Source organism: Pyricularia oryzae, chromosome 5 (genome assembly GCF_000002495.2).
Source record: "Pyricularia oryzae 70-15 chromosome 5, whole genome shotgun sequence".
Taxonomy (NCBI): domain Eukaryota; kingdom Fungi; phylum Ascomycota; class Sordariomycetes; order Magnaporthales; family Pyriculariaceae; genus Pyricularia; species Pyricularia oryzae.
Window position 1 is genome coordinate 2,675,218 of NC_017852.1, and position 952,172 is coordinate 3,627,389.

Consider the following 952,172-nt stretch of genomic DNA (forward strand, 5'->3'; position numbering starts at 1 on the left):
GGCATCCTACATTCGCCCCGTGTGTGATTTTCGCTCATCAGAAACAGAAGACCCTTCACGCTCGAACTTCGTGATTATTTGGGCCGCTAACTGGGGTTCCTGTCAATCACTGGGGGCTCAAAAGAGGGGCTGGCAGAGGATGAGCAGACCAAAGTACCTTACCTATACGGCAATAGAATATTACCGTGGCAAGAGTACAGCATATGGACAAGGTGCCTTAACGATCGGGCCAAACTTGCACAATTATACAAGGCGGAATTTTTTATATTTTGTTCTTGTCTGCATAATACTCATTTGCATCTTCTGCATCGCTGGTGTTTTTATTGACAGCCCTATTTTTTATTCCGTGCATTGACTTGTCTACAGTTTCCTTGACAAGGGTCTTGAGAGGGTCCCGACCGCGAACGACATCCAAACACAAGCGAATTTTGTCGTTTGAAGTCCTTTTACGGCTGAGAGGCTGGTGTCAAAAGACCACACTTTGACCGGTGCGGGCGGGTGGCTTGGGCGTTTGAAAGAACAACGATAATAGGAACAAAGTTGCACGTAAGGCGAAATCTGTGTGTCCATTGTGTCTGTGTGTCTAGAACTAGAGTCCGTGTGTGCCGGGTATCTCGAGAGAAGCTCAGTGCAACGCCTGTCCCGGTTTCCGATTCATACTTTGGTAGGTAATTTTGATAGATAATCAATCGCTTACGCAACCTCACTGACCGCCAAATTTGCCAGCCATCCCAGGTCTCAATCAATTATATCGTGTATGTTATTACTACGCACGGTAAACTGCTAAAGGTACCATATGATACAACTACCCAATACGACTCCATCGCCGGTGGTCAACTTAATGAGATACCGTAGATGGAAGAGGTAGCCGGCACTACGAAGCCGACCGGGGGGGAACACTTAAGACACTGATGCAAGCCTACGAATCTTGCAAAACAACTCGCTGAGCACTTCTACCCATTGGGAGCACCCAGGGCGGATTTGTGGGTCACAAATGGTTGCAGAAGAGGTTGAAGGAGGGAGCCCAGACCAGAGGACCTCCTCACTCCCAGACCTGATCGTAAACTTCCATACCAAATAGTAAGACGCATGGCCCGCTTGATCGTTACAGCGCATGCGACGTTGATTCCTTCGAGAAGCTGCGGTATTCCTCTCCTTCCAACCAAAAAAGGGAACCCACCAAAACCCCATGTTGGACTGTGAGCTATGCTCTTTGTGGACAACCTACCGTTGCTGAAATTTCGCCTGTGTTACCATCTAGACAAGCCAGGGCAGATCCGAACCTATGGTGGCGAGCCTCATCAGCTCCCTCGGTGACGGCAATTGAACTCGGCTGGGTCTGTGTTGCAGCGAATGTCACCCAAGGGTGAGAGCATAGACCCTCGCGTGTACCCTTGGGCTCGAATGACACCTTGGGGCGAGTACAGTACAGTAGATCGCAAGCGGCGGGCAGGGTTGGCAACAAACAAGGCTCTGACTTCAATGCTACCACGGTGAGGAGGAGGCCAAGCAAAAAGGCAGGGGTAGGGTTGAAGGCCCGGGGTCAGGAACCCGTTCGAACCATGATGGTCCTCGTTGGTGTGGCCGTCGATATGGCCTCGGGTCCGCAGATAAGGTACCGGGGCCCCCGGGAGGCATGGAAGAAATACCGTTGTAGGGAATTAAGTTTATGCAGGCAAAATTGCGACCACATGATTATTTGGCAGTCGGTGAGGAGTATTGCGCGTTTTTAACGGAGGGTACAGCTATATGAAATTCAGCAAGAAAAATAACTCACACTGCTTGGGTGATTATATTACTCGTAATTTACGTACATATTATTTTTCCATCATACGGGATTTCTGCGTACCAGAACTTGTCATTTTGATAATCATCCGGACTATTCTGCATGCATGCTTGGCGTTAGAAACTAAACCCGTACCTGCATAATGCGAAGCACCGGTGGTGTGACCAGAGACTTGGAAACAATTTGGCTGAGTTTCTTGTGATTGATCCTGCAGGAAACCGCAGATGCGGGCCGCTTGGAACCATGCACATTTTTTCAGGCACACTCGAAATGTTTCCAACAGCAAAAAAGCCGGGAAATGTGAGAATAATTCGCGAAACGCATACGCACACACACACAGCGTAAGAGAGAGAGAGAAAAAAAATTCAAAAAAAGAGGCACCCTTGCTCGTTTCCAATGCTACGGATTCCCTTCCGCCAGGACCCGGGTGGGTGCTCTACCTCTCCACATTCAGACTGAATTCCCAGAGCCTGGAGAAGTTGCCGTTTTCGGGTGATTGAGCCGATGCCACGGGGCGTTGAAAACCAACGTGAACATGGAGAATTGCTACCTTGCTAAACTTTACATCTTTGCATAAAGCAAAAGCAAAAGCAATAATAACGAATCGGGCACACGCAGTAAACAGTTGTTGGTGGCATGACAGCCTGGGTTCAAATTCGCCGCTGCGGGATAAACATGTGGATCTACTCCATCCTGGGAAGGTAGATACTTCGTACAATAATTAGGAGAGACCTTGCTTCGGACAATTATGTGGGCTTGTGCTATCATTTCTTAATGCGCCAGCGTATCGATTGGTTGATTGGCCAGACCACACTTGCGCCACAAAAGAATGAAACCTGCGCCGGAACGGCGAGCTTGCCCTTCTCGGAACATGCACCGAAAAAAAAACAGTGAAAATCCCGGAGGTCGGCTTGGTCGGATGATATCAGCTTTCTTACAACCTCCTATACCGAATCTATGGGCACCGACTCGACCCAACCCCGACACCATGCCGGGTCCGAATAGTTGGGAAAAATCCTAGGGACGACCAGGTCGTTTCGCAATGGGCAAAGAATAACAGCTGAAGAACCACCAACCTAGTCAGCGGTCCACCTGGAATTGGGAGAAACAACAGTTAATCGCCACTCGGAGATGCCAATACGCACATCCTTTATTGCCACGCGTACGTGACGCTGAAAAACCCCGCCCAACTCGTAGCTGAAACCTAACATTCGATGCCAAAATTATAGTGGGCAATTCTCTGAATACAGGTCGATTAATTATGAGGTAGAGCACAAAACCGGCACGTATATGTGGACAATATGTCATACTATTTCTAGCACACTGTGAATTCGGTTGGTCAGGCATACCTGGCACTGGTTGACAGGCTAGGCTGAGAGACGTGAATCGTGTACATACTGCAATTACAGTATGTACATCCGGACCTCGCCGGCAGATCAAACGGCTGGCTCAGTTGCTACAGGGCTGATGCGACTGTTTCTAGATTTGTGCACTACCTTACGGATACAACAGTCTGATGTGGAAGATCGGACGGCAGACTCAGCTCTCACCTTTCCCATATTGAGTCTCAAGTCCGGGATGGGTTGTCGGCAAGCTGCCTGCTGGATCGCATACCTACTTCACTTACAATACACGAAAGAGCAGGGTACACATGAGTTTAGCTGAATTACCTCGAGTAATTGTTCTCCAGGCTAGTAAGCGGCGGCGTGCTCTTTTGAGAGGGGCCGAATGAGACTGTGATAGCTGACCGGTAGACTTGGAGGCGAAGCACTGGCCTGGGAGAGGTTTGTTGACAGGATCCTCCCGCCTCCGGGCCGGCCGCTTCGGAATCATGAGCCGTGGCGCTTTGCAAGTGTGCTAACCACGGTAGCTCGCCTCAACAAACAAACTGTTTGTTGTAGGCGCCATTGACACTTTGACTTGAGGAAAAAAAAAGTGCCGACACCCATGAATCCCCCGAGCGACGGGTTTCGCTCATTCGCTCCCAACGCGACGACCCAGCTAGCATCTAGGTACATTACTTTATTTTAGAATCTTATAATTATCGGCTCTCCGCATTCGTCACGCGGGCCCTGGTGCTAACGACATAGTCTAGGTACGTGCGCTCATTTGTGGCATTATGTTTTATCACTATACGCCAGATCCAGTGATTGGTGCCAGAGGCTGGGTATGTCACGTAAGCGAGTAAGTATGCGAGGAGGGGGTGTGCACTCAATCAACTGAGTCCGGTCCGAGAGCCATTCAACGACTATTTTGCTAGAGGCGGGATTCAAATCCGCCCAACTCTTTCGATTGCCACCTAACCCACAACCTATCGAATCGATCCATAGGCGGTTGGCTCAACCAAGATGGCACACATTTACGATGCTATCTGTAGAAACTGTTGTTTTTGGTACCTGTTTAGGTACTTCGTTCATGCCATTTTGGACAGATGCAGTCGAGCAAAAAAAGTATGGGGTACCAAATAAGCGATTTAGCGACTGCGGCAAAAAAGGGACGAGCAACCCAAAGTTAGCATGCCAAGGCCGTACCGAGTTGCATATTTTGCATGCAGCTTTTCAAAAAAAGCATCATCCATGGTCAGCACCGCCAGCCGGCAAATTTTCGGCTGACGGTGATCGGTGGGCTGAGACTGCGAGCCAGCCAGTGAGCTTAACACCAGATCTCGTCTGACAGGCCCTGTATGTAATAAATGTGTGTCTGTGTGTGCAAAGCGAACCATGGGGAGGGGGGAAATCGGCAAATGGTTAAGAATGGGAAAGTAGTCCTGTGTTTGTGCTATGCCGCTTGTTTCTACTTGTCAGGCAAGCTGTACAACGCAAGACCCGAAGGCATGAACCTGAAGGCAATATTAGTGGGGATGAACCTGGTCTGGTGGCCCCGGGATGGGGGGCGTCAGGATTCATGCAGTCAAACCTCAACCGACTGCGCCGCCAACCGCCAGAGAGTTTCCAAACACGGCAATGATGCATTGATTTGGAGGGTCCAGGAAAACAGGAACCACCTGTTAGTTAACCACAAGCCCGCGGCTGAGAAAGAGAGAGAGAGAGAGAAAAAAAAAAGAGGGACAAAACTTCAAAAGAGGATAATTGAATGTTTCGCACAGTCCGCTATTACAATAGCAACGAAGTTTATTGCTCTCGCCTATCGGGCTGAGCACACAGGACGAAACGAAAAACCATGTTGCCATGCACGGGTTGCGGCCCCGATTCGGAGTCTTGCCTACGGATGAAGGAGTTTGAACCATGAAGATCGTCAGTTGTCCTGCAAATAGAATCAAAGTCGAAGAGAGGGCCGCTGAAGATGAGATGGACGTTGCACCACCGCGGATCCGTCTTGGCTATTGGTGTCTATTTTTTGCCTACTGCTGCACAGCTTCACCCCCTCCGTCCCATACCATCCACATTCGTCGATAGATAGAAGTGCTTTTTCGTACCTTGCATATTTACCGCACTATGGGATGGAGGAATGACCGTTCTAATCGGCAAGGCAGGTGCAAAGCACAACACACTACGCCCCGTCTGGTTGCCTCCACTAATAGCAACTGGAGTGCATATGTACCTTAGGTAGCTGTAGCCAGTGTATGGGGAGTGGGGCAGGCTGCTCGTTCCAGGCTTGACGCGATACGTTGGAAATGCACGAAAAAGGTTCCGTCGTTCCAACGGCACATGCAGCTCGACAAGCAGACGGCCGTCTGCATCTGCTATTGGACATCTCAGAACACCACGAGGCAGCAAATGGCTGCACCAGGTTGCAGTAGGCCATAGCGCTGCAGGACCAAGTTTGGACTCGTCGTTTCTGCTTTTTTACATCCAAACGTCCTATCAGATGACACAAATGTGAAGGATGGAACAGTGGTGGTGGGGACAGCGTCGGATCTATGCATGCACTACGATCATGCTCATTCATCATTGGACGTGGAAGCGTTCGAAGCGACAAAAGAGATGCGAGTGAGAGACACACAAAAGAACAAAAATAAAAAGGGAAAGAAAAAATAGCGATGCAGAACGAACACCCGTTCGCATGCGGAAGAGACATGTGCCCCGGGCAAGAAAAAAAAATCAAAATCGAACGGACTGTGCACACATGTGCTCCAACTTGACCTGGCGAAAAACCTGGGTGGGGAGCAGCACAAAACTGAGGCATGTAGAGTTGAGAGGATACAATATTATTTTCCGACCAAGATTACGACCAACAAACTGCAGTGGAGCCGAGCCAGATTGAAGTTGGACATCTGCCCCGAATCGAAGTTCTAGACGTTCCGGCCCCCCGGGAGACAAAAGACAAACGAGATTTTTTTTCGTCCCTTAGGTGAGAGAAAGAGGAAAAGCAGGGGAGAGAATGCCGGGTCAGCCTTCGTATCTATCCACATTCATCACGGTCTTTCATCTCGAGCTGGTTGGTAACAGTCGCCAAACGAATTGTCACCAGTAGTCCAGAAAGACCGGGTCATCCAGCTCGAGAGAAGATTGGGTGGGTGGGCATTTCGCCCATCACCACGAATGAACGCCGCCCGGCTTACTCGCCCCGGGCTGTCTAGCGTAACTGTCTAGCGCTTGCTTCCAGATCGCTCTCTGGGTTGACTTCGTCACAACTCGGTCATCATCGCGCCGCTTTTCATAAGACGGCGGCTACTGCAGGCCAAAAGGCATCTGCCACAGTGCCGTCAGGCTGTCATCTCGTCTTATTCGTCTCTTGTTGTGGGATAGGTAGGCTTGACAGGTCACCACCACCTACGAACTAGACCAGAACGACACGCCAGCTAATGCATGCTGTGGCTGTTTCCACGAGTCTGTCCTGACGGTAGCAAGGGTCCGCTTCTCTTCAGTATTCTTTGTGGCAAGCCGGGACTGGGATTTGTGTGGACCGCTGGACGACGGGACGAGGCGGCCAAGGGTCTCCCACCCGTTGTGTCACCTGGCTGTTCTACCGTATCCATCCAATCCGCATTCTCTTCTTGAGTAACTGCCTGGGTATGGAGGAAAAAGAAAAAAGAAAAGAGACAGGAAAAAAAGGGCCTATGGGTGCCCGCCGGTACTTCCGGGAGGGTCCTGGCCAGAATTAGAATAGGCAAAGAGCTGCGCCATCCCAGGACCGCGTATCCACCCGTCTGATGTTCTTTCTCTTGTTTATCAATTATTTTATCGCGTTTATTTTGTGCTGTCGAATTTTTCATTTGTTCCTTTGCCCCAGACAGACAGACAGACATACAGGCAGACGACAGACATTCCTGACATGGAACCCAACCCAGCAAGGGTAGGAACCGCTTGGTGGCAGCGGGTCATCCTCTTCCTCCTTTGCTTCCCTGACCACCATCCAGCGTAGCGTTCCTGATCCACCGTGCCCTTGTCAGCTTTGGTGAGACATGCAATGGGGTGGGGTGAATGTGGATAGGCTATGGGCAAGCAGAGTCCCCCATTCCTGGTAGACCCTAGGCTAGGGTAAATCCAGTCTCTGCACCACTTCAACTCCACACCTCACTACTGCTAGACCAAGTTGGACTGGAACCGACGTTGTCGGCTAGTGGGTGGGGTGTGGGTATGGGTGGTGGGTGTGGGCGTTGTGTGCCTGGCCTGGTTGGGTGTGCGTACCTGTCGACAGGGATTCTTGTCCACTGTCAGTGTCAGTCGTCAGGTACCCCGTCCCCTGCGAAAATGCAGCCAGCGGGCGACAGGGCAATGCCTATCTGCCTCCCCACGCTCCACTTCAACACCTCGCCCTCGTCGCTGTCGACGGGAGCGATCGTACTTATCCTCCTCACGGTCCCCTTCACCACATTCCTTTCCGGCCTAACGATCGACAAGTTTCTTGACTAAGTACATTTACTCTCTTTCTTCGCTTCCGATTCGGTTCTTATTTTCTTTTGGGTTACCTTTTCGACATTTTAGGACTTCCACTTGGAACCCTAGGCCCTTCCTTTATACATAACATCATCATCATCATATAACTTATAGCCAACGTCCGCCCCCTCAAATCGATTCCCCAGGTCTTTATACTTTTTTTACTTTTGCCTCCTACGTCTAAGCTTCAGACTAGAAAAGAGTAAATACCAGTGCACCCTGGATCGACGCCATCGACGCTCGCATATGTACAACATTGCTATACACCCAGAAGTCTAAAGACAGTCTGATCGCACTCACTGTCGTCCCTTCATTCCTCCAGACGGAACCGACCATCCATCTTTAGGCCATAGCCGCACCAAGCTACCAACAGACTTACTTCATCAACCTTGCGTGTACACTACACTACGGCATTGAGAAACACGACACTGCCTTAATACATAACCTTGGAGACGAGCTCACCTGAAGGAGTGGTATGTCCAGCCCTCTTCGACTTGCCTCACATCTCATGCGCCTCATGCATTAGACCTGGGGATGCTAATACCTTTTCAGAAACAACAGACACACACAATGGAGTCCATGATGGCCGCCCACCCGATGTACATGATGCAATATCAGTACGACAACAGGCAACATGCGCACTACGCACACCTCCCGAGTCAGCAACCCATGGCCTTCTACCCAGCAGTTCCCATGGTCCCCTCCACGCCGACCTACTCGAGGCCAGCCTCCGCCTGCTCACAGCCCGCCATGCAGTCAATGAAGCAAATGCCCATGACCAGCTACCCGTCTGCCATGACCCCTATGGCCTCACCACAGCCCATGGCCCGTAGGTCCAACATCGTCCTGGAGACGGAGGCCTGCGACTGGGAGGGCAAGAGGCATCAGGCGCACGGCATCTACTATCCCTCAACCCCTCCTCTGTCCAGTTCAGGCAGCGCCATCAGCAGCCCAGAGAGCTGTGACATGCTTTCGACACCAATGAACCCGATGTTCTCTGGTCTGGACAGCATTGAGAGCATCAAGCCTGAGGTCAACTCGCCAGAGAGCTTTCCTGTGCTCGAGTGGACAAGTTGCGCATCGCCGCCTATGACACCTGGTAAGCAAACCTTGTTTTTAGACCCATTTCACTGCGCGCAAATTTTGGGCAATTCCAAAAGCGTAGTTAGCCTTCGGCATTGCATTGCATCACGAATAGTATGCATCTTGGGCCGAAGTTTTGGTCTAGGTTGGCAGTAGAACGCACAAACTGGCTGGGGTTCAGGGTTCTGTTGGTGCAGCTGCACGTCCCGCTAGCCCCACTTGTTCACTGCGTGGCCGCCTGCCATCCCTTCAAACTCGACATATGCCTGCTCTTTTTCGAGCACCACAAATTTGGGTTTATCCAGGCGCTAATCAACCAAACTTTCTACCCGCGCAGTTTACCTGAACAATGTCAACAACAACCTCCACAGCAAGCAGAATCTGAGGCCTGCTCCCACATCTTCGTGCTCACCTGAGCTTGCGCCCGCAGTTTCCGCCTGCCCTTCGCTTTCGCCCTCACCCGTACCCCAGACCCGGTCATTCACCTCAGAGACCAGCTTCTGTGACCCGAGGAATTTGACTGTCGGCAACGTGACTTTGGGACTTGAGCCTGCGAGCCTGTCAACCGAGACCCTTGTTGCCCAGGCTGACAATTCTTTCGTTTTCGTTGCGCCGCAAGCTGCTCCCACCTGGGACGCCATTTCTGAGCTCGAGTCGGAGGAGGATTTCGTCAAGGGCCTCGTTAACCTTGACGACTCAAAGTCAGACGCCCAGGGCACCAGGACTCGTGCTAGCTCGGACGCGGTCAGCCTGAACTTTGACGAGGTCGAGGCTTTCCCGCTCCTTCCCACGGCTCATACACACAGCGACGACGACTGCCACAAGAGCAAGCGCCAGCGTACCTGCGGTGGCCCCAAGATGGATTCTGCCACCAACGAGTCCGCGTCGTCTGCAGCCGCTCCCTCTTCGGAGCAGCAGCAACAGCCCAAGTCGAGCGATGTGCCTAGCAACGAGGAGACTAAGAGCAATTCTGGAGCATCGACCAACTCTGACGGCACCGGCCTCCCCGCACCAACCAGCCGTCGCGGCCGCAAGCAGTCTCTCACTGAGGACCCGTCCAAGGCTTTTAAGTGCGAGCTGTGTGACCGTCGCTTCAGACGTCAAGAGCACCTGAAGCGTCACTACCGGTCCCTCCACACTCAGGACAAGCCCTTTGAGTGCAATGAGTGCGGCAAGAAGTTCTCTCGTTCGGACAACTTGACCCAGCATGCTCGTACCCACGGCTCGGGCGCCATTCCTCTCAACATTATGGGTGAGGAGGATCTGGCTGCCGCAGCAGCTAATGGCTACATGCACCCACCGCAACACATGTACTCGATGGTTCCCAATGTGCCCACCCTCCCCGACTACAACTCTTACGGCAAGGTGCTCTTTCAGATCGCCGCCGAAGTCCCGGGTAGTGCCAGTGACTACTCGGATGACGGCAGCGAGAGGAAGCGCAAGCGAACCGACTAGGAAGGGTTTCTGGTCACTCACCAGCCCTTGCCGCACAGAGTTTGCGGGACCTAAGGGAGACGATTATGGAATGTCGACGCGGGCCTTTCGACATTTATGCCCGATACGACTCTTGACGACATGCACACAAACACATCACAGCAATTGAAACCATTTTACATTCACTTCATCACCCATTGCCTCCATTCAAAGATCGAGCTAGTTCTCTGTCGGTGAGAGGAGGGCAAGCACAATGGGCATCTTTAGGGTTGACAAGAATCTTGCAAATGGGGAAACAAACAAACAAACAAACGGGATACCACCATGGCGATATTGTACTTCTTTTCAGGCGGGCATCAATTGGGGTTTTGATTTTCTTTCACACTGGTGGCGGTTTTGCGAAAAAGTGGAATTTGCTTTGCTTATCAGGAGGGTGGATGCTTTTTTTGTGCAATGTAAACTCTTGTAACAACAGACGTCTGGTTTTGACGCGGGACAGCTTTGAACTTGAAATTCATAACTGAGCAGGATGCCCAATGCCAATTGGTTTACATTCCTTTTTTCAGGATTTTGACTCTTGCATACTACATATCACTGTGAAACGCGTGAGATGTATTTGCGGCCGTGCACTTGCCACAACATCATACATATGGATTACGGAGTACCTAAACATGCATCCGTTCGCGCAACTTGATTTCAAAGTTACTTTTCAACAAGGCTGACGTCGAGGAGGTCACATTTCACCTTGTCGCACATGCTTCTTACTATACCTGTCAAGCTAGCATTTTGACATGTGTCCATCAAAGTTTGCCGTGTCTCCCTTACTGGCCTCGTCGGGTTTATCGTATGACGAGGTGGGAATGGCGCATCAACATGTCTTCTACCAATGCCTCGATAAAAATCTATCAGGATCTTGAGGGCTTCAGCTTTGTGGTCCAGATCGGGACCAATGCTATGATCGACAGACACAGCCAAACAACAATTGCGAGCAGATCATGAATACGGTACTGTAGGTAGATTGTTCGTGTTTGTGTGAGTGTGAGTGTGTGTACGCGCGCCTGCGCATCATCATCACTCCCAGCCCTCTGGTATGGTATGACGACAACCACTCAGACAAAAAACGGCACATCATCAATTTAGGTAATCCCATCCAGGTCCTCCCGAGGCGCTGAGACATGATCTTGACGCCGCTGAAGACGGTCGGCCGTCACACCAAAAGATTCCGCCGTCTGGCCTGCCGGTGGATACGCGGGTTTCGTTTCCCAGTCTTCTTTTGGGAAGAAACGCTTGGGCTTTATTCGGGTTGAATAGGTTTCCCGAGGGGCGCACTTGGGAGTGTGCTTTTTTGCTTGCCCTCTACAGTACTCCGTACGTAGCGTAAGCCAAAAAACGACCCTGATTTTAGTGCCAACCAAAAAAAGTCCGCTCCAGGGTCCGTAAAAGCCAGGGGTGTGTATGTATAGGCAAACTGACAATTTACGTGTGTGTGTGTAGGTGTGTGTTTGTTGGTTTTTGGCGCAAAAGGCTGTGGGATTTTGCTGGACTGGCGCAGGGGCCGTCGAATCTGATTGCGTGTGTTGGCTGTGCCTTGCTTTCGTCGATAACCTAGACGTGTCCCGACTGAAAGTAGGTAGCTTAGTACAAACGCCTACCGGTCGAATCTAGATGAAACTAGATCAAGTGGGATCAGATTAGGTACATTTGAGGTATTTTCCTGAAATAGGTATGCCTGGGTACATCGAGACCCTTCGCAACGTCACTTGTGTGATGTACTTGTATACTATCGCAGATATTAGACTGGAGGCTGTAATTAAAGCGAATCCTGTATGTCGTCATTTTTAGACCCTTATGTCAATAGTTGCTTGTTTGTGGTTTGCCACTGTTGCGTTTCTTTTATTTCTTTCTTTGTTTTCTTCTCTTGTTTCATACCTTGCTCATTTTTTCTTCTTTTTCCTTCAATCAATTCACTTTTTCCCCGACCTCGTTCATGATGCAGGAACAATCGCACCAGACCAGCCAACCAGCCAACCCCACGCGCTCGGTGGGGGAATTCCCGACTTGCCCCGTAGGCTCACTTTCTTCACTGATCGAATCGCGTACGCTTCCGTCCCACGGATCACAAGCCGGCGCACAAACTCTTCCGCCACAATTTGCCCCAAGCGCGACGCTTTATTTTGCGTCTAAAGCAACTAGCCTCCTCCAGGACTGTCCCAGGAACACTTTTGGCATTTCGCTAGTGCCTGGATCAACAGCAAGCGCAAGGTTTTTCTCGCAGTGGCGGGAGAGGAGAACAGAGACAAAATCCCACGAGACCTAAAGCCATAGTGTTGTGTTGACGCAGTCTATCCATTGGGAAGACTGGGCAGTTCTCGCAGTCAGGCTCAACTAGACAGACACCCTAGCAAGCCTAGGTACCTTAGTCTTAAAGGCATTCCAGCTTAGAATTTCAGTCTCGACCCAATCACAGCCACCGCTCAACTTAGACTTACGGCACCCATGGCATCGCTCAACGTCATCGCCCTTGTCTCGGGAGGCAAGGACAGCTTCTATTCGCTGCTGCACTGCCTTGCTAACGGCCATCGGGTTGTGGCCCTGGCTAACCTGCACCCTCCACCCCTCCCGGCTGACAAGGCCGACGCCGACCTCAACAGTTTCATGTACCAGACGGTCGGCCACGAAGTGATCCCGCTGTATGCAGACGCCACGGGGCTTCCACTCTACCGTCACGCCATCACCGGTGGCGCCGGGGATTCGAGAAGGGACTACGGCGGGTTTGTGGCGCACCACGATGAGGACGAGACCGAGAGTATGGTACCGCTGCTGAGGAGGGTTATGGCCGCTCACCCAGAGGCCAACGCGGTTTGCGCCGGCGCCATACTCAGCACCTACCAGCGCACGCGCGTAGAGTCAGTGGCGCTGCGGCTGGGGCTTGTGCCGCTCGCGTACCTGTGGAAGTACCCAGCCATCGCGGGGCCTGCGTCACTTGGCCCTGTCCTCGGCGGCGACGGCGCCCACCTACTGCGAGATATGGCGGCTGCCGGTCTTGAGGCACGCATAGTCAAGGTGGCGAGCGGCGGCCTTGATGAAGAGTTTCTCTGGGAGGACGTCGCTAGCCTCAAGGGCGTTGCGAGGCTCGTGAGGGCCATGTCTCGATTCGGGTGCGGAACCGCCGGAGATGGCGCCGTACTGGGTGAAGGTGGTGAGTTCGAGACCTTGGTTGTTGACGGACCCGGGTGTCTGTTCAGAAAGAAGATTCTCGTCCAAGATCAAGACAAGAGGGTCATCAAGGAAGGCGGCGGCACCGCGTGGCTTCGCGTAGCCAAGGCTGAGGTTGTGGAAAAGCCCGCCCAAGACGATGGTGATGATGGGCTGGAGAAGCTTCGATCTCTGGTCAGATTTCCTAAGCTGCTGGACGAGCGATTTTCTGGGGTCTTGGCAGCCGTTTCCTCGGCGTCTAGCGAAGCATCTGGCCTGGTCCAAGACCAGAAGAATCTCGATAACTGGCCTGGAAGCAACACGCTCGGCCATGGCTGCTCCAGACTCGAGCAGTGGAATTTCGTGGCGGGCACGGGCACTGCCTCGTCTGTCGTAGAGGAAACTCAAATCATCACGGATAAGATTCGTGGGCGTCTGACCGCGCGGGGAATGTCTGCCACCAACATAATCTCGGCAACTATAGTTCTACGGCGCATGGCCGACTTTCCTGCTGTCAACGCCGTATATGGCCTTCTCTTTGTAGCCCCGAATCCGCCTTCTCGAGTCACCATATCGAGTGGGGATCTGTTGCCTTCGGGCTGCGATATCTATATTTCCTTGTCCATTTTGGACGTGCCAAACCCAGCGATTATGGACACGAGTGTGAGGGATGGCCTGCATGTGCAGTCCCGTTCTTACTGGGCACCGGCCAACATTGGTCCCTACAGTCAAGCCATAACATTGCCCCTTAGTATCATTGCACAGCCCAATACGAGGCGTCATCAAGGTGATGATGCAGTAATATCAAACCAGTCATCGGCCTCAGGTTCCAGAATAGTTCTCATCGCTGGCCAGATTCCCCTCATCCCTGCAACTATGGAGCTTCCCCGTCCTGTTGATCAAGACACCGAACTCGATGCCTTCACATTCAACGCAACACTGTCGTTGCAGCATCTCTGGAGGATAGCCCAGGACAAGGATGTACAGTGGTGGAGCAGTGCTGTGGCATATGTTTCAAAAACTGACAATGTGGAGACTGCTCAACGAAAGGCGATTGCCGCTGCCACAGTGTGGGCCAAGGCTCACGATGTTGGAGGAGATGGTGATGATGCAAGCGATGACGACAGTGGCCCTGACATTTGGGACAGAAAGTATAATCCAGCTTTCATGGATTACAAGGGTCAGCAGGACCAAAGCAGCTGCAATCTTCCCGACTTTGAAGTCATCAACCAGCCAAGCACCATGGGGCAACCAGTGCAAGCCGTGACCACTGTGCCTCCTTTCTTCCTGGCCGAGGTTGAGGAGCTTCCACGCCAGTCGGATGTCGAGTGGCATGCCCAAGCCGGTTTTTCGAACCTCGAGGCCCGAAGTGTTACTTTGCGCAGCCTCTCGACGCCATCGAGTGAGGCTTCTGGCCAGCGGTCAAGGTCTTGGGACGCCCATCAGACTCTTGTCAAGATTCGGGAATCAGCTTTTGTTCAAACCTCTGTGGCTATCAAGCGTGGTGCCACACTGGGAGATACACATATCGCTGCCGAGTCTCTTGCGGATGATATAAGGTCTGTCGTGCGTTTGCTATCACAACCCGCGGCTAGGAGCGAATCCAATTCTGATATGCCACTCGAGGATAAAACCAATGATTACCAACTCCTGTATTTCGACACGTCACTCGCTACTGTTTCTCAACTGGCCGAATCATGTACGGTCATCCCCTGTCGGTCATTATGGAATGGTCGAGGCGAGCGGGTAGCTGCCGTTGCTTTTAGCAGGCAAGTGATGAGCATTGATAACTAGCTATCAAAAAGTTGTTTGCTCGATAAAAGAACAAAAAAACAACAAGAATCTAGATCTATTCAGGTCTAAGGTCTTTTGTATGGATATCCCGTTGATGATGACACACTTCTTTATCCAAGTTCTATTGCTCCTTGGCCAGTCAAAGCTGTGCACATCATATAACCAACAACGGCTTTTATAATAAAGAGGACTTGTTCCCAGACACGAACCCAGGGGGTTCGATTAGAGCCTTTGTTGCGTCCGATCCTTTAGAGACTTCCAGAATTCGCATCTGCTGATCTCGTCCAAAGGAACCTGCTCCATGCGTGTATTGTTCGTCTCCAAAACCAGCCTTACACGGCTGTTACTCCCCGCGGTGCTGTTTGTGCCATTCCTGTATATATACGATTCCCAGGTCGGCGCATCGGCATTCTTGAGTACGTTGGGCGACAGGGTCTTGACAAAGGATATCCAGTAGTCCATGACAACGGGTACGATCGGAGCGTTGTATGTTTTGTAGCTGGCCGGCGCCTGGCCAAGGACACTGTCCGGACCGAACACAGCCCCGACCTCGGCTGTGTGCTGAACGCCAAGACCGCGGGACACAGCCTCCTTGTCTTGGACGTTGTAGCGGTAAGCCCAGGTCTTGTTCCTGCTGTTGGGAAAGTTGGAAGACACGTCATCCAGCACGTTGACCGTGGGGCAGATAAATGTTGCTTCGCCATAGGCCTTGGATGTCGATGGAAACCATGGCCTGTGCTGGGGGAGCGAGGACATTAACGGGTAGCGATCTGCAATGTCCTCGAGGTCCCGCTCCCGCAAACTGGGGTAGTTGTTGTGCAGAAACTCGAGCATCTCATCCTTTGTCTCGGCATTGAAGCCGAAGACGGAGCCCTCTTTGACAGCAAAATGTCAGCTTGGCGTGATAAACAGGGTTTTGGGACATCGGGCTCATCTCACCGTCGCTAGTTGCTCCAACCATCAAGGGGACGTCTATGTTCTTTCCCTCATCAAACATGTCGTAGGGCAGCTTCCTGATCAGATCGCCGTCGATACACGGCGTCCAGTAGAAAAGGGGTAGCGGGGGTTGGGTCCTCCCCGGGAAAGGCGACGCTTTGTTGGCCGCCTGGAGAGCCAGTGTGCTTTTCCCTCTAAGGCAGGTCATATTTCGGTCAGGCCCGCCATTGCAACCGACGCCCTTCACCAGGCGGTCGAACTGCCACTCGAGATCGGAAAGATACGGCTGGGCGGGGAAGAACATGGACTCCACGATAGCCCCGGTAAATAGCTTATCGTCACGACCGCCATACGCAGCCAGTTGGAGCGCGGCCGATCCGGCGCCTGCCGAGAGGCCTGAGATAACAACGTGGTTGGGATCCCCGCCGAACTGGAAAAAGGCCCGCAGGTCAGATTTGTCCTCTCGGGAAGTACGTCAATAGCTAAGAATCTTGGAATTACCTTGGAAATATGCTTTTGGATCCACTCCATCAGTAATCGCTGGTCGAGCAGGCCCGTATTCAGATCGCCATCTTTCTTGACCTGCTCGCCGGCGAGGAACCCAAAGAGGCCGACTCGGTAGTTGAAGTTGACAAATACTATGCTCTTGTTGCTCCGCTTCACGACCTCCTCGCCGTCCCAGTTGGCATTCGAATTCGAGATATAACCTGGAAAGAGGCGGTTGAGTACATGCACTCGTACATAAATATTTGGCACAGAGAACGTACCTCCTCCCTGAATGAATAGCCAGACAGGAAGCTTGGAGCTTTCGGTGACATTGTCGGGGGCCCAGACGTTGACAAAGAGACAGTCTTCGGATTGTTGGTCATTCGGAAAAGGCGCATCGGTTGCAAGGCAAATGGGGCCAAACTGATCAACGCCTCGTCAGATCATTCATGAATCATATTAAATAGCCGGCCGTTCGCGGTGACCGTATAAAGAGGCATAGAATCCAAGACTACAACCTACTGCTTTGGCCGTAGCAACACGACCGTCTATGTTGCCGCTTGGTTCGATCGGAGCCCTCCACCTCAACTCTCCCAACGGGGGTTCGGCATAGCGCATCCCCAAGAAGACGTTGATGCCGCTCTTGCGACTGGTGCCGACATAGGTTGTATAATTAAGGTCCACCGTTGGTCCCTCGAGGCTCATCTGCAGGCAATCGCCCGGCGTGCCCGATGTTAGAGCTTTCTGTTGTCCGCAAACGCTTTCGATACCTAAATTCTCTGGTTCTGGGATGCTCACATCCGAGTTGATCTTTTCGCTTATGGCCAAAGCGACGGCAGCAGATAATACGGCAACGAGCGCGAGCCCGTTGACCGCATAGACCTGCCACTTCTTCCACCGCCTTGGCGGGTTCGCAGCGGCGGGGGTCGACCCCGAGCTCTCGGAGGCATGGTGAATGCCGAGCTCGGGGTCTGCCCCTGCCATCACGGCCTTGGGTGGGGGAGCCAACTCCCCCATTGATCAACCGGGTCAGAGTCAGCTGTCCATAAACAGCAAAGAACAAAAAAAAAAAAAAAAAAAGGGAAATGAGTTGCGGAGTGGAGGGAAGACACAAGGCTGTAAAAAGCCCCTAGGCTAGGCAAGGGACCTGGGAAAATCTATTGCGAAAGAATGCCACTTGTCTATGACACGACAGATGAGATTGGAGAAATGGAAGAAGTAAGATGAAAGACTAACAACAGCCACGAAACCTCGTCTGTAGTGGGTTTGTTAGTGACAGTTCCATGATGCAGGTATAAAAGCAACATGGCAATGCAAAAGAACACACAGCGACACGTCGAGGGGGAAGGGAATGCGGGTGGTTGTATAAAGCCAAGTCGTGAGGCCACTCCGTAGGCTTCAGATTCACGGGGTAAGGTGCAGTGGCTAAGACATCTGGCTACCAAAGCTAGGTAGGTGTACCTACCTACCTACTTTACCTACCTAAGTAAGAAGACGTTTTACGCGTCTGGGAGCATATATATTGCTTACCTATTTTGGAAGGTGCCGCCGACTTGACTCTTTTGCTTGTTTGGAAGCTAGCCTGGTAACCCTGGGTAAGTTGCCTAAGGTAGATTCCTACATCTCAGCGGTGGTCAACTGAGCAACAATGATTCAAGGTGCCGTGGTAAAGACAAACGTTGTAAGCTACCCGCGTGAAAAGGAACCATCCGCGGACCCTAGTGAAAATCACAAGACCAAATCGGGTTTGATCAAATGATCTCCCCAGGGATTTGGGTTTTTAGGGTGCAAAAAACATGCAGACAGTTCAAAGCGACGAGGATGGAAACCCATCCATCCATCTATCCATCACTGCCAACGCGACCTATTTGAAAACCAAAGGCCCGGGGGGAAAACAACTCCACAAACAATCAACCCTCCGACGCGCAAACGAACGACTCACTGACTTGGTTTTTTCAATCTCCGTGCATTTCTTCTTAATCAAAACATAATCCTTCCCAGTGGGTTTCAGACCCACATGATTTCAGTCGCAGCTCTCCAACGCCCGACGGCTTCTGAGGCACCCGGGACGACTAACTGACTAAAGCCTAGGGGTAGCATGAAGTACCACTCGGGGCTGGTCTATTGCTCCCCATTGGCGGTGAACCTCCCGCAAGTGAATGACAAGACGTTTCCCTCGACGGCGTCCTTGACTAGGTAGGTATAAAATAAATTAGAGCCCCAATGGTACTTCTACAGGTGGTGTATCAATGACTCCGTGATACATTCATGCTTCCGAACCACATACAAGTGAGCTATCTGTACAACAGCTCCAAGGCTCCGTACTCACCATACCTACACACCTTGCTGAGCGCCAACTACCTTATTCGTTATGTGGGCCTCCTTGAGAACTCGAAAGTGGGGCACATAGTCAACCCCCACATGCAGCCAAGGCTCTGGGGTTATCGGCTGTTCACTCAAGGAAACCAAATGTGGGCACAAGATGATGACCTTCCGGGCGGAGATTGGCGTAAGTTTGCAACTGGCGGGTCTTGGGTGGTTTTCTGTTTGAGGTATTGAAGTTGCAATTAGTTTTTGTTTTTTATGGCGCGCGATGCAACAAAGATTTTCGCAAATAGGTAGTTGCGATACTGAAATATTATTGTTGTGTTTCTCTGATACTTCGCTTGCCTTGCTTCTTCTGTGTACGCTCCATCGGCCTTCACAGCTCAGTCGATCAAATCAAGGTGTCTTGGCGCGCATCGGCCAAAATCAAAGCGTTCCTGTCACTGACTAGGGCTCGTCAGATGGCGCAATAGGCCAAGCTGCACCACCCTGCATATCGCATTATCATGAGGTTAGACTGCGCCATCGCGTGCCGTGCCCTCTTCTTAACTTTGTAGAAGATGTCGCATGAAGTCTCTTCTCAGAACCCGGCGTCGTCGTCGCTCAACCGAGTGGATGAGACGCACGACGACAGCCTTCCCCATCACGCATCCGAGCCTGGCCGTCGTCCCTCTTCATCCGGAAGGGGACTGCGACGCATCGAGTCCAGAGAGCAGCGGATCGGCACAATACTCGAGGTTAGTCAAACTCTATCCTTTCTCTAAACCTTTCGTTTCCTTTTTTTTGCTTTTCTTGTTTTTCTTCTCCAACATTTCTTTTCTTTTGGTTTCCTTTCCTCACAGATGCACAGAATTTGCCAACAGTGACAGCTCTCATGAGCTAGCTGTCCGGGAAGGGGCCGTCCCGTCTTCTTTCCCCGCCATCTTTCTGCACAGACTTTGGACTTGCATTGTCTTCCTGCATTGCTGATACTGACATGCTAGCCGGCCTGACAGAGAGGCATAGCCCGAGCCCAAACGAACCAATCTGACTCCACCACTCAATCGACGACCAAACGCATGGAGCCGTTACTGGGCAATGCCTCGCGGCAAAGACAACATCACGAAGACACTAGCGACGACGATGGCCTGGAAATCGGCCGCCCAGGACGAAACGGGGCCGCCGGGAAGCGCAGGGACTCGGGTTCACAGCCGAACTACCAGACGATAAACGCACAACAAAATCAGGGCAGCAGGATCAGTGCCGACGGGTCGACTATACACAGGCGTTCTACCGCCAGCAATCACAACAGGAGACGGGGCACCAGTGGGAATGCCACTCGCCAGGTAGACCGTGAAGCTGACGGACGTCAGACCGAGGGAGAAAGTGATGGTAATGGCCTCTTCGCCTGGGTCAGAGCCACGATGGCCATGTTCATGTCTGTAGAGCTGGACAACAAAGGCAGTGTAGCCAGGGATCACCTCGCTCTTGGTAAGATGCTGCGCATATACCACTTTCTCGCCAGAGTAGATTGGTATTGTTGATATGCTAACACAGTTATCCCCCGTCAACAGAGCGTACGTTCTTGGCATGGTTGCGGACGTCCGTGTCTTTTGCTTCGATCGGTATAGCCGTCACACAACTTTTCCGACTCAACACATCGATCAATAGCGGCAGGGACCGTGATGGAGAATCCGGTCGTGACTTGGCCGAGCTCCGCCGGCTGGGGAAACCTCTTGGTGCTGCTTTCCTGGGGATCAGCATCCTGATCCTCTTCCTGGGCTATGGGCGCTACGTACGTGGGCAGCGATGGGTTATGGACGGCCGCTTTCCCGCATCACGTGGAACGGTGATCCTCGTGACTGTGAGTATCTCTTTGGTTCCATTGCAGCGATGATGGGTGTGCTTCATGGATGCTGACTTGACATTTTGTTATAGCTGCTTACGTTTGCCGTCATGGTAGCGTCATTAGCTATTGTCATAGTATTCTCGCCTGGGGGATGGTAATTGACGAAGGAAAAAAAAAATTGGGGTGTCTGGAGTATACATGAATGTCACGGTATGAATGTATCTTGGTTAGCTTTACATACGGGCGGCGTGGGTTTGATTTTACATTGATATCCAAACATACTAGTATAAACATAGGATTTAATTTGCTTGCACGAGGCTGTCCATTTCGAGATAATTCCTCATCAGCGTGAACCGACAATGAATACATATGACTTGGGTGGAAAGAGAGTGACGTAGGTGCTCGCCAGTGGAGAAAATTCTAGACCGTGACTACTATAGGTAGTCTAGACAGGTCAGCTAGTAAGGAACGCTAACACATGTGCTCCTATTCTTGTGGGGATTGTAGTACATATGATTGCTAATACTTTCAATACAAAATGAATATAGTTTTACCAATAGCGAGAGACTAAGTAAAAGGGCAGAGTGTGTAAACCGGAAAGGGGTATCATAGCAATAGGTGGTAGGTAGGTAGGTAGGTAGGTACCTAGGTAGTTAACAGAAAAGTATGTGGGGCTCTCTACACATGACTGAAAAGGACCTTGACACTGTGGTCTACCCTTTCTCTCATCAATCAATTTTCAGATGAAAAAGATTGTGATCATAATACAGTACCTGGAAGGTATCACCGGAGCTCTGGTTCCCATTTTAATTGGTGTGGTCAGTCTCGTTGCCTACATATTCATGTTGATGGAAAAGTCATGGACATGCAACCCATTTGATGTCATCAGACCCCGCCAAACAAACAAAGAATCGCGAATAGCGACACCACACACACAAAACAGCATCACAGGACACCAGGAAAGAAATCCTAACTAACCAAAGGAACAAATCGTAACCTATGCAGAGATTAGCCTGAAGCGAAAAAAAGGGCACCCGCAATACCTAAACCCCCAAACTCCGTCATGCTAGTGGCAGAGCAGGTGCCGGCGTTTGCGGCCGCGCAGCTATCCCTCCTCGCCGCGGAGCAGGAGGCAGAGGCAGCCGGGGCAGCCGAGCTGATCAGTGCACACACGCCCGCAGCCCTCCAGAGAGCCGGCGCCGCCCTCACCAACCTTACCGTTCAGGGCCGGCGGACGGGTGCCGGGGGCAGGACCGTGGTGGAGCTCTCGTCGGACCCGGCCGTCGGCGGAATCGAGCTGCCTGAGCACGGCCTTCGCGTCGGTGACGTCGTGCTAGTCGCTGAGCAGCCGGCCGGGTCGGCCAAGAAGCGGGAGGTGCGCGAGATGGAGCGCAATGGCGTGCGCGGCGTCGTCACCAGAGTTCGTCGCTCCGACCTGAACGTCGCTCTCGACGCGGGCGATGACAAGTCTGGCGGGGCCGGCAAGGAGGAGAAGGGTCTCGCGGGGAGGGTCTGGGTCGTCAGGCTGGCTGATGATGTTACATACCGTCGGTGGGTTTGATGTGGTGCGCCCTTTTCTTTTCTGCAGGCTATGTGCTTTCTTACGCCTTTAAAGTCTATTCTATACTGATCCCTACCTTTTGTATGCAGGATGACATGGACTATGGAAAAGATGGAAAGAATGGCCGATGCAGAACACTCCAACTTCATTCGTGTCCTCTTCGGCCACAGCTCTCCGTCACCGGTTCCATCGAACTTGAAGACAGACCCTGAGTTTGGCGAGCTGGAGTGGCTCGACCCGACTCTCAACGACTCCCAAAAGGATGCGATACGCTTCGCTCTGGCTTCCAAGGAAATAGCATTGATACACGGTCCTCCAGGGGTATGTATCCTCGGGTGGGATATCTCTAGCTCAACACCTATCCTTATTCGTCATTAGAAGCCTCGCTCAATGCTAACAATGTACGATGATGCCACCCAACGTCAAAGACCGGCAAAACCCATACCCTGATCGAGCTTATACTCCAAATGCTTAAGCAAGGGCTACGAATACTCGTCTGTGGCCCCTCAAATATCTCGGTGGATAACATCGTTGAGCGCCTGGCGCCACACAAAGTTCCCATAGTGCGACTTGGCCACCCCGCCCGGCTCCTGCCATCAGTCGTCGGCCACTCCCTCGATGTGCTCACTCAAACGTCTGAGGCGGGCGCCATTGTGCGAGATGTCCGCGCCGAGATGGACGCGAAGCAGGCCTCCATCAAGAAGACAAAGAGTGGGAGGGAGCGTAAGGCCATCTACGGCGAGCTTCACGAGCTGCGCAAGGAGTTCCGCGACAGGGAGAAGAGGTGCGTTGCGAACCTATTGCAGTCTAGCAAGGTCGTGCTGGCGACCTTACACGGGTCTGGTGGCTTTCAGCTCAGGCAGGAAAAGTTTGACGTGGTCATCATCGACGAGGCAAGTCAGGCCCTGGAAGCACAATGCTGGGTGGCGCTGCTCTCGGCCAAGAAGGCCGTCCTCGCTGGTGATCATCTGCAGCTGCCTCCCACAATCAAATCTCTGAACTCAAAGGCCGCCAAGACGGCCACCGGCGGCGACGGTAGCGGGACCGCAGACGGAGAAGAGAGCTCCGCAGGCCAGAGCCGGAAGAAGAAAGGGGTCACACTCGAAACGACCCTGTTTGACCGCCTTTTGGATCTCCACGGGCCCGCCATAAAGCGCATGCTGACGACGCAGTACCGCATGCACGAGAAGATCATGCGCTTCCCATCGGACGAACTGTACGGCGGCAGGCTGGTCGCAGCAGAGGCCGTCAAGGAGAGACTGCTCAAGGATCTGCCCTACAAGGTTGAGGACACGGACGACACGAGCGAGCCCCTGATATTCATCGACACCCAGGGCGGAGACTTCCCCGAGCGCAACGACGAGATGGATAACGGCGACGCCGACGACAAGAAGAAGACCAAACGGATGTTACTCCACGGGGAGAGTAAGAGCAACGAGATGGAGGCGGCCCTGGTCGCGCAGCACGTACGTTCGCTTGTCGACGCGGGGGTCAAGCCCGAGGACATTGCCTGTATAACACCCTATAACGCCCAGGTGAGTCCTAATTTTTATTTTTCATTTTCCATCTTGTTGTTTTTGTTCTTTTTTTTCATGCATACACTATATATATATATATATATATATATATATATATATATATATATTACTTATCTCGGAGCAAAAATAGTCAGTCTTGCTACTCGTGGACTGGTATTACTCCCCTTTCCAGCCCTCGGGAATGACAAGAAATTCCAGGGGTTCGTGCACGCAAGGCACCTGCATGCATCAAGCTCCTCGGGGCGGATGCGGGAGGTATAATGACAGCTAGATATAGTCTTTATTTTCATGCAGTCTATCCGGCGTCATATGGATGTCAAAAATAGTGGATTAAGCAGGGATAGTTCCCCGCGGTTTTGGCGTGCTTCGCTGACATTTTTGCGTAAAAAAATCTCTTAGCTCGCGGTCCTAGCACCGTTACTCAAAGACAGGTTCCCGGGAATCGAGCTCGGCAGCGTCGATGGATTTCAGGGGCGGGAAAAAGAGGCTGTGGTAGTCAGCTTGTGTCGCAGCAACCCCGATGGTGAGGTTGGCTTTCTCGGGGAGAGGAGGCGGCTGAATGGTGAGTCCACAATATATCCCTGGACACACTGACGCAACTTGTTCCGTCCCTTCTTCCACCCCCACACCGTTGTGGCGCGCCCTGTGAGAACTATACATGGAAACGGCTCGGCGGACGTGCCGTGCAATGCTACAGGACATCGGAATGCCAGAGAAGACTTCGGTGGCATAACATGCATAACATGGAATTTTCGTTGTTAATGCATCCGATCTTTCATGCAGTTGCCATGACGAGACCAAAGCGCTCACTCACCGTTATCGGTGACTCCGAGACAGTAAAGCGGTTAGTATTTTTTTTGTCTTCCTCTCAGTCCCCCTTCAACTATTATTCTCTTGGCTCTCATCATCTACTTCTTGTACCGAGGGACTGGTTTTGTGATGGGACCCGCCTTGCGACAGCCCCTTTGTGCACCGCCTGTGTTTGGCTTTGGTGTCAAGACCAACAGCACCCTTGGTTTGCTACCAGCTTGTTGCAGATTTGCATGTTTGTGTGGGCTCGCTCCCGCTTTGATCTTATTTGCCGCACGTAACACTGACTAGCCGTCGATTCTTAATCTGGGTCTAATAGCGGGAGCAAATTCCTCAAGGGATGGATGGAACATTTGGAAGAAAATGCCGACCTTAGGTATCCCGACGTCTCAACCATACAAGGTGCATGAATTTCGGATTATGAGAGGAGAAAAGGGAGAAAAAAAAAGAAGCAAAAAACCCCTCCCCGAACCGGTCCCGGTCTCGTTGGTCGGCAGTCGGACGACAACAGGGAGAGAGGTCCAGAGACGAACAAAAAAAAAAGACATCATCAGTAATTAGTATTACCTACTGCACAGTAATCCTTCAACACACCCCTGAAGCCCGTGCGCACAATTGAAAACGCCAAACTGCAGGCCTCGATCGCCGTGAATACCCACCCCCCAAGAGGCTCAGCTGGTGATGAACAAAGCTCGTCAAAACAGGTGTCATGAAGAACGAAGAATGAGTGTAGACTTGTGTGTCATCATCTGGTTCGGGGACAGTTTCAAAGCAGCAAAAGGGATCCGAACCGACAGCGATCCAAGTGCCGCAGTTTTGACATGTCAACTAACTTTCCCAAATTGCTTGTATAGCCCCCACACGTCGACCAGATGTTGTTGAGAGCTACAGTAATAGAGAAGAGAGTAGAGTACCCGTGGTCGGACGAAGTGTCAAGATTCGGTCAATTGTCCCGAGAAAATGCTCTCGTGGTACGGGTGTTGCAACCGAAAGGGGGTCGTCAAGAGGGAAAAATTGGAATGTTTTTATCAGACGAAAGGTAAAAGAATGCTACGCAAACCCACCTCCATGGCAGGCATGGAGTTTGTGGTAATATTTTATTGAAAAAAGAAAAAAAAAAGAATTCAGGAAAGAACAAGAAGCAAAAAAGCTGCACGAGTACGCTGCACAGTAAGGGATGCACAGTACGGTAGGTGTCCCTACACAACACGAACGGGGCTTGTCCTGGTCCTGAGTTTGTTTCAGGTCGTCTGTACAGTGCACGTACGGAAGGGCTGGAAGACAGCCGTTGTTCTCAGCTTCTTTTTGCATCTCCACAAAAATATCAACCAGTCAAAAAACAGACGACGTATGTGTCAGTGGGTAGTGTTTACTTATTGGTAGCTTATTAGTGCTCTCGCAGATTAAATCCCGTTCGATGGGGACAGATTGGAATGCAATCTAGGGGAGGAGCCAGGAAAATAAATAGGTACGGGGTTATAACTGACAACCAATAGCGGAGCTTTCTTTTCTCGTGGGCCCAGAGAACGGGTGGGCATGCTCAGGCTTTGGCTGCACATGGGGAGGGGAATTCGTGAAACTTGATAGTGTGATGAACATGCATGAGTGGCTGGTTGATATTTTTCTTGTCGCCCTTGAGAATGATAATCTAGGTACTCCGTATGTATGGTAGCTTCAAGTGGTCAGGTGATGGTTGGCTGCTGATAGGTACAGAGGCAAAACGTGAGCAGTCACTTTTTTCTATTCCAATTTCACTGCATCTTGTATTGCTACTGTAGCAGTACCTGCGGTCGGACGTTGTTGGGCGGAAGTGGGCATTTTTCCCGGTTCGTCGAGGTTCGGGTATTACGCGGCAAATGACATGTGGAGGGAGAAGGACTGCTTGATATTTCATTCTACCACAAACTGGTACCTGCGCCGAAAAAAAAACCAGATTTCAGTAAATGGACGTCCTGCGAAAACAGGAAAAACCACGTCGGGAAGCCCGTGAATAAAACAAATAAAAAAAATACTAGGCACTGTATAGTTGGTGAAGAGCCGGTTGCTCTCCCGAGCCAAACAAGCATCTCCCATAACCACAATTTGGCTCTTTGGACCAAGGCGAAGGGTTGGGTTTGTACGTATAGAGTAGTGTATAGATTGCCCAAAGGCCGAAATTGGAATAAAGCCCCTCTTTGAGGGAGATTCGATCATAATGGTAATATCATGGAATCATTATACCGTTGCACCAACGCTGGGGCCAACAGTTTGGTCTTGGCCATTGACGTGATACCATTCGGTACTAACAATTGCAGTTAGGTATGGAACTGCCAATAACCAAGTACCGTAGTCGATGTTCCAGATTTTCTAGGCAGCTTGATTAATCATTCACGACTAAAAGAGTTGTGACTATCCCACGATTGACTACCTGCGAATTACGAAGTATCAGGTACTGCAACTTATCATGGATACCATACGTACTCCACCCATCAGGAGAAGCGGCCGTTTAGCTTGAACGGCTGACTGAAATCTGGGGGCGAATAGCGAGCCCCTGCTAAGAAGGGGGAAAAAAGCGAGTGAATAACGGTGGGCAACGGTGGCGGCCGAAACAAGTTGTTCTCAGCCTGCATCCATCAATTTAGCGAATGGCATGCCCCACGAGAAGAAGAAACGCCCAGCCTATTCCGGGGTAGCTCGAAAAGGTGGCAGAATGAGACATGCACCAAGGCATGACTTATTCAATGCAGGCAGCTCCGCGGCTAAAAAAGAAAAAAAAAGAAAGAAAGAAAAAAAGCTGAGAGCGACGTCTGCGAATTGAGAGAGCTTCCGCGGCCGCATGTGTGGCGGCTCCGCGCAAACCGCAAACCGCGTTGGGCAATTCCCTTGGTAGCTCCGCACGTCTTTTTCTCTTGTCGCCGGCAGCCGTTGTTCTTTATTGGCCGCCTCTATGCTGCACCTAGCCCGTCAGATCATGCTGCACTGGGTATAGTTGGTGTATGTGATCCGTAAAGCATGTTGTTCACATTTTGATTGGCAACGAAGTTTCAACTGCAGATTGATTCAGGGAGCAGGAGAAAATCAGAGTCACAACCAAGAGAATATCGGATGCCATCGCTTCGCACTGACCTCGCAACAACGTACCATTTGCCCAAAAGCTGGGTGGGAATGGGGTAGTTGACGCCACAACCCCTCTCATCCCAAGCTTTCGCCGGCGTCGTCCGTCAAAATGCCATTGATAACCATGCAACCGGGACGACAGCTGAGCGCGCCTACACTACTACTACTACAACTACCATTACTTTAGGTAAGACATGGGGCAAGCTGTGTTTGTGTGGGGGAATGGCGCAGTGGTTAAGCGCCATGGCTGTTATTTGAGTAACGTAGGTTCGAATCCTGCTCCCTCCACCTCCTCCCCGCTTACCCGTGGCAAGGATAACCCGGCTGGCTATCGACAACAACCACCCGCCTGTGCCGTCGAGCCCACACTTGTTGGGAACTTCGTCTCCATGGCTACAAACGACCGACAGCTCCGCTGTTTGGACACAGGCCCCTCTCGATGAAGAGCCGTCAACTGCCGTCAGACGAATCCTCCGTGCGCCTGAAGGCACGGGGTCGCGTCAGTGAACAAACCTGTAAGCAGGACCGGGCACGAACCCGGTCAGGCTCGATTCGCTTCTATGCCCTTGTTTTCCGCTGTGTAAATAGAGAAAATAGAAAGCGCGCCGAGATACCCCTCGGGAGGTTGCTAACGGCCGGCTAATGAGCCGGGCCGAGCCCGGCGTTAAATAATACTACTACTACTACTACTACTACTATGGGGCAAGCTGTGGACGCCTATCTGGACTCTTTCGAACCGAGCTGCCCTCCTTTACCGTGAATTTTTTATAAATTTTATTTTATTTTTTATATTCTCATGAAATCTTGGTCGAATCGTCAACTGCCACTAGGTCGCTCTAGGACTGGCCAATCCGGCAGGGCGATATGCTCGCGGCGTACTTGCAGCGTGCAGCTTGCAGACTGCAAACTTGTAACACCTGTTCTTATTCATCGTGCTCTCAAATTCATCCTTACTGATTCAAACGCAGAAATTACCCGTGGATACCTTTCCACACCGCACGACAGACAGCTGCAGGTCAATGGAATTACAGGTCCAGAAGGTGCATGCGAAAAAGGTCTCCGAGTGGCCGCATTATACAGGGTACCCCGGCCCTCAAGGCCTCGCGTGTGCAGCCAGTACAGGGGACCCCTCACCACTAAGACCCCTCCCTCCTTCTCGGAAGGCGGGCTCCCACATCATCGAGTCTGTCGAACCAAGACTCATGGATGCTGGGGTTTGCTGGGTTTGGTACCGCAAGTCACAAGGGTCAAAAGAGAGGGAGAGAACGAAATAAAACAAAGTAGGAGACAGAGAGAGAAGACGAGATGACCACAAAACACCGACCAGGTCAAAAAAAAAGAGAGGGGAGCTGAGTGCGTATTTTGGTTGTTTCAAGAACAGTGTCAGGCATTCCCGTATTGACTTGACCTTTTTCCTACCTACGATACAGATCCATTACACCCCTGCAGGCCCTGTCGTCTTGTCGTCCTCATCGGATCAGTCCTCCGCTTGTCGGTCTTTTTTTAAATTATATTACCTTTCCCTATTTTTTTTCTTTGTACTGTACGGGGTTTGTCCGCATGCAGTAGCAAACTCCAGCGCATCGGATTGCAGCGTAGCGCGGCTGCAAAAGTCGACATGCGCGCCGCGCTTCTGATTCCTTTCTCGTCTTTTTAATTTTTAATTTTTTTTCTGAACTCCTTGATGTCACTCGCTTGCAGTCAGCCAGTGTAGCCTGCCCGTCTCTGGGCTCTCGAGTCGAGTGTGCGTGCGTGTTTGAGTGTGTGTGCTTTCTTTCTTCTCTTCTTATTTTTGTTCTCTTTTCATATTTTATTCTCACAGTGCACTCGTTGACTGCCACGCAATATACCTGCCGGCCGCTCCAGACTTGGGGGAGCGTGATGCGAGTGGCCCAGGTCCTTCCATGTTGACTGGAGCCACCATCACAGTCTTTATTCGCCCTCGACAGCGATAAACTTGTGTTGCCGCGGACCCTTCTTTACGTCAACCTTGCCCTTGCGGGCTTCTTTCCACACCACACACTGAACCGCCTCGCCTCAAAATTCGATCCGTTCAGTGCTGAGATCTGAATCGTTCGGACCAACAAGAACCAACCAATACCCTTGCAGTGGTGCGGACGCATAGTTGTTGGTTATAAGGCAGAGCTTCGGGAATTCCGGGCTGCCTACTGGCCGGCCCAGACCCTCCCTGATCGGTTTACTGGTTTCTCCAACGCCGCATTGGCTGGCCATGTGCATCAACACACTTATCCAAACAACCCTGCGCGTCGCCTTATCCGGGAACTGGTTGATCTCTCCGGGGTGCTGACCAGGCTCTCCATGGATTAGTGTGTCGGTATATCATATCTTTGCCGTCGCGCCCTCCGCCACCACAGCTTTACCTATTCCTGTCCTTTCCCGACCCCACCGGACACTCTAGTTTTCCACCCCAAGGCCACCACCATCGTCAAAAATGAAGCTGTTCAAGGGGGCATCCGCCTCTCCTGCAAGTCCTGGCCGGTCACGGCCGGGCACATCATCCATCCGTGGTAGGATCTCGAACCCTATCCCGATACCGAGCGCAGCCGACGACGACGAGTTCCCCATACGAAGGCCAGGCACTGGCTTTGTCGACAAGTCCCCTGAGGAGGAGTTTCCCATTCGCCAGCTCGGTACTAGTGGAGCCACTCCTAACACATCTCAGGAGTGGCAGCAGCAGCAGCCGCAGCAACAGCAGCCGCCGTCAGCCCAACCAAATCAGCAAGACTTCAAGCCCGAGGATTATGATACAACCCCGGAGGAGAGACATCAACAGCCACTGCAAAGCACAATTGATGACAGTCGCCCAGAAAATGCCTTGAGCGAGGCGCCCGTCGAGGCGCCTCCAACAGAACACCCCCTACCGACACATGGTCCGGTCACACCCACCGCCCCGATGGCTCCCGCTCCGCTTCCGGTTGCGGCACCGGCTGTTGCGCCGGAGCCCGCGCCGCCCTCAACACCAAAGCCTACACCGGCGAGGACAAGTCATCCCTCAGCCAGGGGCTCAGGTAATTCTCCTGCCAACAGTAATAGTAACAGCAACAATAGCAACCGAACACAGTTCCGCAGGACGAACGTGCCAAGCACAGTGCGCTACTCTGCAATCAGCAATAACTCTGCAAACACTGGCGCATTGTCTTCAGATTCCCGCCCGCAACGGAAAAAGTCGACACTGCGGAATGCACTGAGCAAGCTGTTTGGGCGCAAAAAGAAAAAGGGCACTGGCACGTCTAGCACGGCGGGCGACAGAGATCGCACGTCAAGCGTAATGCCGTCACAGCATCGTAGTGTAAGTTCCAGAGACGCTGGCTATGCGTTTATCCTGCTGTACATTACGCCCCACTAACAGTCATTACTTTGGAACCCACAGGATACTTCGGGCCTGGTGCGAGTCAAGGAAACCGAGTCGAAACGATCTGCGTCCTTGCCTATCACCGAGTACGATCGCGCACTACGGTCCCACTCCATTGGGCCAAACGACTTTTCGACAATAGAAAACGTCCGCAACTCAATACACGGCGATATGAACACGCCTAGGCGGCGGGCCTTGACGGCCACAGATAGTAGGCTGTTCGGGACGCCAGCTAAACGAAACGAGCTTGGCGAGTGGGGAGGTCTGTCTCCTCGTCCTGTCAGCGCGCATGGCCGTGGCCGCGTGTCGGGGGGTGAAGACGATCCCGAGATGATAGGCCGGGCGATAACTTCCGACATGGATACCGGAACCGGATACAACACCAAGCGAAGATCGCGGTCGTTATCAGGTATCGACGCCCTCGGTGGACACCTCGCCCATGTTGGTCCCGACGGCACTGTAAACGTAGCCGGAGGCCGCCGGCGCAGTGACGAGATACGGTACTGGCGCGAAAGCTATGGGGCCAGCTACCTCTCTCCGTTATCTTCCACACATCCTGAGACCGAAGGGGATCAGAACGAATACCGCGATGGGGATAACGACGACACTGGCGTAATCTCGGTTGACCCGACCCAGTCGCTGGCTGCACGGCCCGCAACAAGCGCGGCACCGGATTCGCCTCCACAGCCGTTCAATTTTGGCTCCTTGGCTACGATGAACGAAATGGCTGGTATGAAGATCACTCAGGCGGCCAGCCTGGAGGCCAGGGTGAACAACGTTGAAGGCCGGACCGACAGGTTGGAGCGTGTCGTGGATCAGCTGTGCAATACCGTTTCTGGTCAGAAAGGCGGCCATGCTGTACCCGCTGCTGGCTCTAACCAGTTCCCCCGCTCGAAGCAGCCTCAAACTGATTTCTGGCAGGCGCCTTCATCATACCTGCGCGAACCACGAGCAGACCAGTCGTCTTCTAGGTATACTAGCAGTCGACCATCGGTAGAGACGGACGGGCTGACAACGCACTCACACATGTCGTTCGGAGAGGGACAGACGCTTGTCGGCGGCCTTCACCCACCTTCGAATGCAGCTGCCCAGCCGGGTCTGCCTCCGATCGCCGCGTCGCCGTCCTCACCTGGCTCATTGGGATTTCCACGAGGATCTATGTCAACTGTTCGCGGGGCCATGAGCTTGCCCGCCCTGTCGGTGGCAGCTGCTTCGGATGCAGCGACGGCTGACTTGGCAGCGCAGCTCGAGGCTGAGCGGGCCGAGAGGTTGGCACTAGAGCTTCAGCTCAAAAAGCTATCTGAGCGCGTCAATGTGCTGTCGAGCACCATGTTCGCAATGCTGCGGGATCCGCAGAAGAACCGATCCCAGGAGCGCCTGACCCCTTCGTCGGGCGCTGGCGAGAACAGGCTGTCGAGGACATCGTCCAGCAGCCACCTCGTCACGCCCACCAAGGTGGCGCTGCCGCAATCTGGCATCGGCATCAGAAACTCGCCGGCGCCCGTGCCGATATTCTTGGAGCCGCCGCCGTCGCTGAACAAGTTCCAGTCGTCCGGCAACACGCTGTCTGGGTTTGAAGACACGGGCGACGAAGAAAGCGACAGGGGCGCCGAGTCGGTGTCCGAGTCGTTCATGACGCCGAGGGAGGAGTACTCCCCTCACACGTACGGCGCCTTTGGCGAGGAGCTGAGGGACGAGACTGAGGACGAGATGGACCCGAAGCGTAAGAAGGCCGCCAGGACGCTGAGCCTGAGCCAGCTGACACTGAACAAGGGTCAGAGGGCTGTTGTCTGAAAGGAATGATTCGGATGATTCTTCAATTCGTCAACGTCTCTTAAACCCCATCTGCATGTGCATTCCTTGGACTTTTTAGAGTTCTCATGGATGGTTTTCATTATATACGAATTCCCTTTGTCACATGCGGTCATCATTTATTTTTGGCGTTTTTTTTTTTTTTTTTTTTGTTGATCATATAATTTTCTTTTGGCTGGATCTGGTTGATATTCCCCCCAATGCTCAAAATCTAGCTGGACTTCTTACTTTTTTTTGGCGGTTCCTTTCTTTTGTTTCCATTTCCCCCCCCCCCCCCCCCCTTGTTGATCTTAGGGACGGCTGGTGAGCGAGCGAGCGTTTCTTCTCGAGCGTCTATCGTCTATTCTATATATGCAGTGTATAAAGAACTGCCTGGTTCATCAGTCACTTTTTCTTCCCCTCCGACGGGGGCTGTGTAATATATCTTCATGGTCACTGTCACTCCCGGCGAGAAATCGGTCGACTAACCATCTCGGTTGGCTGGAGAGGATTGGGCGCGGTGCGGCTGGATGCTTAGGTATATACATCCTGTCTCTTTGGGTGGTAGATGGGGTGGGTCTTCATGGTGAACACTCTCAGTTGGTTTACTTTTTTGGACACGCATCATAAATTATCTTTCTTCATTAATAATAAACCAAATGGGGTGGCCGCTTTCTGGGCCGAGAGCAATTGAACCTTATGTGTGAGCGTATGAGTTTTGGGTTTCGCAAACTTGACATGTATGCCATGCGTGTCATCTCATCTATTTAATCAAGTGAGTGTTGAAAGGATTTGTCTGTTTGGTTGTGGGAGCCTTGACTAGCCTTCCAAGTCCCCTTGGTATTACCGGGAATAATAATGGTGGTTATCGCAGTTCAAACTTTGGCCGTGGTGCTTTTATGGCAAGTGGCCGGGTTGGTACGGAGTTAAAATGTGGGTTAGGGGAGTCATTCTCAAGGCATTTTTATTTTGGGGTACACACCAAAGCGGTTCAAAGCGGGCCAAGCCATCCGGACAACCCGCCCTCTGCCATTGAGCGCAAAACCGCAAACAACGCCAAGCATCCTTTTCCCTCTGACCAACTGGACAGCATCACCCCCTCCACCACATTGCGCCTATAGTCAGTCAGTTTTACTTCGGCAAATAAACATCCGCATTAGCTTCGGCAGTACAGGCACTTTTTGTTACCAAGCAATCCTAAAACATCGTTTGCGCATCCTGACGTGATCGCGGGGAGTGACCAAACTGAGGGGGAAAAAAAAGAGTCAAAACAAATCGCCCCCGACCGTGAACAAGCAAACCAAAAGAAGCAACTCTTCCGCGAGGCTACCAAGAAAATCAGACGTCAAAAGTCAGGATGGACGCCAAGTGGATAGACTGGTCCAAGACGACGCGGTCTAAGGACTACCGCGGTTCCAGCTCGTTTGCGACCTTTATGATAATAGGGCGTGAGTGTTTTTTTTTTTTTTTTTTTTTTAGACTTTTTAGACTTTTCCTTCCTGTTTACTTTCCTCTCCCTCTTCCCTCGGACTCATCGCTAAACGAAAAAAAAAAAAACTGACCCCCGCTCCAAACAGCCGTCTGCTTCTTCCTAGGCATCCTCTTCGCCTCGTTCCCCTACGACTTTCCGCTCCTGTGGACCTCGGACCCGGTCCCCCCGTCCTACTACGACCAGCTGGCAACGCACCTGCGCTTCATGCACGCGGCGCCGCCGCTCATCTCGCGCGTGCTCAACATTGTCGTCTTTGTCGGCTTCTGCGGCTTCTTCGCCAAGCTGTTCCGGCCGTCCGAGGCCAACGTGCTCTTTGACGGCTCGTCGCTCGTCCTCTACGTCATCGGCGTGGGCATCTACCTGGCCAACATCGTCAAGGGCCTGCGCGACGTCACGGCCGACGTGTGGGGCGCCGACGGCAAGGGTACCCTCAACCACGAGGGCCCCATCTCGGGAGAGGTCAAGCTGAGCAGGGAGGATTCGCTCAAGGTCCTGAGCGCTAGCAACACCATCCTCGCCCTTGTGCTTGTGGGTGTCCTCGTCCTCCAGGCGGGCGAGTGGTACGCCGAGCGCAAGGAGGCTGATGATGAGGAGGTCAGGGAGGCTGGGGACAAGAAGACGGCTGCTAGCAAGAAGAAGCAGTGAACTTGGGCGGGTATAGAAAGGTGGGTTGAGAGTTGTGGTTGCTCAACGTCGCTTTGAGGGCCTTTGTTGGATCTACCTTTCCTTGGTGTCCCCAGTTGTCATCCCCTGGATGCATATACAGCAGGTTACCTCATGCTGTGCTACTGTGCTGAGAAAGTACAGGTACATAGGTAATCCGGATTCCAGCACTATCTTGTAGGATTGTTGTTCATCATGCGCAAATGCATCCAGTCTATCGGTCAGGTCAATAATGGAAACCGTGGAGATCACGTATTTGAAGTCTTCACTCGTGTCTACCCGTACCATGATCCACGGGAAATTCACCATGGGCTGGTCACCCAGCAATTGTGTCGAGGCTCTCTTGAAAGTTACAAGATGTGGCTCGCAAGGACCGTTTCCCACCTAGCAGTTTCAGTGTCATAGCTCGGACTTTTTGTACTTGAAAAACGTATCAATGGATACGAAAGAGATTATATATATCGTCTAGATACATTTGAATATTCAAGATAAGAAAGTGGTATCTGGTTTAAGCCAAGGAACGCCGGTTTCCGGAGATACAAAATGATCTCATGCAATGAACAAAACCAACCCCATGCTATGCTAATCGCAAACAAAAGGATAAGAAAAAAGAAAGAAACAAGTAGGGCCACCAGTGGCCCTCCATTTTTGTGGGTGATAGCTGACAAACTCCGCACTACTTCCTATGGTCCGGCGTAGAGTAAGCAGTGGGAGGAACAAAAGGTTGGTCAGGAGCCAACTCGGCTTGACGCATCATTGTCGTGAATGTTGTCTGGTTGGATATGCGCCTATGCTCAAACGACCGTCGGCTACGACCCCCAGAGCCAGCTTCCGATTCATTTTCGCTGACGGTCCTAGGGTCGGCAAACACGTTGATGCTCTCGGTGCTGGGTTGACGATTGTGGTCGAGGTTACGGGGACCACCATCGCCCATCCCTCCGTAGCCGCCCTGTCGGACTGGGAAGCGCCCGCTGCCGATGCTGGAGCCGTTGCTGCTACGCATGCCACGGAGCGGAGCCACGCTGACGTGTCGGTCACTGAACGGGTTTCTATCGGAGTGGTACGACACCTGCCGGCGGGAGTCGTTGAGGTCGATATCCTCAAACTGGCCGGATGCGCGGTGCATGGGTGGGGTGCTGTCCTTGCGGCTGAAATCAGACCGCATCGCCGAGTTCTCGGACATGATAGGGTGACTGATAGTGTGCGGATACACACCTGCTGACGTTGAGCGCCCCGAGGTCGGCAGCGTATCTTCTGTCTTCTTCTTGCGGCGCAGGCAGAAGCACACACCGATACCCAGCAATATTAAGAGGATGAGACCACCCACGACACCCCCAATGATGGATAACTTGGAAGCATTATCGTCTCCGCCGCTTGGTACTCCACTGGTGACGGGTCTTGCCGTCGCCGTTGCCGTCTCCTTCGTGTCGGAAGAAGTGCTGGTCGGTACCGTAAGGGTCGTTGGGGTCGATGATGGTATTGAAATGCTAGCGGGAGCTCGTGGCGGAGGTGCTTTGCTTTGGTCAGAGTTCTTGACGCACTCCGAGTCGCTGTTGCAAGAGTATCCAAACGGGCAACAGTCCTTGCCGCACTTTGGCAGCTCGCTGTCCAGCGCAGTTGTCTTGACACTGGACCTGGGGTCTTGCTGCAACCGGACGTCGCAGAGGATTGGCGCGATGATCTCACACCCGTCGAGACTGTCACAACAGAGAGTCGAAGTCTTGCCTGCAAGCTGGAGACAGACCTTGCCTTTAGGACAGCAAAAGCTGCTGGGAAGGCTGTTTCCACATTGCTCAAAGTTGGCTGGACAAGTAGCTTGCCTCTCGAAGACCGTCGGGAGGTTGATAGCCGAGGCCAGTGTGGCAAAGGCCACAAAGAGCACTTGGTTGCGCATTGGCATCCAAGTTAATTGATCGATGATCGAATATTCAAGTAGTTTGTTGCAGACCAACTGCCAGGCTGAAGGTCGTGGTTTTGAAAGAGCAAAGGATACGCCGTTGAGGTTTGATGCGGCTGCTCTCGATTAGGAAGGGATGAACTGATGATGTTTTCTGAGATGCGAGAAAAGAGAAAGAAAAGAGAAATAAACAGCAGACAGGGCGGAAAGGCCTTTAGCAGGGGGTCAAAAGGCTGTACTAATAACACGCGAGTTGATTCACAGACAAAGGCAGGCAGTGAATAGGAGTCACTTGTCAGAGAAGGTGAAGAAATGGCCTGTATGAGCGAGACGGACAATGAAGTGATGGAGAGAAATATTGCAGCAATACTGACAAGAACAGGAACACGCCCGAAGGTAACCCGGTTCTTTGCACTGGCAAACGACAAGCGGATTGTTTTGTCTAATCAAAGCAAAGAAACAAAGAATGATCATGAGCCCACCATTTGGGGAAAAAAGGAAAGATGTTTGACGAAACAAAGGGAAACAAAATCACGGAGTGAAAAGAGATATGGACTGATGTCACGTCATCACTGCTACTTTCTTTGTGCTCCGTACTATGTATGCTAGGCCCAGTTTCCTGGCTTGGGCAGGAAACAAAAGAGATCGGAGGCAGGCATCGACCGGTATCTGCCGGCATCCCATACTCTCCAAGACAAAGAGGGAGAGAAGCCAAATCTACAGAGATTTTGGCGAGAAGACGCGACATCCAACGGATTCCTAGTCTGAAATGGGCTCCGACAGGGCAGTGTTCGATACTAAAAGAGGTATCCAGGTCACGAGAGACGGCGAGATGTGGATCGCCAGTCCAGCATCGTGCCGTTTGCGCCGAACCGAAATGACAAGTCCTCAATGGCTTTTTTTTTCAAAGCCCAAAAAAGTGAGGCCAGCGACAGGCATTCGAGAAAAGAACCCGCATGACCTGAGGCGGTGCAGTTTCGGCGGCACTGGCAGCGGCCAGACGAAAGGCCATGGTTGATCGACTGCCGCGCGCTCAAGATTTCGAATCCATGGGCCTCGAGCAGCAATCAGTGGTCCAGGTTGAACCATGGTGTTTTGTCCAAGGTTCAACCCGTCTTCAATTGGTCCATCAAATGCGAATAGGAATTTGAGCCAAGACGCCCCTCAAGGGTTCAGTACGGAGTAACGTACCAAGGGAAAAAAGCGAAGTACCAATGGATATCGACTTTCTAGCGCTCGTCAGGTTAGGCGCGTACCATGGGAAGGAAGCGCTTGGATTGGCGGCAAGCACTTTTCCTCTTTTTCCTTTTTGTCTAGGACCAGGGTTCGAATCATTTAGGACCAATCAAAGCCGGCGTGTCTTATTCTCATTAAGCATCCCTGCAGCTTTTTTTTGCTTTTCTTTTTTTTTAGTTTTTTTCCCTTCCCTTTCTAGGTGGGGTAAAGCTACAAGTGTACTATATTGACTATATTGTACTATTGGTACAAGTATAGTAGCACTGGAGTTGGTGGGGGCGTTTGTGCGGCCCGTTACCGCCGATCGTTGGCTGCCAGTTGAGTTCAGTTCATCCCATAACTCATTTATTTACATGTTGGGGACCAGGGTAAGATGGGGAGTGAAGTGGTAAAAGAGGGACCCGAGGGGACCTTTTTGGAGGAGAAAGGAAAATAAACTTGGCAGACGAACAACACCGCTATATGTGACTCACCTGACTTGCTCCAAAACCATAAAACCCTTGTACTTTTAGTCTGTGGTTACGTAGTAAGTGGAAGCGACACCAAAAAAAACCAAGCTGGAAATGTTGCTCATTTTGCACCTTGCCTAGGTCACGAGGTTTCGGGTGTTGTTGTCGCTCTCGTAGCGGTCAGTCATGAACGAAGGCGTAAAACAAAAGCACGCAGGCCTCCACAGTCGCTATGCACACCTGCGACCAGGCGCAAGCGGTATACGCATACGCCAGCAGACAGAAAAAAAAAAGAACAGTTGCCTCCACTGCCAGCGCAATGGATCGAGGGCGTGAGCCCATCAATATCCATATATACGGAGTTTTTGTCAAAAAGCAGGAACGCCAGCCCCAAATACCGGGTGACAATTTCACCTCGCGTGTTTGACTGCAGTGGTAGTGCATACTTGCAAGGTGCCAGAACGGAGTACGCCTTACAGTACAGTAGTCTGGATTTTTTTGGGCATCAAGCGAGCTCGGCTCAGGAGAGATATCTGGTTGTGGGTTCGGTTTCTGCACGCCTCCCGGCTGCCTCCGTAGAACAGCTAACCGCCCAATTCACAAAACCAGGCGCTTGCTGTAATTAGTAGATGGGCCAGCTTGGGCGACCATCCCAAGTATCCAATAGCGTGGGTCTTGATAGATATGTCGCCGCCGGAGACGGCGTTTAGCGCCTCCACGCAGAACAACACCGGCGCTTATGTAAAATCCCATTGTAGCGTGCTACGAACCTTATAAAAAAATTTCTTCGATATCGACGTTTGCCGCACGGTATCACAGCAGAAAGCAGCAACCATCCGCTGCGATGCCGTGTTGACGACTATGCCCGGCCTGGAACCGCGCAGCCCGTAGCGCCGGCGGCAAGCCGACCTGAGTGGATTTTTTTTTAAATTTTTTTTAGAAGGGTCAAATTTGGCTAATGGGCACTTGGTAGGCTCAAAGTGCTCGCAGACATGTTGCAGTTCGCGCCGGTGTGGCATAGAAACAGATAAGACAATGATGCGCGATGGAATTTCTTTTTATTTCTTGTGAATTGTTTTGTTATTTGGATCCGCTGTGTGAAATCCTGGGTATAATGTCCAGCTAGAATAGACTATAATAATCTTCATCCCATTCCGATCCCCTTTATTCTGATGAATGATCCCTTGGACTTCCGTGTCCCCCATTTCCCACCAAAAAGACATAAAACCGTGTCCCAGACCCGATCATAACTCCTCGCCCCATGCACGCTTGGTACAAACCAGATAAGAAAAAGAAGAGATATACAAATGAAAGCATGAAAGGTAGAAGGAAATTTCTTTAGGTTCATACAGAACCAGAAAAAAGCCATCCACATGGCCGCTTCAACTCATCGACGTCATCTCCGTCATCATCAATATTCAACGCTTGCTCTGAAATCACCAAGCCAGAAAAGGTTTCCTCCCGGAGGTGTCCCAATCTCCAGGTAGAAAGAAGTCTCATCAACTGTATGCCTCGCGGCACCCTCTAATCTTAATCACCAACACGAATTTGAACAGGTCGGTTTTTTTTTCTCCTTTTTTCTTCTTTTTTTTCCCGTCAGGCAAAGGCTTGCACCTGCGTCTCTTATACGAGAAGGTAATCCCAGCCCTTTGTCTGCATGACATCTCTCCAGTGGATGTAGTGTGTGGGGATCACGCTCCCTGTCTCCGATGCAGCAGGGGAGCAAGCCTGAGACTGCATGGCCACGAGCTGGTCGGCCTCAGTCCACGTCTCTCGCAGCAGCGAGCTGACGCGGCCAAAGGAGCCAAAGTTGGCTGCCTCACCGAGTTGTGCCACGCGGTCCTCGAAGAAGCCACGGAAAGACGAGCCGGGCTGGCTGACGGACCCGCCAACCAGGTAAACCCACACAAGAGAGCGGTCAAATCCTTGGTGGCCTGAGGGGATGTGCTGGAGAACGTTGGTCAGCTTTTCGACCAGGCCGATGCAGCTAGCCTGTGTAGGGTTGAAGCCGGGCACAAGGCTGCACAGGTAGATGCGCGCCGCGAGTCTGAATGCCGCCGTGATGTTTTTGCTCAACTGCTTTGGGCTCAGCGAACCATTAGAGTTGAACGGCAGCTTAGGGGCAGTCTCGCCAACCTCGGTGAGACCAATTTGGTCACCAAGAACATGAACGTGTTGGCAAAGAGTGATGTCGTCCATTCCGTCATTCCTGAGTGCCTCGAGACAGGCAATCTCGGAGATGAGGTACATAACGCGGTCTTCGCATCCCATGAGCTCGCGAAGCCCCAGAGACGAGTTGGTCGCAGACAAATGCTTCTCACGGTAGGTGTGGGCGAAGGTGGGTGCGCGGCCCTGCATTGTAGCACCGAGGATGTCGATCCAAGCAGTGAGAGTCATGTTGAATGGTGTTGGTGCAGCCTCTGCGTTGGGGTCTGAGACAATGCGGGGAAGGTCAAGCTTCTGCACAAGAGAGATGGCGGCCTGGAAGTGTTGATGCCACGCAATGTCTGGAAGGGCATCGTCGAAGCGCCCGACGCCGCACTGGAAGAAGATCAAGCCAAGCGCGGCCTCGAGAATCTGTTGATGGTTCTCGTCGCGGTTCAGAGCGTCGCAAAGCGCAGAGATGGTCGCGTAGCGGTGTCGCATGATGTCGGCATCCATGTCCTCGCTCTGAGAGCCGGTTGCAGCCTTGAGGTGTTGAGCGGCGATGCTCAAGCAGCAGTGAAGATAACCCTTGTTGCTCTGGAGCGCCGGCAGGATCAGGTCTGAGCTGACCGAGCCGTGCTGGTTGGACTCCAGGATAGGGAAGATAGTCGGCAGGACATGTCGGACAAAATGGTCCAGCAGGCGTTGGTCACCCTCGTCAAGCTCAATGGCAACTTGCCTTGACTGCATCGAGCGGCCATGGGCAAAATCAAAGAAGTTGACATTCAGAGTCTCCTCGGTGAAGGACTCCCGCCGTTCCGAGCACACCTGTTCAGTCCATTCACCTTCCAGAGGGAACGAAGGCAGGGTTGTGCCCGGTGGCGGCGGGGTGTAGCAGGTGCTAAAGGTCGAGGTTGTTGATTCCCTGAGGGTAGGCACATCATTAACAAACATTTGCCTCTCAGTCTTGACGTCGATCTCGTAGGGCGAAGCATATGGTCCGGTGAACATGAAGTCGGGGTGTAGCTGAGGAGTGAATGCACCATATTCTGAGCATGTCGTTGGCGGGCTGTTGAAGTTGAAGCTAAAGTGCGAGTCGATGGAGGCGGATCGTGTCCTGTCGAGAGGGTCTGAGAAGGTGGCCGAGGTTGGCAGCGACGGGATGGAGTGAGACAGGCCCGGGGGTGAGCTCATGCCGGTTTGGACAGCGTGGGCACCCTTCTCGGCGAGCTTCTTCTTCTTGATGATTGTCTTGATATCATCCTTGTGTCTCCTCCTGGCCTCGTTGTTGCTCCACCAATGCGGGCGCTTGTATTCGCATACGAGACCGAGGTGCTTGCATGCTGAGCAAACATGTTGACCCTCATCACACTTTTTCCTCCTTAATCTGCAGGTGTAGCAGCCTGTAAGTGGGGGTGGTTGACAGTTAGTTTATAGAGGTTCATAGCGTGAATCGCAAAAAAAAAAAAAAAAGTATAGTCTGGTCTAAGTCCGGTGTGTGAGAGATTTTAAGGCACGCTAGGAGGGTTACCAACCTGTTCTCGAACGGCGGTGCATCTGGCTCTTTTTGTTGGAAGTGCCATTGGCAGTGGCGGCCGCGGCCTTGGCCGGCTTTGTCTTTGTTGCTGATGCGACAGCCATTTTTGGTACTGGCCATGCTGTCGCGAGGTTGGCCTGAAGGTTGGGGGATATTGTTGACATTTGTACCTCTGTGTGCTTGACGAGATGGGTACCCTGCGTTGACTGGGAACAAAAGGCCCCAAGGAGACTGGGGGGTGGGCGTGGTGGTTGGGAGGGTGTGTGGGTTGAAAAGAGGAGAAGGGGGGTGACCCTTGAACTTGAGTGATAGCGGGAAGCGAGAGCCGGGGCCCTAGTCTAGTCACAGTCCAGGTCCAGGTCCAGGTCTAGATCCACTCAAGTTGGCCCACTGAGATGATTAATTGCCCTGTTGCGCTAAGTGAATATCAAATTCTCCAAGCGACGGGGTGTCGGGAACAAGAATATTAAGTTATCGGGGTATTAAGTCGTCGAGACTATATGTGCGTTGTCGAAGGACTGTAGATACAGAGCAAGACCGGCTTGCCTTGGGTCGGATGATATCGTAACGGATCGTCGAAACGAGTTGTTGTCTGAAATGGGATGTCGACGTCGACGAGATATTATTAAGAGAGAGGGGATAGAGTCGAACGGGACTGAACGACACTTGGGACTTCCTTCCTGCCACTGGCCTTGGTCTGATCTGGGGGAAGAAGTGAAAGATCTCAAAGGGCTTGACGGATGGGCCAAAGCCTTATATCACGACCTCCATCGCGAGCTACGGTAGGCTGTCCGTTGGCGTGTTCTATTTTTGAACACAGACAAAAAAAGAGTAGAGAGCTTTGTCTTTTTTTGGCTATTCCTTCGTTGGGGACCCATGTCCACTCTGCCCTACGTGGTAGGTTGGACTGAGCTCTGCAGGCAGATGTGGAGCTCGAATGACGGCCTCTCTGCAAACCGAGTCTGGTCCACAGAGATGCAGGTCGTTGGCAGGGAGGAGATGCTAAGGGAGGGGGGACTCACGAGATTATTGGCGCACTCTTTTGATCAACATCATGACCCTGTCCCCAAAAGTGTGCAAGCTGCCAAGTAACGCCAATCTCCACCCACCATCAGGAATAGGAAGCGATCCATTAGTGGCATAGTGCCATGCCGACAATGGGCCGGTTGATGACAACGGATAAAGATACTTGCAGCGGGGGACGCGGGTTGTTGAGTGACCAAACGGGAAGCTGTTTGGCGACCTACTCTGCAGGCCGCCATGTCGCTCCGGCTGGATACTGCTATGGTTAATAGGTGATGCAGGACGACCAACAAAGGCTGCGACCAGCCACAGGAGTCACCAACAGCTGATGAAGATGGGTTGGGCAAAGATATTAGCAACAACAGGGGCCCTTTTGCGGACCATCCTTGCACTTGAATTCTTGAGCCCAGAATCTGTCTAACTGAGAGATCTTCACTTGGCTGCGGCTGGCTCATTGGTGCTTGCTGGATTTGTGCAAGCTTCATGTCATTATAGCGCAATGTCTCGCCGCGCATAAGCTCTTTCTTTTGCATTTTGATCTCTCTTTACATACTCCCTAGTGCTCGGTAGAGAGCTGCTTCTCATAAGCATACTTTTTTTTTGGACCTTGTTATAAGCAGGGTTTGCCTAGTCTGTGCATTCAATATGGCAATACTGCCAGCGGAGTTGTTCGTTCGGGAAGAGACTGGGCAATGATCGCATCGTGCGAGGGACCATTACTACCTCAACTTATTTTTGCGGCCAACAACCTTGAGGTGCAGAAAAACCCACAGACAATGGTCGGCTCTGACGGCGAGGGATCAGAGTAAAGCCAAGCATCAAGCCCCGCTCAGAACAAATGTCGGCTCAGCCTGTGGTCAGCCAGTGACAGTCGGCGAGAGCTGCTCGCTGTGGCTGGCCGAGACCTTTGTCATCGAACATAGGCTTGCCGGAGCCTCTGGTAGGACAACAGAGCAGATGACGAGCCCACGTACAGTGGTGATGGTGACTGGGGAAATGTCTCCGGCCGTGAAAAATGACGGCCACCTGCCTCCCGTGCAAGATGGCGGGTGGCTTTACCCTCCATATTTTTTTTTCTCCTGCCACAGTGGCCTGGTGTGTTGCGGTGATGCCCCAGCACCAAGTACGGTGTCGATATCGTGCGTCGTAGTATTCTTGCTTCATGGAGAAGCAAACCCGCGTGCTTGCATGTTTGCTTGTAACCTCACACGAGGTACGGGAGGTACAAGACCGGCGACACGCGAGCCCGCTGAGACAAGCATAGAGTGCGTGCATTCCAGCAATGGTGAGTGAGGTCTTTACGGTAATTCGGGGAAAAAAAGTTTCTTTCTCGACCCATTCCAACCCTCGGCCGGCGGCGGGGTTTTTTGGTTCGAGGTTGGCAGATGGTGGAGACACACGGCAAGAGGAGGGCTGCTCTGGCTTGCTATTCGCTGGAGGGCGGTGCTGAAAAATTGCTAGCGCATGCAGTCGGGATCGACCGTTGCCAATCATCCGCCAGGACTTTGTGACGAGCACGAGCCACCATCCGAAAGCTCGGCCCAGATTGGCAACTGCATCACCTACTGGGTAGATCCTAGGTGAGCTTTGGCCAATGAGATGATCGTCGACAGGGGCGGCCCCATGCAGATCCATGAAGGCAAGGATACTCGACATTCTCCATTATGGCTGCTACCAGCGATGTAAGCCATCGCGACGAGTTCTTTGTCCGCGATGATTTATCAAATTAACTGCGAAATGGCCGCCAGATGGCACATCTCTCCTGAAAGAGAATCTCACAAAAGTTAATTTTGACATGTCAATTGTGATGATTTCGAGTCTCTCTCGAAGACTCTTTGTTCTTTCCGTCTTTGTAGTGCAAGTAGGTATATATGCATATTGTCTTTATGTCTGTGTAGAACCGGGTGCTGACATACGTCCGCGGCTTCAGGGATGTTTGTTATGATCCCTGTCCACGCATCCTGCATCCTGTAAAATATTGATTTCCTGTCGACCTTCTCAAATGTGTAGGCAAGTATAGTGTGTGTGCCTTGAATTATACCTAGGATGGCAGGCTGGGCTTACTGGTAGGTTGCTTATGGAGTACCATCCATACTAATGCCCGCCTCGGTAAAGTACTGGGAAACTTTTTTTTGGTAATGGAGGGTGCACACGCACAAATACCCATAGACGCGCATGCGAACTGGAAGCGCCCGCTGACCAAGCACAAGCCAATATTTGCCCACATCACACATGGGCTAATTTTGGATCGGGACGCTACTATTTTGTCAAAGATGCTAAATTTAACCCTCTGGAGAATGGACCGTTGCACCTGACTCCGTGGATCTCGCAATGATGTCGAAGGATCAGAAAAGTTGGACTCGGGTTAAATGTGCCTATCAGGGTACCAGACCATTGCATTTCCCGAGGTTTGTTGTTGATGTCGTTTACTCTCATATGTGCATAATACCCGATATCCATGCCATCTCATCTTCCAGGGGTTCCTCCCAAGCCTCCCCTCCCCTCTTTTGATCTGCCGTCCCGTCTCAATCTCATCCCAACTCATCCAAAGGCATAAGGTGCCGAGTCAGTATAGCCTCTTTTAATCATCACATCACCTACTCTAAGCAGTACAACCCCACGATGTATTGCAGGCTTCGCATTTCGTGTCATCTTAATCCGAGTTGCATCCATGTTGTCAAATATCACCCATTAGACCAATAGGCACCCTATCTGCTACTTATGAGTCTGACAAAGAACAATAGGGTGGAGGGACATCGTGGGTGAGACTGGCTTGAGCTTATTTGGGTTGTTAATCTCCAGTCCGATTTTTGCCGGTGATGTAGATGGATTTTCATTATCAGATTGTGGTAGCGTCCAGTGGTAAGCCGAGAGAGGTTGGTTCATTTCAGCTCTATGTTCAAAACGGGAAGGTTTTCTCTTGGTCGTCGGGGGTTCGAAGCGGGGAAACTGGAACGTTGGGGCGTGAGCTTACTGCGTACACAATGATTACCTTACCTACTACCACTTACGTACTGTACTGTACGCAGTAGATGAGAGACATGCCTCTTCCTCTCCACCGAGGTACTGACATGGTTGCACCTTCCATTACTTGCCGTCTACGGTAGCCCGAGGTACCCACCCCAACAGGGTGCCTACTGCCTGGACCTTAGCAGGGTGGGTATTACACTGCTCACAAAAAGGTAGCCAGTTCGATAGTCGGCAATAACAGTCACAGCCATGCAGTATAATTCAGTCAATATCGGTAGGTAGTTATAATGAACTCACGCCAGCAGAAGCTCAGGCAGTAGTAAAAGCCACAGCCTGCTGTCACAATGAGGATTCTGGTTAGTATCCTATTGTGTGCAAAAAAAAAAAATTATTGTTGAAGGCAGGCGTACTGATCCCACGTAGTAAATGTAAACTCCACTACGGGCATCGCCCCAAGGTAACAGCGACATCTCTAGTGTGATCCAATGTGACAGGGCCATCAGTTCATCAGCGGTCACGGCGTACTAAAGGGTAAACAACCCTTGCAGTCGGCAAACCTCGGGAATACTCAACAATTCAAGCATGTTTGTTTGTCTTTCATTACAATTGTAGATCGCTTGCCGTCTCGCCGTACCTCCACTTGGCTCAATTGAGCCAGGCATTTTCCAAACAATGGCCGGTACCGTTTAAACCGCTCAAGACTCAAGTGTGGTTACAGGGTTTAACCTCTCGGCACAACACCGATGTGAACGACAAAAGCTCCCTGCGGCTGCATTGCTTCCTCGTGGCGGGTTGCATATTCGCGAAAACGTTTAATGATGTGATAATTACAAACCAGGGAGAGAATGGGCAATGGTCCACTGGGGGCAGCCCCCAAGGCTGAATGATTTGAGTGATTTCTTCCGTCGTCACATTGCCGAAATGCTGAATTTTTTCATGCCCAACCAGAACATCGTGATCGTTCATCCATGATTCCCACTATACTACATACCTACCTACCTATGCACGGTACGTACTCCGTACTGCGTATGGACATGGGAGGGTACGGCGGATTACACCCATGGCTTGCGACGGGACGCACGGCCGTTTTTCAAAGGCTGGGGCTGAAGCTACGACCACTTCTTCGCCTCACTCAATCTGCCTTCATGCATAAAAGCCCCCACCAGACAGACTTCAATGGGAAAGCGGAGCATGCCTTTTGGGGGATAGAGTGAAGAAAAAAGAATCTGCCGGTAACGAGTGCGAAATTGTACTAGCGAAGTGTTTGCGCAAGCAAAACAAAACACACCGAAGCGGAGGGCCCCATTGAAAAGCGCAGCACCCTGAACTTTTCGTTGCGCGGAGAAAAGCTGCTCGAGGCACATCGGGACATCGCCTGATAATTTCAGGGATGGGCCCTGTAGCATTAAAGCACCCCCACCCTACCGCAGTAGACGGAATTTGACAGCCCAATCCAAGCTTCGGGCCCGAGATTCTCGATATCATTCGGGGGACGCAGAGCCCAATAGTGCCTTGGCCATCATGGCCCGCATTGTGGTCATTCGCGATAGAGGGGGTGAACGTCGCAATTCGGGCCGTTCGTTGGGCAACAGGGGTTCTTTCTATCTTGCTCGTCAGTGGCTGTACTTTTTTCTTCTTTTTTTTTCCACCTGGCTAATCGGGGCATTCAGAAGCTTCAAATTGTCTCTCGTATTCTCTACCATCTATTCGCACACCACCTGTAAAGAAAAAAAAATTAACAAGATGGGCACCCCAGAGGCGAGCCTCGAGGCTTGGTGGCAACAAGGGCCGCATTGGACTCGATATCATGTGAGCAAGACTTCGGCCGGCCAATTGGCCAGCGATCAAAAATTTCCGTGTAAAAGAAAAAAAAGTTGTCTCATCTTAGTCTGCAGGTGTATCGGGAACCAACGGTTTAGGGCGTCCTGTTTCTTTTCCAGAATCCCAAGTCATGTTTTCGTAAGACAGATATTCCTAGAACTAGTGATATTTTAGCAGTGTCTATTGGTTACCCGGCAACACTCGATCTAACAAACATGTCAAGATCTTCGAATCTGCCTTATTCTGCTGCGCTAGCGGTCCTTTAAGCGGCATGCATTAGTGCTATCATTCAAAACATCGATGGGCTTACGCTGGACGGATAACAGCCGTTAGAAAGCGGGGAACCAGCCCGAGCTTCGGCCAAGTAGCGACCTGCGTACGGAATATCCCCGGCTGGTACGCCCTAAAGCCAATTGGAATCTTCATGCACAATTATTTTTTAGAAGAAAACCGAACCAAAAGATGACAGGGTAAGCCAAAAACTACAGGCTGTGGATCAACGGCCAACCTGCTGAGGCCATGATCTCGTGACTAAATCACCCAGATTGAGACGGAGCATGCGCGCCCATTTGCAAGGCCAGGAACAAATGGCGTTCGAGTGGCTCCTGAGCATCGGTCATGTGTAACCTGATAAGTTGCCACAACCGCTTCCCTCTGCCTCACCGCAAATGTACCCGGCAGATCAATGGCTTTCAGCTGGCTGTGCTATTGTCGCAGCGCCACATGCCTTCTTCCCTTTGTTCTGCCGACCTCGACCCGGCCTCCGACCCCGGCCGCGTATCGTATTACGCATCAGCTCTCACACATGACCGGGGACTTCAAGGGACAAGAAACCAAAAAAAAGTCTCTAGATCAAGGTTTTCCCGCGCTGGGCAGCTTGACCTCCAATTGTCGGTGAAGAAAGGCGCCACTATGACTCCCTTTCCTGCAGCACGGGAACAGGGCGTTGATTTTTTTTTTTTGTTCCTTTTTTTCCTTGGTCCAATGGTGTCACATACGGGCCGTGGAGCTATCGGGCAGGTGGACAGAAAGCAATATGTCACGCACGTACCCGTTTACGATTTGGAAAAAAATGGCTGGCGTCACGATGCTTGCCAGCTCCGACGCGGGGCCGTTTTATTTTTCTCGAAGCTTGCTGAGCTGACTGGCGGTCTCGGCCCGGGGATCTCATGCAGAATCAACTTTTCTGTACACCCCGGGTATTGTCTCACATGATGACGAACCTACGGACAATGGTAAACCGAGGAGCTGGTCAAGCCGGTCTATCATCGCTGGTGCTATGCATCGGAGTCATCGAAGTACTAATCGATTCATACCCATGGAGCGCACTAGTCTAGGGCTCTACCGCCATTGTGAGTAAATTGAGGCATTTGTGCCTTGGTCTAGGGTTCACCGACATAACGGCACAATTCTTGGAGCATGGGTAGCAAGAAATTGCGAGCGAATCCATATCGATACCTAGGAGCCAATTACAACATTGTAGTCATCGTGAAAGAAGCGCAGGTTTATCACATGGTGTTTCTGCGGGTTTTTGTTTGGACTCGAATTGTCTCTTTTTCTCTCTCTCTCTTTTTTTTCTCTTTTTTTTTCTGGTTTCCTTTCCCCCTCTTAAGCGGAGAAGGCCAAAGCGGCATAACGGCCGCCGCGCTGGTTAATCTCAAATCGGCCCCCATTGGGCCCCCATCAGATCGTCTTCGCTAATGATCTTGCACGCCTCAGGGTTCTGAGTCCCCGTCAAACTTGTATCGACTGGGTCATGAGTAATTGACGTTCAGGGGATCACGAGCTGCAAACGAGATCGCTAAACAAAACATATGCAGTAAAGCAACCATATATCGGTGTCCACTTGATATTATCGACGTAACCAACAGGGCATCAATCCATGGGTAGTTGGATTCTCCATACAGTTGTCGGCAGCACCCGCTAACCAGTCGCCAGGCATGCCCCAGTACTTGGGTATGCAAGTGTTGCTACCAACATGAACTCATCTATCCGGACCCCACGACGCAAGGGAAGCCGCCACGCATTGGCTCCCGCCCCCAACCGACATGTCTTTTGGTCGCATAGATGCGGCCACATGGATACCGTACCTACGTCAGCCACCATGAGAAAGGATGGCGAGTAAACTAGAGAAAAAAGAAGGGGTTAAGAAAAAAAAAAAGAGACCAGAGAACAAAAGAGCTAACGTTCCAGAAACACAAGCCTCGGGTACGCTAATGGTGGATGCATGCCACTTTGATCGGTCAACTCTCGTGCTGGATGGTTACATAGGTAATTGCATAAGGTACTATGGCAAATACTACCATCTTGGGCGGGAGATGCATGTTAAGAGTCGTACCATATGCCGTCGCACACCATACACTTGTTGAGTACAGTACATTGCAATGGTGTGCCATGTTGCACACGATAGGCCTTGTTCCTCCCGCATGGAGGGGGTTGTACCAGTCCAACTCTTTTGCACGATTGTCTTCCCTGTCATGGTTTAGCGTCGTTTGCTTTTTCCTTTGGGGAAGATGGCACATACATTCCCGCCAAGCGCCAAGAGGTGGGAGTGCAGGCGGGGAAAGGGTGAGCGAGAAGGAGGGTGAGAAATTGAGGAATAAAAAAAATATCGCTCTGTCTAAGGGTGGGATCTTCGTCGGGATCCCTTGCTCCCTGGGCTTGTCGAGGCCCTCGTCGCCATCTCCCGCCTGAACCAATCAGCGGCTGCAGACGGTAGTGAGCGCGTATGCTCCTATTTTGGGCGTCAAAAAGACTACATGCCGTCCCATTCCCGACTTTTCGACCAATGGAGGAGAGGTTGGTATTATCGGCCATGTTCGGAGCATCTGGTCGTCTCGTCGGCCCTGGCCAATGACTGAGGACCGTACCAGGACATGTATGCTTGACCAACCAACCAGCCTTGGGAATTTTCCCCGGGGTCTTGTTGCCGCTCTTCTTCGCGCTGGCTGCATCCCGTATACGCCTACTCGGCGGTTGCGCCAGGCCACCTTTGTCGGCTATTATTATTACTATTATCATTGCGACCGGAATGGATTTAGATGGGGCGACTAAAGGGTTTACCCCCCTTTGCACACCTTCCCCCCAACCATCCAGCCACGGCGGGCTCTCTTCGAAAGCAAGCTCAAGCCTAGAGTAACAGATAGGTTGAGAGAGAAAGAGAGAGTGGACCCCGTCCCTGTCCTTTGGAGCAAAGACCACACCCCTAGCTATTCATACCTACCCAATAACTCTCCCATATCACACCGTTATTTTTCTCATCTCTTCACCAGGTGTTCCCCGCCCACGTACAGTTAGTTCACTGCATCGCTTGCAGTCGAGCACACTATCACCGTGTGATGGCGTCCCATGCATGATGCCGGGGCCGTAACCAAGCTGTGAACTTTGTTCGGCGCATAGCCGTGAGAGTTAAACCACTCAACTTTTACTCCGATCCATCCATACCATCCATACCATCTATAACGCACATACCTACACTACCTATACATATTGGACTCAGGGCTCCCACACCGGTCCACTCAACCACCTTCTCCCCTTTTTGCGACCTAGTGTTGACTGCCAGGTGCTAGCAATAGGTATCGGGCTTTGCTTTTGTTTGTTTGTTTAGTCTGGTTTTGTTTCTTCTCAAACTCTCCGCAACGTCTATCAGTACAGCAAGATATCCAGTATAACCTCACGGTTTAGACACTAAATCTGTCTATAGGGCTGGCATTGTGTCCATAGCCCTGCCGGTGGCGGCCAAACAACAACTACCTCCGATTGCTAATATACGACCGTAGGTCGTGCAAAAGTGATGGTAGGTCGAGTTTTTACTGGGTTGTCAACATGGCAAAAGAACAAAACATTGACACTAGACAAAACAGGCTTCAGCAGTTCGCTCGAGGAGCGGAAGGCCGCACCAGTTGCAGCCAGAAATGCTCCAGAAGCCTCATCTTCACGAGGCCTTCTTTAGTCTAAAAAATGCACCTCAAGAAAGGCCTCTCTCGGTAGCTACCGAGTTTATGGAGTCTGACTTTGACGACGACGAGATTCTTAGCGATGTTGAGAATGGTGATAACTCACCTAGATTGAGTGTCAACTCGGTAAGCTTTCCACATGGCGGCCCTTGAGCTTGGATCTTATACTGATATGAAGTGAACAACTATGCCCAGTCTGGCCAACCAAGTTTTACAACACTTTCATCATATGATGAGGTCCAGACCCCAAGAACAACGCATGCTAGATCAGCGTTCCACTTTGACACGAGCTCGCTGAAGCAAGTTGAAGGGCCGAGAGGACCACATCTTTTCAGGAGTGGAAGTATTTCTTCACACTCGATGGAATACCAACATGCACTTTCCTTGTCGCCAATTACACCAAAAGTAGCAACGCAAGGGCAGCTACCAGTCACGTTAGATCTCACACCACTGCCGAACAAGAGACGCACGCCTGGTCCTTTCAAATTCACTTCCAGGGACCTCGACACATGCGACCTGGCCAACTGGAGTCCCGAGATGGTTGCGCAGCAGATGCTCGACTCGGGCATCGAAATGAACCTGGCTGAGAAGTTTGTGGAAAATGACATCACCGGTGCTATCCTCATCACTCTTAGATTTGAGGATCTCGTCGAGCTGGGCATACAATCCTTTGGAGCCAGGACCAAGATATGGAACGAGATGCACAGGATGATGAACATCCGTGCCGCCTCGCCCAGGCCTGAGACACCGATCGAGGATGAGCCGGACAAGGAGGTCAGGAGAGAACAGCGCGAGACCGATGGTGCCGACAAGCCAAAGCGCAAGCCTAGCAGGAGGAGAAAACCCAGTCAGGAGGACATCATCTCGCCCCTCGAGTCCGTCTCCATTGTTGGTATCGAGCAGATGATGCCCAAGCCGCACCACTGCAAGAAGGGAGAGAACTGCTCCAAATGGAGGCGCAACCAACGTATGATCGAGGCGTTCAAGAAGGATCACCCCTTTGTCGACATGGAAAAGGGCGGAGTCATCATGGTCGCTGGCGACCCTGGCAACCCGTTGACGGCCGAAGCCCTCAATCACCGGGACCCAGAGCCTTACCGCCCAACATCAGATGCTATCCCCTCCGTTGTTGGCATGGCGTCCGTGGTGGCGTCCTCGGACATTATGGGAACCGACGGGATACCGCCACTACAATACCTGCAGGAGGCGTCTCTACGTAGTATTCAGTCTCGGGATCCGCAAGACAACGTGAGACAGTTCCTCAACTTCCAAAACAACCTGGGCGCTGGGTCGAGTGAAGTACCCCCGACGCCACCGTTTGAGCTCTACCCTCAACAACACCACCAGCCCCGCGAGGCCCTGCGGGCTCTCCCGAAGCTTTCCATCCCCGGCCAACAGCCAAAGACGTTTTTGCATCCTCCCTCGGCTGTCACGCCTCGGGTACCGCAACATCAGTACCATGAGCGCAGCAACTCGGCCGGCTCCACGCCAGAAGCCACACCGACCGCCATCTACCGCTTTGGCACCCCCTTCTCGGACATGGACGTACCCGTCACTGCAGTGCCTCTCGGCCCCGTGGCCCGCGACACGTCCCAGTCTGTCCCCCCTAATATGAATTTCAGGTCGCCCATCGCCGGGCCCCAGCGCTCTGCCTCGCGTGCCTCCCGGCGACCTTCGTTCCCCGTGATGCCAGCACTGGCAGAAAACCAGGTGACCATCATCGAGTCCCCACCGCGGAACAAGCCCTCGTCGCCGCTCAGGGGTGGCGCGGCCAAGACTCAGAGGCAGATACAGGCGCCACCGCGGGTGCAATACCCGTGGAGCACGGAGCGCGACTTTGAAAAGGCAATCGCGCCCGCTCCCGGCTCTGCCCTGTCGTCGACGGGCACAGCCACGGTCGTGAGCCGGGTCGGCACCTCGCACGACGCCGAGGGCGTGACGCACGCCGGCACCATGCGCAAGCGCAAGACGCGCATGCTCCGCCACGAATGGCACGAGCACTACTTCACGCTCAAGGGTACCCGGCTCAACATGCACCGCGACGCGGCAGACGTCGGCCGCACGCTCGAGTACGTCGACATTGACGACTACGCCATCGCCTGCTCTACCCTCGCCGGCGGCAAGCTCAACGCCGCCTTCCGCGCCATGAACATCCGCCGCGGCAGCGCCGGCGACGACGTCGGCGCCTTTAGCTTCCAGCTCATCCCGCAAGACCCGCGCGGCGGCGTTCGTCTGCTGCGCAAGCGTGAGAGTCTCAACCCCGCGGCACCCACCCCGCCGCCAGGCGAGGGTGTCAACGGAACTGGCAAGCCCCACCACTTTGCCGTCAAGGGCCGCGACGACCGCATCGACTGGATGCGCGAGCTGATGCTCGCCAAGGCGCTCAAGCAGAAGGGTGAGGGCTTTGAGGTCAGCGTGAACGGGAACATGATTTGAATCTCTTTTTTATCGTCTGCTTTCTTTTCGGCTCATTCATTTACTCATAATATCCCTATTTGTTTTCCGGTTGTTTCTGAATTTTGTCAATGATACCTCATGGGGCTTGGAATGGGAAGCCCTGTCACTCCTTTGCCACTTCTCGACATATATACTTGAGCATTTTCAGGCCCGTTTCTTCTTTTTTTTTTTTTTTTTTCAGTTCTCTTTCCATCATTTGGTGCTGTTAATCAGCGACTACCCCTGGGATTTCCTTTTTTGATTGGGCATATAAACTATAGCAGCACTGCCAACGGTGACAAAAATGATGAACACATGATTATTCTTTCTTAAAACTCGCGTGTCTTTTCGTCTCGAGTAGTAAAAGAAAAAGCTTGGAATACTTGCTGCGTGTGCCATACCCTTGAGTGAAGTCCGTATATTTGATAGTGCGTTGCCTTGTTTAGGTGACACGGGGAAATTGTAGTCACAGTAATGTATTTCTTACACAGGACCCCTTGAATACATAGATATGTGAGCTGGGTTAGACATGGTCGGTACTTGAGAAATATCATGCATCCAACCAAGCTTCAGATCCCTTTCCCTGCTGTACCTACCTTTCATCTGTTATAAGTCCATCGAAATACCCAAATGCTTTCCGTGTTGAATGCCCAAGGGCAATGCCTTACCGTACATACTTTCATGGCCAATTGTACAAGTGTAGCTTTACTTCAGGCCGGTCAAGTTCATACTGCCGTGCTAACATATAAGATTTAAGGAGGCAAAGTAAATATTTATCACCATGTTTGCATCTTATCTCGCCTTGTTCTGTTCTTCTCCATTTAAAAGGTATGTTACATGTACAACATGGTACAGCAGTTTTTATGTCTATACATCCCATGCCGGCGGCAAGTGTCCCGTCAGCCTCGATAAAGCCCATTCCCTAATAGAAGGCGGGAGAGATGCTGTTCTCGGCATCGCTGGGACATCTAATAGTACACGCGAGACCTCCGCCCTCAGCCTCACTCCGCCGTCCCGCAAGCGGAAAAAAACCCCCCCAAAAAAAAAACAGCCATCGGCTTTGGCAGTCAACTGTCCACCATCAATCGCCCCTTGTCACACCCATACAACAGCGGCTTACAACTTCGGTTCCGGTCGGGGCCTGATGTTGGCTAGGCTGCTAACAACATCCCAGTCAATGTGTTTCCACCACCTGCTAACATACAGCCTCTTGGACTCGCGCTCCTTCTCTCCGTAGACGATGCCGTAGTCGGTAGTCCAGACATGCTCCCAGGTGTTGAGGCACAGGACGGGCGTGAGGCTGGTTTCGGAAATGCCGCCATTGGCCTTTTCGGTCTTTTCCAGACTGCCATCGGACGAGACGGCGGCCTGCTGCTTGTTCATCCAGCCGTCAACGCTGTTGGCCTCGGGGCCCTGGCTGTCGGCGGTGTTCATGTCGACGGGCTGGCGGCGGTAGTGGGCCTTGGGGTAGGGCGTGCCGGCGAGGTATGTAGGCAGCAGGCGGAAGACGTCCCTGCCCGCCGTGGTCTTGGTCTTGACGAGCCAGACGAAGCCCGGGCCGAACATGGCGAGGGCCGTGACGAGGAACTCACGCTGAAGCGTCTCGATGCTGCCAAAGTCCTGCTCGAGCGCCTCGCGCAGCAGCTTTGGCATCTCGACGGGCTCAGAGGACAGACCGTCGAAGAAAAAGTGGTTGTTGTGCGCCATGCTGGCGTAGTTGAAGGTAGGGGCGTTGAGGGGATCGCGAGCGGTGCGGATGGCCAGGTCCCTCAGGGAGTCGCGGCCGGTGCTGACGTCGTTTTCCTTGCCTGTTGCCGAGCGATCGGGGGTTGTTAGTATTTACCGGAGAGTAAAAAGACATTCAATTAAAGGCAAGCAGGGAGATGAGACTCGGCCATCAAGACCAAGCTCATCATGTCTTTTTTTATTTTGCTTGTCTATTCTGGCAGACATTTAACAAGACACACCATTTGTCAACCTGTTCAGCTTCTTTAATGCCAATGACATGTATTGAGTCCAGGCAAGATCAACAGCCCTGGCAGAAAGGAACTGGTCGTCTTCGGGGCCGATGCCGTGCTCGAGAAATTGCTGCTTGTCTTTCTGCAGCACCGGCATGAGGTGCTCGAATCTGCGCTGGACCAGCGGCCTCAACGGCTGTATTTGCCGCCTCAGCGGTATTCTTAGTGCTGGGCGCAACATGGCTGGTTTGACCCTGTTGTGAAGAATTAAATCTAAAGGTCCGTCGTTCCTTGTCGTCGTCGTCGAGGAAAAGGGTCGTTCGAAGGGGGGTGTATGCAACCTGCCTTATGGCGGAAGCTTCCTTCAAAATTTCGCCGGCTTTAGCGCGCCTGAAACACCAGGCACCACACGACGAATTGAACCGACCCCAGCAAGCTGCCAAAAACGCGACCAAAAATTACATCGGACGATCCTTGCAGTCGCGTCACTAGCCACAACCCCCGAGCTTTGGATCATACTATTCCAGCATACTGTACTGCACATGAACGCCAGAGCAAGACCAGGTGTAGCATTGTAACACTGTACTTTATCTATACATTACTCAACAACAACCATCTTGTTGTTATGAATTTTCACATCCAGTTGCTATAATTATTTCCAGTTAACTGTCCATCAAATTCTCTTTCATTTTGTTTCGTTACTATGAAATTGCTGGATTCCTTTCACACATGCCCGCCTTATGCCGTAACGCCGAAGTCGCTGATGTACATACAGTAATAACAAATCCATGGCTAGAGTGCAATGGAACACCCGGACATCCGTCTCCTTTCACAGCCAGCTCCAAATGACAACCCGGTCGGGCCACAGCACCCATTTGTTGCCATAAAACATTCCGGATATCAGGATATCTCGCCGGCGGCAAGGCTAACCTTATTCTTCATCGATTAACTGGAGCAGCTCCAATTCCGCCCGAACCATACCCTCAAACTCCTCGCGATCAATTCCGGCTGCGCTCGAGAGCTGGAAAAGGCTCCTGATCGTCCTTGATACGTGCTGCTTTACGCCGAACTCGCTTTGCGCTCTCCGCTCGGCCGACTCCTCGAGCTTGCTAACCATCGAGGCTCCACTCGAACTTGCTGCACTGGCAGGCCGCGGGTGAAGAATTGTACGGTCAGCATCCTCCGCAGCGGATCGTCGCGAGCCCTCGGATTCACCCGCAATAGTCCACGATCCCTGTGTCTCCCCCGGCTGAGCTTCCTCTGTGCGTTCCCCTTGGCCTGCAGTCCTGGCGAGGCCTAGGGGGGGAGGCGCCAGTGATATGCCATTGTCCGCCAGATTTGCCTCCTCATCCGGGTCGTGATTATCCATGGCCGGTTGGACCGAGTCGTATCGTGCATAATACGCGTCGTCTGCGTCTGGGCGGATGTGAGTACCCATGTTCGATGGCTGTGTTGACGGTGGATAAGCAGGAGATGGCTGTGCGGCCGGTGTACGGGCTGGAGTTGCATCGTATCGGGCCCAGTAGTCATCATCGTCACCATCATCTTCCTCGGTCGGTTCGAGAATCTTTTCCGAATTTGTGTTGGTTTTGCTCTCGATTGATGCCTCGGTCTGTTTGCTGCCCACCCGAGCCAAGCCGAATTTCTCCTCTGCCGCCGAAATGGTGTCCTCGCCGCCAAAGGATGCGAATGGATCTGGCCGCTCGAGCACACTGACCTCGCCGACTCTCCAGCCATCCCCGCCCCCTTGTGTGTCGCCTGTGCAATATACCAGTCGAAAGAAGAGGCCAAAATCTGGGAGCGCCACTAGCGCCTGAAGAGTCTCCTCATCGCAGCGGCGGTATCTTGTCGTGACGTCGTGATCCCAGTCAATCTCGATCTCCCCAGACGATGGGTGTGGTTCGAACCGATCGCCGCGGGCGACTTCGGTGAGCTGCTCGGCATTCGCTGTATCGTAGGATAGAAGTCGGATCCACGGATCGCTGCCTGAGCCCGATAATAACTGCACACGCTGGCGAAGAATTGGGGACAAGAGGGGCAGAACGCCTTCTGCCGGTTGTGTTGCGAAGGTTGCGCCTGGTAGGAAGAGTAGAAGGGGCCCAATAATGGCCCTCAAGTCTGGAGGACTGACTGTTGTCGTGGTCATGGCGAATGCTGTGGAAAATGGCAATGGCTTATGCATTTAAGAAGACAATGGTTATAAGTTGTGGAGACGTCGCTGTGAATGTGCAGGTGAAAGGTTTGGTGAGGGTGAAGTCGCCAAGGTGATAGATATTATACAATAATCAACGTAGTACTATCACATGCAACAAGACAAGTGAATATCCGGCCGCCAGTGTTTCAGGCCCTGAAAGGAGAAGGTACCCTGGAGAAGGCCAGGTTTACGTGACAAGGATTTTGGAATTGGGAAATTGAGGATTCAATCAGCTTGACATGCAAATGCAACTGAGCCAAGCAGGAAGGCGGTTTATAGCCGGCAATTGGGTAGGTGGGCTAGGAAGGTTGCACCACCGTTTATGATCATGAAGGCTTGCAGATGCGGCGTGCGCGAGTCTGGTGGTGGCGGGCGGCTGTGTGCGTTTGGTCGCCTTTGAAGTGGACGTCACAGGACCCACGGCACTGCCGAATGTGGCTTGGGGGATTCAGCTAATGATACCTAAACACACGGGCGTGCACCCTTATTTTCTCGCGTTAGACCCCTTCCGACACTTGTCTTGGAAACAAGCTTCCCCCCTCGGGCAAGCGGAACATGGAGATGTCATTCTGAATTCTAGATTATGGGGGACTCTTGCGCTTCTTCATGTACAATTTGTCCTACCTTCGAGGGTCTTGCCGGTAGTAATTTTTTTTTCCATCCAAACACCTCTTGAAAATACTTCAGACGTAGATACAAGATATAAAAATAAAAGAGGCTAAGCTAGATTCTGACTAGCCTCATGTCCATTGTATAGTTACGGACTAGAACTGTGATCATGCAGTTTATGGTCTACGGGATAGAGTGACACTAAAAAGTTCATCGAGTACATGACATAATAACATGAAACAAAAACTGATAAGGGCAGATTTTATACTCACTCACTCATGGTCCATAGATCGGCTGCTCGCGGTACGGAGTAACAGGCAGTGATCCTCCGAATGCCACCGAACTTTCGGAACGAGGTAAAAGATACGAAGTAGATGTACAGTACTGATACTAACCTGTAGCTGGGGAAAACCTCTTTGCGACGAGTACTTACTCTCTGGAGACTGTTCTAGAGCCAGAACCAGCCCGGTCAGGTCGGCACAGAGTCAACACGTAGAAATCCGAGTCAAAAAGGAGCTCGACATTTCGGAGCTGTTGCCTCAACGGCTGGTTCTTTCCCTTGGAAACGAGCAATGTTTCCAGCATCTACTGAATCGATCCTGTTTCTGTGCAACGTACTCATGTGGATATGCAATGTCACGATATATGTCTGTCTCACGTGAGCCTAGCCAAAACCATCGCGACTTTTAAGCTCATTGTAGTGGAGGCAAGCTTGAATCTGTTCCGTGGTATTCAATCTGTACTGTACATACTGTACTGTGAAATATGGTTTGATTACCCCTAACGGTTTCCCGGATAGAGCCTAAAAAGAGCAGTGTGGGTACGGTTTTTTACGGTACGTGCGCGGGGGCGCCTCAAACAGAACAAACAGCCACATCGAATGACGACGGCCCAGCCAAAATCTCTTTTCGGATCATCCTTCTGCATACATCCGAAGCCGGGAGGGTGTCGCAAATATCCAGATGTCAACTGAAATCGTTTCTAGGGGCTGATTTATTGGTTGGACGACAGCCTAACCAATTGACAATACGCAATTACTCGAGCCTAAAGATTACGACGACTCGGTCTTTATTTCGTTCTTTTTGTTCCGTGTACTGGTAGTGCTTGGGAACAAGCGACGCACAGCTGCAACAGGCAGGCCAAACCACCACCGTTAACGCAGCGTCGCATCAGAAGTGGCTGCGTTATACGCCAAAAAAGCGTCGTTTCCAAGAGCGGCGTTTCGGAGAATCTACCAACCTCAGTAATTAGAGACAAGGCTCGAGTGCATGTCAGCCGCCAACACAGAGCGTTTGAAAGATGAGGTAACGAGCACGCGCTTGAACACCCCGCCCAGCTACCTTGGCTACCTGCATATCTAGATCTAGCCACTTACTTTTTGCCCCATCACATGCCGGGCATAACTTGACTTGACTTAACAATGTGTCTTGGAATATGTAGGGCTCGAAATTACAGGTCGTTGTTGCGGGCGCAACGGCCGGGATGATAGCCCGGTAAACACAGACCCTCCCGCCAAGATATATGCCAATGATTACCAACATGTGATCCAAGCTAATATGCTCACTACAGCTTCGTCATCGCTCCTCTCGATGTCGTCAAAATTCGCCTCCAGCTGCAGACGCACTCGCTCTCCGACCCGCTGTCGCAGAGAGCGGAGCTGCTGCGTGGCGGGCCGGTGTACAAGGGCACCTTGTCTACTATGCGGCACATAGCCCGCCAGGAGGGGATCACGGGCCTCTGGAAGGGCAACGTTCCTGCCGAGCTGCTCTACATCACCTACTCGGCTGTGCAGTTCGCTACGTACCGAAGCGCGGCCCAGCTGCTTCACCGTGTGGCCGGCGAGGACCGCCAGCTCCCGGCCGCCGCGGAGTCCTTTGTGGCTGGCGCCGCCGCAGGAGTAACATCGACCACGGTTACGTACCCGCTCGATCTCCTGCGAACCCGCTTTGCTGCCCAGGGCAGTGGCGACGATCGCGTGTACCAGTCATTGCGTCGGGCCGTGGCGGATATCTGGCGCGACGAAGGTTATAGGGGTTTCTTCCGTGGGATAGGGCCAGCAGTCGGCCAGACGTTTCCCTTCATGGGTATCTTTTTCGCGGCCTACGAATCGTTGCGGGCTCCGCTGGCTGATCTAAAGCTTCCATTCTGGGGCGGACAGCTTGCCCTCGCGAGTATGACCGCTAGCACCCTGGCCAAGACGGCCGTCTTCCCGCTTGATCTCGTGCGCAGGCGGATTCAGGTTCAGGGGCCGACGAGGTCCAAATATGTGCACAAAAACATCCCAGAGTATAAAGGGACGTTTTCGACCATAAGCACAATAGCCAGGACTGAAGGCTTCAGGGGGCTATATCGCGGGCTGACTGTTAGTCTGATAAAATCAGCCCCAGCCAGTGCCGTGACTATGTGGACCTACGAAAGAGTGCTTAGAGCTCTCATTACATTCCAGTCCGGGAGGCAAGATTAGAGAGAGTATGCACGGTAAGGTGCGACGGTATAGAGTCTAGTTCTAGTTCTAGATTGTGGGCCTAGACTTGGGCAAGGCTATTCTAAGCCTGTTTACCCTCAGAAACATACTGTATAATATAATACGTCAATAACTCTGTAAACCGTACATTTGATCTTTGTTTTCTTGGACTTCATGCACTTGATCATATAAATAAGTATGACCCAGGGTACCACGATCAAGCCGTAGGTATTTCAAATTTCGCTCCTCGTCTTATTATGACTCTAGGAAAAAGTTTTGCAAGTCAAGTCTAAGTGACGCGTTATATCTTGTTGTACATCACGCCTTGCCGTTTTTCTCTAAGGACCGGCACCAAACGCGAACACACAATTCTCAGCACCTTTTATATTTCCTGCACGGAACCAGCCCCCTGTCGTCATCATCAGGCCCCTACCAGAGAAATTTATTTCCCTTTCCTCACCCAACCTTCCAAAGTCTCCCTCGTCTCGGCGACCTTGTCGCCGACCATCTGCGTGCCGAGGCGCCAGTGAACCTTGGCAAAGGAGATTCCCCTCTCGGCACCCTCGCGGGTCCTCAGATGGGCGTCTGCGACGACTGGGAACCTCTGCTCGTACCTCCAGGCCAAGTCGCCGACGTTGCGCATGGTGACGGGGAGGACGGCCCAGCCGGCAGCGACGCCAAAGGCGATGGGTGCAGCGGCGCGGAACACGACGTTGCGGCGGCGAGACACGATGCTGCCGGCCATGGAGGCGACCAACACGTAGACCAGGCCGGGCATCAGGCGCTCGCCGCTCTCGCGCGACGGGGCAAGCGAGGCCAGCGTCGACGTGAAGGACTGCTCCAGGTCGAAAGCCCGGTCCATGGCCGCGTTGACGCCGTCCTCGGCCACGGCGGCCTGGCGGTGCAGGAACAACCGTGCGCGCCGGATCTGTGCGGCCAGCTGGTCCGTTGGCGTCGGGCCCCGGGCGACTACCTGTTGCTGCTGCTGGGCAGGTTCTGCGAACGCGGGCGGGGTGGCTGAGTTGGGGATGAAGGCTGGCGTCTTCGGGGCCGGAGGGGAGGAGTCTTCGAAGTCGTCGTAGATGGACTTTCGCGGCTGTTTTATGGGATGGGATCACGTCTGTTAGGATACAGTTTTGCGTGTTGATGATAGGCAAAATATGCCCTTGGACATCTACTCTCGGGGGAGACGAACGTGTGGAGGAGCTTCAGCATGTGCGGTAGCAGGGTAGAAGGCGACACTGCCGACCAAGAGACCGGCCGTCAATTGTGCCGCAGCACGCTGGTCAATTGAGAGGGTGTTAGCAGCTATCCCCAGAAGTAAGCAAAGCCAATTGGGCGCGTGCGACATCGTACCTGGCCCATCAGTAGCCTGGCAGCCATTTTCAACCCTTTTGAACGATGGACGGAGCTTGGACAAGGGAGGGACAATTAGTATGTAGGATCTCAGGTTGTGGATGTTCTGATTGTGAAGCGTTGCTGTGCCTGCTTTCTTAGTGGAGCCGGGATGACGCCGCGGTTATTTCCGGTGGTCCAGCTTTGGTTGGTTTGTATGCTGGCTTGCTTGGCCAATGCATGCTGCCATTGTCCGGCCGTCCGAATTTTTTTCCTGCTCCTGCCCGTCATGTAGCAACCAGTCGTCCACTAAATTTAGATCCACATTACCGATTGCATGCCCTGTAGGACGGAATACCAGCCAACCCATGGACAAACTCCATGATCCACAATTGTGTACCGGAGGAGCTACGGCTCCCTGACTTGTGACGAAGAGTATCCAGTAATTTAACACACAGTTCATTTTCAGGCTTTGCCAGGACAAGTAAACATATGCAGAAAGTCACTTTGGCAAGGAATTCGCATCAAACCCGACAGATTAAAACCGTCAAAGTCTTCGCGACACTGACGTACGCACGCACGCGACCACCTGCGATGTCGGCGGCGCCTCGACGACACAGCGATGCTTAAGCTCCTCCGCCCTCGACCATGGGTTTGCAACAGCTGCCTTAACCGAGTGGCATTTCCAAAACCATACCCCGTCGGCAGTCGTAGCACAAGATGGCTGTCTACGGCGCAAAGTGCTGCTCCAGCGGTTTCGATTCCCCCCGTCAACCCGGTCCCCGCTGACCACACTACCAGCGGCACTCACGACGACGCCCTCCTCGGCAAGATCTTTGACTGCTCTTCAGCATGGCGAGACTTCTCAGCGAGGTCGGCCAAGTTCCCCACGGAGAACGCAGGCCTCTTCCGGAACGCATATCTCACCAGCCCAGATGGTTTCCTCACGTTTGCGCAGTCGTCCCTCTCCAAGGCCTCTGCCATTGTGAATCGAGTGCTGGGCGCATCGACTATTGAAGAGTACAAGACCATAGTCAGGGACTTAGACAGGCTCAGCGATCTTCTTTGTCGCGTCATAGATCTCTCAGACTTTGTGAGGGTCACTCATCCCGACGTGCGCATCCAGAGGGCCGCTTCCGAGGCGTGGTACATGGTGTATCAGTACATGAACCAGCTCAACACCATGACGGGGCTCAACGATCAGCTGGGGAAGGCCATGGAGAACTCCGACGTGACCAAGACCTGGTCCGAAGAGGAGATGGCCGTGGCTCAGCTACTCAAATTGGACTTTATGAAATCGGCCGTCAACCTTCCGCAAGCCGCTCGGGACAGGTTCGTCGATCTGTCGCAGAGAATAAGCGAGATCGGGTCCGACTTTGTCAATGAGATGGCCCCTGAGCAACGCCGTGTGGTTCTCCCGAGCAGCAAGTTCCAGGGAATGGATCCACAAATCGCGCGCAGGTTCACTAAACATGGCTATATGCAGCTGCCCACGATGAGCGGTGAAGCAGCCGCCGCCTTGCGTACTGTTCACGACGAGGAGACCAGGAAGGCCGTTTATCTTGCCATCAGGACGGCATCAAGCCGGTCTGTCGGTCTGTTGGAGGCGCTGCTGAAGCACAGAGCCGAACTGGCCGATCTCGCTGGATTTGAAAGCTACGGCCACATGACCCTCCGAGATAGGATGATGGCCAAGACTCCGGAATCAATCAACAAATTCCTTGTTGAACTTTCCAAGAACAACGCGCCCAGGGTCCTGCAGGAGGTTGATAGCCTGTTGCAGGAGAAGAAGACTCTTCTCGCGTCTCCATCGGCGACGCTCAACCCATGGGACAGAGAATATTATATTCAACGTATAAGAAACGCCCAGGGCAAAAATGTGAAGCACGATAACTTCTTTGCTTCATACTTTTCCGTGGGCCGTGTCATGCAGGGCCTTTCGAGACTCTTCACTCGTCTATACGGCATTCGCTTTGTGCCGCGAGAGACGCTGCCGGGTGAGAAATGGCACCCCGATGTCCGTCGCTTGGACGTCGTGTCAGACACAGACGGGCACGTAGCTGTGCTGTACTGCGATTTGTTTTATCGTGAAGACAAGTCACCTAACCCTGCTCACTTTACCATCCGCTGTTCTCGCGCTATATCTGAGGATGAGATCTCAGAAGCAGCCGTCAGCACCAGCGAAGGTGGCCCCGCCTTTGGGTCACCCGAGTCGGCAGCGAACGACGGCATGGCTGCATCGCGCGGAGCCAGTGGAGGCCCGCTGAAGCAGCTGCCGACCATCGCGCTGGTGTGCGACTTCCCCCAGCGCGACAATCCCCTTAGCGGCTCCAAGAGCAAGCCAGCATCCCTGACTTTTGCATCACTTGAGACTCTTTTCCACGAGATGGGACACGCCATCCACTCCGTTTTAGCGCGGACCTCGTTCCAGAACGTAGCGGGCACTCGATGCGCGACAGACTTGGCCGAACTTCCATCCACCCTAATGGAATATTTCGCATCGGACCCGTCAGTGTTGTCGCTATTCGCCCGGCACGCCGAGACGGACGAGCCGTTAGACTATGACCTCTTGGCCGAGCGTGTCCGCTCTAGAGGCCGATTCGAGGGCTGCGACACGGACTACCAAATAATTCTGGCTATGCTGGATCAGGCGTACCACTCGCCCCTTGCCTCGTCAGAATCTTTCGACACGACACGCGCCTACCACGATTTGCAGCGCGAGCACAGCCCTCTGGGACCAGATCCTTCGTCGACGCGCTGGCAGGGCTTCTTCGGTCACCTGTTTGGCTACGGGAGCACCTACTACAGCTACCTGTTTGACCAGGTGCTCGCCGAGCGGGCGTGGAAGAAGGTCTTCTCGTCGGGCCAGGACGGTGCCGCGCTGAGCAGGGAAGCTGGTGAGCACCTCAAGGAGAGCCTGCTGAAGTGGGGCGGCAGCCGCGAGCCGTGGCGCTGCGTTTCGGACGTTCTCAGGGACGAGAGGATAGCTGGCGGCGGCGAGGAGGCCATGGCTCTGGTTGGCAGCTGGGGGACCAGCAACAAGTCAACCATGAAGCACTAAAGGATCATCCATCTTTCATTTGTCCGAGGCATTCGTGATTTTATGTCTAGCAAATTGTAGAAAAAGACATGTACCATAGCGCATAGAATTTCGGTGAGCGGGGAGGGCATGTAAAAGGGTTTGAGGCTGTAGATTATATCAAGGCGGCGTCATGTTTGACTACATAATTTGTCTTTTCGTATAACCTAGAGCTGTCGTTTGCTTTCTTATGTGCATTTTTGGCCCCATCTCGCCAAAGCGCCCTGTGAGAGGTTAAACAGTACTTATTGGTCGACATATGTGTTGGGTTCAGGCTCATTCAGCAATTCCTCTCAGCTCGGTTTGCCAAGACTTGATGCTTATCGCCTGGAGCCCAAAGGATGCAAGCTTGAAATTTGCGCCTTTTCAGCCTCTTTTACCAACAAACCTGGGAAGCAAATCCGATAAGAATTCGCAACAAAACACAAGAGGATTAGCAGCACCTAAAGGAAAGAAAACTGCCACGAGAACAACATCCAAATAAAAATGCTCCCACAACTACTGCCTCTACTTCTGATCACGCTCTGCCAGGCCGGCGCAGCCCAAGACCTGTCCATTTTCTCGCCACCTTCCTCGTCCAAGTACAAATACCACGGGTGCTACAACGAGACTACGGGCCTGCCGGGCACCTCCGGGGTACAGCGCGCCATTGACGGCAAGCATAAGACGGCGCCAGGGTCCATGACGGTGCAGTCGTGTCTTGACTTTTGCGGGTCCGATGATACTGTGTACAAGTTTGCAGGGATCGAGTTCTCACGGTATGAGTTCCTGCCTATTCCATAATACATATATATGGTTTGGTGTTTGTCTTGGCGTTGAAGTGATGCAGACTATTCGAGATAATCTACGCGTTTATAGTGTGATTGCTGATCCATATTTGTGGGCTTGCGCTTCAAAGAGAGTGCTGGTGTGGAAACATCCTGTCTGGCCTCTCCGTCAGGGTCGACGACGACCAGTGCAACACGGCTTGTGATGGCAATGCCAGCATCGCCTGTGGCGGGCCACTGAAACTTTCGGTAAGTGATCCTTTGTCTGCACTTTATGCAGGAGATGACCTCGATATGGTTTTCTCGTCAACCTTGTGGGTTTGCTTTAAGCCCAATCAATCTCTTACACGTTCTTCATGCCCAGGTCTATATGTCGGGCGCTCATAGAGTGGCAGTTACTTCAGCAAACTTGATTATCGGAATCACGGCTATGGCCGCTGGTATAATCAGCATGTCATGAAATCAAGAGGCTACAAGTCAGGTAGCCTTAATTCAAGAAAACGACCTGCTACTTGTCATAACATCATAACGTATCAACCATAGAGGTATAGAGTGACACCTTCGTTGGGGAGTTGTATCCACTCTCAACCCAAGTCCATGGGTCCCAGCCCTCTCTCTGCCAGAGCTTCTTGTACAACACGCTTGATGCGCTCAACAGCGGCTTGCCATTGTTTCTTTCCTTTTCCTGAGCTATCCCCCTCCTCTTCCTCTTCCACCAACCAGTCTAGCCATGCGACAAGTACCTGCGCCTTCTCCAAATTTCTCTCCTCACGTATGACTTTTAGTAGGTATGTCTCAAGCACCTCTGTGTCCCGCAGATGTGGTCCAGTGCGAACCGTATCCCGGTGCCAAAGTTGCAACATGTCTTTTATTTTTGGCAGCGACGTGAGGTTTTGCTTGGTAAAGGAAGCCCGTGCCGGCTTTTTGGGGAACTGTAGTCTCTCCTGCGAATCAACCGCACCTTCGGATCTCACCGCCTCGCGCCGCCGCGGCTGTGGTGCTTGCACATCTATGCTGCCCTGCTGAGCCAATCGACGGCGGCGCTGCTCAGCCATGATCTCCCTGCGTACTTCCAAGGGTAGTGCGGCCAGAACCTCCTGATCGAGAACTTCCTCTGGCTCTGTGGCAATGTTATGCCCTGGTTGTGCTGACTTTGCTGCGTCTAGTACCTCCTCTTCATCTCGTCTCTGCGCCGCGAACAGGTTTGTCTGTTGCAATCCGGCCTCGGCGTCATGTTGTCGTTCGCGCGCGCGGCCAAGCATCCCTCGTATGCCGCCACGTTTCGTTGGGGTCGTGCGTGGGCGTGGCCTGTTGATCACTCTGTCCTTGCGAGGAGACTGGGGCAACACTGTTTGTCCGCCACCACCACCGCCTCTCCGACTGTATGATGCAAGAACCTCCGCCTTCATGTCTTCAGGCAAACCTGCGAAGACCTCGGGGTCTATGTCAGAGGGGATCTCGTCATCGCGCAAGGCAGGGCTTTGTATTCTCGACCTGGGCCTTGAAGCAGGCGATCCCTCCCTTGCAGCCGCTGGAGCGACTTTCTTCTGCTGTGCCATCAGCTTCGTGCGAATATCATGAGGCAACGCAGCCATGACCTCAGGATCAGGCTGTGTAGGCATGATAAACTGCGTTCCGTATACATTTAACGGCGTTCTGGCCTGAGTGTCGGCCTCTCTTGCCATAGTAAGCGCAACCGCAGGGTGCATTGGGCTCGCCTTTGGCTTCCGGGGCGTCAACGGATCTACCGAGATGGGATCGTCCTGCATCTCATGGCCTGATGATCTCCTGCCGCTAGTTCTGCCATCATCTTCAATAATTTCCTGTTTTGGCTTCTTGCTACTTGAAGCTCTTGCGAATGCCCCGAAAGACAACGTTTTCTGGCTGCTCTCCGGTACACCGGCGGCAGGCCCTTTGACGGGCTCTAATCGACTCAGATGCACACCCAGACCACGGAGATCACCAGGCGCAAAGTTGTAGCTTCTCAGGATTGACACAGCTTCCTTGCCGATGAAGTCAGCACTGTAAGTGGCAATCCCAAAGGCCACTGACTTGTTGAAAACGTCGCATTTTCCGTGGCCCAGATGCTTTGGCGGATCCAGGGGAGAGTCGAGTGAGCGACGCATAATCTTCATAGTAAATCCTTTGCCCTTGACCCCCTCACTGAGAAGCCTCTTCTCCAGCTCCTTGCACAAGTTCATGACAAATTCTTCGGCCTCGGGCTGGCTAACAAATCTGATACCCCAGTTTACTTCAGCCGATACTGACTTCCTCATGGGCTGGTCGCCAACCTCGGCTTTGTCGATACCTCTGGAGTACTCCCAGAGCCTTTCCCCTGTCTTGGGGCCTAGAATTGTAGTCAACCTTCCACGAGAGAGCTCCCGCACATCCTTCACCAGCCTGACGCCAACTTCTTCAAGCTTGTTTTTGATACTGTATGCAACTCCGGGCAGGTCTTCAACCTTTAGGCCACTCAGTATATCCAAAATCTCTTCTGGCTTCACCTGATATTGACCGGCCGGCTTTGCTTTCCTGAGCGCGACTTTGGCCATCAGGATATTCGGTCCCATCCCAATCGACACATTGCAACCAGTCCTGCGTTTAATCTCAGCTCGCAGATCCGCCGCAAGCTCATTGGCTTTCTCTTGTTCTCTCCACACACTGCCTTCGTCCACGCCAACTCCGCTTGATGACGATGCCTCCAAAACAAGGGTGGTTATGTCTATCAGTGCCTCATCAACACTGACACTCTGCACGATGCCACCAATCTCAAGTATAGCTCCATAGAAGAGCCTACTGGCATCCTCGTACGCTGGAAAGTCGTAGGGGAGAACTTTGATTGTGGGACACAGTTCCAGGGCACGCTTCATCCACATGCCATTCTTGACCCCAAACTCTCGAGCAGGGTAATTACAGGAAGCAATTTCAGAGCCAGTACCATTCCCATGAGCGACAACAGCAGGCTTATCGATGTATTCCGGTGCGGTTTTCAGTGAAACGGCGCAGAAAAAGCTGTCAAAGTCCACATGCATGATATAGCGACGTGACCCAGGCTTGCGCTTGATCGGCCTTTGCGCTGTGCCCTTCTCGGCAGCCATCTTCTGCATTTTGGACTTGAGCTCTGCCTTCCAGGTGGAGAGATGATGGAGACGGCTTTCGGAGTAAAATTGCTTAAGAAAATCTGGATTCGCTGTGGAAGACTTCCATATTTTGGGATCCTTTAATAACAATGCATTGTGCTCCTCAGAGGTCATGGACTTTGGATCTCCACGTGCTTCATCTCCCTCTCGCCTCGGATTTTCAGGATCCTTTGGCCTGGGAACAGGAGGAGCTATTGGGGTATTTTTAACATTGACCACCGGCAAAGAACCCTCACGTGAAGATTCCTTGATATTCTCTTTGCCCGCTGGTGTTGGGGACGTCGGCGTGGTTGCGCGGTCGTGGGTGGCCTCGGACATCTCATCTAGATCATCATGTAGAGGCATTGCTAGTTTGCTTGTTTTTGACCGAGCACTGTAATCAGATCCCAAAGGCGTGGAAGAACTCTGATTCGCTGAGCCCATGAAGCGGAAAGGGGATGAACCAGCAGTCGAATGAAGTTCTGCTTGCTTCTGCAGTTGCTTTGTGTACAAGCTGTTTTGAGTCTGTTCTCTGTATCCAAGATTGGACTGTTGACTTTTCTCAGCAGACATCTTGCCATTGTCGAATTTCAGCGTCTTTTGCGCCGGACCTTCGTCGAAGACGCGGTAGTCGGTCCATGGTAGTAGTTTCCCAGCACTGATGGAGTCTATAACCCACTGGGGTTTCACCATCCGGTACTTGTTGTAGTCAACAACCTTCTTGGGCGGCAAAGCTGATGCGATGATATGTGTGGCACATGTCTTGGAGTCCAGGTACTGAAGAAACCCGGCACCATGTTGGACCAGCTCCTTGTGCAGACTAGCCAGCGCTGTCAGCACGGCACAATACGAGAATACGGGGGGCTTGTTATCACGCCTACACTTGTAAGGATGGCTGAGTGTATCCCATGACATGGGCGACGACACCCTTGAAGATTTGCGGTTTGCCGGGAGACGCGTTCGCTCGCAGCTCAGCATCAAGATTTTGCAACTTGATTTTTTTGCGCCTAAAGTAGTCGCCGAAGCCTCCAAAGGCACTGGCCTCATACTCCTCCCCATTCTCGTCGGTGAAGGTGTGATCTTCGATGCGCTTCCGCACCGCAGCCGAATTCTTTTCGAGGCGATCCCCCATGGTTGCGAGAGCAACTTGCGCGGACGCGTCGGATTGCAACTAGGGCGGCGAAAATGACGGCAGAGGCATTAGAAAATTCATGTTGAGTCCCAGTCCATCAAAAATGAAGAAAACGTAAATGATTTGGCGCCAATCCTTAGCATTAACATGCTAACTATTCTTTGGCGCAAAGAGATATGAAAGGTGTGGGATAAATTGAATGTGTGAATGAGAAAGACGCGTAGAGTGGCAAGACGTCATTTCACACTGTCGCTAGGCTCCCCTAACTCGTGTACAAAAGCACCTGTGCAAATGCGCTATCACGTGAAGACCCCCTTCTGTCACGAAAAAAAGATCCACTATACGCGCTGTGATGCAATGCACCACATCTCCACCACCCTGACTTGTCGACCATGTCGTCGCCAACATGAACAACGATCAATTTCGGAGGCTGATCGGGGCCAACGGCGAAAAGGCAAAACCCGATGGGCAGGATGGTTCCACCTCTGCCACTAAACCGGCAGTTGCCTCTGCCCTTGGATCGCGGCTCAAGTCAAGTATCCCGATGACGCCGTAAGTGTACATGCGAAGTTGCATTGACTGCGCTGTCGGACTTGTACTAACTGCATTTTGCTGCTCTCAACAGGCGGTCTTTGGGCGCAAGTAGTCATAACTTGTTTGCGAAGCAGCTTGCCGAGCGAGACCAGGCGAACCAGAAACAGAAGCGATTTCGCACTTCAGCGCCCAAGGGAAGCAGGCTTGCCGAGGGTTACGTGGACAGGGCCAGGCTCAGGAATGGCGATGATGCGGATGCCGAACGCGATGCAAAGCTCAAGGCAATTGAGAAGCTACGCGACGACAAGGCGATTGACGAGGACGAGTACGAAGCGAGGCGTAAAAAGATCTTGGCCGAAAGTGATGGCCGCCCCAAGGGTCTCGACTTCGAGCTGTTAGCCAAGGCTCGCAAGGGTGAAAGTGCAGCCGAGGATGAAAGGTCACCATCTGCTGATGCAAAGGAGGATGAGTCTCCACAGGAAGGAGATGGAGAAGACGGCTTCGATGATGCCTTGGAGCAGATAGAAGGTGCAGAGGTCCAAGTAATCACCAAGGAGAAAATCAAGAAGAAGGGTCAGTTTGCAACCAAGCCTGTTGTACCAGGTGGAAAGCGTTCAAGAGACCAAATCTTGGCCGAGCTGAAGGCCGCAAGGGAAGCTGCCAAGGCAAAAGAGGAGCAGGCGCTTGGAAACAGGTTCAAGAAAATTGGATCGCAAAAGGCCCCGGGAACGAGGTTTGAGCGTGACAGCAAAGGCCGAGAGGTCATGATCATTGTCGATGAGGATGGTCACGAGAAACGCAAAGTCAGGAAACTGGCAGCGGATGAACTGGAGGAAAAGGCAGCATTTGTTCCTGATAAGAATGCCGAGGTTCTTGGAATGGAAGTCCCAGAGATATATAAGAAGAAACAGGAGGAAGCCGAACAGAAGAAAGCAGCCGCGGCGGAGGAAGATGACGACATATTCAATGACGTGGGCGATTATAATCCACTGGCAGGAATGGATTCAGACTCCGACGACAGCTCTGATGAGGAGGGTGCTGTTTCTGAAGAAAGGCCCAGCAAGCGACTGAAGGATAAGGAAACTGAAATAGGGGCAGCTTCAACATCTGTCAGTAAAGAAGCAAGCCAACCAGCAGATCAATCACAGCCGGCAACTACAAAAGTACCCGTCGCTAGAAAAGACTGGTTCAAGGGCTCCAAGACTGGTCTTGTATCGGAGGAGTCACGCAAAGCATCGGCCGCAAACGATCCAGCAGTGCTCGCAGCGCTCAGGAAGGCAAAGAGCCTCAATGCCGAGGCCAAGTCGGAGGAAGAGAAGCAAAAGGCAGAGAGGGAAGAGCGCCTGAAGAGGATGCTGAAGGACAGCACGCGAGATGCAGAGGACATGGATATGGGCTTTGGCACCAGCAGGATGGCCGACGAAGAAGACCTAGAAGAAAGGGATATCAAGCTCTCTGCATGGGGTAACGATGGGGATGATGAGGAACAAGGGGGTGGTAAGGCAAAACGGAAAAGAGGTGGAAAGAAGCGCAAGGGAGACGTTAACAGTGCAGCTGATGTATTGCAAGTCATGGAAAGGCAAAAGGCATCCAAGGAATAACCACAATGAATACAACTTCATATCTGGACACCCAGTGGTTTTTGAGAAGAGCCTGTGATGTCTCCATAATTGCGCATGTCCTATGCGAAGAAAGGAATTGCAATGGAACTGCAGCCGCAAGCACTCAAAATCTACCTAACTATCGGTAGTCATTTACAGTAGACCTACTGTACATACGTGGTAGGTAGATGGTAACAGTGGATATTGTTTGAGTGCAGGGGCTTTGCGACACACAGTTTGTTTTCTTGGCACTCCTAACCCTTGACGACATCGGCTTGAGTCAATTGAGGAATGCCCACCTGCCGGTTTCAGGACTTCAAGTTATGCCAACCTGCTCAACCTTCCTTCATTTACCAACACATCATCGGTATCTTGTCAAACAGTCTTTGAAGAGCCTTGCGCAGTCCTGACATTATATTCACTACTTCCTACGTATTATTCTACGCCGCAGGTTTGCCTGTTAGCCTCATGATCTCTTAGCCATCGTCCGTGATGTCAACTGCCAGGTTGACGTTTCTTTACCCGCACCTGTTCCGCGCCCCTCGTTTCGGCGAGTCCGCAACTCAAGCTGCCAGCCATCTGACCCGTCGCAGGGCAGCGCGTGAGCCCTGGCGGCCGATCACATGCCAACAGACTGCAAACTATGCGAGGGCAACTTCGCCCAAGCGAGCTACCTACGTTGCGCGACATGGCAAGGCCGTTGAGCCACAGCCATTGACCGGCGACACCAAAGCCGATGCCAGCAAGTCGGCTTCAAAGTCAGACACACAGTCCAAAACCTCCAAGTCTGGCCGTACAAAGTCTGTTGCTCCGACAGAGGCCATTGCCGCCGAGGGCCGACAAGATGCCCCTGCAGGTAGCGCGACGGAAATCCCTCCAGTGATCGAGCTCTCAGCCCCGATTGCACCACCTCCTCCACCGCCGGGGGCCGAAGATATTGTTGGGGAGCTTAAAAAGGCCAGGTCTAGCGGACCGATGGAGACGATATTACACATGGGCAGCCCGGAGACAATGCAGACGCAGCACCCGCACCTCAAGCCAGCACCGTATGTGCACCACTTTGACACATATTCCCTTGTTAAACGGCTCGAGGAGGGTGGCTACACGCAGGACCAGGCCATCACGGCGATGAAGGCAGTGCGTGGGCTATTAGCGCAAAACCTGGGTCAGGCCAAGGACGGTCTTTACAGCCGTAGCGACATGGATAACGAGACGTACTTGTTCCGTGCAGCCTGCTCTGAGTTGAGCGTGGAGCTCCGGAACATGCGGCGGATCAACGATGAGCAGATTCGCCAGCAACGGACACATGTGCAGCACGAGGTGGATATCCTGACTCAGTCGCTCAACCAGGAGCTCCTTACTTTAAACGACAACGTCAAGGGCATGTTCAACGACCGGAGGATGGCTGTTCGGGAGGAGCAAAAGGCAGCCGAAAGTGCCGTAAGTAGCGCTGTCTTTGCGCATTTCCGTTGATTCAGCGACTCTGTGAAAGGTAAAGGAAATACAATTGTTGCTAACATGATTCGTCGATGCAGATTCAACAAATCAACTACAAAATCAGCGTCACGCTCAACAGTGACGCAAAATCAGATATTGAGGGTCTGCGCTGGGTCCTCATACGGAGGGGTGTCCTGGGCCTTATCCTGATGGCACTCTTATCGCTGGGTGCCATTCGCTACGCAAGTTACCGAAGCCACGAGAAGAAGAAGAGGCTTAGAAGGCAGGCCGAGGAGGCCCAAAAAGCCCGCATGAACGATGGGAAACTTGATCGGAGCTCAGCACCCGACGCCGCAGCGCTGCTGGCAGCAAACTAAACCACTAACCACATAGACTAGGGTTTTTGTCTGGACAACATAACGTACATACATTTATTTTGTTACCAAGTAGAGAGATACCCAAGCCAGGAAACATAGATGGCAGTATATGCATAGCATAGAATGGGAGAATAAAGCCTTGAGAGGAATTTTGGGTAAATTATCAACCGAACTGACCTACCCTGCATGTGATTTCTTTCTGATTGTGCGGCTTCGGCTGGCGGCGGCGGTATTGCGGGTATCAGTGGAAACTTTAATATGGATTGCGCCGCCTTATCTTATCGAAGATTTCGTGGGGTCGCGACTCGTAGGAACTTTTTTTTGTAAGGCGCATCGCGACGGCATCCGCAGAGTGTTCAAGTTGCCTCCCACATCAGGATCAATCAACTGCCTCTAAAACAGCCAAGATGCGTCCCTTGACAGATACCGAGACGCAAACGCTGCTAGCCAAGCTGGCCAACTACACAGGAAACTCCCTCAAGAGCCTGATCGCTCCCCTCGAGGACGGCGACCGCTATGTTTTCCGCCTGCACAAGGATCGGGTTTACTATGTCAAGCTCAGCATAGCGAACCTGGCCACCACAATAGCGAGGGATAAGCTCATGTCGCTCGGTACTTGCCTGGGCAAATTCACAAAGGTTTGTTTACTCCCAATCATGGCAAATGTATAGGAAATAAAGAACGTGTGCCGAGTCTTTGCTAACCGCAACCGTATACACAGTCTGGAAAATTCCGTCTTCACATCACGGCCCTCCCGATCCTCTCCGAGCACGCCCGCTACAAGATGTGGGTTCGCTCAAACGGCGAGATGCCCTTCCTTTACGGTGGAAATGGTATGAAACTACAATATTCGGCATGACTTCTCTCTGCACTTTTACAAGTTGCCATTCAGCTAACACCGTTCTTCTTGCTTGCCCTTAGTCGTCAAGGCACATGTAGGACGTCAGACAGACGACTGCCCCGAGCACCAGGGTATTGTGGTTTACAACATGCAGGACGTCCCCCTGGGTTTCGGCCTCACCGCCAAGAGCACCGCCGACGCTCGACGACTCGATCCCACGGGTATTACTTGCTTCAGGCAATCCGACTGTGGCGAGTACCTGCGTGACGAAGATGCCCTCTTCGCTACTGGCTGAAACATTCCTGTGGCATGTGGGACCTGCTTTTTAAAACTTGGGCTTAGGAGTATAGGCGTTCAGGAAACCTTTGTTTAATCTGGAGTCGAAATTGAATGTCTATTTGCGGTCTTTTGTAGATACCATACCACATTACGCAGCCAATGCGTCAAGTCGCAAATGCATCAAAACAACCAATATGCATTACGTACAGAAACGACCAAAATCTGTTTGTCCTTCATTTAGTGTGTGACCTCGTAGCTTCCAATTCCGCGGGTGATGGGTTCCATCTCCATTGTTGGGGAGACCGGTCTGCTTTCCCTCCTGAAGAAGCTGATCTGCGCTCGGTGAACGACGTACTCGCTGTCAGCGTAGCCGAGTAGATCCTTGATATCTGTGCTTTGGTGACCCTTGATCCTGGCGATCTCGGCCGATGAGTAGTTCACCAAAGCTCGGCCAACCTCGTTGGTAGAACCCTCCCAGTACTTTCCGTCAGGGGTTGGCGTTGAGAGTTTCTTCTCGACCACCACGATCCGGACGGCTTCCTGCTGTGCAAAGTGTCCTTCGACATCCACTACACCCACAGGTAGTAGGCCAGCCTTATCCAACAGTGCTTGGTACGCGCCTTGGTCTATGTAGACTGTGCCGTGTGGCTTGAGGCCGTGAAGGATCCAGAATGACCGGTCCCTGATTGGGTCTGTTGAGGGAAGGAATCGTGTGTGTAATGGAGGCTGAATTCCTGATTCGTTCCTGGGCATGAAAGAGTCTGTGTGGTCATTTACACTGATCCTGGACGATGTGGCAGCTGGGTTTGCCTCAATCCATTTCACAATGTTGAGAATATTGCCCGGATTTGACGCCCTGGCGATGATGGTGGTGACTCCTGCAGAGGTGGCAAGCCTTGCTGCCACGATCTTGGTAAACATGCCACCCGTACCCAAAGACGATCCGGCAGAGGACACTGCGTAATCTCAGTCAATAACCTGACAATCTTTGGACAAGTAAGGGGCGGACTTGCCATCAGCAGATAAGGCTCCGATATCCTCTACCACCTCGATAGCCTTGGCATCTGGGTGAGCTCGGGGATTCTTGTCATATAGACAATCTACGTCCGTCATGAGGAATAGCATTTCTGCATGAACCATAGCTGCAGTAATAGCGGATAGTGTGTCATTGTCGCCAAACTTGATTTCCGAGACGGCGAGAGTGTCGTTCTCGTTTACGATGGGGATAACGCCCATGTCAAGGAGCTCCATGACTGTATTCTGGGCATTTAGGTACCTGGACCTCTATTTCCGTCATCCTTATCAGCATCACAGTGTGACACCAATGACTTTATGACTAGGGCGTACACAAGGGCCTTGAGTGTCATCTACCTGGGAAGGTAGTGGTGGGGGTTGGAATGCATACGTACGTCCGCAATATCATTCCTGGTGAGAAGAATTTGTGCGATTGGCTGTCTCAATTGTGTGAAGAGACTGTCCCATAGACTCATGAGGCGGCATTGTCCTATTGCTGCCAAAGCCTGGTGTGGAGGAGCATTATCAGTACCAAGCTTATCGGCTACGTTGAATCCTGCTCAGTACAAACCTGCAACTTGGACATGTGCTTCTTGGGCCTTACGGCTATGTCCATACGGCGAAGCCCAACGCCGATGGCACCCGACGAGACGATGACGACTTTGTGTCCATCTTCCCTTAACTTGACGGCCGTCTCAACAATTAGGGTCAAGATGGAGAGGAGAGGTTTTTTTGTCGTCTCATCGACGATGGAGCTGGTGCCTATCCTCGTGTTAGTCTCCCTATCGATATAGATAGATCAAACAGCTTTCGAGATGACTATCAACCCCACGCCAGGTAGAGCAGGGGCATGCAAAAGATAAACATGGATTTTGAGGCGCAAGGACCACTCACCTAGCTTGATCACCACAGTGCCCAATGATTTCGGAGCCTTCATCGCTACGATACCCGATACAACGAGAAGTAAGTGAGTGATTTGCTTTCTATCCCACGACACACCAAGCAAAAAGTCCCCGAACAACGGAATCGCAAACACGAAATACACATGAAAGCTACATATTAATGGATACCCAACGGGAGTATTAAAAGGGTCTCCAGTGTGGTCTTACAAGGATCGGAATGCGTGACGGCGCCCTTCAGGTCCATTTTTTTTCTCGTCCCCCGTAAAAGGCGCGCGGGTTTTGTGGTTGACGAGTCGACAAGTGGGCGATTGTGTGGTAGCGATGTCGCAGCTTGGCGACCTTTATTGACCTTGGGGCAGGGATGACTGTTACTTCAGGTGAACCCCACCAATGACGCACGGTGTAGAGCCCCCTTGTCCGCATTGCCCGGTTTTTGTCAAGGGTTCGGGGCAGAAAAAGTCCGCTTAACTGACCGCCCGGGATTCCGTGCCGTCGTGCGCGACTCCCGGGCGCGACTTGTTAGGCTTGCAAGGATCAGACAACGTCAAGATTCATTCACATGTCGGCGTGGGCGACGGTAGACTGCGCTTAGCAAAAGTCAATTGATACACGACTTTGAAGTTTCCAAATCATCTCGATACATCGAGTACTGTTCATTCCCATTTTCGATCTAGACAATAAGGCCATAACGACACGACCCGAAAACGATGGCGTCCCCACAAGACAACACGCCGTCCGGGGCGACCCCGAAACCACAGACGCATGAAGAGACACCAGACCAGGTGAAGCTACGCATCAACGGCGGCGAGCGGCTCAACATCCGCAAGAACAACCCGGCTGAGACGGGGTTCGATCCCGCGACGAGCAAATGGGTCAACTACTTCAAGGTGCTGACGGGCAGCATGACCAAAGAGGGCCAGTTTCACTACCGCGAGCACCTGTACCGGACCAACGAGGAGCGTGACTTGAGGCGGTGCGAGGAGCAGCGTGACTGGCTGTTCCGCTACTCGCCTGTCGTGCGCTACATGCGCGACCAGATCCGGCTGCTGGGCGGCGAGCTTGACGCGGATAATGTCGTTTGCCGCAGGTGTCCCTCGAGACTGACCGCGGATGGGAGAATACTGGGCCAGGCAGGCGGCTTCAGCCCCCAGCACGGCATCCTGGTCTGCGCCAACTCGATACGGGACCGCAAGCACCTTGAGGACACTTTGGCGCACGAGATGGTGCACGCATATGATCATTTGAGGTGGCAGGTGGACTTTGTCGGCGAGAAGGATCTGAGGCACGCTGCATGCACCGAGGTGAGATCAAAAACAAGCCCAAAACACGCTTCACAGCCTTCTTAATCTGTCGTCTCTGATGTCGATGCTAATATACCACTTTTGCAGATTCGTGCTTCAATGCTGAGTGGAGAGTGCAGGTGGACAAGAGAGGCCTTCGGCAGAGGCAACTGGACAGTTACACAACAATTCCAGAATTGCGTACGGTCCCGAGCTATCATGTCGGTCAGGGCGCGTGCCAGATGTAGGGACACAGAGCATGCCACCAAGGTTGTCAACCAAGTGTGGGACTCTTGTTTCTCAGACACCCGGCCATTTGATGAAATTTACAAATAACCAGCGAGAATTTCTTTGGATATTTTCTTTTACATTTTCCTGGAACTAACCGCTAAGGCTTTGGTTTATTGGATGGATGTGTCATACCAAAAGAGAAGGCATTCAGGTCCAGGCAGTAAGTGCTTTGTAATGCGCCGTGTACGATTATAATCATGAAAAAGGCGGCAGGATCCGGATCCTGATACTGCCAGAACAAAAAATGATACAAAACCCAAACCCCCTTATAATTCAAACCAAAACTCCTTGAACACCACTTGCCCGATGCATTTACTCCCGATGAACGCCGGCTTGATTACAGTCTTGGACGTCAGACAAAATCGCTCATAACGTCGTCAACACAATCCTTCACTTCGATTAGTCGCTACCGCGGCCCTTCTCGCGGTTGGTGGCACGCTCGCCCTTGACGCAGTGCTTGATGATCCAAGGGTGCTTTTGAACAGCGTCCAAAGAGAGCCTCTTGACAGGGTCAAGAACCAACAGCTAGAGAAGCACGAGTTAGCAAAACTTTCGAGCCCATATTCAAACCGGGGAGTGGACTGGAATCATACTTTCTTGATCAAATCACGGCACTCCGGGCTAACGAAAGACGGGATAGTCATATCGGCCCTGGCAATCCTCCTTTGGGTCATGACCGGAGTATCCTCAAAGGGCGCCTCGCCAACGACAAACTCGTAGGTCAGCACGCCCAAGCTCCAAAGGTCAACCTTTTCGTCATAAGTGTTGTCCTTGTTGCCAGACTTGATCATCTCTGGTGGGAGATAGTCGAGAGTTCCACAAAGCGTCTTGCGACGGTTGTTGGGAGCGTGCACGCTCCAACCAAAATCCGAAATCTTCAGCTCCCCGTGAAGGCCAACTAGGATGTTCTCGGGCTTGATATCCCGGTGGATGACGTGTTTCCGGTGGAGGTATTTGAGGGCGCTGGCCATTTGGGCGACATATTGGGCGGCCTTCCACTCCGGAAAGCGGTTTTCTTTGCGCAAATGCTTGTACAATTCACCTTTGCCTGCAAATTCGAGGATGAGGAATATCCGTTTGTTGTCATGGAAATGGCCATACATCTTCAGAATGTTTGGATGGCAGAGATTTGTTTGGATCTCGATTTCTCGTCGGACCTGTTTTTCAACACTGCCAGACTCAAGCTCCTTTTTGTACAGGACCTTGAGTGCACAGATGAAGCCGGTGGTACGCTCGCGGGCGAGGTATACACGGCCAAACTTTCCCTTGCCCAGAGGCCGTCCGATCTCGAACATACCAAGGTGGAATTCCTTAGGTACTCTCGGGGCCGAAGCTTCAACTTCCTCATTCGCGAGCTCATCTACGCTGGACGAGACTGAATCCTTTTTGTGTTTGCTGGGTGAAGGGGGCTCTCTGCTCTTGGGTGGTGGGGCCATTTTTCGTTGGGCTGCCTGGGATGGGAGTGTCACCGACGTGACTGTGTTTGCGCTTTGCGATTGTAGGGCGACCTTGAACAGGTTCGGTCTCGAACTGCCATGAGATATTTGTGCTGTAGACATGGAGATCTGCTCGGGATGTCAGCATTGATGGGTTACGTCGTGGCGAGTTGTTCGTAACCGTCTTTGGTTCAAGTGACTTACCTTGGACTTTTGTACCAATCTGTCACCGTGGTCGTTCTCATCGTTAACATTCAGGTGCTCGAAGCACTCTTCGAGTTGCATAGCTTTCGTTGCCATCTTGATGAGTTTTTGTCGACTTGGTGAGGCACGAAATCGAGCCTCGCCAAGCTTATGTGTAGGTACGGAGTTGAGGGAGAGGAGTTTACTGGAGGAGGGCGGAATCAATCAAAAAAACAGTGAGACTAGGTTCAGGAAACTGGGTGTTAATGCAGATAAATTGCCCGCGGATTAACGCGAGATTTCCCTCAGTGGAAAGAGGAAAGTACGAAGAGCAAGGCCTTTATTCGTTTGGTTGTAGCGGGGATTGGGAACAAGTGAACATTTCAAGTCTTCGGCACTCGCTTGGGTTGGTTGCTAGTTTGGGGCTTCAGCAATGTTTACGGCGGCTGCGGAGGTGGGCTGTGGTTGCCCAGCAACAGGGCTGATATTGCATCGGACCTGGGCTTCGCCTAGCGACCAGGATCATGCTACCCTTGCACATGGTTACGGTAAAACGCCTCTTGATTCTTTGCTGACTAGAAGAGGAGCAGTCCACAATCGCTTCAAAGTCAAATTTTGATCCCATCAATGTTTCTTTTTGGGATCGAATATTGGGCGAAGTAGTTCATGCATGTGGTGGAGGTTATCTGATTCAGTCGCAACAAGTGCTCGCCGTTGGATAATCGTATCCAACATGACTGACCCTAACCCCGCAACCATGATATTCCCAGTTGGAAGCTCCCCGCATACCTTTGACAAACGCAATAGGCCTTTCTTTACGTCACGTAGAATATCCATCAAGCATCAAGCTGACAAGCACAGTCTTTTTTCTGGTATTCGCGACGACAATTGTTGGATTTGATCCACCAGATTTGGCTACCAACCCCCCCCTCTCTTTCGCGCCTCAACAACCCCAAGGGAGCAAACAAAAAGTACATATCAACCCGTAGAATCGGCCTCAACTCAACCGCCAAAAATGCTGCATGTGGACTCGCCAAACGAGCCCTTCCCGGACCCGAGCCAGCTCGCCCAGGCGACCAAGGTTCACCGGCAGAGGAACTTTGAGATCGCATCACGCAAGCTCCCCATCTCCAAGTCCGGGCCCATCGACGCCATGTCGGCTCGCATCGGCATCCCCGTCCCTGAGATGATCTTTGGCGACAACCTCGTCTCGGTGCGTCACGTGCCTTCGGGGTGGACCATGTCCTTTTCCGCCGAGGCGGCGCTGGACTGCGTCGAGAAGACGGACAAGGGCATGCTGCAGGTGGCATACGCGGGGGCGTGGTCCAGCTCGCGCGAGAACACGAGCGGTATCAAGGAGGTCGTGCGGCCCTTCGACTGGAGCTACAGCACCGACTACCGCGGCACCGAAGAGCCAGCGAAGCTGGTGCCCGGCAGCGGCAAGCAGATTCCCATTGAGCTTCTTAAGCGCCGGGATCCGATCCTGTTCTTCGACGAGGTGGTGCTCTACGAGTCGGAGCTCGACGACAATGGCGTGTCCATCTTCAGTGTCAAGGTCAGGGTCATGGAGCATCGCATGCTGCTGCTCGCTCGTCTGTACATGAGGCTGGACAATGTCGTCGTTCGCGTGCGGGATACCCGGCTGTACGTTGATTTTGATACCCAGGAGGTCATTCGCGAGTACACGGCCAAGGAGGATAGCTTTGCCACTGTTAAGCAAGTAAGTCTCAAAAGTTCACGGATTGAGTTTAGACGTACGAGTAATCACGGAAACTAACCACTAACCAATCCAAACACAGGGCCTCATGTTGCAAGGGTTGGTCCCGGATAGTATCACAACGGCTTTCAGGGATGCAAATCAAATAGCAGAGCACGTTCGTGTTGTAGATCATCAAGTGGACTATGCAAGCTTCTCATGAGTCATCCATTACAAGAACCTTTACGCTTGTCCTACAGAACAGGCGGGAGTTTAAGTACTTTTTTTGCAGTCCATGGATCCCAGGGTGTTTTTTCTTGATGTAGGCGTGGGCGTTCAGGCGTTAGTAGTCAAGATGGCGGTGGTTTCAGAACAGCTTTTCATTGTTCCCAAGGTATGGATCCTTTCGTAAGAATCCGATCTCGCTCGATGAAGACAAATAAGAGATCTTTGGATATGAGCGTGGACAGAACCCGCACATTCATGAAAACATCGCAATCGCTCCGTGTTACGCCCAACTCCAACAGAACCGCAGCCCGCAGGGTATACAGATCCCAAATTGCATCCCTAATAAAGAGTACGTATACAAAGCCCTCAGCAAAGCAGCAATCGAGTCAAAAAAGAACGAGTAAGTAAATCATCGTTAACCTCTCCCGAACAAGGTTAAACCCGTTCAGGTCACCGAGCAGCTCCAGCGCCTGGTGACGATGACGGTTCCGTAACCTCTTCGAACTCCATTTGCCACCGATCAACCTCTTTAAACTTTTGCGCGGCCTGCTGGAGCTCCTCGCTCAGTTTGCCTGTAAGCTCGCCGTGGCCTTCAGTTGCATCCAAGGTTTCATCTGCCAATGCGTCGTCTGATCGGTACTCTTCATCGGCTGCGACTTGTATTGTCTCTCCTTCACCTTCTCCATCTTGATTTTCCTTATCGGAGCCCGCAGTAGCCCGGGAGCCATAGGTTCTCCGAGCACGTCTTTTGTCGCCTTTAGTCGCCTGCACCCGGGCGAGGGGGGCATTAGAGTCGGCCAAAGGTCTCGCATGTCTTCTCGCGCGCCGTGCCCTGGACCCCTCCACATAGGACAGCTCGTCTGCCTCGTTTGCCACTATCGTGGAGTTAAACTCGTCGTCGGACTGGTCATCTCGTGCCGTCCTTTGCCTCCTCTTGGGCAACATTGCCGTGAGCTCGGCGGTCGTAAGCTTCGGTGAGGCCTTGCGGGCATTTTTTGAGGCAGCGGCTGCCCCACGGGTGTTTTTGGTTTTACCCGCGACGTAATTGGGCGAGTGCGTTAGTGATGGTGGAGACGACATGTCCGATAGCACATCTTCACCGTGGGCAGGAGCTGGTGTTTTGCGAGAGTCTGACGGCGCTCGGCGATGTCTATTGCGAGGAAGATTTCTTAACGACGGCCAGCTGGTTGGGCTGGCATCCGATGAGCTGCTACTAGCGGGCGGTGCTAATATGTCATCGTCGTCATCCACAACTGCGCGACGTGCTGTGTCATGGTCCGGAGTCGATGGTATATCATCGAGAGGCGGCAAGCTGAGCTCCGAGTCGCTCTCGATAGAATCTTGCCGGACATCGCTGGACGCCAGCACAGGACGCTTGGATGAACCATCCTGGCCCTCTGTTGATTTTCTCTTCCGCGAAGATCCCTCTTCGCGACTAGTATCCATAGCAGGTAATGATGGCTCTCTATCCCTCATATCGGATCCACGAGTCCTCCTGCGACTAGGAGACCCAATAACACTTTCTGGAATTACCTCTTCATCCGACCCAATAACACTGTCCTCCGGTTCATCCTTGTTGGCTATCGGCTCCGTCTCGTCTGGCTCTAGGCGAGCTTTGCGTCTACTACCCAGGATACTCTGCTCCCTGGCCCGTCGCTTGAATGTCCCGATGTTGAAAGTCGTACTGATACTCGGTGTATTTGGGCCTCGGCTACTTGGGCGAATAGGTGCATCATCGCGGCCAACAATGCTCGATTGGCGGGGACGGCCTCGTCTGAAAAGCCCCACATTGAACGAAGACGTGTCGGTCGACCGTTGATCACCAGCCAGCACAGAATCCTCGCCCAGGGTTATATCCACGTCCAGATCGTCAAAGTCCCCGCCAAAAAGCTCAGAGTCATCCATAACATCCAGTCCTGACGCATCCGGCGCGCTCCTCCGTAGCCTGCTGGAGCTCCGCCGGGCGGCGCGTACCGTACTGGAGCTGGCTTTCCTAAGCGTCGAAGGCCCTTCCAATGCCGAGGTCGAGCTGAGATCGTCCAGACGACTCATTGCCGCATCGCGTCGAGTTTTGGAATCTTCCAGCGCCTTTGCCTGCTGGGGTTTTGCATGGGTGGTACCTCCCGAGGCGCGCCGCGTTGCTTGGCGCTCGATTTCTCGGTCGCTGAGTCCGTAAATATCACTGCTCGTGTCGCTCACTACTTCCACCTGGGTAACCTGATTTGTCGCAGCTTTCTTTGCTGGTTCTGGTTCAGCAGTCCGAGCTGCACCGGCAGCATTCCCTTTCGGTGCTGCCGGCGCGACTCGAGATCGTACCGGTCGTGGCATCGCGTTGTATTCGGCGTTGTTCGCGTTGTGTCGGATATTTTGAGGATACAAGTGTGTCACTAGATATACGACCCGTCCCGAAGATTTCTAGCACTGCGTGTAGTGTTATAGCTCTATGAGAGCCCTCACGGGTAGGAGGTAACAAAAAGCGGCTTTGAAGGTAATTGTGGAGGAGAGGGAGGGAACCGGGTGGGCTACGGGCCTGGGGATAAACACGGGTGAGGTATGAAGTAGAATTGGACGCGACTTCACGCGTCAATCATACCGCCACATCCCACTGCAGGCCGCGGGCCCACACTAGCTTCAGCCACACCACCAGCAAGTACGAACCTCCCCACAGTGGTCGACGTCATCAATTGCTTTCACTAGCATCAAGTAATTACCTTGCATGTTGGTAAGGGTGCATCCCTACGAGAGCTACTCAACCTATAGGGATATCCCACACCTTTACGCCTGCTCTATGCTATTTCACTCCAAAACCAGATCTCAAAGATAACGTATATTATGGCCACCGCAATCTTAGGTCGGCGGGCCCTGGCCCAAAGGTGTGTTCCTCTGGCATTGGGAGCCTCGCTCGGCATTGGCCACTTCGCATACCGGAGTAAGACGCAGCCCTACAGATTGGATGCGCTTTCCAGCAGGTCGGCTTCAACTTGGTCCCCAACGACTGGTGGAGTACTTGAAATCGAAGAAGAGGACGGCTTCATCGATTCGGATGTCCTACGGCAGGTGTCCGGCGGCAGTGTGACAGGTGTGTTCAATTTCATCACGAAAATGCCTATTTTTCCATTGCCGTATTTAGGAGAGACGAAGTAGTAACAATAATCACTCGAGGTAGGTTTCTTATCCGGGTTATTTGTCAGTGTTTTCTCGCGCACCCTCGTCTTGCTCATGGGCCTGACAATAGTCGCCTTCTCAGTACGTTTGACCTCAGAACCAAAATCTTCAAGTGCTCTGAACGTTATGATTGACATGCCCGTAGGTTGCGGCAAAGTATGGAATAGACTTGGTGCATCAGTTGCGCCTCAAGGAAAGGGCACAGTCATCACGGGTTTTGTCCGCCCTTCGCAGCAACACCCCTTTCAAGCTGTCGTTTGGTGTTACATTTGCTTTATCTGCATTTGCGCACTTTTGATGCTCCTAATGCAGCTTATTTGCAACTAGCAACATAATTATGGTATCATAGAGAATCCAGGAACTTCACCGGCTACTCAATAGGGCTGTGTTTCGCGCTCAAGCCATGCCATGGTCAAATTGTCATCCTTGAAGAAACCGCTCGTCTTGTCGAGAATGAGCTTGTTGTAGTCGTTCAGCCATTGCTTCTCACGTGGTGTTAAGAGGCTCTCGTCAATCAGCCTGCGGCAGTATGGTACCATGGTGACGTGCTCAAAACCAAGGTATGGCTTGTCGCCGAACATGTGCTTAGTCTCGACCTCACGGATCATGGCAATGTTCTCGATGCGGATGCCGTAAGAGCCATCTTCGTAGAAGCCGGGCTCAATAGATGTTACATTACCCGGTGCGAGTGGGACTCCAGCGTAGTGCTTCCTGGTGCCTATGCCGATGGGACCCTCGTGAACGTTGAGGTATGAGCCGACACCGTGACCGGTACCGTGTCGGTAGTCCAATCCTTCTTGCTAGGGTCTTTGTTAGCACAACCTAGCTAGACGAAAGCAAAGTTTATCGTTCATGGTTGTTTATTACTTACCCAGAGAAATTGTCTAGCAAAGGGGTCCAGTGCAAAGCCAGTCGTGCCTTTGGGGAATATAGCCATGTCCAAAGCCATGTTTCCCTTCAATACCAGTGTATACGCCTTCCTCTCAGCTTCCGAGGGCTTCCCGAAATGCAATGTCCTGGTGGTGTCGGTCGTACCGTCCAGGAACTGCGCCCCAGAATCACAGAGGTACACAGAATCGGCGTCAATCGTTGCGCATGAGTCTTCTTCGGGCTTGTAGTGAATGACAGCGGCACTGAAGTTTGCTATGTTAACTATTGCCTCATGTGCTTCGAGGAAAACTTGGATACTTACTTTGCACCCACAGCAGAAATCGTGGTGAAGGATAGACCAACGAAGTCCTCGTGCTTTGCCCGCAGGTTTTCTAATTTGGTTGCGGCCTGTACCTCATTGAGGGTAGCTTTCTTGTTTGCCACTTGGTCTTCGAGCCAAGCAAAGTACTCAATAAGCGCTGCGCCATCACGGATGTGGCATTGCCTCATGCCCTCTAGTTCAGTCTCATTCTTGATAGCCTTGGCATCGCAGACCGGGCTCTTAATTTCATCGACGGCACCATCCCCGCCAAGTGCAAGCTTAAGAGCCCACGATGTCTTGTTCGAAATGGCGAGCTTTTTGACCTTGCTTTCTTCTCCCTGGTCCTCGGTGGGCTTGAGACTTTTGGCCAGTACCTCCGAGTCCTCAAAAATGCTCTCGTACGGCCTGATATCGACTTTGTTCTCCTTGAGGTAGGCATGAGATTCCTCGCTGAGCTTCGATGCGTCGACATATAACGTCGCATTATCGGCGGTGACGACGGCATAAGAGAAGAAGACGGGGTTGTAAGGAATATCACTGCCTCGAAGGTTGAAGAGCCAGGCGATCTCGTCCAAGGTAGAAATTACGAAGCCAAATACCTTCTTCTTCTCCAGGACCTCTCGGAGCTCTTTGAGTTTAGGCTCGGTATCCTTCCCAGAGTACTTCTTTGGTAGGAATGCTATGGGGTTGCTCGGGCGTGAGGGCTTGTGCCTACCCCATACCAAGTCAACCAGATTGTCTGATATGGCAACCAGATCATTGCCACCCTTGGACTTGATCTTCTCCTGGAGCGCCTTGGCCTCGGAGCTTGACAGCAGAGTAGGGTCTACGCCAACCGTCTTGCCTCCAGCAGCCTGGTCGGCTGTCCATTCCTGCCACGTCGGGACATCGGGCTGGCCCTGCTTCAGTAGCTCCCAGTTGTTGTCTAGCTCTGTCGCAGCTTGGTTGAAGTACCGTCCATCGGTTGCCAGGGCGGCCTTGTCGTTGGTCACAACGGCAGTGCCTGCAGAACCGGAGAAGCCGCTGATGAACTCTCGGCGGCCATCACAGGGGGCGATATATTCGGACGAGTGTGCGTCTTCGGTGGGTACGACTACAGGCAGTCACGAAGGGTTGTGCATCAGTGAAAGAGCTTATTACTTCTAGACCTTGAGGCGTTGGATAGCCTACTGTAAACATCTATGCTGCGCGCCCTCATCAGGCCCCGCAGCTCCGCGAGGCGGTCCGAAGTCGAAACCGTCTTCATGATGAACGGGGATTCAGGGGAGGAGCTTGAGCAACGCACGAACTGCCGGCAGCTCGAGGGAGCAGACACTACTGCTCGGGATGGGCGCTGATGCTGTTGTAGGATAACGAATCTGGGAGTTGTGCAGGACTGAATGAAGCTGTAGCTAGACGATCTGGCAGACGTCAGGAGCTGCCTGAAGGATGTACTATTCATCGAGGCCGCCTAGAAAGGTCAATTAATGGAAGAGGGCGGAGCTAGTGGGTGAGGGGTGCTGGACACAGGAGCTCGTCGTATGGTGCCCATGCGTGTGTGTGGGAGACAAAGGTCCACAGGAGCCCCGCAAATTGTAGCGTTGTTACTGCTAACAATAACGGTTTAGACAGCTTTGGTTAGGGACCTACAGTTGCCCCACCAAAACACTGCACGATGTCTCGCAAACAATCATGCCTTGTCCACATCCCGCCCTTTTCCCTGTAAGAAAATGCTTAAATAAATGTGAATAACTATTAAATTTAGATAATTACCGTCAACTGGACTACGGAGACGGTCAACAGGTGGCCAAGTAAAATCATGAAACGGGTTCGTTGCCAATGTGGCCAGCTGCTAATGACGCGCTGTAGTATCCAGCATGTATTATCAAGCATCCACAAATTCGACTGCAAGCAGCTTCACTGTGCCCCAACCTGTCTGGATTTAGGAAGCTCACTCATGGCGACGTCAACTTACTTACCTACCCAACAGTTGTCTCCATTCTTCTTCAACAACTAGGGAAAACCAACGCCTGTTTCACCAGGACTGCATTTGAACGTCCCAGGCATAATTACAGCGGACCTCAAAATTTTTGGTTGCGACGTCGTCACTCATGAAGTTCAGTTCGCCCCTCCTCAATCAGATCTCTACCTTTGTACGACCTTGTTTGCATGTAACGAAAGGGTGAGGTGGGCAGCACTGGCAACACTGGCAGCACGCAGACAAACGAAAGGAAAAGAAATCATCACCTGCAGCTCTTGCTGGACTGGGTATGAAGGTATTTTGCGCCTAGTGCCCCTACAGCACCGCATCATGCAGGGGGAACAGGGACTACCTCTTCCCTCCTCTCTGCAAGAGGTTGAGGCCGTAAGTCAAATTCTCTGTTTTGGCATCCGACGTTTCAAATTCTTTTTTACTGACCAGAATCATGAATTTCTTGCATCTCAGTTGATCTTGGCACTTTACGAACCAGGTCCTCCAGAGACAATATCACGGATCCAAGAGGTGCTTCATCGGGTGCAAAAGTCTCCCGAGGGCTGGCAGTTGGCCCAAAGTTTATTGGTGAACTCCAACGACACAATCAAATTTTTCGGTGCTCTTACTATCATTGTGAAGCTAAACACTGAGAGGTAATGAGAATGGCCAAATTTCTCGCCCTTTGTACTCCTTCGGAGTTGACCATCGACTAATATATAAAACCTTATCTATCACAGCTCAACACTGTCGGAAACTGACGCAAACGAGTTACTACAAAACCTGATTGAATGGTTTGTGCGGTCTCTGCGTGATGGGTCAGGTGCACTGGTCACCAAAAAGCTGTGCTCCGCACTTGTCACCTGCTTCATCCAGTTCCCCAAGATATGGCCCAGCTGCATAGCCCATCTAGTACACTGCCTGTATACACAGCGCAGCGTGCCCGTATCTGAGGCCAGAGACGACGATGCCGATTCCACAGTGGGTCTCTTGGACTTTGTTGCCCTGAGAGCGGCACTATGGTTTGCTGCTACGCTGGTGGAGGAGACGAGCAAGACAGACATGAATGCTGCAAAGTAGTAAGTCTTGGCAACCCAAAATCGAGGCTCAACAGGTCATCAATCTAATCATGCCACATAGCTCGCAGGCTCACAATCAGCTCATCGCTGAAGGCCGTGATGTTGCCTGTCTCATTTCACGCGGAATGGACCCCGGGTTTGCAAGTCCAGATTGCACGAGTATCCAGGAAGAAGCTATCAAATGCCTACAGGTATGCTTGCTTTCTAGTGAAGTCCAAGAAGCTAGTACCGGCACTCTGACATCGACTTCCATTACAGCCTTGGGTCATGTATAATCAGCGCATATCATCATCGACCGACGAGCTGACTATACCGCTGCGGACTCTTCTGCCTCCTGTGATACGATGCCTGATAATTGACGAACTCTACGAAGCCAGTATAGAGCTTATTACCGACACGCTCTCTAACTATTCTGCATTCTTCACGAGCGAAGGCTTCGACATGTTGATCAACTTGTTTGAGACGTCATGGTCTGACAATCGATATCAGCAGTTGGTTCGCGGAGATTTCGATTTTGAATCTGTCCAGTTTGGCATGCTGATGATAGCATTTGCCGACGCCAAGGTTGTTGAACTTCAGAAGAGCACTGACCATCGTTCACAACGCTTCCTCGACGGGCTGAAGGGATTGCTAGGCGCAGCTGGCTATGCAGTAGGTGAGGACAAGATTTTTGTGCCTGCGCTTGAATTCTGGGCCACATTTGTGGAAACGATGGTCGACACCATGTTCAGCGAGGAAGCCAAAGACTCGGATGCTTGGGTACAGCATTCACTGGGTTTGGTGATGCAGGTCGTGGGCTGCTGTTACAAGAAGATACAGTTCCCGCCAGCAACCACCTTCTCCGGCTGGGATTCTTCAGAGCGAGCTGGATTTGTGGAGGCGCGCAAAGACGTTGCCGACCTGCTCCAAACGGTCTGCACTATACCAAATGCAAGCCTCGTTTCCCTATTCGTCGATCTGCTGCTACAGGCCTTGTCGGCGCAGGCTTGGGCAGAGCTTGAGGCGGCAGCTTTCTGCCTCAGCGCCCTGTCTGACTGCATCTCCGACGGCGGCGAGTATGACGAGCTCCTCCACAAAGTCTTCTCATCTGGCCTTTTTGACTTGCTGGGCCAAAGCGAGAAGCTACCCGTTCGACTGCGTCAAACAGGGTTGTCGCTTATTGAACGGTTCTCTGACTACTTTGAGCGCCACGGCGAGTTTCTCCCAGGAGCTCTCAACCTCTTATTCGGTGCAGTGGGCGACTCGATGCTAGCCGGTCCCTCGGCCAAGTCTATCTGCACGCTTTGCTCGTCTTGTCGATCACACTTGACTGGCGAGGCGGCTACATTCATTTCATCCTACGAAAACATTCATTCGTCAAGGTCTATAGATCCCGTCGCAGAAGAGAAGATCGTTATGGCGATTGCATCTGTGATACAAGCTATATCGGACGAGGAAACGAGACTGCAGGCTTTCCGTCATCTGTACCGCATTGTTCGGTTGGATTTGGATCGCTGCTTGCAGCTCAAGGCACAACCCGAGATGTTTGAAGTTTCTGATCCACTGGTGGCAAAATACTACGCCGAAGCTCAGTCACAGTCGCAGGAGGTAGCATCTGCAGATAGAATTGCGGGACAAATCGCCGTCCAAAGCCTGAGGTATATCTTGAGCATGGCTAAGGGTCTGCAAGCTGTTACGGAGGCGCCTGTAGATCTGGACGAGTCTTCTAAGGTTGCATCTTCAGTCAGCCAATCACTGCCTCATCTCCAGTCCGAGATCATGCAGATGGTCGTCCAGCTACAGGCTGCGTTTCCAGACAATGGCGAGCTTATCGAGACGATATGTCATGTTTTGCGCGCTGGCTTCTCCGAGACAGAGCCAGGACCGTTCGTCTTTCCTGCAAACATTATATCGCAATACCTGACAAGCCAGAATTGTTCGACTACGCCTAGGATTGGCTACGTGGTCAGCACTGCTTGCGCTTTTACGAGCTCTCTTGCTAGTAGCTCACACGAAGAAGCTGCTAAACAATTGACAAAAATATTGCCGTGGGCTATCGATTTGCTTCAGTCCCTACCCGGTAAGATTTTCTCGGCCTGCATTCCCTTTATAACAAATCTTAGAGTACATGGCACTAGAACATTCTCTGAACAGAACCCGAAACCGATACCGAGTTATCTCAGAACGTCATTGAGCTCGTAAATAGAGTGGCCCAGCGACAACCTGGGGTGATGATGAGACTCCAGCCATCCTCTCTTCTAGAGTTTTTCTTCATCTTTGTGTTGAAGGTGCTTGATGGTCGCGAGACGCTACCAAAATCTGCCGCTGCCGAATTCTGGGTGGGTGCTCGACTTATTCACAACACTTGAAGTAACTAATTCACGGTTCTTCTTGCTGAGATTAGGGATTTAGACTACTTTCCTGACAATCAGGACGACAGACGAGCCTATTCAACAAGCTGTCGACTCTGTCATGACGCATCTTGGCCCTTCATTGGCCATGTCTTTGATTCGTAACATCGGCGGTAACGCAGCGCGCAGTGAACTTGATAGGCTCAGCGAGCCGTTGAAGAAGTTGACAGCACAGCACGTCAACGCCAAGACATGGTTCGAGGCCGCATTGGCTGATATCTCATTCCCGAGCTCCAAGGTGTCGCCAAAGGAAAAGACGCTGTTCCTGAAAAAGATTCTCAGGTGAGTCGTCCCATATTTGGCCTGTGAAGACTCACCGGATCATAGCCAGGGGCGTTAACTAACATCATTACATTCACAGCCTCCGTGGAAGCCGGCAGACAAACCAAGTTATCAGGGAATTTTGGTTGGCATGCAGAGGATCTAGCTTTGCCTACGCTTCATGAGGGCTGTGCACCACCTTGAGAGACAAACAGTGGCGTTCGGAGCTGCTCTCATTGGAGTGATCAACACCAATACCCTGGGGGAACGAACAACGAATCGCAGCTATGCGTAAGACGTAGAGATCTAAAATAATAAAGTTACACGTCACATCTACACACGGCCATCCTATAGACAACCGCTTCTATATGATGTCAATGAAAGGTTACAAATACAAATTATATGCGTGGGCTGTGTGGTGAATACACAAAGAAGTCGCCACGGACACCTCGACGTAAACTGGCAGCAAAGCGCTCTTTACTGCCATCACGCAAACCCAATGGCAGCGCGCACAACCTCCATAGTCTTTTCGGCATTTGCGCGTGCCTTGACGGCGCCCTCGAGTGCAACCTCGTCCAGATACTTGCCGTCATCCTTGGCCAGGATATCCAGGTATCGTTCCCGGATGCCCGCGAGGCCCTCTACGACGGCATCGGCCACTGCACCCTTGAGCTCCTGAATGGAAGCGCCGTAAAGGGGCCCGCCCTCCGCCCCCAGCTCGGCCGCTTCCAAGCCGCTCTTGCCAAACGTGCTGAGCAGCTCAAACAGGTTGGCGACGCCGGGGCGGCCCACCGGGTCGTAGTAGACGGTGCCGATGCTGTCGGTCAGGGCCGTCTTGATGCGGGCGCGAATCTCGTCTGCACTGTCAGTCAGGGTGATGCGGGACCGGGGATCCGCGTGGGACTTGGACATCTTTTGGGTTGGGTCACGAAGGGACATGACTTTGCTTGTTGGTGCTGGTTGGGGAGGTGCGGGTGAGTGCGTGTCAGCAATTTTCTTGTCCATAGGGGTGAGAACAAACTGAGCATCATCCAAGGAACGATAATAAAACCTTACATATTATGGTTTCAGGAGCAACAAGGTGTTTGCCGTATATGGCATTGAAGTTTGTTGCGCATTCTCGGGCAAATTCTAGATGCTGAGCCTGATCCTCTCCGACGGGAACATGAGTGGCTCTATTTGGAAATTGTCAGAAAGAACCAGTTTTAGGCAGCTATGTTGCTGGTCAAAGACGCTTTGTGTAAATGTGATAAAATGCGCCAAGTTCCCTTACCTGTGAACTAGGACATCCGCGGCTTGGAGGACTGGATATGAGAACAGTCCCAACTTAAGCTTTGCCTTGACCTTCTTGTCGTCTAGAGACAGCTTTTCGCCGTTACCTAGATCCAATTTGCTCTATAGGTCATGGTCAATCCGCGAATGCCAGTTTCAAGGGACAAAAGCCGTTCGCTTGGTCAGACGATCACAAACCTTCCACTGCGTCATACGTGAGAGATATCCCGTCGAGGCATTGCAGCTCAGGAGCCACATTAGCTCTGAATGCGATGGGACCTATATTTATATGGTAACTGTTAGAACCAAAGTTGGCTTGTTATATGCAAGTATTAGAGTACCACGAAATACTCACAGCAGATTGGTAAAAAATCACAGACCTCTTCGGGTCCAGGCCAATAGCCAAAAGTGCAGCCAAAGCCTCCCTCCTCCACTGCCTTAACTGCTCAGCCTTTTGCGGCATGGTTATGGCGTGCAGGTCCACGACGGAAAAGAACAAACTGGTCTCGTCCGCGGCCGAGTCCTGTAGGCGTCGCCATTGCCGCAGAGCTCCGAGGTAGTTACCCAGGTGTGGGATCCCGCTCGGCTGGATGCCGGAGAAGACAATTGAGTCCTTGGGTATCTCAAGCTTTACCCCTTTTGATGCTGTGCTTGGTGATGATGAAGAGGTCGAATAATACGACGATGCTGTTTTAGACCGCTGCTGAGGCTGCAGACTTTGAAGAATGGGCCTCACTAGCCTAGGATTCGGCCTGATCGGCATCTTAATTGATTTTCGACAGGCTTCTTGATTTTGAATCGCTGGATGATGTATATCAGAATATTCTCTGATAATTCAATTGCTGATGCTCTGGAAAACGCGCTGTGGTTCCGATGTTCTTGGGTGGCACCGTGCGCATAGATATTTGCTCATTATTGAGACAAGACAAGAGAACTTCACCCACTCACACACCCCCTTTGAAAACCAGCACAACTCGAGAGGACAGAAGGGAAGGTGTCATTGATAAGTACAAAACTCACTGTCATTCTAGGATAGCAAATATTATTTGGCGTTCATTATTAGTTCAGAATTACGACAGGCTTATGCCAGGCACTTTACGCGCAAGCTCAAGTACAACAGTCAAAAAGACAACATGAAAATGAATCTATACTCTCATACATATACACAGATTGATTGTACAGCGCTTTGCACCAGATGACAGAGTTTCTACCTTCCACCCGCCAAGGTGACTCTCTCCTTCTGTAACATCTCCTTGACATCCTTAACACTGCCCAGTGGCTTCTTTTGGCCAAAGTGAACCCAGCTCGACTCAATGTCCGCAGCAGCCTTCTTGGCAGCCTCATCCATCTCCTTGGCCGCGTCTGTAGAAAAGTGATTACTTCAATTAGCCAATCATCCCAATTGTGCCACCCAAACAATGAACAGCCAGGCAGGATCAATGAACAAGCAAACTCACCAAGCGCTCCAAACTCCCACATGTTGGCCTTCATACCCACGCCGGGGTACGCATGCTTCTGCAAAAAGGCCAGCCAGATCTGCACAGTCTCAGGGTTTCCGTCACGGATCTGAATCAGCCTGCGCAAAGTGATGCGCTCGTAGTTCTCCTGCGACTTCTTAAAAATGAAGTGCGACCGTGGGACCGTCCAGCGCTGCACAATGCGAGGCAGCGGCGTCGGGCCAAAGGCCGGGAGGCCCAGGTAGTAAGCCGCACGCAGGGCAAAGTCGCTAAAAAACTCGATCGGACGAGCGCTGTACGCCCGAAGTTGGAGGTCGCAAGACGGGATGCCGTACTGGGTCTCCCGTCGGAGTGGCTGCAGGTGGAGGGTCTGCAAACTTCGTGGGAATCGGGCAAGCTCTTCCTGGATCTCTTTGGCGGGCGAGTCCTGTAGCTGTGGCTTGGGGGGCCTGTCGGTTTCCAAGGGTGGCCAACGTGAGTATACGAGCAAACGTATCAGGGAGTTGTATATCTTGCAGAGTAGGAATGAGGGAAGAATCCTCACGTTTCAAGGTCCAGCTCCTCGGTCAGAACATCTACTATTTTGGCGGCCTCGGGGCTTGTCTTAGAAGACGATGATGTGCTTGAAAAACGGCTATTAGCGTTGTTAGAACAATATGCATAGTGTTCTATGTCATTGCAGAGCTAGTCCCCATGAAACTGCCCTAGCCTTGTCTCTGTATAAAACATACTCCGAGCTGTTCAACCTGATCTGCCATAGTTGTGATGATATCGAGGGGGTTTTTGTAGTAGGAAACTGCTGCTGCTGCTGCTGAAGAAAATCCTGAGGTTAGCTCATACTTGTAGCTAAAGCCGGGGGAATATTGGGTTGAAATCCTTACCAGCCTGCTTTGCAGCAGTTGCTGCGCCGGTCTTATTAACTTGGAGCCTTTCATCTCTGCATTGCCGGCGTCGCGATATGCACAGCTCGAGTTCCAACAGGTACGTCTTTGGACGTGGACCTGAAGCTACGACTTTTTGCGCGTCTCAATTCCCCAGCGACGAGCAAGGGTTGTTATCGATACCTAGTTGTGCATTAGTGTGGATATCATCTTAGTCGCACTGTGCTTTCCGCCATGTGAGCGGAGTTCGGTTTCAGCTTGTCATGTCTATTCGTATCATGTCAGTATTGGTTTCTGTTTACGCGCATCCAAAGTTTTGCAGGTTGGTTCTCTTTATACACAAGGCCCCTGGGAAAACATCACAAAGTGGCACAAGCTACAGCTGGGTCCTGTTCCTAGCTTCGACCCTCGCTATAGTTCGTCACGATTCGATCGCCACTCATAAATTCGCTCAGTCACATGCAAATTGATATGATTTCAGAACTATTCATTGTTATTGCCTGTCGTGTCATGAAATAACAGTTCGTTGTATCATAAAACGCAACCGAGATGGCAAGTGTTCAAACTGGACAGTCCATGGCAAGCCTTTCAGCCAAATGTCCATGTTTCCCCACAGCAATGGGCAACCATATGCACATCCATAGAGTACCTTCTACGGTTGCCTCCTTGGATGTCAGGCGCAGTCAGGAGCGGGGAGTACGACTGTTCTCAGCTGAGTTTAGCTGGTGACCAGCAGTTTTCAAGAGTTCACGGCCTGCCGCAGGTGTTCTCCTGGTGATTGCAAGGTGCATAATAAAGTTAGGGTTCTCCTGAGACAACAAGCTTTCACCGCTTCTTGTATCGCTGTGCCATCATTTTCTTGTAGCTTCCCTTTCTTCCACTCATCTTCCTGGTCTGAATGTCACTGTATTTCGTCTTGAACTTTGCCATAGCGTCAGAAGATGCCAAGACCTCTTCGGCCAAGGTCTTCTTCCTTTCCTTGCGGTTGATGCGAGCATTGTAGAATTCGGTAGGGCCCTCGATGATGGTGCCTGATTGGCAGTAAGTAGGGACCAATTGCGTGCGCGTGTCCTTCTTGAAGAACTGCTTGGGGTTGAGCACATTCCTCATCCGCAGTAGCTTCAGATCGCGGACGAGCTCAGGAGTCGCATTGGTCTTGGGCATGTTGAACCAGTCGGAGCCAGCATCTTCAGTCTTGTTCTGACTTTGCTGTTAGCAAACGATCTGTGCCGAAGAGTGTGACATAGATTGAGATGATGGGCTTCAAGTCAGAGTAACTATGATGTAAGAAATCATTATGGTGCAGGAGAGTCTCCCATGACGGGATATCTCGCCGCGTCATGAAAAGTTTGGGATAAATTTTCATCATGAAGGTAGGCCGGGCTAGGAATGAACAAATCAAGCACTAATGGAATGGTAGAACACACCTTTGGCTGTATTGGAGCCACAGACCGGACTGATAACTCTTCCTCCTTCTTTGAAGAGCTTTTGGTGGTAGCAAGGACCTTTGGTATCTTCACCAGACTGGCCGGTTTGCTGCCAGTGACAGCGACATCCTGCGAAGCAGCCTGAGCAGATAGACGCTTCTCAGCATCTGCAAGAAGGCTCTCAATGAGCTGGTTCTCCGACAGCGCTACATCACCTGCTGCCATGTTTGTGAAGTGGTTTCGGCACTTTTAGGTGTGGCGGTTGGAGAAAAAAAAAAATTCGCGGCAACCTTTTGAGCTGACGCGCGCAGCTTGACCCTTGCTCCGCAATTATGTGGTCTGTGCTGCAGCAGACAAGATATAGGTCACGTGGACTGTCCATACCATTTTGGTTGTTTTAATATTAATTAGTCCTGCCCTCAACGTATTACAAGATAGGCAGTGAACTGCCAATAAATTGATATAAACTCGAACCAGGTTGAAACTTCATTTATCTCACAAGATCAAGAAGTCTCTCTAGTTCTAGAACAAACTTTTGTGAAATTTCTTTACTCCGTACCTTTTCGAATTGAAACGCTGTACTGAATCACTAGTGATCTTAGGGATAACTTGATGCCTCAGGCATTTAATCAATGAAGTCATTTTGAGGCTGGCAGCTGGAGGTCGAGTGCGTTGGCAATTGGGCCGACAGTGATGCCCAACCCTGGTCGCAACGGTTACTAGGCGCCTGCTCGCTGACCGCTACAGTGACGGTAGACGTTATTTCCCTGATGACAATCAAGCTGTAAACACCAAGAAATAAAGAACCAACCCTCTCCTGAGGCATATCGCAAAAAACAACAAAATATTTCTATACCAATTCAATTATCTGCCCGGTAAGGTGCTAGTCTAAGAACTCTCCTGGTTGGTGATTAATCACCGCACGCGCACAGTACGCATACCATCCGTTATCTTGGCTTCGGACCCCTCCTTTCATTCGTACGAAATGGAACCTGAAGCTTTAAACGGGCGGCGCGGACAGTCGTTGGCTCATTACCTTGCCCACTCGCTCCAATCACCCAAGCCTTGAGCTTTTAAACTCCACCATTCGCTAACTAATGCCCTTGCGCCTGCGACCAATCAATTGATCAGTTCGTCCGAAAGCAGTCAGTTCATTGGGATAACGCGTCAAGATCCCATATTCCCCCGTTCAAAAGTAAACAAATCATTGTGCCGTGAAAGAGATAGAGTGTGTGGCGCAAACTGCTAGAACTAGACGCTGACCACAATGCACGAGCTTCAGACTTCCCCACAAGACACCAGCAGCCTCAGCCTTGCACAAGGGCCTCGCTGGGTTCCGCGCGAAACGCGACGCCCGAACTTGCGCGACGCCGACGCTTGAGAACTCCCCCTCACTTCCTCTACCTTTATCCACCAAAAAGCTGTTGTCGCAGTGACTCGACTTGCGCCTTACAAACATGGCTATGAATCCCCACGATGCGACGCAAGCCCAGGCCCAAGGGCAAGCGCAAGATGGAAGGCCACAAGCCAACTACGATCTAAGCAAAGGCGGCCACTATGGTAAGCCTATCGCTCAATTCCCGCATTTGCGCGCAGGTTGCCCTCGGCATCATCTCACATGGTTTGCAGCATGCTAATTTTATCTTGATAATATAGGCGCCAGTTCTCAGGTTTGTTGCACCAGTACCACTTCGTGCCCTTCAACTGACCCCCGTTTGTACTGACCTGAGCCCGATTGACCGCCAACAGCTGGCACAACAAGGCTATGCTCCATCAGAGCACTATACAGGACCTTGGGCCAATGTGCACCAAGGTCTCAAGGGCCCGTACAAGAACATTCTAACCACTTATTGGCAACACACAATTGATCACCTGGAGAATGACACCCACGACTACAAGCTCCACCAGCTTCCGCTTGCCAGGATCAAGAAGGTCATGAAGGCGGACCCGGAGGTAAAGATGATCTCGGCCGAGGCGCCCATACTTTTCGCCAAAGGTTGCGACATCTTCATAACGGAGTTGACGATGCGTGCATGGATCCACGCCGAAGAGAACAAGCGCCGCACCCTGCAGCGTTCTGACATCGCATCAGCCCTCTCAATGTCGGACATGTTCGACTTTCTGATCGATATCGTTCCGCGCGAGGAGGCCGCGGGGCACGCCAAGCGGGCAGCGGGCCAAGCTGGTGCCGCCAACGCCGCCGCCGGCCAGCCTCAGATGGGAGGCATGCCCGCGCAGAACCACACGCAGCACATGGGCGCCGAGTACGGCCTCCCTGGTCACCCCATGGGTGGAGAGGCCGATTATCGCCAAGCTCAGAACATGTACCCAGGTCAGGTCCCGACAGGCGCCCCTAACGCGTACGGCCAGCCACAGCAACCCATGTACGAGGTGGACCCAAACATGTATTCGAGCTATACGATGCAGCCTCCCCAAGTAAGTGCTCTCGATCCAATACATAACGGAAACACATCAAAAAGACCAATTGTCCCTGACCTTGTTCTCCCTCTATCCAGAGCGCTTAGGAGTCCCTTGGTCCACATGGTTCTGGATTGGATCAGCTTGCTGTATGGGTTCCAGGAACGGAAGCTCATCCGGCCCTCCCGGCACTTACCAATTCGGCGGTGTCGGAGAAAAAACAGAGTTCCATGTTCATGACCGAGAAAGAAGATTCCTTGGTGTGAGGGTGGAAATATTTACGTAGCACATTCACGATATACGCCAGGTTTCCAACAGAACTCGAAAGAGACCTGGTGATTTTCTCAATTTTTGGCCCGGGGGCTTAACTAGTTCCTGGTGTTAAACTGGTATATCTTTACATATTTTTCTTCTTTTTATTTCATAGCACTGTACATTTGGAGGCGTGGGGGACTCCATGATTGGGACGACCTACAGAGACGCCATTTTTGAGGGATATCCATGAGTGACGGAGTACATGACGTCGGGTTTTCAACAGACAGCATTCACTGAGAAAAGAATTCATTGATTTTGGCTTGTGTTGTGTGCTGTATTCCACAACTCAAACTACCTGAGCAAACTTTCAAAGCGACACTGTCCCTTCCAAAGCTGACAGTAGATCAGCTGAAACCAAAACGAGATGAGAATCCCGCAAGCGCAGGTGTGCCCTTTGGAGTATTTTCTACCGTGGTTGACAATCTGAAACATGGCAAGGACCATTAGTAAATGAGATATTACAAGGGGAGGTCGTTGGGAACCTCAGGAACAGGAACGCATACTTCTCGAGCAAGATGGGCCCGTTCATGGCATTGACACGGGGATACTTCTTGTTGCGCACTGCAGCCTCGAAAAACTCGTCGCTGTTGCCAGACTTCATGAGCTCTACGGTTTGTTGCAGCTCATCCAATGTCTGTGTGAGCATGAACGAGTTGTCCAGGCTCTCCACGAATTCGGTCAGGTAGCGCACATCCGTCTCCATGGCCTGTACGCCATTGGGGTTGATCCGCTTCACCTCTGGGGCCATCGGCAAGGTCTGTTCGATAGTTTTATATGTGAGCACATGTAACGTGCACGAACAAACAAAGGCGTGGCTAAACTCACCAATATCTTGTCTGCAGCATGGCTCAAAGCATCAAAGTAGATAAGCTCCTTGATTTCTCGTGGCAGACCTAGGAGTGTTGAACTCATAATGTTGGCGAGATAACGAGTCAAGGTTTGTATGAAGTTGCTTGGTTCCAGTTGGGGGTTGGCGGCCGTCCTGCAGGTGTGTCAGTATACCAAGAGCTGTACGAAATCACCAGGTCCACGGTCCACAGCTAGTCTTACCATTCATATTCGGCCGTATCAACAAGATCATCAATCTTCGAGTTGACAAGCTCGAAAATCCGCTTCTCCGCGGTCTTCTTGTTACTTCGGAACTGCTCCGTAGCGCTGAGAGTCACGGGCCCGCCTGCTGACGTCGAGGATCTAGCTCTAATGAGCAGTTGCTCGAGCTCCTGGCATGCAATCTCAAAATGCTCTAGGTTTATCAAAATCTGAACAATTTGACCTAGGTACTGAGAATTCAGCCGCTCCACCAGCGACTGACATACTTTCTCCGTAAGAAGGGAGTCAAGCGACTATTGTGTATGCACCAGCCATCAGTTTTCTTCCGCGGCCTAAGACTGGAGCCAAGCTTCGAGGCAAGTAGGACTGACCTTTCTGAGAGTTTCATCGATGATGTTGGGGTGTTGGAAGTGATCATCCGAGAAGAAATAGAACTGATTGAGGAAATTCCTTATATCTATACAGCACAGTGGGTACATCTGGGAGAACGGAAGAACGCATGGGAAGCTGAAATAAATCAGTGTTAGTGGCAAATGACGCAGAAGGATCGGCACTGGAAAATAAGTACCTAAGCTCCTCGGCAGGCTTCTCAGGAGTGAACCAGCTGACATTAACAACTTTTTCATACTCCTCGACGTTGTTGATGGCCATTGGCATGTAGTCATCGGTAGAGACAATCTAATGATACTGGTGTTAGTCTTTCCAAGTTCACAACCAACAGTAACAGGACCAGAGCTCGTACCTCTTGGAAGTCTTCGCTGAAGCGACGCTTGAGAAGCTCGGCATATTTGTCAAACAGCGTCAGGAGGAAATTATCCAGTACTGACACCGAGTAACCCCAGCCCTCCATAGTCTGGATAAACAACGCAATCCGGACTTTCATGTTCAGCAGAATTTCCGCGTTTGTGACGTCCTTCAATGCCTTTGTGACAAGGGCTATGGCTGACCGACACAGCGAATCCCACAACTCGTCCACATCTACTGGAGATCGCAGCTGCGGAACGCGTTGCATCGTTGCCTTTTCGATGATGGCAAAACCAGCTATGCCTTCCAACAAGGCACTCAAAGTCGGCTCCTCCTCGCCTTCTAGGTTTACCCTGGTTGGCATCAACAGGTCCTTCTGCTGCCGTCTCGTTGCGGCGTAATCGGACTTGAACCTTTCCACCTGCGTGAGGGCATCGTGGATATGGACCGCTTCGAACAATGGCGTAAAGTCGACCTGCAACTCTTCGTTGTCCAGCACATCGAATTCCTCAGATTCGTCATAAACAAGCTCAATGGCCGAGTTGAGTCTAAACCGCTTCAGGAAGTCGTTTGCCTCCACACGTTCTCGCTGACGTTCCCTCCTCAGCTCTGTGTGCCACATGGCCACCTCGCCTAGATACTGTGACGTTTCTCTGATGCGGAACAACCATGTGTTGAGGTCGGTCATGACAGCATCGCAAATAGACTTCTGCCACGCTGGGATGGATTTCTGTATGAGGTCCGCCAGTTTATGTTGGGTCGCATATTTGTTTTGTATCGTTGGAATGAGAAACTCATTCTGGAGGTCGTCAAGTGACTTAAGCGCCGCATAGTAATTCTTCTTGCGGATCAAGTCAAGGGCGTTGTTCACAGCATGTAGAATTTTTAGTGACTCTTTCAGCGCCTCAGATGCGTCGGCGATGTTTTGACGGACCGCCCTTGTGTTGACCAGGCTCTGCTTCTGTTCGGCCAGCTTCTCTGTACTGGCTTGTATCGACTGATTTAGCTCCAGGATCTCGGCGGTCAGTTTGACAGTGCCTTCCCGGACCTTCTGGAGCTGGTTCACAGATCCCAAAAACTCTTCGTGCTTCGTCAAGCCCACCATCTCAATCTCGGACTCGCGATCAGCGGCATACTGCGAGAAGTTCTGCACGAGAGCGCCCATGCGCCCTCCCTGGGAAGCATCCTTGAGAACCGGAATGAGCTGGTCGAGGAAGTCGGAGTCGGAAGACGCGAGGATTATCTGTGCCGAAGCTGGTCAGTAGGCGCGGCGATACTAGGGGTAGACTAGACAAAGGTAGCGATGGTGAACTGTGCTAATGGCAATCCTACCTCGGGCACGGCAGCGCCGTAATTATCGTACGACTGTGGCTTCCGCGGCATGTTTATGAGGCGGGCGCTGAGCGCGCCGCGAGGTTACGAAGTTCAAGTCGATCTTGGTTAAACGATTGGGTAAGGTAGGTGGCACTCGCAGCTAGGTAAATGTGAAGACGCGACAGCTAAGTTTGAGCTTATGAGAAAGACAGGAGTGCGCAGACGCAAACCGATATTCTGCAAATCGCAATTATAATCTGTTCATGTTCTCAACATCGCCAAATGCATTCAATTGCTCCACCCCTCCGCCCGAGGACCCGGGATGCTAGTTCTAGTCGAGTTGAGGCTCCTGCTGTGAACAAATCCCTGTCTGTTTTCCCTGCAGAGTGGCATCACTCATGATGGGGTAACCCAGGAGGCATCGCTCGTCTACAGTGCCCAGGAGCTAGATTAACTGTGTTTCCATTGATCTTCAACGACATGTGGCTTGGCGGATTGAATCTTGTTGCATTAGATAATCAGTAGAATCTTGGTATCACATGACGACAGGAGCTTAGTCAGCGCTAGGAACACCATAAAAGCGTTGTCATGCTCGTTAGGCTAGATAGCACCACCTACAACAATACATGGCTCTCCTACCCAATCAATCTGCCTGCACGTGAACGTTGGTGTGCGTCAAATCTTATTCTCATGGAATACCAAAGCTATCTATCTCCTCACCAACATTCAAATATTAGGCGAGGCACTTATCTACCCTTTTCAAACAATTGCCCCTCTCCATAGCCGTGGTATCGTCGCTTACTATTGTCATGATTTCATTGTCAAGCGACTTGGTACTATATATAGTCAGCCAGCCTTCTGCTATGCTGCATAATATATGTGCTTGATAATGTCCGCCAAGTTGAAGGAAGCTACCTAGGTATTTACCGTCAATTATTTCCAAACCGGCCACTTAGATTTCTCCCCAAGCGATAGACGATACAAGCATACTTCGGCTTGCCTCAGAGCATTTATCTCAGCTAAATTGCTAGAGATGCCGATCTTAAGGCCAATATGCACCCACGATTGTGCATTCTGCGAGACTGCCCATTGCATTAAACAGTGTGTCGAGGGCATCTTCTCCAGATACAGCCCGGTGAAAAAGGCTACCTATCTCCCAAATCCGGGCTTTTTTTAGAATATTTTGTATCCCACTGACGCAGACAGTAGCCTCTCTGGTAACATGTCACTCCACTTTCATCAAATGTCTAGACTGCAGGTAACAATCTCTTTGCCGCAGGCTGTGATGATGGTGTAGACATCCGGACTCATTTTCTAGCATATCAAAATAATCTGATAAAAACTCATTTCTTTATTAAGCTGCAACTATCAGAAAGCGAAGGACTCAAATGGCAAGCAGAACGGGTTGAAATGCTGCTCTAGGCCAACAAGCTATTGTTTGAAGATGCCTACTTCAGCTGGGTGTCCTTGATGAGAGAGTATAAAATTCGATTCGAAGCTCAGCGTTAACGGTTGAAATCCTGAAAAGTTTCGCTTTATGGATGCCAACAAAAGGTAGAAATAGTGATCAATAATGGAACGCTTATCGAGCTTTGTTTATATCAGGCAGCAAAATAATATCCTGTATTTTGTCTGTATAACGAGGAGCTTACTCGCTTCATGCACCGTCTCTAGCAGGAAATAATCTACCTTGAGGTAAGTCTCTCAGCTTGGTCTCGGTGGGCAGCTCACTTCTGGCTCACATTCAAGTCAGTCTTAGATACCCCCAAACATACATGACAGGGAGGCAGTCACTTGGCACGATGGTACCTCCCCAAACAGCTTGTATGGACCATCAAATTTTGTGCAATGTCAAGCTTTCTAATGATTAAAGCTGCCTGCCAACCATTCCCTCAAAGGTAAAAGAGGTACCTGGGTGCCTGCCTTGTTGTAAACTTGATCGACGCTAGCACAACCGCTCCTTCCTGCCTTGGGCCGACTCTAGGACACGCCTTGAAAGAAAACAAAATTCTATCGACGGAAGGAACAACAGCACCTGGTTTCCCTGGATTTTTGGATCACAAACTCCTTTTGGATCGACGATCTAAACTTCAAAGAAAGCAACACCGTTTGTCGACAGCGATTTTTGTTTCTCATCAACCTTTCTCCTCCGATTCTTTCTCCCCACATCCATCACCTTCTCTTCTTTTTGTTCATTTGTCACGACGGCTGCACATCTTTTACCTGCTGAAGACTTACCGCCATACCACGCGCCCGCCTTCTCCAGACCGACTTCTCTTCTTCCTTCAGTCCTTCCAGCGTTCACGCAAATCTCGGCTCTCTCCCTCCCTCTCTCTGGAACCCAGTCCCCGGGTTCGTGTGGTTGACCTTCTCTAACCACTTTGGTTTCCTTTCCTCGCCACCAAAACGAGAGCCACGTTTGTTCTTAGACAGCTCACCCACGTCGTCTACTATGGCGCAGTCGCAGGCAAGAGACGGCGCGGGAGTCTTCAACCCTCCATCTCCTCATTCCTCCAATGGGGCGGTAGAGTCTTGCAAGCACGATGGAACTCCAGACACACGCCTCACTGCTTTTTCTCCTGAAGAGAGCTCGACAAGATCGGCAAAACTAATGGCCACTATCGCATCAGGCTCATCTGATGGCGGATCAACCAACTACTCGACGAATCAAGCTGTGCCATACCGGAGTGACCAGTCCCCGGTTGAAAGGGATCCATTCGTGTCAACTGATACACCCGCAAGGAAACAAGAACAGAAGCTGTCTGCCACCGCATCCGCTTTTCGCCCATACGGTTCACCACTCATCGCCCAGGGATCAGGTGATGCGGCCTCGGAGTTTTCGCCAGGCAAGGCATCATCCATCCAGCAGACAATCCCGTCAATACCCACAACGTTGAGCACTGAAGGACTTCTTTCTCGATGCATTGTTGTATCATCCTCGTCGCAACTCGTTGGTCAGAACGACCTTGAGCTTTTGCTTTCGGTTTGTCTCTCTCGTCCAATACAATCCATTACAATATTTTGCATGAAAAATTCTAACAAAGATGTAGAAATTGGGTCAACTTGGTTCTCCATGCCAAGGAACAAGGCGTATCATCGTCAAGGGTCCTGCGGCATATGTTCGATTCTCGAACATCAGGGACTCATGCATGGTTCACCGCAATATTCTACTCGGAGGACCTTCTTGGGTAGCTGGGTTTGTGCCACCTGTTGAGTTTGTCCAGGTATGGAGAAAGACCCAAGTTAGGGAAATATTTGATTGTGGTAAAAGTGCTGACATTACATGTCTCAAGCTCACTGGAGCCAGCGATAATCTGACAACAAATTACGAGGCCCAGCTTGATGTCTTGGCCGTTGGCCGAACGGACTGTGAACAACAAGTAGAGTCTCTGGTTGCTGGACTTCTTTGTTCAGAGGGAGACGTTTTCGCACTCCAGAAGACTCCTAGCCCTGAGCGCTGTGTCTACAAAGCTGTACTTGAGTATGCTGACACGGCTGTGGCTTTTGGCGTTATTTCCAAGTACAACGGTATCACTGTCAATGTCAGTTTTCCGATCCTATCACCGATAAATCTCAACTGCAATATACAACTAACCAGAGACTAGGACATTGCCATTACCACCTCATTCCACCAGAGTGAAGGGCTCAGCCTTGGCCCGGAAATCCTTGGTGGTATGGCTACGCCGATCTCAACTCCAGTGGCAACCCCCGTCAGATCGTCAACTTTTCAGGGGTACGAGCAAGATATCTTCTCGGGACTCTCTATGACCAAGATGCAGCAGTCGGCTGTTCCCCTCAATACTCCTGGATATCCATCTACCCCGCGAGTTAATCTGCCACTTAGCCCACAATATCCCCTCTACCGACCCATGGTCTTCCAGCACTTCTCTGTGCCCACCACATACACACTGAACAGAATTCCCGCCCAGAGCCCTCCCTCATCGAGCATACAGGGTTACCCATGTGTCACGCCAATCTATTCAAGTCCACAGAGCCCGGTGGTCCTATCTCCACAGCAAGACTTCACGTCTCCCAGGCAGCTTCAAGGCTTCAGCCGGCCAGATAACCGCCGCCAGAATGCGACACGCGTACATCGCTCTTCGTACTACAACGTTGCCGGGCACCATAATCATGTAGATGTCAACCGCATCAGAGAAGGCACTGATGTCCGCACAACTGTAAGCAACTCCGCTCATCACAAAGCTCCGCATTGGCTGCTAACATTGGACAGATTATGCTGCGAAATATTCCCAACAAGGTTGATCAGGCGATGCTGAAGCGTATCGTTGACGAATCAAGCTGGGGCAAGTACGACTTTATGTACTTGAGAATCGACTTTGCCAACGACTGTAATGTTGGCTACGCATTCATCAACTTTGTGGATGTAAGTAACGCCATTGTCTTTTTAATAATGTCGTATGCAGGTACTGACGGGTCTTGAATTTTAGCCACTTGACATCATTGACGTTGGTCACTCTAAAATTCAATATGATTCAAACCGTTCACCATAGTTACAATAACTGACGAAAATCTGTGCTTCAGTTTGTCAACGCGCGTGGAAACCAGCGCTGGTATGCTCATGCTCCTACTCTTAGAGGGTTCAGAGATCCAATGCTGATTATGTGGTAAACTTTAAAGGAACTGTTTCAAGAGCGACAAGGTCGCCGAGATATCTTACGCAAGTAAGTACTTGGCGGTTATTCTCTGTGGACCCCCTGTCACATAATAGGGGCCAGGCTGCCGGAGAGGTCTCTTGTTAACTCTAAGCAGCGATTCAGGGCAAAGACTGCTTGGTGCAGAAGTTCCGCAACAGCTCGGTCATGCTGGAAGCTGCTCATTATCGTCCTAAGGTATGCTACTGGACACATCAATGTCTCCATGGATCTTAACTGATATCGCTCGTTGCAGCTCTTCTTCACCTCCAATGGCCCAATGCCTGAGCTAGCAGGGCAAGAGGAACCATTCCCCGACCCTGACAACCAGTCAAAGATGAAGAGAAGCTGTGAGAATGCAGAGCACGTCGGTGGGTTCATTGTACTAGTCTGTCATATGAATTTTTGTTTGCCAGAGTGTTTTCTGACCGATATCAGGACTCTTCACCCCCAATGCCGGCCAGCACTTCCGTGATGAGCAACGTCGTCGCCGCTCTCAGTACGATCGTGGAACTAGACTGGCAGCCCTTGAAGAATACGACTACGAGACCGCAATCCAGCACCTTTATGTCGGACAGTAAACTAAAGCCAAAACCAATGCTCCCAACACTCTTTCAAGCCGACTTGAGATCAACCCCGAAAGTATCATTACCGGCACAAACACATTGAGTATACATTTGAGTGGCTCCCCCGAGCCAAACTGGGTTTCCATTTTGCTCAAACCAGTATGAAACCTGATTTTGGTTTGCTTGCGTGGTCCAATATTGTTTTAATGGTAGGGCCATTTACACTTGCACTTTTCTCTTTATCTTTTTATTTTTTTTTATTTTTGGTGAGGTGCTTCTTGGCCATGTTGGCTGTACAAATCTGCTGGCTACATGTGGAGGGGCATTGGGCTATGCCAAGCAAATAGCATATTGTGGAAAACACTACGCTAGGATGTACTCACGGAAGGCAGTCTTGTACAGTAAACGGGCTGCAGCTCGCAAATTGGCGAATGTAGCTTGCCGATGAAGGTACGGCTGATCTCGCTTTGATACCTGGCTTTGCGATTTTGTTACCTTAGATAATGATTGAACACAAACAGAAACTCTTCTCAATTAGGAGCAGTCGAACTGTAAGCGTATGCTCAAACAGACTAGACTCGACTCCTCGGGCGTGATGATCACTGGATGTTGATGCCAAGTAGCATTTGTGCACATTTGTGCGAGGGTATGGTGATATTGGGACAGGAATGGACCAAGCTTCAGAAACGTCGATTAAATTAAAGTCAGAAAACAACCGCAAGAACTATGTTACGCTGTGTAAGTACAAATGCAGGGTATCTATAGGACAAAGTTTGATTTGCCAGTTGAAAACTCGGCCTGATTTATGGGCTTTCAGGCAGAGCAGGGAGCGGCTTTCGAGAATCCCCAAAGTCGGGCAGTGTGGTTCTCGTTAAAGGGGGACCAGATCCCTCTACTTCTTTATCAGCAGCGTCGGCCTCAAAGCCATCGTTTTCCTCACCCCCAGGTGGGTACTTGGCCTGCTCGGCACGGGAGACATTCTCCTCATCGGCAGGTTCCGAGGAAATGACCACTGGGTCGGCGGGCTCTACGTGTGTATCGCTGCCGTAGCCAAGGTCAGGGGTGGCATCGCTCGCCTCGCTTCCCAGCCGTTGGGGCGAAGAGAAGCTAGCGGTGTCGTCAAAATAGCTGGGCTCGCCTGTTTCGTCGACCACGTGAATTACGGGTGTAACTTCCCGCCCGCCGGCGTCGTACTCGGAAGTCGGCGTTAGGGGTAGAGTCTTGTCGGCGTACCGATGACGGGTATCGATGGCAGCCAGCCGGTCGTCATCTTCTGGCGGCGACCGTGGTGGAATGCTGCCGAGCCTGGATGGCGATGGCGAGGGTGATGGCGGGCCCGGACCGTATCTCCTGCCTGTAGGGGGGCCGGCGGAAGGAGGAGGAGACATGGGCATGGTGAATGCCCAGCGCGAGTGGCGCGGGGTCCCGGAAAAGGTGACCGTCGATGCGGCACCGCCGAACGCACGGGAGAATATGATGAGGACTAGACAGGCCAGCAGCAGAATGGACTGCAGGATGGCCATGCGCTTCTGGAAAACAACCTCCTCTGCTAGGACGCTGAGCCTGTCGCTGAGGGCGACGATCTCGCGCTGGGATTGGTCACGTTGCGACTCGAGAGCGATGACGGTGCTCTGCCAGATCTGGTCGTACTGGGAACGGACTGAGCGGAGCTCGGCCAGAACGGTCCGGTTGAGGGTGTCGAGGAAGGTGTCGACCCGCGAGATTTGCTTGCGTTCCATCCTCGCAAGGGCATCCTGAAGGAAGCGGGACTGGTCCTCAATGTACTGCATCGAAAGTGAGGTGTTGGACTCGAGCAACTGCAGGCGCTTGGCAACCGTCTTGAAGAAGGATTCTTGTACGGTTGGGGACGCTGCCGCTGCGCTGTTGGTGTTGGTGCCGGTTCTGTTCCTAGCTGAAGAAGGCACTGTGCTTGACGGCTTGGGCATCGCGGGTTTGGCCGAGGCCGAGGAAGGTTTAGATACTAGTGTTTTATGCTTGCTGCTGTTGCTAACATGTTTGGAGGACGAAGCTTGTGTGGAGGTTGATGAAGTAGAGGCGGGATCCTTAGCCCCTGATGGTGATTCGGTTGATGCCAGCGGTGGTGGTACCAGATTTTCGATATTGTAAACGGAAGCTGCCGGATCAGGCATTGTGACATTTCCTCGAGGCGCAGCGGTCTCTTTGAAAATGGCGGACGTCAACGATGATACTGGTTTCTGTGCCGTTGATCGGTTCCCATCTACAGAATCATGAGGTCTTCCATCATGCATAGGCTGAGTCTCGGGCCCGGAGACTACCGAAGACTGGCCAGCTAGGCCAGAATCTGTGGCCGTTGGTTCTGGCATCTCGCACATCTCAAACGAGGAGAACTCGCGGAATATGGGTTCCCATGGTGTGAGCCCCATTTCAGTGACGACTGGAGGGGCACTGGTCGCATTGTCCGCAGGCACAGGTTCGGGCGGACTTGGCTCCTCGACTGCTGGCTGCGGCTGCGGCTCGGATGGCTGCTGAGAAATAGTGGGCATGCCTTGATCAATGGCCTCGTCATCGTCATCACGGCCACCCTCGACCTCCTTCCACGAATCCATCATGCGGGTGCCGTGCACGCGTACCAGCGAGATGGGACAGTAGAACTCGCTGCCGTAGTGGTTCAAAAATTCGATACGGATATACTTGGCCCAGATCTGGGGGTGCTCGACCAAGAAGGCCTGGATATCCCTCTGGTTGCGGGCCTCGAATGTGCCAATGACCTTCCACTTCTCCAGCTTGACGGGGTAACGGTCGCTCACGCTGGCGCGGAACGTACGGATCATGCTGGAGAAGAACTCAAAGTTGGCAATGACGACGGTGTCGACCAGGACGTCGTCGCTCAGCTCGATGATGACGAACTTGTTGGGCTGGGCGCACTCGAGCAACATGTATGAGTCCTTGTTCTCGACCAAGATGGCCTTTGCGTTCTTAGCGCGCGGGCCAGTTTTGAGAACCGTAGCGCCGGCGTCAAAGGAGGCATATGAGAATCGCTCCTTGCATGTTTTGCCTGCGTCTTTGCTGCGGGTGTAGTCGAGGCCATCGTATATGGCAAGATCCTCACCCTTGCTGTCTTGCTGCTGCTTCTGTTGCTCCAGCTGCTTACCCGTAGCCTCGCCTGTCGATCCAGCTCCCGAAGCCGTTATCTCAGAGACCTTCTCCGACAGTGCGTCAAAATCCAGGTTTGTCTCTCCCTCGTCTCGACCTCCTTCTCCGCCTTGCTGCTGTTGCTGGCCCGACCCGTCATCGTTGTTCCGGGCCTTGAGATCGTCGGCTTCCTGCTCTGCCTTTCTCAACTGAAGCTCTTTCCACTCCTCAAAGGACATGAACGAGCTGGTGGCCAGCTCCTGATCCTGGCCATCGTCTGCGCCACCCGTTTCACTATCTGTCTTCTGGTCATTGTTTTGCCCTTCCGTTTCAGGGGCCGCTGTCGGTTCGCCCGTGGTTGAAGTGACGATTGGTCCTGCCGGAGCTGCCGCCGCGTCGTTGGAAGCGCTGGACCAAGAGGTGCGCAGACATTGCTGCGGCAAGGTGTGAGTTATGTAGTTGATGGTCCTCGCCTCGCATGATCCTATCGCGGAGGCGGCGGCGGCGGCCTGCGCGTCGCGACCCGGCTGAGCGGCCGAGCCATGACGTCCGAGTAGCGCAAGGCCCCAGACGAGCGAGATACAAAATCGATTGCAGCTCGTCGCCTTCAGTCGCATCGTTCGAAGTTGCTTGGGGTTAGCGGGCGGGATTAGAAAGTGGGGTTGATTAGGGTGGTCGGTCCATAGCCAAAGAACGAACAGGCGAAAAGGCGTTCGGTCGGTCGACTGGCTGTCGTGGTCAATTTTTCGTTGAGTTGCAAGCCCGATGTTTTCTTGGCTTTTGGTTTGCGTTCGCTTGATCTTGTCGTGTACTCGGAGGAACAAGCCGGTTTTGTGTTACTTGGTTACCGATTGTTGTCGCGGGACTTTGTCGCATGGGGGTCTTGAATAATGAATACGGAAGTTGCCAACGGGGTGACTTTTGTTGTTGTTATTTTTTCTTTACATAGTACATGGTTACGCATAAAAAACTGGAGAAATGACTCTGGTCATTTTTCTTGATTTCTTTTTTTGGTTTTTCGTCGTGGAGCTGGACTTCTCCAGCAAGTCGACTCTCCCTCGGCGGCTGGGAAGATCCATGGTCAGCTTGAGACTTGGTGGGGTGCCGTCATCACATCAGATGGATGTCTGATCCCGTTCCAGGGTACAGCAGTTACATAAGGCCAGTTTGGTACCGTATTCAGTTGACATCATGCACAATGGGGCAAAGCTCGAACAGGGGTTAAGCGCTGCAACGGTACGCTAGCTAAGTCTACAGCAGTTGCTGCACCAAAAGACCGACATGCATGCATGCATGCATACGATGGCACCAGCCAGCACATGGTGCGCTAGCCCAATGTCAGTCAACTGGCACCTATCGTTTGGCCAATAGATACCTACTGACAAACGAATTAGCTTGGTTGGGCCCGAATGCATATTCATGTGTTTGCTTGTTCAAATAAGGGTCCTTTGTTCACGTACAAAAGCTACATATCACAAATTAGGAAACCCGTAAAGGTCCGGTCTGCCGATGGGCGGTGCACGTATATAGTAAGTCAGTGCATCAAACGTCCTCGTCTAACGCACGCAGTCTAGCCCAAGGTTGATGCTTGCTAGGACTCGCTCCTTAATCGATTTAGAATTCAAACGCTCTATAATGCTTTCAATTAATCGCAAATATCAACACAAAAACACCATGCCTCAAAAGTTTCTGGATTCACAAAATAGAATCTCGACGATCGGCGCCTGGGCTTGTCGGTTCTTCACCGCCGTCGTCTCTCAACAGACCCCTGCTCTCACCATCCCCGTCTTCTCTCGTGATCCCCGTCTCCAGACCCGCATCCCTCGCCAATCCGCTCGTCCGTCGCGTCTCCTCGGCTCCGTTCAGGACGTACCACACATCCTTTTTGGTGAGGAGGCCTTGCAGCACACCTCTGTCGGTGAAGAGCAAGTACCTGAGACCCAGTTTTTGAAAGTAAGTTACGGTCAGGTGGAGGTTAGACCGCGAGGACAGGGTTATGGGCGTCTGGTCCATCCATGGCCTGAGATCGAGCGTCGTGCGAGGGTCTGCCATGGGCTGGTGCGAGAAGAAGGCCTCCGTTTCTGGAGGGAGAGACTGCGGTGGTTGGGTGAACGTGTGCAAATTGTAGGCCAGCTCGGCCCTTGATATGTAGCCGAGAAGGACCGCTTCCCGGGGGTCCGAGATGACAGGAAAACCTCGGTATTGGTGCGTGTCGAGTATGTGCTGTAGACTGCCAATGGTGTGCCCGACAGCAGTGAGGACCACGAGATCCTCGATGCGTGTCATGATCTGCGACGCTGGAATGTCGGGTATCACCATCTCTTCGCTGTTGTCCAAGTATGGGTATTCGCTAAAATGTATCCAGGATTCGTAGATGCCACGCCGCGAAAAGGCATCGCCAACCCATTTGGAGAGCATGACGGCTACCATAATAGGGAGTACGTAAGTCAGGGCTCCAGTGAGTTCAAACATGATGACCACGATGGACACAGTCATCCTCGTGACTCCCGCAAGCGTAGCAGCGGCACCCATAATCGCGTACGTGCCTGGGATAACGCAGGGCACGTCTGGTTCGCATGTTGAAAAGGGCAAAAATCCCGGATAACTTTGCTGCCAGATCTCCACGGCAATGCCGACTGCTCTGCCGGTCAGAGCCCCGATAGCCATGGACGGCAGTATGATACCCGCTGGGATTTGGAGCCCAAAGGTAATCGCTGCTAGAAGGAAGCCAAGCAGAGAGGCGAATAGGAGTAACACTATGGTCCCAACCGAAGCTGCACCGGTCTTGCATAGTCCGAACTGATCATCAAGGACTCGCGAACACTCCATAAACAGTGATGACACGAGCTCCGAGTTCTGCGCCCGCATGTAGAGGTTGGGATAATTGACAAGTGCCGTGAGCAACGCGACTACTGCAACCTGTGTCGTCGGTCCTGGTAGCCAGTGATTTTGCTTTTTCCATTGGGCAACTTTCATATTGAGTTTGATAAAGAGGCCACCGTATATGCCCTGATGGGTTTTCCATTATGTTAGCAACTGGGAATTCAGTATTCGAATATGCATGTATTGGTAAGGTCAATGCTGCTTACACCTAAAATCCCCAGAAGAGCGAATGGGACCATTTCAAATGCATGAAAGCCAGTGCTGTACTTGACTTGATACATGACCAGTTTTCCCGACCTGAACGGGTCAAGAGCCTGCAAAGTGACAGCCGCGGTCATGGCACAAACAAAGCTTTGCCACATAGTTTTGTCTGGAAAGTAGTAGGAGAGTTGCTAGTAGCGGTCTGTCAGCATTGGGTCTGCTCATACTCTGTAGAGACGGACTATGGCTTACTTCCAAGCTAAACAACACACCCCCAATGGGTGAGCCAAAAGCTACAGATATACCAGATGCGGCAGCTGCCGACAGCACCTCTCGTTTCCTGGCTATAACAAAATGTTGAGTCAGCAGGTAGCAATCAAGAGCGAGCAGAGGATTAAGCATAGAAACACACCTTCATTTTCCCTGATGTTTTTGAAGGGTTTGGTGGCTATGTTTGCACAGCAGCATGCAACGTGGACGAGAGGGCCTTCTTTGCCAAGCCACATGCCAGACGCGACGGCCAAGCACTTCATAATGGTCAACAGAGAAAATTCAGGGGTAGAAAAGGAAGGTCACCACGGGCGGCGATTGCTTACAAGTCCCAGAGATTTCGTCACCAGGGTCCACACCCCCAACAGCCTCCTGATAACGAAGCCACCAAGGACTGTCTTGATCTCGGGGATACCACTGTGCTTCGCGTGCATGGAGTACTCTCGTACTAGGATATGCGCACAGAGCGCGAAAGTAACCTACAGCCAGAGTCAGCTCGCTTGATCTCAACGGTTACCCAAACGGGAGGCGATGGAAAGCGTACCGAAAACAAAATGAAGAAAAAATATTCTATTATCCACTTTCCACCAGCAGACGCAATGCCCAAAGCGGCCGCCCACGGGCGCCACCCGACGCATTTGGACCATTCATCGTAGCCAAAGCAGCAGAACCCCTTGTTGAGATAAAAGGCCCCGCCATCGGAGCCGGTGGAGCAGTATCCCGTCTTCAGATCACCCATCCAGTCTGTGGTGATGTCTATAGCGGCAGCAACTGTGCCGACGGCCATACCCGTCGCCACCAGGATGATCCAAACCTGGCTCGCGTCCAGCAGTTGCGGTATGTAACCCAAGACACCCGAGGCCTGAGAGTACAGCACGCGAAGCCGCTGCCGCTCCTTGGTGTACTCAAAGATCCAGTCGATGGCCGTCAAGTCCGCATATCCAACACGTCGGCCCGGACCTTCGACGTACCAATCCTGCCCACCATCCTTAGAGGAGCCGTTGAATCTGCCTGGGCTACGAGGAGAGCGCAGGCCTCCGATGGGCGTACCCGATCGTGCAGTATAGTCGCCTGGGGTCAGGCCTGGAGATAAGCGCGATGCTCCCTCGCCAGGTCCGCTGGTCAAGCTCGAGAGGTAGCGCGTCGTCTGAGAAGCGCTCCCTTTCTGGTTGCGCCTGGACGATGATGCCAAGTCATCAGTCAAGGGGTCGTCGCCGAGGATACCATCGTCTTGCGGCTCGTCCACGAAAAAGTCAAGCTCGTCCGATTCATCGTAAAACGATTGGTGGTCATTTAGAGAAGGCGACAGTTGATTCGATCTAGAGGCAGAGCCAATGTTCAGTGTACGAGACCGGTCCATTGTAGGCGACTTTCCATCTTTCAGGAATGACGTGCCGACAAGACGTCTTCCGTGGCCGCGCTAACGATAGAGGGTCGATAATCGCAGTCGCGGGTAGGATTCGGGGCCAGCCTTCGGTGGTCGGGTGCGATGCGGGCTGCCACACAGATAGGCGGTTTCGGGGCCAGTTTGGATTCACCGTTTGGAAGTCCTCGAATTGCGGCGGCACACGCGCTGTAGGCTCTCCATACTCGGGGAGTCGAGCCGCAAGCGACAGCTGGAGGGTGCCATATTTTACACTGTTTTCAACACTGTCAAGACCCACATCTTGCGCTAGAACTTTGGAAGCGACTTGGCGTGGAATCTAAAAAGGTGCAACGCAACGGGGTTGCTCCGAAAACTAGAGTGCCAACATTTAATTATCGACGTATTTCGGTCCCGTATTCGTAGGGCATAAGATCTTGATCTTAGCCTCGAATCTGTGCAAAAATCGCGAGCACGCCCGACGCTTCACCAATGCAAGAAGCCAAGGCATCAGAGCTGAGCGGGTCTCAAGGCTCAGGCTCCGGCTCAGAAGCCCAAACAATGGCACCAGAACAAGCTTCGTTGCAGAAGATCAAGGACCTCTTAAAGACCAAAGACGATACATCAAGATTCGTTGGCCTGGCGCTTCTCAAATCAGTGTTGGACAACACCCCAGAGCTTCAGCAGGATGGTATCGTCATACGGCAGCTGTGGGGGTTCATCCCGGGCAAGTTCTTGGACCGCCTACTCAGATCTGGGTCATCACCATCACCCTCACCAAATTCAAAGAACATGTTGGACCTTGCGGTAGCCGTGATCCATGCCTTCACGCTTCTCCTTCCAGAAGAATCCAAATCCGATGAGAAACTCGTAGCAAGAATACCAATGCTCTGCAATGCTATCCTACAAAGGTTCGTCTCTCCGATCATGTGAATTTCTAGTATTCTAATCTCTAACGCTTTTGGTAGCTCTGAAAATACCACAGTTCTCATCTTACAAGCTCTGTTGACGCTTGTTAGCCATCCTCAAGGTGCTCAAACGTTGGCTCAGATCGAGGATCTGAGCAACCTTGTGGAAATCGCACCGACCCAGCCCCTTGTTTTGAATGTGCTCTCTTTTGCATTTCTTGGCTCAATGGCTACCGCCAACACTATCGAGGCTAGGTCTGCATTTGCTCACAAGGTTGAGCAAGTGCTTGCTGACCTTGTGCGCTCTTACACGGGTACAGATGGCGTTACTCTCTTAGACTTTCTCGCAGACTTTCTGAGGCGGCTGGACGATCATGTAAGTCGTTCTAAGCAATACAACTATCGGGAATGTATAGGCCAAGGTGAGAAACATAGAGACACTAACAAGCGCCCTCACAAAACGTCTAGTTTCTTCCCAGCAACCCGCCTTGGCTTTCCACTCTTGTGGGTTACATTCGCAACCTGACCTCGAGTCGCCCTACTCATGCAGCGAGGTCTGCCTACGTGAATTTGGCCGCTACTCTTGTTCATGTCTATCCAATCCAAGCCCCGAACCTTTTATTCGCGGATGCCAAGGGCGATTCCGAGAAACCCTTCTCATACATGTTTATCAATCTACTACTCATCGACCTCCGGGCATCGTTTCCAGCGTTGCTTGAGCAGCTAAACAGCCCCGGATATCAAAATACAGCCCGGCGCCTAGCGTCGGATTTTGATGTGGTCTCATGTTACATTGGTTTCCTAATGAGATCCTTGATCGGCGATGACTTGGACGAAGGACCTCAAACACATCTCTCTATACCACCCGACCTGCTCCTGAAGCTCAGGAAAGCCATGTCAGAGACCATGTCCGTTACCATCGAGTTTTTGCGGGACCGTTGGGATGCTTCTGTAGCAGGGGCAATGGGCTTGCACCCCGATGCCCGTGCCGGCGAGGCCAAGACCTCCAAGGGTTCCCGACTGACCATTGCATGGGATTCGATGAAGGCCAAAGTTGGCGAAGACATCCTTGTGCTTTCGGCAATACGGTGCCTGGCCATATGGCTTAGAGAGGACGACAACGAACTCTTGAGAAAGGAAGCAATGGGACTTCTTGACATGTTCCTGGACCTTTACAAGATCAGCAGCCTGGGTGGGTTGGATTTCCGTCGCCCAGTTCTTGTGGCTTTAGAGGGAATCATGACGCTTGAAGAGGCACCCGAGGCTCTGCTAAGCCAAGACGGCTGGAAGGTGTTGACCGGGGACCTTCTCTCAATACCGAGCTCGGGAGGCACCGACGATGATTTCAGTAGAGGTACTGACATCGTCAGGATCATGCTCCCTATCGCCGAGAACGAACGCCCGGGAAGCAGAGAAGAGTGGCTAGACCTAACAACTGCAGTGGCTGCTTGGAATGTCCTTGGTAAACAACTACCGACAGCGGCGCTTGAGTTTTACGTTGCTGCCCTGCAGCTTGTTACCAGCATTCTGGCCAACGCACATCCATCTATCCAAAGACGTTACAAACACACAGTCAATGCAATCAGCGGGCTAGCTACTCAGTTAAGGTGTCAAAGTGGCCGCAAACATGACGATCTCAACGAGTCGCTGCAAGATGTTCTTGACACAATCGCTGCGATGGGATGAACTCAGGGATTAGCCTGGATTCTTTCATAGCCTGGGAATGTCATGCAAAGTCAGGGAACCTTGAATCCTTTGGGTTGGCCTGACGAAATTTGGCTGTTTTCGGTTGTAAGCGTTCGTCGCAATATTGTGGCTTGTTAGCAACTCCGCACTCCTCATGACCTGCCTGACTTGACATGGCCAAAAGAGGATCTCAATGACTTGTAGCAGGTCCATCGCATTAGATGTGCAAGGATTTGCTAAATCCAGCTCTTTGCATCCTATTTTACGCACCATGCTAGGGGCAGGCAGATGAGGCAGCCAGTCAAATATGAAGGCAGACTTTTGGAATATATTTGTACAACACACCTGGGAAAGCGCTACTGCAGGAATCCGGCTGGGCGAGTTCGAGAAATGCTTCTAGACGCACTGTCGCTTATGATTTATCGTGCGAGTGGTGTGGGTGTGTTGGTGGCACAAACCTCACTCGCTTCATGAGACGACGTACCTCTGTCATCATCCCAAATTCTATCAGTGTAATGTCATATATCTCGTTGCGGCTCCAACGGGATTTTGAAAAGAGAAGATAACGAAGTGGCGCTTTCCTTTCGGACGCCAATAGCGCAAAAGCATTTCATTGTAGAAGCGTTAGACCATGTCGTCATACTGGCTGCTTCCGACTGAGAATGTATCGAGTTGCTTTCGCACGACTGGGCGACCAATGGGCAGACTGTCCACTACGAAGCGGCATGGTGCGTGCGACCAACGGGCGCGGCTGGTTACTATTACGGATAGTTTCCGCGCGTGAAAATCGTGCCGGTATACAGATGATACATGTACGGTACCTAGCCACAGTTGTCTTGAGGAAGGGGGGAAGAATAAACGGGGTGACAAACGAGAAGGGGACCAAGGGAGGAAAGTTACTTTTTTGGGACTCGTTGGTTACAGATTTGGTCTTCTTTAGAAATGAACCTGTCAAGCTGACACCCAGCAGCCTCCGTTACAAAGAAAAAATAAATTGCACAGAAAATTGCAATATGATGTGGTCCAACGTCATGGCAAGGGACCGTCGGTTTTGGGGGCGCTTTGAACGTTGTATCTCTGCATGAGAGTGGGCATTGGAAGAAGGCGACCTTTATGCGGATGCGGATAAGCTCTGTTCCATCCAAGTCGAGGAAGAGAAAGGTGGACAGGGTTGGTGGATGGATGTGTTATTTCCAAGTGGGGGGTGCAGCTGCTGCTATCTGCTTAAACCACAGAGGTCCTCCCGACGTCTTGGCAACGCACTGCCCCGTTCCCGCCCGCCTTTGGGAGGGATGAGGCACCCATCTCGCAGGTCCAATTTTGCGACCCTTGGACCTAGCGTTTCGTTTCGTACTGTACCTAAAGTACGATAACGGGAGGTGAAAGTAGGTAGCCAAGTCAAATTAAGAAGGGCGTGCGACAACACGTACTCACTTTTTCAGCGCGAAAGGCGAAATGTGAATTTAAAAATAACAAAATAAATACCATACAAGAGCCCAGTGTTAAGCTAAAGCCGTGTGAACCAACCTCTCTTTCTCTATTTTGTTTGTTTGTTTTTCTCGATATTTTGATCCGGAAGTGCATCTCTCACTTATCTGTCTACGCTTAAAGCTTTGTCACCTGGTTGTTTGCTTACTGTCTCGTGCTCCGCCTGCCCCGATTCCCTAACTCCCTTATACAACAGCTGTACCCAAGGAGGTACCTAACCTAAGGAGGTAGGTAAGCAAGTAGGGAAACATTAGTTAGGCTTCCCTCACACATGGGCTACCTTACCCATTAAATCTAGTCCGGTTCCGTCTATTCTAGTCTAGTGGTTGCTTTTTCTTGTTGGCCGTCCCCTCCTCCGCTAGAACAGCTGCTTGGCCAAGGTACCTTACTCGGAGTATCTCAAACAAACTCACAGTGGATTTAATCTTTTTTTTTCGAGTTACGAATTCGAGTCCATCCTTTTTGTTTGTTTTTCTAATAATCTGACCGACCTTGACACCATCCAGCTTCTTGACCGACCAGCCAAATCCACAAACGTCGACCCCGGCGGCGACATTCGTTTTTGCCTGACACACCCACTAAGGTCCCCAGCACAAACACAGCGAGCCTCTCTCTTCTCTCTGCACTTCGACTCCACAATCCGCACCTTCGACCCAAAAACCCCCCGTCATCTCCTCCCTACCGCAACGCCCGAGCGTCCAATCCTCCGAAATCGAAATTCTTCCCGATCAATTCGGGGACCAGAGACAGAGCAATACCAGTTCAAGGGACGCCAGGGAAAAAAAGTGAACAGAGACCGGAAGAGCCGCAGCCGCAAAGGGAGAGACGCGACTAGAAAGCGGGACAACACCAAAGGCAAAACCCAGCCCACTGTCGGCCGCCCTTACCAACGATATTTGCCATCCTCAATTGGTACTTTTACGTCAGAATACAATAGGGGCTATTTCGTGCTTGGTAGAACCCTCCCGCTCAGCTCTAAACAATGGTGGTTGCAACGATTAAGTAAGTCGACCGCTCGACGTTTCGCCTCGTCTATCCATTGTTCCGATACCACCGCTCTCTCCTACTCTTTGATACCCCGTCGCCCTTGAGCCTCGCGCTGCTGCCATCCCCTCCCGCCGGTGGTGTTTTTCTGTTGGCCGAACGATTAGATTTGATTTTTTTTTCGCGATTCATCTGTCGGTCGGACGTCTCGGGAGACGGAGAGGTCAAAAGACGGAACAAGGCCGAGGAATCGGAAACACGGCGGTGTTTTTTTTTCTTATGGCGACGCGTGTTGCTGCAATGATGTCAATCCGATCGGCGTCAATTTTCTTGCTAACGCGCTCTTGTTCTCTGCGTCTACAGATGCGTTGTCGTCGGCGACGGTGCCGTCGGTAAAACATGTCTCCTTATCAGCTACACAACAAACAAGTTTCCGTCCGAATACGTTCCGACCGTCTTCGACAACTACGCAGTGACGGTAATGTGAGTTATAAACCAAGGCAAAAAAAACTGGAGATGGACGCTTTTGGGGAAAGCCACTCCGGGGGGAAGGATGTCCATCAAACGCGCGACAGGCTGCTCATACATTTTTTTTTCTTGGTGACACAACAGGATCGGTGACGAGCCGTACACACTGGGACTTTTCGATACGGCAGGACAAGAAGATTACGACAGGCTGCGACCCCTATCATACCCACAAACCGACGTCTTTCTCGTTTGCTTCAGCGTCACATCGCCAGCTTCATTCGAGAACGTGAGGGAGAAGTGGTTCCCCGAGGTTCACCACCACTGCCCCGGCGTACCCTGCCTCATCGTCGGTACACAAGTTGATTTGAGGGATGATCCCAGCGTTCGGGAGAAGCTGAGCAAGCAGAAGATGCAGCCAGTGCGGAGGGAGGACGGCGAGCGGATGGCTAAAGAACTCGGTGCGGTTAAGTACGTCGAGTGCAGTGCTCTGACGCAGTACAAGTTGAAGGATGTCTTTGATGAGGTACGTACGGTTACCCTTGGAGCACCTACTGGTCTGCTCCACTTGCTGCTGGGCAGACGACAAGGCCTTCGTTTTGATATAGGCTTTTTTTTTTTTTGCGGCGAATCGATCTATCTGACAAATCGAGATTTAACAGGCAATCGTTGCTGCCCTAGAGCCGCCGACACCCAAGAGGAAATCCAAAAAGTGCCTGATCCTTTGAAAGGCAGGATTGTGTCCATGGGAGACTTGCAGCAGTTGGCTGCGTCTCGGCACAGATTTTGGAGGCTGGCGCAGACATGACCAATTCAGTCTTGGGGTAAACAAGAACAATGGACTCTCGCGGGTTTCTAGGTTTCCTCGTTGTGGGATCTGTCAAGCCTCGGGACGTGACCTGGTGGCATTGTCGAGTTCTTGAATCCCCTGCCAATCTTGAAATGGATGGGTTCCAAGAACGCGTGCCATAGTTCGTTCTCTTTTGTGACGGTTACGAGTGTCGTTATCCAAAACAGAACAACCAGTAAGCAAGCAAACAGGCTGTAGCGGATGCCAAATGCGTGGGACCAGGTGTTCCAAGTACGCCTTTGTTCGACTTTTTTGTCAGATCAAGTAGCGGTACGATGGACTCATGGCAACGCTGCATAGGGCCTCCTGTTCACGGTAAAGCGGTCGTCTACCTGGCATTTGTTTCCCTTTGTTCTTCAGAGCATCAAGTATCGAGCTGCATCTCCCGTCAAAGGCTTGTCTTTTATTTATTTTCCACTATGACTTTTTATTTCTAAATCATTTTCTATTGGTCCCAGCCCTTTTGAATCTATGCCTTTTTTGCTTTTTCTTTTCCCTTTTACAAAACGTTTTTTGTACAAGGGATTATCATAAGAAAAAACTCAAGGCAGGAAGCTTTTGATAGGACAGTGCTGGCGATCTGGGGTGCAATTCAAATGTTATTTGTTCATTTTTATTGTTCATTTCCGTTTTTTTCCCTCTTACTACTCTTCTATCTGGCTTTAGTATCTACCTACCTATCTATACTTTGGCCAAAGCTTCTTGACAGAAAGGCAGCCATTTTGTGGCAACTCGAAAATATACCCCCTCCTCCTCTTTGGTCCGTTTTCTCCAATCAATCAATCGATCACAAGCTCTTCGGATCCTAGAAAAAAATCCTCCTACCGGGCAGGTAAAGTTTGGATGACTCCGACAGTGTGTTGGGGCTGTACATAATCCCATGTCTTTTTTTCTGATTGTTTTTAGTGTTTGCAGAGGACTCTATATTTCTTTTCTTTTTCTCTGCACAAAAATTGGGGGAACTGGTGGTGTCACGCTCCACGTTTGTGCAGCAGGATGATCCCGCACCCAATCCAATGTTGAAGAAAATGACGTTGGGCTTGCCCCGTTGGTGCGAACCAGTCGCGTTTCTGCGCCATCCAAGACATGCGATCGTTTAGCACCAAAGTAAAAAGAATTAAGAAGCAAAAGCACATTGCCAACTTATCTCCTATTCTTCTTTCTCCCTTGTTCTTGTCCGTTGGTAACCCCCGAGCGCCCCCTCTGTCTGCCTCTCTGCGGGAGGCTGTCTTCAGCCCACCTCGGCCCTCACCGACCGACGGAAGCAACTGCAAACCTGCCCACATGCGATACTGGGGCCGAACATCGGACTGGGTCTGGTGCCATTCCGCCGGGAAATTCATGACCTTGGTTTGAGCCCTTTAGCATGGTAGCTGCACAACTAGGTTTACGTATTCATGTAGGCATGCTTGCCGTCAGTGCATTCTGGAATTTTGAAGTCTGCTTTCATCTTTCGTATCTGTCTGCATTTTTCTTTCTCTTCTGTTATGATGCAGGAAAACATCAGGAGCAGACACTCCGACCCGGCTTGGCGTCACCTATTTGTTTGTATACTTCCTTTTTGTTTTTTGACGAGTCAGCGCTCTTTTTACCCCCCTCACTGGACGTTTGGTCTCCAGAGTGATTGGATTTCATAATTGTCACAAAACCCCAGAGGGTCCGATAGTGCCGTTTTCCTTTCCCCGCGCATAGGACTGCCGCCTCATCGGTCCGTTGTGTTGGTTATCTTTGGCTTCGGGGGGAAAGTAACCCCGTAATAAACACTGAAATACAAATTCGATGTCAAGGGGGGTTTACGTTTTTCTCTCTCATTTCCTGCATGTGCATAAGTCCCATTAAATTAAATTGATGTTGGTCTCACTGTCCACTGTTTAGCAACAAGGTGTCAAACCTTCGTCTTATTTGTTATTTCTGAACATCCTTCCTTATCCGTTTTGGCTCGAACGAAATCGCGTTCGTGAGCTAGTGATAATGAGGCCTGTGGTCTACCTCGCCGCGTTGCTCGCCACTGCTGGTGCAGCTGTTGCGTGCGCTGGTGGTAAGCATCATGACGACCATGAATGGACCAAAGAAGAGTTGGACGAGCTAGAAAGAAAATGGGGAATGGAGGTGAGTCTGTCCGGTTTCTTGGCAATAGTGGCTGAACATAACGATACGACACGCCAATATCTAAGTCATGTTATCATGTATTGCATATGCTAATTACCTTGTTGGCTTACACCATATAGTGGCCATTTGTTGGCATTGGATCCTTTGCTCATCTTAAATACGTAAAATGCCTCACGACACCGAGTGAGGACTTTGATATTGCAATCGTAGGTGCACCTTTTGACACAGCCGTCAGCTATCGTCCTGGTAAGTACGATCAAGTACAGATGATAAAAAAAAGAATGCAACGCCTTGTTGAAGTAACAAAAGCTGACATGTGACAACACCCAATAATAAAGGAGCCCGGTTCGGCCCCAGGGCTATCCGCCAGGCATCAAGCAGACAGACCACCTTTCGTGGCTTCAACCCCCGTGCAAATATCAACCCGTACCAAAACTGGGCAAAGATCATCGACTGCGGTGACATCCCAGTCACGCCAGTGGACAACGCCGTGGCGCTCACGCAGATGACGGCAGCCTTTGGCGAGCTTGGCATGCACAAGCCGACCTCGGGTCTTCTGCAAAGGCCCAAGCTGGTGACGCTGGGAGGCGACCACTCGCTCGCGTTGGCAGCCCTCCGAGCGCTCAAGAAGATCCACGGCAAGCCGATCCGGGTGCTGCACTTTGATGCGCACCTGGATACTTGGCACCCGGCCAAGTACCCTTCGGCGTGGCCGTCAGAGCAGGCCCACTTCAACCACGGCAGCATGTTTTGGCTCGCGGGCTCCGAGGGCCTCATCTCCAACTCGAGCGACGCGCCGTCGGTGCACGCGGGCCTGCGCACGCGCCTGAGCGGCGACGACTGGGGCGACTACGACGACGACACGGCGCAGAACTGGAAGCGCATCGCCGCCGACGACATTGACGAGCTGGGCGCCTCGGGAGTCGTCCGCACCATCATGTCTCACCTCGGCACCGAAGACCCCGTGTACCTCTCGGTCGACATTGACGTCCTCGACCCAGCTTTTGCCCCGGGCACGGGCACGCCCGAGCCCGGCGGCTGGACCACCCGTGAGCTTATCCGGATCCTGCGCGGAATCGAGGACCTCAACGTCGTAGGTGCCGACATCGTCGAGGTCTCGCCGGCGTACCAGGGCGCCGGGGAGGAGACGGCGCTTGCTGGGGCGCAGGTCGCCTACGAGATCATCTCGAGCATGGTCAAGAAGGGGATGAAGGAGATGGGGAAGGAGACGGCGAGTGGGTTCATTGGTGTCGAGCGTGATGAGCTGTGATACGTGTCATTTTTGCTGAGAGAGGGGCACAAACACAAAGGGGCCGTAAGGCTCGGTGGATGGAATAGGCATGCCCATGTCTATTCCCATTACAGTAGGTGTCTCAGCCGGCGCTGTTGTCCTCTTTTTTTTTTCTTGCCAAGAAACACAAGAAGAAATACCTCACAGGGGGCTTTGACGGACTACTTCCTCCATAGGTAAAATAGGGATGATTCATACCTGATGAGGGGTACGCATCATGGCTCATTTGCCAAGGTGACACTACTGCATGTGGGTATGCACACCGCGCCTACAACCAGGATATATTGGCTTGGATCCAGATCTACATTGGCTCGACTACCGGTAGAACTTTATATATAACCCGGTTCGCGGTTTCCTCCTTTTTGAAGTGGTGTATGAAGCAGACTAGTTTCAGTATCTAATTTGATCTCCGAGTCCCTACATATAATCAGCAACAAAGATCTTGCAGCAGCACAACATCTACACACCACTTGCACTGAACAAAAGGACATCATGGAAGACCAACACGAGATCTTGTTCTACGATATAGCATCTGGCCCGCCAGTACGGCCATTTGCCGTCAACCCATGCAAAACTCGGTGTGTTTTCCCCGATGCCATTGCTACAGACCAAGACAACCCCAAGCTTCAAGCTCACCAATATCGACCGAGCCCATCCTAACCTTTAACAGCTACGCGCTCAACTTCAAGAAGGTCTCTTACAAAACGGAGTTGGTCGAGCTCCCCGACGTCAAAAACGTCCGCAAGTCGCTCGAATGCGCGCCGGTGCGCAAGCACATGGACGGGAGCGACTTTTACACGCTGCCCATCGTCAAAAACACAAAAACCGGCGAGATAGTCGGCGACTCGTTCGACATTGCCCTGTACCTGGACCGCACATTCCAAACCGGCCCGCGGCTGATGGCAGCCGGGACCGAGGGGCTGACTGCGGCGTTCAACGCGCAGGTCGACGCGCTCTGGGTGCAGATTGTGCGGCTCGGCATGCGGAACTTCCCCTTCAACCCGGCCAACGGGCACATCTACAAGGCCGAGGCGTGCGCGAGGTTCGGGGCCGAGAGCTGGGAGGCCATGGACACGCAGACCGAGGAGGAGAGGGTAAAGATACTCAAGGACGGCGAGGCGGCGCTCGAGCCGCTGGCCAAGTGGTACCGGATGGACGAGTCGGGGCCGTTCCTGGCAGGCGCCCAGGTGGCGTATGCCGACATCGCGGTCGGGGGTTGGTTGCTCATGTACTCGGTCACCTTTCCCCCGGAGGAGTTTGCGCAGGTCATGGCCTGGCACGGTGGGGTGTGGGGGAGGTTACACGAGGCGTTGGCGGAGTATCGGTAAGTTGAAGTGCTGGAGGGTAAGCTATCGAAAATTACTAGATAAAAGAGGGAGAAAAAAAAAGGGCGGTTGATCATATCTGGCGGCAGTGCATTATAATTGACGGTTAGGAGGTAAATAATCAATTTTGATTCCATCTTTAATCACCTCGTCCCAAGTTCTAGGGCGAAACTTTTTGTCGTCATTGCAACATCTGCAGGCAGATAGTGATGCGCTGCAACGATGAGTGGATATCGCACAGCATCCAAATGAATGTTGCGCCTTCAAGACGCTAACCAAAGTCGTTGGAAAGGGGAATTGGGCCTGGAGTTGTCTCGGTATTTATTTTTTTCGAACCCCACAACAAGTCACTTCATCACCTACATTGGGACAGTTCCGGTCCAGGCAGAGCAGCTGCCAAGAGTGCTTGGCTACGGCTGCAAAAAGCTTGTCCTCTCCGATGCTGCGCTACGCCGCTACGTCAGCTAGATTTCGACCCAGATATTCAGATATCCTCCTATAGCCGAGCGACCAGATCCACGATTGATCCTCTCGGACGAATTCTGGGGTGGCTTTGACTTGATAAATAGTAATCCTATTACTTCTGGATAGTGGGCCGCAGTTAAGCGTCAGCTTTTAGAGACACTGAATCACTTCACGCCTATCGGAAATCCCAACTTCGAACAAGTGACTACAACCTGCATCGGACTAGTCGTCCTGTCTGAGTTTGACTGGAGAATAGTCTCTAGCAGACATACATGTGCACTGTATCTATTGTTCTATTGGATGCTGAGAGCGAACCATTCGTCCTTTTTTATAAATAAAACACTGAACAGTGTAACCATGACTAGGGGCGGTTAGGTAGTAATCTAACTATCCAAAGGCCAGCTGTGTGTGTGTGTGTGGTGGTGGGGGGGGGGGGGGGGGGCGATACTTATGGTATTTGACTTGTCGAAATGTCCGAACACCATCAACGTCCAAGATGGTCCTCGTGCCGAAGGTTGCCACCCATGCATGCAGCTAACGTGTCTATCTGCTTGCCTGCTTCCCTACCTGATACCTACGTAGGTAGGTCGCTAGGTATCCATTGGGAAACAATTTGATCATTTGTTTTGCGGGGTATGGCCTTAAATTATTAGGTACCTAGAGTAGATACAAGTCCCCCACAGCTTCCCAAATGCAACCATGATCATTGCCGAATTCATCGATACTTTGGTACTCTGTACCCCCACCATAATCGCAATAAAGTAAGGTCACTTCTTCCAGCGAGTCATTGCATTCGTGCCGCTCTCGAACATTCGGGCTTATCTTGGTAATTAATATTACCAGGTTTACCTCTCTTCTATTTTTTTTCTTCTTCCTTACTTGGCTTAGTTTGGCCTTTGCCTCTTTCTTTTCCATCTCAACATCAGGCCCAAAAAGAGGAACCCTTTAATTAGACGGTTTCTGTCCTGCCCAGACTGTCTTGGTACTGTACAGCAGCTCACCATCTCTGTCCTTTCCGCAACCAACAAAACAGGTAGATACAATGTTCGGCTTCGGCAGTAAACGCAAGACAGAGGAGGACTCATCTCCAGCCAATGTGGAAGATCAACTAGTCAGCCAGGTCGACGATGCCGATCTTGACATTACACAAAGCCAGCCATTTTGGACTGCCATCTTGCCCGTGATTGCGTGCGGCGCTGGACTTTTCTCAGACGGTGAGTATTGGTGCTGTCTGAAGTCAATCGAGGTAACATCTTTGTGTTGATGTTAAAGGAAAATACTGTAGCTAACCGATTAATTTCTCACTGTCTGAAGGATACATCAATAACGTAAGCCCAGTCTGTAAAACACTTGAATTCTTTCTTCTTGTACAGTCCAGAACTTTGAAGCCTGACGACTTCAACACTAGGTTATCGGAAGCGTATCTACCGTCCTCGGAAGAGAGTATGGTTCTGTGTACAACGACTCACAGGCCAAAAAAGTCGTCAGCGCCATTGCATTTGCAGGAACCGTAGGTTGATGTTACCCGGTCTCTAGACCCATCATAATTAGTCCCCTGAGTGCGCCTCAGCTGATTTGGGCCATCCTCGTTGTCTATAGGTTGTTGGACAACTCGCCTTTGGCTTTTTGTCTGATCGCTGGTCAAGAACAAACTCACTTCTTATCTCCACCATCATCTTGATCGTCTTTACGGCGCTAGCTGCGGGATCCTACTGGCATGGAGAGGCCACGGGAATGTTCACCATGCTGGCTGTTTGGCGCTTCTTTGTCGGCATTGGCATTGGCGGAGAGGTAGGTCTAACCCAAGCAGTCAAAAGAGTTTATCTTATCGGTTCACCGGTATACTGAAATTGAGTCTAGTATCCTGCGGGGTCTGTAGGCTGCGCAGAGTCTACGGGTGAGCTCAAAGCCGGCACGCGCAACATGTTCTTTATCCTGTGAGTGAGCTCCACACATACCCCTGAATACATGACCAACGGGGATCGACTAACACGGCTGCGAAAATTTCAGCTTCACCAACAGCATGATAGACTGGGGTTTCGTATTCGGCGCCTTTGTACCATGTAAGTGCTTCTTTCTTGGCCCCTTGGTCATTTTGTCTAGACACCAAACTGACAGAAATCGATTGGCAAGTCGTCGTTGCTGCTGCTGCCCAGAACCAGTACATGAGCACCATCTGGCGCACTAGCTTGGGCATTGGTGTCGTATTTCCTCTGGTCCTTCTGGTCATGCGTTTCCGCTTGAAAGAGCCGGTTGAATTCAGCAAGAACTCGTTCAGGCACGCCAAGACGCCGTATAGACTGGTGCTCAGGTTCTATGGGTGGAGGCTCTTGATTGTGAGCTTGATATGGTTCATATATGATGTGAGTAACAATGGACTAAATTGCAAATCAGCTCATGGCTCTGACACTGACATTCATGCAACTACTGTAGTTCCTTACCTACGCTTTTGGTATCTATTCTTCTACTATTCTGGCAAATATCTTCCCAGAGGGACAGGCTTTGTAAGTTGTTGATCAAGAATCTATCAAAGAGAAATTGGCTAAACGAATGTGTCTATAGAACCATCGTGTTTGGTTGGAACACTGTCATAAACCTGTTCTACATCCCGGTATGTTTACCCCTTTTGTCTACGTATATACCTACCTTACAGAGGTCACTAACAAGGTGTGAAAACAGGGAACAATGCTTGGAGCACCTCTTAGTGACAAGATTGGGTAGGTTTCCTTTTGCCCCCCTCATGATTTCTCATACAGGCGCAACGCAGCTGACAAAAAGCCTGCAGACCTCGATATGCTCTTGCCGCTGGCGTGAGTGCCCAGGCAGTCATAGGCTTCATAATGGCAGCTCTGTACCCTCACTTGGCCCAGGCCTCCAACGTCGCCGCATTTGCCGTAGTCTACGGCATCTTCCTGTCCATGGGCGAGCTGGGACCCGGAAACAATATTGGTCTCCTCGCCGCCAAGACCTGCGCGACCGGTGTTCGTGGACGTAAGTTATGGAAACCCCCGCAACCTTCTCCCAAAGCTCCTTTCCTTGAAGTCACCTCCCAACACAATTTCTGACACATCCCACGACTTCCACAGAGTACTACGGCATCGCGGCAGCCATCGGCAAGATCGGCGCCTTCGTCGGCACCTACGTCTATCCCTACATCGAGGCGGCGGGCGGAGAAAACGCCGTTGCCTCTGCCCAGTACCCCTTTTACGTCTCGTCATCGTTGTGCGTCGTCTCGGCCGCCTTGGCCATCTTTTGCCTGCCCCACATCGGCCAGGACACCATCACGCTTGAGGACAAGCGATTCAGGGAGTTCCTCGAGGCCAACGGCTACGACACGCGCCAGATGGGGCTCAACAAGGGCGAGAGCCTCGAGGACTCCGAGGCCGGCGCTGCCGAGAAGGGTGGCGCTGCTGCGGCTGCTGCGGAGGCGTGATTGGAATTTAAAGAAGTCTTTGAGGGTTAATCGGAAGGGAAGCGCCACAGGAGCAAGACGCACTCTTTCGCCACAAGCCAGCCCTGAACGCACACGGACAAGGGCCTGAATCTGACGTGTTGACGAGTTTGGAGACTTATAAATTTATACCATTCAAATAATTGAGACACACAAATGGCCGTGATAAACCAAATCCATACACGCTCTCTCCAATCAAGCCGTAGCTGGAGTAGTTTTGTTCCTAGCCGCTAAATATGCAAACCTCTCGCATTCACAAAGAACAGCTCCTAGCTGCCCTGCAACAACTCTGGAGGCTGATACGGAAGTAGAGCACCGGGCTGCGCGTCGTCCACCATGGGTGGCGTCTCGGTCCGCTGCGCCGACTGCCCGGCCACCTTGACAGGCCTAAACCCATGCTTGACTCCAAAGGCGTAGATCTTCTTAAGCTCCTCGTGCAGTCTACCGCTTTCCAAGAGCTCCTTATACTTCCAGTATAGTAGCTGAGCAGTGTTGGCGTCCTCGATACTGTCGTGCATGTGTCCCTGGATCTCGAGGTTGAGTACTGACTTGGCCAGGAAGGCCAGAGAAAGTTTCCGCCGTTGCGCCTCGACCCAGAAGAGCTCTTGAGTGTCGTGAACTTGTTCTCGTGGCACCTGGAGATTTATAACACGGAAATCGGACCTGAGCTATAAAGCAGCAAGTTAGATTTACCAGTTAGCATCTGATGAAAGCATTGAATGGGAGAGCACACATACGCCGTGCCCAACAAATATGCAACCCAAGTTCAGCAACAACCAAAGCTTCTTGAATGCGAGCTTGAGCGGCACAAGGTTGTGCCTCGATGTCTTAGGATCCAGGTCAGTCTCTGTCAAGCCAGAGAATTCGGTAAAGTAGTTAACTATGGGCTCCTTGATGTTAATGTAGTCGTCGATAAATGGCACGCCACGTCGATCTCCGCTTGCGCGTACGACCGAAACTCTTCCCAGTGAGTGTATGCGTGGCCTGATCGTCTCTTTTTCACCATCCGAGTTGACCGCATACTCGAAGTCCTTGGCGAGAACGAATTCGGCGTCAATTGCAATGACGGTTCCTGGTGTAGGGGCTTCCTTGTTTCGATCGAGAAGAGTATATGATTTGTCTTCTGCTTCGGGCCTGCTGGGAAAGTCAGCTTAGCAATTATGGTAACACGGAACAGCATGCATCTTTTTGGGAAACTAACGATTGATCCTGATATAGAATCGACGTGTCGAGTCTTTGCAACCATGTACTGTCGATGTGGTTGTTGGCCGCTTTCAACTGAAACATGACAACAAGAGGAGTCTTCCACGATGTATTGAATGTGAGTGCTTCTCTGGCTGAGATGGGCTTCACGTGGAAATCGTTGAAGAGATGCCATTGGCTCTTTGCGGGCTTTTGGGGCTCGGAGTGAGCGGCTAAATTGTGAAGTTAGTTTTATGAACTTGACAAGATGGCATGAACCAACAAAAGGAGAAAGAAATTACTAGCCATTGATGATTGCGACCGGATGCGGTTTGAAGGTCGGACCCGGCTCAATGTTGACAACAAGACCCATCAAAGAGTACACATAGAGCTTGTACTTTCCATTCTTGATGAGCCAGTCCAACTCGGCGCCCTCGTAGCAAAATATGTGTTCCTTGTCGATGATGAAGCCTACCTCCTCGGGTAGCCAACCAGGGGTTGCCCAGAGCTTCTTTTCCTCGACCGATGAAATGCAAGTGTTGGCAGCGAGCACCTGGGGTATGGATTTGATAATCTTGCGCATCGACAGCGGCTGGTAACCACGGCAAGTAGTACACCACCCTCGCGTCACCTGCTCTCTTTCTATGCTCTTCTTAAGGATTTGTGAGAAAGACGGCAGCTTCGCGGGCGCCATGCGACCTCTTGCCACACCTTGTTGCGCCGCCAGATAGCTGTCCGCGACATCGACACCTTTGTTGCCGTTGCTTGTGACTGGGGAGTATGCCAAGTCCTGCACGTAGTTTGTCTGCGGTCGTGACGTCTCGCTCTTGCACTGGTCGCATCTGATCAAGCTTTGGGATGAGGTCGCTGTGGCATTTTCCAGGTCGTTGATACCTGGCGATGTCTTGCCATAGTCGCGAGACATGAAGTCCAGTAGGAAACGGAGAAGACCTTGTATCTTCATGGCCGAGGATGAGGCGATCCTATCACCATCAAGAAGATGAAGGTTCGCAGCTGCAGGATGTTGACTCAGCATTTTTAGCATGTTGGTTGCCTGGCATGATGCGCCTCTCGCCTTTTCCATCGAGTCGCAAAGATAACCAAGCTCGCAGAGGAGACAGTGCTGGTCGAGGCAAGAGGTGGCGGCATGTTGGAGAGCCAAGTTACGGAGGATGGGAGTGAATCGGAGAAGTTGCAAGAGGCTGTTGGCATAAGAATTGGTGATGTGGTTTTCCAGTCCTGAGTGGTGCGTCTTGTTGTAATATCTGAACCAAATTTAGTGTTAGCGCCTGAAAGTCTATGTCTTGCACGAAGACAGCAATTACAACAAGACTTACCCAAAGTCAAAGTCGTCAACACCAAATTTGCTGAACTTGATTTCGAATAAGTGATACATGTTTGGTACCACAGACTTCAAGCTCTCAATGTCAGTCCTTATGGGGCTCGGAACAATATCCTCGCTAGTTTCAATATCGCTCGTGTCCATTGTGAGTCCCTTGAACCCATCTCTGGCCTTTTCGCTGAGAAACTTGGGGGCCTGTAGGCTGCTCTGCGGCTTGTCGGCAGATCTAGTGTCGACAACCTGATTCCTGCGGGTACCGGCCACGGCTTTGCCATACAGGCCAACATTGCCGTTTGGCATCATCGCATCGACGTATGCCTGATCAAACTGAGCTGGAGGCGCACCGACATCCGAGGAAAGATCCGCGGGCCATGCTGATAGCAATGCATCCGAGTAGTGTGGCAGGCCAACCATGTTTACTGGGCTGTAGTTGTGTGTTAGTGGGTAATTGCAGACCAGCTGGGCCTGCGGCAATAATTGTCCAACTTACAAGTCTTCGGACCATGGTATCGATGCAAAGTTTGGCTGCTCAGTCTCAAATTCAACCGGAAGGCCTTGGTCGACAAACGACACCGCTTTTGACGTCGGACCCCATACATGAATATAGCCCTCTGTGTCTGTAAAGACCATCGCCTGGCCCGAGGGCGAAACATCGAACAGGGCCAAGTGTGTATGGCCAAGCACCTGGCGGACTATGGGGTTGTGAGGATTGGCAATATCCACAACATGCATCTGTCCGGTCTTGGACACTACGATACTGGTAGTCACCATCTTGGGGTGCATTCGGGCGTAGGTGACTAGGGGCGGGAAAGAGATAGGTGGGAAGGACCGCATGTTCTTCAGGTCGAATACGTTGACGTAGGGGTCAGCCATGTAGGTACCCTGCTTGAGAGAGGCTCCACAGGTCACGATAAAGTCGTGCTGCACGTCCATGTCGTTGAGTTGCGCAGAGCGCGTATTCCATGTGTTGATGACCTTCAGGGTGATGGGGTCCAGAATGTCGACGCAGCCGTTGCGGGATGCTGCGCAGATATATTTGCTCTTCTTCATCAGGAAGTAGTGGTTTGGAGCAGGGACCTGCAAGAATCAGTGCGGCGCAAAATGGGGCATGAGTTAGAGATACATCGGAAAAAGAATGAACACCGCCATATCACATACCTCCTTGGTTATCTGCTTCTTGTTAAGATCGATAACAAACATGGTGTCCTGGTCGCCGGCAACCAGTATCTCCGAAGTGCCTCGGGAGGTGAAAGTCATGCAGCGCAGATTCGTCATGTTTACATGCCTGGGCTCACTCCGATGTCAGCCATTGTCGCGTGCGGATCGCCAATCCCGGATCACCGTCCCAAAACGGAGCAGAGATAAAACCAAACAAAAGCGCAAGCAAGCAGACGAATGGGGGAACACCATCGTCCGCGACCGGAGCACCTACCCAATGTTGGCAAGGCACATTCCTCCCCTCTGCGCCATGTGCACGTTATGCGACCCGAGACTAATTACACCCGTCTCGTTGAAGAGAAACTGGTGAACGGGCCCCTGTTGTCGCGGGTGCGACAAGAAGGCGATGTGGCGCTGGAACTCCATGATTCCATTGTTTAGGAAGTAAACATAGGCCGCAACGCGACCCTGTAATGTGACTGGTCAGCAACAAGCGCAGACCGGTGGGAAAAAAGAGCCAAGCGGGGGTGCGAAAAAGAGTGCATCCCCCGACGGGACTTAGCCGGATGTTGTGTACCTGATCCTTTCCAACCCATAGCAGCTCTGATCGGGTATCGAAAGCGACGGCGGTCGGCGCCGAGTGATGCGCGCTGGGATTGGTGGGGTCGGGTCGGTAGCCAAGTTGTGTGTGATATTGGGCAATCTGTCGCTCGCGGAAAAGAGAACCGAAAGAAAGAAACAAAGTTAGCCATCTATGGTCCCTGTCGCAAACAAGAGAGGAGGGGTTTTGGTCGCGCGGTGACAGGAGCATGCTAAACGTTCACCCGTCGCGTCCCGACCAAAAAACCCCCCCGACGTCGGGCAGACATGGATATTTACCTCGCCCCAATCGGCGTCCATATTGGTGAAGGCTCTTCGGGATTGTCCATGTATCGAAGCAGGTCGCAGGTCTCTCTTTTTCTTGCTGGGAGCGGTCAGCGGCCTTGTGCCGCCTTGGAGCAAAGAGTCCCGCCTGAGGAATGATAGTAGCGGTGGTGGTTTCGAGCCTTGTTGATGGATCAATGTTGAGAGAGTTGCCCAGCCTTGTTGCGGGCGTGTTTACCAGTAGCCAAGCCGAAATTCGGTCCAGGGGGGCCCTGGACTTACTGCTTCGCTTCTGCGCGGAGCAAGTGGTGAAATTGCGGGGCCGCAAGTAAGCGCAGGTGGCATTGAGACCAATTTGGCCAATTCTTCTCTCTACCAAATCGTGGCCTCTGCCGCTTATGTCTGTTTGTCGCAAATCAACCTTGATGGCAAATTCGTGAACTGGTTGCACATTCGCGTACATTTCTAGATTCCGGCACATGCACGAGTGCAACAAACTTTGGATCCAGAGTATCCATCACCTGTACTGTCCAGGGGTCTGTGGCTACGAATCCGAAAACACATCCTGTTGCCATGGCACCTATTCAGAGAATCAATCTACCTTCTTTGGTGTATACCTTGAGGTACAGGGAATGACTTTATATAAGCCAGGGTCTCGTCTTCATGTTAGGACGTCCAAGAAAAGTATAAAACGTGATCTTCGGGCTCTTTTGCCCCCCGAACTGACAAAAGCCAAACAATAAAATAAAGACTTGATCTGCCTGAACTCCAATCTCACAGCAAGCAGAGCAAACAAAGTCATATCAACCCAATAACAACCATTGAAAATGCTGCAACGAAGCGACTTCACGAGAAAAAAGACCAAACTCTGTCGTGCTTATTTTGTTATCCAGCCCAAGTAATCGGCAACGATCAGTGTGACCATGCTGCATCCGGCGAATTAGCTTCAAGCTCACAACCTGCTGGAAACAGTCAAGAGGGCCTGGAGTAGAGTCCTGACTTACGCATGTGGGGCAATGCGGACATAGTATGTCCAGAACCCACGGTAGAACCGTAACGCTCCCTCCTGCTTGGCAACCTGGCCGAAGCAGTCAATCATGTTCCTATACGGAAGCTTTCCGTCGGGGCCGCGCTGTTGCTTCTGCAGTCTTGTCTTGACAAAGTCAAAGGGCAACGAAAAGAACGAGGCGAAAAACCCGGCAACCGCGCTGGCAGTGAGGGTCTGCACACGGGGATTCAAGTCGGTCCGGCTCTTGAGTTGGGCCTTGGCTTCACTGAAAAAGGCGAGCTGCCCAAAGTTGAGAGCCATGGCTCGCACCACTGTTGGCGTTGCGCCCGACCAGAGTGCTGCGATTCCCTCATTCTTGGTGATGCGCGCCAGAGCATCTATTACTGACTTGTAGTTTTGCCTCGACTCCTTGGGTTTGAGGCCGTCACTCTGCATGCGGATAAGCGCAAGGTCTGCAGGGTTGCCGATCATAGCCGCGAGACCACCTGCCGAGAGGCCGGCCGCAGCTCGCTCCTTGAAGCCAATCGCCGACCCATTTTCTTTGGCCTTCGCGGTGAGCGTGCCCATGAATGTGTCAAAGAAACCTAGGCGCGCTGTCGTGTATACGGCTTGTCTAAGGAGACCAGCCGAGAGTCCAGTGTAGAGGTCCAACGCCCTACCACTAGCAAGAATGTCGCGCGTGACGGAGAGCGGTGTTGGCTTGACGCCGCCCGCCATGCCTTCACCGGCAAGTTGAAGTCGAACCTTGATCATGTCGCTGAGCAGACAAATCGCAGATGTCGGCTAGTTGTCAGCAACTGGATGAATGCTGCAACCCACCCAGCAGTCGTCCACAGGTTGCAACTTACACAGGCTGGATGACTGTGGTGGCAACCATGCCGGCGGCACCACCATTCAGGAATGGTAAAGCGGCGCGCATGAAAGGCGTATGCAGGAAGTCATTGGCAACCGCTGCGGTCTCGCCTCCAGATCCTTTTCCTGCGCCACCCATAACTTCGGATGTTCTGGATCGAACTGCTTCAGCCGCCTGTTTGATGCTGTTTGACATGATGTCTACGAAGTCGAAGATCGAGAAATGGTGGATCGAGAGTTTATGAGCAATTCAAGAAAGAAATATAATTGCTAACCACTGAGCGGGCAGAAGCGCAAGGAACCAGGTGTATCTTCAACAATGGGACCAGCTCCTATTATGAGATGCGGGCTTCTCAAGGGTTGAGGAAGCACAGTCAACGTTGGGAACGGAGATTGCCAGCAGGGATCTAGTAGGAATTGGCACTGGGTAAGTTAGTATCAACATTCCCAAAGCGTCGGCTCCACGGGAGCGCCAATGGTAGACCGTAGTGGCGCATCATGTCCCTTTGCAGAGTGCCCACAAACGTGACCAGGACGGAGTGACTCTGCAGTATCTAGCTGTAACAGGACAGGGTAAGCCCAGATACGAGCTTAATGCTGTACATGGTATTGAACCGCCGGATTATCAGCCAAGGCCGTTGGACCGCCCAGAGTTGTAATTCGGCTCGGCAATTTACGGGAGCTAATGTGGGCGGTCCAACGGATGTCCAGTCCTTGGCAGTAAATGTGCGGCTGTTTTAGTCGGACGCCTCGGGAGCTGGTCTTCTAACAAGCTCTGCAGCGCCCAAAGTCCGCTTCCCAGTGGCACACCGACTTTCCGAGACCAATGGATCTGCGTTCCAATTGGATTGGCAGGTACGAAGTATTTTCACGTAGAGTAAAGGCAGTATTTCTTTGCAGTCGGGGGTTCCTTGAGTGGTTGTTACGAAACGGGGGGGGACGCGGGTCGTTTCGGATCGTTTGGAGAAGCGGGGGAACAGGATGGCCTTTGGAGCATTGGGACAAGGGTGACAACGTCAACGGGTCATGGTCACTTACACTGGGAGAGGAAACAATTCGGCGTCGATGCCTGTTTGTGTAGTAGCGCAGCAGGTAGGTAGGTAGGTAGCCAGCTACAAGAGCAATGTCTGAGGGGCGCGCTTGGGGACTGTGATTCTTGGACGTTTGGGAGGGTTCAATAGTTTCCGCAAGAGAGAAGATTGACGAAATAAGATACAGATGCAGCAGGTGGTAGAAATGGTTCGAACACGAGGGAGGCGCGGAGTTTTGCGAAACCCTATTTTGCTTCGCTTTGTTGCTTCTTCCTGAACTGTTGGGCGGAAGGAAGAATGGATGATGGTCGCGTGAGAAGGTCACCTTGAATGGTTAAGTTAATTCGTCCCGAGTATCTGGCGAGTGCGATTATTTGTTTGTCCTACCTACCTGATCGATTGACCAACAGAGTAAAACAAAAGCTCTTTGTTGGAGGGCGTTGGACTGTTGGTGCAGCGATCTTATCCAAAGGGAAAAAAAATCAATGCCAAAAGAAAGTACCTCTATCGAGCAAAGCAATGGCTCGATGCAGGCTTGCAGGGTCCTAGGAGGAGATATAATAAGTGGTAGACAAAGAAAGAAGCCGAATTTAATCCATCCCTCGGCCGGCGATCTTCTGGCGCGGGGAGGGGTGGTACTATTTATCTAAAGAAAAGTACACCGTACACCATCCATCAGCACTGCAGGTACGTATCTGTAGAATCAATCCATAACAAGTTTCAATCCATCTAGCCGCCGGTTGCAGAATCTCCTCCTCACTTCAGTTCCACCCGGAGCTACTTGCTGTATGTACATTGCAGCTTGTCGACCAGCTCGGCTGAAACGGTTGGCTGGGAACACCTCTGTGGGCATCCGGGAGGCTTGGTGGTGTGATTGGCAGCTTTCTCATAGGTGCATCTCATGAGGGGAAGACGTCCGTCAAGCATGACCTTTCCAGGATACTCTAGACATGCGTGTGCTACGGTAGTCAAAGACGAGATCCCGGTGACACGCCAAGACCTACCACAGAGCACGGGTAAACAAACGACCCAGTGAGGCAGATAGGTACCTAATTAGGTAGGTACCTTAGGTACCTGTCTACAGTACATGGGGTTTGTCGTGTGCCCAAGCTTGCCAGCCTATCTTGTCCAGTAGTGGAGCTGGAAGGCTAGCTAGTCTTATCTTTCAAAGAATAAAAACAGGGTTCAATTCACAAGCAAGCAGATACTATCCGTACCTTACCTAGCTTGCCTAGGTACCATGTGTTGAACGGATTGGTGTGGCTTGGTTCTCTCTCTTTGTTTTTTTGGCAACTGATCGCGCGGTTTGGTTTTAGGCTGGTTTGCTTCTGGTCTCAACAACGAACCCTGACCAAACAAAAATCTCGGAGACTAACCTTACGTCACGGGTAAGAACGGGTAGCAAGCATAAAAAGGGTCTTGGCTCCTGTCCAAGCCATATCATATTAGTTGTACCTTCGAAGTATCGTATTGAGATCAATCACTTTACATACCGGTAGACTTCGCCAGCATACCATTGCTTTTTCACCAACGCCTAAAAACCGAATATCAGCATTCCAGGAACATATCGGCAGTATCCAATCAGCTAATCTTCAATACGGGCATATTGTACCTATCACTGCAACGCAACGCAAATCGTTCCGACCAAGTTGGAGATGCGGGGTAATGTGCTGCTATCCCTGCCCGACAAGGATGGTCCAACTGCAAGCCGATAGAGCTGCTGTTGTCACTGCCCCTCCCCCGCAAAATACCACCTTGGCAAAGCAGTACAGCTTTCAGCAGCATCCCGTGATGCGTGATCTCGCATGACCTAGGCTAAGTGCTTCGTGACGTACGGATATACGGAAACTTACGTCTCCTGGTCCTCCGGGATCTTCCGGCAAGGACATGGGCACCCTGCTGGTTCGTTGGGCTTGGGGCGTGAAAGTGCCCAATCTTCCTACTCCTCATCCTCCGTGGAGGAGGAGTCAAGGAGCTTTTCAACTTGCCACTCTACTCATCCTATTTTTATATACATTAATGGGGAGTTTCTACATTGTTTCATGACGTCGAGAGTAGCTTTACACAGGCAAAGTATCTTTGTATCGTTGTCATTACCCCACGTAAGTAAACGATATTTATTGGCATGGTGTGCGGGTTCGTTATATCGACAATAATACCATGTCTAGGTGTCCTCCCAGTATGTGGATTCACGGAAGTTTATGCAGGCTGGCAAAATAGAGCCCCGGAATCCGGAATGCATGCAGCAATCCGGTGATGAAGTTGAGAGTTGAGCACTTGTACCAACGACTTGGGAGTCCTGTGAAACGCGCTCATGGGCTGGAGCTCTGCTTTTCGGGCTCCTTTTCCCTTCCTATTCAAGTCTAGTTTCGAGGGCATAATTCGGTCCGAACAAATTCCAACTTTGATCCGCTTCCGCCAGGATCGTCCTGGATGATATCAAATGTTGTGGCCCATGCTGTTGACGCAAGTTGAACAGGAGCACTGAGAATAACCCAATCTCCATGCGTCTGTCCGGTTTGAAGGGCCAATCTCTCTACCTCCATCGCCCTGACAATAACACCCTGTCGCCTTTGGAGCCGTATCACGTCCACTGACAGTGACAAGTCTGCCTTTTCTTTGCGGACTGCTGCCGTTATGGTCACATTTCTGAAACCGCCTGAGCTCGAGCGGGAAACACACGAGGCAGCACGCTGGTAGACTACCGAGTCATCCACCCGGAAGCCTCTCCCACCATTGTTGTGGACTTGAACTGTGCCATCGGCGTCGACGAGGTGAACATCAAATTTGCTGATACCTCTCCGCCCATTGAGAGTGGTGCGGTACTCGTACCAAGCAAAAGTCTCCCCGTAAAGACCAGTGGCATTTCCAGAGTAGGCCGCCACGAGACTCGTGAAGGTTTCGCCATGTCGGTCGGTGAGAGTGAGAGTGACAACCAAGCTCTTCTCGTCTCTCCCGCCTGTCGTCCTAACCCGAATGCGACCTGCAAACTGCAAGTTCCCATCGTTGTCGACCGAGAGATCGATGATGTAAGGCTTCACTTCGATAGCTTCGATGGGTTTTGACAGCTCCACATTTGCAGGCACGGTATCAATCATCTTGCGGAAGACGTTTGCGCAGACTTCGTCAAAGGTGCTTGGCTGAGATGCCAGTTCGCTGATCGTCTTGTTCCCGTCAGAACTAAATATGCGCTTGTCCGAGTTGAGCGTGTCGTTCCGCCCCATGACCAGAGGATTTCTCGTCACTCCCTGCATGTACTCTGTCGCAATGTGGTTGTCAAAACTGTGCGGCGTCTGGTCAAATGTCTCGACCGTATCGTTCCATATACTGCTGTCGCCTGGCACTATCTGTGGGTGGTTGTTACTGTGCACGCCGCCGAGGGTATGCCCACACGCCACGAGCTGGATCATCTCCTTTTCCGAGACCCCAGCCTTTTGAAACTGAGCGACAGTCTCTCCCAGAGGCGTGAACGCCTCGGGAACGCCAGTCGGTCCTGCCTCCGAAGCGTCGATCCTGCCAGCACGGAACGGGATTCTGGGAATGTTTGGACCCCCGCACGCGCTGTGCGAGACGATGACGCTCATGGCCGTGCGGATCCACTCGGCGGCATTTTGACGGCCTTTGACGTTGCCGCCCTGCAGGCAGGGTGTTACGCCTGTGAAAGGTGTCAGTAATCAGAATAATCAAGGTGTGGTAACATTGTAGGCCATGTCCGAGCTACCTGCTACAAAGTTGCGTGCATAGAGACCGGATTGCAGGGACAGGATGTCTTCCAGCTCATCGTGAGGAGAAGGCCAGGTGTATTCGGTGCTGGCCTGGCTAAGCCATGCGCCCGTCGCACACAGGATCACTGGCCTCATCGTCGCTGTCCTTTGCTGCCGAATGGGGCAATGGCAGAAACACCATGGCTGAAAGTCCGGGTATTTCTTCATATTTAAACAGGCGTTTTATTACCCCTGTACATCGGGCAGAGCCCTGGGTCTCGGCCATTGCCTTTATGCGGAAGTTCTTGTGATTGTGGAATGCGACCCGCTGCCAATATTAAAGATCTGTTTCTTGGCGTCGCTTGCAAACATACTTCCTTGACTTCATATACAGCAGCGTCGTGTAGCTTATCAGATCATCTGATAAATAGCAGGGGATTGACGGACTGCCTATTCCGTGTTATTGCGCTCCACCAAGGTGGATTTTACGAGTCAAAGGACCGATTGTCAAGCTTTTCTTTTCTTTATATTTTTCCCCTCCATTTTGCGAACTCTGTGACCAAGAGCCTGTCTATTCAAGATGTGCTTGAGGGGGGATTGTTTAGCATCGCCAAAAGGTCTGAGGGGGTGGGTTTCGATGGCGACGATCAGGTGGTGAAAGACCAAACCGCCTAGGTAGCCAAATTTATTGCATTCCGAATCCCCGATTATGCACTCTCATTGTTGGTGTCTCAGTCCAAAGCATACGCCTACGATACGTTAACGATGAGATGTCATATAACAAACATCTAGATCTAGTTCTAGAAGAAGAAAACGCGCTCCGCAACGCGATAAGACCAGCTCTCCCGGAGAAGAAAGAAGAAAAAATCAAGGCAATTGCGCAAAGTTAGCACCCAGTCGCAGGGAATGTTCCCAGCCGACCTCCATCAATCAACGTAATGTTTCCGTTCAAATACGCACCAGCCCTCGACGCCAGGTATAATATAGTGCCGCCCATCTCGTCACTATTGCCCATACGACCTAAGGGTACGTTCTCGCGTCCAATCGGGATGGGTTTGCTCTCATCCCACGTCGAATCACCTTGCATGGCGCTTTGCACGATAGGTGCCGACATTTCGCTGGGGAACAGTCCAGGCGCGATGCAGTTGGCCCTGCCATCTCAACGTTAGTTTCTTGGACTGGTTGGTTCAAAAATTCGAAGTGCACTTCAATGATACAACATACCGAATGTTCCATTGCGGGAGAGCAACTGCGAGCTGCTTCACCAAGTGAGTGACGGCAACTTTTGACTGACCATACGCCCAGCCGCCCGGTGCCTTTCTATTAAAAGCAGCCACGGAGCTCGTCACGACGACCTGTGATGTCTGCGCAATGTTTCCCCTTTTGTTACCCGAGTCGAGTAGTAACAGGAAAGCCATTGTCGTAAACCACACGCTCGTGACGTTGACATTGAACGTCTGGTTCCAGTCAGCTGGGTCCGCTGAGAGTTGCTGATTCCTCCACTGTTCAATGGTCGTATGCGGGGTGATCTGCGGCTCCGATGGAGGACCCCCGATACCAGAGTTGCAGACCAGGAGGTTCAGGTGACCGGTGTCCCTCTCAACGGCCTTGACGGCTTCTGCGAGGGACGCTTTGGACGTCACGTCAGCCGTTATCGGTACAACCACGCCAGGACGATTGATTGACGCGGCCGCCTCTTTGAGAACTTCGGTCCGACGGCCGACGATATACACGCGGTGTGCTCCGGCTTGGGCAAGGGCCTTTGCCATCATAAGGCCGATGCCCGTACCGCCACCAGTTATAAGGGCGACCATTCCGGTCGCGGAGAAGATGCTGCCATCGATGCTCGAGGCATGATTATGTGCAGCGCTAGTTGCGGCGGACATTTTGTGTTGAAAGGTGGTGACTCAGAGAGAAGTAACTGACTAACAATCCCAGATGTAACTGTGCTCTAATATCAACGACTTCAGAGCTCAAAGATATCGCTGGACTGTAGTGAGGCTCAATGGAGTCACAGGTGATTGAGTTGTTGATATTGCCCTTTTTATTCAGAGGTCTCAACTCATATATGAGTCACAGTATGAGCCTTGATATGGTAGATAGAAGAAGTTGAACGTGACCAACGTAGTAGCCACTCGAAAATTCATACGGGTCAGCTTCCGACTTTATCAATAATCAGACCCGTTGCGTAGAATGTCGCGGATGATACCATCGTGACCCCGCACAAGATAGTGAGGAGCTGCTTGGAGCTTGGATCCTTGACAGGGGGTATTAACTAAGCTCTAAAGTCTACACCGTAGGTACCTACCTTGGGCAAGCAAAGCCTAGCCCGGTAATAACCCCAACTCCCGGGCTTCTAACTGGTTGCTGAGCACACCTACTTGACTGGCTTGACTGGGTAATTGCTGGGGCTCATCCAGCATATTCTGTGGGTGAGGTCCCAATTATTTCCGTGAGCAATTGGACTTTAACATCTCGTTACCTAACGTATTATTTGGCCGACACTCGATTCCTCTCGCTTCTGCGGGCGCGCCTAGTAATTAATATATTAGGATACAAACTGCGTATACGGGGAAGAGGGATATTATGCGAGAGAGAAAAAGAAAAAAAAAACACCTTGCGAGTAAAAGATTCATGCATGTAATATCTACCCAGCCCCTTTACTTGATTGATTCAAGTGTGCGGAACCTACGGATATTAAACACATCGATCGGCATTCGGGCTACAAACAGACCGGCGGGCGATGGAGGAGACATGGCAGGAGCCGATGGCCATGCTGTGCTACGATCCACCTGGACCGCGACCCCACAAGGCGCACGATGTAGGGGACTTAGCTCTCACCTATAAATGCTCGGTCTCAATTGATGGCGTCACGACTGGTTTTCAGTGAAATGTCTTGGTCAGTTTTATCAGACGAAGGTTTCCTATAATAATCAGCTCAGACTTCCGGCAAGCGAAGACGATTGGGTTGCCTAGGGGGTAGCAAGACTCGCTACAATGGCGTCCCTACTACATGCCCTGCTTCGAATGACAAACTTCAAGAACCCGTTCTTGAGGACATTCGTGCCGGCGGTCGGGCTCATTTACGGCTTGCAAATCGGTGTTGCGATTCCCAGCATCATCGCTCAATCCGAGCGTTTTTACGAGTATGCTATAGCCTAGCCCTTCGTGACCCAATGCATACTCTAGACTAATATATCAACTTCTCACCAGTGTCTCGGGGTCCCTCACTTATCTGGCTGCAACGGGGCTGAGCCTGTACCTGCCAGCCATCCGCGCTCGCGCTGCCGCGGCGAGTGCTGGTATGCCAGTTCCGCCGCTTCCGAGCCTGCTGGCCCCATTCTCCAACCCCTCGGCAGTCCTCAACTGGCGCCAGGTCATTCTCAGCGCCGCGGTCAGCGTCTGGGCCACGCGGTTGGGATCGTACCTGTTCGAAAGGGTTCTCAAGGAGGGCAAGGACTCGCGCTTTGATGAGATCAAGAAGTCGCCTCCTAGGTTCCTGACCGCGTGGATCGCACAGGGAACCTGGGTCACCCTCTGCACGCTACCAGTCCTCGCCATCAACTCAGTCCCATCTGCCGCCCTCCGCGCCGTCCCCGGCAGTGTGCGCGCCACCGATGCAATTGGCCTTTCGCTCTTCCTGCTTGGATTCGGGTTTGAGGTGGTTGCCGATAGGCAAAAGGCCAAGTGGGCTAGTGAGAAGAGGGCCAAGGTTCACGACGAGCAGTTCATGACCCGCGGTCTGTGGACTGTGAGGTAAGTTTAGCCGCTCATGCCCGTTCATCGCGAGACCAACAAGAATGCTCACTAACTCGTTCAAATAGCCAATACCCTAACTATTTCGGTGAGATCTCACTCTGGACCGGTATTGCAACTGTTGCAGCTGGAGCTCTGCGAACTCAGCCTATCCAGTCAGCGATCGGGCTGGGCGGAGGTGTCGGAGGCATTACTGCTGCTGCGGCAATGTCGTATATCAGCCCTCTCTTCGCCTACCTGCTGCTGACCAAGGTCTCGGGAATCCCAATGAGCGAGAAGAAGTACGACAAGAAATTCGGTGACAGGAAGGACTATCAAGAGTGGAAGAAGAACACGCCCAGGCTGATTCCCAAGCTGCTGTAATTAATGCTACCCGGAAACAAAATCATGCCTATCATGGTATAGAGAAGACAAAAAAACACAACCCTATAAAAATGTGAAACAGTCTTTCCAATCAACTCCGTTTCGCCCCTTTCGTCACTCCAAGTCGTTATTGATATCCCAGTTGCAGCATAATCACATCGTAGAACAGTAGTAGATTCCGCAACGCCGCACGGCAGCTAGAGGCTTCAAGCCCTCTTCTTCAACATGATCTTGATGAACTCGTCCTCGTTGATGCCCCCCTTGCCCTCGGAATCGAACTCCCTAATCATGGACTGCAGCTCCTGCTCCTCAATGGCCTGTCCCAGGTCGTCCATGACGCGCCTCAGGTCCTCGACCGTGATGATGCCCCGGCCCTCCACGTCAAAGAGCTTGAAGGCGCGCCTGCACTCCTCCACGGGGTCCCTGTTGGCGACGAGGGTGCCCGCTATGGCCTGCCAGATGGGCAGAGTGAACTCGCGAAAGACGGGCCCGCACTCCCTCTTCGGGTCCCAGTTTAGCGGCTGCACGGCGTATTTTTGGAGGTGGCTGAAGGTCTCAGCCTTGGGGAGCTCGAAGCCGAGGGCTCGCAGGGCGAAGCGGAACTCGTGGTAGTCGATCCGGCCGTCTTTGTCTGCGTCGAAGACTCCAAACTGTTACAATGAGCAAGGACAAGCGTCAGCAGAAGTCCAAGCAGTTGAAAAAAAAGAGAAAATTTTGTGAATCGAGTCCGTGTGGGAGAGGGGCAGAACACTCTTGGACTTAGCGTACCGCATCGTTGATCTGACCCTTCAAATCTTCAGACAGCTTCATAAACTCCTCGCGCGATGGCGCTAGAGGCGCGGAAGAAGCTGCACCCCTTGAGGCCATCATTGAATATGCGGTCCTGGAAGCAGGACTTGAGATGGAGCGATAGGGTGAAGGCGGCTGTTGAATGTGACGTATGTAGGGGTCGGTCTGTCCCTCAAAAGACGAGCTAAAACGCGACATTGGAACCGCGACCTGGAAAGTTGTACAGTTTGAATACTGTACTATGTACTGTCGTGCCTTCTGGTGGATTTCTGGAGGAGCTGGTCCCACTCTTTTGCATGCAGTTCAAAATTTCTTAGACGTACGTCTCGTGCAAATCGCTGCGACCGAATGATGAATGTGAGAATAAAATATATAAAAAAAGAACTCAACGAAGCAGAAAGAAAATTCGCAAAAAAATGCCAAAGAGGAAACGGGCAGAAGAGGAGGGTTTTGACAAGAGCTTTGAGCGCTTCAACAAAGAGCTCTTCCGGGCGCTTAAAGTAGCCAAGGGCTTTGAGAGGCAGCGGCTGGCAAAACGAGTTAAGGATGTGAAGCTGCCCCAGGACAAGATTCAGCGGCTGGAACAGGAGGTTGAGGTGCTCAAGGTAATATTTTGATTGTTTCCGCACTCATCACTCGACCGGGATCTTTGTAAACATTTTGCTGAACTATATCATTTATTGTAGGCTTTGGATCTTCACCAGGCTGCACAAGCCCATCTTTGTTCGGCTTTGTTAAAAGTCAAGGCGGCAGCTCAATCACCGCTGCTTCCGGAAGCCATCAAAAACGGCGTGCCGAAGCCGGAAATCTCAGATGAGGAACGCCACGCACTGCACAACGTGACCAGCGCCCTTTACAAGCGCAATCAGGTCCGTGCCGTCGTATCGGCTGCTATTCCTGCCCTATGCCAGAGCCTGGGGGTGTCACCGCCTGGTGATAAATCCAAGGCAAAGGGCGAGTCAAATTCATCAAAGAAGGACTTTAAGGGCGATGCCAAGCCCAAGGAAGAAACACGAAAACGCCGGGCAGCGCAATCCTCTGAGGAACAGGAAGACTCGTCTTCGGATGAAGATGGCTATGAATCAGGAGAAGAAGAGCTGGACGACGAGACCATCGATCGAATGGAGGCGATGCTTGGCGGCAGCTCCTCAGAGGAAGAAATAGCCTCAGACGACGAGGGTCTCGCTCGCTTGAAACAACTAGCTCAGCGCAGCAGCTTTGACGACGATATATCACTTCCTGGAAGCGGCTCCGCTCTCGAAGAGGAGTACCCCGAAGATGACGAAGTCACAATCCCATCCTCGTCTAGCTCAGAGTCCGATGCAGCACCACCGCCACCCAAAAAGGCAAAGAATGAAAAGAAGGCAAAGCCAATCAAGGATGACGAGATAGTAGAGTCGGTAGCATTACCAACCCTGATGGGTGGCTACATATCCGGATCGGAGGAAGCATCAGATGTGGATGTGGCACCAGCACCTCGAAAGAACCGCAGAGGTCAGAAGGCGCGTCAAGCACTCGCAGAGAAGAAGTACGGGGACAAAGCCAAACACCTCGGCAAGCAAAAGGAGGCTGGGTGGGATTCGAAGAGGGGCGCGGTGGACGCGGGCGACGGCAAGCCGTGGAAAAGAGGTGTACGAAATCCGCTGCAGCAGAAAAAGGATGGAGAGGGCAGTAGGGGTCCTAAGCAGGAGGAGACCAAAAAGCCTGAGAAGAAGACCCGGGACGACGATGGTCCTCTGCATCCCAGTTGGCTTGCCAAGAAGAAGGCCAAGCAGGCGCAAGAGAATGCGTCTTTCCAAGGAAAGAAGATTACATTTGATTAGTCGACGTTACAGCCACAAACCATGATAACATTTAATGCATTGTACTTGGCTGGTGAGGTCAATTAAGTATACAAAAACCAATTTGTTTTGCTTTCTTCTTGCTTTGTTTGCCACTTCCTAATAGGTACCCAAAATCCAAGTGACATACCCTACCTTAACCGCGTCTCTATCTCGCAAGGCATCAGCGGAGCAGGAGTGGCATGGTCAGTTGGTAGTGAAGTTAAAAACTCACACCTTCCGAATAATTCATTTAACGTGCTTGGATCGACGCTAAAGTTTTCGTCCAGTGAAACCCGAGTTCGGCTGGTGAAGTTGACCAATGGCAGGCTGACAATCTCCACATTAGAACACAGATATAGTAAACAGCCCGTAGTGCTAAGGTTCGTTTCGCTCTCCAGACACCCCTTTGTTCCGTTGAACGACTGGGCCTCGGCACCAGTCGTTATGCCAGCATGAGCCTTCGCGATACACTTAGCAACATATTATCAAGCCCGGGGATGTGGTTTAGTGGTATAATGCTTCCTTAGCAACTCGAGCTTCACAAGCCTGAGTTCCGAGTCATGGAAGAGGTCCCGAGTTCGATTCTTGGCGTCTCCAGCTTATCGTTTTGTCTGTTGCGGCGTTTTTGTTGCTGTTATCGGCGAAAAAGTCTCCCATAGCTTTAGGTACCGGGGACATCAATAGCGAGACTATTGTGTTGTGTGGTCGCACTTCTACATGTCACACATGCACCGCGTTCGGCACGGCCGTGGTTTGGGAGGGACATAATTACAGTTTTGAGGTCACATAGTCAAGAAGGAACAAACGTCAAACATCAAAGCCTTTAAGAAAAGGTTGTAAATAACTGGGAACAATTACATACACTATGCTGCAAGGTTAACGGCGGCCATGATGGGAAGCGTAATTATTTCCGTAAGCAAAATCAATACCTCACGCTGTTTGTCTTTTAGCTACGGGTCCCCTTTTGCAAATTTTCTCATGAGAATTTTGAACTGCAATTCACCTCTTTATATGCGTGACCCAGAAACTGCATTTGTGCACCAATACCCTAGCTAGGTACCTATGAGAGTAGGTAGTTAGCAAATATTCATGAGGATCCTCAGTCTCCCACTGAGCAACCTGTCTGCATCGTGAGCCTCCATAATGTAGGCTTAAATATTTGAACTAGCAAAGGACTGCGTGAGTGACATATAAATACCGTGAACCTGGTTATCGTGTACGAACGCACTCTGGGCTTCTTTGCGCCTCTTGCGCTCAGCGAGGCCACCCTTGAAATGCCTCGGCGAAGATGTTTTTCAGGGGTTTGCCCGTGAACTAAGCCGCATTCAATGTATTCAGCCAACTTCCCTAGTAATTTCCGACCTCGTGGCAGTGGACATGTTCGTAGTGTCTTCAACAGACGGCGCAGGCGCATATTGAGTTATCGGGGCCTGCGGTATTTGAGTATGAACATATAAGGAACTGACACAGCATGCCTTTGCCACGGCATTTTGTAAAGACAGCCTTTGGGAAATTGGGCTCAGCTTAGATTCGGTATTTCACTTGTCGTCTGCTCATCGTAAAGATGCCACTGAGGACAGACAAGAGAAATGGTACCAAGACCGATCAGATTGGCAGGTGATCGCTTGAAAGGGCAAACAAACGAACAGATTGACACACGCATGAAGTCTAGCATAAAGGCAAACGGTGAAATTTGAAACTCAAACAGGCAGGTGGGCGCTAAATACCTTACCTGGGTTTACCGAGGTTCTGTGATGAGAACTATCAGACCTGTAAGGGATCCAGCTTATTATATCCTGCAGACGCATGTGCGTGCTGGTAAACAATCGATTTGCCTAACAACACACACTGAACAGTGTAAAGTTATGCTTCTTTCTAAATTTAGCCATAAAGTGGAAGGAAACCTCCTTGATAATCTGATAACAGGCTCTATACCCAAGCCAAGCATGTCTAATACCCAAGCATGCCATATGAGGACAAAATCTCGTACAAGGGGGACCGTTTCCCCTGTAATGTGCTGATAGAACGAGGTTGTAATGGGATATCATTAATGCCGTGGCATGAAAACCCTACACCTTCTTCAAGTCCGCCTCGTCCCGCATCTTCCTGAAGAAATCCATGACTCCTCCGTAGACCACCAACAAGATACCACCTGCGAGGTTGTCACGTTAGCTTTACTAATAGCTCGTCAAAAAGAAACACATTGTATTCACTCACCTCCGGGGCCAAGACGCAGAACCTTGGGAAGGAATCCTTAATTGCATAATGTTAGTGTATTTGAAGAACCCTAGCTGGGGAATACCAAGACTGGAGGAAAACCACAAGAATAAACACACACCTTTGTAAAGAGCAGCAAAGCCTTCTTCCCTCATGACTGTCCCAAGTGCGGGCCAGGCCCAGTTGTACTTGGGAGTAACACCAGCGACCTTGGTAGTGTTCTGGATACGAGACTTGACCACATCCCTACAGATGAAAATGTTAGATTATGCGCATTGGCGGTAAGAGAACATGCACTCTTGACTTACATGGGCCTGTAGATGTAGATTCATAGTCAGTAAGATCCTGTTACACACGCGACATGCTATTGAGATGAAATGGGGACTTACGTGTTCAATATGGTTCCGACTTTGGGAGTAGGTTACCAAGGTTAGCTTGAATATGGACTCGCACATTGCGTCTCAATAGTCCACAGGGGGCAGTTGGGTGACTGTAAGAGCAGTGACTTACCAGTTCCTCCTACTGATCCTGCCACAATGTCGCTAGCCATCTGACCCTTCTTGGTCTCGGCCTTGGGCAACAACTGGCGCACCTGGTGAATGCAGCCAAAGTAACCAGCATTCCACAGGATATGTCTCCACATGGTGGACTCCAATCCGGTGTACAAAGCTAGGAGGCCCTCATTCTTAACGGTCTTGAGGAGAACGTCAACAGGGCCATTGTACTTGGACGCTGAGACCTTGTCCTGAAGTCGAATCTTGATCAACTCACTAGGGATGAAAGTATCAGCATCAGTACCAGTTCGGCAGCGAGGTACCGACGGAGTTGACTCGACATACAATGGAACAACGACAAAAGACTCAGTGGCACCAGCGGAGGCACCAGTCAGAACGGAGAGCCCCTGGGTCATCTTCTCCTGGCCAAAGGCATTGCGGTAGAACTTGCCCCATTCATCGTTGGCGGCAAACTTGGTGGCACGCTTAGGAGCCTCCATCAAGATGGGGGCGGTGATACCGCGGTAAAGCCGCGAGAAGCCCTCGTTCTTGATGATCTTACGGAAGCAATCGAGCGTGCCATTGTAAGCGTCGGAACCAACGGCTGTACTAGTTTGGAGTTGCCTGATGGATTGGAATCCAGTAAGTATCTGGATCTGGTTTACCCGGTTGAAGACTATACCGCCCCCAAGGACTCCGAAGAAGCCAAATACATGCACATCACTCACATGCGGGTCTTCACGACATCCAGCGGATACATAACCAGAATCTAAGGGTAATATAGCATGAGCGAATGATCAATTCGAGCGATGCAAGCTAAATGCAGCTGTAATGCATTGTGCAAAAACATTTCAGTAGCTTGCCCTACCTCAGAGACTCCAGCCACAGCACCTATAAAGCGGTACGCAACGGTTAGTCTCGGCTGGTCGCGTGCTCAGTTGTTTGTTCTGCAAATCACCAATCGGGGTCTCTCTTGGTACTGCATTGCACAAAACTTACCAGCCGCAAACTGGTAGATGAAAGGGAGAGGCTTCTCGGAAGACATCTTTCCTGTATCGGACCAACGAGTTTCGTATAGCGGGGTTTCTTAAAGATCTCGCGCGACAATTTGCGGCTGTTTGTGTAGGTTGGACCGCGATTTGTTGCTTTTGTAACCGGTGAGGTGGATTGGAATTCAATCCGACAATCGCAGCGTGAATTTGTTTCCGCGCACATGCAATGGGTAAACCCTGCTCCTGGACTTACCGCGTACGGTTAGGCATGCTATCTGCAGGGACCCACTAGACCGATTTGCCAAGCCCAGTGGATGCTGCTCCTTGACAGTCGCGAGATCTATCCGTAAACGTTGGGTACGATTTTAAGCCACCTCCAAGCTCCGAGCAAGGTGAGGCTACCTACTGTACGGTTCCGGTGTATCTCTTGAAGTTTCAAGGTTAGACGATAGCACCCTCTCGCTGTATCGACTAGAAGCCTTCCGCAAGTCTCGAGTGATTATATATATCTGCGAGATTACCACACAAATTTGTGAGGTGATATGGACGGACCAAATGCTCCCTTTACTCCTAAAGGTACCCCGGACCCATAGTGCTTGTTAACCCGACGCCCCCGCATATCGGAGCTCTCAAATGGTGCACGTCATTGAGGGCTTCTGCCACCGTGTGCGACAATTTCAGCTGTGCAAAGAAATGTAAGGCGCAGTGTTCGTGCATACAGCGAAGCTGCCGTGCCTAGCGAATGAATCTGGGAAAATGTAGAGCTAAATTATACCGAGTCACGGCTTATGAACTTCGAACTGACTTGAATTGTTTGACCTACCCCTCTTCGAAAAGTTGGCCTCGTAAATAAGTTTTGGAAGGTCTCCAGGAACGTGTGCAAGCCTCCGTTTATCCCACGCCGATACTGTACGTGAGCTGATTGGCCACAGCAATCGCGATAGTGCGCACCATAGCTTGCTTTGACACGCACTCACTCACACACACACTACTAGACAGAGAGACACATTTCACTAAATCGCTCTGCTGAACAACACAAAATTCCGCGCTGCAAACCACCGAGCATAAGTAAATCCCGCATCTATAAAACTCGATATTCAACCAGGAGGAAGCACTACAAATTCTTCTCGAAACCTCTTCCTGAGACTGCCGACCGAACCCATCGACTGTCGCTGACCGGAAACTCATCAAATTCGGCAGCACCCCCAAAGCTCCGACCCCTCCCAACGATCCCGTGGTGACCTTCCCTTGCCACTTCAACAGCTTGCGCCTTTAAATACGCCGTGGTCCGCTCGAGGCTCACAGCGAGGCGCAACTCTGAAGTGTCGGGCAGTCTCCCACCGCTCGACCGACTCGAAAACCCCAACAACTCATGAGTCACCTACTTTGGAGAGCTTACTGGCAAAACGATGTCGACCGTTTTCGGCGTCTGCTCGCCCCCAGCGGCCACACCAATCACGCTACATCGCACAGGGCGAGCTTAGGGGGCGGGGCTGGAGGTGGTAGCGGGGGTGCGGGGAGTCCCAATGCTCTCGGTACATCTCCTCGCACCGTTGCGACTCCCAACAAGGCCCGCAAGTCCTCAATGCCGTTCGGGGGACCCGGAGGTGGCGCATCAGGAATTGGGAAGGCCGAGGTCAACAGCCGGGATTACATGGGACTGACCCTATTGCTGCGCGCTGCATCTTCTGCATCTGAGAACGCCCTTGCCTTTGTCCGCGCTCTGCTCGACCACCCTGCCATCGACATATATGCCCAAGACCCTGAGAGTGGCTGGAATGCCCTCCACCGGGCGCTCTACTACGGGAACATATCAGTTGCGCGCATGCTGCTAGCGAAAGAGCGGAGGGATATTACTGAAGGCGTTTACAAGGCCGGCGGGGCTGCTGCCTCGATCAGTCGCATAGGCCAGCTTATCAAGACCAAGGATCACGAAGGAAACAGTCCGTTTGACCTCTTCGCCACCACAATCGGCGATGCGGACCTCGAATTTACTGGCACTATTCCAGATAGTAATGATGCTGGCGACTCCACTGAGGATGGCGCTGGATCAGACAGTGAGGAGTATCCGGCCCATCAGCCCACCTCGTTAGTCTTTCTCTCCTTTTCAATAACTCGAATTTTGATCTTTGGGCTTTAAGAAAATGGAAATTTGGTTCTGACTTTTGATTTGTTCAGGGGCAATGCCGGACTGCAAGACCTGACAGATGGAGACGAACTGTTCTCATTCGGCAGTAATAAAAATATGTCACTCGGTGTTGGTGATGAGTCCGATCGGCAATACCCAGAGAGGCTGCACCTCCGCCGTCCGGATCATCTCCTATACAGGTTCTATGCCCAGTACTTGGAAAAGGCCGGGCTCGAGCAAACGCAATTCCCGAAGCTTGAGGAACTTCCAGCCATGATACTCACCCGCCCAATTATTGTACACAATGTGGTGCTTTCAAAGTTCCATAGCGCAGTCATAACGACGGATCCTGTATCCAACCTTTACATCTGCGGCGTTGGTCGTGGTGGAAGGCTTGGCCTAAGCGACGATCAGCGCGTCAGGTTCACATATGTGCCAGTTCAAGGGGCCCTCGCTGACCGGAAAGTTACGCAAGTTGTGCTCGGACAAGACCATACAATGGCGGTCACAGACAAAGGCGAACTTTGGACATGGGGCTCAAACGCTTATTCTCAGCTTGGATATGCTCTTCCGCCTCCAGCAAAGAAGGACGAAGAACCCATGAGTCTGGCACCAAAACAAGTTTTCGGTGCGCTGAAGAAGGAGGTTGTGATTGGTGTATCTGCCTCTGCCATACACTCCGTTGCCCACACAACCAATTCGGTGTTCTGTTGGGGCAAGAATTCGGGACAGCTTGCTCTGATGGACGCCGATTCGAGATCACTGGAAGTGCAGCAAACACCACGCAAGGTAGCAGCCTCGTTATTCTCGGCCCCGATAGTCATGGTATCAGCCATAGACAAGGCCACGACTGTGCTGCTCGCCAATCACATAGTTTGTGTGTTCACCAACTACGGATACAACATGGTCAAATTCCCGGAGATCGATCCATTTGCCACATACCACATCTCGAATCCTGCAGTGGTTTTAGGCTACGACGCTGCAGCCAGCAAGGGTCAAAGGATTTGTCACATCACCTCGGGCGGCGAAACGATCGCAGCGGTCACGGGCCGGGGTGATCTTTTTGTCATGGGCTTGAACCACAACGCCGACGTGAGTTCATCGGCTTCGACGACGAATCCTGCCAAGATCAAAGGCTCCGTCAGTCAGCCGCAATGCATCTGGAGGGCATGGAAAGACGGCGTTAAATCCGTCGGGGTTGGTGACCATGGCTCGGTCATCATCGCCACCAAATCTGGTGCAGTATGGCGGCGAGTCAAGAGGGCAACGGCAAAGGATGCCTATGCTGGTGTAGGAGCCAAGCGGAAGGACTATAAGTTCCAACGAGTGCCTTACATCACCAGGGTCGTCACTGTCCGTAGCTCCCCTTCGGGCGCCTTTGCGGCCGTTCGCAGAGACTCGAGCGTAATGAAGCAGTTGGGCGTGGGCCGCCAGGAGATATGGGAAGATCTCGATGCGTTGTTGCCATTGCGTGGACTTGTTGCATTGAAGCCTAAGTTTGACAATGCAATGGCGGCCAAACTACTCCCCAAGAGGTTCTCAGAAGATGACTCAGACACCGGAAGAGCTATTGTGGCGATGCTCCAGTCCTCTGACCCTAATGCAGACCTAGCGCACCACTTGGATTCGTTCACGAGCAATGATCTGGAAGGAGCAGACATCTGGATATCATCTTCGTCATGCCCAGATCTCAAAGTACCTGTTCACGGCTGGCTTATGTCTGCCAGAAGCCCAACGATACGCGCCGCACTCGCTGCGTATCGTAGCCATGGAGCTCACACCATAGCAGATTGCCTAGCCATTGAGGACATGGATGGCAAGGCTTGCATACAACTCGAGAGTTTGGAGCTTTCGACAGTACTCAACCTTATCCTCTTCGCCTATACTGACCGAATTGCGCCTGCCTGGAACATTCGCCAGCCATCTCCATCTTTGACGCAAGCATCCCGTCAGCAGCGCGTCGAATTGATGAAAGTCGCAGCACGGCTTGGTATCGCACCGCTCGAGGCGGCGGCTAGACTGCAAAATGATCCAAATCGGTCACTGGCAGACGATCTAGGTACGGCCATTAAAGAGCCATCATTCTTTGATGACGGTGACATCCTGCTCGAGCTCGAAGGGGGCGAGGTTGCTGCACATAGCTCACTGCTCTGTCAACGCTGTCCTTACTTCGAGGGTCTTTACAACGGTCGCTCAGCCGGCATGTGGCTAACGGGCCGGCGTGACGACGCTGCCGTCGCCGAGCCTGTCAAAATCGACCTGAAACACTTTGAGCGAGAGCCGTTCGAATACGTTTTGCGATATCTTTATTCTGATGCCGGAACAGAACTATTCGATGAGGCAGTCGCAGCCAGCTTTGATGACTTTACCGACTTGATAATGGACGTCATGGCAATGGCCAACGAGCTCATGCTGGATCGCCTGTCTGAAATTTGTCAGAAAGTAATGGGTGGCTTCGTGACCACGAGGACAATTGCCCATCTACTCAACGAAATCAGCCCTTGCTCTGTCACCAACTTCAAGGAAGCCGGCTGGAATTATATTTGCACACAAATGGAGACGATGTTGGAGAATCATCTGTTGGACGACTTGGAAGAGGATGTTCTCCAGGAGCTCGACGAACAGGTTAAGGTCAACCAGGCTAATCACGCCTCCAAGTGTGACTCAGAGCAGCGTCTCCTTGAGACATATACCGATCTTGCGACCGATATCGAAGAAGAAAGGATGGTGAGAGTGAAGGAAATGGCCTACAAGGCTAGCCAGAAAGAAGATGATAGGAAGCTCTCTGCGTCTTTCAAGGGCAGAGTGGGAAGCCTCGATGATGGAACCATGACAACATCCACGCCAGACAAGGGGAAGAGAAAGTCGACACGCAACGAGCCTTTCAGTCCATCGTTGAGGCCAAAAGTATCCACGGCAGACCTCATGTTCGCTATGGACGAAGATGATGACGGAGTACTAAGCCCCGGCGGCAAGCAGCAGCAGCAACCAAGTTTCAGCAGATCTGAAGACCCATCGATTGTTTCAACCCCAAGGCGACCAGCAGCCCACAGATCTTCCTCAAGTATCCATACACCAGCTGGGCGGGTCGATATTACTATCTCACCAAGCCCGATAAATGCTAGCCCATTGACCAAGACTGGAAGTCCATGGCAGCAAAAGCCACTGGTTACGTCCAAGCTGGATCTCCGTGATATAATGAGCGAGGATTCCATGAATACAACTTCAGCCTTGTCTGCAGGGCTAGCCGCTCAGAAGCAGAAAGAGGCGAATGTCAAAGCTGCTACGGCGAATGTGTCTCAACCTCAGAAAATGTCACAGAAAGAACGCAAGAAACATCAGCAGCAGATGCAAGCTGCCTTGCTTGCCCAGGAGGCCAACCAGCCCAACAAAACCCCATGGGAAGCAGTTCCAGGTCAGAAAGACAGAGGTTCTCCGTGGAAGCCCACACCAGCAACAACCAAGGTCAGTTTGAAAGACGTGACCGCAGCGGAAAAGCATACGCCACCAGCATCTGCAGCAGCCTCCATGGCCAAACCTTTTGTCGCCGCCGAGTCGTCGCCCAAGCCAGCCCAACGCCGCACGGCCTCCCCCGACACCCGATTCGCTGGCCAGTCGCGAACACCCAAGGGTCTAGAAGGCCGTTCACCGCAGCCGTCGTCCTCACCCCTTGTCCCACATTCCAAGTCGTACATGAAGCAACACAAGAACCAGAAAGCGGAGCCGACGTTGGGTCTCAGCATGGCGGACATCATCGGGCAGCAGCGGCGCGAGCAAGAACTTGTCAAGGAAGCTGTGGCCAAACGCAGCCTTCAGGAGATTCAGCAGGAGCAGGAGTTCCAATCATGGTGGGATCAGGAAAGCCAACGGATTCAGGAAGAGGAACGACGGAGGGCCGCTCTCTTGGCCGCCCGTGACAAGGGCGCCAACGGAGAAGGATCTTCGGAGGGCGCAAGGGGCGGCCGCGGTCGACGAGGAGGTCGGTCCGGTGGCAAAAGCCGAGGAGGCTCCGCAGCAGCGCCAGCCGGGGGCACATCTTCGCCTGCGGAAGGTCCTGCTGCTGACCAAAAGGGACCCGGCAGGAGGTCGAGAGGAAGAGCTAGAGGGAGAGGTGATAGTAAAAAAGCTTGATTCTTTTCGTTATTAACTAAATTTGACGACGGCTAGACACCCCTTCCTACGTTGGGTAGGCTGAGTTGCAACTTTTTCTTTTTTCTTTTCTTTTTTTGTTCATTATGAGCTTTCTGACTACGAATACCCCCATCCTGAAAAGCTCGTAAGTCCATGTATACTTGAATTCTTTGGCATATAAGAGAGACTGGATTTATTATACAATGAATTGCTGAGCTTGAAGTTGGCGATGTACATTTTGCTCAAGGTACAAGAGGTTCGTCCACAAGGCCAGGCTATGCAGCGCTTACTTCCGGATAGCGAGCGGTCGCTTTGCATTATTAAAACCCACCCACCCAACCGGTGATGATATTGAATAAGAACGTTTCAATATGCTGCAACTACCAGCCGTTCCGCGACTGAGATTGCAAGGTTGACAATGTCAGTCACATCTCTTTTGGCGTGGATTGGTTTTCCCAAGGCAAGCACTCTGAGCTGAGGACCATCACGGAACTGATGCTGAAAGGAGACAAAGTGACATAGCTTTGACCAAGGACAAGATAGATAGCCTCAGGGCTCTAAGGGTGCCGAAAATGTACCTGAAGTGGGGAGCAACGATCAATAGAACTGAGCGACGCAAAGAAGGACCATTACAATATTTGACTGGCAATAACTAGTTTCTTCATGAACGGAGCTCATGTGGGTTTCTACGTTTATCAAACCTAGCTCTTGCGTTGGTTGATACAAATATGAATGCTTCATCCACAGTACATTCTAAGTGCTAGCATTACATCTCAAACTAGTCAACACGCCAGATACCTAATAACTAAACGGGGGCGCCTCGTGCCCCATTCTTGAAATCAAACAAAGAAACGAGGTCTTGACGTCCACTCCATCTCATCATTATTACTAGTAGTTCGCAGTACCTCCGGGTTGCCTGTAGTAATCAGCAGGGACGCTTGGTGCACTTGGAGCGCTGGGCCCCGATGATCCAGGTGGCACGTATGCCTTGTACTGCGGCTGCTCACCGGGGGAGCTAGGCCCGCCCAGCGGTGCTGAGGGTGCACCCGGTCCCATGCGGCTGGGCAACGAGAAGCGCGAGTCAGCTGCACCTGGCGGACCGCCGTAAACCGGGGAGTGGACTCGCTGAGAGCCCGGGACCGGGGGCGGCGGCGCGGCGGAGGTGGGCTGTGGCGGGACATTGCCAACGGCGTCAGACGAATCATTGTAGCCCTGGCCTGAATACATGCCTCCTTGCGGCGGTTGCGTGTTGGCTGGTTGCGGCGGAGTTTGGTTCTGGTAGCTGTTATACTGATACGGCTGCTGTTGACCACCCCCAGGGTTCAGAGGAGCAGGCGCGGCCGATGGTGTACCGTATCGCTCTTCCGCTGGGTAAGTTGCTGGGGCAAATGGGGCGTTGGAGCCCAGGGGGTTGGGGTGTGGGTGTGAGGCTACTGGGGAATCGTAAGCCGAGGTCGAAAGCTCTTGAGGGTTGCCGTAGGACCCTTGCTGAGCTGGTGGCTGCGAGTACGCCGCATAAGGAGCACTTGGGGGCGGCGAAGAGGATGCCTGCTGGGTTTGGAGACGGGCCGGTTGCTTCCCTGCCGAGGGGATGCGTTGGCCTGGATCCCTCGGAGGGAAGTTCTGGTTGGGGTGAGGGCCACCGTGCGACGGAACCTCAGCACCTGCTACATAGAAAGGTGCTTGGGCACCGGGGCCAGGTGTTCCACCCGGACGTTGCAAATGCGGTGAAGGTGAAGAAGGAGGATACTGGTCTGTATGGGGTAGTTAGACTTGATTCAGGCCTTACTGAGATTTTGAAAGGCTGGCTTCATATGCGTGCTGCTGGCTTACCTGGGTGAGGACCAGGAGGGTAGAATCTCTGAGGATCCTGCTGTGGCGGACCTTGAGTAGGGTAAGGGGTCGGAGATCCACCATATCCTTGAGGACGAACTGCGTATTGGTGGTAGCTAGGCTGGGGCGGGTGTGACATGGAGGTCTCCAGCAGCGCCTCATAATCCCGCCGTGCTTTGATAAATTTCTCATTGAGTTGCGTGAAATCGTCTTGAACATATTATGTCAGCCTTGAATCTTGAAAGATTAATCAATCGTCTTTCATTTCCGGGCCTACCTTTCTTCTGTGAATATTTCTCTATAAGTTTGATCAGCTTGGGACGGATAGCCGACGTTTGCTGGTACAGCTTCTGCAAAGAGTAACAAGACAAATATCAGTATTTGCAGTCTACCACGTTTGTAGTCAGGGGGGATTGCTCACGGCTATTTCTTCGCTGTCCTCGTCCTTGGAGGATGTGCTCAGGAGCGTCAACAGCTTCTCGACGTTCTTGATCTCGGAAAATACCTCGGCCTCCATTTGCGCCTCGCGCTGCAATTCGTCTGGCGTCGGGTCTGCCAGCTTCTCGACGTAATTAAGGGGGAAGATACCCGTCTTGCCCTTCAGCGAACCGCGCCACCAGTCCTTGTACACAGACTCGAGGACTGCGATGACGTCGCCCTTTTTGAACTCTAGCTCGCCGTCCTCGGATGGTACAAAGTCGTACAGCGCCCGCACCCTTGATACGGTCGCCGCCGTGGTCCCCGTGCCAGTCGGCTGTAGCGGCACCGCAGCAGCCCCAGCTCCCGCATCGGCACCCTGACCGCTGGGTGTTCCGGCCTGGTCCGGAGCGGATGAAGATGATGGGCCGGCAGCTCCTGACGGGCCGGCCGGGGTCTGCTGCTTCTTGCGCTCCTCTTCTTGCAGCGACAGCTTGAGGGCTATCTGCAGTTCCTCCTCCTCCTTCTGGCGGTCCACGTCGGTGAGCGAGTTCTTCTGCGGCGCAGAGGGCGGCTGCAGTTGCGGGTTGGTCTGCTTTAGCCTGTAGTAGGCGTCGTACATGATGCCGAGGTCGGCGTCGTCTTTGAACATGTCGGACCACTCCTTGGTGCCCTCCAGTATCTTGGCCTTGACCTGGTTGTGGGTGTTGCGTTCGTTGGCTAGCTTGAGCAGCGCCTCGGTGAAGGCGCGCGATGCCAGCTCACGGTGCATGGGCTTGCCGCAGTTTTGGCTGAGGGCGTTGGCGACCTGGTTATGTCGGATGAGCTGCGAGTTAACAGTGTACGATTTCCAAAAGCTGCGCGCTCTCCCTCCAGTTGGCAGAAGAAGCTACGAACCTCTAGCGTATAGAGTTGCACATTGGCATTTCTGTGTGCGAGTCGTCTTATCAGGGCCTGGACGGCCTCCTTTGCTCCGTTGTCATCTCCGGCCACTCGGTCGCAAACCTCCATGATGGCGCCCCAGTCTTCCGAGGTCAGATTTTCGTCCGTCGCCTTGGCTATAGCACGAAATGCGCTCTGTTGTTAGTATCACATCTTATGAAGTCACCAAAAATATCTGGAGTGTCGGCGCATGTATGCATACCGATGGCCGTGTCGTACGGCGTTGTCGCCTGTGCTCGGAACATGATGGGCGACTATGAGCGTGGCGATACCAGCTGTCGTTCCTCTATTTGCTTGAGGTGGTTCCAATGGCGCCTATATTGTGATGATCCGAAACCTTGATGGCTTCCTGTCTATAGTCTTGTCGGCTGCAGTGCTTCGAATGTCGTAGCTGTGATGTAACTAGCTGGGTTTTGGCAGTTGAGGTTGGCAGCTGATTGAGGTAAATGGGGGGGTGGTGCCAAGGTTGGCAAGGGAGCTTTGGAATCGAACCGAGCTCGCCCGAATACTTAGAATCAAGGAAAGGATTGTTGTTCAGTACTTGCGAAACTCTGTGAATGAACGAAAGAGATGCGCTCCGAAATTACAGCCCGATGAGCTCGATTTGGGATTCAGACAAGGAAAAGGTGTTGGTTTCGGTCTGGTTCCAACGATGTGGACATGACTTCCGTCCGGCTCGTAATTGCTCCCCCATGAGGCCCAGCGCCAAGCCGTAGCTGGCGGCGTCATCAGTCCTTCCAACTCGAGCAAGGGTTGGCACAACCTCGAACGCCTCAATGACATCTGCGCCACACCAGAACCCCACCATGACCCTGAGAACGCGTCACGGTCTTCGCAACACATGCAATATGGACCATATGGTCTTAACAGCTTTCAGTTGGTAAATTAATTTCGTGTAGCTCGAGCTTACTTCAGGCTGTAACCGATCAAATCGCTTGATTTGCAAATATGAAGAGCTAACCGTGCTCCAGAGATTGTGGTGGTTCGATCAGTTCTCGTCTCTCAGGGTAGTTCTACTGAGACTAGTTCTAGACTAATAGTTCTAGATAGTGGCAATCCATTCTGCCTTGCTTACGACGTACCTCGACCTCGACCTCGATCATACTATGGACAGATCCACATTGGGTGTGCCTCTCAAAAGAAAGGGAAAAAAGTACCAAAATAGAAACTGCCCCGTACCTTAACCCAAGCGCCCCCAGATACTCTGTATGCCATCTTGTAAGCTAATATACTTTTACTTTATTACTTGCCTCGGATCCTTTTTCTTTTTCATCTTAACCCGGTCTACCAGCCGTATGGATGGTCGCTTCACGACAACAGGTGCCAATACGTTATCACATCAGCGCAATTTCAAAGATGGGATGGGATGCCATGTCTCCAAATACGGCCGAGGTTTGAATAATTGAATGACCTTCAATTTAGGGGCTTTGCCCACTTCCGCAGATCTCGCAGTCTAGATGTCGTCTACAGAAGCGATATGTGTCCCGGTCTTGTATCTTTATCAAAACTCTCGTCAGAGTGGCACAAAGCTCATTCATCAAGCATAGCCCCATAATTATCTACTGGTCCATTCACAGTCCCTCATGACTCAAAAGTAGACAATATGCCGTTGCGTCGACCAAAGTAGCAATGGCGAAACTCCAAGAGCGTCATGACCATTAAGCATCATGAAAAAAGTCCCGCCCAAACCCCATGGCTAATGCGCGCGAGGGACAAGCAAGCAAATGGCCCAGTAGCAAAAGTTCTCGCAGGCTACACAGGGTCTTCTGTCCTGGTGCTGTAAGACCCAGGAGTGGGATTCTGTCTCGCATAAACTTCTGTCAAGATACATCTTGCAACAAAAGCAGCATTGACGTCACCAGCCTCGCCTTGTGATTCCACGGGCTTCATAACGACCACCCCGAATCTTCTCCCCAGACTCGATGGCACCGCTTCCTTCGCCGCCTGGTCGGGCCTCGTCCAGACTAGTCCGCCCCTGGCCATGTCTTTCAATCTCCGACATGGTGAACATGAATGGCTCGTCGTCTGCCTCGGCACTATCACCAGCACCCCGTGAGCCACTACCGCCATACCTCCCTCCCGCGTTTGATCCCGAGAAGCTCCCCCTCGATGAATGTGGAGGAGTTAGGCGCTGCTGTGGCGGTTGCTGCTGCTGTCCCCTACCCAAACTACCAGTGAACCTAGGCTTCCATGACGACCCCGAAGACGCCCCGCCCGAGATCAGTGCTGGAGAAGGATTTTTGTCGTCTGGATCTGTTGACATGGACGAAGAGCGCGGCGCACCCGCAGGTCTAACATCCGCTGATCGCAGAGAAGCGCTATTTCCAGAGCTCCTTGAACCCCTGGAAAGTCCCAGGCCTGTCAACCTCGTAGGCTCTCGGCCGTCGGCGCCAAGACTGATGCTGCGGTTACCAGCAAAGGGCAAATCAGGCACGGGTTCCTCGTTATCGAGCAACGCTCGATTCTGGTGCGCGACAGAGCTGGATCGACGGTTTGCTGTCTGCAGCACGCGTGGGGATAGAGGAATATCGATTGCCGTAGTGCCCTCTCGCCTGGTCGTTGAAGCTTCCACACCCAAGTCATGGTCGTCTTGTGCTGCCACCCTGTCCGCTATTTCGTGGGCCTGTGTGTGATGCTCAATAATTGCGGCTTCACTCAGTCTGGACGGAACAGCTGGTGTATGGGGCGTATGGGGCGATAATGGTTTGGGTGACGAGGATGGCGACATGGACGAAGGCCCGAGCAGCGGCACACCAGACAATTGGCGACTTGACGCGCTTGGGGATGGCTGAAGATTAATTGACGAGGTCATTGACTCCGTCAAGGCATTATTGCTCTCTCTCATCATGTGGAACTTGGACAGTTGGGCCACCGTCCTCTTAGTGGCCGCCTCAGTCGTCTTGGACGTCGGCTCAAAACTCTGGAGCGTTCTTTTGCTGTCCAAAATCTTCAAAAACTCTGAAATGTTCTCATCGTCTGTCTGGACCGAGCCGGAACTCGTTCCCGTGGCCGCCTCGGCCAAGAATCCTGAGCCCGGCTGAACAGATGACGACAGGCTTTGTTTCCCGCTGCTGCCTTGGTCATCGTCGCCCCTATTTGCACCGCTATACGAAGGCTTGCCTTTTCGATGGGTGAAACTGCTGCTGTATCGGCTGGCCGGCTTCGGCGACGCACTGCCTGCGATATCTATCGGTGGTCCACCTCGAAGTGAGGCCGCCATGCCAGACGTCAGTGAGTTCCGCTGCCTAGCAGCATGAAGTGCGGCCGACTGTCTCGCCAGGGAACTAGGCGAGGCGGGCAAGTCGAGGTCCTGAAGCCTTGGTGAGCCGGAGAGCGAGCCTGCTTTGAAAGGCTGAAACGACACCGAGGTGCGTCGTGCTATGCCGTCTGTCCCCCTTAGTGAAGGCCGACTCAGCGAGGACTGGCCAGCAATTGGTAGTGAGTGGGGAGGGTCCGGTCCAACGCTCGCAGGCGCGGAACTGGTGGGCGAATCAGTATCCGAGCCAGCAGGCCGGACTGCCTTGAGGGCGGACAACGGGCTAGTGCCCAAAGCACCTGCCCCGTGAAACGTTGATAAACTTCCATATGTTTGCTGCTCTGGTTGATCCACCTGCTTCCCATGTCGACGTGGGATCGCAATGCCTGTTTCTGTAAAGGAGTCTCTGCGACCAGAATGCCTCTGTGGCAGTGTGGGCTGAAACAAATTGTCCTCGTATGTCATAAACCGAGACCCTGCTGTCACATCAGTGTCGTCGACGCGAAAGTTGCGCTCGTTCCGGGATGTGACCGAGGCATAAAATCTCCCCACTGGGACCTCAAGATCACCGAAAACGTAGTCAGACACAGCATCCCGTCCATCATGCTGTGGACTCAGGGGCTGTCGTAGCAAGTCGACACCTGCAGTATCCGACTCTTTGAAGACGAAACGGCAATGCAGTTGCAAAGCAGAATGACCGCCTCTCGCAATAGACGGCTGCTTTTGGAGGACCTTCCATGTGGCCACCAACCTCAACATGCTGAACAGCGACCTGAAGAAGACTATGGCCCTCTTATAGATTGTGGGCAGCATGGGGCCAAAGTCGGGGATGTCGTCAGGGTTCTGACTGTACTTAAGTTCGATCTTCCATCTTTCAAGGACGACCTCGGTGTTTCGTTTGCGAGACCTACTGGAAGAGCTGCCGTCGCTGGCAGAGTCACTGGAATTGAGGGCTTCCAAGACGTCATACATCTTGCCGTTATCACCGGCGACGACCAAGCTTTGTGTAGGGGACAGACATGATGCGTCTAGATAGGTTTCGATGATCATGGGCGGCGGCCTGTTTTCAAAGCTGCCGCAGGTCCTCCATATCCTCAGATCCTCCCTGAAGTCATCCATCTCATCTGTCTCTATTTGAAACTATCAACGCAAACGAGTGTTAGTCGACCGCAGGCTTTTGCTCAGTGGGCAAGATGATAGAACAGGTCAGGAAAGCTCACCCATTTGTTCGTCTTGCTTGTGCCTCTGCCCGAGGCGGCTGCAACTATTGGAGTAGTATTAAGTCTGGCCTGGATGATCAGGACGGCGGCTTTGTTGTAGAAATTCTGCAAATATTCCGTGTTAGTTTATCCGGTAATAACTACAAAGGCTGCAATCTTAAATCTAGTATTGCGCACCTGAACTATCTGGTCCAGTTTCTTGACCGAGTCCCTGCTGGGGCCAGACCCCGGGTCGCCCATCTCGGCGCCAGAGATATCGGGACCCGCTGCACTTGAGCTGGCCCGGGAGCGGGAACTTGTTCCTGGAGCGTCCCTAGAGTTGTTCGTCCTGGTAGGGTTTGTCTGTGGAGAGTTTGCGGGTGAGGATGACCTCGGAGGATAGCGGGACTGTTGATGCATCTTTTTGGAGCGGATTTGAGTTTAAACGGATTAAGTTCGTAGGCGTTCGTCCGGGAGTGAGTATATACGTCGAAAAGAAGATGGCAAAGGCTACGCAGGCGTCGGTCGAGAGCAGCGAGACGTCTCGAAAGTGTCCTAACGCAGACCCAGGCGACACGAAACGAAGGATGGCGACGTGAAAGGGTTGGGTTAGGTGGGAAGGGCTTCCTTTCGACCCAGACCCTGCGTCTCCATGTTTGTGTGTTCTCGATAATGTTGTTATTCGATATGCGGGTTGGCGCAAGAGGACAACGTGAGAGCCCCTGACGTGAACGGTACGTAAGGCGGGCCAAAGAGAGGCTGGACAGTATATGAGCCACCGAGGTCGGCGGAGGGAGCTAAAATTCGGCTCGCGTGGACGAATCGATATTGTGTTGTGCGTAGGGTAGGTAGGTAGATAAATAGGTACCAGAGACAGGTAATAGGAACTCGCAAACTTCAGATGGCGGTGCCTGACTGGTTGAACGGATGCAGGACTGGGAGGGCGGGCAACTGTGGGTTACCTATTTGTTGTTCTGCTGCTTGCCTGTCAAGCGTCGCAGGAGGCCGTGACTGGGTTCCGGGGTGGTTTACTCTGTCTGGGCGTTGGCGCAGGCTGGCTAGATAGGACCTAGGCAAGGTTGTCGTAGCTAACGGCGACCTCGGTTGGACGGACAGCGTGTAGGTACAGACAGGCTTTAGTTCTAGTCTACTGTAAATACCCACCAGGGGAAAGCACTCGATACAGTCCCGGAATCGTGTTTTTGAAAAACCAGTGTCCCAGAGCTCCAGAGCTACAGAAAATGAAAAGAGAGAGAAGAAGAAAAGCCAACGACAATGGCGGGTGATAAGGATACTGGGGTGGAGAAAAAAAGAGAGGTGCTAAAAGTTGCTTCTAGGCCTCTCAACAAGCAAAAGTGGACGGAGGTGCGGAGGGCTGCGGGTGCGCAAGCAGCAAGCACAGCGGTAACAGGTGCACGCCCCAAATGAAGTGATGCCAAGGATCACTGACGGAAGCTCTCGACCCACAGTAGAGTCATTGAGGCGGCACAGTACAATGCAGACCCGTTTGCCAATTGGCGTCCAGCATGAGCAACCCCACAAGTGGGCAAGAGGTACAGCCCTGGATTGTTAGTTCTGTAGGACAAAGGGCAGAACAATTGAGTAAAACAATTCGCTTAAACAATAGAGAAAAGAGGACATTCAAAGAAGCATTACCGCTTGCAGTTTTTCTCTTATTGACCCAGGAGTAAACGTCTTTTACCATGCCACGTTTATCTGCATCTACAATTATGTACATACTGTACCTACCTTACCTACTTGCGAACAAGAATTAGTGGAGCACAGTTAAGTGAATGTTATACAGTACATATTCCGTAGCTGCGTACTAAGTCTAGTATGTACCTACCTATTACCTACCTATCTTACCGGACTACTTGACGTTATCTCACAGTGCGTTCCCCAGACAGCAAATACCCGTCGTAAATACTCCGATCCGGACTTTACAGTACAGCAGTAGCGTCACAAATCTACGAAGTAGTCGAGCTAGTCCATTGACCCCCATACCCCAGAAATGCTGCTGGCATGACAACTCGAGAAAAAGAAAAGTCTCGGTAGAGCCTTTGGCTGACAGTGGAATTTGGTTTTGGTGACATACTTCCCCACACCCCTGCAAAGACCCAAAAGCAGCTGAGCATCACACATGGATTACCGCGATCTGCCCAAGTGACACAGTTCGCGATAAGCCTATCAAGGTTCCCCCCAAGCTCGTGGCCATGGGCCCACCTTCCCTTCATAACAATTGTCAGTCATAATGGCAAGTCCCATAGCCATGATGATTGGATTCGCTGCCGCTAGGTACCTACCTACCTTACTTTGCATTTTGTTCAGCAAGGTACTGTTGGAATCGCCTAACTATACTGCCTGCCTAAGCCTTGATAGACTCTACTGTAGGGAGTCCTAGGACTAGGACTAGGACTACGGTAGACAGAAGCAGAAGCAATCCGGGAGGCAGGAAAACGTATTTCCTCCCTTTTCCCTCTCATCGGCTCAGTACCAAGAAAAAAGAACAACAAAATAAGCCTTCCAACCCAAGCAGACTACCGATAGATGGATGCATCTGCAGCGCCCTCTTATCCGGAGCCATCATCCGCTGACTCAGCCTAATCGTGTGTCAGTAGCTGATAGCCGGAGGTGTCAGAACCTACACTTGCCAGTTATCTTCCAACCGAGATCGGCTGTCAGGCCACGAGGCCCGTTCCCCTATCACCTGCCCGCTTCTGGAACCAAGGTCCCTACAGTACATCTCCGTAGGGTACCTTGAGCGTTGCTTGGGGTACAAAGAAGTGGCCGCTACTATCCCACCCCCTACCAACTCTTTTTCTTTCTGTTTGCAAAAGAAACGAGACCAGACGCCCCTGGTCTTCTGGAAGCTCTTTTAGGGTGTTGTGATTTGGGCGATTTGTTTATGTTTTATTATTCGGTGGCTCTGTTTGTTCAAGACACAAAGGAACTTCGGCGTCGCGAGCTGGAGGTGTTGCCTGCAACCTCCCGACACCGGCGGAGTAGTTATGGCGTCACTCAATCACGTTGACAACCAATCCCTCGCCAGGTGAACCTTACCGGTAGTCTTGAACGTATCTTTCCCTAGCCCCATGAGTCCGGCACTTGCGATGCCAATCACTGCCACGAAATGGGGTGCTGTCGATTGATTGACTCATTCAATTCGCCAAGATTCTGACGAGGTTGCATCTTGCAGCACCTCACTCTAAACCAGACAAACTAGGCTAAGGTTGATATTACTTTTTACTATGAGTCGAAAAAGCCACCAAGCGACCGATGCAAACTGCTCTTGTCCGGGTGGTTACCCGCTTCCTGTAGCGGCGTGCTACCGAATGTCTTGCTTGCATGCCTCTCTCCACATATCTACACGGTAATCCAAAAACTGCGGTACACCGTTGCATCCGCTTGACCCGGGCCCCGCCTGCTCCGCTTGACCAATTTTGAGGCGGTAACTCTAGAGGTCGAATCGGTCAAGATTTTGCGGAGTGCCCTGTCACCTTTAATGTCTAGCCTGTGCATTCAAAATATGAATACAATTCAGTCATGTTAGCCAGCACAAGGCTTCTTGTTGCTTAGGCTTGGCCGGTGTCTAAACTGGGTTCAGAAATCATGAGCCTGAACATATAGATCCTTGAACAGAATCGGCCAAATATATACTTGAATCAAATCCTTCCCAAACGCCCAATAGTGATCCCATCATACTCCTCTTGCGTGTTGTTCATAACAGTATAAACCAGTTCATCACCAACGCCTCTCGAAAACAGCAGGGACAGGAGGGCGGACTGGCTTCCTCGAGCCAGTCGATGATCCAATTGATTCCTGACCGCCTGCATCAGCCACTGAGCCAATGTCGCTACTCCTGTCGCGGGTGAACAACGCCAACATCTCCTGGAGACCAAGCTTTAGGGCATCCTTCTTCTTCATGCCACCCTCAATGGCCTGTTCAGCGAGCATGCGTTTCTTGTTCTGCAGCTCCAGGATCCGCTCTTCGACGGACTTGCCGACGGTCAGCTTGTACACAATGACATCAACTGTCTGCGTGAGACGGTGAACTCTGTCGATTGCTTGTTCTTCAACAAACTGTACATTTGGCAATATTGATGTCAGTCAATTTCTCAAGTCATAATGATAAAAGTTCCTAAAGGCATGAAACAAAGAAAAGTACGACGAACCGGATTCCAGAATGGTTCCAAAATGACTACCCTGGTAGCTGCCGTCAGGTTCAGACCCAGGGAGCCGCACTTCAGACTACACAGTAAAATGCGCGTCTTTGGATCGTTGCGAAGGGAATGAAGACTTTCCTCACGCAGGTCGTTCTTCATGCTTCCTTCGTATCGCGTATACTTGAAACCTTCTCGGTCAAAGAATGGCGCGACCAGATCCAACATTGACGTGAACTGCGAAAACACAATGAACTTGTGCTCATGGACCTCTTTGTGTAAGATTTCCAGTAACTGCCGAATCTTGGCAGATGGAACAACGCGGCCGTTTTCCTCGTGAGCAAAGGCATCGTCGGCAGAGTCGTACTCGGACTCGTCCACGCCAGAGTCTACATCGGAATCGGTTTCTGAACCAGAGCCGGAGCCGGATTCGGAATCCGCGTGTTGGCTGCCCTTCTTGCTGGCAAGCTTAGAGACTGACACAAGACTAGAGTCTTCCTCCGAGTCGGGGTCTTGCATCTGCGAGCGGTCCTCCTTCTCGTCTTCGACAATAAAGCTGTCGAGGCGGCTCCCGTCTTCATCCTCGGAGTGATGGATTGAGTCCTCAGTGTTGAGCCACTCACCACCACCCTCACAATTCTCATCTTCCTCACCACCGGCTTTACCGAGACGAAGCGATCCTCGTTGATCCTCACCGACGATCCAGCTAGCCTCGTCTTCTTCATCATCGCTATCTAGCACAGCGGGTCGGTGCCTTGCTTTGCGGGACTTGGCTTCGACCTTAACCTCTTCCTTGACAACCTTTTTCTTGATCTTTTTGGACCGTCTACGTTCCGGCCCTTCGTTATTGAATGCGGCCCGGTCCTTGTCACAGGCCTCACACACAACTTTCCCAGCGCTGACCTCATCTGTGGAGAGGTTGCTCATGCAAACGTCGCATTGCTTAGACTCGACACCCATGCCGCCGAACATGTCGGCAAGGGCATCAATGTCGGCATCAGTCGTTGATTTCATCGGCTGGGCTGTGTCCATTGATAGTGCATCTTTTTCCTTCTCCATCTTGATGCCGACCAGCCTCGGATGGTTACATGCCTGGCGAAGACGCAGTAGAAGTACCAGGGCGTTGGCGTAGTTGACCTTGCCTTTCATCATCCTCTGCAGACTCTCATCTGCGCGTTCCTCAAGTCTGTTGTAGAACTTGCGCTCTGCTGGCGAGAACTCAGCAGTAACAGTGACGACCTTCCGCTCAGTTACCTTGAAGGCTGGGGCAGGGGGAATCTGGCCATCGCCCTTCTTCGCCGCCGCCTCGAGTGCTTTCTTGCCACCAGGGTTTAGTGCGCCCTCCTCTTTAAGGACTTCCTTGGTGCGACGCTTCATGAAGCAACGCAGCAGGCTGTGAAGTCGACGTATGGCCAGATGGCCTTTGCCGTTCTTCATGGGCTGGTCGATGTACTCACGCCAGTGCTTAAGGTCATCGTAAGGAGCAATGCGCAAAAACGAGACTAAACTTTGAAGCTCGTCGAGGTTGTTTTGCATCGGAGTACCGGTGAGGCACCACCTGAACTCGGAGCGCAGAGCACAGCATGCCTTGGTGGCTTTCGCGTTGCGATTTTTGATGCTGTGTGCTTCGTCGAGAATGACACGGAACCAGTGGATGCCGAAGCACCCAGCACCGACAGCATCAGTCGAATGGCCATGCTCCGAAACCAGGATCTGGTATGTCGTGATGACCACATCATACTTTTGCAAATCCGTATACCTCTTCGTCCGACTGGGACCGTGATGAACACAGACATTTAGCTTGTGAGACGGCAAGACTTTTTCGGCAATCTCAGCCTCCCATTGTCGAATAAGGGCCAAAGGTGCAACTACCAGGGTGCCCTTGCCGATGCCATCATAGTGTTTCTTCCAGCCCTTTTCGTCTTTGTTGGGCTTTGGGCTGCTGACGATGAGCGATATTGACTGGAGTGTCTTTCCCAGACCCATGTCGTCTGCCAAGATACCTCCTTTGGGTACCTTGCCTCGCTTGACAGGTCCCAGTTCGCGGCCCTTCATCCACTCCACTCCTTCTTGTTGATGCGGCAGTAGCTTGACTGTGATGCCTTCAAGAGACCCGTCGTCAATCTTTTCCTCTTCTTCACCTCCTTCTCCTTTATTTTCTTCCTGTTCCTCTTCATCCATGCCTCCCTCTAGCAACGCCTTGAGATCGTCATTGGCCTTTTTTGGGTCTGTATAGAAAACATTGTCGTCGAATGCTGCTGATTGGGTATATGCCGATGAACCAGCTGTAGTACTATCGCGCTGCGCGGGGAGAGAATTGTACAATGGCAGAGGAGGTGCTTTGATGTCGTTGTATTTGAGGGCACTTGGCCCTGACATCTTGGTGCCACGGTGGTGCTCAGGGCGATTCCGAGGCTGAAGAAAAACATTTGGCTGCTTCTTTTCCTTTTTGTAGAGCGAGGAAAACGCTTTTGACTGTGGTTTGGAGTTCATATTTGTTGTCCTGCCAAACTCGGGCGCAGGGCTGCCCGTAATATCGATGACATCTCGGCTTCCTTGCGAGGGCTGCAGCGGAGACTTTGCTGCCTCGGTGAGCATCTGAGAGCTAACAAAGTGTAGGTCATCGTCCGAGAAGGACGGGCTGCGAGAGCGCACCATGATCACGGGCCTCCGGCGGCGACGGCGGTGGTGGATTGACGACGGGCGGTGAACGCGCGGTGCTATCAAGTCTATCAAAGCGCGCTCGAGGTCTTGCTTCGAGGCTCGTTTGTTGGGTGATTTGCAAAATAGTATTTCCTTGTCTGAACAAAGGTTGTTCGCAGGTTGAAATGCAAAGTCTGCGTCTGGTTTTCTGCAAATATGTTGGTGGCGTTAACAGGGTCCCTTTCCCCACTACACGTATTGTACAGGCAGCGAAGGGAGAGTTATTCGAAAGTAACATGCATACCTCATGTAGTGAATATTATGTCAGTGACTGATACTGTGATGTAAACAGTAGCCCTATTGTTGGCTATCACATATATGGCTGAAAAGAGATAAACCTCCCCAGTGGCGAAACAGAAACGGTCCGGGGCCTTGTTTGATTCTCATTCTGTCCTCGTTGGTCGCTATTCGCCCAAGTTTGTCAACATTATAAAATGTTGCACCCAGCAACCGTTAGGCAGCAGGTCCCCACCATTGGAGATGAAGTGGGGGTGGGGAATTATATCACGTGTACCCTTGATTGTTACCAAACCAGTCAAGCCTGTTCATAAAAATCTGGCAAGTATTTCTTTACGATTACCAGGCAAGAATATTCCGATGTTTAGATAGTACAGCATTGCGACCATGACCAAAATCTGTCGGCACCAAACTATTCGAATGTAGTGAAGACAGGATTTGGCCTCAGAACCTGATCCATCTGAGCATTACCTAGCAACATCCCGCCTCTTCACAAACACCGGCAATCCATCTTGCATTGGCAGTGTCAGCGAGCTCTTGCTCACTCGTTCCTGCTGCTTTTCATAAGCAGGCCTGAAATCAAAATTCGTGACAATTGACGGCAGCACTTGCACCGCAATGATATCTGCCATCTTCTTGCCCAGACACATTCGAGCACCGCCGTTGAAAACGGGATATTCAGCCGCGCTCCGGGAGGCAAAAGATTTACCGTCAAGAGATAACCATCTTTCAGGCCGGAATTCGTCGACGTCCGAGCCCCAGATTGCTTTAGACCTGTTCATGGCCCAAGGGCACCAGACGACGACTGACGAGGCTGGCAGAAAGGTACCGTCTGGAAGTGTTGTCTCCCGGACGCACTGCTTGATTTCGAAAGGTATCGGTGGGTAAAAGCGCATCGTTTCGTAGAATACCGCCATTGTATAAGGTGCCGAAGGTGGCTTGAGCAGAGTGGTGTGGTTGCCCGCGGAACCATCCATTGGGCTGATTAGTTCTGCTGTTTCAGCACGTATGCGCTCAATCGCCTCTGGATGTTGCATGAGAAGATATGATGTCCAAGTCAACGCTTGTGCGACAGTGTCTCGCCCTGCGAACTGGTTAGCTATCCAAGAGTTTCGTTGCTGGTGGATGGCAGTTAACGGGTAGGTTCTCGTTTTAGAACACGAAAAAAGCATCTCACCAGCAGACAAATAATTAAGAGCGGCATCAGCAACCAGCTTTTCATCCCCTATGCAATCAAGAAGAGATTGTATCAAGCTCCCCGATATCTCCTCTAAACCATCATGTTCTGAGTCTGCGTCGACACCGGGCAAAGTTGCCGAAAGTTTCTCAGCAGCTTTGCGATCACATGTTGCATTGGCAACTATCTTTCGGCCGTGCTCCTTTACTATAGCAAGAGAGCGCCGTAATCTAGAGCCCGTAAAAAACTCCGTAATGAACCAAAGAGGGTTCTGGAACCGCTCCGCTGTGGCTCCCGATGCATAGTCAAATGCAACGCTGAAGTCGTCACCGGCGTGCATTTCCATGTTATACGCCATTTTACCCATCAACTGGGAAGTAATCCTATGAAAGACTTCTTGGAGATCTGCCACGGTCTCTCCGTCCGCCTTGTTTTTCAGCCATCCGATATTTTCGTTCAGATAACGAGGAAGTGCCACATCGGTTAACACCCGCAGATTGGTCGTATTTAAAAAGTTCAGACCAGCTTTCCGCTGAGCCCTCCACGGTTCGCCATCGACGTTGATGATGCCATGGCCAAACAGGTCGTCGGATCGCTCTTTGAAAAACGCGCCCTTGTTGAAGAGCGTCTCGTTCTTGAAGACATACTCCAGGCACACTGGGTCACTGATGACGACACCGGGAGGCAGCGTCGGGACCGTGATCTGGTACGTCTCCAGACCGAATTCCCGCTCGCGCTGGTGAAACCACGCGAACAGCTTCTGCCTGGGCTGCAAAAAAACGATGCCATTTCCGACAAATGGTAGCGAATCTCGCGGCGTCTTGAGCGGGATGCCATTCCGCTTTAGTCGAGGTGCTGCGAGAAAAGTGTACAGAACAATTAGCGCAACCGGGACCAGGATTGCCGGCGCCCACGGACTAAATTCAAGAAGCGTCATAGTTTGAGGCGGTTGTTGGGCGCAGACTAAGCGCTTGCTTTTAGGTTCCAGGCTCCGTGCAGGGTTGGAGACTTTTCATCTCATCGCCAAAATGTCGAAGCAGGGTTTGTTTGGCTGTGAGTTCGAAAAAAAGGGAAGTAACTACATGCAAAATATGTAGGCAGGTTGTCGTCATATCCCTTTTGGGATGTATGGCTTCCGGGAGGATGTGCTTGAGCTTCAAGGGCAAAAGTGATGGAAGCTACAAGTCCGCAGTACTGTAAGACCCTTATTACCTTATTATAGGTAGGTAATCAATCAGGTACAGACAAGGTACGAATCGCCAAAGGTGATTGGGGTTTCAACTTTAGGTGGCATGGTAGTATTTATTCTAGGCGGGTAAGACGGCACATCCTTGATCAGCAAGGGTACAGTATATCATACCACGTACATACAACCTAATGGATGGATGGCCTTCGTATCTTTCACGCCACAAGCACAGCCAGACCAATTGCATCGCTCTCGAAGAGACAGGTTAACGAACAGAGTTTTGATGCCGACCCACCGGTACTCGAACATGCACGGGGACTAGCCACGACCGAGCGTTCCACGTCAAACAAGCCTCTTCGATGGATACTGCGACTAGGGTGTGCATGCTGAAGTTTTAGTGCCCTTGCCAGGTGCGGAAGCTGCGTCACCACTTTTTTTCCACAAGGGAAGCTTGTGCAGAAAGTAGGTAAGTGGGCCTTGTGTGCATTCGTGCGTTGGTTGCGTTCATCATGACACTCATCTAGCAGTACATTTCCACTCTGATCATAAATTGAGCAATGGTCTTGTTTCCCTTTGCTACTACTCGGTTTTGATATACACTCAAACACATACGCACACCATAAACAGAACAAATCAGACACTCGGAACCAGCACTAGAGCAAATTGTTAATCCACATCCACATATCAATCGCAATGACTCGACTCTTCCCGCGCATACACGCCTTTGAGATTGATGACCAGCCTTGGTATGCGAAAATCGTTTTGCACAAAAGCTCCCCGGCGTTGATAGTGATGAGTGTGCCTAACCGTGTCCCATAAACACATCCAGGTTCCCTCCTTTTCTCCGGCAGCGTGTCCAGACCGTTCTTCGGCTCACATGGGAGGCAAGCATCCCAATTTTGCAGTCAAGCTCGCCTGCGGAGCGCGTGGCCCGCCTCTTGGGAGAGCACCTGGACTCCATTGACGATTATGGCTTCATTGACTTTTGTGCTGGAGCCGGCGGTCCGACACCAGCCATTGAGAGGCATGTAAACGCCAACAGGGATCCGACCAAGCCCGGCATCCCTTTCATCATGACGGATATCTACCCGCACGTCAAGAGCTGGGAGCGGGATGCTGCGCGCTCGCCCAATATCAGTTATGTTACCAAGCCCGTTGACGCCACCGCCGCCCCCGACTTCCTTCTGGATCGGTTCCGCGGCAGCAAGGATAGCTCGTCAAGCACGGGCGGCGACGGCATTGTAAGCTACGCCGAGATGGCTACCATGAAGGAGACGGACCACGTCATTAAGCCCCGCAAGATCTTCCGTCTTTTCAACCTTGCTTTCCATCACTTTGATGACCCGCTGGCGAAGTCAATCCTTGCCGATACGGTAAAGACGTCGGACGCCTTTGGCATTTTTGAGCTCCAGCAGCGCACCTTTTCGAGCTTCATGATGCTCAATATCCTCTATCTGTCCATCTTCGTTGTTGCGCCATTTTATGCGCTCATGAACCTCGACCTGGTGGCCTTTGTTTTCACGTGGTTCTTGCCCATCATTCCGGTCGTCATCACCTTCGACGGCTACATCTCGAGTCTTCGCACTCGTACCCCTGACGAGGTTGAGGCACTGTTGAGGACCTGCGGAGCCGGAAATGTCGAGGACTGGGAGATCAGGGGCGGAACCGAGCGGCACTTTTGGCCGTTTGGGTACCTGGAGTGGATCATCTGCACCAAGAAGTCCTCGGCCAGCTAGAAAGGGAAGGACAAAGGGTACCTGTTTCCCCCTGTGGATGATGACGACGAAGGCGGCCGGAGCGGAAATGAGGAATTCGTCGATGCATGTGAAAAGCCCGTGTCAGTTTGAGGTAAGGTGAGTGCGGATGGTCTCTTGCGACCATATGAGCAATTCAAGGTGGCAACCAAAAGTTCCAGAGACGGAAGGGAGATGCCTGGAAAACATTCGAGTTTAGCGAGTAAGGGGTCCGACTGAGGGGATAGGTTCAAGACATGCTGAAGGTCGCCGCCTCGCCTCTTGTAGGCGTATAAGTCGCGCATAGGGGGCCTCTATCATGGTAGCGATTTACATCTCGAAAAAAAAGCGTCAATTTCAATAAACTTCTTAAACTGTAATATCACGGTTGCAGTGCATATCCGAAAGGAGCAGACCTTACCAAAGCCTAATAAGGCCGACAGGTTTGTAGCTGCGACAAGGTGGGGATGCAGAAGCTTGGCCTGGTAGATCGACTGCAAATGTTCCTCTTCCACGCGACGATTACCAAGGTTGGCAGGTTCAAGGATTCCCTGTCGAGTAAAATCGCTGCAAAACGCAAAGCTTTCTGTGAAGAGATCAGAAGAGATCAATAACAGCCAGGTTATCATTCCTTCCTTCAAGCATCCTAGAAGTAGTCAAATGAAGTATCAATCTTTTTTTTTCCTCTAATTTAACTTGTCCTACTCAGGGATTCGATTCCCTTTGGACTATGAACATATGAACGTCTTCCATCCCACGCAACCCACCCAAGCACCTTGTTGTCTCAGTCTCCAGGAGTCGTCGTGAACAACAAGACTAACCCAATAACTAGAAATCATACCCATGTCATACCTACTTTTCATGAGGTGAAGGCTGACTACCCAAAACAAATGTAAACAAAAAACCAGAATATATGACCAAAGAGGCTTAATGTAGAAAACAACCCCGTGCAAACCCATGAATTACGACATGATAAGGAAAAAGGGTGTGTCTCAACCTTTTTCGTCGAGATGAAAGTCGGAATAGGTGTTCAAATGTGAAAAGAAAATAAGTCATGCCAATCAGACAACGGGACCGGCCTTGATGACATCCTCAGTAGCCTCGCTCTCGTACTTCTTGAAGTTCTCAAGGAACAGGCCACCAAGCTTCTTGACCTCGGTGTCGAAGCTGTCGTTCCCAGCGGTCCAGGCGGCCTTGGGGTTGAGCAGCTCCGAGGGCACGCCAGGGCAGCTCTTGGGCACCTGGAGGTTAAAGACCTCATACGTCTCGTACTCCTGCTTGGCGAGCTCGCCCGAGTGGATGGCGTCGAGAATGGCACGAGTGTACTTGAGAGGGCAGCGCTTGCCACCCTGAGCGGCACCGGCACCGACCCAACCGGTGTTGAGCAACCAGGCGTTGGCGTTGTGGTGCTCAATCTTGTCAGCCAACATCTTGGCGTAGCGCATCGGGTGCAGGGCCAGGAAGGGCTGGGCAAAGCATGACGAGAAAGTGGCTTGCGGCTCAGTAACACCGTCCTCGGTACCGGCCATCTTGGAGGTGTAACCGGAGATGAAGTGGAACATGGTCTGGGCGCTGTTGAGCTTGGAGATCGGCGGGAGAACACCACGGGCGTCGCAGGTCAGGAGGATGATGTTGCTGGGGTGGTTGTTGGACAGGCAGGGGATCTTGGCGTTGGAGATGTACTCGATGGGGTAGGCACTGGAAAATATGTTAGCCGCAGCTGCGAGACATGGTCATCTTGCGTAGGAGTAGTTAGGTCAAGTCTTCACATACCATCGGGTGTTCTCGGTCAGGGTGCAGTCATCGTAGTCGACGACCCTAGTGTTAGGGTCAAATACGACGTTCTCGAGGACTGAGCCGAACTGGATGGCACCAAAGATATCGGGCTCCTTCTCGGCCGAGAGACCGATGCACTTTGCGTAGCACTAGCCGAGCACATCTAAGTCAGCTTCAGGTTCATCCCCGCTATCTTGATCGAAACAATCGCAACTTACACCACCCTCAATGTTGAAGACACCGCTGTCGCTCCAGCAGTGCTCGTCATCACCGATCAGCATGCGGTTGGGGTCAGCTGACAGCGTGGTCTTGCCAGTACCCGACAGACCGAAGAAGAGTGTGACGTCTCCGTTCTTGCCCTCGTTCGCAGACGAATGCAACGTGAGCACGTTGTGCTTGATGGGCATCTCGTAGAACAAGACGGTGAAGATACCCTTCTTCATCTCACCGGCATATTCGGTACCCAGGATGACCATCTCCTTCTCAGCGAAGTTGATGGCGACTGAGGTGCCTGAAGTCATACCCTCGGTATACCTATTGGCGGGGAAAGTTCCGGCGTTGTAAATGGTGTAGTCGGGCTGGAAGTGCTCGAGCTCCTCACGAGGCGGGCGAATGAGCATGTTGCGCATGAAGAGGGCATGGTAGGCACGAGCGCAAACCACGCGCACTCGGATCCGGTACTTCTCGTCCCATCCAGCATACCCGTCGACAACGTAGATACGACTCCTTGTGTTGAGGTAGTCGATGGCGCGCTCACGGTTGATCTTCCAGACCTATTGAATTTTAACAATGGCGTTCTTTAGCAAAGCGTATATGGGGAATATAACGATGTCTGCGTCAGGGGTATCACGTGATAGTACGGGGATGGCTTGTCCAAGCTTGGCTCTTGGAGTAGGTAACAGCGTGGGGTACATGAGTGGGCAAAAATGTCTTGGAGAATTTGGATCGGGTACTGTGGATCCAACGTGACAAACAAAGCAGCAAGAAAGAGTCTTGGACTGCCGCATTATGACGCCAATTGTGGACAGAGGGGGGTGGGCTTCGGATGGAGGGCTGTTTGCAGCCCACCCGAGTGAGCAATTGAATTTTCACGGGTCATTGAGGGAGTAATGGGACGTAAAAGCTCCGAGGCTCTCGTGAAACTACACGAATCGGCCACCTCCGTAGCAACAACGCAACCGGCTCGCCATATTTTTTTGTTTTGGCGTTTCCGCTGCAGAACGCCGAGATGACGTCTTGTCGTGCAGTGGGGTTGCTGATCAAATGCAACAGTGTTTCTCATGGCCGAATTGGCCTGGGAACAATGGAATTGCGTTCCAGGGTAGAATGGGGGCAAAGTGTTGTGTGTCTGGTGATGCAGTGTGGGATGTAAAAGTCAAAGCAATCAATTTGTTTGGATTGGCACTTACGTCAGGGCTCATGGGCTTGTTAACGGGTCCCCACCTGCCAGAAGAGAATATGGGATTAGCAAATGATTCTCTTCTCTCTTTTTTTTCTTCTTTGTTTTCTTGTATGCATGGTAAGAGCTCGCTGCTTACCAGATGTCGTTTTCTGATGTCGGCTCCTTGACAACTCGCTTGTCCAAGGGAGAACGACCCGTCTTGTTACCCGAGTACGCTGTGAGAGCACCCGTTGATGATATGGCCGAGCCGGGCTCGTACACCAATGCATCCTCATACAGTGCCGGAACTGACGGGTTGGGGATCTTTCCGCGTGATGCACCTGTTAGTCTGAGTTCCTTTTTGACCGCCACGGCGAAAACCGGCTTAAGAACAAAGTTTGGTCGTTCTTGTGCCGAAGCTAAAAACGATAGGTTGGTGGGGTCTTTTAACTCACAATAGCGACCCTGTCGTAGTCGATGTGTGCCTTCTCGTGCAGTTCCTCCTCTGTTTTTCAAGTGACGTTAGTTTCATCCAGTGTTTTTTTTTTCTTCCTGCTAGAACAGTACTTGTGAATTCGTACCTAGCTCGGTGTGTTCATGGGGGATATGTGCCCTGTTTGGCGAAAGCACACTGTTAGTTCCTCCAACATGACGAACTGGCGGCAGAGGCGGGCTGCCTCTATAGTTCTTCCGGGTCGGGGATGTAGGGTTCGCGTACTGGACACCACTCGGGTGCAGCGAGGTCTTGTTGACGTTGTTGTGGATCACTGTGTGGGAGAAGCAATCCTGTTAGTATCAACAGGTTCTAGCTACACAGCAGCGACCGGCGTAGATGTATTCTTCCTTGGAGAAGACAAGACCATGCGGACCATCACAACCATGACGAGGAGGATGAGGAAGGGTGAGGGATGATCAGGGCTGGTAAGACATACTGGTTGCAAATGTTGCTTTGTTGTAGGCGTCGACGTTTCTCAGATTATGGGAGGATGCAATGCTGGAACGAGGAGCTTTAACGAGAGAGTTCAAGAAAGGAGAAGCTGTTCGATGGACGGGGTCCTTCATAGTTATAAACTTGTTGGACAGGACGGGTTCGGTCAGTATCGGAAGCGTTTAAACCTGGGGGTAGCTTGGCTCATGCCGGGTTGCGTCAAGGGGAGGCGTGTAGAAAGTAAGGTCAAGGTACTACAGTTAGACACGCTTTCGTCCGAGATCCACTCTCCTCGAGCTAAGAGTCGTGATAGATCCACGGAAGAGGCTCGTGGCAGGGAAGATGCACCTTCCATACTAGACTACTAGTATACCCCAAGGTACCATACAAAAGAAGGTAGTTCGGGGCAAGGGACGCTCTGTTACTGGCCAGCCCTTTGTCCGTCATTCCGTGGTTGGGGGGGCTCTGGGGGCCACGAAGAGAAACCGGAACAAGTGATTGTTCGTACCCTTGCAAAACATCGGGTTGCAAAATGCATCGATCTACTGTCGTCTCAGCTAGCTGCTGAGCCGGTTAGTAACGCCTTGGATATGCGACTCGGGCGGCCTGTACTTTGAGACAAGTGGTTTAAAATTTCTCAGCCGACTTGCAGGGCTAACAGCCGGACTCTTCAAAGGGTCTTGCTACCTTATGCGACCACTATTTGCCTGTATGTTCTTTGATCGAGTTTAGGGTCAACTGAATATTCGCACAGATACAAGACGCTGCCTCAACAAGTAAGAGTGGAAAATGGGTCTGGCCTGGTCTGGTCTCCATGGTCATCAAAAGAAAATGTGGGCGGTTCCCCCAGCCTTGGCTCCCAGCAAAGCAATCACAAGTCTCTGAGCCCCACTCAAACTGCCAATCGGGATGCATCTTGTGCCAACTAACCGCCTCCAAGTTGACCTACGGGCATTAATTGTTGCGAAAAAGATTTGCCGGGTTTCAAGGTTCGAAAAGAACAGAAGATATTCTTGCGTAAGACCAATCTGCCAAGGCTTGATTGGTTACTCGGCAATTCTGAGGGCACACGACACCAATAAGTACGCTTGACTAATTACAGGGCAGCAAAAAAAACAAAAAAAAAAAAAAAAAACAGGGGACAAAATTAAGACAGTTCTCAAAACACCCAGACCCTGGCTAGAAATTTACGTACCTTTTTTTGGTAAATGCAAGGGAGTTGCAGATGTGGCACACGACAGAGTTCCTGAACCGCCAGAAGCTCAAGCCAAAAACGACAGCCGCAGGTGGAACACATAGAAGGGTTACCGGGACGAGGGGCTGAAGAAACTAAAACGGGGTCACCCGCCTCTCGCGTGCCCGGGAGTGCTGGGACCTCTCACCTGACTGGAGAAGGTTTTCCTTGGGCTGAAATGCACCGCATCGTCGTAAAAAAAAGAGTCCACTGGCAATCTCCTATCCTGTCCTTAAGTGGTACTTAGTGGCACTGTATGTACAGTCGGCGGGCCGCCTGCAGCTTCTGGGTCACACAATAGGTCATTGCAGCCCAAGCCTCTCATGGGTCGTCGGCCTTAGCTGCACGCCCCTGCTGTATTCTGATTTATTCGAATTTCAGACGGAGCTTTACAGAAGCCATCTTGGAAGACCGAACTACCAACTGATAATTAGTACGTACATAATACGAAAGCATTTGCATATTATATTTGAACATGAGACTTGAATTATTTCTCCGCAACTACCTCCCCATCAGCGAGCACCGTATATGTTTCCTCTACACAATCAAGACGCAGCTGCATCCCTGTAGGTATCCAAAACCATACGCAAGTGCAGAGACCCCTTTCATGTGTATTCCGACGTACGTACCGGTAGAAACAAGCAGCATGCATGCCATTTAGCTCCAGCTGTCAACCCGGTATGCTCCGAACTTTTCCACATATTCCTGTCTCAGCGACCGCAATGCGAAAATGAAAAACGAAAAAAGTGTTAAATTTCACGGAAAGAGCAGCGAATCAGCAACCTGTATTGACATGGCAAGGCGGAGGCGTGGAGACGGGGGCCGGCGGTTCGTGCTGGGTTGGAGATCAGATATTTTGGATGTTACAGTAGATTCAGTAGATTCAGATGTACTGGGCTATGATAAGTTAGATCCTGCCTTTACCGTACCCGTCCTAACCTACCCCGCAGCAAAAACAGGCCTTGCAGGCTCTCGCAGGTCTCCAGGAAGGCTCAATTGTAAAACGACCAAACAACCAAGTCAAATGGGTAACATTTTTTGTCAAACCTGTCCAAAAACAATGGGTCCTTGACTAACAATAGTCATGGCTTTGTACGTGGCGGTGCCAGAAGCGGTTCCGGTCTTTCCCGATTGACCCCCCTTGAATCTTTTGCTGCTGACGTATGTACGAGGAATGTGTGGATTTGAAAGTATGCAAATAAAAACTGGTTAGAAAAAACATGGGCGTGGTTGTAATGCATGTGATGCCCAGATGCCCCAGGAGCGAATTCCCATCTCGTAAAAAGAACCGTCTAGACCCTGCTTTTTTATTCAACAATCCGTGAAACCAACCAGCCCTAGTTGCTTGAGAAACAGTGAGGAGTCACGAGAGTAAAAAAAAGCACTTTGCTAAGCGAAGTAGAAGCGGAAAAAGCAAGAAAATTAGAAAGCTGTTTGTTCTTTCGCTTGCACCTTTACCCGTTTTGTGCGTGTCGGGAAGGTTCATGTCATGATATTCTCCAAATTCTTTTGTTTACATGTGATTGGTTTTCTTTATTTTACCCCCCCTTCTTCTTCTTCCCCTCCCCCAGGCAAGTCCCTCGGGTACCCCTGCTCAACCCCTCCAAGTTCTGCCGACCCCTCCCCCCACACTTGGTGCCAAGCGTAACCATGCCCTTGACCCGATTTTCCCCTTCCCTCTGACATGACATCAGCCACAACCGAAGATCCCCGCAGTGTCCCGGTCGCCGGGGGTCCTACGCCGTTCCGATTCCTGCCGATGACAACCCCGGGGCGTAGCGGAATCGTCGGTTATACGGAATTGAGAATCGACACAAAGAGAAGTGTTTCATTTGCAAACTGGTTTCGTATCTACGTCGGAATCCGATGCAAATATGTCTTATCGGGTCGACGATAAACCGAAGAACTCCATTTGTGTTGCATCCACTTGTTGTGCTGGATGCATATGGGTAGGTCATGATGAATTCCATGCCAGCTATCGTTCACTCCTTTTTAATAGGACCTTTTGGGCGGCCTCTCAAGGTCTGCCTATTTACATCTTAGTCATGATCCTCCCGAAACAGACTGTTGTCCTTCCACATCAAGTCTATTACTTGACAGCATCCGTTTCAACTTAAGCGGAGGTCTCTTCGGAAATGAGCTTGGTGATCTTTCCAATGGCAATAGTTTGACCCTAGTGAAGGTGAGTGTTAGTATCAGTAACCTACAACGCGCTAATTCGTAGCATGTGTCTCTTTGGCTTACCTGATCTCTTAGCGTAAAACGACCCATCTGCTGGTAGTCCTCAAACCGCTCCACGCACACCGCGCCTGCACCTCCCGTTACTTGCATCCGTGCGATAATGCTGTCTCCCTTCTTGGCATGCGAAGGTGGCAACTTGCTCTTGCGACCAGTGCCCTTCTGGAGTTTGTGGAGGAGTGCGGCAAATGTCACCTCCTCAATGGCGGCGTGCACGTGTAGCACACAGTTGTATCCAGCAGTAAGGATGCTCTTCAGATCCAAGATCTTGATCTGGGCCTCGAACTCCTTGACCGTATGCACCAGCCTCTTGGGAGAGCAAATAACAAAGCCTGGCAAGATCTCCTCTTCTTCGATGCCGCGCAGCCTCAAACGGACTTGGTCACCGCACTGCGCGATGGGGATCTCGTCCTCAGTCTCGCCATAGACGGCAGAAACATCGATGGGCTGCTTGTTGGGCATCATGATCAAGCTCATTCCCTTCTTGACCACTCCCGCCTCAATCTTACCCTCGATCATGGTTCCCATGTCTCGGTACTTGCCGGCAACAGCCATCATGAACGGCGCGTTGAGTTTGCGGTCCAGCGTCGGCATATTGTCCAGGTACTCGAGCAGCGACGGGCCATCGTACCAAGGAGCAACATCCTTGGGAACCCTGTCCTTGATCCCCATGGTTTGCTGAGCAGCGATGGGCATAAAGAAGACGTCGGTCTTCAAGTTATAGCCCGTGCCCTTCAAGAATGTTGCCAGCTTGGTGGTGCACTCCTTGTAACGTTCGTGTGACCAGTTGACGGTAGGGTCGTCCATCTTGTTGATAACTACCACCAGTTTGTTGACACCCTGTGTCTTTGCCAACATTGCGTGCTCCCTGGTCTGACCACCCTTCTCGAAACCTGTCTCGTATTCGCCCTTGCGTGAACTGATTACGAGAATACCAATGTCGGCCTGAGAAGCACCGCCAATCATGTGCGGTACATAAGTCTTGTGTCCCGGGGCGTCAAGAATACTGTATCGCCTCTTCTCCGTCTCGAAGAATCCACGTCCAACCTCGACAGTCTTGCCCTTGGAGCGCTCCTCGCTTGTGAGATCCAATGCCCAGGACAGATACCAGGTCTCTCGACCGAGTTCCTTGGCTTCGCGCTTGTACTTGTCCATCGTCCTCTGGTCGACCATGCCAGTAACGTACAGAATGGAACCACCCAGCGTGGACTTTCCGGCGTCGACGTGACCGATGAAGATGATGTTCATGTGCTCCTTGCCGTAAACCTCCTTGAGCGTCTCTTCATCGACGTCGGCAGTCTGCTCCTTCTCGACGGCGCTAGCATCGCGGGCGGCCGCGGCCTTGGCTCCACGTGTGGGACTAGAGCGGCCTGATGATGGCGATGGGGAAGTTTTGCCGCTTGCGCTGGCGTCGCCTCCGGTTTTCTCGATGGCCTTGGCGGCTGCAGCCTTTGCACCAGCCTGAGGCTTGGCTTGGGCCTCCTTCTTTGCGGCCTCCTCCTTCTTGACATCCTCTTCCTTCTTTGCGGGTTCTTTGGCAGCGGCGGGAGTCCCAATAGAGAGGACCTTGGCCTTGGGCTTGGGTGCATCGCCCCCAATGCTGAGAACCTTTGTTCCACCCTCCTTGGTGGCAATGGGCTTGTTCAGATCCGCCGCCGGGGCCGCAGAACCCGACGCGGCATCCGGCCGCTTGGCAATCGTCGGCGTTGGCTTCGCTTGTTGCTGTGGTTGCTGCTGTTGGGCTTGCTGGTTCTGGTAGTTTGAGTACTGGTCTGGGAATCAGGGTTAGTGGTTATTTCTCCTTATTATTTTATGTTGCTAGCCACCACTATCGTCTTTCTTACTGTTGTATCCCTGCTGGCCATATCCGCCTTGGCCGTACACAGAGCCGTAACCCTGGCCATATTGACCGTGTGACTGTTGCTGTCCTCCATACTGCTGGCCGTATTGGCCATAGCCCTGGCCACCGTAGTATTGTTGCTGCTGCTGGTACTGGGGCGCGTAACCTCCGCCGTAGGGCTGCCCTGGCTGGAATGACTGAGCGCCGGGCTGGAAAGAATTGGCACCTGGTTGGAAAGTAGATGCGCCGGCCCTGAAGCCGCCCTGTTGAGCTGGCTGGCCTCCGCGACCAAGGTTCATCTGCTGTTGCGCCTGCCTGGCCAGGTTCTCATCCTGGGCCGCAGGGTCATCCTCCCACGAGTTGAGGTTCGACATGGCAAGCGAGAATTAAACGATCGAGAACGTCGGCACCCGTGTGTCGAAGAAGTGAATGGACAATAAGTTCGCGTTGCGTGTGTCCCAACGGTCGGGAATCGCTTTATAGATGGAGCTAGAAGTGTGGAAATATTGATTTAGCTATTTTTCTGTCCAGGTTCCTCAAGCCCAACTCTTCTCTGCCTTGTGTCATCAAACCCCACCTGTACACACCCACCCAACCTCTGCGCCCAATGATCCACCATGAGCTATCTTAATGAGATGATGAAATGTTTGATGCAACTCACTTTTTTTTTTTTTCAGAAAAAAGAGAATTCGAAAATCGTGCACAGCTTTTTGACTTTTTTCTTTTACGGGATGTTGGAAGGGTGTAAAGTTTGCATGACGACAGATATGCAAAGTTGAGCCGCCCAGAAGTCTGCTGGTTTTGTGTAAGCTACCCCTCCATGCCCAACTATAAAACTCTTGGGAGGCGAAGTGGGCTACAGTGCCTTTCTGAACAGGGCTCGAGTAATAACTGTATGATTGCATCGGACAAAGCAATGTCTTCACAGTACCGCAAAACTATAGAAGCACAGTATACGAGAATGCTTGCTATTGTCAAGCTTGCCTGCATTCAATGTCTTTTGTTATTCTAGGCAGCACGTCAATTTCAGAGATTTCAGTTCCGTATTAATTGATGCCGCCTACCTACAAGGGTATCCAAATAACAGTAGCTTTGCAATCAATTCAATCATCATATTTTCTATTCTTTCAAGATTTCCGGATGGAAACGTGACCTGTGGCTACTTATACTTTGCGCTGTGACCTGGTTTAACTCATTAAAGCCCAAAAGCCAGAGCCAACTGGACTTCCATCTCTTCCAACCTGAGACCGCCTTAAGTTACATGTGGGTACAGGTGAGGTAGGTGCCTAGAGTGTCCACCTGCCACCTGCGACACCTCACTTCAGTAAAGGAGAGCAGGTTACAGACAGACAAAAACACATATTCATTGCATCATGGAATTTCCCCGAAAAAGCAATGGACGCCTTTCTCACAAGACTTGGCGCGCAAGCCATGAACATGGCCATTCGGTCTGGCATAGCTTTGACATCAACTTATGCAGTTCAGCAGTGTGCTCGGCTTCTCAAAACAGTTGATGACAAGTCGATCCGCACAGAGCTGAGGTTGTTGCAGCAGGAACTCAATGAGAGGATCAAAGTATTTATCCCCATCTACCTATACCTATTTTTCTAGCTTAACTCTCAGCTAGAATTTGACCATTTCAACTAACCCGAGTGAGACGTTTCCCCCAAATAAAGATAATCTCACCCGCCATTGACTTGATCGAGTTCAAGTAGGTCCAACACCAGACGTTCAACTTAACCTGACTCACTCACATGGTTCACACCGTTAACTCATATACTGCAGGGCTGGGAGAGGCAACGTCTTCCTCGAGAATGCTGTTCCCCTAGCAAAAGGTCTTCGGCGAAGCATTGTTGCCCTGGGTAAACGACTTGAAGATGTTGCCTGCGCCGAGGAAGAGGCCCAACAGCACGCCCGTGAGGCCAGGGCAAGGCCACGGACGCCGGAGTCCCAGGCAGCGGAGCTACGCAGCATAATCTGCGAGATGAAAACTCTTCTTGGTCGTATCGAACGTGACGCTCACATGCTTCAGTTCGCCATCAGCGCATCCGGCGAGAATTTGTCAACTTCGTTGCCCCCTGGTGTTTCGCCCTCTCGCCTGATGCAGGCTAGCACTTTTTTGAGCATAGGGGACACACAGTTTGCCAGTGATCCATATGGGCCGGTTCAAATAGGGCCTTCATTCACTCTCTCGCTCTATCTGCTGTTCATGGGCCATAGCAAGACCGAGACGCGGGCAAGGCCTGCACAGGGCAATGCGTTAACAACTATAAATTCCGGCAATCCTGTCAATAACTCCACTGATCAGGTAGATTCGCCTTATGGCTTTCAAGAAGGCGAGCGAAAACCATTGTGGCAGGAGGTTGTGCACAAAGCTCGCGTTAGGCTTTGTCGTGTCCCCCCTGACTGGAAGTTTGATCGCGAGAGGGGCTATATTCCACTGCCGTTGCCTCAGTCACCGAACAGAGATCAACGTGCGCATTCTAGCTATTCCTACACGGCCAAAAATGAATTCTCGTATCACCTGGAGATAATTGAAGACTTAGACGATGGCCGTCTCCATGACGGCGAGGGCAGCTTCTTTGACGATATTCCAATGGCAGGAATAAGAGAGTCTATACCAGTCCACCACCTTTCCAAAATCTTCTACACTAACACGGGTAGAATCTTGAATATTGGACAGGAACTGGCACCTGACAACAGCCCGGCCTTGCTACTGAAACGAGACTCAACGGCACCCACTCCGAAACAGGTCATTGACGATATCCTACAAAGTATGGAGGAGGCGGTAACGGGCGCGGACGAGTCCGACTTTCAGAACGAAGCGCTGATGGACTCGCAAGCGGAGCTGGACTTGCAGATTCTTAGGGAGAGTAGCGAGTCGCCCTCCGAGGAAGCACCAAGTCCACATGACCAGCGACGACCGGCCTCGTGCCCGGTCCCTAAAAGCTCTCACAGTTTTCCGAAACACCTCGACCCGGAGTGGATAGCCCTGGAAGTTTTTGCAGAGATCGAGGACGAGAGCAACTACTCCACAGAGGATGGATCGAGCGACGACGACCCAGACTCGAGCATGAGCACAGCCAAGAGCAGGTCCGACGTCAAGGGCAAACGCTCTTCCCTTGACACGAAACTCATGCAACAAATCAGAGACATCTCTTTGCGCTCCGGCACGACGCCGCCACCGCACAGCGGTCGGGAGTCCAGGAAGACGGTCAGCCCAGAGTCGTTCGCGACCAGGTCGCCCTTTGGCTCCATCACGTCGTCGCTCTCGCTGCTCGAGATGATCATCCGCCTGGCCAGCCTCCAGGAATTCCAGCAGACATCCCACCTGTCGATCCCCGACCATATTCTCACTTTCTTTCTGGAGGAGACGGCCACCACGGGTCTTTCGGGCGAGGACAGGTGGAAGGCCAGGAGCGAGGCCAAGAAGAAGGTTGGCTTTGATCCATACCATGATGCGGAAAGCTAGACTATGCTGGAATCTTTGCATTGTAAACAAGATATAAGCTTAGCGTAAATATTGGACCACCCGTGTAGGGTTGCATATGATGTTATTTGTCCCACAGCTATGTGGTTCTTCCCTCTCTGCCGGTGGCATTCACACCTACGTGGTACCTTATCTCCCTGGGTACTTTGGGGTGGTAGTAGGGCACTTTTTTCAATCGGATGACGGCATTCCCCCCGCGCCCCCCCCCCCCCCCCCAGTCTGTTCTCTCGACAGTTATCAAATCCCCATAGTAATCACTCGAGTATGCCCACATGTTCGGATATTTGGGGCACATGAACCAACTAGGTCTAGTCTAGAACTATCTAGTAGTTGAGTACGCAACGACCTTCTGAGAAGGAATATATTGCGACGGTCGACAACATTAAAAACGTTGCAGATGTTCATCGAGTACTCCGAAGCAGTCATCAACCTTTTTGGCTCCCTATTAATAGCGCTGTAAGCACCGACTGGTATTTGGGTTTACGTGTCTGATAATAATGAGTCTTCTCTAAATTCTGAAGGCTTTGGTTTAGTTACAGTAAAAACCCATCTATACGTTATGTACCCGACAACTAGACTTTTACCAGTATAAAAGAAAGTAAAATACGATGGAAAACTGACACTCTAACCGAGCCGCGTTTAATAATAGGAAAATTAAGAGGTCATAATGGGGGTGTACATAGCATAGGAAAATAACACAAAACCTGTGGTTTTGGTTGTAACAAGGAGAAAAAGGAAAAAAGAAAAGTGCATTAATGCTTGAGATGTGTCATGAGTAGACATGGATATCTGACAAGGACAGAAAGAATTGATTCTGATTTATTATCGCTTGTTGAAGTTCAGGAAACGGTTCTGGAGAAGCAAAGTCGAGTCAGTATCTGTATACGCCGAGGGTTGATTGGAAAAAGGCAGTAACGAGGGGGAAAACTCACAGCCACGAAAATGATAACGATGTTGCTCGCGCAAAATGCGAGGTAGATGCCCAAGTCTCTCCACCTGTTATCAAACGTCATGCCGAGTGGCGTGTAGAATTGGTCTCCACTGCTGTAAGCGCAGTAATCGCACTGAGCGGTCGAGCTGGGGTCTACAATATATCCATTGCCGCCGGCGTTGAAGAACGGCCTCATGTACTCTTCGCATGTGCTACCGTTCGCGGGCGTAAACTTGTTCAGCTCGATCGAGGCGCATTTGACGTCGAGGTCATGCAAAGCAGTCGTAACCATACCGCCGATAAGCCGAGTGAAAGGGTCCAGCTGGTATAACCACTTGTATCCATCGGGCATCTGGGGGAACGGAATGGTAACACCGCAGAACAACGAGAAGGTAATCATCAAGAATGGATCCAACTGGCTAGAGATGAAAGTCGACGGCGTGATGGAAGACAAGGCCTGAGCGAGGGTGATGGAAAAGAACTCGGTGATGAGGATCATGAGGAACTGGTATCCAGCTCTCGAGCTGTCGTAGGTGAAGCCTGGCATGTAGTAGAGAGGGAGGAAGAAGGCCACAGCACACAGGACGACGTATGGCAGCTCTGCAAGGAGCATGGAGGCAGCGAAGGCGCTAGTGTTGTACATCTTGGATGAGGACTCGCGGAAGAAAATGCCGCGCTTGACGTGATACATGGCCTCGACCTGAGACAGAATCAGAGCAGGCAGGACAGTGACTTGGAACATGATAAAGACCTTGTACTGAAGAGAAGACCGCGAGTTGTCGAGCTGCAGGTAGGTGAGTCCAGTAACGATAGCAATGACGACATGGTTGAACAGACGGGTGAAGAGGTAGTTCGGAGAACGCCACAACGCGAGGTTGGTACGATGGGAGGTTACTTTGAGTTGGTGGCTTATTGGCGAGGCGTATTCCTTTTCGAGTGCCGAATTGCTATCGTTGGCCACCTCTGCCTTGCGCTCTTCCTTGAGCTGAGAAATGGTATCCTTGACGTTGGCATGCTCGGGAGACTCCTCCCAGATGTCTGCCCAATCACGGTCGCCAACACGAGGAGCGCTACCGGCACCAACGGCCTCAAGCATATACTCAGCAACGTTGTCGGTGGGCGAGGCCTCGGCGCCATGACGCTTGAGGTAATCACGGAGGACATTGGCATCCTTGCCAATGTCACCAAAGTACACGCAGCGGCCACCGCGCTGAAGCAGCAAAAGACGGTCAAAGTTCTCGAAGAGGGCCGAGTTGGGCTGGTGGATGGTGCAGAGAATAGCCTGGCCAGCGTTTGCGAGCTTCTTGAGGAAGCGCACAATGTTGAAGGCACTCTGGCTGTCGAGACCGGACGTGGGCTCATCCAGGAACAAAAGCAGCTCGGGCTTGGCGGCAAGTTCGACGCCGATTGTCACACGCTTGCGTTGTTCAACAGTAAGGCCGAATTCGGGCCATCCAATGATGGAATCTGCCAAATCCTCAAGCTCCAACAAAGTGATCATCTCCTCGACAAAAGCGTATTTCTCTTCCTGGGGGGTATCAAAAGGCTGCCTGAGATCGGCAGAGAACCTCAGGGCCTCCCGGACGGTCTGTGTGGGCTCGTGCACATCAAGCTGCTCGGCATACGACGTCGAACGCTGGAACTCCTTTCCAGGCTTCTTTCCGTCGACCAAAATGTCACCACCGATGACACCAATGTTCTTCCTGGAAGCAAGAACATCAAGCAGGGTAGTCTTTCCAGCGCCAGATGCACCCATGAGAGCCGTCAGTTGACCAGGCTTGACATATCCAAACACATTGTTGAGCAACCGGCGGTTGCCTCCGGGGACAGGGACGTCGTAGGTCAGGTTCTCCCAAGTCAAAACTCTCTTGGACTCAATCTTGAGATCCGAACCTTGAGCCTCAGACTTGGAAGAACGTTGAGCCTCACGCTTGGCCACGAGTTTTTCGTTGAGCTCCTTCCGCTCCTTGTTGGGTTTCTGGTAAACCAAGGCCGAGTTACCTCCCATTCCGAATTCGATAACCTCTCCCAGGACGACATTCATGATCAAGAAGAAGGCAACAAGGCCCATGACAATGCCAAAGTTGCGCCAGATGTCGTTCGGGTCGTAGGCGAAGCCTGTACGAATGTAGTCCGAGCCCGAGACTTCGAGGCTGCCTGGCTTAGACCCAGGCAGAGTGCAGACCTGGTTCTCGGGGTTGTTGTACCCTGGTCCGGACGGAATGAGACTCTCTGCTGTGCAGGTCATATCTATTCTGCTGAATTCATTGCCCATCATGGAGCTGAACATCAGACCCAGAGGGTTGATCCAGAAAATCCAACGCAGCCAGACCTGTTGTGACTGGTACTGAATGATGTAACCGGATGTTGTGATAAGCAGCGTGATCGTGACGACAGCAAACTTGACAGCATAGTCGAAATCGATCGAGATGCAACCAATGATTCTGTATGTGAAAGACGAGTCGAAGTTAGTGGGCAGTTGACACCACAGAAGTAGGGGAAATCAGGTGAGTCGGGCCAAGACTTACCGGAAAAAGAGCGTCATCGCAATGTTTCCAAGCATGATGAACAAGAAAAACATGAAGAAGGCGCCCGCGCTGCGGAACAAGTTGGTCATAAAATATACAATGATGGAAAAGGCGAGAACCCTGGGCACACCAAAGGCCTGATCGACAAAGATTTGACCAATCCAAAGTGCACTCGGCCGATGGAAAGCATAAGCCTTGTGCTTGTTGACGATGCCACGACCCAGCATGGTTGAGCCGAGCTCAGCAAATGCCTCGAAAGCGTTGAACAGGAGAGAGATAAACATCAGACCACCCTTGCTGAAGGAAGTGGCGCTGGTTTGACCGAGGTTGATGTAGAGTGTACCGACGACGATGGCGATGAGAATGGTCCGCATCCATGCGAGGAACAAGGCCATTCGATCTTGCAGCTTGAGCACAGTCTGACGCTTCATAAGCGCCCAGACCTGGCGGTGGAAGCCAACAGTGTAAACCGACTTCTTGGCACCTGTGCGCTTGCCTTCCTTAACAGCAATCTTGAAATCCTCGTACTTTTGCTGGTCCTCTTTCAGAGACTCGCGGTATTCTACCATCTCGTTATCCAACCTCTTCGCGAAGTCGGACTTCTTGAAAGCCTCGGCCAGAGTCTCGGGGCTGTGCGGAGCGTTGTCGGGACTGTAGCCTTCCGAGTAGGCGCGCTCGTATTCGTCGGTACAGCCAGTGACGTAGTCGGGGGTAGTCTGTCGGGGCCTGGGAAGGAAACCGAGGCCTTCAAAGTATCCACGGGCCTCGGTAGCGGGGCCGAAGTACACTTGCCGGCCAGCGTCAATGACAAGCACCTTGTCAAACAACTTGTAGATGTTCTCCGAAGCTTGGTATAGCGAGACGAACGTCGCGGTCTTGTAGAGGTTGGTCTGGATACGCAGCGACTTGATGAAGTCCAGAGCAGTACTGGCATCGAGACCGCGAGTGCTGTTGTCCCAGGCAAGAATAGATCCTGACGTAATCATCATCTCGGCAACAGAAACACGTTTCCTCTCGCCTCCAGACACACCGCGCACAAGGGAGCCACCAACGACAGTGTTGCGGGTATGCTCAATGTTGAACATCTTGAGTAACATGGTAATGACGTCCTTCTTGAACTGCGCCTTGGTGATGCCAGCCGGAAGCTTGCCGGGAACTTTGCAGTCGAGCGCAAAGCCGAGCGTCTGCTCCACCGTCAGGGTCGCGTGGTGGATGTCGTCCTCCTGGTTGTAGACGGCCTCTCCGCGATATTTCTCAAACTCCTTGGCGGTGAAAGGACCATAAAGCACATCACCTTCCACACCAGTGTAGCCGTAGCGCTGGTTGGTGATGTTCTTGAGGAAGGTTGTGCAGCCGGATCCCGGTTTGCCCAAGACCAGAACCATCTCACCGGGCTTGCAGACACCACGGAAGCTGTCGAGCAGGGTGGCCTCAGGCGCCTTGCCTCCCAGGCCCAACTTGTTCTTGATGGGGGTGTAATAGTCGAAGAATCGGATGACTGCATCGGGAAATGTTTCAACGTAGTTTGTGAATGCGCTCATTCCCTTGACCGTTAGTTCATCCCAATAAACCCCGATGTGCTTGGGACGGATGCCAGCCTCGCGCTCAGCCTGAATCCCTCCACGAATCCACGACTCCAAATCAAATGGTTCGCTTTCAGAAGATGATGTCTCTCCCAGGTCTTCGCCATTGGCCTTCTCAGCATCACGCTGAGAGGCGTGGCTCTTGCGCCGGCTGGCTCTGGACATTCCCGTGAGCTCCCTCTGCAGCTCGGCGAAGTCGGCCTCGGCCCGGGCCACTGAGATGCCGGAGCCAACATTGGAGGTGCCGTTGGGGTTCTTCTGGTGAGCTGCCACGCGCAACTCCTCGAGGTTGATGCTTGGATCGGCCGAACGCGGTAGCGAGCCGACAGCTGTGTTGGCTGTTGAGGGGGCCTTGTTGCCCTCCTCCAGGCTTGCGACATCATTGGCTTTTTGGTCCATCGTGACAAAGTGGAAACTGTAACTGCTGGCGGGGATTGCGTGCGTTTCCAGGGTGGAAGCTACGAACTAACCCAAACCCAATGGGGTTTTCCGCGGGCGTTCTTGATAGCCAAAGGGGCTCTTGAAGAGTGCGCAGCTGCTTCAAGGACAAAAAATATGCTGCAGATATTCCTGTAGAGGCAACCTTCCAAAGTGTGGGTCGGGTGGCGAACCTCGAAGTGATTGCGAGATCCAGGCAAGCCCAATGTGACCCCGAAGTCAAAGGTGCTTTAATAGAACACTTTTGGGGGGAGGGGTCAAGCTGTAAAGACAGCGAGAGACGTTATGTACCAAATGAGTGAAGGTTTGTCATCGACCGAAACTCGGAGCTCGGTACTAACCGGGGGGCGGCGGCTCTTTACTTTTTGGAGGCAAGACCTGATGCGCGCCAAGGCCGCCGATGAGAGAAGCGGTCGACAAATGTGGGAATCTAAACAACAAATTAACGATACGCAAAGGAAAGCAGGAAATAAGTTCGGATGCAAGGCTGTTTAAATGAGCGTTATGAACACGGAACGAGGAAAACAAAGTCCCGAACTCATTACCTAGTTAATGCGACCTTTTGCCTCTAGACCCACATTCCCAGGGGTGCTCAAAGAAAACCAAAGAGTGAAAAAAAAAAAAAAAAAAGTTTATCTACTAATTAGGAAGGATTTTAAAGGTACCAGGGCTGGCCATGTGGGAAGGGCGGACAACGAGGTCTCGGGGCTACGACCTATGGCAGTAGACAAAGTTGTTCGGTCTGGAGTATGTATTGGTAATCCGTAATCCCGCTAGTCGGCTCGGAGGGAAGAAGCGTCCCGCGTCGTGGCAGGGGAAGGCTTGCTGTCCCGCAAGGCCCCCATCAAGTCATCTCTTTAATGGGACTCAACGGTGCGCCCTTTTCGGGGCTGCTTGCCAAGCTAGGATGGACAACACCCCCTGCCTGAATATGATCGTTTAGCTAGTGAGACAGTTCTAATTGGCTGACTAGCGCACCGAGGATCCATAAGTAATATTGGGCGTGGCCCTGCCATACAATGTGCAGGGTCCCGTGAAATTTGCCGCGTCTGACGGGGGTCAATCAGATATAAGATGCATTATGAATCACCCCGATTCTTTGGGGACGCAGTATTGGCGATCAACGCCCAGAATTAGTCTAGACTAGAAGTTTACACATAGTGCTTTACCCAGTACGTGGTAGTAACATTTGGGTCCATCTCAACTAATTCACGGGTCCCTACCTGCTTGACACGCGCAGGCATGCGGTGCATACAAGATACGTGTAAATAAGCTAGAAACCATGCAAGGAAGATGAGCCAGTTTCGACTCCACCACGAGGCCACGAGGGTCAAGAATCAGGCATTCCCATATCAGATGCACCACGTTTTGGAATATCAAGAGAGGAAAAGAGAAAAGAAAAACAAAAGCCTGCCATGCGGTTTATGGTTACCCCGTACTATATCCATAGCGGGGCCCACCCGGACAAAAACCGAGAATCTTTTAGGACCGGCGGCAAATTTCTGGTACTTCTACCACGTACGAAGTAATTACTCTGTACTCCAAATTCCGTAGGTAGGGCACCAAAACTTACTCAGCCTCTTCATGTACCACGTAGGGCGGCCTTCTGTCATTATCCTTTTGGTCTAGATTAGCGGGATAAAATATTAAAATCCGATCAGCACAACCAATACCTTCACAGGCTGCCATGAATAGAGGTCCCCACATCCATCAGCGCCATACCGTACATATCCTTGATACCTTGCGTACCACACACACCAAAATGTTGAATGATGCAGTAAGATGTCATCTGTTTGTTAAGACTTACTCACACGCCGCATTTGGCCTCCCCGCCTCCCGCCAATCTACGATTGCTTCTGCCACGACAAAGACAGCGACGACGAAGCTAGGTAGATGTCAATTTTCATACTTGTAACGTGGCTTGCGTGGTCGTGTTACTTCTCTCGGGCCGTCGGGCATTACTAACAATCCGGATCCCTAATCCATATGGAAAAAGCGCGTGGGGCGCTGATCCACGGATTGCAGAGCAAGCTAATTACCCTAGAACCTAGGAATTAACACGAAGGAAGCAACAATTATAGGGCAGACAGATAGTTTGATACGCGTTACCGCAATTAAGTACAGTTTCAAAGCAGCTCTTCGTTCGTTGTTTAATCCCAAAATAAATATGCAGCAGCTTTTTGTGGCTTTCTTTACGGCAGTTCAACACGGAACTTGAGGCGGCGAAAACATTCACCTTGAGTACATACAACAATGTTTCCCATCAGATAGGGTTTGGCTTGCTCGGTTTCGCCAATGACCTCACGATCATGCTTTTCCAATCGATCAGCTCGAGCCTATTCGGTGTTAGAGGGAATGTTTCTACCAAATAGAACTAGAACGTGCGTCTCCAATTTTGGCGCAAAGAATAAGAAATCCTCCAACAGTCAGTCTCATTCGAGTCATGCCAGTCGCCGCAAGGTTCAAGATGGACCCAGAAAATTCAAACTCCAGGGTATACTCCGTACCCAATAACCCACGGAAAGACTGACATTAAGACCAACTGTACCCGCAGCGAACAATACCACGTAAACTGTCATGAAACCTAGCAGGCCTAGATGTTGTTTCTCGACTTAAGTGGAGAGCAAAGTGACAGGCCGGAACCTAACTGTTTTTTTCTTTTTTTTTCTTTTTTTTATTCCACACCCCGAAAATCCGTTCTTGTGCTTCCGAACTCCGACTTGATTGATCTCCACATCCAGTTGCCATGTGCTTCTTACACAAGTTCAATTGTGGATCGTTACTCCAGCCAGGAACGCCTTTCCCAGATTGCTAGGCAACGACACCAACGCCAAGCCAAAACAACTTGAAATTGAGTCTTGCGGGGACATATTTTTAGTGGGGACAAACACCCGCCTTGTCGCTTGAACCACTTATTATAATTTTGAACAAAGAAATAATTTAGGTACTTGTTGGTTTCGGCAAACAGTTAAGTTAATAAAGGCCCACGTTTACAAATACGACGACAAGGGGAGTGTTTTTTTCCGCCCGTCACCGTAGTAAGTACAAATCTCCTTACCATACTGAAGTGGTTGTCTTTTTGGGCATTAGATTGACGAGAGATGTACCCTTTTTGATCTGGCTGGGATGTCCTGCGGGTTAGATGGAGGGTAACATTAAAGGCACACACTATCACGTCAGGGGAAGGCCTTCGATTGATGTCTGTACCACATGCATACATTAAGTAGTAGTACGTGTTTTTTTTTTTTGTCAGTGTTCACGTCAGACTCCAGGCATCGCATTCCTACCAGTAAAGTGGTGGGACAGTTACGCTTAGGAGTACTGCTGTCCACATACCATGTACGAATTATTGGACCCACGTGATGCACTTCTACTATGTAAAGATCTCGTCAGAAATGTCTAGAACGAGTCACAATTTCAGGGTGTGGTGGATTCTGCTGATGCACGGTCAACCCGAGCCAAGAAACAGGCGCAATTAGGAGATACGAATTGCGGGATGCCTGGTAGGGACGGACTTACGCCGGTTGCGGACTTTTTAAGTCCGTGTAATTGTCCCACACCAACATGGATCAGCTTGGCTACGGGTGTGCATCCGTGGCACCTTGACATGGTACACTTTGTTTGTTGATTATGATTGCTGGGTAAACATCTCATTCGGGAACAACAACAAATGAAAAGAAAAAGGAAGAAAGCTGCCAGGGGCATCTTTCAAGAGACATTTATATATGTAGCTGATGTAGAGCTCCGATTTTTTCATTTCTTTTTGGGCGCTTCCCTTGATAAGCATCTTCACCGCAACGACAGAATGGGCTGAAATTGCGAGTGTACGAAGTATAAGTAGTATGAGATATCTTTGAGGTCAGCCACCCCGCCCCTGACGGCCACAAGCAAGCCGACGGGATCTAAAGAACAGAAAGAGAAGAAAAGGAACAAGAAAAGAAACATCAGACATCTTACGCACAGGCTTTTTTGTTCTCAACATGCAACACCACTACCCATCGTATTGTTACTTCTTGAGGGGCATGGCCGGGACTAAAAGCTCAGAAAAGGGGTGAGGGGCCCACGTTGTTTTTTTCATCAAACAGAAACCACAAAAAGTTTAAGGAAACCCGGGAAAAAATAACATTTGTGTATATGGTAGCCCAGTGCCATGACAACGCCGGAGGGGATGCAGAGACGACAATTGGCGCTGGGGAACGTGCGCCTGGAGACATTATGAGATAAGAATGAAGATTTGTAGTTTGCCATCGGAGCCCGTTACCGCGATACGTTATAATGGGCTTGTACTCTGGTTCAATGGTCTTCTTCCACGCACGGCTTGCAGTAAACCCCTGATACGTTAGTTTAGAGTTGGACGAGCCGCCCCCGCCGCCACTTACAGCCAATGAAGTCTTGGCTCATGTGCAAGTTAACGTCGGTTTGGGTATATGGATTCACAATTCCGACTCTGCCCCATTTGTTTCCGTCACTGCCATTGGACTGCCATTCTGTTGCCTCCTCTGTTGCCGAAGCCGTGCGTTTCCCACCGGTCGTCTTCGCGACGACGCCCCGTTTCGATTCATGTTCAAGTCTCCCTCCTCGTCATCCGTGTCTGGGTGTTCCTCGATGTACCTCTTTGCCTCGTCGAGCTCGGTCACGTTTTCAGGCTTGTCACGCAGCCATTGCATCCGGGGGCCTGACCGTGCAACCTCGGATACGCGAAAACCGTAGATCCTCGGCTCGTATATCTTGCCGCGGCCAAGGCCCGGCGCAATATTACGCGCGTGGAAGCCGTTGACCACAACACCGCTGGCATCCTCACCCTGCAGCCGCATGCTGCTCAACGAGTGTGAGCCGCCCGACAGCGCATCGGCTCCGTGTTTGGTGAGGTCGAACTCGGGGAAAGTCATGAGGAAGAGCGCGCCAAACGTCCTTCCGAAAAATGCACCATCCACAGTCTGGAATCGACTGTTAGGTGGGACATATACGTCCAGACAGCTGGGACAAAAGAGTTTGACCGTCCCGGCTCCTGGTATGTCCGAGAGCCCAACAGGTAGGGTCCTGGCTAGGTTGCAGTTGGTCCGCGGACACGATCCAAAATGACCGAGCTCGTATTTTTCTGACATTTGCTGGATGCCGGCGCGCGAGCATATGAATCGTTGATGGATTAGGCCGTACAATAACTCGGCCGACGACTCGATCATGGAGAGATCGCTCGCTATGCGACTGTGGTTGCGGCGCTCCCCGTGCCTCGCTGCTGCGCCTACTCCATCGCCGGACTCGTCAATCTCGTCCTCTTCTTCCTCGTCCTCCTCATCCTCGTCGTCTTCGGGCTCGACATCCAAGATCATCTACATCGGCGCAACATCAGGGAAGGGTTAGTCTCCGATATCCCTTTAATATCTGGGGATGCTAAATTTTGTCCTCTGTTGAGAGCAAGCGGGAAATAAAAGTACCTCCAGTGCCTCCTTGTACATCGGAACCTGTGTTTGCAACCCAGTGAGGTTGAAATCATCCTCAATGAATTCCTCCGACACCTCTGCAAAGTACTCATGGCCGATAAGACTGCAAAATGAGGAAATCCATGACTCTGGCGTTCCCGACGAAGTCGACATTGCGACCGAGAAGAACGCGCTTGGCAGGCAGCGGGACCTGTATGACTGTGAATTGTCAAAGCCGCTTGTTTTCGTTGGTTCTTAAGGGGTTGGTTCGATGGGATGTTGCAGTCGAGCAGGGTGAGCCAGACGCGCGCTTCTCGGGAATCCTCAGCGGGGTAAAGTCGCAGGCATAATCGGTCAGGTCGACGGTTATCTGGGCAGATTGGCGTGGACGGCCCCGATGCGTGAGGCGGTCAACAGCAAAAAATAGAAAAATAAAAAGGCTTGTGTGATATGTCTGGCAAGATAATTGTGGTCTTGCAAATGATACAAAGCTTGATTGCCAAACGCAATAGGTTCGTCGCACACCGAGTAAAAAAAAAGATTTATGACAAGATTGATGTTTTTCTGCGCGCGCGGGTGGTGTATTGTGCACTTGTCAAGGCCGCCTAATTGATTCCCCCCGTGGGGCTGGGATTCGTCTGTAGCGCGGGCGTAGGCGGCCACCAAAGATGGAGAATCAATCGGGCTTACTGGGCGGTCAGGTCAGGTTTGCGGAAGTCATCAGATGGTCCGTGCCTCGAGGTCGGTTGGTCGCACACGGGTTATGGTACGAGATGTGTGTAGTCACATGATGTGGTCCCATTTTCGCGTCCCAAATCTCAAATGCCAACGCGTAGTCATGGCAGGGCTTCCGTTGACAAACTTCACTTCAACATATATTTCATGTTGGTTCATGCGTAGGATGAAAGGTTGGGCGTCTTGATTTTCATCATGAAACCTGTTCCATGGCGTTATTTGATTCAAGGCTCTGCTCTTGACATAAACGAAATCTCACTCAGTCACTTCCAACAAAACTTCTTCCAACCGGGACTGCCCGTTGTCCTTAGAAATCCCCTACCTACCTCCCTTGCTGGCAATGCTCGCAGTCTTGCGCCTTACTATGAAGCTCTTAGACCAACCGACGGCTTATCTAAGCATTCTGGACTGAGGCTATGGAAACAAAGTAATATCCTTACCAAAGGCGAAGATGAATATTCTTGCCATCAACCGCTTTGGCAATGTTGGGACACCGCCTTTGGTGGAAACCACCATACATCATGTCCATTTGAGATTGGCGTCTCACCGCGACAGCAGCCCGGTCTGACACACTTTCTTTTGTGGCTACGTGCAAGGCTGCCAGATATTCCTCGAGATGACATTGTTGATCATCAACTTGGCGAACAAGACATGCAGTTGGAAAGCCTACTCTCTACTGAACTCCGCAGCTGTACCCCTGGCTCATCAATGATCCGCTTCGAAGGTCCAATAAGTCTCTTTAAGCTTGCAGTAATGTACAACCACGCCTCGTTGAGTTCTGGTGGTCAACCACTCGCCAACTTCTACGTTGCGCAATTGCCAATCGCAGATTTACCTCCGAATCTTCAAGCAGCATTAGCTCCACCTCATGTCGTCCTGAATGCCGGCAAGGGGGACGTTTACGGGGGCAGCCTGGTAAGTAACCGAGGGTCCTAGTTCAGCTGCCCAATGGAGAGGGTGAAACTAATCACGGATGGTAGTGGATGGGCTTGACACCGACCAAAACATCCTGGCATCGAGATCCCAATCCCAACATTCTTTCCCAATCTGTGGGCAGTAAACTTGTCAGGATGATGCCACCAAGATCGGGTGAGCGCGTTTTCCATGATGTACACAGTCGACTGGGAACTAGAAACTTCAACTCTCGATTCCGTGGCATGGAATTGTTGGATGGCCCAGAAGCTACTGCCCTAGATGATGCGGTTTGGGGCCCTGATGCGGATCAGATGCCGGAGATGGTCGAAGCCACACTAAATCCAGACGAAAGCCTCTTTATCCCAAAGGGTTGGTGGCATAGCGTCAAGAGCCTCAATCCCGGAACAGCATTTAACGGTTTACTTAACGTATCCGTCAACTACTGGTTCCGCTAACACGGATGGATGGCATAACACTGGTGCAGCGTTTAGCTATTTCAATAGCAAAAAAAGGCTTTGGGGTATTGTATCTCAATTTGATTATCTCAAGTACAAAAAGACAGTAGACATAAGATCAAAAGGCCATCTGAGATTAACACGGCAAGACGGAATCCTCGGCAGATGTACCACAAGAACAATCCTTGCTCCAACGGGGCAGTACTTCGCGTGCAGAAATGCAATATGTTAATCATTAAACACTCCCAGAAATTCATTTAATCATTGGCCAACTTGGCCGAAACCATGCTCTATCGCATGCGCGCATCTTCATTAGAATCTTCCTATCCTCAAACTTTGGGGTCGGGCTCAACTGGGTTCGTCTTGGGCTTCTCGGTGGTCGTGGCACCACCACTGGCAGGCACTGTTCCAGGAACGGCGGCGGGCGAATCCGAAGCACCATCTTTGGGCTTCTCAGTGCCAGCAGCACTGGTACCTAGGATCTTCTCAAGGCCAGCAGCCCTGGCCGCGCTACCACCGGCATCCTGCTTCTTGAGTTCAGCAAGCCGGACAGCCTCGGCGTGGATGTCCTGAACCTGTTTTGAGGATTGAGTGTAGAAGTCAACGATCTTCTTGCCGGTCGGGGTGCTGGCAGCCTTCTCAAAGTACGAGTTGATGCCAGTAAGCAGGGATGTGGCTCGGGTGGTGATGCCATAGCTTTGGTCTGCTGTCTTGGCACGGTCGGTGGCGTGGTACTTCTGGTCGAGGTTTTGAAGAGTACCGACGAAACGCGACGAGACTCCGTGGTGCTGGTCCAAATCGATGGCCTTCTGGATGGCCGCGTCGCCGACTACGTAACCGTGAGCGAGGTACTCGGCCAGAATGCGTGCTCGTGGCTTATCCTCTTGAGTGATCTCGTCCGAGTCACGGTCTGCGTTGGTCTTTTCGGGGTGTGCACCATCGCCGACAGGCGAGTCGCTGGTGACCGAAATGTGAGAGGGGCCAAGCTGGGTGTTGTTGAGTAGCAGTGCTGTCTTGGCAGCTGTCTCCTTCTCGAAGATGACGGTAGCGCTCTTGGTCTCGCCCTCGGTGTTGACCTGGAGGTCCGTGATCTTGCCGCTGTCATCGAAATAACCAGTCAGCATGTCGTCGTCCAAATGAATACTTTTGGCTGTGTACTGACTCGACTCATGTCAAGATGGGACGGAACTTTAGCAAGCTTACCAGAAGGCAAAGAAGTCTCGAATCTCCTTATCGTCGGTCTTGGCCGAGATGTTTTTGACCGTCACGGTGTTGCTCATTTTGAACGATGTATCAAGTTGCAATGATTGATTGCGGCACGACTTTTTGTCTTGTGTTTGTGGTTATTTGCTCAGAAGTTTTGTGATTGTGGTGGAAGGTATTTCAAGGTGAGATACTAAGGATACTAAGATAAGGGGATGTAAGGAAGCAGAGGTAAGGTATTTAACAGGCGTGCAGCGTTCGCGTGCCTGCCAACGATGGTCAAGAAGCACGATGGTACGGTGGGATGATGGCTTAGCAGGGGGCCGCAGGGAGGGGCAACATAGTAACGTCATCGTTCGACCACGAGTTGGTCCCTTTGAATGTTACTGCCTGCTGATTGGGTGGCGAACTCCAACAACCGAAAGGCTCTGGTCCATTCTAGTCCAGAATTTAGAGGACGGTAAAGGAAAGAAAGAAACGGCGGCAATTGTTTTGTACATGCAAGTAGGTACGCTTGGTACGGTAGTAACTTTCTATCAATCATTTGGTGCTCCGTGAGGTACCTACTTTGTCTACCTGAGGTGAGCTACAGTTCCTACGGAAGTGTTGAACACATCTTGCCGCCCCACCTCTCGTTCTGGTCGCTTAATGACGATGATCTACTTCCCAAGTATTTGCATGGGCATTTATTTGCATGTGACAGTCACTTCATGGACGAGAAGGCTTGAGTGCACTTTTGTGAATAGGAACAAATAAACAATTACGATCATGATCATTCGTGACATTCGATTAAATTGAGCTTCCAACTCTGACTTGCGCGGTGCCAACTCCACCAAGGAAAACAATGTATGTGCTTCCTAGACCCAGCGCATTGAATCCAGTTCTTCCTTCTCAAGGATTCGGCTTTGTGAACTTGTCTTTGACTGCGTCGTCCATAGTTCCCTTTGGGTTCGAGGAGAGATTCTGTATTGAGAACCCGTCAGTGTTCTGGCCTGCTCGAGAAGTACATATTGCGACAAAGTTTATCGTACCTCCAATTGGTCCTTGTTAGACTTGTCCTTGTCCTGAGGAGTATCTTGGAGACCTTGACCCGAGCCGGGGGTGTCTTTGAGCTGAGGACCAGTCTGGCTCTCGGGAGGAGGTGATTGGCGACCTTCTTGAGACGACATCTTGATTGTAGCTTGATAAGGTAAGGTGGTAGGTAGTTTGAAGGAGTTAATACTGAATGCAGTTTGGATGATTGTTTTTTGGAGAATGAAGAAGAATTTCGAAGGTAGCAGCCGCTTGGAACCAACTAACCTGGTAGGATCTGACCAGAATTAAATACAAACAGCATCATCTTCCAGCTCCAATTGTTTTCAAAGATTCCACCACGCCATGTTGCATGCAGATGATGATCAATTACATCACCACTACACAACTCATTGGCAACGGCAGGTCGGTAAGATAGTGGCCGGGAGTTGTGTAAGAACAGCCCCACTAGACCTACTTTATGGAGTACAGACGAAGTACTGCGGGCTGCCAAGCTGCCCAAGATTGCCAAGGTACCGACTGCCACAAGTGCAGGAGGTGAGCGATGCAAATAGCGCTGACATTTACGTACCTACCTTAAGATACGGAGTATCCGTCCTTTGCAGTTTGAACCTTCCCAAGAAGCGTAATGCCTTAGCAAACAGAAGCAAATAAGTGGACGCAATGCGATACTGCGCCTGCCTTGCCGCGTAAACTAACGAAAGCCACAAAGACCACTTCTCCACTGAGGTGCTATGATGAGGTGTGGATCACGTCGCCTATCTGGTCAAGATCGATTGATTCGTGGTGACTCTGCACAACAGGACCGGCCATTTAGGTAGGAGAGGTGTTTATGCTAGAAAGCTTGGGCAAATAAATACATCCAATGCTTGATGTTGAGGGTCCTTCCAATGGTAGAACTATTTTCGTTACGCTGTCTCCGGCTGATAGAGTGGATGCAGGGGCGCAGAGCCGACGAGCGGGGCCCACAGTCCCCGCTGGATTGGCTCGGTTCACAATTCACGCCCAGGAACACCCTCCCTTTGACACAGCCATGGGCGAATCAGACAAGCCCATGCCGAGACTTGTTTACGGTTCGCATGAAATGGTTATTCAACCCAGGACAAGTGCGCCAAAGAGTCACGCAAGCTCCAGGAAGTAGTGTTTGTTTTTGTCTTCGTTTGTTGCCGTGTTGATGCTGCAGCAGCGGATCACAAGCATTTCCCCTCTGTGTTTGTACTGCAGCGTGCAGATAAAAGGCAGCATACCCGCACTTCGTGCCTATTTAATTCATCTTGACTAGCGGCGCTTTCGCGATCGACAACAAGCACACCCTCCACTTGTGAGACTACCAACCGTATAAAGCTCGATATGCCAGATCTCAACAGTGTTCCCTCAACCACTCGCGCGATCAACGAACCTCGTCAACCGTCCTCGCAAGCAATGCCTCCTCCGCCGGCGACACGGTCTCCCTCCCTCAATATTCTTCCCTCGAACCAAACAGCCCACACATCTGCTACGACATCGTCCTCCGCCCTTGCCTCACCACAGCTTCCACCAGCTGCAGTCGCGTCCAATTTGAGCTCGGAAAATGCCGGGGCTGGGTCTGGTCCGGGACCGATACGGCACCCTCGTCCACTGACTGCTGCCGAGTTGCACCTACAGCTAGAGAAGGAACAGGAGGCTGTGGTTAGTTGTTCAAACCTCACCGCAAATCATACCCTTGAAGCCTCAAAAAGTGGTAGATGCTGCGTCGCACGCTTGTAGCCAAAGAATGCTAACGCCAAACCGTTCACCAGGTCAATCGTCTCACCCGCGAGCTGTCGATTCTTCGGGCAGCACAGAATGCCTCAGTTGTGTCCAACACGTCGTCAACCTCGGCCAGCGTTAGCGGCGCTGAGGGAACCCCTGCCACAGACTTGATCTCCGGTTCCGGATTCTCGATCCCGTCGACGAGCGGACGTCGGCACCACCGTACATCTTCCAGCCACAGTGCACGCAGCCAGGCCATGATGGGAACTTCGTTTGGGGCCGGTTCGATGGTTGGAGGTGGGCCCTTGCCAGCTCCAGCAGGTCGACCTTCTGCCACGAGTTTGAGCAGACAAAACAGCACCGCTTCTCGACGGAGCCGGGCTAGTTCACCAATACCACCAGTCCATCACTCGAACCCGATTGACATTGCGCCCGGTGGCGGATATTTCCACAGGGGCCAGCCCCCTATGGCATCAAGCTATGAGCTTTCCCCTGGCTTGATGCAGGCTACACATCGGTATGAGGAGGTAGCGTACTACCGATCAGAACTCGAGTCTGCCAAGCGAGAGAATGATATCCTTCGCCGGCGCATACAAGAGCTCGAGCGAGCCGTTAGGGATCGTAGAACCAGTGATGCCGGCCGAACGCGGTCGGCGAGCGTCTCGACAACCGCAAGTGTGGCAGCCAGCACCGGCGGCGGCACGACAGCGACAGGAACGGGTGTCATGGGTGGTGGTGGCGTGGCTGTGGCAGGCCGCAGAGAAGGCGGTGGCCGGGACAGGGTCGTCAGCGTGGCCGGCAGTGTCGGTGTCGGTGTACCAGAAGACGAAGTTCGTGTGGGAGAGAGTGCAGCCAGCGCTGGATTGGGAACTGCACAATCCGGGGCTGCTGTGAAGAGATCCACAACCTGAGGCGCCAAGATCTTACTGGGATGAAGGCGAAAATAAGATGGGGGAATATAACGGGGATATAGTACCTTGCGTGCTATCCGAGTGCATGCGCTCGGTAAAAGTTATGGGTGACGACCAGCAAATGTGACATGTTTCTTTTTTTTTGTTTTTTTTTGTCCAAGATCATTTGTTGCGAAGCAGTTTTGTTCTTGTCCCATTGTTCTGTTTTCAGTTTCCTCTGCTTTTTCTTGCGATGCGGTTCCCGCGGATCTAACGTATTGCCTACGTACCTACCTCCAGCAGACATTGAGACAAGAGATTAGGAGTTTGTAGATTTTGCTTTATGGACCTTATTGTTGATAATATCGACTGTTCGATCAGTTGACCTCAGCGCTGGAAACAAAAGAGTTTGAGTGAATGAAGATGGAATGAAATGATAACAGATAGTCCAATATGATGATAGGCCACAACCCATAGCAATCATATACCTAAAGCAGACAATTTTAGCGGCATGGCAAAACTAGAGTATTTCCTCTCCGGAGGTTTCGGAATTCCGACAACCAGGAGGCTAGTTGTGCCGTATTATTGCCGGGGTTCTTCCATGTGGTTTCAACCGCCAAATTCACGGTTGTCTTTTAGTAATGCCACATTGCCAGAAGCATATGTACCCAAGAAACGAGAGGTATTCGCACTACTTTACTATCAATTACCCATCCTCACCTTTGAGGGCCAGGGCCTTTTGGCCTCGCCAGTTTGGGTATATAACTACCTATTCGTGTATAGTATTTTGTCTCTCAGGGGAAGGATCCAGAAGACTATCGTCTTCAATAACGAAATAGACCCTTACAGGTAAGCTTTGTCAAATCGTTGGCAAAGGTTTGTGAGCGGGGACTATCAAAATACATTCTGCTGCCGGCCAAGATATCTGCGCGACTCAATTTGCAAGCAAAGCTTGAGGAAATAGCATAAAAATAAGGTCAAATGAAAAAAAAAAGTACCAGCAGAAACGCAGCAGAACTATGGAAACACCCTTTTATGCGGACGTTTCTTATACGAAGTGGTACCGAAGTCTTTCAATTTTACATTTATTGCTGTTAGCGAGGGTATTAGGCAGGTTGTTGCGGAACTGCCAGGTGAGGTAACTCCGTCGAAAAAAGAGCTGTGGGGGCTGATTCTGCTCATGCAGATAGACTGACAAACAAGTTTGTCTAACATATGCGGGTTTAGCTCAGTTGGGAGAGCGTCAGACTGAAGTCCACTTCAGCCCTACATCTGAAGGTCATGTGTTCGATCCACATAAACCGCATTTAATTTTGCTTTTTTGCCTACACTATCTACCTACCTGCCACCTCCCCCTTGCAACGGTCCACTTGAGCACTAAAGGATAGACGCCAGGGAGCGGGTGCTGGTGGCATTCTTGGAGCCCATCCATCCTCAAAAAGAGAGACTTTCATCTGGATATCGATGAGACAGCTACATTCTTGAGGCTTTTCCAGGTACTGCATACATTTCACGAGGAGGTCGTCTAAGCTTTGCAATACCGCAGCCGACAAGCCCAAGCATTTTCTGCAGCTTCTCGTTACAGTCTTGGGCGACGTTTTTCTTGACACCTAGTTCAAGATTGACGCCCCGAAACAAAAGCGGCTCATATCCTTCAAGACAGCCTGGGCATTCTTCCAGTACGACACTACCGTGCTAGCAACAATGGGAAACACTGAGCTGTCTTGCAAGGTGGAGTATGCCAGATGCATAATCAAGAGGGATAAGCGGGTGCTGAGCGTTGGATGCAAGGTCATACGCTGGAACGACGAGGCATACGACCATCTTGTGTAGGCTGAGAATTAAAAGATCAGATCTTGTCCTTTGTTGCGAATCACCGAACAGACAACAAGGGTAGATCGCAGGATGTCATCAAGCGGCAAGGGCGAAGGGCTTCTCATCCTCCTATCAAGGCCTTCGACACAGGCAAAACTCTCACAGCTGAGGCCATCGCAGATAAAACCCGGCGGGCCGTTCCTCAACCTCCAGGCAGAAGACCTTGGACTCGACGCGAAGGTTATGGGCCGCAAACTTAAGCCGGCGCTCGAGGTGGCCACGGAATGGGGCGCGGTTGTCTTGGTCGACGAGGCAGACGTGTGTTCATGTCCAAGCGGGACTACAACCACATCCAACTCGACGAGCTCGTGAGCGTATATTCCTCTGCGAGCTTGGGTGTTTCATGGCTTCCAGGTGACCTTGCCGTTTGCGTTGAAAAGTGATGTTGACGCAGCTTATAGTTTATACTATTGGAAGAAAATGAGAGATTAGCAATCCGTATATTTGTGGAGATGAGGGCATCTATATATATATCAACAGAAGTAGGGTCTTGGGCTTTGGAGATCGGGATAATCTGAGGCCGCACTGGCCGGATCATCTTGGCATGCTTAGAAGGTGGGTGTATCCTCAATGGCTCATTCTTCATCACGTTGCTATGAAAGTCGGTGTAATACCCCTCATTCCTCTCTTTTTTTCTTTTATTTTTCATTGTTACTGTGGCCGTAAACCCCCTCCCCCCCCCCCCCCCCCCCCCTTTTTTTTTTTTTTTATAGCTTGGCTTGTATTTGAGATTCCTGCACAACTGTCTTGCTTACATTCAAATTACAGAATGACACATTTACAAGAGTCTAGGCGTCATTCAATGGGATCTCTACCGGGTAATTTACTCGGGGGCTGTTGGTTGTGGGCCCCCTTAGACAGGGGTTCACAAAAGTCTGGATCACCTCATCATGTAAATTTGAAGATTTTCGACTTTAACTGCGTGCATCTCAACAACCACGTTCTTAATATTTATTTGAATTCTGCTATAATATGTATTTTAAGCAATATCTTCTATATTTAAGATCATGTAAGTTTTTGAAATGTTGTGGAAGCAAATATAAGTATAAAAAAACGAAAAACTAACAAAACTACTCACCAAAAGGCCCTACAATGCTGTTGGCATTGTTTATATTGTAAGTGTTTAATGCTATACATGCTATTTATAATTTGCACACTCTTTTTTTAAAAAAAATATCGTATATTAAATATAATACTTTTATACTTTCGATTTTAAATAGATTCAAAAGGCGTAATTGTAATATTGCAGATAATTGAAGTTTACAATGTTATACAAATGGTACATTTTCCCATATGCAATTCAGTGATCCAGACCGAGTACCCTCGCAAGGGGAAAGCATACCAAATTAGGGTCGGCTATACCGCATCGTACCAGACTAGACCTAGGCTAGAGGAAAAAAAGAAAGCAGCGGCAAGATTGTTCCCCGATAATCGTGGGGGATATCTTACACGGCTTACTATGTACATGGCGCAATATTATGCGCCTAGGCATGGCAGGCCGGGTATAAAACTTGATAATCTCGCATGCACCATGGCCGGTCGATTTGTAGTAAACAACCAGAGCTGGGGATTCTGCACACCCAAAGTTGTACAACGGCGAAAAGAAGAATGGCTACTCGCGCTTTCTTGGCGGCCGTCTGCCTTGCACTATTCACCGTCTCCGACGCGCAAGAAGCTCATGGTTGCGGCGCGACGCTCCCCCTAACTGTCGACCTTGGTTATGCTCTGTATCGAGGTGTGGAGGATACGTCCAATGGACTGAAGGTCTGGAAAGGGTAAGTATATCATACAGCTCATAAAAGCGCAGAAGCCTCTCAAATGTCCTGGAACAATCTAAAGGAGGCATTTAAAACTAGTTCTGGTCTAATTACCAGTTTCACACAGTATCCAATTCGCAGCCCCTCCCACAGGAAAGCTGAGATGGCAGGCACCGCGCGTGCCAGAGACCAACAGGACTGCCGTCCGGTCCGCCGCGGAATTTGGACCCGTCTGCCCCATGCAGTTCCCAGCTCCTTCGCCGCCATATTTTGCTCTAGGCAACGAGGACTGCTTGTACCTGAACGTATACGCGCCGAGCAAGACGGCAGGTGCGGCTAACGGAAAGACTAGAGGGCCTGCTGCCGAAACCGCTGCCCTGCCCGTCTATGTCTTTATCCACGGCGGCGGCTACGGCCTTGGAGATGGCAGGATGCCAATGGAGGCCTTGATGGCTGCCAATGGGAACAGTTTTATTGCTGTGACGATACAGTACAGAGTGAGACCCTGCCCCTTTTCTTTTGTTTTCTTCTTTTTCTAGTTCTCTCAAACGAGTGCTCTCTCTCTCTCTGACTTGAAGGAAAATTGGTATACGACAGATTGGTGCTTTTGGCTTTGCAGCATCTCCAGAGATCAAGGCCAAGGGCGTCCTCAACGCAGGACTTTTGGACCAGGAGTTTGCGCTGAAGTGGGTGCAGCGCCACATACAAAAGTTTGGCGGCGACCCGAGGCGCGTCACCATCGGTGGTCAGTCTGCGGGCGGCGGGAGCGTCATGCTTCTGGCCGTTGCGCGGGACGGGGCGCTGCGCGAGCAACTTTTCACCAATGTGAGTTGTTTTTTACCTCCTCTTGTTGGGAGATATCCCCTAAAGAGCTGAAAACACTGGCACTTGGTCAAAAACTAAAAACGAAAACAAAACAAAAAAAGCTCATTCCGGTGTCGCCATACCTCCCTACGCAGCCTCGCTTCGATGATAAAGTCATTGTTGAGCGCTACAAAGCCTTTGCCAAGTTAGCGGGGTGCCCGGTTCATGGCCCTGCGTCATTTGACTGCCTGGTGGCAGCGGATACGTTGACTCTGCAGTATGCGAGCTCGAACCTGACCGTGGGCAGCTTGGTTCCCTACCTAAACTGGTAAGCTGTTAGCTTTTGTTTGGACAAAAGATTCTTTAATCAACACTTTGTCAACAATGCTTTTGTTCATATCTTCAAAACAGGGCCAACATCCCTGTAACTGATGGAGAATACCTCACCGCACCTGCAAGCCAGCTTCTGTTAAGAAAGAAGCTCAACGGCAGAAGGCTACTCGCTGGGGTGAGGATTTTCCTACCCAAGGTCACAATTGCTACCCACGACTGGAGCTAACTGCCCCCAACCTAGAACAACGCCAACGAGGGATACCTTTTCGTACCGAGAGACATCAACACAGAAGATCGCCTCCGCGCGTACATTAAGCGTTACTTTGTGAACCTCTCTGAAAAGCAGGTGACCGCCGTGCTCGAAGCGTACCCCAGCGTCTCGGGCCCAGACGACCCAAACAGCCCTCGGTTCGAAACCGACGGCTTTGGTCCCGCCACGGCTGTCAACGTCAGCCAGGCAGGCACTGGACATCAGCAGCGCGCCTATGTTTGTTCCCCCCTTTTTTTCTTTTTTTTTTTTAGAAAAAAAAATAGAAAATCACATATTTTCCATCTCCAGGCTATGATGCGCGGAAGACCAACAAACGAAAGCTAATTCATGACAACAACGCCCAAACACAGAACATATACGCCGAGGCTACATTTGTGTGCCCTGCCTACTGGCTTGCTGATGCATTCAGCTCCGGCTCCGGGCGTGAGAGCTACAGGTACCAATTCTCGACTCCCTGTGCGACCCATGGTCGAGACAATGCGGCAGTCTACGGACCAGACCACCCTAGCCACAGTCCCGAATTCAGGCTTGCTTTCCGCCGTGAGTTTGCCTGCTTCACACCTCAACGAGAAGAAGAAGCCAGTTCAGAATCTACATAAATTGTACCGAAAGCTGACTCCAACCATATCATTGCCCTTATAAAAGGCATATTTGGAAACTTCATCCTTAAAGGAAACCCATCCATCGCCACCAGCGTAGCCAGCGGCGCATCTTCGTCGAACCCAGATGCGTTCAATAACGCCATCAAATGGCCACGGTGGAACGTCGGGTACCAGCCTATGCTCAACCTGAACCAGACGGGCGGAGTGCCGTACTCGGCCGAGGTCTACGGCGCCACCGTGACCGAGTTTACCGGACCGACCTTGCGGAACGCCTTCAAACTCGTCGACGCTTATTCCTGGGAGGGCGGAAGGGGCAAGAGGTGCAAATTTTGGCAGACACTCAACCCTGTGATTCCCCAATAGCCGCTGCCGGGGGGTCGTGCTATAGCTGGTATTGGTGATGATTATGGACAATTTAGAGGGGACGCCGTGATGTCTTTCTAGACTTCAATTTTGCAGCGTTGTAATGTTTTCTTCCTTTCCCCTTTCCTTTGCAGATATGAATTCATAAATACATATCGTTAGACCTGCATTCAGGAGACTCATGTCCCCCCTAAAGAAGAGAAGATATATCCCGGACTACTGCATATCTGTGTGGTAATCCCCTGAAACGCAAAATGAATTCACAACTTAAGAAAGCACATAACCAATATAACATACAGAATATGTTCAAATGGATGAGTAGGGATAACTCCTCAGCAAATCTATCATATATCGCTCTACTTAACACACAGATTGTCAACTAGTCACCCACAAAAAAAAACACACACACACACACACACCCAACGACCCTAGGTCCTTCCCGCACCCTGAAAGCCAGGGATGTGATACAAGTTCGGCGGGGACATGCCCGAGTACCTCATCGCAGCGCGCACGTACAGGGCCGTGAGCTGCGTATCGACGACCACAACCGCGGATCGCGGAAAGATGCTGACCGAGTGCAGGCGGAGCACCCCGGCCGTGCGGTTCAGGAACCTCGACATGGCGCGGATGTAGTCGTCCACGCTACCCGCGTACAGGTCCCGCATGCCGATGAATATCCCCGGGCTGTCCTCGTGGTCGGCGGCCAGGTTGTGCCAGTACACGTCTATGGTGTCGCCGTCGTCCGCGGAGTGGAGTGTCGACTCGCGACGGCTGCATCTGGGGCTCCGGCTTGCGGGCTCCCCCGGCGAATGCCGACTACTGTTGGGTTTCGGCTCGTCCTCGGCCTGTCGGGTTTGCCACCGCCAGTTGGGGTTTCGTGGGCCCGGGTCCTGCATGATGGATCGCCCTGCCCCGGGAGAGGAGTACAAGTTGGAAGAGCCTGGCTGTTCGCTTGCGGATGCATCCCCTGACGAGCTTGGTGTCTTTCTAGCGGCGGGACAAGCTGTGCTGGGAGTTTCACTGCCCAGGGCGTTTTTATCCTGCCGGGTGTTTGCATTTCCAGGACGGCTGCTGCTTTGCAGGTTTCCTAGCAGTGACAACATGGCAAAATGCAATTTGGAGTATGTATTTGGAAGGATCGATCAGGTTTCTCCAAAGTTATCTCTAGTACTACCTTGTTTGCTAAAGCTGGATTGTATTAGCTGATCAGATTGGACAGGTAGGTAGGTGTATATATAACTCCTGGCGCAAGTCTTCTGCAGTGCAGAAATTCTGAAGATAGAGGCATCGGGCCCTTTAAGTACACGTCGGGAACGAGCAGTGGCATTGGCTTCAGTGACTGAGTCTCCCGATAGACGACTGCGTTGGGTCAGATTTGTTTGTGATTCACGAGCACAAAAAGGCAACGACTAGGTATGGCGCCTCTGTATAATAAAATCGCTATTTTGCCATTGACTGGAGCTTCTTGTAGACAGGTACCGTACCTAGATATTGCAGTCTCGTTGACTATATTGCTAGGGTATTAGGCGATGGAGAATTTAGTTTAATTTTTCACGACTGGCACCGAAAGAAAGAAGCACCCCTTCTTGTATAGGCGATATTGATCAAAAATCACAGAGGACCTTCTCAGGCTGCCGTAATGGGTAACCACAAAAGGTCAAGAAAGGCACGTAGCCTGACTGCATTCTGCGTCAATGGCACTTGGTCCGAAGACGCTTAATGTCAAGTGAGCGAGGCCTTTGCGCTAAATCCGTGTAGAGTTCGACATTCGGTTCAGATGGTGTCTCGGACATCGCGATTTATAAGGGTATCCTTTGTCCCAAAAATCGAGGTAAAAGCAGGCTGGAAAGATAAAAAAAAAACCGTCTGTAATAAATACTGCTCGGGAAAAGGTCAAAAGAAAACGATAATCACGTAAAAAAAAGGTCGGAATCACCGGTACAAATTTCTCCCTACGTCGCAAAAATGAAACCGCTATTCCCTAGGTGCCCCAGTACAAGCTCACAGGACCTGGGCTAGCGCCGAGTCAGCCAGATCCAGGCAACACACGGCAACATCAGCTACCCCACGCGGCCGCTGATCTGAGTTCCGCCTGGTGACGTAGAGCCCACCAAAGCTATAGCTTCAAATAGCTACGGCGATAAGCCCGATAAACACCATCAGACCCCGGCTCAGGTGGGGTTTCGTGGGGCTTTCCCATTGAGACGGGCTGCTTTGTCCGCGCGTGCCATGCTTGTGACCTTGTCTCGCTCCCCCAAGGCTTGGATGAACCTCGCTGCCCGTCGCGGGCTTTGGGAATTTTTACTTTTGAGGGCTTCCTGAAACTTCCCGGAGAGACCCAACCCTTGATGCTTTTTCTTTTATATCCTTTTCCCCTCCTATGCGACCGAGTATTGCCCTAGATTTCCGAAGGCATCATCTAAGAAACTCATATCCGACCCTCAGACTTTCGCCATGTTCGACATATTCGCCAAGCTATTGTCGTACGTTTTTTTCTCTGCTATTCAAAAAAAAAAAAAACTAGCAGCCAAAAATAGCACATTAACCAACTTGCGCTTATTTGTGATCTGATGCCTCCGCTGCTGGACTGAAGCTAACTCCAAGCCGTCACGGCTACTACCAGCTCCATCGCGTCCTTCCTTTTTCCTCTATTCGCCTCTTATAAAGCCCTCAAGACTACCGATCCCGCACAGCTCACACCATGGCTGATGTACTGGGTTGTCCTCGCCTGTGCGCTCTTGGTTGAGTCGTGGACCGAGTGGTTTCTCTGCTGGTGAGATCCATCCTCACTCACGATCCGAAATCATCGCCACCCTACTAACCCATGCACCAAAATTCGCAATCGACCAGGATCCCATTTTACGCATACATCCGTCTCCTCTTCCTCCTCTACCTCATCCTGCCGCAGACCCAAGGCGCCCGCGTCCTTTATCAAGACTATATCCACCCGTACCTGCAGGAGAATGAAGACCATATCGATGACTTCATCGCATCCGCGCACGACCGGGCCAAGGCCATGGGGGTAATGTACCTGAGGCAGCTGATTGAGTACGTAAAGGTCAACGTCTTGGGCATGGCCCCGTCACGGGTCGAGGAACAGCAGCAGCCGCCACAGGCCCAGGGATACGGCGGCCAGCAGTCCTCCGTCACCCAGAACCTGCTTGCGCGGTTCGCTCTGCCCTCGGCACGCTGGAATGGCGCCGGTGGCGACTCGAATGGCAACAGCGGCGCCGCCAACGACTTTTACGGCATGCTGGCTGGCGCCGTGGGCGCCGCTATGAGCTCCGCCGGTGGTGCTAGGGACAACCAGCAGGGCCCCGGCGTTTCCAGATCCGTCATACCCAGCCACGTCAACGAGGCCGATAAGGCCAGCTTCATCGCGACGCAGCGTGAGCGCCTCACGACCCTGTTGGCGGCACTGGACCGCGAGGCTGCAGGCGTGCAGTCTGGGGCGTCGTCGGCGTCTACGCCTGTGCCGAACTCATCGTCGCAGGGCTTCTTCCGCGTAAGGGACGTGGTCGAGGGCCTGGCCGACACGGCGGCGGGGCTAACCAAATCGCGCAGCGAGACGGACTTTGAGAACATTGACGCCATGAGCGGGACGGAGGAGGTCGGAGGCGACGAGGACGGTTCCGTCAGGCGTCGGGTCCAGGGAGCTGGCGGTTCCTGGATGCCGTGGGGCTGGGGAGGAGCACAGTCGCCGGCGGCCGGTGACGCTGCCAACCCTGATAGGTCCAACGTTGGTCACAGCTCTGGCGTGAACACCAACGCCGGCCAGTAACTGTCTTTTGTTTTGCTCTTGCTATCGAGTCTGAAATTCCTTTCTATTTCATTCTTTTGGTTCTGCATGTGACCTCACGTCACTTGTGGCCTTTATTCTTCCTTCCTGTTGGCGGCTCGTCCCGACGACTGGCAGTATCTGAGTCTTACAGGATAAACAGGATCACCATCATTAGACGTGAGCCGCAATGGCCGAAATGGAATCGAGTTGTGTTAACTTTGAAGTGTGCCCTGCAGTAAGACCCTTTCACGGCCCATTGATATTCACATTTGCCAGATTGATCATAAGAAATGAGCGGAAGGACCACTCAGCTGGGAACCAGCAGGGTATGCCGTAGGCTGTCTGCTTAGCAATGCGCTGTACATGGCTATCTAAAGTTACACGGAGTTCTATCTCTTACAAAAGAAAATGTGTAATTTACATGGCAGAATAAACATCCTCATGTTGCTCGAACATGTTCTACACGTTCACGTAAGGGGGGGTATCTCTGCGTTAAGTGATAGGAATAGAGTGCCTGCTTGTTTGTTTTTTTCAAGCAGTCGTCTTGAGCTTCCAAGGATAAGCGGCCTCTCCGTCCTTGCGCATCCAGATCTGGCGCTTGCTCTTGTTGACCATGTGCTCGACCCAGACCTGCTTGGCGTGATTCTTCTTAAAGTCGCGAATGAACCGGGGGTCCCACAGCTCCGAGCCGATGCCCAGGTCCTTGCAGCACCGCATCAGAGCGTTGGACTTGCAGCCCTCGCCCGCCGTGGGGATGGACTCGTCGCTAAAGTATTGGCACTCGCCGCGGGCCTGCGAGACATATCTATAAAGTAGGGTTGAATCATTGGGGGTCAGCTACCTCTCGATTCCCCTCCCAGCAATGTCTGATCGTGAGGGGCTGCGGGGCAGTGCTGCCTTACCTTCCGTGCGCGACCAGCGCATACTCCCTGGTGACGACCTTTTCCCCGACGACGAGGTCGCCGCGCGGCGCCAGCCCCCACGCGCCCGGCCCAAACGCCTTGTTGAGGATGCGGCGGTACTTGATCTCGGGCAGGTAGAGGATGCCGTCGGGCTTGACCTCGACGTCCTCGGGGTCCAGGGGCGCCATGAGGATGGCGGCCGCCTCGGGGCTGAAGGGGCTCTGGCCCAGGCCGTGGAACGACTCGGACCAGTTGATGGTCGCGCCGCCATCGCCACCGTCGGGGCCGGTGCTGCTGCTGCTGGAGGCAATGGCGTTTGCAATCGTCGACGACGCCTCGGGTACCGGGGCAAAGTTGGATGCGATGCTAGGAGGAGGCACCGCGGCTGCTTGCGGGTCGAGGACCGGGTGCGATGGCGGCTGCGGGTCGGACGCGGCAGGGGCGGGGGCGGTTTTCCGCGCCGTCGCTGGAGTGGCTCTGGTGTAGGGCTTCTTTGCGGCGGGTGCTGCCGGCGTTGATGCCGGGGTGGACGGTGCTGGTGCTGCTTTGTTTTGGGCGGGCTTCCAGTAGCTCACGGAGCGGGCATTGGACGGCCCCGAGGACCTGGCTCGGAGTGCAGAGCATGACCGTAAAGGCCGCAGAGTGCGGGCTGCTATTGATGACATTTTATTTTTGTATGTCTAATTAGGTGAAGGTGATGGTGGTGATGTGGTTGTGGCGAGGGCGAGATGGCGTCATGAATTTTTGCGTTTCTACAGAATCGCGTGTTGAAACCAACAAACAGCCTGTACCCCTGTCGCGTCGAGATGACTAGCCAGACGGTAGAGTGGAGTGTCTTCCAATTGTGCATTAAGTGCACCTAACTAAGTGAGTGGTAAGTAGGTAGGCTTATATGTCATATAAAACACAGGTACACACGGTCTAGCCGTCTTTGACTCCATTAAAACAATAAATACTACAATCCAGCCGAGAGAATCGAGGATATTATGCGTCTTTCGTCTCGGTCCTCTTGTCGTTTTTGTGTGCTTTCCAACACTCCTTAAACCGCTCCATCTGTTTGAGCCATGTGCAGGGTAGGTGGGGTTTGGATCTTTAGCAAGCGATCAACTGAAAAGAATAGGCGATTTCGTCTTGGACGTACCTCCTTTGTACATTGCCTCCAGTCCTTCTTGTCCGAGTGACATTCCGTGAGCTTCCAATTCTCTTCGGAACACCCAGTGCTGAATATGCGCTTGTCCCTGGAGCGGTGAGAGTTTTTCTTCTGATGAGCGCAGCGCTAGACCCAGGTAGGCGTGCCTTTGACAGCCCCAGAAAACTCACCACTCGTCCGGCTCGTCGTCGTCCTCGGCCGAAGCTTGCTTGTTTTCTGCTTCGCTCTCGGCTTTGGTCATGATGGTTACGGTGGATGTAACTATGAAGCTTTCAATTATTTGAATATCTTAATTTGAGGATCACTGATTGATTGTGTTGAGCCGAAATCCTGCAAAGCTTATCGAAGATTTAATTAGTTGAGGATACACCGAAAGTTTTCTAACAGAAAACAAAATCTCACAGTACGCTATTTGCTCAGGGTCGTTCTAGGTTCACTGCGGCGCCCCACGAGAGCACCCACCATTCGTTCCTCAACAGATCAGAACATCCGCTCCCTCCGTCTCATTCAGCACGTTCGCTGCCTTTACACTGGTAATCGGAATTGCAAAACAACAGACAAGCAAATTAAAATGGCACCAAGTCGATTGAATGTCCTGGTGTACACAGGTAAGTTTTGTTGCTTCCGGCTATACTATCTCAAAATCCCAAAAATTACTAGTCAGCCATCAAAAATACGACTTCTGACTGTTTGAACAAAACAAAAGGTAGCGGCACAACTACTGAATCTGTCAAGCATGCCGTCTACACTCTACGTCGCCTCTTGGCCCCCAACTACGCAGTGTCCACCATAGATGAGAATGCCATTCTCAAGGAGCCCTGGGGACCAACCTGTGCCATGCTAGTGGTCCCCGGGGGTGCCGATCTCAAATATTGCCAAGTGCTGAACGGTTCTGGCAATGATTCAATCTCGGCCTTTGTCCGCAGGGGTGGCCGTTATCTCGGCTTCTGTGCTGGCGGCTACTATGGATCTGCGCGCTGCGAGTTCGAGGTTGGAAGCAAAGAGGGCATGGAGGTCATTGGCTCCCGTGAGCTATCATTTTTCCCAGGGACCTGTCGTGGCAGCGCATTCTATGGGTTCAAGTATCACAGCGAGGCTGGAGCCAGGGCTGTCAAGCTGAGAATCAACCGCAGCGAGTTTACGGACCAGGCGACAGCAGGACTAGCGGACACCTTCCGCAGCTACTACAATGGCGGCGGAGTGTTTGTGGACGCCGAAGCGATGAAATCGCAAAATGTCCACGTGCTTGCAGAATACGCCGAGGATCTGGACGTAGATGGCGGTAGTGGGAAAGCCGCCGTCGTCCATATTCAGATCAAGGATGGCCATGTCATTTTGACTGGACCGCATCCCGAGTATGCTTTGCCTCTTGAGGTTTTCGTGAGATGAGACATTAGATATACTGACCAACTACCTGATAAACAGATTCGACCAAGCCCAGCTGAGCCCCCCAAGACCAGAAGTCAAGGGGTACGACAAGCTCATTCTGGATCTTGAAGCAGATGAACAGGCGCGCATTGCATTCCTCAGGGCCGCTCTGATGAGAACAGGGCTCGAGGTGGTTGAAGACCCGGTGGGCACTGTCCCCTCCTTGTCAAGTTTACACCTTTCATCTGCCAACCACCAAGAAGTTGGTGACGTACTTCACTCTTTAGGGAATGTCCTTACTGAGCAATCTGATGGAACAGAACTCATCAAGGCGGAGATCAATTCGTTCCGCGTTGTGAACCCATCTTCGAGCAAAACATGGGACATGTCAAGCCTTAGCAACGCCATGAACGATGGTGCTTCCGAATCCGACAAAAGCGAGGCTCATGCCAACGATCAACTTATCTTGTTTGCCCATGAAGATTCCTGGCCTCAACACAAGGAAACACCACACTTTGACCATGAGTTGTACTACAGCAGTCTCAGCCGCTATAGGAGAAAGGAGAGAGATTCTCGTGATTGGGGAACCATTCTCATGTATGGAGAAGTCGTAACTAGTACAAACACTATGCTGGAAAAGTATGAGGTCCCGTCCTACAAGGCTCTGCATGTCATATAACCTGCTTGTCGTCTGTCTTGTGCGCTCAACTGACAACCCCCCTCAGGAACCCGACCATTCTCGGAAACATTCCCACTGGCTTCACATTCGCTGCAACTACGCAGGTTTCCAGTAGAGGTCGAGGCAGCAATGTCTGGATAGCGCCACCTGGATCGCTGATGTTTTCAATCCTCATCAACCACCCTGGGCATTTGATGACAACTCGACCAATTGTGTTCATCCAGTACCTCGCAGCTGTGTCTATTGTTGAAGCAATCCAAGGCTACGATAAGGGATATGAGAAGATGCAAGTCAGGCTGAAGTGGCCCAACGATATCTACTGCCGCGACCCAACCAAGTCCGAAGGCCCACCGCACTACGTCAAGATAGGGGGAATACTTGCAAACTGCTCCTACAGTTCCGGAAACTATCAAATTGTGCTTGGGGTTGGCATAAACACGAACAACTCCCGACCATCGACGTCGCTGCGTGCGCTGGCCGAAGCTGCAGGCCTGCCGCCTCTGAAGCTAGAGCAACTCCTGGCCCGCATCCTGACGCGAATCGAGGCCAGATACAATAATTTCACCATGCGGGGGTTCTCCGGTGAGCTTGAGGGCGCCTACTACCGCCACTGGCTGCATTCTGAGCAGGTGGTGACCCTTGAGACCGAGGGCGGTGTGAGAGCCAAGGTCAGAGGGATCACCAAGGACTGGGGGATGTTGACTGCCGAGGAGCTGGGACCGGGAGACAGGACTACCGGCAGGGTGTTTTCGCTGCAGAGTGACGAAAACAGCTTCGACTATTGGAGAGGGCTTGTGAGGCGAAAGATCTGAGCAATCAGAAAGCGTCATCTGCGGGCTTTTTTGACGGTTGCTTGCAAGTTGACCGACTAGTTAAGGTGGGTATGCTGGACAGATTTTTGCTGTTTGTATAAGCCCCCCATGGATGAAAATGTGCTGTAACCGGCTGACCATAGAACGATTGACAGGCTGACAAGTCTCTAATGACACACACACTGAAAAATGCAACCGCTTTCCATGCCACGTTTAAACATGTCTAGCCGAACTTGAGGCCTGCATCTTGGTCATTGCTCGCACTGACTGCTCTAGAAAATTCAAGAGATTTACCAGTTCTGGACGAATATGCATTGGACTCACGTTCAGTTCAACAATTGGCTTGCCAACCCAGGAACCCGATAATATCCACCTTTACCCTGACAAAAAGATACAACTACAACGTATCCCATGCGGTGTGCGTGTTTAAAGGCAAGTAGGCAGCCGCACACCGACAGCTCTGGCAGAGAAATGCACGCCGGTAAGCTGCATATCGAGTGCCAACAAGTCCTTGCCAACGTTGCGTTTCCCCTATTCAACCCGTTGCCTCGCTTGGCTGCCCACATCAGCTAAGTAGCTGTATGGGGTTGGGACATGAGTTTGATGTCGGGTTAGGTTAATAATTAATTTGATTCCAAGCTGATGTTATTGCCTGCAGGAGACAAGGTCTAGTTCTAGAACTAGAATGACGAGTAAAGCCTCCCCCACAACTCAAGCAACGGAAAGCGCACGGTTTCCGTCGGTCCCGACCGTTTGGAAGTCATAAGCTCGACCCATGTAATTCACATTCTGCCGCGAGTAAAAGCCCGCCAATCCTGATGCAGCATTGCAGCCTTTAATATACGGGAGAAAAGTCGATTTTCCTCTTTTGGTCGATGTGGATTCTGTCGGTTGTCAATTCAATTGTGCACGTTTCGTTATTCTTCTTCTGTTTCCATGTTTTCCTCTCTGTCTCCTTCTGTCTATCGCCCCCCCTTTTTTTATCCCTTGCCACACCGCATATTCTCCCGTCCCTTGGGGCTCTTTTCAGACTAGACCGGATCCAGATTACCGACTGACGGAAGACAATGATGCAGCAGGTAGCCTATGTGTGCAGCCGTCCCCGGCCGCTGGTTGGTGACGAAAGCACCCCAGGGGTTGTAGCATTGTGATCTATATTGCACCCGCGGACCAGAAAACCAGGCTGAAGGAACAATGGTCCCGGTCGCTTTGCAAGCGGCCTTGGCCCTCGGCGTCATACTCCCGGATAATAATGTCCTCGACATGCACATTACACGATCTCATTCGGACTGTTTACGGGGTGCCCTCGATCATTTACACCTTTTTGCAACGTTTGAGGACTTGGCTCCCTCCTATACTGCTCCAGCATTCATGGAAATCACATGGTGATGCTCGCACCCTGCTGTAGTGGCTTTTCACCAGACTTCCTGGCCTAGATCAATCTACAATTCACCAAGAAATAGGTTGATTTGAGGCTGGTTATCTATTGTATACTTGGGTATATTAATAGTCGCCAGACTCTCCGAGTCGATCAATCCGATGAACAATATCATAGACGCTGCAGTTTCGTTGGACAGGCAGCATGATCGCAACCCAGCCATATTGGCGGGCCTTTTGCTGCCTCACGTCGTCTGCACAGTCTGCATAGCCGCAAGAGCATGGTCTAGGCTACGAATCTTGCGCAAGTGGTTCATCGACGACACATTGATGATACTGGCATGGATCATCTCAACGGGGGTCTGCGTCGTTTACACACTTGCGGCCGAGACGCATAACATCCAGAAGGCAGCAGCTGCCAAGACGACAAATCCCGATACGGATGCGAATGGCCAGGCAGGGAGCAGCGGTCGGGATGCCATAACACGACAATACCTATTCCGGACGTACCTCGGCCTCATCTTCTACCAGGTCTGCCTCTGCCTGACCAAGTTCTCCATCCTGAGCTTCTACCTGCGCATGTTTGGCACCTGGCGGCCCCTGGAACGCCGGCTGGCCTGGGCGACGGTGACCTTTGTGGTGGCGTTTGGGATTCCGCTGCTCTTTGCCAGCATCTTCCTATGCCACCCGGCCACCGGCACGTCCTTCCTGGTCGGCAGCCCCGAGACGGACAAGTGCTTCCCCTTCACGCCACTCCTCATCGCCAGCGCGAGCCTGCACACGACCACTGACGCCTGGCTCATCGCGCTCGTCATCCCCTGCGTCTGGCGCCTCGACATTGCGCCGCGGCAAAAGGCGGCCCTCGGCGTCGTGCTGTCCCTAGGCGTCTTTGTCATCGCTGCCAGCCTCACGAGGCTCCAGCTCTCGCTTCACTCCAACTACATGCCGGTCGGTGGCGGAGGGGGAGCAGGAGGAGGAGGTGGAGGGGCGGGCAACACGCTCGCCTTCTTCGTCATGACCATACTCGAATGCGACGTGGCGCTGATTTGCGCATCGGCGCCGACGCTGAGGCCGCTGCTCGCCATGCTGTGGCCCAGGTCTGGGATGGGGGATCCGCTGGTGTTCAGGAGGCGGTCGAGGAGCCGTCATTGCCATTACCGACATAACCGGCGGCGGGTGCTGGAGAACAGCGTCAACCTGACGAGCGTCGTCAGCTTTCACGGGTACCCGTGGGTCGCCAAGACGGGCAACACGGAGCCGGAGACCAGGCTCCCGAGTCCGAGTCCAGACGGCGGCGGCGGCGGGCCAAATAGCGGAACAAAGAGGCCACTGGCGGTGGGGGATGCGTACCCCCCTCGCAAACCGCCACCCGATATGCCGGTGCCGCCGGTGCCGGCGCTGACGACTGTGCATCGGACGCCGACCACGCTGAGCCTCAAGAGCCTCGTGAACGTTGTATCGGCCCGTAGCCGCGCGGTCACCGTGACGGATGAAGAAGACGGGGCGGTGCTGCTGCTCGGCGACGGCGAGGGCGGAGCAGGGCCCTGCCAGGCGCACACGTGGTCGCAGAGCCAGGAGAGCTTCGTCATGGGGGTCAACGACCCGGCCAGCCCGCACCGGACGAGCTTCCTTAGTGGCAGCAGGCCTGTCACCAGGGGGTGCGAGAATGACAGAAACAGAAATGGAGATTTCCGCCTGCATATGAGGAGGCATTCGGCCTCGGCGGCCCAGCAGCCCAGTAGAAGAGTAGACCGTAGAGGGGCTGGAGAGGCGGGTACTTGGCATTGCTGACTTGTTGAAATAGCACGAGCGACAGGAAGGCTGCATAGGACAAGGATTGGATCTGGGGAGGAAAATAAAACCACGTAAACTGTCATATTAATGTTGAAATTAATAGCTGGCTACCCCTTGCTCCTCCCTGGGATGCATTGGCTCAAAAACTAGTCTTGAAAAAGAGACGGCCGCCCTCGAACAAGTCCCAGACCTGCAAAAAAGCCCGAGTGAAAGCATTTAATACACGACTCCCGCCTGATGAAGAAAGTCCAAGCCCAGGACAATCATCGACAGGCTCTGCTGCAGTAGTTCTACACTGTGGCCCTCTCTGTGGGCAAGGAACAATAGAAAAAAAACATTCTAGGACAAAAAAATGTGTCACCTGAAAATGGGACCTGCATCGGCAACGTGCCCCCCTCCTTTGTCGCACTTCGCCCCAACTCAATAGGGCTGGCCGTCCACCTCTCGTCTCATGTCAACGTCGATCACACGAAGCCGGGCTGTCCCGGCAAGACAACCGCATCCGCAATCACGCCCAGGGGCGAAGTTGCCAGTCGCTTTGCGTCTACCACTCCAATGATCTGCATGCGAGATCTGGCGTTGCCCTTTGTGATCGATCGCATGGCCCAGTGATGAAAAAAAAAAAAAAAAAAAAAAAAAAAAAAAAAAAAAAAACACGGGAGATCATTCCGGCCGTACCATATTCGAAATCAAGATCCTGGAGGGCCTTTGTGGGTGACGCGCAGCACCATAAAGTCACGTATCTGAATTGTCTGGGGCCAGGCAGCACCAACACTCCCCATCCAGTTACATACATATCCGGAACTAAGCAGCAGGCATTTAGCTTCATATTGTGTGGATAGTATTCAAGCTCACGAAAAAAGCTTAAAGCCAGACGAAAAGTTGGCAATTGCGAACAACACAATAGTACGTAAACAGTTGTAAATCATGTTGGATAGAAATAACTTTTTTTGTCTTCAAGAATGCTTTTTTTACTTAATACCATTAAGAATAAAAAACGTGCATCATTTTGTCAGAATGCACGGCCGTAGCCAACACCTCCCCAATCAGGTGGCCCAAACTGGTAGGGCGGCGGCGCAAGCCTGGTACGAAAGGTACTGCTGCCCCTGGACGGACCGCCCACACTTTCGGGTCCGCTAACATTCGGCTGGCTCTCGTTCCTTGCCTGGGACGACCTCTCCGCCTCTCCGCTGTGCTCGCTATTGCCCCCGCTCGCAGGAGTGAAATAGTAACCGTCAATCCTGTCTCCCAAGCTTGGCCCCGGGCTCATCTCCCCCATAACGCCCGAGGACGGCACACCCGAGTGACGCAGCGATGCGAGCGGGCCGCTGTTCCGCGCAATGCCGCCGCTGCCCGGCATGTCGCCAAAGTCGCTCGTGATGCTCCAGCGCGTGGGCGTCGTCCGCACAGGAGTGTTGCCATTGTTGTCCAGAAAGAGCGTGGGCTGGCCCTCGTGGCCCGGCGGTATGGGCCACGAGTCACCCCTGGCGGATATCGAGGACGGCGGCGCCGGTCTGATGACTATGCGGACCTGGCCCGCGCTGCCTGGAGTTGAATGCGAGGTTGCGGGCGAGTTGAAGGGGACCAAGGCGCATTCTGGGCTCAATTGCTGGCGCTGGCTTGCTTCTGTCGATCGTCTGTTCTGCACCCTTCGCAAGAAGAGTAAACTTAAGATTATTAAAAGTATGATGAATAGTATGATGCCAAGCACTATGCCTGATACCTGGTCCGCCCTTAGAGATGATTGGCTTTGACCAAGGGGCCCTGTTGGAGGGGATGATGATGGGAATGTGGTTTGGGTAAGCGTCTTGGTGGGGTTTATTATGGTCGTAATAACAGGTCCAGTCGTAACCGTAACAGTTACCACTGTGCTGGCAGATAGACTGCCTGTTGGTGTCGGGGTTGATGATGGCACAGATGACAGAGTGGTTGACCCTGGCCCTGTATCAGCCCCCTCTGTATTTGTTGGTCTTACAACAGTGCTTGATCCTCCGGGCATCCCAGGTGAAAAGGTACTTGAAATGCCAGGAGCAATCCTAGTGGTCTCAAAGATGGTGTGGAAACGTGTCCGAGTTCCACCTTGGACGGTGACAGTCGTAGTCAAAATACTAGTGGCCGTCAACGTTGTTGTGCTTTCAGGCACCGGCTCTCCTACAGTGCTGTCTTGCTGACGCCTTGGCAGAGTCTTGGTGGCCAGGAGCGCAGTAGTAGCCGTTGCACAGCCGCTTTGCTGAGCATTTGAGCGTCTGAGTTTGAGGCCGGGCGCGATGGCAGCAGTGGGATGACTTGCATCAACAAAAGTCAGGGTTTGGGTCACCGTGGATATAACCGTTGCCGAGAAAGATGTGAAAGTGCTTGTACTTGTCAAGGTTGCTGTGACAAAGACAGTCGAGATAAGATCCCTTGGGAGGCTGCATCTTCCAGAGTCAGCACAGAAAATGCAAAACACTGGCTGTAAAAGGGATGTCCCACTTGTGTATTTGCGGTGTTATGTAATCCCTCTCGCATAGGTCGCAAGTCTCTTGTCTGCCTTGAATATTTTCCAGGGACTCTCTTGGAGCCCGCAGAGTATCCAAGAACCTCGCCCATATCCGCCACAATATGCTTTCGTCACGAGCCTGAGAGTTCATAGGCGCGCTCTCCAGGTTTTCTGACCAGCTGCGCAAGCTGAATGTGACACTCTCCGCCGAGGGTAACAAACCGTGCTGGTGTTCCGAGTCGAAAGGCGATAGTAGCGGAGTGGCGCCGACGACTGTAGCAAGTGCCAGAATGGAGGTCTCATAACCTCGTTTGGCTAACATACTTAAAACCTTCGCATGTCGCACCATGAAAGAGCAAGGGGAAAGATTTGCTGGCATGAGCCGGATGTTGGACTTTTTCTGGTAAAGGAGGCGGAGGCAGAGCAACCTTGACGAGCAAAGAAGCAAAACCCCCCAGGACCCAGCTCAGCTGCCGGATAAGAATTCGAAGAGAATAAGGGCAGGATGAAGAATACACGGAGGATCACCAACCCATTTTAACAATAGAGATAACATGAAAGTGGCACAAAATAAATAAAAAAAGAACTTTGAAGTCGGAGAATTAAAATGTATGCCATGGCGACTTGCCAAAGCCGTCACGACGTTCTCGGAGAGCCCTAGCATATGCATACGCCCAGAACCATGGCTGACGATTGCCAAGCACAAGGGATCCTACCTCGTCTCCCAACAAAGACCAGGGCGAGAGCGGGATGTGGATGTCGTCTTGAAAGGTACCATCCGTCGTGACCGGGATCTTGAGCGCCACTGGTACGCAGTAAAAAGGCATAGGATCTGCTTGGGTGAATCTGGTGGATCCGGAAAGCGTCGCGTCTCGTTAGCGACAGACACATCCGCGAGCAAGGCTTGCAAGGTACAGTGATCATTGCTTATGCATTTGCCCAGAGGCCAAGAACACCCCCGATCTGGCCATTAGCATGGGCACATCCGGACCAAGTCTGGACAATGGGTCCAGAATCCAGGCTAAGCAATATCAAGATCAACCAGTCAGAATAACCCAGCGCCTTGTTCCATGCAGCGAAAGATGGCCGGTTCGGTCGGTTATATTTGGACGAGCCAGACAGGCTGTTTCTTTAGCCACATCTTGAAGAATTGAGAAACGGGCAACGTGAGATGACGTGACACTTTTTGTCTGGTAACCGGGTAGAATGCAGTGAGTGCGATTAAATCATTCTTGAAAAAGTATTGGGCCAAATCTAGACCAAGCATGATAAAGTCGGATTGGACTCCGCTGGCAAGTGACAGGGTTTGTCCACTCGTCATCATGGAGGACTCGTCCAGTGCACATCGGCAAGCAGGGATTAGTCCGTCCGTCTTCATTGTTGTGGGTAAATTTGGTTCTAAAGAAGCCTTCTTATTACCCCTCCAATTCACCCTCCACTCGCTCAAGTTGGATCGACGGAGGGTTGGGTGTTGCCGATCGCATAAAGGCCGCCCTTGGCCGCACAGTTGAGACGAGTTGTGGAGAGCAAAGGGGTGGTCGAAATTGTGTTGCAAAGCAGGCAAGATCTGATTTTCATGCGGGGCACAGAATTGACTGTGAGAGATCAGGGTCCTTGGTAATTAAACAAAGGAAGAAATATCACACACAAAAGAACAAAAGTGAGAGACGGACAAAGAAATGAACCAAAACCTTTTTATTTTGGTAGGCAGCAGAAAGCCACAAAGAAAATCTCCGTTTCCTTTTGTCACGTGCGATCTATCTAAAATTTTCTCCCTTTACCCGCAAAGGAAGGAACTCTGTCCATGGCGTAGATTTGTTCTACGGACAAGGCAGGTGCGGAAAGGTGGCCAAAACCTGGCTTTTTCTGCAACTTTTGAGAAAGCAAATTCCATCCGAAGCATCGCATGGTTTCTTCTCGCCTGCACAGCCTTCGCAAACCTGATTTATAAGTCTGGTTGCTCGTGTTACCGAAACGAAATTGCAAAGACGGAAGCCACTCCGCGAAAAACAACCTGCTGACGCCTGCAGAAAATTCCCGCAAATGAGAAACGTGCAAACTCGGCCGCCGTGCAGATAAAATGTCTTTTCCGAGCGTGGCATGTCGAAATGCTTCTCATAAGAACGGTTAACACTGCGCATCCAGAATTGACTGCCGCCACGTTGCGATCGCCACCTTCGCAATCAATCAAAACAAACACATGGGCATCTTGGAACGGTGTAACAATACGCGTGTGTGTTCGAGCATGCCGCCCTCGTTTGGGGCTGTGTTGCTCTGGCGGTGGTGGGCTTCGGTGCCTCCTCAGTTCTGCGTCTGGATTACTCAAGTGCGGGCGCCTCCGAAAGCCCTGCTGGATAAAAGCAGTTAGCTTGTCCGGCTTCGCCAGTGGAGTCCTTGCTTATTCAGGTACAGACAGACAAGACACATGCGCAACTGGCTTCTTCTGCCGACGGAAAGAAGTCTGCGAAAGCAAGAAGCTGGTGACATAAGCGACAGGGCTGCTGGCGCATCTCTCTGCGTCACGAGTGTTCTACCTATTACTGTCTAGTTGTTTTGCAAAATTGTCTCAACCCTCGACAAACAACAAGACCGGAGAATGCAAGGAATCTCCAGTCGAGAATTCATGCTATCACACCAGCGTGTGGTAGCCTAAACCGGACGGGTCTTTTGCTGCCTAGGTCTGCCATCGCGGTCATGATGGATAACTGGCGGTTAGCTGTATGGGTTGCTCTCCGAAGAAAGGCTTGTTACAAGGCAGGAGAGGGGCAAACCCAGGGTCCTTTGGATTCTGAATTGCAAAAAGCAACAAAGAGCACTTCGCAACTGCTTGCTTCTTACGTTCCCTCTCCAAGACACGGGGGTTATGGATTCTGATGACAAAAGCTTGCGGCTGACCAGACAAACTAACTTGGTGATGCTAAATTTGGCCCCTGGCATCGGCTATCTCTTAGTGCGCTCTGCAGAACTTCCATCTCCGTGCTCTTGTGGTTTTCTCACTTCAGTAATTGGGTACTATCCTCTCAAAGTCTGTGAGCAGTGCTATATGAAATCCAACCCGACATTTATATTGAATAAAAGGGGGAGGACGGTGCTGGACGCTTCGAGACAGCTGCACAGAATATTAAGCACAATTCAGGCTGCAATAGGTAGGATTAACATTTATGTACTCAGTCCTGTGCCACATACGATTGCGGCTGATGGAGCGTGGAGCTTGGGTTTGCACCAAATTGTCCGTTATATCGTTTCATGGCCACTTACAACGTGTCCATTTCCTCGCCAAGATTTCGCTTATGAGTACAACACTGACAAGACTGTCCCTTTTTTCAGTAATATTTTATGCCCAATTTGGCTCCTCCAACTTGAAGCTCTAGAAATAGTATTTTAGTTTCCCGGATGCATTAACATCCTAGGACACATGCCTGAAGGCAACGCATTATGATCTACAGTCAAACCCTTGCAATGTTTCTTTTTTACCACTAGGTTACGTGATCATGTGAAATAACCCTGACTCACTTAGTAAGTACGGTAACAAACAACTTACTGCCCTTTGCCTTTATTTGCGCTGACTTGATCTTGATAGATTCAGAGAAGATAACGCTACTATTGGCTTAACAAGAGCCGAGCAATCCACAGCTGGTCGTCACAATGCCATCCGCCAAATCCCCGATTATCAGCGATGATGCCCTCAACAAGCTGTGGATTGGACTGGTATCCGTCGAGTTTGCCCTCGTGATAGGCGTCTTGGTCTTGGCTCTTTGGGCAAGAGTCAGACCACGTCGGCAAGGCTACAGTCCAATTTGAAGCCAACCACGCAAATGTGCTTCGCTTCGATTGGAGCCGCATGGGCTAAAACCCCTGGCGGCTTACTCTTTCAGGTCCCTTTGACAAGGTCCAAGGAGGCCTATTCATTGACCAAGTCCTTTGTTCCAGAACACGGCCCTTTGGAACACCGGAGAGAGGGCGACGGAAGTGGTGAAATTGGACCATGAACAAAGACTGCGAACCACGCCGAGAACAAAGCAATTCTTTGTTCTACGCCGCTGCATCCTGGGAGAAGCCAGCAGGTGTTGACCGAATAAAATGGAGGACGTCAGCTACAATGCCTTTGGCGCTTGACGCTCCTGATCTTTGAAAGGCGCGACATTGTCAACCAGAAATCCAATACCTGCAGCAAATCCTCAACCAACGAACAGCCATCTCATCACAAACCGTTGACATGGAATCAACATTACACCCCGAAAATAACCTCGAGCGGGATTCTCCCTGCCGCTCGGAAACATCACAACCCGTCGAGCTTGACGAGGAGGACATTCTCCTGCAAAAGCTACGGGCGGAGAAGGAGGCCAAAAAGACAATAGTGTGGGCGGAGTGGGAGCGAGCACGTAGGATACCCAGGTTCGATGCGGCTACCGACAAGGACGGCTACATCACATATGGCAAGCTGACAAAGAAGCTGTCGGAGCTCGAGGTGGTCATTGAGCTGTTCTTTCGCAAATTCAACCCCGTCCAAGACAGATTCGTCGAGGCGACATCCAACATGCCCGCCTGCGGAAAAATGGCGGAGCTCTCGACGGCTCTCGATAAGCTCGAGCAGGCCATCGGGGCCCGCGAGGTCGCCAGGCACGCGCTCAAGGGTATGGCACTCGACGCCAAGAAGAAGCGCAAGGGTTGGACCAAAAAGACGGTCGCCGAGAGCAAGAGGCAGCGAGAGCTGTTGGTGTTTTACAAGGACATCGTTGCAAAGGTCAACGAGTTCCCGAGCAGATTGAAGCGCATCGAGAAAGAAGTCGATGCTGCGATCCGGCTGCTCCGGGAAAAACCGACAAGCTGAGTCGCTCGTGGCGCCATCGTGTGCCAAGGCCTGCCAAGTTGATTGGCGGGGCTGTCGATGGCTATGGGTCGACAATCGGGTATACACGTAATGCAAAGCTATGCGGATTGAGGTTTGGGCAATTGCCATAAACTTTCATGCGCAGTCAGTTTTGGACTAGCAAGGCTTTACAGTAGCATCTTTTTGTGTATCTAAAAAAAAATTCAATTCACGTCATTCAAAATTGCACTAATTAGAGAATATACATATTCAGCAACTAACAGCTATCAACTGAATTGAATGAATCAATCGTTCATCGCTTCTCGCCTCGCTTGGTCCCTAAAAATCCACTTCCCCAGGTTTCCCCAGATTTCCGAGAAATCCCGTGCTGCCGCCTGACGGGGCCACTAAACCGTTTGTAGTAACATGACAATACCCGGCCCCTCTTGCCTGCGCTTGCTTGGCTGGTAGTGGAATGCACGGGAATCCACTTGTGAGACGGTGCCCCCGCTCAATGGCGTGAGAGCTTCTCCCCTGCTTGCTGAGCTTGATGTCATCCTAGAAGACAGTCACGCGCCATTGCTGTTTGACATCGTACGTCTCTCAACCAAGAGAACACCTGGGAATCGAGTGATCCCGTGTGACGATTGACTGAACTTGTACCCCACGCTTGGACCTTGAACCTGGTCTTGCTTTTTGTCTTGTGATTCTATGGGCAGTTACGTTTGCTTTGTCCGAGCGGGGAGGCGAGTAGCAAGTATAGGCTTGCAAGGCGTTTTTTCCCTCTCGTTCGTACATGTACGTACCCAGCTAACATGCATGTAGCTAGGGGGGGAGGGATGAATAGGAAGCCGGATGGAGCCCGAACAAAGCACCAGCGTCGCCTGGGATGTGGTCCGGTCCGTTCAACAGCCCGAATTGCATTGCAAATACCAGTGTGCTTTGTCCATCTCAGCCCACGCCTTTCCACCACTGGTACCTTGCCTGCTCCTGCTGCCGTCTGCTGATCATCCCGAAACCCCTTGCCCCGCCTCTCAGCTTCCCCTCTTTACCACCTTGGAACCTTAGGTTTCCACCGTCCCTCGATCTCCCTTTTCCCCCTCTTCGCTGGACGCCTTATGACCTTCACTCCCGGCTTGCTTTCCTCTTTTTCCCCAAGCACACCCCCAAGCTTCTTCTCTCTTCAGTTTCCCATTGAATCACATCAATCAACAACAGCACCATCAACAAATCAGTTACAACGTACGACCTATCTTGGTAAGACACCATCACAAGATACAATTTCCCCTCTTTGGACGATACCCTTTCCATTTGCATCACTTGCTTGCTGTTTACGTCGATCGATGGTTTCCAATTGAGTTACCAGACAAGACCTCGACGGCTCAAACCCCCTCTCTGCCACCTACCTAGCCACCTACCCCTCTGTTGACGTTTCCCCTCCTCCGTAACTCAATTCAATCAATCCATTTACTGACAGCCATTCATCCATTTGTCCGGTCAGACGTCGTACGATTTTTGATCTCAACAAACCCTCTGCCTACAAGCAATCACAACTATCAACATGTCAGAACCACTCACCAAGGTCGATTCCGCCGTCCAGGGCCTGTCTTCGTCCCCCAAGGACACTAAGAGCTCGGCAGCTGCTCGGAGAGCAAGCTCAGCAGCCGCCAGCGGCGTGTACAACATCAAGGACCTAGGTATGTGAAACTTGTAGATCAACTCTAGACTCTCATGGCTGTCCATTACGAAAAAAAAGGATTGACTTGTTTATCAAATAACTGACTTGGATTAATATTCACAGAGGAGCAAAAGATTGAGATTGAAATTGCCAAGGAGACCCAACGGACGGGGTGGTAAGTATTCAATCTGCACATTGCACACTGACAACAACTTGAGCTATTGAAGAATAAGAATACTAATTCACATTTTCTTCATCTACAGGAAAGTCAACACCTCGCCATCAACAGTCGAGGACAAGGAAGTCCTCAAGAAGCTCCTAACCACACCTCCAATCAAGAAGATTGACCTGCACTTCCCCTTGGGCCTTGAGGTCACAGCAAGAAACCTCAAGGGAGTCACAATCAAGGATGCCATGGATGCCATCCACAAGGCATACAAGAAGAGGGTATGTGTATCGACGTATTCAATTGTTAGCGACATTTTACTGACAAGTCTTCAACCAGGCCGATGACGAGCTAGACCAACCATACCTGGCTGGCTTTGAGTGGGACAAGGAGGAGTGCTGGACACGATTCATTGTGCACCTATCGAAGGACAGCGGAGTCCAGGCTAACGCCGGGGGCAAGAAGAAGAAGAAGGCTGCTGCTGAGGAGTAAGCCATTGATGCTGCTCACCGCAAGCTGGGATGCCTGATATTGGAAACCAAGTTGGTCATTACGCAAACAATAACCTTTATTGGGCAAGTCCCATCCTCTATCCTTGTCATCGACCGATGTGTGGATCTAGTTACTTTCTCATGTATCTCAACACAAGTTCTCGGAGAGGAGAGGAATCAACCTTTTGAGATATAGTTATTTGAACAGCATTATCAAGCTGTTCCTAGGCTCCCAGCTTGCATGTTCTTGGTTGTGTTGTGATGTTCCTAGTCAATTCCTCGATGACGTATGATGATCGATCAGTGTTCTGGTGTTCTGGCTTGAAGGGAACATTTGCTCTGTTGATATGGCAGCGTATATAATGGAATGATATAAAGGTTTGTCGCACAGTACACCCATGATCTCATTTATCCGAGCCTTAAAACAGACATGATACCCTGTGCTTGATCAGTTGGAGATGCTTTATGTTGATCATTAAGACCTTGGCAACAAGCTCATTCGGGTGGGGCAGGATTTAGCGGGCGGGGCGGGGCAGCTTGAAGCTCAAATCTTGTACAGTACGGGCGGGTAAATACAGCAGCGAGCTGCCACGATTCGTGGCTCGATCACCTTGAGCAAAGTTTCAGTTGATATGTGGTAGAAAATTTGAACTCGGAAATTCCGAGTGCATCGAAATTTGGAATGTCCGAAAATGACGATTGATTTTCAGATAATTATGTCTAGTAACATGGCATTCTTGTATTTCCCCATACCCAGAATCTTTACCTAGTAACCAGCGGTTCCACCCAATGGGGCGATGAATTACTATGTAAAGCCGTTCTCGGTCACTAGCGGCTTTGCATCGATGAGGGGCATCCCCGCACCGACGATAGCCGATCGGAACTTGTCCCCAATGCCATCATCAGAACAATGCGGAAAGGTCATGCGCCGAGTTTAGAGGGGCGGGAGCAACTGGACGCGCCACAAAAAGCCGTTTGGTGCTAACGTTTTCTGGCGGTTCCCCTTAGGCAGGTACAGTACAGCGTATTTTAAACGGCGCAGGCCCGCTGGACATGGGCCTGCGGCCGCAAGGGAGGGAATATCTTGGGACTTTTTAGATTGTTTTTTTTTTCTCTGTTTGTTAGTTCCTCACAAAAATTGTCCAGTATCCTTTTTTTTTTCTCGGAAATCTTTTCTTCTACTTTACCACGGCCATATTGAGGAACGCACTGCTTGACCTAAAGTTGCCCAAAATGCCAGCTACAGAATTCGAGTTTAAAGAAAAATACAGATACCAAAATGGATTCGACTCATACTTAGAGTACGCAGACTGATTTTACTTTGATGCGCCGAATTGAGAGAACAAACGAACATGCGACTGTCCATGAATAGAGACTAACTAAACGCCACTTCCGCCATAACATTAGGTCAGAAGCCGTCCCAGGCGCCCTCCCCATCGCCCAAAACTCTCCACAGAAGCCTCCACACGGACTCTACGCCGAAAAGCTGTCCGGGACAGCCTTCACGGCCCCGCGCAACGAAAACAAGCAATCGTGGCTGTACCGAATCCTCCCGTCGTGCGCACACCCTCCCTTCAGGGTGAAGGGCCAGGCAGGAGAGCATGATGTAGAGAACCAGCCGCCCACGCCGCCCATAACGCCGGGCCAGCCCTTGACTCCCGGCCAACAGCCCCAGCACGAACACAAGGACGAGATGGCACGGTTCGCTCCGCTCTCGCGGCTCCACTACATCCCCAACCAGCTCCGCTGGGACCCGTTCGACCACGACCCCCAGTCTGACTTCGTCTCGGGCCTGCACCTGATCGCGGGCGCGGGTGAGCCCACGCTTAAGCATGGCATCGGCATGTTTGTGTACGCGGCCGGCAAGTCAATGAGCACCAGCAGTGCCTTCTACTCGGCCGACGGAGACCTGCTCATCGTCGCGCAGTCGGGCGTGCTCGACATCCGCACCGAGCTCGGCTGGCTGCTGGTGCGGCCGCTCGAGATCGCCGTCATCCCGCGCGGCATAAGGTTCCAGGTCCTGTTGCCCGAGGGGACGGGTCCCGCGAGGGGCTATGCGCTGGAGCTGTACCAGGGCCACTTTGCGCTGCCGGAGCTCGGACCCATCGGCAGCAACGGCCTCGCCAATGCGAGGGACTTCCAGGCCCCCGTCGCCTGCTTCAGCGAGGACCACGGGCCGACGGCCTTCTCCGCTGGTCCCTCGGCGCCAAGGGACGGGTACGAGGTGACGGCCAAGTTCAATAACACTCTCTTCGCGACGCGACAGGCGCACACCCCCTTTGACGTGGTGGCGTGGCATGGAAACTACTACCCCTTCAAGTACGACCTCGGCCGCTTCAACACCATCGGCGCCATCTCATACGACCACCCGGATCCGTCCATCTTCACGGTGCTGACGGCGCCGTCGGACCACGCGGGCACGGCCGTGGCTGACTTTGTAATCTTCCCACCGCGTTGGCTCGTGGGCGAGGACACTTTCCGTCCGCCTTGGTACCACCGCAACACGATGAGCGAGTTCATGGGCCTCATCACGGGCGACTATGACGCCAAGAAGGGCGGCAAGGGCGGCTTCGTCCCGGGCGGCGCGAGCCTGCATAACGTTATGAGCGGGCACGGGCCTGACGCCGCGAGCTATGAGGGTGCCCGGGAGGCAGAGCTGAAGCCGGCAAAGGTTGGCGCGGGGAGCTGTGCTTTCATGTTTGAGAGCTGCTTCATGGTGGGCGTAACGGACTGGGGGCTGCGGACCTGCCAGAAGGTCCAGGAGGGTTACAGTCAAGAGAGCTGGGGAGGGGTCAAGACTTACTGGAAGAGGCCAGAGGGGGCGAGCGCTGATGTACATTTGTTGAAGTGAGCATCGAGGCTTTGTATAGGTGTCGGCGGCAGCGAAATCGGATGGCTTTTGTTGAGATGACTGCTTCGAAGAATAAAAGGCTGAGTCTAGCAAGGTTGGCTGCAAGGCGCAGATAGCTATAAGGTTCACCAAGGCGCAAACAGAGCGGCAATATAACATCAATACTGAATGTATCTCAAACTGGCCCCTGAAACCTTCTTTGAAACCGTTCCTCTGTCACCGGAAAGGCATCTGGGAACCATGCTTTCAGGTCTTCGTTATCCCTTCCTCGAATAATCTCGACCAGAGCTTTGGCAGACATCCAGCACAAGACCATGCCGTGGCCTTGGAAGCTGCAGCATGCTCATAGATCTGGTGAATGGCTGTTTGGCATCCTGCCCACGAGCAGATAGCCATCTGCGCTGTATCCCATGATGCCTGTCCCTGTGCGAGCGAAGATGCGTCAATGTGAAATCTGGAGGGTACAAATACCTGCGCGTTTGTGTCGCGGTGCGGCTAACTGCCACGTACATCCTTTGCTGACTTGTCCTTGGGGTGGGTGCTTTTCTCCCCAATTGGTCCCGAAATATCTCGGAGTTGTGTCCCTGAGGTACGAGCTGATCACTTCGTTCATCGCGGTGTCGTCTATGTTTCCAGCCTCGGCCTACTCCTCCGTCTCCATTCTCTTACAGGCCTCCGCCAATGATGATGTCCCCACCGTCCTCGGCCCGTCGGGAGACCATGTACTCGAAGCCATTGCGGTAGATGAAATTATAAGTCGCAGGAAGCCCCTGGGACGGTATGCTCAACCCCGGCCGTTGAGCCGTGACCTGTCTCCGTGTATGGGCACCACGACACCTTGGAAGCGCGGATCAAGCGCGGCCGTATACACATTCGTAGCGAGGACTACTTCCTTGGCGACCACGGTGCTCCGCGGGGTGGTAACCTGCCAAGTGCCATCCGCCGCCCTCGCTACGGATGTGGCGGCGTGTTGGCGTGTATCTGAAGACCCATGACCAGACAGAGCTTCAGAACACCAGTGGCGAAGCGGTACGCATTGATACTGCCGGCGGGATACCGCAAGGCACCGACAGGCGGCCGTCCAGGTCGCCACAAAAGTACCGCTCCTGGGCTTCACCAGCGGCGACGATGACATATATCGAGCACAGTGATCTCAAGACCAAACGAGTTCTTCCACCAGCGACGCAGCTCAATGGCCATGAGAGAGTCTAGTCCGGTCTACTGCAGTGTCAGGGACCTGTCGACGACCTCGTGGTCCTCTTTGAGCATGGGGCTGAAGACCTTGGCGCCCACCTGGCGGGCCAGGAAGTTGACACTCGCAGCCTCGCCCAACGTAGCCGGGCTAGCTGTCGCCTGCTCCAAAAATCAGGTCAATACCTCGTTCGCTGACCGCCCTCCCAGGGACGAGAGCTCGGTCCCGTCAGCTTGCACGTTGTGGTAGAACCCCATTCGTCGATCGCACCGCCAGTTGGTCCGCGTGCTGAGGTCTCGGAGGTCCTCTCCATCACGCAAGCCCATGGCTACCTGGCCAGTGCTTATCCAGGGGCCCGCGTAGCGCAGTCTCTCAACCGAGTGACCCCTGGCGTTGGTGGTGTTCAGGTGTGAGCTTGTGGATGTCGAGGCCGGAGAGAGCATGACGGAGAGTCCCTGAGCACCATGGTCAGGTGGATGACACCCCTTGAACGGCGCGATGCGAGGGAGATGGCCTTTTTGATGTCGGCGGCAGACTCAGCATGGCCGGCCACGCACTCCCACACCGCATGGAGCAGCTCGCTCGAGACGGTTTTGAGGAATATGTCAACGCCACGGTTGCATGTCGTGCGCTTCAGGTCGGTGGCGAGGGAATCGTCGCGTGACTGGAAAATGTGATCCTTTGGGATGCCAAAGGCCTTGATCAGATAGTCGACCTTTTGCTGGCTGCTGACGGTGGCGAACATCTTTATGTAGTGGGTCCCTCTATTAGTTGATTGTGGCATCACTATTCTAATATTTTTGACCTGAAGGTTCCAGATAGGCCTTACCTCTGCTCCGACGCTATGGCATATCTGGATGGCGGCTTGACCGAGGCCACCTGTCGCCGAGTGGATGAGGACGGACTCGTACTGCCTCAGGATCTGTTGGAAGCTCGTCACCTAGTCCGTAGACGGTTGTCTCGACCCGGCATCGCCGGAACTCAGTTGCCACACTCAGGGTGAGCGATCCGTCGAGCTTGAAAAAGTCACCTTTTCCGAAGCTGACGGCGTCATATATCCTGGTTAGGACGCCCCCTTGCACCAGGGTGTCGAGAGTGTCCTTGCTCCCAGTGAAGATTTCCTCGCAGCTGTTGTAGATACGCTTGATACCCGTAGCTACGGCGCCCTTGGACATTGTAAGAAGGTGATCACAGCGCTCCTCGATCATGGCGTATCGAGTGGGCGAGTCCAGTTCCAGGTACGCCTTGGCCTCATCGGGCAGCAGCAGTGGGTATGTGCCGTCACGCGCGCGCTGCACCTCGAGGTCGAGCCAGTCGCGGAACTTTTCAAAGTGCCAGCCGCACGGCCCGAGTCCCTGGATCCTCTGGAGCGTCTTCATTATACAGAGCAGGGTCATCTCTTCCTGCAGTCTGGTCTCGGCGGGGATGGACCGTGGCGGCGTAAACAGCGTCCTGTGGTTGACCATGTCAAAGTCGGGCAGCCACTCGAGGTGGGCGGCCGCCTGTGGCTTCTGGTCACCCTGGAGGATCTCGCCATTGTCGACGGGGGTCAGGGTCAGGCCTTCGAGACGAAGCGCAACGGTCTTGTCGCTGCCGGTGCCGTGGGTCACACCTCTCGACCTCCTTCCTGCCCATGGAGAAGAAGCTAGTGTCTATGCATCCCGGGTCCTCGTCGAGAAAGTATCCGGCCTGCGTCTTGATGGCTCCACGCTTGCCGCGCTCGTCCGTGTAGCCCTCGGAGCTGTCCCTGTCTGGTGGGATCGGGCCGCGTAGATCCCGCCCGCCTATCTAGGCATCCCAGAAGGCCTCCGGGTCGCGAACCCCACCGGGCAGGCGGAGTGCCATGCCGCAGGTGGCGACTTGTGGTGAGATGGCGCTCGTGGCAGATGATCAGTTACTGGGCTTGGAGATTTAGTGCAGCTGAGAGGGCAACTAGTATTAATATTGGAAGTTGTGTAGGTGCAGTATGATACTGGTGAGTGTCTGGGTGCTGATAGATCTGCTTCTGCTTCTTGTTTTGCGGAGACGGCTCATCAAGCAACATGACTGCGGTCCAGTATTTGACGAGAAGCCGAGACATCCCCCTGCCAACGAGGCCATGATGCTACTATCTGTTCGACTAGGTGCCTCGCTGCCGCTCGTATGCATTGATAGGAAGCAATACCCCGCTGATACAGAGCCCCATTGAGCACGATTTGGAGCGTTTGTCGAGTTCCTAAGCTGGTTTCATGTTCGTTTTGTTTTGACTCGCGAGTGTAATTCTATATATCCTAGGGCTGACTGGGTAGGCTGCTTCTTCACCTCGGCGAGCTAACAGCTGCCCAGATAGGCAAATCCCAATCAGGCCATCCCCCGTCTAGGCAGCATCGACCAACGTCGTGGGCGCGCTGGCCGTGACCGAGGCCTCGCTTCACCTGCTCAAGAAAGGGCGGCGGGGGCGACGGCGACGAGCGCATCGCTGTCGTGGTCAGGGGCGAGAAGGACGCCGATGCCGGAAAGCTCTTGGGGGTCTATGGCGTGTCGCCTTGGTAGTTGCTTGTCTGCAGTACCTAGAGCTAGTCAGGGTCAACCCCAGTCGGTCACGTAAAATTATAAAAGCATAGGTTCTGAGTGGCTTGACTTGATAATGTTTGTTTCTGACAAGACAGGTCCTTGTTTTGTTTCCCGATTGAGTACCACGTGAAGGCTTGAACACAAAAGATAAAGAAAAGCCGCGTCACAAAGGTACTTGAGTGAATTGCCTAGGTAGTCTGTCATCCGTCAATAACCACAACGCCCTTTTTAACTTGTCAGTTAGTCCACATCACGATGCAGCCACTATCCAGCCAGCCCGTCCCTCGATTCCTGGAGGGTCTCCAGACCGTGAGCTCTGCCGAGCCTCACTTAAGGGGCTACTTGAGAAGGACGACGAGGAGCTCAACAAGTACAGCGTGCTGCTGGGCTGTGGTCCGGCCCTTGCGACGCCCATGCGGCCACTCGTCAGCCCTGCGATTGCGCCCGTGGCTGGCGAGCAGGCCGGCGTCCCGGTCATCAGCTGCGAGGAGTGGGGCGCGCCGAGAGTGGCAAAGGTTTATCGGGTTTTGGAGGATCGCAAGACATGAGGGGTTTGGGGTTTGACGGGGGGTTTGACGAGGGATGTGGAAAAAGCAAAATTGTTGATGTAAGACCGGGGAGGGCTGGCAAAATTTGTGTTTTTCGTTTGGCCTGACATTTTCCCCCGTTGCTGGAATCCGTTGTCGATTGCAAGTTGGGGGTGGATAGTTTCACCCATGTGTTGCTGCATCTTTTGGGGCAAGATTCCTCAAGGAAATGGTAAGTCAGGTCATTTCGCCAAGTAGGGAAAGCGCCAGTCGTCTGCCTTCCTCTTCATAAATGACCTGCTCCATCCAGTCAGCTGTTGACTCGACCAGTACGTTTGTCATGCTCTATCGAGCAGAATAGCTAAAGTGATGTCTAGCTTAATCAGGTTATCCTTTAATATTGGAGCGACTGCTTTTGACACGAGTAAAATAGCCTGGGGGCTGCTGGCACCCGCTTGCTGCAATGCACTCCTTTTGCTGGCATCGCGGGGCAACGGCAGCAGCGGCAGCAGCAGCAATCAGACCCCACCACCATGGCGAGCATTCTCTGTTTCGCTGCCGTTTGCCTCCCCTTTGCGGGTGCTTCGGTCGCGTCAATCTACAGTCACACGTTGGGAATGGTTTGATGGCTCCGACTTGTTGGTTCGGTTTCTGATCAGTTGCTCCTCTGCATTACCCCCTTTTTCCAGCAACTCCAACGCCGGTCCATCCGCTATTCGCAAGGCAAGAAATTTGGTGGCAGGTAGGCTAAAGAAAGCTGTACCATTTCTCTTGACCTGGTCTCATCCGTTTGCCAAGTAATTAATTCATCAACCCAGCAAGGCCCGCAATGGCATGGCCTACCAGAGAGGTACGACCAGCTTCTACGACGGCTGGGCCGAGTCGGTCGGCGACCCGAGCTACAGCCGGACCAGCCCGTGATTCTTTGAGATCACGGTATGATTCATATTTTATCACTAATAGAAGTGGCTGCTTGATCAAGCTCCCACCAACAACCATGGCCTATGACGCAAAATTATCCAGCCCAGCCCGCACCAGCTGCGTCAGCTTGTTTGCACCCCGGCCGCGCATCATGCTAAAGTGGTGCTCCCCCTGCACGACGCCGGTCCTGATATCGACGCCGGGAAATAGCTCGGCCCACCTGCCAGGCCCGAGGTCGGTCCTCTTCTCGGTCAGGAATTTCAGGCCCTCTACTTCCACCTCGCCGGGGGCCACCGGTGGGAGCCCCGGGTAGTGCAGGCCGTCGAATGCGCACTCGGCCGCCCAGATTATGTTCACCCTGAGCCCACGCGTCAGTTCTGCGGGGAGCGGGATAGGACGGTACTGGCTCAGCAGCTCAGTCGAGGCCCGAAAATGCAGCATCAGCCACTCGGGCAGGGGCCGGGTGGGCTTTGCGGCGCTGCCGTCGTCCTCGGGCCCGAAGCCGCGTCTCATTTCGTTTGCGAAAATATTGACGTCGACGCAGTGTTGGTAGAAGCGGTCTGGGAGGCAGTCCAGCCCGTCAATGGGCGGCGGGGAGTCGATCAGCGTCAGGGAGGCCACTGCTTCACCCGACGAGATTAGCCGCGCCGCCACGGCAAAGGCCAAGATGCCGCCCGCCGACCAGCCGCCCAGGTGGTATGGGCCGCTTGGCTGGCACCTCTGAAGTCCGACCATGTACGAGTCCAGGACCTGTTCAAGTGTGTAGTCGTACATACGGGATGGATTTCTAGGGGGCCCGTGTTAGTCGCGGATCGGTCAAGACGGTGTGGGAAGGGAGGACATGACTCACTTGACAAACTGTGAGTTGAAGGCCACGAGAGCCGTGTTCTGGCCAAGCGTGGGCAGATTCATGTAGGAAGTTGCAGCGCCGCATCCGTCGGGGAACAGGAAAAGGGTTCGGTCGCATTTTCCCCTGCTGCCCTGGAGATATATCGACCAGGCGGGCGCGAGGAGCTCGACGGAACCTTGTTGGAGGCTAACTTGTAGGCTGGTACACTCAATCTTCTCATCGCGATCCAGGCTCCAGTCCGAGCTCGGCGTAGCAGGGTTGCATGTTGTCGCCGACTCCGAGTCGAGACACGCCACGCTACTTGTGTCGGAAAAGTCGAATTTCGGCCTACAAATATGTAATTTCACGTCGGCGAGGCTAACGCCCTCCTGCAAAACAAGGTTCTCGTTCAGGTCGAGGTCTAGCTCGTCCCGGAGGCGACCGCAAATTACGAGGCAAAGGAGAGAGTCGATGCCCAGGTCTGCGGGGGTTCTGTCTTCCGAGACCTGATCCCTTTCAATGCCAACCTCTTCGGATATTATGCCCAGGACGGCCTGCCAAACCCTGTCGCCGTCGTTGTCCTGCCTGGAATTCGCAATCAGCGGCGCCTCATCAGCAGCAGCAGCTGCTGCAGGGGATGATTCCCGGCGGACCACGGCCTTTGCTTGGGGCTTGGTCGCCGGCGCTCTGAGAAACGCGGTCTGATCCATGGACTGGCTGGTCGCCGACTCGACGCCGGCAGACATGTTTTTGTTGGCCGACTTGACAATGTACTGCATCAGGCGCTTGGGCACACCTTGCAGCTCCACGCCTCGCACCAGGCAGACGAGGCTGTATTCCTCGTCAAACACGTATATGGTGCCTGTCCAAATCTTGTTCTCGCCCTCGTGCATTTGCACGTAAGAGTAGTAGTCCCTGTCCGCATGCAGCTTGTGGCCGAGGAGCTTCATGGAATTCCAGCCATGGTTGACAAAGATGTCCTTGTCAAGGTCGACGCCCTCGTTGCCGTTCATGACAAACCCAGCGAGCTGTGAGATGGCATCCAGGCGTGACGGGCTGGAAAACCAGTAGTCATCCCCGCCGTCCTTGTCGGCAGCCAGCCCCTTGAAGGAGATCTTGCCGGCGGCCTCGAGCGTATCGTTGTTCAACGTGACTTCGGAGAGGCCGCGGTACTTTGGGTCGAATTCTGCCAGCCGCGCAATCATCTTGTAGATCATGCTGCTGCTGAAACGGTACGTGTTTTCGCCCTGCCCCACGCCCGATCGCAGCTCCTTGAGGCACCGGAGGGCGTTGGAAGACGCCTCATCGAGCGCGGCGTCGGCCCCGAGCGCGCCGGCGGGAGAGAAATGAATCTTGCAGCTGGCGTAGTGCTCGACGGCGCGGTGTATGCTCTGGGAAGGTTTGGTCAGAGGTCAGCATTGTCTTGCCGTTCTTTTCAACTCTTGGATGGACAGCAACCCACATCTAAACTGGTAAATGTACACGATATGCTATTGGTCTCCTTGTCGAACCTGGCCTCGCTGCGCAGGATTTGCTTCTTGCCAAGATTTTTGTTGACGACGAGGGCGCTATGGATGCGCATATCGTCGATGCTGATCAGGACAGGCTGTTGGGGAGCGCCGGTCACTCGGCTGACGTAGTCGCCTATCATGAAGGCGACGTCGGCATACACAGACTGCAAGGCAAACAAGCATTAGCTATCGACGCCACGGACCTGGCATGAGCTAGACCCGTGAGAACTTACCGGAGTGCAGAGTGGCACATCATAGACCTTGTGTCCCTGGGCCATGGACTGCACCTCGTCCGAGTTGAGGTCGAGATGGACAACGACAAGGCCGTCGGATCCGCCGCTCCCAAGGTGGTCCAGGTCCAGGTCCTTGACCACCTTGTAGACGGACGAATAAGGGAACCTGATGGGGCTCATTATCACGGCAGGCTCTCCCTTGCGGAGACTCCAGTCGTTCACATACGGTATCCAGTACTCCTTGAGCGTCCAGGCATAAGTCGGCAGCTGCAGCACCTGGTGGTACTGGGGAAAGTCCTCGTGGTATTTATCCCAGTCCAGATGGAGCCCGGCCACGTGGATGCCAGCAGCGGCCTTTCCCAGCAGCTCCCATGTTTCAGAGTGCCGGTGTAGCGATGTAAATGTCTGCATCTGCGCGCCAATGACCTCCTTGACCATGCGACAGACAACGGGCGCGGGACCAATCTCAACCGCGATGCTCCTTTCACCCACGAGCCCCTCGGCCTTGGCCGCAATCACGGCCCCGAGCAAGTCCACAGGTTTCCTGCAGTGACGCGAAAAGTAGTCGCTGCCAAAGTCCGAGGCGTTGCGGACCACCTTTGCCAGAGTCGAGGAGATGTAGGGTATCTTTGGGTCGCAGAGGCGCGTCCTTGACGAGACCTTGAGGAACGCGTCGAGGATCGGGTCGACCTGCGCTGTGTGGAAGGCCATATCCACGTCGAGCAGGCGGCACCTGTGGCCCTGGAACTCGAGCAGGGCTTTGACCTTGACGACGCTGGCCGTGGGCCCGCCGAGCACGACGTTGTTGGCGCTGTTGCGGCAGCATACAGAGACGCCGTGAGTGGCGGCGAGATTACTACCGCCCAAAGCGGCCGTCACGCTGGCCTCGGGAGCCATGACGGCCACCATGGCGTGCGGCACGGTCGAGGACTCGAGGAGTTCCTCCATGAGTCTGGCCCTGCCGGCGACCAGGGATATGGTGTCGGCCTGGGTCAGGACGCCAGCCGCGTACAGGGCGGCGTACTCGCCGAGGCTGTGGCCCACAACGGCCTTGGGGGCAAGCCCAAGGTGTCGCCACAGGTTGCACAGCGCCATCTGGTAGCAGACGTGCGAGAGCTGCAGCGCGACGGGCGACAGCAATCTGCTGCTGACGTCCAGTGAATTCACGCCTGGCCTTTGGAACGCCGCGAGGATCGAAGGCAGTCCCATTGCCCGGACGAGGTGCTCGCACCGCTGCACGTCGGTCCGCAAAAACTCGCAGCTGTCGTACAGGTCGGCGCACAGGCCCCGCTCGAAGGATCCCTGACCGGTAAAGGTCAAGATGACGCCTGTCCCTATCGCTCCGCGCTGGGGAGGGGGAGGGGGCGCCATCCTGGCGTCGCCGCTGGTCCGCAGGTCGAGCTGCCGCTGTAGTTCAGACCTCAGCGAGCCTAGGCCGGCAGCCACGACTGCGATCCTGTGGGGGTGGTGCATCCTGCGCGAGGTGGTGGTATACGACAGTTTGCCGAGCAGGTTCCCGTCGTGGCTGGTGGCGTCCTGGACGTGGCGATCCAGCCACCCTATCATGTTGCGCAGGTTGAAAACAAGAGACTCGGGCGTCTTGGCGGATAGGGCGACGACGTGGTGCCTCCGCAGGCCCTGTTGTTGGTGTTGGTCCGACTCCTCGGACAACGGGGCCTCGGACATGACGGCCAATGGTGGCGCGTCTTCCAATATCATGGCCGTGTTCCCGCCGGCGGCGGAAAAGTTGTTGAGCAAAACGCGGCGGACTGCGCCCCGCGGCCTGGGCCAAATGGTCGGCCTTGTGGCTATGTGCGTGTTGTGCAACGCCAGGTCGGGCAGCCTGTGGTTGATCTTGGTGTGGATGCCCACGTGGGGCGGAATCATCGAGTGCTTCATCATCAGCAGGACCTTGGCCAGGCTGGTGACTCCAGCCGCCGCCTCGCCGTGTCCGACGTTGGACTTGACCGCGCCAATGTACAAGGGGTTCGAGGCGGCTCTGGAGCCCGCAGGCGCGAGGGTCTGGACGACCGACATGGTCTCGCCCACGTCGCCGATCTGGGTGCCGGTGCCGTGCATCTCCACGTAGCTGATGTCGGCCGGGTCGGTGTTGGTCTCGGCCAGCAGGGCTTCGAAGAGCTGCATCTGGGCCTCGGGGTAGGGCCGGGTGATGGACTCGGCCTCGGCGTTTTGGTTGGTGGCGATGCCCCGGATGCAGGCCTCTATGGGGTCCTTGTCGGCCACGGCGTCCTCGAGGCGTTTGAGGATGACGGTGACGACGGCCTCGCCGCGACAGTAGCCGTCGGCGCTGTCGTCAAAGGTCTTGCAGTTGCCGGTGCGCGAGAGGAAGCGGCCGCGGTACAAGCCGGCCGTCATGTCGGGGTTGGTCAGCACGTTGGTGCCTCCCACGACGGCCGTGTCGACCTCTCTCCGCCACAGCGCGTTGCAGGCCAGTTGCAGCGCGGCGAGGCTGGAGCTGCAGGCCGTGTCTATGGTGTAGCTGGGCCCGCTGAGCTTGAAGTGGTAGTTGATGCGGCCGGGGATGAAGGCGCGGTTGCCGCCGGGGATGAAGTACGTGTCGATGTTTTGCGCGCTGTTGGTCTCCATCCAATCGTTGCTGGTGGCACCGAACCACACGCCGACCCTGTGCTTCTGCGTCGAGCCGGTCCGGTTCGGCACGATGCCGGCCTTCTCCAGCACCTCGGCCGCCGTCATCAGCGCCAGGCGCTGCGCGGGATCCGTCTGCACCGCCTCGCGCGGCGACATGTTGAAAAAGGCAGTGTCGAACTGCGCCGCCTGGTGCAGCCAGCAGCCGAACCCGGTGCCCGAGACGTTCTTCTTGCCCGTCGGGTCGTCGCTGACGTGCGTGGCCGCATCCCAGCGCCAGGTCGGCACCGTCTCGTGCGTGTCGACCCCACGCACCAGGAGGTCCCAAAAGGCGTCCATGGTGTCGGCACGGCCGGGAAAGCGTCCCGAGGCGGAGAGAATGGCGATCGGTGTCTTGGTCTTGGAGGCCGTCAGTCCTCGGTTCGGACTGGAACTGGACGCGGCAGGTTCTAATTCTGAAGCCGGCCCTCGTCGACTCCTGTCGGCGGCAGCAACCAGGTTGTTCACCGGCAGCAAGCAGTTGACCGAGCTCACAAGGCTGTCCGCGGCCTGGAATGCGACCGGCTGGACCACCAGCTGCCTCGGAAACAAACTTCTTGCAGCACAACTGCCCACCAGTCGCTGGGGGAGCTCGCCAAGAGCTACCCGACGCTGCAGACAGTCTCTTACCGCCTCTTCCAGGGCATGACGGAGGGTTGCCGGCGGGCCGGATGAGGCACCTCGGTCGTGGCTGGGAACGATGGGGATCGAGCTGCGAGGCAGACCGGTGCGGGGCAGGACGGATAAGATTTGCTGCACGTCTTGTTCACTGTACAAGACTGACGAATGGTAAGGGGCGCCGATGTTGAGAGGTTTCATCTTGATGTGTCCCAGCGCCTGTGCGAAGGCAGAGGATAGGAAGCCGGTGACGATTCCGGGCGGTCCCGAGACGGCGAATTCGTGGGGTCCCTGGCTCCGTTAGAGTCTAGACATATTGAAGCAGGAAGGTGTCCCTTGTTGAAACTTGAAGGGTCGACTTACGAGTATGCTGGAAATGTAGGGGGTCGAGGTGATGGGGAGCATGCTCTCCGCGGCATACGCCTTTAGAGCATTCTCGAGAGATTCAGCACTAGGACTGTGGACAAGGTAGGACCAGGACGGATGGTGTGCAGCTGAGGCAGGCGAGCCGCACCAAGAACCACCGCCTGCTTCCCCCGTATTATGGATCCTGCCGGAAATGTTCCAGGCCACCGCTCCGAGCCTGGCTGCGACAGCGACGGCGTGAAGTGCCGGCTCGATGAGGGTAGAGATGCTTTGCGAACAGCTCACAGCGGCAGCGGCCAAGGCCCCTGTGCACACTCCGGACACGCATGAAGTGTGCGGGGTGGGGTAGACACGACCACCGACGCCGTGGAGACGGATAAACAGGCCCAGCTGGGCGATGCAGGTCAGAGCCTGTGAGAGGACCGGGTTCTGGGTGGTGCTGCTGCTGCCGCTATATCGCGACGCCAAGTCGGCGATGCCCGAAAAGCGTGGGCATTGCGCCTGCTGGGCCGGCGGCAGTCGAGATATCTCCTTCTTGAGCACCACGGCGCTCCCATCTAGAAACTCAGAGACGACTGCGTCGCTGTTGTCGTGGCCGAGGCGGCGCAGCAGCCCCAGGAAATCGTAGCTTTGATCGCCGAAAACATGGGCAAAAGTCTGCTCCGGGTAAGCCATTTTGCTGAGCTCTTGATGTTTCGAGTCGACTTGTAAATAAAGACGACGGCTGCTGGTCCATTTATGTATTTCCCGCCCAATCCTAGATGGTGCGCGCAAAGGCTCGGTTTAACCCGAAACCCAGTTCCAATCGCCGCCATTATCAAACCCGAGAAAACCATCGGCAAACGAGTCAATATTTGCCTTTTTTTTTCCTTTTTTTTACAGAATCGGCCATTACGGCAATCTCCTCGTTCGGATCGGGGAAACGCAGAGCATCTGGGCCTAGACGCAAGAATCCCCTCCATGCTTCAGTTACAGTGACTAAGCACCCGCCATAACTAGCCGCCTTGAACAGCCGATAATTCATCTGTTGACCTTGTCCATCTACAGGGAGCTCTCACGCGACCGACTAACTTATTGCAAGTAGGATAGCCTCTTGTGTGTTACCAATGGATCACCAACAGCGCCTAAAGACCTGCATTGACGAGATTGCGCTGCAAGGCCCTGAGCTCCTTCGTCAACTGCAAACGCAGCTCGGTGATGCACCTGGCGAGGCTCGTCCAAGTCTTGGGCTCTTGGACGACACATCCAGACCCACGGTTCAATCTTTGCGCAAAAAGCTCATCGAGGCGGCCACCAAACTGATTCAGCTCGCGACCGATACCGACGGATACCTCGAGCACCTTGCAAATGGCGTAAGTCGACGTTGCTTCACCGGCGTGCTGGGCAGCCTGCTAACCAGGGAGGCCCATCAACCCCACACAGTATCAGGAATTGGCCTGCGTGCGCTGGCTCATAGGCCTTGACGTGTTGCAGCACATCCCCCCCGACGGGAGTCCCATCCCCTATGCTCACCTTGCGGCCAAGACCCAAACGCCCCTAAAGTCCCTCCGCGGTGTGGCACGCATGGCCGTGGCCAACGGCTTTCTGGAAGAGCCGTCACCCGGTCATTTGGCCCACAACCGCATTTCGCTGGGCTTGCTCAACAAGGACGGTCTCGTGAGCTGGGCCAAGTGGATGATGGAGTATTCCATGCCCGTGGCCTACAAATTCACCGATGCCACGCGCCGCTGGGGAAATACGGATTGCAAGGACCAGACGGCCTTTAACCTCGCCCTTGACACGCCGCTGCCTTTTTTTGACCATATGCGCAAGGACCCGCAGCTTGCCACTCTTTTTCACAACTATATGCGCAGCCTTGGCCATTCAAGATTATGGAGTATGGACCACGCCGTCCAAGGTTTCGATTGGGCCTCGCTGCCCAATGGCGCCAAGATCGTCGACGTTGGAGGATCGCACGGCGACCTGGCCGTGCGAGTCCTGAAAAGTTTTCCACACCTCGAATTCATCGTCCAGGACCTTCCCGAGACCGTCGCTGCCGCCAGAAGCGCGTTGAACGATAAAAAGCTCGAACAAGGCATCAAGTCGAAAATTGAGTTCGCCGAGCACGACTTTTTTAAAACACAGCCCGTGACCGACGCTGACGTTTATTTTTTGCGCATGATTATGCACGACTGGCCTGACGAGGACGCAAAAATTATCCTGCAACAGCTGGGCCGCGTGCTGGAGCAGCGCCCACAAGCCCGTATTGTGATTATGGACACGGTGCTGCCCCCGCCGGGGTTGACCTCGGTTACTCATGAACAGCAGCTCCGCGTTCGTGATTTGATGATGATGCAAGTTTTCAATGCCAGAGAACGCGAGCTTGAGGATTGGGAAACGCTGTGCGACCAGGTTGGCATGCAGATCACGCACGTGAGCCAGCCCGACGACAGTCTCATGGGGTTACTGACTCTCCAGCTAAAAGACCAGCAGCAGCAGCTCAAGAGCCACAGCAAAGGCATCAACGGCTTCGCCACAAAGCACAAACCTGCAACCGCAGAGGAGCCGATCCTTATCATCGGCGCCGGCATAAGCGGCCTGTGTCTGGCCCAGGCGCTGCACAAGGGCAACGTACCCTTTCGGATCTACGAGCGCGATTCGACCTTCGACTTTCGCCCACAGGGCTACCGGCTCAAGCTCCAGCGGCCAGCCGCCTTGGCCCTCGCAGAAATCCTATCGCCGCAAGTCTACGAGGCCTTTTTGGCGTCGTGCGCCATTCTGTCCGTGGGAGAGACCAACCTGGACCCCTTCACAGCCGCCGTGTCCAGGAGCAGGCGTGGCGGCGGCCTGGGCGGCAACCTGGGGCTGAATCCGTTCCACACGGTCGACAGGACCGTTTTCCGCAAGACGCTCATGGAGTCGATCAAGGACAGCATCGTCTACGGCAGGGATCTCGAGTCGTACCACGCCGACGCCCAGTCGGGTGTGGTTGTCGCGCGCTTCAAAAACGGGGACGTGGTTCGCGGACGCTTCCTGGTCGGCGCGGACGGGCTGCACTCGATCGTCCGGCGGACGCACATCCCCAGGTCGCTACTGGTAGAGACGGGGGCGGTATGCATCTACGGCAAGACGCCCCTCTCGCCGGAACTGCTGGCTAGGTTCCCCGCAAAGGGCCTGAGGTGGATGACGGTCATCGCGGACCATTCGCCGGTGCTGCAATCGTGCCTCATCGGCGATTCGACCGTCACCCTCCTGCTGGAACCCATCCGCTTCTCCCCAGACAGCCGCGATCGGATCAAGGAGCTGCCGGATAACTACCTGTACTGGGCGCTCATCGGGCCGGAGAAGCGTCTGCAGTTCCCGCAGGTTGTCGGCCCGCATGGTCAAGGCAAGGCGACCGATAACGACAAGGTCGACGCCGCGAATCTCAGTTTGGCCGTCACGGAGGAGTGGCACCCGGACATTCGTTCGGTGCTGGAACTGCAGGACCGGCGGCACACGACACTGATCCGGATCATATCATCGGTCCCCGACGTTCCCGCGTGGGATTCCTCATCCATGGTCACGGCCATGGGCGACGCGGTCCATCCCATGAGCCCGGCCGGTGGCGTCGGTGCGCAGACGGCCATCTGCGACGCCGCCGGCCTGGCAAAGGTCTTGGTGGACAGCCGGGGCTGTCCCTCCAGGGCAGCCGTGTGGCAGTTTGAGGAGGACATGAGGAAGCGCGCATGCGGCAGCATTAAACACAGCGAGGTTGGTTCACGCAAGATGTTTGGCATGAAGAGTTTTGATGAATGCAAGGTTTGGACAAGGTGATGTAAGAAGGCAAATATCAAATTTGGGCGTAGCTGGTTTTCAGGCCTTTTTATTAGGTATTTTAATTGCAATGCTGGTGTTTTACTGCCATGCTTTAGTTCTTGCAGTTTTTGGTCGTTCATGGGCAGACATGCAAGTGGGTAAATCACGTGTATATCACGTGATCTCAGAGAACGTAGCACAATCTGCAACATTCATGCCATCACGTAAATAGTTACAGTTGACTAGTTACGATGCTCAAGTTAATTGATATGATCGCAGCGATCATATAATTCGTAACAGCACTTTCCACAACTTCTGTTGGGATATCAGTGAAGATCGCACTTGGGATCAATTGTGCAACACCAACAATTTGTATCTGCCACCCTACGGTTTAATTTATTCGTCTATGGGATCGCCGATCATCTCCACGGTTCGAATAACCTTAAAACTCTAAAACTACGTCGCAACCTCTTTATATCGTATTGGGGGGAATGGCGCAGTGGTTAAGCGCCATGGCTGTTACTTGAGTAACGTAGGTTCGAATCCTGCTCCCTCCACCTCCTCCCCGCTTACCCGTGGCAAGGATAACCCGGCTGGCTATCGACAACAACCACCCGCCTGTGCCGTCGAGCCCACACTTGTTGGGAACTTCGTCTCCATGGCTACAAACGACCGACAGCTCCGCTGTTTGGACACAGGCCCCTCTCGATGAAGAGCCGTCAACTGCCGTCAGACGAATCCTCCGTGCGCCTGAAGGCACGGGGTCGCGTCAGTGAACAAACCTGTAAGCAGGACCGGGCACGAACCCGGTCAGGCTCGATTCGCTTCTATGCCCTTGTTTTCCGCTGTGTAAATAGAGAAAATAGAAAGCGCGCCGAGATACCCCTCGGGAGGTTGCTAACGGCCGGCTAATGAGCCGGGCCGAGCCCGGCGTTAAATAATACTACTACTACTACTACTATCGTATTTCCCGGTTTTATGTATTTCGGACGTCCTTTACCGAAACGAAGAAAAAAGGGGAGAATAAAAAAAACATTACCGATAACTTGGGTCCAACGACGGTCCGCGTTGTCGGATTTTGGGTTTTTGCTTTTTTTCGACATAGCAAACCACTAATAAACACCGCCAAGACCAGTTTGGCAGGGCAGCAGACGATGCGCTAAAACGGTTGCCGATATTTTATATTGGACGGATTTTGCGTGACATGTTTGCCAAACCCAATACAGGTTAATTACCGCTGAATCGTGCCTCTTGGGCAACCGCGTCCTGTGTCGTCGTCGTCCCATGTACCGGTCGATATGCTTGACCATATTATTGGAAAATTACCCGATTTGGGTTGGGATCCGGAAGAGTGTGGAATGCAAATATAAGAACTCTGGCGATTCGGTGTACATGCACCTTGTAGAATTCGGAATTGATATTTATTTATCTTGAACTTTGATTCATAAAATCGAGATTCAATTTTGTATGACTATGCTTTGAAACTTTGAATTTGTACTTTTTCTAGCTGATGTTATTTGTAAGCAAAATTCAAGCACATTTGCCACACTTGAAGTCCCGTATAGCCGGAGCCCGGAAAACGTTCCCCGTCCATCGGGCAACTCATCGGGATCGGGGAACTTGTTTTTATGTTTCGCGCTCACAGTTAGAGTCGCCGGCTTGTTCTGAGGCGGAGCGCAGGAGAAGCAAGATAAAAAGAAACACAACAGTGTGGTTCGAATACAAGACTAGCTTGCTTGGACGCAAATCGTAACCCAATCAACCACTCAACCCGTAGCAAAAGTCCCCTGAAAAAAAGTCAAAATCAAACACCAACAATGACACTTTCGACTAGTCACAAAATCGTCATAATCACAGGCGCCAACAAGGGCCTGGGATTCGAAGCGGTCAAGAGATTTCTTGCCTCGGACAACAAGTATCACATATTCCTCGGGAGCCGCGACTTGGCAAAGGGCCAAAAGGCAGTGCAAAAGGCACTGGGCGAGGTGCCATCGGACAAGAGCACAGTCGAGGCTCTGCAGTATGATGTGGAGAGCGACGAGTCCATACAAGAGGCGTACGAGACGGTGCGGAGCAGGGTTGACAGGGTCGATGTGCTCATCAACAATGCGGGTGAGTTGCGCCACAAGAACCAGAACCAGAACCAGAACCAGAAGAAGCAACAGCAACCATTTGTTCTGTGCACCATGCTAACTAGCAACTACATGGCTGATGGCTCAGGCGTCATGCTCGATCAGCAGATTGAACGCGGCAACATGTCGACGCGCGAGGCCTTCAACCGGTCGTGGGACGTCAACGTCGCCGGCGCACACATCACCACCAGCACCTTCCTCCCGCTGCTGCTCAAATCGCCCGACCCCAGGGTGGTGTTCAACACGAGCGGGGTGTCCTCGCTGGCGCACGCCGCGGACCCTTGCCACTTTACCTACCGGGCCCCTCCCGCGGGCGTGCCCAAGCCGGCCGGCACGGTTTCGTACCGCGCGTCCAAGGCCGGTCTCAACATGGTGATGCTCGAGTGGGCGCGGATGCTCAGGGACGACGGCGTCAAGGTCTGGGCGGTGGCTCCGGGGTTTTTCGCCACCGACATTGGCGAGGGCGACCCCGGAGCCATGAGGAAGATGGGTGCGGGCGATCCGGCCGTCGGCGGCGAGGCGTTGGTCGATGTGGTGGAGGGCCGGAGGGATGGCGACGTCGGCAGGGTCTGCAACATGGCGCCGTACGGCGTGAAGGTGCAGGCTTGGTGATTACTAACATGTTTGGGATTCTGGATTGTTGACGGACGAGACTTTTATCTAATGTATTTGTTGAAGTGATAAATGATTTTCATATATAAATATATATAACCGACCGCTAAACGCATACAAAGTTGCTGGAGAGCTGGATCCCGCTTGCATGTCGATTACAAGGTTACAAAAGCTGTTGTCAGTTGAAAATGTGAGAAACCTGAAATAAGTACAGTTGGTGGTTGCCGTTGGTATTTCCACTGTTTCAATTTGAATTAGCCTACTTTTAAAACAGCTTCCAAGCACACAACCCGGATTCGTCGCTTGCACAACAGGCGAGGCAAAAAAAACCAAACGTCCTTCACTCGCAGCTCTCATGCTCCCAAAACAGCAAAAACCGCGTCTCGATGCTGCGGCGAGCCGGGCCGACATCGTCAGGGGTGGCAAAGGCGGAATGCGGGGTGCGGCGAGCCCTGCCGTCGCGCTTGGAGTCGAAGATCTTGATGAGGACGACGTCGTCCCTGGTCATGCCGCTGCGGAACCACCAGCGGTGCTGGGCGGGGCTGGCGGGCGGGGCGACCTGCCACATGCGGTTCTCGGTGGGCTTGTGGGGCCAGCGAAAGGGGACGCAGTGCATGGTGTCGTGCAGCTCGTGGTCGCGCACGGACCGGGCGTCGCACAGCGCCAGCGGCTCGCGGTGCACCGCCTCCCACGGCCGCCAGAGGTTGACGATGGCCCAGCGGTGCCGGCCGTCGTGCTGCGCCGCCTCGCCCGCCGGCATGTCGTCGTACAGCCGCCGGATCGCGCCCAGGTCCGACTGGTCGACGTGGACGAACCGCGCCGGCAGCAGGCCCCCGTCCGTCATGGCCATGTCGGGCTTGTCGGCGTCCTTGTCGCTGTCGTCCCACGGCCGCTGGCGGATGATGTGGGACATGAGGCGAGCGTCGGTGCAGCCCGTGCTGTTTTTTTGGGGGGGAGGGGCAATGGGAACCAAAGTGTCAGCCGAGATTCCTGCATTTATGGTGCTTCCAACTTGTTGCTTCCAACTTCTTGCTTACATTTTCTTGACAAACTCTTCACACTCTGGGTTGTAAACCTCGTTCAGGTGCTCGTCAATGGGGCTCCAGGGAAACGCCTTGTACGAGGTGGGAAAATATTCAAACTGAAACCCCGTGGTGTCCAGGCTAAACTCCTCCTCCCTGCCTCGGGCGTTGTTGACGACCACCTCGGTCGGCTCGTACCTGCGTCTGGCCTGCGCAAAAGTCCCGCCCCAAATGACCTCGTCGCCTCCCTTTCTGGGGTCCAGGCGGTAGTTGAGCTTGACCGTGTAGGACGAGACGTTGTGGTTGTCCACCTTGTCCAGCCTGGCGCGCTCCGCGTCCTCCTCCGTCTTGTCCGCCTCGTGCAGTTCGTCGTAGGCTACTTTGTCTTTGGACACGTTGAGCTTCCGCTTGACGTCTGTGTCGAGGAATGCTAGTTCCTCCTTGGTGGCGTAGTTGAGCTCTAGTGTGGGCATTGTACAGTTGATCGTGTGGCTGTTGGTATTGTTCTAATGATGCAGCTTGTGCTTGGGGGAAAAGGACATTATTCATCTGGGCCATGGGTAGATTATATCAAGTTCGTCTCTGTGCGCGCGAGCGATGGTGAAGTTGTGAACATCAGCTGAACGGCAAGTGGAGTCGGGGATCAAACACTGAGCCGGCCCAACTCGATTACCGGGTACTGTCTGAAGCCAAGCCAGTCCAAGATCCACAGCACTTGGTATGTCCCCGAGGATATCAGTAGTTTGCATTTGTTATACAGCAGCCCTCTTGTGATCAGTCTAAAAACACTCTTTGAACACAGTGATACACCCTAGTTGAGCATACTCGACAACCGACAGCCAAACTCAAAACCTGTAAGATTCTACCCAGCCAAACAGACATCTATAAAGCAGCCCACCGTTAGCAAGACGGCCGCAACGCTGCTACTGACTCATCACCTACCGGCTTCGGCTCATGTCGGCAAAGTTGAAGTGGTCCGGAATGAACTTGCTCATGAATTCGGGATCCTCGCGCATCTTTTCAATACACTCGACGTCGGGGACGATTATAGAAATGACGCTGTCGTAATCCAGAAGCACAGTCTCGGGTGCATCGGGAAACAAGCGTTTGAAATTTGTCTTGGACGCAGAGTCGTTGTGCGTCTAAAAGGGAATGCCATTTGTTTAGCTTGGGCAGACGCCTGTATTCTGATTGAAAGAGACAAGAAACCACGCACCACGCTGTACGATATTGCGCCGTATCTTTTCAGGATCGACGTGATGATGGGGCTGTTGACGTGCTCAACGTGGTGGTGATGAGCATCCTCCCCCATGTCGGGCTTCTTGTAAAGGTAGATGTTGTAAGCCAGGTGGCGGGCGGGGCTCTTTCCCGAACCTGAATCTGCTGTAGGCATGGCTGTCATTGGTCAATGAGGTCTGTCGATTGCCGAGTCGATCAAGGCGAAAAGAAGATGGACATGAAGACGAGACCTCGCTGCGGCCGAGGGTTTGTATCACTTTGTACACACGTATAAACAAGGGCACGCCACCTGACGGCTCGTGTTTTTTTTCTTTGTTTTTCGTCCCAAAATCCTTCGGCGATTGTGATTGTAGTATGACCATGGTTGTGACTTGTGCCAAATTATTGGTTGAATAGCAGAGTCTCGGGGACTCGGGACTCGGGGAGTATTTCCAAGTTTATCCAGCTTTTGACGTGCAGGAAACCCGTAACCCGTAACGTTGCGTACCCCCTGTTCGGCACCCCCCCTGTTCGGCACCCAAAAATAACAACACTTTTATTTTTATCCTCCAACTTCTATTATAAATATCTCGATGAATCTGTCACTTTTGGATTTACTTTTTTCTGATTTTAATTCTCCATTTTCCAATGAAGCAATATACTGAAAAACAGCTTATATCTGCAATTAACGACGTCAATAATGGCAATCCAATTGCAAAAACCTCCCGAAAATGGGGAATACCTAGGTCTACACTTCAAAGTCGACTTAAAGGTTCTCAACCTTATAAAAAAGCACAAAGCCCTTTTCAAAGGCTTTCCACGGAACAGGAAAAGCATTTGGCTGATTGGGTACTTACCCAAACAGCTTTAGGGCTTCCGCCAACGCATCAAGAATTACGCTTTTTTGCCGAACGAATTCTTCAAGCCGCCGGAGAGACAAAAGGCCTTGGAAAACGTTGGATAACTCGTTTTTTGGCTCGTTATCCAATCCTTAAAACCCAAAGGCCCCGTCGAATAGATAACGCCCGGGTTAATGGCGCTACTACGGAGGTAATTAAATCTTGGTGGCTTTATATTACGAACCCGGTTATTAACGCTATTAAACCGGAAAACCGTTGGAATATGGACGAAACCGGTATAATGGAAGGCAAAGGATCTAATGGCCTAGTATTAGGGCTTAACGGGATCCGGCCGTTGCAACGAAAAGAGCCCGGAACGCGTGGTTGGACGACTATAATCGAATGTATATCGGCTACGGGCGTTGCCCTCCCTCCCCTCGTTATATTTAAGGGAAAAAACGTACAACAACAATGGTTTCCCACGGATTTAAGCCCTTTCGATAATTGGCAATTTCATGCAACCGAAAACGGGTGGACAAATAACCAAACGGCTATCGAATGGTTAAAAAAGGTGTTTATTCCGTATACCCAACCTTTAACCCCTGAAAAGCGGTTATTAGTTTTGGATGGCCATGGATCACATATAACGGACGAATTTATGCTTCTTTGCTTGCAAAATAATATTCAACTCCTATATTTACCCCCTCATTCGTCACACGTTCTTCAACCATTGGATCTATCGGTTTTTGGGCCGTTAAAAGAAGCTTATCGACGTCAACTTGGATTTGTTAGCCAATTTTGCTGTTCAACAGTTATTGGAAAACGAAATTTCCTACTTTGTTATCGAAAAGCCAGATTAAAAGCATTTATAGCAAAAACCATTCAATCTGGTTGGCGTACAACGGGGTTATGGCCGGTAAACTTGGTTAAACCACTTTTAAGCCCTTTTTTGTTAGAAAATAGCAACGCCAACGTTATAAAAGATAAAAACAACGGTTTGCAAAGGGATAAAACACCGGAAAGCCCAGCCCAAAAAATTAACGACCCGTCTTTACTTATTTGGAAAACCCCTAAAACGACCCGAGATATCCGACTTCAACTGCAAAAACTTTCCCAATCCAACAAAACCAACGCTACTTCACGTCTTTTATTTGCAAAAGTCCAAAAAAGCTTCGAAGCCAAAGATACCCTTTTGGCTAGCGCCCAGCAAAAAATCAGCTTATTGGAAGCACAACTGGAGGCAATACGGCCGGTTAAAAGGAGGAGGGTGGTTCCGGATCCAAACGAGCTTTTGGTTAACAAACAGAACATTATTGGATTGCAGGAAAATGATATAGAAAATTTGGAACCTTTAGCTGATGAAGAAGAGGTTAATGAACCGGAGAAGCGTGAAAACGATTGTATTTTTGTCCGTTGATAATTTTATATTTAAATCAGTTTATAAAAGTAGGCATTTCGTTGTTAGATTTTCAGGGTGCCGAACAGGGGGGGTGCCGAACAGGGGGTACGCAACGTTAAACCGTAAACCTTGACAGATGCCGCAGATATTCCATTCCCCAAAGACACAACCCGACAACATCACCCACTGTATAATGTCGGCCAAAGAAAAAGCAAATGACAGAAAGAGCAATCTCTATGATTTATAATTTATCCCAGAAAAGTTCACGAGGCTCTTTCTTGACTGCAAACTCATTAAACTGATTCACCTCTTAATATTTGTCGCTCACTTCTACAGCGTTGTAATCATGTCAAGCTTGACTTCAAATAACAAACTTGGCGAGCTCGTGTCGTCGATTTCTTCGGCGGCGGCGGACATGTCGGCATTTTGTGACAAACTCGGGCTGGGCAGCATCTCGTCGACTGCTCCACTTGACATCAAACTCACAGCCCAGAACCAGCCCTACTTCACGGCCAAGGCCGCGCTCGTGGGTTTCGCAGAGGAGCTGATCCGGCTGGTGCGCGGACCCAGGGATCACCTGCTCGCCCTGAGCTTCGAACACTGCGCTTCGGCGTCGCTGCAGATAATCATCAAATACAAACTGGCCAGCCACGTCCCCCTCCAAGGGGCCACGACGTGCCAAGCCATCGCGGACGCGGTGGGCAAGCCCGAGATGCAACCGGCGCTCGTCGGGCGCATCATGCAGCACGCCAGCTCCTACGGCCTGTTCGAGGCGAGACCCGGAGGCGCGGTGGCCCACAACGCGGCCTCGGCCATGCTGGCGACGGACCCGGACCTCGCGGCCTGGATGAACCTGAGCGCCACCGTCGCCTACCCGGCCGGCGCGTCGCTGCCCGGCGCCCTCGCGGCCTACGGCTACAGCATGGAGGCCGACGAGGCGGCGTACGGCGTGTCGATCGGGCGCAGGGTGTCGCAGTTCCAGCGCTTCCGCGAGCCCGACGGCAGCGACCTGCACGATATGTTTGCCGGCGCCATGCGGGGCATCGCGGCCGGCGGCGCCTACGACCTGCGCCACGCCGTCGACGGCGGCTACCCGTGGCACGCGCTCGAGGCCGCCGACGGCGGGCACCTGGTCGTCGACGTCGGCGGCGGGTCCGGACACGTCTGCTTCGCCCTGGCCGCCAGGCACCCGCGCCTCCGCTTCGAGGTCCAGGACCTGCCCGAGACGGTCGCCGTGGCCGAGAGGTCCTGTCCGGCCGAGCTCAGGCGCAGGATCCGCTTCCGCGCCCACGACTTTATGACGCCGCAGCCGGCGCGCGACGACGGCCGAGGCGGCGCGGAGGCGGTGGCTTACTTTTGCCGTTTTATCCTGCACGACTGGAGCGACAAGTATGCGCAAAGGATCCTCCAGGGGTTGGCCTCGGCCCTCCGCCCGCAGGACCGCATCATTGTCAACGAGGCCATCGTGCCGGAGCCCAACTCGGTGGACGCTGAAAAGGAGCGAAGGATGCAGTGAGTTTTGCCCCATTTTGGTTGGATGTGATGCTGTTGGACGTGATACTAACTATTCGGCAATCGACAGCGACCGTGACATGTTGATGCTTATGAACCTGAACGGTCGGGAGAGGACCATGGAGGCGTTTCGGGGGTTGTGTGACTCGGTGCAGCCCAGGCTCAAGGTGCACGAGATTCACCATCCTGCCCAAGGCGAGTTGTCATTAATCGAGCTGAAACGGTGCGATGCCACCTTTTAATTTGAATATTTCTTTTCTTTTCTTTTTTTCAATGACAAGCTGGACAGTAGAGAGGATTGCGTTCAATTCCTCAATTCAATCGATTACAACCGCTACAACTAATAGCATCCCTCGTGAAACCCATTCCATTCTCTATACTCCAGCGGAACCTCGGGAAAGCGGTCTACACCGTCCATCATGACGACGCCCATCCCGCCGGCCGCATGGGTCTGCACGTGGCAGTGGAGCAGCCACGCACCGGGGTTCTCGACTTTGTATCTGACCACGGTCCAGACGGCGGGCGCACCTCCGGCAATGTCGGGCGTGGTAAAGGTGTCGAGGTAAGCCGGGTTTTCAAAGTTCAACGACCCAGGAGGGAGGTGCCGCTCGGCCTCGGCCACGCTCGCCCAGGGGAAGCGCCCGACGCCGGACCCGAGAAAATCACCTTGTTCCCGTGCTTGTGGACCGGGTGGCTCTGCGCAAAGGGCCCCTCGGTCTCGAGCACGAGGTCCACCCACTCCCCCAGCCTGGACGGGACGACGAGCTCGCTGCCCTGCGGCACGCGGCCGGGCCCCTCGAGGAGCAGGGGGGGATCGCGCTCCTCGGCCGTCATGTTGTACACCTCGCGTCCCGAGAGGCTCCATTCAAACGACCCATGCGGCCGTCCGGGCTTCCGCAGGCTCAGCTTGACGGTGCGGTTGCTGTACCTGGCCGGCGGTCTGCGGGGAAAGGGCCGCGCCTGCTCCGGCTTGAACGACCGTATCGGGTGCATCGTGGGGCGGCCGGCGTAGTCCATCTTTGCCATCGGGTGTCGTGGCGGGTTGGCGGCGTCGCCGTATGCCATTTCGGCAAATCCGCCCACGACCTGGTTGAGGAGGTCGTTGGCCAGCCTGACGGTGTACCGAGCCGGTTCCTGGTCCAGTTTGACCATGACCGAAACCCTGTTTCCGTTGCCGACATATATGCGATCCGAGGCTGCGGGGTAAATGTACTGCCCGTCGACGGCATAGACGTAGAGCTTGTGGTTGTCGATGGAGATTTGTAATGGATACAAGCCGCCGGCATTGATAAATGTCAGGGCCGCCCACCCGAGCTTTTCGTCGACGTTAAAGGTGTAATTGCCCTTGGCGTTTCGCACTCGGGCGCATTCCCTGACCGAATCGAGTGGGAGCTTCCCCACGTCCACGTCAAAGTTTCCCTGCAGGGCTTGGATTGGAGGAATACAGCCTTTTGCCGTCAAGTGGTCCTCGCCGAGGTTCTTAAGCATCTGGAGAATGACGGGGTTGGTCATGTTGTCCAATTCAACCGGGTTCAGGCAGTATTGCGACCCTACGCCGTTGACTATGATGGCGTCGGTGCAGGCAAGATCAAAATTGGCCGCCTGTTCAATGCGATAAAAGTCGTCGAATTTGTACTGGCTCCAGTCCGCGACGAGCAGCGGCTGGTTTCCCAACTCGGCCGCTCTCATGAGTTCATCTTGGCGACGCGCGGCCCACGGCGTGCCAAATCATACAGGACCAAGGGCTGGTGGGCAAGCTGGGCGACAAGGTGGCGCTGGTAACGGGAGGGACCAACGGCATGGGCCTGGAGCTGGTGCGCACGCTGGCCAAGACGGGCATGAGGGTCTTCTTCACCGCCCGCGATCCCGCCAAGGGCGCCAAGGTCAGGGAGATGCTGCGGGCCGAGGATGCTTCCTTCAAGCTCGAGTTGGTGGTGGTGGAGCTCAAGAGCCTCAAGAGCGTCGAGGCGGGTGCCCGACACATACTGGACAGGGCAGACCGGCTGGACCTTTTGATGAACAATGCAGGTGCGTCACGAGGATTGAGGTTTCCTGCTTGAGTCCTTGGAAGGAAGCCATTACACAAATGAAAAAAAAAATCAAAGAAAAAAGACTAAAGAAATCCTTGCCCAGGCATCGCGGCGACGCCTCACGGCTTCACACAAGACGGCTACGAGCAGCAGTTTGGAGTCAACTACCTGGCGCACTTTTACCTGTTCCAGATGCTCAAGCCGCTCCTCCTCAAGACGGCAGCCGAGCACGGGGTCCAGGTGCGCGTGGTCTCGACGTCCAGCACCGCGCACACGGCGTCGACGGTGCTGCCCGCGGGCGACTACGGCACGGCCGACCCCAACGGCCGCGGCTACGAGCCGGGCGTGTCGTACGCGCACTCGAGCACGGCGCGCATCTGGTTCTGCAACGAGGCCGAGCGCCGCTACGGGCCCCGCGGCCTGCACGCCATCAGCACGCACCCGGGCGGCTTCGCGAGCGGGCTCATGGACTCGGCGGACGAGCAGGCCCGGGCCGCGCTGGCCAGGGCGATCGAGATGCCGCACATACGCAGGATCTGGAAGAGCGTCGAGCAGGGCGCCGCCACCAACGCGCTCGCCGGCGTCGGCAGGGAGTACGACGGCCACGGCGGCTTCTACATGGAGGATTGCGGCGTGGCCAGGCCGGTTCCTGACCATCTGGACTGGGCTGGGCACGGATACAAGTCTTGGGCTTTTGACGAGGCGGGGGAGAAGAGGCTGTGGCTGGATTCGCTCGAGATGCTTGGACTGCAGGACGATCAAGAGTAATTTGGGAACAACCATGTAGTAACAATTACGATATTTATCAAAAGCAGTCCGCATGCAAAAAGTCACGCTATTCTAGAACTAGTCTCTCGGCTTTGAGCTCGAATTCCACGGCAATCCTCCATCCACGGGCTCGTTGCAAACCCTCGTCGCAACCATGCGGCCCCACTCCTCCCGCGTCAACGTCGGGATCCCGAGCTCCTCGATGTCCCTTCCATCCCAGGCCGTCCGGTACTTGGCACCAAAAATGGTATTGTGGATGACGAGAAACGTAGCAAACATGGGTGTCGGCTTCCCCTCCGCGGCCGCGACCTCGCTCATCGACAAGGCTTCTTTGAGCTTCGCCTCCGGGTCCACCTCCCTGACGGCCCACTCGGCTCCCGACTTTTCCTCGGCCAGTCTCAAGATCTCCCCCTGCGTCGTGACGACGTCGCCGATGTAGACGGGTCCGTTTTTCGAGTCCCCGCCCCTGCCGAGGATGGCGGCGACGGCGCGTCCGACGGTGACGCCCCGCGACATGCTGACCTCGTGCTCGCGGATGCTCCGGTCGCCGACCAGCAGCGCGGTGCGCTCCCGAAAGTCGTACGAGTACGACCCGTTCAGCACGCAGCCGATGATGGGCCCGCTCTGGATCACGTTCCAGCGCATCCCCGCGCCGTCGGCCTTTTGCGCGAGGTAGTTTTGCATCGCGGCCGCCTCGCGGTAGTACGGCAGGTGGTGGACGGCAGCGTTGCACGACAGCGCCGTGAAGTCGCTCGGGATGAAGTGCTTCACCGTGCCCGCCTCGACGGCGGCGTCGATGAGCCTGTACTGGTGCTCCCAGGCCGTGTGGGATATGGTGCACACGACGGCGTCGTGGTCTTGTATCGCACGTCTGATGGACTCTGTCGAGCTGTAGTCTACAATCTTGACGTGGTGGTCCCCCTTGGGGTTTGACCGAGAGAGCACCGTCACTTGGAAGCCGGCGTCCACCAGGGCTGCATACACGTAACCGCCGACATATCCTTTCTGTTGGTCAAGTAAACGTTCAGCCTGTGCATATAATAAAATGTGAAATAAATTAATGTAGAGTAAATTAATGTAAACACTCTTACCCCCACCAGGACGACCTTTGAGATGGAGAAACGACCGGGCATTTTCGTCGTCTTGATTTCTGAACAACAGGACTCGTCGCGCCTAATGCTGTCCGTCTGCGGTTGCAGTCTGGCTGAGAAATTTGCTGTCTCTGCAAGACACGAACAGGTGCGACTTGTTCAGTAGAATTTTTAAATATTTAAAACGCAGTGTAAATATATAAATATATAAATATGAATACTCCCGGCGAACGTTTGTCGTAATACGGGGAAACACTTGCAGATACACGAGTCATTTTCCGGTACTCGGTAATCGTCAAAGTGTATGTATGTTTTCGGGGACTCGACTGTACGGCTCGACAAGAGCAAGCGGCCTGCATAAATTGGTCTCTCTGCGATGCGTTCGACATGTACATCTCAAGCCGCTTGTCAACCGTCCACACTCTACTCCAACAAAGCTTTCGCATATATTTCCCGCCATGCTTTTCGCAAGTGTCCAACGGTGGATCGCCAATTTGCACAAGCTAGCTTCGGATGAACAGCTCGTGCTGTCGAGCTCCACGAATGCAAGGCTGGAGGTCGAGACGGCAACGACAGGCTCGCAGTCGTGTGTAAGAATCTTCTAGTTCTAGACCAGTTCGAGCTGGATGGAAATTCGAGCTGCATAGTCGCATTGCTGACTCGACCTCACCAGTGCAACGCCCTCGTCCAGCTGCTCGGCGACCGCCGCGTCGTGCGACCTGGCAGCGAGGCCTACGAGTCCTCGGTCCAGTCCTACTTCAGCCTCAAGAACAGTGAGACACAGCCATCCTGCATAGTGGTAGCCAGGTCGTCGAGCGAGGTGTCGGCGGCGGTGCGGTCCTTGAGCAGGGGTCGCGAGCTCGGCAAAGATTCGTGCAGATTCGCCATCCGCAGCGGGGGCCACACGCCGTTCAAAGGCGCCGCCAGCATCGACGACGGCGTGCTGCTGGACCTGCGCCGTCTCGACGCGCCCGGTGTTTCCGAGGACCGCAGGTCCATCGTGGTCAGCCCCGGTTGGACGTGGGACCAGGTCACCGAGCGGCTGGACCCGTACAACGTCAGCACGCTGGGCGCGCGCGTGGCCAGCGTCGGGGTCGGCGGCGCGGTTCTCAACTGCGGCACGTCCTTTTTTTCGCCGCGCTACGGCTTTATCTGCGACATGGTCGACGATTTCGAGGTCGTCTTGGCCAACGGAACCATCCTTCACGCCAACGAGCGGGACAACAAACGCCTCTGGAAGGCCTTGAGGGGCGGCGGGAACAACTTTGGCGTGGTTACGGCAATCACCTTGCGCACTTTTCCCCAGGGTCGGTTCTGGGGCGGCCAGGTCTTCCACGATATCTCCACCAGGAAGGAGCATTTCAAAGCCCACGCCGAGCTGGCCTCGACGCACCCGTACGACCCGTACGTCCACTACATCAACAATCTGATCTTGAGCAAAGCCACCAAGGGTTGGTTTATCGGCAGCAGCTTGCAGTATACCAAAAGCGACCCGCCGGTCGTCGAACCCAAAGTCTTTGAACCCTTTTTGGCAATCAAACGGGCCGCTTTGTTCCCCGGCGGCCCGACAAATACGTTGCGCATCGACAACGTGACGTCTGTGGCGCGCGAATACGCCGCGCTCGCCACCGGCCCGAAGCGCTGGCTGTTCGCGACGACAAGCTTCGCGCCGTCCGCGGACATGATGGAGGCGTTTTTCCAAATGGCAGACGAGACCTTTCGGCCGCACCTGGAGCTGGCCGGCTTTTCGGTCGCCATGGCGTACCAGCCAATCCCACCGTGCATGGCGACGCGGCGCGGGGAGCCCGACTCGCTCGGCCCCGTCCAGACCGAGGGGAGCCTCATCTATGTACACCTGGCCGTGTCGCTGGGCGAAAGCGAGGGGGCCAGCGACCACGTCATCGAGAGCGCCGTCCAGGGGCTTGTAGGCCGCGCCCAGCGCAAGGCAAGGGAGATGGGCGTCTACCGCAGCTACGTGCAGGCTACTTATGCCGACAGCTGGCAGAACCCTCTTGACCGTCGCAGCGCGTCCACCGTGGAAGACTTGATCGCCGTCAGCCGAGAATACGATCCTGCAGGGGTTTTCCAGTACCAAGTCCCTGGAGGCTTTAAGCTTCCTCGACGAGCTTCGGTTGGTGGATCATAAAAACCGGTTGCGAGACGCTGGTTGAGGGAATAGGAAGAGAGAGAATAGGAAGCAAATCTGGACAATTGAAACATTCTCCGACCTTGTTTCGCATTTGGCCGTGGTCCTGGGGCGATTTTTAAAGATGCTCGTTGTTATTTCCAAAGCCCAAATAGAGAGCACCAAATCATGATTTACTTGTAGAATGTCCAACGTGTGTTGATGTAATTTTTCTATGTTGAACCGTTTGCTGGAACAATATTTGCTGATCGCAGGGTCTAGTGTGACCACTGAGATTAGGGCACTGTTGCGTTATTTTCAGGCGGGTACTGTACTGTCCAGTCTGTCCTTTGCTCTACCCCTGAACAACAGGGTCCAAATATTCGCATTTCCAGCATTACAATCCTGAAAAGATACAGCAAGTGGCAAATGATGCTTGTCAGCTATTCTACTCATCATTTGCATCCTCCAGCGTAAACCCAATCCCCATTGACCGTCCAGTCTACCAAGGGGTTAGTCGACAGGCAGCCCAATCCCTGAGCCGTCACGGCAAGCGTGTTTGACAATCACAGTGGTCGGTCTGTCATTCTTGGAGAAGCGGTTCAGCGTCCTCTTCGTCCGTCTTGACGTTCTTCCACTCAACAACAAGGCCAAACGGAACCGAGATGGCAGCTAATATCATGGCAAGCATGAAGCATCTCGAAATCGCATAGTTGATGTCGGCGAGCACGAGTCGGTAACCCAGGGAATCTTCACTCTCAAACAGAGCCCGAAGCTTCGGGTGGAGGTCAGCGGCACCGCTATCGGTCCAGACCTCGCCTGCGAAAGAAGAGCCGAGGTCCGCAAAAATCTGCTGTTGCATCATGTTTTGGGCCACGGGCACTGATATCGCCATGGCCAGCAGCCGCGTGAACAGCGTCAAGCTCGTGCCCCGCGCCACCTTGTCGCTCGGCAGCACGGCTTGCACCGCAACATTGGCCTGCTCTGCGCCGACTCCCACCCCGGCGCCGACGAGGATTTGGGCGCCGATCCTGGGAGGGCGAAATATCCTTGGTTAGCTTCTTGTTCTAGTTCTAGTCTAATTTGCACGGTATGTCTGCTGGAGACAAAAAGACACTCACGTATAGCCTAGACTAGCGTCCGGCTGCATCATCATGCACATTGCCGAGCCGGCCGTGACCAGGAGGGAACCCAGCACGAGGAACGGATTGTAAAAGCCAGTAGCTGCGACCAGACCTCCCGCAGCAATCGCGCCCACGGCAGTGCTCAGGCATAAAGCAACCTGCTTGAACCCCGACGTCTCGGCACTATCGCCCAAGATGGCTTGAAACCTGCAATATGTGGTCAGTCTGATGAGGTCAAAAAGCGCAAAAGGAAAGAGCCGGGATGTGGAAAAAAAAAAGCCTCACCAGGTCGGCAGGTAAAAGATGAAAACGCCAAAAGCTCCGTTCAAAAACAGGAGGAACAGGTTCGACCCCGCAACCGAACGCTGGCACAGCATGCTGAGCGGCACCGTGGCCTCCTCACCCTGGAAATATTGCAACACCAGCCAAGGGACCAAGGTGACGGCGAAGATGACCAGCACAGCAACCAACCTTGGTTCGCTCCATGAATATTGAGCCCCGCCCGACTGCAGGGCCAACATGAGGCAGATTAGAGAAGCCATCAGCAGGACCGTCCCTAGGGGGTCGAACTTGATCACCGTTTGCTTCCAGGTCATGTTGCTGATAGAGAACGACTTTGGTGCCGGCATGTTGGGCAGACACCAAATGATGGTTGACATGATGACAACGCCGACAGGCAGGTTGACTGCGATAGATTTTCAGATGATGCGACTAGACAATTTGGAAACTGGTCCCGTCACTTACACCAAAAGCACCACCGCCAGGTTGATCTAGTCGTAATGGCACCGCCTGCGGTAAAAGCAGAGAGAAAACAGTTTAGAACATGATGCCGAAAAAAAAGACGCGTCTGGACCGGGCGTAAAACACATACCTATCAGCGGCCCCAGCACGCTCGCAATGGCGTACGCGGCACCGAACAGCCCAGCGAACAAACTCCTCGTCTTGAGCGGCGTCACACGCGCAAGCACGATGAACGAGCCGCTGAAAATGCCAGCCATGCCGACGCCCTGCACCAGCCTCCCGACGATGAAGACGGCCGAGACGGGGGCGAACCCGCACACGGCGCTGCCGACCAGGAAGACCGCGATCGAGGTTACAAACACCCCCTTGGTGTTGGTCAGCGTGTAGGCGCGCCCAAACGGCAGCTGCGTCGATGCGGCAGCGAGCTGCTCGCCGGTGCTGTACCATGCGATGTCTTGGGAGCTGTTGAACGCGCCGGTGATGGTCGGGATGGCGGTGGCGAGGATGGTCTGGCTTATCGCGACTATGAAGACTGCCAGGAACAATGAAGAGATGACCAGGGCGAACCGGATCCCTTGGGGATATTCGCACTCGCTCTGGCCCTCCCTCAAGGCATTGCCATCGCCTCCATTGTCGGGCTTGGCGGCTTTGCTGAGACTGCACTCCGTCCTGGTGGCTCTTGTCATACTTGCGTTGTTCTGGAAGAACAATTGTGGCCGCTCTGCTTGCGAGGATTCGGATTCGATGCGAGAGCAAAGATTGACTTGACGACTTGATGTATCTTTGTTACCAAAAGAACAACAAAGATGAGCGTGTTTAGAGCAGGTCGAAAACGGGCGAGTCCAAGAATCCCGCAAATGCCGAAAGAAAACATTATATATCAACGAGATTAGGGCTTGAAGTCCTGGCTCATTCGAGCACTCTTGCTTTCGGTTACTCTCCCAATTGCAAAGAGAGAGAGAAAAACGGCACCGATTCATCGACCGATGACCAGTACACGGTTGCCGAGCGAAATATCGTCCCGGGAATTGTTCAGCGGGCCTTGGACTTTAGAGTTTCTTCACACGATTACCCAGCATGCCAGGCGCGGCGAAAGACGAGGATCGGGGTTTGTTTCCCGGGTTGGGGAATGAACAGACGACTGGACGAGCCCGGCGTTTACGTTACTCCAAGTCCACCGCCCCCCGAAGTGAATGTACCAGCAAGCACCTATTCAGGCCCCAGACATAAGCAGCCATACTTGAACCTGTTCGTCATGCCGACCCGTGGCCAGGCAATTCTCATCGCTGCCTCGGCGATCCCGATCCGCAAGAAAAACCTACGAGTTGTTTTTTTGATTGGCACGTTGTCCTGGCCATCCTAGCCATCCTGGACAGCTAGCTACCTGCGCATCATTCACCGGTTCCAGCGTCAGTGGGGCTATCCGGTCTGGATATAGGTCGCGGCGGCCGTGTGGGCCTTTGATCGCGTGGCGAGGACTCATCAGGATGGCCAAGAACTGCCTGCACAAGGCCGTTGTCGCCATCATCCATGACACTCTGACAGATATATCCAGGTTGACGTCGAGGGCGCCATGGCCTCGAGCTCGGTCATTCCTTTGTCATTCGCACCCTTGCCGGTGCGACGGCTATGCCTCGGCAAAAGAGCCGCCTCCCCATCTTCGTGGACGCAGGGTACAGGCCCGTTTCCGGACCTCGCCAGTACCCCGCCCAAGCAACGCTTTACTGGCGGTCGCGGAGCAGTAGCCTGGTCGAGAGGGTAGAGCTGCATCGTCAAAAGATTGCCGTCGACGTTCCGTATCGGGCAGAGGAAACGAGCTGCCTCGAAATCTTGGAGCAAGAGTTAAAAAAAAAAAAAAGAAAAATGGCTTGCCGAGACATGGCTGTCGTCGTTGCCGGCCTGCAGCCATGACCGACCATGTGCGGTACATTGTCGCCAACAATTTAGCGTGGCTCAATTCGTAGCTTTGTTTGTACTGGTAGGTTCAAATAAAAATCATTTTGGTTCAGATCTGAGGAAACTTGCAGTCTCAGGGCTCACCCCTGAAGCGAGCGTGGTCTTTGTAACCAATTTGATGGGTTCAAAAGCCATGTGGCTGCCAAGGTATATGGAGCGTTCGGTACATTTTGCGAAGCAAGGACGGTCCAATCTGAGCATTGAAACTACAGTACTAAATTCTGGGTTTGTCGCGTCGAGGATTAAGGTATCGCCCTTGTGGGTTTTGGTCACGGGTTAGGTTTGGTGGTCTTGGGGCCCGAATGTCATATAAACTAACCCAGGTATTTTCACATCATTTTTTCCTCTCTCCTGCGAGGAGGTTACGCTGTAGCAATAAGGCTTGAAGTATTCTGGATCGTGGGGATATATTAAGGGCACGCGGGCACCACAAGTAAGCGCGGGCGATCCTTACAAACGCAAGAGTTTTTCTGTCTGACCTCCAATTTACTAACGGGTTGTTGACCAAGACGTAGCTCTTGGGATCACGTATTGAACTGGGCGACCCTGAAATGGTCATCACGCGCCCTGTGAGGCGGTTACAAGGTGACAATAAGGTTTAGAGTTTTCTGAATCGCGAGGAGGAATAGTTGGAAGTGTAAAATGGCAGATACCGCCTGCTAGCGTGTAGTAGAATATATTGTTATTGATGCACAACAATCGTTAATTTGTATGATCGTATTAGGGGGCTAGCCCCTGAAGGCTGGAGCCGGTGCTCAGCTACGGGAACCAAGGTTAGCCACACGCACGTGATGACCGCGGTGTATATAGCAAAAGCGTATTTAGATAATTGCTACCCCCGAGGACCCCAATTCCGTCAATCCTGCACCCAGGCTGTATTACCAGGGCAAGACCCTCACAGATCGGTTGTGGTCAAGTTTAAATTCTGGATCTGCGCTTATTTCCGGGCTGAAAATCTGCCATCCGGAGATCCGGGATCCGGAATGTGGGGTAACCCCACGTGATTGGTTTGTGGCTAAGGGTAGTTAAACCCAACACTTGGACTGATGTTCAATAGAAAATTGTAACGATGTTGGGAATTGAATTGATATATTTTGTGAATTAGTTATATTTATCATTGAGAGCTTAAACTATCGAGCGGTATTGCTTACTCTGTCTTACTTGTTGTATCCAAACAAAGACGTAATACTTGGAACTTTGTGGGTACATGCGTTTACTTTTTGCTGCAGGCTATATTTACCAAAGTCACTGGCATTAGTCATTGACGGAGGCCTTCGTTTTTGACGATGTTTTTAGTGCAACATTTTTTGTTCAATTAGCACCGGTAACTCGGTGCAGGGTAGCTAACACAATCAACAAGTCGCATGACTGCCTACAAAGAAACGGGGCAAAATTTCAACGCCGGTTCAAGAAAATATTCTTGTTTCCCAGAAACTCCAATTGTTTCTTTGCCCAAAGGTTGCATGGCTTCAAAGGCCTAGAACACCCTCGGCGCTTGTCGCGCATGTAACGAGGATCGAGGTAGAGAAAATCTGTTTCCGAAATAAAACTCGGCGCACTTTCAAATAATTTGGAGATCGCTCTCCTGATGAAGCGATTGAGCGCTCGACAATGACTCTAGTCTGATAAGTATATTATTGCTTTTACTAAATTACCTTCCCGATGTGAAAATCTCCCCTCTTTTCTTGGACTAGTTTGTTGACGTTGTGATGAGGAACACTCCAGACCGTAACCACCAGTTTGGTACGACTGGGAGCAAACCTTATTTTAGGTCGGCTAATTGGTCCCATATCAATGGGACATGACATCGCCGAGCCACGGCAGTTTGTCCTTCTCTATTTTCCCCTCTCTTCTCTCCTCGCTTAGGAATTTGAAGTCCTTTCGTGCAGTCGATACTGTCGATTGATGCCTAGTGCCTCGTAAACTTGCTGATCGTGACAGTACCTACCCAAATGAAAAATGCGCGGTCAACCAATGGCTAGCCGATGTAGCGGCGGTTTTAATTAGCATGCGTATGTTCAACATTCAACTGCAAGTATGGCCACTCACCAATCGACGATCAAGTCCCAGCGACGTCTACCGGGCGTTATGTTTAGATCTCGATTGGCACTACGTTTCTTTTGTTGCGATATAAGAAATTGCCGATCCCCCAATCTGACGATCCGGCGAGCCCCGTCCTCATTCAACCTCTCCAACCACATTGTCAAACTCGCGCATCTGATAAACAATGATGAGCATTACACCATCTACTCCCGGTCTGACCAGCCCTCCCCACTTCCCCAAGCAACGACAAGTGCGGCGGTCCTGCAACGCGTGCAGCGCACAAAAGATTAGATGCGGCAAGCAGCATCCCACGTGCAAGCGGTGCAGCGTCAAGTCCTTGCGGTGCGAATATAGCATGTCGATGCGTACCGGAGAGCGTCCTCGTCTTGTGGTGCGGAACGGCGAGGACCGAGACCGACAAGAGGCGGGAAACTTGACGCCCACGTCGTCCGGCGTGCCTTCACCAGGATCGGAGGCTTTACAAGCGATGGCGACGGGTAGCCCGGCCTCCCCAGGGACCCAAGCGATTAAAGAGAAAACATCCTTTCGGGTCCTTGCTGGTGCCGATGAACTTTCATACATCCGGCAGTCGAACGGACAGCTTGGTGACACGGCGACGTTCCCCGAGTTCGGATTGTCCGGGGACGATGTCGATTATCACAACCACCATTCGCTTTTCCCACATCACGACTATCCTGTCCAGCAAGATTACACAAGCTCGAATGGCTTGGTCAACAACGGCCATGGCGACGGTGGCACATGCCAAAGCCCATCGCAGAGGGCCCGAAGAACGACAAGCAGCAACAGCTCGCTCAGGACGGAGAGCACGGGAAGCTCTTGCGTCGACGATCGCGACGACGGTGGCTCGTGGACGATGGGCAGCAGCAACAAAGTTCACGACTGCACCATTGAAGCGCTCGTGCTTGTGGCGAACTCCCACGTCTCAGTATCGAACTGCATGACCGCCTCCAACGATTTCAGATCCAGGACCAATGCGCAGTGGTTTTGCACCGGCCAGGATTCCCCCAAGGAGATGGGTGCCGTGATTCGAAAGAACGAGCAGCTCCTCGGGAGGCTTGGCCATGTGATGGATTGCAACTGCTCGACCAGGCAGGAGGTGTTGGTCTTGGTCTACCTGGCCATGTCCAAGGCGGTCGAGTGGTACAAGGCCGTTCTGGGGAGCGGCGGCGAAAACGAGCCGACCACGTCTAGTTCCAGGACTGTGGGATGGATCACCAAAACCAGTGTTTCCATAGGAAGTTATTCCTTGGACAGCGACGCCGAGAGGCTTGTCAGCGCACATTTGGTCCTGACCCAGATCAAGAACCACGTCAACCCGCTCTTGAAGAGGTTGCATTCCAAAGTGCATCTATACCCGGCGTCGGTTGCAACGTCCGATCACGAACACGGCAGCGCGTGGTCGGCCTCCAACTTGGCGAATGACAATGCCGATGCCTCTGGCAATCTTGCCATACCCAGTGGTGTAGGCCGCAAGGTGCTGGAGTACCACCACAATGCGCTTGTCGAAGAGCTGAACCGGATATCCGAAAGGATAGAAACTATCAAGAGGACCGATTGACGTACAATTTGTGGTGTAATACCAAAGTCGGTAATACTTGATCAATGTGGGGGTTTGCCCCGAGATATCGTTTAATGGGGCTCGGTCTGGGAAGAAGAATACTCTTAAAAACTTGCAGCGCATAGCCGCAAGGCTGGTCGTTGGTTTATAGACTTGTATTTAAATGAGTCCGAAAGCGAAATCGATAAACTAATTTTGTATCCCGATTCAATAATCATGGTCGCCATCCAGGCCTGTGATATATCCCAAGCTAACTAAGGGGCCCATCTGCTCTTGGAGCGAACAAGACTGCCATATCTGTAAAACAAAAACGGAATGGGCGCCAAAACGATGGCAATAGCGGCCAACATTGACGTAGCTCGGGCGACAGAAATCTGTCTGTACAACATAGTCCTTTTTTTGGTCAGAGTCAGTTGACGCAGTGCTACAGATCAAAGGGGATAACCAGCTTACGAGAAGGCGGGGAATCCAGACGCAAAGATGGACCGCATGAACGTGTTTGCCGATATTGCCGAGTTTGAAAAGGGCCCGTAGCAGTCAATGATGTAGTTCATGCCCTGCATGTTGATCAGGATAATTCCCATGCCCATGGGGACGCCGGCCATGATCTGCTGCGTCGGCCCCACAGATGGAGAGCTACCGCCGGCAAACAAGAGCATGCCCGCCGGAAGGCAGACAGAGCCGAGCATCATCAGCAGCAGTCTGTTCTCTTGAGGGCGTCCGTTGGCCGGGTCGGGGGACACTTTGGATTCGACGGTGAGGATGATGATGGCGCCGCCGATGATCGTACCAAGCAATATGGAGAGCAGAGGGAGGCCGGCCGAGGTTTGGTCCCAGTGGCGCTCGTTGGCAAAGGACATGGGGTAAGCGATGAAGAAGATGTACATGAGACCTAGGAGTAGATTGTTAGTATTGCCAACCATATATATGAGTATATATATATGTAAAAAAGAGGGCAGCAAAGCCTCACCAAAAACAACAGAAATATAAGTCGAAATCAGGACGAGGATGGGCTCGAGGAAAAGCATCTTGGCTGGCCGAGCGAGGCAGCCCTCGACAACGTCACGGAAGCTCTGCTCCTGCTCCTCCGACCTGGCCCTCAAGGCCCAATTCCGCGTCATGTGGCGCATGCGCCTCGCCCTCTGCTCCAGCAGGACTGGCGAACAGGTCTCGGTCAGGATGGGAAACGTCACCAGGCCGACGGCGAGACAGGCGACGGCCGTGGCGTTGAAGATGCAGCGCCAGCCCAGGCTGCTGCTCGAGGCGACGGCGGACCCCACGATGGGGCCGATGACGGGCCCGACCATGAGAAAGGTGCCTGCGCACGGCATGGCAAAACCTCGCTGCTTCGGCGTCCACATGTCGGCCATGGTTCCGCTCATGATGGCCGAGGGAGCGGCGCCAAAAAACCCCTGGAGGAAACGCGAGACGAAGACGGTGGCGAGAGTGCTGTTGGCGGCGCCTGCAGGCAGCTGAGAGAGAATGAAGAGGATGTAGCCGGCCAACAAGGGTGGCTTGCGACCAAGGCGTTCGGATAGCGGGCTGTTTTGTTTTTATTTTGTTTTTGTTCAGCAAAAAAAACTCTAGCTCTGCAACGGGCATGTCAGGATTGGGGAAAGAAAGTTCTCCTACCCGAAAACAATGGGGCCAAAAGCGAAGCCCAGCATAAAAAGGGATGTACCTCCAAACACCATAGTTTGGACACTAGTCTCGAACTCGGTAGCTGTTGCTGCTGCGGCCGCACTAAAGACCGACGAGGAAAACGTGGTCGTCAAGACGTAGAGCGCAATAGTCCAGGTGATTAGCCACTTGCGCGTCTTTGACAGGTTGCGAGGATTGCCCGCGTCACTCGGCTCGTTCCAATCGACAATAAAGTCATCGCCCTGAATCTTTTGGTAAACTTGGAGCTCAAATGCATCATCGTCCTCAACTGTGCCAGCGTTATTGACAAGTGTCGGACCTGTTTCTGGTGTCATGTTTGGAGATGGGTATGGCGTTGAGACGGGAACAATCAGTCCAAGGGTCAGTGACTATGTTTGCCAGCTCTGGTGCTGGGTTGGTTTGCTTCAAATACACGAGTAAAAGTCGACATGTGCAAGCAATCCTTGCACAGCCCTTTAGTTTTAAATATTTCCAGAGAATCCCGGGGCGGATTTAGCTTTTGTCTTTTTTCTTCCCTTTTTCCTAACCTTTTTTTTTCCTTCACAAAAGACCGCTCTATATATCGGGGATCAATTGCCGAAACACATTGGCCGAAAACTGGGTGCAATCCGGACTTGCAGCTAACTGTATTTAGCACCAACTCCATAGGCAAGGCACGGTATGTTCCAGAGGGTATGGCCGTATCTGATAGTCGACGATTGCTATTGGGGCGGCCTTTCTCTTTTTTTTTTTTTTTGCTTTCGGTCATGACATTTTGATCCGCCTTGGTCCGTCGTTGCAAGTCCGGCCATACTCGAACCACATTTGCCAAGTCCCATCGCCGTCATCCTCCACCTCGACTGAATTCTCGACACTGCTGCCGTCGCCCGCGCCAAAGTCGGGGCTCTGCGCCCTCGAACGCATCCTGACGTGCGTCACCCTGGTGCCGGCCATGCTCCCCGACGCACCCACGCCCGCCGGAGCGTCGACGTGGTGCGTGCTGCTGCTGTACGCCAGGCAGACCGGGTAGCGGAGCGGCATGACCTCCCCCGCCAGCACGCGGAGCTCGCCGGGCTTGACGTCGTCCGCATAGACGTACACGGGGTCCGGGTCGCCGCCGGGCATGTCAAAGACGTGCAGGTCGCGGCCTGCCGCCTCGCCCCTCGACGCGAGCAGCCTCTTGCGCAGCCGGTATCTGCGCTCGTGCTCCACGGCCAGCCGGTTCTTGATGGTCTCGAGGTGGCCAAAGCTCAAGGGTCGCGTCCCGTCCGGCAGGGCGATTCTCGCTTCGTCGAGCAAGAGGTTGCATCTTGTGGGTGACGTCTTTTCGATGGCTGCCACCAGCCGTGCGAGATCGTCCGTGTCGACCACAAAGGCTTGCTGCTCGGCGGGGGAGTACACGGGTGTAGCTGGCTGTCGGTTCAGCCAGCGGTCTATTTCCAACTGCAGGTTGTCGAGAATTTTGCAGATGTGGCCGTCGTTGGCCGGGTTGGTGTCTTTCCAGAGTGCCAGGGCCACGGCGCCCTCGTCTCTTCGGCTTCCGTCGTCTGCAACCTTGCCTCGATACTTGGCGCGCAGGTTGTAAAAGGTCTCCATGACCTTTGGATGGGGCGAGACGGGGCCGAATGGCCGGGCGTGGTTCTCGATCTTGATGTAGGCAATCATCTGTAGGACGAAGCGCAAGATATTCAGATTGCCCTTGAAGCCCGGGTACACGAGAACATGGCACAGGGCGTGGTAGAAGCTGAATTGGCCGTTGGCCGCCACCACTTTGCCGATCCTGAGCCCGTAGGTGAAGAGATCAGAGAGCATGGCGTCGTCGTAGAGGTATCCCAAAAGTCTCCAGGCTTCGAGCTCGTCATCGTCTTGGTCTTGGCTGGCATCAAAGTTTGGGCACTGCCGCTAGGGTTAGCCGGATCTTGTCGTTGCTTTCAATGGGAAGGAAAAAAGAAAAAAGGAACCCCGGATAGGGTTGGACGAACCTCCTGAATCAGCTTCCGCTCATCCTCGACCGACCAGAGCTCAGCTTGCACCCTTTCCAACATTGACATGTCTCCGAAAAAGACGTTTCTGCTGCAGGGCCACGGTCACTTTGTTGTCTTCTAGACTTGATGTTAGCTTATTGGCGCCTGGGTGTTGCCACAGTTGTCCTTGAAGCTTGCTGGCAGGTAGGTAGCTGAGTTTTTGATCATCCTGGTCAGGAAGCTTTCTCGTTGCAGTCACCTCAATTGCAGCAAAAGGTTGATGTCATGAACAAATGCAAGCAGGAATGGGATCTTCTACCTTTGATAAGCCAAGACCCAGAGCTGGGCTCAAGATGATTCTTTACTTTGACGAGTTCAGGTAGATGCTTCTAAAACTTACGAAGAAAGTGGTCAAGATGAGAGTGGAAGTCAAAAGAAGAAGGACGCCGGCAAAAGATTCATCTCGAAGCAGTTGCATTCTCCGTTTGCTCAGAGTCCCTCCTGGGATCAAGCCTTTGATCAGTTTCTGCTCAGTTTCTGCCCGACATCTCTTGTTCCGACCTTTAAAAAAGTTTCTTGGATTTCCAGCTAGTTCAACAGCCATCCAAATGTTCTTCTTTCAACTTGTGCAGTATTTTTGGCATCCTTTCGACAATCCAAGTGAGGCCACCGTCATGAACACAGGTAAGCACAACTCCGACAATCGACAGCAAAACATGTTGGAATAGACTCCTAGCTTCATTGTCGTCTTCTTTGCCACACCAGCAAAAGGCTACCTACGAATCCCCAAATACTAGTTGACCAGTATTGTTTCAGCTCGAGGATTTCTCCAACGAGTTTTTATCAAGACCAGGAAGCAATGTCATGCCAACCATCCAGGGCGTCACGAAGGGAATCCCCTATTCCAAGTCCACAGCGGGAATTGCGGAAGGCCATGAATCCCACACGCCAAAGACAACGCCTGGAGACTCACATTCCCGTGGAACACTAAGGGCCATTGCCCAAAGGCAACGTATACAACGCGGAAACGAGCTGGTTTTGGCAGCACCGATAGACTTGGGATATTATCTCTTGCTGACATTTATCAGCTTACAACACAGCGAAAAAACTGCACCTTTTATCCCAAGACTCGATGCTAATGTTGATACTTTTTACGATCTTGGATGACAAAACACAGCATATTCCTCGACGGCATGCCACAAGCGTCAAAGAGCAAAATCACTACGTATTCCAAGAACAAAAACGCAAAAGATCAAGCAAACGAGAGCTCGCCCGAGCAAGGAAAGCTGGAAACACCGGAAACATCGGAATAGTCCGACCCCGACCATGGGCGTACCGTGGAGGCAGCAGCGGACCACGACATCTCGACAGCGACATGTTACTCGAGGACCGCGCACACACAGCGAAGAGGTCGACAGGACCAGCATAAACCCACCCACACACGCTGCTGTCCACGTCATGGATGACACCGGTCTGGAGGCAATACCACCCGAGGCCTTTTCTGGCGATGCACCCATACTAGGCAGACGAACTTTTATTCACGAACAAAAGAAGCAACAAGACCACGTCGTCACTCGCATCGCATCACATACTGAGTCACAGCACAAGTGCACTTGCGGTTTGTCAACGTCTGGGAAAACCTGCAAGTCACATGAACACGCGACGAGTTCCTGGTCACGGGGGGTGGGAGGTTATTACGCCTGTCTCCCCGCCTGCTTTTCTCTCCGCAAGGAAAAAAAAAAAAAAAAAAAAGCCGCCTCCGTCGGATGCCTCGGAGGCAAACTTTTTGTGTCGGGAACAACTGAGAGTGGAATTTCTGCTTGAGCAACGTTGGACTAACTCGCGGTTTGCAAAAAGGTACAAAGCCTGAGAGGGGGTGTGCTTAGGGTTCGTCTGGACCTCTATTACGAGGCAAGCCTCCTGAAAAAAAAAAAAGAAATTGATAAGGATGTGATATAGAGTCATCCAAGAGTAACCAGAGCAGGGCGCTATACGCCTCGCGGCCTTTTTCTTTTCATTTTCTTTTCTCAGTGGTGCAAAATCTTACGGTGTAAATGGAAGGCAGCTGGCCAGTCGGACAGACAGACATCTTGGCGTCCGCCTCAGCGGCTTTATTTCACATGGGATCGACGAGATGAACGAGGCTGGGAGAATCAGGGCACCCGGCTTTCCGGTCAAATGCCTGAAAAGAGAAAGCAAGTGTCATCGTAAAAAAAAAAAAAAAAAAAAGTCCAGGCAGCTAGGCCAGATCCGCCATTGCTGACGACGCCAAGGGTACCTTGTGGCGTTTGATCAAGGCTTTGCGATAACGCGTTTGAGAGATACCGTGTAGCGGCCTTTTTTTATTTGGGCTTTCATCGGGCCGTTGAGTTGTTAGGAAAAAAAAGGGGTGGCGAGGAATGGACGTCCAAACAGAACTGCGGCTCTTTGTGTGGCTCGTTGTTTGGTAGGGAGTGACAAGCGTGTGATTTACCGGAGCAGTGGTTTGGGACTAGTTCTGGACTAGACTAGAACTAGATCAAGCAGGCTATGGTGTAGACTATACACGATGACTCACAGCAATCAGTATCAACCAAGCTTTTTTTTTTCCCTCTTCTCTTTGTGATTTGCAATTATCCACGTCCATGTGAGCACGCATCGGTGCGATTCCCGGAATAATGACCGATCATTGGAGCAGATCCCAAGATTATATTGCCCCCTTTTCAGCTGTGACTGGGCGAATCGACGTATCCATACCCAATAGGTTGCCCAACAACACAAGCTTGGGTGTATGCTTAAAACCACCGATTTTGCAGTACTCTCTTTGTTCTTCCCACATCAAGAGGCCTCCTTTCGTGAAATGACGTGTCACTACTTTTACCGTAGTTATGCCTTCATTCGCCACTTTGAGCGGAGAGATCTCGTTCCCCCTCCCGTTTTGCCATATTATGCCTCTTTTCTTGACGCATTGGTAAGCAATTCGCGCAAAGTGGAAACTTGCGCTCGTTTAGAGGGTTTCCTCAGGGGTCAGGCGACAGCTGGTGGTGGCTGGGGGCCCCAGTGGCGTTGAGTCTTTTTTTGTCTCCCTCTTTGCGCCACTTCGCTTGGAGCTTTTCGGCAATTCGCGCTTAAAATATCCAATCAGGCTTTCAACCAACCCCCCCACCAGAATTAGAAGCGCGGTGTTTGTAGGTTCTACCGAAAACAAGCGAGGTAGGGTTGCCAGGCTTGCCAGGAACCACGCTTGCCACGTTTTCCACAGCGAGGTTCCCGCGGGTCCCATAGCCAACCGGGAAGCCTTGTCGCGCGTCAATCAAGCAACTCCTGCTATAGCAAAGCACCTGTATGACTGCGCAGGCCCCAAGCCCATGTGACGGGCGGCTTGGCCGAAAAAACTGTGATACAACACCGGCGCCGCCAAGGCAGACGAAAGAGGCAATTTAGATCGCAGGGTAGGTAGGTACGTACCTTTTTCCTTTCCTCTTTGCTACCTCGCCTTGCTGCAATCTTGTCGGGACTCTACCCGCGTTGCAGTCGGGAAGCCCACTTTGTTCCTTTGTACAGTATTGTTTGATTCGTCCTTTTTCAACCAAGCGGTGTGTGCATCGGGACTTTTTTTTTTCTTTGTTTTTATTTTCATTTGTTTTATTCACCCTCGCTCTACATGGTACGGTGAACGCCCTTCCCAACGGTTCGGTTCACCAGTTGAAAAAAAAGTGCATGCCCAAAAAAAAAAAAAAAAAAAATAGTCACAAAAGCCCGTGACATCCCTATCTAAAAACCCTACCGCACGCATGGTTCTGCATTACGCCAGCGCAAGGCTGACCGATAAACAAAAAAAAGGGCGTGCCTTGCTTTGACAAAGAATGCTTGAACCGATATTTTTAGGGGGTATCTTTTTTTGCGCACAGAAGCAAAAAGGCATGTCTCAGCTGGAAAAACACAACAAACTTAAAAAAAAAAAAAAAAAACCTTCGATCAGCTATCTGATACAGTCCCCTATTCGCAATAGGGTCTACAAATGGTACAGGTGAGGTTGGTAGACCCCTACTGGAGACTGCTTCTTCACTGCTGCGCAGCCACCGCCGTTGTAAAGCGAAGCATGTGCGCCCCTGGTCGATCAGACATTGAGTGTATTTTTAAACAGTAAAGTGCACACTGCGCACTTCAAAGGATGATTAATCGATTATGAAGATTCAAGGGCTGCCTTGTCGTGATGGGAATCCTTCGTAACAAGAAAAATCGCGGAAAGAAAATAAACAATACACCCCGTCAGAAGCATGCTCACCTTGGATAAGCATGGATGTTTACATCGTCGGTTGCTTTGCTTGGTACCTGGCAACTGGCCACAGGGCTCCGCCTTTTTTGCTTGTGCAAATCGATATAACTGTACTGTGCTGCGTATGAAAATCACAAATTTAAGGAAAGGTCTGAGTGGTGGAATCCGCGACAGATGAGGGCGCAGAGTGGTGGTCCGCAACCAATTACACACCCATACCCTCGAGGCAACCATACCAGGGCCTGCTTGCTGCGCCTGAGTGCGCACACGCACACAACTAGGGAAATGACGATAATAATGCGATGCGACCCGTCAAAATGAACGACACCCCAAAAGTGGCAGCTAATAAGGCAGTGTTACAATGCAATATCAACAAGTCATGGTAACACGAAGCTCGCCATCAAAGTAAATGATTCCACATTCTTTCACCAAATAGATTTACTTCATGCCCGACTGTGACTCCTCTGCTGCTCACCGCAACAAAGTCTCGTGATAATCATGACCTGCTCTTCAGCAGGATCTCTCCCCATGCTCGTCTCAAGATTCGAGCATTTGTGGGCGGATCAGGACTTTTCGCTACGTCACTCTGGGCCATGCCATAATCAATGGGCGTGCCACGTATCACCCGGGAGCTGCCTAGCTGGTAATTAACATGCGTGCCAATTCTCAAGCATACATGCTCTTGCATCGCGCGACCATGAATTGAAAGCCTCGAGCAAGGGCCTGCGAAATAGTCGGTGAAGACGCTTGGGGAGTGCGATACTCGAAACCGTACTTGTACCGTCTACATCTGTTCTTTATTTGGACCGACGAGATCCTCTTTTTGCTGCATCTACGACGCTTGACAGGTCCAACTGGACGTAGACGTTGAACCGGACGGGGAGAAGCGACGCCCTGGGTAGGGTGAATTCATACCAGGGTGCCACATGCAGTGGAGAGAAAGCTGCAGATTGATGCGTTGAAGCGGATCCTTTGACTTCTTTGGTGTAGCATAATTGCCCAATCGGAGGGCAAGCTGCATGTAAAGACAGCGGCACCAGCTGAATGTCGGCCACTCGTAAGGCCGTCTACCTCATATTGGACATCAACGCGTCAAAACATGATATTGGGCCGGGCATCCAAGCATATGTGGTCTGGTAACCACATGGCAACGAACATTACCCTCCTGTGTTTGTGAGTCATTCTTCCTTGCTCTATCGCAGCGAGCCATGTCCAAAATTCGGTCTGGTTAATTGTGGCAGCCATGAGGGAGGCAGGGAGCAAGGAAACATGGGCATATCGGGAGGTGAAAATTTTCACTTTGCGAGTACGGTGAGCAAGGGATCGGGAATGGAGGGTTGGTTTGCTTTACAGGCCCGGTCGGTCCGAGTCTCCAGTGTAATCAAGCCATCCGGGGGTGCCCTAACAAGAGAAAACAATCCCTCAAACCGTGCTGGGGGGAACACAGCACGGGCACATCAGGGATAATTGAAGGATGAGGGGCCGGTCAACCTTGGACATGCACCCAGGCCGAGGAGGAGAGGAGGGTGTATGCGATCAACAGCCCTCTCCACATTCTCGAAGGAAGTTTGTGGATCCATCAACCTCTCCGTCGCGAAGGAGTTGACCCATACCCGCGGGTGGGATTTAACTCCTTTGAACGGGGTTTGTGGGCGACCAAGAGACAACGTGGTCGAACGAGAACCATCGTGTACTGTGTAAGCCCAGCCCAGTGACGATGGCGTGCATTCAAAGACAAGGCTGATAGAGAGGGCTAGGCGGGCCAGAAGTTTTGTTGATGACAGGATAAAAATGTCTTGGGGCAAGGCTAACGAAGGATTAGTTTTACCTAGTTGTTTATTTGATGAGCTAAGTTGAATCTACACCGAGTGGTGTGAAGAAATGTTCGGTGAAGGTGACTTGAGTTTTGTCATTATTACCTACCTAGTTACCTACCTACCTAGTTAGCGGTTTTGACCAGTGGTTATATGATCCTACCCATGGTTGGCAGGCACAAGCGTGAGCTGCAGACGATCAGCGAAACCGAAACCCTTGCATGTGCACGCATCCAAGCGGTTGCTTCTTGTCTATAGGTAGATTAATACTGGCGATTGCTGTTGGATCAGGTACCTGAAATTCTTGGGTATCAGTGGCAGGCAAGACAGGCAGAAGCAGAGAGGCGTGGATGCGCGCAAGGCACGACATCGAGCTGCCTCCCGTGTGGTTTGTTTTGGTTGGAAATTCGATATACGTACGGGTGTGGGTAATAGGGCCGACCGGGAACCAGTCAAGCGTTGTCGAACACCAGGGGCAGAGAATACGACGCCATGCGACGGAAACCTTACAGGCTGTGCAACAGGCAAGCAGGGTAGCGAGATTGTGAAGAAAACTCAAACTCGGTAGGTTCGCATTCGCAGCAGCGACCGTCGACGCCACCGCCCACCCCACTGACATTCGCTGGGATGTGTAATTGTTTCATGAATCAATGCTGCGATTGCTGGGAGCACGCTCAGACACTCTGATGAAGATCGTAACGAAAAGCCAATTGTTGATCTTTTTTTTTTTTTTTTCGTCGGGCTTACCAACAGAGGAAACCCATGGTAGTGGGAGTGGTGGTGACAAAGTGGGAACCTCTTGACCTCAATAATTGAGGTTCCCGTAATATTCATAAGTGATTAATTAATAAAATCGATGGAATTGGATGGAATTGGCAAAAGCATTGATTACCAAATTGGGCTGGCTGTCCAACGAACTGCTTCTCAGTCGGGGAGGAACCGCTGCACACGCCTGGGAGATTGAGATTGGTTGAGTGCAACCCAACCAAGAGCAAGAGCAACCCACCCAAGCTACCCATCACAGTACCTAGCACCTACCACGTATGTGCCTACCAATCATGCCTGTCGCGTGCGTTCTGGGTGTGTTGCAGTGAATCACATGCAATTCATTCTTTTGAGAAAACAGCATAATGGATCAATTATATCGCTTTATTACATAGTAGGTGATGGTGTGCATAGTCACGCCTTCATCCCCATCAGGCTGACTGGCTACGCACTGGTCGTGATGCTGTTCACGGATCGAGCGCTGGACCAAGCAGCGATCGACTCGACCAAGTTTGACCAGCACGGCTAAAGCTTTGTGTTTAGTCACATTCAAAAACTTTCTGTTCATTTCCGTTCACCAGTTGTGTGCAACCACGAACTGCCAGAATCCGTGGTAAGGTTGCGCCCGAGCCACAAGACACGTTGGGGTTTGAGTCAAATGGGTGGTAGTTTTTCGTCATCTCGACTCTTTTCTTCGTCGTATCGGGACCCTGCGTGGAAAAATGATTGAAGTTTGTCTTTGGTCATTCATCCGAACCATTTACTACATGTATGCAAAGTAACGCCCGCCATCCAATACTTTAACGGAAAACGGATCGTCTTCTTCACTAGCTCACCAGCATCAAAACATGAGTTCAACGTTTTGTCAGTCATCTCGCCCGGTATAATCCACCACAGCACATGCTCACAGCGAATGTGCTGTCGCAGATTGCAGATTGCAGGGCACAAGCTCGTCGTCAGTCAGTGCTGGGTACGCATTCGGGGGTTACTTCCATCCCAGCCCCCCCGGAAGTTCTTTTGGTCTATGGGGCAAAGACGTTCAACTCCACTGGCAGCACCACCATCGGCACTGGCAAATTGGCTGTGATCCGCTTGGGAACCTGTTTGCTGGAGCAGTTTGAGTCGTTTGACAAACAGTCATCTGGGGGCGCGTCTCTGCTTGCCTATTCGCACCAACACCCCCTGATCTCCTTCGACAGCTGTGTTTAAATAACGCGATACGATTCAGGATTCGCCAGCACTCAAGCGATACATACACCCAGAAGTACTTTGGCCTCCAGCCCTCGGTCCGTGAGGATTTTGATTCTTTCGCCTTCTCTTGGCTCGTTCACCTTGCCACGCGTGTTTGTGGCAGAACGCACGGCCCAAGACTAGACCACTCTGCTAGGGAGAGGGACCGGCAGAAAACATCAGACACTCAGTCTCAAGCCACCCTGCTAGTACGGCTCGTTAGACCCTGCATTTCATCCGCTCATTTGCAGCCTAGAAGAAAATCTTTGCCTTCTACCAAGCCATTTTTTGTCCTGCCTTCTTTCGATGGACAGGAAGGCTATCCGTTCCCGCGGACGCCCCAAGAATCATCTCGCTTACACCTGGTAAATTTCTGGGGTCCGGAAGAGACTTTGCAGCCGGGATCGTGGTCCCGGAGTGCAGAATTTTCTCTCTGGGCAGGGGAGGCCCAGGGGCTCAAAGCAACGCGACAAGGCAGAGGTGGATACACGGCCGAGCAAATCCGTCAAATCAATCAAACGCAAATCTTGGCCGAGGCTCGCGGCAAAGCAAGCAAAAGAGCAGAAAAAGGACAGAAACAAGTGATTTTTTTTCTTGACAAGGCCGTCGATTAGGCTTTTGTTGTCGGCTGCCTCTTCCGCTGCGCCGTGGTCTCTGTTGGCTGCCCGAGAGTCACGCTAGCTGTGGGATATCCAGTTGTATATGCCCGTATTTGTGGTCTGGAGGCTTTGTTCTTCAGTTCAAAGGGCTTGGGCCTTTGATTGGTGTGGTTTGAAAAGAACAGACTTGGCCGTGTTCTTTACGGTGCGAGTCACCGTGGCTAATCCCCGGTGAGATTGTGAGCTAGCAAAGACAAGTACCAGGGTACAAGGTACCTACTGACTAGGCCCACCCCTCCCCCCCTACCCTTGGCACGATTGTTCTTTTTGCAAGGAACTTATGGCCCCGTTCCCGCCCCCTGCTTCACACCCCCTCGGGCGCAGCAGCAAAATCGAATAGCAGTACCCACAACAACATCCGCCGCCCCCCCCCTCTCTGCAGCGGATGAGATTTCCTGTCATGTTTATAAGGCGCCATTACCCATAACTCACTCGTACTCCTACCACCTCTTTCTATCAATTTTGGCTTTGCCATCCACCACCAGGAAACAACATCACCTTACAAATCATTTTTGCTGGACTCTGAAAGAAGTGTCCAGTCACTCCTAGCAACTTCCAGCAAAGTCGATACGTCGTCGGCTTTGATCCCCATATCCTCAGGATCCTGAGGAACAAATATTCAACACTCTGCTATGTTTCCCCGGTGTCGACCTTCTTCCATCCTTCCCACCGACCACGCACCCAGGTGACTTATTAGTCATCATCCTCGCGTCTCGACAAAAAGCGCGATCTTTTGTTTGAAGTTTTAGAATCTTGAGGCAGTGTTGCCTCGCGCTGGAGGGCGCCTCATTCCCTCCAATTCATACCCGATCGTCCGACAACAATTCTCGGAGACCACACCAAAATTCCCGAACCGTCGGAACACAACATAAAACCGACAGTCCCTGACTAGACATGTCGTCATCCAACTATTACCGCTCGTCGCCTGCTGCGCACGAGCAATACTACTTCGAGAGCGCCTCGCCGACCCCGTCTCCACGCCACTACCGCGAGTCTCGGGACTTTTACGACATGGCGGACCGGCGGTATGACATGCCCGAACGACCTGCGACTCGATCGCACTCCCGTCGCAAGAGCAGCAGCAGCTTCATGCAAGGCCCTCCACCAGTGCGCCCGCCGACAGCGCACCCCACTGCCGCTGCATCTCCGCGTTACAACAGCTCTGGCCAGTACGCGACTGTGAATGTGAGTGAGTCGCGGCCATCGCGAAGATATTCTTCTTCGGGAACGCGCCTACGAGGCGAACGTCGCAGCTCGCAGTCGTACTATCGGACCTCTGAACGACGTGGGGACTCCGACGAGGACGAATGGTTCGAGGACAACGGCGCCTACTATGTGCTGCCCGCGCAATCGAGATCAAAGCGTTGGAGCGGCATGGACACGAGGGACTATTACACGCGCGATGGGCCTGAGACTGATTACCAATATTACTATGCACAGGCACCAAGGGATGCATATCAGTCGTCGCCGATGAGCCCGGAGCCTCGCCGATCATCACATAGCCGTCGTCCATCTGTATCGACACCGCAAAGACCTCAGACCACTGCCCCCGGCAGCTCTAGCAAGCACAAGAGGTCTTCCTCAAGACAGCACGAGTCGTTCTCTCGACAGCCACCCCCTCCCCCTCCCCAGGATCAAAAGACCCGTACGGCCACCCCAGAGGACGCCAAGAAGTACCAGATCCCTGAGGGCTACTCACTGTCTCACTGGGATCCCCACGAAACCCCCATCATTTTGGCCGGCAGCGTGTTCGACGCCAACTCTCTGGGCAAGTGGATCTATGACTGGGTCGCCCACGTCTACTCTGGACCTGAGGGTCGTGAAATGGTTGGCATCGCTGGCGAGCTGTGGCTGCTTCTCATCCAGATCTCGGGAAAGATCAAGCGTGCCAGCGACGTCATGCCAGACATCCGCAGCATGGAAAACAGGGAGATGGTCGATGATTTTATCGAGTCTGGTGAGCGCCTCAACGACAAGCTGCGCCGCCTCCTCAAGCGTTGTGAGGGCCCCATGCTGAGCTCCAGCAAGACCGGCAAGAGCAAGCTCGGCACTACTGCCGGTGTCAGGTTTGTTCACACACTCCTGGGTCGTGACTACGAGCTGGCCAACACGGAAAAGTTCATGGCCTCTGTCCGTCTCTGGAACCTCAGATTCGACGCCAACTGCGAGGACATCCTACTGAACCCTACCAAATAAACGGTGCCGAAACCCCTCCCCCTCCGTTCACCCTGTGAACCTGCCATCGGATCTGTCTTCCGGTTTCTTGTTTCTTTTCTTTTTCTCTCTGTTCATTTTTTTGATCAAGCCCACGGAGAGGATTGGATCGTCCACCAGAGACACAGGAGCCGTTTGTCTTATTCCATTTTGGCCACAATATTTCTTACCCCACGGGAGGAGTCCAGGTTTACCAGTAAAAAAAGATTTTGCCACTTGTACGATATGGATCGCATTCCTAGGAGTCTTGTCCGGTCATATACCCCCATGGTTTCCGCGGAGTCTTTATTTTACAGGAGAGCTCCAGGCTTTTCCTCTTGTCTACATCAAAACAGATTTTTTTGTCGGGAGCAATCCCCCAAAATCACCCGGCGGCCGTTTTTCTATTCCCACAGGACAGGATCGACCGTTTCCTATTTATTAGAGAGATACCCTTATCTTTCATTTTGGCTTTTCTATACCTACTTATGGACAAGTCACGCATCCAGGCGTGCCATCGAAACAGCGATACGAACTCTTTGGACACCAGCACATTGTTTATGATTTTTGGTTTTTACTTATCGATGGAATTTGCTGGAATTTGGGAGCAACGCGACAACTAATCAGGGAATATTGGCAATCCCTTGGCTTACTTCTTTATTGGCTTTTTATTGCTCGTTCTGTTTTGTTCTGGTGCTGGAAAATAAAAGAGGATCGCTGGCGTTCGGGCTTTGGTGGCTTGGTGCCACATTTCCTTTCAATCTTATTGTCACTGGTTGATGGATATACCCTAGTTGAATCTTAGTTTTTATTATCTAGACAATTTTGACCTGCCAAGCATTGAAGCTTCTGTGAATTTATCTTCAAGTGAACTTGACCTTTACGTAGGACCGTCCCTAACATGGCTATCAGAGGTGATTCCCCAACTCCTGTGAGAGCATTTACGTAATGTGCATTTGTGAGCCCTACCGTTACCTGCAAGGGCTTTTCCGTGTCTGTTTCTTCTCTAGTCCGTCTTTTCTTTTCACTATATTTTTGCAACCTATCCCTACGTACCAACAAGACGCAAAAGCAGCCCTTTGCTTCACCGCGGTGTGATATATGCCTTGATTGGTCACCAACGGAGAGAGAGGACGCACCAAACAAGCAAATTTTTCAATACGGAAGATGCCCCCGAGGGCACACAGACCAGCACAGCACGGGTGTTTTTAAAACATTTATTTGTATATATAATATCGGTGGGACCAATAAGGGGAGAAAAAAAAAGACGCACGAGAAAGCAACTGGCGATTGGTTCCGTCTACGCCTGGGGGCTGAGGATCTATGGTCCGGAACCCTAATCACATATTCATTTTATTTTCTTGTTTATTTTTCAGAACACGTCTCGTAAGGAAAAAAAGATCCCTTGTCCCTTGGTATCCGAGATTGGGGTGCGGGCCGGTGGAAGCCCAACGCGTATCTTTGTGGTGGCTTTTTGGGTCTGTTGTCGCTGCCCAACACCAAAGGGCGGGAATGAGGAGAGGGGTTAGATGACGCGGGAACGTGCGCTGGCAAACCATTTTTTTTTGTCAGGGTGGGTGGTGGGGTGAAGGAATTGAATGAGATCGTTTACCGCTTCTTTTTTTCTCTACTCTTGAACAGCGGGATGTAGAAAGCATTGGAAGCATTTTCTAGGGCAAGGAGTCTGGTTTGTTTACATGCCAGTGTTTGGGGTTGTTTGAGGTGGTCACAAGGCCTTTTGGTGGTCAGGGGACGAACAACACCATATTTTTGCGATTTTTGATATTCAGCACATAGATTGGGCTGAACTTTTCCGTCCCAAGGGGAAAAGGATTGGTAAAAACTGTCTTACTACGGGATACGAAAACACTTCTTAGGATGACATTCAGAAACACGGCAAGCAACGGGTACTGTGATTTAGATTGGATGAAAAAAATATCGAAAAAGCGCACGGCGTTTGGTTTTCTGTTCGATGCAGGCCGCATCCTTGCGCTGCGTGTTAGTGACCCAGAGATTGGAAATTCTCTTTCGATTCCTACACCCCCCTCAAGCGGCATTCCCTTTGAACGTTGACCGACGGCGCATAGGCACACCGCGATGCGCGCCTCTCGTGGATTTCTTTTTCGCTTATGTTTCTTACCCTTCTATTTTCTTTTTGAAAGAATTTTTTTTTCTGTGACACGATATTCGCCGAATCGTGCGACCAGTTCCTGGGTTGAAGGAAAGCACCGACTTGCCGACTATTGAGGCGCATTGGTGAACTTGTTTCTTTTTTTGGCCCCTTTGCTTCGGGATTTTTATCGACCAACAGACCACTCTGTTGTGTCTCATCCTTTGCAACTCGTTGAGTCAAACAGCATAAAGAAGAAATTCCAATATTTATTCAGCTGGAACAACTACCGATCAGGAGAAAAGCCCCTGGCCTGCCGTCTCGTGCCTTGTTGAGGCGGGGGGCACGGTCTAGATACGGACGGGATCTTTTTTCAGGTCTCAGACAATTAATGAGAAACACTGCACCTGAGCTAGCTACGATTTTGACGGGGTCTCGATCACCAAGCGTAAGGGCTTGTGACAACTTTTCTGCTGTCGTTTGTAGGGCCAAGGGTTCTTCAAATCTTTTTTTTTTATCTTCCTTTTTCTGCGTCGTTGGACTCTTTAAATGCTCTGGGGCTAGAGCATTGATTGATGCGAGCAAGGCTCCGCCTGGTCTGGGAAAAGGTTGTCCTCCTTTGCCTTGTGTTGGCGAGTCCTTGAGGGCAGGACGCACCGCAAATCATACCGGGCACATCTCAATGCAACCCGACAATGACGCGGGTTTTCCTAAATTTACTATTGTCAATCAAAATCTGCAATCCGCTGCATGGTTTTTTCATCCTTGCTGGCCGGCTGGCTTTCGTCAAAATAGTCCAAAAGTAGGTACGGTGAAGTAGGCACGAGAATGATTGAAGGAAATCCCTATGCCACTTACTCTTGATGACGGAATGACACGATGAAGGAACTAAAAAAAGGCCCTGCATCATGCATATAGTCCCGACTGGCGTTGTTCTTATCTCGTTTCTTCACCTACATCATCGCGATAACAAGACCCGAGACCTGACGCAATTTTGAGTTTAGTCGCTGTGCTTTTCTTATTTATTTATTTGTTGTGTTTACTATTTATTTTTCTTTACATCCCGCGCGTTCCTGGTCATGTAACACCATCCCAGTGCACAAGCACCCATCGGCTTTCTTCCCCATTTGTCCGGCACTGGGCTGGCGGGAAGGATTTGGGATAAGGGCATTGGGGCGTGGCCCATGGGCCTTGGAAAACGGCCTCCAGATTTTATCCCCCACGCATGGGCCAACAACAAGACATCTAGTGCTAGACTAGTTCTAGGTGTAGTTCTAATCTTGTTAACTGGTATGTCTGATTTTGGGGGCCATGTACTGTACGCGCGATGGGTCAATTGAGATGGGGGAAAAAATGACAAAAACCACCAAGGATGGGTGCGTGCATGCAGATCGCGGCTATGAATACGGCGTTGGTGGTACGCCGCCGTAAGGCTGTGTTACTGCAGTTCTTTGAGGACGAGACATGACTGCATACCGGTGCGCAGGTAGGCACCAATGTGGCCTATTTTTATTTATTCCCTTCCTAACGTTTTTTTCTCGCACGACTACTGGTTCAGCTCGAATGCCGCTTACGAGAGACGCAGCCCTGTGGGAGCTTTGCTTCCTAAGGTATCATCCATTTGGTCCTTGGATATGTGGTGCAACATATCTTAGAAAGGGATCGTGTCATTATATAGGCTTTGCACTTATCGTATAGTGCCGCTGTGGCACATTGAGGGGCGATAATACGACGGAAAAGCGATAGCGGCCCTGCCTCATTAAACTTCCCGCAGCAATTACCTACCCACTTTGTACTCCCTTGGGACGCTTTTTTTTTTTTTTTTTTTTTTTTTTGCTCGAATCCATCATAGGTTCAATGTGATCCCACGGGCAAGGGATGGCACGGGCTGATCACCATGCGGCGTTTGTGCTTAGCGAACCCTTGATTATACAGTACAGGCTAAATGGGTTAGGAAATGTGGCTCACATCGGAAGCAGCATTCCCAACTTGGTCTCCAACTTGGCCTCCTTGGCTCCGTGCCACCCAGCCTCTCTCTGTTTTGCTCACTTGCAACTCTTTGGAAAGGAATGTAGTCGATCCATGGGACGGGAAGCTACGGACATGATTAATCTTGACGATCAGGACAAAAATCATTACTTTTTTGTTTCCGTCCTTGGACTCGCTACCTCAACCAGCGGTTGCCTTGCCCTACTTGCCTGGTGATAACATCGGCTATGCTAACCCCAGACGGTGATGGGGATGGGTGGTTGCATCTTCTGGTCTCACCGAACTGGGAGATCGTCTGACCTGACCTTTTCCAGCCATCTAATTTTCTTGTCACCCTGTCTGTATCCCTGGTTTGTATCGTTGTGCAAGGGAGATAAAAGCAAGCATATCACAGAAAAATAAATAGCCTGCCGGTGGGGTTGCGTTGGGGGTTGCGAGAATAGAGAATATGCGTGATCCCGTCGCCGAAAGGGGTAAAAGGGGGATTTGTAGACCCCGAAAAGCAACCAATTTGTACGACTTCTTGGACGCTCATTGCACTTTTCTTTTGTCTCGGCGCTTAAGATGTGCTCATTGTTGCCCACCCACCAGTATCTATAGGTGTGACGGACCAATCAGGCGCGTGTGAATATATGCACACCAAGCCTCCCCGCCTCGATCTTAATATATTCTTGCAAGTACTTTTGCACACAATGTGTTTCTAGGTTGTGCCACTGTGCGATACCGCAATTGAAGCGCGCTTTTTGACTTCTTGACTTTCTCCGGGGTTCGTATCTCTTTTGCGCGCAAAAGGAACAAACAGGACGAAAGATCACCAATGGCTGGGGGTTTGGCGACGACCAAAAAGCAAGTCGCCGAAACCTCGCTAAACCATGTTTCTGCCTAGCATTCACGGGAAAGCGCGACTGTAACCCGAATACCCAACAGTGCCTTAAGCCGTCTTTCGGAACCCTCTGTTCTAGAAAAAAAAAATATGCAGAGCGTCTTCTTTTGCTACGATCCACCATACAAATCGCTAACCGCTACACCCTCTTTTTGACCAGATTGGGCCTTCGGGAACGGTGGATGTGCCCAGTTTCCGCAGGAGGGGGAGGTATGAGCGAATGAGAACCAGCTGCTCGAAACTATTTTGGGTGTGTTTCCTGCTGGTGGTTCATGTGTGGCGCATTTTCACGCATGTAATACTACACGTTTGCATCTTCTTCCAAGATGCGGTACTACGGTGCCGGGCTGAGCCTGCAGCAAGCAGTTTGGGTTGCGAGCATGGTAGTATTTTCTCAGGCATCGTCTTTTTGCACGTGTCTTTCTCCCCCTCCTTACCATCGTTTGCTTCTCGTCCACACCCCCTCTTCCTTATGTAAGGCGACATATAACTATTCTTTAGTGTATCAAATTGCCATGTTCAATCGGCAATAGAGTTCCACAATGCGCCATTTGAAAGCTGTCAGATGAGCAGATCGGTGCACACAACAAACGATTACACCCCGATTTTATGACATATGTACGATCGTCAAGTATGTAATCAAAGGGCTTGCAAACACACTGTAACTCGGTAAGAAAAAATAAGACTTTGCTTACACACAGCAGCTATTACAGTACAGCCAGGCAGAATTTCTCAGCCCTGACGATACCGTACCTAAAACCTGCGGGGTTCCAAAGACGGGCATTAGCTCAGCACGCGCGCACGCCGAGTCCCGCCTGCACGTCATCCCTTCATGCCTGTAGGCACCTCTAGTACCATATAGTAGCCTCCATGACATTCCCATAGCAATCCGCCTTGCGCGGGGCTATTTTTTTCGATTCAAGCGTGATGAGGTAACGAAAAGCTAGGGATGTTGGCGTTTTCCACTACCCATATCCTTCCTCCCTAGGTATCTACTCTCACCACCCAAACTGGCGGAATTCAGCCGTGCCGAGGCATTGGAAAAGACAAACCCAAGCGTGATTTATTGTCTTTAGCGCCGGCAAACAAGCCGCCAGGCGTCAAGCAACCAACAAAAAATAAACCGCGCATGGAGAAAGATCCGCGCCGGACCCAACACCAACCGACAAACTAAGACCAACAACGTAACTGTAGAATCACAGATAATTCATACCTGAACAGAAAAAAAAAAGAGGCTTGCATATACCCAGCGCGCCGGTACCCATATTTGCCCTTGTCCCCTATGCTTTGCATATACGCCTCTTTGGAAGTAGCCTGGTTTCATCACAGCAAGCTGACGAACGGAATGGCAGCCTAGCTTCGCAAATATGCCGGCCGCGAATGAAAGCCAGTCAATAATACGCGCGCAACCCTGTTTTTGGGAGGTCAGCAGAGAAAAAGCCCGGCGCCTCCGGCGTTTTTTTTTTTTTTTTTTTTTTTTGTGATGGTGGAATGCTACCATCTACGGTACGAAAAGACGATGCATTAAAGACTATGCATCGAAACATAGGGGAAAGTACAGGATACTTTGAGGACCTAGTTTGTACACACCCCCTTCTTCCCTTTTAGCGCAAACGTCAGTGGATAAGGAAGAGGCTGGGGCGGGTGATGACCACGAGGTACCTAGAAGGATAGTGAATGCCCCCCGTTAAAGCTCTCATCGGTCTTCCAATCCCTGTCTCGATGACGACAACCACCGGATTGTCGTTCAAGAACCTGAACCGACAACTCTACCAAGAACAAGAATAAAAACCCCGACCGTGTGAGATCCAGATGATTGTCGCATTCCGTTCACACGATTTGCTCACGCCATAGCAAAACCCCGCATATTGGCTGTAGATCAAGTGGGAACGCAAGGAACGGTAAATGAAAAATGGATCGATGGTCGTTCAGAAAACTGGTAGCAAATGATAACTTGACCGATACCCGCGATCGTCAATTTTTCACAGTGCCCGTTTGTCACAGTGCCCGTTTGGTTGTGTTCGCCAAGTTCCCCTCTCCCCCCCAAAAAAAGCCAAGTAAGTGCGTCCCGCATCTTGTGCCCTGCGTTCATTTCACCCCGCCACTATACGATCCACAACCTTAGCATCATTCGACAACGGCCCTATCCCATCGAACCCCGCACTATAGACGGATGTTGTCCCTGAATTGAGAGGGAAAAAAAAGGACGCGGTGGCGGCCCGGCGGGGTTCACCCTAATAGTCTGAAACATAATCTCCCAAAAAGCCTCTACTACGCTAGAGAAAGAGACCTTGTTTGTTCCTGATCCGACCGAGATGATAGTGCAGAGTGACGGGCAAAGACAAGGGTCTAGCTCCCTTGACCATCGAACGCCAGGGCGTCCAAACCACTTGGCCTCGTGATGGAGGCGTCGACCCAGCTTGCCAGCCATCTTTTTGTTTTTACCCCTCACGCGAGGCGGGGAGCTTTTTGGCTAGTACAGGGGAAACAATAACCGGGCTGGATGGCGGACCCTGCCCCGTGATGTATCATCAAACGGAGCCCCGAAGGTAGTCCGCGGGCGGGCTTGGAGGTCGGCGGGCACGTGGTGACGTTTACCGACACACCGGCTCAGCAATAGTTGTTGCATAGTACCGGTGATTGCTGTTGGTGTAAACAAAACCCCCTCTTCGGGTGTGAAAACTCAGGGACCACTGTCTGCGGGCCTAGTGAATAGATAGGCCTCTATGATCTCAGCCTCACCACCCATTACGGGGAGAGGCAGGACCGCCTGGTCCGAAATGCTCCATCCGGCGTCACGCATGAGTCCAAACAGGGCCTTTTCGGACTCGTGGCGCGGCTTGGTGGCGAGTAGCACCTTGGGGCCAGCGACCGAGGCAGAGGCTGTCGTGACGGAGCGATGCAGCGCAGTCAGGGTCTCGACCAGGGCCGGGAGCATGTCGACGTTGTAGGTGCAGTCGCTGAGCATGACCAGGTCCCATGGGCGAGCGTTGACCTTGGGGCCGAAAATGCCCTTGCGTCCGTCTTCCCAGTCAAGATCCTCGTAGTCCACAGGTATGAGCCGTGCCTCGACGGCCCGGTCCTCTTCCGATCCGTCCTGTCCGCTTTCCCGCTGCGGGGGCCCATGTGAGTTCATGCGGTCGTAGCGAGCGATGTTAGCCACGGCCCTGTCGCGCGCCTCGGGGAGATCCGTCATAAGGATAGAGATGGGACTAGGTCCGCTCGTTTGTCCTCCTCGCTCATCATCACACCTTTGCCGGCGCAGCAAGGCAGTGGCTAGTCCGATGCCTAAGATGCCCACGCCGCAACCAATCTCGATCACGGACAAGCTATCGCCAGCGGTAAGAATATCTTTCATTGTTGGCAGGGTTGCCATCTTTCCATCGGGTCCAACAGAGCACATGGAAGATACCATGGCAGTCATGCACACACCGGCGTCCCAAACATGGCGCGCAATGCTCTCCCCCAGCTCCTCTTCCACCTCCACAGCCACAGGACGACGCATTGCCACTAGCTGGTCGCTGCCAGGTGCTGAGAACCGAAGCCTGCGCAGCGCCACAGTCTCCGCGGGTGCGGACGGCCGGAGCTCGACGTAGATGGGCATTACCAACCCGTGAGTATTGAGCAGGTCGGCTGTTGCATCGGAAGACAGGGACCGGTTGGCAGGCCGAACACACAGAGTCGTCTCGCCCAGCGCTTCTATGGAGTTGAAAGCTGGTAGCAGAAACTCGGTTTTGAGGACGCGACTGCCTGCGGTCCACCGTGGTGGGCGTGGCATTGGCACCTTGCGGAACTGCTGGGACCGGTCCGGCTCAGCATTTTCATTGAGACCGTCCCAATTCTGTCTGGATGACCTTTCTGATATGAAGACCTCGAGGTCCAAGGGGGTCTTCGGGCAGAGGAAAGAGTCCCCGAGATCTGTGGTGATTGTGAGGACGAGCTCCACGTGGATTTGCGACTGTCTGGCGGTAGTCTGTTTAGAGTTGATGACTGGAGGTTTGAGCAACCTTATGTAATGCATTTTGAATACAAGATGCTGTCTCGCAGGGTAGTACGAGTACGAGCAGGAGCTGCCTGCGGGTATCTAGAACATAGGTGCAGTGTATTTGCGTTGCTCCAGATGACGAGTGGGTATGCGGGTGAAACATTGAACAGATTTTGTGTGGGTTAGGGTTAGACGTAGTTTCTGTTGCATGGACCACGAACGGTATCAACCTTTTTAACTCAACCATTGAATATGAACAAAACCATGTTGGTGTCTGCTGCGAGCTGGAGGACTTCCGAATCCGGTTCCCAGAATACTGGTGTGCTGAATCGTCAAAAGATCAATCCTTGCAACAATAACTACATAGGAACCCGGGTGTTTGACTGCCTAACAATCACGCAGAGTCTCTCAAGCTGCACATAAACCCAGATTCCGGCTCACTTCAATTCCTAGGCATTCTGACCATTCGCTCTTGCGCCAGCGGCTCCCCTCGCTCTCTCACTCTTTGCCTTGCCCTTGCCCTTGCCCCGAATCCGATCGAAGAAATCCTGAATACCAGGCGGTGGTTGAGGGTTGTTCGCAAGGTCGGTTTCGCTCTGGCGAGCCACGAGCACACTTGGCGTTGCTGCTGATGATTCCTGCGAAATGGCGCCTTCAAGTCAGCATATGCACTCCACCAGTTGCTCGCATGATGTCCCTCTCAGAAGAGTGCTTTCTCACAACACTGCGCCCGGCAACGGCTTTATCCTCAGCGACAAGTGGAACCGAGGTCACCAGGCTGATGGTCAGAGCCTGAAAGACGATCCATTTGATCTGCATGATCGCAAATATCTGTGCTGATCTTGAGGCTGTTTCTATCAAGTGGATGACCGATTAATGTCTGGGTAGTTTAAAAGGACCAGCCAGAAGCACAACTGCACAGCAGTCTAGAGGTTAAGGTACAAGGTGAAGAATCAAGACTTGCCAGATTAGTTCTACACGGATCAAGTATCACTACTAGCAGAGAAAGTACGCCTGGATGCTTTTATACCATGAAGCTGGTTCATGCAAGCGGTTGGTGATATTGGCCCATGACCCCATTCCTCGATAGCAAGCCCCCCGTGGTATGGAGACTTTTGTCATTATCAACAAGCAAAATGATAGACCCAAGGCATGCAATCTAGGGAAATCATGCTTAAAGAGGTCCAAGGCAAGCATCCCTGTCCATCTTTGGTTATACGATTGCACATCTCCACGTGGGAGGAAGTTTTGTTTCCATGACGGCCAGAGGTTCTTTTTAGTGCCCCTGTTTCAACCCGCAAAACGTTCTTGTTTGATCCTCGCTCACCCGACAGTCAATGCACTTAAAATACATACCTAGCTCTCTTCATCTTTGTCATCGCGACTTTAGGTGATGATGCTCTCATTTTACTGCGAATCACTTTTTCTAGAGTATGCCGCTTGTGATCCAGGATTATTGGCAAGCTGCTTACACCCTAAATACGCTCGGGAGAGCCCTGGTTGTTTCCCCGAGAGCGTCTTGCAGCAACAATTGTCCGATATATAGGAACTCGGCAATGCATAACATCTGGAATGGTTTCCTGAGCTAAGAAGGGCACGAGCAAGAGCAAGAGCAAAGCCAAAAGCTGTCATTGTCTTGAAAAAGCCTGGACATCAAGCCCAAAAGTAGTTAGTTGCGTCCAATAATGACTCACCGCGCACATTTATCTGTGTAAACTTGACACTTATTCAACTGAACTGACATCTCAGCACAGGTCATGAGCTTTCTATACATCTCATTGCCAACTTTGGCTATTTCAACGAGGATCAGTGCTCACTTGGGGGAATTTTTAGGAGAGTAACTGCCTTCTTCAAATCAACAGAAGTGCCAACAGATCAATCTGATGTCCACCCATCGAGGGGCTTGCCAGAAAAGGAAGGCGCCCCTCGCAGCCCAACACAGCTATCAAACAGTGGGGGACTGCTTCAAGTTCGCTGCCAAATTTCCTGGTTTCTACATATTATACTTGGCACCAATTGACGGACAAAACCTATAGTGAAGCCACCTTTGGAACAACTAGGTAATAATGGAAGAGCGAGGAAACATTCCAGTTTCTCTTCCTGTCAAAAATCCTACAAGAAGCTACTGGCAAGACCCGCCCGACCAGGTGATCGCCAACCTTCGCTCGTCACCAGACCTGACACAAGATGCAGACGTCGTCATAATAGGCAGCGGCATCACCGGAGCCGCAATTGCCTGGCATCTGCTTCAAGATGATGCTGAAGGCCCATATCCAAAGGTCGTTATGCTCGAGGCTCGCGAGATTTGTTCTGGAGCCACCGGTCGCAACGGTCAGTCCGAAACCTCTCATCAATACCTTACCTTACTTAGGCATTCGCACTGGAACCAAGGGCTCTCTGCTTGTGCATCAGTCAGATAAATGTACGCGAAGCGCATCTGGACGCATTACGTCTGGAGCTGGAAGATTTCGTCGCCATCAGAGGGATCCGGTCGCGGTTGTTCGTGGTGCTAGGGACCAGAATTCGCGGAAGGTCAAGGGACTTGTAGGAGGAAGTAAGTGAAGGAAGCAGCTGTGGAAGGGCAGCTGTCGGTCCAAGATATGTTGCTGATTGCTTGTTTGGTGATAAGGTAAAAGAGCAGTAGTTGACATGGCAATGAATCGCCCGACAAATCATCCATTAAAGCATACTCAGTGGAATACTCTCCGTATGTAACGTTCCGAAGCATGGCGGCATTTGTTGATTCAAAACGCTCACATATACCAAATAATGTTTGTAGGAGCCCCGCGTTCATTTTTCATTTTACTGTTTGTCGACAAGAAGAGAAAGGAAGGGCCCAGGCACTTGACCGCGGAAGTTGGACGAAGCGTAGAGGAAGGCAGAGCAGAGCGAACTCTCGGCAATAATTGGTCACATATGTGGGTCAACCATCCCTCTTACCCCTGTGGTACCTGTCAATATTGTGCCGGCAGGGTCCATTACGTGGCTACCTAGCGATCTAGACTCGTAACCAGCATTCTCCAGTAACGCTCAGCTAATTCAGTAGGCGCGGCATTGCCCGCGATGTGGGACGAATTATGGCGTGACAAACCAATCCTGACGATGGAAAACGGTGTGTTGGTCAGCTCATTGTGGTTCGACTGACAAAGAATCCCGAAAGATGAGAAATCCAACGATTCTTATTGGACGCATGGACATTGTGGAGCTAGGATCCATCTGTAGGGCTGAGAGCTCAACCAATCAGCGCCTATTTGATGACCATCACTCTGGACGCACCCCGTCATCTCTTGCCAAAGGAGGCAAGCTTGGCAGGGCCGAGTGGCAGGGACGAGTGGAAGGAACGTTTATGGCAATCCGACTATAAGTACTTGCAAACTCCTCTATGAATACCGACTGTCTTCCTTGCTAAACCATCATCAATCACACATTCACAGTCCCAATCACTGCAACTCTTCACAATCTACGCATCAGCAAAAAAACATCTTCCTCAACATTCACTCGCTCTTCCATATCTCACAACCAACCAACAATCAAAATGGCCACCCAAGCTTCCAAGGCATCCACCTGCTGCGGCAAGAGTGACGTCTGCGTCTGTGGTAAGTTTCAAGCCTACCTGAAAGCGTCCCACAGCCTTAAAATGACTACTTAGGTATTCGTCACCATCAAATACTAACCCACAACCCCCACCATCAGCCACTCAAGCAACCTGCAGTTGTGGCAAGCAGTCCGCCCTTCACTGCACGTGCGACAAGGCTTCCACCGAGAACGCCGTCACCGGACCTCGGTGCTCGTGCCGTGCCCGCCCGGCCGGTGAGTGCAACTGCGACCGCGCTGCCGCCGAGAACGTCACCCCCAGCGGAAACGCCTGCGCCTGCGGTGTCAGGCCTGCCGGTATGTTTGACCTTGATTGATCCCCCACCATTAATCCGATGATCCGGCTTTGCTAACATATAATGGTTTAGATGCCTGCACTTGTGAGAAGGGAGGAGCCTCGGGCGTCTATGACACTGCCAACGAGACCGACTTCACTACCAAGAAATAAATGAAGATTATCGGCAAGGGATTTATTTCTGGCGTTATTCTGGGTCTTTTTTCTTCTTCTTTTTTCGTGTACTCTATGACACTCAGTATACCCCATCGCATTGAGCAATGAACTATTACATATTATCATCGTGGATCCCAGACGCTACAAGGCGAAAAAAATTAAATGCAATTATTTAACCACACTGGGGAACCTTCGACCGAAAGATAAAGATACATTTTGTTCGCAAGCTGTCTCAGAAGTTCTGAGGACTTATGTCTTATGAAGGCTCAGTCTCAGACTCCTCCTTGTCCACGTGACAGTTTAGTGAACAGGGGGTTTCGTACTGAACTACCATGTTCGGTCCTTGGCCAGAACTTGCACACTCAAAGCATCCACGGCAAGAAGGAGGCTCAAGCAGTTCAAGGAGGTGAGGCTATAGATGTTTGATACCAATCAAGGTGCAGCCCGAAAGGGCTCAGTTGGTTCTTGTAAATGGCGAACAATAACAATCTATACCTGTAGAGCCGCACAGAAAAAGAAGAAGAATAAAAGAAATGATTGGGACTATAAGTTAACGTTTGATTCGCCAATAAGATCTTATCCAAAGCATCAAATGCGATACCACTCTGGCGTGAAAAAAATAGTGATTGACTACAACGATTATTGCAAAATTTTGCGTTGTATGATGTCCTTGTCGACTAAGATACCTAGGTAGCACTCTATTGCCGAGTACCGAGATTTGGAAGCGGTTGGTTCTGCTAAAACTTGTTTTGCCTGTATTTACCAATAGCGGGATTCGTTGACGTTGGATGTGCCGTGCCGAATCAACCTTTCCGAGCCGAAAAAAACCCAGCGCTTATTTGTGACGGACAAAAGCCGCTGGGTAATTTTCCGTGGACGGAAGAAAATCCTTCTTGTACTTTTTTCTGCACTTGGAAATCAGACGTACAGCATAGAACATGCAAGAAACAGACAGATGGTAAAAAGGGATCGTGCAAGTCAAGTATCTTCTGATGCTTCATTCATCGACCCTTGATATCCACAATCGACAGATAAAAAAGCAAAAAACGTTCTCTTCTCATACAACGTCACCTTGACGCGCCCTTAGCTTGGTCTTCCTGGCTGCAATCGGACAGATGCAGGGTCTCCCCTGTCATTATTCGTTGCTATTGTGGCGCACATGTCCTAAAACGGCGATTGAGCTCTCGTTTCTGCCATTGAGAGCGGTCAAAATTTTCTTGGGTGAGCTCACAAGAGGATGACACGGTTGGATGCACAGGCTGCAGTAGCGCTGAGTTTTGTATGGTCGGACAAACAAAATCAGGTGGCGCGTCTCCAGCAGGACGACCACAGAAAAATTCCAGTAACAATCAACATTTCCTCTGGCCCATTCCGCCTAGTTTCTGTCTTTTTACCCTACTCTTTCTTTCAGGTTGAGAGTGGGATCGTCTAAATCACCGGAAAAGACTTTCTTCGGATTGACTTTTCGCAACGTGCAACTCGCATTTGACTTTTCGCATTCTTTGTACATCTGTCGTAAATACACGAAAGCTAGCGCGCATCGACCACCAACGCACTCCACAAAGTCTACGCACGCACGAACGCGTCTTCCTTTTTTTTTACACCGTTGCTTACTCTTTATCTCGCGAATCTTTAAACGTCAATATTAATAATGCCGCCCAAGAAGGCAGCAGCAACAAAGGCCGCGGCTGCCCCAGCCGCGAAGAAGGCCGCTCCGGCAAAGAAGAGCGCCGGTGTGACCAAGACGACCGCGCCAGCCAAGAAGACAGCTGCTGCTGCGAAGCCCAAGGCTGCTCCGGCCAAGGCTGCTCCGGCCAAGGCTGCTCCGGTCAAGGCTGCGCCCGCCAAGGCTGCCGCGACAAAGGCTGCCCCCAAGAAGCGCAAGGTTGCTGAGGAACCCGAGCCGGAGAAAGAAGAAGAAGAGGAAGTTGAGCAGGCGCAGGACGAGGACAGTGAGGAGGAAGAAGAAAAGCCCGCCAAGGGCTCGCGCAAGTCTGCGCCCCCGGCTACAAAGAAGCGCTCTACTCCCGTCCCGGCCCCCAAGAGAGCCGCGTCTGCCCAGCCCAAGAAGGCAAAGGCTGCTGCCACCAAGAAGAAGACGCCCGCGCCCGAGGCTGACAAGGAAAATGCCGACCCTGAGCCCAAGGTGACGGGCGCGTCTTCGCCCACTAAGCGCAAGCGCGAGGATACCGTCGAGCCGTCGCACGACCGGGGGGCCGCAAAGGACGAGAGTGAGGCCGAGGACAAGCCCGCGCCGGAGAGGGAGATCAAACAGCCGCGTCCCGTGAAGCGTGTACGGACGGCCGCTCCCGTCTCCAAGGTCAAGATTGGTGCTAAGATCAACAATGCTCCCGATGCGGTCCTGGACGTCTTTGTTTTCGGCGAGGGATCGTCCGGCGAGCTGGGCCTGGGTAGCATGAAGTATGAGAACAAGAAGCCCATCGACGTCAAGCGCCCTCGCATCAACCACAATCTGTCTGCCGATAAGGTCGGTGTTGTCCAGCTTGACTGTGGTGGTATGCATGCTATTGCACTCACCAAGGACAACAAGGTACTCACGTGGGGCGTCAACGACCAGGGTGCGCTTGGCCGTGACACCACTTGGGATGGTGGTCTTCGTGACGCGGATGCTGAAGACTCGGACTCGGACTCTGAAGACGGCGAAGACAGCGGTCTGAATCCCGTGGAGAGCAACCCTGCCGAGATTGACATGAGCGATGTTGCCGAGGGCACACGCTTCGTCCAGGTTGCCGCCAGCGATAGCGCCTCTTTTGCACTCACGGAAGATGGCCGTGTTTACGGATGGGGAACCTTCCGCGTAAGTCGACTTTTGACTACCTATTCTTCTCCTTCTTACCTAGGCCAGCAATTACTAACACGCAAGACAGGCAAGCGATGGCGTCCTCGGCTTCACACCTACGATCAAAATCCAAAAATTCCCCACCCTCCTCGCCGAGCCCAAGAAGGTTGTGCAAATCGCCGCCGGCTCCAACCACGCCATGGCACTCGACAGCGCCGGCAAGCTCTACACGTGGGGTTGCCCTGAACAGAACCAGCTCGGCCGCCGCTGCGTGCAACGTGAGTTGCTGGCGTCGGCCCTCCGCCCTGGCGGTGTCGGCCTCAAGCGCGGCGTCAAGGTCGTCAAGATCTCGTGCGGTTCCTACCACAGCTTTGCGGTCGACAAGGAGGGTGGTGTCTACACTTGGGGTCTCAACAACTTTGGCCAGCTCGCCATCGAGCAGGATGCTGGTGACTCTGATGCCGCTGTTCTGACTGCCGTCAAGGTGGAGTCGTTGATGGACTACAAGATTGTGGATATCGCCGGCGGTGAGCATCACTCGCTCGCTTGCACAGACGACGGTCGACTCCTTGTCTGGGGCCGTATCGATGGCCACCAAACCGGTTTGCCTTTTGATTCATTCACGGAGGAGAACGCCATATACGACGACTACAAGAAGCCGCGTATCCTGAAGACTCCCACTGTCATCCCAGGTATGTCAAATCTAGCCTACCCTGCTACATATCACCCGCTTGCTAACATTGATACGCAGGCCTGCCCAAGATCGTGTCCGTCGCTGCCGGGACCGACAACTCCTTTGCCATCACTGAGGACGGCAAGGTCTACTCGTGGGGTTTCTCCATCAACTACCAGACCGGCCAGGGTACCTCGGACGACGTCGAGGCGCCCACCCTGATCGACAACACTGCCGTCCGTGACCGAAACATCACGTTTGCCGGAGCTGGTGGTCAGTACTCGATGCTAGCCTGCCATGCCGAGAAGAAGGCTTGAGGATGTTGAACGAGATCACGCAGACGGAGGAATGGTCAGATTTGGCGTTGTGGGTTTTTATTTGGGTTGAATTCTAGGCTTTGGAACAAGAAGTCTTGTACATTATATAGAATCTTTGGCTTTTGGGTTTTTCTTTTTCCCTTGTTCCACCATCGGCCTTTTTCTTTTTTTCATGCGTGGTTGAGCTTCTGCCGCTTCACTTTTGGAAGTTGGCGTATACCTAATAGTCGTTTATCATCGTCAATTTGTGACCAGGCAGAAGACATTTACTGCTTAGATTCTATTAGAATCTCTTTTTGCACTTCTGGTACTTTATCTCATCGAGAATTACAAGTCTCTACGTTTTTCTCGTCTCTGAAACGGATGCTACGGATGGGGCCCGTTTCATGGGCCAAGTCATGGAGGATGCATTTTTCCTCTGTTCGATGGTCAACCAAACGTGTCATCATAGGTTCACTTCAATGAACTATCAATCCATCACGGCAGAATGTTGGCATCTTTGGAACGTGAATGATATGATATCTCATTTGTATCATCCACCAGAGCTAGCAACGCTTTTTCTATACAAAGTACATGAGTCAAAACTCGCCTGTCGCCGGCTTGGTGTAGAATATATGATGAGCCAGAGCTCCCCTCATCTTGCGCGCGCCAAGCCCGCCAATACTTTGCAAATGATGTCTGCCCTTCTAGCCGCAGCGCCTTCACACATAATAGGTCACACATCATAGGCACCTCCCCACAAGAGCTCTATCCCCCCTTCGAGCGGACAAGTGAGCAATTGAGACCCCAGATGGTAGGTCGCTGCTACTTGTCCCATGATTTGCTCGGATAATTTCGAGGGCATTGAAAACTCCTCCGACAACCATCGAGCTATAGCTAGTCTTCCCAAGTCTGATGTCTTTTTTTTTCTGCTTTCCATTTCAAAACCCTCCCTCCCAACACAGATTTTTGCTCACGCAGCAGCACGTGACGAAGCGTCGGCCAGCTTAGCCATGGACCCACTGCCGCGGCTGCTAAAGATGCTCATGATGCCAAAGCCTACGTAGAAGAGAGCGAGCGGGTATGCAACCAGACCGCGCATACCGCGCATGCGGCCGACGGCGACAAAGATGCCCGAGGCGCTGTACGTGCACCACATGATGGCAAAGGCGGTCAGGACGATGCCAAAGGGCGTGTCCATGGGCACGACGACGCCGATGGCCGACGTCCCCACAAGCGGTAGCAGGCAGTATCCGAGAACGGACGCCGAGCGACCGATGGTCAGCGTGCTGGAGAGGTGGCCGCCCGCCTGCTGGCCGGGGCCGCCGCCCGACACAGCAGAGCCGGGGGCGTCTGGGTATGCGGGCGACGACGAGTAAGGAGGTGCGGCGCCGGGAGCGGAGGAGTGGGGTCCGTCGCTGGGTGACATTAGGGAGAGGATGAGGTGCAGGCCGATGGATCCCAGGGCGGCGAGGCCGTATATGTAGCCAAAGTGAAGCTTGCCGGAGAAGAGCAGGAAGAAACCAAAGAGGATGAAGAACAGTATCGGTCCGGCCTGGTCTGAGTCGTCCATGAGGTGTTGATCTATCCGCTTGAAGGGGTTGAGCACGGCGAGTGTCTGCAGCTGCGTTAATACTATGCCAACAACTGGTATCGGATCGAGGGGGCGGACCCCGTTGCGCTGTATCTCACCTTTGTCCATATGTGATCCCAGTTCACTCCAAGCTCCTCCAACAGCGGCGGCTCACCCTCGTAACCTTCGGTGGAGAAGGCCGCCAAGAGCCCCGTCCTCAAGCCTCCCTGCTCGCCCATGCGCCCCGACACCCCCGCGGCGGCGCCAAAGCCCGAGTTGAAACCAGCACCCGACGAGACGCCATAGCCGCCGCCTTGTTGCGCGGGGGGAGCTCCGTATCCGCCGTAGCCTGCTTGTTGTGGTTGTGCGCTGCCGCCGACGCCGGGCGAGTATGTGGAGGGGTAGAACTGGAGGTTCTGGGCTGACGAGGGCCTGTATGCTTGATTGTTGGGTGCGCCGTAGTAGTTCGACATGCTGACCGGAAAAGAAAAAAATCGATAAACCCCCTGTGTGGAGTTTATCGTCGCTTTGGGGGTGCTGTGTTGGGTAGAGAGCGCCGTGCGCTGTGGAGGGTTATGGGATTCTTGCTGGGAGTAGGTATCTGATTCGGTTTCCACTGGAAAAAAAGCGGTCGCAAACAGCTGCGCAGCTGTTTGGTCGGATGAGGTGCGACGAGCGTGCAGCAACTATGCATGTGGCCCTGCCGGCCAGGTACTTGATCTTTTCACCGAAAGACGTGACGGGAAAACAAAAGAGAAGACTAGAAAAAAATAAATATCGAGGTTGACAGATTTGTGTCGGCCCAAAGTTGCGATCTTGCTTCTTTCTTGATACAGGGATTGCCTGAGGAATTCCAACTTGTGTTGGTGAATGCTGATGTGGCTACTCTGGGCCACATTTTGGTGAGCTTTGAGCCACTCCACTATTTAACACGCAAAGCTAGCTACAAAAAGGTACTTTGCAAAAGGTACGTACCTTTTCCATCAGCCACGCAGAAAAAGGATCCGAGCGTCTTAGCATCCATTCGAGGACCCACTTAAACTTTTCTAATCGATGGGTATCGGAGGCGACCGATGCTTTGCCGGCGCCGCGATTTCTGAATTTTCGCGAACTTCTTCCCGACGACAGAACAAACCCCAGGCCGGCGTGTCGACAAAAAAAACCGACGCCCACTCAAACACCACAGGACACGCCAAGCCTCGAGTCAAGGCGCCACAAGTACACGCCAGCAGCAGTCCCTTGCGGAATCATAATTCCCTTGAATCCGCTTCACAAAACTCACAATGGTACGACTCAATCTCTACCGTGGCCTCACTGCCGCCACTTAGATCACCCCTCTGGAGAGAGACCTTCCCAGCCAAAGGTTTCGCACTCGTCTTCGATCCCCTCACTAACTTGGTCCTTGTGCTCCAGGCTCACCGGATAATAACACAAGCCATCATCACCGGCGGCCGCGTGTTCGGCCGGGCCTTTGGCGAAGCCTACCGACACGCGCAGCAGTCCTCTGCGTACCAGCGCGCGCAGGCCAAGGCCGGCGGCAGCGCGGGCGGCATGGGCGGCGCGGGCAGCATGACGACGCAGGAGGCGTGCCAGATCCTCAACGTCAAGGAGCCGAGCCCGACGGCCGAGTCGCTCGAGGAGGTGCACTCGCGCTTCAAGAGGCTGTTTGACGCCAACGACCCGGAGAAGGGCGGGTCCTTTTACCTGCAGAGCAAGATCCTGAGGGCGAGGGAGAGGCTCGAGGCGGACCTCCGGCCCAAGATGGAGCAGGCCGAGCTGGATGCCGAGGTGCAGGCCGGGTGGAAGCCGAATCTATACAAGGAAAAGCCCAAGGAGCCGCCGAAGCTGTAAAGGCTAGCCCGGTGAGGTTTTATGGGCGGGCATTGTTGCCACTAAAACTCGTATCCTTTGACGGCTGGGGAGTTGAATGTTGTTTGCAACATTGAAAAGCCGTTTCGACATGGCGTCGACAACATGGTGCTGAGTAAAGTCCTGGCAAAATCCAGACCTTGGGGTTCTTGGACCTGGACGCTGCAGCGGCCACCTAAATTAGACGACCGGGATGAAGCTTCTACTCGGAGCTGCTTCATCACATGTCGCTGTTTTTAACATTTGTCACACTCCACTTATCCGCATGGCCTGGCGTTTTGAAGTTGGCTTAGTTTTCGCCTGGGGTCTAGAAACAAAGGGGGAGAAGGCGTCTCCCGAGAGATGGCGGGAGCACGTTTTTGGAGAGAAAGATGAGCTAATGATCTTGTAGACTAAAACCACCTTACCCATGTACAACAACAATATATGAACATACTACCAAGATGTCGGGCGATTGCGTTTCTGGCTTGCTTGTGATTTGGGAGGATGACGTCGACAATAGTTGGCGGCCAACAGTGAATCGCAGCGTCCAGCTTCGCCATGCCACAAGTCTTTCGTTGGGCTGGTCATTTACCCATTCCCAGGGTTCGAGTGCGGGCTCATGCCGCCAAAGCCGTGGCAGTTTTTCAGGGACGAATGTGGTCCATTTTCAGTTTTCCAATACTGCTACAAGCACTTTGGGGGTTCTAGTTTGTCATTCGGGGATGCAAAGCTGCATTCCTTGTGGTCGTGCTATCATCGGCATCGATTCACACAGTCTTACAACAGGCAAAGTAGGGGTCACTTTCCCTTCCAAGAGTACAAGCACCGTTTCGGGCAGGATTGGGCTGGTCGAGTATGCGCAGTTACAAGCTTCGGCTCCAAACGCAACAAAATCCACCACTAACAAAAACAAAAAGCCCCACAGGGAGCACGACTTCGCCCACCTCGACAAGGAACTTCAACACATGATCAACAGCAGTCTCGTAATCGCCCTTGACTGAGGCGGTCGTCAAGTGGATGCTTTCGTCGACTGAAGAGCTGTCTTGGATCGGGCCTGTACCGCAAGCAGAAAGGTAGGCGAGAAAACGGGAACGAGCAGAGAGGTTCCTCTCAAAAAGGCTTTCCACCGTCAGAGGGCTGTTTTCCCAGTCCTTCAAGAGCAGAAAGCTGCGTAAGGGGTCAGGACAAGTCCCTCCGTGGCCGGCAAAGTGGAGAACCTCGCAGCTTTCCAGAGCAGCTAGGATATGCTCCTTGCATGCCAAAGGCCGGTCGCACCGCAGTCCTATAGATTTGCAGACTTGCTCTACCGCCTTGGTTTCCACTGTCGCATAGAGGAGCGGACTGTGGCCGGGCGTCTCTCGCATGTCGACAAGGACGACGTTCACACCCAAGTCGGCATCCTTTTCCAATCCTTGCTTTCGGCGAGTGTGTATGATTGACCTGATGGACGGGCTGTATGAGGACACCACCCTGTCCATTGTTGTCTCTGCATTGTGCTTGTGGTGATGCCCGGCCGCGTGGAGTGGAAACCGTGTTAGGATGCCGGTTGGAATCCACCAAATATGCTGCCAAACATTACCAGCTGGAGGCGCAGTGATTCCCAACGCGTCAAGTACAGGCTTGACAATGACATCCCAGAGCCAGGTCAGCGTCTCGGCCCCACCCAAGTCACCAGCATGCTCTTCTAGGCTGGCTGGAGTAAGCTGTGCCAAGCCGACGACGCGGAGACCAGATTGTTCAACGATCAATGCGTCGCAGCGGTGGGAGCTCACGTTGATGACGACAATTGGGCCGCACACAGCCGCTTCTCGCATCTCATCCTCGGTGGCAGACAGGAGGAATCGCTCAAAACCAGGACAATGTCGAATTTCGTCGATGAGTCTATCCAATTCCGCGCTCGCTTTGTGTCGAGAGTCTGGATCCACATCGCTGAGCTGGGTCGGTGCATCAAGCTGGTTTCGAAGGCGAACAAAATCCCGCTCAAGATCTGGATGTTTTTCCTCGAGGCCGGAAATGTCGGTGCGTATGTTGTAGAGGGAGCCGGTGAGAACACCACGACCGGTCTCTAGCATCTGGAGGGCAGCCAGAGTGTCTGGCAGCAACAAGAAAAGGATGCCAGCTCGAACTCGATGATCTATTGAAGCGAGTATCTGTCGCCCAGTCGAAGACCAAGATTTATTAGCAACGCAGGCCGGTTCGGATGATCTTGAGGGGTAGCTTCACGAGCCTCTTTTGTGACGGCGATTGCCTCTTCTAGGTCTCTAATGTCCCCGGTGTGCTGATATCTCTCGCCAAGTGCAACTCCCAAGGCGTTGAGACGTAGAGGTTTGGCTAAATGGTTCGATCCCGTAGCTTTAACGGCCTCTCGAACCCTGGAAATGGCCTCTTTTATGTTTTCCATATTGGCGCCTGCATCTCTGTCACCTTGTTGACTCCGAAGATTGAGCTGGACCGCCAAATTGCTTAGCTGTAAAGCTCGGTCTGGATGGGTTTCTGGCATAGTTTTGACAATCTTTCGAGCGATGGCAATTCCCTTTTCCGAGTCCTCCATTGCTCCGGCACGCGAAAATCTTTGGCCAAGTTGACCTCCTAGGTTGTTTAGTAGTGTGAACCGAGATGGATGGCTTTCTGGGATATCTTTGACAGCCTCGTCAGACAAAGCGATTGCCTCGTCCAAGTCTGTCATGGCACTGGAGCGAAGGTATCTATCCATGCCTTGGTGAGTCTTCTTTGGGTAAACCCGAACCCCCATTTTCCACAGAGTTTTCCCATCCTGGATATCGAGCAGTGGGAAATACTCGGATTGTCAAACTCTCAATCTCTGCTAAAGATTCTAACCATCCATGCATCTCATGACTGGACTCGTCATCTTCGGCGAGTATGCCCAGATTCCAATCGTTGGTGTAGCATCGGATAGCCGTTGACGCTCGCCGGTTTTTCTGGAATTCCCACAGGTCGTTGTCGTCGCTCTGTTCTTTATTGTCCTCATCCACCACGCCAAAAGAGAAGCGCGTTTCGGAGTTCTCGTAGGGATCCTCTGTTCTCAGGTGGGCATCGCACCTTCCTTAAAAAGAAAAAAAAAGGGATACTTGGTAAAAATCTAAATTTGCCTTGAGGGTGAACTCACCTTGGTCGTGAGACCATATCTCCCAAATGCAGCCTTGTCGTAATGGATTAAGCCGTTGAGTAATGATACGCGCAGCCAGGATTCCTCTTGTTCACAAGTCGTGCTAAGCCGGCGACAACGCAACAGTTCGCTGCCGATAGCCAAAACATCCCAGTCCGTGTTTCGAAAGCAGCCTATGCCTTGCATCCAGATAGCAAAACATGTTTTTTTTTTATTTTTGACCGGGATCCTAGACTAGTAGTGTTTGCTGATGTATGGCTGTAATTATTCCCCTCAGCATCTGCTGGGACAGCAGCGTCCTTCCCCTGCCATATAGACCATAGTTTGCGTTTGTGCGATGAAGTCAAACCCGACTTACATTTACTGAACAGAGCGCAAGCTCTCTTGGGTCATCTAAAATATGATTTGAGCATTTAGCATAACCTAAAAAATGTCGCCGACAGCGGGCTCTGTTGATCGCCAGTTCCTTCAATGGCCACTCAAAGCCACCGAAAGCTCTTTTTTGTCGAATAGTTTGGGAACACCGTCACGTCTGCAAAAGGCAAACTAAACCCAGAAAGCGGACCACAACACGATATATATTGATATAAAACTCCACATATGCAAGTCCGCCAAGTAGATAACCGCAATGCCAACACGCCATCAAATGTCATTCTCCAAGCTCCCCCTCTAGACGGCGCACTCGCTGGAGACCTGAGTCCTCGATCCGCCGGGCGCGCCGGGGTCGGCGACCTTGCAGAGCCTGCCGTTGCCGACGCAGGTGCCGGTGCCGGCCTTGCCTCCCGTGATCAAGAGGCGGCACTTCTTGCCGGCCTGGCGGGCCTCGAGAGCCTGGGTGTTGTCGGACTCGGGAGCCGGCAGGGCCATGACGGAGGCGGCCAGGGCGAAGATGAAAGTGGCTGAGAACTTCATGTTGGCGGTGTTTTGGGTTTTTGTTGTCTTTTTTTTTGTTGTTTTTCTTTTTTTGTTGTTGTTGTTGAAAACAGGCTGAAAAGAAATGGGCTTGACGAAAATGCAAAGCCGCCGACCGGTCGAGCGGGTAAAGTAGTAGTAGTATTAGTAGTAGTATTAGTTAACGCCGGGCTCGGCCCGGCTTGTTAGCCGGCCGTTAGCAACCTCCCGAGGGGTATCTCGGCGCGCGTTCTATCTTCTTTATTTACACAGGGGGAAAACAAGGAGGGCAGAGGCGGATCGTGCCTGACCGGGTTCGGGCCCGGTCCTGCTTAGGGGGTTAGTTCACTGACGCGACCCCGTGCCTAAGGTGCACGGAGGGTTCGTCTGACGGCTTGTGCCGTGAAGTGTGGGTGAAAAGGCAGTAAGTCTATTCCTCGTCAGAGTTCGAGTCGTTTACGATCGGTGTCCCTAGGCGTAAAGTGCGTTCGTGGCGCGCGGGGCGCTGGCGGGCCGCTCTGGGGCGGGCGCTGAAGTAGTTGGTGGCTATCGAAAACGCCTGAAAGCTTGTCGGTTGCCCGAGGCTTGTCTGGAAGAATTTGCGGCGTTGGGCGCGGTCTGGCGGCCCGACCGGCCGGTCGTTGTCAGGCCACGGCCAGTTTCTCCACACCGCCCGCGAAAAGCGGCAGTGCACCGGGTGTTCAGGGGAGGTCCGCTTCCAGCACCAGGCACACGAGGTGTTTGCATCCTGGTGGTTGAAACGGTCATGGTAGGCTTTGAAATCGCCGTGGCCGGTCCTCATGGCCAAATAATGGCCCAGTAGGGGTCTTGGCAAACGCAGTTCCTCGGGCTCCTTTCTCGGTGTGTATTGGAATTTCCATTCCCTATATGCGGGGGACCGTTCACAGAGTTCTTTACGCCACCAGTCCTTCTCTATATTCGAAAGAATGGCTCTGAGGACCGTGCCGGCACCGCTATACGTGGTTTGCTGAGCCCTCGGGTCTGGGTCCGGCGGTCCGGCGGAGCCGGCCTTGGCCAGCTCGTCAGCCCGGTCGTTTCCCGGGATTCCCTGGTGCCCAGGGCACCAACGGACCCGAACCTCGGTACCTTGTTTTCGGAGTAGATCGACAAGGTTATGGAACTCCAGAAAGGCCCATTGGGACGAACGCGGCGCGTCGCCTTTAAGACCCCAAATAACCGAGGTGCTGTCCACACAAATCCAGATCCGGGCGCCTGGCTGGGCCTTGGCTGCCGCCTGTAGCCCTTTTAGGGCGCCAATCGCCTCGGCGTCGAAAACGTGGCTTTCCGGCGTAATAAATGCGGAGCCTGCGGCAAATTCCAGGCCCGCCCTAAAAGCGGCCCATCCGTACCCTATTTGGACGCAGTTGTTTTCGTGTTTTTCCGAACCATCCGTATATACCACGATATCGTCAGGTGATACCATGTCCAGCCATTCGATAAAGCGGCGGGCCGCTTCCTCTTTCGGGACTCCTCCGGTGGGGTCAGTGCGAGAATCCGGGGCATTGCGAGGTGCGCGCAACTCTAGTCTCCGGATCCGCGGGAGAAGTTGTGCAGCCGTTTGCAGGGTCGTGGCCGAATGGCCCGAGTTGCGGGCACGAGGTGTTTCACGCAGGCGGCTGACAAGGGGGTGCCCCTTGTCCGCGAGCCTTAGTCGGGCGCCGTATTTCAGGCGGGTGTAGGCCAGCGCGACGCGGGCCGAGGGTAGTCCTGCGTCCCTGAGAACAGTGGACGAGGGGGTGGTTTTATACGCCGGGAGGATTGCCCGTGCCGCTAAAACCAGCGGTTTGTTCAATGCTTTGAGGAATCCTCTTTGCTTGTGCGCTGGGTTGTACCATGCCTCGGCTGCGTAGGTGGCCGAGGAACCCACGCATGCTACCGCTGCCTTGCGAAGTGCAGCCGCAGGCGGTCCGTATTTTACTGCCCCAAAGCTCTTAAGGTGGGCAGCGACCGCCATTGCTTTGGCAGCCCTTTCGGCCACGTGGCGGCGCCCGTCTAGCCGTCGGCTGAACCAAAAACCAAGCCAACGCATGCCCGGGTAGCGCTCGGCCCCGGAGGCGCTTTGTCCGCGTCGACCGCCCGGTAATTGGACCGGGGTAACCGTTCTACCATTAATCCGGATTTCCGGGTTGCGACCGTGCCTTTTCTTAGTAATATGGATCACCTCTGTCTTTTCCGCTGCAAAATGGATCTTCTCTTCCGCCGCAATTTCGTGCATATCCCGGAGTTTATCTTCCAGCCAACGTACGTTTTCCTCCAACGAGGGTGACGATTTCCATGTAAGCACGTCGTCTGCGTATACCAACCGCCACTTCGTACCGTTTTTGACGAGATACGCCAAATATAGCATATATAGGATCGGGGAAAGGGGAGACCCTTGCGGGGTGCCGCACCCAAGCCGCCTAAAGCCCGTGGTCGTACCCTCCAGCCGGACTCGGGCCTGGCGGTCGTTTAGAAAGTTAATCACGAACCTGAGGAGCATTTTACTAAACCCAAGGCTCCGCATTTTCCGTATTAATCGCCCATGGAGGAGGGCGTCGAAGGCGCCTTGGACGTCGCATGCGACAAGGGTAACTTCCTCCCCGCGAGCTAAAGCCTGCTCGATATCGTGGGCGAGGGCACAAACCAGATCCGTCGCCGATCGTTTGGGTAGGGCACCGCCGTGGGTGCAGCTAAGGAGCCCGTTGTCGTGTATGGCCCAAGCTATCCGGCGTGCAACGAGCCTCTCGAGGCCTTTTCCGATGCAGGAGAGGAGGGCTATAGGCCGCCAGGATCGAACGCTGCTCCGGTCTTTCTTCCCCGTTTTCGGTAGCATCGCGACTTCGGCCTTCTTCCAAGGCGCTGGGAAATGTCCGAGTTCCAGGCAACGTTGGTAGAGCCTGCGCACCGGCTCGGCCAACGAAACCCATCCGGCTTTTAATAGCCGGACGGTCATTCCGTCGATGCCCGGGGACGTGCTCGTAACCCCAATGCAGGAGCGCTCCGCCTCTTCCGCACTAACCTGGGTGTCCCAAGGGATTTTAGCCTCGTCCGGCGACCAGGCCTCCAAGGGGTCTCCCTGCAGGTCATCCTCCGCCGAAAATCGGCCAAGCACCTCCCGTTGCAGTGCTTCCGCTTTTGCTAAAGGCTCGCTCACTTGCTCGCCGTTAATAACCAGCGGCGGGGACCGGAGGCGTGGTCCGGCTCCCAGCCAGCCCACCATGTTCCACAAATTCTTATCGTCGCGCAGTTGGTCGATCCGGTGCCTCCAGTACTCCCGCTTCGCGGCCCGCACCCCTTTCGTATAGGCTTTTTCCTCGGCAGAGGCGTCTGCCCTATTTACAGCGCTCCGTTTAACCCGCTGGAATTCGGACCAGAGCCGCTGGCAGTTTTCGGTCCACCAGGGAGCCGAGCTGTCCCTTTTTCCCGCCGGCGTACCCACGACCCACGTCACTTGCTCCCATAAAGTTGTAAATTCAGCTACCCACGCGTCCAATGCGTAGCCATCGGCCGCGGATCCCGGGTCCGGCATGTCTTGCATGCCAAAAGCAAGTAGCTCCGCGAACTTTGGTAACCGGTCGTCCCTAACCGAAACGTTAATCGCCTCCGGGCGGGGGGCGCCGCGCGTCCGCAGCGTGGTATAAAGGGATTCGTGGTCGGAGCCTGTGTAAAGACTGCTGTCAACCACAGTTATTGTGCTGGGGAGGTTGGAAAAGACCATATCCAGTAAACCCCCGTCGCGGTGGGTGGGCACGCCGATATTTCCTGTAAAACTCATCCCCTGGGCTTGCGCCCATGCCGTCAGTTGGTCCCCTCCGCGTGCGTTTGCGCGGCCCGGCTGGTATGCAGCAGCCGCTACGTTAAAATCGCCGCCTAGCACCGTGGGTCCATTTGGCACGGTATTGCATACCATTTCCAGCGCGGCTTCAGTGCCCGGAGCCCTATATACGTTAACAAACAATATTCCGTTAATTTCGAGCCAGAGTATGTCCCGCGTATTTTGGCCCTGCGGTAGCCGTCGTTGTGCGGCCCTTAGGGCTGCCCCCTTTTTGACGTAGGTGAGCACCCGGGGCCGGAGCCCAGTCATGGCTTCGTAAGTGTTGGCGTGCCATTCGTCCACTGGCGCAAAAACATTATAGCCCGGGTGCGTTTGTGTAATCGTATTTAGCCCGCACCATGGCTCTTAAACGTTAACCAGGTCCACCTTTCTCTGGTGGCACAACTCCAATAGGCTCAGATGCACACCCATCCTTTTACCTACGTTGGCCCAAACTACGTCGAGGCATTCCCGCTGCATATTGCCGAGCGAGTATTTCGTCATATTAATCGACGGGTTGCTTCCAAGTCTATCCCATCAGCGGGGCAAGGTTCGGCAGCCGCTGCGTCCTCCTCCATTTCGGCTGCCCAAACGATTTCGTCGTGCACGCGTTCCTGTTCAACCTGCAGGAAGTTACGGATGTCCGCCCCTGCCGCCTCGCATGGCCGCGCTCTTTTGTTTGAAATGCTCGATCGGGAGCTCGAGGTTTGCGAATGCTGCGATGAGGTGCTTAGGACCGGGATTGCAGGTGCTGGCTCTCGGCGGGCCGTTTCGGCCCGGTCGTTGATAATCGCGGCACGGTTGGCACGTCCGATTCTGCGAATCCCCTTAAGTTTACGCTGTGAAGGTCGTTCAAGCTTCCCATTTACCACCAAAGGTCGGGCAGGGCAATTCTCATGTCCGGATGGGAAATGGCCGTGGCAATTAACGCATTTGGGGGCTGCCTTGCACGGCTCTTCCTCTGTCGCATGTTTTGCTTCACCACATATGCCGCAACGCGCTTGCCGTACGCAGCGACGTATTTCGCAATATCCCTGGCAACCGTCGTGGTGGTGTGTAATTTTGCGTGATTTTTCAACCTTCCGCGCACGTTTCGACACTCCAAAAAGCTGAAAGGGCTTTACGGGTTGAAGGAAGGACACTATCCACGTGCCCTCAGCCGTATGTGGGTCGTAACCATGTTTGGAAATATGCCAGTTGACTGGCTGCTGGCCTGCTGCCACGGTAATCTCCTCCTGGATTACCTCATGTACGTCCTTTCTTCCGTCCAGGCAATTGAGCGTTCGGGGCACTCCAGAAACGGCGTATGTGTGCCAGGTTGTCGGGACAGTGACTTCCCGCGCGTCCAATGCGTCCATAATGGCCTTGACCGCGCTGGGGTTGAGGAGTTTTTGCCGTGTTTCCTCAGAGGCCACCGTAACACCCCAGCCCGTGGGGGTACGCTTGGCGTTTGGGATTTCACTGTGTGGCACCGAGACCAACTCGGCCAATTTGGTCGTTACCGCGTATGGCTCCCTCGTCACCATCCGCAATTTGTCATTTACGCGGATCAGGATGCGGTTGGACGGCTGTTCTGTCAAACGTTTCGGGGCTTGGGAGCGGTCCCGGCCCGATTGGGAGGGAGTTGCGGGGCTGTCAGGTGCATTGCCGGGCGTCGTACGTATCGGGTACGAGCGCGTGGCCGGGGTTAAAATTCGCGTTGGGGCCGCCGCTGGTGGCGTGGCGGCTCGCTCGGCCCATGTGACCGATTTGTTAGTGGGCGTGCCTCTGCCTTTAGAGGCCGACGACGCCGTGCCCGTCCTCGTAATTAAAATGCTGCGCCTTTCGCTGGAACTGGTCGGCGAACGCGACGGGGAGCGCGAACGCTCTTTTTCAGGGAGGGTGCGACTGAGGAACCAGCCGCTGATCACGTCGTCAAGTTCAAGAACAATTCTCCTAAGCGCGGCGTCCTCCGGGGCCTGTAAACTTTCGAGCTTGGCTGCAAAGACCTCTTCGAGCCAGCTGCCGACTGTTTCCACGTTTTCCAACTCCTGCTGCAGTGTTTTGATGGCCAGGGCCGGGAGGCTGGAGTACCTTCCGCGGCCAGCCGGCTCAGGCGCGTTAGCGGTGCGCGTGTCGAGAGATACGTGTCCTGACTCGGCCTGGCCCTGCGGCAAAGCCTGCGGCGTGCTCTGCGGGCGCGCGCGGCGGTTTGAGACCTCTGGTGAGGCCATGACGACCGGCGCCCGGAGGGCGAAAATTCTTCAGCTGTTAAGCTTATTGGTGTGTTTGGGTGTGAATCGCTAACAAAGGTGGGTCTGACCCATGAATGGTGGAGGATGCTGGTCGAGCGGGTAAAGTTTTGTTTGAAAAAAAAAAGGGTTTGGTGAAAGAAGTGAAGTGTTGGTGGATGGAGAACAAGAGGAACAGATCGTCAAACGGTGGAAAGCTCTTGTCGGTTATATACACCGAAAACCTAACTCGAGATTGGTGGTGCAACTCTGGATCCAACGGCAGTGACGTCGGATGCATTGACCGACCTTGTCTCCAAAAGATCCAAATTTAGCTCTGGATATGTTATACCAGTAGTTGAATAGCCCAATGCGGAATAAACAAGGTATTATAACTCCCCTGCGGACCCTGGAGGATCGGTTATTGAAACAAGTGCAATTAAGCGACGCTGTTTTATCCTCCGCTTCAAACTTTAAACCCACCTTTAGGATTGGCATTGGCAGCTGCAGCCCCATTTCCTTTCGCAGTATAATCGTACGGTTTCCCCCTAGGAAAACTCTACGACTTTAAATTTACAGGGCTGAACATGCGTGGCTTATATCTTGCAATATCGTATCGCAGTGGAGCAGGCTACGCCGATCCCAAAACCAGTCAGGGCTTACATAGTACAGATCTGCCGAAGAAAAGACCCGAGTGGCGGACTGCAGAGGCAAGTCGAGTCATGTGGGAGGTTCAAGAACTGGAAAGGCGGATCGACCGGTCCAAGCGGCCGGTCCCTGTTTTTGATTTCACACCGTATTCTGCGTACAATCCAGAGGACGAATTAGAGTTTCTTTAGCGAATGCGCCGCTTATTCTTTTTTCGTCGACGACGTATAATTTCCCCCTTGGCTCAGGCCGCCAGTTGGTGGGCATGTGTAAGTACCATGATTTGGCTCATTGATGATTGGGGTCTGGTCCAGTTTAGTCTAAAGAGGAAACTCTGACGGAATCATACGTCGAGGCCATGTGTAGCGTCCCCCTGCGGTGTTTTCTCCAGAATCGGGGTCATTATCTGGGACCGCCAAGATGGAATGCTCAGCAAGCGCCTAGCCAGCGGATTATTGGGTTTCATTTTCAACCGTCAAGCCCTCGGCCTGCGCACTGTCGCTTTAACATGAGCCTTTTATCCATCAATGTGGCTTATCTTGGTCAGAATAACAATCAAGTACAAAAGTAATACAAAGTAGTGAAAGCTTGACTAAAGACTATTACAACTGGACGCACACCTGACATATGCAAGACTTGCTACTTTAGTCAGCGCAGCAGGTTTGGCCCGACGTCTGTTGTCTCAAAGTCTTTGTTTACGCTGGACGCCCATAAGAGACCCGCCAAAGTATAATCTTTGAATATAAAAATGGGCCAGAGAGTCTTTGATTTCTTTTCCCTGAAAAATAGAAATTTGGTGGCTAGATTAACAAAGATATCTCAGCCTCTAATAATGGGCCTGTCTAGGCAATTATTAATCATCGCTGGCTTAGCTGCCAATGAGAAGTTGACGGGTATCTGCGGCTAGTTATTCAAATCAAACTCGCTTGCCTAGGCCAGAATACTGTAGCATCGTTGTAGCACAGCAAGCATGGCAAGAGTAATCAAAGGAATTGCTTGTCCTTTACTTGTTTGAATTTACCCACACTTTGCTTGTCCTCCAGGACAGCTCAACCACTACCTAAACGCATTCAACCTCTCAGCCTCGGCCTTGTCGCCCCCCGCCACAAAATTCACCGTCCAGTCCCAAAGATCCTCCTGGAGCTTTTCCGAGTAGCTATCCTTGCTCGACATGATCTCCTCCCTGCCCTCGAAGTACCTCCCCGTGACCCCCTCGACGTCCGCCCCGACAGCCAGCCGGGCCAGGCTGCGGCCCGACTCCTCGGCCGTGTGCACGTTGGGCGAAAACACCATCCTCAGCAGCCACAGGAGCCTCGGCAGCACGGCGACCCACAGCCAGCGCTGCACCCGCGTCGTCTCCCGCGCCAGCCCCGTCCCCGGCATCAGGCCCGGATCCATCGCCGTGACCGACACGCTCCGCTCCGGCACGGCGTCGCCGAGGTGTCGCGCCAGCGCGTACGCCCAGAGCACGTTGCAGAGCTTGGCGGTGGTGTAGTGGGCGCGGCTGGGGAGGGCGGCGCGCTCGGGCGGCGGGTAGGCCACCTGGGCGGCGGTGGTGTAGACGGGGTCGGGCATGCCGGACCGCTGCGCCGGGTCGTGCGTGCCGCTCGACGTCAGCACCACGCGGGCGCCGCGCGGGACCAGCCTGGGGAACAGCAGGTGGAAGAGCAGGGCGTGGCCGGCGTGGGCAATGGCAAAGGTCTTTTCCATGCCGTCGGGGGTCAGGGTCAGGCCGTTGGGGAACTGCAGCGCCGCGTTGAAGACGAGGGCTTTGATGGGCGGCTTGCTCTCGTCCGCCATCCAGTCGCGGGCGAAGCGGCGGACGTCGGTCGGGTTGGCCAGGTCGATGGGGAGGAACTGCGTGTTGGACTGGTTGAGGGACTTGTTGATGGCGCCGGCCGCGTCGTCGTTGCTGCTCCTCGACGCGATGACGATGAGGTGGTCCGGGCAGTCTTTGGCCATCTGCGTGGCTGCTGCAAACCCCATACCGGCTGTGCCCCCGGTGATGATGATGGAATATTTGAAGCCCGACATTCTTGTTTGCAAGTGCATGTAGTGTATGTGAGATTTTACTTTTAGTAAAAGCTTGCAGAATTTTGATCAAAAACAAAGCGTCAACATGTGCTCTAATCATCAAGTATTTATACAAATCAAAGCCAAAGGTCCCAAGATACCCAGTTACACTTGTACACTGCATGATGCGTAGCCAACTTATCTCGAGTAGGATTTTGGGTCAAGACCGCGGTGGCCGTGGTGGAAATGCCGCGGGATTCAGCTTGGAGCCCACAATCGGTTGAAAACCCTTACAAATCGCATGTCTTGTCTACCATGCAATACCATGCAAACTGACTAGTCGTAGATATCAGCGCAATTAAACAAATAGAAACAATTTTGCTGTAAATGATCTTGTAACTGTGTGGTCATGCATGCCTAATTCGGCGTCAAAATCTGGCTCTTTTAGCGACCAGACTACTCGCGATATAAGTGTCTAGTGAGATGCGGGTTCTGCCGCCTCTTTTGGATGACAGCCAATTAAGCTGACCACAGACATCGATTCCAGGGTTGTTTGTGAATGGCAGATACTGTAGCAAAGTTTACCTAATCTTTGCACAATCGCAAAAGGGATGCCACCCGAATTAAATGTAACAGCAAGACAAAGTTACGCCAGGCAGCAGCAGAATCAATGTCGTCCGCCAAAAAAAAACATGTCTGGCTGATCTTCAAAAGGAAAGCACAGCCCCCAAATGCAGAGCCAAGACTCGGATAACTCCCCCGGCTTGTCGTGCTTCATCCAGCACGGCAATTACAACCCACGGTTACCCACCACTGCTTACTATGCTTTACTAGCGCCCACTAATTGTCATACACCAGCAAAAAAAAAAAAAAAAAAAAAAAAAAAAAAGAGCAGACAGCTCGGTTCCCTTGTCCCCCGATCGGGAAGCCATGCATTCCAGACAGGCATCAAATAAACCCTAGCAGCAGCCCAGTGATCATGACAGCCCAGCACATACCTCGCTCGGCACATGGCATGGATTCGAGGGCTGTGTGCCCGTCATACAATAATTTAGGCCGGCACATTGTTCATGGTGCTCAGAGGCTGCGGTGAGCCCCCGGATGCCTAAGCCTGCATCCTGCGGTCCGTGATATATGACTGCTGGCATGCGTCCCCTTTTTTATCTTTTGTCTGCGCTGAAGCAGCTCAACGAGACAGATAAAAACATCTGAGCGTACATTGAACCTGCCAAGTATATCTAACAATCTCCAGTTTTTCCCAACGTAAAAATAACATTTTAATCCTACACCATGTCCCGAAGACCCAGAACAGGCGCCATGCTGAGCGCCGTCGTCTTGGCCACCATGGCCCCGATACTAGGTGCGTCTCCGGTGCCGGACGACATGCTGAACATGCACAAGCTCCTCCGCCGCGAGCCTCCCAAGGCGCTCCCGCAAAACGCTTCGGCGCCGGAGCTGAGGTGGCAGCCGACGATGGACTTTGACAAGGACGGGTGCTACAACACGCCGGCGATGGACGGCACGGGCAAGATAACGCCGGGGCTCAACAACATGTTCACGGGCACCGACACGGGGTGCCGCGACGCCTCGGACCTGGACAACAACAACGTCTACGTGCGGTCGCGCTGCAACAACGGCTGGTGCGTCTTTCTGTACGACTACTACTTTGAAAAGGACGTCGCGCTGCCCTACCTGCCCGACGTCGGCCACCGGCACGACTGGGAGCACGTCGCCGTCTTTGTCGAGGGCGGCGACCGGGCCCGGCTCGTGGCCGCGTCGGCGCACGGCGGCTACGCCACCCGCCAGGCGGACGAGGTCAGGTGGGACGGCGACCACCCCAAGATGGTCTACCACAAGGACGGCATCGGCACGCACTGCTTCCGCTTCGGCAGCGAGGCCGACGACGGCAAGATTGAGAACCACCGCGGCAAGTGGTTCCTGGGCTCGCTGGTGTCGTTTGACGGCTTCCCCAGCACGCAGCTGCGGGACAAGTTGTTCTCGCACGACTTTGGCGCCGCCACCATCGGCATCAAGGATTCTCAGTTCCAGAGCAACATCGACAAGGCTAGGGGCAAGGACGGCGCTCCGGGGTTTGATAGCAGTAAAGATGACGGCAGCGGTGGCAGGTTGTAGGTTTGGCAGAAGGACGTATTTTAGAGTAGAGGGTCTGTATATAAGCAAAGATGAAGTTGAGAATTAATTTATTCCCTCAAAGTTTGATGTAATTGAAATTCAGATTTCAAACTAGCCTATTGGTTTAATTTATACGTAGCGAACACTTTGGGCAGAGACACTAATTAATTTCAACCTTGTTACGCAGTTTGAATTCGTGTATGTTTGCTAGTCTGGCCAGTAGAACTCGACGAGTCTGAGCATGTACCAAGCCCTGGTTCTAATTCATACGCGCTTTTGACTGTGAAATAATAAAACCAAAGCTAATCAAAGCTTCTTCTCAGCTTATAATATGACTTCTTTTGAGGACTTGAAGCGGTTTGAAGTTATAATTCTATTACTGACCAGCGCAAACAAATGCTAGTCTTGCATGAGCTATATTCGGCACGGTGAGCTCTCCTACCGTGCATCGTGATTCGTCTCCAACTTTTTCACCAAGTAGCATCAAGTTGAAGTCTAACGGTGCTGGTCAATGAGATCATGGCTCCTCTACTCGGAAGCGGGGGAAGAATCACAAAAGGTCGAAACAAAAAAGGACACGTCTTGGAGCATGCCTCGCTGCTGATGGAAACTAAACTCGAATTCTGAATAGGTGCCCAAGGCACAACATATGCGACGCGATGCGGTGTCCAAATAGTGACGTGTCCGGCGCCTAGGTTCATTCAAATTTATCCAGGGCCCCAGTTGTTAAGGCTTTGCTCTGCGTCCGATATCGCCGCGCATTGCACCAAAAAAAAAAGCAAGAATAAAAAAGCAGACTTGGCGGCCTTTGCAGTTAATTTAAATGGTAGTTTTAACAAATGTGATAGTCGGGTACCTAAGTTAAATAGATCACCACCCGCGACTTGGAAATACCCCCTTGTCCAGCCAAAACCTGTAAAGCTTCTTCTGACGATTGACATCAAACAGTAGGAGGAGGAGGAGGTATTTTACAGCACTTGAAAAGGGGTTCGCAGCCATTGGTACAAATCTAAAACCATTCCATTAGATTTAATACATTGTTAAGCACAGAAGGGCAAATCACACAACCCAAAATGCTGGAAAGTTGGCAAGGACTTACACTGCAATCAGGAACATTAGGTGCGCCAGAGCTTGAGCAGCGCTCTGCTGAGGCAGCCAGTACTCTTGATGGGGGAAATTCTTCTGTTGATGTTGCTTTTTCCGCCAAGCAGATGGCCGGAAGGAGAAAAAGGAGAGCTCTGAACAAAAGCATATTGTTCAAAGGTAGCCTCGAATGGCCGACGTAGTTCCCAAGAAAAAAAAAGAAAAAAGAAATAAAAAAGATTAATTGATTTAGTAGAGTGAAGCTGCACAATTCTAGTTGACGGGTGCGTTGTTTTGATCGAGATGCGCAGTCTGTGAGCATTTGACCAAGGCTCTGGGGCCTTATATATCCCGAACGGAAATTATCATGAGTCAAGTTGGTCGCCTCACTGCCCAGTATATCGAGTTGAGACGACCTTGGTTTTACCTTGGACAGCTAAGTTTAGTGCGAAAGCCGGTAAAGGACAAAAATATCCAGTTCAACTCTATATGCGTATCCGACACAGGCTATACCACGGTAGTTATCTCGATGACTCGGGTGACATTTAGAAAAGGACAGTTGTAGAGATTGGAATCCACACTTGGCCCTGAACAAATGTACCGGCGAGAATTGGGCTTGTTTGTTTCTTTACGAATTGAAAGTTTGCGACTAGGCTATAATTGGGATAAACAAAACAAGACAACACCCGATGGCGGCTTCTCAAACTACCTACGTATAGGTAGGTGCATGTTAAATTCGGGTACCTTTCCACTGTAGGCCTACGGGGCACATTTATTCAGTGAGGGGCAGCTTTACAGGGTCGGCTGACCATCTTTTGCCCACGTCGATGCAATGCATTCCTTCCATGCGATGCAGGCAGGGGACTTCTGGTGGCCACAAAACGATTTAGCGCCTTCTCGGCCCCGCGTCCGGAAGCTAGTGGGCTTTTCGCCTAAACCTCGCCCCGCCCAGGTCAAGTTAACCTCGACCGGCGGATCCCGCTCTTGACGTTCCGTTTCCCAAACTCGTGGGCTCACCTGATTTTCCCGGAACCACACACGGCTTGGCCTAGGTACCCAATATCTCGTGTACGTGACAGCCCATCCTTGCAGTTGCGTCGGACCACCAAGTGACAGGTGCCCAGAACCAACAATTCGGTAACGGGTTGGTGAATGACTGATGTTGCAGGGTATTTGTTCCTTTTCTTGATTGCTCATTCGACCTCCGACTGCGCACACCTTGGCGCCGTCTTAGCTTGGAAGAATCTGCTGGTCTTCGGTGTCGGTGGCGGGCGATTTCGGATTGGCAAGCAGACAGCAAAGCCGGCCGAGTCGCCTTCCAACAAGGACATGTCCGCATTTTTGTATCTGATATAAAAAGCATTGGAAACATTCACAGTTTACAATCCGGGGAGGGCCCATCTGTCGATCATACCTCGGAGCAAACTCAAATTAAACACCAATCACAAAACAAAAACAACAAAAAGCTTCCACGACGCAGCAAAACAATTTTTCGGCAGCAATGTGCATCGTGGTCCTCACAACCGCGCATCCAGACTACGCCCTGATTGTCATCAACAACCGGGACGAGTACATCCTGCGCCCGACGTCCCGCCCGCACTGGTGGACGCCGTCACCACGGCCAAAAGACGGCGCAGGCCGACAACAAAACCAACAATCATCACCCCCACCACCGCCGCCGCCACAAATCCTCTCCTCCCGAGACCTGAACCGCCCAGAGCGCGGGACCTGGCTCGGCATCACCCGGACCGGCAACTTTGCCTGCCTGACCAACTACAGCGAGGCCGACCCCAACGACGCCCGCCACAGCATCCACGGCGTCCGGTCGCGCGGCGCAATCGTGTCCGCCTGGCTGGCCGCCGACCCGGCCGAGCGCACCCCGGACTTTGTCCATCGCATCCTCTCCGGCTCGGGCGTCAAGGGCGTCGGCGGCTTCAGCCTGGTGTGCGGCAAACTCCGCCGCCGCCGTCACTTCCAGACGAACCAGCACCCACAGCATGCCGCACGCTCGGCCCCAGCGGCGATCGACCCCCTGGCCGTGATCTCCAACCGCTCCGAGCACCCGGAGCACGTGCCGTACATCGCCTCGCAGCCGTCCGAGACCCACGGCCTGAGCAACACCGTCTTCGACGCCCCGGGCCCGCCCTGGCCCAAGGTGTCGCGCGGCTGCGACCTGCTCAACCGGACCGTGGCCTCCGCCGTGCCCGCCGCCCTGACCCAGGACCAGCTGGTCGCGTCGCTCTTCTCCGTGCTGAGCACCGACGACCTCCCGCGCCTGAGCGACGACGTCGCCGCCTTTGAGACGTACCAGCCCTTGCTGCGGACCAGCGTCTTCATCCCGCCGCTGGGTCGGGACGAGAGCTGGCTCGAGACGCGCGACTTTGGCCCCGCGGATAGGGACGCCGCCATCGCCGCTCCTCAGCCGACGCACCCGCAATCACAACAACAGCAGCAGCAGCAGCAGCAGCAGCAACTGCCGCAACGACAACAACAGCCTTCGCCGCCCCTGGAACCCGCCGAAACCCTTGCAGCCGGCTCGACGGCGAGCACGCCTCGGCCCGACGCCAAGGCTCCCGTCTTCACCACTGGCATGTACGGCACCCAGCGCCAGACCGTCATCTTGGTCGACTGGGAAGGCAACGTGCGCTACACCGAACGCGCTCTCTGGGACGACCTCGGGAACCCCCTAGCGCCGGGTGAGGGTGATGTCACGTTTCGCTTCCAGATCGAGGGCTGGGATGACGAGTACGAAAATGATGATGCCGAACTGGATGGCGGCAATGTGGGAAGCAACAAACATGCGGATTGCTGACTAGCCGAACATCCCGAGATCGACCCGCAAGAGCTCATCTTTGACCAAGCGCTTAGAGCAAAGCTTTGATCACAAATTAGACAGATCTATACTTCTAACGAGTCAATAGACGCATCTCGATGACTTCTGCCACCAAGTCATGAAAGAAATTTATCATTTGGAAGATTGGCACCTCAGTCTTCATGTCTCCACGGACGTGAAACAGCCATCTATTAGAAGACTTGCATTTCCTTTTTTCAGCCTATGTACATACTTGGCACAAAAACGGCCTGTTTACTTACCCCGTAGGCCACGTCGGTGCATATAAACATCCACAAAAATATGATAATTGACCATCCTTGTGTCATCCATAAAAAGCAGTGTTGCAACGCGAAAACAAAACTTGTGAGCAAGCTTGGTGCTTGAAAAAAAAAATGCAAGCAATCCCACGAAATAAGAAAACTGTTGCAGAGTAGCACAACATCACATTCTATAAAAACAAACATCACATCAAGCTCAATCGATTGCCGCGCAAGCCAGAGACAGTAGGCATCAAATCGCAAACTGGAACCGCGTCCTTGAATGCGGCTGTCCTTGTGCCCCCAGTACCAGAGCTGCCACTGATTTTCCTCCCACCAACAATGAGACGAGAGATCAGGCTTCGATCTTCCATGGTACCTCCGTCCGGAAGCAAACCAGGCCTCCTCATCTTCCGCGCGTACAGCTGTTGGAATGCATGCAGGCTTGCACGCGCCTCTCTGGTAAGGCAGAGACTTTCAAGATGCAGAAAAATACGTCTACACCGGTTCTCTTCATCCTCCAGAAGAGCTGCCTTGCTGATTGACTCATCGTTGTAGTTCTCAGCTAGGGTCTCTGTCGATGGCAAGATAGTTGAAGAGCTGAGAGGCAGATTCGTCGAGAATTTTCGTGGCATTATGGGCAGCGAAATGTCTGGCAATGTCGATGACGACGTAACTGTTGTGCGTTGTAGAGCAGGCTTCCTGCTTTCGTTTTCAAGGGTCGATAAAGATGCTTGAGCTTTCACCATCATCTCCAGATTTGACGGCGAGAGAACTTCAGAGTGGAAGCGATCATGCAGTGAAAGAAAGCGACCAGCCCAATACGACGTTGGCTGCGCATGTGCTACTAGGCGGGGGTTCGAAGTAATGGCAGAAACATTGATGATATTTGCATCTGGACCGCCACCGCTCGACACCCTGCTAATGAGTCGCGGCAGTGATAGAAGTGGTTGATTCATGGAACCAGTTGCTGTTGTGCTTGTTGATGAGCCACTCACGTTACGACTACCGGCTCCAAAGCTTCCGAGAGACCCGCGTGAAAGAGAACCAGAGATGCTGGAAAAGACGTTGTTCAAGGTCTTGGACTTTGCCATACCTCGTCGAGGATGCGCCTCAGATTCCGTGTCGGTTGGATTAATATTCTCCGAGCCTCGAGCTGCTTTCTTTCGGGTTTTGGGAAGAAACGAGTATGATGTTTTGATAGTAGCAGCATCAGTAGAATCTGTTGACATTATCCTCCCATTGTGCACAACAGGACCAATTGGAGAGCTTATCTTGGGTGGCCGATTGGGAGATCGATCCCTACGTCGAAGACCTAGTAGTTTGCTGATTTGCTTGCGATCCCCTGAGAATTTCTCGTCCAGCCTGCGGCGTACCTTGTGGGTTTCACCCCCCGGGCCCTCAACGCCTCCCGAGGTCTGTCTGCCTTCTCGCCCATATGCTTGCGAGGAGGGCCGGTGCTGTATTGTGTCCTCTGTGTCGCCGACAGGATATCTGGCTGCGTCGTCACTTGAAGGTAAGTCGGCTTGAGAGACATATCCTGAAAGCTGACTCGCTGAGATTTCGGCTTCCCCAAAGACGATTGGATGTTCGGACCGTGACGATCTGATTCGGCTTCCAAATGAGTCCAAGGATGGGAATATTCCACCGTTGGAACGCCGCGGGAGTCTTGTTGAGGGGGAGGAGGCATATTGGTTGTGATCGAAAGCCATGCTAACAAAGAAGAACGCAGAGACAGAAATTTCTGTACAGCACTGTCCCAGACTTGGATTGCCAGAAAGAAAGCCTCCTTGCAGGCGGCGAAGGAACGGGTTCTTATGAGCGACAAACCGACGGCAATAGTCACAATCAGGGTAGAGGCCAGGAAGGTTTGAATCACCACCTGACCAAACTGAATCCAGATCTTGAGCAGCGATGAAAAGGCGCGAAGGTCAAACTGGAAGATGGCCCCTACTCCTCTTGCAGTTGAAGCGGTGATTCTAAGTGTCAAGCTGAATGTCATCCGCAGAAGCTCGAAAAATGTACGCCAAAGCAGACCGAGGCTCCACCGGGCAGTCTTGAGTTGATCAAGAGTCCCTGCAACCTGATCTCCAAGAATATTTGTCTTGATGTCGAGATTCTGTTGTGTGGCCTTTTCTTCGGGGTGATTTTGTGATGCAGATGGAATAGCAGCAATACTAGGAGCACTGAATGAGTTGTAGGAGCTGCTTTCGTCGGAATCTGAAGAAATGTCGACGATAAGGCTCGAGGCTGGTTGGCTGTACAACTGAGAGGCTGGGACGTTGCCGTGGGAGGTGAAATGTGGACTAATAGACGTGTAGACGCCCGAAGTACTTGCTGAGCCAAACCTGATTGGAAGGGAGACCCTTTTGGGATTGCCGTTCAGACTGGAATAGATCTTGTCCAAGGGTTCCTCTGACTCTCCTGACTCTTCAGAGTCTACTCTTTTTTTCTGACTGTTCAGGTTGGGCGTACCAGAGCAGCTGGAAATGGGGCTTGGCTTCCTTGCAAGGTCATCAGAGCTTTCGTAGTCAGCTCCTCCGTTTGGAGCTGTGTCTGGATTGACAACTCTGAGGCCCCGGCAACTGAGAAACGGCTGCTTGGGCTGGTTGACAATCCTTACAGGATTGCCAGCCCTCGTCTTGAAAACAATAGTCCGGGTAGCGAGGCCGTTGACACGTTGAGACACAGGGACTTGTCGAGTCCAGATCTCGTCGCCCTCGTTTGAGAGCTCAGGGGCCGCGTCTTGTGAGGGCTCGAGATGATCGTCCTTGACACTGGTCTGGTAGCTTCCAGTAGAAGGTTTCCTGAGGGCCGCCTCTGTTGACTGGTCTTGGTTTGCCAAAGAATCAAGAGGGGCGCTGGAGAAAGCAAAGGGGGGCTCTCTAGATGGAAGTCGACGTTGGTCTGTGCCGGATGGGTTGCTTTTGTTATCTTTTGTACCGCCGTTCATATGATTTTCGCCATTCGGAAGTGGTGACGGCTGGTATCGCGAATCAGCAAGTTCCAAAGAATAACGAATGCTAGCCCGAGCAAGGCGCTGTGCTTTCTGCATAAATAGAGCTTCTTCGCTGTCTCCCGATGATGTTGATGCTGAGCAGTCTTGAGATTGAGGATGATTGCCATTAACCAAGGTGGTGTCACTTACGCTTGGTATGATCAAAGGATAATGCACGACGCTGCCTAGACGGTTCGACGAAGGAGTCCCATCAATTTGGGATGAACCAGCTGGGCTCCCCAGATAGGTGTTCTCTTCTGATGAGCTGTAGCTATCGAGGAGCTCGCCAGGGCTGTAGCCGGAGTCAGTAGCTAGAGCTGTGCTTCCTGAAGCTTGTGTGAAACCTTCCAATGGCTGATGCAAGTTTAATCCACCGTTCAATACAGCTTGACACTCGAGTTCCTTCGGAAAGTACTCGGCCAAGGTAGGGTTTTCCTCTGCCATCGTTGGTAAGTAACAATCTCGACTTGGCAGCAGCTAGACCGTATGGGGAATATAGTAAATGGTAGACAGGTCCTGGGCTGAAAGGCGTTGGAAAATATCAAAACAATGGAAAGAAAATAAGCAGAGTGAAGTGGTGCAAAGGGTAAGCAGACGATAAAGTGAAGCGTGCCAAGGTTGAAATGCTAACGCGTGGTTGGTTCGGGATCACGTCAATAGATGCCAGTCAGTTGCAACGTTTTCAGAGGCCCTGCAAATCTGATCCGAGAGTGGAAAATGAATGGCGAGGAAATTTTTTGTAGGAGTGCTGTGTAATATTTTGTAGGTACGCGTAGATGAGGTAGGCAGGCAGGCACCAGCCCGATAATCTGGGCGTACTTACCTGGAAAGAGATTGGAATAAAGCGATTCAAGGGTCCGATGTGAGGTTCGGTACCTCCGAGAAGGTGCGATGATAATATCAGCGTCAAATGGGACGACTTTCGGACTTTTGGCGTTGCAACTGTTGTATGGTGTCTTCAACAAGGGTTGGATGTAATCATGTTTTGTTGGAGCAGATCGTTCGTTTGGATGGGTCTTCGTGTAGAAGTGATGTCGAGCTGAAAAGTCATGCACCGGAGAAAAGCATAATGAGTCGAGGTAGCAGTCCCTGTTTGTTTGTTCCTTTGGTGGAGGCCGAATCAAATTAGTACACATAGGTCCAGGGCGAGCTGGGGACATCTACTCGTCATGCCTCCCTCAAACAGGGCAGGGCAAGTTGAGTAAAGCCCATAAACAATTCCTGGTTTTCAGCTCAAAAGCAGCAGCCGATAGCGGAGCAAACGAGCAGGAGCGACTGCCCCCGAGCTTGCTCAAGCCTCAATACCTAATATGTCGGTACGCAGATGTTGGATGTATTCCTAGGCCTTGACATGGCTTTGCTAGAACAAAGTTCGGCAAAGTCCACAAGGTCTCCTCCTAGAACCAACCAGTCGCTCGTATATCTCGAGATATTTGATTTTGCTAAGGCTCGGTGCATATAAAACATGTCAGTTTGCCTATTGTCTGACTTATTTACGTAGTTACCCAAAACTCCCTGCCGATGGATGTCTGAATCCCCGTAACGCCCAACGAATACAAGATGACCATGACATCTGCCTTTACCAAGCAAAGAAACCATTGGTAGTAATGACTTCATTCTTCCACTTCTCATGCGTAGCGTGACCAAGTGGCGATGCGCTTCGCGTCCTCCTCCTTTTTTCGTTGTATCCGCAACGCTTCAAAATTTGCCTTCCTTTCAGCCTTCTAGGCAGCAAGCTTCTTACGGTGCTTCTCCGACTTGATAAAGTTGGCAATCTCTGCCGTTTTGCTAGCAAAGAATAGCTGCCGGGCGTCACTGCGCCATATCAAAACACCTACTTCATCCGCGTAATCTGCGATGGCCTTGAACTCGGCCTGGCTCTCAAAATCCTTGAACAAGTAGCCTCTCTGGACCTGCATGCGCTCCGTCTCGAGCTGCCACAAACGGATCTGATCCACGACGGTTGGTGGAAGGACTGGCTTGTTGCGAATCGCCGCAATACGGTGCATTTGCTCGTGCGCATGTGATGCCAGGTATTCGATGATTTGGTCGGCTGTGATACCGTGGGAGATTGCACGCTTGATCGAGTGCCGACTCAGCTGTCCAGTAACCATGCCTGCGAAGCGCATCTTGAGGTTGGCAAAAAGTGCTAGGATTGCTATCTGTAGTGGTGTGCTTGTGTATGCATAGATGCGGAAATTGGTCTCGAGAATAATGGCCCCCTTGGTATTGTTCTCGCCCGCCTCAGCGGTGGCGGCCGCAACGCCGGAGCTGACACTCCTTAGTGCCGAAGATCCGCTTGTAAGGGTTGTGGCGAGACGAGTAGGAAAGTATTGATCTGGGTTGCTGGGCGGGATATATACCAGACCAAAGTCGTTCAAATCAGGCAGCATATTGCGGCGTTCTTCCGAGAGTGCCCCTGTATCGTAGGCTTGACCAAGCTCAAGAGTACCAAGCATAAACAGGAAGCTCAACATGTCGACTGCCCTGTTAGTGTTGTCCTCGTTGACGCTGTGTAGCCACTGCAAGAGCAAAGTCCATACTTGGGCGTTTGCCTCTTGTAGGAGGAATGTAAAACCTGTTTTTGTAATACTGATCCTCTCCGAACTTCGGCGCTGGACAAGGCCACCCTGCACCAGCAGAGTTTTGACCGTATCCTGAAGTTTAGAGCCCCCAAAGTTGTACTTCTTACTTGGTTCCATTGAATCCGTCTCTTCCACGCTGTTGACCACATAATGTAAAATGGCATCCCATCTTGACCGTGCCCACTTATCCAAAAATGCAACATCGACTTGTGGTGGTATCGGAAGACTTGATGGGACGCCGAAAGAGTTGTGAGAGCCTCCGCCCTCAAGGGCCAACCGTAGGGACTTTTTGAAGTTTGGCGTCAACGACATTTCCTGTACCGGCTTCTCTTTGGTAACCGGCGTGATGGTAGTAATGTGCATAGAGCGTAGGATGGAAAGCGCCTGGTCCTTGTTCTTCTTCGCTTCGGGCTTCACCCAAGAATCCAGAGCAGTAAGCGGTAGCGGCTGCGGCATATATAGAAGCGACATGACAAATGTTTTGGCTAATGGTGGTAGCATTCGGCGGAAGATGGCGAAAGCCGTAGCCGGCTGCTGGTATAGCTTCTTAAACGTAGCGCCATTCTGCTTTTCGAGGTGATCGGACAACGTAATGACCGGTTGCTGAGACATGGCGGCGTCTGAGCCCGTGGGCAATGTCGACGACGAGGTTGAGTTTCAAGTTGCAAGAATCGTACGTTGTCGCAATCGACAATCGTCACCTTTCCAAGGATGAGACCGGTAAAGGTGTAATCATGCTGGTGTCCTCGTTTGCGTATAGATGCAGTGTGAATGTTGGTAATGATGGTTGCGATGGCGTTTAATGGATGGTATGGGATACGATGCTGCAACAAAAAGTGACTTGATGGATCTAAGCTACGATTTGCATCACGTCAGAAGAAGCAAGGCCAAAGTTCCTTGCCGACGTGTTTGCAGGGTTGCCCGCTGTGGGCTTATGGGGGTGGGGCAGCGCGCTGGCACGTGTAAAGTGGATCCATTGCTTGTGGGTCTCGGTTAGTGACGTCGATCTGATGGCGGTTGAGCGGCTGCCATCCACGCCTGCATCCGCGGCAACAGTCAACCTACAGTAGCGATTTGCCCAAGGAGGTACCAACTTCGTCCTGCCTGCCGCTTTTTCCAAAGAGAAAGCGCAAAAGACAATTATCCTCTCGACTACAGTGCATCTTCGTCCAATCATGGCGGCCAAACAATTGAGGCCAGTTGACTTTGTGAACGCAGTACGTTTGTACACATTGTTGACTTGGTTTTAGCCAACCATCGGCTAAGCTAGGTACCTATATGTTGGGCGCAATTGACCCAAAGTCGAAATCAATGTTTAGGTTTTGCGCTCCTTCATGAAAGAGTCAGGCTTGGAACCCAGGTATGTATATTGGTTTAGCATGACTTCCGCCCAATCGACCAATACTAATAATTGCCTGCGCAAAAGACTACTCGGCGCTAGCAGTGTATGTGGATGAGGCCTTCAAATATTTCTAAGCTGGAAATTTGGTAGGGCTTGTGCAATGTTTACTCATACCTAGCTTCGGTTACCTGCCAGTAGTTCCGTATCAAAGATGCGCAGAAGGGAAGAGTCGACTTTGAACTGGATATCCAGAAAGACCATACGGTGAGTCTCGGGCTTAGACCCGTTGACACTGGATTTCATCAATTCGATCTGACATGCCTATTACTCTGTACAAAGAACCGGATGAAGGCGATCCACGGCGGCACACTTGCCAGCATGGTTGATCTGGGTGGCTCCTTGGCAGTCGCTTCCATGGGCCTGTACTCAACAGGTGTCTCGACAGATCTCAACGGTAAACAGCTCAGCTAAGTCTTCAACTCTGCGGGTCATCGTATACTGACACTGAGAATCCCGTGTAGTCACTTATCTCAGCAGCGGTGGCGTTGCTGGTGACAAGCTTACTGGTACAGCCACTTGTGACAAGAGTAAGCATGCGTCCTGGTTCTCTTACGTTTGTTACACTATTGTAAATCATCGACTAGACAGTGCTAACTTGCTTCTCTGTAGTCGGAAAGACACTAGCATACACCACCGTCACGTTTAACAACGCCAAAGGAGAACTCGCTGCGCGAGGAAGCCATACCAAGTACGCAAATTCCCAAATTCCCATCAATCGAAGCCGACACGCTGCTAACCCTTGGCGCATAGGTTTGTTGCAAAGGCATGGCCTACAAAGCAAGGACTTTTCGAGCTCCCCGAAGGTGTTTCGGAGCCCTCTGGGGATAATAAATGAGTGGGTTGGAAGACACTGACGTGAAGTAACATATCACCGAATGGGAAGATGCCCCAGAATAGATATATACACAGGTTCATGCACAAATGCAGCGGTCTTCTACTCAATTAGACTCATTACCATACCATTCTAAACGAGAAAGCGATTCAGTTATGCAAAGCAACATGATTGAAACCAAACCCCTGAAAGCATTATCCAATATTACACCCTTGTTTGTCCGTCGTGCCTCGCGGCACTCCTACCCATGGACCCGATGGATACCATGGTCCTTTCGTCATCACTAACATGTAATTGGTTCATCATTACAGTCGATTGTCCCTCATCGCCAAAAGTAGGGTCGGGAATAGGAGAACAGTCGGCATGGAAAGGCTGTTTTGTCGTCCACAGGCCATCATTGTTCTTGGCACCGAAGCTTGCAAGAATTACGGTGACCATGACAAAGAAAAACCAACTCAGGGCGTGAGCTGCGAGCTTTACAGATGGCCAACTCGAACCCTCCCTGAACGTTCCCCTCGCCGCCGCCGGGTCAGAAGGAGTCATATCAGGACCGAGTGTCCCCTCGAATCCGATAAACGTGAAGCAGCGAAGAAACATGATGCCGATGGCAAAAAGATACCGTCCCGTGATCTTTAAGGGATTTTGTATTTCGTGGTCAGCAATAACACAAGAAATGGGACGCCTGGTTAGTGCCGGAAGCAAAAAGGACAACAAGAACTCACGAGTCGGATACCCGGGCCGCTCCAGACTTTTACAACATGTGCGGCATAAGCGATGGCCGGCAGCGTCGCGGCCCAGCGCAGCACGTCGGCCGCCACGGTGGCGTTGGCGTAGGTTCTAAAGTCGGTCATGCTCCAGTGCTCATGATACTTGTAGATTTCTTCGAGCCAAGATTCTACATTTGCCATATAGATGCCGGTGGAGGCCAGCGCTGTTACCGCCGCGACCAGGGCGATGGTGACCGACAAGGATCGCAGCACGGAGCGGTAGACGGTGACGGTCCCGAGGCGCGCATACATGAAGCCGTGGCCCAGCTCGAAAAAGATGATAAGTATGACGGCGTCGGCCAGCCGGGAGAAGAGGTTCACAAGGCCAGAGATTCTGGCTAGCCTAATTGCCAGCTGCAGTGTATCTGTATCGTAGTACTTGTTGCGGGAACTCCACGACCGCCAAGGATATAATGAATCGGGTTCAGGTCTCGTGATATAACCGTACTGGATTTTGGTTGCTGACTCGCTCAGATATAAAACAGCAAGCCTTCGTGGTACGTCCTCTGTTAGTTGAAATCTCTTGCCTGATTTGAACGCTAACCAGGTAGGAAATCCTCGAGTGGCGTTAGATAAAGGGAAGTGGAAGGTCACTGCTTACAGTACTTGGATTGGTAAAAGTATTTGCATCCAGACAGCGAAAGTCTTCCTGGCTGGGTCATGTCGACTAACCCGGGTGGCGACATAAACCCAGAGCAAGCAGAAAGACGCGGTCGTGACGGAGGCCACGGCTACATTTCCTATATTGCCACTCTCATCTAACCTGATCAATATTGAAGTCGACATTTTTTGGCGTGCTAGTGTGTCTTTTTTCGTATATGTGTGCTTAGCAGGTCGCGGGAGCTGCGATGCAAGGGAGGATGTGGGTCCTGGATGTGGTATTTTGGACAAGTGAATGCAATTCTGGACTTGAATGTGAGAGAGGTGTCACGATATGTATATTCCTGAACCCCGGATTTGCTGTGTTAGCCAAGCATGGCTGGCTCTAAGCATCTCTCATCTCTGGGCGGCACACAACGTGATGTGACCGAACTTTTGCTATGAGCTCTACTCACACTACCGTGCTGAAGGGGTCCATCCTGCAGACTCAGCCTTGCTCTCTTTAATTGTTTTGGCGGAGGGCCAACGGCAAATTCTTGCCGCCGCAGCCAATCTCGGGAAATGTCAGCAGCTGCCAAGGAGTAGAAACTACCAGGTTGCAGGCCGATGCGCCCCATTTAACGTTGGCGCCCAGGCTCACCTTATCTAAACCTACAAAAGTACACTCTCACGGGACCTCGCTTCCAGAATAGAAAATCTGCTCACATCAGCACACCAATGCAGCCTCCGCCAATCCCCTTTTATTCTATATACACCAATTCACGGGGAAAGAGGGACCCGATTCGTCCAACACACCCAAGCATACACTGTAGTTTCATAGTTTTTCTTCTTTTTCTCCAAGAATCATTTTGTTTTGTTCTGTCAACTGAGTTGATGGTTAAAAACTTTTAACTCATATCTCTCTGCGTCAGCCTAGCCTACAATAACAAATTCAGGCTGCGCCGGCCTCACGTGCTCCTCGCACGTCTCGGGCCCTCCCCCAACGACCCGACCCCAATCCCTGACCCACATCCCGACCTGCCCCTTCAAGCCCCGGCCCGCCGCAGGACTGAGGCGGTCAACGGTGCCCGCGCCCCCAAACACCTCGAGCAGGCCCACGCCCGCCGTCTCGGCAAAGTGCTCCGCCCAGCTGGTGAGCGCATACCGCGACACCACGCGCTCGTCCCCCTTCTCGGCGCCACGCCACCGCAGCGAATCCGAGTACTTGCCCCCCGTGCCGGGGAGGTGTTGGGCAGCAGCAGCAGCAGCAGCAGCGTCGTACGGCTTTGGCGCCGGACGCCAGCCGTAGCGCCGCGCCAACGCCGCCGGCCGGCCCGTGTAAGGGTTGTGGCCCTGCGCAGTCGGCAGCTTGGAGTCGATTATGTGCGAGACCTCGTGCGACAGCGTGTGCATGTCCCAGTAGCGCGGCCGGACGGCGATGTCGCCGTCAATGCTGAAGGCGGCCGCGCGCTCGCCTGGCGGTGGGTGTGGGAGTGCGGCAACCGTTCTGCCATTTTTTTTTGCTTTTTTAGTTATCCCTTCGGCGTTCAAAATTCCCCAGTTTGGGATTCCTCGAACTTTGAAGTGGCTGTGCCAGAGAGGGGTTTTCTTGGTTCTTACCTCACGTGTTCTCGCATCCCAATAGGCAAGTGTCCAAAAGCGGTCGTCATCTTCTCGATGCTGGTGTCCGAATCCACATGCTGACAGAATGCCCAGGGGACATGGCAATCACTATAGGTTACCTAACATCCTCCCTTCCACATTAGCGTGAAGCAATTTTCGTTATGGGGAGAGACCACCAGTAAAAACCCACATTGTAAACTGTAAAATCACCTCTTGTGACCTGACGTCCGTCTGACCCAAAGTACTTTAAGCAGTTGGACGGGAGCACACCCGCTTCCCACCTGCTGATATTTATAGGCTGGTGCGCCGGAAGAACCTTGAGCAGCTCCGCTGCAACGTCGAAGCCAGCATCGTGAATATCTGGCTTGCTGTAGGGGCCCTGCAATTCAAATTTGCGCGCGTCCAGATCGTATGTTCTTGCTCCTGCGGCGTCAGTCGTCGGCAAGATCGTGTAGGCAACCGTCACGTTTGAGAGAATAGCGGCGGCGATGCCGGCTCTCGCGAGAAGATGCATTCTAGGCATCACTAACAAAAATATTTCGAACAAAAATGGCTTGTTGGAAGTTGGAAGTATTTTTATTTCGAGTGCAAGAGCAAAAGAGAAGTCGGGCCTGGGCTTCACTGACTTAAAACAATAAAAAGTCAGCAGAGGCAAACCCAAGTCACTTGTACTGTGATCGTCCATCCATGGTGAGGCAAGCGGTTAATTGTGACTGTACACGGACCGCACATCGGGGAGTAGATATAGTGACTGAAGCGGCCCGTCTATCGTGCCAAATGTTGCACTTCTGTAGAAGCACGTTTCAACGCGGCGGTTGCGGGTTCCCAAGGCCAACCAATTCTTTCGATTGCCAGAGGGGCAATTGTCCAGCCAGAAGCTTGTGCAATTCGACCGGTACTTTTCGTACTCTTCTGAGTGAGCACTTCCTAACCTCGCAATATGACCTGCAAACCAGTCAAAACAAGAGCAGTTGGGTTAATGTGCCAGCTCCTCACTAATTTGAGTCTTGACAGCCAAGACTGCGATGGCAGGGAATGTACGGCTCCCTCTTGATTTTTCGGGATGACCTCAACAACGCGTGTCACTAGAACAGACCATAGAACAAAATAAAAAAGTGCTTGTTTGGTATCTTAATGGCTGGGAAAATCCTGCCAGACCTATCATGAGACGTCGTACTCATCACCTCACACTCCAAACACAGCCCACTCCAGCGGCTGCCTGGTATAAAGTAAAGTTAAACAGGTAAAAAAAAAAGACAGTATTGGTGTATCAATGGCTGTTCGAAGAAAAACGTTTCGAGCCACAAGAAAACAGAAGAAAGAGAAACAGAAGTGAATGTTGTAGTCATGTTAGACCTGATGTTGGTACATCGACGTTTGGATGCTAAAAGAATGCCACGAAACTGTGTGTCCAGATTCCATCCGGTCATACCATAGTGACCTGGCGGTACGCCCTTGAGAGGCAAGGAAAAATAGCAGCTGGTTATCATCTGACAACGGCCAATTGGAGTTGGATTTACTCAATTATGCTGTCGTCGAATCCGTCGCAGTCCTCACTGCTCACGGCTACACCTCTTGCCTCTCTCCACGCTGCCATCTCAGCGACAGGCACACGACCACGGAGGAACCTTAGCGTAGCCTCGGTGCCTCGCTCAAGCACATTGAATCTGGGAACGCGGAACCGGTTGCCCATGACATCCAGACGCTCCAAGGTGCCATTTTCAATCCCACCAAGAAGCCCAATCCGAGGGTTGAGATGGGCGATGTCGTTATTGGAAGCGTCAACTATGCGCATACCCTTGATGGCCTCGGGCTCCAAATCCGCCAAGTGGTTGTTGGCAATGAGCAATACCGACAGCTCTGGAAATACATCCCTTAATCCGGTCCCAGACGGAAGGGCGGCAATCCGGTTGGTGCTGACATCTAGCTTCTGAAGTCCCGGGCTAATCAAGTTCGACATCAAAGGAGCCAGACTGGTAATGTGGTTTGAAGACAGATTCAGCTCCCGGAGCGCAAGAAGCTCCAGCTTGAGTCCGCCACCGCTGGCTGCCATGTCTCCCATATAAGACTCTCCCATGAGCTGGTTGTGTGCTAGAGATAAGGACACAAGGGTCTGGGAGAAGAAAGTAAGGGATTCTGGGATGATGGAGAAAAGATTGTGATGGAGCTGAACTTCACGGACGCTGTGTTCGTTTGCAACGCGAGAGCATGACACGGGATGAAGAGCCGAGGATTGTGTGTTCGACCTATCTAGCACGCCGCCGGGCCTTACCGTCCATTGTTCGCTGGACAAGGTATGGGACCGGGAACGCGCAGCTGGTGATTGAGGAGCTGATGTAGGGGGCGTCGCAAACTTGTCGCTCATTTCAGATCGAACTTCATCTGCGTCTTCGATATGTCTTGGGACGGAGTTCATCCTTGATCGTGTCGCTGGGGGTTTTGGGCTTGGTACCGCTGCCGAGGCCAAGAGATTGCTAAACGTGGCCTGAGGTTCATCCAATATCGGTTCGGGATCCAAGCGAGCAGCTAAAATGTCCTTCAGCTCCTCCGTCGTAATAGAGCAGAACTTCTTGTCCCGAAGCGGGTTGCCACTGAGCCTGAGCATGTTCAGGTTATCCATACGAGAGATGTCTGGCGGAATAACGCGCAAGTCGTTGCTCGAAAAGTCCACATGTCTTAGTTTGTTGAGGCCTGTCAACCCGTTTGGAACATCGGTGATGCTATTTTCGTCCGCATTCAAGGTGAGCAAGTTGACACACATGCTGAGGCCAGGTAACTCTTGGAGTCTGTTCATCGATACACACATCTGATGGAGAGATGGCATGGCGAGTGTTGAGCTGCTGCCGGGAGGCAAAATATGAGTAAGCTGGTTAGAGGAAACGTCCAAGATCTGCAAGGTCTGGAAAAGCGCATCTGCGTCGTCTATGAACACGCCGCTCAGCTTGTTCTTGCGAACGACCAGCTCAGTAAGTGGGAGCTGCACAAGAGTCGTGAGAGGCAAAGACTCAAAGTTATTCTCGCCAAGGTTCAGGATGCGAAGCTTGCTCATTTTTTCCATTCCAGCCGGGAGGGCTGAGATGTTGTTGTCGTGCAAATCAACGGTTTCCAGGTTGACAAGGTTTGTGAAGGAGTTATCCAACGGTCCATAAAAGAGATTGCCCCCAAGCTTGAGGTCGCGGAGAGAGGTAATCTGAGAAATAACCTCGAAGGAGCCGTTCGTGATTCGGTTCGAAGACAAGTTCAACGATGTCAGATACTGTAAGCGTCTCAGGCCCATGGGCAGAGAGATGAGCATGTTTCCATGCAGATCGAGAGTTTCGAGACCTCCAAAAATCATGCCTTGTCCGTCTTCATCGTCGACAAAAGCCTTTGCATCCTTATCGGGAAACACCTCATCGCCAATCATCTCCAGCTCGTTATCAGCCGCAACGAACCTAGTGAGATCCACGGTCTCTGCCCATGACCCATCGTTGATCCCCATAGCCTCCGAGTCGTACATCTTCAGAACTTGGGCAGGGATTTCGCGAAGGCCAAGTGCTGCAATGTTGAGCCTTCCACTAGTCCGTGCAGTCGCCAGCAGACCTTCTAGGACCTTGTTCTTTGACCCGCTGTCTGCTTCCTGATGATTGAACGGATTATCTGATAGACCAAAGTCGAAGGATGTGTCTGTTGGTATAAGTGGTGATCTGATAGGATGCCTGCCTACAGTGGGCACCTTCGTTGGATCGACTTCAAGCTTGGTGGTAGCCTTCTTGGCTGCCTTTGCCTTTGCGATTTGCTCCCTCAGGGCCGCGGAAGACTTTCTAAAAGTCGCCGCGGGTGCTGGCTCGTTCGTGTCGACCGTGGTCGCAGTAGATGTCGGTGAGGGCCCAGACTGGACCGTGTCATCGCCAGAGGTAGTTGACGACCTGTGTGAAATAAGCGACGTCTTGCGAGAGACTTTGGAGGGGGTGGCCCCCACCTTCTGGTGGTCCGGGGCGAGAGCTGGAGGTTTTCTAAACAATCCGTTGAGCGACGGGCGTTGCTTAGGTGGTCTCAAAGGCATTGTCTTTGCCATAGGTTTGTTTTCATTTGACTGGACCTGCTGCTTCTCTGGACTAGGGGTCCTGGAAGGTTCCGGCAGTTTGCTGATAGATGCTCTGGGTAGCGTCTTCGAGGCAGGTGCAGGTATCTTGCCGTGGGTGGGAGGTCGCATTGCATTCCCTTGACCTGCAACCCTAGCCGCAGGCACACGTGTAGTCTTGGCTACCACCCGAGGCTTTGCTTGCGTCGGCGGTGTGCCGTTGATGGGAGCAAGCTGTGTCTTGTAATTGTTTATGTGACTAGTTGAGACCCGGAACGAAGCTGGGCCTGCGTCTTCTATCCTATGGCTGGAGCCGGGCCTTGTTTGGGATTTCGACCTCGACGTCGGTCGGTTGAAACCTTCATTTCGGTAGCTTGAACCCGGTCGCGAGCTGAGTGAACTGCGTGATGCAGGCCTGGAACCTGAACGAGTTGCGGAGCCAGGTTCAAAGAAAGCCGAAGGCCTTCTCCCCCTATTTGCGGGCGAAGAAGGTATTTGAGAGAGCGTCTCGATTGTTCTCTCTGACAGCGATGGTCTTGAGCGGGGTGTCTTTGCCTTGATCGTTTGGTTCGTCGATGTTTCCTCCTCGATGGTAAAATTTGTCGGCATTGAGGGCAGGTCCATCGGCACTGAAGATGCCCAAGGATCCAAGGAAGATCGACCCTTGCTTGGGGTTATGAAGCTCTCGGCAGCATCAGAAGGTCGCCTCGTCAGAGTCGTTCTCCTCTTAAATAGAGGTTGCTCCGCCGGCGGGGAGGGTGTTGCAGTTGGTGCGGAAGATTGTGACGCCTCAGAAGCAACAGGCGAGGTGCTCGAGGCAGGAACTCGGCTTATGCTTGAGGACCGAGGGCCGACAAAGCTTCTCGGGGGCGGTGGGAGCGGTTTGCTTTGCAGTCGAAAAGCTCGAGAAGGCGTCTCTGGCTTGCGGTTTCCAGCCGAGACAGATGTCGTGTTTCCCAAGCTTCCCAGGCGGTCGTGGGACGGGGCCGAACGAAGCTTGGGGTTGTGTATAGTGCCATTGCTGCGGTTTGTCTGCTCGGTCGAGGGTGGAGGTCGAAGGGACGAGATACTCTGTGATGATCTAAGAGTCGGAAGGCGCGATGATCGTGGAATGCCGCTCTGCCTGATGGACTGACGACGGTCCTCCATCTTGGCTGATTGGGTAGCTAGGGAGATGGCGAAACTGAACCAGTGATGAGGGAGGCGAGCTACGCCTGGGATCGGTCTAATGTCAGGTCAATGCCATCAGCTTTAGTTGAAAACAAAACACGGGAAACAAACTGTCACAACGCACAGATTTCAGTAGGCTGCCTTGTCTGATCGATGTCAATGTCAACGTCAACGTCAGAAGCTGCCAGCTCAGGTAGGTCAGGTGAAAACCTTGAGGTTGGCGGCGGTGGCGGGAACAGCCGCGCGAGGTTTCCACTAGACGCGCCAATCCAACCACAGAGAGTGACCAACTGAAAGGTATATCATGTCATTCGCCATATGGAATACGTAGCAGCCAGAAAAAAAAGCAATAGTGAATGACGGTAGTGGTTATGATTACCGACAAGAAAAAAAAATAAGCGAGGCCGGCAACCACAATGGCGGCCAGACCAGATTGGAGAGCGAGTGGAACAAACAAACAAAAGAAGTTTCTGGTCGTGATTAGGTTGCACTGCAGCCCGTACCTGGACTTGGGCACGAAATGGGATGGATGGGTCTGCAGAGCGGGCTGCTGCAGAAGCCATGCATCACCCATCTTCAACCTAAAGCACAAACCCTGCTTGCTGTACTCCGCAGTTTGGTAAATCTAGCCCGGGGTATTGATGGCAATTTCTCAAGACTTCGTAGTTTCGGATGGAAGCCGGCCTGGTATCTCTCTTTTTTTTTCTTTTTTCTTTCTTCCTCCCGCCGTTGTTGAACCCCACAATAGCATCAAACAGTCTGACCTCAATAAAATCACATTGACACCAGGACGGCAGGAGCGGGGAAGAGAACAGGGGACCCAGGATGCCAACCTGCCCGAATAGGGGCTTTCTGCCATGTCGGAATTAAACAAAAAATTACCCGGTGTGAAGCATAAGCGAAAATTGAGGTGCAGCATCTCATTTCTCCCCAATCGCCAAGGTTGTGGAAGTTTCTCAATCTCGGCGAGTTGAGCAATGTTGAGATGTTGAACCAATTTTTGTAGAATGAAGCTAATGAAAGCTTCCTGTGCTGCATAAATTCCATGACCTCACGAGAAGCTTATGCGGACCCGAGGCCAGACTAAGTTTGAGGTACCTGAGCTTGTGCTTTAATTAGCTATAGCTCATCTCATCAAGGCACCAGCTTTTTGGGTCACTGAGTGTCGGTCCTTAGTCATGCAGCTCGGTCGCCCCCCGATGCCCTCCATGGCAACGGAAGAACATAAATGTGGCATATTCATCCGATGGTGGTGATGGTAGAGCAAGTTTGCCATGTATCCGTAGCATATTTCGATATTTCGACAATTACCCCTCGTCTCATCTCTGACACAAAAGCAAATTGGCCCACCCACTTCGAGGCTCGTTCTGGAATTAGGAACCCGACTGATTGAACAATGAACAAAAAGTATACAATGAACTATTCTAGGTTTAGTCTAGGTGGGTAGAATAACAGTACATGCATCGGAAACAATCCACTTTATTCAATTTATTCAAGGCTGGGCGCGAGTCCCCAACACGTGGAACCAAAGTACCGTGCGCACCCTGCCCTGGAATCGAACCATCCCAAGACTGTGATAACGGCTTGTGACGAACTTAATTACCTAAGGTACCTAGGTGTACCTGGTACAGTAGGTTTCCCCCCTCCCCTCCTTTTTTTTCGTCTGAAACATTTCTACATGCAATGCAACGTTGATCGCCATTGCCTGCAGTGCCTTTCATGTATTCGAAAGATGTGCATTGCATCAGATCTACCGTATATCATACGCAGTATAGTATAGTACCACAAAAACACCGTCGTGGCTGGTCGGTTGCACCGTCTAGAGTTTCCTGGCATCTCGCTTGTGGTGGTAGTCTGCTTCTAAATGTGTTGCACACATTTTGGCAGATTCCGTATGGTTTTCTTCATCCAATTTTGAGAACAGACTGGTGATCTAGAATTTCATACTGTCTTTCTGCCAAAAACACTTGACACTAATTAAATCTCGATTTATACTCGTTCTCCATAAGCTATTCCTGTAGCATATTTCTCTTGTTCGTATTGAATGCTGCTTCTTATCCAGTCGTCAAATCGAGTCAACTCTGTGCATCTGCACACTAGTCATAAGGGCTGATCTATCATATCTATGGACTGCTTGAGAGTTGTCGCCTCATGTAAAGTCAATAATTGACCAATGAAATCTGAACCTTCTTTGCCTGTAGTCAAGCGATACGCAATCTCACGAAGTAGTCCTAAACTTGCGCGCAATATCCTCCTTGGTGAACTGCCGCGTGTGCTGACGGAGCATATCGGCGCGCTCCTCCATGGTCATGTGCACCTGGTCACCCAGAGGCACCAGGCGCTGAGCCAGGTACATGTAGTCCTTCTGCAGGCACTTGATGGTGATCATGTTGAAGTCGAGGCCGTGGAAGACGAGGGCCTTCTCGCGAGCGTACGTCTCCTTCTCCTTGATGAAAGACACTGGGTGCTGGCGCCAATGTCTCAGGGGGTTGAGATGGTGAGAAGTGTGGTAGCCGTCATTGAAGCAGTACCGGTTGCTCTGAAACCGCATGTCAGTATGAGCTCATTGTCCCCAACTCCACCGAAAAAAGACAAACACTGATAATCGCAATAGACCAATAAAAATACTTACCGGCACGTCAATCAGAGTGATGCTGGACCTGTAGTCAGAATCCGCATCCTCCCAGTCCACAAACGCATGCTGTCCCCAGTTTCCAGCCATAAAAGCCAGTCTCAGCAGAAGGAATGGGAGTATGACAACCATAAAGGCAGCTCTAGAATCGAGAAACCTCCACAAGCAATACATGGCAAAGTAGCTAAAGCACTCGGACCATGCGGCACGGGCGGCCAGCTCGTACTTCTTCTTGCGCATAAAATACAGGGGCAGGTCCAGCCAGACCAAAAAGTAGAAGCGGCCGACGTACTGGGCAAAGTGCCAGGCGTTGTCGCGCTGAAAGTAGATAGTCGACGACAGGTCTCCTGGGCCGTTGCCCTCGACGTGGTGGTGCTTGACGTGGTGGTAGTAGTACGAGTTCCAGGTGTGGCCCATGAGTGGATCCAGGACGAAGGGGAAGGAGCGGTCCAGCCAGGCCCAGCTCTTGGCCAGCACGCCGCGCTGGTGGATGTGCTGGTGCATCATGAGCGTGTACGTGGGCATGTAGAAGAGCTGCATGAGGAAGTGCAGCACGCCGTGGGTCCAGGAAAAGTGCACAAGGAGCAGGTACGCGGCGCTCGGGATGGTGGTGGTGAAGTAGATGAGCAGATGCGTCCACATGACAACGTCCGTCTTGGTGCGCACGATCCCCTGCGCCCAGCGGATGTAGGGCTGCAGCAGCCAGTGGTTGACGGCCTTGGGAAGCTGCAGGTCCCGGAGATCGGTTGAGACGAAGACGGTAGGCTCAAAGTCTGCATGCTTTGGGTCGCTCATCGCCTCGAGCGACTCTAACGCCGCTCTGTGGCGGGCATCCCAATCACCGCTTGCCGCTGCTGGCAGTTCATCTGGTTTTTTGTCTTTTAGTCGTGTCTACTTTTTTAGACGTTTTGAGTGAAGCAACAAAAAGGACAGAACACGCCAAAAAAAAACAGTCGGAACCTTACATGACAAATGAAAGAAACAAGATAACAAAAGTCGAAAAGCTACTGGAATGTGATCTGAAATGACTGCACTGATTGAAAGCAATTAAAAAGAAAAGGCATTAATCATTCATATGCCGCCACATACTTTGGCCACCGTTATCGGAAATCAATCGCTCCGATTCTGGCGGTGTACGCCGCCCACGGCGAGTGCCTGCGCTCGCTGAAGAACGGCCGCTAGAGGAAGCTTCATCGCTTTCATCAGGGGTCGCGACACCAGAGGATGTCTCCGAGCCCGACGAAGCCTTCGATGCCCTTGCTTCGCGGATGTCGCCGATGATATTGTTCAAGACGATGATGTCGGTCTTGGGCAATTGAGGGTCGATGACAATACCGGTGTCATCCATGATCAAGACAGTGCCCAGCGCTCTTTTTTTGCACGCTGATGTGTGCAGATGCTGAATATAGAAAAAGCGACCGATTAATATAATGCAGGAAGCTTAATACGTTCCCCGGCTGCCCGCAAAGCGAAAAAGATTGATAAAGAACGCCAAAAGCAAAGCTTATGAGGGCAAGGGCAACATGTCATTCTGAAATCTCTGATCGTTGCCGTTTTGACGATTCAGGGGTTAAAACTGCCCAGGTAGGCTAGAGCCTGAGGACCCCATTTCTCGAATCCCTACAATCTGCACGGGAAGACCCGCCAATAAGCGGGACTCAGGGTCTGGAATGAAACAGGAAACATTTGCAATGTTAAAAATCGCATCATGGTCGTTGGGCTATCGAGTGAATGAGGTAGTTAATAGAGATGGTACGGATTGGGACCGGTGTAGTTAAAAGAGCAAAAAGTGCCTATATCATATTGGACAACCTAAACCTTATGAGAACAAACCGCTGCCCGTTGAAACTACAGATGCAAAATCCGCCTACATTCTCATTTAAAGATACTTTTTCTAGTTCTAGTTCTAGGTCTAGGTCTAGAACTAAAACACAAAGTACCATTGAGGACGCAATTTGTTTCGTAGCACATTACTCAAGGTTCAGTCCTCAGCATATGTTCCTTCCAACCTCCACAAAGCGGCAAAAAATATTCAGCGGGTTATACTGGGCAGTCGTTCAATCCAGGTACTCAGCGCAACTCAGATAAATCGCAAGCTGTTTGCCAGAATTGCAAGTTTGCATAGGTTGTAAACTGTCTGCTTGGGCTGGGCCATACCTTATCCATGTAGACATTCGGTATGTACCTAGGTACCTAGGTAGGTATTGGGTATTGGATGAGAACGAGTGCGAGTGGCCTCCATGTAGATGGTTACCTGTTGGGAGTGCACGATAGTTACGCGCGTTCGTTCGGATCGCGACCGCAAGAGGGGTTCTCCAACATGGGTTGACAAATGTTTCTTTCCGTTATTGGTTAACTCACCAACCTCGGTACATTGAATGCCTAACAAACCCTCGATGTCACATTTTGTTCCCACGGTGAAAATTTGACAGGCAGGCATAACCAACCCGGTTGGTCGATGAAAGCGCTATAATTAGGAGCAGCTGCAGTTGGTGCACAGGCGCAGCTAAGAACCCCTCCTTGTTGCGTCAGCTTCGTTTTCCTCTACTGCCTGCGCAGGCAAACCAAGGCAAACAGGAAGCAGAGCAGAAAGAGTTTTGTATAAATAAACAAGATTTGGCCATCCATCAGACACTTGATCCAAAGCAAGACTTGCAGTTAATTTATTGTCTTTGAGGGAGAAAAATAAAAAGGCAGGCTCACAAAATACAACCTACCTACTCTTGGCAGCTCAAAATCACCCGATCTCACCTTACCTCACGTACCTAGGTGGGTACCTGGTAGTTACCTACCTTACCTACCTGAGGTAGGTACCTATACACACAGTCTCCATGGCAGACCAACTAAGCGAGGCCGAAGCCGCCAATCTGGCAAGACACAGCGCTGAGGGCCAGCCCTTTCCCAGACTCCGCTACCCGATAACCAACCCACTCACATCGCCCTGGAACCTGCGCATCACCGACGTTGACTACGCCAGGTTGAAAATCGGCCACTGGAACACGGACGAAGTGGACGACAATTGGTCAATCCATACCAAGGTGGACGACGCAGGCAACCTGAGGAGCGTGCACATTGTGCGGAGCTTTACGATGGAATGGTATATCCTGAACCTAAGCTTGGGGGAGAACGGCGGCGCCGTCATCGACTCCGTCACCTGGGATGCGGAGCAACACCTGGGGCTCAAGGGCTACCCCGGCGCCTCGGAGCAAGCGAAGAAGGAGGCGGTGCATTTTTGCAGGGGTTATCTAAAGTGCAGGTTTGAAGGACTGCCCATATAACTTATGGCAAGGAGATTTATGATTATCCGGGGTGTTATCTGCGTAAAGAGGGCAATGGGAATGTGGACGAGTCGTGATCAAAGGAATGGTTCTTTGTTAATTCGACTTTGAGAATTTTCAAAGGAGGAAGCTTTGGAAATAAATAAACCTGCACGTCAATATGAGTAAAAGATCCTCCCTACAGTGCTTAGCTGCCAAGCCAACCCCTGGGTACCTTAGTTCTCCCATTGCACCCAAGACCTTAGCTATAGTCACGCATCAATTACAACATCACAGCTCTCTTCCTGCGCCAAACTTTATCACAATGATCCTGCCAAATACAAATCACTTCAGATTCTTAGAGGGGAATGATGTAAACCAATTAATCACCGGGGTGGAGAATAAGGAGGGAAAAAAAAGATAATAAGCATAATCGCTAGCGCTTATGCTCTGAACCTCCAAAACCAGCGGGACCAAACATGTGGGGTGAATTGTGAGAAGCTTAGCAAAGCCATTAGAACATTTCTAACTATCTTCAAAGTGAACGATCTATTCAAAATTCTAGTACATAAATTTGAAGGGCAACTATCGACCCTCCGCGGCACGGCCGATAGCAGCCCGGCGAGCGGCCTTGTCAACACGGCCGGCCTTGATACGGGTTTTCGCGGCCGGAGCTGCCCCGGCAGCAGTAGCACCTCGAGCAGGAACAGTACCTTTGGCGGCCGGCTTCGTCTTGGTCTTCTTGGTCTGTGTCGCCTTGGTCGTCTTTGCCGTCTTTGCCGTCGTCTTTCTGCCTCCCGCTCCGAGGAGACAGGCGCCCCCTGAGCTTGTAAGCCCGCGCTTGCAAGCTCCGCCGTGGGTCACCTTGGTGTGCCTGGGGAACAAGCCCGGCCCGAGGGTGTCGTAGCCGACGACGCTGGACCAGGGGATTTTGCGCTTGGCAGCAAACTCCTTCTCCCAAGGCCAATGGTATGTCCCTCCGATGTCCTTGTACGACTGCGCAATGTCGATAAAGTTGTCGGCGATGGCGGACGTGTCAATGTAATATACGTACACTACCTTGCCCCGGTTTCTATCCTGGACATGCTCGGCGGAGAATGCCTTGTTGGCCGAGGTCGAAATGAACGGGCTCTGGTCGTACCGTTCATTTTCGTTGTGGTTGATCATAACATGCTGATGGAATGTCATGTCCAGGTCCAAGGTGCCGGTCCTGTCACCCGGGCACACGAAGCCGCCGCAATCTTGGAGTGTTTTGGGGTCGCGCTTGTCTCCTCGATAGACGATCTTTGGTGGAGCAGCGCCCAGAGTTGTGCCTACTAGAGACAGGAAAAGGGATGGAACAATGAGGGCGAGGGGGTAAATCATTTTGCAGGTAAAATGTGCTTTTGCTAGTCGGTAGAAAGATGGATGATTTGGTCTTTTTTATTTTTACTTTTTGATCCGGAGATGTTGATGCCGCTGGCTGGTGATGCTGGACTGAAACTAAACCTTCAAAGCAAGGAGCATAGTAGCTAGAGACTTTATATACATCTTTGTTGCCATCGGATACTGTACTTGGTCTGTTCCCACTACAGACCCGAGTAGTTTGGGAGTAAGCATCCAGCGTGAATGAAGCCATTCATAGAGGCTATGCCCGTGTAGAGGGGAACTGTGGACCTATTTTAGCAGTAAGCAAGTGTGCGTGTTGGCTTGAAAAGTACAGGCAATAGAAGACTCGAAGAAAAGATTGTGGGTAAATGATAAATCATCAGCCCTCTCTTTAGTGATTGTAAACCTGACCAACAACTCGATCGCCAAACTCGTCCTGTGGTAAGGCTGCTCACCCCCATTTCTGTTAGCCAAGATTGCACCAACTGAATCGACTGGGAGAGCGGACGGGGCTATGGTCGTATGGGCCTATTTATGTCTTCCCAGATATCTTTCGCGGATCAGTTAAGCGCTTCCAACTGCCAATCAGTCAGTTTACTCAGGGTCGTGTAAACAGGATAGAAAGATACTGTATAGAAAACGACTTGGTCTAACATCGTGTAACTTTTCTTATTTTGCTGCTTTACAGCTCATAAATAAACAATAGGTTATGTCACACTTTCCTGAAAAAAAGATGCATATGGGTACCTACCTACCTAGGTATGCAGCGTTGGTCCTACTAACAGCACGATAACTGATCAGATTTAGAAAATCGCAGCCAACAAAGTGACTGTCAGCTCAAAACTGGGTTTCGCGGGCGGAGAACCTTGTTTTAATCCATCCATTGCATTTTTCAGGGGTTTGGTTGTGTTGGTCGTCGTTTTTGCGATATTTTTAGCCCCCGTGTTGGTCTTCCAAAGCCAAGTCCGAAGCCGTTCTCTACCACGTACAGTGTGATGGCTCGCTAAACTGCCGGGCCAACGCAACCCCCTAACCCGCTCCAACTCCCGCCCCCGCAAGAGCCTCCTTGGTATCGCAATGAGAATCATACCCGGGTCCCTCTAAGACGATAGGGAGGCCAGTTTACCAGGCTGAGTATTATTCCAAGACCACCTCCTTGCGCTGCCGACAAATTCCGCCGCCAGATTCAGCCGCTGCCCTTCAAATTTATATATTAGAACTTTAAATAGATCATTCAATTTACAGATGGTTAAAAATGTTCCAATGTAACCTTGACGCTTGTTGGGCGACTCCAGGTTGTCACCTGAGCGCGTTTTGGGAGATACACAATCCTGAACAAATTACGTCCAAAACCACTAGAGAGAGCCAAACGAGAGATTTGAGAGGTAACACTATTGGCACCAGAACCAGACTTCGACGAGGAGCAAGGCGTATGGGGGTAATGGGGTTACGAAAGGGACGCTGTAATTGAAAATTATTTACAAGGCGGACGAGCCAATAGGTTAATATCGGTTTGAACCGCAGAACCCCTTTTAGGTTTCCCAGGGATTTCACCTATGTTTGTTTCAATTTTTTTTTGAGGGATTTCCGGTTTTGAGGCAGGGACAATACGAGGCCTAGCAGCGACCAAGACGACCTTTTGAGGCGGGTCAGGCGCAGGGGGATCGATAGGTCCATGAGGTTATTTAGGCGCTTTAGGGGAATTAGAAGCATTTTTATTGTCGACAGGTGCGTTGACGCGAGGGGAACGCTGGGCTTCCACCCACGCTGCCTTTTGTTGCTCCCATTGTCCCTATGCTTCCTCAAACTTCATGTATCGGGCGTGGCGGTGGTGCGTCGACGGATCTGAAGGAAACACTACTTGGATCATCACTGGGATCGAATTTTGCCATGTGCCTTGAACATGGTATGCTTTGCTTTCGGAACATAAAAAGGTGGTTGGTGTCTGTGGCGACTTGACCTTGACCACAGCCATGATGGTTGACCAACCAACGCGCTGGTTCAGGCTCGGTTCTGTGCTGTATTGCGCTCCGTTTGCCTTTTGCAATGAAAGACCTGTGCAAAGAATGAGCCAGACCGACGTGGAATCGCTTTTGTGCATTCTACAAGCTAACGTACAGCCGCAAGCATTGATGTTGGAGAGCTTTTCTGGTGGTTGGAAATTTGAGTTTTGATAAGAGTGTACTGGGCGATTGTTTCCCATGTGTAACAATGTGGCAAAATGGCAGATATGAGATTTTACCTTCGCGGTTCTGCGCCCGAAGATTACCAGCTATCCACGGGGGACAATGCAAGAAGACAGATATCCCATAAGCTCATCTCTTTACTCGGGCATATCATGCTTTTTTAACAAGTCGATTTTCCTATCTAGCGCTAGCCTAGAGGATATCATTTGCCTCTCATTCTTTCTGCAGCTTTGCCCGTAATAGCTGTCAAGCTTCATCCAGCCAATTGCCAACCTCCCGAGCTTTGGGTAACAGTTTTCCAAATAGACGAGTTAGGAAGGTACCTATGTAGCCAAACGTCAAGTTCCGACACAGCAAGAGCGTGTCTTTAATCTGGGCTTTCCACCTGAAGTTCTATTTGCCAGTCATTGTGCCATATTGTTCTGCCCTTGGGCTTACAACATAAGGGCATTAGTAGTACTTGCATGCAAATAGGGTAAGGTCTTGCCCGAAATATGTGATATCCCACGGGGCAACTAGAGATAGCTTGCATTTGACAAAGTTTCCATGCAAGAGCACTTGTCCTAATACACCGGAAAGTATATATAGCATATTACAAGGGGGGCGAATTGCAGCACAGGTTGGATTTACACTTTCTGCACATATGCGTGTTGTTGTTTCTTTTATTTTCTGAGATTTCGGACCCTCAAGAAAAATCTATAAAGCTGGGCCTCCTCTCCCTAATTTGTCCATCCATCTTCTTCCCACTTCTCATCATCATCCACATACACACAGGCAATACCAAACAGAGATCAATCTTGACAAGTATTATCTCTTGTTCCACTCGAGCCTCAGCAGCCAAAGCAAACACATACAACTTCCACCGCAAGCAACTCTCCACACGTAAGTGTTTTGTGTCTGGTCCTGGCTACAAGTCATACACTCTATGAACCAAGCCCAGATAGATACGACATTGCTAACATGGGATTCTTTTGATGATGCCAGTCCGCCCTTTTACCACCGGCCCCTTCACCAACAAAAACCCCTTTACCAACCCAACAAATACCAACAAGATGGGTTGCTGTTGCAGCAAGACTTCCAAGGCGCCCCGGCCCCAGCCTGGCCCACAAAGTTACCATGCTCCGGCTTCGTGGCGCCCAGAACACGAAAAAAAGCCGACCAACAAGGGCCCCGCCCCGGGCACCAGAGTCGCCCCCTTGCCCCGCCCCCCCGGAGATGTGCGGTACAAGTACACCGCCGACGGGACTCCATGGCCTCAAGCCATGGAGGCGTATCGGATTGGTGTGCGTTCCGGGGGCCGCCCCGACACGGAGTCGTCGCTGTCCCCTCGACAGCTTCCGTCGCCGCAGCCTCCGAGCAGCGGCTCCCCCACCACGCCGTCGTCGACAGGGACGGTTGTCCGGAAGAAGAATTCGGAGGCGCCTTTGAGGGCCGAGGGCAAAAAGAGGGACCCAAGGCAGAATAGGAGTGACCCCTATCACTGACGGAGGTCGTTGCTGGGGTTTCGGGCTTTGGAAGGGGGACTTTTTGTTTTTGTTTTCTGGCAGGGATAGCAGAGCCAATTGATTTAGCTGCGGTATTTTGGCAATTGAATGAGTCGAGAATGCGAATTATTTCTGAGGGTTGTCTAACAAAAAAAAGATGCTCGGCAAAGTGAACCAAGCGCATGTCTTTAGTAATTGCGACAATCCCACGATGCAGTTGCGAATTGTACGCTCGTCTTAGCCCCATTGCACAAGCAGGACGTCATCGTTTATAGCACAGGGTGTGTCGTATAGGGGTTAGTACACTTCGTTGTGGCCGAAGAAACGCAAGTTCGAGTCTTGCCACGCCCATATTTTTGTCTTTTTTTCTCTACTGGAGGCTGTGCGTGGGTTGTGGGGCCCCTACAGCCCCTCAAATAATGTGTGTTATGCCCTCATGGCTTGTAAGTAAGTTGTTATTGTGTGCAGTTCCTACAGTGCTCTGGTGATTCCGGAGACCGCATCAAATATTGCGATTCCTTCGTATCTCAATCTTGTTACTCTATAATTCTCAGATGACAAGAGCCTATTGCGCACGTTGTGGGTTGCCCATGCTATCAGTCCAACACCCCAGCGGGCGCCGGCGGCAAGAAGTGCTGACTGACAACCCGCCCAGTTCACGATTTACATACAGCTGCACGCGACAAAGCTGAAAATTCGCCCATGGGAAAGCATTTTATTGGTCGTACTTTTGCATAATTGCCCCTCCTCCCCGGAACGCAAGCCAGTTAAAAGCCAGACACCAAAATCTCCCCAAACTTCAAGTGCGTTCATCACAAGTGACGCAAAAGAAAAGGTCATCTGGGCCTAAAAGAAACGCGCCAACACGTTTGGACTTGAAGTTACCTTGGAGTCGCTGACAATATGTAATAATACTTGGAGTTGTTTGGCTTGACTCTGAACTTGGTAATGTTTCAATAAAGTTGTTGGATTTGGGTTGTTTTCTCAGCCGCTTTGCCAGATGGAGGAAATTCCATTCTTTCCTTCATCTGACAGCCCTCTCATTCGTCGCTTGCTGGTGGCTGAGCAAATCAATTACTCCGTATACAAGGGCTGCCTTCGATGCAGGAAAAATAAATCGTGATGCTCTTCGACCACCTGCTGCTGTTGGAACCCCGCCCGATCAACCTCAACCAGCATCCAACCACAAGAGCAACTCAGCGCATCGAAAACAAATTGCCGCAGAAGCTCTAACCCAAGGCATCATTCCTTGGTCACAACGGTTGACAGCTGGAAAGATCGCTGGGCATCCGCATGGTGGTGCGATGACAGGAACAGGAACCGGGGCTTTGGCGCCAAGCCATCCCACAGCAGTACATCAAAGCCTCCAGGACTCCTTGGCTGGGTTCAGGACAGCTCTGACTGATGAGCAACGCCAAACGCTAGAGAACATGAACGGTATTCCCGACACACAAGCCGTTCTCGTTTTTACAGCCGGGCTGGATTCTATCAACAGACGGAGAAAAGGCAAAAGTACCTCTTCTCGGCTGCACTCATTCCTGTCGTCGGTTGGGGGCTTCTGCAACACCATGACCAAAGGAAGAACCAACAACATTGTGGATACTTATGTATCGTCAAACCCCGAGATTGCTGCATTGGTTTGGGGAAGCATGAAACTGGCAATGACGGTAAGCACTGATTGCAGTCTGGACCCAGATGATGATGCTTACTGATTGAAACTTGGCAGGTTCTCGCGAACTTTATGTCGTACTACGATGGCGCCTTTGAGTTGATGATGAAAATAACCGAGCTTTGTCCAGCTGTTTCTGAATATGGTGCATTGTACCCAGATTCAATGGCGCTCCAAAAGTCTTTGAGCGATTTCTATGCATCAGTCATCGATTGCTGCAAGCGCTTAGTAGAGGAGACGCAGCGCAGTGGTATGTCAACAACGCATTACGCAAATACGGTACTGGTACGACAGGGACTCTAACTCAACTCAGGATTTGTCCACTTCTTCACGAAGCTCACAAAATCAATCGATGAGAACTTCAAGCCAGACCTAGCAAAAGTTCAACATTGCCGGGACCTTGTCAACTCTCAGGTGGTACTTGCTAAATTTCAAGCCGATCTACGACATCAGCAACTCCAAGCAGAGGAACGGCAGGAAGCCATGAAAAGCAGATCGAGGCTTTTCCGATTTTTGTCATCAGCAGAACGCAGTATCGAGAAGCAAGACAATTGGCAAATTCGAGAGTCTCGCTCGGAATCAGGTCCGTGTAATAGAGTCCATTATCAAGTGGTGTGTACTAATGAGAAAGAAAAAAAATTAGAGAAGAGGAGGCAGCGGCTGCTCGATTCTCTCTCTGCGCACGACTTCATGAGACCTTATAAGCAGAGTAATGAGAGACGCTATGGCAACACTACTGATTGGGTGTTCAAAACATCCGAGTTTCAGCGCTGGCTTGATGGGGAAAGCACTGTTCTTTGGTGCTCAGGAAAAAGTAAGGAATAGCAACCAACTGCATCCTACCTCCCTACCAACACATTAGTATTAAACAAAGAGCTAACAGCCTAGCGATAGTTGGTTCTGGCAAGACTGTCGTCGCGTAGGTTTCTGGTCGCTCAAGAGAACAGTCGACTGTTATTTGGGTGCTAAAATAAATACATTCACAGCTCTAGTGTGATCCAGCATATCCTTAAAGCCAAAGGCTCCCTTGGCTGTCCGGTCTCTTTCTTTTTCGCCCAAGCAGACGACGCCGACTCACTTGATGCAGAGACCATACTCAGGTCTATTTTGTACCAACGACTACTAAACACCAATATTTCCGAAGAAATGGAACTGAAAATCCGAAACACGGTGTCAACATCGGCTTTTTCAGACGTTCTAGATCTGCTTCGCGAAGTGATACCAGCGCCTCAAACGTCCTATATAGTACTCGATGGGCTTGACGAATGTAACAAGGAAAATCGAAAAATGGTACTCAAAGCATTGTCGGCACTGGCTTCACCTAACAACAACGTGCGGCTCTTCCTCTCAGCTCGAAGCAGCCTTCAGGAAGAGGTCGAGAGATATTTTCCCGTCATAGAGCGCCTCAAGCTGGGCCATGAATCTACAAACGAGGACATTGCGGCATACATTAAAGGCTTTATTGACGAGAGAATGGACGATGGCGACCTGAAAGTTGGAGACCTGTCGTTGTTGGATGAAATCCAGAGGGTTCTTACGGAAGGAGCTCAGGGGATGTAAGTTCTATGCTTGACTCCCTAGCTATGTACCTACCTAGGTACCTAGGTAGGCAATTACTTGAAGTACCACCGGCTAACTGGGTCTTTTTTTTAGGTTTCTCTGGGTGGTTTTCCAGCTCCAAGATATTTGTTCGCAACATTCCGACAAGGATATCCGGCAAACGCTGAACAGCCTCCCAAAAGATCTTGCCGAAACGTTCCAACGAATACTTTGTCGCATCGAGAGCCGGAAGCATGACGCAGCAGCCCAAAACGTTTTCGCGTGGGTTGCTGCATCTAAGCGACCGCTTTCCCTTGAAGAACTTCGCGAAGCCCTTGCTATCTACATTGGTCAGCAATACACCGAGAGAGATCGCTTTTACAACGACATGGAAAACATTGCTTCATGGTGCGGAAATCTGGTCCAAATTGACGAGGAAAGCAAGCTCGTACAGTTTGTTCATTCGGCCGTCAAGGCGTTTCTCTCGGAAGAATCAAGCGTCCATAATCTGCGAGGTTTTCACCTCAATCTCCGGGACATTGATCACAGACTTGGCGAGCTATGTGTTACATATCTCGACCTGAACGACTTCAAAACTACGCTCGCAAGACGCTCCAGACCTGTAGTTGTGGATCCATCCAGGGTGGTAGACACAGTGCTCCAACCAGGCTCAAAGAAGACTGCAATGCTCTCGAAATTCGCTTTCAAGGATGCCCGAAAACATGAAGTGAAACTAGCAGCATCGTCGTCTTCTTCATCAACAACATCCAATTTGAAAGCCGAACATCCATTCTTGAACTATGCATCAATCCACTGGCTGTCGCACACAAAGAATTTTGGGGAAGACCTATCCAAGACATGGAACCAGTGGAAAGCAATGGTTGTCGGCAACTACAAGATCGCGCAGACGCCTTGGAATGGCGAGTTCTACCACGAGAACACATGGGATTGGGCACACCGGAATCGCCACTACGCATTGATACGTGTTCTGGTTACGCATTCCGAAGACGGTGTCCGATTTCGCCCACACCTACCAGAATTGGTGATCGATGGCGACCTTGTTCTTATAGATGCATTACTTGAGGGCTATTGGCCACCAGAAATGCTAACTGGCGCGCTTAATTATGCCTCGCAAGGGGGCAATTTGGAAATTGTTAAAAGGTTACTCGCAGCAAATACCGACATGAACACATATACATATGCTGGAGGATATATCGCGTTAGGAGCCGCAGCTTCAGGCGGTCATTTGGAAGTGGTCAAAGAATTACTCGCATCATATGTCGACGTGAGCGCAGAGCCTGCAGACTTTGGTGGAACTGCTTTACAAACCGCGGCAGGACAAGGCCGTTTGGAAATTGTCAAGATACTGCTAGCGGCGAAAGTCGAAGTAAATGCAGAACCTGCGACTATAGGCGGGCGGACCGCGTTACAAGCCGCAGCAGAGGAAGGCCATTTGGAAATCGTTGAAACGCTGCTTGCAGCAAAAGCCGATGTAAACGCATCTCCTGGAGAATTCGAAGGGCGGACCGCGCTACAAGCCGCGGCAGAAAATGGCCATTTGGAAATTGTCAATCTACTCAAGAGTGCGGGAGCTGTTGAATAAATCTTTTGAAACAACAGAAGATAACGCCTCTGCTGATTGATCCAGGGTTTGGGTCAAACCGCGACTGCGAAAACCATAGCAACAGCTTTGACTACCTTGGGCATCTAGCCAAAACATCTACTCTACCTGGATGTATATATAGGATAATACAGTAGAGAATAGATTTTTTTCACTCAGCAAAGCGTCACCAAGCAAACCAGGGGATTCAGCATCAGGCAGCGCCGATGTGACAACCTGCCCGATCCCCCCCGTCTCTGGATATGGTCTTCTTGCAAGTTTACATGTAGCACCGCAAGGAGCTGCTTGCCACCTTTAGCTGCCAGAGAAGAATCCGACAGACGCCAGAGGGGTGTGAAGGATTGACACACAAGGCAGACTGGACGTCTACGGGGCATGAACTAGATGGACAGTGATTACATATGTTTTTGTCGTTTTATTTTCATTTTACAAATATAGAATACCAAATAGCACCACGAACGAGTTTGATCCGCAAATTTCCCGTCAACAATACCCTACCGCAGCGTGATTCTGGGAGAGGACGCAAGAGTGGGCGGCAACCGAGGTGACGCTGCTATTGTCGAAGGCGTATGCTTGCTCGTGCCATGAACCTCGAATACCTGTCCTGCATCAGCTTCGTGTATCTCTGACCCCGGTGAAGGTCCAGTCTGTGGCAGCTCTGATCGATCATCTGGAAAGGCGACCTCTGCAACAGAAGGGACCCGCTTCAGGCTCGGGTGCCGCTTTTGAGTCTCTGGCGGCGAGGTCGTATTCATCCCTGCCCGGAAGGCGTCCAACTCGAGCCGCATGTCTTTCCATCGCCGCCAAAAGAAAAAGGCCACCGCCGCTGCCGCTAGCAGCAGCACGCCCAAACTGACCCCGACGGCGATGGTGCTGTCTTGGCTGCTGCTGCTGCTGCTGCTGGCCGCCGGTGCTTCCTGGGCGGCGGGGACATCAGTCTGGCACACGTTGACCTCGCCAGCCAGTAGAATGCCGCTGAGGTTGCCGTTGCGCCCATCGTCTACTCTGCCGGCTTTCAGGGTCATGCTGGCGTTGGCACAGTTGTCATCCCAGACGTCCGGCCTCAGGCAGAACCAGTAAGTCTCGTCCTTTGGGCATTGTCGCAGGATCCCTGGCGACCCGGGCGACTCCCCGCGGCAGAGGTCAATGGCAGGACAGTTTTGGGGGAGCAGGGCGGGGTCTGCGCAGGACATTCGCCTCAGTCTGCTGTTGGTCTTTTGGTCCAGGCACAGTCCATTGCTCAAGCATGCTGCTCGGTGTTGCTTTCGTTTTTGTTTCCCCCGTGTTAGTTGGTTTCGATGCACGCAATCTCTGTTCTGCAGCCGTTCAAATCATATGTGAAAATATTTTACTGACCTTGACCCTGGGCGCAACAACTGCGGCCATTCTCTCTCCCTGCGCACAAGATTCCTTCCCTGTGCACTGAGCCGTTGGGCCAGTAGCATGTTGTGGGTGGGCTGGGAGCTTCCTGCCCGCTACAGAAGCTAGTCAGGAGAGATGACAGAACAAAACGCCACACAATTGTCAAGGCAGGCGCCATGATGGGCGATGACGATCTGCGAATTGATCCGCCGTCAAACCAGACAAAACCCCAACAGCAAGGTTAGCATGTTTAAACAGAGAAAGAGCCATGCCGGCGCAAAAGAAAAAGTGCGGGGATGCAAATGTATTGGAAAAGACGGATTTATCCACAAAAGTCGTCGCCTGGCCTTGTTGGATGTTGACAAGAGGCTCGGTTAACTTGATGGCATGCAGCTCGAGCCAATTATTTCAGTAGCCATAGTTTTCGTGTCGCACAACACGGCTGACATGGCTGACATGGGTGTAGAACCAAGCAATTCAGAGACTTTTTTTTTTCTCCTGACGTGCATACAAACGACCTTTGGGAGGCCGCTTGGCCAAAGGACAGGGCAATCATACCGCTGCAAACACGAGTCTCGTGGCCCATCAAATGACTTCACGCGTTGGGGCTGTACGGGATTCGTTCCGATCCTTCCTCAGCCTTTCCCCAAACCCAACGTTCCGCCAAGAAAATCCCGCCCAGCCCCGAAAAGATCTACCCGCGCCGCAACCGTGTTCTCCCCGCAAGCGCGGAATTCTACGTTGTACTGGAACGATGATTATATGCCGATGATTTGCCGGGCAAGGGACTATCCGCGTAATGGAAAACAAACGCCAAGAGCGAAGCAACATCACCAACACCATTGAACAAGATTGCGCCCTGTTCCTCGAAGTCGACAACTAGACCTAGTTGCCAGCCGAGGCAAGGCAGACGAGGTTTGGAGACGTTTGGCAAAGAAGGCGGGGTCAAGGCAGGCCTGGAACCACTTGACAGGAATAGATCAGTTGCACATTGAACAAAGGTTGAGATGATACAGGAAAAGACACCAGGCCACTCCCTGGGGTTTTCACCCTACTTCGCTATTTACCACGACTCCGTAATTAGCTACCAGGTAGATCTACCCAGTAATTATCTACGGACCACGGATAGGTCGGAGCAAGGAGCCAATGGTTTGTACCTTTTTGGCAGTCGACTCAGAGTGACAACATGATTGTCAAGGGACGATTTGCCAAGTCTAGTCTGGGGACCCAACTTTGACAAGTGGATTTTGACGACGTACATAATTAGTATCTAACTGTGCTGGGTATAATAAGCGGAATTGGAGCCGCCCCATACCTATGCAAGGTCCATGAATGTTGTCATACTTTCGCACTTCGCGATTGAGTGATTTGGGTAGGGCTGACTTCTGCCAAGATCCAAGATACACGGACTTTTCACGCTCGCGGCATCGGGGACAAAAACAACCCCAACGGAAAATGCGGAACAGGGTGAGTTTTCGCGACTTTGTGGGCAGTTTTGTGGAGTGAGTTTTCTTATTTTTAGCATTAGATCATGATTGTTCTAAGGTCATCGATCAAAGGGTTTCGGGAATAAACGTGGAGCAACGACGGGAATATCCATCAGCAACCTGCCCCTAGGAACCTTGCCCATCCCCTCATTCACCGTATCCTGTCTTGTTGTGTCAGTTTACGTGGTAGGCGCGCTAGCCAAGTGCCCTATCCGGATAGGGTTGCTTATCTTTAGAGCTAACAGTAAGCAGAAAAATGAGTGCATGACCCGAACTCGTTAATTCAGACCAAAACAAACGTCCGCCGGACTAAGAATCTTTAGCTCAAGCTTTTCAGGCTCAGCAGCACAAGAAGGGGGGACAAAAAAGCTCGCAGCCAACCAGGCTAAACAAGCAAAAGAACAAGGAAAAAAAAAAGAGACCGAAAAATAACGCTGTTGCAGATCCCCATGTTTCGGTTCGCGTCTATCTGCTCCGAACGGGGTACCCACCGAGAGGGTGAAGGAGTTCAAGTCAAGTAGCACAGACAGCGGAATTATTTCCTCGGACCACCCTCTTCCCCCCCAAGACGGACGGATGCAGCTTGTGGTACCATGCAACCATGGCAGAAGCATGGATATGGCGGCATGAATTCCTTTTGAGCAACGGTCAAAGCCAGCCAAATTGATCCAAACAGGGGCAAAATGTGGGAACAAAAAAGAAAGGTGAAGAGAAGGAAGCAATTAAAGCTTGTTTTTCGTCATCCCGCGCGAGATCTACCCTTGCAGCCCTTACCGAGAAAGGGTCCACAAAAATCCACATACTTGGGGGCTGTTCGTTGTGGGCCCCCTCAAAGAGGGGGTTACAAAACCTTGATTTTCGAAAAAACCGTGGGCCAGCAAATTTGTTAGCAGATCGCTAACAAAGTAGCTCATGAAAGTTCGATTCACGTTCGTAAACACTACACCCACGAAAAAGGTTAGAATTTGCAGATAAATTGAAGCCGTGAATTGCGCTGTAGATATCTATTTCTGGAGTTTTGGCTCAATCGCCCTTTTCCGGTCGCTCAAGCGGTCACAAGGCGACCCGGGTACTTCCAACTCATCCTTTCTACCACCCGGTATTGGCGGCGAGGAACGGTCTTCAAGCGGTCTCGTATCCTGAAGTTGACGGGGAGAGGGTGTAGCCAATGGTATATACCGTGGGAACGGTTTGGAAGGCCTGTTTGGGGCGGGAGGTGAGGCTGATTGCGAGGATCGTGATACGCATATGCTGATAGAACAGGCAGAGTCGGTATCCACGGTAATATTGATCTGGGTACTTGTATTTCCAGCTGAAATTGGCCCTTTATCGACGAACCATGACTGTGAGGGCTGTGAATCGGTCTTCTTCCTTTTTCCAGGGCGTTCCCTGACCGCCGGAACGTTCTCCGGCGTGAAGCCGAGGTCCTCCAGATATCTCTTCTGTTGTATCTTAATCCCGTTGGGCATGCCCTCTGTTTCTCGCCAGCGTTGAATAGCCTGATTCTTATCCCTATACCACGCATCTCTGACGAACTTTTCTTGTTGGTATAGGGCTGTTTCCTCGATCAACGCCTGTTTGGCTTCGTGAGCGACCCGCATATCTTCTAACGTATTAGCGGTCTGGAACTGTTTGTCTTTTGACTTCAACGTCATTTTGACTTTGTAACGTGAAGCGCGTTGAAGGCGTTTTTGCTTATTCGTCTGCTTTTGGGCAACGCGTTGCTGTAGGATGATCGCCTCGTTGGCAACGGCTTGTAAATCCGAGATAGCATCAACGGTATCTGAACTAAAGTGGTGCGCCTTGGCCGCCATACGGCTTGCCGCATATTTGGCCCGTGAAAATCGTTCAGCGGTAGGAAGGGAGTCCGGATATCGCGGTGTATTCGCTGCCGTGGCGTGGCCACGCAGTTTGGCGAGCACTTTGGTGCCGTCGACAGGAAACAAGCCTGTATCTTGGAAACCGCTTATTACGTGGCCAGTTGTGAAAGCCGTTTGCCAGCAGCGCTAAGTTAAGGGAAGATATATCAGTTTACCGCTAAATTAACCTGTAGATCGAAAACGACTTACTCGAATCGCAGCAACGAAATCTGAGCGGGTGAACACCGGAATACCGGTGTTTATATGCTCATGCAGGACCGCCTGCAACTCGTTTTTCAGGTGAGTGAACACGGATACGTCCATGGGCTGCATATAATGCGTTGAATGAGGCGGTAAAATAACGATCTCGATATCAAATCTGAGGCAATAATCAAGTATCTCCATGCCAAAGTGGCCGGTAAAGCCGTCGAGAAAAAGCCACCTCCAAATACGTGTTTTGGCCCGCTGTGAATTTGGATCGATTTTGGCCGCAGTGCGGTTCACAAAGTCGAATCTGACGTCAAAGTCATGACCAAACCACTCTTTCAACGTGGGAGATCCGATCGACTGCACGGCAGCAACTTCTGGCCACGAATACCGGTTGAAATGCTGTATCCAGGTGAGCTGGATATCTCCGTTGGAAAACCCCGTTTCTGACCGCGTAAAAACGATACCCTCAGGCAGATCCAGATCAAGCCAATCGCTCGTTGGCCACTTTGTGAAGATACAGAAGGGCGGTAGCGACTGCCCAACAGCGTTGCCACCGCCTATCAACGTACAACTCTCACGGTTAGCCGGATCCGCGGTGCGTGGCTTTTCATGCCTCTTTTTCGTCACGACCAATACCGGTATCCGGCCATCTCTCACACCGATTCTAGTACCACATTCGTCAGCGTTCCAGGCCGCTGAAGCCGTGATCCCAAGCTCTACCGCATGAGCCGCCGTGCGGCGATACCAGGCCTCCACAAGATCGATCTGTTGCTCCCAACTAAGGCGAGTAATCTCGACGGGTTGTTGTTTGGTAAGTCGCAGTTCCGGGTGTTTTTTACGCCAACGGCCGTACCAGTTCATTTGAATTGGACCACAGGGCGGTATACGTGACTGACGCATCAGATTGGCCGCAGATATTACGTGTTGTGAGTCGGGATATGCACCAAGTTTATCAAGCTGCATGATATACGCAACGAGAGCTTGATCTTCAGCATCAGTCAACAATGAAGGCCGCCCGCTGCGCTTTATCGATATCTTAGGAATGCCATTGATCAGGAGATTACGAGCATGCCGCTGAGTACTCGAATACGGGTAACCGTTCCTTTTACAGAACGATCGTAGCGATTCTGGCTTGGATCTGCCCTCCCGCGCGGTATCCGCCCTACTGCGGTGAGTTTCGACATATTGGGCATACATGCGGGCTCCTAAGATAGCTGGAGATTCTGGGGACGTCATGATATAGGTATATTTGCGGTAAGTGCAATTGTGTTGTTATGGAACGGGATTACACTCGGCATAAGTTAAATTGTTAACGATTTTCTAGGTAAAAAACTGATGCGGGGTGGCCCACGGTTTTTTCGAAAATCAAGGTTTTGTAACCCCCTCTTTGAGGGGGCCCACAACGAACAGCCCCCAAGTAGTAAAGCTTGCTTGGACATCGGACCTGTCATGATCCCAGCACGGCCCCCTCCTTCTTTCAACAACTGCCGCGACACAACTAGCTCTAGCTCTAGCTCCAGACCAGGTAGACGTGGACTGCTGTTCCTGTACAGTAGTGAGGTGCCAGGAACTGGGTATACTGATTGATGTACGTCGTACGTATTTTGCCCCGGTTCTGTTCGGCTATTCCAGACTCGGGGCTTTTTTTTTTGCATTCCTTCCTACTACTCGGCAAAAAATACCACTGCTTTATACTTGGTAGGAGCGTAATCAGGAGCTTGCACTTACGTGGTACTTGGTACTGTATATTGCGATTCCTACCGCTGAGTAACCCGTTGCCAGATCGCTCATCAACGTCACGAACACGTCCGAGGGTTTTCCCATACAGATCAAGTGAAAACAACCCAGCAGAGATCCCACGCCCATGGCTTGGGAATCGCGCCCACCACTTTCCCACCGATACGCATAGTAGCACACCATGATGGAATATGTCTCTTTTTTCCCTCTTTTGTTTTTTCTCCGCACCTTGGAACATCAGATGTTTATGTAAGGCGGTTTTTTTTTCTGGTTTTGGTTTTGGTTTTTAGTTTTTTTTTAGTTGGAATCTCCGTCGGACCCGAACTCCTTTTCCGCCATCGGAAGTAGCCGTTTTGTGGATTTGCGCGAAAGCCCGAACCGGTCTTTCCATCGTTTCGAACAGCGTCCAACCCCAATTTCGCGCCATGTGGTGCCCGAGTAGTGTTTCGAGAACTGGTGGTTTTCTGCGAATCGATACTTTTCGATGCTTTTGATGACGAGCTTATCTTGGGGATTACAACATCTGCCGCCACAAATGTAGATTCCCTCTACCTACCTAGCTGCCTTGCATAGGTACATAGTAGATCATAAGTACGTCCTGGATTTTGGACTATAAAGTCTCGCCAGGCTCCTGCTTTAAATCCTCGTCTTCTCTTTTTCCCATTTCGTCTGAAACTTGTGAGTTGTCAGAAAGAAACCTGAAGCAACCACTGCCCCAGAGTCATACCAAACCACCCGAGAGTCCGCATATTACTTGTGTAGGCTCCAAGCACAAAAAGCTTAAACAAATACAAAGAATCTACTACTCCCTGCCAGGCCGGATCTTACAAGGGGAGCGCAAACTCCCATTCCACCGCCGGGGAGCCACATCACCAACCAGCCACCAAACCTCCATTTAGTATAAAAGGCGCCATCCATTTTTTTTTCTTCTTTTTTTCCAGCTCACACCGACCAACAAGCCACACTTTTATTTGGATTTAAAACCAACAGCAACATCCACTGCGCAGCAACAGCGGCAGCAGCAGCAGCAGTCAAGATGTCTCCCGCACTTACAATACCGTACGGCCGACGCCTAATCCCACAGGTCCTGGACGACTTGGCCAGGACCACACCGGACAGGGAGATGTTCTCGGTGCCACGCTCCGACGACCCCAAGGACGGCTGGAAGACGTTGAGCTACGGGCAGGTGGCGGGCGCCGTCGACCGCGTGGCCGGCTACCTGCTGGAGCAAAAGAAGGACATACTGTCGAGGTGCGCGAGCAGCAGCAGCAGCGGCAACAGCCAGACCAACGGGAGCGGCGACTCGAGGGCGCAGGACGAGTTCCCGACGCTGGCGTACCTCGGCCCCAGCGACGCGCGCTACGTCATCTTCGCCGTGGCCTGCGTCAAGGCCGGCATGAAGGCGCTCTTCATCTCGCCGAGGAACCCCAAGGCGGCGCAGCTGAACCTCTTTGACAAGACCAACTGCAACGCCATCTACTACGACCCAGAGTACGACCACGAGGTCCGGCTGTGGCTGGACGAGCGCACGACCATGATGGGCGTCAGGGTGCACTCGGCGCAGGAGTGGATCGACGGCTGGGGCGCAGACAAGGGCAGCAAGCCGGCGCACGTACCCTACACAAAGACGTTTGAGGAGGCCGAGTGGGACCCCTTCATGGTCATGCACACCAGCGGCAGCACCGGGTTCCCGAAGCCCGTGTTTGTGCGCGTGGGCATGCTGGCCGTGTCGGATTCCTTCCACTCGGCGCCCGAGTTCATGGGCAGCCCCACAATCTTCAGCACGAGCATGGCCGGCCGGCGCATCCTGAACCCGATGCCGCTGTTCCACGCCGCCGGCCTGTACGTCAGCCTCCTGCGGGCCGTCTACTTTGCCATGCCCGTCGCGCTCGGCATCACCTCGCGGCCCGTGACGCCGCAGTCCGTCATGGACGCCCTGGCCAACGTCGACGTCGACATGGCCATCCTCCCGCCCGCCATCCTGGACGAGATCGCCTACATCCCCGAGGCCGTCGACGCCCTGCGGCGGCTCGACTACGTCCTCTTTGGCGGCGGGCCCCTGAACCCCGAGGCCGGCGACCGCCTCTCGGTGCGCGAGGGCGTCAGGCTGCTCAACATGATCGGCTACACCGAGGCCGCGCCGCTGGCCTACCACGTGCAGAGGGATCCCAAGCTCTGGCAGTGGTTCATCGTCGACTCGGAGAGGATGGGCAACAAGTGGGTTCCCTACGGCGACCTGACCGACGAGGGTGAGGTGTACGAGCACGTCATCAAGCGCAAGGAGAAGAACGACCCGCCCGGATCCCAGGGCATCTTCTACACCTTCCCCGACCTGCACGAGTACCCGACCAAGGACCTGTACATCAAGCACCCGACGCTGCCCAACCACTGGAAGTACCACGGCCGCGCCGACGACGTCATCGTCTTCTCCAACGGCGAGAAGCTCAACCCCGTCTCCATCGAGGCCGCCGTCGCCAGCCACCCGGACCTCAAGGCCGCCATGGTCGTCGGCGCAGGCCGGTTCCAGCCCGCGCTGATCGTCGAGCCCGCGCTGCCCGAGCTCTCGCCCAAGAACGACCAGGAGGCCGACCGCTTCGTCGAGCGCATCTGGCCGCTCGTCGAGGAGGCCAACCGCGTCTCCGTCGCCCACGGCCGCATCGCCAAGGAGCTGATCCTCGTGGCGAGCCCGCACAAGCCCTTCCCCCGCGCCGGCAAGGGCACGGTGCAGCGTCCCGCCGCCGTCAAGCTCTACAAGCTCGAGACGGACGCCCTGTACGAAAAGGCCGGCATGGAGGCCGACGGCGCCGCCGACTCGTCCATCCCCATCGACGTCTCCTCCAAGCCCAAGCTGGCCGAGTCCATCCGGGAACTGTTTGAGCAGCTCGGCGAGATGAACAACAAGGGCAAGAAGCTCGCGCTCGACCGGGACTTTTTCACCGCCGGCGTCGACTCCCTGCAGGTCCTCAACGCCGTGCGCATGATCCGCCGCGGCCTCGAGGCCGCCGGCCTGCCCAGGCCGTCGCCCTCGGTCCTCGCGCCACGCTTCATCTACGCCCACCCGACCGCCGAGAAGCTGGCCGCTTACGTCTTCGACACGATAATCCACGGGCAGCAAAACGGCCACGCAAACGGCAACAACAACAACAACAGCGGCCCGTCCCCCGACATCCAGGCCATGAAGGCGCAGCTTGAAAAGTACACGAGGGGTCTGCGCAGCGACCCGGCCTCGCAGAAGAACAAGCCCGCGCCGTCCGAGACCGACCAGACCATCATCCTCACGGGCTCCACGGGCGCGCTGGGGTCCTACATCCTCGACATGCTGCAGTCATCCGCCTCTGTGGGCAAGATCATCTGCCTGAACCGGGGCGACGACAGCGGCGCGCGGCAGAAGAAGCTCAGCGCCGAGCGCGGGCTGGCGACCTCGTTCGCCAAGGTCGAGTTCTACAACGCGGACCTGTCCCGACCGGACCTGGGGCTCGACGCCGAGACGTACGACCGACTGCTCCGCGACACGGACCGCATCGTGCACAACGCCTGGCCCGTCAACTTCAACATGTCGGTCGAGACCTTTGAGCCGCACGTGGCGTCGGCGCGCAACTTTGTCGACCTCGCCCTCAAGGCCGCCAAGAACGTCCACGTCGTCTTTGTCAGCTCCATCGGCACGGCCGACGGGTGGACCGGAGCCGAGGCGTTCCCGGAGCGCCGCTCCGACGACCTGACGCTGCCCTCGACCGGCTACGGGCGCTCCAAGCTGGTCAGCTCGTTGATCTTCGACGAGGCCAGGGAGCGCAGCGGCGTGTCGACGGCCGTGGTGCGCGTGGGCCAGATCGCCGGCCCGAGGGGCGACAAGGGCGCCTGGAACCGGCAAGAGTGGCTGCCGTCCATCGTGGCCAGCTCGCTCGCCCTCGGCGCGCTTCCTGGGAGCCTGGGCCCCATGGACGACGTCGAGTGGACGCCCACCGAGGATATGGCCAAGCTGATCCTCGAGGTCGCCGACATTCTGCCCACGCGCGAGGGCTGGAAGCATGACAACGAGGGATATTTCCACGGCGTCAATCCGCGCAGCAGCAAGTGGAGCGAGCTGGTACCGCACGTCCATGACTTTTACGGCGATCGGATCAAAGAGATTGTGCCCATAGAGAAGTGGGTTGAGTTGCTGGAGAAGAGCGCCAGCGACACCAAGAATATCGAAAAAAACCCGGGTGTCAAGCTGTTGGATTTCTACCAAGGCCTCCTCCACAGCAGAAATATCAAGTTTGACATGAGGCGCACTTGCGAGCTCAGCCCGACCATGGCCTCCTTGGAGGCCGTAACTCCAGAGTTGATGAAGAACTGGTGCAGGCAATGGGAATTCTAGGCGCAAAGATTGAAATAGCACTTGCAATTGTAGATATGAACGGCTTCAACAACCAGGCTTGGGGGGGAGTGGGGGGTTAAGCGGGAGGTTCAACAGTATCAACACTGTTTCATATGTGTACCTAGCATAGATGATAATACGAGAAGCGTTGTCCTTTTTTGATCGGCTACTCACCAAATCATAGGCGCCCATAAGACTAAATTGCTGAGGTAGGTACCTAGGTAGGAATAGCAAATTAAGAGAAGACTGCCAAAAGTCCTAGTAAGAACTGATGGGGTATCACAACCAGGCTTACACCGTAATGCCATTGAGACCGTTGTCGCTCAAAGCAGACAATGCGAAGAAAAGGGCGCTATACCAACGCCAAATGTCAACCAGCCACAGCCGAAGACCACGCGAGAATGTAAAGTCCGCTTGATTGCAAGGAAGAAGCCAGAACTAGACAGAAAAAAGGGGAAATACACTCTGACGGACACAACCAGTCTTTGGCAGAGTACCAGCCGGATCATTATATGTACAAAAACGTAAACAAAAGTCCACATTACCTCATTTTGAATACAAAAGAAAAAAAAAGTCGAACAGTTATCACAGTATTAGTGTTCACTGCTATACAGTATCAATGCCCTCGAGAATCCTACGGGCCGCGTCCAGCCGCCTCCGATGCATCCGGCTCTCGGCACTCGATCTGCCGTTCTCCGTGAGTCCTAGGACGCACTTGCCGATGCTAGCAACCAGTCTCTCGACGAGGAACTGATCTTCACGCGAAAGCTGTTGCAGCGCGATCGGAGTGTTCGGTTCAACCAGTGCGCTAGTCTTCTTGACAGGGCTCGAACGGCCACTGAAGCTGCTGCTGGCCCGCTGTTCGTAGATGGCTGCAGCATCATTCATAAGGTGTTCTGAAATGTTGCGCAGGTTTTCCGTATTCGGAATGCTAGTCAAGCTTGTTGCCTTCTTGCGCGATACAAGCGGGAAGCTTCGCATCGTGCCGGCAGAATCAAGTGACGACACTGACGGTCGGTTGGCCTTGTGCGTTGCTGCGCTGCTAGCAGGCCGACGCGCAACGCTAGCGACCGGTGGTGAGTATTTTACCGCATATTCATTGCGACCGTGACTGCTTCCCTCGTTGCTGCTTTCATGGTCGACATCCCCTTCGTCGACGGGAGTCACAAAGCCAGAGTACGTCTCGGATTCCTCGGCGATCGTAGGAGTCGTTGCGGCAGCAGCATCGTCCCGGTGCTGTGTTCGCGTTTGCGTCCGGGACCTGTTGCCTTCAGCTGTCCTCCGTCCACCTTCACGGCTAGCGCGACCCTCGTCTGCTGTGGCGAACGATTCGAATGAGTCCTTTGATGCGCTTGTTCCTGTGGACAGGTGGCTGGCACTCCTACGCAGTCCCATGCCACCTACACTCGCCATCATCGGCTCTGAATCCGTCAGCGGGCCTCGTTGGGTCTCGACCGACTCCTCAGAACTAAAGCTTCCTCTTTCCCGTCGAGCCAGGCGCTGCTGGCTTATAGTTCCCAGGGCGCTGTGCAATATGAAGTGCTCGTAATCAAAGGCGTCCTCTCTGTCCTCGTGGGAGAGCGGATGCTGAATCGTGTCGTGGTATGCGGATTCGCCGCTTTCGCTTGCATAGTCGAGATTCTCGTCATCGTAATTGCCATCCTCCGTCACCATATCACTAATGTCGTCACCCTGGAGATCTCCTTCGGCAGTGTCAAAATTCTCATCTGCAGAGAGACCATCACTTGCGTCTGCAACCTGGATCTTGATCCCCGAGTCCTCCGCAATGTCCGCACTGATTATTTCGTCTGAATCTTGATCCGCACGGACGATTGGGATTTCTACTTCTCCGGTCCACAAGCTCCGCTCCGTCGTAGATTCATCATCTGCCTGTCCAGCAGAAGTGCCAATAGTCTTGGCCCCGTTGGTTCCTTCAAACCACTGGTCGACGCGTGCGTGTGTAAAAGGGCTGGGGGTGCGCAGACTTTGGAAACTTCTCCTCCGTATACTGTCAACCCGCGCCTGGTCTCGCAGACTGGAAATCTTTCCTTTGAGATCCTGCACCTGGTCCTTCAGATCGCGCATCTGGTTAACAGAAGCCGACCTGGTTATGACCCTTTCTTCATCAGGGTAGCCAAATGTCGGGCTCAAAAAGTTTCTTGATGGTTGTGCAGTTCGGTGTACATCGCTCATGACAGACCCCTCCGCATCATCTTGATTTTCACTCAGCGGCGCCAAGCTAGCATCGCGCAGACCTGGCGACAGCTTATGGTCTGACCTGGGGCCATCATGGGCGCTGTGACGAATGTTGTCGACACTCCTGGAGGTTGTGAGTGGTTGCCTATAGCCACCAGCAGCTCCCATTGCGCTTGCAGACCTCTGAGGATACACCTTTACTGGCAGACCAATTCGGAACGTGTTTTCGCTGCCCATCCTGCTATGTCCAGGGGATACGACAAAAGCGCGAGTGGGTGAAGGAGTTGAGCACTCTGAGCCCAGCGACGACAGCGAGGGCGAGTGTGAATGCAGCGTGTTGCGGGCTCGGTTCAGATTCCCTTCCATCGTGGTCAGTCTCCGTTTCGCATTGGCAAGAATCAGCTCCGCGCGTTGGCTGAGGGACGCCTGCATATTTTCCGTCTCCTTGCCGACGTTTGCAGCCCTCCGTTCGGCCGCCGCGGCAGCGGCAGCAGCAGCCGGGGCTATGCGGCCATCTGGTTGCGGCTGCCTGGCTACTGGCGCCTTTGCCGGCTCGTCTGGTCTGTACGAGTCGGCGACGCTCTCCTCGTCGTCCCCCAAGAACACACTGTCGTCTCCCACACTGGCTGAGTCGTCAAAGTCGGCAAAGATGTTGGTCCTGTCCTGCGTGGTAATGGTGCTGGTGCTGTCCATCGAGCCTGACCTCTGACGGTCGTTTGGCCTGCGGACGAGTTTCTTGACGCCATCAAGGCCCATTGTGGGCGAGGACCGCAGAGCATCGTTTATAGGGTCCATGACGCTGTCGGCGCCGCTCGACGCTCCCCGGGGCCGCGAGGTCCACGGTTTCCCCGGTGTGCTCTCCACCTCCGTGACCTCGCCAATGTCGGACAGCATGGTGCCATTTCCGTATATTATGGGTGTCGTCGGGGTGATGGGGCTGATGGGGCCGCCGGCGACAAAGGCGGCGTCGAGTGTCGCATTGGACCCGGCATACATCTGTTGCGTCAGATCGACGCTCGAGGTTGAGCCCTGCGCGTTTTTCCACATCATGAGGGGCGACTGGGAACGGTCGAGATCTTCGCTGTCGAGGTCCATTGACGGCGGGCGGTCATAGTCGGGGAGGATCATGTCCGGGTTCGTGAGGGTCGGGGAAGCGGGCATTTGCGGATAAGGCTGCGACGGCATTGCGCCCGAGTACGTCGCCGTCGTAGCGGCCATGATGGCGGCGGGCACTCAAGTCAGTCCACCTCAATATCGGATGGTCGCCGCTTCCTGTCGCTAAGGCAAATGTGACTGACTGACTGGCTTGCCCGTTGTCGAAGTGGTATTGGCTGAAAATCACGGTACGAAAGTAGATAAAGGAAGTTGCGCACGGGCAGGCCGTAGCCCCGTTCGAGTCGAGGTTGTCCACGATTTGACTCGTGGAAACTGCCTAACGAGAATCGGGTGGGCCAGGAGAGAATGACCAGACGATTGCCTATTACAGTACAATCCTAGCGGTATCAGAAGCAGCCAGTACTGTACAACACTGATAGATTGGCCTGTCTTAGGTAGGCAGGTACCCGGGCGACTTGATTCCCCCAATGTTGTCGATCGAGGTCGCCAAGATTGTGTGTGCGATCCAGGTTGGTTACGAAATAATAACAAACCCAGGTAGGTATGGTCTGTTATTTTTTTTTTCTTTCTTTTTTTTCCCCTGTCGCTGGTAGGATGACCCGACCGCAATCCAGACGACCAATTCTGGCTTTTTTAGATTAGGGTCAAAAGGGGAGACTTGGCGTGCCTTCCGGCGCAAAGCCAGCCAGCCTCGTGTCAACGGTGACAGAGTTGTATTTTGCGGGGTATAACCAGTTTTCTGTGCTGTAAAAGACCAGAACTATCTAGTTCTAGAGGGAATACTGGCGAGACTGGGCGACGGAATAAGGCCGGTGGTGTTTTACTTCTTTTCTCTGACAAACAAATTGTGGATGGTGTCTTAGACAATAGGCGTGAACAAAGTGTCGCAAAAAGAAGAAAAGCGAGTGACGGAAAGAGGGCCGGCGACGGAGACTTGTCGATCTTGGCCGATCCAACAGGGGCGTACCTACGGCATGGAATTTAAGAGATGTGATGGAAACGGATCCATGTGAATGAGCAATGCACCTACTTTATTTAGGTACTGTAATAGAGTCGCACTGCCAACAGCGCATGAGCATGATAACAAGAGCTCAGACAGACAGACCAAACACCTGTTAATCTGGTACCTGATCACACAAGGTGAATACGAATTACGTGGTTAACTGACTACGCGGCTGAATGCAAAACCTAGTGAAATGCTTCTGAAGCCAAAATCAACAAAGGAAAAGGAGAACGCGACAACCCTTGTTCATCCCATGGCCGCGGACAACAACCCCTGCAACATTTTCATTATCTCCAGCACGATGGTTTTCGATAAATTATATGCAGCAACAGGGGTATTTTCTACGTCGTACAGTATTATTCTTTCGTTTCTCCCCTCTGGTCCGATAGTACTATGTATTAATCCTTTCCTATTTGTATTATTCATTTTATACTCCAGGGACATGACAAGCCGCACAAAGAAAAACAACCTCCACTTTACATTATCCGCCCCCCCCCCCCCCAAAAAAAAAAAAAAAAAAAAGAAAACTCAATTACCGTTCCCTCCCGCCCCCTGGGTGACTTGGCCATTGCCCTAAAAACGCGGCAGGCTACCTAGCCTTGCCGTGTCTATGAGCTAGCCTCCCTTTAGTTCGACTAAGTGGCTCCAAGTGCTTCCCCCCAAGTCCCCTAAAGCCCATATTCTGTACTCGCATGCACCTCTTTTTTTCACTAGTCTAGTCCAGACTCCAGACTGAGTCCCCCCCCAAATCAATTGAATCAATCAATCATATTCCATTACTGTACACGTCCACCCTGTCGCAAGCAAATAGTCATTTCGCGCACCCCACCTCCGTCGTCAACCTGCATTTATTTGCGCGCTTTTGGCCAGGGGTTATCTGCACAAAAATCAAGGCTCCCCCCTGGCTACCAACCAAGAAACGATCGGCATACCAATTTGGTGCGGGAGAAAAAAAATGAAAGCCCCATCTTTCGTCTGGGCGATTCGTTAGATTATGCTCAAGTGTTGGGTGCCTCTATACCGGTACCGAGTTATTTATTTCCTTACATAAGATAGTGTCCCTTTATTAATGTACTTTGACCTGACTATGCAGCATTGCTCGTTCGTTTTATCCAGGTTTCGTTCACCGCCGTCTCGTGGCTCCCCTGGTTTATGCAAGATGGTCAGTCAAATCGTACTAGTGAGGCCAAAGTATACGGAGGTTATAAGGGTAAGCTACCCTAGGCTTGCGAGGTACCTTTTTGACGCGTGCATGGGTTTTTGTAAGTACCTTACCTATAGTGAGCGGTATGCATAACCTTGGTCGAAGATACCTGACAGGCCTAGGGAAACTTTGGCTTCCTACATTCGTACAGGCTAATTCAGGTGTTCTCTTTTTTTTTTTTTTTTTTTTTTTGTAGTCTGAAATGTTTTGACATACGTTATGCTTGTTCAATGCGCCTTCTAGGCTGGTAGTTGCAAGTTTATCGCATACAAATGTTAGCCTTGTCAACCATTCGTACTCGATCAGACAATATTCAGGCACGTGCTGGTCCGTATCTCGACCTTGTACTCCGTAGCTTTCGACGCTGGGGAAAAGCAATTTCCGTCGATGGCGTAGCCAAGTACCTGGGCTAGCTATCCAGATCTGGCAATTTTCTCGAGCATCAACTTCAACGGCGCGGCTGGCTACCCGGACCCGCAAACTACCGATGCACGGCTGACGGTTAGGCGCAGGTCCCAAGGCTGGGAGCGGAGGGACTGGCCTAAGGCATTCCAAAGCCTCAATTGCCCAATAGATTCCAGTGCAAACAGTCACCATTCACAGTTATGGAAAATTATTTAGGCCAACATGTTTAGTTATTGCGTAGCAAGGCCGAGTCGGCCGTGACCCGTCGTTAGTCTGCTCAGTTCTATTCGTTGGCCAAAGCGACAAGCCCATCTTTTTGCCGGCTTTCAACAAAGGAAAGCAAAGATGTTGAAGTTCTTTTGTCTCTCCCCCCGTTAACGCCGATTGTTGAATGCTCCCCTGTGGTATCTGAATGCCGAGTGTATGTATGTATGTGACCGGGGAAACCCCGGAGAGTATGCGCAAATGTCTCTGTTGAAAAAGACGTCTCCACTCCGAGCAAAGACGCATCCAGGACCCTTTTTTTATCCCGCCCCAGGTATTGAAAAACGAAAATTCCAAAAACAAAAAATCAGGTTCGTTGAGAACCGTACGCCAGCCTTTTATCATTCCCAGTCATAACCTGCTAAAAGACAATCGAGATTGCGAAAAATAGAACACACAAGAAAAAATTGGTGGAAGTCACCCTGATTATGGCGCTGGTCCGATGAGAGTAGTAGGTATCATGAGATGGAAAAGAAGAGTGTATGGAAAAGGCGAGAGCAGACTGGACGTTGAATCCGCTGCCCTAAAAGAACTTATGCACCTGCAGTCCGTCTAGAACTTCAGGGCCTTGGGCTTCTCCCAGCTGAAGCTCTGGTTGGTACCAAAGTGACCGTTCTTGGCAGTCTGGCGGTAGATGGGCTTGGCAAGATCAAGCTCCTTGACGATGACACCGGGCTTCATGTCGAAGTTGTCACGGATAATCTGGACCAGCTCCTCGGAGGTCTTCTCCGATGTGCCGTAGGTGTCGACGTAGATCGACAGAGGCTCGGCAACACCGATAGCGTACGACAGCTGGACGAGAGCGCGGCGGGCCAGACCAGCGGCGACCAGCGACTTGGCAATCCAGCGACCGAGGTAAGCGGCAGAGCGGTCGACCTTGGAGAAGTCCTTTCCGGAGAATGCACCACCACCGTGGGCACCCCAGCCACCGTACGTGTCAACAATGATCTTACGGCCGGTAAGTCCAGCGTCACCCTGGGGTCCACCAATGATGAAAAGACCGGAGGGTTGAATCTGGAAAGCGTTCGAGTGTTAGCAAAGGAGAGTAACGAATAAATGACGGTGGCTGGGTATTTAAAAGTACGTACGTGGTAGACGGTCTTGTCGTCGAGCATGTTCGAGGGAATGACCTTCTTGATAATCTTCTCCAAGATCTCCTTTCGCAGCTGCTCGGTGGTGATGGCCTCGCTGTGCTGGGCCGAGACGACTACGGTGTCTACCCTCAGGGGGACGACGGCACCGTTGTCGTGCTTGTACTCAATGGTGACTTGCGTCTTGGTGTCAGGGCGCAACCACGGGAGGGAGCCATCGCGACGAGCGGCCGACATGGCAGCGTTGAGCTGGTGGGCAAGGAGCAGAGTCATGGGGAATAGCTCAGGAGTCTCGTCGGTGGCATATCCGAACATGATACCCTGGTCACCGGCGCCGAGCTCCTCAAGAGCCTTCTCGTAGTGGAGACCCTGAGCAATGTCAGGGGACTGCTCCTCAATGGCAATCAGAAGGTTGCAGGTCTTGTAGTCGAAACCCTTGGATGAGTCGTCGTAGCCGATGTCCTTGATGGCCTCGCGAACAGCCTTCTGGAAGTCAACCTTGGCCTTGGTGGTGATCTCGCCGAAGATCATGATCATGCCCGTCTTGGTGGCAGTCTCGCAAGCGACCTTGGAGAGCGGGTCTTGCGCCAAGCAGGCATCAAGAACGGCATCAGAGACCTGATCGGCGATTTTGTCGGGGTGTCCTTCACCGACGGACTCGGACTGTTTGGAACCGCTTGGTCAGAATAAATGCGACAGGAGGCAACAAAGTGGTTAACCGTGTTCTGCCGGTCAAAGAGAAGACTCACTGTGAAGAGGAAGGTACCCTCATTGTGCCTGGCACCGTTTACTCCGTTGGGGGCCATTTTATTTTTGTGTATTACTCGAAATAGAAATTGAAGCTGTAAATGTAGAAAGAAAATCAAAGAAAACAGGACCACCGAATTGGTTCAAGACAGGTAAAATTGGAAAAGCTCAATCGACGGAGAGGGCCAGTAGAGGAATGTACGCGAAAGGAGAGAGGTTGGGGGATACAGAAAAAAAAAATCCAAGAGTCTTTTATGGGAGGCTAGACAGGGTGGGATGATTGGAGAGATAACCCGGAGGTCACTGGCATGACTTGAGACTTTGGCCGTAGTGGGAAAGGTGGCTCCGACAAATTTACCCCGCCAACGTGGGTGCGCCGAGCTTCGGCAAATACCTCTGTAGCTCTGCTATTAAATGTAGATAGATACCTAGGTAGGTAGATACCTAAGCTAAGCTCTACAAAATGAGCTGATGGCTGTCGGTCAAAAGCAAGTGGATTTCGGTCCTTGTACTTTATCCTTGCATTCTCTATAATTTCTTTTGTAAATCTTCACCGAGAATTTGCCCCAAGAATATCCTACAGTCTACAAAATGCTATTATCTGAAGTGGCATCTTCTGCATCGTGGCCTCTTCCCGTGCACCCTTGCTTGAAGCTTCGAGCTTTCGCCATACCGCAGCAAAGTTTATGAAACATGTTTGTGAGTTTTTCTGCAGTGGCTTGCCTATGGTTTGTCCACCTAGTCATGACCAATGCTTTGCCGCGACAACAGACGAGTTGGTGCGTGGTTGGGATGGTGCCATACGATTGGACGAGAACCGAACACCCATTACTGAACCCGAATTTACTACGGATTACACACAAGTACCACCAAGGTATAAACAACATACGACGTAAGGACGCCATGAGAAGCCGAGTTCTGCGTCAACACCAAGTCCGAATCACGTGTAATCGGCCACCGTATACCGATATCCTTGCGGGTATCGCATCAGGGCTCAAGCCAATTGCGTGCTCACATGCTTTGTTCTCGGCCGCTAATGTGACAAAGCGACTCAAACATGGGATCAAACGTCGGTGAGTCCCTTGAAAGCCCACTTGCCAAGGAGGCATTATAGCTGGAGCCTCCCCGAGAACCCCAAAGATGAACGAAGTTCTCGCTCGCATCCTAGGCAATGCAAATAGCCCCACCTCCGTCGAAGCGCGGGGTTCAGCTCAACGTAATTTACTTTTTTTTTCTTATCGCCTTCGTGTCGTAGCTTATCGCAATGGGGCCTGTACAATTTTCGCGGGACCAAGCCGCGTCCAAGTGACATCGTTACGAGCGGCCATGAAAGTTGATTTGGAAGCTCGCGTATAACAATCTAAAGTTGTGCTTGGGTACAGAAAAGAACGATCTTGGGAGAGCATACATACCTCGGTCAATCCTTTGAAGTATCGAGATCCCAACATTTCGTCAGAGGGCTTGCTACGCCACTTTCCCCTCCAACGATTTTGGTTCAAGCCGCGTTTTCGTACCGCCAATTCCGGGCTGCCATCCAATCCTTCCGAACCGCCAACATCTAAACAAATCACATTGCATCGGATTTTGGGAAATCCAACAATTATCCTGAAAGATGAGCAAATTCGGAGTTATGGTCATGGGGCCGGCGGGGGCGGGCAAGGTCGCGAAACCCTCCCCACAGTCAATGGCGGACTTCATCGCGTAGCTAACGTTGCTTATTCCTGTGTAGTCTACGTTTTGCGCATCCCTAATCACCCACCTCCGTATGAACCGTAGATCTTCATTCTACGTCAACCTTGACCCGGCAGCGGAATCATTCGAGCACACGCCAGACCTGGATATCAAAGACCTAATTTCACTCGAAGATGTCATGGAGGAGATGGGCTTGGGCCCGAACGGCGGGTTGATATATTGCTTCGAGTTCCTAATGGAAAACCTTGACTTTCTGACAGAGGCGCTCGAGTCCCTGACTGAAGAGTACCTCATCATTATCGACATGCCGGGCCAGATCGAGCTGTACACGCACATCCCGATCCTCCCGGCCCTCGTCAAATTCCTCACACAATCCGGTGCTCTCGACATAAGACTATGCGCCGCCTACCTCCTCGAGGCCACATTCGTCGTCGACCGCCCCAAGTTCTTTGCCGGAACGTTGAGCGCCATGAGTGCCATGATAATGCTCGAGGTGCCACATATCAACATATTATCCAAGATGGATTTGGTCAAGGGCCAGGTGCGCAAAAGAGATCTGAAGCGATTTATCAACCCCGACGTATCATTACTGGAGGACGATCCCGCGAACAAGGGGAACCAAGCCGCCGCAGGAGACGAAGATTTCGACGAAGAGCAGAGGCCGCCGCAGGACACAGATGTACTGATGCGCGGTGCGAGTTTCAGGCGGCTGAACAAGGCCGTGGCGAATCTGATCGAGCAGTTCAGCATGGTCAGCTATTTGAGGCTCGACTCGTCCGACGAAGACAGCGTTGGCGCCATCCTGAGCTACATCGACGATTGCATACAGTTCCACGAAGCCCAGGAGCCTAGGGAACTAAAGGACGAGGAGTTTGAAGAGGCGGAAGAGTAACGATAAAAACGAAAGATAATACCCAAGAGAAGAATGATGTAGAACAGAAGTGGCATGTTTACTGGAGGGCGCACATACCCAAATGAACAACTGGCGTAAGGACATGTCGTCATGATGGTAGTAGGCTGGAGTCTGTCTCCGACATCACCTGAGTTCCGACCTAACGATGACTCCGCGCGTTTGCATAGGCACCTCTCTGTGCCTCTCCGTTTGCAGCAGCAGCCTGGTAGTTACCATACTCCCGAAGCCAGATGTCCTTGGCCCAGGCCACATATCCAGACAGCTTCCCACCGACGACAAATACGTCCCGCATGGACTGTTCCAACCCTCTCTGGTATGCCATAGATAGTAAACTGACAATGAAGGCGAGGATGGTGGCGCGCACCACCATCCTCGTCCAGAACATGACCACGCGGCGCATCCAGTTGAGGACCTGGAACGCCAGGTAGAGTACGGTGAGTGTGAAGATTATGACGACAACGTCTGGGGAGTCGTACAATGCGCCGAGGAACCGGCTCACGAGCGGCTGGACGAAGGGATACATGACGTCGAAAGTTCTCCGGGCGTGGTAGACGAACTTGCGCTTGGCGATCTGGACGGGCGTGTTGGACTGCAAGATGTGTCGGAGGATAAAGTTCCTGTAGTCTGCCGGCAGCAGAGCTGTTTGTGGGCGTTGACTTTTAGCAAAAATTCTACTCACTCCGGTCCGCCGGCGATCGACTCTGAAAATTGCTTACAAGCCAGGTAGTCTAGAATATCGTCACCAGAGTCCATGACTGGTCGAAAGCGCAAACGTAAAGGGCAAAAAGGAGGATGTGGTAAACCAACACAGACCGACGCGTCTAGTGTTGAACCGTTGATTACAGCAGCAAACTAACAGGTTGCCAGTGGGAGCAGAGACTGTCGCCTTGGTGGTTGAGAAGCACGCTCTCAGGGTCGTCGATGTTTGTGAGGCTATGTGGCGGTGTCTGATCTCTTGGCGAATTTCTTCTTTTGTCCCTTTTTTTTACGCATAAGTAAAAGTTGAAGAAGTTCTTTGTTCGCAAGAGTGTCATCCTCTGAAATGGACCCTTGACCCTGTTGTTTACCCGGGCGGCCCCGCATTTAGGGATCCACGCGTTCCAATCCACAAACTTGTCGAACTTTTAACGCCTTTGGGCGCTGGATTTGTGCCGTTTTCTTTCTCCTTTCATCTTTTACCAGACATAAAGTGCTGAGGTTCTCACCTCTGTAACATGGGATGATCAGTCTGGTGAGCAATCAATTTATATGGTAAGTTCTTTCCATACTTTCTCTAGAAAGCATTTTACCCGCACCCGCATATGATGACTCTTTAAGAATTCTGCAATACTCAATGGCTTCACGGCCTTTCTGTGGAAATTTTTCACATTCTACCACTGATCCAGCGTCCATCCTGGCTCCGCATTTTATTCAATCCCAAAGACGGCCCTGAGCAATCGCTGACTTGCTATATTTCAGTTCACCCAACAGGTCATAATGAATACCAGCTTTGAAGTTTTGGCGGTTCTTAAGTATTAGTAGGGTGGCCCTCGGCGTACCTGTCGCCCTTGATTTCGTACTTTGACATGGTGTTTTGTATCTCGGCCATCTCCTCGTCCGACAAGTCAATGATGGTTGAGTTTTCCTTGACCCTCTCGACCGTGGTGGCGCCTGGGATTGGAATGATTACTGGCAACCCGTTCCGCTGGCTGAGACACCGGACCCAGTTAATGGCCAGTTGAGCCGGTGTGCAGCCCTTCTTGCTAGCCATCACCTTGACCGCGTCGACGAGCTTGATGTTTTGCTCGAAATTTTCCGGCTGGAACCTAGGGAGGTTCCGACGGAAGTCTCCCTCTGGAATGTCGTCGAACGACTTGATTTCTCCCGTCAAGAACTGAGTATAATTTCGTTAGTGTTCACGTCCTGCTAGATTTATGTATCTTGAAAAGAAGTATGGAATGTGCGACCGGTCATCCAATGCCTGTTAAGGGAGCCACTTACCCCTCGTCCAATGGGGGAGTATGCCACTATCGGAATGTTGTACTGCGCACAAGCAGCAGCAATGCCGTTGTGCAGCACATCTGGGTTCCAAAGTGAGAGTTCAACCTCGACGCTGTCAATCTTTGCGATTTTGACTGCCTCGTGGATAGTCGCGGCAGACACCTCGCTCAGCGATATGCCACCAATGTCGCCCTTCTTGATGCACTCGTCCAGCGCGCCAAACGTCTCGGTGAGTGGGACCTTGGCGTCGCGGCGGGCACACTCAAAGGTGTCGATCTTTTTGCGGCCCTTGATGACTGCATTGTAAGCGTCGATCGAGCGTCGCACCGATGCAGGTGAGCCGTCGGGGTGCAGCGTCTTGACGTCCACGCCAGCCTTGAAGCTGATGACGACCCTGTCGGCGTCCTCGGGATACTTGGCAAAGTAGCGCTCGAGCAGCACCGTGCTGTTGTACTCTGGGGAACCGTAGAACTCGCCCGCGTTCCAAAAGTTGCAGCCCCTCGTGAGCGACTCCCGCATGGCTGCGAATGCTTGCTCCTCTGGGCAAGGGTTTGCCCTCCATGTGAGACCTGTGATTGTTGTTAGACGTGGTATTCAAGAGGCAGTGAGGGAACAAATCGACTCACCCATCAAGCCGTACCCAATGGGGCCGACTTCTTTGCCATTACACTGAGGCATTTTGTACAGCCTGGTCTTGATAATACTCGAGGATATCGGCTAGTTTTTTTTTCGCGACTACCAATCTTGATAATAATAGTAATCAGTTGGATGCGAAGTCAAATTATTGAGACAGGCTTTATCCGCGAATTCTTTTCTCAAGATGCCGAACAAGTCACAATCGTGGGTGGAAACGTCATAGAAATATAGAATCCTATGGAGAACTAGCTAATACTAAACCTAGACCTGGGTTACATTGGTTGGAACGGAACCTTCGGACTGGTCCATATTGAATATTGGACCGTACCCCCTCCACGCAACAGGTCCCGCCAAGACGGGCCACTTACGCCACAGCAGACGCTTTGTAAACCCCAACGCCGTTGGGACAATTAGAACCACCAACGGTGCTTATCTGTCTTTCTTTTTTCTCAGTTTTGTACCGATAAGAGGTCCAAAATTCCGTGTCTCCCTTGTTGACTTTGCAGATAATTATATACCGGGTTACTGGGGCTTGCAAACTGATGGGCGTTACTAATCACTGCCTCATGGTCTTTTCCGGGCACAATAACACTGCCAGTAGATACCAACTTGCGGGCAGCGGCAGGGTTAAATCCCTTGTTTCGGCAGGTAGAGCTGGACTGGCTGCTCGGAACCCCATTGATTGGGTTTTATATTATCCCATTGTGTGCATATACATAGCCGCACAGTAACAGTAACAGTAAAAGAGAGCTGGAAATAAAGAAACCCGGAGCATTTTGGAAGAGAAAATGTGAAATCTCAAGAAAGGCTCTGGAAAAGATAGATTGGTCTGGCAGTGGTGAAGGACAAAAGAAGGATTCGTGGGTAAGACAAAAAAAAAAGAAGACTTTGGTGGCTTTGACAATAATATGACGTTTGAATCAGAAAAGACTGGTGTTTTTTATTGGATGAGTGCATTTTACTGGTACTACGGTATACTACGTTTATCCTGCGGCTTCTCTGGTCGTCAGCGTCACTGATACCAGCAGCTTTTAATAGACTCAGCAATGACTACTCTGCCCGAGTCAGCAACAATACACTGGTGATTTTAATACCAATTGCGTCCTCTCCAGAATATGCTTCTCTATGATGAAAGAAAAGAAAGAAAAAGAAGAAAAAAACAGGGCAAAATAGGAAACAGCTCCCTCCCCAACGGCCAAAGTCTCATCCACTAACCTATACCTAGTACGCACGACCACCTGGGTTTATTTACATGCCCGGTCGACCTCTACTTTCTTCGGCCACCTCGAATCTATACTGGCATAATAAGCCTTGCTATAAGCCAAGAAAATTACGAACTGGCTTACCAAATCATATGTGGTTACAGGGTAAGTTGAAGTGCTCTTAATGCAGCCTTGCTTAGGAAAGCATGGACGGTAGGTATTAAATGGGGCGTTAAAGATGCGTCTTTTTACAGTGTAAAGTACCTAGACTAGGTACCTAACTAGGTAACCTACCTAAGGTACCTAAGGTACCTACCTACCTGTCCACATTCAGCTTTATTCGGTATGTAGATTGCTGGTTGAACTCACGCAGTTTATGTGCATGGTGGCCCGAGCCCTGCTTACAGTACACGGCGACATCCTGTCCCTTACAGCCAAAACAGCAGGTCCCCCCCAGGACTGGCCACTCATCGAACCCCAGGGCCGCCCACAGCGCCTCCCAACTGTCACCGCCTTCCTTCATTACTCAGCATCAGCAGCAATAGGCAGGCTGAATTAGTGAGGTCTGAAGTCGTGGTTGGGAAAATACTTGGGATCATCAGTCGGGTCATTGGTCGTCAGTTCGTAATACCCGACGACGCTCGACCATTTTACTGGAACCCACTTCACGAACCACGCAGCGGAATTCTTAAAACCGCTTGCGTAATAAGCCCTGTCCTTCCATCTCTGGAAAGAGGTCCAGAATGTTTCGTCGGCTTTTTGGACCACGTAGATGTATGACCGTCTGAAGGGCTTAGCAGCTCGAAGTTGGTTCATTATGCCGTCAGTGGTCGAGGCCACGACAACCACATCCTTTGGGTCAGGATTAGAAGTGCTGAGGTGGGAAAATAGAGCTGGAGGTAAATAGCTCCCTATCGATACGGTTTCGACATCTTCACCATTGACGCGGTGTGTCTCGCCGCCCAGAACGAATGACGAAAAAAGAAGGCCGGAAATGAAGAGACCCCGGAGCATTTTGGGGGAAAAATATGTTGGAAAGTTTGAGGACGAGCTGGGTGGCAATGGAAATTACGATGGAAAGTTGATTGGAGGAAGAAATGGTGCACATCACAGAAATGACCATGAGTTAAGTAGATACCCACCTAGTTATATACAAAATATCCTCCTGGTCCTAAATATACTCTCAAGTTTAACGTATAAATTTTCAAAAAGTTTCTTAAATATGCGGCATTCGACTGGAGATGCTCGCTTATTATTTTTTAATTATGCGTCGACGAATCAGTCTATAATTGGTTTATTTTAACTTTGATACCCGAGTTTGGGTCTTTTCCTTCTTTCTGCGCATTTACACAATATTCCTCGTACTGCTTCCTCTCTTCATTATGAGGCTCTTTCGCTTGTCGGCATCATCACTGAAAACCGACAATTGGTATATTATTTAGAATATGGATCAACAATGACTATCGACTTTCTCGAGTCAAACCACCAATGCATCCAAGGTTGCGGCACTAATTGTACTATGTTATACTCTGCAGGGTGTGGGGTTCAGAAAAGAACAGAGGGAGATACCAAAAATAGTAAACAATCAACACCTATGCTCGTTGAACAAAGCCCGCTAACCCCTAACACTTTTGTGCCTGACAGTTATGGAGTAACCCAGCAAGCATATTTCTCTCTTTTTTTCTTCTCTTTCTGCTTCGCTCTTTCTGACAAAAACGTATCTCTTTCGGATTTGTCCCCTAAAAAAAAGAACCTTATCAGGCACGGTGATCTCCATACTTTCGCGCTTGATATGCTATTCTGGCCAGTTCAACAGCTGAGTAATCTGAGCGGCTTGTAGTGCAAAAAGCTCGCAGGCCCTTTCCCAAATGACATGTTGGAAAGTGTGCCTGGGTACGTGGAACTTCAGTCAAGATCGACGAGCTTCTGGGTTAGAGTAGCCGGCTCCCGGCGTCCATCTTTCTGGACAACATTCTTCCCCTCTGTCAAAGAACTCGCGGCTGGAGGCTGCATCACCTGATGTGCCATCCCTGAACCGCCCGAATGCCGCAGCCGTGGCAGTTCCTCCGACGGGTTTGCAGCCCGAGGCACGACATCCTCCGTGACCACGCGCCTGGATCTGCTCACAGGCTGGCGTTGCAGTTCTGGTTCGTGTGGCCTCGTCTCCAGTCCTGAGGGTGTCTTTTTCCTTGCTGCGTTCTGCCCCGTACGGTCGTCCTGGCTGCTGCCCATCGACCGGCCCGAGAGTTCCGCCCACCATCGGGGGTAATCCTTGAGCCCGACCTCTCGTAGGCCCTCGCGGGTCGCTGGCATCGCATGATGGTAGTGGCATTCAGCACCCCACTGTGCATATCCATGGGGTCAGAATGAATTTTATACATGTATATATATAGTAATTTTATGGGAGTATAATTTATTAGGGGAGAGCTCACCTTGCACACTCCATAATGGCACCAGTGATGACAGAACCGACGGGCTCCAGGAACTTTCGTCTTCTTCCTCGACCCATGCATCGACTTCCGCATGTGCTCATTGCCGGACAACTGTAGTCCTCTACTGGATGGCTGTTGATCCTGGAAAGATGACGCTGCAGGCACACTGCCGGCCTTGGTTGTCATCTTGACAGAGAGATCAGGGCGTGCGTGGACTGGGCTCGATAGATCATTTGGCGCGGCTACGGGACCATGCTTTGACGAGGCGGGCGCTTCTTCGGCCGCAGTGTGAATAATCTGGTTGGCATGGCTTGGCTGCTGCTTTTTCAATTCCCCCAACGTCGTTGTCTTGAGCTGGTCGCTTGGCACCACTCTGACCGGCTCCCTCTTGTGGAGCTCCATGTTGTTCGCGATCGAAGCGCCAATGCGTCCCGAAGATAGATGGGATGCATGGGCATGTGGCACGGCTCTGCGGTGCACCAACGGGTCGACTCTGTGAATCCTAACCTCGAGCGTATCCTGTGGCTGTTCGATGTGGCCCAAGCTGGTGAGGCCGACGGCATGGTCGTCTCTGAGCGAGCGAGGGAGTCCGACTATCTCGATCCACTCCTGGTGTTTTTTTTTCAGATGCCCTGCAAGTCAGGAATGGTCAAAGATCCTCGGTGCAGAAGGAAAAAGAAAGGAAAGCCTAGTGATGATCAACATACAGGAAGGATGTCAACAGGTATCATTGGAACCTTGGACTCGGGGATCCTGACGTAGCCTGAAGCGGTCTGCATTTTGTTGGCCGGACGGACGAGGTAATACTGTAACAGGGGCGCCATTTTGCTCTCTGCGGCAAGGCTGCTGATGCAAATTGATGCCGAAGCTAAATGTAGCAAGTATGCTGGCGCTGGGTAGCGCACTATTAGAACATGTGATGAATGGATATTGGGAAAGTTGGGTCTATATATTGGAGACTGATGCTCTGCTTCTGGGAGCACGAATTGTCGTGGTGGGCATGGCAAAGCCAGTAATAGTTGTATCTCCTCTTCAAATGTGTGTTATGGCGGCCAATTGAGTTTTTTTTTTTTTTTTGCTTGCAGATTGATAGAATCATGAGCAAACCCAACACTGCAATCAACAACGTAGTCAAAATTCCTTTTCTCCCAAGACAACCTTTGACATTTCAAACAGAGGCACAAGTTTGCCAAGCTTGATCAAGTATTCTCAGTCACACTTGGCGTTGTGTGCAGCAAATATTTGTGTCCGGGGCATCATACGTCCCGAGAAAACAAAAACATACAAGCAAGCAAGCAGTGGCAGCTCATCAAGCAGCTATCCGCTCGACCCTGATCTTGGCTTCGTTTCCATCAACGCAGTATCCAAACTGCCGTGGGCTGTCAACAAGCTCCACCTGCCTCCGGACAAGACGTCCGTGTTTTGGGTTTTCCCCGTCCGCCGCTGCAGGCGCCGTATCGGCGCCAGTGGCTCCGTCCTCGGCCCCACTGTCCTCATCGTCATCCTCATCGAACCCAGCGACGGGATCCCACTCGCCAGTCTCCCACACGAGTCGCAGCTCCAAGGGAGATATACCAAACAGCCTCCCGGCGATGCCTTTGACGGCATACATGTCCAGGGCACGCGGGATCTCCGCCTTTCTCACCAACTCTGCGGCAGCATCTTCTGCACCACCCCGGACCGCCTGGGGGCTTTCCTCCATGCGAAAGTCGACCTTTATAAGTCGACCCTCGAGGAAAGAGTGGCTAATCTCCTGCTGCCGCACGACTGCTGGCTCGCCGTACAGCTCGCACAGCTCAGCATAGCGCCTGTGCTGCGCTAGCACAGGACCCTCGGACCCCTCGGGCACGGCGGCGAGCTGGCGCGCGATGCGGGAGAGGTAGAACATTTCTGCGTCGGTGCGCTCGGCTGGCGTGACGGCGCTGAAATTGAGGTGCTCCAGGCAGGCGACGCGGGCGATGGTGATCATGTACGGGTCCTCGCTGACGCTCCGCTTGGGGGCTGTGCTGGCTGTGGCGGAAGCGCCCGCTTGGGTTTGTGACGACGTCGTCCCTTCGACGTCCTGAGAGACTGCAGTTGGGTTCTCGTAGACTGGGTTGTGGGCGAGACGGAGGGAGCGCAGGCCCGGGAAGCTGTCGGGTAAGGCATCTACGAACGACCAGGTCGCTATGCGGTTGTATGATATGTCGAGGTGGTAGATGCTGGAACTGAATACAGGGCCTGGGGTGGTGTCATCTTTTGCTACCGTTGATATGTTGTTCCCCTTGAGGATCAAGTTGCGCAGGGAGCTAAGTGTTGCAAGCGGCGCAAGATCTGACAGGGATCCAAATTCATTGAACTCGAGGCTCAGGGTGGTAAGTGACTGGGACATTGTTGCCGGAAATGGTGCTGGTATAGATGAAAGTTGGTTGAGGTCGCAACTTAGGTTTTGTAGAGAGCCGAACCAGGAAGTAATTTGACATATTTCTTCCCAAGAAAGAAGGGTCTCATCTATAGCTAACTCTGTGATGTTGCCGAGCACGTCTTTGGCAGACGCAAGCTGTGGGCTTTTGTCAAGCACATTCCAAAATCTGTTTCCATTAAGCCTCAGGTTCCGCAAGTCGGACAGCTGAGAGCAGATGTCGACAACGGTAGACATGTCGGATATCAAGTTCCGGCTGATGTCAAGCTCGACGATTCGCGGACATGTTTCCTTCACAGAGCAATCCGCCCCACTGCTGCCATCCGGCGACGACACGAAAGAGATGCGGGCGCCATCCACAATGATTATTGTCAACTCGTGCAGCTGGGCCATTCGGCGGCGGATCTTGTCAAAGCCGACCTCCTCGGCCACCTTGCCCGAGATGACAATCTCCTTGGGCCGCGAGGCCGCGTCACCTACGGGTTCATCGGCGTACTTGTCGCGAACCGCCTCGATAAACGACCGCGGCGGGTCGGATGGCCTCGTCGGGCGCACAAAGGAGGCGGCGGTGGGCGATCGCGACAGGCAGGCAAAGTAGCGGACGCCCTTGTGGCAGCCGTCGTGTTTTCCCCGCGAAGGGTCATCCCACTCGACGCCCAGCCAGGTTCCCGACGTGCCGGCGACGTCGCCGATGAACCTGATGGTGCAGAGGGCGCCGTCGAACGAGAGCCGCTGGCCCACTTGATGCGTGGGAGCCATTAGAATACCTGCCTACTTGGGCGATCGATTGTTCCACAGATACTGAAGCGGAGTTGGCCAAAGTTGCGTTGATCCAACAGTACTGTATGAAATCCTACGTATTGTAAGTGAGGCAACGAGGCGGCGCATACCGTAATTGATTAGCCTTTGTCTGTCGAACTATTGCGTACAGTACAGTGAACATTTCTTTCTTGCCCCACTTGAATCCAACTTGCACTCGACAACATCCTGCCATGAGTCTTGTTGGAATGATTAGGGAAGAAAAGACCTGGCACATGAAAGCAGGAGAAGAATCATGAAAGACGTTTCCCTAAATCCAGCATTCGCTTTTCCGAGAATCTGTAGCACGTGTGCCAATATCTCGACGAAGAATCTCTTTCCGACTCCATCCGACCAAATACCCAAGGCAAGGGAACCCCACCCACCTAAAAATGAGCCTTAATTGCCCGCCAATTGAGCTCAACTCAACCCATGATTCTAGTACCACCCAAGACCTACAGTACACTCTGGAGAGGCTCCCAAATCCTCGACAACACTCTGAAACCCCATGGAGGCTGCATTTTGCCTCGGTTATAACGCAGCACTTGTATCGGAAAGCGGCTGCTTTATGTCTGCGATTAACTGCTGCTGGGCATGTGACCCTTGGCTTGACAAACCAAACATTTTTTTATGAAATTAGTCGCCAATTCTTCCTCCAGGTTTTTTTTTTGCTGCCCAAGAGTTGCAGTAACATTGACCGACTCCCTTCGGCAATAGCACGGGAGGAACTAGCCCCTGTCGCCCCTGTCGCCCGACATCGGGAAATCCTTGCCCTTGTAGGCAGGTTAATAGCTTAATAAGAGGTACCTACAGAAACGATCCTCTACATGCGGGAATGGTTTCGCTTCCAGTTAGAATGCGAGGCTATCTTTGATGACTTCATCCTATTTTTTTTTTTGGTTCTTTTTTGTTCTTTTTTAAACTCTGATACCAATTTGATGCCCATGAAAGCTAATCTGCCTCGTCAATCATGGTCAAGGTCAAGGCCGTGCTTGCCAAAATCGGGCACATCATCTCTGCTCAATTGATTTTAATAGCGTTTGGCATTGCTTGCCTTTTGGCTTATTTTTTCCCAGGTAGGATTGGAATCCAACATCCGCCAACAAACTTGTGTAAGCAGGCTAACCAGAACCCCTTGCTCAGATGTCGGTGTCCATGGAGGAACGATCAAGGCAGAGTACAGCATTCTCTATGGTGCTGTGGGATTTATTTTCTTGGTCTCTGGCCTTCAGTTGCCTTATGAGAAGCTTCGCACGCACTCGAAAAACTGGAGACTCCATATTATTACACAGGGAATCTCTTTTCTTATCATTCCTCTCATAACCCTTGGTAAAATTTTCTTTCCGATAATAGTTGTTCCCTTGCTGCAATTGCCGATAGGCTAACACCTACTGCGCAATAGCGATCATCCATATTATGATTGCTGCAGGGAATCTGCAGACAAAAGTAATCGACATATCTGTGCTAGTTGGCATGATAGTTCTGTCTTGTATACCTACTACTATAGCCAGCAATGTTGTCTTTACCCGAAATGCCGGTAAGAGGAACCACTACCTTGCGCAGCATCGAACTCTGCGGACCATTCAGAGGGCTCGTCTTGCTGACCCATGTGCACAGGAGGCGAGGACGCTGCTGCTATAGTCGAGGTCGTCATTGGCAACGTCTTTGGAGCATTTGTTTCTCCTGCTTTGGTCTACGCCTTCATGCCCAAGCTGCCCGAGTTTGACGAATGGCAACCAGCATCACCAAGCACCTTATCTGCCATGTACCAAAAGGTTGCCCAGCAGCTGGGTCTCTCGGTCTTGATTCCGCTCGCAGTCGGCCAAGTGCTGCGTTTCTTCTTTCCAAGGCATGTAAAATGGGCTCTGGAGAAGCTGTATCTTGGAAAGATATCAACAATCTGTCTTGCCCTTCTCGTCTGGTTAGTTCTTTTCGATGATTTCCTATAGAAATTCCTTCATATACTTGATAAGGGACGGACTAACCTGATGAACAGGACAACATTCTGCGGGGCTTTTGCGACGGGCGCCCTATACGTGACCCCCAAAGCCTCGCTAATCTTCAACATATTCATGAACATCGGACTATATCTCTTGTTCACCGTCATCTGCTTCTTTTCTGCACGACCGCCCCTGAAATTAGTAACGTGGGCTGAAGGAATATTTGAAAAGAAGCCGTTATGCAGGCTGCCGACGCTCTTGAAGCGTGTCGTTATACCGAAACGCATGTCAAAGGAGCAGACAATCGCCGTGTGTTTCTGCGGCGCTGCCAAGACCACCAGCCTCGGTATCCCTCTGGTCACTGCCATGTGGAACGAGTCGGACAACCTCCGGAGGGCGTTTATTCAGATCCCGGTCCTGCTATACACGATAGAGCAGGTTTTTATCGCCCAGATTTTGGTTTATTTCTTCAGGCGGTATATGAAGAGAGACCAGAAGGATTCCGGGACGGATGAGGATACTGTGGCAGACCCTGCGGGGAACTCGTTGGAAGATGCAAGAATCCCGTCGGTTCCCGTAGGTGCTTCAGAGAAACCAGGGACGCAGCCAAGTCCTGTTGAGACACAAAGAGAGAATCAACCGGAAACGACCACTGCGATTGGAAAGTAATTTGGACTAGCTAATCCCATTTATAGAGTTGGAGATAATACTAGCAAGCTCGCAGTTTTAGACGTGGCAGTTTGCAGCTCGCTTGCTGTTTGTTGTGACCGTATTACAAACTTGGTCAACGCACGCAAGCCTTTTTCACCCTTTCGTCGGTATTCTTTGACTTTGGAATTCCCTGTTCTTATTCCACTTTCTTTCGCACTCTCCCCCTCGCAAAAATCCGTTATAGTTGATGGCCAACTCATAAATCGTTCCCGCCGCCAGGCTGCCAACCATGAACAGTGGACAACTAACACACTTACGCCGGCAACCGACCGCCTACTGCGGCCGAATCGACAGAGACTTCGGCGTTAGCAACTCCGACGCCGCCTCGGACACGATAACATGCATTCGTTGGGCTCCCAGCACCGGCGGCTCAGGCTACCGATTGGCGTCAACGTCCTGGGACGGCAAGGCCCGCATATACGACATTTCCAACGACGGTAGCTGCAGGTTGGGGGCAGTCTTTGGCATAGATGACCAACCGCTGTTTACATGCGCTTGGAACAAGGTGAGCAAGGGAGTCCGTGACGTAAGCCTCGCAGGATCAGAAAAGAGAAAATCTCACGCCGGCCCCAAAAAAAAACACCAACAACACAGGAAGCCTCCATGACAGCAGCAGCCGGAGCCGACAAGTCCATAACCCTGCACACGCCCGCAGGACGACGCCACGCCCACACCTTTGCAGCACACGACGCGCCCATCAGCGGCATCTGCATGCCCGAAGTCTTGTCGCACCAGGACCGGATCCTGATCAGCGCGTCGTGGGACCAGACCGCGCGCGTCTGGGACCTCCGCAGCAGCAGATCCCCCGTGCACGTCATCCCGCTGCCCGAGCGCGCCACCGCTCTCGCCTCGGCGGGCCCCGAGGTCCTGATCGCGACGGCGGACCGCGCAGTGCACGCGGTCGACCTCGTGCGCGGCATGGGCGTCGTTCAGCGCTCCGTGGAGGCGCAGCTGCACCACGGGGTCACGGCGCTCGCGGTGGCGGCGGATCACAAGACGTGGGCGGTTGGGGTGGATAGTTTGAGTGTTGCGGATCAGAGGTGAGAGAAAAGGAGATGCGGTGGGACTGGGACTGATGAAAAGAGGGGGGGTAATGACCAGAGGCAGGGGGAGTGTGAGATGTGAGATGTGAGTTGTGCAAAACGCTGGACGCTAACAACTCCCTAAAATGGTTCTCCCCCTATTTCCGCAGATTCAGAAAGTTCTCCTTCAAAGCCCACCGCGACCCGAGAGACGCAGACGGCGAGGTCAAGGTGTGGACCATCAACGACGTGTGCTTCAACCCGCGCGACAGCGACGTCCTGAGCACGGCGGCCTCGGACGGCACTTTTGTCTTTTGGGACATTGCGAGGCGCCTCAGGCTTTGCACCTTTCCTGCCCTCCAGGGAGCCATCACGGCGACGTCCTTCAGCCCAGACGGCCGGGTGTTTGCCTATGCCGTCGGCTACGATTGGTCGAGAGGGTATGCTCATAACCACCCCGAGTATCCGACCAAGTTGATGCTACACCCAGTGGAGATGGAGGAACTTGGCACGAGGTTGTCAAGGCTTCGGTAAGGGCGGATTATGTGACCTTTTCATGTAGCATTTATTTCTTGCTTCCTCCTTTCGGTGGATACAAGAGCTAGACACAATCTCAGACTGCCCCTGACTGAGAACAGAAAAAGGGGCGCAATGACGTATCAACCAGGTCATGTCTGTTCTGGGTCGCCCACGAAAAAGCCATGTCCATTTGTCAAAATGGCAGCTTCCATGAGCTAGCTGTGTGTGTGAGGCTACAACAAATTCTATGCTTTATTTTACTCCAGGCTATGCACCAAATCCTCATCAAATACCTTTTCCCACTCGCGGTAGACGGCATCCCTGATAGCCTCATGTCCAAGTGACCGCTGTGTAGGGGCATGGCAACAATGTCAGCTCTGTCTGCTGTCTTTATAAGCATGGAACAGCGTTCCGGGATGAACTTACCGGATGGAAAGTCTTGGCATAGTATATCGAGGTGTACCTGTAGTGCAATTTTAGCAACGACAAGCCGCAAAAGAGATCACTAGCGTCAAGAAGACTCACTGTGTAGAAGCACCATCGTCACCATCCTCAACCACAGGCCTCGCAAGCCGCAAGCTGGGATCCCTCTGCTTGGCCATGGCCATGTAGCAGACGGCCAACGCACCCCAATCCCCCGAATCCCGCGCCGGCCCAAGGCAAGTATCCGGATCGACGACGGGCAACTCAACCCGCCGCGGCTCCTCCTTCACGGCCCCCTCCCCACCACTCCCATTATCCTTCCCACCCACCAAGAAGAACCAGGTGTCCTCCCGCTGATAATCCGGCTCCAACACGCCCGGCTCGCAGAACCGGTGGCCCTCAAACTGCTCGTCGTAGTCCACAAACAGCACCCTCTGCCTGCGCGACGCAAACCTCGAGTTGACGGCCCGGACCGTGCTGCGCAGCCGGGCGTTGACGTCATCGACGAGGCCGTTGAGGCGCGCCCGCAGCCTCGCCGACAGCTTTGGGCCGCCGAGCCACACGCCCAGCGACCGGTCGTCGCAGGCCGAGGTGCGCGCGTCAAAGAAGCGCGCGTAGCCCGTCACCACGATTGCGAACCGCGGGTGCTGCTCCCAGCGCGCCGCGTCGAGGAGCGAGAGCAGCGCCATCTCGAGGCTGAGCTCAAAGGCGGGGCTGTCGAGGAGGTTCGTTGCGCGCCGGATGGCGGCGGCGCAGGTCCCCGAGTAGAAGCCGTAGAAGCGGAAGATGCACTGTGAGGGGGAAATGGGGTGGTTTGCATTGCGAATATCAGTAAGAAATCTTGTGTGTGTCATTTTGTTCATGGCACAGTCTTTCTTTTTTTTTCTTTAAAAAAAAAACATCAAGTTTTAATATTTTCTTCTTACCGAGTTCATGACATCGAAAAATCCCAAGTCGTTCCCGCCGATGGACAGCGTGGCAAAAGACGCCGGAAGCGAGCCGTTGAGGGAGGCTATCTGTCCGCCCTGGCCGAGCAGATCCGACGACGTCGCGCCGGTGCAGCTGCGCCACTGAAACACGGGCCGGGGCGTGCCGTCGACGCCGCCGCCCTCCTCCCAGGCCTTGACGAGATCTCGATAGATCAGGCTGGTGTAGGCATGGTTCCCCAGCCGACATTTGTCCTCGTCGCCATCATATTCGGTCCCGATGCCCGCACCGTACGAGTCGCCCAAAGCTATGTAGCCTATTCCCGGCCCGCTTGCTACGTCCAGAGGCGAGTCGATGGGCTTCTGCGCACTCTCGCCGTCATCGGACCACGTTGGTGATTTCCAGGGTGGAGAGGGCGCAGATGAGGATGCAAGTGTGACAAAGAACTGCGCTAGCCATGTGGCCAGAAACGGCTGCTTGGCCAAGTACATAGGGGGGGTTTATCGGCTCCCTTTGAGTGCCTGTGTAGGGAATTGTGCGGAGATTTGGTTTTTTCTTCTTTTTTTGCTTTTTTCCCCCGTTCACCACGCGGTATTTCTTATCGGATGTCGGAACTGTCACCGAGAGCTTGTCAATGCATAGTGACGTGGATTTTTGATTGGACTTTAGGATGGAGAGAATCGAGAGAGAAAAAAAGGATAGATGACGCTGATATGTAAGGTTAGGTACCTACCTTTGAGGTAAGCAGATGCAGGTCATGTGCTTACAGAATCGGCGGGATATGCAAGTAGCTATCGGATTACTTTGCCCGAGAGTTGAGCAAATCGACCTAAATCGAGCTATACCCGTCTCATCCGAAACGGTGCTTTGTTACTCCAAATTGTCTCCGTTTGGTAATACAACTAGCAAAAGGAAAGCGCGGGGTCAGCTCTGGAACTACAAACTCGCCTTGGAATCTCAGTTCAACTCGAATCGCACAAACCAAACCAGCACTATTCCCAGTCCTAACCTACTTGAAGTCGCGGTCAAAGTGCTAAAAGCCGTCATATGATCAAAAATGCGCATTCGACCTGGATGCCAAAACTTCATGATTAAAGTACTCAGGGGTAACTATCATAAAAGAACTCGTCAAACGTCATGAACGAGGCTGCTCATCTATTAAACAATAATTTGACAAAGTTACAATAAAGCAAAAAAGGCAAAACCGTACAGCCGATTCAACAAAGAACTGTACATGTTGAGGGCCGGACAAACAAGAAACCCCTTTTTCATGGTTCCTCCCAATCAGTATGCCTTGGATATCAATACCAACTACAAAAAGGAAACCGGCATTAGAAAAATAGCAAAGTCAACAACAGGCTCGACTGAACCATCATCATGGGTTGGACCCGACTGGCTCAGGACTGAGAGCTTCGGCGCAGCTTATCCTTAATCTTGTGGCCGAGACCCCTAATGCCCTTCCTATCGGGGCTTCCGCCCGTCGACTTGCCGCTGGGTGAGACCGCCTTACGGGTGGGCGATTCTTCCTTCTTGTCCGCGGCCGGCTTTTCGGTGTGGATGCCTTTGTCATGTAGGATTTCTAAAGAACTTGTCAACGCCACACTGTTCATCAAGCAACATGTGCCACCAATGGCATTTGTCAAAAGAAAAAAAGGGGGTTGCGACTTACTCTCGGCCTCTGCTCCAGCGCCAGGGTTGGCGGCATCAAAATCACCACCATCAGCAGCAACACCAGTGCTGCTGACATGCTTCGTCCCCAGGGGCTCACCGTCCTCGTTCACCTTGGGAGAGTCCTTCTTCTCGGCTTCATCTTTGGGGGCATCCGCCGCGCCATCGATAGGATTCGGGGAGTCCGTCTTGGCGTCCGCGGGCGAGTTACCAGCGTCGCCTCCTCGTTCCCGAGCAACCACCTCAAGTGGCTTGGGACCGGGGCCCTTGAGTTTGTCTGCCTGGAGGGGCTCGACGTTGTCGACATCGTGCTTCTTCTGCTCCTTGTCGTGATCGGCTGTGGTGTTGGGATCACGAACATCAATTTGGTGCGTGGTGCTGTCATCCTTCATATGCGACGACGGCTTGTCTCCAACGGTTGGGTCAGCTTCGGGCTTGCTGTCCGCCTCGAGCTTGCTTTCTGTCTCAGGCTTGCTTTCCGTCTTGAGCTTGTTTTCCGTCTTGGGTTTGCTCTCGTCTTGGGTCTTGTCGTCTGTCGTGATCTTGCTCTCGGCCTCGGTCCTGCTGGTAGCGTCGACATTTTCGATATTGCCGGCGTCAAAGGGCTCACCCTTGGCCGTGTCTCCTTGGACGCCTGAGATGGGCTCCTTCTTTGTTACGTCAGGGGTCGCAGGAGTGTCTTTATCTTTGTCATTGGCGGCGGTAGTGTTGTTGGTCTCTCCCCAGATGGCCTTGGTGGCCACGCTTGCCAAGCTGTTGATTGCTTCCATTGTGCTCGTGTAGTGGAATGTGTATTCTAATAGATGGTATTCTAACCGAGGGTGTAACGGTGTGGTTCAAGATTCTGCGTTTGTTAGCACTGGGCCGTGATGTTGGTTGCGATCGAGAGCAATAAACATCGTTTTCGGGAACTAACAGGAAAGGGGCTCGAGAGAATTTATTTCGAAATAGTTTACAGGGACCCGAATTTACGGTAAGTTTCGGTACTTGTCGACTCGTGGCACGATCTGGTGGGATGTTTGATCAGGAGTCAGACGAAGGTGGCAGGTATGGGTGTGGAAAGGGGAGTTGGGATTATAGTAGTTGTTTAGATGGACAAAAGGCCTGGGGTTTGGGGAGAGCATGCCGTATCTATAAATCAGGAAAAGGGACCATCCATGACCTGGGCCTTAGTCTAGAACAAGGGTGGATGGGACGGATATGCTACAAGGACAGGCAGCTGTTGCGCGGAAACATTTGCGGGTGACGTCTTGGTGCAGGGTCCCTTAGCGAATGATGCCACCGAGACCCACAATCGGGAACTATGCTGTGTGCAGCTGTTTGTTTTCTCTTGCTGCGAGGAAGGTGGGAGGCCATGAAAAAGAAGGCATGTCCCCGCCGGTAGGGCGAAGTACTTTAGTGTGGATCAGATCATACAAGCTGACAAGGCCCAGAAAAAAAGACCCTACCTAGGCAGGACTGAAATGTGTTACTACCCTACCTCCTCGGGCAAGTACATGTCCTCCCATTGATGTCTATTGTATGAAAATCTGTTTCATTTTATTCTCTCTTTATCTTTTCCTCCAATGGGGTTATGGTTGTGATCGCTATTGTCCTCGTGCACCATTGCCCAACTGGCAACTGTGCGCATCCTTTCGACGCATCATTCGCACAACTGTCCTTGGAAATGTCTTTTTTCTTTCTTTCTTTTTTATCGAAGACTCTGAACCTCAAAATCCAGACACACAATTATGCTTGAATGACGAGCTCAGGCGCCACAAAGTCCAGGGCCCTTATTCCAGATGTCGCTACTTGTTTTGGTCTGCTACAAAAAAAAAAAAAAGAACAAAGAGACCCAAGTGGGCTGCGAGGCATGACGTATGTCTTGGTTTGTACGATACGTCACGCGGGGGTGGGACCACACACCCGCCTTGCCGATCCACAACCTTTTTACTTGGCCTGGACCTTGAGGCGCATCATCAAGTGGGGAAGAACGACAACCGACAAACAACAGCTGCAGCCAAGAAAGGGGACCGAAATGCTTGACTACCTCCATCCGACCTTTGCCTTTATTTCTAGTGCAGCATCTACCGTAGTCCCTAATATCTAATACCCGCCAGTCGAGCATCAGGGAATTTTTTTGATGGCGGCAAGCCTTGTGGCGCGCTAACGGGCACCACCTACATCAACGCTCGGAGTTTTGTCAAGCAAGGGTCTCTCCAATACCCTATAGCAATCCAGCCTCGGAGATATGAATTCACTGGCCATGGGAATGGAAGACAAAACTGGCAATGGAAAGAAAAATAGCATTCTAAGTGGCTGAATGGGTATCAAGGTAAAGACTGAAAGCAAGTCCTGGTCACAACGCTATTCCAAATCGACAAAACACCCTGGCATGCAACCTCGAAATGTGCGCTGAATAACGACAGGCTAAAGTGAACGTCAAATATCCACGCGGATTGCAAAAATGGGCAAGTAAAAGACACCATCGTCATACATCATCTACTCAGCCGCTGTACTAGTATTTCCACCACCAAGGACGATGGTCAACACCTTTGGATTCCCATCGTTGACCGTACCAGCCTGGTCACCCCCGCCAGAAGGCACAACGTCGTCGTATGGGAACGCATATCCCCTCTTGTCGATGTTGACCTCGTGCAGGATGCGCGAGTAGTGATTCGTCACGGTGTTGGTGTAGTAGGTCGATATCTGCTCCCCGTCCGGCTGGTTGGCGTTGATGAGCAGCGTGGACCTGTTGAACGCCGCCGCGAGCCTGGCCGCGATGTTCCGGAGCTGTTCCTGGTTGTCGCCTGCCGGCGGCGCAAAGGCACCCGAGTCGGACGAGAATATGTCCCGGGTGCTGGGCTGACCAAAGCTTCCGACGCTGCCAAAGGCCAACAGACCATTAGCCACCCGGCCCTTGACCACGCCCCAGGTGAACTGCGTGTTGACCGTCAGGTCCGTGCCCGAGTACTTCTGCCACACCTGGTTGACATATCCATCGTAGTAGGTTGCAAACAGACCGCTGAAGAGGTTCATGCCCGTGTTGGGGCTGACGGCGCGCAAGAGCTTGCCCGACCCGATCTGCCGGATCAGCAGCCTGTCCCAGCCCGCGCCGTCCCTCCCGTTCTGCTCCGTGAGCTTTTGAGCCACCGTCGCCAGCCCATCAGCCGGCATCCCCTCGACCCGCTGTGGCCCTCTGCTGTTGGACTCGAGCACGAGCGCGATGGGGTGGTTGACAAAGTCGACGTAGCTGATGTTGGCAAAGAGCTCCACATCGTTTAGGGTGAATTCGCAGAAGCTCCAGTTCAGCTGGTAGTTGGGGTCGGCCGGGTTCATGATGGACGGCTCCACGAGCGCCGCACTGCTACCGAGACCCCTGTTGAGCAGGAACGTCAGGGTTGCGTCCTGCACGAACCAGACGCGCCCGCCCGACATGCGCGGCACAGTGACGGTCGTCGTGGTCCCGGGAGCACCCAGCGGGATAGCGCAGTTGGCCAGTAGGGGTTGAAGGTCCGCTGCGGGGCTCGTCGGGTAATAAAGGCTCTTTCCATCGCTCTGGACCAGGACCACCCGAGAGTTATTGTTGCTGAAGTCGAGGCCGGTGACGTATGCATACACGGTAGAGGAGGTTGTGTTGTTGCGAAGGGCAAAGGGCATGGACTGCGGCGTGGCCTGTATCTCTACCGTATTGCCAGTCTCTTGAGGTGGCTCTGTGGGAGCCATCAGGATGCCATGCTCTTGTTGATGTTGCAGAACTTGTTGAAGGGTTGCCATGGTGACAGCTGTTGACGCAAGAGATATTCAAAAGCTGGTCTTTGGATATCTGGGAATAGGTAGTTAACCAAAAGGGAATGCCGTGATACAGTGTGTGCGTATGGGGTACTGCAGATTTCCAAAAAGGTATGGTGGGGTTCACGGTAGCCAAAGTTTAAGAATCGACGGTTGATTTATATTAATTAATATAACAAGATTTTCCAGAAGAATGATGTTCGACCCGTACCATGGACTGTTAGTTTATGGGCCGTCATCTCCCATCTTATACCCGCTCCCAGACGCACTAGTCCTTGCGCAAGGTTGCATTGAATCCCCAAACATAAACCGGTCACCCATCACCTGGGTATCGTATTCCCCCTGATGACATTCATGCCCTCCCTTGAGACTATACAGCATGTCATCATTGCGCTGACATGGCGTGCCAAGGTGTGAACCATATAGTCCACGAGATTAATATGAGATATTTTGTTTCCATGACAGCTACCACTGGGTTAGGGAGCGAGATGCTGGATCATATATGTTCTCCCAGCTTATATCAGGTGGCGTTTATACAGGCCCTACTTGTGGTATCAATGTCTTTCATTGACGGGGATCCAGCGCCACCAAGTCATGATTTGATCTTCCAAAAACAAAATAATTAAAAAAGAATTTCAGCCTAGGACTCGGTACTTGGAGGCTGGGGCGTTCTTGCGTCCCTTGCATCTTGTTTTGGAAGCCATGCAGGATCTGAGCGCCCAGATGTAGGCGGAAATAAAAAGAAAAGCCAAACTGCCGGGTTCTTGTCTCTCCCTCTTGTCATCAAATGCCCGCAGCAGGGGGCACGAGCATGGTCTCAGACTCGGGGACTGTGGCAAGATGAACAGTTTAGGGGTTGTACTGTTGTCTTCCCCGCAATTCACCAGTTCGTGACTTGTGTATATGTTTCAGTCTTTTTTCTTTCTTTTGCCGGGCCATCGCCAAAAGAAGAGAGTGCGAACTGAATAGGGCGCCTGCCACGTGGAAACTCATGGGGAAAAAAACGAACGGCAGTTTCTATTTGTTGCTTTCCATTTTGGTTCTTCTGTTAGCAGAAACTTAAGTCAAGTGGTCCCTCCGGGGTGATGTCTTGGATGTGTCGGCTGAACAAAGCAAAGTTTTGGAGACTGAGCGGGGGAAGGTCTTTGGGGGACTATAGGTAGGTACCCTACCTATGTTAGGCTGGTCGGCACGTGATGCCCCTTACAGATGCCATTACGTAAATACTTACCTACCTACTCAAGTTAGACAAGTCGGTTTCTTAAAAAGCCATCAGCTGTATAGATTATGAGTATCAACATAACCAGTCAGGCCACGCTTGATTGTCACCTTGACATTGGGATAATAATAAAATCCCTAAAAAAAACGAATATAGATCTGTAAAACAAATGTACTTCAACTTTAAGCTACTGTGACTGCGTATGATGATGGACAAAAGTCTCTCAAGTAAAAAAAAAAACAGAATAAAAGATATAAAATAAACAAAAGCACTGGCCACAGGATGCATTCCCACCAATCCTGTATATCGGATACGGATCACAAGGGATTACGTGACCCGTATACGCTCTCTCTAGTTCTCCCAAGATGGTCCGGGTTTTTCGCCTTTGACTTTACTCTTTAGGTGAGGATATCCGCTGACACACAGATGGCCTAGGATAAAACATCCAAAACAACCACCCACGCATGCCACAAGACAACCTGGACGTTGCTGCTTTCTACGCTCTCGATCTGTAAACAAAAGTAAAGGCAAAGAATATTAGTTACATGTATGCTTTGGGTCATTGGGGCCGCTTGAACTGCAGCAGGCTTTTGGATTGCAATCAGACGGTTTATTAGAAGCCGGTCCCAATGCGGATTTCTCGTTGACGTTTGTTCGAATGCTGCTTGAACTTGAACCTGAGTGTTAGTGGATAGGAGGTAGTTGTTTGGGTGAATGCTGAGTTGTCGGGGCGGCGAGAACGAGATGTGCCAGAGCGAATGCGGCGCAAATTTGTTTGGCATGCATGGTTTTTATTTGACTTTTTTGTGTGTTGTTCTACAAAATCCAGACTGTAATCGAGAGATAGGGGAAATATGATGGGGAGGAAGTCAATGTAGGAAAGGAGAACAACAAAACCAAAGGGGGCCAACTTGCTTTGAAATACTTAGAAGCATGCTAGAATAATAGGTAGAGTAAAGAACTGTTTACGTCTATAGTAAACTGGTTTATAGACAATGCACAGGTATAGGTATACTGGGGTTCAATGACTAGTCTACCACATGTTTTGCTTGCCCTTTTGGGGATCAACCATTTCGGAAATCCGCTACCACTAGATCGCCTACTGTTTTTACAATTAACAAATTATATTTTCAGCGTTATTCACTGGAATTCGTGCAGGCTTAAGCCTGCCGCGCCTGGACCTTGAAAATCGATGGGAAAGATTGTCCTGGGTATCACAACACCCCCCTCCCCAAAACTCCGCAAGGAAAAAAAAAAAAAAAAGAAGAAGAAGAAAAAGAGCAATGACACGCTTCGTGACCCTAAATCAACGCCAGAGGAACCCATCACCAAAACCAGCACCCGAGTAAACTCCATCAGTCAACACAGCTCGGAACAGAAACCGGTGCAGAGCAGCGCAACAACCACAGCGAACCACGACACAGCATTCGCGCCAGCCGCCAGGGACCTGGACGCTTGGAAACCACCCGCCGACACCGTCTGGTTATTGGCCATGTTGCCCACGGTGCTGAACAGCGCCGGATTCGCGACGCTCACCTTCTCCGGGATGTGACAGACTGCCCCCGGGGCAGCCGGATCTCGACACCTCTTCTCCCAGTCCTGCTTCCTGGCGTCGCTGGAAGAGTTGAAGTATGCCCTGACGTAGGCTACGGTGAGCATAGCGTCGCGTGGTGGAGGGCCCCCGCTCCACAGAGCGTTGCCGTTGCTCCAATGCTGCAGGATCAGGTGTCCTGGGTGGTCGGGGACCGCGTCGCCCGTCATCTCGGCGAGCGGCTGACCGTCGGCGTAGAAGATGACACGCCCAGGTAGAAAGTCCATGCGGTACTCGTGAAAGTCCTGCGCCGGGTCGAAGGGGAGGTTGATCTTCTTGAAGTTGCCCGTCGCCTGCGCGTTGTAGCCCGCCTCAGCGGCTGCGCGGGATTGCAGGACTAAGTTAACGGGGAAGATATTTTTGGAGGCATCAAACTCCTGGGAGAGGAACTCCATGTCGATTTCTTGCGTATCGTTGTAGTACTTTGTCAAGTCAGGATCTAGTCAGCAAACCCCGGCTTTGATGAGTTTTTCTTTTTTTTTTCTTTTTTTCAATTGTTGTGTACGTCAAACAAGAGATCAAGACATATAACTCACCCAAAAGAATGCCGCACATGTGCCTGGGTCCTTGGTAAGTTTGAGACCAGCTCGAAAGGAACCCCAGAGGAGGTCACTTCTCGTAGAGTCGAGCTCCGCACACGGAACCATGTCATCAACCACCTTGCTCCTGACGACGAGGTCGAGGCCAGCCGCCTTTCCGTTGGCGCCAGTATCAAACTGAATAATGCGACTGCTGCGTGCAGGATTGGGCACGATGTTGTCTTTTGAGAACTTTTCCCCAAACTCGCCCCGGGCACTCTTGCTCGACTTGTTCCACGTTTGACCCAGCCAGTCGGTGTTGTCTGGCAGGTGGTTGAGGTGTGTAAAGTCCGTCTCGAGCAGGTCTGTGAATAAAACCTCCCCGTTCTCCTTTGACACTGGGGTGGCATAGCCGCACTCGCAGTCGGCGTTTGCCATGCCCAGCAGCAGTATCATCAAAATCGCCAACTGAACGACATGTGAGCTGATTGTGAAAATCCTATGTGCACCGCACATCTTGTGCCGTAACGTAGCCATTGTTCTTGTTGCCGCCATTGTACATGACAGACACTAGACCTAGTTAAAGTGGATGATCTGCAAGAGCAGGATTTAAAGATAAATAATAAGAAATAGTAAGGCCTGGATCCTGTCCAGGCAAAGAAAGAAAACAAAGTTAAAAATAAAGATTTGGTTGCACTCTCGAAGCCCGGACCTCTTTGTCCTGGTGGCTATGCATAAAAGTGACTCGGGGCGAAGGAGTGATTGCAGGCCGACATAAAGTTGGCGGTTTGACAACACGAGATGTTCGTAAATCCCCAAAAGTTCCAAGGAAAACACAAGATAAAAAAAACGAAAGAATACAGTGATTCACTGCAACGGAATAAAAAAAAGCGGTGATGCCCAGAAAATATGGCAAGATCGGATAAGAGCAGCAAAATAAAGAGCAGGATAGCAACATCGCCTTCCGGCGGCCGAAGGAATGAATTATAAAACAAACCACAAAGTAACTGACCCCTCTTGGCATTCGTCCCACCATCTTGCCCCCTCTTGTGTGACAGCCCCTTGGCACAGGCACCTTCCCGCCATGAAGTTCAGTAAAAATCGGGGTTCAGACAAACGAAGGGACGTTGCTGACCCGCGGAGCTTAGGCTGGTCCCCCCTCCCCCGTCTTTCCCATGAGAGCCACCCCATCTACAACCATGCTACCCCATGGGAAACTGAGAGAGACTACAAGCCACGCTTGTCGTCTTTTTTCGTCTCCTCCGAATGCGCACGTATTTGCCCGATACGAATTGTATTAAAACACCGAGGGCCGGACCTAAGCTACGCTAGTCCAGCACATTCGTCGTGAGGCCGTCTCGTAATTGCCGGGGGATAGCGGCCGCGCTTGGGTCTAAAAAAAAGAAAGAAAAAAAAGAGCAGCCCGGGTCACTGCTTGCCAGCCTTGTACCGGTAGGCAAAATGTGACCTCTTCCCCCGGAGAAAATGGGTTCCCAATCTGCGGAGGAATTCATTCTGAGTGCGTGTCAAAAGAAGCCAACAGTAGGTAAGATAGATATCTAAAATATAACAACTGTGATAAGATGTAAGCCGGAAGATGGCGTAAGGAACTGTGATGGATGTGAGTGGGTGCGCTTGGTGCCAGCATATCGGTTGTTAAACTGGCCAAGGGAACTTCTTCCATCGTCCACCGCACCAGTGCATCGACAACCTGAGTTGGCCTCACCACAAGACCTCATGACTTTTTCGGTTCCTTACAACTAAACAGAGATGTCGTGCACCAGCGCCAACGCTAGTTAGCGTGACCCCTAATTTGTACTGACGGCACGGCACCATCTCAAGCGACTGTGTTGGAGAGGATACAACAGTACTGTTGTCACGGTCAAGAATCTTAGTTCCGCCACTCAAGCAAGTAACCTCCATTCGCAGAGCGCTTCCACTTGGAAGCCCACCCCCGAAGCCAGACACGTTCACATATCCGATAACCAAGGCATTTTATTTACCTTGACTTGCAGTCCCTGCGCAACAAAATTATCGAACATTTACATGATAATAAGTATGGGTACAAAGGCATGAGTGGCGTCTGGTTGCTATAGGCGCAAGTATGCAGTTGAAATTTGCAGACCACAAACGTAAAGACCCCAATGGAGAAGAATTTCAATGACGACCATGTTTGAAAGCAATTTGGTGATGGTCTAGACTAACCGAGGCATCCAATTGAAACCATGAAGTCGAGATATAAAAGGCCCGACACAAGACCATGCATTTCGGGACTGCCCTAGGCCACAGGCGTAAATAAGATGTAATAACTGCGAAGTGTATATCGAACAAGGTATCAAGGAGAGCAAAGAAACGAGGGAATATGTTGCGATATAGGAAAGCAAAAGGATAAGGAAAAAGGAAACGAGAGATGACCCGAAGGCGAATATTAATATGTGAATAAGGTCGCCGTAGCTAATTGGACAAGATGAAAAGGAGACCTCCATATGGACCAGCCAACAGTTAGTGTGCAATATTAGGCGCGCCAAGAGCGCAGATTCCCTCTCCTTGGGAGCCTATGCGAAACCAATTGACCGACCCTGCCCTGGCGTATTGCCCGTGACCAACAAGAGATGTAACGAGAACGCTAATATGCAGACTCCAGGAGAGGAGATTTTAGAGAAGAGAAAAAGCATCAAGGAAAAAAAGAGGAGAGAGAAAAAAAGCAGATGCCATTTGGCCAATGAAGCCAAAATGTAGAAAAGACGAAAAAAAGAAAAAAAGAAAAAAACGCAAGCAAGACGGCAAAAAAGAAGAGAGAAAACAAGGCAGAAAAAACGGCAACCATTTCTCCCTCTCACAACCTTCCACGCCCTGCACCCCCAAAGCCGAGAGAAAAGTTAAGCGGAAAAATCGAGAGGTATATGCCTGGTATAAATTCCTACCCCAGCTAACAAAAGAAATCATCACTTCGTATCGTTTTATTAATACACGCTGTCTTCGTCGGCACCCTGTGACATCTCAGGCGTCGAAACATTCGACGACGCCTCGACATCATCCACGTAACCGACTAAAGCTTGCGAGTGGAGGCGGAAGGATTCACCCATCAGGCGTGTGATTCTGTATCAATGAGATTTTAGTTAGCGTCTTGCTTGGCATGAGAAACAATCAATATAGAACCAGGGGAGGAGGAACTTACCCCCAAACAACCACCTCATCCAGCATCGAGCCCCACAGACGGGCCACAATAGAGCTTAGATGAGCTACATAGGATTCGTCAAGGTCCTTGTCGAAAAGCTGGCGGATCTTGTTGTACATGGCTAACTCGTCATCAGTGGCAGGCTCCTCGTCATGTTCCAGACGATACAGCCAAAGACTGAGGATAATCATCATGTCGAGTCCGCATAGTGGGTGTTCTATGCTCCACTGAGTAGGTGATGTGCGCGCGACCCAGCGGACGCCCTGCAGGACAGCCGTTTCAATGCAGTTGAAGCACTCTTGGATGACCTTGAGCATCTCAGTAGTGCGCTTGACCTTGTCACGGGCACTTGACATAGCCGCAGCAACCTCGTAGGAGTCGTGGTACCGCAGTGCCTCTTGCACAGCCTTCAGGTCAACCTCCAGGCGGGAGCGCGCATTGCGGAACATGGCCTTGGCGTTGAAGAGCAGTGGGTGGCCCTTGTGGGGCGCACTCAGAGGTACGGCGACGGCTTCCGGCTCGCACAGTTCCAGGGACTTCTCCCAAGTCTCTAAAGCGAGCCTGAGCTTGTACTCTGTAACGACATCCTGCAGAGCCTCCGGGCTACGCTTGTGGTACCAAACCTCCAGGAAGAGCGCGTTTATCATCACACGGGTGGCGAACGCGCTGTACTTGAGCATTTCACCCTGGAAAAGGTTCTCATGCGCCTGCATAAACACCACCGTGTGAGATGCCTTCAGCTGTTCTTGCCAGGCGGCCTCGTCTGAGACCACTGCGTTCCAAAGCCCCTCGGTTGAAGGTAATTGCAGGTCCTCGAACTCGTTGAAGCCAATAGCAGGAGTGTGGTTGTAGGTTAATGTGAGCAACCCGAAGAAGATGTACACCGCGTAATACGTACGCCTGCAGCCTTCATCTTCAATCCACTCGGCGCGGGAAGGCAAACGTGCCTCCCTGGCCTCTTGTCTCAGTTTCAACTCGTATCGGTTACCAGACACCATGTTGGCCAACAAACTCTTGATAGAACAAGCCCATTCAAGCCCCTTAGGATCGCCACTCCAGCTGGCAAATATCATGTTGAGAAGCGAGCTCTGCATCGTCCAGAGAGGACATTGGCGAGAGCTGAAGTTCTCCTTGTTTTGCAAGAACTGGTTCACAAGCACCTTAGAGCCAATATGCAGAGCATAAGCCTGATCTTGATCGAACGCATAGAGTGCACCAATTGACAGGACTGCAAGCAGCAGAGGAGAAGAAACCTCGGTTGGCTTGAACGATGATGGATGCAGGAACGGCAGATGGTGATGGAAGAGTCCGAAGTAAGTGGCGAGGTAGCGATTCAGCGAGGGCAGATTTGGTAGACGGAAGCCGTCTGGGATGGCTTGTTCACTGTCACTTGTGCGAATGTTATCCAATATCATGTTACGCTCTTCGTCACCGATAACCTGGGGGGCTTTGAACCCAGCCATGGAGTGAGCCTGATGAGACTCGACTGGGCTGTGAACACCGCCATGAGCCAGGAAGGGCGAGTGCGGAGGAGCAGGAGCTGTGATTCAAAGCCTGTCAGTTTTGAGCCAAATGCAGTTTGGATCAGTGAGACTCACCGTTTAATGTCGGAGTACCAAGAGGGGGAAGCTGGGCTGGATGCTGAGCAAGAGATCCGTTGAAATTGGGCTGGGACTCAAAAGAGCCAGACGCACTCGACGCGATGGAATGGGCCTTGGGCTCTGCGACCGCCTGAGGCATGAAAGTGTCCCATTGCGGAATAGCAATAGGCCCAGAAGGAAAGGAGACAGGTGAGTCCATCATGTTTGCCCCGCTCTGCGGATACGCAGCCCCAGAACTACCTTCACCGCTATTAGCACGCATTGCGGCGGTAGCTTTGTGGTGTAGGTCTGCAACGAGCATCGCTGCTGTCTCCACGTCGAAAACACCTTCGCTGCTAGCTTCGATCTGTTCCAGGGCGGCCGCGTCGATACCTATCGGCTCTTTGTTAGGTGTTGCAACAGCCCTCGGCTTGGCTCCACCACGACGCTTTCCATCGCTGTGCAGGGGAACGCCGCCGTCTTTTGCGTGAACAGTGCGATCATGGCGAAGCAGTAGATCGCGACGTACGAATGTGCTGCGGCACTTCATGCACTTGAATGGTCGCTCCTTGGTATCTACAGAATTTGCATCACCATGTTAGCAATGCATGCATTTGGGGGGAATACTACCGACGCCGTGACGTGCGACGGCACGTGAAGCGAGCAAACTTACGAGACCTCTCGTGACGACTCCGGTGCTCACTTCTACTGAAGGCGCGGTTGCAGAACTGGCACTTGTACTTCCTCTCTGGTGCGAGTGAGGTTTTCCGCGAGGCCGGCGCCGAGGCCGCATCTGTAGGTATCGCAGCTACATTTGCGGCAGGCATTGTGACGACGTTGCTGTAGTCGCTTGTCTTTTGTGTGTCGTGATGGACTATGTGGTGTGGCCAAATAGTGGCAGGAATCCGTCAAGTCGTTCAACCAAACGTTCGACGGAACCGTTTTGACGGACACCAGCTGCACACACAGGCAGAAAAGCGACAACGGTCCTTGGGACAACAACGACGTCGAATGGAAGACACCCGGGAAAAACTTCGTAACCCCCTCACAGAACGATCTCTGAAATCGCCCGACTCCTCGCTCGCACTCGCTCCCGTGGGGTTTAAAGTGTGTCTCGTTGACGTTGCGGGGCGATGTTTGTCATTGGCGATAATGTGCTGCCGGTCATGGATCGAGATTATCCGACAATTGTGTGGGATCAACGGCCCTGGCCGTGTTTAAAACAATAAAAGAGATGCGTGTGGGCTGAACGCGATCCTGTCTACGTGGGCGAGACAAGACGCTGGCGATGCGTTGTGTTTTTGGGTGGTGGGATGGTGAGTGGCCGTTTGATGTGTCGAACGGGAGGATTGATGAGAGGGGTTGGAAAAGAGAAAAGAGAGAAAAGTTGAAGAGGGGAAGGAGGTGGAAGGGAGATTGGAGGAAATCAAAGCTAGGAGGGGCGGCCGCGCCGGGGTTCCTCCTACTACTGGACCAGGGTGGAAAGATTGGTGGGGCTCAGAGCTTCGAGGTCGGGTGGGTCTAGCGTACATGTCAGGGCAAATTGGGATTCGCTCGGGTTTGTGCTTTTGATGGACTTCTGGTTACGGTACGTGTGCTTACCCTAGCTGATTGCTGGCAGGCTGGTCATTGCCAGTTGTCCCAAGGCTTCTAATACTACATTACCAATTCCTCTGCTATTACAGCGATGGAAGATATGCGGTCTGCTTGGGGAGGGGCATTTTTTGATCGGTTAATTTGATGCATTACGGATATCAAGTCCCGCCGATTTACACGAATGCCTGGAACGGCGTAGTTTTTGGAGAACGCTGGGTTTGGCTGGCACGCACATCATCTATTCTTGGCCACCGTGTATAGTTTGGGACAGGACCGCGGGGAGAAAGCAATGAGCCAAAAATGGATTGGGACCCGCGTCCGTCAATTTTACGTAGTACGCCCTCCTTATCCACCATGCAGCCAAAATCTTGTCAGTTAAACCATCAAAGATCCGTGTAAGGGATGCAGAAGAAATCATGTTTGAGTTTTCTGCATAGATAAGCTAGCAACAGTCACCTTTAACACGTCCCTGAGGCGAAACAGAAAAAACAAAACAGAATAATAACGCCCAAAAGTCTACAGCTCAACCGCTTGCTCCTGAGAAGAGAAAGTGGGTGGGGATTTGAGACCAACAAACGGACTCATTTTCTTTCCTACTCCCCGTCTTCCCGGCAGACGTGTAATAGCCCCGCTTCTGAATTGCGGGAAGGTCGCGAGGTCCATCCGTACTGTACAGTTGCAGTCCTGGAGAACGGGACACGCGCCCGCCAAACAGCGACAGCTCTGAAAATGAGGGGAAGAGCTTGAAGTTGGAGAGGAGGATCTTCGTCGTCAGAGGAGCTCGCGCAAGTGTGCTGCATGCTCTCCGCATTAGACTTGGGACTAAACTGCAACTCTACACTTGACCAGTGAGGCTCGTGATGAGGACACACCAGACCAGTGCCCCGATAACCTCGCCCTACGATCGATCAATGGACGACGCCCACGCGTCGATTGCCTACCTATCGACCATCCTCCAGCCACACACACCGCGACCACCCACCCACCTTGGTCAATGCCAACGAAAAGGATGTTTTATTGGCTGTCCGAAACGGGACATTAGGCGGTGCCATGTTTGCAACGTCTTCCCTCCTTGAGATACGGCCATCGAGCGGGGCATCCGGTCCACCTTGTTTGCTCTTGACGAGTGAGGGGCCTGCAAGCTCTTTGGAGAAAGCTGGCACTCATTGCATATGCCCATTTTGCGACGAGAACATCCCTCCAGTTCATCCCTTCTGATGAAACCACCGTGTAATTGCGAACGATGACGAGCCTTTCGCATTTCCCCTGCGTACATCACAATGGCTTCGAGAGGGTTTCCGCCACGATGCCAACAACAGCCCAGCATTGATAACGCGACGCGCAAAAGAAATAGAGGGGTAGAGAAAATTTTTCCAAGCTAAAAATAAAATTAAATAGAAAATAAAAAATCCCCCAAACGAAAGCATCCGCTGAGAAGCCGATCTTGGTTTTATACAGTGTGTATTTACCAGCTTGTGATGCATACACACCGTATCTCAAGTCGCGTCGCGCTTTTCCTGACACATCCCGGTCGATTCGACCGTTAATTTACCGGACAGAGATTGGATTTTGTCTCTTCCGTCTTGAACGCTGTAATGAGGTCGTGACCTGCCCCCCTTCCCATCTCCCTTCGCAGATGGCCGTTCCTTGGGTTTAGATCCACCCGGGAAGACCTTCTGTTTCCCGCGGCGTCCCGTCGTCTCCATTCAAGGCTAGGTAAGTTAGCCACATGGTCGCGGGCCTGACTCGACCTTGCTCCTTTCTGCCAGAGAGCTGGGTCGCAGAGCTGCCCCGCGCGATTTTTATGATTTTTTTTTGTCTTTTGTCTAGAATGGGAGAGCTCTCGCGTGGTCAGCCTGGCAGCTAGCTACTGTAAAGCTAACTAAAGTGGCTACTAACAGGCACATAAAGTAAAGTAAGTAAGGTACCCATTCAAAGCTTTGAGGGGCAAACGGTATTTGAGGATCAAGGTCTGCATCATCAATTGAATGTTTGCGCAATAGAATTCAGGGCAGAAAATGTTTGATGATGCAATTTTCCGAGCACGGTGTCAGCTTTCTTTCATCCCTTTTTTTTTACCGGGAGACGTTCGCGCCCTCCCGCGCTTAGATTTTTTTTTTTCGCTTTTTTTATCATCCCTCTTAACACATCCAAGCGGACCCAGCTCCTGGAAATTGCTAGGCCAACAGTTGACCCCTGTTCCCTCGGACACCTCGCGGGAGACCATCCGGACGCCGGGCCCCGCGTGTTTCCTTCGCAGCCCACTTTCCATGTGGATATACAAAACGCTGCGTCGCTGGGTTTGTTCCCACATGAATGACAGCGCATTGGTAACGCCCCCTGTATGAGATGCCGGCGTGTCTGTCCCTCTCTCCAATGTTCCACGTCTTTGCTAGGTAGATACGTAATTAATAGTAATCAAGTACGCTGTAGAGCCGAAACCCTAACGAGAGATCGAAGCCGAGCGCAATAGGCAGGCCTTTCAGGGGAACAAGACAACAAATGAGACCGAGGGAAAGAAAGAAAGAAAAGCCAAGTGAAGACAAAAGAAGAAAAATTGGTTTGCCTCTCGTCAGCGATTTTAATGCCATATTTTGGCCGTACTACTAGGTAGTAGAGATACTGGAGGATATGATTTATGCCGTTTGACCGATTCTTTTCGGATCACCACCAGCCTCCCGGTGGAGAACATTGAAGCTTGACCAGCATGGTGGGCTGTCTCGCTACAGCGGCTGTTGCGTTCCGATTTACGCATCTGCAAAGACTGGAGAAATCATGCAGCTAGCAGTTGCTTGCATGCAGTGCTTGCATTGCGGTGAAGACATCACCGCAACGGCAGTCACTGATGATATCCTCACCGCCCCTCACCGCCAGCTTGTCGAGATGCAAGTTGACTCCTCGCAGCGGGGCTCAATGCGCTCTCAATAACTCTCAACAGCGACCGCGGACTATCAGTAAATAATCGGAAGGATTCGGACCGTCAACCTGATATATTCGTGGGCATATATGTGGCGGAATGATGCCTCGATATTGACAAGTGCAATGCCGCTTTCGCCTGCTCTTCCGAGATGGGGTCCCCCTGGATGTCAACGGCATCACGATCTGCAAGACGTTGGACACGCCTCCGCTGTCCCAGCGAACCTGAAGGTTTCTGACCCGCTGGCTGCCCCGTACTTTACGCAAGTCTGTCGCGTTGCCCTTGTCACCACCGGGATTTTGCGGGAGAGACGGCGGTGACAGGATCGATCCCATCTATCAACAGTACCAGAATTACGAACTGCTCTTTGACCCCTCGCTTTAACCCCTTCCTTTCCCCTTCGCCCAGCCCTTCCATTGGGAATTTCTCTCATCGGATTTTTATTTCCGTCCGTTTCCAATTTCTCTCTTGCCCCTCAGCTCTTTCTGGGTGGGCTAATACCCATCTCGCGCTTACCGAAGACAGTCCCGCACCCATCATGCGACCATGCGACCATGCAACAGAAGACTTCTCGAAGGCGCCAAAGTGCAAGGGTTGTTCTTAAAGTGGCCTTCTCAGGAGTTGAAAGGGGGCGTGAGGATGGGAACCACGGCAGACCGGTTTCAATCCCATCTTACAGTAGTGCTCGCGCCAGGCAGTCCTTGGGGCCCGTAAATCGAAAGCTGTTCTAGCATTGATGCTACTTCGTACTGGAATGCCTAGTCTGGATGTCTAAATGTCTGGACCGCGTGGAACTTTGATGCCACTAAAACGTCAGCAGCGTTAATTGTACGGTAGGTACGGTAAAGTGGGATGGAGTGGGATGGTTGGTATGAGATCGAAGGGAGGCGAGGGGCTTGTTCAAAGTTAGGGATGTCGACTGATCTTGGTCAGCTTGCCTGCGCTGCCTAACAACTCATCTGGATGCTGGCTTTCGGCTCTCTACGAATAGTTTAAGTTTGTCATGATGTACTTTGCATTACTTCCAAGACTGCTAGTGGTCTTTCAATCCTTTTTCTTTTGACACGTGGATTCTTAATCGGTGGCAAGCATGACATGGGACTGGCCGCAGAGCCTTTTAAGTAAGGGGGGGGGGGCAAAATCGTCGGACGATCTACTGGATGTGTGCATGTCATAGTGAGTCCATATATGCTATGCACCGCGGCTGTCAGGAGGCGATCGCGCGGCGAGCTGCAGACGATGCAGGTACAGCAACTGCCAACCGCAAACTAGCAAGACGATATCACCCAGTTACGACATTCGTCGCAAGTACGTACCTTAGCTACCTGTGAAGTACCGTACCAATTCGGATGCCATGCAGTACCAGCCGACTTCTGCTGTGTGTGTCACTGGTCGACCATTGGCGTATCGTGTCGCGTACCCCGCAGTCAAGTCAATTTGCAAGATGCGATGCGTCCAAAAACTCGAGTAACCCGCCGTTCATCCGTCCACTCAGAAATTACCAATAGGGGCGGTCGGACCGCAACAACGCGCAAAGACATCTACCGTTTTGGATCCTGTGGGACACAACTTGGAAAGGCGTCCCGGGCGGCCATTCTGATTCCGTATATTTGTCTCTGGCCGGGTAGCTTTGCTTTATAGCCAAACAAACATGAGACCAAGGCGCCTAGTGTGGCTGTTAAGCAGCCAACAAGACAATGTGCTAATTTCGCATAAAATAATCGAACGAGAAAGAACCAAAGAAGAAGAACAGACAAGACGGCGTTGTGTCCACCGTGCCTAAATCGAACTATTCTAGTGGCAACAAATGTACTACGAACACCCGGCCAGCATGCCTGAATCTTGGTAGACGCTGAGCTACTTACCTACTTATCTACCGCGGTGATCATTGAGTTAACACCATGCGACCACGGTGAGGTTGATATTACAGGGTAAGCTGGTACAACATTGGGAATAGGCTAGACATGCGAACTGGCAACACCCCAGATGAGGATGCAACGGAAAGCATCATTTTCTCCCGCGTATCAACGAAGCGATTGATCGTCAAGCCGGTGACCTATTTTGATGGCAAGCACCTACGAACCGCTATTTCGGGCGAGGGCTGAATTCAGCAGCGGGCTCGGCCAAAATCGTCTGTTCGTCCTGTCTTGGTCTCTCGGCATAGATTTTCTAAAGCATGCCCCGCGCCATTTCCCGTGCCATCGCAACGTTGAAACTGACTGGACGTGGCATTTACGAGCTGGGTGGCACGCCAACACCAACTTGCCTAGACTCGCCGGAGGGGGGGCGTCTGGCTTTACGAAGGAATAAAGGGTGGGCAGCTTTGCGCCAATAAAAAAAATCGCACATAAGAGGTTGGTCGATGTTTGAAGTGTGAGAGAATGTCTCTGGTGGGTAGGCTACGGGAAAGCATGAGCATGATCGTGATAGGCGAGATCAACGTAGTGCATGAGAGGCGCTTGGTTCATGTGAGTGGCCGCTGGTCGTGTACACACCACACCACGCGGCTGTTGGTCGCTAAGTACATAGTAGGTAGGTACCTACTCCAACTACTATATCAACTGGCTGAACTGTCTTTTGGTACGCACGCAATACCCTTCGTGAATACCTTATCCTTAAATAGGTACATGTTAGTAATCAACTCTTTCGCTGAATACGCTTCGTACTGCTGTCCTCCTTACCCGGCCCGGAAGTCAATCGATGGCAGCTCGCGCTTGAACTCAATTTGGTGGCATTTTAGTCCGATGTTCAGTCAAACGTTCCACCCGCACATGTCTTCCTTCCCGTTGATAAGGGCCGACAACGCGCTCGGTCGCTGACCCCTCCTTTTTGGCCCGCCGGGTTGAGGCATTCCCCCTGCGTTTGTTGTTCAGGAAAACCCTCGAAAAAAGGCTGGTTAGGCATGGACGGTATGCACTCAAAAAGAATAAATAAATAAAAACTTGTCCATGCGCGGCAACTTCCCCGCCATGCTCGTCTCAACGAGGTGGTGGGTGTACACGAATTGAATAGGAAACCTGGGTACCTACCTAGGCTAGAGAATATCATGCAATCAGTCAAACTACTGTACGGCGGCGTCAATACCTGGGACAAGGTGCGTGACTGGCAAGCGATGGTGGGGTACGAGTAAGATATCATTCCAATGCATCTGAATGAGTCCGTCCACCTACCTGTCAGTCGTGATAAATCAACTTCCTCCACGCTTCATTTATTTCTTGTTTTTCAACATTATTATTATTGATATTGTTTCTTCCCCTCCCTTGCCTGGCATCGATGGCTTTTTCAATAGTCTGATCGACTCAATTCAGCCCTCAAAAAAAAAAAAAACATCAGTCTCATTGGACCTAGAACTAGAGTAAACTGACCACCACGTTGTTGGCACCCTCGCTCCCGCCTGTCATACAGCTCGCCTTAGGTACCTAGCCTAGGCGGGCCCTGTGCAGCTTTTCGTCTCAATTCGCTACCATCCACGATTGGTGCAGTAGTCGCCCTGCAGCACGCCCGCCGCATTTTGCTGCAACGAAATACCCACCCACCACCACCACAACCACCCAGAGATCGCCCGCCCAAAAAAAATAAGCCCCGTGGTCGCCGCCCCTTTTCTTCGGCCAGACAATCTGCATTCCCTAAACCACCCCCGGGATTGTCGCTCGAACCACCAACCCCCCTCAAGGACACTCCAACGATCACAGCGCGGGATCGCGTTCGAACGTGATTGCGTCCAAAGTGGACTCGACTTTCCAACACCCACTTGTCAACTTGCAACCCAACAGAAAACTCTCGCCGCGCCGTCGACGGCCAATCTACGCCCCACGGTTACATGAAAATTTCGGGACATAGGGGTGATGTCCTCTAGCTAGACGCGTGGGACATGCCCTAGTCTTCACTCCCGCTGACCTCCCCAAAAAGGGACCAGGATGCTCATGACACAGACGGTTGTGTCGGCTCTTGGTCAGGCTCAGAACTCTGCTTCCTCAATCGCCCCGAATCGCCACGATCCAACAACAGCCGCCGGCTCCACCCCACGGGAGGACCCCTACCTTGCCGCATACACGTCGACCTCGTCTACGCTGATGAATGGGATCGTGGGCACGGCACCGCCCGGTGCTATGTACGTACGCGCCCTCTACGACTACGAAGCCGATGACCGGACCAGTCTCAGCTTTCACGAAGGCGATGTCATTCAGGTTATCACGCAGCTCGAGAGCGGCTGGTGGGATGGCGTTATCAATGGCGTTCGCGGCTGGTTCCCCAGCAACTATTGTGAGATTATAAACGATGTACCCGAACCCGAGCCGAATGGATTCATCGACTCGGTTGAGGAGGACCCTGAGGAGGATGACTACGAGAATGGCTTCGACGACGAAGAGGAGGATGATGACGACCAGGACCTGGCTGGTGGTCTGCCGATGGAACAGCCAGATTCCGACAGCAAATCTGGCGCAGATTTCTGGATACCACAAGCGACATCCGATGGCCGATTATTTTACTACAACACCATGACTGGTCAGACTAGTGTAGAGCTGCCCTTGGAATCACCCACATCGATGAACGAATCTGGACCCCGCGATCGGATGAATGTAAACCTTCCAGATAGGACACGGCCGCCTCCGGAGATGATGGCAAGGGGTCTTACACAGGACGAAGATGAGGATTCCGATGCGAATTCCGCTTCCGAGTTGGACGGCGAGTCTATCATGATGGCATCGCAGACTCTCGGGGTAAGGCTCCCTCTTCTGTATACGCACACCATGGTGTTGGCCCAGTTTATGTTGCGCCGCGTCATCAAGATTTTGCTGGCCGTCTTTTACTCTGTTGAATACTCAAATGGATCGTACTAATCGTTTAAATGCTTTCCTGTCGCAGTCGAATAACCGCGCGCCTCATCTGAAGGATACGCTATCGCCATCCATCTCGATGGACTCTATGAACGGACAACACCCGATTACTCGAACTCGCGGCGACACATTTGGTGCTACCCAAGCCATGAACCAGACACCAATGATCGCATCTGCTACCTCTTTTACCACCTTCAATCTCCCCAGCGCTGCCACCATACCCCGCTCTTTCTTTGATGATGGTAGCACACCTCCCCTTACCTGGAGCCGCTTGGTGAACAACATGAAGCGCTCTATAGAACGATATCGCGAAGCAATCCAACACGGCAGCCGATCCGAGTATGTCGCCCGAGCAGAGGATATATCAGACCATCTCAGGCTGCTCCTGGCTGCAGGTTCTGGAACAACAGACAACCACTCGGGTCAGCCTTCTATTATTTCAACAAACAAAGCCTTGTATCCGCACTTTCGTGACATGATGTCCAAGTTCTCAAAACTTGTCATATCATCACACATTGCCGCCGCGGACTGGCCGAACCAGGAGTCCGTACAGAAATGCTTGTCAGAAGCCGATGGGGTCCTGCTCGGTGTGTTCAGCTATGTTGAAGTTGCCAGACAGCAAAGAGGCGAGGAAATTCCCCGACTCTTCCCTGGCTTCGTTATCGGAAGTACCACTGGTGGCAGCTGGCAGAATAACGGTCTCGCTGGTCGCGATCCCATAACTTCCAATTTCCTAGAAGATGAGGAGGGCGTTGTCGAGCCCACAGCTGTGCTCGATGGCAAGCTGCTTGAAAGATTAGATGAGCTCAAGAGATTACTTGTCTCCAGTATCAGGGAGCTTGACAAGAGCCTAATCCTACCTGACAAGGTCATTTCGCCCTACCGTCATGAGGTTATCGGCAATAATGTCTGCTTGGCGGGAAGTAGAGTTCTGGACACCTTCAAACCTTGGGTCGCCATGATCGAGTCCATCGACTTGTCATCTCTTGGGAACACATTTCAAACCCCACAGCTGGCCGACTTCAGCGTAAACAAACAGAGCCTTTACGACAACATTTCAGACCTTATCCTTGGATGCCAGGCTGTATCAGGTCCGCTCTCAGACGAGTGGTCAGAAGTGCGGGGGGAATCGCTTGAGAACCGTCTCGAGTACGTAAGGCAGTGTGGGAGGACTCTGGAGACAAATTCATCCCACGTGGGATTCTCTTTACAGCTACTCTCAGAGCAAGTGCAGTTCAACATGCAGCAGCAAGTCGAGCCTCGCGTGCGCGAAGAACCATTTGTGCGCCAACCGCTCCAGAGAACGGAGACGATGCCATACCAGCCCAGCGGACACCTGCGAACAGAGAGCAGAGGAATCAGCGCTCCTCAGCGCCCTGGGTATGCGCAATCCGTGTCGGTTGATGGTGCAGACCTTATTGCGCCAAACAACAAATTCCGCAAGATTGGTGGGCATTCTAAACTTGAAAGGATATTTGGAGAGGACCCATCACCTCAACCTCCACCGGTTGATGAGACGCCCGAATTCCTCAAACTCAGCTATGAGGATGACATCCAGTGGGAGACCAAGACCCAACCGCCAACGGTCAAGGGTGGCACGCTTTTGGCGTTGGTTGAGCAGCTTACACGTCACGACAAGCTGGATTCCAGCTTCAACAATACCTTCTTACTTACGTACCGTTCATTCACGACAGCACGTGAGCTCTTTGAGCTCCTGGTCAAGCGATTCGGGATCCAGCCTCCGGAGGGACTCAACCAGCAGGACTATGATGTCTGGAGGGACAGGAAACAAAAGCTGATCCGTTTCCGTGTAGTCAATATTTTGAAGAGCTGGTTTGAAAATTTCTGGATGGAAGATTCGAGTCTGGAAGAGACGAAGCAGTTGATTCGGGACGTCTACACGTTTGCCAGAGACACTGTGAAGTCAACAGAAACGCCTGGATCGCCACAACTGATGGCACTGCTGGATCAACGCTTAACCGGAAAGGACGTGTCGGCCAGACGCATGGTACAAAACTCCAACCTGCCGACACCAACGCCAATCATGCCCAAGAACATGAAGAAGCTCAAGTTTCTCGACATCGATGTAATAGAGTTTGCCCGCCAGCTTACGATAATCGAATCAAGGCTATATGCCAAGATCAAGCCTACGGAGTGCTTGAACAAGACCTGGCAAAAGAAACAGGGCGAAGGAGAGCCGGAGCCGGCGCCAAATGTTAAGGCTCTCATTTTGCACTCAAACCAGATGACGAATTGGGTGGCCGAGATGATTTTGGCTCAGTCGGATGTCAAAAAGCGAGTTGTTGTCATTCGCCACTTTGTGGCCGTAGCAGATGTAAGTTCAAAGCTCAGCCTTGATATGTCGACCCTTGTTTTACACTACAATCCCTTATGCTAACCATTTTAAATCTATCAGCGTTGTCGCTCTCTCAACAACTTCTCAACTCTGACTTCCATCATCTCGGCTCTCGGCACCGCGCCGATCGCTCGACTCAAGAGGACTTGGGACATTGTCCCAGCAAAGGCGCAGTCCACACTGGAGAGCATGCGCAAGTTGATGGCTAGCACCAAGAATTTTGGAGAGTACAGAGAGGCGTTGCATGCCTCAAATCCTCCATGTATCCCCTTCTTCGGTACGGACTTTGTTTGTCGTTTGTGCTTTGAATATTTACTAACCTGTTGAGCGCTGCAGGCGTATATCTTACGGATCTCACCTTCATCGAGGATGGTATACCATCCATTATCAAGAAGACAAACCTCATCAACTTTGCCAAGCGGGCCAAGACAGCAGAGGTCATTCGCGATATTCAACAATACCAGGCTGTGGTATACTCGTTGCAACCAGTCAACGAACTCCAAGACTACATCTTGAGTAACATGTCAGCCGCTGGCGATGTGCATGAGATGTATGACAAGAGTCTGCAAGTTGAGCCACGTGAGCGCGAGGATGAGAAGATAGTGAGGTGAGTATTTTACTTGGCACCCGAGTTTTCATTGACTAGTGGGCAACTGTTATTGACAAGCATGTGTGTAACAAAAGGGTTCTCGCCGAGTCTGGGTTCCTGTGAGCGGCCCGACGCAATTTGCCGTGCGCTGAAACGCGGCGATATTTTACGTCGCCAAACCACCAGACTGGTGGTGGGCTGGTAAAACATGCGCGGCCTCCGCCTCTACTCTAGGCCGCGCGATGGTCTTAATGAGAGAGGGGCGCTCAGAATAGGCAAACGACTATACAACACGGGTCGGGTGTGACCTGGGTGAACCCATTCACGAAAAGGACCATTCGAGACATGTGAAATGATATTACGTTGAGATACCTTTGGATATATATAACACGACGATACTTCAGCGTGGGGTCACGCTTTGTTCGGCGTTTTGGAGGCTAGAGAGTGTACAGGACGAAGCGATTCTGTCCGTAGCAGATCATACTGGCGCATTGAGGGCTGGTTCCTAGAGGTTTGCTTCAAGCAAGTTGAGCCGGAACGGAAAACGGGCCGGTAAAAAGAAGGGGAGCACAAACGCTCAAAATGAAGGAAAGAAAATCGCTTCCAGGTGCTGACTTCCAGAGTAGTCTGCTAGACTTGAATGGAGAACCAGTTTGAAGGAATCTCTTGATTCACCGTGGCGTCCGATCTTCAGGAGTCGACTGCTATTACTTCATCATGCTCCCAGGATTGGTGGGTTGGCTTTGGACAGACTGGTGAATTCAGATGAAGTAATACGGGGGCGGGTGGCGGCGTAGGCTTCCCGAGACCAAATCGGCATCTCGACTTGGCCATGTCTGTTCTTGCGGGGAGGTGAATATTGGCGGGTCCATCAGCCAGAACGGATCGAGACACAATGGAGACAAGGACTAATATCTTGTGGCAAAGGGCACCGGAAAATGAGAATCAGAATGTCAGCCATACATGTTATTCAGAGTCCCTGTTCTTTCCAGTATCTGCATAACCTTTGTGCGGTGCGCGTAGGTCTTGAGACATCTCGTGTAGCCAGGTTGTTTGACCGGCACATACTTGAGCGCCAATAATATCACCAGGGCAGGCCGGAGTGAGTATCCAGATCTACAGCACAGTTTTCAATACTAACATCGAGACCATGTGGCCATTCGAGTAGTATTTGTTCAAATGTGCTACAATATAGCATGGATCTGAGCACAGAAAGTATGACAAAACAAGCCCCAACGCCTCGCTATATAAATGACGTGAAAAGAACCAGGATGTAAAAGTAGAGACCCCGAGCAGCGAAAGCCAACAGCAGTATACGCTTAACAAAAAAACACCAGAGGGGATACGAAAAGATTTCAGCTCTTCCATTCAAGGACCACCCTCGGCCTCCCTGCTACCACTGGGCGCCCGCGCGTCCTCGTCAAGCGCCTTCCTGAGCCTCTCCTCCTGCTTCTTCCAGTGGCCTCCCTCCTCGTAGTTCTTGCTGATTTTGAGCGCTCGCCTAAGACGTTCGCTCTCTTTGATCTTGGCGTCGGCCAGGTCGTGGACCTTGTGCATCTTGAGGTCCCTGCGCGCCGCACCGCCGCCGCCCCGGCGGGCTTCTTCGGTGAGTCTTTCGCGCAGCTGTTCGCATTGTATTTCGATTTCTTCCTCGTCGACTCTGTTTTATTCGTCAGCAATCAATCGAGCGCAGCTTGAGGTAGGGAGAGAACATACTCTTCCTCTTCGAGCTTGTCGCGCAGCTCAAAGACCTTGACTTCGATCTCACGCTTCCGGTCGTGCTCGAGGATGCCCTTGTCGGGCTGGCGCTGCCGGTGGCGGAGGCTGTCGACGTCACCGCGGGGAGGGTACGGGGCGGCCGAGTCGCGCGGCCTCATCTGTGCCAGGTTGCGCTGGACGTAGCCGGAGGTGCCGCTGCCCCTGGGCGTCGAGAGGCCGACGTTGTCCGACATGGTTTGTTTGCGGTGTGGGGGAAAAGAGTGATGAGAGTTTGGTTATTGAGAAGAGCCTTGCGCGTTGCGGGAAGTCGAATAATGTTCTTTCCGAGCCGTCTAGGTAAGAAGTTGGGTCGGTAGGTAAAGAAGGTAGTACGAGATATAGGAGCAGAAGAGGTCAGTCTGCTTGCAAAGAAATTGGGAATAAAAATCCTCGAGGTGACGCTATGTAGATTCAGGGCCGCGTTGTGGTGGAGTTGAAGTTTAAGCATGCCGATTAGATCGCTGCACTTGCAGGATCCACCCATTCTTGCAAGCGCTTTCCATCCACGAAGGCGGCGCATTGCGGGGTCACTTGCTTTTTTTGCCTGCATATTGACATGATGACTAGCACCATGTATGACTGATATTTGATGCTTTGGTTTATTCCATATGCAGGAGGGCCGAGCAAATTCTGGATCAATCTTTTGTTATTGTCGCCCTGGATTTGGTGACTCAGAACATAACTCTTCTCACCCAGACTCCCATTGTTGATATTCGTTCCTGAATACCCCTCACAGGCTTTATCAATTTCCAAGTCGCGCTTGTGTCTTGCGACATATAAGAAGCGTAGGCAAGATTTGAAAATACTGAACAACATAACAACATTCAAACCTTAAAATGCCTGCATTTGATAGTGTTACTGCACTTCCGCAGTCCACAGATGTGACGACTACAGAGCAGGCCTCTATCCAATTCCCACCTGTCACTAGGGATCACATTCTGAATTGCTCTTATGATGCCTGGTTCCCCAAGTACCGCACCTCATGTCTCAAGTCTCGCATCATCAAGCTCTCGCCAGAGTTTGTCGACTATCTCCGAGAAGACGGCATAACTCTGGCGGATGAAGCTGAGGACGGCGAGGATGACTGGGAACCTTCGATCCCTACAGGCGTCTTCAAGGCGCCCCAGCCAGAGCCAGGACAGGACCAGGGAGAAGCAGACACGGATTCTGACGACGACGAGAGGGATCAACAAACCCCTGCAAAGCTTCCTCCAAATCGCAGATTCCCGGGGCTGCACCAGAAAATCAAGGACGAGATTAAACAGCTCGGTGGGGAGGTAGTCCCCAAGCTGAACTGGTCGTCGCCCAAAGACGCCACCTGGATCATGTTGGACAAGAACACGATGCGCTGCACGACTCCAGACGACGTGTACCTGTTGCTAAAGAGCTCGAGTTTCATCAGCCATGACCTCGAGCACGCCTTTGACGGCTGCGCGACAGCATTACAGCAGCAACCTAGCCAGGGTAGCGATGCAGCATCAAGCACCTCCACACTAGGCTTCCAGCCCGTGTTAGTCCTGCGCCCATATTTCAAGCCGCAGCCCTCGCTCGAGTTCCGCTGCTTCGTCAAGCAGAGGAACCTGGTGGCCATCTCCCAGCGCGACCTCAAGAACTACGACTTCCTCGACGGTCTGCGGCCCGCCATCATTGCCCGTGTGAGGGAGCTCTTCAACAAGATCCTCCGCTTCACCTTCCCGGACGGCTCTTTTGTATTTGACGTGTATATCCCCGAGGGTGACGATGACGACGACGATGAGACCGACTGCAGGCTGTCCAGGGCGAGGCTGATCGACATCAACCCCTGGGCCCCGAGGACCGACTCGTTGCTGTTTGATTGGGAGGAGCTCTTGGATCTGCGGGTGCCGAGACCGGTTCTGGGGACGAGTGGTGAAGTTGGTGTTGGCGCGCCGGGCTTGGAGGCTCCGAGCGAGACGGACGAGACTACGGATGATGACGAGGATGAGGACGACTTTGAGCCGGAGTTGCGGCTCGTTAGCAAGGACGACCCGATCGAGTCAAACTTCCTCTCATCGCAGTACTCTGCTCACAAGCTACCCAAGGAGGTGGTGGATGCTAGTGCTGCAGGCGAGGGTGGTATGAGGGAGTTTGCACAGCAATGGAATCAAATGATGGGGGCAAGGAATTGAGGCAGTTGGTCTAGCTTGTTACGTCTCAATAAAAACAACCCTCATTCAGTCTTTGCATTTACCCAGGGTCAGTGATTTCAAAAAGACAATTTTTTGGTGGAGTCTCGTCTATCATATGCTTTCGCCCACCGTACGGTCTGGTCTTCGGGACCTTCTCCCATTATCATCCTTCCGGCTTTCAGGGGCCAATGATAGCTTAGTCGTTCTATAATCTGCCCTGATAGCACCCACCGTTTCGTACTCCATTTTTGTGTTCATATCAGTTCTTCAAAAAAGAGTAAAACCTCGATCCATATTTGCGTTGTTCACGACAACGTTTATTATGGCCAGGCTGAGCAAAGCACCCCTCCCCTGTAGGTCTCCAATGTCAAAAAGATCCAGAATATCTGGATTATGGGAAAGAGACAAAAGAGAAAAAAATAACGATCTCCTAGCGGCTTACGGTTCCATTAACCACATGGTCAGATCTTACAATCGTCGGCCATGTTTTCTTTTGAACGGCACAGTCTCACCAATGAGCACTTTATATATCACCTCGACTTGCTTCTCAATCACATCACATAACTCAGGAGCCACTAACACGCAGGCCCGCATGAGTGCTACAAACGCCATAATGGCACACTCGGGGAAGATGTCCCAACTCTTTAGTTCCAGCCGTGCCGGTCGACGCGGATTGAATTGTGGTGCTTTCACATCGATGTTGTATCAAAGGGCCCTAAGAACCATTGATGCCTTGGCCATTGCTTCGAGAGGTTCTCCCACGCTTAGGTGGCGACCGGCTGCTGTGGTTGTAGGTACTCCCAGATCAAGAAAGGAACGATAATGCGCCTGGTCATTGCCATGATATGAGGCGATGAGTTCCTCGTCTAACTGCTCAAGTCCTGGCGTAGGCCCAGTGATCTGCCCGGTGGCCTGCAAGAAGATCTCATTGCGCTCCCTGATCGCCTCGGCCGGCGTGCGCAAGAGCTCGACGCATAGCTCACAGCCGAACTGGAAGCCCCAGTTTTTGAATCGGTCTTGGCGTTCGTCATGTGTTTCCCCGGGCGAGGGCGAGCAGAGGTAGGGATACCGGAGCTCTGTATCAGGTTCTTTGGCCCTTGTTGCTCGGAAGGTGAGCATGTTGCCGGTGAGTGAGGGAAAGCAATTGCCGCTGCGATCACTGTTCAAAACAGACACGATGAGCCAGATGCCGCGGCCCCCGTAGAGGCCTTTGCCTCCTGCCAACATGGTAGCTATATCTATGGCTGGCCAGCGGTAGCTTTCTCGGTCACAAAAAGACCTCTGTCGCAGCCCGGCGCACTTCTACAGGTCCGACAAACGTCGCACAGTCAATGATGGGCGGTGTGAGCTTGGCTTGCGTATACATACTGCGATAGTCGTAAATCCCGGTCTTTTGTTCCTCGAGTCGCTTCTTAGTCTTCATTATCTCAGGTCCTGCTAGCCTGGTATAGTTTATGCCTTCGTAAGCTTCTCGAGTGCTTCTAGACAGGAGCCATATTGTTTCAGCTCGTACAGCGCCCTAGCCCAACGGAAAATTCCCTTCTCGGACGGACAGTTTGTATCCGCCATTGTCGTTTCATTGCCGCTGCCAAGGGCTGCATCTTCGAGCGCGGCTTCGAGGCGCCGAAGTGTTATGTTGACAAGGGTTTCGGTCGAGATGAGCGAGCTGATACTCCTCGATGGTCTGAGCATTTTTGATAGCCATAGTGCGAAGTTGAACAAATATTAGTGTACAATTTGACGTATAATAGACAACGTACGAAGCAGACATGATATACTGACAGGCGCTCGGCCTCAATCCAGTTATTCTTTTCCACGCCAGTATTCCCCGGGCCCTCGTGGACTCACTGTCAATTCTGCCAAGGGTTCTAAGCCTTTCCACTTTGGCGGAATTCGATGGTCATCATCGTCCAACCAAACGATGTCACTGAAGTGATCAACTCTGATGCTGTACAAGCAATCCGTGCCTGCTCTCCTGAGGAATGGTTCTTTTATGATGGCTATTCTTTGGTGTCGAACGATCTGGTCGGCCGGAACCAGCGACCCTGGAGCTTGGTTATAAAGCTGAAGACACGTCGCCGTTCCTTTCTCATCATCCACGACCGCGATGATTACTTTGACCTGCCGACGACGGCGATGGGTCTCAAGAGCCACCTCCGAAATCAGAATCGACCAGAGCGTGTCCATTGGTCGGATCGATGGAGGGTACGGGGCGGCATCCCGAAGTCTATCAGACTAAGAGCTTTGTCATTTTGCTCCAAGGAATGAAGCAAACTGGAATTACAGCTTAGCGAACCAGTCAATCTGAACGGAAGCAGGTACTTGGAACGAAGGGACTTGGCCTTGATTGCTCAAAGCCTTCTCCTTATCATGTGGGAAGAGGTGAAGCAACAGCGGAAGAGACGGTGAGTAATTGGTGTCGGGAGTAGGACCATCCACGGTCAAAGGACGTATACCGCGATCCTTGAAGAAAGATGGGGAAGAACAAAACTTTCACTGATAGACAAACAAAGAAAATAACACAAGTCAACGATAATGATAGATGTGTAAGATAAAATGACCGAGGATAATTTGCAGTCTTGTGCTGGTGGTGTAGAATTTGGCCGAAACCCCAATGATGACCGGCAAGCTTGAAAGCGCCAGGCAGACTGGTGACAGAAGGAGGAGGAGAAGGAGAATTGGGTGGGGGAACTGCGAGCAAACAAAAAATTGTAGACCAGGTCTCGCACCCGCAGGTGAGCAATGGGTGAGTTGAAGCTGACGGCCCAAGTCAAACAAGTAGCGCACTCTAGGGCAATAGAACAGAGGACACTGGGCAAAGCATGAGCGATGGATGTATTAGAAGTCTTATGGGAATTCGGAAAATATTTTCTGTCGCAAATGTCACTATCAACAGCCAGTTAGGAAGCTTGCACAGATATCAAAAACGCACCCAACACCTTCCGGAGCAAGCAAAAGGGAAGAAACCCCCAAAAAGCTCACTAGAGTGCCTCCATCGGACGGCTCACTCTAGCTACGAAAACCCACTTGAGTTTTACCCGGGGTTCGGGTGCTGAGGTGCAGAAGTTCAATTCCCCGAGGGGAATCGAACTTCTGACCTCCAGGTAGAATGAGGCTGGACGTCTCCAGACACTCAAACACCTACACCACTGGGCCCGCTCCCAATTGACGGCCAGCTCGAAGTCGGGGTTTATAAAGGTCCCAGGATGCCAGGAGACAGTCTGGGGAGTCATCAGACTTTGGGCGGTGACGGCTGGCACCGGTAACGTTTCTCTGGCGGGCAGATGCCCCCTGAGTGGCTTGGGTCGGCACACGGGCCAGGTCACCATCATGCTCGCAACAAACGGGCGTTTGTGACTTTGAGAGTGTACCCCTGAAGACCCGTCCTCTTCCTTCTCTTGACAGCTTTGGGCGACTGAGTAGGTAAATGGCCAGAGATATAGTGATATCCGCTCTGGGGGCAAGGACCAAGAGGCGTATGTATCAAAGTCTATACCTGTTGGCTAAGCCTCGCCAATATCAGACAACGCAGTTGGCATGACTGCAAAGTAGAGATTCTATCAAGCGGGAGGAATCTTCTGAGCACCTAGACCATACAATGTAAGCTTCTGGACCATACTATTAATAAGCGGAGTGAGATGTGGTAGAGTGAATGAGTTGGAACGCAGGAGACCAAAGCGAGATAGTGATAGTGTTTAAAGATGATCGAGTATACAAACTGTCTTGAGGAATTCCGAGACTGGGTGGTATATGCATAGTCATGGGCTTGATATCACAATATACTCCCTACGTGCCCCCTAGTGTACAGAGGCCATTGGATTTCAGAATTCTGTACCCAGTGGTAGTATAGTGCCAGAAAATGTGGTTAACATATATGAATATATGGCCATCTGTATTTTCTTGGAAACAGGAATCTCGCGACAAGGTTCACACCACACACCCCATATGTGAGGATGGATTGTGGGAGCCTGGAGCCAGAACTGGATACTTGCGGCTGTTGCCTCACGCCAAAGAACTTTTTGAACATTCCGGGTCGTCACAAAACATTGACATGAATGTTTGCGGGTGTGTTGCTGCGTCGGTATAGTGCCCCTGAATCCGAAATACAATCACATCAAGGGGTCAAACGGATGAAGTGACGTTGAAAATTCCGTGTGGGCTCTCAATTCGCTTACGTACGGCAAAGGCAAAGATGGACTGCACGGACCAAGACCCTAACGCCCTTAGCCGGTGGGTACCTTGCGTCTAGATAAGGTACTGTACTGCCGGTCGGGCCCCCACATTGCATTGGCTCCATCAAATCGTGAGCGCGACTGAATTTAGCACTCCTGCGCTGCCCCGTCCCTCCATGTCACGTCAGTCAGTCGCCTCCGACATCACCTGGAGAGACAGCTGACAACAGCTGGTTTTCGCATTCATCCTATCAGCAGCAATCAACAGCACCTACCCGTTTCCGATTGCAGATCCAGGGTGCTGGCTTGCAGTAAACGTGACCTCATTTCTGTATTTGCGACTCGAGATCTTTTCTCGGGGGGGGTTGAATTGAATTTGCTCAGTTCCCATTGGAAGGAAGTCTGTAACACTGGGAGCCACGGCGGCGGACGGACGGACTGACGGCGGGGGGCAACTCAATTCGAAAGGACCAGAGCACCAGCGGTCGAACCGTGGACGGCCAGGTTCGAGGCCGGCATGAGTGGTCTTGTCCGCCCCGCCCGAGGCGGACTGAGTGCCCAGAACAAAGTAACGAAACCCCAGTCCTCTGTGGCCGCACGAAGACAGAATCAGAACCACCAACAGCAGCTGCTTACCGCTGCCGTGCTCGAGCAACAGCACCAGACGAACCAGGCCAACACGGGCATTCACCATTCGCTGGGCGCACCCGGCGATGACACGGAACACCTCCAGCTCCATCATCCCCAACTGCAGAGCCAACACCAGCACCACTTGGCCATCCACCACGATCCGCTCGCCGGCGCAGGCCTAGATGATCCAAATTCCCACACACACGCACACCCCCACGACTTACATGAAGACCACCACCATTCAATAGTAGGCCTGGACCTGCCCGAGACCGATGACAACCACAAGCCCGACCACACTGCGCTACACGACCCTTCCGTTGCAAAGGTTCCAACCGACGTGGACACTCAAATTACCCAAAGCATGGATTTGAGCGGCGCCGATGGAAGCCTCCTGGATGGCAACTCAAGCCTTCTGGACGACGGCGGTGCTGCCTATGATTCCCCGCCCGCAGACAGCCCGCCGGACCACCAGTCTGTAGATGCGGCATCCGTAGCGCATCATCAGCATCATGATATTAATAATTTCGATGCGTCGATGCGCTCGACAGGGGACATGGCGCGCGTTTCGGGCTACACTGACTACAAGATAGAATCCGCATTAGCAAAGCGCTTGTATAAGGAACCTGGTATGCGCCCCGCTCAACAGCGGCGGCCGGAGCAAATGTTGAACCTCCAGAGGCGCAGCAACGTCGAGGCTCTGTTTGCGCACATAGCGGGTGTCGAGGCGGTGTCGCCGTGCAAGAACTGCAGAAAGGGCCACGGCCCTTGGCACAGCTGCGTGGTTGTTGAGGGGCAGATGTGTGGTGCCTGCGCCAATTGTTGGTTCAACGCTTCCGGAGCCAGATGCTCTTTTCACGGTGGGTGACCCTCATTTTGTACTTAGAAATCGATGCCTTAGTCAGGTGAGGGGACCAAGTGATGAGAATCTGATATTGACACATATCGTTTGCAGAGACACGGACCGGTCAAGGACCTTCTAGCTCTATACATACTACACAACAGCACCCCGGCAGTCATTCAATGCAAACGCCTAGTGCACCTTCACCTCACGACACATATGGCGTCGCTTCTCCTTTAAACCTAGCGCCCCAGTCACACAACGGCCTACCTGGCACGATGAACTTCAACTCGTCAGCCATGAATGGCAACATGAACCACAGCGGCGGCACCACCCAGGATGCAGCCGTGCGCCTTACCCTCGAGCGCTCACTGCAGGAGCTGCGCAACGCGGACAGGAAACAACGCCAGCTGCTCAAGATTGAGCTGACTACCAAACAGCTGGCACTGCAGATCGTCGAGTACGAGGACATGATTGCACACGAAGGTCGTCATAACCAGCATGACGCTGCCGCCACAGGCGACGCCGCCGATGGAGCTTAGAAAGCTACCACAGGCCTGGCAACGCCTACAAAAACACCGCAACGACGTCGGGGTCAAGCCGGGATTCCCGCCGTTGCAGCCTCACCAGTTCAGAGCGCTTCGCGGACGATGCGCCCGCGGCCAAGCCGCCAGAAGAAGCGGAAGAATCAGCAGCAGGAACAGCAGGACGCTTCCTCCACCTCAGACACACTGCTATTTCAGAGCAGTCCCCAAGATCTTGATCAGCAGCAGCAGCATGAGGTCACTTTAAACCTTTACCAGCCGCTGACCCCTCGCAGCAACGGCCAGTATTTTGATGAGGAGCAGGAGGCCGCTTTCGATTTTTACGAGCTGACCCCTCAGAGCAACGATCAGTATTTGCATCAGCAACAGGAGGCCATTTTCGAATATTGCGGGGTGATCACATTTCCCAACAGCGGATATCTCGACCCCGAATTGGCCTTGTGCTGATTTTAGAAACCGGTCACCCGCGCAGCCGCAAACGATACATCCCTGAGGCATTCCGGTGCATCTCTTTCATCCACGAGATGCAAAGGCTAGAAGAACCGATTACACCATGATAAGCAAGAGGGGCCCCGTTTGCCGGGGGCAAACATCAACCTGCCTGGTGTAATTCGGCTTGCCCCTCCAGTGAATATTGCCCCTCGAGCAGCAAATGTACAACTGAATAATTGTCAGATTTAGAACGAAGCCAAGGGGGGCAAACGGCGTCAGTCTCACGATGCCATCGTGGTTTGATGGCATTTCCACGCAACGCCATGATGACAATATGACATCGTCACCCCTTTGTCTTGAACATCAAGCACCAAAAACAGAAACGACGGAAAGCGGGAAAAAGAGGAAAGGTAAATCTGGGCAATAGCTTTGACCAAAGAAAACATCAGATTTACTTCTATAGTCCCAACCCCAAAGAGAATCGACTGATGATTTTTCTTCAGATAAAATGTTGTTCGTTTTCATTGCTACTTTTTGGGACTTTTGTTTGACGTGATGTGAGCCCAGCTAGTACTCCGTAACCAACGACCTGATGGTGACCAACCAGCAACATTGTAAGGAGCCCCCCACCCCTTTTGATTGTGCAGCTGTTCGGATACATCCCATCTTGAGCACCTATTCGCTAGAGAAAGGTTGAGGCAGCATTCCATCACGCCCTTTCCTTTTCGTCCCTTATCTTTTAGAGATCCCATCTCCATCCTAGAGATTCCATAATAGTTTTCGATTATTGAACACCTGTCGGGTTCGTGTTCTTACGGGCCGATCCTAGGGATCAAAATCGTCACAAGAGATTACACAGATATGAAAGACACAGAGAGGGATGATAACCGAAGGATCAAGTTCACCGACCTCCTTGCCCGTTTCCAGTAATTTTAAACCAAAAAAGAGGATTGACTTGGTCTCTTATTCACGCTTTGTGTCGTTCAAGTTTTTTTGTTTTTTCCTTATTCTCGATTTCAAAAATAAAGCAAAAAGAGAAGACACATGATCCATTTCGTATCCCACCAAGCTTCTCTTCAATCACCACGCCTGCCTCCTAGATCTTTGACAATTGTTACAAAAAAGGAGCACATACATCAGGTTGGGAAAAAAGGAAACAATAAAAGAATAATAAAAACAAGGAAACCCCGCTATTATATAGCGTAACCTCGCGCTTGCGTGCGAAGTTCAATGTAAGGAAACGGTGGCAAAGAATAAAATCAACAGATTTGAGTAAAAAAAAACACAAAAAAAACACAAAAAAACAGGACCAGATGACCAGAAGTTTAAGAAGTAGAACGTTTGAAGAATCCGTGGACCTTGTTTTCCCGGCTTCTTTGGGTGGAGTACAAGACGCCTGTGACTCCGTTGGCAGAGAGGCTCACAAGAGGACCAGATCGCCTGAAGGCTCGTCGATTATTGATGCATATTGGGTATCCGAGGGAAAAGCTGAGAAATGAGGGTGGTAGTGATGGTGCTCTAGCGGGCACTGATTTTAGATCAGACCACAGAGACGGAGGTTCTCTTGTATGATGATGTCTATTTGTAACAGTTAGAATGTCTGCGCATACAGTAATTCCAATCACGGGACGCATGATTTCTTACCATTAACAGCCGCCATGACGAAGCGGATCTGTGTGGTGTCTGTGGCGCAGGTGAAATGTGTGTAAATTTGCTTTGTCTCGTGCTGGTTTAAGCTGACGAATCGGTTGAGGATGTAGTCGCAGGCTGCAGCGTAGTCGTCGCCACCCTCGTAGTCGGGGAAGTAGTTCTTCATCGGGCTGATGGGCAGCTTCTCCTTAAAGCGATCGATCTTGTTCAGGAAGAGAATGATGGAGGTTTTGATGAACCACCTCGAGTTGCAGATGGAGTCGAAAAGTGTGAGAGCCTCCTGCATACGGTTGACCGTCTCGTCCTCGAACAATAGCTGATCGTACTCGGAAATGGCGACGAGGAAGAGAATCGTTGTAACGTTCTCGAAGCAGTGAATCCACTTCTTTCGCTCAGAACGTTGGCCACCAACATCGAACATTCGGTAGGTGAGGTCGCCAATGATGAAAGTCGTCTCAGTGATACCGGTTGTCTTGACGCGAGATCGAAGCACGTCCTGGTCGTTAGGCATGTAGTCTGGTGCAGCAATACGAGCAATATTGTCGAAGTAGCTTCATTGTGCGTTAGCATCATTCAACGTTCAAGCAGAGGGGTAGCTGCAGCATAAGGTTTCCTCGAGCCAACGGTAAAACCTACTATCTGGCAGAGTCGTTCAACTGGTATTCCCTTGAACGCTTGAAGCACTCCTGGACACCACGATCCTTCCACAGGGCCTCGATGGCGTTGCCGACCTCTGGTGGCAAGACGTCGCCTTCGATCTGAGCAGGCTGCATGAAGATGGTCTGTACGTGGTACTCCATCCTTTGGTCCTCCAGAGGCAGCTCGAGCGACTCCATGGCCTCCAAGATGACACGCATAGACTGTACAGTGTTGCTGAAGATGATTTCTTTGAAAGATTCGCGCTCGTCCCGTGAGTAGCCGCCTTCGTGAATGAGCTTCATCTGCTTGAGAATGGTGGACTTTCCGGATTCACCGGCTCCTGTAGACCGAGGATGTTAGCGACATAAAGAAAAAAAAAACCTTGATCGCGGGCATCGTGGCCCCCGTCGATGAGCGTCCTCGCTTCAACGTACCGAGCAGAAGCATCTTGATCTCATTGCGCTGTTGCAACCTGTCCCTCTTGAGCTGGTTCTCAATCTCCTCGTTCCGGGCCTTGCCCTCCTTCTCCTCCGTGCTCATTCCGCAACCCATTGTGGCCGATTGTTTGTCGAACGATAATTAATACAAGCGATGGTTAGGTAGATTCGAGAAACCCAGAGTATTACACTGTTCGCAATGGCGTGTCAGCGGGTGTCCGTGTCCAGTGTGGCGAGAGGATTTGCTTTTCGATTTGGCTCGGCATCAAAACGTCGACCTAGTGACAGGGTCGCAGGGAGGTGGACGGCAGCTGAATTGTTTGTGCATGCGACCGGAAGGGGGGGAATTGGGAATTGGGCAGGCCTACAATAAGCGCAATTGACCAAGTAGCCAGCGTCGCCGAATTCCAACAGGAGCCTATCCGGTGACGGCTTGGTAGCGGGTTTACAACAACAAAGTAGGAAAAATTCAAAGGAAGGTGATGGTGAAGCACGCGATGGCTGAAGACGGGGTGGTTTCGTCTTCTTCGGAAGAATAAGGTGTTCGGCACACGAATCAATAGGGTGCTGCCGGGAGGAATGAACTTGAAATGGGGACTGCGAAAATTGGTGGAGAGAACAAAGGACTGTAATTTGAGAGGGGGGGCCGGGCGTGGGCCAGGGTCTGGCCAATCTGCGCTAGGTACAGCGACTTCTCCTGCGTTGCGGATCCTTGGCCGTCTCCACCCAATTGTTCTTTGCAACCCAGCTCGAACCAGGTCAACAAGTCAATTAATTCGATGGGCGACTGCTGATCGGGGGGCCCAGCTCTCAGTCATTCAGTCTGATGTTTTTGTCTTTTTATTTTTATTTTGGTATGATTCCCTTTTATAACCTCGATTGACATTCGTACCTAAAATGTGTTATCGCAATATTTTGACTTGTTAGGAGGGAGAGGAGAAATATCGCGGTGACAGAATCAAAATCGATACATTGTGGAGGTTATTATTAATTCGAGCGTGCAGGTAGCCTTTATTAATACTAGGTACATTGCGATGTGACCGTTTAGTAACCCTGTGCTAGGTCGCCCTTGTCCAACTGCAAGCAACTATCAAAATGTCTGTGCTATTACACCACCATACTGCATTCGATCAAGTACCTGATCCATACCCCCATATTAAGCTGCCAACCTGGCGACTTGCTTTGATAGATGTCTACCCGCCGTCACCTCACAGGGACGTGGTGGAAAAAAAAAACAGATATATATATATATATATAAAATCCTTTCTGCTTAGATCGCGCTGATCTGCCTGTCAGGTGGACTCCCCAAGGTCTAACCTGCAACTCCCCAGAAAGCTGATTCCCTGGCGATTCAATCTTCGTTGTATTATGCTACAGTGCTATAAGCGGCAAAGACGATGGATGTGAAACGCTGAACATCCGGATTATTAGGCGGGCCCGGTTTTCTTTTTTTGGCCAAGTCTGGTTTACCTGGCAAGCCTGGTGACATCAAACTACGGTATGAGGGAGGCATTTGGCCGCCTGGCTGACCTACCCGACCATTGATTTTCTATTCGTACGGAGTCTCCGTCCGGCCTCTGACATATTTGCCTTGCTTCTTCATCGCGCCGTGCTACACCAGTCGACCCTGGAGAAGTCAGTGCACACAGCTCAGGTCGTATATCCATGGAGGGCTGCGTGTCCCAAGCTCAGCCCTGAAAATGCCCAGTAGCGTTGACAGCATTCTTTTTGTTTCTTCTCTTTTTTGGGACCTCTTTTTTTTTCTTTGAATAACATTTAAGTATTCCACTGCCACCAATAAATCACAAGTGCACGGCCATTGGAGGATCATCAAATCGTGATTGGACTTGGCGCCAGAATCTTGGGAAAAAAGGGGGTGGAGACCCGCACCATTACAGCAAAAAGTGGAAAGCCCTCAATTGGGGTCGGTCGGCATGCCATCTGCCGGCGAAGCATGCTAACGACAAACAAGTAAAGTACACACATTGTCTGTCGGTAGGTATTGCAAATAAGGTGCTGCGTATGTGCTTGAGTATGTACGTACTTTATGCACAGTGTGTTTACATTCTACCAGGCATGTAAAATTACAAGTACCTATAAAGTAGATATTTATTTGATAGCCGACGTGTACAACATGGTATGAGGCGGGACAAATTCAGCGCCCATATTGCGAATGTCCACCACGGCTCGCTGCATTAAACATAGGAAATACTCCCTACACAGTCGACTACAGGATATAAAATCTACTGCCTACCACAGACCGCTCACTCGGCTGTCAGTGGAGATTGGCCGATTGGCCCCAGACAATGCATTTGACATGGCGTGAACTCTCCTCACTTCGCATACGGTAAAAAGAGCCTGTCTGCCTGCCTGGCTGCATGCATTGACATTGACTGAGCACATACCTACATCCACTTAGCGTTTCTGTCAGTGTCGGCGAATTAATTACTCGGGCGTAAATGAAAACCCCAGTCCTCTTTCCTTTTCAGTTTTCACCTCCAGAATCGATTTTGTTTCCGATCAACAGATAAACAGAGACAGATACTGTGGATGATGGAGAAACGAACGTTTTCGATCCTTACCCAGGTATTACAAATGTACTGCACAAGGATTGCACAAAACCAAAAACCCCACCTCACATTTCATTTCCGACTTGGGGCAAATTTCGCTTGCAAGGCTTGCTAGCACACCATGCTCTTTTTCTCTCTCCCATACGAAGCCGCGGTCATGTTGCTGATTTTGGAATGCCCTTCATACTTGGTACATATCACGGCAAATTCAGTCCAGGTCCAGTGGACCGCTCTGTGTTTGGCATTTTTCAGGTTTCCCTTTTGGAATACTTCTCGAATGTTTGAGGTTTCTGTCCCCTGATCCTGGGAGGATGCCCCCGGAAGCTTGGGGGCCCGTTGACTTTGCTGGTTGAAGATTCAGGCAGGCCGCAGGCAGCTTCGCAGCGAATTCCATGCAGCACTCAATCTATTCGCCGATCGCACTGACGATACGCATTCATTTTTTTCTGCCTGAACCTGGGGTTTTTCATGCACAGGCTGCATAACGTCGGGAGTAGGGGCATCCAGTGAAAATTTGTGGGCCGATCGGTCCAACCGACAAGCTGCTCGTTTTCCACTGGTTGTCTTTTTCCCCTCCCCTTATATGTCAAAGAAGCCAAGTCAAATTGCCAGAATTATTACCCGGTTCTAGTTCTAGGTTCTTGCGCAAATACAGTATATGCACTATATGTACGTAGGATGCCAGTCAACCGGTAAATGTGTTGACCGTAGCATAATGAAAGGCATTGGATCTCATCCAGACCTAAAGTACAGGCATGTAGCACAGGCACTATAAACCACACTAAACGAATATGATCAGCCATCTTTCAGCTTACGCAGTGACACATCACTTGCTGCCGTGGGCCAGAATATTCGTGCTCAGTACTTCGTACAGTACATTTAACCTTCATCTTTGCAGTTGCTGTACGTTAAAGCTGGGGTAACTATTCAAGCTATGCTAGCCGCAGACCAATCTAACATGGACTAGACGCATGCAAGTTAAGAGACGGCTTTTGGGGGTGTCTGCATTTGAGGTGCAGTAGGGTCGCAAGCAAGATTGTGTGTGTTCGATTGCCCAATCACGGTGAAGCTTTTCGACTAGCTCCCTGAACCTACTCATGACTGCCCTTACCAACAAAACGTCACTGCGGCGGGTAAACAAGGCGGCCTCAGTTCTCCATCCGACCTAAAAGGCTTGTCCAGCGCTTTGCATATGTCGTCTTGATGGCTTTCCCCGTCAGGTTCTAAACCCACGGGTAAGCTTCAAACGCTGCACCCTGCAAACATAACAATTTTTATTTTTTATTTTTTGGATAATTTGCTATCCACAAAAAATCAAAAATGTCAATTCCAATGACGCGACTGGGCGACAGAGGTAAGCAGAAACAAAAAAGCAACAGCAAACGAACCCGACATCACACCACGCACGTGCGGAAGGGAAACTCCCTGGTTTTATCTACTTTACGGAGTTACCTGCCCGTCTCTGCGCAAAACCCTATTTAACCTCAACACCTCAGACCGCATTTGCTAACGTCGTGAGGACCGTGATCCTACTCTCGTCCTTGGTGTTCAGCCTTCAGTCATAGCGAAAACAATGATGTAGAGGCCGAATACGACCGACTTAGGGACTTGGCTCGGCAAGAGGCACGGAAACGCGGCGACTGTTTCGAAAGGGTGAGTGAGTTCATGTACGGGGTACCTAACCTTCATTTGATGTGGGGCCGGCAGCAGCAACGTACTGTTTTCCCGGGTATCGGCTCCGTGTCCGGCTCCGGCTCGAACTCCTATTCCAAATCCCCTGTCAGGTTTGACCTTTGCTTTGAAGCGGCCCCTTCATCTTTTTTTTTGTCAGTCAGGGTTTTTGTCCGTCCTAATCTCACCTGATGCCTGGTTGCTTCACCATACTTTTGACTCCACCACAAACTCCAGAACCCAGCAAAGTCATCTCGAGTTCGCCCCCTATTTTCCCTTTATTCTCTCAAATTCTCGATCCATGACCAAGACCATGTCCAAATCTGGAAAAAACTTACCGAAAGGGTCGATTGTCACAAACAATTGCCTTTTAGTACAAGTTGCTATCGAACCATTTCTGACTCCACACGCCGCGTCCTAGTCCCGCCAAGCGTACGAAAATGGCGACGGCGCCGAAGCCAAGCGCCTCTCCAACGAGGGCAAGAAGCACGGCGCCAACATGGAGCGCTACAATAAGCAGGCCTCTGAGTACATATTCCGGGAGAACAACAACCCGGAGCGCGTGGCCGAGGACACCATCGACCTGCACGGTCAGTTCGTCGAGGAGGCCGAGGACATTCTTGAGGCCCGCATTCGCGACGCCCAAGCCAGGGGCCAGAGGCACCTGCACGTAATTGTCGGCAAGGGCAACCACAGCGCCGGTGGCGTGCAGAAAATCAAGCCCCGCGTCGAGCAGGTGTGCCGCGAGCTGGGCCTCGACTATGCCACCGAGGCCAACGACGGCCGCATCTTTGTTGACCTGACCGGAGCCAAGGTCGGGGCGCCGCCGCCGCTGCCGCCACAGCCTGGTGGTGGGTACGGCGGCGGTGGTCACGGGCCCAGTCACGGTGGCCACCAACCTCACCACGATTCTGGTTATGGCCAGGCCCACCACGGGGGTGGCCAGTATCAGCAGCACCCACCGCAGCAGCAACAGCAACATCACCAGCAACAGCAGCAGCAACAGGACGACGATATCATTGGTATGTTACTCAAGAAGATACCTTGCTGCATTGTTATGTAATGGATATCCATTGGATATATGGGATAGTGTCAGTCTATTCAAAGGAGCTCTGCGTTGGGCCTAGAGCAGGATGCAAATATGATATGAGAAACCGGGCAGACAATCTGCTGCATCATGTTTCCAGGCATGTTTGCAATTTGTCTCTTCCGTAGATCTGGTGGCACATGCCAAAGCACCGAGGGTTGGATATAATGTCGTAATTCAAAGAGAAAGGAGAATTGATGACCGATCTATGGCTTGCTCTATCCCAATCGCCAATACTCTCGACGGTGTACACTGTTGTGACAAGGCCCCCTGCGTGACCCTTTGCTGCTTTGTCCTCATTCATTTGTTCCCAAAGGCAGAACGCTTGCTGTCTTCAGGACAGCCGGGTGGCACATTGCGCCCATCCACGTTTTTTGTTCCATTATCAATCGTGAGCTTCGAAGAGAACAAGACGCTGTTTTTCTCCAGTCGATTCTATCATCGACCCGTCGTCCCCGTCGTTAATCACCCAGTTCATGCCTGCCTGCGGATTTCCCTAGCTGTCTGCTTGAGGTTGTAGTTACACTCCTCATACGCCCGGCCGGCACCGAAACCGGCACCGACAAAGGCAGGCCAGGCCCTGCGCTTAAAGACAAGGACCGAGAAGACGACGCCGAAGCCGAGGCCGAGTGTTGACTTGATCAGGAGGTTCGAGAGGCAGTGGTCCCACTGTTTAAACCCGTTCGGTTTTCGCGCGTGGTGGCGTCAGTAATCTGGGACTACGTAGCCAAGTCCACGGAGTGGTAGGGTGGACTTGACAGCTTCAGTGGGAAGACATGGACAGTGGCGAGGGCCTTTTTACCTTCTCGTTCAAAAGTGCCTCGCTGACTGGGCGCGCGAAGGCGGGCGAGCGCGTAGGAGGAGCTGTCTCGGACATTGTTTTGTTTGGATTTTGGCTACACGTTTGGGAGAGTAGGATTGTCGGTTCAATCAGTCAGGTTGAGCTCCATTGAGCGGACTCAAAGCTTCGGCAAGTTGACATTGGCTTACCTCGAGCGAATTGGACGGTCGGAAGCTGTGGTTGTGAGTGCAGAGGGGGAAATGGATTGGAGATGGTGACGTTTTTGCGGGTGATTCCGATTCCTTACCGTGAGCTGCCTTACCCGACGACCGATGGGGATCCACATGGAAGTGGAAGCTCGAAAATGCCTGGCGCGCTGTGGTTCCTTTGAAAGGCGGTGAAAAAGTTCACGCGCCGACTTTCTTTACTATGGGCAGAATCTTTCTAGACTTAGTTGCCTCCCCCGCTGGTAAACATTTTTGGGGAGACATTCATATCATTTCTAGCTATATTGTTACCGATTCAATGGTCAGTAAACAAAAGTTTTGATTTCTCTACTGGGTTCGCCTGGCAAATCTGCAGAGCCTGTGGCCGGCACTGCCCTTTTCTAGAAGAAAAAAATACACCCGCCATCAATACAAGTTGCAGGGGCAATGGAGGGCGCACAACTTCCCAAGCTCACCACCGCCCTCAACCAGGGTACGGTTGAGGAAATTCCTCAAAAACTCAAGGAGCTCTGGACTACTCTTACAAAATCGGAGCCCGATAGCACACATGCTTCTGAAAAGTTCATACTGAGATGGCTTCTCAAATCCATGACCGGTTCTTCCACGGACGCCGAGACAGTCCGCCGATATCCGTTGACATGGACCTTGATGGGCTGTCTTTTCAGCCGCATACCGCTCTTTTCGCTAGCCAAGGCTCTGGCGGATCGGAGGTTCATGGCTATTCTCCAGCAGACCTTGAAGAATATTTCAAGCTCGGCCTCGAAGGAACTAGACGGCGACGTCGAGATGCAGGATGCGCCAAGCTCTGCCAAAAAGTCTCTGAAGAGGAAGAGATCTCAGGAGTTCGCGTTTGACCTGAGTGTTCTGAAGGCACCTTTGTCGCGTCTGCGGTCCACAGAACAGGTCTTTGCAGCATTGAAAGTGCTGATATCTAGGATCTCAGCGGATGCCAACGACAAGGCTAACGATCGGATGGGAGCTGAGCACATTCGATCTCTATTTGGTTGTGCTACTAAAGATGCCCTCCAAACGATGTCGGCATCTTTGGATCTTTGCAAGCTTGCCATTGCTGAGGAGACCACCGAATGCTTGGAAGGTCAGGACACATGGATCAACACTCTGGCTTCAGTGTGGGAGCTGCATATGCGAAGTGGTAGCGATGCCCGTGACTTCGCTCTACATATGGCCAGACCTAGCTGTTTGGTGCTCAGGAACTTAGTTCAGATGGATGGTTCTTCCTCTACATTCAACAGGAAGGTTGCCAAGGCTTGGGAGAGAGATCTACAAGGCCTGATAACCAAGAATCTCATCCTTCCCGCGAGGTCCGAATTTTCCGTCAAGAAGGGCACTGGAATCATATCTGCCCCTATCAACCACCAAAGTGAGATCTCCGCCCTTTGCCCTGTTCTGTTTCAGCTGGTTTTACAAGCGCCGCAACCGATCGGAGGTGCCACTTTGAAGAAAGATAACGAGGAGTGGATTGATGTGGTCTTTTCTCTACTTGAGGAGCGTGTAAAGACGATGGAAATTGAACAGAGGAATTCTGTGATGCAGGAACTTCTTGCGTCAGCTCTCGACCAAAACTCCTCCCCGAAGACTTCAACATTGCTGAATGTCTGCAAGGAATATGCTCTTGGTGATGGAAAGCTAGATTGGGCTATCGTCTCTTCAGTTGCGCATTGTGATCCTGATGTATTCCTCACCTCTGAAGAGGGACGGAGCTTGTTGGATACGATCCTTGACGAGGCACCAAACGAGGCTGTCGATGACAAGGATACCTATGAGGCCCTTTGCTCCACAATTCTTTCTCTCGCGAGTGGCTTTGTGAGAGCTCGAGAGCTTTCCAAATTCATCAAGAAGTGGTTCGAGCGCTTGACAAAATGTTCCATCAAGAAGAGCACCAAAACCACGGAAAGAATATTCTGGCTCGACTCTCGAATTTCTCAGTCGGTATCGAGCTACATCCAGGAGGCGCTGACCACGAAACAGCTGGCTGATCTCATCAGCGATCTCAGTCAGTCAAAAGATACCCCAGCTGAAGCAGCTCGTGCAATTGTCTTTGATGCCATCTGCCAGGGCATCACCATTGACGACTTCTGGGAGGCCGTTGGCACCAATCTGTTTGAAAGTGTATGGACTTCACCGACGAATTTCAAGGCCGCCGAAGTGTCTTCCGCACAGCTCAGGATATCAGCCAAGGCTTTCACTTGGGAAGTTGCCAGCGACCCTTGGGAGATGACGGGTGCTTTTCTCCAGGACAGCCTCGATCAGCCGAAACTGAAAGCCCCTGCTACCTTTGAGGCTTTTCGGAGCACTATTGCAGCGTGGAACTCATGTTACTCTGGTGAAGTTGTCTCATCTGAGGAAAAGTCCTCGTTGGGGCCAGATAGGGTGATTTCAGGATTCATGCAAGTTCTTATCGGAAAGCTTTTGGCCGAGGAGCTCAACGTTGATGACTGCGTCTTGCGGTTTCGCCTGGAAAGCGACAACGTCATGAAGGAATCGGATGTTTTCAGCTTGCTGCCCTTTGGGAAGGTGTCAGTGACTACATATCTCGCATGGATATTGTTCTATTTCCCCAAACTGCTACAGTGAGTCTTGATGAGCATACAAAAGATTAATCCCCATAACTTTCAGCTGAACACTACTAACCCCACAGAAGAATGTTGCAGTCGACCAGTGGCTTGGCCGAGTTTGTAAAGGCGGTTGTAGTCTTCCTCGGTAGATCGAGTGGGACAGCTGCTTCGGCATCAAAACCGGCCTTTGATGCGTTTGCCAAAGCTTTGACTGAATCACTCGCTGATATCCCAGGCGATTGTCTGTCAAGTAAGTTTTTTGTCCCTCTAATAAAGCTACTTTTAATACGCACTGGAAGAAGCACGGCGTTGACGTTTGTTCCAGCAATCTTTGTGGACCCAATCATAGAAACCCTGAAATCCGCAAACTCGTTTGCTCAGCCAGCCAAGCCAGGAGTGGCTGCAGCGAGATTAGTAACCAGTTTCAACAGTGAACGACTCCAGCGGGGTGACAGAGAACGGTTGATGGAAACTGTCTATACCGTCGCAAGATCTAAAACTTCTGCTGATTTCGATGGACTTGCTTGGGAGTCTCTCCTGGGGCTCATGGTGCAGTTGATGGCAAAGCCTACCTTCTACGCGGTAAGTATCCACTCAATTCTTGGTCTGATGGCCTAGTCTTTACTGACCATTTTGTCTAGGATATGAGCATTCAAGGACTTGTGGAAGTCGGAAAGCTTCTCAAAAAGAGGGTCCGCAAAGATAAGGCAGACCTATTCAAGGACTCACGGACAGCGGTGGCGTTCAAGCTATATGGAGAACTGGCATATCTAACATTTAGGTACGTTGACGCTATATTCGGATTGTAACTGCGTGCACTAACATTAGTATAGACAAATGTCTGTTTCTGCCGGAACAAGAGAGGTGAACTTCATTAAAGAAGTCTGGCCAGCAATTTCCAAGGCACTTGGAAAGCAAGGCCGCGACACTGACATGGTTCCATTAACATTACTTACCGCTTTTGTGATCGCCATTCAACAATCACCCGTTCACGACCAGCTTTCCCAAGAGATTGGCTCATTGAAGAAGTCAAAGGATGAACTGTCCCGGTTAGCAACTCTTGCAATGGAAGAGCACTTTAAGGGCTCCAGTAAAGCGCTTGGCCTGGACCTAGAAACTCTGATAAAACTTCGAGCAGCCTTTATGGCCGCAGAATTCAGCTGGAGCTCCAGTAATCATTACGCAATAGCAGCAATCTACGAGCAGATTATTGCGGCTGCTCCTGAAATCCGGAAAGCCGATGTTGAGATTGGCACCCTGGCTACGTCTTTCATCGCAGGCCGGTTACAGGAGGGGCAGCAAGGCTCTGTCGATCAGGGGGGCAATTGCGGTGCAGAAGACTCTGGAGAGAATGACCGCTCGAAGCTTGACGTCAAGTCCGTCATCAAGAGTGTGGATATGACCATTCCGGACGGCGATGAAACCGCAAAAGTAGCTTTCCTCCGAGACCTGGCCTCACGTCTACAGGGTGAAAGCGACAAAGCCACAAACATTCTCACTGCTAGGAGAGTGATTAAGGCCGGCATAGAAGGTGCGTTTTCTACTGAGCTCTGGAGCCGTACTGCACCGTATTGCGGCTAACTGCGAGTATATTTAGTATCATCTACCACCGATGAATCAGCTGTAGTACTCAGCATGGTTCAGAACACGCTCACACAGCTGCTTGTCACCGCCGGCTCGATCAATGAAGTCGTTGACGGAGCTCGAACAATTCACCAATTACTCGAAACGAAGTTGGCCTCAGTCACACAGTGGAACGTGGAATACACCTTGAGCAGCATTGCTGTCGTCTGCTCGGATAAGGCTGTCAATGCGGATGTGATCCGTTCTTCGCCCAAGACTTTCGGGTGGCTATGTCTCATGATGGAAGTGATCCTGAAAAGACACCGCCGTCGTCTCGATGGCCACCTCCATCTTCTCATCACTGTGCTTCAGTCGCTCCTCACTTGCCTGGTACTGAACCCATATGATGGTACACAGGGGAGCTGGGCATCTGGGCCAGTGTCGGGTAGGAAGGTAGAAACCTTCCCATACTGGGAGAAGCATGCGAAGACATATGGCCGCCTGCTTACGCTGGTGTGCGAGCCGAGCGCCGCCTCGGTGATGCGCACCCACCAGCACGGGAGCAGCGCTCCTCTAGACTCGGCAACGGACGCAGCCAAACGCTCAGCAGGTCAGTACATGTACTTGGTGCTGATGCACTTTATCAAACTGCAGCTGGAGAGCGGCGTACCTCATGCGGTGCGGGAGGCTTTGGTGCCGGGTGTCAATTCGATCCTGGACGTCACGCCACCTGACATGCGCAAGGTTATGGCAGATGCGATGGATGCTAGCGGAAGGGCAATTTTCAAGGATATATATGAGAAATACCGGAGGTTTGGCAAATGGAGGGGTGCTTAAGGTTGCCGTGGTGTCTGGGATATTTTGATAAGATCCATTGCAATTAAAGCTGTTGCTAGTGAATGACAAACAATCACGTTTACAACCATGTTCAACCTGCCCTTGATGAGACTCAGCCTATGGCTATGTTGTCCTGGATCAGGTGGCGTCATAAATAAATAAGAAGTCATACATATACACTCTATTTGGCAAGTTCAATTATTGTATAAATATTATCTTGAGCCAAATGATCAGCATAGTCGTCAATAGATTACCCAGTCACAGAACTCTCCTTGACTTGATTATCTGGTCGCCCATGCTTCTTAACGTGGGACATAATTGAACTGCGCATATCCCAAAGCACAAAGATCCAGATAATCTGGGCAAGCCAGGCACCCAGGATATCGACGACCCAGTGATTCCTCCAGGAACTGCCAATCGTAGACCAGCGCAAAGCCTCGCCCACCCAGTTGACGGTGACGAGGTAGTTGCCGCGCTCCAGACCCTTGATGGAAGCCTCTGCCACCTCCTCAGGCGACTGCACGGGGTCGTCTTTTTCGAGCGCCTTTGTGACTGGGTGCTTGATCTCCTGCTCTTTCTCAAACGCGGCACTGGTGATGGTGCCGGGTAGCACGACGTGAATCTTGACCGGGTGATCCGGGTACAGCAGAACCTCCTGGCTAAGGGCGTCGGCGAGGCAGCGCAGCGCGGCCTTGGACGGTGCGTAAAGTCCGTACCCAGCGATGCTGGCCATCACGGCCGCCGTCGACGTGAAGATGAGGTGGCGCGGCTCTGCAGTGGGGCCGGGCGCCGGACTCGACGGGTCGTACCAGGCCCGCAGCACCGCGTGCGCCAGCTCCGCCGTGCCCCAGTAGTTGACGTCCATGGCCTGGCGCGCGATGCGCACAGCGTCGGAAGTGTCGGCGAAAAGAGTCGGGTGCGCGATGCCCGCTACTGTCCACACGATGTCGGGGGGTTGCCCGCCGTTCCACGTCGTCGCGGCTTCGAGGAGCGCGATGGCATAGCCCGGCTTGCCTACGTCGGCGGGTATGTGGTGGAACCTTTGCGTCTTGGGGGATTTTGCTGCCGACTATGTCGGGGGTTTGGGAGACAGGTTCTTGTTAGTCAGGCGCATGACCAGAAAATATAATAAAAACAAAGATAAAAGTGAGCAGCGATCGGAAAGCGGTCTTAAAAGAGGCCACAAAATCACATGAGGTGACAACGCACCTTCATTGCTGCGATCGTCTCTTCCAGCCTCTGAACGTTCCGTGCCACTATAATCACATTGGCACCTTTCGCCGCCAGCTTGACGGCTACGCTTCTGCCCATGCCATCCGAGCCGCCAGTGAGCAGGATAGTCTGAAAAGGGAAACAGTGGTTAGTGCTTTGTTCGTCTGGTTTAGCGGGAGTCTAAATTCATGAATCGAGACTGCATACCTTGCCTTCAACAGGCATGCTATTCTTTACCCCGAAGACGCCCATGGCGCTTACTAGAGCGATTGCGCTCAACAAACCAAGAGCGGCTAATTTGAGGGTTGATTCGCTGGGACTGAGGTGAGACTCCATGGAGCGATTCGTGCCAACAGTGAGGAAATCCATAGAAAGAGGTACCAATTCTCCCACTTTATCTCAATCGAAGAAAATAGGACTGTCTGATCATAGCATCAGGTCCCGAGTAACTTCACTTAAAAATGGGCCTCAGTTTCTCAGCTTTCATTTCTCCTAAGCCTTCACCCGACAGCCCGATATCATCACAGGCAGGAAGATGCCAAAGGGGCAAAGGGGGAATTTTAACCCCTGTTCCGCGCAGCTTGATGTCAGTGGAGAAATAGGTGGCAGGTGTGGGGCAACACATGCGCTCCTGCACGTCGAGCTCTAAAAGCCGATAACGATAACAAAAAATTATTAGCTTGAGCAGCAGCAGCCCACCTTGGGATAATTTTCGAACCACACCAGAACACAGTGATTGCACCTGCCCAACAACACGCATACCTGCCCCTTATTTATGCGCCACATCGCGCACATATTCCACTCGCTTTCTTCCCACCACAAACGATCCAAAGTATTCACCATGGGCAAGAAGCGCAAGGCATCCCGGCCGACGGAGCCATCGGGCCCGCGGGAGGTTGATCCCTCCGACGCCCGCCTGATGGTCAACTCGTACGAAGATCTCGCCGATTCCGAAGAGGAGTACTTCATCAACAGGGACAAAATTCTGCTTGAAGATGGACCCAGCTCAAAGCGCCGAAAGGCCGACAAAGAAGATGAGCTGCTCGAGTCTTCGGACGAGGAGGTTCTGAATTACGGCGATTCGGAGGACGATGAGAGTGACAATGAGCTTGATGCCCGCAAGAAGAAGAAGAAGGCTGCGGACGACGAGGATGAAGAGGATGACCAGGGCTACTGGGGCTCCAACAAAAAGGAATACTACGAAGCGGATGCGCTGGAGACTGAGGCCGACGCACTGGCAGAGGAAGCCGAGACCAAGAAGTTGCAGCAAAAGAAATTGGCTCGCATGTCCGAGGCAGACTTCATGTTCGACGCCGACGAATGGCTTGGCGAAGACAAGGACGAAGATGCGGAGGGTGATCAAGCAGTCACCGAGGTTCTCAAGGATGTCGAAATCACCAGCGATATGGGCGACGAAGAGATGTACCAGATACTGCAGACCAGGTATCCCGAGTTTGACGGTCTGGCCGACGAAATTCTGGAGCTGCAACCGCGTCTGGCTGAGTACCAAAAGGCCGCCGAGGGCAAGCCGACCAAGTCACTCGAAGTCGTGCAGTACTGGACGCTGGGCTGCTACATAGCCGCTCTGGCGAGCTATATTGCTATCCTGACATCCCCTGTCAGAGATGGCGACGGCAAAGATTCTGCAAAGACACTAGACCCAGCGACACTCCGCGATCACGATGTCATGGCGACTCTGGTCGACTGCCGGGAGGCTTGGGTTCGTGTAAGAGCTCTGAAGTCACGGCCGAAGGCGACACACCAGCCCGAGGATGTGGAGATGCTGTCAGATTCTGCAGAAGAGCCCAAGGAACCACAATTGGCCAAGACCGACAAGGCCTCTGCTGCTGAAACACACAGTATGCTCAGGAAGAAGAAGGCTCTCGAAAAGAAGAAGTTGGCCAATGCCAAGAAGCTGGAGGAGTCCCTCGCAGATCTTACTGGGCTGCTGGACAAGCCCAAGAAACGAAGCAAGAAAGAAAAGGCGGCGCCTTCCGAGACGCGTGACGAAGATGAAAACTCAGACTTTGGCGACGAGGAGATTCTCGACGCTGGAGCAGCAGAACAAAAAGCCGCTCGCAAGAAGACGCTTCGGTTTTACACGTCCCAAATCACACAAAAGGCCGACCGCCGCGCCGGAAAGGGCAGGGACGCGGGAGGCGACATGGACATCCCGTACCGCGAGCGCCTGCGCGATCGCCAGGCCAGGCTCAACGCGGAGGCCGAGCGACGCGGACAAAAGAGCTCCAAACACGGCGAGGAGCTGGACTCGGGAGACGATTACGACGACGACGAGGCGGGTTTGGCTCAGGAGGTCCGCGGAGACGAGGACGAGTACTACGACATGGTTGCGCACGGGGCAAAGCAGAAGAAGGCGGACAAGGCAGCGCGGCAAGAGGCCCTCAAGGCGGCCGGCCAAGGGGACCGTGTGGTGGAGAAGGAGGAGATTGGGGAGGATGGAAAGCGGCAGGTCACGTACCAGATCCTTAAGAACAAGGGACTCGCGCCCAAGAGGAAGAAGGACTCCCAAAACCCGCGTGTCAAGAAGCGCAAGAAGTTCGAGCAGAGCAAGAAGAAGCTCAAGAGTATGCGGCCTGTGTACAGTGGAGGAGAGGGCAAGGGCGGATACCAAGGAGAACTCAGCGGTATCAAGACCGGCCTGGTCAAGAGTGTCAAGTTGTAAAGGGGTGTGGCTGTTTTGTAGTTTTGATACAGGACCAACTTTATTTTTCATTCAACTCAAAGCCGAAACAGCTTTATCTTTTGTGGGCCCAAACGTCAAAACTGAGTGTAGGTGTCTTTTGAATGTAGTGCCATGAGAATGAAGCCGCAATAGATTGATGGTGTTTGCTTTTCGCTGGTAGCCCGCCTGGGCTGTCATGGCGTCTGGTGACTTGAACGGTTCAGAACTGGAGTAGTTCCCCACTGTGTCCACACTACAGGGGACAGGTCCCCGCCATCATCAAATGCCAGTTGGAGATGGAACGCCCTGAACCTGACAACAAGTTACCAAATTATAGCCCTAATACATGACCATTTCCGGCGTGTTCTTTCCATGTTTGTCTTTTTTGTCCTGCTTAATTGATTAGTCCAAGTACAGATTCATCTGATTGAACCGCCCAAATGCCGCTGCTGCATATTTAACCTCCACCGTCCGTGACCTCAATCCTCCAACTGCCACCTATCGAGCTTTCGAACCTATTCCCACCCTCTCGACCACGGGGGCGCCCAACAAGAAACGATGGCGGCACCCACGATGGACCTCTCGACCATAACTTCGGCCGAGCAGGTTTTTACCTCACCTTCCAACACGCTCCCGCAGATCCGGGCAATCCACAAGGCGCTGCACACGCAGATCGACGACCGCGCCTCGCGCCTGCGCACCCAGGTCGGCACCTCGTACCGCGACCTGCTCGGCACCGCCGACGCCATCGTGCGCATGCGCCGCGACATGGCTGAGGTCCAGTCCGTGCTGGGCCGCATGGGCGGGCGCTGCGGCCGCGCCGTCGTCGGTGCCAAGGCAGAGGGCCTGCAGCGCTTTGTCGGGCTGGGGGAGTACGAGCCCGGGAAAGATGATGGCGATGACGAGGAGGATGTAGGTGATGCGGATGGTCTGCTCAGCGCCAAGGGCAGAAAGCTGTCGGTTGCTGCCCGGGCCAGGCTGCTGGACGCGTGTGCGCTGGCGGCCAGGCGGGTGCTGAGGACAGGCGAGGCCAAGAGGGGCGACAGGCTGCTGATCGCCGCCAAGGTGCTGCTGCTGAGCAGGCTGGTAGGCAAGAGCCTGAGCGAAGGCGGTGACCTCGTCGACCCGCAGGTCAGGGCGTCGATCGACGCGTCGTGGAAGAGCCTGCGGAGGAGGATCGAAAGGGTTTTGGAGGTCGTGGACGAGGAACTGGTAGGCCGCGACGACGTCGTCAAGGCGCTGTGCGCGTACAGCCTCGCCACCAACGCCGGCTGCCGCGAGGTTCTGGGCTTCTTCCTGCGCGTCAGAGCCCGCGCCATGACGTTGGCGTTTGCGCTCGACGAGGACTCTGAGCATGAGGGCGACGGCGGGCAGAGCTCCAAGGCTGCGCTCACCTGCCTCAGGCTTTTCACCAGGACCATGTTGGATGTGCAAGCTCTGATGCCGACGAAGCTGGTGGAGGCTCTAAAGGGGCTGAAGAAGAAGGCGATTCTGGAGGACGAGGCCCTATTGAAGCTCGAGGGGCTTCGGCTGGATCTGTCAGCGAGGTGGTGCGGTGACGAGATCCGATACTACAAGCCATACATTCGCCACGATGACATCGAGGGCAAGCAAGCAAAGGAGATGCTAACGGGCTGGGCGGAGCGCGGTGGGGAGACGCTCATCAAAGGCCTGGAGAGGACGCTGACCCGGCTGCACGACCTGGGAGCGGTGCTGGAGCTGCGGTCCAGCGTGCTGCAGTGCTGGATCCGCGACGGGGGCCGCATCAGGGGCTACGACCCGGCCGTCATGCTCGACCAGCTGCGGACGGCCATCAACACGTACACGCTCGAGATGCTGGCCGGCAAGGTCCACAAGCTGCGCCTCGTGGGCTCCGAGATGTCGGCGACGCTGGACGGCTGGCGCGCCGGCGTGACGGACGAACAGCGTGGCCTGTGGGACGACGAGGGCATGGACCTGTCCCTGTCTGGCGGCGCGGCTCTCTTTACGCAGGACGTCGTGGCCAGGCTCTATGGTCGCAACGACGCTGTGTCCAAAGCGGTCAACTGCTACGAGTCGTGGCACCAGGTTGTGAAAGAGGTTGACGAGAGGGTCAAGGTGCTCCGTAAGCAACGGTGGGATAACGATGCCGACGAGATTGAGGACGAGGAGACCATCGAGCAGAGGCAGCAAATTCTCAGCTCGGAAGACCCGCAGACGCTGCAGGATCAGCTCAGCAAGTCACTGGAGACGGCATTCAGGGAGCTCGACGAGCAGGTAAGCGGGCTGTGGAAATCTCAACAGGCCGACGACCAGAAAAGGGGCCACGTGGCAATGTACCTCGCCCGCGTGCTCCGGGATGTACGAAGTCGACTACCCGACGAGGTCAAGACGGCTAAAACGCTGGGGGCATCCCTGATCCCGCAGCTTCACGAGGTGATCGTCAAGACGGTGGTGGCTGCTCCTCTGGAGGACTTTACAAAGAAGGCCCTGGCCAGGACCAGCGTAGTCGGGCGTAGCTTATGGGAAGGCGAGGATCCGGCTCTGCCGAGCATGCCGTCGGCCGGCGTGTTTACGTTGTTGAGGGCGCTGGTTGCGTCCATGGGAGATGCCGGGCTGGATCTCTGGAGTCCCACTGCCGTTGTTGCACTGAAATCGTACCTGAGGGGACAACTAAGGGAGGCGTGGCTAGAGGCTGCCAATCAACACAATTCCAGTGAAGGCAAACTCGAAGAAAAGAAGAGTGCCGAAAGTGCGGAGGAGGAGAAGCCTGAGCGGTCCGAGGGTGCAGATGCTGACGAGGAGGATGAGGGCGCCAAGGGAGACGAAGAAAAAGCCGCATCTACAGAGGACGATCAAGCAGCGGATAAGACACATGTTTCGGCGGAGCAACGAAAAGAACTCTTTACACAATGGCTATACGATGTCCTGTTCCTCCAGGGTAGTCTTGGTTCAGCGAACGGGGCCTCCAAGGATGAGCTCAAGGACTTGGAGGATGCCATGTACAAGCAGACGGAGCTTGCCAATGATGCAGCGCGGAAGCAGATGTCTAAATCGGCTCAGGAATACTGGAAACGTACCAGCCTACTCTTTGGGTTGCTGGCATAATAGAAAAGTATTCTATTTGCCAAGGCCTCTTGATTTGGTACCGACTGTATAGATACCGGTAGAATATACATGGGCAGTTTCTTTCTATAGAAAACAAATGTAAGGGAAACTGCAGCGTGTAAAAAATCCCCTAACGAAATCCCAAGAAGAAACAGGAGACTCTTCCAAACGTCATAAATGCCTCGTTTCTTTGTCTCCTTATAGCTTGTGTCGCTTCTCGCCCGAGGCAAGCTTCAAAAACTCGCGCTGCGGCACGCCGCTCATAAACCTCCCAAGCCCGGCAAAGACCTCCCTCGCGTTCTGGCCCTCGAGCACATCGATCTCGGGCCGGCGGATCAGCTCCTTGATGCCGATCAGGCTGTCGCCCACGAGGTGGTCGCCCAGCTTGTCGTCAATCTCGGCCAGGACAAGCTCCTTGAACCGGACGTCGTCGTCCTTGGCGCCCTTGAGCTCGGTAAAGACCTTGTTGACGAAGCCGGTCTGCAGCAGCTCGTCGGCGGGGACGCGGCGGCTCATGAGCAGGGCCTCGTTGGCCTTGCTAACGCCGAGGCGCTGCACCAGGGCGCGCGACGCGCCGCCCTCTGCGACCAGGCCAAGGGACGAAAACGGCGTCAGCAGAAAGGTAGACGGCGTGGCGTAGATGAAGTCGGCAAAGGAAACGAGCGCGGCCGACAGGCCGACGACGGGCCCGTTGAGCCCCACGACCAGGATCTTGGGGTGCGAATAGAAGGCCTGAGTGATGTTGAGGTTGAAGGCCACAAAGCTCTGCAGCCACTGGCGGCGGCCACCGTCGGCGATGCCGCTGTCGTCCTCGCCTGTGGTGGGAGGGTCGCGGATGGTGGATACATCGGCGCCGCTTTTTTTTGTTGCTTCGTTAGCAAGGATAGTTTCTTCTTATCAAAGATATCATGAAAAGAAACATATAATCACCTACGCCGAGAAAAAACGGCCCTTGGCCGTCAACAAGGTCACGTAGACCTCGTCGTGGGTGGCCACCTCGCGCATCCTCTCCGACAGCTCATAGTAGCCATGTAGGTCGAGGGCGTTGAGCTTGCGCTCGTTGCAGATGGTGATGACAGCCACCCGGCCCCTGTATTCGACGGTTGTGACTCCGGACATTTTTTTTGTGGCGATGTCCCTCCCTCTCTCTCTCTCTCTCTCTCTCGGCTTTACTCAGGGCAGGCCGCTTGTTGAAAGTGAGGACTTTGCTTCTTGGGTAATGCCGGCTTCAAGCCCACGTAAATATAGCAGCAATTTTTTTCGGTGATTTTATAATTATACTCCTTTAGCTGCTTGGAATAAGAATCAGTCCCGATTTGAAAAAAGATAACAATTGCCCGTTGAATGTCTCTTTTCTCTATCTCTTGGATTTGTTGCACGGGGTTAAACCAGGCGTTCTTTCGTCGGCATGTTCAATTTGCTTACATTAAGCTTCTCTGGGAGTTGTACCTCGGTAGGATCCACCTCTCCAAATGCGACAGGTATCCGGGGGTCCCCGCAAAAGCAGGGAGGGAGGGGGTGACAAAGCTCGCTTTACGCGACGAATTAGCCTTGGAAATTAGACTAGACTTCAGTTGATCTAGTCACCACTCCATTGCCTGCAGGGAGCAGATGTCCTACACCCACCCCCGCAAACTAAAGTGGAGAATTTATTAGGGTCCGAATCTCATCTTCTTTTGGACATGTGTATCAAATTCAGCGCCAGAGCGTCTGTTGCGAGTCCAAAGCAAGTAAGTATATCAGAAAGGGATATTGGATTTTCCCTACAAGCTCCTGGAACTCTGCCGTTACACCAGGTAATCACCCTGCTCCGGGACATGCAGGGTTTCTTGTCTTGCAGTGGGCGCAAAAAATATTTGTTTTTCAGGCTGGCCTTTCATCCCGTTCTTGAAATACATCACCGACAGCTGTCACGCATCTTTCGGAACCCTTGAGCACACTGACTACTAATACGCGCAGGCACGCGCTTATCAACTGCGGTAAACCATGATCGTGGAAGGGTACAGTTGCGCGCTCTGGTCTAAATTCGTGGCCCTGAGTACATAATTAACCTACCAACCACCCGACAGCCAACCACCCGTATACGGCATTGCCGACGTCCGGTTACGACGACTCGCATGCGCAAATGACTAGTCTAGTCCTAGACCAGTTAAGCTGGGAATATACTGAACTGAAAAGAACCTGCTGCCAGGCAAACAACCAGGTAGTTGATTAGACGGATCATGATTGTCTGCAGTTCATCCCACCCAAGGGCCATTCTGCTGCTGGGACGTCCCGGGGTCTCGCATCGCTCAAACCGGACCATAACGCCGTATCGATGCAAGACCAAGAATATTGCAGAAGCAAGGTCTATGCCCAACTGGCTACACTCTGCAATGGAGCACACCCTGATGGTCACGCAAGTCTATTGAAACGCGCTGGTGATCAAATTGTCGAAGATAAAGGTAGGTTTGTTAAAAGCCCAATCCTCCGGTATAATATTCACGCTTTCTTCACGGCGAGGATGCAAATGGCTTACTGTGTTTCTGTGTTTGTTTTATATAGCATGTGGGCCAGCGGAAGGCGAGCCGCTACATGGAAGCAATCATTGCCATGCTCTCAAGAAATTTGTGGGCAATGTACGTGGTTGTATCAGGCGACCACGAGTAGAAGAAGATGCAAATTATCCTCGCCCAGCACCAGTGGCAGGAAAGGCAAAGTCTCCCAACCGCCATTCCCGTTTGATGAAGTGTCTTGGCTGTCTACTTTGTGTGCCTCTTGACGAGAAAGAAGAAGATGAACAGACTGCGGAGCGCTATGCCAAGAATCGCTACCTTGATAATCACCTGGGTGACTATTGCTGGCCTGAATATGGCGTTTGCATACATCCCAGACCTCCCAATCGTGTTGGCCGTAGCAGTGGCGGTCTTGTACGTGGGGATAGTGGTAAAAATATGTTTTCTTTTAAGCCCAGCACCCGGTACAAATACTCAAATTTGCTTTACAGCGAGAATCAAAATGGTTGTCTAACTTTCGGCTTGTTTGGACTTGTGTAGGTGACGAGTTTGGCTTACCAGAAGAATGCGAGTCGTGCCTTCCTAAACACAATCGTGGCTTATGCCTGCGCCTTTGTTTGATTTGTCTCTCGACACCACCGGAACCAATGCCCAGGCCCAACATGCCCCTTTGGCCCATACTCCCGTTTATGCCACCTTCCAGAACTAGACCCTAGTTAAAAACCATGTTCGACGGTCATATATCTATTTCCACCATGGTTCTGTCAGACCAGACGAAATTTCGACATCACTACTTGGCACCGGACTTGAGACGGTTTCTATTTTACAATAAGAATAGAACAAGAAAAAACTGCTATGCGAAGTGCACTTGTCAGCTGATAAATGAATGGTAATGACCACTGCCGAGTTGAGAAGAAGACCAGCGAAGCGCAGTGAAGCGCAGTGAAGTTTGACCATCAACCTGGGGGAAACGCCCACAGAACTACGAGGAAAGTCGGCGCGAGAGAAATAAACATGTTGCCCAAGAATGGGGGCTTATAAGATTATCATAAAGAGATCTTTGTGTATTAAGCTGACAAACAACTCGATAACACCAAGCTGGTTTCCCCATCGGCTTCACGGCAGTGGTGCACCAGCTGGCTTCAGCTCATTTAACGTCTCTTCCCATAGGCTAGTACGAAGCTGCTTTCCTTCTTCAGTGTACCACACCGGGGGATATCTGCAGATTTGTCAGCATAATCCATTTTCTAGTTTACCAAGAAAGAAGCGGCTCAAAGAGCCATATTTGGGGGCTTGTTATATCTTACGGTTTGATGGTCCAGTCACTGATGAAACTACCATGACCCTTAGCACCATAGTTGAACACAGCATCGAGGTACACGGAAGCGCCGACGTCGAGCTCCCTCGCGAGCAAATACTGCATCGCTGCAAAAGTGACCTTGCTCAGAGTGGTGGCAGACCTGCCAATCTCGGTGCCCTTGGTCAAGCCCGGGTTGGGATAGTTGATGATGACGTCGGCAGGGTCGACGTGCTCCGCGAGCTTGGCCACGAAGAAAACGAGCAGCAGCTTCGCCCTCGCATAGGCCTGGAACTGGGAATAGTTCTCTGGCTTGTCGCACGCCGGCAGCGCCGGATTCATCGACAGCAGCGTCGTCATGTAGGACGTGTCGGACCCGACAATACTAAGCACGGGCGGCGCCGCACCCTCCTTCTTCTTGGCCTTGAGAACCGGCACCAGCAGCAGTGACAGGAAGGCCGTGGAGAGGTAGTTGGTCTGCATGGTGAGCTCGTGACCCGTGGCCTCCACCAGGCTGAACTGCGGCGTCTGCACCGCCGCGTTGAGTATGACCGAGTCGATGCGCTCCAGCTCCGCGCCGCACTTGGCCGCGAACGCTCGGATCGAGTCGTACGAGGCCATGTCGACGATCCAGACCGAGATCTTTGCGTCGGGGAACTCGGCCCGCAGCTGCTCCGCCGCCGCCTCGCCCCTCTCCTTGGACCGCACGCCCATGACCAGGTGCGAGAGCCCCAGCCTCAGCAGCTGACGCGACGCCTCCAAGCCCAGGCCGGTGTTGCTGCCCGTTATTATGGATGTTTGGCCCTTGGCGCTCGTGCCGGCGGGCAGGGGCTTGGGTGCCTCGCGTTGACGCCATAGAAAACCCTGGAGTGTGGCCTCGGCCGCGGCTTGGGCTTCGAGATTTGCCGACATGGTTTGCTTTCCCTTGTTTTCTTGTGCCCAGATGGCGGGAAACTGATTCCGAACTGAGGTAGACTACCACTATAGATGGAGCGAACAGTACTCAGATGGGATAGCAAAGGCAGGTAGATAGATATGTGGGTACTCCCGAATGAATATCGCGAAAGCTGGGAGTCAGTGGAGAGTTATATTGACTATACCTAGATGCTGCTAGCATCGACGGGGGAAATGCTCTATTTATCTACCTAGGCAGCTGGGTTGCTAGGCACCCAAAGTAGCTTGCAGTTTTATTTTGACAAACGGGGTTTCTTCTTTGATTTGTAAGGCAAGTGACAGGAGATAGATAGCTACCGAGGTACCTAGTATCTATTAGGACGTACCTACAGAATTTAATAGATAGAGAGCAAACTCCCCGCGACCCGCGTGACCGCTACTGGGAAACAAAGGGTGCCGTTAGGACCGGTTCGGTGCGGCTGGCTTCTATGGACCGGTATGTACGACGTATGCAAGGATTGCAATCCCATCAATAATGGTGACATAACCACTTTTGTGGCGCATCCCCCCAACCACTCACTAACATTCTAGGGGGAGAGGGGAAAGATACAACAAACATGAGAATTCCATGCGAACCATGGCATGCGGAGATTGAACCGTCACCTAAAACCCGAACCTTATAGAAAGTTTTACAGCGGGGATAGCACAGCACAAGTAAACATCCCAATCAATGCTATCGTCGAATATCATCAGCAGAAAAATTCGCGCGGAGATAAGGGGTTTAGTAATAAGGCCCTCAATATAGTGACGCAAGTCTCCAGAACCACTAATCCAGTTTTGGAAGGTTGTGGATTTCAGACCGGTAGGGCGGATCACAACAGCTTTGCTAGCGAATCCTAAAGCGGACTCAATCCGCTTTTTCATCTTGTCGGGGCCGCAAGTCGAACATCAGCTGAAAAAAAAGATGTGTGCGAAAATGTGCGGAGATAGCGGCTAACTTCTATTCGACATAATACCGCCCGCTTACAAAGGTACGAAGTTCAACGAGGGCTGCAGCCTGCAACCCATTTCGCCAAGTCAAGACATACAAACTAAAGCTCCCCAACAAGATCAGACAATAAAATGCATGAAAGGATCGGACCGTCGGCAGTCTAGACTAGCGTGCCCCAGACAGCATTTACGATACGGTGAATAAGACAGTTAAAATCTCACAGCCAAGAACGCCATGCATGCATCGAGAATTAAACTGCCTGCAAACTAATGCGTTCTTATCAATTTGTAGTGCCAAGGGCTGACAAAGTAAAATGCTCCAGATGCCATTAGTTTTCTATGCGCCTGAAATATACATCCTCCAGAGCTTTTTTTGAAACTAATCTTTGATACACAATGGTACAACACGCAACAAAAAACGCCAATGCCAAGCGCCGCTTTGCCATCCTTATGTCCCCCGTGAGTAGAAAATCCAACGTAGTCACTGCATGTACTACTCCCTTATTCCTTCTTCTGTCCACAAAACACTTCTATTCCCCCCTACAGCATGATTGCCAGCTCCGCCCTGTCATGCCCATCTTCCTCCAGCGTGGGGTAGTAAGGAACCATGGCGTCGGCACCCTGAACGTAAGCGTCGTTGTAGAGCCGCCAGTATGGCGTGCGCACCTTTCGCGCCGGGTGGAACAGCCCTGCCCAGACGTAGTTAAGCACCAGGCCTGGCCCGACGGCCATGCGGACGGCTTCAATAGCCTCGATGATACGGTCGATAACGTGGGGACTCGTCTCAAACAGGTTCGGGTACAGAAGGTTGAGCAAGTGAACCATGGCGTCCTCGCAACCAAGACCAACGACACCAAGTGCAATGTGCTTGACGACCGATGCCGCTGTCTGCCTGTGCACTTGGTCGCGATCGATAAGCGCGTCTTCAAGTAGCGGGGTAACGGCATAGACGTAGTCCTTGGCCATTTCTCCAATGTACTCAAACATAAAACTCAGTGACTTGAGCACACCATTCTGCACGTTCAACTCCGGCACGCGGTACTCGTTCATCAGCGCCGGAAGCACTGTGAAGGGTGCACAGGTCTCGGCAATGATACCGATGGCAACGGCCGTGTTGACACGACTCTGACGCTCCTGCACGCGTAGGTTGTTGAGCAGCGTTGCCAACACATCCTGCGGACCAATGGCCTTGGCGATGAAACCAAACGTGTTGTTCGCTGCTCTTCGGATGCCTTTCTTGTGAGCCTTGAGCATGTCGAGCAGCTCAAAGCAGATTCTCATCCACTCTCGTGCATTGACCGATTCGGGTCCACGGTCCGCAATACGTCCTACCAAGTCGATCGTATTCTCTTGTACCTTCTCGTGCCTGTTCCTCAGAATCGGCGTCAAGCGTGGCAGCAGGTCCTTGATGGGAGGCTGCATCTGGCTGATACCGACAACTGTAACGATCGACCGCAGGGCTCCCAAGATCGAACCAAGCACCTCGGGGTACTCCTCACCGAGGTACTCATACAGCACAACGCCAAGCTTGCCCATGAGCGCGTCCTCGCCGCATTGCTTCATTACCATGGCGATTCGCGAGATCAGATCTGCTGCTTGTTGTCGTACTGTTGCCGACTTGTTGTTTAGCCTCCAGAGAATGGTACTGACAATTTGGGGTAGGTATGGCTTGCATCGGGTACCGAGCGCGTTGACCACGGATCCGAAGCCGTTGAGCATAATGACGTCCTCAACGCTCTGCTCCTGGAACGCATGCAGGATACCATCGATCAGACGCTCTTCCAGACGCTCGCCCACATCCGCTGCGCCCAAGCTGGCAACAATCTTCTCCACAGTCTCAACCGTCATCTTCCTGTACGGCTCGCTCTCATCCTTGAGATTGATAACGATCCTCTCCAGGATTTCTCCCGCCCCAACCTTTTGTCCAATATCAACCGTGGTCTCCACTACTTGTCGGTAATTGCGCTTGTCGAGGGCCATACGCCGGACCCAGAAACTCTTGAAAAACTCATCCAAGACGTGCTCCTTGAGATAGCCAGCCGTAACACCTTCTGTTCCAGCACATTGCGACACCACCTTGAGCACAACCTTCTTCATTTCCTCATCCGGTGACGAGAATTCTCGCAACAGGATTTCCATGATCTGGCTGGTGTAGTAGTTTGCATACTCCTCGTCCATCAGAGGGATAATGTAACCCACGGCCTTGAGGAAACCGGCCAGACCCTTACCTCGTTGCTTTCGTGCGCCTGTCCAGAGAGGATTCAGGATGTCATCGAAACTCTCGATACCGTAAGGGTTGGCTGCTTCTGCCAGAGCAGCAATAGCCAAACTGGTCACAGTGCGCACCTTGGTCTGTTCGTCGTTCAGGTTGGGTCCGATGCAATCTACCAGACGCTTGAGATGGGGCAGAACGGCACATCCCATGAGAATAGGGATCTGCTGCACGATCTTGACACCCGTGTGACGAGCCTGCCATGACTTCTTGCTTCGGCAAACAGCCTGGAGGAAAGGAAGTAGGGCAGGAATACCTAGTGCTGACGCAACAACGGCAAAGGCTCTGGCCGTGGTGTTTCGCACGTACTCGTCGACGTGATCGATATCTGGTCTCATGGTGCTGATCATGGTGGCAAGGCCAGCAGCTTTGGCAAGGTTGGAAATGATTTCGCGACCTTCGACTCGTGCGTAGTAGTCTTGGTCAATGAGAAGAGGCTCAATGACCACAAGGATCTTGTGAACATATGGTCTTACCATGTCGTCCAGTTTGTATAGAATGCGGTCGATAACCTTGACCAACAGATGTCGCTCTTGGTCCTCGAGAGTCTTCTCCATCAAGAGCGGGAGGATCTGGTTAAATAGAGGGCCGGCCCCAAAATTGCGCGCGTTGTCAGTGAGCTGCCTCAGCGCCGTCTTTCGCATTGGAGGGGTGCCGTTCTTGACCTTGAGGAGCAGCCTCATTATTTTCCGCTCCTTCAACTCTTCAACGGACAGCTGATCCTCGTTGGTTCCATCTGTGAGCTTGCCAAAGTATGCCATGTCTTCTGGCTTGAAAAATTGCAAGTCTCCGACTCCTGGGATCTCCTTTGGCATTTGTTGGTTTGTGATGCGTCCGGTGTTGGGGTCCTGCATCACAAATCCTGACGCGGGCGCCGGAGTCTGCATGAGCTTGTGCGCAGGCGCCCGCACGGGTTCATACCCAGGCGGCGGTTCAAGAACCTTGTAACCCTCCTCCGGACCCGGCAGCATCGCATCGAGCTCCTCGTTGCTCAGAGCCATGTTGCGGTGCACCTCAGTACCGAAGCCAACCGGTACTGCCATGGGAGCGGTTTGCGACGTGTGCATCGGAGTGGCCAGGCCCTGTGCTCCCACCGGAGTTGCTGATGGTGCCTGATCCCATCGCGACCTCTTCTTGGTCGGCTCAGCACCCGGTACCTCCAGGGCAGGTGCCTGATCCCACCTCGAACGCTTCGGCTTCGCATCGGTGGGTGTCGGTGCTGCCGCAGTTGCATCGTCTGTTGTCGCAACATCCCACCGCTTCTTGCGTTTGCGACCGGCAGAAGCATCCTCCGAGTCCTTACTGTCGTCCTTGATCTCCGTGTCCTTGAGCGTCGGCTGGTGCTCGGGCACATCGCCGTTGGCAATCATGTCCTTGTTCTTGGCTTCGATGGCCCGTCGGACCCTCTCCTCCTCTCGTTCAATCTCACGTTCTTCCATGACATCACGGTAGCTAGAGCCTTCGGCGCCGGCAGCGAATGGATCAGCACGGGTCGGGGTGAGGACGCGATCAAAGCGGCGTTTCTGGTAATCGGTCTCCCGGTCGGTGATGCGGTTGCTTTTCTCTCCACGTCCGGCTAGGATATCATCCTCCTCGACGCCTGAGCCGCGCGCAAATTCGTCGATCTGGGCGCGTGTGGCCGTATACTGGCCAACTAAGCTGCGGCCATTGGCACCAGCGTCCCCCATCTCCTCGTCATCGCCATCCGCGGCGGGCAGCGAGCGGTGATAACCCGCATACTTGTCAACGCCATTTTCGCGATCGTAAAGGTCGGTGTCGAATGCCTCGTTGAGCTTGACTTTGGTGTCGGCGCGTTGGGTGGTCGGGTCGAACGTCCGGGAGCCTTTATTCGCGGCTGCTGCAGCGTTGCGTTCCTGCTGCAGCTTTTTGATCTGCTCGAAATCCGCGTCCGACATCTTTGCTGGCCGTGACGGATACTGCCTACATCAAGGCTGTGGATTGAAGATGAGGATGCGACCGATGAGAGGTTGGAATGAAATGAACGGTCGCAGAAGTTGTCTGGTCTCTGGTGCTTTCATGCTGTTGTACTCCTTTGCACGCAAGCCGACCGAGAAGGCGACAGAAATTATTAGCCAGGAGCATCGGATAAGTGGGGCCGGACATGGCTAAGGTAGGACATGACAAGGATCCACGCCAAGCCGCTCAAACTCATCGCTACGGGCACGATAAACTCGCGTCTACTTTCATCAGCGCGCCTTTACCTCAAACGTTTATTTTGGATCATGCTAACTCCTGTGCTAGCGGAGGTCCAGCCTGTTCTATTTTACTGACTTTATGCTCAATCCACCTCTTACAGTCTATCGATTTTTGAAAAAAGCAAATACAACATCAAGAAAGCACTACCGGTAGACTAGATCTTGGTCAGCAACCTGTGCCCACTGCCCAGCCATCAAATTCGTACAGGGAATCGCGGGGTGTTTCGCCCGACCTTGAGCTCTGGACTCCCTCCTGCGGTTCTTACCAACTGTTCATATCAGGTGACCTCGCGATTTTCCAGTGCTCACCCCGCCACAGGGTTAGGGTCTGACAAGCGCGTTGAACAGACTTTCGCCACTTTGATCACTCGACTTGCGTGTTTGCCGCTGCCATTCATACCAATCTCCCTTAGTTCACTGTGCAAAGTGTTGCTTTTTACATTCATAGTATCCCAATCATCTAGCACACAACATATGTGACTTTTTACACCACAGATTCAAGCACAATCCGCTGAAGAGCATCATGGGAGCGGTTACGAAAACATCGAAAACTCCTCGTTCAATGGCAAAAACGACCCCCGCTAGACAAGTCTTTACATCTGCGTCCAAGAAGAAGCCCGCACCAAACGCGAGCATTTTGAGCTTTTTCAAGAAGACCCCAGCGCCCGAGGAAACTTTATTTGTAGGAAATGAGGTGTCGGCAGCTGCTTTCGTGGCAGAAGAAGACTTGAATGACGTTGACGATCCTACCGCAGAACGGTTCAATGAGGTTGATGTTCCGGTCAAAAGACGCAAGCTCAGTTGTGACGACCGGGAGAAGGATGCGCCGGCTCATGCAGTCGTAAAAGAGGAAGACCCGGTCAAAGATCCGAGAGCCAAATCTCCAACATCCCAACCAGCTCGAAAGCCCACCAAGAAAGGCCCCTTTCTGGATGACGACGATTCGGACGATGATTCAGACGACAGCCACCATACAGATCATGATAATAGACCAGCGAAGCGCAAGATAGAATCGCCTAAAAGGATTCCAGAAACGGATCAAGAATCAAAAGCCCTTCAGCCCAAAGAAAGTCTGTTACCCGTATCTCCCTCAGCGACCCACAACCAAAATACAGATCTAATTCAGGAGGAGCAGGAACATGACGACTTTGGCGATAATCCAGAGGGGCCCGAGTGGGGGGATATTGACGATGCCGACGAGGCAGGTGAGGAAGGTTTGGAAAGGCGGTATATGGAATACCAGGCTCGAATAGAGGCCCAAGAATTCGAGACGGCTATCACCAACAGCTCTGATGAAGTGTCGGGCCCTACCGATGGTGCAGAATGCTGTCCTATATGCTTTTCTAGCCTGGCTGGAGTAACAGCTGAACAGGCGAGTGTTCATGTCAACAGCTGTCTTGACGGAAAGCCCACGCCGCTGCCCAACCAACCAAAGTCGAATATCCCTGCGCCCAAGACTACAAAAAATTCCCCGCCATCGGAACAAAACAAGGTAGTCGAATCCTCAAAAATGAGCAGGCGATTTGCTCGTGCAGCCATTGCACGCCCAGGTCAGGCGAACCCTATCACGCTTGATGCGCCAGCGACCTCGGCCTCCATTGGTAATACGTCGGCATTTTCCAAACTGATGTCGGGTCACGCCGAGAACAATGCTTGGGCGGCCGCCGCTGCGGCAGAACAATCCTCCCGCGGCAGACAAGCTTACGAGCGGACATGTCCATTTTACAAGATCATGCCGGGCCTCTCTATATGCGTGGATGCGTTCCGGTATGGTGCTGTGCAGGGCTGCAACGCGTATTTCCTGAGCCACTTCCACAGCGATCATTATATTGGTTTGACTGCCAACTGGACACATGGTCCTATATATTGCAGCAAGGTGACAGGAAGTCTCATCAAGTCGCAATTACGGACAGCGGCCAAGTACGTGGTCGAGTTGGAGTTTGAAGAACGGTTCGTTGTGCCCGGGACTGAGGGCGTAGTGGTGACGATGATCCCGGCAAATCACTGTCCAGGGAGTTCCCTCTTTTTATTCGAGAAGACGTTAGGCAAGGGAAGCAGTGCGAGGGCACAGCGCATCCTGCACTGTGGAGATTTCCGGGCATGTCCTGCTCATATCGCTCACCCTCAGCTCATGCCAGAGGTCATTGACAGCATATCAGGCAAGATCAAGAAGCAAAAGATCGATATCTGCTACCTTGACACAACGTATCTCAACCCGCGCTATTCATTCCCACCCCAGGAAGTTGTCATAAGATCATGTGCCGAATTATGCGCCGCGCTGCACCGCGGCTTGCAAGAGAAAGACGAGTCTGTATGGACAAAGATCCTGCGCCGACGTGAAGGCGTCTCGGATAATGACGTGAGCCGCTTCTTCATCAATAGCGACGGTTCGGGCCAATCTCCAACAAAAAAGGGTAGTTCAAGCGCGTGTAACAACCATCCAAGTGCGTTGACTGCACTTAACCCAAAATCACGCCTACTGGTGGTTTGTGGAACGTACAGCATTGGCAAGGAGCGTATCTGCAAGGCAATAGCCCAGGCCTTGCGCACCAAAATATTTGCATCGGCGCACAAGATCCGCATCATTGCGCAACTGGGCGACCCCGAGTTGACGGCATTGATGACCTCGAATCCCGCCGAGGCGCAAGTTCACATGCAGATGCTCTCCGAGATCCGGCCAGAGACACTCTCCGACTATCTCGCCACATACCGCGCCCATTTTGGCCGCATTGTGGGGTTTCGTCCTTCCGGATGGAACTACCGACCAGCGGGGACGGCTGCGAATGCCAACGCTTCCCCGTCATCTGTGGCAATGACGACTCTGCTGCACGGCGGAAATTGGAGGCCGCAATACGCATCCAAGGACCTCGTGCCGCAGCGCGGGAGCACCAACGAGGCCATGTGCTTTGGCGTTCCTTATAGCGAACACAGTTCCTTCCGCGAGTTGGCCATGTTCATCATGAGTCTTCATATCGAGAAGGTCGTTCCCACCGTGAACGTGGGAAGCGAGGTTGGGCGCAAGAGGATGAAGGGTTGGACTGACCGCTGGCTGGCAGAGCGTCGCAGGGGTGGTCTTACCAGGCTTATTCAGGATGGGGAGGGAGAGGAAGGACAGGCTGCTGAACAGAACTCGAGGACTCTCTGGGATGGGAAAAGTAACCAGGGGGGTGATTTGCGATGGTGATTAACGAGGAGTCCTTTTTGATGGCTTATGATGATCTATAGTAAATGTTTATGACAGCCCATAAAATGCGTGGGAACAAGGGTTGATCCGGTCATTCGATTTGTGCCAGGCATGCGTGAATAGTGATGCGAGGCTCTGATGATATGACAAGCGACAAGCTCTTACCCGACAAGGCTTAATGTCAAAGCCTTGTGTCCCGCAGCTTCATATCCTGTCCGTATCTACAACCCTCAAGGGATGAGACGAGGGTTCGCCTCCCGCCCCGCACCGGCGTCCGAACAGCTGACCACCAGCTTCCGCCAAAGTCGGGTTTATCACGGGCCAATGGCTCATCAAATAGATGACATCAATCCATCCCAAATACGCGTCTCTCTTTTTTCTCGTCATTCACCATCCGCAAGGCCCGACCCTTAACGCTTCGCCGCCGTAGAAGCCGCCTCCCTCCTCGTCGCATCCTCCAGAAGCGGGACGTCGACGTGGGAAGCGGGCAGGTGGATGTACCTGACTACGCTTCCACGGATAAAGACATTCTTGACGGCGCTCTTTTTGTCGAACGTTTTCAATGTCAGTTCTTGTTTTATGTTTGTTTTGTTTTTTTTTTTTTTTTTGTTGTTGTTGTTTTTTTGGCAATTTTTATCGTTCCCTTGTCCTTGCCAGGATGTGAAAGGAAGAAAGGGGAGGGATCAAAATAAAATAAAAAGAGGAGATGCCCACCAGGTGCGGATACTTGATGTCCTCAACGACGGATATGTCGTCAAGCTTGAGGTTCAGGTACTGATCAACGCTCTTGAGGGTGCCGCGGATCTGGATGCTGTTCTTGAGCTCAACGGTGATCTCGACGTCGATCAGCGTCTTGAAGAAACTGTGGTTTTACCGACGTCCACCAGTTAGCAAAGCGGTTGTCATTTCCATTCTTTTGGGACGCAATCATATTCCGGGAACAAGACGAGGGCATCCAAAGATGTCGGTTGGTACGACCCCATGCTGATCACGTGGCATCGATGTGTTCATGTGTGAGGAGGGGAAAGTGAAAGGAGGTCTGGCTTGGGGCCTTCAGCGTCTTTTTACCTGAAAAATAACATTGCGACGGCTTTTGTTCAACAAGTTGAAAGAATGTGATTACAACGTCGCGTCAAAAAATACGTTGGTGATGGGATTGCGTACAATATCACCCAACAGCGTCTGCATCAAACAACGATCGGTAGATCATAGGGCGAACACAGTCGCGGACAACTTGGGTTGGTTGTGGGCAGATGCAAGGCGGTGCACGGACCATATTTTTCTGTCTTGGTTGAGTGGCGGGTGATTTTCTCGCTCCCACGGACCAATTGGGTTGAAGGAAGACATCGCAATTTGGTGGATGGGAGCTCCCGACTTCAGTCAACACGATTAATTTATCAAGTGTTACCTATAGAGTATAGATTTCGCAAACACTTTGCATAACCCACGAATTTACTGTTTCCGGATTTTTTTTTACGCATTTCAAGGTACGACATGATAATTGAAAAGAATCCGGTGACAGATCTAGCAGCCGACAGAGCTCTGTAATATCTAGCCCTTCCTCCAAAAGATACGAAGAGGCAGGCTGTGCCCAAAGCCAATAAATTCAAAAAAGAGGCAAAGAAAGAGCCCGGGCTCACGGAGCCCGAGGCGTAACAAGCTTTTTCAACCCCGATTTCAGACCCACGATCGTATGCGGCGGGTGTCTCTTCCATCTCCCCAAGCCCCCAACTGATCATCAAGCTCTGGCCAATTTCACCTCCATTGCTTCTCCTCCCAAGAGTCCCATAGTCAAATACCTTCCAAACAAAACCAAATCTAGCCTGTACTTCTTAGGCATACCAAAATCAAAACTGCAAATGTCCTGTACTATACTCATCCGCGTGCTCTCATTGCTCGTGACCGTATGAAGAAAACAAATTAACAGAATGGGTGTAGGGGATGAAGGATAAGCATTGCCTGTGTTGCAAATGAGAATGACGAAAGAGAAGCGGCGAATTATTCAGAGAAGACCGGCAGGTTTCAAAACATGAAAAAGCGAACAGAGACATCATCTTGACGATATTGGTGGGAAAGAAGGGAGTCGTAGTTCTCCTCAGTGCACCTTGATTCCAGCCATCAACCATGATGACTTGCGCCTTCGTCAAAGAATGGTGTAGAGATAGAGCGAGTGTTCATCCCACCGAGGATTGGTCGTAACAACAAATAAGAAAACACCGGAGTCCGAGAATCGTCGACATACTATGAAAAGGAAAAGAAAGAAGTGATGAAATGTCAAATTCTTATGTTCTCAAAAGAAAACTGAAAAGTACTTGAAAGGCTCAATAGGTTGCCCAATCTCTGCACATTGTATCGCTAGGATGACAAGGAAATCAAACCGCAAGCCCCCGGACTCCTCGCCAAATCACCACAGCCAGGAGGGCCAGAAACTGTCGCAAGAAAAAAAGAAGAAAAAATGCAGCCTGGCATATCTGAACACTTTCGAATCATAAATCGTGTCATTAACAACAAAAAGAGAAGGCTCTGGGTATAAAACTGGGAGTTATGCATATACGGCGGAAGGGTAAGGAGTTTTGAGGTATGTTCATTCATCATCCATCGTCCTCGGCATCCTCCTCCTCTTCAACATCGGGACTTTCTGTATCCACTTTGGCCTTCTTGTTGGCCGTATCCGGGACCGACATGGACTTGCGCTTGTTATTGGCCTTTGCTGGCGGCGACGACTCGACATCATGCTTGATCTCTGATTCAGCGCCACCCAGTCCCTTCTGTTTCTCGATCTCAAGGACCTCGTCGGCAGTGAGGAAACGTCCACCAGGACCGCGAGGCCTCCGCATGGCGTGATTGTGTCGAGACTCGTGCAAATAAGGTTTCCGTCCCTTTGAGGTCAAGCGAAGTTGTTCTTCAAGCTTTTGTCTTGCTACACGGCGCTTGAGGATGCGATGGAACTGCTTGGCATTCACATATAGTGGGGACTCTTCAACTGCACCGGCAGCAATCTCGGGTGATTGAGGCGGGCCCATCTGTTGTGCCGGCATGGTCGGCGCCGCAACACCGGGGCGGGCACCGGTGTGGTTCATCATGGCCTGGGCATTAGGTAGTCCTGGACTCGTGACCTGGCTCATGCGACGTTGTGCGTCCATCTGTTGAGGAGAGCGAGGGTTGCCTCTAGCTTCCTTCTTTGAGCCCATACGCGGTGAGGTTTGCTGCAGGCTTGGGTCCGACGGTAAGCTGTAGGGGTAATTTGAACCTGAAGCGGCAGCTGTGGCCGCCAGTGCGGCGGCCTGGATCCCCGGCATCCCATAGTGCAAGCTTTGCTGGGGCACTCCGTACGGTGGTTGATACATGTGGGTTTGGTTGGCGTTTGCGGCTTGCTGATTCTGTTGCGGGATTATGGGCGAGGTCTGGACATGTTGAGACGTTGGCGACGTGATGTTATTGGACGCCGTTGAGCTCTGGAAATTCGAGTGCGCATTTTGCGGCGGCTGCTGGTACTGCGCGTACTCCATCATTCTGGATGATTGATGGCAAAAGACGCGCCTAAGTCGATGTCGTTTAGTCGGTCAAGCTCGTGCTCTTGTTGTTCTTCGCTTGAAAGCGAGGAATGGCTGGTTTGGTCAAGCGCAGGTGGAGTGTAAAAGTCTGGATGCAAGCGCAAGAATCATACGGCGATTGGCGACTCTAGATCAAAAGAGCACATGTGTAAAGCTCAGTTGCAAAGTCACACCAAAACGTCGGTGCCGGGTTGGGCACGCGTAGATCAGGGCTGGCGTCACTTGGGTATCCGTGGACTTGGTTGGATGTGCACACCCAATCTATTGGTTATGCGTGGATGCGCTGGCAAGGTGTCTAGGAGGGAGGTGAGGGTCAATTGGCTGCAACGCGACATATGTGAGCTGATGTAGTTGGGCCGTGGGGCAACCTGATTGCAGGTGTGGCTAAGCTCTTGGGCTTCAAAGGGGGCAGACAGGCAGATAGATAGGCGACATACCAGCGCGAGGCCACGTGAGTAAGGATGATGACTGTGACGCGAGGAGCAAGGTGAGGCTTGCAAGGCAGCCCAGTTTTTCAGATGCGCAGCGGAACAGAGCTGACTTGCTCTTTGGCCAAACGGCGTAGTGGGTTTTTTTTACTTGTTCCCCAGAAAATCAGTCGGCCAACCGTTTAATCTTTGAGCTCTGGGCTTTTTAAGATCTATCCAACCAGGTTGGTTAGCCCTGCAGGGACGCGATATATAAGTGGTGGGCGAGGCAGCTTGGACAAGAAAAAGAAGGGTGGGATCTGGGAATGGTCGGGGGTAGGTCGGTGGGCGACTGATTTTGGCGCCTCGGAACTCAGCCCTCCCACCACCGACTTTGATGCGTTGGCATGCATGACGACGGAACATGCAGGATCCAGGCAAGGGCCACCCCCTGTCGCCGAACCCCCAGCTCATCCGCACTTCCACTTTGAAAGAGCAAAGACGAACTGTCTGCCCGACTGCTTCACCAGGCAGCTTTGTGTCGGCGAAGAATGTCCTCAAAGGATAAAGAAAATGCTAGAAATGGGAAACGTGGGGAAATATAGACGGCAAGGTCGGCGACCTGAGTGACTTCAATGTCGGGAAATATAAGCTAGTAAATGCACGGAGCCGAGGAGCTACAGTTGTCGCACCCAGTACTGAGCAGCTGTCGACACCGCATTTCCCTTTCAAAGGCCTGATACCACATGAATGACGTGCACAGCAAGGGAAAAAAAGAATAAAACACAGGCTGACGACAGGGTTGTGAAAATCTTGGATTTCACGCAATTAACTCCCACCGCTACTTAGCTGGGCCAGAAAAAAAAACGCCATTTCCAACGGAAAGAGCACAGATAAAAGAAAGAGAGAAAAAAGAAATCAACGATTGAAGGCCTTTTGGCTGTGCAGATCCAGGGTCGGCCACGGCCGTTCAACTCCGTTTGAGGGGTGGACTGGTTGCATTGCGATTGCTGAAGCAATCGAAGGGTTGCTTAACCAAAAGAGCCTGCCGTTTTGCGCAGCAGGCTCTGGATTACAAGCGGGGGCGGAGGTGTGGGGCACGGAAGCGCTGAGGAGGTGGGTGTACATGTAACATCGCTGTACCGTACTGAGGAGTGATGGAGGCATGTAAAAAGCAATGACTTGTACCTAAACAAGTACTTACTGTTGATTTGATTATGAGACAGTCGGTATCGGGATGAGATCGAAAGGCGATCAAGGGCGACTTCTATGTCTCAGTAAATAAATCTGCTGAGACAATATGCGAATTGTGAAAACTACCAAAGACATCTGTACGCGGTACGGCACTGGAAGGGGTAAGGTATATAATCGAGTTGCGCATGCAACCATTGAAAACTTGCTGATCCGCTGGCCATGCAGGCGACAGTCGAGCTTCTCAATTGGGCAATTTGGGGAAGTTATGAAAGGTAGGGCAGCGGTTTTAAACGTATATCGAAGAAAAGGTTCTTTTTGTCGGTGGAGAGAAGAATGCATGCAGGCGTCTGGTAGACATGGTCAGGGAGGGAGGGGAGGCGGAATTGATGGAGGGACACAGGCAGGTACTTAGACTGCCAGTCCCAACCATACCAAGGCCAAATCTGCTTAGCAGCCGTAGAATGACGAATACACAAGCACAGGTGTTGCGAATAGCATCAACTTCATCTCCCGATGCCACATTGAACTAATTGTGCTCCGCAGACAGGAGGAATCACCTGACCGGGATCAGAGCCAATTGCAAGACTCAAGAGGCAAATGACAATGGTGATAGGCCTCCAGAGCGTTGTGTGTTTTGGACAAATCGAGACGAGGTCTGAAAAAAGGGTTGCTGAGAACGAGTGCTGATTTGCCAGTAATTCTCCATGGCCTCTCCGCTTGGAGCGAGTAGCGATACGCCGTGGTGGGTTGGGGTCTGTTTTTTTTCTGGGCTCGGCAGGACATGGACCTCTGATGTGTCTTGTCCATGTGGAGAGTAAACGCACTTAATCGAGACGAGACAGCCAACGAAACCGCTGACATACCTCTATTAGGGTGAATGCTGGTGATGCGATTGATAGACACGTTGTGCAACAACCATGACCGAGTATGCAAACAAGACCCAAATTGAGGGAAACAAAAAGAGGGCGGGGTGACAGAGACGGATGCGAAGCGGGCTGTGTCAAACTTCAAACGTGAAACTTTTTGTGCAGTGCATACAAGCAAAGCAAATGTAGGAAAGGCAAAAGCACGGAAGGAACAACCAAAAAAACAAAACGGGAGCTCGATCCCATTAACTTGTCCCTGCATTAGGTACTTGGGTCTGGTGTTGCTCTCGAAGACATCGCACCATGAACACAAACAAACGCGCAGGATAAACTAAACTTGACGAAATCGACTTTTGACTCACGTGTACCAAGTTACAGAGATTGACGTCCAATCAATTGTTATGCGACAGGCGCAAAAAAAAGACTACTCCTCGGCCCTATGTCGCAAAGGGACGTGAAAATGTTTTGAGGACGAGCGCGCGTCGGGTTCAGCCGTTTGCGCGACAACGGTATGGCAGTTTTGGCAGGTTGAAATTGAGCCCCGCGAGCAAGCTAAAAGAGCTTTGGTTGGGCAAACAAGAATAAAGACGTGGAAATAGAATTTAGAAAAAGGGGGGAAAAAGAGACCAATCAATGGACGACTAGAACTCTTTTTTTTTTTTTTTCGTTCGCGTCGAATGAAATTTTTCGATGAGTCGGGGGCCAGTCTGCCCGTTGATTTGATGGATTTTTGCGCGAGGATGGAGACCGAGGCGTTTGGGTGATTGATTGGTCGTGCGAGAAGGAGAGACGAGGAGCGCGAAAGGTGATTTGAGGAAGCGGACACACAGGCCTTTTACTGAGCGTTAGTGGCTGAATCAGCCAAGCTCCAGAAGTGGGGCCGTCGCCCCGTTCAATATTTTCTTTCTTTTTCCCACTGGACCTTTGAAATCCAAGTTCCAGCCTTACCAACCCAGCCGCCCAGTTCTTCCGCGATGTGTCCGAACGGTCGACTGTCAGGTTCGATTCGAGTGTCGTGATGGATGGGGTGGCTGGTACGTGACGTGACAAGGATCCCGCTGGGTCGGTCTGCACGCAGTCATATACATAGTACAGTAGAGCCCTGGCGCCCGAGATGGCGTGGCTTGACTGATCGTTATTCGCTCCTCACGGTACTTGTTCTTCAAGAGCGGAACCAGAGATGATCGACAGATCGGGAACTTGGATATTATTTCAATGATAAATGCCTTTGATGTGTCTTTGGTCGATCAAGGCGAGGTTTGAGCCAGCCATGAACCGTGCTGTGATCCTTCCTTTTCCAATATTGTCACATCACGCACACTCACACTCACACTCACACACAAATATACACACACCTCGCCTACCTACACTCACACGAACATTTGCCAGAGGGTAGCATGCACTAAAGCACCTATCTCACTCTTCCGAGGCAATAATCGGAATTCTATCGCGCAGGCCAGGGTGCTAACCCAGAGTACGGTGACGAGCTAAAATTAGACGATAATCAGCATATCTGACCGTTGTAGTCGCACAATTCTGTCCCGCGTTGGTCTTGTTTTCGGCACATTCATAATTCTAATTTACTGTCAATTTTTGGGCCGCAATCAAATCGTCAGAAGCCGATCCCATTATCATCAGCGCGAAGCTGCCGTGGCTACTCCCGCTTCGTGACGCTGACCCGCGGCCATGATACCCCGAAGAGGAAACACGACCGAAGCACTAGAATATCGCAAGAATTGCCACGGCACGCAGGACTTGTCGCAGGTTAAGTGTCCCCTCCCCCTCCCTTCCTAAACCTTCCTTTTGCTCCGACTGTCAGCGTCGGCCCAGATCAAGCCCCGAATTAAAAAAAGCAATTAATGACAAAAGGAAACCGATCAAATAAAATAAAGATAAAATAAAATAAATATTGAAAAAGCAACATAAAGATGTGACCCGTTCTCGCTGCAGAAATACGGAGGGAGCAATGTAATTACTTGATTGCTACGTCAAGCACTAAATATACATACGAACTCGGTACGGAGTAGTATTAGGTGACCGCCTTTTGTTTACCGTTTGCAAGATCCCTGCGCGCCTGAGAAAAAAAAAAAAAAAAAAAAAGGTGCCTGAGGTGGGCGCCCTTACAGCAGTAAAAAGTCGGTGAGGCCGGCTTTGCACTCCCTTTAGCGAAGATGTATTTTTTTGAAAAGGAGCAGGCATCGAGCAAAAGATACAGAACCGAGCACAAAAAAGCCGTTCCCTCTATTATTATGTGTACGTTGGTAAGCACCTTTACTCCGTACCATGTAACCGACGCCAAAGCAAAATAATACGAGGCATATGGGCGGCAAACACACTTGCTCACAATCAGTCTACCACTCGCGTACAGTAGCGGAGGTTGGCCCCTCCGAATGGGGCCAATAAGGTCTCCACTTGCCTGAGATCACTGGATGTAGAGCGAGGGATTTCTGGGATAAGCAAGCCAGCGAAGCTGTCGGATCCATGCGCCACAGCCACAGCTGTGCAAGCGACCAAGGTGGCCATGGATGATGTCAGTTAGTCGCAACTGACGGAGTAATGGAGGCTAAGAGTCCCAGTCCTTGCAAAGCTTGCACGTGCCCAACCGGTTTGCGGAAGAAAAAAATCCCTCTTTGCCCTCCACCCACTTCGCCTCTCCAAGCCTCATTTAACGCCAAAACTCATTTGTACCGGTATGTATGTACGGGATACAATGGGGGCAGGCAAGCATGTAGGAAGGGATGTCTGACCCGTTTCGAAATTGATGGAATTCTCCGGTCAGGCTTGAGATTGGACAATGCAACCTCCGAGCAAATATGCTCGTCGATCTTGGTCCCAAAACCCCAAGCTCCAGAAGCTAGTGTACCTACTTCGTACATCACAGGGCGAATGGAACGCTCTGCCAATTTTATTCGTCGGCGGCAAACGCAACAACATCACAGGAGTCTCGACCACCCTTCGAGACGTCAACTGTGGTTACCCGAAATTGTCGTCCCCTTGCCGTGAAATGGGCTTACCATAGTACTGGTGTGAAATGATATCTGACAGGGGGTTGTTTCCCTCCTCTTGTCGAACGTCATTTTAACCGTTCAGCTCTCAGTCACGTGGCGCCGAGTGTGCTCGGCTAGACATGCCTGCCATATTTCTTCCTTGTACGTCATGTAGGTTTATGTCATGACTTGACCAGAATGTCTGCAAAAGTATAGTGATATTTTGTAATTGTAGACTTCTCAGTATACGAGCATGGCTGAACTGGGTAACTGACAAGTCTAGAAGTATAAACAGTATATATTCCAAATACCTTGTTTATCAAGCACAGTAACGGGGGGGTATGTTAGGGATGTCGACTATCTATACGTATCTTTGGACAACATAATATATGTCGTCTTAGAAGATCAGAGAGCAGCCGGGCTACTATGGGCCTGGATATGCTTGCTCATCATTTCTTTTGAGATGAATATCGAGTCATTGAACAGCTTTTTAACATCATTTTGTATGTAGACCTTCACATGCGTCCATCACAATATTTAAATTTCTGAAGACTACCTAGGTTTTTATAACATAACGTTGGGCTTGTTGCCCACGGAGATGTGATTAGATCATGCTCCCATACGACAGCTGGGCTGTCAGTGCATCTCAGCTCTGTTGATAATTTCTTTTTTTCTCTTCCCGGCAGGTCCGGGAAAGTTTTGCCAATGTTAAATCGCCGCTCGATGCGACTCTCTCATAAGAAAATAGCATTCATTCCAATGTGAACCTAGAGCAACAGTGGTGCGGGTCTGAATCAGCCATGTGGTTCTCGATGAGTTTAGCACGTTCACATTGTCAAATACGTGGCATATTCCCAGATGAGCTACTCTCATCTTCAGGCAGCCTCTACCGCAAATTCTGCCGACGACCGACCATGCCTGAATCGTGGTTCCTGCATCGTCTCTTCCATAGATCAGGTCGGTGCTCCTTCCTTGTTGCAGACAGGAACTGGGGTGATGAAGTCGACAGGTTCGTCTTGACTCGAGCCTCCCAGTCAGCATGAATTCTCTGTAGGCGGACAGAACTAGACTGGCCATCAAGCTACCGAGCTATCCGAGAGTCTAGCAATACTACAAGATATTCGCCGGACCGCCCTCGGGGTGTGAATAGGGTTGACATGATCTACAGCATGAAACACCTCAGCGCTTTTACACCAGCAGTCCCTTGTGGGATAGCTTTTTCAGGCAGACTTTTTGCTGCATTCAGGATGACCCTGAAGCCTGTGATACTCCAGTCGATACCATGAGCTTACGTGTCATATGTTTATCAGCTAAACGTTGTTGAAAACCAGCACATCATGGTAACTATACTGGAATGGAGGCCACACACAGAGTCGAACTTCAATGGTCGTCTTCACTGACAGATCAGGCCCTGAGCATGGCAGGGCAATAAACAAGTCCATTGTTTATGTACCAAAGACCAATATCACCGCCGTTCTCTCGAGTCTTGTATCGTTTTGGGGGCAGTTATAACCCCTTTTTTCTAGGCAGAACCCTAGCCAAATGCTACAAGGAAGTATGGATAAAACGATAAAACTCAACCTGGAGCGATTGCCCGATATAACATCAAATCACGCCAAGGGGCATGTGATTTCGGATAGCTTCAGTGAAGTCTTGTGGAGTCAAGCGAGAGAAGCGGCCGGACTTGATGTGGCCCATCGGCAAACCTCATCGAGTCTAGCAAATTTGGGGGTGTGAGGGGGAGCTTTATGTCCGCAGAGAAGGATCATGCCATAGCTACCAGAATTTTGCTACTATGTGAGCAGGTACTGCGAGGCCTCCAAGCTACTGGGCATGGCGTACGATGCCTGTCACTTCTGTAGGGAGTAGCAGGGCTTTGGGACGAAGCCTGACCAGGTGAAGGCACTCAGGATGGAATCCATGAGCAGATCTAATAGTGAGGAATACCACGGCTATCTTGTGAGAAGCGTCGGATTCTGGAGCATACATGTGATGTGATTTACAAAGTCACCGGGTAGTAAGGAAGTTGCGAAGTGCTAGCGGAAATCCTCTTGTACAGCACAAATAGTATCCAACAGGCGTAGACGAGATGTACAACCCCGGTGGAAGTACCACTGACACTTGACAGCCAGCTTTACAGGCACGCGCCAGGCAAGAGCCAAAGTAAGCTCCTAGGTACGTGTGTAAGTTGCCCCTCACATCCTCAAAGAATCACCACTGCCCTGGGCAAGGGCTAGAGTGGCGACGGAGCGAAGGCGCACACCGCAATGTCAATATATCCACATGCTGACCAACTAGGAGATGAAGGATTTCAGCTCCCGCGAGAAGGATGGCGCTTAATAAACTACGGATAATAAAACAAAGAGCTTATACCGAAATGAGAGTTTCCAAATCCCCGGAACATGATGCTGATTGGTGCCAGTACCGCTATACGGCTATAGGTGCCACGTAGCAAGGATATCGGGAAGATAGAACCGGTGATAACTATTGAGCTATGCGGATGTTTACTGCTCCATGCAACTTGGGCCAAGCATCCACCATCAATTTTCGGCGGCTAACGTCCTTGACGTTACAAATTTAAGCCACATCGACTTGAACCTGAAGGGGAGGAAAGGAGAGGAAAGGGCAAGAGCGCCTCGAGCTCCAGAGCGCAGGCAGGCTTGGTGATTCCCGGCGTGGGACCTGATGTTAGGCTTGAGGCCACGGGAAGATAACTTTGACGGAAACATTCTGGCTCTCGGCGCGTCGCCGTCTGGGAAACCCGCCCGTGTCGGCCAGGACTGGCAAGTGAATGTCTACAGCAAATGCAATCAAACCCCACGGGCATATGTAGCGCCGCATACCCGCCAGCCAGCCTAGGATCTACGACAAGGAAAGATGCGAAACAGCCATGGGCGAAAGAGGATAGGACGCTAAGCACCAGATTATGGAACCTGATACCCGTCGACAGCCGCGGACCGCCATGGGTTTCTCTCCTAAGCGCGGCTCTTTTTTTTTAAGGAGAGAAGCAGGCCTCAACTCGCCCAGAGGCGTTTGTTTACCTGTCGGATGGCCAGTGAGAAGCCAGGGTTGAAGGCGGTAAATGAAGCGAAATCTTCTTCAAGACGGAGCTCCTGCTGATACCCGCGCGCTCGAACTGCAAAAGCAGTCGAGAGATCGCGGTCTCGACCTTGACCTAGCGCTTGCGCTATTCCGCATGCAGCCGACGCCTGTGGAACAACTGGCGCGACGGCGAGAAGGGTTGGACAGCGACGGCAGAGGAGGATGCGGGTACGGGTTGCTCCTGGCGCCTCGTGGTTCCAGCTAATGAATGGAGTCGGCGCCTATATCGAAATCTGCTAGGGCAAGCGGCCAAATTTGGAGGCCGGAAGGGCATGGCGTCCGTGGTTTTCAGGTGCCGCGCAGTTCTAATATCAGATATGTTGGTGATGAGAAACGCTATATATTAAAGTCATCTCAGCTGCACTCTGTGACGTTCAGAAGCTTGTCAAATAACCATATTCCCGAATCGGAGCAATCTCCTCTTTTCCATCATATCACTTTCGTGCCCTACCTTGTCTGTGCCATCTTCTATTCTCAACTCTTCTGGCCAAGAGGACTCGTTTCTATTCTCATTTTTTTTTGCTGCAAGCGCCAACAACCTAGTATTCCGGGCCGCACCCGCTCGTTACCCGCCAAGAAAAAGCTGGAACAAAAAGAGAACGATAGAAGAGCAACACTCAATCTCTTCAAATTTTGAGGTTGGTACGTATAGCTGCTCAGATTGGCCAGCACGAGAGCGCGGTGAATTGACCACTCGCACTGAATTCTAGGCTCGATACAAGCTACCGTCAAGCCAACTCTTTGCACAAAAACGGAGACAAGATCAGCAAGCAGGCGAACCCAGGCAGCTGAGTGGCTGATTGAATCGACACGAGTCCTGCTGTCAAGGGCGACAAGCTGGTCGAACTGCCTGTAAGATTTTTGCAGATTGGATTGCCACGTTCACAGTGGAGGTAGGTCGGCGTCTGTCCCCGCACCGGGTAGGGCCTAGCAGCTGCCGCTCAGCCCAAGGCCAATCAGAGACCCCTGTACTAAGAATAGAGCTCCCCCCATGGTTTTTTAGCGCTGCGGTGTCCATCTCAAGCGACCCCCTATAACCAATCACAACGCTTGTGCTTCCGCCGGGCAGGCACCGGTCCCACTCGACAACGTCTCTCTTGGGCTGTTCTCTCCATCAAACGGGCAGGCGCCATCTCGCGATTCCGGGCAAAGTCCAGTTCCTCGTCACGAAATTTGAATCCTCTCGTAGGTTTGGGACCACCGAGCAAATTTTCGTCCTGCACCCATCAGCCAGGACTAGAACCTCAGTCTGACTGTCACCCTCGAAAAAGTTTCTGGCGGGTGATCAAGGGAAGCAACCTCGGAGAGATCCTTCAGTTGTGACGCTGTGACCCAGTATTTGCTCCAGTCGAATCAGAAGCCTGGGATCACGACATCACGGCATCTGCCAGTCGCCCTTGGCTTCTTCAGGGCTAGCAAGCGGCTCCCACCAGTCGGATGCTCTACAGGCCTCGAGAGGCTCCATACACTGCAAAACAGTTACCTTGTCATTCTACATAGGTACTCTTAACGGTGTACCATTTTTAGCTGGTAAGTCACAAACAGCAGCAAGAAGCCAGCTGCGCCTGCAAATGCGGGACTAATGCAGGCATACACACATATCCCTCGCACTACATGGACTGCGCCTCTAGATAGGCCGGTCAACGATTTTTTGTCGTATGCGGGCGGCCATGGGCTTACATGATACAGAAGGCAGAAATTTTCTTTTGCTAACATCTTTGCTGCAGTGTTGGTGGCGTCAAAACGAACGTCAGTCATCCGGTTGGCTCTTGTGCAGTCGGAAGCGTCCACGTCTGTTGTTTGTTTTTAATCTTGTTCGATTTTCTTTTCCGGTTTCGCGCGTCCTACGTGATCCCATCCCTCTGGCCGCGTCCTGCCAGCCTCTATTGATTTTCTCATCGGCCGGTTGGAGATTCAAGGGCCCCAAGCAAGCAAACGCGGGTCTCCCCCAATTGCTAGCAGCGGATTTAATCCATTTCGAGACGGCACTTTATTGGCACAACAACAACACCACTACAACCCATCCAACCACAGCTCAGACCAAGCGCCGGCGCGCCCACCAACCAACCAGCTTTCCTCTGAAGAATAGGCAGCGCCCACCCCCGGCCCCTCCCTACCACTACCCTGTCGCGTTGTCCTCCCCTGCTACCTTTTGGTTTCTATCACCCTTGCCCCGGCACCCCCGGCCCATCAACTCGGATCACATCAAGGAGCTATCTCTTTTTGGTGCACAAGTTGGTTGTAAGTACCTACCTACCCACCCGTACCTATCTACTGGTTTGGGTACCTTACTTACCCAGTCTTACTTCGTAGCATCTGCCTCTTTTTTTTCCCCCTTCATCTTTACCGCCCACAAAATAGCCATAAGCTTCCCAACGCCAGTCCAGCCAACGGAAGCTCCTTGTTTTGTTTCAGACCCACCTCAACCTGCGTCTGCCCGGCACACACACGCGCGCGCTCTCCCCCACATTACAAGCAAGCACAGCAGAATATAATCAGTCCAGTGCCTGCACTCCTGCACTTGCTAGCTTCTTTTCCCCCCTCCGTCAGCTGTCGACCCTACCTGCACCAGCTTTCTATACGGGCAAGTTGACTGATAGTCAGTCTCCCCTCCTGACGACAAGCAGTCCCAGAGTCATTCGCTTGACTTGGACCTCCCCGCTTGCACCAACCTATTGTGACCCGTCATCGTCACCATCACCGTTCCCACGATGCCTGCAGCCAAGCCCAAGCTCGCTTCTCTCACCACCCCGGTGTCCGCCTCGTTCCCGGCGGACGCCATAGCATCGGCTGTGTCCAGCGCCAAAACCCCCCTTTCAGCCGTTTTGAGGGATCCGTTGGCATCTGCTGGTCTTCCCTCGGCCGGTCTGCCCTCGGCTGGCATGGTGTCTCCTTTTGGTACCGTTGCCATGGTAAAGACAGAGGAGGCAATGATCAAGACGCCAATCTCTCCGCCGGTGGCCTACATCGACTTCCTCAGACTGGCCAGCCCAACAAGCATGCCCAGCCCATCAGTACTCAGCCCGCCGCTGACTGCTGGGGCTACCAAGTCGAAGCTCAGCAGGACATCAACATCAGACTCCACGAATAGCAACAGCACCTGCAAGACGGTATCCTCAGATGAGGCTGCTGATGACGCCGGAGACAGGGATTTGGTGGACAGCGGACCTTCAACAGCTACCAGCGAAGACAGCGAGTGCTCCTGTGACTGTGATCACACGCACAAGTCCCCTCTCAGCAAATGCGCCGTTGTCCCTTCATCGCCATTTGCCGTCTATCCTCTCTCTGCTCCAGCTACAGGTCAAGCTCACTTCCCGAGCCTCAAGGTACCGCCGTCTCCTGCCAAAGGGAACGTCGACTCGCCGGTACAATCCCCGTTCAGCGCAAGATCAGTAAAATCACCGTTTGATTGGGAGGCCGCACTCAAAGCCAGGAGGTATGCAGATGCAGCCAAGACCAACAATAGCGGTCATCGTCGCGGATGTAGCAAGAGCACATCCGCAACAAACTCGAGGACAAGCGTACGTCACATCCGTGAAGTTGTCACCAGGACCGTCACTTACACCCCGAAGATGGACCCCGCACCAAAGGGGAAGAGGAGAAAAGTGCAATAAACTCTCCCCACGACATAGACATTACTACCACATTTCCTTTGTCCTAATCAACCAACCAACCCTTATCCCAAACCATTTGACCTGCGTGGATACGCGGTCCGGGACCGCCTCCTACATCCATAGCGGGATTAACATCTCCGACAACAAACTAGCGCACCTGTCATTGTGCAATAAACCAAAAAAACCGTCCGTTAAATGGATGGAAAATGGATCCTCCTAGAGAGGGTAATACTCATACCCACAGTCAGAGCTGAGAATCTGACACCAACAACTCTCAACAATAACACAAACAACACGCAAATTATGAATTATGGAAGGCACCTATGATAAAAAGAGCAAGGCGTATTGAGCGGGTGGGAGGATTATCTGTTTTATTTTATTTTGATCTTTCTCGTTACATTCCCGATGCCCAACGACTATCGAGTGGCTTGGAGAAACTGGTTATCAAGTGGAAAAAACACAGTTGCTTGGACTAACCACTTTGTTCCTTATGATGCCGTTTGACTGATCAAGGGCGCCGGGCGGGCTGGAGCCGATTATGCACATGGCATGGAGTTCGAGAGGCGTTCTGATTTCTCAACAACTTATTTTTTTTTCTTGCCAGGTTATCTATCCACCGAAAGTGTCATTTTGTCACAGTTACTTCTGATACCACCTTTGAGACCTCCGTCGATTATCTTGTACCTAAACTCTAAACCCTTATCTTCACTCTTGGCTACGATAATGATAAAAACAAAAATACTCCATAAAAACTATTCTCTGGCGTGATTTGCTAAATCTCAACTCAATGCCTACGCGGTCCCTGGTTCAACTTTTTTTTTGTTTATTTTGACTGTATTTTCCCTGCAAAACCCCTCACGGTATCCACGCACACACACACGCGCGCGTCCGACGACGGGCTCGTACATACGCGGCCACTTCTGCGACCATCTCATCAACAATAGAGTAGGACCGCGTCCGGTACGGCCCAGCGGGAATCTCAGGAAATGGTGTCCTATTTTTTTTTCCCTTTCGGTGTCCAATCATACCCAAGGCTGACACTTTTCATGGGATCGCTGTCATTTTCTTGTCCCCGTCATATTTCTTTGTGCGGAGGAACTTCACAACCCAGCCACATTGTATAACGCAGGCCATAGTTTTGCAGCTTACGCAGCCCGCTGCTTCAAGTTTCTTCTTCTTCACTCCTCGAGTCGCACACCGGGGATGACATTTATTGTGTGGGTGTGGGTGGTGGGGGCGGGCGTTTAAGCAGTAGAGCACAAGAGAGGAGATCGACGACTGCTGCAGAAAGAGTGTTTTTGTTTTTCTTCTTCCCAAGATTTCGACATGCGAAGTTTCTGCTTTGGGGGCAGCTCCATGCTCTACCCGCCCTCCGAGCGCCCATCCACCTGTCCCCAGTTTTTGTTATTTTCTCTCCTTGTGCTTCTACATAGTGTCGTGGCTGTAGTATAAAGCTACAGATGGAAACGAGTCTAACCAAACGTATCATTCACTTGAAATATCAAGCTTGTAGGCAGCGAGACTTCTGTCTATGTCCCAAATTAATACTATTAATGCCATTATGGAAAAAGATATGTTATTGTTGTTTTATACCTGCTCTATCAACTCACACTTTGCCAATTCCCTATCATGTACAAGAACAGAAAGGAACCAAAGCCACTTTCTTCCTAGTAGCGGGAGAAACGCTCCAGAAAGTACAGTAGCCCATACCGGTATAGATCAAAGTATGGTAATTGGTTCTGAAAATGTTTTCCCATTGCTCAATTATAGCGTCATACCATCGTCAGGTAGGAGCGGGGGGGTTCAGAAACCGATCCAGCATAAACGATGCATCGCACATCAGGGGATCAGGGAACCAGCCGCAGGCCCCCTCACCTCCCCAACTTTTTTTTTCTTAAATATAACCGGGGACTAGAGAAAAATTTCGGTGGAAAAGAACGAAAATGGGCGTGTGAAGATCTCTATGGCTGTGGACATCGACAGCGAAGAAAGAGAAAATATACAAGAATGATATTGCCAGTGACGTCCAAGGTAGACGATAACCCGCAAATGGGAAGCCATAGCTGCCATCCGATGGTAAACTGCTGAGCTCCAATCCAGGTTAAAAGAGTCGATCAAGGAGGGGGGAGCTTGGGAAAGGTAGAGTGAAAGCCAAGCGAACTTCGGTAGCAACGTAGGCACTCCCTATTGGCTCCAAGCAAGAACAGAGATCAACCCGCTATCCCTGCCAGGCCACGCGCGCACATGGCAGTTGTGTTGCAACAAGAATGGTGACTCGGTGGTAATGTTACAGGGAATAGAAGTGCTTTCTCGGAGGGGGTGGTATTTTGGTACCCAGCACGCCAGGCAGTTGTTCGCTTTCGCATCGTAAGCGCCCAATATTCTGTGTTTTCCAGGGGCGTGCGTTTTGCGCAAAGGGTGTGCGTGGGAGGATCATTGAATTGTGACGTGCAGCTGCAGCGCGTTACAAATGGGGGAATTCCTCCCCAAGTAGTGCCTTCTCATCGCAATGATTGGACGGGTGCAAAGACGAGTTAAGCGCCGGGCTTTTTGGGGAGTTTTTTTTTTTCGGTCCACTTTCTGGGCAAATCGTTCGGGTCCAGAGAACGGACAAGAGTAAAACTGGGTTAATCAATTGCGGGATTCCGATGTGACTTGCTCTTAGGCCACAATTCATAGCAGCTGCAATGTGGAAAAGCCTATCACACACAGGTTATGTACTACTTGAGAGGAGGTCGTTCCTGAGCTGGTACGACAATCGGGCGCCTGGGAAAGGGGTTTATCGAGTGCCAAAGCTGCTAGTTCGCCCGCTTTGACTTTTACCAAAGGTTGCACAAGGCAAAACACAGGTAACCTGCATAGCAAGCCGGTCGTGTTAATCCGCAAAGCCAGAGCAGGGCAAATCGTCACTGGGTAATATTCCAGAAATAAACCGAAACTCTCGAACCTGATCCACGGAAAGAAATTAGCTTCTTCATCCACTGTCACACTCTACTCTGATCCCTTGCTTCCTTTACTTTGTTCAAACCAGGATCCATACCTACAAATGTCGTAAGGAACCGATTCTTATTCTCCCGTATAGAGAGCATAAGCTATTCTCTCCCTGCGATAGGCTGCCAGGATCCATGCTCATCACACTGCCAGGCCAGGGGGGTTCGCTGGCATTTTATGGAGCACAAAGTAGACGAATGATCCACCGTGGCTTGCGTGGTATGTTCCAGCCATTTTCCCCCCATGTGCTTTGGGGCTTCGAATCTTCGAAAATGGAAGCTTGTCCAAAGGTTCCATTATACAGGGATTTTAAGTGATAACAGCAACCCAAAACAAGCCAATGCTGGTTTCTGCATGTTGGTCCGAGAATGGCAAGATGATAATTAACAAGATCCCTGGGCAGGAGATGAAACAAGCCCATTTCAAGGACCGATTTCCCATGTCGGGGCGGCTGAACTGCAACAACGCGGCACAACAAAGCCATCACATCCAAGAATAGCAGGCGGGACTTGCCCTGTTTGCAGATGCAATCTCCGAAACATCGTACTCTACAAGCCCCTGCAAAAACCTAGGTTTCACCCTTCCCTGACCTCCTTGGCGACAGCAGCAGTCAGGGCGACGCGAACGCCCGCGCCCGTGAGGACGTGTATCCAAAGCCTCTGGGTGTCGCTCAGCCGGTCGTTGGCGCTCTTGACCTCGGCGAACATGACCTCGGGGCGCGGCTCCGTCCGCCACAGTACGAGGTCTGGGATCCCGCCCCCTCGCTGCCGGTACTCCTGCGCCATGACCCGGCAGATGGCCGCCAGAGCCTCGCCCCGGAAGCAGTCGACCAGCTCCACGAGGTCCTCGAGCGCAAAGTCCCAGTTCAGGCCCACGACGCAGGTGCGCCGCTCGCGGTGTGCCGAGTCGACCGCCCGCAGGATAGATGCCGCGCCGCCGTTGGCGATCTCCACCAGCCGGTGGTTGATCTCGCTCGCCCGGGCCGGGTAGAAGGCGTCGGTGTGTAGGTCCAGCGGGCAGGTCTGGTAGGCTGTCTGGAATACGTTGGGGAGGTAAAGGAAGAGTATGTCGTAGAATAGGTAGGCGAAGAGCGTTCGGATGATGCCCCCCTCTGCATGGTAGCCCTTCCAACCTTCGGTACGATAGTGCGATAGACACATTTCTTCCACCGAGCACTCTTCGCCATCCTCATGCTCATCTAACCATATCGTTTTGGTGCTGGGCCCCCGTCCTGACTTGCCCGGCCCGGAATCATCTCTTTTGACCTGGATGCCAGAAACAGTATGCTCCTCCGGCGACTGTAATCGCACATGCCCAAAGTCGTGTTGTAGGCGTTTTGGTATCCTCAGCTTCTTTTCGAGCTTTACAAGTCTCTTCTGCAGGTCGTAGTGGTAGATCAAGTGACAATCATTGTCTTCCAGAGCTTGCTCGCAGGTCATGACTGCGATCCGCCGCCAGTGTTTCTTTCGCTGCTCAGGGTCAGTCCCTCCGGCGTGTTCAACATCAAGATCGGCCATGTAGTTCTCTTCCAAGAGAGCCTTCCTTTGATACCAAGCCCCTCGTCTCGCTAGATGAAAAAGCCGCTGCTCGAGGAGCCGCGAAAGCAGGGAGTGTTCTTCTGCATGCCGGTGTAGACGTCCGTGGACATATGCAGCCTTGTGTGCGATGCGCGTGAAAGCATGGCCGGCACTGAACCTGCGTAGATAGCAGCCCTCGCCGGTATCGTAAACACTGTCTTCTTTGAGCTGCTCCTCTTGTAGAAGCTCGCCCCACCGCTGCTCGATATCGCCAAAAAGAGCCAGGACTTTCCGGAAGCCCTCCTCTCCTGGCGGGCCGCTTTCGAGAATTTTGTCAATTTCAAACTCCATTCTCATGGCCTGCTCGAATTCCAAAAGGCTATGGCGCGACAGGAAAATATTGGTAGATCTACAGACGATATATTCAGGAAAGTTTCTTTTGGATATCTTGGAGAGAATGATGGTGGTCAGAGACTTCTCCGTCCATTCTGTCGACCTGTAGAACATCAAGTGAACTCGCTCGAACAGCTTGAATACCAGAGGCGACAGGCGAATACAGGGCCCAGCAATACCCAAGACTTTGTCGAGAAACCGAGCACCCCGTTTTTCTTCTGGAACTGGGGTTCCTTCTTCCGGGGTGTTGAAATCTGACTGCTCGTTTGGCGAATCTACCAAGCCGGTGGAATCTGTGGTGTTGGACCGTCGCAGACCCACAGACATGAGCGAGACTTGCTGAGTGCTCATGAGGCAGAGTGCCTTTTGTATTTGCGCCTTGTTGCCACCTTTGACCTTGGCTTCCTTTGCCAGGGTCTTGAGCTCGTCCAAGCTCAGGAGAGACAAGGCCTCCTGTACAGTGTCAATCGTGTCTTCAGATGAGTTTGCAAAGGTGAACGACCCAGTCAGTGACCAGACTTGAAGAGGGATTATGGGTTGCCCACTAGGGCAAGGATCCTCGTTCTCGCCACAGGGAAGCTTCCGCGTTTCCTGTAGAGACGCAATGGCGGCATCGGGATCCAGTATATCCGAGTAATAGCCTAGACGATCCGAACGGTGCCAGGCCGCTGTCTTTCTTAGGAAGAGCCGGACATATCTTGAAGTAGACTGTCAGTAACCCAGGGTCAGAAAATGAAAGACGAACTGGTGCTTGAAAGGAACCATGGCATTCAGACCTACAAGTACTGAGCTTCATAATCAAGGGCCTTCCAGGCATCAAAGACGGCCATTTCGTTCTCATCAAAAAGGTCAGACTCGTCTTCAATGACTGTCTCGAGGGCAAGGTTGAATGCATCGACATAGATGGAACTCCTGCCCCTGACCCAGTTCCTATTTTCTAGCCTAGAAGCCGCAGTCTCGGGCTCTTCGCTCTGCTGCGACGCCCGGAATGCCTCGTATTCCTCTATAGCATCCTGCTCGGTTTTGATTGGAGGGAGTGAACTCTCAAATGGAGTTTTGCCCTGATCTGGGTCTGGCTCAGGACTTGTTGGCCTTGCCTTTAGTTCACCCCCATTCGCAGCCGAGCCTTTACGGGGGGAGTCATCCTCATGATCTTCATCTTCCGTTATGGGTGATCCATCGCGGTCATCTGGCGCCGCAGTGCTGCTTTGCTGAACCTTTACCCTCTTGGCCGGCCTTTCAGGAGTACCATTGGAATGATTGCTAGCGGATGTTGACGACCTAGGAATTCTCTTGACAAATGCATTCATTTTCCAGAACCAAACTCGCAAAATTACATCTGGAGCAGATGGCCAAAAGTTGGTCAAGAGAGAGAGGGAAATTTAACGACGCGTTTTCGTCGGAACGGCAAGTCACTTGCACCCCAAATCCGTTAAATCATGATGTAACAGGGGGTCAGAAGCAAGCGCGAGACCACGTGCTAACGTGTGGGTTCTCCCCAAAGTCGAGCTTTAGCTAATTAATAGCACACACACTTGCTGTGGTTCAGATATTCCCCACAAAAATGCGAAGAGCTCCCCCGCCGTTCTATTGACGAAATTATGCGCTGTCCGAGTACGTTGATTTTGGTTATATCGTAAGCAAGGAGCTGCGACAAGAGCCGCAAAATCGAGGCTCTATCAACAACGTCCGAAAATCCACAAAAGCTTTTTATTCCTTCTGATTTTTTTTGGCTTGCTTTTTTAAAACATATTCTCAAGAAACTTATAACTCTAAAAAAAAAAAATGTCATACCCTGACGCAATGGAGCAAGATCATGCGGCGCCCCCGCCGGCGGCGGCAGCCAGCGACCAAGACGCGGACATCGGCCAGGTCGCAACCGCCATGCAGGTCGTGACAGAAGTTAGCAACGCGCCTGCGACCAGCATAGAGGGCACGCCGACAACTGTAAGCAAATTTGGCCTTTTAAAACCAATTCCATTCCAATTGCCAGACCCGGGGAATATCTTAGCAAGTGGGGCCGACCGACCTACACCCAAGCTCTCTTGAGGCGCTTTCGCGGTCCTTGTTGATCACCCTAGGCTCAGCCTAAGCTCGCCTACAAAACTGCCTGAACCACCTTTCAAGTTGTTGCAACTACCTCAGACCGCCCAGTTCACATTCTCTAACATCCTCATCTTTCTCCTCCGTCTAGCAAGTCGCACAATCGCAAAACCCCGTCCCGTCAACAGAGACACCCCCGACGGCAGCGGCAGCACCATCCACGGCAGTACCGCAATCCACAACAGCAGCGGCGACAACCCAGCCGACAGCAACGACCGCCTCTCCAGCTCCCGCGTCGCCCGCGCCCGGTCGCACCGGAACTCCAATGCGCAACATGGTTGGCGGAGGCGGCGGCGGCGGCGGCGGTGACACGGGCTCCCGCGCCGGTTCCCTGCACCCGGAGCCGAGCTTCAACATGCCGAGCGAGGCTGCCACACACGGCGCGCCGGCTAGGGTCTACCTCAATACCAAGGTCACGGGCGTGCTGCTCGAGGGTATGAAGATCATTGCAAAAGACCAGTTAGTTTCCCTCCGACGCGACGTGGGCTTTTTTTTTTTTTTTTTTTGCGAACATGAAAAGCAAAAGTCATAGTAGACTAACTAGATTTTCCTCATGATCAGACCCCATGACCCTCTACGAGTCCTGGGCGAGTTCTTGCTACAGCGCTCCAAAGAAATCGAGTCGACGAGTTAGTTGGATGGGCATGTCACACGGTTACGGCAGAAAGCAATTGGAGGAAGCATGTGCATATGAACAGGCGGCTACAGTCATTGTTTCCTTAAACATAGATGATACCACGATAGATGCGCTTCATTGGCAATGGAAAAGAGGTCGCGGGTCTTCCGCAACTCAGGCTTTTTACTTGCCCAGTCTCCTATCTTAGTGGTATGGACGGGTTCTTCCCGCCAATGATGGTAGACCCCAGGACCGTCATGAGGGTCGTCGTCAAGTTCATATAGACGTCGACAAATGCAGTAGTATTCTTTTTTCCTGCCCAAACTCCGTTTACGACCAAACCAACCAAGTAGTAGTTAAACACCCCCTTAATGCGAGCATCCCCACAACCAATGCTCGCGCACCCCCAGAACAAAAACCCAAAGTCACTCTATGCGACGAGGGTGCTGGCGGTGGCGGACTCGTACTTCCAGGTGGGGGGCAGGACGCCGACGGTCTTGTAGTAACGAGCCAGACGGTGGATACGGGACTCGATGAGAATCAGGCGGAACTTGGAGTCCTTGTCCTTGCGGTTGCGCTCAAGGTGCTTGCGAACCGAGACAGCCTTTTTTAAATTTGTTAGCATGTCCTCGGGGTTCAACATGGGAAGGTATAATTTTGAACAAAGCTAGCTTGGGAGAACATACCTTCTTGATAAGCATGTACAGGTCCTCAGGGATATCGGGGGCGAGGCCTGGGTTAAAAAATCACTCCGTCAGTCTATGACCAAGCAGAGGCATATCAAGCAAGATCTCATCGGCTCAACTAGTCGAACCGAGAGTCCGCATTTGTGTTACATGTTTCGGGGATGTATCTCGACGTTCCGTGCAGATTAATCGCAATCGCAATCGGAAGCCTCGATGAAAGTGGTTCACTCCGTACCGTTCGACTTCAGGATGCGCAGGATCTTGTTACCTACAAGTCGCATATCACCGATTAGCATACCAGACTCTTCTTTTCCGAGCGCCTTGAAAAAAAAAGGCCACCCAGAACCCTCTTTGATGGTCTCTACTCACCGGTCACAATCTTGACCTGGGCAATACCGTGGGAGTCACGGAGGACAACACCAATCTGCGACGGGGTGGCACCCTTCCTGGCGAGCTTGCAGATCTGCTCGACGACCTGGTCGGGGGTGGTCTTGAGCCACGCGGGGGGGTTGCGCGAGTAGGGGATGGCAGAGGCAGAAATGCCCTTTCCGTTGGAGTGCATGCGACCCATCTTGGCGGTTTGTGGAAGGCGGCGATGTGGGAGATTTGGGTGTTGTTTAGCTGGGCGTTAAATCGTCGTCGGGTCGTCGTCGCGGGAAGGAATATTTCCTCTCAAAGAAAAGGCGGGATTCAAGGCAAAATCTCACTTCCCAGATTGTGGGCTGGCAAGCGGGGACGAGGAACTGGGATTATGTAATTAGGGTCAAAGATTTGACTGGACGAGTCTGATTGAAGTGGGGGCGTGCTAAGTCAGCTAGCAATGGTGGGTCTGAACCTACATCAAAGCCGCGTCGATTTTTTTTCTCAGTTCCTCGGTTCTCCTTCGCCCTCAAAGACATCAAAGATTGCCAAAACCCTTGATTTGGGCGTACACGATGGCAATCAGCTGCTTGAAGGTTGTCAAATGACCTACCTACATCGTATGATGCTTTGCTTCGGTAAGTTGAATCTGTCAACCATTTCTTTACTCGAATTATCACCTCGGCGCTAGACTCCCCTGATGATCACAACCATACATTACTTTTTTCTGGTACCTCTTATGTTAGGACTCGCAAGAGTCCCATGAATTTAAAGGACTTCTGACCTTTGTCTTGAGAACTTCCCATTGACATTCACAACATCCTTCTGATGTTCAATGCTAACTGATCAAAAAGACAGATTTTGAACGTAGAACGCGTAGATGTTTACGCAGGTGGGTATGCCATTGGGAGGGACGCCTCTCCCGCTGTCTCGAGGTCCAGTTGATCTCGCCCGCCATAGTCCAACCACAACTTAGACAGAAAATGAAATCAATGAATCTTCAATATTTGACATATCTACGTATCTACCAATACGGCATGTACTTGAACTAATTTCGTATCATGACCATTGTGGAATCGGGACCTTGTATGTGTCCATACAACAGCTCAAATGAATGGCCTTTTGTTACGCAACTGCTGGCTACTCACGCTACACTGCTGCGCACGATGACCTTCAGCAATACCTTCCAGCTATCCTTCATACCTCCACTGCCATCGTCGGCATAGAGGTCGTTATCATGTTGTACAAATAGTCGAGTCGACGCCTATCTCGGCTCCACCAAATTTGACGATAGACTCCTGGCAAAATTTCGCCCGAAAGAGAATATGGTATCACCATCATGTTCCCCTATCCAGCCCCAAAACCCCCCATAAAATATCTCACCAGGCGTTTACAGCAAAGTTCTCCTGCAGATGGTGCAACAAGTCAGCAAGATTGCACTCAACCAATTACCAGGTGAACGAGGATTTCTTACCTCTGGGAAATAAGTCGTGACGACCGTCCTGTCTGCAAACTTGCGGCCGCCCAATGCCTTGAGAGCCTTAGTGGATGACTCGATACTGTCAAATTTGACATAGATCTTTCCAACGCCCGCAGCCTGTTTGGCTCCGCTCGATGGTCTTGGCACCTTGAGCTCGATTACAGTGCCGTACTTGGCGCACTCCTCTTGTACATCCTCGCAAATTTCTATAACAAAGAGCAAAGGGTTAGTCCAGCTCAGCGTGGGAGAGTCTCCTTTGGAACAAACCGACCTTCGTAGTCATCATTATCCATAAGCTCGTCCGCAGTGACCATGTTTAGTAGTTGCAGAACGGGGCTGAGATCCGGGTCTTGTGCGACAGTGCCAGCAAGCATCGACATAGCATTGACACCCATCTCCATTCCGGAAACTTGAGTGATTCCTATGCTCGCCTTGCGGACCTTGAGTCGCTTGTCGCCAAGCTCCATCCCGTTCAAGCCTTCTATGGCAACATCGGTATTCGTAACGTCGACGTATTCGCAGAAAGCAATTCCCTAAATCCAAAGTCTTGTTAGTGGAGTGTTTTCGAATATAACCAGACATCAACCAGTCGGGTCGGACTTACGCGTGACTCCTCAGTGCTGCTATCCTTGGCCAACACCAAGGCCTTGAGCTCGCCGAAAGATGAGAGAAGCTCGACGACTTGCTCGTCGGTCAAATATGCTGGAAGATTGGTCACGCTGATCTTGTGTGGCGTGTCCACAACCCGTGACGAAACCACACCAGGCTCATACCCAGTGTCATCTACAACAGCGGGAACAATATAGTCCTTTGGCCGGCGCATAGCCAGCCCCTTGCTTGCTGCGCCGTTGGCGTCTCCATTACCGGCATCTTCAGCCTCCATGGAGATGCCATCAAGTGCATAAGCTACTGTTGTGTCGCTGGGACTACGGAACTCGACCATGGCAAAGGATCCATCCGGGGCCATTTGGCAGGCCAGGCATGGGTCGCTAGCCTCAATGACGTTGAGACCATTCAGCTGTAGGTTCAGGAACGAGATTAGGCTGTCCTCAGTCGTCCCTGCGGGCAGGTTGGAAAGGATAAGGCGCTTCGACTGCCGCGAGTTTGTCGGCCGAAGAGTGACGTTGCTGTCCGCTCCACCACGTCGCTCACCTCCTTCACGATCGCCGTCCCTTCCACTATCACGCCCGCCGTCGCGTCCACCGTCCCGCCCATCGCGCCCGCCATCGCGCCCATCACGACCACGATGACCGTCGCGATCCCGGTCTCCACGGTGGCCGCCGCCTGGCATCTTGGTGGGGTCCATAGTCTGTTGGCGCGGCGCACCGGGAAGTGGGAACATGCCAGACAGCTTGGCCTGCTCCGCTGTGACGCTGTCGTAGCCTGGGGGCTTGATGTCCCACTGCGTGAGACGACGCTTGCGCTCCAGGATCGGCACGACGTCGGTCAGGTCGGGGGTGGGTTCCCGCTTCTTAGGCTGCGGACTGGCGCTCCTGCGACGCTCCTCCCTCTCGCCACCCCTGCGGCCGCCGCCTGCCCGCCGGTCGTGCGGGTCGCCTCTGTCCCTGTCGCCGCCTCCTCTACGGTCGCCATCCTCGCGGCGCCGGGACGGACCGCCGCGGTCGCGATCCCAGTCCCTGTCCCGCCTGTCGCGGGCCCCGCCGTAACGGTCCTCACGCTCGCGGTCGCGGTGGCTCCGGCTGGACGAGTACGAGTCCTGCTCGCCGCCGGCGTCCCTGCGCGACGAGCGGCTGCCGCGGTACTCGGGTGATCGTGAGCGGCGGCGCGGTCGGTCTCGGTCTCGGTCTCGGTCCCTGTCACGTTCGCGATCCCGATCGCCTCGGTCTCTGTCACGGTCACGGTGTCTGTCGTCTCGGCGGTCTTCGCGGTCTGTTCTCGACGACTGTTGGTGATGGTGGTTAGTGAATGGTTGTGCTAATTGGCAATTGGACGAAGCAATCCCGCCATTGGGGTTAGTAAAGCATACCTGGTGATCCCGAGAGGAGCCATGACGGCCTCCATCTGCATAAAATAGAAATATGTTAGAAAAGGCTGCGTTTTTCGCGACGCGAAATCTAGGGTAGATGCCTCGTCGTGCCTGCGATGCACTAGTACCGGCAGCGAGATGACAGCTTACCTCTGGAGGAATAACTCTCCCCGTTCATGATGGACGAGTTTGAGATAATTGAGAATTGATGCCTGCCAGACGAAAAACAGACAAAAAAATGTGTCTGGGCACCTGATAAAATAAAATAGATAGGTGAGGTACCTCGATGTCAGACGCAGCACACGCTCGACACGCCTTTTGGACGAGGCTTGAACTTTTTGGCAAGCAAAGCACAGCAAGCTGGGAGGTGCTAATCGCCACGCTAAGCCCGATTGGGATTGGCTGCTTGATTCTGTCCTAATAAACGGACCGGGACAAGTCAGTTTGAAGTGGGGATTTTGCGCTGCGATCTTGGAGTGGGGATTCCCTTGCGGCGACAAGTTGAAGATCAGAGAAGGTCGAATCGCATTCAGCACCAATGAGGAACGACTTTGCGCTGGATTGAGTTCACCCCTGAGAAGGCAGCTAGCAGGTCCCTTCTTATTCTCTTACAGTGATTTGTTTTGATATTTTTGCAACGTGACTTTGATGGCTATGGTCAACATCTCACCAGAAAAAAATCGACAAGGCGCAAGTTTGAGTTGAGGACTATACTCATTGGCCTTGAAGTATCATCGATTACAATTTTGAATCAATTGTTATCCCTTGTTTGACGATTCAATCTGGCAAATTAAAGACTCAAAACATTTGCCACCACACCCAGCCTGCTCTAAGTGACAGAGGGTGGGTTCATGAGTCGCCCTTCACCTGAGACCATAACCACCCGAAATATTTAAACAAGGCGACGACTAGGTTTGGTTGATCAAGGGCTGCAACTCAGTACCGCACTCGCTCGCGGCGGAACCCGCTTTTCATGCGAGCTGCAATAATGGCCTGCAAGGATGCCGTGTCCCGCATGTTGCCAGTGAGTCTGGCTGAGCTCTGCATAGACACGACCTTGCGCTGCGGCCAGTCCTTCAGATGGCGCAAGGTCGACGACGAGTGGCACTGTTCCCTACACGGTCGAGTCGTCTCATTACGACAGGACGAAACTCATCTTCACTATCGGGCAACATGGCCAGCAGGCAGACAGGTATCTATCAAGTCTTCAGTCAAGGTGAAAAGGGAAGAAGAGGATGAGAGCATCAAGTCGGAAGACGCAGCAGCAGTAAAGGTCGACGAAGAAGAGGACGACACGGAAGCCCTCCTCCTCAACTACTTCAACCTCCACCATTCCCTCTCGGGAATGTACACGCACTGGTCGGACCGCGACGCCAACTTCCGCAGCAAGGCGCCCAAGTTCACTGGCGTCCGCATCCTGAACCAGGACGCCTGGGAGACGCTCGTGGCCTTCATCTGCAGCAGCAACAACAACATCGCGCGCATCTCTCAGATGTGCCACAAGCTGTGCGACCACTACGGAGGAGAGCCCATCGCCACCGTAGCCGGCCACGTCTACCGCGACTTTCCGTCTCCCGAGGCCCTCGCGGGAGACGGCGTCGAGGCCCACCTGCGCGAGCTCGGCTTCGGCTATCGAGCCCGTTACATCGCCGAGACGGCCCGTGTCGTCGCCAGGCAGCGGCCCGCAGGCTGGCTCTTGTCACTGCGGAACCCGGCCTCGTTCGCGTGGGGATCACAACGGCCCTCGCCATCATCACCATTATTAAAATCGTCATCGTCATCGCTGTCACCACCACCAGCAGACACAGGCGTGAAAGAGGAACAAGACCAAAAAGCCAGTCGCTCCCCGACATCGACCCCTCCCCAGCAGCAGCAGCCCGACTACCGCACCGCCTTTGCCGCGCTCCAAGAACTCTCAGGCGTCGGGCCCAAGGTCTCAGACTGCGTGTGCCTGATGGGACTGGGCTGGGGCGAGGCCGTGCCGCTGGACACGCACATGTGGACGATCGCGACGCGCGACTACGGCTTCGGCGGGAAGAAAGCCGCCGCCGCCAAGGGATCCGCCATGTCCAAGGGTATGTACGACGCCGTGGGCGAGCACTTTCGGAAGCTCTGGGGCCCGCAAGCCGGCTGGGCACAGAGCGTGCTCTTCACCGCCAACCTGCGTGAGTTTTCGCACCGGTTAAAGGCGACCGCTGAAAGTGGTGTGAAAAGGGAGGACGGTGTTGGTGGTGACGATAGCAAGCCGGGTGTCGTGGCGGATGCGGTTGTTGCACCGCCGAAGCAGTCAAAGAAGAGAAAGACGGCCGTCTCGACCACGCGGGTAAAGGTGGAGGAGGACGGGGGTTCCATCGTTGCTACCAAAGTCGAGATCCAAGAAACAGAGGTGACTCCGATAAGAAGAAGCAAGAGGATACGTGCCGGGGGCTAAATAGATGTAAGCTGAGCATTTCATGTTGGCATTTCCAATAGCGTCTCTAACGTTGTATACATGTATATCAAGAACTTGAATGTAGATCAAACAAGCATATTGGCATGCGAGAACTTAGCGATGCCTTTCTTTCACTTGCCCCAGATATACAATATCCCATTGTGATCGTGAACTCTCGACTCAAGAATAGACAGCATTTAAAAGTTAATTTATACGTATTTAGCATGTGAGATATTTATACCTTCCCTTGAGCCTCTCTCGGAATCAGCTCAAGGTTATGCCCTCTGTCTCTCTATGTCTTGTAGCCAAAATTATGAACCAAACATCCTAGCCAAAGTACTGATATCATGCTTTTTTAATTTTAAAGAATATGCCCCCGCGATAACCGATTAAGAGAAGAAAAAAGATGATAATTATTAGTTCTTGACCTCCGTCTCAGGCCCCGCGGGTAGCATCACACCGCCGGACCCTAACGCAGACGCCCTCGTGTCGTCGTCAGTGACATCATTTGCCTTGTTCTTGCCCTTGTTGACACGCCTCGGCTTGGTGTTGCGGAAGTAGTCGTCGACCTGGTTCGTAAAGAGGCCCTCCTGTGCGCCATCGCCACCACCAACGGCGGCAGCGGCAGCACCATTTCCGTCACTACCAGCTCCGCCGCGCACCTCCTTCTCAGTCTTCATAGTTTGGTGTGCCTCCCACTCGCGCCTGAGGTCGTCAACCTTGTCCTCGTAGTCCTCAACGGGGTTGTAAGGCTTTCCGACACCCATCCAGCGCTCCCACTGGCTGAGATGCTTGGGGTGGATGGCAACGCCGCGGTACTCGCTCGCACGGCCGTCGCGGATGTACTGCCAGCGGCGCTCCTGCTCCTTGAGGTCCAGGCCAGTCGTGTCCGGGAGGAAGAGCCAGGTGAGTAGCATGCCGGCGAGGCCGAACCAGGGCACCACGTAGAACTTGGTCTGCGTGTCGATGTAGTTATACAGAACAGACGCGAGCAGGGCTCCGGCCTTGCCAATACAGGCGCTGAAGCCGTGAGCAGACGCGCGCACCGAAGTCGGGAAGATCTCGCCAGCCACAAGGAAGGTGACTGAGTTGGGTCCGAATTGGTTGAAGAAGGACGAGAGGAAGTACATGGCCTAATAGAAATGGGCTAGTTAGCATCGTGAAGAGTTGTTTAAGAAATACAGAGGAATTAACTGACCTGGAAAGACTTGATATTGGGACCAGAGGTGTAGTAGTAATACTGGAACGCCGGAATCACAAACATGACAAAGCACATCATGAATCCGATAAGCTGCATCTTTTTGCGGCCGTAAAGTCTGCTGTCAATAAGTAACGAGGCGCAGTAATAGCCTGCCAGAGAGACGACAACGTTGATCAGGTTCCAGGTCCAAGCAGTCATCACACTCTTGGGGTTGGATGAGATGACCGAGATGAACTGGCCTTGGAAGAGTTTGTTGCCTGTATTCAAGCCCAGAGTCAGCAAAGTTTCACACAATGACGATAAAAACTCCCTAGCGAAGTCTTCTATCCCCCGAAAAGACAACTCACCATAGAAGAACACATCGTTTGCAAACCAAGCTCCCGCAGCAGCAATCAACCGCCCACCAAAGTGCTGCACGGTGCTCTTCAGAGACGCAATGTCGTAACCCGTAACACCGGCACGGCTCTTGGCTAGCCTGAGTTCCCGGCCTGCATCGGGCATACGCCAGATCCTGTAGTAGACAAGCCAAAGAGTTCCGATAGCGGGGAGGGCGAACGAGATACGGAAGGTCCACTGAACGTTGGTCTCGCTGTAAGGAGGGTCGCCACGGCCGGCGTTGAAGATAAGCAGCAGGATAATCAAGATGGCCTGGTTGAAGAACTGTCCCCAACCCTGCATCAGGAAGGCCATTGTAACCTTGCGGCCACGGTGCATACGGTCCTGACGGGTCGAGAGGCTGTCGGTGCGAACCGAGTCCTCCATGGAGGAAGTTGCGGTAATGGGGTACTCGCCACCGACACCGAAACCGTAGAAGAAAAGTGCCCAACCGTACAGAATCACCCAGCCCTCCAGAGTCACGCCCCAACTGGCTGTCAGCATCAGCAAGCCGATGAACATGATGCTGGCGTCCTGAATAAGACCCCATCTCCTGCCAACCCAGTCACCAATGATTCCGACACCAATCTGCCCAACCATGATGCCAATAACCTCGAGGTAGGTGACTGCGGCAATCCAGTTGTTGCTGCAGGCTGTTCCAGTGGTGGACCAGCACTCGGGCCACGTGCTCTTGAAGAGCGGCTCGAGGTTGCCTATACTGAACAGCACGTAACCCTCGAGACCCAGTCCAGCACCGGGGAGGACGGCGTTGCGCATGTACCAGCCCAATGGGGACAGAGGATCCTTCTTCATCATGCTACCAATGGATGAGAGCTCGGATTTGGCCTCCTTGGAGTCGACATCCAGCACGAACTTGACGCGCTCCTTCCAGGGCAGGTCGGCCCAGTAGACGCCCTTGTCATTGTAGCTGTCATCGGGCAGAGTGAGGTAGCCCAAGATTGCGCGCTCAATGGCCAGCTCCTGTGCCGCGGGGTCGTCGGGCCACTGGGACCGCTGGTCTCCCTGAGACGGGCCGTGGGGTACAGGTATTATACCTGCTGGTGGATCATGCGGTGAGGTTTCCAGGGGGGCGGTGATGTGTCCATGGGCGTGGATGTTGCTCTTTTCCTTGCTGCTGCTGCCGCTACTGCTGGCGGCCGCAGAGCCCGAGCCCTTGTTGGGTGTGCTCATCCTAGGAGGCCGCTTCCGGCGGGTTCCCCCCTCGTGATGTCTTGCTGTGAGACTGAAAGTGTACACGCGAGGAGCTATCTCGCAGGTGGATAAGGTCTTCTACAAGGGCGTAGTAAAGGGCAAAGTTGCCAGGTGTAGAGACCAGAATATAATGATAGCGTGAAAGGGTTATGCCGGTCGCCTCAAAAAAAAAAAAAAAAAAAAGAGGAAAAAAAAGCCAAGATGGGGAAAAGATATATGCGATGATGTGATTATGCGTATTGTGCTTACTGCAAGCCACACGTACACACTGCGGTCAAAGCTAAATGGAATAGCTATACCGAACAAAGCCAAGAAGTATGCCTGGTGCCTTGCCAAAACAGGAAGATGCAAGATTGGACGATGAGGCGCGGACGATGAGACGATGGGGGGAGAGGAAGGAGAACCCAACACCGTTTATACGCAAGATTTGTGTCACGCTCCCGTTGGTTGTTTCTGCAAAAGGTTTGGATGATGGGGAAAACTTTATGGGATTGGGAAGGCAGATCGCAAACTTGGTACCTGCCCACATTTAGGGAAATGGGGTAGGTAGTTTCTGTCATGCCTAGAAGCCTAGGGTAGCCGGCCGGCCCATATTCTTTTTTTATTTCTTTTTTTTTTTTTTTTGTGTCACTTTTTTCTCCTTACCACAGTACAGTACTGTTAGTCCCACATCGGCGGAAAAGGAAGTCCCCCTTTGCTCCAATCAATTATGGGATATCCTGGTGGGCCTTTTTTAGTGATCAGATATGCTCGCTTCGGATGGCCCGAATTCCCCAGCCCGGTGGCTATCTAGACTGGAGCGAGTTTGCCTTCGGAAATGTACGGTGCAAGTGGTTATTTATGTCAGATAAATTTGTGAAGTGCACGACGTAAAGTACCCTTGCAACATGGTAGGGTCCTGCACGGTGCTGATCCTTTTTTTTCTTCTTCTTTTCTTTTTTTTTTTCTTTTTTTTTTTCCACCAAGGATAGAAACAAAATGGCTAGCAAATTTTTAGTCCAGGGTTATGCCGCCGGGCGAACTGTGAATAGGGTTGACCCGGCCTGGCAACCTTGCCTAGATGAGGCAATTGATCGATTGGATTAAAATCTGGTACTATAGTACGTACCTACCTTTGTAAGGTACCTACCCGTTACCATTTACCCTCCTACGCTTCATCATACCTCACCTACACCTGGGCTTGCTGGGTTTTGTTTACTACCCCTCTCTGCGCCTTAGTCGCCAACGACCTCAGCAGGCATATACTCCGTAAAACAGGAATCTGGACCATGTCGCCAAGACGGCAATCGCGGCCGAGGCAAAAAGAAAAAAAAATGAGTGGAGGAGTTCCGGTAATGCACAAAGAAAAAGTGTCGCGTGCCTCGATTCCTCTTGCAGAATGAAGCTTCGGACAAGACGATGCCCAGACTCCCCGCCGAGGTTGTGAACGTGGTACCATAATGCTTAACTGTTGGCTGGCTTGGCCGGTACATACAATGCAGGTATGTATTTTTTTGGCCTCGTTTGCGCGTCGAAACAAAAAAACGGGAGTGAGAACTCCACCCACGTGGGCGATTGATAGGCTCGCAGAAGTCCCTTGGGGTAAGGAGGGCCCTGTAATTTTCTCTCCCCTCGTCATTTTGCCATGGAGGCGAACTTGGGCTTTTATGGGGTACGTAGTACCCATAAACACGCCGATCTTTATCCTTGACTTTTGTTGTGTTGCTCTCTCGTTACTCGGCCATATTTCGTTCAATCATGGACGGGATGTAGCGCTTGCTTTTGTTCAGATTAGGCATGGTTTGGGGAGTACCTAGAACTAGAATTAGACTGCATTTGCTTTCTGCTGCCGAGCCGTTGCCAATTTTCTTGGATGAGCTTGACACAACTTTCTAGGTGCTTGATCCGATCTGACACCTCCCTAACCCTTGGCACTTGATGACACCTTTTGGCAGGCAGTATCTACGGAGTAATACCGGTATGTTTGGCTGGCAGGCAACATGTCCCACCCAGAAGCACATCATGTGTTCCGTACCGTTACGCGTCAACGTCTTTGTGATATTACCTACTTGTAAAAAAGCGTTGTGCGGGGATGTCGTGAAAATTCTCTCTGCGGGCAGGCGGGTACCTTACGGTTCGGGGATAAATCGAGAAGAAATATTACCCGCCTATCGAACGACTTGTCTGCAACCTGAGGTACCTACCTACCTAGGTAGGTGATTATGGACACCATTAACAATGTGCTAGTACCGGTAGTATTCATTATTTCCAATTTGATCTGATTATTCTTTTCTTACTGAAACTGCAACGTACGCGCGCTCTGTAAGCGTTGTGTACCAACGGGCAGGAACAACAAACAGTAACGACTTTTTGCGTTGTGAAACAAATCGACCCGCAATAGAAAACTTGGAAAATAGATCGAACCCTAGTTTTGTAGACTTATTTTTTTCTCTTTTTTCTTTTTGTTTGAAAATTTGAAAAGATTTCAGTCAAGTCTTTTCGTGGACACACACTCCGGTATCAAAAAACCAATAAAAAAAATAAAAAAACAAGGACCAAAATCGAAATAAGAAATATATCGAAATCAAAGATAGATCGGAACCACCTGCTTTGCTCCAAGATGGTATAGATTTCTTTTTTCTTTTTTTAAAGCTCATTCAAAGCTCATAAAATGTCGGTTCTCGAGAATGAAACGACGGTATGCGGAGATGAGAAATACCAAATCACCCACGCCGCAAGTGGCGAGGCAAAACAACAAGATAGAAAAATGGCCTTCGTGTGCAGCAAGGGCAGAAACACTGAAAACCTCTCATCTCCAGACTCAATTTTGTATCTTTTCCGCCATGTACAAATGAAATTGATAGTAGAAACATTTAAGAGTTGAGTAATCCATGGTTCGCTTCGTATTTCGTAAAAGAGTGCCTCCTTTGGCTCCGGCTCCCCAAGAACCATCAGCCGGAAGAGGCGTATCATACGGGCAAACGAAGAAGTACCAAGACAGAAAAACAAAGGAGAGATAAATAGTAGCCGTCGAAACGCAATCAGTATGTACAGTCTCGATATGCCGTACCTTCAACGCCTCGCTCAAAAGTGGGATGAAAATGAAAGCCTCATTCTGATCCTTTAAAATGGATGACACAAGAAAAGCAGGTCAAGGGCAAGTTCGTGTACTCCTTGGCCAGCTACGAAAGAGAAAAAAATGATAGTCGTTCATCTGGCCTGCGGCGATGTAAATAGCACTGTCATCCATCCTTAGATAAAGTTCATGGGCTGCTGACCACCCTGTGATGATTTGCCTGATGGTCGACCGTTCGAACCGTCATTTCCGGCGTCGGCAATGAACTGGCTGTCACTAGCTGGTCGTGGTGTTTCGTCAACCCCAACGACTGTGGCGTTGTCCTCAGAAGATCCGCACTGGTCAGGGGTGTGTATGACAGTGGTGTCACCCACCTCATCCTCCTCGTCGTGCTGGCTAAGCGGTGACTCGCGAAGCTCGGCATCACCGGAACCGGTTGCATCGGGCGGAAAGACCACACTATCGTGGCTGTTGGCCCGCATCATCTCGATGCCAAGTTTGGAAGATGGCAAGACCGATTTGCTGCGGAAGTGCTGTCGGCTCTGGCTGTGGCTACTGCCAGAGTGTATACTCCCACTAGTGGATGAACTGTTGCTTCGGGAATCCAGACTGCTCACCCCCAGCTCCTCGTCCTCATCGTCGGCTGAGTCGACTGAGCAGTCACTACGCCTCTTCTCTATGGCTTCCCTCTTGGCCTTCAGCTTTTCCAGGGACCTCTGTTGAGAAAGAGTCTTTGGTGGTGCCCCTATCGGCATCGGTGAGAGCTTTGTGGGCTCGCTGGAGAGGACCTTTTCGTCTTGAGAAATGCCCAGCGCACCCTCTTCCCATTCACCTGTTGCTGTTCGACTTATCACAACGGGAATGTCATCGGTGGCGACGGACTCGGAATCGCCAAATAAACTAGAACTGATCGAATCCTCGCGGCTTGATCCACGGAAACTACTCCCTGTACGTTGCGCAAAGATAGAGGAGCCCGAGGTTGGGCTGTCTTCAAGCCGGCTGCTTTCTTGTCGCAAGCCAGAGGGGGCAGGATGACTAAGGGGCAGAGACAGAGAGCTGTATTGACTCGATGATGGTGGCTTCCATTGGCACAGATTCCTAAGAACTTCGGTCAGCTTGGACGAGCTGATGGGCTTGTCGATCAAAGAGTCGAAGTAGTGAGGAGCCTGAAGTTCCTTGAGGTATGCTGTGATGGCAACGATTGGTGTGTGGGAATTAGAATTCTTTGTCTCGCGAATCATCCTGGCAACATCGGCACCATTAATTTGGGGAAGTCTAAACTCCATAAAGATGATATCAAACTTGATATCGCTCATGGAATATCGCACAGCCTCTGAGCCGTTTGATGCCGAGATCGTACGACAACGGAGCTTCTCGAGGAGCTTCTCCATGATCATGCGTGAAACTGGATGGTCCTCGCATATGAGTACGTCGAGAGGCCGGAAAACTGGACCGGTGCTTTCCAAGTTGATTTGAGACATTCGTCTCGAACTCTGGCGGCGCCTCTGAACTCGCAGCAAGGCATTAGCCTTGTCGCCTTCATTGTCGGAAGACGACGGAGACATGTCAAAGACTTGGCTTCGGCGATTGCGATGATGAACCAACAGGTCCGATGCCACCGGGCTGCCGTCCTGGGAACCGACGGTCAAGGATCGAGAGCGTGTGTTTGAAGATCCGCTGCCCTGGCGGGGCGTTGCCAGAATCTTTTGGGGAGACAAGGGCAACGGAGAGGGTATGGGCCGCCCTTTTACTGGAGAAGCTGCGACCGTCGCAGCCTTCTGAAGGCTTGGAGGTACACGAGGAACTTCGAAGAAACTTCCTGGCTGCAAGCTGCTCGAGGAAGGCTGTGAAAAGCTGGAAGAATTGCTAGAAGCTTTTCGCCGTCCCTCGCCTCCTTGATTAGCGACAAAGGAGACCAGAAGAGGTGAGGAGGGCTGTGATGGGCGACTTGGGGAAGCGTTATGGCCTATTCCAGATGGCGACTGTGGTCTTTGAGAAGCCTTTGCATTAGAAAGGGACCTCTGAACAGGCATCGACAAGACAGGACTGCCTTCCATGCTGGCACTCGGGCCACCGGGAGACGTGACCACGCTGAGACCCCCAGGGCTTATGGACGCTGGTTTATTCTGAGCTGCCAAGGCTTCAGCCCGAAGTTTCTGAATAACGTCCTTGTTCGCTTTGTCCAAAACCGGAAGATTCTTGAACGAAAAGTTGCCAAAGTCATCCGGAGCGACCGGCTCACTCAGTCTCCGGCTCTTCAAGTCTCGAACGTGGGGAGGAATGTGCAAGGGCATCAATCCTCGTTTCATGGAGTTGAACTGAGAGCGCACGCGCGACAGGGCATCGTGCGGACGGTCGGCATAGTCCGAGGCTGGCGCCGATGGGGGAGAGGTTTGATCTTCCATCTCTTCCGCAAAAGACTGAAGCGTCGCGCCGCGGGCATCGAAATACTCAGTATCCTCGGGATTTTCGAGCTGCGGGACGAACTGAGCTTCATCTTGAAGTAGCGTATCCCAGTTCATGCCCTCAAACCAGGGATGACTGCGAATCTCCTCGCCACCAGAAGGATACTTCTCATCCTTGTTAGATCCCAGTCGCTCGGGGGGGTTCATGCACAAAAGTTTGTTGAGTATGTCTTTGGCCTCGGCAGATACCTCGTCCTCCATTTCTTCTGGCCACTGAATTCGCCGGGCCAGAATGTTCTCGAATACCAACTCGGGTTCTGGAGCATGGAATGGGGGTATTCCGTAGAGGAACTCGAACATTATACAGCCAACAGACCACCAATCACTGGTTTCATCTTGAGGGTCGCCCTTGATAGTCTCAGGGGCGAGGTAATCTGGTGTACCAACGAATCTTCTGTTCTTGTCTTCAGGGTCAAACAGTGCCCAGTTAGGAGGAGGCATGTTTGACGGTGGCGTGCCCTTTCCAGCCTCAATGCTCACGCTTCCGTGGGCCCCAATTGTATGGTGAAGAGATCCAGGATCTGGCGAGCCACTACCTTCACCTTCACTCCCATCCGCTAGAGGAGGAGATTGCACAGCCTGGGGCGGTACTGTTGCAGAGGTCGCATCGTGTAGGGAGAAGTTGCTGAGCATGTTTGCCAGGCCTTCACTCCCACCGCTGTCGCTCCTATGCCCAGAGAATCGCCTTGAATCACGCTTCGAAGACCCCAGGCTAAAGTAGGACGGCTGTGCCAGGTGGCTCTCACTGGGGTTTGTGTGTGGTGTGTTGCCTGGCGAGTGGCTTGGCGCCTGCAAATCGAGTGAGGTGGATCGTGAGGACGCGATCGAGGCCGAGCGAGCAAAGGGTCCCTGCTTCAGCAGATCTGGGGCCGGGTCTGTTGTTCCGCTATTCAACGCACGCTTTTGTCGACCAATCAAACCCATCCGAGAGAGTCCAAAGTCAGTGAGCTTCAAGTGACCCTTTTGATCGATAAGAAGATTGTCGGGCTTCAGGTCTCTGTGCACAATGCCCCGACTGTGAAGGTGCTCCACGCCGAGGATGACCTCGCCCAAATATTTCTTTACCCAATCTTCAGGAAGGCCTCCAAGAATCTTGATCAGTGATGCACAGTCGCCGCCGTTGAGGTACTCCATGACGAGGTACAAATAATCCTTGCTGGAAAACGTCCAGTACAGTTTGGCGACGAACTCGCTTTCACCTTGCCACATCATGATGGCTCGCTCAGCTTTGACATTGGTGACTTGATTCTTGGCAACCATGTCTGCCTTCTTCAGGACCTTGATGGCAAAATATTCTCCGGTAGACTTCTTTTTGGAGAGGTATACGCTACCAAAGGCACCCTTACTGATGGGTTTGATGACCTCGAAATCTTTGATTGAAGGAGGAACAGCGCGGGCAAGTGGAGGTGGATTGGCCGCACTTAGTCGGGGCGACGGTGGAGGCCTGAAACCATGCTCGCCATTGGCGAACGACATGGCAGCCGACGATTGCCTACGATGATGATGGTGATGGTGAGACAGCGAAGGAGATGTAAATTCGCTGCCTGGAAGCATAGGAGAGGATTCGGGCGACATCAGCGCATCGGAGGGAAAAGCCAAGCCGCGTGGTTTATGGATGCGAAGTGGAGACGACGGTTGAGTTCCCCTAGAGGGCGACTCTTGCCGGCGGGGAGAGACGGCCCCTGGCAAGATGAGGCTTCGCCGATGATGTTGCCTCGAGCTGGCCTGTTTCCGAAGATCACCGAACTCGGATATTGGCGATTCGGTTCGGGGTGGTTGTCTGGACGTAACAGAGGATGACCGCATGCTACCATCACTGTCCCCTGGATCGCTTTCGAATAGCAATGAGCCGCGTCGAGACTCACGAGTGTGACCGGAGATACTCAGTGTGCCGCGATGCGATCTGGGGGTCGGGCACTCCCTAGGGCTACTCGACCTAGTCGAAGTGATCGCGGCGGACATGCGTCGTCGGTCGGGGTCATCGCTGATATTGGCGTTTTGCAAGGCCAAGGCAAGTGACGTAGTGGCGGCGTCGACGCCGACAGTTTCGATAATCTCATCCGGAGCAGGCGCCTGGCACATTTCTTCCTCGTCCTCTGTGGAGTCACTGAGCCGGCCAGCAGCGATCTTAGCAGCTTTCCTCATGGCCTCCTCGATACATGCTTCCACCGTAACTGCAAACTCGATGCGGATGCGCTCAGCATATTCGATGATCCTTCTGTGTCGAAGCACAGCCTCGACCTTTGCCTTGACAACATTCTCCGTGTCGGCGCACAACATAGCAAGCCCTTGTTCCTGCTCCAACGTATTGGTGCTCGGAGACTGCCATTGCATAACCTGCGATATCCGTGACTCCGACTGAGGAGACTGCGTGCGGAACTCCCCCGGGTTTGTGGACGATGCTTCTTTGATGGCCGGTGGGCTGATTTCCAAAGCGGTGTCGCAGAGATCGAGGATTAGTTCGACAATTCGAGCTTGAGGCCTGCGGACGGCAAAAGAACGGCCTCTAACGTGTCCTGGTCGTTCACGGGATGACCTGTCATTGCTTGGGGCTGGGGAAGAAGCTCCAGATGATGAAGTAGTTGACGGAGGTGGTCCAATGGGAAATCCTTTATACTCTGCTAGTGGTAATGGTGATTGATCCCCACTTAGTGATCGACTCTTTCGTACTTCGAGTGCGTCAAGTACTTTGACGATGGCATGACGATGCTCTGTCAAGCTCTCCTGAGCCATCTGGACGTCCATCTCGGCGCGGTGCTCCTGCAGACAAAAATCCGTATGCTTTTCAAACCACCAAGGAGGGATTTGTCGCTCACAGATGCGGCAGAGAACTGGAAGTGGTGGCGCGTGGTTGGCAGGGTCGTCCAGGCCTGTCTCGGCTAGTTGCGTGAGATAGCTAGCCAGAACTTCGGCGCCCGAGCCCAAAGACTCGACAATAACATCAGGAAGGTCTATCTTAATCTCTCTTGGACCAATTGAGGGCCTAACCATCCACATGGTCTGTACGTTGGAAAGAATAGAAACAGTCAGTGATCCACATAAATCCAGAGGTTCAGAAGAATGTGCAAACAACTTACATGGCTTTCTCCACCCGACGAGGTATCATAGACCATGATTCCCTGCGCCTCAAGCTCCAAGGTCTCGCGCTCAGGCTGAGCATCACCTTCCATAGCTGCGTCCAGCGAGGCTAGGCGCGAGAGGGGGCCAAGATTCACGACGAACCTGATGAACTGACTCTTTGAGTCATCCTTCTGCATTGACTCGACGATCTCGGCAAAGATGGTCTTGTTGTCGCTGACAATCAGGTCGGAGATGGCAACTCCCTGAACAGATTCGGGTAGGGTACCAATCACGTCAACCCAGGACGGGCTGACCCATCGAATTCTGCCATCGAGATTGAGGTCCATGATAACATTCAGCGTCTGCTCCGCAGCCTCACGCAGTTCCTCCCTCTCTTCGCGAATGTCTTCGCTAAGAGATCTTCGCATCATTCCTGCGCTGTCGGCCCGTAGAGAAGACACTGCAGGTGGCGCCAGGCTATTCGGCGTCTTCGGTACCCCATTTTGCACCCCCAAGCTCGGGGCACGAGGTGTGCTATCTGTCGGCTCGGCCAGTGCCGGCGCGGGCGACGCAGGAGGAAGGTCCATGTTGAACGTTGTCAATCGTGTCTGGTAGAAGCAGAGCCCCGTGGGATTCGGTGTAGGTACAATAGCATCTGATGTCTGGTGATGCGCCCGCCTGCTGCCTCTCGTATCGAGGTGGCTCGCGATGCGTATGCGTTGTTCGATCGTGTCCAGAAGCAAGGGGAAATTGTTGTCGAGTGGCAATGGGTTGACAATCGATAGCAAAGGTCACTGTCTTCTCATAAAGATCAGTTTAGGTCGAGGTCGAGGCTCTCAAGCAGTGAACTGAGAGCCGGGGCGGTCCGGCGGTAGCCAGAGCCTAGAAACCCGAAAGACCCCGAGACATCATAGGAAATCGACAGCGGTCTCCTATGCGTCTTTGGTCAGAAAAAGGCAACGCAGAGAGGCAGGGTTCGGTCAACGACTCTCTCATCGAAGAGTAGCTGACCAGACACCCAAAGGGCCGTCGTGTCGTAGTATGAGTCGAAGCTGAGGGCGGTCTGGTGGGTTTTGACGAGGCGTATCGAGTTCAGTCAACCAGAGGACGGCCCTGGCCTTTGACAACGTTGGGGCTGGCAGGAACAGCGGCAGCAAGAACAACAACGCAACAACAACGACAGCAACGAAAGGATTGTCGACAATTCAGACGGGTGTTGAAGCCTCTGAGGGGTCGTCGGCAGGAAGCCTGAGAGCTCGGGGCAGGCTCAGGGATGGCTTGTCGTGATTCGTGATCGGATCAATGTTGTTGTGGTTTCGCGAGTGGACGGTAATGCCCACTTTCACGTCTCGCCCAGCGCAGGTGCACAGCAAGCCAAACTTCCTGGTGCGTCTCGCGAAAGGTGGGTGAAAGTTTACTGTGGGCACTTTTTGAGCTGCTCCGTGCGATATTGATGCTTTCCCATAGAGACCAAGTAATCGATACTGTACATGCAGCAAGCTAATGCGGGAAAGTGGAGAAGTTTCTAGCCCCGCTCTGGCTTGAGCCTGTAACCAATCATAAAAGGCCGGACAAATATGTCTAGCAGCCGACCTCATGGATCACCCACTCTGCAATGGAACCAGGATCAGCTCAGATTTGGGTGGCCTGGTGCTGGGCAGCATCAGCAAAGCCATATTGCCCATTATCAAGGCACAGTTCAATCAGTTAATTAGTCAGTCATTCCAAGAGGGGATTGCAACCCTGAATTGGCCCGCTCTTGATTCCCGGCAATGCAGGTAGGGAAATGGGCTGTTGCCAGATAACCTGGCTTGCCTGTCTCCCTAGGGGCATGGACAAAAAAAAAAAAAAAAAAAAACAACGGATGAGGTTATGTTACAGGCCGTCTGTGCTACGCAGACAAATCTAGACTTTCTTGCCAAGTGTCGGGTTAAACTTTCCTATCAAAGCGTTCAAGAACCGAAGGGTTGCTTTCTTTGCACTAATGTACCTTAGTCTGCCAGTTAGCCCCACGTGTTTTTTTTGTTTGTTGTCTCAACTGATAAACACGCCTTAGGCGTACTCCGATTCACCGGCAGAGTTCCGTTGCCGTGACTGGGGTTGTCTCGCTTTGTCAGTATGTATGAATTCCTGAACTATAACTAGCCAGGAGATGACCAGACGAAAGAAAAGGAGAGAAGAAAACCCTCAATTAAATAAATGAAAAATAAAAATAAAAACATTTGCGATAGACGGCTCATGTTCAAACAACGCAAGCGAATTTGGCCGCTAAGCGCCGCTAGTGGCTTCAATGGCCGCCCTACTTGGCACCGGCAGAACTGATGTACAAATCGGCACAGGAGACAATACCGGCAAACTGGGGCGCCATGTTTGAAGCGTTGACTCCTGTAGCAATCGAAGAATCGAAACGACTGACGCTATAATCCGTAGAACAATGTAGTAAAAGCCTCTCGAACTGCCCCATGAAACGCCACCATCTACCGTAGTAGCTTGCGTACGTAGGCAAGGTAGTATCTCCTCGTTCGCCGGGCTTAATGGCGGCAATAAAACATGTTCATCGTTTTCCGACTGCTGCCCGGCGCATGCCACCGTCACAAATCGGCATATTTACTGGCAAGGTTATGTAAAATAACCGGCCCCTTATCATCCTTTCCCTTCCCGCCCAAGAACCGACTTGACCAAGCATGTTGGGCCACGGAAATATGCTACGCGGGGGCGCAAGGGGTACAGTACACCTGGGATTTCTTATTTCTTTACTAACAACAAACTGTTGCTGCCCCCGCAACTGCAACGTCCCTTACGCAAAGTCCGTCGTTCTCTTTCCAGCAGGTGACCTCCGGTTCAGTGCCTAGACCTGAACAGCTGCCACCACAAGAGTCAGTCATGGAGGCTTGACCTGCATCGAGCTGCATCCCGTCTGCACCACTACCCAATAGATGTGTTTGTTAACTCTCCGTTGTCGGGCTTGCTCTGCATCGGTCGATGGAACCAAAAAAAAAAAAAAAAAAAAAAACCCTAGTCGATAAATAGTAGCCAGTGAGAGATGGAGGCGGGTGCAGCAAAATGACATACCAACCATTGGCTCGTCACATAAAACACAGATGACATCGCTGACAGGTAGACGGACAGAGTTTGTATCTTAATATGGACTTGCGACCCCTCTTTTTCCTTTCCTCGAAGCAGCCGTCGCATCCCTTGGGAGGAAAGACGGGGGGCATAACGGACGATAGGGTCAAAAAGGGGGGTTTATCCAATTGAATTTGCCATGCAGTCTGGGGTGGTCGTCACAAGAAACACGTCAAGAACTTATGTGTTCTAGCATAGACTAGAATAGTAATTTTGGTTAAATTTGCAAAGTCAAACCTAGCGCGTTTAATCAGAACTACTTCGTACCAACCTACCTTAGTCATCGCGAATAATGCCACCAAATTCTCGACAGGGTCGTCTGCTTGAACGCAGTAACATGTATTCAGTGAGGTCAGGCCATCTACCGGGTTTCTATATTTCACTGAGTAGGATGGCAAACCCACCTCTCCCCAGTTGACGGTGTAGTGTTGGTCGGCTAGTAAATCCTTGCAACTACCGAAGATCAACGAATGCAACAGCAGGCCAAAGTGATGGAAATGAAGGGTTTTTTTTTTTTTTTTTTTTTCACCTTTGTTGTCATTGCACAGCAAACTGACAGGACCAAACATAGAAAAGATAATACAGTGTCAAAGCAAAGATCGAGATCTCTGTTACAATCGCTTAGTCCAGCTTGTCCAATTCTCGTTAGCATGCCTCGCATACCAGCCGTGGTTGGAGTGGTGTGGTCAGTACAGCTCCAATCAACATCGATAACAGTCCGCATATCACAAACAATAACAATAGTACGATGGTATGGCAGTAGGACTGTCCAAGCCCCGTTGATCGCCTGTCGTTTCGCATATACACCTCAGTGGCGATTGTTTAGGTTCGGCTATACCGAAAGGGTTTAAGTAAACTTCTCCGACTCCAATGATTTCAAGGTTAAAAGATTTCATGGATTATGCCAGGAATCGTTTCAATTTGGCCAACCCAAGGACTGTAGCTTGTGTAGTAATGCACTTTAGGTGGATTACGGTAGCTTGGCTGGGTGTACAATATGCAGTTGTTGAGACAAATACGTCGATCAGCAAGAAACGAGAATCCAGAGTTCTGCAGAAGTGAGTGATTCAGTACAGAAACAGATGTGGCTAGCCCTAGGTATGTCTCTGCTTGACATGGAACTATGGAGTTGCAGCAAGAAACGCTAAATTTTTAGGGATCCCAATTTTTACTCAACAAGTGCTTCCAGAACTCTTCGAAGGGAGGCTAGGTTTGTTGCTGCAGTTAGACCTACAGTACGCGATAATGATGCAACTATGAAGCGCATATTCGCCAGCTGCAAGCCAAGCTCTATTTCCCCTGGTACATGCCGCATTTGATTCCGCAAGTTGCGAAATTATGCGCATGGCCACTCTGCAGAATATAAAGGTAAATAAATTCAACCCGCAGTGGCTCGCACACAGTAGATCTCCCAGGGAAAAGGGACACTTCTCAATGCGTGGCATATTTGTCTGCCCAGGTTCGTCAAAGACGAAAACGAAAATAGATACGACACAGAACTGGAGAAGCAATAAATGCACTCCTGATAAGACGAAACTTCGAGGATGGGGTCGCACCGCCGTTGTAACATGCCGGAAGTCGAGCTCGCTTGGCCTCACCGGTGTTATACACATAGCTTTGGAGAGAGGGGCCTACTTTGACTGTCACAAGCTGACTTGTAAGCCGTTGGACTTCTCCTCGACAACGCCGGATAGAAAAATCCCCTCACACCGCTTTCAATAACTTGGTTCTTGCTGCATGATGCATCGTGCAGCTGTGAAGAACCGGTGCATGCATGTAAGCGGTACTATGGTTTGCTTTCGCCTGGCGGCTTTGTGAAAGCCGAGATCAGCCAGGTTTTGGTTACATGACGATAACCACATGATGAATGGGCTGATGGAACATACGAAAGAAAGACGCCGGCAGACACCCGCGCATGGTCACACAAACACAAACATCCCGGAGACCGAGCCTGTTACCAGCGACTGGCTTTTTGTTGCGTGTGCCGCACAACGACAACATGATCGGCAGACGGAGAAAAAGGCCCGGACCAGATTATGTCATTGCGTCAGGCGCAAACCGCCCTTGATTCCTTTTTCCCTCATAGCACTGGAACAATTATGTATACCACTCACACTTTCGCACCGTCCATAGCCCTGCTTTCCTCATCCTTCTCCTCCTCGGCCCACCTCTTCCGCAACCCCTCCAGCCACTCTCCCTTATCCAGCCAGCGCTGCTCCAGCCAGCGCGCCAGATCCGCGTCGCTCCGCGGCAGCTCCTCGATGGGGAAGCGGCGCACGTGCACGTGGAATCGGAAGCCGTGGGGCCCGGGGGCCGAGAGGCCCGGCACGCTCAGCGTGTCCCAGAATACGGGCGCCACCATCCAGGAGCCGTCCTTTTGGTACGCGATGGCGAGGTCGTAGACGGCCTTCACGTGCGAAGCGTGCCGGAGGTGCTGAACCGTGGCGATGAAGCCCTTTGTGCGCGGGTAGAGGAGGTGCTGGGGCTGCGGCTTGCCGTTGGTCGCGCACCACTGCTTTGACTCTTCGTACTTTTTGGGCGTGAAGCGGGTGGCTTCCGAGAAGGATACGAGCCCTTTTTGGATATTAATGTTAGTTGCTTGCGTCTGAAAATTCCTGCAGACTTCGTTTTCCCTCTCTTTTATATTTCCTCCAACCTTCCCTTTTCTCTGTTCAGGTTCATCCGGTTTCCATCCCTGCGCACTTGCAATATGGACGGGCGTCTTCTCCTGGACGAGTTGTCCAACATGAAATGAGCACACTTACAGGTAGGCCACCTCCGATTCACAATACCCTCAAAAACCCTATTGAGCTCATCCCTATCCCGGAGCCAGTTCCTCGTTACCATGGGCATCCCAAGCGCCCACAAACCCCAGCCCAGAAAAGGCACGGCGCGCAGCTGGATCTTGGCAAAGTAGCGACAGCGACCGAGCATTCCGGCGCGCACTGCGACCGCCTGGACCATGTAAAAGTCGTTCCAGCTGACGTGGTTGGCGACAATGACGGCACTTTCGCCGTTGGCCGGCAGAGGGTCGCCCGAGATGGTGACGCGCGCGCCATTGACGTCCTCAAAGATCCATTGGATCCAGCGCCAGACTGTCCATGCAAGCGCTGACGACAGGTCGTAGGTGAAGTTGGGGAACAGCGATTTGATGAGCAGCAGTGCCGAGACGGAAATGTCAATCAGAAGCAACCAGACTACCCAGGGGAACACGATAATGGCGCCGCGGACATGGGTGAACCAGGTCCCGCTCCCCTTGCGCGCCATGATGTGATGGGTGTTGGTGGTAACTTTTGACTGTGTGCTTGGGTTTTGTTGGGGGTTGGGGGTCTGGATCTCTCAATCGAGATTATGAAGCTGAAGCTATGGTGATAGCTTGGCGCGGAGTTTGACCTCAAACTTGAACAGGAAATCAAGGGGAATAAAACCAGAACAAAAAGAAGCGATTACCGACAGGGACACAATGGCTGGGAGAGAGGCCGAAGCAACGATAATAACGGATGCACAATTTGGGTTTCAGGATTGGAGATCGTTTGTCATGGTCTGTGCAACATTTTTGTAAAGTCGAGCCGTTCCATCATTTATGCGTGTGCGGTGAGACGAACCATGATCAGCCCGCTGTCGCCGACCAGTAGGCTAAACCTAAGCAGCAGATGATTTTGGGGCTAGCTAGTTCGCCAGCCTTATTCAGACCAACTATCAAGTAGCTGCTTCAACTTGGAAAACAATATGGTGAATTGGCCCTAAAGTTGAAGCAATGACTTCATTTCCTACCTCATCTTTTGCAACGGAAATGGGGCTCGAACCCTGACGACTGCAAGAAATCACAAGCGACGACCCGTCTCAAATTGTGGGCGATGCAACTCAGCATCGATCGAATATGGAGGTCGGTCATCGGGTTGATTCTGGCAGCGAAGTCCACTGACCGCGTGCCACTAGACTCGAAAAAAAAGTGTCACGAGGGCTTACTGACCATGGGAGAGATGGAGTATGTAGAAGCCGATGTAACGACAACAACAAGCAAAAGAAAAGCAAATAAGAGCAAAGAGAAACAAAGATATTGAGCTACACAATCTTTGCTGGTAATTACAGGTCGTGGATAGGTAAATGTAGTTCACAGACGACTGAATATTCACGGAGGAACAGCAACAGCTTTTTGCTTCGGTCCAGGCCAGCCCCAGAATACGTCACGCTAGCAAGGCTAGGCACCCAAGACCTCAGTGGGTCGCCCAACACTGAAGGTCCAGGTTTAAACCGCTTGGCACGGAGGCAATCTCATCTTCGAAAACACGTGCCCAGCACTGGAACTTTGAATTTCGTCGAAAACAACCCATTGTTGCGAAAATGAGAAAGAGATTGTGATGCCATCCAATATCCTTTCTAAAATTTGCAGCCTAAGCTTATATGGATGAGCTCAGACCAGAGAAACTCTTCTCATTCACATATCTGATCCCCCGCTATTCTCCAGGGCAAAAATGAACTTTCCTCAATACAACAGAACATCAGTCGCTTTTGACCCGGCATTGCTCCCGTAATACCGGCTAAATACACATCGCGTTACTAAGGTATGATTGTTATTGAACCTATTTACCGGTATGTTCAAGACTTACTTCCCTGATACCTAACCTTATCTATCGAGTGTAAGACCACGAGCCTCCAGCTGTTTGACAATGATGCCATCAATCCCTAGACTGACTACAGTAGCTTGCTGCCCCACTGTGAGGCTCTGACGTTAACCTGGACCTGGGGCTACTTCCCTACTTCGTACCTACCCAGCTGGCATCAAATTCGGAGACTTTTTTTTCCACCCAGCCTTATGTTTCTCTGGCGCGTCACTGGACCCAATACGCGGGAGCCAGCTTTTGAACCAAAAAATCATTCCGCAGCCTTGCACCCCAGGCTCCATTTTATATTTTCGTCCTGGATTAATGTACCTACGGCATACGCATCCTTGAGGCTGGTGCTGACTGACTGAGGCCGTTCGATGGAAGCTCGCGCAAAAGCAAACATGAAGCTTGGCTCGGCTCGTTCGGCTGCCCCACCAGAAAAGCGGCTTGGCGTCAGCCAGTGACGATTTGGGGTGAGATTCTCAGTTAGCCCGTCAATCTTTTCCCAATTGTTCTCGTCTCGATTCTCAGTCCAGATGGTGATGATGCGGGAACTTGCGAAATGTTGTGTACGTCTGAGCCATCTCGAAAGAGTGTGGCACATGCATGCCCCCCCCCCCCCCCAAACACCCTGGAACCGGTTTCATATTTTTCACCAATGGGAGACATCACCGATCCGATCCGTCTAGGTTTGTTTCGCTGTGCTCTCGTGCCGAGGAATAAGAATACATTGAAGACCAAAGTCTGGTTCCGTCCTTCACTTGGCATGCCCTGCTCGAACTCGGGTGAGCCCCACGCCGGATAGGTTAAAGCTGATGCCCCCGCATAACGCACCAGAAGAGTCGGTCGAGGTTGGACAGACCCTGAAAAGCCGGCCATCAGTCGTTAGTTGTGATCGTCGAATCCACTAGCCGTGCTACATTTCAAACTCATGCCACCCCATCTTTTGTCTCCCGGGCCTTAACTTTCTTTCTATCTTCTCGGACGATCAAGCATGTGGCACGTCGGTTTTATAGTAACCCATTGATACCGTTTGCCTGCATCTTGGCTCGCTTGGATACACTCGACTTTTTAGGTGTACCAATTCTTCAGATCACTTCACAGCAGTCTTACAAATCATCACACCAATCCAATCCTCCCCTCATTTTAGGCACCATTTATATCTTTGCTTGCCATCCATCACCGTCCTGAACACTGAAACGGGCTGGTCTCGGCTGCTCCAGCCTGCCATTTAGGCGGCGGCGGCGGCTTTTCAACCCGGACCCGCCCCTACGTCCTGTTTATCTCACCTTACCAAAAATTAATAATTAGTGTAGTGTAGGTATTGCCCATTCCTACACTAGTTCTCCGCCAACAATCGATATCGTTGAAAGTGCTCCCTTCTATGGGATCAACTAGACACAGCTTGGTTTTTAACTGCCTCCAGTACGCCCATCATACCAATGCTGTTATCAAATGACTGACTTCGGTCCTATAGCGGCGTATCTTCGCCACCGATGCAGAGCTACGAAGGAAGTGGCGGTAGCGATGGCGGACATGACAAGAGCCCCTTGAGCTCTATTCCATCGAATTTCCTCAGAAATCTCACTGACAAAAGAACAAAATGTGGGTTCTGGCCAAACCTATCCTTCTATTTGGAGCCTATACTATGCTAACAACACAGCACAGCTGATGCTCCTGCACCAAAACGTCGAGGTCCAAAGCCAGATAGCAAGCCTGCCCTAACGAGACGTCAGGAGCTTAATAGGCAAGCGCAGCGGTATGTATGATATCTGCCTGCTACTGAGACACATTAAGCTAATCACGCACTGAGGGCCTGGGCTCAGAACGCACCGAGAGAGGAAAGAATTATACATCAAGGCTCTTGAGGATGAGGTATTACGTTTGAAGGAGACTTACAGCAACGTATCTCAAGCCAAAGACAATCTTTCAAACGAGAACCGGCAGCTCAAGCAACTACTCGCACAGAATGGCATTTCGTTTGGTGGCGCCATGGGGATTGCGAGTGGGATGATGGATGATGGCAGCATCGATTATGCATCGTCGAGCGCCACTGGAAGTGGCTATGGGGGAGGACCGGCCTCATCCCATACAAGTGCCTTTACGCCTTCGCCGCTTGCATCTGATACAGCCAACAGTCAACAGTATAGCCGGACTCCCACGGGACACGGAAGTCTATCGCCACATCCTGGCGGCCACCACCAGCATACAAACGCTCAACACCACCCAAGACATGGTGCACAGCCGTTGAATAATCCAGGGGTGGATTATGAGCAGGCAGGGATTGACTTTGTCTTAGCGTACGAGAACCCCCACGAGAAACGTCTAGCATCTTGAACAAAAACCCACAAGATAGTTTCCATGTACTGCCATACTGTGGCCACTTGGTCTACTTTCTTCGATCGACAAGTTCGCGATCGGTTTTTGGCCGCTTGATTGCGTGTCGGCCACGCCCATACACGTACGCACAAAATACACACATCGACACTACGCGAAGCCGTGGGGTGTAAGAGAGTGTTGTTCCATTTCCACAACAACACAGTTTGGAATCACCACTTGGAGAAGAAATCTGAGGGTTTGGGTCATGGGTATCAATGACATAGATTGCTGACTTGATGCCGAAAGTAAAAACCCAACGTGGAAACTGCAGTCTTGAGAAGCCATGTATGGATCACTTGCCCTGGCTACTAGAACGCGGAACCGAGACAGGAGGCGAAGCTTGCGGCCATGCTCTAATGGCGTCGTGCCCGCCCGAGCCCTTTTCCGAGCTGACGCCAGACATACCCTTTGGCTACTCGAACGTCAAAAACGGTGAGCTCGACTCGGGCCAGAGGACCTGGGAGCTGTCAAAAGGTGACCTCAACACATTGCTGGATTTGAGCAAGCGGCTCAACCTGGACGGCGAGATCACGCCTGTAATGGCCTGGGGCATGGTTCTTGCCCATCCTCGTCTCGGGGAGATGACTCCAAAGGACTTCAAGAAGCTGACAGAAGAGCTATGTGGCAAGGTCCGCTGCTATGGGTAAGCTGATCTCCCCCAAGTATCCTAACTGCTGGTTCTTATCAGCGTACTTGGAAAGTTGTCACCTGGTGTGACTGACGAACTGCTAGCTTTGGCGCGGTGATGGAGGAGTTCGAGGCTCGCGACGCAATCGAGAATGTTTTCTCGACTAAGCCCGATTCTTTTCACCAATCATATAGTACGGAGTACGGTGGTGGACGCTGAGTAATTTCAAGGTTTCCCATCTAGCAGCTTCACATATTTATTCGTTCTTCGATATTAAGAATACGTAATGACGATGTTTGACGGACTTTGAATTGTTTGTCAAGTGTATTAAGCGTGCAGAAGTTAGCTGTAGAATGGAAGCTGGGGATTACATTGCTACTTTGGAATTATATGTAAACATGTAGGGTAGCTCCAAGCATGAGGTCCCTGGATGACAGATGGTAACGATGAGGGTAGCATGTGAAACGTCACGTGACACAATGTCACCCAACTCCAAGAGTCCTGATTGCCCCGCGACCTGACCCACACACCCCACTAACTGCGATTTTTGAAGCACACAGGCAGAATTGCTCCAGTGAGGGTAGTGAACGGCAACCGACTTGATCTGGATCTGCCCCCAAAGACCGCCAACGGTTGATAGTGACAGGTTGGACCCAGTATCTTCACCTTCAAACAGACTTCTCTCTTAAGAAAACTCGAGAAGCAACAGGTTCATTTGGATTTTATTCAACATGTCTCAGTCACTGGCGGATATTATCGCCGCCCTGCCGGATGGCGATGGCTGGGGCCCCGCGGTCACGACCGAACTCACCTTGAACGGCGTTCCGTATGCGCCGTTCTCCAAGGGCGACAAGCTGGGACGTATGGCAGACTGGACCGACGGCAAAGATAGGGACGGTCGTGGTGGCAGGCAACAGTACAACAGGAACTTCCGTGGTGAGCAGCGCCCGAGGATGCCCGATTCGATTCGCGATATGCGCCAGCCCAATATAGCAGCTCCACTAACCACATCTTAAACTTTCCCCCATTACAGACCAGCAGGTTTACGGTGCCGGCACAGCCTCGCTCTTCTCCGCCCCCCAGGCCGAGGACGAGTCGACATTCTCCGTTGTCAGCAACGTTCGCGACAGCACCAAGACGAGATTCGGCCGTGGCGCCGTCTTCACCCGCGGCGGTAGGGGCCAGCGCGGCGCGCGTGGCACAGAGCGTGGAGGCCGGGCACAGCTCTCCCGCGGACGTGGTGGGCAGTACGGGGGTGGTTACGACAGGGGTGGAAGGTCCGCCGCTGGCGGCAGGGGAGGTCGGAGGTTCGGCTGGAAGGACTACGACAAGCCGGCGCGCAACCGGGACGCCTCAATCAACGTCAAGGCCGACTGGTCGCTGCTCGAGGAGATCGACTTCAACCGTCTTGGCAAGCTCAACCTGGACGCAGACGAGGGCGAGGACGTCGACTCTTACGGATTTGTTCACTACTACGACCGCTCATACGACAAGCCTGCCGTCAAGTCGGCTGAGCGCAAGCTCAACCCCATCGACCGTGCCGCCTACAACGTTACCACCTCGCTGGATCCCGTCATCCAGGAGCTGGCCGAGAAGGATGAGGCCACAATCTTTGCTACCGACAACATTCTGTCGACCCTCATGTGCGCGCCGAGGTCCGTCTACCCCTGGGATATCGTCATCGTCAAGCAGGGCAGCAAGGTATACTTTGACAAGCGCGACAACGCCGCACTTGACATGGTCACTGTCAACGAGAACGCCGTTGATGCGCCTCTGGAGGCCTCAGAGGGTAGCAAAGACAGCATCAACCAGCCTTCAGCATTGGCCGAGGAGGCTACCTACATCAACCATAACTTTGTCAACCAGGTCGTCATTGAGAATGAGAGCCAGAAGGTCGACATGGAGCACGAGAACCCATTCTACAACGCAGCCGAGGAGACAGAGCCGCCGGCATCCAAGGCCTACAAGTACAGGAAGTTTGACCTTTCAACCAACGACGAGGGACCAGTCTACCTGGTCGTCCGCACAGAGCTGGACGCTGTGCAAAAGAACTCGAACAACGGCGAGGATCAGTTCCTGACGGTGCGCGCGCTCAACGAGTTCGACAACAAGGCTCAGGGCTCGGGTGGTGCGCTCGACTGGAGGAGCAAGCTTGTCAGCCAGCGTGGTGCCGTTGTTGCTACCGAGATGAAGAACAACAGCTGCAAGCTGGCCAAGTGGACTGTCCAGAGTATTCTGGCTAAGGCAGATGTCCTCAAGCTTGGGTAAGTTTTACTTTTTTCCCCCCAGCGGAGCGCAGACGGTAAACCAGTAAGTGTAAACTAACATTGGACACCTTTAGTTTCGTGTCGAGGGCAAACCCCAAGTCCAACGACAAGCACGTCATCCTGGGTGTCATTGGCTGGAAGCCCAAGGACTTTGCTAACCAGATGAACCTGCACCTTTCCAACGGTTGGGGTATCGTGCGCACGATCGCCGATATGTGTCTGAAGCGCGAGGACGGTAAGTACGTCCTCGTCAAGGACCCCAACAAGACCATCCTACGCTTGTATGAGGTACCTGCGGGTGGACTCGACGAGGAGGAGGACAATGGCGACCTGGGTCAGGAGGAAGACGACGAGGAGTAGATGAATCGTTGATTGCCAATGGAGCCAGGTCTAGGGGTAAACAAAAAGTAATGACTTCTGATAGACGTTTGATATGAAACTGCACCGGTTGATGAACTTTGACACAGATGTATTTGATGGTGCTTGTATTTTCAGTGTTTTTTTTTCTTTTTTTTGGAGAAAAAAAAAAAGAAAGTACAGGTTTGTTGGTGACTTTGTGTGGTACAGTGCCGGACGGGTGACATGAAATGTCTTGTACTGTGTATGTCAGTTGTCGCGAAAAACGCAACTGCCTACAATTTGAATGCATCGCTCCACCCCAATCGAATGTGAACATGATAGCTTGCCATTCATGTCTCACAGTTTGATGCAATGATTTCACGTCATCGCACACCGCCTTGAAGAATTAGGGCTGCTGGCGTTTACTTTCCGCGGCGTCGCACCTCTTCAATAACTGAACCAAACATGGCAGACAACTTCTCAATCTATGCGGAGCTGCTGCCCAACATTCGGCAGGTGTCCGTCGTGGCCAGCCTTCCATCACCATGTGACTCGTCTACGCGCGCCCTGCTGCTCAGCAATGGCAGCCGCATCCACGTCACACACCACGACGACTCGCGGCTGCTCGAGCTGCCCGCCGCGGTCGTTCAAGGCGGCGGCGGCAGCCCGGCCACCCTGCCGCTGAAGCCCGCGGCTGACAATGGCTGCAAGCTGACCTGGCGCTTCCCGCTGGACCTGGCCTATTCCGCCTCGGCAGCACCGCAGGGGGCCATTGCGACTGGTGGCGGCGCCGGCTCCTCGGTGCCCTGGGAGGCCGTCAACATCGCGGGCGGATCTACGGTGCTTTGTCGGGGGTGCAAGGCGGTGCTCGTTCCCGGGGAGCGCATCAAGGAGTGGAAGGACCTCCCGAGCGCGAACTGGGCCGAGATGATGGAGTTTTGGCACTGTCACAAACCGGACGACCATGATGCCGAGGACGGGCATCGACACCACGGACATGATTATGATGATCACCGAATCAAGGGCGGGGACAAGGCCGACGAGCAGACGTTGGCTGGGAGGGGCTACGGGGCAAACTCCAGCATCCAGGCCCAGCGGGGTGTTGGATTTGTGGACTTGATGACATTTCTCTTTGCTGAGGATGAATGTCGAGGTGTAGAGGTAAGTTATCGCATGATGGTGGTATTTACGGTTATTCCACCTCTCCCTGAATTTCGGCTGGCCTTCATACTGGGTATCAAGAAGGTGGCTGGGTCCGTTCAATGGCGTAGTCACCGATACAAATACCCTAGAGTAGATTTGGATAACGTCCGCTCTCGAACCAGTTCGAGACCTGCCTGGGCTGCAATGCTGCTTTCTGGGTCTCCGGAAACGGGAGCGGCAACGCGGCTTTTGGCGGAAGGATGGCAACTCTGTATTTCACCGAGGCTTGCACGCAATGGACTTCTCGGGATTAGACGGAGTGACATAGCCCACCGCAGTGGGCTTGCGTATCAATCAAGAGCGTTTTGGCTAATAAACTCTGCAGATTTCACCACGTGAAGATGTCGATGCCAGCAGTGCTGTCAGGTTCTTACCGGCCAAGTGTGCTGAATGCCATACCAAAATTGGACACTTTAGTATAAGGTCACCCGCCGTCACGCTTTACAAATGGCAGCTACTTTTAGACAGTGGCAAAAACAAGAACGACAATCCCCCTTCAGCTGTGCAGTGTTTGGCCGCGTCTCTGCTCGCAAATGTCGCTCGTTCGGGGTCTTCTAAGTCTCTAATCATTCCCATGACAGGTATATTGTCTGGTGACGATCAAGATGCAACGAAGCGCGACAGGGCGTTGCACACGTGGATACTCAACAGCACCATAAGCTATACATCGACTCTGGGGAACACCACCAAGACTCCCGCTGTAAAATTGCTGTTCAAAGTGATCGGCGAGGAGGAGGCAGACAAGATGTTGGAGTCTTTTAGCTCGGATGTTCAAGATGTCAGCTTGTCAGAGGAGACACTGGAGTGTGTTATCGACGCATTGGAGCGCAGCAACAAAATTATACCGGCAAGCGACAGGAATTTTCAGGGATGGACGGTGGGCCTATCGGACAGATGGGATTCTGGCAAGCATTGGCCCTAGTTCTCTCGCGCCATGGCATGACTTCCACCAGCGTTTTGTAGCGCGCCTTGTTGGAAAATACACCGCACTGAGTAACAATGGCACGAGGTCCTATACCACATGTACATATCAGTGCATCTCGTTACCCGAACCATCCACCCTTTTCAACCAGCTCCAATGCGACGAAGGATCCTTGACAAAGTCCTCCATATCGACCACGAGTGGCGACGCAGCACCCTGCTCCACAACCCCCGCCTCGAGCGCCAAATGGGCATATTTGAGCGCCAGTTCCCTCGAGCCTAGCGAGCCGTGCGTCTCGGCGGCGAGCCGGTAGGCCTCGGCCAGCGAAAAGTCCAGCCTCTCCTGGCGGATCAGGCTGAGCATCAGCTCGACCGAGTTGGGCAGCGCGGGGCCGTCCTCGCGCCATGTCAGGTTGCGCAGGCTGTTGTCCAGCTGGTAGATGGCGTACAGTCGGCTGTCGGACAGCTTGCCCATGGCCTCGGAGAGGCTGCAGTGTGGGCACGTGCAGGTGAAGCCCCAGTTGCGCTTGAGGCGCTCCTGGCGGACATTGCGGGAGCTGTACGAGTCGACGTATGAGATGGTGAGCTCCTCGCCCGCCGCAATGTCCCGGGTTGCGTGGGTGGTGTGGACGAACGACTTTGCGACGTGGAAGGCCAGGCTGGTGGGAAGGTTGCTGAGGTTAGTAACAGTGATGACTCCCGATGGATTAGAAGTCTTGACTCACTTTGGCCGGCAGTCGTGGTTAAGCCTAGAGACGCCAAGGAACGTTCCCGCATGTGGAACACCCGCTATATTTAGGTTGAACGAGTTTGTGTTTGCTATATCCCTAATCTTGGCCCCTCGCTTGGTCGAATCTGTCTGCGAAGCCTGTGACAAGAACTCCATGACGGTCTCGCTGGGCAGCTGCTCGATGCCGGCGTCAAACAAGCGCGTCTGGTCATCGTCAGAAATGTCAAACGTCTTGATGTCTGTGACGAGGGCGGGCCGCTGCGCCATGATGAGCTGTCCGCGGCTGATTGGGCGGCGCGCAACGAGCCCGACTCCCTTTCCGGGTATCTCTTTTCGCTCAAAGAGCGTTCGATCCGCCAGTGTGTTGTCGCTGGCGGAGCCGCTGCTTGCTTTCAGAACGCGGGCCAAGATCTCGGCGTTGCGGGCTTTTCCGATAAAGACCATGCCATGGCCGTTAGCAAACCCCGGGTTCGAGTAGACGCAGAATTCGCCGGCGCATGCGTGCGGGCCTCTCCAGGGTGTGTCCCAGGCGTTGGTATTGCTTGCGTTTGCAGGCCTTGCGGGTCCCGAACTGCTTCTGTCCTTTGCCGAGCCCTCCCAGTCTAAGCCGTCCATACCCTCCAAGACCAATCCATCCTCGTTAGATTGGACGCTGCAGCAGGGCTGAAATAGACTCTGGCCTGGCCGGCTCCAGTGGCACACGCCATGTGGTCCATGATGTTGGTGAGCCTCTGGCCGTGATGAGTGGCAGACGCCCATGAGCAAGCCCAATAGCAGGCATACTGGCACGAATGAGGAAACTCGACTCAACGGCATGATGACTGACTTGCCAAATTTGAGGAGTGGCCGCGCCAGGTCTTTTGGATATTCTCAATTTCGAACAAACAGAGCCGTGTCAAAGCTGCTCGGCTGCCTGGATGATGGAGGAGAATGGCAACAATGGGCGAGAAACCTAGAGCAGTATGGGACGGTCCTCCAACGGCAGATGACGGCTTGTCCCAGGCATCTGATGGGCACATTGCCAGCTCCAGAGTCTTTGCAGGGTCTCCAACTTATAGGCAATCAAGCCTTGCCACAACAGGACCACTATAGTCCGAGGGCAATATTAACATTTAGCGTCCAAGTCGTTGCGCCGCAGCCGTTGGTGTACAGCGACAGGGTGGTGCATGTTTCATTCGTTTCAAGCTTGTGAACTTTTATACTGAGAGTTTACTTTCTGAAGATCGGCAGAGCGCTTCAACTTTTGAGATGTTATGTTATGGACCTCCCTGCTATGACATTTGACACCAAGATACAGGCGGGAGCAACATCGTCCGATCTGTTCAATGGACGACGACGGATGAAGAGCTCTGGTGCCTAGGCTAGATGTAGGTACCTAGGTTGACAGGTCTGATTGGCTAGAAATGAAATTATGGGTCCCCACGGTGGAGCCTTCAGCAGGCAAAATGTTCCATAATTGGCCAGTTCCACTCAAAGTCAGCCTTACCATAGGGACCTACCTATACCCAGATAGAGCAGTCCCCGGACCTTAGCTTCGTCACAGCTTCCCCTCCATCACCACACCCGATAAAAGAAACAAACGACACCACCAATCCCCCTGCCATTTCCCTCGTGCTACCTCAAACTCCCAAAGAATCTCTATAATTTATGTGACTAGTTTTTTCAGTGTGACTGGGACGTTTACGTGCTTGTCGCGTTGCTTTGCTCTTGACACTACCCTCCACTCACTTTCTCATCAAGGTTCCCTTGGAAAAGCTATGACATTGCCTCATAGCTCAACCTTTCCTCACCATGTCGCTGCTGGCTGTCTGCATGTCTCGCGGGTAGACAGTGGACTATCAGACGAACAGTGGTATCAGCTACCCGAGCAATGGAACCCTTTCTTTCGATCCGATCAAGAGCTCAACCGCTCGATTGACGCATCAGGTGTGCATCATATCGAACTGGCCGAGACCCTTCACAAGTGCCCCCATTTTCCTCCAGAGCTGCAAGAGCTTCTGCTCAAGCTTGCTCTGGCCCCATTTGCAAAGCTCTTCCGGCACCACTGGATCGAACTCGAATTCACAAGGAGTCAGGATGATGCAGATGTCAACGCTCTTATCAGGGTGTACCTTTTACCAGATGATAAGGACCGATCCCTGATCAACCGTTCCAACAAAACGCTAAGGAGGCATTGGAACAGCCTTCTCTCGAAGCTGGACTTTTCTGCATCCGCATGGAAGGGCAAATCAAATGGCGACCGGAGTTTCCAGCCTGCATTGATGCAGCCGCCTGACAAGGATGGAGCAGAGTCCTCACTTCTACAGCTGTTCAACACCATACCATCCCCAAAACCCAATCCTGAGTATCTTTTGGACTCTAATGACCGTGACTATTGCCGGAGTCTTCTCAACTGCGATATCCCTGGGTTGAAAACCCAGCTCTTTTTGTACCAACGCGAGGCTGCAGCTTCAATGTTTCAGAGAGAGACACAGCCTTTGCAGTGTATAGACCCTCGACTTTGCTACGTTGTCGACCAACACGAAGATCCCTGGTTCTTTGACTGTATTACTGGCGAAGTCTTGAAGGATGGACGATCTTACGAAGGAGTCTCGGGTGGTATTTTAGCAGAAGAGATGGGCTCTGGCAAGACACTTATCTGCCTTGCACTAATAGCAGCAACAAGGCAGCAGCCAGCTTACAGACCTGAGATATACACGGCGCCTGCAATTATCCGGCCGAAACTTGGATCACTCGCTGATATGGCAGCCGCAGCCGGGTCCATGGCTTCGGTGCCATGGCGCAGCTACTTTTCCAGAGAGCAATGTGGAGATCAAGAATACACCAACTGTCTCGGCAAGATTGATCAAAACCCCGGCTGGTATCTTATGCCTCGTCCTGCACCTAAGCGAGTTAGCCGTCAGCCAGCAGCTCCCGAACAGTCGGACAAGTTGTATTTGTCTTGCGCAAGTCTCGTCATCGTGCCAACCAACTTGCTCGAGCAATGGAAGGATGAAATCACAAAGCACACACCATATTTGCGCACTTTGGTTTTAACAAAGGCTCGAGTACCTACACCTATACCAAACGCTCTTTCTCTACTGCAGTATGATATTATACTGGTTTCCATGTCTCGTTTCGAGCGACTTATCGAAAACCGTATCAAAGACAGACACGGCTCTTGGGTGCTTTTATCTCCCCTAGGCCAGGTCCACTTCAAAAGAATCATCATTGATGAAGGACATGCACTGGGTCACTCGACTTTGGCAAAGAAGAGCAATCTACTACTGGTTGTTGAGCACCTTCAAACCTCTGCTCGCTGGGTTGTCACTGGTACCCCTTCAAAAGGGCTTTATGGTGTGGACGGTTCATGTACAGGGCGTAACGAACTCTCGGATGACCAGGAGCGCAAAGATACCGAACATATCGGCTCTATAGCGACGCATTACCTGAACGCTCGGCCTTGGGCCAACAAAGTGCTGGAGGATGGCGACACAACCGCAGACTGGCGTATCTACGTGACGCAGACAAAAAACAACAACGAAGTCCAGAACCACAGAAGGCACTCTATTCTCAAATCGACGCTCAACTCACTGATTATCCGTCATCCAAAATCGGAGCTCAGCCGTCTTCTTCCGAAAATAACGGAGAGAACTGTCTATATTGATGGGTCCTACCAAGACATCATGTCACTGAACTTGTTCGCGGCTCACATAATCCTCAACAGTGTGCAATCACAACGTGTCGACCAAGATTATTTTTTCCATCCCAAGCAACGGAAATATCTCGACGAACTTGTTTCCAACGAAAGGCAAGCGAGCTTCTTTGGTGGAAATTTCTTCACAGCATCGGATATTCAAAAGGCAGTGTTGACCGCTGAGGAGTTCCTACAGAAGGGAGATGTTGTCATCAGCAAGGAAGATGATTGTCTAATCCGCGAGGCGATTGCTTTCGGCAAGACTGCAGAGGCCAACAAAATTCGAGAAGTGTCTAGCCGCTGTTTCGAGGTGCCCATATACGTCGAGGAGTTCCCAGGCAAGGAATACACTGGAGTTTTGAGCTCGTGGGCTGTCGATGGCAAAGAGGGCGATAGGATGTGCACAATATCACCACTGGTTGTCGTCCTACAGCGCTACGTGCGTCCGTGGCTCAGTTCACCAGAATCACTCGAAATCGTGTTCAACTCCGGAAAATTCGCGAGCTACGGTGCAAAAGCGAGGAACAAGGCAATGGGAGGCGTGCCTGAGATTATACAATGTGGAGAGGCACCGTCCAGCATTGCCTTTACCGAAAAGGATGACAAGGTATACAAAGATGTTAGCAAACAAAAGAAGGCCCGTTCGGGGACTCTGGAGTGGGCGGATGTAAACGACACCTTTGAGAAGGATGAAGAGATTGCAGAACCGATTGCAAAATGCAGTCTTGTGTCGACAGCTTCGGCCAAGCTGTCCTATCTGATTGATCAGATTACGAAGTATAAAGATGCCGAGAAGATCTTGGTGTTCGACGAAACAGAAAATGTTGGATGGTCTATCGCTGGATGCTTGGAGATCGTAAGTTACCACTCATACCCCTTCATCGTCACACATCGCTACGATTCTAGACTGACTGAAGACAAAAACACAACCAGTTACATATACCCCACCTTATCTACGCAAAGAATCTCAAGGCTGAACGACGGGCGCAATACGTGGCGACCTTCAATGAGACGTCCAAGTTCAGGGTGATGCTGATGGACCTTAAGCAAGCGGCTTTCGGCCTTAACATGAACTCCGCGTCACGCATATACTTTGTTAACCCGGTGCTCAACCCACAAGTAGAGGCCCAGGCAATTGGTCGAGCGAGGAGGATAGGTCAAAGCAAAGACGTGACAGTCGAGACATTGGTTCTACGCGGCACCTTGGAGGAACTCATTGTAGAACGCAAGAAAAAGATGACACAGGAGGAGCACAGGAGGATCAAATCCATCATGGACGACAAGCCTTTCTACGAATGGTTCCAAAACGCCCGAATTTTGCCATTGCCCGACGTGGCGGCCGATGATGGCCCGGGACAGATGGCACCGTTGGCAGTACCCGTTCCGCTGTTTGGGCGAGGGTCAGGCCAGATCATACATCCGGACCAGGATCTCTTAGCCAAAGGAGAAAGGCATTCCAGCGATCGAGAGTGTGCCGTCCCGTGCAGCGACACCGGCGGAATCGGCAGCTCATTCGGGCGTAAACGTCCCTTGTCTATGGTGACAGATGCAGCAGCAGATGATGCGGCCGATAGGGAGCCGAAGAAACCTGCCAAAGGTGTTCGCTTTGCGTAGCTACTATCATTCCGCCGGTCAACCGGAATTGAGTAAACCGGAATAACAAGCGTGTTTGAGGTATAATACCGCAAACAAGCAGAGACAAGCCGATATAGAAACAGACCTAGACTGTATTCTAAGCTTGTTAGGTTAGTAAGGGTTCCTTAGGGATGGGCATGTAGCTTGGCGCATTAGGGTGGGCGGTCAGGGTGGTTAGGTCTGCAGTACTTATTGTACGGATTACGAATACACTTAATGTGATTTTTTTTCATCCCTTCCCAACAACCCAATATACTGGGTGGTGGGACAAGCTAGAACTAGCAGGGAACTTTTGGACTTTCAGGAATAGGGACGGGTCTGTCTGCCAAAACTAGACTTGGGATTACGACTGAAGTGGAGGTCATTGATGCTGCCTTTGCCTTGATACTGTGATAAACAATGATTTCGTATTTGTCGCACACCTAATTGGGTATTTATTGCAAAGTACATGGTCCTATGATTTCCAGGAGGTATAAAACAAAAAGGAAAATGCCAAGCATCCCAAGTCAAGGCTCGACTGTCCATGGCAAGGAGAGCATCCTCCAAAAGAAGGGTGGAACCAGGTTCCGCAGGAACCACAGGGGCACCGCAATGAAAAATAGAGAAAAAAGAAAGTTGTTTCCGAAGGACCGTCATAGTACGGACAGGTAAATACGCCGATGGGGTCCCACTGCAATTGGTACCTACGTCAGCCAACGGTGGAGGTTTTGTTTAAAAAAGAAAAAAAGAAAAACCCTGTGCGATAAAATCATTGAGAAAGGGAAGTTTTCTTTTTCTGTTGAGCGAGACTTATTTTTATGATATATCTCAGTGCTTTAAGACAATTAACAATCGGAGTAGCGTAATAGTCCGTCGTGAAAAAGAAGAAACGTGGACAAGAAACAGAGAGGGGTTAACTCTTGGCTGTTTGGACGCGTGGCTGCTCTGCGTAAGTCGGGGCTGAGGAATTGTTTGTAAAGGTGGTAGAGAAAAGAGAGGATAAAAAAGACGCGAGGCGGGAACATGGATCGCATTTGGTAGTTTCGTGTGTTGATCCCAGCGTACGGAGTACCACGTAGAATATGGCTTGTATGGATCTTCGCCTGTGCCTGGACTAGTAGTCCACGCTAGGGCGAACCGATTGAATGAAAGGTGTGTGGGGTTGTATTTTGGCGCTTGATCATTGCTTGCTATTGTTGGTTGTATCGAGATCTGTTCCGCCCAACCAAGTATTAGGCCTTCTACATTTTGCAAACCATGGTTCTCTCTTTGTTGTATATCACGTACCACATTACAAAGGAAGGAGCTTTTTGGATATATGAGTATAAGTAATGTACCTATTAATTAAGTTTCGCTGCGAAATCGGATTTTGATTTGCAACAAGTTTAGATCAATCTATGCTGTCATAACCTACCGGCCCGGAGATTTTTAGACGATGCGCGGCAAATCCATTGAACATGGGCAGGGGGTCTGGCGTCTGGTGGGGGGTTGCTGTGAGACCTCACTGTGAACGCTGTTTTTTTTTTCTGGCTGCACCTGACCCCGCCTCAGCGGCAATCCGAACTCAGCCGCCCAAAGCCCCTCCCCCTTCGCCGATCCAAAAAGACGAAAGCTGACTTGAAGTGCACTGGATCTCTATGCTTTCCGAGTGAACCGAGATGCCATCTGATTTTCATATCAGGCAAGTTTGATTGCTGGTCTGATCATTCCTGCACCTTGTATTGCTAGGTAAAGCCAAAAAGAAAGTTGGATATTCCCTGTCACTTCATCCCGGGTCCACCAACGTCGCTGTAAGTGCTAATTGCAGGATGCAAAAATGCTACGTTGGGGTTGGGGCGGGACCGCTCATTATTTATTCATTTTTTTCTTGCGTGACCTATAGATGACGGCATGTTTCATGGTGTGCAGTTGGGAATTTCTGCCAAAGTGGAGTTTTGCCAACATCATGGAAAAGGGGATGGCTGGTCGGGAATGTTCTTGAAACCGACCTCAACTTTTTTTTTACGTCCATTTACAGTAAACCGTACTGCAAACGCATGAATCTGGGCCATGCTTTGTTGACAAGACTAAGCCATCGGGTCCAAGTCTTGGCTTGGAGGATACCTGATTTTGGTTGGTGACCGGCTTCCGGCATGTCTGCTCAGCCACCTCTAATAGGAGCCAGTCACAACGGCTCGTCTGCTGCCTACTGTACGGTCGAGAACCTAGGTAGATTGCAAAAGCGGAGGCAACACTCGATTGTGCATACCCTGACGGGCGAATCAGTAGCTATACATAGAAATGTGCGGCTCATAAGGGAGTTTGGGATGAGAAGGCCATGTGCCTTGGCCCGTCGCGTGCGTCCGCGGGAATGACTGGGGTGTTTTGGATTAGCATTTGTGTCCCCCACCACTCTTCCCCTCTCCACCTGAAAGGGCTGAGGTTTTTGGCGAGGTGATAATAATGATGCATGTGTTTCGTAGACAGGTTGGCGGGTTGTCGACGAGGGGTGGGCTTGGAGCAGGAAAAAAAATCCCGACAAAAGTCTGACATCCTTTTTTCCATCCCATAGTGGACCTCTCGCATGAGAACCAAGGCTGGTTCCCTGTTCAAGTTGATTTTGGGCTAGGTTGGCAAGGGAGTATATACTCTCTCGGGTAACCACACAGAAAGGATAACTGGTCGAATGCTTGCATTGCGAGTGTGCAAGCTTTCACCTCTTTAGGCCTGACCGTCCGATAGAGAGCAACAAAGCCAGCCCAGCCAACCGCTACCAAGCGAAAGGGGGAGGTAGTCAGGTTAGACATCCAAAAGCCAGCGCCTTGCCCTTTTTTAAACATGGCGTCGACTGTTATCGTCTCGAGAGCTCCGGCTCCCGTAGAGCTCGATTCGGACAGCACCGGGGCGACGGTGCCCATTCTAGGAGCACGCGGCGATGAGCCGTACTATTTTGGACTGCCGCCGCCGCCCATCTCCAGCGAGGGCAGTGGGCGTGGGCGACTGGCGAGGGTGTCTATGCCGCCATCAATGCCAGGGAACAGCGCGCGGGAGGATGCGGCACGACGAGGCGTCTTTATGTACACCTACCTCGCCCACGCTGAGCCGCAGGCAGCAGATGAGGTTGTTGCCGATCCGAGAAGCGATGTCAATGGTGGCGGCAGAAGCAGCAACAGCATCAACAACGGCCAGAGAACCAGCCGCCGCATCAGCTCCCGCAATGACGCTATCGAGGCGACTACTGCTGCAGCCGCGAGGCTAAACCCGCCCTACCAGAGCCACGACAGGTCCCAGGTCTCTAAAGATCTTTCGACAGACGCCCGGAGACGTGCCGAGCCCAATGTCAGTAGGCCGCCGCCGCCGCTGCAGAGTCGCTCGGTCAACATTCCTTTGAATGGTTCAGAGGTGTAAGTTGCGTTTTTTCTTGATTCCTTTTATTTTCTTTTACGTTCTTTCATCTTTCCGTTCTTTCTTCTTTAGATTTATTGGCTTCCTTCGGATCTTTATCTCACTGTGTTCCTTCCGTATGTGATCAACATCGAAATGTCGATGCTCGTTTCAGGAAGGAACCCAAGCAGCGCACACACCGCCTCCTGGTCCCAGCGAGAAAAAAACACCACCACACATAGAAATGACCACCACCATCTAGAAAAGACCCAGAAAACCACCAATGCAGCAAGCGCAGTTGAATGGCCAGCTCGGCACGCTGAATTCGTTACCACCTTTCGAGACCACCCTTCCAGAAGTTTTAACTCCGGTAGCCCCATTTCTCCATACCACTTTCGAGTTTCGGCTCCTAAATTCCCATTAAACATCCGCTTACCCGTTCGCCAAGGTGCCAACTGAACGATCTCAATCTGTTTTTTTTTTTTTTTTTTCACTAATCCACTATTCTCCTTTGGCACGTTTTTTGACTTCGTATCCGCCCTTTGCTTATGAGAAGTCTGGGAAAAAAATCACCTCCACAATGCTCGACGCCCGTTGAGATGCACCCCATAACTAAGATACATTGGGTCAAATTTCCGTTGGCCAAGTCGACCACAGAAAACAGAAAGTAAAGTTACCTTGTTCACTGCACGGCCTGAGTGGACGACTGGTGCTTCTGTGGATTGCCAATGGAGCTTATCATCGGCGCTGGAAATCAATACAAGCCAAGCCAAGCGAGAGCTAAGCACATCAATAATTGCTCTCAGGTTCGCGTACAACCTGCCAGTGCGGGCACGCTGTCGGTCAAGGGCCTGCCTAATTTCCAAGTCCCTCAAAAGGAAGAAGCAAAGAAACGGTCCGTGGACATGATGCAACCATCAGTTTGGGATGATTCCCTTCACTCTCAAGTTGACTAGATTTTGATGGTGTCTTTGCGCCACCCTTCCCGAATGCGGCTAGAGTCGTGTGCCTGCAGCTCCCTAGTCCCTCGCATCACCCCTTCGAAATTGGTCCCTGGCAACCCGCAGCGACTACCGCTAGCCAATCCTACACGTCGGATGGTGAGGCGGTACGATGAAAGTAGGGTTGACCGTTGCTGTTTCTTTGTGTGTGCGTGGGTGTTTTTGTTGTGATTCTCGAGTGAGAATCCCTCTCCCGTCATGAGGCTTGGCAGCCACGGGTATGGAGAGGATTTCTCTTGCGTGTTAAGATTAACGAGATTAAGACCGCCCGGGCGTTGGCGCAGCTCACCTTTGTACCTATGGATGCCTCAAGTCTGGGACCGAAAAAGAGACAATGGAGTACGCCGAGCTTTCTGTCTTGCGCCTCGGGATCCATGTCTTACCTACTCCATGTCAAGACACGAGCTTGGTCTACATTCTTTTTCTTCTTTTGGTTCTTCCATTTTCTTTTTCGCATGTACTTTTCATACTATTTCTTGCCATCCATATTCCTAGACGAGTGTCTCTAAACATTGGCTTTTATTCTTTTAACATCATACTTAATAGCCAGCCTTCTTTTCACACCAGTCCCAGATACGAATTCTTGGTTCTGAAGGATCTCGCACTTGATAGAAGCTGGTGACTAAGATCGAGAAAACTAAACCACTAGAATCAGGCCAAGGCCCGCCGCTCACCAGAGGCACTTCTCAGCCTCAGCCTCACTACCGTCAGCAAACACCGACAAGAATGACGCTCTGCTTCTAAGGCCCCCGCCACGATCTCTTCGACCGCAAACTGAATTGCCACCGACGCGCAGTTCCACGATGGCGGGTTCGGCGGCCATGATCCAAACAGGACAATCTGGTCCATATCCTCGGGATCAGTTTGCTTCGGGTGGACCTTATCCACAGGCTATGCCTTACCAGAAGCAGTCACGGGAGGAGTTCATGATGAAGACGGATCGATCTTATGCACGGGCCAGAACTCAGCGCCAGCCCGAAAATTATTACGATCAGCGCCAGCAGACTTTCCCTCACCACTATCAGGAGCATAACCGCCCTAATACTCAATACGAACATCGCCCAAACCAGCATCATGCTCCTCCAAAATCACCCAACTTCGCACCCCAAACTAATCATCACCAGCAAGGCCCGCCGAGTCCAGGTCGCCAACAAAATTCTCCGTATCAGCCGCATCAGTACCGCTCTCCACACCAGCAACCTCAGGTTCAGCGACTACCAGCGCAAAGACCGCCTGGTTCCGAGAATCAACAGACACAGCACTATTCTGACCCGCCGAGGCCAGTCGTGGAGACCCGTGCCATGACGGACCGTTTTCCAGAAGGCCCGCCGAGGCCGGTGGCGTACAACTTTCCCCGGCGTCTCTCTAGCGCAAACACTGCGTCGTCAGCGACTGCAGGGGTTTCTCACGATAGTTTTCAGTCGCGTATGCGCAACCCAAGCTGGGCAAGTCAAACTTCGACAGAATCTTTCCATTCGTCACTTGCGAACCCGCCTCCCATCAACCGAACAGGCCATTTTCCTCGACAGCAAATGAAGCCAGGAGAGCTGTTTGCTGCCCTTCCGGGCGAGGTCCTCGAGATGATTCTCGACAACCTCAAGCAGCAGCACCTGGAGCCCGGGTCTGCTAGTTGTGCGACTTGCTGGATGAGAGATGTCTGCGCAGTGGCAATGAGCGGGAGGAAGTGGCTCAAATTTGCCAGGAATGCTCTGTAAGTGTTTGCTGTTGACAGCTCATTTGGAGATTGTAAACTTGGAAACGACTGGGTCATGGACGACTAACAATTACTTGACGCAGCTATGAGGATATCCAGCTTAATGGAGCCGACTCTGCTGGTCACAAAAAGAAGTACAAGGGTGTTACCGGCACACGTCTGGTTCTCCTGCGACGATCACTGCGCGCGAACCCAGTTCTCGCAGGCACCGTGCGATCCCTGAAGGTTCCGGCGCCGTCACAGCAGCAGTCTGTCGAAGAGTACCACAACCTGATAGCGACCGTAATCATGGCATGTCCCAACCTGGAACGGGTCAGGGGCTTTTATCCGACCTACAACCACTCATTTACTCGATTCTTCCAAGCAATGTCATCGAGGCAAAGACTCAAGGAGATGAATTGGATTGTGCAGGCGTCGCCGTTTCAGAGACAGCAGAGAGTGCGGAAGGCACCCGATGACCAGCTCGGGAGGAACCTTATCACTCCTGGTGACCTGCAGCCTCAGCAGACGCTCGCATGGCTCGACAACCATGCCAACTGGCGCTATCTCACCAACTTGACAATTCATTGCATTCCCGGCGCTACACTGACACCATCAACTCTGTTGATTAACACGATAGATCGACTTCCATCGCTGCAGACATTGTACCTATCCGGGCTGCCGCATAACGCTTTCGGCGACAACGAGCTTCTATCATTGCCACCCTTGAAGAAACTGTCCCTGTTCAACCTCCCGGGCATCACATCTACCGGATTATCGTCGTTTGCAACCTGTTGGAATAGCCGAAGTCTCAGGTCGCTATCGTTGGTTCATTGCGACATCCAGTGGATACCAGCCATGGCTCGCATGTTTTCTAACCTATCTTCCCTCGAAAACTTTGCGTTCGTTCAGTCATACCCGCCCATGCTACCATCGGACGAGGTCATCTGGCTCTTCCCCTACCTGGCCTCATCATCCCTGAAAAAGCTTCACTGGGACATACCTTCGGCGAAAGAGAACGCGAGCGCTGCGGACTTCATTTTCTCACGCAGCATCCAGGCCAACGGATTCCCAGCTCTTCGACGCCTGCGAGCCCCCGCCGACCCTGAAGGGCTGTTCCAGTCTGCATGCCGCCCACAGGAGAGATACGATCTGCCGAGCGATAGGTTCAAAAACAACAAATTTGGTGGCCGACCAGCGTTGCATCATAAGCGAACTGGAAGTCAGGGTAGCACGGCCAGCTCACAAAACTCGACGGAATCCGCAAAGTCTAAGAAGGGCTTCCTGTCGCCAATCAGCCCACAGACTCCTGTAGGATCCACTACATCATCGAGCGAGCAACCACTATGTACCGATCTACACCAGGCGCGTCTTGCTGCGCAGGCGCGACAGGAGGCGGCGCGGTTGGCTCCTCGATTCCTTGTGAACGTAGTGGATGATGACGGATCGATAGCAGATCGATTTGGGCTCGCGGGATACATGGGTGACATCACATCCAAAATCAAGTATCATCTGCTGCCGGACGATGGTACTATTGACGAGAAGGGCGGCCTTGTCGATGTTGTCGATCTTCTAGTCGACGGCGGAGAAGATCTCACGGGCAATAGCACACTCGCGACTGCCAAGGGGATCGCCAACGGTGAAGGCGGCAATCAGGGGCCCGCAACTCTCACCAAAAAAGACAAGGCAAAGGAGAAGATCGAGGAACCTAGTAGGCTCAAGGAGGGTTGTCAGGGAAGGTGGAACTACGGTGCTGTCACAGAAAAGAAGGACAAGGAGAGGTGGTCGCACACTGAGAGAGGCCGTTGGAGAGGGGTTGTCTTGTCTTGATAATTAAGACTTCCCAGAGGAGAGGATAACGATATCATGAACATCTGCATTCTTTTGCAAGCTCCTTTGTTTTTGTCTTTTTCTTTCTTTTGTGCGATGGAACATACCTGAGAAACGAGAAACATTGGTATTGCCAATGGCTTACGGGGTCAAATGTAAGATTAAGTTAGGAAGAGGTTTGATTGGGACAAGGCGCCGGAAATAATGTACAACACAAGGCTTAAAATAACAAAATGACCAACTGAGGAAATTCGAGTCAAAGATGATTGGTATTGCACTGGATGGGCTTCGATTATGCTGGACCGACTTTCGGCCGAGCCGGTGGAACACGCGGCTCTCGGCGGCAAGGATCCATCTGGATTTGTTTTCCAGGGGTCTTCCGATCGACGTCATCCACTTGTGCTTTTCTTTTGGGGCTAGGCGAGCAAAACCTTGCCTGCCCCAGGGCCAAAAAGCACCTAGACGTTAATTCCAATTTCATACCCCAATACATTACAGCTCAATAGCGAGACACAATTGTTTCGATACACAACAACGATTACGATTATGCAAAAGACCTTAATCACTGCACAGAGGCGCCCAGAGCAGCTGGTCCAGCTGTGCGCGGTCTGCGCACGAGGCGCCAGCGGCGCGTCGACGACGGCACGACGCTACGCGACGCAATCAGCACGCCGATACCAAACTTTGAGCCAGGCAGCATCGGTAGCGCCGAGGACCCCGATTCGCGCATGTAGGCCGAGCAGCACGATTTTGAGGGGCTTCTCGAGCACGGCCGCCGGCAGGACCGAGACATCCGGAGCGGCGACAAACGACACCAAAAAAGAGCAGCCGCCGCGGTCCAGCGAGCCCGACTACTACGCCCTCTTCCCACAGACGCTGCCTTCGGGCCCCCCTCCCTCCGGACCCTTTGCCATCGATACGCGGGCCCTCCGCCGCGAGTACCTGCAGCTGCAGGCGGCGGTGCACCCAGACTTTCACCACGCTGCGGGCGGCAGCTCCGAGACGGACAATTCGGCAAATAGCAGCAGTAATTCCGCACACTCACCTGCGAGACGGCGCGCCGAGGCGGCGTCGAGCCACATCAACGCTGCGTACAAGACGTTATCGTCGCCGCTGCTGCGGGCGCAGTACCTCCTGGATCGGCAGCACGGGCTGGATCTGGCGGGCGACGAGGCGGCAAGCCTGGCGGCGCCCGACCCGGAGCTGCTGGGCGAGGTCATGATGGTGCGCGAGGAGGTGGATGAGGCAGAGGTCGAGGCGGATTTGGAGGGACCGCGGCAGGAGAACGAGGAGAGGATCAGGGAGTGCGAGGAGGGTTTGGGTAGGGCGTTTGCGGAGGGAAGGGTCGATGAGGCGGTAGCGCTCACGGTCAGGCTCAAGTACTGGCTCAACGTCAGGGAGACGATTGATAATTGGGAGCCCGGGAGGCCGGCTGTCTTGCAGCATTGATGAGAGACAGTTGACATTGGTTCCAGGTTTTGATCCTAGCCCCATCTAGATTGTGCTGGTCAGAAACAGTAAGAGTTGGTGAAATTAGATTGTCACGATCATGGCAGTCACGACAGGAACCTTTGGGTTAAACATTTCCAAGCTCGATTTGATTGATCTTCAGCATCAACTCCTCATCCTCCCCTCTGGTTGAAAAACGATTCCCGTCGACGACAGGGCAGTATGTACAGGTGAACTTAAAAGTTCATGTTGCCATAATCAAGTCTCAACAAGATGAATCCCTTCTCCTCCTATCAAAAAGTTATCAGTTCGTGTTGCAGAGCAGCTTGCCCACTACTATTCTTTCCGTTCTGATTTCCTCCCAATCCCCTATTCTTCCTCCACTACACTTCGCCCTATTGCACCACCACTGCTTCAAGCAGTGAAGCGCTTGGCGTTCTTGGCGTTCTTCTTGTTCTTCTTGTCCTTCTTCTTGTCGTCGCCGGCTTCGTCGTCGGCGTCGGCGGCCTTGACGTCGGCGGCAGCAGGCGCAGCAGCAGGGGTGGTAGCAGGGGCGGTGGCATTGCCGGCAGCAGCACCACCAGTTCCAGCAATCTGCATAGCGATACAACCACCAAAGGGACCGGCCTTGTTCTCGTTGGCGATCTTGACGAGGCATACATTCTTCTGGCCGGCCATCTCACCGGTGCACTTGACTCCGGCGGGGATGGCAAAGGACATGGGGTGGTCGGTGTTGACGTTGGACGCGCGCTTGACCAGGCCGCGAGCCTCAAGGGCGTCGAGCGAGCGCTCCCAGATCTCGCCGAGGAAGGAACGCTTGCCCTTCTTGGGAGGCTTGATGTTGCCGTTGGTGCCCGGAACCTGGGTCGTGACCTCGAGCATCATGCCCTCGGAGAACTTGCCGGTGCCGGTGGGGTCCAGAACAGCCTTGATAGGGCCAGCGCCATCTGTGAAAGCAGAGTTAGCAAGTCTGACTCTTGCCAGCTAGACGGGTTTCAAATCCGAATTGCCCCTGGGAAATAGGTCATGTCTTACCAGTCGTCACAATGTGATACGTTCCGGAGAGGGTGCCACCGTTGGCGGAAACCTGAGGAAGAGTGTCGCCGGACTGGGCCATGGCCAACGAAAGCATCTCGGGGGTGTTCTCGCCGTTGCCCTTAGTCTTGCCAAGCCCGTCCGACATGATGTTGGTGCCCGCTTGCTTCTTGCTGAAGACCGTGGTGTCCTTCTCCGTCACACTGTTGCGTCCGGGGCCGGGGACGACGCCACCGAGGATACCGAGGGCGGTACCGTTGCCACCCTGGTCACCGGTGACGACGGCGACCTTGCCATGAGCAGCCACGAGCGGGCTGGCGGCCAGAGCGAGCATGAGAGCCTTGGAGAACATCTTGAAGTGTTTGGTTGTAAAAAGGGGGAAGGGAGAAAAAAAAAGAGTTATAAAATTGGGTTGACACCTGGTACAACTTTGGAAAGACTGTAATTAAAGAGTTGATCAAGAGTTGGCTCGAATCAATCGGCCTATGAGAAGAAGATATGAGCAAAGAGAAAGGTGAGGAGAGACGAGGCTGAAGATGCTTGGGATGATGATCAAAAGTAGAATTGCCAAGAGATGGGGGGAACAAAGCACCATTATATAGAGGTTTCTGGCCGGTGATGCCCTCACAGGCTCACGGGCCTCGGTGCACTTCGGCATGCCTCCTCCGTGACATCTCGGGCATTCCTGACCCAGAAATCTCCTCGTACCCCCTGGATCGCATATTTTGCCATCACAACTTCTCCACATGACAGGTTTGGGTCTCCGGATCGGGCTCAAAGTGGCTAAGCTCCAATCCAAACATAGACTCAAAGGACGTGAACAAAAACAAAAGGAGTAAAAGGAGTTAGCGACAATGCTATGGGGTCGCAGTTGACGACATCGTCGACACTTGACGACTTGACTACCGCTTAATTTCGCCAGAAACGATACAGTCCCTTGGCATGAAACGTTGCTCGGCCAGGGCGAGACGCTCTCCAGCGAGGCATTCCACCCTTGGTGGAGATCGAAGATGGCCGCTATCAATATATTTGCCAAGCCCATGCCGGGTAACGATCCTCCGATCGACTCCACAATGGACGGAGAAAGAATTGCTTGATTTGATTTGGCAAAGCCCTAAAGTCTTGGCCTGAGAGCTATGGGCAACCGGCGTGGCTCCCAGTTGAACGTCGGGCTGATAATTACATCTGCAATCACATTTGACGTGCAAAGGTTTCTCTAACTTTGCGCCATTAGGGAGATACTGTCCAAGATATCGTGCGTCATATGTCAACTATACTATGGGATTGGTAACGGCCACGGCCGCGAACTAAGGCAGCCATCCCATGTCGATTGGTCTGGAAATCACGCTCCCTGACAACCGAACAAAACGGGGATCAACGTGGCTAAGGAGGCATTCGCGCAAAGATCGATATGATATGGCCAGCTGAAGACGTTTATCCTGTCGTGAATTCGTTTCGTTGCCCGGCCACTCAGAACACTGGAAGTACAGTTCATGACTGGTTCTTTTTTCAATATTGCGGTGTGCTTGGTCCACCACCCTTTTGTCGACAGGTGACACAAGTTTCATGATCTTCAACATGGTGATAGAAAAATAGATACCCATGAATTGAACGCGCTGCATGCCAAAAGTAGCTTAGGGCGAAAAAGGGGCAGGAAGAAGCGAGAGGAACCCGTTGTAGTGGGAATAGGGTGACGTGCAGGGAACAGGCCTGAAGTGCGGCACTCTAGGGCTGTTGACTCGCCAAGACGATCACCGACCGACCCGCGGAACCGCATTCTGCAGTACTACCTGAGCCGACAATTGAAAAGGGGGTCCAAATCGCCGTCAATACTACTTCGGTAAGCCCCCAGGGGCGCAGTATTGAAAACCCTCAGGAATTCGCCTGGTTTCAAGCTTGGCATTCACGGGGGTAAAAGCTTAGTCGCATGGTGTTGCCTGATCGACTTTTCGATACTAGGTTAACCGCGAAATGTAAAAAGCTTATAAATTGGTAATCTTTGCAATTGAAATTTTTATTTGACAATCGTGAGCTGGACATCATGTGGACAGGAGGCTATTCCTCGATTTGCGTGGCGACAAGGAGCCACTTTCACTTTGCCTCTGTTGATAGTTTGACACGGTAGATCGCCGATAGAGTTGAACTCATGCCTACCATTCAAAGACCAAATAATAGGTGATGATTTGTTAATCGTATTGGCATTTAAAATGCGAACAGATGAAAAGACCAAGGCATATGCGCCCGCGTATATACTCAAGGTATATTCATGCTCGGCACACTTGTGTAGAAGGCGAGCCCGACATCAAAGTATGTAAATTGCGTACAAAATTTTGCAGTTTTGGGTAAATGAGGTGCAACTAACTCATCGAATTGTGGCCTACGCAGTCCAGCAAGGAATGGGAAATCATCGGAAGCCAATAATTCGCACATTATTTCGAGGCCGAACGCGAGTGAATCGAACCTCGAATTCACGGATATAAATGCCGCTAATTTAGAGAAATTTGCCGAATTTGGACGTTGTCAGGAGGCTGCGATGCATTGGTGACAAGTTGGTGAAACCATAGGAAAAGTGGGTGTTTGGTTTGGTGTGGTGTCACTGGTGTGTCCTACTAATTATGAGGTCAAGTAGTGAAGGATGTTTGTTTGTATACCTGGGTAAGGACCAGGCCTGCGTAGTCGGTTCTTATAATTAACGCCGCGACGGGTAATCAATTGTTAGTGCTGAATCACGTGGCTAAATGCCTCTAGTTCTCGTCTAGCCTACTCCCTGTTTGGATGGCTGCGGGAGCTTGGCCCCTAATTACCCCACCAAGCCAGCCAAGGTACTCGCCGCTCTGGCGGAGCTATACCCCCGACGCGGTGCCCCGCTACCAGCAGTCGCGATTAACTGACTACACACTTGGTTAAACCACAACTACGTCAGGCCATCACCATTGCCGCCTACCTCATCATCCACTTCAATTTCCCCTCCCGGACTTTGCACTCTACTCGCAGCGCTTTTCGACGCGATACGGATTTGTGGAGTTAATCCAAATCCTAATACGGTCGGGCGAACTTTCCATGTGGCCCGCCGAGTCTGGCCGTTGAGCCGAATCCCCCCTTGCTACCACATCACGTCCACACCATGGCCTCCGACTCGATAAAGGCCGCATTAGAGCAGGCGTCTCAGAGCAATGATGCAGCTGCCGCTTTGGAGAAGCTGCTTGTTGACTTCAAATCACTCTCGTCCCCCGCCACCGCTACTGCAGACCTCAAGCGGGTGATTGACGCCGTCCTTAACGCCCAGCTGGGAGTCGTGAGCACCCTCCCCATCCTGTCGGCGTTTGTCAATGCGGTCCGACAGCTCGAGAATGACGACCTGTGGATCGAGGTCGGCAACTATGCTCTGCAGCGTATTGGAGAAAACACACAGACCGCGTCGAGCTTCCTGGAGCAGTCCAATGCACTCCGGGAGCTCATCGCCACCGCCCACGAGCACAACGAGGACTGGACCGACGCCGCCAAGACCCTCGCCGAGATCCCGCTAGATAGCAGTCAGCGTCGCGCCACAGAAGAAGAGATGGTCCGCGTGTGGATTCGCATTGTGCGCAACTACCTCGAGGCCGATGACAGCACCACCGCCGGCTCGTACCTGAACAAGGTCAAGAACGTCATATTCAAGGTCCAGGACCGCGATCTCAACCTACACTTCCGTCTCTCTCAGGCCCGTATCAACGACTCTCAGCGCGAGTTCCTGGCCGCCAGCCACGCATACCATGAGATCAGCCTCAGCCCCCAAATCGCCGAGGAGGAGCGCCTGCACACCCTGAGCATGGCCATCAAGTGCGCCGTCCTGGCGCCGGCAGGCCCGCTTCGCAGCCGTGCCCTCGGTCGCCTGTACAGGGATGAGCGCTCCGCCGGGCAGGAGGAGTACGGCATACTGGAAAAGATGTTCCTCGACCGGCTGCTCTCCCCCGGCGAGGTCGACAAGTTTGCGCAAGGCCTCTCGCCCCACCAGCTCGCGACGACGGCCGACGGCTCGACGGTGCTCGCCAAGGCCGTCGTCGAGCACAACCTGCTGGGCGCAAGCAGACTCTATGATAACATTGGCTTTGACGAGCTTGGTGAGCTCTTGGGACTGGATGGCGCCAAGGCCGAGGAGACCACTGCGCGCATGATCGAGCAAGGACGCTTGGTTGGCCGCATCGACCAGGTCGACAGGGTCATCTGGTTTGAGAGTGGCGAGGCGTCCGGTGTTAAGGGTAGCGGACGTGCCAAGGTCGTGGTGGGCAAGGAGATACGGCGTTGGGACGCCAATGTCCAGGACCTTGCTGAGGAGGTCGAGCACGTCACGAGTCTCCTGCAGAAGGAGTACCCTGTAAGTTTGACAAGGATGTTTTCTTCTGGAGAATTAAGCCTCATGTGCTCGAAATCGATACTAACAATTTGTTGAACTATGCAGGATTTTGTTGCGGCCAACTTGGTAGTCTGAGATATGCATGCGACACAAGTAGCTCGGCGTTTTTAGAGTTATCACTTTAGAAGGGCATGACTGATTTCACTTCTCAAAAGATCTACGCTGGGTCCTATGACGAGATTGATTAAAACGTATGCTTGTTTTGGTATCCAAAAAGAAAAAGAAATCTGTTAAAAAGAAGCGCCTCTCACGCCGACAACCCCGGGCCCATACTGTTTATCCTGCGCCGAATTCCTGTTGCTCCAAAGCCCCAACGCTCTATCCGATAAATTTTTAATCAAGATCCGCCCCCCTCACAACAACATAACCCTGTCGTAACTTGGAAGAGTCGCCTATCTCCTCCTCAAAAACTGTGCCGTCGCCCTTGAAAGCCTTGACTCCAGGTCTTGGTCGGCTCGACGTTAAGGGGCGATTCTTCACCTCCATCTCCTCCTCGCACAAAATATCCACCAGCCGCGCGGCGATCATCTTACCCATGAGGTTGTAGCCGTCCGCCGTGAGGTGGATGTGGTCGTCCCAATACTTGTCTCGCTCCTCCTGTGATAAGGACCAGTACGGGACGGCTGCGTGGTGGTCGTGGACGTAGCTGCTCTCAGGGGTCTTAGCAGTTTTCGTTTATTTTTTTGTTGAAGGGGGGGGGGGGGGGGGGGGGGGTGAACTAATAACAGAAACCAAAAAGGGGGTATATGAACATATGAACATGAACGTACATGCTACCGCCCTGCGCCTTGCGTATCATGTCGTTCAGCTTGTCCCTCATTTCGTCGGCGCGGCTTCGCACACCGACCTCGGGCACGGTCAGGACGAGTACTTTGCTCCCATGGCTAAGGGCCAGGTCCCAGCAGCGTCTTAGGTTGTCATAAATTGTTTCTGGAGAGTATTGACGGGCGAGGTCACTTGAGCAGCAGTGGAGTTGAGGCTGTGTGTTAGCTTTTTCCTTTTGGTCAGGGGATAGACAAGGCATGACACCAAACAAACAGGCAGATGATGCGTTTTCTCGAGTCGCATATTCTAGCAGATTTTTTTTTGTTTATAAACTTTTTCAAGTGGATATAATACTTACTTGGTTCCACCAAGGATTATGGTCCAGTCGTACTTGGGTTGTTTCGGCCCAACTGTGACAGATTCTCAGTCTCGATACGTTGTGATTTTTCTTGGCGCCAACTTTTGATGTATAACAACAACCACGCAATATAGCTAGGTAGGCAGGTAGCCAATAGCAACATATAGTGATACATGTCCAGAACGAGTATTATACATGCAAGAGCAGAGCCGGGGCAAATCCCAGAGTTTGCAAATTTTCGCGTTACAAGGAACAGGAAAAACAAAAAATATATCGCAGCTTACAGTGGTTGACACAGCGGCTCAAAAAGAAGCCTGTCAGGTCGCCTGGCCTCCCATCCTCTGTCGTCTCGATTTCGAGCTCAGGCCGGGCGACCTTGAGGTCCTGCACCAGCCTCTCATCGTAAGGATGCGATGCCAGACCCGAGCGGCTGTATCCCGATGTGAGCGAGTCGCCGAAACAGAGGATGCGGAGCTTGTTGGATTTGGGCATGGCTGTCTTGGACAAGTTCGTTTTACGATAGATGGGGTCGGCAGTTGTTGGTGGACCTTGATGATATTTGAGAAAAGGTATGGTTAAGGAATGTACTGTATTGAGCGTGTTAGGACTCCCCTGGTTTGTCAAAGGCTTTGAGGTTGGTTGGGTGTGGGTTTCGACAGTTGCCCGGGGTGCGGCGCCTGGTGGGGTGAAGGTGAAAATGTGCGCCTTGGCGTGCAGGAAAATACACTTGAACCTCTTTTGGACCAATGGACGATGCTCAGTTGGCAGAAGCGCGCAGGTGAAGCCATTGTTGGTAAGTGGGGTTAGCCCCCCCAGATCGTCCACTGCTGACGTGGGGGAACATCGGTGTTTGCAAAAATGAACGCCGGAACAGAGTGAAGGATTTCTTTCAGCAGGTAACACATCTTGACAAGAATCTCAAGCTCTGCATATGTTCATCTAATTTATAATAACATTCTCGATCAACTTTGGTCTCATTCCCAAGGTATTATCAGATACATTAATTAGTACGTACCTCTCCATAGATATGGTTCATTCTCGCCACTGTTCACTTTGATTCTCTTCATAATCTGGGGTTTGTGGGGGTCATTATCACGTTGATGCGATAATTATTCCACAAATGCTTCATGGTCGGCCGACCCAGACCCGACAGCGAAAAAGACCAGTGGAGCCGTTTGCTATGGGTTGCCCAGCAATCGCAGCACGGCGTATTACCGCTTGTTACATCGGAATCCACCCGATCGTAATTAGCTTGCTCGCTATTCGATAGCCCGAAGAGCCTTTAATTCTCTGTCTCCCCAACTTCCCCAAACTTTTCTGTCCGTAGTATTACCTGAGAAGTCGTGTTTGTAATACTTACTCTACCTGCGCAAAAATGGCCAAAGTATTTGACGCCGAGGAAGGTAAGTTTGAAAGCTTGTTTTTTTTTTTTAATCTGTTTTCTTTTTCCACCTAGTGGCGTAAGGTACCTAAGGTAAATTCTGCAGCGGAGAATTGCCAACCGTCGGTTCCCTTCTGCCGGGTCCTCAGGTTACTTTTTTTCAACTTGGGGTCCGACTTCGGCCTCGCGGACGATCTGGCAAACGTCTGTTGTTCCCGTCTTTTGTATGGATAATAATATCACTTGGCGCATTCCAACCAAGATTGGGCTGCGAACACGTAAAACTTGCAACCGCTTCCCTTTTTGTCGTTGCACTTATTTCTGCTCTTCAGTGTCCTTTGGCTAATTTTGTCACTACTCCTCTTTTGCCCCTACTTCTGTGGATTATCAGTGGCGAAACACAACACACCCGAAAGCTGCTGGGTAATCTTGTATGGAGACGTCTACGATGTCACCGACTTTGTGCCCTCCCACCCGGGTGGCTCTAGAATCATCCTCCAGCTGGCCGGTCGAGATGCCACGGAGGAGTACGACCCCGTCCACCCGCCGGGTACGCTAGAGGAAAACCTCAAACCGGAGGCGAAGCTGGGTACCGTCGATCCCGCAAGCTTAGAACGGCTGCGCAAGGCCAACCAGGCCCAAGCGGCGGCCAATGTTACCGGACGCACCAACGAGGGGAGTTCTGGAAACGCCGAAGAGAAGAAGCAAGCTCCACCCCCTCTGGAGACCTTGTTCAACCTCGACGAGATTGAAGAGGTCGCCAAGCAGCAGGTTTCTCGCAAGTGCTGGGCATACTACTGGTCTGCCGGCGACGACCAGATCTCCAAGGTGCTCAACGGCCGTGTCTACCGTGACATCTTGCTGAGACCAAGGGTATTCGTTGACTGCACCTCTTGCGATCTATCAACCACCATGCTAGGCAACAAGGTCGGCACACCATTGTATGTGTCACCCGCCGCCATGGCTCGCCTGGCCCACCCGGACGGAGAGCACGGAATTGCCAAGGGAATTTCCTCATTTGGCGGTCTGCAAATCGTCAGCAACAATGCCAGCCAAACACCCGAGCAGATTGTTGAGGGTGCGGCTCCCGGCCAAGTCTTTGGTTGGCAGTTGTACGTGCAGAACGACAGGAACAAGAACTACGCGATGCTGAAGCGCATCCATGCGCTGCGCGACCACTACAAGTTTATCGTCCTCACCCTCGACGCCCCCGTGCCCGGCAAGCGGGAGCTCGACGAAAAGCAGCAGTTTTTGGAATCCGGCATGACCATGTCCGCCGCGTCCGCGGGCGGTGCGCCAAAGCATCCCGCCGGTGGCGGCGTCGGCCAGCAGCTGTTCTGGGGCACGGCTGCCGACCTGACCTGGACCACGACCCTCCCCTGGCTGGCAGAGCACACGGATCTCCCGATAGTGTTGAAGGGAATCCAGACGCACGAGGATGCATACCTGGCCGCACAATACGCCGCCAAGTACGGCACCGTCAAGGCCATCATCCTGTCCAACCACGGCGGTCGTGCTCTCGACACTGCCCCGCCGGCCGTCCACACCCTGTTGGAGATTCGCAAGTACTGCCCCGAGGTGTTTGACCAGATCGAGGTCTGGGTCGACGGCGGCATCAAGCGTGGCACGGACGTCATTAAGGCTCTGTGCCTGGGTGCAAAGGCCGTAGGTGTTGGTCGTGCTGCGTTGTACGGCCTGGGTGCAGGTGGTTGGAAGGGTGTGGAGAGGACGTTTGAGAGTGAGTTCTCGGTCAAGCGAAATGCCTTGCGGCTTTTTTTCTCTCATTTAAACCTACAGCGTTACTGACAAGAGAATTTCTGCAGTTCTCAACGGCGAAATGGCCACCTGTATGAAGCTTTTGGGAGCAAAGACTGTGGCGGACCTTGGTCCCCACTTTGTAAGTTTTCGTTGTGCCATGTTCCCATGGTACCGTCAAGCCGCTTCAAGCTTTCTCTAGACTCTAACATACATCCAATCATTCTAGGTGAACTATCGGAAGGTTGAACGTGACATATATGACGGCCCATCTGGTCTGGACTCAAAGTCCTGGGCAAAAGCCAAGATCTAACGAGAACAAGACAACCCGATTACTATACTGAATATATAAACTGGCCGGATACTGTGGGATTACTCAACTAAGCCTGAAACAACAAGATTTATGGAATACACCTAAAGGAAATTCGATCTACCCTTGCGATTCTAGAACCGTGATAGACTGGTCAGCATCAATGTTGCGAATGTTCAAAATAGCAAGCAGCCTGAAAGTCTGACAAGCAAGAAGTGGTAAGTAACATGGAAGCAGTGGCCGTTCCATGCACTAATAACCAATTACATGGCTGCTGACTAGGTCCCCCCCCTTTTATTGCTCCACGAGGTATCCGTTACCCAGAACTTTTGGCAGAGGCGACCCATAGTCTTACTATTGGCTTGGTAAAGGATGGCCTGTGCAGGGTTCAAGTGACAGTGCTACTACTGGGTAGAAGAAAAAAATTGTAATGGAAACACAGGACCCTGGCTGCATTTCTCCACAAAGGGAAGTAGAGCACGTGCCTGAAAATCCACCACTTGAAAGGATTCATTGCACGATCTGCAAATTTGACAAGATTCTATCCGCTGGCTGGATTCTTGCTCGAGCTTGGGAAGCGCTGCCTTTGGTGGATAACATTCCGTGGGTCGCCATGGTAAGGCTGCCAAGCCTGACAGAAATGCCGGCGTCGAAATCCGAGTAGGGTCCAGGTTATCCTTGGTATCAACAAGAATCTGCTTAGTTGACCGTGGCTTTGACGGGTGATAGTGTGGATGGAATGCGGTACCATGAGCACAGTGAGAATGTGGGAATGCTGCGAGCAGACTAAGATGGAGAGATGGAGAGGCTTCTTGCAGGCAGAGAAGAGGAAGGAGGGTATAAATCTGCGATGGCGACTGCTCAGTCGGGGTTGATCAAGCTCTGGACAAACAGATTCAGAGCAACAACAGCATAGCGAGAGACCCTTTCATCAGTCTTAACACTACAGCCGAGCCATCATTATCTTGAGAATTTCAGCCGAAAACAGCCTCGTCAAATCTTACATCCCACAACCCCTTTGATAGACCCTTTCACAACCCCTAACTTCCTATTTCTTTCTTTCTTTCTTTTTTCTTCTTCTCTCCTTCAGGGGCAACATCAAGATGCTTGTCCTAAAGCAGATCCTATTCCTCCTCTTGCCACTGGTCTCGCAGCTGGCGACCGCGTATCCAATCTCCGCGCAGGACCAATCCGTCACCGCCCGAGACCTTGTGCGTCATGATGCGGCAAGTGCCGACGACCACCACCACCACCTTCAGCGGCGCGCAGAGCCGAAATCCCGATGGTCGTCCAGTTCTTCGTCCGGCCAATCAAGTAGCGATGGGGAGGGGAGTCAAAAGACCGAGGCCAGCAAGATCCTGAATGACCACATGGCCATTGGCTTTGATGCCGCATCCCTTATGGATACACCAACGAGCCCGCCGCCCAACCCAAACAGGCCCCCGAATCTGAACAAGCCCCTGCCCCAGATCCCAGGGGGGCAGGCTTCGTCGTCAGGCAATCCTGACGGCATCGTCAGCAGCAGCGGCGGTGGCGGCGTTACAGTCAAGCCAAAAAAATCGATGAGTTTCTTTCCCAAGCTGAGCTCGAAAAAGTCACAGTCAAACGTCATGGCGTCACAGTCTAGATCTAGCAAGAGGCCGACTATAGGCAAGCCCATGTTGGCCCACAGTTCAAACGGATTCGCTGCAGCCGACGCTAAGGAACCTGTTGCCAAAACCAAGTCCCAGCAAAACCTGCGCAAGTCCGCAAGCAAGCAGTCGCTGAGGCAGGGCTCTGCTAGTGATGGCAAAGGCAAAAAGTCCTGATGTGGGTTCCTCTAGGGCCGGTTCTTGAGTAACACCATAATTAATTGGCAAAACACGTTGTCAATCTTTCGTGTTCGGGACTGCAGGCGTGGGGAGACGACTATGTTTCGCGAGCCGTGAACGCAAAAGCCCCTTAGTCATGTTTTGGCCGGGCAATATTGCTGGCGGGAAAATTTTTCTTTACGCTTGGGAGACAAGGCTGCCGATGAAGATAGGAGGTATTGTTTGTTTGTTTGCTTGCTCATTGATGCTTTCTGGAAATAATGGGCTTCCGGACGGAGTTTCTTGAGCTACGTAACCTACATGGCGTTTAGGGTTTCGTTACAAGTCGGGAGTTTGAACAATATATTCGGTTCACGGCCAATTTGATTTCGTGTTTATTCGGATAGTTAGATGGTACTAACACGGAATGGGAATCACAAAAGAGATATGAAACCGAAGACGACGCTTGCTTTACATGACTTTTTTTTTATTTTTTATTTTTTTTTATCTTTTTAGTCATTTAGGGCTGGTGCATCAACACTTCGTAACAGGATCCGGCCTTCGCAAAGGTAGCGCAAGTTTACTGTATGAAAGCCACCAAAGACGTTCCGAGTCCAGGCCGAGCCATTCAGAATCGACATCGGGGTAGCTGTTATTTTGGTTCAATAGGGCGAGGGCGAATCGAACGTCGAGTCGACAGTGCAAATAAGAAAACCCACCAATTCACGTCATGGCTGCGTTGGTCAAACCAAGAAACATGAGACGCTGATTGGTCGCGAGGCGAGTTGGCGCTTGTCATAAGTCCAAAAGAGGTATCCAGATCGAGGATAAACCAAGTGTAAAAAGACCAACCCAAGACAATAGACAATTCTTGGAAAAAGAATAAGGTATGTTAGCAAAGAGAGCTGAAAATCATCGTGCCATGTGCCTGTAGGGAGATTTACCTGTGTACTTGTGTAGCAATTTATTCAACAAGAATTTTACTCTAGCGAATCCTCTGCCTTGTCGTCGTGGGACACGCCGACCAGGCGCCAGCTATGTTACATCCACTATACGCCCTATACGCCCACCCGGCAAGGCCGGTAACGAACCTCGCAGGGGTGTCCAAAAAACGGCCAAGCTAGTGCGATGAATAATTGATCTCGAAAAGCTTGGCGGCGGCGGCGACTGTGTGAGTGATGTTTGTGACAGAGATCCGCAGGCCTACCCCCAGAAAGATGTGAGGGGACAACAAAAAGACGGGATAGGTTTCTATACAGTACGTGGCTGGATGGATAGAAAGACTGAAACTGTAGACAAATTTGAATCAAACAACCGGATTGACAAGGTGCGATGACGATAGTGTCGGCCCTCGTCTCTTCTTGGATCGGATGCAACTATGCCACATGCCTTGTGTCGTCCAAATCTTTACAGGTTCCGCACGCCACACCTTTGGGGCAGAAAAATATAGGACAAACCGCAAAGTAAGGAGGTACCTGCTAGCAAAGAGACTTTTAAAAGCAACCCGGGCTTTCCGCATTTAAAATCAACTGTTCCTGCCCTTGTTTTGCCAACTACAGTACGAAGTACAACAGACAACCCCAGGAGAAGCAAAAAAAAAAAAAAAAAGACAAATGCAGGCACCAAGTAACTACATTCGAGGCTCCACTCACACGAACCCCGCAGGCCCCGTGGCGCGCATGACAGGATTATCTTAGACTTGTTCAGCTTGGATGGGATGGGGTAATGGGGCCGAAATGCGATGGGCCGTTCCATCCCATGGACTTCATGTGCTTCTTTGCCTTCTTCATCATAATCATCATAATCACGGTATGTTTCTCTGGATGATCAGGATCTTCCCCGTTTCCCCCTCAATTAATACCCCCATGTTATTGCTTGATACTACCTCAGGATGAGACCACCAGAGAAATGACAAGACAGGCTTCATAAGGAGGACAAGCCCGGCAAGCCAGTTCCAACATGGGTGAGGGGAAAGCGTACAAAACTACACGGGATTGGTCAGTTTCGATTGCACATTGCTGCTTGCGACCTTGAGACAATTGCGTTTGGTCAGGCTACAGTACTTTTCGTACGTTAGTAATTTCATGTTCTCGGTCCTTTCTTTTCTCGGTTTCTTTGATCTGTTGACTCGTCGCGCGGATCTCTTACTATATAGAGGGTAGTCGCGGCTTCTTGAATATCTGGAACCCTTTTTTTTTCTTCTCAACAAGTCAGTTAGATCCCCATTTTTTTTCGCCTTCGATTTTTCTCATGTCTCCGTCTTCTTTTCTTTCTCCTATGTACCGTACCCAGTTCAGGTTGCTTCGTGTGACCTGTTGCAGTCAAAACCCCCCGCCTCCTGTCAAGCCTTTGCCGGGCTCCGCCATAATCCGGGATGTCCCCGTACATATGTACCACAATAAACTCTCCCATGCCTTCCTGATCGATCTTTGGCCCGTCAGCAAGTAACAAAAGAAGGGTGTGAAGCTGGAGGTCAGCATTGGCGCTCATTTCGATAGAGTTCCGCACAGTCTGGGGAAGAGATTTCTTGGCGAGATTTGGCGAACCTAGAAGGAATTACGGAGTAAAGAAAATCAAACGCTAAAAAAAATTCATATGGTCGCCAGCCATTTTGATTGGTGGGTGGCAAAGGTTCAGGCAAAGAAGCCGTTTTGTGGACTTGCGCAACTAGGAACTTCAGTAGAAACGCGACAGAAGCACTAGAGAAACAAACGGCCTTGCAGCTCCTAAACCTTGCCAGAAATGATTAATTAGCTATACCCTTACCTTGCAGGTTTTGTGCAGCTGTACGTTTTGTTTTTGTTTCTTTTTTTGTACCGCCCAACGACCCCGACTCCGACGTTTGCCATAAAACAGGGCTTACCGCGGATGTTCCAATACAGATCCCGGCAAGGGTTAGCTAAACCAACTCATTCATTCCCTGGCCTTGACGTCGGTTTTTCTAGTAAATGCTACTCGAACCCTCCACTCGCCTTGCCTATTGCACACAAAGGGCCGAGGCACATCCAGCCTTCTGGCCCCCGGCCCATGTGGAGATCGACGAAAAGATGCCTCCACCGAAATGATTTTTTCCCCTTCTCGACGTGTTGGCCTTCTTTTCGCGAGCTCCAAGACCAAGAATAAAAAACAAGCAAGCCTCCCACCCCACACTATCCTTTCCCTTTCCCATGAACCTATCCCCCAGATCCACTTCACTGCTTCTCCAGGGTTTGACTTCCCCTGTGATCACCAATTACTACCATTATAATTTGTCTATTTGGGCGCGTATCGCCAAAGGAGCCCCCCTCCCCTTTGCCCCCCCGGAAATGCCAGGTGTGGCCCATGTGCCTCTCTAGAACTCTCTCGCTCCCGCATTGCTCTTAATACTCCATCAGGGTCCTCCCTCAGTTGAACAAAAGAGCTCTCTTCTGATTTCCTCTTCTCTTGCTCCCCTTGCATGTTCCCCAGGGCTTGGCGTACTTGAACCTCCGCATCCAGTTTTGAGGACAAACAGGTCTGCGCCAAACGTACAAAACAAGTCCCCGACGAAGTCAAAGAGGAAAAAAGAGAAACAGACAACACAGCAGACATGTCAGACAAGGACATTGCGCGCGAGGGCATCGTTGCCCATGAAAACACCAGCGGCAAGCCCAGAAAGCGCGGGTGCATCGGCCACTGCGGACGCTTCTGGTGGGTCTACCTGATAGCTTTGATTGTTATCATTGTTATTGTGGTCCCCGTTGTGTAAGTCTTTTTTCTTATTCTTTTTCGTTTTTTTTTTTTTTTTTTTTTTTTTTTTTTTTTTTTTTGTGGTTGAGAAGGTGTTGAGCATTCGCCGAGGTGTAGCTCGGATACTGCGGGTGGTTGAAACCGTCTCTCATGGAAATTTCATGACCGCATAGTCGCTTGATATCATCAGACGACAAGGAACGGGAGGGGGTGCAGCCTGGAGGTTTTACCGCACAAAGGGTCTAGAAATCATCACAACTAACGGAACCGTCTCCCAAAAATAGAATCCTCGTGGCCGTGCCCAAGATCGCGCAGGACAAGATCAACGCTGCCGAGCTCGACGTGCGCGACATCAAGGCGCTCGACACGCAGACGCAAAACTTCACCATGACCATTGACAGCGGCATCCGGACCGACGGCAAGGTGCACGCCAAGGTCGCGCCGTTCGAGGGCGTCATGTACCTCGAGGACTGGGCGCCTCAGAGGCCGTTTGCCAAAATCCAGTTCCCCGAGACCTCGAGCGCCGCGTCCCAGGACGTCAGCGTGAAGCAGTTTGTCAACATTGAAGACATGGAGGCCTTTACCGTCTTCAACACGTGGCTGCTGCTGAACAACACCCTGAGGGTCACCATCAAGGGCGACACCTCCGTGCGCGTTGACGGCATCGCCCGCGACTACCCCGTTGTCTTCAAGAAGACGACCACCATGCCCGGTCTGAACCTGTTCAAGGGCACCAGTGTTAGCGACCCCAAGATCATCACCGGGAACCACACTGAAGACAACGGCGCAAACTTCCAGGGAACTGTTACGATTCCCAACCAGTCCCACGTGACTTTCGAAGTGGTAAGTCATCCTTTTGTGTATTTTCGAATCGGGTTTAGCCGACGTTAAGACACAATCTCGTCTCATATAAATGCCCCCAAAAACAAGTGAATGTCGGCATGCGCAGAAGCAATTCCGAGAACCTGTTGTTTTCCTCTTTTTACAAATTGCTGACTTGACCACCACTATCCAGGGTAACGCGACCTTCTTTAACTACCTGGGCGACCAGGACGTGGGCGAGGTGTACATCAACAATATGACCATCAGGCCCGGCGACAACGTGTTTCCCATGACGGCCAAGGTCAGCAACGAGGCCGTCGTGGCGGCCATGACCAAGAGGCCGGCCTGCGAGACCGGCAAGCTCACCTTTGGCCTGCGCGGAAAGAAGGTGGTGAACCACGGCCAGCCCCTGCCCTACTTTGCCGACTCGCTCGCCAGCGCCAACCAGACCGTCGAAATCGACATCTCCCAGGCCCTCGGCTTCAAGATCCCCTGCTCCCAGACATCATAGCTGGGTTATATAGGCAGAAAAATGAATAATACTGTTTTTCTTTTATTAACAGCAGGCGGTGGCAGCGTCTTGGGCGGCTCAATCGAGAAGGATGTTTTCTTTCTCCATCATGTCTCTTCTCTCTTTCCGTTTCCCCCACTCATCCACTTCATCCCTTGCGCGATACCCTTGCCTGAATGTAGGCAGTGATGCCTCATCGGAGTATCTTGTTTTTGACTGTATATGATTTTTCCGGCATCGCTCGGGCAGCATGCAAATGATTGCAACTGGCATTACTCTTAATAATACTTTTTTTTGCATTACAAGCCATCTCCTGGTGTCCAAAATCCCAATGTAGCCGTGTGGCTTGACTTGACTCGCTCGTAACGTCGCGAATATGCTTGGTGAATGTTGTCGTGCCGAAGTCGACACATCGAACAAGGTGTCGTGCCGGTGAAGCCCTGCGTTTGATCATGCCTAGTGCAGAGTATCAGGGCCCCGTCAAGCCGATTGTTGAGCATAGTGTTGGAGACATTGATGAGCTTTGAATAGCAGCCTCCCGAGAGCGGCTCGTATAAACCATGATGATCCCTCCTATCCGAAACCGGGAACATGCCAGAGCGGCGAGCTTCTCGTGCATGACTTATTTCCCAGTCAGATCGTGAGCTCTAGGCTTGTCAAACCCGGTGTCGATCACCACCATCACTCCATGGGGCCAACCCTATAATCACTGCGCAGAGGCAGGGACAAACTCGACAGGCTCCCTCCGGCCACTCGCCCTCTCCGCCTCCCTTTGCTTCTGCACCTTCTCCTGCGCCTCCCGTAGCCCACCACGGAAAGCCCACTGCGGGAACGCCGTTGGGTCCCAGAGGTTAGGCGGGAGGATGGTAATGTACTGATCGGCCATGGAGTTACCGCCACCCGTCGCCGCGGCGGCCGCCGCCCCACCAGCCTTGGCAGTCTCCGCGGCTGCCATGGGATCCTCCAGCCCGACAAACCCCATTAGCTTGTCCATCAGGGCCGGGTTGCGCATGGCCGCCGACTGCGCAAGGCGCGCGTTGAAGTGCGTGCCCTTTTTGCGCTTCAAGTCGAGGAACGTCTCAAACTTGGCTGTCAGCGCCGGCAGGCTTCGCGGCGGGGAGCCGGGCGGGGATGGCGGCACGTCCAGGTTCGGCACCGGAGGGAGGGTCAGGTCCCGAAGCAGTGCGCGGTTGGCCGAGTATGGAGATGCGGGATGGGACGGCGGCACGGACGGTTCGGGTGTGGCGTCGACCTCCATTGCGGCCAGATCTTGGCCGTTCGTGGGAAGGCTGGGGCCCAGCACCGGCGCATCTTGTAGGGCCTCTGGTGGTGGCAGTTGAGGCCCCGGGGCAGGAGCAGAGGTGTCCTCCGCTTGGGGCGTTTTCGTGTTGGAGTTTGACTCTATTCCCTGCGTTAGTCTAGAAGGTACAAGAGAAGAATAAAGTAGGGACCCCAATGGGCTTCCCAGCTGACGAATTCTCTGACAGACCTTGGGCGTTTTTGCTTTCCGTACTTGGGGTAGGCTTGTCCCCAGGTGCAGTTATCTGATTCAAAGTGATCAGTATATGGCTGGTTTGACGAGCGACGTGGAATGCTCTTGAAAGTGCACTCACTGAGACGTTGGGCTGTTCGTCTTGGATTTCTTCATCTTCGTCACTGCTCGCATACCCGACCAGGGCAGCCATGGTGTTGTGCTATCTAATGCCAAGTAGACAATCCGAGGCTTAATACAGAGTAAGATGCCAGGTTAATATTATTAAATAGAGACACAGGATGGTTGAATTACCTGCCTAGGTATGATAGAGTAGTCGCGTCTTTGCAGCAGGTGAGAAGGAAGGAGATCACGTGCATGATTCACTGTCTGCCTCATTGGAGGTTGCTCAAGGGCCGTGCACAGCCGTACCCAGTACCACCGCTGAACCAACGGATACCTCAGCTCCACACCCCTGCACCGGCCAAGGCAACACCTAGGACGCGAAGCAGCTGTGCCTACCGAGTGCTACGACGCAGCTAAGCTATCCACCGATATTCCAACCACCATCTCTGTATCTATCCATCAGTGCCAAAACCAACAACCCGAATATTTAATATTCAATCGACGCAAGCTGCGCCGAAAGGAACGCAGCATTGACCCGCAAACAACCACGATCGCAATCGAATCCACAATCACATCATGGATCACCGACCGCAAGCATGGGGCCGTGTACGTCTGTCTAGCTAACATAACCGCACCCCTCGCTTGCCTACAACCCCAGATGGGACACCACAACTAACACTCCGTTGCTACATACCAAAAGCCTAGGGACGATGTCTATGGTGCATACGATGCCTCCTACCTCCAGACTGCCGGCCCCAAGGCAGCCACACAATCACCCGTCGTCACCGGCACCTCAGTCGTTGGCCTGAAGTTCAAGGATGGAGTCGTCATAGCGGCCGACAACCTAGGTTCGTCCACAACATGATACTTTACTACACCCGTTACTCTCATATGACTACTATGAGTGATCCATAGAGAAGGCACCACATCATTCGGGCATCACGATTACTGACAAACCCGCCCACCACCAAAACAGCATCCTACGGCTCCCTCGCCCGCTTCTCCTCAACCCACCGCCTCCGCTCGTTCGCCAACTCCTCCGTCGTCGGCTTCGGCGGCGACGTCTCCGACATGCAGTACCTCGACCGCCACCTGAACGAGCTGGCCATCGATGAGGCCTACGCCAACCCCGCCGACGAGTCCACTGAGAGCAGCAGGGACAGCTCCCTCAACGCGCAGAACCTGCACAAGTACCTGTCGAAGCTCCTGTACGGCCGCCGGAACAAGTTCGACCCGCTGTGGAACCAGATACTGGTCGCCGGGCTCGACGCCGACGACAAGCCGTTCCTGGCTTCGGCCGACCTGCTCGGCACCACCTTCTCCGCCCCGGCCCTGGCCAGTGGCTACGGCAGCATGCTGGCCATCCCCATCATGCGCAGAGCCGTCCCCAGCGAGGAGGAGGCCGCCAAGCTGTCGCGCGAGGAGGCCGTCGCCGTCGTCAAGGAGTGCATGAAGGTCCTGTTCTACCGCGACGCCAGGAGTTCCGACTCGTACTCGCTCGCCGTCGTCACCAAGGAAGGCGTCGAGCTGAGCACCGACGAGAAGCTCGAGCAGCAGAGCTGGGCCTTTGCCGACAGGATCAAGGGCTACGGCACACAGACTGTATGAGAAGGCAGTTGGGAAGTGTGTCTATTTTTGGCTTCTTGTGTGGTCTTTATGAGGGGCGTTGGGGGTGGGAACTGCTACGGATGCAATGATGAAAGTGCGTTTCCATCTAGACATTCATACGGCTGGACCATCTGCTAGCTTAGCAACATATAAACACTGTTTTATATGTAATCCCATCATTCGAGTTCTGATGCTGCTGTGCGTGGGGGGCGGTCGATACCCCCTGTGAAGTAAATGACTAATCTTTCACAGACAAGATAGAGTAAAGGCAAGGATACAAAATGATGACAACTATTCATGGTTTTCTTTTATGATTTTGATGAAATCCTGAAAAAGGTTCGGCGCGAGTCGATAATACGCATCATTGACCAAGGCTCATGAGACGGTTTTGCAAGTCAGGTGAACAGAAAAACATTATCCTTGCTAACATTCAAATCATTTAAATACATGGACCCATCTATCCTGACCCAGCTCCCGCGTTGCTGTATTTCTAGCCAGTAGGAGCAAACGAAAGAGAAGATACCGTCGTTACGCCACATCTACCCGGGCGCTTTTGTCTTCAACCCATTAGAAATATGCTGGGGCTATCTCGCGTCATTTCGACGGCGAGCGCCTTCCTTGTGTAAAGCAAAGCAAGAAGTTGGATTAACCCCCCGAAAGAATAGAACAAGAAAAAAAGTAACGTTTACTCGACAGTCACCGACTTGGCCAAGTTCCTGGGGAAATCAACGTTGAGTCCCTCCATGACGGCAAGCCAGTACGAAATGAGCTGCAGCGGGATGACGTTCAGGATACCCTGGAGGCAGTCGACAGTCTTGGGGATCTCGATCTTCTCGGCATCGTTGGCGCCAAACTCCTCATCAGCAGGGTTGCAGATGACGATGGGCTTTCCACCACGAGCAACAACTGAATATCGAAAAAATAAGCAGGTTAGTAATGAGCAGTGATAAGGCTGCGGGGTACATGATGTCAACATACCTTGCTGGTAAGCGTTCAACGACTTCTTGAAGATATTGTCACGTGTCAAGATCATAATAATGGGCAGGTTCTCATCGACCAGAGCCAGGACACCGTGCTTAAGCTCGCCAGACATGACGGCCTCGCAGTGCAGATACGAGATTTCCTTGATCTTGAGGGCACCCTCCAGAGCAGTGGAGAATTGCGAACCCCTACCGAGCAGCAGGAGCGACTTCTGGTCCTTGAAGGTCTTGGAGCAAAGGTCCTTGATGACCTGGTCCTGCTTAAGCACCTCCTTGATCTGGTCAGAGATCTTGTATAGACCCTCCATAATCTCCTCACGACGAGCGATCTTGCTGGCGCGGTCCTCGCTAAGGGACAGGGCAAACATGACCATGGCGATGAACTGCGAAGTGTAGGCCTTGGTGGATGCAACACCGATTTCGGGACCGGCATTCACGTGGACACCACAGTGCGTCAGGAGCGAGATGGAGGAACCGACAACGTTAACGATACCAACGGTAAGGGCGCCCCTCTCCAAGCAGTAACGCAGAGCCATCAAGGAGTCGGCAGTCTCACCAGACTGAGAGACGAAAACACAGGTGTCGTCACGGAACACTGGTGCTTGCCTGTCGAGGAAGTCTGATGCCAGCTCAACGGCGATGGGGATTTCTGCCAACTCCTCAAAGATACCACGGACGGCCATACAGCTGTGGTATGATGTGCCGCAGGCAATGAAGATGATACGCCTGCAGCGGCGGATGGTGCTGATGTATGACCGCAGACCACCTAGGGTGACCTTCTTGTTCTCAATGTCGAGACGACCACGCATGGTGTTGACAACCGACTCGGGCTGCTCGAAAATCTCCTTCTGCATGAAGTGCTCGAACTTGCCCTTCATGATCTCCTGGAGCTCCAGCTCAAGGGTCTGGATGGTGCGGACGTTGGAGCTGCCATCGGCCTTCTTGAGACGGTGGATGTTGAGAGAGCCCTCGTGAATATGGGCAATGTCGTCGTCCTCCAGGTACATAACCTTCTTGGTGTGCTCCACGATGGCGGACGGGTCCGAGGACAGGAAAAACTCGGTGGGCATGGGGAGACCATCGTCGGTCATGAAGGCACGGGACTGCGAGCGGTGCAGAAGCGACTTGTCGGGAGCAGCAAGACCACCAGCTGCGGAGGCGGGGCTGAGCAGGCTGCTGCCCAGACCGGCCTTCTTGAGCGCAACGTTTTGAGAGGCGGTCTCGGCGGGCAGAGGGCTGTGCTCGTCTGCGTACTCGACATCGACAAAGTCGACCTTCATGCGCCTGGAGGTCTTGACACCAATGACAAGTGGCGAACCCTTACGGGCGGCAATGACCTCGTGGGGGTAGTGCACCGACTTGATCAACAGACCGTAGGCACCCTCGAGCTCGTTGATCACAGCCTTGGCCAGGTCAGTGAAGCCCAGCTTGGGGTTGTGGTCGTACAGGTACTTGGCCAGCTTGGCAATGCACTCTGTGTCGGTCTCGGTCTCGAACTTGAAGCCCTTGCTCTCCAGGAGTGTCTTCAACTCCTTGTAGTTGGTAATGATACCATTGTGAACAATCGAGAACTCCCAGGTAGGGTCGGACCTGTGAGGGTGGCAGTTGATACGCGATGGAGGACCGTGGGTGGCCCATCGCGTGTGTGCGATACCGGCATGTGAGTCGAAGGTCTTCTCCAGGTCAAGGTCGGACGAGTCAATCAGCTCCTTCAGCTTGGCGACCTTGCCGACCTCCTTGAAGGCATAGACCTCCTTCTTCTTGTCGCCATCAACGGCGAGACCGGCTGAGTCGTATCCACGGTACTCGAGGCGAGAGAGACCTAGGGGTTTCGGAATATCGGGGGTTAGCACTCTGTGTAGGGCTAGGGTGTAGCTGAGAGTTGCTTTCGCGGGGCAGCTGGATTTGGGAGGGTAGGGATCGGCGGAGGAGTTGGGGATGCCAAAATGAGACGGGTTAGGGGCGCAGCATACCGTTGACCAACGTGTCAAGAATGAACTTGCGGTCCTTCTCCACCAAGTAGTTGATGTATCCGAAAATTCCACTGGGGCGTTTAGTTGCGTTAGCAATGCGCTGCTACTACCGTTGAGTCCCGGGGGTAGCTATGTTGAGCAAGCTACTCCCGTCCATTCCTTGCTCTGTACCGCGGCCGGTGCCGCAAGATGGTCGACCTCGTGAAACTGCCAGCGGGAACCAATTGGTGTCAGGGGACACGGAGTTTATCGTTAGCTTACCACATCTTGTCGGATCTATGGAGTTGTGAGGTTCAGATGATTGTTCTTCCCTCAACCAGAGCCAGAATCAAGCGGAGGATACTGCAAGAAGTGTTGTCAAAAGAGGGGTATCAAATGGTAACGAAAAAAAAGGCGACGCTGGAGAGGAAGAAGAAGCAGCTTCTGGATGGGACAGCTCAGAATGAGAAAGACGGTATAAAGGGAAGAGGCAAGGAGACCGAACCCGGGGTTGGACGGGCAGGTGTCTGGCGCTTTATTTCAAAGGGATGCAGCGGTGGGAGGGCGGATGGCAGGCTCAGACCAGACTGGGCAAGCTTGCTGCTTGAAAGCATTAACAGGGGTTCGCAGCAAATGTGGGGAACGTGGAGGGGCAACGAGGTAGGTGGGCTTGGTGGGCTGGGAACGAGCTGGCTTTTTTTTTTCTCTTGCGAACAAGCAGGCGGCGCCCTTTGTGACGCCTTGATTGGGGTTTGTACAAAGCTGTGTGCCCCTTCTTTGTCGGTCTGATGCCGTACTCTTGTTGGGATGACACTAGCGGGAAGTTTAGACTTGCCATATTTCGGATGTCTCCCGCCGTCTTGAACATGCGGAGTAGGTATGCATCAGGTATCTCAGCTACATACCCCTAGCAAGCTACGGTACTTAGGCTACCTTAGGTACCTTAGTTATCTGGTAGATACCTCTATTCCTCTAACGCGACCGCCTGTCTCCCTACTGCCGATCTACTGTAGGGCTTGCCGGCCGCAAGATGGTCTGGACTCCACGAGTCTCATCGACACGGTCAGTGAGCGCATATCTCTCCAGTACCGCCGGTTGGTTGATCTACTACTTACATGGTCTGATGAAACCCACGTTGGTGCCATGCCAATTCTATCTACCTTACCTCTGACTTGTGCATCTAATTACCAAGTCATCTCTCACAGACCAGACCTGGCCATCACAGTTGCTTTTCAAGAATGATAAGTTTTGAACAAAGGATCCGGAACAGATCCGTAGGCGTGAGATCCATAGGCATAATAGGATTACATCAGCTCCGCCCTACCACACGAGGGACATTAATCTGACATGACTCTGCTATACTCAGTCCATTGGCCAGGCATCAATGATATTCTCGAAGCTCTATCCAGAAAATAGCAGAGAAATTATCGTAAAGACTTTGTGCACCCTGTCAATAAAATACAAAATAACAACAAACACCAGACACTTGGCATTGAGCGTCATCGTCAACAAAACCTGCTGCTGCCAGGTAGGCGAAGTCGCATCTAGTTCTAAGCTTTGATGGAATGGAAGAGCCGGGAAGGCGTCAATTGGCTAACCCGAACCCCTGTGGCTGAATCTGATCCCGAGTGGATGCACATCGTATCCCGTCGAAACCCAGGAGCCACTTCCTTCCGACCAAGAGGAATGCACCATTGGCCCATGCCTCGTCGTCAACCTGGGCGATGTTGCTTTTTTTACTCTGTTTTTTTTTGGAGGGGTTTTGTTTGGGTGATACGAACAAAAAGACAATTCATCGCGATAGCATGCCAATACTCCGTATCGCGGTTTTCTACCTCAACAATCATCATTGCTTGTCCGTTGTGAATAAGGGGTAAAATAAAATAAAAATAAAAAAAGTCAAAAGTCAAAAGTCAACCTACCTCCCGTGTTGTTTCAAATTCTTTTGTTTACAGGGAGGCACGTAAACATTGGGCGGAGACCAAGACGACGATCGTCATGACGTTGGCGGAAACTTGACCCAGTCCCTTTTGGACAATTCTCGCACTCAGCAGGGTGGTAGCCTGAAGCTCAACCTCACGTAACTCCAAATACCCGAGCAGGTGGATTACACAGCCTCAAAATTCAGGGGTCGGATCGTACAAACAAACAAGCGGGAAACCAGGAATAGCAGGGCTTGGGGTCGACATCACGGAGAAAGAGGCAACAGATGGCCAACGGAGGGGGGAAAGATTGACAGGGAAAAAGTCCCAATCATCGCCCTCAAAACAGTGAGATCCTTGTCCACACAGGCCGAGAATGCCCCCCCTCAGAAAGTCCCCGCCTGCAACGTCGTGTTCGACAGCGCTAACCACCGAATCGCGGTCGGCAATTGGTGGCCTCTACGTTAAAGGGCGTAGCTAAGCTAGGCATGTACGACCGTTAGTTAACGACTTTGCCAAGTCTGTCGCCTGTCAAATTATCGCTTGCTTGCGTATTGCTACTTCAGCATCACGCCGTTAGTCACACATCTTCCAAGAGACTACCTATTCTTGACCGCCATGACCTGTACGAACATGTGCTCGAGCATAACCGAAGTCGGGGGCGGCCACCAAGGTAAACCCGGGCTGCATCCTTTGGTATCGAACGTCTGCTTTGGCTGCGGCTTTCTATTTTGGCGGCCGTTCTACTGTATGCCGTGACTGCTCCTGTTTGGGTATGATACAAGATTACAAACGGAGCAACGCTTTGAGGCTATCGTGAGGCTTCAGTATTGACTGTCCTCAGCCTAGTCCTGCCCCCACTTATCTTCCCTCCATGCAACCCAAGGGTGCTTACTGCGCGGCTCCTAAGCTGCTCGACCGGTCCTAGTTTGGTTTAGAGCTTTTGGTACTCCAGTTTACCCTCCAGTTTCTTCGACTCGGCCACCTTTCGCACCGCCTTGTTGAAGTCGTCCTGGTTCACAGCATCACGGTAGTCCTTGATAGCAAAGAGGCCACTAAATTGAAAAGTCATTAGGTCAGTCAATACTCGTTAGGAGCGGGGTTGTGGACATCAAAGCCTGGGGATGTTCAAATACGTACGCTTCAGTCACCACGTTCCTCAAATCGGCACCGTTTAGCCCGTCGCTCATCTTTACCACGCTCTCAAAGTCAATATCTCCCTCCATTACCACGCTTGATGCATGAATCTTAAGAATCTCCAATCGGCCAATCTCATTGGGCAACGCAATCTCGATCTTGCGGTCCAGACGGCCTGCACGGAGCAGAGCCGGATCCAGTGTGTCGGGACGGTTGGTTGCCATAATAATCTTGGTCTTGCCGAGGTAGTCGAAACCATCCAGTTGGTTCAACAGTTCCATTAGCGTTCTTTGAATCTCTCGGTCGGCACTGGTGCCCTCGGAGAAACGCCTGCCTCCAATGGCATCAATCTCATCCATGAAGATAATGCAGGGCTCGTGCTCCTTGGCGTACCCGAACATCTCGCGAATAAGACGCGCTGACTCTCCGATGTATTTGTCGACGATGGCAGACGAGACAACTAATCATGTAGACCGTTAGCAACCGTGACTTGTTTCCAGCAACATTGCACTGATCCAGCGTCGCCGTTTGGAGCTTACCCTTCAAGAAATTCGTCTCAAGGCTTGACGCGACAGCCCTCGCCAGTAGCGTCTTGCCCGTTCCCGGGGGTCCGTAGAGAAGCACACCCTTTGGCGGCTTGATGCCGACCCTCAAGAATAGCTCTGGGTTCTTCAATGGAAGCTCAATAACCTCTCTCAACTCCCTGATCTGATCGTTGAGACCACCAATACCCGCAAAGCTGACTTGGCCTGGATCCTCGAGTGACATATTGTAGACGAGTGGGTCGACCTCGCGCGGGAGCATTCGCATTATGGTGAGCGTCGTCATGTCAAGCGCAACTCGCGTCCCTTGCTTGAGCTTGTCCTTGTCGACCTTTGACCTGCAACCGACAACATATCTGGGACCAGAGGATGCTTTGACAATAACTGCAGGATAGATACATCCGTCGTTAGTAGAATGATCCAATCAGATGCATGTACAGGGCAAGCTTATGGCCCGTAGATGCGGTGACGGGCGTTTTGGCTGGGGCTCACATCTTTCATCATCAAGTTGCTTCAGGACTTCGCCGATAATCTGCCCCACGCTCTGCAACGCCTTGATGTTCTCCTCAGTCTGGTCAAAGTCCTTCTGCAAGCCCTTGATCTCTATCCGCAGGTTTTTCAGTTTGGACTCCCACTCTCGCGACTCGATCAGCTTCTGCTTGTAGGAGTCAAGCGCATGTTGGCGCTCTTGGTCGGTTGACATTGTCGGCGATTATGACGGTTTTTTCGATGGGCCGGATTCTGAAATATCGATGTCGACAATGGTAGCAGAATGGTCGAGTTGGTGTTGATGGCGCAGGGCGTTGCGGTCGTTGTCGTGATTGCTTTGAGATGGGTTCTGTGTGCAGACGTAACGCTGTCGTTGCCTCAAGCTGCATCGGAGCTGTACTGGGGCGGCTTGCTTTACCTCAGCAAGGGTATAGAATCAGGGTTAGGGTCTGGTATCCGCCCGTGCGCGCCAAGGCACCGACCTCTCTTTGCTCACCTCACCGGGCTCGCGAGTCAGTTTTGAGTACCGTATGGTATACTTACCGGTACGTACCCCCCCTTGCAACGAACAACACCACGACTGCTTTTTGAGGTCTGTGCTAGGTAGTGGCTAGACCAGGCCATGGTTGCCTAAGGCACTGGACCCAATGTCATCAAATATTCTCGCTGGGCAGATTGAGGTTCCCCGACAGGCAATTGCGGCGGCCTTGTAACCTTCTGTCGTCATTTATGCTACTTAAGCAAGGCCCTTTTTCGGCCCCGCTTCGACACGGCACCCAATTCAAGCCGGACTAGGAAATTTCTTGTCCACAACATCCAACGTGTATTTTTCCCGATTGCTTTCACATTGACTACATGCTTAGTTTTTGTTTAAATGCTTAACTGACACGACTTTCCGCTGCCATGTGGGATGTTACATCTCACATCTTTAATATCTTGCCAAGCTAGTGGAGGGCTAGGCCACAAGATCTCGTCTGATCTGGCGGTTCCGCGCAATAAATACCACTCTAGGACGGAGAAAAGTTGCCAGAGTGCCCTGATTCAAATGCCCCATACCTGATGGAGAGGCAAAGACCCTGGCTTTTGTCCCAGTGGACAGGTTCGCATACCAACTTGGCGGACCTACAGGCCAGATGGGAATTGATCATTGGGCAGCCATTCAATCCAGGGTCCTGATCTAAACCGCATTGATTTGATCTCGCTGGACATTCCCACGAGCTGCGGGCCCGCCAGACTGCAGTTATGCCCATGACGTAGTGCAAATTGAGGTAGAATTCGGTCATCACTTGTAACATGCAATCGCCTCGGGATAATATGCTGGATACACACGTTTTCAAAAGTCGACGTTTATTCTTATTAATCTATTTTGTTATATTGGTTTTTTTTTTTTTCTCAATCAAAAAAAATCTCTTCTCTCCCTTGGTTCTTGTGGGAGATACTACGCAATTGACATCGCCCAGCCGATGAGCATACAATGTTTCCTTCCAACTCGATCCCGAATGCTTTATGACGACGACTAATTTGGCTCATTGTAAACCCAAGTACTAAAGCCACCTGATCCACGACCACATGGAATTTGCGACGAGACCGATACCACCACCTTTTCGGCCTCCTTTATAACACGATAAATGATGGGCAGCGAAAGGCCAGAGTCGGACACCTCTGGCAGTCCGAGACCTAGCGTTGCTGGTCCCTCTAGTGGCCAGCGGAGGGAAAGGGGAGCAATCGCAGCCCAGGTTAGCCACGGCTCAACTTCCACCCAGAGTCTCTTTCGAGAGTAAAAAAGCCGATGATACAACCAGAGGGCTGACATGCAATTCTTTATAATTATGCCAACAGGCATGTGGTATGTGGTTTCAAGTATCCTGCCAACTCTAGGACAATGACTAACACGAATCTACCGCCGCCTGCACAGAAAACTGTCGATCTAGAAAGCAGAAATGTGACGAGCAGCGTCCAAAATGTTCAACATGTCGGAAATTCAATCTCGAGTGTCATTATCGTGAACCTCAGCCCACCAAGTCAGTAGGGGCCGCTGCGCAAGGCTCGGCGGGAAGCCTCCATGATCTCTTTCCGCCCGGTAGCTGTCAAAGGTAAAACGAGTAAGAGTAACAAACCAACTGACCTCAACATGTTAGAAAAGACAAGACCCTTGTGGAAATTCTCGAACGCATCAAGGGGTTGGAGCGCAAGTTTGACACCCTGACCATGCAGCAGGCTCCTTTCCATACACCCATGGTGACAAACCACCCGGTAATCACCCAAGTAACGATGCCTCCAGGTAGCCTTTCTCCCATGACGGGCACGGGAGCCCATGCTTCTGAAGACGGCAGTATAGTCGCAGGTGTCAACCCGCCTCATGCGTATGCTACGTCGGTCCATCAGCTGCTCACTTGGCCTATAATTCAACAGCTGCTCAACAGTGTCAGCGCAAGGATGCCTGAGATCAACGTTGCCAATATAGAACAAGAGGGAGTCAACATTATTTTGGGCATCAACAAATCAGACCACCTGCCGGCCGAACCAGCTGGACCTGTGACCACCATCGATTCGACCACGTCCATGCCCAATCCGAACATTTCAGAGTTCGGTGGTATTCCTCTGACGAGCGCCTCCATGCAGCTACTCTCGAATGCGTACTTTGACACCTTCAACCACTGCCATCCATTATTAGAGCCGGATACCTTTGCGAGCGAAATCCTGGGCCCGCTTTGCAATGATGGCCTGGATGACACAGTCAAGTCGACCTTGGCACTGGTGGTGTTTGCTTTGGGGGAGCTCGCCATCGCAGGTGATCATGGTGCACCTGTCAGTGTGTACAACACACGCCCCGGCGGCGTCAAGGGTGGAACGCTAAGGAATCCACCCGGTTTGGCATTATACAACGAGGCGCGACGACGCATGGGCTTCACCATGGCCGATTCGTCACTTGAATCTGCGCAAGCATTTGCTCTGGCTGGGTAAGCATAGACTGTTGTCTCTCTGCCATAGTTATCGCTTCAGGCTTGGAGTGGAACAGTCGACTCGGGCTAACAACAATCGACAGGCTGTACTGCGAGGCCTGCTTTAGTCACTCGGTAAGTTTACGATTTCTCAAACGTGGAGATTAAGAAATACTAACGTGAGATGATAATATAGGAGTTTTGGCGCATGACAATGTCTGCTGCTCTGGCCTGCCAGGCATTGGTGCTTGGGTGGGTTGATGTCCCTTGCTCACTATCATCGTCGCTGGCTGCTAATCTGACGGTATGTTGGCAGGAGGAGCGCGGAGCCTTCTTCTGCACGCGCAGATATGACCAAACGATGCTTTTGGCACTGCAAGATAATTGAAAGGCAGGTGAATTTCTTCCGTACCCATCTTGTAACGACAGTTGTACTGACTCCAAATAGTTATTTTGATATCGAATTGGGGCTTCCTCGTGGTATATTGGAACAGCTCGAGGATGTCGTTGGGCCCCCAGTGTTTAGTGGACTGCTCTCTCACGATGATATTATGGGAACTTCTTTGGCGAAGGACCATTTTGTGTCAGCTGTAGCAATGCGACGGCTGGCTTTGGAAGCTCACGCAGTGCTCAACAACGGTGAGTGGTGTGGCCACAACACTTGCTTTGCCTTCCGACTACTTTAGGCTATCTGGAGGCTGGCTTGGTCTAACGTGGGATGAAAACAGGCCATTTCGCTTCTCGATATTCAACTGGCGCTCTCGATCCGGATGGGTTCACTTTGGCTGTCAAGAATCTAGCCAATCAGGCCGAACACTGGCGGACAATGCTCCCACCGCCGCTCCGCTGGCGAGAGAATCAACCCGGCGAGTTTCCCAACCCTTCCCTCTACTCTGACATCCACAGCTCGTCGGTATTCGCCACAGGATCATCCCTTGATGTACCGCCTCCGGCTCTGAGCTCACCGTCGGGTTTCATGTTCACCACCGATCTTGATGTGGCACCAGTCACATACCCATACAACCTCGACATCATGACTGCGGTGCTGCGGTCGAGGTTTTACTACATCAAGTTTGTGATTAACCGCCCGTACGTCTACAAGGCGCTCGTCAACCCAGAACAGCTGACCGGAGAGGAGGCCGAGGGCGCCGCGGAGTGCCTCAGGGCCTGCTTAAAATGGCCCGTGTCCATGTCGCCAACGTGTTCGCATAAGAGGCTGATCCCTTGCCTCTTCTTCTGGACGCAGAATATGCTCGGGATATTGATCCTGCTGCATCTCAGCCACAGCACACCGATGCTGTCGAGGATACGCAGCACTTTGTGTGGAGAGAGCTTTGAGCTGGAGGCGAGCGAGACCGTTGGCTTGTACCTTGACTGGCTGCGAGACCTCAAGAGCGTTGACGCGGCAGCCAGGTGGGCGTGGGCGATTGTGAGAGCTATATATAATCTCGAAGAGTAGACGTGCGGGAAATCACCTGGCTGAGTGTGGGGAAACGACAACAGAAGGCCGTTGGATATAATATAAACCTCATACTGCAGTCTTGTCGGAGACTCGGCCCTCGCGAACTAAGTATGTTCCGAGACAATGTGCGGCAGACGGAGCATGGTACGACTATTACGAATATCACATTGATGCTGAATACGATGTGATATAATCCTTGTCGGCAGTATACAGTAACGAGCTCGTGCTCGTCTTCTTTCTGACTTTATTTTTCTGTGACCTTGTCTTCGTACACATTTGATACCACCCCCTCCGTACAAAAGGACCAACATGTGTTTCTGCTGGTTTGGCGAACGTGAAGTGCCCCCACTTTGGGAACAGGGGGTGGAAAGCAAAAAAAAAAAAAAAAAAAAAAAAAAAGACATCTCGCTAGAGGGTTTTTGTTCGTTCGCAACATTTCTTTCAGGCATGATCTTTGGTTTGCATGAAAAAGACAAACCAGGTATGGCGAGATCACATCTCCGCCCAAAGCCTCCACCCGTTGACGCTCGTCCATTCTCGCTTTCTTTTTGCTCTGTCGGCCAGCTCGGCCAGCTCGGGCCGGACGGACAGCTCGTCGCAATGCTTGAGTTGCCCGTACTATGCCTTGGTGAGGGGAGGGGCTTTTTTGTGAAGTCCGTCTTTGACGTCCGAATCCCGATGCCATCTACGTCGCTGTGCATTTGTGTCTCTTTTTTTTTCTCTAGTTTCTTTCTCTTTTCAAATTCCGCCCCTTTTTTTTCTTTTTCAAAGCTTCAAAGCTTCTCTGGTTTTCTGGTCCGCCCGAAACATGGCGTCAGAAATTGTCCTGGCGGTTATTTCTTTCCCCTCGGGAAGGGCTGTCACCTCAAGTGAACCTCCACTGCCAAGCAGCTAGCTCGACGGAACGTTCCGCTAAGTGTCGAAAGGGGGAGAAGATAAAATCTCGTGTTCGTCACTCTTTTTTTTTCTTATTTCACTATATTATTATCAAATATCATTTTATTTTTGGTCTGGTTCTGGGCAGAACACGCAATATCACATGCAATGTTGCCATAAAGAGGGGCCCGACCACCGACATCTCGCTACCATCCGGGAAGAGGGGACTTGTTAGTAGCGCCTGTTTGTCATCACAAGGACAGTACCGTTTGAAGAAATGCCCTGCTTCTCTCCAAGTGGTGTATCAATTTTAGGACGGATATGGGAGGCAGCAAGCAAAATCATGCGATCCGTTCATGTCTTTTTCTGTCGTTCTTGTTGTCGACAAGTCTAGACCTGCGAATATGTAAAAAGAAGGGGTGTGATGTCTTCCCCCCCAATTTTGCTTTTTTGTTTTTTGGGGGCCAGACAAATCGTGAAACCCGGCTTTCGACCAGAGTGGGGAGTGATGATATTGTAGCAACGAACTAATTACGTCGGTATTATATGTAGGTGACTACATAGGTGATATTATTGTTCCTTCTTTTAGGATGGACAATAACCGGTCTGGTCAGTCTTTTTTGTATTTGTTTTTTCTCCTCCCATTCTCTCCACCCAAAGTTCCGGGGGCTTCGACGATGGTGAGACTGTGGGGTGACGGAAGTGGATTATGTGACTTGCATACCTAGTACCAGATGATTGACCGTACCCACGGAAAGGAAAAGACAGGTTCGCCTACCAGTTGTCACATATTACCCCAATTTTACCGACGAAGGGCCTCGTCCATTGCCAAGGCCGCATCACTTGATCGCGGGTAAGTTTGCCCGTCGGGGTAATTGGCAGACTGGATGCCTTGGAGCACTATCTTGGAAAGGGTGTTGTCTTGTCCATCCTTTGTTATTGGCGCCGTCGTCTAGACTCCAGACCAACACGAATACCCGTTTTAGGCGTGCTTGGTGCGGTACGTACCTGGCTTTTTTTTTGGGGCAGGCGGCTCTGGTTGCCCATCCGCGACAGATCGACGCGTGCAACAAGCGAGTTATGCTGTAGATCTATCACATATCGACCCAAAGTGACAATGGGACGACCCCCCTTTCTGGTTTGCGATAGCATAAAGCTCGGCTTCCTCGGCAAGCATGGGGAATCAGATTTGTCACATTAACACATGGTGCTTTTGTCGTATAAACTTATCTTGGTTGACCATTGCATACTATCCAGGTAGTTTTGAGACTGCCCATTCGTGACCAGTCTTTTTTGCAAAATGCGAATTAATTTACCACTATTGCGAGCATTTTGGGTTCTGAAGTGGAACCCAGTTCCGTAGTGCTGGTGTTGTCTTTGCTCGTCTATTAATTCTTTTCCTTTCCTTGCTTTTCGTCGTTCAAGCATCTAGCCCAGTTGCCCAGCTCGGTACCTCTGTAACAATGTGACAGCCTAACAAGGAAACCTGCCCCCCCTACCTACGAAGCACCACTTCTCTAAGCTCGATCCCTTCCAAGACTTGTGTGCCCCACCTTTCCTTTTGATCATCAGGGATCAAGGATCCTGCACTGAAGCGATGCCGGTCGCCAAGTAAATCAACTCTGGTTGACTGCTGTCGCTTCTTCGTTTGCTGGGAATTTAGTGGACCGAAATCTAGGTACGGAGTAAACTGCGCGAAGTACAGTAGCTTGGTGAAGGTGCAAGGCTGAAGCTTTACTGTTGCATTTGACTCTTTTGACGACCCCCTTTATTTAGTATTCTGTATCAAGATAGCCAATCACCCTCATCAGCAGGTATGTTACTGATGCGATACTGTTATGAAAGGGGGCAAGATCAAACGGCGATTACGGGCATGCGCATCTGCAGTCCCTGCATGCTTGATCGAGTCCTCAACCGTTTGCGTTGCAAAATGCGGACTAAGGGGGAAAGCAAAAAAAATAAAAAATCCGACATCATGTCATGCAGTGTCCAAGAGCCGCTGCATCGACGTTTCGTGCTTGCCATGTGGCAATGACATGATTTTGGACGATTGCTCTTTCTCTCTCTCGCTCGTTGTTTCTCTCCTTTTCTCCGCTTAAACGTGCGCAATCTCGCATTGCAACGTGCGAACATTTGCGAAACATTAAGATGGCAGCCCGCTACTGTCAAACGGGGGCCGACTTGTGCGCGTTCCATCGTCGACAAACAAGCAAAAAAAGAATGCTGCAAAAGGGCGCCCGTTCCATGACAGAGTGCGGTGGGAACTTGTGGGGTTTGGCTTGGGTGAAAAGTGCTACGCTACCGACCCTAACTCATACTCAATTTAGACACTGGACAGCGAAACCACGGACCAAAGAGTCAGGTCCTAGGCAAGGAGAGCTCTTGAAATGGCGGAAACACCGATACTACGCTTGGGCCCCGAGATTTTCTAATGACAGAACATCGGGTATGTATGAGCATAGCTTGATAGATACCTAGCTTCTCATACTACTGGCAACAACAAGTTGAGTTTGTTGGTTTGACACATTTGATGGGCTATTTTTATCTACATTAAGTAAGTAGTCTTGCAGTATACTACCTAGGTATTGACAACGAATTGCCGTTCTCTGCAATCCTACGTAGGACCCTGACCCTGTCCCATCACATACAATCTGCTCTCTTCATGGCGACCCACTAGTCTAGACTACCTAGAGGCGTGTCACAAAGTTTTCTTCGAGATATTATGCCCCTCTTAAGGAAACCGGGAACACACAACCGACGTACTATTGGGTAGCATGAAGGCTGTTGTAATAGCAGCGGCGACACAATCCATATATCTACAAATCGGGACCAAGATCACGAGTGATAATGACTCTCGTGTGGAGCCTCATATAGGCGCCCAAGGTGCCTCATCAACACGTATGACTGGCTCCTACATCTGGATAAAGCAAAAGTCAATTCGCTTGGGTAGGCGTATTGCGCATTCATCAAAGCCACACCTCGAGCAAGAACTTGGGCTGATTACGCGGTCGTTCTAATTATTCTCCGAGGAAAAAGAGCTCGAGTCGTACTAAGAATGAAGCCAAAAAGCATGGTTAAATGCGTAGCTCCAACCTTATCTCGTAGGTGAGCAAAGAAAAGGAGGATGCCAATCGTTGTTCCTCGCTTGCGGCGTATTTGTAATGTTAACATAATGCCTATGATCTTCAATCGCTTGCAACCTACCTAGCTCAGATTCCACCCCCACGAAGATCGCATCAATACCTTGTATATGCCGCCGCTTGCTCATATTACGTGTCGATGCAAAACAAAATGAAATGAACATATTCCCCTTGTCCCTGCGAAATACTTTTCAGAGAAGATTTTGGGATTTACAAATTGAGAGAAACATCACACCCAGAAAAAAAAGAAAAAAAAAACGCACCATGGAACCGGGAAGATGTAAGATGACAGTAGAAAAAAGTACCCACATTCACACAAGGAGCATGAATTAAAGCTAATTACTCCGTGTATAAACAATGGAAGCGGTCTACCGGTGTGCTCGAAGTTATATTATGTGATTCGGTAGATACTGAAAAGAGTAACAGACACCCTACAGATGCGCCCCAAAGGCAAACTGAGATCCCACTATTCGTATGGTTTGTAGAGTGGTACCAGACCAGCGATGGCATTCCAAAGCTCGGGGCGAAGTTGCAGTGACCCCGCCGCTCCAAACACATTCGAGTGGCATTGACATGTTTGAAGAAAAAGAAAAGGAAAAAGAAAAAGAAAAACTAATGACACGCCCACGGCGAAGCGCACACGCCCTTGGTGCTGCAACAAGAAAGAATGCGGGGCAGAAAAAGTTGCCTAGCCTCCTTCCTGTCTTTTATTCAAAATAAAACATGAAAAAGCACGTTAATATTCGGACTTTTTTGTCTGTGCAGTGCAAGCGAGAATGGATCGATTTGCCTTGCATGCTTTCACGCAAAACCGTCGCATTCAATTGGACCTTGCAACGAAAGGAAAAGTGTGCCGAGTTGATCTCGTCCGGCTGGCCCTTCGCGACGCAAATCCGACCTTGGCTTTATGAAAAGTGACATGCCTACAGGCTACAAGTAACCTCAAACTAAACCACCTTAGCTAACCAATTCCACATTAAACAAGTTTCCCATGCCTTGCGTCCGAGTCCACTCACCCAACTTGCAATTGGGGGTCCAAATGCATGCCACTTCAGAGGCCCATTGGTGCATCAGAATCTATACGCCGCTAACGGAATACCAAGATTCTGCCCGACTAGAAAATCACACACACCGGATATGCAGGCAACGCTTGAAAAAAAGCATGCAACCATGACAGGTCGTTTAAGCCGTTGAGGCCGGGCCAGACCCAGATCAAGCCAGGACGCAGAATCACGTCAGTCCAGGTCAAGTCAGTTCAGGTACACAAAACATCGAATGCATTTTAAATACCCATCCATCAGTTGCCCACCCATGGTACTGTGTGCAACCCGCATCATTCCACCGAGGCCGGCATCAGACGATGCTCGCTGGAACATACAATTCTTTGTAACTTGGTCCCTAGGTTGAACTTGTGTGGAACTCTTATTATTTAATATGTTAATCTGTATTATTAGCATAGTATACCATTTGGGGAGCGAGAGTTTTGACATTTCGTGGGGCTTTTGCTCGGTTTTATGCTTGGCTAGCCATCCCATCCATGCCTCTCTCCCACCCCAAAATCTCGTCCCTTTTCAAGGCCCCCTGATCCCTGGCATGGGCAAGCTTGAGCTTTGACGGTGACACCAATGCGGCACTGACATGTACAAACGGTCAAAGTGCAGCAACAACCTCGCACGCTCACGGACCCGGCTGCGTCCTCTGACATCGATTTGTCTCCATTCTGATACTTTGATTACATTACCTTGTTGGTCGTGTGCATACCTTTGCCCCCACCACACGCGAGATTCTTTGACGTCGGCGAGGAAACCTCACTTGTCAGTTTGGTATCAAGTTTTGCCAATGTCTTGTCAAAGACTTTGTCGACTCAAGTGGTTTTTTGTAGCAACGTCGCTAGTTCTAGAATAGTAGCTAGCTCCCTGTAATTTTTTCTTCCTTTTCTTGTTATCTGCAGGAGAGCAAACCCTTTTTTTCCCGCTCTTACGTAGTTTCAAAAACTCACAACGAACTCCGGTCCTTCTCCAGACTGTAGTAGGGCTTGAAATACCTCATCACAGCTTGTCATAAAATATACCTTACCTAGTTGATCGAATGTTTTTTTTTTCTTTTTTTTTTTTTCTCATACGCACCTCTCAGTCTCTTTCTCATTCCACACACCTCTCGTCGCACCCCCAGCCCACCTTTTCGAATGGAAAATACCACCTCGGAACGCGCACCCACCTGGATCGACCCTCTCTCCTGGCCCTTGCAACTTCGATCCCACCTCACCTCGTCTCGCCCCCATTCCCACCTTGAGTTATACAGGATTTCTGGATACCCAAATCTTGGGTTGCCTCGATCGAAACGTGCTGTTTTATATATAACCCCTAAGCTGCCATCCGGGCACCATCCTGTCTAGTTCCGCTTTTGTGCCTCATACAGTTTTGTACAAAGAAGAGAGTAATATCTCAAATCCTCGTTGCCGTCCCCTAGCTTTTACGCTAGCTACGCCTCCGCGAAGCTCCCCCAGTTTCAAAGTAACTCTTTTCTCACATCATCAAGAAGGCACAATTTACACTACCTCATATTGGTTTTTACGCTTGGGCCCCGGCAGTGAAGGCCTCAAGATCAGCATCTGATATTTACAATACTCAACCCACTGCTCCTTCTCCCAAGATCTTCCGAATAGGAGGAAGAAGAAAAAAAAGGAACCGAGATAAATAAAACGACAAAATGTGCGACTTCACCAAGAACTACTACATATATACCTCGTGCCTCGACCCCGGTGCGCACTTTTTCAGGACCTCGGTAGACGGCAGCCACAAGCATGCATGTCCCAAGGGGCCTCACGAGAGATACATTATGCTCCCTGGCCACTGTCCTCTGTGTGATTAGCTGCCACAACCATCAAACACCATGCAGTGTCACGGGGTTTCCCTGCTAGTTACGGGAGTCGCCACGCAACAAAACAAGCCACCTTGAGAAAGCCATCAGAAAACGGACTTGGCAAACGGCAGGATCGGAGAGAAAGCCAAGTTCATCGTTTTTTTTATCTTGTCAGTATTCCCACAACAAAGTTTCCCTTGTCTTGAAAGATCATTTTTTGTATTTCTCTTGCTGCAACACAAACTGACATTCTACGACCGAAAAAAAAACAGCACCTACTAATACATTTCGTCAAAGAACGAGATAAAAGTTACACAAATGGTATCCGGAAGTCTCGGGCTTTCCCCGAAACGAGCCGAATAAAAGTCTGCACTAGAAAACAGTGTTACTCCTCGACCAAAAGTTTCGTAATAGTTTGTCGGCCTGGAGATATCTTCTTTCGTCATTCTTGGAGCTATCTGCCTTCTCTTTTTACCCCGATAATTCTACCCCAATAATTTTCCAGGAGATGCCTGTTGCCTGACTTGCCCCAAATGGGCTTCATGACTTACGAAGGCATTTTCCTCTCACCTTGTTTTTACGTCTTCATCCTCCTCTCTCTTTGGCTTCGAATGGCACGGCGTTCAGGTTGTTCTTTCTGGGAGGACCCTTTGAGTTTCGGCGATACCCAAGCTCGGTTTCTTTTTTTTTTTCCTCTCTATTTTTTGCGTATACGTCAACATGTGATGGTACTCTGCTTTTTTTTGGTATGTTTTGCAGTTTATTTCCTCAACCTGAAATTTACTTCCCCAAGGCCGGCCTTGTGTCAGTTGCAAATCAAGAATCACAGACGAACAGACGAGCAAACAAACAAACTTACAAGCGCCATCGGTGACATTAGGTACATAGCACTCCCCACCTATGTAACCATCGACGACATTAACAACGGGTTTTCTTCTTCTTCTTCTTCTTCTTCTTCTTCTTCTTCTTCTTCTTCTTCATGAGAGGCTTTATTAGGCCCCCAGATTGGGTTGCAAGAGCCCACAAGGGAAATAATAGCCGTCGGCTATTTAGTTCCCGCCGTCTCCATTTGGGAATGCAAACTCAACCATACTATTTGACAGACGCGATTAGCGGGCATATCAGACCAAAGAAAGTATATTTTGAATGCAACAGACGGTGAGGCATGATGTGTGAGGGGGAGGCAACGCGGACAGCTCAGCCCTGGGCAGACTCGTCATCGGAGTCTGCAACCTCCGAAAGAGCCGCTGGGCCCCAGGCGTTCTCTCTGTTCTCTATCCTTCCATACAAGCTGAGGCCAATCAAAACAGTGGAGTAATACGAGACGTGTTGTCAATGAGAAACATGAGGAACAAAAAGGTTCATCACCGGGGAAAAAAGTCATGTGGTTCTGCTCATTCGGACCATGTCCTTTCGCCTCTCCACCTTCTCAAATATCGGCCATGCTAATTTGGGGAACAAGAGGTATATGAGCCAAGTCTTTATGACCATCCCCACCCCTCCTCCGCTTGAAGGGGGATCGTGTTCGTCTTGTTTTTTTTTTCTTCTTTATCTTGGGACGGTCCACAGAGAAAATAGAAATCTGAACACGGCAGGGAAAACATCCCGAGTGTGGCTTGGCAGTATAGGCAAATCATAATTGTTGATCAGCCGCCTTGCCACTCCGGGAAATCAGAGGGGGGGCGCCGAAAGCATTGTGGGTGCTGAATTAGGCAGGACCGGTATTAACTATAGGGCTCAGTAAAACATTATTGCCCCGAGCCGTTAAAGCGTACCAGAGTTCGGTGGCACGGTCTTATCTGTCAAAAAGACAATAAACATCCTTCCCCCCACGCCGGTTGACATTGACATTGACGTCTTGGCAAGGCGCAAATATTCTCCAAGCGCCAGCCGCCTTGATGTGATAATATACAGTGACTTGCGCGCTATTTCGAAATTGTACATGGTAAATAAACCACGCCAATCCAAGATGACCAAACACTATAGTATTCTGTCGGATCTGGGGAATGCTAATCGTGAGCGGGGTCCCATAATTTGGTAGCGTAATTGTTGGGGGGCATAGACTGCAAATCCTTCCGCGAAAGTTATGCTGCCGGCGAAGCTAGTCCTCTTTGTGCATGTAACCACAAGCCGAGATCGTGGGAACATGCACGACGGAATCTAGAACTGACGCTTGTCTGAACATAGATAGTAATAATCTCAAGGGAACTAAGTAAAATCAAACCAAAAATGGACAAAAAAAAAGTATTTGACATTCTCAAAAGAACAGGCTTAACCAAGGCTCTAGCCGCGGATTGAACGCGGGACCTCTCGCAATCGTGCTCAGGAGTTAGAACCCTAAGCGAGAATCATACCACTAGACCACCAGAGCTTGTTGAAGACTTGCTGACACCTCCTGCAAGTGTGTCTGAAGGATAGCAAATCCAGCTGCCGGTGAGAGAAAGGGAAAGACAACCGACCATCGTTCAGAATTCTTTTTGGTCGGGAACACATTCTTTGCGACCCCTTCATTATCTAATGTAAACAATAGATCGGAAGAAAGCTGCTCATCGTCGACGATCTCACCCGCGACATAATATCTATGATTTACCCATATCACGGCCCGTTGTAAGAATTGTCGAAATTTGTGCATCAGCGAGACACAAGATGGCAAGGCTCGTATGGACGGGGCAGCCCCATCGGACTGGATGAAGGATAAACTGCCACATGGCAGAGCCTAAGAGCGAGAACCCCCGTCTTCCAGGTCAAAGGAGAATACGTTCGTATCATAACTCCAGGTGCAGGTTGGCACGATGAGGGGCGAATGCAGCGCCGAGGAGGCCTGTCACCTTACCACACCGAATCCATCCATGGTTTTGTGGTTGGAAGTGCAGTTGCAGGCCTTGATATAGGTAGGGGAGGTGAGCGCTAACCGGATATTTACCTGACGTGGTAGGACTGTGGAGATACAGTGGTCTATATCAGATCCAAAAAGCAGTGTATCAATATTTTGAATCGTCCTGATATTGCGCTTGCATCCCCACAAACCCCTTCAAGGGGCCTTGCTGCCTTGGTGAGCGAAGGGGTGCTCGCAGCCAGCAACCAAAAAGAAAAAGAAGAAAAAAAATGCCACGCAGATAAATAAGAAACGATGCGTCACCAGTGACTGTATGGGTGTATGTATAGCATGCCACGCCAGAAGATCCACACTGCGCATGAATGGATGGATATAGTATGCGTCGGTATTGGCGGCACACAGGCTCGCCAAGACCTTCCTGGACTGGACAACCGAACAATCCAAATTTTGGTCCGACTTGATCATCATATATATGCATGGGTTGGGGAAAGCAACTTATTCCCATAAGCTGTCAACTCACCATACAACCACAACCCCTGATAGGAGCAGCAAACATCGAAACGAATGTGTCAATGGCTGGCTCGGTGTGGATGGATGCTAATTAGTGCAACTTCAAGAGTATTGCAGCAGTCTATTTGTGGGAAAGGCTGACTGGCCATATTGGATAACGTCCAAGAATATAGACCCTGGCGTTATCTTGAACGGTTATGGTTTTGTCTGACCCAGGTGGTTGCTGAGGCTGCTGATGGAAGCTCCCTCCCAAGGAACCTGTAGCCACTCAGCAAGGCCTGCCTGATAGCAACGGCTATGGGGTAGGGTAGGATTGGGTGTGATGCAACACAGCTAAAGCAAAAAAAAAAAAAAAAAAAAAAAAAAAAAAAAAAAAAAAGCAGACGGAATGTATAAATCGCAACATTTTGCTCCATAGGTAGCTCCGAATCCCCGTTGCGGGATTAGTCGCACTGATGTCACTCTCTTAGTGCAGCACTAGGCTAGGTAAGCGTCAAGGGGTGTCTGCCACCCAAGCCGACGGTGTTGTTCAGTCCGTACCCGACGGCTATGTGGCGTGCCCTATCTCGGCAAGCTTTGACTATTCAAGAATTCGGGAAGCCCGCAGATACCTTGAGAAGTGATGGTTCCTGCTGTCATCTGTCGATGCTGTGCTTCCTGGATACTTAAGGTAAAGTAGGTTGGTTCCGCATGTAGTGTGCAGCTACCAAGCGCTGGCTGCATAGGGTTCAAGAGTGTCTCATCTCTGAAAATAAGCACGGCTGATGATGGGAGATAAAAAGTTTGATGTCAGTGATTACTAACCCCCGATCGGAATCATTGCTGCATGAAAATATATCGAGTCTTGTGGACGGTTCGCCGATGTGTCTTCAGCTGTTGATGAAATACCGCAGACAGAATATTGATAATTGAACCCGGATGCCGGTGGCTTAAGCTGATCAGCATAGCCATGTTATATCACTTGCCTAAGCGATCCTGGCTTGCCTGGCTTGCCTGAGCATGAGGTCCTTTTGTGTGCGGTCGCCACCGAGCGCGTGGTAAATTCATTCTTGAGATCGCATAGTTAGGTACCTAAGGTAGGCACCTACCTACCTAGGTATGTGAGTAGCGTGAGGGGTGATTGGCGACTCGCGTGGCTGGTAGGCACAAAAATGGGAGGAGAGCCCAGACTATTGAAGGCGGCGCATTGGCAGAGTTCCTATGCAAGATCTGCCGTGTCCTGTTGCTTGCTGTTCGTCTACCGTATGTGACAGATGGCACCAGTTACATGGATTGCACTGCCCCTGCCCATCCCAACAAAGGCAGCCGGAACAAAGCCACCAGGGATATTCCAGAAAAGTATTTGTAATCACGCTTGGCAAACGATAAAATTGTCGATATCCTGACGCGGTTGACTCTTTCGAAGCATCTAGGTCACCAAAGGTGATTAGCGTGCGTGTGTTGCTTGCAGTGTTTAATGGTCGCAATGATCTAGGTACCCGGTCTGCTCGATTTGCGAAACAAATTTAGCTTACCCGGAGTATCTACATATACCTAAGGTAGCTTCCTAGGTAGGTGGTAGGTAGGTAGGTGTACCGTAGGTAAAGGAAGCCAATGCAACTAGGGACCCGTTGCAGACGTTGATCTCACCCTTTACCGTTAGCACGAGCGTGAGGGAAGGTGGAAGAACAACATAAACAAACGGGACTGAAGCCAATCATTAGCAATTGCGATCAGTGAATGCACAGCACAGCCTTCATACACAGCGTCTCCAAGGGTTCCACCCTTCAAAGTATGGAAGCCATGAAGGTTTCCATCGAACCAATCAAACACTCGCAGCGCATCAACAGCCAGCAAGCTAACTTGTAGGTGCTAGCCTATCTCATGTGCTTGCCATCAACCCCTCAGCCAATCAATCAATCTCCTTCGTCATGCCTGCTTCGTCACACATTGGCAACTTGCCTTAGGTGCCCAAGGTTCCTGCCTTCCTGCGTGCGTCGCCCAGCTTCCTTCAGGGGTCTCCTTCCTAAACCAGATCCTCGGGACCGTTGGTATGAGCCTCGCTCCTGCATTTTTCGTTCAGCTCTGGTGGCAAGCGCCTTGTTCTTCAACGCCTTCGCAGCAGCGGCACCAAGCTACGGTCGACCTCCGCGGAATCCGCAATAGAGATCCAGAAGAACTGCATGACTCTCTCAAGGGAAAATGCCGCCACACAAACAACTCGATCCTGTGGCCGCATCCAGGCTTTGGTCCTTTTGTTCCCAAGTTGGGACTGACGCTACCGTTGTTGACAACAGTCCCACGTTTTAGGATACCGAGCCTCTGGCTTCTATTATTTATCTAGACCCTGCCTGTCTCAGCCTTGCCGCTCTTTTCTGGTTGTGGCGCCTTGTCTCTACTGGGAAACACAAATTACTTTACGCTTGTGCGGAGACAGCGCCAAACTCTATCCAAAGGGCCAAGCTCGCCGGGAAGCACTAAGAAAATAGCCCGGCGAAGGCCGAAGTCAGGGGCCTAGGCGATGGCATCATGGCTGTCACTCGCCCAGGTTTCTGAAGCAATATGTACGCCCGAGGGGTAGACCCCAAGAGGAAGAAAAGTGCCCGGTCGAGTTGGTCTCTCTTTTTTGATTGGAAGCTTGAGCAACAAGAATATGGTAACAGTCAAGGTATCTATCATAATTCACAATGGACACCTCTGACCATGCCATTGCTCGCCGACACATACCTTATGGCATAACTGCGCCTCAGAATGACGAAGAGCAACGGGTACTGAGCATCGCAATTGTGATTGCTTCATCATTATCCATCTTGGGTGCCGGGTGCATCATTCTCAGTTTCGCGGTACGTTGTTTCAACACTGTTTCTATTATTTTTGTCAAATTTCTATCCCTTCTTTTTTGCTCATGAGAACCTTTTACAACAACAGACCTTTCGAGGCCTTAGGCTGTTTAGACACCGTTTGATCCTGTAAGCTTTCAAAAAGATCCACGTCAAAAAACTTGTGTGGAAACCTAACATTTTGGCAGAGGCCTAGCCGTCAGCGACTTCCTGCGAGCCGTTGTAATACTCGTGCCCGCAGCATTGGATTTGGCAAACCAGCCATTGACAGCAGCTTCGAACTACAGTGCTTGTGTCTGCGATGGCTTCATGGTTCAACTTTTTGTCACCCAGTCCGATTATTGGATTTTGACGATCGCAATATATACATTCATTATTGTGACGGGGCAAAAACAGACTGCCGCCTGGATAGACAATCACCAACCCGTGGTTCTTGTCATTCCCTGGGCTTTGTCTCTTATATCTGCTGGCGTCAGCCTCACAATAACAAGTTACAATGATATTGGCTCATGTAAGTGACCAACCCTTCTAGGCTTGTCAAGGCATACCAAACGAGGCTTGCGCAGGCGCATTCAAGATTTCTAATTTGATGAACTTTAGGGTGCTGGATTCACCAGGAGAGTGTCAGGCTTTGGTACAACTTTGTACCTAGGTGGACCATAATCGTGGCCATGCTGGTCATGTATGCGCGTATATCGGTCGTTCTCAGAAAGGCGCAGAGGGGGTTCGGAACAGCGGTTTCGAAGAAGACTACCGCTGGTCGTCCAAGCTCGGGGGAACCAAAACCAGACGGCATCAATGCATTTGAGCCTTTGAGTCTTGCAGAAGAAGGCGGTCGGTGCTCTGTGACAGAGAACAGCAACCGACTGAGAAAGGTATTTCAGGCCAAGAGGCTCACTAGGTGACATGACAAAGGCTAATTACCGCTTCAACTCCGACCAGCTCGCTCGCCACATGGCGATGTATCCGATCATCTACATCATCCTATGGATTTTGCCTACGATAGTCGTTTTGTATCATGTCTCGACGAACACTGCGGCCCCCTTTCCTCTCCAGACTGTCGACAAGGTACGTCTAAAAGCTCCCGATCAGTAAACACCTTCACGGTTTATATCACAGTCTCTAACATGGAATCAAGTCCTTTATTGTTATCCAGGGATTCGTCAACGCCATCACATATGGTGTCAGCGAGTCATCCGTAGCCTGTTGGCGCACATTATTTTTTTCTCAAGATATCGAGGAGATTACGGAGCAGGATGGTCCTCATTTCCCTGGCTCGCCAAGAGGGATGACATCAGAACAACGAAACTCAAATGCTTTGATTTCGCAGAGTCTCAGCATGCCTCTGGCACCAGAGAGCCCTTCCGGCTCAATATACGAGGAACTCGGAAACGATGCCGACAATCACCACCCTGCCGTTTTTGACAACGAGACTGGCTCTCTTGGACTTGACGATTTGGGAGATAGCTTGGACCATTCGGCGGAGAATACATCGATACTATAACGACCAAGACATCTGTTCCACCAAGAATTGATTGATTATACAGGTAGACTGAAGCTACCTAGGTACTATAAATGCGAGAACCGCAGATGACACGCCATCTACGCTCAGCCTACCACCACAAGGGCTTTGGCTCTGTTGCGAACATTGGGTTTCTCCTTGGCATCGAACGATCTTGTCACCCAGCGGACGAAGACATCAGGACCACGTTCGCGAGCGCCGGTGCGGTTAACCTCCAAAGTCCTCTTGATACGGTTGACCATGGCCGAATTCGCTGTCAAGGTGGTGTACCCCGTCGCCCAACCAAACAAGAAGATTGACCGGTTGGGCTCTTGCAGTTTGTTGGCCACAGCTGGAGCAACCCTCGGTAGCCGGCCCGACTCGACGAGGACATCGGTGTTCTGCGTGAAGCCATCGTCACTGATATCAACTGGCCAGAAGACATCGTCAGGAACGCCGTGCACCGACAGACCAGCCAGTCTCACTCGTGTAGCTTTGGGTCCTCGGTTCCTGGCGGCGGTTATATCCTCCTCAGTCAAAGGTACCAAAAGCCGGAGTCGGGCCAATTCTGTGGGGCTCGCAAGTGTCTTCGCAATCGACCACACCCTCTCGGCGGCGCTGCGGGTGCAAACGAGCTTGCGAAAAGCCAGTGTTGGGTATAGAGTCTGACAGAGACTGCGACCGCAAGCCTCTCGGATAGAGGCTGGGGTTTTGGCGTCGCCGACGGACAGGCTCAGTGAGCTGCTGGCAAATGGCTTCGACGATCGCTCATGAGACAAGTCTGAGGTCAGAGCTATGAGCCATGAAATGTCGATATTGACTGTTGGAGTGATATCTCGGAGCTCATCAACCACTAGAGTTGGAAGGACGCGAAAAAGGGGAGGCGAGCTGTGCCCGTGGCGGAAAAAAGCGCTGTTGCCACAATCTACCACAACAGTGACATCGTCGTCCCCGAGCTGGCGGATTCGCTCTATGACGCGATCAATTTGCTCAATCTTGCCCTCCTCCAGCTTGGGAAGCAGGATATGCACGCGCGGATGGCGGTACTTGAATCTCTGATTCTTTGCTGCCATAACAACCGCTCGTGCCCCGCGGATAGTCTTGATGGAATCGCAATCATGTCCATGATGACTGTCGGAATGCTCGTTATCGGATCCAGCTACGGAATCGGAATCGAAATCCCAGGCACCCGAGTCGGCTAGTTCTGAAAGAAGCCGCTGCTCGGAAACTGTCAGTAGCCGGATCCAGGTCGCACCCCCGTCCACGACGGCGTCGACTGTTACGTGCTCAGTACGAGACACGCCGGTATTCGTTTCGCTTGAAATTCAATGGTTAGACGCGGTTTCTTGATAACCGGGGCCTCCAAGGTATTCGGGAGCCAACTCACCCATTGGTTTTTGCAAGCTGGTTGAGCACAAAGTCCCAGTCGGCGCGGTAGTTCTGCTTCAGGGCAACCAGACCGCGACATCGCTTCAATATGTTCCAAAGCCTCGAGTCGCATTCGAGATTGTTGCGCGCGATCTGGTAGAATCTCTTGCCGAAGAAGGCAGGAGCCAGGGCTTTCTCATTTGCATCCAGGAGACGGTCCAGACCGATGACTGGCTCCTTGTTCAGGGACGCCATATAATCTTTGACTTGTCGTAGTTCTGCGACAAATCCATTAAGCCTAGCTTGGAGATGGTTGACGGCATTAATTGACATTCTGCCGTCACGGGAATGAGCCATAGCTGTCAGTGATGAAAAAGGGCTGGTTCTGTAAGATGTTGGAACGATAATACAAGAGCAGGTTAGGGGAACTCAAAGACTAGAATACTACCAAATAATACATGATAATTCTGGGAGTGGAAGGGCATTGCACTCTCTTATATATGTGAGATTTTGACTTTTTTTATTGAAAGTGATTGTATTCGCATGCAGCCGCGTGCATGTACATCTTGGCTTCTTCGCTTTTTTCTATTTTTCGTTTTTTGCCCCTTTTGTTATACATTCGGTTGCTGAGCGACTGCTGCTCGACAAGATGCTCATGAACGCAGGCAAAGCCAACTCAAAAGGTTAAAAAAAAAACCTCTTCAAGCATGTGTCAAACCATTGCCACAGGTGAAGATTATGACTCTTTTTTTCTTTTCCTTTTTTTCTCTGTTTTTACATATGAAGGTTTCAGCTACTTACCTCTCGCTGAGGTCGAAGCGCCAAAGGAAAATCTGGTAGGCCTCCTGGAACTTACACTTGGTAACATTTATAGTAGCCCGGGTCAAGTGGGTGCCAGGTTTATTGGTACAGCAGACGACCAAATTCGCCAGTCTTGGGAGAAGAAAAAAAAAAAAAGAAAAAAAAAAAGAAAAGAAAACAACAGGTTCAACCACGACAGGAGCACCTTATCTGACATGTTTCGACCAGAAAGACTCCAGCCGCTGTCATCAAGGGCAGACATACTTGCTATATTTTCTTAGTTCGAAAAGGCCTGGTTTCGAGGTGTTGAAAATGATTGAAGTTTGGGGAGATTTTGGTGTCCCTGTTTTTCTGAACCCCCTTTTGTGGTATAGTACGGGAAGGAATCAGGATAGGTCAATGTGCGCATCCTCCTTCCCCGCCGCTTCACAGAAACTAGCTCGAATAGGTTATTGTGTGGGTTATTTGTGGGCAAAATTCCGACTTGCATTAGCTACCAAGTCCGATTAGGGTAAGGTGACATTCCCTGCAAGATACTGCAGTGCGATCCTTCGATGATTACCCACCCTTGCGACCTTACCTACCCTACCTGCCTAGGTAAATACGTACCTTAGTTAATATCCAAGCTCCTTCCTTGGTTCGCCTGTTCCATAGAGCGCGAGTAAGACGGGCGCGAATACAGTAGGTAAGACCGATATGTCCGTTTCTCTCAAAATTCCATGGGTTCCACAGTATGCTTTAGAGCGATTCGAGTACGGATTAAATCAGCATTGTGCGCAAATATGCTAAAATCGAACAAATAAAACTAGGTACCTACTTACTACGCTGGACCTTCGGTTCTTAAAGCCGACGACCGGCTTACAAGTGAATGCGTGCAACAGCGGGCTTTACCAGCCGGATTCTCCGGGTAGTACAAGAAGGCGCGATTTTGTTCGGACATTTGCGGCTTTTTCCGCATCGAGATGGAGTAGTTGATTGACTTCTCTCTCCAATCCGCAATGATGTAAGAATGTGGGCTGCATATAAAACGGGTGGGATATCTTCTCACTCGACAATAAACTTTCGTCTGTTTCAACGTCACCATCACTGGTCAGTACACACAACCCCCATCAACCACACAACCAAGCTCAAACCGACACAAAATCCTTTTTTTTTCTTTCCCCCATAATACCCAATCACAAAACTTTCCCGTCACAATGGCTACTCTCAGTAAGTGCTGCGTCACCGGCTTCGCCTGGGAGGGCACGCCAACGGGCAAGGTCGAGACGCTGGGCAAGAACCAGGCGTACGTGACGGGCTCGAACCCGGAGGTTGGCCTGCTACTGATCCACGACATCTTCGGCTGGGACTTTACCAACACGCGTCTGCTGGCCGACCATGTGGCGAGCGAGGTGGGCGCCACCGTCTACGTGCCCGACTTCTTCCACGGCACGGCGCCGCCGACCGACTTGCTCCTGGCGGGCAAGTTTGACCAGGTCGACATCCCCAAGTTCCTGGCCGAAAACGGGCGCGATAAGCGCGAGGCCGAGATCTTTGAGAGCGCGCGCGCGGTCCGCGCCGAAAAGGGCCACTCGCGCATCGGCGCCTTTGGCTACTGCTACGGCGGCTGGGCGTCGTTCCGCCTGGCGGCCAAGGAGCACGCCGACGCGCCGCTCGTCGACTGCATCTCCATGGGCCACCCCAGCCTGGTGACGGAGAAGGACATTGACGAGTGCGTGGTCCCCGTGCAGATCCTGGCGCCCGAGCACGACCACGTCTTCTCCCCCGAGCTCAAGGCCTACTCGGTCAAGAAGCTCATGGAGAACAACATCCCCTTCCACTACCAGCACTTCCCCAACGTCGAGCACGCCTGCTTCATCAGGGGCGACGCCAGCAAGAAGAACGAGAGGGAGGCCCAGCAGGCCGGCAAGGATGCCGTCGTCTACTGGTTCAAGCAGCACCTGGGTAAGCCCAAGTCGGCTTGAGTGGGTGGAAATGCACAGTGCTTTTACGTGTGCGGCAGGTGATATTTGACGTGGTATATGATGATTGCGTTGCTTTTGGTCTCTTGTTATACTCTGCTGTTCGGTCTGCAAAAGACTTTTTTGATCTTTTAGTCAGGCTGAGCGGGCCATCGATGAAAAAAGAAATATGAACTCATGGCTGTGTACAGCAAAATATTTTAGAGTGTGACTTGTTCCTATTGTTTACTGTCGACACCCTGAGAGGCGGGGCAGCAGAAATCCCGTTCATGGCAACAGAACTCAGATACGGCTCACATTTTCCTCAGTACTCGAGGACCTACCTTTGAGAAATTGTTCCACTGCAATCCGGCCCATCAAATCCTTTCTTCCCAGCTGGAACAAACAAACGCACAGGTCATTTTCTCTATTCCACTAGAAACAAAATTCCACCGCTGCTCAGCTCTCCTTCATCTTGCCTTTGATCGCCCAAACAGCAACACCCCATCCATTATCAGAGAGCATCTGCCTCTCCATTATTTCACAACCCCGCAACAAAACAAACACTCTTTCCCACACAGAATCAAATCACTACACGAGGGAGTCTCCCCAAGAAACCCAGCTTCATCACGCACAATCATTTCATGGCCAGCTGGACCCCAATCAACAGTCCCAAGCCCAAGCCTGCCAAAAACATGACCTCGACTCCAAAGTCGGCCAAGAAGGCACAGTCCCTCGCTGGAGGCTCGCCCGCTGTTGGTGGCGAGAAACTCACCGATCGGGAGTTGCTGATTCTCAGCAAGGCCTGGGGTTGCATGAAGACTCAGCCAGAGGTGAGTGGTGATGTTTTCCTTTTTGTCACGAAGCCATAGAGAGGTTTGGGGCCTTTCAGATACCTCTCACCATCCACTTCCTTCAAGAACCGATCACCCTTCCACTTCAACGGCATCCGTATCGCTCGAGCATTCATTACCTTGATCAAATTCCACTTCCCGCATACTATAGACCGTTTTCCCGAAACGCCCATCTCTTGTTCTTCTACGACCAGCATTCATATCGAGAACATGAACTAATCATGGCAAAAAAACCTCTCCTCAACCCCGTCAGATCGACATGCCCAAGCTCGCCTCGGAGCTCGGCATGACCAACGTCGGCTCCGCCACCAACGCCTGGGGCCGCATAAAGAAGAAGCTCTTCAGCGGCGTCATGGACTCTCCCGGTGGTGTCGGAAGTGGTGGTGGTGGTGGCCGCAAGCGCGGCAGAGCCGCCGCTGCAGACGACGATGACGACGACGACGACCGCGACGACGAACAGACCCCCACCAAGAAGTCCAAACCTGCCTCCCGTGCCGGCAGGAAGCCCGGCCGAAAGGCCAAGACCCCGGCTGCCGCCGCCGACGAGAATGCCGATGACAGCGATGACGAGAACCCCAAGAAGGAGGCCAAGGCCGAGGAGGGGTACATCAAGCCCGAGAAGAAGGACGACGACCACGAGGAGCATGGTGCTGGCGGTGACGACGGCGAGGGGGACATGGCGGGAACTGCTTGATGTTCTCTTTTGGAAAAATGGGCAAGGAAATTCCGACGAGTTCTTTCTCAGTTCTGTCATGTCCTTGACTTGCATTATCATGTCTTTTGGCGTTGTGCACAAAAGTTGATGATATGTCATTGAGGCAAAGGTTATCTTTGACCTGTTTTTCTTTCCTTTTCTTTTTTCTTCTCTACATTGTTCTCTTTGGCCAACATGGACTATGGGATGGAAGGATAGATGAGGGTTTCTGAGGCATCTCAGAAGCTACCTCTTCCCGTCACTTACAGATACCATGTGGCTCTGCATTTGGTTTGCGGATGATGATGAAAGACGGTATTGAAGGTGGCTGGCTGGTTCTTTTCGTTCCAGCCTTTTGACGCACCGTCACTGCCCATAATAGTTTCCCCTGCAGCTGGCAAACAAGCGAGCATACCAGTTTTAGGGTACATCAATAATGAAATAACCCTTTCTACTTTTCTTGACAGCATGTCGCAGTTTCCATCTGGCGCCTCTCGACCGATCTTGTACTCGAGATGTCGGTTGGCTGGATCGTCTAGTATTTGATACCAGCAAGTACCGAGATCTCCCACTGCATGACCGTTGATATCGACGACATATGCGCCCAGACCAGAGCCTCGTTGTGGCTGCAAACAAAAAGCCAGCCCAGGCCCTTAGCCTAGGTCTCTTGGGCGGGAGGCGTAGTTTCTCCCAACGAGGAGAAAGGGGCAAGGAGAATGGCGAATGTTGTGGGGTAGGCCGAGTGTACTAAGAGAGAGAACCGTGGCTGGTTGTGGCGCTAACATGGTCAAGGGGACAGGCGCCATGCCGACGACCGACCCAGTTTGAGCTCTACCTCAGCCCTGACGCTGTGTAGATGGGCAAGACGGGAAAGCCATGGACTGTTTGGGAGACTTTGAGTTTCCGGTGGTGGCTATGCACGTGATTGACAATGAAACATGCTCTAGGTGACTTGAAGGGTGCAGATGGGCGATATGCTTGATCGTATCAAGTTGCCACAAAATCCCTCCCTATTATTTCAGTCTTGTTTGACTTTTCCAAATGAAGCTTATTTTGGTTGACTCTTAGGTCTGGGGTTGGGCCTAACCCAAAATCTATATCGAAACCTTGGAATCAACAGAGTTATTGGGAAAGAACGATGCTGCATGCTGGCTGCGCCTTTAGTGTATTGGAAAACTCAAACCACACGATGACTCTTTCTACAACAAAAACAAAAAGTGGCTGCTGCCGTCGGGACTCTCGCTCGAGACCCTTTTTACCCGGCCGCCATACGTCAACGGGTGAATCGGTTGTGTTGGAAATACCTCGAATCAATTAGAAGCGTTTTGCCTTCATACCGGCAGCAGGGCCGTTTCGGCGGAGAAACGATCCAACCCACCTGGCTGCGTTGGTCAAAAAGTCAACACGCAAGGAGAAAGTGCAATGTTGAGAATCTCTAGCAAACGCCAGATTGCGACCAGTCTGCCCTGATGGCTTTCATCGGCTGACCGTATTACGAACAGGCACGGATTCCCCTGCCTTGCCTCACAGCTGCCTCTAGCTGGACTTGTGGGTTTCTTGCATATGGGACTTTTTTTTTTTTTTTTTTTTTTGATACGTTCGCCTCGGTCAGTGATTGATCGACGTCATCTACAGTGTTGTGAAGTGATGGAAAGAGACTGACCCGGTGATCACAGTGCTCCCAACGGTTTCGATTATGCGTGACAGCCACGATGAGATATAAGGATTCCTGGCCTGAATTGACACCGAGTTCACCGGCATTTTGCTTATCGACAGATCGGCCGGCCCCCTGGCAGATTGATCGCAGCTTAGCAGCTGGGGCGATTTCCAGTGTCTGGCGGGGAAATAAAAGAGGTCAGAGCAGATCACCCACCGGTTTAGACGTCACCGAGCAGCAAATTTCTTTGTCGAGTCAAGCTGGCTGTCGCCCCATGTGGAAATGCGGCTTGCACGGGCATGAGGCTCAAGTGAGAGAAGACGCTGAAAAACATTTCGCTGCAAGGTACGAATGCGACTTTATTGGCTTGTTTGCTGCATGCTGATTATGTTTTGCAGCTGGTTCTTGGCACGGCACTTGTCACCTTGGGTTCACCGGACCTGTGCAAGGTGAAGCGCAATCTTCGCTATTCCTTGCAAACGACAATCAATTTTCTCAGGTGCACAGATTCCCATGATACGAGTCAGCACAAGGCCCACCGTGTTTTGATCGATTCAATCCATTGGCTTGTGAAAGTCGGAGGCTGGAATTGGCGACGGTAGAACTAGTGTTGGACCGTGTCATGGTTATAATGCCACCTAATACCTCAAGGTTTCCAACAAGCTCTGGTGGTCTAGTGGTATGATTCTCGCTTAGGGTTCTAACTCCTGAGCACACTTGCGAGAGGTCCCGCGTTCAATCCGCGGCCAGAGCCTGAATCGGAACGAGTCAGTTCCATAATTGTTTTGTTTGTTTTGGCAAATATTTTTCTTTTTCTTTTCTCTGTGCAATTTGAGTCAGAACCCAAAATGACTTTTTTTTATGTTTATTTCCTTTGCCTATTTTTTTTTTTAATCTTTTATCAATTTAGTCTTCATGTGGTCTCTACTCTGTCGCGAAACTTCTGCTGCAGTAAGGGGCCGCCATGAGATCCAGGCGTATTCCCTTTTGGAACCAATTGACGGGGAAAATAACGCCCAACTCTTTGCTGCCAGATTGTCCTGGTTAACATTTTGGCTATCCAGAATATACTGAGGGGAGGGGAGGTGACCAAGCGAAAGCTTTCCATGTCGATATTGAGCGGAAATCAGGCCTTTTGACTTGGCACCAAAGCACTTGGGCTTGCCTCATGCTCTTAGTTGGCGAGACGAACCCATGCATTGTCAAATCCTTGTCGTTTCTCATATAAATAAAGCAAAGCACCATTCACTTGGACTACAGATTTCTTTTCAAAATCAGTGAGCAGTCTTGCGCACAGCCCACACCTGCGCAGCGTAGGCATTCCTCGTCAGGGCCCTCTCGTCGAACCCATAGACGGCCCTCGTGCCCCTGACCAGCTCCCCGTCCAGCGTGAGGGGGCCGCACTCGCCCGCCGCGTCCAGCGGCACAAACTCGAAGCCCATCGCCTTGACTACGTGGACCACCTCCTCCAGCGACAGCTGCACCCACGGACCGGTGCCGTACAGCAGCGGGCCAAAGTTGATCCAGTAGCCGCCCGGCTTGAGCACGGCGTAGATGGTGTCGATGTAGCTCATCAGGTTCCGCGCCGTGTCGATGAAGAAGTGCGTCACGACGGCGTCGTACGCGGCCATGTCCTTCTTCTCGGGCTTGGAGAAGACGGTGGTGAAGTCGCCCTCGACGAGGAGCGCCGCGCTGGTGTTTAGGCGCACGTCGGGGGATGAGACGCCGCGGAACTGGTTGGCTGCGGTGGCGTGGTGTGACCAGTTGTCGATGAAGGGGTGTGCTGCGAAGGAGTCGGGGTTGCTGTGGGCTTGGAGGAAGCGGTAGGCTACGTTCATGTACATGGACCATTCGTTGGTGGTCACCTCAAAGTCTGGTCAGGGAGGGGGTTCGGGTTAGGTTTAGCACTGTGCGACTTGTTGCAAAGAGAAAGTGCAGCTGTGGTATCACCTACTCTCGAGTGCAGCTACATCATGCCCGAGTCTGCCAAGGCCGGCGCCAGGAAACAGCAATTTCACCGGGGTAGTTTCTCGGTCCGGGTAAAGGGACTGCAGCGTAGACTTGATGCAGGGAAACGCATCATCGCGCTCCGACCGTCCCTCGGTGGACCAATCGCGGACGTAGTGCTTCAACGCCTGCGACACGCTGATGCGATCCGGCGTCCTCCCGGCATTCTTGAGAGCCGCGATGTGATCTTTGAGCTCCCTGGGCTTGAGCTGGTAGAACTCGAGCGCCGTGTCGACGATGCGCTTGCACAGCCGACCATTGACGTCGGCCAGCTCCTCGGCAGTATCAAACTTGGCAGTGTAGCCCGCGGCGCTCTCCAGTATGTTCTTTTGCTTCTGGGGCACGTTGCCGTACAGGTCCCTCCACCTCTTCAGCTCGGCCTTGGTCAGCTCGCCAAACTGGCTGTAGGCGGCCAGCGCATCGAGGAGGCGGGCGCGCGGGTGGTTGGTGTCCCAGCTGCCGTGGGATTTGTCCATGCGCAGGAGCAGCTGCTCCTTTTCCGCTTGGTGGCGAGGGCTTGTCAGGCGGGTGTCCTGCTGGAACCACTCGCCGGCTTCTGGGAGTAGATCTCCCGTGGGGATTGACGCGAGGTTCTCGTTGTCAAGCACATTGTGGGACGATGCGACTGCTGTCGTGTGCAGCCAGCAGTTGGAGATTAGCACCAACAAAGATGCATTCTGGAGCCTCATTTTAAATCACTCTATATTCTGTTACGAAACCTTGATTTGATACCCAAGTCAGACATCTACATGATTCTTTGATTGATCGATCATTCCAGCGACAAAAGGTGCAAAAGACTGTCAACGAGAACCTTGATGGCTGCCAAGGTCCCACCATTGACGAACCCCTCTCAATCTGCACTAGACTAGACCTAGTTCTAGAACTCGTTTTCTTTCCTCTTCTTGTCTGGCGAACAACAACTTGACTTTGGCATGAATAAAGTAGCTAGGGTAAGTAAGTCGGGTTTTATGGTGCTCGTGAACTTTCGAAGGAGTGCCACCTTTTGCAGACACTCACTCGCCAGGATCCCTCGTTACCCCACGCTGTTCGCAAGGGCGAGATCATGGTTCCCCAGGTAGGTACCTTACTTACTGATCATTTAAATTCATCAAATAATCAACATTAAATGATCTGCCAACAATTCGATCATGAATACTCAACCATGACCATTGAGTCTCGTCAACCACTCGTCTCAGTGATTGGCACGACAAAAGTCTCCTTTTATATTAGCTGCCAAGACCCGCCAAACTGGGAAACCCGGCAGATGGACGGCACACAAAGCACGGCACAAGCCTCCCCTTCGGATGCATTGCCGCGTGCAGTCATTACGCTATGTAACCGATATAAATTGTTGATACTTGACGGGCGGGAAAAACACCCGACCAGAACCCTACTTTAAAGGTCTTTAGCTCACAAGGTTAATGTACCGCCAAGACTGTCGCGGCGGCACTTGACAAGGGCACTTGCATACTCTAATTAGCCAGAATCTAAAGATTGGAGTCGCGCATAGACTGCCCGGGAAGCATAATCTGTGCTGTTCTGGTTTGATTGGTTATATTTATCCGAACACCACCTCTTGTCATATCTAAATAGATGGCTCTATATGCAATGCCCCTCTACGTTGGCCGAAGAATAGGGCTTTGTCTCGGCAGAGGCGACGATCTCGGTGTATACGGCAGTTACAGTAGCTGCTTTGATGAGTGCTGGATCCCCATGTCTTTACTAATAACTAATGCAAATGCTATTGGCATTTGCTTCCCTCTTGACATTGGACCTGGAGACAGACCCCGACGACTTACAAGAGAGCGCCCAAACCCAGGCAGTCAACCCAGAAATTCCAACAACATCCTCACCAAAACCCCCCCTTTTTTGCAGAAACAAAGAGAGAAAAAAAGAAAGAAAGAAAAAAACATGGCAAAGTGGCTATCCCTCCTCGCCGCCCTCGCGGCCACAACCCACGCGGCGCTGCGCTTCGGGTGCTCGACGCTGACCATCCAGCGCCTCGACCCCCTCGTGGAGCCGGGCCGCACGCCGTCGTCGCACCTGCACCAGATCGTGGGCGGCGACGCCTTCAACGCCACCATGACGGGCGACATTGGCGAGCAGGGGCGGTGCACGACGTGCACCTTCTCCGAGGACTTTTCCAACTACTGGACGGCCGTCATGTTCTTCCGCCACCAGAACGGGTCGTACAAGCGCGTGCCCATCATGCAGAACACGGCCCTGCCCAACGGCATCAACGGCGGCATGACCGTCTACTACACGCAGCAGGACTTTTTCTCCAACGGCAACGTCAAGATGACGGCGTTTAAGCCTGTGAGTTGTGTCGTCCCCCCTTTTTCTTTTGCTCGTCGTTGGCATCAAAAGCTGACAGAAACAACACAAACACAACAAAGGGCTTCCGTATGGTCGTCGGCAACCCGGGCGCAAAGACCGTGCAGCAGACCGGTCTCAAGTTTGTGTGCCTCCAAAACAAGGGCACGCGCTTCCCCGAGCTCAACGAGTTCCCCACACGTCCCTGCCCGGGAGGTATCATGACTGTGCACCACTTTCCCGCGTAAGGACCTGCCCCCCTGGCCCCTTCCCTCTCCCGTCAACCTACATCCCCGCCTTTGATGTTCTCTTTTACTAAAGGAACCACCTCAACTCTCTCAGATGCTGGGACGGCAAAAACGTCGACTCGCCCGACCACCAATCGCACATGTACTCGACGACGCGCGACGCCTTCCTCAACGCCGGGCCCTGCCCAGCCTCGCACCCGGTGCGCGTGCCGCAGCTGGCCTACGAGACGCTCTGGGACACGACGCAGTTCAACGGCATGTGGCCGGCCGACGGCGGCAACCCGTTTGTGCTGTCGTACAGCGACTCGCAGGGCTACGGCACGCACGCCGACTACGTCTTTGGCTGGAAGGGGGACTCGCTGCAGCGCGCCATGGACCACAGCTGCATGTTCAACGCCTGCGAGAACGGGAGGCCGCTCAAGAGCCAGGCCGTCCAGCCCATGAACCAGTGTCAGGTTAAAAACTGGGTCAAGGAGGAGATTGATGGTTGTAAGTGTTTTCTCTCCCACCCCTTTGGCCGCGATGGTTTTGTCGACGTGGTGATGAAACCAGATTTGTTTCTGACAAGACTGTGTGTTTTTTTTTTAGGGCTTCCCCAAATGCCCGGTCAGAGTGCGAGCATGCCCATGTAAAAAAAAAGGGCTGTTGTGGTATCTAATGGCTATGCTGGAGTTTTCCACTGGTTATCTTGACCGGTCAGAATATATGGCTGAGATGCTGAGATTGTACTAGGCTCAATAGTAATCGTCGTTTTGACGAACTTGATCTAGATGTCCTGTTTTATATAAAAACAACAAGCTCCAGGGTTGCACGCTCCGGCAGACCAAGCTACCATCCCTTCGTGCTTTCCTTTTTATAACCCCCCTAAAAAGCACGCATTATTCATACATCCTGAGCGTCCGAGGGGTATTGTTTGTCTAATAACATTTGTCTTTTTTTTTCCCCCGACAGGAGAAAGAAAAAAGTGAGACGCTACGCCTTTAGGGATGATACCCACATTAGCCTCCAAGGGCGGGTATATATAAAAAAGAGCAAATGGTGGGAGAGGGATAATAACAAGTTAAAAGATAAAAACGCCCCTTGAAAAAAAAGCAATAACAAAGATTGTCTCTGCTCAGATGACAATCAAATCAAGCTCGAAATCATAGACGAAATCTAACCACGACCTCAGACCGAGGCCACCATGGGACTCGGCCCACAACTTCTCCAGTAGCGCCTCCGCGCGCCCCAAGTGCAGGGACTGCGGGCCAGCAGTCGCCCGGTGGCGCTGCAAGAGGCCTCGTACGGATTCCCTAGCCCAGGTCGACCCCGACTCCATGCCCGCGATGACGGCAGGCCACATGGTGCTTCCGAACCGCGGGCTCTCGGTCGAGACGCGCTCCAGGTGGCCTACGACCTCGTTGACGAAGCCGTCGAGCTGCGGACACGACCGGATCCTGAGCGCGCGGCAGGCGTAAATGTAGATGGCGCCCTTGTAGGCGCTCGCGAGGTGGAAGCGGTCGTCGTTGGTGCTCGCCATGTCTTCGAGTATGGGGGAAGGCGCAGGCGAGCAGCTGTTTGCCGGCGTGCACTGTTGCTGCTGGTGCTTGTCGCTCTGGTTCGCCCACTCCCGCGGTGAAAATTCGGCCAGTCGCTGGAAGAGCGTCGCGATCCACTCGTCGGATGCCGGCGGAGTCGGTGGGCCGGTCGCGCCCATGGCCGACGCGGGCTTGGCCGGGGCGCCGGCGGAGAGCTTGTTCACCGCCGCTAGCACCTGCAACAGCTCACCTGGGCAGCCGACCCAGGACCTCTTTTCGGCCCGTCCGCATATTGCTGCCACGGCGGGCGCTGGGAAAAGAAGCGTCAGATCCTCCTTTTGCGGGAGCAGAGTGGTGCCCAACGTCCCGAGTCTGTAACAAATTGGTTTTTGTTTTCTCTTGTAAGCATTGGGTGTGCATTTCCAGTCTTGGTGAAAGAGGTGCTTTGCTTACACCACGTATATCTCCTCAAAATACTCTTGGAATATTGAAAGCGGCCGAGGGCGCCACGGTAATGCTGCATCACCCATCGACTGATTCGGCACGCCTCGGGCTCTTAACAGCTCTCTTAGGGCAAACAGGTGGCTGCCGAAGAAAGCCCCGAGCTCCTCATCATGGAAGCCAACCCATATTAGCAGGACCGTGGCAGCGACCATGACGTCTGACTTGTCGCCGTCGTCGATTCCCCGGATGAATCCCTCCAAGGCCTCCGATTTGCGACGTAGAAGCTCTACGTCGCCCGGTGAATTTGACTCGCTGAGAGAAAAAGGTTTGATTGCGTTAGCCTGGACCATGACACGGTACTGACAGGTCGTTGAATCAGCTCACCTTGCCTTGGGACCAAGGTAGCTTGCTAGTAATAAAAACAAGTTGCGGATGAGTGGACTGAATGGAACCATGGATACAAAGTATCTACACGGCGTGGTTTCCTCATTTCGCAAGACTGATAGCCATTGAGAATCTTCATCGTCGCCTAGAGTTTCGGGCAGCCGTCTGTTTAGCAAGAGTAGTTGCGCTGAGGATTCGTTGCGTCATTTGACTCACCCATTGACGAGCAAACGCTGAAGGCATTCGACGGTGAATCCGCACTCATCACTTGGTTGTCCAGGATGCTCCACATTGATGCGGTGCTCAGATCAGTACTCGAATGATGCATCTAGAAAATCGCAGAGAAACGTGTTAGGATCCAGCTTGTGTAAACTCTTGGCAGCATTCACAGTCACTCACCTCCAGGTCGGGATCGACTTTGCCCAAATCACCAAACTCCGTCTTGACGGTCAACGGCACAGTCAAGACACCGCCGTCCGAGGCCGAACTTCCCAGCCGCGGGCGTTTACTTGACCCGTTCTGTGACTTGCCACGGGTGCTGGGTGCATAGCCGGGACACACGCGCCCGAACCGCACGCACCGGTGACATCGTGGGAGTTGCTTGTCGCACCTGACGTGCCGTCTCCTACACGTCAGGCAGGGCTTTGGGGCGATCTTGTCGGTGGCCTCCCCTCCGGGTGCCGGCCTGTCTGCGACAGGGAGGCCAGGCTGGACGTTCCATGGTATCAGTTGCGATTGTGGTGGAGCCAGCGGCATGCCGACTGGGGAAGACATGGTGAGCATGTTCATATTTTTTGCCGAGACAACCCTGTGGGCTATTGACCAGAGCACCGCATTCGGACTATTGCAAAAAGGAAAAGGGGGGGGTTGAGGAAATCCAGACGGGAGCTAGGAGATCTTGATAATGTAGAAAGCCGGGGGGGTTTGGTTGTTTTGAAGCAAGTGGTAGCTATAATGTGGAAGTGACCCAGATACAATCAACGCACGCACAGCCGCTGCAGAGTCTGCTCCCGCACATCGTGGCAGTTTATGCTTACCCTTCGGTGACGTGCAGCTGGCTGGCCTGCAACGCATTAAAACAGCCAAGGAAATAAAGAAAGAGACGGGGATGGAATGCTGAGGGGATGCGGAGCCAAACATGGGGAACGGACTTGATCTGATGTTTGGCTTGTCAGCCTGCAAGTCTGCTCTTCACCGTTGAGCTGAAGTTAGACTTTTGCTCAACGGGACAGATGTGGCATATACGTTGCTGGTCTCGGCTTTAAAATATTTCTGACCAGCCGGACATTTCTCTGCTCCCCAAGACCAATGTGATAGCAATGTGCATGGAAACAAGACTGGAAACTGTGGATTAGAGACGACTTTGTCACTCCCCCCTCTATCCTGAGGAATCTTTTTTTTTTTTTGAAAGAAAAAAAAAAACTCCTTCTCATTGGAGGTTTGGATAGCTATTGCTGAGCCTCGTTCCATTGATCAAATTGTTTCTGGATCTTGGTGCCTCACCGAAGAGACGAGATGATTATAGATAGACTTTGCCCACTCTGTCAGGGAATTGTAATCTTGCCCATCCTTGGGCAGGGCGCGTCTCGATAACAGCTGTGTCATGTTTTTTTCCCATGCGTTCACCTCTGGCCTTGCGTGAATGGTCAGTCAGAAAAGGTAACCATCTCTGCTTCGTGAAACGAAACCCTTGCTTGTGGTGTCGACCTCTAATCAGACCGAAGACCGTCAACATGGCAATGATGGAGATGGAATCCTGGAGATGCTGATGTGCCGGATGCACTTTATCCGACTCAGTCGCCCAAGGTTTTGCGTGGGATCAGTCCTGGCCCTGAATGTCAAGTGTCGTGGGTAGGCGCCGTTTTTGGACAGTAGTTCGTACTACCCGGGAAGACTCCGAATTGTCGGGTAAAGAGAGGTGACGTTCCAGATTACCGAAGAAAAAACTAGACGAGTTATGATGTGACAGGATACATATCCATTCAGTCCAGGCCGATGGACGAATCTGAAATGCGGCCATTGTAGCATTGATGGAAAATTGCCGATGAGCACAGATGGATAACGGCGGTGCATATGGATTCCGCATGCTGCACGACAGTTGAATCGAGCATGCACTGTTCTGCTGGCTGTCACTGTCTGCCTGCATGTCTTGTCTGTCCTCCAAAGGCGTGGCTGGTTGAGATGAAATGCGACATGGCCTGCCGACGTGATCAAATCTGCAACTGCGACCAACTATCAACCTGAGGTGCAGATGCACTACACCTCATCACTTGGACTGGGAAATCGGAGCAATAATTGGCAACCGAGTCAGCCATTGCAAATGGCAGAAACTATCGACGGGTGACAAGCTTCAAGAAAAAAAAAACGCAAGGAGAGTTGTTGAATGGGAACTTTGGCTTCGGAAAGCACACGTGAAGGGTAGGAACAAAGATGGAATGATTGGCAGGGGTGACCCAAATGGTGGGGCATAAAAAAAAAGATGACCAAAACATGGGCCTTGGGCAGTTCGAACCCAAGAGCCAAAAAAATGTTGAGCTTCTCTTTGATTGAGCGTGTCATCCTTAGTGCAGGGGCCATGCTAATCTTCTCTGTATCGTTTCAAATTGACCAAATGCCCGAAGGCGAAGGGAATCATGAAAAGATGAAATATATACCCACGTTCTCAATTTGCTGGCAGACACCACACAATCATTTTCGTCAACTTGCCCCTTGACAACTTGCCATAATCCACAATCCACAATCCACAATCCACAATCGCCAAACTATTTTCAGCAGCACAACTACAGTCCATTTTACATAGTAGCAACGCAAGGATTTGCAATGCCGCTTTATTTTATAGTCGCAATGATAAAATCCTCAGTAAATTTCTTTACTTTTTTCCCACCCCGCAACTCCTCAAGACCCAAAAAGTTGGCATTCACAATCCAGAAACCTGGTCAATTAGCTGATGTTTTGACTCGCCGCCGTTGGATTAAATGCACGATGAGACACCTGTGCAGGCCGAGGGGGTTTCAAGCTCAAAGCATCTCGCTTCGGATGGCACCGGAGGCCAAATACCGTACGTGGTATTCCATCCCATTCCCGAGGCAGACAGCAGAGAAAAGCCAGATGGCCTCGAGCAGAGATAGGCAGCAAATGGTCCCAAAAAAAAATCCCAAACCCAAAAAAAAAAAAAAAAAATGCCAAAACAAGCTTTTTCTTTGTCTTCGACGGCGCTGTAGCTTAACCACCCACCTATCCAGCATCCGCTCTTTAGCCCGCACGCCCGCTAACCACCAAAGAGTATCTTTCAATTTGGGTTGAATCTATGCTGGGCTCGGACTGGGGATAACCTACATGTGCACATGACCACCTTACCTTTACAGTGTCTAATATTACCCACCAACCGGAGCTTCCTCCGAACAAAAAAAGAAAAAAGAAAAAGTACTGAATCGATTCAGTGACGATGGCAGCGCCTCGGCGACGTTTTATCCGATACATACTGCTCCCCATAGCTGCCATCTTCTTGCTGTACCGAGGGTTCTTCGGGCCATCATCAGCCGGCAGCGACGACGGCCCGATCTTGAATCAAGCTCCCCCTTCCCAGACTGGACCAATTGAGTTTGTTCCTTCTGGCTTCGACTGGGCCACGGGCTTCACGCCCTTCCACCCCCGCCCCGCGGAGCAGGCCCGGCTGCCTCTAGCCTCGGCGAGGAAGCCCCTCCCGCGCGTCCAGCACGCGTTCGAGGCCGACCCGCCGCGGCATGACCAGCCCGTCCAGGAGGCGCGGCAAAAGGCCGTCCGCGACGCCTTCAAGAAGAGCTGGGACAGCTATTCGAAAAACGCCTGGACCAGGGACGAGCTGCGGCCGCTGGCGGGCGGCGGCAAGGACACGTTTGGCGGCTTCGGGGCCACGCTGGTCGACGCGCTCGACACGCTGTGGATCATGGGGCTGAGGCAGGAGTTTGTCGACGCCGCCAGGGAGGCGTGCCGGCTGGACTTTTCCCCGACCGCCATCACCAGGCGCGTCGGCAGCCTCAACGTCTTCGAGACCACCATCCGCTTCCTCGGCGGCTTGATCTCGGCCCACGACCTCAGCGGCGAGCCGGCTCTGCTTAGCAAGGCGGTCGAGCTGGGCGACATGCTGCTGGCTGCCTTTGACACCCCGACCCACATCCCCGGGTTCTGGCTGAATTTTCAGGACGCGGCAAAGGGGCACCAGTCCGCGGGCAGTGGCGACCCGAGCGCGGCGCCCACGTCCTTGTCGCTAGAATTCACCAGGCTGGCTCAGCTCACCGGCAACGACAAGTACTACGCCGCCATCGACGTGGTGTCAAGCATGCTGCAAAAGACGCAGAAAAATACGTTGCTGCCAGGCATGTGGCCGACGCTGCTCAACTTTCAGTCGTGGGAGACGGCGGGCGCCCAGCCGCATGCCGAATTCGGTCTGGGAGCCCTTGCCGACAGTCTCTACGAGTATCTACCCAAGATGCATCTGCTCTTGGAAGGAAGCGATCCCAAGTATGAGGCCATGTACCGAGGCGCCATGGATGTGGTCGAGAAGCACGTCCTGTTCCGACCCATGGCCCCGCCCAACGGCAGCGCCGCCGAAGGCACCATCCCCGACATACTCTTCTCCGGCACCGCCACCGTCCACCAAGACGGCAGCGTGACCAACAACAACGAGGGCCAGCACCTGGCCTGCTTCACCGGCGGCATGTTTGCTCTCGGTGGGCGGCTGTTCGACAATCCCCACCACGAAAAGATTGGAGAACAGCTGGCCCGCGGCTGCGCATGGGGCTACGCGAGATTCCCGACCGGGCTACTGCCAGAGATGTTTGGCACTTCGGTGTGTCCATCCATCGACAAGCAGTGCGCCTGGGACGAGGGGCGGTGGATCAGGGAGATCCAACCGCCGTGGGAGAAGCCCAAGGTCAACAGGAAAGGTGCCGTCAATGGGTTCGACAAGTCGAAACTGCTCCCGACCGGCTTTACTCATGCCCGCGACCCGCGGTACATTCTCCGACCGGAGGCCATCGAGAGCCTCTTTGTGCTGTACCGAATCACGGGCAAGGATGACCTGCGGGACATTGCATGGCGCATGTTCCTGGACATACAGACGGCGACGTCGACGCCGCTTGGAAATGCTGCCGTTGAGGATGTTACCGCGACCGGCAAGGCGAAGCAGATCGATTCTATGGAGGTGAGTTTGCTGTCTTGTTTTGTTTTTACTCTCTCGATTCCTACGCTCCATTCAACACACAAATTAGGGCGAGAGCCTGCGCTGCCAGTCCTCCGACGGAAGTTGACCGCGTCCCCGACAGAGCTTTTGGCTGGCAGAGACGTTAAAGTACTTCTACCTGATATTCTCCGACCCCGAGTTGATCAGTCTGGACGAGTGGGTGCTTAATACGGAAGCCCACCCTCTTAAACGACCTACCAGTTAGACTCCAGCGAAACAGACTTAAGGATTCCAGACGGTGTGTTAATTATAATTGAAGGATACTGGCCAGTAAATTTAGAGGACTCCCAAGGTAAATACAGAAGTGGCTCTGAGCCACCTCCAGTGACCGAAATGACCGGGTGCGCAAAGGAACTACCATTCTGCATAGGACACGCATGCAAACGTGCACACATTTTATTGGCAGCAGCTGCGTTGGAATAACACAGGTCGGTAATGATCCGGCGACAACGTAGGTGGTAGGTAAGTAGCTATACCGAGCAGAAAAGAAAGATACTAGCAACTAGAACTAGGTACAAAGATACGGGGGACGGGCGAGTATCTACAGTACCTGGAGTACCTTAAGTAGCTTAGCTGCGCTCGTGCAACGTAGGCCATTCCCGAATACCATCTGTACCTCTAATATAGACTAGATCTAGAACTAGACCAGACTAGACTAGAGTTAGCTCCCACGATGACAGCTGAAGACCTTCAGCCCCGGCTTCTTTGTCCACGGCGGGGGCTTGCAATTCGGTTTCCTACGCTTGTGGCGCGGTTCGAGGGGCCAGCTGTCATCGACCACCGGCATCTCCCGACTTTTTTTTTGTTTTATCCAGCGGGCGGTTCGGTGTAGCTACCCCTGGACTAGGTAGTTGAGGCTGAGCTCTCGGTGGGTACACAGATTGGCCGGTGATTGCCATGTCGGGAAAGAGGCCGCGGTTCAAGTGGAGATCTGAGGGTTCCAACGCCACAATGACTTGTACGCACAATTATTGGTCGTCGTGGTATGCAGATCCAAGCTGCCTTTTTCTAGCTGTAACATTTCATATAAGACAGTTTGACAGCCATGAGTAGATCTTGCCACCCGTGGTAGGCAATTCGTTGATTTCAATTTGTCAATCTAGTCAGCACTGGGGCTCGGGAACTACTAGTTCTAGAATAGACTAGGTTGTTTTAAGATCCAAATTTTTTTAAACTCGACCGGACATTTCGGCTAGTGGAAGCGATAAACAGTCTATTCTATTCCATCTGGCTATAGATCGGAAACCAGTGACAGCCACCGACGTGTTTTGTTCAAAGATTTGCAACCTTTTGATGGCCTCCGCGCTTCTTCCAGCACCCTTCTCTGCAATCTGCTTCTACCGTACTTGTTTGGAAGGGGGTCTCTGAAACCCAGGGGAACGGTCTACATAGCATTTATCCCTACACTCCGTTATAGGCCTTGTTGTTCTCGTCGTATGGGCTAATCAGCCGCGGTGATGAACAAGTTAGTACAAGTCTTGAAAATCCGGTGTAATTTTGTTACAAAAAAATACAAAGCGTTTATGCCCAATTGCGAGTAGGATATGCATTTCGGCTTTGGGAATTTTCATATTCTACCAGACTAGCAATCGAACTGAGCGCAATACAAGCTTGTTTCTGGTTGATGGGGGGTGGGGTTTGACTGACCCGTCATTGACGTCGTTCCTAATAATGATGTTGTTGGCATCTTGGTGGGTACTGGACTCGGCCGGGGCCGCAGCCGCGGCGCTGGCCAGTGTTAGAATGGCAAAAATGGCGGAAAACTTCATTGTTATAACGGGCCGGTCGGTCAACGAATTTTGTATCAGTAAATCAAAAGCGGGCGATATAATCGTGGTCGTTGCAAAAACTGAGCGAGCGGATACGCGAGGCGGAAGGCCAAAAGAAAACAAAAAGACAGTCTTTATGTTGTGAAAAGAAGGGCAGTGAAGAGAGTCTACGGCGGCATGACAAGTTGGACAGAGCCTTTGTTTATAACTCCTACGTAGCTACCTACCTACTTATCTACTGTTGAACGAGGACAGGGCGGTATACGCGAAGTAATAAAACAATATTTCAAGGCTGTTGAGACCAGGCGCTCCTTCCCGTGGTCGTCGGCGATGACCGCGAATGCTATGGATTTCCCACGAGACCGTTGGGATTCGGTATTTATTTTGCTACGGTGGCTTGCTTCTCATATTCATCTTCAAGGTGACTTGCTTGTCACCTTTATATTATGCTCTTGTCAAGTTGTCAACATGAATCGCGGGTTGTGCGCTCGAGCGGAGGCGTGGCAGTTAATAGGTGGGTGTTTGCGTGATGCGCCACCGACAAGGGGATCAAATCCAAGGACAAAAAAGCAACAATCTAATTAGAGGGAGCTAATGCTGCTTGCAATTCGATTCAATCCATGCTGGTTCACCACAAACCTGATTTTTCTTTCTTTTTTTGATGTCGGTAATGTTCGTTAAATTGCCTGCATCTGCAGACTTTGTTACTCGCATCGACATCCAAATCCCGCTTGACGGCACGATCGGCCCAGGGGTTCGTGTTGGCCAAGACTGCTATTTTATACCATCCAGAGCCATACAGAGCACGATCAAGTCTGCAGCAGTGTGGATGTGAAACAAGGGGTGGCTTGTTGCGGGGTCCCGGAAAGGAAGTTGCCTTGCAGCATCAGCGAATCAAGTCGCGCATGAACCCAGCCCGGCATCAGCCCCATACCCAAAGCCAAGAAAACGTCGATGGCCTGGCCTTCGCGTGATAGACCCCCTTAACCCTTGCTCCACCCCCCTAGGCTCCCCCCATGGACCGTTCAAGCCGTTGAACAAAAGACACTGGCTCGGCCGCTCCCGAGGATGTCTTGACGGTCTATAGTCCTTGCTTTCTTTTACTCTTTACATTCGTTTGTTGTGATCAACGCAGATTGTCTGCTTTCGGTGGTTTTTTTTTTTCTGTTGTTTATTTTTTTTTCTCTTTTAGTTCGTGGCCATTTGGTTGTTGCACTTGCACAATCTTCTATTCTCCATCGGCGTGTTCCGAAGCCATTCACTTCTTGTCTGTGACTTGTTTTTACGTATTTCTTTTTCTACCTTGGTCGACCAACGAAACAAGCCCTTCGCTTCAATAAAAATCGAACCTGTAGAAATTTCGCCAGTGGCAGCTTTTTTTTAACAACAAAACTTCGGCATATCAACTCTGGAGCCTCCCTGAAAGTCCTGGGTTACACCCATATTTTTTTCGGGGATTTTCTTTTTGTTCTAAAATAAAACACACGACTTGATACGACAACATGATCGCACAATCCCTTCTCCTTCTTGGTCTTTCGGCCCTCTGCCAGGCCAAAGTCCAGTTTCTGGTAAGTCTTACAACTAATCTAGGGCTTGGATGGAACAAAACTGACCATATACCCAGGGTGTTGGTATCGCGGGTGGTGACTTTGGCTGCCAAATCGATGGCACCTGTCCCCTTGGTTCTACCCAGCTTCCCCTGGGGGGAAATGGAGGAGGCGGCGATGGGCCCGGTCAGATGAACCACTGGGTAAAGGACCGTGGGTTGAATATGTTCCGGCTGCCAATCTCGTGGCAAAGCCTGACGAACAACCAGCCCGGTGGACAGCTGGACGCGAGGAACTTTGGACGCTATGATCAGTTGGTGCAGACCTGCCTCAAGACGGGCGCGTATTGTATGATCGACATCCACAACTTTGCGAGGTGGGACGGCAAGATCATTGGGCAGGGCGGCCCCACAGACGAGCAGTTCGCCGGCCTGTGGACGCAGCTGGCCACCAAGTACGCGGCCAACGAAAAGGTCGTCTTTGAGCTCATGAACGAGCCGCACGACCTCGACATGGCGTTCTGGGCACAGACCTGCCAAAAGGTCGTCACCGCCATCCGCAATGCCGGCGCCACCAAGCAGATGATCCTCCTGCCGAGCAGCAACTTCAACAGCGCTGCGACCATCGTCTCCAGCGGCGATGCCGACCTGCTCATGGCCATCAAGAACCCCGACGGCACTACCGACGGGCTCCTGCTCGACATCCACAAGTACCTGGACGTCGACAACTCGGGCACCCACCGCGAGTGCACCACCGACAACACCGCCGCCTTTCAGACCGTTGCCGACTACCTCAGGGGGATCGGACGCCAGGGTCTCGTCTCGGAGACGGGAGCGTCCATGGACGGCAGCTGCATGACTGCCTTTTGCGCACAAAACGCGCTGATAAATGCCAACTCGGACGTCTTTGTCGGCTTGGTCGGCTGGGCGGCGGGCAGCTTTGCGACGTCTTACATTCTCAGTCTGACGCCTACCAAGAACGGAAACACCTTTACCGACAACGCCCTCATGAACCAGTGCTTGATAGACACTTGGCTCAACTCCAAGGATGTTACTCCTCAGCCCCAGCCGCAACCGCAGCCCCAGCAGCCCCAGCCGAGCCCACCTGCGCAGCAACCCCAACAACCCCAACAACCTCAGCAGCCCCAGCAGCCCCAGCCAAACCCCCCTGTGCAGTCTGCCTCGGCATCCCGCAGCCTCAACGTGACCACGACGCCGGCTGGCCCCGGCAAGGTGCAGCAGCCGACCGCCGCCCCGAACGGCACGCGCCCCGTCATCCGTCCACCTCCCCCCGTCTCCGAATCTCCCTCCCAGATCCTGCCCACGGGCATCTACAACCCAAACAAGCAAAAGCCTTCCGACTCGCCCACGACCCTGCTCGTCGCCCAGGGCACGCCGACCATGCCTGGCGTTCCGCCATTTGCCGTCCCGACCACCGCTGGTGCTCGCCCGTCGTCGAGCGGTCCCGACAACTTCCCAGGACCGTCGACCCCTCTCCCCACTGCCGGGGCTGGCGCGACGATGCCGTCTGCTTGGGGTCTCGCCGCGGCGCTGCTTGCGGGTGTTTACTTTGTGTTATAGCGAAAGCTGGTCTTTGGTGGTGGTTGTTGAACAAGACACCCTTTGTTTTTTTCGTTTCTTTTCTTAATGGGGAATACGCACGACTCTGTGAATTATGTAAAGCTAAAATAAACATATAAAAAAAATGTAATAGTGCCCAACGAATCCTCCTCTTCGTACTACTGTTTGTACCAGTGAGCTGAAGCTCCTGCATCCCTAGTCGAGGTAAGGTACCTATCTCGGTACCTGGTAGGTACCTAATAGGTAACTAGGTAAGGTAGGTAGGTAAGGTCCCGAGGTACTTTGCTTGACATTGGTTGACATCTTGTTGGCCTGTGTCCCTTTCGTACCCCTATGGCCGCTCCTTCCCATTCTGGTAGGTAGTTACGCACGCGGTTGCCACCATCCCTCCTGCCAGCCGCCAGGGCACGACTTCCGACTTCCCTTTAGGCGTACCTGGAACTATGATAAGGGACCAACAACAGAAATGTTTCCATCGAATCCTCAACGGCTGGTGTGGTGTCGTGGCTCACGCCCGTTAAAGCCCCGAGACTGCTTGTCTGCATAGGCGCCAGTACCATAATTACCGTGAGGTACTAGGGGGTTTTCCGGAGAAGCTCAGGTTCGATTCCCGACACCGGCATTCTTTTTGTGTTCCAAAGATCTAGATTCTTCCAGGATATGGCGACAAAGGGGAATGCTCTTGCAATTCTTTTATTTATCCCCTTTGGTATAGACTACACAGCCCAGTACCGGCCGTCTCAAAAGCTGCTTTTTGATATCGGCCGGGCCGATTAGTCCCGGCGACCTGAGATTTGTCGTCATCACTCTCTTTTCCCCGGTTTCTGGCACCTTCACCATGCAGATTTGTCGACGCTGTCGATATCACCCACCAGTAGGCCATCGACGCGGGAATTCCCAAGAACTGCCGACAGCTTATGCCGTCGACACATGTGCGCCTTTTTACAAACTGGGTACTGGGTCCAAAGTGCCAAGTCCTGTTGTACAGCTCAACAAGATTATGTGGTTTTCCAGTCTGTTTATTGTAGCAAATTTCCTAGCGTTTACAACATCGGGCACACATTTGTCCTCAATGCCAAGGGCAGCCTCTTGCTTAAGCCCGTACGGATGAACAACTTATCGGGCGTTGTCTTGGAGCTTCTGACGTACAGGGACTGAGAAGTCGGGTAACTGCAGGTTCGGTGGGTACGCGGGCAAGGATTATACGTGGAACTAGGCCGGCCGGGTAGGTTTCTATTGCACTAAAAACACCGTCAAAAACAAGAGCTCCCGTCAATGACTAATGCCAGTGACTTCGGTAAATATAGCCTCCAACAGTTTCCAATGGCTACCAACTTCGCCGTTAACACGGCCTAAGAGGTTTGCCCCCACAATGCCTTTCAACACTGAATGACCCTCGTCAATGGTTTCAATCCTTTGATTTCCCACGAGAATGCATGGGTTGGTTTTCATCACTGCCTATTAGCTATATCATAGTAAGTGGCGACAGGATGGACAGCATGCCTAGCTGAAGTCATCCATCCCGAATGCGAAAATATCCAAACTAGAGCATAACAACGAAAAGGTCCCTAAAACAAATCCTTGAATTGAAGGTAAACGCCGGCATCACTCATCCCGAGCCCATCTCCAGAAGGCCCCTGTCCATCATTGTTCCCATCATTACCGCCCCCGCCGCCAACGGGACTGTACTCAGACGGTGGAATGCCGACTATGGAGGAAAAGGTAGACGATCCGCGCCCAGAGTTGGCAGCGGCATAGTCGGATTCGCTCATCGATGTCATTTGGAGCCCGTTTATGCCAAAGCAGCCCTCGAATATGTTCTTCATCTCGCTCTGCAGCGCTAGCCCATTCTGCTTGTTGTCCAGCCCATTGTCGTGACCATACTGAAACCCTGCCCCGGTTGGGCCTCGGCTCGCTGGCGAGTTCCCATTGCCCCCCTGCTGGACTTGCTGCGGCTGGCCGAGCTGAGGAGGCGGAGGATAGTTTGAGGACTCGACATTGTTGCCGCCGCCGTTTTGCGAGTACATGTAGTCGTCCATCCCGGTCATGGCGTTCATCCCAGATGTAGACATGCCCGACCCATGCATGGACAGATCATCCGCCTGGTTCCCTGAGTTGTGTTGCTGCTGCTGTCGGCCATTGACCATGTTGCCGCTCCCGTTTTCTTCAAGACCTACACGCGTCGTGTAGTTCTTTAATGATTTGACTGTGCGCCATAGTCGCTGGGATACCCAGCTCTTGGCTGACATGTCCTTGATGAGCTCCAGGGCAGTGTAGAAATCTGAACGCACGACGCTGCTAAAATCGACGGGTGCGTGTGCGGAAGCCAGAAAAAGGACCGCCATTGCCGATGTCAGGAACTGATGGTAAAATACCTGGAGCCGCCTGTAAAGATTGGTCAAGTCGTTGAGTTTTTTGAGATATTGTATGGTCTCGCGCGCAAGGTCGACAACCTTCTGAGCCAACTGCATGTTGTTTTGGATACTCATGGCACTGTGTAGCACAGGGGTATGTAGCCATATGCGCATCTGTGATTGTTCTCGTTCGGTCTTTGTGAGTCGTCTTGCCATCAGGCACATAAACGAGGACGCATTAGTACATACCTGGTTCAGCCTTAGACTAGTCCACACCTGCAGCTTCTGGGTATTATATGTCAAACTCGACGGTAGCGGTACTACGTCTCGCGTTGGAGACTTGACCTCGCTTGGCAAGCCCTCATACCAATCGACAATCTCACGATCGAGCGCTTCAAACTCTTCTCGCTTGAGATCAAGGACGAAAGCTGGCTCAAAATAGTCCACCAGCCTCCAGATTTTGGCGCCCAGTCTCGAGTATGATATCATGGCCGCAAGATACGGATATTCGTCCTTAACGATCCTTGTTAGTCTGATTTACTGGAAAGACAGGTTCCCGGAGATACGACATTGGAGTATTGTCATACGTACCAGGCGTGGTAACCGAGGATCTATCATGTCGTCCTGCACAGCAAAAGGCAGGCCGGTCCCAAAGCTCCATCTCCTGTCGAGCACATACGAGGCCCAGAAAGTAGTGATTGCTGTGTTGCGATCTTCTTCAGGAATCTTCATTAGCCCCTCACGGCGATGGAGTCCCAGCTCGAGGCAAAGTCGTGTAACCTGCCCCACGACCCGCCATGCGAATATCTCTTCGTTGTTAAGGAAGCGGTATCCAGCATACAGGCAAAGAACCGGAAGATTCGCCACCTCGCTGGGCTCGCTCATCAGCTTTCGATCCAGGATGTGCCGGATGGTCTCGAAAAGTTCCGTGGCCTTGGGGCTATGCCCATGCCCTTCAACAACCATGGCACAGCACATGATGATTTTCAGTCTGAGCGTTGGTATATCCATCAGATCCACGTCTTGAATGAGCGCTGCATTCTCGTCCTTTCGTTTGGTGGCTTCCATCCAGCTCGCCAGGTTGCGAGCATGCTCCATGACGGTCTCTATATTGATGACTGGATACATGATTCCAATCTCTTCCTCGTGCACCCTGCACAGACGAAGCATCTCATGCTTGTCATATAGCCAGAGCGGGTCCGTCGCCCGCTTAGGGGCCGAGGGATCTAGGGGCAGGGAGGCTGGAATCATGCCGGGAGGCGACATCTCGAGAGCCTCCTCAGCAGCAGCGATATTGTCGTCATTTCCATCATTGTTGTAGCCCATGTTATGCATCGAGGTCTTTGCGACATTGACGCCATAGAGACTGCTCGTGGGACCACGGAAACCGGGTGGTGGGAAAGGCGGCAGGGACTGTCGTTGCAGCGCCGGGTCGGTGTTTGAGGACGTCGAGTTCGAGACGGACGGGGCTAGCAGACTGGTCACTGCAGGACCGTTGCGCGGATCGGCGGACGGAGACGTGTGGTGGTGACGAGAATCCTGGTGCAGTGTGTCTTGCCGTAGCGAGTTCATGTTGTCGAAGAGCGTATTTACTTGCTCCTGCAGCTTCGCTATCTGTTCCGTCATTCGCTTGTAGTCGTCGGACTCCTTGAAACTGCTCGAGCAGCAGTTTGGAGAATACAGACATGCTAGGTTCAGATGCCCACATCGCTGGCATGGTTGTTGGCCGTTACATTTTATCTTGCGTCGTTTGCATTCGTTGCTAGAAGGGTGGCAGTATCCCTGTCAGCCCGAGTAGGCCTTGCTGTAGGATTCGGGGAGGTTATTTACCATGCTATGGATATGTACTGGATGTCATCGTTAGCACTGTACTGTACAGGGGGATGGGCGTTAGGGGCACACTAACTCTGTTCCTCTTGCTTCTCTGCTGTTTCGGACCCGATTCTTCGTCCTCGGGCCGGCGCTTGTTGCTCGTTCGAGCGCCGCCGGGCTCGGAAACACTGGGCGACTGAGACGCGGCATCGGCGGGATTGTCCACACGCGGCCCAGCTTGCGGCGTCAGCAGAGAGCCCACAGATGTACCACCTGCAGCTATCCGCGGCGGTTGTCTTAGGAATTGACGCAAATCGCTGACTTGATCTTCCAACAAGTCCATGTCTGTGTTCAAGGTGCTTCGGTGCGAAGCATGGTGGAGGTCCAGTCCATCAAAAGAGTCCCGACAAGAAAGGGAAAAAAAATCACACTCAAGATCTCAGTTCGCGGCTGGATGCGGTCCAGCGCCCGCAGTCGGCCTGGCCCGCACTTTCCAAGTTCTGAACATCCCCACGGCCCCGCTGGGAACTTCCGCTCACGTGATTGGTTCTTATGCTACGTCTGGCCGTTAGCTTCGAGAAAAGGCTAGAGAAATACCGGTATTAGCGAGCTAGAATGATAGTCGCTTGACGAGATTGGCTAAAAACATAGACTTGAAAGTCGTCGTGGATGACGACCTGAACTGTCACGGACAACAAACGCCAAGGATTTGTGACCAGCACAAAATCTATTTGTGCGATCCTCGACTTGGCCCATTTTTGAATTTTTGCAGCTCGGACTCGATGTCGATCCCTGCCTTTGCCGCTAGGGACAACTTGACTAATTCCAGAGCTTCTGATTGGCTGACCTCACTTGTCGTAGGGCCAAGTCTACCTACTGGTAAGGAATTTGCCAGCTTTGTTTGCTTCTATACCTTGACTGGGAATGTTGAAAACTATGCCTATGTCTGATACCAACTTTTTGCGTGTGTCAAAAGGCAGGCCAACAAGGAGTCGTTGGTGACAGATGGTGAAGTTTGAAGCCTGTCAATCGAATTCCCTAAACTACCTACACGTTGTTCCTGTTGACCGCGGTCATGATGCGTCCTCGGCAACTTCCAAAGCCTACGCGCTTGCCCTTGTCGCCACAGACGCCTCGCAGGGTGACAGTATCGCCGTCCTTCAAGAACCTCCTCGCGTCCATGCCGTAGAGCAAGACATCCTTCTTTCCACCATCTGTCATCTCCAACAGACTCCCCTTCTCGCCCGCTTCTGGCCCGCTGATGGTGCCCGATCCCAGCATGTCTCCTGCCCTCATGGAGCAGCCGCCCAGGGTGTGGTGAGCAATCATTTGCGGGAATGACCAGATGAGATGCTTGGAGCTGGTGCGAGTAACTGTGGTGGTGTCGCCTTCGGGAGCTGTTTGCAGATTCAAGTCAGTGAGACTGTCTAGGGCACAGAGGGGCAGCATGAATCATGGCAAATGATAACGGTTACTCACTTGTCAGGTCCACCTCGAGGTTTATATCAAGCACGGTATCCTCCCTATCCTCAGTAATATACTCCTGCAGTTTCACACCAGTGGACACGCTGGGCTTCGTCCGGAAGGGCTCCAGGGCATCCGCGAGCACCACCCACGGGCTGATGGACGAGCAAAAGTTCTTGCTGTTGAACGGTCCAAGCGGCACGTACTCCCAAGCCTGGATATCCCGCGCGCTCCAATCGTTGAGCAGCACGTAGCCAAAGATTCTATCAGCCGCGTTCTTGATGGACACCGACTCCCCGATCGGGTTTGTCGGCCCGCCGATGAAGCACCCCAGCTCCAATTCCATATCAAGCCTCCTGCAGGGAGCTGTCGTCGGCACTTTGGGCTCTGCGGCGGGGTCCAGCAGAATCTGGCCCCAGGGGCGAGTGACGGGCGTCCCCGAGACGACGATGGTCGAAGCTCTGCCGTGGTATCCGACCGGCAGGTGGGTGTAGTTGGGCTGCAGCGCATTTTCCGGACTCCTAAACAGGCACCCGACCGTGTACGCGTGGTGGTAGCCGGCGTAGAAGTCTGTGTAGTCGCCTATATCCATGGGCAGATGCATCTTGACCAAACGCTGCGACAAGAGGGCCTTTTCTCGTAGCTCAGCATTGTCTTTGAGGAAGCCTGGTGTCGACGTGTCTGTGGCCAACAAGCCTTGGATGGCTTCCCGGACTTGGCGGTGCACAGGCCTGCCGAGGGCTGCAAAGGCATTCAGCGTGGGGCGCGAGAAGATGCCCTTTTCGGCTTCTCTGAGCATTGGGAAGACATCATAAAAGTCGGCTTGCTGCTCGAGAACCTTGAGGTCAAGCACTGATGATCCAATGGCAATTGCTGCCCGGGGAGTTGTGTCGTGCTGGGTGCTGATGATTCCAAAGGGGATGTTTGCCAACGAAAACTCGCTGTCCTCGTCCACATCTGGCACCCACGTTCCTGACATTGTTGTCGAGTTCCAGATTTTATGATTAGGCAACCAAAGTGCAACCAGGTAAGCTACCAAGGGAGAAAATGACAACAAGTCAAAATTTGCAGGCCTGGTTTTTGAAATGTTGATGTTGCACGAAGCGTGTATGACGGTAGTCTTTGCGCAAGTGATCCGCGCGGGGTTCTAGAATCTAGTAACCAAGCCGATGCAGGCCGAGCCAAGGCGGAAGGTCCGGGCCCCACTTATATCCATCTAGCCCCATTGTCACCCACTTCAAGCCGGACCGTTGGTATTATCCCAGCGATATACTATCTAGGGCTAGAAGGAAATTATCTTGGTCAATGTTACTTGAATGTCCGAAGTTTACTGGCAACATTTCGGGAACAGCAGGTAAGCAAGATACTATTATAGTTTGTCCTTATAAGTATGGCAAGGCAGCCTTATGCTACATATTTGATCTTGAAAACCCAGCAGATTTCCTCATTGTCCAACAGCTTCTGATCGACTTTTATTTTCAAGCTCTTGTCGCCTCCTTGCCCTCCTGGAGAGCCTACGATCTTAAAGGCGAGTTTCTCGCCTCCTCCGACTCCGAGCAAGCTGACCTCATCACCCTCAAGAACAGGCACCGCCGCGGGTATGGTAACATAGCCATCACCACCAATCTTGGGCTTTTCCAGGAAGAGCGAATAGAAAGCATCCTTTGCCCGCGTAAATCTCACGTCCGGAGTTGCACCGTCACCACTGCCCACGACCTGACTCAAAGGGAACCAGTACGTCGTGTTGTAAATGCTAGCTTCGTGCCGTTTGATCCACCGCCCGGCAATTCTCAGGTTGTCAGCCATGATTGGCGCGATGGTTCCGTCGGGCTTCGGTCCGACGTTGAGCAGGAAATTGCCGTGCTTGGATACCATGTCCACGAGCGTGTGCACAATCGTCGTCGCGTTCATGTACTCCTCGTCCTGGGTGGCGCGGTTATACCCGTAGCTGTACGGGTCCATGCCCCTGTTGGACTCCCACTTGAAGTCCTGCGCGCTGCTAAAGGTCTGGTACTCTGGCGTGTCAAAGTCGGCCGCGTGCGCCGTCCCGCAGCGGCTGTTGATGGCCACCTGGCGGTTCTGCTTGCGGGCCTCGTTCCACCAGCGCGCGGCAAACTCTGCGGTGCCGTTGGAAGCGCCGCAGTCGCACCACATGATGTCGGTGCCGTACTTGTACGCCAGCGTCTCCATCTGCGGGACTTGGAGGTCTGATATGTAGTCATTGACGGGTATGTAGCCTGTGTACGGCTCCTTGACACCAGTGAAGGGGTTCAGAGCCAGGCCGCCCGTCCACGAGGTCGTGCCGGGGCTCTCGGTCTTGGGGAACTGGTCGAAACCGTACTTGGCCCAGTCTGGGTGAAACCACTCGGGTAGTGAGAAGTAAGTGCCTCGCTTCATGGTCGGATGGTACTTTGCGGCAGCCTCGAAAAGCTCGCCCAGCAGATCGCGCTTGGGGCCGTAGTGCAGGGATGTGCGGTTTGAGGTCTTGCCCGCGTCAAAGATGGCGAATCCATCGTGGTGTTTGGTGGTGAGGACGAAGTACTTTGCGCCTGCGTCGGCGATGAGATCAACAATCGCCTTGGGGTCATATTTATCCGCCTTGAATTCGGGAAAGGTATAGTCGTAGGCCCAGTCCTTGCCGTACGTCCTCAACCGGTGTTCTCTGAATCCTGAACGGTCTGCTGGGGGTGGGTGTGTAGAGTACCACCAGAACCACTCGGCGTAGCTCTCGTATGGGGTTGAGTTTCCTAGTAATCACAGACATGGTTAGCGATCAAGTTCCATAGAAATCCGACTTTAGCAGGAGAAACACACCCCAGCCCGTGACCGCGTAGGGTCCCCAATGTAAAAAGATGCCAAACTTGGATTCGTCAAACCAATCAGGCGACTCATGCTTGGCCAAGCTTGAAGAGTCGGCAGTCCATTCGGTCAAGCCCACTTCAACGCTGGAAAATGTCTTGCTCTGCTCGGTCTTGCCGTCCATGACATGCGCAACCACATCCACGGGCTTTGCCGTTCCGCCCTTGACACCAACATATGCCTTTTGCTGATCACCCGGACACAGGCGCTGGACAAGACCTGGGCGCACCGTCGTAAACCCATCGCCGGTGAGCTCCACCGTCAACCCCTTGCCCGAAACACAGTCGGAGCCGGCGTTGTTCAGTGTGACCTCGACGACCTGCGTGTCGCTGTCCCACCACTTCTGAGTAGGACGCAGGCTCTGGACTTCAACAGCCGAGCCGCTGTACAGACTGATGGAGAAGATGTGCAGCCTACTCTCGGAGACGTTGGTCGTGGTCGGGAGGGTGATGGAGGCGAGCTGCTTGCCAGGCGTGAGGGCAGCGGAACGCTCAAAGATGTGCGTTGTGTTGTAGTTGACCTCTCCACGCCCGGTGTACCGGCTCGGCAGGATGATTTCTCCACGGTTGATGGTCAGGAAGTTGAAGAAGGACAGCGACCGCAGCTCGTACAGGGACGTGGTGTTGTCCGTGTAGGTAAAGGTCACGTTCTTGGACACGCTCGCGGTCTCTAGGTCGCCTGCCACCAAGAACGAAGCACTGAAAAAGGATCCCTTGTCGGCAGGCGGTGCGTGGATCGTCTGCCCGGCGCAAATGACATTGTCGGGATTCCCAGGTCCAGTGTAGCCGGGGAAGCTGTACTCAATGCCGGTTTGGGTAGATGTGTAGACCTTGCTTTTGAAGCCAGGGTCTGGGTACGAGTCGTTTTTGACATCAAAAGCCGCCTCTAGTGGTTTGCTCCCGAATCCCTTGTTGTTCATGAGGGTGCTTAGATCCAAGGGCATGGATTTGCCATTGAGGCCTGCTGCTTCAGCCGCCTGTGCGGCGCAGAGGCCGATCACAATGGGTCGAGCCCAGCCTAGCATCCTGAACGAAGGTGAATAGAATTCACCAATTCAATGGGTGACCCGTGGAAAGTCAAACGAAAAGCGGCACGGGAGACATGACCTAAAGTTAGCTTTTGAACCATTTTTTGGTGCCCCTTCGGATCCCCCTTCGGGGTAGTCCACGCTGCCCTAGATCCCCCATTCCCTGTTGGATCGTCCCCACGAAAGCACTGTGACATCAGAGGAGCCATCAATTGACCCAAGGTAGGAGCCTGTCGAGGTAACGTTTCTCGCCTCTTATCAAAAAAGTTGATGGTTGATGGTAACGAAGACGGTCCGGGACTCCACTTCCCCGCACTCATCTCTTCTCCAACTGCGGGGGATGTAGGCTTGGAGTTTCCCCGTCGGATTTGGCGCGGAAGTCACGCCAAAGCAAAGTAGAATATCAGACTACGCGGTGCATAATCTGAAAAGGGAAGAAGAAAAAAGGCAAAAAGGTTAATGGGATGGGCATGACTTGGGGTGATGAAAAGTAATTATACAACTGACAATAGAGACGCGTCTTGGTGGTAGCTACCTACTGCTAGGTAGATAAGATGTGGAGAAAGGAAAACGCGCTAAGTGGAGCGAGTACGCTGATTTGCCAATTCAGGACATGGTCACTTTGGGCATTACTTCAACTTCAAAAGACAGCGCAAACAACAGCAGAGAACTGTGGTTCCGAGAATGTGGCCCTGACTTGGCGTATCTGGGTTGCCTTTTTATTCAAATTCTGGCCGTTGGTATCATTTTATCTTAATATCTCATCTCTACTATACTATTCTCGTCCTCCGATGACGGTCTCCCAATGCTACGGTCCCTGGAGTTGTTTATATCTGAATACTGGGTCTGATAACAACCCTTGATATATCAACTGCAGGCTCCACCGAAATGCTCGACTGAAAATAGATATATCAAGTCAGCGGCTCAAGGCACTGTGGGATTATATCAGTGTCCATATTCCGTCATTGAGGAATATTATACCAACAAGGAAATAAAAGGAGAGACCAAAAACATGCTGCTGTGAGGAGTTGAACCTGATCCTCCGATCGAAGGTCTCCAGAAGGAAAATAAGTACCGGCGCTTATACAAGGCACCCGTGAAGGGATAGGGGCGTGCACCACTACACCACCCCAGCTGGAGATTTTTGATGGGAATGACTGGCAGTCAGTCATTTACGAGTTGCGGAAGCAGTTGACAGGCTCGACATTGTGTGGTGATTGGCGTGTTTGGTAGGTAATTCAGAAGAGGAAGGAAACATTTGGGTTGGTTGGTCATGGACTCTGGGGGTTGGAAGCAGGGACCCACAACTTGCTGGCAGCTATAAAAATTTGAATGACTTATGCTGGCGCCCTTATTCTGAGGTATTGTTCCTTAAAGCAGAAGCAATATATATGCACAAGATATATCATTATACCTGTGCTGTAGAGCGTGACAACCCCAGTTCCAGTCTTTGATACAGTAGCATCATTGTGAGTAGTCTAATCGCTACAATTAATGTACGACCTGAGGATTGAACGCGTTACCTTCTATTCCAACAAATATAGTAAAAATGCGGCTCCCAAAAAATGGGGAAAAATTGAGGGCCAAAAATGAAACCCAAAAACATACAACACCGAGGATTCCCCAGTGGTCACCCACCTGAGTACTAGTTCGGCCCTCACTGGTTTGACTAGGGGAGAGCGGACGGGATCCCGTATATTCCAGTGGGTATGGTCGTATGTGATTGAAAACGTTAGCAGACTTGTTTAAGAAACGTTGTGCATTGTATAAAGCGTGCCGGCTGACATGTGCGCAACCCATATCAAGGAGCCATGTACATATATAGGCTTGCATAATGCGAACCAAAAGAAGCGAATCATGACAGCTGCCGTCGGGACCCAGTCGCATAGGGCTGAAAATCACCCGACGGGTCTTGACATGGCTACAGCTCAGTTTGACAAGGTCGACAAGGATGGAAGGGACGATGGCACCGGGAAGATACCCGACTTGCGCTTGTGCAGCGGCTATTACTGCCCCTATTCCGAGGTCAGGCTAGAACAAGAGCCGTGTGTAAAGTCTTCCCAGTTTCAGTAACCACAAACGCTGAACATCAAAGGTTGAAGCTATTAACAGAGCTTCTGGCCATGGCCAACCATAGTGTGCTTGTATAAAAAAAAATAAGAAAAATAAGAAAAAGAAGCCCCCACACTGACTACGTCTGTCTTTTTTAACCCACATGAAAACACTTTCTGTATCCTAGGTCGTTTGCAACAAAAAGGTGGTGAGGATTTGGTATCTCATTTTCTGATATCCGTCATATCGAGCTGGAAACGAAACTCGATCACAAAGCTCACCCTTAGCAAGACGATCATCCGGTACAGTAGGAGAAGCACAAAGTTGACGACTACTGCGTTTTTCGTCACTCTCTAAAGTAATAGTCGTCTTATCGCTGCCGGTGGTGTCATTTACGTACCCAGAGACCTCGTCGTCAAGACCATTACGAGACTTGACAGTCTCACTCTCGGCTTGAAGCTAGGACTCCTCCCCTGAAGTTCTTGCAAGATTTGGAGCGCTCGGCGGAGGGAAGCACTCGATCACCGTGCTGAGACCCTGCTGCATAATCCGGCTTCCAAGGTAGAGCCGTACGACGCTCGACAAAGGTGGAAGAGCTAGCCTCTCAAGGCGGCGAGCAAAATGCCCGTGGTCGAATCCCCAGGACCAGACCTCAACGAGTGATATCTAGATATGGGGACCATAGCCAGGTGCAGCTAAATGTGACCAGAGGCAAGGGTCAGGAACAGGCTGAACAGTCTGTCCGCTATGCTGGAGAAAGATAAAGATCAGTTGAATGGATTAGTAGGCGAAGACGCTGGCATCAAGTCATAGCCGGCTTCCTGGCTAGGTCACACCTTGAAGTAATCCCCTTCGGAAAGTTATGCAGGACATTGCTCACTCGGGGCAGGCAGTAAGTACCTAGGTAGTAGGAAAGTAGCATAGGCATTTTGGCGACCCAGAGCAAAAAGCTGTGTGTTACCCCCAAATCATCTCGACATGCAAAAAGTCAAAATATATGAACAACTGCATTGTCCCTAGGCGGCATCGAACCGTCGACCTTCAGATTACCCATTTATTATATAAATGGTCATAGAAACTATGAGACTGACGCTCTGCCACTGAGCTATAGAGACTGATGATTATTTGGTGGATGATGGCGGCGGTTGCGGGCTGCATTATGTGGGCAGAGTGGGTAGAGTGGCTACTGTTTAGGGCTTTGGCGGATCCCGTCGATACCAAGCTTAACATGGATCTCCTCGGAACTGATCGGGATAGGTCTATGGCAGAGAGAGAATTCAAGGTAAAGAGGCAGCAAAAAGAAAAAGAAAAAGCAAAAGTTTAGGCGTGTGCGGTTTATGTGGATCGAACACATGACCTTCAGATGTAGGGCTGAAGTGGACTTCAGTCTGACGCTCTCCCAACTGAGCTAAACTCGCAACCATAGAGTTGCATCATGGACGTATGGCATCTATGAAAGCCAGGATCTCGGTGCCTCTCCGTGCTGACCGGCCTCTGCGAGGGACAGGTACCCAGCTTGTAAGACCTGTCAGATGAAAAACCGCTTTATGCTGGAGATTCTGCCATTCCCATCGGCAAATTAGATAGCTTAGAGATACATGAAAAGGAGAGACGACCAATGGAGAGAAGTCCCGGGACAAAACACAAACAATTCGAAAGAATTTCTCCTCGAGAGTTAGGTAGACCTCGGACTCTGCCTCAAATACAGGACAAAGTATGAAGCTGCTCCAGCAGTACCGTAGGGCCTGGCAATCAATACCAAAACCAACAGTTGAAGGTAACGGGATCGCAGTTTTGATGTGTGGTAGTGTTGTGCTGCACAATTGGCAGGAGTCTGAGGGGCCAACCAGAAGTAACGTGTGGAATCGTGCCAGAAGGTGCAAGAGTAAACAGACATTAAAACGAGAACAAATACTGCGTTCGGCCGTACCCTACTGACCAAACTGGAGGTCTCGGGAGAAGTTGGTTTTGCTTTGGGACCTCTTTCAACCAGGCCGCTGTACTAGTTGGAAGTTATGCTTGCGTTACGCAGTGCGCTTCGACACTGGATATCGTTCTCGTTATAAAACTCAGATAACCATGATAGAAGGTATAAATCGCATATATCAAAGTTTGAAGGCATTAAAAGATGTATATAGGCAGGAAAATAGGTATATAGGTGGTACACAGTCGATTAGATAAGTGGTTAGGTGGGCGGTCTAAACATCTCCGTGTTTATACGAGGTGGTCCCCAAAGTGACTGCTGACTGCTATAATTAGTTACTGTCTTACAAATGGCTCCCTTTTCTACGGTGCAGGGCAGACTCATCATTGATAGCTCCAGAACGCCTTACAATTTATTGCTGTCCATCCGAGATAACTTGTATCATGAAGTGATCACATAAACTATCGTCGAGTGCCCATAGACGATTACAAGGTGAGTGTATCCACATTTATCCTGCTCAGCAGCTAGCACGACTACACAAACATAAACACCAAAAAAACAAATGCAGCATCACCAAGGGCACAGCAAAAACCAAAACTGTGGGCCCCTACAAGATCTGCTGTCTGTTTGATGACCGTAGCTGGCTTGGCCCGCAGCACGCAGCGGCCCGAGGCAAGCAAGGCAAGGTTGTGTTTTTTTTTTTTTTTTTTTTTTTGGGATGCGCGCCAATCATGACGGGGATCGACATGTGGTTGGCAAGTCAAATCCCATGCTTTCCCGGCCTACCGGCAAGCCGGCTTGTATTTACAAGGTTGGCGAGTGATCTACGAATCAGTGTCCGAACTGCTGGCATATCCCAAACAAGCTATTTGCGGGGGGGGGGGGGGGGGGGGAGCAGAAAAAAAAAAGAAAAAAGAGAGAAAAAAGGAAAACGCATGTAGATCAATCACCGTTCTCGTCAAAATGTGTCCATCACTTTTCAACCAGGGGGAGCCCGGTATGGGATTTTGGCTATTGTCAAGAGTCATTGAATATGATCAAATGGTGAACACATATGGACAGGAATGCGGAGTATTATACACGCAGACGCTGATCAATGAATCGTGGAAAAAGGCACATGACGTAGTCTAGTCTCCCCATCATTATCAGCTTCCAGCCTTGTGTTATTCCCAAGTCACAAACTCCACAAGCGGTCATGTTGAAAGGGATAAAAGTAAAGAATATCATTTGGCGTGAAAAAGACCCATGCTTCCTCATAATGCCTAACATGCAAAACTATGAACTATGTGCCCGCCCAATATGTACAGGAGAAAAAAGGAAAAGAACAAAGAAAAAGACATGATTAGGAGCCATCACTTCCTGGTGAGGCTGGTTGCAAAAAGCGACTGGTATCAATGAGATGCCATGGCAAGAAACGGAAAAGGGAAAAAAAAGTTTTTGAGCAAAAAAGGCGTACCACCAACAAGCGAGATTCCAATGACAAATTCCCCCAGTTTTCTCTTGTTCTTTTTAAATGTAAAAGCTGAGGAAGTTGGCCAGCAGGTAGTTGTAACTCTCGTTTCTAAAGTTGTCCGGGATCAACTTGGCATCGTTGGCATTCATGTTCAGCAGCTCCTGGTTCTCCATCCACTTGGGCCAGTGCTGGACCTTGATGCCCTCGTTGGGGTCCAGGTTGTACAGGAAGTTTGTGTAGTACGAGACGGTGGTCCTGCTGGCGTAGTTGGGCAGGATTCCGTAAAAGACCTGCAGGAGATCGCTGCCGTGAAAGGTTCCCGCGATGGGGGTGCCGTAGTCGTAGCTGGACAGGTAGGACCACGACGGGACGTCTGGGTGCAGGGTCGCCGAGGCGAAGAGGAACAGCCGGCGCGTCAGGGTAAAGGTGATGTCACCAAGGATGGCGGCGAGACGCTTGAATTGAGGGTACACCTGGTTCAATTTACCGGTGCGGAAGGGCGAGCCCTCGCGCGGGTCGTCGGGGTATGATTTTACCAGATCCTTGATTTTTTGAATATCGGTTGCTGGGAAGAAGATTTCTTTGAGATAGCCGACGAGCATCTCAGTGTTGGTGAGGTTGTGCTGGAAGAGGGCAAAAATGCTACCCTCATCCTCCTGGTCGCCGATAATCATGGGGACGGGATAGTATCTCTGCCCAAGCAGTAGAACGTCAGGGCTGGCCCTGAGAACTTTGCCGTCGGGCCTGGGGAGGTATGATAGCGCGACCGAGTTGTAACTCAGGAGGCCAGGAGGCGCGTTGGCTGCCTTAAGGAACTTCTCGTAGGGGAGTTCGCGGAGACATTTCAGCGTATCGGATCGACCCGAGCAACCACCCGCTTTGACGACTTGGTTGTAAACCTCCCTGCCCTTGGGACAATCGACGGGATCAGCAGGGATAATGCTGCCAGAGTTCATGATGGCGGCGCGGAAGAGCGGCTTGCCTTTGTAGGTAGCGTTGCCGTCGTACAGGGCCATCTGGTCAAATACCGAGATGGCGCCGGCAGATTCGCCCCAGATGGTGACCTTGTCGGGATCGCCACCGAAAGCCTCGATATTGTCGGCAACCCATTCCATGCCCATGCGCTGGTCCAGCAGCCCAGCGTTTCCAGAGCCCTCGGCCTGGATCTCCTCGCCTGGCATGAAGCCAAAGCCTCCTACGCGGTAGTTGACCCCGACGAAAATGAAGGGCTGGCCTTGTTCCATTGCCCTCGTAAGGATCGGCGTGCCAGAGTACATTGCATTGCTACCAAGCTGTTTACAAAGGTATACTGTTAGCGGCATGGTACGGTAGGTAGCACGGATATGCAACGTCTCGGGAGCCGCGCTCCGCAACAAGCGCGCCTGCCTAGAACATGACATCACACTAGAGAACGACGTACCTCGAAACCACCGCCAAAAATCCAGAACAGTACGGGCAGTTTGTCACCAGCCTTGACACCTTTAGGCCTTTGCACGTTGATGTTTAAGCAGTCCTCGGTAGAATCCAGGATCTTTTGGAAAAGCCCCTTGTTGAGCAGATTCCCAATGACCTGCGTCAACATACGGCCGGTTGAGGAGGAGAAGAACATCTGTGGGCATTGCGGTGAAATGCGCATCGAGGCATCGAATTTGCCGAGCGGCTTTTCAAGTCGTACGGGTGGCCTCATGCGCAGGTCACCCAGTGGGGGTTCCGCAAAGGGGATGCCCTTAAAAGATTCGACGTCGGCAAGAACTGAGCCTGTGATTATGGACCCATCTTCCAGCTTTACTGTAGGTGCATCCTTACGTGCCTCGAGCTTCAAGCCATCTTCTGGTTCTCTCAGATCAATTGGAACCTCGAAGCGAGAGAGATCCAGTTGTGGGAGCCGCGGGTCCACCGGTGGCAGCTGTTGTCGTATTACCTGGGAACCGGCTACCGTCAGAAAGACGGCCGAGAAAGCCGAAAGAATGGAGGCTTTCATTGTGTGTTATGCTCTCCCTCTGAACGGTTCAAGGTTACAACAAGGCTTGAAGCTGTATGATGGATCAAACAAATGAAGGTAGTTAACTGAAATGGTATCAACCTCAGTCAAGAGGCGAAATGGATGACAACGAAGAATGATGGGCGAGTGTCTGGGAAGGCACTTGTCTAACAAAGTTTCTTCGGGGGTTTGAGGGAGGCACGGGTGATGGGATATATATATACGCATTGCTTGCTGGCAGAGCACTGCTTGTGTGGGAGTGTGGGTGTGGACAGGACAATACCTTTCACCGGTGGATACAGGCAGCCTGACTGGGCGACTAGACCACTTTGACCGAAGATCCCCGAGTCTTTTCCCAAAAAAAGGTACAGGACTTTGTGGTCTCGATTCCGTTTTGTTGGAATCCGCTTTACGGGAGCAAAGACGCACACGCAGCATTGGCAGAAGGAAAGGCTCCCCTGCCATTGACCTGGTCGCTAGAACATCCATCAATAAGAAAACTAGCAGGAAACTTCCAGAAGTCAACTTCTCAAGTTCAGACGAGAAAAATGTCAGTTCTTGTCCCTCAATGCCCTAAAGACAACTAGGCTAGGATTCGCAAGTCCTGCTCTAAAGCCCGGGAGTAGTGAGCGAGCTCATCAAGACCAGGTTAATACGGATGCCAAGGCCAGTCTGTTGAGGTACAGACTTTTTTTTTTCTCCCGTGGAGAGCACGTCCCACCTGTCCTTTTTTTTCCCTCTCACGAAACTGCCAGGCAAGGTCAAAGTAATAGCCAGGGCGGTGATCAGGGGTTTGTGCTCATTTGCCCTGGTTCTTTTTTAAAGTGGTATACCAGGTGGTCCGCATTTCAACGAGAAATATGGTCCGGGGAAAGGAGCTATTTGCCTACTTGGGCCAAGTTCGCCGTGTGGTGTGGGTGCTTTACAGTAGACTCCCCGACCATTGCGGCAGGGAGGTCGCATGGCGGTCAAAGACATGGAATGGCTGGGAATGTGGCCGCGCATAATAGTGCGGGGGTATTAAGAGATTGGGCCAACTTCAGCTCTGATTAGCGAGGGTCGCGTGGAGAAGAGAGGAGAAAATCCCAAAGAAAAAAAAATTGATTAAAATTAAAAAAATAAAATAAAAAGTGTATCTAAAGTGGTTAGCAACGTGGTCGCGGGCCGTTGTTGAATTCGCTTGTCATTTACCCTGATTCAGTTGAGCATCGGAGAATCCAGGGCAAGGAAACTAAAAAATAGAAACAATACACTCACTCGCTCTCGGATGGATTTACATCGGGAACGCGCCACAAAGCTATGGCAACTTGGCAAGCTACCTTGGTTGCTAGCCTGGAATCGATTCGCGCAGGTTGCGTCAACGGCATGTAGCCGGGACAACTAGGCGCAACACGGGAAAAGAGCAATGGCCCAAAATTAGGATCTGACAGGCGCACAGTCAATATGCAGGATGGAAGTAGGAGGGTTGCTCAAGTTCCGATGGCACATGCAAATAATTGAATTTGGTGTGTTCGTGAGCCTGACGAGACGATCACCCCCTCTTCGACATTGCTGGTCTTGAGAGGGGGAGGATAAGCAGTACCTCGGCAGACTTTCAATTTATGAGTTGCAATCGGTTCGAACGATTGTTCAGGAGGGTACCTACTATGAAGTACTTCGTAGTCAATGCGCCAATCAATACTTGGCTGCATTGTCACGTAGTTTTGTGATTGCATTCATGCCCGACGAGGATGCCGAAAGAAGCTTGGGAAGTATGTTGAGGTTAAGTTGTGGCCTACCGTGCTCGGGTCCGGATTGGAGGTTGGGCGGTTCGGTTTCAGGGATTTCAATTCTGGCTTGTCTGCTTCCCTCTTTTGGCTCTCTTTCGCTCTTTCCTTTCTTTTTTGGTTGACAAGCCTAGCTTCCTTCCCCCTGTGCCCTGCAGGCCCTTTAAGTGGATTCATGGGGGCGCTTAACAGAGCTTGGACCGCCAGATCGCAACGTGGGGGATGTCCAAGCGCCCTGCTAGGTTAGGTCCCTTCGTATATACCTACTGGTAGGTAGGTACCTAGGTACCTGCCTTGCTAAAATAATTGCTTGTTTACCTACCTACCTACCTACCTCCCTACCAACCTTAGCTAGCCAGGCACTGCTTGGCTTTGCGTACCGTACCATTAAAAGGCCCTCGCCAAAAACGAGTCATTTCACGTGCATGCGACCTGGATTCCACTTCAGGAAATGCAAATAACGGTAGTTGATGAGGTCGTATCGCGGGGTACCAGGAAAGTTGCCAAGTTGCTCACCTGACTGCCGGGTTTGTTGATGTCGGGGAAATACTACCTGTCCTTGCTGCCCTTAGCTTCGTAATCGCGCATACAAAGCAATATCAGGCACGGATTAATTATCGTAATAACAAACAACAATCCATCCAACAAGCATGCCGTCGCAAAAGGCGGACGATGGACGTACAGTATAAGCATGACTGCGGTCGTACGAAGTAACCACTTCGCCTACCTACCTTGCCTATTTAGTCGTCTCTCATCTTGGCTAGGAATAGCATAGGTTGCTGTATTTTCCTTCTTGTAGGAGAGTCATCTCCGATATGCAGACCAAGTCATTGCTTGACTGCGTCGTATAGCAGCGCTGTGATCGTGTCATACATATGTAACGGTAGTTGATTGTACTTTGCAGGCCTCGAAAGAAAAAATTACGGAGTATACGGGTGAGTCTATACCTATAAATACGAAAACGAACACAGCAACGCGGTAAGGGAATCTTCCACCAGAAAGACTCAGACTCAGACTCAGACTCGCACTTTACTGTTTACTGTATGTACCTTGATCCTGGGACTTGACTAAGACGCGTAAGTAGGAACGACCCGCTGAATAGCTAACTATTATAGCCATTGTGGTCAGCAATATTATTGGCAAACCTTCCTAGTCGGGTCTCTTGCCCGACTGGGGTGCCATTATTGACTCTTGTTAAAATCTTGGTCAATACTGACTGACGGTAGTTTGTTTGGGTTTTTGCCGAACGACCGAATTTCTTGTCTAAGAGGCGCTTGGCAGTAAAGGGTAGGTATGGAAATGATTCGGCAGCAAAAAAAGGAAAAGTAAAAAAAAATAAAAAATAAAAATAAAGAAACCACATAATGCCTGATGATGCCTGATAATACGCATCACTACTGGATGAAATACAGCTTCCTCTCATAAAAAAAACATCACAGTCCGCGGCATCCGGAAAATTTTGCCGCCAACCGCATCATACAAGCCCGATTGAATACGTCGTAATACCAGGCGACAAGCTTAGATCCGGCGGGTAGAATCGATGCCCTGGATCGGCCGGTGAACAAAAAAACAAATAAAAATAAAAAATAAAAAATAAAAAAACAAAAAGAGAGAGAATTTAATACTAAACTACTCCGTACCTAAATACCTATTCATTGGAAGATCAGATGCAGCAGATGACGGCCCCATGGTGTTAGCGTGCACAAGCTTAATGTTTAATGTAGGTACGATCGGGCTGTTCTGCCCGCCGACCTAGCGTTGCCTGCCTTGGCTGCAATCCAGTCCGACTATGATTTTATCGTACATGACGCAAGTTCGGATTTCTCCAGGTTGAGACGATTCCAGCTCTCACTGGACTGAAAAACCCCCATTAGCAATCAATCGAATATTCAATCCACCTGATGAGAGATAAGACATGCGCAATCATGTTTACCAAAACTGTGGTTCAGTTTGATAACCATGCCCACCATTCCAGTCCACGTCTGCGCGTCCGATCACGGAGTGATGAAGAGCGACGACTTTTTTTTGCGACGTGACGAAAAAAAAAGCCTAGCTAGCCTCAGCCTTAGGTTGAGTCATCAACCAGCAAAGTTCTTGGGATCGACTTTTTTTTCCCCCTTTATCCCAACTTTTTCCATGACGAATTGTCCCTCCTCTCTCGTTGAAAGCTTTTTTAGTTTGTTCTAATTCTGGAATACAAGCCACACCTTGTTTCGAATGAATCAAAACCAGACGTCGGAATGTCGCCGCCCACCAACCACGTCCTACTCATCCTGATGCCCTGGGATCCAGACTCGGCCTGGGTCGCAAGTCTGGCCGACGCCAGCCCAGGCATTGAGGTGCACAGCTTCAAGATTGGTTATCGGGATGAGAAGCTACCGGAGGAGGTACCCGCGGACTTGTGGGCCAGGACGACGATCCTCTTTACGTGGAGATCGTTTCCAACATTAGATATGGTTCCAAGCCTCAAGATGGTACAGATATTAAGCGCCGGATCTGATCACATCCAAGGCGTTCCATTGTTCAAAGAGCAGACCGATATCAAGTTTTGCACCGCCAACGGTGTCCATCCGTAGGCATCCCCTTACTTCCCTAGCGTGTCCCACATGAACCTTCAGATGTCGGCATCATAGTTTTTTTAGCAGCCCCTGCTGACGACACACAACAGACCCCAGATGACGGAGTGGGTGTTTGCAACGTTTCTAGCCTCTCAGCATCAGATCCCCCAGTATCTCGAGCACCAAAGGGCTCGCCACTGGGAGCTTTCTCAAACCGACGAGGATGTCGAGGACGCCGTGGGCTTGCGCGTCGGCATCCTCGGCTACGGATGCATCGGCCGCCAGTGTGCACGTGTCGCCCGGTCGCTGGGCATGGAAGTCTACGCATACACGTTCCACGAGCGATCGACCCCTGAGTCGCGCCGCGATGAATCCTTTACCGAGCCCGGGCTGGGGGACCCTGAGGGGATCTTCCCGTCCAGGTGGTTCCACGGGGACGAGCAGCTGAGCGAGTTCCTGGGCTCGGGGCTGGACCTGCTCGTCATCACTCTGCCCCTGACGGACAAGACCAGGAAGATGATCTCGACGGACCAGTTCAAGCTTCTCGGCAAGAAAAAGGCATACCTGAGCAACGTCGGCAGGGGTGCCATTGTCGATACGGAAGCACTCATGGAGGCGCTGGACCAGGGGCTGATCAGGGGCGCCGCCCTGGACGTGACGGACCCTGAGCCGTTGCCCAGCAATCACAGGCTTTGGGACTACAAAAACGTCATCATTACGCCCCATGTCAGCGGGAATTCTTTCAGCTACAATGCTCGAGTTTGCAAGATCCTCCGGTACAACCTTGAGCGGATGTCCGAGGGGAAAGAGCTCGTCAACGTGGTGAACAAGAAGCTCGGCTACTGAGACCAAGCCGTGGATTGAATTTAAGAATGCACAAAGAACAATCCAAAGGAACAAAGAAAAACCCTAATCCAAAATTGCACGCGCAAAAGATGTTTCAGTTTATTTTTGGGTGTTCTTATCAATCGGCCAATTTTAGTATTCAGCTGTCACTTTTGCCCCTACACAGTCCACGTCCGCACTGGGCTACTTGCTAGCCGTAAACATGATCAAATTGGGACAAACAGTATAGGTACGTATACATTAGGATGGAGGGTAGGTAAGTGAGTAGGGAGGCAAGGTGGTAGACCAGAAGGCAGGTACAGAGGCAGATAAGCAGGTAGGTTGGTAAATAGGTTAATACGTGAGTAGGTAGCTAGGAATAGCCTCGTCTAGGCCGTCGTTGTGGGATTTGACATGTATCGGGACGAGCTTGCGTAAAAGTTCAAGTACTCGAATATCTCCATATGTGTTAATACTGGGTAGAACCTCAAGGTGACAGATGACTAGTAAAAGCGGCTACTTGACAAAAAAAACAGCCTTCAGTTTCCGTCCGACTCGGCCAAAAATATACCATTGTCGTACTCGAGCGCACGGCAGACGGGGACATCGTAGACGGTTTCCATGTAGTACATCCTGGAGCCATCCACTCCCCAGGTCTGTCCGTTCTGCAGCTTGACCTCGCACTCCTGGAACCAAATGTCGTCAAACTTGGCGAACGGCACCCGATTGGAGTTGATGCGGAAGTTCTCGACGATCCACTCTGCATGCCGGCGACAGAGGGGCTGGCCGTCTGTGAGCTCTATCACGATGGAGAAGGGCTGGTCTGCGTTGGTCATTGTGCTGCAAGTAACATGGGTCAGCTGCATGATCTATAACAAACATATGGGCATATATCCCCTGGACTGGACTGGCATATAAGTGAGCACCTACATTCGGCCCTTCCTGCTGGTTATGGCTTCTACCTCGATGTGGATGTTGTCTCCGGGGGCCACTAGCAGATACTGTGTCAGTTATACTTGTCAACAAAGATGCCATGGACTAGTGATGAGCTTACCAGGCATGTTGGGAATGTCATAAGCCGCATCTGGGATCCACTCGAACCAAGCCTTGGAAGTCTGGAAACCATTGGCATCGATCTGCACAGTTGGCGCATTGTTAGTGTTTTTGCAGCCTTGCACTCCACGAAAATTGCCATAAAAAAAGAGAGCAAACAAACCTCAGTCGTCGTGCCACCCTGCAGCAGCGCAGTCCGGCAATTCTCCCCACCGTCGATGCCCATCCAGGAGGCGGCAAACTGCGGCGTCCGGTTCTCGGTGTGCCTGATGTCGAGAATCGGCGCCGTGAGCCAGCCGGACACGGACGAGACGAGGTTGCTGGCCGGGGCGTTCTGCATGGCGCCGCACCAGTTGCCGCTGTACGACACGGCGTTGGCCGGGGTGGCGCTCCGACGGCCGGCGTGGGCGGGGTCCCCGTCCTCGACCGTCTTGTTGCGCACGCGCTCGATCGAGGACGGGCTCAGGGGCCGCGGCACCAGCTTGATGCTGGCCGGGTCGATGGGCTTGGCGCCATCCTCGGCCGTCACCGACACCACCTTGATCTCGATGGCGGAGGTGGAGACGACGAGGAGGAGGAGGGAAACGAGGAGAGAAAAGGTGCGCATCTTTTTTGTGGCTTTTTGTCTCTCGGACGGAGCTTGTTCAAAGGGCAACGCTCGACGAAACAGGAAAACAAAAACGGCAGACGAATAAAGCGAGGGATGGAAAGGTGGAGGGTTCCGCGTGTTGAATATAGTGGTTGGTTGCCTATTCGAATTCTGCCAGCTATTCACTATGGCAAATTTACCGGGAAACGGCAAGATGCAGGTGCAGAATATATTATGGCGCCGTGCCGTGTGAGGCGCAAATGGAGAAGCGAGCTCGTCTAATAGGGTAAAAACAATATATATAAAAAGGTCTCAGATCTTCGGCGGAAGTTGTCCTTGTCCCGGGTTGTTTGATTCAATTTACTGATTATATGTTTAGGGGGCGGGAGAAGACACCACTTTTATATCGTTTTTTTTTCTTCCATCGTATCCCAAGCCAAACCTCGCAGACATTCCTGTCTCGAAGTTGTTGACCCGCTCACATCTGCCCTCCGGAACCATTTCAGAACACGAGAATGCTCAATAGCTCAATAGAAACAGGGACAAAGATCACGAGGCCAACTCAATTGTGTCCGCGGCTAGGCCACAAGCTGGCTGCTGCCTCCCTGAGGACACCCTCTTTCGGCTTGGGACGGAACCAACGAGAACCTATCATGGCCACCAACACCAGAACTACCACCGCGCCCCTCAAGGCATATTTGTGAATAGTCTGATAGGAAAAAGGGGGTTCGCCGTTGTCTAGACTCCCAGCCCCCCACGCTCGATACTCAGCAGACACCAAATATTCTCCCGGCAGGCAACCTAGAGCCACCCAGCATGGCGACCACACAGCGCGTCCCGCGGCTACAGAGAATTCTGTCGAGGGCATCTCGACGATCCCTCCCCCACCGAGGTGCTGGTCTGGTCAGGTGTTGGTTGCTTCCTCCGTGCCACAAAAAAGAATAGTCCCCACCGCGCTATTGACAGCTCGGCGTGGGAGTCAGAGATGCTCAAGATAGGGGCGGGAGACCTGTCAATCTCAGGGGGGAACACTGAGCCACATACGGCCAGTCTCGGGTAAGGCTGCAGGAGCAAGCATATCTCCCCTCCCATACGCCCCTGTGGGCGGTCCGCAACTGTGTTTGGCATGGCGTGCTTTGCGTCTGACTGGCCGTCCCCCCCCCCCGAAATAAAGTGGCCCCGATTGTGGGTGTTAATGTCGGGCGAGACAAGATCGGGGGCTGTCAGTCAACCCTTCTTGGATGCATCTAAGGGGACCTTGCATATGACATAACCTTGTCGCTAGGGCTGTTCTCAGCGGTGCGCAAGTATACAATGTGGCGACTATCGCAACCATCTGGGCTTCTGCGCTGGACGGAAAGATCAGCCGAAAGGACGCCTTGCCTAATGCACCAATCTAGGCAGACCATTCAGTTATGAGTCCCTCCTCCAACGACACTAGGAGTAGAAGGGGGGAGGATTATCAATGACTACACCACAAACAGCAACAAGAGGCTGAGCTAGGCAGACTGGGCTGCGCTGGTGCTCACAATCATTTTCCCAATGGGGCAATCCAGAGTGGCTTGCCCTGACTCTGGATTGCCCTGGGAGGGCAGCTGAGGTAATTCATCGGCGGCTACTTCGGGAAGACGAAAGCAGGCCCAATTTGAGGTCATTTGGGTTTCATAGGGCTTTTGTTGGGGGTTGCTTTCGGCATAGCACCCGTGGGATATAAGTCGTCGGCAGCCAAGTTGACGTGCGGGCGCCGGGAAGATGCGCCATGCAAGGGCAGGTAGCAGTGGAATGTGACGCGCATTTGTCTTGTCCACGTGGATACAAGGGAAAAATCAGGCAGGAATGAATGGATGGGTTGGGAGGAATGCTCGCCGCACCGGGGTGTGGGATCGGGGCAAGGGCAAAACTCATATGTGTGCTCAATGCCAAGCCAATATTGGTTTAATTCTCCGAGTATCCAGTCGAGCTGAAAGGGAGGGACAAGGCAACAAAGACAGAAGCTAGAGGCCTTGCAATTTCATACTGAAACAAATAGATTTAATGGAGGAAGATAACTGCCTATTGTACATGGGAGTTACTGTTATTGTCGTTGGAGGCGATATGCGAAGCACCCACGATTGCTGCAAGGCATGCTGGTCGTCAATAATTGAAGCAGGCGGGGTGGAGCTGCGATTCTAGCATAGCACGAGATATGAGTGTGATATATAATTATCAATCAAGTAGATATTGAAACAGCAAGAGGTAGGAGGTATGATTACACAGAGTTAGGTAGGGACCCAAGGTAGATAAGAAGGTAGCTAGCTGAGCATGTAGATAGGCAGACAAATAGGTGGTAGGGTAGGCATGTGAAATATTGTTACAAAAAAGGGTCCAGCCACTTAGCCACATTCGTACTGGCTGAATTGACTTTTTAGGTGTCATGTGTGATCACGCAGGTCCCTTTTCTACGTCGACCGGCTCGTGCCTCGAACGGGTTCGTACCCGCTTGACTTGATGTAGGGCGGGCTGAGCAAGATAACCCCGTCTCGAGTTAGCCTTGCCCAAAAGAAAAAAAAAATGCTGCGACCCAAGAACAGGCAGGATTTTTTTTTATTGAAAGACTCACCGAAAGTAATTCCGCGCCGCAACGATCCCAGCAGTCCCAACGGCGTAGGCGCCGAGCATCTTTGACCAGCCCGCATCGCCGTATTGAGACTGTCCCACGGCCAACGCCACCAAATCATAGACGAGACATCCGCCAAAGATCCAGTCGCTGCTCGCACCCAAAGCGCCAAAGCCCACGGCCGTCAGGGCCTTGACGACCCCGGACGGGCGACCGTGGACAAAATAGCCAGCGGCGGTGTTGTGGAGGAGGTCGAGCACGCCGATCCCCGCAAACGTCTTTGCGTTGACGTGCGTGAGGACCGAGCGCGTCGAGTCGAGCCGCATGGGCCGCAGGCGACCAAAGACGTAAAAGAGCTGCATCAGCGAGTTGGCAATGACAAAGTAGTTGGAGGTCCTGAGGTCGTTGTTGCACCAAAAGATCATCCACGCCGCTATGGCGAAGTTTCCTGCGGCGTAAAAGGGCGCAAAGTCGACCATCTCCTTGGTGTCCTCTTCTTCCGGGTCCGAATTGTGAAGCTTCCACAGCCACGCGAGCTGGAACAGCTGCTGGGGGAAGAAGAATGCACCGATAAAGTAGGCCTGGGGAGAAAAGAACGACATGTTGGCGTCGTGGACGTCCTTCATGGTGGGCGTCGAGCCGTAGATGCCATATTGCTGTGCCGCAAAGTCTACGACGAAGCTCAGGGGCGCAAGCCAGCGCGCGGTCGAATGTGAGATTCCCATTTTGAGCTCGAGTGTGTGTTGTTGCGACGGAAAAAAAAAAAAAATACAAACTTAACAAGGTACGAGCTGGTTGTGAGGCATTGGAAAATTTCGATGCAATTATAATTTGTAGCGGGGTTATTACCTATATGTGCAAGCGGACTTGTCTGACTTCATTGTGAGCGGGAGCATAAAGTAAATAAATGATCGAGTCATCACTGACAAGTAGTGACATCAACATTTTAAGTTGGAGATCACAAATCGAAAGTGGACAGTGGGAAAACACCGTAGTGCTGTGCATGATTTAAACCCGCTAACTCCGAGGATCTCAAATTGCGGGGGGAAAAGGAACAAGTAAGGTAAGGTAGCTAGTAAAACTGCCTCGATTGCGACGTTGGATTCACTGTGTTGTGAAGTAAATATGTCGAGTGTATCTAATACGAGACTGCTACCCTAACTGCTTTGCAATTAATATCTCAAATTTATTCTTATCATTTTCATCGTTCGGCATCCTAGCGCAGGTAGAATAGGTGGGTACCTAGTCACCTACTAGACTACTGTAGTTTGTCGACTCAGCCCACGATCGACGCAACTGCAGTGCATACAAGGTCGAGAATCGACATGCTAACTTGAACGTTTAGGCTTGTATATCGTTTCTTACCTATCTTTTTATATACATACTTTCCTCCCTGTTCAACTATTTCTGTTACCCGAGTTACTTTTCTACCAGCTATCTACCTACCTACCTCACCTACCTACCTACTCAACTTGCAGATCAAGTCGCCCAGGAATCCAGATGGCAAGATGCTGCGTATTGGTATTGAAGTCATTTTTATTATCCACCAACGATTTTGAACTGTCAACTTTCTTGTAAATCACTCTCATTCGCTGCCGGTTTCTCCGTCGCTGTTTTCCTCATCATCGCCTGCCACAAATCCATCCGAGTCCTCCGAATCCAACTCCGACTCCGAGTCCGAAGCCGGCCACTGCGGCACAATCCGCTCACCCAGGCGCTTCAAGAACCCGCGCGCATCATCCCCCCTGTATTCCACGCTGTTCCCTCCCTTCTCCCCGTTGTTTGCAACGATATCCACAGCATAAATAAGCTCGGCCCGGAGCCGGCCAACCACAACCTCCCTGAGGTGTGGCAGTTCGACAGCTAGTCTCTTAAACAGCTGACCCCATTGGTTCACCTTGTCCCTGACGTCCTGCGTGTTCATCTCGATGCTCGAGTTCCAAATGCTAAAGGCCTCCAGCGTGCCCTTGAACTTGCGGAACAGGGCGATGTACTCTTCAGATCGTATGCGCACGTAGCCGAGGTCGAGGCGCTTCAGGGGCGCGGCGAACACTGGTGAGCCATATTGGGTAGGCAGGCCAACCCAGCAGAGAAAGGATCTTTGAAGATTCAAGTCTCCGGTGAGAAGGTTGAGACGCAGCCACTCGAGGTTTGTAGTATATGACAGGAGGGTTTGAAGATGGCTTTTGGCCATCCAGCGTCTTGCTTCCACGTCCTTTGGGTCTTGAGCAGTGTGGGAGGTAAATTCGTTATTGTTCATGTCGAGGCAGAGGTGAAGCTTCTTCATGCATTGCAAGGCCGCAACGGTTGGGGCACGGTTGAATTCACTCAGAGAAAAGGCGCTATCTGTAAGCCCCCAATGGTTGTTGCGAATCACCGTCTCAATACCGATCCCACGGGAACCAATGACTTGGAGGACGATACTGAAGGCAATGCTTGGCAGATACAATTGAACGTAGTCGGCAGGTCCGGAAGACATGCGCAACGGGAGGCCGGTCGACCTCTCAACTGTGGGTGCGCCATAGCTTGAGAATGCACCCCGATCTCGAGTGCGCGAATTGCTCCTGAAATCACGAATGTCGATAACTTCGAGTGATGGCAGATTTTTGACTGCCATGGCCAACATGTCGCGGGCTGTCCCGCTGTTGAGGAATGCTCGTTGGGCACATGAACCCATTACATACTCCATATTCTGATCTTCGGATGGCCCAAAGCCTGCCACACCACTCTGGTAGTGATCTAAACCTAAGATCAGGTGCTTAATCTCGTAGGCAAACTGGGGGTGGAGGGAGATGTCAATAAGCGCACGCAGACTGGGCTCGGTCAGCATGAATTGCTTCTTCGAGAAGAATTCACGCATGAACGGCTTGAAAATGGCCGCTTCATATCTCTTGTTTGTGAGTCGCAGGTTGCCGAGGTCTGTGGTGCTGAGCTGCCGCGAGATCTGGCAAAGGATCTCAATCGGCATGTCGGAGAGTTTGGGCATCTTGGAGGTGGTTCAAGATTGGGTTGGGGTTGATCTGACGCAAAGATTGAACTGAGAAGACGACTTAAGGATCAGTGCTTAGGTTGTTGGTGAAGTTGAAAAATTAATTGGAAAGAGCAAACGAACAGCTTCAGCTTCAAGGCACGCGGTGAAGCGCGTTTGGGTTGGATTCCCCGATTGGGACGTTGCTGCCTATTTTGGAGGGGGAGTCACGTCATCACGTGTGTAAGGCTAGTGGTCGGGTGCGGTGCAGGCTCGAGTGAACCTCGACCTGATCAAAATATGAAAATACCTATACGGCCAACCGATCTTTGTTATGTTCAATGCTTCCCGTAAATGATAAACTGTATTTAAAACATCCATTGTTCCCACCTACATCAATTTCAGCGCCTAGCCCTAGCTAAGTACCTGTTGGGTACTCAAAGTAATAGGTGAATAGTAGGTGGGGAACCAAAACAACTGCAAAATAGGGATTTAGTTCTTATAGTAGTTGAGAAATTCGCAGGGAAGTAGATAGGTAAATGGGAAGATAAGGAACTAGGCGAGTAGATATGTGAGTAGGTAGGTAAGTAGTGGGTAGATGATTCTCGTGATTGTCACGTCAGTCGTGATGGTTCCGGTATTAGGTCGTGTTGTATTTTGTAGATGGGTCTTCCTGATCTTGCTGGGTGAATAGCAACAAAGGGTGATCGCTAGATTCAAAAGCCCGAGGGTACAGCTCAAAGGTTTAACGAAGAAAAAAAAAACAAAAGAAGAAAAAAAGAAAGAAGTTCGTGAAACAAGACAAGATCAGGCTAAAAGTCGTAACAGCAAATTTCCCTGCAGTGGTCACCATAAATCGCTTTCACGCGACAAAACAAAACAACGCAAGAGACAGAGTAAAAAAAGGCAAAATCGTCAGTTTAATTGAATCTCTGGAAGATCTCGCCTAGTTCTGCATAACGTAGGAAAATGAGATAGATGGAGTATCCTCTATCCAAGGATAATTAGGCACCTACAGCCCGTAATACACCTACCAAATAGGTTGGTAAGATAAAAGGTACATAAACAGGCGACTAATAAGGTGGGAGGTATACGAAGAAATGGACCAGGATGCAGGTTGAGTACCTTAGTTACCTACCTAGGTAGGTACCTAGGTACCTAAGCAAGGTATCTAGGCAGGCCGAGAGAGATGTGGGTATCCGAAAGCAGAGGCATCCGTGTGGGACGAAAAGCAGAATATTTTAAAAATCAAATAAAGAATTCTAAGTTCGGCATAATACTTCAACTTTGTTTTTCCTGACCGAAAGATTTGGAATTTTGTGACCTTGATATCGTAGTGGGAGGCGGAGATCTTGCATCCGGAAATAAAAATAAATATTGGGCGCAAACTTATAAATCGCGGAAGAGAACATCGGATGCACCTCTATTTTTAGATTTTGACTGCTGTTCTCAACCCGCGTGGCTTGGACAAATCCCTCCGAGGCTTGTTGTTGCTCACGCACGTCCCTCGCATACTTGGCAGCTATGGCCCTGAAACTTTTGAATCCAGCCCTTTTTATGCCCTGGGCGAAACCAATGTAACCAGAGTGGACAAACATGGGTTCTCTCACCTAGGTGTCCACGGTTGTGTTTTGTAACGGACCAACATAGTGGAATGGGTCCGACCTAGGGGTAGGAAGAAAAAATTCAACACGCTCGGGCGATTGCTGCTCGCACGAGTCGAGTATTTGTTTCGATGAATTCTCGGTTCCAGTCGCACTCAAAACGCTGCTGTGACATGGCTGCAGACCGGCGCACTAGCCCATCCCCATACCCATAGGGCTCGAATTAGTGGGTAACGGTAACGGGTTTATAGTAAGCAGACCTTTGTTGGTGGCCGCGCTAGTCAGGCTGTTTGGTTGATTCCTACTGGGTCTAACAAGTCTTGGCGGTTTTGCGACAGAGAAAACTGCATCGCATCCAAGTGGGATTCAGCAGCCTGGGGCTGTGCTTGTTGAACACACCATCTCCCAATCCAAATTGTTCGTTGTATGGTGATAGGATATCTACAGTATGAGAAATCTACGGATTTGCGCTGGCAAAATCAAAGAAAATAAAATCAATCGCCATGTTAATTGTACGCATTCTGATGGGTGGTATTCAGTCCTACCCTGGACATAATCGTCAATCATTTCGCTACGCAGCGGTATAATCCTCCAGGAGTATTTTCGCTACCAAATTGCAAGGGGGCCGAACCAACAAACACAATTGTGCTGCAACAGTACTCGAGTGAAACCTCAATTAAACACCTAGAATTCTCGAGGATGGAATGCTATCACACTGCCGTTGGTGTTGGTTGTGACCGCAGGCAGTGGCAGAGCAATCCCCCAAGCGGGTGCCTGCTTGCCTCAGCCTCATGCCTGTTCAAGCAATAACCCCTGTCAACCCTTGACCAGGGTCTCGATTGGGGGACCTTGGGGTTGCTGCTATCTGATGCTCGCCTACGCCCGCATCGAATGATGCCCCCTTGAACAAGCCGACAGAAGGGTCTTCCAACACCAGGATGGCACAGATGTCAAATCTCGCCTTGTCAGATAAATAAATATCATGGACCGTGCCGCCCCGTGATGGCGGATAAAAATGGGCAGCATGTCTTGGGTACTCTACGCCACCGTCATCACTCAATCCTCATCGGCTCTGTTTCCGAGGCTTCGTTTCTAGCAAATCACAGCCTTTGCGCTTGTCAAGGCTTCTTCTGGCCGGCCCACTCCGGTCTTGTCATCCCACGACTCTCTTGAAAGAGAGACGTAAACATGAAGATCTCGCTTCTGTTGGGCTCGGCCGCCGCGGCTCTGGTCGCCGGCACCGCTGTTTCTGCGCAGGATGTTCAGGTCATGCGCAGGGACCCTATCTACGACGGCCCCATCCCGGTGAGGGAGCTCGTCAGGAGGAACCACTTGGTACCTATCGAGAGGCGTTCAGACCTCATCGAGCGTAGGGCTCTCAAGAACAAGACCTACACTTTGGACTGGCAGAGGCAAAAGGCCACCCTCTTCTCAGCGTATGTAGTTCTGGATCCCCAAACATCTCTGTTGATGATATGATCATCTACTAACACCACAGCAAAGAGAATGGCAAGGATCTTCACCCAGGATACCGGTAGCTCCCATCCCAGTGCCCATCTCTCAAGCCGTCAGCGGCGGGTTCAGTCTTACCATGCAGTGCACCGACTGCAAGACGTACGGGAACATCATCGCGGTGCTCGACGACAGTTTCACTGATGGCGACGGTATCCAATACCTCTTGACGTTCAACAACGTTGGTGCCTACATGGACCTGTCGCTGTTTGCAAGCGGCTCGGGCACCTACACCATTGGTCTCGGAACAGCCTTTGGTCCTTCCACCAATGTGACAGGCAAGGTCTTGTCAGCCAACTTTGGCATCTCGATGGACCTGATCCTGCAGGTGACGGGCAAGGTGCAAGCCAATGGTGGCTTCCAGATCTCAATCCCCGATGGCGAACAAGTTGGCTTTGAAGCAGACTTTGACTTTAACCCAACCAAACGAGATGCCTTCAACCTCACCGGTCAGGTGCGCAAAGCGTATGTATCTTACCCATGGCTCCTCAATCCGCACTCTTTCTCTCAACACTAACATGAAACGAACCCCACCTTTAGACCGCGAGTCAACTTCTCCCTCCTCCCACTTGCAACCTCGGACTCCAGTGTGAATATTACGGCGGCCCTGCGCATGAAGGTCAACGCCGGCATGAGCGGCACATTTGGTCCAGACGACTTCCCCGGCCAGATAAGCCTCGAAGCCGCCGTGGGCGCGCACCTGACCGTGGTCGAGGCCAAACTCGGCTCCGTGGTGGGCGGGTCCGAGTCGACGTGCAAGAACGCGCTCTTTCTCGACGTCGACTCCAACGGTGGTGCTTTTGCCCGCGCCGGCGGCTCCATCGGCACCCAGTCGTTTCAGCGCGGGCCGTCGGCCACAACCACCTTCTTCGCCGCCGGCACGACCATCTGCCTGGGCAACAAGAAGCCCACTCCGCGCTTCATCGCCACGACGCCCGAGGTCCGGGACGGCGGCGCGGGCGCGGCATGCCCTACCACGGCGCGCGTCACCGAGTCCACGACCGTCTCGTCCGTCTACACGCTGACGACGTGCGCCGTGCCCGAGATCAACTGCCCGCCTCGATTCGAACAGACGGTCGTCGCCACGCACGTCGAGACAATCAAGACCATCAAGTGCCCCGGCGTCACCCCGCTCCCGGCGCTGCAGACGCCGCCCCCGACCGTCGCCCCCGTCGCGCCCACGGGCATGCCGGTCAACCTGACGCAGGTGCCCAGCCCACAGGTGGCTACCGTCCCCGCGTATGCAAACTTTACGCTCCCGGCCAACGCGACCGCCGTCACGGGCGCGTTTGTCGCCGTCACGCCGCCGCCCGAGAACCAGGGTGGTGGGGGCGACAACAATGGTCCGGGCGACAAGAAGAATTCCGGAATCGTATTGGAGGCTCCGAGGTTGTGGACCACCACAGCTGCGATGTTGGCTGTGGGTTTTGTAATGGCTTTGTTATGATACGACTCTATTTTTTTTCTTATTTCTGTTATGATGTCTCCATTTCTCTTTCCGTTTCTTGTTTCCTGTTTATCCTCAATCAGCAGCATCTGTACCAGGCAGTTTTGTTGGGTGCCTGGAGCACGGCGTTTGGTTGCATACCTTACTATTGATACCACTATATCGTTTTATTGCAGAGTCAGAATTCTTATTCCAGGTTATCGTACCACCTAGTTTACAAAATCCAATCTCGTGCATTTTGTTTTGTCAACAATTGCAGTTCAAGAGGCGAAAACGGCCTAATCCAACTCAACCTCGTCCATGTTTCTGATAAACAGACTAAACCATGCCACACCATTTACGTGCGCGCCGATGCTTGCCTTCTCGTTGACGGTGTGGATCCCATCCATAAAGTCGTCCGTGGAACCAAGCTCAAACGCAGGCATGTACCTAAAGATGTGCTTGGTAACGTCCCAGTAGTACCTCGTGTCCGTGTTGCCTGTCATGAGCGACGGCGCAACGACCAGCTCCTCCCCGTACAACGCACGGGTAGTGCCCGACAACACCGCGTACGGCGTAACGCCCTCGACCGAGGTCGGCGTAACGGGGGCCGGCTCGAGCGGCGCCCGACGTACGCGCAGCGTGATGGAAGACGGCTCCTCGTCATCGTCCTCTGGTTCTTCCACATTTCCGCTCGGGACGTGCGAGAACGCGTTGAGCGTCAGGTTGTGGCGTGCAGCCACCTTGCCGGCGAGGTGCTTGAGGCGGTCGCGGACCTGCTCCGTCGTCTCGCCGACGTTGATGCGGTAGTTGATCCGTAGGGCGGTGCGCTCAGGCAGCGCGTTGACCTTGACGCCGCCGTGGATGATGTCGGGCGCGAACGACGTCGTAAAGAGGTACTTTGTCCCGGCGCCGGCCTTGGCGGCCTCCTCAGCCAGGGGGTCTTTGCGGCAGTGACCTCTGCCCTTGCCGCGCTTGTCGAGGAGCTTGCTGAGGCCCTTGGGAAAGTCCTCGCCGTGGTCGTTTCCGCACTGGAGGAGGCTGAGATACGGATTCTCGTCGCTCAGGCGCGGCGAGTACGGGTTGTCCTCGAGCGCAACGATGAGCTGGGACATGACACCGATGCCGTTGTGGGGGAGAGGGATGCTGGAGTGGCCGCCGGGCATGCGCACCACGACGTCGACGTCCATGTACCCCTTCTCGGCGACGCCGGGAAGGGCAAATGCTGTGCCCCAGCTCTCCTTCATGCCCGCTCCTTCATCGACGAGGATGGCGACCCCATCCTTGCCGTACCGTGAAAGAATCTCGGGCGCCAGGTGGCCTGCCCCGCGAGCCCCGGAGATTTCTTCGTCAAAGCCAAACGAAAGCAGGACCGTGCGGCGCGGAGAGAAGCCCGCCTCAAGCAGGGCCTCGACGGCAGATAGAATGCCAATAAGCGAGTTCTTGCAGTCCATCGAGCCACGGCCCCAGACGTAGTGACCGTCAAAGTGCCCACTGAAAGGCGGGTGCGTCCAGGAACCAACGGTCTCGTTGGCGACAGGGACGACATCATAATGGGCCATGAGCAAGGTCGGCTTCAGGGACTTTTCGGACCCTTGCCAGGTGTACAGGAGCCCATGGGTGTTGATATTGTCCAGGACCAGCTTCTCGTGCACGAGCGGAAAGGTCTTGGCCAGGTAATCAACAAACGGCGGCATGGCTTGCCATCTCGGGTCGGCCGAGACATCCTGGCTCAGGTCATCATAGGACACGGTAGGGATGCGAACAGCGCCCGAGAGACGAGCCACGCTGACGTCCTTGAAGGCCGACGACTTGAGATAGCCATCCATCTCATCCAGCTTTGCGCTGGTGGCGTTGGGCCGCAGAGGCGCGACCTGCGCGCATTGCGGCTGTTTCTGGACCGGGTTGCGACCTGCGAAGAGGGGACCGCTGCCGCAGTGCGTCCACGCCATCAAGGCGAGACTGGTTAGAAGAGCCGAGGTTGCCCATCGTCTGCGACGGCATTGTTTCTTCGCAGCGCCCGAACCGGACTGCTTATTGTTTGGCAGAGGCAAGTCCTGCTCACGCAGAAGTATTTTTTCTTCCATGGTTGACAATTGACAGCGCGATTGAGTGTTGACAAAAAGTCTATGTCGTTCATGAACGGACAAACTGGAGCTGCGTCAACCGTTGGCCTAAGCTTTAGCTAAGATTCCCAGGGTACGCTAGTTATGATAACAATGGCGACGCGCACGCACGTCATTGGTGGGCGGGGAAACAATGGAGTTTGGACTTTGGAGTATCCGACCCGAGATCGGTCTCATGTTCAACAGAAGCGGGGCTTCAACTTTGCGCTCCGAAGTCATGGAGTAGATAGCCGTCGTCGGAGTTCAATTGATAATTATCATTGACGTTATCGGTCGGTACTCGTTATCGATATGAACCTTCAAATCAATATGGAATAACGCGTAGGTAGGTAAGTTGCCCACGCATGCCAGATGCGTGGCTTTCCCTGGGCGGTAGCCTAGAAGTTGCCGAATTAAGAAATCCATTGTTAACATAATTAGGTAGGGTAGGTAACTGACGACAGCTCGTGAGAGAACAGCTCCTTGACACGTCATATATGAGTGTATGCGCGTTCGTTCCTTGATTGAACATGTAGACAAATTATTCCAGGCTAGTACAAGGTGGGAGGTAAACCCTGTAATGCTGCCTAGGTCTCTGTCCAGTAGGTGAGCACGCAGGCCACCCAGAACTTGAGGTTTCCCGATGGGCCGGGACCACCGCGTCCGATATCCCCGGGAGTTTTATATAAGCCCCGTCTCGCCAGATGATAACTGCACTTCTGGATTTGGATTACCCAAAGTACCACAATCTCACCTTGCGCAACAAACTCTGCGGCGACTATGGCAACTTCTACGACCGCCGTCACCATCCAGCCGGCGACACCGGCTGAGGTGCCGACCCTGGTTGATATATTTGATAAAGCCTTCCGAAGTGAGGCTTCGGAAAGGCTGTTCCCTCGTACGCCAGACGTTAGGGATTTTTGGGAGGCTACCTTCAACGGCTTCCTCAATCCGAAGCCGGACACGCCGCAGTCGCGCATTTTTACTGCGAAGGACGAAGCTGGTGAGTGCCATGGAATATTGTCCGTTTCTTTGCCATGAATGAACGCGTCTAAAATGAACCAGGGAGCATCGTGGGCATGGTGCTATGGTGGATCGTGCAGCCTGGAGGGATCAATCCTTGGTTGGACCGAGTCGCAGAGCTGGCGCCATCCATAACCCGAGAGATGATTGTCGAATGGGCTGAGCCGCAGGTTCAAAACAACCACAAGTATATGGGCGAGTCCGCCCACGTATGTAAGTGCAGCCTGCAGCTTTTTCTATTGGCATCGAACGAGCGGTCCCCTGGGTGAAATCACAAAGGAGCATGTTCTTACAACTCGCCATGTCCCAGTTCTCGAGACTTTGGCAGTCAGCGACACTTGCAGGGGTAGGGGACTCGGCGAAAAACTGGTACGCGCAGTGACGCAGGTAGCCGATGATTTGGGATATCCTGCATACCTAGACGCGACGTTAAAGGCCATCTCGCTTTATGAGCGCTGTGGCTTTATCGGCCAGCCCAAAGGCGAAAGCAAGTCTGTTCCAATGGTAAGGCCAAGTAAGGCGGAGTCGGCACAGTCAGGTTAGGATAGCAAAGTGTTTGCGGGCGACGCCGGATTTTGAAACTCGAGAAATGCGATTGAGAGAGGTCATACATGATAATGAGAGAATAATGAACATTTTCTATCCATCCACTGATCGCAACCTTAACGGCTCGAGCTTAAACAAGCTGTGAGAAGATCGCTAGAGCTGATTGCAGAAGGCGGCCCATCCTGACCTCACCGCCTTATGCGGGCATTGGCAGAAAATTGTCCCGCCGCCAAAAGTTCGGAGCGCGCATTGACTTTGAATCTGGACTTGTAAAGTTGCGACCATACCTATCGACTTTTTCCTATAGCCCTCTTCCCAGCTCAATATGTATGAGCTGATTGAAGCCAATGCCTGGGTGGCATTAAGGCTACCTTCAGACAGCATCAAAGTTCTTCAAGTAGCACCAAACACGTATGCCAACCCCTCCGCAGAAAAATGCCAATACCCTAGCAGTGCTCTTCGGGACGAAGCTGACTTGAATCGCGATTAGGACGATATCTCTAGGGAAATATGGCTCATTCCCAAGCAATCTAATCATCGAGCGTCCATATCATGTTACGTACGAACTTGAAGACAAGCGACCCGATGAATCCTTTCACCGAATACGTATCGTCCCGCACACGGAGCTGTACGCCGACACGGTAGCCGAAGAAGCTGCCGGTGTGGATGCCGAGTCTGGCACGCCACTGCTTGCCGAGGAAGATGTCGAATATACTGTTGTTGATACGGGCAAGGATGAGGTAGTCGCACGATCTACTCAGGAGTTCATAGACGAGGATGCGCGGCAAACTCTCACCATGGAGGAGATCGAGGCGCTGAAGCGCGAGGGCGCTGGCGCAGGCAAGGAGCTCATCACCAAGCTCATGCTACGCCACACGGCTCTGGATCTCAAGACCCAGTTCTCGCTTTCCAAGTACAAGCTGCTCAAGACGCGCAAGTACATTCGGCGTTTCACGGTTCTGCCGTACGACCCCATCCAGATGGGTCAGTACCTGCTTGAGGACAAGGAGGCGGGTAACAAGATCATGGAGATGCGCGACGAGATGACTGCTCTATTGGCATGCTGGGCCAATGTTCATTACGGCGGCCCTGGCGATGATGCCCCTGGGTCTATCGACACGACTGATCCTGTTGATCTCCCGGCGGATTATGACCAGACAGTACGAGAGAGGTGGGAACAGGGCGAGAAGCAAACATTGCCGGAAGCTGGTCGGTGGCTTGTCGTTGATGATACGGGTGGCCTGCTGGTCGCTTCTCTTGCTGAGAAGATGGGTATCCTGTACCCCAAAAAGGGTGAGGAGACAAGCGCCGAAGCTGCTGAAAAGCCGATGCAAAATGGCAATCAGGAGTCTTTGTCAGAAGACAAGATGGAGATTGATACTACCGACAATGGGGTGATATCCTCAGAAAACGTCCAGGCAGAATACTCCGTCGATACGACAGAGGAAACAGCCACGGAAAATGGAGCTTCGTCAAAGGCCAACAAGCCCATACGTCCAAAACTAAAACGGCCACATGATTTTCAGGTGCCATTTTCCACATCAAACACCATTACACTTGTGCACCAAAACTCACAAGCCAACCTTTCCTATCTACGGCAATATGGATATGATGTCACGAACCCGAATCACCCACCACACCCCCTCCTACCACATTTACTTACATTGACATGGCTTCAACTCATATACCCTGAGGCCGATACGACATATTCGACACCACCGCCCATAGTCCCGCCCGAGGACATAGCTTCGTGGAAAGCCAACAGGCGCGGGAACTACCACCGCAAGCGCAGAAGATGGGCACGAATCCGCCACATAGTCGAGACCGCCCGCGGCGGTAACTTTTCCGGTCTGGTTGTTGCAAGCTCCATGGATCCGATCTCAATCCTGCGACATGCGCTTCCATTGCTGGCTGGTGGAGCCCCTGTGGCCGTTTACTCGCCAACCCTGGAGCCGCTGACGAAGTTGGCAGACTGCTATAGTGTAGCAAGGCGAGGTGCTTGGATGTCATGCGCCGACGAGGAGGAGAAGCAGGAACCAGAAGGGGGCGCCGAGACTTCGGCCTCTGCTACACCTGGGCCGCCCAAGCTGGTGCGCAAGGAGGGTACAGACGAATTTCCAGTCAACCCAACCTTGCTGCTGGGTGTGAGCATACAGACAAGCAGGGTGCGCAAGTGGCAGGTGTTGCCGAACAGAACGCATCCATTGATGACATCTCGGGGTGGCGCTGAAGGCTATGTGTTGACGGGCTGGCGTGCTGTGCCCGCCGAGGGCAAGGTAGAGGCAAGGGGTAAATTTGTGAAGAAGCAAAAGAGAGAAGCCTAGTTCGGGATTTGGCATTTGATCAACTTAATTTTCATTTTCAGATACCCCTCATGGATGTTACCGCAAACATGCTAAATGAAAACATGGGTGAATGTCATGTAAGAATACAAAGATTGGCCAACCTGGAATTCTGCATTCCGTTTATGCTGATTGTTTGCAATATTTACACCGCGTAGACCATCATTCCCAGCCCTGGATACTTTTGTCTTCTGTCAATGTTCATTAGGTGGCATCGTTCAACGATCACAGGCACACCGCATTGCTTGAGGTTCAAGTCCCAATTTAAAGCGACTTTCCCATGAACTTGCGCTTCGTAAAGCTCAGCCACCACTTGCTCGGCTTTCCGTCACCACCCTCCTCGTACACTCGTGCCAATAATCTAATTGCCAACTCCTGCCTGCATTGCGCCATGTACTGACGAAGAAGCTCAGCGTCTTGTCTGTCGCGGGGTGCTTCGTACATCTTTTGATCGGCAGTCAGCAGTCATCCACACATGCTACTCATTGTCCAACTCTGCGAATTAGCTCACCTGGTTCAGCGGGAAGCCTGGGTCCCCGGGGATGGCAAAGTTGTTGTCAAGCGCGAGGTTCTGGACATCCTTGGTCGCGTCGCGCACGCCGGCGGTGGGCTTGATCTTGGTGAGGCACTCGCTCACAAACAAGATGCCGTATATCAGCACCCGGTCGGCGGGGCCCTGGATCTCAAAGTTGCGGAAGAAGGTGTTTGCGCGAAAGAGCAGCAGCACCTCGTCCAGGATGTCGTAGCTCTCGCTATCGGGCTCGGGCGCGTCGTTGAGCGGTACGGGAGGGTTCGGGTAGGGGAGCGTGTAGGCCGGGCCGCGCGTCTTGGTGCGCAGCGGCAGCAGCGGAAAGTTGCCGACCAGGCGCGGCGAGGGGTCGCCGTTGAAGACGGAGTTGTAGGCCTGAGCGCACGGGAGTTAGCTCGAGACATTCGGGGTGGGCCAGGCTACAGAGAGTTGACCCTTTTTTTGCTTCGGGAGAAGCAATTGGACCGGCTACTTACGGGCATCGTGAGCTTGGATGAGCTTTGGATCCCGTCCGACAAGTACCAAGTTGCTGCTGCTCCGGAAGCTATATCACGGTTCGGAGCCGGGTTGTGTCGTTGCGCACTGCCCCGTCATCCTGTCTAGGTGGGGGTACTGACGTCTCCAAGTGGGGCCGTCAGAAGCTGCTTACCTAAGGAAGTATGTTTCTCTCCTTGAATTCCAGGCTGCAAAATCTAGAAGCTCGAATGAGTCAGGTGCTGCTGCCTCTATGGATAAACCTAGCCGAGGTGGCTGACGTGGCTTGGCCTCTACGGAGTACCGGATACCTGCGGCACAGTAAACAAGGTTTACCAGCGACACAGTGCCAATCAGGTGACTTGGAGTGATTTTCGCGTTCGGTACTCTCGATCTGGCCCCCCTCTCTCGGAATTCTCCCACATTGTGGCAGTGTAGTTTGTGTTCCAAGAAAAGGAACGTGTGGCGACACGTCTTTGTTCCGGGGCAATTTCCCACCGCCGCTTCCCATTTCTCCCTCGTGTCATACGGGAATGCGTGCATCCGTTCAAGTTCAAAAAGGCGATCACACCCCCCGCCCACTTGTCACGTTTGTTCGCGTTCTGTCTAATCTTCCTTCCCATTGTTTCTTCATTTATACGCAAAAAGTCGCGATCGCACCGCGACATTCAACAATTGTGACTTTTTTGCTTCTGCTCCACACGCACAAACTTACACATAAGCGAGATCTTGTGGTTTAGTGGTTTTTTCCGCCTCTGCAAGGCCTCAAGTTCTTTCAACTGAGTCTGATCGTCAACAATCAAGCCACAGCAAGCATCTCCAGTCGATCAATCTTGGGGACGTTGCGTCGCGAGGGCCCGCCAGTTTATTAGGGTTGTCGCAATCAGCAAACAACATACCGAAATTGGTGAGTTTTGATTTCCTTTGGTCGCATCATTGGTGAATCACTCCCCTGCCGTCAATTGCTTTTTAGCTGTCAAATGCCCACCCAACCCTGGTCGGCTCTAGTTGAAGCTTACCCTAGTACGGTACTTACTGCCCTACCGCCTCCAGCGCCACTCAAAGACCCCCTCCCTCATCGCTACGCATAGATTCAGTCTTCTTGGCCAGAACCTGCGTCGCGGTTTTTTTTTTAATGCTACTAGTCCTAGAAGGTATATACACCGAAAGCTTCATCAGCGCACTGAATGTATCAAACTTTCTCATTCCTGTGGCGCTTGAATTATCCCCTCACCCAAAAAGTGAGCGCGTCATGACAGCTGTGCCTCCTGCAGGCCATAGCCCATGACCACATTGCAACCCTCCGTCCACCCCACTATACCCAATTCGCTGTCGTCAGCCAAGCTGGATGCCCAAATCACCCAGACCCCTGTCAACAGAACGCGTTGCGCGACATCCGCTCATGTTCAACACGCCTGGTTCATCACGTCTTCGCGGTTACTAACACTGTCCTTCAATAGCCTTGAGATTTGCAAGGGTCGCCTATCTGAACAAGACACACAAAAAGATGTCGGAATCAATAAGAAGCAGCCAGGTGGCTGCGCAAGATGACCTCGTGTCAACAGCGCCAACAAGCGCGTCAAAAGCAACTAGACGCGCAGGCCGGCGATTGAGGACTGCTCCCATACAGCCTGAGCCAGGTTCATTATACGACATTATGCACACGTATTCTGGAACTGGACTTTACGTTCTCCCAATCCTTTGGACAGATATCCACACCAAGTCACTCAATGTTCAGTTCCAAGACCAAGGACGCGTCAACTACCCAGCGCCCGTGGTAGACCATGACCTACCGCCATCACCACCACCTGAGCCGTGCGATGCAGCTAGGAACTTGTGCTACGATATTAGCACATTTGCAGACAAAACATCTGCACCATCAGCAAAACTTGGCGCTTTAAAGCGCTTCATGAGTGGCTTCTTCCCAGGCATGCCTTGTAAGGCCAAGACCGGGGTAGAGATGGAGTTTCACTTTGGGACGAGGTTTTACCGGAAGGCGGTGAAACTTCCCATGATATGGAAAAGGGGAGACTCGCGATCACACTCGTTTGACTCGGCCGCGACGCGCCCAATGTCTTCTTCTCCAATGTCAAACTTGAGCGATGCCAGTCTCAGTGACGACGATGAAGCCAGTGGCAGCAAGATCCAAAGACGGTGTGAGCGCAGCGCGCCATTACTTGCATATGTGGATCGGGATCATCTCTCGTATGTTCGGAAAAGCTTGTTCCGGGTATCGCCAGGTCCTTTGGACGGCGATTACCAGAACTCGCCTGTTTTGAACCTGCAGCAATTGCGCTCAAAAGCGCTCGTACCTGCCGATCGCGATCAGGATGCTCATGTGGTAGCCATCCTCATTGCGATGGCACAGCAAAGATTTTACAGCAACAAGACTGGACGCCGACGGTTCAAGTTGTCTCCGTCCACCAACGAGCCGGCATCGGACGAAGCCATTTACGATGTTGAAGTACGTGTCTTCACCTTTGATGCAGAGGAAAACGACTTTATCGTCTACACTGGCACTATTGGCGCAGACTTCCTCGAGGGGTTTGCAGATCCGGCCAGGACTTTACACAGGCAGTCAGACGGGGGCTCGTCGATGCGCATTGCTTACACGCGTGTGCCCATTTGGCCTTTCTATGGCCTCAAGGAGCGACTTGGCAAGGCTTTGGGATCTGAAGTGACGGGCGCACGCTTCGTCGGCCCTGGTTATGATACATACCGCAACGACGCAGAGCTTGCGTTGCACCAAGCGGAGTTGGCCAGGGCACAGCTTGAATCTGAACGCATCCTTCTTGCCACTGAGGCAGTGTTGCGTAGGGAAAAAGAGCAAAGCTTCCAGGAGCTACTCGAGAAAAGCTTTGGGCAGCAGGGTACGAAGAGGAGCTGGGATGCGGCAGATACTGGAATCCCAACTGATGTGACACCTCCAGCCTCTGCACCCAAAAGAAGAAGACGAGGGAGGAGAGCAAGTGGAATTGTCGAGGTATGGTGATATGTTGCAGACGACGTTGATAAAGGTGATGAGACTAAGGCGGTGTTGCATAGGATGTTGTGCCTTCTGACTTTATCGCGGCTCCGTCCTCCGACTTTATGTCGGATGATGATGATGGCCAGACGATGAGCGTGCGAGAGAGACATGCTGGCTACGGACTTTGAGGCTTGAGCATATTTTCACCTGGGCAACTTTGGGTTTTACTGGTGGCATTGGGCAAACAGCGCTGGGCATTGCATGGATTATGACTGATGATATAGTTTTTTGTGGCTACCTGACGGTGTCTTGGTATTATTAGCATGGGAAGGTGCTTGGGACATTGGTGTGATTTTTTGGGCTCCGCGATATAGCTCTGAAGGCGTTTTGGACAGGAGCATCAACTGCTCATTCTTTTTTTTGCATTGTCACACATGAATGATTGCGTTCTTAGGCCTGGTAAATATTGGACTGGCAACAGTCGCAGTCGCACTTGGGGTTTCTGTTAGCAGGACCACTCTGATTTATAGGGACAGTACAATTCAGCATCCAGCTGCCGCTCATGAGCGCACTCAGACATACTCGTCGACTTTGTAGTACCGCCCGTGCAGTGGTGGTAGTCTTGACATTTATGACCCATGGCATACATTAGTATCACGGTAGAAGATCTATGCGTCAAGCCCCGGCATCTCGGCACAGCATCTTGACCAGGTTTGACGTATTAATGAAGCCTGCAGCGATTGAGTATACAGTTTGACAGTTAGAGGCCGCAGACTTTTATCAAGAATAGATTAAAAGAAAGAACGAAAAAAAAAGCTTGTACTTCTCCACTACCACTGAGCGGATCAAAAACCGTGTGCTATATAACGTGGCCCGAAATAAATGAAGAGGCCGACCCTGGAGCTTGTCAGTCAGGGAGCCGAGGGGCTTTCATTGGGCAGGTAGTGATGCAGCTAATATAGGGATAAAAAGGGCTTGTCCTCACCCCCCGGGCCCCTCGCCGCTGCATAATTAGCCGGGCAGCCTCCTCTGGGGACTGTGGGTAGATGCAAGGGGACTCGCCCGCCCGTTTGCTCCCATAGCTAGAGGTGATTGGGTAGCTGGTACTTTGACCGCAGGGAAGGTGGCATTTTTCCCAAATCTCCCCCAACGTGACCGCTGTCGTAAGATCTGGGCCCTTCCGTGGACGCCACAATGTCACGGTGTCTGGGGGTGAGTGGGTGTCTTAATACTGGAGAGCTACCACAGCTGAGCTACAAAGGGGAGATGAAGTCGGCGATGTTTAGGGGGATTGTGGTATATAGAAAAGCTGTGCTCGGATCAGCGTGGATCTTGACTGATCTTGTTTCTCCTTTAGGCTTTCAGACCTCTCATTTCAAAACATATATCCCATAAATCACAAAACGCTACTCAAACCTCCTGACATTTTGTCACTCCCCACATAAAAGCTCCCGCTGTCCCGATCAAGCAGTCGACAAAGATGCCCCCGAAACGCACCGCCATCCTCGTCGCCGCGGGCCTGCTGGCCCTGACGGCCGCCGCGCCCCGCCCCACGCAGCTCGCGCCGAGGAGCTACACGCGCTCGTGCCAGGGGTGCTACCTGAGCGACACCAAGTACCTGTTTTGCTACTGCGGCGACGGCGGCGGCCGGCGGGTCGGGACCGAGATCGACCTGGACTGGTGCGTCGCGAACCAGGGCGGGCGGTTGGTGGCCAGGGCAAAGTGAGTAGTCGGCGCTTTTGTCGCTGTCCACAACTTTGGGGGAGAATGAATTGGGGGACAATTCGATCGGGAGCAAAAAGGGTTGGTTCGAGAGAAAAAACCTAACATGTGGCTACATCCAACCAGTGGCAACTTTTCAAAGAGCTGCAACCATGAGCGCTGGGTTGAGGGCAGCACCAACGTCCTTACCGCGTCGTGTGGTGATGGGAGGGGCGGGGTGAGGGATAGCTCGATCAACTTGGGTGAGTTCTCTTTTTTTTTGGATTTGTTCATGTTTTATTGCTCTCTTCTGTGCCCTGACTAGCTCTGCCTCGCGCAGATGATTTCATTCACAACAACAACGGCCTCTTGACTTGTCACGGTATTAAGGGGGTGGAGGGCCAGGTGCCTGGGGGTCCGGGGTGTCCTTATCCCCATACGATTTGCTAGAGGGATCTTGGGAGCTGGAGGATTTGACTGGTGTGGGGATTTGAGCTTGAATATAGTAGCCGTTTATTGCCTTTGCAAATACAAGGTGCTACATGGTATTGCCGCTGCTTCTGTATTTCAAAGAAATAAACAGAGAAAAGGGAGTAATGGTTAACTGATGGCATGTGAAATGAAAAGAAAAGGAAAAGTAAATAGAGAAAATTCAAGGTGAGGTACGCAGTGCATCTACCATTGTGAGGTTTGAATTCGCAGGCTGAAATTTGAATAAACAATCGCGTGTTGCACAAGGCAACCTTGAGGCTTTGAAATTATGCTTACATTGAACCTACAAGGATGGCCCCCCTTTGCCACAGCTCCCGCAGCTTCTCTACTCAAAGCTGTCCTCGGCTTTTGAAAACGAAGCACAAGGGTGAGAAACGGGAAGCTTTGACCGACTAACGGCAACTGGATTAGCCTCGAATCTGACGACACATTATCCTTTGCCCGACTAAATGTGACATGTGTTACTACTTGGAAACCTCACTTGACAGAGGCGACTTTAGTCAGCTGTTTGTGTGTTTTTTTGTTTGTCATATCTTCCTGACCTTGACCACTGGAGGCTGCCAAGGCGCATCTTTGAGACGTCGGAATAGCTTCAGAATCAAATCACCGTTGTTTGCCGATACTAAATATTTTACATGATAAACAAGGCAAATTTCTAGAAACAAACAAAAAAAAGCCCGACACTACAGTTCTAAGGCACAGCCCAGCGGCAACCGGTTTGATTTACTGCAGGGGAGGGACCAAGGATGACGAGAAGGGAAAATTTCAACCCATCACGGGTTTTTTTCCACGTCCAACAAACAAAAAGTATCCGAGAGCGTTGCCGGGATTTCCTCATCCCGCCTGGGTTTTTGCGGGTGCTGAAAACAAAAATTCAGGTTAGAGAGGAATAGGAAATATTCTGGTCCCGGCCGACTACTAAGTTGGTGGCCCAAGACAAACCGTCCCGGTCCGGGTTTCATCTAAAGCAGCCTCAGCTGAATAATCTATGGGGAAAAAACAGGCTGTCGCTAGTCAATACCAAAAGTGGCCGTTTTGAACTGACTGGATTTTTTTTCGTCTTTGCGGTCTTTGCCGAAATCTTCTAGGGTGTGCTTTTTTTTATGGACCATGTCCTCCGGGGGATGCATGGCCTTTGTGTTGGCGGTTGTGGCCTAAACAAAAGAAAAAAGAAAAAAAATCAAGATTTCCAACTCAGCTGGTTAGTTGGTCAAAGTCTGTTGATCTACCGGCAGTATGGTAGGTTGCAAAAGACGTGCAACTTTTTTTTACTTTTTTTGGTTGGTTCGGGGGAACCCAAGATCTCGCATTCCCGTCCGGTTCATGCAGGGCCTGCAAGACTCATGGATATCCTGGGCGTGGTTCGGATGCCGGCATCGGGATTTTAAGTTTGAATATCTCAAGGAACAGGCCAAAACATGGCCACTAGTTCCTTTTGAGCGACTGAGTCGTTCCCGTTGCGGAACATTTCTCCAGGGGGGGCGAGTCATTTTATTTTTTATTTTATTTTTATTTTGTTTGGCATGCAGCCCTGCCCTATGCTCGACGACCGGCGATACCATGTAAGGTACGGAATGCGAGGCGGCGGGCATGGATATCATGTTAATATCAAAAAGACGACCGGTGAGAACTGGGATCGACGCCGCTGATTGGCCAGCTTCCCCGCTTCCACCTTGGACAAGCGCAACAAACAACAAACATGGATCGTATGCAAACCAAACCCAAGTCGTCGATCGACCTTTTGAGTCTGGGCCCCTTGTGGTGGAGAGACAGAAAAAAGCTTCAATTTATCACTCGTTGCCTCTTCTCCCGCCAACAAAACACAACAAGATATGTGTCGGTTTGCGTTTCGTACCTCGCCCCCGAACTATGACTCGACAGATGAGAAACTCACCAAGTTGCAATTTTAATATTGTACAGAAAGAAGCTGGCGAGAGGAAGTCCATGTAGCAAGCAACTTTAACCTGACTGGGGTGAATCGAATCCCGAGAATGCCTTGTATTATATGACCTGCCCAATCTACTTGCCAATCTCGTCGACTTGGCGTTTTTTTTATTTTCTTTTTATGTGCTTCTCCGTTCAAGTGAGAAGATAGGGAGAGACCAAAACGAGAGAAAACATCAGACAAAAGAAAAACATGTCATCACAACCGGAGATATCAAATACCGCAGCCACCACGAGTGGCGGCGGTATATCGGAGAAAAAGCCGGGCCTTGGCAAAGAAGTCAACGTCACGGCGGTGGAGGTGGACTCGACATTATCCAAAGCACATGCCAGCAGCGGCGGCAGCAGCAGCAGCAGCAGTAGTAGTAGAAGCAGCACGCACGAAAAAAACAGCAGCAGCAGCAACAGCATCCAAGACAGCGACAACGAGGACGTCATCATCATCTCGGGCGAGGACGTGTCCAACCACCTGCTCCCGCTCCGGGACGACGGGGACGCGGCGCTGACGTTTCGCAGCATATTCCTGGCCACGTGCCTGGCGGCGTTTGAGAGCACGCTGTACCAGATCTACCAGTTCAAGCCGACCGAGATCGAGGTGTCGTCGCTCTTCATCGTGCTCATCGCGCACTTTGCCGGCACCGCCTGGGCCTCGCTGCTGCCCCGCGGCGACCGGCTCGAGGCCAGGTGGCGAGCCGGCAGGGGCAGCAGCAGCAGCAGCACCGGCGCTCCGCCGCTCTGGATCCGCATCGCGTCCGTCGTCAACCCCGGGCCCTGGGGCCTCAAGGAGCACGCCATCTGCGCCATCACCGCCGCGTCCTCGTCCAACGCGGCCGAGGCCATCCTGGCCTTTACGGCGCAGGATCTCTTCTACGACCTCGAGCTCAAGCCCGTGACCGTCGTGCTGTCCATCATCTCCATCAGCCTGTTCGGCTACGGCATCTGCGGCCTGATCCGCCCCATCGCCGTCTGGCACGTCGACGCCGTCTACTGGAGCAGCCTGCCCGTCGTCAAGACCGTGCAGAGCCTGCACTGGCAGGAGTTCAAGACCTCCAAGCCGCTGAGGGTCTTTTGGATTGCCTTTGCCTGCATGTTTGTCTATGAGTTTCTGCCCGCCTACATGTGGCCGTGGCTCAACTCGGTGTCTATCCGTGAGTTTTCTTTTCCTGAGGTCCCTAGTTTCTAGCATGACCCACACACTAACACAACTCATCAGCATGTCTGGCTGCCATGCATGCTACTGGCGATCTCGGAGCCACCCTGACGAGGTTCTTTGGCGGGTCCATCAACAATGAGGGCCTTGGTTTGTTCTCGCTGTCTTTTGACTGGCAATATGTAAGCAAACCTCCCTTCGTTTGTAATTCTTGTCGCTCATGTTTTTGAAAAAAAAGAGAAAAAAGAAAACAACTAACCACGCCACCACTATTTCATACAGATCACATCTTACAACACATCTCTTCCCCTCATCACTCAGCTCCACACCGGCCTCGGCTTCGGCATCTGCATGATCGGGATGGTGGTCGTCTGGTACACCAATGCCTTCAACGCCCAGTCTCAACCGTTCATGAGCACGAGGCTTCACTCTGCCGACGGCTCCATCTATCCCATCTCCCAGGTCTTTGAAGCCGGCCAGCTCGACCACGCCGCGCTGGAGAGGTTTGGTCTCCCGCAACTCTCGGGCACTTTTGTCTGGGGTTTGTTTATGGCCAACGCTGCTGTAAGTCCCTTTTTGTATCACTCATGTCTCTGTGGAGGGCTTTCTCTAGCTGACACTGTTGCAATTTGAAAAAAAAACAAAAGATTGGTGGCATGATTACCCACTGTGCCGTCTTTTACGCCAAAGACATCATCAACTCTTTCAAAAGCGCCAACAATGATGACTTTAAAGATCGCCATCACAACCACATGAAGGCCAACTACAAAGAGGCGCCTTGGTGGTGGTTCGCCATTGTCCTGTTTGTGAGCTTCAGCTTGGGGCTGATAGTCGTCACGACACAGAATATTACGCTGCCTTGGTGTTCGTACCCTGGTCCTAGCCACTTATCAGTTTCCTGCATACCCCTGATCGTCCGCTTGCTAACTTGATGTCAGGGGCTTTCATGATATCACTGCTGCTTGGGTGCATAATTGCGCCTCTGGTGAGTTTTGCATCCTTCCGTGAATACTGAATACTCTGTTAGTGTATCAACTGCTGACCTAATTCCTCTCAAAAGAGCACAATGTTGTTCTCTCGTTTCGGCCTGGCTATTGCTACCAACAACTTGTCCAAGATGTTGGCAGGTTTAATCATTCCTGAGCGTCCAATCGGCACAATGTACTTTGCCGCGTGGAGTCACAGTGTAATCAGGTGTGTTACCATGTAATACTTCCAGTACGCGTGTTTCTTTTTGTCTTGAACGATTCTTGAACTGACCCACTTGTACCACAGCTCGTGCCATTCTCTATGCAACGATCTAAAAATTGGAGAGTACCGTGAGTCCATCATTATTTCAGCCTCAGTCTGTGATATTCCACACGACATCAAATCCACCACTAACCTTTAGATTTGTTGACACAGTCAAAATCCCACCCAGAGACATGTTTCTCACCCAAGTATACGGCACCATCCTCGGAGGCTTCATCAACTACGGCGTCATGAGCTCCATCGTCAAGACCAACCGCGACCTCCTGGTAAACAGCGACGGCAACAACTCGTGGAGCGGCGCCACCATCCAGAGCTACAACACCAACGCCGCCACCTGGGCCCTGGCAAAGTACCTGTACGCTCCTGGCGGCGCCTACTCCATCGTGCCGCTGGGCCTGGTTCTGGGCGTGGTGCTTGTCCTCATCCACAGGGCAATAGTTTACGTGAGTTGTCTTTTTTTTGTCTTTTTTTTCTTTTCTTTTTGCTCTCGACGCTCACTTGTCACTTTACGCATCACCTCCCAAGCTAACAAAGAAAACCTTGTCTGTTCAGTTCGTCCCCAAGATCAAAGGCTGGGACCTGGCCGAAAACATCAACCTGCCGCAGCTGCTCACCTACTGCGGCGAGATACCCATCGGCGCCACGCAGACGTGCGTCATCTTCAGCCAGATCCTCGGCGGCCTGTTTGCCCAGTTTTATCTGCGCAACTACAGGCCCCGCATCTTCAAAAACTACTTTTACTCCACCGCGGGGGCCTTTGACGGCGCCGCGCTGTCGGCGCTGTTCCTGCTCTCCTTTGCCATGTTTGGCGCTGCGGGGCCCGCCATTCCCTTTCCAAAGTGGTGGGGGAATCGCGCCGGGGAGAATTATGACTTTTGTCCCAAGGTCGAGTAGAAAGAGCTGCATGCTGGTTTTTTTTGTGTTTTTTACGTTCTCATCATGTCTAGGCGTTTGTGGAAAATAAAAATGGGCGGATATCCGGGGTTTTTGTTAGAAAATCGGGTTTCATATAGAGCATGACGCACATAATTTTGGCTGTTGGCACACTACATCTACAGGTTTATTATACCACGCTATCGAGATGCAGCAAAACAATATTCATTCGTATGACTGTCCTTCACACACTTAAATCCTTCCGCAACGCATCATGTTTAGCTCCATTTGGAAACAAGACACGATCAAAACTCATCGGTTCCTAGCGCATAAAATATTCCTTATATAGACTAGCAAATCCAAAGTTGCTTTGGTCCGCCGTCATATTAAAACCTAGTGCAACCTGCACCGTGCTTCTCGGGCACTATTCCTAGTCACATTAGGTATACAAATGTCATTTTATTACCTTCTGATTACCAAGGACAGTCAAAACTATAAGCTTGAGGTAGTTGAGGGGAGGCGAAGGGTTGCCCAGAAAGGCAATGTATAAGCAATAGACTAGACTAGTCTAGATCTAGTTCTATCTAGATCTGTGTCTACCCGACTACGTGCGTAGTAACTGTCATTCCATAAGAGATCTTGATCCCATCTAGTTATTAATACTTGTCCCAAGGCAGCGATCGAGCGGGGAAAAATAATCTCATAGCTTGATACGACTTCGGACCGTGCCTTCAATTGCCCAAAATGAAAGATGCAAAATGACGAGGAAAATATGCATCTTGTTTACACTAGCCCGATTTTATACGGCATGCCGAAAACGTGCTCAAGTTTGGCGCGTTGAAATAAACTACTTTTTCGAAACTTGAGCATTACTAATATCCGATCTTGGTGTTATTTATGTTCAAGTACCCCGGATCGGAACTATAGAGTTGGCAAGTTGATCATGCTGAGTCGCTTCGAGTTGAGACGGAAACAAAAATTACGGGTTTTTCGCTAAAACAAGGTCAATGGAAAAAGGTTTGTCGACAAGATCACGTTTGTAATCGTCGACTACCTGTGGGTACCTACCAAATCGCTCATTGAGTTTTGTTTTCTTACTTGTACGTACAAAGAACAGGCGGGCGCATGCTTTTTCAACAAAAAACTTGGGCAAATGCCATAAAAGCGCATCAAAGTAATTCATCGCCACCTGCGACATTACAAAGTAAAAAAAGTGGAATAATCGCAAGGGGTGACTTTGATTGTTCATCGGGAGTTCTAGACCACTAGAAAGCAAATGAAATTGAAACCGGTGATCTCGCGTAGCAAGGAAAATAAGAGGAGGCCAAAGCGGACACTGAACACTTTCAAAAATTTTGCCTTGTTGCCGACCGAGCGACAAGGGGGGAAACGTCAAAATGTGGCCGAACCGAACAAACGCGCGGCTACTACGGAGCTTACTTCACCTTTTTTTTCCACCGCGGCTCACCATCGGGCGCGAGTAACGTAGTAAGAAAAAGTCGGACATGGGACGGAAGCTAGGGGGACCGCAGTGGATGTCTTTTTTTTTTGGTTTGGGGCTTCAGAGCTCCCCCTCCCCTGGCATCTCAAATATGAGACGGTCTTAAGGGGGGGAAGAGAAACAAGACACGAGTCGTGGGCAACCAAGAAGAAAAAAAAATTGCAAAAGGGGAAACGTACTTTATATTAATTACGTGGTAAAAGGGTTTTGGACAAGCTCGTATGCTTAATTGTTTTTTTATTCTTGGACACCTTGCCAGGCCGTCTGGGTGGAGACCCAAAACCCCCCCGCCCGCTGAACCAGGGGGGAGGACGAGAGGCTGCACTCCTTGAATTGTGGGCATCGATCCGGGATCGTGAAACTCGGAATCTCTTCGTACCGCAGGTGCACCAAACAATTAAGGTCTGTTTAGGTAATCCTATCAAGGTCCAGTCACCAAAAGACCAGGGGGTTGATGAACGGGGCTGAGGTGGTGCAAAAGAGTCTTGTTGACAGTCCTCTCCACACACTGTATGCGTTGTGCCAGCGTAGATTGGCAGAAAAAAAAAAGCATGAATGTTTTAGTCTACCACGTTAGAACCTTCACCGTGGTACAGGGCCGCGGCGTAGTCGAAGTGGATACCACCCACGTAAACAAGATAGGGCCTTTTTTTTTCGGCACGATGATTTTGGGCTGTGCGAATATCGTACGATGGACTTTGCGAGCGCGCGCGGAACAAAAAGAGAGGAGACCAAAAAAAAAAAGGTCAAGGCAGGCCTGTCAAATTTCGGATGATGGAGCACAGCTTATATTGTTCCTATTACCAGATGGCACTAGGGACGGAAGCGAAGGAACGTCATTAATGCAAATGCATCCGTACCTTGAAATTTTGAGTTTTTGAGTTTTGGGCTTACCGGTGTGGTTGTGATCTTCGGCGTGTTTGTCTTTTCTCTTCCCCTCGTGGCCACAGTGACTAAAAGTCAAATCATCATCTCAAGTTGCGGATAGGATCTCCGGGTTGTGACGGTGATACCATAGAAAAGGTGCCTATCCTACCGACCCAAATAGATAGAGTTTCCCAGCACGATGGAGCTGACAGCAGTCATAATGGACCCGGTTCGGCGGTATTTCACAATTTACCGTGGTTGTGCTGCTGACCATCGAGCATCGCCATCGCCCACCATGTCAAGTCAAAAACAAAATCTTGGTGTTATTGGCGCCAAGCCAAACCAAGGGGTCATCACCACATTGGCGAGTTTCGGGCCCAATTCTTTTACCAGGCTGGCCTGGTTCCTTTGACTTTCAGTCTGTCGCTACTCTTTTTTTTTTCTCGCTTTCTTTTGGCGTTGAATTTCTTTTTGTCTTCTCCTTGTTTGCTGCAAGTCGGCTTGTCGGATATTGCAAAAAATCTCTTCTTCATAGAAACAGAAACATGTCAAAAAAAAGTGGCGAACCGAGCTGCCCTATAAACCAATCCAGCCACAGTCTCAGACCAATGGCTAGCTGCAGTTTTTGCGACAAGACAAGGAGACTGGCAAGACTGGCTAGGGCCGCCGCAAGTTGGATCACAATCGCGGTCAATGATGCTTGCGACAACAGTTTAGCTTCTGGAGCAGTGGATGATCTTGGCATTTTCGTCTGCGCCGCGCAGGTAAGGGGCTCAAACATTCGGGTTCAGCTCAGCCTGACGATGTTCACCAAGGCAGGTTAGCAAGGGGCTGCAGAAGAGATGTTGGATTGATCTCAGAAACGTGGAGAATAGCCCCGCAGAACCCCCCACCTTTAGCACGTGCGGAGTCCAAGTCCAATCTAGAAACAAGTTCATTTCTTTTCTTTTGTTCTTCTGCAATATCGTGCTTCTCTACGACCCAAGCTGCAGCCAGCCTTATCTTCGTGCCCTACCCTGCCCTACCCGACCTATTGCAACGCGTTCGTTCCTGAAAGGCAACCCAACGTAGCCCACACCACCTGCAAGGGACCGAAAGAGACAGAAACGTTCTCGCCGCAGCGTGAATGCAAGCATATGCATGAAACCTAAGCCTTTTGGTGCGGCAAATCCCGGGGATCCCGACGCCGTCAGTTGGCTGTCACTCAGCCCATCATAGGAATGGAAGGGCAACGGGCGCACTGTCTTTGTCAAGAAATACTACACTCTGTAGGCAACCCCAAGGTGGGCAAGGCGAACTAATAGTGCTCACAAACCAACATGTACACATTCGAGTGACAAAAAAGGGCTGGACTCGATATCAACAATGGCGTGTGTCACCTGCCAAAACATTATCTATCCTTCTGGGTCGTCAAACACGTCAAGAGTTCGGATGGATTAAAAATACAGCCAGGGGTTAGTCCGGACCGGAATTACGGGAGGTGTGGGCCCTGCATTCTTTATGTAACTCACCGTACTACGCGGCATCGTACCTCCCACCCAAGGCAAGGCACCTAGACCCGACCCTAGTCGCTCGCATCTGCAACCGAACATGACCCCGGCAGGCAATGATCCACGGAGAGATTCGACACCACGCCAATATCGTACCGTTGTTGGAGGAGTAAGCAAACCAGCAATCTACATACTAAGTAATTACTTGGTATCTGTCTAGGTAGGCAAGAACTCGACCTGGATTTTGCTCCGATCCGAGACTAAGCCATCTAGACTGCTTGACTGCTTGACTGCTTGACTGCCTAATCGATCATGGCCATAGCACAAGCCATCTGCTCTACCAGCAACGACATCCAAAATCATGGTCAGACAGACCTAACTAGCTTGCCGCGTTGCCGCTGTGCCGAAACTCAATTCACCAAACGGGGCCGCCACCCCCAGGGTGTTTTTCGTCAGAGCGTTCAAAACACACTGTTGGACTCCATGTCCATCTCCACGTGCTCCATTATCAACATCTTTCCCCCCCTGACAACCGTACACGCCAAGACCAACGTCAAGATGGCTGACAGCAAAAGTAAGAGCAGCAACATGTATCTGCTGCCTGGTATCTATTCATCCGCCATAGAGAGCAAACAAATCTGACACGGCAACGATGGGCATCGCTCCGTCGTGATGCTTTGTCTATTTGCTTTTCCCGCCCTTCGGGTCATCCGGATGGAGTAGACCAAGATTGATCTCGGCATCCATTCAAGCCCAAGTCTAGAGCCTAGATTTTTTTTTCTCCTGCCCTCCGCAACGGCTTGATCATGCCATCGCAAGCGGGCCCCATTACAGGATAGCTTTGTTTACTTACCTGCTTCTGTCCTAGGCTGATACTCGCTTGGTAGGCACTTGGCACACTCTTTGCGTTCCCGGGGCCGGGGCCATTGCCTCGAGAGAGAGGGAGAAAAAAAAAAAAAACAACCCCTGCGCCCCCCCATCACTACCGGGACTGTACACGGTCCGCCAAGCAGACGCTTACCATATGGAGCCGATCATGATGCCGCCGTATAAGGAAACCAACCTCGCTCCTGCTGCACATCTTTTTCTCGGCGTCCCTCTTTGCCCCTTTCTATCCGTCTGCTTTTCGTTTTCTTTATTTTTTTTTTCCGACGTCACAGCTCCCCTTTCCCTTCGTTGGCCGGCACCCATGTTGATTCGTTTCTTACGAGCTTACAGTGTGAGGCTTATCTAATTCATCTTCTCGGTTGGAGAAGCTGCAGTAGACGAGCTTGTTGCATACTGTTGGTTCACATTCCTTTTATTCTTTTTTTACCTTTACCTTCCTTTTTTCTCATCCCCTTCCAACCCTTTCATTCTTTGCAGTCACTGCCCATTGCTGCCTTCCATTCATTACGGAGCAGGTCTCATTCGTTTGCCAAAGACCTCCTATTTGATATTGTAGGCTTTGGTGTTTATTTTTTTTTCGTCGCGAGGGAAAGGATCGAAGAAAAAGAGAACAACAACCACTGCTCATCCAGAAGCAGTTGTCAGTCCTTACCCATTTTCACCCGTGATACCAACGAGTCTGCTCGTAGCAGACTACATACATAATGCTTCCCCGAGTCTCACTCGTCCTATTTGCCCTCTTGGCCACAGCGACTGCCTCGCCCGCACGAGCCGACAAGAGGAACCCGCCGCCGGCACCCGCACAGCCTGCCGAGTGCAAACCGACGACCATCACCGAGCACGTCACGCAGACGCAGCACGTCACCAAGGAGGTGAACCACACGCTCCCGCCGCAGACGGTCGAGAAGACGCTGCCTCCGAAGACTGTGGAAAAGACACTGCCCCCGAAGACGGTCGAGAAGACGGTTGAGAAGACGGTCCACGTCACCCAGACCGCCACCAAGACGCTCCCGCCGCAGACGGTTCACGTCACCCAGACTGCCACCAAGACGGTCCACGTGACGCAGACCGCCACGAAGGAGGTCACCAAGGTGCAGACGAAGGAGGTTACCAAGACACTGCCGCCTCAAACGGTGCACGTGACCCAGACCGCCATCAAGACGGTGGTCTCGACCAAGGTTGAAAAGAAGGAGGTCATCAAGACGCTTCCTCCGTCGACCGTCGTCTCGACCAAGGAGGTTGTCAAGACCCTGCCTCCCCAGACGGTGCACGTCACGCAAACGCAGACCAAGGTCCAGACTAAGGAGGTGGTCAAGACGGTCGTCCAGACCCAGACCAAGGAGGTGGTCAAGACGGTGCCCGTCACCCAGGTCAAGGAGAAGATCGTCACCCAGACCCGCGAGGTGCCCGTTACCAAGGTCCAGGAGAAGATTGTTACGCAAACCAAGGAGGTGGTCAAGTCGATCCCGGTTACCCAGGTCAAGGAGAAGATCGTCACCCAGACTCGCGATGTCGTCAAGACGGTTCACGTGACTCAGACCAAGGAGGTGGTCAAGACCGTCCCCGTTGTGCAGACCCAGGTCGTCAGCAAGGTCCTTACGCAGACCCAGACCCAGACCCGCGATGTTGTCAAGACCGTCCCGGTGGTCTCGACCCAGGTCAAGGAGGTGGTCAAGACGGTCACCTCTACCCAGCAGGGACAGCCGGTGCAGGTTACCAAGGAGGTCGTCCGCACCGTCACGCAGGCCGTCACTCACGCTGTGAGCCAGACCCAGACCCAGACCAAGGAGGTCGTTCGCACCGTTACCGAGTCCGCCCAGGTCGCCCCTGCGCCCATCGTCCCTCCCACCACTGTGACCAAGGAGATGATCCGCACCGTGACCCAGACTGGCGCACCGGTCACTGTTACGCAGACGCAAGCCGGCGCCCCTGTGACGGTTACTTACACTCAGGCCGGCGCTCCCGTCACTGTCACGCACGCAGTTACTCAGACGCAGGCCGGCGCTCCGGTCACTGTCACCTACACCCAGGCCGGCGCCCCCGTCACGGTTACGCAGACGCAAGCCGGTGCCCCTGTGACGGTCACCTATACCCAGGCCGGCGCCCCCGTCACGGTTACGCAGACGCAAGCCGGTGCCCCTGTGACGGTCACCTATACCCAGGCCGGCGCTCCCGTCACTGTCACGCACGCAGTTACTCAGACTCAAGCCGGCGCCCCTGTGACGGTCACCTACACCCAGGCCGGCGCTCCCGTCACGATCACGCAGGCCGTCACTCACGCCGTCACCGAGACCAAGGAGGTCATCAAGACCATCACCGAGTCTGCTCAGGTCGCCCCGGCACCGATTGCCCCTCCCCAGACTGTTACCAAGGAGGTCCCCGTCCACGTTACCGTCACCCACCAGGGCCAGGCCGTCGAGAAGACGGTCACCAAGGAGCTTGTCAAGACGGTCACCGAGTCCGCCCAGGTTGCTCCCGCCCCGGTTGCGCCCCCGGCGACCGTCACCAAGGAGGTCCCCGTCCACGTCACCGTCACCCACCAGGCCCCGGGCAGCGAGAAGACGGTCACCAAGGAGGTTCCCGTGCATGTGACCGTCACCCAGCACGGCCAGGCCGTCACCGTGACCTCGGTGCACCAGGTCGTCCACACCGTCACCCAGGGCGGCCAGAACCAGATCCACACCGTCGTTCACACCGTCCAGGTCCCCGTCGTCCACACCAGCGTCGTCACCCAGCACGTCCCCGCCCCGGCCCAGACCGTCACCGTCACCGTCGGGGCCAGCCACAGTGCTCCCCCGTCGCACGCCATGCCTCCTCCTCCTCCTCCCCCTCCCCACGTCGCGCCCCCCAAGGTCGTCATGCCGCCCCAGCACCAGGCACCCCCGGCGCCTCCTGCTCACATGCCGCCGCCCCCGGCCGCCGCACCACCTTCGCACATGCCTCCCCCCGCTGCTGCGCCGCCTTCGCACATGCCTCCTCCGGCCGCCGCACCGCCCGCCCATATGCCGCCGCCGCCGCCCGCTGCACACCCCATGCCGCCCCCGGCTGGGGCACCCATCATGCCGCACGAGCCAGCCTCGCCTGCCGCATCGTCGATGCCGCACGCTTCGGCAGCACCCTCCGCCGCTCCATCCTCGCCCGAGGCCGCACACTCCTCCGCCGCCGCACCGGCCGCGGAGCACACCCCCGCTCCGACAAAGAGGATGGCCCGGAGGTATTCGGCCTAAAGAGACTCTTTATTTGTTTTTCTTAATGTTGGTATACCCAAAGGGGGCTGTGAGGGGCAGTTTTATTTTTCGAAGCGGGAGGTGGTAGTTATGAAATAGAGAGGTTATAAAGGAAGAAAAAGAAATGACGGTATCTTGAGAAGAAAGAAGATTGCCTTTTTTTTTTTCTCTTTCCCTTATATTTAATGTACATATAATTGACCCAAGAACTCGGGAGTTTGAGGAGAACCACTTTTTTTTTGGCAGGGCCCACTACACATGTATCCAAGCAGCAATACTTTGCATGTATCCTTCCTCCGTCATCATCATCATCATCATCATCATCATCATCATACCTTTTTCGGCATCTTTGTTATTTCCTTTGTCATCTTCTATTCTTCTGCATCTTTTTTTTTTTTTTTTTGTTTTTACCATTAGCATGTGGTGCTTGGCACGAGCGGGGGTTAGGGGCTGAAGCATGTTATATCGTCTCGACATCAATTGTGAGAATATACTCCGTCGTAATACGTCTTTCCATGCTAGTGATTGGATCAGACACCACATGTTGTAGTTGCGTCTTTTGCGACTAGTTCTAGAATTAGTCAAAGTAACTGCATTTTGTTTCATCGGAATCCAACCCGCCAAACATGTTAGGCCCCTTTATACCTCCTATTCAGCGTTGTGTTGTCAATTTACCCCCCAGTTAAATCTGTATGAAGCATTGTGCCAATCACATCTCATTTCACTTGCAAGAACTTGCCCGATGCAGCAACGAACCGACAACACCCAATCCTTGATTGCACTCATGCCACCTACAGTACCCCGCACCTGCAGGAGCGTCCCTAATCACAAAACAATATTCTTTAGCCATTTTCCTCGGCCTGACTGGTAGCCAGCGCCCAAACATTTTCCTCCTTCAAGCAACAACTCATCTCAAAAAAAAAAAACAACCGGCTATCTGACGGTCCGTTTAATCCGCCCTCTTTTCCCAATCAAGGGGGCCCCCTTCTTAATCTACCAAATCTCCATCCCACGGGTAGGTGTGGGCGACTGGGGTAAGTACTAAAAAGGGCATCCTCGGCCCAAAAGTTGTCATTCCGGGGCTTGCGACGTCCTTCCTCCACGCGGGCAGGCAAGAAAGCCCGAGTCCCCGCCCAACAGGACAACGCCCCTGTAGCTCAAGGTCCCGGACGCATCGCCATCCTTGCGCTTCCTGCTACTGCTACGATTCCGACACCTTACTGATGCTGTCCATGTCAAACCCAGCGCCATCGTTTCTCTCGATGCAACTACACGCTTTGCGTGTTTTACCAAAACTTTTGCTTCGTTAGACAGGCCAAGACCTGAAAATAAATATCAAGACTGTACTGTTGTCCCTGGAAATTAATAAATAAGAACAAAAAAGCACCGATGCATAACCCGCTCAACCAAGTAATCCCGGAGTGTCTCCCATCGTAGGCACGGTCTGCACGTCGAAAATGTCGTTCCTCCAACCATCGCCACTCTGCTCCCTGATCCGGTCCTTGGCCCGCGCAGCCTCCTCGTTCCACAGCTTGACCAGGCTTCCCGGCGCATAGACGCCCTTGAACACACCCTTGCCGGGCTCCGTCACGCCGACGCGGACGTCCAGGTCCGGATCGTCCTCGGGCGCCAGCCTGGCTCCGACGGCCTTGACAAAGGTCCACAGGCTGTCTGGGTCCGCGACCCGCGTGGCGCGGAGCCGCTCGCGAGCAAACAGGAGCTCGCGGTTGGCAGCCTGGAGCGAGTCCGAGACGGCCGTGGCGATCTGCAGCTCCAGCGTCTTCTTCATCAGGGGCAGGATAAAGGGCTTCATGGCCCAGGCGCCCAGGGCGAACTTGCTCTTGCGCAGCGTGTAGTCGAGCTGGTGGATGACGACCCGCACCGACCTCAGCGTGAGCATCTTCTCCAGCCTCTCCTTGCCCACCTCCACCTCGATGTGCACGTCGATGCCGCGCTCGTCGAGGCTGAAAGACGCGATGCCCTCGTCCGAGAACCGCATCAGGCCAGAGTGCACGCGGAGCCAGAAGCCGACGTCTTTGGCTGCGATCGACAGCCCGTCGAGCTTGATGGTGACGATGGACTGGACGGCAGATGCCGTGCGGTTCAGGCGGGTTTTGCGTATCTCGAGGTCATTCTTGGTCTCGACGCGGAGTTTGTAGGGCAAGAAGGAGGACCCGTTGACCGTCCTGCCCGGCTCGAGGATCAGGTTTTCCAGGAGGAGATCCACATCCGGCGTCGAGACTTCAAGGCGCGGGATCGGCACGTACTGTATACCTTGCACCATCATTGGCACGAAGACGTTGATGCAGTCGGTGATTAGATCTGTGTTGACGTATTGGTTCTTGGGCGAGAGGAGCTTCAGGACCTTGCCTGCTGTCGTCAAAAGTCGAGAGACGTCGGCATCGCGGAGGACAGACTGTACAGTCGACTGCAGCTGTGCGAGAAGCGCGTCTACGTCGTCTCTGAGCGCTGATCGGGTAGCCAGCTGTTTCGACTGGCCGCGGAGCGTCTGGAAACGCTCCTCTGCATGTTCAAAAAAGGATGGGTCGGCGAGCAGCTCCTGCACAGCATTGCCAATCTGGCGGACTAGCTCGTCGAATTCGGGGTCGCTGCGTCCATGCTCATACACCACCTTGAAGCGCTTTTCCAGCTCGTCCCATTCCTTGGCGTCGCCAAAGGACCTGATCAGCGACCAAAAATTCCTGAGGGCTTTGTCCGTCTCTCTGTTGACGCTGACGTCCTCATCGGCAGCGCGAAGGGTGTCCTCAACGACATGAGAGTAGACTGTAGCGTATCGTTTTAAGAGTAGGGATAGTGTAGACACGGAATCCGAATAATCCGTGCGCTGGCGGAGGTTCGCCACGGTCCTGCGCAGACGATTCAGCAGGGCATCCTTCTCATCGCCCTGCAGGTGATCGACCAGGCTGTGTTGTGCTTCACCAACAACTTCAGTAGCTCCGTTGGCAACCGCTTTAGTCACCGATGCCACCTCGCTCTCCAGGTTCTCTTTGCTAGGCTTATCCTCGGATGATGCATTATCGTCTGACGCCGACGGCTTGCCATTCGTCTTGTCAAGCTCACTCTCCTTCTTCAAGGTCTGCTGCTCCTCAGCCGAAGGTTCGATCTGCTTGGCGACGTCCTTTGAAACGCTGGAAAGCTTCATCGCCGTGTCGCTAAAGACCTCCTTGCCGATGGTGCCCAGGTCGGACAAAAACATGCGAAAGTCAGAGTTGGTTAGCAGCAACGACCCCACGGTCTTGAGGCTGCTGTAGGCTATCACTTTGGTCAGCCAATTCTTTTCCCCCCGAGACGACAAGCCCCCCCAGCGATACAGAAAAATACTACTCACCAGCAGCCGTGTTGGCCCGCGCCTGCGCCCTACCCGCCCGCTCGACAATATCCTCCATGTCGACAGACATCCTCGCCTGCGAGAGGCACCATACAAAGTCCTGGATCTGGTCGTCCGCATTCTTGTGCTGCAGCAGCTCCATGAGGTGGCTGATGGTCTGCTTGGAATAGTGCAGCACGGCGCGCCCAGAGTCGCTCAGGTCGTCGTCGTCGGCCGGCGGATTCAGCAGCTCCGACGCCAAGAGCGTGCGGAGGTTGACAATTGCCTGGTCGTTGGACGGCATGTAGCCCTTGGTCAGCGCACGCAGCATCTGGTACGTGTGCAGTTTTTGGTGCAGGGCGGCCTGCATCGCCGTCTCGTCGTCATACTCGGGAAGAAGCGGCTGGCGCTCTGCCTCCTCCGAGGGCGCGCAGATGCCGCAGCAGGTGAGGATTTGGATGTCCATGGCTGGTGGTTGAACTTTTTGTATGGCTAAAAGTTCATTATTTCATTTCGGGCTATTTGTGTCGCTCTTTCTTTTTTTTTTTTGTCTTTTGAGCAATTCTGAATCTCGAGGGGATATCTTAATTATGTGTATCGACGTTGCGGACTGCCTGCATGCGTCTTACCAGTGCGTGACGCGTTGATGTTCACGGGCCACTGAACGATGACGTCGATATTTTGAACGGCGACCTAAAACCGCATAAACACATGCTAGCTGACAATCAAGTTTGGAGTAGGTACGGTACCTATCCAAAGTAGGAGGTAAATACGCTACAGATGTCACTTTTAATGACTGGAATAGAACCGAAAAAATGACGCAGGATTTTTCACACTACTGAATGTATATTTTTCTTCAAGAGAACCCTCCAGCAAAAAAGACTTCCAAGCTGATCATTCGGTCAAATTGTCGATGTTGCAGCAACAGTCACGTGCACACTCTTTCCCATCTACCCTTGGATGAATGCACTCGTGGGCCTATTGTAGAATGGAGAAATATTCTAATTTACCCTGCACCTACACGTAAATTCTGAAGCCACAGTAAATACGTAGCTCGCCCTTGTCCCTGTTTATAGCATCTTGTCAGGTGATTCAAAGATTTTTGTCCGCCGGATTACGGAATTCAAGGTTGTTCATCACACACAATAAAAGAAATTTAATTTTTTAAATTCCCGATAAAAGCCGACGAGAGGCTAAGATTTCCGGGCGGTGCTGGCGATCTTCTGTGTAATAACCCGTATCGTACAGAAACAGGGCTACAGTTTAATTATTGAATGAATAGATGCATTTAAAAACCTAGAACTAAAAGCCAAGGTAGGAAATAGTAGAAAGAAGAAGGGGCGAAGTGCCTCGCGCCCGATCGCGTCAGAAATGCATGTTATGCGTTCAGCCCGAACCCGTGTGGGGCTGTCATGACATGGCGGCCGCGCCACCACAGAGCCATCCTTTTGACGTTGGAATATTTATTATATATCCGGTGTGCATAATTGGGCACACACTAATAAATACAAAACCGAAAACATTCCTTACTAGAGTACCCTCTTGAATCTCGCATTACTTTGGACTCCTAATCCTGTCCGTTACCCGGAGAACTGTCAAACTCAAACCCTGGCCAACACTCCCTCGCGCCCCGCACAACCCTCATATTAAACATATGCCACCAGATTGGGCAAGGCTCGTGAGGGGGGAGGACTACGACGTCTTGACGTATGGCCAGGACACTACGTTTTGTGGAGGGACACCTACGGGTCACTGTCCTCTAATGTGAGGGCAAAATGTGCACAACAAGTCTCGCCATTCAGAGAAATAGCAAATTCCAATCAAAGATTTAGACAAAAAATTCAAAAGCCTTTGAATGCGGGAAAACGCTCCAGGTTACCCCTTTCGAACCGTTCCCCTCCCAAGCACTAACAATGGTGATAGGGTAAAATTCCTCCAATGACACATTTGTTTGGTGGTGTGGGCCCTATAGTTATTGCTGGCTTTGGTAATAGTTTTTGAAAAAAAAAAAAAAAAAAAAAAATTAAGGTACTTGTAGCTTCCCGCGAACAGTCAAGTTTGTGAAAGCCCACGCATCAACGTACGGTGGTTTTCGCACGATGCCATAGTAATACTGGCGTGTTGCAGCCCTGCCAGGTAGGCTAAGCCACCAAAAGTTACATGATATCCCGGTAGATCCCTGGTCTACCACGGTGGCAGGCGAAAAAAAACACCCCTTGTCGCCGTATATGTGTGCGTGGGCCTTTGTTAGTTTAACTTTTTACGGGAACCATCAAGTACCCCAATGACTTTTTTGTTCAAAACTATTACCAAAATCGGCAAAACCCACAAAGCCCACACCAGCGGACACTGTATAGGGGGAGTAGTATTTTTACCCATGCCATTATAGTAAAGTGAGTGAACAGAGCCCATTCTTCTCCAGGTTTTGGGTGGATAACGTACGGAACGGAGCGCTAGTTACGGAGCGGGGAGAATGGGAGCACAGAGTCAAGCTCCGACAAGTAGCCAGACTGTTCAGTTAGGGTTTGATTATGGATAGAACGAAAAGAATATAAATACAGACAGGTGCGGCGATGTCGTCCCATATTCCACTTTGACGTACAAACCAAACTTGGCTTGAAGAAACAAGCAGCTTCATCATAATTTTTTTTATTTTTTTTTTGTTACTTGTTTGATTTCCCATTCCAATTTTCAACTCTGTTCTGTAAGCCGAGTCTTCCGCGCTCTACTATGTCCATCCCACAGGCTTTGGGGTTAGGGGTCCTTTTGGTAAGTCGATTTGGGTACTCGGTCGTGGACTTGTAGCGCCAACTCGGCTAACTCGCTATCCTACAGGTCCTCGGCTACCTTGCTTCAGTGGCCATCTACCGACTGTACTTTCACCCGCTGGCCAAGTTGCCAGGCCCTCGCCTCTACGCCATAACGAGTCTGCCTTTTCTGGTCAGGGACAAGATTCTAGGCACCTGGGTCATGAGCACGACGGAGCTGCATGCCAAGTATGGACGCATGGTGAGATTCGCCCCGGACCGCGTCTCAGTGGATGGTTCGATTGGATGGTCCGACATCTACCAGCGCCGTCCCAACCTGCCCGAATTTGACAAGGACATCAGGACGTATCAAGTCGGCAGACTGGGTCTTCTCCCGGCCCTGCGCGACGACCATCGGCGCCAGCGAAGGACCGTGGCCCGCGCCTTTTCTGTGACGGCCTTGAAGGAGCAGGAAACCTATGTCCAGACTCACTTGGACTTCTTCATCGGTCGGATGCACGAATTCGCGGCCAAAGACGCCGATGTCGACATTTCAAACTGGCTCAACTACTTGACGTTTGACATTGTTGGCGATTTGGCCTTGGGCGAGCCGTTCGGATGCATGGCAAACGGCGGATACCACCCCTTTGTGTCCATGATCTTCGACACCGCCAAGGCAAACGCCATGGGGAACTTCATGGACAACTTCAAATTCCTCTCGCCTCTGGTCAAGCTGATGGGCAAGAAAGAGCTCCGGCGCAACATGGCGATCATCGAGATGGCCGCCGCGACCACCGAGAAGCGCATTGCCCTGGGGCCCGACGCCCGCAAGGACTTCATGACATATCTCCTTCGCAAGAGCAAGGACGGTGAGGGTCTGACGCACCCCGAGATACTCACCAACTCGAGAGTTTTGATCGTCGCCGGCAGCGAGACCACAGCCACGGCGCTCTGTGGCCTCATTTTCTACCTATCCCGCACCCCTCAAGCCTACCGGCGCCTTGTGGAAGAGATCCGCTCTTTTACTTCGGAAGACCAGATCACCATGCAAACCCTCGAAGGCTTGCCGTACCTCAACGCCTGTCTCGAGGAGATCCTGCGCATATACCCACCTGCTGCCGACACGCCTCCCCGCATATCGCCTGGAGCCGAGGTTGGCGGATACTATATTCCAGAAGGAGTAAGTCTTTTTTTTTTCTTTTTTTTTTCTCGTCTTTCTTCACCCTACCTCTTCTCTCTAGGCATCCAGACGCTAACCAGATACCAATCTAGACCGTCGTATCCATCTACCAATGGGCTACGCACCACAACCCGGACAACTTTGTCAACCCTCTCACTTTTGCCCCCGAGCGTTGGTTGCCTCGAAGCAATCCTTTCTACGAAAGCATCTACGACAAAGATAACAAGGCCGCGTTCCGGCCATTTGCGGTTGGTCCCCGGGACTGCGTCGGAAAGAACCTCGCCTATTCCGAGATGCGCTTAGTTATCTCGCGGCTGCTGTGGAACTTTGACGTTACCCTCGTCCCGGGACAGGACGACTGGATGAAGCGACAGAAGGTCTTCCTGCTGATTGAGAAGGATGACCTGTTCGTCAAGCTGAAGCCCGTGAAACGTTCATAGTATAGTTGACCAGCTGCGTTTGCCGTCAATCTTTGGGCTTCCCCAAAAAAACGCTGCATTGGAGGTTCGCGTTAGCTGTGTCCGGTGTGTTATATAACGTACCGCACATCTTTGGTATGGCAATCTCAGTGCAAGCGGCAATTCAGGCTCCTGGGTACTAAATGCAACAGCGAAGAACGAGGCGGCTATCTAACATTTGTTTTACATGGCTACTGGATTTCGTGTTTCATCACATACGGCCATACGCACTGGGGGATCTTGTCCGCTTACCCCCTAGTCTAGTTAGATCTGTGAGGCAGGACAGGCTCGGAGTTGAACGAATGGAAAGAGAGCCAGCGGGGTTCGGGTTTGACCCAAATTATGGCTAATATATATTTCTTACGTGACTAATGAATATTTCTTATGTAGCAAATCATGACAACCTCTTTTTTCCGGCAATATACTGAGTACCGTATTATATTATGTTCTACATTATTGGTTCCCCTCAATTTTAAAGTTAACCCCCGCGTCAGTCTCGGACCCGAGAACAGTATGCTTACCACGGTATCAGGCGAAAAAAAAACTCCCACCTTTGTCGCCGTATATGTATGCGTGGGCCTTTATTAACTCGACTGTTCGCGGGAACGATCAAATACCCAAATTATTTCTTTGGTTCAAAACTACCTATTAACAAAGTCGGCAAAGTCCACAAAGTCCATACCAGCGGTTATTGTACAGGGGTATTGAAATTTGCCTTTACCACTATAGTAGTTTGAGGGTCGCGGCTTTTATATATTGACTTTCCCAAAAAAAAAAAAGAAAAAAAAAAAAAAAAAAAAAAAAAAAAACAAGGAAAATAAAATAAAAAAGCAGGCCGAATTCCTTGCCGCTGACACCGATATCCGCACCATTGGGTGTTGTTAGTGGCGCTGATTGATGTGCCCAGCAGCTACATGCTTTGATGTGTACACCATGTATGTGGGTCAAAAATAGGATCAGAACCTCAAAGTATGTTGGAACAGTATACGCATGGCCAGCCTCCGGTTTCCGTAGCGAGCGACGGGTTTCGGATTTGAGGAAGGATACCGATCCGGATAAGGCAGTGTCAAAACTACCCATTACACTCGGCATTCCTTTTTGTCATGCTGCCTGTAGCGACCTTTTTTTCCCAATTTTGCATTGCATGTCTTCTGCACTCATATGCTGGCTCGAAATGGCGAATGAAACGTTCTCTGCCATATCCCAGCCTGGGGCTTTTCCAGGCTTGGGCGCTCAGACGTCCGCCTGGGCGTCGTACGTAGTCGCGGCCTTGCTCTTGGCCTCTTTGGCTTACAGCAGGCGCGACAAGTATCGAGGTGTACCCGACGTGACTCCGTCTCGGCCCTTTGAGCTGACCGACTCGAGAAAACGAAAGGAATTCTTGGCAAAATCCCGCGAGATTCTGGCTCAAGGCAGCAAAAGGTATGGAGACCAACCATACAAAGTGACGGCGGAGATGGGCCAAATACTCGTCCTACCACCGCAGTACGTCGCCGAGCTCAAGAACAACCCTGCTCTGGATTTAACAGCGTTTGTTCAAAAAGTATGTATTGACTGCGTCGTTGAATCTACCGTCTTGAGTTGTTTTCTCTATTTTTCATTTTTTTTTCTGTCTCTTTCTCTCTGTCTCTCTCTCTCTCTTTCTTGTTTGGCTGACTTGCGCACTCACTAAAAACAGATTCTGGTCCATGCGTACCTTCCAGGCTTTGAGCCGTTTGGGGCTGCCGAGGCGACGGTGAAAATTATCCCCAAATACGTAAACAAGAAATTGGGCAAGTCCAAGTCGCCCATCAGGCTGCTCTGCTTACTTGAACAGAAACAAATACTGACCCTGATTAGAAAAATTTACCGCGCCTTTATCTGAAGAAATCAGTCTGGCCCTGTCGGATATTTTTACCGATTCCAAAGGTTAGTAATGGAATGGTCCGCTTGCGCAAAACTCAGAAGAAAAAGAAAAAGAAAAGAGAAAAAAAAAACCATCCCTTTCCTTGTACTAAGACGCTGCAGACTGGACTGAAATCGACGCCTTCAGCATACTGCGCCTCGCTTCGCGCATGTCCTCGCGGATATTCATGGGCAAAGATATATGCAAAGATCCAGTCTGGTTCAAAGCCTTGCTCGACTACATCTCGGACATTGGCGCTCAGCGCAACATCATCTCTGGTTGGCCGCTGTCTCTGCGCCCGATTATCTACCGCTTGGTGCCGGCTTCTTTCAGGATCAAGAGGAAACTTCAAAAGTGCCGTGATGTCTTGAAACCCCATCTTGAAAGACGGGCTGCCATCATCAAAGATGCTCTGGCTCGCGGCGAGCCCAATCCGTTTGATGATTCGATCCAGTGGTACGAAAACGAAGTCGGCGACGGTGAAAAAGATCACGCCGTGTTCCAGATTGGCATCTTCTTGGTTGCTATTCCCAACACGGCCGACACTTTGATGCAAACCCTTCACCACCTCGCTCTCAATCCGGAATACATATCTGTCATGCGGGAGGAGGTCATCAGGGTGATTGGCACGCATGGTTTGAACAAGGCAGCTTTGCAAAAACTCGACTTCATGGACAGCTGCCTCAAAGAGTCGGTGAGATTAAGACCTGTGTTAACCTGTAAGCATTTTTTCTTCTCTTTTTTTTTGTTTTGTTTTCTTCCTCGGAGACTTTGCAGGCTAAAAAAATCCAACCTAAATTTCTCAATTCAAGTATACTTCCAAAGAATGGCCCTCCAGGACGTAACAATGAGCAATGGATTCACCATCAAAAAGGGAACCGTGCTTGGCATGGACGGCACAAGAATGATGATGGACGAAGACATATATCCAGAACCGGAACGCTACAACCCCCGTCGCTTCATGGAGATGCGTAAGCTGCCGTCCGGAGCGTCCAAGGCACCCATGGTTACCGTCACCCCCGACCACCACGCCTTTGGCCACGGCATCCACTCGTGCCCGGGACGCTTCTTTGTCACCACCGCGCTCAAGATCGCCCTGGCGCACATGGTTCTGAAGTACGACTGGAAGGTCGCCGAGGGCTACGAGGACGCGAAGCCCAGGGTCATGGGGATGAGATACCTTGCCTCTAATGTCAAACTGCAGGTCCGTCGGAGGAAGGAGGAGTTGGATTTGGATTCGCTGGCTGCCCAAACTAAGTGACTGACTCGCTGCCAACCCCGTCGGCCTTGGGTGCTGTGGGGGACTCATGGATTGCTCTGAGCTTGTTTGACAGCTTGGGTATGTCGGGTGTGATGCTGTTAGGGCGGGGGTTGATAGCGATGTTCGCACGGCCTTTGTTGTAGACTACAATATTCAGTCTACCGGTAGTATCGTCTTGAATGGCTGTTTACGTCCGCTGCGTATGCATCACAGCTTGTCATTCTGATGGAGCTCGTAGAGCTGTCCCCAGCCTTGACCAGGTCCGCACGCGCTTTCTCCGCTGTTTTTGCCTTCTAGCTCGCCTTCTCGTACACGGTTGGCATCAGTCCGAGGGCAAGAGTTTTGGCGATCCTCAAAGGCGTCGCTTTGGGGAATGCAAAAGAAGTCCAGCCATATCGGCGTATCAACTGGCCCCAGTGATGATGGGCGCGTCGGAGATGGTAGCCAATTCCCCAGGTGGCGTTTGGTGATTGGATGCATTTGTGCCCAAACACATGATATCGCAACATAATGAGGCACTGGCGGGTCGCGTTCAAGGTCTGCCGTCCCCATGCGAAACGTCAAATCAGACCCATGTTGTGTGTCCAGTGGCATGCGAAGAAGGTTAATTTTCTTGGCAGTGGTGAGGAGCTCCTGTTCTTGTGCTGAATATTCCCAGCATTCTTGGTCTTGACACCTCGCTATGCCCCATCGACCATGGTCGAGATTCGTCCCTTGTCGCTCGCTTTCTGACAGATGTGAAAGCATGTAGTGTACTAGGGCGATGGCCCGTCTCTGGCAAACGACCAAGAGACTCAAAGGATCGTCCAGTGCTTTGATATGGTGATGAGCGACGACAGTGTCACACAGGATCAGATCGGAACAATCACTTTTTACTCTGGACAGCCGGACCTGATTTGCCAACGCCTCAGCAGGAGGAAAGGCGTGTCAAAGACCTCCCTCGAACGCCTAGTATTCACGGTCGACTTGTTCCAGGGCCAGGAGAGAGACTTATATTCTCGTCTCCTGCGTTCGCGGAGAAAATAGCCGGGGCATCGGGTTCCTCAGCGTGAAGAATCATGGCAACGTGGCTATCACGCGGGCCAGGCGTGATTTGTTCATTGCGGGTAACGCGTCGATCCTGGAGAGTCACGATCGGTGGGATAAGTTGAATCCATGCTGGCGAGATCAAGAGTACGTTTGTTGTCATCTATGACCTGGTAGAGGTCGTCTTGGAGCACACAGAACTGGGTGCTGTAATCTTATTGTTGCTATGATCTTAAGGACAGAGATAGGATTTTGGATTAGCTCTAAAGTGGTCAAGACCTCGTTTTTTTGTATGTATATCGGGTGTAGGGGCACAGCTGTTTTTTACTGGTGGATATGGTTTGGACGCAAACACACAGTACCCCGCAAAGAATGCAAAGGAAAAAAAAAAAAAAAAAAAAAAAAAACACCCGGTTTTTGTGATGGAGGACGTTTCCCAGCTCCCCACACTGCCGGCAGTCAGCTTGTTTTCTTGGGGCAATAAAATTTATAGGTACGTTCAGGAATAATATACTAAATATACTTACTGTAAATGTAAGCGTAGGTCGATTCTACATAGTAAATCCACTGCAAGTACAATGTTTACGTAAATTAGCAAGCACCCTTGTGGATTTTCAAGACCCTCCATGTTCTAGACTAGAAACTGCTGTGTGTGGATGCCCCCGATCAGGCAAGTCCGCACATGAGTGGGAGCCATTGCCAAGCTGCCAAGAACGTCACAGCAAAAGAGCCGGAAAGCAGTCTCTGGGGTAGGTAAGGTAGCTTTTTTAAGGTGAGCAAAAAACAACCAACCGAACACCGAGCTTATTCGATGTGTAAATAATGAGCTATATGTTACCTGCGGTATGCTTGACTCGATCGAACCGCCATTTCGAATTTTGAGCGTTCCTGTTCGAGGGTTACTATCCGAAGCAAAAGCGGTTAATGCGCTCGTCTCTTTTTTCCTCAACACGACCTCAACCCGTGTCGTGCTATTTCTCTCACTCGGTTATTCTTGCCTCGAAAAAAAGACGGCTGTTTTGTCTCTTTTCGTTCGCCGCGGGGCAGTTGGAAACAGCACAGACAGACCCCCTGTCAAGGTCTCCTGGACCCAGTTTCTCTACGTATCGGCTCCCTCCCAAATTGACTGACGAAGGACGCGAAAAAAAGGAAAAGAAAACGCAAAGGGACGAGCAAGAGAGACGAAAAGGACGACCACTAAAATGGTCAAGTAAAATATAGAACAGATAATGTGACTATGCCATGCTGATTGATCATGTAGCCAGTCTAAATAAATCGAAATGATTATAAATGGTTTTCTTTCTTTTTTTTGTATCTTTTGCTCTCATCTCCTTCACACCGCCACCTCCATGCAAACCCCCTCTTCGGCAAACAGCTGCTTGAGGTGCTCAAAGTCCGCCCTCGTCTTCTCCTCCATCTCGCGCTGCCCGATGGCCTCTGCGCTCTTGCCATCCGAGAGGGCCGCCATCTCGTGCCTCACGAAGCGGAACTTCTCCAGCCTGGGCAGCCGCTGCGCCCCGCAGTCCTTTGCAAAGTCGAGCAGGACCCCCCTGAGCGCCTCGCGGTACGCACTCAAGACGCTAGCGTCCCCACCCCGCAGGGGGCACACGGGATCACCGTACGTCCACTGCTCCAGGATCTGCAGCCTCCGCAGGCTGCTGCCGGATTTTGGTCGGCTGTGCTGCCATGCTCCGTTTGCGTGGTGGCAGGAGCCGCTACTGCTGCTGCTGCTGCTGCTGCTGATGACACCGTCTTCCTGGGGTAAGAGGTCTGCCAGCGGTCCTTGGGTTCGGAGCTTGTCTGATGTGCCAAAAAGTGCAAAGAGCTCGATGGTCAGGTCCTCCAGCTTGTGCATCTTTGGCAAGCAGTGTAGCCTCTTTTCGGGCCCGTAGCTCGTGGTTAATGTTTCGTTCCCCATTGTTCTAAAGTCGAGCTGCTTCAGCGTGTCTGCCCGCTTCAGCAGCGCCGAGTTGAACTCGTCGTCTTCGATATCCGCCTTGGCCATGTCTAATGCTGCCGGCCGTATAGTTAATCGTTCGAGGTTTGGGTAGTCGCATATCGTGCTGACGGTATCCGGCTCCAGGATCCCCGCAACCTTGACGTTTTTCGTCTGCGTCGGTAGCCTGTCCCATCCCCCGCTGTCCTTGAACCCTTCTACTGTTGTGATGTTTGGCGCGTTGAACAAGCCCGGGCATGCGTCAAGCCGTACGCCGCGGCAGGGCTCCTCGTCGTCTCCAGTCTCGTCGTCCCACCCGTAGTACATAAACATGCGCATGTCGGGCTGCACCTTGACCGTGGTCAAGTTCTGCAGTACGTTGGAGCCCACGACCTCGTCCCGCATCGCCCGGTCGATGATGCCACTCGTCACCGTGCACTTGATCTCGTCCACTTTTGTCGGCACCGTCGCGCACCGCGGCATCTGAAACGCCACCGAGTCTAGTTTCGACGCCAGGCAGAGGATGGCGGCGAATATGCGCTCCCCTAGCCCGTCCAGTTCCGCCCGGTCCGGCATTCGCGTCGTCTCGGCGAGGTAGGAAGTTTCGTATTCGTCTTCGGCTTCGTCCCCTGTCAGCATCGGCGTATTATCCTCATCCTCCTCCCTGCCCTTCCGGATCTTCCGTATCCTGACTGGCAGGTCCGCCAGCTCCAGCACCCTCACGTCCGCCCTCGTCCGGATCCTTATCCCCAGGCACTCAGAGTTCCACAACCGCCGCACCGCATCCAGCTCTTGCGACGTGACCTTGGCCCCCTTGAGGCTGACCAGGCACGCCATGTGCCGTATCCTAGGCCTCAGCCCGGGGTTCGCCAGCAGGCTTCTCAGCAGCAGCAGAAGTGGCGGGAGCTTCCTGTCGGACTTTTCCTGGCCCGGTCCGTGTGTGATGACGACCTCGTACAGGAACGGGACGGCGGCGTGCCACAGCTTGCGCGAGACCAGACACAGGCGGCGCAGCTCCCGCCTGTTTTCTAGAAACTCTGGGCTCAGGACCGGTTCGCCGGCCTCGTATGGCGAGAGCGAGAAGCACCCGACGATCATGCGGAGGATCTCGCATGGCATCGATTCGAGGTTTAACCTCCCCGACGCCCCTAGCTGCATGGTGGGCGGGGATTTTGGGCGTCGGCTGTCAGGGAGGTGTGCGGTAAGGGATGGGAGGAGGTGTGATGGTGGTGTGTGGTTGGGTATATGGTTTTTTTTTGGGTTGAGCTTTTCGTGGCGAACGTCTGTCTGTGCACCTTGTCTGTATGTTTGTCTGTTCCTTTGTTCTCCAGCTATCCAAGGTGGAGTATGTATGACGAAAGGGCAAGTTTCTGGCAAACAAAAAGACTGCAAAAGCTTTTACAAACAACAAAAGCCCTTATGAAGATGTCGTCAAAAAAGCTTAATCGCAGTATGCAATATACTATAATGGTGACTTTTTCTTTCTTCTGTTTTTTTTTTGGTAACGTTACCAAAACCGTATGTGAGATTTGATGCGATCTGCAACTCGTTGCTGAGAAAGCGGTTTTGAAACTAGGAGAAAGAGAAGAGTGTGTAAAGTTTGTCGATGTTTCCCTCTACCTGGCAACCTCAAACCGACCCCATGGAACCTCCGTCTCAATTGGAGGGGTGGTGAGCGACTCAGGTCAGATTCAATTGAACCGAAGGGAAGCGGGCAGCAACCAAATAATGAGAGGATGGGAAGGGGGAAGAAAAGGGTGGAGGGCGCGATTTAACGTTTCGCCTGAAGTTTAAAACGCCGCACGTGCTCCGAACCTGCGCGGCCGCTTTCCTCTTGTTACATTTCGTCACCCACTGGGCGAGTAAATGCCTTGACTCGGTATTCCATCGCTGCAGCAAGTACCTCTCTTTTGTTCTCCGCCTCTGCTCTCTCTTGTTCTCCCTCTCTCTCTCTCTCTCTTTTTTTTTTTTTTTTTTTTTTTTTTTTTTTGGTCGCCCAGTAAATTGGGGATAGCCTGGGTGCTTTTTTGGGGTGAGGGGAGTGGGAGTTTTTTTCTTTTCCCCCGTTTTTTTGCTAAACTACACCTACCCCTTCACCCCTTTTAGACAAAGACCAAGGCTCTGGCTGGCGGTAAAGAAAAAAAAAAAACAATACGGCCTTGGTAAAAATGGGAAGCGGGTTGTCTTGGGGTGCATATACTACTACCTCCGAAAAAAAGCTGCTAGGTGTGGGAGGCTACACAGTGAACTAGGTCTAGGTAGGTCTAGGTCGCTTGGGTCCAGGTCTGGGTCTAGTCGCCTTTTGCCCGCCGAGACGGGTATGGGATAGGACCGAATCTAGAAGCGACTCGTCGTCGACTTACGTGTACCATCAACTTGTCGCCTGCCCGAGCAAATTTTCTAGTCTCTGGGCGCCCTGAAAAAAAAAATGAAACAAGATAATAACAACAACGTGGTATTCTGTTGCTTGCTGAGCGAGCGCTGCGCTGCTGACTTTTGCTCTTGCATCGGTACCACCGCGTCTTACGTTGGCTGCCCAGTTTAAACTCGGTTTTGATTGATGGTGATTTATTCAGGGACGTTACCAGTCGAGGTGGGGACCGCAGAACTGGTGCCCCAGTTACAGTACATGCCACACCCCAAAGAGTTACTCCGTACCTTGCCTGCACAATGGCAGGAAGCCAAGATGCAAAGGCGAAAAAGAAAAAGAATGCCAAGATAAAAAAACAAAAGAAGAAGAGTCCATCCCATGTCCATTTCCATGTTGACCCATTAAAACAAAAACTTCTTTTTTAGTTTGTAAGGCACGTTTATAATATGCCAAGTTGGCATTTCGACACCTCAGCCCTTTCTAAAACAAGCCGTCTTTGGACGAGTTGGCATCAGAAATTCGGCTTGTTTCCACCATGGGAACTGACATCGCGAACCCGGGCAGCCCTCGACATTTGAACAGTCTGGGTCGGCATCTCCGAGGGTTCCGTTATTTCTACATTGGGTAGGTACTAGGTAGGGTTTGGTTTCTTTATAGGTACCGCATTATTTAGCTACCGTGCTGCTTACCGTGGATGGTGCTAGGTATGCAAGTACATACCTTGTTATATTATTTATACCCGAACCACCCCACGACCCGACTCGACAAGTACCGGTTCCGTCTGCACCACAATCCGCATCTCCTGAGCTACTGTGGTATAATTTACCTGCATGCCTGAAATATTGGTCGTTTACAAAGCACACAAAAATCCCTCTCTCAAACCATAAACTCTATCCAGATTATTTACGGAGTGCCTACCTAGCCTAGTATAGTTCCTTGGTCTCTTCGTACAGACAGACTTTTGTGAGTGTTTTCGGTACCTAACATATCTGACCAGTAGCAATGAAATGCATCAACGCAACGACCCGCTTTGCTCGTATGCCGTCCACCAACCCCCCCAGCATTTGTTAGTTCTAGAAGCCCTTGGGCCGGGATTGGGAAACCCTTCCAAATTCGGCCCCTGCATCTTTACCGCCACGAGTTCACGCAACGCGGCAAGCGAAAGCAACTAAGAAGATCAACATTTCCCAGGGCTTGATTTTTTTTTCTTTTATTTTTTTTTTTTTTGGTCAAGAGCGGGACGTGTGAGTAGACTCGAGTCGCCGGCTTGGCTCAAATAATTGAATGTAACCCGGCCCCGAAATCCGTTGTTCTGCTGTAATTGCCTGCGCAGCAAATAAAAACCTAAAAAAGGGCGATTGGCGCTCGACTGCGATCCCGCGCGCACATCATTCCCGGGATGTTCCAGATTGCCAAGGTCGACCGGCTCCAGGTCTAGGATAGGGTTTTCTTGGCGACAGTTCCGTTACTTTCCTGCAAGGAAGTAAACTTGATGACGAGCTGACCACATATGGAATAGGGCTGTTCAATCCTATTTTGCCACCCTTGCGGGTGTGCTAGTAGGCGACTTGTGTTAAAAAATACCACCCAAATATATCTGAATCTCATGTTCAAAAACTTCATGTTTGCGCAAGCATTCTCCCAGGCAGTCCGCGTATATAGTCAACATCTTGACACAATGTTGCCTCCTCGGCTCGAATTGCGCCCAAGTCGCGATAGAGATGTGATTTATAAGCTAGTCTTAAATAGGAGGCATCTTTTGTGGATAGTTTCTCGATTCCCACCAATGGTTATTCCCCGCAAACAAGATGTTTGATGGAATTTCCCTGGGCGCAAGCTGTTTCGACCAAGCAGCTGTGCCCAAGAGTGCGCAACAAGAAACTACCAGGAAGATCCCAATCTCTGCATATACACGTGTGTCTTTTGAATCGCGGCAAAGCTTTTTCACCAGTTGCGAATAGCGTAGCAATGTAATCAATCATAGGCAGGTAAGGTAGCTTATCGCCCCTTCATACTCTTGTCTGACACGCAAAACACTGACAAGTGGGCTGAGATGTTCGATGATAACCTTGATGCCCACTACTCAACAAACCCCCCCTACGACTTATGATGGTAAGCTTAAGATAACGCAATGACGTTTTCCCCATCGAGGACCCTGCGGTTGCCACATATCTGATCCCGTCAGGGTCTTGGCATTGTGGCTCCATTTGGCTATCTGTCCCAGGTTCATGGGAACGCTCCCTGTGCTTTTGCAAGTGGGACTCATGGGCTTGAAAAAGAAAGCTGACACATTGAGATACTCTGGCTGAATGATTCGCACGCAAGACACCACATAGTTTTGCGTACGTACGCAGTGGTGTAATTAGAATACAAATAGTCCCGAACATGCCGGACATCGGAGGAACCGGGGAAAAAGCGAGTCAAGAGGGACTCGCGTAGATTTTCGGCTTGCGTCGGTACTGGCATCGACGATATGAAAAAAAAAAAATCAGTGCAAGTCTGAAATTGTGATCTTGCGTGTGAATGGAGTCAAGGCTACATTAAAGCATGATTAGACATTAAGACCGCGCATATAATGGGGTATAGTAGCAATCGGTTGCTCGCTCAAAGGAGGAAAAAGAAAAGATCGCACACACTATCATTACAACAATAAAACGTCAAAATTGAATACAACCCAGACAACGCAAAAAATACGAATGTGGATATGATGTGCAGAGACAAACTCGGGATCAAAAAAAAAAAAATGAAAAAAATTCACACAGCCAAGTCCTACGACAAGACGACTATGTCGATGGCGCAAGGTATGCCGAGAGTTGTGGAAGCCACATCCAACAAAGGACAACCAACGCAGCAGCTAGTAGCAGCCACTGTAGCTCGATGGTGAGCCGAGACTTGAGCCAGCGGCGTATGCGCTGGAGTGGCTGCTGGCGGTGGGTGCAGACCGGGGTGCCAAATACCAGACAACCCAGGCCGGGACGACTATCGCACTCGACATGTTCACGGCGTCGTTGCATGAGAAGCCTGAGGAGTGAGGTTGATAGGGTTGATAGTCAGCATTTTTGGTTTCTTTGCAGAAAAATATAAGAAGCGAGATGAGACCGATATTACATAAAATTGGGCCAAGAAGCAAAAGAAACGAACCATAAGAAGAAAAGAAGCTTCAAGGGAAGAAGGAAAAAGAAGAAGGAAAAAAAAAGAAGAAAGCCATACCTCACACTACCCCTGCAAAACCGCAAATCACTCCCCAGATCACAGCGCGTGTCGTTTGGACATTCGAGGTGCAGCTGGCGCCTCTGCATAAGCCACGAAACCTTGAGCTTGACGCCCGTGTAGGTCAGGTCGTAAAAGTGCCTGCTCGTGTGCTTGAGCGAGAGCGCATCCGGGTAGATGAGCTCTTGGCTGATGAGTATGTGCAGCTCAGTGGGGAGGTCCATGAGCGAGGGTCCAACCCGGCCCGTGCTGGGCGTCTTGGTTGTGGCGGCAGCGGCGGCGGCGGACGGTGGTGGTGGTGGTGGTAGCAGGCTTTCGCCGAGGACGGCCTTTCCCCGGTGGTGCAGCAGCTGCTGCTCCTCCCCGGCGTCGGCCAAGGCCCGTGGGTGGGGTTGGGTGTTTTGCGACATGGATTTGGGACTTTTTTTTTTTTACTATGGTAAATGTGCGGGTGTCTGTGTGTCCTGGGACTTCCCTTTTTGGGGCGAGGCCGAAACCAGGAAAAAGATGAGAAGGGATGAACTGGACGCGGTACAGCGACAGGTTGCAATTTTTTTTGGTATTTTCTGCCAGGAGAGCTTCGAAAGGAAGGTTCCCTGTTATAAGAAAACCAGTGATTGAAGGTTTTAACACCTGTCAAAAAAGACCGCCTTGCGATGGGACGAAATTGCTGCTGCTGCCTTGGATTGAACACTGCAGTGCTTGGTAACTTGGCAATTGAGAGCTGACATGGCCAGGCGCTCGGCTGATTGGCACAGCCTGCGGCTATGTGATGACTGCGCCATACGGTCTCAACTGGCCGCTGTGCTGGGTGCAGTCAATGCAGCGTTTGCAAGAGTACGGCTAAGTGCTGAAGAATGTGTAAAAACGTGGTTGATCAACACCAGCTCGCGCCATTTTACATGCATTTTAATAGCACTTATATGTCAGCCACAGCTAATATTCAGATTGATAACCTTGCCCCGCCTCTGAGTGTTAACCGCCTGGCACTGTGAATTTTTTTGGTATACTTTTTTTTTTTTTTTTTTTTTTGTTAAACAAATCAATTCACCAAGTGCTCAACTCATCACAGTCATACTTAGGTGCCCTTCCGAATGGTTTCCGAGTCACTTCGTATAACGCCAGGTTTCTCAATCCCTTGCGATCCCTTCCTTCACGTGATGACGTGAGTGGTCACACTAACTCGCGTCTGCCTGATGCGGTGACTGCATTGTTTTGGTGGGTGGGGATCGGGATCGGGAGGCAACTTGCACTGCGACAAAGCCCAACACCTTCAACCACGAGTTAAGTCGAGGCTGCTTCACCCCTCACAATGCATCCAACCTTGCAGCGACGAAATGGCTCGACCAGCTGTGCAAGATGATGAAGACGAGTTTGGCTGGGATCTATCGCTAGAGGACGAATTGCTCCTTTCCAACATTGCAGACCACGCTCAAGACCCTGCGCGACGCCCCCGCTCTTCTAGCGCCGGCTCTGAGACAACCATCACCACTATAACAACCGTCGACCAGCGCGCCACGGCAAAGAGGCTGCTTCCCGCGCGGACCTCAAAAACCGTCCCTAACCTCCAGGCCGACATCACAGCCGCGTTCCCCGCAAGTCCCTGGACCGAAGCCATCGATATTGACAGCGTCGCCGACACAGCCTCAATCGGGCCAAGGCTCGGCTATGACGATGGCGCGCAAACTTCACGCTTCGGCGGGTTTAATGGCCAGAGACGTGTCAACTCTGGCTCTATCGTCTCGAACATTTCTGACCAAAGCGCCGAATTTGCATCCGGCAAGCCGGCGGACGTACGCTACCCCGATTGTATGTCCACAGTCACCTTTCATTGATACCTACCTAAAAACCTGCCAAAGGAAAATCACGCGACGATAGCAAACTTCTAACTAACTCCGAAGCGCCTAGTGAGCGTTCCACTTTCGGCTATCAAATCTGCTCCAAACCCCGATATTGAAGATTTGCCCCAATCATCTTCCTCCAATAACCAGGCGGCACAGCCGCTCAAGTCCCCACTCGCTCGCTTCCGAACCTTTCCCAGAAAACCGCTGTCCGTCACGGACTTTTCGTCGCTGGTATGGTGCGAACAGCAGCACGAGTACACCCTGACGCGGCTCGGAGGGCGCAAGCCCAGGACGGCCGCCATGAAGGGCGGCACCAAGATACACGAGCAGCTCGAGCGCGAGGTGTACCGGACGGTGCGCGTCGAGGTCATGACCAAGGAGGACGCGTTTGGGCTCAAGATCTGGAACATCATACAAGGGCTGCGCACGCTGCGCGACGACGGCCTGACGCGCGAGCTGGAAGTGTGGGGTCTGGTGGATGGTCATGTTGTCAATGGCTTGATCGACGGCCTCAGTGTTCAGCATCCAGATCCTCAGTTTGAGGAGGAGCTTTTGAGTCAGTCTGGGAGCCAGGAGGAGGCGGCTAAGTTGAGTGAGAAACACAAGATTACCGACTTTTTCAGTGGTGTGAATCCTTCGCAGGATCTGAGAGGGCCGGCTCGCAAGGTCTGGCTTTTTGATGTCAAGACCAGAGGGCATTGGTCTCTTCCCAGCAAGGTTCACTTGCGTCCCGCGATGATACAGCTATATCTCTACCACCGGTTCTTGGCGGATATGGCTGCGGGCAGACTTGATTATCTGCACGTTTACCGAAGATATGGTCTCGACCCTGATTTACCATTCTCCGACCTGTTCCTGGCTCAGATCGGATCTTTGCATGACGAAGTGTTTCAGGATTCGACTTCAACGCCGCAATCCCCGGATTCTGCATCACAAGATAGTGACTATTCGAGTGGAACAGAGGACACGACCACGGCAGCCTCAGCCCGATCCTCTATGCCTGCTGATGAGCGACTTCGCTATCGATCCCTGAGGCAACTCATTCCACTACTCAAGAACGAACTCAAGCAGACGTTTCCCAGGGGCGAAGCTTCCCTCGGCCAAGTGGTATCAATCGAATACCGGTACAGGGGTTTGCCGAAGCGAAAGAAGGAGATCGATATTGACTTGAGCATGGAAGACGAGGAAGACTCTGATGTGGGTGCCCTTATCGGCCATCACAATTTCAATGTTGCCGATGAGAACCTGCCGTCTTGCCTGGAAGACCACATGGAGTGGTGGCGTGGCGAGAGGCCGGCTAATGGAGTCCCCGTCGAGGAGGCCGACAAATGCCGCTATTGCCAATTTGCCGACATTTGCGAGTGGCGGGCTGAGAATCACCTGAAGTTGCTCGAGGAAAGCCGGCAGCGGAAGGCAAGGACCGCCGATTCTGCACAAAAGGGCAAATGGAGAAAGTATGCATAAGAAGCAGAACTTGGCATTCATCCCTACAAGGACATTTTGCTCGAGTAATATTTGATTACAGCCCAATATAATGATATTCACGTGCCTCGGTCAGTCATGAGTCCTTCATGCTCGTACACGTGTCGTGGCAGCTGCCTTGAAGTTGATGGCGATAACGACAAGACTATTCATTCAGCAATGTTCAGATGACATGCACTTAAAATGCAGCTTCCACATGCCGCAAAGAACATATCCGCATGCTGCTGTCATTGTCCAATAATTTCTGCGTTGTCTAAATTGCAATGCGCATGGCGCATACCCTTTTCCTCAACAAGCCCTTGGACCTGGCACCGTCGACAGGTCGAAGAAAGCATATCGTCTGCCTACGTTTTGGCTAAGCTGGTTCTTATTTTGATATTTGTGAGCTTTGATAGTTTGCAGCGATTTCCCCAAGAGTCATGGAGCTCGCCCTTGTCCGCCAGAGTCATTTTTTTTATCTTGTCAGCCGTTAGCCAAGGATCGATCGAGGAATCGCCATCAAGCTCATCCCTACCAGATTTTAAACTTAGTCCCCAACGTGGGGTTACGGCCGCATGTATTTTGTACAAAATAATTCGGCCCAGCAGCTATCAAAAAAAGTATACATGGTCGTCGGAAGTCGCCCACAGAACATATCGAGTCTAGACGGAACGAATGTTGGCCCCCTGGCTTGGGGCTATTCAGGGGTCATGTATGGGCCAACAATCGGCAGCGTAATCTGGATGCCCAGCAAGCTAAGCAAGCTTCCTTGCAGCTATCGGCATCGCATCCCATCATCTCGGCAAGTAAATCTGGTCTGTTTTCTGCGTCGATTCAGTCGGGTCTATGCTGCTGATCGGTTTAGTTTGGGTTGCAGTCTTTGAGAACTAGAACCCGAGATAGGTTAATAAATACCGCATCATTCCCGCCTGACAAAAGATTGGGACGTGCTGATGCCCTTGGTCACTGCTCACTCCTCCCCAACTTTCCCTGGACTTGCGATCGTTGACCGCGACCCCTGCCCCTGGTCGAGAGCAAAAAAAGAAAAAAAAAGAAAAAAAAAGAATGCCTTCACTGTCCCTCCCCACCGGGGCAATGCTGCTCCTGGTGGCAGGCGCCCGGCTCGGCAGCGCCCAGTTCGACCCGCTGCACTACGTCAACCCGCTGGTGGGCGCGGCCAACGGCGGCAACGTCTTTCCCGGCGCGACGCTGCCGTACGGCATGGCCAAGGCCGTGGCCGACACCAACTCGAGCAGCAACCAGGGCGGCTTCTCGCTCGACGGCAAGAGCTTCGTCACGGGCTTCAGCGCCATGCACGACTCGGGCGTCGGCAGCACCCCGTCGCTGGGCACGTTTCCGCTGTTTGGGTACGCGGGCTGCAAGGGGGGCGAGGTGGACAATTGCGCGTTTCCAAAGAGGTCCAGGGTCGCGTTTGGCGGGTTCAAGCTCAAGAACGTGTCGGCCACGCCTGGGTATTTTGGAATCAGGCTGGACTCGGGGGTCAAGGTCGACATGACCACCACGCAACGGACGGCGCTGTTTAGGTTTGCGTTTCCGGCAAAGGCGCCGGACGGCAGGCCGTCGGAGCCGTTGATCTTTCAGGATCTGTCGGATCTGTCGGATTCGAGGCAGGATAATGGGACGATTACGGTTGATGTGCCGACTGGAAGGATCTTTGGAAATGGTATGTTCTCTGTTCTCTGTTCTGAAATTTCGTATTGTTATTTGTTTCTGCAAGGGCGACCGCCGACAATAACAAAAACAGCGCGTTTCCAGCCGAGCTTCGGGCAAGGAAGCTACGTCTCCTATTTCTGCACCGACTTCAAAGGCGCCGAGATGCTCGACAGCGGGATCTGGGTCGACAGCCGAGCGTCCAACAAGGTCAAGACTCTGGGGGTGTCGCGGGGCATAAACGGGTACCCTCTGCCGGCGGGGGCGTATGTGCGCTTCAAAAACGCCGACAAGCCCATCCTGGCCCGCACCGCCACCAGCTTCATCAGCACCGACCAGGCCTGCCGGAACGCGGAGCAGGAGATGCCAAAGTTTGACTTTGAGTCGGCGCAGGAGGCCGCCGTCGCCGCGTGGAGGAAGAAGCTGTCGGTCGTCGACGTCGACTCGGTGGGCATCGACCAGTCCCACGTCACCAACTTTTACAGCGGCATCTACCGCACCATGATCAGCCCGCAGAACTACACTGGCGAGAACCCGCTGTACGGCGAGGGCAACGGCGAGCCGTACTTTGATTCGTTCTACTGTCTCTGGGACTCGTTCCGGTCGCAGATCCCGTTCCTGACCGTCGTCGACCCGCCCGCCGTCGCGCAGATCGTCCGCTCGCTGATCGACGTCTGGCGACACGTCGGGTGGCTGCCCGACTGCCGCATGTCGCTGTGCAAAGGCTACACGCAGGGCGGGTCCAACGCCGACAACGTGCTGGCCGACGCGTACGTCAAGGGCATCAAGGAGGGCATAGACTGGAATGCCGGGTACGACGCCGTGGTCAAGGACGCCGAGGAGGAGCCGTACGACTGGTCGATCGAGGGCCGCGGTGGGCTCGACAGCTGGAAGGACCTCGGGTACATACCCGTGCAGGATTTCGACTACAAGGGGTTCGGGACCCTGACGAGGAGCGTGTCGCGGACGCTCGAGTACAGCTACAACGACTTTTGCGTGTCGCAGATCGCGGGGGGACTGGACAGGCAGCAGGACAAGGAGAAGTACCGCGGGCGCAGCGGGAACTGGCAGGCTCTGTTCAAGAAGGACCAGACGTCCAAGTTCGACAACGGGACCGATACCGGGTTCAAGGGGTTCTTCCAGCCCAAGTTCATGAACCAGACGTTTGGGTACCAGAACCCGCTGAACTGTAGCAACATTTCGAAAAACGGCGGGTCTTGCTCGCTGCAGAACAATGGGCAGGAGACGTACGAGAGTAGTCTGTGGGAGTATGGATTGTAAGTCAATTCAAGTATTGACAATCCTCCCGGCACTTTTACAAAACAGACAAGAGCGCAAAGCAACTAACCCACCAACCCACCTACCACAGCTTTGTACCCCACGACCAGGCCAAGCTGGTCGCGACATACGGCGGACCATCCGAGTTTGTGCGACGGCTCGACTTCCTCCACGACCGCAACATCACCTACATCGGCAACGAACCATCCTTCTTGACCGTGTACCAGTACCACTACGCGGGCCGGCCGGGGCTCTCGGCGAAGCGGTGTCACTTTTACATCCCGCGCTTCTTCACCCCGACGACGGGGGGACTGCCGGGCAACGACGACGGCGGCGCCATGGGCTCGTTTGTGGCTTTTGGCATGCTGGGCCTGTTTCCGAACGCGGGCCAGGACGTCTACCTCATCACGCCGCCCTTCTTCCGGGCCGTCAACGTCACGAACCCCGAGACGGGCAAGACGGCACGGATCAAGACGGTCGGGTTCGACGTCGAGTACAAAAACATCTACATACAGAGCGCCAAGCTGGACGGGAAGCCGTACAACAAGAACTGGATCGGGCATTCCTTCTTCACGGAGGGCAGGGAGCTGGAGTTGACGCTGGGCCCGAGGGAGAGCAAGTGGGGCACCAGGGTTGAAGACCTGCCGCCGAGTCTGAGCCAGTATACGGGGTTTGGAAAAGGGCAGCAGGAGAGGAGTGTGGGTGGCGACGAGGTGCGTGGCGGTAATTACAGGAGCGAGTTTGCGAGGTTTGCTGCTGGATCTGGTCTGTAAAAAAGATGGGTCGACAAAAAAGAGGTTCGTTTCTCATTATATGTACTTGGGAAATCTAATATGCTATCTAATTTTTATATCCTATGCCCCCCTTTGCGATGCCATAGATGTGTGTATATATAAGTATGCTTTCCAAACCCAGCTGGTGGTATTTCTCCTCGATGCGTTTCGACAAAGGAAAGAAGAGATTATAAAAAAAAGAAGAAGAAGAAGAGATGAGCAAAGGCCAAATGGCCAATGGAAATAAATCATGTCGCCCTCCTGACCCTCACAGGCACGACAATCAACACCACCCAGCGCACGCACCCGGCCGCATCCTTCAGCGGCGTGAAGTGGAAGGCGGCCTCGCGCCCGTGCCGCGAGACGTCATCGACGGAATGGTGCGCGTGCCTCCAGTCCGCGAGCCGATCCAGCGCCGCCTCGACGCTCCACTGCTGATCGGGACCGACGACGCAGCTTTGATAGCCAGACTGCTGCTGCGCCGGAGAGTGGGACCCCGAGAAGGCACCGCCGCCGCCCACCCGCAGCCTGACGCTCACATTCTCCCCGCCCGCGACCTTGGACAGGATGCCCCGCCGCACCGCCTTGGACGCGGCGCCCGTCTCGCCCAGCACGTCAAAGACGTCGCGGTCGCGCACCTCGTCGAGCGTCGAGAGCCCCAGCGCCGCCAGGGCGCCGGGCGACGCAAACGCGCACCGCAGCTGGTGGCGGTGGCTGCTGCTGCTGCTGCTGCTGCTGCCCCGCGAGGCCTTGTCGCCGGCCGCGTACTCGAGCACCATGTGCCGGGCGTAGGCGCCCGGGTGGTCTGGGGATTGCTGCTGGGTGGCGGCGGTGCTGGCGGAATCCAGGGTGGACGAGGCTGTGGTGTTGGGCGTTGTGCTCCTGGAGCTGGCGGAGGGAGAGGCCGTGGGGAGGTGGAGTTGGTCTGGGCCGGGGTAGGAGGAGGAGACCGGCTCGGGGAAGGTGGAGGCGCGGGATTGTCCGCGCGACGACTTGGAGTCTGAGTTGTGGTTCTTGCGGAAGCTCATGAAGCTGAAGCCGCGGGTTGTGGAGCGTCGCTTTGGTGTCTGCTGCTGCTGCTGCTGCTTTTGCTGCTGCGCGGCTAGCATGGATTCTTGGCTGGTGTTGTTGAACCGGCCAGTGTAGGATGGGCTGGGGGCCGTGATGGCATGGGAGAGGCCGAGGATGGGGGATGACGACGACGACGATGATGTTGAAGGAGGGAGACTGTCGGGCTCGGAGGGCCTCACGCTCAATATCTCGAGCACCTCCTTGTCGGAGCCCACCGCCTCGGATATGTTGATCTGCGCATTGAGATAGTATGTGATCTTGCCTGTGCTGTTCCTCAGGGGGCAGACGAAGAGCAGATTCCAAAAGGGCTTGAGGTTTCCGTGGGCGTCGCGCGTGTAGTTCAGCACCGTCTCAACCCCGCCGTCTGCGCCGTGACTCGCTCCCTCGCCCACGCTACCCACGCTGCTGCCCGCGCTGCCCGCGCTGGCTGAGCTGACGGCGCTCTTGATCCTAGTCACGCCCAGGTTCTGCAGGCCGCCGCCCTGGAGGAAGCGGCAGTTCTGACCAACCACCTCCTCGCGCGGGCAGCCGCTGAGGCCCAGGAAGCCGTCCGACGCAAACGCGATGGGGTTGTCGGGCAGCAGCGGATCGGTGAGGCAAAAGGACGCGGCCAGGCCCGGGAAGCGCGACTGGAACGAGCCCCTGTTGGCGGTGGCGAGGGCGGCCTCGGTGGCGAGCGAGAGCTGGTTCTTGACGAAGCCCGGGTACAGGTCGCGGATGATGCGCTGCTCGATGTGGGCCTTGGCGTCGCGGAAGACGTTCTCGAGCGCCGGGAGCACCGAGGCCGTGATGTGCTTGACATCGGCGTTGAGGTGGCGCGAGATGCCCGAGGGGAGGTGCAGCGGCGTGGTTGCCGCGAAGGAGGTGTTTTCTGTGCTGATGCGGGATAGGCTGGCCGTGACGCTGTTTACCGATTGTTGGTACTCTTTGAGCTGGCGACGGGGTTTTTTGAAGGTTTTTTTTTAGTACAAATCTTGGGGATAATCTTGAAGATACTTTTTCTCAATTGCGTCTTGCTTGCAAACAGCTTGTAAACATCGAAACTTACCTTGGCTAGATACTCCATTCCATCCGTCGACTTGTGCCTTTCGGCGTACCACATCAGCCTGTCAAACGTGGTCTGGCTCTGCAGCACAATCTGGATGACATCCTTGGTGAAGAACTCGGGCACGCACAGCACCGGACACGACCCCGTCTTCGAAGGCGACGAAGTCAGCACGCTCGCCATGCTCTCCCTCCTGCCGTTTCTGTACTGATTAGACGACAACCCCTCACCACCACCACCACCACCGCCACCTCCACCACTAGGCGCATCTTGGCCGCTCGTCCGCGGCCTAAACGCAGAGTCGATGGCAAAAGTGGTGGCGTCCTGGTTGAAGAAGCTCGGCGTGATGGGCGACCCGTCCAGGTTGCTGTAGTCGGTGTACTGCCTAAAGGCGGCCGAGTTTGTGTGCAGCGACAGCCCCGAGTTGCTGCGCAGGCGGAGCGGCAGCGCGAGCGTCTCCCGCTTGTGCGCGAAGCGAGGCGAGTGGGGGGTCGGCGGCGGCGAGATGACCGCGACGGTCGTGGTGCAGAAATTGGCAGTCTTGTTGAGCGAGTCGAACCGCTGGAGGGGCGCCACGGGCGAGCTGCGGCGCCTGCTGCTGAGACTGATGCTTGCGTGGGCGTTGTTCAGGAGGCTGACTGGGGGCGCTTGAACTTGAACTGAAGGCTTGCCCGCTGCGTCTTCCCGCGGTTTAGACATTTTTTTTTTGTTTTTTTTTTGGGTCTCTTGTATTAATCAAAACCTTGGTGGGGTTTTCTTTTCTTTTTGGGTTGAGAATTTAAACGTCCTTTCAATCCGTGGCATGGCAACATGAGCACCCTTAAAGGTTGCAAAGGTCCCTTGGCAACGACAACCTTCACGAATAGGAACGGGTGCCAAATGACTCTTGTAATACTTTGCCATGTCTACTCATTCCCACGCAAACGTCCATGCACGGGATTTTTGCCCTGTGTTAATCCAAGTGCGAAAAAAGGCGTGGAAATCGAATCTGCAGCAGTTTTAGTTCTAGTGCACCGTTAGGTCCGGAGCAGCCATCTCAGGGGTGAACGGGCCACCGGGCCAAGAATCTGAAGGCTTCTTTTTGATCTTCTGTGCGCCTGCGCCGTGGATCGCCGGACTTTTTTTGTTCTACTTTGTTCCCTATTGGTGAATTGGCAAGGTCGGAGAAGTTGTCCAGGACGCAGCGAAGCGAGTCGTTGACATGTAGTACCTGACAGCAATATATGCACGCATTAGATAGTATATCTCCGACAGGCCCAACTACGTCATAATACCTTGTCATATACTTACCCTTTTCGAACAGTATATTCTTCGTTTGGACATCACAAACGCGCCGTTTCACTCACCTTGTCAAAACTGAAGAATCATACAGCGAAAATCAGGGAAACCCGAAATTCCCAACATCCTGCAAACAAAATCTTACCCTTTTTTTTCTTCTCCTTTGTCGACAGCTAACACCGGTCACGCCGCTCCCCCTTCTCTTGCGAACGCGCGTGCACGCCTGCTATCGCGAAGCGTTCACGGTCCCCCCCCTTTTGCTAGCCCCGAGCTAGACGACCGCGCCGCCCTCGCAGCCATCGCGGTTTAGCGCCGGTTGTCCAATCAGTCAAGCGCAAAACTCTCGTATTTCCCAGGCATCCGCTCACGTGCAAAGCGAATCCGTCTCGTTTCAGTTCGAGCGCCGATTGGGAATCCCTCGTTGTAATAAAAATCCCTGGCTTTGTCGGCGTATTGCTGGGATTTTTTTTTCTTTGCCGCCGTCGCTAAAAAAGAGAAGAATCCTGCAAATGAGGAAGCTGAAGTTCATAGACGGCCAAGCAAGGTATGTAGAATCCCCTAAGCAGGCATCTACTGTAGGTGGATGGAAGGATTCAAGTGGCGGGACCACCAGGCGCTCACCAAAATTATTGGCATCATCTGATCCAAACCTGGCAGCAAATGGCAAATTGAATTGACTTTGGGGAAGAGGAGAGGAGCATTTTCCCCGGGTTTGCTCAGCCTTTTCGCCTCTTGGACATGTCTTTCCATTTTTGACACACGATTCTGGCAGGGGAACGGGCTTTACTATTGCCCAACCAACCTCACAGTCTTTTTGTCTTCTGTGCGCTTTTGATAGGTTGAAAATGGTTCGACTTTTGTCTGTGGGTGCAAATACAGGGCGGCGCACGTTTGTTCGAATTTGGGCCTCTCAAATGAGTTCGTTTCGGCAGTTGAAACTGTCAAACCGCAACACGGTTGACAAGGCTTGCCAAGTTGGCCAAACCAAAAGAGGAAGGAGACACGAGGTATCTGTGCAGAAAGGGAAAAAAAAAAGAAAGACCAAGACCACACAGACCCCAAAAAATCCATTTATGACCTCTCTCCATCTCCCTGTCTGTCTCTTCACGTCGCCCTGGTATCCAGCGGGTAGCTCAACCCGTTGCCCACGTGCACAATCTCGGGCCTCCCATCCGTCCCGTCCCCCGCGAGCTTACCCTCGTCACCCAGGGACTCGAACACGAGACGGCCGACGGGGCCGCTGTAGGTATACATGGAGTCGTGCGTCGGGATCCAAACCCTGGCCCTGATGAGCGCCGCGAGCTCCGCGCCGCTCGCGCCGCCGTGTATGTTCCTAAACCACAGCGTGTAGCTCTCCTTGGTCGGGTGCAGCATGGCCAGGAACCTTAGCGGCGGGCTGGCCTGCCCCAGGGCCTGCGCGCCCGCGCTGCCGGTGCGGATGCCGTGCGGCCCGTCGAGGATGGCGTCGCAGGCGTCTGCAGACGCTTCCGTCTCCCAGGCGACCACCCCGACAGACATGAGGGAGTTGTCGCCCTTGGCGCCAAAGGTCCAAATCCACGGCGGTAACAGCTGCGTCGGGTTTTGTTTGTCGATGCAGCCCCGCCAGTCCCGTATCTCTTCAGCCATCTGTGCTCGCGTCACGACCGTGTCGAAATGCGCCATGGCCTTGATCGTCTTGTCGGTGCCCGGCACGGCCAGCACGGGGATCGTCGGGTCAAATGTGGCGAGCGACCGAGTGCTGACGTGATCAGGAGTATTGTAGCCCAGGATGATGGCGCCGATGCGAGATTTCTTCTGATCTGAGGCGGCTGGACTGAAGCCTGCTGCGGCGTCGATCTCGGCGCAAATGACCTCAACGTCGGCTCCCGACGACGCGGCCGGTGGGCTGACGTGGCCAAAAGATATGAGCCATGCGATGAAGCCGGTGGTTGGTGGACCCGTCAGCCACGGATCCGACACTATGTGGTAATAAGGAGATGTGTTGGGTTTCCGGTGCCTTGTTGGCACTGGAATGGAGAACATCCACGAGTTGTCGCCATTTAGAGATGTGATTATGGGCGCGGGGTTGACGCTCGGCTTGTCGAAATATGCTTTGAGGATTTCTGCGCGCTTTTCTTTGGTTGACATTGTCCTTTGTCCAAAATATCAATCTTGATACGTGATGTTGTGATATTACAAGATTATCTAGTTCATGTGTTGGCGAGGCGTTTAAGTTTTTAAGTCAAGGTAGGCCAGGTGAGCGGCGCGTTCGGTAAAGCAACAGAAAATCATGTCGCATTTTTTGATCTCGCGCAGGTCAGAAAGTGCGTCATTTGGCACCGTCCCTCTGCGAATAGCAATTGACAACAAGATAGGAGAGGAAGTGCGAGGTGAGATCGCTTTTATTTCGTTGGACCAGGGTCCGACAAGCCAGCGTGACCTGCCAAAATTCCCCCAGTTATGCCTGCAGTAAATACTGTAGTTTTTTCTTGGCTGCCAATAAAAATCAGCAGTAGCCGACAACCCGCCCACCAAATCTGATGCCTAGAACTAGTCTGGTCTAGGTAGATAAACACCCATTCCTGGAACACATTACCCTAGGGAAAGACAGGCAAGTAAAGTAGGTATGCAAAAAGCCAAGGTAAGTAGGCCACTTTTGTGGTAATGCATACAAATTAAATCAGTATTTATTTACCTACCTCAATTGCCCAGGACATTCGTATCCAAATGAACAGCCAAATGATGAAAATGTGCCTTTATAACCAACCACCCAACTCGATCAAAGCCGAACCTAGCACGCAGTAACAGTTGCAGGGCTAGCAGTCTCGGTCACAACAACCATCTGCACCGTGGTAAAAGTAGCCACCAGGTAATCGACCACCTCGGTGACCATGCTCGTCACCACGCTCCCCTCACGCAGACCGACGGTCGGATACGTCCGAGTCTCGGCCCTCTGCACATCCTGCCCCGCCTCGCGAACAACCACTCGTCCAGTCTCCATCCTCTTGGCCTGAACTGCCGCAGCGCCCGCATTCCCCCGGCAGTCGACCGTCACGGTAGGCGTGACCGTCTCGGTGTACCACGGCTCCTGGACGACGGTGGTCGGGTTGTCGCAGACGACGCTCCACCTCGTCGACGTGGCGTCCGGCACGATCGACGTGGCGTCCGCGGTCGTGCCCTGCTTGACGCTGACGACCGTCTCCTTGCCGTCGAACCTATCGATGGCAGGCACGTAGGGCTCCGCGGTCGGCATGGGCCCGTCGGCCCACGACGAGACCCTGCCCGTCTTGACGCACACCTCGGTCCTGGTGGCGGCCTCAAACGCCGTCGCCGACGGCCAGACCACCGTGGTGCGGGTCGAGCTGACGTAGAAGCTCTCGACGAGCGTGTTGGTGCACAGCGTGCTCCACCTCGTGGTCCCCGTCGCCGCCGTGACCGTGCGCTGGGTGAAGGACAGCGCCGTGGTGGCGGGCACGTTGGCGTCGGTCTCGGTCACGGTGGACTGCACCGTCACGGTGATGGTGTTGGTCATGGTGACGACCTCGCGCCCGCTCGGGTAGAGCGTCGAGTAGCTGACGCAGCCAGAGGTGCTGGTCGAGCTGGTCGTGAAGGGGTACTCGGTCCAGACGGCCCCCGGGTACTCGACCCAGCTGGTGCTGTCGAGGGGGTTCTTGGTGACCGTTGCCGGCGCCGCGGTGACGGTCGTCACCTCAAAAACAACCGAGGTTGATGCTGGCTCCTGGCGCCGCTCCAGAGGGCTGGCTGCGACTGATGCCAGGAGGGAGGCATATAATGCAAGAAACTTCCTGATTTGCGCCATCTTTGTCTTTTTGAGGGGATCTCTATCTGCAGGAGCTTGGGGATTTGCAGTCTAAGAACTTATGCCCTGGTGCCCTGACAGATGTTGATCTTTGGGAATCGGACTCGGGAGTTGATTCTTATATCAAAATTTTCCCAGACTGATGCCATCGTCGCCGGAAAAATCTCCATTATACCTGCCACCCACCAACCACCAAGGATTCAATATTTGCGGTCGGTTGCATGCAGCCATTCTCCTCTTTTTGTTTTTTTCCCCTGCACAACGGGGGCTTTCCATCCGGTTCCATGTGGTATGTTTGTGGTTTGGTTCTGTCTTGTCCTTTTTGGACTCTGGCGAATGGCCGAGGAGCTGTCAGCCCTGCCGCTTTTCGGCGTTTTAAAAACTGGGGGGGTTTCGCTTCACTAGGGCCTCATGACGCACATTTTGGGCAGCGGTGTGAACCCGTGTGATGGAACAGTGGTGTGCATATCATATCTAATACCCTCCAAGCACTTCTTTTGCTGAACAAGAAAGAGAAGAGAGCTTACAAACGCATGTGTAATTTGACATTTTTTGAACAGCTTCCGCGGTACCACGGGAGACACTGCATGGCTGAGTGGTATTTATTCCGGGGCTCTCGTGGTCCCAGATGCGGGACTTGTTTGGGTACTTTGCGTTATATTAATCCCGTCAATAGATCCCCATTTCCCCGCATTCCTACCCTTCTTATGCCCATTTTCGGTACAACCGCGAACCAAGTCCTGGATCTGTTTGGTCTATTACGAAAGTAAGGACTGGATGAAATCATGAGATTTCTCTTTCGTTTGTTTCTCGACCTATAAGCTTGGTTTATTTCCGTCAAGCCCACAGGCTTGGCGTTTTGTTTGGTCAAATCCCAGTAGCAGCGACATCTAACCCCTACTGACTCATCCCACATCGGCATCTGCAAGTTGGCTTAATAATGTTACTAAAAGACGGCAAGCCAACTTTGACAGTCTACCAGGCGCATGTCAAGTTTCGCCAAGACACAGTCGCGGGAGATAATCACGCCATGTCCAGCATCTTCCCCAGCAGAACTGGGACCCGGCCTCCCTCCCCCCCCCCCCCCCCCCCCCGGCGAGTATCATGACCAGGATATAGCCCATCACTGTTACATTAAATAACGTGCCGCCTGCTTTGTGCCGAACTGGTCGTTTTCGACCTCTCTAGAACCCTGGATACCACCACCTTCCTCTCCCTCTCAGATGCCGGCTCTGATAAACAAGTGAGATTGCGGCACGAAAGCCTTTCCCGACTGAGCCATGCGGCCGCGGCCAGCCCCGTAAGATCATGGGCATGTTATGCATCACGGCCTGAACAGGTAACTCGGGACGATAACCAACCACCCCGCAAAAACAAGCCCCGTTCTCCCACCGGGACCTCCACCAAAGGGCCGATCAGCGCGAAGCATATATCCACCTCATTGCATGGCCCCGGCTTGCGGCTCGGGACACGCCATGCAATGGCAGATTTGCATACCCGAGGTGAAGTCGGCTTGTAACCCGGTAGAAGAGAAACGAGAGATTGATTTTCCCCGAGTTATCAAAAGGTTACATCAGTGGGATAGCCTCACCGGTTCGGAGGTTTTGCCCTCTTTTCGCTTCTTTTCTCAACCAAGGTACTCTTGCAGGGGTGGCCCCACTCGGTAAACCCAGCGGCATCAGCGACCCCTAGGTGTTATTGCTCGCCAAGTCGAATCAAGACTGCCAACAAGCTCAGTTCATAAACAAGCTCCACCTCGCACTCTCCAATCTTTGATCAATATAGACCTCGTTGGTTGATGCGCAAGCTTAATTGGAATCTGACCAGCCGTGCAGGGCCCCAAGCAGTCTTTCATGCGTCAAAAATGCTTGTCCACATCTCCAACTCGTTTTATTTGGCATTTGTATGATGTTCATAAAGTTAAATGAGTATATCATCCAAGCGAATGAGAAAAAAAAAAGCCAACCTAATTCTGGGAAACCCTTGAACGCAGCGATGTGCATCTGGGATGGCCCAAACAACAACGCTACATTCCGCCGTAGCAGCGGCATCGGGCCGTCGGCTTTGAATGTAACTGTTCTAGTGCAAGGGCCCGAGATTAGCAGTTGAGTGTAGTCGCATGGTCTCACAGACGGAACCGAGGGTGCGGGGTGGGTCGTTTGTAAAGCACATGGCTGGAGGATTCTTTCAGACCTCAAATCTAGCAACAGGAGAGGCTAGGTATTTGCTGGTATTACTGTCCGGGTGGACTTTGTAACGCCAAAGGAAGGGATGTATATGTATGTGGTCGAGGAGATTGAGCCATGTGTTGGGCAAGACGCCAGGATTAGACGGACCGAATCGATCGATCCTCGGATAGAAGCTATTCAGAACACTGTCAACACAACCGAAGACGCCGGAAATACGAACAAAACACAATTGAACGCCATGGACCGGTTGCTAATCAGCAAACCAGTTGCAAGCATGTGGTGCAGTGCATTACTCGTGGGTCCCGGTGGCACGCCTTAACTGCCCGGAGTGGCATACAACTCGGCCTCGTACGTCTTTCTCGCCAAGCATGCGCGAGGAAACGACCGGGTTTTCCGGACCTCGTTACGCGACGAATTTCTTTGCCCCGCCGGGGAGGCTGCAGAACGTCAAACGTGTTTTTTTTTTTTTTTTTTTTTTTTTTTGCAAGTTCAGGGATGGGCGGGGTTCATCCTATGCCTCAATGACGAGCACCGCCAGGGATTATCTCGAGTGTTCAAGCTCTTGCAGGATTCCATGAGCGGCGCGGTCCTCGACTGGTGGACGTTAGAGGAAGTTCACGAATCTGACGAAACGATAATGCAAACTCTTCCATATAAAGCATCCACTTATGAGGATCAACCCGACGTTCTTACGGTTGTGACGTGTTGATAGTATGGCCGAGATGATCTGGATGCTGAGTGCGTGTTTGGCTAGACCTTGGTAGGTGAACTGTGGGAGTTTGTCTCGGCTTGGTCTTTTGTTTGGTGCTACCGTTCGGTCCTGTGGCAGTCAATTGCCCGTCTTCGGTTCCTCCCGTCACCCAAGACTCGTTGAGCCGAGCCTGGAAGAATTCCAGGGTTGTTTTTGTCCGGGATTCGCTTTCAAGGCCCTAGACAAGTCAGTGGCAGTGCCAGAAACAAGCAACACTGCACAATATTTTCCCGTGGCAGTTTCCTTACCCGGATGTGTTTGACAGTGTTCTTTTCTAGCGCAGGAAGCTTGCAAAGTCCTTCTTCCTTCTCGCTCCACGATCGGAGTACGGCGTTCCGTCCGCCCCAACATAAATGAATCTCGCGGAGTTGTCGCCTATGCGATGGACTGTGGTGACTTCGATATCCTCGCGTTTTCAGTCAAGGGCGGCCTCGACATCAAAACCAGCAAGGGCTTCTTCAATAGCTTCGTCGCTGTGACAGGGCATCTCCATGTCATCAACCTTGACACGAACAATTTGCTTGACACCCTCTTCCCGCAACCACTTGAAGAGAGAAATCGTGTCTTGCCGTCCTCTATGCAGCTCGTCAGTCTCGTTTTCGCCTTCATCGGCATCTTTTCCGAGCTCTATACGGGGAAAAGCGACATATTGTAGGACCGAGTCGAAATCCATGTGGCGAAACTGCTTGCGAAAGTCTTTCTCGCTAATCTTGGCCTCCGGTTCGGGGCCAAAATCATACCATAGCTTCTTGTCTTGTTTAGTGTTAGTATAATCTTAGTATCGTAATTTTCTTCGCCCTCCGCCAACCCCCTTGTACTATCAGAGATGGGTCCAACCTTTTTGATCGTGGACGTGCATGTAGTCAAAAGCCTGCTGTGGTGACATTTGCCGCAAATACTCAAGCTTCAACAGAGACCTGAAATTACCCGAGCTTGATTGCAGAGCTGCTTCTTTTGCTTCTTGATCACACGAGTCCCCTGGCTGCCGGTCAACTGTAGGAGAAGTACCGTGTGCAAGGGATTCTAGACCGCTTGCTAAGATGGATGTATCAAGCCGCTTCCGACGCCCCGTCTGTATTGAGTCAGATAGTCCATGATCCTGTGCGTGTAGATTCACTAGGGCCCTTTAGCATGGTTTGGTTACACACTCGCTAAACTGTTGACGGATGTGGTGCGGAGACTCACGGAGTTAAAACGCCACCAATGGAATCCTTCCTTTGCAGTGATTGCGGCCATGGTGAGACTTTCTGGTTTCCCTTCTTTGACAAGCTTGTCTTGCTTGGATTTATCGATTCTCGCTCGTTTTCAACTGAAACTCAATGCTCCTTACGCGCTCTTTCGTGATACTGGTAAACGGAACAGGTGCCCAACGCGCGTGTGGTGCGAAACTTCAAAGCTGCAGGGCCTCTTTCCAACAATAGCTGCACGATATGGACCTGGTCAGGGCTGCCTTTGCTGTATTCGACAGCTAGATGCAGCGGAGTGCGGCCCCGAGAATCGACCGCACTGAGCATGCTATACGGGACAAACTTGATGAGCTCTTGGATCAGCCTAGGCATGAGGCCACTCGAAATTGCTCTGTGTAAGCAGGTCACGCCAGCGTCTATGTCAAGCTCCTCACACTCGGACTTCAGGGCTTCGCCAATCACCTCCTTCTTCGCGCTATTCATTCTCACGCATGCTGCCCATGAAAACTTAATATTGCCAACCGAAATGGCGAGGCTGAGAGGCGAAAGTTTCCTGTCATCAAGAAGACCCATCAGGTGCGGCAACCTATTGATGGCCAGAGCCATGAGCCATTCTAGACGTAGCTTAATGCTGTATTCTTGGGAGGCGAGAAAGTGCAGAAAGTTACCGCCCCCTCGCCGCATTCTGCTGTGCCGGAGGCTGGAGAAGTCTTTGACAAACCTCTTTCTCCTGGAATCTCTCTCCTCTGTCGTTTCGTCTTTGCTGCGTGACTTGTCGAGACGGCTGGCATCCTCAAGCTGTTGAACAGACATTGCTCTGACCCTGTCATCCATCTCCGGAGTCTCCGCTCCATCCCCGAGGAGCTCATCTGCCACGAAGTTCCCTTCATCTTCCGATTGGTAGTCTCGTGCAGTCATTTTCGCGGAGGGCCTTTACCTGCCGCAAGGGATACATTTGTCTTCTGAATTAATCAATTAATACCGGTCCTGAGCGCAGGTTAGACGCCCAAGTGCAATGCACCAATCGACCACGGTTGACAATTTTGCCCACGGGAGTTTAGAGCCTCACCTACCAGGGAAAATCGATAGTCAGGCATCCTGTCCAGGGTAGGGTGTGCGTCTCCTGATCTTGCATGTACAATTCCAGGACCAATCCCATCGCGCTGACGATGAAGCCGAGTACCGACCAAGTACCTGACCCCGCGCCTAGCCTGGCCTAACTGGATGTTGGTGTCCAAGAAGTCCATTAGAGTGGGTGCTGTCTCAAGCGAGGAGCACAAAGTAAAGCAAATGGAATGAATGCTCGAGTCTGGTTTAGAGGCAGGTAGTGATGGTATCGATCGGATTTGAAGATTCTGCACGGTTCAGACGAAATGGACTTGATTGAATTGGAGAAATTTGTCATTTTAATGATAAAGAGGCCTAAGTGCAGTAGCCCTGTCGTGCCTGCTTGTTTGGGCAGTGCGTACAGTGCCTGACGGGGCAAGTGGGGGATACGTACAGTAAGTACAGTGATGGTGCGTTCATTCTGCAACAAAGACAGATTCTGTACCGACGCGCATCATCCACCCATTGAAATCAATGATATGTCCAGCGACAATACTACAAACTGCCTTGATTGGGTTGATATGAAACACCCTCCCAGTCAATTGGCATATACTTGTTGTATCTGCATCACGGCTGCTTGCTATTGCTAAATCAAGTCCTCAAAACAGACGCGGCGACCAACCACCCGCGCTTTGCAGTAGGAGTACAATGGTTCCGCACCAAGGTTCTCGACGCCACGGGATTGACCTTCGTTTTTCTTCGACCCCTTCCGCTCGGCCTTGGGATTGAAGAGAACCGGATTTTCCAGTGGCACTTTCCTGAATAAACTGCCAAAATTTGTGGCCATGTCCGCCTCGGCCTCAATCGTCACCATGGCGTTGAAGGGATCGTCTGTCTCGCGCCGGACGAGCACTGCAACACGCACCGAATCGGGCACCCCCGTCTTGTGTCTGGCGTTTTCTAGCAGCCGCCGACGGGCAACAGTCTCCAGCCCCGAGTTGCGCCCTGTGCCAAGATTCGTTGTACCTGTCACCGTCGTCGCGTCGCTGACGTCGCGCGTTGATGTTTTCTGCATCTTCAGGCACCCCGTCGCCGTGAGTACTGACGCCGCGGACCCACCGAGGCTCAGCTCGCTCTCCTTGACAATTTCTTCGTGATCTATTGTTGTCACCAGGCTCCAGCGCTCGTCGGGGGCGATGCTCACCACCTCTGGCGGATCCTGGCCAGCTTTGGTAGGAACATACTCAATATTTACCATCGCCTTATGAACCCGTCTTGATTTCTTTTGAGGATCGAAGCGAAAGCGGAATACGGCAAGTGTTGCAAGCTATGGATCCGCCGCCACATCAGGAGTGTCGTGCCTGACGTCCGTCAAGTCGCAATAAACGTGAACTGCATCCTGGGTTCTCTCAACGGCGTTTCGTTGCTCCCAATTTTCTGAGGACGTGTTTTGTGTGCGGAACTCATTGCCGTCTCCTGTCGGAGCCAACGGCACATCAAGGACAGAGAGGTCTTCTTCACTGTCCCGGCTCAACATGTGCTGCTCTCGTCGAATTTTAAACCTTGTGTCGGCGATGTCTAGTAAATCAGATGCTTGATCTTGGGTGAGACTAACAGGAATATCGGCATTTTACATTTTGATGGGAATCAGGCATGGCAAGGCTTTGAACGTGCTGCCAAGCTCTAGGTCTGCAGTTACGAAGTAGTTCAGAACTGTGAGGTACACAAGCGGTACCGTTGCATTTTCTACCGGGGATATCAGACATTTTGTGGGTATGTGAGTAAGCCGCCAATCCGCCCTCCTCGATAAAGCAGCTGACAGCCCACCATGCAGCAAGGCAACAGGGCCAGCAGTTGAGCTAATTGAAAATATGTCGGCAATGATGCCCTGATCATAGCACCTTACACATCCCACGACCCCAGCACGTTCGTGGTCTACGTTCAAAGTACCACTGCAACTGAATATGGCGACAATCGTCTCAAAGACGAACATGCCTGACGCTGGAGCCCTCGACAACGAAATCCAGGCGGAACCTATATCAGACCGGGGCCTGGTCATTGAGCAAGATGTCGAAGATGCACCAGTCGAGTAAGTGACCCCTGTGAAACACATCGCTTCTGCAAATACATACGTTCTTACCAATAACAAACCTCAGCGTCGTCGCCATCCACGGCCTTGGCGGCGGGAGGAGAAAGACTTGGACTTTAGAAGCCAACGAGAATGGTTGTTGGCTTTCAACTGTTTTCCCAGGGCGAGTTATGCTCTATGGATACGATACTAGTATCCGATCTATGCCGTTCAGGCGACGCGATATCATCGGAGAAGCAAAGCTACTTCTCGAGAGTCTTCGAACCCGTCGCGACGACGAGCTTTACAGGCGACCAGTCATTTTTGTATCGCATGGCTTAGGTGGGCTGATAGTGAAAGCCGTAAGTCAAAAAAAGGGGCTGGTAGAATCGCAAGACTGACCTGAACACCGCTGAAAGCTCTGGTGAACTGCGCTGATGGCTTCATGTACACCAGGCAATTGTCATTGCGTCCAGAGACCCTACGATGTATGAGTATCTGCTGCCTGCTGTGCGAGTCCTCATCTTCTTCGATTTTCCCCATTCGTCCATCAGCATCAGACATCTCGAGACGCAGTTACAAACGCATATATCTGAGGCCACACGGATATATCCAGGCGAGGAAATTTTGCTTGACAGGTCTCAATTCCTGGCTGAAACCATCGAAGAAGTAAATTGGATGTTCCTGCACTCGAAGATGACGGCTCAAGCATACATTGTCGACTACTACAGCGACCTCGAACCTGCACTGAACTCTTTTTATGTAAGTTTTCTTGGATATGCACGTTAGAAGTTAGATATGTATGATGTATTTACCGTTGTCATTCAATCGCAGGGCTTCGGTAGAGCAGCCACTAGGATGAGGTCATGTGTCGGCTGCAAACACGCAGTCGACAGGGAACACAGGTCCATAACACGATTGAGTGACGATGAGGTTGCCAGGCTACAATCAGAAGCAGTAGAGTGGATAAGTAAGTACCTATGTTCAATCACTCATCGCCGCGTGATTATTTTAACAGGGCTGTTTAAATAGAAAAGGGCCCCTCACCCGATCACGACCAAGCGAGACGAGATTTTCTCTCGCAAGCCTCTCCGATGTTCCCACCTGGCTTTGATGAAACTCCTCCGGCCCTCATACCAGTTATTGGAGGTTTCCTGGAAGCGAGTCACAACATGGTACTGCATGTGCAGACTGCTTCTAACGACAACTCGCCTGTGTTCGACGGCATATGTTCTTGGCTTTCCCGGGCGAAGCCAGACCACGGCGGCGGACTCCTCAACTTCCAGTTCGATAAGTCTGATGCGCGCTTCAGCTCCATCGACAACATGCTACGGACCTTCATCTCAATGCACATGCACGAGCATATTACGTGCGAAACTGCCCACACTCTTGCATCTTACTTGACAAAATTCTCGGCGATAGGAACACGCGACTTGCTATATTATTTTGGGCGGGTGATTCCTAGTGACTCAAGATATCCTTTAACATTTGTCTATGTCATCGATGGTCTCGAAAAGTGTGGAGAAGGTGCCTCCGACTTTATTGCCTACCTCAACTATTTACTTGGGAGTGAGGCGCATCATTTCAAAGTCATTATTAGGACGAGTTTAGGGGCCAACGATCATCTTCTATCCGAATGTCAGTGTAACTTGGCGCTAGATCAGCCCTTATTTTTCCACTTTGCTCGTTAAAGCCGTTTACTGATCACCGGTTCTAACAGTTTCCCGGATACCACCCGATTTCTTGACCACTTTTGTTGTCGGGCAGAAAGAGGGCGACTACTCGGCCCCTCAGCTATGTACAGGGCGCACAGGATTTAGTTCTCAAGCACTAATGATCCTCGATGAGCTGGAACACGCATTTGGCGACGACTTTTGCATGCTAGCTCTGCTGCAAGATTGGCTGGATTCAGATTCCCGAGCTTTGGCTGCAGTGGAGTGCGATCTTGGCAAACTGAAGGGCGCGACCTCAGGTCAGATCTTTGCAGCTTTATTATCCGACATGCCACCGGAGCGTCGCACCTGGGCTAGCATCATCTTGCTCTGGGTTTTACAGGGCTTTCGGCCTCTTTTGATGGAAGAGCTATGTTTTGTCTCATATTCGATACGCAGAAGCATATTGGAAGAGGCTAGAGACGAAACCTGTCAGCAGATCCTTGGTCACTTCAACGGCATACTGAAAAACTACCATGGAGAAGTGCGCTTTGCGCATCCTGAGATCCGCACATGGCTCACATCCAACGCGGTCGAATGTGGACCTGACTTGTCTTCAACGCAAGCATGGTGGCAGCAGATCCAAGGAGGGGAGGAGGGCCACACCCAAATCCTCAAAACATGTCTGGAATACTTGGTCAGGCCGTCCGAGTTCCACTGCTTTACGGATTGGCCAGCTGCTCGTACCTTTCCATACGCCGCAGAATCCTGGCCGTCTCACTACAAAATGGCAGGGAACAGCCCAGCAGCCACCACGGCAAAAGCGTTGGCAGCCACACTGTTGCAAGATGATGCCCTGCGACTCCAGTGGGTGAGGTCATATTCTTCTTATGGAAAGTCTTTGGCTCGTCCGGGCCCTGATACTCTTGAGCCAGCTGCAGTTGCCGCAAAACTTGGACTAGAAGATCTCGTCGAAACTCTTACTTCTACTACAGATATCTCTCGCACAGCCACCAGCATTATGGGAGAGGCAGCTGAAAGTGGAAACATCAACCTTCTGCGGAGGCTTCTTCCCCCTTCTTCAGTACAGTTGCGACTCCAAGATCCAGGCGTTGAGAGTCTTGTGAGAGCTGCAGTCACTTCTAGTTGCAGTGGAATTGTGGACGAGATTGTGAAGCGCCTGCCCAGTGCTCGTATGAAGGAACTCGATTTGCCTTCATGGACTTCTGATTTGTTTCTCCTGGCCGTGTGGAACGATAATGTGGCTCTCGCACGAAGCCTCCTCGACCTTGGCACAGACCCTCGTGTTAGCTTTGAGGTTAGACACCCGGTTGGCCCCGTTGGGATTTCAGTGATGCGTAATGCGATCGGTGTTATCAATTTACTCGTTGAAAGAGGCTACGACATTACCCCTGAGACGGGCATTGAGCACCCAAGTTTACTCAACCTAGTCACCACCTGGGGCAGCTCAGAGGTGATTCGGCTGCTCTTCGCCAACGGCCTCCGCGCGAATGCTATCAACAACTCTGGAGAAACCCTACTAGAAAACGCCGCAATGTGGGGTCGTTACGAAATTCTCAACACGCTACTTGAGCTCGCTGACCTCGGGCAATATCTGCGCCTTGGTTCTAACCATCCTCTCATCACCACAGCCCGCCGTGGATACGCCAAGTCCAACGAAATCCTACTGAAGCATGGTGCGGATCCAAACGCGACTGATGACCGCGGCAATGCCCTCAAGTGTGCAATTCTCTCTGATAACTGGCGAGTCTGTCAACAATTGTTGGAACAACCTACACTCAATGTCCACCATGGTGGCTCGGACGGCAAAGCCCCCTTACTGGTTGCCATGTGGTCGAAGTGGGAAAAGGATGTTATCAAAAGCTTACTTGACCGCGGTGCGAATATCGAGGCTAGGGAGCCAGGGGAATATAAACGTACATGTCTACTGATGGCTTGCGCACGCATTGCACCAGTCGGCGAGGTCGTCAAGATCCTCTTGGGGCATGGTGCAGACATGACTGCTCGAGACTCTGACGGTTGGACGCCACTATTTACGGCTGCAACCTTCGGCACCGTTGAAGTGGTACGGCAGCTGATTGATGCTGGGTCTGATGTCTCTGTGGTCTGTGGAATTGAACAGCAGACTCCTTTGCATGCAGCAGCTCATCGCCCGGAAGTGCTATCGGCATTATTGGCTCAAGGTTTAGATCCCTCCCTTAAGGGAAAGGCTGAACATTCCCCTCTGGAGCTTGCGGCCTCGAGGTCTGCGGCAGCAGTCCGGCTGATGCTGAACTCTCCACTCGAGAACAAAGCTGCGCTGTCTACTGCTCTATGGCGGGCTGTTCTGAATGATATGGGTCCGAAAGACAAATATGAATTAGTCGACATGTTACTCGAGGCTGGCGCCGACCCAAACTATATCGACAGCAATGGGACACCTCTGTTAAATCATGCTGTGCAGAGGGGACACGTCTCGATAGCGCAAATACTCCTCGAGTTTCGAGCTGATATCCATGCCAGGGACATCAGCGGGAATACCGCGCTGCACTATCTCAGCCACTTGGCCTCGGTGCCCCTGGCCAAACTTTTGGTTAATGCCGGGGCCAGGTTGGATGCAATAGGCGAGGCGGGAAATACTCCACTGATCAGCGTTACAAACTCGGGTTGCTGGGACGTTTTCCGGTATTTGCTCACCAAAAAGGAGACGCGGCTCGTAATAAACTTGGAGGGGCAGGGCACATCGGCTTTGCACAATGTTTGCCGCTCGAACATCTCAAACAACCTCGAGCTTATGCAGCTCCTAGTCGAGAATGGCGCCGATGTGAACCTGGAACCTGCCAGAGGCCGTCGAGGCACACCGATCTTCCAATGCTGCCTACGGATCGGAGACAATTACGATCCTGTAAAGGAAGAGATGATTGCCTACTTGCTTGGGAAGAACGCAAAGGTCGACAGCTTCAAAAATGAAACCTCACCGATTCACGCTGCCAGCATGTGGTGCAGTGCCAAAATCATCAAGATGCTCCTCGACAAGGGTGCAGACCCGGAGGCCCTCGATCATGTGAATTGCAAACCCCTTCACGTAGCCTGTTATAACTCACTTGCAGCTGTCGAGGCGCTGGCCGGAGTTCTCGAGGAGAAAGGTGCATCTTCTCAAACGTCATCCAACGTGGGATTAGGTCATGACTTTGCCCTGAAGGACGTCTTTGGAAGGGTGCCGCTACACTTCACCGTCGCGACAGGTGACATTGCATTAATCACGTACGTCCTTGAGCAGTCACTCGCCGCTGGCCTCACCGTCGACGTGCCGGATCACGATGGCTGGACACCGCTGCTGTGGGCCCTCCGCAAAGGGAAAGTATACCAATGGGATGACCGCGACTGCCGCCAAGGCGAGGTGGTCAGACTGCTACTCGATCGCGGTGCCGACCCAGCGGTCCGGGTCAGCGTGCCCCCGATCGTGGAGGCGGAGGGAAACGAGTGGTTTGCTGTGGACGTGGCCAGATACCACGGCGCCTCCTTGGAAGTAATCGAAATGCTTGAGGAGAGGTTTCCACAGGCGCCCCACCGATACGAGTCTAGCAAGATAGGTGATAGAGTTCAGGACTGGTTCTGCGACGGGTGTGAATTGGTAGGTCCTTTTTGCTTCCTGTCTTTTCCATTCCCTGGTTATTTGTTCACTTCCACCTACAGCTCGATTGCTGAGCTCTACTAGGATTGGAGCCAACGTCTTGAGGGTACATCCGGATTCAGTGTTTCGGTAGCAGCTAACCCCTTTTTCCTCGACCACAGGAACTTGTCGGCATCCACTACAAGTGCCAAGAATGTCAAAACTACCTGTTCTGCTTCAAGTGTTACCGACACTGTGAAAGTTTTCACCCGCCGCACGAATTTGTGCAGCTAGGCACTCACCGCAGCCTGCACGCTCCAGTGGTGGTGGAGGATGCCGGGTCGGTCGCGAGCGCGACCTCGCAAGAGACCGACGACGGCAGCGATAATAACGAAGAGGACGATGATGATTTGGATATAAATAGTGATGTTATCAGTGACGATAACGCTAGCAGAATGGGAGACGGACATAGTGTTGGTTCTTTATAGTTTTAGTGGTAGGATCTGTGGCCTGGGATTAAGGGCGTATGGGAGGAGGGCGAACTTGTATACAATGCAAAAAGGCATTCGACAGATTAACTACAGTTTGTTCCACTTCGTAATCTTGCTTACCTATATAATATATTATTATTATTACTAGATTTTGTAACTATTATTACTTGAGAATTTGCTTGCACAAACGTTTATCTATCCAGTAAACGACCAACTTCCTAAAGCTGTTTCCGCGACAGAGGGTCCTGGGGATAACTCGACACCCGCTGCAGGTTGGTTGCGGGCAGGTGGTGCGAAACTGCTCAAGAGGTTCTATCCGCAACCCGCCAGGACCAGGCTGCGGGAGTATTTTTGAATGGACTGGTCGCTAGGTCCCTTGTCTAAACAACATACTTTCAACGATAACAAACCCCCCGTGCCGGCGTTTTCCAAGAATAAGGGGATTTATCTCCTCACTCACTTCTCTTGCAAACCATCGCTGAAACTGGCCGAGTATGTTCGTACGTGGAGGCGGCCCTTGCAAAAACTCCCAGTTGTCGGAATATTATCCGGACTGCGCCCAATTAATTATTGCTGTTACTCTGCCATAAGGTTCCGGCGACAGGATAATGTTCAGCGGGTGCAGGTTTGCACGTGTAAAGAACGCAACCATTAAGCTCGAGTCGAGTTTTACACCGCAGCCGTTTTGGAATTCTTGGACCGCGTTCTGCTCATGGAATGGTCCTGCCAGGGCTGGGTGTAACCTAAGGATTTTATTCACCGGCCTGTTGCAAACGCCGCCTGTGTTTACCGGTGCTCAAGTGTTAAATGTCTGCGTAAGCAAAGAATCCCACGACCGGTTTTTTTTTCCACAGCCGTCTCACCTATAGTACCGACCGGTATCCGGGATCAGGCACCTCCAAACCTTAACCATGGCACCGAGCTGCTCGCACACCGACAGCTGTTGCAGCTCTGCGAGGGCCAGCCCAGCGATTGCTGAGTTGATCTCGACGAATAACCATATAGATAAGCCCCTTCTCCGTTATCTCCTGCTCAGCCAAAGATCCCTGGGATGGGATGGTATTTTTTTTCCTGAAAGTTGCCTGCATGCCCAGGTTTGCGTTTCCAGCTCGGCGACGGTGACTTTGGACCCCGTACTTAATGAGGAGCCCTAGACAAATTTAATAAGTACCGGCGGTGGGCGGCATTGGCTCCCCGGCTTAGGGTTGAGCGCCCTCCCTTCGGACGGCGTCGGGAGCGTCGTCGCATTCGGCCGTTGGGGAAAGTTTGTATCGGGGAAGGTTTTAATGGGGGGCTTTAATCGGGGTGGTTGTGGGGGCATTATTGCTTGTACTCCTGGTGCTCTCCATTTGTCGGAATCGCTTATAGACCTTTTTTTTTATTTTTTTTTTTATAAATGCCTCGCGGATTGAACATAGCTTCAAGCAGCGGGTTTGTGGTCCCCGGTTAGGCACGGCTGGCGTGCGTGGCTAGTGGGGATCGGCCCGGCGATTTTCACAGCGTGGTACGTCGGCTTGCTTGGCTGCATGGCAGCCTGGCGGCCCCGATTCCGGCTGGACGTGGTGCATTTGCGCTCTGTTGCCTAGGATCGGATCAACCACTCTTAAACTCTCGCCCGAGGCTTGGTGTAAAGTCTCCGGTCTCTTGAGACCCGAAACATCCTCTCATTCTCAGCTCTCGACCGAGCGCGCTGCTTGCTTGCTTGCCCGTTAACAATTGCGGCCCAAACCCCACAAGGCCAGATTTCTCATGCAATTCTGCTGCGCTTCCTTTCGTTGCTCCCTTTTACAACTCTGAAGCCCTTCAAATCTTAAGAGAGCAAAAAGCAACTGCACCACCGCAATGCCAGCCGTCACCGAGCTCGCGCTCCTGACCCAGACCCCAAAAGCCACCCCGGCCACCACCGCCGACTTCCTCCAACGCGTCCGCACCGAGACCGAAACGTGGACCCGCCGCCCCGGCACAGTGCGCTACCTCCGGGCCGTCGACGACCCAAACGCCATCTACATCGTCGGCCAGTGGGCCACCGTCGCCGAGCACATGGAAGGCTTCATCCCGTCGCCCGGCAACCAGGAGCTGCTGCGTGAGGGCGCGGAGCTGTTTGAGCTGGGCGGTTTGTTTCTGCATTTCGATGCTGACGTCTCGTCTACGCTGCGGGGCGAGGGCGAGGAGGTCGAGATTACGAGGTATGTCCTGCGCGAGGGGCCGGGGCGGAGGGAGGTGGTGGATGAGGCGTGGGGGCGGGTGCTGGCGGTTTGTGGTGCGGAGGGGGCTGGGAGGGTTGGAGGCGGTTGGAGGTTGGATGGGCTGGACGAAGGTGGGGGTTCGGCGGGCGAATTTGTGGTTTTCCGGGCGAGTGGTGTAGATGGCGACGTCGGAGATCGGATAGGCTCGGCTGCGCAAGGGTTTGATGTCGACCTCCGCGATTGTGTCCTTCGCAAGCAGGTAATACGGGCGGTTGAGGTTTACCCTGCTAAAAGCGAATAAGAGGAAAGGTTTCTATCGGATTCGCGCTCGAGGTGCTGAGAAATCATGTATTGTCGACAGTGTCCAGGCTCAACAGGACACCAACACGGCATCTGGCCATAGAGCAGACTCGTCTGAAATACCCCTGGAGCACTGTCACTTTGGAAGAGCAGTGGGGTGTTTGCAACAGGGTAATCATTCATTAAATGGATATCTACAAAGGATGTTACCCAAAAAAAGCCTCCCACCAAATCCAGTCTACAAAATGCAGCAACTAGGGTTTACCCCTTTATTCTATAATCTTTTTGTTCTCTGCACAACACCGCGTTTTTGTCCTCAAACTACCCCCGAATTAAGGAGCATCTTAGACGAAAACGGTGTGCACAATGCGCTTCCACGCCGGCATGGCCGCGAGCTCGGCACGGTAAGCATTGATCTCATCCCACGGCAGCTCACGGCGTCCCGAGTCGACGTCGATCTGCTCCGTCTTGAGCCAACCCTCGCGCTTCCACAAGTAGCCGATGATCCAGAACAGGATGACGATGGGGAGGGCAAGCATGGCGCTGAAGAAGCCCTCGGCGTCGCTGAAGGTGGGCTCCTCGCCGGCCTTGGGGGGAGGGGCGATGGCGGCAAAGATCTATAGTGGGGAGAGGGCTTCAGTTAGCTTTCAAGTTTGCTTACGAAAAAAGTAGAGGGGATCCGGTCAGTAGTTGTGAGAGCAAGGGGAAATGCTTACCTGAGCTGCAAGGACGAGAATGTTAAGCGTCAGTCCAAGGTACGAGCCCCAGACGCCGCCGATGGCCTTGAAGGGGATCTCGTCGGTGGTGTGGCCGTTGTGGGCCCAGGCCTTGCGGAAGCGGATGTGGGCGAGGCAGATGGAGCCCCAGGTGAACAGAGCGGCCAGCGAAGACAGCGAGAGGAGCCAGTTGAACACAACCTCGCCTTGCGCGTTAAGGTTGACGTAGGCCAGCAGACCAAAGACGAGAATGATGCCCACCGAGTAGAGGGGACGGCCGGAGCGGTCGATGTAGGAGAAGATCTTGGGGGCGTAGCCCTGTTGAGAAAGGGCAGTGAGGGTACGGGAGCCACCGTAGACAGCCGACACTCCGATGGAAAGAACCGACACGAGAATGGTAATGTTCATGAAGTGATCGAATCCCTTGAGGCCGGCGTACTTGCCGACGAGGACAAAGGGCGAGGCGTGCACATCGTGGGACGAGGATCCGAGAAGGTTGGGGTCACGAGCGTCGATGAGGAGACCGACGAAGAAGAGACCGAGGATGTAAAAGCTGCGTGGGTTGTTAGTTTAATGTTTGTGACAGGGGACGGCGGGTGTTTCAAAGGGCGTTACTCACAGTGTGATACGCCAGAAGACCTGCTTGATAGCACCAGGCATCTCCTTGACGGGGTTGCGCGCCTCAGCAGCGGCCAAACCAACCAGCTCGGTTCCGCTGAAAGCAAAAGCCGCCGTGACAAACACGCTGCAGAAACCGCGGAAGCCGTTCTGGAATGGGCCAGGGTCCACCCACAGGCGGGCACCCCAGTATTCGTTGTAGCGACCATCCTTGGGACCACCGCCGAGGACGAGGACGAAGGCGATGACGAGGAAGATGCAGGTGGCGAGCAGCTTGAATGCCGACGATGCGAACTCCTCCTCTGCGTAACCAAGCGTTCCAAAGATGTTGATGATGAGGATGGCAAGCCAGAACACCGTGATCCACACGCCGACGCTGATACTATCGTTCCAGTAGGATATGGTGATACCGCAGACCGTCAGTTCCAGGGGCAGGACGATTGCCCACTGGAAAACGTAGTTCCAACCCATGGCAAAACCCCACGACGGGTCGATGAAGCGAGCAGAGTAAGTGTAGAAGCCACCGGAGACAGGGTACATGATGGAGAGTTCACCAAGGGCGTAGACGACGTTGAACATCATGACACCGATGATGAGGAAGTTGATGAGGAGAGATCCAGGGCCCTGTCGTGGGAATAGAGTGTTAGTTTCCGCGCTAGAGGGGGAGATCGTCGTGGTTGCGCAACGGTCGGGTCTAGCGCCGCCAAAAGGAAGAAGAAACTTACACCACTGCCGAGGGCGCCTCCGGAACCGACAAAGAAACCCGCACCGATAGAACCACCTATTGCGATCGATCACAAGTCAGCAAACTCTCCGTCGGAACTGTGAGTGGAAACGCATAAAAAAAGGCCGACTAACCTATGGCAATCATGTGCAGGTGGCGACCCTTCATGGTACGGTCCAATTCGGCGGTGCCAGTGCCGCTATCCTCATCGCGCCGCTGGAAGGACCTGAGGTTGAGGCCATTTCGGGTGTACCAGTCCTCGCCGCGCTTGTTGTCCTCTTGGATCGTCACCTTTTCCTGGCTGCCGGCCGCATTGGAAGTGACCGGGTGGACGCCGGCGGCGCCCAGTTCCGTTTTGTCCATCCTTCTTTGTGCTGTTGTTTCTTGGGGGGAAAGCCTTTTTTTATGCTTATATCTAGGTAAGGTAGGTGAAATAACTTGCTGAAGTAGATCTTTTCCTAAATAAGTCTGTAGACTTTTGGTGCTAGATGGGAATTTAAGGATTGCGGATAACCAGAGGAGGTTGGGGGCCACGAAAAAAAAAAGGCTAAAAGGAGCGGATGTGGTGCAAATTAAAGAGGGGGGTCATGAATAAAAGACCAAGCCAAACCCAGTAATAGGGCTCCCCTAAATAGAAGTAAGTCGCGCCCGAATTATATGCAACAAGGCACAAAGAGGAAGGAAGGCGTTGACAAGGAAAGAGGTTGAGCCGGTGATCAGCTTAGGTGGGAGGGAAAACACGGGGTAGAGTTTCCTTTATGTAATGGATGAACCACATTGACGGTTTAACCTGGGGAATCTCTCCAGCTCCCACGCGAGAGAGATAGCAGGTGGGCGGGGCAAACATGACTTGATGCCTGCTCCAGCCGGAGTGTGGCCGAGGAGGGGTGCAAGTCAAGGATGGCCTGTATAGATAGCCGTTTGCTCTACCACTGGGTAGATTGCACCCGTTTAATGTGGCCCAAGTTTGACCGGGGTCCACTGCATTGATTTCACACTGCCTGCCTGCACCAATTGGCCGCGGCTGATAATCGCGTGATAGATTTCAGGATTGAAACCGTTGGGGACATTCAATGCTGGCACAGAGACATTTGGGACCGGTATGCATGGAAAGCACGCGATATTGTTGGTCGGTTGGTTGGTTTGCCAGAGATAGGGTAGATTCTTAGTTTGAAGCCGCTCGGGTCAGTCTCATCCATGTCTGTGGGCGCTAGACGAGTCTGATTTGACGCAGACTCGAATTGTCACTTGTCGACCCCGTCGAATCACAAAGGAAGAAAGCAAAATAGACTACGTGGTAAGTAAGTACCAGCAGTAGCTGCAAAACGAAGCCGCCGCGCCAGTGTGTCTAACCTTGTCAAGGTAGTGCGCCGGGCTCTTGCATTAACCTCCCGATGCGACCTTCGTCCCATCTTTTCTTCCCATTCACCCTCGACCAACAGCTCGCCATTCCAACTGCGCTTTTCCCATCTCATCACCGAGGCATGGGGATTTGACGGTGGATGCGGGTGGCGCGCAAGGACGACAGCTGTGCCCCTGTCCCCGCACAATTGTTTGGGTAACATGTACTACCAAAGCTGCACGTCTGTGGCTTTGGCCCTTTTTTTTTTCCTTCGGTCTGCTTATTCTATCCCTCTTTTTTTTGTTGCCCCTTTGGCTTTCTTTCCCCTCCCCTGTCTGCAGTTGGAATTGGTCTAGAAATTCACCCGGCTGTAATCATTGGATAGGGGCGTGAGGGGGGGCCCTTGCAGGGGTTTCTTTCTCGAGTTTCCCTCCCGTCTTGCCAAGTATGGAAGCTGCTCGCTTGCCCTTCTTCCTGCGTCTGAGCCGCAACTCTTGGCCAGATGGGATCTCTTGGACTCGAGCATTTGCCGTCTTGGCTGTGTGACGTGAAGACGGAAATGAAAAAAATCATTCATTTTGTTTCCCCGCTGCCAAATGCTAAAGCCAACGACAAAATACTGGTTGCGCGCGCCCAATCGTCGCGCAGTACATCACCAGCAGGCGAGTGGTATCGAAGTGACAAGACCTCGAAATTAGGTATGGTATCAGGAATAGATAAATTAAATTTGCCACGATGTGCGTCTCCGTGCTCCGTATCATTTAGTCGCGAGTCAGCTAGGCCACTTCTCAAGCTCATTCCCCGCCAAGACCCAGTTTCTTCACCCCGCAAAACAATAAATTACTTAGGGAACTCCATTCCGTAAACGCTAAGTCCGAAATGCAGCCTATCCTAGAGGTTTATTATCTATTCTTCTTCTTCACAGCCCGACCAAGCCGACCATGTCCCTTTTATCGTAGCCCTGTAACGTTATCTGTGTACAGGCATCCTCCCAGATACGCCCGAACCACTTCCCGGTGGCCCCTCCCCCTTTGCCGCTTTGCGAGCTGCCTATTTCTAAACAGCCTGACATTGGTTTCTCCTTTTGGTCGGTGTCACCGTAATTGGTCCATGTTTGTGATGCTACCCTTATCCCAACACTCCACATCCCTCGCCACGATTGAATAATGATCAAGATAGATTGAGTAGATGGCCCCAGATAGCAGCAGCCAACAGGTCGAAATGACGCGTCATTTTCCGAAGACGCGAAAAATGTCACGAATTGTGTCCTCTTTTGCTTGTCTTCCCATCTTATTTCTTCTTGTTACTTAATACCCCTCCAAAATCCAGACACTTGGGAATTCGTGCACAACACCGGGAGTTACAAAACGTGTAGTGCCTTGTCTCAGCTCACCAAGTTCAAACATCGCGCCGTTCTTGTCGTACCTACGTGACGGTCGCATACATGACGACACTATACACGCCCTCTCTCGCCGATCTCTCTTCACCGGGATTTTCCCCCGCCAACGTTTTCTGTTTTACTTCCCAAAACAAATTGGCCTAGCTGACCTTGCATTGGCCATGTGCGCAATAAGGTAGCTCGTTTGTCTGCGTGCCCGATTGCCCAGGTCACACTAAACCACCATACCCCCTCCTTCGCAACCAACATCGCGTGTCACGTTTGAACATCAAGAAAACAAAAAACACGGCGTGGATTCAGCCTGGTATGAGAAGTACTGTATCGCACGTTCGGCCCATCGCGTCTTCGGCTTTTTTCTTCTTTCTCTCGCCCTTCTCCTCTGGCCTTCAGATTGACTGCCGATGTTGACCAATTAATTGGTCAGCTGTTTGGTCTGCGACGGCTTATGCACAGCAGCCACAGCACGCCGACGCCACTTTTTTTTTTGTTTTTGTCAGACGGACGTCATTGCTTCCTTTTCGCTTCTTCTTTTCTTCTCCCTCTTTGACAAGCCAAAGTGTTTTGTTCGTCCTTTTTGGCCCAGAAAATCTTGCCACAACGGTCCGACTGCACGGGTAGTTGGTTCTTCAGCGCGGATCAACTCACCCGTTTAGGAAAGAACACAAGTGGATGCCGAGGCTAGTTGAACGGCCGGGACTTCTTTTTTTGTTTCTTTGTTTCTCCAGATCCAACTTGCACACGGGTTCCGAGATGTTCCCCGTGCCGCGCCTCCCCGCACTTCAGCCCCGAACGCGCTAGCAACAAACAGAACAAGAAAAAAAATCGCTAATGTCCTGCCATATCCGTACATATGGATTGTTTAGTCTACCGCGTACTTTCTTAGGTTTCCGGCCATGTTCGCTTGGCATTTCTGGTTTATTGCACTTGCTGACCATGGGATTGGATTGCCTACTTTCTTGGCAGCACTGGGCACTTCTTTAGACTTTCTCCTAGGTTTTCTTGGCCTGTCGAAAATGTCACTATGCGCAAAGTCATTAAAGTTTTGCAACAAAAGTCCCAAGCCCCGAAATGGATAGTAATTCGTTGTTCCGACTAGGCCGGGACGTCTTTTTCCCACTTTGTTTTGGCGTCTTTGCAAGCTTGCAGGGAGGCGCGGGCAGGTCTTGGCCCCTTTGGAAGCAAGTGACTTAGTGGTCCATTTACAGTTTGAGAGGCCGCAATAGTGTAGAAAGTGCATGCTTTTTTTGTCTACTCCGAACTAATGACCGGCCACTCACTATGCGACTAGACTAGACAAAATGGAGGGTGGGTATCCATTTGGCTGCTGGTTTGAGTGAACAAAAAGACGGCCCCGCCAGGCCGCATCGTCCAACCCCAGACATTTCTCCACATGATTGTTGGCGATGGGCTAGTGTCTTATATACTCAAAGCACACATACAAACAGCCCACGAACTTGCATTTCCCTACGTCTTTGTACGCTTTCGGTGGTGGAATCAGAGCAGAGTTGGGTGTTGGTCGCCGTCCAGATGGTGCATGCACCTTCCCAGACTCACACAAGCTGTTAGAGATGTCTTCAGGACAATGGAAGGAGGCAGAGACATCGCATAGCGAGTTGTTATCTTTTATCCCAATATAAAGCCCTATTTCTTACTACATGAGCCAGAATGCCTTTCTTGGGTTTGCCTGCACCAAGCACGTTGATCACTCGAGCTAGTAACAGATTACAATTCACCCTGTCATCTCCCATCGCAAACTCCATCGCTTCTAAGTGCACATCTACCCCGTCCCCTCCTTTCCTTGTGCAAAAAGCACGGAACGCTACCTCTCTACTCTCCATCTCAGCGGCAGGACCGTCCAGAAATCGAAACCTTGTTCATTACACGGCCGAACGACAGGGGCTAGACCTTTCAACAATCACGACAACCTGGCACTGGGAAGCATTCTCTCATCCTCCTCCAATAAGCCGCTACCAATGACCCTGCATCATCGCCGGCCGCAGCAGGCACAGCTTCCACAGCGCGTCTGGGAGAGAGTCGCTCCGGCAGGCAGGCTTCAGAGCAGAGATCCGGTGTCGTGGCTGAGGAACAGCGAGACCCACCGGCTGGACAGGTGGTCGACGCTCTATGAGCAGTGCAGTCTTTGGCATTGAGTACAGAGGCTAGTGGACTATGGCAAGGTCTGGGGATGGAGGGAAGGCCGCGGGCATGTGTTTGGAGGCGACTTTCAACCCATCCATGTCTCTCAACGTTGTCACATTTACTAGGGCTTCTGGATGCCTATTCTTCTCGAGGTTTTACTGCAGAATGAAGGTTTGCATACGGTCCTGTCTCGACTTTGTAGGAACTAGACATTAGACCTAGTCTTGTTCTTGATCTTTAGTCGCGCAAACATCGGTTATCTGTCAGTTTCCTTCATTTTCTACCCCATGACTACCTTTTTGGTCATGGTGAGTAAGAACTGGATAGCAGGAGCTCGAGTGTCAACTGATTGGGATTGAACTGATAATATTGGATGGTGCTGTGACCCCTATCCGCCGTTGCCATGCTGCCCTTTGTAAGGTATTAGTTTTTCTTTCCCTAGATTTTACTGCATATCACCCTCAATCGCGAACACCGAATCGTGCTCGTCATATAAGACTAGTTGACTTTAGTTTTCAGGGACTACAAGAGGAAAGCAGGCTTGCAATCCAATCTTACGTACATACGGTGTAACTCAATCTGCCCAGTGTGCGGATTGACCCGTATCCGGTGTTTTGGTAACCCCGAAGTCGCCTGCAAAGAGGCAAAGAGTATCTCAGACACTAACAACAATATTCACATGAACAAGAAGCATCAGCAAAAAGAATAGAATGGATAACGAGAGTCAGTGCAACCAAATCATTTATTCAATATCATCCGCCAAGTGTCATCGTATATCTGACTATATCAAGAAAGTGAGACGAGAAGAGCGTCAAAGAAATATTTGAACAAAGGAAAATGGACATCAAAAGTGAGAAGAGAGCTCATGGGTCAGAGTACATGGCTCCTTCGAATCTTGAGGTGACCGAAAACACCATCCGTATAAAAACATCTTCGTGGGACCATTAAAGGCAAAAAGAAAACAATACTGGGGAAGTTGTTATATGTCGAGTGTGAAACACATGCACCAAACATATCAGAAAAAAAAGGGGGTCATTCTGTTTTACCCCCCCCTGGATTTAGATACCAGAGTCGTCCTGGTGGAAAGGCATGCTGTCCTTGACGGCGTCCCAGTCGCGGCAGGTCTGCTGGAAGACGTCGTGGTCGGGCATGGCGAGAGCGATGGAGCCCTGGCTCTCGACAAAGTTGAGCGACAGGCCCTGCGACGCGTGCCAGGCGATGTGGCAGTGGACGATCCAGGCGCCCGGGTTGTCGAGCTCAAAGGCGATGGCGAGGTGGCCGCCGGCGGGGAGGTTGGCGGTGTCGCGGCGGATGGGGTTGATGGTGTTGAGGGCCGTCTCGTTGGTGAAGGGGGTGGTGTCCTGCGAGAGGATCCAGAAGTCGTGGCCGTGGAGGTGGATGGGGTGGTCGATGCGGATGCCCAGCGAGCTGCCGTCGATGACGAGGCCGAACCACTGGGTGGAGTTTGCGAGGGCGGCGGCCTTCTGTATCGTGGGGGCGTAGGCTTTGTTAGTCACTTCTTACTACTGCAAGGGGGGGTGGAGCTCGCTGGCAAAGCGGAGATGGACTAGGGGGGGGATAAAACTAACCTCAGCCCTGACCATGTTGTACGGGGTAGGGAAGATGGGCTCGCGGTCAAAGACCTTCTGCAGGACGGGCTTGCTCCAGTCGAGAACCAGAGAGCTGCTGTTCAGAGTCCACTGGAACCAGTTGTGGCCCAGGTCGTCGCCGGTGGCGCTGAAGCCCAAGGTCTGGGTGGTCATGCCGCTGATGGGACCGACGTTGAGGGGCAGGTGAGGGACGAGGGTGGAGGGGACCTCGTCGCCACAGCTTCCGCTGCGCTTGACGTCCGAGACCGAAGTGGGCTCCGCGGTGCTGCTGGCGTCGTAGCGGACGATGGCGGTGGAGGCGTCGCGCCAGGCGGTGGGGTCGACGGCGGGCGAGCAGTCGGCACCGGAGCGGAGCCAGTAGTTGCCCGGGGTGGCGTTGGCCTCGACGATGATGTCGTAGCGCTGGGCGATGGAGACCTGGACGACCTTGGTCTTGTAAGGCTTGATGGGGACCAGGTCGGCACCGATGACGGTGAGCTCGTGGCCGTCGATGGAGAACTCAAAGTGGGCGTCGGCAGCGACGTTGACGACGCGGATCAGGTGCTTCTTGCCGGGCTCAAAGACCATCTCAAACTTCTTGCCGCCGCCGACACAGTTGGGGTCCGAGCTGCCGCTGCAGTCGAAGGTGTTGGTGCCGTTGATGAGGGTGTTCTCGGGAGCGGGAGGGGCACCCTTGCTGGCAGATGTCGCCCAGCCCTCAAAGGCAGACTGGTGGAAGTGGTCCTGGAGGAAGAGCATACCCATGTCGATGTCATAGTTGTCGGTGGCCGGTCCGTTGATGATCATAGGACCGAACATGCCATCGGAAGCTTGCAGGGTAAAGTGCGAGTGGTACCAGGTGCTGCCGTACTGGGTGGCGCGGAACTTGTAGGTGAGCGACTTGCCAGGGGCGATGGGGCACTGGGTGACACCAGGAACACCATCATACTCGACGGTGTTGCGCTGGTGGATACCGTGCCAGTGGATGGCGGTGCCGTTGGTCTGCATGTTGTTGGTCACGTGGATGACGAGATTGTCACCCCAGTCGGCGGTGATCAGGGGGCCGGGGGAGGTGCCGTTGATGGTCTGGCAGTAGCGCTTGTAACCATCGGAGTTGCAGTCATTCTTCTCCTCGATGGAGAGCCAGTACTCCCGGGTGACTCCAGTGTCAGGGACAACTTTGTAGAAGTCGGTGTCTATCGAGTATTTTCCCCAGCACTGCCTCGAGTTGGGGCCGTTCTCGCATTCCTGACGAGGAGAGAGCGAGTGGGAAAACCGCTGGGGCGAAACCGAGATGGGCTTCAAAGGGGTAGCGAGGGCAGTTGCGCCCAGAGCAAGGTGAACGAGTGACTTAACGAAGGACTTCATCTTTGCGGCAATAGAAAACGAATGATATCGCCAGAGATGTTTGGAAGTGAGTGAGTGTAGTGGATAGAACCCCGGGAGCTGGTGATGAGCAAAACAAACAAGATCGTCGACCAGAGAGGTGCAGACTGATGCTTTTATAGAGATTTTCCCCCACAAGATATTTGACCTACGCTTGTTGCTTCGGAACTACTGCCGACCATTCACGATATCCCAGCACGTGTGGAAGAACCCCTGGAAGTCTTGGCCATCACTCTGCTTTCTTTGTGAAGCAGCGCTATGACACGAGAAAACCACGCACCCCTCTCAATATTCCAAGGTGATATTGAATATTGCTGTCTCCAGAGCTGCAATGCTTCCTGTGCCAGCATGTATTGAGCCCCGTTTGGGCATAGTAGAAGTCCGCTGACGGCCACCGCAAATTACCGCAATAGGACCCAGCATGGCCCGGCTCACGCGGCTGTTAAATCGATGTTCCTTCGACAGCATCTGTACGAGGTTTGCTAGCGGCACAGCAGCGTGGGTCACATCAGTCTTTCTCAGAAGAACCGTTTATGAGTTTTTCGGCAACTGTACTGTTCGTAAACTGTAGTCTGCTTACATGTGCACTGCCATTTTCCACTTTCCAACATGGACAACAAAACATCATTCGAGGAAAACCGCATCGATGATGAATGGTATGGTATCCTCTCGTGTTCTGGTCACAGAATAGAAGCCCATGTTCTGGATGGACGTGTGATTACCACACCAGGAGGCTACATCACACTGTAGCATTACCACTTGATACTGACCCCATTCTCGTCAGTAGCAGCAAAGACAGAAAGAAAAAAAAATGAACAATTGCATGCCAAAGCTATGGAGTGTAATCGGACGTTGACTTCTTGGCGCCCACATCCCGAAATCATTTTGCAAGTACACAGTAGTAGGCAGTTCCACTCTGTTCCCACGCAGCCCGCCGAAGAGGTTGTGAACAGGCTGAAGAACAGGTTACTTGACTCGCGGTGGAGTTGTATATGCACCGGAATTTCCCGCCGACGCAAGTACAGAGGCTTCACCGAGAGAACATATGTATTGAAGACTAGGGAGGCGGCTGAGCACAGGCAGAAAAGCCTACTAGGGCCGCTTATTGCCCGAGCCTTGGGCCGATAAGGACAAGGAACCCGATCGCGGCTGATGGGGCGCGGTAACAGCTCCATCCTTGACGATGGGGCAGAATGTTCCGTACTGCAGGAGATCTCGGGCGGCATCTGCAACCGGTGGCCCGCCTTGCCAGGAGAACTGGCCAATGATGAGAAAACAAAGGGTCAGCCAAGGCTTCAAGCGAATCAAGCGCCCTTACCGCTGGATACAGACCCAGAAGCAACATGGGATTTGTCCAATACCACCGTATATGTGATAGTAATAATTCAGTGTACGCCCGGACGCTTGGCTCAGACAATGCAACGGTAGAGATTGCCAGGGCCGTTGCAACGGTTTGACCTCCCATAAACCGGCAGTTGTGATCGACTGACCGAAGTGTGTGAATATTTGGTACGAAACGCAAACGTCATGTTTGTCTTTGTCTTTGTTCCCAAAAGTGTGCCACTGGCCCTCATTCTCGTATATCGCCCAAATAACTGAATGGGGCGAAGCATCGCGGTACGTAATGCGGCTCCGCGCACACCGATTATTAACGGGCTTGACCGTACAAGGTGACGAGTAATGCCGAAATTTTGACGTCCAGCTTTCAAATAGATGCTAAAAAATAAGCATGCTCTAGTAACAGGACAGCAAGCAAGGACCACCTTGTACTTTTGGCGGGAAAAAGGAGATAATTTCGTGCGGTGCACGATGGTGGGTGGGGTTTTGTGGACAAAAGTCCGTAAATGATGACAATGATGCTGAGTGGTGTGCGTTGCTAGACCTAAAACAGCACTGCTGCCTTGACTGTGGCTCCATTTACGAGAAGGCAATAAGCAAAGTGTATCGGTATTTGACCGTTAGCGTAAACGGTTTTTGACTGGGTTGTTTGAAAGTTTTCCGCCGTAAGCGCGTCTCTCCAAAGTGTGATCAGCACATTGGCTCGGCGCACATTCCAACGCACAGATCATCAGCAACCGGTAACTGGACGTCAGAACTTGACGCAAGGGATCATTTACGGCGCGGGTCCAATACTTGATACTGGGAAAACATAAAGAAAAAACCTATGCCGGGGTTCTCGAAAGGGAAAAGAATTTACAGGGTCTAGCTGCGAGTGGATGCTCTTTCGCAAGCAAGACCTGAAAAAAGAAAGTTGAGCCTCCACCAACAGGCCACATAGCAGTCCTAGCACAAAGGGGTTGGACAATGGATACGTGCCCAGCTTTCCCAGGTAGGCGGGTGAGACAAAGGAAGAGGCCCCAAAAAAAAAAGACTGAAAATAGTGTCAAAAAGAGATATTAAAATAAGAATTGAAAGGATTTTAATTTCGGCCCATGATGAATTGCAAGGTTGCTGTGAGCCTGTGACTCGTGTCGAGGAACGGCAAACTTTGGGGATGTGATGTTGGCCGGACGGAAGTTCGTCGCGGGTGTGCCCGCCTTTCTCCACTTTACCGGTAGAGTGGAGAGGACTGCGAGCTGCGTGGCTTGCATATGTGGCGGCGTGCCTTGAATGGGTTGTGGCTGATGGCTAATTGTTGATGGCTGGACGTACTGTATGGAGACAATGAGCAACATCAGAAGGTACCTAAGGTACCACCTATCTAGTACCTAGCTGGGTAACACCACATAGCAGCTTTACCGATAAGATAAGGCAACTTTGCTTCCACCTTTGGAATCCACACTTTGGATGGATCTGACCATCGTCATTTTGAGCAGCACGATGGAGCCTTGCATTGCACCTCATTAAGCACGTCGCGCGTCACGTTGACCAAAAGTCCATTCACTTGGAGGAGTAGCAATGGATCGCGTGGGGAACATGCCTTTCGATCCCTCGACGCTAAAGGCATCCGCTCAGCATTACTCATCCTCGGATTCCGAGGAAGACGAGGACGACGACGCGTTCCAAATTCCAAACACCAACCCAGACGCCGACGAGTTCGCAGACCACAACCCCCGGAAACGACGGAGGACGGGACGCGACGCCAAAGAAAGCGCCGCGTTGGGCGTTTTTGGCTCCGAGAGCGAGGACGACGGGCCGGGAAATCGATGGAAACATAAAAAACTACGTCACAAGGGCGTTGCTTTCGTATCCTCGAACGATGCCAAGAAGAGCGGCGATGACGACGAGGACGACGATGAAGATGAACCGCGATACGCTGGGTTAGGTTCCATGCAGGGCAGGCTAAGTGAAGAAAAAGAGGACGAGGAAGAGGATGATGGTGCGCCGACGGGAGGCCTAGGTTTTGGCTTTGCGGCGCAAAAGGTTGCTCAAGATACCACCTGGGCTGCTGGAAGTCGAGCCTCGCAAAAGTTTGGAAACCTTTTCAAAAAGTCTACATCCTCTGCCGACACGCCGCTCGGCCGAGGCTTCGTGCCTAGTTCTTCCTTCATCCCCGAGCTCAAACCACGCGACGACGATAATGATGCGCCCGCGACTCCGATCGCCCGCCCGAGCGCTTTCTCTAGCGCGCGGGCCGGCAAGGGGAAGAAGGGAGCCGCCAGTGGGCCAAACCCCAACTCCTTCGGCGCGAGGATGATGGCCAAGATGGGCTACACAGAAGGCACCGGTCTCGGCGCGGAGGGACAAGGTCGCAACGTCATTATCGAGGCCAATTTGCGGCCTCAAAGAGCAGGTCTTGGTGTTGTTAGGGAGAAGACCGAAACAGAACGGCAGGAGGAGAAGCGCCAGGCTAGAATGCGCGGGGAAGTTGTGGTGGACTCGGACGAGGAAGAGAAGAAGCGCAAGGCCGCAAGGAAGAAGAAGGCACTGGCAGGCGGGGGCACCAGTACTCCTGCCAGTGGTACCAGCACGCCAAGACGCCCCAAACAGAAATACCTCACTATGGATGAAATCAAGAAGGCCGCACCTGGTCTCAACATCCCTGATGCGTTTACGCCGATTCTAGACCTGACTGGGCCTGGCAAGAAGATGCTCACGACCTCATCGGGACTGATGACGCCAACGGGTGCATCTGCTATTCCAGAGACATCGGATCAGGCAGAATCGAGGAAACTGGCACGACGCGCACAGAATGACTTTATGGCAATATTGGAGGAATGGCAAAGCCTTCAGCAGCGCAAGGCTTACGCAGAGTTGCAACTGCAACAGCAAATGCAGGAGCTAGCCGAGTTAGAAGCAGGCTTGGCAGCACACCGATCGACAGTGGAACAGTTGGGACGCTTGTCCCTGGCTGATGAGGATGTTGATGATGCACAGCGGCGCTGGGATCGTGTCATTTCAATACTGAAAGAGACCTCATCAGCCATGGCAGGAGCAGGACAAGAATCTTCCGGCGAGGAAATCCGCGCGATCGCGATCGCTGCGCTGCATCCTGTTTTTACTGAAGTCTTGCAGTCCTGGGATCCGCTCGAGGACGACCGGAAGAACATCGTGACGGACCTCGTCGACCTCTCGAACCTCCTTGGCATTGGCCAATCGCAAAAAACAAAACCACAACAATTCGCCTCCGAAGCCCTTCGCCATCACCGCCGCAAACACAACGCATCACCTTACGAAACCATGATTTACAAGATATGGCTACCACACGTAGCCCGTGCTGTCCGCGGTTGGGATGTTCGCGATACAGACCGTCTGCTCAACTTATGGAAAACCTGGCTGCCCGTGCTGCCTGACTTCATTCGCAAGCAGCTCCTGGAACAAGACATTGTACGCAAACTCGAAGACGCGGTTGCCAAGTGGGAGCCCAAGAAGAGAAGAATGCATCACAACAAGCCGCACATGTGGATTTTCCCTTGGCTGCAATACCTTCCAGCGCATCACCTCGACCCCAAGAGCTCTTCGGGCCTGGTTGCCGATGTCAAGCGCAAATTCAGGCAGTTGGTCGAGGCGTGGGAGTTCGAGCAGGGTGTGATCCCTGGGTTGGCGGCGTGGAAAGATGTTCTTAGACAAAGCAGTCAGAACGACCAGTGGCGACCGCTGGCCATGGGACACATTTTGCCCCGTATTGCGCGTTATCTGCGGAGAAAGTTTGAGGTTGACCCCGCCGACCAGGCACCATACATGAATATCCTCAACGGGGTTCTTGAGTGGTCGCAAATCATCTCTGCGGAAGCGCTGGCCGAGGTAATGGTTGCTGAGCTTTTCCCCAAGTGGCACAGCTGTCTGTACCAATGGCTGGTCTCGGACTCTGTCGACTGGATACAGGTGGTCGAGTGGTTCGAGTGGTGGATGCATTCAGTGCTGCCGGCTGAAATACGGAATTGTCCATCTATTGCCGCAGAATTCCTCAAAGGCCAGAGGATGGTCGATTTGGGATTAGACCTGGGCGATCGTATTGCAGCGGAGCTCTCGCGCCCAAACAAGGACCCAGCTCGTAAAGCGAGGTCGGACCCGCCATCACGAACGCAAACCCCGCTCCCGAAGCAGGCACATCATCCCCAGGCAGCACCAGCAGCTCAGCCCAAGACGGAACCAGCAAGTTTCAGGCAGCAGGTGGAAGACTGGTGCGCGGCGCACGACCTCCAGTTTATCCCGGAGCGGAAAAAGGTTCACGCAAAGGGGCCGCTCTATCGGATCACGGCACGTGGCGACGGAAAGGGCGGGGTACTGGGGTACTTTGGCGAGGACGCGCTGTGGTTTGAGAACAAAGGCAAGGAGAGCATCGTGCGAGGCGAGGACGATTTTTTCCTCAAGATTGTGCACCCCGGACTCGCGGGCTAATTAGCCTCACCCTTGTTTTTTTTTTTTTTTCTGTACCACTCACATGTATTTCTTGTGGTCTGTACACTTGCATCAAAATACTAAGGCAAAAGGACGAGTAAAAACAGAAGAAAAAGGCCCCCGCATGAAAGAAACGTTGTTAAAACTGTTTAGCGAGTCTACACGCGAATCAGATCGACCGGGCTGTCGGGTGAGAACATTAATATTCCCTGTCCGCATGGCATCTTTTCTTTTGGGACGGTGGGGGCGTACGGATGGTGTGCTTCTCTGGGGGCAAAAAATCGCCCGTCAATTGGGGAAAATACTTTCCGAGCCTTGGCCCTCTTCTGTCATATTGCGTGCCTGCTTTGCCTCGAGGATTGTTTGTCATGTAATCCCAGGCAGGATGCGTGATTGGGTGTCTTGTTTATGCTGTTGGTTCTTTTTTTTGCACATCTGTAGAATGACTGTGCCTAATCTGATGTCTGTGCCTCATGGATAAGCCAGTCAGTCCCCCACAGGTTCGGGCTTTGTCAAGCCAAATCAAAATGGGCTAATTAGGCACCTATTCAACATCTAGGCTGGATGAGTTTGTTGCCTATTCCGTACGGCTTTCGTCCGAGTTTCCACCGGCAAGTGGAGGGTGAATGACTTTGACAACAAAAAAATAAAAAAAAAGCATCCCAACATACAACGTGTAAATATTTCGTATCTAATTGAGACCAAAAAACTCCATACTTTTAACAGTTTTCCATTGGATAAAAAGTCACATTGAGTCAATGCTGATTTTATTTTTTGCTGATTCGATATCTGTTATACTGGTTGAGTGTGTAAAGTCGGAGATGATTGGTTAGCATTCCCTGTGGGTTTTTAAAAGATTTTCCCAGTTGTGTGCTTTTGGCTTATTTCCGACCCCCACTTTAGCAGCAAGGCAACGTTCGGGTTCTAGTCTAGCAGGCACCAGTGAGGTGGGCCAACCTTACCAACAGGGAAAAAAATGTAAAAATGGCCCATTCCCGGCCCCCGAATAAGGTAAGGTACAGGACCGTTTACCTACGCCACCTGGGCTCAGCTGAGCTTATACTTTGTTGGAATGTGGGCAAAATTATTCGACAAGCAAAGCCAAACCAGCAAATATTAATGAGCCAAAAAAGCTACGAGGGAAAAAAAAAAAAAACTAGGATAAGTAGACCGGTTCCATGACACATTCCAACGGGTCCAAACTCCATAATACTACTCTGGGGGAACGAGAGGGAGAAAGGGCAACAAAACGAAGAGGATTGGAAAATGAAAATGGCGACAGCAGCCCGATGGCGACGATTTACTTCAGTCTGATTGTGTTGTCTTGTCTTGCCCACACCACTCCATACGATCATATGGGCTCTGCACACCCTTGATTTTTGCGTCGAGTCACCCCCTTTTTCTGTTCTAGATGCAGGCCAGGTAGCCGATCCTCTCCCAGTATCTCACCTTGACCACCCTCCCTCCCTTTCCAGGAAAAGCCTCCCGATACACGAGTTTTGCGCCCAAAAAAAAAAAAAAAAAGAAAAAGCCCATAAGCCAGACACCATAAGCCCAGCTATGTGCAACGTCACGAACCACACCCACGTCGAGTCTATAAATCACCCCACGCTAGCGAAAAACATCCGTACCGACTCCCAAGGGCGCGCGCGCTACAGCAGCTCGATGCACCTCCCGGCCTACGACGACGACAGGGGGATCCTGAGGTTCCTGGGCCTCACCGACGAGATGATCGAGGTGGTGGTCGGCAGGCTCGGTGGCGGCGCCGGGGTCTCGGGGGCCAGGGATAGTCCGGGCGGATCCGAGTCGGAAGCTGGGCGTTTTGGGGCTCTGGATGAGCTCTTGGCGATTTATCTCGGCAGATCGGGTGAGTTTTTCTTTTTCTCCTTTTTTTCGGATGTAGCAGTGTGAACCAGCAATAAAAGGATAGCTTTTTTTCTTTCGAAAAAGGAGAGCAAAACAAATGAGGAAGAAAACAACGCAAACGAAATTCGTCGAGATAAGAATCCAAGCCTGAACGCAACACACCACACATTCGATTCCTCAACCCCCTTGACGCCGGCCGAGTTCTAATCAATCTCTCTGGCTTTCGCTACAGCAGACATAGCGCACGGCCTGACGCCCGACCTCGCGGCGGCGTGCGGACGGATCGAGGTCTCGCCCTTTTTCACGCGCCAGGTCCCCGGCACGTCGCCATTCTTTGCGGACCGAATATTCCTGGACCACAACAAGATACGGCACGACGCAGATGAGCTGGTCAAAAAGAACGCCGCGATGCTCAAGGACCTCTGGCTGCAGCAGCAGGCTTGTGAGGGTTGATGTGGTCGTGGGGGAAAGGTGTTGGCGATCGGGATATGGCCTTTTTTTTTTTTTTTTACGACTTTCCTTTGTGTTTTTTTACTATTTTAGACCAGTACTGGAGTCTTCAGGGGCCAAAATCTGCGCGGTTTCGCAGAGTTTGTTAATGAGACATGTTATGAATCCAACATGCTAGATGACCCATACGCTTGTTTTTCGTCAAAGCTGTATCGGTTGACTGCGGTATTGACCGGAAAGAAGCTTGCTTGCGTGGTTTGGGCAGTCCGCTAGCTAGAGGCCTGGGCCTGCTGCTGATTCAGAGCTGATACAGGCAGTCTCGCCGCGAACAGCGTGTTTTTGTTTCCCTCTGGACTGCAGGCAGCTTGTATTTCAGTGCTTCGATACCATTGCATGACCGACAGCTAGCATTGCTTCCAATGCTCGGGTGTTGAAAGAATAGAAACTTTTGGCGAGAGATTTTATCATCTCGACATGTCTTCGAGTTGGTGATCTTGCATGGTTTCGCCCAGGTGCCTGGTAGGTACCTTACCTAAGTAGTCAATAAAGCTGTGGTTTTCCATCACTAGCCGCTTCAGGTGGCTTCACGTGGACAAACCACTAAGCCCCAATCACCTTTTGTTTTTACGTAACTTTCGCATTCTGCAACAGAGAACCACCTCGCTGGGAATGTCAATGGTTTCTAATCCTACCTTGTCGGAGGCAATGCATCTTTGCTGATGTATGTATCGATTTCCGATCTCGTGCCCACTTACCGGTACCAAGTCATCTGCAGCGACGATCTGTAGGCTGCATTGTTCATATCCACCTAATTTCCCAATATATAGATCTTGGGGTCGCTGAGCATCCACTCATCAGGGGCTCATGTTATAGATCGGAACCAATTTCCGAAGCAATAGTCTGACGTACATGTGCCTTGGGATGGAATAAGCACCCGCACGCATAGACATTTTCTGGGGGACCTTTGTTTGACAAGCATCAACGGGGTTCAAGCTGGAGATTTAAAACGCACCCCACATTGTTCCTGGTTTTGGGGGGCTTTGGTGCGGTGAATGAAAGTTTGTCCCCGGTGTAGAAAATGCCGATCTTGTCGCTATTGAGAGCCCGTATCCGAAATAAACTTTGGACTTGATCCAAGCTAGCAAAATAAATAGTATAGTATTAATTTGAATGCTACTATATATAATCAAGTTACCATTTTTGCCATTTTTCAATAGCAGTCGTGTGGAAAAAGTCGCATGGGCTGTCTAGAATGACATCGCTACACACCTCTCTACCCTTGGCTTGTCACCCACGCGAGTTGTGTCGAGGCCGGCGAACGGGACAATATCGTGCCCGAAGTGATGCGCACGAGCTTTCTTCCCTGTTTGATTTGCAGTTTACTCTGCACTTGTCAGTCCGGGCCTGAGAAACTTTCCGCCCCCAAGGGTAATCCAAGAGTCATGATGAAGATCTGTCATGCAAACTTGCAGAGTCAGGACCTCATCTTGCTCGTATGGAGGGGGCTCTATCCTCTCAAGTTGACCTGGAGAGGGCTGTCATTGAAAAAAGCCCCGTGGGTCTATTTTTGAATACCTAGCCCGGTCATACGACGAACTACTCACGATCGCATCCGCAGACTAGGCTCTAAACTGCAAAAATGAGGACAGCTTTGTTGCGAAAACATCTACCTTTCGTGAGTCAGGGGTCCGAGCACTTCAAAGGCAGCTGAGGGAACATGTGGCCCGAGGTGAACTGAATAATAGTCACGATCTCCTGAAAATCAAATCATGCTTGGCGTTTTACAGCGTATGCGTGCTTGAGGGAGTGAAAAAGAAAGAAGAAAAAAAAAGTGTAGACTCTTTGATCAAGCCGATTGCAATTCTCTGCCGTCATGATAGACGAGTCCAGAAGTGTAGGCTTATACCTTGGCGCACTTGTTGCTTTCCTTGGTCATATTTGCCAGCTGATATTGTTCTTTTTTTGTAGATGTCACTTTGCTCATCTTTTGACAATCTCGGAGGGAATTCCCGATTTGGCGACTGGTGTAATGGTATATGCATTTCAACTAAGACGTCGATCTGACAAGGCTGATATCACACGGGCCTATGAAAATCAAGCGGGGTTAGAAACTAGTTCTAGACTAGCAGAAGTGTTGCGTAGTTACAGTATATCCAATATCAAAATGGCCAAGATTTCAGATTGGCTCTGCTGGGACTTGGCAGAGTGTCATCCGATAATCACATTACTCATAAACAAAGTTACTCCAGTCTGATCTGATTATAGAACATGACTCTGGAATCCACTTTTACAAGAGCTGGTATGAGGACTTAACTGCCAAGACATATTGTGGCTGCGCTATGCATATGATCTTGTCGACTTCCATTATACCCCAAAGATAGTCCCTATGCGAGGACTCTCCTGGCAAGAATGGAAGATCAAGATCAATGGGTGTTGATTTATTTGAACAATTTAGATCTAGGACTTTGGCAGTTTACCTAGCAGCTAGCTCGTCTCCAGTCAAACTCTTTGATATCACGTAGCCTATTCTTGCCCAAACAAAGTATCACATGTCACATATTTTGAAAAAAGGAGACCTTCTAGACTAGTGGTTTGATTCGTAGCAAAGTAGCATCCATAATGTCGACTCCTTACCATCATTCCGGTCAAAGGTCTTTGGCCGGCGGGATTAAACACATAGGTTGTTTCATAATTCGAGTCAGCGCCTTCTTCACCTCCAGCGTAGATATTGACGTACATTCTTGGCTGAGCATGGGATCGACAGTTATAGCTGAATCGCGCAACACGGGCTTGGTGGTGATTATGGGCGATTGTTCACTGTTTCCAGAACTGTCGATCTGGTGGTATCCAACTGACAGGTTTGACGGCTGCTAATCCTGAACAATGGGGACGTTTGACTCACAAGGGAATGCCTGTAAACAAACGATATAGGCGTCGTCGCGTCGATATCACCTGCTAGAACTGCAAAGACTTGGGAGAGGAAATTTGTATAAATGCTTCGAGATGTCGACGTCAAATCATCATATTTTTTACTGTCTCTCATCATCATCATCATTCACATACAAATCTCTTCATTTCCTTACACATCAGTCTTTTCTGACTTTTCGCTTCTCAACCAACCCTTTATTCATTCTCTTGTCTTGAAGACAGACCAGCAAATCGCCACCATCACCACCGTTGACAACCAAACACAAACCCAAAACCCAACCATCAAGATGCAGTTCTCCACCGTCTCCTTTGCCATCTTCGCCATCCTGCCCGCCATGGTGGCTGCCATGCCGGCGGAGACTTCCCCGGTGCCAAAGCCGGCTCTCCCCGTGTTTGAGGAATTGTGCCCCGACGCAGAGCGCCAGAAGTGCGCCGAGAGCACCGACAACCTCAAGCGCTGCCTTCAGATGTAAGTAGATCCCTCCACGTGCAACGTCAACTTTTGACAAGATGAAAAGTTATGGGGAGTTTTGGGCTGACACGGGGGTTTTTTTTTGCAATATTACAGAAACGGAGCTAGCATCTGCGTCATCGACTGCGGCTCCCAGACCACTTGCCGTACTCAGTGCAAGCAGCAGCTGAAGAATGAGAAGGCCAATGGTTTCTGCACCGTCGGGTATGCTATCCCTCTAAAACCTTTTTTTTTCGGTTTGATCAAGTTTGACCAAAAGGCCAATTTGCTGACCCTTTCTGCTACATAGGGACAACCCCTGCATCTGCAACCTGAACGGCGCTGCCAACAGTGCCCACTAAGCAGCTCCGACTGGGAAGACGTCTTAACTTGGGAGCAGTGGCCTAGGCGGGTTTGGCGGGAGCCATCGAGGGGGGAGGTTGGAAGTTTGAGCTTTGTTCGCTTTTTCTCATCGCTAGTGTTGGCTCTCTCTCATACTTTTTGGCCTAGGCAGGCATGTCTCTTTTTGTTTTTCTTTTTCCCACGGAGAAGCCTTGGAGATTTGGTTCTTTGGACCTTCGGGACTGGTGCTACGGGGTTACGGCTCGGGAATTCCTCTTTATGTGAGGCTGGTTGTTTTTCTCTTTTTTTTAGCTTATACTTTTGAACACGGAACAGTCGACTTTCCAAAACTCTCATCTCCCTAACAGACATAAACCGTGCCTAACGGATTTGTGAGGTTCATATCAAATCCTAGACTTAACCACAGGGTACATGATTTGCACCGTCCCATGCTCATGAAACGCAAAGCATCGATGTGAGCAGACGAGAGAGGATCATGTGGGACTTTTTTTTTCGGCCATGCAACGCCAGAAAAATGCAAGACGATTGAGGACGATACAACGCGCTAGGGCGGAAATATATTAATCGTCGTTACTACTGGTGTGTCCAATAAAGCCTCACCACGGCCGAGATCCCCCAGAGCACGACCAGACAGACGGCCTGGACCGGCGCAAAGATGGCGCCCCTAACGACGACGAACCCGCTGACCACCGCAAACACCATCGGCCCGGCGATCGACGTCTTGTACGGCCTCTCCAGATCTGGCTCCCGCTTCCGTAAGATCAGGGCGCCGACGGCCGCCAGGAAAAAGAAGCTGTACTCGGCCAGCCCGTTGAAGAGGACGAGGAACCGGAACGAGCCGCCGGCGATGTACACCGCGGACAGGACCAGCGCCATGACCGTCGCCACAACGGGGTCCTCGCCCTCGATTCCGCCGCACGCTTGTGGTAGGTAGCCCCGGTTCGCGGCTGCCAGGGTCATCTTGATGGTGATGAATGTGTTTCCGACCAGGGAGCCTAGTATTATGGTGCAGACGAGAACTGTCGAGGCGAATCCTGCCCATGGGCCGAGCAAACGGGAGAATGCGTCCTGTTATTTGTCAGTAATCATTCCGGAAAGGTTTTGACTAATTGCAGCGCTAGGGCACCCTGGAAATTACTCACCACTGCCACGGTGTCACTGGTCGGCACGACAACCCATGGGAGCAAAACATAGTATGCCGCGTTCGCTGCCACAAAGCAGAGGATGATTGTCGGCAGGGCAGTGTTGATAGCCTTTGGCAGCTGCTTGGATGGGTTCTTCAGGTCCGGCGAGACGTAGACGGCCTTGTCCCACCCGCAATAACCCCAAAGCGCTGCGTACAGGGCAGCAGAGAAACGCCCCGCCACCTCCCAGGTGCCCAGCTGATCCCACTCGGTGGACGGGGAGTTGCGAATGGCGAACCAGTTCCTCTCGCGCCAGTCCCGGCCGCCCACAGTTTCATTCTTGCTCGGCTCGATCAATACAGCTATCACCACCGTCAGGGCCGCAGTGACAACCAGAGTCACGGTAAACAGCTTGATGGCGACGAAGAAAGAGTTGAGCTTGTTGATCCGTGCCGCACCCAGCAGCGTGCTGGCACAGGTCACAGTGGCTAGGAGGAAGGCAAAGATCTTGGTGATGTCGCTGCTATGCGTATTTGACAGGTTGAACGCGGCCAGGATGTTTGAGATGAAGACGATGCAGAGAATGGCCAGCGTCACGGGCATAACGCCAAAGATCCAGGTCCAGGCGGCCAGGTGGCCAAAGAGATCACCAAAGATGTAGCTGAGGTAGGCCTGGACACCACCTGGAGTGAGCGGCACCATTTCAGAAACGTGTCAGCATAGACCTCTGGAATGAGCTTTTCTTTTTTTTACTAGAACTACCGGCAAAAAAACATACCTTCTCCGGGGATGGCGGTTCCTAGCTCAGCGAGTGTGCTGGCCCCAGTCCACGCAAGCAGGCCACCCACCAACCATACCGACAACGCAACACCCGGCGACGGGACATTGGCGTCGATTGCTCCCGGCGACGTAAAGATGCCGCTGCCTACGACAATGGACACGATGATGGCAAAGGCCTCCTTTGCCCCAAACTTGTGGACAAACGCGACCGGCCGCGCCTCCGCGTCATGTTCCTGGCTAACGGCGCCACCAAAGCCTCCTGTGCTGTCGTAATTGCCGTTGGGAGACGATGCTCTATCTCCAAGCAGAGGCGTTTCGACACCTGGCTCTTGTCGATCGCCGTTCTCGGATGACTCGGGCATCATTTCTGTGATTCCCAGTGCAGGGTAGACTATGGACGAGCCCCGAGGTCGGTTGGGTTTGGTTGTCATTTTGGAAACGAGGAAAAAAGTTTAAAAAAAAGGATGGGACAAGGACGAGAATAAAAAGAAGCGAAGGAAACGGGAATCACAAGCCTGCGGATGCAGCACCAATCAATGGATGCATCCGGTGACACGCCAACAATCAACCGTCGCACCGGCCGCTCCCAACGGGGGCGTTGCGAAACGTCACCATTTTGAGTTCTGCGGGTAGCACGTGCTATGTTTTGGCTGTGAGGCTATGATCGCGACATCGGCCCGCACCCCCCCAAGTCATCCAATTTAGCACCTAAAACAGTCACCGCCAAGGTCAACTGCCAGTGCCCCTGACCGACCGACCAGCCGACTACCGAACTGTCCTTTTCTACGTTTTCGAAACAGAGACCCAGTTTAAAAAGGAAGGGCGCTCACCCCTAACCCTGGATAGATTGCAATCGGCGTTCGGAGATAAAAGCATTTCTGAATGCACCTGTCTGTACGGCCGGGAGGCGCTCGCTGACATCAATTGCCTCAATTCCTTGATTTACAGAGAAAGCCCCGAACAGCCACAATAACTCCGATGGAATGGGAGCGACAAGAGGTGCAAGATGATCCGATCGAGATGGGTATGACGCCAGCCCGGCCTCGACAATGTTTTTGCTATAAAACCCCGGCGACGGTCCGGGGCAACAGTCGAGTCGTCGTGGGAAGATCCATAGTGAAGACGTGCCCATTGCAACTGCCATCAATCCAGTAAAAGCAGACATCAAAATCCCATCTTCCCGCACCAAATGTCCTCAGAAACACCCAACAGCGCCCTGCCCCTCGCGGGCAAGACGGCCCTCGTCACCGGCGCCTCCCGCGGCATCGGCGCCGGGATCGCCCTGGACCTGGCGCAGCAGGGCGCCTCGGTGATTTTGCACTACGCATCCCCGTCCAGCCAAGCCAAGGTGGAGGCGGTCTGCGCCGAGATCGCCTCCCTGCCGCACAAGCCCGGCACGTCCAGGTTCCGCGCGGACCTGTCCAGCGCCTCGGGCGCCTCGACGCTGCTGGCCGAGATCAAAGCGCAGCACGGCGGGGACTCGTTCAGGCTGGACATCCTGGTCAACAACGCCGGCGCGTCCAAGGCGGTCCCGCTGGCGCGCATCACGGCGGCCGACTACGAGGCCACGTACGGGCTCAACGTGCGCGGGCCGCTGCTGGTGACGCAGGCGGTGCTGCCGCACCTCAACCCGCGGTCGCGCATCGTCAACGTGTCGTCGGTCGGCGCGCGCGCCGGCTACCCCTCGCTGTCGCTGTACTGCTCGTCCAAGGCGGCGCTGGAGGGCCTGACCAGGGTGTGGGCGGCCGAGCTGGGCGCCGACGGCACCACGGTCAACTGCGTGGCGCCCGGGCCCGTCGAGAGCGACATGTTGGACTTGATCCCGCAGGAGCTGGTCCGGTCGCAGCGGATGCGCACGCCCGTCGAGAAGAGGACGGGGAGGGTGGACGAGGTCGCGAAGGTCGTCACGTGGCTGTGCGGAGAGGCTTCTGGCTGGGTCTCGGGGCAGACCATCTCGGCGAGCGGTGGTTATGCCATGTACTGAGAGGGCTGTGGTCTATTCACTTTGGAAAAACCTGGCATTGGGGTTTCTGTGAGCTTCCAGATATGCGGCTCCGAGTTGGCGGCTGTTTGTTGACTAGTCGCGCAATTTTATTGCCCCTTTGGGTAAACCACCCCGACAATGCGAGGCATGGGAGCCCTCGCAAGTCAACCGCCGTTCATGCCAGGATACATCGATGCATCTCTTGGTAAACTCCACACCGCCTGTCCGGCCTTTTTGGGCCTATCGGTGGTTCACGAATTCTATCAAGGTACAACTCTCGGGGTGTGCTGTAATTACTATGTAGACTGTACGTGTCGGTCGACCTTTGGGCGGCATTTGGCTCCGTTTTTAATTCGATGCATGATGACCAAAAGGCGACCCTGTGGCACAATGTAGCAACTGCAGTCCGCCAAGCTGAGCGCAAGGATACGTGGGCGCATGAAATTCCCAACAGTGCAGAGCTCGGCACGACGTTGAACAAAACAGGACGCGGAAAAGGCGGTGCGTGAACATTTCCAAGTACCATGGCTTCCTATACGAGAAGACGATCAAGGTTATCAAATGGCTTGATTCCGAGTATTTTCGTGCATTTCCGAGTCCTTCTAGACCAAGGACAGGCACATATAACCCCTCCATCACGGCATATCGTACCATAGTACTATATGTTTCGTTCGTATTCGACCCATCGCCAGCAGGGATTGCCCGCCGGCCAGCAACCCAAATTGCCCACCCGCTGCTCCACATTTCGAAAGCGCGTTGAGAACCTGTACGGCAGTTGGTGCGCGATTCGTCTTTTTACCATGATAGCTTGTGCAGAATCGCAGACGACGACAACAATTTGTACTGCCGCCGCGGAGCGTGGCGAGCCTCGTTCAGTTTCTGTTAGCAAATGCATAAACATTGGTCGTGGCAAGCGCGCAAGGAGTTGATGAGGAGAACCAAGTCGGAAATTGCGATATACGTCATTTTTTTTTCCCTGGGGTGGTGGATATTCTTACGATGGTACGTGGTAGATTTGGCAATGCAACCCCGAAATTGTACCGCTTACCTCCTTTTATGCGTCACCGACACTGCCATGCCAACAAGACCTCGGCTCAACCATCTTCGATAGAGCATCATAAAAAAGCGGCCGTCCCCTTGGATTTGAGCTGTTGTTTGTTTTGCTCATCACCATCAACTCAACTAACACACTCGCTTCAACCCCAAGGTCTCTCTCTGTCTGCATACTTCAGTTGAACCACCACCCACTCGTTAAAACTACATAATAATAATCACAATGCGCGCCTCATTCTTCGCCGTTGCCGTCGCCGCCGCCGCCGTCCAGGCCGCTCCGGTCATCGAGACGCGCCAGGACGTTCCCCCCATCCCGGCCGCCTGCACTCCCGCCCCCGGCCTCGACACGGCCGCGACCTACGACAAGGTCCTCGCCTTCCAAAAGGTGTACCTGTTTGACAAGGACATCACCGAGACGTTCAAGTACTTTTCCGCCGACTTCCAGGTATGCTCTTTTTTTTTCCTCTGCTTCTTTTTTTGTCTCTTGCAAAGAAAGCTCTCTAACAAGAACCCTTTCCCAACAACCAACAGAGCAAGCAGCGCTTCGTCACCTTCAACAGGGATCAGTACTGGGCCGTCTCCACCGTCCAGGGGTGGGGCCAGACCGCGAGCTACCCCACCGACTCGTCCTTCTCCAACGGCCGCGCGCACGTCGCCTACGACCTGGGCCCGCAGAGGACAGGCCACGCCGGTGACGACTTTGTCTGGAAGGATGGCTGCATTATTTCGGAGCAGCAGACGAGGTCTTGAATGACGCCTTGTGGGAACAAAAGGGGGTGACTAGACAATATCTCAAGTCATTTCCGAGGAGAGAACAGACGACAAAAGTTTATTGTAATTACCCTAATGAAAACTGTCTCTCAATTCCAAAATCCCCCAAGGAACAGAGATGTTGTTTGATGCAGACCATTTACTGTGATTTGTCAACCATCGAAAAACTATACCACGGTATCGCCCTTATTCTGCGTTGAATCTTTTGATACCCCGATAGTTGTGGATGAAGATTTTGGCGGTGATTAACATGCCAGTTTGGCTCCCAGGGGCTCTCTATTCGGCGTTTTCCGATCATCCCGGTTCAAGTTTGCAAATAAGCTTTGGAATTGCAACTGGCTTATGGATATGCCGTAATAAGGTTTACTGCCTCCTTTTCTAGAATAGCCATATGCACTGGTAGCATTTCAGGGTCACAAGGAGGGTTGCGAGCAATGCAACTTAGCACACTTTGTGAGCCTTCCGCCGCCACCGATGCCGCTCAAACATGTCTTGCAGCCATAATATACTAAACATTTTTCCGTCAGCTCCGGTTTAGGACCTAGCCACTCGTGCGTTTACCATGCCGCACCAAGATCTGTTTTTGCTTTATCGAGTAGCGACTGTTGGCTCCTAGGAAAAGGGCACAGAAAGGAACATGGCTGGTCGAGGAGCGCCGTGACGTTGCGGGCCTGAAGGCGATGACCTCTGTTTGCTACCGACCGACGAGTTTTAACCAGCACTGGGTGGCTAACCTGTCCACGTGCCTCGGCGGAACCGCGGGTGAGTCGGCCCCGCACCTTCGGAGCAGGACTGATCTTGGACTTCCGACACCGGGCAGCCCCTGAGCGCCTGTCCTCGGAGGGAAGGACAGGGCCCCGGGTGAGTGGGCGGCGATGTGCACTCGGGGCCCCACAGTGGCGGCGACGTTATGCGATTTTGTCCATCCCTTGCGGGGAAGATGAGCGTATGAGTTCGGGAGTACATACTAGGGATGGATGGTGTCGAATGACTGAATGCAAAAAAGGGGGGGATTAGTGTTTTGATAGAGCGGATTTGAACATTTTGTGCTTCGTATATTTTGCGTCGAGTCAAAATATGCTTTGTATCGATTGTGACTGCGAACCTCTTGATCGTAGGGGCGGTCCACACTGGATGCATGATCCTCTCCGCATCGGTGATCCTTACCGTTCGTGGCGGTGTGATTCCACCACGGATTTCACATAACCACGACTCGTGGGTTCGGGTCTCGTCCCTCTCGTGTCGTTCCCCCCTTTGTGACAATTTCGGTTAATGGTTTTGGGTGGTTGTGCACAAAGTTAAATAGAGTAGATCGACTCCCCAGGGGATCCTGAGAATTTGTGAGTTAACGTGATGGGAGATTACCGACAGTTCGGGCATTATTCAAAGCCTGGAAAGCAGTTCCCTGTTTGAGTTAGCAATGTGGTATAGACGCGCGGACGGGCAGCAGAGGCGAGAGTAGCCATCGGACAGGCACATTGTATTCGCGCCAAAAAGAATAGGGAGTCAATGGATATATAAGAGTCAAGATGAAGCCACACGTTGTGGTAGGGGAGAGGAGACCCCAAGCCAGTCAGCCCGCACAATGTCTCTCATTAAATCCACCTCTCTTGTGCTTGTAGGCTTATGGGCTTCCCTGTCCACCGCGACAGACGTGCCGGCTTACAACGATGCGTTTATAGTCGAGTGCGATCCTGCCAACAATGTGGTACGTATTTATTTCTTGATCAACATTTTGGGTCGCGAATGTATGTTTGACTAATCAACTCTTGGGTACTCGTAGGCTGGACATGCCAACTTCCTCAGTGGAGTGGCCAATCAGGTGTCTCAACTTGGACCCAGCTGCCATGCCACGCCTCGAAGGAGCTTTGACTCCCCGCACTTTACCGGAGCGTCGTTTGACTTGAAATGCGACGACGCTCTGGACCAGCTCAATGTGCTCGGGGCCATCCAAAAGACACCAGGCGTCGGCAAAGCATGGCCAGTCGGGCGCGTCAAGCACCAGATGGCATTGCCGGGCCAGGGCGCAAAGAGTTGGGCGGGTAGCAAAAGGGACGTCGTCGGTGTCGAGCAGAGCGACGCTGCCCGGGCATTTCCGGTGGACAGCTTCTCCACGCACAAGATGGGCAACGTCGACCGTCTCCACGAGCAAGGCATCACGGGCGCCGGCATCAGGATAGCCGTGGTGGACTCGGGCTTCGACACGTCGGTGCACGGGCTCAGCGAGACCAAAATCACCTACTCGGTCGACATCACGGGCGAGTTCCCAGACGCCAGGGACAACTGCAGCATTCACGGGACGCACGTGCTCGGCATCGTGGGGGCCAAGAGCGCCGACAACATGTACAACGTCAGCGGGGTTGCTCCCGACGCCACCTATGAGCTGTACCGCATAGAAACCTGATCCAACCCCGAGGCCACCAGCGACGACCTGATTGCAGGATTCACCGAGGCCGCCAAGCGAGGCGTCGACATCATCACCTGCTCCTTTGGAGGCGAAGGCGCCTTCCCCGAGGAGCCTTGGGCCCTCGCCGCCACTCGAATCGCCGAGTCCGGCATCTACGTCTCGCTCCCGGCGGGCAATGCAGGCCCAGGCCCCTTTACCGGCGTCAACCCCGCAACAGCCCCGGTCGTCGCCGCCACGGGTTCGGTCGACAACGTCGTAAACCCGTGCCTCCAATGGCAGGGGTCCGTGACCAAGGACAATCAAACCACGCCTTTTTCTTTTGTCCCCGGCGGCGAGCTCAACTTTCCCGACACGCCGTTGTACATATGGTCGCCCGTCGCGAAGGAAAGGCCCGGCTCTCCGACCGACTGCGCCCTCATAACAAGCGATCCCCCCAAGGATCCCGACAACACCATCGCCGTCGTCAATGGGTACCAGTGCTTTGTCGACTCGGACGGAAACGACATTGCAATTTCGAAAAAGTACAACATCCAATACTTTTTGTATTACCTGCCCGAGCCGCCAAAGGACCAAACGCCACGCTGCCCGCAATGGAGCAATTCAGGCTACAACCAAACCAAGGGCACCCTCCTGACCGGGTACGACTTTGGCGCAGAGATGCTTGCTGAGATTGCCCAAGGACGCCAGGCCTCGCTCAAGATTCCCAACAACCCCGTCGACGGCAAGGTCTCCCTGACCAACAAGCCGTCTCCCAGCGGCGGTTCTATTACATATTACTCGAGCTGGGGCCCAAGCTGGGACGGTCGCACAATGCCGACTTACATGGCGCCTGGATACAACATCTTGAGCACCTTTCCCAAGCGCATGGGCAGCTGGGCCGTCATCGGCGGCACCAGCATGGCCACTCCTTATGCCGCCGGCGTTGCCGCGCTACTCAAGCAGCAGTTTCCCAAGATTACCAGCAGTCAGATCCAGTCCATCCTGACCACGACGGCGCAGCCCATCAAGTTCAACGACCGCCAGTTCAGCAGCTACAGCGGGCCGATCCGGGACTTTTACGCCCCGATCCTCCAGCAGGGCGGAGGTCTGCTCGACGCCTACGCGGCCTCCAACACCAAGACCTACGTCAACGTGAGCAACCTCAGCTTCAACGACACGGCCAACCGCGTGCACTCCATCGCCGTCGAGATCTCCAACACCGGCACCAAGGAGCTCACCTACAACCTGCAGCACGTCGGCGCCGCCTCTGGCTACTTTATGAACACCACCGGCGGCAACCAGTACCAGTTCACCTACGCCATGGGACTGCCCAAGTACGCCGACCTCAAGATCACGCCCTCCAGCCTGACCCTCGGCCCCGGCAAGACGGCCAGCGTGTCCGTGTCCATCGCCGCCGAGCCCCACCTCCCCGACGGCGTCTCCTACTTTGGCGGCTACGTGGCCATCAACGCCACCGGCGCCGGCTCGCCCGCCGAGCACCTGACCATCCCCTACACGGGCTTCGGCGGCAACCTGACCTCGCTCCCGGCCATCAACCGGGACAAGACGTACGGCGGGCCCATCGACCTCAAGACCAACAAGGTGACGCGCGCCGACGCCGGCCGCGTCTACACCTGCGCCTACAACGCGACCGCCAGCTCGCCCTGCACCTTTGCCGACGGCCTGTACCCGGCCCTGTTCGCGACGCTGATGACGGGCGCGTCGCGCAACATGACCATCGACCTGGTCGACCGCAAGACCGGCGTCGCCGTGCTGCCCGACGACATGTCCATCGGCTCGTCCGACACGTACGGCCTCAGCAACTACTGGTACTGGGACGGCTCCGACAAAAACCGCACCTACGTCCCGGCCGGCGACTACTTTTGGCGCATCAAGATGTTGCGGCTGAACGGCCACATCGGCGAGGCCAACGCCTGGGACGACGTCGACTTGTCCTGGTTCACGCTGAAGTACACTGCCAACAGCACACTCCCGAAAAAGTATTGAGAGGTGTTGGGCATGTCGGTTTGATGGATCATAATGGGGCTGCGTTGTAGTCTCTGATCTTTTAGTGTCTCTAGACTTTCATCTTTACTGATGCATGAATAATTAAATTCGACACCTTTTGGTCCACTCGACAAGTACTAGCTGCTGAGGCTGGGGTATTTATGCGGATAACGGGTGTGACATCATGTTCTCTGAGGTCTACAATGTGTTTTCCTACAGAAGATCTCTAGAAAGTAGCACAAGTGGTCTCATCCACCGTTTTACTCGCATGTTCAAGCGAGTATTAGTTTCATACAATATAAAATCAAAAAATATAGTAAGTAACTTGCTTGCGTCTCCACATCTGCGCAACACCAGCATTGAAATGAGAATTCCCTTACCCAAGGTGGGAATCTTGTTGTTACCTATTTGAAGATCGCATACCTGAAACTGTAAGTTTAGGCTTTATTGGAACCCCATGACAAGGTATCGTAATACAACAAGTTGGGCTTTATCCAAACTTCTCATCTTGTTGCGTGGCTTATTCTCCACCAGCAGATAATCATCATACTCACCGGAGTGCCTCTTGAATTTCCTTTGGGGCTGGTTGGAGAGAGGCTTGCTTTTTTCTGCTATCGAACTAGAACTAGCCCTCCAGTCTTTCCAACCTCGGCTCAACCTTGGAGATGACAATCAGTGATAGATGTGATGTTTGATTTGAATCTTTGCCAATCAAACTTTGCAAGGTGTTTGAGTTGCTATCCTGGCTGGATTCGCCCTGGGCCGTCGGGGGGCTTTTGCAACCGGCAGAGCAAAAATTAGGAAATGCGTCTCTGTCCACTCAAAATACGCTCGCATGGGGCCTTGTGTTCAGAGATAGGTTCTCATAGCATAACCCTTCCTTTGATACTTTGTCGTCTCCCCGAATTGAACCTACTGCATGGCAGCAAGGCAGGTCCCAACTCCGAGTGGCGCATGGCACGTCTGGCTATGTTCGCTCGCTGTCCAATACAGAATCATCTCGGCGCCCAAGTTGACAGTCAGCCTCAGCGGCCACTTATGCGTCCACCAGGGAGTTGATTCCAGAAGCCATTTGGTAGGTCATCTTTTTCTTCACATCTCTACGTTGAGCCGCTGGTCGCACACATGTCATTCAAGACCCAGGACATGAAAGTCATGCGCCGTGCATCATGGTCCTCTTATTGACCGCAGCAGCTGTATTCCGATGAACCAGAGGATCCGAGCAACCAAGCGGCAGCGGAGGATGGTTTTGGCGCGGGGCCGCTTGCGGACGCTTATACTCGCCAACAAGTTGTGTTGGGAATTAAAGAAGAAAAAAATGAAAAAAGGGACAAATGCCGACAAACTGTTCAGAAAGAGCAAACTCCGCATCGCGTATTCTGATGGAAGCGTGCTAATTTTGATAACTCATGTACCTAGCCGGTGGGTCTTTGACACATATCTAAGATAACTGGTTAGGTTTGAAAAATACGGGTTAAAGTTTGCGAAAAAAAAGCGGCGGGACAAACACCTTGCCTTGTCGGCTTGCCTGTCGAGACAACAGTAATAATCGTTCAGTTAAACTTCAACCACGCAAATCACATCATAGTTTTATCCGAGTAATTTCCAAATTTCAATCAACAACACGTGTTCGGACATGGACCACGTAATCTAATAAGGGACAATCTATTTAGCCTCCACGGTCTACTAAATAGCCCCGAAAGTGGACCTTTTACAATGCGTTTCGTTTGACCGTCAGTACAAACGCCTATCAAAATCAAAGTCAAACCACAAACAGCGGCGCCACGAAAATCAAATCGATACCTGCAAATACTTACCCAGCTAATTAATACCATTTCCGATTTTACGGCCAACGAGCATAACCGTACCTTGTACGTATTACGAAAATAAATTCGATTTGTTAATGGCCCATAAAAAGCAAGAAAACCCGTTGATTAGGAATTGCGTTATTGCGGCCCAAAATTAGGTGTAAATAGCTTCTTTTTTTCCTTTTTTGGTAATAGAAAATTCCTGCGTGCACGTGAAGGACGTGATTAACCTGACCGTTACTTTTGCAAACCTTTGTGGCTTGATTTCACTTTTGTAGGCGCTTTGTACTGTTAAGCGAAACGCATTGTAAAAGGTCCCACTTTGGAGATTGTTTAACGTTGGGCTCCACATCTCCGACCCCCCTAAAGTCCGGCCCCCTTGAAAAATGTAACGACGAAATACCCCTTTTATAAACCGATTTAAATGTAAACCTATCAACGCACAATAATACAATCATTGTCAGGCTCTCCCGGTTCGCTAACCTCTTCTCCATCGTTCAAAGCTTCTAAACAGTCCCTATTATTTTCCTGTGCTTCATAAACGTTTTTTTTGCTGACCAAAAGCTCGTTGGGATCCGGAATCACCCTTTTCCTTTTGACCGGCCGTACCGCCTCCAATTTTGCTTTTAACAAACTGATTTTTTGCTGAGCTTCAGCCAATAAGATATCCTTGGTTTCGAAGCTTTTTTGGACTTTTGCAAACAAAAGCCGTGAAGTGGCGTTACTTTTTTCGGACCGGGAAATTTCCTGTAGTTGAAGTCGAATATCTCGGGTCGTTTTAGGGGTTTTCCAAATAAGTAAAGACTGGTCGTTAATTTTTTGGGTTGGATTTTCCGGTGTTTTATCCCTTTGGAAGCCGTTATTTTTACCTTTTTCGACGTTGGCGTTGCTATTTTCTAATAAAAAAGGGTTTAAAAGTGGTTTTGCCAAGTTCACCGGCCATAACCCCGTCGTACGCCAACCAGATTGAATGGTTTTTGCTATAAATGCTTTTGATCTGGCTTTTCGATAGCAAAGTAGAAAGTTTCGTTTCCCAACAACCGTTGAACAGCAAAACTGGTTTACAAATCCCAGGTGACGTCGATAAGCTTCCTTTAACGGCCCAAAAACCGATAAATCCAACGGTTGAAGAACGTGTGACGAATGAGGGGGTAAATATAGGAGTTGAATATTGTTTTGCAAGCAAAGAAGCATAAATTCGTCCGTTATATGTGATCCATGGCCATCCAGAACTAATAACCGCTTTTCAGGGGTTAAAGGTTGGGTATACGGAATAAACACCTTTTTTAACCATTCGATACCTGTTTCATTATTTGTCCACCCGTTTTCGGTTGCATGAAATTGCCAGGTATCGAAAGGACTTAAATCAGCTGGAAACCATTGTTGCTGTACGTTTTTCCCCTTAAATATAACGAGGGGAGGTATAACAGCCCCCGTAGCTGATACACATTCGATTATGCTCGTCCAACCCCGCGTTCCAGGCTCTTTTCGCTGTAATGGCCGGATTTTATTACGCCCTAACACCAGGCCATTAGATCCTTTGCCTTCCATTATACCTGTTTCGTCCATATTCCAACGGTTGGCCGGTTTTATAGTATCGACAACGGGATTTTTCAAATAGGACCACCAAGATTTAATTACCTCGGTTGTAGCCCCATTAACCCGGGCATTTTCTATTCGCCGGGGTCTTTGGGTTTTCAAAATTGGATATCGGGCTATAAAACGGCTAACCCAATGTTTCCCAAGGCTTTTTCTTTCTCCGGCGGCCTGAAGAATTCGTTCCGCAAAATAGCGTAGTTCTTGATGCGTTGGCGGAAGGCCTAACGCGGCCTGCGCAAGTACCCAATCTGCCAAATAGGTTTCCTGCTCCTGTGAAAGCCTTTGACAAAATCTTTTCGCTTGTTGAATTGACTGGGCCCCCTTTAAACGATCGTGAAGGGTACTCCGAGGAATACCCCATTTTTGCGAGGTTTTGTGAACTGATTTGCCATTTCTTATGTCAGAAATGGCAGCAAGAAGCTGATTTTCAGTGTACTGTTTCATTGGAAGGTTTGGAGCAAGAATCTTCAAAAATCAAGTTCTAAAGTGAAAAATTCGTCTAGATATTTATAAAATAAAACAAAGGGTTGACGTGGCTGAGTAGATATTTTTAGGGGCCGGACTTTAGGGGGGTCGGAGATGTGGAGCTCAACGTTATCAGACATTGGAGGCTGAATAAATGGTCCCTTTAATAACTTAAATAGTACAAGAAGGGCACGAGAGTCTGAGAGACTCCCCTATTCTGGCCTCAGACTTCCTACTCTCGACTGTTGCAGTTGAAACACCATTTTTCCGCATCTTTTTATTACCCGGCTCGATCAAAACTCCTTGTGTGCCCCTTATCAACACATCGTAATAGAGTAAATTTTGAAAATGATACCAGTCATTTTTATTCAAGTTATAGCGCTGGCAGCTGCCGCCGCGAGTCTCCCCTCCGGAAACATGTTACTCACGCGCGGCACCAATGAAGATGTTTGCCCCTTACTGCAATTCATATTCACAAATCTCCAAGACCATTGCTGATTTAGATAAACACTATATTTATATAGTGTCCACAAAGTATAAAACGGAGACGTTGGTGTCGTACGGGTATGAGAAACGTCGGCCAAGGGCAGCCCGGGGTGGGGGACTGCGTCTTGATAATAACTGCCGGCGGAAGACCGAAGATGCAAAAACAATGCTGGATAACAAGCGGCTTCGTGCGCTCTTGGAGGAGCGAGAAAGCAACCTGCTAGATATTACTTACAAGCAGGAGTCCCTGCTGCCATCTCATGCAGAAAATAAATCATATAACACTCTGACGGGTATTGGTATCATGGTGGCAAGAATGAACCAAGATTTAGAATGACTACCAAGCCACGTTGAATTTGAATAGCTGGACAGAGTTTCATTAACTGCCTTCCAAGTAAAGCTACTTTGAACTAACGCATCGCATCTGATTATGAACATGAACATTTGAGTCAAGGTCCTTGTAACATAATCCTGTAAAACAGCCCATCAAAGTTCATGATGAAATCCCTCGGTAACATATTCTAACTTCGTGTAGCTCATGAAACAATTGAGTTATCTCGTCCCAAAACATTAGTACAATTGCTGCAATTATCGGCCAGATCTTCCTTCTTGAGGCCACCTCATTCTCTCAGAACATTACTCTTGTGGTAAAGATCGATCTGAGTGACAAAAGATTCAAGATCCTCAGTCGAGCATCACGCGACCAAAGTAGGGCGTCATGTGAAAGTTGGCCTTGGGGGTAGGCTTCCAAGCACCAAGCAGCTGCTCTGGAAAGGTCGCGTTGGAAGTGACGGTGCGGAAGAAGTTCATCCTCCACTTGGTGCCCTTGACCGTCTTGCTGTCGAGGTTGAAGAGACCCAAGGGGATGCGGGTGTACGAGTTCCAGTACTCGGTCTTCTTGTCGATCTCGGTGGCGGTGGGGAAGGGGATGCCGAGAAAGGCCGTGTCCATGGGCTCGTCGCGGACCTTGCTCGGGTTGTAGATGATGGCCTGGAAGGTGACGTTGTTGGGGTTGACCTCGAACTCGAGGTACGTGGCCGGGTCGTCCTCGCCGAGCGCGATGAAGGCCTCCATTACGCTGTACTGCCAGATCGGGTCGTTGTTGCCCTGCGAGGCGTTGAAGTGGAAATCCTTCTCGTCGAGTGCCGTGAAGTTGAGGTGGATCGACGTCTTGTCGTAGCACATGGTGGTGTGCGTGCGGGGGAAGGTCGTGTTGTCGTCTTTGGGGACGGGGTTCTGCCAGAGGACCATGGACCAGTGCGGGCAGGCTGGGACGATCATGTCTTGGTCGTCTCCGTTGAATTGACCAGAGACTCCGCAGACTCCGGAGAGGAGAGCACCGGCAGCGGTGAGAAGAGCAAGCTTGGAGACCATCATGGAGTTGATGACTAGCTTGTTGGATTGGGGTGGTTGAAATGGTTGATCAGTACAGCAGAAGATACAAGTGAAGCGTCGCGATGCTTGATGTGAGGTTGATGTGAGAGTTTGTGGGACAAAGGTAAAATTCGAAGAGTTTACGAGAGATTGTCCAGAAAACACTGATGGAATGAACGTAAATGTAGGGCTTGGTGACAAAATCACGAGAAGATTCTGATCCCACACGGCTTTTCAAGAGGAGCCCTGCAGATAGTGGCCTGTGCTCTTCCAAAGATGGCAGGAGCAGGTAGACAGTCGTTCTGATCCAAGTGCGCCAGTCGAGTACCGTGGGTGCCTCAGGTAAGGCAGAGCTGTAGGTGCGGGAGGATGCGTACTCTCGCTGCCTTGTGCTTCTGCGTCTGCAACGCGGGTATGTGTCCCGCCGTCTAGACCAGAGCTATCCCTCGTGCACTTGCCTGTTTTGGAAGGCGCGCAGTCTCTGATCTTGATGGGCCCGGCAGAGATTTGCTGACAGGCTGGAGACAGTGAGGGGTGGCGAATCCTTCCTCGATCCTTTGCTGCAGTCAACGTTGCACCATACCTCAAGTGCTTGACTGTGCTGGTGCGGGGAAATTTCCGAGTCCTGTCATGAAGCCTGAATCAGGCTGGCTCATCGGGAATTGACTTGGCCTCGATGAGTCCGAGATCAAAGCCTGCAAGATTCCAGTGCAAGCAATGCGATATGTATCCGCGCATATGCCAAGCTTAGTTATCGATTTATTGACCACTCTATTCACTGCCCCTCAGTTACAACCGCTGCTATGCCCCGATTATGTGGTTTTCATTGATGCATTTTGATTTGGAGTGCTGTGCGGATTCCTGACTCACGGCAGCTTTTCATCCCTACATTTTGTACGCCTCCAATACAGGCGCAAAACACTGAAGCTCAGCAAAGATCACTAGCAAGTAATATTTCTCATTTGTTCCGCTTATGCATTACTGGGTCATCAAGTCATATCATTATCGGCCTCTATCTCTAATTATTTTCGCCCTTGCGCTCTACAGCATCATCAGCTCATTATCTTCCACTCGCCGGTCCTGGTATCGTGCATCATATTCGTCGCCATCATCTCTCCTCCCTTGAGACTCCCCGCCTCAACCCGACCGCCACCAACCTTGCCGTTGGGATCCCTCTGTAACCTGTTCTCCCCGCCCTGAACGGTAAAGTTGGCCAGAGAGATCTCGAGTCCGTTAGCACTCCTGATGTCTGGCGTGCCAAAGAACTGGGCATTGACGTCGGCGTAGCTGATATCCAGCTCATAGTACCCGCGATAATACGACTCCAGCCACTGCAACGAAGGGTTCATACCCTCCAACATCTTTGATGCAGCATTCCCCGCCTCCAATGTCCCATTCTGACCGATGACGCTACTCGATGCCGACACGGCGGTACCGGCGAACTCAACGCCGATGGCACCCTCGCCACTCGTGGAGTTGTAAGGCTTGGCACCCTCCCAAACCACATCCGAGGCCCACGAGACGTGCGTTTCGCCCGTGAGGAATACGTTGTTGCTGATGCCCATGCCGTCGGAGAGCGTCTCAAAGGTGCGGTTCCGGTTGGCCTCGTAGGCGTCCCACGCGTCGGCGTTGACCTTGCCGTTGGGCCCGACCATGGTGTGGCTAAATGCGAGCTGCGACCCGATCAGTCGCCACTTGGCCGAGCTCCCCTTGAGAGTCTCTTGGAACCACTCCTCCTGCGTAGGGCCCATGAGCTCGCTCGACGCGTCGTCCTTGGGCTTGTTGGTGTGGTCGGTGTCCGAGTCCAGGTCGGGGCTGGAGCGGTCGTACACCCTCGTGTCGAGCATGATGAGGTCGAACATGTCGCTAAAGGCAAACTTGCGACTCACGCGGAGGTCGTCACCCATGTCGACCTGGCGGATCGGCATCCACTCAAAGTAGGCGCGCACGGCGTTCATCTTGCGCTGGTCGGCCGAGACGCCGCCGTCCTTGACGAACGAGTCCTCGCTGTTGTTCATCTCGACGATGTCTCCCTTGTACGCGTTGTCGCCGACCTCTTGGTCGCCCCACACGGTGATCCAGGGGAACTGCTGGTGGCTGCGGCGCAGGCCGTCGTCGGTCCGGTACTGCGCGATGCGCGTGCGGTAGTCGTACAGGCTGACGATCTCCTTGTTCGGCTTGGGAACCCGGCCCAGCTCGTCGCCCCAGCCGTAACGGCCGTTTTCGTACTCGTAAATGTAGTCGCCCAGGTGGACGACGTAGTGGATCGAGTCCTTGTTGACGGCGTTGCCGTAGGCGTTGAAGAGCCCCTGCGCATAGTTTGCGCACGAGTACACTCCGATCCTGATGTTGCGGACATACGAACTCAAGCTCGAGCTCCTTTGTGGGAGCGACTTGGTTCGTCCCAACGGGGACTTGTTGTCCGAGTTGCAGATGTTGAATTGGTAGTAGTACGTCGTAAAGGCCTGCAGGTTGCTCGCGATCACCTTGACGGTCCAGTCAATGTCTGAGCTGGTGAAGACGGTGCCCGAGTCGACTGGAAACTCGAGCTTCGGGTCGCCGGCAATCTTCCACTCGAGGCAGACCGGGGCGGCGCTCGCCTGAACCCACCTATCCGTCTCGAGCAACGTGCCTTTGCTCTCGACGGTGACGTTGCTATTGTCGTTCTCGGCGCCGATCGGGGCGGCTCTCGTCCAGATCACGACGCTGTCTATAGCCGGATCGCCCGACGCGACGCCGTGGGAGAACTCGAGCGTCTTGGGATCCCATGCCGTGTGCGAGAGGTCACGGCTGTGCAAGCGGTGGCGGGCGGCCACCTTGGGGATCGAAATGCCAAGGGAAGGGTGGTTGTTTGAAGGGGAGAAGTAGTTGAGGTTGCCAGTGTACGATGCTGCGGCGCTGGACGCGAGCGCAGCAAAGGCCGCGGCGAGGAGATGCATGCTGGGCAAACGACTGCTCGGGATCACGATGGGAGCATGGATGGCAGAGGGGAGGGATATAGCTTCGAACTACGGGAACATGTTTGCTCTACTTATACTACCAGGCGCACGATTCCATACTAGACCACACCACATCACCAGACGAACTCTTCCGATGGCGGGTGCGGAGATGCCGCGGTACTGCAAGGATCAATGATCAGTCAATTATTCATTAATGTCCTCCCAAGGCCGCGGGACGAACCGACAACCTGTGTGATAAAGACGACGAGATTGTGCGTCGTGTCGTATACCCTGGCCGCCTGGGCATGATGGATAGATAGATCAACATGCCGAAAAGGGGGGCATTGGGGCTCTTCAAGGGCTCGTTGGCAGCAACTACCTTGCTTCCAGCTCGCTGACCGTGATGCCATGTCAAGGATCCCCCCGTATCCGTTGCTGCAAACGTGCCCAATGGATCGCGCGATATTGGCTGCTGATTAGGACGACGACATCCGTAAATGATTCTTCCCACTTTGATAAGGATGATCGGCCGACGGTCCGGGACATACCCTGAACGCCGACCGTTGCTGGACCCGGCGCCAAGAGTTTCTGTGACGACTTTATTTTCTGCTTCTTCCCGGTTTCATGTCTGCGTCTCCGAGTCAGCGCCCGGCCGTGACGTTCTCGCACGTGTGGAACTGCTGCCGGCAAGCTCGAACCTGGTCGTTGGGGACTGACAAGCTTTTTTAAATTACTGCTGTAGATCCTTGCTGCAAGATAGGAGGACTTTCGGTCGTTTATTTTTGTGAAATCGGTGGAATCATGAGATCTCGTCATGTAATCTACGGGGGTTATGCTTGACTTGATCGTCCATCTTATCTACACTTCTCTAGAGGTGGTTGTATCGCTCTTCTTTTTTTGTTCTTTGACCCCTTAATATTATCAGAAGATCTGCATATGAGCTGGGATTAGGTCGTATGGCACATTTTGCTTTGAATTTTACGTGCGAGTTGCTCGCGCTGCAAGTTAGCTGGCGCTGTAGATAAAAGCCCATCAGTCCTGGTGCCGGGACTAACAATGCAGAGCAAGACCGACAGAATCATCAAGCTATGATGCTCAATTCTGACGAGCCTAATATGCGTTGTTTTCCAGTGAGGAGGGGAAACGAGTGTGAGTGCTAGTTCGAGAGAAAATCCCAAATCAAACCGCCCTGTGCAAGAATTCAAACGGAAGAAAATTCGAGTTCATGTACCTGTTCGTCCCACCTTTATCAAACCAACCATAATATGTACGGCCGCCCCGAGTATGAATGGCTCTCTTATAGCTTGCTTGCGCAATCCCTCTGGATCTACACTTTTGGTCAAGGTTTAGGCGCAAGAGTAATTTTCAATGCTGATAAGACAATCTTCCCTCCAAATAACTGAAACACCATTGACTTCTTCAACACTTATGCGCCCCCTGATAAAAATTACTCATGTGGGGGTGTATTGCACCATGCCACCAAGGTTCAAGATACTCCAGTGATCTTCTTGTCAGTGACGTTTCCACCATCATCTTCCAAAATAGCACTTCTTCAAGCTCGCCTTAATCGTCCTCACTCGTTATCTCTCCAACGACAACATCCTCCTCAGCATCCACATCTCAATCCTCTGCATTGCGCTTGCCCCTGTACTTGCACTTTGGATTCGCAGCAATTCAGGCGCTGATGCAGCCAATGTCAACGTTCCCGCCGACCCCATTCCTGTTCTCATAGCACTTTGACCCGTGGTGTTGAACTTTTCCTTGTCGCACCTCCTCCCCTTCCACTTGCATTTTCGGGTTGGTGGCCGCGCAAGCGCTTATGCAGCCAATGTCAAGGTTCCCGCCTATGCAGTTTCTGTTTTCGTGGCACTTTGCCGTGCAGGCGTTGAATTTCTTCTTGTCGCAGCGCTTGAACGGGTTTGGGAAGGCTGTGGCGCGGGCTTCTGGGTTGTTGGCGTTGGGGACGTCGAGGGCCTGGCGTGTTCCGAACTTCTGGGTTGGGAACCGTCATCGCGGTGACGTTTGCGGCACTGGCGAGGATGGTGGGGGAGTGCATTCTGTTTGCTTGCAAGGGATATTCAGGTGATGATAATGGATGAATGGAGGTTCTTTGCACTCTGTATACGCTCAAAAGATTAGGTAGACTAATTTTGGATGACTGAATGCGATGATAATGGTTTGGCTCGCTCTACACAGACAATACCTTTGAAAAGTCCACCACTTTACACCAGCAACACTCACGGGATCTTCTCACCAAAAGCCTTAAGGTGTCGAGTTACCCACTTCTTCCATACTCCGCCCCGAATTAATGTTTGCAAATGACTGTAAAGCTCACTCATCTCATCCAGACAAAACATACATTCTCACTTGAGCGGTTACCCGGCATCCGGTATCTTAACCTCAACCTGCGCCTCTGCAGCGGCCAAAAATGCCAGGCTTGTCAGCCGCCTCAGTGGCGCTGCGGCCAGCCAATGCGACCAGACCACGCCGCGGAGGATGCTTTTTTTTTCTCTTAGACCGCAATGCCTCGCGTACTTTCGTCCAATCCTCTTCTTTTGTAGGTATCCTTGGACTTTTGCTTCTTTTGCAGTCTATTTGAAGCCACCGGCAAACGGCAAAAACGGCGGTGGGAGATTGTCAGCTGGCATTTCCTTTTTCGTCCGAAAATATCGATTCCATCAAAGCCCCCAACCATGCGAGGCCAAGATCAGCTGAACCTGTCAGCCCTACGCCCCGTGGCCTGATATGGGATGAAATGGAGGACTCCGACAAGCTGGGTCGTCAGGCATCGGAGCAGGTAAGGCAAATAGGACTTGGCGAAAACACCAGAAAGCACTATCATGACCGATGCATTGACAGGATTATACTGATGGCGGTCTAGTGTTGTGGTGCTCTTCAAGGAGGTTGGTCGACAAAGAACGGGAGAATAGCGTCAAAGCTTTTGGCTGTCCAAAGTAGACTGAGAATGAATATACAGGTGCTTCCTAATTATCTGCTGGAGTAACCAGCTGAAACTTTTTAATACAATCAACGAAGCTGGGGGTATAGAACGAAAAAGAAGGCGCCAATAAATAACATCTCCAAGAAGAAGAGTAAAAGCGAGCCCAAAAGAGACATCTTTCCAAAAATAAAAAAAATATAAAAAAAGACACCATGGAAAGGCAGCCACTCGCCAAAAGTCCCGCGCCATTAATTCCACGCCATTAACACCCACAGTTACCAATGTTCATGCACCCTCTGACCCCCAGGGATGTCCTTGTCCTGACTGGTCCTGTGCTCCGACCGGACCTCGACCTCGTTGGAGACGACGATGCCCCTCTCGGGCGGGACCAGATCCGCCCCGCCGCGCTCGGCACTCCTCTTGATGCCCCTCAGCTTGATGTCGTGGTCGTCGACGATCCTCTCCTCGCTCTCCGTAAAGGTCAGCGTGCTCGTGCCCATGTGGTGAAAGTTGGCGCCGCTGTCGCGCGCCGCGGACCGGCTCTTGGCGTAGGCGTTGGTGCGGCTGGCCCCGCTGCCGCCCACGGTGCTGCTCGCGCCCGTTTCGAGATCGCCGTTGCGCGCTCCCCCGCCGATGGTGCGCACGTTGTTTCCGCCGGCTCGGTCTTCGGGCGTCTTGTACTCCTTTTTGGTCGAGCGCAGGGCCGTGGGGAGGTACGGGCGCAGGATCTGTCGGATCAGCGGGAAGATCATGGGCAGGTTGGTCGTCATGACGGCGGTGAAGGCCTCGCGCGTGCCCCATTGGCCTGCTAGTTGGGCGCCGTCGAGGGGATCCTGTGCGGCGAATGGAGATGTTAGATCTCGAGTTCAAAGACGGTAAAAAAAAGTAGCTGGCTGTGGTCACACATACAACGAGGACGTAGATGGTTTTCAGGATGGCGCAAACAAGCACAAAGATGCCAGCGCCAAGAACGATCGTGGATGCAATCTTCTTTCCAAGCCTGAGCGTCGAGCCCCAAAGAAGAGGCAGCGGGATCGCGATGAGGTAAATGTCGGTTGCGACGTTGGCAGCGAATGATGACCATACAATCGGGTCCGAAACAGCGGGCTGGCACTGGTCTGTTGAGAGGGGATTCGGGTCAGCCACAGACAAACAGATGAGATGATGGGACAGGGAATGAACGCACTGCCGGGATCAGGCGAAATCTGCCAGTAGTTGCGAAACGGTCGACACCCGAGGAAGATGGTGAGGATGGTGCTCAGGAACGTGGAGATGACGAGGAAAAAGCCGACGTAGATGCGCACTCGGTAGCGACGCCCAAGACCCTCCACCAGGCGCATGTAGAAGAAAAGCATCGAGAGCTTGAGACTCCATATTAATGTCGAGTACATGGTCCACCCGGCGATTTGGATCTGAGAGCCAATGATTCTGCCATTTTTGTAATTTTGGTGGTCAGTATAGACGCGCATCAAGCCAGACGTTTGCTGGTCGATGTTGACTAACCTAAACCTATATTCGGGGCTGTTCGGGTCCAAATTGGCGCGCTCCTCGGGAGTCATTCCGTTGTTGGCAAAACCCTTGGCAACGTTCCCTATGCTGTAGCCCAGTGAACATTGGCTGGCATATCCAATCTGCGGACGCAGGTGCCACGGTCAGGTTACATGCTTCTATTTCCAATGATTGCGCATGCTGATTTGGTTTGCGAAGCGGGAAGGGAACGAGAGGGGAAAGAGAGACAAAAAAAAAGAAAAACAGAGAAACAATAAACACTTACCAGTCCAACCCAGACCAAGTAATCATCCGCTCGTAGATTCGCAAAACCATTGGCCTTGATGCGCGCATATGTACGAAGGATAGTCGTCAAGGCACCGATGGTAAAGAGCGTCCACAGCTCAATGGTGAACCTGTGGAAACCCTCCGCCGCCGCCGCCGCCGCTGCTGCCTGGGCGGCGGCAGCTGCAGGATCTGTTGCGTTTGCTGCCGACGACATTGTTGCTGATTGCTAGCTGTGGTATGTGATCGAGATCGACTGTTTTGCTGAGGGGGGTTGAGGGCAACAAGGGTCTGCAAGGACCAAGCTGCAACGTCCCCGTTAGCAGCGGCGATCGACGTTTGTTTGGAGTCTCTTGTAGCTCTAAAACGGTCGTACAGGATCTATTTTTTCTCTTCCTCGGGTAGTCGGAAAATATCTGGGATCGGAGGGGGGGATGGGGGGTGCCTTGTCCCTTTTTAAGTTCTCACAAACATGTCCCCAAGGGGCGGGGCCGGGAGCTAGGTATAAGGGGCCGTGATGTAAGGTAAAAAAAAAGTATGGTGCGTGTGTGGCAGGGATTAAAGATGCAAGAAAGAGATAAAGAAGCAGTAGCTAGAGTAGTAGTAGATATAATTCCAAAACTTGGAATTTTTGCTACTCGCATTTAGCCACCGTCCCAGGCAAACAGAGCGAAGCAAAAAAAGAAAAAACCTCCCTCCCTTGCCTCGCTATCTTCCCCCGTTTCTTTGCTGCGTGTTAGACTTGGCGTCGACCCAGAACCTCTTTCTGCAACTCTACCCCACAAGTATTTACTTTTTCTGTTCTCTCTCACCCTCGCCCAATCTCAAATCACGGACCCAAAGGGGAGGACAGGAGTTGCTTTTTTTATGTTTATGTGCGGCTGAGCCTGCCCCGGGTCGCAGCACATGAAAAAAATCTACCCTAGGCTAGACCTGATCAAAGAAGCTGGCTCGGCATCGTCTTTGTGTTACAATGGCTTGGCATCTTTTTTTTTCTTGTCTTGGGAGGGAAGCAAGGGGAGGTACTCCGTAGAGTCTGTAAAGAAGCAAACTTGCAAGGCCGTTTTAGCGTGGCTTTCTTTTTCTGACCAGTTAGGAGGTTTCGACGATCAGCTCGGCTTGTGCAAGTCCAGTTTCTCTGCAACGCATGTCTTAAAATGAGTCTAGTAGCGTGGGCGCCGTCATCTTCGGCGCCGGCCACCGTCGGCAGTTCCGGAAACACGGGGAATACGCTATACTTTTTTCTTGCCTGTTGTCATCCTCCCCCAAGCCTTGTGATCAATGCGTGTAGCACTGTCCATTAAGAAGACCCTGATTTATTTTTTCCGAATAGCAAAATTGCTCGATGCAGGGCAAGGTACCAACATGCGATTTGTTGGCTATTAAGTGGGCTACCTAAGGTACGCAGCTTTAGTAGAGGTCAACTGCGCATTTGTTCCAAGCATTTTCCAATACCGGAATATATTAGACTACATTAGCATGGCACTTGCTGCAAGTGGCAAGTGCTGCAACCACTACCGTACGTATGTCACTTTGGCCACCCTACGATGCGGGAGATGCCATTCTGTACGTACGTCGTAAGTGGTCGGTCGCATGTTTGTCCAAAGGCGAACTGTGAGTGGGTCTCGTGAGAAGGTTACTACCCGAAGGCTGGAAATAGGTAACGTTTTGGTAGGTGCCTCAAGTACCTTTTTCAAGCCCCCTTTCCAGTTTCCAGGAACGCAGGGGGCTTGTTCCAGCGATAGAAAATAAAGTCCAATATGAATCCCGGCCATTAACCAAATCCGTATTGTACCACATTTAACAACAGGGTCTTTTGGCCGGATTCCGGAATTTCTATTTCGTTTTTTCCCCCCTCTCTTAGCGAAAAAAGAGATGTGGCGCCTAGCGGGTGATCTTTCTCGAGCAGGGATGACGCTGTGGCGGCTTATGGGTCTGGGGTCCCGTCTGATTTAGTGGGCTCCGGCATCGTGGAAAGTTGACGACGCGGCCAGCGCTCAACGACGTTAGGTTGTTCGGGTTGTTGATATGGATATCTAAACCTGGTTGTAATCGAAGTCGATACGAGCGCTTCGCGAAATTTGAAGGGGCTCCAAAAATTTACGAATTCGCAGCGAGCGTGTGATGAAGCCCACAACTCCCTACAGAGCACAAAGCACAAAACTTGATCGGTATCACAAGATTCCGAAATGCACGTCCGTGCCTAGATTGTGCCTTTGTGCTCTAGGTAGGGTAAGTCAACTTAAATTTGATGTGCCATAAAAAAACGTCTGGGGATGCTCGGACTAGGGGCAGTTACGGTTGGCTCCGTCAAAAAGTTCGGTTGAACCAAGAGAGGGACCAGCAAGAGCCAGTTAGCGAACACTGCCAAGCACCGCCAGTAGTCCAATGCCGGACCGGTCAGATGCATATACCGGCGACATTTCTTGACCAGGAACGAGTCTGAAAATGACCTAGCGACTTCGTTTTCTCCGTTATCGCAAAAGCCGCTGACCACACCAGTGGGTTTCGTCTAGCGTCCACGAGCTAAGCAAAATAGCCCTCTGGCCACCGTCCATTCGGCGAAAAGGGACACTACAAGATGGGAGTTTGTGAAATTTCCCGTTTGCCGTGCTGCGTTTGCTCTAGATCTAGTCATTAGCAGATTGGCGAGTACTTGCAATGCCATACGCACTGACTCGACCCCATTTGACCCCAGATTTGAGCGCGCGCGGTTCATACAATGTGATCTAACAAAAAGACCCGATTTACTTACTATCTTAGGTAATGTCAAAGCTCCTTGTGACAGGATGACAGGAGGATGCTCCCGTGGTTTGGTAATTTCCACGGTGGTCTTGGTGGTCGCGATTTCATTTTGTTCCCCCTTCACTACCTCCCGAGCAGCCAATTGGCATAATAATATACGGTTCGGAAAACAAACGACGATTTGACATTATTACAAGAATATCGCGCCGTTGACGATGGGACATAGGTCTTGCTCTGAATTGTGGCACGGAAATGTCAATTCTGTGACACGCGTCCAGCGACGCTTGGAAGGGAATACACGCGCAAAGTGACCATGTACCAAAAGTAGCCACAAAACACTACCAAGCACTACTTGGTGTCGTCACTTGTGGTAAGGTGGAAGCCCCATGTCGACAAATTTGCCAAGCAAAGCGTGCCGTCTGCAACCGCCATCCCGACCTCCCTCAGTCTGTTCCCCAATCTTGGGACAGACTCCGCTTCATAGAAGGCACAGGGGGTGGAGATTGCGACGATATGACTTTCCAAGTTCGCAAGGCCTCTTTGGTGGTGCTGGTGCTTTCGGGGATTATACATACGTAGTAAGCAGATGCACGGCATCCTTCCCCACCCCCTTTAATCCCAGTTTGGCAGCTCAAATCCTTGGCAAAAAAGGGGGGTTATTCTCGTTTTTTTTTTGCTGTTGATATGGCTGTGATTTGCATTGGAAAATTAGTCTTTCGATAGACCGACTGCAGGTCAGAAATGAAAGTAGTGGAGTCGTCTTGGGGACGGGACAGACAAACACAGGCGGATTGACAGCGGTTCACACGGGAGCTAACCGAGACAAACGACAGAACCACTCCCATGCCTGCCGGCCCCACGCTCTATTGAATAAAAGACACCCCCTATGGCAAGAAAAGGGTTACATTGACCTGTCAAATTGTTCAAATGGTAGATATAGTAAGCATTCAACGTTGAGATGCCCAGCCGTCACCTTGTTCGTTCTGCATGCAAGCTGAGATTTGTCCCACACACCACTCTCGCTCACCTCCACCTGCAACGTCCATCCCCAACGGCGAACCGGGTTTCTAGCCCCTCGCCACCACGCTCCTTTCTGGATTGATCTACTGGAGTTGTGGCACAAGTCGGTCTGTTTTTATTTTTGTCAGTCTTTGGTCCCCTTTTGTTCCTTTTCCTCGGGAATCGTCTCGGCAGATTGTAGGATCCGGCTGTCTTAGATCTTGTTTAGTCTCATTGCCACTCCAAAGTTTAAAAAACCAAACAGCGATCCCTTTCTTTTTTTTCCTTCTTGGAAAACACATTCTAGAAAGGAATTTCCCACTCTTGCTCCCTTTCTTCGCCCATCATGTTGTACCGGTTCAAGATGGAGCTGATTGCCAGCGCCGCTGTGCTTTCGAGCATTGCGTCTGGCCTCGATGTCAACGTCGCCAGGGGTTTGTCAGGAGTTTGCCCTCGGGATAGCGAGTATGCCAAGCTCGGCTGCAGCCTGTCGCCCGGGTCAAAAATCTATTTCCCTGGCTCGGCCGAGTTCACCGCTGCAACCGCCCGATGGTCGAACCTTGCCCCGCCCAAGGTGGACGTTGTGGTTGTGCCCGCCACCGAGGATGACGTTTCCAAGACTGTGAGTATATGTTCTGGCGGTGACGATCCCATTCTAGATGATCGACTAGGTACCTAAATTAGTTAGAAAGAAGGAAAGAGAGGGGGCGTAGATTGATAATGACTGCCAAGCTATGCAAGCTCTTCACTGACACGTTGTGCTCCCGCAGGTTAAATACGCCAACAAGAATAAAAAGCCCTTCTTGGCATACAATACCGTCCATGGAAGCCTCACCACATTGGGCCGCATGAATGGTGGTATTGAGATCTACCTCAACCAGCTCAACGGCATCGAAATTGCCCCTGACGGCCGAACCGCCAAGCTCGGTGGCGGGGTCCGGTCCAAGGATGTAACCAACACGTTATTCGCTGCTGGGAAGCAGACCGGTAAGCCGCAAAAGCCCGCCTATCTTAAGATCCCGCATCTTCTAGATGTCGATCACTTTGAACAGAGCGCTGATCAGGGATCCAGTCACCGGCACGTGCGAGTGCGTCTCCATGATGGGACCTGCCCTTGGAGGTGGCCACGGATGGCTTCAGGGACACTATGGCCTCGTGGCCGACAACATCGTCTCCTTCAACGTGGTGCTCGCCGATGGCTCCCAAGTCACCGTCGACCAGTCTTCGGATCTGTTCTATGCCCTCAAGGGCGCCGGGCACAACTTTGGCATCGTCACGTCCATCGTCGCCAAGGTCTACGATGTGACGCAGCCCAACTGGGCCATCAACACCATGGTCTTTAGCGGCGATAAGGTCGAGGCTGTGTACGCCGCCGCCAATGAGTATTTTGTCAAGGACGGCAACCAAAACAAGTCGCTCGTCAACTGGTCCTACTGGCTCAACAGCGCAGACCTGGACCCCAACAACCCCATCATCATCTTCTACATCATTCAGGAGGGCGTCGACGTCGTAGACAAGGCCTTCACCGACCCCTTCACCGCCATCGGGCCCTTGGCCTCGACCCCGCAGTCTGGCAACTACACCGAAGTCTCAGGCTGGGCCGGCGTGGCCGACACGGCCCCTCCCTGCCAAAAGGACGGGTCGGCGAATCCGCGCTTCCCCATCTACCAGGAGCGGTACAACGCGACGGCCATGCGCACGGCATACGACCTGTACGCCTCGCAGGTGGGGCCGAACGAGAGCCCCTTCCACAACAGCATCTTCATGTTTGAGGGCTACCCCGGCCAAGGCATGCGCGCCGTGCCAGCGGACTCGACGGCGTTTGCGCACCGGAGCGAGAACCTGCTCAACGCCCCTCTGATCCAGTACAAGCCGGGTTCGGCGGAGCTGGACGCACGCGCGGAGAAGCTCGGCAATGACCTCAGGCAGATCCTGCAGGATGGGTCCGGGCGCACGGGTCTGCCGCCTGCGTACGTCAACTATGGGTACGGCACGGAGCAGCAGACGCAGTTTTATGGTGCTCAGCCGCGCATCGACAAGCTTTGCAAGCTCAAGAAGAAGTACGACCCGAACGGCCGGTTCAACTTTTATGCGCCGCTGCAGTGCGGCAAGAGTGCAAACTAGATACTGGGTGGAATTGGCTGAGGATTTGGCCGTTTTCTGTAACTTGGTGAGGCAATCATGATAAAATCGTGATTCAGAGCACACAACGTACATGATCGAGATATATGCACATACCTGACGTATATAGACAATGTTACAGAAGTTACATATAACCCGCATCCCCCATCAGTGAACAAACAATTGCCCTGAGGACCGGAGTTCGGAATGAGAAAAAAAAAAAGAAAAAAAAAAAAACCTAACCCTGAATGATACGAGGCTGAGCCAAGTTTCTGGGCAACGTTTAAATGAATTACGTGTCCATGTATAGAACAACTGTCGGTACAAAAAAGCAACTCAAGTCAGGATATCCCTAGCTTCGCCTCCCGGTAAGGGCCCCCAAAAAATAACTGCGGAGGTCTCGAGCGGGCAAGGCGGGGTTGACACGTCCAGCTCCTACCATCTCCGCTAGCTTAGGCAGTCTTGTCCGTCTATCTAGAACTAGACCTAGAACTAAGTATAGACCCCGGGTAGCAGTGGGCCAATTTCTTGCATCTAACCCACTGGATTGGACAAGTATTCCAAAGTCTTAGTCAAAGGTTTGGAGTACATCAACATACCCGAATTCCTTCCCGCACGTTCGCTTGGAGCCAAAAAGCTTACCCTACGTAGTACTTTCAGAGGGCACAGTCTGCTACGTCAAACTTACGGCACGCTTACATGGATTGTACCTGATTATGGCGCTTAACAAGCTTTCGTCATGACCCGAGTTTTTTTCATCGGTTATCCCGGCCTGGACAAAGATAGCCGTCCTGTCCGACGTCGGCAAGGTTTTTACCTTGCTTGAGTATTTTTTGCTGCGTGTTCCCCCCCATCATCCCATACCCGACTCGAAAATAATAACCCATGCGATTTTAAACTACCTTGAACCCGCGATGGCTTCCCGCTCCAAAGGCGCTAGAAAAGCAACTTTGATGGTGTGTCCAAACGATCGGCATTGTTGTCCAAGCTCGTTAGATTGGATGCGCTGAAGACCCCTTGGGAATTTTACTTGTTCATTGCCCAGAAAAAAAAAAAAATCTTCGAAAGGGTTTCTCCACCGCGTCAGATTGTCGCCATGTCCGTTGTCAACGAGACGACTGCGCTGACCAAGGCGACAGCGCAAAACCGCCACAAAGATGCCATCCATACAGCAGCCACGTCTGAAGTGGGCGCCAGCGAGCCAGCTAACAAACGCGATTCTGGCTCGGGGCGGCAGGTCTCCACGGATGCTGATGATAGCGTGCTGGAGATGGGAGAGGAGGAGTGGAGGGCGGCGGAAAAGAGCCTCGTGCGGAAGCTGGACATGCTCTTGATGCCCACGCTGTGGATCCTATACCTGTTCAACTATCTGGACCGCACAAACATCTCGCAGGCCAAGCTCAGTACCTTTGAGAAGGACCTAGGTCTGGTGGGGAATCAGTATAACGTTGCCGTGTCCATCCTCAACATTGGCTACATGCTGATGCAGCTGCCGTCGTGAGTGTCACTATATCCAGTCCAACGACGGACAAGAATAATAAACCATCAGACAAGACCGCTAACCAGACATGCAAAACAAAAGAAACATGCTCCTCACCCTGGCCCGCCCCTCCCTCTACCTCCCCTTCTGGACCTCCCTCTGGTCCATTGTATCAGCCTCCACCGCCAGCGCAAACTCCTTCGGCCACCTGGTGGCGATCCGCTTCTTCCTCGGCTTCGTCGAGGCCCCCTTCTCCCCCGGCGCAATCTACCTGCTGACGTGCTGGTACCCGCGCCGCGAGCTGGCCCTGCGCATCTCCATCTTCCTGACCGGCCTGCCGATCGCCACCGCCTTTTCGGGCCTCATCGCCGCGGGGGTCCTGGGAAGCCTCGAGGGCGCGAGGGGAATCGCGGGCTGGCAGTGGCTGTTCATCATCGAGGGGGTGGGAAGCTTCGCCTTTGCGCTGACGTCGCTGCTCCTGCTGCCCGATTTTCCGGACCAAAAGAGGCGCAGGTGGTCCGCTGTGCGCTGGCTCATCACGGAGAGGGAGAGGCGCGTCGCGGAGGAGCGGATTCGTCGGGATCGGGTTTCGGTGCCTGGTGCCGACGATAAGGGCGTCTTTCACGGGCTGAAGCTCGCGGTGCTTGATGTTCGGACGTGGATTTTTGTAAGTTGCACAACCAACACAGCGCCTTCCATCAAAAACGAGAAACAAAAGCCAAGACAATTGTCACGCTAACGCCAAAAAAACCCAGGTCCTAATGGTGACAGCCAACCACGCCGCCTACGGCTTCCTCAACTTCTTCCCGACCATCGTCAAGGGCTTCAAGCTGGGCGGGCAGACCGAGACCCTCCTGCTGACCGCACCACCGTACCTGGTGTCGGCCTTTGTCGTGCTCTACGTCGGCATATCGTCCGACAGGAGGCACGAGAGGGGCCAGCACATCGCCATCCCGCAGATCATCGCCTGCGTGGGCTTCATCATCACGGCGGCGACGCAAAACGGACCCGCGCGGTACGCGGCCGCGTTCCTGTACATCTCGGGCAGCTTTGCGAGCCTGGCGCCGCTGTATTCGTGGGCGAGCTCGACGCTCGGCGAGACGCCGCAGGAGCGGGCGTGCGCGCTCGCCATCGTCAACCTCATCGGTCAGCTGGGCAACATTGCGAGCCCTTACTTTTTCCCTCCAGGGGATGCCCCGAGATATGTGATGGCAAACATGCTCATGATGATGTGCTCGGCCATCGTCGTAGTGGCCAGCGTCGTCATGAAGGCCATGCTGAAGCGGGCCAACATGGAGCTGATTAGGAACAACCCCGCAGCTGTGGTCTATACCTTGTAAAAGCTCCAGAGGGATCGGCTGGAACTGGCTGGATGATGAACGGCCGGTTTATACACCGTCTGCCGATGGTCCAAAGGATACTTTGAGGATGTGAACAATAATTTATATGTTGATACGGCATCTGAGAATGCAAAGCGCATTCGTCGGTTGAACCAACAACAAGCCTCTGTATATCTCAAGACATAGACATATTCAGGATAAGATATAGACGCAAGATAGACCATGAACCATCAGAACCACACGAATGCGTCATTTTCCTAACGCAACGTATACCCAAAAAAAAAAACTATTTTCTTTTATTTCTTCTCTTCATCACCGACGGCAACAAGCCGTCCAACGACAAGGTACTTGCTCTCGAACCTCTCCTCCCAATCCCTCAGGGCAGCCAACTCATCCGGGCCGAGGTCGTCCAGCTTGTCGAGCGGGCCGTTGAGGTCGAGGGTCAGCATGTCCTGGTCGAAGCTGTGGTGCGCCAGGCCGCGGCTGGCGTCCCTGCCTGCAAAGTTTTCATAAGGCCCTCCCGGTCCGTAAAAGTTGCGACCGGCCGTAACGTCAAAGACTCGGCCCCGCACAGCCAGGTAGACGGGCTTGCCGTCCTGGCCGTTGTAGTGGATCAGCGTCGGGGGCGTAAAGGTCCGGAAGACGGTGGCGGGTGCCTCTCGGGGCATGGGGGGCGGCGGGGCGGGGCGGAACACGGCGTAGAGCGTGTAGGCCACCACAGCGAGAAGGATGATGTTGAGAGGGGTGATGAAGCTGGCTCTGTAAGAGGGGCGGGGCAGTGGCGGTTAGTAATCGGCACAAGACGGAGACCTGGGGATCAAACCAGGAGCGGCGGTGGTAAAGGCGTACTCGGTGGCCGGTTGCTCTGCAAGCTTCTTGGCCTCTTGGGCTACTCGCTGCTCAACGTAATCCATGGCGATGGCTTGATTGGCTTGAAGCAATGATTGGTGATACAATCTGCGGGGTCGGCCGGTTGTTCAACGGCAGGTGCTTCTGGAAAGGCGTCTTGGTCGAATATAAATAATTCCCGTCAATCGTCAATCGGAATGGTCGGTAAATAAATGGGCCGCAACTGCAATGGGGCCAAGGCTGAAGAAGGATCCGGAATGTACGGTAATAATAGTGCTGTGTCGGACTCGGGTTGTTCGGTCGGAATTCAACTGCGTCAACTGCGTGGGAAAGTGACTTGTCCGACTGGTTGGTGAAGGGAAGAGCCGAATGGGGCACAAGCTCCCAGGACACCCCACTAACAACGGCCAAAGGTTCCCACTTTACTGATGAGCTAACCTGGAGCTGCACCATGCAAAGCTTCCAGAGTCCGGAACTCAACAATAAACTCTTGCATCCCCATTGAATTTTGTACTACTTGTTGTACACCGCAACCACGTGATTCGAAAAATGGATCAAGGATACAGGGAACCAATTTCCCATCATTGACATGTTTGGAGAATACTGGACACATCTATTTATAGGTACCTTGGTGGTTTCGTGGTAGATATCATGCCATAGGTCTGAGCTTAATACAAACGAACAAAAAGGCATTGCAGCATTTTCCTGTCCAAAATGGAATCCTTCCGGCCAGTCGTATTCACTGGGACGGAAACGTTGCACCAACCCGAAGGCGGCGACCCTCCACCAAAGTTCGTCAGGCTCACAGAGGAACAGCGTCAGCGCGTCAGGACACTGCGAAAAGATGCCTACATGACGTTTGCCGAAATATATGACATCACCGGCTTTTCGCAAAAACAGATCCGACGCGCAATCAATGGCCCCAGTGGACCACCGCGTAGGATGGGCAGGCCGCCCAAGACCCCGGAGCAAAGGGCGGCCGACAAGGCCGCGAGGGAGGCTGCCAAAGCTGCTGAGTTGGGCAGGTTGTCCGAGGAATCGTCGGGGGATCAGTCGCGGGCCGGAGGTCAAGATGGTGCAACTCCTCAGCAAAGCCCACCGCCGCCAACGGTAGCGTCAGGTGCTCGCTCGGCCACTCCGGATTTGGCAGCTGTGGCCCGACATGTTCGGGATTCTGTTTCCACCCAGAGGTCAACCGCTGATCCGGAGCCTATGGACCCACCAGCCGCAGATAAACAAAAAGAGCAAGGAAGGTTGAATAATCCGATGGAGATTGATGATGATGAAGAGAGTCCTGAAGAGAGTCCGCCACCACAAACTCCCACCGCTGCCCCGATTCTCACAGAACCTTCTCATACCCTCACACCGGCAATACCAACGCAGGCGTCAATACTTGTCCCGCCGCATCCTGTCTCCACCATCACGACCGCCTCTCATCCATCCCCCACGCAGTCAACGTATTCAACGCAATCCCAGGGCCCAGTATCTGTTCCGCCGTCTCCCGTACATACAACCAACGACCCAGCCATTGTAACTCCAGCGGCTGTTCCAGGTCCAGCTATGCCAGGTTATATCGCGAATGGGCCTGCAGGAGGGTTTGCATTTCCGTTTCCTCAGGCACAGCAACATCCGCCGCCGCCACCACCGCAGCGGAAAAGGCTCTTCATCGTTTGGTGTGAAATGGCCCGCTCCTTTGGACGGCACAAGCCTCCCACCGCCATGATTGGCGTGTATTCTACAAGGAACTTTGCAAATGAGCACGGTTGTCGCGTCATTCGACAGTATTGTCTCAATGGCAAGTGCAAGGTCCCTCAGCCCAAGTGGTGGGTGGAGGAGAGGGACCTGCTGGAAGAGGGCGACCCGGGGCTATATTAGCCATCTTGCCAGATCATTAGTCGCCTCTCACTACTGAGTCGCATCGATGCGCATCGTGAATTTGGGCTCAAATGAGGAGGTATGGCTGAGACTGACCTCATTGTTAGCTGTCTGGATCTTTTTTGCAAGATCTACAGCGCTTCTCGTCATTGAAAACCCTGCCAAATGACACACGCCAAGCTTTTGGGGTTCTCTGACCATAATGGCGCTTCTGATGCGTCAAAAAGTCTACTGGGGTCTACCAATTTGTCCACGATGGCAATTGACAGGTGTGATTCTGATAGCGCACTTGATGCCTTATTGTTAGCACATTGCCCCATATCGTCTTGAGTCGTCTGTTCTAAAGGTCAGCATCTCTTTGATTGTTGATCTGTTTGCGTACGGTACAAGCAATGTCGACGAAGCAAAGCGGCTTTCAGAACCAGAATGATTATTGGTCACAACCAACATGGCAGCACGCGAAGGATACACAAGCCACTCTGACTTGGCGGGGTAGTGACATCATGTCTAACACTCTTTTGTACCCAGGGCACATCGTGAATGCGTCGCACCTGCGTGTTCCCCCTTGTCGCTGGTCACGGCAAGCAAACCTGATTTCTTGGAAAGTCTGCCCTGGGACTTTTGGTGGTGGTCGCACTATTGAGCGCAGCGTGCATTAAAAACACGGCGTCTGCCCTCTTGCGTTTGTCAACTTTGTCCTGCATTTACAAAAACAAACTTGTCCACGAAGTTCATATCCATCACGATAATACAACTAATTTCACAAACCACTACTACCCGACGACTCAGACCAACACAACCAACATGGACTTTCTCAAGAACGTCACTGGCGACAAGGATGCCGCCCAGAAGCCAACGAACGAGCAGCAGCAGACTACCAACCAAGCAGCTGGCGGCGGCTTCATGGACAAGCTCAGCGGATTCACGGGTGGCGAGCAGAAGCCAACGACCGAGACGCAGGAGTCATCCTCAGGAGGCTTTATGGACAAGCTAAACAGCATGGCCGGTGGCGGCAAGGAGAGTGAGAAGAGCGAGGATGCCCTCGACAAGGGTAAGTCTTGCTTTTGGGCACGAATCGGCGTTGCTGCTATTTCTTTATCCTTTCGGCTTCACGACACTGTCTTCGCGTAAACGGGTCTAAAATTATAAACTAACGGAGAGTTTTACGTCGCACACTTTTTTAGGTATCGACTGGGTTCAGGAGAACGTCATGGGTCAAGGACAGCAGAGCAACGAGAGTGCAATCGAGCAGGCCAAGGACAAGCAGATTGCTGGCTTCATTAGGGATCAGTACAAGACCACCACTGGATCCGACTTTCCTGTCAAGGAGAAGGAGACCTGAGAGGCTTTTCTTTTCGCCGATGTTGTCTCGGTGGTCGAACTAGTCATGGTTGTGACTGCGGAATACAGTGTGTGTATTTTGATCGCGTGACAGGTGAAACATGTCAACGTGGACATGGTAATTTTTTTAAGGGGAACCAAATTCGATATCTCTTTGTTCGAAGCATTATCCCCGTGTGGAATGAACAGTACGATGCTGATTCGAAATGTTGATTGGGTCTGCGCATGCGACAGCTGCCGTCGCTGCAGCACGAGTAAGGAACCTGCCGATAGAGTGCATGGGTATAATCAATTGCTGAGGTACCTACCTTAGGTAGGTACCTACCTAGGTAGGTAGGTCCCTTAGGTGATTGAGTAAGTAAAGCTTCGAAGGCACTCAATTTCAATATCAAGATTCCAAGCCGCTGCGAAACATGTACCCAAGAAAAATGACCAACTCGGAGCAATCTGGGTCACCGTGTCAAGTGGATCAGCTGCTAATCTGTGTTATGCTATCGCCAAGGCGCTTGGGAGATGGCAAATCCCTCGGTTCAAGCTTCCTTGACATTTCTGGGTCTGACAGGGGAGAACAGCGCATGATTTTATATATGGGAAAGGATTACCATATGTACGAAACTGTGCTTTGCGGTGTGGGGCTGGATTCCAGTCCCCCTACAACAACAGAAGATCTCCTGCATCAAACCGCAGCAGTGAGCCGTGATTTGCTCGACAAGTAGAGTGTGGAATCCGCTTTCGCTACTGCGTACTAGCGTAGGTAGGTAGGTACCTGGCAAGTAGGGTAGTCGCAAAATCGTCCAATTGTTGTAACTCGGCTCCGACTCCTTGAAACACCATGAACTGGTATTATGGGGTTGGAGACGAAAACAAAGGACTGCAACGCAGCCTCAGGCTTATATCTGGTCCATAATATGCGAGAATTGGAAGCTCTGGAAGTTCGGTATGGAATTTCGGCACAAGCAGCTGCTGCTCTTTGATGGCGACCTCTTTCTTCTCGCGGAGTAACTGCAAGTGCAGCGAGTACTGCTGCTTAGTGAGGCTAGTGTGCTTCGCGGTTAGCGGCAAACTGGGGGGACTCAATTTCGTTTAGCGTCGTCTTCTCGACTGCCCACTTTGAAGTCCCCTACCCCTGAAAAAATCGGAGCGGACGTGTTTGAACCTTATCCAAATTCGGCAACACAGGCATCGGAGACGACATCACTCGCCCATCAAAGTACGTACCGTGCTACGGTAGTACCGACTTTTTTTTTCTTTTCTTTTTCTTATAACTGTTTGTCTTGCTTGTCAAGCTGCCTGTTGACGCTACCCAAGACCCCCATAGCGGTTCATGCATAACCTTACTGTTGTTCTTAATAACGTCGAGCTTTTCCCGACAGGAACAGAACGGTTCTTTGCTTCAAATTGTCAGCCCTGAATAGTTCGGCTTCACCATAGGGCACTGCCTTGGCCTCATTTCTCTGGGCTATGCGTTGCATGGAAGCCACAAGTATTAGGAGCCAGGCATTCCTAGTATTGTTATATGATATGGAACAAGAATGACAGAAACAAGGAAGAAGGAGGGAATAGAATGATGGGTTCATCATTTTCGTAAGAGACTGAACCTTTGTGTGGAGTGTTTGCTCGGCTTGCGATATCAACAGAGAATGATTTGATCGAAGCTTTCGACTTCTGGCGACGGTTTTTACTTCAGATCGACTAAAACAGTCATCACAGGATGCCATAAGCTTTTTTGTTGGCAGCAATCGGAAAGACATCCGAAGCCCACGTGATGGTGTACCTTATGTGTGTGTGTAGCAAGGAACGAGGATTGGAACAACTAATAACCAATAGCCAAGCCCAAAACCCACCCCTCACTCCCCAAACATATTTTCGTTTGATGATGAGGTAACCGTCTACCCATAGCCAGCAACAACCAACAAGCGATTGCTCAAGGTCATACGGGCACATGTTGCAGTCGCAAGCCGTGGTCCCAGACACCCTTGCCAGGGGGTGGGACTTTTCATCACTAGCGGGTATCAAACGTCCAAAAACGGCAGCATATCCAGGAGTGGACGCCGTTTGGGGGTTTTCGCAAATGGATGGACGAGGTGAGGTTCCGCTAAAACCTCGTTGCTTCCCGTGGGGTTTTCTTGGCTTTGCTTTCTTCTCTTTTCCTTTCTACACTTTGTACCTGTTGCCACCAACCATCAACCTCTCATTATCTTGTGTTTTTCTTTCTTTCCTGTATCGTGCGGCAGGCCGTCAAATCTTTTCGCGTGTGTGCTGTGTGTAATATCGATACCTCTATTATCCTTACAATCTCTTTGTCCATCTTCCAACTCAATCAAGAGCAGGCCGGGTTACTTCCTTTTTCTTTTTCTTGGCATCTTTGAGAAGTTTACTCTTCACCGCCAAGACACAAAACACAAAGCCAAAATGATGGAACCAACCAAGGAGAGGCACGACTATGCCAACATTGACGAGCACGACGATGGTCGCTCGAGCACAGAGGTGGATGAGTCACTGATGGGAATGGATGAGGAGAAGCACTACAGCCGCCGAGACCACATGCTACCGTCGAGGAGGCCAAAGACGCTCGCAGCCAAGCTGCTTGCGCCCTTCAAGTCCGGCAGGTGGCTGATCGACACGGCGCTTCTGCTCGTCATTATCGGTCTGTTGGTCAAGGACAAGTGGAAGGAGGTGGGAAACCCGTGGCAAATCGGAGGTGACATCACAGGTGTTGGCCCGAAATGTATGCTTGATTCAAGTCCCCCCTACCCTTAATTGGAAACTTGATCGGGTAAAAAGGACCTCGACTGACAGCTCAAACTTTTACCTTTTCCAGTCTCGTCACAAATACAGACGTTCCACGTCGACCAGTCCTTCGCACCATCAAACACATCCGAGTTCTTCTCGGACGAGGTGTTGGCGCGATGGAACTCGTTGATGCCCCGGGGTATGGGCTTCCAGTGGGTTAACGACACGCACAAGTACCATGACCTCCCGACGCCCATCGTCTGGGACGAGGGCATGACCGTCTTCACCACCTCGGTGACGCACAACCTTCACTGCCTGGTAAGTTATGTTCCGAATTTGGAGTGTTCACCAGCTCCGTCTGGATTATTCTGCAGTTGTGATTAACACCCAGCTCCACAAAAAAACAGTTCGCCATCGTGCAGACCTACTCCGGCCTCAAGTCAGGCCACGAGCTGCCCGACGACCACCACTGGCACATGATTCACTGCTTCGACTACATGAGGCAGGCAATCATGTGCTCGGCCGACATGGCTCTCGAGGGTCTTGAGACCACCTTCCCCGACCACAACGGCGGTTCCGACGGCTGGGACTCCAAGCACGTCTGCAAGGACTGGAGCCAGGTCAAGGGCTACCTTGAGAGCGTGCGGGCTTACGACGATAAGCTTATTTACTAGGCCGTCGTTGATTTTCTTCAGGATTGATTTTGAGAAAATAGAGAGGGTTTAAAAAAAACACCATGTTGCTCTGGTAGCTTTTTTTTCGATAATAATACCACTTACGCGAAATGTTCACGATATTTATTGCATGGACGAAGTGTTTTTTAGGTTGAGTTTTCCCGCCGTGGTTCCTGAGGTTTGTCGTGACGCTCAATTGGTTCTCGAACTTTTTGCGTCAATTGTTAATGGATTTCGTAGGCAATACTCGAGAATCTAGATCCAGACGTCAGAGACATGAGTCGGGACAAATTCTGACGTGGTTTGCCGATCCATCCCGTTGACAAACCTGAATCAACCAACCAATTAATGTGATTCATGGTCACTCCATTTCCCATCGGCAGGCGGTTGCATCCCCTCAGAGTTTTAAAAACTCCGAAAGTCAGCATGTCGACCGTGCCCCCCGACCCTGCATCGTGTTAGGACAGCCACGTCTACTGTACAACACGGTAGCTTACTTCGCATTGAACAGTTCGCATCAATTCCTGCAACACTTTGCGTACAGATTGCCCCGGAGCGCTGGATTATACGCCTCGGTTGATGTAATTTCGACGCGCGAATTCCGATTCACCAAAGCCGAATTAGCCAATCTGATTCGATGGCAAGGTGCTCAAGAAGAAAATGATAACCCATCTCCCAGCAATCTGTCTAGGTTTGTTCGCCTCCACTATGAAGTAATTAAATGATGCACCAACTCGGTAGGTGTCACGCAGGAGAAATTAATCCCTGGCCAATCAACTGGCCTTTGAGCACCAAGCGTTACGGCTTCCCCAGAATCCGCCGAAGCTTGGCCGCCACTGCAGAAGTGAGTGCATCCATTAATGGCACCACTTTAAACCCTGCTCAATAACTTGTTGCCCGCCTCCAACTCTTCTCCCTTCCCCTCTCTTTTTTGGGAATCAGATGTAAACAAAAACAAACCCTGAATGTTGCCCATACACCCGGAATCGCCGGAACACACCACCAATTCCGTATGTAAGTGCATCTGGCATTCTCGCCTTCCTGCAAGCTACCTTGCGTTAGTTTATCTGGTTTGTACAACTTTCTGACCTTCTCAACCCTTAGAGATAGCCTTTCCAGTCCCGTCCATAAACACAATGGTTCAGACACGATCCGCCTCATCGACCGCGGTGCCGCGCCTGTCGCCCCCGCCTCCCTCACCAACAAAGCGACGCGTATCGAACCGCAGCGCCTCAAACACACCCGCACCTACCTCGGCCCCTGCGGCGGCGACGGAAGTGGAGGTAACAAAGCCCTTGGCAGCCCTCCGCGGCGGGAGCAGCAGCAGCACCACCTCCTCCTCGTCCCCCGCTATCCTCTCGCACACGCCCTCCACCCTGGCCCTCGCGTGGCTCGCCATCTCCCTGCCGCTGGTCGCCTGGGACACGGGGTACATCATGCTGCGGCCGCACAGCATGCCGGGTGGGTCGTGGCACGCGCCGATATGGGTGCCGTACGCGCTGTACGGGCAGGTCGACTACGTCTACGGCCGCGAGCGCTGGGAGGCCGGCGACGGCTTCTGCGGCGCCCAGGGGACCATGAACATTGTCGAGTCGCTCATGTACCTGGCCTACCTGTGGATCTGGTACAGCAACAAGACGGCGACGGGCGCTAGCGGCAGTGGCGCCGCGAGCACGAGGGGTGCGGTCACTGGCAGGTCGGCGGGGTTGGCCATGCTCATCATGTTTTCGGCCTGCGTCATGACGGTCAGCAAGACGGTGCTGTACTGGCTCAACGAGAGCTGGTCCGGTTTCCACGGCATCGGGCACAACTCGGCGAGGGATTTGGTTGCGCTGTGGATTATTCCCAAGTAGGTGTTTGCGACTGATTTTTACTTCTTTTGCTGCGGGTTGACTTTGGTAAAAGCATATGCTGACACGTGCATTTTTTTCTGCAGTGGCGCCTGGATCATCTTCCCAACCTATCTCATCTATGCTTACGGCCGGGAGATTCTCGACTCCATGGCCCCGTCGACTCATCGCGCCACAGAGAAGCTGGAGTGATGCGACTACTCTGGGGTTTCAGAATTAAGATGAAGAGTTTCCGAGTATTTTATTGATGTGCCGTAATCGCAAAGTACATATGCAAGGGAGATGTCCAGCGGTGTAATTGTACGCTACCAGGAGGCGCGGACCCCTTTTTTTCTTACAGGTGGAGTACACAACATGATTTTGGACATACACATGTAATACGGGCGCTTTTTGACCTTGCTTCAAAGACGCTATTGTTTTTCCTCATTAAATTCATGACGGCTATGTACAAAATTTTCTTTCCGCTGCTCATTTCTCCTTAGTCGATCTTGATGGTCATCTTGCCAATGTGCTTCTTGTTCCACATGTACTCGTACGCCTCCTTGATCTGGTCGAGCGAGAAGACGGTCTTGTCCATGACGGGGTGGATGTTGTTGACCTCGATGGCCCGAACCATGTCCTCCATCATGCTCCTGGGACCGACGTAGGTTCCCCTGATGGTGCAGATGCTGCTCAAGCTGGAAATGACGCTGGGCATCTTCTCGCCGGCGGCACCGCCCAGGAATCCAATGACGGAGATGATACCCTCGTACTTGATGGCCTTGAGCGACTGCTCAAAGGTGCCGAGACCACCGACCTCGATGATGTTGTCGACGCCCTCGCCGCCCTTGGTCAGCTTGCGGGCCGTCTCGCCCCAGTTCTTGTCCTCGTTGTAGTTGATGACGTGGTCCGCGCCCAGCTTCTTGAGCATGTCCAGCTTGTCCTGCGAGCTCGACGTGGCGATGACGGTGCAGCCGACCGCCTTGGCGAACTGCAGCGCAAACAGCGACACGCCGCCCGTGCCCTGCACCAGCACCACGTCGCCCGGCTTGACGGGCTTGCAGCCGTACAGGGCGTTCCAGCTGGTCAGGCCCGCGCAGGTGAGGGATGCCGCCTCGACAAAGTCGAGGTTCTCGGGCGCGCGGACCAGGCCCGTCTCGGCGAACACGCCGTACTGCCTCAGCGTGCCGTCGAGGACGCCGCCGAGACCGGTGGCGGCCGAGGAGAGCGTCACGGCACCGTGCTGGTGGCCCTGGTTGAAGAGCGTGACGACCCGGTCGCCGACCTTGAACTCCTTGACTTTGCTGCCAACCTCGATGACCTCGCCGGCGCCGTCGGAACCGGCGACCACGGGCAGGTCCAGCGGGAATGGGTACTGGCCGCGGGGGATGATGAGGTCGCGGTAGTTGAGCGAGGCGCCGTGAAGCTTGACCAGAACCTCGTTCTCGCCGGGCTTGGGAACGGGGGCGCTGGTCTCGAGCTTCAGGTCGTCAAAGGCCTTGGTGGAGCCGGTGATGACCAGCTGCTTTTGTGTTGAAGGTGCCATGATTTTGGATGTGTGATGGATGTGTAAAAAAAGAGATTGGGTATAGTAGTAAAGTTCAAAAATGAAATATTGATCTGGTAGTGTACAAATGTAGATGAGATCGTGTCTAATTATACGTCCATCAAATCCAGCTTCTCACACCACACAAGTTCTTGCAGCAGCGCTTGGTTATATAGTACGTCCCTTCTACCAGATAACATTGTTCCGACCGCCATCATTAGTAAGTAGTCGCCCCATCTCATCCATAAAAAAAGCGACCAGTTGTGGAGATTATACCATTGTACCACGTACTAATACTATGGCACGCAAACCATATCACAAATGCGCGGGAAAACTAGCACCCGCCCCAAGTTCCATTATCTTCCAAGGGCCCCGCAATTTTCGAGCACCAGTAACAGTGACATCATAAATCCATCTACTGAAAAAAACAAAGATCGAGTCCGTTTCTATGGAGACGATTCCACGCAAATCCCTAGATGGGCCCGCATTTTAGCCTGTACCGAAGGAGTGTTGCGACTCGGTGAGTACGGTACAAAAAGAAGCTCTGCATCGCCACCGCCCTGTTTGTGTCACCACTCATGTTGTCGGTTGGTTGGATGTTTGAGAAATTCGAGCTGTGGGATGCTTGCTCTAATTTGAGCGATTCGCTCGGATTTCTTTTACGTTGCGCACACGTCAGATTTTTGTTCTGCTCAAGGTGCTTACTGGACCAACCAGGTTACGCAGCATGACTCGATGGGAGAGTGAACGGCCAAGAGCCAAGATGGAAAATCTGTCAGAGAACCACACTAAAAACCCGCTGATATCACTCGGTGGGTGCTAATCGGAAAAACCAAAGTGGCATGGTGATGCAAATGGAAATTCATTCTGTCCTGGTCTTGGCAGATCAAAAAGAATCTGACAATGTAAAGCTCATCCACACCCCAAAGAGCAGGGAGCAGTCTCCCAGAATTCGCTATGTGGAATTGCAAAGATTCGACCGGTCGACCGGTCATGATGGCTTTGCTATTTTTTGGGTCTTGAATTCAGTGAAACGCGACGAAAGTCCCACCCTGTATCAAGAATCCCAGACCAGATTCAGGCTTGGACGGCTCTCAAGGAGGGCAAATGCAGAAAAGCATGTCACGATTTAAGGTCCATGTAGCAGGTTGACAGGAGCGTGAGACACTTAGCGGCTGTTTATCCAAGCCGTACAACTGTTGAACGACCGACTGGCTAGCCATTCGTTTCTGTATGTTTCTCAAAGGAAAATCTCTGCAGCCAGAGAGAAAAACGTATGCTTGTACGATATCCACAAATCAAAGCTTCCGCACAGGAACACCTGTTGCGAGCTTAGCAGTAATTTAGATCTCGAGACTGGTATGGAGGTGCAAGGAGGTATGCGTGTACTGATTGCTATTTTTAAATTGTGACAAAGACTGAGCCATCAAAAAGGGCAGTTCTCACTGCCAACCCACTAGTTATATGATATATCTCATGTAGATATTTCCAGAGGGCGAGAAAGAGAAGAGGAACAACAATACTTCCAACCAAACACAAGCTCCTGCCATCTACCTATCTAGCTGGGGATACACATGAAGGAGCTGACATCGTCGTTCCAGCCAAAAATGCGGAGGTCTTCGTGAGGATTGTCGGACCTGATCGGTCCGCCCCGAGGACCCTGGCAAGTGGTAGTGCTGGTGCAAATTTGGTATCATTAGTCAACACGCACCCTGCAGATAACAGCAGAGAGGGGTTGAATTTCAACTTACCGCCAGATGAAGCACGAGAAGCCCACTGTCCGGGTTCTGAGAGAGGAGAGCGACTTGTCCCAGGTGGTACCGCCGAGGTTGTCTGGAGGTGCGATATTTTGCATCAGCCACACGATTACAACTCCACACAAGGCAATTCTTGATGAAGACCTTCAAGACTAGGGGGCGCTTACAGCACTGAAACTCCTCGGCGAGAAAGATGCCGCAGTCGTTGAAGTTGATGGCCCTGCAAACCTCGAATTGGACGTTGGCGGCAAGTATGGACGAGGTGCCAGCGGTGGCCTCCTTGGCGGGCACTGCCTTGACCTCCGCCGGGGCGGCTGCTGCGGTACCGGCGAGGACGGTGGCCATGAGGGTGACGATGGAGAGTGAAAGCATATTGGCTGTGAGTAGAGGGAGTTTGTAGCTTGGAGGTTCTGTGCTGTGGATATCTTTGGATTCTGGTTGATGCTGGAAAGGAAAAGATTTTTGAATTTGAAGAATAGTTGCATGGCTTATATGGTAATTTCTCCTTGGGCATACGATGTGTGCAGTTGTCTCATCATGATATTCCTGCTAAAATATGTCACCAGCAGACCGTACCAACTTTCTCTCAGTAAACAATCATCCAGCCAATCATAGGTTTGTGGAACATTGAATAAGGGAGTCTCCTGAGATTTTCAGTTCAATTTTATGCACCTTTCCGCATTCGGCTTCCCTACTACCATCATATGCACTTTTCAGCTGTCAGCTTTCTCATTATTATATTAAAGAGAGCCGAAGCAATCAAAACAATGTCATATAATACAACCTTCTCCTGCATCTTTGATAGCTTTGGCACCCGTTGGCCACCAAGACGTGACATTACAACTTGCTTGTGGCAGCTGATGAGTTCACCCGAAGTCTGGGCGTAAGTCTTTCGTGTCGCCACAGATGCGCACCGGGAAAATGCAAGATGCTTTAAACAAATGCTGAAGGCCGGGGGAAGGCGACTGAACCGAGAAAGGACTTACGGAAAACTAACTAGAGACACGGTTGGCGGTGGAAATTGCTCTCTGGTGAGAGCAAGATAATCTGATGTGAAGGAGGAACAAATATCTTGTTGGAGAACAAAAGCTTGGGTAAAATCGCTGTTCTCATGTACCAAACGTATGGCGTGCCGCGTGGTTGCATAACTTGCATTATGTACTCAGGTTCGCCTCAGCAACGAAAAAGGTTTGATTTGATGATTCTAGTCATCCAATAGCAGGACTCCCAATATTGTTCACTCTCAATGTATGTCACCGTTGGAAGTAAGTAGGGGGATCACGGTGTGGCAAGCTTAACAGTTTGCATTGCCTGAAATGGAGGTTCAGGTTGCCCAAGGTCGCTGGTTGCCAAGCCAAAGGAGATGCGGGTTAGGGTAAGCGCGCAGTCTGGCTTGTCTGGCCCTTTGTTTGCCTTGCTTCCACTCTTTCCAGTTTCCAGGCATCTTACAGGCTGTAATTACATGATGACCATCATCCTCCCGTCCAGTGACACTTGGCAAACATGGATGCTAGCACGTGTATTGTGCGTCGATCGCCATTGCGACTGTACTCCATATTAGTTAGTACCTTCCCGCAGCTGAGAATGCTAGCGCATCTTAGCGCGTTTCCTTTGCGCAATTGGCGCCGTTTCCTGTTGGCAATAGCAGCCATTTACGTCATGACCGTTTTGCAAAAACAATCTTGTGTCCCTTGAAGTTGCAGCGTCACTGCATACCATTCACTTACGCCTCAAAGCTGCATGTTCGAAATTTCGTTTCCCTTTAATGTTGCATGGCTCGCAAATTGAACCGAAAGACTTCTAACTATCTAATTTCTGACCTGGATTTGTCAAAAAAGTGCATGTTGCACTGCCATATTCCCTTGCTAACATCAGGCCCTAGATTAGCTCTTGCCAGGTATCACCATGGACGCAGGAACTAACCCTTCTTCCCGCGCCGGTGAAATGCCAGCCAGCGCCGATGCAAACCCCGCCGCCGGCGACCAAGAACAGGGAACCGGCATCGTGGATCTTCTACCAATACCGGACAACATCCAACCGGTGACGGACCCCACCCGTAAAGAAACCTCAAATACCCTCGAGGGCGATGTGACTCTGTCTCACGCTCTTGCATCAACAGATAAAGACAACCATAGCACCAATGGAGTGCTCGAGCTGAACCATGGACGTACCGAGGCGGCGGATTTGGGATGGCACGAAAAGAAGCAGAACATTGCAGAGCCTCTGATCGGAGGTCTCTCCAACGAGGAGCTCTGGATCTTGGTTAGGCGATTCAACAAGGTATGATGCACGCAAATGAACCCGTCCGAGTGTATGGGTTACTTCGTCTAACATCATTGGCAGCAAATGTACCATGTGAAAGCATCGCCTTACCCGGTAGCAGGAAATCTTGACTTGAACTTTGCAGAGGAAGAAGAGTTCTCGCCCGACAAATTGCGGGCAAAGCTGGAGCGACTTTACACGACTGTGATTGTTGGACTGCTGGCGACTGTCAAACATGTTGCCCGTCTTCGATCTTGGAGAGAGTCTAGGCGGACTGCATGTTTCTGTGCTGTAGGTGAATGGCACCTCGTAATTCTACTTATTTCTCCCCTGCTAACGAGCCATCTTCCAGGCCTACGTTTTTGCATGGACCTTCGACTGCCTTGTTTTCCTCTTGTCGGCCACCGTTCTCACTCTTATAGTGTATGCACCATCCCGAGCCTTTCTGTTCCCACCAGCCCCCATGTCACTCGTCAGCAGCAAACACGGCGGTGTGCAAAAACCCAAATCTGGTGTTCTTGGAAGCCATGACAGCGTCACAGGAGCGCCAGAGAACCACAAGGGCGAGGCTGTCGAGCAGGAAGCAAGCAACTTTGTCAACGGAATGACTTCGGTCGCCCTCAGCAGTGCTGTTGGCAAGCATCCGCAAGACGATGCGGATGGCGAAGATGGCGCACTGGACTCGGCCGGCGGACCAGACCCTACCACCATCGCTGTCGGTACGGCCGATGCGAGGGAGAAGGCTCAGGGCAAAGATACCGATGCCAGCAAAGACAAGACAAAGGTGCCCATGGAGACGGCCATGTGGACAAAGATGCGCCCCATTATGCACGCTATCACTGAAGTGACTGACACCTGGGAGCGATTTGCCAAGTAAGTTTTAGGCCCAGGCGCAAGATCACCACAAAAGACACCATGGCTGATAATATATTTCTAGCGCGCTTTCACCAACTCGACCTTTCCCCCAAGAGGTTGCTCGCCTCCGCCTTGGCACTCTCGTTCTTCCAGTGGTTGCTGCATCGCTACTTGTGTCATCCTACGTTTTTGTCAAAGCGATAACTGCAGGTATCGGCTTTGTATTCTTTGGGGAGCCCATAATTACCCGGGGACTGAACTGGTTGAACAGGACGGTGCCCAATTGGCAGAAGCTCTTGGAGTTACGAAAGTAAGCTAACATGTCTTTATTCTACTGATGTCCCCTCGGTTGCTTCTATCGGAACACAAGCCGTGCCCCCGGTCCTTTGCTAACCGAGTATAAACACAGCACCGCACTCAAAGGTGTCCCGACTAATGCTCAGCTCACAATCACGCTTCTTCGAATTGGCGAGAACAACAAAGCACCCGTCCCACCACCCCCTAGAATTACCGATGGACCGCCTGACCAGCCGGCTCATGTTACCGATGAACACCTTCGGGCCACTGGAGCCGAGCCTCCCCTCAATGCCACTGCGGAGGAGCTAGATGAAGCCATGGCCCACAACCCACGAACCAAGTACGAGACGGACGGTACAGACATTGAAGCATCCAAGTCGAGCAAGCACGGCAAGGTGGGGAGCAAGATCATGGGTCTTTTCAAGGGAACCTCGAAAGGTGGTGTGAAGACGGCAATCGGTACAGACACGATGCGCGCAAAGGTCCTTGGTTCGCATCCTGCCAAAGAGAGACTGGGTGTTGTGCCACCCAAGAAGGGAGAGACGGACATCAAGACGGGCCCTGTAGAGTTCAAGGCCCGACACGAGGGTAGAAAGGGTCGCATCTACATCAGCGCGACACCGGCACTTGTTGGCTTCAGCACCAAGGAGGGTGATAGCGACGATGGACACAAGGCCAGCGAAGATGTAGTGCACCCCGAGTGGAGCGTTGCCGTTTCTGAGATAGCGGAGCTCAGGAAGTTTGGCGGGTATGGATGGAAGGCGAAGCTCATTGTGGGTTGGTCGCTGGAGCGAAAAGTTGAGGACGGCCTTGAGATTATTACGCACAGTGGCAAGAGCTTCAAGGTTACGGCTTGTCCGCTGCGTGATGAGCTCTTCAACCGTCTCGTCGCTATGGGCGGCCAGAAATGGGTTGCATGGTAGACTGCTGAGATATTACAGATTCAATGTCTGCCATTGTATGTTGATCAAACTTTAACGAATTCAGTCCCATGTACTCTAAATTCTAGCGAGCAAATTTAGCCAACACTGTGGCTTATCAGTATTGCTTAAACCTGCTTTGTTTATTTGCAGGGTTACATACATTTCTTTCAAATCAGATTACCCTCTACACAACCAACCGAAAATGAATACGTTTACTCCACAACACCTTTGCCCTCAAGGCTCACGGTGTCATCTCCATACACGTGCTGTACCTACGCTCAGCCGCCAAGGCCGAATCCCCATTGACTTCAACAGGCACCTCGTAAACCTCGAGCTCGCTCGGCTTTGGCAGATTGAGCGGCATCTCCTGGGGGTCAATCTGCACAATCCCCTGGGAATGGAGCTCTGCCTTGACGTATACATCAGCCGTGCCACCTTCGTCATCCAAGCGCTGCTACTTTCTGCGTTCTCTAATCCAAAGAACGAAAAGGACGGCCAGTGCCAGAGCTATTTGGCTGTTTCTGTTGGTTTTTGTTTCATCTTGTCAGTGGTTTTTTTTTCTTTTCGACGTCGTGTAGTATCAGCTGAAAAGCAATGCCGATAATTTGGACGCTGTCTCCTTGAAAGTGAGGTTGGCTTCGTTGTTCTTGTACAAAGCCTGGAATCGTAGAGCCCCTGAGATTGGAAATAAAGAGAGAAAAAAAAAGAAGAAAAGTGAGCGCTGGGCGGTGGTTTCACTTACTACATTCATCATGGCACCTGACGCCCTGCCTCCAACCAGTCCCCCAGCCGTCGTTCTTTGGAACGTCACTTGTCTTTGGAGGTAGTGGGTGCCCACCATTTTCAAGTCAGGTCGCGATGACAAAGTCGCTTTTGGGGCGAAAGGCCCATGCAGAAAAGTTTACTCCGGGGTTGGTGGTTTATATCCGGGAGTACAAACAAGCGATTTCGTCCTCGCCGCTCAAATCCTGGTTCGAATCTGCCTCCTTTTCGAAAAAAAATAAAGGCGCATTTATCCTGAAGCAAGGGAACACTCGCCCATGAGCAATCCATAGTAAACCCAGTGGGAGGGTGACTTTCACGGTCCTGCCAAGGTGAAAAGATATATTGTTGGGTGTAGGATTAGATAGATAAGCGATTTGATCTCATCCGTTTGTGCCACGGCTCTTATTCTAGGTCTCGAGGTCCAGAATATTGAAGCAGGTAACATCTACCTATCTCGGAGTTGGTCAAGAACTACCTATAGGCGGGTATTCGGTAGCCGTGGGGTAGCTGTCATGTTGGATTTCCAAAACAAAATTGATATGGAGAAAAAGGAGCAATCTATAGCTCTACTGTAGGCAGATCATAGATGGCGCATGGGTTGTACGATTGGAGTATTGAGATGTTACCATATAATTGGCTCAACACGCATGATGTGACAGAGCATTGAGGGGGCGGCGCTTTATTTTCGAGCATTACCATGGTCCATGGAACCAACGAGGCGTGCTTTCGATATCATGGGCCTGGCAGAGCTCTTCTGCTCCTGCTTGGACGTCCTGCGGAAATCAATTGATATCTCGTAGTAGGCAGTCTGCCTACCTACCCATCTTATGTACCGAGGTATTTCGGAATCGACTCGCGCGCTTTTTATTGCCAATCGAAACCGACAAACTAACATTCCATGACCAAAACCGTCCAAGATCTGGCAATGTTGTCCACAGCCCACAAAAACAATCTCTTGAGTCTGAAGAAAAAGAAATCGAATGTACATTTTGCCGCATAGCGCCTGGCGAAAATTAGTGATTGGATTCTCCAAGCCCAAATATCAGTTCTATATCTCGGGATTTTATCGTTCAAAAGGTTCGGGAAGACGCCTCGCAGAATAGTAAAGTAGAATTGCTGGGAAAAGGGACGGCTTCACATGTGAAACTATGACATCAGTTCGGAGGCTTGGTTGAGATACTGGGGGGCTGAGGGGGCAATAGACCACCAGAGAATGTAAGCATTGCAGCGCATCCGGTGACGGACCGTCGCGTTCGAATGTTTGGGAATATGGTTTGTTTACATTCGCCGCCCATTGTTGTTGTTGGTATATTAAACTTCCTGCGGGTGAGGTGGTTCATCCATTGCCACCAGCTTAAAAGAAACCCCACGCCACGTCGCCACCATGCCATCGAAGCTTCATTTCTTTGAATTCCTCTCTCAGATGTGGGTTTTCTCGCAGATGGGATGACAGCCGCAATATGGGAACTTTGTCAAAGGATGGCATCACCAGTACAGCTCATGCCCTGCACAATACGGCCTTGCTTCAATATCTCGAATTTTACTGTCTGTGGTTTTATGCTTCCATTTCCGTAGAGTAGCGTCAGTTGTAGTTTGGTCAAGCTTGTATCAATTATTGACAAATCATTCAAAAGTACTTTTTTCCATGTGCTGGCCCTGATGGGCTCTGCCTATACCTACCAAAGTATATTTCTCTTATATACTTGACATGTAATTGAGGTTGAGTTCGGCAATGCAGAAAGTTAGACTGGCTAGGTGTGCTGTCCTGCCAACTAGAGGTATGACTGTGATACGAGCGCTCCTCCACGAACCTGTAGCTTCTGCTTTGAAATTCTAATTCCCAGCCTCCCAGATCCGAAAGAGTATATAATGAAGTTGTTCCTTCCATTTATTAGGACTTGAAATCTTTGCTTCCTTCTCCCCTCAAAGACACGACTATCTATCATGCCCAATCCTTCGCACCTTCCATACCAACTCTCTGTCACTCAAGGTAAATATGCTGCAAAGATTTTGCCCATCATCACCATTTCACCTCCATTCTTCTCGTGCTTGTCGAACAGATCTATACATGTATATCCCCAGACTTCATCACTGACCATTCATACGAACAACAGAAGTCGCAATGTCTTTACCTCGTCGCATGCCACAGGGTGCCGGGCACCAGCTCTATAGCCAGCCCAAGCCCAGACCTACCATCACCTGGACCGAGGGTGACATAGCCTTTCTCATACCATACTCGGCGAGGCAGAGTGAATACGACGCTCTCCCCGTCCGCGTGCCGGTGAAGGCTACCTGTCACCCAGTAATAATCCTCAAAGCATGCAGCACCGGTTCGGTAAGTTTCGGTCCCTGTTCCAAGATACTCACCAGTGTTCATTGATCATTCATCGTGGTGAAATGGCATCAGCCAAGGAGAAGCTCAAACTAACCTCCAACCACTTCCCCTCCACAGCACTACGTAGTGACGACCATCTCAGCATACGGCGTCAGCCCGGACGGCGGCCCGGCGCCCTGGGCCCAGCACGCGCACCGATTCAAGACGGCGCACGACTTTCGTGTCTTCACCGGCACGGAACCGTACGTCGACGCGAGCGGCCGCCACGAATCCCGCGCGCCCCTCACCCTCGAGCCCGGCATGCGGATGCCCAAGCCGAAGACGAGCTGGGTGTACGCCCGAACAGCATTCCTGGTCCCGGCCTCGGTGCTGGGCGTATTCAACAAGTCGCCGACGCAGCTGCGCATGACGACGGCCAGCCTGGGCGACCTGCGTGCGCACATGGCGCAGTGCTCGTCGGGCAAGAGTGGATATCGGGGTTCGGTCGACGTGAACGGCCGGGTCAACTGTGCGTGTTGTTGTGGTGGCTCGCCGCCGCAGCAACCGCCTGTTGTTCCCGTGCTGGGTCTCGTCAGCCCCGCCCTGGCTGCTGCCGCTGGCGGCTGCGGTGTCAAGTCTGCGCCCGGCCCCATCCGCCCCATGCCGCCGGCCAACGCTCCCGCCGGCCCACGATCTTGGCGCCCACCACCAGCTGCGGTACCTGTTGTGTCCGCTCCAACAACGGTGGTTCAGGCACCGAAATCGTGGGCTGCGATAGCCGCGCGAGCATGAGGTGGTGAGGTAGCTTCCTGTCTGTGTGTTTGGGCCCTTGTTCAGCGACAGCCCATACTCTGGTGACTGGCTTGTTCGCGACTTGTGGTTTTTGACTCGGACGGCGGCAGCCCCTAGGCTAGTGCTTGGCTATCCGCTGGTTGTGGTCTCAAGCACAGAGGATCGAATGACAGTCATTGGCTTGTGCTTTTGGTCGGCATCGTTTGATACATCTGGCGTGGATGTTGTCTTGCCAGCTGGTCGCTCTCAACATCAACATCGCGCTCACAGACTCGGCTTTACCTGGCGCCGCGATGGGCTAGCCCAGCATCCGCACAGCACGACTTGACAGCGGGATGCATCGAGCTTCCCCCGAGCGTCCTGCGAGCCTTGGCAGGATTTTTGGCAAGCAGACGCGTCGCGATTTTCCGAGGCATGAGCTTCCCGAAGGATGCCCTGGAGTCACAGGCCCACAGGTACAAGCCTGCTTGGTCAAGCGTGGATACAAGCAAGAGAGACTGGTAGTCCGATCCAATACTGTATGGGCATTGCGACAATCAGAACTCGACTGAAATGGCAGCATCAATCGACGTGGACAACCGTTTGCATCAAAGCCAGCCAGACGAGGGCTGGTTCCTTGGACCATCATAAATTGCCATGGATTCAGATTGGCATTGTGATGAGCGAGGGAACATGTTTGATTTCTCCTCGTCTTGATTTTTTTCTATTGAAGTTTTTTTCTTCTTCCTTTTTTCTCCCGGATCATTTACATTTTATGTTATAACTGCCTTGGCTTCTTGGGTACCTATATGAGTTGATCATCAGTTGCATTTTGGGTATGGCAATTCCTCTTTTGTTGGATTCGGCAACAAATCGAGTTTTGATTCTTATTTTTGTCTCTCTGTAACACTCGTCCACTTTGTGAATCAAACATAACCGTGATTGCCATACTGTAATCTATAACTTACCCTGAGAAACTAATTAACATTACATCTGTCATGCGTCCTGATCCAGAGCATGGTACCAGTGAGACCCTTGGCTTTCCTCGTCTTTTTTTGCTGCCGCACACACACCCATGAACGTAGAAAAGTCACGAAAACCACAACTACCTTGCAACGAATCATCAAGATCGGAGCATCCTCCCGCAGTGTTGTCCCCACAACTATACCAATCCCTTGCCGCAGGCAAACGAACCAGGCCAAGGCCCCGGTCTGGACTGAGTGCAGGGGGTGTCGACTGTTTGCCCGGATGTACTACCGACAACCTGGAAACTTTGATCATCAATTAACCTGCCTTTCCGCTCAATCAAACTGATCGAACCGACCGGTGCCAATATTCTCATTACCAGGTAGATTTGTCAAGCAAAAAAAAAAAAATCCAACTGCCGATCGTAGAGGCGAAAAGACGTTCGAGTTTGCTCCGCCGCCGCAAAATGACCACAGCCAATATGAAGAAATGAACCTTCACCGACGGATAGCTACCAAGCTCTAGCCACCCCTGGTCTGCATCTATGCATCCACTCTATGCGATTTCCCGTGGGCAAGAGGTTGCATTCGCAGGGGGCCCGGAGCCAGATCTTGGTGTGGGACTGTGGGTGAATGTCGTGCACCCACGCCTTCTTCTGGTCAGAGCCTGCTACGAGCCGCTGTCACCGCTCAGTCCTGAGCCCTTCTGGTATTTTGACGGGTCAACAGGTTCGCACTGTAGTTCCGGGGGGTGGCGATCTGTTGGGCAGTTCTTTTCGGGTAGCCTATTACTTCGTAGGAGAAAAAAAAAGAAGAAGAAAAGAAAAGAAAAAACGGGTTCCCGGTTAAAAGTTCTGTTCGATTTACCCCCTGCTTCATCGTACGATGCTTTTTTTCCTCCACATCTTCGCCCCCAGAGTCATATCCGAATTAACCGAATGTTGGACAAGAAAAATTTCAACTAGCCACAAAGGAATAGGTGATTGGTTTGTTGCTGTTGTCCGTTTGCCTGTTGGGTTATTGCGCGGGATCATAGAAAGTGTGGCCCCACTTTTGTACCGTAGTCTAAGTTGACTTGTCAAGTATGATATCTGACCAAAGTTCGATTTTCAAGATGACTTCTCGGATCAGTTTTTTTGTTGTCGTTCCCGCAATTTAGATGCCAAATATAGTCAAACAAGTACACATTCAAGGACTTGATGAACAATGCAAGAAAGCTCAACTGGATGCACAATGCAGGCCCAAAAAATATGTAGGATGTTTGCCGTGTCGACGAGCAAAGTGACCGTGCCGGGAAAGCCGAACAAACCTCCGTGACCATTATCGAGAATTCAAACAGGTTATCAAATCAACAGTTGTGAGACAACGGACCACTCATGAGGCAATGAAAGTTGTTGATCTGGTCCCCTGGATGTCTTTCGGCCAACTTGCCATTTATTCCTCATCATCATTTCGGCCTTTGCGAAACATTTGTTCCCGTTCGGAGGGTGTATCGATCCATCGGTACACTCTGATTAGCACTCAAGGTAGTCCTGCCGGTGATGGTGAGGATGCCGCATCACCAAGCGCTGCTTACTCATACATCAACAAGGAAAACGAGAAAAATGGACTACTCTCTCCTCAAGCCGTTTGTTTGATCTTTGTTTTCCCTGCCTGTCATCCTGCTTTCACTTGTTTTCTTGCTTCTCCTCCAGTCACATCTCAGCTGTTATCTTCTCTTGTTTCCTCCCAGGGGATACATCCCTCCCGAGCCTGTCCCGTCATCTTGTGCGTTTGTTGCGTCAGGTCCTTTGACAAGTCTGACATCAGAACAAAGAAATTCTGTCATAATTTTTTTTTTTTGCATGCAAAGAACACCGCTTTCTTGCCCTTGTCCCGTGAGTCAAGAAAGTTTCCTTCTTCCACCGTGGGTCATAGTCGGTAGACTCACTCTCTCTCTCTCTCTAAATCCAACAATATATGCGCCAGTCCGCCCAGACTTGGATCTCCAGTTTTTCATGAGTTGGAAAATATGGAGGGCCAATGGAATCTCAGGCTACCATGCAGACGGCCTCGCCGACTTGCAGCTTGCAGCTGGGCTGCTTTGCGATTCTGTACAGCTGGTGTTGTGCATATGTCTCTCGTCTTTGGCCCAGCGGTCATTGTGCCCGGCATGGCCATCCTCAGGGGCACGTCCACCTCCTCCTCTTGTGTTCTTGGGAACATGTTGCGTCTGCGGCAATTCTGACAGTCAACATGGACCTATATTGCTTCATGCTTGCAGGCCGGTCTTCATCTTCACATGCTTGGGCTAACGCGAACCAACTCGTCAGTCTCTCGAGCATTAGCCACTCCAAGGCAAGGTAGGTAAAAGACGGTGAGAACATACTGCGAGGCAATGAAGAACTGACCGTTCTCGACAGCTTTTCGCCACATCAGCCCAGCCAACGCACGGCATCTTGCAGCATATAGTTGGAACACACAAGCACCCGGCCGCTCCCCCGCACACCTCCAGAGCCTAACGCTGCCAGCTCCCACACCGCTCTCCAGAGGCGCCGTCGTTCTAGTTCTCCGGCATTAAGGAGCAGACACTCACAGCGCAGGAGCAAAGTCGGGCGAGCCGAACCGAGTGCTGAGACGGGGGCAGCTGGACGAGACAAAGACCCAATCGACTCGGGCCTTGGCCTTTTTGTGGGGGGGAGTCCAAGATTGCACTTTGGTCTTGGTGGCGGTGTAAAAAGGGGGTTCGAGAGGCGGCTCTTTTGTGGGAGTGGGTTGTGCAAAAGCAGGCAGGAAGAAGAAAGAGACGTGGTATAGTTGATATCGAATCGACGGAAAAGTTGGCAGTTCCGCGCGGAGCAGCCCGAAAGACGACGACGACAGGCTCTCCGCTGCCCGACTAGCACTCGCACGCATACGCACACGCAGACATATATATAAGAGCTCACAGGCTCTCAAAAGACGACATGGGAATCTTGGAAGTCCGAGGGAGCGAGAAAAAGAGGAAACTGCCTTGGAGTGGATTGGTTTTTGACAGCAGGGGAAAGTTGTCTCGTACTTGTCCTCAGGCTCAAAGGCTGCCACCTTACCTCAGGCTCGCATCAGCCAGGAAGACCCAGCACCCAGAAGCCCATACGACCGTGCCGCCCATGACGTCCTTTCATTTGAGGACCCCGCCCCCTGACCCTGAGCAGATGTCGTCGCTGCCAGCCCCAGCATTGACCAATGGGGTGGCCAGGACTGCCGGCCGCGGCCAGCGCAAGGGCAAGAACGCGTCTTCCTCGAGCCGTAAACCGCGCCATGTACCAGTCGTCGATATCAGGCCCAAGCCGAGCAGGAAAATTTCAAATTCGCCCACAGAATCTCAGATCCCCGCCACCAGCTTCTGCCATCACTACCAGCAGCAACAAGCAGAAATTCCTCTCAAATTCGAACCAGGAACTTCACAAGATACCAACTACGACTTTGAGCTAGCAATAGGAAACAACTTTGATAGTCTTTACCTACTAGAGCCAGTAAGTCTTGTTCTATTTGCTTTTCATTTCTTCCCTTTTCTTTGACTCTCAGCATCGCAATCCCCTAAATATCGACTTTTTTGCCCCGCGTCATCTTTCTCTTCATCACAGATATTTCACAGCCCAGAAGAAGCATGCCTGATCTATTCGAGTCTACATCTTGCCGCATCCCACGTCATTCTACAGCATTTCAACTAACATCCGAACCCCCCCTCCAAATGCAGATTCCCGCTTTCCTGCCCGTGCCGCACCATAATACCCACTTAGGGTATTACCAGCCAACCTCTGACGATATGTCGACGTGGCAGCCGGAGCGCGCTGTGCCCGAGATGGGCGAGTTGCCAGTGTTGCCCAGCTACGGGCCCCCTGCCGAGAGTCCGTACGACTGGGAGCAGGACTACCAGCAGCAGCAGCAGCAACAGCACCAGCAACAGCAACAGCAACAGCAGCAACAAGACCCGGTGGCTGCTGTTGAGCAATCAACAGCACGCCTCGAGGCAAATGCTTGGCAAGACGCCATCTCCCGCTCTGGTCTGTTTGACCAACCCCAGCTTGGGCCACAGTATTGGCCAACATACCACCCCGTTCCCGGCTTCACAGCCACCGGTGGGGTCGGCTTTGCCGGCCCCATGAGCTTCACCAGCTGGGCCCACCAGCAGCCCATGCCCGCCGCCAGACCCTCCCCCTCCCTGGCCAGCTTTGCCGTGCAGGCCCAGACCCCTCCCGCAACGGCCACGACGCACCAGACGGTGTCGCCCAGAGACGTCTTCAACGACGACTTGCTGCCCCCCGCCGCCGCCGCCGCCCCGCTCAGAACGAGCAGACACTGCCTCGCCGCCAACGAGGACGAGCCCATGGCCAGCACCCCCGTGCTGGAGCAGTCGCAGCTGTACCGCCGCGGCCGCAGCCAGGTAGAGGCCCAACAGCCTTTGATCCACCGCCCGTCGTCGACGAGTTCGTTTGCGAGCATGCTCCGCGCCAACGAGCGCCTCATGGAGGCAAGCGAGGATGGAAGCGTCAGCGGCGCCAGCGTCGTTGGCGGCTTCAACAGCAGCAGCAGCAGCAACAACAAGCAGTTGCCGTCTCGTTCCTTCTCGGGACCCAGTGGGGAGGATGCCCGTCGGCAGCTGCCCAACGAGCCACGATCCAGCCGTGCTCGGTTTGCGTACCTGCCAAGCGACGACCGTCGCGAGGAAGAGGACGAGGCCGACGATGACGACGACGACGTAGAGGTGTCTTTGCACCCATACGCCACCAGGACCAGCGCCCGTGCCCCTGCCAGATCCAAGCAGACGACCGAGCCCAGCACCGCTCCTGCCTCCTCCCCTCCCAGCCAAGCGCCGGGCAATGGACCAGCGGGTCCACCGACAGAGAACTTCCCGTCGGGACGTCTCCCCGTGGGGGCGTCCTCTGCCGTCGAGAACCTCTTCATCCACGAGATGAGAGAAGAAGGCCTGTCGTTCCGCGAGATCCAGGCCGCGGGCCCCTTTGTGCAGGCCGAGTCGACCCTTCGGGGCAGATACCGGACCTACGTGACCGACAAGGCGCTGCGTCCGCGCAAGACCGAGTGGACTGCTGCCGATGTGAGTTTGTTTGCACCCCCTCCATTTTTTCTTGCCAGCTGCAAACATCGCCTCCGTGCTGCTTGCCAAAGGTGGACTGTTTCTGACCGATGTGAACCCTGTTGATAGGACGTCTTCTTGTGGGACGCGGTCCGCCATTATCGCGGTTTGGGCAGGCACACCCGCTCCGACCACATCCCGTGGCAAAAAGTCCGGGACTACATCTTTGAGGCTGGTGGCACGCACAAGTTTTGGTCGGCCAGCTGCCACAAGAGATGGAAGATGCTGCGGGACCAGAAGCTCAGGGAGCGGTCTGGAGGTAGCGGTGATGTTGGTGATCCAAAGGACACCAAGGCCGGCTATTCTCTCAATATTTACAACAACGAGTAGGGGCAAAATATTTTTGAGTTTTGTTTTACGGTTGTTCAATGGATTTAAGGGGTCAAGAAGTTTGTTAGGCGTTTGGAATCCTTTCGGTTTGTTTTTGCCTCAGTTATTTCGGTCTCACCAAGTTTTTGCATGCCGGAGTCGGTGTACGGATTGTTTTCTTTTTCTCTCTTGACTTGCGCACCTAATCTGCCAGCTACGAGCAAGATCGTGGGCTTCTTAGTTATGCGAGCCAGGACTCTAGACGGCCAACTAGCATTGACGGCTTACAAATAATAGCCATGGCAACAAGTGAAAGGTTCTTCGCAATTCAATAGAACAGCTGAAGCTGAGTCTACAGAGCTGGCAATGGAGATGGCCACCACGTGAATATGAAGGAAACCCGTAATGTAGCAGACCATCCAACATATTAGTAAGCAAGACCACCAAGAGGGGGACAGATTGTAAAGTAAACCACCAAATACCTTAACCAAAGATCCCATATCCCCTTCATATCCTCGCCAAGACCCTCCCCAGCTGCTCCGGATCACCCCTGAGCGCATCCCACTCAGCCTCGCTCTTAACCAACGCCGTCCCAGCCAGCACCGTCCCGTTGAGCGCCAGCTTGCCCACCTCATCTCCGCTGCCCGCCACCAACGCCGCACCCTCGGCCCTCCTCGGACACAGCACCATGACATCTCGGGTCATGGCGAGGTTATAGCTGATCCTAGCCTCCCCCTCCATCTGCCCCTCCACCCCTTCCACCCCCATCGCGCCACACGCCCGGCGGTACAGCGCCAGGTACGCCTCCCTCAGCACCCTGCCATCCGGATCCGCCTCGGCACCACACCTCGCGGCATGCAACCTCTCCACCAAGCACGGGAAGGGCACCTGGTCCAGCGCACCAGGATCCGCGCCCAGCCGCGCCGCCAGCACCTCCCACCCGCCGTCGGGCGGCAGGCCATCCCTCATCCTCGCGACGGGGAGGAGCTGCAGGTGGCGGTGGGCCTGGCTGGCGCCGCTGTGCTCGCCGCAGTTGAAAAACACAAAAAGCCCGCCGTCGGCCTCGCCGTAGGCGTCGACGCAGGCGCGCGCGGCGGCCAGGTCGGCGGCGTCGAGCAGGTCCGTCTGCGCGGCAAAGGCCGTCGTGGCGAGGATGAAGTGCTCCGGGACGATGGCGAACTTGTTCAGCACGAGGTAGTGCGCTGGAGGTTCCAGCTTGGACACCACGAGGGCGGCGGGCGGGTCGGCAAAGGGGTCGAATGGTTTTGTGCTGCCGCCGCCGCCGCCGTCTGGGTTGGTGGGCTTTGGTGGTTTTGGCTTGTTTGCCAGCGAGGGCGAGAAGCGTAGTTGGAACTGATCAGTTAGTGCTTAGAACATGCAGAAAATAGTGTATCTATCGTATATATATCTTCATTATGAAGATCCAGGACCAAGACTCACCGGTATCGAATTCACGTGCAGCACAGCAGCTTGCGTGGGGTAAAAATTGACGTCGCCGCTGGCCTTTGCGCGGGCGAACGTAGACCTGACCAGCTCTGGTAGGTTGTTAGGAGCTCGTATCCTTCCCATGGTGAACTATGAACGTTTTTTTCTCCGTTGATTATATGTTGCGAGTGAGTGGCTGTGATGAAGCGGACGTTGGTCCTCGCTGCAGCTACAGTGATGTAATGTGTTCAGACCCTTGCTCTAGACTAGGCAGAGTGGGGCAAGTCGGCCATCTACTTTGTATTCACGCCATGATTGATGGTTTACATCAGGGTTCCGCCCGCATAGACTATCAAGATACCAGGCGGTTAGACCCTGATTCTTTAAGTTCTTTAAGTGAACCGGTCTCGAATATTACCTTTTTTTGTCCTAGAACTACAGTACTCAATACACTAGACCGGAAGATGCCCTAAAGCAGCCTCAACAGCCTGACCCAGCGTGGATATCTTCAAATTCAACGTCTACCAGTCCTAGTCTACCGCTGACATGTGAAAAAGCCAAGTCCCCATTCATTACAACTACCAAACCAAGCCTTTTATCATCCATTGTACACGGTCTCGTATTAAAAGTCCGTCTCTTCCAACTCCGCCGTCAATCACGACCCATAAAATATCATGGTCATATTCCGGGCATGCCAACGAGGGCTCTCAGACCAGGGATGAGTCTTGGCACAAAGTAGACTCCGTAGAGGCCGGTGAAAGCGACCAGGAGACCGGTAAGCTATAGATTTGGCCAGACAGGCTGTTAGCAATCATTCGCATACTCCCCAAGACAGACAAACAACGAAAAACCGCACTCACCTTCTCGAACCACGTGTGGAAGAAAATAGCAGTCATGAGGAGCATCCAAAGGCTCAACCCCACGACCGCCAGCGCAACCTTGCCCCCCAGGCCCAGCACGTCCAGCCACCCCTCCTGCGCACCGAGCAGCGACTTCTCCCAGAGGTCCTCGGCCTCTACGTCTGCGCTCTTGACCGCGCCGTCCACCATCACCACGGTCCTGGTATCCTTGCCGCGCAGCTCCCAGCCCCTCGCGCGCCAGCGAATCACCACCCAGCCGACCTCCTGCACGAGAAAGAAGCTGCCCAGGACGAGCAGGAACACGTGGCCCGAGATGTCATGCCCGCCGCTCCAGCGCCCACCAGCGGCACGACACGCCGCCGCGCTAAACACATCCTTTGCCGCCGAGCCCGCGACGCCGTCCTCGGCGACCGCCGCCTGGGCCGCCTCGCACTTGCCGCCCGTGTAGCGGAACCCGCGGTCGATGAGCGGCGGGCCAAAGCACCACTGCGTGACGAGGACCCACCAGCCCGTGACGAGCGCCCAGCGCACCGCGGCCCTGGCCTTGGCCGCCGTCGGGGTGATGCCCTGGTGCGTCGCGACAAAGGTCAGAAACGCCCCCGTGATCCACGCCCAGCCGCGCTTCACAAACAGCACGTTGAAGACGTTGTCCTTGCGCGCAAAGTACGACGGCGCCGTCGAGTCCTGCACGTGTGCCTGCGCGTACGGGTCGTACTTTGCGGCCCGGACGGCCGGCGACAGCAGGGCGAACGCCGAGCCGAAGACGAGGAGCGTCGGGTAGAGCGCCAGCACGTAGGTCTCGAGCCGTGTCGGGAGGTATGGGGGGTGTCGAGACGAGGACGAAGAGGAAGGCGACGAGCGGCTCGAGGACGGCGAGTGGAGGGAGTCGGCCGACGGGGAGATCGGGGTGCTGACGGTGCTGTTTGGCCGTTTGCGACTGATGGGTGAGTCGGTCATTGTGACTTTTTTGTGCTCCCGTTTTTTTGTGGGATGAGGGACTAGACGATTGAGACAGATGGACTGGATTGAAGCCGAGGGGGTGTATTATCAATCCTCGTCCCTTACGCAAAGCTGTTGACTAGAAAAGATTATGCTGGTTTAGCTGTATTGTGTTCTTCTTTGGTGGGCAAAATCATTAACAAAACGAATGTTGCGATTCGAGTTTTTGCTGTACTAGAAATTACGGCATGACCGGAAAGTTGATTGACACGGCGCAAAATGAGCACGATGACGTTGTTCACTTTCTTTCCAGCTGATCAAAGCCTTACAACTGCCAGCGTCAGTGTCAGGTGGGTCTATAGTCGGAGTGGGGTCAGGGTCCTTGAAGTGATCCCATGATTACTGTACGCAGTCAAGACAGTACGACAGCTACGGCACACGGATCAAATGACAACTTCTGTATCTGATCTTGCCACCCACTATGAACACGCAGTCATTTCACTCAATTCCAATTTCCAGCTCATAGAAGAAGCAGCATTGAGAGAAGAAGTTTGTCAATTCTGGTCTGTATATCTCTACTACACATTCCAGGCCCCATGTCTGCCTTGAGGCAATGACATGTTATTGACCCATATTCTCGGTTTCTAACTTCATGCGATGCACAAATCATGCCAGAAATGTGATCTGTCCCTATTGTTCCCTATCAAGGTAAAAGAAGTGAAAAATGATCTCTTTAGAGACCAGAAACTGCTCGGACGACTGAAAACGCCATGTCGCCGGCATGTGTAAAGAAGCAAAACTCCTCAACAATGTCTGGGAAAGTCAAATGCGGTCGCCGCCGCAAGAATGAACAGACCTTCCGATACGCCTTGTGTTTCCCATGATCAATCAACCACCTATTTACACAAACAAAAATATGTTTCCTGCTCATCAATCTGATGTGATGTGAGCGAAGAAACTAAGAAAAGAAGTAAAGTCAAGTCTCGGTCTTCCTCTAAGACTGGGATATCAAACTGCCAAGGATTAAACCTCGAAAATGCACAAGAAATTCATAAAGACCAAATAGAGCTGACGGTCTAAGCCTGACAAGCAGGAGCGTCGGCAAAAGTCGGAAGAACTGTAGGAATCAAGGTCAACGATAGGTTGACCGCAGAAGAGACGGTCGGAGTTGCAACCGGCTGAGGTGCAACCTCAGTAGGAACACCGACGTCGGTAGACGTCGTAAGAACTGTTGTACCCGACGAGGCTTGGGGAGTAACAGTGGAAATCATGACCGGAGTCGAGGTAATGACCGAAGAAATAACCGTGCTCGCCGCAGGCTGAGTCACAGCTTCAACATTAGAAGTCGCAATAGCCTCAAAGGGCATGTTCGTGGTGGTGCCAGACACAGAAGTGGAGGAGAGAGCAATGGTAGACCGAATGCTAGCCTCAGTCGAGATGATGCTGACGGGTGCAGCGGTGCTCAAGGAGGGGGCGACAAGAGGGGGAAGGCCCAAGGATGGAACGACAACGATGGGGATGCTCATAGAAGTAGGAGCCGAGGTCGTGGAAGAGGCTGTCTTGGTGCCCATAAGCGAAGCGATCATGGACGAAAGGTTGATAGTGGAAACCGGCTCTGTATCTGCCACGGGCGAGTTACCATTGTGGATAATTGCGGTCTTGTTGCGGTCCACGTCAGGAATGTCGGCCTACGACAAGTTTGACGAGAACTGGGCCAGGGTGGCGCAGAAGTTGTTCCGGTTGTCCTTGTCAAGCGCCATGGATTTGCCGTTGACGGTCAACATGTTGGTGCTCGCCTTGGTCGACACGCCGAAGAGACGCACGTTGGGAGACTGCTCCAGCGAAAGCATGTTCTGTTGGCAGCTAGCAGTGGCAAGGCACGATTGGCCGTAGTTCTCAAAGAAGGAGTAAAGTCCGGCACCGTACACAAAGACGTCCTTGGAGTCGACAGCCCGCAGACCCCAAGCCCTAGCGCAGCCAGGTCCCTTACCAGCACAAGACTGAGCAAAGTCGGGGTCCTTGAAGTTGGCATTCACGTTGAAGGGTGTGTTCGCCTCAGGGTTACCTTGGAAGTAAGGAGTCTCGGTTTGGATGAGAGCCATGTAGACATTGCTGGCGTTGACGGTTTGGTAGTTGTAGAGGACGTTGTGCTCGCTCGAGGTTCCCCACATCCAAACGGGGCCCTGCTGGGACTCAATCAGGACACCGCGGCCGTTGAAGATGTTGATCTGCTGCGAAGGGTCAGGGTCCGTCTTGGCAAAGGGCTCCAGGTTGTGATCGGCGACCCAGAACCAGTTGTTCTCCATGTAGACCGACGCCTGCTCGGTGACGTGCATAAGCATGAAGGCGCCCATGCAGTTGTCGATGGTGGCTTTGGTGGCGCCAGGATTGTTGGGCTGCTTCTTGCAGTTGTCATACTCGAGCTTAGTACCCTTTGAGCCTCCGATACGCACATGGACGTCCCACATGCCAGCAGCACCCTGAGAAGCCTGCTTGAGATTCCACTGGATCATGATTGCACCGGGCGCAGAACCAAGAGTCTGGAACATCATGTCGCTCATCTCAACAGCACCGACGTCGCCAGGCTGACCGACTTGGAAGACAGCACGGGGGTTGGCCTGATCTTGGAACTTGGGACCAGTGGCCATGATGTAGGGCCAGATCTCTCCAGTCATGCGGATGTTCTTGGGAACCTTGATGGTGTCGCTGACAACGTATGCGCCGTGGTCAAAGAAGATGACCTGCTCGGGAGTGGCCTTGTCAAAGATGGCTTGGATTGCGGCAGTGTCGTCGCTCTTTCCGTCACCCTTGGCACCTGCAGCCTTGACAGAGACAAAGTTGGCGGCTGGAACCGTCTCATACTGAGGCTTGCTGCGGGTGAACACCTTGCCGGTCGCCTTGTTGAGGAGTACGTCGGGGAGGTCGACAGCAGCTTGGGCAGCCTGGCCAGCTTTGCCGGCAGAAAGGGAGTCCGAGTAGCTGCGTCCCTGCACAAAAGACTTGACGACCTGGTTACCGGCCAAGATCTGAGCCTTGCTCTTACCCTCTGCGACGGCCATGGGGACATTCTGGGTCATGTCAACATTCTGGAGGATGAGGGTACCGTTGGTCTCCGGGGAGGCTGGGTTGTAGGCAGTCTTGACGCCGATGGGGGTGTTCTTGATGGTGCTGTCGAGGAGCAGGACAGAGCCGACGGTTTGCGAAGTGTCACCGTTGGACATGTCGATGCCAGTACCGCAGTTCTCGATGGTGACGTCCTGGAAGGTCCAGGCCCAGTTCCAGTTCATCATGATGGCAGTCTTGCAGTTGCGGAAGGTCATGTTGCGGGTAGTGAACTGCTGGTTACCAAAGAACGCACCGTACTCGCCGCCCTCAAAGACGAGGTCAGACATGAAGAGACCAGATCCATTGTCCATGAAGATGCCGATTTGCTTGGTGTTCTCCTCAGTACGCATCTTGAAGTGGACGTTCTGCATGCCGGCAGTCTGAGCGACCTGCAAGTGGATGCCCGCACCACGGTCGGCCGGCATGCCAGTAAGGTCGATGACAAAGTTGCGAGTTGAGCGGAAGAAGTTGTTCTGGTTCACCCACCAGTTAAGGCCAGTCTCATCGTAGGGATCAGTGTCAATGACGGCCATTCCCTCAAAGTTGGCCGCGGCCTTGAGTGTAGGGGGGTTCAGGGCATCTCCGATCATCTGAGTGTAGTAGTAGGCGACGATGGGCTTGCTGACGACATAAGTGCCGGGAGGGAAGTAGACCAGACCAGGTGTAGTGGTGCTAGAGTTGCAGCCCTGGCCGCAACGACCACCTTGCGAGATGGCAGTGTTGATGGCAACCGTGTCGTCGCTGACTCCGTCTCCCTTGGCTCCGAAGTCGCGGACATTGCGGAAGACCTGATAGCCCGGCTCGCCATAGGCGGCAGCGCCACGGCGCTGAAGATTGCCGAGCCACCAGCCTCCAGCGGCAGCCGGAGCAGCCGGAGTAGGAGCGGGCGCCTGAGGAGACGGGGCCGCAAGAGCCGGGCTGCTCAAAAGGCCAGAGGCCAGAATGAGCGAGGTGAAGACTGATTTGAGGCCCATGTTGACCATAGACAGCAGATCCTTGTTAAAACCTCGATACGTTCAGTACGAAGTGCGAAAGCTTGAAGTGCTACCAGTAGCTGTGATTTGGGAATGCTTCGCGTTAGTCTTGTGACCAAAGAATGTTTCATAAGAAAGCAGTCAACGAGTGAAATAAGAGTGTGATGAGAAGAGTAAGTCCGCGGTCAGGTTATGCTGGGGAAGCTAAGATACTTTATGTGATGGCGAAGAAATAGGCAGGGGCTCAGTTTCGCGGGCGGAAAGGAACACAACCAAGGAAACCCGATATTGTGCGCGGTCCTCTGAGGGAAAAAGTGAGAAGAAGCCTAAAGCAGCGCAATAATCAAAACACCCCGGAGTTATAGCGAATCGAAACGACTGTGATTTGCGCGCAGTGCCCACAAGGAAGGCTACAATTGATTCACGCCACGTCTCAACTGCAACTCATGGGATGCAAAAACGCGTATCAAGCAGCAGGTACAAACGTTGGGTAGTTTTGAGAAGTACTCTGTGGGCGTCTGTATGCTGATAGAGGGACGACAGAAGGGGAATATGTGAAGCGGAATGAGTTAGACGCACATCTAAGCTTGGACTCAGGTGCGGGCATGACAGCTCGTCTGGGCTTTGTGCGCTTCTAGGGCTTTTTCGTCCCAAGGAAGCGGACCGTGTTGCCTTTTCTTGTGCGTGAAGGGGGTACGGCGTGCGAGATGAAAGGTGATGGGAAAGTGGGAGTGGTGCAACAAGTCCAAGATATCTGCCCGGGGTAGGGCGAGTATCAAAAGCAAAAGCAAAAGCAAAGCAAAATGGAACGGGCGTACACACGCGACTTACGCTTCTTTTGATATGTCGGATTGTGATGAGATGGAATAGATTTCGAATCGAATGCAGGAAAATACGCGGGTTGCAGTTGCAGTTGCAGTTGCGGTCGAGTTGAAGTTGTCGAAAGAGAAGAAAATCACCGCCGGCGGGGCAGGAGGAAGGAAACAAGAGAGCAGGAAAAAAAGACAACCCTGATGTCAAGGTGAAAAAAAAGAGCGTAGTCGGTGGTGAGCCAGCAGCAGAAGTAGAAAAACCGCCTTCGAGGGGAAGGAGCAAACGGGTCCGTGGGTCCGGGTCCAAATGGTACTTGGTACTGATATCCTATCTGCCCGTAATTTGCTTGGGGTAGAGGGAGGAAGGTAGGTAGGAGGTTGCCAGTTGATATCCGTCCGTTTACAGTCCAACGTAAGATTGGCTTGCTGAACAAAAAAACGACCCTGGTTGATTTGGCTTGCACACACTCGTAAAAGCAGAAAGAAAGCAATAAAAAGAATGAGAAACCAGCGTCAAAGCTGATTAAAATTTTATGAGAAAACCCCTCGTCGGCGCTTGACTTGACGGTTAACGAGCAAGTCGACGACGTTAGACAACGTTGGAGTAGAGGCAACTCATCACATCTTATATTTTCAGCCTGTGCTACTCTTCAAGTCTATTACTACTGGAGGGGCATGGGATACAAGGGGGTGTGCGTTGTGTGCGGTTGTCCGTTGTAGATGGTTCACGCTCAGAAGGAGGCGGGCAAGGGACGGACGGGGTGCAAGGGTCGCCGGATGGTAGGGTTGGCTTGTCGACGTCTCAACCGGCTGCGACAGGGAACCGTCACCCGATTTTTCTTTCCAGTGCTCCCTGGTCTACTGGCTGCCCATTGACGACGTAGGGTTCCTTGGCTCCGTAGCAGCGTCTAAAAAATCAAGACGACGACTAAAACGGCGGTGGTAGGCCGAGAGGGCTTGTTTCTCGCCCAGCCTGCTTGTCTCTAATCCCTGTTGTCAAGTGGGCGCCGATCTCTTGCGCATTTGTGCGTGGTATCCGTTCCGCCGCTTGGCGTTGATCGGATTTGGCATTTGTGTGGGTGGCGCGCAGAACCTCAAGGCGGAGCTCATTGACCCGATATGGCTGGCCCCCTGCTGGCGTTTAAGACAAGGGGAGCTGGCATTCATGCGCGATGGTTACGTGTGTTTGGCAGCCAATTCAGTCAAGTCGATACTCCTTGCTGGCGAGCATTTTTGCCTTGGTTTCTTGTCTATCCTGAAGCTCAGCGGACGGGCATCAACGTAGTACTGCAGTACTACTCATTTTCATTTTGCTACCTACCATTGGGGTCTGTCTGTGTTCTTTGATTTTGCGTCCTTTATTTTTTTTTTTTCCTTGTTTTCATCACCACGCCCGAACCCCTTCTCTTAAATTAATTGCCAACCTGTCACTATATGTCCAGATTGGTCTCGACTTGATCAAGGAGCCCTCCCTCCTTGGGCCCCGCAAACTCCCAAAGTTAGCATGCTGAAAATGGAAGCTTTGAAAGACATTTGCCCATCGCGCGTCCAAGCTCCCCGCCGTCTCGGTGGCCCTCCGAATACGTACCGAGCACATCCCCCCACTATAGCCCCCCCATAACTGTGATCCGTGCCAGGCCAGTCATGGTCAAAAATACCCATTCGCTAAGCAAACAATCGTCCCAAAAATAACAGAGTGCCGTTTAGCACTCATCGCATCTCCCAAACTTTGGGGGTGGGGGAGGGAAACAAGTTACTGCGTGGTACATTACATTGAGAGACCAGGCAGCTGTTCAAGCTACATCGGATGAACAAAGACGATTGGGAAAACCTCAACCGTTCAAGGTTTTCTTTTTTACATCAGGGCCCTGGACTGGGGACCTACCGGTAGTTGGCAATAACAATTCAGGGGTTCGAGCTCTTTAGCAGCTAACCGCTGCCGCATACAAATTGCTTAGAAAGTGGGGGTGTGTAGAAGAGGTCTATGCAAGGCACACAAGCAGCAAGGCACCCAAGGCTCAGTTAGTTACCAACCAGTCGTTGGTGGTTTTGGTGGGGGCAGAAATACCCGGTGAGAGACCCAAGTCGAGAATGGTTTGACGCTTTGGGCTGCAGTGCTACCCTCCACTACCCACATTCCAGCAATAGCAACGCACCGCTGGCCTGTGATCGAGCCGTAGTCAGACAAGCAAATTTCCCATTGTCGACTCACGGGGCCCTATGAACCTACGAAATTCTTCACCGGACCCCCTGCCCTGTGGTTCCCCTCCACCAGAGGTTGGGGTAACAGTTCCGCTTTTTCAGGTACGTCCACGTCATTTGAGTGATACCACCGCATAGATAGAATGAGCACAAGATGAAATTGAGGGACTCAGAGATGGGGTTAGGTTAGCCTGTCATCTGGTCCTCTGCTACCTTGCCTGCTGTACACGTTATTCCATGCTTGTCCTGAAGCATTCTTGCCGGAAGTATCCCGCGTGAGTTTGAATGAGTGGCCGAGGCAAAAAGAACCTCGCCCCAGTCGCTTCGCCGCTTTCCCGGAATTCCATACGATTTTGTTTTCTTTTGCAGAAAAATTCTTCACCTCATCATGGCAGTTATCATGGCCAGTCTGTGTGGGGACAGGCGGCTCGTTTTGAAACGCGCGGCGGCACAAGTGGCGGTTCATAACTGCGCAAGTGGCGTTGCATAATTATCAGCGAACAACGAAAGGGAAAACGTTACGAAGCAGTAGTTTTCCTTCTTCAAATCCTAGCCCTTGCCACGTTTATGTCTGGTGCGTTGTATGTTTAATAACGGCACTTTGTTATTACTTGTAAATGAGAAGATGGTAATCTTCACCTTGAGAATATTTGCATCTGCCAAAGATTCTGCGACGGAATTCTGAACGTTTGGACTGAAGATCTTCCCCCATGAGTTCGGACTTTTATTTCCTCTAGCGGCTAGACAATCCCCATTCCTGCCATGCGATGGAGTTGGACGCACAGTCGCTTCGTCTATCGCCAGGCCGGCATTGGTATGCATCGGAGGGTTTGTAAACTAATATATTCGAATCTGGCCGACAAGGGGCAAGGCGTTTTGAACCACCGACCTTATCCCGGGCTAGTCAAATCACCCGCTCGGGTAACCTCTAGCAATACCAATTATCTACAATGTCTTTTTTTCGCTAGGTAAGCTACCTAGTTACCAAACACCCAAGGGAGAATGAAAAACACTCTTGATCTGCCCAGGTACGCGCCCGATAAAATTGCAAAAAGCATTGGGTCTCGGCCGATTGATCACACAGCCCGATCGAAAAAAAACGTGCTCCAGTAGACGCTGATCCATTCCAATCGCGCACCACTTCCCTCTTTTTCCCCCACCCATCTTTTGATGTTTCGAAACGCTTCTCGCCCTCCCCGTGACAGGGGTCTCCTTAAACAATTTTTCTCCGAGGGGGCTGTACATAGTATTTTTCGCCCCCTCTCTTCTCGCGACACGCACCCGCGAAAAGGGAACCTCCCCCACAATCCAACAGTTCATCCCCAGCCAGTCGTTGACCCCCCGTACCCACCTTCACTATGCTTTAAGTGGTAGATTAAATAGAAGTTCATGCAAAACCCCTTGAGAACAAGTGCAAGTGGTGGCGAACACGCCCCCCTTCTCAAAACGACCTTTCCCTTCTTTCTTCTCTTGTCCTTCTTTGGTAGCCGGCTCGTCTGATGTTCTTTAGCCTTTTTTTGAAGTCTTAATGACATTATTTTTCTGGTTCCCCTTTACCTCTCACGTCCTCCCCTCTCTCCATTACCACACACCTCGCGGCAAACCCAGACAACGGGCGGCCCGCCCTCGCAGCATGTAGTTTATTTAGCCTTGGTTGGAATAATGTCTGGGTGTTGAGAGTTAGCTGTCAAGTCACAATGTTTATGCCGACATCCGGGACCATGCATGGGATGAACTTTTTGGGGAGGCACCAACCAAACCCAACCCGTCAAATGTTTCCCTCCAACCCAACCCAAGAGAAAAAGTCCCGCGTAGCTACCTTGCACACGAAAAAAGGGGCAGAGTTGTACTCCATTCGGCTGAAGGTTTCCAAAAATGCGGTTTTTTGTATATAGCTCATAATGTCAGATTCCAGAACCGTAGGTCCAGACATAAATAAGCATTTAGCACCATACACAGGATGTCCGGATTAGGTTGTAAGAGAGAGATCGTCAACTCCGCTTTGACATGACTTGCATAGCACCGTCCGCTGGTTGCCTAGGGGGGGATTTAGATATCTACCAAGTCTAGAATAGTTTCTGGTTCTAGAATTATAATCATCATAGGATGACAATCTGACTAAGGCTTAGTCGCCCTTTATGTAGAGGGAATTTATACGGGAATAATAGGGATAAAGAACATATTGTAAACATTAACCCTTTGACAAGCAAGAAAAAGACAAAAATACATTCGCACAAGCTTATTATTAATATGTAAGCGTGAGACCAAAGAAAATAATATCGGATATTGTTGCAAGACATCCCCGATATGACAAAGAAAACCTTGCTCATTGTTTTCCATGCATGCTTCCCATCGTCTTCGCCTACCTGTGAAACAAGACCGAAGGCATGCCGATGCACATACATAAACATTCTAGTTCTAGTCTCGAGCTGCCGATAGCCGTTAGTTAAAATCCTGATTCTGGCATATTCCGCGACTTTAACCGAGCCTTGCATTTGATTTTGATCCTCCCAATTTCCGCAGAAAGACGTTATTATTTTCTTGTCAATGATGCACAAGCAGCGACAAAAACCTGTCGTTTCATCCTTTTGTTTCCCTCGCCACGGCTACATGCGCCTCTGTGTTCTTGTGCGTGCGAGCGTGTGCTTTGGAAGAATATCCCTTCGAGAAGGCGACTGGCATTATCAAGTGTAACCCAAGACTAAGTAACTATCCGATATCAATGTAGAACGACTGGATCTATGCAGAGCAAAAGGGGGGAATGGCGCAGTGGTTAAGCGCCATGGCTGTTACTTGAGTAACGTAGGTTCGAATCCTGCTCCCTCCACCTCCTCCCCGCTTACCCGTGGCAAGGATAACCCGGCTGGCTATCGACAACAACCACCCGCCTGTGCCGTCGAGCCCACACTTGTTGGGAACTTCGTCTCCATGGCTACAAACGACCGACAGCTCCGCTGTTTGGACACAGGCCCCTCTCGATGAAGAGCCGTCAACTGCCGTCAGACGAATCCTCCGTGCGCCTGAAGGCACGGGGTCGCGTCAGTGAACAAACCTGTAAGCAGGACCGGGCACGAACCCGGTCAGGCTCGATTCGCTTCTATGCCCTTGTTTTCCGCTGTGTAAATAGAGAAAATAGAAAGCGCGCCGAGATACCCCTCGGGAGGTTGCTAACGGCCGGCTAATGAGCCGGGCCGAGCCCGGCGTTAAATAATACTACTACTACTACTACTATGCAGAGCAAAAAAAAGGAGGAAAGAAAATATGACAATATCCCAAAAAAAAGGCTTCCTTCCAATAATGAAACAAACAAAAAATACAAACGAAAAGCAGAAGATGCCAGCTCAAAAGCTCCCAGGATGCAATGTAGAACAGGGGGTATATGCCCCCCGTAACGTGGGAAACACAGTCGTGTCCCACTGAGGAGCATTCTATGTGCTCCTCCAAAATATGTTGTTATCCAACTTTTCGCTCATGTACTGAGGTCCGATAATGAAGTACAATGGGTAAGGTGACCAAGTACCCGCCAAACGTGGCGATTATTAGATGGTATACCCCAGACGGAACCTCAAGTTTCCTCCATCCAACACAAAGCACATGGTCCACAACAACGCAGACAATGCCGTCTAAATGTAACCAACACGACCGCTGTCACGCTGGTCGCAGCTCTCCAGGGCCTCGATGTTCGGGACGCCCTTGCCAAAGTCCATAACCAAGATTTTGGGGTCCTGCCCCGTCGATATGATGCGCCTGTAGTCGCTCTTTGCGCTGAGGACCCAGCTGGCGTGCCACCCGGGGAAGTGCAGCAGCTGCCTCCCCGTCTCCATGTCGAAGACCATAATGTCCGTGTCGTAGCTGCCGCTGACCAGGCGCCCGCTGACCGAGTCGATGTGCAGACTGCGGACGAGGTTGGTATGGGCCGCCACCTCGCGCACACACTCGCCCGTGTTGGCATCCCAGACCCGGATGGTGCGGTCGTTGCCGGCCGAGGCGACGTACCTGCCGTCCTCGCTGAACTGCGAGCAGGCCAGGCCCTTTGTGTGGCCCGCGAACTCCCGGATGCACGTGCCCGTGCTGATGTTCCACAGCTTGACCTTGAAGTCGCCCGAGCAGCTCACGATGGTGTCACCGCGCATCTGCACCGCGTTGACGGGTCCCGCGTGCCCACGCAGTTGTCGGAGCAGCTCACCCGTCTCGCGGTCCCACACGCAGATGGAAACGTCCTTGGAGCACGTCACAATGTACCGGTCATCAAACACCAGGTCCAGGACCGCCGCCGAGTGGTGCTGCAGCCGGCGAATGGGTCGGTAGCCCGACGTAATCGAGTGCACGATGCACGTCGAGTCGGAACTGCCCGTTACCAGGATTCGGTCGTCATATTGCAGGCAAAGAATCGAGGCGTTGTGGTGGTTCGGGAAGGTCAGCGTCGCAGGGAAGGACGGGTTCGCCCTTGGGCTGGCCTCTGTGGTAGCGAAATGAGTTGGCTGTCCATTGGCGTCACACAGAACGTTTTGTTCGCGGACGATGTCAGGAGGACCAATGACATATCGGCAAGATAGCGTGTGCATATCCCAAACCCGGATGGTCTTGTCTCGAGAGCCTGTAATGATTTTCGACCTGCAGACGCATCTTGTCAGTACAAAAATTTCCACTGGGAATAGATCACAAAGCACTTACTCATCAAACTGCAGACAGTAGATACTATCGGTATGCCCATTCAGGTACACCGGACTGGCATTACCCGTCTTCCACCTTCTGTCCAGTTCCACCCTCGCCCTGTAAATGTCCTTCCAGTTGTTCTCCGGTCGGACAGGAGGAACGCCGAGTCCAGCGCCAGGCTTGACTTGGCCTCCCGTGGCGAACGTGCTCGTCATGCTACGCAAGAAAGACTTGCGCCAGATGTAGCTGTGACCCGTCACATGTCTCCATGGACTGGACACACGCTCGGCGGTTGCCAGATCGATGTAGTCGAGGTATGAAAGCACCTCGAGGGCAAGCTCCAGGGGCAGATGTGCGATAAAGTCCACACGAGGGATACCGTCGGCCATCTGAACGCTTCCAGTGGACGACCCAGCACGCGTCAAACCACCAGACAGTCGTTGCCTGTCCATAGTGTAGGTCCCGCTTGCGTGCTGAGCCAAGTCGAGTCGAGAATCGGTCTTATCGCGTTCGGATTCAGACTCGGTAGCGGTGACTGCGATGCCAATGCCACTTTCGCCGTCGTTGCTGTGTGTCAGGCTGTGATGGGGATGGTTGGGGTTACTGCTGCCCAAGCCATTGCTACCCTTGGCTAAATTGACTGCCCACTCCGCCGGTGTCATTGAGCGGAACACGTCGGCGTTCATAGCGGCGTCCGCTGCCGCAGCTCGGGCAGCTCCTCCGGTGTTCCTGGGAATTATCGGTGGAGCGCCGCCGTTCCCTGGCACGGGGCTTGTAAAAAATGCCGAGTTTCGTGAATTATCCGTGCTCTCAAACAAGTTTCCGCTAGACCGTCGGAAGCTCGTAGCCTGGCGCAGTCGACGCCATGTGGAGGAATGTGATGTAGAAGGGCGCGCCGACTCCTGGTCTGACGTGTACCGAGGCGTTCGGAAAGAGACCGGAGGGCCTCGCTTTTGCCTAGTTTGCGACTGTTGTGGCTGATGTTCTTCGCGATTATGTATATCCAAGGAGGGTGATCTCAGGTGTCCATGTGCTGAGCGCAGGAAGCGGCGGACCGCGTGTTCATGCTCTTCACCTGTGCTGGTAGCTGTGGAAGACCGGCGGGAAACAGCGCGCTTCAGGGAGACAGAGGCGCGACGGATCATGCCCCTGACCTTCCCCTTGCCTTTGCCATCTTCCTCAACGTCCATCACGGCTGATTCGTTGTTGCTGCGGCTTCCAGCGTGCCACTCGCCGTTGCTGGCACGTCGCGCGTTGTCGAGGACCATGTCGGCCAGAGGTGCTGCGAGATCGTCTGCGGTAGTCGTCCCAAACACGGCGGACTTTGGTCGTGGCCGCCAGCCCAGTGAGTTACTCATGCTCCGGAGACGAGAAGGACGACGTGTGGGAATTGACGCGGTGGGAGGAGGGGGTCGTGATGAAGACAGTTCTGGCTCGTGGTCAGACTCCGAGTCGGCTTCGTCGTGTCGCGGCAGCGGATGGAAATCGTCAGGATTCGTCGGCAGCATGACTTGCCGTCCGTTACTAGGAGTGTCTGAGATGGTAGTCTGGGTAGGGGCCCAATCCGGGATGGTATACGCGTGGGCGGCCATGTTGAATAATGGCAAGGCCAGGCCCCCCAAAAAAAACGTCAAATGCTGTCTATAAGCAAGACTGGCGGGATGGTGTCTCAATCCTCGCCCCAAAGAAAAAAAGAAAAAAGGGGACCAAAAGAAGTAACAAAGGAAACAGAAGAAGCAAGTAGCGTCAGAGGCTAAGAACCCTCACGCATGGTCTAAAACAACAACCGCAGCAGCAGCAAAATACGTGGAGCAACGCGGGTGGGTGAGAAATTGTTGTTGTATTGGGGATTATTTAATTTTGGCGATTGTTGTTGATGTCCGACTGCTCTGGTCTGGTCTGGTCTGGTCCCTGGAACTTGGCCTCCCTTTGCAGACCCGTTCGGGCTGACAGTCCGAAATCTGGAGACGACCTTGTTTGGGTGCGTGCATATAACATTCGCACGGTACTGGCTGGAAGATTGGTGCCCAGCTGACACTGTAAGGCCAAGACACAAGGAGAGCGGACCAAGTGGATGGTGTGATACAAAAAGCGAGCGGGATGAGGCTTGGGAGGCAAAAAGAAAAGGGGATAAGAGAAAAAAAAAATTAAAAAATTGTTTGTTGCTACCGCATTGACTCGCTACCAACCGCACCTTCTTGCTCCATAAGTTGCATCTGTCAGGCCTGCGACTTCAAGGGGTGCCAAGCCTATTTTGTGCAAATCAATTGTCGCTTCCTGTTCTCAACAGCTAAAAACTAATGTACGCCCGTAGCCAAGTGCAACTGTACCAAGCTATGAAATTCATCTAGCTGCATATGAGTTGCAGTTAACTTGCACTTGGACTGCATATTGATTGTCAAATTGTCAACAAAGTCGATCAGCCCATGCTGCCCGTCTCTGTCAGCGCCTCTCTCATTACCGAGGAATTATTATTGCGCAAGCCCGTCCAGCCACTTTTTTGGATTTCACTGCTCCTGAAATCCAGGGTCGACCTTGAAAGCGCAATAGCCTCCAAGACCGGACACAGCTCAGGCCGTCACATTTGCTTCTTGTTTCTTTTATGAATGCGACTCGGAATGGGTCACATCACAACATCTTAGCAACGTGCAACCCTGATCATGCTTTTCGCTGTCTATGTACTGTACCATATTTCCGCGGTTATGTCGGCCGATGTATATTATTTTGGTGTTGTGCATGCCGGCTGTACTGCTTAGCGCTTAGCGACGGGCACTCCGCCCGACGACAGCATGCAACCCTTCTGCACCTTTGGCTGTGACCGCGGGGTTTGTCTTTTTTTTTCCCTCTCAATCTCTCCCACAAGGGCGCACCCATTTACTATAGTATGTCATGTTGTGATTTATGGAGAGCATGAGCTCGGTCATGAAATTGTGTCAGAAAGCGTCTGTGCCATGCAACATAGGATCGATACGATGCAACAAACCGCGGGACATTCCGGTTAGGTGTGTAAATACTGTACTGTACCTGCGAGTCAATAATGAAGACTAGTCTGGACCAACTGAATTGTTAGTGATCTGCCCATTCTCATGCGGCCTTCCCGACGTTCCAAGGACTGTTGAGATCAGCCTCTATGCAAATCCTGATCGATCACACCTAGAATCTCGATTCTATATCGTTTTCCTGGCAAGCCATCATATTCATTCTATTTTGGGGCTTGGTCTCTATTGCTTGTAAGGGCGCATTGCTTTGGCGCATGGCCGGTAGGGTTTTCTTTGTTGACATCGGATAGCCACTACGTAGTATCCTCACACTACATCAACACTTCTCGGACTCGTGCAAAAGGGTATAAACTCGCGTCAAGACGTGAGTTCTTGACGTCAGGGTTGCCCGATTTGCCTTGCAATTCGGCCCATCCCAGGTTCATTGTATGTACGGATGAGAGGGCCCGGGTGAACGAGTCACGAAGAATGTTGGTATCAGCAAACAAGCCGAGACAGCATTTGGACGAGGCCACGAACTGTATCCCTACCTCGTAAAATTCCAGTATTAAACTAGTCTAGTCTAGTTCTTACTCCGGGGCTCGAATTGACTTTTTTTTTCTCTTTCTTTTCTTACACCAAACCGTAGTACAAATTTCCTGATCTTCATAACCCACCGAACTTGTGGCGGAGGACATCGGAAGATGCCAAGCCCCCGGTGGTCCATGTGGCCGCGCCCTTCTGTACCTAGTAACGGACAACCACTAGTCTTTACGGCGCTACCGAATCAAAAGAACAACCAGATCTCGATGCCTCCCGGCCAAATCAAGCGCGTCTAATAGCATCTGAAGAAGAGACTATTTACTGTTGTGCGACTGCTCAACTTGGCTATCCGATAATCTGCCTGCATGCTGTGTGGAGTGCCCCATCCCATGCCCACATGATGTCTATTTCTAGGCCTTTTCAACAAGGCCTCGTGGCGCAACGGTAGCGCGTACGACTCCAGATCGTAAGGTTATCCGTTCAAATCGGGTCGGGGTCAGCTGTATAACAGCATCATTTGTTTTGAACTTTTGCCATTACCTGGTAATAATAGGCCATGTTGTATTTGTCTGTCTATGTTGCCTATGTGATGGATGAGATGAGTCTTGGTCGGTACATCGCCACATGCCAACCAACCAATACTGCGTATGGTGCCAGGTTTTATGTATCCAGCAAGCTATTATTTGCTTTTCAAACCTAAATATCCTTCAGATGTTGCTTTTTGCACTAATTAGTTCCCTTTTTTCTCAACCCCTGAACATCCCAGTGGCACCTCCAGGGAGTCTGGACTCCACCTGCATACCCCTCATGTGGATCTGCTACAGGCTAAAAAGACTTCAGTTTCTAGCCACAAGCCCTTGTTGCTCTCCCTAGCCAGCACTTGACTTGAACTATTCCAGCCTATCAACAACACATCCAAGACTGCCATGTTGACTCGATGAATAATTACCTTATGGGACCTTCGCCTCAAGATTTGATACTGAAATTGCATCGCGACTGTACCACCACGTAGGTTGTTTCATGACTGTTTTTTCACGTCAAGTCAGTACTGTGGTCGATATCGGCAGACTAGGGACAGTTAACTCGCAGTCGATTATAGTCAAAAGAGAACTGGCATCTTTAAAGCTTGTCGATATAAAATTACTCATGATAAGTGCATAAAATCATATCAACTCTCACACTGGCTCAATCGCAGTAGTCCTAGGAATCTTAGGGATAGGAACTACCGATTATACATCCAGTATACAATGCCCCAGTTTAAGCTTGAACTGCAGGTCTACGGAAATAGCTGAACCTCTATATTTAACGCAACCACGAACGCAGTCATCCAAGAACTCCAGTGAGGTGAAGCCAAGCGGTTCCCTGCTTTCTCATATCGGGCCAGAATCCAGAACATCCCGTGTCTAACACCAACCATCATAAAGGGTGTGCTTCCCTTTCGATCGATGGCGATATGGACAGGAACACAAAGCACGTCCACTTGCTCGAGATCCTATGAATACCATGGAGCCTCCATCAAATGGCTAGCTTTGTGGATGAGACATGAAAAATACAGAGTGGCGCCAGGTTTGATGGACCTGCATGTACCTGTGTACCTTTCTTTAAGCCAGCCACGATAATAGACTCTTTGCATCGGTAGGTGTTCAGAAAACAAGACTTGGAGGATATTCTGGTTATAAAAACCAGGAAATGGAGATCAAGGTCAGTTGTCCGACGACTGTAACGGGTCAAGAGCTTGGGTACCTCTATCGTTTGCAGGCGAATCACAGCGGCCGACTTAATTGGCGCGGCACCCGTAATATCAAGACCCACCGGGCCTTTTCCCTTGTAAAAGGTGTTGGTCGGTCGCCATTCGTTGGTTGGTAGCGCAATCCTCGCCTTGATGACTGCTGCTCACTCCTCTGCTTCTTGTATCATTTTATACCAGTCGATTCTAGTTGGCCTGCCTACCATCTTGCCTGTTTTCCAAAGACGGTCATATTTGCATATCTGGTCTTGAATCCATTTACCCTCTGATCTTGCCCAACATATGATACCATGATTCTGTGACGAGCGTTCACATCTGACGGCCTGGATCTTGACTGCCTATCCAACCAGACACACTATCATCTGACTCCGGCTAATCCATCATCGAGGTACCTTTGTTTCAAGATTCTACGGTCTATCTCACCAGGTAACCTTGGCGGCACACATGGGATTACAATCCAGGTCAACATTACCAGAGTACGGGCAGGCCTAGATGAAGTTGCTTGGGACAAGAACGACGAGGCCAGTGACTAATCACAGCAAAAGGTACGTCACAAGCTGACATGTCGTCGGGTGAAGGATTTGGCGGAGCTGACTTTCCAGGAGCGTGCAAAGCTGGTATCCTCGCTCATCATCGGAGGCTTCAGTATATCTGCAAGTTCGAGTTCAAGCGTGAGGAAGGTGAAGACCGCGACGATCTATTGACTCCCCCAGACGTTCTGGTCCGCCTTCCGACATCATATCTAGCACAGTTTCCAGACGGGAGGGCCCATCAAGAGACGACAACGGCCAGGTTTCGACGCCAAAAGACAGACGTACCTTTGCCGCAGGTTCTGCACCACGGCCGTGACGAAACACTTGGGTCGCACCTCATCATACGATACATGGAGCACCGGCGGGATATGTGTGATGCTCTGGCTGTTCCGACAGAAGACTTTTCGCTGACGCCCGTCCCGTTCCGAACCCAGATATTTCCAGCTCGGAGCTCAAGGACTCGTATAGAAGAATGGCCCGCTGTCTTTTGCAACCTCACAAACGCAACTTCTCACGAATAAGATCTCTGCTCGAAGACGATTATGGCAGCACCAGCGTGGCCGGGCGCCCAGTTACGCAAAACATGAACAATATGCTTCAGCTCGCCAACATGCCACGATCCGTGCTTCCGAAGCAAAACAAAAGGTTCGATACGGCAGACGAATGGTACGTCGCGCTGGCGGAGATGCACGTGGCGCAGCTTGTTTTCCAACACAATGACTGACCTGGTCGCTTTGAAGATGATTGTCGGAGCGAATACGTCGCCCTTCAGCTGTTTCGCAGGCTGGCCAAGGAGGGCAAGCTTTCGACGTATGGTTGCATAAGTGACAAATGGTCTGCCTTCTCGATGGGCTACTAGCTGCGAGCTCCTGCCCTTGATGGCGAGGGATCGTTCAAGCTGTGGTGCGATGACGTTAGACCTGTCAACGTCCTACTCGACGACGACGATAAAATTGCAGCAGTGATAGACTAGGACTTCACCTACACCGCACCAGCGCAGTTCGCCCAGAAACCTCCCTGGTGGATCCTACTCGACCAACCCGAGATGCGGAAGATTGGACTTGGAGGCTGAATGCGGGACTACGAGCCACATCTCCAAGTGTTTTTGCAGGCCATGGAGGAGCAGGGAGCAGGGTTTTTCAGACTACATGACACATTTGGTTTGGCGGAATCCATGAGGGAGAGAGCTGAAGAACCGGACGATCCTGGCTAGATTACGCAGCGCGACGGAGTTGGGCTTTTGACGCAATAATTTGGGCACGTCTTGATGAGAGATTTCATGACAAGGCAGATCACAACATGGAAGAAGAGCAGCGATGGCGGACGAGACTGCAGCTTTTTGACACGCGAGGAGCAGGATGCGATGGAGCCGTTCGTGAAGCGGAAGATGGATGAGACCAAACAGCGGATTCTCGTGGAATGTAGCGATACTGAGGCGGCAATGCGTCTGTCGGAAATACTGTTCGAGTGACTGTGGCTTGGACATTTTTGGTTTGATGCAGAACGACAGTATGGCCTAGGAATCCTGGTTTTGCGGCAGAACAGGTCGGTTTAGCATTAGGGTATTGAACACCTCCGAGTTCGTACGTGGATCATATGAGACAGGGTATAATGAATAGATTTATGTCTATATGTCTAAAATAGTACAATAGGCCATTTTCACATAGTTGTTTCTAGTATTACACACGACTAAGTAAGGTAGCCACCGTGGTGAGACGTCAGCCCGAACGTCCAATATCAAACCCAAACTGTCAAGCTCTGAAACCTACCTGTTTACAAAGCTTAACCGGTCCTCAACCAGCTTACTGCACCCCCATCTCTTCCCAACCAACCTCACGGCAGAGCCAACGGGCTCAGCGTGACCTTGTCCAGCACCGTCGTCAGATTCACAGTGTGCACGGTCGAGTTGTCTGCCGCCCTGGTCGCGTTGCCGCCGCCGCCGCGAAGTCCCTGGAGCAGGGCCTGATTCTTGGGTCCCGTCTTTTGCTGCTGCGCTACGGTGCATGTTTGGTTGTAGCAGCCGTAGGCGCCCGTGGCCACCAGCAGGCCGCAGCACTGCTTGGTGCCCTCGTGGCAGGTGCCGCACACGGGCGGGCCGGTCTTGCTGCCGCTGACGCTCTTCTCGGTGGGGGGCTCGACCTTGTCCGCAGCGGAGCTGGTCAGCACGGGCGGGAGCGCGCTGTTGGACAGGTCGGCCACGGCGCCGCTGAGGTCGGCCGGTGCGGCGGTGGCGAGGAGGGCGCCGAGGAAGGCGGCGATGCTTAGTGAGACCTTCATTTTTTGGTTTACTTGGGGAGTTGGATGATTGGTGGAGTTGGGGTCGGTGGTTTTTGTGGTTTGAGGAGGGGTCTGTGGCTCGTGTCTTTTGGGCTAGGTTGGTGGGAAACTCGGAGTTGTCGACGCTTTCGAGGTAAAGAATGAAAGGAAACAACAGTGAACGAATGAATGATGCTACCCAGGCTCCAGGCGGTTGAACGAATGTGATGATATTGTTTATCTTTTAAGTTGTGAGGCTCGTAGAAACAAGCACGATCACAGCAGGACTGGGCCGCAACGTCGTTTTTAAGGCAGTTTGGAGCAATTATTGTGGCCAACTAGAATCAAACCATCTACGTACGTACCTACCTACTTTCCGATGATATCACGCCAGCTTTGTGAGCGAGCATGGCCTTTCGTGTTTTGGCGCGGAGAAGCGTCTTGGCATTGGATCATCTTTGTTCAGGGGAAGATACCTTTTTCTGGTTGCAGGAGCATTAGCGTGCACCACTACCTGGACGGCTCGGACTTGCGGCGTGGGCGAGCGGCTCGTACCTGAATTTGATAGATTTAAGCATATAACGTAGATAAACCACATGTCTGAAAAGAGAGCATGGCAGTTGGTCCACAGAGCAAAACAGGACCTCGCGATACCTTTTGTGCCACTACATCTCACAGTATGCCCGCCTCAGCGACCTTTGTTTGTATATCTCTCCGTCAGCAAAAGACTCTGATGCTACGCGATACTAGCTCGTATTTCTTCTTCTCCTCGGGTTTGCCACCGTCCGTGGAAGATTGGAGGGAACTTCCAAAGTGTGTGCCATCGACCAAGCCGGCTGGCCGCTAAATCCAACTGGGGCGGATATGGAAAAGATGGCGCCGTGAGCTACTGACGACATCCAAGCGGCCCCAGCGGCGAGGCGATCTAATGAGAGAGAGGAAAATCTCTAGATCCTGATTCTGACCGTTTCCCAACAAACATGGGCTGACCACGAGGAGGGCGGTTTCTTGGCCACCTCTTGTGGTGAGCAAGGTTTCAACATATCCGTGGCTTCTATTCACCTTTGATGATCAATGCTCCGTCTCGCCAGTCGCAAGTGCATCTATCTCCGGGCCCGGGAGGAGGTTATTTTCAGATCTTTGAGGCGTCATTCATTCATTGGTGGGTCGGGGTCGTGGATCCGAATAAGCTTGATGTTGCACTCGAACACAAAGATCGTAAATAGTACGGGGTATATCTCTCTGGGGCAATAAAGAATCACTTTCATGTGTCATGCCGTGGGATTAAGGCAGATTGGACCCGTTGGGCCAGGAGGTACCTGGGAGCATGGGCCAAAAATGGGAGAGGCGAAAGCGGAATTACTGTGGTAAATGTTTTACATCTCATGGAATCCTTGCCAGGGTCGCGGATTTATCATCAGATTCTCCAGCCCGCCTGCGTTTCGGTCCGTCGATGAAGCTGGATGGAATCTTTGAGTGCAACAACGTAAGGATGAGCGAGTGTGGCGGTATCTGTGTGCATCTACGTGGTATGGCAAAGTAGTGCCTTCCCACAACACGCAGTACTATGTACTACCTACCGTAATTGCCTACAGATTGTAGGCAAAAAAGAAAAAAAAAAAAAAAAAAAAGGAAGGAAAATCCCTGATGATATCTGCAGTGGGTTCGGGTAGATTGGGTCCCGTACAAACAGACCCCCACACATGCTCCGAACCCCAATCCGGACTTGGACCCGAAAACCTGCCGTGAATTCGCTGGTCATGAATCAATCGCATCGCAGCATCGCATTACATTCATTCCGTTTGTCTCTTGTTAGGTTGCAATTCCCACATCGACTGTATGTATGTCTAATTAGCTGTCTTGCCCGAGCTATCCCGTCAACAATCCAATCTCGTCAGTGGAAGGTGTAATGTCCATCATGATTTTATGGGACTAATGCCGTTCAACAGTTTTCATCCAGTCGCTCTGCATCCAGTCAAGAAATCAGACGTATACATTGGTACCTACCTACCTTACCTACCCAAGGTAAAGTAAGCCTTCTCAGGCACAGACAGGTATATGCACTTGCCGAGCATCGCGATCAATCACCCCATTCGTACTCGACAATGAGATAGATCTCTTTTTTCAACAGAAAAAAAAAATACGCCGAAACGATTGCTCCTCCATCAATCAGCCTGATCGCCGATTTTCGCATCGCTCCTCAGACACAAACGGTACAGCAACTGCCAAGCCTGAAAATGGAAAGCATTGACAGCTTGACAGAATCCACCTTGATTTAGATTCTGGTATCACCAAAAATACCTTTTGAGTCGCAGGGCGGAGTACCTATTAGAGGGCTATATTCTCCACTCCTGTCAGAGTTAATCCTCACTCTGGGCCACCGCCACGCCACGTACAGACACAACTTTGTTGCGGAGTAGTACATTCAAAGCATGGCCAGAGCGCTGCCTCAAGTATGGAGTTTTGGGATGTCCCCTGATGCTATCCTCCGCGCGCGGGGACCACTTTCAAGGAGTCCTCCCCAGAGCGTACCAGTAGGCGGTTTTCAGACTGACTCGCCCGCCAAGGTCCCCTGGTCAAGACCAAAACGTCCTACCATCTATTGGTCGAGCGTAACAACCTAAACCATGTCGTGGACTTCTGTTACTTGGAGGGGAGAGCCTGCCAAGGCGTGGTGTGTGTTATCTCCGTCCTGTATTTGTCCCAAGGGGCGTTCCTCTTTGCAGCTCGTTGATCTTCGGTTAAAGAAAACCCACCTCCCCACGAGATCACCACACCACGCCTCTGGTTTCTCCCTACCCAGTCCAGAATACCGACCGAGATGGATTTGCGGCCAGCTTTGACTAGTCGCTACCGTCGCCCCCAAGAAAAATGTCGACATACGAGTCGGAAATCAGGGCTGCAACTTTAGCAGGCAGCTTGCTATCATGCCTGGCGACATCTGCTGTGCTGGTGTCCTTTGTGGCTTACAGAAAGGAGCAGCGCACATTTCGCCATGTTCTGATTCTCAACTTGACCTTGTCTGGTATGTTGTCCACCTGACTGCTTGAAAGATTGCAGAACTGATGACAGCCGTCTAGAGTTTATCAACTCCCTCAACAACTCCATCTCGGGCATAATCAGTATTCGAGACACCGAGATCGAGCCCGGGGTTGCGTGTACCGTGAATGGTTTCGTGGGCCAACTGTCCGTGCAGGCCGCCGACTTCAGCATATTAGCCATTGCAATCGTCACCCTTCTTACCGTCACCCGCCGCGCCTTCCTCCCCGCCGCCTCTACCGGCAAAAAGATCTTTCTCGCCATGTCCATATGGATCGTTCCGCTCTTCACCAGCATTTATGCCACGGCGCAGGGCGCCATGGCCCCTGTTGCCGGCAACTGGTGCTGGATCACAGCCTCAAGGCCCGACCTGCGATACGCCCTCACCCATGGCTGGAGGATCTTGATAATATTTGGCACCATAATCATATACGCCTACATTTGGTGGTACATGAGCCGTCACTTCCACAGCATGGTTCAGATTCAACGCACGGGCCTGACCGAGGATTCGACCGTGGCTTCTAGCCTCGGCACCACGTCGTCCGGGGGCACCATGTTATCCACTGGCAACTCGACCACGGTCGGCGTATCATCAACAAAGTCTTTAATGGTTCAATCGCCACCACCACAGGGCAAGAAGAAGGGGGTCAGCTGGACGCGCAGCATACGAAGCGTCCGAAGTGCGCGCAAGCACACGGCGTACGACGACGACGAGGAGGTTCAGGCGCTGCCGGGCGGCGCAGCACTCCCGGAGGTAAAGGAGACGATGGAGAGGGAGCTGGAGTTCTCCGATGGAGGAGCGCAGGTCCCCGCCATCCGACTCGAGAAGCCGCCCTCGTCACGCAAAGGATCACGAACCAGTACACATGGATTCGGGTTGTCATATCTTCGCGAGGAGGACAAGGACCTGCTCTCACCGCCGGCGGTCAGATCAGCAAACAACCAAGAAGAGCAAGAGCCTGTGGGCCCAAAGCAGCCTTCGGGCGTGAGGAAATCAGGAGTCGTCTCCTGGCAGCTCCCCGATATACCGCCGAGTCCCAAAGACTCGTGGCGCCGCAACTTTAGGGACTTTGGCGTCCAGGGCAGTCCCTCGCGCAGCCCTTCACGCAGCCCCGCCCCAAGCCCCGTTCCGATGCGGTCCCTCTCCCCATTGTTCAAGTCCTCGCGGCAAGAGGCAGCGGCGGCTCGCGGCGGCAAGATGGAAAGATCGCAGAGCCCCCGCTGGGAACCGCCGTGGCGCGACAACAACAACGCAAGCCCTCGCCCGGGTCGGTCCCTCTCTTTATGGCCGCTGTCGAGCCCGCGGAGCCCTTGGCGCGATTGCGCCAGGATGGCAAGCCCCTTCCGGCAGCCGCAGGCACGGCAGCCCGTCACGCTCATGACCAACGCGAGCGAGTTCCCGATGCGCCGGCAGACACGCCAGGTGGAGAAGGAGATCAAGCGGATGATGCTGCTCAATGCTTACCCCATCTTTTACGTTTTGCTCTCCATCCCGGGCCTGGTCAACCGCCTTCTCGAGGCGACCGGCATCCACCTGCCGAGCCACACGTCGCAGGCCCTGCAGGCTCCCGTGCAGTTCATCGGCCTGGCCAACGCGCTGACGTACGGCTTCAACAAGCACGTCAGACACCGCATTAGGGGTGACTGGCGTGCATTGCGTGGGCGCGCGCCGCAACCAAATTAAGCAAGGTTCACACAATGATTACTCTCCCTACACGACGGGGACTTGATATTACAGGAAACATGGGAATTTCCATGTTTAGATTGACACTCGCTCAGGCATGTACGGATTTTATCTTGTATTATTTTAGTTTGCTATTTTCTTGTTACCATTTAGGTTCGGACTTGTGGGATCAAAGCTGGGAAATGTTTCTATCGTTGTCTGTGGTTTCCTTAGGTATGTTTGTTTGTATTACGACTGACGATCGTTTATAATACCCCCTTTCTATCGCTCAGCGGAAATAATTGGGAAAGCGTGTTTTGGTTGTTTTTTTTATTTATTTATTTATTTTTATTCTATTTTTCCTGTTCAATTTTTTCCCGTGTCAGATATTACATGCTCTTTTAATTCTAGGGGTAGCTGCTTCTCCATACTTGAGGGGTTTATCGGATGAATTGTACATGTACATCAAACGTACAAGTGTGATGTTGAGGTGAAAGCGGGAGATCGTGGGTCTTGGCAAAGGAAAACGAGCCAGCAAATCGGGGTCACATGCGCCACAGCGGTCCAAACGTCTTATCCTTCAGCATCCTCAGATCTCGAGAGCATGAATTGAGCCCCAGAAGCGGGTTATCGGGGCCGACGGGGATGGCTGCGCCCGGATCCCAAGGCCTCTCTACCACGTACATGCTCGACCAAGTTCTCGTTCCACTCCCCCTCCCACCTCTAGCGGCATATTTGCTCCGAGCGAGCTTGCTACGCGAGTCGAATGCTCTGCTGGCAGGCCATTGGGCCTTTCAAAATTGAGAAGAAGCGTGCTTGTCGTAAGGGGAAAAAAGGACGAAAACAATCCGTGAGAAAGGGGTCCTCCGAAAGTCTAGGATACCTCGCCTCAGGATTCCATAACCAGACATCTTCGGTGGAGTTTGTATGGCAAAGTTGGCAAGAAGCACGACAATGACCGAGTTGGGCTGACTTTTCCTGTTCCTTTTTTTTCTCTTGCTTTGTTTATTTTCTTGAAGGGACCCTGGGAATCCGAGCGAGCGGAATGACGCTTTCTTGCAGATCCAGGTACTCCCATGTATGACTTTTTATGGGTAAGGTTTTTGTTTCTTGCCAAAGACTTTGATTTCTGCTTTTTTTTGGCTTTTTATACACATTTCTTTTTCGCTGTTCAAAGATAAGACTAGAAACAAGACGTTATTCCCGTAGTAGTTAGGTGAGTTTCTGTCAGGGGCCAATATTCTACATTATCTGACGAATTTCCAAAGGGCAAAACACGATCATCGCAAATACGAGTTGATTCCCACGCCTTTTCCCCTTTCCCCTTGAAAAGGTAGAGATGAGTTGTTTCTTGTTCCTGGACATGGGGAAAAAAACCAGTCGAAAAGCTAGGCTGAAGTATGTAGCTAGCTAGGTAATATGCTTGAATCGCAGTCCCATCTCGTGTAGAGAATTATATTGAAGGTTAAAAGTCGTTAGTTTTGTACTAAGATACAAGGAAAAAGTCTATTATGTTCTGGGTTCTATGAAGAGTCAACGACATGGGCAGGATGTCAACACCTACGTTTCGCTGTTTCAGTCTATACCTTGGTTTCTAATCCACCACCGACTTCGACGTCTCCGGTGTCAAAACGACTGTTGTCGCAAAAGGAAAAAAAAAAAAAAAAGAAAACGTACAAAACGAAATCAGACTACAAAGTCCAAAAAGTCCCGCGTTCGGCGAGGGAAGTATAATTTTGTAGTGGAAAGTCGTGGAAGCGGCCTGGCTGGCCAACAGCTCGGCAGAAAAGCCCTCGGCCAAAAAAGAAAAGAAAAAAAAAACACAAACCAAACCCAAAAAGGACAGCAGGGCTCCTAAAACCTCTTCAGAGAACCCACCCTCTTTTTGGAAATCCAAAAGAAGAGAAAAGTTCCTCACGCAGGGCCGAAACGCCCCAGGGCGTCATGTTTTCCGCCGTCAAACTCAGCCTGGAGCTCATCGAGGGCGGCAAAGTGGTCGGCAAAAACGAGCCCCTCCCTCCGCTTGCTCTCGATCTTTCTCCAGTCCCACTCGGGGTACGTGTCGACGTCGGCCAGTTCGTCGGGCGCACCCGTGTCGGAGTCGCCGCCACCACGCCACCCTTCGCCGGGCCTTTCGGGCAGCAGACCGCTGGCCTCGAGCACGATGGCCGGGTGGACGGTGAAGCGGCCCTTCTTGCAGACGTATTTCGAAACGGCGGTGGCGTAGACGTATTTTTGAAAGTCTTCGCTGCTGTCGTCGGCCACGGCGCCCGTGGCCTTGTTGCGCACTTTGCCAGAGGCCCCGAGCTTGCTGCCCATGTCGAAACCGGTCGGCAGTACCTTGCCCTTTTCGACAAAGTAGCTGACCATAACCAGCCACTTGCGGTCCCAGCTTAGCACCCTGGTCCAGATTTCGTAACCCCTGTAGGGGAGTATCTCCCTCTTCCACGAGCAGAAAACCGACCCCAGCGCCGTCGTCAGCCTGCCCGGGACCTCCTTCCCTGCCTTGTCGCGGATGACAATCTCGCCGTTCCGTATTTTGCGCATGCCGTTGACCAGCAGGTGCATGACGAGGTGGGTCCTCGCGACGTCGAGGTCGGTGAAGTAGGTCGAGTTGGACTTGTGCATGTTGTAGTCGGTCTCGAGGAGGGGGGTGTGCGACTGGCTGATGGTGTAGTGGAACACGGCGCCCATGGGGAGCGGGTCGCGCGGCGCCAGGACGTGCCGGAATACGGCTCCCCACACACGCGCCGTCCAGACGAAGAGCATGTTTTTGCGGTTCGCCGCCACAAACACCAACAGCAGGATCCGGCTCGTCCGCCCCGGTCCGGTGAAGAAGTCGACCAGCGTCCGTTGCCAGTCGACCCGGAGCAGCCCGCGGCCCATGTAGGCGGCTCCGGCGGCAGTGAGCGGGAGCATGACGGAGGCGACGCCGATTTTCGAAGCTGCGGACGCCATTCTTTGTGTGTGTGTGTGTGTGTGTGTGTGTTTTTTTTCTAATTTTATTTTATTCCTCCTTTGTACCGGTGGGCGAGTGCTCTGGTTTGCCTTGCTGATTTGCCTCGGACGGAGGTTGTGCGCTTGCTGCCCTCGGTGAGGCCTGCCGACGAGAACCAGAGGGCCCAAAGATCCGTGTACGCAGTGCACCAAACAACAGGGCGGCAATGGCGACGATCCAGAGGGGTGCGAAACGCAGGTAGCAAAAGACGGTGGTGGTACACTTTGAAAGGAAAGACTGGCTAAAGGGCGACGACATGAATCATAAAAGTCTAATGTTTGATGATCGAGTCGTTTTGTTTTATTCTGTGCCCTTATCGATTTATTTATCTTTTTTTTTCCTCGTCAAGGGGCGCTGCTGACACCTCGGCGGTACGGAGGAGGTTTGCGCAGGCGTATGCGAATGCGACAGAGACCAAGACCACAGAGCTGAAGCGCGGCGCGTCAAGCTCCATCAACTCCCCTGAGAGCCGACCCCACTCAAACGTCACTATAGTGGGGGGATCTAATCTGCTACGAACAGATATGGCAATATAGCTCGTAATATATTCCTGGTGCTTGGGTGGCATTTAAGTGCCAAGGACGCAAGATTTTGGATAAATGTATCCCTGGGACCCACGAAGTATTACTTAATATACTATCTGTGCTTTTTACTTTATGTCATTCTTGTCAATCTAAACTCCTATGTAATTCGTGAACCAATCACTGCCCGATTGTTACTTTACCACGTACCTCCATTGGCAAGAGAGGTTACTCCTGCTCCGTCCATTTCGTGCTCCGAATGAAATACTATTGTAAGCCTCTTGGTATGTTGGGATTCCCAACATCAAATTCTCCACACCCACTTGCCATGTCCGTCTAGCTACGGAGTAGCCCACTATGCCGAGGCTCGGCTGGGATTTTCAACCTCGATCAGCCTGCATGCCCGATCGACGACAATTACATGAGCTTGGCAGCAGGGTTTCTTTTGCAGAGCTAGTTACTTCATATAGTACAACGTTCACCGCAATCGGTTTATACGGTCAGCTGCGGATAACAAACACAATCCTCTGATTCCATATTGAATCATGTTTTGCACGCACGATACCAGCAGCAGCTCGCATTAAATAAAACGGTACACGAATTTGTTTCCACAGGTTACTATGTGCCTTGGTAATATACACGTCCGTTCCATACTTAAAAACTTAACACATTACTCCTGCTTGGGCTCCTCGGCGACGTAGTGCAGGTAAGCACCGAGCAGCTTGATACCCTCGATATAGTTGCGCTTGTCAAGCTTCTCGTTGATGGAGTGGGCACCATCAGTGGAGCTGCCCATAGGCAAAAGCAGCACGTTCTTGCCGGTGGCCTGCTCAAAGGTGAGAGTGACGGGAATGCTGCATTGGTTATGTCAGTAAGTTTGAACCAGAGGAGATGCGAAATTTCGCACAACGCAAAGAAACAAAAGAGCAAAACTCACCTTCCACCCTCACGGGTAAAGTCAGGGGCGGTGCCCCATACCCTCTCGACGGCCTTGGCGGCGGCGCTAAAGTTCCAGTGCTTGGGGCTAGCCACCCACCACTTTCCGCAGTGCTGGGCGTACACCTTAAGCGTGTTCTTGCTGTTCAGCTTGGTGAACTGCTCGTTGACATACTTGTACACAAACTCGTTGGTCCGGTCGATCTCCATGTTGGGGACGGTGCGGATCGAGAACTTGCCAATGACCTTGGCCGGGATCACGGTCTTGGCACCAGGGGCCGAGAAGGCACCCTCGATACCGTGCAGAGACAGCGACGGGTACCTCCAGCGGCGCATGAGCGTCTTCTTCTTGTCGTCAAACATGACCGTCTTGGAGCCCAGGGACTCGTACAGGGTGTCCATGGTGAACGAGATGTTGTCGTACAGCGACTCCTCGTCCGCGGTGACCGGAGCAACCTGCTCCATAACGCCCGGGATCTGGATGTTGCCGTCCGTGTCGACCAGGGAACCCATCACGCGGACGAGGTCCGTCATGGGCTCCTGCGCCGTACCCCCAAACACACCAGAGTGGAGGTCGGCTCCGGGGCCGCTGACCTCGATGCTGTAGTAGTTCACGCCGCGGAGACCGTAGGTCAGGCAGGGCTTCTCGGTGCCGAGCCAGTAGTTGTCTGATATGCAGACGGCCTCGGCGTCCTTGAAGAACTTGGGTGCCTCGGCAACGATCAGGTCATCAAGACCCTCGGAGCCGTACTCCTCCATACCCTCGAAGCACATGAGCAGGTTCACGGGGAAGTCGACGCCGGCCTTCTGGTGCGCCTCAATGGCGTTGAGCCAGCCCAGGACAGGTCCCTTGTCGTCCGTGCTGCCACGACCAAACATGCGACCGTCCTCTCCGACTGTCAAATCAAAAGGCTCGGTGGCCCAGCCGTCCGACAGCTCGGCAGGCTGGACGTCGTAGTGGCCGTAGACGAGGATGGTACGCTTGTTGGGGTCGTTTCCATAGCGGCCGAGGACTACAGGGGGGAGGTCGAGAGAGGGGTTGTCGGGCTGCTTGCCGAGCTCGCGGGTTTCGACGTGGGCGCCGAGCTTCTTGAGCTCGTCAACTAGGAAGTGTGCCATCCGCACGACATCGGGACGGCGGGCGGCATCAGAGGAGACGGAAGGAATTGCGACGGCGGCACGCAGGCGCTCGATGAAGTGGTCCGACAGGGTGTCGACCTGGGAGAAGAACGAGTCAAGCTGCGGCGCCATCTTGCGAGCTTGATGTTTGCGGATGTTGTCCGTGAGGTAGCTTCGACGTTGAGATTGTGTAGAGCAAAGGTGATGATGGGATTGCTGTGCTGATGGCCGTGGTGCTACTTGTCTCGATCGGCTACTCGAGAGGGGAGAAGTTGAACAGGTGAAAAGTCTGGCCGAGCTAGGTTTCCTTATTATTAATGGCTGCTGTAGATAACAGGACCGTACCAGACGGCCCTGTAGACCAGGTGTGCGGGGCATTACGGGCAGCTTGGGCACGCGGGCGGCATGCAGCGGCTTTCGAAGAGGGGCAGTTTGCAGTTAACGGCCCCTATGACACGCAGCAGGTTTGATCTAATTTTCTACCGAGTCGAGACAAAAGTACCTCACCTTGGCTAGATAAAGTCACGTGGGTGGCAGCTTACCCAGCGACAAGTCGTTTATCTCCGATTCTGCTCAAGCCATTTCGCTTATGCTTGTTTATGTCTGTTATTTTTTCTTCTTAATAACTTTTGCCGAGTTCGTCGCCTAGTAAAACAATTGTTTGATTTAAATTTTAACATTTAAACATGTCTGGCTGTGGGTTGTTACAGTGCTGAATTCCCTGTAAAAGCGCGGTGGGAAAAAGTACACCTTCCAGATATTACTTGGTACTCGGGTATATCCAAATTTGTGTATTAATCGCATAAAATCCAATAACAATTCAGATATCCTCCATCCCAGGGTATCTTACAGTTAAACGCTCGTACATGAGTAGAAATAGTAAATCGTTATCAATCAAAAACACAAAAACAAAACCCTGGTGCCCCACAATATTTATCATCATCTCCTGGCCTTCGCAGCATCAAGCTCCATCCGCGTCCTGGACAACCGAGCCGACGCCTCCTCCTTTGCCCTCTTCCTAATGGCGCTCGTGTGAGGATCCCATGTTCCCGAGAACAGCTCATCGCACTCATCCTCATCCTCAGAGTCGAATTCGGCCGAGTCGCGCGGCTGTTCGAGCCGTTCCGTCACTACGTCGTCGGCCGACGCGCCAATGGAGCCGTCATCTGCGCCCCAGTCGCGGAACACCACCACGTGCGACGTCTCGAGGATGAATTTGCCAATCTTGTACCTTTGCGACGGCTCCCTGGCGTCGATGTACTTCCAGCCGACCTTGATGCCGCATCGCAGGCAGTTGATATCGGCGACCACGTGCGCCCCCGTAGAAAGCCGACGGGACTCGGCACGCCCGATGCTGACGTTGACCAGGTTGGTGGACTGGGTGTCGGTGGCCGGACAAGTCGGCGTCGGGCGCGATGATGGAGGCGCCACCAGGTAAGCTCGCCCGTGCCTCCCCGTGAAGCCTTTGGAAACGACCTGGGAGTTGAAGGCAAATTCCGTAGAGCAGTGCACGCAGCGGAGGGTGGCGGTGGCCGGCGGCGCGATTGACGACGTCGCGGATTCGACTGAAGAGCTGAGCGAGGGTGGGGAGTTTACGTCGTTGTTGTCTGCTACCGTCCTTCGTTGCCGGAAAGGTATGGTGATGGCTGGGAGTAGAAAAGACGGCCACAGTGACGAGGAGGGTCCAGGAAATGAGGACATTGCGAGCGGGGATTGGACAGTGTATCTTAAAGCGGGAGTGTGAATCCACGCCCAGCTGCAGACTGTCTTGTATGTTGTGTTGATGATCCTGAAGGAGAACCACAGCTTGAAGAAGACCAAGATCGCCAAAAAGAGCATGGAGCAGTAGATGGCGTTGGCGCTGGTCGAGGATCGATCAAGAGACCGTCACGAGCCAAGCCAAACGGCTCGATCTTAAAATAACAAATAAAGAAACAAGGAAATAAAGAAAGGAACTGGTTAGCTATCACTGGATTGAGTATTTCTTCTGCGCAATTCAAGTTTCCCAAAGCGCATTACTGAAATCAACGAATAACAGCCAGAAAGAGCATTGAGAATCGAATGATTTCCCTTGAGCAATCGTGGGGGATCTAGAAGTGCATCAGATGTTGGTATGGTATCATGACCAGATCCGGCCCAAACTAGGCTAGACCGGACGCCGACCTACATGAATGGTCTAGTGTAGGTCGATCAGCTCAGCTTTGTGGTTAGGTATGCAGCTGCAGCAAGTAAGTACCTACCTTACAGTACCTATAGTGCCTCCCATCCATCAGACCAGATCGGGCAGCATCCGACATCAAGGGTTGGGTTCGCATGCCGAAGGGATGTCGGTTTTATCTCAGGTCTGGCAGTTGTTAAGATGCATGCTACTCAAAGGCATCAAATCAAGTCTGGGGGATAATGCAAGTACTGTAGCGGTGGGGCCCAAGCTGTCACGAGGGTGCTATCGTGTGGGGTAAAACCCAAATGCAGGCAGATCTTCCAATTTGTACGACGGAATGTGGTGCGAAACAATTAGAAACTCTGACACGGAGGACAAACCTACTACACCACTGAAGCAAGGTGCATCCGGTTCGGCCGGAGAACAATCAGTCTTTCACAAGCGAACATACGTATTGGTGGTGATACAAATCAACCGGGAAAACACAAAAAAAAAAGGCCAAGGAAGGCATTTTACTTTGTCAGTAACTCACAACTCCGCATATTAACAGGATTTCCTAGTCATTCTTTGCTAAGCAAAACTCTGCAATCGGATCACATGCAGTCATCCATTGAGAAGCTTTACGTAACCCACCAAGGGACTCAGGAGGCTGTGACTGATCGTTGAATGAACACAAACATGCCAAGACGTGGCAAGAGGCTGGGCCAAGAGATTGTTGCCAACAGACTGTAGTGTTTCGACGACGCAGACCTTGTGTACTCCGTAGATTTTTGAGTAAAGAAAGCAAAGAGAAGACTAGTTCTAGACAAGGCCCAAAATGCACGCCAGCGTCGGCAACAAATGCCGGTAAACGCATCAGCACTAGGCTGGATCTCAATGCGGCACCAACGGACCGGGAATTTCAAAGTCGCAACCAAGGTCGTCGGGTTTCGCTGGTGAGCCTACGGTCGTACTTTGTAACGACGGTAGGTAGGTAAGCTTCCACCAACGTACCTATAGAATCAAAAAGAAAAACACAAATCAGACAGCCCGGTCCAAAAAATGTCGGGCACCACCCACATCCATGCAAGAGGCTCGACGGTTTCGTCGGGCTCTTGGGATGAGCCAAGGCAAAAACCTGTGGCTCCTAGCGTCCGCCACGTGCAGTGGTTCGTTCGCTGGAGAAGGAGAGGAACCCGCAGACCCGACAAGAAGGAGACTCCTCCTCCCGTGGCGCTGCACCTCTCTTTTTTGCTCGGTGCGGGCCCCACCGTGCGCTAGTCGGTGCCCACTGGGAAAACGCAGTGGCCCCATGCTATGCCTATTAAAACTCTTTGGCTTTTCCCCCTCGGGCAACCAAACGGTTTTGCCTTAAATAAAAAGGTGCTTTTCTCCATCCTCACACGCCCGATCACCAAAGACGCTTACTAAATTCGTCAAAACTCAACGACGCAGTCACGCTTCGACCACAAGCCATTTCCGAACATTGATCTACCGCGCAACCGACCTTCCAATCAATTCAATTTCCAACAACAAAACGCCGACGCGATAAAAAAAAATCAATCCGTTCAACCCCGACGCCGACCGACTACGGTTCAATCTTGACCGCCTCAATACAATCACTTGATCCCTCAAGGTGGCATACTACCGCAGCAATGGCGACAATGAAACAGGAAACGAATTACTGTAATAGTAGTTACGGCGAGGTGGCCGCTGCCCGTCAGGCGAATGTCCTTGCCAGCTGCTACCTCGTCGACAATGCCACTGCGTCCCTCAAGGGACTTCACTACTGCACTACCAGCGTTACGGGTACGCAGTCCAAGCTCCCATCCAGCCCTACCCCTCCTGTTCATTTCGTTTTGAGAAAGCAATCCATCTAACTCAACGCCATCGTCTTGCTGGCTCTCCTTGCCACAGGGGCAGAGTGGTATTCCTGAGGTCCCCTCCTCAGGACTACCATCGCCACCGACAAGTCCCCCCCTCGCCGCCATCACGTCTGACAACAAGCTCGCTGTGACTCCCAAGTCCAAGCAGCGACGCGTCCAGTCGACGTCGAACAACAACGCCGGGCCCGGTGGCCTCGGCTCACCCCACCTTAGGCGAGGGGGGGCAACATCGCGCATCAGGGAAGAATGTGAGAGGTTCTTCTGCGAGACCATGTGGTCCTTGTTCCGGGATGAGCGGAACTCGGCGCCGCGTGGCTCCGGCCTGACGGGTGTCCATCAACAACAAGAACGACAAGTACAACTAGAACAACAGTGCTATCAGCTGGGCGGCGGCGGACGAGAGTCCAATGGCCAGCTGTGCACTCCTCCGGACGAATATCCCTTCCCGGACAGCTTCGTGGCGGCCAGCAGCGGACGAAATCCCCCCGGTCGCGTCACAGCCTGGCTGGAGCTTTGGGACTACGTCGGCGGTGCTGGTTTCCGGGGTTTCTTGGCGGAGGATGACGAGGGCGAGAAATCGGCCTTTATCTTCTTTGACCCCGGAGTCATGGGAAGGGATTTGAAATCAGCGTAAGTTTTGTTTTGCCCGGTCGCAATCTTCCTGGTCTTGTATCATGCCATTCCTGAGCTATCAGACTAACATGATTGCAGGTTGGTTGCTGCCATCGAACTAGCCGACGGGCCGCTGGAATGCTCCCACCTCGTCGTGGCTATCGACCGATCAATACCTGAGAGGGATACCAGATCGCTCATGAAGGGCCTGCAATGGGCTGGCTTTTCACTCGCCAGCCTAGACCGGTGGGCCGGCGGCTCGCTGGACGTCACGAGCTCAAGGTGGCTCTTCATGGACTACGAGGTGTAACGGGCGGGAATTCATCTATTTTTTGACAACGGTAACGCTATCATTTCTCCTTTTGTCGATCGTTTTTGGAAGGCATTGTATTTCTCTTGCTCTGAGAGCGTGAGAGAAAAACAAGCCAGGGAAGGCTGTCTTTTTGCGTGATATACTTTTTTTTTCTTCTGCTTCCTCTCTTAACATCATCAGCCTCATCGAGGTTCTCATCCCTAAAGTCTCCTGTTGTGCTCTTCTTCTGTCACACGGTGTACTATTTTCCGCTGTACTACAAAGACTATTCTTTTTGTCTATTCTTACGGGCGGGCACGGTCACATTTGAAAGATACACCAAACAAAGCTGGAGGCCTTCTTCTTGCTGATGATTAAATGATTGGATAGTTTCGGAGTTTTGCTGGGTGTGGACATTAGGGTATTTCAAAAAATACTGCACATGGTACTACTCATTTTGCATATTGTCATTCTTGCGTGATCTGATCATGATGTGGCTCGCATCACACGGTGTTAGCATCCTTTTATGTCTGGTTTCGAACTATAAACATCAGGGGGTTTCACTAGGTCTGTCCAGTGAATCACCCATACCAAAGACAAACCAAACTCACAACTCCCCCTCGAACTGTCTCACCAGCAATCCCTTGGTCGCCAGGTGATCCTTGACCTGCGTAACGGTGTACTCTCCGCGGTGAAAGATACCAGCCCCGAGCGCGGCGTCAGTCGTGGTCTTTTCAAACACCTCCTCAAAGTGTCCCGGGTTGCCGGCTCCGCTGCTGGCGATGACGGGGATCTTGACGGCGGCCTTGACCTGCGCGATCAGCTCCAGGTCGAAACCGCTGTTGGTGCCGTCCTTGTCGATGCAGTTGAGCAGGATCTCGCCGGCACCCATGGCCTCTACGGCCTGTGTCAGCTCCACCACGTCGACATCGCGCGTCTCCCGCCCACCCTTGGCCGTGCACGCGTACCAGCAGTAAGCTTCGCCGTTGGGGCCCGGGAACGCGGTTTGGATGGTGGCGTGACGTGTCGCTTCGGGCGAGGCCACGTAGACGCGCTTCGGGTCGACGGACACCACGACGGCCTGGTTGCCGTACGCGCGGCTGATCTGCTCGATGGCGGTGGAGCCGGACAAGGTCTTGCCGGCGGCGTAGTACTCCTCGGCGGCGGTCACGGCGTCGGACCCGATGCTGACCTTGTCGGCGCCGCTGCGGAAGTACATGCTCGCGACGTCGAGGGCAGACACCTTGGTCCCGTCAACGTCGACCGTGTCGCGGATGCCGCCGCCGACTGTCAGCGGCACAAACACCGTCTCGGACGTGAGGCGGAGGACCTCGAGCATGGGCAGGTCGGCTAGGGGGCAGTCGCGGAAGGAGGTAATGTTGAGGAACGTGACCTCGTCGGCGCCCTGTTCGTAGTACTTCTTGGCCAGGTCGACCGGCTTGCCGAGGTTTCGGACGCCACGGTCGGATGACTTCTCGCGGACGTCGTACTGGTCGCCCTTGGTCACTACGAGGTCACCCGCATCGTTGGTGCGTACGTCCAGGCATGCAATCACGCGGCGGGTCAGTCCTGCGGGTACGGGGTTCCGTGGTGCGACGGCGGCCGATCCTAGTGAGGCAGCGCCGGAGGGGTCCAGGAAGGATCGGAGGACTCGCAGGCCGGCGACGCCACTCTTCTCGGGGTGGAACTGCGTAACCAGGACGTTGCCGCGAGCGACTGCACCGACGAACGTCTCCTCGCCATAAACTCCTGTTGCTACCGTCCACCCCTGCGCTTCAAGCTCGCCAGGGACATAAGGGTATTTATACGAGTGGACGTAGTAATACTTGGAGGAGGGACGAAGGTCAAGGAGCGTTGATGGCTCATTGTTGCTGTTTGGCTGTGTGGTCGTAGTAATGGTAGCATCGTTCCAGCCGATGTGAGGTACGGCCTTTGTGCTGTCGTTGAAGCGGTCCAGTGACCCCTTGATCAGGCCGAGACCGGGACATGCCGGGTCTTCTGACGAGCCAGAGAAAATGGCTTGCATGCCGACACAGATGCCCATAAAGGACTTGCCATCGGCAATGTGCTTCTGGATGGCTGGTAGGAAGCCAGCCTTGGAAAGTTGAGAGAGGCAGTGGCCAAAGTGGCCTACGCCTGGCAGGATCAATTTCTACTTGGAAGTGTCAATTTCAGGCGTTGTGACTACGAACACATATCAATATACTGCGGGAAAGAATTGATACGTACATCTGCCTTGGCAACCTCTTCTGGAGTTTTGACCCATTCCACTTCAAAGCCGACCTTTTCGATAGCGTTGACCAGGCTACGAACATTGCCGGCAACATAGTCCAGCAGGTATACTTTGGGCATTTTTGATGATTTTATACCCCGCTCTGCGCCGTTTTCTTCTTGCTCTTGCTGTGCTATTCAACAAGGAAAAGGTATTTTTACTAATTGAATAATATTTATCCAGGTGATAAAAGCAGTGTGTGATTGATTCACTGTGACAGCTGGTATATAAATAAACGACTGTGGCCTGAGTGAGTCAGGATGCAGCAGCAGAAAAAAAGTCGTTGATTTGGTATGGATCTCTTCCTGTAGCTTGACGTTATGCGCCGCGGGGTGCGCCGCCGATAAAGCGCTTGTAAGTGTTGATAAGCTCTCCAAGGCCGCAGATGCAGTGCAGTGCTATCCCTGTTGGATCCAGCACAGGGATTATCCTTTCTTTGTGGAGACGATTGAGTGGGGTACAACATGGAAATATTCCAGCAAAACCACCAGCAGCTACTTCGTAAAGTTCTTCATACTTGCAAGTCCAGGCATGAGCTCGACAAACCAATCTGCCCACTACATAAAGATGCTAATACGGCCAAACCCGGCTCAACAGCCTCCTCCGCCATGAGGTTTCTTCAAACAAAAGCCACTTACTGGTCCAATTTCAATCAATTGCCTCTGCCTCTGCGCATACTTTGATAGCCTCAAAAAAACTTTGGAATAATGGCCGATTTCGGGTCCCGCCCTCTTTCAGTCGGGCGAGGTATGGGTGAAGCTGCACCCGAAATGATGGGTCCGAAGATCGAGACGAATGCACCTCGCCCGGGCGATTTTGATGACGACTCAGATTGGGAGTATGAATACTCTGCCACCGAAACAGAGGTACGTCTTAACCCGTCAACCTTACCTCACTGTTGCAACTCGAATCTGACAATTTTTGTTATCCATCTCTAGACATACTATCTGACGGTCGACCTATCCACACCCGACTTCACTGCGCGCAACGATGACCAAATCGTTCACAATACCAGAGGTGGATATCGGACCTGGTTCAATCCATTGTCGGAGAAGCCTGACATCAGTGCCATGTTTGGCGAGGGGGGTGACAATGAAGGCCAGGTCGCAAAGAGCTCTGTCGAACCTAGTTCCAATCAAAGAGCCAGCAATAGCCAGGGACAGGGTAACGACGAGGAGGAAGACGATAATAGTGAGGACGATGACGATGAGGATGAGGATGACGCAGATGAAGGCCGCAGGGAAAATACAGATCCCCAGCTGTCCGGTGCAGCAGGTGTGGGTAGCGATGGAGGATCCGGGAAAGGTAGTGGAGTAGGGATATCGCGCCCTGCCAAACGGAAAAAGAAGACCAAGAAAGAGGACAAGCCTTTACAGATACAAATCATGGACTTGCACTCAGAGCAACCCATCATCTCGCACAAGGGCATGGTGTTCAAGGGCTGTTGGTCGAGAAATATTGGGACTGAGCTCGTCTTCACAACACCGCTGAAGGACGATGGCACAACCAATGTAGACTTAGACCACTCCCGTGCCATCGACCATGATCAAGAAAACCTGGCACCCGAGTTCCGGGAGACACGGAAGGGCTCCGATACCGCCTCGTTGTCGGGCCACATGTCCTCAGACAAAACCCTTCCATACCTGGCAGCAGTCCCAGGCGCCACCCTCCTGGCGGCGTCCTCGGCCCGCCTACAGTGCCAGCCCATCTCAATTCAAAACCGGGCCCTCCCGGAGCAGCGTACCGAGGCGCACCGGCTCGCGCGCTCGGCCAACAACTTTGTTATCCACATCACCGACGACCTGACGGGCTCCCGCAAGCCTCAGGGACGGTTCCTGGAGCAGCTGATGGCCATCAAGCGGAAGCGCGGCGAGACGGACGAGGTCACGGTCGTCACGGCCGAGAATCCAGACGATGCCGTCGACGACGATTCGGAGGAGGACTTTGAGCGCGAGAAGAAGGAGCGCAAGAAGCTGGACGGCCAAGCGCGGCTGATGAGGAAAAAGATGGACCCGCAGACAAAAGGCCCCGGCCGCGGCGTTGGGTACAAGCCCAGGATCAGGAGGAATAAGGCTGGCGCGAGGAGGCGGAAGGAGGAGGCGGCTGCTCTATCTTCTGGTGGGCCTTCTACTCCGACGCCGGCCTCTTGGCCTCAGGGGTATGAGCAGCCGAGCATGACGGGTGATCCAGGACCATCGGAAACGCTTTCTGGTTGATGGACGGAATGGTTTCAATTGGAAGCTATCGGGATTTGACAGCTCACATCGTCTACGACATACGGGCTGTTTCTCACAACAGCCTGAATGTTTGCAACATATATCTTGCATGCCACGATACCCACTTTACATGAGATCCGGAGTTAGGTGAGATTTTGGTGGAACACAGAAACAGTCGTAATATGATTGATGATCATTAAGGGGTATCACAACCACATATTGTGCAATAACCAATTATTTTCCATACGCCGCATACTAAATGCCATGGCAAAAGAACATGCAACTTTCTTTTTTTTTATCTTGCCGACAAACTCCCAACGCCGCCCGGTCCAACCAATAAAATGCCAACCCAGCATGAAGAAGAAAGAAAAGACGAAAACAAGGACGCTCATGCAAAGTGAATGCCTTCGGCGTTGAACGCAGCCAACAGCCTCAAAAAGTCGTTCTGGTCGCACTTGTTGGCACGCTGCTCGGCCAGGTCCGTGTCCTTGAGGACCTTTTCAATCTTGCTCCTGACCAGCTCCCCAACCTTTGTCTTTTTCCTCTTGCTGGGCGTCTTGGCTACTGGAGCCGGGGCCTTTTCCTTGAAGAATTCCGGAACGTCGTCGTCATCACCGGCGTCACCTCCATCCTCATCAACATCCATGATACCGCCCCACTCTCCGTCATCAGCATCCATCTCGACGTCTCCGTCGGTCGTCTCGACGACGCTCTCGTCAATGGGTATGTCATTCATGGTGCACCAGACCTTGTAGTTGCGCTCGGCCATGGCGAGGACCTCCTTGACGCCGAGGAAGGAGGCGTGCAGCGTCTTGTTCTTGCGGTTGAAGCACACGCGCAACATGCCGTCCCACTCCTCCCACGACACGTTTGGTCGCTCGCGGCCGAGCTTGGGCTCGATGCGCACGACGGACGATTCGACCTGCGGAGGGGGTTTGAAGTTTGCCTTGCCGACTTTCATGATGTGTGTGACTTTGGAAAAGAGCTGGACGTTGACGGACTGTTTTTGCAGAGGTGGCAAGAAGTCAGTAAAAAATGAAACATGGTAATATGGAATTTGCCGAGGTAACAGTGGTGACAATTGAAATGCACCGAGAATGGCGCGAAAAAGGAACAAAACCTACCAATCGCGAATAGAGCGCCTCCCCAGGCCTGGCCGTCAACCTGGACGAAAACTCCCTCTGAAACATGAGCACCATGCATCTGGGCGGGTTCGGCAGCGCCAGCATCTTGAACACCAACGGACTGGAGATCTGATAAGGGGTGTTGCTGATGAGAACGTCAAACGGCGGCAGGTCCGCCTTGATGACGTCTCCCAGTATGACCTCGAGCTTCCTCTGCTCCGGCTTTCCCTGCACACGCTTGGTCAGCTCGGCACCCATGCGCGGGTCGAGCTCGACGGCGATCAGCTTTTGCGCGCGCTCGAGGATCTTGACCGACAGGTTGCCGGTTCCCGGTCCAACCTCGAGCACCGTGTCCGTCGGCCGCAGGTACGCCTTTTTGACGATCTCCTCGGCTATGCCCGGGTTCTTGAGGATGTGTTGACCGTAGTCCTTTTTGAAGCGGAACACGTTGTTCTTGGTGGGAGCCGCGGCGGCCGCAGCCGCAGCGTTGTTGCCGCCTTTTCGGTCGTAGGGTGAGCTGGACGCGGCGCCCGCCCGTCGGGGCGTCTTGACTTTGCCCATTGTGGGCTGTGTGCTTCGGACGGCGCAAGCGGGTGCGGGTGATTGCCGTGGGGAACGTGTTCCGGATATACAAAGACGCAAGCTTTTGAAAGCGTAGAGGCAGCAAGTTTCCTCGGAAATAAACCTTGGGTAGGGGTAGTTGTGCCGCCGAGGAATGCGCTTGAACTTCTGCTGGCGAGAAAAAAGTTTTGGCGGTGTCGCGCGGCACCATTCACTTAGCAAGCTTGACCCCGCAGTTCACAAAGGGGTGCAGGCATTAAATTCACAACGCGCCAAGCAGCAGAATTCCCCAAACCCCAAACGTCATTCATTAACCCTAACCTGAATTATGTAGAATGAATTCAAATAAACGCCGCCCTGGATGCCAGCTATTACCTGATCTACCGTAGGTATACGTGATACGCTAATAATAATGCAGTAAAATGTTATATAGGATGAAGCAATCAAAAAGGCCTTCTAAGGAACTCGGTATACCACTAAGTCTTGGAGTTCATAGCTTCCTCGTAACTCGGTGGCGGCGCTTCGTATTCGGGCGCAGCACCGGGACCGCTGACCTGGGCTGGAGGGCTGTGTATTGGTGGAGCGGCTGCAGCAGAGGAAGAAGCAGCAGCAATATTTGTAGTATTAGCGCCAGCCGCAGCACTCGGCGTAGAAGCAGACGGCCTCCTCGGTGGCAGAGCTGGTGCGATCTCGGCCTGTCCCGTCGCCTCTGGAGCCGCATGGGCTTGGACCTCGGGGTTCACCCTGCCAGAGTAGACGTCGATTTTCGAAAAGGTCAGAGGTAGGAAGAGCGCCTGCGGCTGCACGTCCCGGGGAAGAGTCTCGCGCAGTCCCCAGCTGACGCCCAGCTTGAGCTCCAAACTAAAGGTCCTGCTGAGGTTGCACGTCGAAAAAGCCGGCGTCATGCCCGCCTGTCCGAGGCCGCTGGGAATCACATCGTTGAGGAAGAGGGATGCCGGCAGCGTAATTTCCGACCCGACGGGGCCTTCGGGGTCGATGACTGGGACCTTGAGGTTTGACTTGGATACGATGACCCATCTCGACGTCTCGACGTTGTTGAGCTCGTTGCACCGAACTTTGGTCGTCCCGATGAGCTCGACGTGCAAACTTGTCAGAAACACATGCTCTCCCCTGCTGGGCGCGAGCTTCTTGCCCATAAGCCTCAACGGCAGTGGTTTGCCCATCGTCAGTACGCTGGGATATGGCAACCTAGCCGACATTTCCACCGACGGCGCCAAACCCCTCTGCAGCTGCCCGTTGGCGCCATTCGGGTCGAGCGAGTTGGGTGTCGCATTTGCAGCACTATTGCCGCCACCACTCTCTTCCACCGACCCCTTTGTGAAAAATGGGTTGTTTGACGACTTCTCATCCTTCTTCCCACCGAACCCAGACCCGAAGAAGCTCTTTTTCTTCTTGTCCCCAGCCTCGTTGGCAGCCGACGCGCTTGCCGGCGACCTCGGGCGAAACGCAAACGGCCTCCTTGCGTACGCCTCCTGGCCCGTGGGCGGCAGCCGGGGCGGCTCGAGCGGCATGAGGCGAAAGTCGATCTTGTAGCGCCAGTTCTCCTTGAGCAGGCCGGGGCGCTGTATCGTGACCTTGACGTAGTACCCGACCTCTGCCTGGTGCGGCAGGCCCGTGAACGTCGGCGGCAGCTGCTTGTTGACGTGCGCATACAGCAGCTGCCTGCTCCCGTCCATGACCCTGATACCACCTATGCCGAACAGACCCGGGCTGTCGGTGAACCCTCCGGGGCCTCCGATGCCGCCTATCTGTGCCATGGCGCGCGGGTCGCCGCACATGTTGTTCATCGGTATCTTGAAGCGAAATGGGAACGAGTGCGGGCCGGGGTTGAGCCACTGGGGACCCGCGCCGTGGCCCGGCGCATCCGGACCCGGAAATACCTGCTGCACCTTGTACAGCACCTTGTGGTTCTCGTGCATGACCTGGCCGGGCGCCGAGATGCCGCCGGGTAATCTGGCCGGGCGCGCACCACGGGCGCCGGGGTAGACGCTGCCCGGATAGCTCGGATCCACGGTCGGGACGGCCAGGGCGGTGCGCGATTCACCCTCGAGCTTAACCACCACGGCACCGACCTGCTCCGCGCGGTTGAGGTTCAAAAGCACCCGCCCGGAGATGGTATCCAGATTGGAGTAGTACTCGGGCGGGCCATTGTCCAGGACGATGCGGATTGACATCTTTTTCTTCTTCTCCCTTGTCGCGTTTTCCTGCCGACAGCAGGGTTCCCCAAATGAAACAAAAGTCCGTATAAGCTCCTCCTTTGGGCGCCTGGCGGAAACTGGGGCCTTGCGGGTGCACTACGCCCGGTTGAAAGTGGTGGGCCTTGAACCCAGCACGGAAGTGCTAAATCGCTGCTACGGCTGGCTGCGGCTACCTAATGTATGTGGTGACGCGTTCGGAATTGCCCCCCGATCCCAACGTGTTGAACGAAAGAGGAAGCGCCGCAAGTCTGGGAATCTAATGATGTCGTCAATTGCCGACTGTTCGGCTTTGGTGGGGTAAATGCGGTTAACTTTGAACTTTTTCTATTGGGCGTCAAGAGCCAAAAAAGCGAGGCGGTTCCAGAAATTGCTTTTTCGCATCGAAATTATCAAAGACGGGCGAGCCAATTGGGTGGCTGGGCTGACTGGGTTGGGTTAGTGGCATCCGTCAGGGCAGGTCAAAGTACCCAAGGCTGCTCAGATTTTGCTTCCATGAATACGTTGCCAGTACTAGCGCCCCATCGTAGATTCCCGAGACCCCAGATTATGGCAAGTGGGCGGTCTGTTGTTTTCTTTGGCATGAGAAGAAAAAAAGAAGAGACAGAGGTGACCGACGCAAACAACAACACGCAATCAAGGTTGTGCAGGGGTTAAAACACAATAACAGACCAGAGTGTACCGAACGCAAAGTGAGCAATTGTAACCAGCAAAAACGAGGCGGCCAGAGATGGTAACTCTGGTCACCATGAGTGCGTACGCATGCGTGCGTAATGTCCGCCTTGCTCAGCCTCAACCTCGATACTTCGCTTGGTGTGCCCCAGTCCGTAGTCGGGGATATTGTTGCCCAACCAGACGAGCTCAATTTGCCACGCGATAGGTGCATTGGATACAACAACACATGCTTTGATCAATTGAGAGGCTGAGAGGCACCTGTTTTGGTTCGATAATCGGCAATCCAACGGCCTCGGTCCCTGCTTCCGTAGAGGTGTGCTGAACAAACATGTCAGGCTATGTGGGGGTTGCCATCCATGTTCTCCGAGCTTTCTGCGATCTCCGTCTGAACTTTGCTTCCTTGTTATTACTTGACAACCCGTACCTAGCAACTACCTAGGTACACAGCATCCAACCCTTGTACGCTCTCTTCAGGATGCTGGCAGTAGGTGTCTTTACAGCAGCAGATAAATCAAATGAGAGCAGTGCAAAGAGTTAACCAATCCGTGTCATATTACGGGATGGTCATGCGGAATTTAAATAGCATTTAGGTTAATCTCCAAATATCTACCCCTAATTAGCAGCAATAAAAAAAAACAAGTATGTGCTGGAAAATCTCCTACTTGCAGCAATTGGATTCTTTCCTGTCGTTTATAGGTGATGCTAAAACATGCCCCGTAGACTCCCCCATGTATTGGCCAAAGCTCCCTGTCGAAATGTAGGTACTCCTGGTACTTTTAAACCCCCTTTTGAGGGAGACCAAATTAAATACCAACGTGACCAAAATTAAACAGATAATTAAATTGTCACCCCTACTGCGACAATTGTACGGCCAAAAAGTATGGGGTATTTGGTGCAAAAAAAAAAGATAAAAGAGCAATCAAAAAATGAGAAAGAAAATATCGCCAAATGCTCCAAACTCCTGATAATGCAAATGTCGGGTATCAAAGTCGCCAAATATGGTGGTCATCGTCTGTCATAAGGGTGTGTGTTTCGGCAAGGCTCTTAATCTTCATCGTTGAGAAGATCTATTATTTCGTGGTGCGTCCTACGCGATCCATGAGACACCAAAGGTGCTCGTGCTCTGGTTGCATTTGGGAGTGTCACGCTCGTTGCACCAGCTCCCGTCCGATCAGTTGCTCCGCCCCTGCCGTCGAGCTCTATTTCATCCTCCTCATCATCATCGTCGTCTTCCCTTATTGACTTCCAAGAGTTATCCGGGAATACGACCATGGTCTTGGTGTTCCGAAGGTTACCTTCAGATTCGATTTTGCGGCGTACCTCTACCAGGAAGCCGTCAATCCGCAAACTCTGCGGCCTGGCATCTCCGTTGCAGATGGGACATTTCCAGTGATCAACAATTGACAGTGTCGGGCCGAAACAGTCGCAAGGATGAGTATGAGTTTGGCATTGAGGACGTCCGGAAACTTGTGTGCGGGATTTGAGCCATGTTTTGAGGTCAAAACACTGAATATGAATGCAGCCCGCACCGCGTACTGGTGTTTCCCAGAGAGTCGCCATGAATGGACACGTCAAGTCGACGGTATATTCTGCCTTAACCTCCATCTGGACGTCATCGTCATGCTCGGCCCGGGTCCATCCTGCCTTGCGCTGTATGTCTTCTAGCGTAGCTTTAGGATCAAGGACTTGGTTGGCATAAACGTCGGCTATTATTCTAGAGAAACTTCGTGTCTCTACCCACTCCACGGCTAGAAAATGTCGATATCCGGGGTCGCTATGTTGGTAATCAACGCTAACAGTGAGCTTGTTTATCCCTTCTGAAACCATGTCTGTAATCTCAGCTGGAAGATCTTTGGAGTTTTGAGGTGCTCGTCTTGGTTTTACGCTCTTCCTTGTTCTTCCATCGTTGGCAACGAGGGAAATAAAGATACGTCGAGGCCATGACGTTGCGGAAGTAACCCAGTCTGGCTCAGTCGGTGTGCCCGCGGACTCCTTGATGCGGCAGCAGCGCAGACGCAGGCGGACTGAGCCCTCAAAATGCTCGGCCACCGGGAGTTGAGGAATGTTGCCGGGATATATATGAGTTCCAGAAAGCAAAGTAATATCTTCAACGTCAAAGCTGAATTCGTATGCTTTCTTCGATGGTGAAATGTCGGATGGCGGTACGGCGAAGTCCCTGACGAACTGAAAATACCTTTGCTCATCTGCATTTTGAGGCTTGGAAAGCGCGCGGACTTGCCTGACAGGACTTCGTAATTCCACCTGATGTAAACCAAGGCTGTAGGCTACGGAGTCGTTGGGGGCTCTGGCGTGGTGTCTCGTGGGAATGACGGATCCTCTTGGTGGGAAAAATGGCACAGAATCTACGCTCTGGCTGTTGCGATGTCTAATTTGTCTGTTCGGTCTGGTCGTACTGGGATGGACCGTAAGATAGCTCGGAGGAGTCACACCAGCAACGAAAGCCTGCTGCTGACGCTGCTGCAGATATTGCGACTGTACATTAGGGTGCTGAGAGTAACCCGGAGTGAGTCCGTTAAGATGCTGAGCATAGTGGTTCCCCCGATGGTAGGGTGAGTCCGCTCCTTGGTGCAGGTGAGGTGATGCGCCGTTCACGACCTGCTGCCCAAACGGCAACGGTTGTTGATGAGCTTGAATTTGCAAAGATACACCACCAGGTCCTTGAGTATACATTCGATTAGGTGTGCTGGAAGGGTATACCGGATTGTTTGCCCGCACAGCTGCATAATTTTCTTGTGTCATGGTAGCTGGCAGTATAGGCTGCTGCCGAGTTGGCGCAAGAGGTCCGTGACTGGCCAATACAGGAAACTGTGTCGGTTGCGATACCGCCGTGGTCGACGAAGGCTGAGGGGTGAATGATGTGGCTTGTTGGACAAAAGATAGAGATGATCGGGTTGCACCAGGATTTGACGCCATTACCAGGTGAACATATTTATCCACCAGCGCCCTATTCTCATCCTCAAACAGTTGCCAATCAGAGGGTTTTCGGTGCTGCATGTGCAGCGTCGACCGTTTCATATATGCCATGTTAGCACCTTGCTGGTCCTGAGCGAACAAATCCTCAATCTCCTGCATATGGGGTCCATGATCCACGAGTCCCAAACTTCTTTTCGCATGTAAGAAGATGAGAGATTGAAGTACTGGGGAATCACAACCTAAGACGTAGATCAGTTCGTTGGCAAGCGGCGGCCGCCTCCGCTCTATGATCAATTTCATCATATCATCCCAGTGATGGGCGAATCGAGTGAGCCATTGGCCTAGAGAATCCTGGCTGTTAGGTAGAAAATCCACCGGGAAGTTTATGAAGTAGCTGAACATTGGTCCAGATACAAATTGATTGGACAGCAGCAAGTCACACACTGCTCTGCAGGCCTTATCAATGGTGGACGTGTCGTATGCAGGCATAGCCCTATATACCACAGATGCATCGTAGGACCATCTACAGTAAATCTGATGAATCTGTAGATAGACATAGTCGTGTTTATGACAAGCACGTTCCAGCAAATACAGCCTTCGACGGTCAATTTGAGTTGAATTCGTATTTTGAGGGTCCATGCGGTCAAGGTAGTTTTTGATCCACGTTTCCCAAGTTGCGAATGGCATCCTGCCCCTCATCATTAGTATGAGAGTGTACGAAACTAGGCTGGGAGAGTATAGACTTACTCAAGCCTCTGTCTTTTTGCACTGTGGGGTCCGGGCTGCTGTACTGCAACGTGTGCAGACTGGGGAGACTGGACCGGAGTGTTAGGCCCGACGGGAGATTGAATGTGCAATATATTGATACCTGAGGTTACCGGAATGCCTGGCATGTTGGTAATGGGCACATTTTGAAGATATTGGAATTGCAAATCTGACGGGTTACGAATAGATGCAGCCAGCGAGGATTCATGAGAGACACGTCGAGTGTGAGTGTTGCTTTGTAGGACCCGCTGAGTGCGGCTGCTGTTAGAAGATGCAAAGCTGGTGTCTGGGCCACTGTTTGCTAGTGGTATGTGACCTGGGTATCCGGTGCCAATATTGTGTATAGGTCTCTCCATGGCCTGGGATATGGCCTGGGTATCGATTGATAGAACCGGCGCTGCTCGCGGCGGATTCGGACTGTCGGGCGGGTTCGCCGCAGAGGCTGGACTGGGTTCGTCGCTTTGCGCGGGAGAGGGAAGGGCGTTGAAGGAGGATCTAGCAACAGACACCTCGGCATGTTAGCAAAACATGATAGATTGCAGCTTCAGGAAGAGCATGTCGCGTCGCGATGCGTCCAAGCGTGTGATAAATCCCAATGGTGTCCGGGCTGAAAGGGCACCGGAGAGCATGTCTCTGCAGGGCCAAGCTAGCAGAACTTCAACCTACACATTAGGTGTCGTGAGAGATTGTAAAGGTCGCGGAAGCGAGTGCGACGAGGCTGCTGCTGCGGATGCCGTGGTGGTCCCAGGCGGGTTCAGAGGCGTGGTTGTCGGGTTCGACTGGCGGGAACGTTTCATACCAGCCCGGCGAGGGGTTGTGGAGTCGTCCGCGTTGTCGCGGTCGGTGGTCATCCATGCTGGACGTCGGCCTCCCAAGCGACTGTTCAGCGACTGGTTAGCAGCTGCGACGTCGGCCGGCCCCTGGGGGTGCCGCGTCATGCTGAATGCGATCCTCGGCGTCTCGCAAAACTAGTTGTTGAGGACGACAATCATGAAACTTTGGCAGTGTGATTTTTTTTTTAGGTTTCTTTTTCTTGGGTGGTTTTTTCTGCCTGGTGGTACCTGGCGGGACTCGTTCGCGTTCGCCGCAGCGGCTCTTTCGTTGGCGGCGTCGCGCCGCCTCCACACCGCGGCAACTCTAAAATTGAAGTGGGGGTGAAGGGTCGACGGTTGGGTGATGGAAAGGGCTCAAGTACCGCCAGGTAAGCAGAATTGCGCTTCAATCAGCACATTCCATACCTACCTATCGTTGTGTTGGTGCCGATGAGTTCACCGTCGGTAGAGCGTGTGAGAAGTATTGGATGGAAAGAAAAAAAAAAAAAGGTGAACAGAAGAGAGCCAAGATTTATGACAATTGTTTCGGCTCAAACGTTCGCGTGTTGGGCTGAAAAGCAACTCTGCTAGCAGATCATGTGGATCCGTCGCAAGCAAATGGAGGTCGAAAACGTCGCAGAAACCAGTCAGTCTACCTTGCCAGCAACAAAGGCAGGTAAGGCAAGACAAGCAAGGTAGCCAAACCCCAGACTGTGTCACCCACCCACGAAATGCATATAACTAACGATCCCTGCACAGTATGGAGTACCTACTACGTAGGTTGATACACATTCCATGCCGCCCTTGTATGACAGTTGAGGAAGGCACGATTTCGCTCGCAATTATCTGGGAAAGTTCTAGCTATTCCATTCGACCTAGGGGGTTGCAGAAAGAGATCAATTCCTGCTGGGTTTTCCAGATCCTACCAAAGGTGGGTTACCGTATGTACCTAGGTACCTAGGTACGTACCACCTAGATCGTTATCTAGGTGCAGTATTTTGACTGCCCACCTACCTACCTACCTACCTACCTAGTTATGAAGACCTTACCAACGTATCTCTAGCGTGATTTGTAGGCCTTCTTGGTTCAGGCGGACTGGTCAACTTTAAATTTCTCGATAAAATCACGTCCGAAGTGCAAATGTGTATACAGAGTCAGCCGCCAGGCCACCAAGGAGGTATCCAAGGTACTGAGTGAGGTACGTGGGCAACTTGAGGAGCAGTAATACCCTTGGCTGTTAACGTCCTCTCCACGTCGTGGCTTACATTCCAGAACTGGTAGTAAGCTTTTTCTGATCTCGCCGACGTACTTCCCATTCACCACTTTGTAGGAGTGTAAGTATCGTAACATCGCCTCAAATCCACTTGAGCACAAAACACCCGGCTTCCGGCTTTGCCGGGTACCGACAGCTTATCTGAGTGGATACAAGGGTTTAAAAAAAGACCCCCGTAATTACGTCAAAGCTCAGTTGTGTATACCTACTCTTGCTACTGTAAGTATGTGTAGGTGTCTTGAGAATTCTAATAGAGGTTGACCCATTATGCAAAGTTTCCGCTTTCTTCCCTTTCTCTTACAATTCCCTTGCATTGAGGGGTAAAACCAGTCGCAGTCAACCTTGGCGCCATCTATAACCGAAGAAGACCAATTCCGTTCAAGTAATTTTTGTCACTTTCGGATGATCAAGTGTACGATTTGGCCGAAAACGACAGCAAATGCGACATGCCTGACCGAGCAAAAGAACAAATAAAAAAACGTCGCGCCACTTGTAGCACAACAGTTCAAAATGACAAATGGAGGAGCCGTTGTTGTCAAGGTTTGCTGGCTGCAATGTGGCTGCATTCAGCACAGGTCAAACCAATAACAGCCGTCCAGCACGCGCCAGAAACCCGGTGTGGACACTGAGAAGCCATTATAGCTGGGAACGAGAAGCAAACAATCAAGTGAGGAATCAAGAAAACCAGGCCATTTCTGCCTGTACCGCAAACCAACAAGTCTTGGCTGTGAGTTGTCTCAATTTATATGAAAATCAGGGGTTAACTTGTTTGGTTCACAATATCAGATTATAAATAACCAACGTCGTGAGTGATCAGCAGGTTGCTAAGCAACCAGTTCGGACTAACTGTGAGGGTAGCCTCAATGTCCAAATAGAGTGCTGACTGATATGTCCATCCGTCTTGAACCTAAAGTATCAGGCTCAAAGTAACGCTGCACATGGTGCCTTGCAAGCTTGGTGATTAGAATTATAGCCAGTACAATTGAGTTCGGTTCAAGCAAGCGAGCAACATGGGAATTTATTCGCCATAGTAGCCTTTACATAGTAGAGATATCGGTTACAGGGAATAGCTCCCAACTCAGCAACTCTTGGAGCGACAAATCCGGTATCTCATGTCGACGTCGATCAACCTTGGTCGGAACTGTAAAATCGCGCAGGGTATCATCTACCTTTATATGCTGGTTCCTGGAGACTTTGAAAAACAGGGGTTGAAAAAGAGGGGAGAAAATGAGAAGAAAAAAAAGAGGGAAGCGTACTGTGGAAGACTCCAGAATGACGAAATTATAAATCAACGATCTGGCGATAACATGATTTTTGGAGGGGAAAATTTCAGTTCCGAATGGGATCGATAAAGAATGGAAAGAATTCCGCACAAACGTGGTAAGGATGGCAAAAAAAGACTGACTCGATGCTCAAGGTCCGATCTCGACGCAGCCAGGGTCTGTTCGCCCAGTTTCTGCTGACATGGAGGATGGTTCTATGCCAATTTGGCGCACAGGCACAAACCAGCCGCTCCTGTCAGCGCGGACTTGTGGGAGCTTTGTCTACCCCGTAGTCCGTACGTCTCTGTGGTATGAATATGAAGTAGGTAACCAGCCTTCCTAGTTCCTATACTGCGTAATACGGTACTTCCGAAACCGCGAAGAGATTTTTTTTTGGCCTGATTATTGAGCCAGTACAGATCGCTAAATAGGCCGTAATTGGACGTTCTTACAGTGCTGTTATCAAAAATATAAACTATGATCTGCATGCATGAATCGTAACAAATGCATTTATACAATTGACAACATACGATTTCAAAACGCGTAATGCCCATCGAAAATCAAGTGGTGTAGGTGCAGGTGGTCCAAATTGCCGAGTTGTGGCTTGTTGTGTTTCTACCCAAGTTGCCAAGGTACCTAATCCAGGTAACACTGTAAAGGTATCCACTTACGGGCTATTTAGCAATCTGTACGGGTTAAATAACTACCGGTACTTGGTACACCTTTTATTTTCTTCTATCGTTGCTCACCTTCTTTTAGGTCTAGGTCTGGTCTAGAAATTTAGCCTTCTGCATGATCGAGATTGATGCGGCGGTGTCGAATCCTTCCCGCTGCGTCTCCCACGTGAATCTGGGAATAGGGACCCACGTTACAGTGGGTTTCTTGGTGCTTCCAACTTCTTCCCGAGAATCCTGACGTTATCCTCTAATTGGCCCCTTTGGTGATCTTTACCTCAAACTAGGCTGAAAAAGTTATCTTTGCTCGGCGGAAAGTGGGTAAGTATGAAGTAGGTAAGTATGAAGTAGTATTCCATGATGACTTGACTCTGGGATCTCCGTCGCCTCTTCTCTTTCCCAATCGAGTCGGGGATTGATCAAGTCCTTGGTTGACTAGAACCTTTTTATGCGGAAAACACTGGTTGCACTGCTACATCATGTTTTTTTTTTCCGCACCGGTTGCTGTGGATTATCTCCAAACCCCCGACTCCGCTCCTTTGGAGGACTAGCAAACTAATTATCGGTCAAATTGGGGGGAATGGCGCAGTGGTTAAGCGCCATGGCTGTTACTTGAGTAACGTAGGTTCGAATCCTGCTCCCTCCACCTCCTCCCCGCTTACCGTGGCAAGGATAACCCGGCTGGCTATCGACAACAACCACCCGCCTGTGCCGTCGAGCCCACACTTGTTGGGAACTTCGTCTCCATGGCTACAAACGACCGACAGCTCCGCTGTTTGGACACAGGCCCCTCTCGATGAAGAGCCGTCAACTGCCGTCAGACGAATCCTCCGTGCGCCTGAAGGCACGGGGTCGCGTCAGTGAACAAACCTGTAAGCAGGACCGGGCACGAACCCGGTCAGGCTCGATTCGCTTCTATGCCCTTGTTTTCCGCTGTGTAAATAGAGAAAAATAGAAAGCGCGCCGAGATACCCCTCGGGAGGTTGCTAACGGCCGGCTAATGAGCCGGGCCGAGCCCGGCGTTAAATAATACTACTACTACTACTACTAATTATCGGTCAACCCGAAAAATAGATCCCTCGGTATTAGTATGCGTATGCTTTGCGGGTCTGGAGCATGACGTCGGCATTTTTTTTTGCATGCAGCAACAGTCTCTGACCCCCTCTTTTTCACTTTGGCCTCGGGCGCTCTTTCATCCCATTACAAATGCTGTAGAGCCACGGGTCGGACGATGGGGTATATAATGACCGCTTGGTCACCCGTTGAGGGGGATGGTGATCGATACGTCCAAAGTATCGTTCCTTTGGACATTCCATCAAACATTGAAGGACTTCAACGCGACATCAACCCGATATCATCATAACACATCAACCCTACTTCACAATGGCCGCTACCGACTACAAGTTTGAGGGCTGGCTGGGTGACAGCCCCGAGTCAGCCAACGGCAAGATGCGTTGGGGAGAGTTTGAGCCCAAGAAGTGGACGGAGGACGATGTCGACATCAAGATCTCCCACTGCGGTATCTGCGGTTCGGATCTGCACACCCTCTCATCTGGCTGGGGCCCTACACCTTACCGTATGTTTGCCCATGCCCGTTGAGAAAGTGGTACCATCTGCTGCAAGGACTTCGCACTGACAACTGATTCCTCACAACAGCCTGCTGTGTCGGCCACGAGATTGTCGGCCGAGCCGTCCGCGTCGGCAGCAATGTCAAGGACATCAAGGTTGGCGACCGGGTCGGTGTTGGCGCGCAGGCCCGCAGCTGCATGAGCGCCGACTGCCCCGAGTGCTCCATCGGCCGTGAGAACTACTGCTCCACCAAGGGCCAGCTGATCAACACATACGGCTCCGTCTACCCCGGCGACGAAGGCAAGTCGTACGGCGGCTACGCCACCTACAACCGCACCAACGCCAAGTTCTGCATCAAGATCCCCGACGGCGTGCCCTCCGAGTACGCCGCGCCCCTCATGTGTGGTGGTGTGACGGTGTGGTCTCCGCTCAAGGACAACAAGTGCGGGCCTGGCAAGAACGTCGGCATCGTCGGCGTCGGCGGCCTGGGTCACTTTGCCGTGCTCTTCGCCAAGGCCATGGGCGCCGACAAGGTGGTTGGCGTGTCGAGGCGCGAGTCCAAGCGCAAGGAGGTCATGTCCCTGGGCGCCGACGACTACATCGCGACCGAGGACGAGAAGGACTGGGAGAAGCACCACCGCCGCAGCCTGGACCTCATCATCTGCACCGTCTCGCACACGGGCATGCCGCTCGACAAGTACCTGATGCTGCTCAAGCCCAACGGCATCCTGATCAACGTCGGCGTCCCCGAGGGCGGCGCCCTGCCCAACCTCAACGCCTTCACCCTCGTCATCAACGCCGTCAGCGTCGGCGGCAGCCTGATCGGCAGCCCCAGCGAGATCCGCGAGATGCTCGAATTCGTCGCCGAGCACAACATCAAGCCCCTGATCGAGACCAGGCCGATGAAGGAGGCCAACCAGGCCATCCTCGACATGGAGCACGGCAAGGCCAGGTACCGCTACGTGCTGGTCAACGAGGACAACGAGTAAAGTAGCGTCGATCTCTGGCGTGATGACATGAGCAATGATATCTCTGATTTTTTCTTATCTTTTTGTTTTTTTCCTATGGTGTTGGGTCAGTCATGGACGGGAGAAAAAAAAACAAGATCAAGTTCCGTAGCGGGTGTACTATGGTGTTGTTTGGTATAGACTTTGGCGGGCGTTTGACAACTGTGTATAGAGACGAGTCGGATTTAATCGAATGTGAAAACATGACGCGTCGTCCCGGAGGTATTAAGTGTGTAAAAGATTCAGTCGAAGCTGGGTTGTAAAATGAAAAAAGGGGTGGTTTTTCCCGAAGCTGGGTCATACGGCCGAGTAGCAATGAGACGAATCCTCAACCGGAAGTTGGTCAAAATGACAAGCGTTGTGCTAAATGTAAGCCTAAAACCTTAACACAACAAGAACAGAGTCATATAATGCGCACAAGGAGTGTAGTCATGCCCAACGGCATTTTTTTCCGCAGTCAAGTAAGTAAGTAGTCCAATAAGTGACACTTGGCAGGTAAGACGCTGCAATTACTCATGATCAGGCCGTCTGTCCTTCCACAATTAGACGCTTTTGCGTCGCCGTCAACTTGGCAGCAACCGACTCGCCATGGCGAACGACATTGGACATCAATCAACGTTGGCTAAAAATGGAAAAGAGAATCACGGGGGTACCTGCGTATCAATAATGAGAATGCTTGGCTTGGAGGGGGGGCTGTACACTTTACTACAACTTTTGTCGTTATGCTTATGGGTAAAATTGTATAATGGGCCCAATGCCCCTGGCCCAGCAGTCAGAGGCTGGCTGCGGTAGGATGGATCGTGAGCGGATCGGCAGGGAGTTGTTCAACGGGGTCAACAGGGAATAGATCAGCGAGCGGCTCACATCGTTGGTCCACCACGGTTGGGCGTCGATCCGACCAATTCCGACGATTCCAAAACGTGGCGCGCATCAGATTCTTGGCGGAAGCTTTTTTCCCAACTGCCTCAGCACGCACTAAAAATTGGACAGGAGTGACAAGGTCTCCGTATTTTTGGTTTCATTTTTTTCTGTCTTTCCTGACCAAGGGGGTGACATTGCCGGGGGGGTCTCGACTCCTTGTTTCTCCCAATGAGTCGATGCCCTTGTTCCCGTTTCCACTGTCATGTCCACCCACGTCAAAGATCCCTGAGCCGAGACAAGCTTATTTTGCAACTCTACACGATGGCACCCTGGCACGACGGCACAGTTCACTGTAAATTCTGTCAATCTTGTTACCAAGAGAGCATTTCGGGGTTGGAATGACAGGTGATGCCCTGGTAGGGTTCCCGGTCGTGCGGCCCGCCCATGAGGATTGTCAATTTCGTACCTGGGCCCGAAAGGATACTCCAGAGTCCACGGGCCGCCTTGACTCCGTGTCCCCGTTCGCAATGCATTTCCCATAAAAGCGTACCTCGCCGTTTTCTGCGGCTCTGCTCAGACTTTCTTGATCTCATCATCGTCCCAAAGTCTTCGACACTCATTCGTCTTTTATACTTCTTACTCTATTCTTCTTGTTGCTGGTTGCATCATGAGTGCCGGTCACTCGTTTCTCTTCTCCTCAAGATCATTAGATAATACAGACAGACGCCATCCAAAACACCTTTACTCGCCGATATTTGAGCTTGATTAGCTTCGACTAGGAACAATATTCACAAGAGAATATATATACAAAAAAAAGACAAAATGTTCGCCAAGCTCGCCATTGTCTCTGCGCTCGTCGCGACCGTCCTCGCGCACGGCAACATCACCGTGCCCCCTTGTCGTCTCGCAGGTGCGGCCATGGCCAAGGCTTGTGGTCAGGCGGGTGTGTCCGCTGTCCAAGCCGATGGCACCATCCCTCTCGAGGATGTGAAGGTCACTGGCGCAAACTGTATGTTCCAACTCGATAAAACAGTGTCTTCAAAAACATATACATGGCAAGCACGATATTGACAGACCTTACCTTCCAGGCAACCTCTCACTCTGCCGTGGTGCCGTGTTCGAGGACAACAAGGACCGTTTGCAGACCTTCAAGGCCGGCCAGGTGATCCAGATGAAGGCTGCTATCCCCATCCCCCACGAGGGACCCTGCAACGTCTCCATTATCGACACAAAGTCCAACAAGGCCATCGGCCAGCCCCTCATCTTCTTTGACAGCTACGCCGACGAGAAGCTCCCCAAGCTCCCGGCCAACAACACCGCCTTCTCCGTCACCATGCCCAAGCTCAAGGCCAACCAGTGCACCACCGGCGGCGAGTGCGTCCTGCAGTGGCATTGGGTCGGCACCGCCGCCAAGCAGACCTACCAGAGCTGTGTTGACTTTGTCCAGGGATAAACGGCAAACAATGGGGAATGTATTTTTTTGGGGGGTCTTGGCATCGGGGTTATTGATTGATTCTTGATATCACTTGTTCTGGTCTGGGTTTTCTGCGGAACCTGCGGTTAATAGATTTGTAGAAAGCAGAGCTTAAACGCAAGGAATTCAGACATTATTTTTTTTTATCCATTTTTTTTTTGTGGCAATTTGAAGTCACTGCGGGATGATTTGGTGAGTCGAAAATGACACTCAAAAAGCATAGAATGCCTTGTTCACATGGTGTAACTATCACGGTACACCCAGTCGAGCCATCTTACCAGGACACCTAATCCGTCAAGCAAGGCAAATGTAGAAATTCGGGGCATCACGTGGCACAGGTAACACAGAACCAGACATTGTTGGTTCACCGACGCGGCGGCACATCATGAACGGTGCGTGCGTTCGTGCGCGCTTCGATCCAAAAAAAAAAAAAAAAAAAAAAAAAAAAAAAAGAGGCAGGCGCGAACCGACTGAATTTACAAACGCGCGCACTTACGCTCAACTAGTCTAGTTCGTCCCGTCGCCGATGTTGAGCGAGTTCTGAGCAGTTTACGCTTCGACGTGTTATCTCGCGCAGTTCTCAACTCTGCTCATCAGGGTTTTCTGATTAGTATACCTTCACTTCTTTCTCAAACATGCACTCCCTTTCGGCGCACCTCTTTCCCGGAAGTGGCAGCAACCATGCTGCCTAAACATTTCCTCGGCTGCCAATTCTCCTCCTTAGGACAAGCAGCCGTTGTCAGTTGGCACACAGCTCTTCTCGAGGATTGGGAGATGCTATTTCATCGATAAAGTTCTCCCACAGGGGCCGGTAGCGGAATGGTTCTTCTCCGTATAACGTGCAACGTAAGAGGCCCTCCTGATTTTTCACCCAAATTTGACACATCTGTGGTTATCTCTAACTTAACTCAGTCATTTAGCCGCACGGGAGACAACTATATCATCAGTTCCGTCCATTCAGAGTCATGCAAGCACCAATTTCGTTGCAAAGCGAGTCGAGTCGGTCAATGTCAGAACAGCGATCGACACCTTTCCTGAACGCAATTTTCTGATCTACTCTTTCTCCGAACTCACCTGCTTACGGTGAAGATATCTGTCATCCCGCCGGCTCTCAAGAAGCGTATCGTCAGGGATGCTCTACTTGGTCTAGCTGCCATAGCACGACAAACGAATCATTCACACCGGTCAGCCGGGATTGTCAATTCTTGAAGCTCCTGTATCAGGATCTGAGGAGCTGACGTGGCTGCCAGACATAAAAGCAACAATATCATGCTTGACATTAATCAAGATGATGACAGTACCATAATGATAGACGACTTCCAGATAACAGATCTCGAGAACGCGCAGTACTCCCATGCGATTGATGCCACGTGGCGCACCTACGGCTACCCCCTTTGAAGAAGTTCCAATCATGCAAGAGAAACTACCTAACACACCACTCGAGAGTTTTTCTATGATATCTCAGCCATGATATGAGCAATGAGCATTTCTACATGGACACACTGCCTGTGATCCGGACCAAATAATATGTGTTAATTTAGGTAGCCTACGTCTGGCTAGGCATGATGGGCTTCTATCCGGATGAACCCAAAGATGCTTCACGCGAGCAGCAGTCGTAAAAGATCCTGCGCAAGCACCTTTCCTTCTTTGGCAACTGAAAGGGCCACGTCCCGGGTGTATGTCCCGGCTACTATGGAGCAGACAAACCTTTCGTCGAGCCTTCCTTTACCTGGGCTGGACAGACTCTGAGTTCAAAGATCTCGTCGGCAAGATCACGGCTTTGGAACCTAGGCGCAGTCTCGGCAACCGAGGCGCTACAGCACCCTTGGTTTGCGGACTGTGAAGTTTGAGCACGAGGGGAATATCTGGCATTGCACTATTCTTTTTACGTGTTTCAGGAGGGGTAGGATAATGCATGCTGGTGAGCAATAATTGATGAAGCCGCATGCCAAGAGACGCAAAGTCCTTGCTGGACGGCCAGACGGCATATCTTGGCACTCGCCAGGCACGGGGTGGACACCATCACCATCAGAGGTGGCTTATTTTCTGTTGAAGAGATAGAGATGAGATTCGACGGCGACCACTCAAGCTTCTTTCACGGCAATTCCTCCACCCGAGTCGGACGGGCCGAGTCCCCTATTACGCGAAGATCTTTGCTCAGAATAGCTACCCCTCTCGATTTTGCAGGAGTAAGAATCTAGACTTTGTTTATGTTTGTGGTCAGAGCCACACATCGCTAGTGTTCCTCTGTGTTCATTGGCCGGACCCCGCAGATCGTGAGGGTAAGCAGCGGGAGAATCCTTTTTTTTAATGTGTGCATTGTGTTGCCATCGGGCACTACCAAAGATGGTCTCATGATACTACCCTATGCTTAGTATAAATGGCAACAACTCCATGGCTCAGCTCAGGCAGCAGACACTGGTCCGGCAGTTCTGCGGCAAAGAAACCTCTGTATAACAACGATTAACACCCACAAGCAAGCAATGGCTTCCCCGAGTGACGGTATGAATGGTGTTACCAATCAGGGAAAGGTGATATACATCACTGGTGGCAGTGTAAGTATATCCATGTCTACAGGCCGCATTAGCAACACAACCCCATTCGACTGACGCAACCACCTAAACCGCCAACCAAAGAGCGGCATCGGCCTACACCTAGCGGAGCACCTCCTCTCCAAGGGCTGGCGCGTAGCCATCTCAGCCCGCCAGGCACAGCGCGGAGAGGAAGCGGCCCGCGCTCTCGACCCGACGGGCAACAAGGTCCTGTTTGTCAAGTGCGACGTGACGTCGTACGAGCAGCAGGCCGCGGCCTTCCTCGCCGTCTGGCAGCGCTGGGGCCGGCTGGACGCCTTTGTGGCCAACGCGGGCGTCACCGACTCGGAGAGCCGGTACAACCTCGTCGGCAAGGCCGAGGCCAAGGTCGAGGACGTGCCGCGCGAGCCCGACACGGCGTGTCTGGACACGGGGCTCAAGGCGGTCGTGCACGGGACGGTGCTGGCGGTGCATTACATGCGGCACAACTCGCCCGCGCCGGGAGGGGAGATCCTCGTGACGGGCAGCGTGTTTTCTGTCTATCCTGGCCCGGTCTTTCCCGAGTACGCGGCGGCCAAGGCTGGTTCGGCGAACTGGGTCAGGTCGATGGCTCCGGTGCTGCTTGGCAAGGACAACATCACCATCAACGAGATCTGTCCGGGCCCTTATAACACGAACATCATGCCGGACTTTGACAAGGCGTTTTTGCCGGAGCAGTAAGTTTTCTTGGTGGAGATTGGAGAGAATCCTATCAGTTACGGGGGTCGAATGAAGGCAAGGGGGGGCAAGGAAGGATTGGTGTAAGCTAACGCAGGGTCCACTGCAAGTCATGCAACCAAGGAGGCACTCCTCTACTCGTACCTGATGTTCCTCGAGGACAACAAGCACGAACAGACGGGCAACGTGGTGGAGGTGGCGCACGACAAGCTGATCTTCCACCCACCGGCCCCATTCCTCGGCGGTCCGGCCTCGGAGCGCATAGGGCAGAACCACGAGCCGTGGTTCGTGGGCGTCCACGGCGAGGCGAGCGGTCTGCCGGGCGCGGTGCTGAGGAATCACACGGACGAGGAGGTAGCTGCCAGCTGGAAGAAGGTCGCGGACAACAAGGCTAGGGAGGGCGACATTCCACCCGAGGCAAGAATATTTCGCCAGAGGTGGCATGAGGCGATTCCAGCATCTACTGTGTCGATAGATGTGTAGCTGGCAGGTTTGTTGAGAGTGAAGTGGTATGAAGAAGGATCTAGTAGTCAATTACAAAGGGAGACAGTCGAGATGGATCGAAGATCTTTCAAGATAAAAGACCCCAGAGAGGGATATGGAAAACAATGATCAATCAAAACTTGCCATGCGAAATGAAAAGGCTGTTGATAATGGCTGCTGCCTTGCGTGGGAACTAGCATGAGCACCCTCACAAGCTGTTCAGCGAGCAGTCCGTCCCCTGTTGAACCCTCGATGGCATGAACGGCTCTCTCGACACAAAGAGGCTGCTGATACTTTCAAGGCAGCCATGATCCGGTCATTGAGAAAAGAACTGTCGAAGAAATGGTCAAGTTCCTACCCGAATTTTGTAGACAAAGGCCAGCTCAAGGCAGATGTTGTCCAGACTATAACGGCTCGAGGCAGCAGTGGTGAAGGGATTGTTCTGCAGTTGAGAGCTTATAAAGATGCAAACATGCACCTGCTGTGAGGGTTTGGTCGTTTCCGAGTCCAATGAGCAGAAGAAAGAACAGCAGAGCCCCCCTTTATGCTCTCATTGAGTTCTATCACCTTTAGTGCAACCATCAAGCCCCCTTCGATCTTCTTCCCCCGCTCATCACTTCACATCGCCGTCAAATATGCCTCCAGTCACACGCGCCGCCAAGGCCCGCCAGGAAGCCATCGCCAAGGAGAACAACAAACCGATCGCAAAGAGGAAGGCGGCCCGAAAGAAGGCCCAGAAGGGCCCCTTGGTCGAGGAGACGCCGGCAAAGAAAAAAGCTGCGGGCAAGGCGGCCCAGTCTGCTGCGGGAACCAAGACCACTGCTGGTAGAGCCACGAAGAAGAAGGCTGCTGGCAGCGCGGCGGAGAAACAGGCCGAGCCACCTGCTTCGACACCGTCTGCACCGGCGGCGGCTGCGGTCAAGGCCAAATCTACGCCCAAGCCCGCGCAGGCAGTAAAGGGCAATCCGACCGCGGAGAAGCTGGTGGCACCAAAGAAGCCAGCCACGGAGAAGCCAGTGTTAGCAAAGAAGCCCGCCGTCGAGACCGCCAAGCCAGGTCCGCAGCCCGCCAAGCGCAGAGTCGCTGCCAACCCGGCACCAAGTAACAGGGCCCGATGCAAGAGAGTCAGATGGACTGCGACAGCCACCGTGGCGCAGGCCGAACCTCGCTGGGCCAAGAAGAGCAAGGATGACGACGAAGACGAGGAGGAGAGTGACGATGAGGTCGAGGATGAGGTCCAAGACAAGCCAGGCGTCGGATCCGTAAAGGACAAGAAGAGATATGTTCCTGAGAACAAAGTCGCGAATGTGAAGGCCAAGCCCGCAGCGTCAGTTGCAGAGTCCGTCCCAAAACCCATCAGCAAGAAGTTGGCCCTCAGGAAGCCCAACGAAAAAGTCGCGATCCCGGAGGATCTCAAGTCTATGGTGAAGAGATCCTCTGACGGTACTACGTTTGACTGCAAGATCCCTGCGAGAGAGCACAAGAAAGGTGAGCTGCTGCTCTGGGCCCTGAAGGAGAACCCCAAAGCTGTGAATTTGCAGCTGCGCCTGAACCCGCTCAACACCAAGCAAGCCTTTGCAGGCTTCAGATTTGCGCTCAGCTTCAGAGCCGGGACCCACCCGTTCAAGTACGGGGTCGGGCTTTGCGATGCGACAAAGGAATGGACAACAGGCAACGCCGGGGCGCGACTGGACAACTTCCTCGCCCTTGTCATGAGCAGAGACCTCCACGCTGCATTCCACGACGACGCCTCCAGCAACCCGTCGGCGACGCTATCCAAGGTGGTCAAGGTGGTCCAGAGCGTCTTGTCGGCCATCAGTTTCGGGACCGAGTGCATCGTCTGCTCGAAGCCCTTCAACACCACGGTCTGGCGGCCCGTCGCCTGCTCGCCAGACTGCCGAGAGGTCATGGCCACGTGGCCGCTGGAGCTCCTCGTCTCGCCGCTCCTGCTCGACCACCTGGCCCTCGACCTCTTGCTGGGCTGCATCTACACCGAGCACTTTGGCGAGCGCGTGGCCGGCATGGCCAACCTCCCGGCGCGAGCCAAACGGCTCAAGTGGAGCGACATGGTGCACGCGCTCAACACCTTCCCCAAGCTGCACGGCGACATGACCCTTGCGTCTATAGAGGGTGCGGACGCCGGCAGCCCCGGCAGGCGCTCGGCTCTGTTCTGGCTCTCGTTTGCGTTCCCGGGCTGCCTCGTCTCGGCCTCGCAGGCGGCGACGGTGCAGTACGTGCCCACGACATCGTGGCAGCCTGGGCAGCCAGAGAGCGAGCAGGTGCACCAGTTTGTGCTGCTCAACTCTACGGTGGAGCGCCAGGTGGCATTCCGAGCCCGCGGGACGCAAGCCGGCGAGGCCTGCTTCCACGGGACACCTCACCAAAACCTGCTGCCGATCCTGGCGGACGGGCTGCGCCAGACGAGAGGCCGGTACGTGCCAATCTGGTTTGGGTATTGCTTTGGCAAGTCGGATACTTATCAACGCAACATGACATTCCAGTCGTGGCCAAACAGCGTCTTTGGGGGATGCTGCATCATCTTTGGCATAGAAAACCGCGGTCCAGCAGGTAAACCGCACTATTTCCTAGACTCCTTTGCGGAGGGTTTCACAAAGGAGCAGTCGGAGCTCATGGTGCGCAATGTGTTCGTCTACAAGAGACCAGTGGGGGGAATGGCGCAGTGGTTAAGCGCCATGGCTGTTACTTGAGTAACGTAGGTTCGAATCCTGCTCCCTCCACCTCCTCCCCGCTTACCCGTGGCAAGGATAACCCGGCTGGCTATCGACAACAACCACCCGCCTGTGCCGTCGAGCCCACACTTGTTGGGAACTTCGTCTCCATGGCTACAAACGACCGACAGCTCCGCTGTTTGGACACAGGCCCCTCTCGATGAAGAGCCGTCAACTGCCGTCAGACGAATCCTCCGTGCGCCTGAAGGCACGGGGTCGCGTCAGTGAACAAACCTGTAAGCAGGACCGGGCACGAACCCGGTCAGGCTCGATTCGCTTCTATGCCCTTGTTTTCCGCTGTGTAAATAGAGAAAAATAGAAAGCGCGCCGAGATACCCCTCGGGAGGTTGCTAACGGCCGGCTAATGAGCCGGGCCGAGCCCGGCGTTAAATAATACTACTACTACTACTACTACTACATACAAGAGACCAGTGCCAAGTGACTTTCTGCTCGGCTCCCAGACCCGCAGCGTCATGGAGAAGACGTTTTCTCTGATTGAGGAGCAACGGGTGGATGAGGTCAGGGGGCCAGCCCAATTGCATAGTGAGATGAAGCTGTAGTGGCGACGGTGGTGTGATGGGCGGCTGGGAAGGCAGGCGTCAATCTTGTAGCCTAAGACTTGGAATTGAGCAAAGGAACCGGCGAGCCTTGAATCTAGACATCCGTACGCATCAATATAAACTTTGTGGTAGAATGGCAAAATGCCTCACAGTTTATGTTTGGAATATGCTGAAATTGGCACACCGGAGAAACAAATTGATCATGACACCCGACTTCAATGGCAACTTGCCGTGATGTAATAATGGACGGTGCGAGGTAACGATACGCAGAACATTTTGTGATTGAAACCCGGCAATTTGTGAAAGCTTTATCAAGGGGACTCGATTTCTTCATGTTGGTGCAAATCGAATGAAATAGAAGGGAAAAAAAAAAAAGAATGAAATGAGTAATGTTTAATAAAGAGACAAAAGAAAAGAAAAGAATGGTAGGTAGAAAACTCAAAAAAGAATCGTTGGACGCGTTCGGGAATTGAGCCCGACGTGGGGGTCGAACCCACAGCCTTGAGATTAAGAGTCTCACGCTCTACCGATTGAGCTAGCCGGGCGTCCTATTTGATGAAGGACAGTTGTCTCCAGATTGGTTATAACCATGAAAAACAGTAATTTTGCCAAATGCTCGACTTTGTCTTCTTAAAACACCTGCTTGCCACGATGCCAATCATGGCAGCGGCAAAGCTGTCTCACAGACAGTGCACAGTGTATCTACTTTCCACCTCTGGGATCTTGGCAAATGACAAGGCGACACGGAACGTACAGCCTATGCTAGACGGCACAGGAGGCTAAACATGTGGGTCCCAGGAAGTGTCGTCTAGAAACGAGCAACATTTCGCCTCCTGAGCCGCTGCGTGGACTGCTTCCCTTGGTGATCTTGGGTGCAGGTATCGCCAGTGTCTTGATCAGGGCGCTGAGACGGTGGGGCTGCCGGCCCATTCCGCCGAACCGACGGCTTATTGAGTCATGGGTCCGTCTGGTTGAGCTGCAGGGCCGAGCTGCAGGGCCAGCGAGGTTTATGGACGAGCAAGTATGCCGTCAACGGCCAAGGTCACATGCATGAATGTCTGGCGCGATGATCTTGTTGATGCTTTTGTTGACCAGTTTCGACAAGTGGAAAAAGTTGCGTGGTTGGATCCAGAGGGGACTAGTTCTAGTTCTAGTTCTAGTCAGAGCGCTGGAGAAGACGCTTTGTCGCAAAGGTGCGGCTTAACTTTTGCAATACGACTCGACGATGCACTTGAACTGCCTCACCAGTCCTTCTTGGATCTTAGATATCAGCAATGCTGAGGCGTTGGGAAGGAACCGCATCGGATAATGTCAACCATGCAATAGTTCGGTATATTTTGCGGGATGAGAGACCCCGGCATTATACGTCACTCGTCCATCATACCCGGTTGCTTCGAATAACCTTAACCAAACAGCAGATTACATGATTACCGAGATTCGGAAAAACCTGGACGCCAACTCGATACAGGATTTGAAGTAATACACAAGGTCTTGTGACAACCTTTGACAGCAAGGCTGCGCCAGAGCGTCCTTGATCAGCGGTCTGCGGCACTCGGTTGCATATATGACAAGGTGCCCAAGTCGATTCTCCAGGATGCAAAGTTACGTCAATACATGTTCTCTCCCCAAGCTCGGGTAATATCACCGTCACGACACCCGATCTGGGGTTTAGTAGCTAAAATAACTAAATATACATTCTGCATGGTTGCTTTCTCTTCTTTTCACTCGGCGAGCCCGCACGTTGAAAGGCTACCTTATAACAAAAGCATTTATGACAAATCAGGTGGTTGCTTTTTTTTTCTTCTTTCTTGTCTTTAGATCTAGTCAGAATCAGTGGTGATCGGCAGCGGGCGATTCCGCCTACTGAAGAGTGGTCAAAAATTATTTATAGCAAGTCGAGTCAGGGTTTGTAGCTTGTCAAAAGGTTATCGTAGGCTGTTTATATGGGTAAGGTAGGTAAAAAAGTCTGCCTTGCTGAGTCGCGGGGATGCCGTATGTAGATCTTGACAACGATGGGGGTTTTCTTTGTTAAAGACAAAAAAGAAAAGTGTTCAACCTAGTTCTAAATTAAACAGACACATGACTTGCTGAACTAAGCAATCCAGACGTTGAGGCTCCTTCACCCAGCATAAACTTGCTGCATGCTTTTGACATGAGCTCTATAAATCATAAGCCTCCCGTCGTTGTGATGAGTTCGATCTGGAGTTCTGAACCAACCACCTGGTTCTCATCTCACTCTCTCTCTTTTGTTTGCTCTTTTTTCATTCGCTCTTTTTTTTTGTTGCTTTGCTCTTTTGTTTGGTTGAATTTCGAGTCCTTTTTGGGGCTTGATCTTCTCAAACTTTACACTCTTTTTTTCTTTCTTTCTTTCTTTCTGCTCCAAAATGCATCTTCACTCTTTTCTCTCGACATTGCTGTGTCTGTCATCACTGTCGGGCCATGTTGCGGCTGAGGCGACCGAGCGGTTGGGCCAGCCGGGGAACCAGCTGGTCCACCAGCCGACGGACCAGGCAGGTCACCAGCCGACGAACCAGCTAGCTCTCCAGCCGACGGACCAGCTAGCTCTCCAGCCGGCGGACCACCCGGGGGAGAAGCCAAAGTACCAGCCAAAGAACCACCCAAATGACGACACCGGCGGCACCATTTACCGAGCTTCTCGCACCCCTCCGCTCGGGTCCGGGTTCGGAGCAATCACCAGGCGCGACAGGGACGAGGAGACGATTATGGGGAAAAACCTCCAGGAGGTGGTCCGAAGGGGCACGCTGGAGTTTGCCCGCAGCCGCAAGAACCGGAAGAGAAGGTGGTACGTCTACCACATCAACGCGACGGACCCGATGATCCAGTGGGGCCTGGAAAGGCTGAACAACCCAAACCATGCCTCCTGGACAGATCTCGCCAAGCTGGCCCCGATGGGCTGGAAGGCCGTCAAGGGTTGGGACACGTACTGGGGCGAGGGGTACAGCACGCGCTACGAAGGATGGACGCCGAACCGGGATAAATACAACCCCAACGACTGGGTGGATCGTCAGGTGGACGTGGTCAGCAGGAAGATCTACCGGCCCGCCGTGCAGACGCCGGCGTTCTACTCGCAGAGGGGCGCCATCACGGCGGACCACGCAAGGTTCGAGCCCGTCATGTTTGGAGGCGACGCCGACAAGCGGCAGCTCATCAACATAATGGGAAACAAGTACCCTAATACCAGATGGTATCTCTATCGTCTCGAGTGGACCCCGGAGTACAAGTCCAAGCTTGCAGAGGTGCCGAGGATGGTGCGCGACCTGTCCGAGCAGCAGCTCGAGGCTGAATTCCCCATGCCTTTTAGCGCCGTCACTCACTGGGAGGAGTTTATCGGCACCCAGCGCCAGCGTTCCTTTGGCAACAGTGAGAATAACCTAAAGCGCTATGGGTCTTGAGCTTGCAAACCCGGCTTCATTCTGGCGCTGGTTCTAGCCTGCGAAATGTCTGTCTGGGGGTGTCTGTCTGGGGGTGGGGAGCTGGTTAATGGCGTTGGCAGTGTGATGCCCCAGAACATCGGATAATAGTGTGAGAAAGTCAAGGGGGAAGAAGCTTTGTTTTTTGTTTTTTTTTTGTTTTTTGTTGGCTTGTTTAATATGGTTTTGGTTGGTTAGACTGCTTTAGTGAGATGGGAGTTGGGTTTATAGATTATAGATTTGTTAATGTTTGGCTGTTACCCCTGAAACATGAAAACTCGAACAAACAATTAGTCTAAAGTCTAGAGTACATGCGGCCATGTCTAGGATTCTATTCTAATTAAGCAGTCTCGCTCGCAAACATGAGCTAGGACAGTTCAAATTTACTAGGAAAGAAACCTCTCCAACGCCTTGTCGATAACATTTATCATTTGGTAAGCCTGAGAACAAGTTTGTTAGCAAATGCGTCGTTGATACGGCAGACAAAGACGAGTAGAGAAATTCATATAAAGAGGCTTACATCCGGAGGAACCATGATAGAGCGGTGATGACCGTCCACCGCAACGCACTCGACCTTGTCGCCCACCAGCTTCTCCCAGCCGTTGGGGCCAAACTCGGTCCTGTCAAAGCAGAACCACTCACCGACGCCCAGCGGGTCGGACATGTCTGGAAAGTCCTCCTTCCTCAGGCCGTTGCCCATGCCCTTCTTGGCCCAGATGATGAGGGTGCCGTGGCGGGGGGTCTTGGTCATGGGTTTCGGGTGGTACCTGTTGAGGGCGCGAAAGTTGCTGATGAGGTGGGCGCCCAGGTCGGCGCCGCCGGGCAGCGGGGCAAACACCTTGTCGAGGCCCGTGGTCTCGCACCAGTACTCCCACAGCTCGCGCGTCGTGTCGATCCACTGCGGCAGCGGCCGCGGGCAGTGCATGTCGATGAAGACGAGCCCCAGCACCTCGTCGCCCGCCTCGCCCAGCAGCCGCGCGCACTCGTAGGCCAGCACGCAGCCCGCCGACCAGCCGCCCAGCAGGTACGGGCCGCGGGGCTGCCGCGCCCGGATCGCCGCCAGGTACAGCGCCGTCGCCTCCTCGATGGTGCAGTCGAAGCGCTCGGGCTCCTTGACCCACGGCGAGTGCAGCCCGTAGACGGCGATGTTGCTGGCCAGGTTGGGCAGCTGCACGAACGAGGTGACCGACCCGGACCCGTCGGGGAAGAGGAACAGGGGCGGCACGCCGTCTTGCTCCTCGCCCTGGATGAGAAAGTCCTCGACCACGAACTCGTCTTGGAGCTTGGTGGTGGTGACGGTGGAGGCGACGGAGGTGATTGTGGTGGGGGTAGACTTGTGTTGCTGGCTGGGAGGGTCGATCTCGACCATCATGCCCGAGTCGGAGCCTTCGGTCGCGGAGGAAAACATGTCGTAGCCCGATTCGGCGTCGGAGCTGTCGTTGGGGGTCGACAAGCACGGCGACTCGGCCCTTTCCTGCTCAAACTGATCCGGCGATGGCGCCCTTGCCGCCGATGGCTCCTCCGTCGTAGTGGTGCCGAACTCGCGACGGATGTCGGCCACGGTCAGGCATGTTCGGAACTTGGCTGCCGAGATTTGGATGCCCTTGTCCGACTTCATCTTGGACGCCAGCACGATGTTCATCAGCGAATCCACGCCGAGGTCTGCCAGATTTGTGACGCTGTCAAACTCTTCCTTGTCCCAGCCTGTTTCCTCCGAGATCAGGTCCAGGAGCATCTCGGCCACGTCGACCTGGGGCTTCGATGGTGCCTTGGACTGGACGGGTGCCGAGGTCATCGACCCGTAGCCGGGGCAGATGGTCCTGTCCATCGCAGCCTCTCTAGGCTGGGCTGGGATGGAAGTGGAGTGGGCAGAGTGATCTTTGCGGCCCAAGTCAGGCAGAGATGTCAGGGCCATCTCCTGGTGGTCCTTGACCAGTGGCGCAGCCGTCACCTGCTTCTGCCCGGCACGCCGAACTTGCACAGTCTTGTACACGACGTCGGAGCAGATCCCGACGAGCTTCTCACCCCTAAACACGAAAACGTCTCCGACGTAGCCCTCCTCGGTGGGCTCGATCCGGGTGTAGGCCTGGTACGTATCGACGTCGGTGAGCTCCTCCTCAAAGACGATCTCCCCGACGGCGACGGCAATATTGGCCTCCTCCGTGGGCCCGTCCGGATGGCCGTTGAGCATGTAGCCGGCCAGGTGGAAGACGCAATCGCGCCAGTACATGTTGAAGGCGTCGCGCTCGCCCGTGGCCGAGGGGCTGCTCGGGAGGCGGATGGTGCACGCGGCCTCGCGCCCGTCCTGGCTCAGCCAGCACTGCTGGATCCCCTGGAAGCCCTTGCCGTAGTGCACGTAGCGCTGGAACAGCTGGTATATGAGCGACGTGCGCAGCAGGTGGCCCTCGCCCTGCGCGACCGCCTTGACCAGGCCGTCCAGCCGGTTGCGCACAAAGAACAGGAACATCGGCGCGGCCTTGGTCTTGAGCGCCGCCCCCTTTTCGTACGCGATGCCCACGGCGCCGAGAGGCAGCGTATCGTGGCCGTCGCGAACGCTGAACTCGACCCTCACGCCGCGGCCGTGGCACACCGCCCTGGTGAGGAGGAGCGACGCGTCCGAGGCGGTGCTGATGATCAGCGGCCTGTTCATCTCCAGCCCCTGGATGACCATGGACGAGATCTCTGGCGGCTGCACGAGGTTCCGGTGCTTGGAGATCAGGTACTTGGCAGCAGCGAGGGCCATTTCGCAAAAGGCGGAGCCGGGGAAGATGGGGACGCCGTTGACCAGGTGGTTCTGCGCGGCGGCGACCATCTCCGGGTGGTCCACGCGGGACACAAAGTGCGCCGTGATGGTGCCGTCCGCTGCGACCTGCTCGTCCTTGACGTACTGCAGATACGAGGTGAGGTACGTCATCTCCGGGACGACTGGCGGAGGAGCCATAGGTTTGGCGTCCCTGACGGCGAACGCCGTGGACGTCGGGTGGACGTACGGACGCCAGTAGTCGACGAGATCAAACGAGTAGCTCGGCATGTCGAGCAGCTCGAGGCCGGGCTCGTAGTGGCGGTGGTAGTTGTGCCAGTCGACGTGGTGGCCCCTGCAGTAAGCCGAGGCCACCAGCTCGCTCAGGGTCGCCCAGACCTCGCGTCCCTTTTTCAAAGCCGGAACGAGGCGATTCGAGTCCTTGATGCCGAGTGTCTTGCGCACCATGGACGTGTTCACGGCGTCGGGGCCAATCTCCACCCAGATCGTGTCCTTGTCCGCCAGGCCGCCTGCGCTGATGGCCTCGACCGTGGCCACAAAGTCGACGGCCTCCCTGGTCTGACGGGACAGGTACTTGGGCCCGAGGGTGCCGCCATCTTTGATGATGCGCCCGAGGAGGGTCGAGGCCACGGGTATCTGGGGTGACGAAAAGTGAACCTCCTCAGCCAGCCGCTCCAAATCTTCAGCGATGTTCTCCATCTGACTGGAGTGGAAGCCGTACTGCACTGGAAGAATGGTCGTCTCGATCCCACGGTCTCTGCGGACGGCAGCCTGCAGGTCGTGGATCTCTTTCAAAGGCCCACTGACCACGGTTGCGCTGGGGGTGTTTTTGCACGCGATGCAGCAACCTCTGCTGTTGGCAATCATCTTGTCCGCCTCGCCGCTGCCGACCGGCAACACCAGCATGCCATAGTCGCCGGCCCTGCAGTGCTGACCCAAAAGCCCAGCGCGCCTGCCGACGAGGTACAGCGTGTCGCCCAGGGACAGGACGCCAGCGGCGCACAGACCTGCGTACTCGCCCAGGCTGTGGCCCATCACCACGTCGGGCCTGAGTAGTAGTAGTAGTAGTAGTAGTATTATTTAACGCCGGGCTCGGCCCGGCTCATTAGCCGGCCGTTAGCAACCTCCCGAGGGGTATCTCGGCGCGCTTTCTATTTTTCTCTATTTACACAGCGGAAAACAAGGGCATAGAAGCGAATCGAGCCTGACCGGGTTCGTGCCCGGTCCTGCTTACAGGTTTGTTCACTGACGCGACCCCGTGCCTTCAGGCGCACGGAGGATTCGTCTGACGGCAGTTGACGGCTCTTCATCGAGAGGGGCCTGTGTCCAAACAGCGGAGCTGTCGGTCGTTTGTAGCCATGGAGACGAAGTTCCCAACAAGTGTGGGCTCGACGGCACAGGCGGGTGGTTGTTGTCGATAGCCAGCCGGGTTATCCTTGCCACGGGTAAGCGGGGAGGAGGTGGAGGGAGCAGGATTCGAACCTACGTTACTCAAGTAACAGCCATGGCGCTTAACCACTGCGCCATTCCCCCCACGTCGGGCCTGAGACCCCAGAACCGCAAGAGGTCCACCAGTGCCGTCTGCAGAGCCACCAGGGACAGCTGCTCCTGGGCGGCGACCACCTCGGGGGCTGCTGCTGCTGCTGCTGCGCCTCTGTGCTGCTCCTGGCCCTGTATGTACTCCACGACAGAAGGAAAGCCGTACAAGTCGCACAGGCGCTGGGCCGCCATGATGCCGCTTCGAAACTGCGGCGATGTCTCAAACAGCTGGGATGCCATTCCCCTGTACGCCGCGCCCTGTCCTGTAAAAGTAAACACGACGGTGCCCGGTCGTTTTGCCGAGTGTTCTGTCCTGCTCGTCTCCTTCAGCAGCAGCCTGCCGAGCTCTTTCGTGTCTGCCACGGTCCAGGCCGCGCGCACATCGTGCTGTTTTACCCGGCGTGCCGAAGTCGTATAGGCCAGGTCGGCCACCGAGGCGTCCTTGTGGCTGATGAGGTAGTCCAGGATGCGGCGTTCGTTCCTCTTCATGACGTTGAAGGTGTGGCCGGAACAGACCACAACGTGATGCGTCCTCGGGTCCTTGACGTGCTTTCCTGGCCCCATGCTCTTTGGCAAAGCCAGCTTGGACGGGGGCGGGGACAGAACGAGGCAGGTGTTGCCCCCGGTGGCGTCGAAGCAGTTCAGGATGGCCTTTTTGCCCGCGGCAAGATGCTGCCGGCCGTTGGCGATGTGTATATGCCGGCCGGCCAGGTGAGGAAACTCGGGGTTCAACCGGACGGGGTTGACGGGGTTGTCGAAGCCCGGCTGCGGCGGGATGACGCCCTTGTTTTTGAAAATCATGGCCACCTTGATGAGCGCCACGATGGCGGCCCCGGCCTCGGCGTGCCCGACGTTGGCCTTGACGGCGCCGAGGACGAGCTGGTTGTCGGGGGCGCGCGAGCCACCAATCACGTTGGCGATGGCCTTGACCTCGCACACGTCGCCGGCCACGGTGCCGGTGCCGTGGGCCTCGACGTAGCCGACGTCCTCGGGGGCGGCGTCGGCCATGCGCATGGCCTGGTGGAAGACGCGCTCCTGGCTCGGCTGGTGCGGGTGGGTGATGGACGAGGCGTAGGCCGAGTGGTTGCGCGCCCAGCCGTCGACCACGCCCAGGATCCTGTCGCCGTCCAGCTCGGCGTCCTCGAGCCGCTTCAGCACCACGGACCCGACCGCCTCGCCGCGGCAGTACCCGTCCACGTCGTCGCGAAAGGTCTTGCAGCTGCCCGTCGGCGACAGGAACCCGCCCTTGGCCAGCCCGGCCATGGCGTCCGGCGAGCACGCGAGCATCGACCCGCCCACCACCGCCGTGTCGCAGTCGCCCCGCACCAGCGACGAGCACGCCAGCGCGATGGCCACGGCGCTGGATCCGCACGCCGCGTCCACCGTGAAGGCCGGGCCCTCCCACTTGAAGTAGTGGTGCAGCCGCCCGGCGCCAAAGGCCCTCGCGATGGACGGCACGTAGTGCGTCTCGATGCCGTGCTGGTGGTTGATGTCGCGCCAGTCGTCCGAGCTCTGCGCGATGAAGGCGCTGATGCGCGTCTTGTCCGTCGACGGCGTCGCGTTGGGGGCGTACCCCGCGTCCTCGAGCGCCTCGTACGTCGTCAGCATCTGGAGCCGGTGCATCGGCTCCATCTGCTCGGCCTCGCGCGGAGATATGTTGAAGAGTTTGGCGTCGAACTGGCCGGGGCTGTTGAGGAAGCAGCCGTACGGCAGTGTTGCGTCGGGTCCGAGAGCATGCTTCCATGCGTCGAGGCCGAAGCGGGATTCAGGAACCTTTTTGTTTTTTTTCGGTGGTCAGCTTGGAATTTGGGAAACGCTTGCTGCTAGTCTGCTATGTGCATACGATGGTGAGTAACCTACCAATTTATGTGACTCTCGACCCGCCAGCAAATTCTGCCAGAACTCGTCCACGCTTTCAGCGTCGGGGAACCTCCCGCTCACACCGACGATGGCGACGCGCCCCGACCCATTTCGCAACGCCGGCTGCGGCCTGGGCACGGCGCCCTCGACAACCGTCAGGGTGAGGTCGCGGGAGCCCAGCGAGTTCTTGAGGGCCGAGACGGCGTTGGCCCCGCCGATGAGCAAGACCTGCAATTCCGAGCCGGTCGGCACGCTTTCCGCCGCCGCGTCCATGGTGCCGTCCATGTCGAGCCGCAGCGTGGCGATGTCATCCAACACCTGACCCAGCAGGTCCTTGAGGGTTCTGGCCTGGAACGGCCGGCATTTGCTGGTGGACATGATGCTGACGGCCGGGGACGGCTGTCGCTTGAGCAGCTCGCTGTTTGCGCCGAGGATGTAGGCGGTGTCCAGGCCGGGGAGGTGCGACGCGTGCACGCAGCCGTTGGCCCTGTACAGCTCCGTGACCGATGCTTGGCGCAAGACGCTGGACTCGTGGAAGAGTCTGCTCATGGTGGAGGGAGGGCCAAAGACCGCCGACCAGGACCTCGCCGCCACCGCAATGTACGCCCGCTTGTGCGTTGGAAGCCTCTGGGGGTCCGTTAGCGTGAGCTCCTTTTCTTTCTTTCCGTTTTTTTTTCTTTTTTTTTTACGACGTTCATGTTGCGCCGATGCAAACGTACCTGAGCCTGGTGAAAGCTGTCCAGGGCGGCCTCGATCTCGCTCGGGGTCTGGCCCACCACCAGATAGCCCCAGATGCCATCGCCGCCCTCTACCGCGCGCGATCGCCGATGCAGCTCCAGCCGGAGCCTGAACGCGACGCCGACCATCGCCAGCGCCACGCTTGCCAAGTCGCGCACATCCCGGGCAGCCGCCAACGCTACCGCGGGCAAAAGGCCGGTGCACAACCCGACCGCCTGTACGGGCGGACCGTGGGCTTTGGGAGACAAGAGTGTAGGATCCTGCTCGGCGTGTCTGAATTTTTTCTGATATTAGTCAAAAAGCCAAAAAAGGCCAAAAAAGTCCTCTTGGAAGGGGTTGGCAACCGTTGGACGTACAGGATAAGTTCTCCAAGTCGCGCTATGCACGAAAACGTGGTATGAATGATGCCCGTCTCATCTTTTACCTCGTCAAACCTTTCCGGGGACGAGAGCAGCGTATCCAGGGATTCGAGCTCCACGAGCTTGTGCGTGCCCGTCTGCCGCGCCTCGAGCCTGATGGTGTCGAGGGCGTCGGATAGGAACTTGCGGGCAAGAGGAGACTTTTGCTTGGCTGCGGCAACTACCTTGTTCAAGCTCGATCCGAACTCTATGGTCTGGTCGCCAAAGAGAAAGAGTTTGGTGCTCTCCATGCTCTGGCCGTTGGCTTTGGGCTCCATTGTGACGGGTAGAAGCGGTCAAAAGCTAAACTTGTTCAATCTTTGGATAGTGGGGGAAGAGATTAGCGCATTAGGTATTTGTCCAAAGTTCGGCCAGAGGTAACTTTCCAAATCCTCAGACGGTTTATTTCAGCTGGTTGCGGAGCCTCTAATAGGTATTTATACAGTCCCATATAACAACAGTCTTGGTTAACACGAGTGCAACTTAATGACGAGATGAACAAACTGTATTCGTATTGTTAGCCTTTTTTGCTACAGACTCAAAGTATCGCTCGTCATAACGTGTTGAATCGCTACATACCGTAGCACTAGGGGTCATTTCCTGTAATATTCGAGTCAGTCAGTATATCGAGGTATTTGATAAACTTTTAGATATCATCCGACAGTTATATACTATACACATATAGTTTGCAATTCTCTGACAAGAGATAAGATTTGCCTCTCATTCAGTCACAACCCCCCGAAGCTGGACGAGGCATGCGTGGACCCAGCGTGGTAAAAATAGCCATGCAAACATGGCTAAGCTTTGTTTAGGTTCGCCCATGAATAGCCTAGCATTGGCAACGTGCTACCGAGATGATCGGCTAGGCTGCTGTATTACAAGTCCTTGGATTCAAGGTTTGACCATGATTTTATGCAGTTTGCCGCCAAGTTGGATCCAGGGTATGGTACCAAACAAACTTCATGCATAAACGCTGCAGCTAGCGGCAGAGGAGGCTACGTGACTTGATTTAACCAAACTAGCTTTGCGTTGTGCGTTGGGAATAAACAGTTTAATACAACAAGCTGCTGTTAACGCATTCTGGCACATCGAGTTGAAAATCAGCACAGGGTGGGAATATTTGGGTGCGGTTTGGCTGGGGATAAGTCGGAGTTGAACCTATGTGCATAGTGTTGCAGGTTGCAACTTGCTGGGTGGGTTAAAGATTGGTCACTTGGCCGCTGAATAGCCAAAAGCAACCACTCGATAGTCCAGCCCTTTGACCAAGTATAGTATTTGCCGATGATGGAGGACCCCTGGTAGATGTTTCCAGAATTCTTGTTTAGTTTCGAAAATTGATTCTGTAAGATTTGATTTACTCAGTTCATTTGGCGAGAACATGGCACCGCCGAGACTTGTGCAGTAACGTTGCGTACCCCCTGTTCGGCACCCCCCCTGTTCGGCACCCAAAAATAACAACACTTTTATTTTTATCCTCCAACTTCTATTATAAATATCTCGATGAATCTGTCACTTTTGGATTTACTTTTTTCTGATTTTAATTCTCCATTTTCCAATGAAGCAATATACTGAAAAACAGCTTATATCTGCAATTAACGACGTCAATAATGGCAATCCAATTGCAAAAACCTCCCGAAAATGGGGAATACCTAGGTCTACACTTCAAAGTCGACTTAAAGGTTCTCAACCTTATAAAAAAGCACAAAGCCCTTTTCAAAGGCTTTCCACGGAACAGGAAAAGCATTTGGCTGATTGGGTACTTACCCAAACAGCTTTAGGGCTTCCGCCAACGCATCAAGAATTACGCTTTTTTGCCGAACGAATTCTTCAAGCCGCCGGAGAGACAAAAGGCCTTGGAAAACGTTGGATAACTCGTTTTTTGGCTCGTTATCCAATCCTTAAAACCCAAAGGCCCCGTCGAATAGATAACGCCCGGGTTAATGGCGCTACTACGGAGGTAATTAAATCTTGGTGGCTTTATATTACGAACCCGGTTATTAACGCTATTAAACCGGAAAACCGTTGGAATATGGACGAAACCGGTATAATGGAAGGCAAAGGATCTAATGGCCTAGTATTAGGGCTTAACGGGATCCGGCCGTTGCAACGAAAAGAGCCCGGAACGCGTGGTTGGACGACTATAATCGAATGTATATCGGCTACGGGCGTTGCCCTCCCTCCCCTCGTTATATTTAAGGGAAAAAACGTACAACAACAATGGTTTCCCACGGATTTAAGCCCTTTCGATAATTGGCAATTTCATGCAACCGAAAACGGGTGGACAAATAACCAAACGGCTATCGAATGGTTAAAAAAGGTGTTTATTCCGTATACCCAACCTTTAACCCCTGAAAAGCGGTTATTAGTTTTGGATGGCCATGGATCACATATAACGGACGAATTTATGCTTCTTTGCTTGCAAAATAATATTCAACTCCTATATTTACCCCCTCATTCGTCACACGTTCTTCAACCATTGGATCTATCGGTTTTTGGGCCGTTAAAAGAAGCTTATCGACGTCAACTTGGATTTGTTAGCCAATTTTGCTGTTCAACAGTTATTGGAAAACGAAATTTCCTACTTTGTTATCGAAAAGCCAGATTAAAAGCATTTATAGCAAAAACCATTCAATCTGGTTGGCGTACAACGGGGTTATGGCCGGTAAACTTGGTTAAACCACTTTTAAGCCCTTTTTTGTTAGAAAATAGCAACGCCAACGTTATAAAAGATAAAAACAACGGTTTGCAAAGGGATAAAACACCGGAAAGCCCAGCCCAAAAAATTAACGACCCGTCTTTACTTATTTGGAAAACCCCTAAAACGACCCGAGATATCCGACTTCAACTGCAAAAACTTTCCCAATCCAACAAAACCAACGCTACTTCACGTCTTTTATTTGCAAAAGTCCAAAAAAGCTTCGAAGCCAAAGATACCCTTTTGGCTAGCGCCCAGCAAAAAATCAGCTTATTGGAAGCACAACTGGAGGCAATACGGCCGGTTAAAAGGAGGAGGGTGGTTCCGGATCCAAACGAGCTTTTGGTTAACAAACAGAACATTATTGGATTGCAGGAAAATGATATAGAAAATTTGGAACCTTTAGCTGATGAAGAAGAGGTTAATGAACCGGAGAAGCGTGAAAACGATTGTATTTTTGTCCGTTGATAATTTTATATTTAAATCAGTTTATAAAAGTAGGCATTTCGTTGTTAGATTTTCAGGGTGCCGAACAGGGGGGGTGCCGAACAGGGGGTACGCAACGTTAGTTCGTTGGTTAACTTACTGACTATTCATTCCCACAGACGAATTACAAGTCATACTTGGCTATCTAGGTATATGCAATCAAAACAGGGTGTGGCTATCTCGCTTCAACGATTCGACTAAAGGCTACCTTGACGAACCTACACGATCAGTTATTCAAACTACGAATAAGACCTTGACAGTAAACATCTGCACAGGGTACCGTTACCACGCCACCAACAACACCGATACCACGATTCTTATTACCACTATCATCAGTTAAAGTTGGCGGTTAGCGATTCGGATTGTGCTTTAAGACTGTAGATGTGAAATAGATCACGACACCACGACACGTATATTAGCAGATTAGCATTGGGCACAGCCAAGTTGTAGGTTGAATAAGGAAAGTAGGAATCATGGTGGTTCGCTACGATTCGATCAAATCACTGCCATATGGTGCCTTTCGTCAGGGGGTCAGCCCTCTGAATCTTACACCTTGGAGTAATTGTTTGCACTGTAAAAATATCTACATTGTAGTGATTCACTAATTCTAGATCGTTGTTATCTAACAGTCAAACCTTGAAGATATACGTATCTTCGTTTAATCATTTTCAGCGTGCCACGGTCAAAACCTCGCATTTTTACCATACAACGCATGGTACGGTTACCAGGTTACCTAGTCATGTGAATCCAAAGCCCATTCCACTATCCCTTGCTCTACTCCAACGACGTTTGTAGATCCCACATGGTAGCGTACAAGCCACCACTGGCCAGCAGTTCCCTGTGCGTTCCAGACTCGACCACAGAGCCCCGGTCAACAACGTAGATGCAGTCGGCATTCTTGACCGTGCTCAGCCTCTGTGCCACGGCAATGGTGGTTCTGTGCAGCGCCGCCGAGCCGATAGCCTTTTGCACAATCTGCTCCGAGACATTGTCCAGCGCCGACGTGGCCTCGTCCAAGAGGAGCACGGCAGGGTTGCTGATCAGCGCGCGCGCAATGGCGATGCGCTGTCTCTGGCCCCCAGACAGCGACATGCCCCGGTGCCCGACCGCCGTGTTGAGCCCGTCGGGCAGGGATGCTATGGTGTCCTTGAGCGCCGCGGCTTCTATGGCGGCTTCCAGCTGGAGCGGGGATACGCGCGAGGGATCGGCCGCCGAGAAGAGTAGGTTTTCGCGGATGGTGCCGGAAAACAAGACCGTGTCCTGCGTGATGTATGCCATGTGCCGCCGGAGAGACGAGACCCGCAGCTTGCGAATGTCCAGCCCGTCCACCAGGACGCTCCCAGCCTGGGGATCGTAGAAGCGCAGGATCAGAGACAGGATGGAACTCTTGCCGCTGCCAGATGGGCCCACCAAGGCAACCAGCTGGCCCTTGTGCGCGGCGAGGTTGATGCCCCTGAGCGTGGGCGCACCATCGGAACCTTTGCCGGGGTACGAAAAGACGACGTTGTCCAGGGCGATCAGACTGGACACTTTAGATGCGGCCAGACCCGCGGCGTCCGTCGCGGAGTCGATGGGCGGTTCCTGGGCCAGCAGATCCATGATGCCGCGCAGGGCGGCGGCGGCCTTGTGCACGTCGGGGAGGAAGCCGAAGCAGGCGCCGGCGGACGGGGTGGAGGTGACGACGGCGGTGAAACAAATAAAGAATTGTAGCATGGTGGCCTGGCCGGAGGCGATGAGGGTGCCGCCGTAGTAGAAGCAGGCCGCGAAGCAGAGGTACTGCGCGGCCTGCGACACGGCGAACACGAGGCAGGCGCGGTTTGCCAGGGCGGCGCTCGAGCGTCGGGCGGCGGCCAGGGTCTCGCAGAACTCGGCCAGGACCGAATCCTCCAGCTGCAGCGAGGCCACGGTGGACATGCCGTCGATGACCTCGGTCGCGTAGCCCACGGCGTCGGCGTAGAGCTTCCTGCCCTGCTGCTCTCTCGAGCTGGCAAAGGCGCCGTACAGGTAGCCCGACGCCAGCAGCAGCGGCACCACGGCCGTGAACACGAGGCCGAGCTTCCAGCTCACCGCTATGGCGAGGCAGATGGCCGACACGAGGCCCACCAGCCCGATGGTGAAGGTGCCAATGAGCGAGGCGCCGGCTCCGTTCAGCTCGCCGGGCAGTGACGACAACATGGTGGTCAGGGAGGTGGCAGGGTGCGAGTCGAAATAGGACATTGTCTGCTGCATCATGTGACCAAACGTTTTGTCTCGAACTTGAAGGATGAACCTTTCCGTGCAGACGGCCAGACTGAAACCCCTCATCATGGATGCCGTGAGCTGCACAACTGCCACGGCAATAAGCAGTGCTGACCAGTGATCGATGTTTTGGAGTGATTTCAAGCCAAGGGGGCGGTCGCCAAATGCAGAGATGGCCTAGGTGTGTTAGCTTTTTTTTTTTTCTTTTTTTTTTTCTTTTCTTTTCTGCTTCAAAAAGTGGTAAAGGAGGGTTTTCTTCTTACCTGTGCCACAACAAACGACTGCATCGTGGATGTGCAACCGCACACGACAGCACAGAAAATTCCAAAGATGAAAAGATGGCGGGACTGGAGGTAGACCCGAGCCGCAAATTTGAAAACCTGCCATGGTCTAAACTCCTCGGCTACTCTGTGTGGCGCGCTGGTTGCACAAGACTCCAAACACGCCGCGTCGCTCTTTTCATCCATCCTCGTTCCCGTCCCCGACACCAGCGACACGGTGCTCACCCCGAAATTCTGGCGATAGGGCAAGTCGGCGGCGACGCCCTGGGACTCGACGAGGTTGAAAAAGGCACCGCGCCGCGCGACGAGCTCTTGGTACGTCCCCTTTTCCACGACGCCCTGCTCGCCCAGGACCACAATGCAGTCGGCGCTCTGCGCGGTCGACAGGCGGTGGGCAATCATTACGACGGTCCGGTCTCGGCGCGCGGCGCTCAGGGCGGCCTGGATGAGGTTCTCGGAGACGGTGTCCAGCGCCGAGGTCGCCTCGTCGAGGAGCAGGATCTTGGGGTCGGAGATGAGCGCCCGCGCGATGGCCACGCGCTGCCTCTGCCCGCCCGAGAGGAGCGCCCCGCGGTCGCCGACCACCGTGTCGTACCCGCCGGGCTGCGCGACGATAAAGTCGTGCGCGCAGGCCTTGGTGGCCGCCGCGACGACCAGCAACCTCTCCCTCTCCGGCGTGTAGCGACAGCCCGTCTTGTGCAGGCCGAATGCGATGTTTTGGTGGATGGAGGTGTTGAATAGGATGGGCTCCTGGCTGACCACGGCCATGTTGCTGCGCAGCCATTCCACCGAGAGCTCGTCGAGGCGATGCCCGTCGAGCTCGATGGTGCCGTACTGCGGGTCGTAAAACCTCTGCAGCAAGCTGAATATGGTGCTCTTTTCACAGCCCGAGGCCCCGACCAGAGCGGTGGTCTTGCCCGCTTCGATGGTCAGATCTAGCCCGTTGAGGATGGGGACGTCGGGCCGGCTCGGATAGCTGAAATGTACATCTCTAAAAGCAAAACAGCCCTGCAGCTCGACGGGCTTTTCACCGCCGTCCGGTCTCGAGGTGATTGGCAGCGGGGCGTGGATGATGGAAAATATCTGCTCGGCCGCGGCGATGGCGCTGGTCAGGGCCTGGGCGCTGGGTGCAACGATGCCAAGCGAGGCCGTCCCGAGGAGGATTGCTAATCGTGTGTGCGTATATGTGTCAGTACTCAGCAAGGAGCAAACCGAGACAGATGTGCAAAAAGAAAAAAAGGCCTCACCTAGCAGGACCGTCAGGACGTCGCCAATGTCCACCTCTCCAGAAACAAAGAGCCTGGACCCCTGCCAAAAGGCCAGGGCAAAGAGCAGAGTCGCGATGCAGCCGATGCCAGCCATCATGGCGTCGCCCGCCGCCCTCGAAGCAGCCGCGTTCCGGAGACCCGAGCGCAGCACCTGCAGGTACTTGTCCGTCATCCTGCCCTGCGCGGAGCTGGCCATGACGCAGGATATGCCGCTGACGGCCTCGTGGGCGATCCTGGACGCCTCCCCCGCCGTGGCCATGGACCTCTCCGTGGACCGCTTGATGGCCCTGCCGCCGGCCGCGCCCACCAGGCCAAAGGCGACCAGGCCGCTGCTCATCATGAGGGACAGCTTCCAGTCGCGCGAAAACGCGATGCCGAAGGCCGCAATGACCCCCGCCACGGCGGCGAGCACCCGGCCGAGCTTGCTGGAGATCCCCTCCTGCATCGTGTCGCAGTGTGCGCCGATCTGCGTCGTCATGGCCCCGGGGCCGTGCTTGCTGGACCCGGCAACGCCTTGCTCGAGAATGGCGGCCAAGGTTCTCTGCCTGCGTTTTTTTTTGTTTGTTAGAGACACGCGCAGACTTGCATGGATTTCTATTCTGGGTCCCACCCACCTGATCTTGGCTGTGATGCTCTCGCCCGCAACTGTGAAGCCCATCCAGATGCCGTAGCTGGCAACTGCTTCGGCGCATGCCAGGTAAACAAAGTATAAAGACTTGGAGCCGAGGTGCGCCAGGAAGGTGTCGCGACTAAGCTGACCGGACGTCAAGCCTGCAAAGTCGCCAGCCAGCGAGCCGTAAAGAATTGTCTAGTTCAGTCAGTGTTTGTTGATTGTTTGTGTTACACATGGTCAGTGGTCACAGGTCAGCTATCCTACCATTATTGGCAACAGCAACCCCTGGACGGCCGAGGCAATAGTGCCGCCAGCTAAGAGCAGAGCATCGGCACGGCTTGAATATCCGAGCACCTAGAGCAGAGACAGTTTCACAAATCACAATGGTCAGCAAGATCTAACAATGGGCCGAATTTGCAATTACACATACCTTGCGCAGGACCTGGATAGTCCCGAGAGTAGGCGCCTCGTTTGTCATTTTGATTTTACTACAGTGTAACAAGTACTAATTTATTCGGTAATCAGGTGTGATAGTAGATATCATGTCCCAAAGGTGCGATGCCCAAACACACTTTGTCTTCACAAAGCTAAAGTACTTGGAAGAGATATATATTACAGTCCACGAGAACCTCAACCGCTCTGTCTAGCACCGCCTCTGACATGTATCTAGTCACGCATTCACCGAGCTGTTTACGTGGCCATTGAAGGACTCAAGTTGGTCGTCACCACGGGGCCAAAAGGCCGTCAAAGCCGCACCAAAATGCTCATGCCGTGGCATAAAAGGTACACCATGCTCGGGTATATCTTGGCTGATGCAATTCGTCAGGTTTGAAAAGCCAGTTTTTGTCGGTTTATGAGACATTGTCAAGACTTTGGACCCGGAAATGGCAGGATTGGATCGATTTGGTCCCTCGTTCAAGTCACGCACACATAAACCAAGATATACACACGGGTAAGCTGGAGTCACTCGTCAGCTTCAAAGTCAAATCCAAAGAAGCTTTCTGCTCCAGTAGCCATATGTGCAAAAGTCTGAATCGACATGAGTTTACCGCCTAGCTGATTAGAGATGAGTTGATATCGGACCGACCCGATGTTGCGACTTACATACTACGGATGCAGGCAAAGAAGCTACCCCTTGTTACCGTATGCGTGTGCCTGGGTCCTGGCCCTTTGTTAGCTTGACTGCTCATGGGAACCACCAAATACCTTAATTATTTCTCTTTAACACTATTACCAAAATCGGCAAAGCCTACAAAGTCTATATTAGCAGACACTGTACAGGGGGATCGATTTTTACCCCTGCCACCATAGTAGATAAATTAAGCAAAAAACACCTTCCCCCACCCCCCAAGTGCACGACAAAAAGCTTCTCGAAGCACAAAATCGGGAAGCCCCCTGTGTTTAGTTGACTGCACCCTCATCGTGGGCTTACTCTTACGGCTCCACTCTTCTTCCAGCGTTGCTGTATTACAATCCTGTTGTCAGTTGAATTTCACGCCTCTCTGCCCCAACCCTACCACCCAAGCCATCATGTTTGTCGTCCGGCCAGGAGTTGATCTGCTCGTTCAGAGACCATGGATTGCTGTGTTCTTGGCTGCTGCACTGTTGACTGCAGTCTGCATCTCACGGCGCCGCAAGCCGGACGATCTTGAGCACATCCCGTGTTCGGGCCAAGGCACGCCCCAGAAAAAGGCTGCAAGAGTACAGACTCCATGCAAAAAGACTGTACGGAGACGGCTACAAAAAGTTTCAATCGCTGTACAGGGTGCTTTCCCCTGAAGGTATGCTGTTGAAAATGTCGCAAGACGTGTTGAACCCAGTACCCACACAACTATTTGGACGCAGGCGGCTAACAGGATAGGTTACTATGTTTGCGTTCCATACCATTTGCTCAAATCATATGCATCGGCCAGCGAGGAAGTTCTCAGTCCCCATGCGCCATTCGAAGAGGTTTGCTTTTGCTACCAGATTTCCAACGCTGTGAGCTACACTAACAAGCGGCTAGTTTGTGGAAGCTTCCATCACGCAGATCAATGTGACCTCTCAAGCCCTCATACACTCTGTCAAACGGGACTTGACACCCTCGATTGGTACGTCCGCTACTGTCATCAGCAGAGTTGATTTTTTTTTGTTTCTAACCAGCAACAGGCAAAGCCACCCCCGAGCTGAGCCGCGTGGCCAGGGACGCCGTCCTCTCCGAGATCCCACAGTCCTCGGACTGGACCGAGGTCGACGTCCACCACCAGCTGGTCCGCATAGTGACCATAGTCTCGGGCTGGATGTTTGTCGGGCCCGACTTCTGCAGGACGGACGAGTACATGGACCTGGCCGCACACTACGCCGCCGACGCGTTTGGCGGCCCTTTGGTCCTGCAAATGTTCCCCAAGGCGCTGCGTTCCATCGTGGCGCCGCTGGTGCCACCGGTCCGCCGGGTCTGGAAGGCCCACCGCCGCATCGCCGCCCTCTTGGGCCCGGCGATCGCTCAAAGGCAGAGGAATACTGGTCCGGGCAGCCAGCCGGCCCCCGATGACATGCTTCAGTGGCTCATCGACAACCGCCACCAGTTTCCGGATGAGATCAAGGGCGATGGAGATATTGCTCGTCTGCAGCTGGCGCTGAGTGCTGTGGCCATCCATACGACAGCCCTGACGGCGACAGCAACGTGAGTTGAATGCTGCCTTTTTTCATTTTGGCAGATCCGCAGCTTGAGATTGTCTCTAATAGATTTTGTTGTCGCCAGTCTCTACGACCTCGCCGCCGAGCCGGAAATCATGCAAGATGTGCGAGAGGAGATACATCGTGTGCTGCAGGAGCACGACGGCAAAATCACATCCAAGATGCTGTTTGACCTCAAGCTTCTAGACGCCGTCTGCAAGGAGTCTCAACGGCTCAACCCAGCTGACCTGCGTATGTGTCTTGTCCCCTACCCACCACCACCTAATCATGTAACTCAGTCTGACCACCGCTGTTCAGTCTCGGCCCGCCGCAGGGTGATGCAGCCATTCACCTTTTCCGACGGCACCGCGGTCCCCGTGGGCACCATGCTAGCCGTCCCCGTCTACCACATCGGACGGGACCCGGCGCTGTTCCCGCAGGACCCCGAAAAGTTCGACCCGTACCGCTTCACCCGGCTGCGCTCCAAGGACGCCGAGGGAGGGGGCAACCACCTCCAGTTCGCGTCGGTGACGCACGGGACCATGGCGTTTGGGTGGGGCAAGCACGCCTGTCCCGGTCGCTTCTTTGCCGCCGCCGAGATCAAGCTCATCCTGCTGCACATGCTGCTCAACTTTGAGGTCTCCGTCGTCCCCGGGCCGGACGGGGTCAAAAGGTATCCGAATGTGGAAATGGGAAACATGGTGAGTGAGCTGAAAACCTTGTGCTTTCAATTTGTAACCTTGTTAACTGCGCGCTGACGAGGAAATGTTTTAGAACATGCCGGATTTCAAGCGTAGGGTGCTGTTTAAAAGCATTCGCGGGTGAGATTTTCAAAAGTATGGTGCACACTGTACGCTACAAGAGCAGAAGGCGTTACTCAAGAGTGACACTGCTGCTTGAGTTTATGCCATGTGTAGAGGAGTAAAATCGTTGGTCAAACTGTAATTATAGCTCAACTAGAAATAGGTCTAGAACTAGACTAGAATACGCGTATTACGCTAGTGCGAGTTACATTAGTGAAAAAGCTACCCATTTTTCACCCCCGTCATGTTCGCCAGCACGTCGCTCGTAAAATCCAGCAACAGACTCGCGTCGTGCGTGTGCCAGGCGGCGCCGGTCCACCAGACGTTCCCGACCCCCTGAAGCGCGTACAGCCGCCTGTAGAAGCCCTGCCCGATGGCCGCGCCGTCGACCATGCACGCAAACGGGCTGTAGTCCGCCACGGCCACAAACTCGACGCCGCCCTCGCCCGTCGCCGCCGGGCTGCCCGCGGCCCCCCGCAACCGCTGGATCGTCGCCAGGACCTCGGCCCTGACCCCCGCGGGGGTCTGGGTCTGCTTCTCGACCGCGGCCTGGGCGCCGTACCAAAAGGTGTGCAGGTCCGGCGCCGGCGTGGCTTCAAACACGTATATCCCCGGCATGGTGGGGACGGCGGCCTGGTTGGACCGGTCGCAGTTTTGCATCTCGAGGCGCGGGAGCTGGGCGCCGCGCACCACCCCGGCCCAGTAGTGGTTGCACGAGAAGCGCGAGAAGAGAGACTGCTCCTCTGCCGACGGCCCAAAGCCGGGCTCGAGGGCCGAGGGCGGTGGGATGGTCACGAGCAGCTTCCGCGTGCGGATCTTGGTCGCCCGTCTGGCGGTCGCGTTGCCGCCGACTGCGGTCTCCACCCACACGCTCATGTAGCCGTCCTGGTCGAGGGAGCGATCGAGTCTCGACACGGTGCTGGACAGGAAGAGACTGCCGCTCTGGGAAAACTCGGCCTCCGACCGCCTGTACAGCAGCCCGTTGTCGGGGGTGATGAGCATGGACTTTTGCTTGCTCTGGCGGACCAGCGCCGGGCTGAGTATCTTGGCGGCGTACAGGGTTGGCACCCGCATAAAGTCTCCGTACCCCTGGCCGATCTGGAAGGCCGTGTTGACAATGTCGCCCAGGCTGTGCATGTTGACAAAGTCGGCAAACGAAATCATGAGCTCGTCGGGTACCTGGTCCGGGAGGTAGTATCCCCTGTCCAGGTATGAGAAATTGGACTCCACCAGCTTCGCCCAGCGGTCCAGACCGTCCTGCACCGCCTGGCCCGGAGGCGGTTCAAAGCCGACCTCCTGGCCGCTTTTAAAGTCGTAATATGAACTCTCTCCCGTACACAAAATTTTCAGTATGGGCGCACGGACCATGCTGTTAACGTTTGCGCGGGACTTCCGCCTGTAGCCCTAACAGGCGCGCACACACGAAAAACTCTTCAACCTGTCGCCCTAAGCACCGTCACTACACGGAACGCCTTTCCTCGCAACACCCATGTATAATCGACAGATCTCCCCTTTGACGAGTTTTCCACTGATCGCGGTGAAGGAAGAGTCCGATCGGCGGTTCGGCGCGCCACCCGCATAGAGGCGCACAAGACAAGGCCCAATCTCGCGATGCGAGCCAGCGTGGCACAAAAAACTTTGCCAGCCGGAAAGGCAGGCGTCCTTCCCCGGAAGGCTAGACAATACGGTTTAAAAGAAAGGGAAATTAGGCTGAGAACCACCCGACGGTTCTTCGAATCGACAGGGCACCCTCTCACCCCCTCACACCTTCTGGGATTGCCTGCAGCGAGGAGGTAGTGCCGTTACGGGGGTTGGTTAGTTGTACGTGGACCGGAAGCACTGTGCCGGCGCGGCAGTCTCCAAAGGGTCCCGACAGCAAGACGTGGTCGGCCCATTGCTGGAGACGGCTTTGGGTAACGGGAAGCAAGAAACGTGGGCACGGCCTTGGTTCGCACCCTTGGTACACCCCGTGGACGGTGGGCCGTGGTGGAATAGTGTGACTGAGGCGCCCCATGCTTCTCACTCGCACTGGGAATCTGCGCCGGGTCTGGAGGACGGGAAGAACTCGATTGCATTCATGTCCACATTGTGGCGCTGGGCTAGCCCAGGAACCAACGGGGGACTAAGCTGTGGATGGACATGTACGGGGTGTCGCCGGCTTTTCGAAGCTTTCTACTCGCACTAGGGACGTACACCGGGGCAGATGATGTCGTCGGCATGTTAGGCGGAAGAGACGCTATTTTAGCCGGAGAGGACGGATGCGCGCGTCGGTCTACCAAGAGGCCTTTTTGTGGATGCGGTAGGCTTAAGGTGCAAACCTTGTATTTACGTGGCAGGCTGGGTATCCAGCGACTAGGAGGGCTCTAGCTGGCCTGTCCGTTAGAGGGTCTGGTCCAACCCTGTGACTATAGTTTACTGTAGGAAATGCAAGGGCTTTTAGGGCGGGCCTGGAATTTGCCGCAGGCTCCGCATCTATTACGCCGGAAAGCCACGTTTTCGACGCCGAGGCGATTGGCGCCCTAAAAGGGCTACAGGCGGCAGCCAAGGCCCAGCCAGGCGCCCGGATTTGGATTTGTGTGGACAGCACCTCGGTTATTTGGGGTCTTAGAGGCGACGCGCCGCGTTCGTCCCAATGGGCCTTTCTGGAGTTCCATAACCTTGTCGATCTACTCCGAAAACAAGGTACCGAGGTTCGGGTCCGTTGGTGCCCTGGGCACCAGGGAATCCCGGGAAACGACCGGGCTGACGAGCTGGCCAAGGCCGGCTCCGCCGGACCGCCGGACCCAGACCCGAGGGCTCAGCAAACCACGTATAGCGGTGCCGGCACGGTCCTCAGAGCCATTCTTTCGAATATAGAGAAGGACTGGTGGCGTAAAGAACTCTGTGAACGGTCCCCCGCATATAGGGAATGGAAATTCCAATACACACCGAGAAAGGAGCCCGAGGAACTGCGTTTGCCAAGACCCCTACTGGGCCATTATTTGGCCATGAGGACCGGCCACGGCGATTTCAAGGCCTACCATGACCGTTTCAACCACCAGGATGCAAACACCTCGTGTGCCTGGTGCTGGAAGCGGACCTCCCCTGAGCACCCGGTGCACTGCCGCTATTCGCGGGCGGTGTGGAGAAACTGGCCGTGGCCTGACAACGACCGGCCGGTCGGGCCGCCAGACCGCGCCCAACGCCGCAAATTCTTCCAGACAAGCCTCGGGCAACCGACAAGCTTTCAGGCGTTTTCGATAGCCACCAACTACTTCAGCGCCCGCCCCAGAGCGGCCCGCCAGCGCCCCGCGCGCCACGAACGCACTTTACGCCTAGGGACACCGATCGTAAACGACTCGAACTCTGACGAGGAATAGACTTACTGCCTTTTCACCCACACTTCACGGCACAAGCCGTCAGACGAACCCTCCGTGCACCTTAGGCACGGGGTCGCGTCAGTGAACTAACCCCCTAAGCAGGACCGGGCCCGAACCCGGTCAGGCACGATCCGCCTCTGCCCTCCTTGTTTTCCCCCTGTGTAAATAAAGAAGATAGAACGCGCGCCGAGATACCCCTCGGGAGGTTGCTAACGGCCGGCTAACAAGCCGGGCCGAGCCCGGCGTTAACTAATACTACTACTACTACTACTACTAAAGTCGTAATATTTGATTGCGTGGCTGGGGTCGTTGATGGGCGGTATCTGGGAGAAGCTGACGTTGTACCGCTGCATGTAGTCGCGCATCTTCGGGGTGTCCTGGAAAAAGACATTGCCATACTCGATGGCCACGCCGCTGGCAGGGTCGGTATAAGTCTGCGTGTGTCCACCTAGGTTGCTCTGCTTCTCAACCACTGCGAAGCTGTACCCTCTATCATGCAGCCAGGTTGCCGCGTAGCTGCCGGTCACGCCGCCGCCGATGATGGTCACGTCGCGGGTGAGCACATTCGACGTTGAGTTTGGGCCTCCAGCGTCGGTATCCGAGTCCACGCTGCCGGCCGCGTTGGCAGCGGCAAGGAATACGGTGGCCAGCGTCCGGGTGGCGTGCATGATGGTAGTTGTTGACAAACAATTATCAGCTTGGAGACCGGACAGTTTGGAAGGAAGTTTAATGCGAGGTGGACGGACCAGATGGTCGAAATCTTGGTGTAGAACCCTGTATAAGCCGTGTTTCAAAACGCGGTAGTTTAGCGCAAATGATATACCATGGCAAGTTTTTTTTTTTCTTTTCTTTTGTTTTTAAAGCTATTGAGAAACTCAATCGAGAAACCATAAAAGCTTAGACGCTATAGGCAATGTCCCTGAAATTACTTCAAGTGCGAGTCGTACAATTCCAAATCAAGCTAAACCAAAGTTTGCCCCGGCCTGCCGCCTGTGTAACGAACGTGCATACTATCAAGGTCCGTTCCGCCAGAGCTTATGTTAACTTCCGATTTCGCGTAACCTTTTGCTTTTGCCAAGGAGTTTAATGTTACTGAGGTAGTTGACTCGTGCACAGTCAGAACCATAATAGCTTTTGCTTGACCAACTGGTGGTTTCCGCAACAAATATCTCATTTGAATCCTAATCTAAACTTGAGTAATTTGCGGGCTTCCTTAGCCTCTCAAGATTCCAAGGTGACGTGGATAAACTTTTGGTAAGAGCCAGGCCATACTGGATACATTTCCTTGATGCAGAACCTCGGGTCAACAGTGGTGAACAAGGCCTTCCATTCCTGGGCGCTGCGCTCACAGGCATTGTGCAGGGCAAACATGGTCAAATCCGAGATGCTGCAGCTGGTTAGCAAAATGTCCCATAATTTACCAAAAAGTAGAGATTGTTTGGCTACACCCACCGAGAGTAGTGCTGCTCGTCGGCTACCTCGCAACGCTCAGGCAGTACCATGTCGCATATTATGATTCGGCTGCCCGCCTTGAGCGCAGGCATGAGGTTCTGCAGGATGTCTTTGCACTTGACATCCGACCAGTTGTGAAAGACGGCTCGGAAAAAGTACACATCGGCCTGCCGCACCGGCTGGGGGCCGGAGAACATGTCGTACGCCTTTAGTTCGATGCGGTGGCCGGCGTCGCCATCCACCAACACACCCCCCGGCTGCGACTCCTGGCTCTGGGCGCGCTCCACAAGAGCCGGCATGTCCTCGACGACAAAACGCAGATGCTTCGTGGCCTTGGCGATGGCGAGCGATCCGTAGCCGTGGTTGCCGCCGACGTCGACAAAGACCGCGCCCGGCTTGTCCAGCTCCTGCCAGAGGGGATACGAGGCGAGGCCCTTGGCGTCGGCGGGGCTCATGATGGCTTTGAAGCAGGCCTCGTCGGGGAAGTTGGTCATGGACCCGTCCTTGTTGTGTGCGAGGTCAAACGCCGACTGCGGCGGGTCCTGGTCGCCCTTCCACCCCCTGGAGGCCTCGACCAGCTTTTCCATCGACGGGAGGACCGTCTCGATGGTGAAGCGGCACAGAGATTGAATGCCCGGGAGGGCAAACAGCTTGGACACCTGCGTGTGCTTGACAAGCCCGGGCTCGGGCTCGCAGTACACGCCTTGGCAGATGGCAGTCCTCACAATCTTGGCCAGGGCGCGCTCGTGGATGCCCACCGTCCGAGAGAGGTCCGCAAACGTTATGCCCTCGTCCGGGACATGCTGGGCCAGGTTGAGGTCGGTGAGCGCCCTCATGACGGCAACGTCGTAGGCCTGGCCCACCAGTCAGCAGGGAAGTCTTGGATCCTTTTTGCCTGGATCTACTCACCTTGGTCAGGTACTGATGCAGGCATTGGTCGACCGTCATGTCCGCCATGCGGAGCCGCAGCGAACCGTCAATGATGGCCTGCCGGGTGTTGACATAGTCCTCGTCCTCCTCACGGGAACTGGGGAACTGCTTGCCGTTGGCTACAAAAGCGTCATACTTGCGTGTGTAGGCAAGCAATTCCTCGACCATGGGAGTGAGTGCCATGATTGATCAAGCGCGCTATAGTAGATGGTGTCCACTGACGGTACATACGAGCATAGAATGGTCTTGGACGGGGTTCTCTGTTCAAAATGGATCCTATTTATTCCTACAACATTAAAGACTGCACGCGACACGTAAAGTTTATTGCGACCAGGAGAAGTTTAACCTCTGGTAAAGTTAGCGAGCAACAGCAGTTGGAGTTACATGCCCTCTCACTGCTCAGGATAATGAAAAGGACAGCTAATGGCGAATGTCACAGGTGGCGCCTGGCGGATAGCAAAAATACTTGATTCCAGTCAGGAAGCATTACTATTTTGTTACCAGTTGCCATGGATCATCTATCTTGTTAGCTGGTCTGCAAAAACTTGATTTCAATGTGTCATGAACATATCAAGACTAGGTTCTGGCAATATTTCTAGAGATAAGATGTATTTCCATAACAGGGACAAGTTGCCAGTATGAAGATAGACTGCGCACCGGGCTAGAATCGACAGAGGTCGAATTTAAACTTCACGTCTTTTTTGATATAATCTCATAATACTGCTCCTAGTCAAGCTACAATCTATGATTCAAGACTGCATGGCTGCAAGAGGTTAGATGCGAGGTACGGAGTATTCGTATATGTTTGTTTTCAAATGGTCGCACTCCTGCAAGCTGCAGCACTTTCCATATAACTTAATTGTCTAAGTGGATTTCACTAGTCGCAGTTAAACATTTTAAAGTCTGGTTGAAGCTTTGGAAAGATATCAACATGTCGTTCTAGAAACAGGACTAAACTCAATTGCGAGTCGTGTTCTAGAAAGGCCAAGGTTTCTTTGGTAGATTTCTAGAACAAAAGCCTGATTTGGCCGATATTTGAGTGTATAAGTGGAAAACAGACGAATTAGACGGGTATAAATCACACCATTCGAATCAAGGCCTGGTATCGTTGCAGCCTTTCCTGAATTTAATGAAAATTGCGAAAAAGCTTAGATAAGCTACGACAGCTGCAGCAGTGCAGAGTAATATGCCGTGCAACTGCTCAACTAAAAGGTGTTGTATAACTTGTATTATACTGTGGCTGGCGACTGTATAGGCTTCAAATTTCAAACTTAGCGCAAGGGCCGCATGTCGTGTGGTATTTTGCGGACATCGGATCAAATACATTTGTGCGCATAGGTTCTCTTGATCTGAATGGGCATTGAAAACCCGACACAAATTGCACATGGCTGGAACTTCAGCCCACCTACCACTGCCCTTGAACTTGACAAGTTGACCCTGTTTCCCACCAGTCCAACGTCGACGGGCGCCTCAAGGTCACACGATGGAAAGAATCAGCATCAACAACGATGAGCGCTCAATCGCCATAATCGGTCTATCATGCCGCTTCCCAGGCCAGGCAAAGGACCTGGACGGGTTTTGGGAAATGCTCTGCAGGGGAACATGTAAGCAAGCCTCAAACCTCGTTGCATAGCTCTTGGGGCCTGGCCGCTGACATCTTCCAAGCCGCGCACTCCACGGTGCCAAAGGACCGCTTCAACGTCGAGGCCTTCTCGTCCGGACCAGGCGGCGGGATAAACACCTCCCGCACCGACGGTGGCCACTTTCTCTCGTCCGACATTCGGCGATGGGACGCCAACTTTTTCGGCGTGACGGCCGACGAGGCCATAGCCATGGACCCGCAGCAGAGGCTGATGATGGAGCTGGCGTTTGAAGCGTTTGAGAACGCGGGCGTGACGCCTCCCCAGCTCGACGGCTCCAGCACGGGGGTCTGGATGGGCGTCAACAGCAACGACTGGCGCGAGACGCTCTTTCGAGACGCAGAAGCCGCGCCCCTGCACACCTGGACGGGCACGGGGCCGGAGTACATCTCGGGGAGGGTGTCGTGGTTTTTCAACCTGCGCGGGCCCAGCATGACGGTCAACACGGCGTGCTCGTCCAGCCTGGTGGCCCTGCACGAGGCGAGGAACGCGATCCTGGCCGGCGACTGCAAGATGGCCCTGGTCGGCGGCGCCAATCTCATTTTCAACCCAGAGTACTACATGTACTACTCCAACCAGCTGTTCTTGTCGCCCGATGGAAGATGCAAAAGCTTCGACGCGTCCGGCGACGGCTTTGGCAGGGGAGAAGGCCTCGGTGCCGTCATCCTCAAACCGCTGAAAAAGGCGCTCGAGGATGGAGATTCCATCCGTGCGATACTCAGGAGTAGTGGTGTAGGCCAGGACGGCTGGACGAGCGGCATCACCCTCCCCAATGCCGATGCGCAAGCGGACCTGATTCGAGCGGTTTATGCGGACGCCGGGTTGGATCCGCGCATGACTGGATACGTCGAAGCTCACGGCACGGGGACCAGGGTTGGCGACCCAGCCGAGCTTGAGGCCATTGCCAAGGCCATGGGCACGGTAGGGAGAGCGAAGCCGCTGCTCGTTGGATCGGTCAAGACAAATGTAAGTCCTTGGGATATGCCATGATGATTTTAGAGCTTACCAGTGTTAACAAGATATCAAATAGATTGGTCATCTAGAAGCGGCGGCTGGAATAGCAGGACTGGTCAAGTCGATTCTGATGTTGGAAAATGCACAACTACCACCGACCATCGGCATCAAAGATCCAAATCCCAAGATCAAGTGGGACGAGTGGAAGTTGCAGGTGAACCAGGCGCTTTCCCCATGGCACCAGGAGCCTGGTCAACCGAGACGCATCGGAATCAGCTCGTTTGGCGCCAGCGGAACCATTGCCCATGCGATCATTGACGAGGGAGGCACATCGAGCAACGACGAGCATGAACCACCCATACGGCCACCATTCCACACCGGGCCACATTACCAACTCGTCACGGTCAGCGCCGCCGACAAGGACGGCATTAGACGTCAAGCACAGGCTTTGGAGCAATACTTACAGCAATGGTTGAAGAGAACATTGCCGTCATCTCAGCAAGAGGCGGCCTATCTGGGGCGGCTGGCATATACGCTCGGGACCAAGCGAGCCGACTTGTCGTACCGCTCATTCATGGTCGTTGACAAGATACAAGACCTGTGCACGCAGCTAGTGCCCGATTCCTCAGAGAGCAGTTCCGAGTCAGCGCCTGCCATCCTCAGGGCCGCAGCGGGCAATACGAGCAGCGACGGCTCCCGCCTGCGTATCGGCATGATCTTCACGGGCCAGGGGGCACAATGGGCTCGCATGGGCATCGAGCTGCTGAGGTACGAGGTCTTTGCGCAGAGCCTACGGCGGGCAGATGAGTATTTCCGAGAGAGCCTCGGGTGTGCGTGGTCGGTGCTGCAAGAGCTGTCTGCGGACAAGGACCGATCGAATCTGAAAAGGGCCGAATACAGCCAGCCTCTATGCACCGCACTCCAGGTCGCACTGGTGGATCTTTTGGATTCTTGGGGGATCCAGCCGGCAGCGGTCGCCGGACACTCGAGCGGCGAGATGGCCGCGGCCTACGCGATAGGGGCCCTCTCCGCAGAAGACGCCTGGGCGGCGGCGTACTGGCGCGGCAACCTCGACGGCAGGACCAGTCAGCCCCGCGGTGCCATGCTGGCTGCTGCCATGTCCGAACAAGCCGCCCAGGCCCTGATCGCCCAAGTGCCGCGGTCCAAGGGCATCGTCGTGGTCGGCTGCGTCAACTCGCCCTCGAGCGTCACGCTGTCCGGCGACGAAGCGGCCGTCGTGGCGGCGTCGCAGCTGATCACGGAGCAGGGCGTCTTCAACCGACGCCTCCACGTCGATGCCGCCTACCACTCTCCCCACCAATCGCGCCTTTCGGACGAGTACCTCATGCGCATCCTCCACATCGCGCCCAAGCCGATCAAGGCCGGCCGCGGCATGTTCTCCACCGTGACCGGCAGGGCGGTGCTCAACGAGCGGGCGCTGGGCCCGACCAACTGGGTCCGCAACCTGATCTCGCCCGTCCTGTTTGCCCAGGCGGTCGAGGCCATGCTGGTCTCCAAGGAGGCCAACGTGCAGCTCCTGCTCGAGGTCGGGCCGCACGGCGCACTGGCCGCGCCCTGCCAGAACATCATGTCCAAGGCCGGCGTCACGGTGCCCTACCTCTCCGTCTTGAGCAGGGACAAGGACGCGGTGGTGACCAGCCTGGCCGCCGCGGGTGAGCTCTGGGCCCGCGGGGAAAACATCCACATGGCCGCCGTCAACCAGCCTAGCCTCGACGGCGTTCCTCTGCAGCAGCTGATCGACCTGCCCCCTTACCAGTGGAACCATGAAAGGTCGTACTGGAGTGAATCCCGGCTGACGACCGAACATCGCCACCGCCAACATGCCCCTAGCCGCTTCCTCGGGACGCCCCTGCCCACCCTGGTCGAGGGCGAGCATCTGTGGCGGGCTTTGATCCGCCCCAGCGACGAGGATTGGCTCCTCGACCACAAGATCCAGGGCGTCATCGTCTACCCCGCCGTCGGGTACATCGCCATGGCCGTCGAGGCAGCCCGGCAGCTGGCCGCTGATACGACGGGCCAAGACGGGTCCGGGGATTCCAGCAGCCCCAAGTTGCGGGCTTTTCACTTTCGCGAGGTTGAGTTTCTGGCCGCCACCACGGCCCCAGGCGAGGACCAGGTCATCGAGATTACGATATGCGTGAGGCCAGCCCCGGGTTCTCTGGGTACCTCGTCGGATTGGCATCATTATACCATTTCGTCGTGCACCGACGGCAAAACCATCACCAAGGTCTGCACCGGCCTTTTCAAAGTCGAGTATGAGCCGGCGGCCGGGTCCGCCGAGGCCTACGAGCTGGCCGAGGCCGATCGGGAGGTGCAGGCGCGTCTGCTTCGGGCCAGGGCCGATTGTCGCCGGCGAGAGAACCCAGAGAGCTTCTACATGGAGCTGTCTCGGATCGGGCTCGAATTCGGCCCCGCCTTTCGCAACATGTCGGAAATCTGGATGGGCAAGTCCCAAAGCTACTGCACCGTCGACGTCGTGAACCCCTCGTCGAAACGCGCCAGCGACGAGCGGCGGCCCTTTATCATCCACCCGGCCACCTTTGACCCCGTACTGCAGACCATCACCGCCGCGCTCGGCCTCCCCTCTCGTACGCCGGTGCCCACGGCCATCGAGGAGCTGGTCATCTCGGCAGACATCCCCTGCGAGGTGGGACGGCGCCTGCACGTATGCTCCAACGCCGTGCCGCGGGGGAACTACGACATCCTGAGCGACATCTGCGCGCTGGAGGAGGAGTCCAGCAGGCCGGTCATGCTGCTGCGCGGGTTCAAGGCCAGCCAGCTGCCGCCGAGCGACCTGGTCGGCGCGCTGGACAAGGCTCACAAGATCTGCGGCCGGATCGAGTGGAGGCCGTCGCTGGAGCTTTTGCTGTCTCGCCAGGAGGATCTGCGAAACGTGATTCTGAATCGCATCAATGGTGAGGGGGAGGCTTTGAATGAGGTAAGCGAGTGGCTTGATGTTGTGGAATTGCTTGAGTGGTTTGTCGCTTGTCGTTTGTCGTTTGTCGTTTTACGTAATGTGGCAAACGGCTGCCTACAAAACTCCGTACTAACAGTTCGCATCTCTTTAGTACATGCAAATCCTGTGCCACAACTTCCCAGAGGCTTCAGTTTTGGAAATTGGAGTCGATCCCGACGATTCCCTCGCCCCAAAACTCTCTCTTCCATGGCATCATGTTTTGGATTGGGAAACTGCAGTTTGTACCAGGGATGGTATCCAGTATTCGTCGACAGCTGGGGGCAAAGACTCCAGTGACAAGCAGGTGGACGTTGTCGTCCTTCGGCAACTTCCGCCGGACGGAGAGTTTGGCGCTTTGTTGACCAAAATCACCGACAAACTCGACAAGGAGAGTCCTCTGGGCTTTGTATGCATCACCACTTGCATTGAAGTTGCCGAAAAGGCTCTGACGGAGCGAAACGCCAGGCCTCTGCTGTCCATCCATGACCCAAAGACTGAACAGGGCCTCTTGGTCTTTAAAGCCGCTGGAAAAGAACCGGCACCCCTTCTCTCCAAATCCAGGAGTGCCGCCGTTGTCTTGCATTCGAACCAGCCATCCGCCCTCGAAGCCGACGTGAGCCGTCACTTGAAAAAGCACCTCCAGCAAATCGGGATCGACACCACAGCCAGCCGGTGGGAGGACGTTGCCAACATTCCCGCCAACGCCCACGTTGTTTCGCTTGTCGAAATCAGCAGCGCAGTCATCGAGACGCTCGACGAAGCCGATTTTGCCAAGGTCAAAACCCTTGTTTCGAACACGAGCGAGATACTATGGATCACCAGCGAAACCTCCGAGTCTGAAGGAATCGCCGTCCGGGGTGCCGTTGACGGGTTTTCGCGGAGTCTCAGGAGCGAAGAGGCCAGGGTCTCGTTCAGGGTTGCACACTTTGGCCAGCGGGTCGAAGCAGACGCCGAAAAGATGGCCGGGGTGATTATGCGTCTCGCGATGAACAAGACGCGCGATCACGAGTTCAGAGTCGAGGTGCTGGGTGATGATTTCGTCGCTTTTACTTCCCGCGTCGCTCAGGAGGAGATGCTCAGCGACTACGTCCAGAAAAAGACGGGGACTGTGAGCGAGGCGCGGATATTACCTCATCATCCTCATGAAAGCCCAAAGCAAATCCCCGACAAGGACAGACCCGTCATCAAGCTAGACATTGCTGAGCGAGGAAGGCTTGAAACTCTTCATTTTGTCGAACACCAAAACGAAAGCCTTGAATTAAAGGAAGACGAAGTCGAAGTTCAAGTGGAAGCGTCTGGTCTCAAGTAGGTCACACACAATCCCCGCCGCTCAGAGCCTCAGATATGACACAAAGCTGACCAAATCTTAGTTTCAAAGACATAGTCATCGCCTTGGGCCGCGTCCCGGGAACAATGGAGGGAGCAGAAGGCAGTGGCATCATTACACGAGTTGGCAGCTCTGTGGCAGGGCTTCATGTTGGCGACCGCGTAGTCTGCCTCTGCATTGGCATGCATTCTTCCCTGGTTCGGGTACCATCTTCTGCGTGCCGCAAGATGCCGGATTCCATGTCGTTCGCCGAGGCCGCCTCTCTGCCCGTGGTGCACTGCACCGCCTACAACGCCTTTGTGCGCATCGCGCGCATGGACGAGAACGAGACGACCGACGTGCGACCGTCTGTGCTGATCCACGCCGCCGCGGGCGGGCTGGGCCAGGTGGCCATACAATACGCGCAGCACTTTGGCATGGAGGTTTTTGCAACGGTGGGCTCGGCCGCCAAGCGCGAGCTGATCAGCCGCCTGTACGGCATCCCCGACGACCACGTGCTGAGCTCCCGCGACACCAGCTTCGCCATGGCCGTCAAGCGGATGACGGGCCAGCGCGGCGTCGACATGGTCCTCAACTCCCTCTCCGGCGAGATTCTGCGTCAGAGCTGGCAGTGCCTGGCTCCGGGCGGCACGTTTGTCGAAGTCGGCAAGGCGGCCATCGACAGCGTCCGGCCCCCCGGGAACGAGGTCGGCGCCACCTATACGGTCTTTGACCTCGAGCACATCGTCCGTCGCAACCCGCGCCTGGCCGGCCGCCTTCTCGACGGAGCACTGCACTACGTCCGCAGCGGCCTCGTCAAGCCGCCCAGCCCCTGTCGCGTCTTTCCCATCGGCGACGTGCACGAGGCCTTTCGTCTCATGCAGACGGGCCAGCACATGGGCAAAATGGTCTTTTCGTGGTCTGGGGACACCACCGTGCCCGTCCTGAAGCCGAACCCCTTCTCGGTCGTGGCGTCGATGCCGTCCCGACTCGACGCCGACGCCACCTACCTGCTCGTGGGTGGCCTGGGTGGAATCGGCCGCAGCATCTCCCGCATGCTCGTCGACATGGGCGCCCGCAAGCTCTGCTTCATCTCCCGCTCCGGGCTGTCCTCCCCGCCTGCTCGAGCCCTCGTCGCCGAGCTGCAGGCCCTCCAATGCCGCGTGACGGCGTATGCCTGCGACGCCGCCGATGCTTCGCAGCTTGCTCGAACCATTGCCAGCTGCCAGAGCGATTCCGGTCCTGTCCGCGGAGTTGTGCAGTGCGCCATGGTGCTCCGGGACTGCACCTTTGCCAATATGGAATTCTCACAGTGGAGCGACGCCGTCCGTCCCAAGATCCAGGCGAGCTGGAACCTGCACAACATCCTGCCCGACCTCGAGTTCTTCACCATGCTGGCCTCGTTCGCGGGCTACTTTGGCAACACGGGCCAGAGCAACTACGGCGCCGGGTGCGCCTTTCAAGACTCGCTGGCCCGACACCGCAGATCCATCGGCAAGCCCGCCGTGGCCTTGGACCTCGGCATCGTCAACGACGTCGGCGTCCTGGCCGAGACGGGCCTGACGGACAACCTGCGCGACTGGGCGCCGCACTTCGGCATCCGGGAGCGCCAGCTGCAGGACCTGATCCGCATCTCGATCCTCGACCAGCTGACCGGCCGGCCGGCCATCCCGGCCCAGGTGCCCACGGGCTTCGCCTCGCTGCGGGCCGCCGACCTGGCCGGCATCCGTCGCCCCGTGTACCTGGACGATGCGCGGTTTTCCGTCCTGGCCGCGGACGGGCTGCTGGAGTCGCAGACGGCCAGCGGGCGACGGCCGGGGCGCGGCTCGTCCTTCCAGCACCGCCTCGAGGCGGCGAGGGTCGCTCGCGCGGGCGGCGAGGTCTCGGCGATCGTCGAGGAGATGCTGACGCACAAGGTGGCGCAGTCCCTCAAGGTGTCGGCTGACGAGATCGATCCGGGCAAGAGCCTGCCGTCGTACGGGATCAATTCGCTCGTCGCCATTGAGATACGCAATTGGATCTTTAAAGAGATCAAAGCCAACGTGGCCATTTTCAACATTATTGCTCCGGTTCCATTGAGCAAGCTGGTCGAGGATATCGCCACTGGGCTGCTAGTTAGTAACTGATTGGTTATGTTTTCTGAGAGCCTGAGAGGTCAATTTCAAAGAACCATCACGCGCTAATCCGGATTTTGTTAAATAATTCCGCGAACCAACTGGACTTTGTGCGCTCAGAGCAAAGCTCTAGAGTCTGGAATGAGCTATGCAGAAAATAAGAGATAACAGAACCTTGAGACAACCGTCCCACTCCGGTGTCTACTGTCTAGGTACTTTGGTGTAGGCCCAGGTACAGCAGCTAACCAGAGCTCGCGGTAGTAGCAGAATGGGAACTAGAGGACTTGCGGAGTCAGTGGTTAAATTACCCAATAGTAGTCCTTGCACGGCAGAATTAGATATACTTATACACGTCCTGTCAGCAATACGCATTGGTGTCCAGGCTTGCTGAATTACACCTTCTCCTTATGTTTCATGTCTTTTGCCGTTCTGGACTTGGAATTATCCTTCTCTCCCAACTTTACTCGACTGTATCTCCTCGAAAGCAATCGGGTTCATGTATTGGTCAAAGAAGCCAGCATTGTGAAGATGGCAAGGTAGAGACGTCGGACACCCGGGTGGCGAGTCCTTGGGGTTAAAGTTGTTCGCAGGGATCTGTAGCACGGGTGCAGGCCAAAAAACCACCCCTTGTCACTGTATGTGTGAGCGTGGACGTTTATTAACTTAACTATTGGCGGGAATCACCAAATACTCAAGTTACCTTTTTGTTCAAAGCTATTACCAGAGTTGGCAATGTCCACAAAGTCCACACCGGCAAAAACTGTACCGGGAAATGGATTTCTACCCCTACCAGGACAATATCTGCGCCGAATCTCGACACGCAAAATTTCCTTTTTTGGATGCGCCCCTGAATCTGCACTGAGCCGCCCTGAACTGGCCTGAGTCTACCCTGAACTGCACTGAATTGCACTGAACTGCACTGAATTGCACTGAGCCGCCCTGAGCTTACCCTGAACCGCACTGAACAGGCCTGAGTCTACCCTGAACTGCATTAAATTGCACTGAGCCACCCTGAATTTACCCTGAGCCGCACTAAACTGCACTGAGCCGCCCTGAGCTTACCCTGAGCCGCACTGAATTTGCATTGAGCCGCCCTGAACTGCACCGAACTGCATTAAACTGTTATTATTCTACTTTGGGTTATCAACCCTGTGCCACATTTTGTGGTGGTCCATTTTCGGAATTCCTGAACATTTTTTTTTAACGTACAATAATGCAAAATAACAAGACTGAAACGAAAAGGCAAATTACTGGCTTAAAATTGTTATACCTAAACATTATTCCTCATTTACGCTTGCGATGTGCTTTAGATCGTAATTACGGAATTTTAACCATAAATTTTTTGGTTTTAATTGTACACCGACCTAGGTAATAATAGGATACGCCACTGATTAAAAGTTTTAATTTGTCGCCCAGATTGTTTTTTAGCAACGTATTGTAAATTTCCCTTTTAAATTTCTTTTGCTGTATAATTTTAGGTTGCCATTGTTAAATAATTAAAAAGTGAATATTACCTAAGTTTTTGGCGCAATCGCCAAATCCCATTTTTGGGCCTTCGGTTAAAGTTGCCCAACCAAAAACGGGCATGTCCAGAAATTGGGTAGGGTTTGGCCCAATTTCGGCCTTTCCGTGTTCCAAATTCATTTTTTTGGAATCCTAGTTTCAGACCTTCCAATATTCCAGGCATCCCAATATTTGACGATTTTGTCGACAAAAGTCCAAATTAACAGCAGGTTGTTTTTGGGCTTGTGGGGTCCAGTAATAGGTTCCAATTTCAATTGCCTGGCCACCTTTTCGCCCCAATTTCAAAGTTTATATATTTTATAATTTGCGTAATATCGCCTGTCCTAATTTCTTTTCAATATCGCCATGAACCAATTTAAAGGCCAGAATGGGTTCTAATAATTGATTTTTTGTTTACCCGGATTTCCGTTAAACAGCAGCGGGCAAAAGGGCCCGAAAATACCCCTAGTGTTATAACTGGGACGGTACCAGGGAGAGAAGGTAGAATTCTGCCGACAAAACCCAGGATTCCATAAGGATGGAATCGGGTAATTATACGTGATTACCAAGGTATAATATCGAGTAATCTTTTGAAATTAGGACTAACGCCAAAAGCAAGTTACGTCAAATGATCTGTAAAGATCAAAAGAAATCACACTTGGGCCACAGGCTAGATAAGCAAACTTACTAGTAGTAATAGTAGTAGTAGTAATATTATTTAACGCCGGGCTCGGCCCGGCTTGTTAGCCGGCCGTTAGCAACCTCCCGAGGGGTATTTCGGCGCGCGTTCTATCTTCTTTATTTATATAGGGGGAAAATAAAAAGGGCAAAGGCGGATCGTACCTGACCGGGTTCGGGCCCGGTCCTGTTTAGGGGGATAGTTTATTAACGCGACCCCGTATTTAAAATGCACGGAAAATTCGTTTAACGGTTTGTGCCGTGGAATATGGGTAAAAAAGCAATAAATTTATTCCTCGTTTAAATTCGAATCGTTTATAATCGGTATTTTTAAACGTAAAATACGTTTGTAACGCGCGGGGCGTTGGCGGGCCATTTTAAAACGGGCGTTAAAATAATTGGTGGTTATCGAAAACATTTTAAAATTTTTCGGTTGCCCGAAATTTATTTGGAAAAATTTGCGGCGTTGGGCGCGGTTTGGCGGCCCGACCGGCCGATCGTTATTAAACCACGGCCAATTTTTCCACATCGCCCGCGAATGGCGGTAATATACCGGGTATTTAGGGGAAGTCCGTTTCCAATACCAAATATACGAAATATTTGCATCCTGGTGGTTAAAACGGTTATAATAAACTTTAAAATCGCCATAACCGGTCCTTATAACCAAATAATGGCCCAATAGGGGTTTTGGCAAACGCAATTTTTCGGGTTTTTTTTCGGTATATATTGGAATTTCCATTCCTTATATACGGGGGACCGTTTACAAAATTTTTTATGCCACCAATTTTTTTTTATATTCGAAAAAATAATTTTAAAAACCGTACCGGTACCGTTATACGTGGTTTGTTAAATTTTCGGGTTTGGATCCGGCGGTCCGGCGGAACCGGCCTTGGCCAATTTATTAACCCGGTTATTTCCCGGAATTCCCTAATACCCAGGGTATTAACGGACCCGAATTTCGGTACCTTATTTTCGAAATAAATCGACAAAATTATAGAATTCCAAAAAGGTCTATTAGGACAAACGCGGCGCGTCGTCTTTAAAACCCCAAATAACCGAAATATTATCCATACAAATCCAAATCCGGGCGCCTGTGTTACGATCAAGGTATCGGGGTAACCTGTTCTTATGGTAAAGTACAGTGGGTTGAAGCAACTGAGCGTCTGACTGGGTAACTGGGGTTCTCAATTGTTACGATCAAGGTATCGGGGTAACCTGTTCTTAGGGTAAAGTACAGTGGGTTGAAGCAACTGAGCGTCTGACTGGGTAACTGGGGTTCTCAATGACTGGGGGTGAAGTTATGATCGTTCTCAAGTAAGTATTGAGGTTAACTAGAGTTTGATTGCTGCTAAGCAATCCTAGAATCGAATCTATCTACACGGTAATGAGTGTGCTTTATATAGTCCGTTGTCCCTGGTAGTGATATGTTTGCTATGTCGGATATGTTGGTGAGCGGTCATATCACTCCTATCACTTGCTATGGGTGCTATGTGATTCTTGGCACCTATCAGTCATAGCACCCTCCTTTGGTCACGTGCGGTCACGTGACCCTTTCCATATGTAATCCTCTTTCTGTCGGTCGGTACCATCCTTGGTTGATTGTCGTCAGGAGGGGTGTGACCCCACCTGGCCTTTCTGGTACCGGCCCAACTGTCTGGTCGTAACACATTTGTACTATTTTGTTACGATCAGGGTTGAAGCAACTGAGCATCTGTCGGGGTAACTGGATACTCTCAATGACTGGGGTGAAGTTATAATCGGTCTCAAGTATTGAGGTTAACTAGAATTTGATTGTTGCTAACCAATCCTAAAATCGAATCTATCTATATGGTAATGAGTGCGTTTTATATAGAATATGTTCCTGAAGTGATCTCTCTTGATCTCTGGAGATCGTGCGCCACCGCCATCAGCTTTAGGGGCTAGCGCCGGACACCTCCCAGTGCAATACCCAGTATATACACATAATTTGACACCCACCACTTTGCTTGTAAGCTTCGCATAAATCTTTCCGGCTGCTAAGGCTTATGTGGGGATTAGTTTAGCGAAAACCTTACATGCCATTTAGCTGAGCTTGGTCTTCTGCGACCCGTCGGCGCTAATCCTGTACTTATCCCACTTGACAATCTGGGACCAAGGGATAATATCTTTCACCGCAACTTCTTCTTCGATGGCGTGATTGTTTTCAATGCCGTCTTGGATGTAGGCCTGGTTAATATCGATAGCATTCTTTAAGCCCGCAGTCTTAATGTGATAAATCCACACATCCCTGCCCTTAAAATGCCTTCCAAAATATCCAACAATCCAATTGTAATCCTTGGAGGTCGAAATAAATGGGTCCTGGTTATATCCTGGCTTGCCAGGCTCCATTTTGACGTGTTGGTCATAGCTCATAGAAGAATCCTTGGCTTCACCAAACGAGCCGCCGCGCGGGAGGAAACCGCCGTCGGCCCTAATTGTATCGGGACTGCGAGCGTCACCCCGGTAAACCGTCGGTGGGAGGGTTGCAGCAGCAAGGGCTAAAAGCATGCCAACGTTCAGAATCTGGTATTGCATTATGTCAAACCGAACAGGAGGAGCAAAAAAGAAAATGTGCTGATAAGGATTGGAAGTTAAATTAGGATAAATGAAACAATAACCAAATTGATATAAGTTAAATGTTAATGAAAGGTGTGCAGGTGGGATAGTGGCTTTTAAACTATTGTGAAAAATAAAAAACAGTTTGTTTTGTTTGGTAAATCGGCAGATGTATGGAAGAGGACCTCTGTAATGACCAGCGCACGTTGTTAGATTTATACTAGATGAGAAGGCAGAACCCTCCCCTACCACCGTACGTCTTTACGTGGGACTTCACCGGCTTAATTATTTGCAAAAGCTTCGAATGCCTGATTTTGTTTTTTTTAGCCAAACTATTACCAAAGTCGGCAACGCCCACAGAGTCAACAACCCTGCGCTACTGTGCAAAGGGAAACATATTTACCCCTACCATTCTAATAAAACATCGACTTCGCCACTGGTTTACTTGATTTTGTTTTTTATAAAAATAATTCTAAAAAAAGGCTATAGGGGCATAAAATTCAAGGAAAGTACCAGGCAGCGTAATGGGTTCTTCACTATATTCGTGAAAATGGGTCTCGGTGAAACAATGCGATAAAAAAATAAAGGAATACAGGCTTTGACAAAGGTACATGAAATGTGTACTAACCCAATATAATTTATCTTTACGGGTTGGCAAAGGTCGTAGGTCGGAAATAGTTGCCTCAGGCACTCCACCGAAGTTACCATCCATTTACTAAGCACTTCAGTGCCCAATAGGCATAAGCGACACGTGGGTGAAAGCATGCATCCCAGTAAGCACTGGCCCGACAGCCAACCAACAACAGAGGGCCTGGCAAAAAGAATGGAGTTCGGAGTGGGGGCCACGTTAGGGTGGAACCTATTAAGGGAAACCGGAGATCTAATTGGACGGATCCTGTCTGCACACTTTTGGCGGAGCCGCTTAATTGGCTACATCAGTGACAGGTGTGGCCTACTTTTCTGGTGGCCATGGTATACACTTCTTGGAGGGCTATTTTTTTTTCATCTGGTCGTTATTCCATCCGGAAAGCCAAAGCAATCCGTGCCGTCGTTCAGAAATTTCGACCACGTGCTCTGATGGGGACCTTGTTGGAGTCCTGAAATCTTTGCTAGAGGACAAAATATTTTACTCCGATTACTACGCAAAAGAGATCGACATTATTTATCACCCGCATAAGTTTTTTTTTTTGCAAATACCCGGCTAAAAATATATTAGTTTTACTTTAAACTGGCATCCGCTGTAAAGCGTTGTTGCTAATATGCCAAAGTTATAAACATTGTAATGCAACAGTGGGACGATACGTGCAACCGTACTGGGATCGAAACTTAAAAACGCATGGCCGCATTGCGAATTTGTCTATATTTGTGTCTGCGCCGTGGCGAGGTGTGTATAAGTAAGTCAAGTTTCTAAGTATAAACTATTCCTCATCGTTTACTTGTTTTTCCACCCTTTATTTCTTCTGGATAAATAGGTGTAATACGCTGTAAAATACATACAAAAGTTATAAAGAGACATATCGCAACGAGTATTTGGCCATTATCCTTGCAGATGTTTTGACACAAAACAGGTTAACTACAAGCAAGCCCCGGACTTTTTTGTAAATTAATATTCTTATGCACGCTTTTCAACATATATAATAAGAAACGGTACATTTTTTTAAAGTCAATTTCGCTTTGTTTATATTTCCAGCGGTCCGCCTCTGAGATTGCGTTCAGCGCTCTGTAGTAGACGCAAAATCGCAGTGCGCCGCCTGGCTTCTTCACAAAAATCACCGGCGCGACTGCCGACAATTTGCTGGGTCTGATAAATCCTTGCTTCAGCATCTCGTCAAGACATTATGAATTTCGTCTAATATATATATAACTAACGTGGTTTATCAGGACCCGGGCCACTTTTTCGGTCGGTCCAAGTCCCAACTTCAATTGCAACGCCAGCATTATTTATTTTACCTCAATACAATCGGAAATAGATATATCAGACATTTCTGCATCCTCCTGACACATGCGCGCATTATGTCCTGTATTGCCGCAATTACCACACCGTCGTTTAGTCACCGGTCGCGCACTTTTCCCCTCCCCATTTGTATCTTCTTCCTCCTGTACCGGACTATCCGCATTTTTTAACTGTAGCAAATTTTGAACCTCCTGTATAATAGATGACCCTCCTTCGCGAATACGTGTTTTTTTGGCCCTCCGTCGCTTATTAAGCGCTTCGTTGGCCTTCCGAAGGCTGCGGACCTCTGCTAATAAAAACGTAATTTGGTGCGCCATTCCGTCCATACCTTTTGCCAATCGCTTTACTGCTTCAAAAATTGGAGTGGAAGAGCTGCTTTAATAACGATTTATTCGAGTTTTAACAAACGTTAATTGACAAATAGCTTTTGTCGGGTTATACGGCGTTTGAGAAACCCAAGATTCGGTGGTGGGAAAGGTAGGTTTTTTGGGTGAAGGCGTCCGTAGTTTAACATCCAGCTTAGATACAACCGTTTCCGGGTTATGGGGAATAATTCCGGCTCCTCGAAAACCCCCAGCTATGTTTTCTTTTGTTATAGACTTTTTGTAGGCCGCTGCAAAAGCCAAAAAAAAGTCGACTTTGCTAATGTTAATGATGTGGGCCCGGATAAAATCGTTGATTTTTTGACCGTACGCCCGCTTTAAAACACTAAACACTCCGACGTCAAGCGGTTGGGTAAAGTGAGATAAATAAGCAGGCAGGCAAAGCGGAATAATATTGTGATTTTTGCAATAGTTTTCGAATTCTGGCGATTGGTGGCTAGCATGCCCATCGAATACCAATATCCGATATGCGCTTTTTGTCCGCGATTTTGTATGATGATCGAAATGCCGAACCCAATCCAGGCCTGTTTCGTTGTTTGTCCATCCGTTGGGGGTAGTTTTAACGTTGCGTACCCCCTGTTCGGCACCCCCCCTGTTCGGCACCCTGAAAATCTAACAACGAAATGCCTACTTTTATAAACTGATTTAAATATAAAATTATCAACGGACAAAAATACAATCGTTTTCACGCTTCTCCGGTTCATTAACCTCTTCTTCATCAGCTAAAGGTTCCAAATTTTCTATATCATTTTCCTGCAATCCAACAATGTTCTGTTTGTTAACCAAAAGCTCGTTTGGATCCGGAACCACCCTCCTCCTTTTAACCGGCCGTATTGCCTCCAGTTGTGCTTCCAATAAGCTGATTTTTTGCTGGGCGCTAGCCAAAAGGGTATCTTTGGCTTCGAAGCTTTTTTGGACTTTTGCAAATAAAAGACGTGAAGTAGCGTTGGTTTTGTTGGATTGGGAAAGTTTTTGCAGTTGAAGTCGGATATCTCGGGTCGTTTTAGGGGTTTTCCAAATAAGTAAAGACGGGTCGTTAATTTTTTGGGCTGGGCTTTCCAGTGTTTTATCCCTTTGCAAACCGTTGTTTTTATCTTTTATAACGTTGGCGTTGCTATTTTCTAACAAAAAAGGGCTTAAAAGTGGTTTAACCAAGTTTACCGGCCATAACCCCGTTGTACGCCAACCAGATTGAATGGTTTTTGCTATAAATGCTTTTAATCTGGCTTTTCGATAACAAAGTAGGAAATTTCGTTTTCCAATAACTGTTAAACAGCAAAATTGGCTAACAAATCCAAGTTGACGTCGATAAGCTTCTTTTAACGGCCCAAAAACCGATAGATCCAATGGTTGAAGAACGTGTGACGAATGAGGGGGTAAATATAGGAGTTGAATATTATTTTGCAAGCAAAGAAGCATAAATTCGTCCGTTATATGTGATCCATGGCCATCCAAAACTAATAACCGCTTTTCAGGGGTTAAAGGTTGGGTATACGGAATAAACACCTTTTTTAACCATTCGATAGCCGTTTGGTTATTTGTCCACCCGTTTTCGGTTGCATGAAATTGCCAATTATCGAAAGGGCTTAAATCCGTGGGAAACCATTGTTGTTGTACGTTTTTTCCCTTAAATATAACGAGGGGAGGGAGGGCAACGCCCGTAGCCGATATACATTCGATTATAGTCGTCCAACCACGCGTTCCGGGCTCTTTTCGTTGCAACGGCCGGATCCCGTTAAGCCCTAATACTAGGCCATTAGATCCTTTGCCTTCCATTATACCGGTTTCGTCCATATTCCAACGGTTTTCCGGTTTAATAGCGTTAATAACCGGGTTCGTAATATAAAGCCACCAAGATTTAATTACCTCCGTAGTAGCGCCATTAACCCGGGCGTTATCTATTCGACGGGGCCTTTGGGTTTTAAGGATTGGATAACGAGCCAAAAAACGAGTTATCCAACGTTTTCCAAGGCCTTTTGTCTCTCCGGCGGCTTGAAGAATTCGTTCGGCAAAAAAGCGTAATTCTTGATGCGTTGGCGGAAGCCCTAAAGCTGTTTGGGTAAGTACCCAATCAGCCAAATGCTTTTCCTGTTCCGTGGAAAGCCTTTGAAAAGGGCTTTGTGCTTTTTTATAAGGTTGAGAACCTTTAAGTCGACTTTGAAGTGTAGACCTAGGTATTCCCCATTTTCGGGAGGTTTTTGCAATTGGATTGCCATTATTGACGTCGTTAATTGCAGATATAAGCTGTTTTTCAGTATATTGCTTCATTGGAAAATGGAGAATTAAAATCAGAAAAAAGTAAATCCAAAAGTGACAGATTCATCGAGATATTTATAATAGAAGTTGGAGGATAAAAATAAAAGTGTTGTTATTTTTGGGTGCCGAACAGGGGGGGTGCCGAACAGGGGGTACGCAACGTTAATACGCCAAATTGCGGGAAGACCGCCTTCTATATACCAATTCGCAAAATGGTGGACGCCTTTGACGATGAGATATGGGGGCACGTCGTAACCGTCGCCACTGATGCAGCAGATTGCAATAGCCCATTCTCGATTGCCAGGCTGGATTTTCTTGCTTTTTCCGCGTCTTTCGGACCCAATTACGACCATAACGTTGCGTACCCCCTGTTCGGCACCCCCCCCTGTTCGGCACCCAAAAATAACAACACTTTTATTTTTATCCTCCAACTTCTATTATAAATATCTCGATGAATCTGTCACTTTTGGATTTACTTTTTTCTGATTTTAATTCTCCATTTTCCAATGAAGCAATATACTGAAAAACAGCTTATATCTGCAATTAACGACGTCAATAATGGCAATCCAATTGCAAAAACCTCCCGAAAATGGGGAATACCTAGGTCTACACTTCAAAGTCGACTTAAAGGTTCTCAACCTTATAAAAAAGCACAAAGCCCTTTTCAAAGGCTTTCCACGGAACAGGAAAAGCATTTGGCTGATTGGGTACTTACCCAAACAGCTTTAGGGCTTCCGCCAACGCATCAAGAATTACGCTTTTTTGCCGAACGAATTCTTCAAGCCGCCGGAGAGACAAAAGGCCTTGGAAAACGTTGGATAACTCGTTTTTTGGCTCGTTATCCAATCCTTAAAACCCAAAGGCCCCGTCGAATAGATAACGCCCGGGTTAATGGCGCTACTACGGAGGTAATTAAATCTTGGTGGCTTTATATTACGAACCCGGTTATTAACGCTATTAAACCGGAAAACCGTTGGAATATGGACGAAACCGGTATAATGGAAGGCAAAGGATCTAATGGCCTAGTATTAGGGCTTAACGGGATCCGGCCGTTGCAACGAAAAGAGCCCGGAACGCGTGGTTGGACGACTATAATCGAATGTATATCGGCTACGGGCGTTGCCCTCCCTCCCCTCGTTATATTTAAGGGAAAAAACGTACAACAACAATGGTTTCCCACGGATTTAAGCCCTTTCGATAATTGGCAATTTCATGCAACCGAAAACGGGTGGACAAATAACCAAACGGCTATCGAATGGTTAAAAAAGGTGTTTATTCCGTATACCCAACCTTTAACCCCTGAAAAGCGGTTATTAGTTTTGGATGGCCATGGATCACATATAACGGACGAATTTATGCTTCTTTGCTTGCAAAATAATATTCAACTCCTATATTTACCCCCTCATTCGTCACACGTTCTTCAACCATTGGATCTATCGGTTTTTGGGCCGTTAAAAGAAGCTTATCGACGTCAACTTGGATTTGTTAGCCAATTTTGCTGTTTAACAGTTATTGGAAAACGAAATTTCCTACTTTGTTATCGAAAAGCCAGATTAAAAGCATTTATAGCAAAAACCATTCAATCTGGTTGGCGTACAACGGGGTTATGGCCGGTAAACTTGGTTAAACCACTTTTAAGCCCTTTTTTGTTAGAAAATAGCAACGCCAACGTTATAAAAGATAAAAACAACGGTTTGCAAAGGGATAAAACACCGGAAAGCCCAGCCCAAAAAATTAACGACCCGTCTTTACTTATTTGGAAAACCCCTAAAACGACCCGAGATATCCGACTTCAACTGCAAAAACTTTCCCAATCCAACAAAACCAACGCTACTTCACGTCTTTTATTTGCAAAAGTCCAAAAAAGCTTCGAAGCCAAAGATACCCTTTTGGCTAGCGCCCAGCAAAAAATCAGCTTATTGGAAGCACAACTGGAGGCAATACGGCCGGTTAAAAGGAGGAGGGTGGTTCCGGATCCAAACGAGCTTTTGGTTAACAAACAGAACATTATTGGATTGCAGGAAAATGATATAGAAAATTTGGAACCTTTAGCTGATGAAGAAGAGGTTAATGAACCGGAGAAGCGTGAAAACGATTGTATTTTTGTCCGTTGATAATTTTATATTTAAATCAGTTTATAAAAGTAGGCATTTCGTTGTTAGATTTTCAGGGTGCCGAACAGGGGGGGTGCCGAACAGGGGGTACGCAACGTTATGTCCGCAAATTTGGCCCATTATAAAACCGGTTTCGTCGAAGTTGTAAATGTCGCAATCCTGGATGCCGTATTTAGCTTTTGTATTGGTTACCAATCGAAACCACGCGTTTAACGCGTTAGGATCTTCGCAAAGGGCCCTCTGGAAGTCGTAGGCGCGAGAGAAACGCGTCTTTAGCTTTATACGTCGCTGGACAAAGCGATAAGCCCATTGCTTACCGACCGGTCGCGCGTCCCGCGCAGCGAATAAATGGTCGGCCATTGCGGCCACATTAGCGATCTGAGGCGGAAATCCTCGAAAGTCCAGGTCCAATATATACTGGACTATCACCTCCTCTTCGCTTTCCGTCAACTTTTGATTGCCTGGCCGACGGTCGGCCAAAGAAGCGCGACCATTCATTCTGGCTTGGAGTGTTGATCGCGGCACATTATAGGTTGCAGCGACCCGTCGAATATTGGGTTTTTTGCAGATCGAAGCTCAATAAGCGCTAAATTGATTTGCGCTTCTTGGTTTGACGGTTCCATTGTTGGTGCTGGAAAAAACACGTATTGAAGAGAAAGGATGGTTCATGTTGGAAAAATGGCCCGGGTCCTGATATGGCCCGGGTCCTGATAAACCACGTTATATATGTTTTCATCCGCTCGCTCGCAAGGAGATCTGTCCGGCCTAAATGAACCGGACAATATCCAGCACACGCATAGGCGTGACGGAAAACAACGGGATCACATCGAAATAGTGTGTCCCCGTCGTCAATGTGCTTTTGGCAATGGTGTTCCCATTTCTGCTTATCTGTGACCCAGTGGCTGCATAGGAAACAAAATTTGGCGAACTTGTTATCGGCTTTGAAACGCTTTTCAAAACATCGATATATATGCAGCCACCTTTGCGAAACGTGGAGGCTAAAAACCAATATAAGCAATTAACAACGTGTTCTGGGGTAGCTAACGTATGCTGTTGGCATATTATGTTTTACAATTACCTTTCAATCATTTTATTGCAGAATTCCACGGGGCATATGCCGTTTTTAGGCCTTAGCTGAGATTGGTATGCGACCTGCCAGTCCCCTGTGCGAAAAGCAATAAGATCTTCCAGCGCTGAAATGCCTGTTGGACTTCGAAGCGTTTTTCTCTGAGCCAAAGTGCGGAGCAGCCGGTGGCGTTCAGGCATTATGTGAATTATGCGAGAAAGGTGGTCCCGGTGCCAATCGCTCTGCTGATCAATTGCATATTGCCGGTATTTTTGAAGCTTTTGTTTTACGAACCTTCGACGATTTTCGTACGCCTTTTTGCGAGCGGCTATATGTTGCTCGTGTTCCTCTTTTTTGAAAAGGCCGCCGTCGATAAGAGTGTTAAATGTAGAGATATATTCTTTCAGTCGAATATATTCCTCGTCTTGTTTCAGCTGGTCGACTTCCCGTGCCGGAAATTGCAAAATCAGGTCGCTGTCCCATTTTATCGTTGCCGATCGGAAATCTTTAGTAAAATCACGCCTGATATCCATCTTCAAATAACTTGCCACGCCATCCATTGTATTTATTGCACCCAAATAATACCTTTGAAAAACTGATGAATTTCTATGGTCCGCAAAAAATTGGAACTGCTCGATCGATTAACCATTATCCCCTGTAATAAAATTAGCATATTATGGAAATGGTAAAGCGCTATTCTTTTACCGTTAGCTTTAACAAGGGTTTCCCTTCGTGCGTTATAAAAGCCGCCAATACCATTTACAAATCCTGCGCGTTTTGCCCAATTTGAAATATATTATAATACGCTATTTGAATTTTTCGTATTATATTCGGAACCAGTTTTCGTCCATATGGGAAAAACTGGATGGTTTTTCAAATTATCCGCGAACAATATAATTCGGTGGTTTCGGCCCTTTTAAGGCACAATTTGCAAGATTTTTTGCAATAAAGGATTCCTTTTTATAACTTTAAAAAAAATAATGTTTGCCAGCCAAAAAAGTATTGGTTATAAATACAAAGGCGGGGGGCCGGAGTTTGACGATATTTTTTCGGGCATAATATGCTCTGGTCTAAACAAAAATAAGCAATTGCATTACGGGCACTTAATGGCGGATCGATTTACTGCCTATCGTTCTTTCCTTTGCAAATTGCCTTTCGTACCTTCAATTTAAATTGAGCCTTTCCGTCTTTCCAGCCAATTAACAAGACGAAATCCTATTTCAAAGTCAGCTTTAATCAAATAATATGGGATTAAAAAAGTATTTTACCTTATATTTTGCTCCATATAATTCTGCTACCCTAACAAAATTAAAGCAATGTGTGTTTAACAGATTGGCGTCGTTTACCCGATACCCCTTATATATGTAGTCATGGAAGTTTTCGAACCATAGAAATTGATGCAATTTTACAAAATTCTTTATCGTAAGGAACTTTTGCTTTTTGCGTAGGTTTTTTAAACCAAGTTCGTCTGCTAATTCACTTTAAATATATTGTTTACAAACATTAGGATTTTATTTATATTAGCAAATCTTTTTTTGATGTTTTGAAAAAGGAACGAAACACTTGATAAAGAATTAAAAAAGTACTTATATATACCATTAAATGTTTTATTTCTGGTGGTATATTTGTTTTATGGTATCGTTCCCACGCATTGCAAAAATGGCGCGTAAAACATCTTAAATTATCCACTGTCGGTAGCCCATAAACTTTGTCAAATTTACCCTTTTTCCCCAAAGCCAATGCTTTGACGAAATGTTTTATAATTCGCATATTTCTAAGGTCCGAAGGTCCTTTTAATTATATATAATTAAAACAAAGATTTTATTTAGTTTTAGGCATTTTGGTATAATTAAATGGTTTATTTACCAGAACCATATGGCAAACGCGTCGTCATAACATTTCTTGGTCTTATCACGAAATCTTTTGCGTAATTGATTGGCACTAATTTGCGAAAGATCAGTTGGAAGCCCGTTTGTTAAAGCACGCTCCATCACGACCTCCCCGTATATTTTCTGTTTTTTGGTGCCCATAGTAACAAATTGCTGTGGTTTCAATTTTTAAAAGAGGGTGGGTAATTCTGCTGCTGTTTGTGGAAAGCGACGTTAAAGGATATAATGGTAATAATAGGAATGGTTGGTGAAACGAGAGAGATTTTGGTAGGATTACCAGGAAAATTGGAAAGTTGAGGTACGAGGGCTCGCAATGTTTGAAAATCTCGTGTTAAAGCCATTGATAAAAAAAGAGAATTTAACAGATATAAAGAGGTAAATGAGCGGTTATATACAGTTTGCAGGCCAGGGGAAATTACACCTGGTTGCCTTATGGGTCGATATTGTAAAGAAAACCTCCCTTGAAATCTTCTGGGTCCATGTTTGCCAAGGATAATGGGCACTTGGCTATGTGTGTGATCGTGAATTTCACGCCATAGGAATAAGGACTGTGCCGCTTCTAAATATTTTTGTTGTTTTTACATAGCAAAATATCGGGCACTTCCAACAGTCCAGTACATGTCCGTCAAAGAACATAACAGAATCGAGAATATGATACAGCACCGATCAATTACACCTGGATCTTTTCTTCTATATTGTGGGTGGTGACCGGAAATGGCCTATTTTACTAATTTCATCCTGCCTCGGATCGGGTTTGGATATCGGTTAAAACTGCCTCGGCTTGGTATGGTACATCCGTCTCGGTCTTTAGGTGAGTTTGCGTGAGGAAGTTTGTTGCAACCAGGCAATGTATAAAGCGCCTCAAAATCGATTTTAACCATACGCAGCATTTTGCTGGCTATTTTTTGCGTTATTTTCTGTCAAAATGTTGGATTTTTCAACCAAAAATTTATTTTCAACCAAAAAAATGTCCGAAAAAGTCTTTTCAAAAACAAGAAAAATGTTAGTAAATCGGAAATAAATCATCTTAATTCTGGACTTATTTGGGAACATTCAACCATTTTCAAGGACCATTGTTGATCGACATTTTTTTGGAAGACTAGTTTTGGGACACAATGGAGACAGATTTTCGTCCTAGTTTTGGAGGGTCAAAATTAGGGACCAACGTACTGCTCAATTGCAGGAGCTGCTAAATTACCGAAAAAGGAATGTTGACTGAACCACAACTGAGTGAGGGTGAACAACACCTGAGCAGCCTGAACAGCGACTGAGCAGCGACTGAACACACTGAACAACGCCTGAGCAGCAACTGAACACACTGAACAACGCCTGAGCAGCCTGAACAGCGACTGACCAGCCCCTGAACAAGGTGAGCCACAACTGAGTGAGGATGAACATAGCCTGAGCGCGGGTGAATTTTGCCTGAACAGCCTGAACAAAAGCGGGGCGAATCACGTGGTAGATGTCAGGGATGCAATGGTCCAGATTCGGCGCAGATAACACTCACTATAGTAGGCTTCGTTGCTAACTTGCTGCTGGGTGCGGCGGCCGTTGTCAAGCCGCCCATGCCTTAAAGTCTCTTTTTGAATTTCTGCAAGATGGGAAAGGCAAGAACTCAGACTGGTTCGTTTCAAGGCTGATTGGAGACGGAAGTAAAAAACATGCTTTTGAGTTCGGCATGCTGGGATCTTGCCCTGATCTTATATCTCATGTCCCACAACGGCTTTTGCCGCACGACACGCACACCCGGTAAGCTCAGACTCAAACTGTGGACTCTTTTTTTTACTAAAAGTTCTCAAAGTCAGCCAGTCACATGGGCAACCATGCACGTCTGGTGTTCTAGACTGAACCTTAGAAAACGTGGGGACGCCGCAAAGGTTCCTTCAAGCCTGTATTTTAGTCCGTTGTTAAGATGAATACCTTGCCCAATCATATGCCGCACACTGTTTCCGCGAGTCTTTGAGAAAGTCTTTGCGAAGTTGTTGCGAACTCTTTACGAAACTGGTCCAACTACATCATTCTCCACAATATCCTTGAAAGTAGGCAGATATGGCCTAGATAGATATTGTTTGAAAATAATAATTGAAATAATTGGTTCCTTTTATTTGGTACATCACAAACATACAAAGGGATGTCAGTGATGAGGCAAACCAACGGTACTCAAGCCATACCGGCCTAGTGAAGAAGCATCAGTTTATCAAATCCATCCTTGCTCATTCAAAGACTAGAACGGCGATGGCATTGGCCGCATCATAGGCTTCATTGAGAAGCTGGACTACATTCAGGCCTTGGATGTCGACATAGTCTGAATTTGCCCAATCTTCAAGAGCCTGCAGTTGGACATGGGGAACGACATTTCAGACTACAGAGCGATTGACGAGAAATACGGCTCAATGGACGATGTGGACCGCATGTGTCAGGGGCTGCACCAGAGGGAAAATCGAATTCCTCATGGACCTCGTCGTTGGCCATACTTGTAACGAGCACGCCTGGCTTCGAGAGTCTCGTTGGTCAAAGCCAAACCCATACCGCGATTGGTACATATGGCGGAATGTAAAGATCGGCAAGGACGGCAATCGTCAACCACCAAACAACTGAACAGGGCAAGGATGACGTTTTCGGGTACACGAGTACCATGGGCGACCAGGTGGTCTTGTTGGTGTGCAATCTCCGAGAGGTTTGACCTACGTTCTGGAGACGTGCTGGTGAGCATATACCCCAAAGTGGAGTTTGAAGAGAACATTGTGTATTCGTTTTCAAGCTATTCCTGACGGAAGGTAGGTTCCCATGAAAAAAAGTCATTTCGTGCTCAAGTAGCCAGCTCATCCGCTTTGACCACGGTCAAACATCCACCCAGTATACCTTTGCGACCTTGGACCAGCACCATATCTGAAGTCTCAATAAAGGGGCTCTCTTTCAGCAAAATCCAGGGCCTTCATGATGTTTGCATGTTGGCTAGACTAATGCAGGGGTTTGAAGTGCGCATCGACATTCAAAGTGTCGAAATGAGCAAAGTGGCGAATGACCGGGCAGGAAATGGTCAAGTCTCCCTAGCTCCAACATAATGACTGCCTTTCCCCTTTATAAATTTACACAGCCACGTGGATCGCACATATCGCCTAAAGATTTACCCCTTAGCGGCGCCAGCTGAGCTCAGCTACAGTACGTGCGAACACTTGGTCAGCTTTAGTCTTCAATCAGCGTTTGATTGCCGACTCCCTGCCACGTGCTGCCAATTTCATCAACGGCCCAGACTCGAATAGTCTTGGCCCTAAAGCCAACGGTTCGCCAAGAGTAATAGCTTGATAACTGGACAAAGCTTGTTCTGGACCGTTGGATTCCAGCGCTAGTACCTGGATCCCCTTTCTGACTTTTACATAAATACCTTGTGAAGTATTCTCTTGGTATGTGTAAAAATGCCAAGACTTTAGAAGCCACCCAAGAACACCACCTGTTTTCTTTTTCTTCATCACACTCATTAATCACCAGAGAGGCCTGCCTGCCTACCTTGCCCATCCTCCACCATGCGCAACACGCTCGTTAACTTGAGTCTTTTGTTGACTCTGGCCAGCCCCGTCTTTGGCGCTGCCGTCTCCAAGATTTCCTCGGACGCAACCTGCGGCAAAGCGTCTGGGTTTACCTGTCAGGGCTCCAAATGGGGCAACTGCTGTTCTCAATACAGCTACTGCGGAAGCGTACGTTTGAGTCTCCACGAGTCCTGCTAAATATCCAGCTGGAAAATAAATATATATTAAAAAAATCGAAAGCTAACTACGTAACCGTCGGGTGGTGTAGTCTGACGCTTACTGCGGCACTGGCTGTCAATCCGGCTACGGCACCTGCAAGACGACCACTGCCAACCCTCCCCCCTCTCCAGGGCCAAAGGTCAGCCAGGACGCCACGTGCGGCAACGGCGTCACCTGCCAGGGCTCCAAGTGGGGCAATTGCTGCAGCAGCCATGGCTGGTGTGGCAGCAGCAAGGACTACTGCGGCGCTGGTTGCCAGTCCCTCTTTGGGACCTGCGATGGCGTTTCGACGTCGTCGACCTCGAGGTCTGCAACTGTTGGGGGCTCGTCGACTAGCTCCACTCTGACCACGAGCCGCACGACGACGTCTTCAACCACCTCTAGCTCGGTAACCAGTCTTACAACGTCGTCAACTACCACCACCTCTGGTTCTTCGACATCGTCGACGTCTGTAACCACCACCACTAGCTCTTCGTCCTCTTCTTCCTCGACTTCATCCAGCGCTTCGTCCAGCTCGTCGTCAACTTCAACGTCTACAAGCACAACCAGCACACAGGGCCTTCCTACCGTTACCGTGACAACGATATCCGACGACGCCACCTCCACGTCCGCCAGCTCCTCTACTCCATCAAGCACCCAGACGGCCAGCAGCACCGCCTCCTCCTCCTCGACGGCCACATCATCGTCCGCCCCATCCGCCACCGCCAGCACCGTCAGGCAGTACACGCAAGTATTCAGCCACTTTCCCGGCTGCAGCTACCGGGGCCTCGCGACGGGCATCAGCATCCCCGTGTCCAACCTGGGCCCCAGTGGCGACTACAGGGCCGCCGCCGTGCCCGCGTGCCAGGCGTATTGCGACTCGTCGCCCGGGTGCCAGATGTTCTTCATCGCCGTCCAGCAGGATTCGAGCATCGCGCCCCCCAACGACGTGTCTGCCACCTGCCAGGTGAGCACGGCGCCGTTCACGACCGCTCTTGCGTTTTGTGGCTTCGTCAGCGTCGGCCTGTGGGAAAGCTACGCGTACAACCTCGTGGAGACGGGTCCGGCCACGGTCACGGCGAGCCCCACGGTGTCCACGGGCACGTCGACCTCGTTTATCCCGATTACAACCATCGTTGATTTTGATTAGACGTGTCTTGATAGGTAGGGGACTGGGGCGTTTTGTTTGTAGTTTTCGGTGAACATGGGGCACGCTATTGTTGGGGGGGGTGTAATTTTGAATTTTCAACCCTGGTTATAAGATTTTGTTTTCCAATTCTACCACAGTCCAACAGTTAATCAACAAAGATCACAAAGGCCATTTATTCCCTTTTGTGACCCACCTTGGCCATGAACCTCTCGTAAGAAGCCTGATCACGTCCAAGAAGGAAGGCGTCCATCGTCATCTCCGGGTCATCCATCCAGTCTCGATATTTGTCGTCGAGCTGGCCGTACGAAAACACCAGGAGGCGGGGGTTGGCAGCCATTCTGTCGGTGAAATCGGGTCTCGCATCTGTCATCTTGACCTGCCTCATCGTCCCCTCGAATTTGGAAAACCTGACATCTTCCTCTACAAGACCGTCGAAAAAGGCTTCCCACGTCAAATACTCGGGGTCGCCCCAGCGGAGCTGAGAATCTGCGGCTGCGCTGTTTAGGATCAGGGACAATGGCCGATTTGCGGTTTTGCTCCATGACGTCAAGAACGCAAGCAGATTGGCATTGACATCGACGTTGGTGAGCTCCAGCTCCTCCAGAAGCGGCGTGGCCGTTGGTTTCCAAGGCAGGGGCTCGTCCAGGGGCGCATGCTCGGTGATGTGAAATCCCAGCTTCGTGACCCGAGGTAGATGGTTGAAGATGATTTTATCGAGGTCAGCCACAAAATCTAGATAACATGCTTGCCTGTTGATGGTCGTGGGGCCTACCCTGTCGCCCCAGCCATACAGACCAAGGTCGAGATGGTTCAGGCCACCCAGAAAACGATGCCAGTTTGCAGAGTCGAAAAAGACAGAGTTGTGCGGCGGCAGGTTGACGATCCGTAGCGATTTGATAGCCGCGGACTTGGCGTAGTGGCCGTCTACCAAAGCTTGCAACATGGCGTCGATGTATGCGTTGTTGCATTTGATTGGGTGCCTGTCATTGTAAATATAATCCGAATACAACTCGCGCAGTTCACAGTTGATCTCTGCGTCGGGGCCTTCTTCTCCATCCGGATAAATTCCAGGAAACTCAACGACCAAACTGTCGACGCGAGGCAGTAGAGGAGCGTCAGATCCCCAGCCGTGAAGAAGGGACATTGAACTGGCAGACATCCCAGGTAGCTCCGGCCCCGGCTTGCCACGATAACATTTGTGCACATCTCCTCCGGCCGGATAGAAGCACGGCGGCGACTGGTGTATGACCCTCAACGTACGAACCATGCCACCGTACGTTTGCGCCACGAGGAGGGCCGAGTCGGCAACATGCTGCTTAGCCCATGTGAAGGACAGGATCTCGAAGATACCCACTTGGTTCACTCCGACGTGGCGGAGGCGACTGCATGTGCTGCTGAGACGAATCCGGCTGCGTAGGTCGAGGGCGGCAAAGACTTGGAGGAGCAGCTCGGGGGTGAGTGTGGCGAGCGTTGACATTCTAACGATAATGGAACGAGCTGAAAGAGTCATCAAAGTGTGTGGGAAAGATCAAAGCATGGAAGACAGCTCACATGAGGTCGGTGAGATGGGTTTGGTGGGGTCCGTCTTGAATGTTCATGCATGTCGAACTGCCCCACAGGTGGGGAGCCTAGGGACTCGAGGTAAGGCTGAACTGGCCATATTAGGGGGCCACTTTGTCTGCACCAAGTACCAACAACTACCAAGCACAAAAGGTCAAAATTTAAAATTACTTTCAAGATGGTGAAGTGCTGCAGGATAAGTCTTGGCATTATGCAAGGAGGGCACACATCCAACACAAGTTAACGTATATACATGTAACATAATATGTTGATTGGATTGGTAGGCAATGGCCAAAAGAGGGGGTTATCCAACAGGCTACGTATGCAGGAGCAGCAGACCTTTTGAAAGATGGATGACTATCGGATTACGCGCTTTGGTAAATTCCTGTCAAAAAAGCTTGCATCTTTACAGAAATGCCACCATGATTTGGTAGTTCGCCACATAGCCCTGTATACAATTAAGCCATTCTGAGCTATTTAACCCAGAGATTCGTCCCGGGGCCGAAGATGCTCACCTTTGTACCCCTTCTTTCATTTTTGTCGCACTATTCTGTTGGAACTTGTCGGTGCAAATTCTACTCCAACCGGAGGAATGAAGTACACAGGGTTGCTGAATTTGCGCAACGCGGACAAGAGCTATAGTCTCTGTGGGTCGTTGACGAGGGGCCGGGGTTAGGATCTGGTCAACGCAGGGTTTGAGGGTAACAATTGTTGCACCCGTTTCGTTGTCCACCTCGAGCGTCTACAGTCTATTAGTTCCCTCCCGTTTGCATAGCAATACATCCCGGCTTCTACCCAGTCGCACCTACCCATGGTGCTGTTTGACCTATGATAAATTTAGTCCATAATAGTTACAAGTTCACAACTTACACTAACTCGTATTGCTTTTGCTTCAAGTTTGGTTGCATTTGAAACTTGATTTGCAACTATCGCTTCTTATATGTGCGTCCTTTTCCAAATGCGGCTATTCGGCATAATTACGACCATTGAAATTGTCAAATTGAGTGAACCTGGGAAAGGGTGCTGCTAATAACAAAGAAGATGGTCATTGTATAGTTCAGTTGTATTTCAGCCAATGCGAACTCTATGAAGCGCGAATCTTTGTACTTATTCTACCCTTTTTCTACTTTTGCTTCTTACCACACAGTGCGGACCCGAGCAGGTATCTGTTCTGGGTTTGTTAACGACCATTCTGATCGCTTTTACGTTTCTGATTGGGTATTGGATGTGAAACCATATTGATTCTGTCCTTGGGATCGATGTGCTCTTGTTGTCTCCTTTAGTTGCCTGCCCTAGTTTTCAATTTCTTTTACGTTTGTATGCTCAAATGCGGTAAGCTTTCCATTTTGCCAATTGGCTGGCACGAACTTGCAAAATCCGTGCCACCTCGGCGCATTACAGCTGTAATTCTAACCAATTGCCATATCCGGCCTTGGAGCATCTATATATTGATTGGGCGTCAGGGGGTCGGTTTGTGCCCCTGACCGACAGAAAGTAGATGTAAGTCTTTTCTTGGCATACGTCAACCACCAGAGAATGAGTTGCAGTCGCAGTACTTTATCCGCCCACGATCCCTCAGAGTTGCTAGACTGGTAGGTAAAATCGCCGCCTTAACCTCGCACTGGGTTTTCACAATGAGCACAACCACAGCGACCTCGGTCGCTACCACTTCGAGCACGACGCTGCAAACCATCAGCAGCAGCACGAGCACGAGCACAGGCCCAGCATGTCCCGCCACCGCGATCCCGAACGCGGAATATGCATGGCGGAGGGAGCGCATCCCGTGCTACAGCCCCTACCGCGAAGACGAGCTCGCCTCCAACGTCACCAGCAAGATGCGGGAGTGCTGCGCCTCCGAAGTCGTCGTTGCCAACTACGTACCCGAGCTGGCCGCCGGTTTCCCCTCCCGAAGGGGCTGCCTCTTTATGTGCAACGTTTCCGACCGCAGGATCATGTACCGCAACGGCGTCGACGATGCGGGCATGGCGAGAATTCTCAATTGCGTCTACAGATCCAGCAACGGCTCGCGCAGCTTTGAGCTGGATATAAACTGCGCGCCCATGCTCAAGAGTGGAGGCGACCGAGGCGGATTTCTGCGGGTGGCTTGGTGACCGTCTCGCTGGTGGTCGTTGCTTTGATAATGGCATGATGTTTCTTTGTTGGTGGATAATTTGCGTACTATAACTGGAAATACCATTTCTGTCACCTGTCTACCTCAATCTTCACGGCTTTATACTTATTCTTGCGATATACTCAGCACCGCAATTGCATGTATATCAAGCGCATTACTTGTGCGTTAGCTAACTAAAAGTAGGAATACTCCAAAGTGACAATACCCACTTTGTAGCCTGTCTCTGTTGATCAACAGAATATATAGACAACCCACACCAGACTAGTCTAGACTAGTTCTTCTTGGTCCACGACATCGGTTATACGCCCGGATCCAGGCCCGCAATATTATTCAACAGCTACAAACTAGTTATGCCCGGCGTAGGAGAGCCGAATAAAAGGGTCAAACGACTACATTACTAGATACACGAACTACGCGCGCAACTGATTCGAATAGCTATTCCCACAAAATGCTGATTTGTTAGGATGAGACAAATTCAACCACGACCGCCTTTCGACCACCTCGCAGAGCTCTTTGTCAGCAGCCCTTTGGTTACTACTTCTCAGGATGCTCGTCTGAGAAGCGCGGTCCTGCGTAGAACTGGTTCCTATGCCATTCTTGGGCCTTGCCGGGTGCAACCATGTACCACCCTCGAATATGCTTCCAAGACCACGGGCCCCAACTTGCCAGCTCAGATGCGGTGGTATAGGACACGTCATTGGTCCCATCCCCCTGACGGCCCTCGGAGTCCATCTGTTGCTCTTCTCTGGGTCCCGCTGTTCTATAGTACCATGCCGTGGTGATATCGGAGGTGATGTATGCGAGGTAGATGTAGTGCGTTGAATCAGGTGAAGTTTTTTGATACTCTTTGGCCATGTCCTGGGGACTCCAATCGACCATGACTTTCTGGTCTCCCATTTTTCTGGCTGCGGGCTTTGTGAAGCCACGGTAGTGTTGAAGAAAGGTTGGTCGAGTACTAGTGCCGAATGGGAGAACGACTTCGGCTGCAGCACTGCTTACAAGCAATGCCGAATAAAGAAGAGCCAGCATGTTGAAAAGGGTTTCTGTGGGAAGGCTCAACACAAGACGGAGAACAAGAAAACGGAGCGACGGGTAACCTTGGAGCGTTGATAAAAAAAAGCAAAAGTGAAAGCCTATCTAATGGAAAATAAGCAAGTTATCGACGTGGAGGATTGCAAAAGCCCGCGTACCTACCAGCCTATATTTATCATTTCTTCTCTGGACCCCCGCAAGCTATTTCAAATGAACACCCGAGATCAAATAGGATGCGTTTGGACTTTCGTGGTAGTCTCCTTGATCAAGCTACATGGTCTTGACATGATTTTCCTAATTATAGAGTAAGTTCGACGCCATAGGTTGCGGCCCCCCCCCAGGTTGAATCCCCTTCCAAATAAATGGATTTCAGAAAGTAGGCTAATCCTAATTGAGAACGGGCTAAACCAAATCGGGACTAGCCCGGTACATATTTACAATTGCCATTTTATATAGCACGCCTAAAATCCAACCAATAAAATCGCTTTACTCGATCCAGGTGGGTCCAATTGCCTAACCAATCGTTTTTTTACACGCCGTATATTAAATATCAGTACAAATACGTTATTTGGATTTTGTGGATCCACGCGCGTTTTCCTATCCGGATTTGAACGGGTTACGTAATTGTGCAAATAATTACGCTCCCGTTAAATTTCGGTTAATTCGAACGTATAAAAATCCAACTTTTTCCCCATTTTTTCGAAAAAAAACCTTTTAATTGGTTTATTAAAATTTAGGGCAAAACGGTTAAATATACGTATAATTTTTGTTAATTTGCGTGGCGTTATAATAAATGGAGGCGTAAACGTGGTTGGAAAGGGGCTAACCGGAATTGGAATAATTTTATTAGTTAAATTTATAAAAAAACGGATCCGTAAAATTTTTTGCCGGTTAATTAGGTGCAGACCGGCGCCTAATTATGCGTTTATTGTATTTAATAATATTATTGCACGTGCACGCGTTTAAATATATAACCGTATTAGGTTAAATTTGCTAAATAAATTAAATTCCACCGTAATTATTGGTTAAATAATTATAAACGACCGGTAAATTTGTTTAAATAAATTAAAAATCCCCACATTTAATAATTGTAATACGTAATTTATATATGGCGGAAAAAATAAAAAATGGATATTAACATTATAATAAACCCATATAAAATTATTTAATTGGTGGGATCCGTGGTCGTTAATAATAAATAAACGTTTAATACCGGGTTAGGCGGGTTGGGTTTCGGGTATAAAAATATTTGTTAACCAATTAACGGTTATGTTAATAACAATGGTGCTAACAGGGGATATAGGGGTAAACCCTAGGTGCGGCGTGGTAAATAACCAGTGCTAAAAGCGCTAAATAATAGGTAGAAATGCACTATAATTTTGGTACTGATAAATAATTGGTTGGGGGAGATTTTGCTTTATTTCCCTTACATACTCTCCGACATCGAAGTGGGGGTCCGCACGCCAGAAAAGGTTCCGGTGCCGCGAATGAATTTCCGAAAAACTAATTTGTATGGGTTTTTGAAAAAACACCCTCATTTGCATACAAACCATCTCTGGGTTTGCATTTAAACGTTGACTTGGTGAAATTTTCAACCCGGTACAGGGTAGCTAACCCCACTCGCTGACCTTTAAATTGCATTCCTGCATTAACAAAGTAACGGAATTCCACCATTCCCCACTCCACTTCGGCACTAAATAAAATTGGCTATATACAAATAAAAGTGGGCTTATTACATGCAAAATAATGCATATAATTAACAAATAATCCTAAAATCGAATTTATTTATATAATAATAAACGTGTTTTATATAAATTATATTCCGAATGTAATTTCCTTAATTTTATTGGATTAGTAAAATCATTTCCCTTAATCTGTTATAATCCCAAAAAATCACTGAAATCACTCTTTTGGCAATTACGTGAGGTTACGTAATTCCTTCTTATATAACCCTTGTTCTGCCGGTCGGTGATTTCTCTGGGTGGGTGTCGTTAGGAGGGGTGTGACCCCACCTGGCCTCCCTGGTACTGGCCCAACTGTCTGGTCGTAACAAACACCTCCGCTCTGGAGTCCGGGAGGGCTCTAGAGATTCGCTTTTCCAACGGATTCCTGATGCCAACGGGACATCGCATTGTGCACACATTATCGAGATTGCTCGGGCAGACACGAGGCGACGAATATCTTCCAGTGCGACATCCAAGCCTTGTACCCGTAGCTCCATCGGCTGAGAAAATGCCGAGGGTCTGGCAGAGTCCAGACCAGCATCGCTTCCGGGCATACGAGCAATAGTTCTTGAAACGCCTGCTATAGGTATCTGTCCTTTGCTTGTTCCCAGTCTGCGTGTCAATCATCAGGGCTCTGGATTCCTGGGTCTGAGAACTAACAAAACATCACACACTAGAAAGCAGGTCACAGTGCCTCATCAAGACGACTCGATTTATCCAATATTTTTTTTCTGTTTTTGTTCATTGGTCCTCTATCCGAGGTCTAAGTTTACGGCCCGCTTGAGGCTATTTGAACCAGCAACACCCGCCGCAACACCCAATTACTCTTGCGCCACACACCGAACCATTCCCAGTCAATCCCAGAGACCCATTGAAAATACATGCAAAACAGGCGAGATATTCCGAAGAAACAGGCCTTTCTCGCGAGACAGATTCATCATTACGAGCATCAATTCATAGGTTGCGTGGGAATTTAGATGGTGTTCTCGGCGTTGAAGACCTTCAGAGCCTGCTGGATGCGGGCCTTCATGGTCTTCTCACCCTCACGAACCCAGACGCGGGGGTCGTAGTACTTCTTGTTGGGCTTGTCAGCGCCGTCAGGGTTGCCGACCTGCGAGTTGAGGTACTCGATCTTGCTGGTGACGTAGTCACGGATACCGCTCAGGTAGGCCCACTGCAGGTCAGTGTCGAGGTTGACCTTGATGACACCGTAGCTGATGGCCTCCTGGAACTCGGAGTCGCCGGAGCCGGAGCCACCGTGGAAGACGAAGAAGACTGGGGATAAGGTAAGCTTTTGATCGACATGTCCGTGGGCTTCGAGCTAAATGGTACTTACTAGGCTTCTTCTCCTCGCAGCCGAGCTTCTCAATAACGTACTTCTGGTGCTTGTCAAGCAGCTCAGGGTGAAGACGAACGTTGCCGGGCTTGTACACGCCGTGGACGTTGCCGAAGCCTGCGGCGATGGAGAAGTACTTGGAGATGGGGCTCAGGGCCTGGTGGATGGCAAAGATGTCCTCGGGCTGGGTGTAGAGGGAGTTGTTGTCGACATCCTCGTTGTTGACACCCTATTGGCAGTGACAAGTTAGGTTAGCTTCGCGATGCTTTGCAATACAATCGAACCAACTTCGCCGCCAGCCAAGAGAGACGAGCGACCAGCAGAGCCAGCCAGAGTTATACTTACATCCTCCTCACCACCGGTCAGACCAATCTCCATCTCGAGCCACTGCTTCATGGGGGCAGCACGCTTGAGGTACTTGGCAGTGGTCTCGATGTTCCAGTCACGGGGCTCCTCAGACAGGTCGATCATGTGCGAGCTGAACAGAGGGGTGCCGTTCTCCTTGTGGAAAGCCTCGTCGGCATCGAGCATGCCGTCGAGCCACGGGAGGAGCTTCTTGGCGCAGTGGTCGGTGTGAAGGACGACCGGGACGCCGTAGATGGGAGCAATCGAGCGGATGAAGTGGGCGGCAGCAACGGCACCAGCGATCGAGGCCTCCTGGTTGGTGTTGGAGACACCCTTGCCGGCGAAGTAGGCGGCACCACCTTGTGACATTTGCAGGATGATGGGGGACTTGGAGTCGCGGGCGGCCTCAAGGGAGGCGATACTGAACACAAGTAAACATCAGCAACCTGATCTCGCGATCGCGATTGAAGTCTGCGATAGCGACAAGAGACAAGCGGGCAACTCACATGGTGGACGACGAGGTCACGTTGATGGCAGGAATGGCGTAGACATTCTTCTTGGCGTGCTCAAACAGCTTGTAGACCTCCTCGCCGTAGAGGACGCCGGGCTTGAGACCGAGCTCGCTGAAGACACCCATCTTGGTTGTTTAAAAGGTAGTATGCGTTGAGTTGGAATAAGGAAGAATATGGGAGAGCTTTTGAGGGTATCACGAGAAAATCAAGGGTTTGCTTTCAATGTCTGAATGAATGGTGAGGAAGGTGAAGTACTTTTTCAGACCGGATTATGACAGAACAAATAGGAACGAGATGGAGACCCGTCCGGAAGAAGCAGGCATGGAGGGGTCAATTTTCTGCTGAAGCTTGCTTCGAATTGCGGGGTCTGCCGGTGGCAGTGGCAGGAGTAGCTGAGATAGGCGTTACGTAGATGCTCCATGTTGCCGGGTTGTTTCTTCAACACCCAACCAACGTCAATTGTCCGTCAAACCCGCTACCCTAGGCCCACGATGGTAGAGGCTGTTTGCAATTGTTGACTTCATCACCTACGCATTCCTTGCCCTCAGGTTCCACGCCAATTGACCTTACTACCGGGAGCATCATGATGGAGTACCTGACAGCTTCAGTACTTCGCACCTCAACAATGATGTAAGAGGTCCGTAACAACGCCCCACATGGCTCAATGATGTTATGTATGCTATGCGGTTGGTGGACCGTTTTTGGTGGGGAGGCATCACTTGTCGAGTCGGGATTTCGCGGGCACAACCCTGCGTCGTAAACATGGCAAGAAGGGACTGGACGGGCTTGGTGTGCTCATTCTTAGATGTCGAAAATAGCACATCCTCGGTTATCTCATGACCTTACGTTAAGAAATGCATCTCTCGTGACCATTGTGAGTTCTCCGATTATATTCGTCAACACCGGCGCCGGCTCCGAGGCCGAACTCAAAACTCCAATATTGGACCCACTTTGGTCCGGGAACCCGGTTGGAAGGGGGCACACGCCTGCAAAAGAGAAATCCTTCGCACATATTGATAATGACTCGGTCGTGTCCAGTAGAGCAAGTGAGCTGAAGAAATGCCGCAGACCAACCCACGTGCACACGTGTTAGCGACAGTTGTGGCTTGGAATTGGGCGACATTGGCGTTTTGTTGACGCCCAGCTGTGCGTGTGTTGAGCCAGTCAGCCAGATGGCGGGGCACATGGAAAAAAATCTCAAGGGTTTGGGTAAAATCACCCCGCTGGGAATGTCGACGCGGTCAGGGTCGCGTTGCCTAGATTGATTTTGATTCTGCCAGCAAGGGCGGTCAACCACGCCTCTTGCAAGGCCCCTTGTTTGCGCCGTACAGCCTTAGATAATGGATACCTCCATTGTGGAAACCTGGCGCAGAAGCTTGTGATTGCCTATTCGCAAACGTGACGCACTAGTCAGCCAGAGAAGCCGCATGACCCTCATCGTTGAAGCTTCCATGAACCCTTTCGCCCCAGGCGCATCCTGACCGTTCAAGGTTGCAGCAATGGCGCCTTATACATACATACAGTGCCCCTGCTCTGACCCCTCAGACCTCGGCCGGTCGCAAGGCAGCTCGTCCCCGACCCAGAGCACACCTACCAAGGATAGCAACGGCAACCTGATTGAGGAAGACGATGAGGATGGGCGAACATTTGACCCCCGCGCTCCACGCTCAAATTACAGCCTCTACCCGATTGAGTACTTGCTCTACTGCGAAGACTGCCATCAAATCCGCTGCCCGCGCTGCGTTGCCGAAGAAGTCGTTACATACTTTTGTCCAAGCTGCCTGTTTGAGGTGCCGAGCAGCAACATAAAGAGCGAGGGCAACAGGTAGGCAGATCTATCCTTGCAAGACTCCACCCGAGGTTGATTGCTGCTAATACGAAACCTCGATGACATACAGATGTACCCGTAGTTGCTTCCAGTGTCCAATCTGCGTTGGCATCTTGTCCGTCACAAGCCTTGAACCGTCGTCGTCCAGTCGTCACCTTGCAGCCGATAACACCGCTGCACTACCCGGAGGTCCCTATGCTTTAAACTGCTCCTACTGTCAATGGAGCTCCCTCGAGGTCGGCATCAAATTTGAAAGGTCAAATGGGATATACGGACAGCTCGCCAAGCTCCGCAACGGCGGGCGGCCGAGACTTTCACGGAAGGAGCAAAAGGAACGCCGCGAGGAGTCATCCGCATTTCCTGATTCCGGAACTGGCACTGTGCCGTCTTCGATCGAGGAAGAGGAGCAAAAGGGTGCCCGAGAAAGCGGAGACGCAGAAGATGACGAGCTTGATGTGGAAACACAGTTTGCCAAGCTCAAGTCTTTTTACAAGTCACAACTAGCGGATACCGCGACAAGCAGCGGTTCTGGGGGTTTGTCATCATTGGGGAACCTGGCCAATTTTGGTCTTGGTTCTCCAGGTTCTCCGTCAATGTCGCGGCTCATGTACATGTACACGGGCGCCAACCCAGCAGACACTCGCCGCAAGACTCGCATGCACCCAATGCGCGAGGCTATTGGTCCACAGGAGGGTCTGAAGGTTTTGTACGAACCCAATATGAAGAGCCATGAGGGGGCTATTGAGGGAGGGAGTGAAGAAACATCGCAAAACAAGTCAAAACCAAAGAACGGACTGGACGAACATGCAGCAATTGTAAGGTTACGCGACGCAGGCTGGGACGCAACCACCACGGCAGAGCAACGGGCTTCCCAGGCTCCAAATGCGGCTGCTCCTGTCAGCGCCCAGCACATCCGGTTCCAGGATGACCTGCGGCCCATCCCCGTCCTGCTGCGTACGAAACGGTCAAAGCGTTGCCCGATGTGCAGGCACATCATGACCAAGCCCGAGGCCAAGGTGGCATCCAACAGGTTCCGCATCCGCTTGGTCGCGGGCAACTATATCCCCAGCATATCGGCACGCTACCTCTCTGGCGGCATCCCGCCGCCCGCGGAGCCGCCCGGGACCGTCGCGGCACACCATCTACTCAAACCCCTCGAGCCGGTCCAGTACCTACTCACATTGAAGAACCCCATCTTCGAGTCCGTCCGAGTGTCCCTTGCGACACCCTCCGTCACACCAGGTCGCTTCGGCAGCAAAGTGACCTTGCTCTGTCCACAATTCGAGATTGGGGCCAACACAGACGTCTGGGACGAGGTCCTCAAGGATGGCGCTCCAGGCGCTGACGCCTCGGCCCGCCGGCGAACCATGGTGAGAAAGCCGGACGGCGAGGGTGGACAGGCGGAGGCGGGCAAGATCTGGGAGAAGGGCCGCAACTGGGTCAGCGTCGTGGTTGAGATTGTGCCAGCGTCGCTACGAGTAGACATGCTCGGACTCGGAAAGCCAGCCAGCGAAGTTGACCGGAGCCCGCTCAAGGAGGACGAGGACCTCCTCGAGATACCAATGTTTGTCCGAGTCGAGTGGGAGGCCGACGCAGCCAACGACGACGTGGGCCAAGCCATCGGCAAGGACAAGGATACAAGAGAGAAGAGGGAGCTGGCATATTGGTGTGTTGTTGGTATTGGCCGAATCAGTCAGGACTAAGGAACCGTCGCCGCTTATTTGCAGAGTAGAATACAGGAGATACCCCTTTTTGTGCATAGCATTCATCTGATGAGCAAGTTGTCTTTGGACCAGTAACAAGAATTCAATTCTTTCCCAACCCCAAGACTCCGAGAAACAAAAAAGGTATCATGAAATGACCGAGCCTGTATTGTTTCACAAGCTACAAACTAGACAACGCCGTTTTCCCTGTTTTTTTGATTCGATCGTGGCAGTTCATGACGGAAAACCAAGATCATTCCCATCCCACACGCCGTGAAAACCACCCGTCATGGAAAAAGAAATTTTTGTCATAGCCCCACCCAACTCAGCCAAACAGAATGCCAGATATCTAGTAGTCGGAGGCACCAGTCTGGGGGAACTCGAAGACGACGCTACGGCCAGTGAGGCGGCGGTAGACCTCGGAGTAGGTGTCGAGGCGGTAGTCAACACCACCACGCTCCTTCTCGTCGAGGACGACCTTGAGGGTCTTGGAGTTGTCCTCCTTGGTGCGGAGGCGCTTGCCGACAATCTCGACGGGGTAGACGAGGTCGGTAAGGATGGCGTCGTGGACGGCAGTCAGAGTGCGCGAACGGGGGCGCTTCTGCTTCTGGGTGTTGCGCGAGCGGTTGGAGCGCTTGGGGCGGGGGAGAATGCGGCGCGAGGCCAGGATGAGGACGTGGCGGTCGGAGAACTTCTTCTCGAGCTCACGGGTGAGGCTGTGGAAACAATATTAGAACAAGGTCAACGGTGAGGGTATTGGACTGAGTTATAACTTACCGCTGCTGGACACGGTGGAAACCCTGCAGGGAAGGGACGGGGACAAAGATGACAATCGCCTTCTTGCCGTGGCCAACTTCGATCTGATGCGAGATCAAAAGTCAGCATGCGAGCTCCTGGATGGTATTTCTAAAGAAATTGCCAATCCATGGACCGCTTCCCGTCCGATTCCGCGACGCCTTGTGTGTATGTGATATCTTTCTGAGTCTCGACCCTTTGAACGGGAATGATTGTGCGTCAAGCGTTGCGACCGAGGAAATCATCTCCCATAGAGAGCACCCTTTGGAGGCTCCGCTAATCATTCGCATAGGCGTTCCCGTTCTCGAGTCGCGATCATTGGATTTCGGTATGCATCGAGGTCGTCGGGTTCTTTGTGGAAGATTTCGGATCCGCGGAAGGTCCTTGGTTTTTTCATCGTGCAAATCACGACTCCTCGGGTTTCCTCCTCTTTGCGGTCATGGCACACTAAATGGTCACTTGGGAGCAAAAATCATCGGCAAATTCTCACCTCACGGGCAGAGACAAACTGCAGAGGGCGAAGGGCAGACTTCAGGTCGGCAGTGTTCGTCTCGAGGTCGTACAGAGCCTGGGCAATGTTGGTCTCGAGCTCCGAGGGGCTCTGGCGCGACGGGCTGTTGGCCGCGATCTTGTTGAGGGCTGGGCTGCTCATCTTGACGGCTGTGAGGTGTTCCGCTGGGTGATGGGATGGTTAGTTGACGGGGAAGAAGCGGGCTATCTTGAGTTTGGGCGCAAATCGAGAGGGGAGTTTGATGGGTAAATCCTCCTTGGGTGGTTGATGGGGCTGATTACTGATTGGGGTTTGTGAGCCCTCATGCACGGACCTTGCACAGTTTTCCAGGTGGGGCAGAATTTCGAATTGAGGAAAGCGTGACCTTGTCGCTTGTGAAATGAGCCTAACCCGAATTGGAGACTCGCAGTTAACTGTTCTCAATCGTTGATTGCTCCTTACCCTGCATCAACAATTGTTGTCGCAAATTTGTCCGACAACCAGTCCAATACTTGTCGCTGTTCACCTAGGTCTTAATCAACAGGCGCGAACTGACTTGTTTTCCTACAGCGCAACACAACAAGCGACAATTGGCTGCAGGATTTCAAGGCCACATACTCCGTTATGGACACGCCTAAAATGAGAGGAGAGCACAAGAAGTAAAAGCTGTCTTTACAGCACGTGTTGTACTCTACGGTGGTCAGGTGCATAACTTCTCAAATATCACGGATCTGACGCAGATGGACGAGGCTGATCATTATGGGCTCTTACCATGTGCTATGTACAATACCGCACATTACTCTCATGCGGTGAATACCTTGTCGTATCCAGTCATGCAGAAACGGTACCGCACATCCGTCTTGTGAACCCTCGTCAGCGCCTCCTTGAGCCCATCCTCACCGATCTGGATCTCCTCGACCCACGACTTGATGCCCTTGTCCGCCGCGAGCTGCAGCATCTCGATGGTCTCCCTCCTGGAGCCCAGGTGCGACGCGCCGATGAAGACGCCGTTGCTGAGCAGGTCCTGGTTGCGGATCTTCATGCCCTCGCCCTCGGGCAGACCGACGGCGACAAACTTGCCGTGCACGTCCAGCAGGCCCAGGTAGGCGCCAAAGTCCCAACCCTCGAAGCTGCTGGCCGTGTTGAGGATGGCGTCAAAGGTCATGGCGTGCGGCTCGTTCCAGCCCTTCTCCGACGTGGCCAGGAAGCCGTCGGCGCCCATGGCCTTGCAGTCGGCCTCCTTGGCGCGGCTGCGCGAGATGGCCCAGACCTCGGCGCCCAGGGCCTTGGCGAAGAGCAGCCCAAAGTGTCCGATTCCTCCCATGCCGAGGATGCCGACCTTCTTGCCGGGACCGACGCCGTTGCGCACAAGTGGGCTGTAGGCCGTCAGACCGGCGCAGAGCATAGGGGCAGCGATGGTGCTGGCTAGGGCGTCGGGGATGGGGAAGACCCTGTGGTTTTTGTGGTTTGTCAGCGACGACGGGAGAACCGGAAGCAAGTAAATGGTTGGAACGAGTCACGTACCAGTGCTCATGAGTCCGGACATGAGACGAGTAGCCTCCTTGTGAGACAACTCCGGAGTCGGGCCAGACGGAGCCGTATGTGTCGAGCTGCTTCTTGCAGTATGTCTCATTGTCGTTTTTGCACTGCTTGCAGTCCAGGCAGGCATAGGATTGTGCACCAACACCAACGCGCTGGCCCTCCTTGATCAGTGTGACTTTGGGGCCGACCTTGATGGCCTTGCCAACGATCTCTGCAGAAGACGTCAGCAGGGGTGTGGTTATTGCCCGAAACGGGAAAGAAATGGGCAGCGGGATCAGTACTGACCATGTCCGACAACCAGAGGGAACTTCTGCTCTCCCCAGCCACCAGAGACAGTGTGGACGTCACTGCCGCAGACACCGCAGCACTCGATCTCAATGTCGACATCGTAGTCACCAAAGGGCTTGGGGTCGAACTCGTTCTTGTGGAATTCGGTCCAGCTGTCCGGGCTCTTGACCTGGAAGCCCGTGAACTTTTCTGGGTAAGGCATTTTTTATCTTTGTTTTGTGTAAATGTCTGTGAGGGCTGTCTGTGGAATGGAAAGCTTGCAAAGCCAATTCGAATGACTGGAAATTGAGAAACGGAAACCCAAGAAAACAAAAGGCCAGAAGGAGGAAATCCGGTCACACGAAGCTCCCCTCTTTATCGTATCCAGTACTCAGTCCATACCGAGCGCGGGGCTGGTTTCTCACTCCGGGATAAAGACCGGCCGGGGTTCCTCTGCGCTTTCGGGCGTGGGGGAGCAAGAAGAGGCGCGTAAACAGCTTCTCCCCCTTGGCGTCAAACCATATGTCGCATTATGATCCTGGCGTCGGGTCTTTTTGGGTCGAACAGTTGGAGAAGTCATGTATCCACCTGTGCTGCTAGTTGCGCACCCCAGGGAGGGCCTTCCCGTAAAGACCAAACAACCCCAACCCCTCCCCGACTCCCCCACAAATGGAATGAGGGGTTCTCCAGGTTGGAGGTGTCACGGTCAATTTTCCACCAAACAAAAGTTCCTCCGTTGCTGAACGTGCTATCGCAACGACGGGGCCTGGTTAAGAATCTTGGGAAGAGTCTAGAATTTTGTCATAGAGACCGGGGTAGACTCGCAATATTACTTTAATTTGACCTGCGTGAGGCTCAATTCAGCATCGAAAGAGATGGTCTCGTTTGCTGCTCAAGTCACGGAACATGAACTCGTGGTAGCATCTGGCGGTACGCTTTCGGGGATCCGGATCGGTTGAATCGGCATCGGGTCCGAAGAGGGATTCTTGGGCAAGAACATGCTTAAAGATGTAGTCGAGAGTAGTTCAAACTCTTACAGGGCACAGAGTGGACGTGTTCATACAAGCAAAAGAAGGTAAGTGAATATCGGGTCTTCCCCGAGTAGATTGAAGGGCGGCAGCCTACGCCCTTTATGTATTAATCCCTGGTGCACCTTGATGGCCACTCACCCCGCCAAGTTACATGGGCAATGAACTATAACCTGAACTTCACCAGACGACGGGGGGAGCATCTGCACGGAAATGGTCAGTTTCATTGGCTCTCACCATCAGGCAGAATTGAAAAAGATGGCCAGCACATCGGATGAAGAAACCTGTGTGATCTGGGCGTATTTATCGACATAGAGCTTTACTGTCCTGTAGCATCTATGTCTGCACTGGGACACTGCTCCTGCTGTATACAGCTCTTCTGTCGCAAAACCGTTGACAGGATCAGGGGGTTTCACATAGTGATTGGTCTAGTAGAAACGTTGATAAGATGATTTCCTAGAAAGTCGCCTGATGAAGAGTAGAAACCGGAACGTAGCAGGTGCAAATCCTGCCTACTAGACACTTAATCCTTCTTAGCTTTCCTCTTAGTTGTGAACTGAGGACCCGAAAACAACTGGTCAAGACATGGTCTTTTGCTGTTGAACATGTCTTGATTCCGTTTGTCTTCTCAAGTTGAGCGGGTTGGGCCAAAAGTCTGTATCAATTGACAAATTAGAAGGTCCAAGCTACGGTCAGGGGCTACGACATAGTCGCGACCTGGTCAACAGGCGCAATGAAGTTCGGGAGAGGGGAAGGGGGATGGAGTGGGCAAACACAGAGAGGATAGACTCATAATTAAGCGCTGATACATAGCATTTGTTTTGTATACAACGGTGGGACTAAAACCGTGGCTGGAGGTCCAACTAACAACTAAACGATGACTGGTATCAAATTTTGAGCACCCCTACCAGTATCACTTCTTTGTTACATTGCTCACATGGTATATTTTCAAGTGCTGTTTCCAGCTCATAACATTCAACGGGGAAAAGATCTGCAGCTGACATCGAACAAGAGACAGGCCCTCTTCAAGCCAGTGGTGGGAAACAAGGGTCAAGGCTCAAGGCTCTCGTGCCGGCGATCAACCCGGGATGCTTGTAGGACGGGCACGAATGAATGCCCATCCATGCGCTGGTCAAGGACCTGGCTGTCACCGCCCCCAAACTCAGACAGAGCGTGCAGGCATTCAAGCAACACTGGATCTGGCACATGATGAAACGACCTCCAGAGCCTGCAGAACGTTAGCATCGTGCACAGGGACGTCCAAGCGGGACAACTGTCTCAACGGCATGATCGTCAACTTTAGCTGGTCCATGACCGCGCCCCTCGTACCCCTGGACCATGCTGGCAGAACTCTACTGCAAACAACCAGGTGCGTGTGTCGTTGGACGAGGCCCTTGGTGACATGGTCGTCTGTGACGACATGCTCGACGATCAGGAGACGTACCAGAACATGTACCTGGCAACAGGGACTCGCCCGTTTTTATGCGCATTTTCTCCTGAAACTATAGCAGTGGCAGCCATTACGGAGTTCTTCAAGCTTGCTCCGAGATATATTGTCCCAAAGAGGAGATACCCAATCTGACGAGAATGTCTGCAAGGCATTTTGTCGTTATATTTTTTTTGCGACAGCATAAGACTTTCTCAAGCTTTTAACACTGTTGTTACTTCGTATACTGCTGGTCTTGATGGCATTGGCTTCACGATCTCATGCTCAAGACATTGCCCCAGTCTCTCTGTTGTCTGCCATTTCTCTATGCGCTCCTCCTAAATGTATCTAAACACCGCTAGGGTGAGTTTGTTTGCAGTAGTCCTTATGTGTCCTCCAGAGAGTTTGGAAGGCCCTTTTCAAGTATATAGGCACGACTCTGGCAGCTATGACTTGTGAGAAGGCCTGGATCGAATTGTATTCGTGGAGGAGCAGCAATTATCGTGGCTCTACATTCTTGTCTGCTGAAACAAATAACGTCTCTAACAGAACATGAGAAGGTTCTGCTAGGTTGTCCTTCAGTAGACAATTGGACTGGGAGAATTGGCAATTTCCAAATTGCCTTCAATATTGGGACTTCTTTGCTGTACATTGATAGACCATGGGCCGAGCCTGACGGGGAAGCAGTAGCGGCAGCCTAGACGCCGTCTGTTTCCTTTTGAAGGGTATTATATATGAAGTACTCTTGTTTGTGCGTATACCTGTTCAAAAGGCGTAATAAGAAACTCTCGCAAGCAAGGGAAGCAGCCTGTTAGTGATACCTCAGTGTTCCAAATGCTGTCCGCTCTTGCTATTCATCATCTACAAAAGAATGCCCACGCCCCATGGAAGGAGGCGTTCTCGACTCTGTGACTTGTGATGGACCAAAATGGAGGATTAACCTCAGCTCCTACCAGCATTGCAACGCCGTCGAGACCGGGGCCTGCTCACACACCTCTTGATCCATCTCGCCTGGCGTGCCCACAAGACTAACCTCATACACTGTGACACTGCTGACTACTGAAGAGACTCCACCGCCTAGGTTGGTTTTGAAAGCCCAAAACCTCTCGTCTGTCAACCTTTTATTCCAGAGCCAGTGCGTCTTCTAGTCTAGTTCGTACCCGGCGATTCCGGTCGTAACAAGGTGTTCGTCAGTTATTCGTCAATTCGAAAAAAAGAAGAAAGAAAGAAAGAAAAAAAGAAAACGATCATGCCTTGGACGGAAGACTCAATGCGTCCGGCAACGCCGTGATTGACTTGGAAAAAGAGTGCCCAATCCTCACTGAGCTGCGACTCATGCATCTACCAGCTGCCAGTGGGCTAACTACTGGCGAGCAAATTTAGCACTCATTCTGCCAACTACCCTGGGTCAACATGGATGAGATGGCTAATTTTAGGGCAGCGGAAATAAAAAGACATAAGTCAAGTCACCCCTAGCTGTCGGGTATGGACGGACGGCAACTTCAAGAACCACCTACACCACGGTCGAACGTCTTCGCTCCCAATCCCCATTTGGCGGTCCTTTGGGCAACTTCGCCACTTTGTGGTCGGACAATATCTGATTTAGTCCCAGGTCGCAAATCTCAGCACAACGTCAATTTATTGGGTTTTCTGCAGGCTTTGGCTCAAACTGAGGGTGACACATGTGGTCTTTCTTTTCGCTTCCGAGCTTTGACAGTCTAAAGTAACCCTGTGTGCATAAACTTCCCAAGCCAGAACTTCTGCAAGTTCTTATTTTCCCCCTCTTTACTATTCGCATGGGACAAAGGCCTGAAAACCTCCTCATCCCCGCCCTCCATTAATCCAAATCGGTAAAGCGCGCAGCCGATCCAGTCTAAAAACCAGTATCTGCTCCTACTTACGGCGATGCAAACAGCCGCCGCGCCTTAGGATCCGCCGATGCGTCCATCATCAGGTTCATAAGTTCAAATTGTTCATGGAACCGTTCTTCCTGCTCCCTCTTAGCAGCCTCTATGGCTCGCTCATCGCCGGCCCATATGGGTTCCGCTTTCAATTCGTAGTTAGGGGGTAGTGGTCCACCCTTAATAACCTTGGGTGTAATTCGACATCTGATGGTAATAGTGTTGGTTGTACTATCACCGCGCCAGCTATGAGTGTAACTCAAATTTGCTTTTCGTCCGTCCCCGCAGACCACCGTGGCCACTATTTCACTTTTGACGTTGGAGTAACCCTGTGGGGGTCCATAAAGGTCTACTTTCCAAAAGTCACTAGCCACCGCGCCGGCCACGGAGGTCATTAAAAAAGTAATAAGTCTGAGGTTCATAATTTTATATGTGCAAATATATATGAGAGGTTGTTGAAACAATTATAAAAGAGTAAAGGCGGAATTTTGCAGCTTTCTGTTACGACCAGACAATTGGGCCGGTACCAGGGAGGCCAGGTGGGGTCACACCCCTCCTAACGACACCCGCCCAGAGAAATCACCGACCGGCAGAAAGAGGATTATATAAAAAAAAATCACGTAACCTCACGTAATTGCCAAAAAAGTAATTTCAATAATTATTAAAGGATTACAACAAATTAAGGGAAATAATTTTTGCGATTTGTGACAAATCAGGAAAAATCACATTCGGAACATAATTTATATAAGGTACGTTTATTACCATATAAATAAATTCGATTTTAGGATTGTTTAGCAGCAATTAAATTTTAATTAACCTTAATATTTATTTAAAAATAATTATAATTTTACCCCCAATTATTAAAAACCCCAATTACCCAATTAAACGTTTAATTGTTTCAACCTATTATTGTCACGGGCAGGCAGGGCGGACAGGTAGGTGCGGGCGATCAGGTAACAGGACAGAGTATATTGGCTATCTAGTCTTCCAGGTACAGGGTAGCAGGTGGTTGTTGACGAAGACGTAGCTCGAGGAGCTACATATCGGAGACTGCAGAGATTTCGCGTAGATATACGCGCGCGAGGCGCTCGGCCCTCGCGCCTTCACGTGACAGGGGTCATGACTAAGCGACAGCCCAGTGGCTGTCCTTCAGGTCTGTGACAGTATTCCCCCCTTCCAGGCCGAGCTCCGTCACGGCCGGGGCCCGGGCTTATGGGGGTATCGACGGTGGAAATTCTTTACCAATTGAGCAGCGTTTTCCAGGTAATCGGCAGGTTCAGTCGTGGGTTCGCTATATCCAGCCCAACGGACGATATATTTCAGCCGGCGGCCTCCTCGGCCGCGGGTTTCCCAAAAGGAGTCGAGGATCTCTTCGACTTCGTATTCTCTCTCACCTTCCACTTCCAAATGGGGTGGCGGTGCAGGTTGTTGGCCCGGCAGGGGCTCAACGTCAGCAGGTTTTAGTCGGTTTATATTGAAAACAGGGTGTACTCTCATAGACGACGGCAGGTCCAAACGGTAGGCGTACGGGCTAATCACTTCAGAAATTCGGAAGGGTCCCAAGTTCTTCCAATCCAGTTTCTTCTGCGGGCGGGCGGTCTGGATGTTCCGTGCGTCTAACCATACATATTGGCCGACGGTAAGCCGGCGGGCCGGGGTACGGTGTCGGTTCGCCTGTTCTTCGTAACGGGCTTGGGCGGCGGTCATTTCGGCGCGGGCTTGTTCCAGAATGGCTTCCATTCGGGCGGCTAGCTTTTCGGCATCCCGCTGGGCGGGCAAAGGCTGGTTCAGGGGTACCGGCTCGAATCCCATGCGGGGATGGAATCCGTAAGTCGCGTAAAACGGGGAGGTTCCGGTGGTCTCGGACTTGTGGGAGTTGGCTGTGAATTCGGCGAGGGGAAGCCAACTTTCCCAATCATCTTGCAGGTAGGCCACATAAGCTCTCAAATATTGTTCCAGGGACGCGTTAAAACGCTCGGTCTGTCCGTCAGTCTCGGGGTGGTGAGCAGTGGATAGCAGGCTGTCGATTTTCAAACGGGTTGTCAGGTGTTTCCAAAACTTCGACACGAATTGGGTGCCTCTATCCGAAACTATCGTCAGGGGCAACCCGTGTAGTTTCCATACGTGGTGTAGGTACAGGTTGGCGGTGTCCTCGGCATTGCAGGTCCCTTTACAAGGGACGAAGTGTCTCATCTTAGTCAGGCGGTCTACGACCACTAGGATGGCGTCGTGGCCGTTGCTTTGCGGCAAATGTGTGATAAAATCCATCGACAGGTGTTGCCATGAGCGTTTAGGAGTGGGCAGGGGTCGCAGGAGGCCCTGGTGGCCTTCGCGGGACGGGTTGATTCGGCGGCAGGTCTGGCATTTCTTTACCCATAATGATACGTAATGTAGCATTCCGGGCCAGTAATATTCTCGGGACAGCAGGTCGTAGGTTTTTGCTTTGCCGGGGTGACCGGCGACGGGGGAGTCGTGGCAGCGGCGCAGGATCTCGGCTTTCAGATTATTCGAATCGGGTACGTACAGTCTATTGCGGTAATACAAATAGCCGGATCGTTCTTCGCATTCGGCCAATTGCAGCTTGGGGTGGCGGTCGGCGCCTGTCCTCAACGCTTCTAGGGCAGATTGCGTTATCGGGTCGGATTCGTATCCGGCGTCTAGTAGCTCTATCAGGTGTCTTGGCAATAGGGGTTTGTTTTGGCGGATTATGGGTTGTAACCGGGTGGGGCGGGCAGGTAAATTGTGTTCTTTCAGTACGACTTGTGTTTGGTGCTTAAGTCGTTCATCCCCCTCCTCAGGCATATCCTCTGACCTCCTGGTTAGTGCGTCGGGCTTCGCTCCTTGTTTCCCGGGTCGGTAGGTGATACGGAAATTAAATCTTGACAGGAATTCGGCCCATCGGGCTTGTCGGCGGTTGAGCATTTTCGTCGTCGTGAAATATTCCAGGTTGCGGTGGTCCGTAATTACTTGGACCGGGGACGACGTCCCTTCGAGTTCCGGGCGCCATTCTTCAAAACAGCGGATAATGGCTAGCAATTCTTTGTCGTAAATCTCGTAATTGCATTCGGTAGCTGTGTGTTTTTTCGAAAAGAACGCGACGGGGCGGAGTATTCCGTCGTCGCCGTATTGTGACAATATTCCCGCAGAAACATAATCGGAAGCGTCGGTCTCCAGGATCACATCCTTTTCCCAATCGAAGTGCGCCAGTACGGGGGCTTCGGTAAACTTTCTCTTCAGCAGTCGGAAGGCGGTTTCGCAGGCGCTATTCCATTCGAATGCGACGTCTTTCTTGGTCAATCTCGTCAAAGGGGCTACGATCTTTGAGAAATCTCGGATAAAGCGCCGGTAAAAGTTGCCAAACCCCAAAAATGCTTGTACGTCAGTAAGCTTTTTGGGTGTTTGCCAGTCCAGGACAGCGGTGATTTTTTCAGGGTCCATTTTTACGCCTTCGACGCCGACCAGCAGGCCCAGGAACTTGGTTTCCGTCACGAAGAATTCGCACTTCGCGGCGTTGGCGTATAGCCCGGCTTTCCTCAGGGCTTCCAGTACGAGTTTCAAATGTTCTTCGTGTTCTGTTCGGGTGCGGCTATAAATCAAAATGTCGTCCAGGTAGGCTGTACAAAATACGTCTAAGTATTCGCGCAGGGAGTCGTTTATATATCTCTGGAACGTCGCGGGGGCTCCCGTTAGCCCGAAAGGCATGACTAGGCTCTCGTATAAGCCGAATCTCGTGCGGAATGCCGTCAGGTATTCTTCCCCCTTTTTAATCCGAATATTGTTAAAAGCGGAAACGATATCGATTTTCGAGAAGAATTTCATGCCGGCCAGGTTGTTCAGGGTCTCTCGGACTAGCGGCAGCGGGTAACGGTCTTTTACGGTAATGTTATTCAGCGCGCGGTAATCCACGCAAAACCTCAACCCTCCTCCCTGCTTCTTCACGAACAAAACGGGCGAGGCGACGGATGACGAACTGGGTCTGATAAACCCTTTTTTCAACTCTGCGGTCAGCCATTCCTTAAGGGCTATCAGCTCTTCGCGGGACATGGCGTACAGGGGGCCGAACGGCGGCGTTTTTCCTTCTATAAGCGGGATATGGTGGTCGGACGGTCGGTGTGGGGGCAGCTTCTCGGCTTCTTGCGGGGAAAATACGTCCGCGAATTCCCGGATTGTTTCGGGCAGGGTCGGCCCGTTCCTATTTTGGGGGTCGGCGGCTAGGACCTCATCAATCTGTTTCAAGGTTACGGCGTACAGTCGGCAGGATCGGCGGCGGGCGTACATGCTCGCGGCTTGCAGGGAGATAGGGGCGATATCCATTTCGCGGAGGGACGGCGGTCGGTCAGCCTGGTACTGGGGGCGGCTTTTTTTTGGTACGGCGTGTAAAGCTTTAACCTTCTCCGGTTTGTCGGGCATATTGCAGTGTCGGCGGCAATAGTCGCTGTCAAACGTAATAACGTGTGACGCGAATCCAATCGTTGGATCGTGCTGCTTTAGCCAAGGCATTCCTAGCACAATGGGGTAGTGGGCTAGCTGTGTGACGAAGAACAGCGCGTTTTTCTGGATGTGGTCCTTGATTCTCAATTGTCCTCGGACATAATGGGTGCACTTCCCACTTTCGGCGGTCCTTCCGTCGAATACTTCGATGTCGAATGGGTTTCGCAGCGGATACATTTGTAGTTGGCGTTCTTCGGCCCATCCTTGGTCGAGGAAGCATTTTCCTTCCGCACCGCAATCGGTGAGGGCATAGGTTGGGAGGTTTTGGCCCCCCACTGTCAGTTCGGCAGGCAGGATCATCAGGTCGGATCGTTGGTTATATTCCTCTTCAACGGGGAACCCGTGAACGGCGGCGGCAGAGATGCGGATCGCCGGCGGTCTATGCGCGGCCTTGGCGGCCTGGGGGCGACTTATCCCAGGCGGGCTCCGTTTTTCGAACTTCGGCTGCTGGAGCGGCTGGCGTCCGAGCCGCGGCGGGGGTTTTTAGGGAGTTTGGTTTGTATTTGGCGCGGGGACCTGGACCTGGACCTGGATCGTTCGATTCCGGCCTGGTGCAGCCGCGTGCGGCGGGTATCCGGTTCCGGGCATTTGGCAACGAAATGTTCTTGGGATCCACAACGGTAACATAGCATGTTTTCCTTGCGGTTGTGGCGGCGTTGGCTGCTCAGGTCCATAGGGTCGTTAAGCGGGAGCTCCGCGTTTGGCTTGGGGGCGGCCCGCGGTATGTCGGGTTGGGTTCGGGGAGCCGCGCGCGCGGGGGGCGCTGCGGCCCGAGGGGTACGTGTCTGTCTATTTTTATACTGCTGGTGCTGGCGGTAGCGGTTATCCAAGCTTTGCAGGTGTCGGGTAAATTCGTGGTACTGGCGGGATGGGGCGGGGTTGTGGAGGAGCATGTCCTGGAGCTCTTCCGATATTCCCTGGAATAGAAGAGGGGGGAGGGCATCCTCCGGCATTTCTCCTTCCAGAGACAGGCGTTGGAACTCCGACAGATACTCGGCGAAATCTACGTTCCGCTGCTTCAGGGCATATAGTTTGTTTTGTGCGTTTTGGACGTGGTCGGGGTCCCCGAATGCCTCCTCTAGGTATTGGAGGAGATCCGTATAATCTCCGAATTGGGGTGTGCCTCCGACCATTTTGGGCAGGATCAGGTTGTACGCTTTACCGGACAGTCGACCGGCTACATAAATCAGGCGTGATTCGGGGTTGGGGAAGCGGTCTTTGTTTGAGGTCATTTTCCCCCGGATTTGGGTGGCGAAGCGGCGGAGGTCGGAGCGGGCGCCCGTAAATTTATCGGGGTCTGGAAGTCGTTCAGAAAGGCGGGCGGAGGCGGGATGTTCGGAAGCAGGCGGCGGAGTCGTTCCCATAGGAGTAACCATAAGGGGTTCAACAGGCGTGTTGGTAGTTGGGGCGGGGGTGGTTATGTGTACCGTGGGTAGCGTTACGGTCCGAACTTCCTTCAGTTCGGACCGTGTTTTCTCTAATTCGGCGAAAGCGGCATCCCGGGAGGTTATGGCGGAGGCCTTTTCCATGGCCATGGCCAGAATGTCGGCCTGCGCCTTGTCGCGGACACGGTCCGTTTCGGCGCGGGCGCGTTGGGTCTCGGCTTCCTGCATTTCTAGGCAGGAGTTCAGGCGGACGTTGCTATCGTGCAATAGTTGCAGCTTTTGGTAGGAATCGGAGATGTAAGACACCCATTGTTCAGGGTGTCCTTGTAGGTGTTCGATCAGTTCCTCGGTCGAATCGGTTAAGATCGGGGGTTGCAGTGACGCAGGCATCGCGGGCACCTAATGAAGGAGCTACGTAATGTCACGGGCAGGCAGGGCGGACAGGTAGGTGCGGGCGATCAGGTAACAGGACAGAGTATATTGGCTATCTAGTCTTCCAGGCACAGGGTAGCAGGTGGTTGTTGACGAAGACGTAGCTCGAGGAGCTACATATCGGAGACTGCAGAGATTTCGCGTAGATATACGCGCGCGAGGCGCTCGGCCCTCGCGCCTTCACGTGACAGGGGTCATGACTAAGCGACAGCCCAGTGGCTGTCCTTCAGGTCTGTGACAGGTTGTTTTCCTTTATTGCGTTATATTGGTTCGAAAACATGGTCTTTTCCTCGCTGGACTTTTTTTCGGAATCCTCGTTTAATTTTTATATTAAAAATTAATTGGTTGTTTTAATATGGTGGGTTTGTTCCAAAAATTCCTTATCCGATTTTCCGAAAATATCCGAATCCGTAAATTCGGGTAATTGGGTTTTGTTATTAATAATGGTGCTAACAGGGGATATAGGGGTAAACCCTAGGTGCGGCGTGGTAAATAACCAGTGCTAAAAGCGCTGAATAATAGGTAGAAATGCACTATAATTTTGGTACTGATAAATAATTGGTTGGGGGAGATTTTGCTTTATTTCCCTTACATACTCTCCGACATCGAAGTGGGGGTCCGCACGCCAGAAAAGGTTCCGGTGCCGCGAATGAATTTCCGAAAAACTAATTTGTATGGGTTTTTGAAAAAACACCCTCATTTGCATACAAACCATCTCTGGGTTTGCATTTAAACGTTGACTTGGTGAAATTTTCAACCCGGTACAGGGTAGCTAACCCCACTCGCTGACCTTTAAATTGCATTCCTGCATTAACAAAGTAACGGAATTCCACCATTCCCCACTCCACTTCGGCACTAAATAAAATTGGCTATATACAAATAAAAGTGGGCTTATTACATGCAAAATAATGCATATAATTAACAGGTTTTTATCGGTATAATTTCGTTGGTTATCCTGTCCCTAGGGGTATTCGGTTTTTTATTACTAAAATTCAAATATTTCGGAGTTTTTGTGGGTATTATCCTGC

At 52.2% G+C, this 952,172-nt stretch overlaps 330 protein-coding genes, 10 non-coding genes and 6 pseudogenes across 348 annotated transcripts; 161 read left to right on the forward strand and 185 right to left on the reverse strand.

Moving 5' to 3' along the window:
* Window positions 1-798: 798 nt before the first annotated feature.
* On the reverse strand, window positions 799-1,191 carry MGG_17445 (uncharacterized protein; the record flags this gene model as incomplete). The annotated part of the gene is made up of 1 exon (XM_003718510.1): window positions 799-1,191. One exon carries the CDS (start codon window positions 1,189-1,191, stop codon window positions 901-903), a length of 291 nt encoding a protein of 96 aa, XP_003718558.1. The 3' UTR covers window positions 799-900.
* A 6,218-nt stretch (window positions 1,192-7,409) lies between these two features.
* MGG_17446 (uncharacterized protein) lies at window positions 7,410-7,669 on the reverse strand (the record flags this gene model as incomplete). The annotated part of the gene is made up of 2 exons (XM_003718511.1): window positions 7,410-7,575; window positions 7,659-7,669. 2 exons carry the CDS (start codon window positions 7,667-7,669, stop codon window positions 7,410-7,412), a joined length of 177 nt encoding a protein of 58 aa, XP_003718559.1.
* MGG_00501 (CGBP1) lies at window positions 7,571-10,780 on the forward strand. Its single transcript, XM_003718512.1, has 3 exons — window positions 7,571-8,099; window positions 8,179-8,725; window positions 9,047-10,780. The coding sequence occupies exons 2-3, from the start codon at window positions 8,197-8,199 to the stop codon at window positions 10,162-10,164; spliced, it is 1,647 nt and encodes a 548-aa protein (XP_003718560.1). The 5' UTR covers window positions 7,571-8,099; window positions 8,179-8,196; the 3' UTR covers window positions 10,165-10,780.
* A 1,447-nt stretch (window positions 10,781-12,227) lies between these two features.
* MGG_00500 (meiotically up-regulated 71 protein) lies at window positions 12,228-16,721 on the forward strand. Its single transcript, XM_003718513.1, has one exon. It carries the CDS (start codon window positions 12,640-12,642, stop codon window positions 15,130-15,132), a length of 2,493 nt encoding a protein of 830 aa, XP_003718561.1. The 5' UTR covers window positions 12,228-12,639; the 3' UTR covers window positions 15,133-16,721.
* Window positions 15,309-17,571, reverse strand: MGG_00499 (acetylcholinesterase; the record flags this gene model as incomplete). The annotated part of the gene is made up of 6 exons (XM_003718514.1): window positions 15,309-16,007; window positions 16,072-16,498; window positions 16,570-16,775; window positions 16,836-16,977; window positions 17,077-17,259; window positions 17,353-17,571. 6 exons carry the CDS (start codon window positions 17,569-17,571, stop codon window positions 15,355-15,357), a joined length of 1,830 nt encoding a protein of 609 aa, XP_003718562.1. The 3' UTR covers window positions 15,309-15,354.
* A 1,543-nt stretch (window positions 17,572-19,114) lies between these two features.
* On the forward strand, window positions 19,115-21,031 carry MGG_11567 (uncharacterized protein). Its single transcript, XM_003718515.1, has 4 exons — window positions 19,115-19,616; window positions 19,875-20,349; window positions 20,433-20,722; window positions 20,797-21,031. Exons 1-4 carry the CDS (start codon window positions 19,440-19,442, stop codon window positions 20,863-20,865), a joined length of 1,011 nt encoding a protein of 336 aa, XP_003718563.1. The 5' UTR covers window positions 19,115-19,439; the 3' UTR covers window positions 20,866-21,031.
* A 359-nt stretch (window positions 21,032-21,390) lies between these two features.
* On the forward strand, window positions 21,391-25,295 carry MGG_11568 (DNA helicase). Its single transcript, XM_003718516.1, has 7 exons — window positions 21,391-21,525; window positions 21,713-22,258; window positions 22,358-22,589; window positions 22,697-23,803; window positions 24,206-24,368; window positions 24,590-24,650; window positions 24,936-25,295. The coding sequence occupies exons 2-7, from the start codon at window positions 21,771-21,773 to the stop codon at window positions 25,024-25,026; spliced, it is 2,142 nt and encodes a 713-aa protein (XP_003718564.1). The 5' UTR covers window positions 21,391-21,525; window positions 21,713-21,770; the 3' UTR covers window positions 25,027-25,295.
* Window positions 25,296-27,928: 2,633 nt separating this feature from the next.
* Window positions 27,929-28,000, forward strand: MGG_20238 (annotated as a pseudogene). Its single transcript has one exon. The product of its transcript is annotated as a tRNA-OTHER (tRNA).
* A 1,269-nt stretch (window positions 28,001-29,269) lies between these two features.
* MGG_00497 (uncharacterized protein) lies at window positions 29,270-33,188 on the forward strand. The gene is made up of 2 exons (XM_003718517.1): window positions 29,270-31,022; window positions 31,104-33,188. The coding sequence occupies exons 1-2, from the start codon at window positions 30,165-30,167 to the stop codon at window positions 32,877-32,879; spliced, it is 2,634 nt and encodes an 877-aa protein (XP_003718565.1). The 5' UTR covers window positions 29,270-30,164; the 3' UTR covers window positions 32,880-33,188.
* Window positions 33,189-33,894: 706 nt separating this feature from the next.
* Window positions 33,895-35,556, forward strand: MGG_00496 (ER membrane protein SH3). Its single transcript, XM_003718518.1, has 2 exons — window positions 33,895-34,324; window positions 34,454-35,556. The coding sequence occupies exons 1-2, from the start codon at window positions 34,234-34,236 to the stop codon at window positions 35,011-35,013; spliced, it is 651 nt and encodes a 216-aa protein (XP_003718566.1). The 5' UTR covers window positions 33,895-34,233; the 3' UTR covers window positions 35,014-35,556.
* Window positions 35,469-37,449, reverse strand: MGG_00495 (uncharacterized protein). The gene has a single exon (XM_003718519.1). It carries the CDS (start codon window positions 36,929-36,931, stop codon window positions 35,708-35,710), a length of 1,224 nt encoding a protein of 407 aa, XP_003718567.1. The 5' UTR covers window positions 36,932-37,449; the 3' UTR covers window positions 35,469-35,707.
* Window positions 37,450-39,652: 2,203 nt separating this feature from the next.
* On the reverse strand, window positions 39,653-43,077 carry MGG_00494 (transcriptional regulatory protein Pro-1). The gene is made up of 2 exons (XM_003718520.1): window positions 42,294-43,077; window positions 39,653-42,161 (listed from the first exon to the last, which is right to left on the reverse strand). The coding sequence occupies exons 1-2, from the start codon at window positions 42,457-42,459 to the stop codon at window positions 40,237-40,239; spliced, it is 2,091 nt and encodes a 696-aa protein (XP_003718568.1). The 5' UTR covers window positions 42,460-43,077; the 3' UTR covers window positions 39,653-40,236.
* A 4,657-nt stretch (window positions 43,078-47,734) lies between these two features.
* MGG_17447 (uncharacterized protein) lies at window positions 47,735-48,640 on the forward strand (the record flags this gene model as incomplete). The annotated part of the gene is made up of 3 exons (XM_003718521.1): window positions 47,735-47,900; window positions 48,436-48,505; window positions 48,598-48,640. The coding sequence occupies exons 1-3, from the start codon at window positions 47,810-47,812 to the stop codon at window positions 48,638-48,640; spliced, it is 204 nt and encodes a 67-aa protein (XP_003718569.1). The 5' UTR covers window positions 47,735-47,809.
* A 265-nt stretch (window positions 48,641-48,905) lies between these two features.
* MGG_00492 (uncharacterized protein) lies at window positions 48,906-54,819 on the forward strand. Its single transcript, XM_003718522.1, has 3 exons — window positions 48,906-51,905; window positions 51,973-52,191; window positions 52,261-54,819. The coding sequence occupies exons 1-3, from the start codon at window positions 51,903-51,905 to the stop codon at window positions 54,499-54,501; spliced, it is 2,463 nt and encodes an 820-aa protein (XP_003718570.1). The 5' UTR covers window positions 48,906-51,902; the 3' UTR covers window positions 54,502-54,819.
* Window positions 54,820-55,233: 414 nt separating this feature from the next.
* On the reverse strand, window positions 55,234-56,869 carry MGG_00491 (superoxide dismutase). Its single transcript, XM_003718523.1, has 2 exons — window positions 56,469-56,869; window positions 55,234-56,309 (listed from the first exon to the last, which is right to left on the reverse strand). Exons 1-2 carry the CDS (start codon window positions 56,698-56,700, stop codon window positions 55,618-55,620), a joined length of 924 nt encoding a protein of 307 aa, XP_003718571.1. The 5' UTR covers window positions 56,701-56,869; the 3' UTR covers window positions 55,234-55,617.
* Window positions 56,870-57,097: 228 nt separating this feature from the next.
* On the reverse strand, window positions 57,098-59,037 carry MGG_00490 (uncharacterized protein). The gene has a single exon (XM_003718524.1). The coding sequence runs from the start codon at window positions 58,639-58,641 to the stop codon at window positions 57,391-57,393; it is 1,251 nt and encodes a 416-aa protein (XP_003718572.1). The 5' UTR covers window positions 58,642-59,037; the 3' UTR covers window positions 57,098-57,390.
* Window positions 59,038-60,146: 1,109 nt separating this feature from the next.
* Window positions 60,147-61,896, forward strand: MGG_00489 (mitochondrial thiamine pyrophosphate carrier 1). Its single transcript, XM_003718525.1, has 3 exons — window positions 60,147-60,566; window positions 60,703-60,755; window positions 60,832-61,896. Exons 1-3 carry the CDS (start codon window positions 60,531-60,533, stop codon window positions 61,724-61,726), a joined length of 984 nt encoding a protein of 327 aa, XP_003718573.1. The 5' UTR covers window positions 60,147-60,530; the 3' UTR covers window positions 61,727-61,896.
* On the reverse strand, window positions 61,826-63,333 carry MGG_00488 (uncharacterized protein). Its single transcript, XM_003718526.1, has 3 exons — window positions 63,083-63,333; window positions 62,922-63,008; window positions 61,826-62,822 (listed from the first exon to the last, which is right to left on the reverse strand). The coding sequence occupies exons 1-3, from the start codon at window positions 63,107-63,109 to the stop codon at window positions 62,169-62,171; spliced, it is 768 nt and encodes a 255-aa protein (XP_003718574.1). The 5' UTR covers window positions 63,110-63,333; the 3' UTR covers window positions 61,826-62,168.
* MGG_00487 (mitochondrial intermediate peptidase) lies at window positions 63,318-66,364 on the forward strand. Its single transcript, XM_003718527.1, has one exon. The coding sequence runs from the start codon at window positions 63,684-63,686 to the stop codon at window positions 66,120-66,122; it is 2,439 nt and encodes an 812-aa protein (XP_003718575.1). The 5' UTR covers window positions 63,318-63,683; the 3' UTR covers window positions 66,123-66,364.
* Window positions 66,365-66,509: 145 nt separating this feature from the next.
* On the forward strand, window positions 66,510-67,723 carry MGG_00486 (uncharacterized protein). Its single transcript, XM_003718528.1, has 3 exons — window positions 66,510-66,898; window positions 67,039-67,156; window positions 67,272-67,723. Exons 1-3 carry the CDS (start codon window positions 66,627-66,629, stop codon window positions 67,365-67,367), a joined length of 486 nt encoding a protein of 161 aa, XP_003718576.1. The 5' UTR covers window positions 66,510-66,626; the 3' UTR covers window positions 67,368-67,723.
* On the reverse strand, window positions 67,248-71,394 carry MGG_00485 (DNA polymerase IV). Its single transcript, XM_003718529.1, has 2 exons — window positions 70,908-71,394; window positions 67,248-70,846 (listed from the first exon to the last, which is right to left on the reverse strand). Exons 1-2 carry the CDS (start codon window positions 71,156-71,158, stop codon window positions 67,492-67,494), a joined length of 3,606 nt encoding a protein of 1,201 aa, XP_003718577.1. The 5' UTR covers window positions 71,159-71,394; the 3' UTR covers window positions 67,248-67,491.
* A 117-nt stretch (window positions 71,395-71,511) lies between these two features.
* MGG_14677 (uncharacterized protein) lies at window positions 71,512-73,369 on the forward strand. The gene is made up of 2 exons (XM_003718530.1): window positions 71,512-71,710; window positions 71,784-73,369. The coding sequence occupies exons 1-2, from the start codon at window positions 71,565-71,567 to the stop codon at window positions 73,291-73,293; spliced, it is 1,656 nt and encodes a 551-aa protein (XP_003718578.1). The 5' UTR covers window positions 71,512-71,564; the 3' UTR covers window positions 73,294-73,369.
* A 160-nt stretch (window positions 73,370-73,529) lies between these two features.
* MGG_14678 (uncharacterized protein) lies at window positions 73,530-75,284 on the forward strand. Its single transcript, XM_003718531.1, has 2 exons — window positions 73,530-74,733; window positions 74,829-75,284. The coding sequence occupies exons 1-2, from the start codon at window positions 73,786-73,788 to the stop codon at window positions 75,105-75,107; spliced, it is 1,227 nt and encodes a 408-aa protein (XP_003718579.1). The 5' UTR covers window positions 73,530-73,785; the 3' UTR covers window positions 75,108-75,284.
* A 124-nt stretch (window positions 75,285-75,408) lies between these two features.
* On the forward strand, window positions 75,409-76,463 carry MGG_00482 (60S ribosome subunit biogenesis protein NIP7). Its single transcript, XM_003718532.1, has 3 exons — window positions 75,409-75,745; window positions 75,829-75,940; window positions 76,029-76,463. The coding sequence occupies exons 1-3, from the start codon at window positions 75,515-75,517 to the stop codon at window positions 76,241-76,243; spliced, it is 558 nt and encodes a 185-aa protein (XP_003718580.1). The 5' UTR covers window positions 75,409-75,514; the 3' UTR covers window positions 76,244-76,463.
* Window positions 76,283-78,474, reverse strand: MGG_00481 (glutamate 5-kinase). Its single transcript, XM_003718533.1, has 5 exons — window positions 78,136-78,474; window positions 77,813-78,003; window positions 77,637-77,747; window positions 77,241-77,511; window positions 76,283-77,183 (listed from the first exon to the last, which is right to left on the reverse strand). The coding sequence occupies exons 1-5, from the start codon at window positions 78,176-78,178 to the stop codon at window positions 76,465-76,467; spliced, it is 1,335 nt and encodes a 444-aa protein (XP_003718581.1). The 5' UTR covers window positions 78,179-78,474; the 3' UTR covers window positions 76,283-76,464.
* Window positions 78,475-78,636: 162 nt separating this feature from the next.
* Window positions 78,637-80,020, forward strand: MGG_00480 (metalloprotease ATP23). Its single transcript, XM_003718534.1, has 2 exons — window positions 78,637-79,444; window positions 79,532-80,020. The coding sequence occupies exons 1-2, from the start codon at window positions 78,851-78,853 to the stop codon at window positions 79,757-79,759; spliced, it is 822 nt and encodes a 273-aa protein (XP_003718582.1). The 5' UTR covers window positions 78,637-78,850; the 3' UTR covers window positions 79,760-80,020.
* On the reverse strand, window positions 79,763-81,726 carry MGG_00479 (AUR protein kinase). The gene is made up of 3 exons (XM_003718535.1): window positions 81,355-81,726; window positions 80,308-81,279; window positions 79,763-80,239 (listed from the first exon to the last, which is right to left on the reverse strand). Exons 1-3 carry the CDS (start codon window positions 81,448-81,450, stop codon window positions 80,114-80,116), a joined length of 1,194 nt encoding a protein of 397 aa, XP_003718583.1. The 5' UTR covers window positions 81,451-81,726; the 3' UTR covers window positions 79,763-80,113.
* Window positions 81,727-81,925: 199 nt separating this feature from the next.
* Window positions 81,926-83,604, forward strand: MGG_00478 (type 2A phosphatase activator TIP41). The gene is made up of 2 exons (XM_003718536.1): window positions 81,926-83,053; window positions 83,133-83,604. The coding sequence occupies exons 1-2, from the start codon at window positions 82,349-82,351 to the stop codon at window positions 83,250-83,252; spliced, it is 825 nt and encodes a 274-aa protein (XP_003718584.1). The 5' UTR covers window positions 81,926-82,348; the 3' UTR covers window positions 83,253-83,604.
* On the reverse strand, window positions 83,168-85,773 carry MGG_00477 (uncharacterized protein). Its single transcript, XM_003718537.1, has one exon. It carries the CDS (start codon window positions 85,583-85,585, stop codon window positions 83,708-83,710), a length of 1,878 nt encoding a protein of 625 aa, XP_003718585.1. The 5' UTR covers window positions 85,586-85,773; the 3' UTR covers window positions 83,168-83,707.
* Window positions 85,774-85,958: 185 nt separating this feature from the next.
* On the forward strand, window positions 85,959-86,929 carry MGG_17448 (uncharacterized protein). The gene is made up of 3 exons (XM_003718538.1): window positions 85,959-86,336; window positions 86,424-86,503; window positions 86,568-86,929. Exons 1-3 carry the CDS (start codon window positions 86,090-86,092, stop codon window positions 86,718-86,720), a joined length of 480 nt encoding a protein of 159 aa, XP_003718586.1. The 5' UTR covers window positions 85,959-86,089; the 3' UTR covers window positions 86,721-86,929.
* On the reverse strand, window positions 86,376-89,194 carry MGG_00476 (xaa-Pro aminopeptidase 1). Its single transcript, XM_003718539.1, has 4 exons — window positions 88,785-89,194; window positions 87,615-88,707; window positions 87,294-87,555; window positions 86,376-87,222 (listed from the first exon to the last, which is right to left on the reverse strand). Exons 1-4 carry the CDS (start codon window positions 89,053-89,055, stop codon window positions 86,797-86,799), a joined length of 2,052 nt encoding a protein of 683 aa, XP_003718587.1. The 5' UTR covers window positions 89,056-89,194; the 3' UTR covers window positions 86,376-86,796.
* A 153-nt stretch (window positions 89,195-89,347) lies between these two features.
* MGG_00475 (uncharacterized protein) lies at window positions 89,348-93,709 on the forward strand. The gene is made up of 8 exons (XM_003718540.1): window positions 89,348-89,958; window positions 90,040-90,221; window positions 90,306-90,644; window positions 90,706-90,835; window positions 90,903-92,703; window positions 92,778-92,962; window positions 93,036-93,316; window positions 93,396-93,709. Exons 1-8 carry the CDS (start codon window positions 89,905-89,907, stop codon window positions 93,478-93,480), a joined length of 3,057 nt encoding a protein of 1,018 aa, XP_003718588.1. The 5' UTR covers window positions 89,348-89,904; the 3' UTR covers window positions 93,481-93,709.
* On the reverse strand, window positions 93,568-95,630 carry MGG_14679 (tryptophanyl-tRNA synthetase). The gene is made up of 5 exons (XM_003718541.1): window positions 94,923-95,630; window positions 94,766-94,846; window positions 94,569-94,690; window positions 94,352-94,470; window positions 93,568-94,251 (listed from the first exon to the last, which is right to left on the reverse strand). Exons 1-5 carry the CDS (start codon window positions 95,328-95,330, stop codon window positions 93,782-93,784), a joined length of 1,200 nt encoding a protein of 399 aa, XP_003718589.1. The 5' UTR covers window positions 95,331-95,630; the 3' UTR covers window positions 93,568-93,781.
* A 57-nt stretch (window positions 95,631-95,687) lies between these two features.
* MGG_11573 (30S ribosomal protein S10) lies at window positions 95,688-97,051 on the reverse strand. The gene is made up of 5 exons (XM_003718542.1): window positions 96,906-97,051; window positions 96,756-96,832; window positions 96,569-96,646; window positions 96,025-96,473; window positions 95,688-95,929 (listed from the first exon to the last, which is right to left on the reverse strand). Exons 1-5 carry the CDS (start codon window positions 96,957-96,959, stop codon window positions 95,775-95,777), a joined length of 813 nt encoding a protein of 270 aa, XP_003718590.1. The 5' UTR covers window positions 96,960-97,051; the 3' UTR covers window positions 95,688-95,774.
* Window positions 97,052-97,352: 301 nt separating this feature from the next.
* On the reverse strand, window positions 97,353-98,650 carry MGG_00473 (rRNA-processing protein FCF2). Its single transcript, XM_003718543.1, has 2 exons — window positions 98,333-98,650; window positions 97,353-98,105 (listed from the first exon to the last, which is right to left on the reverse strand). The coding sequence occupies exons 1-2, from the start codon at window positions 98,555-98,557 to the stop codon at window positions 97,731-97,733; spliced, it is 600 nt and encodes a 199-aa protein (XP_003718591.1). The 5' UTR covers window positions 98,558-98,650; the 3' UTR covers window positions 97,353-97,730.
* A 404-nt stretch (window positions 98,651-99,054) lies between these two features.
* MGG_00472 (transcriptional activator hap5) lies at window positions 99,055-101,441 on the forward strand. The gene is made up of 6 exons (XM_003718544.1): window positions 99,055-99,207; window positions 99,464-99,527; window positions 99,615-99,892; window positions 99,989-100,002; window positions 100,082-100,768; window positions 100,849-101,441. The coding sequence occupies exons 3-6, from the start codon at window positions 99,790-99,792 to the stop codon at window positions 100,855-100,857; spliced, it is 813 nt and encodes a 270-aa protein (XP_003718592.1). The 5' UTR covers window positions 99,055-99,207; window positions 99,464-99,527; window positions 99,615-99,789; the 3' UTR covers window positions 100,858-101,441.
* On the reverse strand, window positions 101,082-104,537 carry MGG_00471 (exocyst complex component Sec15). The gene is made up of 8 exons (XM_003718545.1): window positions 104,192-104,537; window positions 102,858-104,102; window positions 102,684-102,793; window positions 102,487-102,622; window positions 102,116-102,408; window positions 101,891-102,047; window positions 101,569-101,822; window positions 101,082-101,488 (listed from the first exon to the last, which is right to left on the reverse strand). Exons 1-8 carry the CDS (start codon window positions 104,240-104,242, stop codon window positions 101,410-101,412), a joined length of 2,325 nt encoding a protein of 774 aa, XP_003718593.1. The 5' UTR covers window positions 104,243-104,537; the 3' UTR covers window positions 101,082-101,409.
* Window positions 104,538-106,625: 2,088 nt separating this feature from the next.
* On the forward strand, window positions 106,626-109,495 carry MGG_00470 (uncharacterized protein; the record flags this gene model as incomplete). The annotated part of the gene is made up of 11 exons (XM_003718546.1): window positions 106,626-107,156; window positions 107,224-107,397; window positions 107,467-107,715; window positions 107,779-108,351; window positions 108,405-108,557; window positions 108,622-108,639; window positions 108,716-108,744; window positions 108,812-108,855; window positions 108,944-109,023; window positions 109,082-109,196; window positions 109,264-109,495. 11 exons carry the CDS (start codon window positions 106,626-106,628, stop codon window positions 109,404-109,406), a joined length of 2,109 nt encoding a protein of 702 aa, XP_003718594.1. The 3' UTR covers window positions 109,407-109,495.
* A 574-nt stretch (window positions 109,496-110,069) lies between these two features.
* Window positions 110,070-113,593, reverse strand: MGG_00469 (uncharacterized protein). The gene has a single exon (XM_003718547.1). It carries the CDS (start codon window positions 113,120-113,122, stop codon window positions 110,195-110,197), a length of 2,928 nt encoding a protein of 975 aa, XP_003718595.1. The 5' UTR covers window positions 113,123-113,593; the 3' UTR covers window positions 110,070-110,194.
* A 497-nt stretch (window positions 113,594-114,090) lies between these two features.
* MGG_00468 (chloride channel protein 5) lies at window positions 114,091-117,432 on the reverse strand. Its single transcript, XM_003718548.1, has 6 exons — window positions 116,404-117,432; window positions 116,186-116,338; window positions 116,002-116,116; window positions 115,842-115,933; window positions 115,595-115,780; window positions 114,091-115,514 (listed from the first exon to the last, which is right to left on the reverse strand). The coding sequence occupies exons 1-6, from the start codon at window positions 117,217-117,219 to the stop codon at window positions 114,201-114,203; spliced, it is 2,676 nt and encodes an 891-aa protein (XP_003718596.1). The 5' UTR covers window positions 117,220-117,432; the 3' UTR covers window positions 114,091-114,200.
* Window positions 117,433-117,576: 144 nt separating this feature from the next.
* Window positions 117,577-120,846, forward strand: MGG_00467 (uncharacterized protein). Its single transcript, XM_003718549.1, has 3 exons — window positions 117,577-118,133; window positions 118,191-118,506; window positions 118,599-120,846. Exons 1-3 carry the CDS (start codon window positions 117,715-117,717, stop codon window positions 119,814-119,816), a joined length of 1,953 nt encoding a protein of 650 aa, XP_003718597.1. The 5' UTR covers window positions 117,577-117,714; the 3' UTR covers window positions 119,817-120,846.
* Window positions 120,847-121,274: 428 nt separating this feature from the next.
* MGG_00466 (cell division control protein 42) lies at window positions 121,275-125,506 on the forward strand. Its single transcript, XM_003718550.1, has 4 exons — window positions 121,275-122,306; window positions 122,652-122,771; window positions 122,901-123,279; window positions 123,416-125,506. The coding sequence occupies exons 1-4, from the start codon at window positions 122,287-122,289 to the stop codon at window positions 123,479-123,481; spliced, it is 585 nt and encodes a 194-aa protein (XP_003718598.1). The 5' UTR covers window positions 121,275-122,286; the 3' UTR covers window positions 123,482-125,506.
* A 68-nt stretch (window positions 125,507-125,574) lies between these two features.
* MGG_11574 (agmatinase) lies at window positions 125,575-126,982 on the forward strand (the record flags this gene model as incomplete). Its single annotated transcript, XM_003718551.1, has 3 exons — window positions 125,575-125,712; window positions 125,832-125,958; window positions 126,051-126,982. The coding sequence occupies 3 exons, from the start codon at window positions 125,575-125,577 to the stop codon at window positions 126,980-126,982; spliced, it is 1,197 nt and encodes a 398-aa protein (XP_003718599.1).
* Window positions 126,983-127,412: 430 nt separating this feature from the next.
* MGG_11575 (uncharacterized protein) lies at window positions 127,413-128,471 on the forward strand. The gene is made up of 2 exons (XM_003718552.1): window positions 127,413-127,581; window positions 127,674-128,471. The coding sequence occupies exons 1-2, from the start codon at window positions 127,496-127,498 to the stop codon at window positions 128,329-128,331; spliced, it is 744 nt and encodes a 247-aa protein (XP_003718600.1). The 5' UTR covers window positions 127,413-127,495; the 3' UTR covers window positions 128,332-128,471.
* A 1,073-nt stretch (window positions 128,472-129,544) lies between these two features.
* Window positions 129,545-132,423, forward strand: MGG_00464 (MFS phospholipid transporter Git1). Its single transcript, XM_003718553.1, has 12 exons — window positions 129,545-130,007; window positions 130,108-130,121; window positions 130,202-130,303; window positions 130,393-130,584; window positions 130,654-130,730; window positions 130,804-130,856; window positions 130,927-131,156; window positions 131,227-131,297; window positions 131,356-131,404; window positions 131,473-131,510; window positions 131,579-131,784; window positions 131,880-132,423. The coding sequence occupies exons 1-12, from the start codon at window positions 129,836-129,838 to the stop codon at window positions 132,224-132,226; spliced, it is 1,551 nt and encodes a 516-aa protein (XP_003718601.1). The 5' UTR covers window positions 129,545-129,835; the 3' UTR covers window positions 132,227-132,423.
* Window positions 132,349-136,997, reverse strand: MGG_17449 (PAB-dependent poly(A)-specific ribonuclease subunit PAN2). The gene is made up of 10 exons (XM_003718554.1): window positions 136,806-136,997; window positions 136,504-136,629; window positions 136,201-136,394; window positions 135,927-136,053; window positions 135,259-135,845; window positions 134,764-135,192; window positions 133,733-134,691; window positions 133,446-133,659; window positions 132,982-133,378; window positions 132,349-132,912 (listed from the first exon to the last, which is right to left on the reverse strand). Exons 1-10 carry the CDS (start codon window positions 136,824-136,826, stop codon window positions 132,514-132,516), a joined length of 3,453 nt encoding a protein of 1,150 aa, XP_003718602.1. The 5' UTR covers window positions 136,827-136,997; the 3' UTR covers window positions 132,349-132,513.
* A 367-nt stretch (window positions 136,998-137,364) lies between these two features.
* MGG_17450 (mitochondrial 2-oxoglutarate/malate carrier protein) lies at window positions 137,365-140,277 on the reverse strand. Its single transcript, XM_003718555.1, has 5 exons — window positions 140,074-140,277; window positions 139,690-140,007; window positions 138,648-139,074; window positions 137,795-138,556; window positions 137,365-137,716 (listed from the first exon to the last, which is right to left on the reverse strand). The coding sequence occupies exons 3-5, from the start codon at window positions 138,845-138,847 to the stop codon at window positions 137,668-137,670; spliced, it is 1,011 nt and encodes a 336-aa protein (XP_003718603.1). The 5' UTR covers window positions 138,848-139,074; window positions 139,690-140,007; window positions 140,074-140,277; the 3' UTR covers window positions 137,365-137,667.
* Window positions 140,278-141,952: 1,675 nt separating this feature from the next.
* Window positions 141,953-143,551, reverse strand: MGG_00461 (uncharacterized protein). The gene is made up of 2 exons (XM_003718556.1): window positions 143,404-143,551; window positions 141,953-143,337 (listed from the first exon to the last, which is right to left on the reverse strand). Exons 1-2 carry the CDS (start codon window positions 143,540-143,542, stop codon window positions 142,046-142,048), a joined length of 1,431 nt encoding a protein of 476 aa, XP_003718604.1. The 5' UTR covers window positions 143,543-143,551; the 3' UTR covers window positions 141,953-142,045.
* A 347-nt stretch (window positions 143,552-143,898) lies between these two features.
* Window positions 143,899-145,636, reverse strand: MGG_00460 (rhamnolipids biosynthesis 3-oxoacyl-[acyl-carrier-protein] reductase). The gene is made up of 2 exons (XM_003718557.1): window positions 144,611-145,636; window positions 143,899-144,537 (listed from the first exon to the last, which is right to left on the reverse strand). Exons 1-2 carry the CDS (start codon window positions 145,270-145,272, stop codon window positions 144,273-144,275), a joined length of 927 nt encoding a protein of 308 aa, XP_003718605.1. The 5' UTR covers window positions 145,273-145,636; the 3' UTR covers window positions 143,899-144,272.
* Window positions 145,637-146,228: 592 nt separating this feature from the next.
* On the forward strand, window positions 146,229-147,614 carry MGG_00459 (uncharacterized protein). Its single transcript, XM_003718558.1, has 3 exons — window positions 146,229-146,532; window positions 146,600-147,142; window positions 147,211-147,614. Exons 1-3 carry the CDS (start codon window positions 146,384-146,386, stop codon window positions 147,503-147,505), a joined length of 987 nt encoding a protein of 328 aa, XP_003718606.1. The 5' UTR covers window positions 146,229-146,383; the 3' UTR covers window positions 147,506-147,614.
* MGG_00458 (caltractin) lies at window positions 147,464-148,492 on the reverse strand (the record flags this gene model as incomplete). The annotated part of the gene is made up of 2 exons (XM_003718559.1): window positions 147,464-148,155; window positions 148,274-148,492. The coding sequence occupies 2 exons, from the start codon at window positions 148,490-148,492 to the stop codon at window positions 147,712-147,714; spliced, it is 663 nt and encodes a 220-aa protein (XP_003718607.1). The 3' UTR covers window positions 147,464-147,711.
* Window positions 148,493-148,622: 130 nt separating this feature from the next.
* Window positions 148,623-150,379, forward strand: MGG_00457 (uncharacterized protein). Its single transcript, XM_003718560.1, has 2 exons — window positions 148,623-148,899; window positions 148,981-150,379. The coding sequence occupies exons 1-2, from the start codon at window positions 148,711-148,713 to the stop codon at window positions 150,115-150,117; spliced, it is 1,326 nt and encodes a 441-aa protein (XP_003718608.1). The 5' UTR covers window positions 148,623-148,710; the 3' UTR covers window positions 150,118-150,379.
* A 231-nt stretch (window positions 150,380-150,610) lies between these two features.
* Window positions 150,611-150,714, forward strand: MGG_20239. The gene has a single exon. It is a non-coding gene; the product is annotated as a tRNA-Ala (tRNA).
* A 451-nt stretch (window positions 150,715-151,165) lies between these two features.
* MGG_17451 (uncharacterized protein) lies at window positions 151,166-151,531 on the reverse strand (the record flags this gene model as incomplete). Its single annotated transcript, XM_003718561.1, has 2 exons — window positions 151,166-151,177; window positions 151,346-151,531. The coding sequence occupies 2 exons, from the start codon at window positions 151,529-151,531 to the stop codon at window positions 151,166-151,168; spliced, it is 198 nt and encodes a 65-aa protein (XP_003718609.1).
* A 380-nt stretch (window positions 151,532-151,911) lies between these two features.
* On the reverse strand, window positions 151,912-154,061 carry MGG_11577 (mitochondrial 2-oxodicarboxylate transporter). The gene is made up of 10 exons (XM_003718562.1): window positions 153,828-154,061; window positions 153,697-153,719; window positions 153,557-153,597; window positions 153,174-153,452; window positions 152,845-153,104; window positions 152,724-152,742; window positions 152,643-152,648; window positions 152,456-152,580; window positions 152,335-152,370; window positions 151,912-152,269 (listed from the first exon to the last, which is right to left on the reverse strand). Exons 1-10 carry the CDS (start codon window positions 153,871-153,873, stop codon window positions 152,187-152,189), a joined length of 918 nt encoding a protein of 305 aa, XP_003718610.1. The 5' UTR covers window positions 153,874-154,061; the 3' UTR covers window positions 151,912-152,186.
* A 522-nt stretch (window positions 154,062-154,583) lies between these two features.
* Window positions 154,584-160,336, forward strand: MGG_00456 (BTB domain and ankyrin repeat protein). The gene is made up of 3 exons (XM_003718563.1): window positions 154,584-154,729; window positions 154,816-155,908; window positions 155,999-160,336. The coding sequence occupies exons 2-3, from the start codon at window positions 155,193-155,195 to the stop codon at window positions 160,077-160,079; spliced, it is 4,797 nt and encodes a 1,598-aa protein (XP_003718611.1). The 5' UTR covers window positions 154,584-154,729; window positions 154,816-155,192; the 3' UTR covers window positions 160,080-160,336.
* Window positions 160,337-160,726: 390 nt separating this feature from the next.
* On the reverse strand, window positions 160,727-164,034 carry MGG_00455 (class E vacuolar protein-sorting machinery protein HSE1). The gene is made up of 6 exons (XM_003718564.1): window positions 163,474-164,034; window positions 163,227-163,387; window positions 162,334-163,137; window positions 162,190-162,262; window positions 161,913-162,122; window positions 160,727-161,833 (listed from the first exon to the last, which is right to left on the reverse strand). The coding sequence occupies exons 1-6, from the start codon at window positions 163,514-163,516 to the stop codon at window positions 160,968-160,970; spliced, it is 2,157 nt and encodes a 718-aa protein (XP_003718612.1). The 5' UTR covers window positions 163,517-164,034; the 3' UTR covers window positions 160,727-160,967.
* Window positions 164,035-164,082: 48 nt separating this feature from the next.
* Window positions 164,083-169,074, reverse strand: MGG_00454 (uncharacterized protein). Its single transcript, XM_003718565.1, has 3 exons — window positions 167,925-169,074; window positions 167,748-167,852; window positions 164,083-167,667 (listed from the first exon to the last, which is right to left on the reverse strand). Exons 1-3 carry the CDS (start codon window positions 168,144-168,146, stop codon window positions 165,127-165,129), a joined length of 2,868 nt encoding a protein of 955 aa, XP_003718613.1. The 5' UTR covers window positions 168,147-169,074; the 3' UTR covers window positions 164,083-165,126.
* Window positions 169,075-170,788: 1,714 nt separating this feature from the next.
* Window positions 170,789-175,199, reverse strand: MGG_17452 (uncharacterized protein). The gene is made up of 3 exons (XM_003718566.1): window positions 174,834-175,199; window positions 171,899-174,737; window positions 170,789-171,806 (listed from the first exon to the last, which is right to left on the reverse strand). The coding sequence occupies exons 1-3, from the start codon at window positions 174,836-174,838 to the stop codon at window positions 171,468-171,470; spliced, it is 3,183 nt and encodes a 1,060-aa protein (XP_003718614.1). The 5' UTR covers window positions 174,839-175,199; the 3' UTR covers window positions 170,789-171,467.
* Window positions 175,126-177,333, reverse strand: MGG_17453 (uncharacterized protein). The gene is made up of 2 exons (XM_003718567.1): window positions 176,004-177,333; window positions 175,126-175,910 (listed from the first exon to the last, which is right to left on the reverse strand). Exons 1-2 carry the CDS (start codon window positions 176,938-176,940, stop codon window positions 175,294-175,296), a joined length of 1,554 nt encoding a protein of 517 aa, XP_003718615.1. The 5' UTR covers window positions 176,941-177,333; the 3' UTR covers window positions 175,126-175,293.
* A 418-nt stretch (window positions 177,334-177,751) lies between these two features.
* On the forward strand, window positions 177,752-179,366 carry MGG_00451 (uncharacterized protein). The gene is made up of 2 exons (XM_003718568.1): window positions 177,752-177,935; window positions 178,019-179,366. The coding sequence occupies exons 1-2, from the start codon at window positions 177,883-177,885 to the stop codon at window positions 178,923-178,925; spliced, it is 960 nt and encodes a 319-aa protein (XP_003718616.1). The 5' UTR covers window positions 177,752-177,882; the 3' UTR covers window positions 178,926-179,366.
* A 172-nt stretch (window positions 179,367-179,538) lies between these two features.
* On the reverse strand, window positions 179,539-183,769 carry MGG_00450 (phosphoenolpyruvate carboxykinase). The gene is made up of 10 exons (XM_003718569.1): window positions 183,695-183,769; window positions 183,012-183,613; window positions 182,798-182,846; window positions 182,661-182,692; window positions 182,535-182,584; window positions 182,237-182,403; window positions 182,108-182,141; window positions 180,917-181,471; window positions 180,696-180,847; window positions 179,539-180,620 (listed from the first exon to the last, which is right to left on the reverse strand). Exons 2-10 carry the CDS (start codon window positions 183,139-183,141, stop codon window positions 179,984-179,986), a joined length of 1,806 nt encoding a protein of 601 aa, XP_003718617.1. The 5' UTR covers window positions 183,142-183,613; window positions 183,695-183,769; the 3' UTR covers window positions 179,539-179,983.
* Window positions 183,770-186,103: 2,334 nt separating this feature from the next.
* On the reverse strand, window positions 186,104-189,139 carry MGG_00449 (eukaryotic peptide chain release factor GTP-binding subunit). The gene is made up of 4 exons (XM_003718570.1): window positions 188,981-189,139; window positions 188,324-188,808; window positions 186,486-188,251; window positions 186,104-186,414 (listed from the first exon to the last, which is right to left on the reverse strand). The coding sequence occupies exons 2-4, from the start codon at window positions 188,691-188,693 to the stop codon at window positions 186,355-186,357; spliced, it is 2,196 nt and encodes a 731-aa protein (XP_003718618.1). The 5' UTR covers window positions 188,694-188,808; window positions 188,981-189,139; the 3' UTR covers window positions 186,104-186,354.
* Window positions 189,140-189,408: 269 nt separating this feature from the next.
* MGG_00448 (RanGTP-binding protein) lies at window positions 189,409-191,887 on the forward strand. The gene is made up of 3 exons (XM_003718571.1): window positions 189,409-189,894; window positions 189,996-190,030; window positions 190,105-191,887. The coding sequence occupies exons 1-3, from the start codon at window positions 189,715-189,717 to the stop codon at window positions 191,789-191,791; spliced, it is 1,902 nt and encodes a 633-aa protein (XP_003718619.1). The 5' UTR covers window positions 189,409-189,714; the 3' UTR covers window positions 191,792-191,887.
* Window positions 191,888-192,228: 341 nt separating this feature from the next.
* On the reverse strand, window positions 192,229-197,862 carry MGG_00447 (brefeldin A resistance protein). Its single transcript, XM_003718572.1, has 3 exons — window positions 195,269-197,862; window positions 192,742-195,184; window positions 192,229-192,661 (listed from the first exon to the last, which is right to left on the reverse strand). The coding sequence occupies exons 1-3, from the start codon at window positions 197,248-197,250 to the stop codon at window positions 192,632-192,634; spliced, it is 4,455 nt and encodes a 1,484-aa protein (XP_003718620.1). The 5' UTR covers window positions 197,251-197,862; the 3' UTR covers window positions 192,229-192,631.
* A 1,458-nt stretch (window positions 197,863-199,320) lies between these two features.
* Window positions 199,321-200,898, reverse strand: MGG_17454 (uncharacterized protein; the record flags this gene model as incomplete). The annotated part of the gene is made up of 5 exons (XM_003718573.1): window positions 199,321-199,329; window positions 199,539-199,625; window positions 199,797-199,831; window positions 200,353-200,410; window positions 200,809-200,898. 5 exons carry the CDS (start codon window positions 200,896-200,898, stop codon window positions 199,321-199,323), a joined length of 279 nt encoding a protein of 92 aa, XP_003718621.1.
* An 824-nt stretch (window positions 200,899-201,722) lies between these two features.
* MGG_00446 (casein kinase II subunit beta-1) lies at window positions 201,723-202,883 on the reverse strand (the record flags this gene model as incomplete). The annotated part of the gene is made up of 2 exons (XM_003718574.1): window positions 201,723-202,619; window positions 202,725-202,883. 2 exons carry the CDS (start codon window positions 202,881-202,883, stop codon window positions 201,723-201,725), a joined length of 1,056 nt encoding a protein of 351 aa, XP_003718622.1.
* A 686-nt stretch (window positions 202,884-203,569) lies between these two features.
* On the forward strand, window positions 203,570-205,799 carry MGG_00445 (uncharacterized protein). The gene is made up of 2 exons (XM_003718575.1): window positions 203,570-204,359; window positions 204,425-205,799. Exons 1-2 carry the CDS (start codon window positions 203,640-203,642, stop codon window positions 204,812-204,814), a joined length of 1,110 nt encoding a protein of 369 aa, XP_003718623.1. The 5' UTR covers window positions 203,570-203,639; the 3' UTR covers window positions 204,815-205,799.
* MGG_00444 (uncharacterized protein) lies at window positions 204,854-206,306 on the reverse strand. Its single transcript, XM_003718576.1, has 2 exons — window positions 206,018-206,306; window positions 204,854-205,912 (listed from the first exon to the last, which is right to left on the reverse strand). The coding sequence occupies exons 1-2, from the start codon at window positions 206,092-206,094 to the stop codon at window positions 205,144-205,146; spliced, it is 846 nt and encodes a 281-aa protein (XP_003718624.1). The 5' UTR covers window positions 206,095-206,306; the 3' UTR covers window positions 204,854-205,143.
* Window positions 206,307-206,699: 393 nt separating this feature from the next.
* MGG_00443 (uncharacterized protein) lies at window positions 206,700-207,401 on the reverse strand. Its single transcript, XM_003718577.1, has 2 exons — window positions 207,049-207,401; window positions 206,700-206,980 (listed from the first exon to the last, which is right to left on the reverse strand). Exons 1-2 carry the CDS (start codon window positions 207,184-207,186, stop codon window positions 206,909-206,911), a joined length of 210 nt encoding a protein of 69 aa, XP_003718625.1. The 5' UTR covers window positions 207,187-207,401; the 3' UTR covers window positions 206,700-206,908.
* A 685-nt stretch (window positions 207,402-208,086) lies between these two features.
* On the forward strand, window positions 208,087-210,196 carry MGG_14681 (uncharacterized protein). The gene is made up of 2 exons (XM_003718578.1): window positions 208,087-208,717; window positions 208,828-210,196. The coding sequence occupies exons 1-2, from the start codon at window positions 208,400-208,402 to the stop codon at window positions 209,689-209,691; spliced, it is 1,182 nt and encodes a 393-aa protein (XP_003718626.1). The 5' UTR covers window positions 208,087-208,399; the 3' UTR covers window positions 209,692-210,196.
* A 691-nt stretch (window positions 210,197-210,887) lies between these two features.
* On the forward strand, window positions 210,888-210,976 carry MGG_20240. Its single transcript has one exon. It is a non-coding gene; the product is annotated as a tRNA-Phe (tRNA).
* Window positions 210,977-211,374: 398 nt separating this feature from the next.
* MGG_00441 (uncharacterized protein) lies at window positions 211,375-212,780 on the forward strand (the record flags this gene model as incomplete). Its single annotated transcript, XM_003718579.1, has 7 exons — window positions 211,375-211,499; window positions 211,563-211,853; window positions 212,026-212,100; window positions 212,314-212,363; window positions 212,530-212,554; window positions 212,630-212,660; window positions 212,766-212,780. The coding sequence occupies 7 exons, from the start codon at window positions 211,375-211,377 to the stop codon at window positions 212,778-212,780; spliced, it is 612 nt and encodes a 203-aa protein (XP_003718627.1).
* A 373-nt stretch (window positions 212,781-213,153) lies between these two features.
* MGG_00440 (inactive carboxylesterase 4) lies at window positions 213,154-215,675 on the forward strand (the record flags this gene model as incomplete). Its single annotated transcript, XM_003718580.1, has 8 exons — window positions 213,154-213,320; window positions 213,430-213,799; window positions 213,900-214,127; window positions 214,229-214,434; window positions 214,518-214,614; window positions 214,681-214,926; window positions 215,061-215,250; window positions 215,356-215,675. 8 exons carry the CDS (start codon window positions 213,154-213,156, stop codon window positions 215,673-215,675), a joined length of 1,824 nt encoding a protein of 607 aa, XP_003718628.1.
* Window positions 215,676-215,900: 225 nt separating this feature from the next.
* On the reverse strand, window positions 215,901-217,657 carry MGG_00439 (uncharacterized protein). The gene has a single exon (XM_003718581.1). The coding sequence runs from the start codon at window positions 216,776-216,778 to the stop codon at window positions 216,104-216,106; it is 675 nt and encodes a 224-aa protein (XP_003718629.1). The 5' UTR covers window positions 216,779-217,657; the 3' UTR covers window positions 215,901-216,103.
* Window positions 217,658-217,894: 237 nt separating this feature from the next.
* On the forward strand, window positions 217,895-219,733 carry MGG_00438 (uncharacterized protein). Its single transcript, XM_003718582.1, has 3 exons — window positions 217,895-218,158; window positions 218,299-218,448; window positions 218,526-219,733. The coding sequence occupies exons 1-3, from the start codon at window positions 218,130-218,132 to the stop codon at window positions 219,454-219,456; spliced, it is 1,110 nt and encodes a 369-aa protein (XP_003718630.1). The 5' UTR covers window positions 217,895-218,129; the 3' UTR covers window positions 219,457-219,733.
* On the reverse strand, window positions 219,708-221,167 carry MGG_17455 (uncharacterized protein). The gene is made up of 2 exons (XM_003718583.1): window positions 220,359-221,167; window positions 219,708-220,261 (listed from the first exon to the last, which is right to left on the reverse strand). Exons 1-2 carry the CDS (start codon window positions 221,021-221,023, stop codon window positions 219,988-219,990), a joined length of 939 nt encoding a protein of 312 aa, XP_003718631.1. The 5' UTR covers window positions 221,024-221,167; the 3' UTR covers window positions 219,708-219,987.
* On the reverse strand, window positions 221,094-221,879 carry MGG_17456 (uncharacterized protein). The gene is made up of 3 exons (XM_003718584.1): window positions 221,679-221,879; window positions 221,500-221,596; window positions 221,094-221,411 (listed from the first exon to the last, which is right to left on the reverse strand). The coding sequence occupies exons 1-3, from the start codon at window positions 221,747-221,749 to the stop codon at window positions 221,343-221,345; spliced, it is 237 nt and encodes a 78-aa protein (XP_003718632.1). The 5' UTR covers window positions 221,750-221,879; the 3' UTR covers window positions 221,094-221,342.
* Window positions 221,880-222,079: 200 nt separating this feature from the next.
* On the forward strand, window positions 222,080-224,367 carry MGG_00436 (biotin-protein ligase; the record flags this gene model as incomplete). The annotated part of the gene is made up of 4 exons (XM_003718585.1): window positions 222,080-222,116; window positions 222,215-222,863; window positions 222,934-223,515; window positions 223,602-224,367. 4 exons carry the CDS (start codon window positions 222,080-222,082, stop codon window positions 224,365-224,367), a joined length of 2,034 nt encoding a protein of 677 aa, XP_003718633.1.
* A 1,539-nt stretch (window positions 224,368-225,906) lies between these two features.
* On the forward strand, window positions 225,907-228,150 carry MGG_00435 (uncharacterized protein; the record flags this gene model as incomplete). Its single annotated transcript, XM_003718586.1, has 2 exons — window positions 225,907-227,518; window positions 227,966-228,150. 2 exons carry the CDS (start codon window positions 225,907-225,909, stop codon window positions 228,148-228,150), a joined length of 1,797 nt encoding a protein of 598 aa, XP_003718634.1.
* Window positions 228,151-228,297: 147 nt separating this feature from the next.
* Window positions 228,298-231,895, reverse strand: MGG_14683 (uncharacterized protein). Its single transcript, XM_003718587.1, has 2 exons — window positions 230,011-231,895; window positions 228,298-229,949 (listed from the first exon to the last, which is right to left on the reverse strand). Exons 1-2 carry the CDS (start codon window positions 230,394-230,396, stop codon window positions 228,551-228,553), a joined length of 1,785 nt encoding a protein of 594 aa, XP_003718635.1. The 5' UTR covers window positions 230,397-231,895; the 3' UTR covers window positions 228,298-228,550.
* A 486-nt stretch (window positions 231,896-232,381) lies between these two features.
* On the reverse strand, window positions 232,382-232,863 carry MGG_17457 (uncharacterized protein; the record flags this gene model as incomplete). Its single annotated transcript, XM_003718588.1, has 2 exons — window positions 232,653-232,863; window positions 232,382-232,551 (listed from the first exon to the last, which is right to left on the reverse strand). The coding sequence occupies exons 1-2, from the start codon at window positions 232,711-232,713 to the stop codon at window positions 232,382-232,384; spliced, it is 231 nt and encodes a 76-aa protein (XP_003718636.1). The 5' UTR covers window positions 232,714-232,863.
* A 799-nt stretch (window positions 232,864-233,662) lies between these two features.
* Window positions 233,663-234,148, forward strand: MGG_17458 (uncharacterized protein; the record flags this gene model as incomplete). The annotated part of the gene is made up of 1 exon (XM_003718589.1): window positions 233,663-234,148. One exon carries the CDS (start codon window positions 233,663-233,665, stop codon window positions 233,816-233,818), a length of 156 nt encoding a protein of 51 aa, XP_003718637.1. The 3' UTR covers window positions 233,819-234,148.
* Window positions 234,149-234,233: 85 nt separating this feature from the next.
* MGG_00433 (uncharacterized protein) lies at window positions 234,234-234,848 on the forward strand (the record flags this gene model as incomplete). The annotated part of the gene is made up of 1 exon (XM_003718590.1): window positions 234,234-234,848. One exon carries the CDS (start codon window positions 234,234-234,236, stop codon window positions 234,846-234,848), a length of 615 nt encoding a protein of 204 aa, XP_003718638.1.
* Window positions 234,849-235,981: 1,133 nt separating this feature from the next.
* MGG_00432 (uncharacterized protein) lies at window positions 235,982-237,474 on the forward strand. The gene is made up of 5 exons (XM_003718591.1): window positions 235,982-236,084; window positions 236,329-236,524; window positions 236,629-236,680; window positions 236,769-236,952; window positions 237,011-237,474. The coding sequence occupies exons 2-5, from the start codon at window positions 236,389-236,391 to the stop codon at window positions 237,161-237,163; spliced, it is 525 nt and encodes a 174-aa protein (XP_003718639.1). The 5' UTR covers window positions 235,982-236,084; window positions 236,329-236,388; the 3' UTR covers window positions 237,164-237,474.
* Window positions 237,475-238,231: 757 nt separating this feature from the next.
* MGG_00431 (homogentisate 1,2-dioxygenase) lies at window positions 238,232-240,197 on the forward strand. Its single transcript, XM_003718592.1, has 2 exons — window positions 238,232-238,463; window positions 238,570-240,197. Exons 1-2 carry the CDS (start codon window positions 238,396-238,398, stop codon window positions 240,011-240,013), a joined length of 1,512 nt encoding a protein of 503 aa, XP_003718640.1. The 5' UTR covers window positions 238,232-238,395; the 3' UTR covers window positions 240,014-240,197.
* Window positions 240,198-240,356: 159 nt separating this feature from the next.
* Window positions 240,357-240,626, reverse strand: MGG_14684 (uncharacterized protein; the record flags this gene model as incomplete). Its single annotated transcript, XM_003718593.1, has 2 exons — window positions 240,357-240,436; window positions 240,524-240,626. 2 exons carry the CDS (start codon window positions 240,624-240,626, stop codon window positions 240,357-240,359), a joined length of 183 nt encoding a protein of 60 aa, XP_003718641.1.
* Window positions 240,627-240,797: 171 nt separating this feature from the next.
* MGG_00429 (uncharacterized protein) lies at window positions 240,798-243,305 on the reverse strand (the record flags this gene model as incomplete). The annotated part of the gene is made up of 6 exons (XM_003718594.1): window positions 240,798-241,119; window positions 241,251-241,366; window positions 241,445-241,592; window positions 241,652-241,950; window positions 242,117-242,832; window positions 243,179-243,305. The coding sequence occupies 6 exons, from the start codon at window positions 243,303-243,305 to the stop codon at window positions 240,798-240,800; spliced, it is 1,728 nt and encodes a 575-aa protein (XP_003718642.1).
* A 708-nt stretch (window positions 243,306-244,013) lies between these two features.
* On the forward strand, window positions 244,014-244,911 carry MGG_14685 (uncharacterized protein; the record flags this gene model as incomplete). The annotated part of the gene is made up of 4 exons (XM_003718595.1): window positions 244,014-244,067; window positions 244,135-244,365; window positions 244,453-244,517; window positions 244,719-244,911. 4 exons carry the CDS (start codon window positions 244,014-244,016, stop codon window positions 244,909-244,911), a joined length of 543 nt encoding a protein of 180 aa, XP_003718643.1.
* Window positions 244,912-245,287: 376 nt separating this feature from the next.
* On the reverse strand, window positions 245,288-254,659 carry MGG_00428 (conidial yellow pigment biosynthesis polyketide synthase; the record flags this gene model as incomplete). Its single annotated transcript, XM_003718596.1, has 5 exons — window positions 251,407-254,659; window positions 247,780-251,334; window positions 247,498-247,710; window positions 246,057-247,426; window positions 245,288-245,993 (listed from the first exon to the last, which is right to left on the reverse strand). Exons 1-5 carry the CDS (start codon window positions 252,082-252,084, stop codon window positions 245,288-245,290), a joined length of 6,522 nt encoding a protein of 2,173 aa, XP_003718644.1. The 5' UTR covers window positions 252,085-254,659.
* MGG_00427 (cercosporin toxin biosynthesis protein) lies at window positions 246,659-255,294 on the forward strand. The gene is made up of 2 exons (XM_003718597.1): window positions 246,659-252,761; window positions 252,832-255,294. Exons 1-2 carry the CDS (start codon window positions 252,516-252,518, stop codon window positions 255,202-255,204), a joined length of 2,619 nt encoding a protein of 872 aa, XP_003718645.1. The 5' UTR covers window positions 246,659-252,515; the 3' UTR covers window positions 255,205-255,294.
* A 377-nt stretch (window positions 255,295-255,671) lies between these two features.
* MGG_20241 lies at window positions 255,672-255,743 on the forward strand (annotated as a pseudogene). Its single transcript has one exon. The product of its transcript is annotated as a tRNA-OTHER (tRNA).
* A 1,260-nt stretch (window positions 255,744-257,003) lies between these two features.
* On the forward strand, window positions 257,004-257,930 carry MGG_00426 (short-chain dehydrogenase/reductase SDR; the record flags this gene model as incomplete). The annotated part of the gene is made up of 2 exons (XM_003718598.1): window positions 257,004-257,298; window positions 257,407-257,930. The coding sequence occupies 2 exons, from the start codon at window positions 257,004-257,006 to the stop codon at window positions 257,928-257,930; spliced, it is 819 nt and encodes a 272-aa protein (XP_003718646.1).
* Window positions 257,931-258,270: 340 nt separating this feature from the next.
* Window positions 258,271-259,425, reverse strand: MGG_14686 (uncharacterized protein; the record flags this gene model as incomplete). Its single annotated transcript, XM_003718599.1, has 2 exons — window positions 258,271-258,868; window positions 258,968-259,425. 2 exons carry the CDS (start codon window positions 259,423-259,425, stop codon window positions 258,271-258,273), a joined length of 1,056 nt encoding a protein of 351 aa, XP_003718647.1.
* A 465-nt stretch (window positions 259,426-259,890) lies between these two features.
* Window positions 259,891-260,345, reverse strand: MGG_14687 (uncharacterized protein; the record flags this gene model as incomplete). The annotated part of the gene is made up of 2 exons (XM_003718600.1): window positions 259,891-260,094; window positions 260,169-260,345. 2 exons carry the CDS (start codon window positions 260,343-260,345, stop codon window positions 259,891-259,893), a joined length of 381 nt encoding a protein of 126 aa, XP_003718648.1.
* A 2,409-nt stretch (window positions 260,346-262,754) lies between these two features.
* MGG_11582 (O-methyltransferase) lies at window positions 262,755-264,162 on the forward strand (the record flags this gene model as incomplete). Its single annotated transcript, XM_003718601.1, has 2 exons — window positions 262,755-263,920; window positions 263,991-264,162. 2 exons carry the CDS (start codon window positions 262,755-262,757, stop codon window positions 264,160-264,162), a joined length of 1,338 nt encoding a protein of 445 aa, XP_003718649.1.
* Window positions 264,163-264,502: 340 nt separating this feature from the next.
* On the reverse strand, window positions 264,503-265,609 carry MGG_00423 (laccase TilA; the record flags this gene model as incomplete). The annotated part of the gene is made up of 1 exon (XM_003718602.1): window positions 264,503-265,609. One exon carries the CDS (start codon window positions 265,607-265,609, stop codon window positions 264,503-264,505), a length of 1,107 nt encoding a protein of 368 aa, XP_003718650.1.
* A 110-nt stretch (window positions 265,610-265,719) lies between these two features.
* Window positions 265,720-266,718, forward strand: MGG_00422 (retinol dehydrogenase 12; the record flags this gene model as incomplete). Its single annotated transcript, XM_003718603.1, has 2 exons — window positions 265,720-265,948; window positions 266,054-266,718. 2 exons carry the CDS (start codon window positions 265,720-265,722, stop codon window positions 266,716-266,718), a joined length of 894 nt encoding a protein of 297 aa, XP_003718651.1.
* Window positions 266,719-266,796: 78 nt separating this feature from the next.
* On the reverse strand, window positions 266,797-267,851 carry MGG_00421 (uncharacterized protein; the record flags this gene model as incomplete). The annotated part of the gene is made up of 2 exons (XM_003718604.1): window positions 266,797-267,723; window positions 267,810-267,851. 2 exons carry the CDS (start codon window positions 267,849-267,851, stop codon window positions 266,797-266,799), a joined length of 969 nt encoding a protein of 322 aa, XP_003718652.1.
* Window positions 267,852-268,267: 416 nt separating this feature from the next.
* On the forward strand, window positions 268,268-269,955 carry MGG_00420 (oxidoreductase; the record flags this gene model as incomplete). The annotated part of the gene is made up of 2 exons (XM_003718605.1): window positions 268,268-268,399; window positions 268,483-269,955. The coding sequence occupies 2 exons, from the start codon at window positions 268,268-268,270 to the stop codon at window positions 269,953-269,955; spliced, it is 1,605 nt and encodes a 534-aa protein (XP_003718653.1).
* A 562-nt stretch (window positions 269,956-270,517) lies between these two features.
* On the reverse strand, window positions 270,518-272,485 carry MGG_00419 (major facilitator superfamily transporter; the record flags this gene model as incomplete). The annotated part of the gene is made up of 5 exons (XM_003718606.1): window positions 270,518-270,965; window positions 271,056-271,265; window positions 271,344-271,743; window positions 271,803-271,847; window positions 271,930-272,485. The coding sequence occupies 5 exons, from the start codon at window positions 272,483-272,485 to the stop codon at window positions 270,518-270,520; spliced, it is 1,659 nt and encodes a 552-aa protein (XP_003718654.1).
* An 838-nt stretch (window positions 272,486-273,323) lies between these two features.
* On the reverse strand, window positions 273,324-273,890 carry MGG_00418 (uncharacterized protein; the record flags this gene model as incomplete). The annotated part of the gene is made up of 2 exons (XM_003718607.1): window positions 273,324-273,620; window positions 273,840-273,890. 2 exons carry the CDS (start codon window positions 273,888-273,890, stop codon window positions 273,324-273,326), a joined length of 348 nt encoding a protein of 115 aa, XP_003718655.1.
* A 1,186-nt stretch (window positions 273,891-275,076) lies between these two features.
* Window positions 275,077-277,583, forward strand: MGG_00417 (zinc finger transcription factor). The gene has a single exon (XM_003718608.1). It carries the CDS (start codon window positions 275,983-275,985, stop codon window positions 277,375-277,377), a length of 1,395 nt encoding a protein of 464 aa, XP_003718656.1. The 5' UTR covers window positions 275,077-275,982; the 3' UTR covers window positions 277,378-277,583.
* A 48-nt stretch (window positions 277,584-277,631) lies between these two features.
* Window positions 277,632-279,353, reverse strand: MGG_00416 (MFS transporter; the record flags this gene model as incomplete). Its single annotated transcript, XM_003718609.1, has 4 exons — window positions 277,632-277,755; window positions 277,831-278,269; window positions 278,348-278,919; window positions 279,010-279,353. The coding sequence occupies 4 exons, from the start codon at window positions 279,351-279,353 to the stop codon at window positions 277,632-277,634; spliced, it is 1,479 nt and encodes a 492-aa protein (XP_003718657.1).
* Window positions 279,354-279,678: 325 nt separating this feature from the next.
* Window positions 279,679-281,069, reverse strand: MGG_00415 (uncharacterized protein; the record flags this gene model as incomplete). The annotated part of the gene is made up of 2 exons (XM_003718610.1): window positions 279,679-280,914; window positions 281,001-281,069. The coding sequence occupies 2 exons, from the start codon at window positions 281,067-281,069 to the stop codon at window positions 279,784-279,786; spliced, it is 1,200 nt and encodes a 399-aa protein (XP_003718658.1). The 3' UTR covers window positions 279,679-279,783.
* Window positions 281,070-281,783: 714 nt separating this feature from the next.
* On the forward strand, window positions 281,784-282,495 carry MGG_17459 (uncharacterized protein). The gene is made up of 2 exons (XM_003718611.1): window positions 281,784-282,017; window positions 282,160-282,495. The coding sequence occupies exons 1-2, from the start codon at window positions 281,847-281,849 to the stop codon at window positions 282,409-282,411; spliced, it is 423 nt and encodes a 140-aa protein (XP_003718659.1). The 5' UTR covers window positions 281,784-281,846; the 3' UTR covers window positions 282,412-282,495.
* Window positions 282,496-286,697: 4,202 nt separating this feature from the next.
* On the reverse strand, window positions 286,698-287,986 carry MGG_17460 (uncharacterized protein; the record flags this gene model as incomplete). The annotated part of the gene is made up of 3 exons (XM_003718612.1): window positions 287,802-287,986; window positions 287,475-287,676; window positions 286,698-287,047 (listed from the first exon to the last, which is right to left on the reverse strand). Exons 1-3 carry the CDS (start codon window positions 287,886-287,888, stop codon window positions 286,698-286,700), a joined length of 639 nt encoding a protein of 212 aa, XP_003718660.1. The 5' UTR covers window positions 287,889-287,986.
* Window positions 287,987-288,112: 126 nt separating this feature from the next.
* On the forward strand, window positions 288,113-288,348 carry MGG_17461 (uncharacterized protein; the record flags this gene model as incomplete). The annotated part of the gene is made up of 2 exons (XM_003718613.1): window positions 288,113-288,134; window positions 288,218-288,348. The coding sequence occupies 2 exons, from the start codon at window positions 288,113-288,115 to the stop codon at window positions 288,346-288,348; spliced, it is 153 nt and encodes a 50-aa protein (XP_003718661.1).
* A 1,818-nt stretch (window positions 288,349-290,166) lies between these two features.
* Window positions 290,167-292,779, forward strand: MGG_00413 (uncharacterized protein). Its single transcript, XM_003718614.1, has one exon. The coding sequence runs from the start codon at window positions 290,603-290,605 to the stop codon at window positions 291,902-291,904; it is 1,302 nt and encodes a 433-aa protein (XP_003718662.1). The 5' UTR covers window positions 290,167-290,602; the 3' UTR covers window positions 291,905-292,779.
* A 1,911-nt stretch (window positions 292,780-294,690) lies between these two features.
* Window positions 294,691-295,632, reverse strand: MGG_17462 (uncharacterized protein; the record flags this gene model as incomplete). Its single annotated transcript, XM_003718615.1, has 5 exons — window positions 294,691-294,730; window positions 294,870-294,899; window positions 294,969-294,994; window positions 295,072-295,267; window positions 295,586-295,632. The coding sequence occupies 5 exons, from the start codon at window positions 295,630-295,632 to the stop codon at window positions 294,691-294,693; spliced, it is 339 nt and encodes a 112-aa protein (XP_003718663.1).
* Window positions 295,633-298,057: 2,425 nt separating this feature from the next.
* Window positions 298,058-301,057, reverse strand: MGG_00411 (uncharacterized protein). The gene has a single exon (XM_003718616.1). The coding sequence runs from the start codon at window positions 300,902-300,904 to the stop codon at window positions 299,567-299,569; it is 1,338 nt and encodes a 445-aa protein (XP_003718664.1). The 5' UTR covers window positions 300,905-301,057; the 3' UTR covers window positions 298,058-299,566.
* A 260-nt stretch (window positions 301,058-301,317) lies between these two features.
* MGG_17463 (uncharacterized protein) lies at window positions 301,318-301,687 on the reverse strand (the record flags this gene model as incomplete). The annotated part of the gene is made up of 2 exons (XM_003718617.1): window positions 301,318-301,506; window positions 301,589-301,687. 2 exons carry the CDS (start codon window positions 301,685-301,687, stop codon window positions 301,318-301,320), a joined length of 288 nt encoding a protein of 95 aa, XP_003718665.1.
* Window positions 301,688-302,934: 1,247 nt separating this feature from the next.
* Window positions 302,935-303,416, forward strand: MGG_00410 (uncharacterized protein; the record flags this gene model as incomplete). Its single annotated transcript, XM_003718618.1, has 2 exons — window positions 302,935-303,199; window positions 303,301-303,416. 2 exons carry the CDS (start codon window positions 302,935-302,937, stop codon window positions 303,414-303,416), a joined length of 381 nt encoding a protein of 126 aa, XP_003718666.1.
* Window positions 303,417-304,232: 816 nt separating this feature from the next.
* Window positions 304,233-305,134, forward strand: MGG_00409 (uncharacterized protein). The gene is made up of 3 exons (XM_003718619.1): window positions 304,233-304,464; window positions 304,562-304,759; window positions 304,831-305,134. The coding sequence occupies exons 1-3, from the start codon at window positions 304,404-304,406 to the stop codon at window positions 304,908-304,910; spliced, it is 339 nt and encodes a 112-aa protein (XP_003718667.1). The 5' UTR covers window positions 304,233-304,403; the 3' UTR covers window positions 304,911-305,134.
* A 1,430-nt stretch (window positions 305,135-306,564) lies between these two features.
* MGG_00408 (RCC1 domain-containing protein) lies at window positions 306,565-308,703 on the forward strand (the record flags this gene model as incomplete). Its single annotated transcript, XM_003718620.1, has 3 exons — window positions 306,565-307,731; window positions 307,802-308,405; window positions 308,465-308,703. 3 exons carry the CDS (start codon window positions 306,565-306,567, stop codon window positions 308,701-308,703), a joined length of 2,010 nt encoding a protein of 669 aa, XP_003718668.1.
* A 477-nt stretch (window positions 308,704-309,180) lies between these two features.
* Window positions 309,181-311,170, reverse strand: MGG_00407 (uncharacterized protein). The gene is made up of 2 exons (XM_003718621.1): window positions 310,375-311,170; window positions 309,181-310,300 (listed from the first exon to the last, which is right to left on the reverse strand). The coding sequence occupies exons 1-2, from the start codon at window positions 310,726-310,728 to the stop codon at window positions 309,656-309,658; spliced, it is 999 nt and encodes a 332-aa protein (XP_003718669.1). The 5' UTR covers window positions 310,729-311,170; the 3' UTR covers window positions 309,181-309,655.
* A 55-nt stretch (window positions 311,171-311,225) lies between these two features.
* Window positions 311,226-312,578, forward strand: MGG_00406 (mitochondrial import inner membrane translocase subunit tim-16). The gene is made up of 2 exons (XM_003718622.1): window positions 311,226-311,541; window positions 311,669-312,578. The coding sequence occupies exons 1-2, from the start codon at window positions 311,539-311,541 to the stop codon at window positions 312,104-312,106; spliced, it is 441 nt and encodes a 146-aa protein (XP_003718670.1). The 5' UTR covers window positions 311,226-311,538; the 3' UTR covers window positions 312,107-312,578.
* Window positions 312,579-312,969: 391 nt separating this feature from the next.
* On the reverse strand, window positions 312,970-314,657 carry MGG_11584 (uncharacterized protein; the record flags this gene model as incomplete). Its single annotated transcript, XM_003718623.1, has 2 exons — window positions 312,970-314,256; window positions 314,355-314,657. The coding sequence occupies 2 exons, from the start codon at window positions 314,655-314,657 to the stop codon at window positions 312,970-312,972; spliced, it is 1,590 nt and encodes a 529-aa protein (XP_003718671.1).
* Window positions 314,658-315,902: 1,245 nt separating this feature from the next.
* MGG_17464 (uncharacterized protein) lies at window positions 315,903-316,261 on the reverse strand (the record flags this gene model as incomplete). The annotated part of the gene is made up of 1 exon (XM_003718624.1): window positions 315,903-316,261. The coding sequence occupies exon 1, from the start codon at window positions 316,143-316,145 to the stop codon at window positions 315,903-315,905; it is 243 nt and encodes an 80-aa protein (XP_003718672.1). The 5' UTR covers window positions 316,146-316,261.
* A 4,177-nt stretch (window positions 316,262-320,438) lies between these two features.
* Window positions 320,439-322,151, reverse strand: MGG_17465 (uncharacterized protein; the record flags this gene model as incomplete). The annotated part of the gene is made up of 1 exon (XM_003718625.1): window positions 320,439-322,151. The coding sequence occupies one exon, from the start codon at window positions 322,149-322,151 to the stop codon at window positions 320,439-320,441; it is 1,713 nt and encodes a 570-aa protein (XP_003718673.1).
* A 1,643-nt stretch (window positions 322,152-323,794) lies between these two features.
* MGG_00402 (uncharacterized protein) lies at window positions 323,795-324,980 on the reverse strand. Its single transcript, XM_003718626.1, has one exon. The coding sequence runs from the start codon at window positions 324,846-324,848 to the stop codon at window positions 323,853-323,855; it is 996 nt and encodes a 331-aa protein (XP_003718674.1). The 5' UTR covers window positions 324,849-324,980; the 3' UTR covers window positions 323,795-323,852.
* Window positions 324,981-325,910: 930 nt separating this feature from the next.
* On the forward strand, window positions 325,911-326,942 carry MGG_00401 (uncharacterized protein; the record flags this gene model as incomplete). Its single annotated transcript, XM_003718627.1, has 2 exons — window positions 325,911-325,932; window positions 326,170-326,942. The coding sequence occupies 2 exons, from the start codon at window positions 325,911-325,913 to the stop codon at window positions 326,940-326,942; spliced, it is 795 nt and encodes a 264-aa protein (XP_003718675.1).
* A 741-nt stretch (window positions 326,943-327,683) lies between these two features.
* On the reverse strand, window positions 327,684-328,764 carry MGG_00400 (uncharacterized protein). Its single transcript, XM_003718628.1, has 2 exons — window positions 328,042-328,764; window positions 327,684-327,951 (listed from the first exon to the last, which is right to left on the reverse strand). The coding sequence occupies exons 1-2, from the start codon at window positions 328,345-328,347 to the stop codon at window positions 327,883-327,885; spliced, it is 375 nt and encodes a 124-aa protein (XP_003718676.1). The 5' UTR covers window positions 328,348-328,764; the 3' UTR covers window positions 327,684-327,882.
* Window positions 328,765-329,368: 604 nt separating this feature from the next.
* Window positions 329,369-335,269, forward strand: MGG_00399 (uncharacterized protein). The gene is made up of 3 exons (XM_003718629.1): window positions 329,369-332,631; window positions 332,848-334,699; window positions 334,774-335,269. The coding sequence occupies exon 1, from the start codon at window positions 329,527-329,529 to the stop codon at window positions 330,835-330,837; it is 1,311 nt and encodes a 436-aa protein (XP_003718677.1). The 5' UTR covers window positions 329,369-329,526; the 3' UTR covers window positions 330,838-332,631; window positions 332,848-334,699; window positions 334,774-335,269.
* MGG_00398 (uncharacterized protein) lies at window positions 331,894-334,564 on the reverse strand. The gene has a single exon (XM_003718630.1). It carries the CDS (start codon window positions 334,555-334,557, stop codon window positions 332,431-332,433), a length of 2,127 nt encoding a protein of 708 aa, XP_003718678.1. The 5' UTR covers window positions 334,558-334,564; the 3' UTR covers window positions 331,894-332,430.
* A 227-nt stretch (window positions 335,270-335,496) lies between the features above and the next one.
* Window positions 335,497-337,580, reverse strand: MGG_00397 (RNA polymerase II transcription factor B subunit 2). Its single transcript, XM_003718631.1, has one exon. The coding sequence runs from the start codon at window positions 337,308-337,310 to the stop codon at window positions 335,838-335,840; it is 1,473 nt and encodes a 490-aa protein (XP_003718679.1). The 5' UTR covers window positions 337,311-337,580; the 3' UTR covers window positions 335,497-335,837.
* A 169-nt stretch (window positions 337,581-337,749) lies between these two features.
* Window positions 337,750-339,140, forward strand: MGG_00396 (PaaI_thioesterase). The gene is made up of 8 exons (XM_003718632.1): window positions 337,750-337,915; window positions 338,018-338,058; window positions 338,125-338,143; window positions 338,239-338,304; window positions 338,380-338,494; window positions 338,562-338,627; window positions 338,710-338,788; window positions 338,851-339,140. The coding sequence occupies exons 1-8, from the start codon at window positions 337,874-337,876 to the stop codon at window positions 338,933-338,935; spliced, it is 513 nt and encodes a 170-aa protein (XP_003718680.1). The 5' UTR covers window positions 337,750-337,873; the 3' UTR covers window positions 338,936-339,140.
* On the reverse strand, window positions 338,940-340,882 carry MGG_00395 (uncharacterized protein). Its single transcript, XM_003718633.1, has 3 exons — window positions 340,301-340,882; window positions 339,655-340,189; window positions 338,940-339,562 (listed from the first exon to the last, which is right to left on the reverse strand). Exons 1-3 carry the CDS (start codon window positions 340,483-340,485, stop codon window positions 339,137-339,139), a joined length of 1,146 nt encoding a protein of 381 aa, XP_003718681.1. The 5' UTR covers window positions 340,486-340,882; the 3' UTR covers window positions 338,940-339,136.
* Window positions 340,883-341,211: 329 nt separating this feature from the next.
* On the reverse strand, window positions 341,212-342,424 carry MGG_00394 (uncharacterized protein; the record flags this gene model as incomplete). The annotated part of the gene is made up of 3 exons (XM_003718634.1): window positions 341,212-341,785; window positions 341,899-341,978; window positions 342,092-342,424. The coding sequence occupies 3 exons, from the start codon at window positions 342,422-342,424 to the stop codon at window positions 341,212-341,214; spliced, it is 987 nt and encodes a 328-aa protein (XP_003718682.1).
* A 565-nt stretch (window positions 342,425-342,989) lies between these two features.
* On the reverse strand, window positions 342,990-347,584 carry MGG_00393 (leucine-rich repeat-containing protein 40). Its single transcript, XM_003718635.1, has 2 exons — window positions 347,259-347,584; window positions 342,990-347,189 (listed from the first exon to the last, which is right to left on the reverse strand). Exon 2 carries the CDS (start codon window positions 347,111-347,113, stop codon window positions 343,418-343,420), a length of 3,696 nt encoding a protein of 1,231 aa, XP_003718683.1. The 5' UTR covers window positions 347,114-347,189; window positions 347,259-347,584; the 3' UTR covers window positions 342,990-343,417.
* Window positions 347,585-349,059: 1,475 nt separating this feature from the next.
* Window positions 349,060-351,347, reverse strand: MGG_00392 (uncharacterized protein). Its single transcript, XM_003718636.1, has 3 exons — window positions 350,732-351,347; window positions 349,767-350,632; window positions 349,060-349,673 (listed from the first exon to the last, which is right to left on the reverse strand). The coding sequence occupies exons 2-3, from the start codon at window positions 350,559-350,561 to the stop codon at window positions 349,353-349,355; spliced, it is 1,116 nt and encodes a 371-aa protein (XP_003718684.1). The 5' UTR covers window positions 350,562-350,632; window positions 350,732-351,347; the 3' UTR covers window positions 349,060-349,352.
* A 987-nt stretch (window positions 351,348-352,334) lies between these two features.
* MGG_00391 (uncharacterized protein) lies at window positions 352,335-353,421 on the forward strand. Its single transcript, XM_003718637.1, has one exon. The coding sequence runs from the start codon at window positions 352,598-352,600 to the stop codon at window positions 353,042-353,044; it is 447 nt and encodes a 148-aa protein (XP_003718685.1). The 5' UTR covers window positions 352,335-352,597; the 3' UTR covers window positions 353,045-353,421.
* A 187-nt stretch (window positions 353,422-353,608) lies between these two features.
* MGG_00390 (uncharacterized protein) lies at window positions 353,609-354,388 on the reverse strand (the record flags this gene model as incomplete). Its single annotated transcript, XM_003718638.1, has 1 exon — window positions 353,609-354,388. The coding sequence occupies one exon, from the start codon at window positions 354,386-354,388 to the stop codon at window positions 353,609-353,611; it is 780 nt and encodes a 259-aa protein (XP_003718686.1).
* Window positions 354,389-357,629: 3,241 nt separating this feature from the next.
* MGG_00389 (uncharacterized protein) lies at window positions 357,630-358,061 on the forward strand (the record flags this gene model as incomplete). The annotated part of the gene is made up of 1 exon (XM_003718639.1): window positions 357,630-358,061. The coding sequence occupies one exon, from the start codon at window positions 357,630-357,632 to the stop codon at window positions 358,059-358,061; it is 432 nt and encodes a 143-aa protein (XP_003718687.1).
* A 279-nt stretch (window positions 358,062-358,340) lies between these two features.
* Window positions 358,341-358,412, forward strand: MGG_20242. Its single transcript has one exon. It is a non-coding gene; the product is annotated as a tRNA-His (tRNA).
* Window positions 358,413-358,924: 512 nt separating this feature from the next.
* Window positions 358,925-363,372, forward strand: MGG_00388 (uncharacterized protein). The gene is made up of 7 exons (XM_003718640.1): window positions 358,925-359,728; window positions 359,788-359,980; window positions 360,044-360,313; window positions 360,374-360,544; window positions 360,625-360,649; window positions 360,717-361,286; window positions 361,384-363,372. The coding sequence occupies exons 1-7, from the start codon at window positions 359,366-359,368 to the stop codon at window positions 362,870-362,872; spliced, it is 3,081 nt and encodes a 1,026-aa protein (XP_003718688.1). The 5' UTR covers window positions 358,925-359,365; the 3' UTR covers window positions 362,873-363,372.
* Window positions 363,276-364,846, reverse strand: MGG_00387 (uncharacterized protein). Its single transcript, XM_003718641.1, has 2 exons — window positions 364,247-364,846; window positions 363,276-364,152 (listed from the first exon to the last, which is right to left on the reverse strand). Exons 1-2 carry the CDS (start codon window positions 364,274-364,276, stop codon window positions 363,385-363,387), a joined length of 798 nt encoding a protein of 265 aa, XP_003718689.1. The 5' UTR covers window positions 364,277-364,846; the 3' UTR covers window positions 363,276-363,384.
* Window positions 364,847-369,318: 4,472 nt separating this feature from the next.
* Window positions 369,319-369,728, reverse strand: MGG_17466 (uncharacterized protein; the record flags this gene model as incomplete). The annotated part of the gene is made up of 2 exons (XM_003718642.1): window positions 369,319-369,387; window positions 369,537-369,728. 2 exons carry the CDS (start codon window positions 369,726-369,728, stop codon window positions 369,319-369,321), a joined length of 261 nt encoding a protein of 86 aa, XP_003718690.1.
* A 575-nt stretch (window positions 369,729-370,303) lies between these two features.
* MGG_00385 (L-aminoadipate-semialdehyde dehydrogenase) lies at window positions 370,304-374,047 on the forward strand. Its single transcript, XM_003718643.1, has one exon. The coding sequence runs from the start codon at window positions 370,582-370,584 to the stop codon at window positions 373,900-373,902; it is 3,321 nt and encodes a 1,106-aa protein (XP_003718691.1). The 5' UTR covers window positions 370,304-370,581; the 3' UTR covers window positions 373,903-374,047.
* MGG_00384 (uncharacterized protein) lies at window positions 374,044-378,175 on the reverse strand. Its single transcript, XM_003718644.1, has one exon. The coding sequence runs from the start codon at window positions 377,314-377,316 to the stop codon at window positions 374,509-374,511; it is 2,808 nt and encodes a 935-aa protein (XP_003718692.1). The 5' UTR covers window positions 377,317-378,175; the 3' UTR covers window positions 374,044-374,508.
* A 1,833-nt stretch (window positions 378,176-380,008) lies between these two features.
* Window positions 380,009-382,250, reverse strand: MGG_00383 (S-adenosylmethionine synthase). Its single transcript, XM_003718645.1, has 3 exons — window positions 381,931-382,250; window positions 381,179-381,844; window positions 380,009-381,104 (listed from the first exon to the last, which is right to left on the reverse strand). Exons 1-3 carry the CDS (start codon window positions 381,985-381,987, stop codon window positions 380,643-380,645), a joined length of 1,185 nt encoding a protein of 394 aa, XP_003718693.1. The 5' UTR covers window positions 381,988-382,250; the 3' UTR covers window positions 380,009-380,642.
* A 997-nt stretch (window positions 382,251-383,247) lies between these two features.
* Window positions 383,248-385,064, forward strand: MGG_00382 (GPN-loop GTPase 3 like protein). The gene is made up of 2 exons (XM_003718646.1): window positions 383,248-383,588; window positions 383,658-385,064. Exons 1-2 carry the CDS (start codon window positions 383,541-383,543, stop codon window positions 384,510-384,512), a joined length of 903 nt encoding a protein of 300 aa, XP_003718694.1. The 5' UTR covers window positions 383,248-383,540; the 3' UTR covers window positions 384,513-385,064.
* On the reverse strand, window positions 383,767-385,596 carry MGG_14688 (uncharacterized protein). The gene is made up of 2 exons (XM_003718647.1): window positions 385,250-385,596; window positions 383,767-385,172 (listed from the first exon to the last, which is right to left on the reverse strand). Exons 1-2 carry the CDS (start codon window positions 385,284-385,286, stop codon window positions 384,673-384,675), a joined length of 537 nt encoding a protein of 178 aa, XP_003718695.1. The 5' UTR covers window positions 385,287-385,596; the 3' UTR covers window positions 383,767-384,672.
* A 152-nt stretch (window positions 385,597-385,748) lies between these two features.
* MGG_14689 (pyridoxal reductase) lies at window positions 385,749-387,403 on the reverse strand. The gene is made up of 3 exons (XM_003718648.1): window positions 387,140-387,403; window positions 386,514-387,082; window positions 385,749-386,406 (listed from the first exon to the last, which is right to left on the reverse strand). Exons 1-3 carry the CDS (start codon window positions 387,189-387,191, stop codon window positions 386,041-386,043), a joined length of 987 nt encoding a protein of 328 aa, XP_003718696.1. The 5' UTR covers window positions 387,192-387,403; the 3' UTR covers window positions 385,749-386,040.
* A 1,503-nt stretch (window positions 387,404-388,906) lies between these two features.
* On the reverse strand, window positions 388,907-389,365 carry MGG_00380 (uncharacterized protein; the record flags this gene model as incomplete). The annotated part of the gene is made up of 1 exon (XM_003718649.1): window positions 388,907-389,365. The coding sequence occupies one exon, from the start codon at window positions 389,363-389,365 to the stop codon at window positions 388,907-388,909; it is 459 nt and encodes a 152-aa protein (XP_003718697.1).
* Window positions 389,366-390,256: 891 nt separating this feature from the next.
* Window positions 390,257-391,607, reverse strand: MGG_00379 (uncharacterized protein; the record flags this gene model as incomplete). The annotated part of the gene is made up of 3 exons (XM_003718650.1): window positions 390,257-390,694; window positions 390,784-391,392; window positions 391,491-391,607. 3 exons carry the CDS (start codon window positions 391,605-391,607, stop codon window positions 390,257-390,259), a joined length of 1,164 nt encoding a protein of 387 aa, XP_003718698.1.
* Window positions 391,608-392,092: 485 nt separating this feature from the next.
* On the reverse strand, window positions 392,093-393,943 carry MGG_00378 (tubulin-specific chaperone E; the record flags this gene model as incomplete). The annotated part of the gene is made up of 1 exon (XM_003718651.1): window positions 392,093-393,943. One exon carries the CDS (start codon window positions 393,941-393,943, stop codon window positions 392,093-392,095), a length of 1,851 nt encoding a protein of 616 aa, XP_003718699.1.
* An 852-nt stretch (window positions 393,944-394,795) lies between these two features.
* On the forward strand, window positions 394,796-396,688 carry MGG_14690 (sodium bile acid symporter family protein). The gene is made up of 5 exons (XM_003718652.1): window positions 394,796-395,058; window positions 395,126-395,311; window positions 395,385-395,519; window positions 395,600-395,903; window positions 395,979-396,688. The coding sequence occupies exons 1-5, from the start codon at window positions 394,953-394,955 to the stop codon at window positions 396,589-396,591; spliced, it is 1,344 nt and encodes a 447-aa protein (XP_003718700.1). The 5' UTR covers window positions 394,796-394,952; the 3' UTR covers window positions 396,592-396,688.
* Window positions 396,689-396,862: 174 nt separating this feature from the next.
* On the forward strand, window positions 396,863-398,338 carry MGG_14691 (uncharacterized protein; the record flags this gene model as incomplete). Its single annotated transcript, XM_003718653.1, has 3 exons — window positions 396,863-397,159; window positions 397,228-397,673; window positions 397,826-398,338. 3 exons carry the CDS (start codon window positions 396,863-396,865, stop codon window positions 398,187-398,189), a joined length of 1,107 nt encoding a protein of 368 aa, XP_003718701.1. The 3' UTR covers window positions 398,190-398,338.
* MGG_14692 (uncharacterized protein) lies at window positions 398,304-400,217 on the reverse strand. The gene is made up of 4 exons (XM_003718654.1): window positions 399,524-400,217; window positions 398,700-399,388; window positions 398,601-398,637; window positions 398,304-398,521 (listed from the first exon to the last, which is right to left on the reverse strand). The coding sequence occupies exons 1-4, from the start codon at window positions 400,013-400,015 to the stop codon at window positions 398,432-398,434; spliced, it is 1,308 nt and encodes a 435-aa protein (XP_003718702.1). The 5' UTR covers window positions 400,016-400,217; the 3' UTR covers window positions 398,304-398,431.
* A 365-nt stretch (window positions 400,218-400,582) lies between these two features.
* On the reverse strand, window positions 400,583-402,361 carry MGG_14693 (uncharacterized protein). The gene is made up of 3 exons (XM_003718655.1): window positions 402,109-402,361; window positions 401,194-402,036; window positions 400,583-401,103 (listed from the first exon to the last, which is right to left on the reverse strand). Exons 2-3 carry the CDS (start codon window positions 401,960-401,962, stop codon window positions 400,922-400,924), a joined length of 951 nt encoding a protein of 316 aa, XP_003718703.1. The 5' UTR covers window positions 401,963-402,036; window positions 402,109-402,361; the 3' UTR covers window positions 400,583-400,921.
* Window positions 402,362-403,673: 1,312 nt separating this feature from the next.
* Window positions 403,674-404,948, reverse strand: MGG_00375 (glucanase B; the record flags this gene model as incomplete). The annotated part of the gene is made up of 1 exon (XM_003718656.1): window positions 403,674-404,948. One exon carries the CDS (start codon window positions 404,946-404,948, stop codon window positions 403,674-403,676), a length of 1,275 nt encoding a protein of 424 aa, XP_003718704.1.
* A 2,474-nt stretch (window positions 404,949-407,422) lies between these two features.
* Window positions 407,423-408,889, reverse strand: MGG_00374 (uncharacterized protein). Its single transcript, XM_003718657.1, has 2 exons — window positions 408,310-408,889; window positions 407,423-408,195 (listed from the first exon to the last, which is right to left on the reverse strand). The coding sequence occupies exons 1-2, from the start codon at window positions 408,844-408,846 to the stop codon at window positions 407,542-407,544; spliced, it is 1,191 nt and encodes a 396-aa protein (XP_003718705.1). The 5' UTR covers window positions 408,847-408,889; the 3' UTR covers window positions 407,423-407,541.
* A 940-nt stretch (window positions 408,890-409,829) lies between these two features.
* On the reverse strand, window positions 409,830-414,417 carry MGG_00373 (uncharacterized protein). The gene is made up of 4 exons (XM_003718658.1): window positions 413,723-414,417; window positions 413,068-413,625; window positions 411,470-413,009; window positions 409,830-411,390 (listed from the first exon to the last, which is right to left on the reverse strand). Exons 1-4 carry the CDS (start codon window positions 413,874-413,876, stop codon window positions 411,255-411,257), a joined length of 2,388 nt encoding a protein of 795 aa, XP_003718706.1. The 5' UTR covers window positions 413,877-414,417; the 3' UTR covers window positions 409,830-411,254.
* Window positions 414,418-419,369: 4,952 nt separating this feature from the next.
* MGG_17467 (uncharacterized protein) lies at window positions 419,370-419,667 on the forward strand (the record flags this gene model as incomplete). The annotated part of the gene is made up of 2 exons (XM_003718659.1): window positions 419,370-419,407; window positions 419,520-419,667. 2 exons carry the CDS (start codon window positions 419,370-419,372, stop codon window positions 419,665-419,667), a joined length of 186 nt encoding a protein of 61 aa, XP_003718707.1.
* Window positions 419,668-420,146: 479 nt separating this feature from the next.
* MGG_00371 (cell division control protein 25) lies at window positions 420,147-426,339 on the forward strand. Its single transcript, XM_003718660.1, has 5 exons — window positions 420,147-422,283; window positions 422,429-424,735; window positions 424,817-425,033; window positions 425,093-425,363; window positions 425,441-426,339. Exons 1-5 carry the CDS (start codon window positions 421,480-421,482, stop codon window positions 425,466-425,468), a joined length of 3,627 nt encoding a protein of 1,208 aa, XP_003718708.1. The 5' UTR covers window positions 420,147-421,479; the 3' UTR covers window positions 425,469-426,339.
* MGG_00370 (pre-mRNA-splicing factor cwc-21) lies at window positions 425,857-427,576 on the reverse strand. Its single transcript, XM_003718661.1, has 2 exons — window positions 427,062-427,576; window positions 425,857-427,005 (listed from the first exon to the last, which is right to left on the reverse strand). The coding sequence occupies exons 1-2, from the start codon at window positions 427,295-427,297 to the stop codon at window positions 426,714-426,716; spliced, it is 528 nt and encodes a 175-aa protein (XP_003718709.1). The 5' UTR covers window positions 427,298-427,576; the 3' UTR covers window positions 425,857-426,713.
* A 111-nt stretch (window positions 427,577-427,687) lies between these two features.
* Window positions 427,688-429,494, forward strand: MGG_00369 (cell division cycle protein 123). Its single transcript, XM_003718662.1, has one exon. The coding sequence runs from the start codon at window positions 427,940-427,942 to the stop codon at window positions 429,248-429,250; it is 1,311 nt and encodes a 436-aa protein (XP_003718710.1). The 5' UTR covers window positions 427,688-427,939; the 3' UTR covers window positions 429,251-429,494.
* A 389-nt stretch (window positions 429,495-429,883) lies between these two features.
* Window positions 429,884-430,942, reverse strand: MGG_17468 (uncharacterized protein; the record flags this gene model as incomplete). Its single annotated transcript, XM_003718663.1, has 3 exons — window positions 429,884-430,488; window positions 430,619-430,692; window positions 430,764-430,942. 3 exons carry the CDS (start codon window positions 430,940-430,942, stop codon window positions 429,956-429,958), a joined length of 786 nt encoding a protein of 261 aa, XP_003718711.1. The 3' UTR covers window positions 429,884-429,955.
* Window positions 430,943-431,357: 415 nt separating this feature from the next.
* On the forward strand, window positions 431,358-432,607 carry MGG_00367 (uncharacterized protein; the record flags this gene model as incomplete). The annotated part of the gene is made up of 4 exons (XM_003718664.1): window positions 431,358-431,455; window positions 431,542-431,655; window positions 431,966-431,996; window positions 432,359-432,607. The coding sequence occupies 4 exons, from the start codon at window positions 431,358-431,360 to the stop codon at window positions 432,605-432,607; spliced, it is 492 nt and encodes a 163-aa protein (XP_003718712.1).
* A 1,332-nt stretch (window positions 432,608-433,939) lies between these two features.
* MGG_00366 (uncharacterized protein) lies at window positions 433,940-435,432 on the forward strand (the record flags this gene model as incomplete). Its single annotated transcript, XM_003718665.1, has 2 exons — window positions 433,940-434,909; window positions 435,005-435,432. The coding sequence occupies 2 exons, from the start codon at window positions 433,940-433,942 to the stop codon at window positions 435,430-435,432; spliced, it is 1,398 nt and encodes a 465-aa protein (XP_003718713.1).
* A 108-nt stretch (window positions 435,433-435,540) lies between these two features.
* Window positions 435,541-435,882, forward strand: MGG_14696 (uncharacterized protein; the record flags this gene model as incomplete). The annotated part of the gene is made up of 1 exon (XM_003718666.1): window positions 435,541-435,882. The coding sequence occupies one exon, from the start codon at window positions 435,541-435,543 to the stop codon at window positions 435,880-435,882; it is 342 nt and encodes a 113-aa protein (XP_003718714.1).
* A 751-nt stretch (window positions 435,883-436,633) lies between these two features.
* Window positions 436,634-439,185, reverse strand: MGG_00365 (guanine nucleotide-binding protein subunit alpha). The gene is made up of 5 exons (XM_003718667.1): window positions 438,962-439,185; window positions 438,591-438,783; window positions 438,154-438,496; window positions 437,512-438,068; window positions 436,634-437,445 (listed from the first exon to the last, which is right to left on the reverse strand). Exons 2-5 carry the CDS (start codon window positions 438,706-438,708, stop codon window positions 437,402-437,404), a joined length of 1,062 nt encoding a protein of 353 aa, XP_003718715.1. The 5' UTR covers window positions 438,709-438,783; window positions 438,962-439,185; the 3' UTR covers window positions 436,634-437,401.
* A 3,192-nt stretch (window positions 439,186-442,377) lies between these two features.
* MGG_00364 (smr domain-containing protein) lies at window positions 442,378-444,228 on the forward strand. The gene is made up of 3 exons (XM_003718668.1): window positions 442,378-442,517; window positions 442,716-442,816; window positions 443,256-444,228. Exons 1-3 carry the CDS (start codon window positions 442,484-442,486, stop codon window positions 443,895-443,897), a joined length of 777 nt encoding a protein of 258 aa, XP_003718716.1. The 5' UTR covers window positions 442,378-442,483; the 3' UTR covers window positions 443,898-444,228.
* Window positions 444,077-445,034, reverse strand: MGG_11589 (uncharacterized protein). Its single transcript, XM_003718669.1, has 3 exons — window positions 444,912-445,034; window positions 444,724-444,817; window positions 444,077-444,590 (listed from the first exon to the last, which is right to left on the reverse strand). Exons 2-3 carry the CDS (start codon window positions 444,796-444,798, stop codon window positions 444,396-444,398), a joined length of 270 nt encoding a protein of 89 aa, XP_003718717.1. The 5' UTR covers window positions 444,799-444,817; window positions 444,912-445,034; the 3' UTR covers window positions 444,077-444,395.
* A 146-nt stretch (window positions 445,035-445,180) lies between these two features.
* MGG_00363 (uncharacterized protein) lies at window positions 445,181-449,993 on the forward strand. Its single transcript, XM_003718670.1, has 6 exons — window positions 445,181-447,520; window positions 447,592-447,755; window positions 447,831-448,087; window positions 448,147-448,286; window positions 448,339-449,036; window positions 449,103-449,993. Exons 1-6 carry the CDS (start codon window positions 445,356-445,358, stop codon window positions 449,903-449,905), a joined length of 4,227 nt encoding a protein of 1,408 aa, XP_003718718.1. The 5' UTR covers window positions 445,181-445,355; the 3' UTR covers window positions 449,906-449,993.
* On the reverse strand, window positions 449,923-451,689 carry MGG_00362 (3-ketodihydrosphingosine reductase tsc10). The gene is made up of 3 exons (XM_003718671.1): window positions 451,325-451,689; window positions 451,115-451,246; window positions 449,923-450,974 (listed from the first exon to the last, which is right to left on the reverse strand). Exons 1-3 carry the CDS (start codon window positions 451,484-451,486, stop codon window positions 450,156-450,158), a joined length of 1,113 nt encoding a protein of 370 aa, XP_003718719.1. The 5' UTR covers window positions 451,487-451,689; the 3' UTR covers window positions 449,923-450,155.
* Window positions 451,690-451,824: 135 nt separating this feature from the next.
* Window positions 451,825-453,967, forward strand: MGG_00361 (uncharacterized protein). The gene has a single exon (XM_003718672.1). It carries the CDS (start codon window positions 451,893-451,895, stop codon window positions 453,798-453,800), a length of 1,908 nt encoding a protein of 635 aa, XP_003718720.1. The 5' UTR covers window positions 451,825-451,892; the 3' UTR covers window positions 453,801-453,967.
* A 406-nt stretch (window positions 453,968-454,373) lies between these two features.
* On the forward strand, window positions 454,374-456,887 carry MGG_00360 (uncharacterized protein; the record flags this gene model as incomplete). Its single annotated transcript, XM_003718673.1, has 3 exons — window positions 454,374-454,672; window positions 454,739-456,056; window positions 456,084-456,887. 3 exons carry the CDS (start codon window positions 454,374-454,376, stop codon window positions 456,885-456,887), a joined length of 2,421 nt encoding a protein of 806 aa, XP_003718721.1.
* Window positions 456,863-458,330, reverse strand: MGG_00359 (Delta(3,5)-Delta(2,4)-dienoyl-CoA isomerase). The gene is made up of 2 exons (XM_003718674.1): window positions 457,822-458,330; window positions 456,863-457,743 (listed from the first exon to the last, which is right to left on the reverse strand). The coding sequence occupies exons 1-2, from the start codon at window positions 458,004-458,006 to the stop codon at window positions 457,086-457,088; spliced, it is 843 nt and encodes a 280-aa protein (XP_003718722.1). The 5' UTR covers window positions 458,007-458,330; the 3' UTR covers window positions 456,863-457,085.
* Window positions 458,331-458,569: 239 nt separating this feature from the next.
* On the forward strand, window positions 458,570-460,093 carry MGG_17469 (uncharacterized protein; the record flags this gene model as incomplete). Its single annotated transcript, XM_003718675.1, has 5 exons — window positions 458,570-458,617; window positions 459,124-459,331; window positions 459,432-459,505; window positions 459,671-459,796; window positions 459,923-460,093. The coding sequence occupies 5 exons, from the start codon at window positions 458,570-458,572 to the stop codon at window positions 460,001-460,003; spliced, it is 537 nt and encodes a 178-aa protein (XP_003718723.1). The 3' UTR covers window positions 460,004-460,093.
* MGG_00357 (uncharacterized protein) lies at window positions 459,992-462,057 on the reverse strand. Its single transcript, XM_003718676.1, has 2 exons — window positions 460,690-462,057; window positions 459,992-460,601 (listed from the first exon to the last, which is right to left on the reverse strand). Exons 1-2 carry the CDS (start codon window positions 461,589-461,591, stop codon window positions 460,499-460,501), a joined length of 1,005 nt encoding a protein of 334 aa, XP_003718724.1. The 5' UTR covers window positions 461,592-462,057; the 3' UTR covers window positions 459,992-460,498.
* Window positions 462,058-462,806: 749 nt separating this feature from the next.
* MGG_00356 (splicing factor 3B subunit 1) lies at window positions 462,807-466,937 on the reverse strand. Its single transcript, XM_003718677.1, has one exon. It carries the CDS (start codon window positions 466,749-466,751, stop codon window positions 463,104-463,106), a length of 3,648 nt encoding a protein of 1,215 aa, XP_003718725.1. The 5' UTR covers window positions 466,752-466,937; the 3' UTR covers window positions 462,807-463,103.
* A 108-nt stretch (window positions 466,938-467,045) lies between these two features.
* On the forward strand, window positions 467,046-470,351 carry MGG_11590 (DNA cross-link repair protein SNM1). The gene has a single exon (XM_003718678.1). The coding sequence runs from the start codon at window positions 467,575-467,577 to the stop codon at window positions 470,233-470,235; it is 2,661 nt and encodes an 886-aa protein (XP_003718726.1). The 5' UTR covers window positions 467,046-467,574; the 3' UTR covers window positions 470,236-470,351.
* MGG_00355 (U6 snRNA-associated Sm-like protein LSm2) lies at window positions 470,235-471,462 on the reverse strand. Its single transcript, XM_003718679.1, has 3 exons — window positions 471,304-471,462; window positions 470,950-471,097; window positions 470,235-470,777 (listed from the first exon to the last, which is right to left on the reverse strand). Exons 1-3 carry the CDS (start codon window positions 471,315-471,317, stop codon window positions 470,646-470,648), a joined length of 294 nt encoding a protein of 97 aa, XP_003718727.1. The 5' UTR covers window positions 471,318-471,462; the 3' UTR covers window positions 470,235-470,645.
* Window positions 471,463-471,604: 142 nt separating this feature from the next.
* MGG_00354 (nuclear transcription factor Y subunit A-7) lies at window positions 471,605-477,056 on the reverse strand. Its single transcript, XM_003718680.1, has 2 exons — window positions 475,401-477,056; window positions 471,605-474,429 (listed from the first exon to the last, which is right to left on the reverse strand). The coding sequence occupies exon 2, from the start codon at window positions 473,745-473,747 to the stop codon at window positions 472,827-472,829; it is 921 nt and encodes a 306-aa protein (XP_003718728.1). The 5' UTR covers window positions 473,748-474,429; window positions 475,401-477,056; the 3' UTR covers window positions 471,605-472,826.
* Window positions 477,057-480,157: 3,101 nt separating this feature from the next.
* MGG_14697 (uncharacterized protein) lies at window positions 480,158-481,112 on the forward strand (the record flags this gene model as incomplete). Its single annotated transcript, XM_003718681.1, has 3 exons — window positions 480,158-480,252; window positions 480,770-480,976; window positions 481,049-481,112. 3 exons carry the CDS (start codon window positions 480,158-480,160, stop codon window positions 481,110-481,112), a joined length of 366 nt encoding a protein of 121 aa, XP_003718729.1.
* Window positions 481,113-482,291: 1,179 nt separating this feature from the next.
* Window positions 482,292-483,098, forward strand: MGG_17470 (uncharacterized protein; the record flags this gene model as incomplete). Its single annotated transcript, XM_003718682.1, has 2 exons — window positions 482,292-482,321; window positions 482,389-483,098. 2 exons carry the CDS (start codon window positions 482,292-482,294, stop codon window positions 482,548-482,550), a joined length of 192 nt encoding a protein of 63 aa, XP_003718730.1. The 3' UTR covers window positions 482,551-483,098.
* Window positions 483,099-484,512: 1,414 nt separating this feature from the next.
* On the forward strand, window positions 484,513-486,757 carry MGG_00352 (uncharacterized protein). Its single transcript, XM_003718683.1, has 2 exons — window positions 484,513-484,586; window positions 484,659-486,757. Exon 2 carries the CDS (start codon window positions 485,057-485,059, stop codon window positions 485,957-485,959), a length of 903 nt encoding a protein of 300 aa, XP_003718731.1. The 5' UTR covers window positions 484,513-484,586; window positions 484,659-485,056; the 3' UTR covers window positions 485,960-486,757.
* Window positions 486,758-489,160: 2,403 nt separating this feature from the next.
* MGG_00351 (coiled-coil domain-containing protein MTMR15) lies at window positions 489,161-492,292 on the reverse strand. The gene is made up of 2 exons (XM_003718684.1): window positions 491,641-492,292; window positions 489,161-491,557 (listed from the first exon to the last, which is right to left on the reverse strand). Exons 1-2 carry the CDS (start codon window positions 492,168-492,170, stop codon window positions 489,526-489,528), a joined length of 2,562 nt encoding a protein of 853 aa, XP_003718732.1. The 5' UTR covers window positions 492,171-492,292; the 3' UTR covers window positions 489,161-489,525.
* Window positions 492,293-492,419: 127 nt separating this feature from the next.
* On the forward strand, window positions 492,420-493,988 carry MGG_00350 (uncharacterized protein). The gene is made up of 3 exons (XM_003718685.1): window positions 492,420-492,807; window positions 493,055-493,422; window positions 493,525-493,988. The coding sequence occupies exons 1-3, from the start codon at window positions 492,646-492,648 to the stop codon at window positions 493,595-493,597; spliced, it is 603 nt and encodes a 200-aa protein (XP_003718733.1). The 5' UTR covers window positions 492,420-492,645; the 3' UTR covers window positions 493,598-493,988.
* On the reverse strand, window positions 493,671-495,148 carry MGG_00349 (40S ribosomal protein S13). The gene is made up of 5 exons (XM_003718686.1): window positions 495,105-495,148; window positions 494,635-495,008; window positions 494,501-494,533; window positions 494,266-494,312; window positions 493,671-494,183 (listed from the first exon to the last, which is right to left on the reverse strand). Exons 2-5 carry the CDS (start codon window positions 494,834-494,836, stop codon window positions 494,010-494,012), a joined length of 456 nt encoding a protein of 151 aa, XP_003718734.1. The 5' UTR covers window positions 494,837-495,008; window positions 495,105-495,148; the 3' UTR covers window positions 493,671-494,009.
* Window positions 495,149-495,619: 471 nt separating this feature from the next.
* On the reverse strand, window positions 495,620-498,409 carry MGG_00348 (splicing factor U2AF 50 kDa subunit). The gene is made up of 6 exons (XM_003718687.1): window positions 498,243-498,409; window positions 498,093-498,127; window positions 496,710-498,008; window positions 496,377-496,638; window positions 496,100-496,311; window positions 495,620-496,031 (listed from the first exon to the last, which is right to left on the reverse strand). Exons 1-6 carry the CDS (start codon window positions 498,268-498,270, stop codon window positions 496,005-496,007), a joined length of 1,863 nt encoding a protein of 620 aa, XP_003718735.1. The 5' UTR covers window positions 498,271-498,409; the 3' UTR covers window positions 495,620-496,004.
* Window positions 498,410-499,080: 671 nt separating this feature from the next.
* On the forward strand, window positions 499,081-500,523 carry MGG_00347 (N-glycosylase/DNA lyase; the record flags this gene model as incomplete). The annotated part of the gene is made up of 2 exons (XM_003718688.1): window positions 499,081-499,811; window positions 499,932-500,523. The coding sequence occupies 2 exons, from the start codon at window positions 499,081-499,083 to the stop codon at window positions 500,521-500,523; spliced, it is 1,323 nt and encodes a 440-aa protein (XP_003718736.1).
* Window positions 500,524-500,690: 167 nt separating this feature from the next.
* Window positions 500,691-503,862, reverse strand: MGG_00346 (pi-transporter A-1). The gene is made up of 3 exons (XM_003718689.1): window positions 502,072-503,862; window positions 501,722-501,981; window positions 500,691-501,656 (listed from the first exon to the last, which is right to left on the reverse strand). The coding sequence occupies exons 1-3, from the start codon at window positions 503,288-503,290 to the stop codon at window positions 500,940-500,942; spliced, it is 2,196 nt and encodes a 731-aa protein (XP_003718737.1). The 5' UTR covers window positions 503,291-503,862; the 3' UTR covers window positions 500,691-500,939.
* A 1,667-nt stretch (window positions 503,863-505,529) lies between these two features.
* Window positions 505,530-513,285, reverse strand: MGG_00345 (AGC protein kinase). Its single transcript, XM_003718690.1, has 2 exons — window positions 511,909-513,285; window positions 505,530-511,831 (listed from the first exon to the last, which is right to left on the reverse strand). The coding sequence occupies exons 1-2, from the start codon at window positions 512,476-512,478 to the stop codon at window positions 506,543-506,545; spliced, it is 5,859 nt and encodes a 1,952-aa protein (XP_003718738.1). The 5' UTR covers window positions 512,479-513,285; the 3' UTR covers window positions 505,530-506,542.
* Window positions 513,286-515,952: 2,667 nt separating this feature from the next.
* MGG_00343 (uncharacterized protein) lies at window positions 515,953-519,130 on the reverse strand. The gene is made up of 2 exons (XM_003718691.1): window positions 517,783-519,130; window positions 515,953-517,591 (listed from the first exon to the last, which is right to left on the reverse strand). The coding sequence occupies exons 1-2, from the start codon at window positions 518,282-518,284 to the stop codon at window positions 517,128-517,130; spliced, it is 966 nt and encodes a 321-aa protein (XP_003718739.1). The 5' UTR covers window positions 518,285-519,130; the 3' UTR covers window positions 515,953-517,127.
* A 1,990-nt stretch (window positions 519,131-521,120) lies between these two features.
* MGG_00342 (uncharacterized protein) lies at window positions 521,121-522,850 on the forward strand (the record flags this gene model as incomplete). The annotated part of the gene is made up of 5 exons (XM_003718692.1): window positions 521,121-521,229; window positions 521,293-521,383; window positions 521,451-521,924; window positions 522,275-522,646; window positions 522,736-522,850. 5 exons carry the CDS (start codon window positions 521,121-521,123, stop codon window positions 522,848-522,850), a joined length of 1,161 nt encoding a protein of 386 aa, XP_003718740.1.
* A 325-nt stretch (window positions 522,851-523,175) lies between these two features.
* Window positions 523,176-525,450, forward strand: MGG_00341 (eukaryotic translation initiation factor 3 subunit D). The gene is made up of 3 exons (XM_003718693.1): window positions 523,176-523,567; window positions 523,665-524,895; window positions 524,973-525,450. Exons 1-3 carry the CDS (start codon window positions 523,363-523,365, stop codon window positions 525,256-525,258), a joined length of 1,722 nt encoding a protein of 573 aa, XP_003718741.1. The 5' UTR covers window positions 523,176-523,362; the 3' UTR covers window positions 525,259-525,450.
* A 252-nt stretch (window positions 525,451-525,702) lies between these two features.
* MGG_00340 (uncharacterized protein) lies at window positions 525,703-526,694 on the forward strand (the record flags this gene model as incomplete). The annotated part of the gene is made up of 2 exons (XM_003718694.1): window positions 525,703-526,398; window positions 526,563-526,694. The coding sequence occupies 2 exons, from the start codon at window positions 525,703-525,705 to the stop codon at window positions 526,692-526,694; spliced, it is 828 nt and encodes a 275-aa protein (XP_003718742.1).
* Window positions 526,695-527,285: 591 nt separating this feature from the next.
* On the reverse strand, window positions 527,286-529,405 carry MGG_00339 (uncharacterized protein). The gene is made up of 2 exons (XM_003718695.1): window positions 528,087-529,405; window positions 527,286-528,020 (listed from the first exon to the last, which is right to left on the reverse strand). The coding sequence occupies exons 1-2, from the start codon at window positions 528,905-528,907 to the stop codon at window positions 527,471-527,473; spliced, it is 1,371 nt and encodes a 456-aa protein (XP_003718743.1). The 5' UTR covers window positions 528,908-529,405; the 3' UTR covers window positions 527,286-527,470.
* Window positions 529,406-529,848: 443 nt separating this feature from the next.
* On the forward strand, window positions 529,849-533,381 carry MGG_00338 (uncharacterized protein; the record flags this gene model as incomplete). The annotated part of the gene is made up of 2 exons (XM_003718696.1): window positions 529,849-532,623; window positions 532,701-533,381. The coding sequence occupies 2 exons, from the start codon at window positions 529,849-529,851 to the stop codon at window positions 533,379-533,381; spliced, it is 3,456 nt and encodes a 1,151-aa protein (XP_003718744.1).
* Window positions 533,382-535,528: 2,147 nt separating this feature from the next.
* Window positions 535,529-541,539, forward strand: MGG_17471 (uncharacterized protein). Its single transcript, XM_003718697.1, has 3 exons — window positions 535,529-536,764; window positions 538,395-539,456; window positions 539,543-541,539. Exons 1-3 carry the CDS (start codon window positions 536,199-536,201, stop codon window positions 541,266-541,268), a joined length of 3,354 nt encoding a protein of 1,117 aa, XP_003718745.1. The 5' UTR covers window positions 535,529-536,198; the 3' UTR covers window positions 541,269-541,539.
* Window positions 541,540-541,679: 140 nt separating this feature from the next.
* Window positions 541,680-545,140, forward strand: MGG_14699 (DnaJ domain-containing protein). Its single transcript, XM_003718698.1, has one exon. The coding sequence runs from the start codon at window positions 541,815-541,817 to the stop codon at window positions 542,715-542,717; it is 903 nt and encodes a 300-aa protein (XP_003718746.1). The 5' UTR covers window positions 541,680-541,814; the 3' UTR covers window positions 542,718-545,140.
* A 1,424-nt stretch (window positions 545,141-546,564) lies between these two features.
* MGG_00336 (COP9 signalosome complex subunit 4) lies at window positions 546,565-548,880 on the forward strand. The gene is made up of 2 exons (XM_003718699.1): window positions 546,565-548,109; window positions 548,194-548,880. The coding sequence occupies exons 1-2, from the start codon at window positions 546,877-546,879 to the stop codon at window positions 548,221-548,223; spliced, it is 1,263 nt and encodes a 420-aa protein (XP_003718747.1). The 5' UTR covers window positions 546,565-546,876; the 3' UTR covers window positions 548,224-548,880.
* Window positions 548,311-550,019, reverse strand: MGG_11596 (uncharacterized protein). The gene is made up of 4 exons (XM_003718700.1): window positions 549,556-550,019; window positions 549,272-549,323; window positions 548,919-549,104; window positions 548,311-548,794 (listed from the first exon to the last, which is right to left on the reverse strand). The coding sequence occupies exons 1-4, from the start codon at window positions 549,761-549,763 to the stop codon at window positions 548,482-548,484; spliced, it is 759 nt and encodes a 252-aa protein (XP_003718748.1). The 5' UTR covers window positions 549,764-550,019; the 3' UTR covers window positions 548,311-548,481.
* A 540-nt stretch (window positions 550,020-550,559) lies between these two features.
* MGG_17472 (uncharacterized protein) lies at window positions 550,560-552,906 on the forward strand. The gene is made up of 4 exons (XM_003718701.1): window positions 550,560-550,674; window positions 551,044-552,390; window positions 552,476-552,549; window positions 552,637-552,906. The coding sequence occupies exons 1-4, from the start codon at window positions 550,647-550,649 to the stop codon at window positions 552,718-552,720; spliced, it is 1,533 nt and encodes a 510-aa protein (XP_003718749.1). The 5' UTR covers window positions 550,560-550,646; the 3' UTR covers window positions 552,721-552,906.
* Window positions 552,835-554,965, forward strand: MGG_17473 (uncharacterized protein). The gene is made up of 2 exons (XM_003718702.1): window positions 552,835-552,935; window positions 553,000-554,965. The coding sequence occupies exon 2, from the start codon at window positions 553,821-553,823 to the stop codon at window positions 554,523-554,525; it is 705 nt and encodes a 234-aa protein (XP_003718750.1). The 5' UTR covers window positions 552,835-552,935; window positions 553,000-553,820; the 3' UTR covers window positions 554,526-554,965.
* A 1,298-nt stretch (window positions 554,966-556,263) lies between these two features.
* MGG_17474 (uncharacterized protein) lies at window positions 556,264-557,039 on the reverse strand. Its single transcript, XM_003718703.1, has 3 exons — window positions 556,796-557,039; window positions 556,656-556,705; window positions 556,264-556,569 (listed from the first exon to the last, which is right to left on the reverse strand). Exons 1-3 carry the CDS (start codon window positions 556,995-556,997, stop codon window positions 556,492-556,494), a joined length of 330 nt encoding a protein of 109 aa, XP_003718751.1. The 5' UTR covers window positions 556,998-557,039; the 3' UTR covers window positions 556,264-556,491.
* On the forward strand, window positions 556,682-559,854 carry MGG_00333 (uncharacterized protein). The gene is made up of 3 exons (XM_003718704.1): window positions 556,682-558,230; window positions 558,500-559,058; window positions 559,231-559,854. The coding sequence occupies exons 1-3, from the start codon at window positions 558,076-558,078 to the stop codon at window positions 559,546-559,548; spliced, it is 1,032 nt and encodes a 343-aa protein (XP_003718752.1). The 5' UTR covers window positions 556,682-558,075; the 3' UTR covers window positions 559,549-559,854.
* Window positions 557,205-561,408, reverse strand: MGG_00332 (uncharacterized protein). The gene is made up of 3 exons (XM_003718705.1): window positions 561,162-561,408; window positions 561,038-561,092; window positions 557,205-560,949 (listed from the first exon to the last, which is right to left on the reverse strand). The coding sequence occupies exons 1-3, from the start codon at window positions 561,231-561,233 to the stop codon at window positions 560,255-560,257; spliced, it is 822 nt and encodes a 273-aa protein (XP_003718753.1). The 5' UTR covers window positions 561,234-561,408; the 3' UTR covers window positions 557,205-560,254.
* A 64-nt stretch (window positions 561,409-561,472) lies between these two features.
* On the forward strand, window positions 561,473-563,054 carry MGG_00331 (proteasome component PRE4). Its single transcript, XM_003718706.1, has 3 exons — window positions 561,473-561,751; window positions 561,846-561,993; window positions 562,122-563,054. The coding sequence occupies exons 1-3, from the start codon at window positions 561,722-561,724 to the stop codon at window positions 562,751-562,753; spliced, it is 810 nt and encodes a 269-aa protein (XP_003718754.1). The 5' UTR covers window positions 561,473-561,721; the 3' UTR covers window positions 562,754-563,054.
* MGG_11597 (glucosamine-fructose-6-phosphate aminotransferase) lies at window positions 563,040-566,260 on the reverse strand. The gene is made up of 4 exons (XM_003718707.1): window positions 565,968-566,260; window positions 565,707-565,777; window positions 563,732-565,555; window positions 563,040-563,659 (listed from the first exon to the last, which is right to left on the reverse strand). The coding sequence occupies exons 1-4, from the start codon at window positions 565,970-565,972 to the stop codon at window positions 563,439-563,441; spliced, it is 2,121 nt and encodes a 706-aa protein (XP_003718755.1). The 5' UTR covers window positions 565,973-566,260; the 3' UTR covers window positions 563,040-563,438.
* A 1,985-nt stretch (window positions 566,261-568,245) lies between these two features.
* Window positions 568,246-570,372, reverse strand: MGG_00330 (26S protease subunit rpt4). Its single transcript, XM_003718708.1, has 5 exons — window positions 570,319-570,372; window positions 569,779-570,187; window positions 569,284-569,670; window positions 568,748-569,204; window positions 568,246-568,662 (listed from the first exon to the last, which is right to left on the reverse strand). The coding sequence occupies exons 2-5, from the start codon at window positions 569,987-569,989 to the stop codon at window positions 568,542-568,544; spliced, it is 1,176 nt and encodes a 391-aa protein (XP_003718756.1). The 5' UTR covers window positions 569,990-570,187; window positions 570,319-570,372; the 3' UTR covers window positions 568,246-568,541.
* Window positions 570,373-571,033: 661 nt separating this feature from the next.
* On the forward strand, window positions 571,034-574,584 carry MGG_00329 (uncharacterized protein). Its single transcript, XM_003718709.1, has 9 exons — window positions 571,034-571,511; window positions 571,615-571,621; window positions 571,691-571,796; window positions 571,914-572,735; window positions 572,822-572,852; window positions 572,914-572,969; window positions 573,034-573,108; window positions 573,166-573,356; window positions 573,446-574,584. The coding sequence occupies exons 1-9, from the start codon at window positions 571,404-571,406 to the stop codon at window positions 574,174-574,176; spliced, it is 2,127 nt and encodes a 708-aa protein (XP_003718757.1). The 5' UTR covers window positions 571,034-571,403; the 3' UTR covers window positions 574,177-574,584.
* A 1,091-nt stretch (window positions 574,585-575,675) lies between these two features.
* MGG_17475 (uncharacterized protein) lies at window positions 575,676-576,144 on the forward strand (the record flags this gene model as incomplete). The annotated part of the gene is made up of 2 exons (XM_003718710.1): window positions 575,676-575,908; window positions 576,042-576,144. The coding sequence occupies exons 1-2, from the start codon at window positions 575,790-575,792 to the stop codon at window positions 576,142-576,144; spliced, it is 222 nt and encodes a 73-aa protein (XP_003718758.1). The 5' UTR covers window positions 575,676-575,789.
* A 4,760-nt stretch (window positions 576,145-580,904) lies between these two features.
* MGG_14700 (uncharacterized protein) lies at window positions 580,905-581,066 on the forward strand (the record flags this gene model as incomplete). The annotated part of the gene is made up of 1 exon (XM_003718711.1): window positions 580,905-581,066. The coding sequence occupies one exon, from the start codon at window positions 580,905-580,907 to the stop codon at window positions 581,064-581,066; it is 162 nt and encodes a 53-aa protein (XP_003718759.1).
* A 2,270-nt stretch (window positions 581,067-583,336) lies between these two features.
* On the reverse strand, window positions 583,337-583,428 carry MGG_20243. The gene has a single exon. It is a non-coding gene; the product is annotated as a tRNA-Pro (tRNA).
* A 3,641-nt stretch (window positions 583,429-587,069) lies between these two features.
* Window positions 587,070-588,726, forward strand: MGG_14701 (uncharacterized protein; the record flags this gene model as incomplete). The annotated part of the gene is made up of 6 exons (XM_003718712.1): window positions 587,070-587,225; window positions 587,311-587,351; window positions 587,411-587,733; window positions 587,823-588,097; window positions 588,165-588,290; window positions 588,361-588,726. The coding sequence occupies 6 exons, from the start codon at window positions 587,070-587,072 to the stop codon at window positions 588,724-588,726; spliced, it is 1,287 nt and encodes a 428-aa protein (XP_003718760.1).
* A 104-nt stretch (window positions 588,727-588,830) lies between these two features.
* Window positions 588,831-590,448, reverse strand: MGG_00325 (uncharacterized protein; the record flags this gene model as incomplete). Its single annotated transcript, XM_003718713.1, has 2 exons — window positions 588,831-590,040; window positions 590,111-590,448. 2 exons carry the CDS (start codon window positions 590,446-590,448, stop codon window positions 588,831-588,833), a joined length of 1,548 nt encoding a protein of 515 aa, XP_003718761.1.
* Window positions 590,449-591,890: 1,442 nt separating this feature from the next.
* On the forward strand, window positions 591,891-592,856 carry MGG_17476 (uncharacterized protein; the record flags this gene model as incomplete). Its single annotated transcript, XM_003718714.1, has 2 exons — window positions 591,891-591,895; window positions 592,103-592,856. 2 exons carry the CDS (start codon window positions 591,891-591,893, stop codon window positions 592,854-592,856), a joined length of 759 nt encoding a protein of 252 aa, XP_003718762.1.
* Window positions 592,857-593,113: 257 nt separating this feature from the next.
* MGG_17477 (uncharacterized protein) lies at window positions 593,114-594,634 on the forward strand. Its single transcript, XM_003718715.1, has 2 exons — window positions 593,114-593,665; window positions 593,940-594,634. The coding sequence occupies exons 1-2, from the start codon at window positions 593,477-593,479 to the stop codon at window positions 594,378-594,380; spliced, it is 630 nt and encodes a 209-aa protein (XP_003718763.1). The 5' UTR covers window positions 593,114-593,476; the 3' UTR covers window positions 594,381-594,634.
* Window positions 594,635-596,699: 2,065 nt separating this feature from the next.
* Window positions 596,700-596,791, forward strand: MGG_20244. The gene has a single exon. It is a non-coding gene; the product is annotated as a tRNA-Pro (tRNA).
* Window positions 596,792-596,810: 19 nt separating this feature from the next.
* MGG_00322 (uncharacterized protein) lies at window positions 596,811-598,788 on the reverse strand. The gene is made up of 2 exons (XM_003718716.1): window positions 597,992-598,788; window positions 596,811-597,910 (listed from the first exon to the last, which is right to left on the reverse strand). Exons 1-2 carry the CDS (start codon window positions 598,731-598,733, stop codon window positions 597,312-597,314), a joined length of 1,341 nt encoding a protein of 446 aa, XP_003718764.1. The 5' UTR covers window positions 598,734-598,788; the 3' UTR covers window positions 596,811-597,311.
* Window positions 598,789-599,955: 1,167 nt separating this feature from the next.
* MGG_00321 (uncharacterized protein) lies at window positions 599,956-601,237 on the forward strand (the record flags this gene model as incomplete). Its single annotated transcript, XM_003718717.1, has 4 exons — window positions 599,956-600,360; window positions 600,441-600,601; window positions 600,700-601,094; window positions 601,194-601,237. The coding sequence occupies 4 exons, from the start codon at window positions 599,956-599,958 to the stop codon at window positions 601,235-601,237; spliced, it is 1,005 nt and encodes a 334-aa protein (XP_003718765.1).
* Window positions 601,238-601,252: 15 nt separating this feature from the next.
* MGG_00320 (uncharacterized protein) lies at window positions 601,253-605,492 on the reverse strand. Its single transcript, XM_003718718.1, has 5 exons — window positions 603,350-605,492; window positions 603,167-603,278; window positions 602,951-603,095; window positions 602,576-602,878; window positions 601,253-602,494 (listed from the first exon to the last, which is right to left on the reverse strand). Exons 1-5 carry the CDS (start codon window positions 603,737-603,739, stop codon window positions 601,720-601,722), a joined length of 1,725 nt encoding a protein of 574 aa, XP_003718766.1. The 5' UTR covers window positions 603,740-605,492; the 3' UTR covers window positions 601,253-601,719.
* A 614-nt stretch (window positions 605,493-606,106) lies between these two features.
* On the forward strand, window positions 606,107-608,871 carry MGG_11599 (endoplasmic reticulum mannosyl-oligosaccharide 1,2-alpha-mannosidase). The gene is made up of 2 exons (XM_003718719.1): window positions 606,107-608,132; window positions 608,254-608,871. The coding sequence occupies exons 1-2, from the start codon at window positions 606,396-606,398 to the stop codon at window positions 608,374-608,376; spliced, it is 1,860 nt and encodes a 619-aa protein (XP_003718767.1). The 5' UTR covers window positions 606,107-606,395; the 3' UTR covers window positions 608,377-608,871.
* A 701-nt stretch (window positions 608,872-609,572) lies between these two features.
* MGG_17478 (uncharacterized protein) lies at window positions 609,573-609,940 on the reverse strand (the record flags this gene model as incomplete). The annotated part of the gene is made up of 2 exons (XM_003718720.1): window positions 609,573-609,612; window positions 609,819-609,940. 2 exons carry the CDS (start codon window positions 609,938-609,940, stop codon window positions 609,573-609,575), a joined length of 162 nt encoding a protein of 53 aa, XP_003718768.1.
* A 1,030-nt stretch (window positions 609,941-610,970) lies between these two features.
* MGG_00319 (endoglucanase VIII) lies at window positions 610,971-613,067 on the forward strand (the record flags this gene model as incomplete). Its single annotated transcript, XM_003718721.1, has 2 exons — window positions 610,971-611,508; window positions 611,565-613,067. Exons 1-2 carry the CDS (start codon window positions 611,443-611,445, stop codon window positions 613,065-613,067), a joined length of 1,569 nt encoding a protein of 522 aa, XP_003718769.1. The 5' UTR covers window positions 610,971-611,442.
* Window positions 613,068-614,301: 1,234 nt separating this feature from the next.
* Window positions 614,302-617,702, reverse strand: MGG_00318 (fungal specific transcription factor domain-containing protein). The gene is made up of 5 exons (XM_003718722.1): window positions 617,328-617,702; window positions 617,252-617,268; window positions 616,013-617,183; window positions 615,671-615,934; window positions 614,302-615,595 (listed from the first exon to the last, which is right to left on the reverse strand). The coding sequence occupies exons 1-5, from the start codon at window positions 617,574-617,576 to the stop codon at window positions 614,636-614,638; spliced, it is 2,661 nt and encodes an 886-aa protein (XP_003718770.1). The 5' UTR covers window positions 617,577-617,702; the 3' UTR covers window positions 614,302-614,635.
* A 407-nt stretch (window positions 617,703-618,109) lies between these two features.
* On the reverse strand, window positions 618,110-619,828 carry MGG_00317 (fumarylacetoacetase). The gene is made up of 2 exons (XM_003718723.1): window positions 618,713-619,828; window positions 618,110-618,630 (listed from the first exon to the last, which is right to left on the reverse strand). The coding sequence occupies exons 1-2, from the start codon at window positions 619,674-619,676 to the stop codon at window positions 618,281-618,283; spliced, it is 1,314 nt and encodes a 437-aa protein (XP_003718771.1). The 5' UTR covers window positions 619,677-619,828; the 3' UTR covers window positions 618,110-618,280.
* Window positions 619,829-620,037: 209 nt separating this feature from the next.
* Window positions 620,038-623,060, reverse strand: MGG_00316 (tissue alpha-L-fucosidase). The gene is made up of 2 exons (XM_003718724.1): window positions 621,512-623,060; window positions 620,038-621,444 (listed from the first exon to the last, which is right to left on the reverse strand). Exons 1-2 carry the CDS (start codon window positions 622,578-622,580, stop codon window positions 620,102-620,104), a joined length of 2,412 nt encoding a protein of 803 aa, XP_003718772.1. The 5' UTR covers window positions 622,581-623,060; the 3' UTR covers window positions 620,038-620,101.
* A 1,124-nt stretch (window positions 623,061-624,184) lies between these two features.
* MGG_20355 lies at window positions 624,185-624,300 on the reverse strand. Its single transcript, XR_001729810.1, has one exon. It is a non-coding gene; the product is annotated as a 5S ribosomal RNA (ribosomal RNA).
* Window positions 624,301-625,646: 1,346 nt separating this feature from the next.
* MGG_20245 lies at window positions 625,647-625,750 on the reverse strand. The gene has a single exon. It is a non-coding gene; the product is annotated as a tRNA-Met (tRNA).
* A 214-nt stretch (window positions 625,751-625,964) lies between these two features.
* On the reverse strand, window positions 625,965-626,053 carry MGG_20246. The gene has a single exon. It is a non-coding gene; the product is annotated as a tRNA-Phe (tRNA).
* A 1,880-nt stretch (window positions 626,054-627,933) lies between these two features.
* On the reverse strand, window positions 627,934-630,026 carry MGG_00314 (lipase 4). Its single transcript, XM_003718725.1, has 2 exons — window positions 629,433-630,026; window positions 627,934-629,304 (listed from the first exon to the last, which is right to left on the reverse strand). Exons 1-2 carry the CDS (start codon window positions 629,991-629,993, stop codon window positions 628,069-628,071), a joined length of 1,797 nt encoding a protein of 598 aa, XP_003718773.1. The 5' UTR covers window positions 629,994-630,026; the 3' UTR covers window positions 627,934-628,068.
* Window positions 630,027-631,392: 1,366 nt separating this feature from the next.
* Window positions 631,393-631,936, reverse strand: MGG_17479 (uncharacterized protein; the record flags this gene model as incomplete). The annotated part of the gene is made up of 2 exons (XM_003718726.1): window positions 631,393-631,678; window positions 631,772-631,936. 2 exons carry the CDS (start codon window positions 631,934-631,936, stop codon window positions 631,463-631,465), a joined length of 381 nt encoding a protein of 126 aa, XP_003718774.1. The 3' UTR covers window positions 631,393-631,462.
* Window positions 631,937-633,578: 1,642 nt separating this feature from the next.
* On the forward strand, window positions 633,579-635,758 carry MGG_00312 (glyoxylate reductase). The gene is made up of 2 exons (XM_003718727.1): window positions 633,579-634,331; window positions 634,428-635,758. Exons 1-2 carry the CDS (start codon window positions 634,000-634,002, stop codon window positions 635,161-635,163), a joined length of 1,068 nt encoding a protein of 355 aa, XP_003718775.1. The 5' UTR covers window positions 633,579-633,999; the 3' UTR covers window positions 635,164-635,758.
* Window positions 635,611-637,133, reverse strand: MGG_00311 (uncharacterized protein). Its single transcript, XM_003718728.1, has 4 exons — window positions 636,359-637,133; window positions 636,197-636,278; window positions 636,073-636,133; window positions 635,611-635,982 (listed from the first exon to the last, which is right to left on the reverse strand). The coding sequence occupies exons 1-4, from the start codon at window positions 636,800-636,802 to the stop codon at window positions 635,682-635,684; spliced, it is 888 nt and encodes a 295-aa protein (XP_003718776.1). The 5' UTR covers window positions 636,803-637,133; the 3' UTR covers window positions 635,611-635,681.
* Window positions 637,134-637,334: 201 nt separating this feature from the next.
* Window positions 637,335-638,439, reverse strand: MGG_17480 (uncharacterized protein; the record flags this gene model as incomplete). The annotated part of the gene is made up of 4 exons (XM_003718729.1): window positions 637,335-637,684; window positions 637,829-637,899; window positions 638,059-638,180; window positions 638,314-638,439. 4 exons carry the CDS (start codon window positions 638,437-638,439, stop codon window positions 637,347-637,349), a joined length of 657 nt encoding a protein of 218 aa, XP_003718777.1. The 3' UTR covers window positions 637,335-637,346.
* A 521-nt stretch (window positions 638,440-638,960) lies between these two features.
* Window positions 638,961-640,311, reverse strand: MGG_14702 (uncharacterized protein). Its single transcript, XM_003718730.1, has 2 exons — window positions 639,384-640,311; window positions 638,961-639,283 (listed from the first exon to the last, which is right to left on the reverse strand). Exons 1-2 carry the CDS (start codon window positions 640,103-640,105, stop codon window positions 639,223-639,225), a joined length of 783 nt encoding a protein of 260 aa, XP_003718778.1. The 5' UTR covers window positions 640,106-640,311; the 3' UTR covers window positions 638,961-639,222.
* Window positions 640,312-640,708: 397 nt separating this feature from the next.
* Window positions 640,709-642,861, reverse strand: MGG_11604 (uncharacterized protein). The gene has a single exon (XM_003718731.1). It carries the CDS (start codon window positions 642,364-642,366, stop codon window positions 640,966-640,968), a length of 1,401 nt encoding a protein of 466 aa, XP_003718779.1. The 5' UTR covers window positions 642,367-642,861; the 3' UTR covers window positions 640,709-640,965.
* A 2,104-nt stretch (window positions 642,862-644,965) lies between these two features.
* Window positions 644,966-647,139, forward strand: MGG_00310 (uncharacterized protein). The gene is made up of 3 exons (XM_003718732.1): window positions 644,966-645,388; window positions 645,456-645,929; window positions 646,005-647,139. Exons 1-3 carry the CDS (start codon window positions 645,141-645,143, stop codon window positions 646,909-646,911), a joined length of 1,629 nt encoding a protein of 542 aa, XP_003718780.1. The 5' UTR covers window positions 644,966-645,140; the 3' UTR covers window positions 646,912-647,139.
* Window positions 647,089-649,100, reverse strand: MGG_00309 (carboxypeptidase S). Its single transcript, XM_003718733.1, has one exon. It carries the CDS (start codon window positions 648,975-648,977, stop codon window positions 647,190-647,192), a length of 1,788 nt encoding a protein of 595 aa, XP_003718781.1. The 5' UTR covers window positions 648,978-649,100; the 3' UTR covers window positions 647,089-647,189.
* A 1,732-nt stretch (window positions 649,101-650,832) lies between these two features.
* On the forward strand, window positions 650,833-653,080 carry MGG_00308 (uncharacterized protein). The gene is made up of 2 exons (XM_003718734.1): window positions 650,833-650,975; window positions 651,055-653,080. Exons 1-2 carry the CDS (start codon window positions 650,890-650,892, stop codon window positions 652,886-652,888), a joined length of 1,920 nt encoding a protein of 639 aa, XP_003718782.1. The 5' UTR covers window positions 650,833-650,889; the 3' UTR covers window positions 652,889-653,080.
* Window positions 652,912-654,116, reverse strand: MGG_00307 (ARP2/3 complex 21 kDa subunit). Its single transcript, XM_003718735.1, has 3 exons — window positions 653,912-654,116; window positions 653,418-653,810; window positions 652,912-653,350 (listed from the first exon to the last, which is right to left on the reverse strand). The coding sequence occupies exons 1-3, from the start codon at window positions 653,915-653,917 to the stop codon at window positions 653,171-653,173; spliced, it is 579 nt and encodes a 192-aa protein (XP_003718783.1). The 5' UTR covers window positions 653,918-654,116; the 3' UTR covers window positions 652,912-653,170.
* Window positions 654,117-654,440: 324 nt separating this feature from the next.
* Window positions 654,441-657,775, forward strand: MGG_00306 (uncharacterized protein). The gene is made up of 2 exons (XM_003718736.1): window positions 654,441-654,816; window positions 655,370-657,775. The coding sequence occupies exon 2, from the start codon at window positions 655,417-655,419 to the stop codon at window positions 656,899-656,901; it is 1,485 nt and encodes a 494-aa protein (XP_003718784.1). The 5' UTR covers window positions 654,441-654,816; window positions 655,370-655,416; the 3' UTR covers window positions 656,902-657,775.
* Window positions 657,776-658,281: 506 nt separating this feature from the next.
* On the forward strand, window positions 658,282-659,066 carry MGG_00305 (uncharacterized protein). The gene is made up of 3 exons (XM_003718737.1): window positions 658,282-658,599; window positions 658,726-658,841; window positions 658,904-659,066. The coding sequence occupies exons 1-3, from the start codon at window positions 658,358-658,360 to the stop codon at window positions 659,026-659,028; spliced, it is 483 nt and encodes a 160-aa protein (XP_003718785.1). The 5' UTR covers window positions 658,282-658,357; the 3' UTR covers window positions 659,029-659,066.
* Window positions 659,067-661,207: 2,141 nt separating this feature from the next.
* On the forward strand, window positions 661,208-664,309 carry MGG_00304 (peptide transporter MTD1; the record flags this gene model as incomplete). The annotated part of the gene is made up of 9 exons (XM_003718738.1): window positions 661,208-662,162; window positions 662,228-662,346; window positions 662,447-662,728; window positions 662,812-663,028; window positions 663,103-663,149; window positions 663,225-663,358; window positions 663,440-663,483; window positions 663,569-663,858; window positions 663,968-664,309. 9 exons carry the CDS (start codon window positions 661,208-661,210, stop codon window positions 664,307-664,309), a joined length of 2,430 nt encoding a protein of 809 aa, XP_003718786.1.
* A 4,212-nt stretch (window positions 664,310-668,521) lies between these two features.
* MGG_17481 (uncharacterized protein) lies at window positions 668,522-669,337 on the reverse strand (the record flags this gene model as incomplete). The annotated part of the gene is made up of 3 exons (XM_003718739.1): window positions 668,522-668,754; window positions 669,000-669,076; window positions 669,168-669,337. The coding sequence occupies 3 exons, from the start codon at window positions 669,335-669,337 to the stop codon at window positions 668,522-668,524; spliced, it is 480 nt and encodes a 159-aa protein (XP_003718787.1).
* MGG_11605 (uncharacterized protein) lies at window positions 669,277-672,261 on the forward strand (the record flags this gene model as incomplete). The annotated part of the gene is made up of 2 exons (XM_003718740.1): window positions 669,277-670,986; window positions 671,197-672,261. The coding sequence occupies exons 1-2, from the start codon at window positions 669,739-669,741 to the stop codon at window positions 672,259-672,261; spliced, it is 2,313 nt and encodes a 770-aa protein (XP_003718788.1). The 5' UTR covers window positions 669,277-669,738.
* Window positions 672,262-673,581: 1,320 nt separating this feature from the next.
* On the reverse strand, window positions 673,582-676,418 carry MGG_00302 (uncharacterized protein). Its single transcript, XM_003718741.1, has 2 exons — window positions 675,611-676,418; window positions 673,582-675,534 (listed from the first exon to the last, which is right to left on the reverse strand). The coding sequence occupies exons 1-2, from the start codon at window positions 676,053-676,055 to the stop codon at window positions 673,664-673,666; spliced, it is 2,316 nt and encodes a 771-aa protein (XP_003718789.1). The 5' UTR covers window positions 676,056-676,418; the 3' UTR covers window positions 673,582-673,663.
* A 1,901-nt stretch (window positions 676,419-678,319) lies between these two features.
* On the forward strand, window positions 678,320-679,956 carry MGG_00301 (isotrichodermin C-15 hydroxylase; the record flags this gene model as incomplete). Its single annotated transcript, XM_003718742.1, has 3 exons — window positions 678,320-678,358; window positions 678,425-679,516; window positions 679,609-679,956. 3 exons carry the CDS (start codon window positions 678,320-678,322, stop codon window positions 679,954-679,956), a joined length of 1,479 nt encoding a protein of 492 aa, XP_003718790.1.
* Window positions 679,957-681,148: 1,192 nt separating this feature from the next.
* MGG_00300 (ent-kaurene oxidase) lies at window positions 681,149-683,120 on the forward strand (the record flags this gene model as incomplete). The annotated part of the gene is made up of 5 exons (XM_003718743.1): window positions 681,149-681,517; window positions 681,653-681,750; window positions 681,848-681,882; window positions 681,982-682,578; window positions 682,672-683,120. The coding sequence occupies 5 exons, from the start codon at window positions 681,149-681,151 to the stop codon at window positions 683,118-683,120; spliced, it is 1,548 nt and encodes a 515-aa protein (XP_003718791.1).
* Window positions 683,121-685,213: 2,093 nt separating this feature from the next.
* MGG_00299 (uncharacterized protein) lies at window positions 685,214-687,842 on the reverse strand. The gene has a single exon (XM_003718744.1). The coding sequence runs from the start codon at window positions 687,238-687,240 to the stop codon at window positions 685,480-685,482; it is 1,761 nt and encodes a 586-aa protein (XP_003718792.1). The 5' UTR covers window positions 687,241-687,842; the 3' UTR covers window positions 685,214-685,479.
* A 2,882-nt stretch (window positions 687,843-690,724) lies between these two features.
* Window positions 690,725-692,443, reverse strand: MGG_00298 (uncharacterized protein). Its single transcript, XM_003718745.1, has 2 exons — window positions 691,664-692,443; window positions 690,725-691,474 (listed from the first exon to the last, which is right to left on the reverse strand). Exons 1-2 carry the CDS (start codon window positions 692,071-692,073, stop codon window positions 691,237-691,239), a joined length of 648 nt encoding a protein of 215 aa, XP_003718793.1. The 5' UTR covers window positions 692,074-692,443; the 3' UTR covers window positions 690,725-691,236.
* A 557-nt stretch (window positions 692,444-693,000) lies between these two features.
* On the forward strand, window positions 693,001-694,971 carry MGG_00297 (uncharacterized protein; the record flags this gene model as incomplete). The annotated part of the gene is made up of 2 exons (XM_003718746.1): window positions 693,001-693,472; window positions 693,572-694,971. 2 exons carry the CDS (start codon window positions 693,001-693,003, stop codon window positions 694,969-694,971), a joined length of 1,872 nt encoding a protein of 623 aa, XP_003718794.1.
* A 1,062-nt stretch (window positions 694,972-696,033) lies between these two features.
* Window positions 696,034-698,871, forward strand: MGG_00296 (glycosyl hydrolase; the record flags this gene model as incomplete). The annotated part of the gene is made up of 3 exons (XM_003718747.1): window positions 696,034-696,652; window positions 696,734-697,916; window positions 698,009-698,871. The coding sequence occupies 3 exons, from the start codon at window positions 696,034-696,036 to the stop codon at window positions 698,688-698,690; spliced, it is 2,484 nt and encodes an 827-aa protein (XP_003718795.1). The 3' UTR covers window positions 698,691-698,871.
* Window positions 698,715-701,573, reverse strand: MGG_00295 (uncharacterized protein). The gene is made up of 2 exons (XM_003718748.1): window positions 700,810-701,573; window positions 698,715-700,693 (listed from the first exon to the last, which is right to left on the reverse strand). The coding sequence occupies exons 1-2, from the start codon at window positions 701,503-701,505 to the stop codon at window positions 698,939-698,941; spliced, it is 2,451 nt and encodes an 816-aa protein (XP_003718796.1). The 5' UTR covers window positions 701,506-701,573; the 3' UTR covers window positions 698,715-698,938.
* An 821-nt stretch (window positions 701,574-702,394) lies between these two features.
* Window positions 702,395-704,407, reverse strand: MGG_00294 (uncharacterized protein). The gene has a single exon (XM_003718749.1). The coding sequence runs from the start codon at window positions 704,209-704,211 to the stop codon at window positions 703,189-703,191; it is 1,023 nt and encodes a 340-aa protein (XP_003718797.1). The 5' UTR covers window positions 704,212-704,407; the 3' UTR covers window positions 702,395-703,188.
* A 118-nt stretch (window positions 704,408-704,525) lies between these two features.
* On the reverse strand, window positions 704,526-706,134 carry MGG_11606 (uncharacterized protein). Its single transcript, XM_003718750.1, has one exon. The coding sequence runs from the start codon at window positions 705,881-705,883 to the stop codon at window positions 704,855-704,857; it is 1,029 nt and encodes a 342-aa protein (XP_003718798.1). The 5' UTR covers window positions 705,884-706,134; the 3' UTR covers window positions 704,526-704,854.
* A 2,421-nt stretch (window positions 706,135-708,555) lies between these two features.
* Window positions 708,556-709,867, reverse strand: MGG_14703 (uncharacterized protein). Its single transcript, XM_003718751.1, has 3 exons — window positions 709,661-709,867; window positions 709,072-709,576; window positions 708,556-709,001 (listed from the first exon to the last, which is right to left on the reverse strand). The coding sequence occupies exons 1-2, from the start codon at window positions 709,707-709,709 to the stop codon at window positions 709,239-709,241; spliced, it is 387 nt and encodes a 128-aa protein (XP_003718799.1). The 5' UTR covers window positions 709,710-709,867; the 3' UTR covers window positions 708,556-709,001; window positions 709,072-709,238.
* A 272-nt stretch (window positions 709,868-710,139) lies between these two features.
* Window positions 710,140-710,928, reverse strand: MGG_14704 (uncharacterized protein; the record flags this gene model as incomplete). Its single annotated transcript, XM_003718752.1, has 1 exon — window positions 710,140-710,928. The coding sequence occupies one exon, from the start codon at window positions 710,926-710,928 to the stop codon at window positions 710,140-710,142; it is 789 nt and encodes a 262-aa protein (XP_003718800.1).
* A 563-nt stretch (window positions 710,929-711,491) lies between these two features.
* Window positions 711,492-712,741, reverse strand: MGG_00292 (uncharacterized protein). The gene has a single exon (XM_003718753.1). It carries the CDS (start codon window positions 712,313-712,315, stop codon window positions 711,704-711,706), a length of 612 nt encoding a protein of 203 aa, XP_003718801.1. The 5' UTR covers window positions 712,316-712,741; the 3' UTR covers window positions 711,492-711,703.
* A 152-nt stretch (window positions 712,742-712,893) lies between these two features.
* On the forward strand, window positions 712,894-719,029 carry MGG_00291 (ankyrin repeat domain-containing protein 28). Its single transcript, XM_003718754.1, has 7 exons — window positions 712,894-713,146; window positions 713,214-713,487; window positions 713,582-713,887; window positions 713,960-714,095; window positions 714,158-714,763; window positions 714,846-718,411; window positions 718,573-719,029. The coding sequence occupies exons 1-7, from the start codon at window positions 713,022-713,024 to the stop codon at window positions 718,876-718,878; spliced, it is 5,319 nt and encodes a 1,772-aa protein (XP_003718802.1). The 5' UTR covers window positions 712,894-713,021; the 3' UTR covers window positions 718,879-719,029.
* Window positions 719,030-719,425: 396 nt separating this feature from the next.
* Window positions 719,426-719,833, reverse strand: MGG_17482 (uncharacterized protein; the record flags this gene model as incomplete). Its single annotated transcript, XM_003718755.1, has 2 exons — window positions 719,426-719,676; window positions 719,758-719,833. Coding segments are annotated over 2 exons (327 nt in total), but the record flags the coding sequence as incomplete, so codon positions are not given.
* A 198-nt stretch (window positions 719,834-720,031) lies between these two features.
* Window positions 720,032-720,298, reverse strand: MGG_14705 (uncharacterized protein; the record flags this gene model as incomplete). Its single annotated transcript, XM_003718756.1, has 1 exon — window positions 720,032-720,298. The coding sequence occupies exon 1, from the start codon at window positions 720,200-720,202 to the stop codon at window positions 720,032-720,034; it is 171 nt and encodes a 56-aa protein (XP_003718804.1). The 5' UTR covers window positions 720,203-720,298.
* A 144-nt stretch (window positions 720,299-720,442) lies between these two features.
* On the forward strand, window positions 720,443-721,647 carry MGG_00290 (uncharacterized protein). Its single transcript, XM_003718757.1, has one exon. The coding sequence runs from the start codon at window positions 720,724-720,726 to the stop codon at window positions 721,366-721,368; it is 645 nt and encodes a 214-aa protein (XP_003718805.1). The 5' UTR covers window positions 720,443-720,723; the 3' UTR covers window positions 721,369-721,647.
* MGG_00289 (amino-acid permease inda1) lies at window positions 721,526-724,175 on the reverse strand. Its single transcript, XM_003718758.1, has 5 exons — window positions 723,560-724,175; window positions 723,427-723,482; window positions 722,703-723,325; window positions 722,084-722,636; window positions 721,526-721,984 (listed from the first exon to the last, which is right to left on the reverse strand). Exons 1-5 carry the CDS (start codon window positions 723,786-723,788, stop codon window positions 721,712-721,714), a joined length of 1,734 nt encoding a protein of 577 aa, XP_003718806.1. The 5' UTR covers window positions 723,789-724,175; the 3' UTR covers window positions 721,526-721,711.
* Window positions 724,176-729,029: 4,854 nt separating this feature from the next.
* On the reverse strand, window positions 729,030-731,378 carry MGG_11608 (laccase-2). Its single transcript, XM_003718759.1, has 2 exons — window positions 729,895-731,378; window positions 729,030-729,789 (listed from the first exon to the last, which is right to left on the reverse strand). The coding sequence occupies exons 1-2, from the start codon at window positions 731,260-731,262 to the stop codon at window positions 729,364-729,366; spliced, it is 1,794 nt and encodes a 597-aa protein (XP_003718807.1). The 5' UTR covers window positions 731,263-731,378; the 3' UTR covers window positions 729,030-729,363.
* Window positions 731,379-734,073: 2,695 nt separating this feature from the next.
* MGG_00288 (uncharacterized protein) lies at window positions 734,074-737,271 on the forward strand. The gene has a single exon (XM_003718760.1). It carries the CDS (start codon window positions 734,179-734,181, stop codon window positions 737,059-737,061), a length of 2,883 nt encoding a protein of 960 aa, XP_003718808.1. The 5' UTR covers window positions 734,074-734,178; the 3' UTR covers window positions 737,062-737,271.
* An 824-nt stretch (window positions 737,272-738,095) lies between these two features.
* Window positions 738,096-739,584, forward strand: MGG_00287 (uncharacterized protein). The gene is made up of 2 exons (XM_003718761.1): window positions 738,096-738,928; window positions 739,160-739,584. The coding sequence occupies exons 1-2, from the start codon at window positions 738,622-738,624 to the stop codon at window positions 739,378-739,380; spliced, it is 528 nt and encodes a 175-aa protein (XP_003718809.1). The 5' UTR covers window positions 738,096-738,621; the 3' UTR covers window positions 739,381-739,584.
* Window positions 739,585-740,355: 771 nt separating this feature from the next.
* MGG_17483 (uncharacterized protein) lies at window positions 740,356-740,821 on the reverse strand (the record flags this gene model as incomplete). Its single annotated transcript, XM_003718762.1, has 3 exons — window positions 740,356-740,515; window positions 740,647-740,740; window positions 740,791-740,821. 3 exons carry the CDS (start codon window positions 740,819-740,821, stop codon window positions 740,356-740,358), a joined length of 285 nt encoding a protein of 94 aa, XP_003718810.1.
* A 1,708-nt stretch (window positions 740,822-742,529) lies between these two features.
* MGG_11610 (uncharacterized protein) lies at window positions 742,530-743,242 on the forward strand. Its single transcript, XM_003718763.1, has 3 exons — window positions 742,530-742,774; window positions 742,874-742,981; window positions 743,067-743,242. Exons 1-3 carry the CDS (start codon window positions 742,593-742,595, stop codon window positions 743,116-743,118), a joined length of 342 nt encoding a protein of 113 aa, XP_003718811.1. The 5' UTR covers window positions 742,530-742,592; the 3' UTR covers window positions 743,119-743,242.
* A 450-nt stretch (window positions 743,243-743,692) lies between these two features.
* Window positions 743,693-745,388, reverse strand: MGG_11611 (uncharacterized protein; the record flags this gene model as incomplete). The annotated part of the gene is made up of 3 exons (XM_003718764.1): window positions 743,693-744,187; window positions 744,262-744,926; window positions 745,022-745,388. The coding sequence occupies 3 exons, from the start codon at window positions 745,386-745,388 to the stop codon at window positions 743,693-743,695; spliced, it is 1,527 nt and encodes a 508-aa protein (XP_003718812.1).
* A 481-nt stretch (window positions 745,389-745,869) lies between these two features.
* Window positions 745,870-747,494, forward strand: MGG_11612 (3-oxoacyl-[acyl-carrier-protein] reductase). The gene has a single exon (XM_003718765.1). The coding sequence runs from the start codon at window positions 746,213-746,215 to the stop codon at window positions 747,005-747,007; it is 795 nt and encodes a 264-aa protein (XP_003718813.1). The 5' UTR covers window positions 745,870-746,212; the 3' UTR covers window positions 747,008-747,494.
* Window positions 747,304-747,751, reverse strand: MGG_17484 (uncharacterized protein; the record flags this gene model as incomplete). The annotated part of the gene is made up of 2 exons (XM_003718766.1): window positions 747,304-747,387; window positions 747,659-747,751. The coding sequence occupies 2 exons, from the start codon at window positions 747,749-747,751 to the stop codon at window positions 747,304-747,306; spliced, it is 177 nt and encodes a 58-aa protein (XP_003718814.1).
* Window positions 747,752-748,113: 362 nt separating this feature from the next.
* MGG_00283 (uncharacterized protein) lies at window positions 748,114-749,047 on the forward strand. The gene is made up of 2 exons (XM_003718767.1): window positions 748,114-748,505; window positions 748,592-749,047. Exons 1-2 carry the CDS (start codon window positions 748,284-748,286, stop codon window positions 748,808-748,810), a joined length of 441 nt encoding a protein of 146 aa, XP_003718815.1. The 5' UTR covers window positions 748,114-748,283; the 3' UTR covers window positions 748,811-749,047.
* Window positions 749,048-749,969: 922 nt separating this feature from the next.
* On the forward strand, window positions 749,970-753,586 carry MGG_00282 (subtilisin; the record flags this gene model as incomplete). Its single annotated transcript, XM_003718768.1, has 4 exons — window positions 749,970-750,009; window positions 750,514-750,539; window positions 750,615-751,181; window positions 751,248-753,586. The coding sequence occupies 4 exons, from the start codon at window positions 749,970-749,972 to the stop codon at window positions 753,222-753,224; spliced, it is 2,610 nt and encodes an 869-aa protein (XP_003718816.1). The 3' UTR covers window positions 753,225-753,586.
* A 4,680-nt stretch (window positions 753,587-758,266) lies between these two features.
* Window positions 758,267-758,956, reverse strand: MGG_00281 (uncharacterized protein; the record flags this gene model as incomplete). The annotated part of the gene is made up of 1 exon (XM_003718769.1): window positions 758,267-758,956. One exon carries the CDS (start codon window positions 758,954-758,956, stop codon window positions 758,267-758,269), a length of 690 nt encoding a protein of 229 aa, XP_003718817.1.
* A 1,052-nt stretch (window positions 758,957-760,008) lies between these two features.
* On the reverse strand, window positions 760,009-761,895 carry MGG_11613 (alkaline phosphatase D; the record flags this gene model as incomplete). The annotated part of the gene is made up of 1 exon (XM_003718770.1): window positions 760,009-761,895. The coding sequence occupies one exon, from the start codon at window positions 761,893-761,895 to the stop codon at window positions 760,009-760,011; it is 1,887 nt and encodes a 628-aa protein (XP_003718818.1).
* A 1,674-nt stretch (window positions 761,896-763,569) lies between these two features.
* On the reverse strand, window positions 763,570-763,951 carry MGG_00278 (uncharacterized protein; the record flags this gene model as incomplete). The annotated part of the gene is made up of 2 exons (XM_003718771.1): window positions 763,570-763,803; window positions 763,901-763,951. 2 exons carry the CDS (start codon window positions 763,949-763,951, stop codon window positions 763,570-763,572), a joined length of 285 nt encoding a protein of 94 aa, XP_003718819.1.
* A 1,160-nt stretch (window positions 763,952-765,111) lies between these two features.
* MGG_00277 (uncharacterized protein) lies at window positions 765,112-766,826 on the reverse strand (the record flags this gene model as incomplete). Its single annotated transcript, XM_003718772.1, has 5 exons — window positions 765,112-765,669; window positions 765,746-765,954; window positions 766,023-766,264; window positions 766,340-766,467; window positions 766,611-766,826. 5 exons carry the CDS (start codon window positions 766,824-766,826, stop codon window positions 765,112-765,114), a joined length of 1,353 nt encoding a protein of 450 aa, XP_003718820.1.
* A 3,873-nt stretch (window positions 766,827-770,699) lies between these two features.
* On the forward strand, window positions 770,700-772,477 carry MGG_00276 (FAD binding domain-containing protein; the record flags this gene model as incomplete). Its single annotated transcript, XM_003718773.1, has 3 exons — window positions 770,700-770,975; window positions 771,124-771,340; window positions 771,426-772,477. 3 exons carry the CDS (start codon window positions 770,700-770,702, stop codon window positions 772,475-772,477), a joined length of 1,545 nt encoding a protein of 514 aa, XP_003718821.1.
* A 474-nt stretch (window positions 772,478-772,951) lies between these two features.
* MGG_00275 (MFS transporter) lies at window positions 772,952-775,579 on the forward strand. The gene is made up of 4 exons (XM_003718774.1): window positions 772,952-773,052; window positions 773,126-773,971; window positions 774,057-774,621; window positions 774,710-775,579. Exons 2-4 carry the CDS (start codon window positions 773,571-773,573, stop codon window positions 775,292-775,294), a joined length of 1,551 nt encoding a protein of 516 aa, XP_003718822.1. The 5' UTR covers window positions 772,952-773,052; window positions 773,126-773,570; the 3' UTR covers window positions 775,295-775,579.
* On the reverse strand, window positions 775,309-776,486 carry MGG_00274 (membrane-associated progesterone receptor component 1). Its single transcript, XM_003718775.1, has 2 exons — window positions 776,144-776,486; window positions 775,309-776,053 (listed from the first exon to the last, which is right to left on the reverse strand). The coding sequence occupies exons 1-2, from the start codon at window positions 776,206-776,208 to the stop codon at window positions 775,591-775,593; spliced, it is 528 nt and encodes a 175-aa protein (XP_003718823.1). The 5' UTR covers window positions 776,209-776,486; the 3' UTR covers window positions 775,309-775,590.
* Window positions 776,487-776,857: 371 nt separating this feature from the next.
* MGG_11615 (uncharacterized protein) lies at window positions 776,858-778,018 on the forward strand (the record flags this gene model as incomplete). Its single annotated transcript, XM_003718776.1, has 1 exon — window positions 776,858-778,018. One exon carries the CDS (start codon window positions 776,858-776,860, stop codon window positions 778,016-778,018), a length of 1,161 nt encoding a protein of 386 aa, XP_003718824.1.
* Window positions 778,019-778,822: 804 nt separating this feature from the next.
* On the forward strand, window positions 778,823-779,360 carry MGG_00273 (uncharacterized protein; the record flags this gene model as incomplete). Its single annotated transcript, XM_003718777.1, has 2 exons — window positions 778,823-779,069; window positions 779,203-779,360. The coding sequence occupies 2 exons, from the start codon at window positions 778,823-778,825 to the stop codon at window positions 779,358-779,360; spliced, it is 405 nt and encodes a 134-aa protein (XP_003718825.1).
* A 2,065-nt stretch (window positions 779,361-781,425) lies between these two features.
* Window positions 781,426-782,888, forward strand: MGG_00272 (uncharacterized protein). Its single transcript, XM_003718778.1, has 3 exons — window positions 781,426-782,087; window positions 782,181-782,410; window positions 782,500-782,888. The coding sequence occupies exons 1-3, from the start codon at window positions 781,772-781,774 to the stop codon at window positions 782,764-782,766; spliced, it is 813 nt and encodes a 270-aa protein (XP_003718826.1). The 5' UTR covers window positions 781,426-781,771; the 3' UTR covers window positions 782,767-782,888.
* Window positions 782,889-783,699: 811 nt separating this feature from the next.
* Window positions 783,700-785,170, forward strand: MGG_00271. 2 transcript variants are annotated; one of them, XM_003718779.1, is made up of 3 exons: window positions 783,700-783,780; window positions 783,871-784,615; window positions 784,703-785,170. In XM_003718779.1, the coding sequence occupies exons 2-3, from the start codon at window positions 783,903-783,905 to the stop codon at window positions 784,806-784,808; spliced, it is 819 nt and encodes a 272-aa protein (XP_003718827.1). In that variant the 5' UTR covers window positions 783,700-783,780; window positions 783,871-783,902; the 3' UTR covers window positions 784,809-785,170. The 2 variants fall into 2 exon arrangements, with proteins under 2 accessions (XP_003718827.1, XP_003718828.1); XM_003718780.1 differs by having other exon boundaries at window positions 783,877-784,615.
* Window positions 785,005-786,346, reverse strand: MGG_00270 (zinc-containing alcohol dehydrogenase). Its single transcript, XM_003718781.1, has one exon. It carries the CDS (start codon window positions 786,139-786,141, stop codon window positions 785,095-785,097), a length of 1,047 nt encoding a protein of 348 aa, XP_003718829.1. The 5' UTR covers window positions 786,142-786,346; the 3' UTR covers window positions 785,005-785,094.
* Window positions 786,347-787,699: 1,353 nt separating this feature from the next.
* Window positions 787,700-788,270, reverse strand: MGG_00269 (uncharacterized protein; the record flags this gene model as incomplete). The annotated part of the gene is made up of 3 exons (XM_003718782.1): window positions 787,700-787,817; window positions 787,893-787,974; window positions 788,066-788,270. The coding sequence occupies 3 exons, from the start codon at window positions 788,268-788,270 to the stop codon at window positions 787,700-787,702; spliced, it is 405 nt and encodes a 134-aa protein (XP_003718830.1).
* A 1,250-nt stretch (window positions 788,271-789,520) lies between these two features.
* On the forward strand, window positions 789,521-792,451 carry MGG_00268 (the record flags this gene model as incomplete). Of its 2 annotated transcripts, XM_003718783.1 has the most annotated exons (6): window positions 789,521-789,954; window positions 790,018-790,178; window positions 790,242-790,451; window positions 790,513-791,033; window positions 791,098-791,325; window positions 791,425-792,451. In XM_003718783.1, the coding sequence occupies 6 exons, from the start codon at window positions 789,804-789,806 to the stop codon at window positions 792,233-792,235; spliced, it is 2,082 nt and encodes a 693-aa protein (XP_003718831.1). The 2 variants fall into 2 exon arrangements, with proteins under 2 accessions (XP_003718831.1, XP_003718832.1); XM_003718784.1 differs by having other exon boundaries at window positions 789,804-790,178; window positions 791,425-792,235.
* Window positions 792,452-792,476: 25 nt separating this feature from the next.
* On the reverse strand, window positions 792,477-793,076 carry MGG_00267 (uncharacterized protein; the record flags this gene model as incomplete). The annotated part of the gene is made up of 2 exons (XM_003718785.1): window positions 792,477-792,686; window positions 792,978-793,076. 2 exons carry the CDS (start codon window positions 793,074-793,076, stop codon window positions 792,477-792,479), a joined length of 309 nt encoding a protein of 102 aa, XP_003718833.1.
* A 2,046-nt stretch (window positions 793,077-795,122) lies between these two features.
* Window positions 795,123-796,106, forward strand: MGG_00266 (uncharacterized protein; the record flags this gene model as incomplete). Its single annotated transcript, XM_003718786.1, has 2 exons — window positions 795,123-795,335; window positions 795,453-796,106. The coding sequence occupies 2 exons, from the start codon at window positions 795,123-795,125 to the stop codon at window positions 796,104-796,106; spliced, it is 867 nt and encodes a 288-aa protein (XP_003718834.1).
* A 2,979-nt stretch (window positions 796,107-799,085) lies between these two features.
* Window positions 799,086-799,487, reverse strand: MGG_17485 (uncharacterized protein; the record flags this gene model as incomplete). Its single annotated transcript, XM_003718787.1, has 2 exons — window positions 799,086-799,262; window positions 799,419-799,487. 2 exons carry the CDS (start codon window positions 799,485-799,487, stop codon window positions 799,086-799,088), a joined length of 246 nt encoding a protein of 81 aa, XP_003718835.1.
* Window positions 799,488-800,178: 691 nt separating this feature from the next.
* MGG_11617 (uncharacterized protein) lies at window positions 800,179-802,496 on the forward strand (the record flags this gene model as incomplete). The annotated part of the gene is made up of 3 exons (XM_003718788.1): window positions 800,179-800,544; window positions 800,769-802,127; window positions 802,236-802,496. 3 exons carry the CDS (start codon window positions 800,179-800,181, stop codon window positions 802,494-802,496), a joined length of 1,986 nt encoding a protein of 661 aa, XP_003718836.1.
* Window positions 802,497-802,511: 15 nt separating this feature from the next.
* Window positions 802,512-804,153, reverse strand: MGG_00265 (uncharacterized protein). The gene is made up of 3 exons (XM_003718789.1): window positions 803,916-804,153; window positions 802,764-803,828; window positions 802,512-802,689 (listed from the first exon to the last, which is right to left on the reverse strand). Exons 1-2 carry the CDS (start codon window positions 804,042-804,044, stop codon window positions 802,983-802,985), a joined length of 975 nt encoding a protein of 324 aa, XP_003718837.1. The 5' UTR covers window positions 804,045-804,153; the 3' UTR covers window positions 802,512-802,689; window positions 802,764-802,982.
* A 127-nt stretch (window positions 804,154-804,280) lies between these two features.
* On the reverse strand, window positions 804,281-805,985 carry MGG_00264 (uncharacterized protein). Its single transcript, XM_003718790.1, has 2 exons — window positions 804,761-805,985; window positions 804,281-804,680 (listed from the first exon to the last, which is right to left on the reverse strand). Exons 1-2 carry the CDS (start codon window positions 805,715-805,717, stop codon window positions 804,579-804,581), a joined length of 1,059 nt encoding a protein of 352 aa, XP_003718838.1. The 5' UTR covers window positions 805,718-805,985; the 3' UTR covers window positions 804,281-804,578.
* Window positions 805,986-806,237: 252 nt separating this feature from the next.
* MGG_17486 (uncharacterized protein) lies at window positions 806,238-811,294 on the reverse strand. Its single transcript, XM_003718791.1, has 2 exons — window positions 810,610-811,294; window positions 806,238-809,858 (listed from the first exon to the last, which is right to left on the reverse strand). Exon 2 carries the CDS (start codon window positions 809,785-809,787, stop codon window positions 807,388-807,390), a length of 2,400 nt encoding a protein of 799 aa, XP_003718839.1. The 5' UTR covers window positions 809,788-809,858; window positions 810,610-811,294; the 3' UTR covers window positions 806,238-807,387.
* A 16-nt stretch (window positions 811,295-811,310) lies between these two features.
* Window positions 811,311-811,875, forward strand: MGG_17487 (uncharacterized protein; the record flags this gene model as incomplete). Its single annotated transcript, XM_003718792.1, has 2 exons — window positions 811,311-811,370; window positions 811,537-811,875. 2 exons carry the CDS (start codon window positions 811,311-811,313, stop codon window positions 811,873-811,875), a joined length of 399 nt encoding a protein of 132 aa, XP_003718840.1.
* A 2,233-nt stretch (window positions 811,876-814,108) lies between these two features.
* Window positions 814,109-814,427, reverse strand: MGG_17488 (uncharacterized protein; the record flags this gene model as incomplete). The annotated part of the gene is made up of 2 exons (XM_003718793.1): window positions 814,109-814,296; window positions 814,385-814,427. 2 exons carry the CDS (start codon window positions 814,425-814,427, stop codon window positions 814,109-814,111), a joined length of 231 nt encoding a protein of 76 aa, XP_003718841.1.
* Window positions 814,428-815,342: 915 nt separating this feature from the next.
* On the forward strand, window positions 815,343-815,838 carry MGG_17489 (uncharacterized protein; the record flags this gene model as incomplete). The annotated part of the gene is made up of 2 exons (XM_003718794.1): window positions 815,343-815,420; window positions 815,599-815,838. 2 exons carry the CDS (start codon window positions 815,343-815,345, stop codon window positions 815,836-815,838), a joined length of 318 nt encoding a protein of 105 aa, XP_003718842.1.
* On the forward strand, window positions 815,548-815,619 carry MGG_20247 (annotated as a pseudogene). Its single transcript has one exon. The product of its transcript is annotated as a tRNA-OTHER (tRNA).
* A 193-nt stretch (window positions 815,839-816,031) lies between the features above and the next one.
* Window positions 816,032-819,366, reverse strand: MGG_00261 (uncharacterized protein). The gene is made up of 2 exons (XM_003718795.1): window positions 817,467-819,366; window positions 816,032-817,406 (listed from the first exon to the last, which is right to left on the reverse strand). Exons 1-2 carry the CDS (start codon window positions 819,038-819,040, stop codon window positions 816,416-816,418), a joined length of 2,565 nt encoding a protein of 854 aa, XP_003718843.1. The 5' UTR covers window positions 819,041-819,366; the 3' UTR covers window positions 816,032-816,415.
* Window positions 819,367-820,108: 742 nt separating this feature from the next.
* On the forward strand, window positions 820,109-821,177 carry MGG_11620 (uncharacterized protein; the record flags this gene model as incomplete). Its single annotated transcript, XM_003718796.1, has 3 exons — window positions 820,109-820,162; window positions 820,749-820,811; window positions 821,076-821,177. The coding sequence occupies 3 exons, from the start codon at window positions 820,109-820,111 to the stop codon at window positions 821,175-821,177; spliced, it is 219 nt and encodes a 72-aa protein (XP_003718844.1).
* Window positions 821,178-821,396: 219 nt separating this feature from the next.
* MGG_20248 lies at window positions 821,397-821,468 on the forward strand. Its single transcript has one exon. It is a non-coding gene; the product is annotated as a tRNA-Trp (tRNA).
* A 1,810-nt stretch (window positions 821,469-823,278) lies between these two features.
* On the forward strand, window positions 823,279-824,538 carry MGG_00260 (uncharacterized protein; the record flags this gene model as incomplete). Its single annotated transcript, XM_003718797.1, has 3 exons — window positions 823,279-823,577; window positions 823,646-823,915; window positions 824,250-824,538. 3 exons carry the CDS (start codon window positions 823,279-823,281, stop codon window positions 824,425-824,427), a joined length of 747 nt encoding a protein of 248 aa, XP_003718845.1. The 3' UTR covers window positions 824,428-824,538.
* A 544-nt stretch (window positions 824,539-825,082) lies between these two features.
* Window positions 825,083-825,526, reverse strand: MGG_00259 (uncharacterized protein; the record flags this gene model as incomplete). Its single annotated transcript, XM_003718798.1, has 1 exon — window positions 825,083-825,526. The coding sequence occupies one exon, from the start codon at window positions 825,524-825,526 to the stop codon at window positions 825,083-825,085; it is 444 nt and encodes a 147-aa protein (XP_003718846.1).
* A 2,663-nt stretch (window positions 825,527-828,189) lies between these two features.
* MGG_00258 (uncharacterized protein) lies at window positions 828,190-830,373 on the forward strand. Its single transcript, XM_003718799.1, has 2 exons — window positions 828,190-828,530; window positions 828,586-830,373. Exons 1-2 carry the CDS (start codon window positions 828,377-828,379, stop codon window positions 830,226-830,228), a joined length of 1,797 nt encoding a protein of 598 aa, XP_003718847.1. The 5' UTR covers window positions 828,190-828,376; the 3' UTR covers window positions 830,229-830,373.
* Window positions 830,374-831,787: 1,414 nt separating this feature from the next.
* On the reverse strand, window positions 831,788-833,165 carry MGG_00257 (uncharacterized protein; the record flags this gene model as incomplete). The annotated part of the gene is made up of 2 exons (XM_003718800.1): window positions 831,788-831,842; window positions 832,126-833,165. The coding sequence occupies 2 exons, from the start codon at window positions 833,163-833,165 to the stop codon at window positions 831,788-831,790; spliced, it is 1,095 nt and encodes a 364-aa protein (XP_003718848.1).
* Window positions 833,166-834,173: 1,008 nt separating this feature from the next.
* MGG_00256 (cytosolic non-specific dipeptidase) lies at window positions 834,174-836,259 on the reverse strand. Its single transcript, XM_003718801.1, has 2 exons — window positions 834,664-836,259; window positions 834,174-834,580 (listed from the first exon to the last, which is right to left on the reverse strand). Exons 1-2 carry the CDS (start codon window positions 836,157-836,159, stop codon window positions 834,397-834,399), a joined length of 1,680 nt encoding a protein of 559 aa, XP_003718849.1. The 5' UTR covers window positions 836,160-836,259; the 3' UTR covers window positions 834,174-834,396.
* Window positions 836,260-836,440: 181 nt separating this feature from the next.
* On the reverse strand, window positions 836,441-838,143 carry MGG_00255 (uncharacterized protein). The gene is made up of 2 exons (XM_003718802.1): window positions 838,022-838,143; window positions 836,441-837,957 (listed from the first exon to the last, which is right to left on the reverse strand). The coding sequence occupies exon 2, from the start codon at window positions 837,618-837,620 to the stop codon at window positions 836,721-836,723; it is 900 nt and encodes a 299-aa protein (XP_003718850.1). The 5' UTR covers window positions 837,621-837,957; window positions 838,022-838,143; the 3' UTR covers window positions 836,441-836,720.
* A 176-nt stretch (window positions 838,144-838,319) lies between these two features.
* Window positions 838,320-839,275, forward strand: MGG_17490 (uncharacterized protein). Its single transcript, XM_003718803.1, has one exon. It carries the CDS (start codon window positions 838,984-838,986, stop codon window positions 839,200-839,202), a length of 219 nt encoding a protein of 72 aa, XP_003718851.1. The 5' UTR covers window positions 838,320-838,983; the 3' UTR covers window positions 839,203-839,275.
* A 36-nt stretch (window positions 839,276-839,311) lies between these two features.
* Window positions 839,312-841,109, forward strand: MGG_00254 (ornithine decarboxylase antizyme). Its single transcript, XM_003718804.1, has 3 exons — window positions 839,312-839,730; window positions 839,839-840,437; window positions 840,519-841,109. The coding sequence occupies exons 1-3, from the start codon at window positions 839,650-839,652 to the stop codon at window positions 840,727-840,729; spliced, it is 891 nt and encodes a 296-aa protein (XP_003718852.1). The 5' UTR covers window positions 839,312-839,649; the 3' UTR covers window positions 840,730-841,109.
* A 13-nt stretch (window positions 841,110-841,122) lies between these two features.
* MGG_00253 (imidazole glycerol phosphate synthase hisHF) lies at window positions 841,123-843,289 on the reverse strand. Its single transcript, XM_003718805.1, has 2 exons — window positions 842,941-843,289; window positions 841,123-842,863 (listed from the first exon to the last, which is right to left on the reverse strand). Exons 1-2 carry the CDS (start codon window positions 843,061-843,063, stop codon window positions 841,319-841,321), a joined length of 1,668 nt encoding a protein of 555 aa, XP_003718853.1. The 5' UTR covers window positions 843,064-843,289; the 3' UTR covers window positions 841,123-841,318.
* Window positions 843,290-843,448: 159 nt separating this feature from the next.
* MGG_00252 (uncharacterized protein) lies at window positions 843,449-845,518 on the forward strand. Its single transcript, XM_003718806.1, has 2 exons — window positions 843,449-843,849; window positions 843,922-845,518. The coding sequence occupies exons 1-2, from the start codon at window positions 843,691-843,693 to the stop codon at window positions 845,197-845,199; spliced, it is 1,437 nt and encodes a 478-aa protein (XP_003718854.1). The 5' UTR covers window positions 843,449-843,690; the 3' UTR covers window positions 845,200-845,518.
* MGG_17491 (dimethyladenosine transferase) lies at window positions 845,359-847,139 on the reverse strand. The gene is made up of 2 exons (XM_003718807.1): window positions 846,324-847,139; window positions 845,359-846,199 (listed from the first exon to the last, which is right to left on the reverse strand). The coding sequence occupies exons 1-2, from the start codon at window positions 846,882-846,884 to the stop codon at window positions 845,588-845,590; spliced, it is 1,173 nt and encodes a 390-aa protein (XP_003718855.1). The 5' UTR covers window positions 846,885-847,139; the 3' UTR covers window positions 845,359-845,587.
* Window positions 847,090-850,060, reverse strand: MGG_17492 (uncharacterized protein). The gene has a single exon (XM_003718808.1). It carries the CDS (start codon window positions 849,077-849,079, stop codon window positions 847,361-847,363), a length of 1,719 nt encoding a protein of 572 aa, XP_003718856.1. The 5' UTR covers window positions 849,080-850,060; the 3' UTR covers window positions 847,090-847,360.
* Window positions 850,061-850,343: 283 nt separating this feature from the next.
* On the reverse strand, window positions 850,344-854,884 carry MGG_00249 (uncharacterized protein). The gene is made up of 3 exons (XM_003718809.1): window positions 854,141-854,884; window positions 853,457-853,969; window positions 850,344-853,397 (listed from the first exon to the last, which is right to left on the reverse strand). Exons 1-3 carry the CDS (start codon window positions 854,410-854,412, stop codon window positions 850,820-850,822), a joined length of 3,363 nt encoding a protein of 1,120 aa, XP_003718857.1. The 5' UTR covers window positions 854,413-854,884; the 3' UTR covers window positions 850,344-850,819.
* Window positions 854,885-857,023: 2,139 nt separating this feature from the next.
* MGG_17493 (uncharacterized protein) lies at window positions 857,024-858,359 on the forward strand (the record flags this gene model as incomplete). Its single annotated transcript, XM_003718810.1, has 5 exons — window positions 857,024-857,117; window positions 857,395-857,453; window positions 857,587-857,694; window positions 857,783-857,816; window positions 858,121-858,359. 5 exons carry the CDS (start codon window positions 857,024-857,026, stop codon window positions 858,357-858,359), a joined length of 534 nt encoding a protein of 177 aa, XP_003718858.1.
* Window positions 858,070-858,141, forward strand: MGG_20249 (annotated as a pseudogene). Its single transcript has one exon. The product of its transcript is annotated as a tRNA-OTHER (tRNA).
* Window positions 858,360-858,654: 295 nt separating the features above from the next.
* Window positions 858,655-860,328, forward strand: MGG_00246 (NADP-dependent alcohol dehydrogenase 6). The gene is made up of 2 exons (XM_003718811.1): window positions 858,655-859,071; window positions 859,152-860,328. Exons 1-2 carry the CDS (start codon window positions 858,879-858,881, stop codon window positions 860,051-860,053), a joined length of 1,095 nt encoding a protein of 364 aa, XP_003718859.1. The 5' UTR covers window positions 858,655-858,878; the 3' UTR covers window positions 860,054-860,328.
* A 61-nt stretch (window positions 860,329-860,389) lies between these two features.
* Window positions 860,390-860,697, forward strand: MGG_17494 (uncharacterized protein; the record flags this gene model as incomplete). The annotated part of the gene is made up of 3 exons (XM_003718812.1): window positions 860,390-860,413; window positions 860,473-860,494; window positions 860,567-860,697. Coding segments are annotated over 3 exons (177 nt in total), but the record flags the coding sequence as incomplete, so codon positions are not given.
* Window positions 860,698-861,045: 348 nt separating this feature from the next.
* On the forward strand, window positions 861,046-862,538 carry MGG_00245 (uncharacterized protein). Its single transcript, XM_003718813.1, has 2 exons — window positions 861,046-861,941; window positions 862,021-862,538. The coding sequence occupies exons 1-2, from the start codon at window positions 861,755-861,757 to the stop codon at window positions 862,383-862,385; spliced, it is 552 nt and encodes a 183-aa protein (XP_003718861.1). The 5' UTR covers window positions 861,046-861,754; the 3' UTR covers window positions 862,386-862,538.
* A 2,312-nt stretch (window positions 862,539-864,850) lies between these two features.
* On the forward strand, window positions 864,851-866,287 carry MGG_00244 (15-hydroxyprostaglandin dehydrogenase). The gene is made up of 3 exons (XM_003718814.1): window positions 864,851-864,961; window positions 865,043-865,653; window positions 865,765-866,287. Exons 1-3 carry the CDS (start codon window positions 864,890-864,892, stop codon window positions 866,135-866,137), a joined length of 1,056 nt encoding a protein of 351 aa, XP_003718862.1. The 5' UTR covers window positions 864,851-864,889; the 3' UTR covers window positions 866,138-866,287.
* Window positions 866,288-866,772: 485 nt separating this feature from the next.
* Window positions 866,773-869,094, forward strand: MGG_00243 (uncharacterized protein; the record flags this gene model as incomplete). Its single annotated transcript, XM_003718815.1, has 2 exons — window positions 866,773-868,568; window positions 868,902-869,094. 2 exons carry the CDS (start codon window positions 866,773-866,775, stop codon window positions 869,092-869,094), a joined length of 1,989 nt encoding a protein of 662 aa, XP_003718863.1.
* Window positions 868,804-868,875, forward strand: MGG_20250 (annotated as a pseudogene). Its single transcript has one exon. The product of its transcript is annotated as a tRNA-OTHER (tRNA).
* Window positions 869,095-869,898: 804 nt separating the features above from the next.
* On the reverse strand, window positions 869,899-869,971 carry MGG_20251. Its single transcript has one exon. It is a non-coding gene; the product is annotated as a tRNA-Lys (tRNA).
* A 1,839-nt stretch (window positions 869,972-871,810) lies between these two features.
* On the forward strand, window positions 871,811-872,839 carry MGG_00242 (uncharacterized protein; the record flags this gene model as incomplete). The annotated part of the gene is made up of 1 exon (XM_003718816.1): window positions 871,811-872,839. The coding sequence occupies one exon, from the start codon at window positions 871,811-871,813 to the stop codon at window positions 872,837-872,839; it is 1,029 nt and encodes a 342-aa protein (XP_003718864.1).
* A 404-nt stretch (window positions 872,840-873,243) lies between these two features.
* On the reverse strand, window positions 873,244-880,431 carry MGG_00241 (polyketide synthase; the record flags this gene model as incomplete). Its single annotated transcript, XM_003718817.1, has 7 exons — window positions 873,244-873,297; window positions 873,378-876,666; window positions 876,874-876,938; window positions 877,119-878,930; window positions 879,018-879,644; window positions 879,737-880,028; window positions 880,112-880,431. 7 exons carry the CDS (start codon window positions 880,429-880,431, stop codon window positions 873,244-873,246), a joined length of 6,459 nt encoding a protein of 2,152 aa, XP_003718865.1.
* On the reverse strand, window positions 877,080-877,151 carry MGG_20252 (annotated as a pseudogene). The gene has a single exon. The product of its transcript is annotated as a tRNA-OTHER (tRNA).
* Window positions 880,432-884,108: 3,677 nt separating the features above from the next.
* MGG_00239 (multidrug resistance protein 1) lies at window positions 884,109-888,212 on the reverse strand (the record flags this gene model as incomplete). Its single annotated transcript, XM_003718818.1, has 6 exons — window positions 884,109-885,749; window positions 885,836-887,019; window positions 887,101-887,662; window positions 887,732-887,929; window positions 887,999-888,088; window positions 888,165-888,212. 6 exons carry the CDS (start codon window positions 888,210-888,212, stop codon window positions 884,109-884,111), a joined length of 3,723 nt encoding a protein of 1,240 aa, XP_003718866.1.
* A 1,052-nt stretch (window positions 888,213-889,264) lies between these two features.
* On the forward strand, window positions 889,265-891,214 carry MGG_00238 (ent-kaurene oxidase; the record flags this gene model as incomplete). The annotated part of the gene is made up of 7 exons (XM_003718819.1): window positions 889,265-889,459; window positions 889,580-889,714; window positions 889,740-889,824; window positions 889,883-890,396; window positions 890,475-890,641; window positions 890,708-891,090; window positions 891,164-891,214. 7 exons carry the CDS (start codon window positions 889,265-889,267, stop codon window positions 891,212-891,214), a joined length of 1,530 nt encoding a protein of 509 aa, XP_003718867.1.
* Window positions 891,215-891,305: 91 nt separating this feature from the next.
* MGG_14706 (uncharacterized protein) lies at window positions 891,306-892,560 on the reverse strand (the record flags this gene model as incomplete). Its single annotated transcript, XM_003718820.1, has 1 exon — window positions 891,306-892,560. The coding sequence occupies one exon, from the start codon at window positions 892,558-892,560 to the stop codon at window positions 891,415-891,417; it is 1,146 nt and encodes a 381-aa protein (XP_003718868.1). The 3' UTR covers window positions 891,306-891,414.
* A 2,236-nt stretch (window positions 892,561-894,796) lies between these two features.
* Window positions 894,797-895,219, reverse strand: MGG_17495 (uncharacterized protein; the record flags this gene model as incomplete). The annotated part of the gene is made up of 1 exon (XM_003718821.1): window positions 894,797-895,219. The coding sequence occupies one exon, from the start codon at window positions 895,217-895,219 to the stop codon at window positions 894,797-894,799; it is 423 nt and encodes a 140-aa protein (XP_003718869.1).
* Window positions 895,220-895,772: 553 nt separating this feature from the next.
* Window positions 895,773-897,116, reverse strand: MGG_00234 (sterigmatocystin 8-O-methyltransferase; the record flags this gene model as incomplete). The annotated part of the gene is made up of 3 exons (XM_003718822.1): window positions 895,773-895,938; window positions 896,004-896,857; window positions 896,913-897,116. The coding sequence occupies 3 exons, from the start codon at window positions 897,114-897,116 to the stop codon at window positions 895,773-895,775; spliced, it is 1,224 nt and encodes a 407-aa protein (XP_003718870.1).
* A 1,300-nt stretch (window positions 897,117-898,416) lies between these two features.
* On the forward strand, window positions 898,417-905,936 carry MGG_00233 (fatty acid synthase S-acetyltransferase; the record flags this gene model as incomplete). Its single annotated transcript, XM_003718823.1, has 6 exons — window positions 898,417-898,537; window positions 898,599-899,539; window positions 899,604-900,169; window positions 900,212-902,486; window positions 902,617-903,809; window positions 903,875-905,936. The coding sequence occupies 6 exons, from the start codon at window positions 898,417-898,419 to the stop codon at window positions 905,934-905,936; spliced, it is 7,158 nt and encodes a 2,385-aa protein (XP_003718871.1).
* Window positions 905,937-906,808: 872 nt separating this feature from the next.
* MGG_00232 (uncharacterized protein) lies at window positions 906,809-907,039 on the reverse strand (the record flags this gene model as incomplete). The annotated part of the gene is made up of 2 exons (XM_003718824.1): window positions 906,809-906,905; window positions 906,987-907,039. 2 exons carry the CDS (start codon window positions 907,037-907,039, stop codon window positions 906,809-906,811), a joined length of 150 nt encoding a protein of 49 aa, XP_003718872.1.
* Window positions 907,040-910,166: 3,127 nt separating this feature from the next.
* On the reverse strand, window positions 910,167-910,658 carry MGG_00230 (uncharacterized protein; the record flags this gene model as incomplete). Its single annotated transcript, XM_003718825.1, has 1 exon — window positions 910,167-910,658. One exon carries the CDS (start codon window positions 910,656-910,658, stop codon window positions 910,167-910,169), a length of 492 nt encoding a protein of 163 aa, XP_003718873.1.
* A 784-nt stretch (window positions 910,659-911,442) lies between these two features.
* MGG_17496 (uncharacterized protein) lies at window positions 911,443-912,281 on the forward strand (the record flags this gene model as incomplete). The annotated part of the gene is made up of 3 exons (XM_003718826.1): window positions 911,443-911,452; window positions 911,971-912,073; window positions 912,182-912,281. 3 exons carry the CDS (start codon window positions 911,443-911,445, stop codon window positions 912,279-912,281), a joined length of 213 nt encoding a protein of 70 aa, XP_003718874.1.
* A 6,228-nt stretch (window positions 912,282-918,509) lies between these two features.
* On the reverse strand, window positions 918,510-919,012 carry MGG_14707 (uncharacterized protein; the record flags this gene model as incomplete). Its single annotated transcript, XM_003718827.1, has 2 exons — window positions 918,510-918,588; window positions 918,747-919,012. 2 exons carry the CDS (start codon window positions 919,010-919,012, stop codon window positions 918,510-918,512), a joined length of 345 nt encoding a protein of 114 aa, XP_003718875.1.
* Window positions 919,013-919,420: 408 nt separating this feature from the next.
* MGG_17497 (uncharacterized protein) lies at window positions 919,421-919,667 on the reverse strand (the record flags this gene model as incomplete). Its single annotated transcript, XM_003718828.1, has 2 exons — window positions 919,421-919,522; window positions 919,614-919,667. Coding segments are annotated over 2 exons (156 nt in total), but the record flags the coding sequence as incomplete, so codon positions are not given.
* Window positions 919,668-921,214: 1,547 nt separating this feature from the next.
* Window positions 921,215-921,908, reverse strand: MGG_17498 (uncharacterized protein; the record flags this gene model as incomplete). The annotated part of the gene is made up of 3 exons (XM_003718829.1): window positions 921,215-921,239; window positions 921,512-921,597; window positions 921,849-921,908. The coding sequence occupies 3 exons, from the start codon at window positions 921,906-921,908 to the stop codon at window positions 921,215-921,217; spliced, it is 171 nt and encodes a 56-aa protein (XP_003718877.1).
* Window positions 921,909-923,865: 1,957 nt separating this feature from the next.
* Window positions 923,866-925,216, forward strand: MGG_00227 (uncharacterized protein; the record flags this gene model as incomplete). Its single annotated transcript, XM_003718830.1, has 2 exons — window positions 923,866-924,036; window positions 924,137-925,216. The coding sequence occupies 2 exons, from the start codon at window positions 923,866-923,868 to the stop codon at window positions 925,214-925,216; spliced, it is 1,251 nt and encodes a 416-aa protein (XP_003718878.1).
* MGG_00226 (uncharacterized protein) lies at window positions 924,075-926,756 on the reverse strand. The gene has a single exon (XM_003718831.1). The coding sequence runs from the start codon at window positions 926,724-926,726 to the stop codon at window positions 925,389-925,391; it is 1,338 nt and encodes a 445-aa protein (XP_003718879.1). The 5' UTR covers window positions 926,727-926,756; the 3' UTR covers window positions 924,075-925,388.
* A 1,347-nt stretch (window positions 926,757-928,103) lies between these two features.
* Window positions 928,104-928,887, forward strand: MGG_00225 (uncharacterized protein; the record flags this gene model as incomplete). The annotated part of the gene is made up of 2 exons (XM_003718832.1): window positions 928,104-928,108; window positions 928,356-928,887. 2 exons carry the CDS (start codon window positions 928,104-928,106, stop codon window positions 928,885-928,887), a joined length of 537 nt encoding a protein of 178 aa, XP_003718880.1.
* A 554-nt stretch (window positions 928,888-929,441) lies between these two features.
* On the reverse strand, window positions 929,442-929,936 carry MGG_11627 (uncharacterized protein; the record flags this gene model as incomplete). The annotated part of the gene is made up of 1 exon (XM_003718833.1): window positions 929,442-929,936. The coding sequence occupies one exon, from the start codon at window positions 929,934-929,936 to the stop codon at window positions 929,442-929,444; it is 495 nt and encodes a 164-aa protein (XP_003718881.1).
* A 1,315-nt stretch (window positions 929,937-931,251) lies between these two features.
* Window positions 931,252-932,290, reverse strand: MGG_17499 (uncharacterized protein; the record flags this gene model as incomplete). Its single annotated transcript, XM_003718834.1, has 4 exons — window positions 931,252-931,288; window positions 931,374-931,442; window positions 931,555-931,646; window positions 931,952-932,290. 4 exons carry the CDS (start codon window positions 932,288-932,290, stop codon window positions 931,252-931,254), a joined length of 537 nt encoding a protein of 178 aa, XP_003718882.1.
* A 64-nt stretch (window positions 932,291-932,354) lies between these two features.
* On the reverse strand, window positions 932,355-934,171 carry MGG_00223 (fructose-bisphosphate aldolase 1). Its single transcript, XM_003718835.1, has 4 exons — window positions 933,851-934,171; window positions 933,345-933,765; window positions 933,000-933,228; window positions 932,355-932,938 (listed from the first exon to the last, which is right to left on the reverse strand). Exons 1-4 carry the CDS (start codon window positions 933,979-933,981, stop codon window positions 932,637-932,639), a joined length of 1,083 nt encoding a protein of 360 aa, XP_003718883.1. The 5' UTR covers window positions 933,982-934,171; the 3' UTR covers window positions 932,355-932,636.
* Window positions 934,172-934,909: 738 nt separating this feature from the next.
* MGG_00222 (dynactin Arp1 p62 subunit RO2) lies at window positions 934,910-937,634 on the forward strand. Its single transcript, XM_003718836.1, has 2 exons — window positions 934,910-935,681; window positions 935,755-937,634. The coding sequence occupies exons 1-2, from the start codon at window positions 935,356-935,358 to the stop codon at window positions 937,385-937,387; spliced, it is 1,959 nt and encodes a 652-aa protein (XP_003718884.1). The 5' UTR covers window positions 934,910-935,355; the 3' UTR covers window positions 937,388-937,634.
* Window positions 937,340-938,940, reverse strand: MGG_00221 (40S ribosomal protein S7). The gene is made up of 3 exons (XM_003718837.1): window positions 938,673-938,940; window positions 938,165-938,247; window positions 937,340-938,103 (listed from the first exon to the last, which is right to left on the reverse strand). Exons 1-3 carry the CDS (start codon window positions 938,832-938,834, stop codon window positions 937,737-937,739), a joined length of 612 nt encoding a protein of 203 aa, XP_003718885.1. The 5' UTR covers window positions 938,835-938,940; the 3' UTR covers window positions 937,340-937,736.
* Window positions 938,941-939,376: 436 nt separating this feature from the next.
* MGG_00220 (NADP-dependent alcohol dehydrogenase 6) lies at window positions 939,377-941,094 on the reverse strand. Its single transcript, XM_003718838.1, has 3 exons — window positions 940,500-941,094; window positions 940,197-940,425; window positions 939,377-940,123 (listed from the first exon to the last, which is right to left on the reverse strand). The coding sequence occupies exons 1-3, from the start codon at window positions 940,702-940,704 to the stop codon at window positions 939,475-939,477; spliced, it is 1,083 nt and encodes a 360-aa protein (XP_003718886.1). The 5' UTR covers window positions 940,705-941,094; the 3' UTR covers window positions 939,377-939,474.
* A 1,598-nt stretch (window positions 941,095-942,692) lies between these two features.
* MGG_17500 (uncharacterized protein) lies at window positions 942,693-943,111 on the reverse strand (the record flags this gene model as incomplete). The annotated part of the gene is made up of 2 exons (XM_003718839.1): window positions 942,693-942,840; window positions 942,954-943,111. The coding sequence occupies 2 exons, from the start codon at window positions 943,109-943,111 to the stop codon at window positions 942,693-942,695; spliced, it is 306 nt and encodes a 101-aa protein (XP_003718887.1).
* Window positions 943,112-944,817: 1,706 nt separating this feature from the next.
* MGG_14708 (uncharacterized protein) lies at window positions 944,818-945,231 on the reverse strand (the record flags this gene model as incomplete). Its single annotated transcript, XM_003718840.1, has 1 exon — window positions 944,818-945,231. One exon carries the CDS (start codon window positions 945,229-945,231, stop codon window positions 944,833-944,835), a length of 399 nt encoding a protein of 132 aa, XP_003718888.1. The 3' UTR covers window positions 944,818-944,832.
* Window positions 945,232-951,618: 6,387 nt separating this feature from the next.
* On the reverse strand, window positions 951,619-952,036 carry MGG_17501 (uncharacterized protein; the record flags this gene model as incomplete). The annotated part of the gene is made up of 3 exons (XM_003718841.1): window positions 951,619-951,677; window positions 951,741-951,809; window positions 951,922-952,036. Coding segments are annotated over 3 exons (243 nt in total), but the record flags the coding sequence as incomplete, so codon positions are not given.
* Between the last annotated feature and the right edge of the window lie 136 nt (window positions 952,037-952,172).

What these genes read in the sequence shown, in the direction of transcription:
- MGG_00495 (XM_003718519.1), bottom strand. Translation starts at nt 36,931, where the DNA reads ATGCCAATGCGCAACCAAGTGCTCTTTGTGGCCTTTGCCACACTGGCC.
- MGG_17490 (XM_003718803.1), top strand. Translation starts at nt 838,984, where the DNA reads ATGTCGGGCACCACCCACATCCATGCAAGAGGCTCGACGGTTTCGTCG.
- MGG_17459 (XM_003718611.1), top strand. Translation starts at nt 281,847, where the DNA reads ATGCCAACCATCCAGGGCGTCACGAAGGGAATCCCCTATTCCAAGTCC. An exon ending in TACAACGCGGAAACGAGCTG is followed by an intron (nt 282,018 to 282,159) that starts GTTTTGGCAGCA and finishes GACAAAACACAG; the next exon opens with CATATTCCTCGACGGCATGC.
- MGG_00475 (XM_003718540.1), top strand. Translation starts at nt 89,905, where the DNA reads ATGCAGGGGGAACAGGGACTACCTCTTCCCTCCTCTCTGCAAGAGGTT. An exon ending in GACATGAATGCTGCAAAGTA is followed by an intron (nt 90,645 to 90,705) that starts GTAAGTCTTGGC and finishes CATGCCACATAG; the next exon opens with CTCGCAGGCTCACAATCAGC. An exon ending in AAGCTATCAAATGCCTACAG is followed by an intron (nt 90,836 to 90,902) that starts GTATGCTTGCTT and finishes CTTCCATTACAG; the next exon opens with CCTTGGGTCATGTATAATCA.
- MGG_00449 (XM_003718570.1), bottom strand. Translation starts at nt 188,693, where the DNA reads ATGTCGAACCTCAACTCGTGGGAGGATGACCCTGCGGCCCAGGATGAG. An exon ending in TGGCCAGCAGGGATACAACA is followed by an intron (nt 188,252 to 188,323) that starts GTAAGAAAGACG and finishes CCTGATTCCCAG; the next exon opens with ACCAGTACTCAAACTACCAG. An exon ending in GTTTTACGCTAAGAGATCAG is followed by an intron (nt 186,415 to 186,485) that starts GTAAGCCAAAGA and finishes CACCTTCACTAG; the next exon opens with GGTCAAACTATTGCCATTGG.
- MGG_00393 (XM_003718635.1), bottom strand. Translation starts at nt 347,113, where the DNA reads ATGGAGGACCGTCGTCAGTCCATCAGGCAGAGCGGCATTCCACGATCA.
- MGG_00373 (XM_003718658.1), bottom strand. Translation starts at nt 413,876, where the DNA reads ATGCCTGCCGCAAATGTAGCTGCGATACCTACAGATGCGGCCTCGGCG. An exon ending in GAGTCGTCACGAGAGGTCTC is followed by an intron (nt 413,626 to 413,722) that starts GTAAGTTTGCTC and finishes CAAATTCTGTAG; the next exon opens with ATACCAAGGAGCGACCATTC. An exon ending in GATGAGGTGGTTGTTTGGGG is followed by an intron (nt 411,391 to 411,469) that starts GTAAGTTCCTCC and finishes TCATTGATACAG; the next exon opens with AATCACACGCCTGATGGGTG.
- MGG_14678 (XM_003718531.1), top strand. Translation starts at nt 73,786, where the DNA reads ATGTCAACTGCCAGGTTGACGTTTCTTTACCCGCACCTGTTCCGCGCC. An exon ending in AAAAGGCAGCCGAAAGTGCC is followed by an intron (nt 74,734 to 74,828) that starts GTAAGTAGCGCT and finishes TCGTCGATGCAG; the next exon opens with ATTCAACAAATCAACTACAA.
- MGG_00447 (XM_003718572.1), bottom strand. Translation starts at nt 197,250, where the DNA reads ATGGACCAAAAAGCCAATGATGTCGCAAGCCTGGAGGAGGGCAACAAG. An exon ending in GCGATGACGCTCTTTTTCCG is followed by an intron (nt 195,185 to 195,268) that starts GTAAGTCTTGGC and finishes TTTCACATACAG; the next exon opens with AATCATTGGTTGCATCTCGA. An exon ending in TCGTTATCATTTTCGTGGCT is followed by an intron (nt 192,662 to 192,741) that starts GTGAGTTTTCCC and finishes TTGCTTCTCCAG; the next exon opens with AACCGTTTCCTGAACTTCAA.
- MGG_00438 (XM_003718582.1), top strand. Translation starts at nt 218,130, where the DNA reads ATGTTCGACATATTCGCCAAGCTATTGTC. An exon ending in ATATTCGCCAAGCTATTGTC is followed by an intron (nt 218,159 to 218,298) that starts GTACGTTTTTTT and finishes GGCTACTACCAG; the next exon opens with CTCCATCGCGTCCTTCCTTT. An exon ending in ACCGAGTGGTTTCTCTGCTG is followed by an intron (nt 218,449 to 218,525) that starts GTGAGATCCATC and finishes GCAATCGACCAG; the next exon opens with GATCCCATTTTACGCATACA.
- MGG_00357 (XM_003718676.1), bottom strand. Translation starts at nt 461,591, where the DNA reads ATGTCGGCAAATCTCGAAGCCCAAGCCGCGGCCGAGGCCACACTCCAG. An exon ending in AGTGACTGGACCATCAAACC is followed by an intron (nt 460,602 to 460,689) that starts GTAAGATATAAC and finishes ACAAATCTGCAG; the next exon opens with ATATCCCCCGGTGTGGTACA.
- MGG_00246 (XM_003718811.1), top strand. Translation starts at nt 858,879, where the DNA reads ATGGCCGCTACCGACTACAAGTTTGAGGGCTGGCTGGGTGACAGCCCC. An exon ending in CTGGGGCCCTACACCTTACC is followed by an intron (nt 859,072 to 859,151) that starts GTATGTTTGCCC and finishes TCCTCACAACAG; the next exon opens with CCTGCTGTGTCGGCCACGAG.
- MGG_00305 (XM_003718737.1), top strand. Translation starts at nt 658,358, where the DNA reads ATGCCCCCGAAACGCACCGCCATCCTCGTCGCCGCGGGCCTGCTGGCC. An exon ending in CGGTTGGTGGCCAGGGCAAA is followed by an intron (nt 658,600 to 658,725) that starts GTGAGTAGTCGG and finishes ACATCCAACCAG; the next exon opens with TGGCAACTTTTCAAAGAGCT. An exon ending in GGATAGCTCGATCAACTTGG is followed by an intron (nt 658,842 to 658,903) that starts GTGAGTTCTCTT and finishes TGCCCTGACTAG; the next exon opens with CTCTGCCTCGCGCAGATGAT.
- MGG_00392 (XM_003718636.1), bottom strand. Translation starts at nt 350,561, where the DNA reads ATGAGCGACCCAAAGCATGCAGACTTTGAGCCTACCGTCTTCGTCTCA. An exon ending in TCACTCTGATTGACGTGCCG is followed by an intron (nt 349,674 to 349,766) that starts GTAAGTATTTTT and finishes ATGCGGTTTCAG; the next exon opens with AGCAACCGGTACTGCTTCAA.
- MGG_11604 (XM_003718731.1), bottom strand. Translation starts at nt 642,366, where the DNA reads ATGCCCAAACTCTCCGACATGCCGATTGAGATCCTTTGCCAGATCTCG.
- MGG_00365 (XM_003718667.1), bottom strand. Translation starts at nt 438,708, where the DNA reads ATGGGTTGCGGAATGAGCACGGAGGAGAAGGAGGGCAAGGCCCGGAAC. An exon ending in TTGAACGACTCTGCCAGATA is followed by an intron (nt 438,069 to 438,153) that starts GTAGGTTTTACC and finishes CGCACAATGAAG; the next exon opens with CTACTTCGACAATATTGCTC. An exon ending in CGTCATGGCGGCTGTTAATG is followed by an intron (nt 437,446 to 437,511) that starts GTAAGAAATCAT and finishes TGTTACAAATAG; the next exon opens with ACATCATCATACAAGAGAAC.
- MGG_14693 (XM_003718655.1), bottom strand. Translation starts at nt 401,962, where the DNA reads ATGGAAGCAATCAACAGCTTGGCAAGCGTGGCCACCAAGGCCATCTGG. An exon ending in CGCTGGAGCAGAGGCCGAGA is followed by an intron (nt 401,104 to 401,193) that starts GTAAGTCGCAAC and finishes CAAGTTCTTTAG; the next exon opens with AAATCCTACATGACAAAGGC.
- MGG_00399 (XM_003718629.1), top strand. Translation starts at nt 329,527, where the DNA reads ATGTGCATCGTGGTCCTCACAACCGCGCATCCAGACTACGCCCTGATT.
- MGG_00291 (XM_003718754.1), top strand. Translation starts at nt 713,022, where the DNA reads ATGGCGACAATCGTCTCAAAGACGAACATGCCTGACGCTGGAGCCCTC. An exon ending in GTCGAAGATGCACCAGTCGA is followed by an intron (nt 713,147 to 713,213) that starts GTAAGTGACCCC and finishes AACAAACCTCAG; the next exon opens with CGTCGTCGCCATCCACGGCC. An exon ending in CGATCATCTTCTATCCGAAT is followed by an intron (nt 714,764 to 714,845) that starts GTCAGTGTAACT and finishes CGGTTCTAACAG; the next exon opens with TTTCCCGGATACCACCCGAT.
- MGG_00306 (XM_003718736.1), top strand. Translation starts at nt 655,417, where the DNA reads ATGTCGGAATCAATAAGAAGCAGCCAGGTGGCTGCGCAAGATGACCTC.
- MGG_17477 (XM_003718715.1), top strand. Translation starts at nt 593,477, where the DNA reads ATGGCCAGCTGGACCCCAATCAACAGTCCCAAGCCCAAGCCTGCCAAA. An exon ending in GCATGAAGACTCAGCCAGAG is followed by an intron (nt 593,666 to 593,939) that starts GTGAGTGGTGAT and finishes CAACCCCGTCAG; the next exon opens with ATCGACATGCCCAAGCTCGC.
- MGG_00258 (XM_003718799.1), top strand. Translation starts at nt 828,377, where the DNA reads ATGTCGACATACGAGTCGGAAATCAGGGCTGCAACTTTAGCAGGCAGC. An exon ending in TCTCAACTTGACCTTGTCTG is followed by an intron (nt 828,531 to 828,585) that starts GTATGTTGTCCA and finishes ACAGCCGTCTAG; the next exon opens with AGTTTATCAACTCCCTCAAC.
- MGG_17448 (XM_003718538.1), top strand. Translation starts at nt 86,090, where the DNA reads ATGGCCACCGCAATCTTAGGTCGGCGGGCCCTGGCCCAAAGGTGTGTT. An exon ending in GTCCGGCGGCAGTGTGACAG is followed by an intron (nt 86,337 to 86,423) that starts GTGTGTTCAATT and finishes CACTCGAGGTAG; the next exon opens with GTTTCTTATCCGGGTTATTT. An exon ending in TGACAATAGTCGCCTTCTCA is followed by an intron (nt 86,504 to 86,567) that starts GTACGTTTGACC and finishes ACATGCCCGTAG; the next exon opens with GTTGCGGCAAAGTATGGAAT.
- MGG_00450 (XM_003718569.1), bottom strand. Translation starts at nt 183,141, where the DNA reads ATGAAGGACCCCGTCCATCGAACAGCTTCTCCTTTCTTGAACTCTCTC. An exon ending in CAAAGCAACATTTGCAACCA is followed by an intron (nt 182,847 to 183,011) that starts GTATGTCTTACC and finishes TCTCCCACACAG; the next exon opens with TGATCCACAACAACGTCAAC. An exon ending in ACTACGACAGGGTCGCTATT is followed by an intron (nt 182,404 to 182,534) that starts GTGAGTTAAAAG and finishes TCACGCGGAAAG; the next exon opens with ATCCCCAACCCGTCAGTTCC.
- MGG_14688 (XM_003718647.1), bottom strand. Translation starts at nt 385,286, where the DNA reads ATGGACTCTGGTGACGATATTCTAGACTACCTGGCTT. An exon ending in TATTCTAGACTACCTGGCTT is followed by an intron (nt 385,173 to 385,249) that starts GTAAGCAATTTT and finishes GCCCACAAACAG; the next exon opens with CTCTGCTGCCGGCAGACTAC.
- MGG_00491 (XM_003718523.1), bottom strand. Translation starts at nt 56,700, where the DNA reads ATGTTGCGCCCAGCACTAAGAATACCGCTGAGGCGGCAAATACAGCCG. An exon ending in GCTGAACAGGTTGACAAATG is followed by an intron (nt 56,310 to 56,468) that starts GTGTGTCTTGTT and finishes GCTCGGCAACAG; the next exon opens with GCAAGGAAAACGACGTCAGC.
- MGG_00473 (XM_003718543.1), bottom strand. Translation starts at nt 98,557, where the DNA reads ATGGCAGCAGGTGATGTAGCGCTGTCGGAGAACCAGCTCATTGAGAGC. An exon ending in TGGCTCCAATACAGCCAAAG is followed by an intron (nt 98,106 to 98,332) that starts GTGTGTTCTACC and finishes CAGCAAAGTCAG; the next exon opens with AACAAGACTGAAGATGCTGG.
- MGG_00431 (XM_003718592.1), top strand. Translation starts at nt 238,396, where the DNA reads ATGCCAGCTACAGAATTCGAGTTTAAAGAAAAATACAGATACCAAAAT. An exon ending in GGATTCGACTCATACTTAGA is followed by an intron (nt 238,464 to 238,569) that starts GTACGCAGACTG and finishes CCATAACATTAG; the next exon opens with GTCAGAAGCCGTCCCAGGCG.
- MGG_00309 (XM_003718733.1), bottom strand. Translation starts at nt 648,977, where the DNA reads ATGGAAGAAAAAATACTTCTGCGTGAGCAGGACTTGCCTCTGCCAAAC.
- MGG_00411 (XM_003718616.1), bottom strand. Translation starts at nt 300,904, where the DNA reads ATGCATTACATAAGGTTGCTCAAACCTCCAGTCATCAACTCTAAACAG.
- MGG_00351 (XM_003718684.1), bottom strand. Translation starts at nt 492,170, where the DNA reads ATGAATGCATTTGTCAAGAGAATTCCTAGGTCGTCAACATCCGCTAGC. An exon ending in GATTATGAAGCTCAGTACTT is followed by an intron (nt 491,558 to 491,640) that starts GTAGGTCTGAAT and finishes GTCTACTTCAAG; the next exon opens with ATATGTCCGGCTCTTCCTAA.
- MGG_00480 (XM_003718534.1), top strand. Translation starts at nt 78,851, where the DNA reads ATGGCGTCCCCACAAGACAACACGCCGTCCGGGGCGACCCCGAAACCA. An exon ending in GGCACGCTGCATGCACCGAG is followed by an intron (nt 79,445 to 79,531) that starts GTGAGATCAAAA and finishes CCACTTTTGCAG; the next exon opens with ATTCGTGCTTCAATGCTGAG.
- MGG_00445 (XM_003718575.1), top strand. Translation starts at nt 203,640, where the DNA reads ATGAAACCTGTTCCATGGCGTTATTTGATTCAAGGCTCTGCTCTTGAC. An exon ending in ACGTTTACGGGGGCAGCCTG is followed by an intron (nt 204,360 to 204,424) that starts GTAAGTAACCGA and finishes CACGGATGGTAG; the next exon opens with TGGATGGGCTTGACACCGAC.
- MGG_00356 (XM_003718677.1), bottom strand. Translation starts at nt 466,751, where the DNA reads ATGTCGGACGCGGATTTCGAGCAGATCAAAAAGCTGCAGCAGGAACGC.
- MGG_00439 (XM_003718581.1), bottom strand. Translation starts at nt 216,778, where the DNA reads ATGTTGTCACTGCTAGGAAACCTGCAAAGCAGCAGCCGTCCTGGAAAT.
- MGG_00500 (XM_003718513.1), top strand. Translation starts at nt 12,640, where the DNA reads ATGGCATCGCTCAACGTCATCGCCCTTGTCTCGGGAGGCAAGGACAGC.
- MGG_00289 (XM_003718758.1), bottom strand. Translation starts at nt 723,788, where the DNA reads ATGGACAAAACGGAACTGGGCGCCGCCGGCGTCCACCCGGTCACTTCC. An exon ending in CCTGCACATGATTGCCATAG is followed by an intron (nt 723,483 to 723,559) that starts GTTAGTCGGCCT and finishes CGATCGCAATAG; the next exon opens with GTGGTTCTATCGGTGCGGGT. An exon ending in GTCTTCTGGCGTATCACACT is followed by an intron (nt 722,637 to 722,702) that starts GTGAGTAACGCC and finishes CAACCCACGCAG; the next exon opens with CTTTTACATCCTCGGTCTCT.
- MGG_00345 (XM_003718690.1), bottom strand. Translation starts at nt 512,478, where the DNA reads ATGGACCTTCCTCCTGCGTCGCCCGCGCCGGCACTGGCCGAGCCGACA. An exon ending in CGTCGGGTGGAGAAAGCCAT is followed by an intron (nt 511,832 to 511,908) that starts GTAAGTTGTTTG and finishes TCCAACGTACAG; the next exon opens with ACCATGTGGATGGTTAGGCC.
- MGG_00288 (XM_003718760.1), top strand. Translation starts at nt 734,179, where the DNA reads ATGGATCGCGTGGGGAACATGCCTTTCGATCCCTCGACGCTAAAGGCA.
- MGG_00443 (XM_003718577.1), bottom strand. Translation starts at nt 207,186, where the DNA reads ATGTCGTCTCAAGAAGGTCGCCAATCACCTCCTCCCGAGAGCCAGACT. An exon ending in CTAACAAGGACCAATTGGAG is followed by an intron (nt 206,981 to 207,048) that starts GTACGATAAACT and finishes TTCTCAATACAG; the next exon opens with AATCTCTCCTCGAACCCAAA.
- MGG_11610 (XM_003718763.1), top strand. Translation starts at nt 742,593, where the DNA reads ATGCAGTTCTCCACCGTCTCCTTTGCCATCTTCGCCATCCTGCCCGCC. An exon ending in CTCAAGCGCTGCCTTCAGAT is followed by an intron (nt 742,775 to 742,873) that starts GTAAGTAGATCC and finishes GCAATATTACAG; the next exon opens with AAACGGAGCTAGCATCTGCG. An exon ending in AATGGTTTCTGCACCGTCGG is followed by an intron (nt 742,982 to 743,066) that starts GTATGCTATCCC and finishes TCTGCTACATAG; the next exon opens with GGACAACCCCTGCATCTGCA.
- MGG_00264 (XM_003718790.1), bottom strand. Translation starts at nt 805,717, where the DNA reads ATGACCGACTCACCCATCAGTCGCAAACGGCCAAACAGCACCGTCAGC. An exon ending in TCCACACGTGGTTCGAGAAG is followed by an intron (nt 804,681 to 804,760) that starts GTGAGTGCGGTT and finishes CCAAATCTATAG; the next exon opens with CTTACCGGTCTCCTGGTCGC.
- MGG_00448 (XM_003718571.1), top strand. Translation starts at nt 189,715, where the DNA reads ATGGACGCCTTTCTCACAAGACTTGGCGCGCAAGCCATGAACATGGCC. An exon ending in AACTCAATGAGAGGATCAAA is followed by an intron (nt 189,895 to 189,995) that starts GTATTTATCCCC and finishes CCCCAAATAAAG; the next exon opens with ATAATCTCACCCGCCATTGA. An exon ending in ATTGACTTGATCGAGTTCAA is followed by an intron (nt 190,031 to 190,104) that starts GTAGGTCCAACA and finishes CATATACTGCAG; the next exon opens with GGCTGGGAGAGGCAACGTCT.
- MGG_11606 (XM_003718750.1), bottom strand. Translation starts at nt 705,883, where the DNA reads ATGGCGCAAATCAGGAAGTTTCTTGCATTATATGCCTCCCTCCTGGCA.
- MGG_00464 (XM_003718553.1), top strand. Translation starts at nt 129,836, where the DNA reads ATGTTCGGCTTCGGCAGTAAACGCAAGACAGAGGAGGACTCATCTCCA. An exon ending in GCATTGGCATTGGCGGAGAG is followed by an intron (nt 130,585 to 130,653) that starts GTAGGTCTAACC and finishes AATTGAGTCTAG; the next exon opens with TATCCTGCGGGGTCTGTAGG. An exon ending in TTCCCAGAGGGACAGGCTTT is followed by an intron (nt 131,298 to 131,355) that starts GTAAGTTGTTGA and finishes ATGTGTCTATAG; the next exon opens with AACCATCGTGTTTGGTTGGA.
- MGG_11608 (XM_003718759.1), bottom strand. Translation starts at nt 731,262, where the DNA reads ATGAAGTCCTTCGTTAAGTCACTCGTTCACCTTGCTCTGGGCGCAACT. An exon ending in ACAACATGGTCAGGGCTGAG is followed by an intron (nt 729,790 to 729,894) that starts GTTAGTTTTATC and finishes CCCACGATACAG; the next exon opens with AAGGCCGCCGCCCTCGCAAA.
- MGG_00383 (XM_003718645.1), bottom strand. Translation starts at nt 381,987, where the DNA reads ATGGCCCCCAACGGAGTAAACGGTGCCAGGCACAATGAGGGTACCTTC. An exon ending in AGGGTACCTTCCTCTTCACA is followed by an intron (nt 381,845 to 381,930) that starts GTGAGTCTTCTC and finishes GGTTCCAAACAG; the next exon opens with TCCGAGTCCGTCGGTGAAGG. An exon ending in ACGACAAGACCGTCTACCAC is followed by an intron (nt 381,105 to 381,178) that starts GTACGTACTTTT and finishes AACGCTTTCCAG; the next exon opens with ATTCAACCCTCCGGTCTTTT.
- MGG_00359 (XM_003718674.1), bottom strand. Translation starts at nt 458,006, where the DNA reads ATGTCCGGAGTCACAACCGTCGAATACAGGGGCCGGGTGGCTGTCATC. An exon ending in AAGGGCCGTTTTTTCTCGGC is followed by an intron (nt 457,744 to 457,821) that starts GTAGGTGATTAT and finishes AACAAAAAAAAG; the next exon opens with CGGCGCCGATGTATCCACCA.
- MGG_00294 (XM_003718749.1), bottom strand. Translation starts at nt 704,211, where the DNA reads ATGTCAACCAAAGAAAAGCGCGCAGAAATCCTCAAAGCATATTTCGAC.
- MGG_00413 (XM_003718614.1), top strand. Translation starts at nt 290,603, where the DNA reads ATGTCGTCATCCAACTATTACCGCTCGTCGCCTGCTGCGCACGAGCAA.
- MGG_17450 (XM_003718555.1), bottom strand. Translation starts at nt 138,847, where the DNA reads ATGTCAAACAGCATCAAACAGGCGGCTGAAGCAGTTCGATCCAGAACA. An exon ending in ACCACAGTCATCCAGCCTGT is followed by an intron (nt 138,557 to 138,647) that starts GTAAGTTGCAAC and finishes TTGTCTGCTCAG; the next exon opens with CGACATGATCAAGGTTCGAC. An exon ending in GTCCGCATTGCCCCACATGC is followed by an intron (nt 137,717 to 137,794) that starts GTAAGTCAGGAC and finishes CGCCGGATGCAG; the next exon opens with CATGGTCACACTGATCGTTG.
- MGG_00494 (XM_003718520.1), bottom strand. Translation starts at nt 42,459, where the DNA reads ATGTCAACAATATCCCCCAACCTTCAGGCCAACCTCGCGACAGCATGG. An exon ending in GCACCGCCGTTCGAGAACAG is followed by an intron (nt 42,162 to 42,293) that starts GTTGGTAACCCT and finishes CCCCACTTACAG; the next exon opens with GCTGCTACACCTGCAGATTA.
- MGG_14699 (XM_003718698.1), top strand. Translation starts at nt 541,815, where the DNA reads ATGCAAAAGACCTTAATCACTGCACAGAGGCGCCCAGAGCAGCTGGTC.
- MGG_00395 (XM_003718633.1), bottom strand. Translation starts at nt 340,485, where the DNA reads ATGTCGACTTCAATATTGATCAGGTTAGATGAGAGTGGCAATATAGGA. An exon ending in CTTTTACCAATCCAAGTACT is followed by an intron (nt 340,190 to 340,300) that starts GTAAGCAGTGAC and finishes CGTACCACGAAG; the next exon opens with GCTTGCTGTTTTATATCTGA. An exon ending in GCGGCCCGGGTATCCGACTC is followed by an intron (nt 339,563 to 339,654) that starts GTGAGTTCTTGT and finishes AATCCCTTAAAG; the next exon opens with ATCACGGGACGGTATCTTTT.
- MGG_11597 (XM_003718707.1), bottom strand. An exon ending in TCTTGACACGTTGGTCAACG is followed by an intron (nt 565,556 to 565,706) that starts GTATGCTGCGCC and finishes CGAAACCCCTAG; the next exon opens with GTCTCTCTCGCCTCGAGTAC. An exon ending in GTTGAACGCTTACCAGCAAG is followed by an intron (nt 563,660 to 563,731) that starts GTATGTTGACAT and finishes TTCGATATTCAG; the next exon opens with TTGTTGCTCGTGGTGGAAAG.
- MGG_00298 (XM_003718745.1), bottom strand. Translation starts at nt 692,073, where the DNA reads ATGTCGCAAAACACCCAACCCCACCCACGGGCCTTGGCCGACGCCGGG. An exon ending in TTTTGCAGGGGTAGTGTGAG is followed by an intron (nt 691,475 to 691,663) that starts GTATGGCTTTCT and finishes CTCACTCCTCAG; the next exon opens with GCTTCTCATGCAACGACGCC.
- MGG_00467 (XM_003718549.1), top strand. Translation starts at nt 117,715, where the DNA reads ATGCAAGAAGCCAAGGCATCAGAGCTGAGCGGGTCTCAAGGCTCAGGC. An exon ending in TGCAATGCTATCCTACAAAG is followed by an intron (nt 118,134 to 118,190) that starts GTTCGTCTCTCC and finishes CGCTTTTGGTAG; the next exon opens with CTCTGAAAATACCACAGTTC. An exon ending in TGAGGCGGCTGGACGATCAT is followed by an intron (nt 118,507 to 118,598) that starts GTAAGTCGTTCT and finishes CAAAACGTCTAG; the next exon opens with TTTCTTCCCAGCAACCCGCC.
- MGG_00314 (XM_003718725.1), bottom strand. Translation starts at nt 629,993, where the DNA reads ATGAAAGCCTCCATTCTTTCGGCTTTCTCGGCCGTCTTTCTGACGGTA. An exon ending in TTTTTGGCGGTGGTTTCGAG is followed by an intron (nt 629,305 to 629,432) that starts GTACGTCGTTCT and finishes CTTTGTAAACAG; the next exon opens with CTTGGTAGCAATGCAATGTA.
- MGG_00451 (XM_003718568.1), top strand. Translation starts at nt 177,883, where the DNA reads ATGACTCGACTCTTCCCGCGCATACACGCCTTTGAGATTGATGACCAG. An exon ending in GAGATTGATGACCAGCCTTG is followed by an intron (nt 177,936 to 178,018) that starts GTATGCGAAAAT and finishes AAACACATCCAG; the next exon opens with GTTCCCTCCTTTTCTCCGGC.
- MGG_11596 (XM_003718700.1), bottom strand. Translation starts at nt 549,763, where the DNA reads ATGCCCAAATCCAACAAGCTCCGCATCCTCTGTTTCGGCGACTCGCTC. An exon ending in ATAATCCTTGGTGGAACCAA is followed by an intron (nt 549,105 to 549,271) that starts GTAAGTATTATA and finishes CTGCTGCTCAAG; the next exon opens with TGACCTCGCCCGTCAATACT. An exon ending in AAGGCGCAGGGCGGTAGCAT is followed by an intron (nt 548,795 to 548,918) that starts GTACGTTCATGT and finishes CCCTGAGAGCAG; the next exon opens with CTACGTCCACGACCACCACG.
- MGG_00455 (XM_003718564.1), bottom strand. Translation starts at nt 163,516, where the DNA reads ATGTTCCGAGCACAGGCGACAACGCCGTACGACACGGCCATCG. An exon ending in GCCGTACGACACGGCCATCG is followed by an intron (nt 163,388 to 163,473) that starts GTATGCATACAT and finishes TTCGTGCTATAG; the next exon opens with CCAAGGCGACGGACGAAAAT. An exon ending in CCCTCCTGGTCCTCACCCAG is followed by an intron (nt 161,834 to 161,912) that starts GTAAGCCAGCAG and finishes TACCCCATACAG; the next exon opens with ACCAGTATCCTCCTTCTTCA.
- MGG_00382 (XM_003718646.1), top strand. Translation starts at nt 383,541, where the DNA reads ATGAGCAAATTCGGAGTTATGGTCATGGGGCCGGCGGGGGCGGGCAAG. An exon ending in GGCCGGCGGGGGCGGGCAAG is followed by an intron (nt 383,589 to 383,657) that starts GTCGCGAAACCC and finishes ATTCCTGTGTAG; the next exon opens with TCTACGTTTTGCGCATCCCT.
- MGG_00308 (XM_003718734.1), top strand. Translation starts at nt 650,890, where the DNA reads ATGTATGAGCTGATTGAAGCCAATGCCTGGGTGGCATTAAGGCTACCT. An exon ending in CTTCAAGTAGCACCAAACAC is followed by an intron (nt 650,976 to 651,054) that starts GTATGCCAACCC and finishes AATCGCGATTAG; the next exon opens with GACGATATCTCTAGGGAAAT.
- MGG_00330 (XM_003718708.1), bottom strand. Translation starts at nt 569,989, where the DNA reads ATGTCAACCGACCAAGAGCGCCAACATGCGCTTGACTCCTACAAGCAG. An exon ending in GCAACTTGATGATGAAAGAT is followed by an intron (nt 569,671 to 569,778) that starts GTGAGCCCCAGC and finishes TCTATCCTGCAG; the next exon opens with TTATTGTCAAAGCATCCTCT. An exon ending in TGAGACGAATTTCTTGAAGG is followed by an intron (nt 569,205 to 569,283) that starts GTAAGCTCCAAA and finishes CTACATGATTAG; the next exon opens with TTGTCTCGTCTGCCATCGTC.
- MGG_00427 (XM_003718597.1), top strand. Translation starts at nt 252,516, where the DNA reads ATGGATCACCAACAGCGCCTAAAGACCTGCATTGACGAGATTGCGCTG. An exon ending in TCGAGCACCTTGCAAATGGC is followed by an intron (nt 252,762 to 252,831) that starts GTAAGTCGACGT and finishes AACCCCACACAG; the next exon opens with TATCAGGAATTGGCCTGCGT.
- MGG_00496 (XM_003718518.1), top strand. Translation starts at nt 34,234, where the DNA reads ATGGACGCCAAGTGGATAGACTGGTCCAAGACGACGCGGTCTAAGGAC. An exon ending in GACCTTTATGATAATAGGGC is followed by an intron (nt 34,325 to 34,453) that starts GTGAGTGTTTTT and finishes CGCTCCAAACAG; the next exon opens with CCGTCTGCTTCTTCCTAGGC.
- MGG_00364 (XM_003718668.1), top strand. Translation starts at nt 442,484, where the DNA reads ATGTCAATTCCAATGACGCGACTGGGCGACAGAG. An exon ending in GACGCGACTGGGCGACAGAG is followed by an intron (nt 442,518 to 442,715) that starts GTAAGCAGAAAC and finishes CTTGGTGTTCAG; the next exon opens with CCTTCAGTCATAGCGAAAAC. An exon ending in GCGGCGACTGTTTCGAAAGG is followed by an intron (nt 442,817 to 443,255) that starts GTGAGTGAGTTC and finishes GCCGCGTCCTAG; the next exon opens with TCCCGCCAAGCGTACGAAAA.
- MGG_00456 (XM_003718563.1), top strand. Translation starts at nt 155,193, where the DNA reads ATGAGTCACCTACTTTGGAGAGCTTACTGGCAAAACGATGTCGACCGT. An exon ending in CCGGCCCATCAGCCCACCTC is followed by an intron (nt 155,909 to 155,998) that starts GTTAGTCTTTCT and finishes TGATTTGTTCAG; the next exon opens with GGGCAATGCCGGACTGCAAG.
- MGG_00352 (XM_003718683.1), top strand. Translation starts at nt 485,057, where the DNA reads ATGCCTGCAGCCAAGCCCAAGCTCGCTTCTCTCACCACCCCGGTGTCC.
- MGG_00271 (XM_003718780.1), top strand. Translation starts at nt 783,732, where the DNA reads ATGTTGCCCATACACCCGGAATCGCCGGAACACACCACCAATTCCGTA. An exon ending in ACACACCACCAATTCCGTAT is followed by an intron (nt 783,781 to 783,876) that starts GTAAGTGCATCT and finishes CCTTAGAGATAG; the next exon opens with CCTTTCCAGTCCCGTCCATA. An exon ending in GCGCTGTGGATTATTCCCAA is followed by an intron (nt 784,616 to 784,702) that starts GTAGGTGTTTGC and finishes TTTTTTCTGCAG; the next exon opens with TGGCGCCTGGATCATCTTCC.
- MGG_00272 (XM_003718778.1), top strand. Translation starts at nt 781,772, where the DNA reads ATGATGGAACCAACCAAGGAGAGGCACGACTATGCCAACATTGACGAG. An exon ending in CACAGGTGTTGGCCCGAAAT is followed by an intron (nt 782,088 to 782,180) that starts GTATGCTTGATT and finishes TACCTTTTCCAG; the next exon opens with TCTCGTCACAAATACAGACG. An exon ending in CGCACAACCTTCACTGCCTG is followed by an intron (nt 782,411 to 782,499) that starts GTAAGTTATGTT and finishes ACAAAAAAACAG; the next exon opens with TTCGCCATCGTGCAGACCTA.
- MGG_17491 (XM_003718807.1), bottom strand. Translation starts at nt 846,884, where the DNA reads ATGGGCAAAGTCAAGACGCCCCGACGGGCGGGCGCCGCGTCCAGCTCA. An exon ending in AGGCGCTCTATTCGCGATTG is followed by an intron (nt 846,200 to 846,323) that starts GTAGGTTTTGTT and finishes CTGCAAAAACAG; the next exon opens with TCCGTCAACGTCCAGCTCTT.
- MGG_00265 (XM_003718789.1), bottom strand. Translation starts at nt 804,044, where the DNA reads ATGGGAAGGATACGAGCTCCTAACAACCTACCAGAGCTGGTCAGGTCT. An exon ending in TGCACGTGAATTCGATACCG is followed by an intron (nt 803,829 to 803,915) that starts GTGAGTCTTGGT and finishes CTAACTGATCAG; the next exon opens with TTCCAACTACGCTTCTCGCC.
- MGG_00348 (XM_003718687.1), bottom strand. Translation starts at nt 498,270, where the DNA reads ATGAACGGGGAGAGTTATTCCTCCAGAG. An exon ending in GCTCCTCTCGGGATCACCAG is followed by an intron (nt 498,009 to 498,092) that starts GTATGCTTTACT and finishes CATCACCAACAG; the next exon opens with TCGTCGAGAACAGACCGCGA. An exon ending in TCACGACTTATTTCCCAGAG is followed by an intron (nt 496,032 to 496,099) that starts GTAAGAAATCCT and finishes CACCATCTGCAG; the next exon opens with GAGAACTTTGCTGTAAACGC.
- MGG_00302 (XM_003718741.1), bottom strand. Translation starts at nt 676,055, where the DNA reads ATGGACATCCAAATCCTCACCTGCTGCGGCATCTGCGCGCCCTCGGAG. An exon ending in GCGGGCCAACACGGCTGCTG is followed by an intron (nt 675,535 to 675,610) that starts GTGAGTAGTATT and finishes CCAAAGTGATAG; the next exon opens with CCTACAGCAGCCTCAAGACC.
- MGG_00460 (XM_003718557.1), bottom strand. Translation starts at nt 145,272, where the DNA reads ATGTCCGCCGCAACTAGCGCTGCACATAATCATGCCTCGAGCATCGAT. An exon ending in CTCCCGCAATGGAACATTCG is followed by an intron (nt 144,538 to 144,610) that starts GTATGTTGTATC and finishes TTGAGATGGCAG; the next exon opens with GGCCAACTGCATCGCGCCTG.
- MGG_00295 (XM_003718748.1), bottom strand. Translation starts at nt 701,505, where the DNA reads ATGTCTAAACCGCGGGAAGACGCAGCGGGCAAGCCTTCAGTTCAAGTT. An exon ending in GAATGGAGTATCTAGCCAAG is followed by an intron (nt 700,694 to 700,809) that starts GTAAGTTTCGAT and finishes CCCCGTCGCCAG; the next exon opens with CTCAAAGAGTACCAACAATC.
- MGG_00361 (XM_003718672.1), top strand. Translation starts at nt 451,893, where the DNA reads ATGCGCCACATCGCGCACATATTCCACTCGCTTTCTTCCCACCACAAA.
- MGG_00457 (XM_003718560.1), top strand. Translation starts at nt 148,711, where the DNA reads ATGCCAAAGAGGAAACGGGCAGAAGAGGAGGGTTTTGACAAGAGCTTT. An exon ending in AGGAGGTTGAGGTGCTCAAG is followed by an intron (nt 148,900 to 148,980) that starts GTAATATTTTGA and finishes CATTTATTGTAG; the next exon opens with GCTTTGGATCTTCACCAGGC.
- MGG_11612 (XM_003718765.1), top strand. Translation starts at nt 746,213, where the DNA reads ATGTCCTCAGAAACACCCAACAGCGCCCTGCCCCTCGCGGGCAAGACG.
- MGG_00391 (XM_003718637.1), top strand. Translation starts at nt 352,598, where the DNA reads ATGGCAGACCAACTAAGCGAGGCCGAAGCCGCCAATCTGGCAAGACAC.
- MGG_00387 (XM_003718641.1), bottom strand. Translation starts at nt 364,276, where the DNA reads ATGGCCGCAGTTGTTGCGCCCAGGGTCAAG. An exon ending in TTGTTGCGCCCAGGGTCAAG is followed by an intron (nt 364,153 to 364,246) that starts GTCAGTAAAATA and finishes CAAAAACGAAAG; the next exon opens with CAACACCGAGCAGCATGCTT.
- MGG_00487 (XM_003718527.1), top strand. Translation starts at nt 63,684, where the DNA reads ATGCTTAAGCTCCTCCGCCCTCGACCATGGGTTTGCAACAGCTGCCTT.
- MGG_00469 (XM_003718547.1), bottom strand. Translation starts at nt 113,122, where the DNA reads ATGCGACTGAAGGCGACGAGCTGCAATCGATTTTGTATCTCGCTCGTC.
- MGG_17471 (XM_003718697.1), top strand. Translation starts at nt 536,199, where the DNA reads ATGGCGTCGACTGTTATCGTCTCGAGAGCTCCGGCTCCCGTAGAGCTC. An exon ending in CCTTTGAATGGTTCAGAGGT is followed by an intron (nt 536,765 to 538,394) that starts GTAAGTTGCGTT and finishes CTAAACCACTAG; the next exon opens with AATCAGGCCAAGGCCCGCCG. An exon ending in AAATTTGCCAGGAATGCTCT is followed by an intron (nt 539,457 to 539,542) that starts GTAAGTGTTTGC and finishes TACTTGACGCAG; the next exon opens with CTATGAGGATATCCAGCTTA.
- MGG_00478 (XM_003718536.1), top strand. Translation starts at nt 82,349, where the DNA reads ATGCTGCATGTGGACTCGCCAAACGAGCCCTTCCCGGACCCGAGCCAG. An exon ending in GCTTTGCCACTGTTAAGCAA is followed by an intron (nt 83,054 to 83,132) that starts GTAAGTCTCAAA and finishes ATCCAAACACAG; the next exon opens with GGCCTCATGTTGCAAGGGTT.
- MGG_00329 (XM_003718709.1), top strand. Translation starts at nt 571,404, where the DNA reads ATGATGGGCAGCGAAAGGCCAGAGTCGGACACCTCTGGCAGTCCGAGA. An exon ending in TGCCAGGCATTGGTGCTTGG is followed by an intron (nt 572,970 to 573,033) that starts GTGGGTTGATGT and finishes GTATGTTGGCAG; the next exon opens with GAGGAGCGCGGAGCCTTCTT. An exon ending in CACTGCAAGATAATTGAAAG is followed by an intron (nt 573,109 to 573,165) that starts GCAGGTGAATTT and finishes GACTCCAAATAG; the next exon opens with TTATTTTGATATCGAATTGG.
- MGG_00310 (XM_003718732.1), top strand. Translation starts at nt 645,141, where the DNA reads ATGAAGATCTCGCTTCTGTTGGGCTCGGCCGCCGCGGCTCTGGTCGCC. An exon ending in AAGGCCACCCTCTTCTCAGC is followed by an intron (nt 645,389 to 645,455) that starts GTATGTAGTTCT and finishes ACCACAGCAAAG; the next exon opens with AGAATGGCAAGGATCTTCAC. An exon ending in ACCGGTCAGGTGCGCAAAGC is followed by an intron (nt 645,930 to 646,004) that starts GTATGTATCTTA and finishes CCCCACCTTTAG; the next exon opens with ACCGCGAGTCAACTTCTCCC.
- MGG_14677 (XM_003718530.1), top strand. Translation starts at nt 71,565, where the DNA reads ATGAACAACGATCAATTTCGGAGGCTGATCGGGGCCAACGGCGAAAAG. An exon ending in TCAAGTATCCCGATGACGCC is followed by an intron (nt 71,711 to 71,783) that starts GTAAGTGTACAT and finishes TGCTCTCAACAG; the next exon opens with GCGGTCTTTGGGCGCAAGTA.
- MGG_14703 (XM_003718751.1), bottom strand. Translation starts at nt 709,709, where the DNA reads ATGTCACCACAGCAGGCTTTTGACTACATGCACGTCCACGATCAAAAA. An exon ending in GCACGTCCACGATCAAAAAG is followed by an intron (nt 709,577 to 709,660) that starts GTTGGACCCATC and finishes ACACTAAACAAG; the next exon opens with ACAAGAAGCTATGGTATGAT.
- MGG_17453 (XM_003718567.1), bottom strand. Translation starts at nt 176,940, where the DNA reads ATGACGCTTCTTGAATTTAGTCCGTGGGCGCCGGCAATCCTGGTCCCG. An exon ending in TCTTAATTATTTGTCTGCTG is followed by an intron (nt 175,911 to 176,003) that starts GTGAGATGCTTT and finishes ACCAGTTCGCAG; the next exon opens with GGCGAGACACTGTCGCACAA.
- MGG_00400 (XM_003718628.1), bottom strand. Translation starts at nt 328,347, where the DNA reads ATGCTCACAGACTGCGCATCTCGATCAAAACAACGCACCCGTCAACTA. An exon ending in CTAATGTTCCTGATTGCAGT is followed by an intron (nt 327,952 to 328,041) that starts GTAAGTCCTTGC and finishes GAATGGTTTTAG; the next exon opens with ATTTGTACCAATGGCTGCGA.
- MGG_00317 (XM_003718723.1), bottom strand. Translation starts at nt 619,676, where the DNA reads ATGTCAGGAACGTGGGTGCCAGATGTGGACGAGGACAGCGAGTTTTCG. An exon ending in CCTCGAGGTGGACCTGACAA is followed by an intron (nt 618,631 to 618,712) that starts GTGAGTAACCGT and finishes ATCTGCAAACAG; the next exon opens with CTCCCGAAGGCGACACCACC.
- MGG_00223 (XM_003718835.1), bottom strand. Translation starts at nt 933,981, where the DNA reads ATGGGTGTCTTCAGCGAGCTCGGTCTCAAGCCCGGCGTCCTCTACGGC. An exon ending in TGACCGGTGGTGAGGAGGAT is followed by an intron (nt 933,229 to 933,344) that starts GTAAGTATAACT and finishes CACTGCCAATAG; the next exon opens with GGTGTCAACAACGAGGATGT. An exon ending in CTGCGAGGAGAAGAAGCCTA is followed by an intron (nt 932,939 to 932,999) that starts GTAAGTACCATT and finishes CCTTATCCCCAG; the next exon opens with TCTTCTTCGTCTTCCACGGT.
- MGG_11575 (XM_003718552.1), top strand. Translation starts at nt 127,496, where the DNA reads ATGGAAGACCAACACGAGATCTTGTTCTACGATATAGCATCTGGCCCG. An exon ending in GTCAACCCATGCAAAACTCG is followed by an intron (nt 127,582 to 127,673) that starts GTGTGTTTTCCC and finishes AACCTTTAACAG; the next exon opens with CTACGCGCTCAACTTCAAGA.
- MGG_00396 (XM_003718632.1), top strand. Translation starts at nt 337,874, where the DNA reads ATGGCGGCCAAACAATTGAGGCCAGTTGACTTTGTGAACGCA. An exon ending in CAGTTGACTTTGTGAACGCA is followed by an intron (nt 337,916 to 338,017) that starts GTACGTTTGTAC and finishes ATCAATGTTTAG; the next exon opens with GTTTTGCGCTCCTTCATGAA. An exon ending in GCGCGAGGAAGCCATACCAA is followed by an intron (nt 338,789 to 338,850) that starts GTACGCAAATTC and finishes CTTGGCGCATAG; the next exon opens with GTTTGTTGCAAAGGCATGGC.
- MGG_14702 (XM_003718730.1), bottom strand. Translation starts at nt 640,105, where the DNA reads ATGGGAATCTCACATTCGACCGCGCGCTGGCTTGCGCCCCTGAGCTTC. An exon ending in GCGGCGCGGAATTACTTTCG is followed by an intron (nt 639,284 to 639,383) that starts GTGAGTCTTTCA and finishes TATCTTGCTCAG; the next exon opens with CCCGCCCTACATCAAGTCAA.
- MGG_00283 (XM_003718767.1), top strand. Translation starts at nt 748,284, where the DNA reads ATGCGCGCCTCATTCTTCGCCGTTGCCGTCGCCGCCGCCGCCGTCCAG. An exon ending in ACTTTTCCGCCGACTTCCAG is followed by an intron (nt 748,506 to 748,591) that starts GTATGCTCTTTT and finishes AACAACCAACAG; the next exon opens with AGCAAGCAGCGCTTCGTCAC.
- MGG_00370 (XM_003718661.1), bottom strand. Translation starts at nt 427,297, where the DNA reads ATGTCGGACAACGTCGGCCTCTCGACGCCCAGGGGCAGCGGCACCTCC. An exon ending in GACAAGCTCGAAGAGGAAGA is followed by an intron (nt 427,006 to 427,061) that starts GTATGTTCTCTC and finishes CGAATAAAACAG; the next exon opens with AGTCGACGAGGAAGAAATCG.
- MGG_00477 (XM_003718537.1), bottom strand. Translation starts at nt 85,585, where the DNA reads ATGCCACGACCGGTACGATCTCGAGTCGCGCCGGCAGCACCGAAAGGG.
- MGG_00287 (XM_003718761.1), top strand. Translation starts at nt 738,622, where the DNA reads ATGTGCAACGTCACGAACCACACCCACGTCGAGTCTATAAATCACCCC. An exon ending in GATTTATCTCGGCAGATCGG is followed by an intron (nt 738,929 to 739,159) that starts GTGAGTTTTTCT and finishes CTTTCGCTACAG; the next exon opens with CAGACATAGCGCACGGCCTG.
- MGG_11567 (XM_003718515.1), top strand. Translation starts at nt 19,440, where the DNA reads ATGTCGCATGAAGTCTCTTCTCAGAACCCGGCGTCGTCGTCGCTCAAC. An exon ending in GGATCGGCACAATACTCGAG is followed by an intron (nt 19,617 to 19,874) that starts GTTAGTCAAACT and finishes CCGGCCTGACAG; the next exon opens with AGAGGCATAGCCCGAGCCCA. An exon ending in GAACGGTGATCCTCGTGACT is followed by an intron (nt 20,723 to 20,796) that starts GTGAGTATCTCT and finishes ATTTTGTTATAG; the next exon opens with CTGCTTACGTTTGCCGTCAT.
- MGG_00222 (XM_003718836.1), top strand. Translation starts at nt 935,356, where the DNA reads ATGGCGCCTTATACATACATACAGTGCCCCTGCTCTGACCCCTCAGAC. An exon ending in ATAAAGAGCGAGGGCAACAG is followed by an intron (nt 935,682 to 935,754) that starts GTAGGCAGATCT and finishes GATGACATACAG; the next exon opens with ATGTACCCGTAGTTGCTTCC.
- MGG_11590 (XM_003718678.1), top strand. Translation starts at nt 467,575, where the DNA reads ATGGGAGCGGTTACGAAAACATCGAAAACTCCTCGTTCAATGGCAAAA.
- MGG_17472 (XM_003718701.1), top strand. Translation starts at nt 550,647, where the DNA reads ATGGCCAAAGTATTTGACGCCGAGGAAG. An exon ending in TGTGGAGAGGACGTTTGAGA is followed by an intron (nt 552,391 to 552,475) that starts GTGAGTTCTCGG and finishes GAATTTCTGCAG; the next exon opens with TTCTCAACGGCGAAATGGCC. An exon ending in CGGACCTTGGTCCCCACTTT is followed by an intron (nt 552,550 to 552,636) that starts GTAAGTTTTCGT and finishes CAATCATTCTAG; the next exon opens with GTGAACTATCGGAAGGTTGA.
- MGG_00472 (XM_003718544.1), top strand. Translation starts at nt 99,790, where the DNA reads ATGGCTATGAATCCCCACGATGCGACGCAAGCCCAGGCCCAAGGGCAA.
- MGG_00432 (XM_003718591.1), top strand. Translation starts at nt 236,389, where the DNA reads ATGTCAGAACCACTCACCAAGGTCGATTCCGCCGTCCAGGGCCTGTCT. An exon ending in GAGACCCAACGGACGGGGTG is followed by an intron (nt 236,681 to 236,768) that starts GTAAGTATTCAA and finishes CTTCATCTACAG; the next exon opens with GAAAGTCAACACCTCGCCAT. An exon ending in ACAAGGCATACAAGAAGAGG is followed by an intron (nt 236,953 to 237,010) that starts GTATGTGTATCG and finishes GTCTTCAACCAG; the next exon opens with GCCGATGACGAGCTAGACCA.
- MGG_00299 (XM_003718744.1), bottom strand. Translation starts at nt 687,240, where the DNA reads ATGCAGCTAGGGGCGTCGGGGAGGTTAAACCTCGAATCGATGCCATGC.
- MGG_00486 (XM_003718528.1), top strand. Translation starts at nt 66,627, where the DNA reads ATGCTCCCACAACTACTGCCTCTACTTCTGATCACGCTCTGCCAGGCC. An exon ending in GCAGGGATCGAGTTCTCACG is followed by an intron (nt 66,899 to 67,038) that starts GTATGAGTTCCT and finishes TGCGCTTCAAAG; the next exon opens with AGAGTGCTGGTGTGGAAACA. An exon ending in GCGGGCCACTGAAACTTTCG is followed by an intron (nt 67,157 to 67,271) that starts GTAAGTGATCCT and finishes CTTCATGCCCAG; the next exon opens with GTCTATATGTCGGGCGCTCA.
- MGG_00307 (XM_003718735.1), bottom strand. An exon ending in CAGGCTTCCCGCTGAACCAG is followed by an intron (nt 653,351 to 653,417) that starts GTGAGCTAATTC and finishes GCCGATCAAAAG; the next exon opens with ATGTACGAAGCACCCCGCGA.
- MGG_00331 (XM_003718706.1), top strand. Translation starts at nt 561,722, where the DNA reads ATGGATCACCGACCGCAAGCATGGGGCCGT. An exon ending in GACCGCAAGCATGGGGCCGT is followed by an intron (nt 561,752 to 561,845) that starts GTACGTCTGTCT and finishes ACATACCAAAAG; the next exon opens with CCTAGGGACGATGTCTATGG. An exon ending in CATAGCGGCCGACAACCTAG is followed by an intron (nt 561,994 to 562,121) that starts GTTCGTCCACAA and finishes CCACCAAAACAG; the next exon opens with CATCCTACGGCTCCCTCGCC.
- MGG_00252 (XM_003718806.1), top strand. Translation starts at nt 843,691, where the DNA reads ATGGCCGATTTCGGGTCCCGCCCTCTTTCAGTCGGGCGAGGTATGGGT. An exon ending in ACTCTGCCACCGAAACAGAG is followed by an intron (nt 843,850 to 843,921) that starts GTACGTCTTAAC and finishes ATCCATCTCTAG; the next exon opens with ACATACTATCTGACGGTCGA.
- MGG_00362 (XM_003718671.1), bottom strand. Translation starts at nt 451,486, where the DNA reads ATGGATTTCCTCACTGTTGGCACGAATCGCTCCATGGAGTCTCACCTC. An exon ending in GCATGCCTGTTGAAGGCAAG is followed by an intron (nt 451,247 to 451,324) that starts GTATGCAGTCTC and finishes TTCCCTTTTCAG; the next exon opens with ACTATCCTGCTCACTGGCGG. An exon ending in AGACGATCGCAGCAATGAAG is followed by an intron (nt 450,975 to 451,114) that starts GTGCGTTGTCAC and finishes CCCCCGACATAG; the next exon opens with TCGGCAGCAAAATCCCCCAA.
- MGG_00371 (XM_003718660.1), top strand. Translation starts at nt 421,480, where the DNA reads ATGCTCATGACACAGACGGTTGTGTCGGCTCTTGGTCAGGCTCAGAAC. An exon ending in ACTTTGTGGCCGTAGCAGAT is followed by an intron (nt 424,736 to 424,816) that starts GTAAGTTCAAAG and finishes TAAATCTATCAG; the next exon opens with CGTTGTCGCTCTCTCAACAA. An exon ending in GAGGATGAGAAGATAGTGAG is followed by an intron (nt 425,364 to 425,440) that starts GTGAGTATTTTA and finishes GTGTAACAAAAG; the next exon opens with GGTTCTCGCCGAGTCTGGGT.
- MGG_00322 (XM_003718716.1), bottom strand. Translation starts at nt 598,733, where the DNA reads ATGAGGCTCCAGAATGCATCTTTGTTGGTGCTAATCTCCAACTGCTGG. An exon ending in TGATGTAGCTGCACTCGAGA is followed by an intron (nt 597,911 to 597,991) that starts GTAGGTGATACC and finishes CTCCCTGACCAG; the next exon opens with ACTTTGAGGTGACCACCAAC.
- MGG_11599 (XM_003718719.1), top strand. Translation starts at nt 606,396, where the DNA reads ATGGCAGCGCCTCGGCGACGTTTTATCCGATACATACTGCTCCCCATA. An exon ending in AGCAGATCGATTCTATGGAG is followed by an intron (nt 608,133 to 608,253) that starts GTGAGTTTGCTG and finishes CGTCCCCGACAG; the next exon opens with AGCTTTTGGCTGGCAGAGAC.
- MGG_00468 (XM_003718548.1), bottom strand. Translation starts at nt 117,219, where the DNA reads ATGGACCGGTCTCGTACACTGAACATTGGCTCTGCCTCTAGATCGAAT. An exon ending in TGACGAAATCTCTGGGACTT is followed by an intron (nt 116,117 to 116,185) that starts GTAAGCAATCGC and finishes ACCATTATGAAG; the next exon opens with TGCTTGGCCGTCGCGTCTGG. An exon ending in GTGTGTTGTTTAGCTTGGAA is followed by an intron (nt 115,781 to 115,841) that starts GTAAGCCATAGT and finishes GACCGCTACTAG; the next exon opens with CAACTCTCCTACTACTTTCC.
- MGG_14683 (XM_003718587.1), bottom strand. Translation starts at nt 230,396, where the DNA reads ATGCCAGCAAATCTTTCCCCTTGCTCTTTCATGGTGCGACATGCGAAG. An exon ending in ATAACACCGCAAATACACAA is followed by an intron (nt 229,950 to 230,010) that starts GTGGGACATCCC and finishes TGGAAGATGCAG; the next exon opens with CCTCCCAAGGGATCTTATCT.
- MGG_11568 (XM_003718516.1), top strand. Translation starts at nt 21,771, where the DNA reads ATGCTAGTGGCAGAGCAGGTGCCGGCGTTTGCGGCCGCGCAGCTATCC. An exon ending in TGATACACGGTCCTCCAGGG is followed by an intron (nt 22,590 to 22,696) that starts GTATGTATCCTC and finishes CCAACGTCAAAG; the next exon opens with ACCGGCAAAACCCATACCCT. An exon ending in GACTCCGAGACAGTAAAGCG is followed by an intron (nt 24,651 to 24,935) that starts GTTAGTATTTTT and finishes TGGGTCTAATAG; the next exon opens with CGGGAGCAAATTCCTCAAGG.
- MGG_00270 (XM_003718781.1), bottom strand. Translation starts at nt 786,141, where the DNA reads ATGGCACCTTCAACACAAAAGCAGCTGGTCATCACCGGCTCCACCAAG.
- MGG_00461 (XM_003718556.1), bottom strand. Translation starts at nt 143,542, where the DNA reads ATGAGGCCAGTGATCCTGTGTGCGACGGGCGCATGGCTTAGCCAGGCC. An exon ending in TGCACGCAACTTTGTAGCAG is followed by an intron (nt 143,338 to 143,403) that starts GTAGCTCGGACA and finishes CACCTTTCACAG; the next exon opens with GCGTAACACCCTGCCTGCAG.
- MGG_00226 (XM_003718831.1), bottom strand. Translation starts at nt 926,726, where the DNA reads ATGACTCTTTCAGCTCGTTCCATTATCGTTAGAATGTCAACGCTCGCC.
- MGG_00363 (XM_003718670.1), top strand. Translation starts at nt 445,356, where the DNA reads ATGGAGGGCGCACAACTTCCCAAGCTCACCACCGCCCTCAACCAGGGT. An exon ending in CCCAGGCGATTGTCTGTCAA is followed by an intron (nt 447,756 to 447,830) that starts GTAAGTTTTTTG and finishes CGTTTGTTCCAG; the next exon opens with CAATCTTTGTGGACCCAATC. An exon ending in CAAAGCCTACCTTCTACGCG is followed by an intron (nt 448,088 to 448,146) that starts GTAAGTATCCAC and finishes CATTTTGTCTAG; the next exon opens with GATATGAGCATTCAAGGACT.
- MGG_00292 (XM_003718753.1), bottom strand. Translation starts at nt 712,315, where the DNA reads ATGGTAAATATTGAGTATGTTCCTACCAAAGCTGGCCAGGATCCGCCA.
- MGG_00490 (XM_003718524.1), bottom strand. Translation starts at nt 58,641, where the DNA reads ATGCATAAGCCATTGCCATTTTCCACAGCATTCGCCATGACCACGACA.
- MGG_00255 (XM_003718802.1), bottom strand. Translation starts at nt 837,620, where the DNA reads ATGCTCTTTTTGGCGATCTTGGTCTTCTTCAAGCTGTGGTTCTCCTTC.
- MGG_00343 (XM_003718691.1), bottom strand. Translation starts at nt 518,284, where the DNA reads ATGGCGCGCAAGGGGAGCGGGACCTGGTTCACCCATGTCCGCGGCGCC. An exon ending in GAATCGGAGGTGGCCTACCT is followed by an intron (nt 517,592 to 517,782) that starts GTAAGTGTGCTC and finishes ATATCCAAAAAG; the next exon opens with GGCTCGTATCCTTCTCGGAA.
- MGG_17474 (XM_003718703.1), bottom strand. Translation starts at nt 556,997, where the DNA reads ATGAGCGCCAATGCTGACCTCCAGCTTCACACCCTTCTTTTGTTACTT. An exon ending in CACGAAGCAACCTGAACTGG is followed by an intron (nt 556,706 to 556,795) that starts GTACGGTACATA and finishes CTTGTTGAGAAG; the next exon opens with AAAAAAAAAGGGTTCCAGAT. An exon ending in CCGCGACTACCCTCTATATA is followed by an intron (nt 556,570 to 556,655) that starts GTAAGAGATCCG and finishes ACGTACGAAAAG; the next exon opens with TACTGTAGCCTGACCAAACG.
- MGG_00341 (XM_003718693.1), top strand. Translation starts at nt 523,363, where the DNA reads ATGTCTCAGTCACTGGCGGATATTATCGCCGCCCTGCCGGATGGCGAT. An exon ending in GTACAACAGGAACTTCCGTG is followed by an intron (nt 523,568 to 523,664) that starts GTGAGCAGCGCC and finishes CCCCCATTACAG; the next exon opens with ACCAGCAGGTTTACGGTGCC. An exon ending in GCAGATGTCCTCAAGCTTGG is followed by an intron (nt 524,896 to 524,972) that starts GTAAGTTTTACT and finishes GGACACCTTTAG; the next exon opens with TTTCGTGTCGAGGGCAAACC.
- MGG_14681 (XM_003718578.1), top strand. Translation starts at nt 208,400, where the DNA reads ATGCCAGATCTCAACAGTGTTCCCTCAACCACTCGCGCGATCAACGAA. An exon ending in AGAAGGAACAGGAGGCTGTG is followed by an intron (nt 208,718 to 208,827) that starts GTTAGTTGTTCA and finishes ACCGTTCACCAG; the next exon opens with GTCAATCGTCTCACCCGCGA.
- MGG_00349 (XM_003718686.1), bottom strand. Translation starts at nt 494,836, where the DNA reads ATGGGTCGCATGCACTCCAACGGAAAGGGCATTTCTGCCTCTGCCATC. An exon ending in CCAGGTCAAGATTGTGACCG is followed by an intron (nt 494,534 to 494,634) that starts GTGAGTAGAGAC and finishes TGCGACTTGTAG; the next exon opens with GTAACAAGATCCTGCGCATC. An exon ending in TGTACATGCTTATCAAGAAG is followed by an intron (nt 494,184 to 494,265) that starts GTATGTTCTCCC and finishes AATTTAAAAAAG; the next exon opens with GCTGTCTCGGTTCGCAAGCA.
- MGG_00244 (XM_003718814.1), top strand. Translation starts at nt 864,890, where the DNA reads ATGGCTTCCCCGAGTGACGGTATGAATGGTGTTACCAATCAGGGAAAG. An exon ending in TATACATCACTGGTGGCAGT is followed by an intron (nt 864,962 to 865,042) that starts GTAAGTATATCC and finishes CGCCAACCAAAG; the next exon opens with AGCGGCATCGGCCTACACCT. An exon ending in AAGGCGTTTTTGCCGGAGCA is followed by an intron (nt 865,654 to 865,764) that starts GTAAGTTTTCTT and finishes GTCCACTGCAAG; the next exon opens with TCATGCAACCAAGGAGGCAC.
- MGG_00339 (XM_003718695.1), bottom strand. Translation starts at nt 528,907, where the DNA reads ATGCCGTTGAGTCGAGTTTCCTCATTCGTGCCAGTATGCCTGCTATTG. An exon ending in AACCACGACTGCCGGCCAAA is followed by an intron (nt 528,021 to 528,086) that starts GTGAGTCAAGAC and finishes CCTTCCCACCAG; the next exon opens with CCTGGCCTTCCACGTCGCAA.
- MGG_14689 (XM_003718648.1), bottom strand. Translation starts at nt 387,191, where the DNA reads ATGCCTCAGTGTAATGGCAAAGAAGTCGGCCCCATTGGGTACGGCTTG. An exon ending in CATTGGGTACGGCTTGATGG is followed by an intron (nt 387,083 to 387,139) that starts GTGAGTCGATTT and finishes CAACAATCACAG; the next exon opens with GTCTCACATGGAGGGCAAAC. An exon ending in ACTCCCCCATTGGACGAGGG is followed by an intron (nt 386,407 to 386,513) that starts GTAAGTGGCTCC and finishes AATTATACTCAG; the next exon opens with TTCTTGACGGGAGAAATCAA.
- MGG_00249 (XM_003718809.1), bottom strand. Translation starts at nt 854,412, where the DNA reads ATGACGCGGCACCCCCAGGGGCCGGCCGACGTCGCAGCTGCTAACCAG. An exon ending in TCTCTCACGACACCTAATGT is followed by an intron (nt 853,970 to 854,140) that starts GTAGGTTGAAGT and finishes GTCTGTTGCTAG; the next exon opens with ATCCTCCTTCAACGCCCTTC. An exon ending in GCAAAAAGACAGAGGCTTGA is followed by an intron (nt 853,398 to 853,456) that starts GTAAGTCTATAC and finishes GATGAGGGGCAG; the next exon opens with GATGCCATTCGCAACTTGGG.
- MGG_17449 (XM_003718554.1), bottom strand. Translation starts at nt 136,826, where the DNA reads ATGGACGCCGATTGGGGCGAG. An exon ending in ATGTGCCTTGCCAACATTGG is followed by an intron (nt 136,054 to 136,200) that starts GTAGGTGCTCCG and finishes GAGTGAGCCCAG; the next exon opens with GCATGTAAACATGACGAATC. An exon ending in GTTGACGACTTTGACTTTGG is followed by an intron (nt 134,692 to 134,763) that starts GTAAGTCTTGTT and finishes AATTTGGTTCAG; the next exon opens with ATATTACAACAAGACGCACC.
- MGG_17455 (XM_003718583.1), bottom strand. Translation starts at nt 221,023, where the DNA reads ATGTCATCAATAGCAGCCCGCACTCTGCGGCCTTTACGGTCATGCTCT. An exon ending in GCGCTGGTCGCGCACGGAAG is followed by an intron (nt 220,262 to 220,358) that starts GTAAGGCAGCAC and finishes CCTACTTTATAG; the next exon opens with ATATGTCTCGCAGGCCCGCG.
- MGG_11589 (XM_003718669.1), bottom strand. Translation starts at nt 444,798, where the DNA reads ATGTCCGAGACAGCTCCTCCTACGCGCTCGCCCGCCTTCGCGCGCCCA. An exon ending in AGGCACTTTTGAACGAGAAG is followed by an intron (nt 444,591 to 444,723) that starts GTAAAAAGGCCC and finishes GGGTTTAAACAG; the next exon opens with TGGGACCACTGCCTCTCGAA.
- MGG_00466 (XM_003718550.1), top strand. Translation starts at nt 122,287, where the DNA reads ATGGTGGTTGCAACGATTAA. An exon ending in ATGGTGGTTGCAACGATTAA is followed by an intron (nt 122,307 to 122,651) that starts GTAAGTCGACCG and finishes CTGCGTCTACAG; the next exon opens with ATGCGTTGTCGTCGGCGACG. An exon ending in TGAAGGATGTCTTTGATGAG is followed by an intron (nt 123,280 to 123,415) that starts GTACGTACGGTT and finishes GAGATTTAACAG; the next exon opens with GCAATCGTTGCTGCCCTAGA.
- MGG_00355 (XM_003718679.1), bottom strand. An exon ending in ACATCAAGTATCCGCACCTG is followed by an intron (nt 470,778 to 470,949) that starts GTGGGCATCTCC and finishes TTCGACAAAAAG; the next exon opens with AGCGCCGTCAAGAATGTCTT.
- MGG_00253 (XM_003718805.1), bottom strand. Translation starts at nt 843,063, where the DNA reads ATGCCCAAAGTATACCTGCTGGACTATGTTGCCGGCAATGTTCGTAGC. An exon ending in AAGAGGTTGCCAAGGCAGAT is followed by an intron (nt 842,864 to 842,940) that starts GTACGTATCAAT and finishes ACTTCCAAGTAG; the next exon opens with AAATTGATCCTGCCAGGCGT.
- MGG_00482 (XM_003718532.1), top strand. Translation starts at nt 75,515, where the DNA reads ATGCGTCCCTTGACAGATACCGAGACGCAAACGCTGCTAGCCAAGCTG. An exon ending in GCCTGGGCAAATTCACAAAG is followed by an intron (nt 75,746 to 75,828) that starts GTTTGTTTACTC and finishes CCGTATACACAG; the next exon opens with TCTGGAAAATTCCGTCTTCA. An exon ending in CTTCCTTTACGGTGGAAATG is followed by an intron (nt 75,941 to 76,028) that starts GTATGAAACTAC and finishes GCTTGCCCTTAG; the next exon opens with TCGTCAAGGCACATGTAGGA.
- MGG_00254 (XM_003718804.1), top strand. Translation starts at nt 839,650, where the DNA reads ATGTCCTTGCCAGCTGCTACCTCGTCGACAATGCCACTGCGTCCCTCA. An exon ending in CTGCACTACCAGCGTTACGG is followed by an intron (nt 839,731 to 839,838) that starts GTACGCAGTCCA and finishes TCCTTGCCACAG; the next exon opens with GGGCAGAGTGGTATTCCTGA. An exon ending in GGAAGGGATTTGAAATCAGC is followed by an intron (nt 840,438 to 840,518) that starts GTAAGTTTTGTT and finishes ACATGATTGCAG; the next exon opens with GTTGGTTGCTGCCATCGAAC.
- MGG_00409 (XM_003718619.1), top strand. Translation starts at nt 304,404, where the DNA reads ATGGCCACCCAAGCTTCCAAGGCATCCACCTGCTGCGGCAAGAGTGAC. An exon ending in GAGTGACGTCTGCGTCTGTG is followed by an intron (nt 304,465 to 304,561) that starts GTAAGTTTCAAG and finishes CCCCACCATCAG; the next exon opens with CCACTCAAGCAACCTGCAGT. An exon ending in CTGCGGTGTCAGGCCTGCCG is followed by an intron (nt 304,760 to 304,830) that starts GTATGTTTGACC and finishes ATAATGGTTTAG; the next exon opens with ATGCCTGCACTTGTGAGAAG.
- MGG_14679 (XM_003718541.1), bottom strand. Translation starts at nt 95,330, where the DNA reads ATGCCGATCAGGCCGAATCCTAGGCTAGTGAGGCCCATTCTTCAAAGT. An exon ending in TGATTTTTTACCAATCTGCT is followed by an intron (nt 94,847 to 94,922) that starts GTGAGTATTTCG and finishes ATATAAATATAG; the next exon opens with GTCCCATCGCATTCAGAGCT. An exon ending in GCGGATGTCCTAGTTCACAG is followed by an intron (nt 94,471 to 94,568) that starts GTAAGGGAACTT and finishes ATTTCCAAATAG; the next exon opens with AGCCACTCATGTTCCCGTCG.
- MGG_00485 (XM_003718529.1), bottom strand. Translation starts at nt 71,158, where the DNA reads ATGGGGGATCGCCTCGAAAAGAATTCGGCTGCGGTGCGGAAGCGCATC. An exon ending in ACTCAGCCATCCTTACAAGT is followed by an intron (nt 70,847 to 70,907) that starts GTAGGCGTGATA and finishes AGCGCTGGCTAG; the next exon opens with TCTGCACAAGGAGCTGGTCC.
- MGG_14690 (XM_003718652.1), top strand. Translation starts at nt 394,953, where the DNA reads ATGGTCAAGGTCAAGGCCGTGCTTGCCAAAATCGGGCACATCATCTCT. An exon ending in TTTGGCTTATTTTTTCCCAG is followed by an intron (nt 395,059 to 395,125) that starts GTAGGATTGGAA and finishes CCCCTTGCTCAG; the next exon opens with ATGTCGGTGTCCATGGAGGA. An exon ending in TGTCTTGCCCTTCTCGTCTG is followed by an intron (nt 395,904 to 395,978) that starts GTTAGTTCTTTT and finishes CCTGATGAACAG; the next exon opens with GACAACATTCTGCGGGGCTT.
- MGG_00397 (XM_003718631.1), bottom strand. Translation starts at nt 337,310, where the DNA reads ATGTCTCAGCAACCGGTCATTACGTTGTCCGATCACCTCGAAAAGCAG.
- MGG_00417 (XM_003718608.1), top strand. Translation starts at nt 275,983, where the DNA reads ATGATGAGCATTACACCATCTACTCCCGGTCTGACCAGCCCTCCCCAC.
- MGG_00336 (XM_003718699.1), top strand. Translation starts at nt 546,877, where the DNA reads ATGGCCTCCGACTCGATAAAGGCCGCATTAGAGCAGGCGTCTCAGAGC. An exon ending in TCCTGCAGAAGGAGTACCCT is followed by an intron (nt 548,110 to 548,193) that starts GTAAGTTTGACA and finishes TGAACTATGCAG; the next exon opens with GATTTTGTTGCGGCCAACTT.
- MGG_00479 (XM_003718535.1), bottom strand. Translation starts at nt 81,450, where the DNA reads ATGGCAACGAAAGCTATGCAACTCGAAGAGTGCTTCGAGCACCTGAAT. An exon ending in GATTGGTACAAAAGTCCAAG is followed by an intron (nt 81,280 to 81,354) that starts GTAAGTCACTTG and finishes CATCCCGAGCAG; the next exon opens with ATCTCCATGTCTACAGCACA. An exon ending in GCCGTGATTTGATCAAGAAA is followed by an intron (nt 80,240 to 80,307) that starts GTATGATTCCAG and finishes GTGCTTCTCTAG; the next exon opens with CTGTTGGTTCTTGACCCTGT.
- MGG_00488 (XM_003718526.1), bottom strand. Translation starts at nt 63,109, where the DNA reads ATGGCTGCCAGGCTACTGATGGGCCAG. An exon ending in CCAGGCTACTGATGGGCCAG is followed by an intron (nt 63,009 to 63,082) that starts GTACGATGTCGC and finishes TCAATTGACCAG; the next exon opens with CGTGCTGCGGCACAATTGAC. An exon ending in ATGCTGAAGCTCCTCCACAC is followed by an intron (nt 62,823 to 62,921) that starts GTTCGTCTCCCC and finishes CCCATAAAACAG; the next exon opens with CCGCGAAAGTCCATCTACGA.
- MGG_17473 (XM_003718702.1), top strand. Translation starts at nt 553,821, where the DNA reads ATGCTTGTCCTAAAGCAGATCCTATTCCTCCTCTTGCCACTGGTCTCG.
- MGG_00384 (XM_003718644.1), bottom strand. Translation starts at nt 377,316, where the DNA reads ATGGCCGCTACGACGGCGACGTACTCGGGCGCAATGCCGTCGCAGCCT.
- MGG_00275 (XM_003718774.1), top strand. Translation starts at nt 773,571, where the DNA reads ATGTCCGTTGTCAACGAGACGACTGCGCTGACCAAGGCGACAGCGCAA. An exon ending in ATGCTGATGCAGCTGCCGTC is followed by an intron (nt 773,972 to 774,056) that starts GTGAGTGTCACT and finishes GCAAAACAAAAG; the next exon opens with AAACATGCTCCTCACCCTGG. An exon ending in ATGTTCGGACGTGGATTTTT is followed by an intron (nt 774,622 to 774,709) that starts GTAAGTTGCACA and finishes AAAAAAACCCAG; the next exon opens with GTCCTAATGGTGACAGCCAA.
- MGG_00290 (XM_003718757.1), top strand. Translation starts at nt 720,724, where the DNA reads ATGCCAGCCGTCACCGAGCTCGCGCTCCTGACCCAGACCCCAAAAGCC.
- MGG_00388 (XM_003718640.1), top strand. Translation starts at nt 359,366, where the DNA reads ATGACAGGAACAGGAACCGGGGCTTTGGCGCCAAGCCATCCCACAGCA. An exon ending in TCTTTGGTGCTCAGGAAAAA is followed by an intron (nt 360,545 to 360,624) that starts GTAAGGAATAGC and finishes GCCTAGCGATAG; the next exon opens with TTGGTTCTGGCAAGACTGTC. An exon ending in TCTGGCAAGACTGTCGTCGC is followed by an intron (nt 360,650 to 360,716) that starts GTAGGTTTCTGG and finishes ATACATTCACAG; the next exon opens with CTCTAGTGTGATCCAGCATA.
- MGG_00476 (XM_003718539.1), bottom strand. Translation starts at nt 89,055, where the DNA reads ATGAATAGTACATCCTTCAGGCAGCTCCTGACGTCTGCCAGATCGTCT. An exon ending in ATTTCTGCTGTGGGTGCAAA is followed by an intron (nt 87,556 to 87,614) that starts GTAAGTATCCAA and finishes AGCAAACTTCAG; the next exon opens with TGCCGCTGTCATTCACTACA. An exon ending in TTGCTAGACAATTTCTCTGG is followed by an intron (nt 87,223 to 87,293) that starts GTAAGTAATAAA and finishes CAAAGACCCTAG; the next exon opens with CAAGAAGGATTGGACTACCG.
- MGG_00256 (XM_003718801.1), bottom strand. Translation starts at nt 836,159, where the DNA reads ATGCCCCGCACACCTGGTCTACAGGGCCGTCTGGTACGGTCCTGTTAT. An exon ending in TTTACCCGTGAGGGTGGAAG is followed by an intron (nt 834,581 to 834,663) that starts GTGAGTTTTGCT and finishes TAACCAATGCAG; the next exon opens with CATTCCCGTCACTCTCACCT.
- MGG_00497 (XM_003718517.1), top strand. Translation starts at nt 30,165, where the DNA reads ATGAAGCTGTTCAAGGGGGCATCCGCCTCTCCTGCAAGTCCTGGCCGG. An exon ending in TGCCGTCACAGCATCGTAGT is followed by an intron (nt 31,023 to 31,103) that starts GTAAGTTCCAGA and finishes TGGAACCCACAG; the next exon opens with GATACTTCGGGCCTGGTGCG.
- MGG_00492 (XM_003718522.1), top strand. An exon ending in CTAGATTGAGTGTCAACTCG is followed by an intron (nt 52,192 to 52,260) that starts GTAAGCTTTCCA and finishes AACTATGCCCAG; the next exon opens with TCTGGCCAACCAAGTTTTAC.
- MGG_00320 (XM_003718718.1), bottom strand. Translation starts at nt 603,739, where the DNA reads ATGAACATGCTCACCATGTCTTCCCCAGTCGGCATGCCGCTGGCTCCA. An exon ending in TACCTTGGTCCCAAGGCAAG is followed by an intron (nt 602,879 to 602,950) that starts GTGAGCTGATTC and finishes TTTTTCTCTCAG; the next exon opens with CGAGTCAAATTCACCGGGCG. An exon ending in TTTGAGGAGATATACGTGGT is followed by an intron (nt 602,495 to 602,575) that starts GTAAGCAAAGCA and finishes AATTTGTTACAG; the next exon opens with ACTCGGGACGTTGGGCACCA.
- MGG_00332 (XM_003718705.1), bottom strand. Translation starts at nt 561,233, where the DNA reads ATGGCTGCCCTGGTCGGGTATGCGAGCAGTGACGAAGATGAAGAAATC. An exon ending in ACGAACAGCCCAACGTCTCA is followed by an intron (nt 561,093 to 561,161) that starts GTGAGTGCACTT and finishes ACTTTGAATCAG; the next exon opens with ATAACTGCACCTGGGGACAA. An exon ending in GGAAAGCAAAAACGCCCAAG is followed by an intron (nt 560,950 to 561,037) that starts GTCTGTCAGAGA and finishes CGCAGGGAATAG; the next exon opens with AGTCAAACTCCAACACGAAA.
- MGG_00402 (XM_003718626.1), bottom strand. Translation starts at nt 324,848, where the DNA reads ATGCACTTGCAAACAAGAATGTCGGGCTTCAAATATTCCATCATCATC.
- MGG_11577 (XM_003718562.1), bottom strand. Translation starts at nt 153,873, where the DNA reads ATGTCTTCCGAGAAGCCTCTCCCTTTCATCTACCAGTTTGCGGCTG. An exon ending in CATCTACCAGTTTGCGGCTG is followed by an intron (nt 153,720 to 153,827) that starts GTAAGTTTTGTG and finishes ACCGCTTTATAG; the next exon opens with GTGCTGTGGCTGGAGTCTCT. An exon ending in GATGTCGTGAAGACCCGCAT is followed by an intron (nt 153,453 to 153,556) that starts GTGAGTGATGTG and finishes CCAATCCATCAG; the next exon opens with GCAACTCCAAACTAGTACAG.
- MGG_00481 (XM_003718533.1), bottom strand. Translation starts at nt 78,178, where the DNA reads ATGAAGGCTCCGAAATCATTGGGCACTGTGGTGATCAAGCTAG. An exon ending in AGCACATGTCCAAGTTGCAG is followed by an intron (nt 77,748 to 77,812) that starts GTTTGTACTGAG and finishes CCTCCACACCAG; the next exon opens with GCTTTGGCAGCAATAGGACA. An exon ending in CGGAGCCTTATCTGCTGATG is followed by an intron (nt 77,184 to 77,240) that starts GCAAGTCCGCCC and finishes GAGATTACGCAG; the next exon opens with TGTCCTCTGCCGGATCGTCT.
- MGG_00333 (XM_003718704.1), top strand. Translation starts at nt 558,076, where the DNA reads ATGTCAGACAAGGACATTGCGCGCGAGGGCATCGTTGCCCATGAAAAC. An exon ending in GTTATTGTGGTCCCCGTTGT is followed by an intron (nt 558,231 to 558,499) that starts GTAAGTCTTTTT and finishes TCCCAAAAATAG; the next exon opens with AATCCTCGTGGCCGTGCCCA. An exon ending in CCCACGTGACTTTCGAAGTG is followed by an intron (nt 559,059 to 559,230) that starts GTAAGTCATCCT and finishes ACCACTATCCAG; the next exon opens with GGTAACGCGACCTTCTTTAA.
- MGG_00312 (XM_003718727.1), top strand. Translation starts at nt 634,000, where the DNA reads ATGTCGCCGCCCACCAACCACGTCCTACTCATCCTGATGCCCTGGGAT. An exon ending in ACCGCCAACGGTGTCCATCC is followed by an intron (nt 634,332 to 634,427) that starts GTAGGCATCCCC and finishes GACACACAACAG; the next exon opens with ACCCCAGATGACGGAGTGGG.
- MGG_00245 (XM_003718813.1), top strand. Translation starts at nt 861,755, where the DNA reads ATGTTCGCCAAGCTCGCCATTGTCTCTGCGCTCGTCGCGACCGTCCTC. An exon ending in GAAGGTCACTGGCGCAAACT is followed by an intron (nt 861,942 to 862,020) that starts GTATGTTCCAAC and finishes CTTACCTTCCAG; the next exon opens with GCAACCTCTCACTCTGCCGT.
- MGG_11573 (XM_003718542.1), bottom strand. Translation starts at nt 96,959, where the DNA reads ATGAAAGGCTCCAAGTTAATAAGACCGGCGCAGCAACTGCTGCAAAGC. An exon ending in AACTGCTGCAAAGCAGGCTG is followed by an intron (nt 96,833 to 96,905) that starts GTAAGGATTTCA and finishes TTTCTTCAGCAG; the next exon opens with CAGCAGCAGCAGTTTCCTAC. An exon ending in ATCAGGTTGAACAGCTCGGA is followed by an intron (nt 96,647 to 96,755) that starts GTATGTTTTATA and finishes CCGTTTTTCAAG; the next exon opens with CACATCATCGTCTTCTAAGA.
- MGG_00369 (XM_003718662.1), top strand. Translation starts at nt 427,940, where the DNA reads ATGCCTGCATTTGATAGTGTTACTGCACTTCCGCAGTCCACAGATGTG.
- MGG_00311 (XM_003718728.1), bottom strand. Translation starts at nt 636,802, where the DNA reads ATGCGCACCTTTTCTCTCCTCGTTTCCCTCCTCCTCCTCGTCGTCTCC. An exon ending in AGGGTGGCACGACGACTGAG is followed by an intron (nt 636,279 to 636,358) that starts GTTTGTTTGCTC and finishes CCAACTGTGCAG; the next exon opens with ATCGATGCCAATGGTTTCCA. An exon ending in TGACATTCCCAACATGCCTG is followed by an intron (nt 636,134 to 636,196) that starts GTAAGCTCATCA and finishes AGTATCTGCTAG; the next exon opens with TGGCCCCCGGAGACAACATC.
- MGG_00354 (XM_003718680.1), bottom strand. Translation starts at nt 473,747, where the DNA reads ATGATGGAGTACGCGCAGTACCAGCAGCCGCCGCAAAATGCGCACTCG.
- MGG_00501 (XM_003718512.1), top strand. Translation starts at nt 8,197, where the DNA reads ATGGAGTCCATGATGGCCGCCCACCCGATGTACATGATGCAATATCAG. An exon ending in ATCGCCGCCTATGACACCTG is followed by an intron (nt 8,726 to 9,046) that starts GTAAGCAAACCT and finishes CTACCCGCGCAG; the next exon opens with TTTACCTGAACAATGTCAAC.
- MGG_00444 (XM_003718576.1), bottom strand. Translation starts at nt 206,094, where the DNA reads ATGAGCAACACCGTGACGGTCAAAAACATCTCGGCCAAGACCGACGAT. An exon ending in CGAGACTTCTTTGCCTTCTG is followed by an intron (nt 205,913 to 206,017) that starts GTAAGCTTGCTA and finishes TTTCGATGACAG; the next exon opens with CGGCAAGATCACGGACCTCC.
- MGG_00385 (XM_003718643.1), top strand. Translation starts at nt 370,582, where the DNA reads ATGTCTCCCGCACTTACAATACCGTACGGCCGACGCCTAATCCCACAG.
- MGG_00220 (XM_003718838.1), bottom strand. Translation starts at nt 940,704, where the DNA reads ATGCCTTACCCAGAAAAGTTCACGGGCTTCCAGGTCAAGAGCCCGGAC. An exon ending in CCCTCTGGTTGTCGGACATG is followed by an intron (nt 940,426 to 940,499) that starts GTCAGTACTGAT and finishes CGTCTTCTGCAG; the next exon opens with AGATCGTTGGCAAGGCCATC. An exon ending in GTCCGGACTCATGAGCACTG is followed by an intron (nt 940,124 to 940,196) that starts GTACGTGACTCG and finishes CAAAAACCACAG; the next exon opens with GGTCTTCCCCATCCCCGACG.
- MGG_00318 (XM_003718722.1), bottom strand. Translation starts at nt 617,576, where the DNA reads ATGGACTTGTTGGAAGATCAAGTCAGCGATTTGCGTCAATTCCTAAGA. An exon ending in ATCCTCGGTTACCACGCCTG is followed by an intron (nt 615,935 to 616,012) that starts GTACGTATGACA and finishes AGGATCGTTAAG; the next exon opens with GACGAATATCCGTATCTTGC. An exon ending in CTAGTCTAAGGCTGAACCAG is followed by an intron (nt 615,596 to 615,670) that starts GTATGTACTAAT and finishes GAACAATCACAG; the next exon opens with ATGCGCATATGGCTACATAC.
- MGG_00374 (XM_003718657.1), bottom strand. Translation starts at nt 408,846, where the DNA reads ATGGCGGCAACAAGAACAATGGCTACGTTACGGCACAAGATGTGCGGT. An exon ending in CATGTGCGGCATTCTTTTGG is followed by an intron (nt 408,196 to 408,309) that starts GTGAGTTATATG and finishes GACTTGACAAAG; the next exon opens with TACTACAACGATACGCAAGA.
- MGG_17492 (XM_003718808.1), bottom strand. Translation starts at nt 849,079, where the DNA reads ATGTCAATCCGCATCGTCCTGGACAATGGCCCGCCCGAGTACTACTCC.
- MGG_14692 (XM_003718654.1), bottom strand. Translation starts at nt 400,015, where the DNA reads ATGTACTTGGCCAAGCAGCCGTTTCTGGCCACATGGCTAGCGCAGTTC. An exon ending in TTTTCGATGTCATGAACTCG is followed by an intron (nt 399,389 to 399,523) that starts GTAAGAAGAAAA and finishes TCCCCCTCACAG; the next exon opens with TGCATCTTCCGCTTCTACGG. An exon ending in GACGATGGTGCTTCTACACA is followed by an intron (nt 398,638 to 398,699) that starts GTGAGTCTTCTT and finishes ATTGCACTACAG; the next exon opens with GTACACCTCGATATACTATG.
- MGG_00350 (XM_003718685.1), top strand. Translation starts at nt 492,646, where the DNA reads ATGTCATACCCTGACGCAATGGAGCAAGATCATGCGGCGCCCCCGCCG. An exon ending in TAGAGGGCACGCCGACAACT is followed by an intron (nt 492,808 to 493,054) that starts GTAAGCAAATTT and finishes TCCTCCGTCTAG; the next exon opens with CAAGTCGCACAATCGCAAAA. An exon ending in AAGATCATTGCAAAAGACCA is followed by an intron (nt 493,423 to 493,524) that starts GTTAGTTTCCCT and finishes CCTCATGATCAG; the next exon opens with ACCCCATGACCCTCTACGAG.
- MGG_00274 (XM_003718775.1), bottom strand. Translation starts at nt 776,208, where the DNA reads ATGGATTACGTTGAGCAGCGAGTAGCCCAAGAGGCCAAGAAGCTTGCA. An exon ending in GCAGAGCAACCGGCCACCGA is followed by an intron (nt 776,054 to 776,143) that starts GTACGCCTTTAC and finishes CCCCTCTTACAG; the next exon opens with AGCCAGCTTCATCACCCCTC.
- MGG_00407 (XM_003718621.1), bottom strand. Translation starts at nt 310,728, where the DNA reads ATGTCGAACTACTACGGCGCACCCAACAATCAAGCATACAGGCCCTCG. An exon ending in GGGATCACATATGGACAAAG is followed by an intron (nt 310,301 to 310,374) that starts GTGAGATACAGC and finishes ACGCAGCTGCAG; the next exon opens with ACACTCGCCGTGCTCAACCC.
- MGG_00346 (XM_003718689.1), bottom strand. Translation starts at nt 503,290, where the DNA reads ATGAGCACACCCAACAAGGGCTCGGGCTCTGCGGCCGCCAGCAGTAGC. An exon ending in AAACGATGTGTTCTTCTATG is followed by an intron (nt 501,982 to 502,071) that starts GTGAGTTGTCTT and finishes GCTTGAATACAG; the next exon opens with GCAACAAACTCTTCCAAGGC. An exon ending in CCAATATCAAGTCTTTCCAG is followed by an intron (nt 501,657 to 501,721) that starts GTCAGTTAATTC and finishes CATTTCTATTAG; the next exon opens with GCCATGTACTTCCTCTCGTC.
- MGG_17486 (XM_003718791.1), bottom strand. Translation starts at nt 809,787, where the DNA reads ATGGTCAACATGGGCCTCAAATCAGTCTTCACCTCGCTCATTCTGGCC.
- MGG_00398 (XM_003718630.1), bottom strand. Translation starts at nt 334,557, where the DNA reads ATGGCAGAGGAAAACCCTACCTTGGCCGAGTACTTTCCGAAGGAACTC.
- MGG_17452 (XM_003718566.1), bottom strand. An exon ending in TGGAACCATTCTGGAATCCG is followed by an intron (nt 171,807 to 171,898) that starts GTTCGTCGTACT and finishes CCAAATGTACAG; the next exon opens with TTTGTTGAAGAACAAGCAAT.
- MGG_00454 (XM_003718565.1), bottom strand. Translation starts at nt 168,146, where the DNA reads ATGCATCAACAGTCCCGCTATCCTCCGAGGTCATCCTCACCCGCAAAC. An exon ending in AACTGGACCAGATAGTTCAG is followed by an intron (nt 167,853 to 167,924) that starts GTGCGCAATACT and finishes GAATATTTGCAG; the next exon opens with AATTTCTACAACAAAGCCGC. An exon ending in CAAGCAAGACGAACAAATGG is followed by an intron (nt 167,668 to 167,747) that starts GTGAGCTTTCCT and finishes TTGCGTTGATAG; the next exon opens with TTTCAAATAGAGACAGATGA.
- MGG_00459 (XM_003718558.1), top strand. Translation starts at nt 146,384, where the DNA reads ATGGCGTCCCTACTACATGCCCTGCTTCGAATGACAAACTTCAAGAAC. An exon ending in CAATCCGAGCGTTTTTACGA is followed by an intron (nt 146,533 to 146,599) that starts GTATGCTATAGC and finishes ACTTCTCACCAG; the next exon opens with TGTCTCGGGGTCCCTCACTT. An exon ending in CGCGGTCTGTGGACTGTGAG is followed by an intron (nt 147,143 to 147,210) that starts GTAAGTTTAGCC and finishes TCGTTCAAATAG; the next exon opens with CCAATACCCTAACTATTTCG.
- MGG_17456 (XM_003718584.1), bottom strand. Translation starts at nt 221,749, where the DNA reads ATGACCAAAGCCGAGAGCGAAGCAGAAAACAAGCAAGCTTCGGCCGAG. An exon ending in GACGACGAGCCGGACGAGTG is followed by an intron (nt 221,597 to 221,678) that starts GTGAGTTTTCTG and finishes TCACCGCTCCAG; the next exon opens with GGACAAGCGCATATTCAGCA. An exon ending in GGAGGCAATGTACAAAGGAG is followed by an intron (nt 221,412 to 221,499) that starts GTACGTCCAAGA and finishes TGGCTCAAACAG; the next exon opens with ATGGAGCGGTTTAAGGAGTG.
- MGG_00221 (XM_003718837.1), bottom strand. Translation starts at nt 938,834, where the DNA reads ATGAGCAGCCCAGCCCTCAACAAGATCGCGGCCAACAGCCCGTCGCGC. An exon ending in AGTTTGTCTCTGCCCGTGAG is followed by an intron (nt 938,248 to 938,672) that starts GTGAGAATTTGC and finishes ATCTCGCATCAG; the next exon opens with ATCGAAGTTGGCCACGGCAA. An exon ending in TTCCACCGTGTCCAGCAGCG is followed by an intron (nt 938,104 to 938,164) that starts GTAAGTTATAAC and finishes TTGTTTCCACAG; the next exon opens with CCTCACCCGTGAGCTCGAGA.
- MGG_00316 (XM_003718724.1), bottom strand. Translation starts at nt 622,580, where the DNA reads ATGCTAGGCTGGGCTCGACCCATTGTGATCGGCCTCTGCGCCGCACAG. An exon ending in CTACGCGGTCACGGGCTGGG is followed by an intron (nt 621,445 to 621,511) that starts GTGTGTTTCTCC and finishes TGTGATTACTAG; the next exon opens with GAAACTCAACCCCATACGAG.
- MGG_00261 (XM_003718795.1), bottom strand. Translation starts at nt 819,040, where the DNA reads ATGGCCGCCCACGCGTATACCATCCCGGATTGGGCCCCTACCCAGACT. An exon ending in TACTGTCTGCAGTTTGATGA is followed by an intron (nt 817,407 to 817,466) that starts GTAAGTGCTTTG and finishes ATGCGTCTGCAG; the next exon opens with GTCGAAAATCATTACAGGCT.
- MGG_00489 (XM_003718525.1), top strand. Translation starts at nt 60,531, where the DNA reads ATGTCAGCCGCCAACACAGAGCGTTTGAAAGATGAG. An exon ending in CAGAGCGTTTGAAAGATGAG is followed by an intron (nt 60,567 to 60,702) that starts GTAACGAGCACG and finishes TGGAATATGTAG; the next exon opens with GGCTCGAAATTACAGGTCGT. An exon ending in ACGGCCGGGATGATAGCCCG is followed by an intron (nt 60,756 to 60,831) that starts GTAAACACAGAC and finishes TGCTCACTACAG; the next exon opens with CTTCGTCATCGCTCCTCTCG.
- MGG_00471 (XM_003718545.1), bottom strand. Translation starts at nt 104,242, where the DNA reads ATGCCGCGGAAGCCACAGTCGTACGATAATTACGGCGCTGCCGTGCCC. An exon ending in ACGGCGCTGCCGTGCCCGAG is followed by an intron (nt 104,103 to 104,191) that starts GTAGGATTGCCA and finishes GCTTCGGCACAG; the next exon opens with ATAATCCTCGCGTCTTCCGA. An exon ending in GATACGGCCGAATATGAATG is followed by an intron (nt 102,048 to 102,115) that starts GTAAGACTAGCT and finishes ACACACCTGCAG; the next exon opens with GACGGCCGCCAACCCCCAAC.